Below are 1,039,755 nucleotides of genomic sequence, written 5' to 3'. Positions count from 1 at the left end.
AGGATGGTTGTGTATGTGTGGTGCTTTCTTCATATGGCCATTGAACGCAGCAGAAGGCTGCTGTGCACACATGCTTTCTAATCTCGGTCTAGATCATGCTATGGTAACCTATGGCCCTCCATATAATGCTGGACCAGAACTCCCACCATCCCTGTCCATTAAGCCATGCTGGCTGGACCCAATGCGAGCTGGTGGAGTCCAGCCACAGCTGGAGGGCCACAAGGTACCTATCCCTGGTTTAAGTAAAAACTAGACTGGCCGTTAAGGGAGCATCTTTCTGTTCACAAGCAAATGCAGGGCACTAGAGAGAGGGAACTGTTCTGCATAACAGAAGAAGCAATCTTGACGCACTTGCCCTGATGGAAGGAAGGGGAAGAGCATTGTATGTGCAGGTTCTGCTTGTGGTTCTGAGGACCAGGTTAAGTAAAGTGACACCATCCTGGTGGACCTGGTTGAGGACTGGTTGGGGCAGTGAGTAGAAAGACCCTGATCTGCAAAAAAGGCATGTCTGAGCAGCCAGAAGTGAATAAGTGTGTCAAATTGTTGTAAACAGTCCATCCTTTTGGCCATTAAAAATTGTTTTACAGTGGGGACTGGAAATAAAGAATCCGATTTCAGGAAATGTAGTAGGAGACACAGATAATGAAGCAGGTCACTGGTCCATCTAGCTCAATATTGTCCACACTGACTGGCAGTGGCTCTATGAGGTATTGGGCAGAAGGCTCTCTCTAGCCCAGCTGCAGATGACCTGGGACCTTCTTGCATATGAAGCCAGTGTTCTGCAACTGAGCAACAGTCCACCTGACTTAAAAAGAAGAAGCAAGAGCGTCTCTCAAATACGTGCAGAGGAAATTTGCAGCAACTGAAAGGTCTAAATGTAAAGAGCCTGTGCACAGCTGGGCCCATTTCTGTGCATTCTGGTGCACTAAAGATTTCCTGTTTCGATGCCTGAGCCTCATGTTGTACTCAGGGGCTGTTGCAGATGGGGCAGCACAGGGTCTAATGTAGGAGCAAGGATGCTCCTGTGATGCTCAAATGGTCCTCATGGAGAGATGCAGAGAACGCCCACTTTCCTAAAACCAGGGGTCTTCACAGAACAGAGAAGTGGAGGAAGCTTTGGTCCTCTAGATGTCAATGGGCACCAACTCGCACCAGCTCCTGCCAACATATCCAATGGAGAGGAATTATGGGAGTTGTGGTCCAGCAACATCTGTTGAGCCACAGGTTTCCCATTCCTGCCTTAGAATGTAACAGAGCTCCCTTCTTCCAAACCCTTAAACACATTGCATTGCACAGAGCATGCTTTTTTTAAAAAAAGAAAAGAAATTTCTTTGCCCAGGTAATCTGAAGTATGCGACTTAGTGATCAGATTTGCATCATTACTCCTGTGTTTGCATGCTTTATTTTGGCTCTGCTAGAAGCCCAGCAGGATGCTCTTAAGCATACTTTTGCACCCATGAGAACCAGAAAGATGCCTTAAATATTTTTTTTAAATGGAGATTCCCAAAAAGCTGAATTCTGTTCTGTGTTTATCTCTTATGTGTGGCTCTCTCTCTCTTTTAATCCTCTTGCTTTTTAATGCCTGTATCGGGCACAGAGAAGCTGACTTCAGGTGTTGGTTCAATGCACCTCCCATCATCTCTGTCCTTTAGACTTGCTGGCTCAAGCTGAAGGTGTTGCAGCTTTAAATCTGGAGGAACACAGGTTCCACAGCATTTACCTAAACATAGTTCCAGCTATGTTGGAAATTAGGTGAGGTGCAACAGAAAAAGAAAACCAGGTACTTGCAAAACAACAACAACAACCCTGCCTTATGAATTTGGAGGATTACAATTTTATGCGGATGGTAACGAAAAAAGACAATGCATACAACATTTCAAACAATACATGAATGGAAAGGAAGGATCAAAAGCTTGGGTTGGAATAATGGGAAACAGAAGGGATGTCAATCATCATACCCACAATCAATGGTGTAAATCATATTGGGGTTCCCGCCCCACTTTGGAGTAAGCTCTGCCACAACTACAAACTCTGAAAGCCATGTGCCAAGTATCTTGCTTCTGGGAAGGAAGCAGCGTGGCTCTCCTCCTCAAATGTGAAACATCTGATGTAGAATTTTATTGTTCCAGTGGGATTTTTAAATATTTGCTTTTTAGCATTTGAATAATTTACAGGTGATGTCACTGAATAATGGACTTGGTACAATATGTAGCAGACCGTTTCTATTAGCTGTTTCTAATGCAACTGTCCAAAAGCTAGAATCTTACTCCCGTAGACACTTGTGAACTGTCAGAAGATATATTGTAATTTGGGAATAAAAGGAAGTTGCTGTATCATATTTACGGAGGTGCACTGTACATGTGTGTGCTTGCGTGCACACAGTTCTGATTTGTATTGCAAAATCCGCTTATCCTGCTTCTCCAGTCACCATCTGGAACGTGGCACTGAGGCTGCATTTCTTTGCAAGGCAAACTGTGTTACTTTAACTATGTTCTATGTGAAGACCTGGGTGACGCTGTGGTCTAAACCACTGAGCCTCTTGGGCTTGCTGATCGGAAGGTTGGCGGTTCGAATACGCCCGACGGGGTGAGCTCTGTTGCTCTGTCCTAGCTTAGCAGTTTGAAAGCATACCAGGGCAAGAAAATAAATAGATACCGTTGGGGCAGGAAGGTAAACGTGCGCTCTAGCACTCATCACAGTCCACCGTGCACCAGTAGGAGTTTAGTCATGCTGGCCACATGACCCAGAAAACTGTGTGGACAAATGCCAGCTCCCTCGGCCTGAGAAGCGAGATGTGTGCTGCAACCCCATAGTTGCCTTTGACTGGACTTAACCGTCCAGCGTTCCTTTACCTTTTTCTTTCCCTTATGTGAAGAAGTACTTTCTTTTGCTGTGAACCTTCCAACAACATTCTGCTTCATTGGCTGTCTCCAAGTTCAGGTGCTATGAGTTTTTCTTGCCGCTGTCAAAGTCAGTGAGCTCTTGGAGCGGAAGGGGAGGGGAGCAGAAAACGGTGCTTAAGAGGCAGGATCAGACCCCTGAACTGTGGTTGTTAGCCACCCCTACTTTAAAGGTTTTCCCTTTCACAGGCACTGGATGGTACGGACCCATTCCTGCAGATGCTACTACTGCTTTGCAGTCAGCCTGTGTCAAGGTAGTCAGCAGCATCTCAATCACTTCCCGAAAATTGCCTCGCTGCGTCTGGGCCACTGTGCTATGGTGATAACTTGTGAAGTGAAAACAGCAGCAAAATCCCAGCCTTAGCCGCGGATCATCTAGCATATGCTAGAATCGGACCATAGTGAGGTTAAGGATATGAATAAAAACCTCCCAAGCCTGCAGCTTGCCTTGAGATCTTTTGTTTCGGGGGGGGGGGAGGGGGGGGAAGGCCACGGAGGATGGCGATGATGCATGAGGATTGAATTAAACAAAAGAGCAGATTATAAACTTTCCCAACAATGGCCCTTTTGTGAAATAACTACCCACTTCCCCTCCAGCCATGCCCCTGTCACTCAGCAGAGATCTTTGGAAGCCTTGCTCTAGCCTCCCTGTGCAATTAATTAAGCCGTAATTGCTTCGGAAGTCCACGCTTTTGATCTTATCGGTGTAAATGGAAAGCTGGGATGACATCACCTGGAGGCTTCCTCTTCATTCACCAGGCCCACAGCATTAGGTGGCTTTGATAAGCCTCCTTTCTTGAGCTTTCAGCTTCCCTCTCCCTCCCGGGTATTTTATTTATACCATTAAAACACAGTTTAATGAGACAAAACGGAGGAGCCGTAGCTCAGTGGGAAAGAATCTGTTTGGCCCACAAAAGGTCCCAAGTTCAATCCTGACATTTCCAAGTCGGGCTAGGGCAGACTCCTGTCTGGAACCCTGGAAAGCTGCTGCCAGCCAGTGTAGACAGAACTGAGCTAAATGGAGCAATGTTCTGACTCTGGAGAAGGGAGCTTGCTATGTTACTACAGTGGTACCTCAGGTTACATACGCTTCAGGCTACAGACTCCGCTCACCCAGAAATAGTGCTTCAGGTTAAGAACTTTGCTTCAGGATGAGAACAGAAATCATGCAGTGGCGGTGCAGCGGCAGCAGGAGGCCCCATTAGCTAAAGTGGTGCTTCAGGTTAAGAACAGTTTCAGGTTAAGAATGGACCTCCGGAACGAATTAAGAACTTAACCTGAGGTACCACTGTAATTTCAAACAGCCAATTCTTTGGGATTTGGGGGGGGGGAGGAGCATAAATGAAACCAGTTAGTTCAGGAGGGAGTTTTAGGAAGTAAATGGATGGAGTAAGAGAGAGAGAGAGCACCTAAACTCCACTGAAATGTTTGTGTAAAGTGAAAATGCTGCTAGCTTTCTCACTTGCTTTCCCCTCGTAACACCAAAATGTTTATATATAGCCGCATGTTGGCTGAATGAAATCCATTTTAAAAATAACCTCCAAGTGGAATAACGTGATCTCACTCACTAGATTAGCAGCTTGCCCATCGGACAGCCTCCAAGTTCTTTGGGGAATTGCTTATCACTTGCATCGCAAATAACTGCCAGGAAGCAACTTCCGCTCCTGCCAAATGTCCCACACCCAGGCAAGAGCTCAAAAAATCTGCAAGCTCCAATTACTCCAGGGGGGAAAGGAGGGCGTCCCTGATCCCTTCTTATCAAATCTTTTTCATCAGCGGTGGAACTTGGGGTGAAAATGCTCCAGCAATATTCCCTCTTAACCTTTAAAGCCCTATACGGCCTAGGACCCTCGTACCTACGGGACCGCCTCTCCTGGTATGTCCCACAGAGGAACTTATGGTCTTCAAACAAAAACATCCTGAAGGTCCCAGGCCACAGAGAGGTTAGGCTGGCCTAAACTAGAGCCAGGGCTTTCTCGGCTGTGGCTCCAATCTGGTGGAACGCTCTGTCACAAGAGACCAGGGCCCTGCGGGACTTGACATCTTTCCGCAGCGCCTGCAAGACAGAGTTGTTCCACCAGGCCTTTGGGCAGGGCACAGCCTGACTCCCTCCTTTGGCAATCTTCACAGAACTTTAGCCTAATGGTTGCCATCAATTTGATTTGAACTAATTTTATAATGAAATGATTTTAGAATGTTGTACTATTTTATTGTTGTTAGCCGCCCTGAGCCCGGCTTCGGCTGGGGAGGGCGGGATATAAATAAAATTTATTATTATTATTATTATTATTATTATTATTATTATTATTATTCTGTGGTGGTGGTGGACGACAATCTTGTGTGTGCCAGCAGCTTCTCTGCTAACAAAGGAAAATGCCTTTTGCCAGAATGACTGGGAAAGCGGTGTACCTACAGAGCCCCATGGAAGATGGAGAGGAGATCTGCATCTATGCAAATGAAATGGAGGGTCAGGATGCGTGTTGAAAGTTCCTTTGGCGGAGAAACACTTAGGGCTCGTCCACACTTCTGCTTGTTCCATGCATAGATGGCACCAGTGCGAGAGGCAAGGGTCTGAGTGGTGTTGTCTTTGCCACTCCTCATTTCCCCAGGAAACCCACTCTTTGGTGCTGAATTGGAACAAACATCCATCTGGAGAAAACCTGATTGACGTTTGCTCCAATTCAGCGGTAAATATTTGAGTTTTTCCGGGGTCAAGTAGCAGGGCAATAACTGTAGGTAAGAGCTCATAATCAAGTATATATGTATGTACGGTACCTAATCAGTTGACTTTGATATAGTTGATCAGTTGACTTTCCCTATAAGAACCTGAGAAGAGCCCTGCTGGATCGGGGCCATGCTGTTCTTACACCATCCTCTTCTCGCAGTGCCCAGCCAGATGCCTCTGAGACGCACATAAGCAGGACTTGAGTGCAAGAGGACTCTTCGTCCCCCTGTGGTTTCCAGAAACATACGGCCTTCAAAAGCGGAAGAAGTAGAACATATTGTAACTAGTAGCCATGGGTGGTTTTTGCCTCTGTGAGTTTTACTATGGGCTGTGTGAAGGATTATTCTGAACCTTCCAACATTGGATGTCCCCCAATTTCTAATATTATGAGAGAGGAACTTTGATTCATCCATGTTCTCCACACATTGAATAATCTTATATGCCTCTATCATGTCTCCACCACCAGCACTTGTGGTCCTTTGGCCTAAACGAAAAAGATCCAAACATCATAACCATTTTTCATAAGGAGTTGCTCCACTCTCTTCATTGTTTTGGTTGTCCTCTTCTGAACCCTTCCCAGCTCTACAATACCCTTTCTGAGTTGACCAGTGCTGTCCACTCTATTCCAAGTGTGGTCACACCATAGATTTGTAGAAGGCATTATAGTATCAGCAGTTTTATTTTTAATTCCTCTTCTAATGTTCCCTAGCATGCAATTTGTCTTTTTCTCAGCTGCTGCACACTAGGTCAAAATTTTCATCCAGCATAAATGACTTCCATATTTTCTTTCCTGGTCAGTTTCTGCCATTTTAGACCCAAGAAATGCTGGCAAGAAAGAACTATGCCCAAATCCATTTCAGATTACAGGGTCAAGTTGATTTACTCAATTCTGTTACAAGGTAATGTTGCCTTTCATTGGCTCTTAGATGTAATGAACTACCCACAGGTTTGAAGGTAGGTTTTTTAAAATTATTAATTAAAGGTATGCCGAAACTAGTTCTGGTTTCTCAATGGTGTCACAAAAAGCTTTGCCTCCAAATAGCTCCCTCCTTTGTTTTGCATATTTCAGTGTTTAGCTTGGGTAGAATGGAGAAGCCCTTGCACTGACAAAGTCCTGTATCCAAAGTGTGCCCTCGGAGCTGAACAGGAGACCTGGAGCAAAAGGAATAGTTCTCATTGTCACAGCATTAGTAAACTGGCTTTTCGAAGTTCCAACCGCTCATCTGTCTTAGTTCTCAATCCTTGACGTGGCATTTGGGACCTTGCCAAGGAGAGGTTGTTACCAGAAGGAACAGTTGAAGCATGTGGGGGGGGGGAGGAGGTTTCCTAACAGCAAACAGACAGAAACTCTTGTTTCAGAAATATGCAGCACGGCATGTTTAAGGCCAAAGCAGAGCTTGGCACTTAACACTGTGAAATGGCATTTTGGTCTTTGAAGGGAGACATTCAATTCCTGCGCACCAATCAGGGACACAGCTTGCGGTGGACCAAATGAAATTGACCTTAACTTGCTGGAATGCTAGAAAGATGATAAGGTCAGCCTCCCCACCAAACTGACCCCTTCCTGTGATTCAGACCTCATGTGATCAACATTCGGGAGCACCTGCACCTCAGGTCAACTTGCTGGATCTGGATCTGGAAATTAGGAACAATTATACAGACCTGTATACTTGGCGTAATCTCCAGATGCACAAACTTTCCCTTAAAACCAACTTTGCTTTGAAAAGAGTGACTGGGTCAGTAATCATTTCAAAAGTCTTTGCAATGCACTTGCAGTTTAAAACTTACATGCAAAAGTGGGCCTTCAGATCTCACCAATAATCTTCTCCTGTACCACCAATGAAGTCTTTTTTTGTGTCCTACCAATATCTACAAAAGTTCCTCCTGGCCATTCGCAGAACCAATGTGTGCCTTTGGAGGCGTAAAAGGAATTGCACAGGCAAGAAATATGAGCACTAAACAAAGCTGTTATCTGATTGCTGCACTGTGTGTTCAGGTTGCTATTTAACTGAATTTCTTAGCAGTAATTTCCACTCACTTCTCCTCAGGAGGTCAACTAATGAGAACCATATTGTAATGGGGGACTGGGTCATAGCAGATCTCTGAACCTAATCATCACAGTTCCCTAAGAAATGAAAACGACTTCCCCTGTTTGTAAAGAAAGCCATATTCTATGTCATAGCATTAACTGGGTGTGTGTGTGTGTGAAGGTTACCTTGATTGCAATAAAAATATTCCTTCATTGCAGGGGTTTGGACTAGATGAGCCTAGGGAACCCTTCCAACTCTACAGTTCTATGATCCTATGACTCTCTCTTTCTCATTCTCTTTCTCTCTCTTTCTCTCTCCATCACCACTGAATTTAATAAATACAGAATCAGGCACATGTGTTTGAAGGAATCTGAAGAATATTAAATACAGAAATGACTGTGAAGGGATAAAATTGTAGGGGCTGCCTTGGCAACTTCTAGAAAAAGTAGAAGACATTAAAAAACAGATGCACAGCCATATTCTATATAATTTTAATGTGCTATAACTGTATTTACTTTTCAGCAGCAGACTGGTCTAATTTTGGTATGATTTGTTCCTTCCAATGTATGTGAGAGATTTATTTGTTTAGCTGGTCCAAGTTTTGGTTGACTGGGACCTGCAGGTACTGGCCGGAGTCTGCTGGGCCTCTTTTGGCTGTTGGGAGTTAACAGCAGTTGCTGCTAATGGTCAGCAAAGGAAGCAGGAAGAAGGTAGATAATGAGGGAAGAGACTTAAGTCAGACGTCAGATATGTCAGACCCTGAACCCTCTAAGGGGCAGCGGACAATTGCTTGCCCACAAGCTGCCATGGCAATATGGCACCTGCAGGAGTGCATTCTATAGTGCCCATGGAAGGTCTCCGTAATCATTACCTCAAAAATCAGTTTCCTCTTCCTGTTCAATTCCTGTTTGCTCTGCCTCAATCTCTCCTACACTGAACACCCCTCTTAAACATACCTATGTTTCACTGGTTTCCAGGACTGAACAGAGGAAATGTGTGCAAGATTCTCTCAAAGAACAAGTGTGGTAGTAGCTAATGTAAGTGACTCCCCCCTCCCCCGGCGGCAGGCATGCCCCGTCATTTTGCCTCTTTCTCTGATCTTTCAGATGTGGCTACCATTTTGTGTTATGCCGCAGCTCCATGGTAGCCATTTTGTGACAGGCACACCTGACACTTTCTCAAAATTCCAAATATGGCCACTGACTCAAAAAGCTTGGTGATCCCTGAGCTACAGAGACCAACAGGCCCTGATTCACCTAGCCCCTCTCCTCAGTGGGATGTGACTAGGTCTTCAAGAGGTCCACATTCTGCCCTGGAGCCTTGCCTTCTATGGTGTTCTGTTTCTAGGCCTGCTGTCACTTCAGCCAAGGATCGACAAGGGAGTATGGAATCCTGGGCAGAAGGTTGGTTCATTGATTTTCCTGAGGGCAGGAGCTACTCACCCAGGTGATCAGCGTAACCGTCAGGAACTAGGTGCAACATCTGGCCTTTTCTCACATGGAGGTCCCTGGTCCCCCATTCTTTCCTTTTGAAACAGGTGCTTCCATGTTGGGTTTGCCAAGCAGGTCTGGGAAGATGAGAGTTGATTCTCAAAGATACTACAAATCCTGTTGCTTGAAGCAGTTTGGTTTAAGCAGTTGGTTTTGTGCTCATGGGACGGTTTGTGTTTCAGGAAAATGGGTTTGGAACCACTTGTCCTATCAGACACTTATTCTGAATATATTTATCACCTATCATGATTACTTGAATGTATTGTCACATTGATATGGTGCAATTTATTGATCTATGTTTGGATAGATTCCTTCCTTCCTTCCTTCCTTCCACCACTTAGCCATTATGGCCAATGGCTACCATTGGTGTGCCCAAGGATTTCTGCATACCTGGTGGAATCTCTGACTTTTCTTTATTTCTGCAACAGTCTCTTGCCTTCCCACGTACACTGTAGGAGGACAGGAAGGGCTGTAAATCAGTTTTGCATGCAGGCTTGATCCTGGCATCTCCCGAAAGGGCTGGGAAAGATCCCTACCTGAAACCCTAGACACCCCTGAACTTGATGGGCCAGTAGTCTATTTTGGTATAAGGCAGCTTCCTTTGTACCATATCGTGGAACTAATGCTCATTTTCCAAAATGGTTGGCTGTGTCTGTGGCATGCACAGTGCATGACTCCAGCGCACCCCTGAGCATTTGGAGCACAGCTGTGTGGTTCTTTGGATCCTACCCCATACAATTATACACCAACACAAATCATACACATTTCTACGGAATGGGAGGAGGAGCTTTCTGAAATGTAGCGTTATTTTAAAATGTGTTATCTAGGTGGGACCATGCCTAAATAGAGCACAGCAAAGACAGGCGGGTGATCTGGGGTGGGTCCAGTGCGCTTGCTGTGCATTGTTTGGGCTGCTTGTGGTCTGTCTAGACTCATGACTTCTACTTGGTTTCTGACCAGCTGTGATATTTGTGCTCTTCCTCCCTGTCTTTAACATCAGTGGATGCTTGAGCCTCAACCGTAAAATGACAGCAGTTGACCTCATGCTTGAATTATAATAACAATGGTTAAATTAAGCTCTTGTGGGAGGGGGACTGAAAGGGTGATGTGTAATTTTCTGGACTGCTTTTTCTTCTTTTATGTGCCTTCATGATGTCACCTGCTTTCTTTTGAGAAATAGACCCTTTTGTTTGGTTTCCCCTTTTATATTTAGAATTGTTGTCAAGCGTTTTCAGCACAGGAATAGATGGTTGCCTTTTCACTTTTCTTCCCCCTCCCCCTTTTTGTAAAAAATAAATTGGTTTTATCAGTTCCATTTTTGTATAAAACGCATGGGAGAAACCTAGCCAATCAACACATAAATTGCTGCTGCATAACAAGGTACTTTTGTGTCAAACTTTGAATCTAAAGAACATACAAATGTTTTAAGTCTACAATCATTTGTCTATGCTCTTCCATTTAACTTTTTTTTAAAAAAAAAAATCTGCGTACCCCCATATTTCTTCTGTCCCAGTTACAGTACAATGACAGGGAGGAAGAGGGCTGTTTAAAACTCCTCTCTATGCAGTTTTCTGCTGCCCCTTCTTTCCAATCAGAGACTTGTGGATGTGAGGAATTACACCTCCCCCAGCAATAGTAGCTTTAATAAGGGAATCCAATTCCTCATCACTACGAATAGCAAGCTGCAAATGACAAGGAGTGATACGTTTTACCTTGAGATCCTTGGAGGCATTACCTGCCAGTTCCAAAACCTCTCATGTAGAGTTGGACGTTAGATGGAGGGTGTTGGTGGAAATCTTTCTCAAGCAAAGGAAGGAAGGAAGTCCCTCCCTGCTCCCCTATTGCTAGGGGATACGAAGAAGAAGAGTTTCGATTTTATAACCCACCTTATCACTACCCGAAGGAGTCTCAAAGCGGCTAACAGTCTCCTTTCCCTTCCTCCCCCACAACAAACACTCTGTGAGGTGAGTGGGGCTGAGAGACTTCAGAGAAGTGTGACTAGCCCAAGGTCACCCAGCAGCTGCATGTGGAGGAGCGGAGACGCGAACCCAGTTCCCCAGATTACGAGTCCACCACTCTTAACCACTACACCACACTGGCTCTCTCTCACATCTTCATCCATTGCACCTGGTCCACCTCTAAGATTCTTAAAGCAAATGCTTAAAAATGTGGCTGAATGAGACAAAAACTTGTGGGGGGAAACATGCATCATACAGGGACAACTCAGGAGGCAGCCAAGGATTGAAGGTATGGCTTCACACTCAGGGTTGTTGCATGTAATGGCTGCCAAACCCCTGAGCACATAAAAGCTCTGGTGAGCAGAGGAAAATAACTGCAGACACCTGTTTCTCCTGCTTCCCCCCGCCCCGCCCCGTCCCTACTGGTTAGTTGGCGATTGACCAAATTAAGAGATGCCCTTGGTTAAATTGTTTGCAAGGGTTTCCAAAGGGGTGGCCTTGTTTGTCCATCTCAGCAAAAAGAACCGAGATTCTTGTGGCACATTAGGGAATAACAAAACCCCTTTTGTGCTGGGCTGGTGTGTGTATGTATGTGTGTCCCACTGCCCAGCCCTGCTGGTCTCCTGGCAGCCTCCACCTGCAGAGTGACAACGGTGTGACTCTACTGGTGTGAAGGTCTTGCTCAGGATTCCTGCTGGTGTTGTCAAATTCATCTTAGAATTCCTTTACTGAGCTTTCCAGAGGCAGGGAGGAAGTGGAACTGAGCTGGCCCGGGCTCTGTTTTTGTTTTGTTGTTTACAACAATGTTTTCCACACTAAAACCTGTTGTCAGGGACATCTGCCCCACTCGCTTGCGTTCTGCAATTAGTTTAAATTAATCCCACCAATTAAGGTTTTCCACAGTCATTTATTGCAACTCTTCGAAAGCAGTTAATTGGCAAAAATGCTACAATTGGCTGACAGCTCTACTAGAGAGTCTGTCTGTCCATCCCCCCCCCCCAGACTAATTCAGCTATTTGTGGGCATCTGAGAAAGTGGGTGAGAGCCAGCAGAAACTTATTTTGCCATAACAACATTATAGCATACTAACTCGAAGGTGGGTTATGTCTGCTCACCCAGACCATGCTAGATCAAGTGGGTTTCATATGACTGAGTGGGAATTTGAGCCAGGGTTTGCCAAGTCCAGCCTTCAAGAGTGGGGAAAGAGTGATTCTCCGGATGTCACTGAACTACAACTCCCATCAGCCCCTGCAAGCCCGTGTTGAGGGTTGATGGAAGTTGCAGTTCAGCAACGTCTGGAAGGCAAAAGGATCCTCACACCTTTTCTAACTGCTGCACCACATGGCAACCTTTAGGTCCCCATACCAGCACCCTGCCATTTTGGAAAATGCTTTGGGTGTCTCCCTGGGGACTTTCCAGCTTCTTCCCCCACCCTTTTTGATAGCTTTGATGAGGTGGCTCCTGGCCAAGGAGCCTGTCACAGCGCCAAGGGGGACTCTAAACATTATGTTTAGGCTCACGGCAGATCCTCCAACGTACATCTCTGCCATTAAGAAGCCTGCTCAGAACGAAAACGTTCCATCGTTGCCCAGAATGCACCCATTGGCCCCGGGCCACTCAGTATCGTTCCAGCAGGGCTGCTGTTCTTTAAAAAATAATTTCCATGTTTTTATTTCTGTGATGTACCACCATACATGAAGCCCTATTAAATTCTTGGCCCACAGCACAGAACAGCCATCTGGGTTTCATTGAGCAGCAAAATAATATGGTAATTAAGAAACCGTGGTGGAGCCAGGGCTTGGGAGGCTAAAAATAAAACCAATTTCTGCATGAGGCATTGCACCTCCGAGCTTCATTCACTTCTCGCCCCCAATTTGCCAGCCATGTGCCCCCTCCAGCATCTCCCCCACCCACAACAGCCTGCTTTATGCCCTTCCCACAATAATTAATCTCTGCCAAATTAAACAGCTTATTTTTTTTCCATTTCATAGTGTATGGGAGTAAAATACGGAGACTGCCCTGGGTCAGAAAGCAGGTACGCTTTTAAAAAGACACAATGGCCACATTCATGCCATGCATTGGAAGTGCTACGCTACCACTTTAACCAGTCATGACTTCCCCCCAAAGAATGCTGGGAGCTGTAGTTTGTTAAGGGTGCTGGGAGTTGATAGGAGACCTCCCTCCCCCCCCACTTCCTCTCATGGATTAACAATTCCCAGGGTTCCTTGGGAAGAGGGGTTGGATGTTAAACCACGGTGGGAAACTTCATTGCACTGACTCTCACTTTGCTCCTGAAACCTGGAACCCACCCTGAAAACTTCAGTGTTTTCTGGCCCAGAGTATTCGAGTTTTTCATGGATGCCAAAAGTGGAGAGCTTCTTTCTTGCATCATGCAGATAACATCACATGTAAGCCGAGGGATTTACATAGGCGGCCTTACCCAGAGGGGTACGATGTGCTCGATTCTCCTCCCTGAAAAAGAAAAAGAAAAAGTGGGACAGCTGAAGAAATTTGCCTCCTGCACAGATGAGCCTCTGCATGGAAAAGCAGACACTCTTGAGATGTTATCTGCTCACCAGACCCAGGGAGTGCGGGAACACCACTTAGTTGAAAAAGATGACAGTCTGTTTTTGTCTAAGGCGCTTAGCGTTTGCAGTCTCCTCCTAGAGTCGTGGCCTCTCCTGCAATAGAAAATGAAGAGATGCAATGGCTGGGAGAATAAAGATGTTAATGTTTGGCCTTGCCAAAAGGGAGCCCTGGGGTAGATGCAAGAGCTTCCGCCCTTATCCGGCATGGCTGATCAATGAACGGAATGAAGACCCCCTCAGATCGCCCTCTGGATTAGCTTTTAGACACACAGCTCACAAGAATTTAAGAAATACAACAGCCACTGCCTGGGTTTGGTGTCTGAGGCGATCTGTGCCGGATCGGGTATGGGGGGCAGCACACAGCTTTTAACATGGGTGGGGGAAGCTTTTTTGGCTACCCGGTGGATTGACTTTGACAGGTGGGCAGGGCAACCCACCTATCAATCACATGGCATCACACCCATGCATGGGGTTCCCAAGTGCCTAAAAACCAGCTGGCTGGAACTTGGGAACCACAGCACAAGGTGGGTGTTGCCAGCTCTATGCCCAGTCCTTTAGGATGGAGCAGATGGGGTTGGCAAAGTGCTTCTTTCTCACCTTCCCATCAGGTGATGGTGCTGATCATCTTGGGAAGGAGGGGGTGCAGGGCCCTGGTTTTCCTCTTCTCCCAGTGTGCAATTAGTGCTATCCCAGTGTGACCCTCAATTCTGGATGAATACATGCTGAGATTTGCTCAAGGATCTGTGGACTGAAGGAACCGTCTCTTGCAGAAGTTCCTCCAAAGTTTGCCTGTGAATGAATAATGATGATTTCTAATGAGATATCCACACAATGGTAGTGAAATGGATGGATATTTGGCAGCAGACATAGGCTGGAGTTGAATGAGGGGGCTAGTGAGAGGCTTTCCGTTCACCTCTGCATGCCCATGTTCATACCCGAATTCTGAATTCTGCTTCTGAATCTGAATCTGTCAGGCACAGTAGTCTTGGTTGCTACACATCCAAATAGGTGTGAGATGAGAAGGAGGATTGGTACAATGGCTGCAGTTACCACATAGGTTCTGATGGCTTCTTGGAGCAGTAATTTGTACCCACAAGGTGAGGGCTGTTTCATAGATGGAGGGTTGTATGATCTGCAACCACAGTCTACTACCTTCCTCTTATTCTGTGATAACTGCTGGGTCCTCTTCTGCCCACGCTGACAAAGCAGTTTGCAAGGAGAGAACAGGCGGGCAGATGTGGGGCATTGATAATCATCTTTGTTATGACTATGGTGATTTTGATCCCATAGTGTGTGAATTCTTCTGATCAAACAATACGGTCAAAATAATCTTCTCCACTTTCCCAAATATGACATATTTCTCTAGTGATCTCATGGCCATTGCAAGTCATGTTTCTCTGTCAACAGTTTTCTGAAAGTCAATGTGTCTACTTTGCAGTTAAATATCTTCCCAGACCTAGATCCTAAATGGATAGAAGAAAGCCTTGCACAAGCCGACAGGAGCCATGCTAAGCTGCTCTCAGCTCTCAGCTTAGTCACCCCTCTGTGCACTGCATCCCTTTCTGATAAGCAATAACCACAAGAAGGGAAAACAGAAATCTGCAAATACGCCATTAGGTTTTGCGGGGGGTTGGTGGGGGGAGATGTCTATGTCTGGACCGATCTTTGTTTTTTAACCACAATGTGCTCACACTCCCCCCCCCGCAAACTTCTGAGTCATCTCAAACTCTGGAGTCTGGAGTCAGCTCAACCACCAAAAAGGCTTTTGCATGCCAATGTCTGTTTTATTTTCATATCTCAGGAAAGATGCGGAGTCCTGACAACCTAATGAGCTAACCAAAAGGCTTGACAAGCAAACGGAGGAAATTTATGTTAGTGCCCCGACATCTGCAATTCACAGAGCCCTCAATCATTTCTTCACTTTTTCAGTGTGTGTGTGTGTGTGTGTGTGTGTGTGTTTCAGTGATGGGTGCTTTCAGATGATATCTGTATCCCATAGTGGTTGTGATCAACGCAAGGTTTCTACAACATCTAAGCAGTACCCCAAGCATTTTTAAAAAAGCAGATTACCATGCATTCAAGGAAGGAAAAATATGAGTGTATCTGGGCCCTGCCCAGTGAAAGAACTCATCTACTTCAGTAAACAGCACAGCAGCCATGAGAGGCCAAAATGGAGGACAAGAATGGGAGGACAACTTGGAGCTACTTCGTGCAAGCTTCTTTACAGGAAGGGTCATAGCTCAGTGGAAGAGCAACCAATCTGGCTCAATTCCTGGCCTCTCCGGTTAGGGCTGGGAGAGACTCCTTGTCCGAAATCCTTGAGAGCAGCTGCCTGCCAGTGTCTACAGTATTGCGCTAGATGGGCCAAGGGTCTGAGTCAGTAGGAGGCTGTATAATGAAGGGGACAGACACACCTACCTCTTTGGAAAGTTTCACAGCTTAGGGGCTGCCACCGAGAATGATCTCTCTTGCCTACTCCCGCCTGAGCTTCTGAGGGTGGCGGAACAACCAGGTAGGCACCCTCCACCAATCTTAGCACCTGAGAGGGTCTGTAGGAGAGGACAAGGTCTTTCCTGTATTTGAGACCCGAGTTGTTTGGGGCTTTAAACCTTGAACTAGGCCGGGAAACGAACTGGCAACCATCACTCTTGCTTTAAAACAGGAGTTCCATGAGATCTGAAAAGAACCCCAGCCAGCAATCTAGCTGCTGCATTTTGGACCAAGTGAGTCATCTTCAAGGACAGCCTCCTGTAGAACACATTATAAAAACCTAATCTGGATGTTGCCAGAGCATGGAGCACAGGGGCCAAGTCACCTCCGTCCAACAGGGGCTGTAGCTGGAGAACCAGCTGTAACTGAAAAAAGGCATTGCAAGTCACTTGAACCTCCAGTCAGTGATAGGAGCGCTCCAACACTGCAGACCTGCTGCTTCCAGGGGATAGTAATCCTGTCCATAGCAGGCCATCTTCCCACCTCTCAGACATGAGGACCTGGGACACATAAAACCTCTGTATTTTATGAGGGTTTCCCCTCCAGTTTACTGGCCCATATCCAGCCCATCACCACCTAAGGCAGCACAGCAAAGATGCAAGAGGGAACTCCCTCTCCTTGGGATAGCAGCTTGGTCATCTGTTTGGCGCTGTGCTTTCCTATTTGGCAGGACGGAGCTGAAGTGACCTAATGACCTTGGGGTGTTTGCTCTCTCCCTGGGGCGCTTAGTCATCTCTCTCATTCTGCCAAGTGGTAAAGAAGATTTCGCCACATCAGCAGATGGTTATATGCACATGGTAAGTTCGTTGTCAAATGAAAGTTGTCGATGGCCATCTGTACCCAGAACATTTTTTTGGAGGTATTCAAATGGATGCCGGAAAGCACTGCTGGAGTCTCATAATGAGGCCTGTTTTGAGCCCATCATTTTGACAAAGCAAGGAATTCCCTGCAATTATTGTTATAATTGTTACAAATTGATTGTAGGCTGCTGTGGGCTTCTCCAGACAACCTACTGAGTGAGATTTGTCTTGAACTGCTTGCCCGAAGCTTAGACTATGCCTGGTCCTTATTGAACATTTGTTCTGATTTATTTGTGGAATCTTCATAGATCTGTAGAGTTGGAAAGGACCCTGAGGGAAGCCCCTGCAGGAATCTTTTGCCCAACATGGGGCTCAAACACATGACCTTGAGATTAAGAGTCTCATGCTCTACTAACTGTGCTATCCAAATTGGTGGTCATCACTGCCTCTTACCTGAGTAACTTCCATGGCTTAACTATGTGCTGCAAGTTGGAACAGATTTGTGAATGGGTAGCAGGTGGCGCCGTGGTTTAAACCACAGAGCCTAGGGCTTGCCGATCAGAAGGTCAGCAGTTCGAATCCCCGCAACGGGGTGAGCTCCCGTTGCTCAGTCCCTGCTCCTGCCCACCTAGCAGTTGGAAAGCACATCAAAGTGCAAGTAGATAAATAGGTACCACTCCAGCGTGAAGGTAAACGGCGTTTCCGTGCACTGCTCTGGTTCGCCAGAAGTGGCTTAGTCATGCTAGCCACATGTTCCAGAAGCTCCCTCGGCCAGTAAAGTGAGATGAGCGCCACAACCCCAGAGTCGTCTGTGACTAGACCTAATGGTCAGGGGTACCTTTACCTTTACCTTTACCTTTACCTCTAGCAACAGCTCCATATTGCTCCCATGTTACCTGCTGCAGGCACATTCCTTATTTCTCCCCTAAAGGATACAGACTTGGATAGGGCTGGTATGTACAGTGGTACCTCAGGTTAAGTACTTAATTCATTCCGGAGGTCCGTTCTTAACCTGAAGCACCACTTTAGCTAATTGGGCCTCCTGCTGCTGCTGTGCCGTAGGAGCACGATTTCTGTTCTCATCCTGAAGCAAAGTTCTTAACCTGAAGCACTATTTCTGGGTTAGCGGAGTCTGTAACCTGAAGCATATGTAACCTGAGGTACCACTGTACCACAAATTCCCAGCTGTTGAAATGTACCAAACACTCTGCTCAACTTTGCAGTGCTGTTAAGTCTTTGTCCCTTGGTTGACCTATGGTTTTAGGAGCTGATGACTCAAGGATGACTCAGCATCCCCATTGCTGCTTTGCTCCTGCTCCTCAGCAACCAACAGCAAAACCAGCCCAGCTGGAGGTTGGTTCCTGCACCAGGTTTCCGCAGAAGTTCATTTACTGGTCTGCTGCTGTTCAATATCCTTATTCATTAGTGTCAAGGAATGTAGACTGGAGATTGGGCTGATCAAATTTGTGGCTGGTACAAACCTAAGAGGGATCTTGGATTCTTGAGAAGATAACAGCAGGATTAAAACCCCTAGCATAAATACCTTTTCATAAATGAGAAAAACTGGGTCAATATAAATAAATCACGACTCATGTAAGAGATTCGCATGGGGGCTGAACTGCAAGCAATGGGCACAAATACTGGATTGGTGAGGGGAGCACAGCAGTGGGGCAGGAGAGTCAAAGAGAGAAGGGCAACAGAATAATTTTAGCTGATGGTGGGGGATGCATTGGACATGAATCAGTGCTATGAGGCCACGGTCAAAATGCTCCCTGGTCAGGCATAACGCTGGATTTACAAAAAACAAACAAACCAAGGCATGTAATCAGTGAAATCATTATTCTGCCCTGCTTAGTTCTGGTTAATGGTATTACAAATACAGGAAGAAAGAGCACAACCAGAATAGCTCTCTTCTCTTCTTCTTTTACAGTAAGGTAAATTGGTTTCAAGCATTCACAGTCCTCAGCTGACACCGTCAATTGAAATCAAGAACCAGGAGGTCACCGAAGCAGAAAAGCAAAATGGACTCAAAACCACAAACGCAGGTGCCATGATCCAGGAAATGAATTTGTGGAGCTGCGACTCCAAATTGGAATTTTGCTGCCAAGTCAAGTTGCTTACGATCCTAACGCTCTTACTTGGAAGTTTCATTATTTCAGTGTATGCATGCATAGGATCAGAGGGATTTCACAATGGGCATCGCCATTCTGTATTATATCTGCAACAACTTTATTAATGTTTGGCCTGGAAATGCCTTTTGAGCTTGTAATTCAGGGAGTCAACTCTCCCTTCTCCTCAGAGCTCTGTTGAGATAAGCTATATACGTATCCTTCATCTTGAGACTACCTAAGAATCTTTCAATCCATATTGTCGGGAAATGGTTTGCTTGACTGTTTAAAAAGGTACGGTAGTTGGAATTTCTTACCAAAAATAGGAGGGGAAATTGAATGCAATAACCCTTAAGCAATTGGACCATCACTTTTCAGCAAAAGAGCCACAGGATGAGCAAAGGTATTTCTGCAACAGCAGAATCCTAAGCACGTTTACTTAGTCATAAGTCCCATGTTTAATAAGTCTTCTAGATATTTTCAGTGACACATGCAATGCACACTTATTTAGGAGTATGCTCCATTGAACTTAATGGGGTTTACATCTGAATAAATATGCCTAGCCTCAAGTGATGAGACTGAAAACTAGACAAATCTGTCATGGCTCCATTCCTTTTTCTCTTTGTAATTTGAAATACTCACCTACCATTGCTGGTTTGTTTAACGCAACGTGAATTAAAACTTACAATAAAACCTCTCTGACTTTATTAGTCAGCCTGAGGTTGCCTTGCACGTCATAATTTAATGGTGTCCTTCCTTCATTTTGAGCTAACTAGAGAGTTGAGGCCTGCTTCGTTTTGTTGTCATCGCTGCTGTTTTTAATTTCCACCCTAACTCATTCCCAGTTTTGTTCCCTCTATAATGGGCATGCAACTAGTGGCTGACAGCAAAGTGTGGCCTTTTGCAGATGCTTGCCTTGGTGAATGTTGCGAAGGGTCCTGGGCAAACAAATATAACCCGCAAACTACATGCATGTAGCAGGTAAGAATCAGGGCCTTGTTTAGGTGGACTTTAGCAGCCAAACTCACTAACAATTCAGAGAGGTTAACGATTCTGAATCCACTTATCTCTGTGAGGTAGCCCTTGATCAACAGGTAACCATGACTTCAATTTGCCCTTACAGGTTCAAGGGACATAGCAATGAACAAAAACACTTGAAGAGGGACTGGAGCAGAAAAGACAGGAGGTCTTCTTGGTGATGTGAGGCATGGGGCATGTAATGCAAGGAAGTGTGGAAACAAACCCTAACTAATCAGAAACTTGGTTGCAGAGGGAGGCATCCTGAAATGAGGTCACTGGGAATTAGACTGACAAGCTGGGACGTTTTCCAGGCTCTACTGTAAACAGCTGATGAGAGAGCCCAGGAGTTGTGCAGAGAGGAGGGAGACTTACTCTCCTTCTAGGAACAGATTCGCTGGGAAGAAATAGCAAGCTCTTCAGGAGAAGCTGACCAGCAAACAAGCCAAATGTTATTTTAGGCTGCACCATAGCTTCTGAGTCCTCTGAGGAACAATGGAAGGAGCTGGGGTTGCTTAGTCTGCAGGAGAGATGACTGAAGAGGGGCATGAGAGGACTCTTCAAGTCCCCAGAGGGTTGCCACACAGAAGAAGGCAAATATTTGTTTTCCACTTCCCTGGAGGGGAACTGTCTCTAATAGGACTTTCTCTAATAGGCTTAAGTTACAAGAGGCCAGGGTTCCTCTGAAGATTCAGAGAAACTTCTTGATGAGAAGAGGAACCTGGTAATGGAATCAGACACTTGGAGGGGTGGTGGGTTCTCCCTTGCTGGAGATCTTGAAGCAGAAGCTTTAAAAAGTGCACCGTGCATGCATATAACATTTCCCTAATTTTCATTCCCCCATAGAATCATAGAATAGTCAGAAGGAACCACAAGGTCCCCCCAGTCCAATATTTCATCCCACATGGTGCTTGAATCCCTGACCCTGAGATTAAGAGTCTCATGCTCTACCAACTGAGCTTTAACTCAAACTCTAAGGCACAGGAATTTTTTAATTCACACTAGTGCCTTTGACATGTGAGATGATCGAATATAGCAATTTTAATCAAAATCTGAGATGCAGTAGCTAATTTTTTAAAAATAATAATTATGGTGATCTGTCATGGAACAAACCCACTGAAGAAGACAACAGTGGTTGCCCAGACCTCATTGCTGGTTGCAAAGGGGTCTCCATATCAGTTCAAGCTTCAGATCCACCCCCACCCCCATAAATGTAGGTCCACCACTGGCCCAAGGTCACCCCAAAAGCTTCATGGCTGAAGGGGGGATTTGAACCCTGGTCTCCCAGGTCCCTAGTCCAGCACTCTAACTGCTGTAGCATACTGGCTTTCTGATGTTCCTGATTCTGAACCTCAGGCTGGTGGTTCAGGAACTTGTGGGACCCAAGCCAGGACCTTTGTGGACACCTTCCTCCCAGGCCCGATTTCCTTGAGGGGTCAGGTGTCTCTTGCACTACTATGCCTGCCCAAACATTGCAAGGAACATGTCAGGTGGGAGGCCACAGGTAGGAAAGTGCTTGCTTCAGGCCAGATGGATGGTCTATTAAGAATTCATATTCTCCAGCCAGGAAGGAGGAGCTTGGGAAGGGTAGAGGGGATCATAAGGCCCCAGTCCACCCTGGAGTAAGTGGCTCACTAGGAGCTCTCCATGGTGCTGCCTTGCTGGCATCTGTTATGGACTGATCAGAACAGTCAACCCATGGCCTCATCACAACTTCCCAGGCCTCCCACTGTGGTCACAGTCCCCACCTCCTGCCCATCAGCTGCCCCAGCATAACATCCAACATTGGTGGAAATAAGTAAAGCCCACAGACACATAAACTTTATTTAGGTGCACTTTTTTAGGTCCAGGTGACAACTTGTGGATAAAACCGTGTTGCTGTTGCTAAATAGTGAATAAGATGATGTACCTTTTCCCTATTTTATAGATGCAGCATTGTGTTTTAGATTATGTTTCTGTCATCTTATGTCACAGATTGTTTCAATATGTTGAGAACAGCAAAGCTGAATACAGAAAATATATAAATAAAGACCTACAATATTTATTGGATGCTTTTCTGGAGTAAATGCCTTCACAAGGCAGCTTTTGTAAGGCACTAAAATACAATTGTGAATCAAGTGACATGCAAAATATATTGCAAAACAATCATCATTACATAATAAAGCATATCAAGTATAACACTAAAATGTATCAACCACAGCGGTACATTATCAACCCAACCCAATGCCATTTAAAACAAGGGAACAGCTTAATCCCTGCTGAATGCCAGTTAAAACCCATATGGACACAGTAATTTTTTTTTTTTTTTTTACAAAATAGCTTTATGAAAGAAAGAAGTATTTGGTGTCTTTTCTGGTCAGCAGCATTTCAGCAACGTGGTTGATGGTCGTAACTGGATGAGGCAAGCCAGAAAAGTGTTTTAGCATAGCACTAATTAAAAGTTTGATCAAAAGAAAACAACCTGGATCATAAAACTGTGCCCACTGCTAAGGTTATAAAGATCTGTGATAGGTTCATCTGCTCATTATGCCGCTGACTGCAACTGCTTTTTGATAAAGTGGATATTGAGCAATCATCCTGGCTTATTTTCACAGAATTTGTGTAGAAGTTGTTGTCTTGTGCTTTCCTCTTTAGTTTTCGGTCACTTTTTTATAGTAAAAGGCCTTACTTTTTTTTTTTTTTACTAAGTTATTTTGTTGCCCAAGAGTGCTATGGCGCCATTGCTATTTATCACATTCTTTGCGGTGGGTTAGGAAGGTAAACAGTCATACGCTGACTTGACTGGGCAAGAGATCCGTGCAAAAGTTTGGCAGTCTGGAAGTCCAAACCCTGCCCTTTTTAAAAAACATGGAAGTATAATATCTACACCTGCGGAGATTGTGCTAGGAGGAAAGTCAGACTTTTTTTTGCCATCTCCAGACTGTCAGTATTTTGCTGGAGGGATTCAATTGCATCCGGAAATTTAGGTTCGTGCAATTAAAGCAGATTAGAGCCTTCTGTTGCTTTGCTGTAACAAATCAACTTTTAAAGGGGAAAAAACCCAGACCTTTTGTGATTAGGAACGTGATGGGGAAATGCAGTAAAAATGTGTGGGATAAATGACCTGTGAAGAGGAAGATATATACAATTTATATATGATTTGTCATTGTCATATAACCTGCCTGCAAGCAAATCAGAATGAATGAATGAATGAATGAATGAATGAATGAATGAATGCTAAATAAAAAAGGAATCTACAGGAGCCCATGCAAAGACTGCAGGGAAAATGATAGGATGACAATGGTTGGTTGATGTGTGGGATCCCTAAAAGGTAAGTGATCAATGCATGGAAATTCCACCCTAAATGACTAGCATGGACTTAATTCCCCCTCTTTCCCCCCTTTTTTGCACACATACATTTTTTTTATATGGGACCCAGTTGGTGCAGCAGTAAATATTTTCTGTTCTCATATAATCCTAGCTCTGCACGTCTGGGAGATGAGATCATCCCCATTCATGGGGATACTGCTGGCAGCTTTGCTTTAGTCCCTTCGGGAGGGACACAACACTAGGCTTGTCAAGGGACCACAAGCACCAGAGAGAGAAATCAGTAAGAGGCAGGGAAGTTGAACGTAACCCCAACAAGCTGGTACTACCACGCGGATAATTTCCACAAGAGAATTCGACAAGCAAAGCTCATCTCCTTACCCATTAGTGTTAAAGCCTCACCTATTTGCTTTGCACTCGTTTTACAGGGTCCAGTTCACTGCCAGGAGGGAATACCAGAAATCTGTAATGGCTGTTGACAAACATACAGGCTGAGCTGGTGGAAGCAAGCAAGCCAACAAGCGCCCGTATAAATGATACACAAGTCTTGCAGTTATCAGTTCCTGCCAAAGAAACAGGCACACACTTGTGGCTCTCCAGGGCTGCTTCTTGCTAGCAACCTCCAAAATAGCATGCTCTCCTCTTAGAATCATAGAATTGTGGAGTTGGAAGGGTCCCCCCTGAGGGTCATCGAGTCCAACCCCCTGAAATGCAATAAACTCAACTAAAGCATCCCTGACAGACGGCCGTCCAACCTCTGCTTAAAAACCTCCAAGGAAGAAGAGTCCACAACCTCCGGAGGGAGACTGTTCCACTGCCAAACACCTCCCACTGCCAGAAAGTTCTTCCTGATGTTTAGTAGGAATCTCCTTTCTTGTAGCTCGAATCCATTGATTCAAGTCCTACCCTCTGGAGCAGGAGAAAACAAGCTTGCTCCATCTTCCACATGACAGCCCTTGAGATATTTGAAGATGGCTATTATACCTCCTCTCAGTCTCCTCTGCATCAGACTAAACTTACCCAACTCCTTCAACCGTTCCTCATAAGGCTGTAGAAGAGCATGGTCCTTGTCTGCTGGACCTTTTTTGGAATATGCTCCTCTGTCTTAGATTCAGTAGTTGTGTTACCTTCAGCAATCATAGCCTCCAAACTTTTTTCATTGCAGATAGGCTGGGACACTTCATTTGGTACTGTACTGTAGACACCCCACCCTAAATCTTCAGCCAGCCTTAAGATAGCAGCACACGTTCCAGCTTTTCAATATCTTTCTTTAATTGTGTTGCCCAGAACTGGACACCATAGGTGTGGTCTAACCAAGGCAGAATAAAGCAGTACTATTACTTCCGTTGATCAGGACAATATACATACCTCTGTTGATGCAGCCTAGAATAGCATTAGCTTTTTGTGCTGCTGCATCACACTGCTGACTCATGTGAAGCTTGTGGTCTACTAAAACCACTAGATCCTTTTCACATGTGCTACTGGCAATCCATCTTATATTGGTGCAGCTGGTTCTTCTTGCCTAAATGTAGAATCTTACATTTGTCCCTATTGAAATTCATTCTGCTAGTTTTGACTCAGTTCTCCAAACTTTTAAGATCATATTGAATCCTGATGTTGGCTACCCCTCCCAGTTTGGTGTCATCTGCAAATTTGATGAGCATCCCCCCAATTCATTCATCCAAGTCATTTATAAAGACATTGAACAACAATGGGACAGAACCCTGTGGCACCCCACTTGCCACTTTCCCCCCAGGATGTTGAGGAACCACTAGTGAGCACACTCTGGATTTGGTCAGTGTCCCAGGACACCACCTACTTTTTCTACATGCCCTATCAGCTTCCCTATGCCACTTTGCTTTCTGCCTAAACCCCACACTTCTTAACTGCTCTGTGGCTGCCCCTCTTGTCTTACATCTCTCCCTTTTCCCCAAGCCCTTCATGAACCCTTCAGCTTCCTCTTTCTCAGACCATTGGCTATTATAACTATTTTCAGCTTCCTTGCCACTGGAATTCCTGTCTCGTATCTTCCCTATGTCTCAGAACATTTCCCAACCATCAACCTGCCACTGTATGAGATTTTGATCCCAGCCAAACTGATGTTTTCCCTCCCTCTCAGAAGCTGGACTACAGTTTACTTCCCTCAACAACTGAGCTTCCTTTGCTGCCACGCCAGCTTCGCTAAACAGTATCAGATGCTTGGCTGCCACAAGCTCAATATATAAATTGGACCAAACAGCTAACTAGAGGGGGTTCAGTGTGGAAAAGACGCTGTCAAGGCAAAGGGGAGAAGAGTGTCTGCCATTTTCCACTTCTTTTTTTTTTAAATAATATTTATTAAGAGTTTAAAGATTACAAAAAGAAAGAAAAAGAATTAAACAAATCAATATAATACAATACAAAAACCGAAACAAAAACACTACATAAAACATTGAATTAACAAAACAAAACAAGAACAATTAAAAACACTTCCAATATTTTCAAGCTTATCTTTCATTCACTTGTTTCATTGACTTCCTCACGCCTCCCTTTTTGTATTCCACTTCAATTAACTGTTTCAGCAATTCCTTTCCATCTTCCTCTGTTTTCTGTCCTGTAATTAATCTTAACATATTATAACCTTGTTTCCCCCCCCCCTTTAATACATTAACAATCTATCAGTACCTAGTTCCTTATAACATTTCTGCCAAAGCCATATAACTTCATTCCACCATTTTTCTAAAGCTCATTAATTTTACAATATTTCTGTAAATAATCTTTAATTTTTTTCCAGCCACTTTCCACTTCTGTTGGGGCCAATGTAGAGAAATGGGCACAATCTGACATAATTAGGTAGACTTAAGTTCACTGAAACCAATGAACTTAAAGCTTGCCTGGGTCTGTGCTGATTGTGACATATCAGTTAGCAGAATTTGATCTACTACAATTAACCCATTTTGTAGTACACAGATAACTTTGTGAGACACGTGGCTGTGCTTCAGCAGTTGGGCACCATTATTTTATCATGTTCACCAATGAGAGATTCACAGGTCACACCAGATGGAAGCATGACTTTACATTTCTCACCTTGGAGGTCTCAATATATTGGCTCATATTTATGAGATGATTCCGGGTCAGAAATCTATTTTTGTCCTTGCTAGAAAGGCTTCTGTAATTCGTTCTTTCAGGCGTGCACAGCTGGTCTTCCAGAGCTTCAAGCTCATGGATTGTACAGATGAGGGTGCTGAAAAAAGCACCAATTAAAATTATTTTAGAACTCTCGCCAACATTTCTGAAATAGGTCTTAGTTTTTTGGGGGGTTTTTTAATGTGGCATGTGCAGAATGCATTACAGCAGACATTTGGGATATGCATTTGTTCAGATGTCCCAAATTCATGGCCACAAAGACCCTCCTGCAATGCCGTAACATGTGATCTGTAAAAATTTTGGTGAGAAGGGAATTAATATTTATAGAACAATATTTCTATAAACAGAGTCAAGGGCTGAGGACAAAAGGCATATGTAAGCCTGGAGAATGGCAGCAGTGCTTAAAACGGGCGTGCACCAAAATATGTGTGGGGAAGTCTGTGTTCTGCAGACAAAGATTCACATTCCGGGACACGCCTGGAAATTCTCTCCAGACTGATCCAAGTGTGTGGAAGGCAACAAAACTTCCACAGCCCCTGTGTGTTTCTGTTTCCTCTCTGCTGGCACAAGAGGAAACAATTTCAGGCTTGCCAGGAACGGCATCTTTCAGCCACCTAATGCCTGGCTGAACAGGAACGTTTAAAAATGTCATCCTCAACATTAGTACTGAGAAAGACACACACACCTCACCATGGAGGGCATTCTGTAAACAGGGAAACACCACCAAGAAGGCCCTGCTGCAGGTCAAAGCCAGCATTCAGTTGTTACCATGTTGGTTAGTAACACTGTTGTTCTGTAACTTTCTAGGTGGTCTGGAACAAGATGTGTACAGAATTTCATCTCTCCAGGCCTTGTGGAACTACCTCAGCCACTTAAAAGTCTTCAGTTTTGAAGGACAGATGCCCTCTGGGTGGGTCAGATATTTTGAGTGCTCAGTGATGTCAGATCATCCGGGTTCCATATCACTCTGCACCCCCCCCCTTTTTAGTGTTTGTTTCAGTAATCGCTGTGAGATTCCTGCTGCGATTTCAGGGACCCCCCTGGAGATTCCTGTGCAGACAGCTGTTTGCACTTAAGATCATATGGCGGTTGTGCTTTACTGCTCGTGATTCTTATCATGCAGAACAGATGCTGTAAAGTCTCATCACAGTATTGTACATGAAAATGAAGATCTCTGTCATACTGAGGCAGAGGGGAGGGGATTTCCCTTCCTTGCAACTATCCAAACACACAGGGAAAGGGCAAAATGCAGGAAGCCAAGATGCAGCCCAACCGAACATGCATGTGCACTACAGCACATTGCTAAGCTGACTTCAGATTCTCAAAGCTTTATTGGCATATGCAAGTTCATGTGCATGCAGACGATTGCAACCTTAACTAGTTTCACAAGCCTGGTTAGCACCTTGAGATACGCTGTAACTTATAAGTACAACAAAGTGCCTCATTCCATATCGGATACAGAATTTTGTGTGGGCATGCATTTGTTTATTTGTTTATTGGCAGCAGATTGATTTCATCATATAAAAGAAAAATAATGTTTAAAAGCTTTTCGAGGAAGTTTCTTTTTTTTAAAAAAAAAATCAGGGGTTCATTGTGGAAGCCAATGTTGTTCCAGGGCAAGTTTAGAGAAGTGTTTTGATCCCTCTTTCCCAAGTCATAGGAAGTTCAGCGCAGCCTTCGGAAGGGTGAGTTTCCTGCAAACGAAAAGCCACTGGTCTTTTCTTGGTGCTGTCACTCCCTTTGTTCTCACATGTTTCAAACTGAAAATAAATGGCAGGGAAGCAGAAGTCAGCATACATTTTCAGAATCTCAATCTGGACCAGAAGCTGCTGAAAATGGCAATTGTGTGCTTTTAAGCTTCCCTTCTGCAATGTCTAGTAGTAATTCTATCTCTTCTGATGTCATAAGGGTATGCGTTTTCCTGCCTGTGCACCCATTGGCAGTGGCTGCTGCAGGCTGCTGTGTGTGCAATGCCGAGTGTCACACGCCTGATATCACAGCACAGACCTATTAGAAGGGTGAGAGCTAGAGGCGTGGCTGCTGTTTTCAGCAGGAGGCATGCAAGACTAGGTGCTAGGGATGCTTTAGCGCTGGGTTTCCTGCATCAGCAGCAAATTAGGTTAAGATGGCCTTTCCAAGATTCTGTGCATGCTGTGATCTAAGCACCAACAACTGGAAGTTCTAGAGTAGACTGTTTAAGAGTGTTTTGTGATCCATAGTGTCAGAAGTTGGTTAGAAGTCCAGTAAGAGCAGCAAAAATAACATTCCATCTGTCCATCTCTAAGCAAAGATCGTCCAGTAGGGTTACCGAACCCACCCCATTCCAAAACCAGACCCACTATTGGTCTCGTCCGCTCAATGTGCTGGATCCTGACACCCCTGACTGCAACTTGAGTATTAGACATATATACATTGCTCAAAAGGCCATTAAGTTTGAGATGGCTACCAACCATTTTAGCCATGATGGGGATGAGCCCAAGGAGAATTCTAACACCAAATACTTTGCATCCTAGGGGGAGAGCAGATTGCAGTGATCCAGCAATTGTGAGGAGCAATTACTTCTGATGCTACCCTGTGTGGACTCATATTGGCTTTTGCTTTTTTTTTTTTTGCTTTTTTGGAACACCACCACCACCACCAAAGGTTTGTTATGTTTTAAGCCACCTGATGGATTTTTTTAGAAGCAGAAACTGCCATGAACAAATCTTTTCCTGGGTCTCAACGGTGCTTATTTCTGAGTAGTACATGTACAGAAACGCGCTGGAGGAACTCAGAGACGTAGATGACTGCAACACCGTAACTTTTGCAGAATTCCTAGCATCCCCAGGCTGGCAGAAACTTTGGAACGCCCCGCCCGTTTATGAAAACGGTGGCCGATCCCATTTCTGAGGGGCTGCAACCAGCTTGGCTTGGACCAAGGCAGCAGCTTCAATCCTCCGAGGCGGCCGAGCAGGGCAGGTGGGGACCTCGCCACGCCAGTCTGCCAGGAGACGGGCAAGCGCGTCTGGCGCCCAGGCTGCGTGGCGACGTGCGCGCGTGCTGCGCCTCTCTCAGGTGCCACCCGCAAAAGCCCTTGAGGTGGGACGACCCTCGTCGAAAGTGGGGGGCGGTGCTTGGCTCCAGGGCCGACCAATGGCAAGTGGCGCAGCGCTGGAAGCGCCACGTGCAATGGAAAGTCCTCTCTCGCTCTCTCTCTCTCTCTCTCTCTCTCTCTCTCCACTCTGCGAGTGCCTCCCGCGGGAGAGGAGGCGGCGGCGGCGGCGGCGGCGAGCGGGCTGTGTGCAGCCCCCTCCCCTTTGTATCCCATTCCAGCCGGCGGCCCGCCTGTCACTCAGAGGCGTCGCCGTCGTCACGGCCCTCCCCGCCCCCCCCCCGCGGGCTCGGCTCTCCTCAGCTGGCAGCCGCCTCGAGAGCGGGAAGCGCCTCCTCCGCTCCGCCGGCCGCTCGCTCGCTCGCTGCCCCGTCGTAGTGCATGGAGGGCACTGGTCCCGGGCCGGGCGCAGCGCGGAGACGGGGCCGGCTGGAGGAGGAGGAGGAGGAGGAGGAGCGGCGCCTGCCCTCGCCCGCTGACAGAGCGCCCTTCTCGGGCCAGCAGGAGGCGGCGGCGGCGGCGGCGGCAGGCAGGTAGGGGAAGGGAGAGCGCGCCAGGCTGGGAGCGCGCGGCTTCCCCGGCAGGAGCAACTTGCCGCCCTCCTCGTCCCCCTCCCGGCTGCGTGGGGCTGGCCGGGCGCTGGAGTCCCCGGGTGGCGCGCCGGGCGAGCGTCCGCAAATGGATTACCCGCCTCTCTATGCGATGCTGTCTTGCTTGGTGCCGCTCAGCTGCTGGCTCGCCGCGGGCAGGGGAGCGAGAGCCCAAGGTAGGAAGGAGGGAGCGCGCGGCGCCGGGAGGGGCGGGCGGGGGGGGGGGGAGGGAGGGAAGCGGGTCAACCTGCCCGCCCCGGCTCGCGCGCCTTGGCACCTCTCTGGGCGCCTTGCTCGCGTCCCGCTGCCTGCGGGCTTCCTGGGTGGGCATCTCGCTTGGAAGAAGCCGGAGGCAGGGTCCGGGAGGCGCGCTCTCGGGCCGCGATCCAGCAGCGCTGCCCGCTGCTCCCGGAGAGCAAGGCTCGCTGAATTCAGGGCTTTCTACCTAGCAAAACGTGGAAGGATTCCGCCCCCCCCGCCCCCCCGCCCAGTCTCTGTATCCTCACCGGCAAGCAAGTTCCACTGGGCGCCGGTGGTTCCTGCTGCCGCGCTAAACGACGACCAGGAATGAATGCAAATGCGTCTTCTTGCCAGCCTGACCGAGTGGCCCGAGAGAGATGGAAATGCTGGCTTGGTTATCGCGCGGAAGTGCAGTTCGGCGTTTTGTTTTGTTTTTGGCCGGTCATCTGTCGTCCATCTGATCAAGTACCAAAGTGTTGCACCAAATGCTGCGAAACACCGAGGTTTCACATTTCCAGGCACCCGTTGCACAGTACCCTGCCCCTGACTGTACCTTAGAGGTGGGCGGGGGGGGGGGATCCAAACAAAAACTACTCTTTGATGTTGACTTTTAGACATTCGAGATCTCTATCGGCTAATCCTGCTTAGGACAGGATAAGAAAGGCAGATTTTGGGAGCCATTTTCAGGTGCCTCTGATTTCCCCACTCCTGGCTTTTAAAGATTTTGTTTCTTACAACAAAACAAAACCAACAACCCCCAAAACTCTTTAATAAAAACAATTTTTTAAAAAATGGAATGGCAGATCCAGCATTTCCCATATTACCAGTGACATGTTTTCTTTTCAGGACAGGGAGAACGCCAATTAAAAACTCACAGCCCCCACCCCTGTTCCTTATTAAATTGGGATGGAGCCCTGAAACAAATGGCAAGCCCTAAACACAGAATTAAACTTATCACTGTGTTTTGGCTCTATGAGTCAGGTTTTCCAAATTAGCTTTATACCTCTGAACCTAAGCATGTTTCCTCCAAAGGCAGGTTAATGGATTTCAGCTGGACTGATGACATTTGATGGGTAGGCTGAGAGTTCTTTCCATTTACCTTGCTGCCCAAGTATTTTTAAACAGGTTCCATTTTAAAACCTTTGCTGCATTTGAAGGGTGCAGAGATGGGCAGTCAGTAAGGCAAAACACTTTGCAGGAATAGGAATGCATCACTTCAGAGATTCTTTTTTTTTTAAGATGGCAGTGCTGTTCACCTCCATAGTTCATTTTTTAAAAGCTTCGTTTTGACAATTAATGCAGTAGCTAAAACAGTGTTGTTTAAGCTCTGATGAGGAATTGGAATACAGAGCTAACACATGGGATTCTTTTGCAAGCCTTGCCAAAGTATGTTACAATGCTGACACACTTTTTTTTTTTTAAGTTCAGCGGGATTCTCTACTTTAGAGGAACAGTGTGACATGGAAACTGCACAATGAATACTTTGGATGCTTGGTGTTAGCTGGGCATGCAAGAAGCATAAGGGCGTGTCAGTGTGAATTTCTTCTGCTGTGTTGAACATGCCCAGTTGATGCTTTGTGAGCTACAATTTATGAGGGGGAAATCATAAAGGTTTTGCAGGTGGAGGAAGAAGAGCAATAGCTTCCCATTTAACAGAACTGCCCCTCTCCAGAAATATCAATGTTTGCAGCCATCATTCTTTTGGCTTACTCTGAAACAAAAGTTTGAAGGTTTGTAGTTAAATTTAAGAACCACTATAAAAAAACTGGGTGAAGGATGGCTCGAGGTAAGGCCAACACAATTATGTAGTAGCCCATCCAGATATGTAGCCCTCAGCCCATGTGTCTATTCTGTTTGTGTTCCGCAGTTCCACATGAGCACGGGGGAGAGTGCATAAAGCACTTATGAGGAACAGACCTGAATTTCCTGAGATTCTCAGCTTTAATTTATAAAATGAGTTTCTTATAGGGGAGTGTAGTCAAACTTTGAGTAGACACACTGAAATTAATGGACATGACAAACGTTGGCCCCTGAATATCAGTGGGGCTACTCTTGAGTCAAACTTCATTGGCTACAGCCCCTTTGTGTGTGTGTGTTATAAACAAATTTCTAACTCTTTGGAGTAGTGAAAACACACTTCTAAGTTTAGATTTTTTAAAAGTATGCATCCTGGAACTTGTGTCTGGTGTGGTGGTGGTGGTGGTGGAACTGGGCAGGAGAAGACTTCAGTGCCCTGCATAGTTCCTTGATCCACCCACATGGTTAGCAAAACCAGCATAAATTATGCAAAAAACTTGAAATTGCAGAATAAATTTAAATCAATGAAATGGGTTTTGCAAATGTGTCTTATTCGGGTGCCAGAATTCGTCTGTTTTGGTTGTAGAATTTTTATGTATACATTTGTCCAGACTTCATACAGCTCTGCCTTTGTGTTGTTACTGGATGCCTTGTGTGATAGTTCCTTCAGGTGGCTCACTTGGAAAGTAGTGTGACTTGCCATAGGCCAATGAATGGCTAACTGCAGGACTAAGCCCCGTGAGGCTGGAGCCGCAGGTGTGCATATCTTGAGAGGAGCAAAGGCTTTTCAAACACACGCTTACGAAAAAGGGGTTTCCCTGCCCCGCTCTGCTTTGAATGTATTGAAGTATGTCTATCTGTATTTATTTCCACTAGAGCTGCTCCTGTCTGGAAAGCTAAGTGAATATGGTGTGATTGTGCCCTTCAGTGCAGATTGCCAGGGACGGTTCCTCTCGCACGTGGTGTCTGGCTCGGTGGCAGCAAGGAGGGGCAAAGCCACCCACCCTCCCTCTTCTCCACCTCACCCAGGCCGGCGCAGGGTTGCCCGCAGCACCTCCTTTCTGAACCAAGGCGTGCCTGGGAATCGCTTGTACTACTTCAATGTTACTGTTTTTGGAAAGGAGCTGCATCTTCGCCTGAAGCCCAACCGGCGGCTGGTGTCACCTGGCGCATTGACTGAGTGGCAAGAGGACTTCCGGGAAGTCTTTCGGGAACCGCTGCAACAAGACTGTGCTTTTACAGGAGGAGTCTCGGGGATGCCAGGTGCCGCAGTGGCCATCAGTAATTGTGATGGACTGGTAAGCAAAAGCGGATTGAGTTTTCCTCCTCCTCTTCTTCTTGTCCGCAGAAGAGATGAATCCCTCTCTCCTGTTTTCCCAGCCATAGGACTGTCCTTGCCTTGTTACTTAAGCCCCTCTGAGCCTTGCAAATATTTTTTTGCTATGAGCGTGTATTATGGAATTCACCTTATATGTGTTACGGATATTGGGGGATAAAGTTGCCAACTTCAGATTTCAAAAATTTCTGTTTCCTGGTTGAAGGTCTGGCAGATCAGGGTAGGGGAGTACCAGCAGGTAAGTGGGTGTGAAGGAAATTCCCATTGTTCTGCTGACATCACAATGTTTTCCTTTTGATCTTCAGCAGCCCTGCTTTTCAGCAGCACCTGTGCTGGCAGGATACAAAGTAAGAACACAACAGTCAGTTTCTCATGCAGCTGTGGGTGAAATAGAGCACGATGGGGCTATCTCACTAATCTTGTGCCTTAGTGGGGCTCAGGGGAAACACTGCTTTTCATAAAAGAGCTTTACTCAAGAACTGTTGTTCGTTTTATCAGACTTCTGGCTCTTATGCAGCACAAAATATTTGCTACTAGCCAGGCTGAACTTTATTTTTGGTTGATAGGTAACTCTGCCAACTAGAGTGTCTTGCAGAATGGATAGGATAGGTTCACCTGCAACTATTGGTCTTGATAGATAAATCTCAGGGAACCACATGCTGCCAGCTTTAGGTTATTCCTGTGAGCATCAGCCTAGCTGCTGTTTTAAAGAGAATGGTAGCCTGCATGAACCACTGCTGGACCAGTAGAGGCACCTTCAGGCAATGATGACTTCAGGGATTCTGAGCTGATTTTCAAACTTTGGAAAATGCTTCCAAGTCACCTGCAGAATCCTAAATGTTTAAGTCTGGCGAGGTTTCAAAGACCAGCTTGGCCTCATGGCTTGTGGGACCTTCATTCAACTGCCGACCCTGGGTACCATATCACAAACAGTTCTTGAATCTACTCTCAGTTTCCAGCTTAGTTTGCCATGGGGCAGGGGCTACTGCTGTTGGGAGTAAAACAGGCTTCCTCAACCTCCCCCCGTGATGTTTTTGGCCTACAACTCCCATGATCCCTAGCTAGCAGGAGCAGTGGTCAGGGATGATGGGAATTGTAATCTCATAAAACATCTGGAGGGCTGAGGTTGAGGAAGCTTGGAGTAAAACAACTCTAAAGTTCACTTGCACACTCAGAGCTAGTTTCAGATGTATTCTGGAGCTTCGTAAATGCATCACACAAGTGCAGAATTCTATATTTGGTACATAATTCAGCATCCTGAAAGTTTTAGCTTTTATGTTAAACAAAGGTTTTTTTTAGAGAATATATTCAAGTGTTTAATGGTCTGTTGCCATCTATGCCATTTTCTTCTGTACACACACACACACACACAGAGAGAGAGAGAGAGAGAGAGAGAGAGAATATTAGGGTTCTGTAGGCTTCCCCTGTCTCCTTCCTGGGCTACTATTATCAGGTCCACCCAGTGCCTCTGCATTGGGTGTCACAGTTGTGACCAGTAGGCATACAGCCCAGGAAGTCCTAGTTTGAAGTGTCTGTATACCGCAAAATTGGCAGGTCTCTGTGAAAGTTTGATGCTGAACAAACAGATGCAGGGTTGGTTGAGTTAGTGCCATCCTAACATTGCACGTTTTACTGAACATCTGTGGAGGTCTTAAAGCATACCAAGCGCACTGTGCAATGTACCAAGTCCTGTGGTTTTGGGAAAAATATCCTATGTTAACTGAAATCTTTGTCAATAGCATACCTATTTGTGCACATTTCCAAATATATGAGAATTTTGAAGGTATTTATTTGTTAGCTGCTTCTTTGTCATCGCTGATTTCAAGTTAGACAGAAGCCTTATGTGCCATACTTACTGCCAATTCAAAGGAGTGGGTACAGAGGCTCGGTTTTGCATCCTAAATTCCATCTTGGATTTGAATTGGAAATTGATGTATTATTCTTTTTTGCCCCGCTTCTTGTAGTAAGGCTCTTCCCTGTAGGCCCTCTCTACAGCATAGTACTCCTTACATTTAACCATTTATTGTTATTATTTTTGTTTTCAGAGAAGGGGGGAAATGAGACATCCCCCCTCAATATTCTGCTAGTCCCAATATGAGTTTTGTTGCATCAAAATATAACGAGCAATACAGATAAAGTGGAGGGACACGGGTGGCGCTGTGGGTTAAACCACAGAGCCTAGGACTTGCCGACCAGAAGGTCGGCGGTTCGAATCCCCGCAACGGGGTGAGCTCCCGTTGCTCGGTCCCTGCTCCTGCCAACCTAGCAGTTCAAAAGCACGTCAAAGTACAAGTAGATAAATAGGTACCACTCTGGTGGGAAGGTAAACGGCATTTCCGTGCACTGCTCTGGTTTGCCAGAAGTGGCTTAGTCATGCTGGCCACATGTCCTGGAAGCTGTACGCTGGCTCCCTCGGCCAATAAAGCGAGATGAGCGCCGCAACCCCAGAGTCGGTCACAACTGGACCTAATGGTTGGGGTCCCTTTACCTTTTTTTACGGATAAAGTGGAGTATTAAGGTTATTCCTATATGCACTAAGTGTTAGGCTATACTTAGGGATCTGATAATATTGCCCCTCCAAAAGCTGAGATGGCATAGTTGAATGTCTCGGTGATAGAAACGCCTGTCCAAGCTAGCTATGGAAGAATTGATGAAGTTATATCCCAATGCATGGGTCAGTTTACAATGAAGAGGGTCGTGAGTTCTGGTATATACAGGTGGTGACCATTTTGCGTGGGGTTCCGTTCCTGGCCTCAGTGCATGTCAGCAGAGCACACACAAATCTCCCCTGCCCTCCTTATACCCCCCCATTCTGCCCCCCAGTTACACACCCATTCTGCCCTCTTGTCAGTCCAAAAGGACCCAAACGCCAGCAGTCATGCATAAAAGAATAGTTGCCCTCTGTGTAATATTTCTGCAGGTCATTTCTGTTTCTGCAGAATAATTCCAAGGATTAAGCCCAAATTCAAAGGCCTTGAAGTTGGCACATCTTTACCACAGCCCTGCCCCTTCTTTTTCACACTGCACTAGCCAAGTGTTTTAGTTAGTTTTCACCCACACAAGAGGGCAGAAGACAAGATAAGTTGAAGGTAAGACTGGAGCAATGAGAAACGTAAGAGAAACTGACGTTGGTGGACTCATCCATGCCTAGCAAGTATCTAGATACAGACTTGGTCTGCTGTGGACTTTCCTAAACCTGCCAATTAGTTTTACCCTGAGCCTGCAGGGACACGGCGTGTTTAATAAGTAAAAATACAGAGCAGTCACTCTTTGAAGATAAAAGATCAGGTGAAAAACCAACAATAATTGCAGGATATGTAGGAATGAACACCTCCAGATGCTTTTAGTCCCTTACATCAGAATGCTTTTGTCCTTCTCAACTGTGTAATTATGAACATGGGATCCGATTTTCCAAAGTGGTTTAGGAAATTAGAAGTTCTAATTACCATGGAGTTGAAAAGCTAAGTCTTGTATCATTTTGCAAACAGCACTACAGCTGTAGCTCATATGCCCCTCAGCCAGCTGCTTGTCATTTTCTAGGCAAGTGAGTAAGCAAACTAAGGAGATGCCCAGGAGTCTTCATCTGGCCAGAGCCCTAAATTTCCCTTGCGGCCCCTATATTTCATTTCAGTGTCCAGATGTCTGCTGAGTTCTCTCCCCCCTGCCCCATGAGTTTCAGAAAGGAAAGATGGTGATTTCCTATAGCCTAAGCAAGTGGTATTTGTGGGGACGGCGTGGGGAATAGCATTCTTGTTAAATGTTTAGAATTGTAGCCATATTTTAAAGGGGGAACCAAGTCAGACAATTGAGCTCAGTACAAGAATTCTCCAGGGTTTGACTTCCCCATTTGTACCTTGAGATGCCTGTGACTGACATTAAACAGGCTCCCACATTCTATACATTTTGTCAGATGCAGGAAAAGGTTTTTTTGTTTTGTTTTCCCAGACTTTTCCAGAAGGAGGAGTTTATTTGTGGGCAGTAACTGATATCCTTCGAGAACTGTTTTACCTGCTTTTACTTGCTTAAAACCTTTTTGTTTTGTTTTTTTGTATACCTCTGTGGTGGTATTACGAAGCTTAGAGTTCATAAATATTTCTGATAAATAACAATGTTGTATCTAGACTAACTGGAGGGAGTGTAGTGACATTTAAAGTGGGGGAAGCATAACTTGTGAGCAGTAATAACATGCATTAACTGAATCGGGTACATTAACTAAATTAAGCGATTTCAGCCCCAGGTTCTTAATCACCACACTACCCTAGCAATTTCATCCAGGAAGGTTTGATTGCTCTCCCATCTGCTGGTGGGAGGGAAGCTCATCAGTCCCTCACCACTGGGACATAGAAACGTATTCTGGTGACCTCACTTATTGGGGCTGTATCCAATTTGTGAGGGAGGCGGGTGGCGCTGTGGTCTAAACCACTGAGCCTCTTGGGCTTGCCGATCAGAAGGTCGGCGGTTCGAATCCCCACGATGGGGTGAGCTCCCGTTGCTCGGTCCCTGCTCCTGCCAACCTAGCAGTTCAAAAGCACACCAAAAAGTGCGAGTAGATAAATAGGTACTGCTCCAGCAGGAAGGTAAACAGTGTGCTGCTCTGGTTTTGCCAGAAGCGGCTTAGTCAAGCTGGCCACATGACCTGGAAAAACTCTGCGGAGAAATGCCGGCTCCTCAGCCTGTAAAGCGAGATGAGCGCTGCAACCCCAGAGTTGTTTGTGACTGGACTTATGGTAACTGTCAGGGGCCGTTTACCTTTTTTTAGCCAATTTGTGGCCAGCTTTGCCTTCTGTCAGCATGTAGGGCTGGTGCTGAGGGAACTATTGCCAGTTCCCAATATGCCAGCCAGCCAGATTTAAGGTTTTTCTGTTAAGCATATAAAGCCCTAAAAAACTGGGGACCAGGATATCCCTATGTATCTACCTGTCCACTGTAGTTGTCTATGGGGACTGCCTTTGCTGCGCCACTTATACCAGAGATTCATTCTGTAGTGATTTAGACTAGGCCCTTCACTGAAGTACCCCCTGCTCAGTGGATCATGCTGCCCGCTGCAGTTAGACAGGCTCCAACATTGTATGCATTTTGTCTGATGCTGAAAACTTTTATTTTTACAGGCTTTCCCAGATGGGTGGGTTTATTTGCAGGCAGAGTTTGCTGCCGTTTGATAATTTTTGTTGCAAACTGCTATGGTATTTTTTTTTTTTTTTTGCAGTGCTTAATATAAATTATCTCTCTCTGTCTGAAATTGCCTCTCTTCTTGGCTGGTGCCCTTCCAGATCTTTTTAAATCTTAGTGAAATATTAGTTGCAGCGGACTGTTCTTTTGCAGCTGAGATTCCTTGCCTTATGATCTCCAAGTAGCAGTTTTTATCAGTTTTCTCGTATTTCACTGTCAGCATTTCCTGTCCTGTTTGGCATGTCGTCCTCTTTACCTCCCCTCCTATTGATTTATTGAGGAAACACTAGAGAGGGCAGTAATTTTATCCATGGCACAATGTGTAATGTCTGTGCCAAACTGTCTGACTTTTCATTAAATGACTGGCACATTTCCAGCTTGGTGGATTCCACTGTCTTGTATCGAAACAGACTATCAATGGAGGTTTGAAACACCCCCATCCACCCATTCAGTTATTTCATTCCATAAAACCTCTCCGTTTTGTTTGGATAAGTTTATTTTAACGTTTTCCAAATGAAGCAGCCGTGTGTGCTGCCTCTTTCTGTTACAAAATTGAGTTCATTCTGGCAGTGCCTGTCTTGTTGAGCGTCTCAGATAGCTGCTTCAAATTATACGAATCACTGAGTTGTATTCCCAAAGTATCCTCAGTCACAGCAACTTTTCTGTGTCACACATTGGCTTAAAAAAACTTCTAAATGAGAGCCATGTTGTTCAAATGAGAAAGATGAAAGAACTGGGCTCTCAAGTGATAGTATCTACAGTATTTGAAGGACTAAACCTCCCGTTCCCTAGGCATGGACAAGGGAAACGTTGGTGTCGATAAGACTACAAACATAAAGGCTTTTGGTTTATTTCCTTCCCTAAGGATAGGAGGGGGGAACAAAAGAAAAATATTGCAGTATTGGCTTTTTAATGGCCCACATGCAAATTATATTAGAAGGGCAAGTGAAAAGTGAGCTCAGACAGCCTGGAGAGCATCACAGGCTACACTGGTCCTTGTCACCTTCTATTTTGGGATTGCGTCCAAAACACACTGGCAATTGAGAACCTCCAGAAACAGACATAATCACTTCAGTGGCATAATAGTTGGCCGTGTGGAAAGTTGTGCCCTGAGATCCACTGGAATAGTGCAAGTGCTTGTGAGGAGAGCACTTTTCAGATTGCACATGGCTTCTGTTAAGTTGTGGGTAGACATAGCAGACGACACAGCGATTCTTCCAAGGCAGCTCTTTATTTGTAAGCTGAAACAGAACTGGCTGAGGGGCTCAGTCAGCCTGCTTATATAGAGCTCCAGAACAATGTAACTGTTGCCATTTCCTAAAGCTATCCAATCACTGAATGTCACTTTTGATCCTTCATTTGCATAACTATCTACAGTATCCCCCTGCTGGCCCAGGGTGAGAACTTCAGTACATAACAGCTTCATCGGCACCTCTAAAGAGATTTCTGACCCTAAGTGACTGCATGCTTTGCTTCTGGTGTTGTTTCCATTGTAGATGATGTTGGCACAGAAGAGGGCTTTTGCTTCCCACCCCACCCCCTTGTGGGCAAAGTCTCCTCAGTTTCAATTAGAAATGATTTGGCAATTTATGATCAGCATTGGCAGACACTTGGATCTTTTCTTTTTTTACCCCCCACAAATTATACATGCACAACTTTTTTTCTGATCTATGCATGCTCTCTCAGTGTTGGTGGGGAATGGCAAAACATTGCCTAGGCAAAGGCTGGGATTTTAAAATCCACCAGGCTGCTATATACTGGTGACTTTCCCCCTCTGCATGATTGGTTATTGTAGGTCACCTGCACCAGCAGACCAAACTGGAAGGCACATGCCAATATTTTTACATTGATTGCCTTGTTAGGTTAACTTTTAAATCGGTTCATTGGTCTGCTGTTCATGATGCAAGGGTTTTGTTTTGTGTTTTTCAAATAGTCAGACTTAGAGTTTAATTTTTTAAATTTTTTTTTTGGTAACAGCCAATTTGGCTTTTGTGAGAGATTGCATGTGTGTGCCTGCACTTGTGGTGCATGCATCATAATTTTTTCCTAACAAGGAAATTCCAAGCCAAACTGACTGCTCAAATCACAAATTAGGAGACAGCGTATTATTATTTTTAACTGCATACTCAAAGTCGAACTCTTTGTTTCAGAAATCAACAAATGCTGGGGATGCTTCTGAATATCTCATCCAAATATCCTCCGGAATTTTCTGAGTCACCCAGTCTTGCTTCTAAGGAAAAACCAGCACACTTGGAATTCCCACTTTTTCCTTGAATGAATGAATGAATGAATGAATGTGTATTTTGAACACGGTAGGGTGCTTGTGCAGTATGTGGCAGCTTTTAGTTCCTTGAGTTTCTTTTTGTTCCCCTTGCAATACTTAACTGATGCACAATGCTTTTTATCAGTCTTTATGTGATGGTATGTGTAATTGCTCCAAGATTCTTTTTGTGTGGTGTTTTTATCATTGCTCAGAAGTTCACTGATGTACCAGTGGAAAACCACACGATAATATTTTTTTCAGACAATCATACGATTTCTTGTTTTGCAATGTTTCATCGAAGTATATGTGCACTGTGGTGACAGGGGACTGTGCAAACAAGGTGAAGCAAGTGAAATTCCAGAATTGGTTTTAGGTGTTCTCCTAGCTACACTGAAATTCAGGTGGAAGGAAAGAGGAGGCACAGAATTGGGGAAATCTTCTCCTCCCTAACCAACTTTAGTGACAGCCCTTAAATTCAGATGAAAGTAGACCATGGAGGCACAAAAACAGGCACATGAGCGTTAATGTTCATAATTTATGAGCAGAAAACTATTTTCTGGGGCAAAGGGAACTTGTATTCAAAACTGGATATTTTTGAACTCTGGTAGCATTGTTGCTGAGTGCATGGAGTGTCCTGCGATCCTGATCACTGCATCTTCTTAACACTTCTAACCTCTGATGAAAGCCTCTGAAATGGCAATTTATCATTTGATCATCTAGTGTCATGGGCAAGTATCTAGGAAGGCTATGATTCTACGTCATGGATGCTTTAGTTGAGATTCCTGTGTTGCAGAGGGTGGGAGTAGATGACTCTTGGTATCCCTTCCCACTTTATGATTCTATTATTTTTGTTCCAACCTGTATTCATCGCAGTCAGCATTCTTTTGTTTTCCACCATAGTTTGTTTTCTGCCAAATACTACCTTGTTTATCTAGCTGCATATAAGTTGCATAAGTTATGTGGCTATTTACATTTCCTATATAACATTTAGTGTAAAGAAAACAGCAAAACAGTGTAAAACAACAACAACAACTATAATTATATTATGTATCATTTGCAGACCAAAAAACAACAGCAGCTACATAAATGAATACAGATTTTATTCACTGGACTGGTTTTCAATCCTGACCACAGAGAAATGTGTGAACTGCAACAATCTCTGCTTACTTTTCCATTTTTGTTGGAATTCTGACATCCCTGGTGACGGGAGGATGGAAATAAGAGCTGGGAGGGGACCATGGCTTGGTGCCAGAATGCATGTTTTGTACACAAAAGATCCTGAGTTCAATCCGTAGTATTTCCAGGTGGAGTTGAGAAAGATTCCTGTCTGAGACCCAGACAGTGTAGAGACGAACCATTAGTCTTAGTCTATATGGCAACTTCCTACATACCTAACTTGCTGAATTCCTGGTGTTGGATCGAGCTTGGAGAAACACTCTGAAGGAATACTGTTGAGTCTCCCGGCCTCGTTTCTTCTTGTTTTCATTTGTGCACAAGCTGGCAAAACATGCAAATAAAGCTAGCGTTCTTTAAAATGGGCATACTTACAAAATGTTAAGTGCCCAACTTCCCTGGCAGGAATTGAATGGGCTGCTCTGAGGTCTTTTTGCTTTTTTAGAATACTCTCATTGTAAGTGAAAAGTGCACACCAGTCATTATTCCATTTACAGTGTAATGGGAACTAGCTGGAGTTTGATTAATGGATGGGGATAGGAGGTTGCAGTTAACTTCCACACGGCCCTTTACAAACATTGCTGTGTGTGCAGCTGGTACAGATGTTGCTTAATAACTGCCTTACACAATGTTCAGTATGTGTGGCTGTTTTAACTCAATCCTATTCGCTCTTGGGATGTGCCAAAATGGGACTCTGATTTTCAGGAACGCTTTCTGCAATAGGGAGTGACAATGAAGAGCGTAGAAATGTTCACCAATTTTGCAAGACTCCCCTATCAGGAATGGAAGGACAGTGGCAGGTGGAAAAGCATTGGCCTCATTTCCTTGTTCCTAGCCCTGTGACATCTCACGTGCTACGTGAGTCCTGATCGGTTGGAATTGGTTAAGAAGGAAATGTCCCACGATTTGCTGCTGCTGTGGTGTCAAAGAGGGAGAATGCAGTGTGCTGGAGGAGGCTGGGGAATATTTCCATAATATGAAACATACCGAAGCTGCTGAAAGATCATTCAGTGAACACATAGGAAAAGCAGTGATATGTACATTGTACATTGTCTTTTGTTGGCCCTGGGGGTGCCAATTCTTGAAATAAATTGTTGGTTCCTGGGGAGGGTCAGGGCCAGCATTTGTGTGTGTGTGTGTGTGTGTGTGTGTGTGTGGATAGGAATGCTTACCACGAAAGCTGTTTCCACCTAAAGTTGTCCTGCCCACATTCTGATGTTTCCTTGGCAGGGCCACACTGACCTGTGATTCAGTATGTACTTATCTAGAGCTGGATCCAATTTGAAAATGAATGCCAGCATTAAAATTAAGTTCTGCTTAGTTGTTGGGGTGGATTAATGAGGCATACAGTGCAAAAGTTATGTAAAGTAGGGTAGTAATGGAAGCTGTCTAAGATGCAAACTTCAGGAAGTAGAGTTTCCTTCCCTTATGCCTATGGACTAATAAAGACACTTGTAATAGAGTGGGTGAAACCGGGGGGTGGGGGGGGGTGGGGCAGGGCGGATTATCAAGCATGTAATCCGAAATAACAAAGACTAACTGTGCTTAATTTTTGGTCGTACTGGGTGGAATTCAATGTGGTGCTAAGGAGGTTGTTCCTACAGTGCAAGCATTTCGCCTCCCTCCACACATTGTTCTGGGGGGGGGCGTTCTCACAAGCCCCTAGAGTGGATTTTTTTGGGGGGGTGCACAAGGGGGGAAAGCCCTGTTGTGTTAGCAGGGGAGCCCTCATGCTGGCTTCTGCTAGCAGAACAGGGTAGTTTAATACAGCTCAGTGTATTCAAAATAAGACCTACCCTGTCTTGAATGAGTGGGGGAAGATATTTACTTCCATCTGCTGGCCATGCAGATGCTGGATATTTGGTAAGCCAGAGAATAAGGTATGGTTGCCCTGGGCGCAAAATTGCTAGGGGCACAAAATTTCAACATCTGGTGCTTCCTCAATTCAGCTGCATGCTTCCGTCGCTGGGGTCCATTGAAAATGGCTCTCCATGCGAACCAGGAAGTGACCTCTCCATACAACAGAACAACACTTCTTTGCTTATCTCTGCGGCTGCGATCTCCTGGGTGACATGGACATTATTAGGCAGCTGAATGCACATGTGTACCTCCCTCCTACCCACTTTGCGCAGCCCCAGGCACTAGCAACCCATGCTAGGCCACTGCCCCCACCCCCTGACCTTTTATATGGAGACCCATCAGACATGCAGTTCTGCACCACATGCTGCTTCTGAACATTTAGACTGGCTTTGTGTGTACAGTGGTACCTCAGGTTACATATGCTTCAGGTTACATACGCTTCAGGTTACAGACTCCGCTAACCCAGAAATAGTACCTCAGGTTAAGAACTTTGCTTCAGGATGAGAACAGAAATCGTGCAGTGGCGGCAGGAGGCCCCATTAGCTAAAGTGGTGCTTCAGGTTAATAACAGTTTCAGGTTAAGAACGGACCTCCGGAACGAATTAAGTACATAACCAGAAGTACCACTATACACAGAACGCTTCAGGGTTTTTATCTTACTGTGTAACGTTGAGAAAACCCGCGTCAGCCTAGAGGCTGGAGTCCAGTCATATGCTCATCACCTCCAAGCCAACTAAAATGTTTGAGACCCAACTTTACCAAGATAGCTGGCAGGGAGGTGCTGAGGTTGGCAGGGTCTACTGAAGCATTGCCTACTAGCCTCCCGTGCTGGGGGCTGCCAGGAGCTTCTGCCAAGCCAGTCTCTCTCTGGCTTGGGGCTGGCTCCCAACTCCAGAGCTGCTCAGCTGATGAGATTCCAGCGGAGAAACGTGCTTGGCTGAAAAGGCTGGTGCCAGGCCCATTGGGAGAAGAGAAAATAAGGGGGATTAGGCTCCTGTATGGGATCATTTTGGGACATTTCTTAGCCATGTCTGCACCTTTAGCCCTCCTCCGAAAAGGAGGGAGAAATAAGACAATAGAACAACTTTTAACACCCCCCCCCCAATTTGCTGTTGTTGCTTGTCTTCTGAACAAGCTCTGTTATGTTGACAGTGTGGTGACTTCTTAGGCTTTCTCCCTTTGCCATTGACATATGCAGTAGAAGAAGCTATAGACCAGGGTTTCCCAAATTTGGGTCGCCAGCTATTTTTGGACTACAATTCCCATCATCCCAGACCACTGGTCCTGCTAGCTAGGGATGATGGGCGTTGTAGTCCAACAGCAGCTGGAGACCCAAGTTTGGGACACTTCACTATAGACACTATAGACCTTGTGATGTGGGAGTAGGCCTCGTTGAACTGTGTGATGCTTGTTCCTGAGAAGGCTGCGCAGGCAATCACACTGTTAGTGCATTGTCCTGTTTGTTTTAAAATTGCTTTTTTCCTGTCACAACAGCAAAAAAAGAACCTGTGATATACAATTAAAAATGCTAGAACTAAAAACAAACTAACTGAAATGAACATTTGACTAATAAGATAATTGAAAGCACATCAGAATTTCACTATATCTAGTTAAAAATGCTTAACCCCCCCGCCTTTTTAAAAAAGAACTACTGCAAGATGTGTCATTTAAATATGATTTTTGGGAGCCTAATGACATAGGAAGAGCCACTGCTGGTACAGACCAAAGGCCCATCTAGTCCAGCATCCTATTGTCACAGTGAAGAAACTCACAAGCAGAACTGGAGTTCACTAACAATTCTCACTCCTTGCGATTCCCATAAACTAATGTAGAAGCAGGTTGCCTGTTCCAATAGTGGAGGTAAAATAGACTAGAGGCCAATGATTGTCAGTGAACTTTGCCAATCCTCTTTTAAAGCCATGCATGTTCATAGCTCTGTACTGAATTTTCTTTCCTGGACAGCACAGCAAAAAGTGTACACAAGCCCATGACCTCAACACTCCCTTTCATTCTTGCAGATACATAATTTTTAAAAGGTTTACATGTAGTTTTGTTTCTCAAGGTGGCTTGAACAGTGGGGTCAGTGTGAGCCCTTTCCCTGGAAGTAATTATTATTCCTAGCCCAGGAGAGGGGAGTGCAAATGAGGCAGGTCTTCACAAGAATACTTTGGTGATTGCAAAGGTTAGAGGTTGTGTGTGTGTGTTGTTTTCTAAAAGTATGATTCTAGGTTCAGGACCAACATTGCGTTGGTCCACTCATTAGCAGAGGCTCTGTGCCACCTGCAGTTCGGTGACCTTAATCTGTTCAAAGGCAGCGTTATAACATGGAAAAATAGATTGCCCAGTAGGGAGCAGATCATTAGAATCAATTGTCTAGACTGTTTTTTCAGTCATCCCAGGAAGCTGACAAGTGTGTAACATGCAACCTGCACTCTGCGTTCCATGTAAAGGTCATAAGAAAGGGTTGCTTGATCCTTTCTTGCAGAAATGCAAAGGAGCAGGCAATGTCGAGGCAACAAATCATATGCACACTTACTTGGGCTTAAATCCCATTGAGATTAGTAAGGAAATTAGGTACTTCCATGGAAGCATGTGTAGGATCAAACTGCATCAGGTCCCAGAAAGTGTTCAACCAGATCAGGACACTGCTCGCTATCCTTATGCACTTTTACTTAGAAGTCATTTGTACTGGGACGCGGGTGGCGCTGTGGGTTAAACCACAGAGCCTAGGACTTGCCAATCAGAAGGTCGGCGGTTCGAATCCCCATGCTGGGGTGAGCTCCCGTTGCTCGGTCCCTGCTCCTGCCAACCTAGCAGTTGGAAAGCACCTCAAAGTGCAAGTAGATAAATAGGTACTGCTCCGGCGGGAAGGTAAACGGCATTTCCGTGCGCTGCTCTGGTTCGCCATTAGTCATGCTGGCCACATGACCTGGAAGCTGTACGCCAGCTCCCTTGGTCAATAAAGCGAGATGAGCACCGCAACCCCAGAGTTGGTCACAACTGGACCCTTTACCTTTACCTTTTACATTTGTACTAGTCAATGGAGACAGTGTCCAGATGTAGTAAGGAAAACCCAGAAAGAGCCATGTTGAGGCCAAGGCCCATCTGGTCCATCATTCTGTTCTCACAGTGGCCAACCAGATGCCTCTGGAAAGTCTACAAATAGGGCGTGAGGGTAATGGCAACTCTCCCTATTTGTGATACCCAGCAGCCAGTGTTCAGGGGTGTGCTGCCTTGGACAGTGGAGGTGGAACATATCCACCATGGTTAGTAGCCATTGATAGTCTTATCTGATTTGTTTATTCCTCTTTTGTGGCCATCTTGTGAAAGCAGCTTCTGTAGTTTAAGCATGTGATGTGAAGTACTGCTTTCTTTTGTCTCCTGAATCTTCCCGCATTCATGGATGTCCTGTAGAGGTCCTAAAAGAGATCAAGGGAGATCTGGTCTCTCTCTCCCCCTCCACTCTAGGGTGCACTCCTTTTTGATTTGCAAACAGTGAAGGGAGGGGGAGATCTAGGGTTGCCATATTTTGAAGAGCAAAAAAGAGGATGCTAGGATGACTCTTATTTTAAATACCCCTGCTATATGTAGGCTCTAGAAGCTTTGATATATTGTTGAGAGGGGTCTGGCAGGAGAAGAGAAGAGGAAAGCAAGTCTTCAACCACCAGTTGTGCCTATGTCTCATCCAGAAAGTATAGCCAGAGATATTTTGGCAAGTTTAAAAAATCCACCCAGACAGAAATTTCACCCCTGAAAAAGAGGACGTGTCCTGGGAAAAGAGGAGACATGGCAACCCTGGGGAGCTATTCCTTGTTCCCACTTACTGCAGTTTGGAGCTCTAGTGCTGCTTTGGATGGGTAAACTATTGAAAGGCGGGGAGGTTTTGGAGGTGGTGGCAGGTGATAGGCCTGTATTGAGCTCTCTTCATTGAGGCTTGCACAGTATAGAAATCAGTTTGCACACGTTTATAACTGTAAAAAATAGAAGAAGGGAAACTGATGGTCATATAAGGCATTCTGAGCTCACCCTAGCTGTAGTACGTTTATGGTACCAATATTCCTTCTTGTGTGTATAGTCTAGACTGACTTTTGCCAACCTGTTACCGTGCTGGCTTGGGCTGGTGCAAGCTGCAGCCAAAACATCTGGAAGGTGGCAGATGGGTGAAGGCTAGTTTAATATAATTACATTCCACCTGTACTACATAAACCTCCACTGCCCAGCTGTTTACCCCAGGCAAAGCTCGCTGAGCATTTAATATTCACGTAAGTGATTTTACAGTGCATTCCTATGAACTGCTGCCTGCTTGACGTGCAAAATTAGTTTATTGCTGCACAGCCAATGTGAGAGCACTGCAGCGACTCTTCCAACTCTCTGGCAGTGCAGGCAAATCACCTATTGTTCTCAGGCCTTATTTCCCAGTGTGGACAGCCTGGCATGTATTGGCAGCTCTGCGGCAACAAATTAACCCAGGACTAGAGGCCACCAAATATGGTAACATGGCCGGTGTTAGTTTCGAATTCCCAAAGCGTTTGTTGGCTTAATAGGGACAAAAATGTTTCTTGAAAAAATAGTCTGGATTGTTGCAGAGCTTCAAAGGATACCGCTGATGTGTGTTACAAAAGAGCTTTTTCATAGCCAACAGCTGAAGAAAAAAGTGGGTGGTGATTAGGGAAAGTCAGTGACCGCTAGGTCAATATTAACATCCTTGCCAAAATCTTGTCAGTCTGCAGTGTGTGATTTGATTTCCTTTTGATTGTCCAAAGCCTTAATCAGGTGGAGTTTCAGAATAAAACTGATGGGCAGCCTCAATGCAGATTTACTGGAAGCGCAAGACTTATTTCAGAGTAAAGACATCTGGTATCGCAAGGATTTCGTGCAGCAACTCCTTGGGCTGGGGGTATTCACCATTGTGATGTTCTGCATTTCTAAGGCAGGTTCTTCCTGAAGCATTCAAAATGTATCATGTGAACTGAAATCAGAACTGTGATTAACCAAAACCAGGGAGGCATTTGAAGATGGAGGGATTGACAGGGGCTCTCTGCCAAGTTGCACGTTAAGAAGACTAGCTGGAAAGAGTGTAGAGGATCCAGCAAAATTTGTAATGTCACAAATGAGGAAAGTTCACACAATCACCAGGAGTTATTACTGTAATAGCACCAGAACTACTGTTGTTATTAATGTTACTCTAGAGTGCATAATAGCACCTTTGATGGCACATATTGGTGTCTTGAAACGATGTTTATGTTACCAGCTACGCCCCACATGCCATTTCTACTATTCTGGATATTTGCTTGCATTTACGGACCCCAACAGAAATTCACTGCTTGTCTTGGCTTGTGATTTGTTGTGTTTTGTCTCTAATGGAAATATGCACAAATGCCCAGTGCTATAGTGTTTAATACAGCAAGAAAATCACAACACTTTATCAGCAAGAGAAACAAATAGACTCTTAGTGGTGTCCAGCCTTGCAAATAGTATAAATTGCATGATCACTGAAGTCCTGCATTTTCGCTCCAGAAATTGGGAGGTTCCAGGATATGTCAATAGTACTGCTGAATACATAGGGGCCAAACATGGCTTTCAAACTGACATCACCAATACACGCTTCCTTATTTTGCTTTTGCCGTTTTCTTCCATGGCTCTCCAGGCAGGCCTGATTCGTACAGACAGCGGCGAGTTTTTTATTGAGCCCTTGGAGCGAGGACAGTGGGAGAAAGAAAAGAATGGGAGAGCTCATGTGGTCTACCGTAGGTCTACTGTCAAACAGAGAGCAGAAGCATACAAGGACCATCACAATGAAGGTAAGTCTTCCTGTTGAGATGGATGCACATATCCAGCAATCATGTTCATGGCTCCCACACATCCATTTCCAGATAGATTTGACATGGAGGCACTATCTGCTTCCGTAACAGTTCCAGGACAGAAAAAACCTTATGTCTGAAGAGGGACTCTTGCCAAGGTGGTGTTTGAAGTGTTGTCCATTTCCCCCCACCACTTGTCCACAAGAAGCAGAGCTGGAATCCTGCTTGCTTGATTTTATCCCTTACTGGGAAAACACACATTCTCTCTTTCTTATATGGAGACTCTGTTTCTCCCTCTTAAGCCTTCCAGATGCTTTGGGAGACCCAGAAAGGCAACCACTAACTCTATGTTCATATTATCTGCTCTTTGCTTTGCATATTTTCTGTTTTTATGGGTTGTGAATCGTAGCTCAAATACAGTGGAACCTCAGTTTTTGAACGTAATCCATTCTGGAAGTCCGGTCAACTTAGGAAACATTTGAAAACCAAGGATCAAAGGGCAGTCTGCAAATTTACAGAGAAAATTGAGAAAAATACAGTGGTAGCTCAGTGGAAGCCGTTCCGTTGAAAACAGAAGCACTTACTTATGGGTTGCCGGCGTTCGGCTTCCGAAATGTTCGGCAGCCGAGATGTTCGAAAGCCAATGTTTGACTGTACTGCTGTCTTTGCTGCTGTTGGATTTTTTTTTTTTTTATGATTATGGTCTTATTTATTTATTGAGGATTTCTATTTTTAACTTTTTTATTGTATGCTATTTTTGTATTGGGGGGATGAATCAATCAATCAATCAATCAATCAATCAATATACATGCTTACATATAGAAAGCAAAAAAAGGCATAGCTTCTTCTCCTTTTAAGAGCTTCAGGGCCTGGCATCTCTGAGCAGGTACAGTTTTCCCCAGGGCTGACACACTGTGATGGGAGAAACTTCCTTCTTTCCAGGAGGACAAAGAGAAACACAGATTGCCTCTGTCAGTCACCAATAAGTTGGTGCACATACACAGAAGAGATTTATTTTTGTGTGTGACAAAAATGCTCCAGAATTCTGCAACCATAAAATCCCAACATATGCAACTCTTATTCTTAAGCACTCCCTCTGGGTGGAGAGAGGTCTAGGGAAAGTACTGGTCTAGCGTTCTTTTGCATGAGAGAGTACTGGAGATTTACTTTGTCTAACAACTGGTTTTTATTTACAAATATGCATAGTAAAAGCTGACAGCACAACTGCTAATCCTGCCCCAGGTCCCCCAACCAGCAGCATGGACCCCTGTGCCCCTTCCATCTGCTATAGCCAAGCTCAAAGCTCTCAGGTCTTTCCACTTCTTTCTGTGTCCAGATTCAGAATGCAAAACTGCTGTTAACTGTTTCTCTGCCCTTTCAAAACTGACAATGGTTGAATTCTGTAAGCTAAGGCCATCAAGGAACGTAAATTCCAGTATACATGGCAGGGCGATACCTATTCTTAGGCCAACCAAAATGTCACAAAATAGTGTTCAAGATTTGACATTTTGGTTGACCTAATAAATAGTGTGGCCCTACTATGTATTTTGGATTTTTTTCTTATGGGCCAGCATGGCTACCTTTTCCCTGTTTAAGGAGCATTCAGGCTTTCTGATCCAATTCTTGGTCCCCAACAGGCAGTACTGTATTTTTTGCTCTATAAGATGCACCTGACCATAAGATGCACCTAGTTTTTGGAGGAGGAAAACAAGAAAAAAAATATTCTGAATCCCAGAAGCCAGAACAGCAAGAGGGATTGCTGCGCAGCAATCTTTTTAGGAGGGAATAAGTGCATCTTATAGAGCAAAAAATACGGTACTTTAGACACAGATTATAGTGATAGCTCGACTCACAGCAGTTAAGATCGTCCGAACACTACTGCATATATGTTTCAGTGTGAAGATAACTTGCATGCTTTGGCTTGTGGTGTATGTGTTTCGAGGTTGTTTTTTTTTTTTTTTCAGAATAATAGATTTTAGAGACCAGAATAACTACTGAAATTTCACAATTGTGCCCACAATAGCTTTTTAACCCCTTTATCTTTTCTCTCAACTTTCCTAGTTCCAGGCTTTAGCCTAGGTCAGCTCCCAAACACACTGAACCTAATTGAAGAGCAGGTTGGCGAAGCAGATCGGAAGAGGCGCCACGCCAAGAAAGATGACTACAACATAGAGATTCTGCTGGCCGTGGACGATTCTGTTGTGCGATTCCATGGGAAGGAACACGTCCAGAATTACGTCCTCACCCTCATGAACATAGTGAGGCTCTCTGTTGTTTTATTTTAACTGTTACAGATGGGGACTGGAAGGGAGGGCTGCACATCTACTAGTCACCTGAGTGTGGGTATCTGCTTTTTGCATCGGATGATGTAGTTTCACTGTGTGAGCGCACACATGTATCCTAGAAGTCCGCGAGGCCGTAATGGTGCATATTGTGAAACCTTCATGTCTTATAATGGCATTTGATGTTGTGTTCGAAGGTTTGGGGCCTACCCAAGCGAAGGATAGTTGGATTGGCTCAATGTACATTTCCCTGTCAGATTCCATGGGCTGGGTGGGCGGGAAAGTGGCTGTTGAAGCAGGGAGTTGCTCAGATTCTCTACTAAGGAAATCATGACTCTTGATCAAAAGGTCTGATCAACAGTTAGTAGTAACCAACCGTCAGATCCTTCTGGCACCTCAGTTACTGTTTTCATGGGTGAAAGCTTTCAGATTATGTGAAGCCCCATTTAAAACTCTGGCTATATATAATGAAATTTTTCGGAAGTGACCAGCTAAAAGATGTTTTGCTTGCAGTTTTACCAGAGGCCAGACTTCAGCAAATACCAGAGCAGCTTTGGAGTGATTTGAAAAGAAGTGGTTCCCTTTTTGGAGCAGAGGTTCTATCCTAGTATCAACAATGACAACAGATGTCATCGTGCTGCTAGGATGGATGCTTTTAATTAATGTTTTCCAGAGAGATGAACTCCATGCCGTATTAGGGACCTGAGCATTCACCTTGGCTTGCCCCTCAGATTTATCCGCCATTTTATACGCCAGCTGTGTTTTAGAACTACTCTTCATAAAGGATGTGCTTCTACATGTGCAGAATGGTTTATTTGCTATTGGTTCATCTATTATTATTATTAGTCAATTTATTAGTTGCTTGCCCTATAAAGGATCCTCCAAGTGACTTACAACCATTTTAAGGGCACAAAGCGCAGCATAAAAAGAACAATACATTGCGTTAAAAATCATTCAAGAGCTCGTAAAACAGACCCAGTAAAACAATAGCAAAAAAAAGGAAAAACCATCAAAATATTAAAATAGTAACTTTGTCACATGGCAAAACGTAAATGCAAAGACGTCTCATCTCCCTATAAACTTGATGTTTTAAATGAGGTGCTTTGGAAACCCTCCCCTTTCAAGTGCACCAATTTGCTCCTGAAACGAACCCAAGTTGTAGAGAAGTGAAGGGGTTTCCGCCACTCCCTGACCCTTCACTTGCCCCTCCTGCGCAACTGGGTGTCATGCATGATGTCATTTTCCCCCAGCTTCTAGGGGACGGCATGAGAAGCTTGAAATTGTCAGGTTTAATCAAAAGCTTCATTTTCAACCCCATTTCATGGTTTATACTCAGCAGGGAATGCTTTTCACTCTGTGAATGTTCAGGATGCTGGGTTTGGGGGGGGGGGGCGGGGAGGAGTGGAAGAGAGGCAGCTGCCTTTTCAGATGGAAAAAGGCCTATTGGAGAGCTTAATGAGATAGAAGAAAAGATCTGTAAAAAGGAGAAAACATGACCTCTGTGGGTAAGATGCAAAACGAATAGCTTGCTAAAGCATTATTTCCTTCGCCAGCCTCTAGGCAGACCCTTTTTCTCTCCTTCCTCTTTGTCCCTTCTTTTAGTTCTGACACTTTCTTTTCGCACCCTTGTCAAGTCTCCCGGCACTTGGTGAGCAACACCCACCATTTAAGGGCCTCACCTGCTAGTTATCCATCATTGCTGGTGACCTTTCAGAGGCTTCTCTTTAGACTGGACTCCCACCGCGCCACCATGCCACTGGGGGGGGGGGGGCTCTCACTTCAAAAGGTGTTTTGGCCTAGACCGCTTCCCAAGCAGTAGTCCCCCACCCCACACACAATTTGACAAGTCTCGCTCTCTTCTCAGTACTGTTACAATAGTCCCCAAATGTGGCTGAGGTGGAATAAAATTAAATGGATGCAAGCAAACTCCCCAGGGAGTAAGAGAACTATTTGTTTTCAATAAGTCTTGTGGGTTTCTAGCTGCCTTTTGCCTGCAACCTTATGTACATCGCTGGGAGATATTTGTGGTTAAGCAGTCTATAAATCTTTCTAAATAAGTGGGAAGCCAACTTCCTTCTATTTTTTAAATGCAATACAACTGAGAACCAGATTCTTTTAGTACGCTAACAGCCAACAACCATCTTAGCCTGAAGCGGTTGCTTCTTCCCACACTTCTCTAGGAGGTCTCCCTGCTCCAAATATCAACTCTCAACTCATCCACGGCACAGGCACATAGGAAGATCAGCTGCCTTATACTGAGGCAGGCCATTGGCCCAGCTAGCTCAGTACTGTGCATATTGATTGGTAGAAGGGTTTCTCATAGTAATCTATCCCAGCTCTACTTGGAGATTTTGGGAATAGAACCTAGAATGTTTTGCATGCACAGCATGTGCTCTTATCTCTGAGCGAAGGCCCTTCCCCAGTAATACTTCTGTGTATTCTTTCCCACAGCTTCAGGTTTCTTTCTTTGTTTGATATGGTTAGATCAGGTGGCAGAGGGGCAGGTTGGTGAGTGGCAACCAGGGTGTGAACCTCCTTATCTGGAGGAGGTAGCCTTTGCTGTGAAAAGAATGCGGGGAAACTTTTGTTTTAATGGGTGTTTGGAACAGTGAGCCTGAATTAATGGGGTGTTAAACTTCTTACCAACTGCTGACGGTTTGTGACTTGTTTTATTACTGCTTTTAGCTGCTGTGTTGTTGGATATTTTGCATTTTTAGTTGCCAGCAGGGAGGGGGCCTTATCATTTGGTCTTTTACAAGGCATCCCATTTGTGGGATGGAAAAATTTCATGTGCTTTGGATACTTTAAACTGTCCTGCAAATGCTGAAGTCTTGTGTGCAGAGAAAGAAACCATTGCAGGAAGGAGACTTCGACGTGTGGAGTGGAAGATGGGAGGACGCCGCAGGTTAGCTCTCCTCAGAAGCAGCTTGTTTCCTTCTTAAATCGGAAATAGGTTAGAGGAATGCACAGCTGAGCAGTATGCCCCCGTGCTTTTGTGGGGTGGGTGACCCGGGGGAGCAAGGCGGTGTTCAGAGTTCATCAGAAAGGAATACAAAAGGGAGCCATGCCAGCAGCTATAAATCACAGCCTAACCAAGACCACACAAATGAACACTAATCCTGTTAGTTCAAGGCAAGGCTGAAGAGGGAGAGCCTTGGCGAAGCTCTTGTCAGATTGTAAGAAGAAAGGATTTGATGAACTGGTAGCTTGGGTGAGTAGAGAGACCACAGTGTTAATGGAGAGAGAGAGCAAGGCAGGGCTTAAGGGAGAACCAAGTCTGTCTCAGAAGTCTTTTGACAGGTTTGAGATACAATACACTGTGTATTATTTTAGCCCTCAAGGGCTAAATCCTGCATGGGATATACTCTTATATAGGGCTGCCTTGAATGGAATTGAGCTGTTTTCCTCAACTAGAAACGCCCTGAGATTTTAAAGGGTTGGGCTTATTTCAGTTGTTTGTAAGATGTATCCTAATTGCGTTTTCTTAATGGAAAACGGAAGTTCTCTATATTGAAACAGTTTTATCAACATAGGGATGAAGTGTGCCTTTTGCCCATGCTGTTTATGTGGAAATGAAGTCTATATTTAGGACAGGATGATGACTGGATATTCGTGTACATCTGTGTTGCCATGGATTCATTTTCCTCTTATTATTGTAAACAATATTTGTTTCTTTAGCAGCTTAGGCTGTCAATGAATCATTTAAGTTCAAGCTGTTGTGATGATCTAATATAAAAAGTTGGCTTTAAAAATAAAGTGTATTCCTGTTAGCGCAGTTTTAAGACTGCAATACTGTACACACCTACCGTTGAACATAGGGAGCTTGCTCCTGAGTAAACAAGCGCAGGACTGCACTGTAAGAAATGTAAACCAAGTAAACATTCATATATATTGAACTTTGTGAAAACCATTTAAAGTGCCTTATGCTGTTTGCAACATAAACATTACACTGGCTTCACAGATTTCCCCAAAAAACATTTTGTTCAGTTTTTGGGATCTCCCTAGAATTCTATCTCTGGTCTGTGACTGTAATAAATTGATTCGTTCATTCATCTTTCTAGAATTCTGAAGATCCAAGCGTTCTTTTATAAAGAATAACAACACAAAGGATGTGTCTAGCCTTCATGAATGCAATGATACACAACACACAAAATATCAAATGGCCGAATATGGGAGGGCATGGACAGCATGTGCATATGTGTTAATTGCTTTTAAAAGCCAGCCTTATAAAAAGGTGTGGAGTCTCAAAATTGAATTCATGGGCACCCTAGATGGGACATGAATTTGGTGAATGTGCATAGAAGGTAAGGAAAGCTAAAGACGAGTGAGATTCTCTAGCCACGTGAACATTCAGGTTCTTTTAGATTCTAACTCAAACCTGAAAGCAACTCATATGCACAGCCTTAGCATGTGTTGGAACAGAGTGGGTAGAAATTTGTGGGAGCTCTGCATTCTTTGGCTACAAAGCCCAAGGGGTGGAGTAAGAGGTGCACTTTAGCGGTAGAACAACTGCTTTGCATGCAGAAGACCTACCATATTCTTCAGGTAGCGTTGGGATTGTCCCTTGTCTGAAATCCCAGAAAATCGCTGCCCATTGGTGTAGACAGTACTGAGCTGGCTGGACCCAATCGTTTTACTTGGTGTAAGGTAGATTCCCCATGTTCCCTGGACATTTTTGTTCATCTGTTGTGTTAATGGAGTGGTTCTCAAAGACAGTGGAGGCAAGTGTGGTGGGAAGATTCAAGGACAACCAAAGAAACATTTAAACATTCCAGTGTAATGTAGTATAGTATAGTGTCAAAGTATTTTTTTTATTTTATTTGCAAAATATGGATAGATATCTTCTCGAAATGAGAGCAAGAGGGAATGATTCATGTTCTTATGTAGCTCTGCATTGTTTTACAGTATACTTTCTGGATGTCCCATGATCATATTATAAAGTAGTTGTGTTCATGTGTTAACAAATGAAGCACTAACAGGAGTTGTTTCTTTTTGTTTTCCAATTTTGTACTCCTTGTCGATAAAAGATTAGGTGTGGCATGAGCAAATTTTGATTCTGAAAGTGTGGCCCAGGGGAAAAAGTTTGAGAACCAATGCGTTCATAGAAAGTGCAAAAGATTCCTAATCTGCAGTCTTGCAGTGCTGCTTTTGTTATTGATGGTTGCTTCCATGTCCCAATGGTTACTCTTCTCCTTGCTGGTATAAATAATAATAATAATAATAATAATAATAATAATAATATATTTATACCCCACCCATCTGACCGGGTTTCCCCAGCCATTCTGGGCAGCTCCCAACAGAATATTAAAATCACGATAAAACACAAAACATTAAAAACTTCCCTAAACAGGATTGCCTTCTGATGTCTTCTAAAAGTCAGATAGTTGTTTATTTCCTTGACATCTGATGGGAGGGCGTTCCACAGGGTGGGGCACCACTACCGAGAAGGCCCTTGGCCTGGTTCCCTGTATCCTCACTTCTCGCAGTGAGGGAACCGCCAGAACGGTTAAGAAATTTTAAGCTCACAGCTCTTAAAAAGGACAAAGCTCTTTCCCCCAGTGATCCTCTACGGGGGGCTGGAAGGTGGGGGAGGCCCTTGAGGCAGCTGTCTGTGAGCCTGTTGGGTTTTCATGAGGAGGACTCACTAGTTCCTGCCACCTTAATCTGATTAGAGGGAGAAAATCCTTCCCACCATATTCTAACAAGAGCTGGGTTCAGAACTGTAACAGTTACCATTTGGCACTAATGAGGTGGGCTGATTATCTACTGTGGCCCAAACATTGGCTTTGGAGATGCTTGGAGACCTATCCAAGAGCAATGGGAAGAATGTTACATGCAGGCACTTTGAATATATTACGCTGCTGTTGGCTTGGTTCTGGGGACATTAGTTAAAATGGCAGTCGCTGTTGGTTTTAAAAAATAAATATGAGAAACATTAAAAACAGCAACCTTGTACTGCAGAGGTGTTCAATCTTTTTGAATCCACAGCTCCCTTGACCAACTACATTCTTTCTGCGGCACCCCTGTGGGGCTCAGGAGCCCAGTTATGTCACCCCTTGTCTGCAGAGGTGGCAGCTCCTTACCCCTTTTCAAACACTCTCCCTTGTGGAGTGTTCCCTCAGCCTTCTGTCTCTCCCCCTCCTTGAGAGTCCTCTGGGCAGCTGTAGCTGCCACCTCTGGTTTCTGAGCTGCCCCACCCCTGCCCCAAAGACAGGTGCCTCCTCCCACTGCTCCACAGGGGTCTGGGAAGCAACTTCTGTCCAGCCCCAGAGGCACCATTCTCCTGGGGAGCTTGTAGCCAGGGCTGCTGCAACAAACAGCTGTGCAAGCCTTTGGGAGGCAGAGATGCAAAAGGGTATCCAAGGTGGGATGGAAGAAAGAGGGATCGAGGCCAGTGTTGCCCGCAGCACCCCTGACCCATCATTCAAGGCACCCCAGGGTGCCACGACGGACTGGTTGAAAACTACTGCTGCACTGTAAACTTGGTGATACTGGATCTTTGGAGACATCCATTTTTTTAAATACGAAATTTGTTCCTCTGTTATCATTAATTCTCTGCCCCAGAATAGTGGGTTTATTTTAGCATGCCCAGCTCAGATTCTCTGCAAAGGATGTTTCCCCACTGCAAAGAAGCAATCATGTTCAGGCTCTAGAACATACACTTAGCCCCACCCCTCTGCACACATCTGCACATACACCAAGATATCCCTTTCAGTCCATTGTATGGACTGGATATCTTCCTTTGGGGTCTTAAGGGAGCAATGTGTGTAAAGCAGGCATAGGCAAACTCTGACCCTCCAGATGTTTGGGACTACAGTTCCCATCATCCCTGACCACTGGTCCTGTTAGCTAGGGATGATGGGAATTGTAGTCCCAAACACCTGGTGGGCCAGACTTTGCCTATGCCTTTCAAATGCACTTGTGGCCTACTTTCCATAAAAACAAGACTTTGACTTTTTCTTGAACCATATGTAAAGAAAATAGATATCAAACCAGAGTTGGATTTTTCTTCTTCTAAATAGCTGGGTGCACAATTACGTTTTCTGTTCATCAGTTACAGCTGACTCCTTGTTCTTGGGCCTTCATATCAAACAATATCACATCACTTATCACAGAATCCCCTGCAAACATTTGTTGCACTGTTCCTTGTTCTCTGTCCTCATTCTGTAAAATATATGTGCTTCTGTCTTTCATTATCTCCCCCCCACTCTGCTATTCATTCTTCTCAGAGATGGATCTTTCTTCCACCACAACCCTTGCTAAAGCTTTCTGGATTGTGTAGGAAAGAGAACCACGATGTACAAATTGATGGCATCATTTTTCCTCCTAGAAGGCAATGGCTGCTATGTTTTGATATAGATGTGCTGACTGCTGCATTGTGGGAGACGGAATGGTCACTGGCCACCCTGGAAAGACTGTTCTCCCCCACCCAAACAAGTTGAATATATGTTTTTAAAGGCACAGCAGGCAGCAAAAAGAGGCAGGCCTTACCTCCCCCATTCTGAAACCAAATGTGCATTGTTTAGGCAACAAAATGCCTTAACTCGAACCATTTTCGCCCACCGCAAGTGCTGGTAGCTGAGGAGCAGCAAAGAGCTGAATTTAGAACTGGTTTAAGAGGAGACGGGTTAGGTAAAATAAGAAGCTCCTGGATTAAAAGCATACCGCATTATGTTAAAATGCAACTTAATCCCAAAGCTAGCGATATTTTCCAGACGGGGAATGCTCTGCGTGATGTGTGGCACAAGACCTTGTTTGGCAAGGAACAGATATTGGCTGCTACAGTGGAGATGAAATTGCTGCTGCCAAAGGAAGAGGGAGGGAAAAAAAACCAGAATTGGATTTTTTTTTGGGGGGGGGGGGGGTTGGTGCGTGTTTCTTTTACGTAGCAAGCAAAGGGACATTAGAACGATGGATTTAGCAGCTGGGTTGTAAGTTTTGTTTATTTAGCTAATTGTTTCATTGAAACAATTTCATTGAAACAATTTGCAAGACTCTCCCAAAATTATCTTCGTCCTTCCCCAAGGCACATAACTTTTATTGCCTATACAAGAGTAGAATAGAGAGAAGGAAACGGGTCGCTGCATGTCAATTGGAGATGAAGAGGTCACTTACTGTAAGTAGGAGCCTCACTTCATCAAGGACACATCACAACATGCTTCATGAGAACCCCCATAATAGTATCTTGGGGTCAGGAAATGTGCCATGAAGTAAGCTAAGTAGCTTGTATGCCAGGCAACCTTCCTTTTATTAAATCAGCTTAAGGTTGCATAATATTCCAGTGCTCTGGCCAATCCAAGTGGCTTTGCTTCCAGGGCTAATTGACAACTGAATGTTTCATTCTGGTGGCATGGAAGCCATCTTTGAAAGTGACCCAGCAGCACGGGGCTACAAGTATCTTCAGGAAAATGGGAAGTACTGTTTTCAGTAAGGAAGTAAGTCATAATATATTTTTAGCATTTCCCAGTCAGTCATTGTTCAGAAGTAAGATCTATTATTTTTTATTATTCCTGTGGCATAAGGTAAGTTCTTCCTCCCCCCATCATTCTACCCTGTTCTAGCAAAATGATTTGCCTTTAATTTATTACAGTGGCACCTGGGGTTAAGAATTTAATTCGTTCTGGAGGTCCGTTCTTAACCTGAAACTGTTCTTAACCTGAGGTACTACTTTAGCTAATGGGGCCTCCCGCTGCTGCCGTGCGATTTCTGTTCTCATTCTGAAGCAAAGTTCTTACCCCAAGGTACTATTTCTGGGTTAGTGGAGTCTGTAACCCGAAGTGTCTGTAATCTGAAGTTTCTGTAACCCGAGGTACCACTGTAATTTTTTAAAAAAATTACATCTCATTTTTTTTTCTCCATTTGAAAGAAAATTCTCCTGGTTAGCTATCGAGTGTTGTTGGAGATCTTGATGGCTTTGTGACATTTTTGTAGGTTGGATTCTGCTATTAAAGCTTAAATATCTTTTCTCTGTGTGTGTGAGCTTAATCTGTTCATTAGAAGGATTTGTGCCAAGTAGATTCATTAGTCAAATCTTTCTCAACTTACTGCAAGTGGGGATTAACAGTTTTGCTGGCTCTGGAGTGCAACTTCCCCTCCAACCTTACTTGTATGTGACCTCCACTTTACCCCCTTTGTGTAGTGCAAAGTTTTCCCTTACCTTGGAGTGATGAATTGCCCCCGTGAAACAACACGTGAAGATTTTCACAGGTCCGAATATCTTTGCACAGATGTAATTCGCTCAGGACTAAGCTACACATTACATAAATTGTGTGGCTCATAGCCACACTGTGGGATTTTTTATTTTTTTTAAATAAAAACATTAACCTAGGTGCAACCCTCTCCAATTTTCATTGGGACCACAGCAAGAGAGCAGGTTTATCTCTTCCCCCTCCAGTCACCTGATGAAAGTCCTGCCCCCCACTGGTGCCAATGCAGTTAGCTTTCCCCTTCAACCCAACTGCACTGTTTTGAAGTGAGGGGAAATTTTCATCAAGGTCCACACCCCATCCCACCCCCAGGATCACAGTTGGGAATGAAAGGGGTAAAGCTTACCTCCACATATGCTGCTGTTTCTAAGAAAATTGGGCCCTAAACCGAGCAGCTAGACTGGTGACTGGGAGTGGCTGCCGAGACCATATAACACATTGGCTCCCAGTACGTTTCTGAGCACAATTCAAAGTGTTGGTGCTGACCTTTAAAGCCCTAAATGGTCTTGGCCCAGTATACGTGAAGGAGCATCTTCACCCCCATCGTTCAGCCCGGACACTGAGGTCCAGCTCCAGGGGCCTTCTGGTGGTTCCCTCATTGTGAAAAGTGAGGATACAGGGAACCAGGCAGAGGGCCTTCTCGGTGGTGGTGCCCACCCTGTGGAATGCCCTCCCACCAGGTGTCAAAGAAATAAACAACTATCTGGCTTTTAGAAGACATCTGAAGGCAGTCCTGTTCAGGGAGGTTTTTAATGTTTGATGTTTTATCATGTTTTTAATATTCTGTTGGAAGCTGCCTAGGTTGGCTGGATAACCTAGCCAGATGGGCGGGGTATAAATAATAAATTATGTTTATTGGGACCCACTGCAGCTTCCAGGCAGTCCAGGCAGTCCTTGTCAAAATCAAGACCCCAAAGGGCCAGAAACCCCCCAGATAATGCTTCATCATATCTGGAGTAGAATTTGGCAGCATCCCCAACCATTGAAAACAAACAAACAAACAACAACAACAACAACCCTCCATATTTATTCTATGCCATTGTTTTAACCATTTGCTCTTGTCATGGTTCCAAGCAATATCTGGTTTCCAACTTGCTGTTTTGCAAGAAGAAACTTAAACATGGTTAATAAGAAAGCCACTTCAAACCAAGCTTGTCTTGCTTTGAAGGCAATCTGTAATCATGATTTAGTGATTTATATACATGATTTAATGTATATGTTAAGCGTTATTTCTCAATGGAACCTGATTAGAAACATATTTTCAGAACAGATGGACGGTGCCCATGATGATGGTGGAGTTAATAACATTGGTGTGTCCTTCTGATGAATGTCTCTTGGAGACCTTCTAAATTTCCCTCCTTCCGTGTGTCCATTGCACTGATCCTGCTTACCCAACACCTACATGCCACATGAGGATTTTGACTAATGAAGACACCCATCAGTGGTATGACTTCATTCCTTGAGGCCCACCTGCAAGTTCCAGTCCTTGCCTCCAAAACGAAACTTCCTTTTGGTCCTTGGCAGACTACAGTCTTAGGAGACTCGCTGGTGGTTCTCTGTCCACCCCTTTGTGTGTAGATCAATTTGTTTCTCTCTCATGTTGTTGAAACCGTGACTCAGAATTAGAATGAGAAAGGGCTTTCCCTTGCTTTTGAGAAACCTCACTTCCGTTGTCAGGAGCTTGGAAGCGTTGGATGCACAAACTGTCTCAAAAGCCCCGAGAGTGATGTTTCCACGCCATCTGTTTCCATGCTGTCTGGCCCTTTTAAAAAAAAAGCAAAAAAAAAAAAAAAAGCTTGAACGGAGCAGTTCTTTGTTACACGCAGATGTTGCCTTGCTACCTGCGTCTACATATAGCAGCAGATATATTAAATCTCCCCTCCTAGCGGTAAAAAAATCTCATCTGGGTGGAATAGGAACAAGTGTACAACTTGTTGCTGCCAGCACAAACAGCTCTGCTCTTCCAATTAGAGCTGGCTTGACCACACTCCAGAACACTTTGCGATCTCTCTCTGTGTGTGACTATCTCTCCCATTAACTGGGAGAAGAATGGGCATAGATTTGTTTCGCCCACCCAACTCCGCTTCAGGCTGAATTCAGATGGTGTGCATGTACAACAAATGACTTAACCCCTTGGAGAGGTGAGGAAAGAAATTTGCTTAATAATTCTGAGCAAGACAAAGTTCTTCCACTTGGCAGTTGACTTGTGTTTGCTTTGCTTAATGTTTAAAGGCACATAGTTTTGCACTCTCTCTCTCCTGTCTTCCCTCTCATTCAGTCCTCATTCTTTCCCCCTTTCCTTGACTTGGGCTGAGGCCAACCCATTTTCTTGAGGTTTTGTTTGTGAGCTGCCAAAGTCTTGCTGAAGGCACTTCAGGTCAGCTCTGCCTGGTTCAGAGACGAGCTGGCATGCTCACTGCTAGTGAAATATTTGGTATTGACATTCCCGCTCCACATACAGACAATAAATTTGTATCTCCAAGGCAAGGAGGTTGCTTGTATGCTTTTTCTGCTAATAGTTATTACTGATTGTAGCCAGACTCATTGTGCTAACGCTTTCTATTGCTAAGTATCCGATTTTATTCAGCAGGATTCTTAACTCTCTCTCTATAACTATGTGCAAGGGGTAGGCAATGCAATGCCCTTCTGATGTTGCTAGACTACAACTCTTCTCTTCCCGGACAATTTGCCATATGGCTGGGGCTGATGGGAACTGGAGTCCGACAACATCTGCTGCAGGGTAGCTACTGAAGGATTCACATGCCTTAGGAACTGCTCCCTGCCTATCTTCTGCTGCAACCTCCAACCCTAACCCAGAAAGATGTCAGCAGAGCTGTCAACTACCTGCATGCTGCTTTAAGGCACACCTGTTAGCATCTAGGTACAGACAGCAGTTGGCTGCTTAATGCCAGCTTTGTCAGTGCTAGTCCTTTGGAGGAAGAAGAGATGGAGAGTCTAGATTCTGTCCCTCCCTCCAAATCACAATTGGTCCTGTCTCAGCCGATACAGCTGGCCATCTGCTCGGAGTTGCACACACAGTTCCCAATCCAGTGCCAGGAACAGTTTTTGCAGGAACAGTGTGTGCAGTCCCAGTTTCTGATGCAGTGATCCAGCAGTGGGACTCATGCACCTTTTTTGTCCATGCATTTTCCATTCTAGGAAGGAAGGAGTGCATATGCATCATCTTCTCTGGATCTGTGCATCTGTATTATTATTTGTGCACCTGTATTATTATTATTATTATTATTATTATTATTATTATTATTATATTTATACCCTGCCCATTTGGCTGAGTTTCCCCAGCCGCTCTGGCCACTTACAGAATTGTACCTAGGTAGTGGTCGTTACGGGACGCGGGTGGCGCTGTGGGTAAAACCTCAGCGCCTAGGACTTGCCGATCGCATGGTCGACGGTTTGAATCCCCGCGGCGGGGTGCGCTCCCGTCGTTCGGTCCCAGCGCCTGCCAACCTAGCAGTTCGAAAGCACTCCCGGGTGCAAGTAGATAAATAGGGACCGCTTACCAGCGGGAAGGTAAACGGCGTTCCGTGTGCTGCGCTGGCTCGCCAGATGCAGCTTGTCACGCTGGCCACGTGACCCAGAAGTGTCTGCGGACAGTGCTGGCTCCCGGCCTCTAGAGTGAGATGAGCGCACAACCCTGGAGTCTGGCAAGACTGGCCCGAACGGGCAGGGGTACCTTTACTTTTACCTAGTGGTTGTTACACCATTTATGTACTCAGAGGCACTTCCTTTGGTATGGATGAGTTTGGCTAAGGTAGCATAGGAAATGGAGCCCTTCCTAGGTTTGGAAGACCTTTCAGCAAGAGGACTGCTAGAGCGTGAACTTTATTCTAGATTTTTTTGTATTGATACGTACTGAGGGGGTGTGGAAGATTGTGGTTCTGGGTATCCGCTTTGTGCATGCTTTTTCAGCCATCAAAATGTGTCCAGTTCACATATTTATTCATAGTTTGGGAAATTATGATAGTGTACAGGGAAAATATCTCTGTCTCAGATACTTGGAAAATATTTAAATCGTCTTGTTTGCTTGCTGGTTATTAAGCGTGACTCCTTTCCCAAAAATAGAAAACCCCATTTTTGTTTTACATATGATATGGTAGTAAATAATGATATCATGTAGTCTTGGAAGGAAAAAAACCCTACTAAATTGGGCCAGTTTAGAACTCTCTGTTGTCTGTTTGCATTTAGACAGCTAAGGGAACAGGACTTCCGGGTTGGCGCCATCGCCGAATGGCGGACTCCCTCCGAGCTCCGGAGGGAGCCTGTTCGGCAGGGGCTGGGTTCTACCGCGCCGGCGACGCGGGGACCCTTAAAAACCATGGGCGCTGAAACCCATGGGCATGGTGACTCGGCGGGCACCGTTTGCGCCCCCCCGACCCGCGAAGGAGCCTTTTTAAAGGCTGCGGAGCGGGTGACGGGGGGTGGTGGTGCTGTGAGTCCTCCGCTTCCCCTGCCGAGCGAAGCCGCATGCCATTCGACGGAGAGCGCTGACTTCTTCCATTGAAAATTTGGACTTTAAAAGAATAACCCGTGAGTAATTGGAACTTGGATTAAAAAAGGGGGAAAATTCTATTTAAATTCGGAGCGAGCGGGGGTGGTGCAAAAAGGAAGTCAGCCTCCCCCCTGTTGTAGAGGAGCTAAAACAAAGGATTTGACAACTAAGATCGAGCGCAACCTTTTTTTTTGATAAAGTTATTAACTTCGCGATGGAAAATTATAAGACTGGGCTGGAGGAGAAAAGTGGAATGTGAACTAAAATGCAACCCCACCCGGAAACCCCGGGAGCGATCCGTAAGAGCGCCGGGAGAGGAGAAATAGAGGTTTTGACAGCTGTCAAAGGAGCTGTCAAAGCGGAAGAACAAAAAGAGAACTTTGTTACGAGGACTTTGCTGGTCACATTTGTTACAAATTGGATATAAATTGTTTAAAACAAGGAATAATAAGTTACTTTGACTGTTGGGTCTGATCGGGAAGGAAACTGAGTTATTATAATCCCTCTAGAGGAGCTGTGGGACACTACAAGTATTGTTGGCATTGAATTTGAATAGGACTTTTTATCGCCTGGGAAACTGCAGAAATGGAACACTATTTTGTCTACAGAGGTCTACACACTAAAGGAGACAATAGATTTATCTATTAAAGAATGGAAGGGACTTGACGTAATGTTTTGTTCCTGAATAACAAAGCCTCTGCAGAGGAATTAGAAACTTTTTGGAATTAGAACATTTCTGCAGGAGAGCAGGGGAAAAAAAAAAAGAGGAGGAGAGAGAACAATAAGAACAACAAGAATAACAAGAACTGGATAAAGTTGGAAGATAGACTCCTTCCAAGATCGGACATGTGAAATCAAAGATGACCAAAAGATGGCAAAGACTAATAAAAAGACGGCAAAGCGGATTGGTGAAGGACTGTGGTTTAGATGTGGGAGCTCCAGGATGACAGTAGACAGTGACGGACATTGGGAACGCAACCGGGAAGGGGGGGGAGGGAAATTTGGAATCCAAAGGGTGTTAAATTACATTTTATTCTTTTTTCTATTTTTCTGTTTATCTTAATCTGTATTGCATATTAAAGAGGGGAACTCGCGGAAGGGAACAGGTCGATTTTAGGGGATGGGAAAATATTTTTTAAATTGGGCCAATGATAATAATTTTAAAATTTGGGGTAAGAATTTGTTGAATCTATTTGAAAGAACTGGAATACAAGAGGGGGAGGGGAGGGGAAGTCCTGGAAAGAAGCCAATGGAAATAAGGTTTTAAATTTGGATGTTTTTCTTTTTTTGTTATATTTGAAAATCTTTAATAAATATTATTTATAAAAAAAAATAGACAGCTAAGGGAACAGACTGGGAGGAGGTCCTACAGGGCATGTGTATTACCTCAGTGTTGTCTAAGGAGGGCCTGATCTGTGCTCAGCAACTGAAGTGTAGGCTTCATTTGCCCAGTGTGTGTTGCTTGCCCCTCTGCCATTGGCTGTAGGCCCCAGAACATTTTTTAAGGCCAGTAGTGGTGAAGGGGGATGGGGGTTTGAGGAGTTTACATGGAAACATTTTATGGGGTGGGTGGATTAGCCAGCATTACTGTAGGAGCAACTGATCTGTGCCCCTCTGTGTGGCAAAGAGTGGGGCAATAGGGTAATAATTGATGTAGGGAAATAATTTACATACATGTGTGTGAGAAGAGAGGGAAAGATTTATCTTCTTTCTCATCCGCTCCACCAGCTGTGTATAGAGTGATGGGGTTGTTGTTGAGGAGGAGGAGTTTGGATTTAATATCCCGCTTTATCACTACCCGAAGGAGTCTCAAAGTGGCTAACATTCTCCTTTCCCTTCCTCCCCCCACAACAAACACTCTGTGAGGTGAGTGGGGCTGTGAGACCTCAGAGAAGTGTGACTAGCCCAATGTCACCCAGCAGCTGCATGTGGAGGAGCGGGGAATCGAACCTGGTTCCCCAGATTACGAGTCTACCACTCTTAACCACTACACCACACTGGCTCTCTTACTGGTTGAGGGGTGGTTCAGGAACCAGATTCATGTTCCTTTGGACTTTTCCCTCCAAAATGACTAGTAGACATCCAGTTTCTCTGTGAGGTGCAAATGTGTTCGGATGTGAACGTTTTCCTTTTAGCTGGATGAATTCCACCCACTCTTTGGCCATTCGTTGAATCTGCTGAATGTTTGCAGGATGTTTCATGGCTGATGAACTCCTAGTGGGAAATCCAGCTGTTCTCAGTTCCACTTGGTGATATCATCACCACCATCTAGCTTTCTGTCTTTATTTGAACATTTTGTTTATTCAAGATTGGTCTTTTATGGTAAAAGAAGATGTTCCTTCAGCACCTGGCACTGTAGCAGAGGGGCATAACACGGAAAGAGGGGAAATTATTAGCAGAGTTTACACGTTGCTACTGAGAATATTCCCCCCCCCCAATGTATTTGTTTGTTAAATATTTATCTCTTGCTACATCTCAACTTCCTTTTTTGTAGAAGACAGCAATCCCTCCTTCCCTTCTGTAGCAATTCCCTTCTGTAGAATACAGCAATCTTTCAGAAACATTTTCATGGGTGTTTTGAGATAGGCAACAAGGGAATGAAGTCTAGCACAGGGAGGGCTAATCTTTATTGCACAAATTCTTAATGCAAGGGTAGTCGGGGCAAGTTCTCTTTCAAATCGGGAGTAGCCAATGTGTTGTCCTCCAGAGGGTGTTGAACTACAACTCCCATCAGCCCTGGCCATTGACCATGCTGGATGGGTCTGGTCAGAGCTGGAATCCAACAATCTTTGGGGAGGGCACAGCCTTGACTATCTCTGCTCTAATATAACAGGTTTTCCCTCCTCCAGTGATGCTAATGGAAGATTATTCTCACCTTTCTCCCTTTGCAATTCCCACAGCGCATGCTAGGTTCCTGCTTACAAATGGAGGACTCCTATAGAGACATACTAAATGTGTATCAGGTCAGGGAAGATGAGGCAGGGAGGGTAGTGAAAGAAGCAGAAAGAGGAAAGAGCTTTGGTGAGATGGCATACAAGTCATTCTGTGTTTATTCAGCATTTGATCCAGGATCGATGGCAGGAATTTGTTTGCGTGTGTGTGAGTGCGAAAAGTGGAAAGATGTAAACCACCACAGAAATTTATATTGGAAGGTGATACAAAAATTTGTGTTTGTGTAAGTAAGTGAATAAAGACTGGGCCCTATTTGTATCTCATATGCATAAAATGTTTCTTGGATAATATTTCCACAATGTGCCCTTTATTTGCATCAGTGTGTCCCAAGCTTGTGTCTCCAGCTGCTTTTGGACTACAATTCCCATCATCCTCAATCACTGGTCTTGCTAGCTAGGGATGATGGGAGCTGTAGGCCAAAAACAGCTGAGACCCAAGCTTGGGAAACGCTGGTCTACATTACCCTTTCTGCTGTGCAAGATGTCACTTTGCGTGACACCATTGGTGGATAAGCCATTATTAGTATTATTATAGTAGTAGAAATAAATTAATAACCTGCCCTTCTTCCCACACGAGCCCATTATAGGGGGATTTCTTGGCGCTGTGGGTTAAAGCCTCAGCACCTAGGACTTGCCGATCGAAAGGTCGGCGGTTCGAATCCCTGCGGTGGGGTGCGCTCCCGCTGCTCGGTCCCAGCGCCTGCCAACCTAGCAGTTCGAAAGCACCTCCGGGTGCAAGTAGATAAATAGGGACCGCTTATCAGCGGGAAGGTAAACGGCGTTTCCGTGTGCGGCTCTGGCTCGCCAGAGCAGCGATGTCACGCTGGCCACGTGACCCGGAAGTGTCTCCGGACAGCGCTGGCCCCTGGCCTCTTAAGTGAGATGGGCGCACAACCCCAGAGTCTGTCAAGACTGGCCCGTACGGGCAGGGGTACCTTTACCTTTACCTTTATGTGCCAAAGCAACCTTATGTGTCTTTGCGTAGCAAGATACCAAGCTACCATGTCCTGAGACGGAAAAACACTTATCTTTTCAGCCTAGGGTGGCCTCTTTGCTGCTGCCTCATTTGTTCTGTTAGTTTCTCTCACAAAGGCCCCAGTCACCCTCCTTACAACTAGATTCAGACCAAGGGAAACCAAGTCAAAACCGCAACTCCTCTTGAAGTCCTCAGGTAGAAATGGGGGGTTGCTTTCTACAAAAGCAGAGCTGAGGTTGTCGATAATAATCACTGTGCTGCTTTGAGGATGAACAAGGTGAGGGTTGAAGGATGCTTCATACTCAAAGTGTGATGCATACTTTTTAACCTGTGGCTTTTTTTTGTATTCCCTCCCCCTCCCCCGGCTCCCTAGGTAGATGAAATTTACCACGATGAATCATTGGGGGTCCACATCAACATTGTGCTAGTTAGAATGATCATGGTGGGATACAGACAGGTAAGATATTAGTAGCTTTTCTTTCTAATGTGATATATGTGCAGGCCTGTGTTTTAGGCAGAGGAAGTAAGAAGTTTTCAAACCCGTTTACATGGTTTTTCTGTGCTAGCTGTTCTCTAATTGGCCAAGTGTTAACATCCCTCGTGCCAGAAATAATGGGGTATACAGTGGTGCAGAACCTTTGGCCATACAGGTGTTATTGGACTGCAGTACCCATCAGCTTCAGCCAGCATGGCCAGTGGTCAAGGATGATGGGAGATGTAGTCCAACAACTTCTGGAGGGCCAAAGATTCCCTAGTCCTGCTCTGCTGGGTGGATTATAAGAGATTGTGGGCATTGGGGAGGTGGTAGAGAGAGGGCAGTAGAGAGAACAACAGCAGATTTAACGGAAATCTGTACTTTCAGAGAACTGGCATGTTGTAGCCTTGGAGGAACTTATCACTTCAGGCCACATGTAGGAGATCTAATGTGTTGGCTGTTATCCATATTCTTAAAAATAGAAAGTAGAGGAGAGGACTGAGCAATCGTAGGGCTCAGATGCTAGGGGAAGACTTGATAAATGTGGAGATGGCTTGTCAGTCTTTTAACTGATCTCCTTCATTTTCTGTTCATCCATCTAAGTCAAGGTTGGCTAGTCCTTTTTAGGCCAAGGGCTGCATAGATGGCCAGCCCCCTCTTTGAGGGCCATATGGGTGTGGCCAATGCATATTTGTACATGAGTTCATGCGTGTGCACATGCACACTTGCGCACATATCTGCTCACTTGTTCACTCATCACACCTACAGGCCACCTACAGCACACGCATCACACATGAAGAACTCAGAACACACACACACACCATATTTGCAGCTGAGGGATTTCCTGAGTAAAAAGCAGTTACTGCCCCTCTGCACTGCAGCCCTGGAATGACGATGGTCAGCTGCTTTTTGCTCGTCACAGGCTGAGAGTTTTTATCTCCCCATCTCAGCTTCGAGAGCTATAGCACTGATGTTGAGAGATAATGCTGTGGCTTCCAGGATTCGGCCCACAGGATAGCTGCCTAAATGTTTTAGGGAGTTGTCACCACGGAACAGCATGTTTTGAGTTGTTTTACGGGGTTTTGTCACTCATGGAAGAATGCCTTTTTAGGTCTCCATTTATTTTTGAGCTGCTGACTCATTATGAGAAGGCAAATTTCCAATCAGCTGCAAGCCTCACTCCGTATTTCTGACTCAAGAGTATGATTTTTGAACTAGAGTTTCTGAAACAGACTTTATGAAGCCCTACTTTAAATTCTGGCCAGGCTCACTCATCCTGAATGAATTTCTCATTTCCTCATTTCCTGTAGTCGATCAGTTTAATAGAGCGAGGGAACCCATCTCGGAGCCTAGAGCAGGTCTGCCGCTGGGCCCATTCTCAGCAGCGCTCGGACCCAGAACATGCAGAATACCACGACCATGCTGTGTTCCTCACCAGGCAAGACTTTGGTCCCGCAGGTATGCAAGGTACTGTATTTATCTCGATCAGGTATGTGCAGTTTGGTGGACACAGGAGAGAGCCTTCCAGTTCAAAAGCATTGTCTGATGACCTTCTGAAGAGCTTTTCCTTTACTGATTGCCCTTAAAGTTTTAAAAAAGGCTTACGAAAGTTGGGATTTTAAGAGGAAAGATAGAAGACAGACATAAGTATAGTTCATCCTTTTGAATTGTTTGTGCAGGTTTCCATGCATGCATAGAGGTGGCGCTAATTCACACTTGCGCCATTCACTAACCAACCAAGCTAAATGCAACACCTTAGTTATGCAGTGTGACCTCCTGGGTGCTTGATTAACCCCTTGCCACCCAATTTTTGTATTCTTGGTCAGGGATCAAAAGTGGGTTTATTGAGCCTCTATTAGCTATGGGATTTTACATGACTTGGCTGGTGACAAGCTGCGCCCGTCTGCACTACATTCAAGAATTTAGAACGACAAGCTCAAACTGCAGTCTTAAGAGAGCACTTAAAGGAAGGGTAGTACAGCAAACTATATCTGCAAAGAGGTTTTCAAAATCACGTGAATGTAGAGCCTGGAATTGAATTGGGGGGGGGGCTTGCAGAGGAGGAGCCCCAGAGGGGATGCATAATCCTTTTTTTGTGTCACTGCCACTCCAGAGTTCTTTTCTGGAAGCGACACTCTCACAAGTTGATCTCCTCTGCATTCTGGTCCTGGAGTCTGTCTTACAGGTGTGGGTGTGTGTTTTTTTTTAATGGGGGATTTGAAGGAGGAAACTGGTGGTTGAGGAAGGGGATTACTTCCCTTGCAGTTTTTCCTCCACAAATTCAATCTGCCCTGCATTGGCATGATGAGAGGTAGGTGTGTTGGGAAGCTCATTTGCCCCCTTCTAACATGTGGCTTTGCCCTAGAGCAGGCATAGGCAAACTCCGTCCTCCAGGTGTTTTTGGCCTGCAACCCCCACGATCCCTAGCTAGCAGGACCAGTGGTCAGGGATGATGGGAATTGTAGTCCCCAAAACATCTGGAGGGCCGAGTTTGTCTATGCCAGCCCTAGAGGGTGGAGGGAAAGTGGGAAGGATTTTGCACACAAAACACATCATTGGATTTGGTAAGAGTTCAGCGTGTGATTTCCAAATTCTAGGTTCCTGTAAGGCAAGGTAAAACTATAGACTGTTTTAACTCCATGCCTTTGTATTTGTGATTGTGCAATCTGAGATTTTTTTTTGTAGAAGAAAAGTCATTTGGAATAGCAAAGCGACTGAAACTTGGCCTAAAAATATGTGTTCATATTTGGCTGGTGCTTTTGCTGTAAGCAAAAGAAGTGAGGTATTTGAAAAGAATCTTAAGTATTAGCCTATGTTGCTGCTTTCCCCGCCCCAAGAACAAAGTTTCTGCAACTGTGACAAGTCAACATTTGTTCCTTGTCAGCAATGCGTTTGAGTCCAGTAAACAACACCTAACTTGGACTTCTAACTCTCCTGTCTTCGGAGGAACTTCTTCTTCCACAGAAGTTCTTACTCATTGAAGGGTTTATTTTAGTTCCTCCAAGAAGACTATTAAATTCAGATGGATCCAATTCAGATGGTTGTTTGAGAAATAGACTTTAAGAAATAGAGGAAATTGCAATTAGTTCACTGTGTCCGTTGCAGTCTTTATCTTCAGGTTCATTAACATTTAGCATGAGCGAACTCCAAAATATTAGAATGATGAAATTAATGAATCGAGTTATGCTCAGATCGTAAAAACCATTCCGACAAAATAATTTCCAACAACCAACGGTTGCCTTTCAAGTGTTATAAGCGAAATTCACGGATGCGAACGTTTTAAAAAATAAATTCTACAGTGTTACATCTTCCCCTCCAAATTTATATGAAGGCAGGTCTATGTTTCGTCATCATGAAATATAACTGAATAGTGATTAGAAAATGATCCTTTAGATGCACTTCGTTTCAAATCCTTATTTGCAGTGGAAGTGACCTTGGAGTTCTGTGTCCAGGTTGTTGTGATGTCAAACCTGTGCAATTGAAACTACTGTTCCATGTCAGAAGTACCCAACTGGCAACCAATACCATCCACATAGAATTATAGGGCTGAAAGGGACCTTAAAAGTCACAAAGTGCAACCCCGTGTTCAGTGCAGGATAGCCAAAACTGAAGCATTCCTCCTTACTCCTCCTGTACATCTCCCACACAGGATTTTGGGATATTTTGCAAGTTGCTTTCCTAGGGCTACTTCTGCTTTCATAATAAAATAGTTGCCTGCCAAATTGCAGAGAGGGTAGTGAACCCCGTTTAGTTCTCCCTCGCCAATCAGCTTAAAAGGCAAATAGTAAAGGTAAAGGGACCCCTGACCATTAGGTCCAGTCGTGACCGACTCTGGGGTTGTGGCGCTCATCTCGCTTTATTGGCCGAGGGAGCTGGCATACAGCTTCTGCGTCATGTGGCCAGCATGATTAAGCTGCTTCTGGCGAACCAGAGCAGTGCACGGAAACGCCGTTTACCTTCCCGCCGGAGCAGTACCTATTTATCTACTTGCACTTTGATGTGCTTTTGAACTGCTAGGTTGGCAGGAGCTGGGACTGAGCAACGGGAGCTCACCCCGTCGCGGGGATTCGAACTGCCGACCTTCTGATCGGCAAGCCCTAGGCTCTGTTGTTTAACCCACAGCACCACTTGTGTCCCTTAAAAAGGCAAATAAGCCTAGACTAATTGGTCTGTAATAATCTGACAGGCTTCATTCACTTCTGTCTAACGGCGGGGGGGGGGGGGAGTTAGAGCTATTTGGGGCAATATGGTAGGACATGCTTTTCGGTGAGAAAGCCCAGGGGATGTACGTGGTTTTCAATAAAACGCTTTTCTAAGCATGACAGCTATTGTTGTGATGGAGAGTGTGAGGGATTCTTAAATGAGAGTGTGACTTATATTTTCCTCTTATATTTTCCTCTCGTTTTATTACCCTTAGTACAGTTCCACCCAACCGTTTAGTTTATAAATACATTTCAGCACGGTCACATTTGCGCTTATAAAGCCCAGTGCCTCATCCATTCATTTTAATTCTTCTGCTTCCGCTGGGTATCTCTGGAATGAACACCATGGAAAGATCTCGCCCAGCGCACTGAGGTCAGGGCAAGTCTCAAGCTCCATGGGGGTGGGGTGGACGCAGCAACTCCATAATGTTTCGGCTCAGCACAGGGATACAAGCCAAGAGAGGTAGTCAGCAAAACTGAAACGGTAATTAAAGTGCGCACGCTGGTGGCCCGCCTTCTCAAAAGGGGTCTAACGTTGATCCTGCTAAAACCATTTGCTTTAATGGAAGCTGCTCTGGGCCTTTAAACCCAATAGCTATGCAGTGCATTGTAAACGAAAGATCAAAGTTACAAAGGTGGCCATTCATGACTTTGGCAGGGGTCCCTGACTTTCCAGTTCCATTTGGCAAGCGTGCCTGCTTTAAAATGCTGAGGCCTCTGTTTGTGCAGAAAGTAGTGCTCGGGGTTGTGTGTGGTAGGTTTTTTTTAAAAAAAAAATCATGGGAAAGAGACATTTCTGCCCCCACCCCTCCATAGCTGTTTATGTGAAGTTTCTATGGCAAAAGTAGTTTGATAACAGCCACCCTGTGGAAGCGTTTTGTGTTGGTTTTGTGTTGTTGTTTTTTGCATGCCACAGTGGAAATCATAGGCTCATAGAATATTATAACTGTAGCATTGGAAGGAACCCCAAGGGTCATCTAGTCCAGCCCCCTGCAATGCAGGAAACTTTTTGCCCAACTTGAGGATCAACCCCACAACCCTGAGATTTAAGAGTCTCATGCTTGACCAGCGTTGCTAAATGTTATAATTGGATCATATCAATGGTCTGCATTGCACCATTTCTATTCCTTTTGTCTCCATTCTGTGTTGAATCCATTTATGGGGATAATAGCCCACTTGACACAGGGTTGGGCAGGAAAAAGGTATAAATTCTCCTCCTGTCTCCAGAAGGAAACAGGACAAAAGTGAATGGCGGTGCTACCTGAAAGCACAGTCTGATTGGTCAAGGGGCATTGCCATTAAACCATGGAAAGAGTGAAAAATGTAAAGTGTCACACACAGAGAGAGATATGTTAAATTCAGGTCTTGGCAATAGAAGCAGAGATGACTTCACTGGAAATGAAGTCTGTACCCTGCTGGCTGCTCTCCAAACACTTGGCCAGCTGAGGTATGTGGCAAAGTCTTTTTGGTTTCTGCTTCTTCCTTGGTAGTGTTTATTTCACCCTCTTTGTGCTGTAGAACAGCTGGCATTTCTGTTGAGTTTTTCCTGTCTCTTGACTATGTGATCCAGTGCAGAATAAGAGGATAATGGCTTGTCACTGATAAGTTTTTTTTTTTTAAAAAAAGCACAGATTCTGTGAATGTAGCTGTTGCCTCTTGAGAGAAGCTGTAACGTCACTAAATGAGGGTCGAACCATTTTTCTCAGGGGCCAGTAAATTTCAGGATTGTGGGATCTATTCTAAAACAAAACAAAAACAAAACACCAGAGCCCCCAAATCTACCTGTCCGAGGCATTTGCAAGATTGTTGTTTGGGATGGAGCCAGTCACATAATGGGAAAGAGAATTAAATGCCTGTATTCAACATCTCAGAAGTATCTAAATGGAGAAAAATCTGTATCGAGGGAATAATTTTTATAGCTATTTTTTAAAAAATGAACAAATAAACTTAGCTGCACCACTGCATGCCATGCCATATACAAATAATGCACAATAAACATCTAAGCCAGAGACAGAGAACCTGTGGCTCTCCATCTGCTGCTGGCCTGATCATTGGACATGCTGACTAGGGCTGTGAGAGGAGTTTGAAGCCCAGCAACAGCCAGGAGGAGAATCGCAGCCCTCACCACTCCGATCTAACCAGTCACTAGGTGCTAAATGCCAGGAACTGGACCTTATGGCATTTGATGACAGATCTATTGAGAGTTTGACCCTATTTCCCATTAGCCTATTTCAGGGATGGCTGGTGTACAAGCTTAAAGATCCACAAAATTGTTATACAGCTATGAGGTGCATATCACTTTACCTCCCACTCTGTTCCTTGCTAATGGTCCCCATTGCAAGCCTGCCCAACTTGTGGCTTGTCAAACCAAAGGCAGCTCATGGTTGTACATTTAAAGTGGCCCACCAGAGAGTCAACCAACGTCCTGCTTTTGCTACCTGCCTCAGGCTGCAGAAACAGAGGCCTTGTCGAGCACGGAGAAAGCCCCCACAGTACATCCTTACTGGGCTGCGTTTGCCTTGGCATTTAGTTTCTGTTAGTTTGAATGCTTTCCCTGCTGTGTCATTGCCACAATGCCGATCAGGAATGTATGTGGTGGTGGGTAAATTACTGTATGTGTGCATGCTGAGATTTAAAACAATTTTTGCATTAGTTACAGTGGTGCCTCGCAAGACGAAAATAATCCGTTCCGCGAGTCTCTTCGTCTAGCGGTTTTTTCGTCTTGCGAAACATCCCTATTAGCGGCTTAGTGGAGTAGCGCTATTAGCGGCTTAGCGGCTTAGAAAAAGGGGGGGGAAAGGGGAAAAACTTGCAAGACTCGCAAGACGTTTTCATCTTGCAAAGCAAGCCCATAGGGAAATTCGTCTTGCGAAGCACCTCGAAAAACGGAAAACCCTTTCGTCTAGCGGGTTTTTCATCTTGCGAGGCATTCGTCTTGCGGGGCACCACTGTAATGAATTTCGGAAACAGATTGCTATAGAAATATCGGGAATTGTGGGTCAGAAGGTGGGAATATCTAAATTAATGGTTCTTATTAGTCTAAGTAGCACCAAGTTAAAAACAAAAGAGGAATGTAAATGGGTAAAATTGATGGTAACTGCAGCCAGAGTAATTGGAAAAATGCAGAAGAGCTAGGGGTGAACCAGTGGAGGAAAAAAACTGAATAATATTTTAATTTTAGAATATCTAACTGTGAAGATACACAGAATGAAAGGGTTTAAGATTAGTGAGAAAGAGGATTGGTTTGAGAAGATATTGGATTATTTGCATAGGTTTGAACAATTTGGGGCAATTAAAATGTCAAAAGTTAAATAAACCTTGTGGATGGAGGAGTGTTAACGTATATAAAATTGTACATATGGTCGATTTGAATATGTTGTTATTGATTATGTATACCCAATGTATCAGCCGCCTGGGGGGTTTCACTGTTTATGTTTTGGTTGTTGGTAAAAAATAAAAAAATTAAACATTTTTTAAAAAACAACAATTTTTGATTTTAGGACCTTCCAAGCATATATGTTTTCATGAAATCTGAGTGGTGGAACTTCTTAAAACAATTCATTTGCATTCCCGGTGAAGCTCACATCCCTCCAAAGAGAGCTGGGTGTGAAATTTGATGGAAACAGCTCTAGTACTTAATTCCCCCCCTGTCGTGGTTCGTTTTCTCTCCCTTATTCCTCTGCTTTGTTCCAGGATATGCTCCTGTCACAGGCATGTGTCACCCTCTGCGCAGTTGCACCCTCAATCACGAAGATGGCTTCTCGTCGGCATTCGTGGTCGCTCATGAGACTGGACACGTGTAAGTCGTCGGGGCAGGTTTCTCACTGGTATCTCTGCTGTGATTGATGCCTGGGTGCCCTTTGTTTCAGCTGCTCTTAAAAGTTTGTTGGCTTAATGATAAATTTTAATGCCATGCTCTGGGCCGAAACATCCCCCGCATCTTTTGATGTTGATTCTCCAACGAGTCTTTCGACCTTCCCTTTTTGGGTAAGGTTGTGGAAGTGCTCGTCATCCTGCAACCTCGTTAGAGGACATTAGATAGCCTGGGCCTGGGCCAGCCAATTGCTGGCAAGGTAAGGGAAATGGTACACTCCTGATCCCCGGAGACCATTCAGTAGCTTCTAATGCCACCGACACTGATGGCTGATGACTCAGCTATGGAACCCGATAGGCCCTTGTGGAACTCATTCCTGTAAGGGTAATCACAAAGAGAACTCATGAGATGTCATCCACCATATGGTCAGAAGGTCTCTCTATGGACTTACGCAAATTCTGGTCACAAGTCCAGTTCAGCGCATATATTTGGGCTTCTGCAAACATGGTGTTGAGTGAGGTGCTCCCATGTTGTTATTTAATTTCTGTGACCTAGAAAGGTGTGGATCACTTTGATAGGGACACTGGCTCCCACCAGGTCTGTTTCTAGCCATGGGAGCAAGGGGAGGGGGGTGAGTTGGAAGTGGTAAGTCGGAGCAGTTTAAACATAGTTAGGATTGCTTTAACGTCAGTTTTGTACATGTGGCAAATAAACAAATAGGAAATGAAGCAGTGGCACTCAAACTTCTTCTGTTCCATTATTCACTGTTTCATATACCTTAGTGCTTGGGAACACCACTTACAGACTTTTTAAACAGGTTAGGTATGGAACACGACGGCCAAGGTAACCGATGTGCTGATGAAACCAGCATGGGAAGCATTATGGCGCCACTGGTGCAAGCTGCCTTCCACCGTTACCACTGGTCGCGATGCAGCAAGCAAGAGCTGAACCGATACATACAGTAGGTCTACGTCGTTGTTGTCATGGGCTCTTAAGCTATTCTGAAATTTTGTTTTTGTCTTCTATGGAGAGAATGAATGGGTGAGGAGGGATGCATACTGAATGAATAGATATTAATCATTCCGTGTTGAATTAAGACGGTGAAATCCAATCTAGAATGCCTAGCTGTTTAGGAGAACAAGGACCTGTGGAGTATCTGAAGAAAAAATGCTAAAGTGGCAAGGAACCTAATAACCTTGAGCATGCTTTCTTTATTGTCTTGCATTACAGTTCTTACGACTGCCTCTTGGACGACCCTTTTGAGCACAACTGGCCTAAGTTGCCAGAGCTGCCAGGAATCAATTACTCCATGGATGAGCAATGCCGCTTCGACTTTGGTGTGGGATACAAAACATGCACAGCTGTGAGTATAGGAACCCTGTTGGTAGGGGGTCTGCTGCTACTTTCCCCGTCCTGCTGTTGTGTAAATGAAAGGGATGTCCCATATACCCGCTTTTGGGCTGCCGTGTGGCCCCTGGAAAGTTGGCCTTGGGTGAATAAAGGGTTAGGCCACCCCTGTGATAAATAAATCATAGTTCATGGTTTACCATGTCTTGCCCCAGCTTCACTTCTCCCCTAACAAGAGAAGAAGCAACACTCTGCAACTTCTGGCTTAGTAGCATTAGCCTCCAAACAAACCATGATTGGTAAGCCAAGAACAAAACCTTGGATTCTCATTAAAAGTTGTTTGGACCTAAAACTAAGCCAGAGATGTTTGTTTGTTGCTCCTTCTGCTAGGAAGGAGTGAAGGAGGAGCAGTCTCTGCACTCACGATAATGGTGTCAGCACAGCTGGTGCTGTTGAAAACTGTCCTGAAATCTAGCAGGGTGGCATAAAAATATTTGAAATAAAATAAAATAAAGGGTGTGTGTGTGTGTGTGTGTCTTAGACCCATGTAGGCTTGGATTCCTTCAAAAACGGAGAAAATCCAGCCTTTTTAATGTGGTTTTGAAAGTACTTTGACATACATAATTTAGCAGGTGAAGCTTTTCCTTGTGTAAAAGAATAATGTGATGGGGGGGGGGGACTTCACTTGCCTTAAATTCTGTATTTTCAGTAGGGGCAGTGCAAAAAACGGCATCCTAACCTCAAAGTTTCCTCATTTAAATAGATGGTTCTCTGGGTGTTATAATACAATAATACACGATCCTCACTAGATCATAAGCTGAAGTATTGGTGGGAACAAGCTACTTGCACTTCCTGTTGGATTAAATGTACAAAGTGAGTCCTTTCTTTGTCTGCATTGTATTTTCCTTCTTCACAGTTCAGAACCTTTGACCCATGCAAACAACTGTGGTGCAGCCATCCTGACAACCCCTACTTCTGTAAGACAAAGAAAGGACCTCCCTTAGATGGAACTGAGTGTGCATCAGGCAAGGTACCCATGCTGTTGAATCTGATATTGGACGGTTTCATCCTTGGCAGAAGGCTGGCGTGTTCCACCCTTGCCCAAACCCTTTTGCACAATACATGCGGGCACCCAGACCATGCCTTGTTATAGGAATATGTAGGGACTGTGTGTATCTCTTTGGGCAGCATTTACGCAGGCACCTTTTATTCGTCTAGAACATTAAAATGCTTTGTGTATGTCCACACCTTTGCCCAAAATTGGCAGTGGTTGAAAACAACAACCAAGCCTGAGATGTCAGTAACGTTCTGCACCTTGGAGAATAGCTTCCTAAGATTAGTACAAAAGTATCATATACTTGAAGGGATGTGGGTGGCGCTGTGGTCTAAACCACAAAGCCTAGGGCTTGCCGATCGGAAGGTCGGCGGTTCAAATCCCCGCGATGGGGTGAGTGCCTGTTGTTTGGTCCCTGCTCCTGCCAACATTGCAGTTCGAAAGCAGGTCAAAGCGCAAGTAGATAAATAGGTACCACTCCAGCGGGAAGGTAAACTCTGTGCGCTGCTCTGGTTTCGCCAGAAGCGGCTTAGTCATGCTGGCCACATGACCCGGAAGCTGTACGCCGGCTCCCTCGGCCAGTAAAGCGAGATGAGCGCCACAACCCCAGAGTCGTTCATGACTGGACTTAACTGTCAGGGGTCCTTTACCTTTACCTTTTTACCATGGACTTCTAGAAAAAGGTGAATGGAGGCATTGAACAGGAATCTTTCACCTCTGCATCCTCCACTGTGAAAACCATTATGTTTGTACCTACATGCCGCTCATTTATTCCCATGTTAACTTAGCAGAAAAGTACTTCACTTCTGTTATGCTGATGTGGTTGTTTCCATGCAGACTGTGTTGCCGCTCTTCCTGTCACCTTTGCTCCCGAGAAAAAGACAGGCCAGAACACAGCAGCAAGACTTTTGTCAGGAGCTAGCTCCTGGGAGCACCAGCAACTGTTGTTGCTAGTTTATTTACAGGCTAAATTCTTGGTGCTGCCAAAGCTCTATCATGACCAGCTCAGAAATAATCTAGAGCAGGGGTAGCCAATGTTGTGCACTCCAGATATTGCTGGACTACCTTTCCCATAATCCCAGACTAGTGGCCATACTGGCTGTGGGTGATGAGAGTTGCGGCCTCACAGTATCTGGAGGGCACCATGTTGGTTACTGCTGTCTCAGGGAATACCCCACCCTCCGCAACACAAAGACTAGTTGAGATCTCTAAAAGAGACGATGCTCTAGAGTCCACCAACATTGGGCATGAAGTTAAATGCCACCAGAAAACAACCTTTTAACAGTGATGGCTCTTGGATCATGAAACTCCCTCCCCAGGTGAGCCCACCCAGACACGTCCCATTGCAGTAATTTGACACCTAGTGCGAAGAAGCATTTGTTCTACCTGCCCACCACATGTTTCTAAATCTGGTTCTGTTACCTTTCAGTGCTATCAACTGCTGGCTTTAAAACGAGACTGTTAAAAATCAAGCTATTTTATAAGTTTCATGATTCTTGCTTTAATTCTGTTGTAAGCTGCTTTGAGCATCGTTTGGTGGAAAAGCAAACTCCTAAATTTAAATAAAGAATAAATGCATACGTCTAAGGGTACTGGAACTTGGTCCAGCGCCGACTGTTACATAGGTCTGCATTGCTCCACTTGGTAGCTTGTGTTTGCCAAGGCTATGCTGGCCTTACTCTGGTGGTCTCCACAGTAGAGTACGATGGTTAGCTGTGCATCCTTAAATACTCAGAGCTGCACATCAGGAAATCCTCAGTACCAGCAGCTCCCTGGTGTATGCCCACTGCATTTTTAGCAACAAGAATTGGGTGTTTGCGCTTTGTGTTCAAGTGCAGTCATGGAAAACAGGAGGTTCGTTCCATCCCTTCCCATTCCGGTCTTTTGAGCTGTTCCAGTGTAAATACTGCAAAGTTCTGACGTGGAAAAATCAAGTGCAAGGACAGGAACGACGACCTCAGTGTGGTTTCAGATTGCAATCTGTGCCAGGGGATTAGCTTGGTGCTGCAGAGGTGACAGGCTTTTTTTCGTGAATGCACTGTGCCACCCAGGCCCCCTGAGACCTTTCTTTATTACTTTAAGGTTTCGTGACTTCACAGCCGTCACTGTCCGCCTGACCAATGAGAGTGGGAGAAACAGATTCCGAACCCTATTGTAAAGCCGGGTGCTTCTGTGGCTGTAGAACTGATCTCCTCACTAACACTGGACAGTAATGAAGAGGCAGGTGTTCAGGTAACCCCTGTTTCTTCTCCTGTTCCAGTGGTGTTTCAAGGGTCACTGCATCTGGAAGACTTCAGAACAACCGTACAGCCAGGATGGCAGCTGGAGTTCCTGGTCCAAATTTGGTTCCTGCTCCAGGACTTGTGGGGGTGGGGTACGCTCCCGCAGCAGGAACTGCAACAACCCACCGTAAGTTTGGCCCTTCCGCTAGGAGCGTCGTTTGGGGAAATCTCATCTGGCAGGGGACAGAAGGGGCCTCTCTTCCTTCTAATGCATCTGGGTCACCGAAAAACAAAAAAGGCAGGAGGAGAGTTTGTGGGAAATCGTAGCTGAAGGAACAGTAGAACAAGTCATAAATGAATTGCAATAAAATAAAGCAGAAATTCATCTAGTAACAACCGAAACATGTGATCTGTATCCTTGAGCGATATTTCAGTTGCTGGGTTTACCATTTTATGCCACAGATATGAGCTATCTCATATGCATGTTTCTATATTTAAAACTAAATGCATTGCTTAGTTGGACTGAGATTCTGGCAGTTTTCAGGGACTGCACTCTGTTTTACCAATCATCATCATCATCATCATCATCATCATCTATTATTTATACCCTGCCCATCTGGCTGGGTTTCCCCAGCTGTTGGGTGGCTCCCAACAGAATATTAAAAATAGAATCAGACATTAAAAACTTCCCTAAACAGGACTGCCTTCCAATGTCTTCTAAAAGTCTGATAGTTGTTTCCTTGACATCTGATGGGAGGGCGTTCCACAGGGCGGATGCCACCACTGAGAAGGCCCTCTGCCTGGTTCCCTGCAACCTCACTTCTCGTAGCAAGGGAACTACCAGAAGGCCCTCAGCTCAGGACCTCAGTGTCTGGGCTGAACGATGTGGGTGGAGATGCTCCCTTGGGTTTGCCTGAGCTTCTGATGCAAAAATTTTGGTTCAAAGAAAAGAAATTAGCTAAATTAGAAAGCATGGAAGTGAATGCAATTTCTCTTTAAGGTTTTTTGGGTGATGAGAATGCAGGGCTCCCTAAACAGCAGCTTGCTTGTTTTCCAGCCCAGCCTACGGAGGGCGCCATTGCCCAGGTGCCACGTACGAGTACCAAGTCTGCAATACAGAAGAGTGCCGTGGTCCCTATGAGGATTTCCGTGCCCAGCAGTGCTCCAAGAGGAACTCTTATTACACCCACCAGAACTCCAAGCACACTTGGCTTCCCTATGAACACCATGATGGTAAGGCATTGAGACACTGCTGATCCACCCTGAATCAAGAGCTTACCGAACTGGCCTGACTTCATACGCTAGGAGAGAGATCGACTCACTCTTATCATCACTGTTGTTTCCACACTAGCTGAACATTTTAGATGTGATTCATGCGCAGGCGCCTCCGCCTTATGTGCTCCCTATCCTCCCAAGTGGCTGAGAGCAGCAGTTTGAAAGCTTCTGCTTTTAGTTGGCTACAGTTTACTGTGTAATTTGAACCTGGAACTGTGGTTATTGCAAACTATGGTTAGCTTCAGCAACCACAGTTTGATGTTGCCTCCCCCCCCCGCAATTTTCAAAGTCAAGTTTTTATTAAACTTCAGAATCTTAACATATATAATCGAGATTTCAAATTTGTTATACATTTCTCTTTAAACTTTGGCTTCCTGCCTTTCCCTCCATGCTGTTCTTAATCCCATCCCATTTACATACTGCATTTCACCTAAGACATTTTCTTCTGTTTCATATATTATCAATCTTCTACCAATTCTCATATTTCAAATCCTGTTTGCGATTTCACCTGATTATAATATTCTTTCAGCTGTTCCAAAAACGGCTTCCATTCTTCCGTGAATAGTCCGTCATGTTGGTTTCTTATTTTTGCTGTTAGCAGCTCCACAGTTTGATGTTGGCTTTTGAAGTTAACCATAGCTGGGGATTTTCACCACCACTGGGCAACGCAGCGCGTTTCATGGTTAAGGGAAAATTAACTCAAAAGCTTTTGGATTCTTCCTCTTGGCCAAGAGGCAATGGGCAGCATGTGGACCCAAGGCTTGTTCTTGCTTGTGCATGCTATGCTAAACAATGATTCAGTGTGAGGTACTCTTTAAGCCGTCCCTTCTCCTGCTAACCTAGGAGTTCCAAAGCACGTCAAAGTGCAAGTAGATAAATAGGTACCGCTCTAGCGGGAAGGTAAATGGCATTTCCGTGTGCTGCTCTGGCTCCCTCGGCCAATAAAGCGACTGGACCTAATGGTCAGGGGTCCCTTTACCTTTTTACTCTTTAAGCCAAGGTCCTCCTATAAGTGTATCAAGAAAAGTCTTAAGTGGGGGCATTTTTAAAAATTTGTTTCAAAATGGAGGATATGAAATGCATCCCAAACCTGCTAAGCTCTTTCACAGGCTAAAATATGGTACACATGTGTTCTGTGACCTCCTGATTTGGATGCCATACGGGAAAACATTTGGGATAGGGATGTTTGACCAGTACAGAGCAAGAAAGTTTGCATATGGTACTACAGAATGTTGGGCTTCAAGAGGCACTTGAATCCCATTTGGATGGGTGGAAAAAAAGCTTTCCAGGAGCAGAAGGCAAGGTGGACTTCAACTCAAGAGTAGTTAATGTGGTGCTATGCAGATGGTGTTGAACTCCAGCTCACACCACCCCCCTCCAGCAGTTTTTTTGGGGGGGAGGGGGGCTCACCATTGACAGTGGCGGCAGCAGATTTTATCTCCCTCCACTCCCTGAAGCAAAGGGTGCTGTGTGTGTTTTGCCACTGTTGCAAGAGACAACGGCAGCAACTGCGTGTGTAGCCTGGGTGCCATTTTGCATCCTCCACAAGGTCTGGACCCAGCCTCATCCTGGTATGGGGGAAATGGTGGAGCATATCCAGAGGAAAAATTCTGCAAATTCTCCATTTTCTAGGAGGGTGAGAAAAATAAAAAATAAATCTCTTCTGAGAACATTGGATCAGCCCTACAAAATACTGTTGTTTCACTTTTATCTGAAATCCTCACACATAGTACCAAATGCCTCTGTGTGTTTGTTTTACTGCAGATGCCCAGAAGTGTGAGCTGATTTGCCAGTCTGAGGAAACTGGAGACGTGGTATTCATGAATCAAGTTGTTCATGATGGTACAAGGTGCAGCTATAGAGACCCATACAGTGTCTGTGTGAGGGGAGAGTGTGTGGTACGTAATTGAACTTGCTGGTTCATCTGTTTTCCTATACTTTTTGTGTCAAAAGAAAGAGCAGAGGACAGCTATTTATTGTTGGTTGAACCTTCACAGATTTTGGTAGATTTTTCTGGAATGGGATTGAACAGGGCTTTGCCAAATGTCCTGTAGTTTTCATATTTGTTTCCAAAGTAGCACATTTAGTGCACCAAAGCAAACTGCCTCCCCCCCAAATACCCACCTTACAGCAATTTCAGCATCCTTTCAATTCTCCAGCTTCTAGGTGCCATTTTCCTTCTCCTTTGCCCATGTAATCCTGAGATTCATTTACCAACACAGCTTCGAATCTCGTCACTTGAGTTGACGCACATGATTTTGTCTTGAGTGTCTGTAATGTCATTGACAAACCACATGGGCAGTCATAACCCATAGGATAGTTTTATAACCAGAATCATACACAAATGAGACTGGGGACTTTGTGAGGTTGAGAAAAATGGGAAAGGGGGCAACAAGGAAGGCATCAAAACAAGGCAAATGTTTTTGCGACAAGTGCAGAAAACTCACCAAAACTGATAGGCTTTTTTTTTTTTGATGCTCACAAAATAGGAAATATGAGTAATTTCAGCTCAGTCTTAGCTTAAAATTCCTTTCATGTTGCAATTTTGGTTTGAAGAGATATTAACAAGTCTTTGTTGTTTGGATCTTTAGCCAAATTTCCTCACTGTTATTTAGGTTGCATGGAAGGGAATATCCCCACCCTGGGTGTGTATTTGAATTTTGCACACACCCTTTTGCAATGCATTCATTTAGAGAGTAGTCCAGTGGATGTGTAGGGAGTTTGCTTCTAAGTACATGGGCATAGGATCTCATCCATCCTTCTTTATTCCTACAGCCTTGCAAAGCAGGCCTATGCCTTGCCATTTTGCAGACGGGGAAACAATCCACGAGAGATCGTACTTGCTTGAGGCCACCCAGCAAGTTCGTAACTGAGAAAGTGGGTTGAACTTTGCTCCCACAAACCCAGAACTCCTCACCAGACAACCGCACTGGCTTTTTGTGTGTTGCTGCTATTCATTCGCACCACACACAGGGCTGTAATTGTGGTGATTGCAATAAATCCTCTGGCTTACTATTTCAGTATTTATAGCACGCTGTTCAGTCGCCGAAGCTCAGCTTGCTAGATATAGAATAAAACTCTGGACAATGCTGATTGCTTCCAGGATAATAGGAAGATTTTGGTTGAGTGTGGTGTTGCAAGATCCAACGCAATCTGAATGCCATTACACCCACACACCCAACATTTTCTAAAAACACTTGGGATCATAACTTTGTTTTAATGATACTGGTGATACATAGACTCTATCTATCTAATCTGAAGCAAAACTCTATCTGTGTATATATTTTCTCTGTGTTTGTGCTTTTCTTCTACTTATGACAGCACGTTGGGTGCGACAAAGAAATCGGCTCCCTCAAACAGGACGACAAATGTGGTGTTTGTGGGGGTGACAATTCACACTGCCGGACGGTGAAGGGGACTTTGGTCAAATCCCCAAAGCAGGCAGGTGAGAATACGAAGACAAACTTCTCTCAAAGGCGGGCGGGGGGGGGGGGGGGAAGGACCTAGAGTGCTTCTAAGACAGAGTGCCTTTTAAAATTTTCCTTACAAGCTATATAGGCTGCCAGAATTAGCAGCAGCCCTTTCCCCGCGTCTATTATTGGAGGGGAAAACTATTTATATTGGAGTTAATGTGAGCTGTATCTAGTGTGATAAACACTGGTGATGGAGTGTATCTGTATGACGACATGCAGAGTGTGCACCAATGAACACGCAGGGAATTTCTGGATGTTGCTTTCCCAGTAGCCATAGTCTCTGGGCGACTGAGGATATGAACTCATCCGAGGGATTCCATCCATTTGTATATATTGACCAGGCAATGCGCAGAACATCCTGTTTGTTCTCTAATTTTGTGTATATTCTCCAATGTCATTTGAAAGCTACATGGGTTGAAATTTCCTGTTTATGCTCTCCATCTGGGCATATTCTGGTGTGTGTGCGTTTCTTATACACAAGTACAAATTTCCTTATTCAAAAAAATGATATAATTGGCTTCCTGTAATCAAGATCCACAGAACTGGATTGGATTACTCAGTCCATGGGGGACATCTCCATTGACTTTCAATGTGGTTTTGTGCCGGAGGTGTCCCTAGGGTGTCAAACACATACTTAAATAAACATAGCTGTAGCAAAAGTCAAAAGAGAAAAATACTTGTGTGTGTTTTTCAAAGCCTGTTATTTCCTGCAGCTTCAGAGAGTCTAAAAGCAAATGTTTCGTGGAACTTATCTCTGACTGTAGCTCTACCCAATTTAAGAATGGTTTCTTTTCTTCATGATTTTCAGTGGGTGCTTTGAAAATGTTTGAGATTCCAGCCGGCGCCAGGCATGTGCAGATTGAAGAGATGGAGCCAGCAACCCATACAATTGGTAAGAACCGAAAATGGGTTTAGGTAGACAGGGTCGATTTTGCCTGACACTCTTTATACAAAGGTCTTTTTAACAGTTTAGTTCTCAAGAAGAGCTTGTTAAAGACATTTGCAGGGTTCAGTCCAGTCAGCATTAGATCACTTTAAAGCCTTGCTCATCTGAACAGGAGAAAACAAACTAAAGATGTTTAATTCTCTCAATGAAATAAGTGAGATTTTAAATTTTGGCTGGATCTCACTATCCCCCCCCCCATCCCCAGCAAGCTGACTTTGGGTATTAGGCCACACATTGCTAATACCACATGTCAGATGCACATTAGTATTTATCAAGTTGTTTTTCCTCTTTCTTGTCCTGTGCTAGCTTCATTAATCATTGTGTGTGTGTGTGTGTGTGTGTGTGTGTGTGTGTGTGTGTGTGTATAAACACACACACACACACACACACACATACATATACATATATATATATATATATATATATATCTGTATACATATATATATACACATACAGCTATATATATACTGTAAATAAGCATCACAGGCTTGGCTTGTGTGTTTGTATATGTTGTGTACTCTGAGAAAAGGGCTACATGGGAGTATCTCCTAACAAACAATTCTTCACTGAACTCAAAATATTGAGGTGCAAAACTTTACAAAGTAAGCCTATTCCAGATCAATTGACACAATACCCACCATAAGATATAAGGGTTTTGAATGGCTGTTCCACAAATTACTACACGTGATAAGTGCTTAATATGGAGTAAACAGCAGGCTAGTCCATACCCTGGTCTGAAACTAAACTTAAACAGATTCCCCCATATTTATCTTTGTTTCTCTTGTCCTTCACCTTTCTTCCCTGTTTCCCTCTGTTCTTTCAGCATCATTACACAACTATTAAGCCCCTTATGATCCCATCTGAACCTGACAGCTTTTGTAACACGTTGCAGCATCACAGTAGACATTTTAAATTGCATTCCACCAATGTGCTTAGTAACGTGATATCAAATCTTTATGATGATGATGATGATGATGATGATGATGCAAGGAAGTGTGGGTGGCAGGAATTGATCAATTGGTAGATAATGTGAAGCAGTGGTTTCCCTCCCTCTTGTGCGTCTGTCTGCAGCTCACGTCCTGCTGTCTGTAAAATCTGTGAGACTTCTGGTGGAATTGGCTGTGATCCTTTATTGCTGCTCACACAATGCTCCTCTATGCGCTGTACAAACTTGGAGAGGTCCAGACTAGAAGCCAAATCTCTCATGCTCATAGGGGGAGAGGAAGGGGAAGAGAGAGTGTATGCCCCCCCTCTTTCTGTTTACAAGCTCTGTTAATTCAGAGGACGACATGGAATGCCAGGCATGATTTAAGTGTGCCAGCTGATTACAAACCAACCGAGCAAAATGAAAATGAACAATAAAGAAGACGGAGGGGAGATAGATTGGGGTTTTATTTTCTACCTTTGCCCAAGAAGAGAGGCAAATGTATTGCAGAAGGTCTAGCTTTAAAGAGTACTGTTTTTACATTGCAGCAAAATGTCCGTCATACTGATGGATGAGGAAGTGTGCAGAAGGAGAGCCTTTATATTGCAAGAGGTCTTGGCTTGTGTGTGGGTGTTTTGCATGTCTGTATGTATGCATATGTGTTCAGCAGCAGGTTTTGCTTTCATTGCGTCAGTATCCCAAGCACAGCACTCCTCCTCCCTCCATAGGAGCAAACAGGAGAGTTGTAGAATCATAGAACCGTAGAGCCAGGGACACCACTGGAATGGGAACAAAGCTTGCTTCATGATTACCCCAGTTGCCCCCCTTTCTCAGCGCCCTGGGGCTTGTTTCTTGGTGCAGGACGGAATCTTGGAAGACTTTTCAGCCCCTAGGCACTCAGCGTGATTTAGCAAATGGATCCAATTTTAAAAGTTATCTTAAACCATCTCAAAAAACACCATCCGTGCCAAATTATTTTATTGATTAGTAAATTGTATAGCCTGCTTTTCTCCAAATGGTTCCATAACATAATTAAAGCACAATATAGTAAAAACGTAAACATAAATCAAGTATGCACACTACAGGGGAACTTCATCCCCTTGGGAAGGGACGAAGTGTTGTGCTTCTTGCCCTGGAACAGAAAGAGAACCTACCCAACTGCCACTGACACAAAACCCCCCATACATACACTAAAAGGGAAAGAAAAGGCTTGAAGACTCTTGATTGCCTAATGCCCAAATTCTGCTGCATGTAAAATGGCGTTGATGAGCGGAGATGACCCTGAGCACTACTTTCCCCCACAGCTGTTAAGAACCAAGCCTCTGGCAACATCATCCTTAATCCCAAGGGCAAAGATGCCAAGAGCAGCACTTTCCTGGAGATGGGCTTGGAATGGGAGTACGCCATTGAGAACGGCAAGGAAAGCTTGAAAACCAGCGGGCCCCTGCATGAAGCCATCAGCGTCCTGGTGAGTCCTGGAGAGAGCTAGATGCATGCATGTGTATGCTCAACAACACATATGCAGTCTCCCCCCCCTTTCCTTTTGCCCTTTAAGCCTTTTGCTTAACTGCACCAGACAAAACTATTTCAATGCATAAACTAATTCAAGAGCACTTCACACAACCAGTGTTGTTTGCAGAATCCATGGAAAAAATAGGAAAGTTGGCATTTTCCTCTTTTGCACATGAGAATGAGAGAGAGAGGCTAGGTTCAGGTTGAAACACAGCTGTCCTTTCCCCCTTCTCTTTCCATTCACTGGGCCACACCTGTGCCTTTTAAAAATTTCTGCTGGAGTTTCAGAGGGAAAAAATAGTCCTATTATATTTCCCCTTATGAAATTTAGCATCTTATAAAAGACTTTAGTTTGGCTTTAGCCCTTGGGAGCCTGGATCTGGTAGACCCAGCAGAAAACTGAAGAATTGTGTGCACAACTATACATTTGTGAAGACTTGTGTAACAAGTAGAGAGGGCATTTCGTCTCTCATTACTCTTCCTTCCCTTTCTCTGCATCCTAGGTCATACCGCAAGAAGACGAATCCAAGAGTAGCTTGATGTACAAGTACATCATCCACGAAGATCTCCTTCCTGTCATTGGAAACAACAATGTCCTCCTGGAAGAAATGGACACCTATGAGTGGGCCCTTAAAAGCTGGTCTCAGTGTTCAAAAGCTTGTGGAGGAGGTATTTTCCCTGCCCTGCATTACTTAGTTTAAGTGTCTCGGATGCACTTCCAGTGTATGGAATGTTCCTTGCTTGCAGAGGTCTGGTTCATGTATGAATGTCTATCCCAGGACTGCATGCATGAACCGACTCTTGAAAAGCAGTGTTTTTGAGGTGTTCACTCTATGGTACTTCATTCATCACTTTGGATTTGGTAGTCAGTCTTTCAAATAATGAACCTGCATGTGCGAAACTAGCTGTTAGCTGCTGTGTTTGGAAGCCTTGAGAAAAATAAGAGTGCCTTCTTTGTTGCAAGCTTTCGACAGGTTTTATTTAGGTGTTTATTTCAACTGCTTAGTGTTAAACATGAATTCTTTAAAAATGAATGTCTACACAAGTGGACATTCTGGTTCCAGTCTAGGAATGGCATGTTGAGTGTCACTTCAGGTAAAGCCCAAATCAGTCTGCTTTAAAAGGAGCAATATTTTTTGCATGCTCTTACTGGCGCTGCAGGGTAAATCAGGACATCCCCTGGTGCACATTTAAGTGCTCCCACTTCCTAAATCTTGGCATCAGTTATATGCTGGGATTGCTCCCTATAGTTTCTCGATGTTACCAATACGAAGAAAGGAAAACCCTTGGCAATATTAATATTCTTGCGTTTTTGAGGCAAGTAAGCTGCTTTTAAGAGAGCGTGAATTCAAACTTTAGATGGGGGTCACATTTCTTCTCAGTGCCCCTTTTGAAAGGAAGTGAAATAATAAATATTGAGCAGATCAACACAAGCTTCTGTCCAGAGCATTTAAATACACAAAGCAGGTTTTGAAAAGCCAGGTCAGAACTTGCTGACTCAAGCCTGCCCTGCTAACATTGGAGTGGCATAAACTGCATTTCCATGGATATGTCCTGGGAACAGCTGACAACGTCCACCCTACACACCCCAAGTTGTGTTGGTGACTAGGGTGTGATATCGGTGTTGTTCTTTACTGGGAAGGTGAGTAGCACATCAAAGCAGCTGCCTCGGTCCTCCCCTATCTATGTTTGTCTCAGCAGATATTACGCCAGAAATATTGCCCCACCCATGCCCACCCACTCACTCACAGCCGTCACCCATGTGTGGAGCTGTTAGATTCTGACCTTGTTCAGTTGTGCTTGAGTCCAGGGTGAGGGATCAGCTCTGCACCTTACAAGGAGGGATTGCGCTAGTAAAACTGGCTAGGCTAGAAATTCCCTGCGCAAGGCGAGGGTTGCAGCCTGCATCTGTCCAAACAAATGGAAATACTTGAGAGAAGGTACTCCGATCTGTAGACCCTTGTATCATAGACAGGGTGTTTTACAAGTAATCACTGTGCTGCCTTTGGGTTGCCAAGCAATCACAGTAGGCTGCCTTTGGTGGGCCGTCCTACGAAGTGAAAACCAAGCCTGAAAGACCGAAGCTGCCGATTACACCAAGACCCAGTGTCCGTTTTGTACTGCGTTTCCGATGCAGAGTGCTTCCTGCACCTTTGCTTCCTCAGAGCAGTAAGGAGCTAATGGTGGGAGCAGCTGTGTAGTATCCATTCATTCATTCATGTGATGCAAAGATGTGAATGGGAAGCAGAAGTCACACACACAAATACTGTAGTATATTGAAGTCCGTTTTTCAATGGGCACGTTTTCTGTATGGCTGTGCTATCTGTGTAATATGGCTGTTCAGTGAAGTGCCCTACTATGCAAATGAGCATGGTGTGAAAGCGGAAACAAAAATGGGGAGGGGAAGGGGGAGGATTTCAGTTGACTCAATGAGCCTGTGTTAGCCAGAGACAGAGGCGGGAAAAGAGAGAAGTGATTTTATCAGGTGGCATTCATCCAAAAGTAGTTTCTTATGCCGCATGGAAGTTGCCTATCTGTCCCTGCTGGGCACTGTGACACCAGGATTCCAAATATCTCACTTGCACTATTTTTTAACGTATTTGTTGCATCATGACACTTTTTCAGTGTCTTTACTCTCAGGCTATCTCCATATATTGTCTGGACCTATTTTCCACTTAGTTGACAAGAGTACAGTCATACCTCGGGTTACAGATGCCTCAGGTTGCGTTTTTTCGGGTTGCAGACCGCTGAAACCTGGAAGTACCAGAATGGGTTACTTCTGGGTTTCGGCGGTCGTGCATGCGCAGAAGTGCTAAATCTCACTTTGTGCATGCGCAGAAGCGCCGAATTGCAACCTGTGCGTGTGCAGACGCACAAACGTGGGTTGCGAACACTGCAGGTTGCGAACGTGCATCTTGCACGGATCATGTTTGCAACCCGAGCGTCCACTGTAGAGTACATCAGGTGCCTTCAGGCCATTTTCTGGACCCCCCAAAGGCATTCGTGCCTGTCAGGAGGATGCCCACTTTGTGCCTTGAGCAACCTAGACTTGCTGACTCCTTCATAGCTGTAGTTTTGATTCTGCTGTTTTGCAGGAATACAGTATACCAAGTATGGTTGCCGGAGGAAGAGCGATAACCGGATGGTGCACCGGAACTTCTGCGATAACGGGAAGAAACCAAAACCCATCCGTAGGAGATGCAACATGCAGGAGTGCACGCAGCCTTTGTGAGTCATTTTTTCATTGTCTTAAAGGCCCAGGGGCCAATTCACACAACCATTTTTGATGTGCAGAACTCACCTCAATATTACCACGGTATTGTGGTCTTGTGAAATAGCCATATGTAATAAAATCTCAAGTAAGTGAAAAACCATTGAGATCGCTCTATTTATCCAGAATGCAGCAGCTAGACTGGTGACTGAGTGTGGTTGCCGAGACCATATAACACCAGTTCTGAAAGACCTACATTGGCTCCCAGTACATTTCTGAGCACAATTCAAAGTGTTGGTGCTGACCTTTAAAGCCCTAAACGGCCTCGGCCCAGTATACGTGAAGTAGCGTCTCCACACTCATTGTTCTGCCCAGACACTGAGGTTCACCTCCGAGGGCCTGCTGGCGGTTCCCTTGCTGTGAGAAGTGAGGTTGCAGGGAACCAGGCAGAGGGCCTTCTGGGTGGTGACACCCGCCCTGTGGAACGCCCTCCCATCAGATGTCAAGGAAATAAACAACTATCTGAGTTTTAGAAGACATCTGAAGGCAGCCCTGTTTAGGGAAGTTTTTAATGTTTGATTTTTTTATTCTGTTTTTAATCTGTTTGGATCCGCTCAGAGTTGCTAGGGAAACCCAGCCGGATGGGTGGGGTATAAATAAGAAATAATTATTAAATTGTTATTATTATGAACATTGAAAGAAAAAGCCACCATGTGGCTATCACTGCATAACAGTCGTGTGAAATCCACTCTGGTGTTCTTGCTTTTGACAGATGCTTATTCTGTGGTTATTTGGCAATGTTTTTTTGGTTAAGATCATACTATTGTAGTGGCGAGAACTTAAGTAGTTCTCTGCAGGATCAGAGCAACTATGTAGTTCAGTCTTTGATTTTGATCTGTGCAGAGCCAGACACCCATAATCTGAAATCTCAACAGCCTTCATATTTTCAACCTAGGTGGCCTAGTTCTCACTGAGATGGTAAATATGCATCTGGGCTAACTACCCTCATCCCTGCCTATAGAAAACTTACATGTCAAGGTTGGAAGCTAGGCTATATTCCTCCCTACCCTTGATATCTTGGTTTCTTCTGCAAAGGGAATTTGTTTTGTGAGCTTGTTCCTGCAGGCTGAAGTGGCCCAGCCCAGATTTATCCTGTTCAGTGGGAACCGAGCTGACGAGTCTTTCTGTTAAGAGTGTCTGGTTTTGCTATTCTCTTTTCAGCTGGGGGGCTGAGGAGTGGGGCGCCTGCAGCAAGTCCTGCGGCAAGCTGGGAGTCCAGGTCAGAGTGGTGCAGTGCACCCAGCACCTACACAACGGCACAAACAGGACCGTGCACACAAAGTACTGCACAGGAGACAAGCCAGACGCACGCCGGCCCTGCAGTCGCATCCCATGCCCTGCCCAGTGGAGGACAGGTGCCTGGTCTCAGGTAAGGGGCCGCCGCCACTTGGCTACTATGCCACAGCCAGCAAAAGAAGGAAAATATTAACACTTTGCACCTTTGCAGTGCACCACAGAGCACCTTGATTTGACTAGCAGCCCTATGATGTGTCAGAGCACAGTGGGACTTTTTGGGGAAGGAACCTTAGGCAGCTGCCTAATGCCAAGGCAGAACAGTTTTCCATCTAGCTTGACATTGTCTGTACTGATGAACAGCTGCTATCCAGGGTTTTGGACAGGAGTCTTCTAGTTTTTCCTGGATCCTACTGCATGCAGAGCATATGTTCTACCAGAAGGCCACTGCCCTACCTTAATCCACAGTCTCATATTCCCTTTGCTCGGTGACAGTAAGCTTGGGAGCCAGGATTCCCAATGATGATGCTTGTTGTCCTTCCTTTGACTACAGCCCTCTCCTTAACAGAACCTGTCTTACTGGGTTTGCTGTTAAGGAAGAGCCTAGCCAAATAGCTCAGACTACATGGCAATATTATTTTTCTTATTTGGCTGGATTTGAGAACCCTTAGCTGTGCCAGGAGGATGCTTCTTTAAGAAAGAAAAAAGAAAAGAAAAGCGAGCACAGAGCAGTGCCACTGGTATTACTGGGTGAGGAAAAACATGGCTTGAGAATGGTGTCGGAGCAATTACATTTGCTGCAAGCAAACAAATGATATGGGGTTATGATGCAGCTTTTTAGACACTTTTGAGCTGCCTGGGAGATCTTGTCAGAATCCTGAACATCCTACACCTTGCAGCTACAGAGACGTTCGAAAATATCTCTGGCAAAAACTGATAAAGGATGTGATTACTGAAGTTTTCCCATTCTTTTTGATGCTTTTCTAAATCTGTATATCAGGACACAAACTGGCGTTCTTTTGAGGGGGTCCTTTTCTTTCTTTCTTTCTTTCTTTCTTTCTTTCTTTCTTTCTTTCTGTTTGGGAGCAGCCAAGTTTGTGAAGGTAGATGGATTAAGTGAAGTGTTGTAGAATGTAAAATATTGACATTCTCTCTTTCCCTCAAGGTTGAGGGGATAAGTTACACTGCAGTCAAAAGAATCATTTTATTTGTATTTCTCAAACGCATACCAGTCCTCATCCAGAACCTCCGGCGGCAGCTTTGATATAGTCAGCCACTTGTTGGAGGGGAGAGGACATTATGTGTTTGCGGTCGACCCAATGCAGTGACTGAAATCGCATTTGTTTTGGGTGTATGAATCCAGACAGAGGAACCACCTGCCGTGCTCCAGTGACATGTACTTCCTGCAGATCCTCCTTGCTAGCTCAGCCCTCTTTTCATCAGGGTGTAACGGGGAGTGCATTGAAATTGCTCCAGCCCTTCATTTCCCCTTAGCCTTGATAGATGGGTTTTCCAGTGTGGTGTAGTAGTTAAGAGCAGTGGACTCATAATCTGGTGAACCAGGTTCGATTCCCTGCTCCTCCACAGGCAGCTGCTGGGTGACCTTGGGCTAGGCACACTTCTCTTAGCCTCCCTCACCTCATAGAGTGTTTGTTGTGGGGGAGGAAGGGAAAGGAGATTGTTAGCCGCTTTGAGACTCCTTCGGGTAGTGATAAAGTGGGATATCAAACTCTTCTTCTTCCTTCTTCTTCTTCCTCCTCTGTGGCAGTGCTCTGTCAGCTGCGGAGAAGGCATCCAGCAGCGCCAGGTGGTCTGCAAGTCCAACGACAACAACCTCGGCCAGTGCGAGAGCGAGAAGCCAGAGACCATCCAGGTTTGCAAAATGGCAGCATGCCCAGGTAAGAGAAGAGCTGCAGTTGCAGAAGGAACAAAATAAAAAAAATGCATGCAAAGTGGATGAAATAGATGCAGCATTAAAATACACACACACAATCGAAACATGGTGATGCTCATGGGTGTGTGGCATTGTGCTTGTTTACATCTAGGGGTTGGGTCATTTGGTTGTTGTTGTTGTTATTTGTTGAATTTCTATACCACCTTTCATCCCAAGATCACAGGGTGGTTTGTACCATATATTGTACATATGTGTAGAATCCTAAGGAGCCATGACACCTAATGACCCCCCCCCTCCAAGGTACTCTGCCATCCTGTTAGTCTCTAGAATGCTGGAGTGCACTTTCTTTTCTTCACACCATTTGAATCCATTATTATAGGAAAGTCTCTGGTGTCCCACCTGCCCCGGGAAAAAAAAAAAAAAACTTGACTCGCTGTTGTGATCTAGATACTTTGACCTGCCTTCCTTTTTGTTCCCCCAGGAAACCTACCAAGTGTCACAACAAACTCAGGCACCAGCGATCATGTGACTCCCAAGGTCCAATGGGTGCCTCAGGAGAGTGCCAAAAATCCTGTTACCAAGATATCATCAAGTAAGTGCCCTCCCACTTCTGAGTTCCACAGTTTGGATCATCACCTGTTCCCCTCTCGGTTTCTTTTAAAAAAATAAAAAATTCCCGACCCTACTCAGAAAAGATGGGTTTTGTAGAATATTATAACAGTTGTTGAGGCTTTGCCAGATTGTACAGGTCAAGCAGCTGACTTCCCGTGACTTTAATGGGTGGGAAGTTGGTGTAGGGGCGTAATCCAAGGGAAAAAAAACCTTCCTTTGCCTGGAATGCTTCTTGGGCGGCTGTTGTGTGCTTGAGAACGGGAAGCCACCATCTGGGACCTCCCCTTACCCTTGGGGAACTGAGAAGAATGAAAACTTTAGATGTTCTCTGTCCAGTTCTGCAAGTGAGTAAATACACTAATTCTGAAGTCAGAGGTCAGAGGTGAGGAACCTCAGTCCTGGAGGCCAGGTGTCTCCCCACCACTGCCACCAAGTCTCTCCTCCTAGCCTTTGGGACTCTCCCCAGGCCATAAACCCTCCCTGGCCTTGTTCCACAACCTCTAGAGTATTTTTGTCTTGCTGGAACGTAGCCTTGAAGTCTGATGACTCTTGCTTGTTTGCATTGGATGGGTGAGTATGTAGAAACTAACCTCTGGCACAGAGGTAAAGAGTACCTTCATTGTCTATGGCCTCTGGCCTCACCCACCTCTGGCCCCTGGAAAGCTGCCCATTAGGGAATGTGGCCCTTGGGCTCCAGATAGGTTTTCCACCCCTGCCATGGGCCATTACATGGAAGTCGACGCATCCCAATTCAGACTTCTGTTGTACTCTGTAGATCAGGTCTACTCAACTGGGGACCCACCAAGCTGAGTGCAGCCCACCTGCCAGGTTTCTGGACCAGCTCCAGCTGGAAGCATATTTATCGAGTTCTCAGTGGGCCACCATGCCACAGTTTGGTTCTCACGTTGTGCAGGCCTGCTGTAACATCACATATGGTGAAACATAAATAATTTGCAGAAAAGGTTAACTACAAAGTGGATCTGCTGTTGCTGCTTCCAGTGTGACTATATAGCCTAAGCTGAGAGCGCTTATAATTATAAGCAATCACTGGGAGGAAGAGGCCAACCTTATTTAGCTTAGAGAGCCAGTAGAATCTTCTGCACCTTAAAATACACCAAATAAAGTGGAAAGGCTTCCCTTTATATGGATCCCTAGATTCATGATCCCACTTCAGAATTAATTTTGGATTAATGCTCATCCGAGAGCCTTACAGTGCAAGCTCAACTCAGAAGCAGGTCCCATTGAATTTATTGGGGCTTACTCAGGTAAGTAATTGCAGACACTTGAGATCATTGTTTGAAAATGAATCACTGCCCTCTAGCGTTCATCTGCAGGTGTTTCTCGCTAGTGTTGACTCTCTGGGATGTTTATACAAATTCCTGTGTAGGTGCTTCTGTCTGCCTGTTTGTTTGTCTGACTGTTTCTCTTTCAGCTGTCTGTACACTTGCATCTCACTGACTTTTACGTTCCTCTCTTTGTCTTCTCCTCTTAGGCTCCCCAGCTGACATTCTGCAGTTGCTGACATATCCATAGGCCTAATGGCGTTTGGGTACATGCTTTTCTGCAACTTGATTCCTGTAAAGAGTAAATAATACAGTGGTTGTCTCTATATATGTATCATCTTGAATCTTCAGACACACCCCACCACTTATGGTTGTTTTTCCCCCAAGTCCCCTCCCCTCAGCACTGTTTCTCTTTAGAAATATGGTTTGAGTCTTGCAGTTCTTTAGTCTTTGTATCATAGGGGCTGGGATTTTCCCATAGAAGGAAAGGTAGTGTGACACACCCACAATCCCAAATTTCTAACTCTGAATCGAAACCACCATATGCAACCAGGATCATAATATGGATGGAACCCACCCCTCCTGCATCGTTGACACTCGCCTGAGGTTGCGATTGCCCCACAACTCTACTGGGGTCTGTGATTCTTTCTCCTTCTTCTTTTTTGTCTATTCCTATTTCTGTTTCTCTCTTTGCTTGATTCCGCTTCTGGTATCACTGCTATGTATTGTTTGTGTAACTGATATGGAGCATTCCTTCTATGGCACAGGGTGGGGTGGGGAAGCCCGTGGCTGTCCAGAAGTTGAACTCCCAACCCCAATGAGACCCACCCAGCATGGCCCAATCTTCAAGGATGATGGGAGTTGGAGCCCAGGCACATCTGGGCAGCCACAGATGCTATTCTGTGGCTAGAAGAGTGTTGTAGCCTAGGTTGACATGGCTTAACCACACACATGAGCCTTTTGGGATAATAGTCTTAGACTGCATTGTAGCACTGTTCTCTTGTGTGCGGTCGTCTGAAGTCACGGTAACTTTCACGCCAACTTTCCATAATTTCCCTTCATTGCAGAGGAGCCGTGCCTTGGAGACAAGTCCATATTCTGCCAGATGGAAGTCCTGGCTCGCTACTGCTCCATCCCTGGCTATAACAAGCTCTGCTGCGAATCCTGCGGCAAAAAAGTCCCCACCAGCCAGCCTCCCGCCGTTGACCAAGGAGCTTCTGAGACTGGCACCCGCGGAGGCGCTGCCCTTCCCGGCCCTCTCCCACAACTGTCTCCCCATCCCACTGCCACGAGCCAACTGCGGAGGATGAAGGGCACTTCTCCGAAAGAGACAGAGGCATCCCGTGGCCTCCTGGCTACTCTTGCCGGCTCCACGGCCATTGGCACCTGCCAGGTTAACGCTGCTTCACAGCCTCAGGGCAGCCCTGACAATAGCACTTCGAAAGTGGGCACGCCAATTCTACTACCTCCTCCTCTTCCTCCTCCTCCACTTCGGCAGGCTCCAGCAGGGTGGGACCCTGAGGAGCATTGGAGCAGCTCGCTGTCCCAATGGCTCCCTGCCGCCTTGGACAAGCCTTCAGTTGTTTCGCAGAAAGGAGGCCCATCTCCTTCTCAAGATGGAGGAGGGTGGAGAAAGGACAGCGTGGGGCCCAAACAGTCAGCTGCCACTCTCAGGACCTCCTCCCCTGTTGTGACATGAGTGGGGGTGGTGCTTTCTTTCCCCCCCAGAAACCCCTCTCTTATTTTTTTGGTGGGGTTTCATTACGTCTCTCTACACCGTTTACATGCAGAGGAGTGGAGCAGCAAAGCCAACATGTTGTTGTTGTTTTATCTGGGGCCCTTTTCCAAAATGGAAGGAGTAACCATTGCCAACGCAACCACGTTTGTTTTAGCAATGGCGGTGATTTCGCCGTTGTTCTGTGGCACTTTTTAGAAATATATATATGTGTGTGTGTGTGTGTGTGTGTGTGTGTGTGTGTGTATATGAAAAACCCAGTGAAGGAAACAAATTGAAACTGCTGAGGTTACACACACACACACACACACACACACACACACAGTGCTTCCGTAGCCCAGGTTAGGTCGCCTCTGAGGGCTTTTCTGTCATGGTTGCTAACAAGTTTCTCAATCAATTTCTCAATCAATAAGGCAAGAAAGAGCCAAGCCAGCTCAAGGACCTTGTTTCCCCTCCTCAGTTTCCACTCATTGCTGCTGCTGTCCCAGCCATCCGATGGAGCCTTGAAATGGTGCTGCAAGGGACATGGTTTTAGTCTGAGTTACTGTGGACAGCGAGCCTGACATGTCTCCATAACAGCACGCTATGTGGACTGAAATTGTGTCAGGAGAGAGGAGGAGACCTGGGGTGCTTCCAGGTGGAGGGCTTAATACTGCAAACGGGTCTTACAGGTAGCGCAAACGGGTTGTTGGCAACAGGTTATTGTTGTTGTTTTCTACCTTGGCAAGGGCAAATCTAGATTAAAAGTGGTGGTGGGGAGAGAAATGCAGGCTGGCTTTTTTGTTGATGATGATGGCACCGTGTAGATGCTGCAAAAACCTTGCATGCACGAGGAGCACCAATCCCAGGAAAGTGTGTGGTTTGGACTAATGGGCTCCTGAGCCAGCAAGCCAGCTGCCTCCTTGCAATGCTGAGCTGGTGTGCTGAGACTCCTGGGATGGGGGTGTTGAAACACCCCCTCCCCAGCTCACTTGGAGTGTCCCTTGAACAGGGTATGAGCAATGAACACCTTGTCTTTAAAAACCATTTTTATGACCTTTTTGTTCACCATGGCAGTGACAATTCTCAGTCAAAAGCAGGGAGAATATGAGAACATGAGGATTGCCTTGCTAACTGGGCCCAATGTCCATTTGTTCCAGCACTTTGCTTGCGCCATTATTTGTCTGCCCCCAGCAGTCGTCAGCGGTATGCTGCCCTCAGAATGAGTAGATTTTCAGAGCAAACCAGGGAACCAGATACTCAAGCGTGTTACCAAATGCTTTGTGTTTTAAAACAATGTTATTACTGCAAGGATGTTGTGGGCTTCCTGGTTCTCTCTCCCCACACCTCCCTCCCTCTCTCTTCTCCCTCTGAAAAGCCATTTTTGTTCCTCACAATGCAGTTTATGTCACTTCTGAGTTTGAAGATGTCCTCTTGCATTGGCAGGTTGCTGTTCTGGAACTCTGCTTGTGATGGGAGGTGACGCCAGTTTTAATAAAGTATGCCCACCACAGGAATTCTGAATAAGTTAGGTAACAGGTGCGTTTTTAAAAACAACAACTCTGGAGTGACTTTTACCCAAGAACAACAACATGAGCTGCAATAGGCAGATTTGAAACTGTCTGATACGAGCTGTGTTTTGCCAACGGTGGATGCTAAATAAGATCGAGGTGATGTAAGGTTATGCAAATAATTGAATTGCCTTTTGGGGAGAAAGGCTGGTTTAATATTAAATGGACACCCCATTCCACCCCTACACACAACACACTTGAGTCTCTCTTTTCGGGGATTTTGGTTTGGTGGTGGTGGGTTTTTTTTAATTATTATTTTGGTTTGCTGGTGGGGTTTTTTTGGCGACCCCTTTTCTTTTCCTTTTAATCATGTTTGCACCATGTTATTTGTCCTTTCTAGAACCTTGCAAATGCCACAAGCGTAGTCTCAGGGATCAGGACGGTTTTGGATGGTGCCCACTGAACTGCATTGATCACTCATGCTGCTTTTTGTGTCTGGGAGATGTTTCCTATGTCTGAAAAGACAAAAGTCCTATCATTTTAGTATCCCGACAAAAACACATCAGGCCATGGCAAAAAGAGATGAAGGAAAGCAGGGCAAATATCTGGAAAGTATAGGGGACAGATTCAGCAGCCGCATGTTTGCATTTGCAGAAAGAGACTTGCATGTTTTGAAGTTCATTGTTTATAAAAACACACCCTCAAATTATACTTTCCACGTTGCATGTTTTCATGGGACTGTGCAGAAACGGCTATTGTGAGAAACATATGTATACAGTGTTTGAGAACAGCACTCAGGATGGGTCATTGGCTTGATCCAGCAGGCAATTCCAGTTGACAGGCTCAAGGCTGAGCAGAGGCACTGCTAGCTTCCCTCCTTGCTCTAGACACTGATCTACTCATAGGATTTGTGTAGCTCTACTTGGAAATCCTCCACCGAGAGACGTGTTGGAAGGGTGCACAGCTGTCCAGTCTGTTGAGCAACTTAAATTTCTTCAGTTGAATTCAAGGAAATATAAAAGTGTTGATCAAATGCAAGGGGACTGTACCTTTGGTAATACGATAGCTGCTTTACTGAAGCCCATCACAGTTTTGCAGCATGATAAATATAGCTATCACGTTCTCGTCTCCTGCTGAAAGTTCATTCACAGAGGCTTGCTTCATCTGTCACTGACGTGACAGTCTTTCCTAATAAATTAAGTTACTTCGTTTTTTAAATCACCATTTGCTTTATACTAGAAAGCCATTTTATACAAATCATGTCACTGCAACTAGATTTTTCCTACCAAGAAAAAAAAAAACAAAAACAAATCTAACAAACACCACCAGAAGCTGCTTCTGGCTTTGCTGTCTTCCTTCTAATTAAATGCAGCTAAGCTGGAATAAGCACATAAATAATGAAGTCAGAACATTGCAATGATTTGGTGACGGTTAGTTCTTACAGCATAGCTTTCTCTAATGTGTTGATGGACAACCATTTCCCCTCTAAGATTGTAAGACCTGCCTAGTTTTTCAATGTATTTGTGTATCAGCTTAACTAATTGTCTACCGGAGGCTTCCTATTTTGTTTCCCATGATACAGAACAGCTCACTTTAATCACCTATATTACATGTCACTGCTCCTGAAACTGCTCTCCAGATAACCACAATTTGTCCTTAACACAGGGCCTTCTTAGCCTGCAGTGATGAACTCGTCACAGAATGCATATAGGTGTATCACACTCTCCATCCACCAAGCATCACTGATGTACATCAGAACTGGGGGACCTGTGTCCCTCCAGATGTGGCTAACCTGCAACTCTCGTCCTCATTGGCCATGCTGGAAGGGGCTGGTGGGACTGGGAGTCTAAAAAGAGCGGGAGGGAGACTAGGTCCTAATCCCTTTAGAACAGGCATGGGGAACTTCTTGATTCTGCGGGTCAGAACCTTATCTGATCATGGCCCAAACATATCAGATGTGGCAGGTGGGTCAATCAGCTGATATCAGAATGACACAAAGTGTTTGTTTGGGTGCTTTGAAGTCCTCAAGTTGGGGATTCAGAGCACTGGGTAGGGCTTGCAAAGTTCCTGAGGCTTCAGCTTTCCTGCTCATCAGCTGCTGGGTTGCCACAGGCCAAAGCCTGTTTTCCTTTGCCAAGGCATCAAGGCCTTGGTCCAGTATATCTGAAGGAGCGTCTCCACCCCCATTGTTCTACCTGGACACTGAGGTCCAGCTCCAAGGGCCTTCTGGTGGTTCCCTCACTGTGAGAAGCCAAGTTACAGGGAACCAGGCAGAGGGCCTTCTCAGTAGTGGCGCCTTCCCTGTGGAACGCCCTCCCACCAGATGTCAAAGAGAACAACAACTTCCAGACTTTTAAAAGACATCTGAAGGCAGCCCTGTTTAGGGAAGCTTTTAATGTTTGATGTATTACAGTATTTTAATATTTTTTTGGAAGCCGCCCAGAGTGGGTGGGGAAGCCCAGCCAGATGGGCGGGGTATAAATAATAAAATAATTATCATCATCATCATCATCATCATCATCATTGGCAGCTCAGTTTAAGGCTCCCAATTGTGCATTGGCAGCTGCCTCTACCTGCCCCATACCTGACATCAGATGGGCATGGTTTGGGGAAAATGGTGTTGCAAGTCAAACAGTGGCTCAGAAAGGCTACAGAACGGTGCTTCTGAGCATCTGCTCAGCTGGGGGTGGAAAATTCAGTTCGCATGTAAAGGCATATCTGGAAAATGGAACGAGGAAGGAAAGTTAATGGCTCCTCCCTCCGCTCTACTGCTGCCCCCCTCACCAAACTGACCACCCACCATGTGTGACTGTATTTCAGTGAAAAGGTAAAGCAAGGAGATGAATCCATGGACCCGCTGCGTAATTATGTACCTTCACCCTCAGGCCGCAGTCCAAAGGACATGTCCCTGGGAACTGGTCCCGCTAAACTCAGTAGGACCTCTGAGCAAACAGAAATTAGCAAACATTGCTCAGGATAGCTATGCATGACTCCGCTCTGTAGTGATGAATAAGCAGCCATGGACAACGGTGTGAGGGTTGACTGGGCAGCGGTGGTTTTTATGAAAACAGTCTCGTGGCATCTTAAAAGAAGAACAGAATTGTGTTATCACATGTTGGGAGTAGAACTTCCTCAGATGACTGAAGTGTTGGGGGCGGGGGGCGGTAAACACTACCCTGGTACATTTCGCAGCAATTTGCTAAACCCCCCCCCCATATTTTTCAGTTTCTTCCCTCTATACCCAGTTATATCTGCCAATGAATGTGCATGTAACTGAGGATCATACATCTGATCTAGGGCTCTAATCTACTAAAGTTTATGTCACAGTAACTATATTGTAACTTGACTAATGGCACAGTCCATGTTCAGAAGCATATCCTACTGAATTTAATGGGGCTTAATCCCAGGTCAGTGGGACTCGGGCCTCAGCCTGACACCCCCCCCCCCAATAATGTTCATAGAAGTAGCACATGCATTCTACATGTTCTGTCTACATTTTCTGCCCCTCTAAATGGTGGTAAAACAGTCACAGGTCATTTTTACAGTATTGTACACCTCTGCACACTGAGTCTTTTGGGCTGCTTCCTCTGGTGGATGGGAAATATTAGGCAATGCATAGCCAGTTCAAGAATTTGAACATATTTTCCCTATCCTTATAATAAAAAGAGCCAGGTATTGTTGCATGAGAAAGACCAAAACTTAAGTTGCAGGTTAGATATTAATATGATGCTTCCATCATAGATACTGGAATTTTGCGGACAGGAGTCAGCCATTCTCTAAAGCTGTGTGGTTTATTTTTTAAAAAATTCACTCCTTCACCGTTTTTGCTTCCATTGAAAATTGTTGGTGAGTGAGCAGGGGTTTTGTGTCCACATGGTTTACTGAGATTTCCCCCCGCACACCATTAAAAGAAGTTGACATCCTTCCTTTGGGTACAAGGGCTTTTGTTTCAGTTCATAGGCACTCGTTCAGTTGCATACACTTTGCAAGCACTAGAGGTCACTGCTGGACTGATTATTTCTGAGTTCAATGACAGCAGTTTGGAAAGATCTAATGGCCAGGCTCCTTTAGGAATTGAGACACAAGGTTGTTTGATGATCATGCAATAGGATACAAACCAGGTCCTGTCAAAGTCAGTGGCAAAGTCTCCCAGTGATTCGAATGGTTGTCGACTGCAGCCTTAGCAATTAAATAGGGCTCTAATATGGAGGTGTCTTCCTAGTGGGCACAGCATTAAATATTGAGATTTTCTCCCCTTCCTTAATTTTTGTTTATACTTCTGCAAACATCGGAATTGCCCCCCATATTATCTGAAAGCTTATTCAGCCCCCTTTATTCAGAAGCAAAAGCAGAGGACCAGCAGTTGTTGCAGAAAGGTGATCTGATAGCAAACAGCAAAGAACAATCTTTTCTCCCCCAATGCCCTGCAGCAGAGGCTGGAAAAGAACAAAGGGAAACATTTCAAAGAATGGACTAGCAGGGTGAGCCAAACTTAAGCTATCCCATGTAAAGGGGCTGATATGAAAGAAGCTGTGAAATGATAAAAAATGTTGGCGAGAGTTCCTTTCTTGACTCTCGCATTTAAACTACCGCCTTAGCAACTCTATAACGGCACAAAACAGCATTTGTTGAGATTGGAAATGTGGAGGATTTGTGACCTGTGATGTACTGTTTTGGTCCATCCAAAACTTCTGTCAGAATAAAAATGTAAGTGGAAAAACGGGACCAGGAACTTGCACACTTTAAACTTTGGCCTAGGTATAAGACATGAGTGGGAAAAGAGAAACAGCAAGTACAAGGTGACAACATATGGATGCTGCTTTTTTATTGTTCCGTTGTCTCTGCAAGCAGGATCCTGCACATTTCAGAGTTGGCTCTGTGAAAGGAAAGCTCACGCCCAGGGATGGTGGTCCATTTCCCTTTGCGGACAGTGGTGCTGTGGTTTGCAGAGGATTCTGAGACCGAGAAGATTTCTCTGTGAGGAAATAAAAGCACAACCAACAAACAGTGAACTCAATCTGACCTAGCGTTTCGTATCTGTAGGATGGCTTCTGGGATTTCAATGAGTGCATGTACAGACATACAAAAAAACCCCACATTTCTCTAGGACAAGTCATCCATGCAACTAACTTTAGATATGTCCCTATGGCCTGAAAATATCACCTTTTCACAATATTATCTAAACCAACTGGTACTGAAGAAAACATATTCAGGTAAACCATTTTCACATTATATGCTCCCGGAAGACTTGCTTTGGGACACATTCATTGTATGTAAAAATAGCTGGTTCTTAACATCTTTACGAAATAGTTTTTGGAGGGATTCTTAAAAATGTACTTTTCCCATCTCAGATGGTGAATGCAGCCTCAATAAGCCTTTAGACAGGACACACACACACACACACACACACACACACACACAGCCTTCCCAGTTTCCCTTCCTCCTCTGCAAATATACTAGGAAAAGTAGAATCTTTGAAAACTCTCAAGAACTCCCAGTAATTTACAACATATGGGACCTGCAACAAAATGTGCTCTTGTTCAGGATCCTAGCCAACCAGCTTAAGGGGTCATAGACACTTCCACTTCCCCTGTGCCTAGAAAGCACATGTTCAAGAGGTGCATGCCCTCTCCCAGGATATTCCATTCCATTTTCCCCTCCCCTTGCATTCTGTCCTACCAGTTAATATTCCATTCCTACTGAGCATTGCTCATTCCTTACCGAACAATTTATCCCCCCCCCCAAGTTTCTGCGCTAAATATTTGTTGTATTTCTGCAAACTTTTGGAGTTCCTCCATGCCTGCTGATTTTAATCTCTTGTGCATGAGTGATGCTGTTTTGGCTACTCCAGGATAGGGCTAGGAGTGTCTAGTTTGGTTCTTTTCAGGTTCTCATTTTCCCAGATTCAAATCTACATATTTCTGCAATTTTGCAAAAACTCCTCCTGAAAATTCATCAGTGCAATTTTTTTAAAAAATATACCCACATTTGTCTGAAATTTTGCCTTTCACACTCAAATTGGCAAGGCACTTGTAAATGTTATTTTCCCTAATTTTTTTTACACAGATTTGTACATATTACTTGGATGAAGAAGTGCCTTGCGAAAATCACTGAAGTTTTTTTTCTTTTTGTATGGGATGCTGTGTTTCAGTTTCTGTATTGTTTAGAAAGCGTGAATTAGGAAAGCTCTCCTCTCAATGTGGATGGCATCGCATTTACCTTCTCTGCCCAAAGATCCGCAATTGGAGAATGAGCTTGCCATTAGTGTATATAGGATTGGAACCTATCTGCACTTTGCCTTTTGTAGGAGCATGTCAGGCAAAGAGGCTGAAGGTTTGGCCCTTGGGGAAGTTCTACAAATGAGTTCTACAATATCAAAACCTGAGAGCATATGACCTCCATGGAAGAGGCAGAAGACATGACATAGTTCTGATTTCTCCCTAGTGCCAATTCCAAACCTGTTTGTCCCAAAGTTTGTCTCATGTCCCCGAACTAGACGGATATGCCAAGACCATTCTCTTCTACACAAGCAAAGGCTCTGTCTCACAAGCTTGGATGAAGCCTGGGAACATTGCCAAGTGCATCTGTGCTGGATGTCATACACAGCACCCGAAACCTGCTCTGGGTCTATTTATGTCAAGAGGCAGCCATGAAAGATTTATCGACGAGAGCACAAGAGAGCAGTGATGTTATGTCTGGTGGGAAATCAATCTTGGCACAAGATGCAGTAGTTATGGTCCTAAGGAAGGGATTTATCGCCATAACACTGTAAAAGATAAGCCTGCATTCTTTGTATTTGGGCAGCACCTCTTAAAGCTCCTTAGTCTGGCATTGCCCAAGGCTTCCATTAACCTCCCGGCAACCTTCCTAGATGGTGGGTTTATTTTAAGAGAACCAGCTTCAGCTCAAACGGTAGGTACGGAACTCATTATCGCTTGTTGCTGAAGACAAGGGCGATAAATATTTGGCTCTCTAAAAGGAGAGGCTATCCCAGCTTCCCTCGGCCTGTTGCTTCTGCATTTTTACAAAGCCCAAGTGGCAGCTAAGCTCATGGCATAGTTGAACCAAAGCGCTGCAGTAGCCAGGGACAGAGGCATACCTAGGGGTTGGTGAACTAGTCCCCGCCACGGGCACTCTCATGAACTGGCAGGACGATGGGAAGGAGGAAGAGAACCCTGGCAAGGTGTGTAGCCAGGACTGGGGCACGCCAGGGCAAGCAGCAGATGGGGAAGGAAGTACTCGCAGGGGATGGGGGTCCATGCACAGGAACGAGAGTAGCAGGACCCAACACGGCAGGCTCTGAGGTGTAGCGAGCAGCAGGAGGGACACTTCCAGACGCTGAGGCAGGCAAGGGCCCACAGCCCAGCTCCCTAGGTGGCCAGGTGGGGCTTGCTAGTTCTGGGAGGAGGGTTGTGATTCCTCAGCTGGAGTAGGCTTGGAACAGGTGAGGGTCACCTGCCTCGTCAAGCTCAGATATTGCAATCAGCAGGCAAAGTACAAAAGAGAAGCAGAGCTGAGGTGTTGTGACTGCTCAACTGCTCATGTTGGTTTGGCCCTGGCTTGGAGGCTCCTGGTCCTCCAGGGTTGACTCTGGATTCTATTCTGACTGCTGGACTTCAGACTTGGCTTACTTGGACTGTGTTTCCTGACCTTTGGACTCTGTTTGTGTGGATTGGCCCCCGGACTTTGACCTTTGGACTTGACATACTGACTTGCTGCCAGGTAGGCCAGGGGTTCAGGACAGGTGCCTATCAGACTATGGAGAATATGATATATATGCGTGTGGTGACACGACACTGCATTCACAGCGAGATACAATGTGGGAGGAGCTTCCTGTCCTTCTTGCACCACAGTAAAGTGATTTGGGGGGCAGATTTACTGGGGGTGCAAGGGACCCTAGGTATGCCTTTGGCCAGGGACTTGGTAGAGACTCCAGTATTAACCAGCAGCAATGTTGGCCAACAGAATCTAGCCAATATCCATCAACAGCAATGATGGCCAACAGACATGGAGGACTACTGTGCCCAACTCATACTTTATAATTCAGGGATGGGAAACCACAGGCTGAGGGCTAGATGCAGCCCCCCAGACTTCTCTGGATTCTCTCCAGCAACACTTCCCCTTGAGTGTTTTTGCCTGGTTGGAATGTCTCCTTGAACCCTGACAATGCCTCTTATGTGTGTAGAAAGTTGCCTTAATCAACATTAACTGCTCTGGCCCCACGCACGACTGGCCATGTGGCTCTCAAGGGTAATCCAAAGGGAATGCAGCCTTTGGACTGAAAAGTGTCCCTCGCTCCAAACTGTGGTTGGTATGTTATGTTTGGAAGCTCAGACTATGAGGTGGACTCTGAATAATGGTTAGCACAAAAAGTGTGATATGCTGAGTTGAACTTTTCTCTGTATTTGACCTGTTATGGTGGTTGTTATCCATGCAAGCGATTCCTTAATGTTGAGGTCGTTGAATTTTGCATTCTTGGACAGGGCTCTGGTTGTGTGGATATATGGGGGTCAAGAACAGCACCTGCTCCAGTGCCCCTTATGGAGAAGCCATTGTGACTTGGGAGAAAGTTAGGTGTTGTAAAATTGGAGAACATTTGACATTATCCTTGGTTTGGATTCCATAGCTATGGAAGGTGCTTGAGATCTACAGCTCACCTGTAAGCGACTTCTTCTTCTGTAAGCTGCAGACACATGAGCACGGGCACGGTAGAAACTCTTCCAGCTGTATTGAAGTTTGTGGCCATTTCGACTTCTGTTTGGGTTTTGACTGTGGCTTGAAAAAATGGCGCATCCAGTTCTGCTTGGAAATCAATGGTCAGTGCGCCCCTGTAATTGGAGAGGGAAAATGAGCACTGTTTTTCAAGGAAGTTGGCTAACTATTGGAAAGCTGGTTTTAACCTTGATTTGCACCAAGTCCTGCTGTCTCTGATCAGTTATTTCAGGTGTCCCCCCCCCCAATGTAACAGTTGATGTCTGCTACTTCTTAGCAAAAGAGTCATCATCTGAAGTGCTATGACTCTTGAGTAGCACTGATGCAATTGCTTGGCCCCAGAAAACAAAGGACACACATATCTGGCTGCTTTGGCTTGAAGACCAGAGGTGCCATTTTGGACATGAAAGTAAACTGGGATGGGTCTGAAACAGTGCATGTTTAGCATGGTTGATATAAGGGGCAATGCAGACTCTGAATTGTACCTTTGTCCCAGCATAGAAAGCATGTCCAGCAATTTGCATGCGGAGATGGAGATTGAAATGCAGAGAGCAATGCTGGACAATCAAATAGTCATTTTATGGGCTTTATTGAGTTGGGATAACACTACGAATTTTCCAGTGTTTGGCAGAGTATTGGGTAAGGGTCTATCATACTTAAGAGATGAATCCACTTCTTACTCACACGTACCTGGTTTCGACGCCTGTTTTGAACTCCTGCTCCCACAAATTCACATTGATGTCAGCTGAAACATCTAACCCAAGTCCTCCTCGGAGAGTGATCACAGTTTGCAAACCAGACTGAAGTGGGATTGCCTATGCAGCACAGTAACGTTCACTTACTGGATTGTTCAAGCGCTTATCATGGGCTTATCAATGGGGCTTACTATTGAGTAAGGTACATCTTGTCTGTACAGGTGTCCCCCCCCCCAGCTAGTCTGCAGGGGACAATTGGTGCTCATTGCTTCAAAACAGTAATAATTGCAATCACATTCCTAGCTCATCTTTCTCTAAATCAGGGAATTAAATGTAGTGCTCTCCAGCAGGGGTTGGGCTGCTGCTTCCATCAGCCCCAACCAACATGGCAAATGGTCAAAGACTGGACTGAATAAGAGCCCTTGATCAAGGAACCCCGCTAAATAGCCCTACACAAAGAAGTCCTGCTTCCTGTAGCTCACCAAGCTAGCCTCCAAAGGTGGTGGCACCAGGAGCAATGGGATGTTCTTATAGGTGCAGCTCTTCACCTCTTCCCATAAGCAGTACTCTTGATGCACATGGGTGACTGGAAAGCTAATGCAGATGTACAATGTTGTCAGTTGAAGGGTGGATGTCCTTAGGCTAATATATCAAACTGCAGGCACTGGGAATGTTTGGTGTTCTACTTGGATGCACCAACTGTCATGGGAGGACCTGTTCTTGGTGCTTTGGTTCCAACATGGCTTAAACAAATGCAGCGTGGTGTGTGTGGGTGTGAGTGGGGGGGGGGGCTGGTCCCACCATGACAATTCCTTCTATGCCATCAGTGTACACGGGTATGCAGGGGCTGGTACCTGTAGATGGTCCATCAGCAATACGTTCCCTTTGACCACATTTGTGGGTTCTCCTGAGCTCGTGAAGAACTTCGACATCAGATCTGTGTATCCTTCAAAGAAAGTGATTGGCCGTAACTGGACATCAAGCAGAGCAGCAGACATGCCGGCCATTAATTCGTCTTCTCCGTCGGCTGTGTTGCCTCCCAGGATGCCCTCATATCCTTTTGCTTCTATGGCCACCTAGGATACATGAGATGGGAAAGTCTGTGTGATGTTCAGGACTACTCCTTTTTCTGCAGCACTAGACCACCATTTCAGAACATACTCCTCTTTCTATGTTGTAGTAGTAGTTGTTGTTATTATTATTAACGCTGCTACTACTATTATTTTGATTTATTACTTATTGTATGCCCTGAAACCTTAGGGTGAAGAATATCACACTTGAAAAAGGACGGGCCCTGAAAATGCACGTCTCAGGTGTCAAAGGCTAGAGTAAAGGCCAGGAGCATCTTCAGCATCCCCCAAAGTCTGTATGGTTAAGTTGCCAGGTGTGCCTCTATGGAGAGGCAGTTCCACAATTTAGGGGCTGCCACAGAGAATACCCTCTCCTGGACCACCACCCACCTGAACTTCTAAGGGTGGTGGAACCACCAAGAGGCCCCCCCCCCCCCACTTATCTTAGGGAAAGAGTTAGTCTTTCAGATATTTAAAGGATGTGTACTCCCCACTCCACCCTAGTTCCCAACAAGAGAGCTCCCTTTTCCTAAATAAAGGGAGGAAAAGAGTCAAGATGTTTCTATACACCACACAGCAAGGCCTCACCCCCTCATCCTAAAGCAGGTCTTCTACTATGACATTGAGCCAATTATCACTCAGCAGCTATCTTCAGGATTTGGGCTGGTGTGAGGAAAATGCCAAGTACCTGCCTTGGTTTCCAGAGCATTATTGGCCATTGAAACTCCTCCTCCTTTGGAGTGGGGACCACTGCCTAAGCAAATTGGGACGCATCTTTTTTGTATAAATTGACGAATACCACTAATAAAAATTGGGAGAGGGAGAAATCTGTTGAAAATTAAAGGGTATGCTTGGACAACAATTACACATTGCCCATAAGGCAAGGGTGAGACCTAAAAAATATTCAGAACCGTCTCGAGCAACAACAGAACAATGAAATATGGGCTGGATCTAGACATGTAAAAATGCATTTCAGGAAAACTCGTTGTAAACCTCAAAGTGGGAAGCCACGTTGGCGAAAGATGGGACTTCACAGCGCCACCTGGTGTCGCAATGTTATAACGCATATAAAACATTTTTTCTTTACTAATGTAGCCGAGTCCACAATGGTGCAATAGGAAGCGCCATACCTGAGCTGCTTGGAGCTGGTAGCCATGGCTTAGGATATTGAAACTGGTGGTGCTCTTCCTCAGAATGCCAATGTCTGAGAACAGGAGATCCAGGCCAATGGTAGAGAGAGTGTCATTGGTGGCTGAAAGGGAGATCCGAGAAAGAGACACATAGCTTCACATCACGGTCAAGGAATATTGCATGAAGAGGAGCAGACAGCTTTCCAAAGGTTTTAATAAAAGCGTGGCAACATGGGAAGTATCTGTCTGAACATGTGGTCTGACCCCTTGACCCCAGAATATGCAGGAGTCTATGGCTGCCTAGTGCACGAGGGGGAAAAGTTACCTGTCACTGGTCCTGAGAAGGAGATGGAGCTGCCAACTTCAGAGGAGAGGAAGTAGTAATTATTTATCTGCGGGTCATTCAGAACCTCTTTAGCGACCTTCCTGTGGGGGAAACAAAACAAAAAAAACCAGGAAGGGGTGTGTGATATGGACTATATCTGCAAAGGAGAGTAAACTTGTTTTGGGGAACCTGGCTGCCATTTTGGAAGAGGTTAAATTGATTTGTGAAATATATGGTAAATGCAGAGAAGGAGGAGTGCATTCCCTAGAATAATGTAGAAAATCTGTGACCATGGACACCCACAACGTGGGGGGGGGGGGAGGGCAGAGAGGTTAATTTCTCACTTTAAAAACAACCAGTGCTAGTACATTTTGCCTTGTAGTTCAGGTGCTACAAATGCTAGAAACGACCGCATCCTGTCAGACAAGGATTTCCGCTTGTGCAATGGGACTTCCTCTTGTGCAGGCACCCACACTCTCCCAACTTGCTCCAGAGTGTTAGGGGAACCCCTAAAGTATATTTGAGATACACTGGGGAAGAAGAGGGGGAGAAGCAGAAATCCTTTCACTGACAGAAACATTCACTTAGTACTACATTGGATCCTACCCTTACACTTTCCTATAAATGAAATCTGAGAATCTGGGGATTATGATTCATTGGGATAGAGCTGCCTCCCCTTGCCCCACACCCTGTGAATGCCTATGTCTGCCATGTTCCTAAAAGCCAGTTTGAAAGTGGGGTTGTTCTGATCTCTCCCCAAGCCCAAACTGAATATTATCATACAAGGATATTTTTACCTGGTTGGATGATTACCGGAGTGTACGATGTTTTGGATTTTTGACAGCAGAAATCTTGACATTTCTGGTTCAAGTTCTCTGGTGGCCAACAGGATATTGGTGAAGTCCTCTGGCAAGGGATCATTGTTCAACAGGATTTCTGCAGCAGCCAGCCTTGAAATTTTTGGATAGCGTCTGTGCACTTCATGGAATATGCATTTCATTGCCATTTTAACCTGGCAACGCAGAAATTGAACACAGTCTGTTTGTTTTTAGCATGACATTCAGCAACTAGGTTTGTACAGAGGTCATTCATGAAACCAAATACCTTTCCAAGCTACAATTTTAACCCTGACATACTAGTTTTCTACATGTAGGGGTCTCCCCCATGCTCTCAGTCATGTAATCTCTTAATTGCATTGTGAAGTGGTATAGTCACAGGAGGATTATACCATATGCTCTATTTTATTTTTTTGACAGGGTGATATATTTATACCCACTGTGGTCACCTCCACACCTATACATTGAGAGCATTCTTATACCACTTTACCAGTCATGGCTTCACCCATAGAATCATGGGAATTGTAGGCCTGTAAGGGGTCTCCTAGCCATAACAAACTACAGTTCCCAGGATTCTTTGGGGAAGCCAGGACTGCTAAAGTATTATAAGAGTGCTCGCAATGTATGGTATGGAAGTGACCCTTGACTCTCCCTAAATAAGGGGAGTCTGTCTCAAAGTCCAGCCTCAGAATATCTCCAGGTCCCACCAGTAGCGGGAGATGGAGAAGAAGGAGGAATATAACCTTTCAAGCAGAAGTGGAGGAACCTCCAAAAACCACAGAGGGTTGGTGAAATTATTTTCTGTTGCATAAACCGAGCCCTTCTTGGCACAAGAGGACCTAGAATGTTTCACTGATGAAAGCTTACATAGGAAAAAAAAAGATATATTTTTGGGAAATGCTCTTTAAGTAACGGAGACTGTGCCATACCGTGCTTGAGATGTGCTGTGCAGAATACCTCTGTAGTGCGTTCAGCGCTGTGGCTGAGACCGTGGCAGAGCCCTCTTCTGCATAATGCAGGAAGATGGGGATGGATTCTGGCAGCAGAGCACTTTTCAGGGACAACAGATAAATCACCCTCTCAGAGTCCTTCTTGGTGTTCTTGAGCCTTTGCACGATGGAGTCTACTTCAAGTCTTACTTCCTGTTTGTTTGACATAGGAGACACAAGAAAAAGGGAGGTGGGCACTAAATTGACAAGTCTGAGCTTTCCTAGGTGAGGGTGGGTGGGAGTAGAACAAGGCATTGGACGGGCGTCAACTCACTTGAAGACCACACAGTTTCATTTGGCACAGCTTGCCAATCAGGCTGCCGATTACAATATTCCCCGTTTCCCAGGTGGCTGCTTCTAGTTTCTTTCCATTCAGCTTATCCTGGAAGAGGAATGAAGACCGGTCATAGCATAGAGATGCCTGAGAAATTTGATTTGATTTATTTGTTTTTGCAAATTCCAATCGGGGATGACCTGATCCACACCTCTTGGGAGTACCGGGAGGATCAGAACACAGCCTTCCTTGGCACTGTACAAGACTTTTGAGCTGCTGCCTTAAAAAAAATGTATCGGAAGATGACTTGAGATGCATATTTTGTGAGAAAACGTGTTCAAAAATACCTATGTGAGCATGGACTTTCATGCAGGTTTTTCACACGTGCGTGAGAAATGTTGGTTGGCAAGGCCAGAAGCAAAAGTAAGTAGAACAATGAATATAATTGTTTTCTTTTGTACACCAGTTTCTACACACTCACACATCTCTCTGTATCCTCCATCCAGACAAGCAAGAGTCCTTATCTAAGTTCAAGGATGCCTTTCAGCTAGGCAAAATCACTTAAGGAGGGTGCAAAGCAGGATGTGTGAGGGGGTGTGGTCTGGGGATAGTCCTATGGGCCAGATAGAGTCTTGTATTCAGCTCCCAGAACAGAGATGCCCCCACCCCTAGCTTGAGTGTTAACCTGCATATATGAAGAAGCCACCACTGATGAATCACTGCCAATATTAGCTACCAATGGATATCGACTCAACATCACTTGTTTCAATGGAGCCAGCTTAAACATTCACCTGAGAGTCATCATGAGCTGAGCACTCGAGTACAGTGCACAGGTGTGTGAACAAGCCCAAGAAAATCACTAGAGTGAATTCTAGGTTTCCAGAACGTCACATTCAAGCATTTCACATTTTCAAGTTCCTTCCTTTCCCAGGGCAGCAAAAAAAAAAGGAGCAGTTTGCCCCCTTTAATTTCACAAAAGCCCTGTGAGGTAGGGCAAACTTGGTAGGTCAAACTACGCCCAGATCTCAGTCTCTGTCCATCCTACATCACAGGGACATCCATTCATAAATTAAAAGGGTGAAGTACAGCTCAAGAAAATGCCCAGAAAAATAAGCCACAGTACTTACTACCACCATGCGCAAGAGCTCCTTTGAAGGGCGAGGGGAGAAGGCTGCAGCGTAGAAGAACTTCTCCAGTAAGGCGGCGTTCTTTTTGCTCCCGAAACTGAGAAATTCAGACAGTGCCATCAAGGAAGCTGTAGAATGGGCAGCCACTGCAGCTTCAACGTAGAAGGACCTAAAAGGTGGGAAGGGGCAGAAAGAAAAGATCAGGTGTGCTGGAAGTAAAGGAAGAGACCTGCAGAGAACCCAGGATTAACTAGATAGGTGCAAATTATAGAGACGGTATATAAATTAGATGGGCATCTGACATCAGGTGACCCAAAATTTAATATCAGCACCACGCACTGTGTGACAGCAAGGGATGGGCAAATCTGTCAATTTTTGTTTTACTCAGTTTCTCATTCTTCCATTCTTCAGTTCCGTTCTCCATATTTTCACATCAGTTTGTTGTTGGTTTGTTTGTTTTTTAAATTAAAAAGCCTAGAAAATTCATAATCTCTTTCATTCAAATGTCTCTTAACATAAATGCTCTTGCATGCAGTTTTGCCCAACAATTTTTTTTCCAAAGCCATTTTCTCGAATATAATGCAATTGTATATGACTTCTGTTACTATATTCACTTTTATGCACACTTTACCCTAATAAAATGCATTTTTTTTGTATCCATTGCTTGCCTAGAGAAATGTACCGCAAAATTCCTCCTGCAAACACATCAGAACAAATGCTCAACAAATAGCAGGTGTCCTTGAAGCTCCCCACAAACTGTGTGCAAACAAATCAGGAAAGGTGCTCAGCAAACAGGTTGTCTGATTTTAACTGTTGCAGACCACCCTGAGTCATCCCTTTAGAAGGTTCTGAGTAAAAAAATTCATTTTCAAAATAAATACACAAATAATTTCCAGGGTCTTAAGAAAGAGTAATTCTTCATTTGCCCTGCCGTCTCTTTCCTTACGCCATCTCTTCTGGTGCTTTCTTCAACAACAGCAGGATGTCTTTCTTCTTGGCATCGCGCAACATCTGGACAACTTTGCAAAAATGCCAAGTGGTCGATGCCTCAGAGAGATCCATTCTGCGTCTCTTTTTAGCCAGTGTTTTCAAGTAGGTTTTGAGCTAAAAGGGAGAGAGGAGGAGAGAGAGAAAGAAATTGAAACACACAAACATCCTTCTTCATAACAATATATATCAGCAATCTATGCTGATGTAGATTCCAAAAATGGAAATTTGCAGAACTCCTTCCTGACAAACAGTCTCCACAAGCTATGTGCTGTTTTCACACCTTGTGGACCAAGAAACCAAGGGATGAGGTCTCAACGCTCTAAATAATTCCTGATCGGACCTCCTCTACTCTGAAGTTTAAATAGAAAATGGGTAAATCTAGACATAAGCAATAGTTTTCTGTTCCACTCACAGTTGGGTACTGGTTGTTGGTTCTCTTGACAGGATCACTCGCTATGTTAATGGGTTGCGGTTTCCTCAGCACAGCCACCAGGGCTTCCTGAAGACTTTCCCCCGGTAATTCTTTTGATCCAGGCACTTGAGTCACAAGTTCAAGGTGTTGCCTGGGGAGTGAAAAGACACTTGTTGACAGGGCCTCCATCTTTAAATATCATGAACATAACTTACTGTGTGGCATGGACTCACATTTGAAATTATGACAGCGGGGACCCCTTCTGAACCAAAGTAAGGCACTTTTAAGTTTAGTTAGGTGCTAAGTATTGGTAAAAATGCAACACTCAAGTGTCCACAGTATCCTTGCAAGAGGAGAAAACCAGAACAACTTGGGCACGTCCTCATTAACACTCATTGGCCGCACTGTGGGCGTGGCGTAGCTAATTGGTTTATGACCCCAATTAGCAGCAGCTTAATCTTCCTGGAGCCCGGCACGTTCCCCTCTAGCTGCGCCTCTTTGCTGCTCCGATTCTCCCGTTCGCCACGCATGCAGAGTAAATAAACACAGCGGAGCTGTTGCTTCCCGGTGTCAGCTTAGAAGCTTCAAACACACCCAGGCGTCTGTGTGTTTATATAACAGTGTTTATTCAAGCAGTAAAACAATAAATCAGCACTTTACAGTCTCTCCCGGACTTCTAGCGCTCATGGCTGCCGTATCCCTCGGAAGCCAGAAAAACAGGAAGTGGAATCAGACCACTCCCTCAGTCACGCCTCAGGAATTGAGGGACGTCACACAGAACTCTTTAACCCTGTGAGTTCTGAAACCATTCACACCCCCTCTTCCCTCCATTCCTGAGGTGACTTGGGTATTTACCTTTGCAGACCTCTGTGAGATCAGTCCCTTTCCCAATGCCTTGCGCCTTCTCTTGGCGTTCCCGTCAGGCACCTGTGGAACCTCCTCACAACTCTCAGGTTCGCACTGTGCGAAACCAACCCACACACCTGTGGCCTGATACCTCTCAGGTGGAATTCCCTTCGTGGCACGACTGGACCGCCTGGGCACAAACTCAGGTACTTCCTCTGACTCACTGTGGTCAGCAGGTGTGTCCTCTGCATCACGGGATTCCCCCTCTGACTTAAAGCGTCTTCGAATTCTCTGCATTACACTAACAGGAGACGCAGGCTCACTCTTGGGCTCTCTTTTAACAACTTGTGGAGATGCCCCACCCTGTTCCTGACCCTGGTCATCGACCTGGTCTTCATCAACAGGTTCAGCCTCTCATTCTCCCTCATCCTCATCCTCAGACAGACATTCTGAGAGAACGTCACGCCTTGCAGGAGTCTTTGACCAACCATCCTGCTCATAGAACTCAGCATGTTTACTGACCAGAAGCTTGGTCTGATCACCTTCCGGATATGCAAACCTCCAACCTTTAGTGGCTGGCTCATATCCACAGAAGATCATTTTCTGGAACTTGGGTCCACCTGGCTTTTGTAGCGATTTTGGCACTGGCACAGATGCCGGCGACCCGAAAGCACGGAGGAAATGAACCTGGGGTTTCCTTCCGTGAAGCATGAAGAACGGGGTGTCACCTACCATTAAATTGTAGGACCTATTCCAGGTGAAATTCACAGTCCGAATTGCCTCCATCCAAAAGCTTGGAGGTAACCCAGAGTCTGACAGCAACACCTGTGTAGCCTTAACCAGAGCTTCACTTCTGAGCTCTGCCACCCCCCTGTCTTGAGGAGAAGTCACCTTGTGATGTATCCCTTTCTGGTGAAAGAACTTCTGCAGAGCAGACCCAGTAAACTGTGCACCTCGGTCACTATTGACTGCCTGCACCTTGGTGGAGAACCTTAGTTCTATCTCCGCAACCCAATTTTTAATCGGTTGCGCTGCATCTTCCTTGCATTTCAGAGCATGGGTCCAGGAATTCTGCGTATGATCATCAGAAATCGTCAGCAGAAACCTGGCTCCTCCCAGACTTGGCTGTGCCATGGGACCAAACAGATCTATGTGTACAAGTTCAAAAGGTTTTGTGGTTACCCTGTCCACCCTGGGGTAACTGCACCCTTTTACCTTTGCTCTTCTGCAAGCCCTACAATTTAGGGATTTTCCACATTCCTGTATTTTACAACCTTTAGAGCACTCCGGTAACATCTGGATTTCTTCAAGAGAACTATGGGCTGTCTTCTTGTGCCATGCACACGCACATGAAACATGAGTGGGAACTGTAGCACGCATAGCTTGTGTCCTCTCAGCCTTCCCCTCACCTCTCAGAGGCGTTTTAAGAATAAAGAGATCATTCTGCCCCTTTTCAACTCTGACCAGTTGCTTCCCTCCTTTGGAGATTGTACAAATATCGTTTTCAAAGCAAACCTTAAACCCCTTCTGCAACAAATATGGGACAGATAAAAGACAGTGTTTCATCCCAGGTACAATGCAAACTTCCAACTGCTCCTGCAAAACAGAAAGATAAAGATTTGCAACATTAGACACAGATTTCTTTTCCCCATTTGCAAACTGAACAGTTTTTCCAGCTGGAACTGCCTTGCAATTCCACATCTCGACAGCAGGGGTCTCTGGAATCAGATTTCGGTTCGCTCCAGAGTCTATAACAAAACATAGGTCATTGTCTCTCTTAGAGCTGTTTTCAAACATTGCAAGACTGGCTGTCAGTTGATAAGCATCCTCATTGTCTCCAGCACGCCCGCCTTGCGCGTTCCCACGCCTGGCCCCCTTGCTGGGCTGGTTACCACGGAAACCTGGCTGGCTCCCATGGGAAGCGACCTTGACAACATCCTGCCTCATCTCCCTGCTTCGGTGGGGGCAAGAGCGACGCAAATGTTCAGTTGAATTGCAAACAAAACAACGCCAAATAGTGGAAAAAGCCTGAACCGTGCATTCCGCTGGCTTAGCTCCGCCCCTGCAACCGGAGCTCCCGGTGCCAGCTCTGCCCTCTCTGATACGTCGTTCCTCTTCATCAGATAAGCGTCCTGTCACGTAAGCAAGCGTCAACGCTTGGGGATCCATCGATTCCAGAGTTAGACACAAATTGTCATAACTCTTGTCCAGAGAGCTGAGCAAAATGTACACTTTCAGCTCCTCAGTAAAGTTAACTTGCAACAGTCTCAGTTGGTTAAACACAGATAGCATCTCAGTTACATGCTTCCTGATGCTATCCCCAGGACGTAACTTCATCTCAAACAAGCGTCTGGTGGTGTGTATCTTTGCCCCAGCTGTGGTTCTGTGGTGCACCCTTTCCAACGCTTGATAGGCCTCAAAAGCAGTCTCCAGCCCCTCTACCAAAGGCAGCTGTGATCCATCCAAACTAAGCACAATAGCTCCTAGAGCTTTGTGATTTTTTCTCTGTGAAGCGTGGGCATTTGCAATGTCTGCCGCTGAAGCACCTGCCGCCGCTGGGGGTAGTGGAGGTCCCTGAACAGCCTCCCACAGCCCCTTGGCTACCAGCCATGCCTTCAGCTTTCTGCTCCATTCCGCCCAATTTTTGCCATCCAGTTTTTCAAATGGAACGGTGTACGACTCGTGGCTGTCTGCCATTTTTTTCCCCGGGGCCCCAGCCTACTCACGTCAGCTCTCCGGCACTTGGTTCTCAGCTGCTCCTTCCAGCAAGCTGTCTCCGACGCAGGACCACAGCACCGCTGTTGCTTCTTTTCAGCTGCTCTCAGCTCCTTCCAGCCAGCTGCTTTGCCTCAGAACGCAGACAGGACCTCCGCTTTCAGTAGCGTCCTGGCCTCCTGGCTTTAAACACATACCGGCACACGTCGCAACAGCTTGAAAGCAGTAATTAGGGCCTCCATAACCTGTGGGCGTGGCGTAGCTAATTGGTTTATGACCCCAATTAGCAGCAGCTTAATCTTCCTGGAGCCCGGCACGTTCCCCTCTAGCTGCGCCTCTTTGCTGCTCCGATTCTCCCGTTCGCCACGCATGCAGAGTAAATAAACACAGCGGAGCTGTTGCTTCCCAGTGTCAGCTTAGAAGCTTCAAACACACCCAGGCGTCTGTGTGTTTATATAACAGTGTTTATTCAAGCAGTAAAACAATAAATCAGCACTTTACAGTCTCTCCCGGACTTCTAGCGCTCATGGCTGCCGTCTCCCTCGGAAGCCAGAAAAACAGGAAGTGGAATCAGACCACTCCCTCAGTCACGCCTCAGGAATTGAGGGACGTCACACAGAACTCTTTAACCCTGTGAGTTCTGAAACCATTCACACACACTCCCATAACCTCCTAGCAGCTCCACCAGACACATAGTGGTCTACTGTGGTTGAGTGAAATAGATATGAATTCAGGTGAACTCCTTGGTGTTTTATGCAGGTTGTGCAAATGGGAGAGACAGTGCTGTTAGGGTGCTGGACCAGGACCTGAAAGAGTAGGGTTGAAATCCCACTCAGTCTTGAATAACACTGGGTGATCTTGGGACAATCAGTCTCCCAGCCTCACTTCCCTCACAAGTTTGTGAGGATAAAACAGGGAGGAGGAACTGTGTATGCTCACCTTAAGATCCTTGAAGGAAACATGGGATATAAATAGATGAAGACATTTGAGAAATGGTGAGGAGGCCCTCAACAACAGCCATTAATACTACGTTGTTGCCACTTGTTTGGGGCTTATAGGTTTTTCCTCATATTTTGGCCTCAACTCCAAGGAAATCAAGATTCTACAGGACTCCATTTTCTAATTCTGACCAAAGAAGGCACCATTCGCCACCCCCAGTGTGCCAGGCCAACTGAATGTAGCAGCGCAGAACCAACCTGGAGGTGATATCGACTCCAATGGAAGACTTCAGGTTTAGAGAGATTGTATGACTTTCTTCGGACAATGCGGACTTGAGGAGCTGTCCTTCCACAGAATAAAGACTTTTACTTACAGGTTGCCACAGGACTCCAAACATCTGTAAAAAGAAGATGAATATTTCCTCACTAGACCCTGGCTCCACTTCTTCAGGTTGCCTGGAAGGGCAATCCTGCTCCATATAAAGTTAGCTTTATCTAACTTTCAACCAGTCAAACTAGATAACTAAAATCAACCAGTTGCTATTAAATATTATAAAGTGCCATTAGCCTCCAATGGTTTTCCTCTAAAGAGAAGTCAGACCCCAGTAAGTGGTTGCCTATGGGAAAATAATGTTGCTGCCTCAGTGCAAATAATAATAATAATAATAATAATAATAATAATAATACTCCGCCCATCTGGCTGAGTTGCTCCAGCCACTCTGGGTGGCTTCCAACACATATGAAAACCTAATAAAATGTCAAACATGTGGGAGGGAGGGAGAGAACTTAATGTGCACTCTATGTATGGCATTCATTGAATATTGCACAGTGAATCAGCCTAGGAAAAGTAGTTCTACATGGACTTTGAAATCAAAACCCACTAATTTTCAGGCGCAGGATAGACTGGTATTTTGAAAGTGGTTAGAGAAAGCTGGAAAATCGGTAGAGAAGCAATTATCAAACTTGCCTTGTTAACAGAGCTGAATCCAAACTTTGTTCTTTTGCATCCATGTAGGTCTTTTGTCTTCAGAACAGAATCCTTGGAGACTGTGTAAGTCACTGGGCAGCTCCCAGAAATGTCATCCTAAACATAATAAATAGGAAAATTGGGAGTAGAATAGTGGATGCTAAATTAGCCCTGTGTTTGGTTCAAATGTCTTTTTTACTATTCCAGTGATGGATTTGGCTGGATCAGATGTTTTCTGAATATGCTGCAGACTCCATCCAGACGATGCAATAAATGGGATTCTGGTGCGCTGACTCATCTGTAACAATGGTGGTGGATCTGTAGCCCTCCAGCTCCCATCCACCATTGCAAAAGGGCAAGGAGGATATTTTCCAAATTCCACGATTCCTACACAAGATGCACAAACGCTCTTTATCGATGCTGAAAGCACTTGGTGTTTGATTTTTTGCAAACAGAAAGAGTGGAGTGGCTACACGAGCAGAACTGGCCGATTATAAAGTTGAGGCACAATGAAATAAACCCCCATGGCACTTCCTTAATTGTTGGCCTTATTTTGTGGTGGGCAAGAGCACTTTTTAAAGACGTAAAAGGTGCTAGGTATTCCAAGTCATATTACAGCTGTATAAGAGTACAAGAATACCACAAGAAAGAAAGAAAAAGCCTTGTTTTACCTCAGTCACTGTCCCAGGGTGGGTCTGAAACTGGAGAAGGCTGACCAGGCCTCTCTTCAGCTCCAAAGTTAAGGGGCTTCCAGCTTTGTCTTCATAGATGCCTTCAACCTGCAAAGTGAAAGCAAGGCCATGGTGGGAGGAAATCCTGAGGAAAAAAGTGACCAAGGACAGCAGAAAGAGGTGCATGAACTAAATGGTCATCATTTCTCTTCCTCTTGGGCTATCAGTAGTTTGATAATGAGTAACAGCAGCATGAGGTAGGAAAATTGGAGTATCCCAGACAACTTTTCAGACAACAGAAGGATGAATTGTGACTCTGAGGTGAGCAGGCCATCCCAGGTCCAACACCACAGACAGAACTTACGCACCTCCTCAAAAGGAATGCTTTTTCAGCAAACTCAATCCACACACTTCAGCTGTTAATTATCAAGCATTTAAGTCAGAGCTGTGTGGAAGCGGCCTCTTGAAATTTTGTGCCCCATTTGTGAGTAGGGAAATTTGGTGGGTGGGCTAAGTACTCCACCAAATTTCTCCAGGGTGAGGAGAAATTCTCCAGTGGTTTCTCAAGAGGGAGGTTTTCTACTTGCAGTGGCAGTAGAACAACTTATTTTTTTCCTATCTAAAGCACCACTTTAGCTAATGGGGCCTCCTGCTGCCGCCGCGCCACCAAAGCACAATTTCTGTTCTCATCCTGAAGCAAAGTTCTTAACCCGAGGTACTATTTCTGGGTTAGCGGAGTCTGTAACCTGAAGCGTATGTAACCCAAGGTACTACTGTAGATAAAAAGTTATTTGAGAACTGGAACATTTTAAAATGTTCACCGAAATATGAAAGCACAGGCTTCTGTTGTGTCCTTTGCAATATTAGTTCTATCCTATATTTATTGTGAAATATATCTGGCTGAAGCAGGCTGGGTAGTACAGTCACTTCCATCTCCTCCTTGGCTTGCACAAGTGCATTATTAGTGGTGTTAATACCTGGCATACTACCTGATACTACTTGGGCACTGCCACTAGCCCATAGAAAGCTATGCTTGTGGTTTCTGAAGGGAGCTTCCTCTTAACTCAGGCAAACATGGACAATTGTCCGCCACTAATTGCTTTCTAATGACAATGAAAAGTATAAACATCCTTGTTGGCGATGTTGGCTACCTTGCATGAAGCTGAAACTGGAGAGAAAAGTGAGCAAGCCTTTACCTCAAAAAGTCTGCCTCATATTAACATACCTTCCCATTTTTCCAATGAAGGAAAACGGGCTGCTCCAGTTCTGTAGTGTTCAGTGAAACTTGGGCAGGTTGATCGTTGTTCTCAGTCTGACTCTTACTTTGTTCCGGATCGTGATGGAGTTGCAGGCCATGGATCTAAGTTCCCAAAATGAGCAGAAGAAAATTACGACTTTTGCCCACCTCCCCAGTCCTTCAGAGTTACACCACTGGGCCAGGTGGTCTGAAGGGGACAAGGTGGCACCCCTTCTCATTCTCTCTCTTGCTTTCCCATCCCACAATTTTTTTGCAAATGCACCACACTGTGATGTCCCTCTCTTCTCCCAGCTGAAAGCAGTGGGGCTAAGTGTCTATAAACAGAACAGGTCTCCAAGAGAAGTATCCATTGGTTATTCTATGTACCCAGGGCTAGCCTGAGGAAAAAGACCTGCATTTTTCTACTCCCCTTTTAATAACAATGCTAATTATTTGTCCAATCCCTTTTTAAAGCCATCTAAGTTAGTGGACATGAGCTCCCCTGCTGGCAAAGAATCCTATAGTTCAACTATGTGCTTGCAGTGTATAAAATAATAAGCAACCTTCTTTTGCTCGACATCTGTGCAGATAGTGTTGGCAGGTAATGGGGAGGGTTGTTAGTTGAGGATGATCATTTCCAGATCAACCTGAGTTATTGGTCAGACTAGGTGAACATTCTAAGTGAGCAATGTCAGTTCTAGTGCCGAACAGAAGCCCAGCGGTAGCAGGAGAAACATACAATCTGAACATGCTTAAAGAAATCTCTGGCGTTGGTTAGTAATGGAAAACCAGTGTTTCCCCTCTCAATCATTTAAAACCCATTGTAGGATGAAGACATCACCAACTTGGACTTGGAGAAGGTGCTCCCCGGCATTGCTGGGATTTCTCCACACGAGATGCACATCAACCAGAGCTTCAGCCTGCAACTTGCTTCCTTGCAAAGATGGCCTTGACAGATATCTTAGCTGGCCACCCAGTGAGTAGCGGTACTGGTATAGGATTCCTGACTTGAAAGATGGTGCCTCCAGGTTCTCTATAAAAGAGTCCTACACTGAAGTCACTGGAACACTTTTAAATAAGATGCTGAGTCTCAGCTGGTCCATGTGAGAAGGAAGGGCTGGATTTGTTGGAGGTGCTGGACCCCAAGAATACTGACCAGTTGAGTTTCCCCACCAACCTCACAACCCCCCTTTGCTAAGGCAATGTGGCTTGGTCCTACATCACCCCAAGGATGGAATATCAAGCTCTTATCATGTGCACTGTAATTCCTTCTCATGCCATGAACAGCTGGACAGAGGTAGGAGAAAGTCACACTGGATGGCAGAAAAAGGAACAGCTAGATCAGCATAGTTCTGTGTGATTATCTGTCATAGGTTTTGATTAATATCATAATATTCTGGAGGGGCAGTGCAATTATTATGCTCACTCCTATAGAGTGTGGGGAGCCTGTGGGCCTCTGTTTTTTTGGACTCCTTATCAGCCCCAGCCAGCATGGCCAATGGTTAAGGATAATGGCAATTGTAGTCAAGCAGCTCTGGAGGGCCGCAGGTTCCCCACCCCTATTTTAAATAGACGAGATAACAATCATTGCTGAGATATTACCATGTCTGCAGGAAGATGCTCTTAGACACTATTACAGATATTAATGGACATTTGTTAAGCCTGATCCATGCTAGGTTTTCTTCGAAGTAAGTTCTAATGATTTGAATAGGATGAGACTTTCATAAAATATATTTAAAATTTCAGCCATAGAGCTTAATTTCTTTTGGGGGGGGGGGAATCAGCCCAATCCAGTTAGAGTTGATCATTTTCAATCCCCATTGCCAATAGCTTTAAAAATGTATTTATGGTAATTTTGGCTGAGGTGTGCCCCATCTGAATCGTCTTAATATGGATTCTCTCCAATTTAAGCCACCGTAAATTGTAGGGTTTAAAGATCCTCCTTGCGAAACGCTAGGATGGTCCAATATATTGTGTTATTAAAATGATTGTTGTTTTATGTAACACGCCATTTGAATGCTCATAGCAACCAAGTAGTTACATTTCATAACCCATTTTGATTTGGGATCCTTAATTCTGCAAAAAGTCCATAGCAGATCCAAGGACGGGGTTAGGGCATAGCTGTCAACGTTTCCCTTTTTTAAAGGGAAATTCCCTTATTCTGAATAGGATTCCTCACAAGAAAAGGGAAAAGTTGACAGCTATGGGTTGGGGGGGGGGGGGAGGAGCATAATCAGCTTTCCACTGACAGTTTGGTAGCTATGAAAACTAAGTCACGTTTAAATACTTTCCGTGCTACTTAATTTTATATTTCCCATGAACATGTGGAAAACAACAGGTGCTCAGGGAAATTTGCAGGCAAGGCTCTGGGATCCGGGAGCCTGAATCTGAGTCATAAAGAGCTGCCCCTCAGGATCCACTGGTTGATAGTTGCCATGCCAATAAATTGTACATAAATCGGACTGAAAAGGGTAACCTTTTCACAGCTTGCCTCCTTTGAGCTTGAGAATCGCAATGAGCAAATAAGTTAACCAGGACTCACCTCAGTGAGATACCGTATTTTTTGCTCTATAAAACTCACTTTTTCCCTCCTAAAAAGTAAGGGGAAATGTGTGTGCGTCATATGGAGTGAATGCAGGCTGCACAGCTATCCCAGAAGCCAGAACAGCAAGAGGGATTGCTGCTTTCACTGCACAGCGATCCCTCTTGCTGTTCTGGCTTCTGAGATTCAGAATATTTTTTTTCTTGTTTTCCTCCTCCAAAAACTAGGTGCGTCTTGTGGTCTGGTGCGTCTTATAGAGTGAAAAATACGGCATGCCCTCCCCCCAAGCTTTCCAGTGCCTTGTCTCTCTTACCTTTTGCTGCAGAGGGAAAGAAAAAGAGGAGCAGCCAGCAGTATCTTGAAGCTGCCGGCGAGTTCATGGTGCAGATTGTGTGTGCAAATCAAAATGCATGGATGGGCAGCGAATCCAAAAAGGGGGTGGGGAGAGACCCCCGAGCCAAGATTCACAATATATTGCGGCCAGCCCTGACTTGCTTCCTATCCCCAAATTACACATCACCGGGAAGGCAAATGATTAATCTGCAGCAGCAAAAGGTACTCAGGGCCTGGAATGTGGTGGATCAACATTTACCAAAGCTCTGAGGATGAATGCTGCAATGGACGTTTCAAGCGGAGCCTTTGGAATCTGCTTGCCTGTTTTGCAGCCTTTCTATTCCCTACCCATCAGCCCCCATCTGTAAGCAAGTTCTGCAAAGGGGCCCCCTTCACCTTCCTCCTCCAGAGGGAAACTGATGTGGAGGAAGCAGGCATAGCACTAAGAGGCAGCGCCTCTCTCTCTCCTCTTTACCAACATCAAGGGGCTCAGTGTTCCAGCCTCTAAGATCAAGTTACTTCAAGGGCAGGCTGGGAGGGAGGAAGAAGCTTGGCTTTGTGAATGCGCTTCTGGAGGAACGAGCACACACATGCATATGCATGCGCAAACACAGCCAGACAAGATCCATTCTAGCTTGTATGAAGGCTTCCCTCAAGCTGAATTGAATTGTTTGGGAGGAAATCATTCATAGTGAATGAAAGGCAGACCCGATACTTCCTTTGCTTGGATGAAATTTGGCATCCCTGATAGGGATCACATGGCGGCACAGAAAGTTTAGGTGTTTCCCTGACACTGGAGGAAGAGTCCCTTTGCAGAACAGGCTTTCCATTGCAGAAGAATGTGCCAAACCGCAAGCACTTTGCATCCTTGTTTCGCCTCAAGAACTGAACGGCTTCTGGAGGCAGGCAGAGGCATGTGTTGAATGTTTTTGCTCATCGTAGATTTATTGTTAAAGAGAATTCTACAGGCTGCCTTTAGAAACCCAACAGCAGCAACAACAAAACAATTCCGTATGATTAAATCCTTGTTTCACATAATATAAATTTTCATCAGCAAATTCCTGAGCAGGAGAAATCTTTCTCTCTGTCCTCTCCCCTTCACTCTAGTCAGTTTCACAGCCCAAACAGCTAACTAGAGCCTAGCTCTTTAGGAAAAGTTTCAGCTCCTCCACACCCAGGACAATTCAGAGCACTAAGCAGCAGCCTCAAACAACTAGCTTTTTATTTTTAAAAAACAAAGCTGCAGAATTTTATAACATCTCAATTGCACTCCTACTATGGTCATTAAAAAGCAAGCAAGCAAACAGCAGTGTGGGGATGGAATGCAAATTGTTCCAAGGGAGGAAATAATTGACATACTACCAGCTATCAAAGAAGGAATGAAAGGCTCTGAGTCCTTGTCTCAAAGTTCAGAATCGTCCTACAATAGGCACTATGCCATTAAAGGTGCACCTTCTATGTTCATCATTCTGCAACTTCTTGGTGTTCCTCTCTTGAATCATGCTGAATACCAAGCTGGGACACAGGAGGACACAGCGGAATGGGTCTTTCCAACGGTTTCAGAATTGTGCAGAGTCTCATCGAACAACATCTCAAAATGTCATCCCCTTTGAAGACTGCAGTGCCTCAATCCAAGAGGCACATTCTGAGATGTCGGGTCTTTCTAAAGAAGCCCTTTTTCTTGCAGCATTGTTGCCATTGGGTGAGTAGCAGGAGCGGTATCACTACAAGCTGGAGCAGCAAGAGTAGTCACATCAGGAGGAAGGATTCTTTCTAATTGGTTTGGTCTGAATGGTTTTGCTTTTCATCTGCAGAGGGGTGAAACTGGAGAACCTCTGCAGAGCCGATGTGCACTGAAAATGGAAAGCACGAATGAGACAGTTTGGTTAATGTGTTTCCAGTGGATATGAGTGTTATGTACTGAAGTTCTCACCCTGGGCCAGCAGGGGGATACTGTAGATAGTTATGCAAATAAGGGATCGAAAGTGACATTCAGTGACTGGATAGTTTTAGAAAAGTTGTTACAGTTACGATGTACTGGAGCTCTATATAAGCAGGCTGACTGAACCCTTCAGTTCAGTTCTGTTCTGGCCTGTGAATAAACAAGAGCTGTTTGAAGAATCGCTGTGTCGTCTGATATGTTCACCCACAACTTAACAATGAGAACCAGAGATTATGGCCACATTTTTGTAAACCCCCTGCCCAGATTTGCTCCCCTAAACACTATAAAGGCATACCACCAGACTTCCAAACCTCCTTTGGGCAACTAGGTAGCATAGGTATGAATGATGGCTGATTGCTTGCATCCACCGAAGTAAGCCAGAATCAGCAGAGAATTCAATAGGGTTATACAAATATAAAGTGGAAAGATAATCCAAGTTAACTTGGTGCCTGAGGTCAAAGATCAAAAAGGCCCACTTAGTTGTGTGTGGGGATGGGGAAATAGTAATAGAGAATTTTTCACCCCTTTAATGATATTCAAAAATATATATGAAGTATGAAGGAGACCCCTCAAACTGTCTAAGAGTAAGGCCGGAACGGACTAAAACCTAAACTTGAGACCAAAATGCTGGGAAGCGCTCATGAAAAGTAATCTGCAGGATAAATTTTGTTAAATTTTGTTAGCCACAGAACAGTAAAGTATCAATCTGTTTCAATGAAGGATCAGGGAGCCTGTTATTTAAAAACAGGTCACATTCACCGGTCATCCAGTAAGGAATGTTAATTACAAATATCTATCAAGTCCCATGGGAAGCATACATGGCTAATTTTCTTTCTCCAGTTTCTGGTTATGAAATATCAAGTCATGTCCTATGTCTAGGAGCATTGCTGATTTGGACTGGGCCCGCTGCCACGACAGAAAACGCAAACAGAAAAACCTTGCTTAAGTCAAAGATCACTTTGATAAACCTGAAGCTTTTTGAGGAAATGCCAGCATCTTTCGCTTTTCTGGATGCAGCTCACCAAAGGCTTGACTTCACATAGGCCCCAGGTGAGAACACCTTCCTTCTTTAGAAATACAGGAAACGATTGTGCCATCCATTTTGTAATTATATAAGCCCTGCTGTAATTATATGTCAGGAGGGCACGATGTTGGCTCTCTGTGTGGTTCAGCATGCACACACCAGGCATGAAGCATAATTCCACATTAAGTGCTTACACAATACATATGCAGTCCTGCTCCTCCGCCTTAGGGTAGCTCACTGAGCCTAAGGAGCAAGCATGCCCTGCGCAGATGGCCTCATAGAAAATAGTTTGATGGGAACATGTTGGAAGCTGAGCTGTGTAATTGGGCACTGCCCTTGGCTTATTCTGAGTCTAGAGTCTGAGTCTCAACCCACCTGAAGCACATCCAGCAGCTAATTTCCTGCTTAAGATTCCTACACAGGACATTTCCACTGGTTGCTTCAGGGATACCTACTTCATGCCTTGCATTTTCGAATGAAAACACAGCATTTTCTACAGGGTTTTTTTTGTTTTTGTTTTTACCTGGCTTTTCTTCTTCTGGGATAGGTTCTTGTTTTTGTCTCATAACAGACAGCCTGCAACAAAATAAACCAGGGCCAACATGATTATAAGAGAAGCTACGCACCTTGATCAACATTTCTGGCATGAAAACTACTTTTGTCATTTTGCGATCATCTTGGACAATCTGTTCATCTTCAGCATTTGCATAGCCCTTTAAATGGTTTCTTTCCAGCAGGAATGATGATGGGGAGACTTTAGCAGTCTGCTGGCTGTGTCCCTAATGTTCAGGCAGTGTCACATTTACATATGAGCTAAACAAGCTATAGCTTAGGGCCCCACTCTCTTGCCCCCCCCCCCCATTTCACTATTAATATACTTCTTCTTAATTGTATTTCAGTTCAACCATTACTTTGATAAAATACATATTTTGGTTTGTGCAAATGGCTTTGGATACCTATTAGGCCCATAAATTACCGTATAGCATATATTCAACACAAAAAACTGTGACAATTGGTTGTTGACAAAGGACAGCTGGACATATAAAGGGCCCCATGACCTTCAGTAGCTTAGGGCCTCATCAAACCTAAATCCAGCCCTGTGTTTATATAACATATAACCAGTGGGTTTGACGCTCTACTGGAAGTAGAAGATGATAACAATAATGAGAATGTATTAATTGTAGTCCATCCTAGCCACTTGTCCCAGCCACTCTGGGCAGCAAGTAGCCATTGATAGCTTTACCCTGCATGAATTTGTCTAGACTTCTTTTAAAACCATCCATGTTGCTTGCTACCACTACCTCTTGTGGGCACAAATTCCATGATTTAAGTTGGTGCTGTGTCAAGAAGTACTTTCCCCCATAACGTGTCTAGTTATTTTCTGTAATATGCAACAGAAATTCATTTTAGCAAACATTCAAAGGACTTGCAAAGAGGGCACCTGGACACATGATTTCTCCCAAGGCTGCGTTGTTTGGGGGCAAATCCTGAAGTATCTGGGGGCAACTGTGATGGATGCTTTCCATCACTTTCCATGCTTGTGGTCAGCTCCTGAGGATCAAGATGTAAATTGGCAGTGGCCGTCTGCAACAATCCCATGACAAGGTCCTTTTCTGCAGGGAGAGGAGAGGACATGTTTAGGAATCAAAAGATCTCACCTGCACAGTTTTAAGGTAAAATAAATAGGTTTGTTCCAGCTGCCCTTCTTTTCTTTCTGCATGCAATTTCACATATAAATAAGAATTAGCCCACAAGTTATCATTCCCATATAAAACTATCAGTTTGTAAATAACCAAATGAACCTGCCCAGACCTTGAGATATTTGAGGGGGATCTAGATAGAGCAGGGTTTCCCAAACTTGGGTCTCCAGCTGTTTTTGGACTACAACTCCCATCTTCCCTAACTAGCAGGACCAGTGGTATGCAATGATGGGAACTGTAGTCCAAAAGCAGCTTGGGACACACTGATGCAAATAAAGGGCGCATTGTGAAAATATTATCCAAGAAACATTTTATGCATATGAGATACAAATAGGGCCCAGTCTTTATTCACAGCTGGAGACCCAAGTTTTGGAAATTCTGAGGGTTGGTGATGAGAGAACAGGCCTTCTTTGTCGTAGCCTCTCGTTGATGGAATGCTCTCCTCAGGGAGGCCTGACTGGCACAAACTTTGTCATCATTTCAGCATCCAGCAAAGACATACTTGTTTCCCCAGGCCTTTGGGTAACCCTGGTGATAGGACTGTGCTTAATAACGTTTATGTGATTTTATTATTGCATTTTCACTTTGGCTGTAAAGTCACTTGGGGACTTCCTTAGAGGAAGGCGTTGTACAGGTTTAACATACCTGAACCACACTTAGGAATTATTCCTATGTTGCTAATTTAGGTGCATATCTAGGAATTTAATTTATTATGTTTATTCATCATGCAGGTTCATATACTGCTAAGTCACAAAAATGGTGATGTGCCTAAGACACTAATAAAACAACATAAACATAATAAAACAAAGAAAACTGCTCATAATATGCAGATTGAACACAGCTGAGTCACAATACCTGAATGAATAAAAAAGCTTTAAGTGTCCGATGCTTAATAGTGAGGTGTCTGCTTAATATCAGTTGGGAGTTCCATGCTTTTGGCACTGCCACTGTTAAGGACCTATTCCTGGTAGTTCCACCATGCACCACTGGCAAAGGTGTTGTATCTAATGGTCTGGCAAGGCTATATGGAGTGAGGTGGTCCAGCAGGTAAAGTATTTGGCCTGCTGGCATATTGGCAGCCAGGGCAGATATTTCAGCAGAGCTGATGTGTGCGGTCACGATGGCCCAGCCAGGGGTGGAGGAAGGGGAGGGCAGTGAGGGCAGGCTGCCCCGCCCTGGGTGTCGCCACTGAGGGTGTGTGTGTGACAAACTGCCAGGTGGCACTCACCGCGGGGCCTGCAGCATGCCTGAGCCACACGTCTCTCCTGGGAGTGATGCGGTGGCTTAAGTGCCCGCAGGCTCCATGCTGCCCCAAACAGTCCGCCCACTGCCTCCCCCTCAGCTGTAGGGCAGCTGAGTGGGAGGAGGCAGGCAGACTCCTCTGAGGCCCTGTGGAGCATCCTGCTCCAGCTGGCCCCGCCCCTGCGGGTGGCTGGCCCCATCCCCAGGCTGCCCCATCAGCTTGCTCTGCCTCTGGACCCAGCCCACTCAACAGCTGAGCTGCTAAATTCTGCACTAGCTGCAGCTCCCAGGCCAGTTCTAAGGGTGGCACCACACAGAACGCATTGCAGTAATGCAGGGTACCAACTCAAGGACCACATTGGCTGGGCTATATGCAAATGAGACATAGCTGGAAACAATGACCAGAAAATCAGGACTGACTTGTCGGCTGCACATTCTGCTGCAATCCCCCGGGTGCTGCTGTGTTGTAATGTGTGGAAAGGCCTATGCTTCAAGGTGGCATTGCAAACGTGCTGCATGCCCTGAGTGTTTCGATGCATTAGACAACAACCCACTGAGCTGCAACGGGTGTTAATAGGGGGAGATAGCTGATAACAAAATAGAGATAATCCACATTTCCAAAGGCTTTTGCTCCTTGCAGGCTCTGCATACACCTTACCCCTCTGCGCAGCCATGAGCAGCCATTGCTGGATCGCAGTCAAGGAATCTGTCTGCAGGATCTGACAGAGCAGCTCCAAAATCTGTTGGCAGAAGAGTACAGTGGGAAAGTGTCAGCACAACCGGGGTCGGAGTGACATTGAAACAACAGGGTCAAGAGGGTATACACACAGGCTTATCTCGGTAATTTTTATGCTGGTGAGAACTTTGCCCTACCTTACCATTCGTTGTTCCTATGGTGCAATCTCCCCACGCCTCTCCCCGCAGTCCCAGGCAGGGGTCAGAATGAGGACGCTGGTCAAACCCTTGGTGGGCTTCCATTTATACCTAGTAGCTTGCAGGTAGCAAGGTATGGAGACATATCTTAGGGTAATTACCCTCTTTTTCAGGGGTATAAGGTAAAGGTGAAGGGACCCCTGACCATTAGGTCCAGTCGTGACCAACTCTGGGGTTGCAGCACTCATTTCGCTTTATTGGCCGAGGGAGATGGCGTACAGCTTCCGGGTCATGTGGCCAGCATGACTAAGCCGCTTCTGGCGAACAAGAGCAGCGCACGGAAACACCGTTTACCTTCCTGCCGGAAGGTACCTATTTATCTACTTGCACTTTGACATGCTTTCAAACTGCTAGATGGGCAGGAGCTGGGACCGAGCAATGGGAGCTCACCCCGTTGCGGGGATTCGAACCACCAACCTTCTGATTAGCAAGTCCTAGGCTCTGTGGTTTAACCCACAGCGCCACCCGCTTCCCTGTTTTTCAGGGGTATAATTTGAGTCACATTGCATTTATTTGCTTTGAATGGCCGTCATAGTCTCCTCTTTTTTGCTCTTCAAAATATGGCAACACTAGAATGCTCAGGAATTCCAGGAAAGGTCCTGGGAACTTTTACTTGGTGTTGGAGAGTAACCTAATGCCATGGGCAGTGTGAGATCTTTCCCGTTGCCACCATACTCCCCTTAGGACCCCTCAATCCGTAGATAGGTGTGCTTTCTGAGAGTCCAACACTTATGAGGGGACAGAGCTAGCCCAGAGCCCAAGGTATAGCTTGCTTTTCTCTGTCAAACCCTGCACACATGCAGCATGAGCCAAGTGGATCTAGGCATGTTAAGGGGAAATATCCCTTTTGAGTCTGGCCAGAAGTATGCCCAGGACCCTAATACCAATATAAGGTAGCAGTAATGCTGAGGGACTGGCAACAGTAATCTTTGAAAGAGTTTCTGATCCAGGAGGGCCTTGGTTGACAGGTGGTTGTGGCCTGCCAATAACTAGTCAGTCAGGTCCATCAGGGAGATGCCTCAACATCTTTTGGAAGTTGGGAGATGGGCTATGGAAAAGTTGACTAAGGCCAGTTTCCCCCAGTTCTACCAGACAAAATCGATTTGTGTATTCAAGAGGAGAGACATGAACTCTCTGGGGGGTGGGGGTTGAGAATAAGATCTTAAAACAGGCAGGTTAGCATGCAGCAGGCCTGAGTTACACACCCTAGCAACAGTTGTGTCATATGAATCTCCGGTCTGTTTGGGCACTCGCTCTACTTGGGCATTCAGACAGTAGCTATTTAGAACCAGGTTTTATTCTTTTCAAAGAGTTCTGCACTAGTTGCCCATTTGCTGCTGGGCTGGGCCAAGTTCAGTGTGTTACTATTGGCCCTTAACAGCTTGGGACCAGTTTACCTGAAGTATCACCTTAATCCATATAAGCACATGCAGCTGCTTGAATTTGTGAAACTGGCGCTGTTACTGATGCCATATAATACTCATTCCACAATTGTAAGAAATCAATCATTTAGTTCAGCAGCATCTACACTTTGGACCCCCTCACCTATTGACACCAGGCAGGTTCCTTTGCTGTACTCTTTTCAAAACTTGTTTAAAACATTGTTGTTTAGGCAAACTACATGTACTTATCTCTTTTTTGGTTACTGTTCATTTTAATCATCTTTTGAATGTTTTTAAATACCTGTTTTTAACTGGGTTTTTTTATTAATGTTTTACTTGATAGTTTTGTAATCCACTTAGATTTCTTACAACCAAATGGTATATAAATTTTGTTTTTGTTTTTTTAAAAAAGATAAACATCTCCAGGCACTTTGCTGCTTTTCCTAACTTTTTCCCCAAAGCAAATGAAACATAACAATTGTGTGTGATAATTATCTGCTTTATCACATTTAATTTCTAATCCATTCTGAGCAGAAACTGTTCTTATTATTCCATCAATTATCAAATTTAATTTATAATCAGCTTTGAGCAGAAACTTTTCTTATTACTCCATCAATTAATTTCTAGAAAAATAGTTGTAATTGGTTTATGGTACAGGTTAAAAAGAAGAAGAAGGGTCTGTTTGCCCCCCTTTTTTTCCATGCATGGCTTACTATAAGTTCTTGGTCCCGGAAGAGCAGGGTCGCATCCTTGCCTTTATTCTTGGCATTGTTTCTGTGCAAACGGCGGGACGAATGGCAAGCTGTAGCTCGAGAGGGAGGTGGGATGAGGCGTCCTGTTTCTTCTGAGTATTGCGTCGCCCTCCGAGACTTTTCTGCCTTAAAATACAACAACAAGCTACAGTAGAGGAACTGGACATGGAAGAACAAGTCAGACACAAAATATTGCAATGCAGAGTGCTCCTGTCCAGAGTTGTAGTAAGCCAGCCATACCCTCTTTCAGGATACGCCATTCCATTCCATTCCATTCCCCTCCTGCCCAGGTTTTCCTTTCCCACCTGCTCTCATCTGTCAATCAGCATTCCATGTCTACTGAGCATGCTCTGATCTTGCTGAGTTGAGTTTGCAGCCTGCCCTATATCACTATTAGCATATATTAAAAAGGTAAAGGTACCCCTGCCCGTACGGGCCAGTCTTGACAGACTCTGGGGTTGTGCGCCCATCTCACTTAAGAGGCCAGGGGCCAGCGCTGTCCGGAGACACTTCCGGGTCACGTGGCCAGCGTGACATCGCTGCTCTGGCGAGCCAGAGCCGCACACGGAAACGCCGTTTACCTTCCCGCTGGTAAGCGGTCCCTATTTATCTACTTGCACCCGGAGGTGCTTTCGAACTGCTAGGTTGGCAGGCGCTGGGACCGAGCAGCGGGAGCGCACCCCGCCGCAGGGATTCAAACCGCCGACCTTTCGATCGGCAAGTCCTAGGCGCTGAGGCTTTAACCCACAGCGCCACCTGCGTCCCTGCTTAGCATATATTACAGCAAATTAATTCTCTGATTATGGATCTGATAGGGAAACTTTAATGTGGACATAAAATCGGGAGCCTATTTTTGCTCCAGTAAAGAAAACACATTTCTTAAGAAACCATTGTGAATCCATTTTCGCCACATTTAAAGGGCCCTCATACCACTTTAACAGTCACTGCTTCCCCCAAATTATCCTGGGAACTGTAGATTGTTAAGGGTGCTGAAAGTCCTGAAGAGACTTCTATTCCACTTACAGAACTATAGTTCCCAGAGTCTCCTAGGAAGAGAGATGGACCGTTAAATCAGTCTGAGAGGGGAGCAGGGGTCCCCCAGGATTCCTTGGGCGAAGCCACAACTGTTAAATGTTGTAATAGTGATTTAAAGGTGTGGCCTTTCAGTATCAAGAAAATTTACGTAAGACTCCAAAAATATGACATGGGGAAAGTACTAGATGTTGAAATCAAAATAACCCATCCTTATTTATAGCTGAGCCTTGTGAGCCATCTACTGGTGGCCAACAGTGTATATGTGTGTGAGAGATTTGTAATGACTTTTAGTTAAACACGATTGAGTGGTTGGTTGATTGATGTGTACGTGAGAGAGAGAGTGTGTGTATACTGTAGTTGGATGGATGGATCTAGATAGATCTGGGGTGCTAAATGTTTAGGTTTAATGAAAAGAATGTAATTAGAACTTGTATGTTATAACTGGGATATGTTGCAAGACTGTCTCAATGTGCATTAGAAAGGGGTTATGCAAGAGGTTTAATCAGAGGTTATTTGCAAAGACTGTGTCCAATGTCGAGAATATAATCAAGATCCATGTGTATTGGAATGTGTGTACCTACTTCTGAGCATCAGCAATTAGCATGGAAAGAGGTAAATATTCTAAGTGCTTACCAATCTTTAATCCTAGTCAATCAACAAGTGTTGATGAAGGCAGGGGAACTCCTTTGTTAGGTGAAACCTAACCATGAGTACTTCAAAGCATCAAAAGAACGAAACTGAATAGAGGAAGCTTAGTTTTTAGGAAGGTATAATTAGGAGAGATGCCTTGGACTGAGTGCTGCACTGACCCTCTTGAGATGACCATGCTATAAAATCTGGTCTCCATCCATGCAGACTAAATAGGTGAGGAAAAAATCATATTTCTTAAAGCTACAATGGTCTCCGCTGCTTTCAGTTCTCCAAAGGAGCCCAAACCCTGGGCGAGTGCCTGGAACCTTATGGACTTTTGCTACTGCTCGACAGAGAGAGGGGGAGACACCCAACTTTTCTGTATATATCTACATCTATCTACGTGTGTGTGTGTATGAACCACTGAGCTGTGGCTTTAAATGACTGGTATGGAAAGACAGAGCCTTGAATCTTCTGTTTCTAAATATGAGTGGTTTGTAGCACTCAGTGAATTTGAGCTGGGTGAACAAAGCTTCTCCCAGAAAGTGCAGCACTTCATTTTTGAGCTGCCATCCAGGTTAGGTTGGAACAAGCTGCTCCCAGTATTGTCTGTATTTGAGGAAAAGCTCAAATTTCAGTTGTGCTAGTCTTCTGCTGCTCTATAATTCTGACCTCCGGTAGAGTTTCAGCACCAACCCTTACAAAACTAGAGATGATGGTGTTGTTGTGTAGTTGGTTGGCCTTGTGTAACCGGCCACAGATATTTAATTGAGAATCGTTCCAGGCAGCTGCTCCAGAAAGTCGGTTGGAGCCAAAGTTTCAACAATGGGAAGGCTAGCAACTGCATGCCATTCTTTGCCTAGGAACCACCCCAGTCTTTCCACAGTGCCTTGCCCTCTGGCACTGGACCTTAGCCTCAGAGTTCAGAGAAGTAAGCTGGATTGGAGTGTTGACATCCCTAAATCTGGAGGTTGCTTAGATCTCATGGGTTTTCCATGGGCACCTGGTTGGTCGCTATGGGAATGTTGGACTAGAAGGGCCATTGGCCTGATCCAGCAGGCTCTTCTTATCTTCTTCAAGTTTCAGTCTCAGCCCAGCCCATGGTGGAGCTGAGTTTGGGAACCTGTTCCCTTCCAGATGATGGCTCCAGCTCCCATCAGCTCTAGCCAACAGAGATGATGGGAGCTGGGAGTCCAATGACATCTAGAAGTTGCAGGTTCCTTGCACCCTGCAGGGGAGTGTTATGCATGCTTATTCATTTCAACAGAAGTCCATCATGTAACTATATCATAAAATCATAGAATTGTAAAGTTGGAAGGGACCTTGAGGGCCATCTCATTCAATCTCCTGCACTGCAGGAATCCTGCCCACTGCCATCCCTGGGTGGGCTCAAACCACCAACCTTCTGGTTAAAAGTCAGACACACCAATCCACTGTACCATGGGCTTATCAACCCCCTACCTGTACGTTAAGCATCCCAGACCTCACCTGGAGTACTGTGTCCAGTTCTGGGCACCACAGTTCAAGAAGGAAACTGACAAACTGGAATGTGTCCAGAGGAGGGCAACCAAAATGGTCAAAGGCCTGGAAATGATGCCTTATGAGGAACGGCTAAGGGAGCTGGGCATGTTTAGCCTGGAGAAGAGGAGGTTAAGGGGTGATATGATAGCCATGTTCAAATATATAAAAGGATGTCACATAGAGGAGGGAGAAAGGTTGTTTTCTGCTGCTCCAGAGAAGCGGACACGGAGCAATGGTTCCAAACTACAAGAAAGAAGATTCCACCTAAGCATTAGGAAGAACTTCCTGAGAGTAAGAGCTGTTCAACAGTGGAATTTGCTGCCAAGGAGTGTGGTGGAGTCTCCTTCTTTGGAGGTCTTTAAGCAGAGGCTTGACAACCATATGTCAGGAGTGCTCTGATGGTGTTTCCTGCTTGGCAGGGGGTTGGACTCGATGGCCCTTGTGGTCTCTTCCAACTCTATGATTCTATGATTCTAACTCGTCTTTGGGTATTCTTTGAATGAGAAGTAATTTATTCTGATACGAACAAAATGAGGAGTTGTCATCTTCTGAAAGAATCACTAAAGAAGACGGCCCAAGTCTCAGCAGGGTTACAAAATAGAAAACAGCAGTGCTATTTTTCCTCATTATCCGAACAAATAATTGTACTGGACTGTTTTTGCTCCCATCCACTGTACTTGGTTACTTTCATTCCCAAGGTTGGGCTCACCCCCTTCCTTAGCAAATCAGCCCCACGTTATGGGATCACAATGCCACCCCCTTTTTCCTACTCACTGCCTCCTTTTTCTCAGTGGACGAGGTGGCTCTGACTCTTGCAGCAAGTTCCCTCAATTCTTCTCGCCAGGCATTGGACAAAGAACCTGCTTGAGAGAGGGGAGGAATGAGGAAGATGGCAAATTCAAAATAAAAACAAAAGTGGCTGGGATGCAGTCATGCAGGAGCCAGGATCAGCTGCGGATTCCCTCTCTGAGTTTGCCTCTGTGTGTAACGTGTGGAACAGTCTTATATGCAAAATACATGACTGGCAGTCTTGTGTGGTATATTGACAGCAGGCAGTTGGACTGTACCACTTCATAAGGCAGACTAAACATTCCGCTACACAAAAACCTCTTGTGCATTCAAAACTAGCATGCTCGTTCTATTATTTCTTATATGCTAGTTTTGACAGAGGCATCCTGGCCCCTCTGGGTTACGACGGAAGATCATTGTTTCAAATGCTGTCGAACATTCAGCAGCGACTTGAACATTCAGAAACAGCTCGGAAACGAGGCCACATTCACGCCATACATCTGAAGCACTCTTTTACCACCGTAATTGCCATGGATTTCCCCAAAGAATCCTTGGAAGTGTTGTTTGTTAAGGGTGCTGACCTCACGGGCCAACAATTCCCAGCACCCTTAACAAACGGCATTTCCCATGGGGGGAAGCCATGGCTGTTGAAAGTGGTATAAGAATGCTTTGTATATATTGGTATGGATGTGAACCCAAGTGGAATCTGTTAAACCCCTGGCAATAATTTGATGCAGATTCAGAAACAGCTGAGATCACGTGAGGCAGCTCAAGAAACAGGCACACACACACACCCTGTTTCTGCTTTAATGCGGGTGCTATTAATCACCGTGTCCTCAGGAGGCATATTCATCATGATGATATTTAATGGCACAGTCTGTGATATAATAGCATTGACAACCCTTGATGATTAGGATAGATTGCAGGTGGTGAAGTAGATCTCGGAAGGAAGCTAAGCTGAGCTTTTTGACTGTAGTGCTCTCTGTGGTATCGTAAGACGGGGCAACAAATCATACACACACCAGAACCTGTTTCATACGACTATCAGGACTGTGCGAAAAGTTCTCTCTCCTTTGGAGACAAGCTTCCTTGTAATTGTCCAAACAGGCAGGAAAAAGTATTCACCCGGTGACTCTTATCAGTATCTGATCTAAGCACTAAGCTACAAAATACACCAGCTCCAGATCTGTGCTCTTATGCACAGATATTTGGATGCCGGTCGTGCTGTGGTCTAAACCACTGAGCCTCTTGGGCTTGCTGATCAGAAGGTTGGTGGTTCAAATCCACACAACGGGATGAGCTCCTGTTGCTCTGTCCCAGCTCCTGCCTACCTAGCAGTTTGAAAGCATGCCAGTGCAAGTAGATAAATAGGTACCGCTGTAGCGGGAAGGTACACAGCGTTTCTGTGCGCCCTGGTTTCCATCATGGTGTTCCGTTGCGGCAGAAGCGGTTTAGTCATGATGGCCATGAGACCCGGCAAGCTGTCTGTGGAGAAATGCTGGCTCTCTTGGCTTGAAAGCGAAATGAGCGCAGCAACCCCATAGTCACCTTTGACTGGACTTAACTGTCCAGGGGTCATTTACCTTCTCATATATATATATATACACATACATATATAGCCCACAAATTTTGAGCATGAGGAACATGATCCAGACTGAGACCCTAGCATGTTTGTGGAATAGTGTGTGTGTGCGTGTGTAGAAGGTTTAACTATTAGCCCCAATCCAGATCAAGGCCCCTGTGGGCTATTTGCATACTGGGGAAAAGCTCATTTTGAAGTGAATGGGAGGTATCCCCCCAAAAAAACTCTTGTTTTGCAAATTGCCCATGTGCACCCCTGGAAAGTTGTGCATGTGTGAGTGTGGCGCTTGCGTTGGAAATATTCCTGTTGCATACTAACTTGTTGATAGCCAGGGGACTGGAACAGGTTGTGGGTCTCCGATGGGTATCTGAGCCCCAGGCGCCCCCAAAACAGAAGCACGAATCTGACTTTTTATCATTGGGTGAGGTGGCAGAATGGTTTGCTCGCACCACTCGTCATTAACTGTGCAAACGGGAGCACCATTCAAACCTGCAACAGAAGAAGGCATCCATGGGTAAGTTGCACAGGAAAGAACCACATTATAGAAGAAAACTGGCTTGAACTAGAGATTGGAGGAGCTACCTGGTTCTGCTTCAGAAAGGATTTCCTAGACTCAGATTCTTCACCTGTGTGCCTGCTGAGTCTTTAGAACTCCCTTCTGGAATCCATTTCGGATTTTGAAGGCTCCAATTCTGCCTTCAAACTTACTGAAAGGTGAGACTCCAGCTATGTACACACCATACATTGAAAGCACACAACGCCCCTCAAAGAATCCTGGGAACTGTAGTTCCCATCACCCTTAGCAAACTACAATTCCCAGTGTGATTTGGGGGAGGTCATGTGCTTTCAATGTATGGTGTATGCACAGCCTCTTTCTGTGGCGTGGTGAGCCTACATTAGGGTATTAATTACCAGAGGAATTGTTGTTGTTGTTGTGAGGCATCTAATCATAAGCCTGCATTTTTATCAAAGCTTATATTTTTGATTAAGGCCTGTATATTAAGATGAGCTTAAAGATTTTCAAATGTTTCATGCCAGGCAGAAGACCAGCTGCCTAAGAACCTTGGCAATGTTTATTCTCCTGGACAAGGGGGCCCCCTGATTTATAGCAGAAAACAATTCTCAAAGTCGTAAAAAGGGAATTACAGGCTGAGAGCGAGGACACTGACCTTGCATGTTGCAAAGTACAATTAAGCTGTAAGAGTGGTTAAATTAAGAGTTGGTAAATAGTAAAATAAAACCATGTGCCTCCCATTAAACTTGAGCCATATTTTCCTAAGGTTAAAAGGCCAAGAGCATCTGGCTGGCAGAAAGGAAGAGAGTATTTTGGGAAGTCTTTTTCTAAAGTTGTTTCTTTCTTAAACTGAGATCCTTTTAAGATTTCTTTTCCTTTTAAAGGGTTATTTATGTTATGTATTAAATATATTGGCTGAAATGTAATTATGCAAAGGATTTAGAAACTAAGAAATGTTAAATCCTTATGCTAGATTCTTATTTCATATAGTTGAAAGAGATCACAGGGGCCATCAGCCCAGCCCCCCTGCCAAGCAGGAAACATCATTAGAGCACACATATGGTTGTCAGGCCTTTGTTTAAAGACCTCCAAAAGAAGGAGATCTTTCAATGATGATGTGAACTCAAGATCCTTGACATCTGTTTAAGATAAAAATTTAAGATTAACCATTTGTTTTGGAGGGCAATAGGGCAAGGAGGGCAAGAGGTGAGCTGGTAATTAAGGTTCCTTGTTGAGACACATGTAAGATATATTACTACTTATTTGTCATTTATAGATAGAAGAATATATAGCTTTTTGTTTCCCATAAAAGGGCAAAAGGAAATGGGTGTATCTTTTGTGATTGGTTCTAACAGCCAATAGGAATTTCAACCAGGCTGATTGGACAGAGGCAGCCACAGGAGGAGCAAGGGGGCTGGGTTAAGGAAATATAAGTGCTGGCCAGAATGGCAGGAGGGCAGGCCAGAGCTTGGTAACCATATACCACTGTGCCTCTCATTTATTTGTCTGACAAATAAATTATTATTTTAATTTCTCTATTGCTGCGTTGAATATTTCATTCCAGCTAAGCGTTAACCACAAGCAGGATGCTACAGTTGCATGCCTTAAAGAGCTAATTGAATTGTCACACATTGTACTTTTTGCATTCAATTGCATGCAAAGCACATAAATATGCCACTGTAATTTACAGCTATAAGCAGCAATTTTGTGCTGCAACATTTGCACATTTTTATTTATTTATTTAAGCGCTTTCGGATTTTCATTACCTAACAAAAGCATGCCTGAACTTTACTTCTGAACAGACTCGTACAGGATGGCACTGCTGCCTGTTTACCTTGAATATGAGTGACTCTGTGAGGGTGGGGATTATGCCGTGAGAAGAAAGAGTGATGGCTGAGGCAGCCAAACCGAGCGCTGTTCTTGGAATGGGGTCTCAAGGCCTGCGCGCTGAAACGGAGTGGGGTATTCAGAGCCATGTGTTTAAGCTTCCCTGCCAGAACAGTGATGTCTTTGCCTGTGAAGGGGCTGGTAGATGGACTCTTCAGATCCCCCATTTCCTCTTTCGTAGATGTTCCTGAGTAAAAAGAGAAGAGGCAAAGTTATAAAAAACAATTATACAACTTGCAGAGCAACGGATGTCTAAAGGATGTCTCTCCTAGGAAAACAGTGAAATTTGGTTCCCTTGGCTGCTTACGGTACGTAGTACCCAGGCTCCTCGTTCCAAATCTGCAAAGGTGTGCAAAAATAGTTTGACAAACAACTTTAAATAATTGCAAATACCCCCGTTTCTAGTGAGACAGGACGCTTCTAGACTGTGGCGAGTTTGCAAGTAGAATTGCAGCAAATTCAGCTTGTGCAATTAAAATGGTTTTGGATCTGGTGCTCTTATGCATCAAGTCTGGTTCAAAAATAACCTGATTTTCTACAGCAAGAAAGGCAACGGAAAAGCAGTGAAAAAGCGTGGGATAACAATTGCTTGACATGATGCTGTATAAACAAGCAAATCCGAATAAATTCTGAATAAAAACACATTGTCTGGAAGCCAATACAGTTTAAAACATTTCTATTCCCTCCCACTGAAGTGAATGCCTTTAAAAACACATTGATTTTGCTCTGATCTGGCCTAACTATTACACGTTATCTTTTACACTCCAGGGAATCCAAGCAACTTGATCGAATCCAATGTCTAGAAGAACGCTGGCAAGTTACTGTATTTTTCTCTCTCTAAAGAAGTCAATAATCCAGAATGTTGTACTAACCTTAAAAGCCACTCTTAAACAGACTGCCGCAAGTAAGGGTGATGTGAACAATCTCGCATAGGTGTGCAGGAAAGGTTTTAATGCCAGAGACTCTATGACAGGGACCCTGAGTCATGTAATGAACGAGAACTTGAGAAACAGAATCTGCAACAGGTTTGCTGACAGTTTTGAAAGGTGACCTGGAGTCTTGGCCGTGCCACTGAGATCATATTCTGAAGACCCAGCAAGCTCTTTGTCTCAAAGGATTGTGTTCTGTTCAGCACCCACACCCACACGTTGCACCGTCAGCATCAATAAAAGAGATGCAATTGTGAAGAAGCATTGAAGCATCTTATCAAAACGAAAACAGAAACTCAGAAACACAGCTCAGTTTAATGATGCTATCTTGAAGCTCCATAGTGCTGCATAAGCTGACTTTGATGATGTTTCCACGTAGACCTGTTGGCACAGCATGTGCTATATGGAAAGCAGGAAATTAATTACATTAAGATGTTATGGTTTCAAAGTTTTGTTTGCCCAATGGAGGTGAACAGAGCCAACAGCTATTACTGGAGGTGAAGCCTGGAATCTTTCTTCATTGCTAGTAATCAGAATGTGTGAAATGGTGATCATGCAACTTGCATTGCAATATTTACTAGCCCCTGCTAGGTCCTGTTTATTCAAACACTGCTACCATTCCTGGGCAGGGATATTCCTATCCTACATGAATGATGATACATAGCAAGAGTGGGGAACCTGTGGCCCTTTAGATATGGCTGAACTACAACTCCCATCATCCCTACGTGTTACTGATGGGAGTTGGGGTCCATCAACATCTGGGCGACTGTAGTTTCCCCACAACTGGTATACATTTTTTACTCAAGGAAAGATATTGCATGTACCATTTAGGCTCATGGAAATGTGATTGCCAATTAGGGTCTTGATTTGAGCAGCACCAGTCCTGGAATTTATTGTTGAACCCGTTGTTCAGTTTGGGGACCCGGCTCTCCTATATCAAGTGTAACTCAGCACCGTTTCCCAGGCAAATGGAAAAGAGTGTAATCTCTGAAGCTTGTCCCCTCTTACCAATGACTCCCTGCAGCTGCTCTTCCTATTTCTGACTTTGCTGTTGGAAATGGGCAGACAAGTCCCAGGCCCCTGTGGGGCAGTGTGAGGAGGCATCTCTCTTTGGTGGGGTTGGGGTGGGGATGCAGCGCAGAGACCAGGGGCAGCAGCAGCGGCTGCCTGAATGACTCTCAAGGAAAGGAGGCTGAGGAAACACACCACAAGGGAGGTTGTTCGGAAAAGGGTAAGAGACTCCCAGTTCTGCAGGCAAGGGGTGACATAACTGGGCCCCTGACCCCACAGGGGTGTCTGTGCTGGGTCCAGGGGTTAACCTGAGCAACATGGTCCAGGTCCGGTCCTGAATCCAAGGATTCCACGAGGAGTCAGTCCGACAGGGCCAAGGCAGGACACCAGGAAATAAGGCTAGGTCAGGCACAGGGTCTCAGGCAGGTTCTGGCAAACAGCAATGTTGGTCCCGCAATCTGGTGTGGGGTCCGGCAGCCTTTTATCTTTGTCAGGGTAACGGCCAGTCCTGATCCCCTGGTGACTCAACTCCCTGTCTCGCCCGAAGGCGAGCACTCGGGTCTCTCCTTCTCTCAGACCTTAGTCTCTGCAGCTCTGGAAATATCGGTGGGTTACTAGACCCAGAGGCCGCCTCAGCCTCTCCTGACCCAACTGGAAGCAGAGCAGCTGTGAGTGGTTGCCCAGCTGAAGGCAACAAGGTAATCCCCGCATCTGGAGCCAGGGCAGGCTCAGGCCCCTGACTTGGCCCAGCTGGTGCTTGTTGCAGGGGAACCTGTGCAGACTGGGGCTCTTCAGAATCAGGCCCCAGACTAGGTTCAGATGCTGCCTGAGGCAAAGGATCTGGTGCGGACTGAGACTCCTCCTCTGGTTCTGAGCTCAAGTCCCAGGCCATCACAGTGCCACAGAAAGAATGTAGTTGGTCAAGGGAGCCGTGGACTCAAAAAGGTTGAAAACCTCTGACTTAAGCACATGCTCTACTACTCTTCTATAGAAATCAATGATGTTTTGGTTAAATTGTGCCATTGTTACTGAAAGTAAATACTTCCCTCCACCCTTCAGTTCAAAAACAAATTTCACCATCCTATCATGACAGCGAACTGTCTCAGCAACAAAGATAGTTGCTTTTGTTTTTTATTCTTTGCAAGGATGGGGCAGATGCCTTCACATTTCTTTCATTCTAAATACTGTGTACAGCTCTGGTTGCCCATCTCAAAGCAGATGTAATAGAGTAGGAAGAGAAGAGAAACCCAAATGATCAAGGTGAAAACACCAGAGTCCTTTTGGCTTAGAAAAATAGATATATGACTAAGTGGGGCTGTTATAGAGGTTTATATAATTATGCATAGATGGGAAAAATGGAGAAACATATATCCCCTTTTCTCATACTACTAGAATCTGGGAGTCAGCCACAGAAATTGGTTGATAGCAGATTCAAAAAAGTAGAGGTAGCAGAGACAAAAGACAGGATTTCTCCGTACAAGACACAATTAATAGTATTCGCTACTGCCAGGTTCTGTTGACGACCAGCTCAGGTGGCTTTAAAAAGAATTCGAGAAATTCACGGAGAAGTCTGTCGATGGCTCGTAGCCATGATGACTACGTTCAACATCCTGATTCAAAAGCAGTGTGGTCATGTGTACCAGCTACTGGGAGTGAGTCATAGTGGTTGGCCTTCACACTCTGTTCATGGACCTTCCAGAAGATCTGGTTGGCCACTGTGGGAAACACAATGCGGAACCGATCCAGCAGTTCTTCTGATGACCTTGTACAGATCTAAAACACCTAGTGCTGAGAACAGGCTGGTCTCCTTCTGTGGCATTGCAAAAGTTTTAGTGCAATGCAGTGTAATGTCTCAAGGCCATGCCAGGGACTGACACAATGTCTTATTTCTCATCACTCTCTGCCTGCCCTCTGACAGAAAAGGCAACCGTGGAGAGGGGTTTATGTTGTGCAGATGGGCCCGTACCATCCAGGGATGCTTATGTAGTGGTAGAAAGCACAGGTGAGCCTGTGGTGGACCAGGAAAGTCCTTGTAAGAGAGAATGGATTTTGAGGAAGAATTTGCAAGGAGGAAGGGGAGTTGACTGAATGGACACAGTGAAGAGGTAGCTACTTCACTCAAATCTTTATTTGCCACCATCTCCTGTGGAGGCACTGGTCTTGATCCAGCTTCAGTAGGCTGGTCAATGTATAAATGTAATTTGTGGGAATGGGTTAGGGTTCTCGCATTTGGAGTTGCTTCTTCATGTCCTATGGAAGTGAAAAGAATAGGGAAACTGACTCAACCGAATCCTAAGCAGCTTCTGATCTAGTCAATTTCATCCATAATGGAAAGTTTGTACAGTGGTACCTCGGGTTACATACGCTTCAGGTTACATACGCTTCAGGTTATAGACTCCGCTAACCCAGAAATATTACCAAGGGTTAAGAATTTTGCTTCAGGATGAGAACAGAAATCGTGCTCCGGTGGTGCAGTGGCAGCAGGAGGCCCTATTAGCTAAAGTGGTGCTTCAGGTTAAGAACAGTTTCAGGTTAAGAACGGACCTCCGGAAAGAATTAAGTACTTAACCTGAGGTACCACTGTACTTCCTTTTCTTTGTTAAGGGTCACATGACTGGCTGGTGTGGGAGACAGAGGAGAAAGGATCTCCTAGGGTGGGAGGCTGGAGTAAGAAACAGAAGTTCTCAGGTGAGAGCTAGAAAGGTCTACTTTTCTGTATATGGATAAAGGATATGATGTACTTTTTATTTCTTTTTCTTCTCTCTCGCCTTCCTATTTCTTGCTTTTTATTCTCTCTTTTCGCTTCTCTTTCTCTCTCTCTTTTTCTTTCTTTAGATTAGATAGGTTTTTATTGTATTTTATGTTGAAAACTTTCTCAATAAAAATATTTTGCAAAAAAAAGGGGGGCTGTTGAAAACTGTGGGCACTTCCTTTTTATTCCACACTCATGATGATTTCTGCTCATGGTGCTTTTGGGGCAGTCAGACATGAATACCGCTTTGAATACTGTGTTTGAAGCTGCAAAACTTTTGGGGTGCTCAAACTGCTTCACTTCCCATCAGGGCATAGCCTGTAAATTCCTGCTGAAATCCCACCACCTTTTAAAACATACATGTTCCCGTTTGTTTTTGTCCACTATTGTTGCACTGTAGCCCCTCCAGACAGCAACAGTGTGGTAGCGTTGGGGCAGCATCCCAGAACAGAGAAGAGCAGAAAAAGTTCACAACTAATGCACTATTGTTGTGTCAAGAAAGCGTTGCAGAATACACCTGTGATAAAACACCTGTCTGGAGGGGCCCCTAATTGGGCCACCATCCAATAGACATATGCAACAAATACATAAAATGTCCAGTCTCCAAGATGAATATGGGACAAGACGTGAAAAGAAATTATAGCAGTCGGTCAAACAGAACAAGAAAGAATATACTCCATATGCTTGGAAATCAAGGTGATCCGTAGTCAACAGCCGTATGCAATTAATTTAAATGCCTAGTAAGAAGCAGAAAGAAAGTGCTCTTGTCTCTCAACTGTTTTTAAAGCCGTTGCAGGATACTTATGAAAATTTGATATAGGAGGTAATATATTTCTTGCTTTCACTCCCTTTCTTCTCTGCCCGCCCCACTTGCTGAGTTCTCAGAAAGCAATTGTTTTTTTAAAGGATCTGCATAAGCTAATTTGGCCTGCAGCTATGGCATTTGAACAAACACAACAACAAACCCCAGATGTGCTTCTTATTCAATATTTATAAAGGAGCGACTCACCATTTAAGCGGTTGCCACATCCATGTGGGGAGTGGGGTGTCCTTTTGACTTACTGTCTGGCCAAAGACTGCAAAAATAATCTCACTTCTGTACATAACAAAAGTCTGCCTTCTTTGTCCCCCGACTGTGTCAAAGTTGCTAGGTAACACTTTTTCTTGACAACAGCCAACGATTGTCCCTCCTACCCCTTCTCCCCTTTCATCTGCTCTGTTTTCTTTTCACCTCCCCCCCCCCTTAACCATATAGTCAACTCCTGGTTTTCTTTCCTCCAGAGGCAAATTCCAGTTAAAAAAATTCACTTGAGTTTTGTTTTTTGTTTAAATCCGATTTTGTTTCAGCAGTGGGAGGAGACGTGGATTCATCACAATCGAGACAGGAGGATTGAGATATTTTTCTATTTTATTTTTATTCCTTTTCCATTAACAATCTCACGCATACTTGTCTTGCACTCTGTGGTGAACCCAGTGCTAGGCTCAGCCTGTACATATATGCCAATAAAGCCATATCACACAGAAATGCCATTGGTCTCCAGTGACCTTCACTCCAGGGGAAATAGCCCGGGTGTGAGCTTGAAGTCCCTGAAAGGTCTCACCGCTCAAGAGACTGGAGTTCATGTAACTTGTTTATGACAGGCACTCACCTTGTGGAAGAGAAGAAGTTGGAGATCATGTATCTCATCAAGCTGCTGCTTGATAAGATCTTTTGACACGCTTGCATTTTCAGGCTTCCATGCTGACATCAGTAATGTCTTTGTAAACAGCACTGGATCACTTCCTAGGGCATGGTATAGTGTTACTTATGCGAATGAGAAGACTCTGAGATACATTACAGTGGTACCTACTCCGCTAACCCAGAAATATTACCTCTGTTTAAGAACTTTGCTTCAGGATGAGAACAGAAATCACGCGGCGGCAGCAGCCTGAGGCCCCATTAGCTAAAGTGGTGCTTCAGATAAAGAATAGTTTCAGGTTAAGGACAGACCTCCAGAACGAATTAAGTACGTAACCAGAGGTACCACTGTACGTACTACTGGTATTATTTATATTGACTGCATGCAGGTTTGAAGGCCAACGCCATGGTTGTCAGTGAAGTCATGGCTGGAAAGTTTTACATGGACCCCAGGCCTATTCAGACTTCTCTGCAGGGAACTCTGAGAATTGTTGCTCTCAGAGAAGGCATGGAGATGTCTAACTGAGAACTCTAGCAATCTCACACCAAACTATTGCTCCCAGAATTCCCTGGAGGAAATATTGAAAGATAAGCTAATACAGGCCATGTAAGTTTGCAAGTAGATAAATAGGTACCGCTCTGGCAGGAAGGTAAACGGCGTTTCCGTGCGCTGCTCTGGTTCACCAGAAGCGGCTTGGTCATGCTGGCCACATGACCCAGAAGCTGTACACCGGCTCCCTCGGCCAATAAAGCGAGATGAGCGCCGCATCCCCAGAGTCGGTCACGACTGGACCTAATGGTCAGGGGTCCCTTTACCTTTACCTAAGTTTGCAAGATAGAATATGCCCTCTGTGTATGTCCCTGTGGCAGTTGTCTGCTGCCTCAGTTTGGTACTTCTGCAACTCAACTGAAATTATTAGGGCTGTCAGCTGGTTAAAGAAATCTTAGTTACTTACTTGCATGGATTTTTAATCAGTTAATTAAATGACCCCTTAAGGGTGCAATTCTAACCACAGCTTAAAACCAGCTGAAGAGCCTTAAGGGCATTAAGCGTTGCTCTGCTGACGGGGCTGAGAGTTGATTGTGGAGCAACACTTATGCCACTGGCGGGACTCTGAAAAGTTCCTCCAGTGAGGATGATCTATTTGTGATGTCCTGCTGGTGGAGCAAGTAAAAATGGGGCATGTCAGGGACGTGCGTTGTTACACCACATTCAGAACCTCTTAATTCCCCCAGCATGTCCACAGAAACGGCACAACTTCATAGCAGCTCTGGTAGTAAAAGAAATAGCTGCTCATAACATTTCACATCTCGCTGACAGCATCACTGCAGGGCAATGGATTTGGCAGCCGCCCTGTAGCGGCATCTCCTTTCTTCTCCCTCTAAATGTGAGTTAGGAGGACTGTTCTGCCCATCTGCATAAATATAGACAAATATGCATTTTTGGGGGGGTTAAACCACAGAGCCTAGGACTTGCCGATCAGAAGGTTGGCGGTTCGAATCCCCGTGATGGGGTGAGCTCCCGTTGCTCAGTCCCTGCTCCTGCCAACCTAGCAGTTCGAAAGCACGTCAAAGTGCAAGTAGATAAATAGGTACCGCTCCAGCGGGAAGGTAAATGGCGTTTCTGTGCGCTACTCTGGTTCGCCAGAAGCGGCTTAGTCATGCTGGACACATGATCCGGAAGCTGTACACCGGCTCCCTCGGCCAATAAAGCGAGATGAGTGCCGCAACCCCAGAGTCGGTCACAACTGGACCTAATGGTCAGGGGTCCCCTTTACCTTTTATGCATTTTACCTTTTATGCATTTTTTTAAAAGGTAACTTTTAGATGATGTACTCATGTGCTACAACAGGTATCAGCTTAGAATAATTCATTTCTCTCTCTCACACAGGGAACATCTCTTTGAAGGCAGTGCATGTCACCAGCAGGTTTTATTACTCATTGCAATAATAATAATTTAAAATATAGTGGCCTGTTTATCAGGCGCAGCTTTGTAGATCCTGAAGAATTTTTACGCTGATCTTCTGATCAGTTAACCAAATAAACATCACAGGACTAGAAATTCTAGTTTTATGTTTTGCTTCTGAATTGTTTCATCTAAGCAATGGGAAGATATGGTTACACTCAGCCCTATGGTACCTGTAGCATTACTGACAGACAAGCTTAACTCTGTAGGACTCCTTTCAAGTTAGCTTCCTACAACAGAAAAGGAGTTTTGCACATGCAAAACTTATTGATTTACACTGAATGACTGAAAACCTTAAACCATAGGCACTCTTGCATAGGAATAGTGGGAAAAGGCAACATAGTTCCTGCAACGTCAATTGCATCAAAACATTTCTCATAAGATTTTGCAGCATGTATTCTTTGTAATAGAGGACCCTCTGAACAACCAAAGAGTAAGCATGTAACACATGGGTAGGCAAATTAAGGCCCGGGAGCCAGATCCGGCCTAATTGCCTTCTAAATCTGGCCCGTGGATGGTCCGAGAATCAGTGTGTTTCTACATGAGTAGAATGTCTCCTTTTATTTAAAATGCATCTCTGGGTTATTTGTGGGGCATAGGAATTCAATTTTTTTTCCAAAATATAGTCCGGCCCCCCACAAGGTCTGAGGGACAGTAGACCGGCCCCCTACTGAAGGTTTGCTAACCCCTGAGTAACAAATATTGTATAGAACCTCCAGTTCAAGAGAATATTTGTGCATACAGCTGGTGTCAAGAAATTGAGTTTTTTCCTTGCGTCACTGAATACAGGGAGAAAAAGAAATCTCAGACTTCAAATCCAAATCCAAAATCCAAAGCTTTGCGCTTGATCAACAGGGTGATTTGTGATGTCTTTGATGAAAACAGAGGAAAACTTAGGAGGAAAGAGAAGTTTGGTCAGAGACAAGCTGGATTTCAGGTGTCAATGAAACACCTGAACACAAAATGTCAGACACAAATGGAGATCTAAGATTTGGTGGTATGGAAAGCCACAAACTTTCCCCCAGGTGTAGTGAGAAGAGAAAGAAGAGGATTAAGAACAGATCCTAAGAGTTCCTAATGGAAAGGATGAAACTACAAAACGTTTCACCTTGTGGTGACAGTAATCACTGAGCAATTAAAGAGGTAGGAAAAGAACCAGCAGGGGACAGACAAAGTATCTCTGGAGCAGAGACTCCTTACAAAACAAAAAGGAGTTGGAAGTGAGGTGATTGGTAATAGGGCAGTTTCTGTGGGGTGCAGTGGGTGGAAGGTGGATTGCAATGGATCATAATCATTGGTAGGACAGTTTCTGGGGAGTTGCATGGGGTGGAAGCTAGTTAGTAACAGGCCAAGAGGATGAAGTCAACAGCAAGGAATAGGTGGCATACTCCAGGGAGTTTGGAAGTAAAGAACAGAAATGTATTTACTTCATTAGAGTGTTGGTGGATTTTTCCTCTTTTCCTTTTTTAATGCGGGAAATGGTGGTGCATTTGAAAAACACTATATACAGTAGTTAGTCTGAAGTGGGCAAAAGGATAGTATTGTAGTGATAATTTTGGAGTCTCTGTGGTACTTAAGACAACATTCATGATGGTAGTAGCCATGTTAGCCTGTAACAGCCAAACCAACAAAGTGTCTGCTAACACCTTAAACCCTCTCACGTTTATGTGAGCATGTCTTCCTGGGTCAGAGAGGCCACTTTGTCAGGTGCATGCACTGTGGTCTTTAGCATTTTGGGTCATCACCTCTCCCCACTTTCCTAAGCAGAAAATTGACAAATCATGGAGGATAAGGTTATGCCAAGAACAACCTCCAGTATTGGAAAACATGCTCACGAGTGGGGGCAAGCGCTGTTGCTGTCAGGTCATGTTTGTTTATTATCATTTTATTGTATTTAGACCCCACTTTTCCTCCAAGAAGTTCAAGGGAGCATAGTTCCCTTTACTTTCCAAATTATCCTCAAAACAAGACAAGTCTATGAGGGGTAGGCTGAGAAGAGAGGCAGCCACCGGCCCACGGGTGAGCTTTCGTGGCAGAGTGAGTCTTTGGACCCGGGTCTCCCTCCGACCCACTCTAACCCCCCATCCCACCCTGGCTCTAGCAGGCCGCGGTGAGATGTGTCTTCGTCCTGCTCTAGCCAGCGCTTCCCCTCGCGCGCCAAAGGCTCCCCTTGCAGCTGCGTCCCCTGCCCGCTTCGCTTTCGCCCGGGCGAGGGGCAAAGCGAGCGTGCGGCTCCGCGGCCTTTGGACCCAGCGGGTCTGCGGCAGAGGGCGCTGTGATTGCCAAGGCCTGTGGCGAGCGAGCGAGCTACTCGAGGCGGAGGCTGCGTGGGCGCCTAGGCCTGCTTCCGGGCCGGCACCCGGAGAGGCGCGCGGTGGCGCTTCTTGCAATCACAGCCGCGCCGGAGCGAAAGAGGGCGGCGGCGGCGGCGGCGGCGACTCCTCTCTCCTACCCGCCTTCTCCTTCTCCCTCTCGCTCTCGCTCTCTGTCCAGTCACGCGCGGAGAAAGAGAGGCAGGCTGGGGTGGATCTGCGGGCGGCCGCTCTCCGCCTCCTCCTTTTTTGGCAAAGCCCAGCTCTCCGCCCAACGCTCAGGCCGATTTAGTTGAGCAACACAAACAGCAGCAGTAGCAACAGCAGCGTCCCTCGCTGACCCCGCGCGTGCAAAGGCTGCCCGGAGAGGCTGTGGAGAATCATGGTGAGTCTTTGTGTCGTCCCCGCAGCTCCTCTCTGGTTTTGTTTCACTTATTTGGGGGGCCCGCCGGACGAGGGGGTGCTGGTGGCGCGCGCGCGGCTCCTTCCTCTCCATCACTTCTCGGGTCCTCTGCTCCAGTTTCGTCAAACTTTCGCTCCGCTTTCCCCGTTCCCCGCGCTCCCCCACTCCAGGGGAAACTTCTCCCGAGCCCCTCTCGCTCCCGGGAGTAGTAGACACGGCACCCTCTCGTGTGCACACGCGTAGCCCGCGGGGATCGAGCCGTGTGGTGGGGCGCCGCGGGGAGCGTCGGGAGAGAAAGGAGCCCAACCACTAGGCGCTTGGGCCGTCTCCTGTAACCAGTGCGCCGAGGTGGCGGCGCTAGGTAGGTAGGTAGGGGGATATAATGCCAAGCCAGGAACCAACTTTTCCAAGGTCAGCTTGGGATGGTGGGGCAAGTGAGCGAGACGTCGTCGGATACCCCCCCCCCAATCGAATGGGAACCAGTACGGATTTTCTGCTTGGGGGTCTTTCAGTCTTATCTGTTCATAAGCTCAGCCAGTCTCAGGACCTACCCTCCCCACCCCCATCACTATGTTTTGCAGATCAGACTGAGGGACGGTCTACCCCTTGGGTGGGGAACCTGTGGTCCTTTGGTGGGCTGCATTTGCCATCAGTGTTTATGGATGATGGGATTTGTAGTCCTCTCGCATGTGGAAGGCCACAGGTTCCCCTGTCCTTGGTCTCCTCCCGCCGCCCACCCTCTCCCCTTATAAAACAAAGTAGTGGACTTCTCCATGGGTCTTATTCATCTCCCTGTTTCCAGATTGATCTCAAAGCCTGGCGTTAGCTTTTCCTTGCTGAACTCGCTCCCCGTAATGCTTTTGTGCTTTGCTCCCTTAGATCTCTGGATAACTTCCCTGTTTGTCTTCCCTGTTTTCTCTCCACAAGTCTCTCTCTCTCTCACTCTTTCTCTCTCTTTCCCTCCCTCCCTCTCCCCACTCCATCTGCTTCCCCCTTACCTAATGGTAAATAGGAAAGTACCCAGATTGGGGAAGTGGTTAGATGGGCACCCTGCGTGTGTTTGGTAATAAAACAAAAGCTAGTGAGTGGAGAATGGACTGGAACAGAGATTACTTTCTCAGTAGAGAGTTTACAAAACAGGAAGTGAAGGGGGGGGGGCGGGCAGATAAAAGTGGCCTGCCCTAAAAATCCTTTAAAAAACAGAATACTTTAAATGTATCCTTTTCAAGAGAGTCTTTCTGGGGAATATCTTGAGTTAGCCCACACTGGTTTCCCTGCTCCATTCTAAAAGCTTGGCTGAAAGGCAGAGATTATTACCTTGAAAAGGCTAAGGGCTTGATGGTTGAAACTGGTGTTTTTGCATGGGCAGAAAACCAACTGTTGTGCCCAGCTTGGCACTTGGTAGAAAATAAAAAGGCTGCTTTTCATATTCTTTTTGGGGTTGTTTTCTCCATAGTTGTACAGCAAAGTCTATTGTGTGAACTTGTAGCACGACAGCTGCACTTTTGGTGATTCCTGCTTTTGACGTATCAATTGGTCCCCTCCCAGAAAAATCACAGCAGAGTGTACCCATAAATTTCTGCTGTGCACAACACACTGCTCTTTCCTCAGATGACTGAGTGCCCAAAGAGGATTGCATCCATCAGGATTAGGCAACCCCCCCCCAAAAAAAAGAGCCTAGGGGGCCATTGGTCAGGGTTCACATGCTGGCAGTGGGCAGAGCTCATGGCGGGTGGGGCCAGAACTAAAAGTGGGCGTGGCAACATCTTTTCTCTCACCTGTAGGCCCAAAGGTTGTCCATAGGTGAATATAGAGAATTAACATTGATCATTATGTGATATTATGGCAGCGGACAAAACTGTACTGTAACTTTTTAATAAATGGATTTTTAAAAAACAAACAAACTAACTAACAAACACAACATCGATCCTAAGTCCTGCTGAGTGTTTTATGTTGCCAGTTGTAGCTTCCCACTGCATGTATGCAGGGGGAAATGGTTGCATGCATTTGGTACATGTGACCGTGTACACAGGTTTTCTTGTCCAGAGGTGATACCTGTGCAGGACACCGACCATATGTGAAGCAGTTCTCGAATATGGGCTGAGTTTGGGCATGTGGTAAAAATGATCCAGGCCTTGTCCTATGTCGAAATCCTTCTTTTTAAAATGCAGCCTGACATGTTGTGGCGAAGGATGGTCGAGCAGAGGTGTGATCACATCATTCCACACTGCAAATGTGGCAGTTGCATGCTGTCACTTCTCTGCATGTCCAACTGTTGCGTACAATCTAGGGTGGATAAAAATCAGTAATTAAAAAATAATAATCAAAGAAATCGGATTTTTTAAAAATTTAAATCGGATTTTTAAAATAAAATGCTTTTGGAGGAAAAATCTTTCTAAAGATAGTTTTCTCTTTAAGTTACATTATAGTCCAAAGGCTGTTTGTTCATCAGGAAATAAGGATTTGTTTTAAGTTTTTCATGTGTGCTAAAACTCAGCCTAAGTTGTTGTTGTTTTAAATTGTTTAACTGCATCAGTTAACAAACATAGATACATATGCTATAATGCTATTGTTTTAGTTAAATAAATTGTTTAAATTGTTATTAAGGAAATTATTATTTTTCTCCTTCCAATAAAGTATAGCAGAAAAGTTGTCCAAATATAAACAGTTAACTTAATCTCACAATAATTTCATAATTAACTGTCTATGTATTTCTAATAGTATAACCAAATAAGTAATTTTTGATATAACTGTAAAAACTACTCTGAAAATTTATTATTCCAAAAATGAAACCTTCATCTGGTTGTAAATATTAAAATTATACCAGCAAGAATGAGTCTTTCTGTAAAAAAAAATGATTTAAATCAAGACTTACTGACTAGTGATTTAAATTGTGATTTAAATCAAATCCACCCTGATACAATCCATGCTCATGAGACTCACCATCTGTTTTTAATAGTGAAGGTGGGACGCAGGTGGCGCTGTGGGTTAAAGCCTCAGCGCCTAGGGCTTGCCGATCGAAAGGTCGGCGGTTCGAATCCCTGCGGCGGGGTGCGCTCCCGCTGCTCGGTCCCAGCGCCTGCCAACCTAGCAGTTCGAAAGCACCTCTGGGTGCAAGTAGATAAATAGGGACCGCTTACCAGCGGGAAGGTAAACGGCGTTTCCGTGTGCGGCTCTGGCTCTGGCTCTGGCTCTGGCCAGAGCAGCGATGTCACGCTGGCCACGTGACCCGGAAGTGTCTCCGGACAGCGCTGGCCCCTGGCCTCTTAAGTGAGATGGGCGCACAACCCCAGAGTCTGTCAAGACTGGCCCGTACGGGCAGGGCTACCTTTACCTTTTAAAAGTTTAAGACTGTGCATGAATTTGCTCCAGTGATGTGAGGTGAAAAATTTGACCCCCCCCTTTATAAATTTGTGACAATTAATGGATACTAATTGAAATTATGATATTAGGTAAGCTTGGCCATTTCAGTGCTTTTAGCTTTGATTAATAAAGGCAAGTAGAATAAACATGAGAAATTAGATTACTCTCTAGAGCAGTGGTGTTCAGCCAGTTCAACTGGGGTGCCTTGAATGATGGCCAGGGGTGCTGCGGGCAACACTGGCCTCTATCCCTCTTTCCTTCCCTCCCTCCTGATGCCTTCTTGTGTCTCCCAAAGGCTTGCAGAGCTGTTTGTTGCAGCAGCCCTGGCTGAATGGTGGCTCTTGGCCATGGGGTTCTGGTTGCCAGGAGCTGAGGCAGCCTCGGAGCAAGCAAGCAAGCAAGCAAGCAAGCAAGCAAGGGATTCAGCCCGCCTGCCTGCCAGGCCTTGCTGTTGGGAATGGACAAAGTCCCAGGCCCCTGTGGGGCAGTGTGAGGAGGCACCTCTCTTTGGGGCAGGGGGGCAGCAGTGGCTGCCTGGAGGACTCTCAAGGAGAGGAGGCTGAGGAAGCACTCCACAAGGGAACGTGTTTGAAAAAACTCTGCAGGCAAGGGGTGACATAACTGGGCTCCTGAGCCCCACAGGGGTACTGCAGAAAGAATGTACAGTTCTTTGGTTAAAGACAGTACCTTGGGTTAAAGACGCTTCAGGTTAAATCTTTTCAGGTTGCATTCCACGGCGACCCGGAAGTACCGGAAAGGGTTACTTCTGGGTTTCGCCGCTCGTGCATGCGCAGTCGCTCAAAATGACGTCACGCGTATCCACAGAAGCGGCGAATCACAGCACACGCAGACGCAGGTTGCGTTCTGCTCAGGTTGTGAACGGGGCTCCAGAACGGATCCCGTTCGCATCCAGAGGTACCACTGTAGTTGATCAAGGGAGCCATGGACTCAAAAAACCCTCTGCTCTCTTGTGCATGTTACCCTATGCAGATTACTCCATTTCCCCCTGGAAAACACGTATTACTTATCTTCCATAAATCAAAATGCCCTCTTTTTCAGGTTCAGGGTAAACCTCAAAAAGAGTGAACACTGAGACATCTTGGACAAGCAACAGTTGTTTTTCATTATTCTGATTTTTCTTAACAATAGATAAAGAAGTCACTTTAAGCATCTAGTCATGGATATAGCTGAAGTCCCACACAGTGAAGGATATGCAACAACTAGTGGATAAGCAGAACATACCTGTATCAAAATACACATCCAGCCAATTTATTGGGACATGGATGAGTGTTGCATCTGTGTTGGCTGCATGTGGGATCAGATCCAGAATGACTATATTTTCAGTACTCAGTAGTGATCTTTAACATCTAAGGGAGATAAAACACACAAATAGGCTTTGTAAATCAGTAGGACTCAGCTGTTTCCAAGCATGTGTCCTTCTTTCTCCCCCCCGCCCCATCCTATTCTAGACATACATTTCTGAGATTTCCTCTCTTATTAGTCCTCATTTACAGTTCTTTTCATTTGTAGTGTTCACTGATGCCTACATACATGGATCTTTCATGTGGTTTGTCTTTATTTCAGACTGTCTCAAAGCTTTCCCACTGCGGTTTGTTGTTAATTTACGTAGCTTCTTCATCTATTCAGGAATATATGAGCTTGCAGTTTAGATCAAGGAGCACCACACAATGTACACAGAATTGCGGGTCTTCAGCTTGGCTATATATCATATTGAAAAAAAACACAAATTATACGTTTGCAACATTCTTTTATCACAGACTCCTACCAGTCTGGGCTGATTTTTCATACTGTAGGTCAAAAATGCAGTAAGGTTCCTTAGGGTATATAGGAATTGAGCAAGAAAGCAGGCATGCCTTGAATTTTATCTACAGTGATCTCGTTGTCACTAAGAAAGCAAACCTGTTTATGGACTGTTACTTTAGTCTTCAAGTTGAGGCTCACAGAGCTGAATATATATTTCCCTGCACAAAGAATGCTAGCATGTCAGGCTGAAGAGTTCTAACTTAAATCTTCTCCCTGACAGGTCAGCTTTCTTTGTTTTGAACTTTCTTGTGTGAATATACTTTACAGTGTGATAAAATGGCATAGCCCAGACTGCAGGTTCTCTGTTTTGGTGAGAACGGCATTTCTCTGAGGAAACTGCATTTGAAGAGCAGGGACTTTAATGGCCTCTGGAATTTTGGATCTTCAGAAACTGTCTTTGTTCTTCAGGGTGTATCTGCATTCTTAAACCACGGCATTGCTTCTAATTCTTTCCAACTTGCTAATTCCACAAACCACTGAAATACCTCTTGTTAGACAAGTTTTTTTGTCTGTTAAAAAAGTACAGGCAACTGTTGGAGTTGAGGTTGCTCTTAATAAGAGTTGGAGTGGTATGAGGGGATACAGAAGATGTCCTCAAATTAGAAGACTAGTAAAGAGAATACATAATCATTAATATTGCTTAGATCATGGGTAGGCAGACTAAGGCCCAGGAGCCGGATCTGGCCCAATCGCCTTCTAAATCCGGCCCGCGGACGGTCCAGGAAACAGCGTGTTTTTACATGAGTAGAATGTGTCCTTTTATGTAAAATGCATCTCTGGGTTATTTGTGGGGCATAGGAATTCGTTCATCCCCCCCCCCCAAAAAAAAAATAGTCCGGCCCTCCACAAGGTCTGAGGGGCAGTGGACCGGCCCCCTGCTGAAAAAGTTTGCTGACCCCTGATCTAGATGATGCCGCAGCACTGATAAGCTGATGAAAGGCACTTTACTGTCCCAAAGGCTACCGGGAACTCTGTGACAAAGTTGAGTCAAAGAGTACCCCCAGATTGCAATTTTGATCCTTTCTGGGTATACAAACAAACCCATTTCTGACCCCTGTTTTGTCATGCAGATCATTACTGGTTTCACATACTTTTTCAACACTCGCTTTGCCTCACCTGAACGCCCTGAAAAAGATAGAGAAAGGGTGTTTAGTGTTGTCAGCATACATGGAGACACCTTGTTCTGTGTCCCTGTGTAGCTTATCCCAGCAGTTTCAAACAAATGTTAAAGAGGATTAACTTTCAATTGCTAGTTGGAATACCCAGGGAGATGGTTTGGGAGGTTGTCCAGAACCAGGTGGTTCGCTTTTTGCATGCCGTCAGCAGTTCTGTTGTGTAATGGTGGTGTAAGGAGAAGTAGCAATAAAAGCTAGGGGGGGGGGTTTCCTGTCAAGGAGCATAGCTGCAAAGTAGAGGCTTGTTATCTCTTGTACTCTGGTAGAAGACACAAGCTTAGCAGGTTCTAATCTTCAGATCCGTATTATATAAGCATCCTGATAAAGAGCAGATAGAACAGTTCATGCTGAACTTCAAACCTTTGTTAAAAAAAAGGGAACATGAACCTCTCTTGGATAAGAAGCACCTCTGCATAAGACAAAAAAGGGATTGCTTGGCTGGCTTTCTTTGTTCCTCTTTCGATAATGAAAAATGCATGCAGCTTACTTGCTGCGGCCTAATAAAGTAGGCTTATGTATATATGCATTGATTTGGAAGTAGAAATTACTTACCGTATATACTCGAGTATAAGCCGACCCGAATATAAGCCGAGGCACCTAATTTTACCACAAAAAACTGGGAAAACTTATTGAGTATAAGCCAGTTCACCACACCACAAACCTCCTGGAGTGCGTGAGTGCGCGCGTGCATGCGCACAAAGCAGAGGAGGCTTCTCTTCCCCCCCCCAGCCCCTCCCGTGCCCCTGCCTACCTAGGGTGCTGCCAAGAGGCTGGTGGCAGCAGCAGTGGAGGAGGAGGAAGGAGCAGCCCGAAAGGGACCCTCACTTGAGTATAAGCCGAGGGGGGCTTTTTCAGCATAAAATATGTGCTGAAAAAGTCGGCTTATACTCAAGTATATACGGTAAGTCAGATATGCACCCGCAAGTAAACAAATGCATAGGGATTGAAGTGGCAGGCAGGGGAAGAGGGGAGTTGTGAAACTTCTGTATTTCGACATGTTAGCAACATAGGAACCTGCCGTCCGCCAAGTCAAGACCATTGTCTCATCTTGCTGAGCATTGTCTACACCAGAGGTAGAGAACCTGTGAGACTCCAGATACTGGAATACAATTCCCATTCTCCCTGGCCATTGGCCTTGTTGGTGGGGCTGATGGGAGTTGGAGTCCAACAACACCTGGAGGGCTACAGGTTCCCTGACCCTGGTCAACACTGACTACCGGTGGCTCTCCAAAGCTTTGGACAGTCCTTATCTTGCCAGCTGGTGATGTCAGGAACTGGATGTGTTGGGGAGAGAAAGAAGAACAGCTGCTCGAATGTATAATGGCTCATGGTATCATATTAATGATCGCTGAGGATCATTCTAGTCCAGCTACCCCATACGGGGATCGAACCTGCAACCTTGGCATTATCAGCACCACGCTCTAACCAATGGAGCTATCCAGGCATATCTGGTTACAATAATGATTGGTGCACCAGAGTAGTGAGTCTCTCTCCCCCCCCCCCCCCGTGATGTGTCTCGTATTAGTTATCCGTTGTTGGGTACTCTTCCCACAATTCAAATTATTTCCCCTTTGAATAAAACTGTTCTGTGGCTCCTTGTAGGGCCACTGTGTTGTTGTGGCATCAACTATCAGAAGTTGCTAGTCAATAAATGTGTCAGACATCTAAGGTGTCAAGGGATCCTTCTTGTCTATAACTTCCCGTCTTCTCCGCTTCTGGGGGGTGCAAATGTTAATTGCATTCATGATGTGGATGGCCCTAAAATGTGTAATGTTTTATTATGTTTTATAAATGTTGCAAGCTGCCCAGAATGGCTGGGCCAACCCAGTCAGGTGAGCGGGGTACAAATAATCAAACTATTATTATAATTAATTAATTCAAAACAAAAGCTCATTTGAATTAGACCAGAGGCATCTCCAGCCTGGCATTTTGCTTCCCATAGTGGCCTATGCAAATTCCACAAGCAGGATTCCACAGGCTTACTCACTGCATTCTGCTATTGTGCATTTCAATTAAGGCGAAATCGCCACACCTTGGTAGGGACCTTGCTCAGAAGAAGGTTTCAAAAGTTGGATGTGGAAGAACAGGTCTGAGGAGCAGAGTGCAGCCATGAAAACTTGTATTTTCTGCAGCGCGGCTTTAAAAATTGGGAGCTGGATATGACAGATGTGGTTGACAAAGGACAGCAACTGTGAATTTGAAATATTAAGGGTTGGTTTCTTTAAGGGGTGTGGGCTCAAGGTTACACAGTGAGGTGGGAAAGGGAAAATGGTAGGAAGCAACACTCACTGAGTATTGAGATTGAGACTGGAAAGGCTCCTTTCTTCAGTGCATTTGCTACAGCAGAGGTCTTCCCCCACCTTCTACTTACAACAAAAGATGTTAGGAAAAATAAAGGAAGCTTGTGTTTAAGGAGCTACGCTTTCCAGAGTTGTCCTTTGTTGGGGCTAAAGTTCTGGAACCTCAAGCTGATACGGCAGATCTTGCATTGTCCATTGATGCCATTCAAAAGTCACGGTGCAAGACGTGGAAATGAATGGGAGGCTAACTTTGCCGGAAGATGTTCCGTGTTGCTGTTGAGCTGTAATTTTAAACTTACACAGGGAGAACTTACCCTGAGGAAATCTTGGCTGATGACGAAAGCAGTTACAAAAGACACAGTCTCAAGAACAGCAAACACCGGTTAGTTTTAGTGGGAGACACTAAACATGGATTTATCCCTGTGCGCTGGTGGTTCTTATTTTGGATTAATGGGGACTAATTGAGAGGGTTGCTGTTTTCAGATAGGATTAGTTCACATGCCAGCAAAGTCAGGCTGCACAATTGAGGTTGGTTTGGTGCTCTTGTGCAACAAACATAGCCCACTGTCAGGGATGATGGGATTTGTAGTCCAGCAACACCTGGAAGACCACAGGTTCCCCAACCCTACGCTAAATGGTTTGGGACACAGTTACCTTCAGAGCTGTCGTCCCATTTGAGCCAAAATTCTCCCTAAGATTTCCCATGGAGGCTCATTTTTGCATCTCCCTCAACATCTGAGTTGTGCTTGGTTGGGACCTTCATTGTGGCCACTTCTTGACCTTGGAATCTCCTGCTAAGAAAAGCCCACCTCATCCCTCTTTGATGACTCTCCACCTCTGTGCAACATCACTTATCACTGAGCAAGGATTTTGCCTGTCCATTTTTGGGGTAAATAATTTTTATTAGTTTTCCTGATACACAAATATTGTACCTGAGAACTTTAGAACAATAGTATTGTAGAGTTGGAAGTGACCACGAGTCTCATCTCGTCCAACCCCCGGCAATGCGGGAATCCTTTTGCCCAATGTGGGGCTCGAACTCCTGTCCCTGAGGTTAAGAGTCTCATGCTCTACTGACTGAGCTATCTTGCAGGCATCCTGCATTGTCAAACAAACAGCCATTCTTATCTATACACTAAAGAAACTGCAGAGCATACAATAACAATTTCTTTAAACACAAAAACCACAGGTGTATAATAGTTTGTTAGGGCTGTAATCCAGATTCAGTAATCGTAACTGAAATCAAAAGCAGAATCATAAAGCCCTCTTTAGCTACAAACAAGATAAAATTTAACCAAAGTGTTATGAAATTATCCTTCTTCCTTTGGCTCTTGGTAACTCAATTTGCCGGCTCCCCGGTTTTTAAATACAGTGGTACCTCGGGTTACAGACGCTTCAGGTTATAGATGCTTCAGGTTACAGACTCTGCTAACCCGGAAGTAGTACCTCGGGTTAAGAACTTTACCACAGGATGATAACAGAAATCGTGCGGCGGCAGCGGGAGGCCCCATTAGCTAAAGTGGTACCTCAGGTTAAGAACCGTTTCAGCTTAACAACGGACCTCCAGAACAAATTAAGTTCTTAACCCGAGGTACCACTGTACCACCTCTCTGACATGCTAATTGATGTGTTTACAGTGGTGCCTCGCAAGACGAAATTAATCCATTCCGTGAGGCTCTTCGTATAGCGGTTTTTTCGTCTTGCGAAGCAAGCCCATTGACAGCTTAGCGGATTAGCGCTATTAGCAGTTTAGCGGCTTTTAGCGATCAGCTGTTAAGCGGCTTATCAGCGGATCAGCTGATAAGCGGCTTAGCGGCTTAGGAAAAGGGGGGGGGGGAGGGGAAAAAACCCGCAGGAACTCGCAAGACATTTTCGTCTTGCGAAGCAAGCCCATAGGGAAATTCGTTTTGCGAAGCGCCTCCAAAACGGAAAACCCTTTCGTCTAGCGGGTTTTCCGTCTTGTGAGGCGTTCGTCTTGTGGGGCACCACTGTATTTGCTGCCTCTTTTCTTCTCGATTTATTTTTTTGTATTTTATTGTTGGCGTTACTTTTGCTTCGATGGTAAAACTGCCTTGGGCATTTCTTTGAAGGGGAAGGTGGGGCTAAAACACTCAGAGCAAATAAATCAACCTCACTTTCCAGCCACATTTGTTCATTCTGCCTTGGCCTTGCCCTTGCCCTCTGCCTCATGGGTCCTTTGTCTTCTTTTCTAGGATGCGGTTGTTCCTTACAAAGAAATCCTTCTGCAATATTTAAACGAAACAAGAAATGTCGTGAATGCAAAGTGTGCTGGGGCTGAGCCCTGGCAACTGGTAACATCCACAATTGGGGCTACCCTCCTGGTTGTTTGGCTATACAGGTTCCTCTTCCAACAAGAAAGTAAGTGCTTTGTGCGTCTCTGATGTGAGGAATTGGGGGGTCCACTGCATTTGTGTAGCATGATGCTCTTCAAACAGGATTTCATTTTAAAAAGTCCCTGACCTTCGTGGTAGCAAAGAGGTGAGGTTAGAAAGTCCCAACTAACTCTTCACCTTGTTTTATTTCTACGTTGATGGCTGTGTTTGGCCCTAAGACTAAACTATAATTTATGAGAGCTTGGCTTCTCCTCCAGTGCAGCTTCAAGGAGGAGAGCAGAAGTTTCCATTTCTCTTTAAGACTAACCACAGTTTGGTGTGTTGTCCAGATCTTAAACCGTGTTTAACCTTAATATTAGTGGAAACAAGCCAGCCTGGTTTGGAGTTGGTTTGTGTACATAATCAGAGTTAAGGATAACCACAGTTTGCTCAGGTTTAGATGCATGAGCAAGCTGTAGCTGATCTAAAACAGAAATGAAAGCTTTCAAATTTCCCGTGGCTCAGCCAGGAGAGATGGGAGGGTGTGAGCTTGAGGCTCACTCAGGTCCATTTCTCTAATGCTTTATTCCAGGGATTGGGACCACAGACGCAGGGGTTTCTTCCCTATATAGCCCTTGGGACTCCCACATTGCTTTATGATTTCATTACGATGCCCACTGTTGTTACGATGCCCAAATTGCTGGGAACTTTGATGGCTAGAGGGCAGTGCAGGTAAGCATGCAAGAGGGGTAGAAGGCAGTTTTCTGAAGCAGGAAGCCTTCTGTACTCAAGAAGCAGGGATTCTTCTCTACCCTGGCAAATAAAAAAAATTACATTTGGAAATTTTGGGGCTGAATAATAATATTTTTTTTTTAATGTTTTCTTTCTAGGTTTAACATCACGATCTAAAAAGTGGTTCTTCAGAAATTTACGCAAATTGCCCTTTATTGGTACTATTGTAAGTTTTTAAGCATTGAGCTACTTACCTATTTAATTTGCTAGGAGGAAACATATTTATTGCTCTTTATCATTTGATGCTCGGGGGGGGGGAGGGAATTAAAAGCATACCTGTGAAAAGAGGTCAGCTTGTTTAAAATTGAAGTCAAGGCTTGAACTATTTTTTTGCAAGGAATTTGCAATTAAATTATCCCCATGATTAGAATCTGTTCATATTATATTTGCATGTGTGTTTGTCTATCCTATAACAGATAAAGAAACAGATGAATAAGACTATGGAAGATATGGCCAGCACCTTAAGTTTCTTGAAAGAAAAAACGGGTTATGTCAAAATCCTGCCGGCAAAAGGCTTGAGCCAACCAGATGTGCTGAAGAAGATGAAAGAATACAGCTCTATGGGTATGAGTCTGAATGCATACTGGCACATGTCAGTCAGTTTCAGCATCTGCTATGCTCTGCTCCAGTGCTAATGTTAATTAATAAGCAGCAGCAAATGGCTGTGTATCACAAATACTCAGCCTTCATTCTCAATTAATGATGGAAGCATAGTTCTTGGAGAAGAGAACAAAATAAAAACCCTGCCACTGTCTCATAAAAGCGAAGTAATGTTGTTAGTTGCATGAATATGAGGAAATACTAACTTGACTTAGAAAGTTTGGAGAGCTCCTGTTTGGAGGGGTGTAAAACCTGATTTTCATGATTTCTCCTTGCCATGTATTTTTCACAAGTGTTGGACATTTCTCTCTTCCAGAAAGAGACTATTATAAGTTTGGGTCCCATTCTGGAGCATGAATTCCTGCCACCTGCTGTTGTAATAGTAGTAATAATACGGATATTATTAATAATAATAATATTGTGAGTTATACCCCACCCATCTGGTTGGGTTGCCCCAGCCGCTCTGAGTGGCTTCCAACACATATAGGTTAAAGGTAAAGGACCCCTGGACAGTTAAGTCCAGTCAAAGGTGACTATGGGGTGTGGTGCTCATCTCGCTTCAGGCTGAGGGAGCCAGCGTTTGTCCACAAACAGCTTTCCTGGTCATATAGATCAAGTAAATCAATATTCAATAATCCATTAGAATCCAATAGTAAACAGTAAAATCAGCAAATAATAACTTTACAGTTCCATGGTTAATCATTGCTTTTTAACAATAGTTAAAGAGACAGGCTGTTTGCAAGTGCTTAAAAACCCACTTGCCTATCTGCTGATAGTTGTCTCTGACAAAGGGTGTCTTAAAACCCCACATTGCCTTATTTTTATCTGGCCAATGCCTGATATGAGGTCAGGCAAGCGGCAGGTGGGTGTGACTTAGAAAAAAACCAGCCTTGTGGGTCAGAAAGGGAGACCTGCTGGGCCTAATTCTGCATGCAGAGTAAAGGTTCCCTAGCTCTGTGCTAGACTGTAGTTTTAATGTTGTCTCCATAGACTGTTGTGTGAACAGTCAATCAACTGCAGTTTTGATCTGCAAAGTGCTTTTAAATATGACGGGCGGTTTCTTGTCTCCGTGCTTTCAGGTGAAGTAAACTGGGAAGACGGGAAAGTGTCCGGGACAGTGTACAGTGGGGATCAGAAACTCACGGATCTGCTTGTGAAGGTAATTCAGTGTGGTAAAAGCTATATGTTTATCCTTCTGTTTGTTGAAGAAGAGGAGGAGTTTGGATTTGATATCCCACTTTATCACTACCCAAAGGAGTCTCAAAGTGGCTAACATTCTCCTTTCCCTTCCTCCCCCACAACAAACACCCTGTGAGGTGAGTGGGGCTGAGAGACTTCAGAGAAGTGTGACTGGCCCAAGGTCACCCAGCAGCTGCATGTGGAGGAGCGGAGACACGAACCCGGTTCCCCAGATTACATGACTACCGCTCTTAACCACTACACCACACTGAATGCATGTGTGCATTTTTTTATTTTTTTAATGACTTATTTTAAATGAAGCAAGTACTCATTTTGTATTTTTTATGTTGTGAACTGCCCTGTGCTCTCTTTGGGTGAAAGGCGGTGTACAAATTAAATAATAAGGATTAACTAATTCTCCCTGTAACGAAGCGTTCTATTTTGAAGGAACAGGAAGGAATGTGAAGTGGAAAGCAAATTGTGACAGGGAAAAAAACCCCATCCCACTTGTGAGTAAATGAGGTTCAGGCAGGCCAGTGAAGTAGGTGTACTGGTTAGGCATCACACATACTGGAATTGGAAGCAGAAATTCCCCTGAATTTATGCCCTGTGAATCATTTCAAATGTATTAATGTGTCTTGCTCATAATTGTAAGGTGTGGTTTGGCTACCACATGCTGTGACTTCCAAGCATTAATTCAGTTAAACCTATCCTTCCCCCTTCCCATGCCCAATGGAGATAGGAATTGTAGGGAAAAGGTGGAAGAGTTTGGTAGACTGTCCCTACCTCTGCCACAGTCAGTTTACAAGGAATTTACTTAAATTATTTTATCACCAATCGCTTCCCGTGAAACAAACTGATGCGTTTCTGCAATAAAAAGCATGTATAAAAAGAATTTCAAGCTTCAGGCCGGGATACAAAATCTCCACTAAAAAGGCTTGTTAAAAAAAAAAAGGTGTTCAATAGTCTGCTTGACTCCCAAACAGTCCTCTGTACAGTGGTGCCTCGCAAGACGAAAAGAATCCATTCCATGATTCTCTTCGTCTAGCGGTTTTTTCGTCTTGCGAAGCAAGCCCATTGACGGCTTAGCGGATTAGCGCTATTAGCGGCTTAGCGGCTTTTAGCGGCTTATCAGCTTAGCAGATAAGCGGCTTAGTGACTTAGAAAAAGGGGGGGGGGAAGGGGAAAAAAGTCGGAAAAACTCGCAAGACATTTTGTCCTGCGAAGCAGGCCCATAGGGAAATTCGTTTTGCGAAGCGCCTCCAAAACGGAAAACCCTTTCGTCTAGCGGGTTTTTCGTCTTGCGAGGCATTCGTCTTGCGGGGCACCACTGTATCTCTTTTAAAACTTGTTTTCCTTCTGTCATAGAAAATAAGTAGGAAGAAATGTCACGCTAGCTTTGTAGAGGCACCTGAGGCCCGCGTGATTAGAACTGCAGCAGAAGAGCAGGGCTGTGCTTGCTTCCTCACTCCTCCGCAGGCCCCCCTCAGAGGCCCAGAGGGACCCTGGGCTGCTTCTAGCTTTTGAGGCCCCCAGCCACGATAGGAATGAATGGCAACAGTTGAAAATAAAATAAAATGCCTCTTCATGCCTTGGGTGGGAAGACGCCTCTGTGTGTGCATGTAGGCATCTCACATGGTTTAGCCTAGGGGTCCCTTCTTCAGACTTTGCAGCCAAGGTGTGGATGTTGGCGAATGCGTGGAACAGGTAGGGTCTGTGAGGTTGAGGCCACCAAGCATAGCTCCACTCGTCGCTTCACACAGCTACCATCACGTGAGACGTAACTCCTATTCAAAGCTTCTGCGGCATTAGAACTCTTTATTTGGATGATATGACAGTATGCAAAGCATTCTGGGACTAACTTTATAGCAGAGAAAACTCTGTAGGGTCCTCCTGTGATTTCTCCGAAACCAGTCATCTTTGATGGATGGGGAGTGAGGTGACTTTCTCCTGTACAGTGCAGCATCACCTTTTCAGGGTTTACTTTCGAGGAGCTATCTCACCTGTGCCAATTTTCTCCCTGAAGGTTTATGAGGAATTTGCATGGAGTAACCCGCTTCATCCAGATATATTTCCGGGCGTGAGGAAGATGGAAGCAGAGGTCGTGAGAATGGCTTGTACGCTTTTCCACGGAGGGCCCAAATCTTGTGGAACAGTAAGTAACACGACATGAGTCCCACTAGCTGCAGCCAGTGTATTTGTGTAAATGTTAAAAGATCCATTACAGAAAATAGTGTGTATCTTTTTTGCCTTGTTTCCAAGGGAAGCTGCATTTGCTTTGGGTCTAGCCAACTCTAATGAAATTGTTATTTTATTTATTAGAATATGTATATAACCTGCTTGATGAAAGAGCTGCCTAAGCAGTGTACAAATGAAATTGTAGACAAACCACAGCAGAAATCCACAAAACAGTTGAGAAACGAAACACCTTTAAATTTTGTTAAAGTCTGAAAACAAATTTTACGTAGCTAAAATATAGGTAGCTAAATTATATGTCTGTGTAGGCAGAACATATATAAGCTATCCTGACAATTAACAGCTGTGCTGGCAAACTGGTGACACAGTGGACACCAAAGGTAATTAAGAAATTGTGGACAGCTTGCCAAATACCTTGGTAGTTATGCAGTCCTATTCATTAACCTCTCTTCCAAGATGCACGCTGCTTGGCTAGTTTGTTTACATAATGTTGATGGTTGACCTGTGCAGGCAATGAACTTGCTTGCAAATGTAAAAAGCCTTGTCATTTCTAAAGAGGACAACACCAAGAATTGTGGGTGTCCAGTTTTTGAAAAAGTCAAAATTGAAAGAGAATTGTGTTCTCCCCCCCCCCCCCCGTGTGTGTGTTTGTGTTATCACAGCAAGTTGTATGTAATAAATATGTTGGGTGAAAATTGTGGTTGGTATTTCAGCAACTCATATGTTTAGTAGCAGCATCTATATTATGTTGCCAAGAAGGTGAGCGATTAGGCAGGAGTTCCTTTGGATCTAATGTGGATGGTGTTTGTTGCAGTTTAGGGTCAGTAAGATTCATTCATTCATTCACTCACTCGCTTTATTTGTAGGGCACTGTAGCTTGTAGGGCAGCGGCTGAAGAAGGAGCAAAAAGGGTTTTCTCCTGTGTGTGTTTCTTGTGGCTGATTAGCTGTTCTCCCTGTGCAAAGGTCAGAGGGGGCAGGGTTTCTGTTGAGGTAGGTGATTAGCTGTGGGAGGAGCTTATCAGAGCTTGTAGGGCAGCAGCATGCGCAATTTGATCTATCTTTAGATTTAGGGGAGCTAGTCTCAAACGTTTGTTGGGGGAGACCTAGGGTTTTTTTTGGGGGGAGTTACTTGTCCTGTCTGCACGCTTCTTATGATGGAGGACCACTGTAGCCAGCCCCAACGACACGTTCTCAAGATGGAGAGTGAGGGAACAGCTGCAGTCGCCTGCGGTTCCTGCACAATGTTTGCCATCTTGCCAAAGGTTGCAGGCAGCTTTACCTGCAGCAATTGCATGTTGATTGCCCTCTTAAAAGACAAAGTCCAGCAACTGGAGGAACGTGTGGCTACGCTCCAAAGAATTAGAGAGCTGGAGCTCTTCTTGGAAGCAACAGAGCACACCGTCTCCACCAAGGAGGAGACAGGGGACTCCCCTGAGAAGGAGGCTAGTTCACCAACACAGGAGCCAGATATATGGAGAAACGTGACTCAAAGAAGTAGGAGGCCCAGGGTTCGCTCTGATTGTTTAGAAATACACAATCGCTTTGAGGTCCTCTCCCCTAGAATGGAAGACGAAGAGCAGACTCCATTTGAGGATCTCTCCCTCGTTACAGTCGATCAGGTATATGAAGACGAGCAGCAAAGTCAGTCCTCGGGGAATGTGCAGGTGACCTTGGAACGGACAGATCACGGAAGAACCCCGACCAAACCTAAGAGGAGGCGTGTAGTGGTGATAGGGGATTCCCTACTGAGGGGAACAGAAGCAGTGATCTGTGGGCCTGACAAGATGTCTCGGGAAGTGTGCTGTCTCCCCGGGGCTAAGATCCAAGATGTAACTGAACGACTACAAGGAATCATAAAACCCACTGACAAATACCCCTTCCTCTTGGTTCATGTGGGAACCAATGACACTGCAAGCAATAGCCTCCAGAAGATCAAAAGAGACTATGAGGCTCTGGGCAGGAAATTGAAGCAATTAAATGCACAAATTGTCATCTCATCTGTCCTCCCAGTTGAACGACGTGGCCCAGGGAGAGAGAGAAAAATAGTGGAAGTGAACTGCTGGCTTCGCAAATGGTGTAAACAGGAACGGTTTGGATTCTTAGATCACGGACTGCAGTTTCTTGAAGATGGACTTCTGGCAAGCGATGGGCTGCACCTCACAACGGTTGGGAGGAATGTTTTTGCCAAAAATCTCAGAAACCTCATCAGGAGGGCTTTAAACTGACTAATGTGGGGGAGGAAGACAGTGCTCCTGAAGGTAGGAGTCTATCAATTGATGAACATGATCATCCAAATGTCATAGACCAAATGGAGCAAACAGCACGCAGACCTAGTGGTGGGAGGAAAAAATCCTTCAATAAGAGACACGGGGGAATGATTAATGGACTTCAATGTCTGTACACTAATGCGCAAAGCATGGGTAATAAACAAGATGAGCTTGAGCTCTTGGTACAGCAAACTAAATATGACATAATAGGCATCACTGAAACCTGGTGGGATAAGTCCCAAGACTGGAATGTAATAATGGAGGGTTACAATCTATTTCAGAGAAACAGACCAGACAAGAAAGGAGGAGGAGTGGCGTTATATGTCAGGGATGTGTATACCTGTGAAGAGATCCAAGATTTAGAACCTCAAAGCCAAAGTGAGAGCATTTGGGTCAAAATTAAGGGAGAGATGAATAACAGGGACCTCATTGTGGGAGTTTACTATAGATCCCCAAGCCAAACGGAGGACATAGATGATGCCTTCCTGGAACAGATGGCCAAGCATGCAAAAGGAAGGGAGATAGTAGTAATGGGGGACTTCAATTACCCGGATATTTGCTGGATGTCAAACTCAGCCAAGAGCATAAGGTCAAACAGATTCCTCACTGGCCTTGCAGACAACTTCATTGTCCAGAAAGTGGGAGAAGCAACAAGAGGAACAGCCATTTTAGATCTGGTCCTAACCAATGTTGATGACCTGGTTAGTGGGGTAGAAGTGGAAGGATCATTAGGCGCGAGTGATCATGCTCTTCTGAAGTTTACTATACAGCGGAAAGGAGCAGCCAAGCATACTAGGACTCAATTTCTTGACTTTAAGAAAGCCGACTTCATAAAACTTAGGGAAGTGCTGGGTGAGATCCCATGGACAGTAATACTAAAAGGAAAGGGAGTTCATGATGGCTGGGAGTTTGTTAAGAGGGAGATAGTAAAAGCACAACTTCAGGCAATACCAATGAGACGGAAACATGGAAGGTGCCTAAAGAAGCCAGGGTTGCTATCTAAAGAACTTTTAACTGAGTTAAGATTAAAAAAGGATGTGTACAAAAAATGGAAAAGGGGGGAAACCACCAAAGAGGAATTCAAACAAATAGCCAGCACGTGTAGACACAAAGTCAGAAAAGCTAAAGCACAGAATGAACTCAGGCTTGCTAGAGAGGTTAAAAGCAACAAAAAAGGCTTTTATGGGTATGTTCATAGCAAAAGGAAGAACAAAGAAACAGTGGGGTCACTCAGAGGAGAAGATGGTGAAATGCAAACAGGGGACACAGAAAGGGCTGAACTCCTCAATGCCTTCTTTGCCTCAGTCTTCTCCGATAAAGAAAACAATGCCCGACCTGAAGAAATTGGAGCAAATGATTCAGCAGAGGAAACACAGCCCAGAATAACTAAGGAGATAGTACAAGAATACTTGGCTAGTTTAGATGTATTCAAGTCTCCAGGGCCAGATGAACTGCATCCAAGAGTATTAAAAGAACTGGCAGGTGTGATCTCAGAACCACTGGCAGTCATCTTTGAGAATTCCTGGAGAACAGGCGAAGTCCCGGCAGACTGGAGGAGGGCAAATGTTGTCCCTATTTTCAAAAAGGGGAAAAGAGAGGAGCCAAATAATTACCACCCAGTCAGTCTGACATCAATACCAGGGAAGATTCTGGAGCAGATCATTAAGCAAACAGTTTGTGAGCACCTAGAAAGGAATACTGTGATCACCAATAGTCAGCATGGATTTCTGAAAAATAAGTCGTGTCAGACTAACCTGATCTCGTTTTTTGACAGAATTACAAGCCTGGTAGATGAAGGGAACGCAGTGGATGTAGCCTACCTTGATTTCAGCAAGGCATTTGACAAGGTGCCCCATGATATTCTTGTAAAGAAGCTGGTAAAATGCGGTCTTGACTATGCTACCACTCAGTGGATTTGTAACTGGCTGACTGACCGAACCCAAAGGGTGCTCATCAATGGTTCCTCTCCATCCTGGAGAAGAGTGACTAGTGGGGTGCCACAGGGTTCTGTCTTGGGCCCGGTCTTATTCAACATCTTTATCAACGACTTGGATGATGGACTCAAGGGCATCCTGATCAAATTTGCAGATGACACCAAACTGGGAGGGGTGGCTAACACCCCAGAGGACAGGATCACACTTCAAAACGACCTTGACAGATTAGAGAACTGGGCCAAAACAAACAAGATGAATTTTAATAGGGAGAAATGTAAAGTATTGCACTTGGGCAAAAAAAATGAGAGGCACAAATACAAGATGGGTGACACCTGGCTTGAGAGCAGTACATGTGAAAAGGATCTAGGAGTCTTGGTTGACCACAAACTTGACATGAGCCAACAGTGTGACGCGGCAGCTAAAAAAGCCAATGCAATTCTGGGCTGCATCAATAGGAGTATTGCATCTAGATCAAGGGAAGTAATAGTGCCACTGTATTCTGCTCTGGTCAGACCTCACCTGGAGTACTGTGTCCAGTTCTGGGCACCACAGTTCAAGAAGGACACTGACAAACTGGAACGTGTCCAGAGGAGGGCAACCAAAATGGTCAAAGGCCTGGAAACGATGCCTTATGAGGAACGGTTAAGGGAGCTGGGCATGTTTAGCCTGGAGAAGAGGAGGTTAAGGGGTGATATGATAGCCATGTTCAAATATATAAAAGGATGTCACATAGAGGAGGGAGAAAGGTTGTTTTCTGCTGCTCCAGAGAAGCGGACATGGAGCAATGGTTCCAAACTACAAGAAAAAAGATTCCACCTAAACATTAGGAAGAACTTCCTGACAGTAAGAGCTGTTCGACAGTGGAATTTGCTGCCAAGGAGTGTGGTGGAGTCTCCTTCTTTGGAGGTCTTTAAGCAGAGGCTTGACAACCATATGTCAGGAGTGCTCTGATGGTGTTTCCTGCTTGGCAGAGGGTTGGACTCGATGGCCCTTGTGGTCTCTTCCAACTCTATGATTCTATGATTCTATGATTCTATGATTTGTACACCGCTTTTCCACACACACACACACACACACATTTCTCAAAGCTGCTTACAACAAAGAAGCAGAGATGCATTTCAAGCAAACATTGCAAAAACTTTCATAACGTAGCAAAATAACGCGATAGCAATTTCATAACAACGTAGCAAAACAAAAATAACATACAAAATAACCACATTTCAATACTGTAAATAAAACAAGATTAATTGACAGGCAGCATTCAATAGCAAAAAGAACAAGGGAGCGTCACAGTTTCATTTTAGACCTAGAAAAACACCCCCCGTGGTTTGACTCAGTGACCCTCTCCTGCAGCCACTTGCAAGGTTTGCAAGAATAAGGGGTGGGGTAGCAGGAAACACCCCCCTCCCCAGTGTTGCTAATGAAGATATGGGATGAGAGGCCTAAATCCAGCACAGATTTAGGCATGCTTAATTTTAACTTCGTGTCGCAGTTAGCCTAGGGTTTATGACCCTAGCAATGCAGCGTCCCATTCTATAAACAGTGTTTCTCCAACTTGGGTGCCCAGCTGTTATTGGACTACAGCTCCCATCATCCCTGACCATTGGTCCTGCTAAATAGGGGTGATGGGTGTTGTAGTCGAACAACAGTCATACTCTGCATACTGTCAGTCTGTTAAATTCAAGAGGCATTGTATGTGGGCCAGGATCTGGGAACCCTGGCTTTCAAAGCTGCGAAACAGTGCATCTCACCTATGCCAAGAGGGTGATGGGGAGGAGAGAATGGATGCCATAGATGGACTTGAAACCAACTGGACAGTTGTTTGGCTACAGATCTGTAATAGGTCAAGGGCTTGCCTTTTGATGGGTTTGATGTTTTACTGTGGTTTTATAGTTTGTTGGAAGCTGCTCAAGAGTCGCTGCGGCAACCCAGTCAGACAGGCAGCATATAAAAGATAAATCATCATCTCTTTACCCTGGCTTTTGATACATGAGATGCATGTATTCAGGACCTACCCTGTTCTTGCAATTTGTTTTACATATTTTAAATACTGAATTTTAAATGGTTGTAACTGCCCTGGAGCCTGATGATGAAGGGTAGGTAATAATCGAAATAATAATGATGCACTTTAAGTGAAGTATACTGATTTGCTTTTGTACCAAGAGAGATGAACATCTTTATGTCAATATTTATATTCTCCAGACGTTTCCCCAGAGTAAAACTGTCAGGTTCACAATAACCGTTTCCAGTTCCTGGACGTACATGAACTTGCAAGATGTAATATTGCCATTCGATATGCAGGATGGTGTTAATCTTCTATCTCCATGTAAATAAAAGCTATCAGAAAAACTACCAAGAATAAAAAAAAATCTATTTTTCTTTAGCCTCCACTGTGTTCCTTACGAACAGCAAAACCAGCCTCTAGAGTTCTACTGCTAGGATGCTTATCTGTGCTACGGACTTAGACTGAAATTTATGCAATAGTTACCCCTTTCTCCAGGGAACTCTGGGAACTGTAGTTCACGAGGGATAGAGAAGGCTAAGGGTCTCTAGCAACCAGGACCCTCACCATACCACATTTCCCAGGAATCACAGAGGAAGCCACGATGAATAAACTGCAATACATCTTAGTGATTAATGTAGATATGCCCTAAGTTTGCCTTTCACAGTCATCTGCGCTGATCCAAAAATACCTTCTGTACATTGTCTGTATTCGCAGGTGCTTCTGTGCTTCATGTACATTTTTAGGAATGTGAGTGTGGGGTGAATTATTATTATTATTATTATTATTATTATTATTTAATATTTATACTCCGCCCATCTGGCTGGGTTTCCCCAGACACCCTGGGCAGCTCCCAGCCGAATATTAAAAACACAATACAGCATTAAACATTAAAAACGTCCCTAAACAGGGCTGACTTCAGATGTCTTTTAAAAGTAAGACAGTTGCTTATTGCCTTGACATCTGATTGGAGGACGTTCCACAGGGCAGGCGCCACTACCGAAAAGGCCCTCTGCCTGGTTCCCTGTATCCTCACTTCTTGCAGTGAGGGAACCTCCAGAAGGCCCTCGGTGCTGGACCTCAGGGGGTGGAGATGCTCCTTGAGGTATACAGGACCTGAATGGGAGAGCAAGGATAAAATTCCAGTTTTAAGTACTGAGGCAGCTGCTCATGTCCAACAGCAGATGAAAATTGCCAAGTGACTTCTCTGAAAGAGGCTTATTTGTGAGGAGGGCTGGTCCTCTTATGTCTGTGGGGCTGAACCGCAGACTGTTGTTGCGCAGTCTTGCCCACCAGTTGAGGCTGAGTGCTTCCAACTAAGCAGCGGTGCACTGAAACCACTGCTCTCGGTGCCCAGTCACCAGCCGTGACCTAGACTGGGTAAGGCATTGTTGCTAAAGAAGCAGCAGGCTCCCAGGCAGTGATGTAAGGAAGCGAGGGTTGTATTTTCGTGTACTCAGAGACCTTATTAAAATTAATTTATTGCAAACTCGTCCTGCAGGGTTAGCATCGCCTTGCAGTCTGTAGGGAAGGAGCTGCCCACAGACAGTGAAACTTAGGCAGGAGGTTAACAGTTCAAAGGACTCGGAGGTGTATGGCTAGCGGTTAATAGAACTCACTTGGAGCAGAAAATATGACATGGTTCTTTTGAGGAGGCTGTGTGGCATAAGAAACAATTCTTCAATGATATAAATAGTTGCTTGAATAGCTGCATATTTGTCGGTGGTTAGCATTTACTTCGCATTTCCTCTCAAGGGTCTTCACATATATTCTCAATGAATGCTTACAACTACCCTGTAAGACGGGCTAGTAGCTGCCTTCTTGTTACAGGTGTGTGTGTGTAATTCGGCAGCTTGGTGGGATCATCACAGCTCATTCTCTTAATCACGAAGCCCCATTAGGTCTTAGGAGCCACAGTTCCATTTTGCACAAATGTACTGACATCACACTTTCAAAAGAGCCTAAATACCATTTAACTGAATCCGTGCAGACTTAATTTGTTGGATTCACCAGTGAAGCCTTTATTTGCTTAGTTAATTCTGTTTGACTTTTGGCAACATAAAATGGGCCCTTCTGCACTATAAAGATAGAGAGAAAAAGGCTTACGTACAATTAGCAATTCCTTTTTTAAAAAGTGGTACAGTCTTTGTTAATTGATTATTGCCATGCCTGTCAATATATCTTCCTCCTCCTCTATTCCTGCTGTAAATTTCTGGAAGCTAAAATGTGTTTTTGGAATTCTGAGTGTCTGTTTTTTGTTTTGTTTTTTACTTGAGAGTAGAGCACGGATACTTCCTTTTCCTAATCTTTAAAAAAATGTTTTTCTTGATCTATTTTCTCGCAGGATAGAATTGTTGAATTTCAAGGCCCCACCTCAGTGCTTGGGCACGGCAAATGTTTATTCTGAGGCTTAATCACTATGCCTGATTAATGAAAACATAATTAGGGCATTTCCATGTGCTCTGGTTTCCATCATGGTGTTCTGTTGTGCCACAAGCGGTTTAGTCATACTGGCCACATGACCCGGAAAACTGTCTGTGGACAAACGCCTGCTCCCTCAACCTGAAAGTGAGATGAGCGCCGCAACCCCATAGTCGCCTTTTGTCAGGAGCTCGTCCTACACTCGAGTAGGACCCTGGCAGAGACACATGCCCGACTGGCATGTTCTCTCCCTCCTGGTCGATCATTTGGGAGCTTCAAAAGCTTTCTTCAAGCAGAACATCACAGCGACTGATGCCAGCAGACATCAGCACACTTAGGGATCTGCAGAGTCTTCACACCTTGTGTAACAGACCTCAGCAACTCAGCATTTTGGCTAATCTACTATATTTACATATAAACACACACGGAGCACTGCAACATGGCTCCCTCTCTCTAGCATCAGACAGCAAAGAGAAAGAACAAAGGACAATAGTCCCATGTTACGGAACACAGTATCACAGACATCCTGTCTCTGTAACTTCCCACTTTGTGGAGTCAAAACATACACTGTCATGTGATAGACAATAATCCCATGACTGCAGTCATGGAGCAGGAATTCTAACACTTTTGACTGGACTTAATCATCCAGGGGTCCTTTACCTTTTACCTTTTGACTCGGGTCCTCCTAATACATGCATGCTGTGGAGCTCCTTCTTTGCTACTTCCTTTGTAGTTGCTTCAGAATTTTTTTAAGCCCACAGAGTTTCACTTCTCAGCAAGTTTACATAACAACCTTTTTATGATTCCTCCCCTTGGGAGGTGCATCATAGAAACCTACCTCAGCCAACCCCCGCAAAACCAAACAACTTACCCTTAGATCTCCCCCTGCTGCTGCAAGCCAGCTGCAAGCTCCCATACTTCTGTGTCCTTCACTGACTATACTCTAGTTGTTAATCTAAAGAGGTAAGACATGCCATAGATTTTGCCATGAAATGTTTGTAAGAGGCATGGAATGTTTGCAGAAGTGTCAATGCAAGAGCAGGAGGAACAGGGAGAGATGCAATATGATCCCAACCCTTTGTAATTAATTTCCTGAAATTAAAACTTGCAAATCTCTGCTGCCTTTGCAGTCTGCTAGCATCCGCCACTCATCATTTGGATCCCTTCCAGTCGGGATTCAGGCCTCATCATGGGACTGAAACTGCCTTGGTCGCACTGGTTGATGATCTCCGGCGGGCTAGGGACAAAGGTGAGAGCTGTTTCCTAGTTCTGCTGGATCTCTCAGCGGCGTTTGATACCATCGACCATAACATCCTTCTGGACCGTCTTGAGGGGCTGGGAGCTGGGGGCACTGTCATACAGTGGGTCTGCTCCTTCCTCCTGGGCCGTGTTCAGAAAGTGGTGGTGGGGGATGAGTGTTCAGACCCCTGGGCTCTCACTTGTGGGGTGCCTCAGGGTTCTGTCCTCTCCCCCATGCTTTTCAACATTTACATGCAGCCGCTGGGAGAGATCATCAGGGGGTTTGGGCTGGGTGTTCATCACTATGCGGATGATACCCAGCTCTACCTCTCTTTCAAATCAGAACCAGTGAAGGCGGTGAAGGTCCTGTGTGAGTGTCTGGAGGCGGTTGGAGGATGGATGGCGGCTAACAGATTGGGATTGAATCCTGACAAGACAGAAGTACTGTTTCTGGGGGACAGGAGGCGGGTAGGTGTGGAGGACTCCCTGGTCCTGAATGGGGTAACTGTGCCCCTGAAGGACCATGTGCGCAGCCTGGGAGTCATTTTGGACTCACAGCTGTCCATGGAGGCACAGGTTAAATCCGTGTCCAGGGCAGCTGTGTACCAGCTCCATCTGGTACGCAGGCTGAGACCCTATCTGCTGCAGACTGTCTCGCCAGAGTGGTGCATGCTCTGGTTATCTCCCGCTTGGATTACTGCAATGCACTCTACGTGGGGCTACCTTTGAAGGTGACCCGGAAACTACAACTAATCCAGAACGCAGCAGCCAGACTGGTGACAGGGAGCGGCCACCGAGACCATATAACACCGGTCTTGAAAGACCTACATTGGCTCCCAGTACGTTTCCGAGCACAATTCAAAGTGTTGGTGCTGACCTTTAAAGCCCTAAACGGCCTCGGTCCAGTATACCTGAAGGAGCGTCTCCACCCCTATCGTTCTACCCGGACACTGAGGTCCAGCACCAAGGGCCTTCTGGCGGTTCCCTCACTGCGAGAAGCCAAGTTACAGGGAACCAGGCAGAGGGCCTTCTCGGTAGTGGCGCCCTCCCTGTGGAATGCCCTCCCACCAGATGTCAAAGAGAACAACAACTACCAGACTTTTAGAAGACATCTGAAGGCAGCCCTGTTCAGGGATGCTTTTAATGTTTGATGTATCATAGTATTTTAATATTCTTTTGGAAGCCGCCCAGAGTGGCTGGGGAGGCCCAGCCAGATGGGCGGGGTATAAATTATTATTATTATTATTATTATTATTATTATTATTATTATCAAAAGCCACTGAGCCCAAGCATCTTCTACCTATTACTACCCTTCAAAGAAAGTTCTTGAGCTGTTACGCTAAACAAAGAAACTAAATGTGGTGAAGAGCTGTAGCAATATTCTTATTGCCTGACCCAAGGAATTCCAGGGTGACTTTGCCACATCTACTGCACCTGGCCATGTTTTACATTGTGAAATGGGGAGCTTTCATTTTTAGTCTCCTCCCTTGCAACATATGACCTGCCACCTCTGATTTATTTCCAGTTTTCAAAGGCCATGCATGTAGGCCTTATTGACACTTCCAGCCTGTAATGGAGCCAATTTTCCACTTGACTTTCAAATGCAAAATATATTGCAACAGTGAGAAAAAGATTAGGGACAACGCACAGTCTGAACCTCTGGTGAAAACTGAAGAACTGCCAAGTCATAAGAGCCAAGTCATCTTACCCATAAAGAATTAATTGTAAAGAAGAACTGCCAAGTCATCTTACCCATAAAGAATTAATTGTCAGTGGCGGCATTTTGTTTTTACCAGAGGTTCAGGTTATGTGTCGCTCCAGTTTTTCTGTGTCTGTGGGCATAGATGTGCTGCCGTCTTGTGGGTTTCCAACCAAACTCAGAGGATTATATGCTTCTGTCGTACTGCTCTACCATTGTAACAAACTTGACATTGCCTCTTGTGCTTGCCAAACCACTCCCACTATTACGAGGAAACTATCCATGATATTTAATCCCAGAACCAAAGAATATTCCTCTTGGTCTCTCACACACCCTTTCTGTCTTCTGCAGAGTTCAGAAAGGCACATCTTAAATGTGCTCTTCCCCGCTCAGACTGGCAACATTCAGAATAATCTTGTCAAGAAACAAAGTGAAAAGGAAAATTGAGTAAGGCCAGTTTTTTTGCCCAGCTGTTCTAGGGGGTTTAATAACTAGATATGCACCGGAAGCAGAACTTTCCTCCCTCCCAAATGTTGATGTATGTACTACAGCTTCCACCAGTTGCTGTGCTGGCAGGTGCTGATGGGAGTTTTATAGTACAGCATATGAAGGGGCACCAGGTTGGGGAAGGTTAGTATGAAGATTTCCTGTCAAGTAATTTCCCTACACAGAACAGGACAGAATAAAAGAGGAGTTTATTGTATAGGAAATGCTATCTTTGCTTTTATTTATTTGGGGGCGGGGAGATGACACCCCTTGTTTCCCTCGCTTGCAAATAAGCCCAGCCTTTTCTTCCCAGACACATGCCATGCTGAAATTCTCCAGTGCTTTACTCAAATCCCACTTGGGAAGAACAACAGCACTGGGATAAGAATCTTGCTGAGCCACATACAATTCCTTGTTGGTGTTTTCACAGCTGTCCGGCTTCTGCTAAAAACAAACAGTGCATCATCTGTTCTTTCTTTGTTAGAGGGACAGGGTCGGGAGTGACATACTGTCTTGTGCAATGACAGTTTGTTTTCTTGGCTTGTGTTTTTTTTAAAGGGAGAGGAATCAAAAGGATGTGGGATCTTACATTGACAAATTGTGAGCTATATATTCCAAGGGGGTTACAGTGATTCTGAGAATTGGTAGGGAATTACAGGTTTCACAAATAAGCCATAGGTGGATAGCTCAGTTGATTAGAGCATGGTGCTGATAACGCCAAGGTTGCAGGTTCGATCCCTGCATGGGGCAGCTGCATATTCTTGCATTTCAGGGCGTTGGACTAGATGATCCTCAGGGTCCTTTACAATTCTACAATTCTATGGCAGGGAGCTGATTTAAATTTGTACTCATTCAGTTGGACTTTGTGCTTTCATCTTGCAAGTAATTTTTTATAGTGTGAGTTATTACTTCTGGCACACACCCTTTTTTTTCATACGCCCACAATATATGTGCCTTTATTATTTGTCATTAATTTTTTTTAAAAAACATATCATTCACCTTTCCTTATAGTAAGTGCACTACAGTGGTACCTTGGGTTACATACGCTTCAGGTTACATATGCTTCAGGTTACAGACTCCGCTAACCCAGAAATGGTGCTTCAGGTTAAGAACTTTGCTTCAGGATGAGAACAGAAATTGCTCAGCAGGGGCAGTGGGAGGCCCCATTAGCTAAAGTGGTACTTCAGGTTAAGAACAGTTTCAGGTTAAGTACGGACCTCCGGAACGAATTAAATACTTAACCTGAGGTACCACTGTAAATCTATTACATTGACCTTCAGTACTGGCATTGTGTTTTCATGAAGGCAGCTGAGGCATAGTTGTGGGTAGTTCAACTTTAATAACCTCCCCCAAAGAATCTTGGGAAGTGTAGTTTGATGAGGATGTTGAGAATTCCCACACAGAACTACACATCCCAGGATTCCTGGGAGAGCAATGTTAATATTAAACTGGTTTGTAGTATAAATATACCCACTGTCACCCAAGTACCATAAGCAGTGAATTTGAAATTTGCTGCATGAGGCTCTTTCTCCCTCTCCTTTCATAGAAATGGTTCTTGTTTATTCATATGCATGTAGGAAGTACTCTAAAGGTAAAGGTAAAGGTACCCCTGCCCGTACGGGCCAGTCTTGACAGACTCTGGGGTTGTGCGCCCATCTCACTTAAGAGGCCAGGGGCCAGCGCTGTCCGGAGACACTTCCGGGTCACGTGGCCAGCGTGACATCGCTGCTCTGGCCAGAGCCAGAGCCAGAGCCAGAGCCGCACACGGAAACACCGTTTACCTTCCCGCTAGTAAGCGGTCCCTATTTATCTACTTGCACCCGGAGGTGCTTTCGAACTGCTAGGTTGGCAGGCGCTGGGACCTAGAGGAGCTTAAAAATAATCAGAATAGGGTGCTGTGGAATGCCAACATTATATGTAGTGGAACTGACAGATTAGCAAGGAAGAGTTATATCCTCTAAACTTTCTTTGAGAGAGTGTGTACATATAAATATATGTGATAAGACATCTCTCATTTTCCCTTAAAACAGTCAAATTCTTGAGATAATGCATTCAGCTTTTTTTTTGCATACAGAATTAGAAAGATATTCCCAGACGTTGTCTGCTTCATTTTTCGCTCGTCAAGTTCTGAGCTTCCCCCTTGTATTAGAGGAAGTCAGTCAGCTATACATGCTTGAAAAGGCTGTCAGCTGTTGCTGAGTCACCTGGCATTGGCCAGCTGCCCACTATATTGCAAAAACCAGAATAAATGTCATGTGACAGTGATTCATACAGTCTCAAGGAGATAATAGTCTACACTGGAAGGTAACCAAGACAGTGTTATATAGGCTAAAGTTGACACGAAAGCTTTAAGCAGGGGTCTGAACGTGGCAGTTCTGCAGTTGCGCTCACAATCTCACTCAGTAATGGACTCTTATTTACATTTCTACTGCTTATAAATTTTGAATTGTCCCATGAAAAGTGGTCATAATCTTCAAAATACAACAACTCTGCTCTTTTCTTATATGCACAGTAACTAGAATGTTTGGAGATGCTTTTGCACAAAGAAGAAAGAGTGGCTTGGATGCTGGATCCCACAACACCAGGCCAACAACAACAACAGCCGAGTCTCTTAAGCAGATTTCTCATTCAACTGTCTCCCTTTCTCAGATTACTTCAATGTCTCTTTGGGTTTATGTGTACCAACAAGTCTGGCTGCAGAAAAGTCCTTGCCACAACTGCTGTCATCCATTCCTCTTTACTGGAAAGGGTTTCAGAATCAAGCATCGGGACGCAGGTGGCGCTGTGGGTTAAAGCCTCAGCGCCTAGGGCTTGCCGATCGAAAGGTCGGCGGTTCGAATCCCTGCGGCGGGGTGCGCTCCCGCTGCTCGGTCCCAGCGCCTGCCAACCTAGCAGTTCGAAAGCACCTCCGGGTGCAAGTAGATAAATAGGGACCGCTTACCAGCGGGAAGGTAAACGGCGTTTCCGTGTGCGGCTCTGGCTCTGGCTCTGGCCAGAGCAGCGATGTCACGCTGGCCACGTGACCCGGAAGTGTCTCCGGACAGCGCTGGCCCCTGGCCTCTTAAGTGAGATGGGCGCACAACCCCAGAGTCTGTCAAGACTGGCCCGTACGGGCAAGGGTACCTTTACCTTTACCTTATATATATATATATGAATATATATATCCCTATAGTTGGAAACAACCTGCTGCCTACAGGAGCTTTTGTAGTTAACATGCTGATAGTCCCTTTGTTCTGTTTGTGCAATTTGTGTGGGTGGAAGTCTTCTGTTGTTAGGACAGGGCATTGCATCTCATTGGCTTGATTTCGGTGTTGCTGTGGCACTTACATGCTCTCCTGTGATGTGTGTATGTGTGTGCGTGGGTGTCTATATTTGTGTGTGTGTGTGTGTGTGTGTGCGCACTTGACACTCTTTCAGAGTTTCTGATAACTAGCGACTAAAATTCACTTTCCAGTATAAGACAGTACTTCCATTTGTATGTGGTCATTTAAGTGTGTCTGTTGTTTTTAATTCCTTCTTAACAGATGACCTCTGGTGGGACTGAGAGTATCCTGATGGTCTGTAAAGCTTACAGGAATTTGGCTTACGAAAAAGGAATCAAGCATCCAGAAATGTATGTAGCCCATTCACCCCCCCCCCCCAACAAAGTAACTAATCACACCCTTAATATAGGAGAAGCTATTTTCATTAAGCATCTTTTTAGATTGGTCACTACTTTACCTTTTCATATGCTGGGCCAATACTGTTGATATTTTCACCCCTCCCATTGCAAGAATCTCCTGATCTGATGTTTTGAGAAAGGAGGGGGCAGAAACTGCTCTTCTACTCTTCCGCTCCTGACTGCCTGCCTGTGTGTGGAGACAGTCTTATCTATGCAGTGACTAGATGGCTGACTGGGAGATGTAACACTCATGCAAGCCAGTAGTTCTTTAGTTTGTAGTAGCTATTAGAAATAAAAGGAGTTATGCTTCACAGCTAGCTTCTGCGTTATTTATACTCTGCATGAGTCTGGTGCTCACAATGCACAGTTGTGAGTCCAGTGCACTGAGACCTGCTTTCCAGGATTGGAAGGTCTCTGAAAGTGCTCCAGTCGCCTAGCCCCGCCGGGGCAAAACCAGTTATGGAGCCCAGTTGCTGACATCGGTTGAAAGGCGTACTGACAAATACTTTACACTGAAGAAAATGGAATCAAAAACTAAACGGGAGGGGTAGCCAAACATGGTTCCCTGCAGATGTTTTTTGGACTCCCAACTCCCATCAGTCCCATCCCCTATGGCTGATGGTCGTACTCTGAATTCACTGCAGAATGGCAAGAATTCAAAAAGCACAACTTTGAAACCTCTTCTAAATGCACCCCCCCCAATACTTTTGCTTATCTAGGAGCACTTTGGAGTTGGGTTGTTGTTCATGGAAGAATAAACTGTCAGTGGAGGCAGAATAATAGGATCACAGAATTGGAAGGGACTACGAGGATCATCTAGTCCAGCCCCCTGCAATGTGGGAATCTTTTGCCCAATGTAAGGCTTGAATCCATGACCCTGAGCCCTTCCATTTCAAAAGCTGCCTGCCATGCAGAGGGTGGTGACTGTTGTTTGCGACAAGCCAAATGCCCCACTGGGCATACAGAATAACTTGGGCAGTTTTCCAAACTGTGGTCTTGTGTGGTTGCTGGTTTTTTAATAGCAAAACCAACTTATCAGAGGTCCATGCGATGCATGCATTTCTTTAAGTCCCCCACATCTCCCAGGCTTTCAGGTATATATCAGTTTATTTTTGTGCAGCCAAGGAGGGGATGAAACAGGAAGGATACAAATCACGGGCAACTACAAACGTTTTCTGAGACATCTTGCTATATCTGTCTTCCCCAGGCTGGTTCCAGTGAGTGTCCATGCAGCATTTGATAAAGCAGCTCATTATTTTGGGATGAAGATTGTGCACATTCCATTGACCAAGACGATGCAAGTGGATGTTAAGGTATTGTTCAGATATTCTCAGACCTCTTATCAATAGTGACTCTGTAAAGTATTGAACATCGTTGGGCTTTCTAGGACAGGGTTCATCAAAAGGCCCTGTATCCCGATCATAGTTGCAGGCCTGATGTGCCATTCTGAAGACTGGTGTCTAATAGAGCATCTTGACTGCCTGATCGTTTCCTCTTGATTTTTTCCAGGCAATGAAGAGAGCCATTTCCAAGAATACAGCCATGCTGGTCTGCTCAGCACCGCAGTTTCCTCATGGAGTCATGGACCCAATTGAGGAGGTCGCAGAGGTAACTACCTTTGTGCTACTTCAACCTGAGATATACATTGCTTCCTGTGAGGGGGGGGGGAGAGTTGTTTTCAACACACAAAGTTTATCCCTCCAGTCCCCTGGTCCATAGCTGATGAATGGAAAACCCAGATGCATGTACAGATCTGGCCTCCTGCAGGGCATCATCTGTCCATAAATACAAACTCACATCACTTGCAAAGTGACTGCAATATCCTGATGTAGCTGAGTGCAGCTCCACATCTTTGGAAGATAGCAAACGGTTCTATTACCATACCTTCTGTGGTCTTAGGCCAGGGGTCGGCAACCTAAGGCCCGCAGGCCACAAGCAGCCCATGGGGGTCGTTTAAGCGGCCCATGGACCCCCACCGCCCACTCGGGGACCCCCATCGCCCGCTCGGTCGGCTCCCGTATGCTGCGCTAAACCAGCGCTGAGCAGAGTCGGGACTGTTGGCAAAACCTATTGGTGTTTCGCAACTTTCTGACTAGTTGCAGGACCTTAGCCAGACCTAGCAGAGTAAACGCAGAATCCACAGAAGCAATTGGCGACTTGTCTGCAGACAGAATAGACGAAGCAGGAACCAGGAACTTGTAGTTAGGTATTTATTATATACAGTGGACTATTTACAGGAACAGAACGCGGATCTTTTGCTAGCTCTCTCTGACACGACTCACAACTCCTACACTGACACACAGAACTCTGAACTCCAAACTCTTGAACTAACACATTCCAGTTAGTAGGCCATTATCACTCCCTTGAGATAGCTTGACCAATCAGGGAGCTGTCTCCATGTCTCTGTTATCACCAGGCAGACTTACTCCTTCACATGACCTTCTGGCTGTCTGCCAAACCTTAATTGACTGAGTAGCTGCACATACACAGTTTCCCAACAGGGACCGCCTTCCGCGATGCTGGCCCACTTTCCATTGGCTGCATGAAGCCCCTGCAGCCAATGGGAAGCTGCACACACCTCCTCCGCTCTGGAAGGAGCACTGGAAATAGCGTTTGCACATGCATGTGCACGCACGCACTCCGGCCCACTGCAGTGTCTGCGGGACCGTGAACCGGCCGAAGCCACAAAAACTTTGCTGACCTCACAAGGACTGTTCCTTGTGATCAGTTTTGGATTTGAAGCAACCCTGTATTGATGCAGATCTCCCGTTCATTGACTTCATGAGGATCAAAGGGAGGATAACAGTTTGGAAATTACAAATAGAAGGACTTTGGTAGACACTACCAGAATCTGAAGCCTCTGGTCAGGGCCTCCTTGCTTGTAGAATGCCTTGAGAATGGTGAATTTTGCATCTTTTTGGGGAAGAATGCTCAGTCATTTTTTCAAACAATGTAAATAGGTTTGATATATTTGAGATTCACACTTGGCAGGAAGTTTCTGTCTTGTTGCTTTTGGTTTAGCTGGAGAAACTAAGTTGATTTCCCCCTTTGGCACAGCTTGCATTGAAATACAAGATTCCCTTCCACGTGGATGCTTGCCTGGGAGGCTTTCTCATTGTCTTCATGGAGAAGGCAGGGTACCCTCTGAAGGGGGGTTTTGATTTCCGAGTGAAAGGTGTCACCAGCATTTCTGCAGATACGCACAAGGTGAGTTTAAGCAGGTTTAATGGAGAAAATCTAGCTTGAGTCAATTGCCCACTCTCCAAACTGAATCAGGCATGCTTCCTTTAATTCTGCTTCTGGTTCATTTGTACGGAAAGACTTTTACGATCATTGCCACTGGGCATTTGCCCTAAACTGCAATCCTGAACATAAGTCCTTGCAAATAATTCTCACTGCATTTCTGAGTAAACTTGTTTAGGTTCAGGGTATATAAGCATGATGGCAGGTGTGTACACAGCAGGAGAATTTACCTTTGCAAGAAAGGAGTGGACTTTAATAGAAGACTAAATGCATTAATTAATACATTAATCTTCAGAATGTTTGGAACTGGGTTCAGATGTGATCCTCTGTCTTTTTAGCAAGTTGACACCTATCCCCTTGTTATGCCCCATCTTTGAACGAGACACTCCTAAATAGCTTGCAGGCTTCCCATAGGCATCTGGTTGGCCATGGTGAGAGCGAGATCCTGGTGCAGGTGGGTCTTTGGCCTCATCTGGCAGAGCTCTTACCTGCCCACAGACTTTCAGCAGCTGGAATGCTTTATAAGAAAAAAGAAAACCCACACTTAACATTTTAAAAATCACTGAAGCCAGTGTGGAATCATTAAGTTGCTGGTTTTACCCTGCAATTCCCTGCAGAAGAGGTTTGAACATGTCTGTGGAATTCAGTCTCCATCAGATTCTTGTGTGTGGGGATTTGTATTAAATGCTTGCTTTTTATTGTTTTGCAACTTGGACTCCCATCTCGTCCTCTGCAGTACGGCTATGCGCCAAAGGGCTCCTCCGTGATCCTGTACAGCAGTGAGAGATATCGGCAGTATCAGTTCTTCATTGCCCCTGACTGGCCAGGAGGTATCTACGCCTCCCCTACCATGTCTGGTTCCAGGCCAGGTGGCCTCATCGCAGCTTGCTGGGCAACCATGATGCACATAGGAGAAGATGGATATGTGGAATACACCAGGAAGATAATTGCAGCTGCGCGCTTCCTCGAAGCAGAGTATGTGCGGGGTTTAAAGGGGACAAAGCCAAATGCTTCAAATAGAGATTTTGAAAGATGGTCGGGGCCACCCATCTGCCATTCATGACATCATAATGTTGTTGAAATTTGTCCACCTGCCAAATTTGGCCCATGAGGTTGATCCTGATAAGGACATGGCCCATGAAGCTAAAAGAGCCCTCCATCCTTGGGATAGCAGGTGGTGGCAGCTCCTTGAAGACGAGAGGCACACAGACTTACTCTATGAAAACTTAAGAAAACGTTAAGATGGCATGCTAGACAGGGGATGGGGAAGCTATGGCCTTCCAGATGTTGTTGAACTACAACTCCCATCATCCCTGACCATGAGCCACAGGTTCCCCACCACTGAGACAAACCATTGTTTAGTGTGATATGCACACTAGGCCTATGCAAGCCTAAAGCTCACATGCTGCCCTCTCCTGCTCCAGCCAGCATGGCTGCAAGGAGTTTGGAAATGTTTGCTTACGTTTTCCTTTAACAGCGGCGTATTCGTCAACCTTTCATTTGTGTGAAATGAGCCAACTTGAAACCGTGGTTAAGTGACAGTGGGAAAGCTTCCGAACTGCTCCTTGCAGCTGTTCTGGAGGGAAGATGGAGGGATTCCCTGAATTTAGAGGGAGGGAAGCCAGCCTTTGACAATAATAAAAATCTGAACAATATCATCAGAATTAAATGTAATTAGGGAGTATGAACATTCCCCCCCGTCAGTATCAAAAGGCAATAAGAATATTTTGATTTTGTTCTGTGAAGCGCCCCGAGACCTCTGGGTATAGGGCGGTATATAAATTCAATAAAGAATAATAGTGTAAACTTTTTGAACTTGCATCTTTTTAAGGCTGCGGAAAATTGACAACATCTTCATCTTTGGAAATCCCGAGGTGTCTGCACTTGCTTTGGGGTCGGACACATTTGACATATATCGGTTGTCAAACATGTTAATAACAAGAGGATGGAATCTGAACATTCTGCAGTTTCCTCCAAGGTGAGCTCATTGTGATCCTGGGTTCTGTGGGCTGAGTGCTTTGATGATCACCTGGGAGGTAGGAGAACGAGCAACAGTCAAGGAGCTGCTTTGGTGCCCGCCCCCCCCCCACCTCTGAGGAAAATCTATTTACTGCAATAGCCACATTAGAAATTACTACATTTTACATGAGCCAAGTACTCAAGGCGTCTGGAGTGAGAGGGCATGGTGAGGGAGGGCAAAGGAATTCACATGCCGTTGTGCCACAATGCGAAGTGGACGGGGAGCTTCTCCCGCATTTGATCTCGCAAAGACGCTTTTCTTTTTTAACTATTTTTTTAAACCAAAAAAGTGTTGACAGAGACGGCTTCTTCATTTCAATAGCAGAGCAAAAAAGGTATTGACTCGTTGGGTGTTCTGTGACTTCACAAAGCTCCGAACAAATAGCTTGGTTTCTCAAGAGGAACAGGAAGCACAGAGAAGCAGTGCTTCCTTTTGCATTCATGTAAATTTACAGCCAGCTCCAGTCTGTGTTCGAAACCCAAAGCAGCTGCTGTATTCCACACAGGTGAGCAGTGTATGGATGAAAGATGCTGTTCGGATCTACCACCAGTTTTCTAGAACTAAAAGAAAGGATATGTACAAATGCCTGCGAAACAGAACAGCACTATTGGGAACAAAGCTGATTTTTTTCTTTTTATCTCCTTCCCTAGTATTCATTTTTGCTTAACCCAAGTGCACACGAAGCCTGGGGTGGTTGAACGGCTGCTGAGCGACATCAAAGAATGTGTCCATGATATCATGAAGTTCCCCAAGGGCAAGACCACTGGCCTGGTAAGACGACCCTCACATTCAGAGGGGATGCTTTAGGTTGAATTTCAGCAGGAGCGTCTTGCATTTGCAAAAAACAGCTTGGACGCGTTTACTGACTTTTCTTTTTGTTTTGACTTTTATAGGGTGCTATCTATGGCATGGCCCAAGCCATCCCCGACAGGAATATGATTTCAGAGATTGCTGGTGCTTACTTGGACTGCCTGTACAGCACGGAAATGTCTCCTTCGTCTGAAGCACATGTGAATGGGTCTCCAGGCCACCACTGATTCTGTGTGCCTTGTCCGCTGATGGATGGTATTCTAAAGAATTCCAGGGGAAGGGAATGTTGGTCTTCCTGCAGATCATATGGCAGCTTGATCTCTGTTCTTGTCCCATCTCTCTTTCTGATAAGCATCGGCTCTGTTCACCATTTTGTTCATGTGAGTTTTCAGAGTCAAGTGGTTTCCCTCCCCACTTTCTTTCTAATACTAACTCCTTGTGTTTCTTCACACTTGCTCACTGCTGCTACTACTAGTCTTCAACAGAACAGCTATATTTATGGCCACTGCGACTCCATTCTACTCCCCTCGTTCTCAGGTGTTCAAAATCTATACATTCCTTTCCTTCCTCCTGGTTGGCTTGCTTGCTTGCTTGTTTGTGCTGAATGATGAGCCATGGGAAAAGAACTGAAAGTGTTGGAAGAGGAGAAAGGAGAAACTCGTTTGTTTTTTCCAAATCACCAGGTGTGGGATTTGCTCTGAAAGGGAGATATGAGGTACTTAACTTTGTTCGTTTCCCCCATGGTACAATCTTGCTGCTTTCCTCTTTCTCTGGATTTTTTTACAGTGCCGCCCACAGCCCTATTGAGTCGTGGCATATCTGTGGAACAGCTTCAAGGGCAACACACTTATTCAGTTATCTGAATGTTTTGCTCCAGCTTAAAATAATGCACTCTCAGCAGTGTTAGAAAGCGATTTTGCGAGTCCTAGGTGCCAGAATTGGATTTTGAGAAGTCCAGAGCTCTGCTCTCCTTCCTGTAACTGGATGTGAGCTTTTATAAAAGTGGAGAGCACTAACATCAACTTTTTGTTTTGTTTTAAATGTAATCTTACAATAGCGGACTCCGTTTGGCTTTGTTTGTGCTGCGTTGACTGTAAGGCACACTTCTAAAAAGAGCACTCACAGGTTTGCCTTAATGTTGATAGCATTCCCCCTGGGAAGCCCAGGAAGGGAGCAGAATACCGTCAGTCAACAGGTGATCAACTCTTTTGTGGTACTACACTGAAAACAACCTCAGTGGTGAATCAGCCTCAGGTATAATGAAAACATTCCTCTCCCCGTTCCTATTTATAGGTAGAACAGGACTTCACAACTGTGTTTTGGGCTACCTGCTGACTAGGAGGAGTGGTCTTAATTTGTATTCTGATTGTATACAGTTTGCTTTTAGAAAACAGCTATAATTCCTGCACAAAGCTGAGAAAAGCAGGCACCAGTAGCTTCTTCCAAGGCTTGAAGTGAGGCTGAAAGCAGAGTTTTCAGTTGGGACTTGAGCCATTTTGATACAGCACTAAGTACTTCACTGGGTCAGTCTCATGAAATATTTCATTACCTCCTACTTGGTAGCAGTGCTTCCTAATGTGAATTTACAGAATTGTAGATTTGTGAAGCACATTGTTTTCCGCCATTGTGACAGACTCCTTTTTGTGGCTTGATTTGTTCAGCGGGACATGTTCCCTTTTGACTATTGTGAATTCTGGGAATATTGGCTTAGCCCTCCACAGCCATCTTTCTGATTTAGTTTTAAATCTAGCCAGTCCAACCAGAATGCTTTGCATACAACTTGGACCTGTACAGAACTCATGATAACTTACTACTGTGTGCTGTTCACCAAGTTGACAGTTTTGCATTGTTTAAGAAAGGGAAACATTTGACCATCACATCCTTATGCATAATTCACCCAGAAATGTGTTTCAAGTAGCTCTGATTATGTTTTAGAGTGGAATGAAACTCTTGTCAGTTTCTGCAAGAAATGAGTTAGGTTTTGCAGTCCAATCAGGAAGTCGAAGATGTGTTTGCATACCACTTTTTAAAAAAATCCTGTAGGATACTGTCTTGGTACTATTTTATTTTGAATGCATAATCCATGTTTACTTTATCATGCATCATGTATACAATTCCAGGTTTAAAATAAAAAAATTCTAGGGCAGAAAAAATAGTTGTTTTTTTAATACTGTTGGGATGACTTTTCCATTCAGCAGATAAGATTTTTAAATGTAGAGCTGCATTCACTGGTAAACTTTTTTCAAATTAAGAGAGTAAGTACTCACCCATTGGGGCCTTTGCTTCCAAAGTATTGTACAGCCTTCCACAAATTATCAAGTATTATTACAAACAAAGGTCTGCTGCCAAATTTGTTTTTAACTTGGTTTTAAAAAGGTAAAGGTAAAGGTACCCCTGCCCGTACGGGCCAGTCTTGACAGACTCTGGGGTTGTGCGCCCATCTCACTTAAGAGGCCAGGGGCCAGCGCTGTCTGGAGGCACTTCCGGGTCACGTGGTCAGCGTGACATCGCGGCTCTGGCGAGCCAGAGCCGCACACGGAAACGCCGTTTACCTTCCCGCTGGTAAGCAGTCCCTATTTATCTACTTGCACCCAGAGGTGCTTTCGAACTGCTAGGTTGGCAGGCGCTGGGACCGAGCAGCGGGAGCGCACCCCGCCGCAGGGATTCGAACCGCCGACCTTTCGATCGGCAAGCCCTAGGCGCTGAGGCTTTAACCCACAGCGCCACCTGCGTCCCTAACTTGGTTTTACAAAAGTGTAAAATGCAAAAGTACATTCCATTTTCCTTTTCAGGTACATTGGTACCTTGGTTCTCGAACTTAATCCGTTCTGGGAGTATCCATTCGACTCCTGAAACCATTCAGAAACCAAGGCGCGGCTTTCAATTGGCTGCAGAAGCTTCCTGCACCCAATCGGAAGCTGCAGAGGAAGGTCAGCTTCCGAAAAATGTTCGCAAACCAGAACACTCACTTCTGGGTTTGCCAGTCAATTTGTTTGACAACTAAGCCCTTTGGGAACCAAGGTACCACTGTATTTGAGACAAACAAACACAGATGTTGTTTACTAAAGGGTGCGATCCTATGGTCCCAGGGGCCAGAGCATAGACTGGATCTGTCCTTCTGACATCACAGCTTGGACTTCTACAAGGGATTTCTCTCCCTTCTGACATGGTACAACTAGAAATGGGACATTCTAGGAAATGGTTTGGATCCGAAAGTCATCCGAGTTCCCTACCCCACCCACCTCAAACATGAGAGACATTTTATAACATTTATATGCCACTTTTCTTCCAAGGATCTTAAGGTGGTGTTCATGGTTCCTCCTCCCCATTTCATCCTCACAACCACCCTGGGAGGTAAGTTAGGCTAAGAGATGGTGACTGGCCCAAGGACACTCACTGAGCATCATGGCCAAGTAGAGATTTGAACCCTGCTCTCCCAGGTCGACACTCTAACCATTTAATTATGCTCATTGAAGTAACTGTAAAGCTGAAAAGAGGACATAGCAACGGAGGACAGTCCTGCGCCTTTCCTCCACCCAATAGGATGCTGGATAAGGTGGCAGGCTTGCCTTAAAATCCCCCACACGCCCACATCCCTTGCTTTTCTCAAAAAGCATGCAATCATTTATCGTGCACTGGTAGAGAAAATGCCTGGTTTGAGTTCAGTCTGCTCATTGGTGTTCTAGAATATGCCCTTCAGCAGAAAGAAGGGAAGACTCAGGTAACGGGACAGATGATAAGTTTATTGTAAACTGCTTAAGTCACAAGCCAGGTTGACTGTAACTAACTGTATGGCAGGCAGGGCTGGGCGATACCTGGTTTTATCACCAGCTAAAAACATTGCAATCGATCGATATATCACGATGTCTGAAATAAAGGATGGAGCTACGTAGAGGCACTGGCTGGCTTCACAGTTGTCCTCAGAATGCGATTTTTGCATAGCACAAACATACACCATGATTCACGATATATTGGCAGGTGAAAAATTATGAAACAGATATCACGATATGGACTTCAAACCAGTTTTGGACGGTATCTCGCCTACCCCAAAGGTAGCTTTTTACTGTGCTGGTATAATACTGCTTGAACAAACTGCAGAGTAGCAACACTGAATTCTGAGAGGCAATAAACATGCCACGAGACAGCTTTGACTAAAAAACAAAATAATGCAATGGCATGGATTTTTAAAATGGCAGGGTACCATCATGCACTGGGCTAATACTAAGGCTCTGTCAGCAACTGGATAAAAATAATTATCTGCATCAAAATCTCACACTACTCCTTGGCATTGCCTTGGCCAACAGAAGACTGTAGATGGCAAGGGTGGCCGATTCTAAGCCAGCGTGTTTGCCACTTGCTCTATGAAGCTGGCCAAGTTGATATCCCGCTCCGATAAGCCTCCACACTCATGGGTGCTCAAGGTTATGTGAACCTACAAATACAAAGAATAAAATAAAAATGTAGTCATCATGCTGACTTGATGGCCCTTGTGGTCTCTTCCACCTCTATGATTCTATGATTCTATGAATACAGGAAGCACATGTGAAGTTTGCAAGCACCCTAGAGCAGTAGGGCACATTTTAAAAGTTCAGTACTGCAGTACGAAGTACCTCTTACTCTCAGCCCCAGCGCGTACACCAGCACAATTTAAGGCTTAATCCATAACTTTCGAAACTTTTCATGTTAGCGACACGCTTTGTTGGTGTGCATCATTTCGCAACACGGTATAATTCGGTTTTGCATCATTTCGTGACACAGTAGTTAAGTTTTTACTAGCGAACTAACCCCTTTCTGGCCCCGGGAGGAGCGTGGGGAGCGTTGGCGCAACACACCTACACACTGCAGCCAACACAGTGTTTGGAAAGCTCTGGCTTCATCTATGCCACATACATTAGAAGGATCCACTTTGGATCTAGGGGAATTCTAAAGAGCTCTATTGCTTCTTAACTGCTGGCGAAACATTGATTTTAAAGTGGAAAAAAAGAAATACTAATGCTTGGCCAAGGGACACGATCCTCCTTTTATGCAACCTAAGAGGAAGACTATGAATTACGCTATAGGCATAAATAGGAAAGCCCCAGTGGTTCCTTCCCCTTTTGCAATGGAAAAGGAAGAGTTGTTTACCCAGGCAGAGGACTGTAGTTTAGTAGTAGAGAATCTGACTTGTTTGCAGAAGGTCCCTGGCATTTGTAGTGGGGCTGGGAAGGCACCATGCCTGACACCTGGACAGCTGCTGCCAGTCAAGGGTAGACTATACTGAGCTAAGTTGCACCCATCTTCTGGCTCTGTCTAAGGCAGCTTCCTGGATTTCTAACTGCCCCCTGTCAAGCCGCTGCAGAATACCATACCTTTGAAAGGAAGAGGACAGGCCCAAGTTGGCTGGCAGGGGTAAAATGTAGCTTGTAGGTGACATTTTGGAGGGAGGGTTAACACCCCTCCCCTTCTAGTCTCTTCAATGGTACAAGCTTAAGGGGGGAGGGAAACACAATGGGAATTGGGGAGATGGAAAGCACATTTGGTTATCTTGATCTTAAGCCAGTAGCAATTAATCACATGCAGCTCAATCCTACTCATGTCTACTCAAAAAGTTTGCCTCGTTGAGCTCAGTGGGGCTTACTCCCAGGTGAATGGTGTATATTATAAGATTGCAGCCGCAGACCGCTTTGTCTGAGCTTGGACAGCCAACTGTTCTCTATTACCTTGTTGTAGACATTGAACCATTCAGGGTGGTGGTCCAGTTTTTCTGCCTGCAGAGCGACTCTGGTCATAAATCCAAAGGCCTGCTCACGGGATGCAAAGGAAGAGTTAGGAAAACACACACATGCAAGTTCGCACATGATGAACTTCATAAATATCAACCAGTGCTCATTTCTCGCTACACAGGCTTGTCATTGACTCTTACAGAGTTTAAAAGAATGGACAGTCATTGACAGCACAGTACTGTACACAATGTAATAACTTGGTAGAGAAGGGTTTACCGTGGGGAGGCTTAAACTGCATTTAAGTTAAGCTATGTTGGCAGAGAAGACAATAACTATTTGCATTTTATTTTTAAAATCCTGCATGTTAAGGGCAGACACATATTTGGCCTCCAGGGTTCTATAAACACAGTAAAAAAGGAAGTTACAGTGGTGCCTCGCAAGACGAAAAGAATCCGTTCCGCGAGTCTCTTCGTCTAGCGGTTTTTTTGTCTTGCGAAGCAACCCTATTAGCGGCTTAGCGGCTTAGCGCTATTAGCGGCTAAGCGGCTATTAGCGGCTTAGCGGCTTAGAAAAAGGGAGAAAAAAGGGGGGGGGGAAATCGCAAGACTCGCAAGACGTTTTCGTCTTGGGAAGCAAGCCCATAGGGAAATTCGTCTTGCGAAGCGCCTCAAAAACGGAAAACCCTTTCGTCTAGCGGGTTTTTCGTCTTGCGAGGCATTCGTCTTGCGGGGCACCACTGTACAACACAAAAATAAAAATAACTACATTCAGGGATAGTGCTAGGTTAAGATCTCTAGGGTTTGAGCAGCAGTAGCAGCAGTTCCTATGCCTAGGAATACACTTCTGCCATTCTGCAGGAGACTCTGAAGCACTCCAATGGGAAGCAGTGGCAAGCCCTGACCTTTGACCCTGGCAAGCTCCATCTGGATGATACAGCTGAAGTCACACAACACAGCTGTTTGCCTTGGTCATAGAATGTTGATGGGTTGGCCATCTCTTCCTCCCTCTTTCCATGGAGGTGTCATGCTGCAGCTACACCCCTAGCCAAGTCCTACATCAGGGGTCAGCAAACTTTTTGAGCAGGGGGCCGGTCCACTGTCCGTCAGACCTTGTGGGGGGGTGGGGCCGGACCATATTTTGGAAGAAAAAAAAGTGAACGAATTCCTATGCCCCACAAATAACTCAGAGATGCACTTTAAATAAAAGCACACATTCTATTCATGTACAAACACGCTGATTCTCAGACTGTCCACGGGCCAGATTGAGAAGGCGATTGGGCCAGATCCGGCCCCCGGGCCTTAGTTTGCCTGCCCATGTCCTACCGCAAATAGAGGGCTGCAATGGGGCAGGGAGCGGGTTGAAGCTCCCATTGCTACCTGCTTAAGCTTCCCTGGAATAAAATGCAGACAAAAGAACTATGATGCAGGGATATTATTATTTTTTGTACCCGATTAAAGTCCTTGAAGTGGAACTCCTTGTAAATGGCATCTCTACCCTCCACCTCATTCCATCCAACAGCTCTGAGATTGGGCAGCAGTTGTTCTCTCTCTTCGCCACTTAGTCTGTGGGCTTTTCCCGCCTAGGAAAGACAGCAAGAGAGAGAGAAAGTGGAACTGCCACAAGAGCTTTAATATCACCTTCAGAACTTCATTTGGAATGCACACTCTCAACTGGGGCGGAGAGCAGGACAACCAGTCTTGGAAGATGAGACAAACTAGTGCGTACATCAGCGAATGACAAAGCAAAATATCTGAACTCTCCATTTTGAAAAAGTAATTCGGACTGAAAGCTCAGAGGGTGGTTTGTTCCATGCATGCGAGTAGACTTTGACTTGCAGCTGAGCAACAGATGAGCAACCAAAGAATGTCTGTCGGAGCAGGTCAGGTGTGGGAAGGGATTTGTCCACGAGCCTTTTGATAGGGTAAGGCAGGCATGGCCAAACTTGGCCCTGCATATGTTTTGGGACTACAATTCCCATCATCCCTGACCACTGGTCCTGTTAGCTAGGGATGATGGGAATTGTAGTCCTAATACATCTGAAGGGCCAAGCGTGGCCATGCCTGGGGTAAGGTGTTCATACTTCGCTTGTTTCAGAGTTATTTTGGATCAATTGAACCATCTGGGTGAGAACATCTGACAAGATGTTTGCCCCATTTTTAACTACCACTCACAACGTTTGGGTCTTGCTACATTTTTTCCCTTTCTTTGTGGGAAACCCCTCCAAAAATTGTAATATGCCATTAGGAACAGCCCAGTGTATATGTTACCTACAGTAGAGGTGAGGAATGGAGCTCTCCAGGTGTTGTTGCACAAAGCTCCCATCACCCCTGGCCAATGGCCATGCTCTCTAGTACTTATAGGAGTTGAAATCCAGGTGTTTGAACCCATCCTTTGGCCAACAGGCTAAACTGCAAGCCCTTCCATATCCCCTACTCACTGGGCTCTGACTTGGCAGCTACACTACACCAGCTACTCTAAGCTATACACCTAGGGCTTATGAACAAGAGCACCACCGATTCAAAGACACAATGGTACACACTGCTTGGCAACTTTACCTGGAATCTAGAGAAAAGAGCAACACTAGCAACAGAATCCTGCTTTTAGACATTTTCACTGTCAACAAGTTGCTATCAATTTGGTTTTTCGAGTCATGCAGTTGGTGTCTGTGATTAGATGCTCTCCTAAACTGCACCACAACGCACACCTGCAACGTCACATCATGTGCACTGTTGGGGTGCAGTGCATTTTCTGTCTTTGGGAAAGCTTTTCTTAAAGCATGCGGCTATTATTCTCTGGGAAATAGGAAGCGCCCATGTTTATATGAATAATAAATAATAATAAATTTTATTTATATCCCGCCCTCCCCAGCCGAAGCTGGGCTCAGGGCGGCTAACAACAATAAAATAGTACAACATTCTAAAATCATTTCCTTATAAAATTAGTTCAAATCAAATTGATGGCAACCATTAGGCTAAAGTTCTGTGAAGATCGCCAAAGGAGGGAGTCAGGCTGTGCCCTGACCAAAGGTCTGGTGGAACAGCTCTGTTTTGCAGGCCCTGCGGAAAAATGTCAAGTCCCGCAGGGCCCTAGTCTCTTGTGACAGAGCGTTCCACCAGATTGGAGCCACAGCCGAGAAAGCCCTGGCTCTAGTTGAGGCCAGCCTAACCTCTCTGTGGCCTGGGACCTTCAGGATGTTTTTGTTTGAAGACCACAAGTTCCTCTGTGGGACATACCAGGAGAGGCGGTCCCGTAGGTACGAGGGTCCTAGGACGTATAGGGCTTTAAAGGTTTAAACCAGCACCTTAAACCTGATCCTGTACACCACCGGGAGCCAGTGCAGCTGGTATAGCACCGGGTGAATGTGATCTTGCAGCAAGGACCCCGTAAGGAGTCTTGCCGCGGCATTCTGCACCCGCTGGAGTTTCTGGGTCAGTCTCAAGGGCAGCCCCACATAGAGCGAGTTACAATAATCCAGTCTGGAGGTGACCGTCGCGTGGATCACAGTGGCTAGGTCAGGGCGAGAGAGGTAAGGAGCCAACTGCTTAGCTTGGCAGAGATGAAAAAATGCCGCCTTTGTTATAGCTGCAATCTGCGCCTCCATGGAAAGGAAGGTGTTGAAGATTACACCCAAACTCTTAACGGACGGTGCTGGCACTAATTGCGCCCCCGCAAGAGATGGGAAGAGAGAAGTGAGAAGAAGAAGAGTTTGGATTTGATATCCCGCTTTATCACTACCCTGAGGAGTCTCAAAGTGGCTAACAATTTCTTTTCTCTTCCTACCCCACAACAAACACTCTGTGAGGTGAGTGAGGCTGAGAGACTTCAGAGAAGTGTGACTAGCCCAAGGTCACCCAGCAGCTGCATGTGGAGAGGCGGAGATGCGAACCCGGTTCCCCAGATTACGAATCTACCGCTCTTAACCACTACACCACACTGGCTCCCAGTGAAGGGGGACCGGGAGAGAGAGAAACACTGCTTCACATTAACCAGCTTGTTTGCTGTTAATGGTTAAAAGCTATTGCATTACTTTGTTCTGCCGTTTAAACTCGCCTGGATATTGGGAGGGGCAGAGAGCGGCAAATCGGGAACAGCCAGTACTGTTGTCCATAGCACAGTAACTTATTGGAAGCAGGCTCTCTAATGCAATGAACCCCTCCCCAGTCTGCAGCAGATCTTGTTTGAACCAGAATTTGGATAATAAATTGAACCACTTTGGGTAATATTTTATATAACTGCTATTACCGCTGGGGGTGGAGGAAAAGTGGAGAAAAACCACACCATTATTATGCAAGAACAAGCTTCCCAATACATGGCAATCCAAGGATAGGCTGGCTTATGTAAGGCAGTGTTGTCAGCAGGAGGCACGACCAGCCTCTGCCAAGCCATGGCCTTGAAAGGTCTTTGATAAGGTCATGAGACTGAGTGTCCCAACACAGCCCACTGCCAGCCTGCCAGCCATTCCCATCCTGTGATAATTGCTGGTGGGACTGTAGATCCATAAGGCACCTACTCAAAAGTATTCTCCATTTTATTTTCATTTTTTTGCAGAAGAGGAGGGACACTAGCTAGGGAACTTTTTTTATTAGTTTTTTTTTTAACAACAGAAATGCTTTCTTAACATGAAATCACAATGAAAAATTTCAGTTTTCTTGTTGATAAACGTGTAATTTTAAATCATAATAAAGAAAAACAAAGATATATTCTTATTCATTTGATTAATTGATATTCTAATTACCTCTGACTTCCCTGCCCTTCTTATTTGGGTCTTTTAAAGTTCTTAGTTGAGTGCATATCATGATAAAGCTAGGTTGTTGGTAACAAACTTTTTTATTACTATTTAATGTTTCCCATTACAAGAGTTAATCTAAACCAGTCAAAATTTTTAGTGCTCTGCAGTGGTCTATCAGGTATTGTTTAAATATATTCCAATCTTTACTATTTTGTTTGTTTCACTTGATCCCTTATCTGCCCTGTCAGTTTGTTCATCTCAGCATATTCCATCAGTTTAATCAGCCAATCTTTTTTTTGATGGTATGGTCTCATTTTTCCAATTCTGTGCAATCAAAACTCTCACTGCTGTGGTGGCATACATGAATAGTTTCTTTAAGTCTCTTGGAATCTCCCTCCCGATAATCCCTAAAAGAAATGCCTCAGGTTTTTTGGGAAATGAAATTTTGAACATCTTTCTCAACTCATTATAAATTAAATCCCAAAATTCCCTCATTCTTTACAGGTCCACCAAGCGTCGTGCCTCCTGCTGACGGCACTGCCTTACATAAGCCAAACATTGATCCCACCACCTCCCTGCATTTCCAACACCGGTCTGAATTATTTTTTGTACATTATTGCTAATTTACTCTGTTTTATGTACCAACGGTAGAAGATCTTCATATAGTTTTCCTTAATAGTATAAGATGCTGTGAACCTAACCTCTTCCCTCCACAGTTTTTGCCAATCTGAGAGTTGTATATTATGACCTAGATCTCTTGCCCACTTTACCATCATGGGTTTTACCTCCTCATCTTTAACTGACCATTCTAATAAAATTTTATACATTTTGGAACATTTAACAAGGCTGTAGAAGCCTTGTCAACCTGTTTCCTTCTGTGTCCAGTCTCACTACGGTGGTATCTCGGGTTACATACGTTTCAGGTTACAGACGCTTCAGCTTACAGACTCTGCTAAGCCAGAAATAGTACCTCGGGTTAAGAACTTTGCTTCAGGGTGAGAACAGAAATCGTGCTCTGGCAGCGCGGCAGCAGCAGGAGGCCCCATTAGCTAAAGTGGTGCTTCAGGTTCAGAACAGTTTCAGGTTAAGAACAGACCTCTGGTACGAATTAAGTACTTAACCTGAGGTACCACTGTATTTGCCATCTGTCCACTTTTTGGGTCCCCCCCCCCGCATGCATCGATGGGCTCTGTTCTAGAACAGGGGCTAGCAGAGCACCAAAGGGGGGGGGGGAGGCTGGTGCCTAGGACAGGCAGAGCCAACACATTCTAGCTTGGACCACATCCTCATCTCTGCAGAGTTCTCCAACAGCAAGATGGAGGCTGAGGAAGCTGGCAGGCAATTTCATCCCTGCAAGTAAGAAGGCAGTTAAGGGGGAATGGGGCTGGCAGTGCCCCACTTTCCCTAAAGGACCAGTCTCCTTGAGCTGACAGCACTATGCTGGTGGGTTGTGCTTTTCCACAACTAAAACACAGCAAATAATTTGTTTTTGCCAAGCACCCAAGGCTGAATGCGCACAAGTTAAACTTGCGTAAGTTGTGGGCTTACTGTACATTGTTTTATAACACAACCACAACTTTGCATCACCATGCAATACTTAAGATAAGTTACTGAATATCAAATATTTGCGTAATTAGCCTGCCTTTCCCGTTAGGGCAATTTGCTTGGACTAGATGCCACTGTGGTTTCTTAAAAGGACAACAAAGAAGCTTTTGTGGATAGCTCAGTTGGTTAGAGCGTGGTTCTGATGATGCCAAGGTCACAGGTTCGATCCCCATATGGGGCAGCTGCATCTTCCTGCATTGCAGGGGTTGGTCCAGATGAACCTGAGAGTCCCTTCCAACTTTGCAATTCTATGAAAACATATTCATATTAGATCAGGGAAGCATCACTAAGGCGATGTCTGGTAGGTTCCTGCTTTGACCATCTTACAAACCAGCTGAAGATGTGGATTGTTTAAGACTCTGGTCATATATAAACACACACACACACACACACACACACACACACACACGTATATGAGATTCTTGAGGCTTCTGTTGTGTATGAGGTAACTCACACTGCTAGTGTGTAGAGCAGGCTTCCTCAAACTCGGCCCTTCAGTTGTTTTTAGCCTACAAATCCCATGATCCCTAGCTAGCAGGACCAGTGGTCAGGGATGATGGGAACTGTAGTTTCAAAACATCTGGAGGGCCAAGTTTGAGGAAGAGAAACCTTCACAAGACTGGAACCCCTAAAAGGAGGGGGGCTTTCCTTTGATCCTCCAGATGTTGTTTTATTCTCCTTAGGTCCCACCAAGATGACCAATGGTGAGGTATGGCTGGAGATGCACTTCACAAACCATTAGAGAGCCACCCTAATGTAAAACAGCAAGTTCACGGAGGGCTAAGAAAAGCCTCCCCCCAACCTGGCACCCTCCAGATGTTTTGGACTACCAACTCCTGCCAGCCCAACCAGTCAGGTATGATGGGAGTTTCCAGTCCAACAGTATCTGGAGGGTCGAAGGACCCTCACCCCTACACCCTGCAGGGAATATTCAGGGAGTCACTCAAAGGGGTTTCTTCCCATTTTCATCTCAGCCAATTGTTTTGCTGAAGTGCAGCTGCACTGAGTAAACGCTGCTCGGTGCAATAAAGCTCCAGCCTTTGCCCTTTGAGTGAGATCAGTAGATAAGCTAGCACAAGGTATCTTAGCAACAATAAAGGAGAAGGGACAGGAGGAAGGGAGACTGTCGGAACCCACTGCTTTTTGCTCTTCCAATAACTGCCTGCTAGAAGGGAGTAGGCAACTGACGAGAGAAAAGGAAAACAGGGGTTCACCTCTATCATGTGAATGGATGTTTCAAGAGCTCGCATTAAGTTTTAAGATGGATGTCGGTGCTGTCAAGGCAGCACACACTGGTGCGGTTCTTCCACTTTATCCTTGAAGTGGCTAGTTCTCCAGCAATTAATGGAAGGTTAAAAACAAATTCAGATAAGGCAACTGCAAAAAGCAGACTCTCCACTCCTGAAAGGGATAAGTCTCTGGGAGTGGGATTGTGCCACAACTCTTGCAAATCCCGGGACATGAGAAAAAAGCAAGATAAGGTAGTGATGACTAAGCAAGGATAAATCAATTCTTTTCAGTCCTATGGAAAAAACCCACTTCTTTCCATGGGGGAAAAAAGAGGGATTGAACCACCCTTTTATAGGTTAAACAAATCAACACTTTAATTACGCAACCTTGCCATACAATGCAAGAATGGGATTTTAAAGTGACACTCCTTGATTTCATCTATTCAGTTTGAAGACGACATTCTCTTCCTGGCACACTTAATTTGGCAGGCTTTGCCCCACTTTCAGATGATGCCCAGAAATGGAGAGAGATTACTGGTACATCCATCAAGGATGCATATAGAAGTCATTTAGACAAGCCTAGAGAAGGCCTCACCTGCTAAGGCAGAGATGGAGAACCTGCAGCATCTTGTTGGGCCCCATCTCCCATCATCCTTGATCACTGGCCATGTTGACTGGGGCTGATGGCAGCTGGAGTTCAGCAAGTTCCCCATCCCTGTGCAGCGTCTGTGAGGTTGTGCCGCTGTTAAAAATAGCAGGCATCCAGCATGAAGACATTCAGAAGACACAAACGATGGGTGGAGAACAGTGTCCTTCAACCTTAAGTCTGCAGATGCTGGTGGGATACCTCTTCTCATTACCCCTAACCAGTTTGGCCAACAGTTAGGAATGGAGAGGTCCAGAATATATGGATAGCATGCATTTGTGGTAAGTCTGAACAAGGTATCCACTATCAATCCCATTGCTGCTTGTAATTAGGTCCTAAAGTAAACAGTTCCAAAAGCTATGGTTTTCCCAGTAGTGATGTATGGAAGTGAGAGCTGGGCCATAAAGAAGGCTGATAGCTGAAGAATTGATGCTTTTGAATTTTGGTGCTGGAGGAGACTCTTGAGAGTCCCATGGACTGCAAGAAGATCAAACCTCTCCATTTTTAAGGAAATCAGCCCTGAGTGCTCACTGGAAGGACAGATCCTGAAGCTGAGGCTCCAATACTTTGGCCACCTCATGAGAAGATAAGACTCCCTGGAAAAGACCCTGATGTTGGGAAAGATGGAGGGCACAAGGAGAAGGGGACGACAGAGGACGAGATGGCTGGACAGTGTTCTCGAAGCTACAAACATGAGTTTGACCAAACTGTGGGATGCAGTGGAAGACAGGAGTGCCTGGCGTGCTCTGGTCCATGGGGTCATGAAGAGTCGGACATGACTAAACGACTAAACAACAACAACAAAAGGTCACAAAGGTTTGAATCCAAACTGCACAAGTTGCATTTAGGTCCCACTGCTATCAGTAGAGCTTAAGTTAGTCATGACTAACTCAAGCCCTGTTGATTGCAGTGGGCCCTCAACACAACTGGTCCCAACCTATGTTTTACTTTAGTTTGCAGGCTTATGAGTAAACTCGTTACTAGGATTCTTCATCCGTGGTGTTGCCAGCCACTAGCTTCAACCATTTCCTTACCCACTGAGTATCATGCCAACTTGCTCCCCCTATCTAATGCTTCTGACCATGAGTCCTAGGCTGTGGGTGTGCATGTTTAATGCCTCCCAGATCCAATGTGCTTTGCCCCCTTTCCTCTCCAACATAGGAAACAAAAAACGCTTTCCACATGCTTTCCACAAACCATTAAAGTCCACATGCTTCTCATTACAGCAGACTGCCGAAAGCATTTAAGTGGGAACGTCACACCAACAAATGCAATTTTCTAACTTCCTGGACCCAGTTATAAACAACAGATGCATGAAAAGCTAATTCAGGCATACAACAGAAGTTACTTTGTCTACTTACTTGGAACTTAAAAAGGTATAGCAACTCCCTTTCTGGCTTCAGCTGGGGATGGCAAAAGTTGCAAAATGTATTACCCAAAAGGCAACAACATCCTCCACTCCCCCCAAACTCACACATGAAACATTGACTGTGTATGCACCATCCATTTAAAGCACACGACCCCCCCAAGAATCCTGGGAACTCATTTAAAGATACAGGGAATTGAAGCTCCATAAGGGGCAAACAACAGTTCCCAGAGTCATTTTTTGGGAGGGTGTGTGTGCTTTAAACCAGATGTTCCCAAGCTTGGGTACCTAGATTTCTTTTTTTACTACAACTCCCATCATCCCAACAAGCTAGCAAGACCAGTGGTCAGGGCTGATAGGAATTAGAGTCCCACAACATCTGGGGACCCAAAGGTGGGAAAGGCTGATTTCAATGCCTCTTTCATCTGTCTGCTTCAGTCCCTCCGAAAAACAGGAGCAGCAATCTCAAGCCTGAAAGCTCTTAAAGCAACATTTACACCTAGCCAGGGACAAAATTAGGCGTTATTTCACCCGTGCATTTGTGCGCGCACATACACACATGCTGGGAACCTCAATGGCGCCCCTCTGGAGGCTTCACCTGGGGGGAAAAGCCTGGCTAGCTCCTCCTCACCCCCTAGCTAAAAACAGAAAATGCCAGACGCTCTCTCCTTCCCTCGCCCCACTGTCCACCTCCTTGCTCTGCTGGGTTCAAAGGTGCCACGGTTCTTATAGGACGCCAAACCACCGTGTTTTATGACTGTCCGTGTGCCTGACAAGAGTACAGCTGTGGTTGCCGTAGAAATACTACAGCTTTCAGAGAGAGCCGTTGAAATGCAAAAGAGAGTGGCACCTTAAAGACATTGGGATTCTCCCCATCTTCGAGTCTTGAGCCTAAGCACACACACATAAAAACCCTTCCTCCCGCCCCACCCCTCCTTTAAAGAAGGGCAGGGCGTTTAACTTGGCTTATGCATTAACTCGTCCATCTATTTCACCTGAGCGGCTCCACCTCCCTCAGTGCCTCCGCCGCTTTTGCACCGGGAGGGATCTCTTAAGCTAGCTTTGCAAGCCACCGTGCAAAGATCCTGCAACAAGAAAGCACCTTCTCTAACTTACCATGCTTGCAGCCGATTAACTAGCAGCCGGGTTGTGCAAGCAACAGGAGGGCGGGTGGGCGCTCATAGCACCGCCCGGGCGCTTCGCAGACGTCCTGCTCTCGGCCTTGCGTTGGCGGAAGAGGGCGGGGCCTCTGTCCGCAGGCTGCTCACTAGGAGCGGGAGTAGCTTTTTCAATGATTAACCAGTGACGTATCAGCGGAGGTGGAATCTCGAGGCGCGCAAGGTTCCGAAACGGCCCTTTGATCCTGAATGGAACAAGGGTTCGCGCGAGGGGGCGGGCCAGATTAAGGGTGAGCAAAGTGGGGGAGGGAATACGCCGCCAACGCAAGAGGATGCTGTGTGGCTTGCCGGAGATTCTCTAGCGGTGATTCCTGCATTGCCAGGCGGGTTGGGCTAGATGACCGCGTGGGTCGCTTCTGACTCTACAATTCCATGATTCTAAGATGGGCAGAAATCTCTATGTGGGACAAGAAGCTACAGTTAGAACTGGATATGGAACAACTGATTGGTTCAAAATTGGGAAAGGAGTACAAGGCTGTATATTGTCTCCCTGCTTATTTAACTTATATGCAGAATTCATAATGCGAAAGGCTGGGCTGAATGAATCCCAAGCCAGAATTAAGATTGCCGGAAGAAATATCAACAACCTCACATATGCAGATGACACAACCTTGATGGCAGAAAGTGAGGAGGAATTAAAGAACCTTTTAATGAGGGTGAAAGAAGAGAGCGCAAAATATGGTCTGAAACTCAACATCAAAAAAAGAAGATCATGGCCACTGGTCCCATCACCTCCTGGCAAATAGAAGGGGAAGAAATGGAGGCAGTGAGAGATTTTACTTTCTTGGGCTCCATGATCACTGCAGATGGTGACAGCAGCCACGAAATTAAAAAGACGCCTGCTTCTTGGGAGAAAAGCGATGACAAACCTAGACAGCATCTTAAAAAGCAGAGACATCACCTTGCCAACAAAGGTCCATATATAGTTAAAGCTATGGTTTTCCCAGTAGTGATGTATGGAAGTGAGAGCTGGACCATAAAGAAGGCTGATCGCTGAAGAATTGATGCTTTTGAATTATGGTGCTGGAGGAGACTCTTGAGAGTCCCATGGACTGCAAGAAGATCAAACCTCTCCATTCTTAAGGAAATCAGCCCTGAGTGCTCACTGGAAGGACAGATCGTGAAGCTGAGGCTCCAATACTTTGGCCACCTCATGAGAAGAGAAGACTCCCTGGAAAAGACCCTGATGTTGGGAAAGATGGAGGGCACAAGGAGAAGGGGACGACAGAGGACAAGATGGTTGGACAGTGTTCTCGAAGCTACCAGCATGAGTTTGACTAAACTGCGGGAGGCAATGGAAGACAGGAGTGCCTGACGTGCTCTGGTCCATGGGGTCACGAAGAGTCAGGCACGACTAAACGACTAAACAACAACAACAACAACAACAAGATGGGCAGCAACTGCTGATGTGAGCAGAGCTTTGCTCCCATTTCAAGGTTCCATTGCATTCAAATACACATAGAAGTGAAATCCCAGATAAGTGGGGTCAGGATTGCAGCCCTGCTTACAATCCATTAAAACAGGATGTGGAGATCTGAAAAAATGACATAGGACAACAAATACCATTTTATTTGTGGTTCGGACTGATGACCTGATTGTTCTCAGCTTGGAGAACAGAACGGAAAAGGTCTGCAGGGTACCAAAAATATTGAGTCAGTGGTAGAGACAGCCTTGAATGAATGAAACGGTTGCAGCACAGAGTGCCAGTGAGATGTTACCAGAGGGGTCTGCATACCGAGATGCCTGCCTGTGACTGCCTCAAGAGGCAGAAGTAATAAGGAAACCTATCAGATGGGTTGTTTTTAGAAAGAAGAAAGGGACGGGAAGGGAGGACTTAGCAGCAGGTAGAACAGAAATGAGAACAGTGTGCCAGTGTGACCACCTCATCAAAAAAAAGATGATGAAATTTGCATAAATTTTGCCTGTATCAACATATATCTATCAATAACAACTTAAGAAGAGCCTGCTGGATCAGGCCAGGTCGTGTATCCATAGCAGTGGCCAGAGGAGGAATGACCTCTGGGAGGATGGCAGAGAGAAGAAACTCCATGGTGCATCTGCAGCAGAATGCCTTCATCTGTCCCAGCTGCAACAAAACATATGTCTCCTGAATCTCTACAGCCACAGCAGGCGCTGTAACTCTCCAACAGTTTGACTTCACTTCCAAAAGCGTACTCCTCCATTGGCTCCCGAGACAGATGGATGCCATGAATATACATCTCTATGGACTAGTATGACCTGGTGAATTTGTCCTCCTAGAACCACCGGAGGGGGGTTCCTCACATCCTGGTAGCTCACATAAGTTGCCAGTGCTTCTTAATTATCCTCTGTATGCTCCCAGATAAAGTAGAAAATTCAAAAGGGCAGGTGAGCTGGTCTGACCCTTGCCTGTCTCTTACCTACAGGAGAGTTCCTCTGAGTAATACCTCTTATGCTGGGTGGTGGGCATAATAAACAACATTCTCTGGGTAGCCCCTAGATCATAGAGTTGGAAGGGACCCATCTAGGGTCATCTAGTCCGACCCCCTGCAATGCATGAATCTGAGCTAAAGCATCCACAAATGGCCATTAGCTTTTTTTTGCTGCTGCATCACACACATGTTGACTCATGTTACGCTTGTGTTCCACTAAGACCCCTAGATCCCTTTCACATGTACATCTAGTAAACCAGGGGTTTCCCCATCCTATATTTGTGCATCTGGTTCTTCCTACCTAAGTGCAGAACCTTACATTTGTCCCTACTGAAATTCATTTTGCTAGCTTGCACCCAGTTCTCCAATCTGCTAAGGTCATTTTAAATTCTGATTCTGTCTTCTGCGACATTAGCTACCCCTCCCACTTTGGTGTCCTCTGCAGATTTGATGAGCATCCCCTCAATTCCTTCATCCTAGGATAAAGATGTTAAACAACAACGGGCCCAGGACAGAACCCTGCAACACCCCACTTGTCACTTTGTTCCAGGATGACAAGGAACCATTAATGAGTACTCTTTGGGTTTGGTCAGTTAACCAGCTACAAATCCACCTAACAGTTACCCCATTTAACCTACATTTTACCAGCTTCCTCATGAGAATGTCATGGGGGACTTTGTCAAAAGCCTTACATCAAGATACACTGTGTCCACAGCATTTTCCTGATCTACCAAGTTTGTAATTCTATCAAAAAAGAAATCAGATTGGTCTGGCACAACTTATTTTTCAGAAACACATGCTGGGTCTTAGTAATCACAGCATCCTTTTCTAAGTGCTCACAGTCTGACTGTTGAATTATCTGTTTAAGGAACTTCTCTGGTATCGATGTCAAGATCACCTGTCGGTAGTTACCTGGGTCTTCTTGTCTCCCTCTTTTGAAGATAGGGACAACATTTGCCTGCCTCCTAGATTGCAGTTGATTCACTGTGGTTTGTTAAGGATGCTGTGAGATGCTAGAAGACCCTGTACCCCTCATGGAGCTCCAATTCCCAGAGTGGTTTAACAGGCAATCCCTCATCCCAGGGAACTCTGGGAATTGTAACTCTGGGAGGGAAAAGTTTGCAAGAGTGCAGCTCTTACAAGAATAAAGAAAATGCTTGTGTGACTCACATAAGTCGATTCATCATAAGCATGAAAGATTTTGGAATGGCTGTCAGAACGCTAAGATCAGGAGTCAGAAGGGGCACAACTGCAATATTTGACCTGACTCCCAGCACGCCCCACACTCCCTGATATTTAACAGCAAGTCTAGCAATTGTCTTCTTCTGGTGAGATTCACTTGTTTATATGAGTCTTTTGGGATCCATAACTCTGAGTCTCTGGCATCACTTCTGGGGGTTTTCCTTGGCTGTTGTTGTTGCAGTGATTGTCCATGTTTGACTTCCATTTCTTCTGACCACTAACAGCGACGCCTTTGTGAACTAGCACACTGCATATATCTTGGTTCATTAGAATGGTGTTTGGTTTTTTTTTTGGTCAGAGCAATCATTCCAGGAGTAATGCTGATCCGAGGAAAGCACTTCATTATATTGCCGGATAACTTTTCAATAATATATGGTTCCCTTCAGCTGCCATTTGTCAGCAGTTTGCTAAAATAGATCTTTCACAAATCAAAATTAAATTTGAAAGAAATATGATGGCAGGGACGTGTGTATGCGTGAATCTGGCAATGGAAATAGGCACATAGGCTATAGAGTTAATAAAAGATTTACTGGACGACTTGTACCATTCTCAAGAGATTAACATTGCCTTGCCACACACTGCTGGAGCACCATTTGGCAAATCTATTGGTTGCATCAGACCTAACTTACTTAAGAGCTGTGATAATTGCTTGCTTTACGCAAGCTATGGAACGGACTGTGCTTTGCAAATCTCCATAACAAGAGTTGATTGCTGCCTGCAGAGGTACCATGGCACAGGCGTCTTCCAGCTGATCTGAATATGCCCAACCTGCTACACAAAAGCAGTAGGCAGGTATGGGAAGCCTGTGGCCTTCCAGATGTTAATTAGACTACAACTCCCATAATGCCTGACCAGACTGGCAGCAGCTGATGGGAGCTGGAGTCCCACAAAATCTGGAGGGCCACAGGTTTCCCGTCTTTGCAGTAGGGAATTTAGAGATTCTGCCAGAGAAAGGACAGACAGGGACCCTTGTGGGAGTGCTTGCGAAGCTGGAACATTGGCTCCAAAAGTTCCAGTGTTTGCAGGAAGGATTAAGGGCAATTATATTCTGTTTCCAAAATCACAACTGCTTGTTTGCTCCACCTGTACTTGGCCGGATCTGCTGTAATCATGCAAAGGTCTTTCCTCCCAACAACTCTGCCAGGTTAAGCTTGTCCTAGGAACACAGGAAGCTGCCTTGCACAGACCATTGGCTTATCTAGAGCAGCGTTGTCAAAACGACTGGCAGCTCGTCAGGGTTTCAGACGGGACATCTCTGGAGATGCCAGGGATTGAACCGGAGACATCAGATACTCTGCCACTTCCAAATGATCTGACCCCTTTAGCAGTCCCTTTTTACGATCAGATTCATAGGACTGGGGAGGGGAAGCATTGAAAAATCATACAACCGTCCCGCTCCCACCAGATCTCATTACAGTATTGTTATAAGTTTGGCAGAGGGTGAAAAACGGCCTGTATGCAGAGACTCCTCTAATCCCTGCATCCAGCAAAGGTTAGAATTTAACCAAGGCTCTCATTCTTCGCATAGCCAGGCTAGCAAGGGGAATAGCCAGGAAGCAAGGGGAACAAGGGAAGGGTTTTCAGTGGGAGACGACAAATGTGTGGGGCTGCTTCCTCAACTCGCAAGTAGTGAGGCAGACAAAAGTCAGCATTGAGAACTGAGAGCTTGGACAGTGATAAGTAAAGCAGCAAGCTGGAGAGAGAGTCAGAGCAAAGTTTGATTTCCACTTGAATCCCAGGCTGTAGCTATGGGAGAAACGAGATGCTTTTTGGGTGTTCATGCTGTGCAGGAGTGCCAACAGGAATTAAAATATTGGGGGGGGGGGCAAGTAAGCCCCGCCCTGCACAATTGATCACATAATGTGGTGCACACACACCATTTGAATGGCAATGATCATCAACCTTTTTTTTGGGGGGTGGCCCCCTCCAATATTTTATTGGGGGGGGGAGAAGACCCTTTGGCCCCTAGGAGTTGGCTCCTGTGTTGCCGCGAACCCCTGCATCGGATGCTCAGGTTGTATATTTGTGCAAATAAACCATATATCATAAAGACTCCATGGTCTCCACTGTGCCTCATTCCTGAAGGAAATGGAAACCTTGCATAAGCTCCCGGAACCCCTGTCATCTCAAACCATTTGGAGATTGGGGTGGAATGCAACAGTACGATTAGCCATTTCTACACCGGAGGGAAAAGGTTGTACTTTAGATAACCCTTTGAGTTCCACTAGTAAGGAGTGGTTGGTTGGTTGGTTGGGGTAGGGAGGCATTGGCAAAAGGCGTGCTTGCTTAATTATAAGAAAGGCAATTAAAGTGACTTCGTGATTTCAAAGACTGGCATGTACGTGTGTGTATATGCATAATTCCGTGGGAGGACATTTTGAATAATCAGGCTAAGAATAGCTGTTTCAAAGCCAGCAGGATTAAGTTATAGCTTGGGTGGCAAAGGTGCCTGCTTCCCTCCCCCACCCAACTCACCTACCAGAGCTGCCTCTCTCTACTCTGCCGGTCTCTGCTGGCATCACTGCAATCCCTGCTGCAGCAGGTTCTTCCAGCTCCGTCAGTATTTATAACATTGCCGCTGTCTTTCACACACAAAAGGTTTAATTAAAAGCCTTGTTTAGTGTTTTGGATTTAGTGGATTTGTGGCAACCTTTACACTGACTAAAGAGCCAGATAAACAGGGATGAATTATTAACAAGTATTAATTATCCCCTGCGCAAGGCTCGGCCTTGTCGTGTTGCCGTGCCAAAGTCATTGAGGGGGACTCATTTACTCATTCGCCTGAGAGGGAGGAGGAAAATGGACTGGGGGGAAGCAGGTGCGCGGCCAGTTGGCTGTCAGGGCAAGTGAAGGTGTCCCTCCCCCCCCCAAATGCAATGGGCAGAACAACTCTCACTGGGTTGTGTGTTGCAGTTCGGGATGGGAGAAAAATTCGATTCAGTTTGCATTTAAAGGCTGAGAACCTCCCCAATTCGCACTTTCTGAAACAATACGAGAACAGAAACGCGGCAGAAATGCGTTGCTTTACAAAAATGTGTACGTTAGGTAAAACTGCATGAACGTGTGTATTAGGAGAAAGTCACAGACTGATATGGAAGTGCAGAGAAGGGAGCTTAAAATGGGGGAAAACGAGAAATAATAATAACAATAATAATAATAATTTATTATTTGTACCCCGCCCATCTGGCTGGGCTTCCCCAGCCACTCTGGGCGGCTTCCAAAAAAAATATTAAAATACTCTAATACATCAAACATTAAAAGCTTCCCTGGACAGGGCTGCCTTCAGATGTCTTCTAAAAGTCTGGTAGTTGTTGTTCTCTTTGACATCTGGTGGGAGGGCGTTCCACAGGGAGGGCGCCACTAGCGAGGACGCCCTCTGCCTGGCTGTCCCTGTCCTCCTCCCCATCTCAGGATCAGTGAGAATGGGACATTTATGTCCCAGAGCTTTCTTCCTGTGGACCAGGGACTCCTTGGAGGTGCCATCGCAGGGATGGAGCTTTTCTTCCTGTGGTAGGGTTGCCATATTTCAAAAAGTGAGAATCCTGACACAAAGGTGGGTGGGTGGGAATTCCAGACGTATGGAAGCCCTATCCTGGACTCCTCTTGCTCATGTTCTTAAGGCCCCTTAAGGCAGCCTGACTACCTCTTTGCATGGCAGAAAATCTTCTGTCCTGGCCCATTGCCATAGGTGGTAATAGCCCAAGTTCACTTCTCTGGACTTATAGGAGTTTGACATTGAAAATACATTCTAGGACATACAGTCTGTTGTAACAGGGTTGGAGAATAGTCATAATCTTTTATGCTCTGTCCAAATTGTTTTTTAAGAGAAAGGGAATAAATCACTGCGGAAAGCGCACATGAATTTAAATACCTTGAGCGGAGGCAGGGACCAAGACAAAGGTTAAGGCCATCATCCTGTGCACACCTGCCAGGGCTCGTTGTTTTTAATGAGCAGCCTGACCCCAAATGGGCAGAACAAAAAGAATATTTGGGCAGCTCAAAAATTCAAGCCACGCAAAAAATTGTATTATGTTAGGTGACGTGAAAAGTAAACAATGTGAAAAGTAAATTCGGTTGTCCCCTAGAACCCCTGATTCTGACCAAACATACCCATTTCTCCCCTCCCCCAAAGTCCGCAATTCATGTGTGGTGCTTACAACACTTTTCTGCGTTAGTGCCATCAAATCCCCAGTTCTGAGGCTTCTTTCCCACTCTTTGCGAGCGTCTAAATGTCATGGAATGTGACTGTAAGCAGGAAAGTGTGCACACACGCATGAAGGAAATGCACAGGTGTGTAGTTCTTTGTGCATGAGTTATAATCACATACCACTGGGCAGTTCTACGTTTTCTTTCCCAAAAAATCCCTGACACCCAGCTATGAGTAAGGCCTATGAGCAGAGTGGGGTCTACTTCCACACACACTTGCATAGAGTCCCTTTCTGTGAATAGGACTCAGAAAAGGAACCGGGTTGTCGCTTGAGTTGAGGTTGATGTGGATGATGACCATGACAAGTATAAAACAAGGAATGGAGATGGTAAACAAAGGGGCCTTGCTGAGGAGTGAGAGTGCCACCAATGATGGCAGTATGCCTTTGGATATCTGCTGCTGGGAATTGCAAGTGGGGAGAAGATTATTGCATTTGGCTCTGACTTGCTGGTTTTCCACCTGACTGGCCACTGTCAGAACAGAAGGCCAGACTAGATTGACCTTAGTAGAACTGCCCCTACAAGACTGATTGCCTTGTGGCTAGGTTGTTTCTTGAAATAGAAATCAGTATTTGCAACTCTCAGGGTGCTGTTAGCGGCTCCCGGTTGGTTGCCCAGGAAATTATAAATTTAAGGAAAAGTTTATTACAGTCCTTTTTTATTTCAGTCTTTACAGAGAGAGGCCGTAGAACCCAGCCTCTTGGATAATGCACGGTGGTTCAGGACGCACAGCCAGTCCCTGTGCTTCAATGCATGTAACTTTGCAAACATGCATTTTCTGAAATGTATGCTGTTGTGCCCATACACGGGCACACAAAACACTTCAGGTGCACTTGTGATGATGATGGCGATGATGATGTATATCCCGCTCATCTGGCTGGGTTTTCCCAGCCACTCTTGTTAAAATAGGATATGTGAAGCAGCCCACAAATCCTTAGTAAAAAAGGGTTCTCTGTCACTGGCCTGCAAGATCAGAGTTGGTATGCATTGCGGTCTAGCCAGGTCTCAGTCTTCCTGATTTGGCTGCCTGTCTTAGCTGACGGTCTGCATGAGGCTGGTTGAATCACAAGTTGTGCAGACTGGCTGCACCATTTATGAACATGTTGCAATGCAGTGTTCTCTGCCTGCCACTAGGGGTCAGGGAACAGCTACTGGAGAGCATGTTCTAGTGAGAGTTTCTAAAAGATCAGGCGTATCTTTTGAAAACCCACATTTCTCAAATCAGTTTTGTGCATTGTAATGCTCTGTGCTTCCATACCAGTGCTGGTTGTTTGCTGTTCTTGCAGTTTGTTCGACCAAAACCACATGTTCTGCCTAATTTGTATTTCACATCTAGGTGCCTATTGATCATGAGCCCCTGCTCATGAACTTTTCATAAGCAGCTCATAAAACCCACTGATTTCTGTTTCCGGTGGAAAGAAGAAAGATGCATGTGCTCTGCTTGCTTCTCTTTTACCCCCATGCATTTTTTGCGGGGTTGGGGGGACATTGTTAGATTGCTAGGGGGCATTGTTATATTAGATATGCGCCAACTAAGCTTCCACAATTACAGAAGCAGGCCTCAGTGGATCTGCCCTAGGCTGCTTTCTGGTGGTGCAGCTTTTGCTAGATTGTGACACCCAGTCATAAGATGGGGTGTGTGTGGGTGGAAGAGCACATTATGGGCTGGTGGGGAAAGTGGAGGCCGTTGGCACGTGTTGAAGCAATGAGCAAACCAGAAGTAAGTCAAATATTTTGAAGAGACTCAGTGAAAGATGCGGGACGGTACTCGGAAGCATGGGAAATGGGGGCAGCAGCAGAAAGAAAATGGGGCAAGGAAGGGCAAGTAGAATGTGACATGATTGTGGGCACAGGCAGGGGGTGGGCTCTGAAAGCAGGGATAGCCCATATAAGCCCCAGACTGTGACATGCCAAACACACATTGCGCGCTCCAGTGGAATGTAATCATTTTAGACAACGTTTCATGCAGCTAATGGTCAGGCAAAAAGCAGATTTTAGGCGCTAGAGAAATCGAGATGTCAAGCAGATGGTGGAAACGTCATGTGACCCATATCCCCAAAATGCAGGTGCAGGTAACTTATAAGGTGGTTTTTGAGACTGAATCCAGTGTTAGCTAGGAATCTGATACCTGGAAGACATATGGCCCAATGACAAACCCCTTCTTCTGTCCAGACCATCTGTCAATGTTTTATTTAATTTATATGTCATCTTTATCTTCCAAGCACTTGACACATGAAAAGCTCTCATCACCACTTGTGGCAACAACAAACTCAAGCCCTAATCTCTTGCTCTGGATATTGAAAACCTCATTTCCAAGTTTTGTTGTTGTTGTGTTTTTTTGTTTTTGTTTTATGCTGTGTGAACCAACATAAAGTTGGTTGGATAACAGAGGCTGGATTCAGAGATTATATAAAAGTTCCCTTTGGGGAATGCCAGGCGATCTCAAGTGAGACAAAGACTTTAGAAAATGGGTCTATTTGTGGTTATTGGGGGGTGGGGTGGGGTGGGGTGGGAATGCATGGTAACTCCCCCTCCTGCCCGCAACACGCACCCTTTCAGGTAAACCACTGGATTTGATGAATGGCAGAAATTACACAGGGCAAAGTGGAGAGGTGTGTGTAGCCTCAAGCCCTTGATGTTCTGCCAAGTAGGTAAGCATAGGCTGCAAGACGCTCTAATTTGCTCAGCAGTCAGAGTCTCGGAGGCTCTGCCTGCCTGCTGTGAGTAGCCAGGAAACATCATGTTCTGGCTGTTACATCATATTACTCCTGCAATGGAGGTGGCGTGAGCTGCCGGGTTGTTATCAATGCTCTGTACTGGACATTTCTTGCCAATGTTGCGCCAGGCTCACTATCCTTCGCTGTGCTAGGGCTTGCAGGCCTGGCATTGCAGCCACGTTTTCTGACCCTTTCAGTCACATGGAGAGCATGGTGTCTGCAGACTGTACCTTTGAAAGAAATCCCCTGCCAAGTACAAAAAAGCACAGGGGAGGCAGAAAAGATTCCCAGTTTGTACTAATCTTGCAGATTGCTGTCAGGCACCCTCACAGAGTTTGGACATCATCCGACTCTAGGCAGATAGCAGGTTGTAGGGCAAATTGGATGTGATGCTGGAGATCTGCAACTGGGACTCCTCTAGGTTTAAACTAAAGTTCATTTGCAACAGCAGACACACACACACCACCAGCTGAGAGAGCCAAGGGCACTGGAGGGAGGGGAATAGGTGATTAATTTTCCCTTCCTGTGCCCAATTCCTGATGAAAATAGCCTCCCTGAAACTGTTTGCTCTCGCGGCAAAACATAGAGCAAGGATTGGGAAGCTGTGGCCCACCAGACTGGACTACAACTCCCACAATCCATTTCCATTGGCTGAGGAAGATGGGTGTTGGAGTCTTTCAGCTTCTGGAAGGTCACAAGTTCCCTACCCCTCACACAGAAGTGCCCATATGATACCTGTAAGCGTTGTTCCATAACGATGCAAATACAGTGGTACCTTGGTACTCAAACAACTTGGAACCCAAACACTGGAAACCCAGAAGTAAGTGTTCCAGTTTGCGAACTTTTTTCAGAAGCCAAATGTGCTCCATTTTGAGTGTTACACTTCCGATTTGAGTGCCGCACTTCCGTTTTGAGAGCCACATTTCCATACTGAGTGTTACACTGACGATTTGAGTGTTATGCTGAGGTCTGTCTGCTTTTGCTATCTATTTTGTGTTTTTGTTTTTGTGGCTCTTTTTGTTTTGTTTTTGTGACTGTGTGGAACCCAGTTCAGCTACTGATTGCTTGATTGCTTGTGTGACTGCAGTACTTTGTTTGTTGCTTTCATTTTATGGATCAGTGGTTTTCTAAGATAGTACAATTCATGTTAAATTGCTGTATTAGGGGTTGTTTTTAAAAGTCTGGAAAAGATTAATCCATTTTGCGTTTCTTTCTATGGCAGAGCGCACCTTGGTTTTGGAACGCTTTGGTTTTGGAACATACAGCTTCAGGGTAGCAATGTTAATTAGGGAAAATAGCATGGGAGAAAGGTTAGTCACCATGCCATTATCAAAAACCTGATCAGAATGCAACCCCCCCCCCTTCTGCATCATACATAAACTTGATCACATTTGCCCACCCCCATCTGTGGCTGCTATTATCTTTACCTCCAACAAAACCAACGTCATTATGGGATATCTTAATGACAGAACTTGCAACAGATCAGATTTGTCTCTCAGGGACAGAGTGAATCAGGCAATGGCTTTTTCTATTATGAATTCAACAGGTATGATCAGGCAGTCTTATACATAGCTATTGAGAAGTAAAAAGGTAAAGGGACCCCTGACCATTAGGTCCAGTCGTGGCCGATTCTGGGGTTGCGGCGCTCATCTCACTTTATTGGCCAAGGGAGCCGGCATACAGCTTCCAGGTCATGTAGCCAGAATGACTAAGCTGCTTCTGGCAAACCAGAGCAGCACACAGAAATGCCGTTTACCTTCCCGCTGGAGTGGTACCTATTTATCTACTTGCACTTTGACGTGCTTTCGAACTGCTTGGTTGGCAGGAGCAGGGACCAAGCAACGGGAGCTCACCTCGTCGCGGGGATTCGAACCGCGACTTTCTGATCGGCAAGTCCTAGGCTCTGTGGTTTAACCCACAGCGCCACCTGCGTCACTTTACTGAGAAGTAGGTCTCACTGAATTCACTCACAGGTAAGAGTGCACAGGGATTACCGTCTCAGGCAAGTGACTTTTCCTTAGCCCCTCATCCCATCTGATAATGGTAGGACTGTTGTAAGCAAGCATCGCTGAGGTAATGCTGGCAAAGTGCCTCAAACACTTGAAAGCACTTTGCAAGATGCTCAGTAGCATTATAATCTCATTTAAGCAAATAATGCATGACAACACACATCAGTGAATGATTACAAAAATCCACAGGGTTAAGCATCACAACAAATGGATGGGTTGCTCATAATCCAAAGCTTCCAAAGGCCAACATAGCAAATATTATCTGCAGCTTTCACATTTTTAATGTCAAATGTACCCTGCTTTGAGAACCTTTTAGACTGAAAGGTTGGCTATGAATAATCTTGATAAGGAGAAATGAAGAAGTCTTGTGTAAATGCTGAGGATGTTCTTAAGGCAGGGGAGACCACCACCTTCTTGAAGGTTAAGGAGATATGAGTCTGGTCTAGTCAGTGTCTAGATTTGAGACCCCTTGGAATCCACATATATGATACTTTGGGATCCATGTTGGAAGAAAGCTAGAAAACAAAAGTAAGAATGATACTACCATCATCAGAACATTGGAGGTTTTTAAGGTTGGATAGCCATCTGTCATGGGTGCTTTAGCTGAGATTCTTGCATTGCGCTAGATGACCCTAAGGGTCCCTTTCCAACTCTACAATTATATAAGTCTATAAGAATCAGGTCAGATGCCCATCTAGCCCAGCATTTTGTTTTCACAATGGCCGATCAGATACCTCTGGGAAGCCTGCAATAAAGATCTAAGCACTATTTTTCCGCTTGTGAGTCCTAGCAGCTGGTATTTAGAGGCATGCTACCTCCAGCAATGGGATGCGGGTGGTGCTGTGGGTTAAACCACAGAGCCTAGGACTTGCCGATCAGAAGGTCAGCGGTTCGAATCCCCGCGATGGGGTGAGCTCCGTTGCTCGGTCCCTGTTCCTGCCAAACTAGCAGTTCGAAAGCACATCAAAGTGCAAGTACATAAATAGGTACTGCTCCGGCAGGAAGGTAAATGGCATTTCCGTGTGCTCCTCTGGTTCGCCAGAAGCGGCTTAGTCATGCTGTACTCCGGTTCCCTCGGCCAGTAAAGTGAGATGAGCGCCGCAACCCCAGAGTTGGCCACGACTGGACCTAATGGTCAGGGTTCCCTTTACCTTTACCTTTATATTACTCCTAAAGGTACAAATGCATTCTGCTCCCTTGCAACCAGTCACCAACTTTGTATCCCATCCATTTGGGGGGGGGGGGTCAGGAGAGGAAACTCCAGGAAACAGCAGCTGCAGACTGGATCAGCTGCAATGTATAGCGAAGTCTGCCCTGAATTCTCCACCCTGCATGGAAAGTAGAACCAAGTAATATGTTGAAAGCAGCTCCCCAGGGACATGCTGAGGCACTAAGCTTGGTCAAGTTTGCATTGCAAAACAAAATGTGCATTATTCTAACAGAGAAGGCAATGAAAATATAAATGATATACTTTTATATTTGCATTTATACCTGCACATAGGTGGGGATACAACTAAAACATTACAATCTAATTTAAACCTATATATTACAATAAGCCGTGAAATGCCTTTAAACAGTGCTTTTTTTCCTAAAAAAAATGTTTCGGGGTACTCTCATTTTCCTACTCATATTGAAATACTGCCCCTCAATGAGGCCAAACTTAGATTCACAAAATGTTTAGGGGTATGCATCCCCCTGCGTCCCCTCAGAAAAAATGCACTGCTTTTAAATGAAAACACCTTATGATTTCTTAGTTAGCATATATGGGAGCTTTTCACAGCAGCAACCTGGGAACAGTTACACAGAAACACAACTGTGTTTTGCACATGACATAACATTTAAAAGCACATTCTTTTGTGATTTTTTTTAAGAGCGACGTCACTGAAATTTAGTGTGTTTTTTAAAAGAAAATTGTTGAGACCTTTCATAATCGGAAGCCCTAAACTGTAGTTTACTTAACTTGTGCGTAAATCTGCGCCTGCAGCCACATTGCGTGGTGTGCTCATTAACTGCCGAAATAGGTCAAAATAAAAAATAAATAAAAATTGTGGGAAAATGGCTTTGGAAATAGGTAGTGGAAGGAAATAAAAGGAAAAAAACTGTCAGAGGTAATGATTTGTGCCGTGTTTATGACCGCTACCATTCTGCTTTGTCCTCAGGTCCTTTCTTTCTCTCGTTTTAAGAAATCGTACACTTGCTGCTGGAGGGTAACTGTGTTTCTGCAGAATATTGCGCATGTACCTGTGGAGCAGCACCCAGCAGGTTGATTGTAGAAAAGGGAAATCGGGCTGAATAGACATGTCCCCCACCACGCAGAGAAAATATTTCAGACCTCTCCTTTTGTCAGCATCAAAAGGTAAGTTTAAGCGAGTGGAACACTAAAGGCTTCGCTATTCCTCTGCTGCGCCTTGGGGGGCGGGGAAGAGGTAGATCAAATCTCATTTCGTCCTTGAAACTCTAGAATGGTCATTTCCATTATTTTTTAACCCTTCAGGATTCCTTCTGTGACATGGCCGGAGTGGGCTTGGGCTGTGGGCAAAAGGGACCTAGCTTATCTTTCTTTGCTCCATTGGATGTCAGTTTTCCAACTTCTTAATCTGCTGCCCCTTGACCTGAGTTGGATCTACACTGATTTGTAAAAACACTATGAAAGACTATTTTTAAAAAAAGTTATATGCCCTGCAGCGCCCTCTGGTGTCACATTTTTATAACTCATTTTTAGCATTATAACCAACCAGTGTAGATTTGCCACTGGACCCATGGCAGCAAACTACATATGCCAGCAGTTCTAGACAAGACCTGCTCTCATAGGTTTCCTTCATCCTTGACCTCCTACCATTGGCCGTGCTAACTGATAGGCCTGGATAAATTGGGGAGGGTCTGAAACTCCCTAGGAGCTGGCATAAATACTCCCTATCCTTGCCTTACTGATGCATTAGCAAGAAAGAAGCATTTATAGCAGTTGCTAAGGATGAATCCTAGCCAGAAATCATGTGGAGGATTTAAAAATCCTTCTTCGCCTGCCCTTCACCCTAAAGTCACTGGGCAGGTTACGGCAATTAAAACACAGTGCTCAAAACAGCTTGAGACAACTGTTCATATGAATTAGCAGCAGGCCTAAAATCCAGAAGTTTCATTAACCAGCTGCTTTTGTGATATTTGAAGGGAGCCTCACATACAATTGGAGAGAGCTATCCCCCGAGTAATCAAGTAAATACAAATAAAATCTGGAATCCATATGGATTAACTGAAAGGTTTACTGCTCTGCTGAACTGATGACTTCTAAAAGCGCAGGCGATGCATAGCTTATTAAAAACCTATTTTTAAGTATTTTGAGGCTGCGGTGATGTATTGGTCCCAGCATATCCTGGAAGTGGATGACATTTTCCTTGGAAGATTTAAACACTTCTCAGTGTTGCCACAAAACTCTCCCCACAGTCAACAAGGGTGAAAATGCCTCAATGAAAATAGTCAGAAGAAAATACAATATATTTTCCCTTCTTGCCCCCCCCCCGCTTGTTGTTCTTCCATAGTTCTCTGGATCTAGGAAAAGAAAAATGGATGGTTATGAAAGCGGTGAACTGAATGAAAATAAGTCAAAATTTGACTTATTATCTTTATTTTGAGAAATCAAGAAGAAAATCTCAGTTGCATTATTTCAGTAGGCTTAGTGTCATGGACTGTTTGGACACAGAGGAACGGTGGGAGGAAGCTGCTGGGGAACCCCCAAGAAGGTTCAGAAGCCGGGGATTGGTGGTGGGACAACAATGAGTGGTCAGAGGGAGAAGACTGGGAAGAGGAGGCATCGGAAGCTGAAGAGGTAACAGGACTAAGTGAGCAGGGAGAGTCTGTGGCAGAGAGGATTCCAGAGCTAGAGGAAGAAACTGAACCAGCCTTTACTTTGGAAAAAAATCTCCTGTGAAGGAGAGTGCACCACCTGCCGAAGCAGTCCATTGTTTTCCATCAGCAAAGGAAATGTGCTGGAGGGACCCACCTGAAACAACAGCCTTCCCATGCAGTTGGGCCCCATCCAATGCAAAGTCTTCTAGGCACCCTTGCGCCTCTCCCGGTGCTTTCATTCAAGTGCTGAGCCATATGGATTTTTGGATCCAAGGCCAAAGTTAATTGCAGAGAAGATGGCGATTTATCTTGGCCGTGCCCCTCTCATTCAGAGGTCAGAGCTGCTCGCTGGTGGTGACGAGGGCACCCGCTGCCACCTTTGCTGCTGGTGCAGAAGGTGAGCTGCAAAGCTGCGCTGTTCTATCTTCCTCTTTTAACACATAGGCTACCAGACTTGATTGGATCTCTATTATTAGCAGCTGATATGCCATTAGAGCTCCTCTCCTTACTTCCTTTGCTAATTAATCAGCCCTCCCAGTGACAGCGCTTTACCATTAAATAATTTTCATTAGCAACGAGAGGCCAGCAGTGTAGATGGGCTCATCTGTCTTCATTAACTCTCAGAGCCCCATGACTGGCCAATGCCAATTGGGGAGATTCTTCCCTGGGCTCCTCCCCTTTCCGTTCAGCTTCCTATGAACAACTTGGTGGTTTTTTGGTATATAATGTGTCACTTCTAAATTAATTAGGATTGCCAGCAACCCCCTAATCTCCCTTTCCATCAGGTTCTTCAGCTGCATGTATGTAGCAGCTGGTTTAAAGTTTGGGATTCTGGTTTTTTTGGTTTTTTTTCTAAGAGAAGAAAGAAATGAAGAGTAGTGGGAAGGAACAGAATAGAGATTGTGAATCTGACTTTTGGAAAGGAAGGGCTGAAGCTCGGTAGCAGATCATCTGCATGCAGAAGGTCTCTGGTTCCATCTCCAGTTTCTCCAGGTATGCTGGTTTGGGAAGCCCCTGGTCTGAATTCCTGGAGAGTTAATGCCACTCAATGTGTGCAGAGAATTCTGAACTAGATGCACCAATTCTTTGACTTGGCATAGGGCATAGTTTCCTATGTCGGTATATGAGAAACATATCCAATATAAATGCAGGAGTTTATTATTATTATTATTAAAGAGGGAGGTGGAAAGGTCATTATTGTGCCTCCTTCCCTCCCCATCTCCAACGCTCCTTCTGGCCAGATTTCTTTGTGCGGCTTGAGGAAGAGAATGGACAGTGAGCCTTTTAAGAGGCGGATAAATAATGTATAGTTTCCTTCGTTTTGGAAGTAATCTGAGAATGCCTTCCTAGGTCAAGAAGGGAGATCAATATTCATTGATATCTGAATTACTATTCTCCCAGACTAAAAATTGACTTCTCCACTTGCTTAGCAGAACTCGCTTGGGAAATAACCCTGTAGACCTCAGGACTCATGCGCACAAAGTCCCAGAAGGGCAGGGTAGGAACTGCCGCATTTTATGGCCGTGCAGTGAAATAGGCTCTCATTCTGAGACTGGCAGAAATATCTCCCCCCCTCTTCCACTCCAAGTTTTACACAGCTCACTGGATGAAGAGCTGTCCTTTTGACTGGGCTCCAGTCTTTGTGCCATCATGTCCCCAGAGCCAGAAGGACAAAGAGACTCATTGGCAGGGGAGACGCTGCAGCAGCAGAGAATGCCGCCTTCTCATGCGCCTTGAGGGATAAGAGTGGCGAACCATCCCAGAGCGTCTTAAGGAAGTGACCTTGAAACTTGAGGGGTTGTTTTTTTTCTCCTGGCTTAGTGCAACTGTAAGAAAGACAAACTAGCCACTCCTAGAGGTCCTTGCGGTGGAAGAGGTTTTTCTGGTTGCCACGAACATTTAATTGCTGTCTCTTTGCACAAGCAAAACACAGTGGTGTTCCCAGGGTAACAATTCCTGATTCCCGAGCATGATTGTTCTCCTGCTTAGATATCAAGGCTGTCATCTCTTTTCTGGTGGCCATTAACTGCAGCAGTACAGGCCGAATGGCAGCTATTGAATTTCTGCCAGACGCACACAAGTTGCAAAAGGTGGGGAGGGCTGGGGAGGATATCAGACCCATTAAGTATTTTGCCAATGGAAACTTCAGCAGATACAGTCAAAGCACACCCAATGCGTACTTAAAACACATGACTCTTCCCCCAACCCCACCCCAAGTCCCGAGGACTGTAGTTTCCTCACCACAGATCTACAATTCCCAGTGCCCCTAACAAACTACACTTGCCAGGATCCTTTTGGAGGAAGTCAGATGGTTTAAATATGTGTTGGCTGTGCCTTAAATGTTTGTTTATTTTCCTATTTTGCCTCAAAATATTTACCTAGCCTGTTTAGCGCCCAGCTGAAAAATGTTCCTTAAGAGTTACCGGCACGTGTTATTTATAGGGCTTAGACAAAGATTCCAGCTCTTAATGCAAACTCGTAAATCACACTTTCAGATACAGCTATCGGTCACAAACTATAAAGTTTCATTGGGCAGTATACATCACTTACTGTCTTTCTTAATGTTTGTGTATGTTTAATTTCCCACAGACTTTCTCCTGCTGTTATTTCCTTCTGATTAAATAGTAAATCTAGGAGATTTCTGGAGATGTTGTGCTGGGACAGTATAAGTGGAATTCTTTTTAAAGAGACACGCCTGAGGTAAAAATCCATACATTATAACAACAAGAACACCACAGTCCTAAATTGTGTTACTAACAGTTTGGGTTATCCAGTAAAAAGAATGCACTTAAGTGCATAGGATTGCAGCCTGGCCTAGGAGACATTGCCCTCACTCTGAGTTGACTTCATTTGCCCTCAATTATTTGGTAACATACTCAAATCCATTTGGCTATTTACCACCATGATTGGGGTGGACCAGCCCATTTCACCACCTCACTTCTGCCATGACCCGGGTCTCACTGAACTCAACAGGAGCTGGGGTGCTCCTCAAAGTGTTGCTGCTTGCTCAGACCCCTGCTATGTGATCTCCAGTTGGTTGAGTTTGCCAATGTGATCAGTTGAGCAAGAAAATACGCAATAATTGGAAGAGTGGAGGAACAGCACCGACATTGCAGCATATTGGAACAATGGCAGTGAGCCCTGGCAACAGAGAAAAGGTGAACATTCTCAAAGCTTAAAAGTCTGTCCCGAACCCAACCAGGAAATAATTCCGTCTCCTTCACAGTTTTCCATCCTAAGAACAAAACATTTGGTGAAGTCCTAGCTTGATCATGTTTCTCCTGTTATAAAATATGTTTTAATTTGTTTTAAATGGATACGTCATTGAACTACAGACTACAAGCTGCCTCGAGCATTAAGGACAGGCAGCGGAGAAACTGGGAAAGAAAGAAAGAAAATGTGTTTCCTCACATGGATATGAGATTCATACAGTTTATTCATACCATTTATAGAAATTTAATAAATAATAATATGCCTCGGTTTATGAGGCATATGGTATTCCAAAGGTTATTCTAAATTTTGCAAGGAAGTCACTTGTCCAAAGGGCACGGCTGCTCTAACATGGTCCAAACTTGCCCACGCCACAGCATTTGGCGGCACAGATCACATTTCATTACACTGACAAGGCTGAGCAAATTCTTCCAGTTGTGTTAATTTCGCCCACAAGTCAGCTTGTGTCACATTTACAAAGAAGATTGTGACATTTCCTAGCCGTTGTCATCCCTCCAGGTTTTGTGGTCCATTGCAGCGCATTTCTAAAGTGGAAGAGGATTTGGTGTAAAGGAGTTTGCGGCTCTCTGCCGCGCTGTCACAGTCCAGCAGGGCACCCCCTGCAGTCGCCTGGGAAGTCAGATGTGCTCACCAGCAGAGTGGGTGAGAAGTAGACTAGCACATAATGTGTTTGTTTCCTTTCTGAGCCGAGAGTGATGAGTGGCACATTTCTAATTCCTGACATGGAAGGTCACAGCTCAGAAGAACCCTTTGGGAATGGGGGAGTACAGGAAACTGAAGGGCGAGTCTTTGAATGACATTGATTTCCCCCAGCAGACAATGGGTTGGAATACAATTGACACGAAACTTTGTTCCATAGCAGCAAACCATTCAAGCTCCATCAGTATTGTTTTGTGACTATAGCTGTTCCTTTTTATAACTTTGTACCTTCTTGTTTCTCTTTGTTGTATACTTTGTTCATTCCTTATGTTCTCATGACACAGATTAGTCTTGATTTGCATCAGCTTGGTTCACACAACGCCAAGTCATGGTTTGTTAAACCAAACCATGGTTGGTTTGAGCGTGTATACCTAGCCCAGCATACTAACTATGGTTTTCTTTCTGTCAATAAATAATAAAACCATCATGTGAAGGCAAGGTTTGCTGGCAGCTTACAATTTACAGCTTGTTTTAATTATGGTTTCTCGTTGTGTTTGAACCCAACTGTCTTTCTTAACCATGGTTTGTATGACCATCCCAGACACTCACCATGAAATAAGAGCAAGCCATGATTTGGTGGAAGAAGGTGGGGCTTATTTGCTGTTCTGCAAGATGACGTGAGCAAATCATAGTTACATGGTTAAAACTTTGCTTAGATGACACAAACAAACCATGGCTTATTGTTATGTGCAAATTCAGCTTATGCCAAGGAGTGTTACTCAATTAAACTTGCTCAGTTAAAATTTCCCTTCTTTCCCCTTCCTTTCATGTTTTAATTTAGTGCAGAAACATGCAACAGACACGTGACTTTTTAAACAAATGTGCCTAAATAGTGGTGATGATAGACAACAGGCTGTGCTGGCCTAACACTTAACCTACTGCTCTGAGAGCTAATATTTCCCCAGTGCTTACAGTGGCAATGCGTTCTGAAGTCCCTTTGACCAGTTAATAGTCAGCGCTTGCATAGATCTGTGTGTGGTTCTTTGAAGCCCTGGCAATCACCTGACCCAAACGGGCTTCAGAGTGCACTGCTCAGGGAAAAATGAGTCACCTGATGCCATTGTGACATCAGGTGAGTGGACCCACACACCTGTCAAATGTTGCCCATGAGGAATGGGCTTGCCTGCTGGCTGAGTCCACTTTTGCCACTGAACCAGTTTTCTGGAATTGCAGTTGCCACATTGGAATTGCAGTTGCCAAAGCAGCTCACTTCAATTCAGTAAAAACAGGAAAGGTAGGCCCTGCTTACATCAGGCTTACAAACTAGACAAAACACTGAAGGAAAGACAGAGTAGAGGGGAAAGCAGATCAGTTTTCCAAGGAGCTTAAAGAGGCACACATGGTTCTCCCCCATCTCATTTCATCCTCATAACAGTCCTGTGAGGTAGGTTAAGCTGGGAGACTTTGACTGTGGGGTTTTGAACCCTGGTCTCTCAGGCCCTAGTCCAACACCCTAACAACTACACTACACTGGGGTAGTGTGCATATGGCCTAATTAATCTCATACTTCAGCTCCTCATCCATTTGCTTCACCTCCAACTGCAGTAGAAGCACCCTACTGGAAAAAGAAAATGCCCCTCAAAACCAGTGTCAGATTTTTGCAAATCTGGGGATTGCTGTTACTACAAGAATTATTTGCCGAAGATTTCCGCACCCCCACGCTTCTCTCCCAAAGGGAACAACATTGAAATTTGGTAGTGTGAATGTGTCCTGTACCTCATTTATTTTGTTTCGATTCCATTGCCTGCAGAAACTTTCATTTCTTTTCGATCAGCCGCGCCATTCCTTCTCCTGCAAGATTTGCAGCTTAGCTGTTTTTCAGCTCACTGCAATGTCTCCCTGCCTGCATGATGAGTTGTGCTTAGGGTAGGTTTTGGTTAAGTAAGTAGATAGATACAGCTTTGCTTAAAACAAATGAAGTTGATTTAGTGGACCTATACAGCAGCCAGGCACCAGCGTTATTTAAGAATATTGGCTCTTTGGAGTCAAGGCAGTAAAAGCACTTCATTTTCATTTCAACCCTTAACTGAATATCAGTTGCTTCAATCTGTTCATTTACTAATTCCTCTCATTTCCTTGCCATCTCCTCTGCCCAGCTCACCCTTAGCCAGTAAACAAGCACATAGTATGAAATGCCCTGTACTTGCAGTTCATGGACTTCGTGCAGTTTTACAAATATTTTCAAAGTTCAACAGAACTTTATGAAAACAGAAGAAGAGCCTAACGCAATCACATCACGTGGGACAGGAACATAGGAAACTCCCATATACCCAGGCTGTGTATATATTTATAGCATATATTTACAGCATATTTAAAGCTTTTGCCCCATTTCCCAAAGTGATTTCACAATAAAGACATACATATATACAGACTGGGTTATCCACACCTCTCCTTGTTCTGCTGCTTCCATCACCCTCCTGGGGAAAAAACTGCTCTTTAGTGCTCAATCGGAGCTAACTGGAATTTGGGTTTTGACCAGATTGCCATTTGTTCTGATATATCACTAAAGAGCGGGTTTTCCCTTGGAATTGTACATTTTACAATTTTTTATGTGCTGTGAGCTGCCCAGAGAGGCTGGGAAAACCCAGCCAGATGCACGGGGTATAAATAGTAAAATCATCATCATCATCATTCCTTTCCCAATTCTCTAGCTCTCTAAAATAAGCAGGGAGCCTCCACAGACATGAAAGGATCCCTGTTGCAGATGTTTGCCTACCCTGAGAAGGAAGGCAAATGGGAATGGCTGCTGCAGCAGGTTTGAATTTATCATGCTTGCCTCCCCTCCCCCTCACATGCTTAAATTTACCTTATTGTAACACCTGAAGGCAGTTTAAGAGTTAACAATATCAAGATGGGCAGAGAGAATCCTTGCATGAAGGAGCTCCAAGATTGCATGCATGGATGGTGTGGAACTGGGGGCAGAGATGCAGAGGCAGAGACCACATTTATATTTTGCCTCGGAAAGCAACATACCAAAGTTATGATGCGCAGATGTGGTTGGAGGGGAGGAAAGGGGTAAAATCTTCTTAATAAATCCATTCCACGCCTGCAGAAGATGAGACAGGAGTCGCATATTCAACCATGTCATTTTGCTGAGCCAAAAGCAAAAGTGTTTCCAAATCCATTTGTTCTGTTCTGCGGCAACTCTGCTTATTTTGGGCTTTCAGGGAGCTTGGGCTCCCCTCCAGCACCTCGGAGATGCTAAAGAAGCAGAGGGAATAAGAGATGGATCCTGGTCTGAATGCATGCCATGAACCCATTAGCTGGCCTTAGCCCCTTCTGCTATATCGGGAAAACAGTTAAGTAATCTACCTTTTAGGATTGTTGTAAGTATTACAAATAGGTGAAATATGTGAAGTGCTTCAAACACAATAAAGCAATGTATGCTGCTGTAATTGTAATTGTTTTTATTATTTACTGCTGTTAGTATAGCTGATGTTCAGCTGAAAGAAGAAGAAAAGTTTGGATTTGATATCCCGCTTTATCACTACCTGAAGGAGTCTGAAAGTGGCTAACAATCTCCTTTCCCTTCCTCCCCCACAACAAACACTGTGAGGTGAGGTAGGCTGAGAGACTTCCGAGAAGTGTGACTGGCCCAAGGTCACCCAGCAGCTGCATGTGGAGGAGCGGGGAATCGAACCAAGTTCACCAGATCATGAGTCCACCACTCTTAACCACTACACCACACTGGCTCTCAAGCACCAGGCAAATCATTCCCAGCAATGTTTGTCAATATCCCTTTTGTCCATCAGCAGGGCCGAAGCTTCCTAAAGTGTTGGACCAGATGCAGGTGGCACTGTGGTCTAAACCACTGAGCCACTTGGGCTTGCTGATAAGAAGGTCAGTGGTTCAAATCCCCGCGACGGAGTGAGCTCCCGTTGCTCTGTCCCAGCTCCTGCCATCCTAGCAGTTTGAAAGCATACCAGTGCAGGTAGATAAATAGGTACCGCTGTGGCGGGAAGGTAATCAGCATTTCCATGCGCTCTGGTTTCCATCGTGGTGTTCCATTGCGCCAGAAGTGGTTTAGTCATGCTGGCCACATGACCTGGAAAGCTGTCTGTGGACAAACGCCAGCCTGAAAGCGAGATGAGTGACACAACCTCATAGTCACCTTTGACTGGACTTAACCGCCCAAGGGTCCTTTACCTTTTTTTTAACCTTACCAAGATTCACAAATCATGATACACATGGCAACATCTCCCAGCACGGACTGTGTTCTCTGTGTCTGCCCCTGGAATTTCTGCAACCTGTAATGTGCAGAGACTGGGATGTTCAAAGAGATTCATGCCATGGTTTTCTGGTGGATTGCACAGACTAGGTGATGCTGAATCAGCACCACCCATGTCAGAACCATGCTATACATTTAAAGCACATTCACAGTCACAAGAAAAAAACTGAATTTTGGCATGATCCTTCCCCTCTCCCCATTGGTCCACAGTAGGAACAAGCACCCCCTTTAATCTGTGGGATTTGCACTGATTCATGCTTTACACTCCACTCCATAATAACCAGCTACATCAAGCAGCCATTTCATTGGTTTAAAAGAAACTCATTACTTTTCTGACCAAAATGTTACAGATGTAATCATTCCCCCTGATTATGATTATTTTACACACTGCAGGGTGCCAACAATAATAAAAATGTAAACATCACATTATTTTTTCACCTTAATGTAACTTCAAATTAAAAGGAAGAAGAGGCCAAGGCGAGCCATAATATGTCTTGAAGTCTTTCCAAATGCAAAACAAATAAATAAAATCCTGTGAGATGCCGACAGCATTTTGAGAAGCCCGCTTTGCTTTCTCACTCTGCAGTTTCAATCTGATCCAATTTCTGGGAAGGAAAATACATTTTCCTGAAAAATCTGAAGGGGGGAAAATTAGTAGAGGTTGGCACCAGAAAAATGATAGCGGAACCCTGCTGTTCTGTAGACACTCTTTAAAGAGATTGAAAATAATCAAGGTGACAGTAATTTTGTGAAGTGTCTTTCCAGTTTTGGAATCCAGATTTAAAAGTCTGAACTGGTGGGGGAAATGCAATGGAAGCAAGGATACTGCTAACCCATTCAGTCCCACTGAAGGCTTCCTTCCTTCCTTCCTTCCTTCCTTCCTTCCCACCCCCATTCTATTCATAGGGTTTTATGGTATGCAGGGATTTTACAGTGGGCATCCATAGCTTATGACCCACCAAATTGAACACTACCCACCACTAGTCATGTATGCAATCCATCAGTAGCTCAATTAACTTCTTGATTTTACAGCTTCTGATGAAGGTGTAGCCTGGGATGTTTATTAACCCCCTGGGTGCGACCGCTGAACATGTCTGGTGTGGTTGGTGGGTCACATCTTGAGCAGGTCTGCTTTATGAGACTTGGGCTTCATGTTGTTGACTTGGCTGGTGAAGGTGGACTTACCCTCCCAAATTTGGGGAGCATGCCAGGTGACCACGAGGAATAAGAACGTAAGAAGAGTACAAGACAAAAGTCTACGTAGTCCAGTGCTCTCTTCACAGAACCTAGCCAGATCCCTATGAGAAGCACACAAGTGCAACCATGTTCTCCAAGTGCAGTTCCCTCCCAGCAACTGGTGTTCATACTCTTCTGACAGTGGAGGTGGAACATATTCATCAAAGTTTGTAGCCATTCATAGCCTTTTCCTCCTCAAATTTGTTTAATCCTCTTTTAAAGTTGTCCACGTTGGTGGCCACCACTACGTCTTGAGGGAGCAAATTCCTGACAGACAACTGTCAGGGATTATTTCTCCCCTGGATAGAGAGACATAAGGCTACATCCAGCACCTTTAACAACAGGGATGCGAAGCCTGTGGAACGACAAATGATGTTGAACTTGAACACCCGTCATCCTGGACCATTTCCAAGCTGGCTGTGGGTGATGAGATTTGGAGTCCAGCAACACATGGAGGACCACATGGTCCCCACCCTTGCTTTACTGGCAGGGCTTGTTATTTGCTACCTGGAATGAAAGACAAGATGTGACTGCTCAATTCTAGAAACAGAGGCCAACTAGGCTGGTGGCTGAGAATTTTTTTTCAGCACTGGTGATGGGATACCAACCACCACCACACCTCAGGGGAGTTGAGGGGATGGGGCAAGCCAGAGGACACACACACAGCTCAGTTACCACCACTTTGAGCTGGCTGCCTCAAATTGCTCAATGGTAGGGCTGGCTGGGGGAGTTGGGTCCATTAGGACATATGGGGCACTTCTGCACTGAACTCAGCCTGCCCTCAGCCAGCCTATCTACATCCTTATACTTACAACCAATCTAAGGAGTGGTAATGGCTGCCAGCTTCCTCCTCTTTGAATTCACTGAGGAAAGGAACAAAACCAGAATTCCTTGGCTCTGCCTAACATTTGCTCTTGCACCACCTACTGTTGGACCTCCCTACCTTCCACCCTACCAATCCCAAGGAGCTCCAGACTTCACTGAGGCCCGGTGCTATAGGCTTTCAACCTTGACAAATCTCCACCCTGTCCAGATCTTGGCCTGGTCCAGCATGCACCTAAAAACTCACTTAGGCTTACTTTCCTTTGGCTCAAACAATACAAATCCATGGTCAAACACACCTAACAAGAGATGCAACGTCAACCACAATTTTAACTTTCCAAAAGAGTTTTATCAATCACTGTGACACCGTCGGTCATCTTGCTGCGTAAATCTGCACACACACAAATGTGTCATACCATTGAGCTGGCGTTTAGCCATTTACAGCTGGGTTTGTTTGTTTTTACAGGCATCATGCGATATATATTTTTATGTGGAAAATCTGTTTAGGGCCCTGATGGATAAGGCAAGATGAACTCATGTGACACACACCCTGCCCCCATTTTCCTGCAGAGTTTTGTGCTTTGTCGTAAAGAGCGGGAGTTATAGTTTTCCAGAGTATTAGCTATAAAAACGGAGCCTTGTTAAAGTTACAGTCAGAGGGTGCAACAAATGAGTTATTTCAGCATATATCAGAGTTCAGGGCTCTTCTTTGTGACTTGGAAGTAGTGCTGTGATGTGGTGGAGAGACTCTGCAGCCCGGGACTTTCAGGAGAAGTGCTATCTGTGCTGGAGCCTGGAAGTCACGTGGCCTCTCCTTTAAATAATGTATTCCCCTACAGTTCCAGCTCTTGACTTGTTCAAAGACAGTTTCTTTAAAATTTAATCAGTAGCTTTATCATCGCCTGCAGGAAAAAAGTGCCAGAGCAAAAGTGCTTTCAGAGCAAGGAAACCTGACATCTAATGAAATAGCACCTTTACTCATCTCTCTTCCCCACCCCCTCCCCAATCGGCCACATTTTTGTTAATTTCTCCTACAAGTGTGCCCATTAAAAAGAAAAGGTAGGAAGGCTCCGTGCACTGTGGTGACAATCTGAAGCACCATTCAGGTGACCTTGTTAGAGCCACTGCACAGTGACTCAGGTGGGATGCCATCCTTGTAAAGCTAGGCTGCCTGAACAGCTCTGCGTATGGTGCCAAGGACTCACTGAACACAACTGATAATGGGCAGGCCAGTCTCTTCCTAGTTCTTGTTAGTTTCACATGTGTTCATTCCTAAGGGCCAGTGTGGTGTGATGGTTAGAGTGCCAGACTATGACCTGGGAGACCAGGGTTCAAATCCTTACTCAGCCATGAAGCCCACTGGGTGACCTTGGGCTTCATGGCTGAATGAGGGCCAGTCAGTATCTCTCGGCCTGACCTTGCTCACAAGGTTGTTGTTGTGAGGTTAAAATGGAGAGGGAAAGAAATGCGTACACAACCTTCAGTTTCTTGGAGGAAAGGCAGGATATAAAGATAATAAGTAAACTATTTTGCCTCATCATTATGCCATTATTATTATTATTTTAAATCATGCATTTTACATTTATTCAGGTGCAGACTTTGAGCTTTAATATATTTATATTGCATAAAATTAGCATTTTTGTATACATCTTTTGCCCTAAAATACATTTTCCCCCTCATCAGTGTATTAGTCCGGAAAGTGTGATTCAGGCTGGTTTGCTTAAATATGAAGTGCAAATGAAATAGTTGTGCATCTCTACACACTGAGCCAGCACCATAATCTAAACTGGAAAGCATGTCTCACCTCTTGAAAATATGGCACTTACTCCTCAAGAGGTCCAGGTGGTGCTTGCTGTGATTCGGGATGGGCAAATGAGTCACTTTTGGTTTCTCTCAGTTTCTCTCTCTCTTTTTTCCAATCTGAAGTTTGGTTCTGCATATTTTCACACCAATGCTGGTTTTTTAATTAATTTTAAAAAGTCCAGATGAAAATTGTCAGCATTTTAGTGTGCATTTTTTGTACTGTACACCTTTCTTTTTTGGTATGCTATTTCCCCTAATATATACCTTTATCCCAGTATGGGCATTTTTGTCAACTTTATTTGGCTGGAGAACCACACTGCGAAATTTGGAGATGTTAGAATTTGGAAGGCTGGCTGTGCTTCAGAGGTTGGTGCAGGAGATGATACAATGGTACCTTGGGTTACAAACACCTTGGGTTACAAACACTTCGGATTACAGACTCCGCTAACCTGGAAGTAGTACCTTGGGTTAAGAACTTTACTTCAGGATGAGAACAGAAATCGCGTGCCGGCAGCGCAGCGGCAGTGGGAGGCCCCATTAGCTAAAGTGGTACCTCAGGTTTCAGGTTAAGCAGTGGCGTAGCGTGGGGGGGTGCAGGGGGGGGCCAGCCGCACCGGGCACAACATCTGGGGGTTAGGGTTACGGGCCGCAAATCCACGGGTTAGGGGGCGCAAATCCACGGGTTAGGGGGCGCAAATTACTTGCCTTGCCCTGGGTGCTGACAACCCACGCTATGCCACTGAGGTTAAGAACTTATATGGCCTGTATCCCAGGGACTTGGAATGGATGAACAAGTCTATTTATTTCTCTTATTTCTCATATATTTGTTCCATCCTATTTCTGCAGTAATCTACCAAAAAGGGTGGAAAAACATGCACAAAAATTGTATTTAAATTGAATTTTTTTGCAGCATGCTATTTAAATAGGTATGTATGTCTTTTATATACACCGCTTCATATTTCAACAGAAATCTCTCAGCAGAAATCTCTAAGGAACGCAATACAAAACCTTTAACTGAAACACAATAAGGTAGAACTACTATGGCCACTAAACGGCGTTTCCGTGCGCTGCTCTGGTTCGCCAGAAGCAGCTTAGTCATGCTGGCCACATGACCCGGAAGCTGTACGCCGGCTCCCTCGGCCAATAAAGTGAGATGAGCGCTGCAACCCCAGAGTTGGTCACGACTGGACCTAATGGTCAGGGGTCTCTTTACCTTACTATGGTCACTATTAATCATGACAATCCCACATGTTATCTAACTTCATTAAATACATTCCTCTAAGCAATGTAACCATATGCAAAACTTAACAGTCCAGGGAACATCAACAGGCAACAAAGCACCCTAAACATATCATAAGTATATTTTTAAAGCCACAAAGTAAGATCACCAAAATCATTCATCTGCATATTCACACCACACCGAACCACACGTCTGCACTGCACAAAACTGAGCACGCAACCTCCGAGTATGCAATTGCTCACCAATCTCCTTAACACCCACCACATCACTCCATTCTCTCTCCGGTAAAACACTTCAAAGTTGAAGGAACGAATAAATACGTTTCAGTGCATGCATTTCTAAATGTGTTTGATCCTAAAATACCCATTTTAAATGCACATTGGCACGTTCTTCTGAATCAAGAGCCGCATCACACCCTTTGGAGAAGTGTGAAATCCAAAGAATAATTATGTTCCAATCCACACATTAGTCCAGGAGGTAGTGGTAAGATCCATTTGCAATGGGATGGACAGGATTCAAATTTTCCAAGCACCCCTGCATGAGACCTGGGGGAAGAAGGTAAGTGTATGTGTGTATGGTGGCAGTAATAGTGGTGGACATCTTCAGAACTACACCCAGCATCTCCCCCCTGCGTTATCATATATGAAAAGCTACATATCAAACACTTGCCTTTTGGCTTTCCTTTGCAGTTGCATGTGTACTTCCACATCACAGCATTTGACCTAACCCTGCACAGCTGCTGCGAAGATAACTGAAGACTTGTCCTCTGCTGCCTTGTCCAAAACTAAATCTATTAGGTGGGGCAAGGAAAGCAACAATGCTTGCACTTAGGTACCTGAGCCAGTATCTTAAAAAGCAGAGACATCACCTTGCCAACATAGGTCTGTACAGTTAAAGCTATGGTTTTCCCAGTAGTGATATATGGAAGTGAGAGCTGGACCATAAAGAAGGCTGATCGCCGAAGAATTGATGCTTTTGAATTATGGTGCTGGAGGAGACTCTTGAGAGTCCCATGGACTGCAAGAAGATCAAACCTATCCATTCTTGAGGAAATCATCCCTGAGTGCTCACTGGAAGGACAGATCCTGAAGCTGATACTCCAATACTTTGGCCACCTCATGAGAAGAGAAGACCCCCTGGAAAAGACCCTGATGTTGGGAAAGATGGAGGGCACGAGGAGAAGGGGACAACAGAGGACAAGAGGACAGTGTTCTTGAAGCTACCAGCATGGGTTTGATCAAACTGTGGGAGGTAGTGGAAGACAGGAGTGCCTGGCGTGCTCTGGTCCATGGGGTCACGAAGAGCTGGACACAACTAAACAACTAAACAACAACAACAACCTGAGCCAGTAGAGGGTGATAGAAAGGCAACCTGTTGCTCAGCTCACTGATCCATTCACTTTTAGTATGCTTGTTGGTAAAGTAGATCACATGCTCTCAGGCTTACTTCCTTTCTGCTTCTTCTCCAAGGTCTGTTATGAGCAGGCATCCCCAAACTCAGCCCTCCAGCTGTTTTGGGACTACAATTCCCGTCATCCCTGACCACTGGTCCTGTTATCTAGGGATGATATGAGTTGTAGTCCCAAAACAGCTGGAGGGCCGAGTTTGGGGATGCCTGGTTTTGAGTATGAGTCAGCTTCTGCTAGTGTTAACTAATTGGCTCCATCTTGACCACATGTAAAACCTATACCCAAGTTTTCTTTATCCTTTCAGCAGTCTCGTCGGACTGTTTATTTCTGCACACCATTGCAATATATACCCTATTCTGGTTGATAGCAGCTCTCCATAGTTTCAGGCATGATTTCAGATGCTGCAGCTGGGTTCCGTTGCCCTTTGAAGCTGCTAATGCCATGGATTGGACCTAATGCCTTCTGCATGCAAGCAGGTGTTGTCCTTTTCAGTGGTGGCCCCTCCTCATTTTTAAAGTTCAGGTGCATTTATTTGGATGTGCAGAAATTTGTGGCTAGATGCATCGCAAGCCATCTGCAAGCTCCTCGTTTTGCAGGAAGAGTGGAGAACTTCACCCCTTGCTTCGACTGGGACGAAGGCTGAATCTTCTGCTCTTATAAGATTTGCTCGCTTCTGGCTGAAGGGCATTCCCAAAAGACAGGTTAATTTTTAGGGGTCCGTTATAGCTGTAATAACATGGAGACACAGAATTGATTACTGTCTCCTCGACAATTTGTTTTTCGAAAGGATGCTCAAGTGGTGATTTCAGTCACAGAATGATTTGTTTGTCAGCAGAGGGGGGGAAAACATAGCAGGAACTGTGTGCCAGAGCATGGCAACCCCAGAAGGTTAAAGATATCTGCCGATTGCAAAGGACAGTGGAAAACGGCATGTTAGAAGGCGGGAGCCACCTCATCAGAACCGAGCAGCCTCATCTGTTGGGAATCTATTTTATATTATTACTAGCAAAAGGACTGCTGTGTTGGCGGTGCTGGTGATGATGATACAGTGGTACCTCAGGTTAAGAACTTAATTCGTTCTGGCGGTCTGTTCTTAACCTGAAACTGTTCTTAACCTGAAGCACCACTTTAGCTAATGGGGCCTCCTGCTGCCGCCGTGCCGCTGGAGCACGATTTCTGTTCTCATCTTGAAGCAAAGTTCTTAACCCAAGGTACTATTTCTGGGTTAGTGGAGTCTGTAACCTGAAGCATCTGTAACCTGAAGCATATGTAACCCGAGGTACCACTGTATGTGTGTTTCTCTCTATCTGTATTTCAGGCCAGGACCTTGTAGGAGTGCTGGCGAAACTCAGCGGAAGGCAGACCTAACTGCAGGAAATCAGCACCACGGCCAGTTCCTTGTGGAGCAAATGTCAGAAACTGGACCAGTGTTTCTTTTTTTTCTTTTTTCTTTTTATAAAATTTTTATTAGGTTTTCACATTTTATACACACACACAAAACAAAAACAAAAACAAAAACAAAACATGTATAATTTCATACTCTTACTTTCTTTACCCCCTTTCCCTGACTCCCCCCACCCCCTCTTCATACATCCCAATTCCAATAATTAATTCAACAAGTTCTTGTCTCTCATCTTTAACATATTATTATTATTTTTAATCCTAGCTCTTTTTACTTATCCACATTTAACTTATCCAATTCTCTTATAAACATTAAATCCTTTTTCTAAGGTCGACCTAATTTCCCTTCCACGAATTTCTCCCTTTATATATTAATTAATTATATGTCCTAATAGCCAAATACAAAAATCATAAAAATTTTGAGATTCTGTTCTCCCCTCCCTCCCTACCCCGGTTTCCATCCCTTCCCAAGTAAATGTCCACAGTTCCTAGCCCGGATTCCTCACATCCGAGGCCTTCAAATCTCTGTCCGTCTCTCTCTGCCGATTTTGTTGGTAATCCTTCTTGTTGGACCTCGGGTCTCGAAGGAGTTCTGTCACAGTCACATCAAATTTTCTTCCATCCAAGATACTTAAAAGCAGTTGCTGCAAAAGGTCAGCTAATCTCCCATACTCAAAGAGGAAGTCCCAATCATATTTCTTTATTCTTTTAAATTCCAGCATTCCAGGTATTCCAGGGACTTACTCCTTCATCTTTCTCATCTTTCACAGATTTGTAATCCAAAAATCTTCTTCTTTATTTCCTGACAATATAGACTCCTGATTGGTATTTTCCTGTACTTTTTCCACTCCTTCTTTCCTTTCCACCAGTTCCAAAAATGTCTCTTCTGGTTCAGCTGCAGACTTCTTATCAGTCCCTTCCTTTACACATTCAGCAGAGTTGTTTGTTTTAGGATTCAAGGTCATAAGTTCTTTGTTCATAGCCATACTCTGCTCTTGCAGGATTCCCACAAGAAAGAACGTTTTTTCTAACTCTGCCAGTAATTTTCCCTCTGCAGCCATTGTAATGTCTCTAGTTCCCCCTAGGGGGATTCCAATTGCTTAATAGTCCTTTTCCAACAGTCCGTTACTTTGTTATTTATAGCTACGTTGTTTCCAACCACCTCAATTCAAATACAACACTTTTAGTTCAGAGAGTTATTAAGTAACAAAGTTCTTAACTTTCACTGTCCGTTTGACAGCTCCTTTGACAGCTGTCAAACTCCTTATTCTTTTTCCTCCGGCTCACGCACAGGACGCTCCCGGGTTCGGGGGGGGGGGTTTACACAAAAACTTCCAAAATTCCTCACTTTCTCTCCAGCACAAAGACTTCTTCTGTCAAATTCATGGAAATATCTTTTATCTGACACCAAAAACAATACTCTCCACCTTAATTCTCCGATCCTTGCTTTAGATCGTTTGTAGGTAGGGGGGGTGCGGACTTCCCTTTAGCACATCCCCCGGTTGTACCGAATTCAAAGATATAAATTTTAAAGTCCAGATTCCATTCTACTCACGGGTTGTTTGTTTTCCAGTCCGAATTTTGGGAAAAAAGTCAGCGCTCTCCGGCCATGGCTCGCGGCTTCGCTCCACTGAAATAGCGGTCTACTCACAGCACCACACCGCTCCCCGTACCCTCTCCGTAGCCTTTAAAAAGGCTCTTCATGGGTCGGGGAAGGCGCTTAAAGGTGCCCACTGAGTCACCAAGTCCGCAGGCTTCCGCGCCTGCGGTTTCTAAGGGTCCCCGCGTCGCCGGCGCGGTAAGACCCGTCTTCAGCAGAGCCGATTCCCTCCGGAGCTCGGAGGGAATCCGCCATTAGCCGATCGCGCTAACCCGGAAGTCCTGGACCAGTGTTTCTCAAACGTGGGACTACAATCGCCATCATCCCTGACCACTCACCCTGCCAGCTAGGGATAATGGGAGCTGTAGTCCAAAAACAGCTGGAGACCCAAGTTTGGGAAACACTGCTTTAAGCAATGAGGACAATCTAAGCAGGTCGTCTGCTCAGCCAAGTTTACAATGGAAATCAATGCATCATTTACCTGCTCTTCAGGTTACATAGACAATAGGAAATGGAGGTGATGGTGAGCAAAAAGAGGAAGCCTGAGAACAGGACAGGAATTCATTGTTCTTTTGAGCTAATTTGGATTGAAACTGTTGCAGTTCAGAAGAACCGTGTTCTAGATGAGCCAGGAGGCATTTTCTTCCTCCCTACCACCAAGACAGCTTCAACCATGCTGGGGGTTGGCTCTAGCAACTGTCTGATGCCAACTTTCTTGCCCCTAGCTCTGCCCACTCTGATGGCAACATCTTAGAAGGGTCATGTGCTCATTTCCAAGGCACTGGTTCTGGTGGACTGGGGAGCATCCTGCTGCCCTCTGCCAGCTATATAATGTATTCTTTTTAAACAGATCAAAGCAACAGTAGCCAAATACGTAATAGGCTTGAGAGGACAGGAGCATCTTAACCTTCCATCATAAAGTGAGGAAAATGTTAAGTGTTGTATAAGGATCTGCAGTGAATACCCATTCACCCTGTTTTATTTAATGAGATGAAAGCGACCTGCTGTTGACCTGGCACATGAGTGGTGTTGAACTTTTTGCCCTGGCTTGGCTGGAACTGAATCCAGGGATTCTCAAGCTCCCTTTTCTCTGCTGAGCATGTTTTCCCAAGTGAACTGATTCTCACTGCTTCCAAAAACAAGAGGCTCCCCACCCCATGCTTTGCATTCTCTGAAAAGCGATTCTTTCAAGAGGTATAGAGAGAGGGGTTTGCAAATACCCGGAAGAGTGGTTAGAAATGGGAACACACAAAAACAGAGTTCTTGTAAGGTAAAGCGCATTGTGAATTGGCTAGCTGAAACAAATGCTATTATACATGGAAGGGTGAAATATGTGATTGCGCTGAGGAAGGTATCTGAGAGAGCTAGCTGTTTGTTTGTTTTTAATATTGCGGGATCAGGAGCTTGGTGTTCTTTGGAAGGAAGGGGAAAAGGCAGCTCGCAGTGCTTTGATACAATGGCGCCTGCTTTCTTTGGCACATTTCTACTGATATTTCAAGGGAACACCACTTACCTTTCACAAGCCAGCTTTGATTTAGCTTTCTCTGCTTCCCCATGCCATAAAACCATCTGCAATGCTGCCCTGACATTTTTGACAGCTCCTCCTCCAGCTGCAGTGCTTTGTCAATTAATCAGTTGGGTTAACTGAAAGTAATTTTTATTATGTGTTTTTACATACAATTAAAAAGAAAAAGAAAGTAAAGAATAAATGAAGAAAAATGAAAACAAAACCATGAAAAACCAAGGACACAACACAAAACACCTAAGGATTTCCCTTCCTCTCCTTCTCTGATATATTTTCTTTTCCCTCTCTTCCAAGTTACCAAGTTCTACTCTTCTTACTACTCCTACTTCCACTTATACTGCTGAATTTATTCGTCCTGTTAATCTGTTCACTTGTTTATACTGATTTTTAAAATACTGTACAAACATTTTCCAATCCATTTTGTATTCTTCATCATCTTGTTCTCTTATCTTACTGGTCAGACCCACCAGCTCCACATATTCCAACAACTTAAAGTGCCATTCCTTCATGGTCAGTACTACACCTGTTCTCCATTTTTGTGCAAGCAAAATTCAGGGTGCTGTAGTGGCATACATAATTTTTTTTTTTTTTTAAAAAAACATATTGGGATACTTAAAGGTAAAGGGATCCCTGACCATTAGGTCCAGTCATGGCCGACTCTGGGGTTGCGGCACTCATCTTGCTTTATTGGCCGAGGGAGCCGGAGTACAGCTTCCGGGTCATGTGGTCAGAATGACTAAGCTGCTTCTGGCGAACCAGAACAGCACATGGAAATGTCGTTTACCTTCCCACCGGTGCCTATTTATCTACTTGCACTTTGACGTACTTTCGAACTGCTAGGTTGGGAGGAGCTGGGACAGAGCAACGGGAGCTCACCCCGTCGCGGGGATTCGAACCGCCGACCTTCTGATCGGCAAGTCCTAGGCTCTGTGGTTTAACCCACAGCGCCACCTGTGTCCCCACCCATTGGGGACTTATGATGTTACTATTCCCAGAAGAAAAGCTTCTGGTTTCTTGGGAAATGTTCTCTGAAATATTTTTAATTCGTTATGAATCATTTCCCAGAATTCCTTGATTATTTTACTCAACCACCACGTGTGGTAAAATGATTATTCTACCTCTTTACACTTCAAGCACTTGCCTGTCCCAGCTTTAAACAGTTTTGCGAGTCTACTTGGCATTAAATACCGTCTGTGGATCATTTTCATGTGGCTTTACTTCAATATATAACACGCAGTATATTTCAGGTTCATTTCCCACAGCTTCTCCCATAGTGCAGACTCAATATTGTGCCCCACACCCCTTGCCAGATTAATCATATATGATTTCACAGGCTCATCTTTCATTTCCCATTCTAAGGGTTAGAAGATCCAATAAGATTTAATAAATAAGTGAATCTATCATGCCACTTGTCAGGGATGATTTACATTCCGAAATGGCTCACAACATCAAAAATAAACAACATAATTCATTAACTATTGCAAAGCAGAACAAATGAAAATATTCCTGTGAACAATAGATGAATAAAAGCATCACAGCCTCTCAGAAGATCCATGGTGAGGGAGAGAGTAGAATTCATCTCCAAAGGATGCTTCCAGAGTGCTGGTATTTTCAGGTGGGACCCAATCACATACGGACAAATTCAGGTCACACAATTGTAGTTCATAGGGAGGTCGTGTGCAACAACCCTCCCCTCCAAAGAGCCAGCATTTTTGCAATAAGGAAAGTGACAGGAAATTGGAAAGTGTGGGATGACACTTGCTTTCAAGCATCATCTAACCTCCCTGCAAACAAATCAGAGCAAACAAACAATAAACAGGCTTCCTGGGAACACCCTAAGATAGTGCCATCCACCTGCATACTGAAAATAGTTACATTGGAAGAAGAAATCTGCCTGCTGTTTAATTGAGATTCTTCCACTTATTTATTAATATTTTTTATCCCACACTTCCTCCCAAAGGGGAAAAGCAATACAATTAAGAATAAAGCCAAAAACACATTTAAAACAACAAAAAATATGATGGAGATTGCTATGAGATATGCACACGCCATCTCAGAGAGGGAGGGCTTGCATTCAGCTAAGTTCTTCCACTCCTGCAATGCCGTCTGCTTGTACAAGGAAACTCCCTCTTCTCCCTGTGTTGTCCAAATCAGTTCTGGTCCCCCTCAATCCCCCCACAGCAGATTCCATGGCTAGGGGGCATGTGGGACACATAGGGAGAGAAGAGGGAAGAGGGAAGGGGAAGTTATTGTTATTTAACAATTTTTTAGTCACTTTCTCTTGCCTAAGGAAACCCAAAGCGACTTGCAACCAACCCCCCTCCACATAAATACATTAAAACTGGGTGAGAGAAAAGTTAGTGTGCATGCTAACTGTCCCCCATGTTATGCTGTTTTCTTATTTCAGAAGATATTTTCCTTCTGGATTAAAGTTCCCTCTCCTGCATGGCCCAGGACAACATACTACAAGGCACATAAAAATTGATGGCCCATTACAACAACCCCCAAAGTCACAGCATGATGACACCTTGATTAGGACCAGCCAGAATGTCGCAAAGTCATGTGCAACCTTTGGAGTTTGCTAGAACTCTCCACCAGACTGGATGTCAAGTGCAACAGAAACAGTGTCCCAAAGTCTGAAGTTCACCAGAGGCAGTGTGTTAATTAATCAACAGCAACAAATTCTTTAGCCAGTCAACAACATTGACACAAATAAAAATAAATAACAGTTTGTGGTGTTTGCCCGTTATTTTGGAAATGTCTGTACAGGGGGAGAGAAAGGGTTAATAGGTAGACCAATAGAAAGCCCAGAGGCGGAGCCTACCTGTTTTTAAAAGGCTTAGCCAGAGGTTTAGACAATAGGGGAAAGACAGTAGGGGAAAAACTACAATCTTCGTTGTTAACTTGAGAACCCGACTGAGACTAAGTGATTTACCGGTGAGAACCTGGTTGGTTCTCCCCAGATTAGTGGTGTACGGGTCAATAGTCCGTGAGACGACTGGGGGCTCTGTATGAATGCCACACAGTTGAGAAGGAAAGTGAAGGACTATTCTCAAATATCTACTAGTATATAGAAGGTGGCTTGTATATCCCTTGCAGGGAATCAAATGAGCACAGTGAATGATGCACTGAAACTGCTTAGCTAGAGGCCACTGAAAGCCCCTGACAGATCTGTCAGCTGGACATGTCAACTTGTCAATCAAGAGGCTGACCTCGCTAAGAACAAGGAGTGAGATACCCCATCCCATCCCACCCTGACTCTTCTTTCAGGTGCAGCCTACAGCCATGAAAACAACCAGCCAGAAACATGTGAAGAACGGCTGCGATGTTGCAGCAGCAGTGGACACAGCAATTTTCAAGGGTTCTTGCATCCCAAGTCTCGCAGGAGGCAAAGATGTGTATCTAATTTGCTATTTTTTTTTTTAAAAAAAGCAAAACACAGCCACTGTGGTGCCTGGCAGCTGTGAAAAGGTTAATTTAGAACCTAAAGACATGGCTGGAAGCAGTAATGTGCCCTTGGCATCAGCCGGTGATAGTTTGTTCCAATGAAATTTGATGATGCTTGTAGATTCAGCGATTGAGCATGTTGCTTAATAAATCCTTGGCTCATTGAATCTTAATAAACCATAGCCAGGCTTGGAGGGTGGAGTTCTGCGAGACCTTAGGAGGCTTCCTTTCGCCCACATGTTGACATTTCTCTCAACCCTTATTAATCTCTACTGTCGTTTCGCTAGGTTGCCTCTGGACTCTCAGCTGCCCTGATTGTTCCAAGTGCAAGCCTGCTCATTGCCTTTTAGAAAAGTAATAATAATCTGATTTTTAGAATGTCTCTCTCACCCGGTCTTGATAGCCGTTAAAAACATTGATCTGTCAATTACTACTTGTTCCCTTGGGTGCCAGCCCTTTTTGTCCTATACAGAAGATCCGAGAGGTTGAATTATGGATGTATTTACAGGGTTGATGTAAAGATAACAAGATAATATATGGCAAGAGCTTCGAGGGCTTTGGGAAAATGCTATATAAATACTATTTTGGCTTCTGGGACCATTCCTTTGCTTTTTAATGGCCAAGGGTGGCTGGTTGATGTTTCTCCAAAGGAAGGTAATTGTTAGACGATACAAAATACAAAATTCCTTCCAGTAGCGCCTTAAAAACCAACTAAGTTTGTTATTGGTATGAGCTTTCGTGTGCATGTGTTGGGCTCTAAGGTGCTACTGGAAGGAATTTTTTTATTTTTTATTTTGTTTCGACTACGGCAGACCAATACAGCTACCTACCTGTTAGAAGATAGTGCCTTGATATCTAGAGATCTCTCTTTGTCATCACAGGAGGTGATCCCAGCTAAGCAAAGCGGTCATAGGAACATAGGTGGCTGTCTACCAGCTCCATCTGGTCTGTTGGCTGAGACCCTACCTGTTTGCACTCTGCCTCACTATAGTGGTACATGCTCTGGTTATCTCCAGCTTGGACTACCACAATGTTCTCTACATGGCTCTCCTTTGAAGGTGACTTGGAAACTACAATTGATCCAGAATGTGGCTGCCAGACTGGTGACTGGGAGTGGCTGCTGAGACCATATAACACTGGTCCTAAAAGATCTACACTGGCTCCCAGTGTGTTTCTGAACACAGTTCGAAGTGTTGGTGTTGACCTCTTAAGCCCTAAACAGCCTCAACCCTGTATACCCACCACAGGATTAAGAGTCTCATGCTCTACTGACTGAGCTATAGGAAGCTGCCTTATGCCAAGTCAGGCCATGGGTCGATCTGGCTCAGTATTGTGAACACCAACTAGCAGTGGGTCTCCAGGCAAGAGTGTTTCTCCACCCCACCTGGAGACACAAGGGATTAAGTGTGCTCCTACCACTGAATTGGTCCATGGGTGGTGCTGTGGGTTAAACCACAGAGCCTAGGACTTGCTGATCAGAAGGTCGGTGGTTCGAATCCCCGCAACGAGGTGAGCTCCAGAGAGCACACAAAGACTATTTACAGAGCGAACGGAATCGTGAGTAAAGAACAAACGGGGGTTGTTTTCGGCAAAAAAGATCTATCCCCTGTGCTGATGTATAAAAACTATTTGGAACTAAGGGGGTAGAAGATATACTTTTATTTCCCCTACTTCAATTGTATTTTTTTCCTCTCATCTGAGAGATATATTAGAACGCTGAAAAAAGGATCCCGGGAGTGGAGTGTTTTACATTACTTTCGATTTTAAAAAGAACTGCGCAATGAGTTTTGAAACTCCATTTCTTATTTATAATTTTTACTCTCGCCCTTGAAATGATTTAGACAAGGAAGAGAAGAGTTCTTTTTAGTGACTGATTTGGTTGGACTAAGGATTACAGTGGATTTGAGCTTAGTAAAAGTACTTTATATTTTACTTTGATGGAGGGAGAAAGAAAGACCGCCCCTCTTTACTTCCTTTGCTAAAGGGAACAAAGAACCGCCATTTTAAGAGACTTTAGAGAACCGGGATTTGTTTTGTTTTTTTCTTTTTTCGTTCCTCTTTTCTCCTTTGTGATTACTGTCTTTTCCTGCAACAAGTAGTGGGGGTTACAACCTTGTTTTTGGGAACTTATAACATCTGTTATCGAAAGTCGGAAGTGGATTACAAATATATTGGTGGAGTGGGACACAATTACAAATAACCAAACATTGGATTTGGCCATCCAAGAGGCTGAAAAAAAGAAGAAATTAAATATATTTAATTATATTTTTTGTTTCTATTTTAAGTGACACAAAAAACACCATTGCGTTAATTAATTTGATTGGAGAGGTTTCGAGTGCCCCCTGTTGGATTTTTATTGTTATTGACATTAAATTATATAATCAGTGAACATTTGATCTACTCCCCCTGGTGGACAAATTTAGTGGTACAACTCATATATATATATATATATATATATATATATATATATATATATAGTTTCGGAATGGTGCATACACAAAAGAAAGGAGAAGGCACACCAGTAGAAAGGAAAGGCTCTAGGCAAGAATCTGATCTTAAAGGAGATTTAATTAAGATGTTTACTGAACTTAAATCTGAGCTTAAATCAGAAATACATAAATGTGAAAAGAATATTGAGACAAAATTGGAACAAGTGGATAAAAAAATAGATGTGACGGTGGAAAAAATAGATGAAACTATTAATGAAATTAAGGGCCAGATGAAAGATATGGCAGAAAGGACACAAAATCTGGAAGAGGGGGCTAAAAAGAATAAAATGGAGATTAAAGAATTGAAGAAGGGGGAGGAAAAAACTAAAGCAGAGGTGTTAAGGTAAAGGTAAAGGTACCCCTGCCCGTACGGGCCAGTCTTGACAGACTCTGGGGTTGTGCGCCCATCTCACTTAAGAGGCCAGGGGCCAGTGCTGTCCGGAGACACTTCCGGGTCACGTGGCCAGCGTGACATCGCTGCTCTGGCGAGCCAGAGCCGCACACGGAAATGCCGTTTACCTTCCCGCTGGTAAGCGGTCCCTATTTATCTACTTGCACCCAGAGGTGCTTTCGAACTGCTAGGTTGGCAGGCGCTGGGACCGAGCAGCGGGAACGCACCCCGCCGCAGGGATTTGAACCGCCGACCTTTCGATCGGCAAGTCCTAGGCACTGAGGCTTTAACCCACAGCGCCACCTGCGTCCCTAACAAAACTCAGGAAGAACTGTGGGATGCTATTGCAATGAATGAATTGAGACAGAGGGAGACTAATCTGAGATTCAGATTGGTCCCAGAAACACAAGGAGAAGAAATAAAGGAAAAACTGATCAAAGAAATTGCCATTTGGATGGAGATGCAAGAAGAAGATGTGGCAAAGACGGTACAGAATGCTTTTAGAATCAAAGTAAGGACAAATAAAGCGAAGAAATTCCCAGGAGATTGTTTGGTAATATTTAAGGATAGAGAAATGAGAAATATAATTTTGCAGAAAAATAGGGAGAGAAGATTGAATATTGGTGGGAACAATATAATTATCTTTAAAGATGTACCACTTCGCTTGTTGAAAAAACGCAATCAATACCAACAGTTAGTGCAAGCTCTCAGGAAGAACAATATTGAATTTAGATGGGAGTTTCCAGAAGGACTATCGTTTGCTTACAAAGGGAAAAGACACAGAATAACAAGTCTGGATGAATTGGATAAATTTCTGAGACGATACAAAGAATTGGGATGCGAGGAAACTACACCAATGGGGGCAGGAGCTGAAGGAGAGGACTCGCAGGATTCGGAAGAAGAGAAGGTGGAGGAAGAGGAAGAAGAGGGAAAATAAATTAAAGACTATTATTAAAAATTTAACCAGAAGACACCATGGCACTGAAATTATGGACCTGGAATGTTAATGGGACAAATGAGAAGAAAAACAAAAACAGAATGAAATTCAACAATATTTGAAAAAGCAAAACTTGGACATTATTTGTTTACAAGAGACACATGTGATGAGAAGACACAGAAAATTTTTGATAAATAAAAAATTAGGGAACGAATTTATTTCATCGGATAAAACTAAAAAAAGGAGTGGTTCTATATATTAAAAATAAAATAGAAGCCCAACAAATTTTTAAAGATGAAGAAGGCAGAATTGTGGCTGTACAAGTCAATTGGCAAGGTGAAAAAATAATAATCGTTGGAGTGTATGCACCTAATGAAAACAAAATGGACCTTTTTAGAAACCTAGAAGAGAAACTATTTGAATATTTTGATCAAAAGATTATAATTATGGGTTATATGAACGCAGTGGTTTCGATGGTGATGGACAGATTAAGAGCAACAGGAAAATCAAAAGAAGGGAAATTACCAAAGACTTTCTTCTCGATGGTAGAAAACTGCAATTTAATTGATATTTGGAGATTGAAACACCCATTGGAAAAGCAGTTTACCTATCAATCAGAAGCAAATCAATCAATGTCAAGAATCGATCAAATTTGGATAACAAATGATCTTACAACAAGAATTTTAAAGATCGAAATACAACCTAAGGTGCTTTCGGACCACAACCCAATAAAATGTACCTTAAAAGGATTTGAAGAAAATTCTTTTCGGTGGAGAATAAATGAAAATCTTTTCGATGATCAAAAAATAGTAGAGAATGCGCAAAAATATTTGAGGGACTATTTTATAAACGACATGAATCAAGGAACAAAAGCAAGTATGGTTTGGGACGCTGGCAAAGCAGTTATGAGAAGTTTTTTCATACAACAGAATGCAATCAAAAACAATTACAGAGAAAAAGGGAAAAAAGAAATCCTAAAACAAATTATGGAAAACGAGAAGAAACTTATTGACAGACCTAACGATAAAAAACTGAAACTTAATATAAAGACATTACAAGCGCAATTCTCTATGATAATAAACAAGGAAGTGGAACGGAACATCAAAAGGATGAGACAAAAGAACTTTGAATATGCTAATAATTCTGGGAAATTACTAGCGTGGCAGATTAAAAAAAAGGAAAGAACAAAATACGGTACATAGGATTGTGGTTGAAGATAAAGAGATTGAAGACCCGAAAGGAATAAGGAAAGGATTTGTGGACTTTTATAGACAACTATATAAGAAGAAGGAGAAAGACAATTTAAAGAAAACAGAAAAATATTTAAAAGAGAAAGGGGTGCAGAAGATTCCGATGAAAGAGAAAAATAAACTAAATGAGAGGATAGAAATAGAAGAAATAAGAAACACAATTAAAGAATTAAAAAGTGGAAAGACTCCAGGGCCGGATGGATTTAGTGCAAGATATTATAAAGAAATGAAGGACATCCTAGTTGTACCACTGAGAGAAGTAATGAATGATATATTAACAAAAAAAGAAATACCAGACACTTGGAAAGAAGCATATATTACTTTAATACCCAAACAAGACTCAGATTTATCTCGTTAAGAATTATAGGCTGATCTCGCTTCTAAATAATGATTATAAACTGTTTGCTAACATATTAGCAAATAGGATGAAAAAGGTGTTGAAAGGTGTTGATACATGAAGATCAAGCAGGTTTTCTTCTTGGCAGACAAATGAAAGATAATATTAGGAATGTAATTAATATTTTGGAGTATTTGAATGCCAGGAATGACAAGCAAGCTATGTTGATATTTGTGGATGCGGAAAAGGCCTTTGATAATATCTCTTGGGAATTTATGTTAAAAAACTTTGAGATGATGGATATTGGACAAGGATTTATGAATGGTATTAGTGCAATATATAGAGATCAAAGAGCAAAATTAATAGTGAACAATGTGGAAACAAAAAATATAAAAATAACCAAAGGTACAAGACAGGGATGTCCGCTTTCACCATTGTTATTTATCACGGTCCTGGAAGTCTTTTTAAGAGCAATAAGAGGTAATGAACAGATAAAAGGGATAACAGTAGGAAGCAAACAATATAAGGTTAAGGCCTTTGCTGATGACTTGGTACTAACTCTGGAAAATTCGACAAACACTGTAACAGAAGTTCTGAATGAAATAGAGCAGTTTGGCCAATTAGCGGGATTTATTTTGAATAAGAACAAGACAAAAATGATTAGTAAAAATATGGACCGAGAAACTATTGATAAAGTGCAGCAGCAACTAGAAATAGAAGTGGTTAAGAAGGTTAAATATTTAGGAGTTTGGTTAACCCCCAGAAGTATTGATTTGTATCAGAACAACTATATACCAACTTAGAGTAAGATTAAAAAAGATTTAGAGGTGTGGGGAAGAATGAAATTCTCATTTTGGGGAAGAATTGCAATAATAAAAATGAATGTGCTACCTAAGATGCTATTTCTATTCCAAACCGTTCCAGTAATCAGGGGGGCAGCTATTTTTAAAAATTGGCAAAGAGAAATTTCAAGGATTATACGGCAGGGTAAGAAGCCGAGAATAAAGTTTAAGCTATTGACAGATGCGAAAGAGAGAGGAGGCTTCACCCTGCCAGACCTGAAATTATATTATGAAGCATCTTGCCTCTGCTGGTTGAAGAAATGGATGAAATTAGAAAATACTGATTTATTAGACCTAGAAGGATTTGATAACAGATTTGGGTGGTACGCTTATTTATGGTATGACAAAAAGCGAGTTCATAAATGTTTTGAAAACCACATCGTAAGAAAATCTCTGATAGAGGTTTGGGAAAAGTATAAAAACTTGTTGGAAGCCAAAACTCCGTATTGGTTATCACCATTGGAGGCGTTGAGTGTGAAAAAAATCAATATGAAAGGGGGATGGACAACTTATCAGAACCTAATAACAAAAATTGAAGGCAAATGGAGTTTGAAGCCGTTTGAGGTAGTTAAGGAATATGCATTATTTTCAAATCAATGAAATGTTTAAAAAAGATTTACGATTAAGAGGCTTTGAGGATAAAGAGTCGAAATTTCAGAAAGAAATAATAAATTGTGATTTTAAAGTGCTGGCTAAAATGTACAAGATATTACTAGAGAGGCACACAAAGGACGAAGAGATAAAATCGGTTATGATTGACTGGGCCAAAGATTTTGGATATAATATACAAATGGAGGATTGGGAAAAATTATGGAAAGAAGGTTTAAGATTCACTGCATGTACAACAATAAAAGAAAATGTGATGAAAATGATGTATCAATGGTATGTAACACCAGTGAAGTTAGCAAAGATGTATAAAGGATGTAACAAACATTGGAAATGTAAAGAAAAAGAGGGTACATTCTATCATATGTGGTGGGAATGTAAGAAAGTAAAAAGCTTTTGGGAAATGATATATTGTGAATTGAAGAAAATGTTAAGAAACCAGAAGCGTTTTTACTTGGTATTACAGGGAATGAGATTAATAAGAAAGAAAAGAAGTTATTTTTATATGCAGTGACTGCAGCAAGAATACTGATGACTCAGAAATGGAAGCAAGAGGAGTTGCCTACACTAGATGAATGGAGAATGAAGATGACGGACTATGCAGAACTCAATAGACTGACTGGAAGGATCCGAAATCGACGAGATCAGAGATTTATAGAAGATTGGGAAAAGTTTACAGAATATATGCATAAATTAAGTGATAATCAAATAACGTTTGTAAGCTTTAATGAAGCTCTGTAAGAAGAAATGTTAGAATATGAGTAAAATTAAGAAATAATTTATAAAAACAATTGAATAAAGGCTCTAGAAATGTGTAAGAAATTAAGAAGGGAAGGAGTATCAGGCAAGTTGAGGGAAGTCAAAAAGAGAATGGATATAAAAAAGTGGTATGATTTGTATAAATTTTGTATTGGAAAAATTGAATAAAAATAATTTATATAAAAAAAGAATTACTGCTTTTCTCATAAGACAATGTAGTTTGTGTGTATATTAAGAATGTAACCAAAATAACAGGAACCCTGCTGGATAAGACCAAAGACCCATCTAGTCCAAAGTTCTTCTCACCCTTTGGGTTGACTGAGTGGAAGTCACTGAGGATTGGCTCCTACGGTCATTCTGGAGAAGAACACAGAAGAGTTGTTCTCTATGCTCCAATGCTAACCACTGATGAACACTGAAAACACAAGGGACTATTCAGTTTCACAAGAACAGTGTGAGAGTTCTGCTACTTACAAAGGAACTTTGTGGAAAACACAACCTGAGTCACTCTGAAAAGAAGATATTGGAGCACTCCAAATCATTTGCCTGTGCACACCTGCACAGAAAATATTAGATCTAGCTGAAAGGCAACACATGGAGATCTACATTGATTGTTGCATCCCTAATTATTATTACTGCATAATCTTAGACGGTTGAATAATCTTAGAAGGGCGTGTGGCTGTGAGACGGCATGGCTGTGACTATCATGAAAAGGTCCTGCCCTTCTGAACTTGCCACTACTGTACTGACTGTGTCAAACATGTAGAATGGAACCAATCTTTCTTTCTGTCAGCTGAACCTTCCCATCAGATGAGGAATGGGGGCAGAGAGGCTCCTCCTTATTCACGCCAGCCTCCTCATATCACTGGTCCACTAGTTGTAGGTGTTTTGCAGCAGCTTCACGATTTATAATTGGCTTAAAAAAAGAGAGAGAAATGGGTCAAGAAAGAAAAACAGAAGCTGGCTCACTGAATTATTCTCAGGGAGTTGTGAAAGCCTCGCAGTCTAATTCCGATGTAAAACAGAGCAGGTCAAATAGTACTCAGTGAATACACTGGATGAATGATGCTGAGATTTGTCAAATAATTTATCTGAAGGGGAGAGAGAAAAAATGTTTGCAACGTCTCAGGCTGCATGTAAAACTGATCAAACCTTATTCATCCAGCGTGTTCCTTGAGGGGAAAGAAATGGCAACTTTATTTAGGGATTATTTTTTCCTCCCCGGTATCCAGTGAGAACTAACATATTACAAATTCCTTCCACAAAAGGGGAAGTCTCTCAAAAGCAATGGATGTTTAGAGAGGGCTAGCAGCATGGGAAGTGTTTGATTATTAATATTTGCAAACAGGAGAATTGGCCAACAAAGAAGACAATTCTGAACAATATGCAGTGTGACATGTTTTTCTCAAAGTCAGAACTGATGATATAAATCACACCTCCATGCACCAGATGCTTTTTTGGGGGTGGGGTGGGGTGGGTAGGAATATACATTTTTTCCAAAGAGTTTTTTTTTTGGGGGGGCAGCAGTGGGAAGAGCATCCTAATCTCTTGAGCACACTCACGCACAGGAAACAGTCAACACTCAGACAGAAGGGCCAAAGGTGAGGTTTACATAGAGAAGACAGGAAATTAACTGTGGCAGTTATCTCACTGGTCCACATTTTGCCACATCATAATCCATTGTAATGTTCGATGCACCGTTCCACCTGGGGGATTACACGCAAGCTCTATTTAAAGCAGGATTAACAAAATGAGACAGTCACTTTAAAATGCCGTTTGAAAAGCAGTGTCATGCCAAACCCCCAACACATAAGCATCCTTACCACCCAAAATGACAAGAGAAATAAATAGGCACATGCAGGTATGTATGTGTGTGTCACCGCAAATTCATTTAAATTAAGATTTTAACATTAAAAATATGCGAAGGGTCGGGTAATGAACCGATGGCAAAATTGAGGCCAGTGGCCAAAGAAATAAGGGCAAGGCTCTTCCTTCCACCCCTTGGATCGATCCCTTCCCCATATAAAGCTGTGCACCTTAAGTAAATAGAATATGTTTTGCCCTGGATTCCAGCGGTGCAGTTAGATAATTGCAGATTGAACTTAATCATTTTATGACATTTGTGTGTGCGTGTGTGTACTTTAGATAGTAATATGAAGGGCCTTTGCTCAAGTGGTAGAGCATCTGCTTTGCAAGTTCAATACCCAGCATCTCCATTGTCGGAAACCCTGGAGAGCTTCTGCTGGTGAGTGAAACAAGCCGGCTTCATAAACCATGGTTTGAAGTTGTTTTATTTAGAAACTGGGTTCACATGCCAGAGGGATGAGCCAGGTTGCATGCAAAGTAAAACTAAGCTCTGCCAAAGCCTCCCCCCTGGCAAGGTGGGAGGAGGAAGGGTGTGTGTGTGTGTGTGTGTGTGTGTGTGTGAGAGAGAGAGAGAGAGAGAGAGAGAGAGAGAGAGAGAGAGAACCAAAGACTGACAGCAGTTTCTTCCTATCTGTGTGCATAGCACTAAACCAGAGTGAGGAGCCTTTTCCTTAAGACTCATGGGAAAAGTCTTCTGAGCTGGTGGAGGATGGAGCTAGAGCCAAAAGTGAAAGGGCTTTGCATCATTGCAAGAGCTCTCTCACTCTTTCTCTGTCCCTTCACCACTCTCTGTGCCACCCAGTGCCTCTTTCCATTCTGCGTGAGCATCTGTGACCTTAGTACATCACAGTCTAGGTGGGTATATCAACATCAACATCATGTTTTGTCTACATTATTAATCGACCTATTAGAATATCAGCCCTACTGGTAACAGTTGTGATCTTTCTGAAGAATTATTACAATTGCCACCACCACAAGGCACTTTACAGAGAAAGTGAGGGCTGCTCCCTGCCCCAAGGGGCTCACAATCTAGAAAACAACATATTGAGCCAACTACTAAATAGCACCAATTGAGTCTTTCCTGCTGAGTTCTTCTCATCTTGTTAATATTCTCCCATTTGTTCTGTTAATTAAGGCAGATTGGTTTCTATATTTATTACCTCTAGGTGGCAGCAGGGATCAAACCAAGGTACACTGTTTTCCCCAGCTGGTAAAACTACCGATGGAGATTTGGCAGCAATTGACAGAGCTGCTTGTAGAAAAGGTCTGTGGTGGATGTATGGACTGCATCTATAGAATCAGATTGCTCCCAACCGTTGCTTTTATTGCACATAGTTTCTGAACAGAATGAGTGGTACCTTTCTCATCACTCAGCTTACTCGGGCATCCAGCAGGAATGAAACAATTTTAGACATTTTGCTTCTAACTAACAGAGCCCGCCATATTGCAATGACAAGATGGCGTGTTAGATTCATTTTGTTATCCAGACTTGCCACTCAAAAGCATGGCTGCAAATGGATTCATGATATTGATTGTACTACAGATGGGTTCCAAAACTATATGGATTCCGAGAGCTGTTTTACACATTACATTTTCCTATTTGCAGATAATCCTTGAGTAAGTGGTGGGAGAGAGAAAAGAAACTCTTCAGACATCTGTCATGCTTGGATGCTTGAGCATTGACTTTGCCAATGGGTGGTTTGACTCAGGGAATAAATGAGGAAAGTTACAAAAGTGTACTGGAGAATCTCCAAACTCCTGATTCCAGTTTCTTCCCCAACCTCCATACAGTGTGTGGAAATTGACTATGTCAGTTCCTGAGGAGCCTCCATTCTTACTGGTTTTATTTCTCAGCAAAACTACTACTTATCAAACCTTTATTAGGCATTATGCAGGTAAAACCATAAAAGGAAAATAACATATAAAAGCCTTGAGATATATATAAAAAGGCAGGAGTTGGCTACATACAAATATAAATATATACATATAGAATCAGTGGTTTTCCTTGTTAACCTGCTCCTTGGAGGACTGCTGCCAAAAACTCAGCTACCCCCGCCGTTACCCTTTGGTCAGCGTCGGATAGGTAGAGTCCCACACATTCAGCTTGCTGGGGTTCCAGACCACCCGAAAGGGGGGACAGCACGCGTTGACGGAGCGTACTGTACAATGGGCAATGAAAGAGGATATGCTCTACAGTGTCCGGGACATTCATAGAACATCTGCAGAATCTCTTGCTTCTGGGAATGTTTTGATATCTTCCCCAGACAAATGCTGAGGGAAAAACATTCAAACGGGCCAGCATAAAAGCCCTACGTTGGGCTGGGATTATTAATTTAGAGACGTAATTGGCTCTGCAATCTAAGATATTTAAATCGTAGAATCTGGGGGAGCAAATTTTGTTTACAGCTGCCATAATATTTTGTCTCTCGACATCCTTTAGTCTAGTTAGGATATTATGGAGAATATATTGCTCATTAGAATTGTACAGGAGCTCCAGCTCGATGCCTAAAGATTCAATTTTTTTTTCAAGGTGCTGATACCATCTTGATTTATAAGGGTCTTTGAGCAAATCAGCGAGCAGACTTGATGAAGGGCAGCGAAAATGGCAGCGTAACCAATACTTTATTGAGGTGGACCATGCCCAGTATTCCATTGTGTGTATGCCTATTTCTGCACACATTGTTTCATATTTGATCATAAGAGGGAGTCCAAGAATACGTCTCAAAAAGCTGGAGTGAATCTTTTTTATATCACTGTTATATGCTTGGACCCATAGCGGGATACCATAGAATATCTGGGATTGCACTTTTGCTTGAAATATCTGATTGGCCGCAGGAATAAATTGATTACCTTTCTGATAATAAAAACGGGCAACTGCTGATGAGATGCACTTTGCCTGTTTTATGGCATTTGTGCGATGGGTTGCCCACCCTAAGTTGCTCTGGAATAAGATTCCCAGATATCTATGGATTTTCACTTGTTGGATTTCTTGCCCTCTTATTTTCCATTTCTCTAATTTCCAACCATTCGAGAAGACCAAAATTTTTGTCTTCTCATAATTTATAGAGAGTTTGTTACATTCGCAGTAAAGGATCAGTGAAGATATAAGACGTTTCAGACCCAAGCTCGTTAGTGATAGTAAGACGGCATCGTCTGCGTATAATAAGAGAGGAACTGGTTTCTGATTGAGTTTAGGGGCATGTGATTCTATTTTTTGAAGGTAATCTGGCAAGTCTGATAAAAATAAATTAAATAGAAAGGGGGCAAGAATACACCCTTGTTTTACCCCTTTCGAGTTTGGGATGTCTGAGGAGAGGTGACCTTTGGTGTTAAGTTTGACTTGACAGGTATTGGAAGAATGTAGATTTTGCATTAGAATCAATAAGCGCTGATCAATTTTTAATTCTGTGAGTTTCCTCCACAACTTTGGGCGGTCAATTGAGTCGAATGCACCACGAAAATCTACAAAAGCAGCGTATATCTTAGATTGCCTTTGGGATCTGTATTTTTCAACCAGATGCATAAGTGTAAGACAGTGGTCTAGAGTAGAGCAACCTTTGGAGAAACCTATTTGTTCTTTCCCTGGTAAATTTAGATTTTTCATCCAGGTAAGAAGTTTAGATAAGAGGTGCTTAGCGTAGATTTTCCCTATTACTGATAGTAGGCTTATCGGTCTATAATTCCTTGGTTCTTTTGGGTCGCCATTTTTAAAGATTGGAATAATTATTGATCTTAACCATATCTCAGGTATGGTCCCATATTTATCTATAAGAGTAAACAATTGAGCTAAGGGTTCTGCCCACCAATCTATATAGGTCTTAAATAGTTCTATTGGTAGACCGTCTGGCCCAGGAGATTTCCCCGATTTGAAGTTTTTAACTATCTCTCTAATTTCCTCTTCCTCTACCCTTGGCCACTCCTGGAGTTTATTAATTTTATTTTTAATGGTTTCATTTCCTTTAAGTTCACCGTGTAGATTGTTAAATACAGATGTAAAGTATTGGGACCATTTGGATTCTGCAATTGGTGGCAGAGTTAGTTGATTTTCGGCTTTCAGTCCTCCGTGCACTAGGCTCCAGAACGCTTTGTTGTTTTTACTCTGAATTGAGTCGAATAATTGTAGCCATTTTTGGGTTGCGTATTTCTGTTTCTTTTCGGCCAGAATATAATGGTATTTTCTTTTTTCATCAAGATAAGAGGGCTCTAGTTTAGTGCGATTATTTTTAAATGTTTGGCGCAGTTTTCTTTTTAGCTGGAAACATTCATCATCAAACCAAGGGCTAGCGCTATATTTAAGTTCCCAAACTTTAGGTGGAGTACTAAGCTCTACAAGCATTTGGAAGATTTCATTATAAATTTTAGGAATATCACAGTAGGAATTAGTGGTCTTTAAGTTGAATAATACTTGTTTTCTCAGGTTAGCTGTAAGTTTATGCCCCACTTCTGCACTCATTTCCTGGGACCATTTTAATTGGGTCATTTGTTTGTATTGAGAAGGTTCTATGATATTGTGCTTAGTTATTTTGGTTTCGTCCTTTAAGCTAATAGACAGCAATAATGGCTGATGATCGCTTTCAGTGCGCGTTCCAATTTTGAGGTCCATGATCGAATTTATAATATTATAAGGGACAAGAATATAGTCGATGACACTGCATCCTCGGGGGGAGAAGTATGTAAACTCCCCGCTTCTATCGCCATTTGTTGAACCGTTCACAATCTGCAAATTAAAGTTGTTACATAATTCAAGTAGGCGTAAGCCTTCGTTGTTAACAACCCTGTCTCTGGAGAATCGTCCTATTTTCAGGGCATGTGCGATATCATTATCAGTATTCCAATTTAGTTTGCTACATAGTTGTTCATTGTTGGTTCCCACTCTGGCATTAAAATCACCTGCTATTATCAGTGAGGCATTTGGGTATTTATCGGACAGATTTTCTATATAAAAGGTTAGTTGTGACCAATTTTCACTACTGATGTTGTTTTTGGTTGGGGGGATATAGACATTTACAAGTAGCAAAGAGTCTTTTTTTTGGGTTAAAAGTAGAGCTTGTGCAAGTGGTAAACATATTTCTAGTTGCTTGATTTCAAACCCTAAGTTGTCTTTGATCATACAACAGAACCCTGCTTTCGGCCGGCCCTTCGTGTTTGTTTTCAATGCGGGTTTCGTATAGGAGATGAATCCGTTAATTTTAATATCTCTAGTTGACCATGTTTCTTGTAGGAGTATTAGTTCAAAATCCTTAAAGAAGTTCATTAGGTCTGGGTCTCCGTCTTTGTTTCCCCACCCTGCGATATTCCAGGACAACAGGCGTAGGATCCGTTTTTGGGTTGGTGGCTGGTTGACAGCATTTAGTCATTCTAGTTCTGTCATTAAGTCCAGCGAGGAATTTTTTCTTGTGCAGATACAGCCATTTGTCGCTGCTTTCGGTGGGGGACGTAATGGTGGATCTTTTAGATTCTTTTTTAAAGTGCGGGAAATTAGAATTTCCTCCCTTTCTTGATTTTCTTCCTTAACTGTTCCTTGTTCCTGAGAGATTTCTGTGGTTGGTGGGCTATTATGGACAGTAGGACTGTTTTTAGTCTCTACTTCCATTTCTTTGGCCTCATTAGGTGTTGAGCTCAGTGTGTCAGGTCTGTTGGAGGTCATCTTTTGTTCGGCAAAGTTAGAGTCCTTTGTGGTACTTAAATAAGGGGTACCTATTTCGTTTGGAGCTAGTATTTGATATCTCAGCCAGGAGTTTGTAGTCTCATTACTGGAGTTTTTCCTTGCCGTTTCATATTCTAAAGGCGGCTGGATTTGTAGCTCTGCATCTATACATTTGAAAGTTCCATTTGCAGCTCTCTTTTTGACTATGCATTTTGGGGAAAAGGCTGGCAAGTGTAAAGTTTGATTGTGTATTGTATCTACTGCATTTTGTTGACCTTGTCGGTGAATTTCGGTCAATCTGGCCTGTAGTTTCGTCAATTTACTGAGTATGTTTATTTGTTCTTTATCTGGTAGCTTGGCAAAATTACTCAGCAGATCTTCTTCTTCTGGGACTGTCCAGTCTATTGTGTCAAGGGCGAGGTTGTTATTTGATGCTACAGTCGCATGGTTTGGGAGCTTGGATTTTTCTTGCGTAATTTTCCGGGTAGCTGACTGCGGTTTCTCCCATCTACTGGGTTCTTCCACGGGGGTAGGGGAGATGTCGGCTTCTGGTGGAATGGCCTTGTTCATCTTATTCTGTCTTTTAGATGCAAACAATGGTCTGGGTGATATATCTTCAAAATGTCGGCGCGGAAAAATTCCTTTCTGGGCTAAATGAGCCTTTACCCTTAAGATTTTAGTTGGGATTCTATGACTACCAAATCTTAGTAGTACTTTTTTGGAATATCCGTCGTTAGTGAGCCTCTTGACTGCTTTTAAGTCAATGCTTCCGCCCTCAGAACCAAGGAGCAGATTTAGATGGTGTCTGGCCCAGAAAGATGACTCCCAGTAAGGTAGGGGTCCTCTATATGGAAAAATGTGGAGAACAATCTCACATGGCCTCAGTATCAGGTTGATTGAGTGAGGGGGGCTTCCTCTGATTTTTGACTGATTTAGAGGTATAAATTTGTATTTGTTCTGTTTATTTCCAGGGGTTGTTAAGGATGGCAAAAAGGGAGTGAGTTGCCTCCTTTCATCTGGGTTATCCAGCTTCTTGGAGATGTTTTGTAATTGTTCAAAGATTTTTTGAACTGTTTGAGCAGTCAATAGGCAGCATTCCTCCAGCAGCTCCACCTTTCTATCAATTAGTGCTTGTGCCTCGGTTATGGGAGTAGTAGCCTTGTCCTCATTTACTCCTAGGGATATCTCTTCAATTGTCTTTCCATGTAAGGAGTTGAGGAAGGTTTTGGGAGGAGATACGTGCTGTTTTTGAGGTAGCAGGTAATTATCTAGATTACTCTGTTTAAAACCAGAGGGCTCTGTGTCAGTTTCTGTATCAAGGCACCTGGGTCTTTTGCCTCTTCTCATTACTAGATTCTTAAATCAATGAGATCAGACTTCTAAATAGAATGATAAAGTGCTAAAGTTCTCTGGTCACAATCTCGTTCAATTCTCATTCGGTCCTAGCTGGACTGCTGCGAGGTAAGTAACGAGTAACTGGGAGGGAGTGCCTTAGTGCTCGAGAGGGAATGTCTGAGAGCCTTCGTTAAAACTTCTTTAACTTCATTAAGTCCCGGCACCGAGGAGGATAAGATAAGATAAAATGTTCAAACGCACAGCGAAATAATGAAAGGAAATAGAATCCAAAAGGGAGGAGAGCCGGCAACATTTAGTTAAAAGATCTCTTTGAGCTCCGATAAGAGCGTCTTACCTCGGCGCCATCTTGAAAAAACCCCTCTCAGCAAAACTTCAAAAGAGAGAGGGGGAAATATGCACTCAACTGAAAGGAGCACTTCTGGATTTGGGTGAAGAAAAGGGAGACAGTGGGCATGAAGCCATCAAATGATTCTAATTGTGAAATGAAAATTCACATCTGGGAAAAAATGCATGGGATTGGGCCACATGTCTGCACACTTAACAGGGAAATCCTATAAATGCCTTTTCAAAAGTAAGCCTTTAGCTGAATGGTCTTACTGCCCTGCATTGTGAACTTAATTTACTTCTGATTAAACATGCATCGTATTGCGTGGCACAACAAAGAGCAACACAGGTAAAGGTAAAAAAGCAACAACACTTAACTATTGTCTGCAGTTTAGTCTTCACCAAGCGTGAAAAAAGTAAACAGAGTGAACAAATCTGAGTGAAAAATTCACACTGAATAATTTACCCATCTATTTATGAATTAATTGGTCGCAAGATACCTTGTGATTTATTTATTTTTTGCAGTTTAATTTTACATCACAACGATCAGTGATATGAATCCCTCTGCATATCCTGCCAAGCAGTGACTTATTTGACTGTTCCTATTGTGATCTGCAGGATAATTTTAGAACCCCATTTATCCCATTGGCTTCATTCATCAAATTAGCACACTCAGATACATGCCTACTGGTATAATATCTGAGGGCGAATGATACATGGATGCCTATATCGGGGATTCTTGGCAGAGTGTCTAATGTGCTAGGCAAATTTTGCTCCATTCTTCACCTTCTCATTTAGAATTCATAGGAAGCTGCCCTATACAGAGGCAGACCATTGGCCAATTTAGTATTTCCTATATCGACTGGCAGTGGCTCTCACAGGATTTCAGGTGATGTTTTCTCCCAGGCCTATTTGCAGATGCTAGGGGTACAGTGGTACCTCAGGTTAAGAACTTAATTCATTCTGGAGGTTCGTTCTTAACCTGAAACTGTTCTTAACCTAAGGCACCACTTTAGCTAATGGGGCTTCCTGCTGCCGCCACACCGCCAGAGCACGGTTTCTGTTCTCATCCTGATGCAAAGTTCTTAACCCGAGGTACTATTTCTGGGTTAGCGGAGTCTGTAACCTGAAGCGTCTGTAACCCGAGGTACCACCGTAGAACCTGGGACCTTCTGCAGGCTTCTAAGCTACCACTGAGCTATGGCTCTTGGCCCTTGAGTGGGAGCCACCAGGAACCAAGCAAACCTCTGTGTAGCAGTGTCCAGACATCTCGCATGGATGGATCCACTCTAGATTCCGTTTCTTGGTCATGACAGCATGTGAGAGGAGCTGGCTTTTATTGAGATATTATCATGTTGATCCTGTGATCAGCAAGGCATGCAGAAATCTTGGATCACCAGATAAGATGGATTTTCAGCACAATGCTAACCATGCAGACATAGAGATAAGCCCTAATGAATTCAGCAGGGTTTTACATCTGAGTAGGCATGGTTGGGAGTGCACTGTTACTATTGAACAATGTGGTACAGGCTGGCCAAGAAAGAGTGGTCCATCTCATAGACTTGAATGTAAACAAGGGTCTCTAGGATGACACTTAAACTGTGCCATGATATCTGTTGCCTTCTGGCATTGAAAGAGATGGGGGGGGGGGAAACCCAGGTTCCCTATTCCCACCCATCCTTTTTTTTTTGCTCGTGTTATATAATCATTTGAACAAAATCACCCTTGTATGAAAGCTGGAAGAACCTGTCTATTTGGGGCCTGCAGAACAGACTTCTGACATACTCCAGACATCCAGCCAAATAGATGTTTAGGAGGGATTTAGTCCAGAGGCATCAGCCTCAAGCTCACGTTCAAAGTTGTGTGAGCGGCATAGTGTGTATATCTGTTCTCAGTTATGCCGGAGAGAACTTGGCTGGCAGAGTGCCACTGCCTTCAGTAATCTCCCCCGTCTCTGAAGCTTTAGATCAGAACACATGCCTTGTCCTCCGACGAATAGCATGCCTTCAATTACCTCTCAGGGCTTTGATGCACCTTGGCCTTGGCATTGCTTTGAAGCATTTTCCTCCTCTCACTGCTCAGGCGTAGCTCCCATTAGTGTTTCCAGGGAGCAGTAAAACTGTAGTGCTTGCAAGAAAATTGCTGGTTTGAAGAATTAAATGAAAGAAGACCACATCTTTGCTTTACTTTTCCTAGCAAGGAGATTCATGAGGCAGGCAGGTGAGTAGATGGAAACTCGCAGTCTTTTTATCACATTGATGGCTTGAATGGATTTTGTTTCTTGGAGTATCTTTTAAGACTTTAATTAAATCAGGAGATGCGCTCTCCTCCAACCAGCCGCCCGCTGCTTATCTGCCTCTTAAGGCCTTGATTCATTACGCCGTATTATTTTTCTCTCTCTCCATCCCAGAGTAATCTTTAAAGACCGTAAATGGAAAGACTAAACTTTCAGGGAATAAGCGAAGAAATAAACATAGGCATTGTTGTTTTCGTGCAGATGTTTGCAGGCTCGTGTTGGATGATCCCCCAAACAAGATGTTGCTCAGTGTGAGCCATTGCTGCTTCAGCTCCTTTTCCAAAGCACCCTTTCTAAGAGCCCCTTGGAGAGTTTTGGTTCTCTGCCACAATCTGGATCACATTCGGCTTTGTAATAAAATCTGACAATGGGAGGGGGAGGGGCTGCTTTAGGTCGCCCTTAGACATTGCAGTTGCTTGAGAGGCAGGAGAAGATATTTTTCTCTGCAAAGTGGCAGAGAACATGCCATGTAATACTTGTTTTCTGTTCATAATAAATACAAACTTTGGAATTCCCTGCCTATTGACACCATGCAGGTGCCTTCACTGTACAGTGGTACCTTGGGTTACAGACGCTTCAGGTTACAGACACTTCAGGTTACAGACTCTGCTAATCCAGAAATAGTACCTCGGGTTAAGAACTTTGCTTGAGGATGAGAACAGAAATCACGTGGCGGCAGCGGGAGACCCCATTAGCTAAAGTGGTACCTCAGGTTAAGAACAGTTTCAGGTTAAGAATGGACCTCCAGAATGAATTAAGTTCTTAACCTGAGGTACCACTGTATTTCCCTCCCAGCACTTGCTAAAAAACATCTTTGTTTAGGCAAGCCCATCTAGATGCATAAAATCTTGAGATGTGTTGTCAGCTGGTTTTTAGATTATTGTTGATTTTATTTTATTTTTAAAAAGTTTTAAATAGCTAGTTTTAGCTATTATGACTGATAATTTTATTGTTTTATTCTTTTTGGAAACTGCTTCGAGGTTTACAATCAAGTGGTATATAAATCTTGTGAAATAGATAGATGATAGATATAGATGATAGATAGATAGATAGATAGATAGATGATAGATAGATAGATAGATAGATAGATAGATAGATAGATGATAGATAGATAGATAGATAGATAAATAGGGGGGAGTTTGCTCTGCAATCCAAGTTGTCTCTGGATTCTGCATGAATCTGTTTATGTATTACATCAACTCCTGAGTTCCACGTGTGACCACAGAGGCATGATACCAGAGATCTTCAGTTTGTAGCTCGTTTGTAGCTCGTTGCATGCCTCGTGGGATATTGCACTGTGGCTCTGCTCTCTTTAATTGCTTCAGGGGAAATTGGCCAAAAACCACCGAGTCCCAACTTGGGTTAAAATAAAGCAGTTTGTTTAAGTACATAGCCAAAATGGCAGTCCACAGAATAAAGTGTTTTGGTGGCTTGAAGCGCTGAAGGCAATGTTAAACAATAATATGGCGGTCTGTTGCTGGTCGCCTTCCTGTGCACATGTTCCAGCTTGTCCATATCCTTCTTAAAATGTGGTGCCCTGAACCAGACACAGTGGTCCAGTTGTGGTCTGGCCAAGGCAGAATAAAGCGGTACTATTAATTCCCTGGATCTGGACACTATGATTTCTGTTGATGCAGCCTAGAATTACATTAGCTTCCCTTCTAACTCTGAGTCCCTGACCTCATTTCCTTGAAGAAGGGGCAGCTGACCTCAGGGCATCTTGTCCATGCCCCCTGCTGCCAAAAAAGATCAGGATCTGAGAGTGTGCCCGTATGTACTCCCTCTAAATCTCCCCAGCCCTTTGCTCATTCCTTCTGTCTCTTCTTGCAGCATTCAGCCCATTGCTCCATGTACTTAAACTCCTTCTCCAGTTCGGCACTCATTTATTTATAGGCAGTATATTTGCGATCTATAAAGTGTAAGTACATCCCTAACCCATCCAATCATGCTTCATCACTGCAAAGAAGTCTCTGGTTGGTGCATTGCTGACCCTTGAGATGTGCCACTCAACTCGACTTCTTTGTTTCTCTGCCTCCCCCCCCCCAACCCCCTGGTAAGATGTTACCTAATAAATCTCTTGCAGTGGAAAGGAAGAAGTATCTAATCTTTCTGCTCACTAGATTTAGTTACACCATTAGCTGGATCTTTCTCATAAAACTAATTTTTTAATTTGTAAATGTAGCTGAGTGGTTTTTATAGAAGACTGTCAGGAAATGATAAAATGCCATCAACAGATTTATATAAAGGAATTTAGTGCTGGCTATCCTCCCTCTCCTTTCTGCAGTCCCTGCCATTGTGAGCTGGAGCTGTTCATAGCTAAAACATGTCCAGAGAGCAAGAGTTCCAGGGCCAGCACTCAGGCCTTTAATTTTACTTTTACAAGACAGGTTTACAATGTCAAGAAGGATGGGAGAGCTGGAAGCGCTGTCTGCTTCGCTCTGGTCCATGTTCTGCTTCGGATCACACCCAAACAACAAGAGGCAGAAAAACAAGATGAAGGTCCTTTTCGAAAAGCTTCAGGAAACAAACCCATCTTTTAAATTCAGGAGTGGCAGGGAACAAGTGGCCCAGCTGTTCTGTGCTAGCATCATGCAACGTGATCTGGGATAATGAGAGAAGTTCGGCAGAAAATTCTCGAAGATACAGCAGGCTTGGCAGTTGTATGTTATTTAACAGAAAGGGTTTTCTATATGAGATAAAACAAAAGCCAGGAAGTCTTTGAGGTGGTACTGTAGCATCTTCCTCCCTCAAAATCAGCATTCATTTAAGCAGCACAGGACACTTTCCTTGCATAATTTCCCACTATCTAAAAAAGTTAACCATTGTGCACCAAAGAAGCGCGAATGAACAGAGGCTTCTTTCCAAATTCTCCATGTATATCCATCTAATAAGTACAGTGGTGCCTCGCAAGATGAAATTAATTTGTTCCGCGAGTTTTTTCGTCTTGCGATTTTTTCGTCTTGCGAAGCACGGACTTTGGAAAAGCTTCAAAAATCACCAAAGTCTTCAAAAACCTCAAAAAAGGCTACCACAACGTGTGCTATGAGTTGCTCCTCGAAGTGAATGCACAGTTTTAAGAAAAAGGAAACAAACTTGCAAGACAAAGGAAACAAACTTGCAAGACATTTTCGTCTTGCGAAGCAAGCCCATAGGGAAATCCGTCTTGCGAAGCAACTCAAAAAACGAAAAACTCTTTCGTTTTGCGAGTTTTTTGTCTTACGAGGCATTCGTCTTGCGAGGTACCACTGTATTGTTTCCATCCTCAGCGTGTCAAATCCTGGTGTTGGAAGCTGAACTAGTTGTGCCTTATGTCGTGATTTCCTTGCCAGCTTTGCCAGCATGAATGTCTCAGTGTTATCAGCCTGTCTCAGTAAAAACTGCCTTTGATTATGGATGGTGCTTTTAAATATCTGGACTTCTCTTTAGTAAAAAAACAAAACAAGCAGCTATCAGGAAAGGAGAATCTGACCACTGCAGAGGTCATATGCACCCTGCGTGCCCATGAGTGTTGGTATTTCAAGTTGGGCATTTTTATAGCCAAGTTCAAAAAGTAAGTGTGAGTTGGACAGCAAGTGCAGGCTTCAGGTTCCATAATTTCAACAGGATTATTAATTGCATATCATTGCATATCATAACATTTGCCTTCCATGTAATAGCATTCCTTGGCTAATACTGACCCCAGGAGAAACATTTGTTTCTTTCTCCACAAAACATTGCTCCATTTTCTTCCCCAGACCCTTCATTTCAATGTATTTTGTCACTGGGGGACACTTCCTGTTTCAATTTTCCTGATGCAGAAAGTAAATTACACCTGAAACCTGCATGGGTGATAATCATCTGTAGATTGCTAGGAGGCGGTACAGGAACCATGCATACTTGCAGCAAATCACACATGTATAGGTTAGTCACACGTGATGGTCGACGGGCCACCTTCACAGATTTACCTTCCCGTGGCAAAACTCCCAACTCACGATCCAGCCTTGATTGCTCTGCATTTCATGGCCTCTTTGTGGGCATACACAGACTGCTTTAATTCTGGGAATTGGGATCTAATTTTATGCTTCCAATTTCCACCACTGAGAGCAATTTCCACCACTCCAGCTTCCACTGATCCCTGTGCCTCAAAGGGTCTGTCATGGGCTGCGTAAGTCTCTACAGCTGGCTTCCCATGCTTACTACAGAGTGTCCTAGAGTGGCAGTACACTGTGAACACCTGACAGGCTGTCCGTAGACGAGGGTGAAAATAATGTTCTCTGCTGTGTGGTGAGCAGGAGTTGACCCAATGGGCTTAAGTTATAGGGAGGTAGAGTCTGGCTGAATATTAGGAGGGACTTCTCAATGTTAAGAGAAATTCAACAGTGGCAGTGATGCCCTAGAGGGCTGGTGTGGTCTCCCTCACTGGAGGTCTTCAGGCAAAGGCTGGACAGAATATAACGGAGATGCTCCAGCTCTTATCCTGTTCTGCAGGGCTTCCAGGAGAAGGCAACACACAGAACCAGCTACGGTTCTTTAAGCAGATCAGGACCCTGGACAGCTCCTAGTGGCCCCTGTCCACTAAAGTTGGAAGATGCTGTCTCACCCAGGATAATAATGTGAGTGGCCTTGGGTACTATGGCTATACACCTTGACTTGAGGCGGGATGGGATGTCATTTGCTGCTTCACCTCAAGAAGCAAAACATCTTGGGTTGGCCCTGAATTTTGCCCTCATTTTGGTCATGACTTGAGCCCAGGATGTGCTGTAGGTTTCTCTGGAATATCCTTGAAGTTTGACACTTTCGCAAATGCAGCCTGGAAAGCTTTCTGATAATCAGGGGTGGGAAGGAAGAAAGTCAAGAGGACATCATTTGTAAAAGGTCTCTGGATGAGAAATGAATATCCCTTCTCCTGACTTGCTATCTCCCTGGGCTTGTTCAGATTGCTCCCTTGCATTGTGTCTCCCAGCCAACCAGCCGGAATCTCTGCTATTATCTCCAGTCTCCACCATTTGTATAACTGACACTGTTTCCCCATCCCTCCCCACTCATCTGGAATGAGGACACTAAAGCCCCAAGATCCAATTTATTGACAAGAAATCCCTGCATGAACTCTAAAGCATTGTCTGTTGCTGGGAGGTAGTGGAAACACATTCCTGCTAGTTAAGAGGACTTTTACAGCTTCAGAGTCTGGGCAGAAAAGTTGCCAGTCATTGCCAGTTGTCTTAAAAGATGGGCTCCCATTTGGCTAGGTTCCTGAAATATCACTGTTTGTAAGAAAGAGTAAGAAGAAGTGGACCCTGTAACAGAACAAGAGGGCTCCTGTTCAGATTTCCAGAACTATTAGGTATCTTCATGTCTACTGCAGCAGGCAATTTTTGTTTCTTGCTAGTGAGATCTTGATATTCCTCTCCCTTGGGGAAAAAATAATCTGCTTACAAAAAGAAGTGCCACTAAGAAAAAAATACCCACATCTTCACACAGCATCAGCACCAGATGTGGAAAACCTTAGGCGATCCAGATGTCACTAAACTACAGTTCCCATCAGCCCTAGCAGGCATGGGTCAATCACCAGGAATGGTGGATGTTTCAGGCTAGCAACATCTGGAGGAACAAAGGTTCCTCACATTGGCTCTACGCAAACTGGAGGAAAGCTATTTTTTAAAATAGATATTTTTTTTTACAGCAGCTGAGCAACCATTTTCCCTCCCCTATTCATAACGCTTTATGTGGCACTATTGAAACCATCGGTTAGACAGGCTGTTGTTCATAGCTCCTCCAGGCAACTAACCTATGCACACTTTCGAGGTTTTTAAAGTCTTGCAGATGCCAGTCTCAGAAGCAACACCCGTTGAACCCAGCCAGGTGGTCTACCTGGGGTGGGGGAAACTGGCTCCTTCTTGCATGAGCAACATTTTTCTGGGTCCTAAGAGTTAGTGGTGACCTACATACACGCCCAATTATAAAGCACATATCACTTCACAAGCTAGAAACCGGTGGATTGGGCTTGGAGTGGTAATATGCCAAGATGAAAAATGGCCAAGAGAGCATTTTTTCGAGAGAATGTCAGTCCCTGGAGAGTTCAACTGATGTGGGAGTACTACTAGGGAGTTCACAGGAGAAATGCTGTCATATTAAGCCAAGTGCCTATTTATTCGCCATCAAAGTGAAGGATGTGGCTGGTTTGGTGGTAAAGCAAAAGCAACCTGCCCTATATATTGAAAGGGCCCAATATCAAGAAATAGGAAAGTGTGAGAGTGGCTCTAAGGGGTTTCAAAGCTATTTTACTCTCCTTGTCTAGCAGGGAATTGAGATTATTGTAAAAGATTCATTGGATGCAGATGTTTCACCTTTAACATCTGCCCTCTGACACTTCCATTTCTCATTGATAGACAATGCTCCTGAGAGTGTTTCTGTTGAAATATTTGGTCAATTAGCTGAGGATAACTATATCTATCAATCTACCACACAGAGTTCTAAAAAAAATTATGGAAGGAGAAGAAGAAGAAGAAGAGTTTGGATTTGATATCCCGCCTTTCACTCCCTTTAAGGAGTCTCAAAGCGGCTAACATTCTCCTTTCCCTTCCTCCCCCACAACAAACACTCTGTGAGGTGAGTGGGGCTGAGAGACTTCAGAGAAGTGTGACTGACCCAAGGTCACCCAGCAGCTGCATGTGGAGAAGCGGAGACGCGAACCCGGTTCCCCAGATAACAAGACTACCGCTCTTAACCACTACACCACACTGGAGAAAAAGCGACGAGATATTTTTGGGCAATGTGGGTTGTATTCAGCAAAACCATCCTATTTGCACAAAGATTTTTGCTTGTGCAACAGAACTTCTTCTCCCCTGTACTTTCCCTGTGTGAACCCCAAATCTATTTTGGGGGTTCCCCCAACCCTCTGGAACTGGATTTTGGCTGTGTGTGGGGTGCATGGGATCGGAGAGGGAGAAGAAGTTTTGTTGCATAAGTGGAGGTCCTTGAGCAAACAGGACAGTTTCACTGGATGCAACCAGTCCTTAGTTTGATTTATAATATGTTATTGGCCTCACCTGTTTTCATAGGTCTTCTCCCGTTGTACCAGCCACTAGGCTATCCAAGATCAAATTCAGAAGTCTTCAAAATTCCATAGTTTAACTATGCACTGGCTGAATGAGTGCTTTCTTTTGTCTGCCCTGTATCCTTCTGTGCCTCCCTCCTAGCTCTTTGCACATCTGGACAGAAGCAGGAGCATCCATGGGCCTAGCTCTACCACTGAACCAAGGCCAATGGGATTTATTGGTAGAACTCATGTCAACAGAGCTGCTGGAATTCTGAGACTCAGGCAAATAGCACAATTTTTTATTTATTTTAAAAAAGTCAATTGATCCACTTTGGAGTTTTACAAACAGAGGAGGGTTGGGCAGCAGCTGATGTTGCCACCAGTGTAGGGTTAATCTAAAACAGGATCAAATATGTTTCCTGCCATAGCTGCCGCTCACATGCCATTCGTCTTCCTAAACCATAAACCTTCTATTATAGACAATGAGTGAAGAAAGATGTAACACCAAAGGGAAATTAGAGCAGGTTCCTTCTATCTTCCCAATTAACACGGTAATTGTGGATCCCATCAAGCTGAAATCTGAGTCAGTTACATCACACTTCAGGTGAACTGTCCATCTTTAAACAAAGCATTTAAGTGTCTGACTTATATCTTACACTTTCAGTGTTTTTAATGGGATGCATTTTCAAAACAGTTGTCAAACTGCTCCAGGTTTTCGAGGAAAATAGCTTTTGTGACACCAGGGTTGTTGTTGTTTTGCTGCAAATGTGCTGAGCAGCTGGCTTTCACTATCGTGTGGAAAAGGGCACATTTGGATTGAATGTGGCATGATAACTTCCCAAAGCCCCAGTTTTGCATGAACGCTAAATTAGACGGACAAAGGAAGCTGCCTTGGTCCCAGTCAGACCACCAATCCATCTATCTTAGTATCCATTATACTGACTGGCAGCAGCGCTGAGGAACCTTTTTCCGCTCGAGTGCCACATTCCCTTCTATGTAACCTCCAGGGGGTCATGTGCCAGTGGTGGGCATGGCCAGAAGCAAAATGGGCGGAGCAACAAATGCGAATTTCCCACCTGGTTCAGTAGGCTTGTTTCCGTACATACTCACATGTCCCCTTTGCCCTCTACCCAGGCAAAAAACAAGCATTGTCAGAATTCAAGGACGCATTGCAACCCGGCATAAACAGTGAAGAAGGATGACGAGCAGAACCATTGAGGTGTGTGGCCTGAGGAGAATCCTGAGGACTGCATAAAGAGGTCTGAAGGCCCTCATTCGGCCCTGAGCCTTAGGTGCCCCATTCCTGCTGTAGGCTTTCAGACAGGGGGCATTCCCAGCCCTCCTTGGAGATCCCAAGAATTGAACCTCAGACCCACCAAGTGTCCCTATTTTCCAGGGACATCCCTGTTTTAGAGAAGCCATCCCAGTTTCTGACTTGATCCCAGAATGTCCTGCTTTTCCTTAGGACGACCCTATTTTCATTGGAGAAATGTTGGAGGTTATGGAGTTATCCAACCCCCGAGCTGTCTGAAGGAAATCCTGTATAGGGAAGTTTTTAAAAAGTGTTTTATTATGTTATTTATATACATTGGAAGCTACCCAGAGTGCTGGGGCAACCCAATAAGATGTGTAAAATAGTAAAATTATCATTATGGAATGGGACGTACCTATTTTTATTGGAGGAATGTTGGAGGGTATGGAACCTGGGACCTTGTGCATGCAAGCATGTGCTCTACCACAGAGTTACAGCTTAAAAACCCTTGAAAACGGAACTGCTGGGCAAAGAACCAGGCCTACCAGACTCCCCTCTAAATTAGCCCGTGTCGAGGTACTGTTGCGCAATCATCGTTCCTGTGATAACCAGGAAGGCTTTGGATCGTATTTTAACAAGCTTTTATTGTAAGCTGCTCAGCGAATTATGGGTCAGCCCATAAATGGCAGGAACAGATAAATAATGCAGTAACTGGTCACTTAACACCCGCCATGCCTGACCTCCTGACCATTACTGTTGAACAGCAAAGGAGCTTCCTGGTTAACGGAAAGTAGAGTTTAGCGAAGGCAACTGCAAACTCACAAAACACGGCACTCTTTAGCTAAAAGCCAAGAAGTGCTCTTTTTTCTCCCAGCCCCCACCTTCGCCATACCTCCACTCTGTACTCCCCTTAAACACTTGTGCTAATTAGTTAAATCAATCACCCAGGAAATCATCATTCCCTCTCTTAACTTCTCCCCCAGCCACCCACCCCCAAGCCCCAGGCAGGCCATCCATCTTAGCTTCCCTCTTTGCCAACGCTTCCCAGAGCCAGCAGGAGCTTCATGATTGAATTCAGCCTTTATCGCCCAAAGAATGCCCCGAGGGATCAGAGAGACGAAGGGGGCCACGGGAGCTCTGTTGAATGTCATTGCTGTGTTCCATTCCCATGTAAGCACAAAGGTTTAATGAGGGTGCTTATGGGCTGGGCCCCTTCCCTTGGCCAGTGGTAAGGGATAATTGCTTGCAATGGCAATGCACCCACCTCCTGTCCCGTAATGGGACAAAGCTGAGCAGCTCCTTCTGTACAAGGCTGAAGGCAACTAGGAATCAAATAGAATGACTGTATATATATGCAAGAACATCAGCAGAGGTTCTGTTCCAGGTAAAGGTAAAGGGACCCCTGACCATTAGGTCCAGTCATGGCCGACTCTGGGGTTGCGGCACTCATCTCGCTTTATTGGCCAAGGGAGCCGGCGTACAGTCATGTGGCCAGCATGACTAAGCCGCTTCTGGCGAACCAGAGCAGTGCACGGAAACACCGTTTACCTTCCCGCTGGAGCGGTACCTATTTATCTATTTGCAATTTGACGTGCTTTTGAACTGCTAGGTTGGCAGGTGCATGGACCGAGCAACGGGAGCTCATCCCGTCACAGGGATTCGAACTCCCAACCTTCTGATTGGCAAGTCCTGGGCTCTGTGGTTTAACCCACAGCGCCACCCGCATCCCTCTGTTCCAGGTACACCTGCATAAAAGGGTGACAGGGATTGCCACCACGGAGAGGCTCTTTTCAGTGACGGTGTCCTGATTATGGAATGCTGGTGCCAGCAAGACTCACTCGGTGGTGCCTACATTCAGATCCTTTTGGCAACAAGGTATGGACTTTCCTATCCTGCCAGATAATGCTCTAGAGCAATGTTTTCCAAACTTGGGTCTCCAGTTGTTTTTGGACTACAGTTCCCATCAACCATGACCACTGGTTCTTCTAGCATGAGATGATGGGAGTTGTAGTACAACAGCAGCTGGAGATCCATGTTTGGGAACCTTGCTCTAGAACCAGTGGAGGCTGATCTATTAGGGCAAATGGGGCAATTCCCCACAGTTCCACTCCGCCCTTAGCCAGCCCCCACCTGCCTGTCTTCTTGTTTACAACCAGGCTGATGGGTGGCACCAGGTATCACCTTCCTTCTGCTTGGTCTCAGTCTTGCCTTTGCAGAATACGATGGGGCAAAAGGAGTAAACTCTGCCTGTTCCTGAATCTGGCTCCATTTATGGTTGGCCTCTCTACCTTCTGTCCTACCAGTCCCAGGGCTTGCACATGCTTCTGCCATTCCCCCCAGGGAAACCCACTGCTTACCACTGAATCTGAACCATCCAGTTTTTCTGTAGATTGCTGTTTGTTCAAATTCAGTGGTAGGGAAGCTTTTAATGTTTAATAGATTATTGTATTTTAATATTCTGTTGGAAGCTGCCCAGAGTGGCTGGGGAAAACCAGCCAGATGGGCGGGGTATAAATATTTTATTATTATTATTATTATTAACAGTAGGGCAAGCAGCAGAACCAAAGAAAAACCACTCAGACCCATGCCCAGAAAGCACAGGACAAACAAAAAACCACTCGGACCTCTGCTTTCAAGGTACGGGAGTAGCAGAAGTGAGGACAAGCCACCACTGTCTAGAGCACAATCCTAACCCTAGTGTCTGGGGTGGCAGAAGCAGCTAGAATAGCACCTAGGGGCCTCGCTCTGACACCAGAGAGGAGCACCACAAATGGACGAGGGTTGCCCCAGTGGAGGGCTACAGCTTTGCCCAGAAAGTGACCAATGACAGTTCTCCCTCTTGCAAGAGCAAGCAAACATCAGCTTTGGGAGGAGGGCAGCAGTGGATATGGATTAACTCAGGGGTCAGCAAACTATTTCAGCAGGGGGCCGGTCCACTGTCCCTCAGACCTTGTGGGGGGCCGGACTATATTTTTTTTGGGGTGGGGAATGAACAAATTCCTATGCCCCACAAATAACCCAGAGATACATTTTAAATAAAAGGACGCATTCTACTCATGTAAAAACATGCTGATTCCCGGACCGTCCGTGGGCCGGATTGAGAAGGCGACTGGGCCGGATCCGGTCCCCGGGCCTTAGCTTGCCTACCCAAGGATTAACTGGATCCAAATCACACACCTTGAGCTCAATCCTCCAGCCCTGCAGCTGTGGCAGCCAGGAGCTGGAGTAGTGAAACGGGAAAATAATGGAAAAGAGTAAGGCCCCAATCCCTGCCCTGGCTGGTGTGAGTTGGCAGGGTGAAGCTGTGGAGATACTTCTACTTGGTCACTTCCTCTCCCCGAACCCATTTAGAATTGATTGCTCTGTCTATTTTAGTTCTTAGAAGACATTTTTTTCTCTTACCTGGTTGCTGTTTTAGAATGATTTTGTGCTGCTTGTGCTTTTTTATATATTTAATGTGGATAATTTGATTGATTTTTAAGAGGATTTTACTTTAAAAAAACAACAACACAACATGCTGCTGTCATTTATAACTATTATTTTTGAATTTTGAGCGAATTGCCCAGCGGATGTTGTTAATGGGTGGTCGATAGGTGTCAAAACTAGATCAACAAGATTTGCCTCCCTCCATCGTCTTTCATTTCATCCACATGAAAGCCCATTAGAACCATCCCTTTAGTTTTCAATAGCTGATGCCTCCCTCCCTCCTGCCCTCCCTCCCTCTTACTTTCTCTTTGACACAAATTGCTCACTTTAAAAAGAGTGCCGGGAAAGAAAATTACAAGACATTTGAGTTGCGTTAACGAAAACTTGTCAACCACTTTTTCATTAATGTCCACTCCTTTGCAAATCACAACGCAGATTGCTTTGAAATCACATTTGCTGGTACCAAGTCTGTCAACTTCTCTCCTTTTGCCAAACATTGTGTCAAGGCACTTCTAACAGATCGTGTGATTGAACATGGCTTTGTTTTGTGTTCTAACTTGCTGGCAATTTTGCCGGTTGCTGGCAACATTCTATAAAAAGGGTGAGGAGATGGTCAGCTCCTTCTGTGGCTCAGCTTAGATTTCTTTCTTTCACCTCTTTCTTGTGTGTGGTGGGGAGGGAGGAGAATTTCTTGTCAGTATTGAGGGGCAGGCATGAATTCTCCCAGACTGTGAAAGTGAAAGACAACAACAACCTTAAGTATAGTGCCTGCCTACTCTGCCTATAAACTGCATTTCCACAAAAACTAGATTATTAATTTTGAACCAGAATGGCAAATATGCTACCTGTCTGGTCTGGTCACAACTTGAAATGCATGGCCAGATACGTATCGCAGGAGGACTGGGCTAACCATAATGCCAACCACGACCAAGGGCTGCTCCACACATATGTTTGCTGTAGGGAACACAAGTGGTACAATAGCATTTCCAACAGCAATTGTGTGGCTGTTAGACACAAGTGCACACACAACTTTTAGCATCAGCCTTCATGTTTCTGGAAACCGGAGTTCAGCCAGGTTTCACATGTACACATTTAAATGTGTTTAAACAGACACATGTACTCATATATGTTGTCTACATGTTGCATGTTTGCTACGGAAAATGCCATAGGAACTGCCCCTGGAGAAGGGGAGATTCAAGCCAGCTATGAATTCTTCATCAGTGCAAGTATTTTTGTGTATGTATGTGTCAGGGAACTGCCATCGGAGAGTCAGGTGGTGGAAGGGCTCCAGGAGGCTAGGAGACCCTCGGATGCTGAGGAAGGAACCAGCAGGGGGAGAGAGAGAGAGTTCCTGCAGAAACTCAGTCGGAGGGAGGGCTCCAAGATACTTACAGTGAGAACAGCGGAGAAGTCTCAGGACCTCCGTTGGGGACGCCTACTCCGCGCAGGAAACTGTCACGCAGAGAATCCAGAAGGAGAGTTTCTGTTAAGGAACTCTTATGTTGGCGTAAATTCCGGAAGCGCCCACTGACGGATTCTGCCAGCGATTGAGGTAGCCATGCACCCATGGCTTCGTGGTCTGGGAGAGTTTTAGAAACCGATTGCATGAGTTGAGAACTCAACCATTTATGCACAAGCAGCCCCTTAACCCATAACAGTATGTGATCCACTTTTGTTGATTATAGGTCAGAGCAGGCATCCCCAACAGAGCAGGCATCCCCAACACCCTCCAGATGTTTTGGCCTACAACTCCCATGATCCCTAGCTAACAGGACCAGTGTTCAGGGATGATGGGAATTGGAGGGCTGAAGGTTGGTGATGCCTGGGTTAGAGGGATGATTTGTTGGGATACTGCCAGGGAGATATCAGCCCATCATGACTCCACGTCGCCTCCGGACGATCATCGATCTCCCGTAGTATCAGCAATTAGCGACACGAGCTCCAGAAATAGCTTGCCACGTTCAAGAGCTGATTCACGCTCTATCAGCAGAATTCACACAGCGAAAGATGCACGCAGGAGAGCATTATTTAGAAGTTTATTCAGCTTTGGTCAGAACAAAGGAAAAAACATGACTGCCTGCTTGCGTGTTCAGGCACAGAGAGAGAAACGAAAGCATAGACACAACAGAAACATCCTGTGAACAGGAAATACGCAGGCTGTGACACAAACATCCTGCTCCCTTTTAAGGTGGAACGGAAATATCCTAACATGATTTAGCCCCTTGCTACTGGGACTTATCCACTTGTGGGGAACCCTCATTGAATGGCACTTCCTACAACGTAGCTGTTATCTTTGTATTATTATTTCCCTCTAGGGGAGACGTTCCAGCTCACCTGAGCTCCCAACGCAGTTTTAGTCCCTAATGCATATAGTGACTAGTGGCTCCCAATGGGGATGATCATCTGCATGCACATCAAAAGACACATCCATCCAATTTGGTAGCGGATAGTTCAGGAGAAGGGCCACATGCATTGCATGAAAAAGGTCTCAGGTTCAATTCTTGGCATTTTGCAGAGCTACCCTTATCTGAAACCCTTGTCCTGCTGCTCTGGAAAGCTCTAGTCAACGAAACTAGGTGAACAGATGGCATAAACATGTCCCTACATTCCTGAATGAGCCTTGTGAAATTTTGGACTGAAGAGTATTTCTAGCTAAGGATATGGCCAAATTCAATTTGGGATGGAATGTGAGGTTCACCCACTGCATTAACAAATCAGAGTATAGTCCTAGTTTATTAGATCATGGTGGGTTTTGGTGAGGGTTCCTGGTGACGTACGCTGTGCATCTAATGGTGGCATGATGTACCACTGCTGATGTGGGGACTTCTGCATCTTCTCAACACTGGCCTCAAAGATTTAGTAAGCCTCTGGAAATGCTGGACCCGCTTATTTCTGAAACATGCCAGATTTTGATACATTGATCAAAAGAAGTGGGGGATCTGTTGTACACAATGGCCAGCGGTATTCAATATGGTACCCTCAAAATGTTGTCAGACTCCAGCTCCCCTCAGCCCTAGCCATCATGGCCAATAGTCAAAGATGATAGGAGTTGTAGTTCAGTAGCATCTGAAGGGCACCATGTTGGGTACCCGTACTACAGGCAGAATGTAGAATACAGGGTAGTCAAATCTTTTTGTGTTTGGAACTGGTTGGATCTGCCTATCCTCAGCTTGAGTCCACTACTGTGTGTTTACTGATCGCCTTTTAAATGCTCTTCCAGATTGCCTCAGTATTGCATCTACATGCAACCTGGTAGGTTCAGAAATAGAATATAGATTTTCCAGTAGCCAAGTTAGGACCTTCAAACTCTGGAAGCTGCTTCAGCATCAATACTTTCCAGTCTACTGCTTTATATCTGAAAGACATAAAGTTCAGATCTTCCTAAAAGCAATCTTTTATAGAACTTAGTTAACTTATTTTTCTATCGCTGCAGCTGTAGATTAATTCTTATCGTAGTGAAATGAAGTGAAGAAAAAGGAGAGAGATATCTGATTGAAGAAGAGAGCAGGAGCTGAGTTAGGGAAAAACTATGCAAAGGTTTTTCATTCTCTTGAAATCTAGGATTGTTACTGAGCTAGAGGTAATGATGGGCAAATTAGTTCTGTAAGGATAAGTGTGAACATTCCTGATTGTGACCCAGAGCTTGGAAAGTTCATTTTTCAAAAAGGAACTAGTTCTAGTTCAACATGTCCAAATGGGAACTAATACCAGTTAATGTTCATGCCTTTACAAAACAAACTAGTTCAATTCAGATTCAGTTCACATTCAACTTCATCCAAATGATCCTTGGCATGTCCGCCTCAGCATTCAGACTCTTTACAAGCAGCTGTGCAGAAGTATAAAATATTCTTAAGAAGATGACGAAAACATCAAAACGCCGAGACAGTGAGATGTGAAATGTTCATTTTCTTCAACAATTACAACCTTTAAGCTTAAATCTCAGAGCAATTCAAATGCAAAGGGATGAACTTGATCAGAAATCATTCCAAGTTCCACCACAAACTTAATTCACATTCAGTTCACTCAGCAATTATGGGAACTGCTTTCAGCTGTAGTACAGATATTTTAAAGCTAAACCCAAAAAGTTCATTTCAAGCACTGTCCTGACCTGGAATTTCGGCAGAGATTTTTATGCAGTATACTTGTTTTTTTTTTTTTTTTTAAAAAGCAATACACATTTAGCCATTTCCCCATTTTAAACTTTCATTTTAAACAGCATTTCATTGTCAATAAACATGAACACCAGGTCAAAGTGCTCTTCCCTCGCACCTCCCCTCATCTTCCCCCCTTGCCACTTTGGAGCTGAGTTTCACTTGTATTAAGCCAGAATTCGCTAGTACTAGCTAAACCAGGGAACTGCCAGAAAACAAGCCAAGAAAATATGCCAAGGCCAGATGAATGCATTGATGACACAGGCCAGGAGTGGGAAACCTTAGGCCTGGGTGCTGAATGTGGCCCTCAAGCCCTCTCTATGTGGCCCACAGATCTCTCTCTGAAGCCACACCTCCTATTCCCAAGCCACACCTCTTACTGGTCCTGCTTGTAACTCTTCCTGAATGCTTTTGCCTGGTTTGGAAGGTGTACTTGAACTCCGATAAAGTCTCTTGTTCGCCTGGCTAGAGTATGGAGAGGGTCAGGGTGCATTTGTGTAGAAAGTCACCTACCACACAAGGGTAGAAATTACCTCAGAGACTTTTGTCTCAGCTGGTTGCTCTGAAGGGAATGGAGTTCTCCGGGGGGGGGGGGGAGGCATTGTAATCTCTTATGGCTTTCGCTGCAATTTCCTCCTTTTCCAGCTCACCATCAATAGGGAAAATTATCCATTCTACTCCCTGGGCACTCCATAATAATGCAAATGGCTGCCAGCACACTGAGGGAATGACAGAGTATGCAAATTCAGAAGTCCTTAGGGCAATCTTTTCCCCCCTGTGATTGCACTCATTTTACTGAAATTAAAGGTAACTGAGTTGAAATGGCCACAAATACTTAGGGGAGAAAAATAAGGAAAGGGAGAATATGCACCATGTGATCCGTGATTACAAAATGTGCACACCTGAAAATAATTTTGAGCTTGAAGTTACAAGACTGCAAATTCAAGGGCCTCATTGAATTTGATATTGCTCTTGAGTATTCATGGCCAGGTGAGATTTTTGGAAGGCAGCTAGAAGAGGCACAGAAACCCAAGTTTCTGGTGATCAGAGGGAGGAAGAACATGTGATCCTCTTGAAAGCAGCAGCAGAAAAGAAAACATGGGGGAAATCACATAAAAAGAAATGCAAAAAATAAAATAAAAAATAGACAGTCCAAAAGATTGCAGAATCTACAATATGTGCCACATTCTTACTTAGGCCAGCTTTCTCTCATTGTACACAGCCCCATGTTCAGTTAAAAAAAAAGGGCATTATCTTAATTGCTACAGGGCACTGTGCCACCTAGCAAACAACTTTGCTGTGCTTGGTTGCCCCAGAACGAAGCCTTCGAATTGGGACACTGGGTTATTTTGTTCCTAAATAGTGTGAACACTGAGAAGCTGGCTTTGGAGCATGTCATGCCAGTTGCTCTCAGTAGATCTGCCCATTTGCTTTGGGAAAGTGGGAGGGGAAAAAAAGATTGTCCAAGTTCCAAATCAACCAGTCACTGGTTAGAGAAATATAAAGCCATGCAACTCGTTATTTCACATTAAAAAATGTCTTGCAATGTATACTGCTTATGTAAAACCTCTACGTAAGTTGCCAGGTGTTTTGGAAGCCCATTTAAATGGCACAATTGGCCATGTAAATATGCATGCAGAAGGGTGCAGGATCCGTGCCAGGTTGAGGGCGGGCAGGAAAGAGAGACTTCCAGGAACCAGGATGCCTTCTCAGACTGGCAGCCTGAGACCTCAAATCTTGCCTTATTCCTGTGCCTTCTGAATTGCACTCTCTCCTCTTTCTGTCACCACTGCCCGATCCATCTCACAAAGTACTTCAAAACATGGCTAAATATAACTGTTACCATGTGGAGGGGAAACAGGCAGGGGAAAAGTCACCATTTAGAGCCCTTTTCCTGTCAGAAAATATTCTGTAAACTCAGCCTTGGGACTCTGAGCCAGGAATCACAAGTCATCCTGTCCCCTCCTATGGGAAAGACACGAGAGGCCATTTCATCAGTAAGGGCTGCATCGTAAAAAAACATCTCCAATCTTTGGGGTAGTAGGGAGGAAGAAAATGCCTCCTGGCTCATCCAAAAGCAAACTTTGTTCTTCTGAACTGCAATGGTTTCAATCCAAATTAGCTCAAAATTCATCAAAAGAATGATGAATTCCTGTCCTGTTCTCAGGCTTTCTCTTTTTGCTCACCATCACCTCCATTTTCTATTGTGTGTGTAAATGTGTGTAGGGCAGGGAAATGATGTGTTGATTTCCATTGTAAACTGGGCTGAACAGATAATAATAATAATAATAATAATAATAATAATAATAATAATAATAATTTATTTGTACCCCGCCCATCTGACTGGGCTTCCCTGTTTAGATTGTCCTCATTGGTTAAACCAGTGTTTCCCAAACTCGGGTCTCCAGCTGTTTTGGACTACAACTCCCATCATTCCTAGCTAGCAAGACCAGTGGTCAGGGATGTTGGGAATTGTAGTCCAAAAAAAGCTGGAGGGCCGAGTTTGGGAAACCCTGGCTTAAAGCAAGCTTGGGAGACCTGAGGCCTTCCAGATATTGCTGGACTCCATAACCCCATCAGTCCCAACCAGCATGGTCAACAATCAGGGGAGATGGGAGTTGTAGTCCAACAATATCCTGGAGGCCCACAGGTTTCCAGTCATCAGCACTTGGGTGATGATGAGGCTAGTATGTTGTTGATCACATTTCAGAAATGATAATGTCAATCAAATTGGAGACCTCCTGTGCTGCCTGAGCATTGTGTGGCCACCATGTTTTTAACAAAGAAATAAATATGTGATGTGATAACATACTAACAACAGAGCTGCCTCCAACCCACCTGCCCATTGCACTCCAAACCATTCCCCGTTGCAGAGCAGGGTCTTGTGCGTGCCAGTTCTTTGGGAGCACCAAACGTCTTTTCAGCTGAAATAATGCAAAATTTCAGATTCATAAGAGGATTTTCCAGTTACGAATAGGAAAGCTGATTCCAACACAAGCATTTCTACGCCGGGCCTTTCTAAAAATTCATTGGCATTTTAGCACGAATTTCTCCTAAATAAAACAGACATTTTTGCATGCAGAATAGACGCAATAGTGGGAAGCAATTTTCCTGAATATAATGCAGTTTCGTACGTCATTTTCACCAATCATTGCAGCACAGTGGCCTTCATCTATACTACCTCAGAGGAACATAGCAAGCTGCCTTCTACAGAGTCAAGCCATTGGTCCAGCTAGCTCAGTATTGTCTACACTGATTGGCTGTGGCTCTGTAGGGTTTTGGATACGGGATATTCCCACCCCCTACCTGGAGAGGCTGAGGACTGAACCTCCTCTCCTCCAGCTGCTTTTTGAGAAAGAAATTAGGAGATTCCACCACGGATTCTCAGCATATATACATTACAATCCATTAGCCAGCGATTCCCCCGCCTTCATCCTTTCCTGATTCATTTGCATGTGGCTATTCTATTAGTTTTAAAATGATCCGAAGCCATAAATCTTAAATTTGTAATTAAAAACCAGGCACTGGATCTGTGCTTTTCTAACAGTGACACCTCAGGGGAAAAAAAGAAAGAAACCCAAATAATAATAACAATAAAAAAGTATCTTTCAGTGACATCTTATTCATTGAGCGACTGTAGAAACCGTTCATTCACCTCCTATTTAAACATACAGACAAATGAATATTATTGTACAGGACTCTTCCTTCCCTCCCCTCCCCTCTTTCCCAAGCTATTTAATTAAACTAATTTAGTGCATGAGGTGAGATTGTGAGGGGGTTTTCTCTCTCCCCCCCTCGGAAAATAATGAACGCATCTTTCTTTGGTGACAGCCCTCTGTAGGGAATGTATTGCAGCACATGGCTGGGGTTATTCATTAATACAGAACACCTTGTTGAAGAAATCTCTGTCTAGAAAACACTCAGCTGAAAGACTTCCTCAGCAGTTGTGACTAGGGCTGACATCTAAAGGGGATTCTTGTATTTTTAAATGACGAGCTTCAAATTTTGTTGGCTCCTGCTCCTTCTAGGGGATAAGAGTCACAAAAGGGAGCATCAAAACCCAAAAGGAAGGGTGGTGAGCTCCACTGTGTAAAATTAAGTAATTTCTCCACACGTTTCCTGATTCACAGGAATGTGAGTGGTTGTTGTTGCTGCCACCACCACTGCTACTGATGTATTTCTCATAGTTTGAAAGAGAACAAAAACAGAATATTCAGTAAGGGGATCTATCTTGGCAGCTTGCTGATGGGCTTACTCCCCATGTCATACTTTTCCTGTCCACCTGCAAGGTGTGCTTTTTAAATGAGTTTTTTTTTTTACACACACCCTGCTGATCAAAATAGGACACTTGTTTTTTGGGTCCTGAGCTCTCACAGGAGCCAGCTAACTCCCACGAGAGCATGAAACCAAAAAACAAATGTCGTTTGGTTTGGCACTCTGGCATGAGCCAGTTGATTCGATTCAGAGCGCTGGACCAAAAAATGGGACATTCTGGGACTAATCAAGGGCCGGGATGGCTTCTGTGATTCAGGGATTTCCCGCTCAAATCGGGACAGTTGAGGGGAATGTTTTTAGTGTTCCACTTGAACAATTGAGTTTCTCTATTCCTCCTTGCCTACTTCATTCTTCCACCTTCCTCTCCATGTCTCCCAACTTACCCCATGGGTGAAAAACCTTAGGGAAGAGTGTTGGGGAAATGGCAGAAGATGAGAAGGCAGCTGTCAGGGGTTCAGGAGCAGAGGCACAGGGGAGAGAGGAGGCGGAGAGCGAAGGGGAACAATCCGAGGACAGCGTAGGAGAGTATGACAGTGGCCCGAGAGATTCCATGAGCTTCTCCAGCGATTCAGAGGGGGGCGCCGATGGCCAGGGCAAGGGGGGTCCCGGGGGGACACACCAGGGGCCAGCGGGGACTCCCAAAGCAGCAGTGGGAGATCAGGACCAGTTCCCCCACCAGAGCGGAGTGGGGGGGAAGAGTCCCATGAATCAGGGCCAGCGTCTCCTCCAGTAGGGAGAGAAGATGAGTCAGAGCTGGCCATGCCTCCATCGCAGAGTGAGGGAATGGAGGGGAAGTCAGGTCCAGCTAGCCCCCCCGAGGGGGGAAGCAGTGACAGGAGCAGTGTAACGGTCAGGAGGAAGGTTGCTGGCTGGGCGCGCGCGCCAAGTTCAAATGTACAGGCGCGCGGGACAGCAGGAAGCACGGATTGGGAGCCAGGTCCTAAAGCACGCCGGAGGCAGGGGGAAGAATCCGGGGACTCAGCATCAGAAGAGTCCAGAAAGGGCAACACCCCAGCGGACAGGCAGACCCAGAGGAGGAAAGAGCAGAGGAGGAGGTGGAGCAAGGCTAGAGTCTTAAACTGGTGTCTGGGGGGTGGAGATTCAGACGGAGCTTCAGCGGTCTAGGGTTGAGACGTAGAGCTGCACGCCGCGGCTTTGAAATGGAAACTGAACCTTAATAAAGACTTTTGTATATAGCAAGAACTGGCGTTGGTCCTTTGTGAGCTGGGACCTTGGGCAGCTCTGACAGCAGCGTTTGTAGTCAGGGGGTAAATGGGGCCTACAAGCCCCACATTCTCCAGCTGCAGATGGCAGAGATAGGGAACAAGCCCAAATTCAAGTGTGGGCAAGTGTGAGGTGGTGGGGTGGGCCTTAAACTTGAGGCACTCTACACAAAAACATAAGAAGAAACCTGGTGGGTCAGGTCTGCAGGAACCAATTACTTGTGAACACAAGTAGAAACCTATGAGTGACCGTGGACCCTGATGAAAGGTATCAGCTATCCTTCCACTTGTGCCCTTCTCACTTTTTATTACACAGTTCTTGACTCAAAAAGTCCCAAAATTTGGATTTTAGCTTAAAGTACTTACAAAATGTGTTCAAAATGCAGATTTCGGAGTAAAAATGTAAGTTTTGTGCGGCCAAATGCGTTCAAAAAGTACGCTTTGTTTTGTAAATTGCCAATTGATGAGGAATTGATGCCGGTCTTTGGTACTGAGAGAAAAGAAAACACTGAATTAAAATGGCAAGGAAAATATATATATATTTTCTACAGTTAATGTACCAACATCGCTCTCTTGAGTCAAGGAAAATATAAAAGTAACCCTCTGAGAGATTTGAGCTGTACATGTGTGACCAACTCCAGAATGGAGGGGAAAATTCCTCCCCAGTAGTCACAATCCAACATTCTCTTTGCTATCTCTCCTCAAGAATGCCAGAGATAAAAGTTAGCTCAGTTCTGAGCTGAGGGTGGGGAAAGCAGCAGAACATATTGCTGAATAGAATTATTTCTGGCTTTTTGGAAGCCTGTTAAATAAATCCCACCTAGCTGCCCTCATTGAAAAGAGGCAGGCAGGCACCAGAGACTCTGAAGGCAGTGTTCTTTTTGCATAACACTTGAAGGAAGGAGAAATAAGACTTCTTTCAAGACTAGAAGCTTTTGGCACCCTCTTGCAGATACTGCTAAAAGATTTTTTTCCCCCTATGGGGAAAAAAAGAAAGCCATTTAGCCAGAGATTAGCACCGCAATCTCCCACAGCCGGATGGTCACCTCAGCCTCTGAGTGAACCCAAACTGTCGCTCTGGAGAAATGGTGGCAAAAGAAACAACGAAAGCTTCTGAAAACAAAGGTTTTTCCCCTTCCTTAAGAAAGGGAGAATTCAAAGATGAGTTAGCACACTGATCAATATCCACATACGCTGCTGAAAAGAAAAGTGTTTCCTGCTATGGTTTAGGCTCCTTGTAAATGTGAAAATGCCAATGACAGGAAGAGAATAACTATACTGGTTGGTTTGGTCATGGTTGCCTATGCCCCACCCTGCCACTGCCAGCTGTATTCACTCATCTTTGGGTCTTGTGTATACAAGGCCAGGCCAAGACATTTTGCTGCCCAAGGTAGAATGGAAAATGGCAGCGGGGGGTGGGTGGGGGTGGTGGTATCCCTGAGAGCAGCAGACTCTTTTAGTGCTCACATGGGAGGCACAAACAGCTCCAGATGGGCTATCACTGCTGTCCATCCAACATATGCCACCAAAGCTGTCCGCTTCACTCTGCCTAGTGGTAGGGCCAGCCCTGGGTCTAGGCTCCCTGAGGAACTAACTGAAAAAGCAAATAATTCAGTGGTGAATCCTGCCTGATAGACTTCCCTTCTGAGAGAAAGACGCCTGGCTCCATCAGTTCTGATTTTTTTAAGGAATTTGAAAACTCATCTCTCCCCCTGCCTGCCCACCCAAGGGTCTGGAAACTAAGTCTTATGAGGAACGGTTGAGGGAGTTGGGTATCTTTACCGTAGTAAAGAAGAGACTGAGAGAAGGTATAATAGCCATCTTCAAATATCTCAAGGGCTGCTACATGGAAGATGGAGGAACCTCATTTTCTCCTTCTCCAGAGGCTAGGATCTGAACCAATGGGTTCCAGTTACGAGAAAGGAGATTGTAAGTAAACATCAGGAAGAACCTTCTGACGGTGGGACACTCTCTCACAAGATGTGGTGGACTCTCGTTCCTTGGGGGTTTTAAGCAGAGGTTGGCTAGCCATCTGTCATGGATGCTTTAGTTGAGATTCCTGTATTGCAGTGGGCTGTTCCTTCCAACTCAACAATTCTATAATTATATGTAGAAGATGTGAGCCTGTGTGTCCAGAACTGTAACCACAATGCCATTGAAACTCCCATTACAGTAATTCCAAACATGAATTGGCTGGAAGAAGAAGAAGAGTTTGGATTTGATATCCCACTTTATCACTACCCTAAGGAGTCTCAAAGCAGCTAACAATCTCCTTTTCCCTTCCTCCCCCATAACAAACACTCTGTGAGGTGAGTGGGGCTGAGAGACTTCAGATAGAAGTGTGACTAGCCCAAGGTCACCCAGCAGTTGCATGTGGAGGAGTGGGGAATCGAACCCGGTTCACCAGATTACGAGTCCACCGCTCTTAACCACTACACCACACTGGCTCTGGAGAACTGCATTGCAAAACACGGAGCAGTGCGGATTTCGATGGGTGATTGTTTTTCTGTTTTGCAATATGTTTCAGAATGCGTTTAAATGCAAACTGAATCAAATCCCTCCACTTATCCCTACTTGCTGTCCCTCCGCCCTGCCTCTGTTTTTGAGGCATTCTCTCTGCTGATTAATATTTGGGCAAGAACAGTGGCACGTCCAAGGCTTTTTCACATGACTGCAGGCTAGCAGACTCCTTGTTCTCTGGAGCTTCAGGTCAGTGCATCATGTGAGATGTTTCGCTGACTCTGAGTCAGAAGAGGAGGCCAGTCTTTCGAGTGACCCGCCTCCTCCCTCCTCTGTTGGCAGGAAAACAAAGAAGTAGCTGTAAAAGTGACTTGGTAGAAATGGTCTCTCTTAGCTGCGCTGCTCTTGGTTTGTTCTCACAGAGTGGAGCAGATGGCAGCTGCTTACTTTTTTAATTGAACAGTTTGGTATTAAAATTTAACAAGCCAAGTTGGAGGCTTTATTTTGGCTCTCTTTTTTTTGGTCTCAGGTTAAAGAAAGGTACATTAATTTAGCACTAATGTATATATTGCCGAGGCCGTCTCCACATCTCCCTCCATTAAAATGGGTTGGTAGCTGAAAATATTAATCGTGCCTTGAATTAAGAAAGTGCTGGAATAAAGGGAATGTGGAATCCAACTGACACTGCACCATTTCTACACTGAGAAACCCATTCTCCAAACTGAAACCAAAAGGCAGCAACAATGAAGACCCTCCCCTTTGAATGCACCAAGGCCACCTTGGAATAAACCAGATGGCAGTCAGGGGCCACTTATGAGTCGCAAAAAAAGGAGAGGAAACACATTACACACCCACAAAAGATGAGAGTGATTCGCATACCATTTCCATAAGCTAATTTATCTGCATAGCTGCAAATATACAAATAATTGTGATTTAAATACATCTCACTTTAGTGGGGAAGACTGTGACCAGGTGTGTCATTTCGCTGTTCAGGTGCAACTTGGTGGTCCAGGCTGCTCTCCCTTCTTAGGATTCTTCAGCTCGAAACCAGATTTGGACTGTGCAGCGCCACCCCTCCACCAAAGGCCCCACCCCTCACTTGTATCACACCTTGCAAGTTTCTTTCTGGCCTGGTTGGAATGTGACCATGAACTCTGATCAGGGGTGCTGACTTGAATAAAATATTTGTGGGGTGCGTGTATGGAGGTAAGGCCCACCCTGCATAATTGATCACAAGACATGGCACACACAAACCATTTGAATAGCAATGTCCATGAACTTTGGGAAGGGGCTGAAATATTTTATTGGGGGGCCCTTGAAGGGACCTCAACCCCTAGGAGTTGGCTGCTATTACTCTGATAATGTCTCTTGCCTGGATGGAGGAAAGAGCTTTCTCTCTCTCTTGCATAGGCGTTGACTCCTAAGGGCTGAGGATTTTTCGGCCCCCCAACTTTTTTTTTAGGGGGCAGGGCCACCTCAATGTTCAGAGGGCATTTGACTCTGCCCCCTAACCCCCCCAATCATCTGGAGAAGCTGGCACCCCTGTTGTGTAGAAACCAGCCTACTGTACAAAAGTAAAATTTTAATCCACAGGTCCACCCACTTTTCCCTCTGGTCCCATGGCACATGGACCTTGAAAGCTTGCAAAGAAGGGATCATGGCCCTCAGGCTCCAAAAGATCCCCCACCCTTGTGCCACATAAAGACACCCTCAGAGAAGATAAATCCAGATAATCAAGAGGTCTGGTCCTATATTAAACCAGGTGGCCATGGAATTATGGGTCACCAGCGCCATAAAGATCTATCTAGGTTGTATGGCTGCCACACAAACAGGATGTCTGAGGAACTGGCAGTGGAGGGGGAAAAAGGAAGAGAGAATTGGAACCATTTCCCACAAACCCCGAGCTTAAATGCCAAACATGCCTCCTCGGCAATTGGGGAAATCATAATATTGTCAATTGAAATTAACTAAAGAGGGCATGATTCAGCTGCAGTTGAAGCAGTGCTGTGCTCAGCTAACCCAATGAAACCGCCAGGGCTTCTTATCACGCACTGAATTTGGGCTGGATTTGTGCCCTCATTTTCTAGGATGGAAGTCTGGAGGGAGACGAGCAATAATCTTACACTTCCTTAAGGCTGTTCGCAAACAGCAGACCTTGCAGCTACAGACGCTGCCAGCTCTCCATTTATTCCACCCGTCCTCCCGCTCTTCTGCTTAGTAAGGCATGACTCAAGAGGGCGGCTCTTGCTTTTTTAAAAAGGAAAAGGAAAAGAAAAGAAATAATTGATTTGTTTTTAGAGAGGCTTTGATTTCAAATCAATTCCCCAATTAAACAACAACAACAACTTAAGGTTTATGGTTGGCAGAGAATTGAAACTGGGTCCATTTCTTTGCCCCCCCCCCAATGTATGTGTGTTCAAAAGTGCTTTCATTGCCATTATTTTAGATCCATTTTAGATCCATTGCTTTCTGATGAGGCTTCTTTGCATATTCTCTCTCTCTCTCTCTCTCTCTCTCTCTCTCTCTCTCTCTCTCTCATAAGCTAGACCAAGGCCTTGAATCCCCCTCTACAGCACTCTAAAGATTATTCCAGTGGAATTTAAGAAGCTACCTGAAGCTTCACCTAGCTATCTGTGGAGTGACCTCTTCCAATTGCTTTGCTCCATATTTCAAGATTAATCTTGATATATGAATCCCTTGAAGCCAGTGGCTTCTATGTATGTACAAAGAATTGTCCATTTCCCCCCTCACATGTTCCCGGTCTAGTCAAGGATCAACAGAGACAAGACAATAAAAGGAAATATTCTCGAAGAAAGGGACTTGGAATCACCCAGGTGTGGCTTGCAATCACCTCCTGAACCCAGAAAAGAGGTTTACTACATCTAGTAAATGTTCAGGATCTTGTTATCTTCAGATATGTGGGTGCTTCATCCCTGCACAGTGATATTGGAGCGCTCTATGGAGAAACTGCTTCTGCACAACTCTCTCTCTCTCTCTCTCTCTCTCTCTCTCTCTCTCTCTCGGTGTGTGTCTGTCTGTCTGTCTGTCTGTGAAAGGAACCTAGATCATTAGTATTAATAAGACTGTCTACAGTTCTGATAATAAATGCAGACTGAAGAAACTCCCGTATACTCATCTTTCTCTCAAGTTGATGTACTATGAGTCTTATCCCATCATTAAAATTTTTGTCTCATTGTTCTGCACTGGCTTTTAAAATCTCAATACTTTTGATTGTGTGTGTTTAATTATTATGTTGGTTGCCTTAATTGCTGTTGTAGAAAGAAGGTAGTGTAAAAGAACCGTTTCAAATAAATAAATAAATGATCTCAAGTGGGGTTTTTTTTCTAGATCAAAAGGCTCTTATCATTTTGGCAGCTTAGCTAATTATTTAGGGGTATATGTGTGTGTGGAATTAAATTATAACTATACTAAATATAACTTCCACTTTCATTGGTCTTTGTCAACTAAAAGCATCTCTCCAAGGTACCATGTAAGAGTCTTTCACAGGTGAGCTCTTTTATCTCCAGAGAGAAAGAACTGAACCAAGAGCTTTACACACAGATGCAAGCCTACAGATGTTGCTGGACTACAACTCCCACAAGCCCTAGCCAGCATGGCCAGTGGTCAGGCATGATGGCAGTTGTAGTCCAGCGACATTTGGAGAGCCACAGGTTCCCCACCCCTGTCGTAATAGCCCAAGAAGAGCCCTGCTGGACAGAGCAAGGGACCATTTAACTCATCATCTTTCCACAGAAAATGGTGATCAGGTGCTTCTGGGAAACCCACAAGCAGAGCATGAAAGCAGCAAACCTCTATCAGAAACTTTCTCTCTCTGAACATAAAGGTTCAGTTTATCTCCCATAAGTCTTTACTAGACAAATCCTTTGTTTAATGCCCATTTAAAGCTACCTGAACTAGTGACCGTATAGTTAAAGCCATGGTTTTCCCAGTAGTGATGTATGGAAGTGAGAGCTGGACCATCAAGAAGGCTGATCGCCGAAGAATTGACGCTTTTGAATTATGGTGCTGGAGGAGACTCTTGAGAGTCCCATGGACCGCAAGATCAAACGTATCCATTCTTAAGGAAATCAGCCCTGAGTGCTCACTGGAAGGACAGATCGTGAAGCTGAGGCTTCAATACTTTGGCCACCTCATGAGAAGAGAAGACTCCCTGGAAAAGACCCTGATGTTGGGAAAGATGGAGGGCACAAGGAGAAGGGGACGACAGAGGACAAGATGGTTGGACAGTGTTCTCGAAGCTACAAACATGAGTCTGACCAAACTGCGGGAGGCAGTGGAAGACAGGAGTGCCTGGCGTGCTCTGGTCCATTGGGTCACGAAGAGTCGGACACGACTAAACGACTAAACAACAACAACAACGAACTAGTGACCATCACTGAATCATTTAACAGCAAATTCCAGAAGTGAATTTTTTGTTGTTTGTAGGACTTTGTGCTGCTGTGTTGAATCTCCTGCTGATCAATTTTCATTGGGTGATTCCGAATCCTACCGCTAAAGAGAGGAAGAGACGTTTCTCTGTATCCACTTTTCCCGTACAATGCACAATTTTATTCACCTCTACCATGTTTCTCCTCCAGCAGTTGTTTTCCAGTCTTCCAGACGACCTGTTTATCAAGCATTCACCCTGACTTGTCCGCACAAAGTTTGTGAGGAGGTTCGACAACCCTGGCTGTTTATTGTGCATTCATTGTGACTTGTTTGCAAGGAGGTTAGATTGTGCCAGGGAAACGCCACTCCAGCGTAGTTCCCCTTTCCTTTCCCTTTTCACAAAAAGTCCAGTTGTGCAAGTGCTCCACACAAACTTCAGTTGTGCAGCCTGAATTCTCTGGTATCTGATCAAATCCCACCCCCAAAATAATGACAGTATAGAAGTGCCACACACCTCAAAACCCCAAACATTTAAACCATTTTTTTCCTGCCAGGAAGGTGCTCCAACACCTGGCTCATTTTGGTTGCCCCGTTCCACACATTTTCCAGCTCTGTTATATCCCCTTTGAGAAGGATTGACTAAAACTGCACCTAGGATTGCTTGCTTGAAATCCTGGCTGTTAAAGTTACATGTTTGCAAATATGGGTCACAGTTTTCCATGTGGGCAAAAGCCAGAGGCAACTAAAGCCATCACTTCCTCGCAGCTGTGAAAGGTTTAAGTTCTCAGATTTAGGGCAGCTGTTGAGAGACAAGTCACATGGCCTGGAGGCCGAACCGATGTCTTCTTTTATACACTTCAGAGATAGCTGTGCAATAATATTTCAAATCCTCACAAATTACATGCAATAATGCATTGCATCCATTTGGACCCGTGTTCAGATTAGAAAGTAGGAAACTGTCTTATGCTGAATCAGACCACTGGACCATCTTGCTCAAGATAGTGTCTCTCTATATGGTTTATTCACTTTTCTTGACTTGTGAACTCTCAGGGATGTTTGGATGACGACTGTTAAAGGCAGAGAGCAGAACTCAATAGCCCATTGTCTAATACAGTGGTACCTTGGGTTACAGACGCTTCAGGTTACAGACTCCGCTAACCCAGAAATAGTACCTATTTGCTTCAGGATGAGAACAGAAATCGCATGGCAGCAGCGGGAGGCCCCATTAGCTAAAATGGTACCTTAGGTTAAGAACAGTTTCAGGTTAACAACAGACCTCTGGAACGAATTAAGTTCCAGACTTGCATTGGCAAGTCTTACATTCTTATTCACATTTTTTGAAGTTTCATTTAAATTAGCCCATAAACCCAATTACAAACTATTATTTATCTCCTTAATATATATCTAATGCCCATGAAGTTACCATTCCACCCCCCCCCCCTTTTGGAACCATCTTTCAGGACAAAATGCATCTTATAAATCTTGCTTCTGTCAAGAGAATATCTGCAAGATATCCAGTGTTGCCCCACAGTCTAGACAAGATGCTCTTTTAATATAGTGAGTTTTGCTGTCGCTGGACAAAGAGTGCTGTTGACACCTTAAACTCTCGAGAGGTGATGCAATAAAATGAAATAAAAATCAACATATCAGGCGAATCTCTCTCCAGGGTTCCTCAAATGCTGAGAGGAGAAACATGCAAATAAACAATCCAGAGGATTCATCCGCACTTCCAGCTTTGGCATGTAAACTCTGATTGAAATTCAACACTGCGGCATTGATTGCAGGGGCCTCTTATTAAGCTGTCACAGTGAAAAGTGGAACATCCCTGTTCAGAGCGATGCCCAGGCATACACAGGTGCTGTGGACAAACAGAAGAAAACTACTCCTTTCGTGTGTTTCCTGGGGACATCTGGCTTGTCCCAGGTGGAGACTCACATGGACAAATCATCAGATTTATTATTATTATTATTATTATTATTATTATTATTATTTATTGAATTTATATACCACCCTATACCTGGAGGTCTCAGGGCTGTTCACATAAAAAGATCACACTATATAAAATAAAAATAAAAGAAATTACCCAATAATACTCCCCTCAAAAGAGCCACATTTTAAAAGGGTATGGGATGTTGATCAGGAGAACCAAAGGCCTGGTTAAAAAGGAGCATTTTTGCCTGGTGCCTAAAGGTGTATCATGAAGGTGCTTGGCGAGTTTCCCTGGGCTGAGCTTTCTACAGACAGGGAGCCACTGCCGAGAAGGCCCGTTCTCATGTTGCCACCCTTCGGACCTCTCGAGGAGGGGGCACATGAAGGAGGGCCTCAGAAAATGATCTCAGGGTCTGGGTAGGTTCATATGGAAAGAGGCAGTCCTGAGCTGTTTAAGGCTTTATCGGTCAAAACCAGCACTTTGGGCCCGGAAACTAATCGGTAGCCAGTGCAGTGCGTCTCTTGCTTATGGGGCCATTGATACAGACTGCCTTCCCCCTGCTTTTCAGAGTGGCTCCCAGTTTGTGCCAAGCAGGCTTTCAGAGCGGTTTGCCATGAGTAATTCAGCCACACATGGCTCAGCCCCTGTAATTGACATGCAGCCGGGGGGCGGGGAGAGGAAAATAACAGCCTCCACGCATTGCAGATGATTTGCACAAACTCATTTTTACCAGCCGGGAGCTGGGGCTAGGGGAGCTGCTGCCATAGGGCAGATCAACTCAGCACATCAGTCCTGTGTTATCAGAAGCTTGCCAAGCAACGCTCCCCCCACCTGCAGACTTAGCAAGAGAAGACAACGCTAGCCAAGGCGGAGGAACCTGAAGCCAGACAGGATATTCAGTCACCCTCAAATGGAGAAGATGACATATCAGTTGCATAAAATTAATTTATTTAGTTAAAGGAGGTGTTAATTAAGAGATCTCATTTATTGTGCCTTTGCAGAGAGCTCTCAGGGGCCTTTGAACTGTCAGCTCTGGTGACAGCAGAAGCTAATGGTGTCACAAGTTAATAATAGGATGATTCATGTTGAGGAATAATGTGGAAGAAGGCACTGCATAAAAGGTGGGAAGGAAAGGGGGAAGGAGGTGAGGGCGTGTGGAGGGGGGTCACCATGCAGCTACACGCGGGCTGATCTCGCGGAATGTGCCGTGCGTTACAAGAAACGGGCTTTGCAGCTCCGTTAAAAGGAAAAGGAGAGCCAGGGGTCTGGAATCGGGCAGCTCGGGAACTGCTCCTTTGTAAGGCGAGAGGTGCTCATCAATTATATTTATAAGAGCCAAACCCGTAGGAATAGATAAGGACAAGTGGTCCAATCGTATCTTGCCTCCTCCATCATCCACATCAACTCGGTGAAGTCAATTTGCAGTAGGTTCATGACAGACAAAAGGAGGTGCATCTCTCCACTGAATGCATCTTGTGTCCAGAAGTATAGTGTTTTTGCACCGACGTGGAATGCCATATAGCTGTCGGTGTCACCAGGACTGATCCCAAATGAATTTATCGAACCCTTTACAAAAGCTATTCAAGCCAACAGCAGCCACGGCCATGTCTTATGCCGGTGGAATTCATAGGCTGGTGTTTGTGCCATGTGTGTGTCTCTGTGTTAAAAAGTCCGTTCATTTTGTCTTTCTTTCCCCGACTTACCGCAAATCAACTTTATTGAATAACATGGAGCATTCTAAGAGATGCAGAGGATGCAAAAGACTTTCGGTCCACTTCTCCTTATCTGTATGAGTTTTGCACTTATAAATATAATTAATGGGAGCCTTGTGTCTTCCCAAAGAAAAATGCGGCTCTCCACATCATCCATAATTTTACAAGCTCTTGAGTTGTCTTTTGCCGCCTGAACTATGAAGGCCTCAAAGCATTAACTTGTCCCCATAAGGAAAGTGCTAAAACTCCTTTATCATGTTAACTGCCTTCCCCACCCTGTACATAGGAAGCTGCCTGATACCCAGTCAGACCCATCGCTCCATCAAGCTCAAAATTGTCCACACTGATTGGCAGAAGCTCCCCAGGGCTTCAGACTGCAGAGGCAGAGCTTAGCCATTATGGCCAGTGCCCACTGAGAGCCTTCTCATCCATGTGTGGAGTGTGACTTGTTGCCAGCGGCCTCTGTGCAGCTCAAACATTAGCTTTCTGTATTTGAGTGGTAAGAGAAAAAGGGAAGGTATTTGCCAAAGGATGGAATCACAGAATCACAGAATTGTAGGGCTGCCATACATCTGGAATTTCCCAGACGTAGACGAGATTTGGCAGTCGGAAACAGTGTCCGACCAGAAATTGCTGAAATGCCTGGGGAAATCTGGATGTACGGCAACCCATGCTGGAAGTCCAGATTTTGATGAATTTCCTTAAAAACTTCTCTTGTAGGAAGGGACCCCAAGGGCAACTGAATTCAACCCGCTGCAATGCAGGAATCTCAACAGTCAATTTGAAACCATACCGGGCCCTGCTTAGCTTTGCAAACATGCTAGCAGTTTTATTGCTGCACTGCTAGGTTTAGCTGCCGCGGCCCTGCCAGGGACAGCTCTCTAGGCTGATAAGCTGCCTCGTCGCTGTTCCCCTAGATGACTGTCAGGCTCCACCTTCACACTTGATGAGCTTGAACTGTACAGAGCAGGAGGGGAAAAGGGGCAGAATGAGGACGGAGGCCTTGGGGGGAAAGGGTCTCCGACAGACATTTAGATGAATACATCGCTCTTCTGGAGACCTGGCATGGTCACATACTTCACACTGGTGCCTGGTCATTTCTTGGCATCCTTGAGATGGTGGATGAATTTCTGGAAATGTGACAGCCACCTAGCTGTGCCGCTCCATTTGCTAACTAGAAAGGGCATTCTGTGTTTGTGTGTGTGTGTGCGCGCGCACATGTGCGTGTGTGTGTGTTGAGGTTGCAGCAAGTTCAGCAAGAGAAAAAGAGCCTTGGGGACCCAAGAGGAGAGGTGTTGCATCATCTGCTGTTGCTGTTATTGGGCATGAGGCTTTCAAGCAGTAGAGACACACACACCATTTCTCAAAACAGAGTTTTCAGGAGCGCCATGTGTTCATCATGTCACTGAGAATTCACCTCTGTGCAGCTTAATTCCCTGTACTGGATGCTTGCCCCCAAGAGTGGGATGAAAAGAATCTCCTTTCCTTTGCAAAGCTGGTCCTTGACCAATGTCAGCCTGCCCTTGCCTTTGATGGCACCTGCAGCTTCTCTTTCATCGCTGCTGATTCTTTTCCAGGAGAGGTTTCATTAAAGAGGACATTGTGTGACTCAAGGGAGGATGGGAAGGAGAAGGAAGCACAATGATAGCAGAAGCAGCGCCCCCCCCCCAAGAATCGATGCTCCAAAGATTGTCTAAACCAGCCTTCTGCAACACAGTGCCCTCCAGATATTGCTGGCCACCCATCTTCAATGTTGACAATGCTGGCTGGAGGCTGATGGGAGTTGGAGTCCAGCAACATCTGGAGGAGCTGCTGATTCCCCATCTCTGCTGCTGAGCATGAATTGGTTTGACAGATGCATTTGCTTCTCCTGCCTTCTCCAACTTGGTGCCACCCAGATGTCTTGTAATGCAATCCCCATATTGCAGGGCTGTAGTTCAAAACATCTGGAGGGCACCAGATTGAGGAAGCCTGTTCTTAGTGCTCTGGGGTTTGCAGCTTCAGGGCAGAGTTGGGAAACCTTTGGTCCTTCAGATGTTGCTGAACATCTGGGGATGAACCCATCGCTGACCATGCTGGATTGTGCAGATGTGAGTTGGGAGCCGAACATCTGGAAGGCACCATGTTGAGGAAGGCCGATCTAAATATATGCCTGCCAAAACACATGTCCACACTTAAAACATAGCAGAGCTGCTTGTGTGACGAGGAAATGGCATTGACATGGTTGCGTTTTCCTGTGATTCCACCCCATCATGTGTAGTGAATTGTGTGCATAACTTGGATTGGCTAGAGCACATGGGGCAATTGAGATAAGTTTGTGTACTCTAAGGAACAGGTACTTCATTTCAGCTCTTCCCAAATGAAGATGTTCCTTCTTCATGACACCATCTGCCTTTGGTCCTGGACAGGAACCCCTCTAATGCTGTACCATGAACCTCCTTGGAGGAGAACAATCTATCTCAGAGTTGTAGTAGGATGGAATGGGATGACCACATGCATGAAGCAACCAGGTCCTTGGAGAAACAGAGTGATAAAAAATATGAGATATATAGGTGGGTACATAGCTAGGTAGCTAGGTAGATATCTACATATATAGCTAGCAGCAGGGGACTGACATGAAGAACAAGAGGAAGAAGGAGAGAGGGAGAATTAAATGACAAATTTCATTAACATATGTAAAATTCTCCACAGGTTTGTTTGTTCCAGAGTTGACATTTCTTCAGCAATAATATTAGGTCAAACCCAGCATGCCATCAGCAGACTCATTTGGAAGATAAGCAAACTCTCAAGTGAATTAAATGATAGATGGCGAATAGAGGAGAGGCAACGTTCGAGGGACAAGCTCTGCTTCCAGAGCACCAGCAGGGGTTGCTCTTGAGTGAAGAATGGGACCGTGTCACGGAGGGGAATGGAATGAATATGTAAGGAAGAGACCAGATCATTTGGGATTCGTTTAAACCACAATGTCAGATCCTATAAATCTGAGGACTTTGCATATTTCCATATTTATATATGAAAATCTCATGAATTGGCTTAAAGGCAATTGAAATAAAAACAGGACTGTCAGAGCTTGAAAAGTGCCAGCAAATCTCTAACAGACCATTTAATACAAATGTATGGATCTGAAGAAGCTCTGAGCAAGCAGAGGAATTCAGCATGCACTAGGGATCTCGCAACAGGCTTTCCTGCTCTTGAAATCAACTGTGTTTGTGTGTGTGTGTGTGTGTGAGAGAGAGAGAGAGAGAGAGAGAGAGACAGAGAGACACAGAGAGAGAGACAGACTGTTCCACACAATGTAGGTGGGTAGAGAAATTGGGAGGAACATTCCACTAAATTTCTCCAGGATAAGGAGAAATTCTCCAAGTTTCTCACCATTAGCTGTGGCAAAGGCTTCACTTCTCTCCCCCCCCCCCCACAGTAGCAACAACTGAGTTGGCAGCCTGGCCACCGTTTTGTCTCCTCCAATGCCCTGGCTCTAATTCTTGGATACTGCATGTGCATGTGTGTGTGTGTGTACACATGCATGGTAGGGGTGAGAATGAGGGAGAATACCTGGGGGACATTTCGCAGAGCGTCAACAAATTTCTTAGACAAAATGTCTGCTGTGTAATTTTGGTTAAAACCTAGATGGGTGCTAGTAGCCTTATCACTTTTTGCTCCCTTCAAAATTGCAACATGGTCTGGTAATGGGCAACTCACCTCTCATAACAAATGATTGTGTGAATTAGAAACCTGGCAGGTTACTGCTTGGTAGAATGGAATCAGGAACTGGTTGTTTACCTCTCCCGCCAATACACACACTCACAATCTCCAGGATCAAGACCATAAGACCTTAAGAAGAGCTGAGACCATATAACACTGGTCCTGAAACACGTTGGCTCCCAGTGCATTTCCAAGCACAACTCAAAATGTTGGTGCTCACCTTTAAAGCCCTAAACGGCCTCGGTCCTGTATATCTGAAGTAGCGTCTCCACCCCCATCGTTCAGCCTGGACACTGAGGTCCTGCTCCAAGGACCTTCTGGCGGTTCCCTCACTGTGAGAAGTGAAGTTGCAGGGAACCAGGCAGAGGGCCTTCTAGGTAGTGGCACCCGCCCTGTGGAACACCCTCCCATCAGGGAAATAAACAACTATCTGACTTTTAGAAGACATCTGAAGGCAACCTTGTTTAGGGAAGTTTTTAATGTTTGATGTTTTATCGTGTTTTTAATATTCTGTTGGGAGCCACCCAGCCAGATGGGCAGGGTATAAATAATTTGTATCATCATCATCATCATCAAGCAAATGGCCCATCTAGCTCAGAGTCCTGTTCTTTCATTGGCCAGCCACATGCCTATGAAGAACCTACAAGCAGGATGTGAGCATAACAGCACACTCCCCACTTTGGATTGAGGCAGGATGCCGTCCTCCAAGGCATCTGATTGGCCATTGTGGGAAACGGGATGCTAAACTAGACACACCTATGGGCTCATCCATCAGGGCTCTTCTTATTCCTGGAGAAGTCACTGAGTGGTTATCAGTGTAGGGCTTAACAGTGTAGGGCTTAACAGCTCTTTGCTTAGGATCATGGAAATGGTGAGTTGGAAGGGACCTCAAGGGGCAACTAGTCCAACCCCTGGGCAATGCACGAATCCTGCCCACAGCCATCCTTGGGTGGGCTTGAACCACCAGCCTTTTGGTTAACAGCAAACGCACCGATCCATTGTGCCACTGGGAGGAGAATTGCAAAACCAGTTCCATACTTTTTACCAAACTTTCCTTTGCAGCACCTCAGTCACTGAAGCACAGGTAAGCCCCCTGAAGGTAAACGTGGCACTGTAACTTAAAATAGTGTGTTGGGTGGATTGACGTCACCACCCCCTTAAATTATCTAGCGGAGTTTGCTCAGGAAGAATAGGTTAAACTATGGCAAAGAACCTTTCTTTTTCCATGCGCCTGGTAGCTAGAAGGCAGCATCTGCAAGGTGGGGGGGGGAATACGATGTGACATTTCCCCCTTAATTGACACCTTTGACTCTGTCTCCATTTGTCACATCAGACTACTTATTATAAGAAATGACACATTATAAATATTACAGAGATTCATTTTACATCTGGGCACCCTGATAATAAAAGATATCAAAATCACTACCTTTAGAGCAATTACAGCCCATTGGCCCTCCTCTCGCCTCCATCACTTGCTGCCACATAAAGGACAAGATATGTGCATAATGAGATGTTCCACTACTGTGGGGGGAGACTTAAAAAAAGTGTTTTAAAAAGTGCACATTTGTTTAGAAGAGAGCTGAGATGGGCCAGGGTGTAGGCTTGGTTTTCATAGGCATCTCTCAAGTCAGTTCTTTTTGCCAGTTCAGACTGAAATCGGGCCAACCAACTAATTTGCAGAAGCAGCAAATTGCTGTCCTAATTCACGCAAATTCTTATCACCGGTTCCACTGAAAAAAGAAATCTGCCTCTCCCCTCCCCCCCTTTTTTTGCAAGGAGTGGCAAGGTGCTGATAAAATGCCCATAAGCAGAGAGTATTTGATGCTATAGCTATCTGCCCATTTTTGCCTTCCATTAAGTGGCTTGGCTTTAAGTAATGCCAGGTTTGCCAGCTGAGAACTAAGGGCGGAAGGCAAAATAAAATAAATCACTCTAAAGCTGTGTCAGTGCAATGTATTGTGATAAAAAATAAAATCTTGCAAAGAACCCATGTGTGAATTTCTCACAGAACTGCTTCAAATCTCAGTTGTTTCATCCTAAATTGTTTTTTTTTAAATTGCATTTGTACCCCACCTTTTCCTCCAAGAACTCAAAGTGGTGTGCATGTTTCCTCTTTGAACCCCCACAACAACCCTGTGAGATAGGTTAGGCTGAGAGTCAGGGACAGGCCCAAGGTCACCCAGCGAGCTTCATTGCCGAGTAGGGATTTGAACCCTGGTCTCCCAGGTCCTAGCCTGAAACTCTAACCCAAGCTTCCTTAAACTCGGCCCTCCAGTTGTTTTGAGACTACAATTCCCATCATCCTTGACCACTGGTCCTGCTAGCTAGGGATCGTGGGAGTTGTAGGCCAAAAACATCTGGAGGGCCGAGGTTGAGGAAGCCTGCTCTAACCACTACACCACACCGGCTTTCTAAATTTTCTTTAGGAAAATCGAAGCAATGCTGACGTAGTTATTTCCTCTTCCTTTAGTGCAAATGGGAGAAGCGGACGGCTGAATGGGGAAAATATCAAAGAGAGAATCCAGCTCTCCTTCCACCTTGGACAGCGCAAGCCAGCAGTGTTGAGGAATTGGCAGGTCCTCCGCTACAGACTCTCCGACACCCAGCAATTGAGGATTGCTCTGCATGTCTGCCAAAAAACCTTAAATGTGACCTGCGGAGCCAAAGGTGAGCCTCGGTCTCCTCTAGGGGTGCCAGGACTGTCTACCTTTGGCACGCTGTGTATTCTTTCTTCCACACTGTTGACAGAATGTCTAATGGAGATTAGGCTCAGGAAGAAGATGCATTTCATACCTTAACGAGATGTGGGGACAATTCAATTAGATGGAAAAGGATCTATCAGATAAGACAGGTCTTTTCTTCTTAACCTTACTGGAAGGAATAATGAAGCAAAACCCTTCTTGCTTTTTTTATTTCATCACTTCTCCAGGTGTTGGAGGAGTTCCAGAAACCATCTTCATGGCTGCTGTGACAATCTAGATAATGTAAATAAAAAGAGAGTCTCTCTCTCTCTTTGGTGTGCTGAAACAGAGCACTCAGTGCCCCTTTGAGTTCCCCTGGATTATGCTAGGCTTCTTCATACCAGCATTAAGCACTTTTTCAATTAAAGTTCATTTCTGGATGAGTAATTCCTCCAGCCCAGGCATATCCAGACCATCTGGTCCATCTTCGCTTTCGGTTCCATGCTGGGGCTGCATCTATAGGTACAACTTTGATCGAGGCCAGTGACACAAATGTCATGGGGACCTTTGATGAAGTCAAGGGGAAGAGTGTGCCAGAAAAGAGGAGGAAGAAGGGGACAGCTGGCCCTCCGAAGCAGCAAGGAACGGGCAATAAGAGAATGATGTCAAGGCTCATTTACTTGCGCTTCGTTTGCTCCTGTTTTGTTTTGCTGCTCAAGTCTGGTTGAGAAACAATCTGCAAAAATTAGTTAGCATTGAAGTTAATACATGGAGAATGTTTCTGCTTCAAATCTCTGCTCGGCTATGTAGGTAAGCTGCTTCTCAGTGCCCACCCACTATTACTCTGCAATATGGGCATAACAGTAATCTAACATGTAGAACTGGAAGGGACCACAAAGGTTATCTAGTCCAACCCTCTGCAATGCAGGAATCTTTTGCCCAATGTGGGGATCAAACCCACGACTCTGAGATTAAGAGTCTCATGCTCTACTGGCTGATCTGTCCAATGTGGTGGGGTTTTGTCCTGGGCCTATTGTTGTTAAACATCTTTATATATGACTTGGATGATGGAACTGAGGGGAAGCTTGTCAAATTTGCAGATGACACCAAACCGGTAGGGGTTAATGCCGCAGAAGGCAGTATTGGGATTTAATAGTTTCATTCTATCATAAATTCATTGATGGGAAGTGTAAGTACCATCACAACAGAAGCTCTTCCCACACTCCAAACACTGAAACGGTTTCCCCCCGTATGAATTCTTTGGTGGGAAGTGAGGTGTCTGCTCTGACACAAGCCCTTTCCCAAATCTAAACATGGATATGTTGTATTTATCCTGTACAGTCGTACCTTGGAAGTCGAACGGAATCCTTTCCGGAAGTCCGTTCGACTTCCAAAATGTTCAGAAAGCAAACCACAGCTTCTGATTGGCTGTAGGAAGCTCCTGCAGCCAATCAGAAGCAGCGGAAGCCCCATCGGACATTCGGGTTCCAAAGAATGTTCACAAACTGAAACACTCACTTCTGGGTTTGCGGCGCTGGGGAGCCAAAACGTCCAAGTACCAAGGCATTCAAGATCCAAGATACGATTGTACGAATCTCCTCACCTTTTCTATTAATGTCTATTTTGGACATGGTTTGTATTTCCTTAAGCACTCAATTTGTGCAGCTGCCTCCACAGAGCGACAAAGCTTGAAATACAGGCATGAAGTTGCTGGAGCAGCCTGAAAGAAATGAGCAGATGAAATCATGGGTGGGTGGATCCCATGACACATATTCACCATGGCATTTTAAAAAATAAAATAAAATAAAAATAAAGCCTTGATAGGGAAGAGGAGGAAATGTGTCCACAAATAGGGACAGCATGAGACTTCATGTCAGACCAACCGAAGGATGATTTGCAGTTCTTTTGCAACATCCAGTCTTTCAAAGAAACAATCTGGAAGTGAAGCTCTAAACAGCGAGGAAATGGCGCCTGCTGAAAAGCAATGGCTTCAGCAAATCTAACAAGCCATGTGTGGTATTTAACATGAGGCAAGTCAAAATTCAGGTAGGGTAGGGATTGCTGCTTACTTGAAATGTAAGGAGTGGGGATTGAAATGAAGATATATGGTGCTTTTTAAAAAAGGTTATGAATATGAGCTTTTGCTAAGATCTGTGTGAAGTCCCCCCCCCCCTTAAAACCAACTATCTTAGAAGGTTAAATGCTGTCTGCCGTGCTGCTGATTTGAGGGCCAAAAGAAAACTGCCCAAGCATACTGGGGTATGCAATGATATTTGCTCAATACCAACTCAGCCTCTTTGCAGTTCAGAGTGTGTTAAATTCAGGCTCACTTTAAAGCACACCATGGCATTTACCCAAAGTCTGACATGGACAGGGAAGAAGCAGCAAGTATGAATTGTCCCTGTGGACCTAACTTTTTTATGAAGGCACCTGCTATATATTATTGCAGCTCACTTGTCTTGCAAACTCTGGTATAATTTCCCAGGACTCGGATTTCATGGCCTTGTGGGCTGTGCCATGTGAACTATTCCATGGCTGCAATGAGACTTTGCTTGAATGTACCACTGGAACTGCTGGTGTTAAGCCAAAACATCTTCCACAAAGCCCATTGCCTGGAGTTGACTACTCAATTAGCAATGCAGCGTGTTAACTAGAATTGCAACAATCCCAGAGCCATTTCACCTACTGTCTGATTTTTGCATAAGTAGAAAAATGAAGAGTGAATAAAAGATAACACTTATCCAAACATGCAACAGACACAAGTCATGTTCCTGCAGCCCACTGCATGTCCACTGCTTGTCTGCTTGTCTCCTCTTTGTCACATCAAACACCGTCCCTCTGGTGCGGCACAGAATGTGATCTATTTTGGGCCATACCCAGTTTTGTGATCCAAAAAAATGTGGTTTTGATGCCCCAAGGTTCCCAATCATTCTCTTGCTTTATTTTTTTCTGGGTGCTGTCAAGCAATCCCTGTAGAATCACAGAGCTGGAAGGGATCATGAGGGCAATCTGGTTCTGCCGTGCAGGAATATGAAGTTGCATTTACTTTCAATCTCTCTGAAGTTATTTCTTTTCTTTTTCTCTTTTTCTTTGAAACACCCTGCTTCAAAATCCCTTATCTGGACAATGTCAACACGATACATTGAGAAAACAAACCAATTCTCATGGAGAAAATATTTGCAGCCAAGTACAAGTAGCACCCTAGAACAGTGAAGAACAACACATTTCAAGAGGTGCACAACAAAGATTTATTTTGTAAAATGCTACATCCTCTGTTCTCCCAAGGAGGTCTATGGCTTGAGAAACGCAAAAAAATAACTGTTTTACACAGTGAATATTTGTATGCTTCCTGAAATAGGTTGTTCTCTACTGAGCACAAGAATACCATCACCTACTGGCATAGGGGCAACCAGGGCATAAGTTTTAGCAGACGTGTGGTGTGCTGTTGGCTATCTGCCCCCATCAGCAATATAGCCTCTCTGTTCTGCACTAGCTGAGTTTCTCTGTGCTCTTTGATGAATACAGTACATGCATTCCTCTTCCGGTCTCCATCTCGTGATCTTGTAGCAATCCACCTTCAAAACCCATTTGGAGCATACCCTTCCTTATCTGTGAGGGTGGGTGGCAAGTGTGGAAGATGTCAGGAAGGTGTGGGGAGCTGCTTTTCATCAAGCTCTGCTGGAGTATGGCTGCAGGAGGGGGGAAACGCCTGTAAGAATCAACAGAAAACATCGATGTTTACACTTCATCAGTTAAGAATTGCCTAGAGTTATCCAGCTGTGTCTTTATCATCAGCTGCAGCATTTCTGTCCCACAAAGAAGCATCTGCAAGAATAAACATGTATCTGTTCTGTTTGTTCTGGTTTTTTTGTTCGTTTTGTTGTTGGTCTATTATGCTTATAGGGAGCATACAACTCCCTTGTTATAACAGCTCCACTGGCTATTGGTCTGTTTCTGGGCACAAATCAAAGTGCTGGTTAAGCCCTACATGGATTAGGTCCAAACTCTCTGAAAGATCAGATTCCCTCATGCAAGCCTGCCCAGGTTTTGAGATCTTCAGGGGATGCCCTTCTCTTGGCACGTTTGGTAGGGATGTGGAAGAGGGCCTTCTCGGTGGCTGCTCCCAGACTTTGGAACTCCCTTCCTAGAGAAACTAGACTGGCTCCCTCTTTGTTCCAGCAGACTTTTGGAACCGACCGCTTTCAACAAAAGGGCTTTTGCCATGCTGTTTTTGTTGTGATTATTGCTATGGTAGATTTTATATATGTAAATATTTTTAATTAAATCCATGTTTAACAGGTTTTAAATGATTGTTAAGGTTCTTATTTCTCTCTCTGTGTCTGTATATGTATATAAAATTAAATTTTCTGTTTTACATTTGAAAGTACTCATTTATACATCCTTAAGATATCAATGACTTCCCTTCTTCTCTTTCCATGGTTCATTTTTCATATCATACATAAATCCCTGCATATTTTACATAAACTATACCATTCAGTATTCCATTGTTACATCCATCATAACTTATATACACTGTTCAATATATTTTAATGCTGCCAGCCTTTTCAGCTGTACACAGTTATTTCCCATATATTCAATAATTGTTTTCCAATCTTCTCTAAACGCATGTTCTTCTTGTTCTCTTATTCTATATGTTAAGTCTGCAAGCTGTGCATATTCTGTCAACTTAAGTTGCCACTCTTTAGTTGGGACCTTGCTCGTTTTCCATTATCTGTAAGCAACCTTGAGTCCCATCAGGGAAAAAGGTGAAGCCTATAAAAGTGCATAATAATCAAAGGTCTGTGGCAAATCTTTCATTCTTTAATGGAAAACAAGCAAAGCTGGTTAGATATTTATACTTCCATTTAATTCTCCTTCTCAACAGATGGATATCGGAATTAACTTAATTTTGTGCTGCTTTTGTGTTGCTGTTGCCTGTCTTTCTTCAGAGACAGATACAAATGACTTCAAGAGCAGAGACAGGTGTTTCGGCATGGTCCACCCGGCAGAAGGAAAGCAATGGTCTCTCCAGCATCATTGCCTTGTGATGTCTCCACTCATCGTTGCTTCAGACGAGAAGCGAAGCCAGCCTTGCTGGGAACATCCTATTTAGTATGCACATTTCAGGAAAGCTGTTGGCATTGCAAGTCTTTGGGAAGAAAAGTACAAGCACAGGCTTCTGCTGAGCGACTGAAATGGGTGCAATGTTTTGTTTGTCCATTTGTGGGGTTCTTGGCAAGGCTCTTATATGCAAGAGTCCTGTCATCCATCCATCCAGCCATCCATATTTATTTCCTGTTTGAACTTCTGACCCACCCTTCATCAAATGGTCCCAGAGGTGAGCTACAAAAATACAATTAAGAACAAGTGCAAGTTTCATCAGAATAATAAAATAACATCACAGAACAACCAAAGAGGGTGGTGCTGTGGTCTAAACCACTGAGCCTCTTGGGCTTGCCAATCAGAAGGTCGGCAGTTTGAATCCCCGTGACAGGGTGAGCTCCTGTTTCTCAGTCCCAGCTCCTGTCAACCTAGCAGTTTGAAAGCAGACCAAAAGTGCAAGTAGATAAATAGGTACTGCTCCGGCGGGAAGGTAAATGGCGTTTCCATGTGCTGCTCTGGTTTTGGTGTTCCATTGCACCAGAAGCGGCTTAGTCATGCTGGCCACATGACCCGGAAAAACTGTCTGCAGACAAACGCCGGCTCCCTCGGCCTGTAAAGCGAGTTGAGTGCTGCAACCCCAGAGTTGTCTGCAACTGGACTTAACCCTCAGGGGTCCTTTACCTTTACCTTTAGCTCAAAACAGCGAATAAAGAGGTGTGTCTTGCTCAATAATAATAATAAAAACATACAGGGATGGTGCAAGATGCATCTCATTCCACATCCACAACCTGGAGGCCACCACAAAGAAGGCCTTTTCACACTCCTCTGCCCCTCAAACCATAGAGAGTGGAGACACTGCCAACAAGGCCTCCTCTGCCAATTTAATACCCAGGCAGGTTAATGTGGGAGGAAGCACTCCTTCAAATATTTGGTGCCCAAGTCTCTTAGGGCTTTATAGAAGAATGAGCTCAACATGCTTAAACTGAGCTCAGTGGTGAATTGGCATTCACTGCCTCACTCAGGGTTGTGAGCAGGGGGTTGGGATAAATGACCCTTGTGGTCCATTCCAACTCTACAATTCTATGACCAAGCACAAATTTTCATACAGAGCAGGGAAATCTCTCTGCCATCTCTCTCTCTCTCTCCCCCCTCCCCCTCCCTCCCTCTCTGGGATTATAAAACTTGCTGTGAACTTCTGTAGCTGTTATTTCACACATGCACACACAGCCTTCCTTTTGATCCACTCATCCCTGTGCTGAGGACAAGAGCAAGCCCTTGCCAAGGAAGCCATCTGCTTTTGTTATGCCTCAGGGCTCCCATCCACAGTCACCTTTCAGCACTGGTGGTATGTTTCTCTTCTTCATTAGTCATGGAGCCTTGGCAGACGGTAGGAAGATAAATGCGGTTGGCTTACCAACGGCAAGAGTTGGAATCATTGTTGGAGGACATTCTCCCTTAAGGCATTTTCACAATAAAAACCTCCCCCCTCCCCATTTTGAACGTCTCTGAGGCTGTTTTTGCATGCGGGGCATGTATGTTGTCAACTGAGGGATACCAAGCAAATCGGAGGCGTTTTCAAACAGAGCGTGTTCTCTTGACTATATTGGATTCTTTTATTGTCACACTGCAGATATGAGGAATGAGGTGGTCCAAAACACGTCCGAGGGTGCGGGGCTATTATATTGACTCCCCTCCCAGAGGCAATTCCACTTCAGCTTTGCAGAAATAGAGGTGAAAGGAAGGCCAGCTTGGCTTCAGTCGCTGGCCCAAAGCCCAAGGGCTTCTGGGTAACTGCACCACCTTCATTCCAGCAAGATACCAGCAGGGAGGCGCGAAAAGAAAAATATCAAATTTCCACCTGTTCTGAGGAATTCTGGTTCCCCTCTAAATCTACCACCACAGTGTGCAATGTCTCTTGTTTACAGGACAGGTGTACATGTAACAACTGTGGCAAGGAACCCTCTCCCTGGCCATCACATTTAATACTGTGAGGGTGACGACTGTGGTCCTGAGAGTTTCCTCATCTCCATCTCACATTCCTGGGGGTGTCTAGGGCAATATCATGCCACCCACCTCCCTCTTGCATCTACGAGGCTAGTGAACAAAGAAAAAAAGGAAGATTAATTGGTGATAAATAATGCATTTTGCTCACACCTAAGGCAGCCTTGGCCTCCAAAAGTGCTCGTTTCTCCAGTGACAAGGAACTATATGTTAATAGCTATTTGTCACCCATTGTGGTGCTTAAACAGCATGAACAGAACAGTATTCAGTTAATATGTCTGTGCCAGAGGCAGGCTCTCTCTCTCTCCCCCTCTCTACTATTATGTCTTCAAAAAAAACCCTTTTCTCTCCTGTGGTGACTGTTCACAGCAATTATTAGAAGTGAAACAATTAGCAGACATTAAATGTTCTCATTCCAGCAGGCCCCAAAACATGCAGCATTCATAGAAGGGCTGGTCCTGAGACAACCAAGATTATACAATATAGAACCAGTAGGCTCCATCATTACTATGCTTAAAATAATTTTTTTTAAAAAAAAAAATCCCAACAATCCAGCCCCCTTCCAGGCGGAGTAGAATTGCAAGTGATGGTTAAACAGCATAATGTTTAAATGAGAGTTAATTATTACAGGCCATTTGGATTTTAACGTCTCCTTCTGCACAGTATGTAAATGTAGGCTTGGGCAACCATGTGAGTTGGCTTTTGTCTTCTGGCGTTCTGAATAGTGTCTGCACCAGCATGCTCCATAATGCTGCACTTTCCAAGACAATTAAAAAAAGAGAAAAAAGCAGCAAGCTGGCCTTTCTGGTCTCAGTATGTCTCCACATTCTTCTTTGTGTTAGAGCGGTGCTTGACGTGTGAAAATGGCCTCCCTCTCTCCCCATAAGCTTTAAGCACATGTCCCCTTGTTGTGACACCACCAGGTTGTGTGCTTGCTCCCAGCCCTTCTCCCCAACAGTAGCTTCTGGAAGTGGAAGTAAAAAACCCCAACTAACCAAGAGGGTAGACAATAAAGTCTTGCATATTTTGGGCCCTACTGATTCTTCTTTTGTGAAATGTAGAGAATGCTAACTCAGAATTCAGATGTGCCGTCTCTCTTATTTCTTATGCCAGAAAGGAATTTTGTCCATTCTATTACACTGGTCAACAACAAATTTGTTGCCTGCATTTTTTCAGATGATTTAGGACGAATCTGATGCGCTGAATCCAAAAATCACATTGGCTTTGCTCAATCAGGTTAAGTTTTTGAGTTATGGCCACACGTTGGTTTTTTTTACATTTTTATTCACATGTACGCTTGTGTAGAGCATTTTAGAAGAAGTTGGTGGGGGTAAAATGCCATGTCGTATAATTGTTTTGATTGGAAATGATTATTTTAATGACAAGAAGTATTCAGGTCCAATAGTTCTGGGTGATTATGTCGAAAAGGGATCAGTTTGAAGTCATAAAACCTCGAAATCTTCCATAAATTGGTGTGGCAAAGCATAAAGTTATTTGGGTATTAAACTTGGTGACCAGGATAAAGCTTGGGTGCCACACATGGTGTGCAAGGCATGCACTGAGACTCTACGTGGGTGGACCAATGGCAAGAGGAGTCTGAACTTTGGAATTCCCATGGTTTGGAGGGAGCCGACAAACCATGTCACTGACTGCTACTTCTGCGCTGTTGATGTGACTGGGATCAACAGAAAGAACTGGAGCAGCCTCAAGTATCCTGATCTTCAAACAGCACGTCGTCCTGTAGCTCATTGTGACGAAATTCCAGTGCCTATCTTCGGAGAACTTCCTGACATTAGTGACGAAGATGCCTCCAGTGTTGAAGGACATGAAAAAGAAGAAGTGGTTCTTGAAGATGATGCTCCACATCCATTTTCCCAAAAGGAGTTGAATGATCTAGTTCGCGACCTCAGCTTGTCAAAGGACTCTGCCAAACTGCTGGCATCCAGATTGAAGGAAAAAAACCTCCTCTCTGACAGTGCCCGCATCAGCTTCTTCCACAACAGGCATCAAGAGTACCTCCGTTTTTTCTCGGAAGAGAAGGACTTGGTGTACTGTGCAGATACTGCGCAGCTTCTGCTCAAGCTTGGAGTGCCGCAGTACGAACCCAAAGATTGGAGACTGTTCACTGACAGCAGCAAGCGATCACTGAAATGTGTTCTGCTACACAATGGCAACCAGTTTGCCTCTATACCCCTGGCTCACTCGACTACACTGAAGGAGAACTATGAAGCGGTGAAGTATGTGCTGGAGAAAATTGGTTATGATCAGCATAAGTGGTTTATTTGTGTTGACCTGAAGATAGTGAACTTTTTGTTGGGACAACAGTCTGGCTTCACCACGTACCCATGTCTTCTGTGCATGTGGGATAGTAGGGACCGCGCTCAGCATTACACGAAGAAGGACTGGCCTATGTGGGAGGAATTGGTGCCTTGCAAAGAAAGGAATGTCATCAACGACCCTCTGGTGGACAGAGACACACAGCTTCCCAAAGCTGCACATCAAGCTCGGCTTAATCAAGCAGTTCACCAAGGCTCTGGACAAGGATGGTGACTGCTTCACTTACTTGTGCCAGGCTTTTCCAGGATTGACCATGGAGAAGTTGAAAGCTGGCATCTTTGACGGTCCTCAGATCCATCAGCTCATCAGAGATCCAGAGTTCGGAAACTCAATGAACGAAGTGGAACTGGAAGCGTGGAAGACATTTGTTCTGGAAGTGGAGAACTTTCTTGGCAACAATAAGGCCAGAAACTACGCAGAACTTGTCAACAACATGCTGACTGCTTTCAGAAACCTGGGCTGCAACATGAGCATCAAGATGCACTACCTATTTTCACATATGGACCGGTTTCCTGAGAACCTGGGTTCAATGAGTGATGAGCAGGGGGAGAGATTCCATCAGGACATGAAAGAGATGGAGACCAGGTATCAGGGTTGCTGGGACACAGTCATGATGGCTGACTACTGTCGGACTCTGAAGAGAGACCTCCCTGCCGCCAAGCATTCCAGGAGTTCAAGCCCTGAAGTTTGAAAAATGGTGAAGCAACATGCAATTTACGTGTACTTACCTTTATCAATGCCCACCATTCAGTTTACAGTAATCGATGTTTCTATCAGGTAATCAATATATGTTGTTGGAAAAACATTTTTTTCTCTTAAAAACATATTTAGGATGATATGTGTTGACAAAAATCAGCTGATAATGCCACAAAAATGTAATCAATTTTGTCACAAGATCTGATTTTTTTCAAATCGACATAACACAAAAACCTGACCTGATGGAGAGAAACGGATGCCATTTCCTGATTTAGCAGTGCAAAAATACCCTAAATCAGTTGTAGAAATCTTGACAACTTTCAAAAAGTAAAAAAATTGTTGCCCAGTGTTATTTTTACACTTCTGCTTCCCATTTCTTCTGGGGGTTCCTATTTTTGTTGCATAAGAATAAGTGTTCCTGGGGGAGCAGAGAAAGAACCTGGGAAAGTTGGTTGAAACATCAGGGCAGAGGTGGCCAAACTGGTGCCCTCTAGAAGTTATTGAACTCCATCGTATTTCTTTCATTTTTCATTTCACTTCTAATTTGTATACATCCTTTCTATATTGCTATGCACAAGGCGGTTTACAAGCTGAAGAAACAACAAACATAATAACAATCTGATCCAACACAGAAAGCCATAATAAAAGCGTAACAATAAAATAAACAACATATGTCAAATAAAGCAATATTCAACCATCCATTAGAATATAATAGTACACAATACAATTAAATATCAGCGGATAATAATTAAACAGAAATTCAGTCTCAGCAATTACAATGAATAATTACTAAACTATAATCAATAAAAATAACAGCAAGTCACATTGCATAAATGACTACAATGCATACAAACCTAGTAAAAGGATCAAATGGAGAAAAGCAACTTATTAAATTATTTTTAAAAACCATCCCTGAACTCATCTTCTCTCTTTCCAGCTGCTTCTGCTGTTCTGGCCAATGATCATGTTGGTCTGACAATATATAGAAGGTGCCATGTGAGATATGCCTGCATTAAAAGATTAGGGAGGCTGATGAAACACATGGATGCTATTTTGAGCACATCAGTCCACTGCCAGCAGACCTGGCCTGGAACTACTTGCAAGGAACCATTCCAGCCTACTGTGTGAAGTATAACTTGGGAGTGCTTATTTGGGAGTAGGGAGGATTTTGGTTTGACTACCTAATTTTCATTTCTTGAAACATTGAATACACAGAAACATTGCTATCCTTTGAAATTTACACTTCTCTGAATATTGCAATGCAGTTCACCAACCCCTTGAATGTGTGCAAAAAGGTGTGTGCATAAAAACCCATCTATTACTGAAAATAACATGCAAAACAGTATTATGTTAGGGAATGTTGCTTGCAAAAATGTTTATATGAGACAAAACTGAATATGCAACTGTGTACATTAAGAGAAAAGTGAATTGAAAGTCTGATGAATCTTCTGGAGTTGTTGTTGTTGTTGCTGCTGCTGTTGTTGTTAGCAAACTGATATGTAAATTTGGGAAACAGAATTTAAGACTGGGAAACTGAGAAGCCAAAACTGATAGAGAAGCCAAAATTGCCCCTTGGCATGAGACATCTTGCTCTGGTTCTGTGGCAGAACCCACAGCACCAAGGAGAGCTCCTAGTCAGCAACTTTCTCTGGTGGGGTTGGAAGCAGACAGAGATCTTTTGAGTCTCTTGCCTCCAGCCTACCCCTCCTTTGCTCTGCCACTTTGTTATGGAACTAGAGCTTTATAAAGGGTCAACTCTCCAGGCAGAAGAGCAGCTCTCCTACACTCCATGGCCTCCCACCTGATGTATTCCCTGCACTGTTGGACTAGCAAGACAGTGTGAGCAGCACTCAGTTCTTTGGGCCCCGAGGAAGGTGGCAATAAGGATCCCAGTTCTGGTTCTATGGGATCTGGTGTTGTGGGATCCGGTTTGGCTTTATCCTGCTCACCAGCTTCAGTTCTACCGTGCCCCTGATCAGCAGCATCAGTCTCAAAGCTAGAAACTCCATCCAGCTCCTCAGGTGGCACCTCTGACTCAGTGTCCTGGCCACTCCAGGGTCATGACATGGCAGGCTGCAGCACCTGTAGCTGATCTACTTGCAAGGGCCCCGACCTTAGGCTTGTCACAGTTCCCTTTGTACTTTGAGCATGTCTGTTCATGGACAGGCACTATGATCTGCTGTTCATGCAGCAGGCAAGGGAACTGATTCAGGAATGGAGCCATTCAATATTGGAGTTGTGAAACCAACTCCCTGGTCAAAACGCTACTTGCGAAGAGATGTACCCTATCCTGACATTTCAAGGGGCATATGTTTGCCCGGCAATGTTCTTTGTGATACCTGCACAGATGTTGGAAGGAAGTCAACACTCCTTTCATGGCTTCCCTGTAACAGAACCTGGAGGTTCTAAGCCAAAAAGTGTTGCATCACACACCAGCTGTTCTTGGGACGTATCTCAGGAAAACAGCTGTTGATGTAAACATTGGCGTCAGTACCAAGACCTCTCATTGAGGCTACTGATTGTCATGGCAATAGTTTTAAGATTATATTGTCCATGGAAGATGTTACTCAGACAGCTGCCTTATGCCTTCCTTCTTGGGCATCATTAAGGTCATTCATTAAGCTACTGACAACCTGACAGCTGATGCCAAAACAAAATGCTGTTGTCTATACACTGCAGGCGGGGACGGACGGACGATTAGTGCCAGATTTGTTGTTCCTCCCCAGACCCATGTCCCAAGTTTAACAGGTGGGCAGGGGTACCTACCTGACAATACAGTGGCATCTGGGGCCTTGTTTTTGCCTGCACAGTTTGAAATCAAACAGGCTAAAGCACAGCCTGCAAAATGCAGGTGGTCATCTGATCATTGGGGCTTGGGAAGCCCAGTGGACAGCACTTTGCAGGTGCTGTTGGCGTACCTGCAAACTTCCTTTCCTCTCAACCCCTCTCAGATTTACCTGCCCTATACCAGATACCTTATATGACATCAGGTGTAGGTGGGTTTGGCAGAAATTGCCTCATGTGTCAAGGGGCCTGGTGGGTCTAGTTAGGCCTGTGGCCTGGAGGTTCCCCACTGCTGATATCCTGGATCTGTAAGGACATAAGAGAGCCCTGCTGGATTGAACCAAAGGCCCAACTAACCCAGCAGTCCATTCACACAGTGGCCAACCAGATGCCTATGGGAAGAAGAAGAAGAAGAAGAAGAAGAAGAAGAAGAAGAAGAAGAAGAAGAAGAAGAAGAGTAGTAGTAGTAGTAGTAGTAGTTTGGATTTGATAGCCCACTTTATCACTACCCGAAGGAGTCTCAAAGCAGCTAACATTTTCCTTTCCCTTCCTCCCCCACAACAAACACTCTGTGAGGTAAGTGGGGCTGAGAGACTTCAGAGAAGTGTGACTGGCCCAAGGTCACCCAACAGCTCCATGAAGAGGAGCAGAGATGCGAACCCAGTTCACCCGATTACGAATCTACCGCTCTTAACCACTACACCACACACCACACTGGCTCTCTCAGGAAGTCTGCAAGAAGTACAACAGCACTCTCTCCTCATGCAGTCAGCTTCATTGGACGTCCCTGAGCTATATTATGAGAGTGGGAGAGAAACTGTTCTTTCTCCACTTTCTTTACACCATGCACAATCTTATACACGTCTATCATATTTACACGTCTATCATACTTACTCATATTTTTTTTTCTAAACTAAAAGGTCCCACACGCTGCAACCTTTCCTCACATGTGTGTTGCTCCTTCAGTTTGGTTGCCCTTTTATGCCCCTTTTCTAAGATACCCTTTGTTGAGGTGAACTGACCAGAACTTTGCTTAGTATCACAAGTATGGTCACACTAGAGATTTGTATAATAACAGTACGGTATTGACAATTTTTGTTTCAATCCCTTCCCTAATGATCTCTAACATGGAATTCACCAATGTTTTCCACACTCTGTCAGCTCTCTTTCCTGGTCCAGACTCCTTAGGTGTAATTTTGCCGCAATCTGCATAATTTTACTCCTGTGGCATTTATGCTGCCCTTTGGTTTGATTCTTTTGTCAAGAACCCCAGGGTTATTTTCCTGAGTAAAAATGGCTGCTTTTAATTCCTGTACATTATTGCATGTTTCCCCCCATCATTGTTAGACTAAAAACCCAGCAAGCCACCAAGCAGGGAAACCTAATGCCTTCCAGATATTATGGACTAGAACTCTGATCAGTCATGAGGTTGGTTGGGGCTGCTCGGCCCAGTGTTGGGGAAGGCTGGGTCCTCAAATTTCCCAGTTTACCAAAGTGGAAGTATAAGCAGGATATATTTTTCAAAGAAAGCAGACTGGCAGAAAGATTTTTTTCCTCAGGCATTTCTTGCTTCCCTCCCCCACCCAGTTGCCAGAGGCTCAGTTTGTCTCGCAAAGTGGTGTCATTATGAATGCATCAGGCAATATCACACATGCAGCCTTCATTTAGCCTTCCAAGCTCAATTACATCTGAGGATGTCTTGGGGTAATTAAGTAATATTAGAACCTTGTCTTTGGCCATCTTTTTTTTTTATATAATGCAGTTTTCAGTGTGTTAAGCCTCATGCGCTCACCCAATCACAGCCCGCTTGGAGTTTGTGAACCTCTAATGCACTTTTGCCATGAATGAGGGCTAATTGCATTTCTGAGAGATGTCATTAGTGGCAAATTCGTGCTGGCTTTCAAGAGAGTTAGCACACGGCAAGAAATGTTCCCTCAGGCAACTAGCAAGCATATATATATATATATATATATATATATATATATATATATATGGGTGTTGTGGGGGTGGGATTGCAGAGACAGACTGACTTTTTGGTAAATAGGCTGAGAAGAAGCTAAGAGCTGGACGTAATTGTCAGTTAATCATTTGGGAAAGGAGAGTGCACCTATCTGACATCAGGGCAGCTCTGGGATGTTATAGCCAGCAGATTGCTGCCTTATCTTTTTTCTCCAACATGGTATCCTCCTCATCAACCTTAGTCAACATGACCATGCTGTTCCAGTCCACTCCTGACTTATTTGGGATTCACAGAGTCTTAGGAGTTAAGGCTGCCTATCAAGGTTCTTGGAGTGACTATATTAGGATCTTGGGAGGCCAGACACACCACCCTTTCGGATCCCAGTAGTTACTGTTGAGCAGTGGCTACAGCAGGGATGAGAAATGGAGGCTTCTCTTGGGCCTCTTCCTCTGCTTGTTGCTGCTGTTAATTCCCGAGCTAGCAAACAGAGGGCTAGCTACTACGCAGGTAAACAGATATTGGTAAATACATTTTCTCTACCTTGAAAGCAGCAGTTAGATGCAAAGCAAACAGGTTTTTAAGGATATCCCTACTCAAATGTCTCTTGGAGGATGCTCTTCAAGACTGGTGGAAACTCATACATGCTGAGAAGCCTGAATGAGGTATCAGGACCAGAGGAGAAATAAGAGAGTTGTTTGGGGGGGGGTGCATACGGTAAGGTTAGCAGGGATTTTTCTTCTCTCTGAAATGTTGGCCTCAGAACTCTTGAGGTGGGTATGCATACAAGGGCCTTGCGTCTAATAAGGAGGCTGGCATGTCAGAAGCGAGACGCTCTGTCAACGTAGGAAGTGCGCACATACTGTAAACTCACCTCACACTTGACTCCAGTCACACCTCGCTTTAATGAGCACTTTTGTTTCTGACCCATTTCATCATCTTTTGGCATTGACGCCGTAACATCCCTGCAGGAAGAAGAGGACTGTGAAAAGTTCTTTGGCGTATCCTTCCTTTTAGAGTTGTCTTTTTAAAAGAAAAGGAAAAATATTAGCACCATGTTTACCACATTTATAAGTAGAAAGCTGGGAAAGGAAAGATCCAGCTGACTTAAAGATGCAATGAAATGCTTTTGTGAAGAAGTCTTACTCTTTATTTCTTTAAAGGGTCTAAAGATCAGCTGGGCTTCACGTAATTATAACTATATTCCAAAAAGGACAAGGCTTCTGTCCCTTCAAGAGCTCCATGGAAGCAGAAGTTCAGTAAGTGGAACTGTGTGGCCTCAGGGCGGGCAAATCCTTTCCTGAAACAGCAGAGAGTCTACCAGACAGTGCGGACATTACTGAGCTAGATGGATCAACCCCTCAGAGCAGCCTGAGTGGGGGAAGAGAGGGGAGATCATTCTGCCTGCCAAGCAGAAATGTTTCTGCTGAGAGAACCATCATAATAGTTTGACATTGAATTCCCTCCACAGGTTTTATCTACTTGACATTTTCTATTAATATTAAAGCATTCACCACCACGTTAATCCTGGTCACCAAAATATCTTCTCTAATATAGAAGGCCTTTTACTAGTTTTAATGTGTAATGTTTTATTGTGTTTTTATATATGTCGGAAACTGCCCAAAGAGGCTGGGGCAACCCAGTCAGATGGGAAGGGTACAAATAAAATGATAATGATAATACCAGTGATTTTTCTGGGGGTACTCGCTGGTACACAGTACCAGCACTTTTTTCTTCTTCCAAAAAATGTTCATGCTTGGGCACCAGGTCAGGCTTCCAGTTGAGATTTTGAGTTGAACAGAAAGGAACATTCCCTTTCCCCCAGGATGGTTTCCCGCATCATACCATTGGTGGAGCTTTTCCTTCTTTGATATTCTTAAGGGTGACAATCTCCCTTTAAGTTGCTGCTCAGATATTAGCATTCCACACGCACCTGCCAACACCGGGCAGGTTTCGCTTATCCTGGGTTCCCTTCAGATACGGATCCATCCATCCTAGCACCCAGCTGTAACAGGCCAGTCACTAAGGTTCCCTGTCTGCAACATGTGCGGAATCGTTCTAAGCTGATGCACAGGCAATATTGTTAGAAAAGTCTTGATCTGACCAACTTCAACAGGGGCCAGAGAACGGGATGATTTTTCCTAGTTATGTTTTGGGCTCCCCACACAATCTTGCCTGAGCGCGTAGATTGCTTTTTGAACTAGGAAGTAGCCAGGGTGAAAGTAACCAGTGCTTCCTGTGACCACATCGTGAGCAATTCCCCTCATTGATCAACCAGAGTCTTCAGTCTTCAATGGGAGGCAAGCACTTTTAACCAAAGTTTTGTCAGGCAGACACTTTCAACTATTGTGGTTTTTGTTTTGTTTTTTAAAGTGAGAGCTTCACCCAGGGCCGGATTTAGGTTTGATGAGGCCCTGAGCTACTGAAGGTAATGGGGCCCTTTATATGTCCAGCTGCCCTTTGTCAACAACAAATTGTCGCTGTTTTTTGTGTTGAATATATGCTATATGGTAATTTATCGACCTAATAGGTATCTAAAGCCATTTTTACATAACAAAATATGTATTTTATCAAAGTAATTGTTATATTTTGGAAATGTACATCCAGTTTTTTCCCCTTTAATTTTTTTGGGGGGGCCTTAAACTATAGCTTGTTTAGCTTATACCTAAATCCGGCACTGGGTTTACCCCAAATCAAAATTTATTTCTTTTATTTTAAAAATGGAATTAGCTCCCATATCACTTTAGCTCAGAACACTTGAGGTTGCCCATCTTTATTTCATACTCTGCAATTACATGTTCCTGCTGCAGACTCCAGTACTCGCTAATTACATTTAATGGGACTAAAAGTTATAATTACCCTGTAACCTTGTGGAGCGTGGATCTGGATTTATATCCCCCTTTCATATATATTAAAGGCATGTGCTCTCTTGAATGGAGTGGCCTGACCCTGACCTGAAAGCTAGCACAAGCTTGTTTGGGAAAGGCTCGCGGGATGCAGAAGCTGGAGCTTCAATTAAGCACACAAGATCCTATTGTCTACATTACCAATATTTGCCTTAGCTGAGAATATCGGGAAGAGATATTAATCCGTCTATGTTCTTTGCAGTTCTTATTTCTCACACATTTCATGCATTTATATGCCACTTTCCCTTTAAGCAGCTCAAGGTGGCACCCACACTTCTCCCTTTCCTCTTTTCATGTTCACAACAACCCTGTGAGGTAGGTTAAGTTTAGAGGTGACTCAGCTTCATGGCTGAGTGGGGTCTTGAACCCTGTTCTTCCAGGCTCAAGTCCAACACTCTAACCCGGGCTTCCTCAACCTCAGCCCTCCACATGTTTTTGGCCTACAACTCCCATGATCCCCAGCTAGCAGGACCAGTGGTCAGGGATGATGGGAATTGTAGTTTCAAAACATCTGGAGGGCCAAGGTTGAGGAAGCCTGTTCTAACAACTACAGCACACTGCCACACTTGTACACAAATATTTTTTAAAATGGCTGGATTTATTAAAAGGCATGTGCATCGGTTACTGATGTGCCTGTTTAAAAGAGTTTGTTTGCATTTTACTCAATGGCAGAACATCTGTTTTTCATGCAGAAGGACCCACCTTCAGTCTCTGGTGCCTCCAGATAAGACTGGAAAAAACACTAGATGGCTCAGTGGTCTCACTCAGTGTAGGCAGCTTCCTGCATTCCTGTGTCTCTAGTCTGAAACTTGGGGCTCATCCTGACTTCCTGTTGTGCTACCTTTCTAGGCATGAGTCTGGGCTTTAAAGTTCTATGTCTGAGTATTTTAATTTTCTTTGTCCTGGTGCTTTTCCCCAGAAAAGAAAAGAAAAAGTGGTCCACTGCTGAATCAGAGCAAACATCAACCGGGTTTTCAATGGAGTACCATTTGCCCCTATTCAGCGGTAAAACGTGTTGTTGTTTTTCCTGAGGGGAAAGCACTGGGAGAAAAAACAAACAAAAAAAATCACACTGCTTGGACACAGAGCTTTAAAGCTCAGACTTGCGTCTGGAAAGTGCGGTGCAAAAGGGAGGCATAGACGACTCCCTGGTTTTGCTAACAGGAAAGAAGAAACACATATATGGCTTAAGTTTGGTTGCTGTTGCTGACCATGGAATACATATATAATCTGAATATATGTATACCACTCTGTGTAATATGGGAAATTATTCATGGCCTTCCTCTGCGGTGGAACACTTTGATTAATTGCATTAACTAATTAGTTTATAAGTTCTTAATTGTACGATTAATGCCCTAAATAAATAAAAATACTGGGATGCCTAGGATCCTAGGTTCTTGTTAAGAGTGGGGAACTCAAGGCTAGCCTTTGCCAACCCGAGCCACTCCAGATGTTTTGGACTACAACTCCCATCAGCCCCAGCCACTGTATCCTGGCTGGGGTCTGCTGGGAGTTGAAGTCCCAAACAGGTTGGCAAAGGCTGCCATAGGCTGTGACATCACTAGAGACCTACAGATGGGCAAATCTGCCCATTGCTATTGCTCTCAGATTTTTTCAGTTTTCCAATGTGACAGTTTAATTCTCATTTCCATAACACTTTGTGCATATCTTCAAAGTGCTGGTGTTGACCTTTAAAGCCCTAAATGGCCTCGGCCCAGTATACCTGAAGGAGCATCTCCACCCCCATCGTTCTGCCCAGACGCTGAGGTCCAGCGCTGAGGGCCTTCTGGTTGTTCCCTCATTGCGAAAAGCAAAGCTACAGGGAACCAGGCAGAGGGCCTTCTCGGTAGTGGTGCCCGCCCTGTGGAACGCCCTCCCATCAGATGTCAAAGAGATAAACAACTACCTGACATTCAGAAGACATCTTAAGGCAGCCCTGTTCAGGGAAGTTTTTAATCTGTGATATTTAAGTGTATTTTTGGTTTCTGTGGAAGCCGCCCAGAGTGGCTGGGGAAACCCAGCCAGATGGGCGGGGTACAAATAATAAATTATTATTATTATTATTATTATTATTATTATTATTATTATCATCATCATCATCATCATCATCATCATCATTATCATCTATCTATCTATCTATCTATCTATCTATCTATCATTCATCTATCTATCTATCTATCTATCTATCATCTATCTATCATCTATCTATCCTCGTGAAAATGTGTACGCACTGTGTTTGAAGAAACCTATAAGCTGGAGAGAAGCCCAGCCTTTGTTAAGACAAAAAGGCGGGGGAAGCCACCACACTTGCAGGCTCGAATTTGCCAGCCTATGGTTAGAAGACGCAGGAGCCTTGACTATGAATGATATTGCCATCTTAGAGTAACCCATCAGCAAAACGCAGGCTTTGTAAAGCTGAGACGCGCTGCAGGACATAATGGATGGCACTATGCAAATTGTGATTGCGGCTGCAAAGTGGGCTCCCTGGGAGACGCTACTGTATTATCCCGGGGAAGATTTTTCACAATGGGGATTATCCCAGTGGGCTAGCCGTAGCCTGGATGCTTTGCTATTGGCAGCAGTAAAGAAGGGTTTTGTTGGGTGCTGCCGGTTCCTGCTCAGTGAGCGGAGTAAAGAGCGCCATTAGATTCCCTGCCGGGATTCCAAGGCAATTCTGTAGAGACAGGCTCCGTGGCGGAAAGAACGAGCACCTCGCTTAACCTAACTTCCAGCGAAGCCTAGACTCATCCGTCTCCTGTCACTTTAGATTCCACCTTCATCTCTTCATCATTTTCCAAGCTGCCACCAAAGCTGGTAATGAGACGTAGGGGCAGGATTGAAAGAGGCACAACTAGGGGGAGCGAGGGGAGAAAAGTTTCCTCTGAAAGGAAAAGTTTTGCTGCACAAACTTTATTTTGTGACTTGGATAATTCAGGATCATTGGCTAATTTTGAACTCTTCACAAATGGGAGGAGGATAAATCTTAGCAGAAGTCCTGCCTTTTTCAGAATGGATTTTGTTTTGAATGAGTGTGCCGTGTGCAGTGAGAACAGCAATAGCTTTGAAATTCAGAAGCGCTTTCAATAGACTGTGCTTTTCCCTGGACATGAATCGGCATCGTGTCATGGGAGGAATGTTCTGATGATGCAACTTCTCTTTTACAATGAGAGGCAACAGTGTGGAGCTTCGCAGGAATGACGTGTGAAAAACCAATGCAAGAACCATTCCTCTTGTGGCGCAGGCACCATATTATGTGAGAAAGCGCATCATGTTTTCCCTCCAAAGTTGGCGATGAAATTGAGTGAAATATTTTCTGCCTGTTTGCTCCCACTTCTGCACATCAGGTTGCAGGCATTCAATGCACAACTCACCTGCAGCGTTCATTGGATGTCTCTGAGATGTGCAACTGCTGCTGGGTGATATTAAGGTTATTAATATTGCACATTTGGAAGCAATAGGATGAATAAAAACAGACTATCCCTGAAATAAAAATTGTCCAGTCCAAAAATATGGTTCAAAAGGTTGACTAACAGAACTTGTACCAAAACAAATAAAGTTGAATCCAGAAAGTTCCATAATATCATGTGCTGATCCCAGCACAGGCAAAATATCCTAGAAAGACAAATCTCTGCCTCTCCAAACAACCTGCGTTCCAGCCTGAGACTGTGTTCCTGGAGACAGACTCATTTGCACATCCTTTCTCTTTGGTGCTTCAGAACAAGGAGCTACTAACACACCACAAATGGAGACCTGTAATGGAATGCCTCATATGATCTAAGTTAAACACCTCCTGACAGAGCCAGCAAAGATACATTCTCGCTTAATCATTAACTATTAAAGGTAAAGGTACCCCTGCCCGTACGGGCCAGTCGTGTCCGACTCTAGGGTTGTGCACTCATCTCACTTAAGAGGCCGGGAGCCAGCGCTGTCCGAACACACTTCCGGGTCACGTGGCCAGTGTGACGAAGCTGCTCTGGCGAGCCAGCACCAGCGCCATGCATGGAAATGCCATTTACCTTCCCGCTTTAAAGCGGTACCTATTTATCTACTTGCACTTAGGGGTGCTTTCGAACTGCTAGGTGGGCAGGAGCTGGGACCGAAAGACGGGAGCTCACCCCGCCGCGGGGATTCGAACCACCGACCATACGATCGGCAAGTCCTAGGCACTGAGGTTTTACCCACAGCGCCACCCGTGTTAACTATTAGTCTCTCTGCAACTCCTTTGTTTAGCTTCAATGGAAGTTTCCATACCATGCCTTTAGCAGTACACATACAGAGTTATTTTTCCATTTCGACGTACAATTAAACAATTACAATCATTTAACAGAGGGGCAACAACCTGAATGGAAATCTTCATTCACACATTCATGTGCACTGCACTGGATCCCTCTAAACTTGATGATTGGCAGCTGAATGTTTGAACTGACTCCACTGTGTTTAAGGTGAGGTGATATCAAAGTTCTGCCTGTTGTGTTTCATTTGTAACAGTGTACCTCATTCAATACTAGGCAATGCAATCATCACATGCTGAACATGCAAGTGTGAACGAAGAGCTAAAAGTTACGTTTGCTGTGTGAGAGCTTTTGGGGCACTCATTTTTTTAAAAAACGAAGAAGGGAGTATGTGTGCTAAACAATCAAAAGATAGAGCAGCTGGCCCGGCTTAAAAAGCGGGGAAGCTTAGAAACACGGCCATATAGTAAGTAGCAATTATTTTTAATGTGTATGCTGTAATAGCTTGATTTGTTTTTAAGTATCTGTGAAAATAATTATATATGCAATTATGTATATATACATTTTACACACCCCATAAAAGTGTGTGTGTGTGTGTGTGTGTGTGTGTGTGTGTGCCACAACATATGAAGCATCTCCCAATCCGTCCCAGAAATGACTCCACATAAGCCATGAAAATGAATCGAAATAATAGACAAGGGAATCACAGTGTGTAATTTCCTCTGTGGTGCTGAAAAAGGCTAAGCAAACCTTTTAAAAAAATGTTTCAAGATACTGTAGATGGATACCAATAGCATGCACAGCTGCCTTGATTTAGCCGAAATTAAGGGCTATCCATCCTCCTGCTTCTGGACATAAAATGGTTACCATGTAGACTGAATATTTACTTAGATTTGCATCCCTTGTTACTTTTAATGCCTTTCTTGATGATAGGTTTATCACATGCACAAAACAAGCAGTTATTGTTCATTTGTGTGGGATCTGGATGACTACTATTAAGGAGGAATTATGGATTTGGAGGAATCACATATTTCTCCAACACCCACTTTGCAATATGCTGTTCCTGGGTGGTGGTCCAGCATCACCCCTTGCCAGCCAGGCAGACCATTTCAATCTAGGTGGTTTTCTAAAATGACGCTGCACAGGTACCAAGAGCAACTATGGGAGATGTTGTGCATGATGTTGAGGAGTGGCACAACTTCATGGTCCCTGCTAACACATGACGGAGGGCAGTGGCGAAGACTACGAGACCAGCAGAACACATATCAAATTCCACTACAGCCTCTCTTAAGCTCTTAAGCATGCCCCCATCTCTCCACCTTAGTCTGCCATGAGGGTAATAATTCTTGCAGGGTTGTTGTAGCGGGCACCTGAGATTATGTTTGTCAAAGGTTTTGAATGCTCACTGTAAATACTTTGTGCATGGTGGTCTCTCTCTCTCACTCCCTTCATGGGAACATTCTTCCCTCTAGCACTGCCTTAGCTACCCAAGTCCTCCAAAGGAAGAAAGGGAGTTGGCACCTATTCATTACTCGTAGGCATGGCCACCAGTAGAAGGCCTCCACAATAGCTATTGTTGCCATTATTATTATTATTATTATTATTATTATTATTATTATTACCAACCTGCCCTTCACATTAAGGTCAATGCCATTTACAACACAACATTTAAAATCATTTAAAACTGATTACAATGACAATAACAGGATAAGGGTCTTAAAAATGTACACCTCAAGTTTCAAAGTCTAGGGCAAAGGGATGGGCCCTCTGTTGGTTTCTGCTCTCTTCACTGTGCAGCGAAAGGCTTATCACAAGACAATGTTTACATTCCACAGTCTGTACTGTTGGACTCGTAACGGTGTCCTATATGCCAGGTAATGAAATTCCTGCTGATGTATTGTCCAAGATTGTATCAAGGGATCAACACTGTACCTATGTGCAGAAGTTGGGTTTGTACTGATATTGTACGAACACGCTGCCCAGTGATGTTCACAGAAAGGGGGACCCTCAGCCTATGACAGAAAATACATTGTGAAGGTGCCAGGTGTACTTCTGCAGTTTGCCCCTTTGTTTCATCTCCTTGTGTCCTTTAAGCTTTCCCACTAGCATAGATCCCATTTTTGCACCTCAAGGCCTCAGCGTCATGGGCCTATACCCCTCACTATGACTCCTTTCTCCCGTTATTAACAGCAGGGCTCTTCTAAGCCATTCAAAGCCTGGACCCACATTTGACACACTGGCATTCTAGAAATCTCTCTCTCTCCCTCTCCCCCCCCCTTGCCACCTCAAACAGCCACTTCTAAAAGGTGCCTGAAGGCCGCAGTCCCAGAGCCCGATTTCCAGGAAATCTTCTACATTCCACAAGGCTAGTGAGCCAAACAGGCTCAAATGGTTCTTCGCTTCAGTAAAAAAACAGGCACTTGACTCGAATTGCTGCCATTAATCAGTGTGGGTTCATGGCAGATTTAGCAACTAGCAAAGGCGGCACTTTCAATCAGTCATATGGATTGCAATGGGACTGAGGGAAGGGGGAGTTCTCTCCACGGCATACTGGACTCAAGACATTTCGAGTGCCGAATGAAGCCCAGGCTTCCCCTCCTCCGAGCAGACTGCCTTCTCATGCATGGTTCCTTCCAGCTATAAAAGCTACAGCGTGGAAGGACAGGACTGCTACTTAAAAAAAACAAAAAAACAAAAAAACCCACACCTGGCTTTGGTCGTATGTGTTTAACAAGAGTATGACAACAGGAATTAAGCAGGAGAAGCTTTTCCTAATGCGCAGATAAACGGGCAATGATCACCCACAGCATGTCTGCACATCATGGAGCCGATCAAGAAGAAGAAGAAGAGGAGTCTGGATTTAATATCCCACTTTATCACTACCCGAAGGAGTCTCAAAGCGGCTAACATTCTCTTTTCCCTTCCTCCCCCACAACAAACACTCTGTGAGGTGAGTGGGGTTGAGAGACTTGAAAGAAGTGTGACTGGCCCAAGGTCACCCAGCAGCTGCATGTGGAGGAGCGGAGATGTGAACCCCGTTCACCAGATTATGAGTCTACCGCTTTTAACCACTACACCACACTGGCTCTCAAGACAAACCAAAGCTGGCCAGCAGGCCACTCCTCTCTGGTAACTCACCAGGGATGCAGTGAATGCCTTGTTCTTGCCATCTGTCACACCCACACCACACATTTAAAGCAGAACCTAAAAGAAGCAACGTCCTGCTGTGGTTAGCGTGTTTGACTAGGACCTGGTCCCTGCTTGGCCAGGAAACTCAATGAGCCACCTTGGGGTGGTCGCTGCCTCTCATCCTAATTGACCTCATAGAGTTGTTGTGGGGATAAAATGGGGAGAAGAAGAACCCCGGTAGGTAGGGTGTGAATGAATGAATGAATAAAAAGGGAAAAAAAGATGTCCACCCATAAGATTTAATCATTTGCAGAGGCAGGAGAATTTTGCAGAGCTGGTGCAATTCTCAGTGGAAGCTGTCTTGGACTGAGTCAGACAACTAACCTACTGTTAGCCAGCACAGGAATGGGGAACCTGTGGCCCTCCAAGTGTTTGTGGACTCCAGCTCCCATCCACCCTGGTCAGCACTGCCAACACTCAGAGAGGATGGAAGTCATGTGGTCCAACAACATCCTGAAAGATCCACAAGCTGCCCATCCCTGATCTAGCACATACTGTGCAGAGATCTTTCCCAGCTCTGGTACCAGACAGAGATGTTTGTAAACTGGAGATGTCACAGGGATGGTAAACCCTTTGCCCTCTGAGATGTTGGACTCCAACTCCCATCATCCCATGCTAGCATAGCCAATGGTCAGGAATGATGAGAGCCGTAGTGTGGCAACATCTGGAGTGCCACAGGTTCCCCCACCCCTTTTTCTCTATCACAGATTCACTAACCGTGATCATTTATTGTGTTTGGTCATCATCACCTATGGGGTGAGGCAGGTGGTGACCAGTGACAGGGCCTTTTCTGTTGTGGTGCCTTGACTCTGAAACACTCATGCTGTGGATGCTCACCTAGCACTGAATCTGATGCCTTTGCAGAGCCAGATAAATACTTTTTTTATTTGACCAGGCATTTTAGATCTCTTCAAGGTCTCTGTTTCCTCTCTGCTCTCTGCTGTGGAGTTGTTGTTTTTTTTGCGCTTTGAAATAGATAGCCATGTTTTAACTCATTTGCAAGCCACTCTGGGAGCTCTTTGGGCTGTAGAAGCCAGATATAAATAATATAAAATAATAAATCAGCGCAGGCCCTTTTTTTCTTTCTGGAATGAGCAGCTGGCGGAGATGCCAGGGCAAAATGTTTCAGCAGAGTGTGTGATTGCTTTTGAGTAATTTTGAACTATTGTTCTGAATGGCTGTTTGTGTTCGTGCTCAGAACACTAGGAGGGGAACAACTTCTGCAGAGCTGAGTGTGCCAGGCAAAAGGGCTTTGCCAAAGAGGCGCCCAAGACAAATGATGTATCCGAATGCCGTGTATGGCCTACATGACCATAAATACAAAAACCTGTTAGTGATTCTGATTGCCAGTTTCAGCATGTGTGCTAATGAGGGGACCTTATCCACCCTCTTAGGATAAGCCCCTCTATACATCATGGAAGTAGTCTATGGGGAGCTGGCTTCAGGCACCAGGCCCATTGGCAGACCAACTCTGTGTTATAAAGAGATCTGCAAAAGTGACATGAAGGCTGGCAACATTGACACATGTGGGAATCTCTTGCAGACGACATCAGTGCCTGGACACCGACAGGTTGTGCATCCGTAGCAGTGACCAGAGGAGGAATGACCGCCAGGAGAAGTGTAGAGAGAAGAAACGCTATGGTGCCATAGCTTTCTATTTTCAGATTTGAAAATAAGGGATCAGCAGCCTCACCTGTCTCAGGAACAGTCTACAGGATATCTAACAATATAGATGGGAAATGGCGCTGGAATAAGGGAATTTTCCGCAAAAAAAGGGGAAGGTTGACAGCTATGTATGGTGCATCTGCAGCAGCACAGCTGGACACCTTCATCCAGGGGCGGAGGAAGGGGGTGTGTGGTGGGGGCAGGCCGCCCCGGTGTCACTACTGGGGGGGGAGTGACAAAATGCCGGACGGCACTCATGGCAGGGCCTGTAGTGCACCCGAGCCACGTGTCTCTCCTGGGAGTGACATGGTGGCTTGGGCACCTGCAGGCTCCGTGCTGCCCCAAATGGTCTGCCCGCCGCCTCCCCCCCAGCTGTAGTGCGGCTGAGTGGGAGGAGGCAGGCAGACTCCTCAGAGGCCCTGCAGAGCATCCTGCCCTGGCTGGCCCTGCCCCACGGGTGGCTGCCCTGTCCCTGGGCGTGGGGCACGCGCACTGCCCCAGGCACCCGAACAGCTTCCTCTACTGCTACCTTCATCTGCCTCAGTTGCAACAAAGCATGTCTCTCCCCTATCTATCTCTACAGCCACAGCAGGCTCTGCAACCTTCCAACAATTTGACTTCACCCCTCAAAGATGCACCGAGACAGATGGGTGCCGACAGGACATCATATTAAGATTTTAAAAGGCAAGCGCATTTCCCCAATGAGCAAAAGAGATGAAATGAAATAATAAAATAAGTAAATGCAATGAATCTTACACAGTTTGATCTTGAAACAGCTTACCAGAGTCCGATGCGACATCACTTTGGGGGCTCAGTGGTGAGGAGGGCTCTCCATCGAGGCAGAGAATCAAATCTGGATTGTGGAGATGCATTGCCTATAGCTGTGGCAGAGTACTATGGGAACTATCAAGGCAATGTGTATAAAGCTCATTGTATTAAGCAAGAGTTATAAGAATGTAGAAGAGCGGGGGGGGGGGGGGGGAGAACTTCAGGACTTCACCTCATCCACAGCCACATTTCCTCTCCCCAAGCCACTTCACTCACTGACCTGGTTTTGCATCATACTTAAATGTTTTCCCTGCCTGAAAAAGTGCCCTTGGACTCCGATAATGACTCTTGCTTGCCTGGAAGTACGATAGAGAGAGTTGTGTGAGTGTGTGAAGAAACTAGGTAGAATCCACACACATATAAAGACGCTTTGAAAATGTTTTTCCCCAAAACGTTTCAAAAAATACATTGAATTTGGCATAGCTCACTGTTGCCATCTAGTGTCACATTTGTATATTGCACTTTACAACACATTTAAAACATTCTATTTGCAGCTGTATAGCTGAGTCCCTAGTCTACTGTACAAAGGTAAAATTTGCTGAATTGCTTCTCTCACTGTTGGCTCCCTGGTATGTGGCCGCTTGAAAGCTGCTCAGAAAAGAAAGTGGCCTATTCTTTGAATTCCTCTTCCTTTTTGGGCCTGGTTTCTAGCTGTTTTCCCCTAATAAGATCTGCAGGGCAGGATGCCTGATGTGAGTAGGGACAAGGGGTTCGCTTCAGTTGCTAGAACATCAGCTGCAAAAGATCCGGCGCTTCTGATCGGCACTTTTGCAAGCGCTGAAGCAACGTTTCCGACAAGATGGAGTACCTGGTTTCTCTTTAAAGCGTTCCCATTCATCTTCTCCTGGTGGTGATGAGAGTGGGCATATTTCTAGAGCGGCATGTATATTTTAAAATAGCTCGCTGCCGTTAAAATAATGCTGCATATCAGTCAAAGGATCATCTGCATAAATGACACAGCACAACTATAAATATGGATGCTGGCTGTGTAGCACCAGTTTCAGGACCTGGAGCTTAAGCCCACAGGGAAGATTTTGTTCACAAGTGGGTTCAGTAATAAAAGTAAGCAGCAGAGCACAGCCAGTCAGCTGTTGACCTCAGCTACATGACCTCAGCTACATGACCTTCTTCTCCCATTAGGAATCACCTGTGATAAGTGATGCAGATCTTCCAACATCGCGCTGATCAAAATCAGGATGCCTGTTTTTTCGTCCCGAGCTCTCAAGGGAGCCAGTTGATTCATGTGAGAGTGTGAGACCAAAAGTTCAGACATTCTGGGATCCAATCAGAAGCCAGGATGACTTCTGTAATTACAGGATGTCCACTCTAATTGGGATGGTTGAGTGATGTGCCACAAGACTTTGCTTCCTTGGAGCAAATTTCTGGCAATGATACGAAAGCAGCCATGGGGCACCTGCTCCTAAAGTAGCTAGCCCCAGCCCCATTGATCTGGAGTCTCTGGACTAACAGCCAACAAGTCAAAAATTAATTTTCCCTTTTTAAGGAAGGTGGTGGAGAAGGTCACGACCGAGCAACTTCAGGCATTCTTAGATGATGCTGATCTCCCAGAGTCATTCCAGACTGGGTTCAGGCCTGTTTATGGGGGCCAAATCAGTCTTGGTCACCCTGGTTCATTATTTTGATTGAGAATGGAATGAGAAAGAGACTGTCACACCAGATTGGTCGTCTTATACATGGTGTGTGTGTGTGTGTGTGTGTGTGTGTGTGTGTGTGTGTGTTATGCATGAAAAAATATGGTAATATCTATATGAAGCCATTGGGAGTTGTCATTAAGAGATCTGGGGCACGGTGCCATCATTATGCTGATGACACTAAGCTCATAATACTTGGGTGAGGACAAGCTGTGCAGGCCCTGAGTCTGGATGTTGTGATGGGCTGGAAGAGGGAAAATAAACTGACCTTGAATCCTGGCAAGTCAGAGGGACTGTAGGTGAGTGCCTCCTGTGTCCAAGAAATTGGCAAGGTGCCAACTCTGTATGGGGCTTGCATTTCTTCCAAAGGATCCATCTTTGTCATCAGGGGCCTAGGTGATGACCTCTGTGGCTAGGAATGCGTTCCACCAACGTTGACTGGTGCAGCAGCTCCAACTGTTCCTGGACTGGGAGACCTTGCCCACAGTAGTCCAGGCATTGGTAATAATAGAGTACTGTAATGCACTACATATGAGACTTCCCTTGTGGATAGTCTGGAGCTAGTGCAGAGTGCTGCCGCACGATCGCTGACGGGAGTGAGATCCAGCCAGCATCTTCCACCTCTGCTGAAAGATCTGTGCTGGCTGCCAAGTCAAGTTCAAGGTTTAGCTATTAGTATGTAAAGCCCTTAATGGGTTGGGACCAGTTTGCTTGAGGGGTTGCCTTCTTCGATTTACAGAGCTTGCCCTTTCACTCGTGCCAAACAGCATTTTTCTCCACAATATGGCAGCCCCCATTCTTTGGAACTCCCTTCTTATTACCATTAGGCAGGGACCGTTGTTATATATTGCTTCAGATGTCCAATACAAACTTTCAGCAAGTGTATCCAGGCATATCATTATGTTTTTAAATGTTGTTGATTCTGTATCTTATTGATCCTTCTTTTACTGTTTTATGTACATCGCTTCGATACTGTTTCTCATTAAGTGGCTTACAAAAATAAACCAACCTTTGGGTTCTTACTACTTTTCGGCTGCATAGTTTGGTTAATTTCCAAGCTGCATTAATGATGCTCTACCTGTGTTCCTTTTCTCAAGCCTTCAAGGTCATCCCTCCTTTTATGTTCTAAAGAGGAAACAGGTCATCTTAGGGAGAGGAAGGGTCACATTTCAAGTAGTTTGAAGTAGTGAGGTGCATGAATGAGGCACCCACGTGACTCAGGGTGGCTGTGGCGGCCCTCCCACTCACCCCAGAACTGGCACTGTAACATTCACCCCTCATTATTGCGCTTGCACAAGAGAGCTCGAATGTCCAACCTGAAGCATCAGTATTTTACGTTTCCACGGCAACACCAGCTCGAACAGCCTTGATAATGACATTATTTGGTTGAAATGAACATTCATGATCTTTTGATTACCAGTGGAAGTATAAATTAGGCTGCTTCTCCAACTCCCCCTCCCCCTTGGAGGGGAAAAAAATAGATGCACTGGGGGGTGGAGAAATCCCTCAGAAGAAGCTAAATGGAAAAATCAATTTATACATTAATGGAGTCTTCATCCAGCATCCTTTCTCTTTTATAGATTTAGACAGTGGGTGCTCGTCAGTGATATCTTTATTTCACAGAGCAGAGAAATTAATTACATACTAATGGTATAATTCAGAAATTAATTTGCACTATCATTTTAAATGTGTCATTGTTAATCAATTTTTCAAAAAGGAGCACCTTTTAAGCTTGGCCAAACCAACCTGATGTGGTGAAGCTGTTTCTGGTTGGCTCCAAGAAGTGTGGCAACTGATGGGGCCACAACAAAGGGGCAGCTGAGCATTGGTCATTATGGCAGAGGAATATCCTCTCTCTGCATTTCTGTGTTCATGACCATTCCAGCTACTGCAGTGAGGGAATGAAATTTAAGTAGCAAGTTATGGCCATAACTATGTTTCCGCAAAACATCAACTGCAAAGAAAATTTAAATTATAAATCATTTGCAAGACCTGCTATTAGGAATTCTAAGAAGCTCCCAAATCAGCACCATCAGTGGTTAAAATCAGTGCAGCTATGAAAAGTTGTCCGCCATCTTGATTGGAAATGGCACCCAATTGTCTCCAACCACAGATGAAACCTGCTCCTTGATCATGTAGAATTTGGTTAGGATACCTTAAAAGCTGTCCAAATGTAGAGCAAACAAGCAACTTTCCAAAATAGTTAGCATCTGCCTGCCTCGTGAGACAATGGAAGGGTGTGCCTTTGGGGGTGAAGTAAAACCACTGGGAAATTACAGTGCCTGCTGTGGCTGTAGAGACCAATATGGAAGAGAGGCATATTTTGCTGTTGCTGGGGGGGGGGCGATGCAGGTGTCCGGTTGTGCTGATTCAGGTGTTCCATGGCACTTTTGGAAAATGTGAGGGGAGAAAACCCCTGTTTAAGTCACCCAACAGGCTGGTGGTCTGGTAGGTCTGGTGAAACTGTAGGAGAGTTTGCTGAAAAGTTGCAGCAAGTGAATTGAAAAGTTTAATGAGTTGTATTTATATTTCTAACCGAGTTGGCAGAATAGAGCCAAGTTGGTACATTTCAGGAGGGCAGTTGCAGCAAATATGGCTTCCTTATGCTGCCTCAGTTCTGCTTTACATAATCCAAATAAACTGAGATGAGATCTCCCCACATTCTGTTATGTGCTGAGGTCCCAGTGAATACATATGGTTTTGCTCATATTATGCTTATGCCAATATGTGCACAATTCTGGGTGAAACCCATGAATTGTCAAATAAACAAGAACACAAATATTATTATTATTTTTTGCCATTTGTTTATAATGTAAACGATGCCATCCACAGAGTCCACTTGCCTATTGATGCATACTTAGGTAGCTCATCATATGGCCAGGGTTATTTTCAAGATCTCAAAGAGATTATTGCACTTTATAATAGCGTCTGATTGCTTTGGGGTTGTTTCCCCCAGCTCACTTCCTGATTTCATTTTAATTTATTCTCTGTAAATGTCTTGGGGAGCCTTTGAGTTCAGGAGCAGGGTACAAATACTAGAAATGAATATCTTCATCTACAATATTTACAGTTTTTAAAAGTACCAAAAGATAAGAAAGAAAGAAAGAAAGAAAGAAAGAAAGAAAGAAAGAAAACAGCATCCCATAAGGGCATAAGTGATCAGCTCATAAAGGCCATGGCAAACAAAAAATTTTTTGACCTGGGTATGATCATGACATATATATCTAGGCTCAATTAATTTAGATTATTTATAGAAGAAAAACCCAGAAAAACAAAAAAGAGGGAGATAAACCTCAAACTAATGCCTGAAGGATAATTTATTACTTCAAAAAATACATTGTCCAAAGGGTTTCGACAAAACATCTCACTCTGGGGCATCTGTAAATTTCAATAAATGCAGAATGAAATCAATACAAGAACACTTACTTTCAACATTTTTTTAAAAAAATGTTAACACCAAATGTGTTTTTACTCAAAATGTGTAAAATACCAAACATTATGCAGCACATTGCTGCTTTAGGAACACTGACACCTCAATATAAGGTGCACAGAACCAGTGCACAATATAAGGTGTATAGAATCGGCTAAGTAGGCTGAAGCCTAGGGCCTCTAAATCTAGGGGGCCTCACCAGCCAGCCCTCTCCCCAGTGCTGCAGTCTCCCCTCTCACAAAATTGCAAACCCAATACTTCATGTGAAGGCAGGGCAACTTGGGCCTCTAAATCTAGGGGGCCTCGCCAGCCTGCCCACTCCCCAGAGCCGCAATCTCCCCTCTCCCAAAATTGTAAACCCAAGACTTCATGCAAGGGCAAGGCAACTCAATAATATCTTATGTTCTTTAAAGGAGAAATTGTGAATTGCAGAATTTTAAAAACCCATCATCATCCTTGGCTTCACTCAATTTTGTTTATAACACTCTTCCGTTTTCTTCTAGTTGTGAGGGTGAGGGATGGGGAGAGGCCTCACAAGTGGTGTAGCCTAGGGCCTCTCTTCATCTAAATCCAGTCATGTATAGAACACTTTAAACATATTAAACATAAAAATATCAGCTTTATAAACTATCTCCCCAATCCAGTTCTAGCCATTTCCATATCCCATTCAGTTTCTGAGCTCCAAAAATTTGCTTCTCCCCATCCCACCCACTAAAGGCAAATCACATTTGAGAAAGAGAATATTTGACAACTAATTTGCTAAACTAACCCCATGTTTACCCCTTCAGTATCCAATTGCATTGTGGATTCATAAGATTCAACAATAGGGAAATGGGAACTGGAAATTATTTTTATGGAAGAGGTTAAACTTTCTTCCTGGTTTCTCCCACCGGTTTGCGTGAGCATCATACCCTCACTTCATACCTTAATTGTTTCTGAGACCACAGCCAGTTTTCTTAGCCTTGCGGAACTCAATGGAGGCCACTAAGAAATAGTGCTAACCCCTGTTTGAGGGCTGGCATTAGTGGTTGGAATACTTGGCCCCATGCACCAGTAGGGAAGGGTACCACCAGTCAACTGCAGGCTCCATCTTCCCCACCTGGGCACAATATATAGGTGACCTAGGGTTGGAGTTATCTGTTCTGCCATGGGAACAGTACACCTAACAGCTCCCCTCTCCCCAATACAATTTGCTGCAGGATAAATGCAGTCTGAACAGTTTTGAGGCTCCTTCCTTCAAGGCAGTTAGCCAACCCTCTCTTGTAATGATATATTGTCCTGTTAATATCGATGATATCACACTATAAAATAGAGGGATATGAAAGCCTATAATTTGCAAGACCACTTTAGGTCTTTATCTGCATCTGTATTTGATATGTGGAGCTTTTTTTCTTTGCTTTTTTTACATTATTATTATTAAAAAAAATAATGTTTGCATTTTAGCACCCGGCAGCTTTCGTAATGCTTCTTTATTATGTTGTGCAACTTTTAGCTGTGTGATGATGGGAATCTACATCCATTTTCCGTCTTTAAAAGGTTTCAAATTAGGTTCATATTCTTTCCTGGAGGCTGTTTTGTTTTGCTCTTTCCAGGCCAATTACTCGCCCGCTCCCAACATCACACAAATTTCCTGCTGAAAGTTCTCTTCGTCAGGCACACTCCTCTAAATGCTAAGTAGGAAATGAATAGGAGCAAATGAGCAGCAGGTTGCAAATTAATCAAGAAATAATCCCGAGCCTAGAAATAAATACATATATTGTCTGCATGCTCTTTTATCCTCCTTTCTTTCCCCTTTTCTTCCTTCTGGGGCAATTTGCCACTAAGGTCACCCTGGAAATTGCCTCAGCTTATTTGCCAACACAAACAGAATACAGTTGCGTGGGTTACAGCTGGAGCTTGATTTCTAACTTGAGAGGCACAGGGATGAAGCCACCAGAATGGGTGTCCCACCCTCTGACAACAGGGGTGGGGAACCTGTTCAACTGGCCCTTGGGACTTTCCCCAAGCCACCACTCTGACCCCAAGCCACCCCTAAATTGGCCCTGCTTCATACCTTCCTTAAGTGTTTTTGCCTGGCTGGAATCTGTCCTCTGGTAATACCTTCTTCTTCCCTGAATGAAGTACAGAGAGGTATGTTAGTGTAGAACAGAGCTTTCCAAACTGTGTGTCGTGACGTGTTAGTGTGCCAGCTGCAGTGTATAGGTGTGTCGTGGGAACGCTCCCCACGCTCCTCTGAGGGCTGGAAAGGGGTTGGTTTAATCTCTGGTTTGCTAGAAAAACCGAATTACCGTGTCGTGAAATGATGCATGTCTAAAAAGAGTGTCACCAACACGAAAAGTTTAGAAAGCTCTGGTGTAGAAACTAGCACACATGTCATTTATGTTCATTGCCCCACCCACCACTGGCAAATAGACTCCCAAAAGTCACCCAGAAGACAGGGCTGGTGCTATATCATTAGGCCAACTTGGCAGCTGTTTAGGGCGCAAACCTCAGAGGGACAAAGCATTGGGCTTTGAGGGTCACAGTTTTACAAATATTAGTTTTTGTTAAATCTTATAAATTTCTGATGATATTTTACTTTTACTTTATGTTTTGAATAATTTTATCACTTTTTAAGGAACTCACACATAGGAATTGCTTTTTATGTATATATGAAACACACAGACCACAGAGGTGATCAGTCGCTCTCTCTCCTCTACACATGTACATTAAAGTGAAAATGCACTTAATTTTACACCTTACAGTCACATCTTAACCTTATTTAGAAAAGGTATTCATTTTTCTAGTGAGCTACAGCTGATTAAAAAAAATGACCATCTGGAACTTAGTACAGTGGTACCTCAGGTTACATACGCTTCAGGTTACAGACGCTTCAGGTTACAGACTCCGCTAACCCAGAAATAGTGCTTCAGGTTAAGAACTTTGCTTCAGGATAAGAACAGAAATCGTGCTCTGGAGGCGCAGAGGCAGCAGGAGGCCCCATTAGCACTAAAGTGGTGCTTCAGGTTAAGAACAGTTTCAGGTTAAGAATGGACCTCCGGAACGAATTAAGTACTTAACCTGAGGTACCACTGTACTGCAAAGGAAAGGAAAGGCAGAAGAAGCTAAGGGGCAAGCAAATGCTCTGTGTCTAAATTACTGCCAGGTATTTACTCCTGCTTAAAGATGAAGGTTTGGCCTGCTGCTCAGAAGCAGAATAGATTAAGAAATAGGCAGCCTTCACAGCCCTGGTTCACATAGGAATCCATGAATGAACCTCCTTCTGGTGAAAAGCCTCAATGACTGTAGTAGCTATTAGTTACAACAGCTGCCACAGCCACCAATGAAGAGGCACCTTCCAACCCCACACATTTTTGACCATGGCCAAGAAGAAGCCAGACACCTCTGGAAGGAGAGCAGGTGGTGTTGAGAGAGAGAGTTGTGATGGGACTCTGCTAGGGGCTGTGGGCAGCTGCTGGAACTAAAGTTTCTGGCCAAGTCGTTCAGGTCCCTCCCTCCCTCCCTCCATCCATCCCTCCCTCCTCCCCTCTCTCCTCTGGTTTCTTTCTGAATGAAAGCCACTGGGCTAGAATTCCTGCTGGCCTTTCAGATGTTTGTTTCTCCAAGTTCTGTAGCAAATGACTACATCCACCACATGGCAGGTAATATAGTGTAAGTCCTTTCTGATATATGGTATCATTAGAGAGAACCAGCTGGCATTACGCTGGCTCAATCAGTTATATATAATATGGTATTTGAATTCCTATTGCCTAAAGGTAGATATCCCCCAACCCAAGCCACCATCCCAGGGTAACTCATGCAAGATGTGAAATAACCTTGGCAATGGTGTTACTAACTGGACTTTGGAAGTTTTGATGTTGAAGCCAAGCTGTTGTTTATTGCCAGAAAAATAAGAGAGGAACGAAGGGAGGGAATCAAGTGTGAAAAATGTTGGACCATGGGGCCTTCAAAGGCCTTTTCTTTTCTCTGATGCAGAGGCTGGGAAAGAAAGATAAAGTCCAGTGAAAAAACCTCCAGCTTCTAGAAATTTATAGCTGGGCTTAAAAACAAAAAAATACCAAAAGCAACTCCCCCACAATTCTGTTCTTTGTGGGAAGGAATAAGAAATTGTATGTCATGGTATGGTTGCCCACACACACACCTGAATATCTCCATTCCAAAGGAAGTCTTTGAGAGAGTCCTTCCTTTTTAACTCTAAATAGGCCTCTGAGAGGCCCACTCCATGAGTCCTGAATCAAGTGTCTCCTGATATGGAAGCAGTGTTGACTGAAAATGGTGCAAGACAACCAAGTAGTAACTTTCCTGTGTTTGTCTTGCCAGTGGCAGAGGTGGATCTCAGCACTTTCTCATTTCCCTGGAAAATAGTTATGAACTGGATGAAAGGGTCAGACCTACTATAAGATAGAGTGAAGAACCCACCTCAGATGGCAGATGATGGCTGCTTCTCATAAGGCCCCACCCCAAGTCATTCACCACTGTTGGACAGAGCAATATAAACTGCATGTTTTCTAAACTAGTCTACTGCCTCAGGTGTGATGGAGGGCACTGTCCCTTCATGATGAATTGAATTATGTTCTACCTCCGCGGTCAGAGACAGTATGCTGGAAACCACAAATGGGAAGAACATTGTGGCTCTCAGGCTTCCCGAAGCCATCTGGTTGGCCACTGTAAACCTCTGATATCCCGTCTTGCAGCTGATGTCAGATGATGTCAGATGAGTGACAGGTGGGTTTGGCCAACTCCAAGCAGCCTCATGGGCCAAACTGGGAGGCCCGGCAGGTCTAATTAAACCCAGAGGTTGGAGGCTCGTCACCACTGCACTACATCACTCTCTGAATGAGCAGTGGCTATTTGTCAGGAATCATTTGCCTGGGGACCAGATTTGCCTGGAGATCTCCAGACCTGGGCCCTAAACTGCTTGTGTAGCATCTCACAGGACCACTAGGCAAAATCCCTTTTTCTAAGTACTTATTGCAGGCAGCCTATTACCCAAGTTTATACTGCTGCAAGGAGAGAGCAAAAGGGCATCTGTGCAGTGAAAGAAGGAATACGTTTAGGAAGTTGCACTCAGGTGCCTTAAACAAGTGAGCTATACCACACAGGTATACACCGAAGGACAATACATCCCTTCCCCCTACACTGAAAGTCACAAATCCATGACACCAGGGAGGCAAACAAACAAACAAACAAACAAACAAACAAACAAATAAATCCACCCTTAATCTTTAATACGACGTTAGCTGGAGGCTGAACATGAAAGCAAAATGTGTCTGTCAAGCCCAATTTTTCATCCTGTTGAAATGATTCCTATTTGTTTCTGTTAAGGCAAAATGCTCCTTTCCTTAAGTACTGGAGTGGAAGAGTTTGTGTTGCAAAATGTTTGAGCAATTGATTCATTTAGAAGAGAGATATGAACACAAGGCTTAATTCTCGGCCACGCTGCACTTTCCTAGGGAGGCTGGCTCTGCAAACATGCCAGTGACTCTGCTCCAATGACTCCTCCATCACAGAGATTTGTGACTTTAGATGTTAATTTAGGTGATATTTTCTTTTTGTTTCCAAATGTTCTCATCTGCCCTGAGGTTTCAGGAATAGGGGGTGGGGTGGGGGATTAAGACTCCGAATAAATTGGTAAACATATTTGCTTTAAAGGTTTTCAGAAGTTGTGTTTTCCTGATGGTGTGTGTGTGTGTGTGTGTGGCCTTTGTACCTTGCCCTTCCTTCAAGGAGCTCAGAGAGGGGTGCATGGAGTTATAGGGTTATAGCTTCTTATGCCCCCAACAACCATTTAGGGTAGACTGAGGTACATTGATATTGCCAAGCCTAACCTGTGAGTTTCATGACTAAGAGTCACTTTCCAGATTACACAAAGGGAAATCTAAGCTACGCTCCCTTTAAACTCAGTAGGTTTTATTCCTAATCAGACATGCCTAGGATCGTGCTGCTTGAAATACCACCAAGTGTCTGCTTAACAGGGAGTATTAGCCCTCTAACTCTCGGACGTGTCTACCTATACCAGACACAGGTCTGCAAATACATTTGTTTTATTCACACTTTTCATATTTGGATGTTCACTTAACACATCTTAGGTGTATATTGGAATGGAATGTATGATGTGGCCCCAGGTCTTTCCAGTCAGAGGCCAGTTACCCAATATATCAGCTTTCCAAACCTGGTGTCCTCCATACTTTTGGACTACAATTCCATGATATTCTTGTAAAGAAGCTGGTAAAATGTGGACTTGACTATGCTACCACTCAGTGGATTTGTAACTGGCTGACTGACCGAACCCAAAGGGTGCTCAATCAATGGTTCCTCTTCATCCTGGAGAAGAGTGACTAGTGGGGTGCCACAGGGTTCGGTCTTGGGCCCGGTCTTATTCAACATCTTTATCAACGACTTGGATGATGGACTCAAGGGCATCCTGATCAAATTTGCAGATGACACCAAACTGGGAGGGGTGGCTAACACCCCAGAGGACAGGATCACACTTCAAAACGACCTTGACAGATTAGAGAACTGGGCAAAAACAAACAAGATGAATTTTAACAGGGAGAAATGTAAAGTATTGCACTTGGGCAAAAAAAAATGAGAGGCACAAATACAAGATGGGTGACACCTGGCTTGAGAGCAGTACATGCGAAAAGGATCTAGGAGTCTTGGTTGACCACAAACTTGACATGAGCCAACAGTGTGATGCGGCAGCTAAAAAAGCCAATGCAATTCTGGGCTGCATCAATAGGAGTATAGCATCTAGATCAAGGGAAGTAATAGTGCCACTGTATTCTGCTCTGGTCAGACCTCACCTGGAGTACTGTGTCCAGTTCTGGGCACCACAGTTCAAGAAGGACACTGACAAACTGGAATGTGTCCAGAGGAGGGCAACCAAAATGGTCAAAGGCCTGGAAACGATGCCTTATGAGGAACGGCTAAGGGAGCTGGGCATGTTTAGCCTGGAGAAGAGGAGGTTAAGGGGTGATAGGATAGCCATGTTCAAATATATAAAAGGATGTCACATAGAGGAGGGAGAAAGGTTGTTTTCTGCTGCTCCAGAGAAGCGGACACGGAGCAATGGTTCCAAACTACAAGAAAGAAGATTCCACCTAAACATTAGGAAGAACTTCCTGACAGTAAGAGCTGTTTGACAGTGGAATTTGCTGCCAAGGTGTGTGGTGGAGTCTCCTTCTTTGGAGGTCTTTAAGCAGAGGCTTGACAACCATATGTCAGGAGTGCTCTGATGGTGTTTCCTGCTTGGCAGGGGGTTGGACTCGATGGCCCTTGTGGTCTCTTCCAACTCTATGATTCTATGATTCTATAATCCTTGACCATCAGCAATGGCATGAGATTTGCAGTCCACAACATCTGAAGAGTACCAAATTGCTGAAGACTGCATTATATCATACTAGCTTAAAACAGGGGGTCATATTCTATACACAGCCCTGTACAGAACTATGTAAAAAGACCAAACATTTCCATACCTGCATGTGAAGGAGTGAAAGGCATATTAAGTCTCACTGATAAAACTGAAGTGTAAAACGAGGGAAACACCACACTGATATTCCTGTTTTTGCTGTTTTTGATTTTAATGTGTGTACAACTGAAAATTGCAAAAAATTGCAAAAAAAAATTTGCAAAAAATAGTTTCCACTATTGTACCCTTATACCTTTAAATACAATACATGTGCCAAATGGGCCCTTTGGGGAGGGAGGGCAGCAGGGCAGAAATTAGGCGGGGTGGTATTTTCTCTATGGCTTCAGCATTTCCAGAAATCTTACATCTCTAGTGCTGAGTCAATATCTCTGTCATAACTCAGCGAGAGAGGCTCCGATCTTTGCTGATCTAACGTCTTCTCATGCGTTATCTAATTCACGTAATGCTTTTCCCATTAAGATGGCATCTCCAGTCTTGGCAAGCTCTCATTGGGAGGGTGACTGGCGATCAGCCTAGCCAACTGAACTGTCAGTTGCAAATAACCTTTTTAAGAGCTGGAAGCTTCTAACTTGGTGCAGCACTTAAATTGTGCACTTCCGTTGAAGCTCAATGGCTTCCATTCCTCTTACAATGCCCCAGGGTGTTCTGGAGGGTGCAACATGGTGGTCAGGCTGCAGGAACAATTTCTGCTGCTGTCATTTGCCATTACCATTGCCATTGCCATTACTAGCTCACTGGTAGATAGGCAACATACCCGCCTACTGTGCATACGCCTCAACTGTCCTGATTTGACCGGGACACCCTGGTATTACAGGAGCCATCCTGGCTTCTGGCTGAATGTCCTGATTTTTGGTCCCATGCTCTTGTGAGAGTCAGCTGGTTCGCGCGAGAGCACGGGACCCAAAGATGTGTTTTTGCACTGGGCTGGCGTGTGTGTGTGTGGACATGTACCCAACAGCAGCAGGAGTGGGGATTTGAACCGGAGGTAGGAGCAGATCGGCTCTTGCTGCCTGCTGGCCTTCGTACTGCTGAACCTGTGCACCCCCTGAGGTAAGTCCTGGCTGGTGCTTTGGCCTGGGGTGTGGGAAGCCTGCCCCCTCACGAATTCAGCCCCCCTGCTTCTTTTGACCCTGGCTGGTGGGGCAAAAGTGTGATCCCTTCCATGAATTGGATCTGGGGGTCCCACGTCCTGATTTTCATAAGTGGGATATTGGAGAATACACCAGTGCTGATGTTTTGACCATGGTGTCTTATGCTGCCTGCCAGGTGTCCCCATCAGAAATCTGGCCACTGGGTAATTTCTCCTCCTTCAACACTAACAGAGTGGAAAATTCCTGGAAGCCAGCTCTGATTCCCGCCCAGGTTTTGCCCTGATATAACCTTGCCTTTCCCGCAGAGTTATTATAGACTGTGAATAAAATGTTGTAACAGAGTCTGCTGTATATAAACCATGTGCATCTGTTGCTTAATACCATTGACTTTCATGAAGGGGATGCATTTAGCCGAGCTAGATTAGATGCCTCTTTACAGCGCTCAACCCTGATTTGTCTTTCTACCTTGCCCTGCTTTCCATGATGGGAACTCTCTTCCCGCATCTTCTGTGCACTCGACTCAATTGTGCCTGCTTCCCAATTGAGTTGCACACCTGCTGCACCCTCGGTGCAGAAAGAGCCTTCTGTGCTGTGCCTTTTCATCCTCCCCGTGATACAAGAGGGGGTCGCATGTAAATCGATGGGAGTTAGATAAAGGATGGAGCCTTCTCTGACATCTGCTTCCAAAGGAACATAGAAAATGAGCAAAGCAGCAGGAAAAGGAAGAAAGTCAATGGCAAATTTATACAAAGATTAGAAGAATCAGGAAGAACAGAGTGGGCACAAAGGGTGTGCATTGGCGCTCTGAACTTCCTGAATCAGGAAGCAGATGGGGATGAGTTAGGTGAGGTTTCCACATGTCCTGTTAACAGGACATCTTGAGTTGGACCACGGCTGCCTAAAGTCCTGAGTAGCTCTGTGGACTTGGGTGCCCCTGAACTGCTGCGTTAAAAAACAAAAACAGACGCCAAGCTGAAAACATAAATGCCCTGAACTTGAGTGTTGTATGGGGAGGTGCAAGGATATTTAATTTTGTGGGGCAGGTCTAAGCTTTGTTGTTGTTTAGTCGTTTAGTCGTGTCCGACTCTTCGTGACCCCATGGACCAGAGCACGCCAGGCACTCCTGTCTTCCACTGCCTCCCACAGTTTGGTCAAACTCATGTTTGTAGCTTCGAGAACACTGTCCAACCATCTCGTCCTCTGTCGTCCCCTTCTCCTTGTGCCCTCCATCTTTCCCAACATCAGGGTCTTTTCCAGGGAGTCTTCTCTTTAGTCACAGTGAATTATTTTGCCAGGGCAGCCCAGTCACAGTGAGAGGGATGTGGAAGTAAAGATTTAAAGCTGTGTTTGCTTGCCATGCATCTGCTTCCCAAAGCCAAACATGCAGATACAAGAACGGGCCTTTTCTGCAGTGACTCCCTTTTTGTGGAATTCTCTCCTCAGGGGGGCTCGTCTGCTGCTTTCATCATATACGGTATATTTAGGGTCCAGGCAAAAGCATGCCTCTTCTCCCATGTCTTTGGCTAATTAAACATTTTTTGGGCCTTTTAAATTCTCTTTCTCTCTGTGTGTTGTTTTTGTTTGTTACTATTTTATGTAGGGGTGTTATGTATTTTTGTCTTTTTATATTCCAAACTGCCCTGTGAGCCCCAGGTGAAGGGTGGTATAGAAATCTAAACAACAACAACAGCAATAGCAACATCTGTATTGAGAATTTGGAGAAGTAGGTGATGAATTCAAGTTACATGCTCCATTATCTCACATATCCGTTTATACCCAGTGTCAGTGCTTTTTTTTATGGGGGTACGCAGAGGTACACATACCCCTAAACATTTTGTGAATCTTTGTATTTTTGTCCATTTACTGCATTCATTTTCCTGGTTTCCCTATAAAATGGTGATTTTCTTGAGTCAAAATGAGAGTACCCCTAAACATTTTTTTTAATAGAAAAAAGCACTGTCCAGTGTTGATCACAGCCAGCATCTAAAATGACGTGAGTGACTTCTGTTTCGATTACTAGACATTTATCTGTATCCTTTTAGGCACGTGAGTCAGCTTTCCCCTGGGAAAGTTCCATGATTTTGGCTTAAATGTGTCAAGGGAATTGCTATTTGTGTTTTCTCCTTGCCGAGAAGGGGAGAAGCAGAGCGGGACAGTCTGTGACATTCAGCAGCAACTCCTTCAGAAGGCAGCTCGTGCTTATTCATAGCAAGTTATGGCCTAGCCTTATTCTCTTCAAACTAATGAAGTTATTTTTGCCATTTTCTCCCCATTCTGCAGGTAGGGCACTAAGGTGTGTGGGTGTGTTTGTGCGTGGGTGTGTTTGTGTGTGTATTGAACCCCACCCCCAAATGGCCCACCAGTACACGACCAATCTCAGTTTTCTCTCAAGTACAACGTTCCCTCAATCCAGTTTACAATCCAGTTTACAAAGTTAGGAACTGGGAGTGAGACCCAGGTGAAGGGAGTTCTATTGGGGAGGTTGGGATCATGCAGTAGCAATCTGTCAGGTCCCTGATTATCATGCCTTTCATTCCATCTCTCTGTAGTTCACTGTGCCTAATGATCTATGTGGTCCTACGGAACCAGTTTTAAAGAAAGTCTTATGGAAGTCTCTTGCCAATGAAGAATTGGGTGGCTTGCTAACATTTCTTAAGCAACATTAAACACACACACACTGCAGACACACACAAATGCCCCTCTCTCGCTGATCTTGCTATGCTCAGCATCACCTCTTCTGGAATAATCCGATCAATTAAATTCTTTTCTTTTGTTGCTGTATAGCAGGGATATCTCGTCAGCCATGAAGATCAACCCAGAAGATCACTCATGTGATTCCAGCCATGGAATGTCATCTTCAAACAGACCAGCTAATCCAGTGGTTCTCAAACTTTTTCTTTCTTTCTGGGCCACAATTTCAGAATAAAAATTTGCTCGGGTTTATCCAATGATAAGAAATGCATTGGAAAACAAAAAGAAACAGCTCCCAGCAGTGCTTGATTTATAGCACAGAACACAACTACTTTATAATATGATCATGGGACATTCAGAAAGTATAAAACAATGCAGCTACATAAGAACATGAATCATTCCCAAAATATAATTATAAGCGAGTGTTCTCCTTCACTTTGTTCGAACGGTTATTCTGGATCGCCACTGGGATTGTCCTCATTTTCACTTGGTGTTCTTGCCCTCATTTTGAAAAGATATCTATCCATATTCTGCGTTATATTTTGTGTGTGTGCACGTGCATACACACACATACACTGAAATGTTTAAATGACTCTTTGACTGTCCTTGAATCTTCCCTTGTCATCCCTTCCTGTCACACCTGTGTCACACACAACACCCTTTGAGAGCCCCGGGCTAACCAAACACCCCTCTTTCAGTCCCTAACAGTACAAAGTTATAAATGTCCCCTCAGCAGTACACCCCCCTGACTTCAATGAAGCTCACTCCCTATTTATTTAAAAAAATACGAGTTGAGCATGAGAGAGCAGTGAGGTGCCAAGACCGCATGATTCTCCCCCTGCCACCAGTATCAGTTTTCCCAAAAGCAAAAAAGCATCCATTAGCATCTAACCATGCATTCACTGTGTTTTACTTCTTCACTGGCTATGCTCTAGCTGCGTCTAGTTGGGGACCCAAGAAGGTAGGTATGTGTGTGTAGGGTCTGCATGTCAAGTATTTAACATTCATGGTATATTACAATGGCACCCTCTTTAGAAAAAGCTCTATAAAATTCCAACCTGAGCATTTCCCATATTTCAACATTCCCAAGACACTTTTAAAATGAAAGATCTCATAATCTAATTCAGATCACAAGGGCGAGACAACTGTGGCAATCTTATTTCCTTTTTTTCACCCCATTTTTCCAAAAGAGAATTCACAATAAAATTATATTGCTCTCAATAGTTGATTATGTTGAGATTTCATTATCCATATCAGGAAGCTGCCTCATAGTGAGACAGGCTGTTTCTCTGTCTAGCTCAGTATCATCTGCACTGACTAATAAGCAGCAGTTCTGGGGTTTCAGACAGGTGTACTTTTCCACCTTGCATGGAGATGCCAAGGACTGAACTGAAGACCTTCTGTGCTCTACCACTGACTCATCTCATGTTGGTAGCTGAGACTTTTCTAAATAAATTCTTTATCCAATCTGGTAACTACATTCGGGTGGTTTGTGTGGTGTTCCAGACTTTGGTATCACAACTCCCTTTCTTTCCTAGCAACCCGAAGCTAAGGGATTGCCTCCATGCATGCTAGTTCAGATAGAGCACCTGTTCTGTAAGACAGATATGTCACAAGCCCTATTAAATATACCACCATCCTTTTTTGCACAGCCTAGTGATTACACCAAAATTGCACTTCGGGTTGCTCAATCACCCATGCCAGTAATTTTGCACATCTCTTGCTATTAACCATGCAAAACAATACAGAGAAGGTCACCTCACCTGATAGTCATCACCCAGCGTCTCAGCAAATGGTCCTTCTGGCCAAATCCCTGCTTTTCCCATCTTCCAGACCCTTCAATATGCAGAAAGATAGAGGGTATATGGACCAGTTTGAGAGCCAGTCTTTTTCTGCTACTCATTCAGAATGGGTATAGGTTAAACATGCGACCTTCTGCACGCAGAGCAGCTTCTCTACCACTGAGGTATGGTCCTCCCCCCACAAAAAAAGAAAAGTAACATTTAAGCGTGATCCTAAATATGCTTGCTCAGAAATAAATCCCACTGATTTCAATGGGACTTGCTCCCTAATCATCATCATCATCATCATCAGAATCATCATCATATTTTAAATTTCTGTACCGCCCTTCATCCAGAGATCACAGGGTGGTTTACCATAAAAAACAAAAAAATGCATAGCAGGTGAACAAATGAAAACAATACTCTTCCACAGTTTAATAGGCCATAGATTATTTAATTAGCCAAAGGCCAGGAAGAAGATAGAATTTTATACCTGGTGTCTAAGGATATGTAACGAAGGAGCCAGGTGAGTCTCTCTGGGTAGAGCATTACACAAATAGGGAGCCACCTGAGAAAAGGCCCTTTCTTATGTTACCCCCCTCTGGACCTCTCATGGGGGAACCACGGAAAGAAGGGCCTCAGATGATGATTGCAGGGTCTGGGGAGAGGAGGATTGCAGAATAAAACAGACTTAATATAAAGGAGGGGCATCCTTCTCATAGATTGGGTTTTTTTTGGTGGGTTTCATAGCTTTGTTTTACTAAACTGAAAACAATTTCAAGATTGGCTGCCAGCCAGTATCAAGCTTACATTTGACTCCTGCAGTCACTACAGCTGCCCGGTTGTGATTCCTGCAAGGTCTTTGCAAAGTCAAAGGGGACAGAATTCCCTGCGTTTCAGCCTAGCAACTGACCCCTCCAAACACCCTTGTTAAACAGTTTTTGTTAATGCTCTTCTGGGCACCGACTCGTTGGCTATTTTCACCTCCGCGTGTCCTTTAAGAGCCGAGTCTCTGTGGGATGCAGGTGATGGCATGGAACACTTTGCCTGACATGCAGAAGTCTATTTGACTACTTGGGCTGCCATTCGGATGGATCGCAAGGTCCCTGCAGTTTCTAAAATAATGACGCTGACCTTGGGGAGGTTTGAACAAAAGGAGAAGTCAGGATCCGAAGCCTGTCGCTTTGAAGTTTGGGCTTTGTGAAGATGTCACCTTTTATATAAATCACTGCCCTGGCTTCCTTGCCTCTCCTATTATTCAAGGGGATGTTGGCTTTTAGACCCCCTTGGAAGGAGGAAGGTATGTGAAGGCAGAGCCCAAGCAGTGGAGTGAGAGATTTAATTATGAGTGCAGGAGTTATATACATCCTTGTGAAATATGGCGTTGTTTATGTTATTTTTTAAAAAGTAATGTATTGGGGGGCCTCGTACTTAATGCGTACACTGCTTCACATTTCCAAAGCATCGAGGAAACACAAACTAATTAATCCACATGATACCCCTGCAAGGCAAGTGGACAAGTTTTATTAGTCCTGTTTTTTAAAAAGTTTTTTTAAAAGAAAATTAGAAAGAGCAAGAGACAAATCCATCCTCACTATACATCCCCTGAAGAAGAATATTGCCTCGAAAGAAATTAAATGACTTGCTAAAGGCCACGCAGGAAATCTGTTTTGACACCTGTTTTATTATATATCCTGTAAGCAATCTATGCTCTGGAGCAAGCCCTTTGTAATGAATAGGAGCTGCGCAAGACTGCATGATCATGATGCTCCAGAACTTTCTAAACCAATCACAATCTGAGGGATTTGTAAGAATTTACATTTATTTATTCTGCCGTGCCCATTTTTACTGGAGTCATTGTACTCCCTGCAGCATCTAAGCTATCTAAGCGCACCCACCATGATCTCTTGGGACTATTTCTTTACCATTTCCCCAAGGGTTTGGTATAGTTTTACAATGTCATCAGATGCACCTAAGACTGTAGGATTCACACAGTGTGACACACAATGCCCTGAGTCAGTGATTGGGGAGTGGGGGGAAATTGTGAGTACAAAACGTTCCTGCTAGAAATGGGTTAAATGTCTCAGTTTCCATGCTCCTGTTTCCACCCTCAATTTTCCAGTCAAGTCTGCAGCCATCCACAACTGTTCTTCATTAAAAATAAATATCTAGATAAAGGAACACACATGCAGGTGTGCATAGCTTGGCTCCAGGTCATCTGTGTTGGAAGCTTTCTGTGATAGCTTTTGTACTGGCTTGATTTGCACATAATGCTAAACCATAGTTTATTATACCATGCCTTAGCATGGTATGTGAACCCAGTGAAGCAGCACAACTCTTATATTAACTGTGGTTAAAGAGTGCTATTTAACCAAGGTTTGCAGTTGTTTTATAAGCCTTAGTTGATGTTAACCATAGCTTAGCATTTTGTGCCAACCTAGACTTCCTCAACTATCATTAAGGGGATGCCACCATCCAAGAGAGCAGCAAAAATTTCAAATGTCTGTTAAGGCTCAGTTGCTCTGTGACATGATATTCTGAGGTTTAAGTAATCATCTGGCAAACACTTCAGCTTTCACTATGGTTTATTAACTATGGCTAACATCAACTATGGTTCAGCATTATGTGTGAACCAAGTCATTGCCAACAGCGGCAATGACGGCATATCTCAATATTCATCCACTTAACTGAATGCTCCTTACTCTGGATAAATGAACTTGTACTGTGCGTTCAAGTGAGCAGAACAGAGATCTTGGTATTAAAACAAAAGCCACAAGCTAAGCACGTATTTATTAGCTTTTATAAATCTGCCTCCATAGAAATTGTGGCTGCAATGAGTTCTCTGACAGGCTTAAAGGACCTAAATGTAGAAGTCATAAATGTAAACGAGGTTGCTGGGTTGCTATTTTTAATGAATCTTTGTTTTTTTCTGGGTAATTTTCTTCTTTCCAGAAATGGAACTTTCGCCCGTTTCCTTAGGCTAAAAGCAACTTGTTGCTCAGGAGCTCAGGGCAATATTTTGCCTTCCTGCCAAATGGTGCCTGGTCCAGGACTCTAAAATATTTCTGTGGACCTCAGCTGGGTAGGTGTAACTTACATAACCATCTTAGAGCCATAACCTGACTATTCCACAGGCAACACATCTAGCAGGTGAGGCAGAAGATGGTGAGGCTGGAAGAGCTGTGATCACACGGGAGCTGCTCTCACATACCTCAATATCTTCCACCAGGAGAGTCTCTTGCACATGGAGAGTAAAGGGGAGGAGGGGAAAGAAAAGGAAAGAAGAAAATATCCCAAGGAAATTCCTCTTGCTGGCAGAACAGCAGCAAGTTTGCCGTGTCCACATCGGATGAAATAATTCATAAGCTTTGCTTTGTAGAGTTTGAGTTTGTGTGCATCTGGACACCTCCCCACCTTCTGTTTCAGCCGCCCAAATGAATTTGCAAGAAGAAGGAAAACACTTTGTGCTAATGTCCTTGGACAAACGCAACATTAGCCAACAAAACCAAATGAAGAATTGCAGGCTGTAGAAGCAAGACACATACACACACACACACACACACAGAGACACACACTCGATTATCAGGAACAGCCTGCAAGAGGTGAGGGGGAAAGCTCCAGGGAATGAATGAGCCTGAGTGCAGCAAGAAATGTAGCATTTATAATAATTTCCATGTTTAATCCCCGTTTCCAACCAAGCATTCCCTTCCGTTAATTAGTTCTTGATTAGAAACAGATTATCTAATAAATTGTACGATGGGAGAAAGGAGGGTTATCTCTGCCTGCAACGTTCTTCTGGGACAAGGAGGCAAGAGAGAAGAAGAGTCCAGGACGCCAAGGCCCAGACACTTCATTTGGCATCAATTTGTTCCAAGCCCTCAAGTTCAAATCCTGCCCCATCATCCATCCTTTGCTGTTTGTCCAACAACAAAAATCCTTCATTGAATTAGGATAGAGGAACAAGTCTAGCACAGAAACATAAAGTTTGGTACCTACGTGGAGAGTTTGCATGCAGGGTTGCAATGGGGGAAGGGAAGAAACACCCCTCCTCCGAATATGATATACTTCCGAAAAGCGTTTATAGACAGCCCAAAGTGCTTTACTAGGAAGCTGTACAATTTTAGCACCTTTTAAGCACACAGTGCATTTCAAAGTGCCTGTGTGAATTACTGTGTAAAAATCTCTGAAGAATAGGAGGAAGTCACATCAGCCGTCACAAGAAATTTGTTTTCCCCAGCTTTGCATAGCCAATCCAATGCACACACACAGTTACTGAGGTTTCAAGCCCAGGTTTGTATGGGGTAGAGGCATTTTATACCAGCAGTATGTTCAGTTTTTGTGAGGTTTTATTTTTGCTGCAAAGGTTGGTAGCCAATCAGTGAGGGCATGTGCGGGCAAAAGATCTTGTGCTTTAACCAACTATGTTCTGTTAATTAGGTGCCACATGGTTGAAAGACACACCATAATTGGAGCAGCCAACATGGTGCTCTCAAGATCTTTTGGACCACAACTCAAATCATCCATGAATATTGACTGCTGTGTTGACTGGGGCTGATGTAGTCCATACCATTTAGAGGACACCATGTTGGCATCATTATTTTTTAACCATGGAGGCCCTGTGAAAAATGTTGGACTTCCTTTGTGAACTTGTTATCCCTCAACAGCCAAATGCCAGATATTATGCCAATTGCAACAGCACAAACCAGCACTTGCTAAAGCTAATTCTGAAGATCAGGCAACTGGGAACCTTTACAAGATTTTGTGGCCATTTACTCTGGAGTCATGACATAAATCTCAGCCAAAGGCCAAGGTGAGGCTGCTGAATAATGGGTCACTGAAAGATGACAAATACATTTTGAATTCAACTCTCAGCCTTCTCCCTCCCAAGTATGCCCATGGGTATTACTAACGAGTCAAAGGTATGGGGCATAGATAACCACATTTGCATAACATTTACATATGCTAATATGCAGCACTTGACTCCCACCACTCTCGCAGCTGCTGTGAACAGCACAACTGATTGGCAGTGCAGTGGTTGGTCTATATCTTGCTGCCACTGCCACCCTGTGCTGCCACCAGCAGACCTGGGGCACTGAGTAAAAAGATCCAGGGCATGGATCCACCAATGGATCTAGCCCCTCCACCAATAACATCCCCCAAACATTCCCATTACCTTATTCAAAATGCATTGTAGGAGCACTACTGATTGCCGACCCTTGTTGCATCACTCTGGGTGGTAGGAAAGGAAACTGTAAGAATAGATCATCATTGTCTTCTTCACTAATGACACGGATCTAACTGTTGGCTTCAGACCTTGCAAGCCTTTGCTGTCAGCCAATTGCTGCCTCCCTCAGAATCTGTAGCCTTTCCTTTGAAAGGTTCCATGCGTCCCATTTCCACTTGACTTTCAAGGTTGGTGGACGTCTCCTCTGTGGCTTATTTATTTGTGTCCAAAACACTAAAGAGCCCAAAATTAATTGCTGCCCAAAACAAAGAGATGGATGGAAGCTTCCCTGTCAGCCAGGTGGAGTTTATTTTACTGGGGAATCCAGGCATGCAGGGAGGTAACAGCACAGTGGAAGATGACAGCTAGATGCATTGTTTCTGCATGTAGAGCTACTGAGATGCATCGACTCAGGAAAGGACTATTATCTCCATGGTTCAAGAGAGTTGGAGACCCAAGTCCTCCAGAAAGTTATATGGGGGGGGGATTCCATCATTAAATCCAAGGAAGGAGGAAAAGAAAGGAAGACAATGTTCCTGAACTGGCAGCACAACATGCCTGGTTGTAGCCAGTGCTTTTTTTTCTTAAAAAATGTTTAGGGGTACTCTTATTTTGACCCAAGAAAATCACCATTTTAAAGTTCAAATCGGGAAAAGTATATACAGTAAATGGACAAGAAAGTACAAAGAACATGCATTACTTCGGGAAAGGAAAGGAAGCCGCCATCAGAGGTGGTAACAACGAAACTGACCAATCACTATGCTAGATTCCAACTCCTACTTCACACATTAAATGCTAGCTTCCATCTGAGACTCAGGAAACACCATGACAGGGAATGAGGCCACTATCGGGGGTAGCAACGGAACTGACGATTCACCATGCTGTAGCTCAGCCTCACACTATCTGCAACTTGATACCTGTTACCCTTCTTTAATCACCCTTATTGGGTTGTACGTCCTGTGGATTCAATGGAAAACTGATCCACATTTTTAAGAACGAAAAGTAAAACCCACCTTGCAATAATATGTGCATTTTCAACAAGGACAGCTCTTTGTTGTAGATCTGCCCAAAGTGACCTCCCACCCATTGATTAGAATAGTTAATGAGCTTAAGAATAGACGTTCCCCTTTCTTTCCTTGTTCCGTCTTCCTTTTTCTCTCTTCAGTTTAATTATCTGAGGTAGATAAGCAGCTGCAGGCCAATTAGAAGACAATTATCAGCTGTAATCAATGCCAGGTCTGGAAGGAGGCGCACATGGCCAGCTAGACAAGGTCTTGCAGCACAAACTAATGCAATGCCAGCGCTGTCATTGGGCCACTCTTTTGCAATGAATCATGCTTGAGATTTGTTATTTGGTTGAAAGATCCCTTGGGGTATGTCATGTTAAGGTAAGTAGGAGGAGGAGTTGAAGGGAGCATGGAATGGCAGGTAGGGATGGTGATGGTCATTTTTCATCATGGAATGGTGTTGGCAAATCTCAGTTGCTGCTGCTTTCTCTCTCCACTGTCCAATGGTCAGAGTATTCAATAGTTTTACAGATGCCTCCCTCAGTTGGTGGTGGAGACCCTAGCAGAGTTATTGTCCCAGCTGCTGGCCAAACATGCAGGTCACTTTAACCTGATGACAAATGTCTACATAGGGGATGGTGCCCTTTAGCTGTTGTGACCTACAACTCCCATCAGTCCCAGCCAGCATAGCCAATAACTAGGGATGATGGGGGATGTAGTCTAAAACATCTGGAGGGCACCACATTGGCTACCCATGGTCTACACACAACTAGATTGACATAGACTGTCTTAAAAAAAAAAGGCAGGGGGCTCTCCTGATTCGTAAGAGGTGGGGTGAGAATTAGGGATGTTCAGCTTTCTGATATGTCCGCTCACAATGCAAACCACAAAGACGGGCTCACTCTGTGGGTGATGATCTTCTGCAACAGCTCTTTAAAATCTGATGTCTGTCTTCACTTAAAGATTCGTTGCAAAGCCAGCTGTTGCAGAGTTAATGAAAATTTAAGAAATTCCCACAGATTGTGCAGCTCCTCCTCTCCGCAGCTATCCAAGTGCAACGTACAAATTGTGCTTTAAGATCTTGGTACGCTGAATTTTGATGGATAATAACTAAAGTATGAATAATGACCCTTAGGGGGGAAAAATCCTTTCTATTGTGCCAGTCGCACAATACACATTTGTTTACATGATCAGTTCTCCTGGGAAAGCTGTCCCTTAACTGCTGATATATTACACGTTGGAGAGATGAATCAGAGTTCGGAATAAGTTGAAAAAGAAGAAGGAGGAAAAAACACACCCATCAACAGAAAACCTCGTTTGAATTCTTGCAAAATTAACTCTCTCACTTCTGTTATCCTGAGATAAAGGATTGAAGCAGAACAACTCCATGGTTTATTATTAATGATAACAATAGCAATCCTCACAAAGCAGCCCAAAGCACCCATACAATGTCAGAAATCAGTATGCTGATGATTTCTAAAACACCTTAGTCAGGAGAGAACATGGAATGTGGCAGATTTGGATGAAGTGGTTGGCTGGATGAGGTGCCAACTGATGGAAGGTGAATCCTAGTAAGACTGAGACTTTGTGGGTGAACAGTTCCTAGGACCATAAATTGAGTTCACTGGTTCTAGACACCCTTTCCTGAAGAGCAATAGCTTGGCCACTGTGATTCATGCATTGATAACCTCATGATTGGATTACTGTAATGCAGTCTATGTGGGGCTTCTCTTGGGATTGGTCCAGAAGCTACAGCTGGTACAGAACACTGCAGCCAGGTGGCTGAGCGGAGTAGCAGGACACACACATACGACACCTGTGCGAAGAGAACTGCGCTGACTGGCAATCAGATACCGGGACCAGCTCAAGGTCTTGCTGTTAACAAGCAACATGACCTTGAGGTTGAGCAGAGAGCTTGATGAAGATGTCGATCCTGTGTGCAGCAGCTGTGAAAAAGGCAAATGCGACGCTAGGGATCATTAGGAAAGGAATTGAAAATAAAATCGTCAATACCATAATGCCATTATACAAATCTATGGTGTTTTTGGAATTTTGCCTACATCTCTGGTCACCCCATTTCAAAAAGCATCTTGTGGAGTTCAAAAAGGTTCAGAAAAGGCCAACCAAAATGATCAAGGGGACGGAGCTACTTCCATATGAGAAAAGGTTGCAACATCTGGGATTTTTTTTAGTTGAGGGAAAAGGAGAGAAAGAGTTGATATGTTAAAAGTTTATAAAATTATGCATAGCAAGTAGAAAGTGGGGTTATATAGATATAAGTTTATAAAATTATGCATGGCATGTAGAAAGTTTTTATCCCTCTCTTATAACACTAGACATCCAGTGAAGCTGATGTTGGAAGATTCAGTACAGATGAAATAAAGTACTTATTCACTTAGGCTGGATCTACACTAGTCTGTTTAACGCTATTAGAACGCTATTAGATTTATCATTCTGAAACATCACAGGGCATACTTGTAAATTAAAAGCATTTCTTACCTTTGTTTTCTCTGTCAAAATGCTATTTCGCTATGGCCAGTAGCTGGTTCCTCTGCAGCACCCTCTGGTGTCACATTTTAATAATGCATTAAGGTAAAGGTAAAGGGACCCCTGACCATTAGGTCCAGTTGTGACTGACTCTGGGGTTGCGGCGCTCATCTCGCTTTATTGGCCGAGGGAGCCGGCACACAGCTTCCGGGTCATGTGGCCAGCATGACTAAGCCACTTCTGGCGAACCAGAGCAGTGCACAGAAATGCCGTTTACCTTCCTGACGGAGTGGTACCTATTTATCTACTTGCACTTTGATGTGCTTTCGAACTGCTAGGTTGGCAGGAGCTGGGACCGAGCAATGGGAGCTCATGCCGTCGCGGGGATTCAAACCACGACCTTTTGATTGGCAAGTCCTAGGCTCTGTGGTTTAACCCACAGTGCCACCCGCATCCCTAATAATGCATTATAAATGCTAAAAGTAGGACATCATGTGCCCATCTACGTTATGAAAACCATTTCTTAACCCCTCCTTGACGCTAGAAACCATGAGTGTAGATCTGCCCTCAGTACATAGTTAAACTGTGGAATTAGGTTCCATAGGAGGCATGAATGGCTTTAAAAGAAGAGAAATTCATGGAGGATGAGGTTAGCAATGGCTGCTATCCAACAACTATGCCCAGCTTCCACTGTGAATAACATTTGCCGGGATTCATAGGTGGAGGAAGTGCTGTTGTTCTCAGGTTCCACTTGTGGACTTCTCATTGAGCATCTGGTTGACCACTGTGAGAATGGGATGCTGGACTAGAGGGGCTCTGCTGAACGGAGCATCCCCCCTTTTAATTAAGGGAGTGTAGAGAAAGACACTTTACTTTCCAGTAAAGTCTGTGCTAGTGTAGCAATCTTTGCCTTCCCATTACTGAAACCTAAAATGGCATCCCTGTCTCAGATGACCTTTGGGGAAACAAGCCATTGAATATTTGATTGTGACTCTAAATCCATTGACACTTGGATAACGTCATTATCAGAACCAAGCAAATATTTCACAGTGAATAACTTATCCGGTGGCTTAGTCTCCTTAGAGCTGCAAACACATCATGATTGCCTTGAAATGTACTCATTATCTGAAAATACAGTTTTCAAAGTTTGTTATTTTCATGATTCGAGTGAGAATTGTAATTTGTGCTGTAATTTGAGCCGCCGCTGGACAAACAGGGTGGCAAACTATTACTTTTCTTCCTTGGGTTGAAGAATGCTTAAACAGTGAGGAAGGGAGATGGCAGAGGGAGTTATTGCAGTTTTAACACAAGGGGGAAATCACACCATTGAAAAGAATGGGTTTAAAAGCAAAAACAAAACAGCCCTGTTCTAAGTTATTAGAGAGTGGGGCCGCATCCAGACTATATATTTAAAGCACTCTCTATGACGCCACTTGAATCAGCCATGGCTTCCCCCAAAGAATCCTGGGAAGAGTGGTTTGTAAAGGGTGCTGAAAGTTGTCAGGAGACCTCCCCACAGAGCTACAGTTCCCAGAGTTCCCTGGGAAGAGGGATTGATTGCTAAACTGCTCTGTGAATTGCAGCTCTGTGAGAGAAACAGGGTTGCACTGTGGTCTAAACCTTGGGCTTGCTGATCAAAAGGTAGGCAGTTCGAATCCCTGCGATGGGGTGAACTCCCATTGTTCAGTCCCAGCTCCTGCCAACCTAGCAGTTCGAAAGCAAACCAAAAGTACAAGTAGATTAATAGGTACCACTCCGGCAGGAAGGTAAACGGTGTTTTCGTGTGCTCTGGTTTCCATCATGGTGTTCCGTTGCTCTAGTGTCAGTGTTCCATTGTGGCAGAAGCAGCTTAGTTATGCTGGCCACATGACCCAGAAAAACGCCAGCCCCCTCAGCCTGTAAAGCGAGATGAGTGCCGCAACCCCAGAGTCATTCATGACTGGACTTAACTGTCAGGGGTCCCTTTACCTTTACCTTCAACAACTCTCAACCGTCTTTGGGTAAAGCCATGATTGCCTAAAGTGATATTATAATGCTTTAAATGTATAGTGCAGATATAGGATGGGAGAGGCAGAGTGAGGCAGCTGCCTCAGTCAGCAAATTCTGAGGCGCAGAAAGTGGATAGAAAGGTGTGCCCTTTAGCCTGCCTTGCAGCCCCGAAGTTAAATGGCTGCCTTGGCATGGCCGGCACACAGCAGTGAGGTGACCTGATGCAACCTGCCTCAGGCAGCATGCTCTTTCCAACCCAATGGGCCATGGGCTAGGATCTGTGGCAGTGGGGGAGTGGGAGCATCATTGGCACATCTTGCCTCGGGTGGCAAAAGGTCTCAGGCCAGCCCTGACCTGTACCAATCAGTCAATACAGCATAAAAGCAGCAATCCGATCACTACAAGGTTGCCACGTTTTCTGGTTTTGCTTCTGCACTCACATGCAGAAATCAAGCAGCAAAGTGTTTCTTTGTATTGAGATGCAGCAAGGAAAAAGGGCTATGCCTGTTTCATCCCTGCATGCCAAATGCAACAGAGGGCCTGTCGCCAAGGTGGAGTCCCTAAAGCATAGGTTCAAACTAAGTGTAGGTGTGATAAGCAAGGGAAGTTTCCCTCTTTTGTCTTTCCCCTCCTCCATCCGGTTCATCTTTGTGTGAGCAGCTGTGACCACAGGATGTCAGTGGCAGAACAAACAATCGGTTCACTGCCTACCTTCAGCTAGGAGGAGAGAGAGGCGAGCTGCAAGCCTGTGCAGTCCTGGATTCCTCCACAGTGAAAGAGAAAGCGCTGTTCCGTAAATGAACTGTTAAGCAAAGCTCACTGTTCCGGCTTCAGGTCCAGTCAAGTGTTGAGCCTGAAACATCAATCAACTGCCTTTGGACACGTAGGAAAGGCTTAGCAAAAGGGGAAAAAAGTGACAGTCTGGAGGCACCCAATGTGTGTAGAAATAAAAACAAAAGGAAGACAAAACCGACAATTTAAAAGTTTATAATGTGTAAGTTAGTGTGATCCATTTTTCAAGGGTGACCTCTGCAACCAGCTCCCTTACTGAGCGACATAACCACTACCCCTCCCTCAAAGGAACAAACATCTGTCCAGCAGGTTCGGAAGGGGGCGGTGTTACTCCACAGAAGACTTTTTTTTAAAAAAAAAGCAAAGTTGAGTGAAGAGGTGAGTTGGCTGGAGGAAAATTGGTACAGGTGCATGTGGAAGGGGCAGGAGGCTGCTTGGAAATATATTATTAGGAACTGATCTGAGGAATCTCTTTGGGACCTGTTTATCCACAAGACTCTTTCTTAATTTGCATCTGTCTACTCTAGTTCTGTCTCCTTAAGTACCTGAGATGGGTCACAGTAGCCCAGTGATGTGGCACACGCATTGCATGTAAAAGGTCCCAGGTTCAGTGCACCCAGTAACTCCAGGTAGGGAAAAGATGGCTGCCTGAAACCCTAGAGATCTGGGGTCAATCAGAGGAGTAGAACTAGATAGCCCATTGGTCAGGCTCAGTATAAGGTAACTTCCTATGTTCCAGTCTTCTTCCAGCCTAACGCCTTCTATTAGGTAACTGGAAGGAAACTGCTCAAAGCAGCAATCCTGTACACACTCAACTGGGAGTGAGTCCCATTTTGAACTGAATGGCGCTTCCTTATTGGATTGGCATTGCGAGGCAGTACAGTACAATCAGTCAATGTGGAGTAAGAGGTGAGCTCCTTTCTCTCCCCTCCCCCAAAACTCCACTCCTTTTCATGTAAAATGTAGAATCAGGGTTTCCCAAACTTGGGTCTCCAGCTGCTTTTGGGACAACAACTACCATCATGCCTATCTAGCAGGAGAAGTGGTATGGGATGATGGGAATTGCAGTTCAAAAAACAGCTGGAGACCCAAGTTTGGGAAACCCCTGGTGCAGACCCACCCACACTTTGTTTTCATATAGGAGCAGGCAGATGCTGTCCGTGACACCCCTAGCCTTGTAATTATATGAAGATTGCCCATGTCAATAGGAATGCAAGAGGCAGTGGGGGAACGAGGGGCATAGGGAGCCATTTCCAGTCAAGTTCAGCTAGCTCTGTGTGCTAAAGAAGAAAAGGGAAGGAGTTCAGTTTATTTATTTATTTACAGTTCAGCATCCATCAGCCGTCGGAATTTGCTACAATAGCAAATTCCTAAATGAAGCAATTCCAATGCCACAATACCCTGAGCCTGAAAAGTGAAAATCATTATATGAACGTAAATTTTCGGGGAGGGAGGGGGAGGTTGATGTTCGTCTTTATGATGAAAGGGTAGTAAAGCACCCGCGTTTAACGATAATGAGCTCAAATGTCAGATTTATTCGATCAATAACGCACCAAGATCAATGTATTCGGGGCCGAGGGTGATGCTTCATGCCTCGTGTGTCTGGCGAGACTCGGGTGCCCGAAGGGATTCTGCAAAGCAGCTGCTCTGTCAACTGAGCTGCTCCAACACCACTCAGATGCGGGGATGGGAAACAAGTTTCTGAGATGACTAAACAGGTGGAATTGGAGGGTTTGTCTCCTTGTTCAGCATTATCGAAACACGCCTTTGTGCATGGAGGAGCTATCTTCTATTTATTAGTTCCCACATGCCTAGGCTTCTATATCTGGCCCCCAAAGGCCCCCAAAGTCACTGTGGCCACAATCCAAAGAACTGTGCAACTAGTTTTTTGGATGATAGACTTGATCTCCTCTACCTCACCCCAGCCCCTCAGTGGCACATGGCAAACTGTCTTTGTAATGGAGTGGATTGTCAAATACAGTCATACCTCGGGTTACAGATGCTTCATGTTGCGTTTTTTTGGGTTATGGACCGCCAAAACCTGGAAATACTGGAACAGATTACTTCTGAACAACTCCAGGCATGCCTGGAGGATGCGGACCATTTGTATCCCTTCCAATCGGGATTCAGGCCTCATCATGGGACTGAAACTGCCTTGGTTGCGCTGGTTGATGATCTCCGGCGAGCTAGGGACAAAGGTGAGAGTTGTTTCCTAGTTCTGCTGGATCTCTCAGCGGCCTTTGATACAATCGACCATAACATCCTTCTGGACCGTCTAAAGGGGCTGGGAGCTGGGGGCACTGTTATACAGTGGTTCCGCTCCTTCCTCCTGGGCCGTGTTCAGAAAGTGGTGGTGGGGGATGAGTGTTCAGACCCCTGGGCCCTCACTTGTGGGGTGCCTCAAGGTTCCGTCCTCTCCCCCATGCTTTTTAACATCTATATGAAGCCGCTGGGAGAGATCATCAGGGGGTTTGGACTGGGTGTCCATCAATATGCAGATGATACCCAGCTCTACCTCTCTTTCAAATCAGAACCAGTGAAGGCGGTGAAGGTCCTGTGTGAGTGCCTGGAGGCGGTTGGAGGATGGATGGCGGCTAATGGATTGAGGTTGAATCCTGACAAGACAGAAGTACTGTTTTTGGGGGACAGGGGGCGGGCTGGTGTGGAGGACTCCCTGGTCCTGAATAGGGTAACTGTGCCCCTGAAGGACCAGGTGCACAGCCTGGGAGTCATTTTGGACTCACAGCTGTCCATAGAGGCGCAGGTCAATTCTGTATCCAGGGCAGCTGTCTACCAACTCCACCTGGTACGCAGGCTGAGACCCTACCTGCCTGTGGACTGTCTCGCCAGAGTGGTGCATGCTCTAGTTATCTCCCGCTTGGACTACTGCAATGCGCTCTACGTGGGGCTACCTTTGAAGGTGACTCGGAAACTACAACTAATCCAGAATGCGGCAGCTAGACTGGTGACTGGGGGCGGCCGCCGAGACCACATAACACCGGTCTTGAAAGACCTACATTGGCTCCCAGTACGTTTCCGAGCACAATTCAAAGTGCTGGTGTTGACCTTTAAAGCCCTAAATGGCCTCAGCCCAGTATACCTGAAGGAGCGTCTCCACCCCCATCGTTCTGCCCGGACGCTGAGGTCCAGCGCCGAGGGCCTTCTGGCGGTTCCCTCATTGCGAGAAGCAAAGCTACAGGGAACCAGGCAGAGGGCCTTCTCGGTCGTGGCGCCTGCCCTGTGGAACGCCCTCCCATCAGATGTCAAAGCAATAAATAACTACCTGACATTCAGAAGACATCTTAAGGCAGCCCTGTTCAGGGAAGTTTTTAATCTGTGATATTTTAGTGTATTTTTGGTTTTTATGGAAGCCGCCCAGAGTGGCTGGGGAGACCCAGCCAGATGGGCGGGGTACAAATAATAAATTATTATTATTAATTATTATTATTATTCCGGGTTTTGGCGGCCACGCATGCACATAAGTGCTAGAATGCACTTTGCGCATAAGCGCTGAATTTCAACCCGCACGTGCGCAGCTGCGCAGCTGTGGGTTGCGGATGCTGTGGGTTGTGAACGTGCATCCCGCATGGCTCACATTTACAACCCGAGCGTCCACTGTACCATATCTGATGGGACACGGAGGTCAGCTGTCCATACAAAAAATGTTGAAAACTCTACTCTCAGTTCAGTGGAAATGACTAGCCGTTCAATGGAGACAGTTCAGTGGAGACAGCACCGTTCTTTGAAGTAGCTGCTCATTTAAAACTCTTGTTTGTAAAAGTGTGCACATTGGTTGAGACTGCATGTACAAATCTGTCTGTTAGGAGAAATTTGAGGTGAAATGCTCAAGAATTTCCACAAGGATTTGTAATGAAAAAATTCACAGGTGGCTGCAGAGAACTGGATGTAAAAGTGCAGAAACCAAACAAAAAATGGACAGAGCCTTCCATCCCTTAGCTAGGATCTAAAAGCCAAGTGATTTTTTGTGGTTTGGAGGCAGCCATTCCTGGGAAGACCAAACACTTGGGGGCAAAAGGACTGCTAAGGGACCGAAAACAGAATGCTGCGGAAAGGAATGAAAGGTAAGACTGTCCATTGATATAATTGACCGGCCTACTAATTAAAATTCCTGTCCCTTTGGGAAGGCTGCTAATTGGGACTGGAGTTCTGCTTGCTGAATGTGAGCTCAGCAGCCTTGTCCAGAGAGAAGGGAGAGGGGCCTGCAGGGTGGGAAGGGGGTGTGAATGGAAATGGGAAGGTGAAGGTTTGAAAGGAGAGAGGCAGCCCCCCACCCCCACCCCACAGAGACTGAGGGGGTCGAGGGCCATGTTGTCTTAATAATAATAATAAATCCCCAAATTACTTTTGACAAGTGAAGGAGATTGGAAATAATGGGGTCCTTTGAAAAGTGCAGAGAGCGAAGAAACGGCAACCATGAGATAATGAGGAGGAAACAGACCCACATGGTCGGGGTCTAAAGCTCTCTCGCTCCCACTCACTTCCCACCTCCCAGCTGCAAGGAAAGGGGCTGATGACCAAAAAACCCCAACAACCCCACAACCTGTCCTGGCCTGACACATGCAGATAGAGCACGTGTTGATTAAAATGGTGATTATCAGAAACACAGGTTGCCAAATGCAACATGGGAAATACTGGCCACGAAGGGGGTGCCCTTATCCCTAGGCCAGGGTCTAATGGAATAGTCTCAACTTTTTGGCTGGTCTTTTCATATCCATACTCGTATTTCACAGCCATGCTGTCACTTGGCATTTTATCAATGTGCGTTAACATTTCATTGTGTGTGTGAGGTGAAGGCTGCAGTGCTGACCTTGCTTGCCTGGGAGTAAGGCCCATTGAGTCCAATGGGACTTACTTCTGAGCAGACATAGCTAGGCTTGCAGCCTAAGACTGCAATGGTGTAATTCAGTGATGGCCAAACTTGGCCCTCCAGCTGTTTTGGGACTACAACTCCCATCATCGCTAGCTAACAGGACCAGTGGTCAGGGATGTTGGGAATTGTAGTCCCAAAACACCTGGAGGGCCAAGTTTGGCCATCACTGTCTGTAATTGGTTTATGAGTGAAAAAGACCACTGAATATAGTGGGACGGACTCTTGAGCAAATTGTTCTGTGAATACCTGGGACCTCCGGGTATAGAGCAGTACAGTGGTGCCTCGCAAGACGAAATTAATCCGTTCCGTGAGGCTCTTCGTATAGCGGTTTTTTCGTCTTGCAAAGCAAGCCATTGACAGCTTAGCGGATTAGCGCTATTAGCGGTTTAGCGGCTTTTAGTGGATCAGCTGATAAGCGGCTTAGGGCTTAGGAAAAGGGGGGGGGGGGAAACCCGCAGGAACTCGCAAGACATTTTCGTCTTGCGAAACAAGCCCATAGGGAAATTCGTTTTGCGAAGTGCCTCCAAAACGGAAAACCCTTTCGTCTAGTGGGTTTTCTGTCTTGCGAGGCGTTCGTCTTGCGGGGCACCACTGTATATGAATTCAATAAAAGAAAGAAAGAAAGAAAGAAAGAAAGAAAGAAAGAAAGAGGAAGAAATGGGGAACTTTTGGCCCTCTAGGTGTTGTTGAACTAGAACTCCCATCAGCCCCAGTCAGCATGACCAACGTCCAGGGACAATGGGAGTTGTCCAGCAACATTTGGAAGATCAAATGTTCCCCACACCTGATGAACAGAATTGCACTGTTTGTTTATATCAGTACAGAATGTACAAACTGCTATGGAGCTGATTGGCAGAGCTCTTTCTCCCTGACTCCTAGAAAACGAGGAAAGGGCCCTATAGTTGTCTGCCTATATTTTGATTCATTTGCCAAATTTTGTCTCCTGCCTTTCCTCTTCAAACGGTGGAGTTCTATACTTATCTGCCCTGCAATAACTCCTATTGACTTCAATCAGACCCACTGCTCTTGGAAAGCATAGATAGGATTGAGGTTTAAGGAGCTTCAATAACGTTTATGCAACTACTCGGGCCTGGGCTGGCTTGGTTTATCCTGCAATTAAGGTTGAAATCCTAGGAGGAGAAAGTCCCACTGAACCAGGGGTGCCAACTTGAACAAAATATGGGGGTGGGCATGTAACTGATCACATGACATGGTGCACACACACCATTTGAATGGCAATGGCCATCAACTTGGGGGGCAGCCCCCTTAAATATTTTACTGGGGGGACAAAGACCCCTTGGCCCCTTGGAGTTGGCTCCTATGCGCTGAACTCAGTGGAGCTTGCTTCTAAGTAGGCAGGCATGAACATGAGATATGTTTTTCTTCCCTTTCCCAACCACTCCCTGCTGCATCACACACCACATCTAGCCTTAGAATTAAAGCAAAACCAGTCAATTCTTTAAAAATGTGGTGTTCTTGATACAAGGGAAGAGAAGAACAATTTCTGGCCAAGTTCAGATGGTCTTGCTAGGCCAGTGTGCTTAAGAAGAAAAGGAAGGACTTCAGGGTAGTCCTTTATTTGCTGATCAGCACACATCACCTGTCAGAATTTGCTACAACAGGAAAGCCCCCCCCCAAAAAAACCCCCTCCTCGTGATACTATGAATAGATTTATCCCCACTTTTTGTCCGTCTCTTGCCCCTTCATGTTTGTCTCAACTGGCTGCAAATCACAGCCACTCCGAAACCCACCTCCCCCTGCAGCAGCCTCTTGCTTGAAGAGATCAGAGGTAACATTCTCAGGTCTTGTGAAAGAGCTGAGAGGTTGGGAAGGGAGGCATGAGACTGTCTGCAAATTTCCCCCAACAGTTTAGGGTCAAGTTTGATCCTTGGCCAGGTCAGCTCTTTTACACTCTAACACGCCAAAGTCAAAGGAGAGCGTCTTCTCGCTGCTGGAGCCCAGCTGGAAGGAGATGAATAAAACAATGGTTCGAGGAAAGAGAGGGAGAAGCCGTGAGGAATGAATGTGTCATGCGGACGGGAAGGCAGAAATCGCCGTGGTAATGTTTTTTGGCCAAATCCTAGCCATTGGTTTATTTTATTTTATTTTATTTTATTTTATTTTATTTTATTTTATTTTATTTTATAAAAGAAGAAAGGAGGAGGAGGAGGAGGAGGAGGTAATAGTGAAGATATGAAATTTGCAGTTGCAGTCTCCCTATGTAGGGATAGTCTCCCATCAAACAGTTTCCACTTGCTCTTTAAAGCTGAAAAGCAACAAAAGGCAATTTGGGTTTTCTGCGGATTGCTCCAATTCAGCTTTGAAGAGCAGGTTTTCATGGTGAAAGCTCCGGAGCAATAAATTTTAAAAAGAAGCACTCAGACACGGAGCTTGAAAGTGCAGATCATGTCAGGACAGCTTGGAGGAAAGATAAATGTGGATAAGCCCTGACTTGTGGAAGAAGCAACAATATGTGCAGGTAGAGGTCATATGGAAGACAATTAAGGGAGAAAGACAACCGCCACCCAGGAAACAGCGTCTCCACTGCGTTCAGTATAAAGCCCGAGCTGATCCAACACAGGGATGGGCAATGTGGTGCCCTGCAAGATGTTTGGGACTACAACTCCCATCATCCATGACCATCAACCATCCTAGCTGGGACTGATGGGAGTTGTAGTCCAAAACATCTGGAGGACACCCCATTGGCTACTCCTGTTCTCATTACTAGGCCAAGGAAGGGAACTTTTTACCCTCCTAATGTTGAACTGCAACTTCCATCATCCTTGACCAGGCAGGCTGAGGGTGATGGGAGTTAAAAGTCCAACAACCAGTGGGCCACAGAGATTAGATTAGATAATTTATTACGGTCGGAGACCAGCTTATAAAACACACTTAGGGGTACAGTCACAGAAGGAAGACAAACAATTAAAACAGTGTACAACAATAAATTCAAAAACAATGTACAGAAATAAACTACCACAGTGAGCTGACCCAGAGTCACCCATGGAACCGAGTATGGGGATTTTTTTAACGAACTAGTTTGTGTTGGGACATCATCTGCGCCTACAGATCTGTACACAGAATCTGGCGACCATCCGGGTCATCTTTCGATCTTTGCCTAAGAGGAAAAGGTCGAATTTTTGCTTTTCTGGGAGGTCAGAGAGCCTCACCAGTAGGGGATCAATGGTCTTCCTACGTTCCTCTTCATAAAAGGGATATCTAAAGAACAAGTGCTCTGGGCTTCCTATCTCCCAGGCCACAGAGTGATTTCCCCATCCCTGAACAAGGTTTGTGTGTTCAGAGTGCTATTAAAGGTCTGTATCAACAATCGCCTCTTCAACCCATTCTGTGCTGGCCATCAGCAGTTGGATCCCCTATCATCTGGTGATTTGGGGTTTGCGGGTTATTTTTGTTTTAATTGTGATTATTGGTGCTTTTAAAACTGTTTCATTGCAAAGATTTATATTGACGTACTTGCATTATAAACCTCTTTTGTTGTTGCTTTGACCTTTGGCCCACCAGTTGTTGCTGAAATACAACTCCCATCAGCCCCAGCAAGCATGGCCAATCATAGAATCATAGAATCATAGAGTTGGAAGAGACCACAAGGGCCATCGAGTCCAACCCCCTGCCAAGCATGATGGGAATTGTAGTTCAGCAACATCTGGAGGGCCAAAGGTTCACCCACACCCAGTCTATATATTTCAAAATAAAACAAATAAGGTTGACTTTCATACATATGGCTGAGAAGCGTGCCTGGGGCCTCTCTCATTTTGTGTGTGTCACAAATAGACACCCTCAGTCCAGAAAGGAATGTGAAAGAGAAATCGAATGTAAATCCTGAGAAAATGCAGGATTTGCTCCGCTTTAGAAGCTGATTTAAAGCAAATCCCATTTTCAGTCTCATGTTTGAAAATGTTTATTCCCAGACATCAGGTGGTTCCAAAAGAGAGAAGCTTCTGCTTTTCAGAGCACACAAAATCAGCAAGATAGCTCGAAGATGTTCTCTGCTGTCCCTCATTCTCCCATTGGGTCATACTAGAAGCCCAGTAGGAAAAGAAAAAGGAACCATTCTGCTCTTTATGCAGAAGTGGATTTAGGACAGTGTGACTAGTTCCTCCACATAGAGCACTGAACCGAGAGGGGACCTTCCCATCTCCTTCTCAAAGTCTAGTAAGCGCTTGCTTACTAATGTTTGCATAGACTTTTAAAATAAATTTAAAAAATCACTAACTGATGCCAAAATGGGGAGAACTGAACTTAAGACTGGAAAAATGAGAAGCTGAGAGAAACCAAAATTGATGGATTTGTCCATCCTTTCATGAAAGCCAGCACATGTATCTTTCCTGACTTTCCTGCTTTCATTTAAACTGGGGGAGCAAATGTGGTACCTTACACATGTTTTCAGTTACAATTCTCATCAGCCCAGGTCAGGATGGTCAATGGTCAGGGATGATGGGAGCTGTAGTCCAAGACATCTGAAGGACCCATCAATAGGCTACCTCCAATTTATACCAGCACCAGTGACTGAACAAGACTGTGATGTCATTGTATGTGAGGCAGAACCTGCAGTTCTGAGAAGGAGCAACAAGGTTAATCCAGAGCAATAGGATGCAATTGCAAATTCTTAACTGAGCTAACTTTGTGGACAGAAGATCTACATTGGCAAAACAGGAGTGGAGGATGTGAAAGCAACTCTCTCAAAGTAGTAATATTTTTTATTTTTTATTTTTTGCACAGTAAATATTGAATGGCAGCAAGAGGAGATCTAGAGCTTTGGGAGGAAAAAAAAACCCCACCAGCAGTTCTAAACAACCTCAGAATCCTAGGAAAGCAGACCTTCGACATGTCCATATTATCATTGTGATTAAAAAGGCTGATTCCTTGAGGAAGAGTTGAAACACAAGCTTCTTGCAGGTTTGCAATGTGGTTGCCATGAAAAGGAGGGAGTGAAAAAGGAAAAACTGTGTAAAAGGGTATCATTATTGTGTCTGCCTGACTTGTTACAGAGAAATCGGAAAGAAGAAAGAGAGGAAACACCAAACTTTTATTTCTCTGAGATTTACACCTGTTCAAAGGGCAAAAAGTGTGAACAAACTGTAATAAAAAGGAGGCTTTTCTAGAGATAAATGTACCTTTCTCTTTCCTTCTTGAAAAAAGGGTTATGTGTGGTGTCAAATAATTTGTGTTTAGAAAAGCAGAGATGGTGCACAGTATCAAAGGAAATCAGGGGAAGAGGATCATTGGAAACTGTGAGGGTGAAGATCCTTAGAGCCTGTGTTTTCTTGAGGATATTTCATAAGATATGAATATTGTAAGGATATTGTAAGAATTGGCTTTTAATGTGAAAGTATGTTGGTAGCAAATTATCCCTGTGACCTCAATGAATTACCTAATATGATTTTTGCAAATTTTCTGATACATACAGATGACAAAGTAGCTCAGTGGTAGAAGACATGCTATGTAATTCATTTCCAGTCACAAGGATCAGGTAGCAGGTATTGAGGAAGACCTCTCTGCCTTACAGAGACCTTACAGAGTACTGACAGTCAAACACAGCTCACCAACTATGTATTGCAACCTTCTGGGAGCTTGGAAATTATCCTGTTTTTAAACAAGAGCACCTTGTAGTCTGCCATATATGGGTACTGGCCTGTGTTGAGCTTAATGATCCTGTTTTTGCAGGAGAAAAATGAGCTAAGATGCAGAATGCTACATATTCAGTTGCTGTTGGTGTGCCTTGTGTTGGCACACCTGTGTGCATGGTTCCAGCCCATAGTATGATGACCAAAGAACAGGGTGGGCAATCAGAAACAATTGGCTTCTTCTAACATAAGCAGTCAGCTTATTTTCTGGTTGTGGGCTTGTTAGGGCCTGAAATGAGTGCTAGTCAAGGAACAAAGACCTGGTTCCACATAGCTGGTCCAAATGGAGTATTTCAGGACCTGGGACAGCTCCAAGGAAGAGGAAGAACTGGTTTGACTTTTACCAAACAACCTATCCTTGGCTTTGACCATATTGGCCGTGAGTTCTAAAAGACCTGCTCCCTGCATTGTTGGCTTTTTACCACCTAGCTTGGGAGGGTGGGCCCTGACTGACTCCAGCTACAAAAGCTGAGGCTGCTGAGCAGACTCTTGGGCTGGGTGTTGCTTTTCAGGTTTCGTTGTTGGGGTGTTGTTATTGATATTGCTCTTTTGTATCTTATTATTCATGTGGAAAATGTTCAGTTTGGTTGTGCACTTTGGGGTGTTTTATTTATTGTTTATGACTACTCTTGCTGTGTTCTGAATTGTTTAAGTTTCTTTCCATGTTGCGAGCTGCTGGAACATGGTTTTGACTGTGGAAAGGAGGCGTACAGATAAAACGATGCATGCTGCATGTATGCATTCTATCGCTATGCAAATATATGTTGTAAAAGCCTCATAGCCTATTTAGATTCAGAGAAGTTTGGTGGGGTGATCAGAAGGGGAGTTGCAAGGAAGTGGGGCACTTAACTCTTTCCTCACCTGCCATGTCCTTGCTCAAACTCATATCCCAAATTACTTTCATCCCATCTGTCTACAGTGGGCTTTTTAATGTGTGTTTCTCCACACTGAAACTTTCTGTGGTGCAAGAAGCTACATAGCCACTGGAGGCTGGCCTAATAGGGTGACCTCACTCTGCCCTCAGCCAACCCCCAGCTGCCTGCCTTCTTACTTACAACTAGTCCAGGGGGTGGCACTTGACTGTTACCTTCCTTCTAGAGGACAAAACTAGAATTAGTTGGTTCCACCTGTCATTGACTGTGGGCTTCAACAACTGCTGGTCTCCCCGCCTTCCACTGTCTCAGTCCCAGTGAACACCAGCCACCACTGTACTTAGCTATATGAAACAAGGAAATGGCAGGCAACAAAAAAAGATGCATATGCTTCCTTCCCCACACCCATGCAGACACATGTCAGAAACAGCTTTTTCTTGTCTAAATGGACTGTTGTGTGTATTTTGGGTATCATTTAGGCAAAAGGCCAGTGGAGATCCTGTGGAGAAACAGGGCAGGCATAAGATCTGAGAACATGAGGTTGATGTAGCATGGCACAAGGAAGAGCCAATGGAAGCCGAAGTGAGGCTAGACGGCAAGGTTGGAAGATGGGATGGTGCACAGGAAGGTGGAGGAGACATCCAGAAAAAAAGGAACCTGATAGGCAAATGGAGAGCCAGAATGAGCACAGGGGAGAGGTGCAGATGACAGAGAGTTGCAGAGGTGAAGAAGACTGACCTTCACATGTTGACTGGAAAGTACAACCCAGACTGCGGGCTGCAGGTCTCTTGTCTGTATATAATTGCTTTAAGCCACAACTATGGTTTCTTTCTGTCTGCAACTGAGCTGCAAACATTTCTCCAGCTCCCTCTTCAGACCATCTCTTTGCCTCTTTATTTCTCCCCGAATCAGAACTATTTTATTTTAGTTCCCTAAAATAAGCATGAGAGACAGAAGAGGGATTTGGAGGGGAGGTGGGGGGTGAGGTGGGGTTAGAATGTGATATGGGGCTTTATAGGGTAGCTGGGGGGTGGGGCATTGTTGTTGTTGTGTGAGAGAGAAATGCATTATTACATATCTCAGGGAACAGATGACATTATATTGCTTTACATTTGTGATATTTTTGCTCCAGGGTTCTGTGATGATTTGCGATGGCGAGGCCAGGGGGAGATAACAAATGGCTGTCGTGAGCTGATGAAAAATAGACTTTCTCCCCTTCTGTTATAGCATTAAATAGCTATTTGTATTACAGCAATTCCTTTCTTGTGGCATCCCAAGATATAAAACTTTATTTGTTAATGCCACATTATTTAATTTGAGCCGTCTGAAAGATTCCTTTAATAAATTTGTTTTCTGAAAGGGGAAAAAATAAAAATAAAATAAAATGATACTATACATGAATGCTTAAAACATAAATCTGATGATGCAGCATGCTGGAAGAGTGTTAATATGAACTCAGCAGATAGACACGGCCACTTCCCTGGGGGTAATAATAGATCCTTTATGGACTATCCTAAGAGCCATTGGACACAATCCAATTCAGAGTTATGTACTCCTGAAGTCCATTGAAATAAAAGAGTTTAAGAACCTGTAACTCTGGTATAGTGTGTTACAGGTGCTCCTACTGAAGTTTAATTAATTTTGTATTAGGGAAATGCCATAACATGACTCAGAATAGAATCACTATTAGACAGGTTGGTTGGTTTGAGCATAGTAGACCCAGATTCTAATTCTTGATAAGCAATATATGATGGCCAATATCTCTTGCCCAGTGAATCACCACAGGTTTCACCTGCACTAGCTCAATATGGTTGACCCTAACTGGCAATTGCTTTACAGAGTCTCCTGGTTTCAGACAGGAGGACCCATTCCCAACCCTACCTGAAAGCATATGATCCCACTGAGCTAGGGCCCTCCCTAAGACTGAAACAAATAGGAAGCATAACAGTGTAGACTACACTGAATAGTGCTATCTTGCGTATTTCTCCATGAATGCTGTTTGGAGACACACATGTGGTTCACTCCAAAGAGCTGAAGCTGATATGGTGGAGGCATTCCTTACAGTGTGTACACACACCATTCTTTCTCCCCACTCTCTGGTCAAATGGCGTTTGTGGGTTTTTGAAAAGCATAAAAAGAAGCGCGCAAAACCAAAGAACAGAGATGATGGGGGAAAGAGTGGGCACAAACCCATACAACAACCACCCATTTCAGACCTTATGCCAAGGGTGGGGAACATTAGGCCTGGGGAGGGGATGAATGTGGCCACCAGCCCTCTTTATCTCCCCCCCCCAGGCCACATGACCTTGTGGTGCAGCTTCCTTGAGGGTTTTTGATTGGCTGCAATGTGCCTTTGAATGCTGATAGTGTTTCTTGCTTCCCTGGATGGAAGATAAGAGGGTGGTGGGTGTGCAAACATAAGCTTGCCCACTGTTGATGGGCTCCTTTACCTTTAATCTGGCATTGGACCCAGCAGCCTTTCAGATAGAGAACTCAATCAAAACAATAAAAAAGATAAAGGGACCCATGACCATTGGGCCCAGTCGTGACCGACTCTGGGGTTGCAACGCTCATCTCGCTTTATTGGCCGAGGGAGCTGGCATACAGCTTCCAGGTCATGTGGCCAGCATGACTAAGCAGCTTCTGGTGAACCAGAGCAGCGCACGGAAACGCCATTTATTTTCCCGCCGGAGCGGTACCTATTTATCTACTTGCACTTTGATGTGCTTTCGAACTGCTAGGTTGGCAGGAGCAGGGACTGAGCAATGGGAGCTCACCCCATCGCGGGGATTCAAACCGCCAACCTTCTGACAAGTCCCAGGCTCTGTGGTTTAACCCACAGTGCCACCCGTGTCCCAAATCAAAACAATGACTGTCCTCTAATTTGGCACACATGGCCACCTTACAGATAGAGCAGCCCTGCTTGCTTTGCTTCTCTCCCACTGATTTGGATTGACTGTCTCTGGTTAACAATTGTGGGAGGAGGAACCAGACACAGCTGGTCTTTCTGCAGAGTTGATGGTGGGTCCGCTTCCCTCCTCTCCCCATGGGAGAGGCTGCAGTCTTTCCTGCTGTAGTAGCAAAAAGCACCAGTCAAGCCTCAAAGGCAGCAACTTTATAAGCTATTTGATAAGCAGGTAGCTGTCTTTTTGTTGCTTTCAGTGGCAGCTCACCTGGCCTAGACTTGAACTGTTGGCTCCTAGATCCCATTAGCAGCCAGCCATCCTCAGCCCACTCCTGCCAAGCTATTAAATCCTTTTATCCAGCGCGAAGTCATCTTGTATACACTTTTGACCGTAACACCTTTAATGGAGTTCTGTCTTCCACAAGCCTAAACATCCAGCGATGGCATCCTGTAAAATGCTTCACTCCCCAAAGGCAAAACATTTTACGCCTTTGCCTGTACTTCTGCCAGTGGGGGAACACCCCCTCCCCCCCTGCAAGCAACTGTCGCATGCATAAACAACCAGTTGAGCATGAAAAAGCTGGTTGAAATTGGTCTTCTCTCTCTGTCTCTCTCTCTCATTTCCCATTGACTAAATTTACAAATTGCCCAAGAAGCCTTTGCAAAGTGAAAATGGATTCCCACCCCCCAAACAGCTCTTCTGGGAACTTTGAATAAATCCTGAGATGGTGTTTCCTGCATGTTGATGCCTTCAGGAAAGGCTTAGCAGTCTAGGCTTTTAAGCATCCTTAGTTCTTCATATCTGCTTCTCAGGGATGCCTGATAATAGGGTCCACATCTCTGCAGCAATTTGTGGTGTGGATTTTTTTTTTTTTTAAATCATCGTGAAACTTCACCAGCATTTTAGTGTGAATTTCCCCCAAGATACAATTTTTGGGCTAATGCATATAATTCTGCAAAGCAATTTTCCCTACTAGAGAACGTTTTTTCATGTTAGTTTCACTAATATATGCAACTGCACACTTTACCCTAGCATATGTATTTTGTACACGTTTCTTGGCTGGGGAACCACACTACAAAATTCAGAGTCGTGTGAATGTCAAAGGATAGCTGTGTCTCAATTCACCCATTGATTCGGAAAGTACAAATTAACTAAGTTTCCCTCTTAATGAATCAGATTTCTCACCAATCCCTAATTTCTACCACAAAGGTTCAGTGCCACTTGAGCAAGACCACACCAAGACCTAGTTCTCACTGAGATGGCAAAGCTGCATTTGAGTTGTACCAAACTCAGGCTGCAGGTAGATGGCAGGCTCTGCCACAGGTGTTGGGGGCTGAATTCCTGCAGACAGAAAACCAACATGGGAAGAAGAAAGCCTTTCTTCTTGACTGAGTTTTACCATCTGATTGAGAACTAGACTTGGCACTTCCAGCTAAACAAGGCACTAAAATGGGGCCTCCTCTGTAGCAATTCTCCATTTATGCCTCTGTCTCCCTCATTATGAACAACGAGGAGGAATTTAAAATATTCCTGTTCACCTAGGTATTTGACAACTGAAATAGCCTGTTCCTAGCAACGCTGAAAGTATTAGCTGCTTTTAAATGTTACTAGATGTTTTTAATCTTTTGTTTCAATTGTATTGTTTTCCTCTTGTTGTTTGCCATCCTGTGCTCCATGCGGAGGAAGGGTCAAGGCAGGAATTTAGGGTGGTATTCAACCAAAAAACTGCATGAACATAATGACTTAGGCTTGCACAATGGGGCTCACCTTCCAGCATGCACACCCAGGAACACCCAGAAGAGATGGGGGTGAAGGAGGAGAGGGAGAATGTTTATTTATTGCTTAGAGAATATATGTCAGGCTTTCTGTGACATGACTTTCAAGGCAGCTTACAGCAGATTGCCATAACATGCAGATACCTATCAACAAAACCCACAGCCACACAACCCAGCAGATCTTGGTTCCCTGACCAATGGCAGAGACCAGTACGTGCTGCTCTTCAACTCTGAAGTCTCAGTGCAATTGGTAGCTGGAGGCTTGTGTCTTTCCATCAGGGTTGAGGAAGCAGAGCTCCCGGAAGCCAGCAGCAGCTGGTTCCACTGGGACAGGCAAGGTACAAAGAAGGACACCAAAGCACCACTGACAGGCACAGGCAGAGCCACTGGCAGTCAGAACCGGATAATTCTACTTTTGTCTCCATCCCCCTCCTGTTGAGTTCCACAAGGGAAACATTGAGACTATGTAGGAGAAAGCTGGCCATCTGTGCCACCCCCTGGACACCCCCTGTGACACCCCCTGGACAGGTAACAATGCATGTCAGTGGAGGCTGGCTGAGGACAGATTGCGGTTGGTGGGGCAGTTCCCCATTTGTTCTTATGGACCAGCCTCCAGTGCCTACAGCTACTCCTGTGACCAATGGATGGGGCCAAACTGGTCTTCCACAATCCATTATGTTCTTCTTTGGAGATGAATGTGCAGTTTCCAAATGGCCCTAGCTCCCCTAATCAATGACAGAGGTTCATCATGCTTACTGAGGGTGGAATTTGCTGAAATCTCAATGTCAACCTTATCTGCACATTTTACCCCTAATTCCCATCTTGCCCCTTAATCTCAATGAGAAGCAAGTCCCCTCTCGCATGGCTAGGAGCCACTGATAGACTTATCCTCTGTTTGTCTCCACCACCCCCTTTAAAACCATCTAAGTTAGTAGCCATCACCTCAGCCTGAGGAAGGAAAGTGTTTGGAAACCACAACAATCAGGTACAGCTCTGTTTCGTTTGTTATGATCTATAGTCAGCACTGAACAATAAATTCCTAAAAATTCTCCTGGAAGCATGAAGAAAGAAAGATGGTTTCTTCTGGCATGCGGGCCATCCAGGTGTCTGTGAGTTATTTAGGAAGATAAATGAGGTTATTTAAATGGACAACTGTCTTCACTCCATCCATCCACTAATTTAACAAATAACCTGTAGACTCAGTCAATAAAACTTGCATCTGAAAAGTGATGAATTTTGGGGCCAGCATACTATATAGATAGTGACCGTGACTGCCCATGGCAAGACCTGTCAGAGATAATGGCTTTCAAAACTAAAACGTGTTTACCTACATATATTTAACAGAATTTGAATGATAAGAATGACAAGGCATTACAAGCAGCAGACCTGAGCTATTTCTTTAATGTGAAAGGGACTGATGTGTTCATAGGTTGTTAAGTCCAGAAGCAAACATGAGGAGCATCCAGATTTTGCCTCCAGGAGTTAGCTTTAACTTCTGCACTGAGCCCATAATCCCTGGTTATCCCAGAGCAAACCTTTTAAAGCATGGCACCAGCACTTGATCTAATGAATGTCAATGACATTATTTCTGTCTGAGCTTGATCTGTTTTTGTCCCAGCTACTTATCTCTTTCCCAGCTTAGTTTTCAGCAGTCGGAGTACAGGTACAATGCAAAAATAAAAATAAAAATGCAGGCAGCAAGATGAGCAAAGGAACTCAGTGCTTGCAGAATACCAGGTGTTTGAAATGAACATCTCAGGCACAAAAACCTCTTTGACACTGGATTTCTTGGAAGAGTTTTGTGTTTCATATAACATGCATGACCCCTAATCAGTTTACACAACCTATGAATATGTAATCTTACAAAAGAAAACAGTAAAACTGTTAATACACAAATCAATAAAAACAGAATGGTATGGTCAGACTGGCCCAAGGCATTTTGGCACCTGAGGGGAACCACAAAATGGCTCCCCCTCCCCACCAGGTATGAAGTGTGTGTGGGGGGAGAGATTGAAGATCTGCATCAGGAACAAAGGTGGAATAAAGATCTACATCAAGATCTGCTGCCCCTGTGGATCCTACCACCTCATGGGCAGGCCAGACTTGGATATGGTACAACTATTTAACCCAGGGAAAGCCTGCATAAAAAGTTGTGTTTTCAAGAGGTGCTTAAAATGTAACTACTGCTTCCAACTTTTGAATGTGGGAAGATATTACAGAGGGTGGGTGCCATCACTAAGAAAGTCTGCAAGGCAACCTATAAAGATCTTAGCAATGAGCAAGGGATGAATGCAGGAGAAAATTTGCTAGGTATCCTGGTCTCACCTTATTTAGGGCTGTGTGTCCAACAGCAAAACCATAGTTTGGTAGCTAATCATGCAGTTCTTTCAGCACAGTTGTCTGAAGCACTAAATCAGGCCTTCTTTGGCACAATTATGTGCCCTTACTCATGTTTGGTCATCCATATGACAAATTCTACCTAGGGATGGAGGACAAATACAGTTTGGTTTTCATTTGTAATGTGAAATTACGGTACCTGATTCGCACTTTCCAAAATAATTCACAATCAGAAATGCAGCTATTCTTTAACAGTTGTACTTCTCCAGGTTCTGCAATTCATTCGTCCAACCTAGTGACAGTGCACAAAAAACGTGTATATTAGGAGAAAGTGTACATAAGTAGATGTTCATGGAAATAACATACAGCAAATTGCTTGTCAAAAAAGGGTATATCAGGAAACATGTGGGCTAAAATGATAAATTTTAATGAGGGCTGTAGTGGGGAGGAATTCCCAAACTGATGCAGAATTGTGGGAAACTGAGCTCAAGATTAGAAAAATGAGAAACTGAGAGAAACTGAAACTGACAAATTTGATCACCCCTTGTCTTACACCACTTGAACTCCAACAATCTCCTTGCTTGTTTCACTAGAGAACTCGCCAGCAAACTAAGGGGTAGGCCAGGTAGTGGAAATGATGATGCGCAGCCAAAAGATACTGATCTTGAGAACTGCAAAAAGCAAAAGTTGCTGCAAACCCACTCTTGCTGCCTGTGGGACCCAGTAATAGATGGAGCTATGAGCAAAGTTGATAGTGGCAGAGCTAAACAGAATATTTATGTTCGGTGGCTCATACTGCTGAGTTAGAAACTAGAAATTCTCACTGAAGATTTTAATTCACCTTTGCCTTTGGAGACCACCCATGCAGGACTTCAGAAATGGCACAGAGCAGAGGTGGGACTTAAGGAATAAAGAAGAATTGCCTGGGAGTGCCCACTTTTTGTCTCACCTTCTAAAGCATTGGTGAATTTAAAGTTTCGGGGGACAGCTATTCAAGAGAATTGGGGCCAGAAGCAACTGGTCCTCCCTGCATCAGTGAGAGGTTGGCTGTGCAGAATGTTGGTTGGCTGGTTGACTGCTGCATCAGTTACAAAGCTATCTCCTTCCCGCCTCTCCACCCATCGGCACTCCATCCCCAGTATTATTTCAAAAACCCACATAGGCTATAAAAAAGAAAGCATCATATTGAAATGTATGAAGAGGCTGGAAAAAAAAATGTTGTTTTAAAAACTAAAATTATATGAAGCAGGGGTGTGAGAAGGGAAGGGACAAAGAGCCTTACAGGAATTGGAGCAGGCACATGTGTCATTGGGGAAGTGTCAGAAAGAGATGAAATCTTATGAGCAGACTGTTCTGCCTACTGTTCCCTGGAAATGCAAGCTCTGGTCCAGAGAATGATCGTTCCTTCCACCTAGGATGCTGAAGAATAACATTCAGAAGAATCCCTGGTCCAGCATTGAAATTACATTCATTTAAGGTTGAATGCCAACAATAGTTTTTAAGAGAATTGAATTGTGGCACAATGGAGACAATATTTCCAATGACATGTACCCTTCCTTCCTTCCTTCCTTCCTTCCTTCCTTCCTTCCTTCCTTCCTTCCTTCTCAGATCTTTGGTCACACTAGTTGTGTAAGTATTTAAAGTACTGCCCAAGCCATAATAACTTGTTTATCCAAATACTTTTGTAGAAGAGGGTGTGCACAGCACCAAAATAAAAATAAAAATGTATTGTTCAAACTGCCTTCAATTGTCTCTTAAAAAAAAGCAGCTATCATTGGTCTTTAGCCAAAGGAAGACAAGATACTGCAGCCATCAAGAAGGGTTTCTTTAGGAGGTCACCGGACACTGACCTATTGACACCTACAAAAAATAAAACCCTCATTGTCTCCTTTCCTTGGAACCAGAACTGCCCATATGATCAGTGCCTGCAAAAGAATCAAATGCCTTGCTGATTGCTGCTGTCACACAAGGAACTATCACTGTGAGAGCAGGAGAAAGAGAGTGAATATCACATTCGGTATCAGGCTCTGCTCATCAACGCATCAGTAAAGCTCCTTTTCTGTTGGCTCAAAATCATCAGTCAGACAGTCCAGGAACAAACAGAGGAGGGAAGGGAGCAAGGAAGGAAAAGTAATTCCTGGAGCCTGTTAGGATGTTGATGCTGAATCCAAGTTGTCATTGCAAAGAAAGAGCAGCCAATTTGCTGACAGGGCAGACACAAATTGAAAAGGAAGAAAGCGGGGAGGAAAGCACCTGACGTGCTCCTAACACATTCTGACAAAGCAAAAGGATAAGGGAAGTGTTCCATTATTGGGGTTTATGTGTGGAGTAACTCTTGCAAAGCTCTTCCTCCTGCCTCATTTGTAGGCACGGATGTGGTCCATGCTGTTGCTTTGCTAGTTTGGGAAGCACACGTGTATTTTGAGCACAGGTGTGCATCTAGCTGTGTGTCTGTATGTCAATGTGTACCTGGAAATGAGACACTTCTCCTCATTCATCCTTCAGGCGGGACAGCAACATAGACTCATCATCGAGCCACCAGTAGCACACCAACCATTTTGGAATCAATACATTGCATTGCATGACTATCAGGGCCAATGGATGCAGAATCATTTCCTTAACAGGCAGCTTTGTGAGTGATGTGAGGAAAAACTGATGAGGCTGCTGCCTAATACAGGAAGTATATTATCTGATGAAAATGACCCTTGACTACAAGGGTGTGCAGTGGTGCCTTGGGGGCTTCTCCCCACATAGGAGAATGAGCAGAAGGGCCCCCAAAACAGCAAGGTTGCCTGATTACTTTTGAAGTAATGCAATGCATATTACCCCTTCTTTAAGACCACGGGAGACCAGAGCTTAAATTACCTAACTTCATTATGGAGGGCATACACCACCACCACCATGTATCTTGTACGTGCCAGATTATCCACTGCATTTCAGATCACTTGTACAATATTTATAAGATGATATGGAGCATCTGTGAAGCATTTTTTCATTTGGTTGGAGAAATCTGTAAAATGTCTATAACAGGGTGGTCTTAACATGCAGCCCTCATGCTGCCTTCCCAAAGTTAGTGAGGTGCTGGGCTTTGGGAAGGAAGAGGAGGGCTCTAGGACCCTGCCAGAGCCTTGCACATCCTTCCCAAAGCCTTTGCTTATCCAGCTTTGGGAAGGCAGCATGAGGGCTAGGGGTGTGTGTGGCACATTTGAGCTTTGCTCTCCCCACCCCACCCCATGCAACAAGGTAGTGTGCTGCCTGCTGGTTCCATGTTGAAGTACTGTTGTGGCCTACTTGGTACGAAAAGTTGGACCACCCTGTTCCCTATACAGTATTGTAAAGATATAGCACAATAAGTGTAGAAGAAAAATGGAAGAATATGCAGTGCAATCCTACGCAGAAGCAAGTCCTGCTGAGTTAAATGGGACCTCTTCCTAGGTAATTTTGAATGTGATTGCCACTTAGCTCTGTGAAAGTTGTTCAGTTAGTAATCTCAAAACAAAAGAAATTGACGGTCATTATTAAAACCTAGTCCAGGTATGGAAACAAGATTTGTCAAGAAGGAACGAGATAGGCAGAAAGATCAGGATTCAGATATGGAAAAAATTGAGCTACTTTTCTCAAAAGTTTGAAAGATTGTCAGATGGGTTTTATAAGATATTTGCAGAAGAGGGGAAAGAACTAGAATGGAAGACAAATGCAATCAACAAGAGAATATAGACTGAGATCCGTATTATTGAACTAACTATGGATTTTTACACAAAATATAGATTACTGTGGCGTTACAATCCATGAAATTCAGGAGCTGAAAGATGAGTGGAAGAAGTTGATACAGCGAAGGAGCAGGCAAGTGGCACAGCAGAGTCACATCTTATGCAGGGGCAAGGGCCTAAAGTCAGTTCGTAAGGCCTTCTGAATGGTAGGGAGTCAAAGAGGGGACCCTGGGCTCTAAGGAGTCTTCTGACTCATCCTCTCTCCCCTGTCTGAGTGCAAGGCACTCCCACTGGTTTTTGAGCAGGATCTGGATGAATTGGTAGAGGAGGGGAATGATGGGGCCATGATAGTCACTGACTTCTGGCTGGCAAGGGGAGGGGAAGCCACATGGAGAGGCCTTGCCCTTTTATTCGCACCTCCCCTGCCACTCCTCCATGTGTGAGCCTGGAGGGCAAGGACAACAAACAAGGGAAGAGGAGGCATTTGGCATCAGGCAGAGAGAGGCGAAGGCAGAAGAAAAAGACTGCAGTGAATCCCTAAATAGGCAAATGGGATCCTAGTAGAGGAAAGGAGGAAGAAAAACACCCAAAGTGTTCCTTGCCATTTTTGCAGGAGCTGCAACAGCAGGCATCCTGCTATGGAGGGCTTTCCCTGCTAAGCATGTATGTTCAAATTTGTGTAAGTTTAATGTGTGTGTGATGCTACTCCACTATACTGATCATTTGATTACACAGGCCAAGGAATGTGAGAGGTTTTATATTTTTACTTTTTATCATAATGGAAAACCGTATTTCTTCACCTTTTCAGTGCTATCCATCTGGTCATTGCTCAAAGGTGGAAGAAGGCCTTTATTTCCTCTCCAGGCCATTGGTTTTAAAATGTTTTGTTTCTATCTGAGAAATTAAGTCATGAGTTGCAGGTTCTCCCTGGCAGTGCTGATTCATTAGACTTTGCAGCCACTTGGTGGCTTTCTGTGCGTTTTGAGCAAGGAGAAATTATTTTAAGGTTATAGGACTATATGACAAAATAGAAGGGAGAGACAAGAGCCTGTGTATTCAATTCTTTACATATTTGCATATTTCAGGGGGCATGGTCCTTTAAAAATGGATGTATCAAAAATATATTTCAATCTTGGCAAATAAAAGATCATATTAATTTGAGGAACGATACCCCATTTTTAAAGAAATGAGGCAAAGAGACAAGATAGACCCAAACCCCTAAGCAGTATCGCTTTTAATCCTCTCTTTGGTTGCTGTCTAGAATTTGGAAAAGAACTGCAACTGATATGAAAGAATATTTAAGCCTATGTATTCAATTCTTTGCATTGCATGTCTGCACTTATATGTACACTTTACCCTAGCATGTGCATTTTTGTACACATTGCTTGGCTGAGTAACTGCACTGCGGTATTTGGAGAATCACAGATTTCAAAATACGCCTCTCCTTCACCATAATTATTTATTAAATTTCTATACCGGCCTTCATCCGAGGATCACAGGGTCAAATTTCTTCCCCATCCCTACCTGTAACTTTTCTGCACAAGGAGTGTATCATATAAATACTTAAACAAACAAATGTGGCCCACAGATAATGCTTGTCCCGAGTCTTGTGGCACAGAGGGGGAGGCACTGAGGCCACGCAGCCATATCAGGAGCGAATTAATTCCTCTGTGCCTGTGGCTTAGTATGAAAGTCATCCATAGCCCCAGGTGCTAATCTGTGCTTGGTGCCCTTTTCATTCCCAAAGCTTCCTTTTTGCTCGGTGTAAGGGGAGACAAGACAAGACATTTGTGTAATGGTTGATGAGTCTCATTCAACATGAAAGGGCAACCTGGGTGAGCCGTGTGCTGGTTTTGATATTCTACTCGGTTTCAGAGGGATTTTCCTTCATTCCAGTTTCATCAGGGGGAAAAAAAGAGAGAGATAAAGAAATCAAATGGCACATGCAAAGAATCAAAGTATCCCTCCCACCTCTTTTTGTTTCCTTTTTCTTTATCCCTTGGTAAATCTGAGTACTAGAAGAATATAAAAGAAGCAACCATGAGCCATCTCTCATTTTGAGTGAGAGATTTAAGTCTTCTGTTTGAGGGACAGAATTACAAATGTCATCATTTCAAGTTTTTCACCAAGTAATTTGGAAATGTCTCAGACTACACATGTACCAAAATTTCCTTGGGCCCTCCTGCTCTTTGGGAAATAACCTAACCATTTCAAGACCCCTTTCAGTCAAGCCTTATATGCAAGTAGAAAACAAACAAACCCAAGCATTATGAAAGGTGGAGGGAGGGGTTGCAAATTGAGAGCCAGTATGGTGCAGTATGGGATGCGGGTGGCGCTGTGGGTTAAACCACAGAGCCTAGGACTTGCAGATCAGAAGGTCGGCGGTTCGAATCCCCGCAACGGGGTGAGCTCCCATTGCTCGGTCCCAGCTCCTGCCCACCTAGCAGTTCGAAAGCACGTCAAAGTGCAAGTAGATAAATAGGTACCGCTCCGGCAGGATGGTAAACGGCATTTCCGTGCGCTGCTCTGGTTCGCCAGAAGCAGATTAGTCATGCTGGCCACATGACCCGGAAGCTGTACACTGGCTCCCTTGGCCAATAAAGCGAGATGAGTGCCGCAACCCCAGAATTGGCCATGACTGGACCTAATGGTCAGGGGTCCCTTTACCTTTATGGTGCAGTGGTTAAAGAGTTGGACGATGACCTGGGACACCCGGGATCAAATCCCCACTTGCCCATGAAGCTCACTGGGTAAGCTTCAGACAGTCTAAGGCACCTCACAGAATTATTGTGAAGATAATATGGAGGGGAGAAGAGAGCCATACACTCCACCATGAGCAAAACAACCACTAAAACATTTACAGCCATAATTTAAAATATACAGAAAGTTTAAACCACAACAGAATAAACTCAAACAAATGGAAACTCACACAAATTTTCCAAGCGTCTGAGCAAGTGCCAGAAAGAAACACAGCAAAGGTGCCTGCCTGATATCACTAGGCAGGGAGCTCCAAAGTATTGGGGCTGCCACACTGAGCAACTGAGTTATTACAGATGTTATCTGGCACCTGTAAAAGTACAGATTCTGCTGAACAAAGCAGTTGAGTGGGGGTGCATATGGGGTAAAGTGGTCCCAAGTTGTTAAGGGCTTTATATGCTGGTACCAAAACACCTTGAACCTGGCCCAGTAGCAGATTGTCAACCAGTGCAGACCTCTGAACACAGGTATTACATGATGACAAGGCCTCACTCCTGTTGGCAACCATGCTGCAGCATTAGTGCTAACAGCAGCTTCCAGATCAAGCACAAGGGAAGCCCCATATAGAGCGCATTGCAGTACAGTGGTACCTCGGGTTAAGTACTTAATTCATTCTGGAGGTCTGTTCTTAACCTGAAACTGTTCTTAACCTGAGGCACCACTTTAGCTAATGGGGCCTCCCGCTGCTGCTGTGCCACCGCTGCACAATTTCTGTTCTCATCCTGAAGCAAAGTTCTTAACCTGAAGCACTATTTCTGGGTTAGCGGAGTGTGTAACCTGAAGCGTCTGAAGCATTTGTAACCCGAGGTACCACTGTAATCCAGCCTTGAAGCAACCAGTGCATGAACTACTGTGGCCAGGCTCCCCTGGTCCAGGAATGGCCATAGCTGGCAAGACAGTCACAATTTGCAAAAGGCACTTCTAGCCACTGAGGCTACCTGAGCCTCCGGCAACAGAGCTGCATTCAGAAGCATCCCCCAAACTGCTCCTTCAGGAAGAGTGCAACCTTCTTCTAGGTTAGGTGTTTGGCTGGTTTCTTGGACACTGGAGCTACTTACCCACAGTGCCTCCGTCTTGTCAGGATTCAAGCTTGGAAAAACACGATGGTGGCCATGTGTTTAAGTGCATGTCTAGTTTGGCCCTGAGAGAACCAAGCTAGCCCCGTCATCTGCACAGACCCACACTTCATGGCTCCTGTTTCTTGGTCAGGCTAGAGATGGAACGTTGGAAATACATGTAAAGGTAGAGAAAGACAAGTTCTCTCCTGCCCCCCTCAAAAAAAAAAAAATTTTTGTGACTTAAAGAACCTGTCTTGATAAGGGGAGAACTACAGTGTGAAGAGGGACGCAGGTGGCGCTGTGGGTTAAAGCCTCAGCGCCTAGGACTTGCCGATCGAAAGGTCGGCGGTTCGAATCCCTGCGGCGGGGTGCGCTCCCGCTGCTCGGTCCCAGCGCCTGCCAACCTAGCAGTTCGAAAGCACCTCTGGGTGCAAGTAGATAAATAGGGACCGCTTACCAGCGGGAAGGTAAACGGCGTTTCCGTGTGCGGCTCTGGCTCGCCAGAGCAGCGATGTCACGCTGGCCACGTGACCCGGAAGTGTCTCCGGACAGCGCTGGCCCCTGGCCTCTTAAGTGAGATGGGCGCACAACCCCAGAGTCTGTCAAGACTGGCCCGTATGGGCAGGGGTACCTTTACCTTTACCTACAGTGTGAAGGCTTCCTGGCACCACACAAATAAATTGGCACAGGGAGCCTAGACAGAGAGAAGAGGCTGCCAATACTACCAAAATGGGGGAAATTCAAACTGATGCTCAAGAGACTACATCCAAACACTTGGCTGACTTGTGGCTTGAGCCAGTGGTCTTTGCAGGCCTGGTGTTGGGAAGTTTTGTGCCACCTTCTATGCAAAGAGGCCGGCGTTTCCCCTCGCCTCTCCTAAGCAGCTCCTTCTGCTTGCTGATAGTGACAATTAATCACTTTGTAAATATCTTCTGTTTTATTACACAAGCAATAAGCACTTTGTCGGAAATTACATAAGTTATAATCCAATTAAACAATAATTACATTGTAATGGCTTTGTAACTACAGCATTAATTAACTTTTATTGCCCCGTAAATTAACCATGGTATTGATATGGAGTTCAGAGGAGACAGCTGACACCGTCAGCAGAGAGCAAGGGAGAAGGGGACACCCCCCCCCCCCCCAGCTAAGTGGGACTTTCTCCCAGGACTTGTTTTCAACTGTGGCAGCAAGCCTGTGCCTCGGATGGACTTCTTCAGATGGCAGGAATGAGCTTAGTAGCTGAATCCTTTTCTAGTCAAACAAATAGACAAACAAAAACAAACTCTGCACTAAAAAAAAGCACTAGATAGCAGCAGAAGGAGTTCTAGGACAACATTCCTCAGACTTTGCTGTTGTGTATGTCTAGGTAGGCAGAGTATGTGCACTATATATATTTGAGGGTGAGAGATCAAGAGGCCCTGAGATTTGCCTTGTATCTGTGCACTTAAAAAAATTACAATCTGTTTCTGAGATACTCTGTGCTCTCGCTTTCCCCCTGATTCAATCTGTGTTTCCAGTTCCAAGCTACTTTGAATAAAATGAAGCTCTGTGCTTCTGCATTCAGTACAATAGTGAATCTAAAAACATCTGTAACTGCCTCCTTTTTGGCCAAAGTGGATGAAATTTATAGGCAAACAAACCCTCCAGAATGGATTGAGATTAAGTCTGCCAAATTGCAGGCAACTCCAGGAGCTTTTTGAGAGGGGCATAAATGGAATTCAAATTCCTCCCTATTTTTTAATGGGTGGAACAGAGGTTTATCTGTTTCTTACCTTAAAATAATGAAGAGGTTGCCTAGTGGTATGTATTATTGTCTGTACTCCCCCCCCCCCACCTTTTATAAACTTGGCAGCTTCACACTGGCCTTTCTTTCTGGTGGTTGTTTGTGTCTTCCAATAGATCTTACAAGCCTCCTGGTAGACCTTTGTAGGTCTCTGATCTCCCTTACAATGTGAGGCTGTCTAGAACATGGCCTGCAGACCTTTACTGTTGTTGCTGTAAGATCAGGGAAGCATAGCATTTTTTAAAAGAGGCTTTTCACTTTTAAAACACCCTCTGCTGCTGCATTTAAGAAACAAAGATATCAATCATTCTGCATGCAACATTTTGGACAGCCTCACTTCTTGCAAAGCCCAATGGACCTAGAAAAACATAGAGTTATGTGGGGAAATGTAAAGCAGAAAAGGTAAACACAGAGCTTAAGGTTTTGTGGGGCCCTGATCTGACTGGGGCCAGTTACTGACTGGCATCACATCATGACTTGAGAGGGGGGGAATTCTCAAATAACCCTAATTCATCTTGCTGGTCTGCCTCTGTGCATTGCTGATGCCTTAATAGATATATGCATATATATTGTAGAGGAGCATTGCATCCTGTGAGTCCTTACCTAGCTCAAACATGGTGTGACTTCCTCATTTGGATATAGCTCTGAAATTCCAATTCTAAAAAGACTACAGTGAAAAACTTCTACGCCTTCCTTATTGGTGCCTTAGGTTTCTTTGGAAATTGGAGGCTGGTCCCTCCCTTCTGGCTTACCAATAAGTTCTAAGGCAGAAATGACCACAACCAGATGTGTGTTTGTTGATTGAATAGATCATCTATGCTGCCACTGTGGGGACATAGGATGCTGACTTACACCAGGTGAGGCTATTTGACCATTTAGCCCAGCATTGTCTGCTCTGGTGGACAGAGGATGCCCAGGATCTCAGGAGGACTTTCCCATCACTTGCTACTTGATCCTTTTAACTGGATATGCCCAGGATTGAACCTGGGAACATCTCCTTACAATCTGTGTGCTCTTCTATTATACCACAATCTTATAAGGACTCAGTGGTCCAAAGAAGAAGAAGAAGAAGAAGAAGAAGAAGAAGAAGAAGAAGGAGAAGAATTTATTATTTATACCCCGCCCATCTGGCTGAGTTTCCCCAGCCACTCTGGGCGGCTCCCAATACAGCATTAAATATTAAAAACTTCCCTAAACAGGGCTGCCTTCAGATGTCTTTTAAAAATAGGATAGCTGCTTATTTCCTTGACATCTGATTGGAGGGCATTCCACAGGGCAGGTGCCACTACCGAGAAGACCCTCTGCCTGGTTCCCTGTATCCTCACTTCTCACAGTGAGGGAACCACCAGAAGGCCCTCGGCTCTGGACCTCAGTGTCCGGGCTGAATGATGGGGGTGGAGATGCTCTTTCAGGTACACAGGACTAAGGCTGTTTAGGGCTTTAAAGGTCAGCACCAACACCAAAGAAGAGCCAGGCTATTGGATGCTGAACCACTCCCCCTGATTGGCTCATGCAGCACAGTCTTTCAGGTATGCTTCTGTGGAGAGAGCCTTCCCAGCTGTTCCCCAAGGCCACTTCCTGGATTTGAAGCTGGGAGCTCCTGCATATGAAATGCAAACTCTTTCATCAGGCTAGGAGGTCCTTCAGCTGGCCATTTGCAGCCTATGTGAAAGGCTATCAGAATGTGGGCAAGGATTACACCAAGCTTTGATGGGCTGCTAAATATTAAATAAGCAGACTATGAAGCACTTGCAGAATATTGAGCAGATGGTGGACTAAATGACCTTTGCGATCCCTTCCAACTTTACAGTGCTGATTCCACCATGATGATAATTTGATACTGCATAACCCACCAAACTGTCCCCAGCAGTAAATCTACAGGGTCAGCCATCTCCCTGGCAGCTATCCCTTGACACATCTAGTTTTCAAAAAAATCTGAAAATGAGAACAGACCCTCTAAGGGGTATATCTTTCTTTCAAGGTGTGTGTCAAATGAAATTATTCTAGGGAGACAGTCCTTCTTAGAGAATAAACACATGACAGCTCATGCTTAGAAGTAACTCTGCTGGCCTCCTTTATGCCACAAGAACATGTGACCACTATTTCCTTACTCACTTACACATCTAGTACGTAAATGCTTTGCCATTCTCCTATTCCCTTGAGGACATCTTTCGCTGCAAAAGCACAGGAGCTTACAGGTCAAGAAATCAGAAGCAAAGCACATCCAGCAAAACAAAAAGAATCACCAACACCCCTTTCTATTTTGTTCTCTTCCACTCATATAGGCTCCTTTTTTAGCATACAAGCAGTATCTGAATGTGTGAGAGCCTTCCTGCCTGCCTTAAGAAGTGAGCAATATGCAACTCGTGATAACTGCTAGCTTTTTTAAAATTTCCGATAATCGTAGTGTTGTTGCTGTTTTAAAAGAGAACTAGGAAAGTATTCTATTATAAATGATAGGCTGCAGTAACGGCATCTGCGTCACCCAGGAGATCACAGCTGCAGAGATGAGAGGAGTTGTTCCATTGTCTGGAGGTGGTTGTCTTGAAGTGGTTCTTGGTTCACATGGAGAAGTTGTTTTTAATGGAGCCCAGCATGTAGGACCCTGGCAGAGACACATGCCCAGCTGGCATGTTCTCTCCCTCCTGGTCGATCGTTTGAGGGCTTCAAAAGCTTTCTTCGGCCCAAACATCACAGCGACTGATGCCAGGAAGCATCAGCACACTTAGGGATCCACAGAATATTCTCAGTTTATGTAACAGAACCAAGAGCACAGCATTTTGGCTAATCTACTTTATTTACATATAATACACTCGGAGCATTCTGACTTAGCTCTTGCCTCTTTCTCATCAGACAGCAAAGAGAAAGAACAAAGGACAATAGTCCCACTTCACGGAACACAGTAGCACCAAAACATCCTGTCTCTGTCACTTCCCACACTGTGGAATGAAAACATACACCATCATGTGATAGACAACAATCCCATGACTGCAGACACGGGGAATGAATCTCCAACAGCATACAGCTGTATTGAGGCAGCACCGAGTGTTGAAATTTTGTGCCTCTAACAATTTTTACACCCGAGGCAACTGCCTCTGTGTCCCCCCCCCCAAGCTATGCCACTGGTGACTGCATCAGGTCACAGGATCCACTGGGGCAGCAGATCTGGTGTCCAAGGAATGCACCACCCACTGCCGCAGTGACAGCAACAGTCATGGCAAACTCTTTGGAGGCCAAATCTGCTTCCTTCTCAGCACAGCCACCCCCGCCTGCCACCTCTACAGTGGCCTCTTGGTGAATAGGCTCTGCTGATCCCCTCCTACACTTGTTCCTGATGTAGATCTTTACCCCCCCCCCCCCGTTCCTGATGTAGATGTTCACTCACCCCTTCTTCCCTGGCGGTGGTGGGGCCCTCCATTTTGTGGTTTGCCTCAGGTGCTAAAATGTCTTGGGCCGGCCCTGTTATTTGGTGTTTATGTGGGTGTGTGGATGTGAGAGAGCACCCTTGAATGTTTTCAAAATTTCTTTCCTTTTCCAGAGCCCCATCTCTCTTGAAGTGTGACGGTTTAAAATGAGGAACGCTTTCAACCAGTGGTGTAAATCCTCTCATTGTGGATGATTCTTTCTCTAAGTGCATAATCTGAAAGAGACTTGCAAACAGAATAGGAAAGCAATATATTAGCAGAGACAGTTGGAGGTGAAAGCCAGTGGGGTGGGTGGGAGTCCCATCCATCATCTTCGCTCCTGTCTGATGGGAATCTCTGCGGTCCCTCTAACACGTGCACATTTGCTGTGACAGTCTTGGTACATGCATTTCCCTAGGGTCCTGCCCTGTATACCTGGGTCAATAGTCCATCTTCTGTTGCTTCTCCATGGGCCAGTAGCTATCCATGGGACTGTCATTAGGTTTCGAAGGGTTCCAGGCAGAAAGGAAACATCTGAAAGGCAGAGAGAAAGACAGCTAACAACGTTTTTGTTTCGGTTTTGCAATGAAACCGTAACCTTAGTCCACAGAAATGTTACTGCAGTGAAGCAGCCCTAGAACTAAAGCTAGGAAAGGACAACAAGCCTTGGCTTGACAGCAAGCCAAGGAAGAGCCCCTTAACGCTCAAGGTCCTCATCAGCCTCAGCCAGAATAGGGTATGGGGTGATGGCTACTGCAGTCCAGAAACATCTGGAGAAACCAGGTTCCCCATCTGAAAAGAGCCATGTACCTTCTCCTCATAGCAGAACAGCATGGCTTTCTAGCACGAGGGTCACATTCTCTCAGGAGCGAGCTTCTGGGGGCCACATAACAGTGGTGGGTGGAACCAGATGTACAAGGGGAGTGAAGCCACAGAAGCACAGAAGGTTTTAGGTTGGTATAGTAAGCTACTGAAATGTAGCATGAAGAGGAGGCCACGCAGAAGTATTCCCTTAAGAATGATGTCTGACAAATGCCAGGGGCCACACGAACTCCAAAGCAAAGGTGCTTTGGTCTTGATGTTCCGTGATGAGTGGTGATGGTCTGGGCATCATCAGCAGTGGCATCATCCATGGACTTGGCAAAGGCTTGCCAAGCCACACAAAAACCAGAGGGAGACATATTTAGGCAAGTGAGAAGTGCTGTCACAATTCAAGGACGCATTCTAGCCACGCAAAAGCACTCAACGGAGGGGCAGGGAGCACAGCTGGTGTGGCATGCAGCTTGGGAAGAGGAGATATGACTGGGAGAGGAGGTCTGGCTTGGGGGGAGTCCCAAGAATCCTGAGCTAGAGAAACCCAGGGGCTGTATTTGCCCCCCACCCCAAGCCTGAGGTTCCCCATCCTGCTTTAGACAAAACCAAGGGGAGATGGGGAGAGCCAAGGAGAATGGAGTAGTGAGAAAATGCTCAGGTAGGTATTTGGAGTTGCCACGTACTTAACGGTTCATTTGGTATTTATTTCAAGATGAATGAGGTAGCTTAACAACATTATATGAGCAAATCAATAAAAACAGCAGCATCACCAAGACAGCAGCAGTCAACAGGTGAGTCTGCCTTGGAAGAGAGTTCCACTATGTAGGTGCCAACTCAGAAAAGGCTTGGCTTTGCATTGCTATTGACCACATGTCAACTGGCAGAGGAATATAAGAGCAGAGCCCAGAAGACAATCCAATTGAGTGGATAAAGTCAGGAGGTGAAAAAAGGTGAAAAAAGATTCTTTAATGTACTGCCACAGGGAGCTTAAGAGTCAATCTATACATTCTGTAAAATCAAGTGGTTAATTTTTCCTGGACTGTACCAGTTTAGGCTGAGGGTGGTGGTGGGATCACAAGTTTAAATTGCTCACTGTGAGTCAAAAGGAACTGCACATACTAAGTCAGTATGTCATCAAACCCTTCATCATTCAGTCTGCTTCTTTTCTATGCATGTGGTGTTTAATCCACGGGGAAGTGCTTAAAAACACAGCATCTTAACTGACAGTCTGAAATGGTACAGCCCGAAACAGTGTTACCGCTTCATTATACTGAACATAAACTAAGCCTTCATTTGCCTATTGGGCCATAAATGAACTGATGTTGTTGGACCATGAGGTACACTGAGGCACAGATGAACAATATAAAATAACTAATGTTACAATGGGAGTTACTTTTCACTGCCACTGACCCCTTGCCTATGAAATAAGCTGCTCTCTGATTGCTCATCCTACAGCTCCACTAATATATAATCTCAACACACCCAATTCACTGATTTGAGCTAGTTTGATGTCTATAAGAACTTTTCAAATGCAGTTTTAAGTCATTGTAGATGCCAATGGTAACAGTTAATCTAGGACCGCACTGGCAGAGAGGGAAAAATACCACCCCCCCAACACACACAATGAAGACACATTCATTTGAAAAGAAAAGCTGCGATTAAAATCAGCCACAAGACAAGAGTCCATTAATTTCTATGGGTTCAGATGAAACATTCACTGAGAGAAAGGGAAATGAAATGAAAGCTAAAGAATGTGCCTGGAATTCAAACTGCCATTTCAAAGCTGTGTTTTGAGGGCACAATGCCTGTTGGAAACAATGTAGATCTAGGCAAAAAAACAACAGCTATAAAGACAAATTGAAGTGATACTGGATCCTGATATTTTCTTTAAAAAATACATGAATAGACAACTGGCTTTCAATAAATTAGGGATGATGGGCAAAATCAGGGCCATCTGCCATTCAGATTCCATCTTGGACAGAAGATCCCCTGGTCCTCCGAGGCCAGGCTTCCTCAACCTTGGCCCTCCAGATGTTTTTGGCCTACAACTCCCATGATCCCTAGCTAGCAGGACCAGTGGTCAGGGATGATGGGAATTGTAGTCTCAAAACATTTCGAGGGTTGAGGTTGAGCAAGCCTGTCCTAGGCACTCTTCAGGCATCTGCATGGTATGGATCGTGACCTCTGCACTGTCTCCATTACTCTCTGACATCATTTTGGAAGCGGGAAATGAAAAATAGAGGTGTCCTTGCTTTTCAACTGGATTGAGGTCACATGGAGTGCCTCCATGTGGCCTATCAATGGTAAATAAAACAGGTAGACTGGTGCTTTCTGGTGGCACTCAATTTTGCAAACAGGCCTAGCTTGTTCAATGAAGGCTCACTATAGAGAAAGGCTGTAGATCGGTGATAGAGCACATGCTTTGCAGGCAAAAGGTCCCAGGTTTAATCCCTGGGATCTTCAGATGGGGCTGGGAATTCCTCTCTCCTCCCCGCCCCACAGTTCAGGAGTGGGGAACATTTGAGGGTCACATCAAGCCTTTCCAGAGGTCACATGCCAGTGGTGGATGGGGCCAGAAGCAAAAAGTGGATGATACTTTTGTACATTTTATCTTACCATAGTGTTATGAATTTGTGGGTGCTAGACACCCTGAACTCCTGGGCCTAATAGGTTTTGGAACTTAATCAATGTTTGGAGTGTTGAAACCAGGAAATAGCCAGAAACATGTGTATTAGAGTTGTGTGTATTAGGACAGACCTGTGTGTATTAAGCTGTTTGTTTGACACTTCTAAATCTTGTAATCCACAGACACTTTTGATCCTCTGGAATTAGCATGTGCTAAGGGCTAATTAAGCAAGGCTAACTTCCTCGTGAGGGGATAGCCTGGGGATGGGCCATTAAGAAGACAACAGAGCATCAGAAGAACTCAGTGAGAGATGGCAAAGGCCTCAGGTTAGAGAAGGGCAAAGAAAAGCAGGGTGGACCAGAAGCTGAGAGTAAGGAGTGATGTGACAAGCAGAAAGCAGGAGGGGAGCCACGGTTGATGTCTGTTTGGATCTCAGGCTGTGCCTATGGGGGAGGCAAGACCCTCTTGGAGTGTAATGCTGGGAGCCCCTCCATCATAAACCCGGGTTGTATATATGTGTGAATAAACCATATATCATAAATCTACCACAGTCTCCTCTGTGCCTCATTTCCAAAAGGAAACACGGACCCTGGGTAAGTGCACCTGCAGCCCCTGGAATCTCACACCTCTAGAAGATGGGGGTGGCATGTAACAATACAACCTTTCTTTTTTTTTTTAATATTTTTATTAAGTTTTGCATAACTATATTTCACAGACATACAACAGACAAAAGTAAATGAAATAAACATAAAAAGAAAAGAAAAGAAAAGAAAAGAAAAAGAACATGAAATACGTACAACATAAACAACACAACTTTAACAACACAACATTAATTTTACAACTTAAACAACACAACATTAATTTTACAACAACATTGATCGACTTCCCTTTATCTCGATTTCGGATAATGTTATCTTAATTATCTTTCTGCTGTATCTATTCCAAAATAAAATTTATAACGTAGTAAGCGTTATCTCATGCCTACTGTGATTTTTTTTTTTTAAATACATCTATATTTCTGATTAACATTTTGATTTTCCCCTTGTCTCTATTTCCATATATATTCTAAATTTATCCCATTCATTACTAAATTTTGTACTTTTTTGATTTCTTATTTTCTGAGTCAATTTTGCCAATTCTAAGTAATCCATTAATTTAAATTGCCACTCCTTTAATGTTGGGGTTTTTGCTGTTTTCCAGTACTGTGCTATGAGGGTTCTAGCGGCCGCTGTTGCGTATTGAAGAAGGGTTCTATCTTCTTCTTTAATATCTTTGCCAATTATCCCCAGCAGGAAGGTTTCAGGTTTTTTAACAAACGTATATTTGAAAATTTTTTTTAATTCATTATAGATAGATTCCCAGAATTTTTTGAGAATCTCGCACGTCCACCACATGTGAATAAATTCGCCCTCTTTACTCTTACATTTCCAACACAGTTTGTCACCTGTTCTATAAATTTTATGCAATTTTATCGGCGTTATGTACCATCTGTACATCATCTTGTACATATTTTCCTTAAGTGTCGTGCATGCTGAAAAGTTCATATCTTTACACCATAAAGCCTTCCATTTATCAAACTCTATATTATACCCTAGATCTACCGCCCATCTCACCATCACCTCCTTTACTTCCTCATCCTTGGTGTCCCACTCAAGCAACTGGTTATACATTTTTGATAGTAATTTTGTTTTACTTTCTATTATTTCAATCTGGAATCTAGATTTTTTCTCATTTATTCCAATCTTTTTATCTTCCATCCATATAGAATTTATTTGATGATATTGAATCCAACCAGTCAACTTATTTTTTATTTCTTCGTATGGTCTAATCCTCCACCCGGATTCTGTTTTGGTTAATAAGTCCTCATACGTCCATCGTTCCCCCTCAATGTTTAATTTTTTAATTGTTAAAATATCAATTGGTGATAGCCACCAGGGTGTCTTCTGCTCCAGCAATTTTTTATTCCTTTCCCAGACTTCCAATAGTGGCCCTCTGAAAATATGATTAGAAAAACCTTTATGAACCCTTCCCTTATCTCGCCATAGATAAGCGTGCCAACCGAATCTTAAATTAAACCCCTCTAGATCTAACATCTCTCTATTTTTTATGACGATCCAGTCTTTTACCCAACAAAGACATGCGGCCTCATAATATAACCTCAGATTTGGGACCGCAAGACCCCCCCTATCTCTTTGGTCTGTAAGCAATTTAAATTTAATTCTGGGTCTTTTTCCCTGCCAAATAAATTTGGAAAGTAGTCTCTGCCATTCTTTAAAAATTGCAATTCCCCTAATTATTGGAATGTTCTGGAATAAGAAGAGTAATTTGGGTAATAAACTCATTTTAATTGCCGCCATTCTGCCCAACCACGAGAGGTGTAATCTGTTCCATATATCCAAGTCCTTCATTATCTCTTTCCATGTTTTCTTATAATTATTTTCCATCAAATTTATATTTTTCATAGTTATCCAAATTCCAAGATATTTTACTTTTTTGGTTATTTTAATTCCAGTTTGTCTTTCAAGCTCATTTATGATGTCTTCTTTCATATTTTTAGTCATTATTTTGGTTTTTTCTTTGTTCAATTTAAATCCCGATAGTTTTCCAAATTCTTCTAGTAATTTTATGACTTTGCCGATGCTCTCCTTTGGTTCTTCCAATGACAACATAAGGTCATCTGCATATGTTTTCAATTTATGTTCATTCGCGCCGATTTTTATACCACGGATCTCTGGGGTTTTCCTTATCTTATTTGTAATTGTCTCTAAGACTATGATAAACAGCAGCGGTGATAGAGGGCACCCCTGTCGAGTACCTTTTGCTATTTCAAACTGTTCTGTCAGGTTGTTATTTATAATTAATCTGGCTCTTTGTTGTGTGTATATTGCTCTAACTCCTTCTAGGAATGTGCCCTCTATCCCTGTTTTTTCCAGACATTTTATTAGAAAACCCCAGGAGACATTATCGAAAGCCTTCTCAGCGTCAACGAACATTAAAGCGGCAGGGATTTCGTTATGACATTCTAGATATTCAATAATGTCTATTGTATGTCTGATGTTGTCTTTTATTTGTCTATTAGGAAGGAAGCCGGCCTGATCACTGTGTATAAGGCTAATTAAACATTTTTTAAGTCTATGTGCCATTATGTCTGCAAAGATTTTATAATCATTGTTCAGTAGTGAAATCGGTCTGTAATTCTTAATATTAAGTTTATCTGAATCTGGTTTTGGGATCAAGGTAATGTAGGCTTCTTTCCAGGATGTTGGCATTTTTCCTCCTCTTAATATCTCATTCATAACATCACATAGTACTGGTGTTATATATTCCTCTAGGACCTTGTAATATTTAGCTGATAAACCATCTGGTCCTGGGGCTTTTCCTAATTTCATCCTCTTGATCGCTTCTCGAATTTCCTCTATTTTTATGGGTCTGTTTAAGGCGGTTCTTTCTTCTTCTGTTATTTTTTTTGGACTATTTTCTTCTAGGTATTTTATAATGTTCGTTAAATCTTCTTTTTCTCTTTTGTATAAGTTCATATAAAATTTAAGGAAGTGGTTTTTTATTATTTTAGGATCTTCCAGAACTTGGTCATCTACTTTTATTTTGTTTATGATGCTACATTTTCTTCTTTTCCTCAGTTGCCACGCCAGAAATTTTCCAATTTTATTTGCTGATTCGAAGAACTTTTGTTTCATTAACTTTATTCCCCATTCAACCTCTTGGCTTATTAATGTTGAATATTGTGTTTGGAGCATTTTATATTGTTGCTTATGGCAATCATCTTTTGGATTTTTTATCATATTTTTTTCACATTCTTTCAGTTGAAGGATTAATTCTTCTTTTTTTCTTTCCTTAGCCTTTTTTCTTTGGGAGTTTTGTTGTATCAGAAGACCTCTTAACACTGCCTTACTGGCATCCCATACTATATCTATTCCAGTCTCTTTGTTAATATTTAAAGCAAAATAATCTTTTATAGTGGTTTTTGCTTTTTCGATCACTTCTTCTTTTTCAAATAGGTAGTCATTCATTCTCCATCTGTACAGACCTTGGGTCTTCCATTTTAATTGTAATGTTATTGGGCTGTGATCCGATAAAGTTCTGGGTAAAATTTCACATCTCTCCGTTCTTATTACTAATTCTCTCGAAATCCATATTTGATCCAGTCTGCTCCAACTCTGGTGTGGTTCAGAGAAGTGGGTAAATTGTTTCGTTGTGGGGTTTCTATATCTCCATATATCTATTAAGTCCAGATTTTCTTCCAAATCATTAAACGATTTTGGTAATTTCCCTTGGTTTAAATTTTTTTTCCTTGTGTTTCTATCTAATTCTGGTGTCGGCACCGCGTTTAAATCTCCAAGTAGGACTAGTTTGTTGTTATCTAAATCTAATAAAAGTTGTTCCAATTTTTTAAAAAACTCCATTCTATTTGAGTTTGGGGCATAGACTGTTACCACATTTATTCTCTCTCCCTGGTAATTAATTTGGATTCCTAAGATTCTTCCTTCCTCATCTTTGCATATTTGTTTGGGTTCTAATTTCTCTTTCGCATAAATTACTACTCCTCTCTTTTTCTTAGAATCTGAATTAATGAATTCTATTCCCAACCTTTTATTTATTAGAATATGCTTGTGTTTTTTAGCAACATGGGTTTCTTGGCAACAAATGACATCAATGTTTTTTTTCTTTATAATCTTTTCAAATTTATTTCTCTTGGGCTTATCGTTAAAGCCGTTCACATTCCACGAAAAAAACTTAAGAGACATTTTGGGTTATTGCTAGGTTCACTTTATCCTTATTTCTGCTTTATAATCTGGTATTATTCCTTCTTTTAGATTTTCTGCCTTCTCCTTCTTCTTCTTCCTCCGACTTTGAATCCTCCGTTTCCTCCTCTGACCCCCCACCCCCACCCCCGGCTCCGTCCCCCCCTGCCCCCCCCACAACCAGGTCACCTCCTTGCTGTCTTGCCTCCTCTCTACCCAAATCTTTTTCGTATCTTCTCAGGAACTTTTCTGCTTCAAGTGTATCTGTCAACTTGAATTTTTTATTCTTGTAATAGAAAGAAACCCCTTCTGGGAATTCCCATTTATATTGGATTGCATTTCTTTTCAACACACTTGTCAGCTGAGTATATCCTTCCCTTTTGCGGAGAATCCTAACTGGAATTTCTTTGAAAATAATGATTGGACGGTCTCCAATCACTAACTTTCTTTTAAAGCTCGTTTTTAATATTGTATTCTTCATTTCAATGGTATTAAAAATTACCAAGCAATCTCCAGGGGTTTTTTTTGATTTGTTTTGTTGTGGTTTCCCTCTTATTCTGAAGGCATTCTCTATAGTATATGCTACTCGCTCTTCTTCCATCTGTAACCATTTTGCAAGTTCTTTGACTATTCTTTCCCTTATATTTTCATTTGCTTCTTCTACTATCCCTCTGAATTTTAAATTAAGATATTTTTGGCGCAGTTCTGTCATAGCTAGATTGTCCCACAGTTGATCTTGTGTTTTATTTAAACTTTTTATTTCATCCTTTAACCTCTCAGTTTCTTCCGGTTTCCGTCGCGAGCAGAAAGGGAGTGCGGAAAAACTCCGGAGGAGTTTTCCGAATAATGCAGTGATCAGGGGGGGTCGCAAGGGCACTGCGCCCTCCCAGAAAGCTCAAGAGGGGAATCTCTTGAGGGAAAGAGCCCCAGCCGTGTGGATGCGGAACGCCGCTTTTCGGGTTTTTTTTGTTTAAGAGCCCGGAGTGACGAAACCGCTAGCATCAAAGGGGAAACAACGATCCTGCATTACGATGCCTCAGGCTCCCCCTGAAGAAGGCGACGGACCTCCAAAACCATAAGTGCGGAACCCTTAGTGTGAGTAGCTGCTTCTTACTTCAAAAACTTTGAAAATACACTAAGAGAACGTCAGATGTTAGAAGATTCAACTTTGGGAGTTTATCTCGATCAGAGGCTTAAAATGGCGCTGGCTATTAAGTAGCAAGGAGGTGGTAGGAAGTCTTTTTTCCGCCTGACTGTGTGAGCTATAAAGCCATTAGGCAATTAACTTGTGAGCTATAAAGCCATAAAGCCATAAAGTAATTATCTTGGACCTTTTGAGTTACAAAGCAAATATTTTGGACTTCTAGAGTAACGAACATAAAAAAAATTAAAAAGCCTGAAATATCTCACAGCCACGGACTTCTATTCAAAGGAGCTGCCAAGATTTAAAAAAAACAGTCTGACATCGAGCCTCTTCAAGACGGGACCTTTGCAGGTTTAAACAGAGAAAAAGATCTGTTTATACGAACTGCCTGTAAAAGTATTTGGGAGAAGGACCTGAAAGAAAGATATGAAAGTTCTGAAAGAACTGGCTGGGAACATGGTCCAAATATAAAAGAACTGTAATGGAAAAAGCCTTTAATTTGTGAACATCTGAGGACACGGAAGAGAGGCGCTTTTAAGATTCTTTTAAGACTCTTACTGCTAAGATAAAACTTTAAGAAACAAAAGTATAATCACTCGCTGTATAAAATCCTCTTATTTACTACATATATTATTTAGTGTTCCTTTCTCCCTCCCCTTTCTCCCTCCCCTTTGTGCTTCCCAGTCACCCCTCCTTATCTCTCCACCCTCTGCTTCCCCCCCTCGTTTTTTCTTTAGAATATTTATCCTCCTTGCCTTTCTTCCTTCTCTCTCCCCTCTCTCCCCTCTAATGTAAAAATTTAACTCAACTAAAAACATATTTAACTCATTCTTACACTCATTTTTTACATTTTGGCTATGGAAGGATTCTGAACTATCTGAACCATCTGAACAACATTTGAACTGGTCGCCTTGTAAGTTGCCAGATAAAACCTCCACGTTAGAAGATAAGAAACTGTGGATAGAAAGTTATTGGAATTTGGACACAGTCTCCAGAGTGCAAAAACCCAACATAACCTCTGGAAATTGGATTAAGCCAATCAAGTGGCTGAAAGTTCTGAAACATAGAAAGACTATTCAATTCCCCCTGGACTACAAAAGAAGGACACTATATTTGATCTTTGCCTACATCCTTCTAATTTTGGCTAACCCTCTCGGTCTTTAAAACAACTATACTAACATACTAACTAAACTTTGAGTATTTAACAACAAAAGGTTTTCGAAAACGTAAGTGAAGTGAATAGTGGAAATAGGTATACTGAATTAAGAAAACGAAAGGTTTTGAAAGGGGGAAACAAAAAAGAGGTTCAAAAAACAAAAAACAAAAGATAAAATTATAAAAAGAAAAAAAGGAAAAATAAAATAAATAAGACTGTGAGCCCCTTTGGGGAGAGAGAAACAACCCATAGGATGTCGGGGAAAGATACAAAAAAAACCGGAGGTACCCCGGTGGAAAGGAAGGTATCCCGGCATGAGGAGGTCAAAGATTTAGACATTCTATGGTTAAAAATCAAAGAAGAATTCAAGCAAAGGGAAGTACACATGGAAAACAAATTAGGAGAACTGCAGGAGCAAATAGATAACAAAATAGAAAGTGTTGTAGGGGAACTGACGAAAAAGATACAAGATCTCACAGTCAAATCAAAAATATTTGAAGAATCAAATAAAAGAACACAGAAAGATTTGAGGGACCAAAAGAAAGTAACAATACAACCTTTCTATAAGAAAAAAGTTGTCACACTGCAATTTGCATGGCTGCCAGTACATGGCTACACAAACTGCAGTGTGACAACAGCGGGCGGGGTAAGGGAGTGAAGCAGACTGACAGAGTGAGCCAGCTGGCAGGTGGGTGGCCCAGGCAGGCCTTCCCATGTTCCCTGTGTCGTTGCCACTGCCACCCACTTGCCTACTTGATCACTTGCTCACATGCATGCAGAGCACGGGAAGCCCAGGATCTAAGCCTAGAGAGAAGGTCAGGTCTCTACAGAGTCCTGAGGGTTGGATAGAGATACAAGGAAGGCCACATTTAATTAAAGAAAATATGATGAAAGGAGGGCCACATTTGGTCCCTGGGGCCCGAGGTTCCCCACCCCTCTTCTAGTTCTTTATCACAGCTAGGCTGCATGATGCAAGTTTTGGTCATCAAGTACAGTCCTGAAAGTTAAATATGTCACAAAAATGATGGTGCTCTTGATGTGGCATCTGCTGTCATCTAGATAAACAAGGATATTCCTTGTAAGCCAGCTTGCAATCAGAGTAGGAGCTGCTTTATTCTGATAAAGACACAATGGGGAGGAGGGGAAACATCACCCTCCATGGGGGAATGTAATATTGAATCTTAGATACCCACATGTGTGGGTGAAGACACAAAGGAATCAGCTTACTCCCTATATTCAATGTGTGGGGCTGAATAGACTCTCTGGCAGGAGAGACCCCCTAGCAGAGTTATGCAGCTCTCTCTGCAATGAACAGACCACACACTACAAAGTAAGTTTAAAAATGCTTTACTTGCATATTCCAAGGTCCGATTCATGCACTAGTCAATGCAATAGTAAAAACAATGTGGGAGGTATCTTGAGGTATCTCCTCCTCCACGGTTTGCATTGTGAAGAAGAGAAGAAGGAAAGGGAGAGAAGAAACCCATCAGTTCCTCCCCCACGACATTGAAGGGGCATGACCTAACGGAGTCTGCTCTAGCAAGTAGGACTCTGTGGTCCTTAGCCCCTTCATATGCTAACTAGCAAATCATGCACAGTTCTATTGGACTGCAAATGTCCCACACTTCTAAAGTAAGCTCTAGGGTGGCGTTGCTGCACTTTGATCTTTTGTTCTGCAATAATAAATCATGCTGCTGGCAGGGACATTAAACAAGCCATCATTAAAGTTACTAATTGGATGGAGGAAGAAAACATGGGACTGAAGGACACTGTAGCCATGCGGACTATGCTGAGGACACAGTGACTGGATGAAGGGCATGTGTACTGACTCAGCATGAGGCAGTGACTGTAAAACGAGCAAAGGAAGGATGACTGTACGCTGGGTCAGACAAGAGAAATGCTCACTCATCAAAGAAAGAGAGACTTCTACTGCATGCAGGCTATGAGTGCTGATATCACTGAAGACAGGTAGGCGGCATACCTGGGGAGAGAGCAATGCTGTTGTCATCTAAAAACCACCAATCACATCTTTGACTTACCTAGTCCTGTCTCTTTCAGGTCCAGTCTTTTGGGGTTTGTGGCCCATGGCCTCCCAATCAACTATAATTGCGTGACTTGAATTTGCTGGTATCTGATTGAATTCTCCCCCAAAATGGCAACAGTCGGGAAGAGCTTTCAGTGATTACTACCATTTAAAAAGTTGCGGAACAATTTATATAAGACACACCATGACACACACTTTTAAAATTTAAAAGCAGGTAGTAGTTTGACTCAAGCTCATGGTGTTGCTATGGGTATTGAGAGAAATTGAAATAGATGCACAACAAATGCTCTTAAAATGCTCCACTTTTTTGTAATCTAATTTTTGAATACATCAAAGACCTTTTCCTTGCCAGAAAGCAATTTAACAGACCCATCTTGCAAATGCAAGGATGTTGCCGGCTTATTGTTCTGGGAGCTGATGGAGAAAATCTATATTCAGATTTTTGAGTGTAAGTCTAAGTGTACAGTGGTACCTCGGGTTACATACGCTTCAGGTTACATACGCTTCAGGTTACAGACTCCGCTAACCCAGAAATAGTGCTTCAGGTTAAGAACTTTGCTTCAGGATAAGAGCAGAAATCGTGCTCCGGCGGCGCGGCGCCAGCAGGAAGCCCCATTAGCTAAAGTGGTGCTTCAGGTTAAGAACAGTTTCAGGTTAAGAACGGACCTCTGTAAGGAATTAAGTATGTAACCCAAGGTACCACTGTACCTCCAATTGCATTCCAAGAGATTGAAAAGTCCGGGGGCAAATCTGAGGAGTTCATATTTATCTGTCTTATGTCCTGAGGTCCAGAGGCATTTTGTACCTCATGTATTGAGCACAGATGGATGATTTGCTTCCTTATGAAAATGGCAGGATCGCAGACATGTTCATTCATGCTGGCAGGTTACTGTGTTAGTTTTGTATTGTGACTGCTGCCTCTTGTGCAGGCCGGAACACATCCTGCATCCTAAAAATGATCCATAAGGACTTTTAAAATGATCAATAGACATTGATTTTGTTCCCCGCTTAACTGTGCAGCCTTTGCTTAATAGCATTCCTGCAGCTGCGCAACTCAGCCCCTTCCAATAAGGCAAGAAACATACATGGCCACTGGATCTCCTGATTGGTCAGTTTGACCGTAGTTGGCCAAGTTCATGCTGAGCCCTCTCACTGGCAGCCTCCCGATGGTTTTCTTCTCCATATGACAGATGCAGGTAGACTGGTATGCTGTATACCTGGCACTGAGCCACACAACTTCGCTGTACCTTGGTTAGGATTGGCAGAAGAGAATTAATCCTTTGATTGGTCAGTTTGCTCTCATTTGCCTTTTCATTCATCAGCAGGGACTAGCTTAAATCAGTGATTTCAATTGTAAAGGAGATGAGGCTGATTTGAATTATTGAGCTTAATCAACTTTCTGTCTTGAAATTCATATATTTCTGGAACAAGGTATGTACATTAACCGCATTAAAGCTTATTGGTTTGCAACTACCTTTCTACAGCTTAAGACAGAATACAAACCTTGTCGTTTGCATGCTTTTCGTTTGGTGGAATTGTGTCTCGTTAGAGCAGAAGCCTTTGACCCTCGAAATGTTGCTCAACTACAACTCCCATCACATGAATTGTCCATCTTCTAGGCCACAGGCAAATAATCAAACCTGAGCCCTCTAGTACCACAAGAGCTTTGGAAACTGCCTCATGCAAGTTTAAAACAGAGAGGATGAGATATGCATTTGGAATAGCAAATTCAGGCATGCTGCATGCAAACCTGCAGCTTTGCACCTGTGCATCTCACAAAAACCTGGTCACAAATAAAAATAAAAATCTGATTTCGGCATACTGATATGTGAGTTTTGCATTTCCCACAAGTAGAGGACAGTGATGGTGAATGTGGCAAATCCACTGAATGCAGAAGCTTTTGTTGTGTTTCCCTTCAGCTCTAGTTGATAACAAGTGCTTTGCATGTGCAAACAGCAGGAATGCAATGTACCAAAGGCATCAGCCAGGTTTTCAGGGGGATAGGCAATCCCACTGAACGGCACCACCACGCAACTAGCCCTCCTGATTCTGTTTGTTTTAATGGGTTGGGAAATGCATTCCTGGCCCTCAGGGTCCTTTCTACAAGTCATGCTTAAACTATTTACATTTTAACCTTGGGGTCAGCTTGATGCCCAGATTGGTGCCTGCTTGCGTTTGCATGCAGAGTTTGCATTTCTTGCTTGAGATCACTGGAGCAATCCCTTGATACTGCTCTTATATCACCACATATCATAGGAGTCTTTTGCTTTTTGCATCCTTTCTTTTCTACCTTTCAGCCCAGAGGCATCTCTGTCAGAAACTTTGAGAGAAAATGGAAGGGAGCATTTTATCTTCTTCTACAGTATTTGGCATTCCTTGCTAAAGCCACTTCTTTCACTTATAAACCAGATTATTTGTGTCTCTAAGATTTGGCAGACACACTCAGTGGTTTAAAAACAACCACCGAAATTTGACCATGCAAAAAAGTATTATTATTTTTTTTAAAAAGTTCCATGTCAAGTTAGCAGCTAGGGTGAAGCCCAAAGGTTCCCTGTTATTTAGAACATTTTCTGCACAGTTCAAATTCATGCACCTATACAATAATGATTGTAAAGCTTGGCTTGCAAAAATGTTCACTTGTTCATTGACATCCTCTCTGAATTGATTTCGTCGGCTGTCAATGATGTCATCACACAGCCAAATCCAATTGGCTACATATCCTTCACTACATCATCTCCCCTATTGGCTGAGATCATTCAGGTAACTAAAACTAGAAAGAAAGGTCAGGAGAATAGGATGGAGGAATCTTGCAGTATCCGCAAAGGTAAACAATAGCATCAAACAGGATTTTTAAAAATTGAATGGTCCCACAATCACAAGTTTCTGGGAAATATTTATATCTCTCTCTCTTCTGCCTGGCACTGTTTTTCAGTGTGGAAATCTGAACTGGAGTATGTTCAGCACAGTACTCATGCTTAGCAAAATAAATTAAATGGAACAGTAGTAGATGAGAGGATACACTTAAACTATCACTGAAAACAGCATTGTAGACATCAGAGAGAGAGAGGTAAAGAAATGCCATCACACGAACTGTTACTGCCATTAATCAGAGCTTTTCTGTTCTGTGTGTGAGTGAATTCAAATTAAGTATACAGTAATGAAGCTTTCTTCCAAGTGAAATCAATTTCATTTGAGTGATGGACAACGAATCTAGTGGTGAGTTTCTATGTGATGGCTGGAAAAGCACACAGCAGGGCAACCAAAATGATCAAGGCATAGAAGCACTGTCCTTACAAGAAATGCCCAAAATACTTTTGTAATATTTGAGATCACTCACAGTCACATGAAAGTGATGGGCGACCTCAGTGGTGGTGCCACATCCTGGTTTTAGATTCACCAATATTTTCTCCTTGAGACCATTATCCCCCCCCCCCCACTTCAGATCAATACTAGGCAATGAGGAAATACTAAATTCACATACATTTACAATAAATTGCTGAACATTGCGTGAACAAATTGAATCTCCCCCTTCTTGAGTGAGTGGCATGATCAGCAGAATCAAATGTTTCAGCTCTGCATCAAATTGGACTGCTAGTGAGAGATACTAGGTTTGAATGCGCCACCATATGAAAGAAGCATGTCAGTGGGAAGGCCTAGCTCAAACACTTTTACATCACCTGCTAGCTTTCTTTGTGCAGGAAGATTTTGCATTCCTTAAATAGCAGGGAGAATTTCAATATGAACCGGTTCACTCTGGGAAGAGTGGCACAAAGATTCTGCCAATTTTTTAGCTCAGTGCTTCTTAGACTGAATGTTGAGATGAATGTTAAGAGGATGATAAGTAGAAACTGTGGCATGGACAAAACCTATTGGGAGCTTAGGGACATAATGATTTGACTGAGGGTGGGAGATGTGTGTTTTTTAGAGTAGCTAAAAGTTAGTTGGTCAGAAATATCTTTACTCTAAAACCTAGGTGAGAAATCCTACCCTGATGATGTTTGGAAAGGAACTAGCAGCGGCATATTCTGGAGGATCTGAAGATTAAGAACCAACAGATTGTTGGAAGTGCAACAGCAGGGTTCATTCAGTTTGTAAGTTAAGGGTTAATCCCGTTAGTGTTAAAGTCAACAAGCCAAGAGGTTGCTTAGCAACCATGCAGGGTTGCATGATATTCTCTGAGGTAGTATGTGCCCCAATTGGCTGTGTAGTTCTAAGGGGTTTTTTTCTTTCGTACGTTTGGTTGAACGACTTCCTGCTTTGTACAAAACCTAAACTAAGGCAAAACCTCTCTGTCCCTTTCTCCTCAAATTATACACTGTTTTTGCTTAGTTCCGCTCAGTAAAGTGTTAAGGAGACTTTTCTCTCGGGCTTCCATCTGTGTTATTTCAGTGGCTTTGCTAATATAAATAAGGTGCTTTAGGGGAGAAGGAACAAGGTACATGAATCAACACAATAATGTGATGAGCTTTGGGAATGTTGGCCAGTGGATTCAGTGAGGGCAGATGTTCTTCAGTTTCTTCTTCCAGCTCCTTTGACCCTCCCTTCCTCTGAGACCAATGATTCACCTGTACGCACAAATCAAAGGAGAACAAGTGTGCACCCTTATAAGAAATCCAGCTCCATTGTTCCATCAGCCCATGGCACTTACATCAGAACTAGGCCAGGGGGGCACTCTCTGAGGGTTGGCTGGAGGGAGCAACCCAGCGAAGCCCAGAACTGCTTGTGGGGAATCCTCTTGCCAGCTACCAGTTATCTATTGCTCTATCACCAGATGTAAATTCAAGATCTTTCTCTGATTCCTCTAGAACCACAACTGCCTTGGTATTTGAAGAGCAGCTGATTGCCTGCCCCTGCACCTTCTGTTTTGAACCCCAGCACCCAATGGGATGCACTCTTGTCACTGCACTTTGACAAATGGCCTGGTTCTACCTGTCTTGCCTTTACAAATAGAGGAGCATTAGGAGCCATTAGTTGGTAAGAGGAGCTTGAATTCCCACCCATCAATGGTTAGGGGTGGGAGAGGGGGAGGACAGCAAATCTACCTGTTTTGTTGCCTGTAATTAACCTCATTGCTAATGAAGTGAGACCAGACACTTACTGTCACATGATGGAACACTCATCAAGACCACTCTGGCTAATGAGGACATTATGGGATGATATCCCCCCTCTTGTCCTTCTTCTATTGTTTTAATATTTGGCTAATTTCTCTTTAATGTAGATTAATTGGCACTGCCCTGCCTCGAAATCTCTTGGATGAGTATGTAAACGATTATCTCCACTGCCAACAAATCCTGCATGGATACCTCTCTGATGAGATGGATGTTGAGATAGAGGCAAAGACAAGGAATCTTGGTGTGCAGGGAAGATGAGCAAGTCAAGATGAGCATAAGAATGGAGGGAGGGGGATAAAAACTTCCAGCCATCCTCATTTCACCAAGAGACACCTTGTCTGTACAGCTGTCAACAAGGTGAGGCCACATGCTTCTAGGGATGGACAGATCAGCCTAAGGCTCTGTATATACCATACATTTAAAGCACACATCCCCTTCCAAGAAACCTGGGATCTGTAGTTTACCCATCACAGAGCTACAGTTCCCAGGTCCCTCAACAAACAATGATTCCTGGGATTCTTGAAGGTGTGTGCTTTACACGTGCTCTACATACACAAGCTAAGTCCCATTTAAAAACTGTTGTAAAATTGAGGAATGTTAAGATGTCAAGGGGTAAGAAACAGAGAATTACAGCTGTAACTAAAAAACTAAAGGAAATTTAATGAAAGGGAATTAAGATAAATTGACCAAAGGGTTGCTGAAGAATCATAAAACAAGGATGCAAGGATGGGGAGGTATGGGGAGGTCGAAGGAAAGAAGGTGTATGAAAATACGATTATGAAGTTTTACTTGTGTAAATGTTTTGTATGTTTTTGTTACGTCTTTTGTTGGTTTTTATTATGTGTTTGAAAAATGAATAAAAATTATTTTTTTTTAAAAAAAAGTCCCATTTCATTTTTGCTGCCATTCAATCGAAGGTACATCCCACCCCATTTTGTGCAGGGTTTTCTTTTAATATCCATTAAAAATGTGCATCTCAATTTGTGTGCATTATTAGACATATTATTGGACACACCATTGCAGACATCCCTCCACAAAAATCTGTATTTTTCAACATGCTTTTTAAAACAAGCATTTCTGCACACATTAATTGTCTTGAGAACTGCATTGCAAGATTCGGAGACATGCAACTTTCAGAGGAAGGCTGTGTTTCAGTTTGCATATTGTTTCAGAAAGTGTGATTTGGGTAGCTTCACCTTTAAATGTGGACTTAACTGAATTCCTCCTCCATCCCTACTCCCATCTCTAAAAACTGATGGTTCTTGGGTTTCCCTTCCTCCACACACCCAGTTCTAAAACAAGTTTAGGGAGATGATTTGGAGTTGGATAACCAGCAGAGAGGAAAGGGAGACATTAAACGTGTGGACCTTAAATGCCTTCATGGATCAAGGAAGTTGCTTTCTAGTCAGACATCAGGATTTTAAAAAACATTTTCTTCTTGGACTTCAGTGGCTACAACCTTATAAGGTCTTTTTCTTTTCTTTTTTAAAAAAGTAATTATTTGGTACCCTCATCAACTCTTTGGGAGGTACCCAATCCTCTTTGGATTTACCAGTGTAATCCTATACATGCTTACTCAGAAGAAAGTGCCACTAAAAATATTGGAACTTATTCCGAGGTAAGCACGTGCAGGGCTGCAGCCTTTCTCCACTGCTATTATTCAGTGGTGCTACTTTCACACCGCTGTCTGACACGCTTGAAGCTGTGCGGAAAAAGTGAGGTTGCTAATTAACAACATTCATTTTCTTTCCCTTGCCATCCCAACCTGAGAGAGAAAAACAAAAGGTTCCAGGAGCTATGGAGTTGGGAGGTGCTGCTTTCTGGGTTTGGAAACTCATGCCCAGCCTTCCCCCTTGGGAGCAAAAATGCTCCTGGAGGTCCTGTCTGCGAGCGCAAAAATGTGACGAGAGGTTAATTTGCAGCTCTGCGATGCATGAGCCTTCCCTTTGCACAAATATTGATTGAGGGCTGTGCATGTGTCTTTTCTGTCGGTAATAACATCAGCATGATGTTCCTGCTGGAGATACGTATGCAATGATGTTTTTAGAAAACAGAAGAAAGAAAGGAGGGAGGGTTGGCTTCTGGGAGCAGAATTCTACCTGCAGAGGTGGAAATGCAATCTTTTTGCAGGACCATGCTATGCTCCACCCTGCATAAAATACCTTTTTAGAAAAAAATGCTGTTTGCCCCATCACACAATTGCCACACAATTTGGAAAGAAGCTCTTCCTGCCCCCCCTTTCATGCCAGGTATTTGTTATCAAATATAATTTCTTTTGCTGAGGTTCTCTCTCTCTCTCTCTCTTAGTCAGAGAAAAAAACCACATTTTCATACAAGAGACTGAAGTGGATTTTCCCTTAAAACCAGCCTGTAAATGCAATACAAAATTTGCAATGGCAAGAGGGGATTTTGTTTTTCTCTTCCACATATACCAGAGCTTGGGGGGGGGGGCTGCGGCATTTCAGAAGTTGCTGGACTCCAGTTCCCATCAAGCTCCAGCCAGCACAGCTAATGATGAGGCATGATGGGAGTTGGAGTCCAACAAGCATATGGAGGGTCACAGGTTTCCCAGCCCTGGCATGGATTGACTGGGGCCATTGGCCAAGCCAGCTTAGCATTTACTTCCCTGCAGCAACCAGGGTTTTTTTTCTCAGCTGGAACTCACCAGAACTCAGTTCTGACACCTCTCAGGTGGGCGCCACTGCCGTTATAAGAGAACAAGGGAGGTGTTCATGGTGAGTTCCGGCAACCTGTATTGTTTTCTAGAACAATAGCATTGGAGTGACTGGTAGCAGCTCTTCAGGGATTCAGATAAGAGTCTTGACTAGCCCTTCCTAGGAATGCTGAAGATTCAACCTGAGACTTTTCATAAGAAAAATATGTGTTCCACCATTGAGGTACAGCTCCTCCCTTTCATGTAGTCTGTGAGCAAGAAATATGCCTTGGATGCAGGCCTAACATCTTTTAAAATCCCATGGAAACCATGGACAGTGCTTCAGCTGAAGGATTTTTAAAATGAACTCTGCTTAATGGGCAATTGAACACACACACACAACACACATGTCATCCAGATCTCTGTTTTGATAAAATACACTAACTGGTTAGTCAGATTCTTTAATTAGCTAGTTACTCATTGCGGCTTTCAAATATATTTTGAGATCACAGGCATTTTGCTGTTTGTTGGATGGGGGCTTAAAGTTACAGAATGAACAAAGAGACTCTGAGTTGGTCAGAGATCTTTGATTACGTTAAATGTCCATGACTCATCCATGAAGAGAGAGGAGCTGGGTAGCAAATGGCTTCATAAAGCATTTTCCTTTAAACTCTCCAATAATGAGAGATTTTCTCTGCATCCACGGCAGACTTTTGCTTGCATAAGCCTCCCTTGTTCCAGCACAACAACAAACACTCCATACGTCAGAATCCAAGCCACTGATTCAGAAAATGTATAGAGGCTACAAATAGAGACGTTTCCTCCAAGTACCGGAATCAGCGTGGGCATCTATGACTCATCCATACCCATCGTACAACCAGGAAGAGGCACAGACATCACTAATAGACTTCTAAAGACCAGAATTGCAGTTGTCATTTCTGGAATATCCCAAAGTTACAGAGAGAAATGGGGTGGAACCAAATACTTTCAGTACCAATCCAAAGTGTTAACGATTATCTTTCAAGCTTTCTACTGCCTACAGCCTCTGTGTGTCTTAGGAAAGATCTCCTTCCACATTCTTTTCCCTCCCCACTCTTTCAGATTTGCAGGGGGAGACCTGCTGCATGCCCACTCCAAGATTTTACAGGACTGTGGGGCCACAGAACTGCATTTCTTTCACAGCTATGGGGCCACTCTCAGTTTGTAGTAGCAGCTAACTATACTTAGAGCACAAGTCTCTCTGGACTCATGGATTCTTCCAGCATGACGAGCCCTTCTTCCAGCGCATCTCCCTTCAGCATAGCCTGGCTGTCAAGTGCAGCCAGACCAAGAAACAGGATGTCAGCTGACTTTCACAAATGCAAGTTCTACTCCTATAGCCAGGGATAGGCGAACCTGTCCATTTCGGTTTCCTCCTCCAGTCTTAAATTTCAGTCTCCACATTTGCACACCATCTTGCAAATGTGTTTAAAAAAAAAAAAAAAGTTCTCATGGAAATTAATCAGCATTTTAGTGCAAATGTCTCTGAATGTGCACGTTTATATGTAATTTCCCCTAATATACACATTTTTTTCAAAACAATTTCCCCTAATTCATTTTGGTATGTTAATATCACTAATACACACAGTTATGTGCACACTTTAGCCCAGTATATGCAATTTTTGCACCCATTACTTGACTGTAGAACTGCTCTGCAAAATTCAGAGAAGTGCAATTTTCAGTGTTTCAGTTCACATATTGTTTTTCAAAAGTGTGGATTAGATAAGTTCACTTTTAAATGTGAACTGCATTGATTTTTCTTCCCCATTAGTATCTGTAGCAGGATCACGATCAGGCTGTATGTTTTTAAAATGAGCTATTTCAGGCACAGCAATTACTGTATATACATTCACAATCTTTATTCTGCATCCACAGCCTAGTACAAAGAACAGCTTCAAATTTCTTGACGTTATGTTTAGCCCCTCTGCACTATATATTTAAAGCAGTATCACACCACTCTGGACTGTAGCAGTTTCTCCGAAGGAATCCTGGGAACTATGGTTTGTTAAAGCAGGGTTGCCATATTTCAAACAGTGAAAATCCAGACAGAAAAGTGGTTAAGTTTTTTTGGGCAAAGTTGTTTTTTTGGCAAAGTTGGTGTGGTTTTTTTGAGCTTTCTTTAGTTTTGAACAGTTGTTGGGCTTTAAAAAATGCTTTAAAAAATGTCGGGTTTTATGGAAAAAAGGCACTGCCGACATTGGCTGCCATACGTCCGGATTTTCCTGGACATTTCCTGGATTTGCAGCCAACTACAGTATTCATATATGTCCAGGAAAATCTGGACTTATGGCAACCCTAGTAAAGGTGCTGAGAGTTGTTAGGAGACCCCTACTCCCCTCACAGTACTACAGTTCCCAGACTTCCCAGGGAAAAGAAGTTTTCTGCCAAACCACTCTGAGAATTGTCCTGTCCTCTGGTTGCCCTGAATTCAGCACACGCACACCCAATGCATTCAAAGGACTTTTTTGTTATTTTTGAAAATGGAAGCTGTGATAAGAAGTAGACTGAAACTTGAAGCTCCAGAAATGTTTAAGAGTTGAAAAGTTTTACAACTAGAAATGGAGTTGTCTGTCTAGTACATCGTTTTCCCACGGATTGCAATATTGATGCTCTTTTGAACCATGTACTGCATGAAATATTCATATTTTTTTTCTTCCTGTAGCAAACAAAGCCAGAAAGCATAGGTAAGTTTATGAAGATGCTTTGTGGCATTCCACATTCTGATCTTTCAGGGATTACTGTCGTTTCCACACAGCTTCTCCCTCCCCGTGATTCTTATTTATCCTTTAATGTGAGATGTGAGAAAAATCTGTGAAGATTCATTTTTGCTAGAGCTCTTTCTGTGTACCCAGGCTCCAATCCTATATATATGCTTCCTTGGGAGTTAGTCCCATTGAACTCGGTGGGATTTGCCTCTGAGTAAATATGCGTAGATTTGCATTTCAAATCTTTGGGTTTTTAGTAAGCACAAGATATGATTAGAGAGAATTGCAGGCTAATTTATTTTAAGTCATTTTAAGTTTTTATACACAGAACTGCAATCATGTGATCTTTAGACTCTGGACTTAAACAGGCCTATGGAGGAGTGAGTAGGACGGAAGGGGGGGAGTAGGTGGGTCAAAGGAGGAAAGTAAGTGGAACAAGAGACGTGACTATTTCCTTTGTAAAATAAGCTGCATTCCAGCTACATAAAAGCCAGACGTTTCCACACCTGCTCCTACACATCTCTCCATCTTCCATCTAGGCAAGCAAGGGACATTATCACAGTTCAAAGCTACATCTCAGTCAGGCAAAAGCACTCAAGGAAGGAAGCCTCAGAGCCTGGGGAGTGGTGGTGGGATGACAATGAGTGGTCAGAGGGAGAACGGGGAGCAGACTGGGAGGAGGAGGTGTTGGAAGCTGAAGAGGCAACAGGGTTTAGTGAGCAGGGAGAGTCTGTGGCAGAGAGAAGTCCAGAAGGAGAACCAGAAGCGGAAGCAAGAGAGAAAAGAGGCCAAGAGGCAGAGATGAATCAGACTGGTGAAGAGGAACTGATGTCTCCCCCTCCTGCTGTGACAAACTCTCCTCACCACTGATTTCCCAGGACCAGGAGAGGCATAAAATCCATCCATAAAACATTGGTGCTCCAGACCTATTAAACACATAAAACATATAAAAGACTCAGTAGCCACCATTAAGTAAAATTAAGTAGTTTTAGATTTGACTTTTAAAAATCTCGACTAAGTATCCTGAAACAATCTCAGTAGTTTCCGGACTGTCACCCCTCAGCAGATATTGGATTACAGATTCTTTGCAAATAGATACTTTGAGCTTCAAAGGAGTCACCCATAGGTCTCTCTGAAGAGTGTTGAAGAGATGGCAGCCCGAAATTATATGCTATATATATATTGCATCTGGTGTATTCATACCATAAGAGCAAAGTCTATTCTGGAAGGGTATTTGGGGAGACCTTCCAGACTGTACAAATGAGGGGAATGCATTTAAATGAGCTAACATAACAGCTCCACAAGGCATATTCTTATTGTAACACCAGCTTTTTCATGACGTACAGTGCTAAGCAGGACTGGATTGCAGCAAAGATCTGCAGTATTTGAGAACTCCTCTCTCACACACACCCCATCTCAAAGCAGAAGATACAAGACCTTAGGACATGGACATGGACTAAGGACATGGACTAAGGGCATGGACAAGCACGATTTATTGGTTGGAGGTGTTACTTAAAGAACCATTACATCATTACCATCATAATTTCTACCTTGCAGACGGGGGCTCTGTGAGTTCTCTTGCAGGGGCTTTCTAGGTCATCACTCATCCTCTTTACTGCTAAATACACAGGTTTCAACTGTGTACGCTGCACATACCCCTGCACCAGCACATCAGCTTGTTCACTTCTGTCAGCCAGAGCTCCTCACAAACTCTTTGAAGAGGCAAAACATCCTGCAAGGGCTTTCTTGAAATAGTTGGTGGCTGGCTCCAGATGCCCGGAGCATCAGTTCACAGGAACGAAACCCTTCAAAATGTACGCTGCAAACAGAAGGGTGAAAAATCCCCCAGCAGCGTGACATGAGGAGATGATTAAAGGCCTGGATGCAAAGGTCAAATCCACCTAGGGTGATATTCATTCACCTCAGGATATTATTACACACTTCTGATATCAAAGGTACAGGGAGGAAAGAGAGAAGCCACAACTTACTGGTAATTCCTAACGCAGTTTGTTCTCTGTGGGAAGCCTTTGGTGCAGGCAGCAGTTAACAACATTGCTCTTTCTCTCAGTCATCTTTTGGGGGGAGAGAAGAATGCAGCTTCAACATTTCATATGTAAAACTTCCTTTCTGAAACTCCCATGCATTGGCTAGGTATAGAACATAATTTATGGGGTAGAATTAAGAACGTCATCAGGTACAGTTTTTCTGTCAGGTTCTCTCGGAATGTGAAAATGTGTCAATTTTCGGTCATTCTAGGTTTCTCATTTTTCCAATTAAATCTTCACACTTCCGCATTGGCTTGTGTGTGTGTGTGTGTGTTTAAGTTCGCAATTTTAAAATTTCCTTAAAATGTATTCTAATGTACACATTTTTGTATGTAATTTTGCCCCATACACACATTTTTGCAAAGCACCTTTTCTTCCTGGGGTGTTATTTTTACTTATGGATACTACCACAGTATACTTTTCGTACACTTTGCTTTCCTGAGGAACAGCATTGCAAAATTTGGAGACGTGCAAAGTTTGAAGGATGGCTGTGTTTCAGTTTGTTTATTAATTTGGAAAGTATGGATTTGGCAGGGTTGCCTTTAAAGGCCAACTGAATCAAATTTCTCCCTCATCTCTGGTTCTGTCTTAGCTCCAGACCGGTGTTTCTTAATACTTCTCCTCCCGGAAGCTACAGCAGTTCCTGTGCTCAGAATAGTTGCTTGATTTCGACACAAGAGGGCCAGGATGTGAAGACATGTGGATTAAAACTGAAACCTCCTGGGAAGAGTGCTGTGCGCAAGCCAGAACACTTCTAGGTAATCTTTTGTGGCTGTTCATCACCCATTTTGTCAGTGGTTGCTGCGGGTTGCTCTGTTCAGTCCTTCACACAGGGAATTATCCCAAGCAGTGTGTTTGTGCAGAGCTTTCCAAACTTTTCAAGTAATTCAGTTTTACTAGCAAACCAGAAGTTAAACTAACCCCTTTCCAGCCTCGGGAAGAACTCTGGGAGCTCTCGTGCGACACACCTACACACTGCAGTCAGCACACTAACATGTTGCGACACACAGCTTGGAAAGCTGTGGCCCCAAAGAAAACCCCAGAACTAAAAAAGCAGGTGAATCATTTTCTGCTTCTCTGCGTGCCAGGGAAAATGTGCCACTTGCTAAACATCTATATGTCAGGCTGTTACTAAAGGTGTAAGAGGGTCTGGTAGCAAAACTGCCAGTATTAGGATTAACAGTGCAAAGGACCTAGCAAGAGCTGCAGATCTGGCACAGGAAGGACAGCACAAAAGCAATGGAAGCTCCAAACCCCTGTTAAGTGGCATCTTTTATCTCCCTTCCATTTCCTATGTTTAGTGGGCCATTGTTTCTAGACTCTGCATGGGGCTTCCCTTGTGCTTGGTCCTGAAATTGCAGTTAGTGACGAATGCTGCAGTACAGTTGCTGACAGGCGAGAGACCCAGTCAGCATGCTACACCTCCACTCAGAGATCTGAGTTGACTGCTGATTTGTCATGGGGCCAGATTCAAGAGTTAGCAGCTTGGAACTAGTTAACTTAAAAGATTGCAAGAGTGACCCTGGGTCCCTCCAGACTGGTGGTCGTGGTGATGTTCTTTGTTGTATTTCGCAAGTGTGTTCTGCAACACGCCATTGATGCAATAATAGTGCATTAGTAGCAGATTTATACAGGGCCATCTGCACATCATTCCACATTATTAGTTGTGCTGCAATACTGTTATCGCATTATTGCCATCTGGAGGGGCACTCTTGCATTTTAGTGCAACCAAAGTGGGACACAAATAAAAGGGACCTTTTAGAGTATGAAAAGTTAAGAGATTTCAGCATGACACCATGGGAGACTGGAAATGATGCAATAAGTCTGCTCCAAACTTTGTGCAAGTGCAAACCGTTTTGAAATTGGGACCATGTATGACTGCCCTGCTACTATGATGAGTACAAACTATCCCATCATGCATGATAAAAGGGATGCCTGGAGGGGGCCTGCAGTAAGTTTGACAAGCATTTTCCATGCTGAAACTGCTTAAAAAATTATGACGGTGGTGGTGACTATCATGTCAGGGATAGCTCACTTGGCAGAGCATGAGACTCTTAATCTCAAGGTTGTGGGTTTGAGCCCCACGTTGGGCAAAAGATTCCTGCATTGCTGGGGGGTGGGTGAGAAGACCTTTTGGTCCCTTCCAACTATACAATTCTATGATAATCTTGTTCAGTGTTTGATGCAGCCTAGTCCTCATGACTCGGGACGCAGGTGGCGCTGTGGGTTAAAGCCTCAGCGCCTAGGACTTGCCGATCGAAAGGTCGGCGGTTCGAATCCCTGCGGCGGGGTGCGCTCCCGCTGCTCGGTCCCAGCGCCTGCCAACCTAGCAGTTCGAAAGCACCTCCGGGTGCAAGTAGATAAATAGGGACCGCTTACCAGCGGGAAGGTAAACGGCGTTTCCGTGTGCGGCTCTGGCTCGCCAGAGCAGCGATGTCACGCTGGCCACGTGACCCGGAAGTGTCTCCAGACAGCGTTGGCCCCTGGCCTCTTAAGTGAGATGGGCGCACAACCCCAGAGTCTGTCAAGACTGGCCTGTACGGGCAGGGGTACCTTTACCTTAGTCCTCATGACTAGGTTCCTGGGTTCCTAGTGGTGCCTTGCATATGAGTATTAAAAGTGGGCTTGCCTTGATTAGGAGAAGCAGCTACATTTTGGTTGAGCCTCAGCTGGCCCAAACCCAAAGGGGGCATTGCTATTGTCAAGGCTTTTTTCTTTTGCAGCCTGCACAAATTGCATTATTTCAATTAAATCCATCTGATAATATATGTATCCAAATCAATGTCTCTCCTTCCCCCCTTTTCTTCCTTCTCCCCAACCTCGCTGCTTGGGTGATGTTAATTTGTGAGTGGGGGCTAAATTGAAAGGGACACTAATTGCATTCTACTCCACTTACTGGGATAAAGTAATCAGCTCGTTAGGTCTGGGGCTTGTCAGAGAGCATGTTGCTTTCATTTCATCTTTGTTCACCAGGCCTTCTCTGGCAATTTCAATTTCAGCCTAAGCCTCCAGAAACTTTTCCAGCCCCCACTCCCAAGTGGCATATAAGCCGTAAGTCTTTGTGGCTTTCTCCCTCTGCTGACCAGCTGTATCTCCTGCTTCACCTCCATTGCCTCCTCCACGATAATGCACATGTCAAACCAAAGTTTTATGATGATTTTTAATTAGACACATCAGCCGCTGGAGCCTACGAAACACCAAGCAGTTAATTTTGTTCTCTATATCTGATCATAAAGGATCAGTGTCAGGGATGATGTTGTGGACTGGTTGGACGCAGATGAACCAGTTGCAGAACCCTCAAGAGAAGAAGGCTCGGAGCCTGGGATTGGTGGTGGGAAGATGATGAGTGGTCAGAGGGAAAAGAGGGAGAAGACAAGGGGGCGGGAAGGTGTCAGAAGCTGAAAAGGCAACAGGGTTTAGTGAGCAGGAAGAGGCTGGGGCAGAGAGAAGTCCAGAAACAGAAGCTGAAGCAGAAGAGGAAGGAGGTCAAGAAGCAGAGATGAGTCAGGCTGGTGAAGAGGCACAGGTGTCTCCTCCTGCTGCTGCAACAAGCTCCCCTCCTCCCTGGTCTCCCAGGACCAGGAGAGGCATGAAACGGGCGGAGCAAAGACAAGCATGCAAGCACAGTCTCTGATTGCCTGGGGAAAAAACCCTAGAGAGGAGGAGACATAAGCTGGCTGTGGGGAGGCAGGAACCTTTCATCTCAGCAACTAATCCATGGGGCAAGAACTACTGAATATGAGTTCCTGTGCTCCTTAGGCCTTACATTCCTGTGCAGATCCTGTTTTGCTAATGAAGAGTTAACTCCAGTTTGGTGTGATTTCCTGCTGGCTTGCTCCTGTTAGGTGGGGAAAGTCAGGCATGGAGTCCAAATGTGCCCCCCCAGGCTTCTCTTTCTGGCCTTTGGGATTTTCCCCAAGCCAAACAGCCTCTCCCCAGCCTTGAGAATGACTCTTGCTTCCCTCATGGGAGATACAGATGGGCGGATGAGTGTACGTAGAAACTAGTCTACTATACAAAGGTGAAATTGGCATTCACGACTGTGCCCACTTTTGCTTCTGAATCCACCCACCACTGGCAGGTGACAACACACACTGCTGGCAGCTTGTCTAGAAGGCAATGGTGCCCTCAGGCTGAAAAAGCTTCCCCACTCCAGTCAGTCTATGCTGACTGTTTTAAGGCATAAGGGTATGTGGGGAGATCAAGGCCCTTCAGAGACTTTATGGGACACATTGCATTGATTTGTGAGTCTTCTGAATGACACACAACAAGGCCTTATGATCCTTTGCACAGCCCAAGAGAAGGAAGCAATTACAGGCTCCGGCTGTAAATATAGGAGTCTCTGGCTGTAGATATGCATTAGAATTTTAGTTTTAGGCTGGATGGTTGTATTTAATATTTTACGACAGAAAGATGCCTCAGGAGTAGGAGTGGAGGAGAAATTTGTTCAGTTCACATTTTCATATGGACCCGCCAAATGTGCACTCCCCAAACCCAAACACAGCTGTTCTTTAGAAACTGAGCTCCTCCAGATTTTGCAGTCCAGTTCTCCGACCAGAAGCTGTGCACAAACAAGCATATCATAGGGGGAAATGTGCATAATGCAGATACTAGTGAAAATAATGCACAGCCATGAGTTATATCAGTGGAAAATGCTTGCAAAATGTATATCTTAGGATAAATGTCCCACCTTCCCCCCCCAAAAAAAAGTGTATGGATTTTTCATGCAGATGTGGAAATAGAGCAAAATGAACTGAAAGAAACAAAAAACTGAAAGAAACCCAAATTGACAGATTTGTCCATCCTTACTTGAGAAGGTTTCAACTCTTAAAGGTGGACTATGATAGCTTTACAGACTGAGAGTAATGAAAGCATCAGAATATGCATTGCTTAACTTCAGCGAATGAAGGCCTTCTGAGCATTCCCTCTGCAAAGCTCTAGAACATCCATCTTGAAAACAGCATCATTTTTATCAGAGCGACTGATGAGGGTGGAAGCTGAAACATTTTGCCATAAGAAATTTAAACTTCTCTTTTGGTAGTCCCTGTAAACAGTATTGGAATAGACAATGATATTTCACATTTTGTTACATATATTTAAGCAGAGGTAGTTTGCTGCTAGAGTCTGTTGATGGCTGAAACAGCATAGAATTAAGATCTCCAAGGTGATATGTTTGATGCTTGGGATAAACTGGGAAGGGTGAAAGTGGCAAGTTTCTGTCTATTTACATTATTATTATAATATTTATGTATACCCCATTTTTTCCCCTGACTCAAGGCAGTTTGCAGATAATAATGAGCACAGTTAAAAACAGGATTTTTTTAAAAAAAACCTATTACACATTCAACTATACACAGAAAAAAACAACCATTCAATATACACACCTTGAAATATTATTATTTTTATTAAAGTTGTATACCGCCCTATACCCACGGGTCTCAGGGCGGTTCACAAGATAAAATCACAATATAAAAACACAAAACACACAATCGAAACAAAAACAGCCCAATAACCCCCCCCCCATGTTTTTAAAGGGCATTGGATGTCAATCAGCCAATCTTGATTACAGTCAATGGAAACTCATTTCTCTCCCTCCGCTACGGACAAAAACAAGCCAAGCACCTAACAAGTCCAATGTCTACACACTTCTCCCCCATTGCAAGCACCAACATGGGAAGCCATCAGTAAATGAAGAGATGAGGTGGAATGGGATATGGATTTCCCCCCCACATCTTGTCTGCCTTACTTGGCTGTTGGCCCACATGCTTGTCTGATAACATTATTTCATTTCCTCACCTCGCCTGACGCACAGCTGCTCCGAACATGTCAGGCTCAGCGCGAGTGGCTGTTGTCCAAACCCAAACTTGCAGCTAACAGTGATGTGGATCAATTGATGGTTCATCCTCCCTCACCCCTCTTGCCTTGAGGATTAAAGAAAAGGCCATGTCCCACTGAGAATTATCGACAAGTTAGACAAGAGGGGGGCTTGGGAGAACAGAGAGTTAAAGAGGACTCTCAGAGTAGTTTATCCTCACAACGTTAAAGGCTGGATTTGCCTGTTTTACATATGTAAAGAGTATTGGTAGATTCGGGGTGGGGGTGAGGAGATTTTTTGTCCCTCCCTCCATATGCTTTAGCCATCTTTGTCTTTCTTTTATTTGCCAGACACATGCATCAGTTCTGTCCGTACCCCAAATTATGAGGCAAATCAGATTGATTTGGGGAAGGTACCCGTGTTTACAAGTCAGGTTGCATCGTTTAACACGGTGTCTCTCAAGGAATCGCTGAGCTTCTGAGATACTGCAGCTGTCGGAAAAGAACACAGCCATTTTTTTAAATTCTGGGAAACAAAACAAAACTGGCTGGGGAAACACCCAGAGCTTGAGAAGGGAGGGAAGGAAGAGGCAGGGAGTTCTTCCATTCCGACAGACAGGTCTAGTTTTTATTCACAGTAAATTATTTACCCAGGGCATTCAGATCACAGTGATTAGGGGGAGGGATTAAAATGTTTTGTTTACATGGATCTATGTCCTCCCCTAGGACGCAGGTGGCGCTGTGGGTTAAAGCCTCAGCGCCTAGGGCTTGCCGATCGAAAGGTCGGCGGTTTGAATCCCTGCGGCGGGGTGCGCTCCCGCTGCTCGGTCCCAGCGCCTGCCAACCTAGCAGTTCGAAAGCACCTCCGGGTGCAAGTAGATAAATAGGGACCGCTTACCAGCGGGAAGGTAAACGGCGTTTCCGTGTGCGGCTCTGGCTCGCCAGAGCAGCGATGTCACGCTGGCCACGTGACCCAGAAGTGTCTCCGGACAGCGCTGGCCCCTGGCCTCTTGAGTGAGATGGGCGCACAACCCCAGAGTCTGTCAAGACTGGCCCGTACGGGCAGGGGTACCTTTACCTTTACCTTTATGTCCTCCCCTATGCAAGTCAATGGGGAGAGCTCTTTCTCCCAGGGAGAACAGTATGTATCTCCCAAAATCTATGGAGAACAGAAGTCCACCACCATCAAAGACCTTTGAGATAGCAGGGGAATCACCATCTCAGTCTCTCCTGGGGATATGCGCTTTTTCCATCCACCCCTGATTCTTATTGTTTTCACCCCTAAACAGTAAAGTCTGCTCTTGTGGAAGAACCATTGCAGGTATCATTCTGAAATTTGGCAGGCCCTGTTGCATCAGAAGGTGTGTCCATGGGAGCAAATCATATCCAACTTTCTCAGAAAATGGTTTTTTGTTTTTATTTTTTTTCCTCCAGCTTTGTTCAACTTTTTCTTTTTTAAATATAGAATTATTGATTTCCAATATATAACAATTACAAAAAAAAGAAAAACACACAAATACAAAATCCCAGTTTACATCCCAACATACCTCTTCCCCTCTCCAAGACAGATCAGTCTATTTAAGTTTGCCAAAATCCAACCTGTGATTTCAGTGGTTGCCATTCTTCAGAGCTATCAGTAAAGTGTTTTATAAGAGGACGCCACATTTCAACAAATTCATCTAGATCATTTGTATTACTCAATGAATGGAACCTCTATGTTAGTTTTTCTGACACAGCCAAATTTTAAGAATTTTTAGTTTCCGGTTTTTCCATTTTTTGCTCTTGAGGTCTGACACTGAGGGATACTTGTGCAAAACCCTGTTGAAAAATTTTAAGGCAATATTGTGAAGTTGCCAGCTTTCCAAACTCAATGCTTTTACATCCTGCAGAAGGAGGGGATTTGATGTAGGTCCCAAGTAAAGTGGTGATCAGAGAACAATTATTCACTCTCCTCTCACAGCAAAGGCTGCTTTTAACATTATAGATACAACTTCAACTATATATATATATACATATATATATATATATATATAGCGCTACTGGCCTCCCATTTATTTATAATGCAGGATGAAATAATAATGTCAAGTTGCTATTAGGAGCTCGATACCCAGGTCCCCAGCAGCATATTAAGATGCTGTATTGTCGCTCTCCATCATTGTGTGATTTTTATGAGGCTTTGTCATGGCATCTTGACCCTGAATAACACTGTTCAAGATAAATGGGGGACTTTCCAGCTGTCTTTCCTTCCATAACTGAGAAAAACAAAATTCTCAAAACCCAACATTGAAATCGGTCCTGCAGTCGTACAGTGCCAGGATTTTACTTTGTGGAGAGGGTGTTGCATTTAACCAGCTTCCATCAACTAATGAGAAAAGAAATTGCATTGAAAATCACCCAAGGGAGAAAGAAATTCTCATAGGGGGGCTGCCAGGTTTTTGATGCACTTAGCTTGCTTTGGAGGTATCTGAGGAGCATTGGTGAGTTCCATTAATTTTGTTCTGCAAATCATCTCATGAGTAGTCTGTGCTCAGCAGCCTCCCTGCCTTCTCTTTTTGGGAGTGAGTTCCCATTACCCTGGGGGCCACCACTGCATAGGTCCTGTCATTGTTCCTCAGTGTGGACAGTACTGAGTGTGGTCAGTACTGGTCTGACCTGATATAAGGTAGTTCCTTAAGTTTTTTGTCCCTAGCTTCTGAAAGAGGTGGTGCACAGAGCATCACTTCAGATAGGGACTCATAGTTCTACACACAACCACATTGTATCATCATATATCATATCATATCACATCATAATCATCTGTTTTAACTACACGGAGAGAAGTGAAGTTACAGAGCCTTTTCGGCAGTGGTGCCTTCCCTGGGAAACGCCATCCCATCAGATGTAAAGGAGATAAAGAACTACACAACTTTTAGAAGACACCTGAAGGCAGCCCTGTGTCGGGAAGTTTTGAATGTTTGACATTATTATGTTTTTATATGTGTTGGAAGCTGCCCAGAGTGCCTGGGGAAACCCAGCCAGATGGGTTGTCGTTACTTTGTTATTTTATTATATTAGGTTGGATCCAGCATAAGACCTAATGAAATGAATAGATATGGTTAACTTAGGTCCATTCATTTCAGTGGGTCTCCTCTGAGTGGAACTTTGTTGGATTCAGCCCTGTATTCCACCCCACCCCCCTGTTTATAAATAACTTCTGGACTTTTTAGTGACAAGTGGAATGCAAATTGAGTAAACCGAATTGCAGCTAGCATAGTTGTCCCGCTTTTCAGGTGTCCAGCTTGATATTGTGGGCAGAGCCAGTTCAGCCTGGTCTCATCTGATCTGCAAGGCTTTTCTTGTTTGGTATACCATTCTATACAACAGCATTCAGCGCTGGCAGAGAAAGAAAATAAATTCTGGCTCTAAGATAGGTCAACCTTTTCTCTAAATAAGACCCATTGCCCCAAGACTGCTAGAGCTTGAAAGGCCATGCAATTGTATAATTAATGTTTGTGTTTTTAAGGGACAGAGCATCAGCATGCTGAAGACAAAGAGCCATGTGCATTTTTTGTGTGCACAGCTGTATGCTCTTAATTTTGCAGATAGAGTATGTGCAGATCAGGTATTTGCATGGACAGGAGGGAAAGTAGATTAATTTCCAAGCCTAGTTCCTTCCTGGGTTATTTGTGTTGTTGCCTGTGCCGTATGTATTCAGTGAACCCTGGATTGCCTGTATTATTATTACACAGGAGGACAAATTATGCATATTATCTCGAGGTGTCTGCAGGAGTTATTCATACTTTTATGGATCCCATACAAAATCGGAAATGAAATAAATAAATCTGAAAACTGGAAGCTGTAATTCGGTGGTAGGAATTATTTGTGCAAGTTAATTTGTATGGTTTAAGTCCATGGCTTGAAATGTATTTGTATCTCCAGCCTTCTTGCAATGTGTTGTGATCACTCTCAAAGAAGTCTTGGAACGATTAGGTGCAGGGTGGCCATACCTCAAAGAGTCAGCCTCTGACTCTTTGCACATTCTCCCATTCATGTAACTGCAGCCACTAGGCCCCCTTTATATTGTAATGGTGAATATGTTTTGTTCTAAGCAATGAACAGGTCAGTGGCATCTCCAGTAGATTAGACATGCTTTTTGATTAGTTTGATATACTGTGACTCCTTGCAGCACAGCCTCCCCCTCCAATCCCTTGCAGTAGGAGGAGGAGAGCATGGGGTTCCTAGCAAGGGCTCCTCATCCATAATATGCATCCATTGTGACATTTCAGCAGTTGCTCTAATCAAGCAGCTATAACACAAGCACTTCGATAAAGTAGTAGCAGTCACTACCCAGGTAAGTCCTCATGGGAATAATGTAAAGTTGGTTTCTTTGATTCTGCAAGGATGTGGAAGTAAAGAGAGAGGATATTCTGATGGTCCTCTCTACTCTAGCTACCAAAGAGAGGGTAATTAATGAAGACACCTAACTAGGCTTTCAGGACTACAAATGCTTTGTAGTATTTTACATATTCATTACTATTTACTAATAAGGTGCCCACCAAAATGTATGATATCTGCAGCGTGACTCAGGCGTGCCATTCAGGGATTGCAATTTTCAGATCTGTGAAGGACTTGATTTGCAATGAACAGAGGTGAAACAGAGACATCCTTATTGGTACCATGGAATTTGTCCCCTACAGATTTTCCCTACATTTTTCCTGAGATAAAGTCTCAGTTGACTTTATCAAGAGTCTTCAGCCACTGTTTCCCAAGATTGTGGAGGCAACACAGCTCAAGGTTGTCCAGCTATTGTCCCTCAACATCAAATGCCAAGATAATGAGGTAAACAGGTTGAAAACCAGTATGTGGTAGGCTGTGACAATTGTTGGTCCTGAATGGATAATATGGTGCCTGAAGAAAGAGCTGGGCAGACATGCCCTCATCCAGTCTTCTGTTGACACCAACAGAGAATCAAACAAAAGCTGGCAGTCCTTATTACAATGGGACCCATACTAGGTGGTCATGTTTCAGAACACGTTGTCCTTGGCCAGTTGAGCTTTGATGCCTGTTGTGTCAGTTCAAGTTCTATTCAATGACACTGGACCTAATCCAGCAAAAGTTCACCATGGCAAAGGCTGCCATTCTAACCTTGCTTACCCATAAGTAAGCCTGATTTGATTCAGTAGGACCTACTTGTGAGTAGACATGGTTGGGCTTATACTGTAAGGCTGCAACCTCACTTGGGGCTGAGAAACCTTCATCCAGCATGGAGAAACTTTACTTTTGAGAAAACATACATATCTTTGGACTCCACATGTCATGTAAACCAACTTTGGTGTGAGGAACATAGGTGCCATTGCTTTCAATGGGGCTCACCCATGATTAGCTGGACTGGAGCTGTTGCCTTTGTGAAGATTGGGGTTTTTTTGTCCACTAACAGACACAAAGCTGTCTTGGCATGTAAATTATACCCCATGTTCCTCAAGGAGTGGAAATATACTGAAGTCTTAAAAAAAAAAATAAAAAAATGAGAAAAGCAAGGAAGCAAATTTTCCCCTTTTTCCTGTTATGAAAGCATGTCTGGTTCATCAGCCCTTGCTCCTTGTAATCTATGCCACAGTGCATTCAACTCCAGCTGCAGCTCATCTTCGAGATCCAATCAAGTCCTCTTTTGTTTTGTTATTGTTTTAAATTTCCAGTGAGCGGCATCACATTATGCTGATTATCGGGTGTCACATCATGTTAGGCTACATCACAAAGCAAGGCAGGCTAAGGGGGCCACGAGAACGTAAGGCGGCACAATGCAATACGATTCGCCAGCCCCCCCCCCAATCTCCGGACACTCATCCATAAGGAGACGCCCATCTCTCCTGGGTAAGAAAGGGAAGGAGCCTCAGGCGTGCCTTTGGGAAAGATCACCAAGGCCATCGTTTTAGCTCAGAGCATTTCTTTCCTAATTATGTCACGGTGAAGTTCGTCGCAAACCAAGCAAGCATATATTCATTTTATTCATGGATGCTACTGTGTGTTTTAAATTGCTGAGATGATAGGGTGCTAGCCAGCTACGGCCATTATAGAACGCTTCTAGGAAGTGAAACTTTAAAGGTCAGCTCACAGGCCTCAGTGAAATGGGCAGGCGGAAGAGAAATGAATGCAATATGCAGCTGCGTCTATGGAACTGGCAAGCTGGCACACTTAAAGCATTTGGATAAACACAAGTGTTGCCCATGAACGGAATGCTCTGTCACAGAGCTAAATGAATAGTGATGAGGAGAAACACACACACACTTCATCTGGCTGCTAGGGAAAGCATTCAGACTTTGAGCGGAGCCCAACCCATAGGAGTGCCCATATGGGCACCTCTCTGGCTGAAAGTATATTTTACCTGAGTATCCCATCCCTGATCAGTATCCCAAACCAGGAGTTGCCAGTGCAGCACCTCAGATGTACATCCAGCCACAGACGCTCTCCCTGGAACTTGCCACAGACGCTCTCCCTGGAATTCAGCTTCAACGAAGCCTTCCACTGTACTGTGGCATACACATGGTTATGTGTGTGTTTGTGGTCCACATGGCCCTCTATTCAGCTGACAAATGTGCCCTTGGGTCCCAGAAGGCTGGTGGGCAATGGTGTGTCCTCTGGATTCCAGGAGTTTGCTGCTGCTTGCTCTTCCAGGACTACTTGAATCCTTGCCTGCCCACCTGCTGCAAGAAACTCTAGTCTTTCCTTGCTTCCATAAGACACCAAGCCCTGTGGACTTCCATGTTTCCTGTGGTTCTTGCTGTAGAAGTGCAACACTCAACAGTATTCTGTCTCTGAATGGCTTCAAGAGTTACCTGCTGATACCACCTAGTCTGATTGTAGTCTTAGTGTGTGATATCACATACTCCTGTATCTGGTTTTTAAAAATAAATCTGCAGAGCTACGTACCTACACAGACTATTCTCCAAGGGTCTGGCTATTGTGGTCCTCCAGGAGGACTGAAAATTAAAGCCACAACAGAGCAGGAAGTGTTTCTCATTCTCCATCTACTGGAGTCATGCCCAATATATTAAACATTTTTTAAAGCCAGGTGCATTTTGAAGGATGAGGTTGATCTCCAGCTCTATTCCAAGGTGGCTTTAGCTTCACTTATGATGTCACTTGAACCCTTCTATAGAAATTATAGCCTCATAATTCACAGCTGCCTGTTATTTGATCTCTATGCATAGCAGCACCTGTCAAGAATTTATTACAAATGTGTTTTTGTGCCACACTTTGTAATAGGAAAAGAAAGACCTCAGCTGCCTCTGGTGACCTTTTAATAATCCAAGGGGGCCATTCAGTTAAAAGCTCCATACCAAAGGTGACAAATACCTCCCACATTGGCTGGATCCAGCCTGCTTGATGCCTTTATGAGACCCACATGGCGTATTTAGATTCTACAGAATCTCACCCTTCATTTTTTTATAAAATAAATAAATAAATAAAATAAAGCATTTTTCTGCTGAGAGGTAAACCCTCCAAATGAGATGGAAGTGTGAGCTCTGCAGTGGTGGCTTCTAAGCAAGGAGAAAGATACATTTTTATACCTTGAGGTTGCTAATTATGCCCTTTCCAGACTTATTGAAAATACTGATGGAACAGATCCACTTACTATATACTGTAAGTATACATGAAGAGCTTGCTGGATCAGGCCAATGGCCCATCTTGGTTCCACATCCTGTCTTCAAAGTAGCCACCGAGATGACTGTGGGAAACTCTCAGGTGAGAGGGGAGCGCAAAAGCACTCTCCCCTCCTGTACTTGCCAGCAACTGCTGTTCAGAAACATTTCTGCCTCTGACCAGGAAGACAAAGCATAGCCACCAGGGCCAGTAGCCATTGCCAACCTCATCCTCCATGCATTTGTTCAATCCTCTTTTAAAGCCAACCATGTTGGTGGCCTATAGGAGGGAGGTCCATGCATGAATATATACTTCATTTTTGTCTGTCCTGGATCTTCCAGCATCCAGCTTAATCCTATTCACTTTCTCCATGCCACACATAATTTTATAAACTTCCATCATGTCACCTCTTGCTCGCCTTTCCTCTACGCTAAAAAGTCCCTATTGCTGCCAACTTTCCTCATGAGGGACTTTCTCCATCCCTTTGATTGTTCCGGTTGCCCCTCTCTGAACCTTTTCCCACTCTCCAATCTAGGGATGGAGAAATCAGTTGATGTCAGTTCTCTGTGTTTTGAAAACCTAAATTTAATTCTCCGCATTTCTGCAGTAATCTGTGGTTTTTTTTTCTTTTTCCTTTGTGAAGGTTTGTCAGCATTTTATTGTGGATTGGGCTTGCCTGGATGGAGGGATACAGGCATGGGAGAGTGTGCAGAAACCCCTGGGTTTTGCATGGGTGGAATATAGTCTGCTGCACAATTACATCCTCCACACACACACCCCGACCATCCGGCATATGACCCCCAAGAAGATGGTCTGGGTGGGAATGTGCCTCTTGGGCTGAAAAAGGGTTCCTCAACCCTTGGCAACCTAGCTGCTCAGAATCACACCAGTGTAAGTAGATAAATAGGTACTGCTGTGATGGGAAGATAAACTTCACGATGTTCCATTGCACCAGAAGCTGTTTAGTCATGCTGGCCACATGACCTGGAAAGCTGTCTGTTGACAAACATCAGCTCCCTCAGCCTGAAAGCGAGATGAGTGCTGCAACCCCATAGTCGCCTTTGACTAGACTTAACCATCCAGGGGTCCTTTACTTTTACCTTCTTCTTTTATTTACCTCACCCCTTGTCTGGGGTATGCACTGAATAGTCAGCTGGCCGCTGAGGATCCATGGGAGAGTTCAGAGCCTGACCTCATTCAAGGTCAGTTATATCAAGCACTTGATTTGAGCAGGGCAGTGAGGAGGTTTGGACATGTTTTCATCTTTACATTGCCCTGGGGCATTCTTGATCATATGAAGAGCAGAGAAGAGTAATTTGAGCACTGGCCCAGGTCCATAGCAGGCTCTGTGCTGGCTTGTTTACAAATGAGGCTTCAAGAGGGGAGAATGGATCTGCCGATCTCCCTTTAATCTCCCACTGGAAGCCTACATGTGGATTTTAATCAATCATGGACAGGCTAACAAGCCTCTCTTAATTAATATTAATCAAGTCTATCAATCCTGTGTTCATATTAAATCAAATCTGTCACGCAGAAAACTCAAAATGCAAATGGTTCCCAGCGCAAACCTGCATCTGAGGGGTTTGGTCACCTGACCCAGTTTCCCCGTTTGTTTCCATGTGAGTGACAGGGGTGGGATCTGCGTATTAGCACACTAAAAGAGGAAGGAATTGATCTGGCAATAATTATCTCATGAGGACGTTCAGTTAGTCTTGATTAAGGAGCTCTTCTGTCTGAGCACAACTATTCTTCAAATGTATATATTTGCTAATGGGAGCATCATTCATTTTTCCAGTTTAACCACACATGAATTGCAAATTAAAACCGGTTTTGAATTTTGTAGACTCATAGAATCGTAGAGTTGGAAGGAACCCTGAGGTCCAATTCCATGCAATATAGAAAACTCAACTAAAGCACCCATCACAGAGGGCCACCCAACCTCTGCTTAAAAACCTCCAGGAAAGGAGAGTCCACCACCTCCTGGGGGGAGTTTGTTCCACTGCCAAACAGCTCTTACCATCAGAAAGTTCTTCCTGGTGTTTAGTCAGAATCTCCTTCCTTGTAACTTGAAGCCATTGATTCAGGTCCTACCTTCTGGAGCAGGAGAAAACTAGCTTGCTCCATCTTCCATGTGACAGCCCTTGAGATATTTGAAGATGGCTCTCATATCTCCTATCAGTCTCCTCTTTTCCAGCTCACTCAACCATTCCTCATAAGGCTTGGTTTCCAGGCCCTTTATAATCTTGGTCACCCTCCTCTGCACACATTGCAACTTGTCAATATCCTTCTTAAATTGGGGTGCCCAGAACGGGCCACAGTACTCCAGGTGTGGACCGACCAAGGCAGGATAATGCAGTACTATTACTTACCTTGATCTGAACACTATAATTCTGTTGATGTGGCTTAGAATAGCATTATCTTTTTTTTTTTTTTTTTTGCTGTTGCATCACACTATTGACTTGTTTTGGTCTACTCACCCATGTTATATTTGTGCAGCTGGTTCTTCCTGCCTAAGTGCAGAACCTTAAAGTTCTCCCTATTGCAATTCATTTTGTTAATTTGGGCCCATTTCTTCAAACTGTTAAGATCATCTTGAGCCCTGATTCTGTCTTCTGCGGCATTAACTACCCTTCACAGTTTGGTGTCATCTGCAGATTGAATGAACACCTCCTTAATTCCTCCATCCAAGTTGCTTATAAAGATGCTGAACAACAGTGGGCTCAGGACAGAACTCTGCAGCACCCCACTTGTCACTTTCCCCCAGGATGACAAGAAACTGTTAGTGAGCATTCTTTGGGTCCAGCCAGTGAGCCAGCGACAACTTCACCTAACAGTAACCTCATCCAGTTCACATTTTACCAGTATTGCTGCAAGAATATCATGGGGGACTTTGTCAAAAGCCTTACTGAAGTCAAGATAGGCTACATCCACAGCATTGTATTGAACACTGTGTCAAAATCTCTCCTCCAAGGCCCACTAAATTCAGTGGAGCTTACTTCAAGGTAAGTGAGTATAAGACAGGTCTGTTTGGCTCTTCCCCTCCCCTCCTTTCTCTCCTACAATGTACCAATATGTAGACTCAAAAAAAGTTGGAAATATTTACGTATTGAGGCTTTGCTTCCTGAAAACACGGGAATGCACTCTGCTCTTACACTTAAATGCTCTTCTGCAGCAAAAAAATAATAAAAATAAATCAGTATCATCTTCCACGGGCTGCATTTGTTTCCAAGCTCAAAAACAAAAGAACAAATAAATGACCTCTCTTTTAAAAAAAGCCCCACAAAAACATACACTTACACAGGTTAGCATTGACCCGATTAAGTGGCTATTAAGTGAAACAGAGACACAAGCAGGTTAATAGGTCATCTCAAGCAAGCGGAAATATATTCCAAGTGACAGAAAAGGGCATTATATTGAACCACTCTTTATAGCCACCTATAACCAGGTGGACAGCATCCTATGCTTCTCCCCCAATTGTTGATGATGAAGAATAGCTCTCTCTCTCTCCCTTTTAAACATGGGATCCTATTTTTGAAATAAAGTTAAAATACAGGGGGCTTGTTTTTGCTTTAAAAGGAAAAACACAAATAACTGTACAACAAGATCGTAATAAAGGGAAAAAGAAAAGTCACTAACTGCAGCAGTCTTAAGTCTGTTAATAGATAAGCTTGTGGGACACTAGAATAAAATAGCCTAAGTAGAAACCCATTAACTGTTGAGAGAGTCTGGGAAATGATATATAATGAATGGGAAAAGATGTTTAAAATAACGTTTGTAAAGACAAGCAAACCCAGAAGCTTCTCTTTTGGGAATTATAGTGACAGAACTACTGAAACTGTATAGAAACTTATTCATGTACAGCGGCAAGAATGTTACTCACTGAAAAATGGAAAGAAGCAGAAGTCCCAGCAAAAGAAGAATGGATACAAAAACTTATGGAATATGCAGAAATGGCAAAAAATTACCGGAAGAATAAGAAACCAAGCTAACAAACTTTTTATAAAAGAATGGAAGTGGTTTATTGAATATTTACAGATAAATTGTAAATGGATAAGAACATTGGCAGGATTATTGTAATGACTTGCAATTTTATAAGAGTATATATTTAAAGTAGATGAATAAATGAGCAAATCAAGTTAATTTGGATATGCAGAAGATATTAAAAATAAATTTAAGGAACCGCAGAAAGAGGGGGAAAGAAGTCAAGTTTTGAAATGTTAAAATGTTTGTAAAATTAGTGAAATGTAGAAACCTGAAAAGCATAAATAAAATAAAATAAAATAAAATACAAAATAAAATAAAATAAAATAAACTGTCAAGAGAGTCTGAATGTTTAGATCGTGCAGCCAAATATGTATTTGATTGAACTGTGATCAGAAGTTTGAAGGGCGTCCATGCAAGGGATAAACCAAGGAGATAACATAACATCTTCTTCTTCTTTTTAAAAAAGGGGCTTCTTGCATGTTGCGCTTGCCGTGTAAGTTTGTAGAAAATCACAGTCCCCTAAATTAGAACTGGCAGCTGACCATTCTCTGTGCTAGACTCTCCCTTCTCCTTAAAGGGCTGTCTTACTTACCCCACTAGGAGCACGCTCAAAAAGTTGAGCAAGGTCCATAGCAAGAGCATCCAAGTTCAGCTCCTGCTTTCCTGTTCCCAGATAGGGATGGGAAACACTTCTCTGAAATCCTGGAATATCACTAGCAGTCAGCTAGCTGGACCAATGGTCTGACTCAGTATAAGGCAGCTTCCTATGTTGCTAAGATGGTTAAAATATTTCAGTTTGGTGAGTGTTCATTTGTGTTCAGGGTTGTGGCTTTTATTTATTGATTGATATTGTGGTTTGATTTTTATATGGTCTTTTAAATTGTCATTGGGGTCTCTCCAGTTACGCGCGTTTGACTCGTGCTTGTGTATATGCGCAGCACCAGGAAATAATCAAGTAAATCTATTTAAACTTCAAAAAGGCATGAAAAGGGCAAAAATGGCCCGGAAACAGTGGGAAAACTGGGGGGGGGGGTGCAAAAAGAGCAGGGAAATGGCTAGCAATCCCAGGAGCCTTTGAGGCCTGGAGATGTAAGAAAAAGGAGGTTCGGTGGGAGCAATCGTGGTGGAGTTTGGAGGTTTTTTGGTGGATTTTTGGTGGAGTTTGGCAGAGTTTCTACATCGTCCTCCAGCAATGAGCCACCATTGCCACCATTCGTGCCTGTCTGGTAAGTACTGCCGGTTTTTTAAGGGTTTTTCCAAGGGTTTCCAAGGGTTTAGAGGGTGTTTGCAAGTTTTTCAGATGGTGTTCCCCACTATATGCAATTTCATGCATATGTGCAGTACCTGGGAAGGTAACCCCCACACAAGTGGGGAGACACCTGTACAGTGGTACCTCAGGTTAAGAACTTAATTCGTTCTGGAGGTCCGTTCTTAACCTGAAACTGTTCTTAACCTGAGGTACCACTTTAGCTAATGGGGCCTCCTGCTGCTGCTGTGCCACCACCACCGCGTGATTTCTGTTCTTATCCTGAAGCAAAGTTCTTAACCCGAGGTACTATTTCTGGGTTAGCAGAGTTTGTAACCTGAAGTGTCTGTAACCTGAAGCGTCTGTAATCCAAGGTACCACTGTATTTCAACTGCGGTAAGTAAATAATATATACTTCCATGCACATTGGACCTTCAGATATGTTCACAAACATTCTGCACCATTATTGGATCCATCTTCAGTGTAGATGTGCATGAACCTAGTGTCAGCATGCTGGACATGATCCTGCTCCTGCAGAATGACTTTTATTGCTCATTAGTCTGAGTGAGATAAGCACTGGTGCAGCTAACCCATAATTCTCTCAGACAAAATCCCACACTCCTGTACTTGGGACTGAATGGAACTTACTTCCAAGTAAACAGGCATAGCATTTCACTTTTAGCTAATCTACGAAAAGTGAGCTCTGTATCAGCAAATGATGACGTGGTTACTTCACAAGCCTGCCATTCCCACCCCTGGCTACAGAGCTTAGTTTTAATGTTTTCATATAGACGTGCAAATGTTTAGATAATTTCCCCATAAGTTACATTTGACTTGATGTGGAGTAGAATTAATGCAGGGGATGAATAATTCAAGACATCCCTTTGGATAGTACAGGTACAAAACACAAACGGAGTGACATTTCCTATGCTGAAAAAGAACATGTCAAAATGTGGCCTTTAAGCTTGGCTCAAACAATATCTTTTTGTTTGAGCCAGCACTACGGAATTTTAACACATTTGCTTTCACCGCAGGAAATGTCCTTCATTCTTTGGATGAAAAGTGCACTATTGAACTTTAATGTGGTAATTTTTACACAATTAATCAGACACCACAAATAGATGCCTTCTTTTAATAAAATTTGCTTTCAAGGGTTCCAAGTGCTTTACATTCATAATCTTGATAAAAACCTTTACGAGAACATTGTAAGAAGTTTATCTCAAAGTGAGGGGGTCACAATCTATAGGGAGGCCCCAAAGGGTTTCTGAGTGGGTTGCACAATGAGAGGTTTCCTCATCTACCCCACCATTTCCAGATGTCCCCCCCCTTCATCCAACTGACAAACCACCATTAATGTTGCATGGCCCCTTTAAGAGAACAGTTTCCTCCTCCTTTTATAGCTTAAAAAGGCTCAGAGTCCCAAAGTGGCTCACACATGTCATTGTTAAGAGTCTCTGCCATCTTATAATGTAAAACTACATGACCTTAAAGTAATGGTGATTGGGAGGGGAAAGGAAAAATGCAAACTTGGCCAGTGTTTTTGAAGTTGTATCATGCTTAAATTATATATCAGATATATACCTGAATATCTATTCAAGTTACAAGGAAGGAGATTCCAACTAAACATACGGAAGAACTTTTTGACAGAGAAATTAGTTTTCAAGTGGATCCTGAAAGGCTAAGTAAGTTTACAGACAGATCCCACTTCAAAATATTCAGGAAGCACTGCTGATAAGTCAGTATTATTACCCCAAATATTGGAGGACTCAGCTGGAGAGAGAGAGAGAGGTTTGTCTAAGCCACCTAGTGAGTTCATGGCAGAGGAGAGATTGAAACAGGAACCTCCAAATGGGCCTGATCTGGCTCAGTTCCCCCTAATACAGCACATATAATAGAATATCTCTCCCCAAATATTTTTGCACACCCTTTTTGGTTGGAGACGTGAGTTGCAAAATTCATAGAAGTGCGAATTTTGGAGTTTGCCTACCATTTGAGGCAGTGCAGATTCGATAGGTTTGAATTACAGTGAGAACATAACTGGATTTCTCCCCTGTCTCCAACTACTACGGGTGCCATCTCCTTGCTGACATTGCCCTTTAAATCCCCTATTGAAACCAGGAGGAAAGGCAGCCGTGCCTGTTGTCACGAGCTCTGTCAGATAGACGAACGGTGGGGCTGGGAACAGCAGCAGGTTCATTACTCTCCTGCAGCCTCTCTTTCTGCAGCTGATCAGTGTCTAGGCCGTATTTTATGGAGTCTTTCCGTTAAAGACACATTAACCTCTCTCCCTTCCTCAACCACCCCTTACATATAGGCATCTACAAAATGCAGATACCCTTAATTAACTTACTCTATTGATTAACTCTCATTTATGCTTAACTGCATGTATTGGCAGAGGCTTCATTAAGCTCAGAAAGATGATTTATGGCTGCTCCAACCCTTTCCCTGGATCTGTGTTCATTCATTCATTCATTCATTCATTCAATTTTTTTCTTACTTAAATGTCTACCCGGCCTCCATCCTGAAAGATCTAAGGGGTAACAACATTTTTTTTTTTTAATGGCACAATAAGAATAGGCTTAACTACCCAAATCCAGACAGCCAATTAAAATTACTACCCTTCTCCTGCTTAGGGGCTCTCTTTTTGGTGGACCAATAATTTTCTTTATTGGCTGCAGTTTTTCCAGTCCTAGTGTTTTGGTTGAAATGCGTCCGTCTATGTCAGTGGCACTCCAGATGTTGTTGGACTCCCATCAGCCCCAGCCAGGATGGCCAATGGTCAGGCATTATGGGATTTGTAATCCGACAACATCTGAAAGGCCACAGTTTAGCTGTCCCTGATAACATGTGGTGTTTGAAGGCAAAGGAGCTCCACACTATACTGAATATCCCAAATATACAGAGTAGTAATAGAACCATAGAATCATAGAATCATAGAGTTGGAAGAGACCACAAGGGCCATCGAGTCCAACCCCCTGCCAAGCAGGAAACACCATCAGAGCACTCCTGACATATGGTTGTCAAGCCTCTGCTTAAAGACCTCCAAAGAAGGAGACTCCACCACACTCCTTGGCAGCAAATTCCACTGTCGAACAGCTCTTACTGTCAGGAAGTTCTTCCTAATGTTTAGGTGGAATCTTCTTTCTTGTAGTTTGGAACCATTGCTCCGTGTCCGCTTCTCTGGAGAAGCAGAAAACAACCTTTCTCCCTCCTCTATGTGACATCCTTTTATATATTTGAACATGGCTATCATATCACCCCTTAACCTCCTCTTCTCCAGGCTAAACATGCCCAGCTCCCTTAGCTGTTCCTCATAAGGCATCGTTTCCAGGCCTTTGACCATTTTGGTTGCCCTCCTCTGGACACGTTCCAGTTTGTCAGTTGGTGGGTGTGCTAGGCTTTGGTTTTGGGGAGCAGGGGGAGTTCACTAGCCACAGGTAGGCGCAGTGGGTAGCATTCAAAAGTTATTAAGACTTACGTTCCTACAACCCAGAGCAACCAGTTTTGCCACACAGCGTGTGTGGATCTATTAAACAACGTTTGCTGGGTATAATACAAGCACATGGAACAGCGATAACTGCTCAGAATGTTAAGCAGCTCATTGACCACACTTATTGGAAGCAGAGTCCATGACATTATGCAGTCATTAAAAAAGTGAAAGTGGTAAGGGAAGGTGCAGACCTCAATTGCCTTACTTGACTAATAAGAGATTAATTGATTTCATACCCAGAAGGAGACATCATCATAAGGGCAAGTACCAGCAATCCTTTATAAGGCAGGAGAGAAATATAAATATTCATATTTATGGAAGTACAACAATTTAGGCATCTCATGTTGCTCTGTACGTGGGACAGAAACAAATATCTATTATATATATATGACTAACTACTTCCCTTTAAAAGTACATCTTCCTAAGAGCCAGGTTGCCTCTGGCAGGAGAGAAGGTACACAAGTGTGTGAATTTCCTCTTTTTTTGTGTTTCTGATGTTATGTGAGAAATGGGAACACTTCTTTTTGGGGAAGGCAATGTGAGAGAGAAATGGGGTCTCTGGAACTAGCCCCTGTAGTCTATAATTAATCCAGCCTTTGCTGATGCCCTTAGTGACAGGTTCCTCTGTCTATCTCATCCTGCAGACCTTTATGGAGTAAGTCTCACTGATGCTCTTTACAACTTCCCAAACATAATAAAACTACAGCAAAATTTGAATAAACGCATCTTGCTTAATAAATCTGTCTCTTTGGCTCCTCACCCTTAACAATCACCCGAGTTCAATTTACTGCTTGAAAGCAATGCCTGCGCCATTTGCAGAGACCACTGTCGCATTTGCAAGGGCAATTAGAAAGCCATTGCTAACAAATACTTGCATTTAATAAGTATGCTAATTGATATTGACTAACTCGAGGCAAGTACTTTGTCAAGTGCCGAAGAAATGGCTTTGAAACAACGTGAAAAATAGGAAGCTGGGTGGCTTGATGCTTAGTTTAGACCAGAGAGCTGGGAGTGTGGTGGATATATGGACTTCTAATTGAAGCCAAGAGTTTCCATCACTCAAGCAAGGAAATCAAGCTCATGTCAAGTCATGTTAGGGCTGCCAAAAGAACCCACATTTGTTCCAAAACAGTTTGGCACTACTTTTTCAGAGTTTCTTCTTCCATTGTTGCCAGACTTTTCTCTACATAAGACCATGCACGCCTACAGAGCCACTGGCCTGCCAATGCCATATAGCAGATTGACAGAACAACAACCTCTCAGTGTTTCAGGAAATTAAACTGCATGGGATCAGTGCAATTAGTTAGCAGCTGACAGCTGAGTCTCTGCTGCTTTCCAGGAGAGGGTGGGGAAGTGGCAGGGAGTCCCAGATTGGCTCTGCTGGTCCATATGCAGCATGCTGACCTCCTCTCCTCTCTCTCAGGTCAGGTGAGCACCACTGCCCCACTTCTTCATCCTCTGATTCCCACTTCCTCTCCTCACCTCACCTGGGCCTGCATCTTTGTCCTCCAGATCCCTCCTCCCCTCCTCACTTGGTCCAGCAAACTCACTGCCCAACAACCCAGCAGCTTGCCACACTGCAGTTCGCAACTCCACCTGCCTATAGTCAGATGGACTGAAGCGTGACAACATCCTTACAATCTTATATGTTAGAGAGAAAAGCTGTTGTCACAATAGCTATAGAATAGGATATTGGCACTTCATATTGGATTGATTGGAAACTATTGCAACATGAGCACTTACTCCAACATGACTGTATAGTTTTTTCATCTTAGTCAAAGAAACACAGCTGGGGCAATTATGTAGGGAGGTTTCTTTGATAGCGCCCTACCAAGATGCAAAGCAAAGATACCACAACAGAATGAATTTTTATCAAGCTACCCAACTGAACTGTTGGTTTCTTCCCTCCCTCCCCCAAGATATTTCTATTTTAAATGTTAGTCTTAAATACAGTATGAGATAGATGGTTTTTAGTTTCCCATTACTTCTCAAAGCACAATAGATTGGTGTGAAAGCTTCATTTATCAGGCGTGTAAGCATGCCGGTACATGCTTACAGTGAACCAATATGATTCCTTCCACTCATGTACAGAACTATTATTTACAGTGTATATATAGGCTGGACAAGGTTAAAGAAAGTTCTCTCCTGCTTCAGACAAACCTTTCTATGCTTGTTAAAGATGGAGAGAGGCCAAGGATGGGGGACTTATGCCCATCACAAGTTCCACTGAGAGAGTTATAGGGGTGGGATAGTTCCACCTGCAAGTAGTTGGTTGGTTCTCATACACAGAACAAAAAAATGACAACCATGGCTCTGGACAGTACCATTTTAGATTGCAGGTGGGAACTCGTGTGACTAAATGTGCCTTCATTTGATTCACCCCCACCCCATTGCCACACACATAGAAAATCAGCATATCAAGGAGGAGGCTTTCAAGCAAGCTTTTAGTAAAGATTTTAAGGATCAGTTCCACTTTAGTACACATTAGTCATTTAGAACAACTTGTCTTAGAGCCATGCTTTACAAAAAGTGTAGGCAAACGGGACTGGGTTCTGAGAAGGGTAACAAAATGGTCAAGAGTGTGGAAAACAAGCCTTGTGAGGAGGAGGAGGAGAAGGAACTGACAATGGAAAAAAGAAGGCAGGGCAGTAGGAGCATGGTAAAGGTAAAGGTAAAGGGACCCCTGACCATTAGGTCCAGTCGTGTCCGACTCTGGGGTTGCAGCACTCATCTCGCTTTATTGGCCAAGGGAGCTGGCATACAGCTTCCGGGTCATGTGGCCAGCATGACTAAGCTGCTTCTGGCGAACCAGAGCAGCTCACGGAAAAGCCATTTGCCTTCCCGCTGGAGCGGTACCTATTTATCTACTTGCACTTTGTTGTGCTTTCGAACTGCTAGGTTGCCAGGAGCAGGGACTGAGCAACAGGAGCTCACCCCGTAGCGGGGATTCGAACCACCGACCTTCTGATTGGCAAGTTCTAGGCTCTGTGGTTTAACCCACAGTGCCACCCGAGTCCCTAGGAGCATGGTAGTATGGTTTAAATGCTTAATGGCCTGCTGCATAGGAGAGGATTGAAGCTAGTTCACTGCTGCTACAAAGCAGTAGATTGAATAAGTTCCAGCTACAGGAAGGTAGAGATTAACTGGACATTACCTTGACAGCAAGAGCTGTTGGTCAATGGGAGCTTTGACCTAAAGAGAGGGTTGCCTCTCCTTCACTGAAGGTCTTCAAGGCAGGTCAGGCATTTATTTAGCAGAGGGTTAGACTTTATAGGATGCACGGTTCTCTCCAGCTGTATGATCTTAGCCTTCTGCAAGACATGATAGTTTCCTACGTGCATATATTCCCCGTCCATATCAAGAGGCACATAGTTGTATGAGCCCTCATCTGCAGTCTGCAGCAGTCTAGACAGGTTCACCACCATATATGCTCTAAGTGCAAATAAGGCAGTACCCCTGCATGAGCTTACTGATAATTCTCTTAGTGGTATTTCTAATGTGCAAACCTTGCCCGACCTCGATGCTTCTCTCCCTCTCACAGGGATCTAATAGGCACCAAATGCAGACAGGGTTTTCAGGCCTGTGCTACTCCCACTTAGAGCAGGAGAGAATTTATTCTTCAAAGAGGCCCATTCTGTTAGCTTTAGCATTCCGCGATCCTCGGTGCTCTTTTATTTTATTTTTTCCCAAAGTAATGGTGCCAAGCCCACTGAGGAAGGCTTGAAAATTGCACCCAGCAATGCCAGCTATCGATCAGTCATTGTGCAGTCGATAACTCTGGCAGGGAACAGAGTAAACAAGCCCTCTTGCTAACTGCTGGAGATTAGAATTTGCCTCAAGCTTCCTCCAGCCAGTTGCTAAAACGTTGCTGAAAACCCCACTGACTGAATCTGAATGGACACGTGGACAAAATCTTCTTGAGCCTGCTGCTCTGGGATGCTAATAATGTCATTGTCCTTGCAGGTTGTCTACCCGGCGTTTGCCACTTTTGTTTCTGATCATCAACAAGAAATATTCTTATCAAAACTCAGAGCCAATTCACCTGTTTTGGGGACAGTCCAGAGTTTCTGGGGTTTTCTTCCTTAGGTTGCTGGAGTTTTTAAGTGCACAAAATATGAAATTCCAGCTGAACTCAATTGTGCTTACACCAGCAGAATTAGTCTGTGCTTGTGCTGTCCCCCACAAGGAACACATGGGCCAAATGAATTCGAGCAGGTTGAAGGGGAGCAGGCTGTGTGCACCTCCATTTCACTAAATCTTCCTAGGCTTTGAAAGGGGTGCCAAGACACACACCCATATGCACATGGGGTGTGTGATAGAGGATAATATGCCTCAGACACCACACAGACACTAGCCTGGCAAGCCAGTAATGAACAAACTCGGTCTCATACCCCAAGAACATTGTACATGGTTCATGCATGAGCTTCGGTGTGCAAGTTTACTGCCTTGCTCAATCTGCATGCCATTTGGTTTGCACTTAGAATGAGGCAAAATAAGGTACTTTGTTAGGAACCCCCAGCACTGGCCGGCTGGCACTTTTTCTCTAACTTGAGAATGGTAAAATATGCAGACCTGCTGGGCAATAGGATGACACATTTTCTCACATTTAGCTAATTTTCTCTTACTGTGGAATATGAATGGGACTTTATCCTGCATACCAGAGGTACAAAGAGCCCCAGTTTAGTCCCTGTGAACCAGACAGCAGGACACCTCCCCATTGCCCATTTCCCTGCTGCCTTTGGATGACAGCAGCAGCGACAATAAAGTGCAGGTGATATTAGCTTTGTTGCCTGCAATTCACTCCTCAGTAATGCAATGACCCAATTTTACTTATATTGATTGTTTCTTTATAGAAGGATTTTTTTAAAAAACAAAACAAAACACCCAAACAGCAACAGCCTCAACTCCTGAAAGCACAGAAAATGTATTTTACAAGGGAATGGAGGGGGGACTTTGAGAAGAAAAAAAGAGAGAGGAGATTTTGGCCTTATCCAGGCCAAAGAGAACTGTGTAATATCAACCTACCGTATTTTTTGCTCTATAAGACGCACCTTTTCCCTTCTAAAAAGTAAGGGAAATGTGTGCGCGTCTTATGGAGCGAATACAGGCTGCGCGGCTAAGCCAGAAGCCAGAACAGGGAGAAGGAGTGCTCCGTCTCGCTGTAATAGCTTCGGGGTTTGCAGCGCAAAGCCTCCACAGGGCAGCGGGGTGCCTTCATCCCACTGCCCTGCAGAGGCTTCGCGGGCTTTCCCAGAAGCCTCGGCAGGGCATGGGGATGAAGGCTCCCCGTGCCCTCCAGAGGCATCGCGCAAAGCTAGACCAGCTATCCCAGCAGCTATCCCAGCGGCCAGAACAGCAAGAGGCTATCCCAGAAGCCAGATCCCTCTTGCTGTTCTGGCTTCTGGGATTCAGAATCCCCCCCCCTTATTTCCTCCCCCTCCCAAACTAGGTGCGTCCTATCATCTGGTGCATCCTATAGAGCGAAAAAATGACCTTATGCAGGTAAGGACCAAGCTAGGCATGATGCTAGTCCTGATGTGCATGGTTTTTGAAAACATAAACAGGCAACATTGAGTGGGGATGGTGATTGGGAAGGCCTTACTCCATTCAGGGGAATGGGTTTAAGAATCCTCCTCCCCCCATGCCATAGCTATGATCCAGATCAGGGTCCCCTGCGCTAGCATGTACGCAAGGGCTAGTTAAAGTTGGCATCCATGTGTCTTTGAGGAGTCTGCCTATCAGGGTTAAGTCAAGCCACTGGAGAATCACTGCGCCTGCTGTGGCTGTAGAGACCGATATGGGACAGGCATGTTTTGTTGCAGCTGAGGCAGATGAAGGCGTCCAGTTGTTCTGCTACAGATGCACCATGGCATTTCTTCTCTTTACGCTTCTCCCAGGGGTCATTCCTTTTCCTGTGGTCACTGCTATGGATACACAACCTGTCTGTCTGTCTCCAGGGCTAACCATTGGAATCATGTCATATCCAGGGTGCAGGGTTCGAGCAACTCTGGCTGAGCAATAGCGGGGTATGATGGAATGGCATAGCTGCTATCATATCCACTGCTCTGCCCTTCAAGCCAAGAGCTGGTGCAGCAGTCAGACTTGGATTGGATGGAATATTGTCAAGGGGGCTGGGCGCAGACCCTCCCTGTCTTGGTACCACCACCACCCATTTGAGGGCAATGGACTACCGGCAGTGGGACTTCCCATGGAAGTGCTTCCACCCTCCTGCACTTTCTGTTGATGGAATGAGGAGCCTTGCCCCTGACGAGTGACCCCCAGCATCACTCCATGGGAGAAAGGCAGTTTGGGGCTGGGTAGAGGAAGTAGAGGGAGACCTCCACTTCCTTCAATAAAGGGTTTGGGCTGCAGCCTACCCTCTGAACATAAGCCTGGTGGATCTGGGCTTAGAGCCTGAAGAAAATGCACTTTTAATCTAAAAGCGTACAATTATTGCCTGCGCTTACAAGTCCCCTGCTGCCGAGCCCTGCAGATGATATACTGTACAAGCACTATTGATTAATCTAACACAATCCAAACTAAAACTGTGCCACAAGCACAAAACAAGAACGAAAACAGCATGCAGAGCAGATTGCAGAGGCAGCTGTGCCCAGGTGCAGAGTACATGTCCCATCAAATATATAATGTGCTTGCCTAGCCAACTTAATAAGCATTTGATGAATTTTCAAAAACATTGACCCATTTTACAGATGGGGAACATCAGGACTTTATTTCAGCTAGAACTCACAGGAACTCAGTTCCGGTGCCTCTCAGGTGGGCGCCATTGCCATTCTAAGAGAACAAGGGAGGCGTTCATAGTGAGTTCTGGCTCCTCTTTTTCTAGAAAAATCGCACTGGGGGACATTAATACTAGTTTTGGCTTAACCTACCTAACAAGTGTTGTGAGGATTTAATAGAACCAACCTGCCCTGCCCCTAAGCTTTGAGGAGGAATGTGATACATAAATATCCAAATCTATCTCCTCAGCTACCCCACAGTCACCATTTCTGCCCAAATCCCAATGGCAAGGGATGGAATAGGCTCCCTGCTGCATATGAAAGCAGGAGGCAAAGGTCCTACAGCACACAGCTTTTAAAAACAATAACCAGGGGACAAAAAATCTTGGCTTGGACATTGCTATTGGTTTTAAACACCCTGTATCCCTAATTCTATCATTTGTGTTTAGATAGGAAGGCTCCAGCACAGCTACCAGTTATCTGACATTGCGGCTCTCCAAGGTGCAGGAGCAAACAGAGTTTGTCTTGTGGTTAGGGTGACATTTCTCCACAAAGGGAGAGAGGAGAGAAGTTAATTAAACCCCGAAGAAGCCATTTATTAGAAAAGGAGAGGAAAGAGATGGCTTTTCTTCAATACGAGAGGAAGGCTCATTATGAAGGGAAACCTTTTCTTTAGCCGTTAATAAACTCTTTTCTTCCCTCCTGGCTTTGAGGAATTGTTAATGGAGAATCCATGTTCCCTTTATTTTAATGCAACCTTTTCTGAAGGATCAAAGGGTGTCACTGAATAAAAAATGTTTAGGCCATTTTTGTAAGTGATACTTAAAGGGCTGTGTGTATGTGTGTATTCCTGCATCTGCAATTTGAGCATGGCCACCAAAAATTCACATGCAAAATTAAAGAAAGTGTTTGCAGTTCTTGAATCAGGAAAGAAAGAAAAGAGCTGACATGCTAAGAAGGTAAGTTTAAAACAATGATTGCCAACTTTGGTGGCCTGTGGGTACATTTGTAAACTGGGAAAACTTGTAGATACTACTTACATATTGCAAGCACACTACACAGCATATTCTATCCCCTTTCCCAGCCTAATTTCAGCAGGGGGTGGGAACATGTGGGCATCAGGGAAGACCTCTAGAAGGGAAAGGTGGCATTTCAGGTGAATGAAGGTCTTTTGTTAAAGCTGAACCTTTGCAACAAGAAGTAAGCATGATCAATGAAACTTACTCCAAGGTAACTATGAATGTTGCAGTCACATACCCTAGTCAATGACTTACAAGATTCCCAAACAAACTAGGCATTATGCCATGAACTGCTAATTGCCATGTGTAGGAATTGCACAGACAGACAGACAGACAGACAGACAGACAGACAGACAGAGGTCTGCGTTTTCTTACTCTTGGGGCATGGGTATGAGGGCTGTCATGATGACTACAGTGGTAGCTTGGCTGTCAAACAAATTGGCTCCCAAACAAATTAGCTCCCGAACGTCGCAAACCCGGAAGTAAGTGTTCCGGTTTGCAAACATTTTTTGGAAGCCGGACGTCCATTTCGGCTGCCAGCATTGTTTCTGGGGCCAATCAGAAGCCATGCTTTGGTTTGCGAATGTTTTGGAAGTCAAATGGACTTCCAGAATGGATTGAGTTCAGGGACCAAGGTACCACTGTACAAGAAATTCAAAATTTACCATTGCATAACTGGGTATCTCCACCAGCAGCAAAGCTGGTTAGAGAGAGCATGTGATGCCAGTTCTCCAGGACAGTACATACCTTTTATGTCCCCAAGATGGTAGAACCACGCCCTACATGAAATCTGACAGATCCAGAAGCTTGGTCCAACTAAGTGAACATGAAAGCCTCTTCATTGCAATTAGCTTTCAACTGCTGGATCATATCCCAGCTAGAACTGCAATAACTGTTTGCCACGGCTGTTCACAGTCATTTCTCCCCCTCATATTTACTGTTCATTGTTGGATAACGCTATTTTATAAAACTATTGGTTTATTTATTATGTCGTTGCTCCCACCATATGAATATTTTATTTAAGAGGAGAGTTAACATTTCCCTAAACACAATCACCACTTGATGATCAGCTCCAATGAAATCATTAGATTTGTGGTGATTTCGTTTGTATTAATTAATGTGTGGGGTGGAGGTGGGGGTGGGTTAAACTGTGGACATCCAAATGCTGGACTCCAACTCTCCTCAATCCCAGTCTTCATGGACAATGGCTAGGGGTCGTTGGGAGATGTAGATCAGGAATATCTGGAGCGCCAAAGGTTAGCCACTTCTGGTGTATTGCAGTGGTGACTTGTATGAGGGGACAGAGGCAATAGCATCTTCCCTGTGCCACTGTATTCATAGGACGGGGATAGGACAGGGCAAGGCAGTAGTGGCGAGGTGCACCTGCAAGGCCACCACAACCCCAGAGATCTTCCAACATCACCCCATTTTTTCACAAAGAGAACAGCACCAGCAGTTGGAGATGCCACTTCTTCCATCCCTCTCCCCTCATAGAATCATAGAATTTTAGAGTTCGAAGAGACCCCAAGAGTTGTCTAGTCCAACCCCTGCAAAACAGGAATCTCAACTAAAGCATCCATGACAGATCACCATCCAACCTGTACTTTAAAACCTCCACCACCTTCTAAGGGAGACGATTCCACTGTCAAGCAGCTCTTACCACCAGAAAGTTCTTCCTGATGTTTAATAGGAATCTCCTTTCTTGTAATTTGAAGCCATTGCTTCGGGTCCTACCCTCCAGAGCAGGAGAAAACAAGCTTGCTCCATCTTCTATGTGACAGCCCTTGAGATATTTGAAGATGGCTATCATATCTCCTATCAGTCTCCAGGCCAAACATACCCAACTCCCTCAACCGTTCCTCATAAGGGCTGGTTTCCAGACCCTTTATCATCTTGGTTACCCTCCTCTGCACACATTCCAGTTTGTTAATGTCCTTCTGGTGCCCAGAATTGGACACAGTACTCCATGTGTGGTCTGGCCAAGGCAGGATAGTGCGATACAAGCCACTGGCGGTTTAACACGAGATGGTATTTCACATCCTTCTTTGGCAAACACTAGTAACTGAGTTTTAACAGGGAGACTGTAAGTGACTGTGGAGGCCAATTCTGGATCCCCACGTCTTTCCATAGTGGGGACATAGGTGTCCCGGTGGGAGTTGAACACAGTGAGGGTTTGCCAAACATGCCTTCCTCTTAGCACCTTTCTCCCTTTCATCCTGAGTTCAGCATCTTCAAAGCCCATTACACCTTTGGTAAAGGCTGTTCTCCAACTGGAGTGCCCACAGGCCAGTGTTTCCCAGTTGTCAGTTTTTATACTACATTTTTTTACTACATCCAACAAGTCATCACTTGGGCCACATCTGTCCCTTACATTTAATGCACTCTTATACCAGTCATGGCTTCTCCCACAAAGAATCTGAGAACTGTAGTTTGTTAGGGACACTGACAGTTGTTAAAGGTAAAGGTAAAGGTACCCCTGCCCGTACGGGCCAGTCTTGACAGACTCTGGGGTTGTGCGCCCATCTCACTTAAGAGGCCAGGGGCCAGCGCTGTCCGGAGACACTTCCGGGTCACGTGGCCAGCGTGACATCGCTGCTCTGGCGAGCCAGAGCCGCACACGGAAACACCGTTTACCTTCCCGCTGGTAAGTGGTCCCTATTTATCTACTTGCACCCGGAGGTGCTTTCGAACTGCTAGGTTGGCAGGCGCTGGGACCGAATGACGGGAGCGCACCCCGCCGCAGGGATTCGAACCGCCGACCTTTCGATCGGTAAGCCCTAGGCGCTGAGGCTTTTACCCACAGCGCGACAGTTGTTAGAGGACCCCTATTACCCACACAGAGATACAATTTGTAGAGTGGCTTAACAGTCAATCCCTCCTCTTCTGGGAACTGTAGCTTTGTGAGGAGAACAGGGGTCTCTTGGCACCCATAATGACATACCGCTCCCAAGATTCTCTGGGGGAAAGCCTCGACTGTTCAATGTGGTATAATGAGTACTTTCAACATAAGGTGCACGTTGTGGACTTGGGGTTTGCAGAGTGATTAATGTGCAGTGTGGGAATTTGGCCCTGTGTCCAGCACTCCCCCCTCCCAACCCATTCACTGGCCCTGGGCAAGAACTTGTCCTTCAGAGGCTAGAAAAGGAAACCATGTCTATATTGCAATCTCATATTCCATAAGCTAGTGTACAATAACAGAAAAGACTGCCCTTGTGTTGCTGCTTCCAGATTCCACAGGAGAAATTATTGGTTTTAAAGGTCTTAAACAGAGAACATATTGAACTGCGATATTGCCTTCCCAAGAGAAGATTGTTCTCCTACCTTGTCATGTCATATTTTGGGAATAGCTTAACCATCAAAGTAAGGCTCGCCGTCAGGCAGCTGGTGGAAGGAAATGCTATGCCAACATGCTGGGTGGCAAAAACAGCTAAAGGGCAGCAGGAGCCGTTCTGAATAATATTGGATTACCTTTGAACTTTGGGGAAGCAGGAAGCTTATTTCACACACTCCTGTATGCTTCTGACATCGTCCTTTGTAAAGGCACCATTAGATGCATGCCAGGAGTACCGCTTGAGTAAAAAAAGCAGGGGTCACTCTCTCCCTTATTGCATGCATCTTGTAAAATACACTGATTTCATTTCATTTTCATTTGTATACAGCCATTCTATATTACTGTACAGAATATGCAACAAAGAACATGCCTTATCCAATACAAAAAGCCATAATCAAGCATAACTTTAAAATGCAACGACTTATATCAAATAAAGTAATATTCAACAATCTATTAGAATATAACAGTATGCAATAAAATTAACTCTCAAAACATCAGCAAATAATAATTAAACAGAAATTCGCTCTTGACAAAGTCACAAGCATCAGAGACCATCTGGAATCTCTGGTTAATGCTCCCATCTCCACAGTTCCTCTGATAAAAGCAAATGGATTCTGATCTCATTCGCATGCCGCCCCTTCTATTTTGCAATGATATGAATTGGGTTTGAATAGGACTTGTATTTGGCAGTGAGTTTTCAGTGACAGGCTGCCTGTGGCTGGTACACACGTTCTGAACATTTTAAACACCCCACAAATGGCTAGTGAAATCTTTGTCCAGGTTCTGCCAGTAAAGCCATCTCCTCTTTCAACATGTTGCTGAAGGATGGTGAACTTCCTTTGTTAGAAGTGGATATCTACATGCATTATCTACTGGCAGATCTCTGGACAAGATACAATTGATCACTATTCTACTGTGTAACAAAAAGGCCCTCTTCCACCCCAAATAAGGCGCTAGAATCTCTGGTCTGTAGTAACTCAGTTTTGCAGTTTTGTACTCATGTGTGAAGGTTAGGTTTACTATATACCACTTGCCACTACAAAAAGTTCTAAACTGGTTTACTAAAAACACAATACTAAAAAAATCACAAGAGCTTGTTCAAAATGTGGTCTGTATGCAATATCATGGAAAAGTTCATCCGAAAGCACAAACACCCAAATTTCGTCAACGCAAAACTCACACGGTTTTCCAAGTTAACGGGGTTGCAAACAGACCTCCCCCCAAAAAAAACAACATGGAAATGGAGGCTAAAATTCCAGAAGATTCCATGAGATTTGCAGAAGTGGCTTTTATATATTGCGAAAGAGCTGATAAAGTGCAAAGATGAATAGGTAAGGCAACACCGTGAGGATAGGGGGGGTAGTGCCATCCGAATACAGCCTTTGATGAACATCTCCGACTGGTGCTCTTAATTATGAGTCCAGGCTGAGGACCTCTCAAGCTGTCCCTGCCTTCTAGGGTGCTCTGTCCCACTCATGACAGGGAGATGGGTGGTCAGAGGCTTCTTGCTGGGGCCTTTTCTTCCCAAGTGCAGAACCGCACAGTTGCTAATGGAAACCCAATTTCTGAATTACAAGGATGACACCAAGATTAACCATTTTACATCACTCCGTTGCTTCCCCCCTCTGCAAGCACACACAACTTATATCTTCATCTGATATCCTTGACGCTGATTAGAATAAGATGAGCTGCTACCGTATCAATTACATGAAATCAATAGCCACTTTCTTATATATATATATTTTAAATTAAAAGTGTCGGACTGGAATTGGGAGGAAACAAAACGCAAACAGACTGCAGTGGTGAATCAATAGCTCTCTCTACACCAGCATGCAATGGGTCAATGCATTAGGGTCATATATCAATGCCAAGTCCCACTCTTCCTCCTCCTCCAGTTTCACTCTCCCTCTCTTCCCCATACTCTCGTCTGCTTCATCTTTAGCTCCTATAATTAATCGGCTCCCTTGATACACAGCCAAGATATGCCAGTTTCTCAGCCTCCACAGCCACATGTGGGTTTAAACCACATGTAGAGAAAAAGTTCCCCTCTGAATTACATCAGGCCTAATTAGTGACACTTGATAAACAGCAGAAGAAAGCGGGGCTCAGTTATTCTGGCTCAATGGCATGAGAGGGAGGTTGGCAGGGCAGCAAGAGATACACAAACAAGGCGCCAAGTTTCTGACCACACACACATACCCACAGCTACACAATTCCATCATCCTTTATTGGAGCTGCTAAGTTTAGGTTGCGTGCACCAATTTACACTGGGCCAGGAAGACCCCATGTTCATTTTTCTTTGAAAACAGGGAAACAGTTTGGAGTGGGATGCGCAAGAGAAATTTTCATTGGTGAAAAGGCTCAAGGAGAAAGGGTTAAGCATCCCTTTCACTGCTGATCAGATTTGCTGCCTGTCATTGCTTCACTTCAGGGTATAAATATATATATATATAACAAAACAAACCCTTGTTAAATGCCTCTCTGCATCCTGCCTAGTTTGGTTCTGAGCCTTCAGCCTTCAATTCCCACATCCAGACAGGCATGACTTGAAATGGTTAAGGGGAAACACAAAAGCCCACACTTCTTATTCATTACTAAATTGATATCCTGCCTTTCCTTCAATGAGCTTGAGATGGCATACATGGTTCTCTTCCCTGCCTCCATTATATCCTCCAAATAAATGTGCGAGGTGGGTTAGGCTGAGATGCAGGGACAGGCCAAGGTCACCCAGTAAGCTTCATGCATGAGTAGAGATTTGAACCCTGCTCTCCCCAGTCCAAGTCCAACACTCGAATCATTACCTCATACTGGCTCTCTTCTCAGCTCTTCTTAGGTAAGGTTGGCACTACATCACAATGTGGAGATTCCATCTGCACTCTAATAACTTTAAACTCCCAGATGAAGTAAGAGACATAGCTGTCATGGTTTCCCTTACCTATTCCATCCCAGTCCTTTTATTCACCCCCAAAGATAAAACCATTATCAGTTTAAGCAATTTGAAACAGCTGACAATGGAAATAATAGGGTAGATGATTCTGAGGATTTTAAATATAGGATTCTGCTAATTATCTAATTAGGAGTGTAGAAGATATGAAACAATGAGTGTTGACATTTAATGTATCATCTCTATGATCAGCGTGAGACCAACAATGCAGTAGCCATTCTCAAAGGCTACATTTCGGCTGAGCTGCAGAAGACGGGACATGGGAAGCAGAACTGAAGAGGGAAACGAGGGAAGGATTATTTGACAAGAGCAGAGCTGGACAAACATTGCCAGAAAATAGTAAAGCAAATGTCTAAGTATTTGCATTTAGGAAATGCAGCCAATATGCACAGAACAAACTTCCAAGCAAGTCCTAGATACAACTTCCATTACTTCAGATGACAAAGTTGCACAGATGTTGAATTCTGAAGGAAAACAACTGCATTGTTTGTATTTTAGTTGCACCCTGCACTGCAGATTCTGCTTTGAGCTGGGAGTTGGACTAGATCAACTCTGTTCCTCCCAACTCTACCGTTCTATGAAATAGTTCTGGGTAGACATGCCTATGACTGTACTGTAAGGAGTGCAAAGAGCAAGCCTAAGACTCACCACTCTTGGTGTGGAAGGGGGCGCTGACTCAGAAGAAGGATATAGTCCTTTGCTAGGTACTCAAATAGTTTAGACTTACTCAAACATCATCATCTTTGCCCTTTCCCAGATTTTAGAAAGCCATTTATTCAAGGAAATAAGGTCAGGACTTTTCCAGGGTTGCACAATAGCCACCTTTGCTATTGTTAACAGATTAACAACCAGGTCTTCATCCATTCTGAGGGATGTGACCTTTCAAATGTCTTAATAACAGCACTAGATATTATTTATTTAATAGCCTGTCTATACTATTTCCTCTCGGAGTTGTTTTGTTTTACCTTTAGACCTGTCCACCAGCTGCTGCTTTTTCAGTATGGGTGGTGACCTGGCCAAAAGCTGCATCTCATGGTGTTGGAATCTCACTTATCTTTCCATGAGCTGATAGGGGTCATCAGGCACTTCCTATGAGCACCATGTGCTAAAATGGTTGTTGTTTATATTCCACTTTTTCTACAGACAGGAACTCAACAGATAAAATAGAAACAACTGAAAAAATGAGGAGGGATAATAAAAAAACCCCAAATAAACTAATAGAATGTAAACAAACACACACACACACACACACACACACGTAGTTGGCATCCATCTTTCTTGAGAGACAATGGAGTGTGCCTCCAGCGCGGAAGTCAAGTTGCTGGGCAATGGAAATCCTGGGCTGCCCAGTCAACAAGACCCCTCTCTCAGCTTCACTTATGCGATCCAAAGGAAAGCAGAGCAATACATTTGGCACCTGCTTGGCTGCAGGAGTTGCCAGAAGGAGGCATACAAGGCACCATCCAACCGTCTTAAGAACTCCACCCTGGATTCGTGTAGGGTTTACTCCTTAGTCTTTTCTTCTCCCCAAGATGTCCCGCAATGCAGAGGATATGGATTTTTCCATGCAATTTACTCTCGAAGCCTTTTTCACAAATGAAAAAGGGAACCACAAGACAGCAGAGGTTTGTGATGAGAGTTTTCCTTCTCTGAGATGGGCTACCTTCCTAGGTTCCTAGGTTGACGAGCCGCATCTGCCCTTCACTTCCCTTTACAGCATGTGAAGAAACCTCCTTCTTGACCATTGGACCCTCTGTTGGCCACATCTGCCCAATCCACAGGAAGCTGTCTTTGCATGCAGGGGAAGTCATATCTACATCTATCTATACACACAGAGAGAGAGCGCGCATAAGCACCACAACACCAGCCTTTTCCTTAACCTTTGTTGTTGTTGTTGTTGTTGTTTAGTCATTTAGTTGTGTCTGACTCTTTGTGACCCCATGGACCAGAGCACACCAGGCACTCCTGTCTTCCACCGCCTCCCTTAGTTTGGTCAAACTCATGCTGGTAGCTTCGATAACACTGTCCAGCCATCTCGTCCTCTGTTGTCCCCTTCTCCTTGTGCCCTCCATCTTCCACAACACCAGGGTCTTTTCTTCTCATGAGGTGGCCAAAGTATTGGAGCCTCAGCTTCAGGATCTGTCCTTCCAGTGAGCACTCAGGGCTGATTTCCTTAAGAATGGATAGGTTTGATCTTCTTGCAGTCCATGGGACTCTCAAGAGTCTCCTCCAGCACCATAATTCAAAAGCATCAATTCTTCGGCGATCAGCCTTCTTTATGGTCCAGCCCTCACTTCCATACATCACTACTGGGAAAACCATGGCTTTAACTATACGGACCTTTGTCCTTAACCTTAAACACAATCAGTTCCCGGAAGCCTGTTGGAATAAGACAGTCTTCACCTGCCAGCAGGAGGACAACAGGGAGAGAGTGGGGTAGCCAGTTTGAAATGGCCTTGATGACAGACAGAAGAACGGCGAATAGCAGACAAAGGACTGGTGCTCTAGATCCCTCCCACTGAGTTTGGCAAGCCCTTTAGTAAAGTAACAACGAGAACTCATTACCTCCCAACCAAGCAAAGATGATGTTGCTGTTCCTCATTTCTTTCTCTTTTTTTCCATTAAGGCCCTAAAGGATCCTTGCTTGCTCAAGAAAACATTATTATTTTTTTAAGAAGAAGAGCGTTAACCCAGCCAATGATTTTCCAATCATATCTTTAAGACTGTTCCCCAGTGATAATGCTTGCACCTGCCTTCTCCAGGACCTCTGCCCCCCTTCCCCCCCTCTGCCCCCTGCATTAAATCCTTGATAACTGGGCTGTGGTTAATTAAGGGAAAGCCTGCCTGCTCTTATCTCCTCCCCCCACCCTCATGGCCTCCCATCTTTAGTCTTACCCTGGTCGCACCCTGAGACCCAAGCCTTTAATGAGTTGCTGAAATCAGGCCTCTGAGCACACATTTTATCTGCTGGCATTCTTGCCCTCCCTGATTAAAGCCACCCTGTGACGAGGGAGGAGGCAGGGTCACGCTGGGAACTGGCTGGGCTGACTTTGCACAGTGACAAGAGATAACAACTCAGCTTCTTCCCAGGGGAGCTTCCTCACACCCAGACATTTCATCATGCCCCTTTCCAGGGAATTACAGCGCTCTTGCTTGGCCTGTTGCCACCATAATTTATTATTTAGATCAGGACACGGGGAAATAGCACAGCTTCTCCTCCTCCGCATCCCAGGCAATTAGATAAATTAGATTTTAAGCTTACACTTTCCCTCCCCTCCCCCCCCCAAGTCCACATTTAAATGGCTTTTAAAGAGCTGGCTGTGACCTTAATTTATCTTAACTCAGGGTCTGAAGAATGCAAGTAGAGAACTGGCCAGAAAATGGATGCAGAAGTCCAGGTTTGTTGTGTGGGAATGATCAGAGATGGGTCCAAGGTGATGTGGCAAAAATAAAAGGCCATTTTCCAATTCTCACATTTCCTCGAGCTATTCTGAGAGTTCCTCAGAAACAGCAAGAAAAGATGGAGGCCTCTCTCAACATTTAGAGTATCTTGACTAGTTAGTAGAGGAAAGGAGGAGGAAACTATTTTTGGTCTGTAGGAAACAATGGTAGACTACAATTAGTATTTGTTTGCATCTTGACTGAAAGGTAACGAATTCTCCCCACCTGAGAGAATTGGGGAACTGGGAGCAGGGAGAGTCACCCTTATTCTAACATTGGCTATTTACAAGATACTGCTGGAGAGCCCAAACTCTGTGGTCCACAGATGCTGCCGGAAGTATTTCCTGTGCTGTACAGCAGGGAATCCTAACCTCTAAATCTAGGTAAGGTCTGGCTGAAGGGCTGTAGCCTTTAGAGAACAGTTCTAGAGCAATCCACGTCCTTACAAAGATGGGCATTCTTACTGTACTGTTGTATATAAAGTGTTTTGCAGCGGCCAGAAAATGAGCAAAGGTTGGCTGTGTACATTTCCAAAGCACAAGTAGGAAAAGAAGCAGTTCTTGTATGAGTTCCCTGTTCCTAGTTAATCAGCATGGTTTAATCAGATATCATGTCTGGTGAGACAGTTTGTGAATTAAATGAGAGAGTCAGTCGTTTGACCAAGCCTATCCAGTTAGCATTCCTAGCTGAGTTGTGGCTTTAAGCCAAAACTCCAACACTCAACACCCAGATCTGCTTGCTGGACCATAAAGCAAAAAATTACCCTGGTTTGGGCTGATGTCCATTATGACGAGTTGCTTAATGCCTGTCCAATGCTTTGGCAATGCAAAGGGTTCTTGATTGTGACTCCAAAGTGTTTTGAACTCTGCCCAAAGTGGGGGAAGAGCAACGAATAGGCACAAAAAAGGAGAGAGTCAAGAGAGATAGGCGTTTTCCCCCAGAAGGAGTTATTACAGGCAATACAAAAACACTACGAGATTAAGTGCAGGGACAGAGCTGGGCCATTTGGCTTCTTGCTACTCCGCAACTAAGTGCCACTTATTTATGGGGTTGTATTATTACCAGGAGAAGATGGGCTGCTCGAGTCTGCTTCCCATGGAGAAAATCAGGGTGAGTGGGCATTTGTGAGCCTCTCTAATTCTAACACACTTTTGTTGAGTATTGATCAGATGTTCTCAGCCTTTTCTGTTACAGCTGCTCAATAGAGGCACAAGTGGGGCTTAGCGATGGCCAGTCTTTGTTTGCAAAGGTTTCTTTTTACATCTTTTCAGTTTCCTTGGCTTTGGTTGATGGCTCAGCAAGCTCCAGAGATGCTGTAAGCTATGCTCACAATAAGCAAAATGCTTCTCTTGGATCCCCCCCTTTTTCTTTTGCTCCAGGTAAAGGTATATCATTTGGAAAGGCTATTTCTGATTGTATTACAATTATAATATTGTATTACAATAACAATGTCAGCTGAGTTACCTGAAATAAAAAGGAGCAAACGTTGCCCCCTTGCTTAAATAGGCTACATAGATAAATATTAGTGCCCTGCCAAAATTTTCTACTGCATTTCTTTAACCATTCTCCAACAGCTAATGAGAAAACAAAGTGCATGCTCAAGAAATTAAGGGGGAGGGGAGATTTCAGTGAAATGCTCATGGGTAGGTGTAGGAGTTTTGTTGTGCTTTCCTTACTTTTGAGGTGGTTGAAGAGTTTTGCAAGTCATTTTTCTGGTGGTCTACATTCTGCAGCTTTCCCAGCTGCCCATGTTGCGTGGCAAGGTCCCAAACCCTCCCAGGAAGTGAAATAAAGACACATGAAACAGTATTTTAGGTTAATGGGTGAAAAAGGCCACAACTTTATTGCTTACAGAATGTGAGCTGTATTGGCTTAGGCATTGGAAACCACAAGACTATATCTGACTCCTGCCCATCTGCAGGAGTCTTGGAAGTGTTAACCACCAGTAGGGAGGTGCCTGCTGATGCACATCAACTAGGAACTCCCCCAGGATCACCACTAGGGGTCGTGCCATGGCCCTAGCCTCCCATCTGGGGCTTCGGACAGAGACCACGCCCCCCAGATTCCTTTAACTGAATACCCTTTAATTAGGAGGGGTAGGTGATGGCCACTACCTCCCCTCCCCTTCAACCTAATACTCCAATGCCAAACCGCCAAAACTTACAAAGTTGTGACAATTTGCTACGAGGTAGGTGAAAAAACAAATGTATGGTGCCAATTAGCCAAGTGGGGAAAAATTCCTACCAGGCCCCTTGGACAACCAAGGTGGCCAACCAAGGTCCATAGCAAGGTCAAGAAATAAAGAGCCTAACCTGAGAGCAGGAGGGCGGGAGAACTGACCAAGCAGGGAGAAAACAGGGGCAAGTCCTCAGTCGTGGGCAGTTTAACTAGCCTATGCCTTGCCCCCGGACCATCCGGATTGGACGGCCACATCATCCTTTGGATGGATGTGGATTAAGAAGGAATTGAGATGATTCAAACAGAAACACACCAAACAGAAGGAATATGTGACGGGAAAGATTGTCAGCAGGCAACCGCTGATGCAAACTGTTGATGGGCAACTTCAAGGTCCCTGCTCTCACTTCCTAGGGTTCATTAAACAGGACTAGGACTGGAGAGCTCTTCAAATAGAGGACACCTTCAAACAGAAGACTGTCCTCTGTAAAGTACTCATAGCTCCCCCAACTAAGTACGTACATAGTTGGTTCAGAACCACAGACAGTCCCTACATAACTGAAAAGAAACAATTGCCCATAAGACCAAGTTCTAAAAGATTGACTAAGGCTATAATAGCTTAGCAAACATAAAGAAACAGTTCCCAAATCATCAGCATCATTGAACATAATTCATGAACATTAAACAAAGGATGCAGGCAGGCTCAAACCTGGCTCGAAAATATATCCATAATGAATAATGGACTCTGGTAGGCATTTAGGTGGCAGAGGACAGTGGAGGCACAGCAGTAAACAGAAAAGGTAGAAAGGTTTTACTCTGGCAATAGATGGTTAGTGTTTTATTGTTGCTTCCTTGCTTGTTTCATCCATAAGGGAACTCGAGCTTAGAGAGATCCTTGTCTCCTTATTCCGTGCACTGATCAGAACAACTCCCAAATTAAATTCAATAACTGCGAGGCTGTGTGGCATGTGTTTAATTGTCCTAATTCTGCTGCAGCCCGATAAGCTCCAACTGATTCTTTTTGTACGAAGCAGTATGTGTGTGTGTGTGCGTGCGTGCGTGCGTGCAAGTGCATCTATCATTAACTCTTTCTGTATTTCTAATCTTCCATTAAAGGGTGATCACCTGACATTTCCTCTGCAAGATGACCACTTAAAGAATCGTTTTCTCCATCTTGTCCCTTCTTCTGGTCAGTGATAAATTTCATTCTGTCCAAGATGATTCTGTCCAGAATGAACAATTTATCTCTTCATCCACACCCTGTGCGCACACTAATAAGAAAACAAAGGTCCCTGGCACAGGAGCACAATGTTGCTCACTTGTCCAACCATCTCCCCATCTATCTTCCCACATCTAATCACAGAGCCGTTATGAAAGATGAACCTACAAGAACTGGTGTCAATGGGTTTTTTAACACTTGACTGTACATTTTTTTCATCTCCTCTTAGTACAGCACTAAAGGGTATGGATATTTCAAAAACAACAACACATTTCAGTACTTCTGGACACACAGATATTTTCTGGTAGCCATGCCCACTTCAGAGATCAGGCAAGGGCAAGTTGAACTGGACTCTGTGCTGTATGGGGCACCAAAACAATGCTGTAGAATGGAGCATGAGAGGCACAAGGCACAATTGAGAGCCTAAAGTCTGCCACTGTCTACAGCATACGTGGTTGACAAATGCTACATTATGGTATGTTCTCCATTAATTCTGCTTCCTCTCATGCCACCTCTTAAACTGTCATAAAGTATTTTAAAAGAGTGCCACTCATAGAGCTATTTTATCAAGGTCTGCTACTCTGTATGTACTTCTCAGTGAAATGCCACTGGAGTGCAAAAAAAGGTGGCAGGAGCAGATCGCCGCCACCAGTGGGCCACTGAATGCTATCAAGTGGGCTGTGAGTTTTTCACTTTTGTATTAGAACAAGTGAGGCCTTGTAACAAAGCACTGCCATGCCAAGTGCTTCAGTTCAAGATTCAAATCTCTCCATTCCAAGACTTCTCTCCTAAGTGTTTCCTACACCTCCACCCCTTCTGTAGTCAGTCAATGTTCAACACTCAGTTTGCATGCTTAGTCTTCATTGGCCTGATTCGTTGTTGTTTTTCCTCCTCCATTTTGAATTGCAAAAGGTGGATGCTGCATTTCCATCAGAATTTGCATTAGATGAGTTTTCTTAATGTTTCACACGAATAACCAAATTACAAAGGACAAGATCTGTTCTTTGTGCCACTAAATTTTTTGTTTGGGGTGGGTGGGATGGGGTTGGAGACACAATCCCAGCTATGTTAAAATCTTGGACGTTCCTATTGATGTGTAAGGACACATCTTCATCAAACTAAAGCATTTCAGTGGAAACCTAGAAGTGACCTATACAAGGAGATGATTCTTTCTGTTACTGTACTGTGCATACCTTAGGATTGCCCCATTTCTGCTGGTTCTTCTCTCTTGCACTTGGGTTGAGCGCTTGCACACAAGCATGAGCAAAGGAGCCTTCAAATCAGTAGAAGCAGTGTTTTTTTCTGGGAGTACTCGAGGTTATGCAGTACCAGCACATTTTTAAAAAATGTTAGAAGTGTGGCACTTACTATAACAACTCTGAGGTGAGTAACACCACCTTTTTCAAAGAAAGAAAGAAAGAAAGAAAGAAAGAAAGAAAGAAAGAAAGAAAGAACTGAGTTGTAGTATACACATCATGATGAATACATCCTCTTAATTCTGTACATTCTTTTACAAAATTCTAGTATTTTGATATTTGGTGTGCTATAAGCTGCCTGGTGAATCTCATTATTGCCAGCTAGCCAGAATGCTAATGAATTAATTTAAAATGTTTAGGATTGCACTGTGTAAGTCACTCATTCCGCTCAAACCATCCAGAGGAGCAGCTACAGTTGTGGGTGTTTATTCCATCTTTAACTTCTAAGCCCAGTAAGGCCCAGTTCTAATTATAAGAAAATTGCTCTGTTCTCAGTGATGGAGAAATGTCCAAAGCAGCCAACCACGAAGACAGGCAGTTTTAAGGCGGTTGTGCGGAGCGGAGCAGAGCGGGGAGCGGAGGAGGGGGACCCCAGCCTCCCTAGAGATCTAATAGGCTTAGCAGGCCTGCTTGACACATGTCAGATAAAATAAAATAAATAAATAACAATGTTTGTAAGAAGATTAGCTTGAACATGGTGAAATTTCTCTAGGGAGTTTCTATGGTGAAGCTCAAAGAGAGGAGGGGGAGAAAGAGAGCTTATCAGAGTGACGAATTCCCACTACTTTGGACCATTCAGAACGGTCTTGCTTCACCGTCTGCTTGCGTCTTCCTTGCTCCCTCAACCACTTCCCACCTCGGGCCATTTTTGATTTGGGAGATTTAGGACCCAGCTCTTTGGACAATCCGGATCGTGCTACGTAGATCAGTGTGTCTGCTGTCCCATCCACTTGGTGGGACAGGAGAGAGGCTTTGGCTGCTAACTCGGCGGAAGTAATGCAATGCGACTGTCTAATTTGCGACTGAGACCCCTTCAGGGGAAGAACCTGTCTCTGCGAGACAGATTATCCACGGGCTTAACTACATTGTTCAGAAATAAATCATTTTAAGTTGTAAGCATCTAATCAATTTGCTGCACAAACACACAGGATCATTATGTAAGAAGAACTATCTGGGTGCCCACATCAAGCATGATGTGTTCAGAATTGGCTATGCATATTTAATACTCAGAGGCACACTAAAATATTAGTGATCTGGACATCTTGGGTAAGACATAACATTTGTTGTCTATAGAGAGTTGTTCTAAACAGAGGCTCATGGCAGGATGTAAGAGGAAGGCACAGAGCATGTTTAGAATGACGAACACTTTAGTTTAATGACTGCAAAATATTTGAATGTGTATGTGTATTGGTACAAGCATTTAACATGTGTTTGAAAGACCAATTTTCTTGTCATGAATGCACAAGGAATGTGGAAAATGTTACAGCATAAGCAGCAAATGTGTGCTTCCCAAGCACCTTTATGAGGTTTACAAACTCAGGTTATTAGAATTATATGAATTTCTAGTTTCCATTATTTTATTAAGGTTGGTAAAAGGGACACAGGTGGCGCTGTGGTCTAAACTACGGAACCTCTTCAGCTCGCCAATCAGAAGATCAGTGGTTCAAATCCCCACAGCAGAGTGAGCTTCCGTTGCTCTGTCCCAGCTCCTGCCAACCTAGCAGTTTGAAAGCACACCAGTGCAAATAGATAAATAGGTATTGCTGCGGCGGGAAGGTAAACGGCATTTCTGTGCACCATGGCTTCCATCACGGTGTTCTGTTGTGCCAGAAGCGGTTTAGTCATGCTGGTTACATGACCTGGAAAGCTGTTTGTGGACAAACACTGGCTCCCTCAGCCTGAAAGCGAGATGAGTGCCGCAACCCCATAGTCTCCTTTTTTTCAAAGTCTCTAGCTCTCAAGATTGCAACAATGAATTTGACAACATAAAACATAGATTCCCGTTAGTATGTACTTCTAACCTCCTAATTTTAATACATAGGTACAATCAGGTCATGTATTCCTAGTAGTGACCAGAGGAGGAATGACCGCTGGGAGGAGTACAGGGAGAATAAATGCCATGGTGCATCTGCTGCAACACAACCGGACACCTTCATCTGCCCCAGCTACAACAAAACATGTCTCTCCCCCAGCAGTCTATACAGCCACAGAAGGCGTGGTAACCTTCCAACCTCACTAATAATAATAATAATAATAATAATAATAAATACTTTTATTATTTATGCCCTGCCCATCTGAATGGGTTCCCCCAGCCACTCTGTGTGGCTTACAGCATATATAAAGGTAAAGGGACCCCTGACCATTAGGTCCAGTCGTGACTGACTCTGGGATTGCGACGCTCATCTCGCTTTATTGGCAGAGGGAGCCGGCGTCCAGCTTCTGAGTCATATGGCCAGCATGACTAAGCTGTTTCTGGTGAACCAGAGCAGCACACGGAAACTCTGTTTACTTTCCCACCGGAGCAGTACCTATTTATCTACTTGCACTTTGACGTGCTTTCAAACTGCTAGATTGGCAGGAGCAGGGACTGAGCAACAGGAGCTCACCCCATTGCAGGGATTTGAACCGCCGAACTTCTGATCGGCAAGTCCTAGGCTCTGTGGTTTAACCCACAGTGCCACCCGTGTCCCTTACAACATATATAAAACATAGTAAAACATCAACCATAAAAAACTTCCTAATACAGGGCTGCCTTTAGATGTCTTCTACAAAGGTGCACTCCTCTATTGTCTCCTGAGACAGAAGGATGCCAAAAATGGTAAACAATGGAAATGCTTCCACTTGGGCTTTCGACCACGCAGATATGAGAACCACACATATGCATGCAAGGCATTTATAGGTTTGAAATGTGATGTGCAAGAATGGGTCAAGAAGACATGGAACCATCTAAAATGTTAAATACTCCTGGTGATGGAGAGGCAAACTGGTGTGCTGCTAGTCTACCAACTGAAAAAAGTGATATTCAGCAAGTTCACTATGTGGAGAGGTGGAGGGGAGTTCAGAGAGCACCATGCAAATCTCAATTAAATTATGCAAAAAAATAATAATTAAATGGTTTGAACTGATCAATCAAATGTTTGTGATCAGTTCTATCAGATTGTAGATCCGGTGTGGGGAACCCTTTGGCCCTCCAGAGGTTGCTGAACTACAACTTCTATCAGTCTCAACAATCATGACCAGTGGTCATGGATGATGGGAATTGGAGTTCAGCAACCTCTGGAGCGCCAAAGCTTCCCCACACCTGTTGCAGATAGACAAATTATATTCTGATTTCTATCTCACCTGTCTTCTATCATGAAGTTCAGTGGTGGGTAAATGGTGTTCATAGGTACTGAGCAGACCTGGGCTTGCTTAACTTTATTAAGATGGGTGCAACTTCTGATATTATTATTATTGTTGTTGTTATTATTAAGTAAACTCTTTCCTAGTCCCTGGTACACTATTCAGAGAACACTTCTACTCCAAAAAAAACAATAGCAGAGACTCTCTTGACCTTCTGTGTCTTTCCCATTTACCATGAGGGCTAGAAACCTGTTGTTGTTTTTAACAAATGAAAGCGTGGCTCTCAACGTGTCTGATGGATGCTCCCGATTCTGTGCTGAAAGCCAGATTTTTGCAATTCATGATGCCGTCTTGGTCACACAATAAACCAATGTCCCTGGAAAGGGATGGAGATGGAGATTGAGTAGTTGATTTTTATAGCCATATGTCATACTGAATAATGCACCCTCTCTGTTTGTGAGTACAAAGGGGTGGATGTGCGTGTGTATATTAAAGGCATCAGACAGATTGTTTGGCTTCATGACAATATATCAACACAACTTAAAAAGAGGGGACTGAATTAAGATGATGTAATTCCTCTGTGGGTCTGTAGTGACTTCTTTTTAATGATTTATGGCAGCACATGGACCTCTTTTGCTGAGATCTTGAGGGAGCTGTTCTAGGTGCACCCAGCCTAGGAAGATATGTGAATGTGAATTCATGCCTGCCTGGTCACTCTAAGGGTTGATAGTTAGCAAACTAGAGGGGGTTATGGAGATTCATGATTGGATTCCCCTTCTAGTTACATTTTTGTAAAATGGAATCAATGGGGAAGTTTGGGTTGGGGTCACAGCACCAGCAGGAGCAGAGAGGGGTCATGCTACCATGGTGTATATAAGAGTAGTAATTCTTACTAGGAAAACAGCATAAGAGGGAGGTTCTAAAATGTAAATAAGTGGGAGATCTGATCATGCATATCCCATCTAGTTTGGTCCCTTACTTCACATTTTGGGTGCATGTTAGGGATGGTCAAGCACAAAATGTATCACTTAGCACCATATAAAATTTGGCAGATATCCAACAAATTTGGAAAAGAGGGCCCACGCTTTCCCCTGTTGTTGACTTTGGGTGTTATACCGTAAATGGATGTGCGTTGCATTTCATGCTAAATGAAGGCAAACAATAATAGGGGGCCTTGACATCCTTAAACAGTGCAAGGTGAGAGAATCAAAGAGGTGCCACCTTCTTTCTCAGCCCAAAATAGTAGAGAACGTTAAAAGTCAGTTGAAACATGATTGTCCTATGTGTGAGCACTACTGAAAAAGCACCACCATAGGATGCAGTGAAGGCCAGTAGCTACCCTTTCCCCCACTTAAGGACAGAACAGATACATGCAGGATAGCCTGTCAATAAAAATGATGAGCTATGATGAGTGGGGCCTGCAACAAAAGTTGCAGTGCAGTTTTAGCTAGCCAGCCAAGCCCTTCTTCAGCATATATGATTCCATTCCATTCCCCATCCCCTATCCCCCATTTTCCCATCCCATCCTCAACAGTTAATCTGTGACCACTGAGCCTGCTCAATCCTTATTGGGCTGTTTTGTAGTGAGCTATCCAGTTATGGCTAAATGGAACCTGCATGCAGTATGCTTCTGAGTATCATTTGCTAGGGAGCAATTGCCTTCATGCCCTGCTTTTGAGTTCCCAATCTCATCTGTCAAGGCAGCTGTTGGAGGTTAGAAAGCTATACTAGATGGTTCTATTCTTTGAAAGAGGTTTTTTTAATTATTTTCCAGTAAACAGTAACATAAAACGCCAACAAGCAAAGTATATCCAAATGAGGATCACAGATGTAAGTCTCTCAGATAATTCTTATAAGATCATGGATATATATATATATATATATATATATATATGATCAATTGCTCTTTCTGCATGGCACTTTGTACGATCAAAGACCAGTGCATCTAAGATCAATTGCCGTTGCTATTTATGTCGTCACATTTATATTGATGGTCGTGATACTGCTAATGTAGCTGCACTTGTACATTACTGAATTATATTTTTGTAAGTTATATTATTGCTATGGGGTATTGTTTGTGGGTGCATCAGTGAAGGGCGAGTATTTATTACATAGAAGATATGTGTCAGGGCAGCAGGAGGGGGGCGATTAAAAAAACTGGTCTGCAGAGGAAGAAACAGCATGGGAGGTCAGAGAGTGTTGAAGAGGAGGAAGAGACAGGAAAGACATCTTTCAGGTACCGCCTCTTCTAGCCACACCACCAATCAACTTCATGGTTGTATCAACCAGCTCTTTAGCTTGTTGGTGCTATTACTGAGCTGGTCAGTAATATGACTCACATCACCCACGATCTTTTTGTTAATGAGAGGACTGACCTCTTCCATATTTCTAAGACCTGGGTTCGTGAGTGGGGTGGCATTGATTTTTCACAGCTTTATCCATCCTGGTAGTCACTTCAGCACCAGTATAAGCTAGGTTTCTGGGAGGCACAATAATCCATTGAGATTCAGTCCCCCTTGTCAGCAGACCTGTCTGCTCAGGGACTGGATTTGAAGCATTGCATCTGATGTTGGATTAGAGAGACAAGACAGGGCTGTTGCTCATCTACCACAACCTTTTCTGCCCTGCAATAGCTCTGAGCAAGCTGGCAGAGATGCTGTCCAGTGTGTCATGCTGGAGAACCCATGGGAACTTGTCCTAAGGGACTTCAACATTCATGCTACGGCTGGCAGCTCAAGACTTCATGGTCACCAAGACAACCATGAAGGTGTCTCAGTACATCAGTGGCCCAACATGTTTGGCAGGTCATGTTTTGCACTGGGTCTTTGCAGTTGGCCAAGGAGTTGGTGGTCTGGAATTAGGGAGGTGAAATAACTCTGTTGTCATAGCCAGACTAACTTCTGGTAAGATTTGAGTTGACACCTGCAGGGGCGGGGGATCAATTAGTATGGTCTGCCCCCTGGAATGTGGTGCAGATGTGAAGCTCCTAGTCTATCACTGTGGAACAGTGAGCTAGACAATTACCCCAAAGTGCCCTCTCTAGCATGGTGGAATCCGTTCAACTCTCTTGTATTCTGAGGAACTCTCCAGTTGATGAAACAAGGAGGGCAACAGCTTGAGTGCAAGTGACAAAAGTGTCACAGTGACTGCAACCAAAGATGGGTGACAGCACATTATCATGCCTATTATGCGGCAGTGACAGCAGCAAATAAAGCTCACTTTGCAACCGAGTCCTCGAACAGACGTCCAACAGAGTTTTTTTTCGGATGCTGAAAGGGCTATTAAATCTGACCCAAGAGTGGAAGTGATAGAACCCTCGGAAGCTGGTTGTGACAAGTTTGCAAGGCACTTTGAAGACTAAATTCATTGAATTTGTACTGAATTTGATGCTGCTGTTACTACAGATCCTAGGGACATGTACACAGTGTCTTGTCACGTTGTGTGGGATCGGTGATAGAGAAAAGGCCAACCAACTACCTGTCTACCCTTGCCTATCTTGTCTATTAAGATGTGCCATGCTTAGTTCTTTGCAAGCCTTGAAAAGCAGTTGATTGTCAGGGCTTGCATGGAGAAAAACCTGCCACCTAGTTTGTTGCCACATCAGGTAATTGGCAGGTGGGTGATCCTGCTCACCTGTCAAATTTGACCCATGAGGGGTGGGGGAAAATAAGGATCTGGTCCACTGACTAGATCCAGTTTCCCCACCCCAATCTTTATGAAGCCACTGGATGAGGCCATCACTGTATTTGGAGCAAGGTGTCAGCAGTAAGCTCTACTTCTCTTTGTCATCAGAGTCAGGTGAGGCAATGCAGGAGCTGAACCAGTAGAAGCCATTTTGGCAAGTAAGTGGCATATAAATTTAACAATAAATTTACATAAATTTAGCCCTGGATGAGGGCTAATAAAGGGAGATCGAGTCCTGACAGGAAGCCCTGCAGGTAGCTGGTTCTCAAGTCCATTTCTGCCTTGGTTGCCACCACCACGAACAGCTTTCCAGTGACACTTCCATAAGGCCAGTCACATTGGAACCAGTCCAAATGCTTCCATAAAGAATTGTATTAAACCGAGTCAGGGAGTCTGCCTGCCAGGACTCCTTTCCCTTGGTGATCTTCCGAAAATGATTGCCACAAACAGGGGTGGCCAAACAAAAGCAGATCGAAACTGTATCTGATTAAATAGGAGGATATTTTGGACACAGTGCTTACAAGACCGGAGTTGCCTCATTATTGCTTCTGCCCGTATCTCTTTGTGGAATACTGCAGAGACCCAAGCCAGATAATATTAATTGTTGCTGGGTTTTATTTTATTTTATTTTTTTACTGAAACGTTTAAAGTGTCGCTGCCTTTCATTTGCATCTTGCAGCCCACAGTCCGCTGTTGGAACTTAATAAATGTTAAATCGTAAGAGTCATGCATTCTACTGAATATACAGATATACAGATAGCGCTTTAGCCCAGGGCTTGTGACGGTCAAGTGAACTAATAGTTGTGAGCAACTATTTGTGTGTAGCAACTGGTGGTGGGCTTGAACATGGGGGTAAGCAGCACGATTTAGATGAGGTTTCACCTAGAGATGCTTCAGTGAGTTTGACTTGCAAAACAGACTCACTGATTTGAATCTCCTGGACTAATGTGACGATGGGCCTGTTTCACATAACTCCCATATAACAGTGAGGATCGGGCATGTGCCTGACCTACTTCCCAATCCATTATCCTACTGGATTGCAAGGCTAGGTAGGGCATGAGGGTTGATCCTGCTCTTCTTTATTTTTATATATAGGTGCTAGCCTCTTGGAACAGTTGGCATGTGCACGGCTCCTGTTGCTTGCATTGAAATTGTGGCAGCAGTTCCCTTAGGAGTGAGGTGATGTGATAACATGCCACCACTCCCAGGGAAATTGCATGGGGGGGTGGCGGCGCTGAGGGAAAATGCCTCTCCCCATAGGTACAAACTCCCTGAGAGTGACAGAGCGTCACCACATCCCGTTGCTCCCGGGGGAGAATTGCAGCCTTGTTATCAACAGGCACATCACGAGTCACACTTTCTCACTGCTTCAGGTGGCTAGTAACTGCGAAAAATAAAATAAAATACAAGTGTGTGTGTGTGTGTGTGTGTGAGAGAGAGAGAGAGAGAGAGAGAGAGTCAGCTCTCAAATAATCTCATGTTTGTTTGTTTAAAAAATAACAACCTAGAAAAAAAAGAATTCACATTGAAACAGGATAGAGTAGGCTTTTCAATGAAATCCACATGGACACCTCTGTCCCCTGCTCCCAGGCCTCCCCACAATGCTGAGAAATGTTTTTGTGGCTGATGGACATCTGTCTGAATTATTGCAATTCTTTCTAAATGTGCATCTGTACATATTAATTGGCATTTTCAGATTCTACGCAAATCTGTATCCTCTTGCCTTTTTTTTTTTTTTTTCAAAGTGTAGCTTCTTTTCATGGTGATGCTGAGATGGCCACCCTGTCCTCAGACAGCCCAGCCCTCAGCAGAAGGAAAGACTCTACTAATGTTAATTGATGGGACATTCTAATTTGACTGAAAATATGCATTGTGCTCTGAAAAAAAGAAGCTAGGATCCCACACATGTACACACACCAGCACATAGGAGCAGTCATAGATTAATCTGTAAAAGACAAGAGGATCCAAGCCTCTTATTAGAAAAGTTAAAAAGGATCACTCTGTTGAGGCCTGCAGGCCTTCACCGAACTTTTAGGTATGCTACTGTTTGAAGCACATGCAGGTCTTACTTTATGAACATTCGCTATGCAAAAATTCACTTATCCAAACACAATGAATTAGTACCTTACGATGTACACTGCAGATTCAGATATCTGAACAGAGAGCATTTTTAATGTCATTGTTTTCTCCCCTTTCCCTCTGTTCCTCAGCCAACCAGCAAAAGGCAATCAGACAAATCAGAGAGTGTTCCCCTCCCCCTAGATTTTCTGATGTAGGTGGGGGTTTGTTTTGCTGGGGGCGGGGTTGAATTTCATCTTTAGGAATGCATTGGAAGTTTCCACTTAGGAATCAATGGAAATTGTTGAGTTGTTGTGCAGATGCTCACCTAACCTGACAAAATGGTGATGGGTATTATTGTTTTTATTCTGTAACAAACTCCTGCCTCAGTCCAGCCATCAATGGAAGAATGAACTTTATGGCCAGCAGTTTATTGAGGGGTTGTTCCTAATTTGATAGTAGGCCCCTGCAAGGAAATGGGTGTGCCAGAAATTCCCAGCACAGCGTTTATACTGCAGAAAGGATTTGCTCTGGCCTTCTGTTATACTGGGTATCCCTCTTTATGGGATTTTCTGTATGCAAAGGACTCTCTTTGGAGGAGCAGAAAAGAATCTCTACAGTTTGCTATACTCCCACAACAGTGTGTTACAGTTACAAATGTTTTGAGTTGCAAGCTATTGGCTTTTGCAATTATGATGAAGTGCATCATGCTTGGGCATCTGATGGCTCTATAAATTTCTTGAAGCAACTTCTCAACTTCATGGTTCTCCAAAGGGTGCACAGCTACTATGTTTGGCATTGATGAAAGTGGTCCAGTTCTTGGCATGGATTGGCTCTGAAAATTTCGCAGAGCTGAGAATACACACACACACACACGTAGGGATGAGGGATAAATTCAATCGACTTCACATCTTAATTAAAGGTGATTTGATTGGTACAAAGCTTGTACTTTCCTCCCTGCCTAGATTATACACAGGAGTACAAACTGCAACACACATCCAAACCTCAATTGCCCTATTTTAATACTTAGCTTCCTATGTCAAAATAAGCAGTCAGCTTATCTCCTGATGAAAAGTATTTGCCTATTGATTAGTGGTTAAGATGAAATTTTCCAGCCAAATTTGACAGGAATTCTGGCTCTGGGCAAGTAGCAAAATTTGTGCCTGCAGAAAGCTCAGAATTTGGAGCTTATTTTGTGTTAAAGTCAGCAGCATGCTTTTCTCTTAGTGTTCACGCCTGAACTGTGCATGACACAGCGTATGCCTCATAAGAAGAATGTCGTGCAGCCCCAGTTCACCTTTTCATTCTTTTTGCATAATTTTTATTAAAGCTTTTTTTTATTATACAAGATGAAAAAACTAATTATATAAAAAAGGTCTCTTTCACTGAGCATTGGGGCAGGTCACACTGTACTGCCGAGGACTTTATTGTAAGTACTAGGAAGTTTCCCTCCCTTTATATTCAGAATTTTTTCTACTTGCATTATTATTTTTAAAAGGCCTTTTCTATATTGTATGTTAAATAAAGGAATGGCTCCTCGGGTCATGTGAAGAAGATGATTGCTTGCCTTTGGATAAAAGGCGACGTAGAGGGAGTTCCGACTTTTCTACCATCTTTAAAAGGAGGTTAGGATGGTCACCCTAAATGGAGAAATGAAAATCAAGAGAGTTGTTTCAGCAACTTGGTAGAAAGAACAGCAGGCACTTCAGTGTTGGGGGCTGGAGTGGAGAACTTCTGGACTCCAGAGGAACAAGGGTAGATTGGTTGTCAAAGTGCAGAGGAGGAATGGTGGAGACTGCATCCCCAGTGTGCTGGTCCCGGGGGGAGGTTACCGTGAGGCGTGGTCAGAGTCCGGTCCTGGGTCCTGGGTCTAGAGACAGTCCACACAGGGCGAAGCGGGATCCGAAGCAAGAAGCCGGGCGTGGTCGGGAACTCTGGAAGAACAGGACTGGGTGCTGGCAGTAACAAGTTTCCAGCGACGTTGCTCCTGCAACCTGGGACCGGGCAGACTGGCCTTTATCTTCTCCCAGGTGACCCGCGTCTTCTGGCCTTAAGGTGAGCACTCCTCCTGGGAGAAACCAGTTCGCTCCGCCTCTCTGCCCTGAGCCTCTGCAGCTCAGGAGAGGCTGGAGGGTTACTGGACCCAGGGGGAGACTCACCTTCCCCTGACAGGGCTGGGAGAGGCGCACCTGTAGGCAATGTGTCCTCAATCACCTCCGGAGCCAGAGTGGATTCACCTGATGCCTGCTCCTGAGGATCCGGCACAGGTGCAGGCACTTCAGATGCAAGGCCCTGCCCCAGCTCAGCCGGCCCTGGAGGCGGGGACTCCTGTGCAGGCTGGGATTCCTCCGGTTCAGCCTCTGAATCGGATTCCCAGGCCATCACACCCAGCCTGACCCTTCTGGAGAAGAAGAAGGCAGTTCAGAATTACAACAGGGGTTTGAGGGAGATCGCAGCTCAGAGGAAGATGAGGGGAAAGGTTGGGAAATAATGGGAGAGGAGGAGGATGCAGAGCTGGAGCAGCTGGCTGACACATTACCACTAGAAAGCATTCCAGACCCACCATCTCCCAGAACCTGGCGAGCCTTTAAAGTAAGAGAGCAAAGGGCTCAGAAGCAAGGGGCTCTCAGTGCCACCCAGAGAAGGGATGATGAATGAGGAAGTGGGAGGGAAGGGGAGAAGAGATTTACTTGTGGCAACGCCATTATTCCAAGAGGCTGCATTTCTAAGCCTCTCTCTGTGAATATTGAATAAAAAGCAGTTGGTAAGAACTTTCCTTATCTTATCCATTCCTGGCAACCTACTGTGGGGGTTGGATGCTTTGACACCTAACACTTGTGACATCACTTGCTGGTGGCATAGAAGTCAGGTAGTCAAAAGGTATCGAGTGTGAAGGCGTTAGATAGAGTCAAATATTGTGTGAGGCAGGATATATACAGGAGAGAGTGAGTTTGTGTGCAAGAGAGAAAATAAATAAACAGACATATGTATTTGTGTTGGTGAGACACAACTGAGAAGAAAAACTGCAGAATCTTAAAGGTGTAAGTAGAATTTCTTCTGCTTCTGTTTTGTGGTTGTATCCCTGATTGGAGCACTAATCTTGGCTGTGTTGGGATTATTAGAGTGGGGAGGCTAAAGCCTTCACTCTCCAATGCTCTTGATGTATGAAATATCCCCTCCCTGCCTTAAGTGGTATTTAGTGGCTTGCAGCCTCTGAAGCTACAGGTTCTATATAGCTGTCATGGATAATGTTCATGGGTAGACCTCTCCTCTGCCTTCGTCTCCACAAATTTGTGAAATCTCCTTTCAAAGTCTCCAAGCTAGTAGCCTTTATCACACCTTGTAATGGGGAATTCCGTAAGTGAATTAAGCATTGCATGAAAAAGTTCTTTTCGTGGTCTGTTCTGAACCTTCCCGGTCAATTTCATGAATGACACTAAGTTCTAGCATGATGTGAGGAACACAAACACCCGTCCATTTTCTCCCCAAGCACTTGAACATATTCACTTCGCTTTTCTCAGCTGCTGGTTTCCTACAGTTAAATTCAGCTGCACAGGTAAATACATTAAATTGCATGAGCAACGTTTGCAATTAGAGGGTTTGAATAATTCTGTACCACCTTTGCTTCTCTTTATACTTTGCTTCTTCACACCCTTTTAGTATTTTATTGTTGTTGTTTAGTTGTTTAGTTGTGTCCAGCTCTTCGTGACCCCATGGACCAGTGCACGCCAGGCACTCCTGTCTTCCACTGCCTCCCGCAGTTTGGTCAAACTCATGCTGGTAGCTTCGAGAACACTTGAGAACATCTCGTCCTCTGTCGTCCCCTTCTCCTTGTGCCCTCCATCTTTCCCAACATCAGGGTCTTTCCCAGGGAGTCTTTTCTTCTCATGAGGTGGCCAAAGTATTGGAGCCACAGCTTCACAATCTGTCCTTCCAGTGAGCACTCGGGGCTGATTTCCTTAAGAATGGATAGGTTTGATTTTCTTGCAGTCCATGGGACTCTCAAGAGTCTCCTCCAGCACCATAATTCAAAAGCATCAATTCTTTGGCAATCAGCCTTCTTTATGGTCCAGCTCTCACTTCCATACATCACATAATTTAGTATTTTATCCATTGCTAAAAATCTGTTACCTGAGGTCATACCCAACCCTGCAGGCACAGAGTTCCACTCACACTGTGTGACTTCCTGCACATTCCTATAAAATATGCTTCTGAGGATCTCCCAACCCTTCAGGAATACAGTGGTACCTCGGGTTACAGACGCTTCAGGTTACAGACTCCGCTAACCCAGAAATAGTACCTCAGGTTAAGAACTTTGCTTTAGGATGAGAACAGAAATCGTGCTCCAGTGGTGCAGAGACAGCAGGAGGCCCCATTAGCTAAAGTGGTACCTTAGGTTAAGAACACTTTCAGGTTGAGGATGGACCTCCAGAATGAATTAAGTTCTTAACCCGAGGTACCACTGTACCTATCTCTCTCCCTGCAATCCCACTCTTTCTCTCTGAGTTTTTCTATCTAATTTTCCATGCTCTGTAGCCTGTCTGAGATCTGTACCCCTTCAGCTATCCATTTGTTCTCATTTCTCTCTCTCTTTCTTTATCCCTGGAACATCTCCCCAACATGCTGGCATCCTGCCTTTTGTGCAGCTGCTGTAAACATCTGGACAATACTCCACAGCTGCTGCCATTCCTTCAGGCTCACCTGAGTCATCATTTGAGCTAGCAGGGAGAGGAATGACACAGAAGGCAGCAGCAAATCCTGGGTCTCCCATGCGTGTATATACAAACACACACACACACAAAACCATCATTTGCCATATTTGGAAGAGTAGGGATAGGGAAGCAATTCAGTTTTGTTTTCACTTTCATATGAAGCTACCAAATTTGCACTTCTTGAGCCAACACACTGACTGGAATACTGCTATCCTTTTGACATGTGCGCATCTCCAGACAATGTGGACCAAAATATGTATGTTAAAAGAAAGCATGTGTATGCATACAAATAGAATTGAAAACAGATAATAGTGAAACTAAATAGTATTGAAAGTAGGAGGAATTGATTGCAAAATGTGTACAGTGGTACCTCGGGTTACATACGCTTCAGGTTACATACGCTTCAGGTTACAGACTCCGCTAACCCAGAAATAGTGCTTCAGGTTAAGAACTTTGCTTCAGGATAAGAACAGAAATTGTGTTCCGGCGGTGTGGCGGCAGCAGGAGGCCCCATTAGCTAAAGTGGTGCTTCAGGTTAAGAACAGTTTCAGGTTAAGAACGGACCTCCAGAATGAATTAAGTACTTAACCTGAGGTACCACTGTATACATTTCATACCAAAAAATGTGATTATTGGGATACATTCCCACTAAAATGCTAATGAATTTTTCATGAGGGTTTCTCATTTAATGCAAATAGCTGCAGAAATCTGGAGAAATGAATTCACTATTGGAAAAATGAGAAATGCTGAGAAGTGAATCATCAAATTCACTCACCCCTACTTAAAATCAGATTGCCTTACTTGCTCTTCCTCCTTTGCTCAAGCTCGGGATTCATCCTACTGTTTGTGCAAACTTTTATCTGGAGATGGTCATTTCCGTGCTTGGATTGATTTGGATTTATCTTGCCCAGCTCCTAAATGGTGCTGCTGCTATCTGACAACTGTTCAGCAATCCTTGTAAAGGAATTAGTGGTCCTCTTTGCCTGTTCTTGGCAGACAGCAGCCCATATCCCCAAATCCCCCATTAGCAATGGTATCAATTGACACCCTCCTTTGCTGGCAGGCCCAGCCAAGAGAAGTGCCAGGATTCAGTGGGATTCAAATGAGTACAAAGCTTGCACTCTCCTTCCCTGTGCTGATTATAAACTGGAATACATGCGACATAACTCACCTCTCTTGCCCTCCTCTTCCATTACTTTGCTTCATGTGCCAAAAGTAGAAGCCAGCTTCTCTACTGAAGTGAAGTGTTGGTCTATCGGCTGGCAGTCAAGATGAAAGTTCAAACCAGCTGCTATTTTTGTGTGTGCAGAATTGGCTGGTTTGGGTTTCCAGTCAGCAGCAGCACCCTTTTCTCCTAGGCTGCGTACACACTATAACTATGAAGCACATCCAAAACGCTTTCTTCCCTCAGAGAGTTGTGGGCACTGTTGTTTGCTAAGAGTTACTGGGAACTGAATTTGCACAAGGGAGACCTCAGTTTGCATTAGCTGCATAAAATCTACCAAAATCCCACAATCTGTTGTCTACAGAGATGGTCAAACAAAACAAACAAACAAACAAACAAACAAACAAACAAACAAAAACACAGAATCCACTCATCCTGCTCCCAGAAAGTGTGTGTTGATGGGTTGTTATGGCCTTAACACTGTTGGTTTCCTTTGGAGAAGAAAGCACTGGTGAGAGACTTTAAGTGTGTTTTTGGGCATTATCTGTTGTGCAGGCTAAGGAGAGGTATGAAGCAGTCTTCTTTCTCTTCTTTGGCAATCACTCGTCGCTGAGTAAGATTGTCTTCCAAAAACACGGTTTTAACAATGAATCCGTAAGTGTCTATGGAGGCCAATTCTGGACCCACACGTCCTTCCACAGTGGAGACATTGGTTCCTGGGCAGGAGTTGATCACGCTGTGGATTTGCCAAGCGTGCCTTCCTCTTAGCACATTTCTCAATTGTGTTCTGAGTTCGAGTGTCTTCAAAGTCCATGACACCTTTGGTAAAGGCTGTTCTCCAACTGGAGCACTCACATGCCAGTGTTTCCCAGTTGTCGGTGTTTATACCACATTTTTTAAGATTTGCCCTGAGACAGTCTTTAAACCTCTTTTGTTGACCACCAGCATTATACTTTCCATTTTTAAGTTCGGAATAGAGTAGTTGCTTTGGAAGATGATAATCAGGCATCCACACAACATGACCAGTCCAACGAAGTTGATGTTGAAGAATCATTGCTTCAACACTCGTGATCTTTGCTTCATCCAGTACACTGATACTAGTTCACCTGTCTTCCCAAGTGATGTGTAAGACTTTTCAGAGACACCATTGATGGAATCTTTCAAGAAATAGGAGATGGCGTTTGTAAGTGGTCTATGTTTCAGAAGCATACAGTACAAACTATACAAAACTGACGGAAGCATTAGTCAGTTCCCCCAGATACTAAATATAACAAGCCCAATTCACACTGCTGCTTTTCAGGTCTCCTTTCACACAAGCATCCAGTTCAGGCAGATGATGGCTTCAGTTCCTAGCCTGGTATGAAACAGTTGGTTGGCCTAACCAAGTTAGTCATAGCAGTTTAGGAGCCCATACTATCCTTTGCCTGATTTTGAACAGTGTGCATGAGGTAGGTAGGGATGGGGAAGAAATTCAGTTTTGCTTGCACTTAAACAAATCAGAAACTTAATTTATACTTCTTAAACCAATATGCAAACTGAAATGCAGGAATACTCTGACACTTGCACTTTACTGAATTTTGCAATGCAGTTCCGCAACCAAACAACATGTAGCAAAGTGCATATATTAGGAGGAAATGTGTATCATAAGGCACATATTGGTTTTTAAGAAAATCATGCAAAATGCATTATATATGGGGTAATTGCTCTCCAAAGTGTGTCTATTAGTAAAAAAAATCGTATAAAATTGTTTATTAGGAGAAATTTGCACTAAAGTGGTGAACTTTCGTGAGTATTTTTGTTTTAATTTTTTTTTGCAAATTGCTGTGGAAATGAGGAGAACTGAACACTGGGAAAATGAGAAATGTGGAGAAAACAAACCTGACAGCTTCGCCCATCCCTAGTTTGAGAAAAGCAGCCATGTAAACACAGAGAATGACCTGCCCATTTGCCCAGTCATGCCCATCATCAGGTACCACCCACATACAATGCCAAGGAGAAAACCATCTCTTTCCTTTGGCAACACAAGAGCATAACACACCACCACCACCACCACCACAACAACAACAACAACAACAACAACATTTTATTTCTCTTATATGCCCTTGCAGTAGAACTTGCTGTGCCCCTGGGTCCTGCATCCTTCTGTGCCTCTTAGTTTTTCCTCCTCCTGAGTTATTCACTTCTTCTCCTGCATCGCCGCATGGTTCCACCACGGTGAGGAATGTAATTTATTTGAAAATGGTGGGGGCTGTTAAGGTAGATGGATTGTTTGTGTCTAGTTTAAATACAGCATACATTAAAAAATAATAATTCTCCCACTAGATCCACCATTGCTTTTTGTACATTAAATTCCTTATTTTTCATTCCAGTTGAATGGCTTGGGTTATTATTATTATTGTTATTATTATTATTTCATTTCCAGGAAAAAAGAAACATTAAAAGTTATAGGATGGATAGCTTGTAACTTGAGGGCTATGTGCAAGGAGAGGCTGCAAAGCATATGGAAAGCGAGCCAAAGGAATGGCAGTAATACGTACATGAGTTACAGGGGGCTCATTCATTCCCATTACGAAGAAGTACACCACCATTAATAATCATTTTAAGCAAACGTTGCCTTGAGCTAACATGCCTGCTGTATATTTGGGGGAAAGTGAAATTTTATTTAATAAGAGCAACTATGCATACAAATTTCTCTTTCTCTCTCCCAATATTTATAGCGTCCATACTAGTCTTGGAACAGTAACATTTCTTTAGCTGGTGTGCTTCTAGAAAAATGCACCCTGGATTCCCTTTGTTTCAGTATTTACCTTGAATTTCACATTGTGGTGTGGTGGGGATTTCACATTCACAATGCAGTGCTGGGGATCTCTTTTGACCAGGGACCATCATGCCAACAAACTAACCGAGAAATGTGTGTTTGTGTGTTTGTGTGCATCCCTGCAGATCTTTATAGGTTTGTTTGGGACCGAAATAATGTCTCTCTGCATTCCGTGTTAAGGAAATGCATGTCATCTTAAGGTGCACATAAGGGAAGTCCCAAAATCTCACCGATGCCTAGCACATGGATGCCAGGTAGACTAAAAAAGTGAAACTGGCCAAATTCATCATGCACACACGACCTCCACTGATGGTAACATCTGCATAGTTTTTAAGCAAGCAGTTGTCACTACATCTGGTGCAATTAATTCTGTTAATTATATGTGATGCTGAAGAAGTGGCTTGTTTTTCCTGAGTTCTAGCATTATGAGAGTGAGGGTCAGTGGAGCAGTGGTCAATTCGGAAGTGCAGCTGCTGTTCATGGCAACCCCGAATAGCCTTCTAAGACCGAATAACAAATATGAATTTTTGACCAATGCAAAGATTCTGCTTTCAGTACCATACCAGCTGGTCTTCTCCTCCACCCACCACTGCTTTGATTAACATTAAGTCTGATGAAGACTTCTGGGAGTCTCAGACGTTTGCTCACGACTTTGTGACATTTGGGTTGGTCATAATAAAGAGACTTTGAAATGTTTCAAAACAAAAGTGGCAGTTTCGACCTTAGCCATGAATACTAATGTCAGTTTCTCTCGTAGAAAAGCTTATTTGTTTGCCATGAAAAGAATTGGCGTATAGCACCCCTGGAGAAGACATCATTGTCCCTGCTATGAAAGAAGAAGCCTTGCTTCATGAATCATCCACTGTAACACTGGAGAAGGTGAAAGTGTCTCTTTCTTCACACTGTTTTTAATTTCATAAATCTCTGAGATGTCCTCCCAACCCTTAGTTGCCTTTCCCTCTAAACTAAGAGACGCCTCAGATGCTTTCCCATAATCTCTGTTGCTATGACTTTTTCAAACCCCATGAAATCTAATTTACCTACTGCTGGTCTATATCCAAATGGATTTGGATTTAAATGAAACATAATTACAAATAGTTATGAATCCTATAATGGTGGATGTTATGGGCAACGAGACCAAGTCGGGTATTTCAAACCTGCCTCTTATTGCTTGGAAATCTCTGGGATCTTTTGTTAACCAAACTACAAAGGAGAAGATTCAGGAGTCCAGGAATGGTAAAAGATTTCATTCATAAAACTATCTCTCTGCATGATCTTATAGAGCAACAAAGAAGCGGGAAAGAAACAAATGGAGGAGTGGGGAAGGGAGCCTATTATGAAACAATGAGGAAATTAATTTAAGTAATGTGTGCTTTATTCTAACTATTTAAAATAGAATACTGATTGTGACCTAGGTCTGCTCTCTTTACAAAAATGTGGATTGAATTAACAAAATGATTCAGAAAACTGAACCTCCCAGACCCCCTGAGTAAAGGTTTCTGATTGTTTTATCCATCTAGTTGGGCAGAGAGGAAGAGGTGGCCAGAAACCAGTTAATGCCGTATTTACCCTGCGCCTTAAGTACAGTGAAAGTGTCTACCTAAATTTTAAAGACAAAAATGAAACTGCAATGGCTTCATTTCCCCAGTGGTACATGGAAGGCCCCACAGAAAGTAGGAGTTCCAAAAGAAAGCATTTTATGAACCCAAGTGTTCTGCAGCATTCTTTGAAGCCATTAACACAATCCATTGGGGCAGCTCATTTTCTGTGCTAAATCTGATCTATATATGCCATTCAGACATACAGTCATACCTCGGAAGACGAACGCCTCGTGAGTCGAATGTTTTGGCTCCTGAACGTCGCATACCCAAAAGTGATTGTTCCGGTTTGTGAACATTCTTTGGAACCCGGACATCCAATGTGGGTTCTGTGGGGTCCAATTGGCTGCAGGAGCTTCCTGCAGCCAATCAGAAGCCACGCTTTGATTTCAGAACGTTTTGGAAGTCAAACAGACTTCTGGAACGGATTCCGTTTGGCTTCCGAGGTACAACTCTACCCAGTTACCAGGTTAGGTAATTCAGTTTTAGATTCCACCTGAAAAACAAACTTGGCCCTACTACAAGCTTAGGGAATGGCTGAAAGAAAATGGTAAATACTTCAGGGTGTGTTTGTTAACTTCTAGTCTTGTTCTTGACCTTTAGTCTCGTTCCTTCTTGTTGGACAATCAAGGACTAAGAAAGTGATTGCAAACTAACTGTGGGAAGCAATTTTTATTCTTTGGTTGCCGGGTTGATTTTTTTCTGCCCAGAAACCCTGAAAAGACCTCATGCTAAGCTGCACATGTTGGGAAAATCAGAAATTAGTGCTGAGTTACAGCCTAGGTGACCAGTCAGTCCCCTGTAGTGTGCACAGCCGTGTTTCTATTATTTGCCATCAAGTACTCAAAAAAACGAAGAATAAATAGCCGCTATGATTGTGGGTATAGTGATTGCTTTAAAAGAGTAAAGGTAACCTAGGGTAGATCCCCCCTCCAAAAAAGTCACTAGTTTTCTCTTTATTTCACCCGTTATAAGCAAGCACCCTATCATCATCAACATAACTGCAGAATAAACAAATGTTCACTTCTCTCACATGCTACTTTATTGCTGGCTGGGATGAGAACACAACTGAAACGGAAAAGCAGAGCAAAGGAAAGGGCAAGAGTCTAATTCTAGCCCATAATACTGATAGTTCTGAGAGTTAACTCTTCAAAGGGTCATGTTACAGGCTGGTTTTCAAGAATCACTTATGTATTATAAGGTGATTGTGTTCCTGAAAAATCAACTCACAGTCAGGGAAAGTGTTAAGTGAGCAGAGTTTTGGGGACTCTTCCAGATGAGGCTTTTGTTGTGTACTTGCTTTGCCTTTCTCACTGAATTTTTCAGAGTCCTATTGTTAAATTAGAGACATCACCTTGCCAACAAAGGTCCGTATAGTTAAAGCCATGGTTTTCCCAGTAGTGATGTATGGAAGTGAAAGCTGGACCATAAAGAAGGCTGGACCATAAAGAAGACCATAAAGAATTGATGCTTTTGAATTATGGTGCTGGAGGAGACTCTTGAGAGTCCCACGGACTGCAAGAAGATCAAACCTATCCATTCTTAAGGAAATCAGCCCTGAGTGCTCACTGGAAGGACAGATTGTGAAGCTGAGGCTCCAATACTTTGGCCACCTCATGAGAAGAGAAGACTCCCTGAAAAGACCCTGATATTGGGAAAGATGGAGGGCACAAGGAGAAGGGGACGACAGAGGACAAGATGGTTGGACAGTGTTCTCGAAGCTACCAGCATGAGTTTGACCAAACTGCAGGAGGCAGTGGAAGACAGGAGTACCTGGCGTGCTCTTGTCCATGGGGTCACGAAGAGTCGGACTAAACGACTAAACAACAACATTGTTAAATTGCTGCTGTTCTTAAATCAAGCTGCCATTCTTTCAGCAGAGACTGCCACTGTCTGTCATGACACAAATTTAAAAGACGATTAAAAAATAAATAAATCCTGGGGTCAGTGGTGTAAGATGATTTTTTTTTTTCCATAGGGAAACAGGGCCAGAAGCACCAGCTTGCAAGGGGGATAGGAGGGCGATGTCATGCATGTGACATTGTGATGTCCTGATATCACGCATGTGAGCATCGCACCTGCCGCCCTAAGCAGGTCAGAAGCTTCCCAGGCTTTGCAAAGGAGATGCCAGGGCTCTGATAGGATTCTGGAGCCCTCCTGCCTCCTTGCAAAAGCTGGATGGGCTTTGGGAAGATGGCAGGATGCATCTTGGATGCATCAGAGATTCACACCTCCATTCCTAAGCTGGGCAGAAGCTTTCTGGGGCTTTGGGAAGGAGAAACATTTAGGGGGGCTAGCCTAGTCCCCTTAGTCCAATGACCGCACACCACTGCCTGAGGTGGGAGAGCAAAGCACAACTCTTGGAACCTGGATGACAAGGGTGAAGCCATCTTAGATGGCTTTTCAAAGGACATAAATTCATGGGGATAAGGATATCAGTGGCTACTGGTTGTGATGAACTGTGTGAGACTTCCAATATCAGAAGCAGTGTATCTCTGAAGGCTAGTTGCAGGGAACTGCAGGATGGGAGAGAGCTCTTGTGCTCAGGTCCCGCTTGTGTGCCTTCCGCAGGCATCTAGTTGGCCACTGTGAGAACAAAATGCTGCATTAGGCAGGCTGTTGGGCTTATCCACTAGGGCTCTTTTTATGTTCCCAGGTGATGGTTTTGGCGGATGCAGGCAAACCGCTATCTCTCTGCCTCACTCCCCCCCCACCTGCAATATAAGGATAATAATATTGATGCGCGTTATAGGGCTTGCTGCAAGGCTGTGGAGATAATGTTTCCAGACATACTTTGAAGTGTTAATTAAATGCTCTTATTACTCATCAGGCTCATGGGAAGCTGCTGTTCTTTTGTATTGGTGTTTTTTCTAGACCTGTGAATCATTTGCTTTGAAGACATTTTTTCACACAACTTTTGCTCAGGGAAAAGAAGTTGCCACCACACCGTACGCTACTCACATGGTTGTGAACCCCCCCCCCCATGTCTGAAATGTGATGAAACTACACCATAAGATGCACATATGTCTACTGTTTTCCTCAACTATAACTCAATATTAAGTGAGCACTTTCCTCATCTGCATGAAAATGCAGATGATGAGGATCTACCTGTGTTCTTCTGTGTCTTATTTCACCTCAAACAGCTCTCCTTCCACCAGTGCATGATGGTGTCAGGGACTGGCTGGACACTGAGGAATGTGCACTGGGGGGAGCAGGGTTGGAGACTGGCTTGGAAGAAGATCTAGAGGAGCCTGTAACAGCCAAGAGACAAGAGTCAGAAGCACGAGAAGCTGCAGGATTGGAGAGTGAAGAACAGCTGCAGGAAGTGGGAGAGATAGATCAGGCTAGTGTAGTCACGGTAATCTACACATCCTCCTTCTTCCCCCATCTCTCCTGCTCCGCTGTCTCCCAGGACCAGAACAGGACTGAAGAGGGAGGAGCAGACGGTTACATGGTGGAGTCTTTGTCTGCTTGTGTGCAGCTCAGTTAAAGGAGGGGCATAATCCATGGTAAGCCACTATCTCATCAAGTGCACACCTAGAGGTATCTGAGAGACATAGGATGGATGGACATACCTTTCCCTAACTTGTAAGTGTACTTTTGACAATAAAGAGTTGATTCTGGACATTCTTGTCTGTGGTACATGGCCATGTGTGTGCGTCCTCATCTACAATGAGTGATGCGGCGTTTTTTCAGACGAGGTCTCTTATTTGAAGGGTTGTTTGGTCCAAGCTCTGTTTAAAGATAAAGAACCATAAGAATGGGGAGAAGTGGCCTTGAAGTTGCCCATCAAGTGTTAGCAGCTGGACAGCAGACCGAGCAGGTCACCTGGTCACAATCTTCCCCACTACAGTGAAATTTATTCCTATTTAAATCACAGCAATTATTTCTAGATTTGCATTTATGCATACAAATTAGCACCTGAAATTTTATGCAGATCTGCTTCCTCTTATGTCCTCTTTTTTAAGTGATGTGTTATCTCTTTCTTTCTTGGGGTGGTGGCAACGTACTTTGTATTATAAAAACACAGAATTAAAAAAAAAAAAAAAAATCCCTTGCCCACAGGCTTGCAGTCTAAATAAGGATACACACACACACACACAATAAAATAAAGGGGAAGGAAGATGAAACATGCTGAAGACAGACCCCTCTTAATTTAGCAAAACAAAAGAAACTATAGATGTCTTGAGGCATTTCTTAAAGAGCAGAGGGGACCGGGTCATAGGAATGGCTGGGTACAAAAAAAATAAAATAAAATCATATTGAACATCAGTGTTCTTTCTCACGCAAAATATCTTTATTTTTATTTATTTAGCCAAATATTTCTAGGCTGCCTTTTAGCACCCAGCCCTCTTGAAACAGCTAACTCAACACATAATGTAAATGAAGCACATTAAAAAATCTTAAAACAAAACTCACAACAGTTACCAAATAAATAAATAAGCCCAGCAGCTTAAAAGCATAACCAGGAAACATTCCACTAAGTTAACAGAAAACAGTGTTAAACTGATCAGCAGTTTAAAATAACAGAACATTACTGTTCCAGTAATTCCAACAAAATTCTCTATGTTTTTTTATGTTTTTTTTTTTGTTTGTTTTTTTGCCCATCCCTACAATGGATGGAACATTTTGCTCAATGAAGTAGCCCAGTAACATATTCAGGGCTGCTGTCAGGAGCCGGAGTCAGGAGCAGGTCAGCATTTTTTAAAAACCTCAGGAGTCTGTGAAGCTAACTGTTTATTCAAAGAAAAGAAAACAATGAAGGCCCTAGTGATCCCAGCAACTCTTCCCAGTAGGTCTTGCCACAATGAGGCAGTTGCGAAGACTGAAGGTCCCTGCCTTCCCACAAATCTCTAAGACTCCTCGCTGGGTTCCTGCCCAAGCAGCCTAAGGCTCCACTGTCTTTTCTCTCTTTGTTGCATCCTCTTCATTTCTCTGCATGTTCTGGAATACCAGAAGAGAGGGGAGCTGGTTACAGCAGAAGGATGAGATTCCCTGAATTCTTCAGCAGCCTGCCTTATCTTGTCTCCTGGCCCTCCTCCTCTCCTGCCTCTGATTCTGGTCTACTCTCTTCCTCAGCCTCTTCCTGCTCACTAAACCCTGTTACCTCTTCAGCTTCCTCCTCCTCCTCCTCCTGGAATAAAATGTTAATAATAATAATAATAATAATAATAATAATAATAATAATAATAATTTTATTTTATTTCTGGGCAACTGTATTTGTGGACTCTTGTGTTGTCCTTTTCCCTTCTGTATTCTAAAAACTCAATTTAAAAATATAAATTGTGTACAAGGGTCCTTAAATACAGTTGTCCGGAAATAAATTAAGATTAATCATCAAAGTAAAGATTGTACAACCATACATATGTTTTAAGATGTTCATATGACTGATCAGAATTCCTCTCTGTTAACATTATGTGGCCAAATGTGCAGTTTGCCACATTCTGAGAAACGATCACATTGGTAATCTGTCATAACTGTGTGCATTCACAAGAAAGGTTGGCATTTTTTTCCTCCTGGTACATAGTCCCCAACTCGTCCTAAAATAGAAACGTGGGATCGTTGCAAAGTAAGTGCAAAGAGATGGAAGCAATAAAATGAAAGTATGATGATGAAGACAGAAGGTCAAATCTGAAGTGCTCAGGAGTTAACAGCCTCCAAGCAAGTTCTGCTGAAGAGAACACTCTGCATAAGGGAACAGACAAACAGTGATGTTGTTATTGGAACCCAAAGGATATGTCCATATTGACAGCTAACTATAATGGCTTCCATTATAACACCCCTGTTCTTCAGAGCATGCACAAGTGCTGCTGGGGGCAACAATATCATTGGAACAGAATTTCTTCCAATATACAGATTGATTCACGTTCAATGCTCTCTCTCTCCCTCCCTCCCTCCCTCCCTCCCTCCCTCCCCCTGCCCCCCGTTTCTAGGCTCGGAAGCAAAGTCAAAGTGGGCGGCACCAGGGCTTGGATGAATGAAATCTGTAAGCCACACGGCAATCAAACTGCAGAAATGATACCGAGCCCAGAGCGGAAGAGAGAACGATTGCTACTTAATATTCTGCACCGTTGGGTTTTTAATTGCATATAATGTGGGGCACAGGTTTCCAATCAAGACACCAATGCCAGATACAAAGAATAATCTTCGTCAGGGCACAAAGGTTTCGTAGGCACCGTGAGTAGACTCCAAAAATCACTGCCAGTATTCAGGTGGCTGCCTAGCTTCTGCCATGCCCTTTATATATGAATGTGCTATTAGAGAAATCCCGGAGCAATTGCATTAGTTATATAGCTGCTGTTTCATAATTGCATATCGCTGTCTTCCAGTTTTTGCCAACCTACGGAGTTGTGTAGGGAGGGGAGTTGCGTGGGAATTTCATTGATTAATTCCGCTCAAAGAGCCAACCTATGACATTGTCCAAGACATCGTGAAACAACAAAACCCAGAAGCAGAGGGTGGAAGGAAGGAATTAAGCAGATAGACATTTTGATAAATTATGTCCAATGCTTATTCAGATATAGACATGAACCCCCCCCCCCCAAATCTATAAATTAGTTCTTATTCAAAGTCAGGTTGTTTTCTTCAGGCTTTGAATGCACAGTGGTTGAACTTCTCTTTTTGCACACAGTTCGACAGTCTGATAACTTTATCCATAATTTTGGTCTGCATTTGAAACTTTTTAATTTCCCCATCTCCCTTTTATTCTACATATCAGAAGTTAATGACTACAATGTTGGGACTAGAGGAATGATTGGAGTAGCACACTTAATAATCCCCCCTCCCCATGATTACAGACAGTGTGCTTCCTTTTCAGATTAGCTAGTTATTTTATACCCTACGGCTAATTGTAAATACTTAAGATTATTGACATTTGTTCTAGCAGAAGTAAATAAAGCACTTCTAACTCAGATCAGCAGGATACACACACACACACAGAGAGAGAGAGAGAGAGAGAGAGAGAGACACAAACACACACATTTCTATTTGTGGACCAGTGTTATTTACTCTTCCGTAGCTGGGTTTTCATGAACTTGCGTGTGTGTTTATTAAAAAAAAATTTACACCCAGCCTTACACTATTAAAATGCTCAAGGCAACTTATGGTAACAGTTAAATGTGGATGATACCCAGCTCTACCTCTCTTTCAAATCAGAACCAGTGAAGGTCCTGTGTGAGTGTCTGGGGGCAGTTGAAGGATGGATGGCGGCTAACAGATTGAGGTTGAACCCTGACAAGACAGAAGTACTGTTTCTGGGGTACAGGGGATGGGCAGGTGTGGAGGACCCCCTGGTCCTGAATGGGGTAACTGTGCCCCTGAAGGACCAGCTGTGCAGCCTGGGAGTCATTTTGGACTCACAGTTGTCCATGGAGGCACAGGTCAATTCTGTGTCCAGGGCAGCTGTTTATCAGCTCCATCTGGTACACAGGCTGAGACCCTATCTGCCTGCAGACTGTCTCGCCAGAGTGGTGCATGCTCTAGTTATCTCTAGCTTGGACTACTGCAATGCACTCTACGTGGGGCTACCTTTGAAGGTGACTCGGAAACTACAACTAATCCAGAATGCGGCAGCTTGACTGGTGACTGGGAGCGGCCGCCAAGGCCACATAACACTGGTCTTGAAAGACCTACATTGGCTCCCAGTACGTTTCCGAGCACAATTCAAAGTGTTGGTGCTGACCTTTAAAGCCCTAAATGGCCTCGGTCCAATATACCTGAAGGAGCATCTCCACCCCAATCGTTCTGCCTGAGGTCCAGTGCCGAGGGCCTTCTGGAGGTTCCCTCACTGCGAGAAGCCGAGTTACAGGGAACCAGGCAGAGGGCCTTCTTGGTAGTGGCACCAGCTCTGTGGAATGCCCTCCCACCAGATGTCAAAGAGAACAACAGCTACCAGACTTTTAGAGGACATCTGAAGGCAGCCCTGTTTAGGGAAGCTTTCAATGTTTAATAGACTATTGTATTTTAACATTTTGTTGGAAGCAGCCCAATAATAATAATAAATAATAATAATAATAATAATAATAATAATAATAAAAAAAAAAAAAAAATACAAGAAACAGACATGATATGGCCACAAAAGGGATCAAAAGAAAACAGTCTGGCGAGTCAAATACCTGATGAGAAAAGTGTTTCTGAGCTGGTAGAAGGGTGACTATGGAAGAGGTAAGGTTGACTTCCTCCAGAAGGTAGCTCCATGCTCTAGGAGAAAACTATGTCTCAGCCAAACATGACTGATGCTGGCAGGATATGAAGGAACAGAAAATAGCCTTGCAATATCTAATCCCTTGTGGTAAATTTGGTGGACTTCTTTTGTTGCAGGTTCTTCTTGAAACGTATAGGTGATATCCATCTGGAGCTGAGTTGTAAGTTGGATGGTGCTTGGCGATCCCATCTGCATGTTGGACTTCTTCAAGCAAACATGCAGTAGGTTCTTCAAGCGCCACACTTTTGATCAATGGATTGCTAAGGCTTTCCAAAAGCAGTTGCTTTGTTTACTTTCAGTTCACTTCAATCCAGTCTTGCTCACTGGGAAAGTGGTTACCAGAATGAACAATACATTTCCCCCTTCTTTGGATAAATTTATTAAATTCCAAAACAAGAAGAAATTCTTCATTTCCAGCCCATAGTATGCCAGACTTAAAATGTTCAAGTGCACAAAGTTCTAAAGAAATCACTTTATAATGTCAGTTTTGATCTTTAATCAACCGAGTCCATTTTCCACCAAAGTCTGAAGCTCTGATGGGTTCTGGCTGGTGAGAGGAGACATGGCTGTGACAATTAATAGTTGTACCAGGATGTCTTGAAATCAGGTAAAGTGTTAGCAGGTTAGACATTATCCTCCTCACAGCTCAGTACTGGGCCTCAGATGCAATTGCCAACTGCTGATTAAACATTTCACCCTGACTAATTTTGAGCAAGCACAAGAGGTCTCTAACATTTGTAGAGTCTGTCTCCAACCCTAATTCTCCATCCTTGGCTCTCTGCATGTGGATTGGCCAAGCTAAAAAACAGGGTATGAATAGTTCAGCATCTTCGCTTACATTCCATCTGGTGCTCTGACCCTTAATCAGACTCGTCCTCTTCCAAGTGTCTCCTCCCACACTGCACATGGTCCAGCTGTGTGTTATTTAGCTGTCTAGCTCTTTTCTCATCATGGCAGTTGATAGGGTACATTAGTCATTTTTTGGTGCATGATTTGTTTTAATATCTGCAGTACTGAGTACTATAGTACTAAGAGCTATTGCAAATGAGAATTGCATGTTTTAGTGTGTGTGTTTAGAGATGATTGATAATAGATAATAGATAGATAGATATAGATAGATGATAGAGCCTAGAGCCTGCTGGATCAAGCCACTGGCCCATTTGATCCAGCTTCCTGTTATCTCACAGTGGCCAGCCAGTTGCTTGTGAGAAGCCTGCAAACTGCACTTCCCAGCGACTGGTCTTCGCAGTCATGCTTCCTCCAAGAGTAGAGGTAGAACACAGCCATAATGTCTAGTAGTTTTGATGGCCTTGTCCTCCATGAATTTGTCTAATCTTCTTTTAAAGCCATCCACATTGGTGGCCATTGCTGCCTCCTGTGTGTCACAGTATTGCCAGGAAATGCCTTTGAGGAGTGGCAGAGGGAGACAGAGAGGAAGTGGTGAATGGGGAAGAGGGAGAGAGCCAAGAGGCGGAAAGGCTCACTGGTGCTGAAACAGAGCCCCAGCACCGCACAGGGAGCTCAGGAACAGACGGAGAGCCGGTCCCTGTGCTGTCTGCACAGGAGAGGAGGGGGTTAAAACGCAGGGAGGAGAGACGTCCCATGAAACTTCCCCACCTTTTCTGTTGGAGGAGAAGCCAGAGAAAACCACTCCCTGAATCTGAACCGGATGATTCGGACACATAATTGCATTGTGCTGCTTGCACATATGTAAAATAAAGAACTGTAAATATCTGAGTGAGCAGAGGTGCTTATTGCGAAGAGCATACACAAGCCATCACACTGTGGGAGGGAGTTCCATAGCTAAACTATGTGCTGCATGAATAAATATTTTCTTTCCTCTTTCTTGAATCTTTCAACATTTGACCTTCATTGAGTGACCTTAAGTTCTAATGTTATGAGAGGGGAAGAAAAGAAATTCTGCAACCACTTTCTCCTTTTCATAAATTTCTATCATGTCACCTCTTGCATACATGCATGTTGCTGTTTTATGGTCCACTCCCAGTCATATTTACTCATAAGTAACTACATTTGAGCTCCCTGGGCCTTACTTCCAATTCAGCATGCTTTGGACTTGAGCTTGTTTATGGCTATACCATAGACAAAGACGCAAACCTGAAAGAATATCAGTCCACCAGGGCATGATTTGGTGTGCATCACTGAACAAATTTGCTCTACATAAAGTGGACAGTGATTTGCATTTTTGTTCTGTGTGGCACAGAAGAGTCCGTTTTCCTCAACTGAAATTTCCCCCTTCCAATCCCCAAAAGGTTTTGCCTAATTCATTTCATGCCTTTTGTTTCCTATGGTCAATATTGTGCCAGCTCTTGTTAAAACGTATTTATTGTAATAACATCTTTGCTGTCTGAAATTTCTGATTCCTCCAAGTCCTTCCATATATTTTTATACTATGTGACTAATTGTCTTTCTTAACGGAAGGTCATTCATTCTTTTGCTTCTTTGTGCCTCTGCTAACTTCCCTGGTTGTTGTTTTTTCTCTCTCCACCCTTCCAACAAATGTATTCTTTCTCCCCTTGCCATATGTTTGCCATCATTACTTGTACCCCATACGCTCTGCCTCCTGCTCATACGTCAGAAATGTAGGGAATTTGGACCCTCCATGCTCCGATTTGCTGATGAAAAGACACAGTATCAGTGGTAAGACAGACAGGGCTTTCTCAGAGCCTGCGTGTTAATGAATGGTAATCCTTTAATCTGAGGCTGCATCTGCACTTGGGCCTTTTAGCGCTGTTGCAACATTGCTTTTCTGTAATCAGCTGAAAGTGCAATAAAAGCAGTTATTCCACATGGTGCTTTATGTAGCACTATATTATCCTGCAATGTCTATTCAGGTGGAAGGATAAGGACACCCAGCTTGTTGAACATCTAAAGCCACTCTGTAACAGGATTCGCCAAGTACAGGCGGCGGCCATTTTGTATGCATCAAACTGACGCACGACTGCGGATGCACAGGTCTTTGTGAGAGGAGAGCGTACCAAGAGCACATGATCACTTCCCCCCCTTGTTTTGAGATGAAAAAATGAGCGTTGTCAGCAGTTTAGCATTTGAAATACGGTTGGGACCTATCAAAGAGATAAAAACATTTGTGGAATAAACATCTGTCTGACAAGCCTTGCCTCCTGAATTTACGGAATGAGTTATGTTACTAGCTGCATCTCCCTCAGTATATAGCTAAAGATGATCTCGACAGAACTCTATCATTTATCTAATACTAGGTTCTTTTGGGTCAATCATGAGCAACACAAACTTATGGATCAGGTTATTTCTATGCCTGAGGCATCTGCCAATGCTGACAATCTAAACTTCCCGGGGTTCAGAAACATAAATTCAATATTTGGATATGCTAGGTTGGTACTTCTGTCACCATGAACTGCTACATCAATGTCTGAGGCAAGCATTGCAAGAGGTCCTTGCACTTGTCCTCTGTCTCGCTTGCCTACGGAAGGCTCTTAAGCCTGAAAAAGACAAAGTTATTGTTAAGGAATTGTTTCTTTCATTCCATCCCGTAGTTCAGAAAACCATTCTCCTACTCTCTGCTTTTGTTTTCTTCCTTTAATCACAATCTTAAAAAGAGATTGTATAAATTTTCTGAGAAAGTGAGTGCTCAGATCGTTTTTTAAATAATACAAGCTGACATATTATATTAGATAATGCAGGTTTAAATACCTCATTATGTAATGCCCATGGATATCTGCCTGCTCATTCCATTCCTCTAGCCTGATCACATAATGGATGTTTATTCAGAAGTTGTCCCCATTGTGTGCAGTGGGGCTTACAGCCAGATAAGTGTGCATAGAGTTGCAGCCATTGTCTTTCTAGATCCAGTTAATTCATTCATATTGAGTATTTTCAATATTTTACCCAACCGTCCCTGTTTGAACAAAGCAACTGGCGCTTCCTAGCATTGTGCAAAGATCAGCCCAACAAAGAAACTTCATGGTCGTCAACTGGTATAACCTCTTTTACTGCTTTCAATCATAACAAAGCGAGAGGATCTAGTGGTAATTTACATTGTGTCGTATCAATCCGGAGCTACGTCCAGAGCTGGCTGACTGCCTCAGGCATTCATCTGAACATATTCAAACCTCTTCTGCAGTGCAAAGGTCTTGCAAAATCATTAATTTGAGCACTTCATACTTTAATTTTTACCAAGTCTAATAGGGCTTAATAACGAATCAGATTTCATGCCCCCAAATTTAAACTTTGGAAAGAAACCAATGCAAGCAGATCAACTTGTCATGAGTTATATATAAAAAGAACAAGTGGGATAGGACATTTCTTTGAATCAGAATAAAATTCAGAGATTATAAGTGTAACATGCAACATAGTGCTGGCTTGTATCATTTCTTTCTAAAAGGATTGCTGGTGTTCTGCACCGTGCCTTCATCCAATATAGACTGTAAGTAATTCATGTTGGTCATTCCATGACTTCTAAGTATACTCAACCCTCACTGGGCTCATTTTTGGTATTCTTTGGGTAGAAAGATTTTTTTTTGGGGGGGGTGTAATTTTTTAGGATTGACTTCTGTAATTCACAAGGTTTCCCTGAGCATGACCTCCCTCTTATTTTTCAGTGGTCCCATTTTGGCTGCATTTTGGTTGGCAATCACCACGTGATTTCACTATTAAGTGGGAGTGGTTGGACATTAGCATTTATAGAGGATAGATTTGAGGACACTTTCGGGGAGGAAAATAGTTCTGTTGAAAACCAACTCAATTATATTTGCTGACAGTGGAACCACTTCATTAATTTCTGTACTACATACTGCATGCTCAGTGCATTATATTCCCCAGCTGTGGAAATTTCTCCCCAGGAAAGTTCGCCTGGCACCTTCATTATACACCATAACATGTCTTTTTAACCAGGCCTTTGGTTGATTTGATTGACATCCTTTTAAAATGTGGGGTTGTTTTTTTATTTGATTGATATTAAATGTGGGGGGGTGTTATTTGATTGACATCCTATGCCCTTTTAAAATGTGAGGGTTTTTGGGGGGGTTATTAGGTTGTTGTTTTTATTTTGATTATGTATTTTGTGGTTTTATATTTTGATTTTATTCTGTGAACCACCCTGAGACCTCTGGGTATAATAATTAAATAATAATAATAATAATAATAATAATAATAATAATAATAATATTGGTAGCCCTTTTCATCTGAGTTTTGAGTATCAGAAACTTGCTATCTGGCAAAACTTTGCATCTCCTCATCTAATTTCCTTTCAGTGCGCTGTAACTACGGTTGCCAGATCTCTAGGCTGGACCTGAAGTCTCCAGGTTTGTCTGGCCCCCTCCAAGTAGCATGGGAGGGACCCCTCCAAATGTATGAGAGTGCCTTAAAAAGAAAAAGAAAAGAAGAAGACTGTGGATGCAGTTTGCAAGCTTCAGCCTGGCAGGAGCCACCTGCAGACCATTGCATAGACTCTATGGAGTCTCTGTCCTCCTCCCCTCTCCCAATTAACTTCCATCTCCATGGTTCATTGGTGGGAGGAAGCACAGTGAAATAATGGTCCCCTCACTTGAGCTCAAGCTGAGAACACCCTCTTTAGCTAAAGCTTGTATCTTAATTACCAACCAGTGTCATGTTTGTTTATTTGTTAGGCGTTGTGTTTTTTATTTGAACAACATGCTCTCAGCAGCTGCAGTTAATGCTTAATGTGTCATGCTTTGTGAAGTCACTGGGACCCACCCTATGCCTTCACCAGGGGCCTCTCCTAATCCTCTGGTTTGGGCCTGGGAATCTCAGGGTCTGGGATGCTCTTGACCTGGAAATTCTAACTGTACAGTGGTGCCTCACAAGACGAAATTAATTAGTTCCGCGAGTCTCTTCGTCTTGCGAAGCACGGCTATTAGCGGCTTAGTGGCTTAGCGGCTTAGAAAAAGGGGGGAGGAAGGAAAACAACTCACAAGAACTCGCAAGACGTTTCGTCTTGCAAAGCAAGCCCATAGGGAAATTCGTCTTGCGAAGCACCTCAAAAGATGGAAAACTCTTTCGTCTAGCGAGTTTTTCGTCTTGCGAGGCATTCGTCTTGTGGGGCACCACTGTAATGATATATAAATACAGACTCTTTATGGTGTTATATTTGATCACCTCTATAAATGAAGTCAATGCCCTAGATCTCTCAAACAAATTCTTCATTGCCTGCTCCCATTGCACCAATGGGACTTACTCCCAAGTAAGTGTGCCTAGCAATCCAGTAAATTGAAACAATAGAATTATGTTGCTATATGTTTCGAGATATATATACACCAGCCTGATGATGCAGTTTTTAGGATGACCATTTCTAGATGGGTGCCTTGTGCCTATTTTTCCTTTTATTAAAATCAATAAAGCCTTATGAACAGCAACAACACAGAGTAATAACAGTATATCTCCATGTCTCTGAGTTTCTAGAATAAGTTGAAAAGGAATAGCCATGCTACAAGGTGGCATGAAAACATTTATAGCATCAACTTGCTCATGAACTCAAACCAGCTTGATGATACCTGTGTGTGTAAGGAGGATCCTTGAGGAATTGGATCTTTGCACATTCTGGTACCAACGGACTGCCTGTGCACCTCCTGCACTAATGTGCAGACTGAAAATTATCCACTGAATAAGTTTTGCCCTTCCTGAATCTTCTGATGCAGTGCTCAACTATTTATTATTTTTTTAAATGCAATTTTAAAGTCTGCTTAGAAATGTGTATTTTAAGAAAAAACTCATTTTAAAATGTATACAGTCATACCTTGGTTTTCAAACAGCTCAGTTCACGAACAACCTGGAACCCAAACACTGCAAACCCGGAATTAGGTGTTCCGGTTTGCGAACTTTGCCTCGGAAGCTGGACATCCGGAGTGGCTTCCGCAGCTTCCGATTGGCTGCAGGGCGCTCCTGCAGTCAATCAGAAGCCGCACCTTGGTATCAGAATGTTTCAGAAGTTGAACGGACTTCCAGAATGCTTTCTGTTCAAAAACCAAGGTACAACGGTACTTAAATGTAATGGAGGCAGAGGGAGGACTTTTTAAAAGAGATAAATAAATTGTAGAATAATGTGACCTGGTCAGAACATGACTTGCTCTGACATGTCTGTTTCTACATGCCCAGCGTCAATTGAAAACCATACTGACATCCATATAAATGTGGAGCAGAGGCTGGGAGTATCAGGAGCATCCTACACATGAGTAGGAATCTGGCAGAGACACATACCTGACTGGCATGTTCTCTCCCTCCTGGTCAGTCATTCGGGAGCTTCGAAAGCTTTCTCCAGCCCGAACATCACAGCGACTGATACCAAGATGCATCAGCACACTTCAGGATTCTGCAGAGTATTGGTAGTCAATGTAACAGACTCAGTAGCACAGCATTTTGGCTAAACTACTTTATTTACATATAATACACTCGGAGCATCGTAACTCAGCTCTTTCCTCTTCAGCATCAGACAGCAAAGAGAAATAACAAAGGAACAAACGTCCTACATCACGGAACACAGTAATACAAACATCCTGTCTCCGTCACTTCCCACAATGTGGAATGAAAACATACACCGTCATGTGATAAAACCAATCCCATGACTGCAAGCACGGGAAAGAATCCTAACATCAAGGAGGCCTTGAAAAGGAAATGCAACCTCTTCCACATACAGGGCCAGCAAAGGAGACGGGGCTGTGTTAATGTGAACTGTGTTAATGCGAACTGTTTGAGAATGCTTGAGCCACTCCTCTGAAATGCATTATGCAGCTGCATCCATATTTGCTGGCAATTTTGCACCCTACACACCAAGAACCCCACTGTTGCCAACATGCCCAAAGAGTGTGAAGCTTACTGGGTGAGGTTGGGCCAGTCGCAGTCTCTTAACCTGATCTCCCTTGCAGTTTTGTGGTGGTGGTAAAATGGAGAGGAAGAGAACTGTGTGCTCCCTCTTGAGCTCCTTGGAGGAGTGGGATATGCATGTGATAAACAAACAAACAAATCTATAGCAGAGAGGGCAGAGCTTGCCAGCTTGATGATCATCACCCTGCGCACGTTCATTGAACACGTGGAGGGAAGCCGAACCAATCGGAAAGAAGAGATGGCTTTTTGTGGAGAGGGGTGGTGGTTTGATTTGCTAGGCACCAGGAAAACGTGTTTGGGGAAAGTGGAGCTCATTTCAAGAGGTCCCACTTGAACAATAATGAAACTTGACTGCTGTTGCTACTTTTTGAGAAATCCAAAGAGTTATAGGGCAGCTTTCAGAACGACTTCTAAGAGAAAGCTGAGTAATGTTGCGAGGCATCTGTTCGCAAAGACCCGCCACGAAAGAAGCATCTGTGCTGTAAACAGCCATGTGTGAGAGGCACATTTGGAAGCGCATGAAACAACTATGGCTCCCTGTTTAGTAAACAAGTACTGAGAAGGGGGAATCTACTGTATTTCAGATCACCTTCGCTGTGTGAGTGTAAGGATGGCATAAACTGTGATAAGAGGCAATTAATTCATGCTCAGGAATTCTGAATTTGTAGGCGGGCCTCAAACAAGAGTTTGCAACCAGTTTCCCTGGGCAAGCAACTATGTGTGGCTCCACCCAAAGTTGACATAGCGGTCTTAGATTTCCAAAGTGAAGCACTTTCATTGTGTAAGACTTGCAGACATTTCCTGAGGGCCTACTCTCCCAGATGGAGAAGTGAATTGCAAATTTCCCGAGTTTTGAGCTTCTAGATAATTTTAAAAGTTATATAACATCTGAATACGGCTCTTTTAAAGGTTAATATATTCCCGGCCATAACTTTATCTTAAAAAATAATTTTAGGCTGGGAACAATCATGCTATGGCAGTAGGGTAGGCCTTTTCAATTTATAATTGATGTGCTTCATTGAGTCTCCCCACCCACCACCCCCTCAGGTCAACCATCCAGGATGGTTTTAAACTAAATTACAAGAAGAGTACTGAGGTTATATATGTTTAAAAATGATGCATTGCATTACTTTTGTAGTTCCTTTGCTTAAGATATATCAACCAGGCTTATGATTCTGGAACAGAATGATAGCAAAGGGGCCTGCAACAAAATGTTGCCTTATGGAGTGCTCCTATTTAGGGTACCGGCCAGTCTGTGATGACCTCTTCCAGGGTTCTCCATTCCATACCCATCCACTTTAGGAGGTTTCCCTACCTCTACAGCAATCAGTCAGCAGAAGGACACCGTGCTCATAGAATCATAGCATAATAGAGCTGGAAGTGTCATGGAGCCAGCTGAGATGGCTCCTGAGTTGGACGAGGGGGAGCAAGAGGGGCTGGCAGAAGAGGAAGCACTGGAAAGTGTGAGAAAGCAAGGGGAGGTGGAGGCTGGGCTGCCTGATGTTAGGGAGCCCCAGCACCACTCCAGCTCTAGCACAGCGGAAGAAGGCACACCACTTTTAGCAGCTCAGGACAGGAGGGGGTTAAAGCGTAGGGAACAACGCAGACGTATGAGATTACCCAGATTGGTTTGCTGGAGGCGGAGCCGAAAGCCCGTACTCCCGGGATCTGTTGCCGATGACTCAGACGCGTGAAGAGATGCTCTGCTCTGTAAATAATTGTACAATAAAGACTGTAAATACCACTGCCGTCAAGCCGAGGGATTTATTGTGAAGGGCAAACCTTCCCCCTTTACAGGAAGGGATCCTGAGGGTCATCTATTCCAATGCCCTTCAGTGCAGGAATCTCAACTAAAGAATCCAATGCAAAGGGCCATTCAATCTCAGCTGAAAAACCTCTCAGGAAGGAGAGTCCATGTCTTCCTGAGGGAGTCCATTCCATTGTCAAACACCTCTTACTGTCAGAAAGTTCTTCCTGATGTTTAGTCGGAATCTCCTTTCTTATAACTTGAAGCCATTTCTTTGAGTCCCACCCTCTGGAGTAGGAGAAAACAAACTTGTTCTTTCTTCCTTGTGACAGCCCTTGAGATATTTGAAGATGGCTATTGTATCTCCTCTCAGTCTCCTCTTTTGCAGGCTAAACATACAGTATCTAGCTCCTTGAACCGTTTATCATAAGGCTTGGTTTCCAGGTCCTCAAGTTCACCTTCTAACCTTGCCCCTTCCACACCCTTAGGATTGCAACTTTAATTAATTCATTATGGCTGTTGTTGTTTTTACTGTTTTGAATTTTACTGTTGTTTTGTTTTGTGAATTCCCCGGAGCTTTCTTGTTATGGGGCAGCTATATAACAAAGAAAGAAACTACCAATGCATTTTTGTAAAATAAAATAACCCAGTGTTTCCAACAAAACATGAAAAGAAATGTCAAAATGGTTGCTAACTCGTGCAAAGAAAGGAACTTGAAAATGGCAGTCATGTATCAGCTTCTTTGTATTTCCTGTAACGTTTAGATAGTTAGCCATGTGATGTCACCATGCTGCATGAGGTTCTCTCTCTCCCTCTCTCTCTCTATTTCTCCCTCCCTCCCTCCCTCCCTCCCTCCCCTTGCCCCCTGGCAGAAACTAATCATGTGAATCGGAGAGTACAGTGACATGGATGTAGGCCGAAATATTATGGGTGAGAGGAGAAGGAGCTGACACAAGGCTGCCATTTTCAGGGGCAGCCCATTCGAGCGCAACAGCTAATTCCACCTTGAAAAACCCGGCATCTTCTGTTGAGTAGCCTTAATTTTGGCCTTAGCATGGGAGGGGGGGAAAGTGGGGGGTGCCACTTGTTATCTTGTAAGGTTAAAGTCTCTCCCCGCCACACAACCCCTGCATAAAAGAAATACATTAAATACAGCCAGTGCTTTTCTTCTTAACAAAAAAATGTTTAGGGGTACTTTCATTTTTCTATTCATATTGAAATACTGCCCCTCAATGAGGCCAGACTTAGATTCACAAAATGTTTAGGGGTATGCGTACCCCTGCGTACCCCCAGAAAAAAAGCACTGAATACAGTAGAGAAAAGGATTGAATATGAGAGTTGTAAGAAGGTGAGCCAGAGAGAACCTTTAAAAAAAACAGGAGAAGGTATAAAATAGACGCCTGTGACTAGTATTTGTGCTGCCGGCAATTGATTTTGAGAAAGCAGGAAATGGCTAAAGCAACAAATTACCCATTCTGATTCACTATATTTGCTCTTTTGTTGCGGCATGAATATTAGTAATCTAATCAATAGCAATAGTTATTCTGATCTAATCATGACACCGATTTGATCACATTAGTTTTGTATTACTCCTCCTATACTTTTTAATAACCTGCCATTGTTACCCTTACATATTAGGCCGGCAGCTCTGTAAGATTGAATAACTTCTTTTAATTAAAAGAGTGGTATTGGATTCGGCTCACCCGTACACATAATTAAAGCTGGATAGTGCCATTTGCTATGAGGATAGCTTAGCAATTAAATCATTTCCCGAACGGTATGGAGCTCAGCTGAGAGACATTCTCATGTGTAGCTGTGAGTGCAGGGATCTTTCCCCTGCTGAATAAGGTTACAATCCTAACCCCACGTATCTGGGAGTAAGCTTCACTGAATTCAGTAGGGATTGCTTCTGCGTAGACATGGTCAGGATTGCAGCCTAACTGTTCTATGCCAATAGGACCAGGAAACTGTAAAAGGAATCTGAACCGGGGGAAACAACAGGAGAAACCCCCCCCCCTGTTGCTCATGAGGACACCTGAGTTAGCAGCTTTCATAGGAAGGAGGTCAGGATCATGACCTGTGCTGCCTTATTGTTGCTGAGAAGTTTCTTTCTGCCGGTCTGTCTGGCCAGGCTGTATTTCCTTCCTTTGACCAGAGTTTAGCAGTAGCAACCTAGGATGAATGCTCACTTGATGTCCCTCGTTACCACAAAACCAAGCCATGGCTGGGGAGTTTTATTTGGTGGGTACCGTGCTGCTATAGTCATGTGTGAACCACACAAGGAGGGAGAAGTCTCCCTAAGTATGTGTATAGGGTTGCCACCTTTGGTCAGGTCAGGCAAAATAAAGGACAGGTTGGGCAAAATACTGTACAGTGCAGTTTGGCGAGGATTGGGGGGCTAAAAATTACTTTACCTGCTACAGAAATGACTTCAAATGGCACACACAGTTTACACGCGATTCACCACCACCAGAAGAAGAAGGAGTTTTCAGAGCAAGTGCCCTCATGTTTTAGCTGCTCCGCTGCACTCCAGAAGCTGCACTGAGTGCACTCTATGAATTCTTTTTCCTTCAGTCTTGCTCTTAGGCCAGCCGCCCTTCTTCGCTGCCTATGCACTGCAAACTCTTCCGCTCTCCACCAGAGCAAGTCAGTTTCCAACCTGCGCCCTTCTCTGACCCACCTTCCCCCTCTGCATGAGCAAAGAGAAAGCTCTCTCCACTGGCACCAGAGTTGCAATCTCCCCTTTTTCTGCTCTCCGTGACCCACTCCTACTGCCTGCTCAAACTCACTCTCTCTCTCTCTCTCTCTCTCTCTCTCTCTCTCTCTCCTCCTCTTCCTCCTCTCAGCCCCACCCTTTGCCCACATCCCATGAAAAAAGCTATCCCATTTGAAGTCTAAGCAGGACATTTGACACTTTTCTCAAAAAAAGAGAGAAAGAACAATCACGTTTTTCTAAGAACGGATGACAAACCACGTGCACATCTTTTGTGCATACGGGTGGTTTTCTTTTGCCTACATAAGCAACAGGACTCATAGCCTGAACATTGGAAATAAGTTTGTAGGATAGAAAATGCCCTCTCGCCCTCCCTTTCATTGACCCTCCAACAGAAAGTCATTCATTCCCCTGCCAGTTTCTCTGCATATCCTATGGAAAACATTACATCAGTCACCCACCAGAAGATGCCATGATCCGCTATGAGGTAGATTCCAGTGACCAGAACAAGCAAAGCACCAACCATTTTTAGTGTTGGAGAAGTATGATTGCTAAGCAGAAAGACAAGAGTGGCCCACTAAGGCAGGTGTGGGGAACTTTTGGTTCTCCAGATGTTACTGAACTATAACTTCCATCTGTTCCAACAAGCATAGTCAATGGCCAAGGATGATGGGAGTTGTAGATCAGCAGTGTCTGGAGGGCCACAGGTTCTCCATACCTGCACTAAAAAACAGAGTAGCTGGCACTCTCGCTAAAATGCACTTAATATTCTGCGCCCCAAATCACAGATCTCTCTGCTCAGCATAGAAATGCTAGGAGGTGCACACAAAGGTCTTTGCACAGTTACCGATCAGATACATAGTTGGTGCTGAAAAGGTCCTGGGAGAATGAGTAGGCACAGAAAGAGGGCCTATGCTTTAAAACTTTGATGGGCGCCACACTCCGTGAAAAGCGCCATGCCATAATGGATTGAAGCAATGACAGATCTCAATCCCAGCTTCACCAGAACTGTGAGTTAATCACAGCCTTGGGGATGCAGGTGCAGGGAGCAGAGACTTTGCCATCGTGAGATAATAACCGGAATAGCAAATCCAGTCGCCCAATGAGACTGGCAAACATTTGATCTATAGAGGTAGCAGCACTCCACAGACAAGGAAGCAAGGGGGAGGAATTGCTTCCCCCGCCCCTCGTTCCCCACTCCATTTAGAAATCCTTAACCGCAAGATTATAGTTTTATTTGTTGCTCTGCCGCCTTGTTGCGCTGGAAGAAGATAAAACATAAAATTTGCCCGTAAGGGAAAGACAGCCGCTTTGAATTTCTTCCCTCCCAGCCAAAGCTACCCTGTTCCCCACCCAGCTGCCTATCCCACTGCTTCCGGCCCATCTTTCATTTACAATATTTTTGCTTTATCATCAGTTGTGCATCCACCCAGCATCCCTGCTAAGTGCTAACCATGCCATTTAGCACGGCACCGTGGATCGCGAGTAGCGAGTAGGAGCAGAAGAATGGCGCTCTTTAGAAGTGACTCCTCCCACACAGCTTTTTGCTGAACGTCCAGCACATCCCCTGCCTTCATTTGGCGGATTCATCTGTTGCTTCTCAGTTCCCACAAGTTCTGTTTGTTCCTGTGCTAGCTGGCAGTCGTTTCCTTCAAGGTCACATCTGTGTGGTCGATGCGACTCCATCTTTGTAAGGCTTGTCACTTCCTTGAAATACAGCAAGGCTTATCGGATGAATTGGGGAGGGCAGGGGCTCTTGGTGGAAAATTGAAACAGAGCCCTGGTTCATAAGTTTGCCCCCCACATTGACATAAAGTGGAAGGAAACCTCTGAGTGGCTGTAGTGGTTGGGCAAGTCCCCACAGCAACAGGAAACTCTGCCCTTCTGGTCCTCTCCTCACCTCACTGCAAGAAAGTGGCCTTTTCACATTCACCACACCAGAGCACATCACATTGTTGTAGGTTTGTTTGCAAGAGGAAATAAGATGATCAAGGATGGGGCTGATAATAATAATAAATAATAATAAATTTTATTTATATCCCGCCCTCCCCAGCCGAAGCTGGGCTCAGGGCGGCTAACAACAATAAAACAGTACAAAAGTACAGCACAAACAACATTCTAAAATCATTCATTATAAAATTAATTAAATTCAAGCCACTGGCCACCATTGGGCCAGAGCTCCGCGAAGATTGCCAAGGGAGGGAGTCAGGCTGTGCCCTGGCCAAAAGCCTGGCGGAACAGCTCTGTCTTGCAGGCCCTGCGGAAAGATGTCAAGTCCCGCAGGGCCCTAGTCTCTTGTGACAGTGTTCCACCAGGTCGGAGCCACAGCCGAAAAAGCCCTGGCTCTAGTTGAGGCCAGCCTAACTTCTCTGTGGCCTGGGACCTTCAAGATGTTTTTATTTGAAGACCGTAAGTTTCTCTGTGGGGCATACCAGGAGAGGCGGTCCCGTAGGTACGAGGGTCCTAGGCCGTATAGGGCTTTAAAGGTTAAAACCAGCACCTTAAACCTGATCCTGTACTCCACCGGGAGCCAGTGCAGCTGGTATAGCACCGGGTGAATGTGATCTCGCAGCGAAGACCCCGTAAGGAGTCTCGCTGCAGCATTCTGCATCCGCTGGAGTTTCTGGGTCAGTCTCAAGGGCAGCCCCATGTAGAGCGAGTTACAATAATCCAGTGTGGAGGTGACCGTTGCGTGGATCACAGTGGCTAGGTCAGGGCGAGAGAGGTGAGGAGCCAACTGCTTAGCTTGGCAGAGATGGAAAAATGCCACCTTTGTTATAGCTGCAATCTGCGCCTCCATGGAAAGGGAGGTGTCGAAGATTACACCCAAACTCTTAACGGACGGTGCTGGCACTTATTGCACCCCCGCAAGAGATGGGAGTTGCCCCCCCAATCCCATATCGTCCCGTCCCAGCCACAGGACCTCTGTCTTTGAAGGATTTAGCTTCAACCGGCTCCCACGTAACCATCCAGCCACAGCTTCCAAGCATCTGGTCAGTGTGTCTGGGGCCGAGTCAGGATGGCCATCCATCAACAGATAGAGTTGGGTGTCATCAGCATACTGATGGCAACCCAGCCAAAACTCCGGACAAGCTGGGCGAGGGGGCGCATAAAGATGTTGAAAAGCATTGCGGAGAGTATCGCACCCTGAGGTACTCCACACACCAAGGAGTGGCGCAAGGAGTGATGGGAATTGGAGTCCAACAACATCTGCAAGGTCATTGGTTCCCCATCCCTGCTGTGATGCAAATTAAAGTGCACAAAAGGAGGCATCTTTTCTCCACCCTCCAAAGTGCTTTCCTACATTTTTTCACCTTTGGTGGACGTGCCCAAAGATTAAGGCTTTCTGGGAGATGATTTATAATGAAATGAAAAAGGTATTTAAGTATACCTTCTTGAAGAAACCAGAGGCCTTTCTCCTGGGCATGGTCGGCCAATTGGTGCCAAAAAAGGATAGAACTTTCTTTATGTATGCAACAACGGCAGCAAGAATACTTATTGCAAAGTATTGGAAGACACAAGATCTACCCACCTTGGAAGAGTGGCAGATGAAGGTGATGGACTATATGGAATTAGCGGAAATGACTGGCAGAATCCGAGAACTGGGAGAAGAGTTGGTGGAAGAAGATTGGAAGAAATTTAAAGACTACCTGCAGAAACACTGTAAAATTAATGAATGTTAAAATGATGTTGGATTGAAAATAAGTGGCATTAGCAACAAAGTTAAAAAGAGTATGCAAAAATTAATTGATAATGGGTGAAAACATAGAGTTATAATATGTTAAGATATAGAGTTAAGATAAATGAAAGAGGGTAAGGATTTGCTGATTTGATTATATTAATGGGAATACAAAAAGGGGAGGTGTGAGGAGGTCAAAGAAACAAGCTAATGAGTTTAAAGTTATAAAAAATGGATTTGTTTTAACTTTCTTTTTTCTATTTTTCTTGTTTTCTGTATTTTGTATTTTTGTCTGAGAGGTTTTTCTTTTTTTGTTTTATTATGTATTTTTGTATTTATGACTTTGTAAAATCTTAATAAATATTCTTAAAAAGAAAAAAAAAACAAAGTGCTTTCCCCCAGGCATTTTGCTTCTTGGTGTTGGAAATCTAACAGGAGAAAAATGGCTGTGAAGACTGCATTCTTGTTGGCAAGCATAGGTTTATACTGTGAAATGTGAAGCGGTTAACATGGCCAAGTGCTCTATTTTAGAGAGGGCAGTCCTCTATTTAAAGGGGGCAGAGCAATTCAAGTCTGGTTTAAGGATAAAGGAAGCAGAAGAAGGGAGAGAGAGTCTATCTTTGGCTGAAAGTCTTGATGCAGTGGGGTTTCCTGCCCCCGCCCCCCAGTTTTTGCCCTGTTAATTGTAACATTGTCCCTCCCCTCCTTCCTGGTGTCATTGTTTTATAATACCACCAGAAGGAAGGAAAGATTATCTGGTACACTGTTCATGGAGCATCTCTTGGCCCCAACTCAAAATTATGCACATGCCGTAACCAGGATTACATGTGTGTAGCCATGGTCAGATATTATGAGTACAGTTGTACCTTGGTTCTCGAACTTAATCCATTCCGGGAGTCAATTAGACTCCCGAAACCACTCAAAAACCAAGGCACAGCTTCCAATTGGCTGCAGGAGCTTCCTGAACTCAGTTGGAAGCTGTGGAAGCTGCGTCAGACATTCGGCTTCTGAAAAACATTCGCAAACCGAAACACTTACTTCTGGGTTTGCGGTGTTCGAGAGCCGATTTATTCGACAACTAAGCCATTCGGGAGCCAATGTACCATTGTACACTCAATTAGTTGGTTGCCAGAGAGAAAGCAGGGACCAGGACTCATCCCCTTTCCAAACAGCTGATCAGCAGGTAAACCAGTATCCCTTCAGATTTGGATTACAACCTCATTATTATGATTATTTATCCACCCTTCAGACTAAGGTCTCAGAGTGCGTTACATCATTGAAACACTATATTAATAACAGTTTAGAACAACTTTCAATCACAGAAATGAGGTGGGTCATCCCCGACCACTGGTAATACTGAGTGGGCTGATCAGAGTCAGAGTACAGAAACGTCTGTACTCTGTTCCCCAACCTTCATTTAGATTCACTAACCTTGGCAAAAAAATTCCTGCGATGCAGAGGGTTGGATTAGACAACCCTTGGAGTCTCTTCTAACTCTATGGTTCTATGATTTGCATGCCACCGTGCCAACTAGTAGACTGGACAAGGAAAATATTTGCACAGCAGTTGTCTGTATGCAGGATTCTTTTTATCCAGCTAGATCATGGGTAGGCAAACTAAGGCCCGGGGGCCGGATCCAGCCCAATTGCCTTCTAAATGTGGCCCACGGACGGTCCAGAAATCAGTGTGTTTTTACCTGAGTAGAATGTGTCCTTTTATTTAAACTGCATCTCTGGGTTATTTGTGGGGCATAGGAATTCGTTCATTCTCCCCCCAAAAATATAGTCCAGTCCCCCACAAGGTCTAAGGGACAGTGGACCAGCCCCCTGCTGAAAATGTTTGCTGACCCCTGAGCTAGTTCCATGGCAAATGTGCCAGAGCACTGATGTTATCTCCCGCTTGGACTACTGCAATGCGCTCTACATGGGGCTACCTTTGAAGGTGACTCGGAAACTACAACTAATCCAGAATGCGGCAGCTAGACTGGTGACTGGGGGCAGCCGCCGAGACCACATAACACCGGTCTTGAAAGACCTACATTGGCTCCCAGTACGTTTCCGAGCACAATTCAAAGTGCTGGTGTTGACCTTTAAAGCCCTAAACGGCTTCGGCCCAGTATACCTGAAGGAGCGTCTCCACCCCCATCGTTCTGCCCGGACGCTGAGGTCCAGCGCCGAGGGCCTTCTGGCGGTTCCCTCATTGCGAGAAGCAAAGCTACAGAGAACCAGGCAGAGGGCCTTCTCGGTAGTGGCGCCCGCCCTGTGGAACGCCCTCCCATCAGATGTCAAAACGATAAACAACTACCTGACATTCAGAAGACATCTTAAGGCAGCCCTGTTCAGGGAAGTTTTTAATGTATGATATTTTAGTGTTTTTTGGTTTTATGGAAGCTGCCCAGAGTGGCGGGGTACAAATAAATTATTATTATTATTATTATTATTATTATTATTATTATTATTATTATGTTTCTCCAAAGTTTCTTTGGTAGCTAACTTCCTCCCACTTAAAAGAATTAAAATAAGAGTTTCCGCTTCTTCTTTTCTGTTGGAAAATATATATTTTTAAAAAGGTTCTCCTGCTTACTTGAAGCATAAGCTAATATTACAGTTTGTCATCTCACCCGGAAGCATGCAGAGAAAATGAATGCATTTTCTGTGAATAAGTGGGCACGCAGAAATCAGTCCTGGAAAGAAACATACAAATGCACTTAGTCATATAGAGAGAGGCTCCACTTACATGTAGTACATACAGAGATACATAGATGTGCAGCTTGCACTCGCTGTCAGAGTACTTAAACAGCAATCTTCAGAGTATGTGATTCTTCACTGCATTTGCCACAGGTTTCCATGTGTCTGCAATATCATGATCATTGGCAGCACATCAGGCCTAAAAACAAAAAAGGCAAATTGCCCACTTCAGCTGTAATTACTGACTGAAAGAGCCCTGTGGGGGAGGGGGGAGAAAAAGGAGCACAGCTTTGAAGAGGGCATCAGTCAGCAAGGCAGCCTACCATGGAAAGTCCCTGTCTGCTGGGCCAGAAGGGCAGAGAGAATCTTGTTCCACACAATGTTAGACTACCCGGCAACTTCTTCCCATTTGCTTTTGGTTCCTCTACTTCTCCCTGTTTCCCACAACTGAAATTCACAAGCTGCTGCAGAAATGTGGAGGGCTAAATTTAAGACTGGAGAAATCTGAGATAAGCAGGTCCCTCCATCCCTACCTACCTGAGAGATCAGGAGAATGAGACACAGTGAGGCAGCTGTGTTGGGTGGTGACGCTACGTTTGCTGTGACATTTCGTTCCAGCTTATGAATCCTTTTGACCAGTGCAAAGGATGGATGAACACACTGTGCTGCGGGGTGGGAACCTCTGCACTCCTCATGGGCTCCAAGTGCTGTTCTTGTTAAAATGCATTATGTTTTGCGTAAAAATGAAGAACTGTGGTTCACATCCTCCCTCTCTGGAAACACCACTACTTTTTGCTATTTCTCCCCCCACTGCCTACCCACAGAAAAAAGAAAAGAAAAAAAAACCCATGCCAGGCTTAACTCTAACATGAAATCCTACATGACAAGAGTCAGTATGTGATAAATTAGCTGGTAGAGCAGGATGAGATTAGGGTGACATTTCTGGAGCCGCTGACATTTCTCAGCATCACCAAAATGTCTGGAGTGAGGGAGAAGCAATTCTGGGGATTGTGAGTGGCATTGTGTGACACCCACCCCTCCCAAAATACTTTTGCCCCCTTGAAAACAGACCTAAGAAAGCTAAACAAGAATTCGCTTTCCTTTCCCTTTTTAATTCCACTACTCTTAAACTGAAAGGAAGAAGCAAAATTAAAACATAACAAAATATATGTGTTACATCATCGGCGCTGTTCCGGAATCTAGAAATTGATGCATTTTGCCATGTCACTGAGAAAAAAAATGCTTCTGTTCTTCATCTCCTAATCCTGATTACACTAATTATTTTTTATCAACTGAGGTAGGGACTAGTTCTTCTACAAAGGTATGAAGCTGCCATAAACACAGAGTCAAACTAACCCCAGGACTGTCTGCTTTAACAAACAGCAGCACTCCAAAGTCTGAGATGAGAAATGATCCTCCAGATGTTGATGGACTACAACTTCCATCATCTATAAGGCCATACATTTTCCCTGCCCCTTTCTTAGTCAGAGGTCTCTTCCAATTCTGGTACCTGAGATCCATCAAAACTAGAGATTCCAGGAACACGACTTTTGTGGGCTTTCCTGGGCCCCAGTTGTTCTATAGGCCTGATGCCTCCCTCATCCCCTGCCTGCTATTTTTAAAGGCTCCTCGACCCCCCCCTCCCCAGGGTCATTCTCCAATGCCAAGGCAGACACATTTTGCCTGGCTCACAGGCCTCTGCAAAACAGCTCAGCCAAGCCCTACTGGAAGACTTAGGTGACCCCCTCCATGCATTGAAAAAGAAAAAAGCATGCAGGCTAGCATGGAGCACATAGGGAGGGTTACATGCATAAAACTCCTTCATGGGATGTGGTCCTGGATTGGCACAGGGTCAAACCCCCACCCCTACATAAAAGAGCGCTGTGATCATAGAATGCTAAAGTTGGAAGGGACCCTAAGGATTGCCTAGTCCAACCCCCTGCAGCTGCCCCATATCCTACAAACTTGGTGTTATCAGTGTCAGGAGCTCGTCCTACTCTCAGGTAGGACCCTGGCAGAGACACATGCCCGACTGGCATGTTCTCCCCCTCATGGTCAAAAGCTTTCTTCAGCCCAAACATCACAGCAACCGATGCCAACAGACATTGGCACACTTAGGGATCCACAGAGTCTTTGCAGCTTGCGTAACAGACCTCAGTAACTCAGCATTTCGGCTAATCTACATTATTTACATATAAACACACACAGAGCACTGCAACATGGCTCCCTCTCTCTCTAGCCATCAGACAGCAAAGAGTAAAAAAAAACAAAGGACAATAGTCCCACTTCATGGAACACAGTAACACAAACATCCTGTCGCCGTCACTTCCCATTTTTATTTTAATTTTATATGTATATGATTTTTGAGTTTTTGTTTTTCTACATTTCAAATTAAACATTTTACAAGCTTTAAAATACCCAGTGACTTCCCTTCTTCTCCTTCCATGGTTCATATTACATATCATACTTTCCTGCATATTTTACTATAACCATTCAAATCAATTTTACAATTTTACAACAATCAAATATTGTTTACTTTGTTGAATTTATCTTAATGCTGCCAGCGTTTTCAGCTGTGTACAATTATTTTCCATATATTCAATAAATATTTTCCACTCTTCTTTAAATATATGTTCCTCTTGCTCTCTTATTCTGTGTGTTAAACCTGAAAGTTCTGCATATTCTAACATCTTAAGTTGTCAGTCCTCTTTACGTGGGACCTCGCTCACTTTCCATTTTGGGGCTAACTGAACACGGTCCGCTGTTTTTGCATACATAAATAAACTTTTCTGGCACCTGGGGATTTCTGTCTGGGGTATTCCCAACAAAACGGACTCTGTTTTTTTTGGGAAGGTAAATGTAAATATTTTTCTCAACTCATTATAAATAATTTCCCAATATTATTTCACCTTTCTACATGTCCACCATATATGAAAAAAGTTCCTCCCATTTCTTTACATTTCCGACACATATCTGATTCTGCTTTATACATCTTAGCCAACCTACTTGGAATTAAATACCATCTATGAATCATTTTCAAATAGTTTTCTTTCAGAGAATAAGAAACAGTAAATTTCAAATCACTTTCCCAAAGTTTCTCCTGGAGGTTTAGGTCTATATCAGGCATCTCCAACCTTCAGCCCTCCAGATGTTTTGGACTACAATTCCCATCATCCCTGACCACTGGTCCTGTTAGCTAGGGATCATGGGAGTTGTAGGCCACAACATCTGGAGGGCCGCAGGTTGGGGATGCCTGGTCTATATTGTGTCCTATATCTATTGCCCACTGTATCATTGATGCTTTAACTAGCTCGTCTTTTGTTTTCCATTCTAATAAGAAATTATACATTTTAGACAGAAGTTTATCCTTATTTTGTAACAGTTCTTTTTTCAAATTGTGAGCTTTGGTCCACACACACACACACACACACACACACACACACACACACCTTTTTGTCCACCTTAAACATATCATATATCTGGTAGTATTGCAACCAATCCGTAACTTGGCTTCTTAGGTTCTCCATAGGCTTCAGTCTGGGTTCGCCCCCGGAAAAGCCCAGAAATTCCCTGTAAGTCGCCCGTTGTCTGTCCACATTAACTCTCTTAATTGTAATAGCTTCAGTGGGGGATACCCATAAAAGTGTTTTTCTTTCTAGCAGATTTTTATATTTCTCCCAGACTCTATACAAATTTTTCCTGAGAATGTGGTTCATAAAACTCTTGTAAATTTTTGCTTTCCCATACCAAAAACATGCATGCCAGACAGATTTTAAGTCACGGCCTTCCAAGTCTAAAACATCTGCATTATCCAATACAATCCCTTTCTTTAACCAGCACAAACAAGCTGCCTCATAGTACAATTGCAAGTCTGGCAGGGCAAAGCCCCCTCTTCCTTTTGTATCTATCAAAATTTTATATTTACTTCTTGGCTTTTTCCTCTGCCATATATATTTAGAAATATCTTTTTTTCCATTCTTTGAAGCAGCTTGCATTATTTACAATTGGAATTGATTGGAATAAAAACAGCAAGCTAGGGAGTACATTCACCTAGCAGGGAAAGTTTCATCCTCCTCCATGTCTCCAAGTCTTGCTTAACCTCCTTCCACAATTTAATATAATTATTTTCAAAAAAAAGTTGAGGTTCCTAGCTGTCAGCCAGATTCCCAAACATTTGACTTCTTTTTTTTACCTATTTCTAAACCAGATAACCTTTCTAAAACTTTTTTTGACCGCTGCTCCATGTTTTTGACCAAAGATTCATTCTTCTAGCCCACCGCCATTCTATTTCAAAGGAGTCTGCCTCGTGCTTCTGGAAAGCTTGCAGGCAGGGGAGGAAATCTACAACTGTCCCCTGTGGTTTACCCTGAGCATTTTCGTGTTCAGGCATACACTGTTTCTAAACATGGAAGTTCTATTTACTTTAGCTATTACTAGCCAAGGAGACAGCAATCCCCCACCAATACGTTTAATCCAGAGCCACAGCTTCCCCATTCCTGTCTAATCCAAACATATCCAGAACCTAAGGATGATGGCCATATTTGCGGAGATGCTCTGCATTTTCTTAGCCAGCAGTAGTGGGAGAGGCAGTTTCCTAACTGGGACCATTGGCTATTGTGGCAGGGTGGTTAAGGGGGGAGGGGAACCTCCCATCTTTATGTGTAAGCCACTGGATACAGTGGGAATGACAGGGATACCTCACTCAACAAAAACTGCAAAAAGTCACTGTATTTTCTAAGTGGATTTGTTGTGCTCGGGGAACAGGGACCTTTAATCCACTTTCATTGTGCAAACCTAAAGTTCTGGTGTGCCCTTGGATCCCTCCCGCAAAACAGCCAGAGCCTGGAGGTGCCCTTAAGTGAGAGCCTCCTAGCTTAGAAGCATATTATTCCAAGGAGAGGAAGCAAAACATCTTTCAGGCAGCTCAGCCATGCATTTTGCCATTTTACATGGTCTTACATGATCTGAGCTTTGGTAACGCAGGTACTTACTTTTTATCAGATGCCAATTATAGCAACTCGCTCCCCCCACCTCCCATCCTATTACTTCCTCTGCTTGGTTCCTCTGGGGTCTATGGAGATAATTTAATTATTGTTACTGAGTGACTGTGAATGTATGTGACCTTTAACAAAGTAATATCAGAAGCAGCCCTAAGAGAGACCTGGAGGGAGAGTAGGGAAGGAACTTTCAGCGGAGGAGATGGGGTGAGAGCCTGTTGCAAGGATGGGGGCTATGTAAAAAAAGTCTGCATCTACATTGGGAGGGCAGCAGGATGTAGCCCATTCAACAGCCATGGCTTTCTGCAATGGGCCCATGGAATACTGAATGAGACGGCAGTGCTGCATATACAACAGCTGTGAAACAGTCATAGAATTGTAGCATTGGAAGGCACCCTGGGGGTCATCTAGTCCAACTCCTGCAATGCAGGAACCACAGGAATTAAAGGATTTCTGACAGATGATCATGCAAGCTCTATTTAAAAACCTCCGACAAAGGAGAGTGTACCGCCTTCTGAGGGAGTCTGAGGGAGTCAAACAGTTCTTATAATGTTGTGGTGTATCTTCAAACCAGAAGAGGGGTGTTCCCATTCAGGGGTCCAGACAGCCTTGAACAGGGGCCTTGTGAGGAAGCGAGGATTGTCAGGAGTGAGGATTTGGGGCATGGGGATTATACACTGTTATATTTACTTCTCACCCACCCTCTCCCTCAGGGGTGCCAACCTGAATATTGTGGGGAGCCCAGGTAAGCCTTGCCCTGCATGATTGATCACATGATGCAGTGCACACACACCATTTGAATGGGAATGCCTGTCAACTTTGTGGGGGCCCGGTCCCCTCAAATAGTTTATTGTGGGGGCTGAAGCCCCCACAGCCCCTAGGAATTGGCTCCTATGCTCTCCCTCATATCTCTCTGTCTGTCTGTGTGTGTGTGTGTGTGTGTGTGTAAAAATATGCAATATTGACTCTTGGCATTTGAGCAACTTTGAGGAAATAATCATTTTCATCCATTTCTCCCATGGATCTGTTCTTCTTGTCACTTATTTCCTCCCTTCCCCTCCCTGGGGCCCTCCGTCTCGTCATTTCTCATGCTGCGCTATGTAAGGTTGTTGTTGGTGGTGGTTCCAAGTCCCCCCCCCCCCGTTACCATGTCACAATGAGCTGCTAAAATCCTGTTGGTCTTGACAGATGATGTACCCACACCCTTCTGCCTTCCACTTGACATTTTCCTGAGGTCTGAACATGCGCACATACAAATACGTCTTTTAAAAAAGGATTTGATTAATCTTACCAAACTATGGGGTGTTCCAGTGAAACTTCCAGCACGCCCTTTGTGACAAAATAGCAGAGGTTCCCTGGTGTCATTGCAAAAAACAGCAACTGTGGGTGTCACTCTTTTTTTTTTAGTGCAAATCCTCCATTTTAAAACTTGTCACTTCCCTTAAGCTTTTCCCATATAATCCTCATCGATAATATTTATATAACGCTTAATATGCAAAATCCCTAAGCAGTTTACATAAAATGCAGTAAGATAATTAGGAAAAGAAAAGTGCATATACAGTGGTACTTCGGGTTAAGAACTTAATTCGTTCCGGAGGTCTGTTCTTAACCTGAAACTGTTCTTAACCTGAAGCTAATGGGGCCTTCTGCTGCCACCGCGCCGCCGGAGCATGATTTCTGTTCTCAACCTGTTCTTAACCCGAGGTACTATTTCTAGGTTAGCGGAGTCTGTAACCTGAGGCATATGTAACCTGAAGCGTATGTAACCCGAGATACCACTGTACAACATTTAAAACAAAACAAAAAAAATACACAGAAATACATCAGTGAAAACAGGAGATCCATCAACAAAAAGGTTCAATTAAATATCAGTAAATAATAAAGCAGAAAACAATGTGATTAACCTCATCAGTGCATCTTATAAAGATACATGTTTAGGAGGTGTTTAAAGCTGGTCACTGTTTCTGCCTCATGAACAGCACATGGGCAAATGTTTGGCCAATGGCCTTGCTGACTTAGGAACATACGGTGCTGCCTTGCCCCAAGTGGGACCATTGGTGCATGCAACTCCGTATTACATGCACTGAAGGACAGCAGCTTCCAGTGCTTTCAGCCAGGGTTGTCTCCCAGTCTTACCTGGAGAAGCTGTGGGTGGAACCTTCTGCATGCAAAGCAGGTCCTTGACCACTGAGCTGCAGCCCTCTGCTTCCCAAACCCACTCCTGGCTGAATACTACTGAAATTTGGCCAAGGAGTCAATTCCCCACATTCACCCTCCATTGAAAAGCAGAGCATGGGCAAGGCTAAGGCCAGGTTCAGGGGAGGAAGGATTCTTCCATTGCAACAATTTACTGACTGCAGCAATGGATGAATGTGTGGTTCTTGTCTCAGCGCTTGCTGACTACTACAGTCATACCTCGGAAGTTGAACAGAATCCTTTCTGGAAGTCCGTTCGACTTCCAAAACATCCGGAAACCAAGGCACGGCTTCCAGTTAGTTGCAGGAAGCTCCAACATTCGGGCTCCAAAGAACGTTCACAAACTGGAACACTCACTTCCAAGTTTGCGGCATTTGGGAGCCAAACTTTCAAATTGCAAGGCGTTCGATTTCCGAGATATGACTGGATGAAGTTAAGGTAAAAGGGAAAGAAAGACGTAGATTTTTCTGTGTTTGACACAATCAAGAGATCATCTGTGCAGAGAAGACTTTGCTTTGGGAAAAGCAAAAAAGAAAGAAAGAAAGAAAGAAAGAAAGAAAGAAAGAAAGAAAGAAAGAAAGAAAGAAAGGACTCATAGCTTGTTCCAATGCCCTTTTCCTTGGAAGTCAGCCCCTTTGAATTCTGCTTATTCCCATGAGGACTGCAGCCTTCATTCCACCCTGACACATCCAACTATATTTTGTCCTGTTCTATCCACCCCCACTTTTCCTCTGCTCGTCTCTGCGGTCCCTGTCCTTCCAGTCCAGGAAGCCTGTTCAGATCTCTCTGCCAATACTGCTTCTTAATCTTAAGTGGCGGTCACACTTGAACGGACCCTGGGAGCATCCCATGTCTCGCAGGGCTGCCAAGACTCTCCAGGCTGGTCCCTGACCAGCCACTTTGCGTTCCGGATGAGGGACTCCTCAACCATCTGTGCCAATTCATTACATTCCTGACCTCCAACAACCTCTGCCATTCCAACCTTGGCTCTCGCTGTGCAGCGCAGTTGCGGGAGAGAATGTCAGGCTTCATTTGCAATGGGCCTTCCCAACTGATAAAAAGGTGGAGAGGGACTCTTTGGACCTCTCCAAGTGCAATTAATCAAATAAACTTTATTTCAAACAAACAAACTTAATTTACATGAATAACAACCGTGGCAGAAATCGTACTGACTAGCATTTGTAAAGCGTGTCACATCAGCATAGTAATTATTACTATGTCACAAGAGGCCACTTGATGCGACCATTCTAAGGATTGGAAGAAATTTGGTTTAGTTTGCACTTAAAGGCAAATCCGCATAATTTGCACTTTGTGAATCAACATGCAAACTGAAACAAAGCTGACCTTCAAAAATTCGCACTTTTACGAATTTCGCAGTGCAGTTCTCCAGCCAGGTAATATGTACAAAAATGCACGTAACTAGGTTAGACGTGTACAAAAATGTGTACCTTTGTGAAATGATGTTAAAAAATGTGTTCTATTGGGGGAACCTGCTGCAAAAATGTGTACATTAGCAAAAGCTGCACACACTGATGCACAGAAATCTGGATGAAAGCGCTGATTTTTTTAATTTGAAAAAAAAATCACAAATGGCTGCAGAAATGTGGAGAGATGAATTTAAGTAGGAGACAATGAGAAACCAAAATCAAGAAGGTTCACCCATCCTTTCTTAGACCACCTTCCTGCTGCATAAGTTTCAAGATTTTATCTTCAAAGTTTTAAAAAAACCCTCACATTTCACCACCACTTTTTATCCATTCTCTTTATCATTTGCAGGTGAGAGATGTGTAAAAACAACAACAACTAGGGATACAATTCTTCTAAGAGGACATTGGGATCTACCATATACCAGACCAAACTAATATTTTCCCATCTAGCCAAGGGGCTGAACCTTTTTGCATACAAAGCATGGACTCCACCACATCCTATGGCGCCTCCCAGAAGCCTGTGCATCCTGCTCTCCCTGTAGCTTTGCTATGCAAACTACATCCTCAACGCAACTATGTCAGGCACAGAATCTCCATCCCCTTTTGCATCTGGTCACCTATACCGGAGAGCAAATATCCCTTTGTGTGGCTGGTTGCCACAGAAACTACTAGCTGGCAGGAGCAGTTTGCTGAGTGTGGGCTAGCTTCCTGGCAGAAGGGTCACTGCTTCTTACCAGGAAAGATACAATGGGCAAATTGGCCTGGTGCAAAACACACTGGTGGAGCCAATCTGAGAATCCTTCCAGTGTGTTTGTGTCTGGCCAACCTCCCCGACCCCTTGCCCATCTGCCTCCCAGAGAGCAACAGTGACTCACCTGCTGCAAAGCTATCATAGAGGCTCCATCCCACAGAGCAAGCGACTTCTGCCAGCTGTAGATGCTTCCAGGAGGCAGGCTAAAAGTGGCAGACTATCGCTCCACAACAGTGCAGGGCCCAGGCTCTTCTTGAACCAGGCTGGGAAGAGACCCAGAGGCTTGCCTCGCTCTCCCTGCTGAACCCAAAGCTATGGCATTGCCCCTTTAAATGAAAATCCCCGCTTCCAAATTCCCATCGATACTTTGGTGAGCAACTGCAGTTGGGAAGGAAAAACACCAGCTGAAAGTTGAGCCTTTTCATATTCGAAGGGGGTATTTGCCCATCCTATTGCCACTTTGCTTAGCATTACAAAGCAAAGCTGCCCAGCGTGTTCCATAAAAACGCAAGCAGGAAACCAAAATGAAAGAATCAAATTATGCACCGCTTTTGAGTCAAAAGGATATTGTGTGCTTGGAAGTCTTGACTGAGAAGCGTCAACAGATGCACCATGTAATACAATGTGAAACTTGCTATTGTGCTTTTGGGGAGAGTCTACAGAAGGCAAAAATATATCTTTGAAAAAATCCGGCGTGTCAGATAAACACACATGGCGTTGTGGAGTTCGCGACATTTAATGCTTCACTAATTGTGTTCCCATTTCCAAGGTACATTGCCTGCCGGCACTAAACTAATTATTTTTATTTACCTACATCTATGTAAAATGCTCGGTCCTTCCATGAGAACATTTCTCAAATTTGCCTCACGCAGTTGCCATTTGCTTGTTTGTTAACTGACTAGCTCTGCTCCCACAGCTTTAATAGTAGCCTGGAGTGGAAGAATTGGGGAGGTGATGCCAGGAGTTGACCAACATCTTTGGGCACCTGAGGCAGCTCAAAAACCCAAAGGGCACATTGCATGGAAGTGAAACATAGCCACCAACTAGATGACTAGCAGTTTACTGCGCTTTAACGAAGAACCAGAATCTGCCCCTCTGAGGTGCACTACCTAATCCTGACTATGGGAATGACCAGCCTGTTTCCCTTCCCTTTATCTCCATGCCACAAAAACGCTTTTTGGAGGGAAGGTCATAATTTCAGAAGGACCATAGTGTTTGCTCGGTGGTAGAGGATGTGTTCAGCATGCAGAAGCTCCAAGGTTCAATCCTGGCGTCTCCAATGCAAGGAGAGACCCCTGTCAGAAATGCTGCAGAACCACTGTCAGTCAGTGTCACAATACTAGGTTGGATGGTTGGACCCAGTCAGCATAAAACATGTTCCTAGGTTCTGCTGTTTCGCTGTTCTATTCATTCTGCTTCTACTAGTCCTGAGATGGGTGCATGGAACTTGGCATGTGGCCTACAGGAATCTAATTCAGCTACTCCTTTGGCTTCTGAGATGGGAGCGGGCATTGCTTACCCACAGGAGCAGCCGGTGAGGCAGATCCAGTGGGTCTGCGCTGCTCCCCTGCCTTACCAGCGACAGGCATGGCTGCCAGGGACTGAGAGGGAAAGAGGCAAGGCAACAGGAAACCTGGCATGGAACGGACGCTGCGTCAGGAGCACTGGATTGGCATTCGCTTGTGCTGGCTTCCACTAGCAGGACTCAGTAGATGAATCTGGCATAACAGAAAGCTGAGAGAACATCACAACACACACACACAATGTCAGGAAACCTCTCGTATACTTTTTTTGCGTGAAAAAGTAAAAAGAAATAATGACATTTGGATTTGAGAATGGAAGATAATGTTTGTTTATAGAAAGTGGCTTTGTAAGGTGTTATGCCGGAGTAGCTGAGGTGAATGAGAGCCTGACAAAGAATCAGAAGTTCTTTCATTTCTGAACTTCTTTATTTTCTCTTTCTATTTTTCCTGCTTTCCTTTTTCTCTCTTTTTTATGTTCTTATTCAAACACACATACAGTGTGGAATGTAAATTGTTTACTTCCCCAAGGCACAAAGAGTCTAAAGTGTTTTTTTAAGAAAAAAAACAAGGAAGAGAATAAGCTTGAAGATGAGCTAGAACTCATTCAAAGTTCTGCCCCGGTGGGAGTTAGGATTTTAGCCTTATTCATTATTAGATATGGGACTAAAGTTTGAAGCTGGTCAATAAAAAAAAAATCTCCAAAATTGGCGTGACCTGGGTTGGGCAGGGGTGGGGAGTTAAGTTTTTCATCCCACAAAGCCAGTCCTGCTAATTTGCTGCAGATCATATGGTGGTTCAAGGTGCAGCTACAGGGGCTGGTTCAAAACCTGGCAACCTCACCTGGGCCTCATTCCTCCTAATCCCAGATGCTGCATACAGAGAGATGCAATTGTACAGATTCACTATAGCACACAATTCAAAACTGCATTAAAAAAACCACATGGTAAAGTGTTTGCTTGTTCGATTCCTTGTTTATTTGCCGGTGCGGGGTGAGTTACTTCACGACTTTGCCATGTTTTTTTGAATGCGGTTTTGAATTGTGCATACAGAGAGACAGCGGAGAATACAGAGCGAACATATAGCACAATCAAGGCTTTTTCAGTGCCTTGCAGAGCAGCAAATGGCAAGCCATGGCAATATGGCACGAAATCTGGGCCAAAGCAGCGATTTGGAAGCTGTTGGTGCTACAGCGGACCTTCTGCCTGCTCTCTCTTTATGGCAATTGGGCCTTCAGAAATCAGCAGGCATGCAGAGAAGCTGCATCATCTGCTAACATCTTCAAATCATGCTACTGTCAAAAGACAGAGGGACAGGTCCAGGTTTATTTATTTATTTATTTATTAAGTAGGAACCCCGGTCATACTAAGTCCTACCTGCCAAGAAGTTCTGGTTTGTGGACTTCTGGGCTCATCAAATATCCCAAACCTATACTTTCAGATTTCAGAAATTATAGAAATTATGGGGAGAACCTGGCACTCAGGAATTTTAGGGGGTCCTTGGCTCCTGCAAACCCTACAAACAATACTGACAAATTTTCATCAGGGCTCAGGGAGGGGGGGAGACACCAACTAACCTCAGACTGATTCCAGAAATGTGAAGAGCTGATGGTAAAATGAGAGAAACAGAGAGTGAAACCAGCAATGACAGGTTTGTCCATTGCTAGCTGACATACAGAAATTATGAATCTAATGTCTTGGGAGTTTTGTTTGTTTCTAGTACACAAAGCAGAAAGGTGAAGGAAGCCTTGTACTGAATGAATCTTTCAAGGTTCTTGTGAGTTGTAGATACCGCTTAATAGTTTTTACATCTGTGCACCTTGGAGGGATCGATGAAGGCGGGCTTATGGAACTAGCAGGAATTGCATTGAACGCGGACGCTAGGAGCCTTTTCTCTGTTTGTTTCCTTTTACTACTTAAACAGATTGTTTCTTTGGAGATCTTATCTCCCCCCCCCCCAACTTTGCGTTCCAAATGCTTGCACATGCACAGCAGTGACTCAGCAGCTGATCAATACTTTTGCAGTTGTCAGTTCTGTACACTTACTGGTGGGAACACAGGCAGGGAATTATTCAAGTGAAAGTTACAAGAAGGAAATTAGTCAAGGTAGCGTGTTTTTGCTTTTGCTTTTTTAAAAAAGAAATTGTCATGGCGTATGAAAATGGAATAACTCCTAATCCTCAAGCAAACACATTGATTCATGCACTGTGTACTACAGAGGTGCGTTGCAACACTCACAAAGCAGAAAACAGCTCTTCATTATGAAAGGGTATCAGATGCACAGTATATATAAATGCAGCCCCCGGCCTCCTATTCCATGCATCCTGTGCTAGAGATTTCCCTGAGCAGGGTTTTTCCTTCATGGTCTTTAGGAGGGAATCCAAAGTGATTGGGAGACCGGCAGAATTTTACACCATAGGTTGAGACCCATGAAACATCCCTGCAGTTAGAGTCAGGAGGACAAAGCTGGTGGAGTATGAATCTTGGACATAATAGGACAGTTGTTTCCTACCTTGATAATGTTTGTTTGCTACTGTGATTACTGCTTTTACATATCACTTCCAGTGTGAAATGTAATTTACAGGGTTGTTTTCTTTATTTTTCCATTCAAAATTACAGTGACACTTTGAAGGCAGGGGCAGTTCTTCCAGTTTCCCACCTGGAACACTGAAGAGGGAACATATAGTCCGACTGAGCTGTTGGACAGAGGAGGAAGTGATGTCCTCTACCGGCCATATTGGGCCTGAAAGGCAGGCCCAGCCCAGCAGTAAGTCACACCGAGCCGTAATCCTCACTCCCCAATGTGGACAAGGTGAGTGGTCTATTGTCTTGCCTCCAGACCACTTCATAGGCCTTTGACTCAGCTGGGTCATGAACTCCAGTCTCACATGTCCAGATGTTATATTCACTAAAAACAGGTAAATGACTCTGCCTGACTAGACATGTGGCACCCCTAGCTTCAGATGGAGAGATCTATTCATTTCAGTTCATCTCAGTTGCTGAGTTTCTTAAGTACAATTTCCCCCATTTCCACATCCATTTGTGAATCTTTTTAAAAGTCCACATGGAAATCCATAAGTGTGCATATTGCCTAATATATGCACCAGTTTTGCACAACGAAAGCATCTTTGCAGGCAATTTCCCCATATGTAATTAATGCATTGTTTTATATTGTATTCAGTAATATATGGATTTTGGTAGACATTGTCTCTGTTTTTGTGCACATTTGTGGGGGTGGAGAATTTTGTGGCAAAATTTAGTGCAGGTTTTGAAGGATTGCCACATTTTGGTCCATTTGTTGGTCAGGGAAGTGTGGATTAGATAGGTTTGCAAAATGTAAACCAAATGAATTTCTCTCTCTCATCCTTACCTTTACTTGTTTACTGCCAAGGGCAAAATAGATGCCACAAGAGTCAGTGAGTTCTTTGTGCTCTCTGGCTGGGAGCTGCTGGTAGTTCCAAGAACATCTGGAGGGCAATGGGTTGGCAAAGGCTGAGTTTCTGTGGGTTCCTCAGAGGCATCAAGCTAGTGACCAGACTGCAACATGTCACTTGATGAGATGGATCCTTTGCCTGATCCATCAAGGCCTTTCTTCTGTACACCACCTGCCTTCATTTATCTCACAACTCCTTTTGTGAGATGCTGCAACGATGGGATGAGATGGATCTCTGAGCCTGTGCTAATGACCGCTGGGGATGATATAACCACACAGCTGTGCCCACTTCCGAAGCCCCAGTATGTTTGCTTTTCCTCCTGCTGTTTTATCTTCCTTTAATGCGGTGAATTGGATTAGAAATTGCACTTTGAGGCATTGCTTTGGAGTGTCAACCCTTTTTTCCCACCGGCGATCTGCCATTAGTGCACTGATGCTTATTAGCTCTTTCCCAAGCACTCAGGAAGGTGAGTCACCTTTCAGTTAGGCCCTTTAATTAACTGATGGCTACTTACCTTCCATTACTAAAATGGCTGTGTGGGGAGAATGGAGCTTCCTCCATTTCTAGGCACCTTTGGATTGGAAAGTACATTTACTGTGGCATACCATGCCGTGTCAGGTAGCAGAACGAAAGCAATGTACACTGCAGGAAATTGCCAACTCCTGATCCTTAAGAAGAGCACTCTCGGGCTCCAAGAGCAGGTTTTGGGGACTTAAGGTTGCAAGGCTCCTGTGTCTTTTTACAGCTGCAGAAGCAGAAACTCTGCAACTGCAACTGCAACTGCAACTGCCACTGCCCACCCCCATCTCCAGTGTTCTGGTTGCAGTGATGAAGAAAGATTAGCCTGCTGGATTTGTGTGTGTCGTGAACCTGCTCAGGAACTCTAGCGGGGGGGGGGGGGAGTTGGCAACGGAACAGTTGCCAAGCGTGGTAAATAATAGGATTATTCCAAAGAGAGCCTCAGCCCCAGGATGAAATCTGGGGGAAGTTACTGCAATGCTCACTTTAAGCCTATTGAGATCACTGGCCTTACCTGTTTAAACATGCTCTGAATTCTAGAGCTGCATGGCAAGCCTCACCTGCTAAAATCTCTGCTATAAAGCTAAGGAACAGGGCTCCATCCATTCTTGTCCATCTGGGTGTCCTAGACATACAGAAATGAAGATGGCAGTGTGTTTCACTTTATTTCTAGGGATGTGTGAGCATGCAAAAAGAAAATCTAAATACTGTGTCCCATGTGAAGATAGAAGCTGCCATTGCTTTATTCCCCAGAGCAGCAAATAATAATAATAATAATAATAATAATAATAATAATAATAATAATATTTTATTTATATCCCACCCTCCCCAGCCAAAGCCGGGCTCGAAGTGGCTAACAACAGTAAAAATAACATGTTATTTTTATAACATGTTATGTTATATATAACATGTTAAGAAGGAAGCTCCTGAAAACCCTACTTGTCTGCCACTTATTCACTGGGCATTCCAAGAGTGCAAGTTTCTTGCAGCTAGTGGTAAAGGAGGAATATGGCTCAGTTTGGATTTAAATTCAGATGCATCCAATTCACACATTCTGAAATGATACATGAACCAAAACACGCTCATCCTTCAAAAATTGCATTTCTCTGAATTTTGAAATGCAGCTCTCCAGCTAAAAGACATGTGCAAAAATACACACACTGGGTTAAAGTTATACTTTATATACATATACTAGGGTGTGCTACATTAGTGAAAACAGCATACAAAAATGCATTATATTGGAGAAAATTGCTTTGCGAAAATGTGTAGATTAGCAAAAATTGCATACCGACATGTGTATTAGGAGAAATTTGCAATAAAATGCTGGTGAGTTTTTTTTAAAAAGCAAACTAATGTGGAAATGTGGTGGCCTGAACTTAAAACTGGAAAACCAAGAAACTGAGAGAAAAACCAAAATTGACAGACTCGCAAATCCCTACTTGCAGATGAGTGTTTGTGTGTGGTTTTTGCCACTTTAGCCGCATAACAGTACGGAATAATTTCTGTTTGGGAATTTAAAAGGAATCCCCTTCCTAATTCTTCACATCACTGCTCCATGTAGAAAGCCAAGGTGCCCTTTGAAGAAGGTTGCAAGGTTCAACTGAAGACAGAGCTCCTTTGGCCTTAGTTCTGGGAGAGAGATTTTCAGCAGGTATGGGATTTCCTGCCCAAAGTACTTTTCCCCTTTCTTAGGACCAGTCCTACCATTAGGCAGAGAGAAGCAGTCACCTCAGGTGATAAAGGCTTGGAAGCACGGAGTGGCGATGAGGTGCTTGGGGACCACGCAGGCTGCCTTGCAGCCACTAAACAGGCCTGCTGCCCTTGGGTGATGTGAAGAATGCCGCTCCATCGCCAGCACCAAGATAAAACTCACCTGCCACTCTGATTGGCTTCTGTGTGAGTTATGGGCACCATCTTGCCCTTTGCCTCAGGCTGCAAAATGGGTGATCTTTCTGCACACCAAAAAGGAAAGGCACAATGGGTCCCTGTCCTCCACTGGCAACAGGCGAAGCTGGCTTGCACGGTATCTTTTACTGGCCTGAACAGTACTGCTGCCTTAGTTGGTGAAAATGCAGCTGTCATCCCGAGGCTTAAGCGTAACAGTGAAAACTTGACAGCCCAGGTGAAACTGGCCACCAGCGACATCCATTTCTTTTGATGAGCGAAGATAAATGTCACAAAAGTTCAGGCATCATGGTTTTATACAGAGCATACTTTTCTTGTTTTCTGTTCTACTTTTCCCAGCCGCTGCTTTATATTTGTGCAGAGAAAAGGAAATGTTTGGAAACAGGGGAGTAAAAAAGTATTAAATCCCAGTTTATATTAAAACTTTGCAGCCTGGCGGGTTTCTTCCCCCTTTTCATATTGGAAGTCAGGCTATAATCTTATGCACACTTACCTACGAGTAAGTAATTTGTGTCAGTGAACCTTACTTCTGAGTAGATGTGTGTAAGTCTCACGGAAGGCTGAAGCAGATGTTAGCATCAAAAATGCCCATCTGGGGCCTGAAAGAGGCGTCTGGTCTGGGCCAGCCCTACCATTAGACAGAGTGAGGTGGAAGCCTCAAGCAGCAGGTGTTGGGCAGCAAGCAGTGGCAGCGTTGTGTGCAAAGCAACCTGCCCTGCATCTCCAAAGGTACTTTCAGGTATGGTAGAGGATTCTGCCTTGTCATCAGGGTTAAAGTGAGATTCGTTTTCTCTATACTTGCTCAGGCAACAATATTTCTCAGACCAGGCCAGGAGTGGGCAGCTGGAGAGAATGATTTGGAAGTGAAAAAGCACTAATCACCCCTAATTCCCCACCTTCTCTGCTCAAAATCCTGCTCCCTGGGTGGGTTTCTTCCTCCATAGGGTGGGGACAGGCACTGGGCTCTGTTGCATGTCTGTATGACAGGTTGCTATGAAAGCCACAGCAGCATAGTCACTAACCCAACCACCCAGTGAATTTTGAGCTTTGGGCATGTTTCCACTCTCCCAGAGTCATGCATCCCTTTTTAAGAAAATGTGTTCCTAATTCTTACTGACTCTCCACAGAGCCTAGGCCTTATTCTCCAAACAAGCACATCTTGCAAACTCAATTAATGCTATCAGCTCAGGACTTGGAGAGGGAAGCCACAGTCTATCCCCTCCTTCCCAAGGACTGCTGGAATGTAGATTAGAGTGGGGGAGAAGCGGTTGTTGAAGCAACTTCCCTTCTCCCCCACTCCCAAAATGTCAGTCAGTTCAACCTCACTGGTGGCAAACAAATTACAGTAGAAACTTGTTAATTCATTTTAAACAGCAGAGGCCAAGAAAATATTTACCCTTGTTTATTTCAATTCAGCTCTCTGCTCTGCGAATTGCAGCGGAGGGGAGAGACAGGGGGTGGCAACCCGCAAAGAGAGGTGTGTTTGAACACCAGCCAATTTCTAATTGAATGGATTCCCCTGTGTGGCTTCAATTGGATATGCTTGTCTTCTCGAAAGCTGCTGGGTTTGGCTGCCATGTGTTGTTAAGCAATTACCCATGTTTGGCATCAATGAAGGTGAAGCGGTTTCTTCTTGTAGTTTACGTTATATATTACGTGTGGGATCATTTTTAGCCATGCGTGGGACAAGCATGTTAAATCGTTAAATCTATGAGCTGCAAGGCAACTGAAATATGATTTTTTAGGAAATTATGTCCATGATTTCTAGTCTCTTGGTAGGCGCACAAAGTGTAGCTTTTTTTGTTTTTTGTTTTGTTAGCTATTTGTGAAAAATTCAGCTGGCTGTGAAAAATTCATAGCAGGCTTTCAGCCAGAATATGCAGAAAATTGAATTCAGGTCAAATAATGAGATCCTGCGACTTTTCAATCTGGCTCCAAAAATTCCCGCCTACCATGTTCATATTGACCCAGGAAGTTTTCATTCTTGCCAGGCTTTCATAAATTAGAATATTACGTATTTTCACAGGTTTCCTTCCATATTCCCCACAGGACTGCGTTTATTATATTGATACCATAAAATCATAGTGCAGGGAGAATCCTCAAAGATTGCATCCTCTAATCCCCTGCTGTGGAAGGAAATCTACAACTATAGCAACCCTGTTACAAATTCTTACAGGCCAAGAATTGCAAACCATCTCCGTGCAAGCTACTCAGAAGTAAACTCTGGGATAATAGTGATGCCCACCAACCTAGATGGCTTAAAAAAAATTTGACAAATCATGAAGAATGAGGCAATCAGTGGCTTCAAACCATGATGGCTATGTTCAACTTGTGGGCTTCCCATTATCATCTGATTGGCCCCCATGGGAATAAGATGCTATATTAGGTAGTCCAGCAAGGTTTATGTCCTTAAGTTCTTAAGTACTGTATGTAACAGTCATTTCAGTGAGTACTAGGGAGTAAGCATGCCTGGGTTTGCAGCCTAAATCCTTTCATATCAGGGCAAACTAGTACAAAAAGCACATCCATGAGCATGGAGAAGTGTGTTTATTTAGCTTTCACACTACAAAACTTGTGTTGCAATGGGACACGTACTGATATACATATGCATAATATTGCTTCATAACTCCAAAGCAGTAAAACCCCGTGGAGAATTTATTTGTCTAACCAACTTAGGACCAGTTTTATTGGTCTTGCAAGCCTTTGTTATTGTCAAATTTTGCTTAAGCCCCTGGATGTTTTTGTGGAAGTCCCCATACATATGTTTGAGCTGAGGGCACAATGTTGTTGTTGTTGTTTAGGCGTTTAGTCGTGTCCGACTCTTTGTGACCCCATGGACCAGAGCACGCCAGGCACTGCTGTCTTCCACTGCCTCCGGCAGTTTGGTCAAACTCATGCTGGTAGCTTCGAGAACACTATCCAAACATCTCGTCCTTTGTCGCCCCCTTCTCCCTGTGCCCTCTATCTTTCCCAACATCAGGTTCTTTTCCAGGGAGTCTTCTCTTCTCATGAGGTGGCCAAAGTATTGGAGTCTCAGCTTCAGGATCTGTCCTGACACAATGTACCCAATTGTAATTGGTTGCATTCCTAAGGCTGCATTAACAAGCCTTGCTCTTTCTTGTTCCGCTGTAGGTAGCACTGCAACGTAGGTTTTGTAGTATATAAGTATAAGTATAAAACAAAGTGATATTTTGAATGTCTAGCCTTTAATCTCAAATGACTGCCTTGTGGCTCTGGATTACATTATTTGAGCTTTTAATTGCTCACATGAGTGGTCAATTCTTATGACCAGTGTAAAGTCAGAAGGAAATTCTGTAATCATAGAATTGTAGAGCTGAAAGGGACCAAACTCATTGGAAATACCAGATCAGTTTTCATGAGCATGGTGCACCCAAAATGGAAATCCCTCTTTAAATAACCTGAAGAACTGAAACTCACTGTTGATGGGAGGTCACTCTGCTTATGCCTAGAGGCATTTTCTTCTTCCCTACTACTCCACAGAAACAAAGAGTTGGAAGGAGAGGCCATCTAATTAAAGCCCCAGCTGTAAGTCTGCAGCATCAACCTAACAACCCCTCACGTATCAACTGTTGGAATCTTGGCCACAAACAGAGAACAGATGGACTGCTGGAGGGGGACTTCCAAAGCAAATAGCTTGAAGCCTCATGCAAGCAAGCCAAGGTACTGGAGCTAAAATGGATTTGCTCCCCCAAATCTTTCCAATATCCTCCTCTGCAAAACATTACTGTCAACTGGCATTTGCGTAACGCTTGGCAAACATCCGCTATTTTAGGGTCAGTATTAGGCAGCTGAAAACAAAGGGGAAGTTTGACTTCAGTATTTCATTCATTGGTATGGATGGGGGAGAAATTGGATTGAAGTTTGCATTCAGAGGCGAACCTATAAAATTTGCACGTTCTGAAACAAGACACAAACCGAACTGTAGCCCTCATTCTCAATTTGAACTTCTCTGAATTTTGTAATGCAGTTCTCCCACCAAGGAATGTGTAAGAAAAAAATGCACCTGCTAGGCTAAAGCATGCAAAGTGAAAATAACATACATATAAGTATGACATTAAGGGGAAATATTTTACAAAAATGTCCATACCAAGCAAAGCCGTGTTTTATTGTGAGGAAATTGCTTCAGAAATGCGGAGAACTGAATTTAAGACTGGAAAACTGAGAAACTAAGCAAACTGAAATTGGCAGATCAACCCATCCCTAATCATGAAATGGGAGTGCCAATATTTGATCACTGACATGCATTCAACTATATTTTCCTAGATATGCAGAGGTATTTGATAGTTGGCATGCATGATGTCAGACCCTAGTAAATTCACAGCCTCAATAGTGGGATGGAAAGGGAGTAGCAGGTAAGAGAGCAAGAAAATTCTGACCTGCTGTTCTGATTATTGGCTGGCATGCAGTCCTGGGCACTGATGTATAGAAATCAAGGAGGGCAAAGGATGGGGCTGTAATCCCCACATGGTGATTGCTTTGCATGTTTGGCTCTGTTTGCTCTGGGAGAGAGCATGCCTTGCCTTTTCTGAAATGCTTATTTCAACTCCGCAAGTTAAATGTTGCAGAAAGGGGCAACATATTCTGAAGCCGAGGCTTTCAAATAAGTTCTAGGGTTGGGTTCCGGAGTTCTGGAACTCAACTCAAGGCATGCTATAGGATTTATTTGCTTACTCTTTTTATACATTTCTATCCTGCCTTGAAATGCAAAACATTTCCAACATGAAAAAAGTGATAAAAATGTGATGCAACTGTGAAATAATGATCCAAGAAGAGCCATATAAAATGGCAAAATTAATAATAATAATAATCAATGGTGAGAAACCTGAGGGGTTTTTTTATGTTCTTTGCTGGCACTTAAAAAAAAAAGCTACAGAGTAGGTACTACAGGAGCCCACCTAGGGAGAGCCTTTTCTAACTGACGGGCTCAATCAAGAAGGTCCTCTTCATAGTTACCACCTACCTCAGTTCGGGCACTGAGGACAGCCTTTGAAGTGGGAGTCAACTTCAGGTCCTAACTGGGCTCAGCGTTAAAGGTTAAGCACAGCACTTAGAATGATGTGTGAAGTACTAGCAAAACACTGTCCTAACAAGTGGTTCCAGTGAGCAGCCTCAGGGATGTTTTCTAAAACAAACTGCAATTTTCAAAAAGTCTTTGAAATTGTCCCCTGTCTAATATGTTACAGTAGCCACCCCCGAGGTACACACTGACATCTACAAGGTGAATAAGGTGCAAGTTGGGGATAGAGGTCAGTCTGTTTGATGGGCCAGCAGTCCTTTGTTTGAAGGGCTATCTGATCCAAATTTGGTTTATAAAGAACCATAAGCATGGAGACCAGAGGCCTTAAGGTTTCTCATTAACTGGACAGGAGAGCATCTGGTCACAATCTTCCTCACCACGGTAAGATCACTTAAATTATAATAATTAGTTGTGAATTTGCAGCTATATACATAAATAAGTTTTTGCAAATCTGTGTCCCCCTTTTGGGCAGTGTGTATGGAGTCAACCTAGCCATGGGTAGGGAGGGAAGAGGTAATTTTCAGATGAATACATGTGTCTTCCCCTAAACACAAACACACACCTTCTCCCCTTCTTTTGCAGCTGTTTTCCACCCTGAAGTCATATTGATTTAGTTAGGGAAATCAGAAAACCACATTTGCATTCATTTATACAGAAGGTTTCTTGGTAGATCCTTTGCACCTGTATGAAATGAGTACAAGATATTGGCCAACCTGCATGAAACAACTGGCATTCTCTGCACCTTGTCAAACAGTTACCTGCAAACATCATCACCTTTACTTAGCTCCAGATGTTGCCGCAATTCTGGTCCTTCCCAAATCTTTGGCTCTGTGCTCCTTACAGGCGAGATGGCTGATAAACTAGCCTGGGCTTCAGTTGAACAAATTAAGGTCACTGGAAGTAATACGGCTTTGTCATTTACTGCAGCTTTTCTCTTCCTCATTGGCCCGGACATAACTGTAATTTATGAAAACAATTTGCCAGTGTACTCTGCTTGGTCACCCAGACTTATGAGACTTAAAGTGAAGGAACAGCTACAACTTGCTGATTTGATTTGACAAAATTTTCTGTGAGCGCGTTGGGCAACAAGAAGAAAAGGGCTGTGTTTATTGTCCCCAATGTATTATTTCCCCCTGTCTTTGGTACAACAGATGAAAATCAGGAGGAGGATCAATAACATAAGAAATATTGGGCCACCATGGAAGTTAGATACCCCATTCATCACTATTTTGCTACTTTTTATCCAGGCATCTGGCTGGGAACTGTGATAACAGGATGCCAGGCTAGATGAGCCTTTGGCCTAATCCAGCAGGACTCTTCTTAGAATATCTTCACACTCACAATGTGGACTGTATTTCACTACTATCTTTGAATTGAGACATATTGTGAAAGAGATATAATCCATAAGAACATAAGAAGAGCCTGCTGGATCAGGCCAATGGCCCATCTAGTCCAGCATCCTATTCTTACAGAGGCCAACTAGATGCCTGTGCTTGGTGCCCTTAAGGAGGATCTGAGCACAAAAGCACTCCCCATGCCGTGCATGCCATCATGTTGACTCTTACTCCCATTTTCACTAAACTAAAAAGTCCCAAACACTGCAACCATTCTTCATAGGGCAGTCACTCCATCCCCCTTGATCATTTTGCTTGACCTTTCCTGAAACTTTTCTAGCTCTACAGTACCTTTTTTGAAATGAGGCAATGAGAACTGTACACAGTATTCCAAATGTGGTCCCACCATAGATTTGTATACAATGGTACCTCAGGTTAAGTACTTAATTCGTTCCAGAGGTCCGTACTTATCCTGAAACTGTTCTTAACCTGAAGCACCACTTTAGCTAACGGGGCCTCCTCCTGCTGCTGCTGCTGCTGCTACTGCCGTGCCGCCGGAGCACGATTTCTGTTCTCATCCTGAAGCAAAGTTCTTAACCTGAAGCACTATTTCTGGGTTAGCGGAGTCTGTAACCTGAAGTGTATGTAACCTGAAGCGTATGTAACCTGAGATACCACTGTAATGGCATTATGTTACTAGCAGTTTTATTTTCAATGCCTTTCCTAAGGATCTCTAGAATGGAATTTGCTTTTTTCATGACCACCACACACTGGGTCAACATCTTCAGTGAGCTGTCTACTATGACCCCAAGGTCTTGTTCCTGGTCCATCACCTCCAGTTTAGACCCCATGAGCATAATTTTTGCCCCAACATGCATCACTTTACACTTGTTTGCACTGAATTGCATTTTCCCTTTTACTGCCCATGCATTTAGTTTGGAGAGGTCTTTTGGGAACTCTTCACAATCTTTTCATTTTAATGACCCTGAACAATTCAGTATCCTCAGCAACATATTAAAAAGAAGAGGTCCCAGTTCTGACTCTTGGGGGAATCCACCTTCAACATCTTTCCCCTTAGAGAAATGTCATTTATTCCCACTGTTTGCTTTCTGCAACTTATCCAAATCCTGATCCACAATAGGACCTCTCCTCTTATTCCTTGACTGCTAAGCTAACTCAGGGATGTTTGGTGAGATACTTTGTCAAAAGCTTTTTGAAAGTCCAAGTGCACTATATCAACCAGATCACCTCTATCTGTATGCTTGTTGATACCTTCAAATAACTCTAATAGGTATGTGAGACAGGACTTGCCCTTCAGAAGCCAAGCTGACTCTGCTTCAGCATGGCTTGTTCTTGTATATGCTTGGCTATTTTATCTTCAGCAATACTTTCCACCAGTTAGGAAAACATTTAGCTAACCAGACAGACATATAGCTAACCAGACTGTAATTTCCAGGTTCCCTCCTAGATCATTTTTTAAAAATGATGTTACATTAGCTGCTTTCCAGTCCTCAGGTAGGGACAAGTTACATATTTCTGTTAGAAAATCAGCAATTTCACCTTTGGGGGTTGTTTTTTTAAAAGAACCCTTAGGTGGCCACAATCCATACCCAGAAGTCTTTGTTTTGTCTATTAAGCCTAGAATGTCAACTCTTGCCACAACTGTCTGCAACAGGGGCATGCATTTGATGACCATCTGGTTAAGTCTAGAAAAACAAAGCAAACCTTTTGGGCTGTGTCCTGTTACCTGTTCAGTCACATCCTGCTGTCTCCAATGATTGCATGTATGGCATCAGGCAGAGAGCTTGCTTAATATAGTCTGCTTCCTTGCTGATTCTCTTCCAAGCCTCATCTGTCCATGTTGCTGCTTTGCCCCATGAAGCCTCACACTCCCCTCTTTTCACTGGCAACTTTCCCCTCTGTCTTTCATGATGACATTCAAGCAATTAGCTTATCACAGTTCACTCATTGACCATGTGCCTCTCTCTGCCAGCGCTCCCTGTGCTAGTGCTGCTCTCCATCAGTTGGAATGTCAATGAACTTAGGCTGACCTGACCGGAATGACTGACCGAGCATTCCAGTGGACCCGTGTGTCTATTGTAGCAGGTCATGTGTGTTTTGGAACAGAAGATGACCAGTTCCGGCTTTTGCTAACGCACCGGGTCATCCTCACACCGGGTTCTTCCTTGCCTGAGATTTATCTCGTTATAGCAACATAACAATTGTGAGGAGATGACTGAGCACCTGGAGGGCAAGTTTCATGAGTGGCGAATCACCCTGGGCCCCATTTGTGGTGATGGATGTTGTCATTACCTTAGGTTCAGTTCATTTTTGTCAGAGCCGTCGCTTTGTTTGGCAGTGTTATTTCCACCTCTGTCGTTCATTATAACCCCTCTTTGGAGTAATGTTACCAGTGCTATGAGCTTCTGCTGTGTTGTATATAATCCCCCTGCTCTCAGTATTCCACAAGCCTAGCAATCCTCCTTCTTCCTGCATCCCACATAGTCAATTATCTTCACCCACCCAACTCCTGAGTGCTCAGTAATCCCATAACACAAATGCCCCTCTCTCCTAGACTCAGCAATCCATCTGTATTACAGGCTATCTTGCTTCTCCGTGCTGCACGCTGAGACCTTCCACATCTCCTTTCCTTCTGTCCGTTACTTCCTCCCACTACACAAAACCTGGTCTTGCTTTTCTACCCTTTCATTACACTGGGTCTACGTGTGACATCTTTCTCATCACAAGACACTGCGGCGAGGGCCAAGATTTTTCCAAGTCACGGTAGCTCTACAGTGTTCTTATGGCGTGATGACAGCCTTCTCGATACCTTGCCATGACTCTATTTTAAGCAATAATTCCCCCAGCAGAGGGGAGCTGAATCACAACCCGGTAGATTCCCTGCTTGGAGTGCAGCTTTAAGTCAATTACTCAGCCATCTCCGGCTTCCTTTGCTTTGCTGTTTTTGTCTAGTGCTGACATCCAAGAAAACAGAGCATCTTGCTCCAAAGTGGGGAGGCTTGTTTCAGGAGGCACTGGAGACAATCCAGGATTGCCCTTGCTAGGGAAGCAGAGTGGCATAGGTGGCGAATCCCCTGCTTCGGCACTGAGCTTGGGGGGTGCGGGGAGATAGCAGGCTCCCATTTGCTTTGCAAGGGAAGGCTAAGCTCGTGTGTGTGTGTGTGTGTGTGTGTGTGTGACACAATAATTGTACCCTTTCCCCGCACATTTACCAAATTGATTTTTGAACCGCTAGCAGTCATATTGCAATAAATATCGTTGGAAATCCACCACACATAATAGTTTATAAATTGCGAATCATAACTCAGCAAGGATCTGGGTGTCTTCTCTCCCTCCCACCCCCGTCCGCCCATCGCCACTTTTCCTCCAACCCTTAAGCCTATAGACTTCTCCAGTGGAGTAATAAATTGGGCACAACAGACGCTCTGCTAACTAAATTTCCCTTGTCAGCTTTAAGATTTCATGTTGTGTTTTAAATTCTTACAAATATCACCTCGTAAAGGAGGAGGCTATCCATAAAACATTACTTCCTGCGAGGGAAAGGTCTTTGTTATCCAATTGTCTGAGGGGGAAACCTTCTGATTTAATTCTTCGTAGGGAAATTCTGCTTCTGTCTTCATCGTTGCCGTCAGTAAAAAAGCTGATGCCCACCTTCTGCAACAGCTGTCCACTTCCCCAGCTCAGGAAGGCTGCAGCCTGGAAGGGAGCTCTTGCCTCAGGAATGAAGCAGCTCAGACTGGGAGCTTATAGAACAGCTGGAGGGTTTACCTCACTTCCTGGCTCACAGCCCGGCTCTGAGAAGAAGCCTTCCATGCATTTCCTCCTCCTCCTCCTCCTGAGTTGCTTCACCTGCAGCTAGCTGGACCTGGACCACTGTCTACTCTGCTCCAGTGGCCTTGGGGGAGACAAGGGAAGGTCTGACAGCCATTCAGAAACCTAGGCAGCAGGTGCAAAGATCTCCAGGTATGGGGCAGTAGATCCTCAGGATCATCAGCAGTGTGCAGGTCCACTGGGAGGTCCTACTTCCTCTCCAAGGAGGCTGTGAGGCAGAGAACGCTGCATAAGGCCCCATCAGTGGGATAGTACAGAGGGGAAGTGGTGAGTCCCAAGGGAGGGAGCTTGGAGAGAGGGGACAGGGCCTGAGTGTGAGAGGGCATGGCTTCCATCAAGGCCGTGTCTCAAACTGGGATGGCACTGTATTTCACAGGCCTTTCCATGGGGGTTTGCATACAATGCCACTCAGCTGAGCAGTCGTGCCTACAAAAACCCATTTCTAGCTACCCTTTACTTGACATCATATATGACATCAGGTGGAGGACAGGTGGGTGTGGTTTAACTGAAATGGGTTTGTGGGCCAAATGGGGAGAGTCCTGGCATGCCCAATTACGCCCATGGGCTGAGGGTTCCCTACCCTTGTTGACCCAAAACTGCCTTCTGCTGCTAAGAACAAAAATGGCTAGGGCATTCTCCCCATCCCCCAAGCAGTGCTTTTCTAGGAAGATCGATGCCATCCAGCAAGGTAGACTGAGCCAAGATGGATGCCTGTGGACAGGCTGCCTTGGAATACTCAAAAGTCCTTTCGTAAATATGTGCAGGCGTCCTTGCTGCCAGTCCAAGACTCCCGCTTCCCCAAGCTGTCTTGCTTGCTGCAAAACCTGACATCAAAACCACACATAAAGAAACCCAAATGTTTCGACTTTTGCCTTTGAAATTTCCCGTGGGTGATAAGACAGAGTCTGAGTGAGGACGCCGGAAAATCCATATATTTCATAGATTTGTTATCCACAGCATGAAACCTAGTTCAGGTATTTTCAAAGCACAAGCTATTAAATTTTCTGAACTTGCCCCTTCTCCTCATATTTAAACAATACAGCATGACACCTTATATTTTAACTATATTCCTCCTGGACTTGTTAACTATGAACTGTCGCATCCCATTTGTTGCAAAATGACATGAAAATGAAACCTTTTCATAACACGGTGGCCATTTTGCATGCTTCTCATTTTCCCTGCTGGAAGTCAGTAGTTTCAGAACCATTCCCTATTTTTTAAACTCCCTGCAAATTGTATTAAGAGTGTGATAATATATATAATCTGGACTACTGGTAAAGGAAAGTTTGGGACAACTGCAGAACTAGATAGACTCTGTCCACTCCACAATCAATAAGAACACAGGGAATCCACATATCCCTATACTAGATAATCTTCCTTCCACTGAACAAAAGAAGATAGTGACAAATCTGTACAGTAAACCAACTGATGCTCCCATTTGTTGAAACTGGAATTCCTCACATCCTCAGCATATCAAGAGTAATATCACTTGCAGTTTGGCCCTCAGAATTAAGCACAAATGGAACAACAAGAAAAGTTGTTTCAACTTTAACCCAAAAACTTGAACAGACTCTCCACAGAGGATGTCCCTCATGTCCTTAACTGTATAAATTATCCTTGTTCAAATAATCTTTCTTCCACAAAGGTGAGGAAGACATTACCAAGGAACATCATATCCCTTTGGTGGAAGATTCAACATCTTCTAACTACCATCTTGCAATTCACTACAGTTGACTAGCCAATTCATTCCACCATGCAAAAGCCAACAGCAAGCTTCCTTTCTCATTGCTTTCCATCCTCCAAACCGATGCAGATTCCTTGCAAGAGCTGAAGTGCCAATCCAAGAGAAATCATCCCCTTCCAAAATAAAATGGCCGGATAAACCTTTTTAATTAAGGAGAATATCGGCCATATAACGCGTTCCAGAATACTCCAGATGCCAGATGCAAAATTCTGGGTAAACAGATCTCTTTACCAATTTAGGAATTCACAGATCAGTGAATAATACGAAGAGAAACATCAGGAACCTGTTGCCATACATTTCAATCTGGTTCACTGCAACCTTTCAGAATGGAAATAAATAGAAAAAAACAGTCTAATCCCAAGGTGCCAAAAACTAGAAAGAACTTCTGAATACATGGAAAAACAACCCACACCTTGGAGGCTAATATGTAAATTTTTACCTATGGAAGTTTTTTTTAAGCCTTGCTTGTCTACTTTCATGCGAGATTTCACCTTCCTGAGAATCTTTCCTACCACTCTTCTTAGATCTATCATTTTGCCTCTCTCTGGGCCTAGTTTGAAACTCAGCAGCATTGTGTTTACTGACAAAGGAGGAAGGGCAAAACATCCACCTAAATAATTTTAAGCTTATCTCTGTTTTGTCCCTCACTTTCTCACCTATAACTCCCGTGATTAACTACATCCCGCAGAGGATCCAGAACTCAATTGAACGCAGCGCTATTTGGTTGTTTTTTCAGATCATTTATTCCACATATATATAAGCTTGTATATGTATTTATTGTGATTGGAGTCACTGTACAGGCTGGCGCAGGTCGTAACTATGTCACCGACTTGGAAGGGCCACAAGATATATTATAGTCACTAGCCAGCTGATACCATCAATTCCAAAAGACAAAACCAGCAGCCTAGCTAGTTCTCTGTTGCATGGAGCTGTAATGAAAAGTGTCATCAACAAATGAAGAATCTCCTAATTACAAAGATGCCTTTTTAGTGGGATTAGCAGAGCAGCCTGATCCGGCTGCCTGGAAGTAAGCATTTGACCTTCTTTGGCACTGTCTTGTGATTAGGGATTGAGGAGAAATTAAGTTCACATTTAAAGGCGAAACTACCTAATTTGCATTTCCCAAACTACGTGTAAACCAAAGCAAAATCCTTCCAAAAAACTACAACAAAAACCCACACTTCTCTGAATATTGCAATGCACTTGTTCAGCCAAGTACTGTGTACAATGAATGCCAATGAGAGATTACTTTCTAGCACTGGTTTTGGCACACAGGAAGACTTTTGTTGGGATTGTAGGTTATAAGGGAAAAGGTTAAACCTATGTGCTGCAACCATAGTGAAAATCCTCCTCCCAGTGCCTGATATTAAAGTGAGGGAACAGAACATGTCTGCTAGCTATGCAGTTGGTCCAGTGTGACTCTTAGAGCTGAAATAACTGAGAAGGGGGATTTCTAAATTCAGTAAACACAGTGGAGAAATGTGCACTTGTGAAATTCTGTTTTCCAAATACATCTCAGTCTTCTGAAGGACGTTGGTGCTGCTCTGGCAGTCTTTTGAGAGATGAAGCTTTTTGCAGTCAATGTAAGCAGAGGTCACACAAAGTATTCATTTCTGAATAAAACAGCTTAGCAGTTAGTTTCAAATAAAATATTGTTTCAGTATAATCGCTGGCATTGCATAGTGGCAAAGTGGCTGGGGTATGAATGGAGGAGTCCTGCTTATCATACTGCCTGTCTGGTCAATTCACTTGTTGACCTAAGGGTCCAGGAAAGCATGATGCTGGGAGATCCCTCCGTAAGTAGGAACTCCCACATTTGTTGGTTGTCGCATTGACATCACCCATGGAGGCCTTCATCTAGGGGGGGGGTACCAGGGGAGAGCCATAAAGAAGGCCGAAGAATTGATGCTTTTGAATTATGGTGCTGGAGGAGACTCTTGAGAGTCCCATGGACTGCAAGAAGATCAAACCTCTCCATTCTGAAGGAAATCAGCCCTGAGTGCTCACTGGAAGGACAGATTGTGAAGCTGAGGCTCCAGTACTTTGGCCACCTCATGAGAAGAGAAGACTCCCTGGAGAAGACCCTGATGTTGGGAAAGATGGAGGGCACAAGGAGAAGGGGGCGACAGAGGACGAGATGGTTGGATAGTGTTTGCGAGGTTACCAGCATGAGTCTGACCAAGCTGCGGGGGGCAGTGGAGGACAGGAGTGCCTGGCGTTCTCTGGTCCATGGGGTCACGAAGAGTCGGACACGACTAAACGACTAAACAACAACCAGGGGAGAGAGGCTCAATTCTTTACCTGTGACATTTCCCCATTTTAATTCTCTCTCTCTCTCTCTCTCTCTCTCACACACACACACACACACACACAAAATTACCTATTTGCTACCTGGGGTGAAATATGTAACAGTAGTGGACATAGTAGTGGGACAGAGGAACTGCCCTGCTCTTGAGAAGGCCATCGCTTCAGCTTACCTGGGCAGACCCGAGGCAGGACAGGGTGGCAGTGATGGTGAAACTACACAGGTGCACCAGCGAGAGCACTGGGCTGTGTCCACACATCCCTGACCTTGTCCCAGCTTCATCCAGGTAAGTTGTAGTGCTGTGAGTGTTGGGAGGGTGGTTCTGCCCTGCCACGTTGGCTGCTGCTGATAAGGCACCTGTGTGTTTTGCTCCATAATGGAAATGGTACCTAGGGGGATTTTAATCATACAAGTGGCACTGAGGGAAATAATTCGCTCTCCTGTCACTGTCGACGGAATAGCCTCAACCCCATTGATACTTCAAAAACCCTTAGGATCCTATATGCATAGATCTCCTGCTTACTTTGGCTCTGAGGGAAGCCACACTTTCTTAGCTTCAGCCAACAATCTGGTACATGAAGCCAATAATGCTAGCTTACATTATAGGTAAAGCTGTCAAGACTACAGGATAGTGTGTGTGAGCCCTGCATAAGTAACTGCAAATATTATTTTCATGATTATTAGGCCTTTTTACTCAAAAATTTGTTTGCGGTAGAAACCCATCCCATGTTTCCAGTGGCCAAGTATGATCACCATATTGTGTGAGTTCCATCACCACCGTGTTATTAACAACATAATGTCATGGATCTGCGTGGAGAGAGCTGTTGGACTCATTCCAGTGTCTAATGGGTCTGCAGCCACATTATAAAAGACACCTGTACAATAGCCACTAAATACTATATTTGTTGGCAGCCTCAGGGGAGACACCAGACTGAATGTGCATGGAAAATAGACCACCCGTGTACTTCCTTGAGGTCAGAGTGCTGACCCTTTAGCAGGGTCACGCAGTGCAGCTTATATTGCTGCAAGAGGCGTTGATTGTGTTCTTTGGCTAAGGCAGCGCATGTGTCAACCCTTCACTTGGTGACCAAAAGGTGAAAAGCAGTGGTTGAGAAAAGAACAAAAGAGTTGTTTAAATGTTATCTACAGAAAAACAGTAGTCGGCATGTGGACGATCCTGTAGCCTAGGTCTCTTGTGTTTCTAATTACTTTCTATCATTGCGAAGTGTGCCAGGGATGGCCAAAGTGTGCAAGATAGTTATTGCACAATGAAGATGTGAATTTCTCCTATTATACATATTTTTATGTGCAATTTTCCTGAATCTGCATGTTTCTGCAAAGCTATTTCCCCTAATATAATCCATTTATTGTCTGTTATTTTTACTAACACCTGCATTTATATGTACACCTTACTTTAGTACAGTCGTACCTCAGAAGTCGAACGTTATCCATTCCAGAAGTCTGTTCAACTTCCAAAACATTCGGAAACCAAAGCGCGGCTTCTGATAGGGTGCACGAAGCTCCTGCAGCCAATCAGAAGTCACAGAAGCCCCATTGGATGTTCAGCTTCCAAAAATATTTTGCAAACCAGAACACTCACTTCCAGGTTTGCAGCATTCTGAAGCCAAAATGTTCAAGAACTAAGCTGTTAGAAAACCAAGGTATGACTGTATATGCACTTTTGTACCCATTAGCTTGGAATTTGAGTTCTTCTGGCAGTGAGGGCCAGGAAATGCATCTCCATCTCCAAGGGTTTTTTCTTCCGGAAAAGTGTCTAACCCTTTCCCCCCCCCTATCAGAATTGGATGTAAATTACAGGGATCGCTATCCCTCCTGAGAGGGTGATAAGTGCAGCCATTCTCCTAAAGGGAAGACTTTACCATTTTTTAAAGTAGGAACACAAAACTCACACTCCCTCCCCTAGTTTTTCTGTGGACAATCAGTTTGGAAAACTGAGGTCATGAGGGATAATAATAATAATAATAATAATAATAATAATAATTTATTATTTATACCCCGCCCATCTGGCTGGGCCTCCCCAGCCACTCTGGGCGGCTTCCATAGAAACCAAAAATACAGTAAAATATCACACGTTAAAAACTTCCCTGAACAGGGCTGTCTTAAGATGTCTTCTGAATGTCAGGTAGTTGTTTATCACTTTGACATCTGCTGGAAGGGTGTTCCACAGGGCGGGCGCCACTACTGAGAAGGCCCTCTGCCTGGTTCCCTGTAGCTTTGCTTCTCGCAATGAGGGAACCGCCAGAAGGCCCTCGGCACTGGACCTCAGCGTCCGGGCAGAATGATGGGGTTGGAGACGCTCCTTCAGGTATACTGGACCAAGGCCGTTTAGGGCTTTAAAGGTCAGCACCAACACTTTGAATTGTGCTCGGAAACGTACTGGGAGCCAATGTAGGTCTTTCAAGACCGGTGTTATATGGTCTCGGCGGCCGCCCCCAGTCACCAGTCTAGCTGCTGCATTCTGGATTAATCCTAGAACAAGATTATGGTAGAATGGATTGAAAAAGGATTGTAGCTGAAGAATTCTCATGCAATGCAGTGGGCGAAATCATGCATAGAGCATTCAGGATGTGCTCCTGGGCAAGAAAAGTGCCAGAGTTCAGACAAATAGGTCCAGGAGCTATTGTGCTAGGTGTTTTTAACTATGATTTTTTAAACACACACACACGGAAAAGGCACAACCTTAATATATTTAGTACAGTGGTACCTTGGTTCTCAAATGCCTTGGTACTCAAACACCTTGGTTCTCAAACGCTGAAAACCTGGAAGTAAGTGTTCTGGTTTTCGAACATTTTTTGGAAGCTGAACATCCGATGCCACTGTCGGCTATTGTTTCCGGGGCATCTTCACCAATCAGAACTGCGCCTTGGTTTTCAAACATTTCAGAAGTCAAGCGGACTTGTGGAATGGATTAAGTTTGGCACTTTTGTTTTTGCTATTTATTTTGCATTTTTTGTTTTTGAAGCTTTTTCGGTTAATTTGTTTTTGTGACTGTGTGGGACCCAGTTCAGCTACTGATTGATTGATTGATTGATTGATTGTGTGACTGTGGAAATGGATAAAAGCCCCCATCCAAACAGTGACTATCATCAGTGCAGCTAAAATAATAATAATAATTTTTAATTTTTATCATCTACAATACTGTCTTACTTATTTTATAGTACAATACATTGATTTTTGCTTTCATTGTATGTATCCGTGGTCTCATTAGGTAGTAAAATTCATGTTAAATTACTGTTTTAGGGGTTGTTTTTAAAAGTCTGGAACAGATTAATCCATTTTGCATTACTTTCTATGGGAAAGTGTGCCTTGGTTTTGGAACGCTTTGGTTTTGGAACTGACTTCCGGAACGGATTAAGTTTGAGAACCAAGGTACCACTGTACTGAAAACAGAAGTATCCAACTTTTGGAAGTCTTTTCAAAGCAGCCTAACAGTTCCAATATGCATCTCCTCTGTTTGGTTAATCCTAGAACAAGATTATGGTAGAATGGATTGCAAAAGGATTGTAGCTGAAGAATTCTCATGCAATGCAGTGGGTGAAATCATGCACAGAGCATTCAGGAATTTCTTGAAACATTGAGTGAGTTGGCAGGGGGATCTGAATCCTACCCAGGACACAACATCCAGGTGGAAACAGGAAAAAGGGATACAATATCAGATAAGTGGCTTGAAGACGGTCAACTCCTTGGTTGCTCATGTCTCTGGTACTGTAGTGGGCAGTGTCACTAGGTCCACTGGAGCAGAAGATCTGACCAAGGACAAGATGTGATGACCCTATGGAAAGCTGAAAAATGCCTAGTGAACTTTGAACGTGACCTTTGCAAAGGATTTTTATTCTCTTGGAACCCTGTGGTAGTTTTAATGGGTTCTTCATGTCCTGCTTCTCAATTCCTTAATATTTTTCAATATTTCATTGGTTCTTTCTGCACATTTTCGCTTGGTGGACCAGCTGTTGCTGTGTAGAACAAGGTATACCAGACAAATACTTGGGGTGACAGCTCCTTGAGTTGGTTTGACCTGGTCAACCTCCTTTTAAAGCAGCAGCACACACGTTCCTGCTTTATTAGCCGTGCCAAATGCAAAGTTCAGTACTCTGAAGCATACATTCTTTTTTTCTTCTTCAACAAAGTCAAAAACGGGCATGAATCTTCTTTTGCTGCTACCTGAGTGGAAGATTTGTTGGAGGAAATTATGGCTGTGGCTGCTTCGTTTCAGCCTTGTTCCAAAGGTATTGAAAATGTTAACTACAAATTCCTGATTAATCATGTGAATGTCTCTTCCATAATGAGCCATTACGAAAAAGTTCAATTTCAGCAACGGATTGTAATAATTTGTGTGCTATGGTAAAAGAAATGATCCCTCTTTCAGGAGGGCCTAATAGCTCTGTAGAAGAGCACATGCTTTGAATGCCCAGAATCTTCATCAAAGCAGGCTAGAAGGGCAGGAGGAGACCCCTGGCTAAGACCCCAGAGAGCTTTAACAGCCAGAGTAGACAACACTAGGCTGACTCCACAAAAGTTGGTCCTATAGCCTTCATATTTAAAAGAAGCCCATTTCAAGTAAATGAGATCTGGAGGTTGGCATGACAGTATCCACTCACACTGGGATCAAAGCACATTAAAGCATGAGAGCTTGTACAAAAGAGTTTACTCTCTATACTGAGTGCTTCAGAAATCTCTGAACTATACCTGAAAGTTGTTCCTGTAATTGCCGGCTGAACTAAAGGGAGATTAAGTTCATAATTTCTAGCTCATTTTTGCTTTCTATCCCCCCCCCCACTACCCTAGCAGGAGAACAGCTTTGCTTTTTTGCCTTTTCTTTTAAAGAGTAAGTCCGTCAGACATCTATAAATAAAGTTGGGGGGGGGGAACATGGAGGCAACATTCTAAGGTGTATTAGGCAGGTGCAGAGGCACTGCTGTTGCTAATGTTGCTTCGTCACTTAATCACTGTTGCTGAGGAATTGGAAGAAAGGAATGTGAGGCATTTCCTCCATCTTCCCTGCTGAAGAGATTTGCTCTTTTCCAACAGGAGCAGCTTGCAGCAAGAAGTACCAGTACAGGAACAAAAGGAACGGTGGGTTGTGCTTTTAACAGCTGTTTCGGTGGCACAAATTAAACAGGGCAAGCCTTTCTAGTGTGGAGATACAATTATGGGGAAGGTTTTACCAGTCAACATTCTGTCGGGGGTGGGGGGGAGGAATGTGGACAAGAAACTTGGATGAGTTTGTTTTATAAAAAGGACAAACTGGAACAGGAACCAGTGCCTTTTAGGGCAGGATGAACCTGAACTAGAGCTAGCTTCTTTTTAAAATTTTAACTATCCTAGCACTAGTAAAATGGGAACATTGGTGACCCATATCAGGCCACAAAGTGCATGTTACACCATGCAGATGCATGTAATGGTAGCCCTGTGCTCAATCGCTGTTTCTAGTGAGTGAAAATGGGAGCAGAAAATTATATTGTGCACTGTATCTGTCTCACCTGTAATTTCCCACTCCAGATCTCATTTCTCTTACACATTTGTTGTTGTTGCTTAGTCGTGTCTGACTCTTCGTGACCCCATGGACAAGAGCACGCCAGGCACTCCTGTCTTCCACTGCCTCCCACAGTTTAGTCAAACTCATGCTGGTAACTTCGAGAACACTGTCCAACCATCTCGTCCTCTGTCGTCCCCTTCTCCTTGTGCCCTCCATCTTTCCCAACATCAGGGTCTTTTCCAGGGAGTCTTCTCTTCTCATGAGGTGGCCAAAGTATTGGAGCCTCAGCTTCACGATCTGTCCTTCCAGTGAGCACTCAGGGCTGATTTCCTTAAGAATGGAGAGGTTTGATCTTCTTGCAGTCCATGGGACTCTCAAGATTCTCCTCCAGCACCATAATTCAAAAGCATCAATTCTTCGGCGATCAGCCTTCTTTATGGCCCAGCTCTCACTTCCATACATCACTACTGGGAAAACCATATCTTTAACTATACGGACCTTCGTTGGCAAGGTGATATCTCTGCTTTTGGACCCTTGTTGGCAAGGTGATGTCTCTGCTTGTTGGCAAGGTGATGTCTCTTACACATACAAGATTTAAAATGTATCTCTTGCTTAAAATAAGACATCAGGATAATGTTTAACATTAATTTTCATGAAACATTTTTTTTATATTAAATATTTCTTTTTGTGATGGAAAACCTGGTTGAATGCTTTGGTGAGTGAAAAAGTGTTAACATTCCAGGCTGAAGCTTTCATCCTGCATTTTCGGTTGCAATTTGCTTTCCCATTCCCACATCCTAGCAGCATTTCCAAATACCAGCCCATTTTATTTCCCAGATGAACTGCAGAGGCTCTTTCTCTGAGAACAAAATAGTAGCAAAGAAATAGTAGCAAGCTCCCTGCAGCTAGAAGAAGAAGAAGAAGAAGAAGAAGAAGAAGAAGAAGAAGAAGACAACCAATGTTCAAAACAAACAAACAAAAAATGAAATTTAAACTAACATCAGTTTAGACACTGTGAACAAGAAACGAAGAAGAATATAAACAACTGTCCAGGCCAGATAATCAGTTGTTGAAACATGCCTGCTGGTTTAATTATAAAGCAAATGAAATGGGGTTTAAATTTGAATTAATCACTTGCCCTCTTATCCACTCTATCTATCTTGCTCTCCCCAGCCCTTCTGGGCATGCATGATGGAAAGAAATAAAGCACACACAAAAAAGAATCTCATCTATTTCTGAGGGGCTCACGCCCACCCCAACATCTTCCCCAGAGGCCTATGGCCTGTAATCCCTTTAAACCATTCCAAGGAGCACAAACAATTGCGGCTGACCAAACCCCACCCTTTGCCTATTCTCTCTCCGCTGTCCCCCCTTGTCCCCCGGTGCCAGTCTGCTTTGACAGAATATGAGAATGGCTAATCTGGCTTTTGGATGCTGTTTTATCGGGTAGGGGTGGGGTGGGAGGGTGATTCCCTCTAGGGACATCTTTGGGAATGAAGGAACCGATGAGGCAAACTCCATTAGCTGTGATGCTACACAGATGTTAAAACTGGTCTGGGACAGGGGTGAAAGAGGTGGTGAAATGAATAAATTCAATAGATAATAGTGCTTTTTTTACGTTTTACATGCAAAGCTGCAAGCATCGGACTACTGTGTGGTTCAAGATGCTATGAAGGAACCCAGACTGGAATAATACTGTCCCACCTGACACTTCAGGTTAAATAGGCTTTGCGGGCTTTTGAAGTGCTACCCAAACTTGCAAAAAACCTGTGGACATGGATGGAAGTGGGATTTGAGTGTACATATCTCAGGCTGCTACACCAGCACTATGGTTCCCCCCAAAGAATCCAGGGATTTTAGCTTGCTGTAGACACTGGGAAGACTCTAGAAGTACTGTTTCTGGCAAGACAGAATGGCAATAAAGCAAGTGCAAACTGGTAGTATAAATATCCCTCATGGGCAAAGATGCCTTCAGCCCTCTAAAAGAAGAGGAAGGATGGCTGTCTGTCTCTGGCCTCTGAATTGTTGCAGCTGCCCAGGCTTTTACTTCCAGAACAGGTAAAATAATCACTGCAGCGACCCCATAGTTCTGTGGCAAATCTTCAGTCCTGCAAAATGTTGGCTTCTAATGCATGGTGGTTGGTTACGTATTTTAATCCCACTACTGGTAATCTTCGTCGTTTAGAATGTGCATTCGCAAAATGCTTTCGTAACCACAGTTTCCAGTGGGGGCGGATGTTTTATTTACTTCCTTCCCTGCTTATATGATGCAGCCACATGATTTGCCTAGGTATATTTAAAATTTAAATCTCTGGGCCATAAGCCATCCGAAGCAGCAGGCGAGCTGTAATCCAACAGGACTTCCTTCTTTTGCAAAAGGAAGAAAGCCCCATTCCCATTTTAATCTGCCCCTTTAGGAAAAACCTGACTAAAGAGATAGACTGCAGAGTGTCTTGGAGGTTAAAAGGAGGCGGCAAGGGGGGGGGGGGGGCTGATCAGGCAGTTCCATGGAAATTATGAGCTGCAAACAAAAGAGCTTCCTTCTGCTTTTCCAGCAACATGTTTCGCAGCTAATCATACATGCCATGCAATAGATAGATACAGATAAATATATACATGCGCAGACATGTACAGAGAACCAGGGGAAAGGTATGCAACACAGAATGGCAGCACTGCTGCCACTGATGCATTCACACAGCCCACCTGCTGCTGCATGCCCCACCCTCATCCAGGTAAGCAGCAGAGATGCCAGTGTTAAGAGGGGTGGTGCTATAGCACTGCCCCACCACTAGAATTAAAGCAGTAGACCCCATCTCCTTTCCTGTCTCCTCCAGTAAGGTCTTTGTTGGCCTTTGAGAGACAATGGAGTGCTCCTCTGGGGTGAAATCAAACTACTGCATTAGCAGAACCAAAGTGATCTCTCCAGGTCGCAAGCCTGGGGAGTGTGTATGGAGGTCCTGGGCTGCCCAGATGATGAGGTCCCCTTCTCATCTTCAATTATGTAGTCCAAAGGAAAGAAGAGCAATATGTTTGGCACCAGCTTGGCTGCAGGAGCTGCTGGAAGGAGGTGTACAAGGTGTCATCCAACCGCCTTAGGGACTCCACTCCAGATTTGTGTAAGGTTTACTCCTTTTCATCTCCCGAATATGTCCTGCAAGGCAGCAGAGGTTTAGGATCAGAGTTTTCCTTCTCCTAGATGGGCTACCTTCCCAGGTTGACAAGCCCCATCTGCCCCTCACTTCCCTCTACAGCACTTGCCTTCTTGAACGTTGGACCCACTATTGGTCTTGTCTGCTCCATCCACCAGAGCCTGTCTTCACATGCAGGGGAGGCCCCTAACGCACCAAAGGTATGAGAACCATTGGCTACCTTCATCTGGTTTAGCTGGCCAGTTGAAGCCGTTTCTCGGGATGTGGCTGCTGTCACATGATGACAGCCCCTAGGAGCCACAGGTGAAAGTTGAGTGCAGGGTGGGGACCAAAGGTGGACAAACTACCCCAGAAGAATACTGAACTGGATGGATTTACCCATCCCCACTGAAATCTGCAGAAGCGGAAGTGTTGAAAAGTTATTAAATAAGATTAGACTTTTAAGGCTCACTGAAATGATTTTACAGAACAAGCATGGGCTTTTGTAAGCTATCTGTTACTTCGTCTTACTGTAGCATGGAACTAAAAGCCGCTGTTCCATCTTTTGTCTGCTTTTATATCCGTGACAGTGCACAATCTTAGGAGCAGAACATTTGCTGGCAATAAGAAGAGCTGCTGGCAATAACTGGTACTCTTGTTGTACTTTGCCAAAAAGGCAGATGGAAATCAATGATGTTTGAGAAAGCAATCAAGGAAGGTAGATGTTAACATTCTGAAATAACTAGTAGGCACTGAAAAAATACAGATCATCCGTAGGCATGCATGAAAGACATGTACCATATGTAGGAGAGACTATAGATGTCTGCCCCAACTCAAAACAAGCATTTTCTTTAATGTGATATTTTCAACAATCTGGAAGCTGTAAATTGATAAGGATGGCATTTGCAAAATTAATTCTGAATTTGAAACTCACAGTTTGCTTGGAAATATACTTCACTCTCATTTGAACAAGTTATCCAACCAGCAAAACAAAAGGTGTATCTTGTGCACACCTGAAACCATCAGGCTCTAGTTCTAGTTGTGGTTTCTGAGCACTTTGAACATCCTAAGTATTTGTAGCAGTTAATTAATGTATCCTTTCAAATAGTGGGTACACTGGCAGGCTTGCTGACAGATTCCATAAATTATTTGCTCAGAGCTTTTTGTTTGGATTGCTGAAAGTGGACATATCTATAGAATGTAGTAGCATCAAATGCACATTTAACTTGCATGATTTCAGTTATACATGGTTGGCTCTGGTGGTGGCAGCTGCAGGCTTTGGTATGTTGGCTACAACGGAGGAGGAGGAGAGATGAAGGCGGAAGGGAGGCAGAAGGGAGGCAGAAGGCAAACAGAGGAAAAAGTAACCCAGCTCCTTCGTCTGCAAGGCCAGTGGAGAATCTGCAGTGGGAGAGAGGCAAAGGCTGAAGTGAGAAGGAGGCAGGCAGAGCGAGAGAGATGCAGGCAGAAGCTGAAGCTGCACTCCAGCTCCATCCTAGCCTTTTTGTTCTGCCTCCATCTCTCTTTCTGTCTCCACCTCCCTTCCGCCTTTGTCTCTCCCGCTCTGCCAATTCCCTGCTAATCATGCAGTAAAGCGAGGCAGGTTTCGTCTTCCACTGTCTGCCTCCCACCACCTGTCTTCCACCTTCATCTCTTCTCTTCCTCCACTGCAACTGTCGCCCAGAAGATTTCTGCCACCACTGGTCCACAAAAGGTGGTAGTTTCTGGCTTGCTTCTCCACCTCCCCTGTCTTCAGGCTGCCACCCTAAACAGTACTGGAGGCACAGCAGGCCAGATGAGACAGTCACATCAGAGGGCAGGATCCCAGCCACTTCCTTCTTTGGCTTCTTTCTGCAGCACTTTCTATGGGGCAGACTCTCATTCCTTGGGCACCATAAACCTGAGATTAATATACATGCTTAGAATTTATTTGTGCCTTTAATCTTCACAGCTTTTTTAAAGCAGCTGACTAGAAGTGAAGGACCTTTAACGGCGATCCTTAAATAACTTTTTTTATTTTTAAAGCTTTAGTGCTGCTTATTCCAACCCACAAAACATAATAGATGCCCCTTTCTTTCATTTTGCAGTAGTTTGCACAAAGCTCCACGAGACAGAGATTCATAGCCTCCCAGCACCGCTTAATTCTCTGAAATTTTGAAACACCAGACCTCATTGAAACATGAGGGAGCAGTATTAGGGATGAAGGAGAATTTTTTTAAGTGGACAGACCTGATTTGCAGCTCCCAAGCTTATATGCTGATCAGAAACATGATTAACAATCAGACTGAGCACTTCTGAATTTTCTGCTCAAGTTTCGGTTAAAAAATGTGGACAAAAATGTGTATCTTACAGGGGAAATGTATGTGAAATGTATTTATGGGGAAATGCAAACGAATGCATATTGCAGGAAGGGATACACAGAGAATCATACAAAATGTGTGTTTTATGGGGAAGTGAATGCAAAAAGGAGTACAATTTAAATGCAACATTTTCCCTGGAGATTTTTTAAGTGCTGGAAATGAGACAGAATAGGCTTGTGATTGAGTGCATATGACATAAACATAGAATGAAACTAGGCTAATCCATCCATCTATCCCTAGTTCTTATTTCTGTCCCTAAAAATGTACCTTCAATCCACTCCAGGTGGATGAAAAACTACTGTTGAATGTTATTATCACTGTTTGCACATAGACTGACTCTTGTTTTATCATTGGCAGACTAATGCAAACTCTTCCAACCAACTTTTTAACTTCCATAGGCACAGGTAAATCCCAGCTTACCAGAAGGACAAGGTCAGACTCTTCAGATATAGAAACATTAGCCACCTACTCACTTCAGTGTTTGTGAAATAATCACCCATTTCTACTGTAAGCTGCAAAAATCCATAACACCTCAGAATTGCTACCGCTTTTCTGGACACTTTAAAATCAGTATTGATGGAGAGGGAGGGAAGGAGACACATAGGATGGCATTCAACATTAGTCATCGGAGAAGACCCGTTGAAATTAATAAAGTTACTTAAACCCATTGATCTCAATGGATCTACTCTGAGTATGACTAGCATGAAGTTTCACCCATACAATGTAAGTCAGGCTTCCTCATATTCAGCCCTCCAGATGTTTTGAGACTACAATTCCCATCATCCCTAACCACTGGTCCTGCTAGGTAAGGATCATGGGAGTTGTAGGTCAAAAACATCTAGATGGCTGAGTTTGAGGAAGCCTAGTGTGGCGCTGTGGGTTAAAGCCTCAGCGCCTAGGGCTTGCCGATCGAAAGGTCGGCGGTTCGAATCCCTGTGGCGGGGTGCGCTCCCGCTGCTCGGTCCCAGTGCCTGCCAACCTAGCAGTTCGAAAGCACCTCCGGGTGCAAGTAGATAAATAGGGACCGCTTACCAGCGGGAAGGTAAACGGCGTTTCCGTGTGCGGCTCTGGCTCTGGCTCTGGCCAGAGCAGCGATGTCATGCTGGCCACGTGACCCGGAAGTGTCTCCGGACAGTGCTGGCCCCTGGCCTCTTAAGTGAGATGGGCGCACAACCCCAGAGTCTGTCAAGACTGGCCCGTATGGGCAGGGGTACCTTTACCTTTTACCTTTAGTGTAAGTGTTGCTAATAAGGATTTTCTTTTATTGCCTTATTCAATCTTATTTTTTGCTTTGCTCCTCAAACCAATGCCTGGAGATGAAAAGCCATGGAAAAACTTGCATCTAAATGAAACTCTGATCAAATGTATCAGTTCAAACATCCTATAGGTATGGATTAAAAATTACCAAGTAAAGACTTACCTTTCCCCACGCTTTTGGCGGTTAGTGTGCCGCTAAACCTTTCTGCTGCTGTTAGGGGCAGGGGCGGGTATCTGTGCTATGTATTTATCATGAAGTGTTTGTGTGTTTGTGTGCATGTGTCTATGTACTTTTACCTAGGCTTAAGTTTTTTAATATGCTGTAAATCAGATAGGAAGCTATCATAGGTAAAGGTTTGAAACAGGTAAAGGACCCCTGGCAGGAGCTGGGACAGAGCAACGGGAGCTCACTCCATCGCGAGGATTCAAACCGCCGACCTTCCGATTGGCAAGCCTTAGGCTCGGTGGTTTAGACCACAGTGCCACCCACGTCCCAAGGAAGCTATAATACCCTGTGTCAGACCCATATAGCTCAGTATTGTCTAAACTGACTCTCAGTGACTCTCCAGGATTTCAGACTGGATTCTCTCCCAGCCCTTCCTGGAGATGTTGGGGGTTGAAGCTGGACCTTCTGTACTCAAGACAGATGCTTTACCACTGAGCTACAGTCCTTCACGTGGAGACCTTTCTGTGTAACAAGTGACTGGCAAGTTTTGTTGTTCACTACAAGAACCACATGGCTCCAATGCCATGCGGAACTTTCAGAATTATTGTATATGTATGGGAATTAAGAACCTCCATACAGTGTACAAACTGCTTTGCAACTCTGGTGTGCAAATATATCAGGACCGAAGCTTGCACAGGGCAGCACTAACTTGGAGGAAACCATAGCAGTTCCTTATGTGCGGCCAGCAAGCCTCAAGCAGGAGAGGAATTTGGTGGGCAGTCCATTTTCCTTCTGCTGGCCAGTTGGGGATGATTTGTTGTGCAAAGGAGAATTCCAGTCAAGGATTTCCTTTCTCTGAAGGCAGAGGCTTCTTTCCCTCTTTCTCTCTCTTCCTTAGTTTGTCAAAGCAGATTATGGTCAGCTTCTCTCCTCTGGCACTGCTGCCAAGGAAGTGAAGTGGAAGCAGAAGAGGCTGAGGGTTTTCGTTGTTGCTGTTTGCAAGAGAGAGGGAGGAGTGGGTGAGGGGAGAAGACAGCAGAGGCAGGGACATAGAAATCGGGTGCAGAAATTGGATTCCGTTTGCATTTAAAGGCAAACCTGCCTAATCTGCACTTTACAAAGCAACCAGCAAACAGAAGCTGAGGAATTGTTTGAAATTTGCACTTCTCCAAATTTTGCAATGCTCTTCTCTAGCCAAGTCATAGAAATGCATATTTTTAGTTTGAAGTAACATGCAAAAGTACATACATCTTGGAAGTTCATTCTGCAAAAATGTGCATATTGAGGAACACTGCATCAGAATTGTGTATATGAGGATCAATCCAAACCAAAATGTTGATGAATTTTTCGTGTGGACATAAAAATAAATAAATCACAAACTGATGTGGAAATATAGAGCAGAATTTAAGAGTGGAAGAAATGAGGAATCAACAGGTTTGTCCATTCCTATAAGGACAAAGGCACCCTGCTTTGCATTAGATTTACTCACTGATATGGTCACTGATGCCTGAATTAAGAAGGGGAAGTTGCTAGAGAATGTTAGTCAATGGGCTGCTCCCAAAACACAGTGTTGCTCTGAGGAAAAAGAGGATGGATACAGGAGGAGGTGATGGCTGGAGTATCTCTTCCCTTGCACCATTTCAAGAATTCCAAACAAAATCCTAAACTATGTGAGGCTCTAGTATGAGGGCTCCAAACAGATAATCTGGCAACCCTGACATGCTCCTTTCTCTTTCTCAGGCCCAGTTCAAACCACCGGTATTGAACTGCATGGTTCAACGTGTCCCCTTTTTTAAAAAAAGAAAGAAAAGAAATTCTTGCACACACAACTAGCAAGTTAGGGGAAAGGAGAGTCAAGGACTCTTGGGCTTAGTTTGCTATGTGTAGAGACTGGTTTCTCTACAGGGAATCAATCACAAGATGGAATTCAACATCAACAGTAGCAAGCCTTGGGGTTTCAAATTCCAGCAGCGCCCTGTGCAACACCAAAATTTGTCCCCCTTACCTCTTGCCTTGCACTTTGACATAATGCTCTTCCAGTTCTGTCTGCACAAGCGTTCCAACTTGCCAAATGGAATGACACTTCTCTCTCTCTCTCTCTCTCTCTCTCTCACACACACACACACACACACACCCCAAGCCAATTTCAAGAGGCATTTGATGGGAAGCAAAGCCCTGCTGCACAAGCAGAAGTCATTGCACAGGGCTTTTGCTGACTGATCCAGTTAGATGAATCCCGTCCATGGACTCCCCCACCTGCAATCTGAAGTAGTATGGCCCACAGGTGTCTTCACAAGCTGCTTCTCAGTAGTACCAATACTGATGCCACAAAACCAGCAAGTCTGAATATGTAAGGATTTGTGGGGAGTGGCTGACAGCACATACTTTTGTTTCTCCTTCCATTTCACAACTTTTCCAGGTAGGAACCCAAATCTGAATGGCAGTAGAACTGTTGCTGACAGATACTCAGTTTGGTAGAGCACGATTCAGCATGATTCAACCAGCCACCTTGGGCTGCTGTGCCCCACCCTTTTCTTTTCCTTCAGATATGTCCCTGTAATCTTAACACCCATTTTGTTCCATTTCAGATGCTGACTGAAGGGTCAATATTGGCGGGCGGGACTCAGGGATGTTTCCTGGCCCATTCCCATGGAGGGAAAGAGGCCATGGTGATGACTTGTCATTTCAACTTGCCAAAACAGATCTTGAAGTTTGCTTTAACTTATCAAGCAACATTGGCTATCCCAGAGCATAAGAATTCCCAAAGTATAAGGCATGTGGATAACCTTTCTCTCATCTTCTTCCTTAGCTGCATCTTTTCCTTAATTTTGCCATGATGCTCGAATGAAGATTAAAGCCTTTCGCTATGTGGAAAGTAGTCAGCAGTTATTTATCTCTGATAAATAAGGTGTGAGGGTTGACATCTTTATTTTTATATGCCAGGTCTTTTTATTCTTGCTTGCCATGTTCTCTCTTTTTGTACTTTTTTTGTCTTCAGTACAAGTGTCATACCTAGTTATATTTCTCAGCAACTTGAGAACTTTGAGTTCTTCTGAGCTGCCAGCAGAGCAGTTTAGCCCTTTGATTTTTTTTTGTTTAACCCACATTTTAGAGAGCTGAGTGCAGAGAGAGATAAGTATACTACCCTTGTTCTTTGGCTGAGACTCACTGAGGGGGCCTTTGCAATAGCTGGGTGGTTGGGCAGAAGGAAAGAGAGGGTTGGAGTTCTGATCTGCCGAGAGTCAAGCTTGTCTTGAGACGAGGGATGGAGGAAGAGGCCATTTGAAATGGATTGAATTGGGTACTTCTGACCCAACTTAGCTTTGCTCAGGCGCCGATTGGGTCAAGCACCAGTTTATATTTGAGCTACTCATGCATAATCAGTAGGGATAGAGGGCAGTGGCATACAATTTAGTTTGCAATTAAAATATGAACTCACCTAATTGATCCTTTCCAAAAATGATACACAAACTGAAATGCAACCATCTTTCCAAACATTCACTCCAAATTTTGAAACACAGTTCTCCTGCCAAGTAAATACATGCTTACTGGGTAACAAAAATACATATACCACACCAAACATATTCCCACTACTCTACCCTCCTTCAGGGTACACAATGAGCTGCTATCTGGGCAAGCAAGCAGGCAACCATTTCAAGCATAGATTTTGATAGAGCTGCCATTCACACAGTAGCCCAAATATCACTATTTTACACAAATTACATGAAAGGTGCCTTTGTTTTCCAGATCCAAGATTTGGAAGAACATTCATGGGAAGATCTTGATTGCCTGAAAAAGTATCAGTTTCCTCTTAGTGTGTGTTTATATGCTGTTGTTCATCTTTATATCCTGGTTCATCTTGTCTCCTCTGTGTTATTTAATAATTCCCAGGTCCAGTTCAGCCACCCATTCAGCTACTTGGATAGGAGTCTTCCTCCTTTGGAATTCAGAGTTGCAGTTCAGCAACAGCAGGTGGCATGGTGGCACAGCAACATTCTGAGACAATGCTGCTCACCAGCAAGAAGAGTGGGAAAGGTGTAGCAGTGTGGAGGTCAGCACGGTGAAAATGCCCCACCAGGATTGCCAGCTTTGATCTGCCGGTGCATTTGCACCACACCAACCTTCCTGCTGCCTTGACACCATCCACTATTGCTCTCCATTAGCGTTCTCATGGCTAGAGGTGTGAAACTTTTTCAAGAGGGCCCCCTGATCTTCTGGAAATGTTTTTTCTGAGGTTGCTGGCAGCTGCTGGGAGAAATAGGGGATGGAAAGCTTTCCCTTCATTAACGTCTCTCAGGGTCCAAGGAACAATCACTTTGTCTGAGTGTATGTGTATGTATGTGTGTGTTCCACAGACTTTATCACATAGAATCATAGAACTGTGGAGTTGGAAGGGACCACAACGGCCATCTAGTCCAACCTCCTGAAATGCAGGAATCATTCACCCAACGTGGGGCTCGAACCCCTGACCCTGAGATTAAGAGTCTCATGCTCTACCAACTGAGCTATGTCCAATACAGTAGCCCTGAAAAGTGATGCTGGTAATTTTATCCTTTAATTATAGGTGAAATTTGGATCTAACAGCTTTGGGCTGGCTGCCAAGAGACTATGACCATCCCACTGTACCAGTCTGCCTATTTCTTAAACAATGAAATCCTTCCGTTTTGTTAGTCAGGAGCTGTTCTTTCTTTTCCTTTTTCAGTGTTCTAAAGCTGTCCAAATACCATCCACAGAAACTCATATCCCGCTGCTTCCCCCCACCCTCTCCAGTTCAGACAGGAGCCCGCCTTGCCCAGCGGCTTGGGACAAGGATATCTGAAAGCCACACGACGAGGGTGCATGCAAGCAGGGATTTCATTTGCTGAGCGCTAACCGAGGCAGCGAGCATCCCGACACAGAGGAAAGGGAATTGTCAAGCCACAAGAAGCAGTGCTTCACTCTCTCTCTCCCTTTCCCCACTGCCTGTTTATCACATTAGAAAACCCTCCTCGCCATTGCTTGGAATGAAAGCCAGGCAGAAACGAAGGTAAATGCCAGAGGTTTAAGTACCACATGGCAGTGTGTCTTTTAAAGGTTACCCTTCAGGGGGGCAGGAGAGGCAGTGACAAGAAGGGGACAAGTGCCAGCGCTTTTCCTATGGCAAAAGCCACTCTCCTGCTTAATGGATTTTTTTGATCCCTGTCTGCCTGGAACAATATTATTAAAACTGTTTATTTTAGGGGGGGGGGATTGGCTCTTGTTTTATTTTCTGTCCCCAGTTTTTTGTTTATTTGTTTTGTTTTAAAGGAAGAAAATCTCTCTGTTGCCATACGAACCCTACAGCTCACAAAGAAGGGAGGGACCTACCAAATTTCGTTGGACAGACTTAGAACTAAATGGAAGCCTTATCGTGTGCTTTTTTTGAAGTGTCCACGTAATTAGAACAAAAGTCACACACATATAATAGCAGGGATAGGAGGTCCACATTTTCAGCGCTCGATTTCCTCAGGGTGGAGCAGTAGGGAATGCTGAATTTCAGGAGGTTTTGGGCATTTGATGCAAAAGCTCTTTCTTTACATAATCCCAGCCTGGGTCCACAGTACGCTCTCTTGGTACCTTTGCAGATCTCTACAAATAGAGCAGAAATAATGAGGGAGGCAGAATTTCCGTCACTTGCGCTTTCCAATCAGGGCTGTATGTACTCTGCCCATTGGATCTCCACATTTCATACACACTGGGCAACTTTGCCACTTGTTTGGCTTGCTTCTAGCTCAGTGCTGAAGCGCATGTTTTCTCATGCAGAAGGTCCAAGGTTCAACCCCCATCCCACCCCAGGACCCCCAGGGAAAGACCTCTGTCTGAAGCCACAAAGAACAGCTTCTAGTCAACAGGGTAGCCAGAGGAAGTTCTCGGCATGCAAAGGGGCAAAAGGCCAGCTAGCTAGCCCCAGCTGGGTCATCTCCTTCCAGCCGTCCCACGGCGAAGACCCATCAGCCTCTGCTCCCATGTAAATCAGCGACCCAGGCTTCAAAGCTAGGGCACACTATATCAGGAGAGCAAACTGCGATCACAGAATAGGTGTGAGGCTTGTGGAAGCATACTACAACTACAGATTTATTAATCATACATCAGGACAAAGAAATATGTCATCTCTCTGTCTTCTCAGTGAGAGAGGCAAAAGCAAAAGCAATAACACAGCGGAAGTTCCACTAACACCAGCAAAACAGTGCTGGAATGTAAACAGCCATGTGACACGTAACAGTTCCATGTCTGCTCCTTAAGGTGGAATGGAAATTTCCCAACAGAACTAATGGTCTGACTCATAAAAGGCAGGTTCCTAAGAACTGTGAGAAGAGACCACCATTTCAGTTGTGTATAGGAAAGCTATATTGCTCATCATGGGTGCATATTAATGCAGCCGTTAATTAGGAGTGAATTATCTAGCTTCCTGAGGAATGAGCCACCTCTTCATCTACTTATAGATGCCAGGCAAAAACGTTTTTTTTTCTTCTCCAGGTTTTTGGCCCCTAGTATGAAGGCTTTTAAGTATTTGTTGTCTCTTATGGTAGGGCAGGAACTGCTGAACCTTTATTTTATTTGTATAGATGGGTGTGTTTCTTAGGTTTGTACTGATGTGCTTTTTGTAGCTGGTTTTAGTATTTCTGTTGTGTTTGTAAGTTGCTTTGAATTATTTTTATGAGTAAAACGACCAACAACAGCCCGGTTGTTGCATGCAGCATTGTTCCTGTTCCATTGCAGTTCATCTTCCACCAAAAACTCTATTATTGAATCTCACTGCCCACCGCTGCAATGTTATGAAATTTATACAATTTGCATAATGAACTGTGTAGATTGCATTGCCATTATGTTAGTCTACTCCATTCATTTCAGTGCAAGGGAAATGCAATGCAAATATGATTAAGTATTGTTTGTTGACTGAAAGCAACAACAGCAGTGAATTGGCAGTTTCCGCTCCCACTGGTGCAGCAATAAAACTGCTAGCACATTTGCAAAGCTAAGCAGGGCCCGGTATGGATTCAAAATGGAAGGTGGACCAGGTGATGGGATTCTTGCATTGTAGGGGGTTGGACCAGATTACCCTTGGGGTCCGTTCCAAACCTGTGATTCTATGAGTCCCCTAAAGATTCTGATATTGGCGATGATTTCCATTTTCATCCTAATTCCGCAACACTCATCCCAAAGAAGTTGCATTTGCACAGCTTTGCAAATGCCCCCGTTAATGTGTCCCACACTTGAGCATCATGATTGCTATGTAGCTCCAGCTTTTATAGGGATACACAGGCTACCAAAACTCAGCAGGCTGTGCAGATGGAGGAAGCTGCTAGCTCTGGTTAAATTCTCTAAAGACACAAAAGGCTCGAACCTGCTTGGAAGTGGGGTTAGATGTCCTATCACACCACCTGAGTGTGAACTGCCACAAAACAGTGAGAATGAACACTCTGTGCATGCTCAAAGATTCCATTTGTATTGTTTCATATGTTCTGGAACTGACTCCTAATATTCAAAACAGACTGTGAAGCTGGGCCTAGATGGACACCTTATCTGAACCTACAGGACACGGACTCGGGGATTTCCAGATACAAACACGGATACAGTGCTTGCGGCTCTGTGACCAGCAAAGGACTAAACCAGGCATGGCCAAACTTGGCCCTCCCATCATGTTTTGGGACTACATCTCCCTTCATCCCTAGCTAACAGGACCAGTGCTCAAGGAATTGTAGTCTCAAAACATGATGGGAGGGCTGAGTTTGCCTATGCCTGGACCGAACTCTCTCCTTATCTGTGTTCAGTGAATCAGCCTTAAATCACAAGGCCCACCAACCATCAGAAGTTCCATCTCAGCACGATTTATCCCCCATCTGTGGCTGGGGGAATGCTCAAAAGCGATCAACGATTCTGGCCGGAAAGATGCAAGACACAAATCTTCTGCTTGAGATGAGGCCCTTCCTTCTTCCCCACAGGGTTGTGCCTGCCACCGAAAGGCACTGGAAGGGTTTCTTTTCTTTTTTTTCTGAGGGTGTCAGATGGCCTTGGGGGAAACAAATTAACACTTTGGCTTATGAGGTTAACGCAATTTCGTTTGCCAGTTTCCCTTTGGAGTGAACTGTGGCTGCAGGGGGAGGCCTGGCGGCGGTACAAAATGGATGCTGGAGAGAGCAGGCCTCGGCGATAGGGGGAATCCCCCGCATAGAACTTAATTTTGCTCTCTCAGGCAGCTCTGTTTCCTGAGTGGAGAGGGATTTGTATTAATAACAAAACAAGAGAGAGAGAGGCACACAGAGAGAAAATGTGAATGCGGGAAAGCCGTAGGCTCAGGCTCTCACCTTTGAGAAAGAGAGTATTTGTAACCCAGCAGGTACGTCCTGTGGGGAACCCAGACAAAGGCAGGTTTTTCCAAACCCATTGAGAATTTCTAATTCAACACAACTTGCAGTTCAAACAAGTTTGGTAACCCAGTGTTCACTCAGCTGCAAAAGTAATGAAAAGCGAATCCCATCTCTCATTCTTCCCACTCCAGAGAGAATGATGATAGCGATAATATAAAACTTAGCATTTATATTGCACAAATTAAGTGTTCAAGGTGCTTTGCATACCTTGTACCTATTGTAAGAAGAAGAAGAAAGGCAGTTATCAGAGGAGGGTGTGTGTCTTTTGCAAACATTTTTTCAGCATTAAAAAATGGTCTGGCCATTTTGGGTGTTTTTTTTTAAAATTAAGCTTATTTATTAAAATTTATATGTCACTTGGTTGTAAAAACAAAAAACAAACCTTAAAGCAGTTTAGTGATGGCCTGAAAAGCAGGTGAAATGCCTATTGCTCTTGCTCTGAATGGGTTTCATTTGCTCTCTGTGATATTGGGGTATAGCCAAGGACACTTGGTTACGCAGAATAGTGACATCATCATGTTCACTGCATGATTGGCTAGGATCTCTAGGAAGCAGAAAGAAGAAATGACAGGAAATGATGCAGAATGAATGCCATATGGCCAGAGAGCAAGAATCCAACACCATTCGATATGTCTCCTCATGAGGGCATTACCTCAGAAAGGTTCATTGTGCCAGGGAGGCTGAGCTAGCAGAGACAAAGCTGACCAGGGCAAATTGTGCTGTAAGTTTCTCACTGCAAGCTTCTGTTGACATGGACAATGGAATATTACCCTCTCTTCAGCTAGCACGGAAACTCTGGAGTTTGTTGATGCCAAACATAACTATGCATAAATGCTAGTTAGTTCATGAAGGAGTTAAGACCAGAGAGTTCTGTTCCTAGACTCAGCTTGGTCATGCCCCCTTCCTCACTCTCTCTTCTTGCCATGTAATCCACCTCATGTTTAAAACTGTGGCCTGTATTTTGCACCCAAGAGTAATCTACCTGCGTTCTCCGTGCTGCTGCATGGAATAACACATAAACCAGACCTTTGGATTTAGTAACTAAAACATTTTGAACTTACTAAAGAGTATGTGGTCTGTTCATTGCTAGAGAGGTAGAGAAAGGCAGGCAAGAGCTTTAAAGCAAATTAAACAGAATATGCAAAAGGGTTAAACAACCTAACTTCCACGCTGTGCTGCTGGTTAACTCTGAGAGTATCTTTAACTCTGCTAGGGGCTCTCTCCTGCTGGAGAGTATGCAAAGCCCTGCGTGTTGAATCTAGGTACCCTGTTGATTCTTTTGCTAATTATCCAAATGTGGGTCAGATCTATTTCCACTGCCACAAAACCTTCCAGTTCTAATATAATCAAACCCTCACTGTGCCACCTCATTAATGACCAACGGGCAACCCTGACCCCTCAAGTGTCTCTTCCCACAAGTACTGTACACTATACTGCAAGTCCAGATGCCTCACTGTTGTTAAAGAATCCACCTGGAAATCTTCCCTTCCAGGATTGCCCTTTTGCTCAACAAAGTTTTTGTGTTTTCAGAGTCTATAAGCTTCTTGGCTCGCCAGAATTCCACAGTGTCCTTCCCCTGAGTTAATGCTTGCCCTCTTTAGGTCTCCCTTCTTCCCACAAGCCTCTTTTGAGCCTTGTTCCTCCTTCCTAAGTATTCCCTCCTCGCTCAGGGTCCATGAGGCCTCTCTGCCCAGAGTCCCAGTTGAGCTTCTCTCCTTCAGAATCATTATTCACTTTCTCTAGTTGCTGAACAGAATCTGAAGGAAGAATAGTTTTATTTCCCTCTTCAACTCTGAGAAACATAGGACACTGGCTTGTACTATACATATATATTGCTACAGATATAAAGCAACAGAATCTATTAGTGAAGAGTAGAAATTAATGAACTGTAGGATTTTGATTATTTGGGATAGGAAGGGGAAATACAAGATGCAGAAGAATATCTGGGCTAGCCTATACAAAACGACCTGGCCATTAAGAAACAGTACAAGGGCATTGGGGGCTGTTGTCCTTCCCCACTGCCCTGAGGTGTGAACAGAGGCAGGAGATTTGGAAGGTTGCCAGGGTAACTGGGCTAGATGTCACAGGAAGAGTTGAGGGCTTTTGACAAGGCACCTGGAATAGCGGAAGTAAGGGAAGAATGATCTTGGCTGGCTGGCTGAAGGCAGGCAGGCAGAGAGAGATGCCTTGGACTAGGTAAAAAAGTAAATGACCCCTGGACAGTTAAGTCCAGTCAAAGGCGACTATGGGGTTGTGGCGCTCATCTTGCTTCAGTCCAAGGGAGCCAGCGTTTGGAGATAGCTTTTCTGGGTCATGTGGCCAGCATGACTAAACCACTTCTGGTGCAGTGGGACACTGTGGAAAGGCCATAGCAGTACTGCCAAGGACTGGGCTGAGGAGGAATGGTGGAGACCGCCTCCCCATCCTGACCCTTCCAGGGAGGAGGAAGAGGAAGACAGTATAGATTTACAACAGGGAGTTGAGGGAGGTAACAGCTCAGAGGCAGATGAGAGGAAAAGTTGGGGAATTATGGGAGAGCCAGAACACCCAGCTGACACGCTGTCATTAGAAAGCATTCCAGACCCTCCATCTCCCAGAACCCGGCGAGCCTTAAAAGTAGGAGAGCAAAGAGCTGGAAGACAGAGGGCACATAGCAGCAACCGTAGAGGAGACGATGAGAATGACGACTGAGGAAGTGGGAGAGATGGGGGGTGAAGATTCACTCGGGACAATGCCATTATCCAAGAGGCTGGGTTCTATAGCCTCTCTGTATAAAGATTGAAATAAAAAAGGACTGTAATAAACTTTTCCTTGTCTTTATACTTTCCTGGGCAACAAGTCAGGAACCGCTGACAGGATCCTGACAGGCACCTATTTATCTATTCGCACTGGTATGCTTTCAAACTGCTAGGTTGGCAGAAGCTTGGACTAAGCTCCATTTAATCCAATAGCATTTACTTTTGAGTAAGCATGGTTAAGATTACATACACTTGGATCCTCTGGGGGTTGTTCTGAGTGCTAGGTTTGAGGCCAGATTTCCCAGACAGACGACAACCTATTCTCTACCAGAATAGAGTCTGCAGTCACAGTGAGATGTAGTTCCCCTCACACACCCTTTGAGCTGGATTCCCTCAGTCAGTCACTCAGATTCTGATTCCTTCAACTTGGAAAAGTACATACCCTCCAAAATTTCTCTGATGGAAATAGAGACATCCTGTTGTTGTTGTTGTTGTTTTTGTTGTTGTTGTTGTTGTTTATATGCCACCCTTAAAACAGTAGAAAAGCACCACTGTACAGGGCTGCCTTCAGGTGTCTTCTAAAGGTTGTATAGTTACTTATTTCCTTGGCTTGGGGGGGGGGGTGTCACATAACTCCACATCCTCCAACATTTCTCCGATAAAAATAGGGGCACCCTATAGGGAAAAGTGGGACATTCTGGGATCAAATCAGAAACTGAGATGGCTTCTGTAAAATCCAGGGCTGTCCCTGGAAAATAGGGACACTTGGAGGGTCTGAAAGTAACGTGAGAACATGTATGCAAACATGTGCCCTGGACAATTGTAGTAGCAGGATTTAAAAAACCCAACAACGTTCTCCCAATGGGGGGGGGGTGTGGTATAAAATATATTCCCACTGCAATACTTGTGATTAAAAAAATCAAATGAAAAGAACATCTGGTGCGCTTTTCATGGTAGTAGTAATAGTAATATTCTCCAATTACAATCCAGACGTTTAATCTTTATGTGTCACATGATTGTGTCCTGGAAACAATGTCTCCTCTCATAATACAACCCTACATCTTGTAAATGCATAGAACTTATGTCAGTTACCATACACGATGCCCCAGTGGACTTCGATAATCTTAAAATAATTTTGTTGTGTTGACTAGAGAGCTGTCTAGATAGTCCTTCAGGTGTATTATTATTATTATATTGGAGAGGGGCTGTATCTAAATGGGTCAATAGTATTTAACTCTTTTTTTCACTTTTAAAGCCTCTATTTTTTCAGATAGCCTAGTATTATGTCTAATAAAATAAACCCCAGCTGATCTCTAAGTCTATACTTTGGTCTCCAGGGGGTCTGGCAACCACATATTTGCTCTGATTTCCTTTGCTTGTGTTTTGCTCGAAACCCACAATACAGTAGAAAAACACTTTGTGGGGAAAATAGACATTTGAGATAAGTACTGCAAAAACTCAGGACAAAGTCAGAGGTGGGACGCAAACACCATGCAGAGAGAAAGGAGTCTAAGTGGGCCAAATTCTCCTCTCACAACACAATCCCATTCATGCCCACTCAAGAAAGAAGCTCAATGGGACTTACTCCCAGGAAGGCGTGTATATGAATGCAACCTTCCTTAAATGCTCCAATGGAGAAAAGAAGAGCAAACCTTTTGGGGTTCACAGCAGTGTGGACGAAAGCTGCAGGTGTGGAAAATCAGCAAAGTCAATCATCATTAGAAAGAGAAAGAAAAGGGAATCAATCCTATATAGATCAGCCACTCTTTTGTTCTGCAAGGTCAGTGAAGCCAAAAAGGGAAGCACTGGGATGCAACCTTAGAAACCAGACTACCAACGAAATAAAAAATCATGGGCCTATTCCTTACTGAAATAAGGTGTTTGGAATGTTCTACAAGAACCCTAGGAGGTCATAGTACAGCCCTATGCATGTCTACACACCCAATACATGTTGCTCTCCAGAGCAGTGCTTGTGAGGAGCATAAGAGGACTTGAACCCCTGTCTGTAGGATCACCTGGGGACATGCCTTGCTGGGGTTGTTGCTGGCTGAGCCACTGGGGCTGCTGATGGATTGGGGAGAGGAAGTCTCTGTAGTAGTGCTTTGTGTGTTGTGGGCTCATCGTCTAGGCAGCATGTGGGTGTCATTGTCTGCATAATCCCTAGTCAATGGGTTTTGGTGATTCCAGAGAAGTTGGGGATGTGTATGCCGTTTTTGCATCATTTTCTTACCTTTTTGAGCAGAGTGTTTTCCCTTCCTCTCCTGATTCTGAGTATGTAAGTGGCACAGTGGTCATTCCACTAGCATAGTGAAATAGTATGTATTCCTCTCCCCTCACACCACCACCGCACAATGTAATGCTTTTTTACTTATTATTATTACTTGTTGAATTTATATACTACCCTATACCCGGAGGACGGGTGTTTAAAAACATGCAAACTTTATGTGTGAGTTTCAGAAAACACACACCACCAAAAAATTCCTGAACAGTGAAGCCCATCACAAGCCTCTCCACACACACACCCCAACTTTGCTCTAAGTTTAGAAACCTGAGATCCAGCTCAAATTTTGATATCTTTTGGTACAGCCTTGTGAATAGGCCAGATTATTGGATCTGCACAGGAATTTCCATGTGGACATTTTGAAAACTGAAAGTATCTCCCTTTGGAATCTTTTGTCAGTCTATATCCCTAGGCTTTGAATGCAGAGAATGCGCTGCTGCTGCCTAATGCCCAGAAAAATCTGTTGGCACATGGGCAGAGGAATATCTGTGGCAAACACTCTGCAGTTACTGGCTGGGCAGCTTGCTCCATCTCATGCCATCAGTACTCTCTGCAAACATCAGTGCCAACATTCAGCAAGACCAGCCCCCGCCCTCCCAAAGGCATTTGGGAAGTGTGTGGCTGGTTGCCTACTAGACTGTAATCTCTCCCTTGCAGCAGATGCCAAATCTCATGCCAAGCTTAGTGCTTGCTCATCTGAATGGAAATCACAGGACTCTCACTGGGGAAAGTTCATTGGTTAAAATTTAGACTGAGATGGCTGCCTCTAAAGCAAGGGTCAGCAAACCTTTTCAGCAGGGGGCCGGTCCACTGTCCCTCAGACCTTGTTGGGGGCCAGACTATATTTTTGGGGGAATGAATGAATTCCTATGCCCCACAAATAACCAAGAAATGCATTTTAAATAAAAGGACACATCCTACTCATGTGAATACACGCTGATTCCAGGACCATCCGTGGGCCGGATTTAGAAGGTGATTGGGATGGATCCGGCCCCCGGGGCGTTAGTTTGCCTACCCATGCTCTAAAGGCTAAGGAAGACCCACTAAGTTGAGGCACTCTGAACCCACCTGTTTTTGTTGTTGTTTTGTTTTGTTTTGTTTTGCAGTCACTGCATTCAGGTTGACTTGCAGCAATGAACTAGGAAGTGCAAGAAATACCCCATAAAGTGACACCCCAGGTATAGCCCAAACATGGTTTGGCACTTGGAGATAGCCCCTCTGCCTTTGTTTCCCTTCCTAGCCTATGAGAATTCCATCTTCCTTCTGCATTGCACTCACAATCCCTGCTAAAGAGCGCCATATTGGCATCTGGCACCTGCCCGTGTTCACTCGGTTCCCCTTTGTTGCCTCTGCTGATAGCGTTAAGGGAGTTCACGGCCCCGTGAAGGTTCATTGTGTGCACTTGCTGCTTTCCCCCAGCAGCCCAGCAGCAAGAGTCCCCAACAGCGAGCACCATATGGGGATGTGCATTGCACCTTATGATTACTTCATTTGCTATTCATTTGAGCAGGGCTGGTTTATATTGGTTTTGCTGATAGAGTTCCTGGTGCAAATAGGGAGATGCGGGAGCAGGGGGGTTGAGGGGGGTGGGTAGGGAGGTTTAATTGGATAATTCTCACTGAAGCGTCTTCTGTTTAACCAGCCAGAACCCCTTCTGCATCTTTACATTATTTTGCATCCTAACAGGGTCTGCTTCCCGCAGAGCAGCTGATGAGGAGGGGAGCATGAATAGAACCAAGGCTGCCTTCAATCCCCCACGACGGCAAAGAAGTGTTGGGGGGCTTTGTAAAAACGGCAAAGCTCCGCGCATCTGTGTGTGTATGTGTTTTCCTCTAGACCAATTAACACTTGATAGGACCGAGTCAGACCTTATTTGTATGGGGTTACGCATGTATAGGGGAATGGAAAAGTTCGTCCCAAGCGTCTGAGTCACCCACTTCCCTTGGGTGCAATTAATTTGGCTTGTGCCAGCAATCCTAGACTAACCCAAGTTCCATCTCAAAGCTGGAAATCACGAGAGGCAGTCCTTCGCATGTTCCCATACTGAACGATCTTCTTCATCTTTGAAGCCATGGCAGCTTTCACAGGCCAGCTGTTGTTGGCACAGTCACTAATGCAAACATGCAGGTAAAAGCACATGATGGCCTAAGCCATGTCTGCTGGGTCAAGGCCCATTGAGTCCAGCGTCCTGTTCTCACAGTGGCTGGCCAGATTCCTGCAAGCTGGACATGAGGACAATAGCACTCTGCCCACTTGTGGTTTCCACTAACTGGTCTTCAGAGACCTGATGCCTCTGGCAGTCAAGACAGAACAGAACCACCGTTGCTAGTAGCCACTGATAGCCTCGCTCTCCACATATTTCTCTTTGTAAAGCCATCCCGCAGGAGTGAGTTCCATAGTTTTATGAACTGAATGAAGAAACCGTTTCTTGCATCTAGCCTGCGTCTTCCAACATTCCGCTTCATTCAATGTCTGCGATTTCTACTGTTATGAATGGGGGGGGGGGAGTTTCCTCTATCCACTCTCTCCAGGCCATTCATAACCTGGGAGGAGGTGTGGCTTCCCAGGGCCTCTGAATCCCTATTGCAATATCAGGAGACTTGGAAAGCTACACTTTCCAGAGTTCCTTACAACAGGTACACTGTCGTTGCAGCAATCCAGTTGCTGGAAGAAGGGCCTTGAACCCACTACCACTCTATCTTGCCATCAGGTAAGGTAAGGTGAGGCAGGGAGGGAGGAGTAGCAGGTGATGGGTAAGCCCCTATGCAAAACAATATTTAGCCCAGACCCAAAGCTGGACCCCATGTTTACCTCACATGGGGTGTAGAGTTTTGATTTGGGACAGTTCAGTCTCCAATTTTCCCTCAATCCACACTTCATCTCTATCATTACTCTTGGGAAACCCTGTCCAGACTCTGATTCTGCTTGTCTCATCCTTTCGGCTTCCTCCCCAAGCTGTCTGCACAGATGTCCTGGCCTGGCTACTCACGAGGTATAGATCAGTGAAGTCACGTCCTGTTTCAACTAGGATTTTCTTTTTTATGAGCCATGCTGTGCTGAGTGACATGTTTTCAGCAGGGATGTTGGCTTATGGGAAATGGCAACAGGATGCATTGGAAGTGCAGGATTTTCAACATGAATCTGGAGTTGCAGAGCATTTATTTAAAGGAAATTTATTTGGGAAATGGGAAAGGGGAGGGAGCCAATAGTGACATACAGGGACTTGCAAATGAAATCAATCAAAGTTACATCTTACTTGGCTGTAAACTCATCTGGTAACCTTTGCACTTTTATTGTGCTAAAAACTGAGCACAAACATAAAGTCATTTTGACTCCATGAAAACCCAAACACATTCAACAAAAAAGAGAAGGTATTTTTTTAATGATTGATGTTTTATTATGCTTTTATATATGTTGGAAGCCACACAGAGTGGCTGGGGCAACCCAGTCAGATGGATGGGGTATAAATAAAATTGTTGTTGTTGTTATGGAATAGGACGTGCCTATTTTCATCAGAGAAATGTTGGAGGTCATGGGGTCATTGGATTGCAATGGTGATGCGCTGGATGGAAATGTAGGCACTCCTAAGGAATCATCACTTCTGGTCCAGGTAGGAGTTGTGGTGCCCCTTTAACTTCTCTATCAGCTTCATGAAGCTGTGAGATTAAGTGACCTTTTCTAAAAAAATAAATTCTGTGGAGGTTAAGATGACTTTCTACCTCGAAAATGTGTTTGCATCCATCTGGTAGATTTTTTTAGAAATGATTTTTTTTTTAAATAAACAACAACGATGTCAGATATTACTTCTGGGAACTTCAATGCTAATTTTTTTTAAAAAAATGGTCCAGTGAATACAGCCAGGTTACTCCGATGACACATATCAAATGTGTTGCTATGGCCACAGTAGGCACCTCATGTTCTGGCTGGCGAGGAAAAGCTTTCCTTGAAGAAGCCATTGTCTGCTCTCCCTGCTCCCATGGCAACCTCTGGTTCGTCCACTCCTTGTCTTGCCTTTTCCTGTGTCAGTCCCCTCAGCCAGCCTCAATGCCCTTTGCTGTCTTCACCGACAAATATTGTCACACTGTTCTTCACTCAAAAGGCCGGGTGCCAGTATGGTGCAGTGGTTAGAGTGTCAGGTGAGGACTGGAGAGACCCAGGATCCAATCCCCACTCAACTCTCAAGCTCACTGCGTGACCTTGGGCCAGTCACTGTCTCTTAGCCTCACCAACCTCTAGACAGAAGCGGAAACAGGACTAGAAATCCAGACCAACGACATGTTTGCCCAAGGTCAGGAACAGAAATGACACAAGCTAACACAAGCAGTATTCACTATTGTTGGTGTTTCAGTTCGCAAATGTTAACGTAAATAATTTCATTATACTGTTTTCAATCCTTTTCAGCATTTCCTTTCCACTGAAACACTGAAATTAACCACATGATTAATTGTGTAAGTTTCAGCCATAGCTGATGGTGAGACGAACAATGTTTGTTTCAGGAGAGGCCGAACTGTAGGGAAAGGGAAACAGCGCTAATGGTAATGAACCCAGGATGGGATGGAAATTTCTGCCTACATACATACATACATACATACCTACCTACCTACCTACCTACCTACCTACCTACCTCATATGGTTGGTTTGTACCTAAAATGGGAGAGGGAAAACAAATATTTGAAAAACTGTCTGCATCCCTGCAGATGCTTGTAGGTGTTAAGATTGGTAGAGGTCTCTTGGTAGCTCCACCACCCTCAGAAGTACAGGTCATGGCAGCCTGGGAGGTAGATTTATCTGTGGCAGTCCTTAACGTTGGAGAATTTCCTCCCCACAGAAGTGCCTAGCTTCCATCACATCCTGAAAACATATCTCTTCTCCCTTGTCTTTGGATGGTATTCAACTAAGTTCTACTCAGAGTAGACTGGCTGAAATCAATGAGCCTAACTAATTAATGCCAGTGGATGTAGCCTGAGTAAACCTTAGCTGAATATTGCTTCTTTATACCATACAGTGCCTGGCACTGTTAGCACAAAATACTAAATGGTAGTTAACAGTGATCAAAATGGTCTGGGCTTCAGTTAGTCCAGGTTTCCTCAGCAATGGGACCTGCTTTCAGTGCCATGGTTCAAACCTTAGAACAGGGGTGGGGGACCTTTTTAGCCCAGCAGGTCAGATCCTTATTTTTACCCAACCCTGCTGGCCAGTTTTGAATGCTGAGAAGGACAACCCACCAACCCATCACCTGATGTCACAATTTTTGGAAAGTGGGTTATCCCTACAGTTCCAACCAGTGCAACAGGCTTGAAGTCCCTGCCATCAGCTGATGAGTAGTAATTTCAACCTTGCTTTATGCAGGGATCCACAGCATCTCTACCTGCCCCACCTGTGATGATATCCCATATGACATCAGGTGTGGGACAATTGGGCATAGATTTGGGAAAATGGCCTGAGGGACCAAACCAAACTTATGCCCATGAGTCAGAAGTTTCCCAACCCAACCCCAGAACACGTGAACCAATAATTTAAAAGAAGGCACCTCATAATGTGTCCAAAAGGGCCGTCTTCTGGTTGGGCGGGAGACAATTTCCAGACAGCACAACGCTTTCAGTGAATATAATTGCTTTGGTTCAGAGAGAACGGGTCCCAATGAAATCAGTGGGAAATGTTAGCTGCAGCTTTCACTGGAAACAGTACGGAATGACCTCAGGTTCCTTATTGTGCTGAGTGAGAGAAACAAGGTACAAGGTGTGGAGGATGTGGGGGGGGGGTCAACATATCTTTGGGTGAGGAGTGAGTGGTCTGAACATTTACCCTCTTCCCCTTTCTGCGCTTCACAGGGCTGGCATTTCTGGCGGATGCCACTAATCGGCCTCATCTGCTTTTGGTCATTGCTGTTGGCAGGTATATTGCTGCCTCAGGAAGCTCTGCATTACCTTGGAGACGCCAACGAACGGATGTTTCCCAGAACTGGACAGTGACTCTCATTGTTAGCAGAACAGCCTGAATCGAGGCAAAGGGGAGATGACACTCCCCTGTCTGTGTTATTCCTCCTCCTGGCTCATAACTCTGTCAGCCCTTTCAGCAGAATTGTCAAAATATGTCTGATCCCAGAACATATGCCATATCTCTCCTCATCCCCCCAACCCCCACTGCTAAATTTAGCCATTTGGAACATATTATCTACTAAACGTTTCAACTCTGGGTGGTTTATCTACTTCTAGTTCCAATATAATAATGACATTATACAAATATTTGGCATAGTCACACTTGGAACACTGTGTATAGTTCTGGTTGCCTCAGAAGGTTCAGGAAAGGGCAGCCAAAATGATAATGGGGGTGAAGCAACACCTCTTTGGTGAAAGCAGGGCTTTTTTTCAAGGGGAACTCACCAGAACTTTGGTTCTGGTACCTCTCAGGTGGGTGCCATTGCCATTCTAAGTGAAAGAGGGAGGCGTTCATAGTGAGTTCTGGCACCTCTTTTTCTAGAAAAATAGCACTGGGTGAAAGGTTACAAAATTTGGGGGCTTTTTTGTTTAGAGAAAAGTCAAGTAGGAAGAGACGCAAAAGTGTATAACATGATGTGTGGGGTGGAGACATTGGATAGTAAAAAGTTTTCCACCCTCTCTCAACACTAGAACTCCTGGATGTTGAATGAAGCTGAATTCAGCACAGACAAAAGAAAATTCACACAGGTCATAATTAAACTCCGGAAATGGTTCCCACAAGAGACAAAGATGGCAAGCAGCTTGGAAAGCTCCAAAAGAGGATTCATGGAAAATAAGACTATTAGTGCCCCTTTGGTCACTCTCCACATTGCTATCTACAAGCTGCAGGACAACTTGCTCTTGCAATGTGGAAACTTGAGTTCCCAGGGTTTTACACCTATACAAGCAGATCAATCTCCCTTCTGCAGTCAGCCACTCTACAGCTTGTGAATGATGGCAGGCTGGTGATGGGGCAGTGGAGCCAGCATGCTCATCCCTGCTATCACTCTTCTTACGCTGATCTAACACTAAAAAGTAGGATGCCCGAAATTCTTCCCTTTACTCCCTTTGCCCTGTGTATTCTTTCTTCTTCTGTCTTTCTTCTTAGGTTCTTAGGTTAAGTTGTTCAAGTGCTTACTTTATACATCTGCTGTTAAGAAAAAAAGAAAAAACAGAACGAAGAGGGGGAAATCAATACATTTTTTAAAAAAATCACCAGTGTATTTTTAACAGCATTTGGTGTGGATACATTTTATCCCCTGTACTAAAGACTTAAATTGCTTCCAGTTGACCTCTTTATTATGCATTCATCCTGCTCTGCTTGCAAGGAGTTTAGATGACACTAGCTATTTAATGAGCATTCGTCTGGGTTTGCTTGCAGGGCAGTTAGATGACTTTGTGCCACAGCAAGCATCACCCCACACTTTCCATTGCACTTTCCCCTCACTTTCCTTACTGCAAAAAGTCTGATTTTGGAGGAAAGTGGGGGTTTTGCTTTTGTTTACTAATCAACTATAGCGACGCCACCTTAATTTGCTGGTGTTTGATTGTATCTTACCCCAAAATAGTGACAACATGAAAGTGCCCTGAGCTGAAAGGGTATTTTTTCATGTAACTGTATGGAAGCAATCTAATGAACTAAAAGAGGGGGGGCTCTAAAATTATGTGGAAGTGTTTGCCCGTTTCAAGTAAGATATTACCATATTGGTCCGAATATAAGTCGCATCCACAAATAAGCTGTACCTCTAAAATTGAAGGGGGGAGACAATACCCAGGCTGCTTCCTGGGGGGGGGGGGAGCTGCAACGCTTTACCAGCAGCCTCCCCCCATTCCTGAGGCAGTTCGGAGGAGGCTTGGGAGCAGCGGGCAGGCTGAGTGCCATTGCCAAACGCTCCTGGGCTGCTCTCTGGGGGGGAGCCACACTGCTTTGCAGGCGGCATAAGGTCGAGAATATAAGCCGCACTTTAATTTTTCACTGTTGGAATTTGGGGGGGGGGGAGTGTGGCTTATATTCAGGCCAATACGGTATTTGTATTGATATGACCTTTGAATGTAAGTGAAAATGGCCCCCAGTTGTTGTGGAACTGAACTTGGCTTCCACAATGCACACATAAGCACTTGCCTGCCGGTGCAGTGTTCAGAGATCACAAGCTTTGGTGCAAGTCCTGTAGGCCTTTCACGATCCTCTTTCCCACTGCCCTTTCTGTAATGAAGGTGAAGGAAATCTACCCATCTTTACAAGGGACAAAAATGCACACAGGGACATCCATTCTTCCCTCTGCAGCTAACAATGCAGAGGACAGATCTGAACTTGCATGCCAGGCAGAACTACCTTGAGTGGCAGGGAATCCATCACTCTGGTCAAGGAGAAAAGAATGGGGCATGTGTTTAAACAAGAAAACCAATCACAGCTGCAAATGAAAAGAAGATGAGGTGTGAAGAAGGACTGGATGGTGTCGGTTTGTCCCCACCATGATAGTCCTGCGTTGTGTTCTTCTGTGGTTATTCTCCTGCCACTGAATCACCAGATCTTCTTTCTTGATCAGGAGGAATGGTTATTATTACTCCATAAGAACTGAGCAGGCAGGGGGGCTCACAATCTATTAGGCATTGCACATTTCCATTCCTGTGTAAGCCTGTTCGCACCTGTCTTATTAAATTTAAATAAGGGCTTGTAGCAGCACTAAGGATATCTTGTGTTAACTCATTAGAACCATATTCCACTTTGGCAAGAGAGCACAGCTTGGACATGGTGTTCTACTAAACTCTTTTGAGCTTAAGGAGGCCTCTTCTGAATGTGCTCTGTTTTGGGGAGGCCTAATATAAGCAGGATTTCAAAGGCTATATACAGAGGACCTCCCTTCCCTCTGCAGTCCCTCAGGGCCCTTCCATAGTTCCTCTGTTCTGTTGCCCTGGAGCACAGAGCTCCTCCAGGCATCCTTTCTATTGTGCTTTCATGATGCTTTTGGAGCAGTCACACACGATCTTGCTTCCGATACTGTTGGTGTCTGCAAAAGATTTGGGGTGCTCATACTACTTCGTTTCCAACCAGTGCATGTCCTGATGAAATCCTGTAACTTTCCATAGCAGAAATGTTCTGGTTTATTTTTGTTTCCCCGGGAAAGCCTAGTATTTCCTCAGCTAACCAGCCAGCTGAAGAAAGCTGTAGCTGTGCAGCTGCTATTGGCCAAGCTGAGACTGGCAATCCTTTACAGGGCCAGCCCTACCATTAGGCAGAGAGGGGTGGGTGCCTTGGGTGTCGTGAAAGTACATTTACTGATAGGGAGGCACTTGCGGGATTTTCTGCTCAGGAGCCAAAACATACTGACTAGCTTTGGGTATTATGCACCTTGCTAGAGTGGGGACATTTACTGTTCTGCCTCAGGCAGCAAAATATCTTGGGCTAACCACAATCCTTCACATCCACAAATGGCATCTACTCTGCAGTTGTGCTAAGATGCAGCCCACAAAGGGCCAAGATGTAATTTTGGTTCTGTTCTACATTGACTTTGGCTTGCTAAGCCTAAGAAGGGCTGGCAGGAGAAGCGCAATGCAGGGACTCTTCCGCTGACCTCTGCCCCTTCCTGCTGAATCGTTTTGCCTTACTTCTGAGTTCTCTAAAGGGATGGGAAACAGGCACAAGCAGCTAAGATGAAAAATAAAACCGAACTCGTTATCCAAATGCAATAAAGCAGATTGTTAAGCCGCCCTGCCTGCCTCCATGTGTTCAGAATGAAGTCAAAGTGAGAGTCCCAAATGGACGGGTTCTTCAGAATACTCTGGGTTGCTCTGTGTGAGTTGATTTCTCTACACAAATATCACTTCCATGTAGTATGTATATATATACAGTGGTACCTCAGGTTACATACGCTTCAGGTTACATACGCTTCAGGTTATGGACTCCGCTAACCCAGAAATAGTACCTCGGGTTAAGAACTTAGCTTCAGGATGAGAACAGAAATCGTGCTCCAGTGGCGCAGCAGCAGCTGGAGGCTCCATTAGCTAAAGTGGTGCTTCAACTTAAGAACAGTTTCAGGTTAAGAACGGACCTCCAGAACGAATTAAGTACTTAACCCGAGGTACCACTGTGTGTGTGTGTGTGTGTGTGTGCGCGCGCGCAGGCATTTAGTCACCATGACTAGAATAGATATTATGAGCAAACAAAAAAATAAAAATAAAAATAAAAGAAATCCCCCCCCCCCGTCCACATCCAGTTTCTTCACGTTGACCCATTCTGCCACCTTCCCCAGGCTTCTTCTCTGCATCTGCCAGCTGCCTTCATTTTCCCTGTCATTTTGCTAACACTCAGCCTCCAAGGTGCCGCCGCGGTCTGTTTTCTTTTCCTTTTCCTTTCCCCCCAGCTAGTTTGCAGACGGCGCAAAGAGCGGCATGTGATTGCAAGCAGTTAGGTGATTGCTTTGTACCTTGGGGGGGGGGGAGGTTGGCGGTGTGTACACAGTGGTACCCGGGTGTACCAGGGAGGCGATGCTGATGAAGAGAACTGTTTTTGATTCGCCTCCGGCTGAGCCGTTGCAAAGCTCAGGAGGACTTTTTTCCGCATCTCTCCATTAACAGACAAACAGGCGGCAATGCCGGCTGCTGACACCAGGGTTAATTAAATCTATCTCTCCATCAATTCTTATTCAACTATTATCGATGGCCATTAGATCTGTGACAAAGTAACAAGGAAACAGGATAGGCTTGTCTTAACCCTTGCAGTACCTGAGGAGTTAGAATGAGAAGTAGAGCCAGTGTTTCTTGAAAACTCTTAAAAATAAAAGCTAGACCTTTTTTTTTTAAATTCCCAGGCTTTTCATTCTTAAATAACGTTTTAGCACTTTTTAAACCCGTTGTACTCATTCTTCTATTCTTATTTTAATCTGCAGCTGGTTTTATTCTGCTTTAGATTTTGCTCTCATGTTGTATTTTTGTATTTTATTGATATTTTTCTAAGAAAAATAAATATTCTCCTAGAGAATTTTTGTTACTGGTCAGTTCATAAATGCTGAAAATTCAATAAACCGAGAGAGCCCTGAATCAAGAGAAATGGAGAGAAGCATTAAAATTTCTAAGAAGTGGGCAAGTTTCACTTGTGAACTTGAAATGCTCTTAGGTAATGAACTTACTTGGGCCTCAGATGGTAGACAGAGAAAGGGAGTCAGGCCTCATTCGGGATATTATCATATGTAACTATTTGTGGAAAAGCATGCCGTAATTTAATCTGGAAATTTGGGCTTACTTGATGGTGATAACACTGCTTTGCAGAATTCAGATCTCCTGGTAAGAGGAATATTGATGGCTGTTTACTGCAGATACGTTGACAGTTAATCAAGGAAAGGAGCATACTCGTGTACCCCTTTAGCAAAATAATAAACACAAAAAGGGAATGGAATACTTTTTCCATTTCCCTGAGTAGTACTCAGATCAATAGTGGATGCTTTATTTTTGTTTTCTGATGGAAGAGAACAAAGGCCATGTGGATTCCCCCCCCCCTTTTTTTTTTTTACCAGCCAGCTAGAGGGGAAAGAAAGAGTTTTGCATTTTCCACACTGTGGTAAAGAACTCAAACAAGAACCGGAGGATCAGGCCATTGAAGAGCAAGCAGCAGGCTACATAAAAGGCCCATCTACTGCAGTATCCTGTTCTCCCAGTGGCCAACTTACAGGAAGCCTTAAATCAGGACCTGAGCACCACAGAGCTCTCCCCATTTGTGATTCCCAGCTTTTGGCATCATGGCTAATAGTCATTGACTGTCTTCAACTCATGAATCTGTCTAATACTCCTTCAAAGCCATCTAAGTTGGCTGCCATCTCTACTTTGGGTTGGAGTGAATTCCATAGCTGAACTACACACTGTGGGAAAAAGAATTTCCTTTGGTTTTTCTGAATCGTCCGACATTTAGCTTCTTTGGATTCCCCTGAGTTCTAGAGTTGTGAGGAAGGGAGATCTTTTCCATATCTACACCATGCATAAATCTTATGCACCTCTGTCACGTCCCCCTCTTATTCCAATCTCTGCATACCTCATCTCCATCTCTTGGTTATCTGAAGCTTACTACTCCATGTTTTCTACCGGAACTGCTTCCATACCAGATCCTCGCTGCATGACTCAGGCTTCAGTTAGACTGGTATTAGCTGCAGAGAGTGCTTGGGTCACACTCATGTTTTGATAGCACTCCTATTCAAATCTCTATTGAAGCTGGCACCGTGGAGAAAACTACCATATTTTTCACTCTATAGGACACACTTTTCCCCCTCCAAAAATTAAGGGTAAATGTGTGTGCGTCCTATGGAGTGAATGCAGGCGCCTTGGCTTCAGCGAAAGAAACCTGAAGCCTCCGAAGCGCACAGGGAGAGCTCCCTCCGCACTCTGGAGGCTACGTGTTGCTTTCGCTGAAGCCTGGAGAGCGAGAGGGGTCGGTGCCCACTGCGCCCCGCTGGCTTCAGGTTCCTTTTGCTGAAACCGGGAGAGCAAGACTGAGTGGGAACTTGTGCTGCACTCCAAAGGCTTCAGGGATAGCCGCCTGAAGCCTTCAGAGCGCAGCGTGAGCTCCCGCTGCGCTCTGGAGGCTTCAGGTTTCTTTCGCTGAAGCCAGGAGAGTCTCGCGTTCCTTTTGCTGAAGCCGGGAGAGCAAGACTCTACTGGCTTCAGCAGAGAGGGAGAGCTGTGCAGCACCCCTTCAGCCAAGTGGGAGGAGAAATGGAAGGGGCTCCGTTTCTCCTGCCACTTCGCTGAAGGGGCGCAGAGCAGAGAGGGGGAGAATTTTTTTTTCTTGTTCTCCCCCTCTAAAACAAGGTGCGTCCTATGGTTGGGTGCATCCTATAGAGCGGAAAATATGGTATGTTCTCTTGTGAGCACCACAAACTCACCAGTGGTTCAGGAGGAGTAGAGTCAAGTTCATAAACAAAGCAAAGCTAATGACTGACTTGCCAATAGGGCTTTTATATCGTGTCTGATTATTCAGTTTCTGGGATCAGTAATGGAGGAGCACCAGCAAATGTCAGCTCAATGCAAGCAACACAGATCTCCTGTTGGAGTGTGGTTGGTCTCACTGAAGAAGTGACATTCAACCTGCTATGGATATAAGTGTGCACCTCTTGAAATGTGTTTCCAGTCTGAAGGTTCTGGTTAACTCAGCTATGTCACTAGAGGCCCAAGTGGCATCATTTCATAGGCAAAGGTTGCTCTGCAGTGTCTGGTAACCTCTAGACTTGACTACTGCAACATGTTGTATGTGGGGCTCCCTTTGCAGGTTTATCAGAAACTTCAGTTTAAGTTGCTGTGTGGGCACAGCTGAAAGGAACACACCTCGCCAGTTCTTTAAACAGCTACACTGTCTGTTTGTCTGTTTCTGGACACAATTCAAAGGGTTTAGATGGCATTTAAGGACAACCTCCTCCCAGAGGTGGATCTGGAAGGGAATTGTGGCACAGCACAAAGCTCAGAGCATGGAAGCATGGCCCAGGAGCACCCATGGGTACACTGGAACCTGTGGGCACAACCTTGGTTGGCAAGCCCTGAGTTATAGCTTAGCCTTATTCAATAAAGTTATGGCCAATTTTAAATCCATAACTCTGTGCTTGACTCTGTGATACTCTGTTTATTCTTGTTGGTCACCTGTGTTGGTGTACATCAAACTGCAAACGGAACCAATTTATTTCTTCTCCTAGCTGAAGAATAAGGAAACATTTTCTTGCTCACTGTTTACCAAAGAATGCAGCAACCAGAAATGTGTGTGTTTTTCTCTCTCTCTCCCTTATCCCAGGGTTTTCTTTTCTTTTAAAGCCTCAATATTAATTTAAATTGCTCGATTTCTTCTCCAAACACTTTTGCTAACAAAATAATAGAAAGCTTAATTACTGATGAACTACCCTATTCAGCATTCATTACAATGGAAGGCAAATTAACCACACAAAAGGCAATAACTTCATTACTCTGGGCACCAGCTTCCTCTTCTGTGCAAGAGGCTGGATGCAATTCAGTGGCGTATATGCATTGCGTAGAGTATGTGATCAACAACGCTAGCTAAAGGACCAGAGAGAGCAGGATGGAAAAAGTCCGCGGACAGAGGCCCAACGTAGATTTCACATTAAATGGTACGACTTGGGGGTGAATGGCGGGGAGGGTTAATGTACTTATTTCATCACCCTGGAGAACGGGCTTCCAATTTTGTCTGGTTACAAATGAAAATGAGTTTAGTTTCTCAACTTAATTCCTTGTAGAGGCTAGTGAGGCTCCCAGTGTAAAAAACCCACAACTAAATAAGCTCAGTTATATTGCTTTCCTCCTAGGAGGTCTGCTGGAATATAATAGCATGGATATAACATATCAGGGCTGAGGAGAATTGGCTAGCTTCTGCAGAGGCCCCAGGCAGGGATGGTGGAAGACAACGGACCCAAATGTAATTTGCACCGTTGCACTGACAATGCTTGCTGGCGTAGTGGATTAGCTGCAACAGCCGTTTTCACTATGACCATGGTTGAGAAGTTCTTATTATTTTGCTGGAAGTCAGGGAGCATGCTAAGGAACAAAAATTTTGTTTTGTTTTTCAAATGTGTATACTGCCTTTCCTCCAGAGATAACAGGGCGGTTCACAAGACAAAAATACAAAATGAGAACAGAAACATGAACAAAAAACGTGAACACAACAAAAGCACGGACCAAACAAAAACATGAACAAAACAAAACCGATAACCGCCCCCCCCCAAAAGAAAAAAAAAAAACATTTAGAAAGATATAGAATGTGAATCAGCCAAAGTCAAAGTTAAAGCCTTGTAACCTTTAATGTTTTTCCCCTGGCAACTAAAGAGATGTAATGAAGGCACCAGGTGAGTCTCCCTGGGGAAAGCATTCCACAACCAGGGCGCCACCACAGAAAACGTTGCCACCCTCCAAACCTCTCATGAAGTAGGAACATAAAGAAGGGCCTCAGATGGTGATTGCAGAGTCCAGGTCAGCCCATATGGGGAGAGGCTGTCCTTGAGGTATTGTGGTCCCGAGCCATTTAAGGCTTTAAAGGTCAAAACCAGCACTTATTTTGGATTAAGGAAGGCCTAAAGGGTCAGCAGCATTGGCTGTTCCTCCTGAGACAGGTAAAACTGTCATGAATAGCAATGGAAAATCTGCCAATTCTGGTTTGTCTCAGTTTTTCATTCTCCCAATCTTAAATTCAGTTTGCTACATTTTCACATACTTCTGCAAACTTTTTAAAAAGAACTCATGGAAAGTGATATACATTTTCAGGAACACATACACTTTTCTATACAGTTTCCACTGGTTTACACATTTTTGCAAACAACCTTCCACTAAAAGAAGGCATTTTATTTTACAATTTTTTGCTAATATATGCTATTTTCTGTGCAGGTTACACCAATATGCACATTTCCTTGTGCATTCCTTGGTTAGAGAACGACACCATAACATTATGAATTTTGAAGGCAAGCTGTGTATTAGTTTGGGAAGTGTGACTTTGGTAGCTTCCTATGCAAACTAAATTAATTTCTTTCTCATTGCCAACTGGTATCATGAATTGAGTCAAGATTATATAAGAGAACTGGACCAATGCTTTGTGAGGATTCCACCAAATGCATTGCTATGGATGGAAACAGAATATTAGATAAAGGGTCTAGCTGTATATTTTCTAGAAAATATGGGACAAATTTGTGAGAACCAACTGATTTCATTGCCCCAGTCTTGTTTCATCCACAGTTTCCTTTTTTTTAATTGGCACTATAAGTCAATTTTCTAACTGGCAGGAAGCAGGAATCGAGAAATTCACTGATTGGATTACTAACAATCAAGTAAAGACCCTTGATCAAATGAGGGGAGGTTTGAGGAATATACAGCTCAATTTAGATCAATATTTTCAAATTAGAAATTTCTTAAACTACTGGCTCAGGAGCCATAGAGAAGGATTAAGGGGATAAGTGGCTTTGCCACACAAAAATATATATTCAAAATATAAGAAATTGCTATTTATTTGGGTGGCAATCACCCAAAGAATTATGTTCCAGAATGAGAGGAAATTATTGAGATATCCATTCCAATAAATATCTAGAAATACCATTGGGGAAGCATTTTAAACAGATTTTATATGGTTTTAATTCTAATTGTTTAGTCCAGTTGTTGTATACAGATAGGGACTTCACCATTGAAGGGAATGGTACGTTAAATTATGGGTACTAGCAACTTTGAGTAAGATCACCTGGATCCTTTGGTTCTAACATGGAGAAAAATAAATCTGAACAAGATTGAGCAATGTTTACAGAACTTTGGAATATTAAGCAGAGGGGGGGATTAATTGCAACCTTATGAGAAGATATTATGGTGTATACATACAGTATAATGTACTGTTCTGAGCCTACTCCAGCTGAGGAATCACACACTTCCTCCCAGAGCTAGCGAGCCCCACCTGGCCAGAACAGGTGAGGGTCACCTGCCTCTTCAAGCCCAGATGCTGCAATCAGCAGGCAAGGTCCAAAAGGGAAGCAGAACTGAGGTGCTGTGTCTGCTCAACTGCCCACATTGATGAATCTCAGCTTGGGTGTGCCGGGATCTCTGTGGGACTGTACTTTGGACAACATAGATTGACCCTGGATACTGACATACTAACTTGCCACCAGGTGTATGGGACACAAACCATAGACAAATACATTTTAAAACAAAATGGAAACCCTACAAGATAGACACTCATGCCAAAGGCCCATTCATCAAGCTGGGGAAAACCCGTCAGAACAAAAATATATTTGGTTGTTTCTGGAAAGTGCAGAGAGTGGGCACCAGTCGTATCTCCACACAGATGCTATTCTACAGAATGGGATAGCCGTATCGAAAGCCCTGCTCTCTGAGTTACAGTGCAGCAAGCTTTTGAGATCTTTGGAACTTGCAGGAGAAGTTCTCCCAGAGACCACAGCGATCTCCTGGGTGTGTAAGGGATAAGGTGGTCTCTCAAGTAACCTGGTCCTAAGCTGTATATGGCCTTGTATATTCATGCCAACACCTTGAACTTGACCTAGTAGCAGATTGTCAGCCAGTGCCAATCCGACAAGCGGTGTGTTATATGCTGGCCATAGCTCACTCTCTCAAGCAACCTAGGTCCTGCATTTGGCACCAGACCAACTCTAAGTGTAGCCCCATATAGATTGCATTGTAGTAATCCTACCAAGGCATGGATAACTGCAGTCAAGCTAATCTCGTAACAGCCATAACTGCATTACCAATTGAAGTTGGTGAAAGGGCATTCCTAGCCCCCAAAGGCACCTGCACCTTCAGAGCTGGATCCAGGAGCACCCCGAAACTGTGCACATCATGTGCCCCATTATGGAGCCAGTGCCCTTTATTGCAGTGATCCTTTACAATATAAATAGCTAGATTTTTTTTTATCCCCCCATGCATTCCAAAGTGGCACAGTCCATTCAACTATCTCAGGATTCTACCACTTCATTCTGCCACATAAATAGACCAGGAGCTTATCCACATTTTCTCTTCTCTTACTGTTTTCCCGCTGGGAAAGACACTCTTTAGTGCTCAGTCGGAGGGAATGGCAATTCAGGTTTTCTCTGGATTGACAATTGCTCTGATTTAGAGCTAAAGAGCAGGTTTTCCCTGGGAAAAGAGCAGGGCAAGGTCAAAACCGCTCAGATGTATGCCTAGAAATCACAGATCAAGCAGAAAACCTGTCCGAACCATGCTTTCTAGGGGCAAGCGGAAGTGCGAACAAGTCCCTTATCTATGTTGCCAGTAGAACAAAGGTTGGAATCACCAAATCAGAGGGGAATCCCAGACTGGGAAGAGGGAGGAGATCAGAATTCTGTGACCTGCACACATTTTGCAAATGAAGACAGTAAATGAGATGCTAGAGGTAAACTCTACTGGGCGTTCCAAAACTGTGTGGGGAGAGCTAGCTGCCTGGCTATTTTGTGGATTTTTCCTTTCTCCCCAGTAGCAGCTGTCGCATTTGCCATCCTGCTTAATTTGGCCTAGAGTATTTGTTTCTCAACAAGCCAAAAATAAGATAAAAATGCCATATTCGCTGATAAGAAGGAACTAATTACCTTATTCGTGACAAGAAGTCAATTCCCATCCTGAACCAGAGGGAGTTCCACACTAAAAGAAGGAATTTCAGAGAGTTCAGAAACAAGATTGACATTTATAGGACTCAATTAAAAGTAAAAAGGCACTTTGTTTTCCCCTCCCTCCATCTCTCTCTCTGTCTGGCAGTGGTACATAACATGGAATTGCACCAAGGCTGCAGTCTGAGAGAGTTTAAAATACCTTGGATCCTTCTTTTTAAAAGGGAGGGGAGCCTCTTAAACCCCAATTAGCCATACGAGCTGCAGAAACTTTACAGTTCAAAACTACTTTTTCATTAAAGAGCTTTTCTCTCCCCTGTTGTCTTTGTAAACGGAACTGGGCCCAAAGGCCTTTCCAGACTTTTCTTTTTATTCAGACAACAAAATGGAGTTGTTAACTCGCTGAATGTTAGGGACCCAGATATATTTTCCCCAGAGATTTCTGTTTCCTCCAATATCCTGAGCCCATTTAATCTTTCAGTATTTGACATGTTTCAAATTGACATTCATATTCCAGCCACATTTGTTATAAATGTTTCTAGCATAGGGATGCTTTTGGATTAGGAATCATAAAGAACTTTCTATTTGGGTGGGATAATTGATATTAATTAAGGTAGCAGTGTATAGAAATTCTTGGTATGGTGTGTGAGAAAACATATCTATTTTTCATGAACTGGTTGAAAATGATTGAAGTTTGTCAAGGGTGATATATGATAGCAAACTGATGAAACATTGATGGTGGTGTATTAATATTTCAGGAGAGGCCATACATGTTTTGTGGCATCTCTGTTAAATCTTTAAGTGGTGTTGGATAACCTTGAAAGGTGTGTTTACACATAATTATTAATTTGTTTGTAAGGCAGGCAGTAAGTGTTGTACGAAAGAGAGTTTAGGGGTGGTTTAGTTTCTACATTATATTTATCTTCACCAAAAAACAAACCAAAAAACAAATTCCTACTGGTGAAGGTGGAATTGAATTATAATCTCATGTGATATTTAATAACCATTTGCAGATGTCTCTGCTGATACGTTTTGTTCACACACACACACAAATGGTTTTGTCTCAGAGCTGCTAAAATGCATGTTTCCCTGAACTATATGTTTGTCATGACAAACTCTTGATTTTGGAGAGGAATCAGGAAAAAAGCCAGTGTGTGTGTGTATGTGTTTCTTTCTATTGGTCATAACTGAATGTAAACAGAGGTACATGAAAACTGAGAACTGTGGCTCTATAGCTACCCTGAGCCAATACCTTTTGATATCAATATATCAGACCCTAGAGATAAGATATGAAATTTGGATAATATTGGGTATTGGATCACTTAGTTACTTTACGTATTTCAAGCTTGCAACATTTATCAGTTCCTTTGGTTGATAATGGTGATCATCATGGAAGAAATGTAATTGACAAGGCACTACCTTTGCTCACATCCCAGTTTGGCTTTGATCACCCCAGAGGAATATGGACAAGCTAAATTTGCATTCATTCTTTAATTCTTTATTCGCTCACTCAATTCCAATTCACTTGGTACTTGATTTTCCTGATACTTCCAGTTGTTGTTTTTTTAAAACAAGTCCCACTCCTCCACTTTTAATTTTGGATCAGCCCCCCCCCCATTTCCCAGAAACTGCCCTAATTTGCTCACACTCAGGATCCGAGAGCTGGTCCCAATGGGAAGCTGTATCCATGGCACAACTCTTTCGTGTGGGATGGATCACCTCAGAACAAACATGGAAGAATATTATACACCCAGGGAAAGAAGCCATGTCTCTGATGAGTTAGCTTTCAATTTGCCAGGAGATTTCGACTTGGAGGTACTTTCAAACCATCATTCTCTCCATGCATTGTAGTCCTTGGAAAGACTATGATGTGTCAGACATAATTTGCCTGTAGTGGCTTGTTGAGACTAGCAAGAGTTTACCCTCCACTGTTTTATTTTTTTTTATAAATTTTTTTTATTGGGTTTTCACATTTTATAAACACAGACACACACAGACAAAGACAACACATATAAGGTTTCATGTCCTTACTTTCCTAACCCCAGTTCTTGACCTCCCCCCACCCCCCCCTTCATACATCCTAATTCAATTGAATTAGCTCAGCAAGCTCATATCTCTCATCCTTTACATATTGTTGTTATATATATATATATATTTTAAAAAAAATACTTGATTCTTATTACTTGGCCAAATTTTACTTATCCAATCTTCTTATAAATATTAAATCCTTTTCTAAGGTCGACCTAAATTCCTTCCACGAATTTCCCTTTTATCTTAAAAATAGGTCATAATAATCAAACACAAAGGTCATAAACATTTTTAAAATTCTTTCCCCCCCCCCCCCGCCCCGGTTTCTGTCCCTTCCCAAATGAATGTCCACAAAAACAGTTTTTAGCCTGGATTCCTCACATCTGAGGCCTTCAAGTCTCTGTCAGTCTCTCTCTGCCGATTTTGTTGGTAGCCCTCTTTGTTGGTCATCGGGTCTCGAAGGAGTTCTAGCTCAGTCTCATCAGATTTTCTTCCATCCAAAGTACTTGGTAACAGCTGCTGCGAAAGGTCAGCTGATCTTCCATACTCAAAGAGGAAGCCCCAATCATATTTCTTATTTCTTTTAAATTCAAATATTCCAAGTGTTCCAGGGGCTTCCTCCCTCCTCTTTCGCATCTTTCGCAGATTTGTAATCCAAAGGTCTTCTTCTTTATGTTCTAACAATGTAGGCTTCTGGTTGGTACTCTCCATCTGTACTGGCTCCACTCCCTCTCCTCCTGTTCCAAAGTTATCTCTTCTAATTCAGCTGCAGATTTTTTTCCGGTCAAGTCCATTGTGCATTCAGCAGAGTCACTTATTTTAGAGTTCAAGGTTATAAGTTGTTTATTCATAGCCGTAGTCTGCTCCTGCAACATTCCCACGAGAAAAAACATTCTTTCTATCTCTGCCTGTAATTTTCCATCTGCAGCCATTGTAGTGTTTCAATGTTTCCCCTAGGGGGATTCTGGTTACTTAATAGTCCTTTCCCAACAGTCCGTTACTTTGTTATTTCACTACTCTGTTCCCAACCACTTTAATTCAAATATAACAAATTTAGTCCAGAGAGGTGTTAAATAATAAGATTTTTAACTTTCACTGCCCGTTTGACAGCTCCTTTGACAGCTGTCAAACTCCTTGTTCCTTTTTCTCCAGCTCGCATACAGGACACTCCCGGGTCTGGGGGGGGGGGGGTTAGACAAAAGCTTCTAAAATTCTACTCTTACTCTCCAGCACAAATCTTCTTCTGTCAAACTCATGAAAATATTATCTTTTAAAAAACACCAAAAAGAAAAAACTCTCCACCTTAGTTCTCCAGTCCTTGCTTTAAATCTTCTGTAAATAGGGGGGGTGCGGACTTCCCTTTAGCACATCCCCCGATCGTACCGAATTCAAAGGTAGAAATTTTAAAGTCCAAATTCCATTCTACTCACGGATTAATTAAAGTCCGAATTTCAGGGAAGAAAGTCAGCGGTCTCCGGCCATGGCTCGCGGCTTCGCTCCACTGCAGTAGCGGTCCACTCACAGCACCACGCCGCTCCCCGTACCCTCTCCGCAGCCTTTAAAAAGGCTCTTCGTGGGTCGGGGGGCGCTTAAGGTGCCCGCCGAGTCACCAAGTCCGCAGGCTTCAGCGCCTGCGGTTTCTGAGGGTCCCCGCGTCGCCGTCGCAGTAGAACCCTTCTCCAGCGGAGCCGATTCCCTCCGGAGCTCGGAGGGAATCCGCCATTAACCAGATCGCGCTAACCCGGAAGACTACCCTCCACTGTTTTAACACATGGTTCAGTTATCTTGCCTGAGTCTTCTTTGTTCAGTAGGTACCCCTCATTTGATAGCCTTGTTTTTTTAGCTGGTGAAATTCTGTGATCTAGATCAGCGACATCCAACTCCCAAGAGACTTTGATCTACTCCCAGAATAAAAAACTGGCAGTGATCTACGTGGTTTTGGGGGGGGGGACCCAAAGTGGTTGAGCTTTTTTAAGGGGGGGACAAATCAAAGTTGTTGAGCTTTGGGGAGGGCCCAGATTGAAGTTTTTAAGCTTTTTTTAGAGGGCCTGCTGAGAGTTGTGGAGCTTTTTATATGGGGCCAGGGAAAAGTCGCTCACCGATCCATGCTCAGGAAACAAGAAACCTCACAGCGATAACTCCGTCTTCTGTTTTTCTGATTATGTACGAATGAAGGACAAGGTGAGGGCGCGGGGCCAGAAGTTCCTTTTCCCCTTGCGAATGGAGAAGAGCCCACGATCAACCACTAGCTCCTGGGGATTGAGTGGTCAACCGTTTGGACATCCCTGATCTAGATTGTGTAGGTTGAATGACTAGTGAATAGTTCTGCCTCATAATCCTGTGTTGGTCTAACTGGCCTTTTTGGTCCGACCCACCTCTGTAATTCATTTCCAAAATGAAGCAAGGAACCAGAGAGGAAGTGGCAGAGAGGCCAGGCTGATGTATCTGTGCAGGCACTGGGCCCAATGCTCTTCAGTGACATTTAGAGATAGCCCAAGGTTGCCCTCTGCATTGTCTGCTCTGCATGTTTTGATTGTTTATTTGAGAAATCTGCATTGCTTGAACTTTATTTTGAATGCAACTTTTGAAAAGCGCTTCCCTCAAATGGATTCCTTCTGGAACAGAGAGAGCGATTCTTATTTATAATAACGCTCATAGGGAAAAAGGCTTTATCTGCCCGGGGAATTTCACACAGCTCCGTCAAGTGACATCTTTGTAGCCATGATTTATTATGACATGAGAATGCCGGTTTGGCATTAGAGCCCAGTAACTTTAAATGCTTTCTTTTTTTAGCCCCTCAAATCTAATTAATAGGTTTGTGTCAATGCAAAAACAGGATGAGCTCTAGAGAGACAGGAGAGAAAAAGTCCAGAGGGGGAAAGAACATCTATGAACTCCACACACACTCTCTCCTCTGCGCACAAAGAGAAATACCTGCTCATTCTGGAATTGTTGCCAATTATCATCCTGTCACTAATCCCAACTCCCTTTAGGAAAATCAGTCTGGAAGGGTACTGGGGAACTGATGCAGCAGCTGTCCTTGCATTTCCTCAGAAAACCTCCTCCCCGTCTGTCTTTAAACAAGAAAACAGAACAGAAGTGGTGTAGATTGAATCCTACTCTATGGTCATTTCCACACCACTGTTTTAAAGCACACAACTTCTCCCAAAGAATCCTGGGAACTATGGTTTAAGGATGCTGGGAATCCTTAAACCTGGGAATCCTCTGTGAGGGGTGAACTACCCTTCTGAGGAATCTGTGGGGATGCCATGCATTTTAATTGTATGGTGTGGGTGTGGTTGGCTGGTCCTGGACATCCTGAATAAAAAGGTAAAGGTAAAGGACTCCTGGACGGTTAAGTCCAGTCAAAGGTGACTATGGGGTTGCAGCACTCATCTTGCTTTCAGGCTGAGGGAGCTGGCGTTTGTCCACAGACAGCTTTCTGAGTCATGTTGCCAGCATGACTAAACCCTTCTGGTGCAGCAGAACACCATGATGTAAGCCAGAGCACACAGAAATGCCATTTACCTTCCCGCCACAGCCGTAACTATTTATCTACTTGCACTGCCATGCTTTCGAAATGCTAGGTTGGCAGGAGCTGGGGCAGAGCAACGAGAACTCACTCCATTGTGGGGACTCAAACCACCGACTTTCCGATTAGCAAGCCCAAGAGGCTCAGTGATTTAGACCACAGCACCACCCACGTCCACTACCACTACCACCGATTTATCTCCTCACTCCTGACTGCTCTCTTGCTCTGTGCTTTGGTGGCAGAGCAGCTAAGAGTGTGAGCCTGAGTGTTCCTGGTGCAAATATTGCCTAAGCCATCAACTCACTTGGTAGCTTTCGGCAAGCTGCTATGCTCTCAGCCCCTTATGTGCAATATGGGAGCAATAATTACGGTAATATGAGGACAGGTGGTAGGTACTCTGCAGGGAGGGTGCAACAAAATAATTTATGTGATAACTGATTGTTTTATATTTAAGTGGGGTAGAAAATTTGATTGGTAAAGAAGAAATAACTTAGATCAGGGATGGGTGGACTGGGTTTCCACCATCCTTGATCATTGACCATGCTTGTTCAGGCTTAAGGGAATTGAAGTCCAACAACATTTGGACGACCCCAGGTTCCCCACCCCTGAACTGGATGCATCTAGCTTGAGGACATGGGAATGGTGGAGTGTGGCATGTTCTCCAGCTCCATTGTCACAAGCTGTAAGAGGGATGTGGAGATCCCTATGATGATACTTACTATCTGATACCTACTACACTGGATGCTAATAGGGTTAGTGGAGGTGGCACAGTTCAGAGAGTATTGTGCAGTATTGTCCCTCTTTTTGTTGTTGTTGGTCTGGCTTCCCATCTCTGCTAAAGGTACAAACCAGCAGCGTAACACGATACCACCTGGACGTGCCTTTCGTTGTCGTTTCCATTTTCCTAACTGCTTGAGCCCTCCCTTGCTCCTTCATATATTTCCCAGAACTTGCCAACTCCCACCTGAACCATCTGTCATGCATCCTGCACTCCTGTAAAGTTTGCCATTAGATGGGCCACATAATATCTCTTCCTGATGAAGAACTCCTGCTGTGCGCCATGCATAGGACCTATCTCAGCTGCACACAATCAGTGCTGATTTACACCCAGCTGTGTGATGTATTTCATATCTGCAGACATCCTGTGCTGACATACTAGCCATCACGGTTGGCAGATGGGCTTTGCACCCGCGGAACCTCCTGGCTGCCTATCAGTGATGTCACACCTGTGGTCAAATGCGCTCCCTAGTCTGTCTGTTTTGGAAATGATCAAAAGCTGTTCGGCCGTGATTGAGTGATGATGCCCTGAACTGCAGTTCAGCGATTCTTCAAGCTGCTTGGGTGGGGGGGGGGAGCGGAAAGAGAGAGGGCAATTTCTGAAATAGCAAAGGGATGCCTTGTCGCAGAGCCCAAGCGCACAGGCTGAATCAAAACCTGAGCTGAGAGTGCTTGATCCGCTGAACAAGGCAGGGCAAGATCTGGAGGACAGAAGTCTAAGCTTGATCAGTTTAGAACAGAATCCAAACAAAGATTCAGCACACAAAGATTCACGAGGTATGAAAGTATGGAGAATGTGAACAGAGACAGATAGCCTCAGTAGGGGGTTGCACATGTTGCCCAGTCACGATTGTTAATCACCAAAATATGACAGAGAAAGCGAACTAAGTGATTGCAGGATACCTTTTGTACACAGACCAGTTAATATGTGTAGCTTCCAAGTCAATTTTGTACGCTACCTGGGCAATTTGCCTTGCCCCGAGTGGAGGATATGTATATTGACTGGCAACTGTATATCTCTTTACCCTGGCCTTTCATACCTGACATGTATATTTTCAGGAACCATCCTATTTTTTGCGATTGTATTTGTTAATTGTAAGATTTCCCATTGCTTTTCATGTTGTATTTTAAACTGTTATTGTAACTCACCCAGGGACCTTAGGGTGAAGGGAGAAGGCGAAGAAGGAGGAGAAGAATCTACTACACAGATAAAAGAATGTACCTTCTCATGCAGTGCAGTTAAATTATGGAACTTCCTTTCATAGGAGGTAGTGATGGCCACCAACTTGGACGGCTTTAAAAGAGGACTGGACAAAGTTATGGAGGATAAGGCTACCAATGACTACCTGCCATCATAACTAAGCTCTGCCTCCAAAGTCGGAGACAGTAAATGCTTCTGAATACCAGTTGCTGGAAACTACAGAGAGGCGGGGTTGCCCTTGTGCTTGGATCCTGCTCATAAGTTTCCTGCAGGCATCTGGTGGGCCACTGTGAGAACAGGCTGGTAGACAAGATGGGCCATTGGTCTGATCCAGCAGGCTCTTTTTGAGTACCCAACTGCCATTGACCATTTGCACACTTCCTTCAAAATCCCTTGGAGACTGTGCATGTGCCCCAGACCATGTAGAAAAACCCTGTTTATGCTGTTCCTGCCTGCACACTCTCCATCCCTGTTTCTAGATGGGAAGTGGTAGGTTTTAAGTCATTCAATGTCTTTAATTCAAGGTAGGGCATTTCTGAGTTGGATGTTAGCATTGATTTAAGAATAAAGTGAGGCTGTCGGCTAACTGGAGATGTATACAGTGTCATCCTATGCCTGCCTGCTCAGAAGTAAGTCCCACTATATTCAATGGGACTTATTCCTAGTTGTGTATAGGATTGTCGCCTTAACTAATTAATCAAACAGTTAACTGAAAAAAATAAATCTGCGTATATTACCAAAACCTTAAAACAAATAGCTTTACAGATACTAAAAGAGGTTTGTTAACTTACAAATAAACAAAACCTACCAGTTTTGTGTCTTACTAAAAGAAAAGGCTTTTTTATTCCCACTTGATAATAAAGCCCCAGAAGCAAAATTCAAGTGTGCCCTTAACTCACAGATCCACCAATTAAAATTTGTCCTCCCCAATTAGCATTGGCTCTCGGTGATTAATCAACTGCTGATTTATTTCGCTGCTCTAGAATAAAGGGATGTGCCAATGTGGAAAACGGCAAAAATGATTTAAGTGTTGGTTGTGCCAACAGCCACACAGAAAGAATGCAATGAATTCATAAAGGGCATTTCCTGCAACAAACTGTAGGCACAGGCAGATTTGCCTTACTGTAGTCACACAGAGTGCATGGCTCGGATTATTGCCTTTCCATCTTTGGCTACAGCAGCCTTTGCCAACCTCGTGCCCTCTAGATGCTTTGGGCTACAACTCCCATCAGCCTCAGCCCGCAGCTGGCATTGGCTGATGAGAGTTGTAGTCCAAAGTCTCCAGAGGGCACCAGGCTGGCAAAGGCTGGCCTGCATTGCTTCTCCTAATCCTGATTTGCCATTCTTCTCACCCAATCTTCATATCTCCACACACACACACACAAACGCATGTAGCATCTCCCTTCCACTCCACAAAGTGTGCACCCTTTTCAGGCATGGCATGGGCACATGGGGGGCAAACGTGTAGAAGGATGGGGACACATGCATCAAGCACACACCCCAGTGTATCTATTCAGTCCCTAACCTTTGTATATTTAGCACAAAGGTTTGGTAGGGGTTTCTGAGGTTAGCCTGAATGGATTTACAAGTCTCCTTTTGGTTGAGAATCCTGGTAAAGCAAGGTTCCTGGTGGGGGAGAAATTTGATTCAGCTCACACTGAAAGAGGCACCTGCCAAACTCACACTGCCTGAAACCATACACAGCCATCCCACAAAATTCGCACTTCTCTGAATTTTGCAGTGCATATTTCCAGCCGCATAACATGTGCAAAAGTGTGTCTAGGAGAGGAAATTGTGCATAAAATATATAGGGGAAAATAATCAAAAAGTGTATTGCATTAACGAAAGTGTCTTTACAAAAATCCATATATTGCCATACAAAATGTCTTTATTAAGATAAATTCTCACTAAAAGGCAGGGAAGTTTTGATGAAGATGCGCTACACACACACACCAAAAATCACTGCAAAAATGCACTGTTTTAGTGTTGTTAGCCACCCTGAGCCTGGCTTCGGCCGGGGAGGGCGGGATATAAATAAAATTTTTTATTATTATTTATTATTATTTAACACTGGGAAATGGGAACTTGAGAGAACTGAAATGGACAGTTCCACGCATCCTTAGCACATGATCACAAAGATGCTTATAATCACATTTGTTTACAAGGCCCCCTTCAGACCTATGTACTAAACATGCAAAACTTGCAAGTAGAAGAGCTGAGCCCCACAATATTGAGGGTGAGGCTAATGCCTGCACCTCTTTCCTTCTGCACATTTTTACCTTCTCATGTCCACAATGAATATCTGAAGAAGGCATTGGTCTATACCTAAAGCAGACTGAGGCAGCAGAAATAGCAATAATAATTTATTTTTTGTACCCCACCCATCTGACTTGGTTGCTCCAGCCACTCTGGGCAGCTTCCAGCATATATAAAAACATAGCAAAACATTAAACCTTCAAAAGTTTCCCTATACAGGTCTGCCTTCAGATGTTTCCTAAATGTTATATAATTACTCATCTCCTTAACATTTGGTGGGAGGGCCTACCACAGGGTGGGCGCCACTACCACAAAGGCCCTCTGCCCTCTGCCTGGGTGGAGTATACAGGTGTTCCTTTTACAAGTGCCATGTCATGTTCATTCTATGCTTGCAAGGAATCAAACCTTCAGTTTGGTATCACCTACACTTTGAAAATCCCTGCCCACTAATATTAGACAGGGCCCTAGAAACTGCATTGTTTTTGATGCCTGAGAGAGAGAGAGAGAGAGAGAGAGAGAGAGAGAGAGAGAGAGAATTGTTTGGCAAAGCCTACCCAGACATGTACTTTTCCACATGTACTTTTAGGACATATGCTTGTTTTAAAACTGCTTACATTTTGATCAACTTGTTTCCCAGGTTTGATTTTTATTTGTAATCTTATTGAATATTTCTTATTGCTTTACGTAAAACCATTTAGAGACGTTCTGCTGATTTAATCGGCATGACAATCTCGTTAAACAAATAAACATAAGTAGAGGGGATCTTCTTTTTAATGTCCTTCTGCATTAAACTGACAAGAAAGCCTACAAATTGGAAACTTCCACATTATGGGGGAAAGCTCCAGTTCGGTCCTTTATCTGCTGTGTTGTTCAGTTGTTGTCGTTTTTAATGAAGGGAGGTGTTTATTTTTTTAAGCATCTTCTCACCCACACTCTGAAGTGCTGCAGTCGATTTTGCCGCTCAGTCCTCCATTCATGAGGCCAGCCCATGAAGTGTTTGCAAAATGGCGTTGATTGTCAGATTACGTGTTAAATCTTAATGGCTCTGGAGGAGCTGCAGATGGCTGTTGTTCAGGCATTATACTGCATATGTGAAGAGAGAAGACCCAGAGTGATCTTCCTTTAACTGAAGGGTGGGGATGAAAACCCAACGTGCAACAAAGGTGAGGCATGGAGTGTTTTCTCATTAGGGTGCTCCTTCAACTGGAGTGTGCCTCATCCGTTTGCCTGCATATGTGCACACTGCATTTCAGGTCAAAGCTGGACATCTTTGCAGTGTTTACTGAAGTTCTAAAATTTCGGCAGACCCAGTGAAATACAATAAGCTGTCATTGTTAGAACCTTACCCTCAGGGCACTTTCAATCTCCTACTACCAAACTCAGGTTTACAATCATAGCTGATTGGGAAGCTCTTGAGCAACAAACCCACCTCCCCAAAAGACAGGACTTTTGTGTTAAGGGAAGTGACGGGGGGAAATGTTCTGGAAATCGTGTTGGTAATGTCTGCTTTGACATAACGTCATCTAACATCCTTGCAAACAGGTCAGAATTAAAGACAGCCTCTCGTCTCCCTGCAGAGGAGGAATGCCAAATAAAGAGGTCACATGGAAACGCCGTAAGTCAGGAGGGCTGTAAATAAACGAATCACTCCCTTCCAAGCAGTAGTTTGGTGTCACGTTTCCTACATGAAAGTGTTGGTTTCTGCTCTCTTCACTGTGCAGCGAAAGGCTTGTCACAAGACAATGTTTACATTCCACAGAGTTACTGTTGGAGTTTTCCCATGGGAAAGGGAGGCTGGATGTGACGTACACTGGTTTCCTGTTTTTCACTGTTCAGTGTGATTCTCTCTGTGCTTCAGAGGAGAGAGGATGCATTTTTCTGCTTCGGCAGAGACAAGATGGTTTTCTGTAATCTACCAGCTATGAAATGTAAATAAAGCAATACAGAGCATGTTGGCACGTATTCCTCATCATTCCGCTGTGCACTTGGATGCTACAAATCAACATTTTGGTTATGGGCCCAGAAACAACGCAGTCAAAGTGACGGATGGACTTCGGAGTGCCGGCAAGGTATGCAATGGAATGCAAAGGCACGGATCGGACGGTATCTGCGCGTCAAGATGATTGATGAGGTATGTGCTACTGCTCCGGGCAGCCTGCCAGCTTCTATTTAATGGCTTTATGGCTGGACTTTGAACTTTTATGTCCGTTTGCCGGAAACAGGCAGCGGCTATGGCTATGCTGGCGAAATCGAAAGTAACTTTTAAAAGGGCTGAAGCAGCTGCAGAAGTGACGCAGCATGATTTAGGGCAGAGAGAAAGCTGTTTTGAACTTGCCTTTGGAATAAGGCTTGAAGCAGCAGAGATGCAGCTTGTATAAAGCAGCTTGTTTAAAGCAGCAGAGATGACGCAGAAGGCTAATGCCAGAGTCATGGTGGCCCTTCAGGATGCTTGTGGGATTCCCAAGCTCAATAAGAAGAATTATACGGACTGGGTTATCTATGCAGAGGCTATTCTGCGGAAAGAGGGTCTGTTTGAAGTTATTACAGACACCCCCCCAGCTCCAGTTACAGATGCATGGAAAGCTAAAGATTCCAAAGCAAGGGGAACTCTTACATTGATAGTATCCCCAGAAGAGCTCTGTCTATTGCGTGATAAGACCTCAGCCAGAGAAATTTGGGACGCTTTGAGGGAGGCACACTTGAGGACAGAAGCTGGGTCTACTATGTTTTATTTTAACAAGCTGCATAATATGGCTCTTGCTGAAGGTGGAGATGTGCGTACACATCTGATGGAGATGCAGAATCTGAGACATGAGCTGCAACAGAGAGGACTCAACTTTCCAGAGGCTGTGTATTCCTTCATGATACTACAATCTTTGGGTTCAGGTTGGGAGTCTGTTGCGACTCAGATTGCTGTACAGCCTACCGCTCAGCTGACAGTGGATTATGTTACTGCCGTGATTCAAAATGAAGCAGATCGCCGGGGTGCTGGCTGCATGGGAAAGGGGGAGTCTTCACAGACGTCATCCCATAGTGCAGTGGAACCACCAGATGGCGCCAAAGCTTTGAAGGCAGTGAAATGCTACTCCTGTGGACGTCTAGGCCATATGAAGAGGGAATGCAGATATCCCAGGGCCAAGACAGAGCAGCGCAGCGAAAGCTCATCGCGTGGAAAAGGCCAAAGCAGAGGCAAAGGTCCGGTGTCCAGGACAACGCAGCCCAAAGCAATGGTCTCACGCTTCACTCCGAAAGTTGCAGAGGTCCAGAAGACGTCTAGATCTTTCTTCGTTGTTGATTCAGCGGCAACCCATCACATGTGCAACGATAAGCGACTGTTCGTGTCTTTTACACCGCAGGAAGGTGCGATTCACCAGGCGGATGACCACACAATTCCCAGTAAAGGCTACGGAACTGTTGTTCTTCACAGTTTGGACTTATCGATACAGAATGTACTTTATGTTCCAGATGCCAAACATAATCTGCTCAGCGTTGGACAGATGAATGAGCGGAACATTGACGTTTCCTTTAAGAACAAAAGGTGCATCATCACAAAGAAAAATGATTATGTATTGTATGCTGAATATGTTGATCGTTTGTATGTTTTGTATTATGATGATGTTGTGCAGGATGACACTTGTTGCATTGCAGGTTCTAACAAATGTTTGCATGCAGAATGTATTCATGATTTTCATCGAAAATTTGGACATTTGGGTTTTGAGGCAGTATCTAAAATGCCTGCCTTGGTTGAAGGTATGACTATTAAACCCTGCAGGTACCACATGAAGTGCAAGGCATGCGCAGCAAACAAGGTGAAAATGGCTGCGAAAGGTAAGGTGTCTAGTAGGCAAGCTACAGAACCATACCAAATTGTTCATGCTGATTTGGTTGGACCACTAGCGCCCTCTTTGGGAGGAAATAGGTACTTCATGGTTCTCATTGATGCGTTTTCCAGGTATATTCATGTGTACAATCTCAAGCAGAAATCAGAGGCTTTTCCTAGGTTCAAGGAATTCTGTGCTTGGTTGGAAAATGTGCAAGGTAAGAAGGTAAAAATTCTTTTCACAGATCGCGGGGGAGAATTCACTTCTCAGCAGTTTGAAGCTTTTCTGACTGAGAAAGGAATTCAACACGATTTGTCTAGTCCTCGCTCGCCATGGCAGAATGGGCTTGCGGAACGAGCAAATCAGACATTACTTCAAGGGTTAAAAACCTTGCTACATGATGCCAATCTTCCAGAGAGTTATTGGGCCGAAGCTCTCTCATGTTTCACTTACAGTTATAATCGCAGGTTATCTTCAGCGATTGGTTGTACCCCCTATGAGAAGATGTTTGGCAAGAAGCCATACATCAAACACATGAGAATTTTTGGTTCTGACATGTGGGTTCACTCACCACAAAACTCCAAGTTAGACAAGCGTGGTTTGCATGGTATCTTTCTAGGTTATGAGAAAGGTTCTTACAGAATAAGGATGACTGACTCTAAGACAATTAAGCTCACAAGAAGTGTTGAGTACAATGCCAAGTGGGGGGAGAATGTGGGAATTTTCCAATGTTATCCTGATGACAGTGATGAGACTGAGGATAGTCAAAAGCAACCGCAGCAACCCACACCCACTGATGAAAGTTCTGATTCTGAGTCTGAAACTGAATCAGGTGATTCAGAGGATTTCAAGAGTGCGAAAGCCTCTATGCGACCCTCTGAAAGCTCTGATCAAGAATTGGAGGAACCATTGTTCACAATAGGTCGCTTTTCTCCTAAGAAGGAAGAGGAAAGTGTTGAAGACCTAAGGCTAATTCGCAGGTCACAAAGAGCCACAAAAGGCAGACCTCCAAAGAGATTTGCTGATGAGTTTGCCAAGATAGCAGTAACAGCTGTTAAAAGCTCCAAGAAGGTATTTGAACCTTCAAGTTTCCAAGAAATCCAGGATTTGGATTCAAAGGAAGCTGAGCCATGGTTAAATGCCATGAAGGCTGAGCTTGATTCCTTGGAAAGGAACAAAACATGGGAACTTGTTCCAGTAGTTCCAGGAATGAAACTGCTTGGAAGCAAATGGGTCTTCAAAGCGAAGACTGATCAAAATGGCAAGATAGTCAGACACAAAGCCAGATTGGTAGCCAGAGGTTTTGCACAGGTACCAGGTGAAGACTATCACGAGACCTACTCACCCACAGTGAGGTATGAGAGCATTAGACTTATGCTTAAGCTAGCTGCAGAGGAGAATCTACACATTAGTCACCACGATGTGAATACAGCTTTTCTGTACGGATCTCTAGATGAATCACTTTATATGCTTCCACCTGATGGCGTACAGGTAAAACAGGGATTTGTTTGTGCTCTGAAAAAATCCCTTTATGGTCTCAAACAAAGTGCACGGTGTTGGCACACAAAACTCACTGAAGTATTGTTTTCTCTAGGTTTTAAGCAAGGGAAAGCTGATCCATGTGTATTTGTCAAAGAGGAGGGGCAAAAGAAACTGTATTGTTTGTTTTATGTTGATGATTTATTATTCTTTTGGGATGATGTCACAATGTACAATAACGCCCTAGCTCAACTGAAGGAACACTTTGACATGAAAGATCTTGGTGAGGTAAACAACTACCTATCTCTGGAAATAGAAAGAGATCAAGATGGTAACATTCTAGTACACCAGTCACAGAAAATTGCTGATGTGTTAAGCAAACTAAACCTGATGGATGCTAACCCTGTAGACACACCGATGACAACAGGTTATCAGGTAGATGACACTGAAGAAGCATTTTCTGACACTACACTGTACAGAAGTGTGCTAGGCAAGCTAAACTTCATTGCCAGATGTTCAAGACCAGACATTGCTGTTAGCTGTAATTTGCTAAGCAGACAAGTCAACAATCCTACTGTTAAGGATTGGAAAGCTCTGAAACGCGTAGCGCGGTATTTGAAAGGCACTATGCATTACAGACTGAGATTTAACAATCAGAAGTCTGGTGGTCTTGAGATATTTGCAGATGCAAGTTTTGGAAGTGACACTACAGACAGGAAAAGCACGTCTGGAGTTTGCTATATGTACAATCAGGCTCTATTTGATTGGTCATGCAAGAAGCAAACAACAGTTAGCTTAAGTACTTGTGAAGCTGAACTGAATGCATTGTCTTATTCACTTAAGGATTGTGAATGGTTGTTACAATTGTGCAAAGACATGAAAATTCCTGTCAAATGTCCAATCCAGGTTTACCAGGACAACAAAGCATGTTTGGCTTTGCTGAATTCTGAAGGTTGTAAGCAAAGCACGAAGCACTTGCAATTGAAGTTGCAACATGCTAGGGAACGTATTCAGAAGGGACTCGTAACGGTGTCCTATATGCCAGGTAATGAAATTCCTGCTGATGTATTGTCCAAGATTGTATCAAGGGATCAACACTGTACCTATGTGCAGAAGTTGGGTTTGTACTGATATTGTACGAACACGCTGCCCAGTGGTGTTCACAGAAAGGGGGAGGATGTTGGTTTCTGCTCTCTTCACTGTGCAGCGAAAGGCTTGTCACAAGACAATGTTTACATTCCACAGAGTTACTGTTGGAGTTTTCCCATGGGAAAGGGAGGCTGGATGTGACGTACACTGGTTTCCTGTTTTTCACTGTTCAGTGTGATTCTCTCTGTGCTTCAGAGGAGAGAGGATGCATTTTTCTGCTTCGGCAGAGACAAGATGGTTTTCTGTAATCTACCAGCTATGAAATGTAAATAAAGCAATACAGAGCATGTTGGCACGTATTCCTCATCATTCCGCTGTGCACTTGGATGCTACAAATCAACAGAAAGCAGGGCCTCAAGTCTCCATGTCATCCTGCTTATGCCCTGTGTGTGTTTTTTGTGAAGCAAACTTTTGAGATCTGACACCCCAGGAAGGCTGCACACACTCAAAATAGCAGAACTGTCAGTTTGAGGTTGTAGAACATTATTGCCGATGAATTTTTGATAGTTATTGTACCCTCTGGACAATAAATAATTTAGGTAACATACTGACAGGGATTTGTGGCCTCTGTTTACAGCTTGCAGATCCGGGTTGTTGTTTTCTCCTCCCCACCTCCCCAGGACATGAGACTCCATTCCCAGGTCAAATGTAGATGTAGATAGGCTGCAATGATAAGTGCACTTACCTGTGTGAGTAAGCCCCACTGAGCTTGGTTCAGAGCTGGCACCTATAGGGCTGTGTTGATAGTGCCTAAAACATCACTTTTGATCACAGTGCCTTGGTTTATGCCATTGTCCCAGGCAACCAGCTTTGAGTCTAGACAGCGTCCAACAGAATTCCAGTTCAGGGATCCGGTTATTTGTGTTATTAGTGGAAGATGAAGGGCAAAATACCAGCCAGGAAGTGGAGAAGCTTGAGATTTTCTCCAATGCTCACAACCACAGAACGAGGCACAAAGGCTTGGATCCAAAGTAGTGCTAAGGTCACATCCACACCGTGCAAGGCTTTCCTCCCAAAGCATCCTGGGAACTGCACTCTGGCCCTCAGAGTGATACAATTCCCAGCACCCTTAACAACCTACAGTTCCCACGATTCTTTGGAGGAAACCATGTGCCTTAAATGTGTGGTGTGGATGCAACCTTCACACTACTTAGCACTCCTTGTGCTAACTGACATAATAATTTGAGCATTGTGTTGAATGATCTCAGGGGTGAGTCAAGAAGACAATCAGGCCATTACAATGACTACCATTAGGCAGAGTGAAACAGCCACTGCAGGCACTATGAAAAGGGGCAGCCATTCAAAGAAAATATATTCTCCTTCACTGTGTAGCAGTATAATTCCTGAAGTTGGTAGAGAGGACTATTTGGATTTTCCATCTCAGGTACCAATATATTTCAGGCCTGGCCTACATAGGAGAGCTGCAACTCTTCTTCTTTTTTGTGTGACTTTATCTCATTCCAGTCCTCTCTGACACACGTACCTGCGTAGAACTGAAAGTATCACAACAGAAGGATGCCTCTCCTGCCCTTATGGATGCTGAGTTACGGCTCTTCTGGTGATGCTGGGGGATCCCAGTGCCCTCTGATGTATGTTTCCCTGTCAACCGGTCACCCTTCCACGGGGTCAGCTATCTTAGGAAAGCAAAGTGCACAGATCTTGGATTTACAGGAATGATCTAGGGAGGAAGAGGCTCTGCTTCTCGCCGGCTGTTGAACTGGATTTATATCATCATCTCAAATGAAAGCCAAATAGATTTTTGGAATCAGTAGAAAGTGAAGTGCTTTCCCTAATCGAATCACACGCTAGTGTCACTTGTGAAGCTCTGCAAAGCAGAAAGAACTCTGAAGTTACTGAACCGCAAACCACTCCCTCCTACCCTTTCCTGGGTTCTTTAAAAATATATATAATTTTCCCCTTTCTTTTCTGATTTTGTTTCCCACCATGAACAAGCTTTGAGAGAAGGAAAAGCAGCCAGTCATACACATTTGCTGCTCATTCTCTGCCTTACGTTACCCTCGCCTTGATCTCTGCAGCTCAGCTTCCTGCAATTTGGCAGCCAAATCTCATGGTAGATAGAAATCTGGAAATGCCACACTGGCCAAAGGAATGGGGTCTCAAATCCCCAGGACAAACACACTGGGAGAATCTGGTGTGCTGACAGCCAGGAGGCAATTATAGGTGCTGCTCCTGGGAGGACGGTGGGGGCGAGGAGTCTATTCTGTTCAAAATGTTTGGGGCCACAGAACTGACACCCAGGATAGCATAGCAACCTAAGGAAGAAGGAAAACAAGAGCGTAAAGGAAATATTTGATATTTTATTTTTCTGCACAAGTTTCAATATGTTGGTGTCATAGCCCCAGACTACGAATCTGCCAGTGCAAAGTCTTACAAATGAGAAGCTGGTCAACTCCCTGGCCATACCCATGTGAATCCACAGGCATCAGAGCTTGCGACTTGTCCCCTGAACCCTGAGGGATGCTTCTGAAACCCTCTTGAAACTGGACCACGGGTTCCTCGGAGGATCAGAAAAGCCTTGAGCAGCTTTATCTCCACAGCTTAAAACCCCACTTAAAACCCAGTGGCTGCAGAAAAAGGCTCCAAACTTTTCACTAGTCAGTCTGGGCACAGGGCTTCCATTTTTACTACCCAGTTGAAATAATAAACCTGACTTGTCCTTCTTCTTTCAGCTGCTCAGCCACTAACCATGGTTCTGAACCAGCATTTCCACATTGGTTTGCAGTTTATTTTTTAAAAGGTCCTTGTGAAAATTCACCAGCATTTTGGTGCGAATTTTTTCTAGTCTACACAGTTTTGCCTAAAATACACATTTTTGCAAAGCATTCTTGCACAGCACAATGAGTTTTTAAAATATTTACCCGACTGATATATGCAAGTATGTACACACTCTAACATAATATATGCATTCTTGTCCACAGAACTCGGCTGAAGAACTGTATTGCAAAATTCGTAGAAATGCAAACTTTGAAGGATGACTGTGTTTCAGTTTGCATGTTGTGTACATGCAAGTTCTCAACCCTGCCTCTGAGACCAGCTCAGGGAGGAAGACTGCTGGGTAGTGAAGTGGGCAATATACCTGCAGAATCCATCATGTGTCCCAATGCCAGGACCATTCAAGAAACATCAAAAACACATGGATTGCCCCAAAGAAACCTGAGAATGGTACCTGCCCCTACCATGGAGCTGCAATTCTCAGCATCCTTAACAAACTACAATTCCCAGGATTCTTTGGGGGAATCCGTGTGCTTTCAATGTGCATTGAATGTGCTTTAAGCAAGCACACAGATGACATTAGATGGTGGGAAGGGGAAAGGAAGAATGAGGGACTTAATAAATATACAGCCATGTTTGCAGAATGTGACGAATGGTTGGATGAAAGGGGAGGGATTACAGAAAGGGGTGGGGTGTCGATTTTCAAACTTTTTTTTTTTAACTCTAGTGCTCTTGCTGTCTACACAATGATAGTCTCAAGGAAGGAGAAAGCTTAGAAATTCCATTAATTCCCATGATTCTTTACTGTGCTTTTATAAACCAGTCATTTGGGTTTAACATTCCGGGGTCTCGATCTGCCAGTCAGGGGGAACCTAAAATATTAATACCCAGGTTTGCATTTAGCTGAAGATGCTATAATTCATTTGTAGGAACGAACAAAGAAAAGGAAGCCAAAGTGAGTGAATAAAAACAGTGGATAGGGTGGTGAAAGACAATGACTGCGCAGGTGAATGAGATAAGGAGTTTTATCTCGGAAGCATCACATTTTCTTCCAAATTAAAACTTGGGTAATTGCGTCAAATTAAATTTTGTAATGCAGAGAAGAGGAAGTCATAATGTCAGATACTGGGACTGTGGGTCTGGTTTCAAGAGAGTGTTTTCAAATGCATGCAGAGTATCTGTTGCTGGATCTGGTCATTGAATTTCAGCTGTGCTGAAACTTATAAGCTGTAGATTCTCATCAAATATTGTGCCATTACAAAAAAAAGCAGGGGGCTGGAAGAGATGCCTTTAGGCACAAGGCATTTGAAGGTTCCCAGAGTACTTTGGAGCGCCTCGGTGGTTGAACTAAGGGAGAGTTTGACTCAGAGAATTTTCCTCTGGGTCAAGTTATGAGCCCCAGAATTTATTGTCATGCCCTTTTCCAAGGAGAAGTGTGTTAAATGCAGTCTCTACTGCATTCAGCTGGCTAAACCACTGGCTTTTATGTCATCCAGCGACAGATAAAACACAGTGAAAATTATTTCCTTGATGTTTTGTTCCTTTGGAGAGGGTTTGCCTTAGAGTTAGAATAGGATGGAACTTTGCAGATCTAATGACTTGCTTTGTGTCTGGCGGTAATCATTTACAGATGTTAAAAGTTTTTTTTTCCCCTCCATCTCCTTGTAAATTTGTGGATGCAATAAAGTGAAAACTGCTAGGCTTGCAGCCTGAACCTGTGCGTGTTTAGTTGGATGAAAGTCCACTGTGTTCACTAGGGCTTCATTACTAGTAACTGTGCATTGATCTGCAGTGCCTTCTGTTAAGTGGTCATGTATCCTTATCACAAAAGTTTAAAGGACTACGTTTGCCTATAAGCAACCCGTGTGTTGTGATTCTCAGATAAGACCTTGCTCAGTGTCACACCGCCATCTGAAGTGCATTGGGTGGGTACATATGAAGAGTCTTTCTTGGTAGCGGCACAAAATTTTGGAACTGGCTTCTCCATGAGACACACCTGACTCCCTCATTTCCTGTTTTTAGGCACCAGGTCAAGCCACTATTACTTGGGTGAACATTTCCCCTGGACAGTGGTTGACTATCCTAGGTCATTTCCCAATGGGCATTCTGTTATTCTGTTGCAGCAAACCAATAAGGAGGCTTCTGGCACCTTAAAGGCTTTATTGTGACAAGCTTTCATGGACTAGAATCCATCAGTTGGCTGAAGTGTAATCCACAGTTACAGGGGATTTGGTAGATAAATAGGTAGATAAATAGATAGATGGTAGATAGATAGACGCGCACACACACCTTGGGGGGGGGTCCAAAGGAAAGGAAATGCAACAAAATGCAGATAGCGACAATTCAATTAGCGCCAGAATGCTTGCAAAATAAACACAGCGACCCTTTACAACCACAGGGATGGGGGGGGGGGACAACCAGCCATGAAAAGCTGAGTTAAACGTAGCTAGGTCATTACAATATTCTGTTTAATTTTAGAGAATCTGCTTGTTTTATTGATATCAATTTTTAATGCATATTATTTGTATTTTAAAATGAGTCATGAACTCCTTGAAAATCCTTGATGAAGAATGGGATAGAAATGTCTCAACCATACAAAATGTTCCTTGGAACGACAGTCCCATGCTGCAGACATGAAGTGCAGAATGCAGAACTACAGGAAATCTATGGTGGAGATGTGCATGCCCTCCCTTTTCATCCCAGTAGGTGGCACCCTCTGGCAAGAGTACAGCGTCAGCTTAGGGTTTCCTATGACTCCAAAACATTTGCATTTGCAAAGTCTTTCTTCTGACACTCACCCTGCTGGTCACATACCTATTCTAGCAATCATGGTGTGTGCCAAGGCCTTATATGACTCCACCTCTTTCTCCTCCTCCCAGGAAGATGTGGGTTGTCCATGTGGGTTTTATGACACAGAGACAGTTTGGATGATCATCTTTCGCAGGGCAACTGCATGAAGTCATCACAAGCTGATGTTATGGGGGAGGAGTGGAATTGGGATGACTGGTGAGAATGTTCCTCAGCAATGGCTTTAGCTACAATCTGTTACCCTTTTCCTTGGGAGTGAACTCCACTTCCAAGTCAACCTGCGCAGGATTGCACTGTTGGTGACCCTCTGGCCCAAACTATGCTTTGAAGCAGAGATGAGGAAACGATGGTCCTCTAGATGCGGCTGGACCACAAGTCTGTGGCTGGGTCTGTTGGGAGCTGAAGTCTGTCTGGAGAGTCACAGGTCCCCGTCCACCCCATTCATGTTTTAAAGATTTCCCAAGGCTGAGGTATGATCTTGACTGGTGTCAGAACCTTCACAAGACTGCTCTCAGTTCTGTGTGATTCAACCCTTGTTTGAAGGCCCCAGCAACAGAGATGGTGGGACTGACAGACCAGCTGGTTGAACGGGACTCAATGTGACTCAAATAAGTACTTGGTAGGCTGAAGAACGGGTCACGTCTGGGATTGGTATCTCTGAGGTTAACACTACTAAGCGGTATAACAGGAACACAGGAAGCTGCCTTATACTGACTCAGACCATTGGTCCACCCAGATCAGTATTGTCTAAGCAGCATGTCTCCAGGATTTCAGGCAAGAGAAATTCTGAGTCCTACCAAGAGATGCTGGGGATCGAACCAAGGACCCCCTGCATGCAAAGCAGATGCTCTACCTATTGGTATTCCAGTCTCCATTTATGTGAGCAGAAGGCTTTTTTAGGTTGGTAGGTCTGCCCATAAGTCAATGCCATACCTCAGTACTGATCTGGTGGGGAAGGGACAGTGAACCAAGCGACTGCTTTGTAACCAGAGTCTGTGGAGGAAGTTGCTCTGGTTACAAGAGCTATGGAATTGGCTTCTTTTGATTGTATCACACCTTTCCCCAACACACACACACAACCCAAGGACCTCAAAGCGATGGTCTAGCCTCACACAGCAAACTTGAAGGAGGCAGTGTGACTCGCCCTAGGCTTCAAAGCTAAGGGAGGTTTTGAAGCCAGTTTGCCTATGCCTATGTTGTACCACTTTTACACGCTCTTGGGGAGTCCTTTTCTTTATCCAACCCATTCCAAATGTAGCTGCCATAGAATGTATCAATATCTTTACTTAGCCTTTCCATTTTACTCTCTCAGCGCATGTTCCTTTTCTTCCTTCACCTCGCAAATTCCTAATTAGGTTGGAGTGACTGTCAGACACAATAGTGTAGTTATGCGTAATTTATGCAGATTGCCTTGAAGACCAAAGCAGCCTTGGAATGGAATGGACAAGGGCCTCTAGCTAACCTAGTGTGTCCCTACCGAAGGCTCCTTCCATGTTGACCAGGGCTGAAAATAACAATCCAAAGTGTGCTAATCTCCCTGAGAACCATCAGTCGCATCTTGAAGTGATAAACTGGATAAAGACAGAGGCTGCCAGAAAAAAAAAAAGCAGTGGTTGTTTGAAGAAGCAGAAAACACAGTATCAGGCTTTTAAAATGCTTTAGTCTAGTGCAACCTTCATCATTTTCAAGCAGCAGGGCTCAGCTTCTCTCTTGCAACCTACCGGCCAGACTAGTTTAGCCTTGGTGCAATTTAAGCTGCTGTTGATTCTTGTAGTCTATACTGTATTTTGATTTGCAAAGCGCTCTGCGATCTTCATTGTGCTTGCCCTGCGAGACAGGGTCTCTATGATGTGCAGGAAACAACACCATGATCCTTTCCCCAGCCAAGATTTAGGCAGGTGAGGCTGGATTCGTTCTAACTGTCCTTGCATATAATAGGCTGGTGCACTGTTTGACTATTAAATCCAACTCTCTTGTACTGCAGTTTTCAGCTGTACTATTGCTCCACTGGTCCTGGTGATGCCCATTAGTACTGTATCATTGCATTCCATGACCTCATTGAATCAAAGGAAAACTCTGATCCGTAAGAACCGTTGATGACAAATCAAACCAACTTAGTCTTCTGAGTCCACTTCTTTCAGTCTAACAGCAGCCGGCCACATACATTATTATTATATATATATATATTTATTTATACCCCACCTTTATACACTTGGGAAGCCCACAAACAGAGGAGTGTGGCCTAGAGGTTATAGAGTTCTGGGCTAGGACCTGAGAGACCAGGGTTCAAATCGCTGCTTGGCTAAGAAACTCACTGGGTTTCACAGTCACAGTCTCTCAGCCTAACCTACTTCACAGGGTTGTTGTGAAGATAAAATGTAGAGGAAGAGAACGTGTACACACCGTCTTGAGCTCCCTGAAGGAGAGGTGGAAATATAAATTAGATAGATAGATAACTTGACCTCAGTTTCTGGTAGTCAGAAATATATGACTCTGTGCCCCTTCGCCCCACATTTCTGCCCCATTCACACAGCCAAAGATATGGAGCAGACAAATGCAGAATGTGGTTTTGAGACATGGGTAATTTTGGCAAGATCTTACATGGCGAGAAGGGGATTCGGGTGCATCGCTGCTGAAAACGGTAGACAGCCAACATCTACTTTGCTTTTTTAAAAGCTTTAAGTGAATTCATAAAGAATAGATCCATGCACAGTTCTGTATACTCCTGAAATGGTAGCACAAAGCTATTGCAGAGCAATGTATTTGAGGTATGGTACAGTAGACCTCAGCCTGTAGGGACTGGAAGTGGAGAAGACAGAGAAACCAAGAGGTGAAGTCAGTGACAGGTACAGTCATCCCTTTGCTCATCATAAGTAAGAAGACAGGCAGCCAAGAGCTGGTTGAGGCTGTGAGGGCCATTTGTCTCATTTGCACCCATGGACCAGCCTCTGTTGCTTAGAAGAAGGAGCATGTTTCAGCCTCGAGCAATGCTGATCTGATGGAACTACCTTGGTGCTTACTGGAATGCAGGGAATAATGGCCAACACGGAGACAACAAGGTTGTCATTCAGCACAGTTTGGGTGGAACGTGCTGGACCAACCACACCATTCAGTTCGGAATGTTACACAGGGAGGGCTGAACTTGCCATTGCAAGTTGACAAATGGGTCACTGCACCCGAAAGTGGCTACGTGAATGGCCCTAAATTCAATGGAATTGCTTAATGAAACTGTCAGTCATAGCCTTGCGAGTCACCACGCTCACCCTAGCCTACCAGCAAAGCAGTACTGCAGCAGTGGTATCACGGCACAAGAAAACAGACTTGTCATGGGCAGATTAAAATGTGCTGTGGTGCTATCATGCATGCAGGTTTCAAAAAAACCCTCCCTTTTTCTGCTGCACCATTGAGAGAGGATTAGATAGGATGGGCGATTCTTCATGGCCAATGGGATTGCAGCTCTCTGACCCCCAAATGCTGCGTTTAGCTACTTGTTATAGCTTCGTTGGGAAGATGTTTTCCTCATGATTCTCTTTCGGTTAATCTCTTTGGTCACCATTCTTATTTTCAAGGATCTGAAGGGCAAAAGGTTTCATGGTTAGAAGCTGGGTGGGAGCTCTGTGCAGCCGGATCAAGTCTGAGAGTCTTCTTGTCATATATTCGGTTGTTTCACAGCCCTCCTTGCCTTGTTTATGCTTTCTAACCCTCAACATGAAACAGTGCATTGCAGGCACCTTTGGCGTGGTGCAGTGTGGTGTTGCTTGTGACACAAGATATGGGTAATATGATTCAGCAGTTGAAATGTGAAGGATCGCTCTTTTCTGCTGGGGGCTGGTTTTGATATGTCTCACTCAAGCAGCCTATGATTCTACACAACTATAGCTGAAGACGATTGCTTCCCCTCCCCTTCCTTCACAGAGCTTGGTTGAAAGAGGAATCATTGCCAGTGGTGTCCATACTCATCCTGCTTTTGCTCCATGGGAAGCGATTCTCTCAGAAACTATCTTCTGTCTCCAGGCTAAGTATACTTTACTTAATTCCAAAGAAGCCAAGTATTCCATTCAACAGTGATGAAGAACTCATTGCCCCAGCTTTGAATCAAACAATGGGTGTCCTTGAAACCTTGCAGCTGCTTTTTATTCTCTTTTTTAAAAAAAAAAATATGGATTTATTCCGGTCTGATTCTGTTGTGGATTTCAGAGCATTGTTGGTTTATGCAGCATTGCATAAAGTGTGGGGAGAGACATAAAAAGACTCATGCAGAGAATGAGCAGGCTAAGAGATGTCTAGTACAGCAATGGCTTGCACAGAAAGCAAGATGCATCTCTTGCAGAAAGATAAATAGGCATAGTGCCATTTTCCTTTTTTCTAATGCTGTTAGATAACAGTGTTTCTCAAACTTGGTTCTCCAGCTGTTGCTGGACTGCAGTTCTGGTCATCCCTGACTACTGGTCCTGCTAGCTAGGGATGATGAGAGTTTTGGTCCAACAACTGCTAGAGACCCAAGTTTGAGAATCACTATCTTAGAGCATCAGAAAGCAGACGAAGCAGGTGCACTAAATTGAGTTTATCACAGAAAATGAGGAAACAGCCATTTTTTAAAAGATAACCCATTGATTTAAAAGCTTCATAATGAGAAGCTTGGGTGAACCAAAGCATGTTACAGAAGGACCACAAGGTGCTGTGCATACCCAGTCTTGAAATAGACAATAGATTGTTGTTGTTTTCCAGAGAGTAGGTATTATTGTTTCTTAAGAGTCTGTGCACTCATTTCATTGGTCCAACTTTCATCTCTGAACTAAGATTTTGAAGCACATAAAATCCCTGAAAACTTTGCGGGGGGGGGGGGAATGGCCAAGGATCGTTTGGATGAACTGAATAGAACTGTGAACTGAACATGAATTGAACTCATTCATTTTGTAAAGGGATGAATGTGAATTGGAATTATTTGCTGTTGAGACGTGTTGAACTTTAACTAGTTCCTTTTTAAAACTGAACTTTTCAAGATCTGAAACATGCCAGCAATAGAGATTTCTCCTAATCTGCCTTCCTATTCAGATTCACTTTTAAAAAAAATGACGAGTGGAACATACCATTCCACTTAAAAGGAAAGCAATGAAACGTGACAAAATTGTTGGTTGGTGGTTTTTGTTTTTTTTAAGAAACTGGTTGAAGGTTGCTACACATGCCAATGTATTGAGATTTACCAATGTTATATAAAGGCAATCTGTGATTGCACTATGGATATTTTTGTCTGGAGTGTCCATTATTTCTCTCCCCTCCCCTCCACTTGAATGCTTATAATATCAGCTGAAACAGGCAATTGCCGAGACTTCCTGTTGAGGTGGATTTCATCACAGTTGGACTTCAGTCTCACAGCAGATTTTTAAGCTGAGTATTATTGTCAGTCATAAATTGTTCAGACTGAAGGTCATCACAACAGGAACACGGAAAGGAACAAAGCTAAAATATATCTAGATAAATACCCTGGCCGGTATCAAAGCGAATGGATCTTTTTTACTTATTGCATGTTATATGGAAGAATAACCATTACAGTTGATGATATCAGAGAATCGCCATTACAGTTTATTGCATTTAGTTTAGCAAAGCCCATCTAATTTCAAGGCAACTACAGCCTTAAAGGCCACTTTATTGACAACAAATTTATTATAGCTAAGGACATTATAACTGGGTAATTTGGGTATCATTTTATTAATTGCATTGTACTTCATCTTTGCTATTCATTATTGTAGTGAATGAAGCTACTTCGCTACTTCTGCATGAAACTACTTCACTACTTGCAATATTTTATACCAGGGCTTTAGAGCCTTCGGCTCTTCGTAAGTTGTTGGACTACAACTCCCATCATTCCCAATGATAATATGAATCCTCTCAAGGTGCCTCAGGTTTCTTTAAACAGGTAACTGCTGACCAACCCCCACTGCACATACAGACCAAATATTCAGTATGGGAATGCAATATAATAATACAATACAATATAATATAATATAATATAATATAATATAATATAATATAATAATTAATATAATATACAGTAACAAGGGAATGGCTGTGCTAATCTGCTTTATGTATCCTCTAATAGACAAGTTGGGGGATCCAATCTGCATCGAACACATACAAAAAGATAGAGGGGCATTAGCACAGCCATTACAAAAAACAAGAAAGGAAGCGTGTGTGTGTGTCTGTGTATGAGAATTAGCCTTGAAGAAGCACTTGGAAAACTATTTCTCCCTTCTTTTTTAACACATGGTTGTTCCTGGATTGGGTTAGCTTCGCCACAGTTGTCCATGCACTGGTAATGTCAAGCTTGGATCATTGCAATGCGCTCTATCTCGGGCTACTCTTGAAGGTGGTTCAGAGGCTGCAGAACGCAACTGCTAGGTTGCATATAACACCTTGTTTGCAGCATTCGCCGAGGCTGCCAATCCGCTACTAGGCCAAGTTCAAGGTTTTTCTCACTAACATTTATGGCCCTATACAGCTCAAGGACAGGCTGCTTGGGGGACCACCTTATCCTTCACATTCCACATGAACCACTGCATTCTGCAAGTGGTTTATCCAGCAAGCGCCCAAAATATCAGAAGCCCATTCCACAGTCACTCGGAACAGGGCTTTCAGTGGGGTTCTATGGAACAGCAGGTTCCTGCTATCTCTACTTTCCAGAAATAAGAGCAGCTGGAAGAAAATATCTCTGCCTTGGCTTTTAAAAAAACAAGACTGTTTTTAGAACTACTGTACTGTTTTTAGAACTACTTTAGCTGTGTTTCTGATATGCTTGTAAGTTGCCTTGGCACACGTGTAAAAAGTGATGCATAAATTACCTATAATTTATAACAGAATAATAATAGATCATTATCATCTCTATTATCTAATAGCATATATTATTCTATAACAAGTTGTGTGTGTGGTAAATATCCTTGCTAAATCAATAAACAAAAATATACTCCCCCTCCATTCATGATGGCTAAAGAACAAAGCCAGTCCAAGTCCTTTTGCTGCCTAAGATGAAGGACAAGATCGCATTCCCCCATCCAGTTCACATATAGAAACTGGTGACAGGGCAGCATTTCAAGGCTCACCTGAGGCTGACAGCCTAACCTGGGCAATGCAGAGCAGACCCAATGGCACACACAGCTCTGACCTTCAACACCTGTTGACACTTCCCACCCTCAACACCTGCTGCGTGAGGCAGCTGCCTTCCTCTGTCTAATAACAGGGCTGGTGTTGCTAGAGAGCAATTAAAGAACTGGCTTTTTTTTTCTTCAGTCTTTCAGAGAGCCATTAAAAAGAGTCTAATTCTCTGTTGGGCTTTTATGAATGTGAATAATTAATATGCTCAGAATAAATGACACAGAGCATAACTGGATTGTGAAGCCTCTCCCCATTTATATATTCATCGGGAGAGTGCAAAACTCTTGTCTTTACCAAAGGACAAGTGCATGGTTCAAGTGTGTTGAGGGTCACTAACTTCTAGAGAGTGGGCTTGAAAGCAGACTACAGATTGTGTTTATTATCCGTCGCATGTGGTTGTGAGAATGGAAGCAACCAGAGACATTTATTCCGGGCGGCCTAAAAGGAAACCTTGAAAGAAATATTCTCTGTATTTATTGCATTATAAAAGGGAGCCAGCCAGGTCTGAAGGGACTTATCCTCTGGTGCAGGAAAAAAGGGAGCAGTAATTTGGCAGCCTTGCCCTACAGTCTGTGCTACCTGGTCTCTTGGCATGAGCATAGCTGTCAACTTACAGATTTGAAAATAAGGGACCAGCAGCCTTGAAAATAAGGGATCAGCAGCCAAAATAAGGGACCTGCAGCCTCACCTGTTCCAGGCACTCCAGTCTTCCTGTCCTCCTGCAGTCTGGTCAAACTCATGCTGGTAGCTTCGAGAACACTGTCCAACCAACTTTGTAACCAGAGGTTCAACTGAATAGAATCTGAATCACATGCACCACAAGGCCTATGCAGCCTCAACTTAAGATGGCTCCCCGGCCTGGCTTTGCACTGCAAAGTTTGCAGCAGCACGTGCAACAAAATGGCATCCAGCATTCAAAAAACCCCTCAGCTTGCATTAATTAGCCACACACACACACAGCCTCGCCCCCTCCCACGAGATCTCCTTTCCTGTTCCCCCACCATGTGCCCCCGCTCCAGACAGACCTTTTCGCCGGCAAGGGTGAGTGGGCCGTCGATGACGTATCCATCCGATTCCGATCTGAGCACTCAGCACAGTTATGTTCAACTTCTGAGCCCCTCTGACCCAAAGGCAGAAAGCCCAGCCAGCAGCCAAACGAAGCCTCAAGGAAAACCACCGTCACCTCTCCGCTGGGAAGCGCTGAGCAAAGGCGAGTCCCCAGGGAACGCAGCCAATTTGATCAGCACAAGGCATGCAAGCTCTACCCCCCAGTCGTTCTTAGACTTCTTATTGGGTGAGCAACACAGCCAAGCAACACAGTTGGAGCCTCCCTCCTCCCTGGCCGGCAGGGAGGGAGGGAGAGGAGCTGCTTCCTTTGAAATTTAAGGGACATCATTTAAGGGACATCCATCAATAAGGGACAGCAGCGGGACATGGCACTGGAATAAGGGACTGTCCCTTCAAATAAGGGACGCTTGACAGCTATGCATGAGAGATCTGTCTTAGAAAAGGCCTTGGGGTAACTGTGGAAGGGTTGCAGTTGGGTGCTGTGATTGCACCCAAAAATACAAAGTGTAGTCCTAGCAAACCAACTGGAGAGTTGAGTCCCAGTGAACTTGGAAGGCCTTCCTTCTGAGCAAACAGACAAACAGACTGGCCTTGCTTACATCCTCGTGCATCTGATTTGGCTCCTCTGTTTGCTTAACTGCCAGGATATTCAAAACTTGGGAGAATTAATGGCCCGTTCCCTAATCCATTGGTGCTAACATCAACTAATGATAGGAAAGGAGGAGGGAGAGAGAGAGAGACTGACGTGGTCTAATGTGTTAAAAAAACAACAAAACAAAAGCACACCACCAGTCGTGTTTCCCCTTCATAAGCACTTTGCTAGGCATACATGAGGATGAAGCAATAAATTAATGTTCTGTAGTGGGGGGAGCACAATCATTCTGCCATCTCCCCAGGGCATGTCCTAGCCAAACCGAGGCTCTTAAAAGAGGAACTTGAGGCAAACCTGTAGGGTGTTAGGAGTGCTTTTCCATGTCTCCTGCTGATGGGCCGATTCCCCGTTGTCCAAGTCCCAGGCTCTCATTCACACCCTTTGCTTCCGGGCTGCTGGTGCTCCTCGCACGTCCTAGGAGCCTGACAGCGTGAGCCGCTGCTTGACCGCAGCCTCATCCCAAGCCTTGGCCTTACTGCTGATTAAGACTTTCGTTGCTGGGCATCTGAGGGTTACGCGGCCAAGCCACCCCCTGACTTTCCTCCGAGGTCACCAGGAAGCAAGTGTGTAACAAGAGATCTTAATTAGACGGTGGTCGTGGGTGCTGCTGCAGCTGCTGCTGCTGTGTCCCTAGCCTGGCTGAGGCTAAGGTTGCACAGCGCCCCCTTGTGCTCACTTGTTTTACTGCCGCAGGACAGTTTGGGAGAAACTGGAGCTTTAAAGCGGTGTTTATTTCCTCTGTCAAATCCCCCACCCCATCCCCTTTATTTTTAACTGAGCAGTAAATTCCGTTGTTCCTGCAGTTGAGGCCGGCCTAAACTGAAGTAGCACAGTACAGAAAGCACGGTCGGGGTGTGTGTGTGTGTGTGTGTGTGTGTGTGTGTGTGTGTGTGTAACGGGGGGGGGGGCTGCTGGCCCTGCACGCTCCATTGATCATTCAGGTCCATCATTGTTTTCTGTGTTTCGTTAATAACTGTGTCAGGAAAGAACCCGGAGGAAAGCAAGAAGCTTAAAAGGGAGCTGGAATTCCGCCCCACCCACCCCCGTTGCAACACAGCAATGAATGAGAAATGGCGATGCCAAACTAGCCATCGACGCCAGGAGTTTCTAGGCAGTTAACTAATCTAACGACTTCCACCCCATATGCAATCAGAACAAAATGTTATGGAGCTAGAATTTAAACAGGAGGGAAGATGCTTATTTCTAAAGCGCTGAAAAATCTGTACATTGCATAACGTTGCAGCAGCATACCGGGCAGAGGATAGAAAGAGGGTTTTGCTGTTAAGAATGCAGAAAAGGGATTTTAACAAGAAAGCAGAATCTGCAACAACATGTTGCTCTGTAGTTCCAGTTAGTCTGCCATGTCTCTCCCCCCACTCCAATACTCCATTCCATTCCATCCCTCCCAGTGTTCTTCCTTGGCCTCATCACGCAACATTCTATGGCCAATGAGGATGCTCAGTCCTCGCTGGCATGTTTTGAGGACTTTCCCTCCCCACAGGTTTTCTGAGGATCGTCCAATCCCCTGCAATGCAGGAATATGCAGGTGTCCCATACAGGGATCAAACCTGCAACCTTGCCATTATCAGCACCACACTCTAACCAACTGAGCTGGTTTATTTTATTTTATTTTTACTTCTGCAGACCTTGGCATTGCACCTCCTGATCCCTACTTCTTATACATAAGTGGTGCTGTTTGGGCTACATAAAGATCCACACTTGCAGAATGAGATTGTTAATAGTATATAGGATTCAAAAAAACGAATCTGAGCAAGATTTAGGGAGAATCATGGGCACCCATGGGGGGCAGGAAGGGGGCTGTTGCTCACCACTCAGATGAACCATAATTTCCAGCTTTTTAAAAAAGAGTTTATTTCTATCATTTGTAGAACCTGAGATATGAGACAAAAACGTACAGGCACTATTCTCATCCCCCCCTGACAGATTAGCCTGCTCCCCATTTTCAGTGTTTCACTTCCCCCACCCCCTAGAGAAACTCCTGTGGGTGCCCATGGCAGTAGTATCTTTCAATCTGTAAAGTAGCAGAGGATTTTGTTTAAAAATGGGGATCGTAGAACCTTCAGCATTTGTTTCTAGCATTATAATAGCTTTCAGCATTTCAGAGTCATTGTCACAGCGATCAGTTACGTTTTCCTGTAGAGCAGGGGCAAGAAACAGAAGTTGTTGGTTTCCAACACTCCTCAGCCCCAGTCAGCATGGCCCAGCAGTCAGGAATGTAGTCCAGCAGTGAAGTTCCTGCTTTTTAAGTCATCAAGGTTTCCCAAACTTGGGTCTCCAGCTGTTTTGGGACTACAATTCCCATCATCCCTGACCACTGATCTTGCTAGCTAGGGATGATGGGAGTTGTAGTCTGACAACAGCTAGAAACCCAAGGTTGGGAAACCTTCCTCCAGATGAACTTTCAGGAAGACCAAGATATAGGGATGAGAGGCCTCTAATTATGAAGGCCTTCTATTAAGTAGTGGCTACAACTGAACTGACCTTTTTGGTGCTGGCCCCTGAACTTCTCTATTTGCTTCTTAGCTGTGTGACAAAACCAGAAACAAGTCCATCCGCCTTGCCATTCCATTTGGACAGGCTTTTGGTGGCTAATGCTTGGTCATCTTTGGTGCCAGGCTCATCATGTTGGCCCCATGTTTTCTTTCTGCTTGGAATTCTATTTGCATTATTAAAGTATTTTAGGTGAACTCCACATTGGCAACCATTGACATGATTGAAAAAAGAGGGCTGAAATAATGTGTACATTTAGTTTTAAAGCCTGGTCTGTTGCTCACAACAGCCTTGATCTCAGACATTAAGCAAAGAAACAAATCTGGCGTACGAAGGAGATTTTGAATAAATTTGATTAAGAGGATCCTCCATTTCAGGATGATGGTGGGTGTGCTTTTTTATAGAAGCAATTTAGGTTTAGACATCACAATCATTTTTTAAAAATGGCATTTTTCATTTCATGGGGGAAAAAAGCTGTGGGCCCCTGCTCCAGAATGTGCTCCTGATCTAGAATGGAGAAACTCACACCAGTTTCCTGGTGCAAATTGCCCCCTGCCTGGCTGCTACTTGCACCTCAATGTTCTGTTTGCAATAACCAGCACATTTGGGGACACGCAGAGGACTTTCTGCAGGAAATTAGTGCTGTATCAGGAGTATATTCCTGCTATGGAGCCCATGGCTGCATTTCCCCACACATAAAAGAAGAAAGGTGGTCAGATTAGGTATGTACCTACCATAACGTATAGTTGTTACTTCAGAGCCTGAACTATACCAGTCTCCCTCAAGCTTCAGAATGTGCTCTGCTGCCATTCTTCATATACAGTATGTGAAGGATCAGTGCTGGAGTCAAGGGAAAGCCTTGGGGGAGTGGAAGGTGCCTTCTTTTCTCTTCCCTAGGGTATAGCTCAGAAGTTCGAGAAACAGCACCTGAGAAAAAAGCAATCTGAGCCTTAGATGCTAACGTTGCTCTTTTCCTTGTATGGGCAAACATGAAGACAGTTTACATCTTTTCCAGGTGTTGTGGAAAGTTGTGGAAAGATTTAACTGGAAATTTAAAATGTTTGGGGTGTTAGGGGAGGGGTAGTACCTCTGGTGGGGAACACATCATGCTCCTTCTGGGGTAGTTGGGCCACCTTTGGTCCCCGCCCTGCACTCAGCTCTCACCTGTGGCTCCTACAAGCTGTCAGCATGTAACAGCAGCCACACCATCTTGTATCTGTGAAGCAGAGTCTAGTCCATTAAAGCTTAAGCCATAATAAAATTAGTTAGTGTTTAAGGTGCCATGAGACTCTTTTGTCAGATGTTTTCTGCAGCATACTAACATGGTTTTCCAAGTGAAAATATACCTTGCAGGCTTGTTGTAAGGCTGGGTTGAGGAATCCTTCAAATGTTGCTGGACTCCAACTCCCATCAGCCCCAGCCAGCATGAACGATGACTAGGGACACTGTAGTGCAGCAACCTCTGAAGGGCCACAGGTTCCCCATCCCGACTGTAACTTGCTATGACATTTGCATGCACGGTAAAGGTAAAGGGACCCCTGACTAGTCATGACTGGGGTTGCGGTGCTCATCTCGCTTTACTGGCCGAGGGAACCGGCGTACAGCATGACTAAGCCGCTTCTGGCGAACCAGAGCAGTGCATGGAAACAGCGTTTACCTTTCCGTTGAAGTGGTACCTATTTATCTACTTGCACTTTGAGGTGCTTTCGAACTGCTAGGTTGGCAGGAGCAGGGACCGAGCAACGGGAGCTCCCCCTGTTGCAGGGATTCGAACCACCGACCTTCTGATCGGCAAGTCCTAGGCTCTGTGGTTTAACCCACAGTGCCACCCGCGTCCCATCTGCATGCATAAAGGTATACAAATAATGCTGGTGATGGTGATTCAATTTCACACGGTCAGTGCAGGGTGTTGTTTTCCTGAGCAACAGAATGACAGGTGTTCCCCATCCACAAAGACTGCACAGAGGAGTGGGCAGTGGAAGCGCTCTACGAATGGGACTGTCAACAAGCAACATCGCCAAGTGACTGCCTGCCTGCTTCCCTTTCCACTTGCCCCATTGGCGCCAGCTCAAAAGCAGCCATAGTCAAGCCTGAAAGGATATCAAGGAAAGGCATCGAACTGCACGTAACAAAAGAGCTGGCTGGTTGTGATCCCCTTGCCAGTTACTAAAGTCATACAGCCACCCAGGAAGAAAGGTTCCTCAGTGCAATCTTTGGTGCCCGGAGGAGGCGGCCTAGGCGGTGTAGATCTGATAACTCTGCTCTCCTGGCCTGAAGCATTCCAGGGCCTCTTTAATCGTCGCGGGGCTATTAAAACAGAGACGTCTGGCAGGTGTGGTTGCTGCACCTGCCAGGTGATTATTATATGGTTATCTTCACTCATATGGTTGCATGGACCTTCAATGCTGCACAGTGCTACGGTTGCCTTATTGCAGGGGTGAGAAACCTGGAGATCGAATACAGACCTCCGGGGCTCTCTGTCTGCCCCTCAGGGCTCTCCCAGCCCATGTGCTTCCAGACTGCACCTGCTCATTTTCCTCTGCTCTTAGACTGCGTATTCTTGAACTGTGATAGTGCTCTGTTTGCTTTGGAGGAGGGTAGGGAGATGGAGGCTGGGGGCAGCAACTTCAGCCCTTTTGCATGGCTGGAATGTCCAACACAGCTCATCCATGGCTCCACTCACTTTTGCTTCTGACCCCGCCCACCACCGTCATGTGGCTGAAGTTTGCCCTTGAAGTGTCCCTTGGGCTGAGATTCCCACCCCTGATTGGTCAACTGAAAACAACCCTGTGAAGTTGCTCATTATTGACTCCCTCTTTTTGGTGGGGATGGCAGACTTCTAGCTGCTGCTGTTCATGGCTGAATACTAGCCCAAAACTTATTGGACATCAAGGACTCAGCCACTGAATAACTTCTCACTGATCACATGAGAGAAATGTGCTTGTGGTGGAGTTGAGAACTTTATGGTGGAACTCATATCTGAAGACCCCCTTGCCTCCCAAGGAAGTGCAAGCCTCTAGTCCAGTTGGTCACTACTAAATCTCAGGACGGCAGTAAAAGAGAGTTGGTCGCTTGCATACTTTATACTGATAGAGTTGTGTGTTTCTCTCCCCCCTGCCTCCCTCCCTCCTTGGGAGTGAATTTCTGACATGAGGCTAAACATTTCATTGACAGCTATAGACAAGCAGGGATAGGCAACACAGTGCCCCCCAGATGTTATTGGACTCAAGTTCCCATCAGCCTCAGCCAGCATGGTCAATAGCCAGGGGTAATGGCAGCCGGATTTCTCTCTGCCACAAACTCTCCCAGATCACTAAGCTCTGTTACCTCTTCAGCTTCCAACACCTCCTTCTTCCAGTCTTCTCCCTCTGACCTCTCACTGTTGTCCCACCCCCAATCCCTGGGCTCTGAGCCTTCTGCCCTTGGGGGTTCCCCAGTTAGTTCCTCCCACCATTCCTCTGCATCCAACCAATCCATTAAAGGCGCATAAACGTAATTTAAGCCTCTGGACTTGATGGTCTGAAGGACTCCACTTGTTTAGATAGGAATATATATTGTTTCACTCTTTGCAATGGTAAGCTGTGTTTGGGGGTCCTCCTGTTCATTCTACTGCACAGGGCCACAGACTCTTGCCCCAAATGCCAACCCAGAATGCACTGGTGCATGCTGTTCTTAAGCAAATGGTGGCCACGGTCATTGCCCGAGTGAGAGACCACGGGAGCCTTGTGTGAGCCAAAGTAAGCTTCATGCAGTAAATCCATGATTGGACCTCTCAGTCTATCTTACTGAAATGCAGCTGGGAGGGCTGCCAGTGTGACTGAGGTAATAAAAGAGCGGAACCTGCAGCCCACCCATGCAGCCCACAGAGTCAGTGTGGTGTAGTGGTTAAAGTGTCAGACTAAGACCTGGGAGACCATGGTTCCAATCTCCACATGGCCATGAAGCCTTGGCCTAGTCACTGCTACTCGGGCTAATTTACTTCACAAGGTTCGTGTGGACATTAAATGAGGAGAACCATGTATACCACCATGAGCTCCTTGGAGAAAAAGGTGGACTAGAAAAGCAACAAACAAACAAATAAATAAACAAACAGCAAGCTAACTGCAGCTTGAGGGCTGGGGAGGAGGTGTTTGAGAATGTGTCATAGTGGAAGGATAAAATCACACACACCACTTGCATAGTGGAAGGATAAAATCACACACACCACTGCCATGACTATGGCCAAAATTGCTGGCACTCTCTCCCTCACATAGCTGCATTTCAAGACAGGCCATTCTTGCGGATCTTCCACATAGATTGGCCCTGAGCTTCCTGGAGGCAGAGTGGGTTATATATAGGTGAAACAAATGGACATTATGGAGCAGGCTGTATGCTTTTCTGACCCACCCACCATCAGAAGTAGGTAGGAAAAGTGTGCGCAGAGCTGTGGAGAGTGGAGTTGCTTCTTCCACTGTCCAAATCCCATTCTGTAAAAATGCAATCATTCCCTTTTTCTAGACAGGAGGAAAGACACATTAAAAACCGTCAGCAGAGTGCAAACAGTCCATCTTTTCTCCTTATCTCTTTGAGATTATCAGGTGCTGCTGTTTTTTTTTTTTTTGGGGGGGGGGGTTAACAGTGCTGTGGAGAGGTAGGAAGGGGGTTATTTCTTTATTCACCCCTCTAAGGCTAATCTTGCCTGCTTCCATCTGTCACAGACAAAACAAAAATCAGAACGACCAGCGATGCTTCCTGGACATTTGAGACCTCTGTGGTCTCTGCATCCCCCCTTAACACGCACACTTGCTTGGGATGGAGGGGGAGGGGTGCCCAGCATCCAGAAAAGGAGCAGGGAATGGGGGGCAGCCAGCGAAGTGTACACTTTCAGCCCTATCTTCAAAATTCATCTTTGAGAAAGAAAGGGGAAGGAGGGGAATGTTTATTTAGGGATATTGAACATTAATGGGTTGAGATAGTCTTCTTGTCTCCTTTCCCACATATGACAAACAAAGAACATTTTCTGTTGCTTTTCTGCATGCAGCCATTAAGATTACTGAAGGAAATGTGCCCTGTGTGAGGCAGCCCTGTTAGCAGTCCCCTGCAGGCAGTTAATTTTGTAGGCCTGCCCTTCTTTAATAAAAACCAGTCCTTTCATACAGAAGAGGTAGAATGGTACATCCACTTCTGCCGCTAGGAAAACCATGCAGGCTCCCATGTTACACAGAGTTCTGTTCTGACCCTATCAGTTTCCAGCAGCAAAAGGCACAAAAAAGCTGCCCTTCTAAGCACAGCTAGGTCTGTTGGTGTGGCTTCCTTCTTAACTTGCTTAAGATTACAACTTCATTTAAAAACAAGTCTCACTGATTTAAGGATTGTGTCATTATCACAGGGCGGATCTACATAGTACCTGAGCTGTGCAGTAGCTATTTTCCCTGTGGTTCAACAGCATTCCTCACATGGCAACAACTCCCGATGACCCAGAGAAGTTTCCACACCAGTGACATACTCTTCTCGGTACACCCAGCAGTGACGTAGAAACTTCTTGCACTGTTTGTTTGTTAGGTAGTAGTTCCTATTACATGTTATAGAGATAGTCGAAAATTGCCACATGTGGAAGCAGTTGCTCAGGTTATGTATAGATCAGCCCTCAAGAAGACTGGTACAGTGAAGCCAAAGAACAATGACTAGTATTTCATGTTTATTTTAGCATCTACATACTAGATCAGGGGTGGAGGGCTGTGGTCCTCTGTTGCTGTTGCAGTCCAACTCCTATCTGCTCCAGTCAGCATGGCCAGGGGGCAGGTTCCCCATCCAGGGGCATCTTACCCATAGAGGCTAGTGGAGCGGGGCACCAGGACACCAAGTTCTGCAGGGCGCCAGGGAAGAGGTGGAGGCTGGACGCAGTGCTTCCCAGCATCAGCTCACTGCCCTCGCCATGCCGCATCAAAGCAGCGCCACGCCCGGAGCCTCCGTCTGCCGTGGCCACCATGGCACGAAGCGGCCAGCTGAGCTGGGAGGTGCCGCCTCCAGCCTCTGCCTCTTCCCCGCTGGAGGAGCCGCCCTCCAGCTGCTGCCTGCCTCCTCCAGCCCCGCTGGCAGCGCCGTCCTCCCTATAAAAACTCTGGGAAACAGGGGGCTGGGCACCGGAGGGAGCTTTGCACCATGGTGCCGAATATACTTAAGACGGCCCTGTCCCCATCCTTGTGTTAGGTGCTGTACATAGAGCAGAAGTGACAGCAGCTGGGATAGCTCAACTGGAAGAGCACAATACTCTTAATCTCAGGGTTGTGGGTTTGAGCCCCACGTTGGGCAAAATATTTCTGCATTGCAGAGGGTTGGACTAGAAGACCCTTGTGGTCCCTTCTAACCCTACAATTCTATGATTCTACGACCCATAAAGTGTGCGACAAATGACAATAGCACCCGTGTGCAATGAAATCCTATGTTTGCTTAGAAATAAGGATTGCTGACATCAGGGAGAGTTTTCAGTGCGTTTACCATCACAGGGTTATTGAGTTGCATCAATGAAGTTTAAGGCTCCACAGTCACTTGCACAGCTGAAGAGACAAACCACTCTATAAAGTTGGAACTGGAAAGTGGCTTGTCTCTTTAGCATGTGGTGGAAAATTCAAAGAAACATTTGTTTGCAGCATAGTTTCAAGGTCCCCTTGAAACTGTACCAGACACTTGTATATCACTGAATTCATAGAATTGTAGAGTTGGAAGGGATCATGAGGGTCATCTAGTCCAACCCTCTGCAATGCAGCAATCTTTTGCCCAGTATGGGGCTCCAACCCATGATCTTTAGATTAAGAGTCCCATGCTCTACCAACTGAGCTATTTGGCCCAGGGATCACATTTTTTGGAAACCATTGCCTCATATTACACAGGACGGGCATAGCTCTGAATTATCGGCACTGCTTCCTTAATGTTTTTTTTTTAAAAAAAATCGGTGATTTCAGTCAGGGAGGAGGAATGCAAAAGTAAAAATCATAATTCCATCTCCATGTTGTCACCTTCACAGCCCACATCTTAAATTTACCTGGGAATAAGTTCTCTTTTACCTTAGCACCAGAGTTGATAATAGGAAAAGCTAGTCAAGTGAAGGTGCAGAGGGATAGTGGCCAAACTAACCGTACCCAAATCCTCAACCTATGCTTGGAAGTGAAATTGACTTTCAGTGGGATCTCTTACATTCAATTAAGTTAGGAAGCAGAGCATCACGCACGGAACACGGGCACGCAGGGTGAAGGGGAAGAGCCTGGCACACGGAGCCATTCCTTAGGTACCAACGGGACCTATTGCTTCCCAGGCGCAGTGGAGAGGCTCGCCAATCGCCACCCTTCGGAGAACCTCTTCTGACGCGCCAAATCCAAACATTACCCGTGTCCCGAGTGACTCTGAAACGGTGGTTAAGAGCGCGCGTTTATGGTCCACGGCGCCGGAGCTTTGCAGCAGAAATAACTGAAAAGTGGGGGGAAGTGGGGATTGCAAGAATGTCGTGCGTTAAGGGAAATGCTCTTCAACCAAGGCAGCGCGTATCCGTCCATTTCATAACATTTATGCACCTTAAAGACCCCACAGCGGTTTACAAAAGGGAGGGGGGAAAGCAGCCTGAAACTTCTGAATACACACGTGCCCGAGATCGGGCTGCTGCTCTTCGGGGCTCCCGCCAACTCGTCTGGAGAGGCTCCAGCTCCGTGATTGAGGAGCCGATCCCCGCCGCCGCCGCCGCCGCCGCCGTGTTTTCCGCGCGGCCTGTGGGCCTGTGGGCCGTCGCTCGCTCCCTGGCGCCCCCCTTCCTTCGCCCGGCTCCGGCTGTCGCTGCGGCTGTCGCCCGCCCCCTCCCGCGGAGCCCTCCTCCTCTCCCTCCTCCTCCTCCCGCCAGCCCGTCCCCTTCTCGCGGCTGGGCTCCCCTGCGCGCGGGACACCTTGGCACTGTCGGAGGAGGCTGGGCGCGGGGAGGATGCGAGGAGCAGCGCCGCGCCGGCAGCAGCAGCAGCAGCAGCAGCGACAGGAGCCTCCGGCGATGAGAGCCCCGCAGCAGCAGCAGCAGCAGCAGCCGTGGCTGCCCCTCTGAGCGCCGCTCCTACCAACTTGGAGAGCGGCGAGGAGCTGCCCAGCCTGGCAGCGCAGGAGCGGCTCGGCGGCACCGGCGACCCTCTTCCTCGCGCGGCGGCGGCGGCGGCGGCGGCGGCGGGTCCCCCCTTTCCCCGCTGTGGGCAGAGGAAGTGTTGCGCGGCCCCCCGTCCCCACAGCGTGGCTGCGAGAGGCGGCGGGAGCAGGGCAGTCTTGGGGCGCCGGGCGGGGAGGCTGGAGCTTTGGAAGGGCTGCCGAGGGAAGAAGCAGAAGAGGAGGGCGCCTCTGGAGAGGGCGAGGAGGCGGCGGCGCAGGAGGAGGCGCAGGAGAGCGGCAGACGCGGCAGCCTCGTCCGCGCCCAGCGATGGCTCCTGCCTGGAGCCGGGGAGTTTCTGGCCCCGGCGGGATCGTCCTGCTCCTGCTGCTGGGGGGCATCGGCAACCTGAGGCTTTGCCACGCAGGTAAGACTCGGCGCGGCTCGGGGGAACGCGAGCGGGGCTGAGGGTGGGGGGGGAAAGGCGGGTAGCGCTGCTTCGTCTCTTCAGGACTTTGCTGAGGTGGAGAGAGACCTGTAATCTCTCCTGGTTTCCCACCCGCTTCCTAAAAGTTACCTCAGACTTTCAAACACCCCCCCCCACACACACACCTACCTCGAGCCCGTTTCCCACTTTGCCGCTTGTGCGTATGGATTCTTCTGCCCGCGCTTATTCCGGCGGCGTCGAGAAGGGGAGCTGGATTACTTAAGGAGGGGGGGGGAGAGTAAAGAAACGAAAACAGTTGCTTTGCGCTATCGCCCTCTCTCGCTCTCCCCCACCCCTCTTTTGGTAATCGAAGACCCCAAACAACGTTGCTATTAAGCGGTAGCGGGGGAGGGCGGGGGCCTCGGCGGGCCGAGTTTGCCCCGCGCTGGTGGGACCACGGGACGGTTCCCCCCGCTGTTCTCCTCAGACGTCGCGGTTTTGAAGAGAGGGTGGTGGAGAGGGACGGGGAAGGTCAGGGGAAAGAAGTCGTCGTGGTGCTGCCTGAGTCAGGGGGACCCAAAGAGGAGAGGTTTCCACAAGTGCGTCGGGAATAGTTCCCAAACACAGCCCCCCCCCCGCCCCCCAACGCTCGGAAGTAGCTGCCGTGGTGCAGCTCGGAGGAGAGTTTTCCAACCTTCCTTAGGAAAGATTTTTCTTTCTTCTTCTTGCCTCCCAGAAAGGTGAATATATAACCCAGCTCACCTTGCAAAAAAAGGGTTTGCTTCGGAAGGGGGACGCAGGATCCCCGATCTCGGGGCAGGTGCATGTGAAAGAAGCTCGTCCTCTGTGTACGATTAACTCGGGAATAAAGCCTACTCGATTCACTTACTCCGAGGAAGGCAGCGTTCACACTTCGGAGGAGTGAGTTCTGCAGGGCTGCGATGCATGTGTGCATAAGTTTGTGGCGTTAGGTTGGCAGCCAGTGCGCGCTTACCTGGGAGTAAACCCCATGGAACCTACACTTGCACCTGAGTAAATGCACTTATCTGTTATATATATGCAAGTAACTGCACACAATTCCCCTGAAATCCAGGTTCCTGGTTAATTGACAGCAATAACTCTTATACTTTTCGCCAGGTGATGGGAGTTGACTGACTCCACCCGTAATTCAAGCAGAAGTGGGTGATGCTACTCTGAATCTTTGTCATGAGTGCCCATGGTGGAAATCTGAACGTTTTAAAAAAGTAAATTGTCAGAGCCCTGAAGCAATGTGCCTGACTCTTTCAGAGACTTATCTGTATTAAATAGTCACTGTGCATGAATTACCCCTTGGAAAGTATTGCTTTAAAAAAAAAAATCTGTGCAAAAGCAATCTGGATTCTCTCCTGCGACAGGAACTAACTGACTGGGATGTAACCGCCCCTCCCTGAGTGGCATCTGAGTAAGTTGCTGGCCTGAGAGACTGCAATTCAAAGTAAATCACCTACTTCAAACCAGGTTGCTAATTTGAGGCGACTCCTGCATGAACTCTCTTCCACAGCCTTACTGTTTTAGACTCCATCCCTAATGCACCCTTTCACTTGAGCAGGAAGTCTTTTTGAACTCAGTGGGGCTTGCTTCCAATTTAACACCATAGTGTTTGTGCTGTTAAGCTGCTATCTGAAATAGGTTATATTGGGGAGTAAGTCCTGTTGATTGTCTGTTTCCACATATCACTTTAGGATATGTTGTAGTAATCTGTTGCAGCAGGAGGAAGCCAGAGCTAGGTGTTGGTTATCTTCCTGACCAGCTTATTTGGAGACAAGTTCCACAGAGTTCAACAGGACATCTATGCAGCGCATTTAGGAGGGGGGGGGGAAGTTTATGCATATTAAAGGAGCAAAGAATCAAGTGTAGCATGATTATCAGGCTGGTTTTCTCTCTCCCGGATAAAGCTGAAAGGTCAAAGAAGAAGAATCTTTCTAATTGTCAAAATAGGCTCTAACAGGAAACTGCAAGGGGGGCTAACCCTTGAAGTTTTAAGACATCTGAGCTGGTTTGAGGAGGGTAATGTGGGCTTCTGTCTTTCTTCAGGATTGTTAAGTATTTCTGTGGTCTGTGCAGCCGTAATCATGTGTTTATTAGGGAGATATTTCTACTTGGGAAAACACACTCACCGCCTTCCCTGGGAAGAGTCTCCTGTTCAGTTGGTTTGGCTGAAGAGTTGTGGCCTAAATATATTCTGTTGGACTGATACTTGTTTTCATGTACTCCATCCTCTTTTAATATCCCTTTGCTTTAGGGTCTGTCATAGCAGACCCCTGCTGCATTCCAGACCTGACAGGGTGAACTGATCCATGCACCTTTATGTTTTCCTGTTTATCTCTGGCTGTTTTGACAGAGACCTGTAATCCTTGCTTGCTGCAAGTCCTCCTGAAACTCAGCAGGGGCTGTGTAGATTTGTAAAGGACAGTGCTATTTGAACTAAGATTTTTTTAAAAAAACAACAACCAAAGATTTATTTTGGGTGGCCCTTTCAATGCAAAACCAAAACCTTAGAACCTGGTATCCGATGATTTGGATGAAAACTGATGATGGATCAGAATGCTCATAATTGCTAATAGCAACCCTGTATGTTGCGCAGCTACTAATAAGTACACTGAGTGCATTGTTTTTAGGGTGCAGTATGCTCTCGTTCCAAAGAGCTTGCTTGTAATTAACCAGAATCAAATTATAATTTGCTCAGAGTCTGGTGCTTTAAAGATGTATTTTGAAGTTGCAGTTAATGATAGGGGAGAAAGAGCCTATAGTGAACAGAGGACATTGTTTAAAGGGATTCTGGAATGTGAAATAGGAGTACTGCTTGAAGGGCTTCTCAGAGAGTACATTTATAGATATGCTTTGCTACAAAATTAAAGAGGACTCAACCAAAGGAGCAGAATTTTCCAAAGCAGGGGCACTGTTTTGCATTCCTTAAGCATTCCGAACATCTGCTGGAATAAAGGAAGGTTTGAGAGTGCAATGAAAATATGTTGAGACCCTGGTTTGAAGTAGGAACTGTCATCTTGCAAAAATAATAATATTTATAGCAAATTTGTATTGCATTGAATGCGATGGTTTAGAGATAGGCAGCAGCGGGGAGGGAGGGTGGTGTGTGTGTGTGTGTGTAGTTTGGTAGCCAGCTGAGGATAGGAGTGAAGCTGTTAGCTGGCCCCGCTGTTACTTCCAGCTTTGCGCTGCATTTGAATCTTATTGATGTTCTCTTTTGCTAGCTGAGCAAATGATAACCCTGTTGAGGATTCCATTCTTTCATTTAATAACCATGATAGCTGGAAGTGCGGCTTAAAAGTTCAGGCGCGGGGGCTCCGTACTGTGGGAATGATGGGATGAGTGAAGGTAATAATCATCTCAACTCGGAGAATTACCTTTTAATTGCAGACCTTTTGGTTCCCTGCCATTGCGTCAAACACAGACTTGAATTATATCCGCCCCATGCTGCTCTCCCTCCAAGTTTGTGAGCTAATATGTAGGGACAGGCTTGTAGGTCTCCTTAGCCTTTTCCAGCAGTTTTCCTTGTGCAACCAAGAGAAACTGAAATGGTGAGCATGTGATTTGGAAGCTTAAACCCTTTGCACCAAGGGTGGGGCAGCCTTTTCCAATCCAAGAGCCATACTGTATTCCCTTCTGGGCAAACTTCAGAAGGCTGCATGCATAGTGGTGGCGTAATGGTTAGAGTGTTGGACTACGACCTGCGAGTCCAGGGTTTGAATCCCCACTCAGCCATGAAGCTCACTTGGTGACCTTGGGCCAGTCACCATCTCTTAGCCTAACCTACCTCACAGGGTTGTCGTGGGGATGAAATAAGGAGGAGGACAACCATGTACACGGCCTCTAGCTCCTTGGAAGAAAAAGGTGGTCTATAAATGAACAGTGGAGGGTGGGACCAGGAGCAAAAGTGGGCGGTGCATTATTTTCTACACACAAACGCACACACCACTGTCTGTCCTCTGTCCAGGCAGGCAGGAGGCATCATCACAGTTCAAGGATACATTCCGGCCAGGCAAAGGCACTCAGGGCACAAGGAAGGACTGGTGATGGGGAGAAAAGAATTATAGACGCATAGAGCTGAAGAGTTGGAAAGGGACCATGAGACTCATCTATTCCCAATTCCCTGCACTGCAGGAATCTTTTGCCCAATGTTGGGGCTCGAACCAGTGGCCCTAAGATTAAGAGTGTCATGTTCTACAGACTGAGCTATCCCACCTCGGGAAGATTCTATAGGAGGCATCCCCAAACTTAGCCCTCCAGCTGTTTTGGGACTACAACTCCCATCATCCCTAGCTAAGAGGACCAGTGGTTAGGGGTGATGGGAATTGTAGTCCCAAAACAGCTGGAGGGCCAAGTTTGGGGATGCCTGTTCTATAGAGAGGGACTTGGGGCCGCATTTGACCTCTGGGCTTGAGGTTCCACTACTCCTAACTGGTATACAATTGTTACTCCATGCTGCAACCAAAGAGCTTGCCTCACCCACATAAATTCATGCATTGGGGTGGGGTGACACATACACCTTTTTTTTCTAACATCACCGGCTTTGTCACTGTTGGGGAGAGGTGTTATTTCAGCCGAGACATAACCTGAGAACCTTGTTTCAGTGTCACAGCTGAGCCCTGTGACTTTACCAACAGAGCTCCTGAAGCACATGCAGAATGCCCCCCCCCTCTCTCTCTCTCTGCTTGCACTGTGGGTTAAACCACAGAGCCTAGGACTTGCCAATCAGAAAGTTGGCGGTTCGAATCCCCGTGACAGGGTGAGCTCCCATTGCTCGGTCCCTGCTCCTGCCAACCTAGCAGTTTGAAAGCACATCAAAAGTGCAAGTAGATAAATAGGTACCACTCTGGCGGGAAGGTAAATGGCATTTCCGTGTGCTGCTCTGGTTCGTCAGAAGCAGCTTAGTCATGCTGGCCAATAAAGCGAGATGAGCCGGCGAAACCGCAGAGTCGGCCACGACTGGACCTAATGGTCAGGGGTCCCTTTACCTTTATGCATGTCTGGGATTAATAAGCAGAGCACTGGAGATAAAGCACCCTTTCATGGCTTCAGACCAATTCCCTTCTTCTTATCCAGGATACTGTCCCATATATCCATTGTAAAGCTCCAGCAGGGGAGACATGGAGATACCGGTGAGACATTCCCCCCCCCCTTTTAAGTGCAGTTATAAAGAGATGTCTTTAGCTGCGCATCTCAGAAGTCAGGAAACCATAAAGTTTGATGGCTGCAGAGTTTGGGAAAGATCATCGCTATAAACTGTTAGGGGCTTGGAGTACCCCGGCAGGCAGTGACAGGCAAGTCTGATTGTAAGCTTTCCTTTTGAAAAGACTTTGAAGCCTCTTTAACTTAACTGGTCATTTTCTTTCCACCTTGTAAAGCTGGAGGGGGCCTGCGTAATGCACTAGGTGTGGGGATGTGTCACCAGGCATGCCTGTGGCGTTTGTTTGATCAATGCCAAAAGCTTCTTGCGGCAAGCATGCCTTGCAAGCATGTTGAAGGGAGGCATTCATTTTTTTTACAGTGCAATTAAAAGTTCAGGAGAAGCTTATATGACATGCCTCAATCAGCAGCGTCCCCCCCCCCCCCAGCTCCACATTCGTAGCTTCCTATCATCTGCCTTCTTGTTGTAATGGGAAGGATGGTTTTATTTTATTTTTAGCTATATATCATGCTTTGCTTAGGAAATGCTTTCAGCACAGGTATTATCCCAAAACTGGGTGTGCACCAGAGTGTGGAAATAGTAACTGACAACTGCTGAATCTTTTCCTCCCATGTTTAATGTTCACGGCTACCAATTCAGCTCCTGTAGTTTGCAGTCCGTTGCCACTGAAATGATTAATCCTAAAATTATCTTCCTTCCTGCCATTTCCTCGTAAGGAAAGCAGGGGACAGTAGAGATACCAAAGAGATAATTGCTTTCTTGGCTGGTTGAACTTAAAAAAGCTAATAGGTCTGGACTGTTCACTTTTGTATGCGTCTGTAGCACTCATTGGGGGCACGATGCTGCCAGTTCTATTGTTTTTACTTTCATCTGCTTGTCAGTATAGGGATAGGTACTGTGCAGAGTACGAAAAGGATAAGGTTCGTGGTCTTGAGGCTGATTTACACATGCCGGGGAATCATGTGTACTACTTCAGTGTACACGCTGAGCATTTTATGACTGAACACCGAAGAGATCCTAGTTTGGTCTGCCCCTCGGATGCTGTTTTTGTGTGTGCAAGAGGTTCCTTGATTTCCTGTAGCTTTAAGCTTGCAAACATGCCGGTCCATCCAAATTGCTACCTTACTTGCTGACAACTGAATCCACTCCATAAATTGTTATTAAGGATGATACCAGAAAATTATTTTTCCATGTGAGGAGCCTGCTATTGAAGTATTGGTATCCTTCTCTCTGTGTAGGAAGAAATTGAAGAGACAAGTAACTGGAGGGGACTGTTTTAAAAGTTAATGACTTTCCTTGGGAGTACTTAAAGTTGTAAAAGTCAATGACACTTTCTTAATAATAATAATAACAATAACAACAACAACAATAATAGTGCTGCATAGGGTTTTTCTGATGTGAAATTTGGGTGACCACCTTTCTCCTGGCAGAGGTTATATGCCTCCAGAAATTATGAGACATGCAAAAGTCCAACAGGTGTGTTTTCCCTGCCATGGAAATATCAGGATGGAGTAAGCTGTGCCAACTGCATTTTTACCTGTTACACAGCTGTTAGAAGAGGGGGTAGATGGTAACCTTCTTTTGATTTGAGATGTGGATTTGAAAGTAATATAGGAGGAATGAGGCACCTGTTGCCTTACAGGTGATTTTGGACTCTAAATTCCATCATCCCTACCTATTGTCAGATGGAGGGTCATGGATTCTCCATCCCTGGTACTGTATGAGGAATAGCTAGGAGCAATATCAGCAGAGGATAGTTGGAAAGGAAAGCTAGTCTAGGAAGACTGATAACTTATCATAGCAACTTTGTAACTAGTGTAAGATACTTTGGCTCTTGGACAACATATAAATTTATAAAACCACAAAAAGATGAAATAAATCATGAAGACAAATCAGGCCAAACAAGAAAGCATAATAATAATTATCACCTAAGGGTCTCATTAACATATTGACACAAGGGGGTCTCAACTTCCATTAACAAACAGCTGGGCTCCTGTGTGATGTGACCCTCCCCCTTTGAGATTCATACCTACAAACTCCAGGGATGTAGTCAAGTTGTCTGATCCTGTGGACACATGTTTATGTATTATTACCCAAACACTGTGTTTAAACTTCAGATTTCCAAGCTTGGTGGCTCCTAGGCTTTGTCTTGCCTGTAGTGTGGCAGGATGCTGTTTAGAAGCAGGGAAGTCTTTGGGGTTCACCTCCTGGGATAAGATTTGTGCTTGAGTTGAGTCCCTGGTCATTCTGCCATGCTGCTGATTTGATTGCATGTTTGATTAGATTACATGTTTGTTTCTTATTAAGAGTGGCATGCGAAGCAGCCCAGTGCAAGGATCGCAGCCTCTCTTGGGTATGTTTTTGCCTTCTCTCGCCTTCCCCTCCCATCACACCCTCCCCACCTTGGCAACTGCCATGTGGGCTGCTTGAGCAGCTGTGAAAATCTGGGATGGGATGCTGCTGTGAATGTGACTAGCAGTGCACATGCTCTTGCCAGAGGAAGTGTGAACCTGTGATGGCTGATTTACAAAGCAGTACTCTTGTTTGTGTTTGATGAACATATGGGCTGGTGCAGTGGGCTTAAAAATAAAATGGAAAAAAAGGCTTGCTTTAGGAGGAATTGGGTGTGTGGAGAGGGGAGCTGGGGATGAAATGGCAGCAAGAGGTAACTTGTTTTTGTGACTTCAGATACAGCTTTCTTTTTAGGAACTTGCTGTTTTTCACCCTACATCACCAGGTTGTTTTGAAAGTTGGTGCAGTGTGCTGCAACCCAGGGCAAAGAGATCAGCATGTGGGCAAGTGGCTGGGGAAGGAATCTACCACAGTCTACTCTCAGCTTCATTTCTAACTAACTGGTGAGGGAATCTCCTATTAGTGCACCCTAGGTCCATCCATGTGAATCCAACAGGGATGCCTTTCCCTTCACGTTGCCGTCATGTCAGCAAAGGAAACCAGAATGACCTGTGTGGTCAGAAACAGCCCAATGTATCTGAGGCGCCAAAGCCTCTTTTTACCATCCTTGAGACTTCCATGATTCATTTGTTCATGCCCTATAGTTCCATATTTGGAATCACTGGTACTAGTTTCAGTTTGGTGAGTTCTTTATACACGTTATTATGCTTTTCCCTCACCATAAACCAACGCAGGAAATCATTATTACTCCCATTTTACAAGCTGGGAACCAAGGATGGTGGTTGATGACTCTCAAAATATGGCTGAGGTGTGACTTGAACATCAGACTCTCAAGAATCCTGGAGTATTCATTACCATACCTGCAAAGGGTGGGTAAAATCCATCATAAATCAGCCTTTTGTAAGTCTTGCTACAAGCACCGCTTAGGGTGGTTATCTATCTGCACTAAGAGTTGATCTTAATATAATGGAGACAGTGGATCTGGAATTAACCACTGATAAAAGCTATGTAGTGACATACTGGAAATCTACACAGTTCCAACACTTTCAGACTGGATAAAAAGAAATTGGGGAATGGCATTATCAAGAAAATTGACTTAACTTCTCAAAATGCTGCCCAAAGAAACAGATTAACTGTTTTGTTGAAAAGGGGTCTTGTTTATAAATTCCTGGAATACTAATTTTCAAGACAAAATACAACTGGTTGTAGATATGGAACTCACTCTTATTTTCATAAGGTTAAAAATGTGGGGTGTTCTCATTGGAAAGCTAACTTTTGATATCATTTTGATTGTATTTTTCCATGCTTGTATCCTTTTAGACATACAGTATGCTGTCTTAAACATTGTAACTTGGATTACCTCTGACTTAATGAACCTTTATTATGGGCATTCGTTCCATCAACTTATACATTTTATGCATTATCTTGTGTTTTTATTCTTGTACTTTGTGCCAATATGGTTGCCCTCCAGAGAGTCTGTTGGACTTCCAGTTCCCATCATCCCTGGCCATTCACAATGCTGTCTAGTAAACGATATGAGCTGGAGTCCAACAACATCTGGAGGACCACAAGTTCCCCATCCCTGGTCAAGAAACGAAGCAATTCATTCCTGCCACTTCACCCTGTTGGCTGCAGAGACACACATTATTGTGTCCATGACATAGTTGGCAAAACTAATCAATGTAATCGTTTTAAGAAAAGCAAGGGTGGGGAGGAGCTTCTCTAGCTCTTGAACACATACCCTGGGAATTGGTATCTCCTGACAGTATTTAGGGCAGCTTGCTCATAATGAGTTTCTATCTCTACTAGCAAATAATGTTGCCATGGAGCATGTCATGTACAAGGAAATTCACTGTGCTATGGTAGCTCACATATATGTAGTGATTTGTGCCAAACAATATAGCTATGTATGTGTGTGAAATGAAACACAGGGATGCTAATCCTTATGCGTATATGGACTAGGTATACTCAAGACTGCTTACATCTGATCTATATATAGATCAGCTCTTAAGTAATTTTGAGTATACCTGGTCCATCAGATGACATTGCTTCAGCAGATGAATCCTCAGAGATGGTCTTATTAATTTGTTTGTCAAGGGTTGACTGGATGGAGACCTACTCTCTTCAGTATTACAGAACAAGCAGCCAGTGGCTCACAGGAATCGTTCTGTTAGACTGTAATAGGTCAGGCATTCTTGCAGATGGTGACTCCTTTAATGGATGAACCCCAGCATTCGTTTTTGATTAGAACAATGCTTTATGAAGGACACTAGCTTAGCAGCATATCCAGAGGAGATTATTGAGATCTGATTCCATATCAGTAGGGTCCTACTAATGATGATTTTGCACTCAATTTTTTTTTTTTTTTTTTTGAGGTTTAAAAAAGATCTTTATTGAGCAGATTTTAAAAACCACATACAAAAATATAACAGAGTTAATAACAAGCATATACCAAGCATATAAAAGGAAAAGGCACTCAATTCAATGGACATGGATAAACTTGCTACTCAGTGTCAGGGCTTTATTCTGAACCTGACATTTGAGTAGGCACTGATTCTTGGTCCCTTTTGGGGTGGGTGGGTGGTGGAGGAAAGGAACTATGCTGCTTGCTGCAAAAGGATAAATGGATTGCATGGGCTGACTTGGTAAAAAATAATGACTGGAGATGTTGAGAGAAGCAGATATTTGAAGGACACAGGCTCAAACATTTCAGTTCCGATTTGCCTGACCACAGCAAGGATGGCTAAAGATATGGTTTAAAAATGGGGGGGGGGAGTTGAGAGTTTGTTTATTTCAACCCAATAGTCGTTCCCATGTAGTCTTTAGAAACAATATGGCACAAGCACTGCTGTATTTTAATGTCTCCCTGGCTTACTGGGTGGGCTGATGCCTTTAAGCAGGAGGGTCCTTCCACACTGCTATTATTTGGGTTCCATGATTTGCTGGAAGTCTGTCTGGAGAACTGGCAGGAAGCCCTGAGCATGGAGGCACTGATGGAGAAGGCTGCACATAGTCTGCAAGGAGTTCATTAGAGCAGATGTTAGTGCCATAAAGCCACAGGTTCCTGCTGTTTCTTATTCACTTACATCCTTTAGGCTTTAGCAATGCTAATGTTAGTGAAAACATTTGCTGAAGTGGAGACATAAATCACAGTCCTCTTTCCCTCTTGTCTCCCCCCTCCCCCACATGCCTTGTCTGCCTTCTCTTATCTATCTTTCACTTTGTTTGCCTATTTTCTTCACTCCCATAGAACAGCACTTGGGAATCACTGGCAACCCAGCGCATTCCTCTCTCTCTCTCCCCCTCCCCAAACCTCCTTGAAACAAAAGAGACTTCATTAGCATCTCTTTAGCACTGTGGATTTAATTCAGTGAGGATCAGCAACCCTAGTTTGTTACACTCCGCAAGGCTTTTTCTGCCTCTTGACACTCACTGCCCCATCTTCCCAAGCAGACTCCTTTGCAGTACACAGACTTGCTCACTTGCAGACTTCTGTTCCCTCTAAGATCTGGTGGTGCAATCCTTGTAACTTTGGAGTAGTGTGGGATGATGATGATGATGATGATTTTTTTAAAGTAGCGAGTTACTATTTTATCCTGGTATTAATGGATGCTGGGTTAGATTAGTGGTGCTCCAGGCAACTGCAAAAATTATTGCAGAACCATTCCTGCTCTCTATTCCTGTTAGCTCTCCTGGTATGGAAACAACTACCATTTTATCTTTCACCACTTGATTTGACGCCAGTCTTGCTTTCAAGAAATGTAAATCCAAAGGGAGTGGGGCGCTTACATAAACAAGTTGTAAAATGTTAGTGTGAAAAGATAGTCTTGCCACCACCCCCTCCCTACATATGACCACACCTCTTTATAATCTGCTCCTCCTCACTAATTATTTAGTGTTAACAGTATGTTATGCTCTGATCTTCAATTATAAGATTACCTCGTATCATTCTCTACCGCATAATCTAAAAGGCAAAAGCACACACACATAAAACAGGCAGCATAAAACTGTTAAGGCCAAGTTTTTATTGGGCTGGTTTTGTGTGTGTTTCTGTGTGCAGGAGTATGCAAGCTTTCTAGTTCAATAGAACTCTTCATTAAACAAAGGGCCATTGAGGAACACAGCAGCATGGATGCTGCAACCACCAAAAGAAGTTAGCTCATTCAAAGATGCCACTTTCTCTGTTTCACGTATCTCATTCGCTTTGACCATTATGGCAACAACTGTTTTATTATACACAAACATAAACAAAAAATAATGAACTTGTATAGCCCCAGGGGATGGCAGCTTCTTTTTAGGTTGAGGGTTGCACTTTGAAAGTGGCATTTTTTTCAGAAATGAAATATTGATATTCAGCGAGCAGGAGTCTCTCTCTCTCTCTCTCCTTCTCCTTCTCCTTCTCCTTCTCCCCTACCCTCCTTGCTAGACCTTGATTTCTGTTCACTCTGCCAGTTTAAGGCCGAGCTATCGCATTGATTTGATTGCTAATGAAAACCTGTGTTTTGTGTCCCCAAAAAAGGTTGTTTCCCCCAAAGGCTTTTCTAGGTTCCACCGTGATTAAACTGACACCCCTCTGCTGGCTGCCTCGCAAGGGAGAACACACACACACACACACACACACACACACACACACACGAGTTTTCTGCAAAAAGAGGAAACAGGAAATTCCCACCACAACCATAAAAAACACAGGAGGAGAGCGTGCAGCAGTAAAGGAAGGTGGATGGAATGGGACCAAAGGTCCCCTCTGCAGTTTTGGCTTTTAAAATTCATTATCATTATAAAGTTTTCCAAGCAGTTCCCCACCCTTTGTGATTCTCACTGACTTCTGTAAATTCCCTCACCTGCAATGAACTCCATGAGGCCTTGCGTTTTTAACTTTGCTCTGTAGAAATTTAGGGTTTGGTTTAAGAGGGGCTCTCCTATTCATAATATGGGAAAATAAGCTTTTCAAGTGCTGTTCCCTGCTTAGGGTGCTGCCTTTATTGTATCCCCTCCCCTGCTACTGGACCTCCTATGCTTTGTAACAGCTGTTTAAATGGCAGAGGTTCGGCAGATGCAGGCTTTTAAGGGCACTGAGATGCAGAAATCGAGAAATCAACATGCCAAAGGCACCAGAGGCCAACTAACCAAAGTTGCAGCCCTAGCTTTCACCTGCATATCTCACCTGCAATATTTTCATATGAATGATGTAATTTGCATTGACATGGCCAGAACTAAGCTTCTGCTGACTGGTGGCTTGTCTGGTCTTTAACCGAACTTGAGGGGGAAAAGAGAAAATTTAGATATTTAAAAAAGGTAAGGCAAAATACATTAATTTGGACATTTCCCCTCTAGTATTTCTCCCCCACCTTTCTCTTCGCTTTTTGGGATTAAAGATGCTCACAGCCATCAAAGATGCCTTAGGGGTAAAACATATCCATGGACCATAACTTAGAGGGGAAGGAAGTGAAGTGACCTTATATTTTAGCCTCTGGAATACGCAGAACTTCCAGGGATGCTGCTTACCTGAGATGATAAAATATGTAACTTGACAGTACCCACCATCGCTTTGGGTGCAGGGAGTTTGGGTTTCGTAGGACTCGCTGTTTTCCCAACTGGTTCTGGCAAGGCTGGGCACAAAGCACACTTGACCCAGGGACTGCTGCCAATCTCTGGTGCTGCTGGAACATCTGGGTTCCTTTGGCACCGCTCCTGCCTCTGCAGCTCTTGCAGGACTTGGCTAACCCAGCCACGGGGGAAGCTTGCTTGGCTGTGATTTAGGTCACGGTAGCAGCCGACACACAAGTCTTCCACCTCTTCTCCCCCAGCCATATGTTGCAGCTCCTTCCCTTCCATTTGGGGATTCCAGGCATGCGTGGGCACGGGCGCTGGGCAGAGACCTGCAGCTGAAGAGGACTAGTGCACTAGCACTTAATGTTATAGCCTAAAGATCTAGTGCGAAGCTAAAAGATTAAACTCGGGGGTGGGTGGTATAAGTGCAGTGGAGGAAGAAGCAGGGGGAGGAGGAATAAAACTAAGCCTTTAATTCTGGGTTTGTTGCAGGCTGTCCCATATCGCCCTATGTTACTGAGTCACTTTAATCCTCTGTGCTTTTTTTCGTCGTCTGCCGTGGCAAGCCTTTTAAAATTCCTTCCCTTGTTCTCTTCTGCCTTTGCTTCTCTCCTCCGGAACCCCACGCCCTGTGCTGTTAGGCCAGGCCAGTTTCCTGTGTGACAGATCGGCTTCATGCCCCAACAGGTGTTTCAGGGTACACGCCCCCTCCTGTGAGGTCACCTCCCCTCCCTATGATTAGCATCATTCATTACAAAGGTGTCCAAAGGCATTTTTATTGCATGCTCACCTCCAGCCCTTCTGCTGCCAACACTACCACCTTGTACAGAGTCTGTCTTAGGGGGGGAAAGTGTATTTAGCTGTACAGGGAGGCCGGGTTGGGTGAGATTTTGCATCCTTTACCAAAGACATGACTTGGCATCCCGACTGCAGGGTTGAAAAAAGTGGCTGAGATCGTTAGTGGGATTCCCCCCCACACACACACACCAGAATGGGGAGAAAGTCTGTAATCTAGGCAAAAGAGAATCAAGGTTTGGGCAAGTTCAATAACAGAGAACTAGGAAGAAAGGGCAAGTTTTATGTGAGTATTAAAATGTTTCCTTGCACAATCTCACCCATTTTAGTATCCCATTATTTTTGACCCTCGGAAATCCACACCCTCTCATTAACTGTGACAAATGTCCTGTGAGACTGATATTATAGTCTGGGAATCCACACTATCCTATCCTGTTGGGTCACTTTAGTTTCCTGGGTGTTCTGTGTTTGGGGAAGCCTATTTTATTTATCACTGGCAGGCTTTTGAAAAAACAAAAAACACTCCTTGACCCTTTTCTAAATAGAGGCCAATCTTCTTTTGCCAAATCATGTTCTGATAGGCCTGCAGTGAACCTACTTAAGCTATGGGAATTATTGTTCCTCTTCTTATGCTACCTTCTCAATACTGGAGGAACTATTAAAGTGCATTTTGGAAAGCCAGAACACAAAATACAAACATTATTGGTTCACAAAGAACATGAAAAACTACTCTGAGAACCTCATAAGATTGAGATGGGTTTTTGTTATAAAGGAATCTGCAGATAACTGAAGGCATGTATAATAAGACCTTTGGTTCTTAATATTGAAATCCAGATTTTTAAAATTCTCATGTTAATTCATTAAATGTTCACAGTCCTCAATCTCCAACCTGGTTGGTCCTTTCATGACATCACAGCAGTTAAGCCACTGGAAGCCAGGGAACTTGTGACGTAGCCTTTCCCCCAAGTCAGGGCCAATTGGCCAGATGTACATTGAGAAGCAGGGTGAACAGAATACTTGGAAGAGGAGGAGACCACAAAGACAGATTGCCATACTGCTGCATCATCAGCTAATGTCATGGGAAACCACTGAGACAGCTAGTTAAATGCATTGAGCTCAGTTGGGGTAATATATTTAACTTATGTATGCATTCGTAGAAAGACCAGAACTTTGAACCCACTCCTCTCCTCCTTCCGACAGGCAACTGAATTTATTCCACCCACTGGAACAGTAGAGTTAAACCCTGGTTTTTTCAGTAAGGTAGGTGGGCTCAAACTTTGGGTGGCAGCAGGATTTGTGGATTGAAACACATTTAAAAGTAGCACAACGAGCTGCATATTAGCTATAAAAATCTGAAATGCCTCTGGCATGTATGACTCTGTAAGCTGTGAAATAAGTTTGACAGCACATCTGCGCTGTCCCTGTCTCTTCCAGGACAAGTTCTGCTTCTTTTGTCAGCAAATATCAAACCTGCAGAGATATAAAAGAAAGGAAGAAGTTCTTCCCCCATCTCTGCTGCTTAGAGCCTGATCTCTGATGCAGGCCAAGCAAAAGAAAAACTATATATAATCAACGAAACAGGAAGCGTTTCTATTGGTTTCCCAAAGGTACAGAGTGAGACATTAAGTACTTACTGGTTGAAAATGGTGGAGAACTCTGTGGCCCTCTCAGGGCGGTTTACAACATCAAAATGCAATATGAAAACCCCATCATCTCTGGCCATTGGCCATGGTGGAAACTGGAATCCAATAACATCTGGAAGGTCTCAGGTTCACCACACCTGGTATCAAGCTAGGCTTGCCAGTAACAGGTGGGGAATGCCTTTAAGAGCAGAAAGGATGTGCAGACAAGGGTTTATCTAAAATCTCCCCTGTAGTGCAGCTTTCTTTTTCAGAGTCCATCACTAGAACGCCATTCATCACCACCCATTTATGATCTTGCCTCTGATACTGGAAAGGAGCCTGGCAGAGGTCAGAGACAATGGACTGTGGGGAAGGCAAGCTGTGGAGAAGGGGAGGGTTCATTCTCCTCCCCAACCAAATATTTTTTGTTCTTAAAACTGGGCCACCGTGCTCCTGTCCTTTGTATTATCCATGATTGGGGAAGGCTTGAGTTCGTCCCAACAGGCATTCTGTTGTTGAGTGGGGTTTTTTTTTGGGGGGGGTGCATTGTTCTGGGATGAATGGTGGCATTTCAATCCAGAGCAAAACCTGCTGTGGGAAGTGATTGGTTGTCTTCTGCAGATGGTAACACCCCACTCTGTTCTCCAAAGGCTCCCTTGCAGGAAGATTCCTCTGCTGACTTTCATGCTAGTTGTTCGGTTCTTAAAAGCAGAGTGTGCATGTCAATGAGAGCAAGCCCTCCGGAGGCGCTGGGAGAGAAAAATCAACCCCCACAGAAGGGAAGGCCATTACAAAAAAAACCCCATCCTTCCAGGAACAAAGAGCCAGGTTTCCAGGGCAGAAGGTGTTCCGGGGCGGTGAGGTGGGGGGGGAATTTTTTTTATTTTTATTTTCTTAGTGTGTTTGCGCGCATGTATGTGTCAAGGATCCTTTTCTTCCCTGTTCCTCTTCTCACATGCATTTGATGAATACCAAAACTGAGGGGATTGTTTCCTTGTGAAAGAGCGTGAAAAATCTCATTTGGAGAAGTTTAATGCTTATTAGACCCATCTGCCTCCAGGGCAAATTCTCTTTTTCTTTGGTGCTGAGACCACTAAAAGAGGAGAAGGAGAGACCTCCGGAATCCAGCATAATAATAGTCCAACACAGGCACAGGGCTGAGATGGAGACAGGGGAAATGTTCACACACACGCGCGCACACACCACTCTTCAGTGAGAGGTAATGTGGGCAAAAGATCTCACAACAGTTTGAGTGAATTGTAGTTCCTGAGAAGCAGGCCTCGTCATTTGCCACGAGTCTTTCAAAGCATAACCCTACAGCAGGTATTTAGACAAAGATATATGCCGTTTATATGGGACGCAGGTGGCGCTGTGGGTTAAAGCCTCAGCGCCTAGGACTTGCCGATCGAAAGGTCGGCGGTTCGAATCCCCGCAGCGGGGTGCGCTCCCGCTGCTCGGTCCCAGCGCCTGCCAACCTAGCAGTTCGAAAGCACCTCCGGGTGCAAGTAGATAAATAGGGAACGCTTACCAGCGGGAAGGTAAACGGCGTTTCCGTGTGCGGCTCTGGCTCTGGCTCTGGCTCTGGCTCTGGCTCTGGCCAGAGCAGCGATGTCACGCTGGCCACGTGACCCGGAAGTGTCTCCGGACAGCGCTGGCCCCTGGCCTCTTAAGTGAGATGGGCGCACAACCCCAGAGTCTGTCAAGACTGGCCCGTACGGGCAGGGGTACCTTTACCTTTACCTTTATATGCCGTTTATGGGTAGGAAAGTATTGTTTCATTAACTGAGGCTGCAATCCTAGTCCCACTTGCTTGAGAGTTGAATTCAGTGGAATTTACTTATGAGTAGGCATGGGTAGGATTGTGCTATTCATCTCTCTTTAATGATGTGTGTGTGCAAGGAACAATGCATTTACATTGTAATAGATGAGTATCATAGAGTTGGAGAGTTGGAGAGGACCTTTTGCAGGAATCTTTTTGCCCAATGCGGGGCTTGAACCCACAGCCCTTAGATTAAGAGACTCATGCTCTACCGACTGAGCTATCCCAAAGGATTCCCTTAATCTGTCTTTAAGGCTGATAACTTTCTCATACGAGAGAGATGTTGATTCAAGAACTTTCTAGTATTTACTGGTGATAATCAATTATAGTAAGTTGATTTCCTTTATTAACTTGGTTATTCATTAAAGGAAGTTAAATTTTTTTTAAAAATGATCCCGATCCCTCCCGTAAAGTGATATTCAGGAAAAATCTGATGAATAGTCCATATTGGAGTTTACTATAGTGAGATGTTTTATATAATTTGATCAGGAAGTTATAAATTATAAGATTAGCAATTTGTCCAGAAAGGTAATTTTATATAATAATCAATTGATACTTATTGCACATAAGGGGTGGGATTATACATAGGTTTTGGTCTTACTCAATAATTGACCTATTATATTGCACCATAATTTAATGAGAAGTATGGTGAAAGGTGTGATCAAAGCACAAACATTTTCTGATTGTTGCCAGTTAACACATGAGCTCAAGTAGAACTCTGTATCTGAGAACAGAATCTGGCAGGTGGAATACTTAATAGATTAGGAGGTGGATGTCACTCCAGAAGAAAGCTAGGTATATGAAAGGGGTACATTAGACAGAATCTAAATATATATATATTAAAAGATTGCCAGCCCACTCTTGTACTTGACAGTAAACAATCCATATGTTCAATTGGGCTTACTCCTTTGGGGGCGGGCATAGGGGCCGCAGTGTTCCATAACCAGCACCCAATGACAGGAGCTAAAGATGTTCACAAGATAATTGTTCTTGAAGTGAAAATAAATGAAGCATTTGGGCTCAGTGTTCAGGTCCCAAGCAACATGATTTCACACCTAGGGCGTCAGGTGCCAAACGTGAGTCCTGCTAATTTCTCTCACTCGGTCACCACGTACACCCCCACACCCCTTGTCATCTGAATATTTCAAGCAACGTCAAACTTTTTTTTATATTCCAAACATGGTGGTTGTTTTGGGGTTGGCTGCAAGTCTCCTGGAATTATAGAAAGCTTGTTTTCTAATGCTTCGGAGGCTAAGACCCAAGCCAACGACTTCAAGTTACAAGAAGTGAGATTCCGACTAAACATCAGAAAGGACTTTATGATAGTAAGAGCCGTGGATCAGTGGATATGAGGTGGTGGACTCTCTTCCATTGGATGGCCCTCTGTTGAGATTCCTGCATTGTAGGGGTTGGACCCTCAGAATCCCTTCCAACTCTATGATTCTATAAGCATACTTAAACTTTGTAGCTGTATGCATTCCATCCCTCCCTTTCTCCCCGTCTCTCAATATTGAGCTTGCATGCCTGCCCTGTGCTGGGCTTGTGAATGACTCAGCTTTGCAACAATTGTTCACCTTTCCACTTGTCCCCAATTATCCTCTCATTTGATTTGACCTAGTTTAGTTCCATCTTTTTTCTTCCTTTTGGTCTTCCATTTGACACTTCTTGGAACCAAATGTGGTGGTGGTGGTGGTGGGATCAGGGAGAGAGCTTTTTTCTCATGATATCACTATTCCCGACGAATAACTGAACATGGCCATGTTTGGTGAACATTATTGTCTCCAAACAATACAGAAAACAAAAGGCACTGATGTCATAAAAATGTTTGCCTCTCCCACCTACTGCTGACTTCAATAATAATAATAATAATAATAATTTATTATTTATACCCCGCCCATCTGGCTGAGTTTCCCCAGCCACTCTGGGCGGCTCCCAATCAGTGTTAAAAACAATACAGCATTACATATTAAAAACTTCCCTGAACAGGGCTGCCTTAAAGATGTCTTCTGAATGTCAGGTAATTCTTTATCTCTTTGACATCTGATGGGAGGGCGTTCCACAGGTCGGGCGCCACTACCGAGAAGGCCCTCTGCCTGGTTCCCTGTAGCCTCACTTCTCGCAATGAGGGAACCGCCAGAAGGCCCTCGGCGCTGGATCTCAGTGTCCGGGCTGAACGATGGGGGTGGAGATGCTCCTTCAGGTATACAGGACCGAGGCCGTTTAGGGCTTTAAAGGTCAGCACCAACACTTTGAATCGTGCTCGGAAACGTACTGGGAGCCAGTGCAGATCTCTCAGAACCGGTGTTATGTGGTCCCGGCGGCCACTCCCAGTCACCAGTCTAGCTGCCGCATTCTGGATTAATTGCAGTTTCCGGGTCACCTTCAAAGGTAGCCCCACGTAGAGCGCGTTGCAGTAGTCCAAGCGTGAGATAACCAGAGCATGCACCACTCTGGCGAGACAGTCCGCGGGAAGGTAGGGTCTTAGCCTGCGTACCAGGTGGAGCTGGTAGACAGCTGCCCTGGACACAGAGTTAACCTGCGCCTCCATGGACAGCTGTGAGTCCAAAATGACTCCCAGGCTGCGCACCTGGTCCTTCAGGGGCACAGTTACCCCATTCAGGACTAGGGAATCCTCCACACCTGCCCGCCTCCTGTCCCCCAAAAACAGTACTTCTGTCTTGTCAGGATTCAACCTCAATCTGTTAGCTGCCATCCAACCTCCATCCAATGCAGTATTGTACTAAACTTCAGGGTGCAGGTGATTGGGATGGGTGTGCAAATAAACACTGGGTCGAGCCAAGGATTTTTTGTTTTGTTATCAAAGTGGGAGACAGAGATCCTGCAACTTTGTTCTGTACCAAGACAGTCATTCCATTGTGTTGAATGGCAGCCACCGGTGTCGGCAAAATAAGCCAAGATGTTGCAACTGCTGTGGAAAGACTAGATCAAGAAAGATGACCTGTGAATGGAATTTGGTGCCACCTTGTAAATAAGCAAACCTATGGGTCATTTGTATTCTCACCTGATCACTCTAAGGATTTAGTCCAGGGTTTCACAAACTTGGGTCATCAGCTGCTGTTGGACTACAACTCCCATCATCCCTAGCTAGCAGAACCAGTGGCTAGGGATGATGGGAATTGTAGTCCAAAAAACATCTGGAGACCCAAGTTTGGGATACCCCGATTCAGTCCATTCATCTGGGTATGAGGTGGAACTTGCGCATATGCTCTTAAATTTCAGGTGTGGGATTTTGAAACTACACGTGAGCTAGCTCTGAAGCTGAGTTACCTGCTCATCTATGAAGCTCACCAGGTGGCCTTGGGCTAGTCGCCATTTCTCGCTGTGCGTAATCCACTTCACAGGTATGGCTGCCATGTTGCAGCTTGGAGAACCAGTTCTGCCACTCACCATGCTACCTGCTCTAGGGCATTTCTTAGTGTCTCACTTGCTGGGAAGTCAAAGGAAAAAGGTGGGGAGAAGAACCAGGGAGTAAGCACTAGGTAGAAGGCACTCTCACTGCACTGTCTCCCACTGCAGTTGCAAACTGTAAAGAAGAAGAAGAAGAAGAAGAAGAAGAAGAAGAAGAAGAAGAAGAAGAAGAAAGCTGTTTTCTCCAGGTCAAAAGCTAACAGGCCCAGTGTGTGAATGCAAAGGGATAATCCCATGCGTACAACTTTGCACTCTTTGGACGCATGTAGGGTTCAAACGTAATCAAAATCCACATGGCCATTGCACTTTAAACCTGACTAGGCTACAGCATACACTAACAAAACAGGGGAGACAATATTGGCTTAGGCAGCAGATGTGGCGGCTTGTTTTTGTACAAACAGCCTTGAAGAGGTGTGTAGAAAGAATACCAGCCTGTCCGCCAACGCATACTCTGGGATGCAAAATTGCTCAAGTGTTGGCTATGGCAATCTGCTCGCTGTAAAATATTGGTTACTTGGTGATGTTAATGGCAGTGACAAACCAGAATGTGTGCTTCAAGCAAACAACTGGACAGCACGTACCTTGCCCTGTGAAAGTAGCAGATTGTGTCCCTCAGGCTGTTTGGGGGAGCGGATTGTAACACAGGCAAGCCTTTGTGCAAACTTCCCAAAGAGGGACAATCTATAGGGTTAGGAGGTGGACCACGCTTTGCTAAAGCTCCCAATTAGCGTGCTAATTAACTCCTATTTAGATGGTGGGTTCACTAATGTGGGCATATGATCTACTACTGGGAGCTGGTCTGAAGGTAGTGTCTGATTTCAACCTGTTCACCACTTGGCATTTTTGGGTTACTCTCCTCATTCACTCTTGAATAAATCATGCATCCTGTCACATTTATATCCCACCTTTCTTCCATGCCATCACGCCTGAGGTTGTTTAATTTTATCCTCCCAGTAACGCTGTGGGTTGCCCAAGGCAACTTCTCAGTTAAGCAGACACTGTAATTTGCTCTATTCACTATACCACACTGTCTCTAATATACATGTAGTGCACACTAAAAATATAACCTTTCTGGGTGATCAGTTTATTTTAACCTAACTATTAATGCCATGAGACTTAGGGATATTCTTAAATGAGAGAATTTAGACAGTCAAATTCTGTAGTGACTTCAGAACAGTCTGGAACTGTAGCTATTAAGGCTAGATAAATCTATCATGTCCAGCTTCTCATTCTTTCTCTTCATCAATTTCTCATCTTTTCACTTCAGCTTGCTGTTTGTTTGTTTGCTTGCTTTTTAAAAAAGTCCTCATGGAAATTTATAAACATTTTAGTTAGTATTCCCCCCCCCCTTATATATACATTTTTGCAAGCAGTTTTCTCTAATGTGTTTCTGTATGCAATTTTACACACAATTCCCTCTAATACAAATTCCTCTAATACACATTTTTCGGTTGGAAAACTCCTGTCACAACATTCAGAGAAGTTTGGATTTCATAGGTCATGGGTTGCATATTTTTTGGAGCAAGTGTAAATTAGGTACCAGTTTTCTTCCCTATCCCCAGCAAGCAGCTATGGTACCCGGGTAATTCATTTACCCTGGCAGCTTTCACCTGGCAGCTCTTGGTTCCTGGGTCCTCCTCTGTGTTGGCCCCTCATGGGCTTCCAGTCCTTTTGGCATCCCAGAATTGATCTCTGTCTCATTCTAAACGATAAAGGACCAAAGCCATAGCATGGCAAAGTAGTATGGATTTTGTCCATGAGTGTTACACAGCAATGTCTGTTTGTTATGTCTTATCAAGCTTGTCAGCATGCCCCTCTTGCTGAAAGATTTCCAAGCTGCAGTGTAAACAAAACCATGATTCCATGGGTCATGTGGCGTGACTAGCTTGAAAAGCTGGAAATTACCTCTAAGCCTTTCAAACTACTGCTTATCTGTGTGATTGTGTGTACGATTTTGAAGTTTGCAAGAAGATGAGTTTGCAGAAAGATGAAGTTTGCAAGAAGATGGCTGACGTCCCATGAGAGAAGACTAAGGGATGGCGAAGATGTTCACACACGCTTTTGAAGATACTTCTCTTAAAGGTAAAGGTAAAGGTACCCCTGCCCATACGGGCCAGTCTTGACAGACTCTGGGGTTGTGCGCCCATCTCACTCAAGAGGCCAGGGGCCAGCGCTGTCCGGAGACACTTACGGGTCACGTGGCCAGCGTGACATCGCTGCTCTGGCGAGCCAGAGCCGCACACGGAAACGCCGTTTACCTTCCCGCCGGTAAGCGGTCCCTATTTATCTACTTGCACCCGGAGGTGCTTTCGAACTGCTAGGTTGGCAGGCGCTGGGACCGAGCAGCGGGAGCGCACCCCGCCGCAGGGATTCGAACCGCCGACCTTTCGATCGGCAAGTCCTAGGCGCTGAGGCTTTAACCCACAGCGCCACCTGCGTCCCTTCTCTTAACAAGGTGCAAAAATACCACTGTGTGGGTAAAGTGAGGCAATGCAAATACTTTTCCTCTTCTTGGTCATCAGAACCAAAAGCGGGCAGCAGCAATGCAGCCAAGTTCAGAGGCAAGCAGCAAAATCCCAATAATGGAGGCAAAGGAGGCTACTTTCCCGGCCTCGCCGCAATTTAAGCGGTCATAGCCACTGTTATGTAGTGAAGTTTCACCCTGGGCCAGCAGGGGGATACTGTATATAGTTTTCACTCAGGTCTGTAGATAGTTTTCACTCAGGTCCACATCAGTTATTTTAGGCGGGAAACTCTGGGTTGTTGTTGCTACAATGTTGACAGCCGGCTGCCTATAAAAGCAGGCCGGCTGAGCTGTTTGCTGTTCAGTTCTGTCCAGCTTGCAAGTAAAGAGCTATTCTGGAGAAATCACTGTGTCGTCTGCTATGTTCGCCCACAACTTAACAGCCACGCCCCCAGCAAACCTGATTGGCCGGCCAGGGGGCGTGACGCAGCCGGGGTTCCTGCTGCAATACTCTGCCCACTTCAGGGTTGCTGCAAGGACCCGGATTCCTGCCCACAAAGGGGGAACTGACTTGTAGCCTTAAGTTGATGCTGTGACATGATACTCTAGTCTAACAGGACCAGAGAGCTCTTTTTTTGCCACTCAGCCGCTGAATCAATTGACCAATACATTTCAGGTTCAAATACGATTTTAGAAAATGATTGTCAGCAGTGAAGTCCGCCTCACAGCAGCAGACCTAAGCTTAACCTAATTCTGCATTTCAAGCATCTTATCTTGAGCCATATCCCCGCAGTTTAGGGCCTCCCAGAATATGATGAAGAATATACTATTTTAAAGCTGCCCTGGTAGCTAAATGTATAATCATAACGCTGAATGCCTAAGAAAGTCCCAACAGCAGGACTTGGAACAGAGGACTTTCATTTGACCTACAAATAAAATAAATATATTTAATTCAGATGGGGTACCCTGGATTTGGATCTAGATGTGATTTTTAGACTTAGTTGGATAAGAGACTTGGAACTGCTGCCCTGCTTTAGCCACAGTTCCCCTCCCTAAGCTCACTTTCAATCTTCTCTTTCCTGTTTCTGTTTCCTGGGTTACAACTGATTGGTTGGTTGCATCTATATCCCACTTTTCACTGGATCCCCACAACAACCCTGTGATGTAGGCTAGGCTCAGAGGCAGCGACTAGCCCAAGGTTACCCAGGGAGTTTAATGGTCAAGTGGGAATTTGAACCATGGTCTCCCAAGTCCTGGTCCAACTCTCGAACCACTACATCTGGGAAGGAGCAGATCATTGGGAAGTGGGCTGGATATGCTTGTTTTTGGGTTTGGTCCTTTATTGTGGCCTTATGCAAGTTTTGTTGATTTTCATATGTATATCATGAATTGCTTTGGGGAATATTTGTTTAGCCTCCCCTCTCTCCAACTGCCAGATACAGTTTAGCTTAACTGACTATTTGCACCTCACTTTCGCATGTCAGCTGGCTCTCACCTGGCTGCTTCTATTTTGTAGTAAAAACATTCATGTTTGTGTGTCCAGATTAGGGTCCCGTCCTGTTTTTTGCTGCTTGATTCTGAAAGTGCCCCTTTAAGGGTAAGTAGAATATGGGGCGGTTTTCAGCAGTAAACCAGCATTGGGCATTAAATTGCATTAGGCCGCTTTTTCACCAAAATAAAAGTAGCCAGGTTAAGCGTGTTTGTTTAAATGCTTTTAACCCAGCCTTCATCACACCCTGCTCCCCCGAGCTGGCTTGGCTGTGCTGCAGATACAACCACAGATGCTTGGGAATAGGCAGGATAGCTTAACGCCACCTGCTGTGGTCATAACTTACCGTACAGTGCTGGGCTGGCCATCCTGTCATTCCAGTGATTTTTCCATGCCAGTGTTTGCTGCCTGTCAACCAGAAGTACTACCAATAGCATGAGCACAGAATGTCTCCACGCCAGATACCAGGATGGGCCAATGGCCAACGCTACATGTTACAGCTGCAGTGGGGAGAAGCCTGGAATGGCATGGAGGTTGTTGCTAACTTCACTCTGCGTAACATCTGAGTGATGATACGGCAGTGATGTAATTGTACAGCTTAAGGATATGCCTACTGTAATATAGGCTGTCGTTTAGTTCTACGAAAATTCTGCACGTCAAAGCTCTCTGGAGGCTTCTTGGCTTTGAATTCTTCTGTTTTATTTATTTTAAAGTATTTATAAAACACATTATAAAGCAGCAGAGTGGTGCACAGAAAAAAAGTATAAAATATATAAGTATAAAAAAAATATTAACGGTAGTGGCGCCCACCCTGTGGAATGCTCTCCCATTAGATGTTAAGCAGATGAGTCATTATATAACGTTTAGGAAACATCTGAAGGCAGCCCAGTATAGGGAAGCTTTTAAAAGGTTTAATGTTTTACTATGTTTTTATATATGCTGGAAGCCGCCCAGAGTGATTGGGGCAATCCAGTCAGATGGGTGGGGTACAAATAAATTATTATTATTATTATTACACCAGCAATAATACAATTAAAGTAACAGGGCAACACCAGAATATGACCAGCAGGCAGTAATTAAAATAATTCAGTCAAAAAGGCTTTAGAGAAATTTAAAAAGAAGCCTTGGAGTTTTACCCAGTGCTGCATGAGCAGAGTATGTGCAACAGGACGTCTTCCTTTTGTCTTCCCAAGAGTTCTCAAAATCAGCTCTTTGGATCAGATTTTGAGGGTGCAAGGGGAGCTGCAGAAGTAAGGAGGGGGAAATTCCATTGCGCAAGTGGAACAACAGCGCTGGATACAGGCCTTAATCGTGCATATGAAAGCAGAGATTGTTGCAGCGACTGCACTCTGTGCAGTTGCTTCTTCCACTTTGTGAGTCTGTAAATAAATGAAAACCTACACTGCTGTATATCTTGAATGTCCAAATATTGCAAATAGCAGTCTTTATCCTCGTATTGCTATATAACTTCTACAGGTTCGGGAGATTGATCTGTGTCCTAGATTGGTATTGGTCAGGGCCTTTTATTCCCCGCCCCCAAGAACTACAAGTACACATACATTTTTTTTTAAAGTAATATATTAGCGAACTTGTAAATAGCTGGAGTTCAGTGTTCAGGGCAGATGTTGGCCTGTCAGGTATTTCATCTGGTATTCACTTAGCCTGTCCTTGTTTCTGTATATACAAATGACATATTGGGTCTGTTTTCATTAGTATTTATGTACTAGCTGTAAGGGAATGCAGTCTTTCCAGCTTGGCTGTTAATGACCCCTCCATGCAATAGCCAAGACCACTTAGTAGTCTCAGCTGAGGAGTTTTACTGCCAGCCTCTCCATCTAATTCTGCCTCAGTCTGTCTTATGCCTTTGGAGAGTGATATAAAGAGATGAGTGTATGATTTTCGCGGGGAAGAAATATATCGGTGTGTACATAGACTCGAAGATGGGATGCAAAGTGGGCTCCCACAAGGCTCTGCTTGCACAGTTTAAAAGAGGGAAGGAAAATGAGACACTTCCTGATGCTTAGCTAGACTTGCGTGCCCAGGCTACCCTGCACCATGATATATTTAGCAATATGTGCATTTTTATCATCCAACGTGTTGCAGTTGTTAAGTATGTCACACGGAAATACTGGTATTTTTTGGAGGAACTTGGGACTGTTGAGCAAACTGGGATGGCTTGTTAGGTACTGTGGAGACAGGTGCTGGCTCCAGCTGGCCACAGGACAGCTGGATGGAGCCAGGGTGGAGAGGTAGAGGCCTTCAAGCCAGCGGACGCAAATTTCTGGCCAGAACCTTTTGCAGCCAGAGAGCCCAGCGTTCTAAAGCAGCAGCCACCTCTCATTCTCCCTCTTTAAATGCCAGGCTTCCCTGCTGCTTTTTATTCTGAGCAATAGGTTACCGAAGGAAGCCCCTCATAGCCTGTCTCCTGTCTCCTTCATTGCGTAACGGCTTATTGCATTTGCCTTGCCGTGCTGGATCCCACTAAATAGTCATGCATTCTTGGCACAACTATTAAATTATTTTGGAACAGGGCTCCTAGTCAGAATCACTCTGATTCTCTTCCTCCTCACCCCCATCCTCTGCCATTACATACTCCAGCCCCAAAGGAAGAGGGAGGGGGGAATCTGTCCTAGTTTAAGAGACGTAAGTCTCTCTCGTCTCCACAACCTTTGTTGGCAACCTAGTGACCCACTGCCAAAGCTCTCATAATGGCAAGACTAAAGTCTCCACTTGAGAGCCACTGAAGCAAGGAACATGCTGTTCTGTTAAAGAAAGCTCCTCCTGTAAGCGGCAAGTGAAAGAGGCACAGGGTCAGCCATGATCTGGATAGGTGAATAAAGTATGCTTGAATAATCTTGGCAGCTTCTTTGTGAGCAGCTTCCTCCTTGCCCACCATTGGTTTTCAAGAGTGGCTGGCGCGTTTGGTGAAAACGTTCCACGTGCATTAGAGGTATTCTCTTTATTAGCAGCTCTTGATGGTAAGCTAGACCTTACTTTAAAGAAACAGCATGCTGCTGTATGCTGACCCATTGCTCCCACTTCATGCCCCTGGTATAATCAGGATAAACAAACCAGGGCAATTTGAGTTCTATTTCTTCCAAGCTAGGTGCCATGAATTTGTTTACCCTTAATGAAGCACGGTGGTTAGCTAACCTTGGCCATGCTTTGTTGTTGGTTTGCTGGTTGTGGCAACAACTATGATTGTTAGTTCAGATGTAAAGGGGAATCCAAGGATTCCTGGCTTGTTTCTCCTGCTTGCACCAGAGTGAAGCTGTAGCACTCAAGCAGCATGCACTCAAGCACACACACAGCTCATTCACAGTAAACCACAGTAAGCCACAAAGTCTGGCTCATCGTCATGTGCAAAAGCAGACAGTCTCTCCATTGTTCATAATATTTTTTTAATGCACCAAGGCTGCAGTTCCCAGCATTCTTACTAGGAGCTTGCTTCTGAGTAAACCTGTTTAGAATTGCTCTGTAATGTGTAAAATACTGGGGTTGTCAACATACCTGGAAGCCACACCAGGTTTTGAAGCTTTACTTTCTGGCTCTAGAAAGGAAACTCAGGATGAGGCGAAGGCACTCTGCTCGAAACTAAAGTTCAAAATGTTCAAATAAAACAGTAGTAATATTGAAGGAAAGAAAACGTTTGAATCATGCAATAATTTTTGTACATTTTTTTTTAGTAAACACTGCCACTTACAACGTGGCCATGTGGGTGTGGTGGAAAGAATCTTCCATCCTTGGAAGCCGTACAACATACACTTCTTAGACCCACTTATAGGTAAAAGATCAATGGCGCTCCATTGCTTTATATTGGGTTATTGTAAAAGTAACCATAAATATTGATGGATGTGCTGCAGCCCCTGTCATTTCTGAAGGCATGTGCAATCAAAATATTGCCAATACTAAGTACAACAAAAAATAATGTGTTGTCGATACTAAGTGGAGGGAAACTGGAAAAAAAATGCTGAGAAAGTTATTAGGTTAATTTTAATACAGAATAACCACTCTGCTGTGTATACTGTTCCAGCTGTTAATATGAATCAGAGTACAGCCTGCATATCATACCTTTTTTTAAAAAGGAGGTAAATACATTTTTCAGTGTGCATTCACAAGTGCACCATGACTTGGATTCAAACCTGTAGTAGGAATCCCCATTGGTTATCAAGTGTTAACACATCAGTTGATGCAGGTTTTGCATTTATCAGTACAGGGGATGCAGGTAGCCAGGAGCAGAACAGTCTCAGCAGATCAGGACTGGCGCTTGGTGGGACATAATATGACCCAAGAAGTCAAGAGTGTTCAAGGGTTTGTATGAATCCCATGAAGAAGAAGTGGAGGACGTTGCCTGGAGGAGTTTTGGATTTGTCTTAGGTGAAGCAGGGTCGGAGTTGAGCTGAACCGGGGAGCCCACACACCCTGAAGCGCCTTGGTGTCATGGGACTGGTTGGACACAGAGGAATGGTGGGAGGAACCAGCTGGGGAACCCCCAAGGGAAGAAGCCTGGGGAGTGGTGGTGGGACAACGATGGCTGGTCACAGGGAAAAGACTGGGAAGAGGTGGTGTTGGAAGCTGAGGAGGTAATGGGGCTTAGTGAGCTGGGAGAGTCTGTGGCAGAGAGGAGTCCAGAATTAGAGGCAGAAGCTGAAGCAGGAGTAAAGAAGGAGGTAGGTCAAGAGGCAGAGATGAGTCAGGCTGGTGAAGAGTCAAGGGTGTCTCCCTTTCCTGCTGTGATGAGCTCCTCTCCCCTCTGGTCTCCCAGAACCAGAAGAGGCATGAAAAGGGCAGAGGAGGGGTTCATGCATGCAGAATCTCTGAGGAGGGAACTTTGATCGCTGTGGAGAGGTGACGTCTCAGCAACTGACCTACCGAGGATGAGCTGCTGTGCCCATTAGGCCTTACATTCCGCCAACTCTGTGCATATTGTGTTTTTGCTAATAAAGAGTTATCTCCAGTGTGAACGGTGTGATTTTCTGCTGGCTTGCTCCTGACGCTCAACAATATTCAGTGGCTTACTACCGAAGAAGGGAAAAGTAACACAATGAAGTGATCTCTTTTTAGCATCTCTGTGGAAGTATGAGTGGTTAATGGATCATCAGAGTAGTGTTCTGCCAGAGGGTCTCTTGAATTAGGCTTTTGTCATGTAAACTTCCGTCAGAATTATTCAGGGTCATTCATCTGATCCAGAAAATCACACTTTGTGCTGAGAAGTTGCACCTGCTGCAGTGTGTCTCTCCTGTAGTTCAAATAAGGATGCCACCCATGTTTCAACACCAGGCATTCATAGCTTCTCCTCCATTCCCTCATGTATTTGTCACAGAATTCCATAAATATTTTTCTAGGCTTGACTAATTTTTCACTCTGTTCTGATAATTCTAAGAAATTATTCTTTTGTCTGATTTGTCTTGCCTTTCATGATCTCATTCTATATTTAAACCAAAGCTGCCACATTTAGGCTGCAATCTTATACACACCTACCTGGGTATTGTCAACCTCTATAGAATTTAGTTTTCAACTACGGCATTGTCATCCAGTCCTCCACTTCTCTATGTAATTTTCCGCATTTTTTCAATGGACTGGTTCCAGTCTTCTAGCTTTGGACACAAAATGCCTCTTTTATCTCTCTCTCTCTCTCTCTCTCTCTCTCACACACACACACACACACACACACCCCAAAATGGGAAGGGTCATAGTTCAGGGATGTGGAGCACATCCCTGCATTCTGAAAGTTCCAGGTTTGATTCCTTCCCATTGTTAAAAGGATCCTGGATAAGGATGGATGAATCTGACCCTTTCCATTTCTGGTTTTTTCAGTCTTAAATTCAGTTCTCCACATTCCCATATCAGTTGGGGGGGGACAGGAATTAAAGTTAGAGTTCTCATGAAAATTCACCAGCATTTTAGTATGATTCCACCCCCTCATATATATTTTTGCAAAGCAATTTCCCTATTGAAATGCATGTTTCTGTGTTATTTTCACTAATATTTGCATTTTATTGACACTTTACATTAAAATAATTCATTTTTAAAAACATTATTTGGCTGGAGAGCTGCATTGCAAAATTTGGAGACATGGTGTATGATGATGTCTGTGTTTTGGGGTTGTGAATTGTTTCAGAAAATGTGAATTAGGTGGGTTTGCCTTTAAATTTCTCCCCCATGACTAATCCCAATCTCTGTTGATATTGGGCTAGATGCGTCCATGGTCTGACTTGAATATAAGGCAACCACATTTTTCAGATCCATCGCTCTTATAGGTGTGATTGAAGACACAGCTCTCAACTGACCTAATTCCCATTTTACTCTAGAAAAATGGATGGGGACCTTGGTCCTTTTGATTTCTAGGATTACTTGTATTATAGTATTATGACAGAGCAGAGCTCAGAAAGTAGGTGGGCACAGGTGTCTCGGACCTTTGGCAGACCTTTCAGCACTACCAGTTTTGGAGACTGGAGAAGATCCCGAAAAACTAACCTGTCTCAAATGTACTGGAGTGTGCACTTGCAGAAAACCAGCCCTTTAAATAATGTTTATACCTAATACGTATATGAGAAAGGGAAAACAATTTAAGAGTTTGTGTGCTGAGATAGCGAAATTTCTCCTACAGAGTACTTAGTGTCCTTGCTTGTAGTATAAAACTGAGTATATCAGATTCTTTTAAATTGTAAGCTTATCGTCTGGTTCAGATGACATGTTAATCGTCGTGTGCTACAACTCTTTGAGAAACTTTCTTTAAGAAGGATGCCAGGTTATGAAGTCTAAAGGAAAGAATGCTAAAATGCTATTTATTTAGTGCATGGCGTGTAGCCATGGGGAGGCGAGAGAGCCAGTAACTCTTGAGAGCCGACCTCAAGGTGTTTAAAAGCTGAGATTTCTGGCTGTGTTGATTTCTGTAAAGAGCTTGTTCTGATTCTTCCCACTTTAGGCAGTGAGAAAACCAAAAGTGAATATGGACCCAAATTTAAAGGGGGTGGGGAACAGTTAACAAAATAGAATGGAATAATTCTGGGGTGTTGTGAGCTAGGACAAAATCTGTAGAGCTTTGAAGTAGGATAGCTAATAAACATTCATTTTTGTGTTGGTCAGTGCCTTTTGCGTAGAAGCAAGAATTGTAGTCCCTTGTTCTGCCTCCCCAGCACTACCCTTGGACAAGGAAATGGGAACAAAAAAAACCACACACAAAAAACCAACAACTTGCAAGCTGAAAAACATTAGGTAAGGTTGGAAAGAATTATGCTTGTGTTGCCAGAAACATTTGATGTCATTTGGGGTGCAGTTAAATTTCATGGACGCCTGTTTAGAAAGAAATCAGCATGAACATAAAACCACTGGCAAATGAAACCAAGTTCTGTCTTATTCCCTTTTGCTTTCCACAGAGGTATGCTTTCTTTGTATTTTAAGAATAACGGTGATAATACTGGTTGGTGGCTGTTAAATTTGTTCCGCTTGTTACTTTCCCAAAGACTTCAGGACGGGGCGAGCGAAGAAATCTTTCAGTACATAAAAAAGCTTTACTGCCTCTCACTGCTGCTGCTGCGATTACTGCCGAAAACGGAAACATCACAAGAAACAGAATCTTGTTGTATATGACCTCTTCCTTAGAGGATCTTCCTATTGCCGCCGCAAAGTAAACAATGGTTCTTAAGGGAGAATCTGATTCAGTTAATTGTGCGCTGTTTCATATTGCACTGAATGTAATTCTTGGGCCACCCAGGGTCTGGGCTCATTGAGTGTGAGGATTTCCTGCACACCCATCTCACTGACCTAATCACTCCCTGAAAAACAAGAAACCAATTATGATTGGACAACTTGCTGCACCGCTTTCAAACCAAGGGTGTATAATATCAACCATATCTTCACTTCTTCTGCTTGTTAAAGAGGAAACTAGATTACTACAGTATAAGAGCTATTTATTTTTCCCCTGGGTATCTCAGAGTCTGTGTGTTTCTTTCAAGCGAGCTGCTCCAGCAACCCAGGTGGTAGCACAGCAACCTGGGTGTTCTCCTCCTCCAAGTGTGCTGTAGCAGCTAGAGCAGGCATAAGCAAACTTAGCCCTCCAGATGTTTTGGGACTACAACTCCCATCATCCCTAGCTAACAGGACCAGTGGTCAGGGATGATGGGAGTTGTAGTCCCAAAACATCTGGAGGGCCAAGTTAGCCTATGCCTGGGCTAGAGTGTTAGGCTAGGACCTGGGGGACAAGGATTTTCATCCCCAATCAGTCATTAAGCTCACTAGCTATAGCCCACTGGCTGACCTTGGGCCCAACATCATTTCTCAGCCTAACTTGCTTCACAGGGTTGTTGTGAGGATGACATGAGAAGCTCCTTGGAGGAAATGTGGAGTATAAATGTAATTTGCTATATATTTTGGAAAGTTTGTTTGGCTGTTCACTATGCATTTGGACACCTCTTACGATACCAGAGCCAAATTTTTGCATGATTGTTCCTGAGACCAAGGAGCAGGCTTTAATCAATGTTTGAACACATCTGGACGCAGTTTTGAATTGCAAACCTTTCAAAGCTGCACTGGTTTTAATGACTGATTTCATAACTGCACTGATTTTCACTGCTGGTTTTATAACTGCACAGATTTTTTTTTTGGGGGGGGGAATGTTCTCATAATTTCTGAGCAACGCCAGGTATGAAGATGTCAGTTATAATAAATAAAACAAATAAATATTTGGTCACGCAGTCTGGAATGTGTTTGAGGGCACAACCCAGAATTGCAGTCTGGAGATTTTAGAAACCACCACTGCAAGGTTAGGATCTCAGCTTTCTGTTCACCATCTCTGTTTAGCAGAGAGAGAGAGAGAGAGAGAGAGAGAGTTCCTCATGAGTCATCTTGATCCTTCTGTCTTCTCACTGCAGGTAATTTGCCCACCTTTTCTGCTGGCTCTTTAAAAATGGATTGTTTGCTCACACTGAGTCTTCTCTGAAGAGGGATACATTTCTCAGGGTTTTGTTTTTTTACTTCTTCTAGGTTTTTTTCTGTCTTCAGGCAACAACCATGGAAACCCTGACCCCTCAACCTCCCTTTAAAGCTTCCAAAAATTCTGTCATCTGCTCTCCAGCAGTGGTTTTAGTTAGGAGATAGCTGGGACTTCATGAGGCAGATCCTTCTCAAACATTCAAAACATCTCAAATGCAGTACCTTTTTCCAACACAAAAACTCTTACAAAGGCAGCCTTCTGCTTCCTAACCCAACTTCCATGGCTCTTTCATGGCTCTTTTGTGTTCTCTCCCAGATGGTCAATGCATCCTCTGTACCTACACTGCAGGCAGAAACGAGGCTTCATCCTCTAGATCAGGCTTTTTCTCAACCAGGTACAGTTGAGACGCTTTGGACTCCAACTCTCATCAGCCTCCATCAGCATGGCCAACAGACAAGGCTGAAAAGTGTTGTCCTCCAAAATGTCCGGAGGGCACCAGATTGGGGAGGACTGCTCTAGACAACTACAAGTCAAGACTGTCATTTCCTCCGGTGGTTTATTTCTATGTTCTGTGGACTGGAACTGCTCTAAATGTCATGAGCACACAGCTGTTGACCTGAAGGTGCAGAAGCAAGAGCTGTCTCCAGAATCCATGGCACAAGAGAGCCTTTCATGTAGCTTCTTGGTAAAGCAGATCGTATAACAGATTCATTGGAGCTTAAACTGTGCTATTCCATCGTCTCCCAGCACAAGGATAGTTGGAGGGATGCTCATGTGTAACTTGTGACAATCCTATTCTCTCAGCAAGGACCACGAGCCAAGTCTCCCTTCTTTCACTGTTATGGGACCAAAGGCTCTTCCCTGTTCACTATGCTAACACATTGTGCTTTCTTTGCAAAAACCCTCTGGGGCACAAATTTATAAGTACAAAAGGTTGTTTGTTCTTGTGGTTGAAGATATTCTACAAAAACAAGTCTCCTACCAGCAATTCCAATTTGCCCTTAACTGGCTGCAGCTTATGAAATGGCAAGTCTGGCTACCTTTCAGTTGTGATCCTTCTGACTCAGAAGCAAGTGTCACTGAGCTTCCATGGAATAGTTGCTTGTATAGGCTTGTTGTAAACAACCTCTCAGTTGCTTGGGACCACTGGAAGGAAAGCGATGGAAATTTGATTCTCCCTCTCCCCCCCCCCTCTTTTTTTTGGACCATTCATGACCAACACACTTTTTGATTTCAGAAGTTTTGCAAGCGAGACTTGGTAAAGCATTCGTGGAACACAGTGTACAGATACTTGAGAGGAACTCAAAAGGGAAAAGAAATGGGCCCATCCAACATTGACCGTTCCTCTCTCACTTGGCTTAATACTGCAGATAAAGACATAGAAAAACCCAGCACTGTTATTTCTTAAACAACAGCGAAGAATCCGATTTGATTTGTTTAGACCAAAAATAACTCCAGAAATGAGACAGAGGAAGAAAAGCACGATATAAACCTCTCAGACTTTTGTGTGTGTGTGTGTTTAGAACAATGGTTGTTGGCTGAAATTGCATGGAAAAGGCAGAGAGGCTGGTAGGGACAGGACACAAAAGGCACCGAAACCCTGTAGCTTGCCTAGTTATGGTAAATGGAGAAGTAATGACAAAACAAAATTGTTACTTAAAGCCCAGGAAATGGTGGGGAAGAAAGGGTAGGAATGGATGTTCATTGTGGAATTACTGAGAAAATCGGTCTCCCCTTTTCACTGGCCTGATTATAGGAACGCCAGTGATAAGATAGAATTGCAATCTGAAATTGTTAATGGGAAACTAGTGCAGTAAATGAACAACAAGTGCTCTCCCAAAACACATACTCTGGGCTGAAATGGGATTTCAGAGCTTCCCAAAGCCTAAAGGTATAATTTAAAGTTTGGGGGAGATACACATAGTCCGCCAAAGTTCAACATCATGTGCTGTCTCCTTTTCAAACTCTTTGAAGTGGCAAACAATATTGGCTTCAGCCCAAGGAGTCTGATGCACTTGGAAAACACTTCTTCTTGCAAAAGGGGGGGGGGGGTGTAGTGTATCCAGTTTCAGCTTCCTCCATGTTTCCTGCTGTGGATTTTTTTTTTTTAAGTTTGCTTTGTAAGTTTCAGCTATGGTGGGGAATTTGGGCTGCAATCCAAACCCCTCTTATATGCCAGGCTGTGGACAGTTTGGATTGGGCATAGGCATCCTTCCGCTCGCTTTTTCTGGCTCCGCTGGCTTGTGTTGCTCTGCCAGTGCAGAACTACCCCCTCCGCATGTGGAATGGGCAAGTGGAAAGCCTGCCATTGGTATCTCTGCTGGCAGAGTCCAATGGAAAGCTCCAAATTGGGCCTCCCAGCGAGCCTGAGTGAGCCTGGGAGCCAGTGAATCCTAGACTGTTCTCACAGCTGGTACCAACCTGATTGCTGCACCATCCTAAAATTGGTACAGGGATCAAACCAGTCAGCCTCCCCACCTTCCTTTCCACAGCTGGCATGAGTTGCCAGGCTGCAGCAGTTTGGATCACTCTGCCTGTTGAGAATGTGCATGTGTAGCTATGCTGTGCTTCACTGACAAAATTCTTCGAGCCTAGCTAGGTGCATTCTTATTCAGGCTGATGCCAAAGTCACCTGATGTGGAATAGTGTCGAGAACCTACATTCCTTATGATGATGAAAACTTTCATACTCTTTAGTGATGCTTGCATTGGTTTTTTCCAAATGTCCACTCTACTACCAAAGATTTATTAAAAACAAGGCATTTTTTTAAAAAAAAATAACATTAAAAATGCAGTAGTGGAAGATGGGAAGGGCAGAGTAAAGGAGACAAGAAAGTGAGTCTTGAAATGTTCATTCAAGAAGATATGATAGAGAAAATTAAGCATATTTGGCCTATTTGTTTAACACGAAAAGCCCAAGTAAGAACACCTGTTGGTGTTATTTTAGAGGTAATAACGTGGCAACTGAAACAGTGCATCAGAGGGACTTGGCACACACACACACCTGACTCTCTCTCCATGGGAGACCAGAGTGATAGCTGCTGCCGTTCGTTGGGCATTGGTACAAAATAATGTTTCTGCAGAAACAAAGCAGCCTTTTATTTCATTAACTGAAGTGCCTGGAGCTCCCATTTTCAAGGCTGGTGAAAAGATAATAAATGCCGAGCAAAGAAAGTTAATCTGTAAATCGCATTTCAATAAATAAGTCAGAAACAAAATCACTGCAAGTCCTGCTGACTTGTTGTCTGTTTGTTTGGCTCCCTGCCCCCCAACCATTATTTTAGCCCACGTTAGTGCAGAGAATTGGGACAAATGGCAATTAGCAAAACGGGTTTAATTGGGGGTGTTAAATGCTCTTAAGACATAGCTAAGAAGCTGCAGTGGCATCTGATGAAAAGCTAGGTCTGCATTTCCCAAACCTAGGGCACCCCTGCCCCCCGATTAAAACTTGGGGTGCGGATCTTATTCCTGCACTCAGGAAAATACAATCCTATTTTCTTGATCATCTTCTAGAGAACAATGGCAATCGTTTGTGCCACCAAAGGGTAACCCAGCTAATACTGTATCCAGCATTTTGACCTCTCCTTTCGCGGTAGCTGAGTGCGTCTTCCGTGCGTCTTGGCGTACCCTGGGCCACACCAAGGGCTCTTGGCTCATCCCTCTTCCATTGGGGATGCCATTGCAGGGTGCCAGTAGCATGGTGGAATCAGTTCTGCACAGGGCCTTTCCACTCCAGAGGACTTAAACTTCAACATGGGTGGCATACAATTTTAATGGTGCATTTCAGCCTCCCTAGTTACAAATACACTCCTGGCGCCCCCAGCCCACAGTTTGGGAATCTGCATGCTTGTAGTTTCTTGAGAGAGTAGACTGGACAGAATGGATAGATCCAAAGCTTCTCTCTCATAATACCTAAACCGAAGAAGCTGAACATTGGGAAATTCCAAACGGATAAAAGAGAGTACATCTTCATGCAGCGTGTGGTTAATCTGTGAAACTCGTTCCCACAGGGAACAGTGATGGGCCACCTACTTGGATGGCTTCGAAAGAGGTTTGGACAAATTCGCACAGTGTATAGGCTATCAGTGGCTGCTACCCACAATGGAGGCTATGCTCTTCCTCCATGGGCCATGAAGGTGATGACCACAGTTGGAGACAGTGATGCTTCTGAATAGCAGCTGCTGGAAACAAGGAGGGAACCGTGCTCTTCTGCTTGCAGGGTTTCCCACAGGCATCTTGGTTGACTGCTGTGAGAATAGGATGCTGGACTAGGTGGGCTACTGGCCTGATCCAGCAAGCTCTTCTTATATTCTTACAAGATGCAGGGATACCACCAACCATGCTTTTCTGTAACAAGAAACGGCCCCTGCTTGTAGATATAGATATAGGTAAATGTAAAGGGACCCCTGACCATTAGGTCCTGTTGTGACCGACTCTGGGGTTGCGGCGCTCATCTCGCTTTATTGGTTGAGGAAGCCGGCGTACAGTTTCCGGGTCATGTGGCCAGCATGACTAAGCCTCTTCTGGCGAACCAGAGCAGCACACAGAAACGCCATTTACCTTCCTGCCAGAGCGGTATCTACTTGCACTTTGACGTGCTTTTGAACTGCTAGGTTGGCAGGAGCAGGGACCAAGGAATGGGAGCTCACCCCGTCACAGGGTTTGAACCGCCGACTTTCTGATCGGCAAGTCCTAGGCTCTGTGGTTTAACCCACAGCGCCCCCACATCCCACCGCTTGTAGATATAACTGAGTGCAATTTGTGACTCCTGTTGTAAATCATCATTTTTGAATATGTGGTGATGAATGAATAATGATAATAATAGTAGTAGTAGTAGTAGGCTGATGATTATGATGCTATTTATAGGATACTAACGTCCTTGTCCAGAGTTCAATTTATAAGGAGTGTTCAGTGGAGTGCACTTAGCCAAGAAAGCATATTTCACTGAGGTGTGCCTAAGAACTCACTGGTCCATTTTTATCTTGTTTGTTTTCTTCTGTCTGTCTAGCACTGTGGAAAGTTGAGTATGGTCCTATATAAAGGACTTCTCAATTTGTGGCCTTCCAGCATTATACCTTTGGGCATTTAAGAAAACCTTTTATTTTCAATCCCTGGAGTTTCCTTTTATCCTGCAGTAAGATTGCATCTTCCTTTAATTCACTGGAGTTTAGTTTCAAAAAAAGGAAATGTTTTCAAAAACAGGCTACTTTCTCTCTCCCCCCCCCACCCTTTCCTCCAATTTATATATACATGCTGCATACCTAAAGCATTACTGAAGCACCTGCTATGCTGAGTATATCTGAAGTTGCCAAATTTCATCATCCTTCCATTATTTCAGCAAATTCCCCTTTAATTGAATGCAAAATCCCTTTGAGTCCCAAAGCGCAGATAAGAACCTTTTTTTCTTTTTAAATTATTTTTTAAAAGAATGATTTGCATGAAATCCACTAACATGTCTATTGGCTTCTTTTGTGTGTGTGTGTTTTTTTTTTTAAAAAAAAACCCCAGCAACACATAGATTTGTTGCACAGTCATTTGCTAACACAAATTGGGACTGGGCAACAGATAGTCTTGTTAACGGGAGCAGCGTATCTAAATACGTCTGCATAGCACTGGAAATGAATGAATCACCTGCATAAATACACTCTGTATGTGTTAGAGTGATGGGCTCCTGCAAAGCTGGTTAAAGGTCTCGGTTTCTAATTAAAAGTAATAATCATCGCATATTTTCCAGTTTGTTATTAAAAAAAAAAAGTGTCTCTGACTTTTCTCGCTCCATGTATAAATTGGGTTTGAATTGAGGTGCCAAAAAGGTTAAGCTGCAGAAATTGTTTAGAACTTTACACTCTCTCTGCAAAAGTGTTTGCATAGAGCATTAATATGAGATTCTGAAAGTTCCTAGCCCTCGTTTCGCGTTACTTTGCATACATCCAAAAATGCTCAGTTTCCTAATTCACACCCATTGGGCATGTACAGGCATGCGAGTCTCTGAACCAGTCAATGAGGTTTTCTACCTCTGAACTTAGTCACGTACTCCTCTGCCAGAATAATTCCAGCTCTTCATTTCTGCCTCTGCCGTCTCTGCATTAAACACACCAAACCAGGGACTCAGAAGGAGCGTGGGAAGTTTCTGCAGATTGTCACACTGCTGGTCCATCTAGCCTAGTACTATGCTGGAGTGTCATAGTTTGCCTTTGAGTACTGGGATTTTCTTCAACCAAAATCTAGCACAGGGTACCCTGAATCATATGGGGACCAAGGCACAGTGGGCAAGAGAGGTTTAACCCTTTGCCACCGCCACAGTCCTGACCAGAAGGTCCCCACCTCACCTTGTGCTTACAATTTGGAATGGGAAGAAAGCCCCCAACTCTACAGCGCCACCTCCAACTCTTTGGCTTGGTCCCACTAGTCAAAGTCAACTATTATCAGTATTATCATTATTACCTGTACTATAGACTGCGGCTGTAGCTTACTGCCTAAACCAAGAGTCTCATCTGATGCTCCACCAGCTTTTGCCACTGTCCCCGCCCACTGCTATCATTAACCATGAAGGAAAGTGGTCCACAAGCTGAAAAAGGATGCTTTACCCTTTGGCCTACGCTGGCTGGCAGCATCTCTTCAGGGTTTCAGGCAGTCTTCTCCATCCTTATCTGGAGATGCTGGGAGACTGAACACACAACTTTCTAAAGGCAAAGCATGTGCACTTCCATCGAGCTACTGAGTTTCCCAGATTGTTTAACTTCCCTCTTTACTCTCAGACACCTTAAACCTGTTTAATTTACTCCATCTCCAACAGGGCACCCAGGGCATGTTTATGCAGGAGTAGGGATGGCTCCACCTGTTTCTAGTCCATGCCAGTTTCACATGTGTCCGTAAGTCTGTCTGTCCCATTTCTACACCAACCTTTGATGATTGAATTTACTTACCTATTTAAAAGGAAGAAGCTTGAGTAAAGCTTGGTGAACAAAGGCGGGAGTTTGGTGTCTGAACGGTGCATCAAGGCCATGGGGAAAGGCGATAACAAAGGGGCAGGACACCTGTTTTGCATGCAGAACGTCCCACATTAAATCCCCAGCATCTCCAGATAGGACTGGGAGAGACTGCTGCCCTCAAGAGCCATTGTCTGTCAGTGGAAACATTACTGAGCTAGGTGGACCAGTGAAAGGCAGCTTCCTATCACAGAACTGTTGAGTTGGAAGGGACCACGAGGAGAATCTAATCCAACTCCCTGCAGTGCAAGAATCTTTTGCCCTACAGGGTCTCGAACCCATGACCTTGAGATTAAGAGTCTCATGCTCTACCAACTGGGCTCAGTACTGGAGGGACACCTTTTGACATCTGGAATACTGGAGGGACACCTCTTCAAGGTAGCAAAATAGCTGCTCAAAGAGTCCAGGGAATTTTATACTGTGACCAGATGCATTACTTGGGATTCACGATGCTCCCTGTGCAACCTTGGATGTTTAGGCACTGGGACTTGTGCAATGTATGTCCCTGCAAACCTTATGAAGACTGGGAGATGATGGAAATAAAGAGAAAACCCTCAGGGACAAGGCAGAAGACCTTGTGGGAGAGTGGAGTTATATATGCAGAATATATATTGCCAACAAATTGCTGTTCAGTTCAATTAAACTGGTACCACAAGCCAATTGCATTGGGATATGCCTAATTAGGAAACTGAATCCATTTGATTTGGGAGAAGTGTAGGGGAATTGTTGAGTGGAGACTACTTGGTCGTAATATGCTTCCTACAGCAGAACCCTCCATACTACGCGAGTGGAGTTATGGAAGGAAGCCAAGCAACTCAAAAGAGAATGGACTCGCTGCTGCAATTGCCATATTGGCCCACCTCTGGTAACTTTGCTAAGTGCCCCCCCCCCTTGATTTCCCTATCCAGTAGCATGAACAGCTTTGGCTATGTTCACCCACTGAGAAAGCAGCTTCCCTCCTCCATCTCCTCCTCCTATTACATTTTGTTTGTTTGGAGGGTGTGTTTCTCCTTCTGAAAAAAAAAGAGAGACGTTGTACTTGTTGCCTTGATCCAATTCCTCTTTACAGGGAGATAAAGATCCTGTCTGGCGCCTGGGTTTCAAATCTGCTCCTTGATTATCTGCAGACGCCCTGGTAGAAGAGCCCTAGGCAACAGATAAAGAGAGAAGGAAGGCATTCTTCAGGCCCACAGCCACAGCCAGTCTCCCCCCACCCACCCCCATGGCCTGTCTGCTCTGCTCACTGGGGCAGGACAAAACCCTACTGGGATGTATTAATGCCGCTACTGTGGTGAGGGGCGGGGAGTTCACCTCTGTTAGAAGGAGCAGTTTTAACCGGCTTCACCAGCGGTGATCGAAACGGGGTGGAATGAGAGGACAGCAATCCTGGGGAAGGTCTAGGTGGGATGAATGCCTTTATTAAGCACAAAAGACGTCCCTTGAAGCATTCCCCCTCCCTCATCAAATTAAGTTGTGGAATGAAGGCAGAAGAAAAGTGTAACACTGTCCAGTTTTCTCCTGCTGAGCCGTTTCTTCCATGATGGAATTGAGGAAACCAACATGCTAATGAGAGACAGCTGCTGGACTGCTTGCCGTCAGTGCAGGGACTTCAGATCTGTCGGGCCGAGAGGGGCCTTTTGGGTACCCCCACCCCCACCCCACCCCATTGCTTGGTGTAAATCTCAGAGAGGAAAGCTGGAGAGCGAATGCAAGGTTGTTGCAGCGAGGAAGTCGAGAGGGAGAGAGGATTGTACGGGCAATAGTTGCTCACTTGCTCATGGGGCTTCCAAATGGCGAATCTCAACAATGTGGTGAAAGCTGCTCAAACCAGTTTGCAGTTTTGTGGGTTTGGTTTGGTTCCCTTGAAGTCGGACCAAAATAAACGAAGCCAGCAATGTAATATTTAGGCTTTCTCTGAGGCTTTTCTTTCTCTCTTTGTGTGTGAGAGAGACTAGTGTGAACACAGGAGTCTTTTGTTGAGTCAGACTGTTGGTCAGTCCAGCCCGATACTGTCTGTTCTCCTTGTTCATGGTTCTTTCAAAGTCAGAGTTGCAGAAACTATTACTCTCCAAGTGAGGTTGAGCTCCAGCTCTCATCAGCCACAACCAGTGGCTCAGGATGATGGGTGCTAGAGTCCGGCAGCAGCCAGAGGAGCCCAGCACCCCTGAGATTTCCCTCTCAAAGACCACATAAAACATACATCTTTCCCAACCCCTGTTCCCCCCAAATTCAGGGCTAACACTGCAGGCAAGGAATAGAGTGCCATTCTAACCAAAGCCATGGTGGATCTGGTTTTTAAATACATTGTAATTCAGCTTCCAGGAGTTGTAAAACACAATCACATCTTCATGCTGGGTAAATAAACACCAGGCACAGAGGCTGCAAGTCCAGGCCAGTCTGTATATATTTTCACTGCATCATCTGCTGTAGGGCAAAGTGCTGAGCCAGGCTGGCAGGCCCTTCCCTGGCCTTGCCCTGGCTGTGCGCAGTCCTGACCCATTAACTGTGCTGTGCTATTTAAAGCCCATACAGTTCTGTTCCCTGCAGCAAAGGGAGCCTTTCTCTCTCCCCCCCCCAACCCACCGCTCACCGCTGCTTATTTGCATATTAATAACCAGAATGCTTTTCCAGCTCCAAGTACTTCATTGCAATGATAAATATTGGAGCTTGCAAGGAATGATCTGAACCGTTGTTGTCACAGCCCCATCTCTAACCACCCCCCAGCCCCATGCATAGCTTAAGAAATAGTGTCAAATTATTTATTGTTAAGTCTCTCTCTGCATGTCAGTCTCTTGATGAAAAGGTGGGAATGGGTGGCATGAATCCTTAAAAGCTCCAGTAGAAATATTTTCCTCACACCTTGCTTATTCAGATTTTAACTCTCGGCCATCAAGCTGTGCTCTAAATTCTATGCAGCTCCCCCCTTCAACCGTGGGTTGGTGTGCTCTCCCCATCTTCTAGCGAAGGCTGGTGTGCTGTACTGCCTTTCCCCTGAAAGAGCCTTTGTGGGTTGGGTATCGTGTGTTTTCCCTTTTCAGCCTTGCCCCTTCTTGATGTGGCAGATGGACAAAATCCAGCTCAGATTTCCAAATCCTTGTGGGCGGGTAAGAGGACCAATGGAAGCACTTTGTAGGCACACTGGATCTTGAGAAGCGTGGGTGTTTGAAGGCCATCTGTCTTCATCTCCTGCACCCAGACTACTGACAACGCAAGCTAAAGGAGAGGAGGATATTTTCCCTCTGCCCACCCAACCCCTAATGGTTGCAATTTGCTTCCCAGAGAAAACCTCTGTGACATTTGGGAAATTGTCTCGGAGCCAAGTTGTTGTTGTCGTAGTAAAGAAATGCTGGGCATGCCTTTTTAATGTTTGTTCATTTTTGATTCTTAAGCGTTCTTTGCTTTAAATGAATATTTATGTAACCCTTGATAAAAAGAATGCCTTGAGCTTCTTTCAGTTTCTTATTCCACCTGCAATACAGCTCCATCCAGCGAAGCCTTGAAGCAGTTTTGCGAAGTACCTATGTAGCAAATATGAATATATTTTTGCTTAAATTGCCACCGTTCCGCTGGTGCACAAAAGAACCTGCCAGCAAAAGTGTGTAGCAGTAGCCTAAGTTTGGAGGGGGCAGCAGGTTTTGAGGGTATCCCTATTGTTTACTGTTTGCCACAATCACTTGTACCTCTGGGCTTCTCAGACAATGGGGGTGACACACCTCCTCAAGCCCCCCGTACTAACAGGGATGAGGATCTGGTGACCTTACAAATGTTTGCACTCCAGCTCCCCATCAGCCCCAGCTAGTATAGCCAGTGGTCAGGGATGATGGAAGCTAGAACCCAGCAACACCCAGAAGGCTGTAAGTGTGCCATCCCTGCTATACTGACTCTCACATATTCCTCTTCAAGCAACAGAAAGCCGTTTTGGCCATTCAGTTCAAAGCTTTTCATGTCATATCTTTGTCCCATGACCATTGCTCCCCACTCGCCCTACCACCGTCAGCTACAAATCTCTGGTGGTCTTAAATGGTTGGACCCGTTCTCCCTCCCTGTCCTTTAGGCCTAGAACACCTGCTTCCAGTACACAGTTCTTTCTCTTTCCCTTTGATCCCCAAAGCCTACTTCTTTGACCACTCTTCATCCTTTTAGTCATCTTCATCCACAACTTGATCACATCCACACCAAGCATTTAAAGCACATTTACAGCCATGGCTTTCCTCAAGGAGTCCTAGGAGCTGGGAATTGTCTTCTGGGAACTGTAGCTTTGTGAAGTATCTCCTCCCAGTTGTCAGCAGCTCGTAACAAATGACAGTTCCCAAGATTCTTTGCGGGAGCCCATAGCCATTGAAGTGCTTCAGATAAGTGATGTGGTCTGCACACAATTGTTCTTTTTCATCCCTTCTTTATCCTCGTCTCCTCTTCCTCTCTCCTGTTGTTGTCTATATTGTTTAACTTGAGGTTATAAGCTCCTTTAGGACAGGGCTTTCCCTTCTCTTTTGCTTATGTTGAGGTATTTTTAGTCCATTTTTAGTTATTTTAACTTTTGTATGTTTTGAAGTGCGGCTGTGAATTTTTCATCAATTTTATTGTTTTATCCTTTTGTAAACCCACTTTGAGTTTGTTTGTTTGTTTGTTTGTGTGTTTGTTTTTACAATCAAGTGGCGTATATATATATATATTTGAAATAAATAAACAATGTTACTTTGTGCATTGATATAAATCAATCATAATTATAATATAATGTCCTACTGTGAAATAAACTTTTTCCTATATGAAGCATTTATGAAGACTGGACATTGCATTTATGGAGTTGGAGGGTTTGTAGCGCATGGTGCCTGTTTCACACAGATGTCCCAACATGTGAATATTTTAAATGGAACGTTATTTGATGAGCATCCTCAGAATGAGACTCTGCAACCAACCACCTCAAAAAAAAAAAAAAAAAAAATCCCCCAAGTTATTAAGTTCACTCATTTGGGGACCAAGCTTTTTTTATATATATAGAAAGCTTAAATCCTATTGATTTGCCCACTGTGTTGTTGCTTATTGCCCAGAAAGAATATTTATTTTTAGCACCAAAGTCACCAATGAGGCCTTCAAGTTAACCCTAGGCTGCAGAGCATTGTTGCAAGCCCATCTTGCATCCCTTGCCAAAGACTACTCCTTTTATCCCTCTTGAAAACAACTTACGTTCTGTCCAAATAGTAGGGAAAAACTTATGTGTTATGGCAGGACTTCTTCCTCTGAGACAGACTGCAAACACACACGGTCTCTTGTTTCCGGTGTGCTTTCTTGTGACGCTTCCTGGCATTAATATTTGATACTGTTTCCTGGGATGAATATTCAAGATATACAGTCCCTCTGTCCTCCCCATCTCCTCCTGCCCCCTCCCCCAAAAAAAAGTTTGGGGGGAAAATGGAAACAAAATCGTTTTTTATGACTTCCTGGAGCTGCTGTTGGATGCAGTTGGACAGCAGTGGGTCAGGAGCAAAGGGCTGATGGCCTTCTGATTGCCTGCCTCCACATATCTCTCCCCTTTTAGGTCGTAAATATAAAACCACTGCTTGAAAAACAAAATGGTCATTAAGCTGTCAGCAGGCTCCGGCTCAGAAGATCGTAAATGTTTCTCCTTAGCAGCAGTTTTGCCTTGGCCCTGGGATTTAGGTGCCTCTGCATCCTGGAAAAAACCGTAGCATCTTCCTTCAAGGCCAAGTGGATGGAGAGAGGTACTTGAACCTAGCAGATGCTGGAGTTGAGCTCCACCACTGCCATGGATGGGTCGCTGCTTGTCTAAAGCCCCACAAAATATCTCTCTCGACTAGTGATGACCCCATCATCATTAGCTACTTCCTTGTCAAGTTACAAGTCCAACCGGGACAAAAAGTTCATTCCCTTTTTTTTACTACGAAATTTCAAACTAACTCTGCATTTGAGCATCACCAAAGTGCATGTTAAGAATATTTTGGCAGGCGTAATACAATCACGGTGCATCCTTTTTATGGCTGGTATCACATGTGCTTTATTTACAATAGTTGATACACATGGAGCAGGAGCAATGGGTGGAGGCAGTGGTTACTGAAGCAGACCGAACGTCAGCAACAAAAAGGCCTGTTTATTCATTGCAGGAATCTGCATGTTTCTGATGCTGTTGAGAAGGCTAAAGGGTTAAAGTAAAACCATTCCACGTGCCTTGCAAATGGTACATTTTGAATTTCGTTCAGACAGCAGAAAACAGGCAAGCATGCACAAAGGTGGCCGCTGAATCCTGCCCACCATACACATCACACAAGTACAGGAAATATAACTCACAATTAATCTCAGTTTGAATTGCAAAAAAAATTAAAAGTTTGTTTCACCAAAAGTCAGGGCTAGTCGTACATTTGAGAATTATGTACCTACTTAGATCCGTGTTCTTCAACCTTGGGTCCCCATATCTTGCTGGACTACAGTTCCCCCCAGACCCAGCTGGTTTAGCCAGTGGTCATGGATTATGGGAGTTGCAGTTGAACAACATCTGGGAACCCAAAGCTGGGCAACAGTGTAGTAGATTAATCTTATGAACTAATTTTGGGTTACATCAGTGTCTGAACCCTTAATCTTCAGTTCCCCATCTGAAAAATGGGAAACAACACTGACCTGGCTCTTGGCAAGTAGGCTGTTCAAAGGCCCAGCTCTTCCCAATGGAGAAAGGGAAAATGGATATTTGTTACTGGCTGTATCTATCAATAAAGACCCAACCACCCCCTTCCAGTTTACATTTCCACTTCCATCTGTATGAAGGGCCACAACTGCTTTGCCCGTAACACGTAATGACTCTGTGATGCAGCTTCTAGCACTGACACTTTTAGTCACAATGATCTGAAGCTTCATTGAGTACTGAAATCCAGATAGGCTTGAAGCATTGCTAAGGGATAGTACTTAATGTTTCTCTCTGCAGGAGCAAGGTCTGAGGTTTCTTTGCAGAGAACAACTAGCTCAAGGGACAGGCTGTCCTTGAGGTTAAGCAACCGAGTGGCACTTGTTTCCAGGATGCTTTTCTCTGTGTGATTGAGGCCTCTTGTATAAGAAGCAATTGTTGATTCCGCCCCCCCCCCCCCCCTGCACAACTTGGGATTCTTTCCTGCCTTGCAGGCAGGAAAACCCTCCTGGTTTGTGGTTGTTCCATGTTCTCCTGCCAAACATGTCTGCACATAAAATTATCATGTTTGCAAATATAGGGGGGAATAATAGATCTATCATTCACTTTCCCTCCCTCTCCTTTCTCTTTTTATTAAAACACAAAAAATAGCAGTGTCATTGCAGCCAGACCCCATTTTAGATTGGGTTGCAGCCCTACAGCCCTACAGTAACGATTCATTAGTTGTCTATGTAATCAATATGGTTTCAACCATGCAGCCAAATGCTGAGCATGTTTCTGTGGGCTTTACTCACAAGTAACGATTGCCGCCGCAGTGAGTGTTGTGCTTGCATGCTGAATTAAAAGAGAATGCCTATCAAAACATCCCCTTCCTATCGCTCTTCCTTTCCTCCTTGTGATTGGTTCAGAAATTTCTGTGGCTGCTGTTGCCTCCCTACACTCTGTAATGATGGCTTTGGCTTTCTTAATAAAGTTTTTAGTGCCTGTGTTAGAGTGATAAAGGATACTAGAAACTGAAATTAGATTAGTTCTTCCTAATTACAGTGAGTTTGGAGCTCTGGGTTATATGTATGCAAGCGAGCAGGGGGAGAAGCTGAGGGATGAAGAGGCTGGGAAAGTGGAACATTTAATGGGAACTTGATTTCCGAATCTGTTTAGGGTTTTTACGGTCTTGCAAGTAATTACGACAGGCAGCCTTCACTTACTTACTCTGTGCAAGGAGAGGTGGGAACCAAAAGCAAGGGCACAGAATCCTGGCATCATGGCGCTTTATTAAGTTTATTACTAATAACTTGGCTCTGCCACTCATAACTTTCTGACATATGGAAATTAGGGAACCATTCGGATAAATAAGGAAGACCGATAAAGTGTTTGCGTCGAAGGAAAACTTCCCATGGGGCTCTGTCTTGTCGCCTGTCTGTACGTTTTGCCAAAGCAGTATTATCTTCCTGTCTACTTAATGGTTAATTATTTACAGGTATCTTGCATTGACGCGGGACGCGGGTGTCGCTGTGGGTAAAACCTCAGCGCCTAGGACTTGCCGATTGCATGGTCGGCGGTTTGAATCCCCGCGGCGGGGTGAGCTCCCGTCGTTCGGTCCCAGCTCCTGCCCACCTAGCAGTTCGAAAGCACCCTTAAGTGCAAGTAGATAAATAGGTACCACTTTATAGCGGGAAGGTAAACGGCGTTTCCGTGTGCAGCGCTGGTGCCAGTTCGCCAGAGCAGCTTCATCACGCTGGTCATGTGACCCGGAAGTGTCTGCGGACAGCGCTGGCTCCCGGCCTCTTAAGTGAGATGAGCGCACAACCCTAGAGTCTGTCAAGACTGGCCCGTACGGGCAGGGGTACCTTTACCTATCTTGCACTGAAGTTCCTCTGCTTCCCGTGGAGAGATTTTAAGGCTCCTCCCATGCTATAGTCATTGGATCCTGGATCGGCTCACGATGGAGTGGCTACAACTCAAAATTATGTGACCAAAGTGTAACTAATTAGCCATGTGACATGTGGCCAGATGGTGATTTGGGTAGACTTTGGGCGTAGGCAAGGCCAAGTGTTCAAGAGACATTGAAAGCAATCTGCCCTATGCTAGAAATGCAAAACAAGATGGATGAATATAGACAGCTGTGTGCCAAGGGATAAAAATGCCAAGTGACAAGGAGAATTTTTACCAGACTTCCACTCCAGAGCAGAAATGCTGAGGACCAGTGGAGTGTTAAAATTCTTCTCGCCCCTTGGCAAGCGGTTGTGTGTGCAATGCAGGGTGCGATAAATGTGCAGCTGGAGGGACAGGTGTAGATGATCACTCCAGGTTTTGCTGAGTAATTGCCCACAAAATTACGATTTGCCAACTGTGTTCTGATAAATCCTGGGCAGCCTTGGAGGTTTATAGCAGGGGTAGCTGAATGAGAATAGCTGGCATGATGGACAGGTTTTCCTGGGAAGAGAGCTTGCCAGGCACTCCCATTCTTCCTAAGCCACACTCTTTTGAGTTCGAGCAAGACAGAGGCAAGGCTCAACAAGGCCCGAGGAGTGCTCTATCTGAACTGAGTGTGCACCTCAGAATATATAAGAGCCTGCTGGATCAAGCCCAAGGATCCATCTAGCCTAGCATCATGCTCTCTCGCAGTGGCCAACCAGATGCCTAGAGGAAACCTGAACATTGGACCTGAGTGCAACAACACTCTTCTCCATCTGTGATTTCCTGCAACTGGTGTTCAGGGGCATGCTGCCTCCAGCAGTAGAGGTACAACAGTGCCATCATGGGTGGTAGCCATTGATAGCCTTGATTCCTATGAAATTGTCTAGCCCTCTGTTAAAGTTGGTGTCCATCACTACTTCTTGTGGAACTGAATTCTGTGATTTAGATATGCACTGTGTGAAGAAGTAGATCCTTTTTGTTTGTGCGGCATCTTCTACTGTTCATTGAACATCTCCAAGTCCTAGTGCTATGGAAGAGAGAATCCATAATCATCTGTAACGTGTCTAGGCTTCATGGAATGGGGAAAAAAATGTCTAGGTGGCAACTGATTTGACTTGCAGACACTGAACAGGGCTAGATGAGCAGTCACAAGGCCATTCATAGCCAGATCCTAGGCCAATTTGGGCTCTAGAAAATGTTGAAAGAATGATGTGAAGGAAGCCAGGGTGACTCCTTGGATGTACAGTGGTGCCCCGCAAGACGAATCCCTCGCAAGACAGAAAACTCGCTAGACGAAAGAGTTTTCCGTTTTGGAGGTGCTTCGCAAAACGAATTTCCTATGGGCTTGCTTCGCAAGACGAAAATGTCTTGCGAGTTCCTGCGGTTTTTTTTCCTTCCCCCCACTTTTTCTAAGCTGCTAAGCTGCTTATCCGATAAGCCGCTAAAAGCCGCTAAAAGCCGCTAAACCGCTAATAGCGCTAATCCGCTAAGCTGTCAATGGGCTTGCTTCACAAGACGAAAAAACCGCTAGACGAAGAGACTCGCGGAACGGATTCTTTTCGTCTTGCAAGGCACCACTGTAATGGTATTCCTGAGGTGGCAAGACAGAAGTGCTGCAGCAGGAAGCTCAGGTACCCACAATTAAATCCTCTGCAGCATTTAAGAAAATAATGGCCATCATGTGCATCACATTAAAATAACTAACTAAAGAAGTTGAAGCTTCTCTTGTTTTATTAACCCGAAAGAGGAGGGGGGGGGGGAGACAGATTTTATGCACGGCAATGGAAAGGTGAAATGACTTAATTAAGGATGATGTGCTCTGAGATGGGGTTTCTGCTGCGTGGTTCCCTCCCAGGTGTATGCATGCACACTTTTCCTCAGGAAGGCCAGCAGTGATTGCTTCGCACAGCTGTTCTGGTGCTTCCTCTCTCTGCTGTTACCTGCAAAAAGAAGCAGGTTTAAAAAAGCAAAAGACAACAACTCAGGAGTGGTCCACAGAAGGGGACATTGGAGTACAAGCAGAAGGCAACTGTTGAGTTGGGACACTGTAATTGGCAAACAGCTGTAAAGAGGGGCCAATTTCTTAACTGCACAGAGTTCAGGACTTTAGTTTGTTCTCTTTCTGCAATGGCAACAGGTGTGCAGTGACAAGAAATAGAGAGGTGTTGCTTCTTTAATATTTCTGACACGTGCAGAAACGAGCCTCTGGAAGTCTTAAGTTTTTCCATGGTGATAAAAAATGATCATAAGGACTAGGTCTGTAGGCTTCTGTATAAAGTTGGGATTTTGTAGTTGCAGCAGCTTCCCATGCAATCTTGCAACCACAGGGAAAGAACACTTTACAGTGGTACCTCGGGTTAAGTACTTAATTCATTCCGGTGGTCCGTTCTTAACCTGAAACTGTTCTTAACCTGAAGCACCACTTTAGCTAATGGGGCCTCCTGCTGCCGCTGCATCGCCGGAGCACGATTTCTGTTCTTATCCTGAAGCAAAGTTCTTAACCCGAGGTAATATTTCTGGGTTAGCGGAGTCTGTAACCTGAAGCGTATGTAACCTGAAGCGTATTTAACATGAGGTACCACTGTATTCAACTTTTAATTATTCTCATCGCCCCAATCCATGTGGATTTTCAGTTTGCAACATGATGTTATTTTTCCCAAAAGAATCGACCCAGAAATACTCCCATCGTTTTGTCAGAACCGGTTTCTAACTAAGCTTCCAACTTGTCAATTGAGTCAAACTTTTTCCTTCAGTGACTTTGTAGGGACTGCTGACCACAAGCTTGTATTTTAAAAAGGGTGGCAAAGGGTGGATCAGAAAAGACCTGTTAGAGAGTCTCCATTACCTCTGGTGGGATTATACATTTGTTCTAGCGCTTTGTCCCAGCTAGCTTTACATGTCCCAGGAGCTTGCACCACTTCCTGTGGAGGCCGTTTTCATTGTGCGTTGACAGACATGTGTGACCTAATAAATTGAAAGGTTCTCTACAATGGAGCTAAAAAGAAAGAGCCTCCATCTCCTGGCTTACATTGTTCTTTATAATCAGCTTGGCATTTCATTTTAGAGGGGGGAAAAATAAAATGCATATATTTAGGCAGGGATTTGCAAAGTGCCTGCAGACTTAGACATTGAAATCCCATTCACATGGTGCTCTATCCACTCCCTTCAGTTTCTCCTGGAAAATTCTGATCTTTAAGTCTTTAAAAGCATCAGTAATCCATCTGTTCTCTCGGTAGCGTGTTAGCAGTCACTGTTTCAATTTGTTGTGTTTTGCTAAACCTCCTTCTCCTCTGGTTTGTAGCCTGGTGGAGCTCTTTTCTTCATTCTGCCCCTCCCCCCCCAAAAAAATCCTTTCTTGTGTACATACACACTAACTCATTTGTAGTGAAAATGTGTGGGTTTTCTAAAGTTAAAATCTAAAGCTAGAAACAGCCTCGGTCCAGTATACCTGAAGGAGCATCTCCACCCCCATTGTTCTGCCTGGACACTGAGGTCCAGCGCCGAGGGCCTTCTGGTGCTTCCCTCACTGCGAGAAGCCAAGTTACAGGGAACCAGGCAGAGGGACTTCTCGGTAGTGGCACCAGCTCTGTGGAACACCCTCCCACCAGATGTCAAAGAGAAAAACAACTACCAGACTTTTAGAAGATATCTGAAGGCAGCCCTGTTTAGGGAAGCTTTTAACGTTTAATAGATTATTGTTTTTTAATATTCTGTTGGAAGCCACCCAGAGTGGCTGGGGAAGCCCAGCCAGATGGGCGGGGTATAAATAAATAAATAAATAAATAAATAAATATTATTATTATTATTATTATTATTATTATTATTATTTCATGTTCATCCTCAACATTCCTCTTTCAGTCTAGCTTCTGCCACCCCAAATAGTGCATGGGGTTACTGTATATGCATTTGAAAATGCTCCCCTTAATTAGGTTGTCCATGCCTTTTTGTCCCATTACATGGCCCAGGTGAATGAAGAACAAAGTGGTACTTGTAGCATACTCACAACGTTATGGGTCAGGTGTGGGATATACCCTTCTCCCATTGTGTACAGAATCAATCTGCAGTGCACTTTTCTTAAAGCACCCCCCCCCAAAAAAAAAAAAAAAACACCACACACCCATGGATTTGTAGTTTCTTAAGAAAGCTGGGAATGGTAGCTCTGTGAGGGGACAAACTACAGTTCCCAGGGTTCTTTTGAGAGGGGTGCTTTTAATGTATGGAGTGTATAGAGCCAGAGAGTCTGATGATGTGCATTTTTCCCCAGATTTGCCAGCTGCTAAGATCTGGAGAGAGCCCGTGTCAAGGGCTATAAAACCTCTTTTGTCTTAGAAGAGCTTGCCAGCTAGCCTGCAGTGCTAATACTCTGAGTATTGTAAACAGAAGCCTAAAGTAGCCATTGCCCTCACACATATGCAAGGCATTAACAAATGAACAGCAGGACACCAGATGTTCCGTTGTCCAGGCGAGCTGCTATCAGTTTGACACCTGTTGGGTCCAGCAGAGCTGTGGCTGAAGGAGCTGGAGAGAGAGAACCCCTTCACTGTTAGGGAATGCAGAGCCCTAATCTCCAGATTTAAGAGGGAGTGGAAAACCTCTCCCACTTCAGAAAATAGATATGGAGGTGGGTGGTTCATTTCTAAAATGCTTTTAGGGAATTGATCCAACAAGGCTGATTTGAAATAATCTCGTCCTTTGTTCGATTTGCTGAATTGTTTGTAATTTGGTTTCCAATTTAAACGAAGCAAAGAGTGCATTACAAATCCCCCACTTTCTCCTTTGCCTCAGATTGTATAATTGGGATGTGCTCATAAGCCACAAGCAGTGATCATGCACCACACACATTTAGAAACAACACACATGGGTAGGACTGTTAGAGCGCCAGTGGCAGTTTGGCCCGTCACTTTCTTTGGCCTGTTGTTCACTTTCAGAATTGTCAGAAACTTGCTCCTGCACTCATTGCAAACAGGCTTAGGTTTGTTTCAGTGCCGTTCTCCTCTGTGCTGCTCTGCTGCACTCACTGTCCTTGGCCTCAGTTGTCCATACGCTGCTTGTTTATACCGGAAACTGTTTTCCACCAGTTCAGATTCTTTGGCCACCTGGGCTTTGGCCACATCCACACCATGCATTTAAAGTGCATAGCTTTCCCCCCAAAGAATCATGGGAACTGTAGTTTTTTAAGGGTATTGGGAATGATAGCTCTGTATATAGTAAACCACAACTCCCAGGGTTCTTTGGGGGGAGCCATATGCTTTAAACATATGATGAGGATGTCATGTTCTGACTGAAAGTAGCTCTCCAGGGTCTTTCCTATTACTTTCTACTGGATAGATTGTGTGTGTGTAATTTTGTCAGTGACATCATGGACATAATAACATACATTTCCATAGTCAATAGGACTACGCAGCAGGAATGAATTGCCTGGTTCTCTAGATTAGGGATGGGGAACCTGTGGCCTTCCGGATGTTGTTGGACTCAAACTCCCATCAGCCCCTGTCAGCATGGACAAAGGCCAATGATGATGGTAGTTGTAGTCTAACAACTTTGAGAGGATGCCATGTCAGCTATCCCCATTCTAGATTCTGGCCCCAGTTGATTTCAGTTGCTGCTAATCCGCAGGCCCTTATAACTACTTCAGACCTGTGACTTGACTTGATTAAATGGGTTATGTCTTCCAGTAGGAAATAAAGTGTATTTGTGAGGCTTCACACGAGGCAAGCCTGGCTTTACGTCATGGTTCAAATTGTGAGACAACTCAGTAGACTTTGTCTCGAACCTGACTCTTGAGGAGAACAGATTGGCCCCAGTTTTGAAGGCAACTTGTCCATCTCGGCTCTTACTCTCTGTGGAGCAGCTCGTATGTTCTGAATGCTGACAGTAAGCTGGCTGGCTGCCACCTGGGGATTCCCCTTACTGAAAGGGAATCCTCTGCGAGCCGGATAAACCAGCTTGCTGGATGCTTTGTCCGCTGGGAACAGGCCCAAGAATCAGGTCCGTAATCTCCACAGCAGCCAGAGATTTCTGATGGTGTGTCTAAATGTTAAGAGCTAATGGAGATTAGCAAAACAAACAAAACCCTAAAGCTCTGCCCCCGGACCTTCTGGTCAGGATCTTCTCCTCCAAAGAAGGAAGTCGGGGGCAGGCAAAGTAGAGGGGACATCAAGCCAACTCTTGACTTCCCCTTGCTGGCTGTTCTCACAGTCTGGGAGAGAGCTTTCCAAGAGGCCATCGCCTTCCCTGGGCTAAGGTCTTTTATGGAGGGGAACCTGATGGCACAGTGTCTGACAATTCAAGATTTTGAAAGCACAACGAAGGTGTGAAATAATGGAACTTTTATACTATGAAGCATGAAGTGAGCGCAGTCAGACCTTCCAAGTGTCCCTATTTTCCAGGGACACCCCACATTTATAGAAGCTGTCCTGGTTTCTGATTTGATCCCAGAATGTCCCACTTTTCCTTAGGACGTCCCTATTTTCATCAGAGAAATGTTGGAGGGTGTGGAATCGGACATCTTGCTTTTCAAAAGTTATTGGCAGGGCTTTTTTCAGCAGGAACTCACTGGAACTCAGTTCCGGCACATCTCAGATGGGCACCATTGCCATTCTAAGAGAACGAGAGAGGTGTTCACGGTGAGTCCCAGCACCTCTTTTTCTAGAAAAATAGCAAGGACACCCCTATTTTCATCAGAGAAATGTTGGAGGGTATGTGCAGTTTCTCTGGAGCCAGAGCCAAACAGCAGGAAGAGGCAATTAATTCTCATTCTGTCCACAGTCTGGCAATCGTTTGTAGTGATGTCTATGCAATTTCACACACATTTTCCTTACCAACCCTCATTTTTTGGAACTGGAGTGTTGAAAAATCCAACACACCCTACTAGGGTGTGGAGGGTATACAACGTCAGAGCTCCAAAGTGGAGTCACTGCGGTGCCACGGAATGAAAGATCGCCAATTCTGAGCTTAAACACAGGCAGTTGTTCTACTGGGTGACTAAACCTGCCTGGTACTGGATCCTTCCCGCCTCCCCCACCGCAGTGCTACAGGTGCCCTTTGATTCCGTCCTCTCTGTCTTTTCCAGGCTGCTCCCTTCCCTGGATCTCTGCGGGGAGAACAGTTGGCTGGAGACCACTTTGCTACTGGTTTGGCAGGCCGCACAATCATCTCAATTAGCCATTAGTCACAGCTGCAGGCAAACCGGCTGCTCATCAGGGAGAATATGGGATTCTGTGAGGATAATACTGAGGGACAGCTTAAGAAATTAAGGTCATATGGGGGACAGTTTTGAAAGAGAAATTCCAGGAGAGTAACTGCGTGGGAAGGGAGGATTTCTGAGGCAACTTAAGAGACTTAAGGCCTATGCAAATTAGGCTTCTCTGAGGAGGAATCCTACTCTGGTGGGAGTTTGGGGGGTATGCAGGCCTGATTTCCCGCCCCTTCTTGTTCCCTAAAAAGCTGGTGCTCCCCTTGTGGCGCTTCCTCTCCCATCCAACAGCAATTTCCCTGTATCTTCAGGGTCTGGTGTCTGAGATGTTTTCGAGGAGGGTGGTAGCTCTGCCCATAACTGAGAGCAGCTTCAGGCATTCTGTTGGCGTCATCAGGGAATGCATTATGGGGAGTTGCAGGGATCGATGCGCTAGCTCTGCTCCCCAGTCCAGACACCTTCCAACCAATGAAGGGGACCTGATGAAGTGTGAGACACCTCTGTGATTACAGGGCAGTCCCCGCTTGAATGTGGTTATCCTCCACAAGATGGGAGACCACCAGAACAGTGATGTGTGAGTGGAGCCAGCACACCTGTCCCTGGGTGCCCCCCCCCCATGTCTTTACCCAGCATGCTAACTGAAGTTTGTTCCTCCTTCAGACACAAGCACACACAGAGGCTCTGCCTTCTCTGTTGTACGGGTCTGCAGTGTTGTAGAATGTATGTGTATATTGGGACCATGCCGATGGGAACCAATTGTTTGCATCTTTCTCCCCTCAGTTGTTACTCTTCCTCTTGATTGAGTGACGATCAAGCAGCCAGAGCTGTAGCTAGGTGATCTTGCGCCCCTGGCAGAACCGTCCAGATTGCGTCCCCTAGCCATGGACAAATTAGCTCTTCCTTCTGCCTATCCTCCCACACCCCACCCCTGTCCACCCATTCAATTCACCCTCTATTTAAAACCATTTCTTGTGAGGCAATAATCAACATTTATATTTATGGACATATTTTAAAGCCGATTTTCTGCCCCCAATCGTCTGCGCCCCTGGTGGGGGCCCACCTCACCACCCCCTAGCTACGGCCCTACAAGCAGGGAAGATTCTTGCAATTCATTCCAGCCACAGCTGCTGTGGTATTGCTTTGCTTTGCATAGCTCAGTAGAGCCTGAGACTTGCGGTTGTGGGTTTGAGCCCCATGTTGGGCAAAAGATTCCTGGATTGCAGGGAGTTGGACTGGATAACCCGCATGGTCCCTTCCACTCTGATGCTGTAGTACCCCAGGGAAAACCAATCCGGCACAACTGCACTTGCATGTGAAGAGAAGAACCATGGTGGGAATTAATGAAAGTGGGGATACAAAATGCATCCTGGCCCTTTCTCTTTCTTCCAGTTTCCTCAGTTCCTTGTATACATTAGAGAATGTCAGAAACAGAATACTGAGATGCTTTGCCCAGCGTTCATGGGTGCGCACGAATTGTGCTAATACAAAGGCCATGTGCGAACCTTGCGTTCTTCAGAAGCCATAGTTAGAGCCGTCTCGGTTTATCGCAGAGGCACATATGTTTCTTGTATCCCATTACCTGCACCATTGCAATGATTTTAAGGCTGCTTGTCAAGGCGATGCATGTGGCTTGCCTCTCTCAGCTGGGCCACCGCAGAGCTGTCGCAATTGCCTGAAGCGTCCTGAGGGGTCCCTCTGGTTGCTACAGATATACCCTGTGCCTTTCATTCTCGTCTCCTGTGGGCTGTTGCTGGGATGAGTTATTTTAGAGGTGGGGGAAATGGATCCATTGTCGTTGGCTCCCGCAGAAATATGGCGGGGAGGGGGAAGTGATGTTGCCATTCACCTCTGCTGCTGTTTTGTGCATGAAAATGTTTCTGCAGGTGCAGGCAAGTGTGTGTTTATAGCCCAGTAGGCTTTCCAGTTTAGTGCAGCAAAATGAGAGCTTTTTGGTAGGGGGGGGGGCGTATGGGAAGGGAAACCTTGTGCACTTCCAGGGCTCTCTTGGAAATTGCTCTGCTCTTTAGCTTAGGATATGGATAGTCCATGTTGAAAAAGAAAGAGGGGAATTAGCCACAAGCCACAAGTAAAGTAAGGAGGGGGGAATAAGTGGGGGGGAGAGATGGGGAGGAGGAACACCAAACATTTGACAATACTGTTTCCCTGCCTAATTTGTAGAGACAACAGCAGGTATCTCAAGAACTACTGCTCTTGTATGTCTTGCAGCAAAGCAGCGCCAGATGTTTCCCATATGGTTTTCGCTTCCTGTCTGGCTCCTCTACATTTAGCCTTTTTAGAATATAAAAATGAACATGTTTGCTTTGGACTACAAATAAAGAAAAAATAACAACAAAAACAAAAAGCGAGGGGGGTGTCTTTTATAATCCTTTCCCCAAGAGAGATCGTTCAGGATGCAATCTGAACTCTATTCACTATTGTATGCTATTGAAGAACTATTGTTTCTCCCCCCCCCCTGCTTTTGTTAAATGTCTTCTGTTCTCTCTCCCCCCCTCCCACAACACCATTACATGTTTTCTTATTGTGTCACCAGGCCTTTGCTGTGATCTCTTCCAGCCATCGGTGAAAGGCTGGGAATGGCGTAGTGCAGTGTTTCTCAAATAAAAAAACCACAGCAGAGTTTGCAGAAGCTTTAGCAACTTTGCTACATCCTACCACTGCCACCCCCCAATGGCACATGCCTGTGCATTATTATTAGTAAGCATTAACTAGTTAGTTAGTCAACAAAAGCTTTAGTTGTTGTTTACTGGGAAAATACCATTCGTAGTGACAGGCAAGGGGTGTATGTGTGCCTGTGTCTGTCTATAGCAGGGGTCAGCAAACTTTTTCAGCAGGGGGCTCATCCACTGTCCCTCAGACCTTGTGGGGGGCCAGACTATATTTTTTTTGGTGGGGGAATGAACAAATTCCTATACAAATTCCCCACAAATAACCCAGAGATGCATTTTAAATAAAAGGGCACATTCTACTCATGTAAAAACATGCTGATTCCCGGACCGTCCGCAGGCCGGAATGAGAAGGCGATTGGGGCAGATCTGGCCCACAGGCCTTAGTTTGCCTACCCATGGTCTATAGGTAGGTAGGTAGGTAGCAAAGACACGTCTATCGCAGCGATCTGTGTTGGTGTGCAGGTGCGTATGAAATGCACAAAGAGACACATTGCCTTGTTGTTCACTCAGTGTCAAGGTAACACAGGGCTTCTTTTTGTCCTTTTGTGGGTGTCCCAGGGTTTTAAGAGCACTCCCAATGCTGTATCTTTGGGAAAAAATTCTGAAATTATGGCAGCATTATAGAGACAGGTTTAGTTTTAGAAAGTACGTGACCAGCCCACATGTATGTGTGTGCAAAGCGAATGCACATTCACCAAAACTTCCTCCCTTTACAGAGCACTCTGAGGTCTGTGGATTGACATTATATAAGAAGCACCCCCCCCCCACACACACACACACTCATGATTTATAATTATGTAGCTGTGCAGTTATGAGCATGTACAATATCGAGCACTGCCTTATGTATACAAAAATGTGCCCAGGACATCAGAATATTCTGAATGAATGAATGGCTTGGTTAACAGTGTTCAAAACAGACTGCTGTATGCTCATAGCATGGTAGTGAATGTGTGTGTTTTTGTGTGTGGTGAATAGAAGGGGGGTGGAAATGATACAGAAAATGAATTGCAAGTCACAGTAGCGCTTTGAATATGATCTGCCGCCTATTTATTTTGATTTAGATGCAGAATACAGGGAGGTGGGGGGAAATATAATAAAAAGGAGCAAACAACATGAGAAATGTGTTCTGCGAACAGAGCTGCAGTAAGTGTATGTATAATGAGGACTGGATCCATCCCAGAAAGAGTTTCCATCTCTTAAAGACCTTCCAACGTAAGCAGGAAGACGGAGGTTAATGCCACAGGTGAATCTTCTCATGGCATCCTGCTGCTGTTGTGAGGAAAGTTGCATCTGCCAAACTTGCAACTGTATGCAGGATGGAATCTTTACTATTATTCAGAGGGAGCTGAATATTATTCACAAGAGAAACAAACCCCGACTATCTGGTTGTGTAGGCTTCTAAAACTCTGCTGGTGGTGCCTAGGAAAAGCATACAGTTTTATTTTCAGTGTGGTGTCACTGAATAGCTCCTAAATATTTTTATTTTATTTTATTTTTTAAAATTCCAACCCTGGTGCAAGATGCTTTTTCCAGAACTAGCAATCAGCATGCCAACAGACAGGATCAGTTCAAAAAATGCGACAGCTGTTTTTCTCTCCTCCAACCCCAAGACAGCATCTCCTACTTATGAAGTTAAAGATTCTCTTTCTCCCTTGCTCCTGCCCTCCCCTCTCTTAATTGCCCATTAAATTATTTAAATATTTAGGACTAAAGGGCTTCAATTATCCATTAATTTACATTAGTAATTTATATATCAGACTGAATGGACACGCTGTTAGTATAATGGGCCCCAGTGGACTGGCAGAAGCCACACTGCTGTGCATTTTCCTGGAATATGATCCATTTCTTTACACCTTCATAGCTTTTTAAAGCACACACAGAGAGAGCGAGACAGATAGGCACTCAGCTGCATGCACATGCACGCCAGCCTGTGCGTCAAAAAGCATGTGCAGGGCTGCGTGTCCTCAATGCCACGCAAATGCACAGTTGCATTCTTATTGCTTCCACGAATGGGTGCATGGAGAATAATGAAACGCAGAAGAGCCCTCGATTCTCTCACACTCATATTCTCAAGTTGTTGTGCTGTCAGGTGCCTGCTCTTTCAACTGTGCTGCACAGAAAAGGCCCCTTTACACCTTCCTTTGGACATTTCCTTTAGAAAGTCTGCAGCCCATCTTTCTCGACCTACCTATTTCATGTGCAAATTCTGACAACTGCATCCTGTTAATCAGCACACTGCAGGCCTTGAGATCATTCTCTTGGCAGTAGGGGCAGCAAAGAAGAGGATATTTACTGCCTCTTCAGTATTTTTTTTTTAAAAAAATGGAATCTAAATTGCGGTGAGCGTGGAGGCTTCAGTGATCTGCTAGGCCCATCCAATCTAGTTTTGCTTGAACTACAGGTAAGGGTGGTCAGGAGAAAAAGGGGACAAGGCTCCTGTACCTTTAATGGTTGTGTGGAAGAGGGGATTTCAGCAGGTGTGGCTTGCCCCAGCCATCATGGCCCATAGCCAGGAATGATAAAGGTAAAGGTAAAGGTACCCCTGCCCGTACGGGCTAGTCTTGACAGACTCTGGGGTTGTGCGCCCATCTCACTTAAGAGGCCAGGGGCCAGCGCTGTCCGGAGACACTTCCGGGTCACGTGGCCAGCGTGACATCGCTGCTCTGGCCAGAGCCAGAGCCAGAGCCGCACACGGAAATGCCGTTTACCTTCCCGCTGGTAAGCGGTCCCTATTTATCTACTTGCACCCGGAGGTGCTTTCAAACTGCTAGGTTGGCAGGCGCTGGGACCGAGCAGCGGGAGCGCACCCCGCCGCAGGGATTCGAACCGCCGACCTTTCGATCGGCAAGCCCTAGGCGCTGAGGCTTTAACCCACAGCGCCACCTGCGTCCCGCAGGTAGATGGGCCAACATTTGGAGGACAAAGGTTCCCCAACCCCTGCTTTATGGAAGAACTCCTCCACGTTCCTTTTCTCGCAGGACAGCCCAACAAGGGTAGCTGAAGTTTCATGTGGCAAGCCTTTTCTTGGTGTTTAAATTTTCACAGTAAGTAGTTCTGGGTCTGGGTATGTTTTTCAGAGGAAAGCGTCTGCTTTCAGATTGAAGGTGGATACCTTGGCCTTTGTGTGTAGAGATGAGGGGGTTTTCTGCCATAATGCTACAGTGTCCCTTCAACAATAGCTATCAGATGTTGTAAGCCACCTTGCATAAAATCTTGGATTTTGAAAAGCAGGTAACGGGTTTTATTGGGAGTAAAATGAAATAAATAAAACCAGTAAAGAGATGCTATAGGTACACAAGTTCTTCAGGATTCCACCCCCTTCCGCTCTTGATTTGCCATTGTGAGAGGCCTGGTTTAGATCAGTGCCTCAGCAGGGGAGATAGGGATGTGTGAGAAATTCAATTCAGTTCATCTTTAAAGGCAACCTCCTTCATTCATAGTTCCTTAAAATCACACACAATACAACCAAAACACAGCCATCCTTCAAAATTTGCAGTTCTCTGAATTTTGCAATGCAATTCTACATTGCCAAGTAATGTGTGTCAGTCGGGTAAAGTGACCATTAAAAAATAATCATCATGTTTTCACTATCATGCAAAAATGCATTATTTGGGGGAAAATGCAAATGTATGGTGAATTTTCGCAAGGACTTCTTTTCTTTCTTTCTTTTTAAAAACCAAATTCTCCGATTGGCATGGGAATGTGGGGAACTGAACTTCAGAGTGGAAAAACGAGAAATGGGCAGAAGCTGAAATGGACTGATTCACTGATCCCTAGTGGGACTGTGGTCCTGATTCAGATCACGGGACTTGTGCTAACAATTTGAGTTTGTTTGGTTTTTTTTTTTTTAAAAAAAAAAAAAGCACCACAACCACCAAACCCTGCACTTGAGGGCACAGATACTGTGCCAGTGTCTGACCCTTAAACAGATTAGGATAAGGTTAATCTATCCAGTGAAGATACTTTAGCTTGGGAAGGTGAGATTTGAAGAAGCAGTGCCTCTCTTCTCCAGGTCCCTGGTGAGGATGCCTGCCTCTTTCACTCTGAGGATCCTAATCTTAAAGCCGCTCCTTTTAGAACTGCCTTCCAGGTACTGCTTTTGCCAACGCCTTCCAGAGGCTCCTGTGCTTTTGGTAAATAGCTCTTAGGAAGCCTCACTCTGGGCAGTGTCCTTGTTTGACATCCTGTCCGCCTGTGTGTCATCTGCTATCTCTGCCACAGCGATTCTATAGCTATAATGTAGGGGAAGCCTGCCTGCTTTTGACACTGTCTTACTTGAGATTCCTCTAATTGCCTGTAGCAGCTCTTTCCATGCAGTGGCAACGGCAGAGGAGGAGTGGGAAAGTGTGTGTGTTGGGGCAGTGGGAGAGAAAACAGACTAGTAGTCTTATCTTTATCTTCACATAGAAAGATGGCAGCTTTTCAAGTACTTGGGGGAAAGGCCTGGATTGAAAGCCAACCAAATTCTCACTGGAAAACTGGATTTGATTCTCCTATACCAGCCTTCAGCAGCCTTGCACCCTCCAGATGATGGGAGTTGTAGTCAAAAACATCTGGAGGGCACCAGGTTAGCAAACCTTGTCCTATACTATCCCAATTGTATTTGGAGATTTAAAGTTTGGCTAGCAATGGAAGCAAATACAACCTTATATGTTAAGTTGTTTCTGTAAGGTAGGGGAAATTGCATTCTGTGTTGTTCACCCTGTTCTGTTCTTGTAGACAGCTGCCCGCAGGGTTGGCTCATATATCCATGTACATCGCTTGCGACCTAAGTACTTCTTTAGAGATAGGATGTATGAACACAGTCCACTGCAAACTGTGTTGTTTAGGGTAATACAAAAGTTCTACCTTTGATGTTTAGACCTGTGGTGACTTATGCACATGTGCAATTCACTGGCACCATCACATAACAAGACTTTCACATGTGAGTTGACTGACCCCTTACCCTTCTTATAACTGCTGTGTAGAAATGTCCCCAAAGCACCATACCAAGTGAACAGAACAATAAAGGGCCCCAAGCAAAACAACCTGAAATTGTCTCACATGGATTCATCGCTTGACCCTATACTCTGATGTAGAAAAAACTTGTATATACACAGAATCACTGGTGCCACTTCACAACAAATGTTAATAAACTTGGTGGCACTCCACCATTTTTGAATTAGATGCAACAGCCTTAACTACCAGCAAGTGACAGCAAACACAGATAGCATTTCTTTTTTCCAATAATTTTTATTAATTTTTTGTTGCTAACAATCCAATGGAGGCCACATTAATACAATACCAAATTATACAATACAATCAAAAAAGCCAATTAATCAGTTCCAAATTCAATGTTTTTGGATGACTTCCCGTGTTTCGGCTATCAGGAGGTGATGTTATTCCTTGGTTCTGCTCCAATTCTCTTAATTAGTCCAAACACTACAATTCCGATCTTAATCCTTTGTTTTAGCAGCCACTGGTGTGATGACTTTCGTTCATATTTAATAAATCCATTAACTTGCCGAGAGAATTTATATCCTGTAGTTTTCTCTGTGAAATATTTGTTTACCACCTTCTTTTCCTTCATGTTGTAATCAATCAATTCTCTTCAGCATTGCCCCTCCTTCGAGAACTCATTTCTTAGTATGCTACAGCTTCTCCATTTTGCCTCTCCAAAACCAAAAGCACTCCAGAGTCCAGCTGCAACTCCTGGCTTACTTCCAGCATTTGTCTCCTTTGATCCTTTCCAACCTTCTAACGAGCTGGTGTCTCGCGAAAACCATAATAAATCAGAATTAGAGCCCTCTTTAGTAAGCAATGTCACAAGTCATCACAGTATTTCACACAGCCTATTCTTTCAAGTAGTCCGTAAAGAAAATTGTAAGCTTTTGTTGAATTCCTCTTGCATTCCATATATAGTTGTAATCCATTCAGTGAAGGTTTGCCGAATCATAGCACAGCAAATATAATGTAAATATAATGTAAACAGAGAACAAAGGCTCCCCTTCACTTACATTGCATTCCAATTACGATAGCGAGAGTCCTCTCCAGATCAAAACCTTGGCACTCAGTGGCTGTTTAACAGGTTATCTTTCTCCTTCATCCAGAACATGTCTGTTTCTTAAGTCCAAATTCAGATCCGTCTTAAAAGAAACAGAAGTACCTCCGCTCATGGTGAAACATTGGGGAGTTTCCAATACGTACAGTGCTATGCACTCTGTGTCCCTGCCCCCGCATTCCATCAGAGCGAGAGGTAGTTATTGGACAAATATTGTTGTTATTATTATTTCTACCACGCCCATTTGGCTGGGTTTCCCCAGCCACTCTGGGCTGCTTTCAACAGAACATTAAAAACAGAATAAAACTTCAAACATGAAAAACTTCCCTAAACAAGACTACCTTCAGATGTCTTCTAAAAGTCAGATAGTTGTTTATTTCCTTGACATCTGATGGGAGGGCGTTCCACCAGGTGGGCGCCACTACTTAGAAGGCCATCTGCCTGGCTCCCTGTAACCTCACTTCTCACGGTGAGGGAACCGCTAGAAGGACGATCCATGAGTGAAAGCTCTCCCCCACCGACTGGGGGGGGGGCTTTTAAGGATAATTACTCCCAGATTATCCTTAATTAACTGCAGGACTGGCATCTGCTATTGTGGGATCCGCTGTTTGTCATGGTGGCAGCTCTGGAAGTCAACACAGATAGCATTTCATCCAGAGGACTGAGGTCTATACAGAAGTTTTCCAAGTTATCCCCAATCTTGGCCCATCCTCTTTGCCGTGTAAATATGAGTGCCTTGCTCTGCAGTGAGCTTTACAGAAAACAATGCGTCATGCGTCAAATGGATGCCCTTGTGTTATCTAATCTTGGCCAAGAGCTGGGTCTCCATTTTTTAAGCATGGAAACAGTGGCACCCTTTCAGGGTTGGGAAGAACACATATACAGGCCTTGTGTAAACTCAGCCTCAGAACTTTAATGTCTCCACAGGGCATGCGAGGTCCTTGCTTGTTGCAGGCTCCTTGTTTCTGTGCTAACAACAAGGAAACTGATTGTGCATTCTTTTGTGTATATCCTTCTGTTTATATAACAGAGATAAATTGGATGATGCTTTACCCCGATTGGACCTATCATGTGTTGGGGATCACAAGCACCCCACCCCCACCTAACCAGCACACTGGACCCACCTCCACAATCCCAGCTACCAACATGGAGGGGGACAGTACATTCAAATGTGGCCTATGCTTGCAAAATCAATCTGTATAGGCCAAAATGAGGGAGCTGATTACCAGATCTTTTCCTGGCCTATATGCAGTAGATTTTACATGTGGGTGGCATATTGAGGTGTTTCATCCCCACACTGACAGCTGGATGCTGTAGAGGTGAGTCAGAGTTTGGAGAGGCCTAGGGTTTTTTTATGCATTAAATGTACATGCTGCCCTTCAGCACTGCTGTTCCCAGGACAGCTAACGGGTCAATAAAACAGGCAAACTAATATAAGACACAATTAAAATTGAGTTGTGCAGAAGAACCAGAGAGGAAAGTGCAGAGAGGCAGCTGGAGATGGTACAGAATGGCCTACAAAGGGGCAAGGCGGCTGATGGATGTTCATGGCAGGAGCTTGGTGAATTGCAAAAGGGATTGTGAGAGAAGCCTGCAAGAGAAGGTGACCTCAGGTGGAATGCCAATAAGGAAAAAGATGGAATGCCAATAGAACAAGAGGCATCTAGGAAGGAACATCTAATGGGGCCAACAAACGAATCCACAGAGTCTTTGACCATCTGAGAGATGTGGCAAACACCTTTACTGGGGTAAAGATGTCCCACCTCCAACAGTAATTATTGGGGAAGGTCTCATTAGAACTAATTACCAGGATGACATGTATTATTTCTCCAGAATGCTTGTTTGAAACCACAGTTACTGAAACTCAGCTGGAATGTATAACACTGATCAGGAAAGGTCCCAGCAGGGCCAAGAAAAAGGCAGCATGGTTAACAAGCAAAGTCAATGAAGTTATTAGAGGCAGTCCTGGGCACTGTTGCACTCAAGCTCTAATTTTGAGCTTCCTGTAGGCAACTTTTAGGCCACTGTGAGAACAAGATGCAGAACTAAACAGGCCTTTGGTCTGATCTAGGAGGGATCCAGAATGCCGTTACATGAAGAGGTACACAATGCATGTTCATGGGAGATCGTAGGACGTGTGTTATTAAAATGTAAAGGGAGAAGAGGTCTGTTGAGGACAATTGGAGGACCAGCTGAAGAAGAAAAGCTGAAGAGGGAATAGAACAGAAGCAGGTCAGCAGAGCAGAGGAGAAGTGCACACTGGGAAACACAACCATAAACAGAAATGTTTTTTTGTGTGTGTGAGTGTGACAGGGACTTACTCTATGCAGCTTGTGACACACAGCTGATTCCGGTGCCGTGCAAACCACAGGAGGTCGGGGCTGGCTTTTTGGTTTGTTCGTTAATATAATTGCTTGCTTGTGTTATCAGCAGTGAAGTGATTTCGTTCGTGCTCATTAGATTCCAGAGTGGTTGCCAGTCTGTCTCTTCTCATCTGCAGCTGAGAACTATTTATTTGAGGACGATGTGCGCTTCTCTTCCATGACTGTTTAATGGCCAGGCATTCAACCTCAGGCAGCTGAAGAGACTGCAAGTGACTCTCTGGGTTCTGCCACCTTCCAAAAGATCTAGGAAGTCAGGGCACTCCTTGAACAGCTGGTTGCTCCTCCTGAGGCCTCTGAAGAGTAGCAGCGTGAGCCCAAGTTAATTAACATGGGAGGAGCATGTATGTTTTGTATTGTTTTTTGTAAGTCCCTTTAAAAGCTTATTTAGCTGAAAGGTGTCTAATACTGTAACTGGGGGGGGGGGGAATAAACCAAACAAATGGGATCACACATGCACACTGCGGACCATCTCATTCCTACTTCTTATTTGTCTGTGTGTACAGTCATCCCGGATTTCCTTTCTATAGGGCATTATGTGCCTGGAAAATTGTGGCTATGCTATTTCAAAGAGGACAAAGAGTGCTGTGCATGTGTGTTCTGATATATAGGTATATTCTTGATGCAAACAGTTTTAGATGATGCAGACAGAACTGGCACTGAGTTGGCCTTTGATAGAAGCTTTGTGTGCCTGTAATAAATATATGCGTATATATACAACCTATGACTTGGGCCATTTTGTCATGGTGCTGGCCCTGCTTTCAGCTCCAGCAGTAATAGTTTCATCGCCACACACAAAAAATAAACCTCAGCTCCAGCCAATCAGCATTTATGCTTCCAATAAAACCCAGCATTCTGGATCAGGAGCCATCAATACGATGTCATACAGCCACAGCCAGATTATAGCATTAGCAGAGGAAATGGAGCTTCGTGTGTTCCTTGAGAGGCTGCTAAAATAGGATGAGGTTTCTGTGGTGCCATTTGCGTTCCGTCTCAAAACAGATCGGCAGAGTTATAGGCTTCAAAGGGTGCCATGCTGAAGAAAGCAAATATCGGCCATTGTGGGCTTTAGCAGGGGGAGGCCGTAAATGTTAGATGGCTGCTTTAAATAGAGGGTATCCTGCCTTGGGGCAGGAGTTGAACTGTCTGGCTCATAGGCTTGGTTCAGATGCTATAATGTTTTCCATACTGAGTCTTCCAAACACCCATCAGTGTGGTCATTCTGAGTCAGACATTGCTTCCTCCATGCGACCACTTCCACTGGGATGCTCAGCAGGGATAACTTTGCAGGTTCCGAACTGGGCCACAAACATCCATCTCATGTGTCTGGCACAAAGTTGGGCTACGGAAAAACCTCCGCTTTTATTTTTACTTCCAAAAATATGTTTCTAGTTCTTAGGGCAGCAGGTAGTTAAAAAAAGAGAAAAAGATCAGAACATTGTTTGAGCAGATTGATTCTTTTGGTACTTTGTATATCCCTGCATCCATCTTGGTTGATTCGTCCCCATTTATCAACTGCTTTTTTTAAAGTGCCCAGCTTGGAAAACTGATTTAGACCGAGATTTGGCATGGAATAGAACATCAGAAAATTGCCCTCGGTTAGATCCTGTTGCATTGCGCGGACATGTCAGCTTGCTGTAAATTGAAGCCATTGTGAATGAAACCAAATCAAAATGTTGCTTCTCCTGAGTTCTGCAGTGCCAGGGTCAATTTTCCTTTTCCTTTGGAGAGAGTTTGCTAACTTGTGTTTTAAAAATCATCTATGTTATCTAGTTCCTAACCTGACTTCTTCACTATATGAATGATTGTGAGATGAAGTCCTAGTTTGACAGGCTCCTCGCTGTCACGGACTAACACCCAATTTCATGACTTGCCAGTCACCCATTATTTCACTGCTACAGAGACTTCTGTCTCTATGGAGGCAGATTTAGCTTGGCAAATCACCTTTTATTAGATCTTAATGGCTAATGTCCACTAGAAAATGACAACCATTGCTGGCTTTTCATTATTGTCGTACTCGCAGGCACAGGCTGTAATCTGAGCAGGCAGACTGGTCCAAATTAGGTTTCCTGTTAGAGAAGGGGCACACACAGGCCTGAATTCACATGGGAGCTAAAACTGAATCCAGAGACATGAGCCTGAGAAAGTTAAATCACAGCATTCTGTATTTTAGGAGAATGAGTGTACAGTCGTACCACAGAAATTGAACGCCTTGTGAGTCAAACGTTTTGGCTCCCAAACCCAGAAGTGAGTGTTCTGGTTTGCGAATGTTCTTTGGAACCCGAACGTCCGACACGGGTTCCATGGGTTTTGATTGGCTGCAGGAGCTTCCTGCAGCCAATCGGAAGCTCCACCTTGGCTTCTGAATGTTTTGAAAGTCAGACTTCCAGAACAGATTCCATTCAACTTCTGAGGTACAACTGTTCTCAACTAAATGATGTGCGTAGATGCAGTTACCAAAAATGTTTGAAAATGCGTACACTCCACCATCCCTGCCCATGTTGGCTGGAACTGCTGGACATTGTAGGCTGAAGGATTTGGAAAATATCAAGGTGGGGGAAGGTGGTTTGGACCGTGTCCCAGGTATTTTAGCTCCTCAGTGATACATACCTGAACGTATTCTACAAGCCCCATTTCTGCTCTTCCTGATACTTTACTGCAAAACTGATCACTGTCCAGTTTGTTTTTAGTTCTGAAAATAAAATAAAATCATAACAAGCCGTTGATCAACTTATCATGATCAATTTGATCTGAAGGTGATAAAAAACAAACCAGATATGCAATTTTGTTGCATTTGAAGTTTGCGTACAAAATAAGAACACATAAATGTATACCATAGTAACAAACAAAACAACAACCCCCACAATTGAATCAATAATGCTTGAATGGCTATTAAAAATTCTGCAAAATCTGTGGCCCAAGTATGAAATGTAAGTCTAGCTTTTGCAAGAGTTGACGAGGTAAATTTGGTTTTGGACTGCATCACTTCAGGTGGGTGGGAGCTCACATGCCTCCCCATGCTCCTCCACATTGGGAGTGCTTGAGAAAAGACTTTTCTGTGAATTTCAAGGCAAACTGGCATAATCTCCACCTCCTAATCTGTGGACTGAAGCACAATTATCCTTTGGATTTCGCATTTGTCTGAATTTCGCAATCCTAACACGCATGTTTTAGGATAAAATAAGTTTGGAACTAATACATTGAGATAAACAAGTATTTAAATATTATTTTCTGTTTGGATTTTTTTTAAAAAAAATGCAGTTTAATGCAGGAACAGAACTTACGATGCAAAATTTACACGGACTAGAAATTGCCACAACCAGTCATCCCTGTCTCCATACCAAAAAAATAAAATCAGTCCTCACTTTCAGAAAACTAGCATGTCAAGGAGAAGGCTAGGTTGGAAAAACACATTCTCATATCTAGTTTGCAGGAATGGGGAAACCGTGGATCTCCCGATGTTGTTGGACTCCAGCTCTCATCATCCCCTAGCCAAAATGGCCAGTGGTCTGGAATGATGGTATGTTGTTGTCCAGTAGCATTTGGAGAGCCACAGATTCCTTGTGCCACCCTATCAGAACAGATGGTCAAGTAATGCAGAGATGTACCCACAGACTGCAATACAAGGATGCTCTTCTCTCTCTTGGAATAGGATCTACCATCCTCATCTATTCGTTGTTTTCTTTTTGTTGCTTTTGCCAAGTTATCTGGCCCAATGCATTACGGGACATCTGGCATCTCTACATTTTGTTCTTCCCATTCTCCACCCCTTCCTCCCCCACCCCACATCTCCACCTCTGAATTATTATTATTATTATTATTATTATTATTATTATTATTAAGTGCTGATGGGAAGGACATCATGCGTACTGGGGGAGAGGATTCAAGCACCAGATAGGGCTTGTATGTAAGAATGCGTCTGTCATCAGGCTTGTCTTTCCTCCTCTTCCTTCTGGGACACTTACCCATTTTAATTTCGACTCATGTAAGTGAGGCTGGGTAGGCTGGCAGATAACGGGAAGCATCAAGAGTAGCAGGCACTGATTCAGCAGAGCCTTGGATAAATGCAGACAGATGGCTTAGCAATGCTCCGAGATTCAAATGGGAAGCCTGGCCTTCTCATTTAAAAATAATAATTGCAAAACATGGGAGAGGGGGTGTTCATTTAATCGAAGAAGTGTTCTCTAATTAGTTCATACCTGCTTCCCCCTTATCTGTATCCAAGATGAAAAAATGTTCGGCCTTGCTCTTCGCTAATGTCGCATGGTAGATGCAACCCCACCCATCATGGACAGCTGCTAACTTGCCATGTCAAATTAAGATGCCCGTGCACCCTCTGCTAGTATAGTGAAATATACTCAGAGTCGAGAGTGGATTTCATGCTCTTTATTCAGCTCACAGTGGTGAGGAGGAATGGGATTTCCCCCCAGAATGTCGGCTTTATATACATTATTTACACAATGGGCCCCACGTGATTGGCTAATTCTGGGATTCTCCTGTAGGCCAATCAGGTTGCGGATTCACTTCCACCTGGAGCTGGATTGGGTAGCTCCTGTGGACCAATCAGGCTGCTGCATTCTGGATCCTATTGTTCTAGGAACAATCAGACTGCTGCATTCTGAAGCCTATTCAACTCAGTACATAACATATAGCATGCGGATTTCATGGAGCAGCAGTAAACTCATGCAGAACACAATTAAAATGTTGGTGTGTTTAGTGGGAAGGGCATGTGACATATACCTTGCAATTGTTCTGTGATGCTAAGAAGCCCTTGGGATGGAACCCTAGATAAAAGGTTTGGATGTTTCTGCACCAGTTTATGCCACAAGGTAGATATCCATTCTATTCCCCCACAATTCTGCCACCTCTCACCTGTATCCTTCCCCCCCCCCCATTCCACTTTGTATACAGTTGCAATATTTGAAATGTGAATCTGCACCCTTTAGTAAATCCCTTGGACCAGACTTGTGTGGTTTTGGTAGCGTGAAACGGTCCCTTCTGGGAGGTGTAGCTACTGATGCAATGTGGAGTAACGATGGGCAGAAGCCAGCCTGGCAGCCTGGTTTTCTTCCCTTGGTGCAGGCAATATCTGCAACAGTAACGTAAAAGGCTCCAAATGCAGGTGTCTGCCAATGAGACCGGTTGCAACAAACAGGCGGCTTTGCTTCCCCTTTTACTGTGTGTATTTTATTTTATGTTACTTCAGTCTCTGCTGAAGGTATGGCTATGTATCTGCTGATCACGTAGGTTTCCAAAAGCTGGCTTTATTACCATGGGCTGGAAAGCCTTTTAACATTCAAACGGCCAAGGAAAAGCAAAACCTTGATTGTGCCCAAACTGTCCAGGAATCTGCTGGCTTCTCAGTCCTTGGCTTTGGAGTATGTTGCTCTGCCTTTATGAAACTGAAAGGCTGGTTCCAGGATTCTTTTTTTGGTGGTGGGGGAAGATCCGTCAGTGAGTCCCTTACCCAGTGAAAGATAGTAGGGAGAGAGGACATTTATTTATCCCTTCCAGGTGTCCCAGCACCCTTCCTCACCTTTGCATCACACTCCTACAATCTCCCAGTTTCCCAGTGGGATGGGAGAAATCTCACCCCATCTCCCCTGTTCTCTGTGCACTCCTAAGGGAGTTGGAGGAAGGTTACTTTCGTGTTATGCTAGGCTCCTGAGAAGGCCAGAGCAGGGCTGCTTTTGTTTTTCCTGGTAACCTTGTGCGTAGTGTGAAAATAGCAACCTCGCCAGCTTGATGGGCCCTTCAGAAACCTCTTAACTCACGTTTCCCAAGCTGTGATTGCTGCCATTATGTTATATTACAATAGCCAGCACTACTTCATGTTTTATAAGCTTGGAAGCATTTAAGCATCAGAGCGTAGAAACCTGATTGAGAACAAGGGTGTGTGTGTGTGTGTGCAGAAGAATTATTGGGCGCAAGTGCAACATGGTCATGCCATCATGTTCATTCCTTGCAGTGACATGGATGAAAGCCAGAGCCTGCATTTCCTGTCCTCAGTCACTCTCTGGAGTGTCATTCCACGGAGCTGGCATAGATTTGAGCCCAGCAGGCATGGGGTTCCAAAAGCTTCATTACCTACAGTGCACCTCAAGGAAGTAAAAGGGCTCCTGCTGTTTTATGTACAGAGTGCTCTATTAAAGAACACTATTACAGCCCCCGGCGGGGTGGTGGCGATGGATGGTGGAAGATGCATTTTGCATGGCTGATCGGTACCGGCAGGAACTTGCTGCTCTTGTATTTGCACGTGGAGATTATTTGGTGCTATGGTTCAAGGGCAGGTGTGTTTAATAATTCCACAGGAGTCCATGGCAGTGGTGATGCATGGCACTTCCATACTTGCTAGAACGCCTGCACATTGTGGTGGCAACGGTGCCATACCTTTCAGGGCATAATTCATCTTAAGTTCCTTGAAGAATGGATTGGTGTGTGTGTGTGTGTGTGTTTCACAAGCAGTGCAAATCCATGTGGGATAGCCTTATCCTCCGTGAGCACGCATGAGGATCTTATGTGAACTGGATTATACAGTAGTTTCACACTGAGGCTACACAGTAGCTTTGTCCCATAAAATGAATAGCTGGGGAGTATTATCTGCTTCTGGTGCTGCCTCATATTGAATGACACCCCTTTCCCCAAAGGGAAATTGTATATTGTGCTGCAATATACAAATACACATTTGCAATATACAAATGGAGACGACATTTTTCATGGTGCAGTGATAGGGGTCTCTCTCTCTCTCTGTGTGTGTGTGTGTGTGTGTATGTGTGTGTGTGTGTGTGTGTATACACACACACACACACACACACACACATATATATATATATATATATATATATATAATCACTCTTGTCTTGTCGGCACGTGCTTGTCTTTTGCAGCTGGGGATGCTGTCTGCAGGTTCCTGGTTCTCACTGCCTAATTTCTCCCAGGAATATCACTGTCTTCCCTCCCCTTCCCAATCCACAGTGGAGATTATTTTTTATTATTATTATTATTATCATCATCATCACAATCCTCATTGTGGTTGCTGTCATTTCACATTGTGGCAATATCCGTTGCAGCTCTTTTCGAAAAGTCCATGTGAAAATGTGTTTCATAAAAGCACAGGGAAAAAGCTACTTTAAAAGAAGAAATAGTTTCACGGATACCAGAAATAGTTTAGGGAATACTGAAAAAGAATCGACAGAGGAAAAGTGTAGAGTATTTTGAAAGAAAAAAGCAGTGTGTTGTTGTTGTTGTTGTTTTCCTGAAGGAAAACTCAAGAGAGCAATAACAGTGCAATCCTAACCATGTCTTACTCAGAAGTAAATCCTGTTTAATTCAGTTGGGTTCAGCCTGAGGTAAATTGGGGTTAGGATTGCAGCTGGACCCAGGGTTATTGATACTGGTTAAAGAGGCATGTATCTTTTGCAGGCTAGGAATAGAGGCAGTCATTTGGAAAATCACCAATTAAAACACACCAGCTTCCTCTGTCTAAAATAATAATAAAATGGGGCAAGCAGACAGGGGTATCCCTTTACTGCTTGGATTAGGAAGTAATCCAGTGGCACAAGCACTGCCTGGAGTCAGATCCTGTTTGTAAGTGTTAATAATACATGGTGAAAGCATAGACACCACGTATCGCCCAGCTGCTCCCAGGGAGGGCGAGAAGGAGGGGAGGGGAGAGCCGCTTACCACCAACGCAGCCTGAACAATTTGAGGAAACTCCCAGAAGAAACTTAGCAGGATCCAGGCAACGCAGTGTGACAGCAGTGGGAGCGGAGGGGATGGTGGAGAGATATCTGCAAGGTTTCCCACCAAACACGGGAGAATCGGAGGATATGACTGGCTCCTAGTGAATGGGCATGGAAGGGGAGGCAAGGGGTCAGGTTTTCAATGTCGATTTCCTTTCCTTTTGAAACGTTTGGGTTTTCTCATCCGCTTCCTCTGTCTTGCAAACAAACAGAAAACATCAATAACAGCAAGGCATGAGATTTCCAGCGGCAGGTGCAACTGGGCTCTCTCAGAAACCAGCTTTTTCGACAGAATGTATGGGGTAGCCAAGAGAAGGGGATGAAGCCAGCCCCAGAGTCAGGGGTGTGTGTGTGTGTGTGTGTGTGTGTGTGTGTGTGTAACTCTGAGTGCCCGGAGGGGCAGGTGGGTGAGAAGCAGGATAAGCATTCTGCTATTTAGAATATTCTGCTGTTTATAAAATTTCTAAGGAACAATCGTATAACATGGGAAACAGTAATTCCAGGAAAAGTAATGCACATGTTTATAGATAGCACAGTAATTCGGTCAATATCTTGCTCCTGGATTGGTGGACTCTCTTTCCTTGGAGGCTTGTAAACAGCGGTTGAATGGCCATCTGTCATGTAATTGAGATTCCTGCGTTGCAGGGGGTAGACTAGAGGGCCTTCGGGGTCCCTTCCAACTCTACAGTTCTTGGGACTCCCATCACCTGTCACTTTTGGCCATTGGGTATTCTGGCTGGAGCTGATGGACGTTGGAGACCAGGAGCATTGAGAAGGCCACAGATTAACCACCCCTGTTTCAGTCAGAGGGTGGTCCAGGGCCCGCCGTGATTCAACAGCTTGGGGGTGGGCCTTGGGGGCATACGTTCTTCGCCCTCTCTCATATTAATCCCTCCCCAGCCTTTTCCCTGTAGCCTTAAGCGTGATTAAAGATTACATCTGCACCAATTTTAGCCGTGGTTTACATTATGTCTCCTGGAACTCGTGGGATTAATGTGGCTGCCTCCTGATTCATTTTAGTTTTTTTAAAATATCCATTAAAAAATTCATATATATATATATATATATATATATATATATATGCCAAAGAAAATATTCTGCTAGTACATGTGATGTAGACTAAATATTAACATTGTCAGCATATTATAACGTAATAGCTAGCTTTTAATTTCTAAATGATAGCCTTGGGAGTGTTGCACCTACATCCAGAAAGATGGGGGGGGGGTCACCTTGACATTGTGGGTTTACTTTTTAAATGCTCGGTTTTCCTGTATTGTCATTTAAACTAGAACTGTGCCAACTGTACCAAATTCTGTGTCTTTTTAATATTCGAACTCCATGAGTCAACCTTGAACTTTGTACCATTTCAATTTGAGCTGAGTTTCCCTCTTAGCTCGTTTGAGGCTCACCAGCACTGAACACCAGTTAAGTAATGGGTCAGCAAATTAAGGCCCGGAGGCCGGATCCGGCCCAATTGCCTTCTGGATCTGGCTAATGGACAGTCCGGGAATTGCCTTGTGGATCGGCGTGGATCTGATTCTAATTGTTCGGGCTGTGCCATTCCCCCCACACATACACCGCAGCTGCGCCTCCTCCCTCCCTCCTCCTGGCTTCTCCCTGCCCTGCCTAGAAGAGGAATGGGGCTGGGCTTTGTTGGTGTCAGCCCCTCTCTGGAGCCCTTTTGCACACCGCTCATTGTCCCCCCCGCCGCCGCTGCCAGCCCCTGCCGCTCACAAGACACAGGAGCCACGGTTGGCTGAGTGCCCCTCTCAAGCGGCCACGATTTAAAGCAGCCCCGCTCTGGAGCCCTTTTAAAGCAGCCCCCCTCTGGAGCTCATTGTCCTCGTTCATTCCCCCCCCCCCCAAATATAGCCTGGTCCCCCACAAGGTGGCCCCTGCTGAAAAAATTTGCCAACACCTGGGTTAAGTCATTCAGCATAAGCCATCCTCAAAGATTGTTACTAAATGTTTACAGGTAGGCCTGAAAAAATGTCCACTAGGAATAGCACCTTAGGAGCTTTAGCACCTGCCAAGCAGTTTTCTTCCTTCCTTTCTTCTCTTCCTTCCTTCCTTCCTTCCTTCCTTCCTTCCTTGGCATGTAAATCCATCAGAACTGATTGATCCCACTGACCAGTTATGAAGGGCTGAGAAACAAGGGGACTTTCATGAGAGATGGGAGGTGCAGCATAAAACTCTGCAAAAGCATTTGTTGTGTACTGGACAATCTTCTTTTTAATAATATGTAGGAAGAATGCTGCATCACCACTGTCACATTTATGCCCCTTTCGGGACCTGTTCACACATCAGTTAGGCACATGGTAACCACAGGATAAAATCTGGAAGAGCCTGTGCAGCCTGTGGTGAGCTGGACATGTGCATCCACCCAGAATGAAATGAAGGCTAGAATGTTTTATCTGGCAGGGTAAACATTGATTATTTATTTCAAGCACTGGGTGAAATGTGCTGAAAGTCAGATCCTGTGCATGGCAGTGCATGCAAACAGATTATTCTGTTACATGTCAGCATCAGGTGGGATGAAATAACTCTGTCGCTTCAGATGAGCAGACTCGCCTGTCCTCTAGGGGAGCTGCATCTCTGCGTGAGTTGCTGATCTGGACTGCACACCTTCAATTCAGGAGATAGCTCCAGAACAGCAATGCGTACATAAACATAAGGGGTTGCTTCTCTGATGGAGGATAATTTCTTTCCCCTATGTGTCCTAAAAGTAAAACCTGCAAGGGTGAAGTGTGCCTCTGTTGTTAATTTTGGAAAGGGGTGGGGAAGTACGCCTTGGCTGAAAGAGCTTTAGGAAACACTGTGTTAGAGGTAGCTGTTAAAATCAGCAGAGCTAGCAGAATGTCGTGCTGCCCAGTGTCACGTGTTCCATTTATTCCACACCAGAGAGCCAGGCTGCAGAAGAGCACCTACAGGGATAAACCTTCTTTTGCTATCAGTGCAGTTGCTCATGTTATCAATAGTGGTGGTGGAGGAAATATAGAATTGCTGTGATTTATTGATGTCTTTTATTCCCCACTGGTGCCATCCAGATGTATATTTATGTTATAATGGGCAAGCTGCACAGAGCCATGAGGAGATAATTCCCATCAAGGAGTGTTGGATGACAGCAGAAAACATGAAAAGTAAAAGTGGGAGGGAGGGAGGGATGTAGCTGGGAAAGTGAAGAGGAGATGAAAAGAGACGGGTTCCCTTCTGCCCCCAAACACAGCAACTTTATTCTAAAACCATGAAGTCAGGATTGAATGCCAGGTTCATACACTTCCTATTATTATTATTATTATTATTATTATTATTATTATTATTAATTCCGTCCATCTGACTGGGTTGTCCCAGCCACTCTGGGTGGCTTCCAACAGATAAAAACATTAAGCACAATAAAACATCAAACACTAAAAAATTCTCTATACAGGGCTGACTTCAGGTCATTTTGAGGTGTAAGCAGTATATAAATTTAATAACAATGACAAGTAACATTCTGAGTCTAACTTAGCTTGTGGGACACTTAGGCTAAAATCTGTTAACTTTCATGAGCTCCTTGGAGGTAGGACGGGAGATGAAATGCATTCCTTTATCACATTTATTAGCTCCCATTGTGTCAATATGGAACTATAGAGGAATATTTTCACTAGATTAACCCACAGAGTCATTCACAGTCCTGAGAGAGGGTGCCAGGGTTCTTGCTCCTCCCTGTCACATTGACTTTGGTCCTGTGATTCTGGAGTCTAAACCTCAGCTTCCCGTTACATCCAAAGTGGGGAACTGCAGATTAATGTCAGTTGACTAACCAATCTCCGAAAGCGCAGTTTGATCCTGGTTTATAAACCCAACATGAAGCCACTGTTCCCCATTTTGGGTGCTATAGGGAACTGTAGACATAAGAAGAGCTCTGTTGGATCAGACATCAGCTCTGTTGGATCAGGACACCATCTAGTCCCATGTCCTGTTCTCACAGATGCCTGAGGGAAGTCTGCAAGCTGGACCTGAGAGCAACAGCTCTCTCCTCACTTACGATTCTCAGCAGCTGGTCCTCAGAAAGTGGAGGTAGAACATAGCCATTGTGACTAGTAGCCACTGATAACCCCACCTTTCATGAATTCATCCTTAAAACCATCCTTAAAACCATCCACACTGATCCTTACAGGTGAATGGAGGACCATGCCCCCCCACCAACCGCAGAGGGTGGCACTGCCTGTCAGCTTCCCCTCCTTAGTCTCAATGTCACCCTTGTAGAACTCGGCAGGGTAGAAGATGGGGACAAAATTAAATTAGTTGGTTCTGCCATTTGTTTACTCTGACCAACTGTTGTTGGTCTCCCTGACTTCTGCCCTGCCGTCCTAATGGACACTAGCCACATCTCACCATACCTCCCTGGCCACCGGCCATGTGAACTGGGGCTGATGGGAATTGTAGGCCACAGCATATGGAGGACACAAGGTTTGCTGCATCTGGTATAGTTGATACTGAGTTACATGGATTTGCGATCTGATTCATGTTCCTAATGTGGCCAAAAAAAAAAAGTGCTTGTGTAATTTCAACATGTGAAGAAAGCACAAGAAAATACAAGGTATTAAACATGTACGTTATACAGATAGATGCACCAACAAGCTGGGATCAGCCAAGAAAAAAGTCCTTTGGGGATTGCTCAAAACTGCTACAGGAAAGCATCTTACTAGCTTGGTAAAAAGAAATCACATGCTGAAGAAGTTTCTGGTTTCCGTTCTCCCCACCCCACCCCCGCAAATCTTTGGGGAAACATATATTTGAGTTCTTCAGTTTATTGTGTTGTCCTTCAATGTAGCTTGGAAGCCCTGGAACAATGAAGGTCAAAGCTGTAGGTAGGAGGAGGTGGGGAGGGGAATCCCCAGTTGGATATTATTTTGGCTTGGCACACAGAAGCTTAGAAGGACAAAGTTGCAAGGTGAAGTCGATTCCAGTCCAAAGAAGACTTTTTTAAAGTAGCGGCAAGACCTCTCTCGGCTATGCAGTCATCTTCCAATTCCTGCCAAGATTCCTCTCAAGAGTCTTGCTAGGGATGCCGTTTGCCAATTCTTGTGTCTCATAGAACCTAGCATGTCACTTCAGGATGTTAAGCAGTAGGCACTGGGAATATATGCTTGGAGGCACTTCAGTGCCTATGGATGGCAGCAAGGCTGGAGAGTTTATAAGACCAGCATATTTTATACAGTTCCACAGCTGTCAGGGCTAGCTTGCCCATGAGGCAAGGTGAGGCGACTGCCTTGGGTGGCAGGATCCATAGAGGCAGCAGATCCAGCTTCCAAGGAACGCATTGCCTGCTGCTGCTGCCCCATGCTCCTTGAAGGTGAGATCTGCTGCCTCCTCAGAAGCCACCGCCCCACAGCCACCTCTGTAGTGTTCTCTTGGTGAATAGGAGGCATTGCAAGACTCCTCCCACCCCTAGGGATGAAATGGTGGAGGCTGCCTTCTGGCATGGTTTAGAACAGGCTGCCCCACACACAACAGCCTTTGATTCCCACTTCAACCATTAGGTAAGGTTGATTTCATTCCCCTCCTTGTTCATGATGTATATTTCACTCATCCCTTCCTCCCTGGCAGGGGCGTGTGGGCCATTTTGTGTTTCGCCTCAGGTGCCAAAACAGCTGGGGCCACCCCTGACAGCTGCCATAAGATGTGGCAGCTGTAGTGTAGGCATGGGCTGCAAAAACGTCTGCAATGACAGAATGCATAATGCAAGCTGGTCATTGGGTTCATTCCTGAGAGAGAGAAGCTGAGCACCAGAAATACCAAGGGGCTCCAAAGGCTTCAGATTTTGGTGCATATTTTGCCTTCGTCTTCCCCAGTCCATCCTTAAAAACAGAACAATAATTCCAGCATTGTAGAGTTGGGTGTTTATATCTGGTAACTTTAAAGGTAAAGGTAAAGGGACCCCTGACCATTAGGTCCAGTCATGACCGACTCTGGGGTTGCGGCACTCATCTCGCTTTATTGGCTGACGGAGCCAGCGTACAGCTTCCGGGTCATGTGGCCAGCATGACTAAGCCACTTCTGGCAAACCAGAGCAGCACATGGAAATGTCGTTTACCTTCCCGACGGAGCGCTACCTATTTATCATCTTGCACTTTGACATGCTTTTGAACTGCTAGGTTGGCAGGAGCAGGGACTGAGCAACGGCAGCTTACCCCATCGCGGGGATTTGAACCACCAACCTTCTGATCGGCAAGTCCTAGGCTCTGTGGTTTAATCCACAGCGCCACCCGCATCCCTATCTGGTAACCTTACCTGGCAGTAAATCAGGGATGGCTGACCAGATCTTAGTCTACAGTTGCTGCTCATCGTTGGTCATGCTGGCTGGGGCTGCTGGGAGTTTGAAACTGGAGCTCTACAGGTTAGCCACCCCTTCTCTTAAAGCACCCACTCTAGGTTTGTGGGAATTGTTCCTACTGCTGCAGGACATTCACAGACACAATCTTCAGGAATTCAGAGCAACTGGGTAAATGGGAGAACGGGGGTGAGGCCACATGCATGTCTCCATACTGCTTTTCCAGGGTGATGATAGCTCAGTGAATAGATCCTGAGACTCTTAATCTCAAGGTTGTGGGTTCGAGCCCCACATAGGGCAAAAAGATTACCGCATTGCAGGGGGTTGGAGTAGATGAACCTCATGATCCCTTCCAACTCTACAGTTCTGCTGAAACCCCAGAAGCCAGCAGGATAGTGGAGTAAGATTTCCCATGATTGAAGCAGGGCTTTAGTGCCAGTTCAAGTAAATAGTAAAAATTGCAAAATAAACCGTGAAAATAAAACCAAGTTTGCTTCAGATTTGCACGATATATAAAAGTCATGCAATTCAGGTTTCTTGGAGGAATTTTAATTGCCATGGTACAGGGTTTCAATTGGGGTTTTGGTCAATACCATTATAGAGTTTTTCTGACTCTAATAAGATGATTGCGCCAGTAATCATGCCCTGCGGTAGGATCCCTGTTTTGGCTGCCCACAGATATTCAACTCATACTTAGTTGATCACATCAGTTGGACAATGCTTCCTGTTTAATCAGTGCTACGGATTGGTAAATGTTTATGCCTAGACTGCTTCCAAAGCAAAGGCAAATGAAAGGAAGCGGTGCTATCATATAGCTCTGCTCAGTATTGGCAGAGTGGAATCCTTTGCTTTGTCTGTTCAGAAGTAAAACCAGTTTGAGTTCAATGGGGACTTCCCTCTGAGTAGACATGGTTAGGAGTTGCAATGTTAATCTCTCTGTCCACTTTGATTGCTTTATTAGGTGAGGACCAAGAGAGATGTATACTCTGTAAAGCAGAATGTCTATCCCTTACCCTCTTTGGCCATTCATGACCACGTTGCATTCTTTATTATGAGTGTGAAAGGTACAGGTGTAAGTTATTTCTGGGAGCAACCCCCTATCCCGGTATCTTTAAAGCCCCATGACTTCATGTTGATGTTTGCAGAAGAGCGTCATTGGAAAGTTGGCTAGAACAACAGCAATTGGGTTGTGGTGGGTGGGAGGGTGGGGGGATGCAGAGGTGCTTCTTTGCTACTGGAGAGGTTAATAGCTAATGGCTTGCTGGGGAGGGGGAAGGTGAGATAAAAGGGCACAGCGGATGATACGTAATCAATATACTCCTTTCATTAACACAAAAGGCTCTCAGACAGCCACTGCTTATTCTTCCTGCCCAGGATGAAATCAAAACAAGGTCAGACTCTAGGCTTAAATTGGTCACATGTAGGAGAAAGACCTTTCACCGTTTGAGAGCTGGATATTGCAATCCCTTCGCTTTTGGTTCCCGAGCCAGACTTTCTTACATCTGCCTTTTTTTTCTGGACACACCTGCTCATGTGTCTTACTTGCACCAACAAGAATTATTTATTCTCATATTAAACAACTTCTTCTTCTTCTTCTTCTTTCTTTTTCTTTTTTTTTTTTTTTTTTTGCCCCAAGCTATCTGTATATGTACAACATTTCAAACTTCCCATGCTGAGAAACTTTGTGGGCAAACCCTGTATGTGGGAGAAGTAAACCACAACATCACATGAAAGTTTATTTTTATGTTAGCAGACCGCCATAACAACCCAGCCGGAAAAACCAGCCTGAAGAGCATAAGATAAAATGCTGAAGAGCATAAGATAAAACAGCATTAATAAAAAAATACCAACAGTATATGTTTGCTTCCATAAAAGCATTTACAGCTGTATGCTCATTGCATAACTTTCCTGCACTGGATATCAGTGATTTACTGGTACACATCACATGGGAAATAAATGAAAAAGTTAAGCAAACAAAACACAGACACACACACAAACCTAATCTATGGGCTCATAATTCCTTAACTGTGTTTACATCTTTTCCACCAGGAACTGCTTGTTGTGGGGGTTTTTTGCAAAAAGAAAAGTAGATCCTGTAAGAAAAGTCCACCTTTTCCTGGTTTATATAGTCTGGACCAGTGTTTTTCAACCTTGGGTATCCAGATGTTGTTGGGCTACTACTCCCATCATCCCCAGCCATCTTAGCTAGTTGTCAGTGAAGATAGGAATTGTAGTCCCAGCAGCTTCTGCGGATTGAAGTTGAAGAACACTGATCTAGATTTTGGGTCGAAAACCACACTTTGTAAGAGTTCGGGAGCTGTAGGTATTCCTTTGACTAGCTCTGTAGAATTCTGAAAAGAAGACTCTGCAGCTCCATCATCTCCCCAACTTCTGTATGTTTTTGACCAGGCAATCCTGGTGCCAACTTACTCCAATTTCGCCTTGACCAGGGATGATGACTCATAGGGCCATCTTGAATAGCTCAGCTTATAATTTAGATAAATGACCTCTGCAAGACTTGTCTCCCTACCTTTGCACATTTCCCGTTACTACTGGGTTTTGAAAGCCAGGATCAATCTCATCAACCTACCTTGTTTTTTCTCCCTGTTTCCCTATTTTTATTCTGTTCCTAAAACCTCGGACACGGATGCTTGCTAGACTGACTTGTTTAGAAAAGCTGGAACGTCAAGCAGGAGAGGGAGTGAGAGAGGAGAGATCTCTGGGCGGCGTTCGTGTCTGCCTTCTTTACTGTGTACTGAGAACTGCACAAATGTTCTGTGCTGATTAATAACAGCAGTAGTATTTCTGCCATGTTTATTACTCTTGTTCAGTATGGGCATTCAAGGCAGCTGGAGAGTTTTACAACATGCTTGGAATCGAAGCTTAATCTACTGTCTTACGATGGCTACTATTACAGAGAAATATTTGGCTGCGGCCCCCACGCTGTTTAATCTGGAGCAGTCCAAGTTCCTACAATTCAGCAGGACAATGCTGCAGTGAAAGGGATTAAGCCATGGCGTGTTTTATTTAACTACTGTTTAGGCTGTTCATGTAAGAAGAGGCTGTTCTTGCTCATCACATAGAAAAAGCTTTTAACTGTGTTACTGTGCATATGTAAATATGAATGCTACCTCCTTTTGCAAGTCATGGTTTCCATCTCCTCTCAGCCGCCTGTAATTATTGCTCTCTCTCTCTTTCGCTCCCTTGATTCTATAAGAGTGGCATCATGGGAGAAGTCTTGGCAGGAAGCAGAATTCCCTCCCCTGTGTGTTGCATTTGACTTACAATTTACCTGAAGGCACACCTGAGAAATCCAGAAAGCAGTGCAGGGAAGGATGGGAGGCAAGTGTACAAAGAGGAGAGCTGAGGAAATGGATAATATAGAAGCTGGGTGTGGGAGGAAAGCTGGTTATTGGGCTGGTTTAGACTTCAGTGAAACTTAATACACCACTTGTGGGAAAGGGGAATGATGGGGGGACAGGGGGACGGGACGAAAGAGTTTCTAGAAAATGGAGCAGCTGGAGATTGGAAGGTGCCATTTGCATTGCTAAAGGAGGTGTTTGTTTTTAGAAAATCACAGCAGGAGGGGGACTCAAAGATATTAATGCAGAGATGTGAAATGAGTAGGCATCAGGGCTGGGAAAGGAGAACTGCTAATGCCCCGGAATCAAACCTCTCTCTTTTTTACCTTTGGGATGCAGGTGGCACTGTGGGTTAAACCACAGAGCCTAGGACTTGCTGATCAGAAGTCGGCGGTTCGAATCCCCGCGACGGGTTGAGCTCCCGTTGCTCGGTCCCAGCTCCTGCCAACCTAGCAGTTCGAAAGCATGTCAAAGAGCAAGTAGATAAATGGGTACCGCTCTGGCAGGAAGGTAAACGGCGTTTCCGTGTGCTGCTCTGGTTCGCCAGAAGCGGCTTGGTCATGCTGGCCACATGACCCGGAAGCTGTACGCCGGCTCCTCAGCCAATAAAGCGAGATGAGTGCCGCAACCCGAGTCAGCCACGACTGGACCTAATGGTCTGGGGTCCCTTTATCCTTTACCTTTATTTTCTATTGAGCAGGGAGTGTGTCCTTGGCAGTACTCAGAGTGAATCTTGTTATGTGGCTCTGTGTGTCTGTGTGTTAGCATGTGTTAGCGTGTGTTAGCCTCTTTCTTGGGAAACATTTCCACTGCACAGTTAGCACAGTGTTTACATGCACAAAAGCCTGTTGCAAGTGAGGAGGGGATAAGACAAGCCGCCCCCCCCCCCGCCCAAGCTCCACTGCAATTCTTATTATCTACACTTCGCTTAGCTCAGCATTAAACTCTTAAAAGTAAGTGAGATGGGGAGAGCTCAACCCAATAAAATAACAGAGGCCACCACACAAGCCGGAATTGCTAAGCCCCAAATCCCACCCTGCTTGGCTGATGAAAGTTTCTTTCCCCCCCCCACCCCCACCCCCGCTTCTCCCCCTCACTCTTTGTATAGACTTTCCTTTTCTATTTTTTTCCTCCTCTGCATCTCAGTCCCTGTTTAATAAAGGTGCACAGCAAGGGAGTCCGTCTGCAGACTTTTAATTTTGCTTGGAGAAGAATCTGCTTATTTTAAAACTGTATAATTACTGCTGGCTCAAAGCACCCCCTCATTACCGGAGCCTGGAAGGAATGCTGTGTAATTACAGCATTTGTCTGCTGCAGGGAGGGAGAGCTGCGGGGAGGAGGGAGGAAGGCGGGGCCAAAGGGAAGGGATCTGTTGCTCTTGGGTCTCAAAAGCCAGAGGATCATCCACTTAAAAAAATGAGGCGAGTATTCCCTCAGTTCTCAGCCAACTGGATCATAGAAAAAAAACAAATCCTGAGCACATTTATTACTGGCAAACTATCTACACACATGCCCATGTTTTCTGCTGAGACCATATTTCAACAGGGAACTTGCAATGTGGCAAATTTGGAACATACCATGATGGTAACAAATCCTTTTACCGTGATCTCTCAGAGCACCGTGCCATAGAGTTCTTATTCCTGAGTCTTCTTCGGTAACATGGGAAGTTAAATAGCAAATATGTATCAAATAGCAAAGCCCCTAGAGTCCCCAAAGCATGGGCTAAAGGAAAGGGAAAGCCTTTCAGACGTTATTGAGAACATACACTTTCCAGCTGTGAGATGACTCTCCACACTGGCGAAAATAATGTATCCCAGAGTAAGTTCTCCATCAACAGAAAGGTCACGAACAGCAACCATAATTTTCTTATAACCCAGCATGAAAGGAAAGGAATGAAAGTAGGGTTGCCATATGTCTGGAACTTCCTGGACATATCTGGAATACTGCAGTCGGCAGCGGTGTCCAGGCGGAAATCAGTAAAATATCCATGAAAATCGGGGGGAGTGCCGGCCCATGTCGACAGTGCCCCTCAAAAAAACACCCAACAACTTTTCTGTCTGGATTTTCACCGTTTGAAATATGGCAACCCTAAATAAAGAAAAGCATGGGGTTCAAGACAGGAGCTCTCCATTTGCAGTTTCCTCAAGCTACAGCGCAGGCAAATTGTCACTAGTGCATTATCAAGGTGCCATAGTGGAATGAGCTGGTGTGAAAGGCCTCTTGCAATATTGAGAAACCAAAGACAGTCCAAAGAGGTTTCTGCACAAGTTGGATAATGCCTGAAATGGAGATCCAGCATTGACCTTCATGTGCACTCAAATTTCAGTTTAGCCATGGAATAACTAGGTGTCCTTGGGACCCTTTGCTGCTCTAATCAGCTCCAAATAGACTGCCAAGAAAACCTTAGTGCAGAGCTTTCCAAACTGTGTGTTGCGACACGTTAGTGCGTTGGCTGCAGTGTGTAGGTGTGTTGTGCGAACGCTCCCCACGCTCCTCCCGGAGCTGGAAAGGGGTTAGTTTAACCTCTGGTTTGCTAGTCAAACTGAATTATTGTGTTGCGAAATGATGCATGTCCAAAAAGTCTGTCACCAACACAAATGGTTTGGAAAGCTCTGCCTTAGTGGATTGTTGGTTCACATCACCCCACACTTGTAGCTGTGGTGGGCCCCAAATGACCCAGAGCAAACAGGGGAAAGCCTAGCAACAGCTGCTCAGGATTATTTCATTGCTATTACGATCATAGTATTTGATGTCAGCAAGGTACAGGAGAAGAACAAAATGTTTCCTCAAATATTTTAGGGAAAGTATTTGAAAGAAGATAGGAGGTAGAAAGAAGCAAAATACCCTGTGTCGCACCCCAATATAAATGTAGGATCACAGGAAGATGCCTTCTACCAGATCAGGCCATTGGCAATGGCCCCCTAGGGCTTCAGGCAGGAGCCTTGTTAGCCCTATCTGGAGCCACCAGGGACCAGACCTTGGACCTTCTGCATGCAGAGCTTTGGTGTTCTACCATTGCGCAGTTGCCCACTGCAGTTATAATGCTACTGATCTTCTAGCCACGGCTAAGAGGTTGGGGGAGAGATTCCTGCTTTGAGGATGGGAAGAGAGCCTGTCTAACCTCAGCTGGAAGGGTTGCCATGAAATGGGGCACACACATGGCTCCTGATGGGTACTTCCCTCCGTTCTTTGGAGGGAAGGATGAGCCGTCGTACTGGATGGTGCCACGCAGATTCTCATCGAAGGATCAGATGTGGTGTAGTGGTTAAGAGCAGTGGACTCGTAATCTGGTGAACCGGGTTCGATTCCCCACTCCTCCACATGCAGGGCTGGGTGACCTTGGGCTAGACTCTGAAGTCTCTCAGCCTCACTCACCTCACAGAGTGTTTGTTGTGGGGGAGGAGGGGGAAGGAGACTGTTAGCTGCTTTGAGACTCCTTAGGGTAGTGATAAAGCAGGATATCAAATCCAAACTCTTCTTCTACTACTACTAGCCATGCATCTGAGTCCCCCCTTCCTAAAGACCTCAGTGATTGGGTACGGATACAAGGATACAAGGCAGTCCTTGAGGTACCCTGGGCCCAAGTTGTTAATATACCCGGGAGCTTGTCAGATAGCTAGAAGAATCGGCCATTGACAAGAAAAGAAACGCAACACAGGAGAAAGGCAACTGATGGACACAAAACTAGCCAATGTGTAGGGAACAGTGTTCTGGGGTAGTGTTTCATCCTTAAATGAAATATGGTGTTGTTTTCTTTAAAAAACAACAACACACAAAACCCTCTTGGACATTATTCAGGGTACTGAGTGAGTTAGCCTTGAAGATAAGGAAATGTGATATTTCTGGAGAGTATGTAATAGTATCTGAGGCTTATGATATCATGTATTTATCTGCAAACCCACATTTATGAACAAAGTCACTTCTGTGTGGCTCTATCTAGCTTTTACAAAATGACGAACACATGTGCTTGAGAGAGTGAAATTTCAGAATGTTTAATCTCAGCGAAGCTGAAACATTTTACTTGAGTGGCTGAATTGTGCAAGATCCTACCTGCTAGTTTTGCTGTGTGACCTGGCAGTCATATTTCCCATAACTACCACTTCTGAGTACATACTGTTGATGCAGGAGTGCCTGCAGGAAGGGGGGAAACCTGAATAAAGAAATAGCTATTGTTGCACAGCTGTAGAATGCCTTTTATCTAGAATCCTTAAGGTGCTCTGCAGACTTCAATTCATATGCTGTGCAAGTCTACATCGGGCAGCTTATAAGGCCAGGCTTATGACAGTGATGGGGAACCTGTGGTTCTTCAGGAGTTGTTGGACTACAACTCCCATCATCCCTGCCCATTGGCCACAATTGCTGAGGCTTATAGGAGTTGCAATCCAACATCTGGAGGTTTCCGTATTGGCCACCCCTTGGTACAGACTGTACTGAACTAGACAGACCAGCGTCTCCCTATTTTTGTAAGCGATTTGGGGAAATTGTTTGGATGAACCCATTAAAAAAGCTCTGCAGGTTGGTATGGAGCAAGGTTGATACTTTTATCCCACTACAAATAGAAACTTAGGTTGTAAGCTTTTTAGAACTGGAGCTTTATGTTACCCTCTAAAGCAGCCATCGTCTCAACCTGATGCTCTCCGTATGTTTTTGGACTACAACATATAATACTGGGGCTGGTGGGAGTTGTAGTCAAAACATCTGGAGAGCACCAGGTTGAGGGAAGACTGTTCTAACCCTAATGGTGTTGTGTCAATTATGTGTGCATTGATCAGGCTACATAAACAATGGCAACTGTTTTAGAAAGAAATAGCACTACCTGAAGTTTCTCATTGCTCCCACCAGTCTACTGGGAAAGATTGCCTGTGCATTCTTCCCTGAGACATGGAACACCTCCAGTAATATTCCCTGAAGCTCTGGAAAGCCTTGAAAGCAAAGGCATTGCAACTAATTGATGTAATGGGGTTTTTTTTATTCTTGGGCTAGAAGGAAGAGGAGTCCACTAAAAATCCCCCCCTCTCTCTGCACGACTCTGCCCACAGTAGCAATTCCCACAACAAAACTGCCTAGCGAAGTTGCTATTTTATTTTATATACTTTTGCAGCTGATTCACAAAACATTTCCACCCCCTTGCTGTGCAATTTTTGCCTGCTCTCTGTGGCCTGTGGGCCAACATGTTTGAATTTAATATGGCGTTCTGATATCCAGTTTAAAAGTCTTATTACGCAGTGGAAAGAAAGCCATTTGAGCTCTTTGCAAACAACCCATTTCCATTGGCTCTCACTGTGGGGCAACTGAGAAAAGTTGCCGTGTGGTCATGGGAATTCACCTTCATGGCTGAGAGAAGATGAGGGCATCCAGAAAACAAAAGGGGCATCTGCTTGTCCCCCACGCCAGTTGTGAAGCGAAGCTGTGACATCTTTTTATTGGATTCGTCAGATCATGCAGAGACATACAGGGCCTACTTATTAGGCCTGCTAGACGTCTGTAGATCTCTTATGTGGCACCAGTCTCTGGCCACAGACTTTGAAGGCCAGTTTTAAATACATGTGGTTCTGCCTTGATTCATCCCTGATTCACCCCAGCGTAACTCAATTTGTTGATGCCACAGAAAACGATACAGTTCTCTTTGTGCTGCGGTCTCGAAAGTACATTCATGCAGGGCAACGTCTCGTTGGAACGTTTTTTTCCTCCTTCCTTTTACGAAAGCTTGAAAGGGGTGATGGCTGCCATCAGAAATACACTCCAGCTTATCTCCTTCCCTGCTGCCTTCCTGTTAAATATGGAGGCCTCGTGAGCATTGGGAATTGGTGCAACATGTGCGCACACATTTATATACACCAAGGTATTTCAGGTGCTATGGTGACAAGTGTGGTATAAATATGTATGCAGGGCGATCTAAGCACAGCTCCTTCAACACACACAAACACACCCTCTTATGCGCTGTCAGCCATGACTCTGCAAGCATTTTTGCAACAGTTCTCTTCTGCCCCCGTCCCCCACACATCCTTCCCTCCTGTTAATTCTCTTCCATTGAGAACTTACCAGTTGCAGTGCACATGTGGTTCTGACTGGCAGCCAAACTTCCAGTGACTCTCCTGTTCCCCCACCCCGGTTGTCATGCAGGCCTGTCTGTTTACCCTAGTAAGACACTGTTGTCACTGCCGCGCGCACACCCCCTTCCCTTCCCTGCCCTCCCACTCCTCACTTTAGAAAAAGAGGTTAATGTACTCCGTGCACTGAGTTAATGAGGACCAGGGATTACATCAGCAAGCTGCAAACAGCAGCTAGCAAGTAACAGCAGCCGTCCCAGGAGGCCGCTGACAGGGCCCCATTATATCCTCTGTGTCTCGGTTTCATCGACTGTTTCCAACTTGCATCAGCCTTTTGCAGCTCCTTGTCATCAATGAACGGGGTCAAGCGCCACCCCCCTCTCTCTCACACACACATACACAGGTCCGTCCTGGGCCCTTTTGCCCATTCAGAGATTGCTGTCATGTCTTTGGCAGAACTTGATTTTTATCAGGAGGATAAGAAAGGCCCAGTGCACACCAACAAACCTGCCGGTTGCTGCCCTTTCCTTTACTGTGCCTCCTCACTCGCTTCTCACCCTGCTTGGCTTTCCAAATGCAAGTCTGGCAGAAAAGCGAACCCCTAGCATCTTTCGCTTCCCAAGCTTCCCGCAGAGCTGGAATCGCAGGACAGAGAGAGGAATTGGCTGGTTTGTTGTGATCTACCGTTGTGAGGCGGCTTTATAAACACTTCAGCCCTGCTAAAAAGAGGTGTTCTCTCTTCCCAGTCCTTAGGACAACAGTTGTGCCAAGTCGTTCTTGAACTGGGACAGCTTCTGTTTCGTGTGCAAGGAATGGCACACGTACTCGAGGGGTGGGGGTGCTAGTAGACACAGAACCATCGCTGAATTCTACCAGGACTGAAGCGGGGTATATTTGCTTCGCAGCCTGCCTTGGTGAAATAAACTCTGGCTGGAAATTCTTAGCTAGCTTAGTCCCTAATAACTCCTGTTGAAATCCATGGGGCTGGCTTTTAGGAGTCAACACGCTCTGGGGCGGCCTGAACGATTTGAAAGGGTATTCAACAAAGGTGGCAATCCTGCTTAAATCCATACCATAGATGCCAACAGGTTTGCAGCCAGATCAAAGTTTAAAGGTGGAGTCACCTGAGCAGGCCAGTTGGTATTAAATTCCAACACTTGCTGATGGGGAATATGCACAGCCTCATGTTTTTGCCTTGGCAAGTGCGGAGGGGGGAGATGGAATATATTTTCCTCACTGGGTGATATTCAACAATGGGTATGACCCATTGAAATTAATGGACCTAACTTAGGCATGTTCATTCATTTCAGTGGGTTTACTCTGAGTAAAATCTAGTTGAATACCACCCAGTGGGGGGGTGTGGAAATGCCGTAAGTAAAAGAAAGAGTAAGCCAGGTTGCTTGAACTTTTCTTCGCAACTACAACTTATGAAAAAGCAGGGAGTTTATCTCATTGTGCCTCTCTTATAGCAGGCCTATAAGCCCTGGCCAGATTGCTTCTGGGTCATTCAAGATGGAAACCAACCACAGTAGAGCTTCATTGCTCCTTCTTCCGCTCTCGTTGTCTGTTCCTGGGGAGGACAGCACCTGCACTGTGTTCCGATGTCGGCCAGTTATGAATACTTAACAAGCATTAAATGATTGTGAATATAAGAGCATGGATTCATAGCAGATAACGCTTTCCCAGGCCAATGGGAAAACTCTCCATTGTGATGGTCATATGGCAGTTTCACACTCTCCCTGCCCTCTCCCTCAGAGAAAATGACAATAAGACATGCCTCGTGATTTGTAAATGGCCACTCCTGGGTGTCTAGTTTTTGTCCAAATATATGCATTGGGAAGTGTACCAAAAAGGACAGGCTCACCATCATTCATGCATAATTGGGTACATGTTGTTTTTCCCTGGTATAACTAGTGATGCTATGCTAGGAGGAAGTAACTTGGACTCTCTTTGGCGGGGGTGCTCTCATTCTGTGCAAAGTGTTGTAAATGAAAACTCTTTCATTGTTTGTTGTAAAAACACCACCACAACTCTAAAGCCCCCCGCCCCCAAATAAGATGGTTGTGGACACACCTTCAGAGTACTTACATGTCTGCCTTCTATTTCCAAGATCTGCTAGGTGTTTATTTCAAAGAGGAAAATTGCCAGCGCTAAAATATATAACCGAATATCCCACTAAAATATATAACCGAATATCCCTCTTCCATAACAACAACAACAGAAGTTCTCACTTTTTACTTTTACCAGTAAACGCCAATTGCATCAGCTTGCAAAGGCAAACATAAAGGGAAAGGGCTATAGAAAATCAGGGAAATGTATGACAGGTAACGTAATTAATCCTCTGCAAGGAACATATTACTGCATTGTTTAAAACTGAATGAATAGGAAATGTGAGTGGGATTCATTGGTTTGAGAATGTTTACTTTGTGTATTTTCACAGCCAACTCTGGCTTGCTCTGTTTCATTATGTATTTTCACAGTTTACCGCGGCGAGTCTCTTAACATAACATTTCTGCGCCTATTGTTTAAATAGGTATTGTTTCACTCCTCGGCTGTGCATATTAAATGCTGTTAAAATTAAAACTGGCGACTGGGTGTGCTGTCATGCACATTTCTTGCAAAAAGTGAACTTGCAGAATCAAGGAAGTAAATATTCCAGCATCCTACTTCAAGAAATGATTCATTGTTCACTAGCATATTTATAGCACTTCTTTAAAAAAATTATTTTTTTATAGCACTTGTCATATGTTCAAAGCACTTCTTATCCATTTTCTCAGATGTCCTTACCAAAGCCTTGCATGGTATGCTAGTACTAAGGTTAAAAATAAAAAAGGTAAAAGACCCCTGGACGGTTAAGGCCAATCAAAGGCGACTATTGGGTTGCAGTGCTCATCTCACTTTCAGGCCAAGGGAGCTGGCATTTGTCCACAGACAGCTTTCCAGGTCATGTAGCATGACTAAACCGCTACTGGCGCAATGGAACATGGTGATGGAAACCAGAGTGCACGGAAACGCCATTTACCTTCTCACTGCAGTGGTACCTATTTATCTACTTGCACTGGCATGCTTTCAAGACAGAGCAACAGGAGCTCACCCCATCGCAGGGATTCGAACTGCTGACCTTCTGATTGGCAAGCCCAAGAAGCTCAGTGGTTTAGACCACAGCACCACCTGCATCCTATAGTATGCTAGTACTATCCCCAGAGGGTTGAGAGACTTACCAAATGGTCAGTTTGTGGCTGAAGTAAGACTGAAGCAGGTACATGTCAGTCCCCACTCATCTTAACCAATACACTGTATCTGCTCTACTAAAGATGCATATTATACTTTGCATTTTTTTTTTTAATAAAAAAAATCTTATTAAAGTTAGTTGCAAAATACCAGCTCTTTGACTTCAGGTTTTCTCTATTTTCAAAAGCATTAGCTTTTGAAAATAGAAGAGGCTTCTCTGAATTTACCCAGAAGTATGCCATTACTTGTGGGACGCAGGTGGCGCTGTGGGTTAAAGCCTCAGCGCCTAGGACTTGCCGATCGAAAGGTCGGCGGTTCGAATCCCTGCGGCGGGGTGCGCTCCCGCTGCTCGGTCCCAGCGCCTGCCAACCTAGCAGTTCGAAAGCACCTCCGGGTGCAAGTAGATAAATAGGGACCGCTTACCAGCGGGAAGGTAAACGGCGTTTCCGTGTGCGGCTCTGGCTCTGGCTCTGGCCAGAGCAGCGATGTCACGCTGGCCACGTGACCCGGAAGTGTCTCCGGACAGCGCTGGCCCCTGGCCTCTTAAGTGAGATGGGCGCACAACCCCAGAGTCTGTCAAGACTGGCCCGTACGGGCAGGGGTACCTTTACCTTTTACCTTATGCCATTACTTATACAGCACCAAAGTTGTTAGCAGCTCCTCCTCTGGGACAGTGGCACCTTTAACAAAAGAGTGCATTTTTGCCTTTAAATACCTTAACGCTGTGCTAATGTTATAGCCCCACTTTCTGCCTATTAGGAGGGTTTAACCCAGGAGCAGCCATGCAACAGAGAGCAGAGTTACTGCAAACCGTGGTGGGCAATACTAGATAGTGCAGCCCTGCCCTATGCTCTTTTCAGTGCATAGATGACTGTATGTGAACCCTCCTGATGCTTACTTGAAACAGGTGCATTACATGATGTCACTGAATTAGCATTTTCCACCCACCTGCAAGTGGCAGCCAATGAAGCAGGGCTGGGCAATGTCTGATGACATCACACCACTCGGCACCTCCTCCAGATGCCATGTTTATTGAGCACTCGTCCTGTTTTGCTTATGCAGAGGCTGTACGATATCTGGTTTTTAGGGAGCAATTGTTCTGATTTGTTTGCAGGGAGGTTATACAAAAATGAGCGCTCATCTCGATTTGCTTGTGTAGAGGTTGCACTTTTGCCTATTAATCAGTCATTTATCCCATTTTTTAAAAATGTATTTACCTGTCACTTTCCTAACTGCGAAAAGTCTGGAGGGTTTTGTTGTTGTTGCCACAGAGTGCAACAAAAGTATTTGGGGCCATTCAGGGGCTGTATTCACACATCTCCTGTCAATTGGGTCAGAATCTAAGGAAATTCAGTCCAAAGCAAAGCAGTTATACTTTGCATGAAAAGGCACATGTGTGGAGTTTAACTTTGCTATGACGCTTCCTCTCCTGCATTTCAAGCCTCATGACACCTGCGTAGTTGCTATATCTAGATGGGATCTCGGTGCTTGCCACTCCCATTCCTCCTCCTCCTCCTTGTCTACTCTCTTTCCAATCAGGGACTGAAACTCTTAGTTACACTTCAAGTTCCTCTTGACACTCAAAGCTCTTCTGAAGATCAATAAACCTTCCCCTCATTATTTATACTCCCTGGCTGTGAGAACTAAGAATAGCTCCATGAGCTCCGCTGCTAGCAACACTTCAGTGGCGCCAGACCATGTAGCAAAAGGATTCTTGCCAAACCACACCCTAACGCTGACAGAACCCTGAGGGCTACAGAGAGCATAGTTCAGAGCCTAGCCAGGCAAGGATACTTTTTGCAGGCAGAAATTCTATGTGTGACCCAACCACGAAGCAGAAACAGAAGGTGGTATTCAACTTAAGTTTTATTCAGAAGAGACACGGTGAAATTAATGGGCATGACTTAAGTTGAGTCCACTAATTTCAGTGGGTCTACTCTGAGTAAACCGAGTTGACTCTCGCCCAGAGGTGCATGAAAAAGTAGGCCAATAAGCGTGCATTACAACATTTGACCAAAAGCGTTTATTCTTGTCCACTTAAATGTATGCGTTTGTGCAAATCACGAGGGGCAAAGTAATTAAAAACAAACAAACAAACAAAGCATTATCGTGGATGTATAATAATACGAAATCTAATGAGGCACAGGAGAGTTGCAAATGCAATAAACTTTTGTAAGCACCTCCTTTATTCTGCCAGGATGCAACTTATAGAGATTGATGTTAAAGCATACTCAGCTCACGTTTATGCTACCAATAACTGCAAACACTTTCTGGTTTCAAGTCTCTCGAGCCTGAGGCACGTGTTACTCATGTCTAGGGCAGGAGCAGGGCTGACAGCTTCACCCCCGATGTCACAGCTGCTCCTCTGCAGTAGTCTGTAAAAGGGCAGCTATTGCATGATTGCATGCAGTGGCTCTGTGCAATCAAGGCGCACATATAACCCAAAGCTTATACATTGGGGTTTCCTTACAGACGACAATCTGAAGTACAGTGGTACCTCAGGTCACATACGCTTCAGGTTACATATGCTTCAGGTTTCAGACTCCGCTAACCCAGAAATAGTGCTTCAGGTTAAGAACTTTGCTTCATGATGAGAACAGAAATCGTGCTCTGGTGGCATGGCAGCAGCAGGAGGCCCCATTAGCTAAAGTGGTGCTTGAGGTTAAGAGCAGTTTCAGGTTAAGTACGGACCTCTGGAATGAATTAAGTACTTAACCGGAGGTAGCACTGTACACAGTTGTTGCAGGAATCAGACATGATGGCAGGTAGGGTTGTCATACGTCCAGAATTTCCTGGACATTGCTGGGATTTGGCGGTCAGAAACAGTGTCCGAGTGGAAATGATGAAATGTACAGGAAAATCTGGATGTATGGCAACCCATGTCGGAAGTGTATATTTTGGTGAAATTCCTTTAAAAAGAGGTAAAAAAAAAATTTTGTTGAGATTTTGCAACTTTGGGCAAAACTGACGCATGGGGCTTTGAAAGTCTATGCAAGGTAGTGGTCTGCTTGCAACTCCCAAAGCTCAGTTCCTTGACCAATTCTCTTCTTTCAGTTTCAACAACAGCAATTTAAGGCCTCCTGGCAAGTTGCTCTTGAGAAGCACATAAATATCTGCCTGCATCTTCTGAGTTTGAGTTGCATAGATACAGTTCGCAGTCCCCCTTAAGGCAACAGCATGAGAAAGATAGAAGCTGAAAGATGCAGCCCGGCAATGGTCAAAGTTTGATGAGGCCGTGCCCAGCCAAAAAGCACAAAAAAGAATGCCATCATGCTGAGTTTTGATTTCCACCCTTTAGTTTACAACCAAGCCAAGTTGCCCCTTTAGTGGGGCAGGGGATGTGAATAAGTGTGCAACATTCTTGAGGCACCCTGTCTCTCTTAAAATGTTTGTAGAGCTGGCATCCTATCATAAAAGTTCCAATTTCTTCTTAAATAAATATTTTTTTAAAAAAAAATAATATTTATTAAAGTTTCAACAATTACAGAAAGAAAAAATAAACATAAAGCCCATTAAACAAAAACAAAAACGCAAAAAAGAAAATGCATCAGATCTCCTCATTACCATTCTTTCATTAGCTTATTTCCTTGACCTCCTCACACCTCCCTTTTTTGTATTCTAGGTCTATTATCTATTTCAGCAAATCCTTTCCCTCTTTTAAAATTTTTGTCCTGTAAATTGTCTTAATATAATGTAACTTTACTTTTCCTCCTTTCACCAATTAACAGTCAGTTATTCCCAAATCCTTTATACCCTTCCTGCTAAAATCATATAATATTGTTCCAACATCCTTCTAACAGATATTAATTTTACAGTGTTTCTGTAAATAGTCTTTAAATTTCCTCCAATCATCCTCCACCGACTCTTCTCCCTGGTCTCGGATTCTGCCAGTCATTTCCGCCAGTTCCATATAGTCCATCACTTTCAAAAGAAATAATTTTTTATCTTCCAAATGCCACACACATTGCCTCCTTGCTTTTGCACACACACATTCTCTCTCTCTCAAACACTCATGTTCTATGGCATGCAGGCAGCTTCACACAGCTCAGTTTTGCATTCAGGGTTTCCAAAGTATGGATACGATTAAAAAAACAACAACTTATACCGATAAACAAGGAAAAGGTCCATAAACATTTTATATATGCTGCCTATTGGCATGTATATACACACATGCGTTCTCTCTCTTCTCTGTGTGTGTGTTTGAAAAATAAAATCTCCCAGCAGCTGTGGGCTCAGCTTCAGAAAATTTCCCAGGAGCCACTTCACCCTGCCATGTCTCAGCAGGGTGGCATCATAATAGGTGTTGCCTACGGGGCAGGGAACATTGCGGGTTAGCAGAGTCTAACAACACCACTTTGCAATTCTATAAGGCCTTTCATCTGAGGATTTCAAAGCACTGAACAAACATTAATTAAGCCTCAAAACACCCCTGTGAGGAAGGTGAGGGATGAATGGGGATGCCTGCATTAATTAGCTATTGTTTCTAACACAATCTGAAGATGATGGGAGGCAGGGGGCTTTAATGCAGAGAGGGGGTCCTAAAATCAGACCTGTAGGCAACATCAGCCTTGCTCCGCAAGGAGGCTGGGAACTTGCGCTCTGGATTTCCAGCGCTGGGTGGAGTGGGCAGCACCAAAAGCAAATATGTCAAAGCTGGGGACTTCTCAGCTTCCTGCTTTAGTAACTGCAACAAACAGCAGGTTTGTGCCATGGGAAAAAAAGCTGCACTTACTAATTCCAGCACGTCAAGCTTCTATTAAAGGCACCAGGCTGTTCCTCTCCCTTCGGCATGTGGCAACCATAGTTAGGATCACTTTGGTTTGTATTCAGTTTCTGAATCCCACACTGCACAAATGCATCTACTGGTAGCTAAATGGCCATTGTCGAAGAGGAAAAAGCCGCTTCTAGCAGGGGAGATTGGAAGTGAGGAAACAGGTGCCCTGCTATTTCCCTGCTCCAAATCACCCGCTTGGGTTCTCTGTGCGATTTCAAATGTCAGAGAAAACACACACATTTGAAACCCCCCAAAGGAAGGAAAGCTATGAGGGGTAATATGGAGTGGGGAAAAATGGGGAAAGGTAGTCATAAATTCAGTTCTCTACATTTTGCAGCAATTGGCAGTCGTTTGTTTATTTGCTTGTTTTAAAATCATCATGAAAATTCCTCAGCATTTTAGCGTAACTTCCGCCTAATGAACACGTTTTTGCATGCAGTTTCATTTTTGTGCATACTTTCCTCTGATATATTCATTTTGGTAAACACTGTGTATTTAACTATTATCTCTTTCATAAAAGTTATACACTGCATCCCTGTAAAAAAGAAAGAAAGAGAAACCCAAAGCGGTTGCTAAATTCAGATCAGTGTGAAGTTCGAAGAACAGCCATTTTCAGTTTGCATATTGCTTCAGAAACCTGCAGATTTGATAGATTTGGCTTTGAGTGCATAAAATTTAAGCTCAATCCCTAGCCTCCACAAAGCAACAGCAGACAGAGTAGTCAGCAGACAGAGTTCATGCTTGCATGAAGAAACAGGTGTACGTTATCCCAGTGTGGAAGCAGGATGCCCTTGGTAAGTTTGCATGACAAGCCTGTGCTTTTATGCTCTTGGAAATTCCATTTTTCGATATGGCGCAGTTTGCTTTAGCAATACACATGCGCTTCCCACCACACGGTTTTGTTGTGTGCAACTCCATGGGGAAAAACTGGAGCCTGGAGAACACTGGCAGAGTTGTGGGTGTGGTCTGATCCTGATGGGATTCCTTGGCTCTGTTGTCTGGAGCAACATCCCAAAACATGCATACAAAAGACTCCAGTTCCTACTTCCTTTGACTCCCTGCGGCCTCCCTTTTGGTATTGAGTCCATGCTGCTAATCTGGACCTGTAACCCAAGTCCCACTGAACAGTGTGCCTTTATTTTCCACAGCAAAGTGTCTCTTTGTGTTATGATGGTGGTGGCAACACCAGGTGATGTCGTAAGGAAGGCTCTATCTGTCTCTGTCTCCCTCGGAGACAATGGCTTAGCTCGGAGAAGGCAGGGGACATGAAATGGGTGGTTTCCCCACTATAATTTGCTCGAGCTGTGAAACATATGGCAGCAGGCACCAATCCACAAATGAGCCTGTTTATATATTTCTTCTAGAGGAAGCGTAGGGGAACAGGTGAGAGTTGTGCTTCAGACTTTCCTTCCACATGCACTGTGGAAAAAAATGCCTTCTGAGTTGCCTGCCAACCCCAGGATGGTGCTTATGGGGCCAATTCACACAATATACAGCAGCAAGCATGGCAGGAAGCTGCAGCCAACCCTGGCTCTTGGAAGCAATGCACCTCCTTGGGACACATGTTTTCAAACATCAGTTGCATCCACACATAACATGCCCAGGGAGCAATAGGTCTCAGGCTTCTGTTATTGGGCCAAATGGCAGTTTCTATTTGGTGGTTTCAAGTTCCAGTTGGAATGCCCGGCTCCGGCTTCTGCTTTCCACACCATTTCCTTGTAACATCAACCTGGTGAGATCCCCCAAGCCTGAAATTATGTCACTTTAGATATTACCCCAGAGTACCAGCTCAGCTGGGCTCCCCTTTTGCCTGTGCCTTTATAATATCTGAGCAGGTTTTGAGTTGCTGGTATAGAGGGAATGATGCCCTGACCCCAGCATGGCACACAAACCCAAACTTACGAGTTTGGTGCATGTAAGGCCTTAGCAGGAAGCCTGCTAGATGGAATAAGGAGCTACTCTGCCAATCCTTCCCCTTTGTAAAAAGCAGCATTCTGGTGAATGTTTCTGCTGCCACTGAAAGGAGTGAGCAAATGCAAATCATAATGGCACCTGAACAGGGGGTAAATTGAACAGAATTTTTACACTTGCCAGTGAAAATGACGTGTGTGTTTATAATCTGCAATTCCATCCTACCTTGACTGCTAGGTGCATTCTCAGAACCCCAGCTCTCTCTCTGTGGTCACATCCACACAATACATTTCCAGCACATTTAAACACACATTTAAAGCACTTGGCTCTCCACCCCCCATGCCAGGAAATATGGGAACTGTTAAGGGTGTTGGGAACTATAGCTCTGCGAGGAATAAGCTGTGGTTCTCAGGATTCTTTGAGCAAAGCCTAGTGCTTTAAATGTGTGTTTAAATGTGTGGTACGGATGTGACCTGTGGATACTTTGTATATGTAAGCTGTGTACATAGCAATGGAGAAGTGAATGTTGTTTATTCTCCCCAGCACCCATCTTGGTCTCTAATGCTTACTAATACTCCGTCTTTTGGTTACTAATGCTCTGACATTCTGATGGGAAACAATTGTAGGAGAGGGGATTTTTAATGCCTCTTCTGCAGATATATGGCTTGTGGCTAGGTGACAGTTACTATAAATATAGTACCACAGATAGGCCAAGGATTTGAGTGAGAAGAAATACTTTACGTCTGTGCCTTTATTTTTAAACAGTGTTGTTGTTGTTGTCGTCGGGTTCTTCTTTTTTTAAAAAATCCATTCCATCCCATTGTTACATTCTACGTCTTCTGTCTTTTACAAGTCGAGAGAGCTAGCTGCAGACATCTGCAAATAAGTCACTGGGAAACAGATGTTGTGGGTAATCCGGATCAAGAACATCAGATTAAAATGTGTAATAATGCATCCCATCAAATATGCTGTGCACTAACCATTTTCCTGCTTCAAGTCTGAGAAAAAAAGCGACTCTCTGGAAGAGGGTGGGCTGGGGAGGAGGAAGAGTGGCTTTGGATTTCTGACCTAGCAACATTGTCTTCTGTAGCTGTCCTTCGTTAGCAAGACGCTGTAACAAAAAGAAAAGAGCTAACAGAAAGAGAATGTAGGACACGGCCTCCCATTTATGACAGCTTGATCATAGGAACAAAGGGGTTTGCCTTATATGCAGTCAGGCCATCTGGCTCAGTATAATCTACACCAAGGTTTCCCAAACTTGGGGTCTCCAGCTGTTTTTTGGACTACAATTCCCATCATCCATGACCACTTGTCCTGCCAGCTAGGGATGATGGGAGTTGCAGTCCAAAGAAGAGCTGGAGACCCAAGTTTGGGAACGGCTGGTCTACAGTACCTGGCAGCAACTTCCCAGAATTTTATTCAGGAGTGTCTTCCAGCTGTGCCTAGAGATGCTGAGGACCAAGCCTGGGTCCTTCTGCAAGCAAAGGAGATGCTCTCCCACTGAGCTGCAATCTTTCTCTGAGATTAATATTGTCTTGAGAGTCCTAGGTATTACTGGAAACCTAGGGCATCTTTCACAAACTGCTGAGAGAGTGATGGCACAGAAGTGATTAGCTCCATAACATGCTGCTTAGAGGGGACCAAGTCAAGGAGAAGTAAACTCTACAGTGGACTTGACCGCAACAAAAAAATTAAGTCGAACTTCCTTGTTATGTGACTATATTACTAACTGCTTTGTTATCTGCTGAAAGGGAGCTCATGCTTGTCTATGTCTAGGGTTGTCATGTGACCCAAATCACCACATTTTGCTTGTGTTGTACCACCTATCTGGGACGCTATCTGGCCCAGAGTCTCAGTATACACTTAAAATTAAAGCTCTTGCAGATTTGGAGATAGGAGCAAAAATGTGAAAGCTGTGTTGTGCCCTGTCAAAACAAGCCTGCTCCTGCCTCTGAGCACACACGCATGTAACTGCTAGTTGCCCATTAATTGGGTATATACCCATGTGATACAGGAGCAACCGCATCAGAGACAATGGGACACATCGTCTGGCTGCATCTCTCCCCCAAACACTTCACTGTTGTCAGAGAAGAATGCCTAAGCAGATCCTGGCAGGAGCCACTAGGCAGGTGAATGAGATGCTTCCTCTGAACCCTTCTCCAACTTTTTGAGGTGGTTGCCAAGGGCAGACACAAAGCAGCTGGTAGGCAGCGCAACAATGAATGTGCCCAGTTTGCATTATCAGCAAGTGATTTGCATAATACGCAAAGCTCATTGCCCAGTTCTGGGCAAAAGCACTTGTTAGCCTTCCTCCACCGCTCCCAGTTTCTTTCTTTCGCAAAGGGTAGGTACCTTAAGAAACTGATTCTGGGAAGATTCTGGGAGACAGGACTATTTCTCAAGCCTGCTTCTTGCTCCATCTCAGTCTGGTATTGGTTTTGCAGTGCATTGCGTCTGGCGGCGTAGCGTTTCTCCATCCCATCCTGGAAAGCTCATGGCACCAGGGTGATGGTGAAGTCGAAACCATTGCAAAGAGGGGAAAGCATGGGAGTGTGCAGAGGAGGTAACCTGGCGGAAGGGAGTGTTGCACTTTTTGTCCTTTAGAGCTGGTCGCTGAACATGTTGGTGAGGCAAGAAGGGGCTTGTCATCACAGAGAAAGCTCCCAAATCACCAGAATCTCTCTCTCTCTCTCTCTCTCTCTCTCTCTCTCTTTCATTTCCTTTCTCCACCCCTCAGAGCAGCCCTGAAGGAGATGCCCTGCTTTCTCTATCTCTCTCTTTTCTTTTCTATGACACCCCTTGCTGAGGGGATTGTCCTGTGTGCTGAATAGGGCCAGGCGAAAGGGGGACGGAGGCCCTGACCCATGGATGCTAGCCATGCAAAAACACAGTGTAGGGCAAAACAATCAGCACTTCACAGCTACAGAGGGCCTTTGTCATCGTTTAGCTTTCGCTCAATAGCTGTGCGTGTGATGAGAGCGAGCCAGTGTGGAAAGATTTAGTGAGTTGGGGAAGAAGAATATAACTTTCTGTTCTTTTTTAATTTTAAAATTTTCACCTCTCCCCTCCTAACTCTGTTATTTATCTGCAAAGAAATGACACCAAAAATTCAAGCAAAGGTTGAAAAAAAAAGACTTCTCCCTTTTTCCGCGGCTTTTCAAAGTTGGGAGATAGGAAGCAACATGAATCCACTTTCTGGTGATGCCTGAAAACGAGCTCAATAGCGCGATCGCAGGGTGTCTGCCGAGTCGTGCATTATTAAGTCCCATACATTATTAAGCCCTAGTCATGTTAGGCAGTCATTGTTCTAGTCCTGAAGGAAGACAAGGAGAGGGAACAATTTCTTTTGACTCAGCGGAACGGTTTATTATCTTGGAAACTCAAGTTATTAACCCTAGCACATGGTGTTGCTTTATTTCGGCACAATGAGAAGAGGGGGCCCATGGCTGTGGTGTAGGGGTCTTTTTTCTGACAGTTGCTGAGAAATAGATCTGCTGTGTTCTTGCACTCGGGATCCCACCGAGTTCAAATAGGGTAGGAACCTGGTGCCACTTGTCTTTCCTTCTAAACTCTGCATTTGCTTCGAGTTGGAAGTTGTTCACACACGGCACTTTCATTTCTGCTTAGACCGCTATTCGGCATTTAGCGTTCATTAGCTAACCCTATAAGTTGTTGTCTTGCTAGGGAAGTCCATTTATCTCTCCAGCGAATGGATGAGTGCCACCAGCAGAGCTACCTGGGGGCAATTTTCTGAGGGCTGGGTGGGGCTAGAGGCTAAAAAGGGTGGACAACAAATATAAATGTCACCTTTAGTCTCTATAAAGGTGACTATAAAGACTCATGCACTCTTCTCTTTAACTTTCATCCAGGCAAGCAGGAGGCATTGTCAGAATTCAAAGACACATTCCAGGCAGGCAGAAACACTACGAGTTTGAAGCAGGGCAAGTGAGTACAGTGGTACCTCAGGTTACAGACACTTCAGGTTACAGACTCCGCTAATCCAGAAATAGTACCTCGGGTTAAGAACTTTGCTTCAGGATGAGAACAGAAATCGTGCTCCGGTGGCGCGGCAGCAGCAGGAGGCCCCATTAGCTAAAGTGGTGCTTCAGGTTAAGAACAGTTTCAGTTTAAGAATGGACCTCCCGAGCGAATTAAGTACATAACCTGAGGTACCACTGTAGTGGAGGGAAAGAGGTCCAAGGGTCGCATAGGAACACAAGAATGCTGCAGCACAATTGCTGACAGGAGTGTAGCACCTGTGCTCAGAGAACTACACTGGTTGCCAACTGGCTACTGGGTCAAATTAAAGGTGTTATTATTAGCATATAAAGCCCTCAACAACTTGGAAGCAGTTTACATATGAGATTGCTTTAACCCACATGCATCAGCTATGCACGTGGGTGGAACTGGCACTTCTACAGGTGACACAGACTACCTGCTCTGTGTCTCATTGTGTGGTAGCACCTACACTTTGGAATGCCCTGCCTATTGAAATCAAGCAGGCCACCTTCACAGTACTCTTTTTGGTGCCTGCTAAAAACATTATTGTTTAGACAAGCCTTCCTATAGAAACTTAGAATCGTAGAGTTGGAAGATATCCCAAGGTCCATCTAGACCAGTGTTTCCCACACTGGGTTTTTTGGACTACGCTTCCCATCGTCCCTGACCTCTGGGTCCTGTTAGCTAGGGATGATGGGAGTTCTAGTCCAAACACAGCTGGAGACCCAAGTTTGGAAAACACTGATCTAGACCAGGCATCCCCAACCTTTGGCCCTCCAGATTTTTGGCCTACAACTCCCATGATCCCTAGCTAACAGACCAGTGGTCAGGGATGATGGGAATTGTAGTCCAAAACATCTGGAGGGCCAAAGGTTGGGGATGCCTGATCTAGACCAACCCCCTGCAATGCAGGAATCTTTTGCCCAACATGGGACTCAAACCCAAGACCCAAAGAACAAGAGCCTCATGCTGTACCAACTGTCCCCAGATGCTTAGAAAGTTAAGGTAATTTTAATCTGCTTTAGTATTTTAGCTTTTGCATGTTTCAAAGTATGGCTGTGATCCCCCCCCCCCCCCCCGATTTTATTGGGGGGCGTTGTAAACTGCTTTGAGGACTTTTTTTTTGCAATCAAGTAGTGTATAAATTTTATGAAACAGGAAAAAAATAAAATGTTTGGAGGCAAAGTGACTTATCAAGTAAATAAACAAAACGTAAAGTTAGGCCTGAGAACACAGGATTGCCCTGATAGAGGTGAGGATGTGTTTTTATTCTGCCAGAACTGCACTGTCATGAGGTGACCCACAATCAGCTTCCCTGACTGCCACAGGCTTGTGTCCTTGCAGGACTTTGCCCTTCATTCTGGATGTCTTTGATTCGGTACATATTTTTGTGTTCATGCAGTTACACCATTTTGAGGGTGTGGGGAGACAGAGAGAGAGAGAGAGAGAGAGAGAGAGAGAGAGAGAGAGAGAGAGAGAGAGTGTGTTCCAAGGGCTGAACGATGACAAGGCAGATATTACTTTCTTGGTTATCTGACTGAAATTACAGAATGTTGCGGTGACTTCTTCAGATCAGGACAGAAGCGCTCTGAATGAGCGCATCCCTCTGTGGTCTACAATACTTGATAGTGTGTGTCACCTCAAATAGTTTTATGGTGTGCGTCTGAAAAAGCACAGGGAGTGATTGGTGTGTGTGTGTGTATCAGAATCTCTCTCATTCTCCAAGCATGTTCTTTGCAACCTCAATTGCCATGGAATAGAGCACAAAGAGAACAACACAAGCAGGAGGGCAGCATTCTAGCCCTCTGTGTGTTTGTGTGAAAGTATATCTCAGTGCGTATATGTATGTGTGTCTGTGCACACATTGGTCAAGGAACAAAGAGAACTTGGTGGGGGCCGGATTCATGGAAAGATTAAAAGGACGATCCTTTGGATGAATTCAGGTTGAAATTGCAATTGATTATATTGCAGACTACATCTCCCCCCCCCCCAATATATTTTCACTGTTGCTGCATTCCTTAAAGCTTTTTCTCATGAGAAATTTCTGCGCTTCCCCAACACTGCACTGCAGATTCTGCTCTGTGCAGTATTTTCAGACCAGGCCTACCCAACTCACAACCCACCAGCTATGCCTTGAGCCGGACTAGGAACTTGACCACATCCCTGCTTTTGTAGTTCCCAGCAGGTAGCAGGCAAGGGCTTTGTAGGGCCATGGGCAAACGTGACTAATAGGCTCACTTTGACTTGTTAGGTTGCAAGCTGTGCAGGTGTGGTCTGGGTCCCCTGCACCTGCTCTGCTTTTTGTTTTGTTTTCGTTTTGCCATCCTTTCCCCCACTCCTTCTGACAATCCCTCTTCTCCTTCGTGCTACTTCCAATGTATTTTAAAAGGCATGGGCCAATGGTATGTTCCCCGCTAAACCAGCTGAAAATAACAGGTTGTTGAATGGGACCCATAAACTATCTGCCGTTGGTGGGAGAGACGGATTCCATCTCTTCATAAGGGGTCGCCCACTGTGACAACTGCTTCTCCCCCCCCCCCAAAGAAAAACACCATCAGCTTTTGTTTGATGCTGGATTTTGTTTTATTTTTTCCTTCATGCAAGGCCCCCTTAACAGAGATTGCTTCTTGCTTTTCCTCCCCCCACCCCCATGAAGAAAAGCCAAGACCATCAATCCCTTTGCCTACAATGCAACTTGTGTGAAAGAGAAAGAGGCTGTTTTGTGTGCATTGCAACCCTTCCCCCCCCCAACTCCAAAATAATAAATGGGGTTTTCCCCCCACTGAGAGCATCAGCTGAGTCGAGAAAATACAAGAGGTTTCCCATGCGGTGGGTGGTCAGGCTGGCTGGAATGAGCAAGGGTTGGGAACAAGGGGGTCTGAAAGACTGTTTTGATTACTTATGATAAATGTGCTCTGCGTGTTACTTCCCCCCACCTCTCCCCCCAAAAAAACATCCTTCGTTCTCCAGCCCAACATCTCTTTCTCTCCCCCCGCCCGTGATTCACTTGAACACCAGCTTGCATAACCTGCAAGGCAGAGGCAATTTTTCCCCTTGCCCCCGTTGTCAGTTCTATTATCCATCTAGTGCTTCATCTGTTTTATACAGCATTATTGGACCAGGCAGTATTTAGTGTTTTAGTTGTTTGTTTTGTTTTTTAAAAGAAAAAAAGGCAAGCATTGCTGCCTCCTCAATAACCTTTGGTCAGCTTAAGGTCCTGAGCAGCAGCCAATTATTATTTTGTTTTAACAGGGGCATGTTTTTAAACGAAAAAGCCTGGGGAGCTGATTGCCCTGTTTGGCAGTGATTTTTAATAGCTTTACTATGAACTGAGCAAGGGCATGAAGGGCTAATAGCATTGGCACATGAGAAGAGCCCTCCTGAGCCAGCCCAAAGACCCATTTGGTACAGCCTCCTGTTCTCACAGATACCTATAGGAAGCCCCAAAGCACAACCTCAGTGCAACGTCGCTCTCCCCACTTGTGAGTTCCAGCAACTAGTGTAACATAGGCATGTGATTTCCAACAGTCGAGTGGAACCTAAATGCCATGGTTAGTAGACATTGATAGCCTTGTCCTCCATAAGTGAGTCTGATCCTCTTTTATGTTCTCACTTTAGAAGACTGGTGCTCATTCCAGAGCAGAAATGATGCCTTATCTCAAGAGTCCATGCCATGCTTTCCAGGGAACCATTCTAGATTCTCATCAATCCCTATTTAGGAGCTTGCTCTCTCTTCCTGTGGTCCAAAGGGAGTTTTGAACAGATAGAAATGTTAAGAGAAGGATCCAGATCACCAAGGGGGAAGGAAAACCATAATTGGGAATGAACCCACAAGCCCACAATTTTCTCCAAATTAAGCTCTGACTCATCTGTGATTTTCTCCATTCGAGAGAGAGAGAGAGAGCACAGAACCCCAACTTCTGATGACCAGATAGCCTTAATTCTAATCAGCAAAGAAGCAGCAAGTGTCTAGTTGGCTAAAGAAAATGGCCTTGATTTCTTTTAGATTAATAGTGAGCGTTTGACATACCCCCGCAGGAGGCTGTTCTTATTGCCTTGTGCAAAAGTGGAGCAGTCTGTCACCTACTTCTTTTTTCTTTTCCTGCTAGGCGAAACAAGTGAGCAGGCTATTTCAAGTGACTTTCTGCAGCCATATTACATGGCAGTGTGTGCTAGTTTTATTCCTTTTGTGGGGTAGCATCAACATGCAGGAAGCTTTCACATTCTGAAGGCGAGTCAGGACTTGGAGATAAAATTATTTAAGGAAAATTCTACATTTTTTTCCTGATAGCTATGTGAATAAACTCTTGTTTGCAAATGGACCTCCTCTCTTCCACAGGTCTCAGGAGAGTATTCATGAGTATCAAGGAAAAGGTGCAAGAAGGAACAGCTCACACAAACACCATAAACTATAGTCTCTAGATTACCAGTTTTCTTTCTTTCTTTTGGAAGCATTTAGTCCTTGTAGAACCCAATATATGTGGCAAAATATGGAGTCACTGTTCTGCTCATTTGTTTGTGAGAAACCAGCTTGCTCCTTCCTTTCAGTGTGTTGTTGTTGTTTAGTCATTTAGTTGTGTCCGACTCTTCATGACCCCATGGACCAGAGCACGCCAGGCACTCCTGTCTTCTACTGCCTCCCACAGTTTGGTCAAACTCATGCTGGTAGCTTCGAGAACACTATCCAACCATCTCATCCTCTGTCGTCCCCTTCTCCTTGTGCCCTCCATCTTTCCCAACATCAGGGTCTTTTCCAGGGAGTCTTCTCTTCTCATGAGGTGGCCAAAGTACTGGAGCCTCAGCTTCACGATCTGTCCTTCCAGTGACCACTCAGGGCTGATTTCCTTAGCCAATGAAAGAATTCATAGTAATTACTGACATTTAGAAAATCCAATTAGCCAAAGAGAAGCCTAGAGTGAAACATCCATTGTCTACAGAAGGAACTTCTTGGTTAATTTTTAAGCCTTTCATGCTGCTCTACCTAGTGTAGAAGTGATTGCTCCCTAATAAAAAAAGAATTCAGACATCCAGAAATCTAGAGTAGTTGAGTTTGTATACATTTAAAAAAATTACCTTGTCAGTGCGAAAGCAGATTAAGCCTATCATTATTATACCTATAAAACAGAGAGTGTGGGCAGTTACCCAGTAGTGTTAAACTATTTTGCTGGGGGAAAGCAGGCTTTTGAGTACTGCATACTAACCTGGGGTGTTGTCCTGTGGACATTCATGATAGCATTGGCAGATCAAGTGTCCCAAAATAGTGAGGTGCTATGAAGCTGCAAGAAACCCAGACTAATTAAATGCACTCCTTTTTATGGTTCCAGACCTTGCATTTTAAACATTAGTTAGTGCAAAGGTGAGGAGTGTCTGACTTGCTCTATGTTCTTACAGTTCTGTAGCACCCTGTTGTAATAAAAGTTCAACCTTATATGTTTTATAAATAGTAGTAAATGTAGGATTCTTCTCTTTCAAACTTCATCTGTCTAGCAGTGCAGTATCAATCTTTCCCTCTTCCCCTCCCACAATCTGAGCATCTAAGTCAACCTTACCCAGGCTATCACTTCCGTCATCCCTGCCCACTGGTCCTGCTTGCTGGGGATTCTTAACTCCACAATATCTGGAGGGCACAAAGTGTGAATTCATTGTAACTCCAATGTTTCATGCAAACATTTTGAACGCTTTAAGTAAAATGTGCCACCTCAGGCAAGAACTAGAGATTACAGAAGTTGTGGGGGGTGCTCTCCTAACCAGCAGCCCCACGGTTCCTTCTCCTCAGCCCCATAACATCTAGGGTCATGACATTGCAATGTTGCAAGTGTTGTCTGCGCTTCATTGATTGCCTGATACAGACTCAGGGAAATTTACAGCACAACGATGTTGCAACATGCATTGAGTAACCCAGATGTTAACATGGGGTGGGGAGGTGTTGCTGCTGTTTTCGATAGCACCCCCCAGCGCCATCCTGACACATCCTGACATTCCAGGCTCTGTGAGCCTTGTTCTCTGGGACCAATACAGCCGCTAACACTGAGAAAAGCAGCAAAGAGTTTGCTCTGCGAAGTGCCACGTATTGAGCAAGGCGCTTCTGAAATACGGGGCATCCATTATGTCCGATGGAGCTGTCATGTTCAGGAATAAGGGACATCCCTTTAGCTGAGGGGCATCTTTCAGCATGAGCTCAGGTGCCCTGAGTTAGAGGCTGACAATGAAGGAATGCCAGGAGCTGGAAGATGAATTGTTCTCTCCTTCGAGATGTCTCTTCCATGGCAGAGGTGCGGGCATTTTTCCTTTGCAAAGTGCTGTGAGGTTAGTCCTCTATCCTGGGGTTTAAATCGGATGCTATGTGCACGCACACACACACACACACATGCCAGCAACAACATAAAAACTCCAGCAACAGAAACACATCAGCACAAGCAAACAGCAACGAGAAAACTTAATTGGTAGCTTCAGGCCTGTGCTACAACCCTGACCAGGGATAATATATCTTTAAGTACTTGTAATCTTTTGAAATTCCCCTCAGCCCAGCCTGAGAGAGGACGTGGAGATTACCAAAGGGGCGGAGGGAGAGGAGTGACTTGGGGGAGAAGAACTTTGCCAGACGCACTTTAAGAGACTAATGGATTTCTAATGTTTACATTCTTTATATACAAACCTGCTTTATAAATGATCGTGGCATTATAGCTGTAAAACAAAGTCATAAAAACAGTCTGCAGCTCAGGCATAGAGCATAAATGCCTTTTTTCCTCAGGCAGATGAAGGAGAGGCAGAGTGGAGAGCAATCAATATTTATGGGCCTTATCTGTGTTTCCTTGGTGCAGTCAGGGAGATGGCGCATAGGCTTAGGTATGTTACCAACCTCTGGGGTTGGCCCTGAGACTTTTTTCCCACAACCACCACTTCCTGATAGGTGCCTGTGGCATGTCTGGAACCACATATGCCAAGAGTCACTTATGGAGTTCCCTTGCTTTGATGACCACAACCGCTTTTTCTTTTTTTGGGGGGGGGGGGAGAGGACATTTATTTATTATTGTATTTTATCACAGTTATATCCTGCCTTTCATCCACCATGGTCCCCAAGGTGGTGTACATGTGGCTCCCATCCAGGACCTAACCAGACCTGGACCTGCTTAGCTTCAGCAAGGTGGTAGACTCCCATGCCTTCAGACCAGACCCTGGGATTTGTGTCACCATCTGGTTCCATTTTATTGTCTGAGGCCGAATTGCCAAATACAGCTATTAGATAGTTGTGGTTGCAGCATCTGCTGCAAAAAACATCTGAGGTGTTCTAGAAGGTTGTTCTGTTGATCAACCACGTGCATTATTTCTTAGCTGCTTGTTTGCTGGGTTCAAAAGCATAAGACAATTGATTCACAAAATGGTTTTGATTTAGAAAAATCATTCAAGTTGCCCCATCTTTTTTAAAAGCGTGATGCTTAATTTTGGTCCTGGCTAATGATATCTTCGGAAATATTTGAGATATGGCAGTACAGGCTGCTTTGAGCCCAAATTGTCCCAGAATATTCACAAGCAATTTTTTTTTGGGGGGGGGCACCTTATTTATAACAAAACCTTCAAATCTAACGTGTCTTTCCCATCTCCAAATGCTTGTTCTCATTGGACCAGAGAATTCTGATGATCCTGGCTTTCGTCAAACTTGAATGCTAGTTATTTTCTCTGCTAAGGGCATTCTCTTCTGTTTTGGGGGTTGTTTTTGTTTTTGTGTGTGTGAATGGTTTTTATTCAAAGCTCAAACAACAGGCGGTCAGAGAGAACAATCTGTAATCACCACTCGGTTGTCTTTAAGCTATGGGACCTACACTGCAGGGCATTTTATTCCAAATGATCATCTTGGACTGGAGCCTTTTTCAATTTTAGCTCCAGAAAGGCCCATTCATCACAAAACCATCATCTTGCCTGCCCTGCAACTTCCTGCCTCCTCCGTTCCGCTCTGGGGTGCTCCTGGGTACCCAGCGAACTGCTTTGGGCTGCAGCTGTGCAAAGGCTCACAAGGGCTCGCCAGGAGGACATTGTGTGCCCTAATTACACTCTGCATCCCTGTGCAATTGGTTGGGTGCTGAGAAAATTACAGACCTGCAAATGAAATTAGGAAGGGGATGCCTGGCAGCAGCAGCAGCAGCAGCAGCAGCAGCAAAGAAACCAGGGAGCATGAGAGAGAAAGAGAGATTAGCCTGGAGTTTAATTCGTTGTTTCCAAAAGAGCAGTTAATGGATTATGACAAATGTCCTACTGCTTTCCCTAGTGCTGTGTTAAAATGGAAATGGAAAGTCAATTTTCCTAAATGGATTTTAAATGGCCAGCCTTGTGTGTGTGTTTGTGTGTTTGTGTGTGTGTATTTTCACAGGCTGATTTTTTCCCCCCCTCAGGATACATCTCTGGCATCTGGCTTCCTTGGGCCTAATCATTATTTCCCTTTGTGGTTTGTTTTCTAAAGGACTCAAAATGGCAGGCCCTGGTAGTTTGTGGGCAAACTCAAGATTGACTGGTACTTAGTTTGGGTTGTAGGGTTGCCATGTGTCCTCTTTTCCAGGGCAGGTCCTCTTTTTCATGGGTATGTAAAACGAGAGTCGTCATAGCAATCCATAGTTAAAAGCAGAAGTTGGCAAATGTGTCCTCTTTTTTGCTCTTCAAAATATGGCAACCCTACTACCAATGCATTTCCCTTTAGTCCAAACTCACAAGCTCAATCTGTACCATGGGATCCACTTTTCAGCTATTACAATATATGCCCATCTTCCTTCTCCTTCTCTCCTGCTCTCTTTCTTCCATTCTTGCCTTTCTGACTTTCTCTTCTTTCTTTACTTAATAAATAAACCCCCCTTTTAAAAAGGTGTGTGTGTGTGTGTGTGTGTGTGTATGAATGATTGTGCAGCTCAATTGTGTGGCATGACCCAGCAGCTGAGGGCAATATATCATCCAAGACCTCATTTCTTCTGTGTAACTTGGAAGCTCATCCCCAAGAATGCCTAGATTTGCCTGGTATCTTTCAATCCTAGATTTTTGCTTCGTTGCAACTGTTTGTTTACTTTTGGTCTTTTACCTGCAGTGCCCAGGAAGGCCCTTGGGAGTGCTAAGCAGGCTGGACACAAAGCATGCTTGAACCATGAAACATCATAGGAACACCATGCTTGCCTTAGCTCTGCCAGTACTCAGAGGGTTTAATAGCAGCACACAGTGCCTACCGTGTGTGTGTGTGTGTGTGTGTGTGTGAGAGAGAGAGAGAGAGAGAGAGAGAGAGAGAGAGAGAGAGAAATATGGTGCAGTTGGCAGGCAGGGTCGATCTGCGTTGTAATCCCTTTCAAAATTGCTACAGCCTAGTGGAGAATGTTCTCTGAATATGAAATGCTTATTACTTATATTCTGTCCTATATTCTATACTTAAGAGGCTTTTCCCCACTCTTCATCCTTCAGGGCTGCCCATCTCAGAGGAATATCCCCTGGAGTATTTCCCCCAACAGAAAACACATTATGTATCTCCCCCTACATACTCTCTTCTGTGTATGCAGCTGCCCTTTCCCAAGAGTCTGAGTACATATATCTCCTCAGGGCTCAAAGCCAGGAGTGAAGCACCCAGACCGGGGTGTCCTGTGTCTCCCAGGGCCTGCCAGTCTGGCTCCAGTTTTCTCATGCAACTCTCACTGTATTGCTAAGTGACTGGAGTGCATTCAAGATCCCTGCCATGTGGCTGTAACACATGAAGGATGCAATCCTACCGCCACTTGGCAGTAATATGTTTAGCATCTGTATGATGCTTTAGGAAAGGGGCAGGCAACTTTTTCTTTTGTTGAAGATCTCATTCTTTTTGAGAACTGTCCATTTACCCCTACTTTATGTTTTCTGTTCTTTAACCAGTTACCAGGGAAGATTCAGAAGGGCATCGGGGGCTACCTAAAATAAAGTTTACCCCCATAGCTCTGGATTGTCCATCTGTGCTTTAGGACATCCAAATACTTTATAGCTCATTAATCCTGCAGGGTGGTATCTCCATACTGTTGATTGGAGGAGGAAGGTGGCTGAGCAATAGTGTCTTGTCTGAAGCCATCTATATGGTCCATGGCAGAACCAGAGACTTCCAGATTCTATCTTTCCCACAGTGTTATAGTAGCTTTCATGACTTGCCCATGAGTAACCTATATTGAAGTCCATGGGATTTAGTTATGAGCAAGCATATGTAAATGGGTCTTCAAATAGTACACTTTGCTGGTTCTGTAGAAATTGTCCCACTAAGAAGTATGCTTCCATGCTTGCATCTCTGTTAAGGATTGGTGTCCCAAGAGAAAGGAAGTGACAATGACCTGGTTCAGCCATGATATTCTTGACCCAATAAACCATGCAGCATTGCACTGAGAACAATAGTTGTGTTTGCACTCTCTATCCTCCCTTTCTTTTCCCTTGAGTGCCTTAATGAAAGAATCCCAAACCAGGAAACAGTAGTGACTACAGTCCATACTTGCAAACCACGGTATATATATCTGAATTGGGCCAATGACTATGCAAATATATTAAGTTACGAAGTGGGGGTAAGAATAAAGGAAGCTGCAACTGACAAGGAGTCAAAAAGTTATGAAATTCAGGTTGTTGTCCATCAGACACCGTTCTTTCAAAGCCAAGAACTGATGTCGGGTTATGAGGTCTGCATTGCTGCTTGAAGCACGTGGAGCTAAATTTCTCACATTTCTCCTCTTTCATTGTAGGGATTGAGTATGGAGAGGTGCTTCCAGATTCCTTCCCATCAGCCCCTGCAGAGTCCCTTCCCCATTTCCTACTGGAGCCACAAGATGCCTACATTGTGAAGAACAAGCCAGTGGAACTGATCTGCAGAGCCAACCCTGCCACCCAGATTTACTTCAAGTGCAACGGCGAGTGGGTGAACCAGAATGATCACATCACCACAGAGAGCTTGGACGAAATCACAGGTGAGAAGGATTAGAGGATCAAACCATCTCTCAGGCCCACCTGGGACTAGACCTACCACTAGGTACAGTTAGGCAGCTGCCTCAGACAGCACATTTTGGAGATCAGGGAGTGGCAGTGAGGAAGTTAGAGGACAGAACTGTATTTGCCACAGGGCCTGCCTACACCATAAGCCAGCCTAAATTAGCCCCCTAGGTTAGCCTGCTGCCTTCAGGTGCAGAGGAGAGGACTGTTCCATTGCCAGTACTGAAGAAAGATACCTTCATCTCAGACACTAAAATATCTTGGGCCAGCTCTATGTGTCAGCTCTACTCTTCTTTTCTACCCATCAAGCATGATATTTTATAGCTTAGATTTTTGTTTCTCCATTGAGACATATGCCATAGAGCACGTCCCCATCTGTTATATAATATATATTTTTTAAAATACGTTGACTTGCCTTCTTTTGATAGCTGAGAATTAAAACTGACAAAAGTTCTCCTAGCCTGTCTCTCATTCAGAGCAGTTCTGGGACGCTTGGTCAGAGGAAGAGCACTGGGCCAAAGCAAGTGATTTCTCTCTCTCTCTCTCCAAACTCCTGTCTCTATGAAAGCTTAGCAGTGGTTCCTCAGTGAGGAGACCAGACACGGTGGCCAAGCCTTTCTGACAATCAGCTTGTGCACCAGTGTTGCCCCCTGAAATGAGCAGCCACCTGATAATGTTGGGTGTGTTTCAGGGTAGTGGTCTTCAGCTGGTGGGTCAAGACCTGCCTTTGGGTCATAGCCTGATCTAAAGTAGAACAGCACAAAAGCAGAGCAACTCTAAAGGTAAAGGTAAAGGAACCCCTGACCATTAGGTCCAGTCGCGGACGACTCTAGGATTGCAGCGCTCATCTCGCTTTACTGGCCGAGGGAGCCGGCGTACAGCTTCCAGGTCATGTGGCCAGCATGATTAAGCCGCTTCTGGCAAACCAGAGCAGCACACAGAAACTCTGTTAACCTTCCCACCACAGCGGTACCTATTTATCTACTTGCACTTGACATGCTTTCGAACTGCTAGGTTGGCAGGAGCTGGGACCGAGCAACAGGAGCTCACCCCATCTCGGGGATTTGAACCGCCAACCTTCTGATCGGCAAACCCTAGGCTCTGTGGCGGGTGGCGTTGTGGGTTAAACCACAGAGCAACTCTACCACCATTGAAATATGTGGAGTGAGAGATAGAGGTAGACATAGACACAGATGGATCTGCAATTGTTTGTTGTGGTTAAAGGTGGGTCCCAGGTCTGAAAAGTTTGAGAGATACTGTTCTAGGGGACGCACTCAGCTCATGAACTGGCTCTTTCTCTAAAGGGAACCCCCAGAATCGTCTGCAGTTCACATGGTTCTCTGAAAGCAGACTAATATAGAAAGGTTTTCCTGGAGGTAAAATGTCTGCAAGCCAGAGTAGTAGTAATGTACTACACCCGATTGTTTAGATAAGCCCTTGATAACACTGAATCATGGTGTAATTAATTTCAACATCCTATTAGGGCGAATTGTATCAACACGTCTGTGGTGGAAGAAACAAAGTCCCACTCTTAACGTGCAAATTCATGCTAGTATTTAATAACAACTGCTTAGGCATATTTTCATTAGATTTTCCAGTAAAGTGTTTCACAAGAGGTTCTTAAGAAAATCACATAATCTTAAAAGTGAGGGTTGGTAAAATTCTGTCATGGATCAGAAACTTGCTAAGAACAAGAAAGCAAGCAGTAGGGAAGCATAGTCAATTTTTACCGTGGCAAGAGGTTAGCAGTAGGTTCCCCACAAGAATCCAGACTGAAAGTTCAGTTTTATGCTGAGATGCTGTTGGGGGATTTTCAAGGATTTTACAGCCATCCTCCAGCAGCCTTCTGTTGTGAACTTGAATGGGGCTAGCCCACCAAAGTGAATGATTTATAGATTGTTGCCTCAGGACGTTAGAAGCCTTGTTGCAATTGAACTTCATAGAACTGGGTCTCCTTGGCTTTGTGACAGACAGATCCTCAGATAACTCGCACTGGTTCAAATTCAGTTCAAGGGTATTGTGCCCACACCTGATCAGTGCCATGAGAAATTGTGTCTTAGTCTTGTTTGAAACAAGCTCATCAGGTGATGTCCCAGTACCAAGCTTCATGATTTAAGTCATGGAATCCTAGCACAACCCTGGAAATGGGCTACATGTGCATGGAATTGGCTTACCCCCAAACTAGAACTGACTGTCCCTGTAACTTGCTTGTGGGATTCCCAGAGGGACCAGACTTTCCACTGCCAGAAACATGATGGGATGAGGTGGGCCTTTGATCTGATCCAGGATTGCCAGTCTTATGTTCTTATACCTTTTGAAATACAGTAAGGGATCCTGTATTGTCTATATGTTCATACCAACTTTTCTGATTAATTCTAGCATACTAAAATCTAGAGAGAGATCTCTCTTTCTCTTTCTTTCTTTCTTTCTTTCTTTCTTTCTTTCTTTCTGTCTGTCTGTCTGTCTGTCTGTCTCTCTGTCTCTCTGTCTCTTTCTTTCTCTCTCTCTCTTCCCACACAGGCAAACTAGGCGTGGTTAGGCAGATGTGAAAGATTCTGGTAGGCCTCAGTTTAAGTACTTGTTCCATACCGATCCAGGGTTGAAGTACTATTTTTCTCTGACTTCAGGGGGTGGAGCAAATGTTAAGTAATATTTAATCTTAGCTTTCAAAAATCTCCGCCTTTTCTCTTATAATAAAAAACACTTGTCACCACTTCAGCTGATAACCCCTCAGCCATCTCATGTTTAAAAACAGGTCTGAAAATATCTTAACATTCACCTGCCTCTCTCTCCCCAACCCTGTCTTACAGTTGCCTAATATGCCCCCCCATTCTTGTGAAGGACAAGTGGTTCCACAAAAGAGGGGAATATTCAGCCCATCTTGATCCTAAGTCATGTTCTGCTTAGAGCACTTCTCTAGATTTTCCTCAGTTGTGGATGAAGAGTCTTCAAGAGCCATTGTGAAAAGGAAGTCACTAGTAGAAGGGCCAGACCTGTAAACAAAATGGTCCAGATGAGGTCTTTAGGGTTTGGGTCATTTTGTTAAGTGAGGAAATATTCTAAACAACAGAGGTAGCTAAATGGGTGGCATAATCTGAGATGGATTTTAATACAGTGCCAACTACTTATAAATAGCATTATAACTTCTGCCCATTAAAACTACTCTTGTCAGTTTCACTCCAAGAACTCATTACAAGGTCGCTCATTGTATGGTTTCCACCTGAGGGCATTTTCTGCTCCTTTAGAATGTAAGAAAAGCTCCTTAGTATGCTAATTGCTTCAGCAGTGTAATAGCACATGGTAAATCTTCTGAGGTGCTTAGTGTGGGTACTGATGACACTTTGACAAGCTAGGCCTGATCAGTTTGTTGTGGCCAAGCACTGAATTTACACACGTCAAAAACAGAGTCAACTTATGACCAGTTCAGAAAAGTGTGTGACCTGCACCACCATAATTCAAATCTCATGAAATCATCTCTGAGGGCTGATTTCACAGCCTATGTTTTCTGGCCAAAGGATAGTTTCTGTGAGCAATGAGCAATCCCTGCACCCTTAGAAATGCAGGACGGCTTTTGACATATCACCTACCTACACAGTCAGCTTCACATTTAGCTGCTTCCCCCTACCCCCATTACTAATCAGCAATGGAACTTGGGTGGTGTGCTGAAGATGCAAATATAATCTGCCCTGTTGCCCTAGATAAGATCCATTTTGGAAATGGCAAACAAGTACCAACAGCCAACTTGTGGAGGAGACTGAGAGGGTGGCTGGTTGCACTTATTGGTAAATGTCTGATCCTGCTGAGTGTGCATCCTTGCCAAGGGACAGGCTTGATTAAACAGATGTGGCCATATTGGTAATTTCAGAGAGGTGTTGCTAATTCCATTACATGAATTCCTTCATCCTTGCGGTGCCTTCCTGTTTTTCCTCACTCCTGCTCCCCAACCCTTTTGTTTGGGAGGTGCTGTCACTCAGCAGTGGAGACCATACAAGAATCCTGCTGGTCAATGTGGGCATCACTGAGCTAGATGTAGCAACATTCAGACTCAGTATCAGGCATCCTCCTTCATTGATACATCAGCTGCCATCACTTTTATTTCTAAGTTTATGCAAGCATCAAACAAACTGGTCTGCTATGTGTGCTGTACTTTAATTGTTAGAGTTCTGCCCTCTTTGTGTATTGAAGTGGCCCCTTGTAAATGCATGTGCATACATCCACACTGAAATTTTAAAAAAGCAGAGCAGTGGTGGCAGGTATATTAGCAGCAGTGGCCAACATGGGAGGAAGAGGTTCAGGGATAGTGGGTAGTGGGACCAGAGGTTTAAAAGATTTGGTTCTCTGCAAGCAAGGACTCCTGCCCTACCCCCCTGTTAACTGTGGAATCCGTTCTGGAGACTTGTGGTGTGAAAGACAAAAAAAGTCACCATAAGCATGTATAATGCGCTTACATGCATGAAGAATGATCACAGGAGTCCATGCACACACATGACTTGTCTCTTAGAGGAGACATGTTTCCACGTGCTTAATATTCGATAAGTTCCCTTCATTCCACAGAAACAAAACTCTAATAGTCGATTTGAGCTGGTGCACTTGCAAGATTCCCCAACGAATCCATGCAATTTCTCCGCAAGAGGATGGCTTGGTTCACATGCAACGCCAAGCCAAACTGTGTCATAGCACAGTAGTCCCAAACCTTTCAGAGCCAGAGCCCACCTTCAACCCAAAAATGCATTTGAGAGACCCATTTGTTGATTTTCCTTTGCCGTATGTTTGCACGGTGGTGATGCTGCTGTTGTTGTGACCCACCTTGGATAAGGCCACAGTAGTGGGTCCCAACCCACCAACAACCAGTGGTTTTGCATGAATGAGCAAGCATGGGGTACTCAGCATGAGAATTTTTTTCCTCCCCCCCACCCATCCCAGTCCTACTGTTGCCATACTACCCAGAGCAAAAAGCCATGGTTTGGCTTAGTGTTGTGTATGAAACCAGGTTTATGGTTTGTCTCACCCCCAAAAAATGATGAGTGGTAAGCCAAGAACAAACTGTAGTATTATGTATGAACTGGGCCAGTGTCTTGTACAAACTCCCCACCTTCTTAGTCGTGCTGATAGGGATCTTGCAAGAGGTTGCCTATATTGGGTAGGTATGTATGTATGTATGTATGTATGTATGTATGTATTGAAAAAGCCATGGTATGAATTGAGCTCTCATCATCTTCTTTTTCATTAGCGAGAAATGGTTGCAATGTATATTATTAACAGTCAGAAAATATTTCTTTCCCCCCTTTCTCTCTTCCTCTCTCTCTCTCCCTCTCCCATTTGCTCAGTGCAATCTCTCTTTGTAAAACAATTTTAAATGAATATATAACTGTAATTAAAGCTTCCATTAAACAAGTCCGTGCTGCACTGTTGAACTCACGCAAAAAGTCCACATTAAATGCCTTCGAGGGCTAAATTATTTAATTAGGATTGAGGTTGCCAGCATGAATAGCAAATGGATTTGCAACAGGCGGGCAAGAGGCTTTAATGTCCCAGGAGACCACTTGCCACACATTCCTGACATCCCGCCTGCGCTACCATCACACCAGCGAAAGGAGCGAGACATGTTAGGATGTGATCCACCGGCACTGTACAGCAAAGGAGAAAGTTGGAGGAATTAATATTTCTTAAATATTTTAACTGACTACCATTCCATCCTTCTCAAAGGACTTGGTGTAGGGAGCTACACACACAATCATACCATTTCTACTTTACATTCAGAATTCAAGAAGCACTTAATTGTCCAAAAAAAAAAAAAAGTAAGTCTTGTCCTCGGGTTGTAGTGAAGGAGGGGAATTTAAATTCCGTTCGCATTTATAGGTGAACCTGCATAACTTGCTGTTTCCCAAACATTACTCAGACTGAAATGCTGCTACCCTTCTTCGAAATGCACACTTCTCAAAATTTTGCAACACACTTCTCCAGCCAAGCAACGTGTACAGAAATGCATCTACTAGGACAAAGCATGAATAAAAACGCATGCGTTATTAGTACAAATAGCACACAAGAGTGTGTTCTTGTCAGAGATCAGCTGAAACTGACCCATTTGCCAATCTCCTGTTGCAGAGCTGGTGGCATCCCTAAGATGGTTGGACGGCACTTTGTATGCCTCCTTCTGGCAACTCCTACAGCCAAGCTGGTGCCACACGTATCGCTCTGCTTTCCTTTGGACCACATCAACAAGGGCTTGTTATTCGGGCAGCCCAGGACATCCATATGCACTGCCCAGGCTTGCATCCCAGAGAGGTTAAAAAACAATGTGGGAGGCATATAAGCTGCAGGGCTGGCAGTGGATGGCCTAGATGAGTGACAATTATCTGTATCTTTCCCATGCTGCTCTCATTCTCAGCTTACCCAACTATTATTTGCTTCCTCTGAGGATCCACTTCCTATCACATGCCTGCCTGCCTCTATCCCTGCCCATAAATCTGTTTCCCCCTCCATCATTCATTACATTTGTGCCCGGCTGTTCCTCCAAGATGACATACATGGTTTCCCCACTCCCATTTTATCCTCACAACAACCCTATAGTGACTGGTGCCACATCACCCAGTGAACTCCATGACTGAATGGGGATTTGAACACAGGCTTCCCAAGTAAAAGGTAAAGGTAAAGGGACCCCTGACCATGAGGTCCAGTTGTGGCCGACTCTGGGGTTGCGGCGCTCATCTCGCTTTATTGGCCAAGGGAGCCAGTGTACAGCTTCCGGGTCATGTGGCCAGCATGACTAAGCTGCTTCTGGCAAACCAGAGCAGCACACAGAAACGCCGTTTACCTTCCTGCCAGAGCAGTACCTATTTATCTACTTGCACTTTGACGTGCTTTCAGACTGCTAGGTTGGCAGGAGCTAGGACTGAGCAGCGGGAGCTCACCCTGTTGCGGGGATTTGAACCGCCGACCTTCTGATTGGCAAGTCCTAGGCTCTGTGGTTTAACCCACAGCGCCACCCGCGTCCCGGCTTCCCAAGTACTTTCTTCCAAAAGCTGGGACTTGGGCTACTTGCTGAGTCTAGGAAGAGAATGAGAGAACACTGTGACTATATCCTGCAGATTTAAACAGGTTTAATGAGCAATCTTGTCTTTCAAGAGAATTCTGGGAATTGTAGTTTGGTGAAGAGGGTCGAGATCTCCAGAAGTTGATTCTCAGTAGCAGCACCAGGCTATAACAGACATGCCCTCTTCCCGGGGAATTCAGTGAGGAGTGTTCAGTGATCTCTGAACAGACTAATGCATGCAGGCTTCAATTTGCAATATTCTTTGGTGAGAAAACCAGGGAAGAGCACCAGAAAGGGTTTGTGGCAAACAAACTTTGTCTGTGGATATAACAATTGAAGCATGGTCACCCTTCAGCTTATGAACACTACAGGTAATTAAGTTTGGGTTTGAAAAACAGCTGTGATTTGAAGGTCATGGAGCAAATATACCATTTACTTATAGAACGGGTCAGTCCTGGTAGTTTAGAATTTGAGCAGATGCCTTAAAGTATAAAGAAAGAGGCTTCTGAGAGCTATTCTTATTAATAAGATGGCAGCTTCCCAGACCCACAGAAAGCAGTTGGAAATGTCAGCCATAACGGGCTCAAAACCTTTATCTGTCTCTACCTACCATGTTCATTAAAGTAGCAGCCATCTTTATTGAGGGCATAAACATCTTCAGATCACGTTGCATATCTTTAGTACCACCGTTAGTGTGTGTCTGTGTGTGTGTGTATGTTTTATAAGCAAATGAAATACAATTGTCATAATGGGAAAGGCAAGAGAAACAGTTGCTTCAACTGCTGCTGAATCCACTCTGCTCTTCATTTGTAGACAATTGGCAGCGAGGTTTTACTATATTAAGGCAATAAGATTAAAGCACATGCTTATGTGCCTTGCTGAATTGAGGCTGTGATTTTTAATGCGACGGTGAAGCGATTAAGGTTGCACTAAAACAGGAGGAGTAATGGGGTATATCTTAGCCAGTAGTAATAGCGACTCTTTCGTAAAACAGCTGAATGTTGATAATGGCTCTATCAGAGTTATCACCCTTGGGTGACTCTAGAGTTCTGCCCTCAATGGGAAGTTCATTTGACCAGAAACAGCCTCCCTTATGACTTGAGGAGCTTCTTCTTTCAAAACATATTTCATTTGCTCAGCCTGTTGGTACTCAGTTCTTAATCGTCTAAATTTCTCGCGTCCTTCCACTTCTTTCTTTTTGTAACTGCCTCTTTTCACACAGAGAGAGACAGACACAGACAGACAGACAGACAGACAGACAGACAGACATGGCAACCATTATTGCCCCACTTTATCCCTAGGGTTGGTATAAGTTTATCTTCCCTATAACATGAAAGTACCAGCTCCCCCCCCCCCTGCTTATGTGGCCTAGTAGGACCAAGAAAACTGTATACCAACTGTAGATAGCTTAAAAGGGGGGTGACAGCCCATCAGGATATTGGGCTTTTGTCCTGGACTGTACATGCCTCCTAGCCAATTAAAGAAATTATGTGTGGACATTGAGATCTGCTTTATACTGAAGTCAGACCATTGGTTCATCTCGCTCACTCTCGTCTACATGGCCTGGCAGCAGGTCTCTTCCCCAGCCCCCTAACCAGAGATTCTGGGGATTAAACTTTGGGCCATCTTCAAGCAAAGCAGGTATTCCAAACTTAATTTTAAGAAGCACTCTGTGGGCGGTTGGGGTGGAGGTAAAAGATGAAAAAGTGAGAAACGGCTCCTGAATCTTTGGCCGTCATTTGGAAGAGGCAGGACCAGCTCAAGACATTTTGTTGCCTGAGGCAAAAGACAAGATTGCGTCCTAACTCACATTCCATCATACTGACAGTTGAATTTTACTTCAACACTAGCTGTGGGTCAGCATCCTCCACTGGAGGGCAACAGAAGAAGAGAAGAAGAGTTTGGATTTGATATCCCACCTTTCACTCCCTTTAAGGAGTCTCAAAGCGGCTAACATTCTCCTTTCCCTTCCTCCCCCACAACAAACACTCTGTGAGGTGAGTGGGGCTGAGAGACTTCAGAGAAGTGTGACTAGCCCAAGGTCACCCAGCAGCTGCATGTGGAGGAGCGGAGACGCGAACCCAGTTCCCCAAATAACGAGACTACCGCTCTTAACCACTACACCATACTGGCTCTCAACAGGCCATCTCAGGGGACACAGAGCCAGCCACATGACACACACAACTCTCTCCTCCAACACCTTACTTCTGCTTCCAACCCTACAACCCCAGGGAAGTGCCACATGAGGCAACCCTGCCAAATCTGCTACCTAGCCCAAAAGAGAGACAGGGAGCTACCTTCTACATTACAGTAAACCCTCACCTTACACATGCTTGACTTGTGTGATGGTGATTCAACCCTAATTCCAACCATATGTAATTGCACAAGTCAAGTCTCATGCAAGGCAGAGGGCTTGAAAGCAACAGGGAATAAATCTGCTTCATTTTCTGCAGGACAGCTCTTCAGATATTTGACGAGTGCTATCATGAAATCAACTGAAGCTCTTTTCTTAGGTAGTGAGGAAACCATGGATGTTGTACTCAACCATGCCTTCTTTCTGGTGTGTAGGGCCACCATTTCCCCTTCTACCCTTGCTTCAGCCCTGTGTATGCATTTCTCACTTCCATGAAGGCATTTCTTTCTATCTCCCTCCTTCCCATATCATAGAATCATAGAGTTGGAAGGGGTCCAAGGGTCATCAAGTCCAACCCTCTGCAGTGCAAGAATCTCAGCTAAAGCATCCATGGTCCATGGCCATCCAAGCTCCACTTTGAAACCTCGAAGGAAGGAGAGTCCACTGTCCTAGCTTCTCATCCCCCCCCCCCCGGCTCTCATCATTAACCCTCCTCCTTTTTTCTCTTCTTCCAGGGCTCCTTGTAAGAGAAGTCCAGATTGAAGTCTCTCGACAGCAAGTGGAAGAACTCTTTGGCTTAGAAGACTACTGGTGCCAGTGTGTGGCATGGAGCTCTGCTGGGACCACCAAAAGCCGAAGAGCTTACGTCAGGATAGCATGTAGGTCTTGAGTGTGTTTAACCCTCCTTCATAGGGGTATTTTTCATACTGTGCATTTCTCCCCAGGTACTTAGTCTATTTGTATGTAGGGACAGAGATGGACAGAATACCCGCCAAGAGCCACATTGTAAGCAGTTCATGTTTGCTCAAGTGTGAGCCGTTCTATACATTTTGGGCACGTTGGGGTGTGAGAGTGTGTGTAAGAGAAAGAAGGAGGGATACCCTTTGTTGGAAAGGAGAATTTTATGTTACATTTGGATCCCTTCCAGTCAGGATTCAGGCCTCATCATGGGACTGAAACTGCCTTGGTCGCACTGGTTGATGATCTCCGGCGGGCTAGGGACAAAGGTGAGAGCTGTTTCCTAGTTCTGCTGGATCTCTCAGTGGCGTTTGATACCATCGACCATAACATCCTTCTGGACCGTCTTGAGGGGCTGGGAGCTGGGGGCACTGTCATAAAGTGGTTCCGCTCCTTCCTCCTGGGCCGTGTTCAGAAAGTGGTGGTGGGGGATGAGTGTTCAGACCCCTGGGCTCTCATTTGTGGGGTGCCTCAGGGTTCTGTCCTCTCCCCCATGCTTTTCAACATCTACATGCAGCCGCTGGGAGAGATCATCAGGGGGTTTGGGCTGGGTGTTCATCAGTATGCGGATGATACCCAGCTCTACCTCTCTTTTAAATCAGAACCAGTGAAGGCGGTGAAGGTCCTGTGTGAGTGTCTGGAGGCGGTTGGAGGATGGATGGCGGCTAACAGATTGAGGTTGAATCCTGACAAGACAGAAGTACTGTTTTGGGGGGACAGGGGGCGGGCAGGTGTGGAGGATTCCCTGGTCCTGAATGGGGTAACTGTGCCCCTGAAGGACAAGGTGCGCAGCCTGGGAGTCATTTTGGACTCAGAGCTGTCCATGGAGGCACAGGTCAAATCTGTGTCCAGGGCAGCTGTTTACCAGCTCCATCTGGTATGTAGGCTGAGACCCTATCTGCTTGCGGACTGTCTCGCCAGAGTGGTGCATGCTCTGGTTATCTCCCGCTTGGACTACTGCAATGCACTCTACGTGGGGCTATCTTTGAAGGTGACTCGGAAACTACAACTAATCCAGAATGCGGCAGCTAGACTGGTGACTGGGGGCGGCCGCCGAGACCATATAACACCGGTCTTGAAAGACCTACATTGGCTCCCAGTATGTTTCCGAGCACAATTCAAAGTGTTGGTGCTGACTTTTAAAGCCCTAAACGGCCTCGGTCCAGTATACCTGAAGGAGCGTCTCCACCCCCATCATTCTGCCCGGACGCTGAGGTCCAGCGCCGAGGGCCTTCTGGCGGTTCCCTCATTGCAAGAAGCAAAGCTGCAGGGAACCAGGCAGAGGGCCTTCTCGGTAGTGGCGCCTGCCCTGTGGAACGCCCTTCCAGCAGATGTCAAAGCAATAAACAACTACCTGACATTCAGAAGACATCTTAAGGCAGCCCTGTTCAGGGAAGTTTTTAACGTGTGATTTTACTGTATTTTTGGTTTCTATGGAAGCCGCCCAGAGTGGCTGGGGAGGCCCAGCCAGATGGGCAGGGTATAAATAATAAATTATTATTATTATTATTATTATTGATGAGGGTTGTGGGGTTTTTTGTTTTAATGAGCAGAACAAGACAAAAGAGAATTCATTTCATCATAGTTTATTGGATTGTTTGATTCAAGGATTTCAATGGGCTTTTCACATATGTTCATATATTTATTACCCCATTCTCATGGGAGAAAATGAGAGCCCTTGGCCGTGGGATCAGAATGGCAAAGATTAGGCCTTACTGTGTGTTTAATAATCGAGGATGGAGGCAAGTTATTTCGATGTCAGGGGAAGTTTGTTGTCTTTATGTTCGGATGCCGCTTGGAAAAATATTGCCAAACTTGACACGAGAGTTCTTGAGGTGGGAGCAGTGCTCTTCACTGATATTTGGACACTCGCTGCCATTTTTAATCAAGCTGGCAGACTGCAATGTCCCTTTGGCATGACTTCCCCTGTTTCTCAGCATAGAATAGATTTGGCTGCTTTTCAATATATCATCTCCAATTTTGGCATGATGGCACCCGTGGTGGGAGTGGCAATTTTTGTTAATGTTCAGATGCCAGGTGTCATTTTGCATCAAGATGGTGGACTAAACATGACTTTGGGTTGACTCCACCCATTTTTTTGGTGTGGCACTTTAATCTCACAAATGGCACAATGTTATTTTTATTTCTAAAAAAATTGCAGTGCTTATATATCCAGGCACTCCACACTAGTTTCAAAATATGTGGCTTTATTTTCTACATGGCTCCCTTCCCATGCTACAAAAAAATAAAAATAAATGTATTCTCAAGGATTAGAAATGCAAGGATTAGAAATTTGTGCAAATAGGCACTATAAACTTGCAATATGCAGTTCTAGAAGCAGTGGTTGTTTGAGGGATGCTAGCCAGTGAATTTTCTCGTTCCAGCAGATCATGCTGTGATAAGATCTACAACGATCAAGTCTTGTTCATAAAACAAGACAGCAAATTATCATCATTGTCATCATCGTAATCATCCTCAAAAATAATTACTTTGGACAGCTTTTATTTTCATTGGAACAGTTTGTCAAAACTGCTTGAGAGAAATTAGGTAGGTTATAGTGCCACCTACTGGTTAATACTGGGGCTTGTTTACTCGTGATACAGTTTAGTTAAGCACACAAAGTTCTTTGAAACTGATGCAATATTCAAGTATTAAGAAAAGCCGCTTAATATTTCTAATATATTCCTGTTCCCTGTGGCTGCAAGCGATACAATCATTCTCTAATGTTGATGTACAGAATTCAGAACATTTTAGCAAAGGTTTTGATGCACAGGGAAGGAATAGTAGGGAATTGAGATATTTTGTTTGGGAGTAGAGTTAGTAGAGGCAGAGGCAGATCAAGAAATTTTGCCATCTGAAGCAAGCACAAAGTGATCTCCTCTTTGCACACCGTATACTAAAGCCAGCTGGACTTGTAGTTGTCTCCTACTTCAGCATTTTGGTTAGATTAGTTAGATATTGGAAGGCATGGTGTACAGCAGACATAACTCTGTTGTCCAGCACTTCACCACTGCTACCCACCCACCCAGATTCTACTGCTTGAAGCAGCTCATCACCACCTAATGGTAGGGCAGGCCCTGAGCAGACACACAAAAATATCATGTCCTACATTTTATGGAGAACAGCTATGCAGGGCTCTGAAACCTTGGCCTCTCTCAACTGTTTCACCCATTTGATTTGTGGGAGTTTGGAAAATACAGTCCGCACATTCACATTCAGCAGAGACTTCCTTTTCCCTGCAAGCCCATACATCTTTGGAAGTAGAAGTGGCTTACTCCCAAGTAAATATATCTGGGGTGTAAAATACAAACTCTGCATCGCCATCCCTCCTTTAACTACCTCGATGGGATCATCTGAGTGCTTCTGAAAACCCTTATTGAGATAACCTGTGAGGCCAACAGAATGGCACCACAAGGACTTTTAAGCAGTGCGTTTCTCCACAAACCTCCAAATCTTCATTTCAGTAAGAATTGGCAGCCTTGCCAAGTAAGGAACCAGCACACTTCTCCCACCAAAGAAGCCTGGGAACCGTCGTTGGTTAAGGGCGCTTGCAGCTGTAGCTCTGTTAGAGTGTAAATACAGTTCCTAGGGTTGTGGGCAGGGGAGGAAAATGTGCTTTAAATCTCTGGTGCATACCCAGCCTAAGCTCATGCTGAGCTCTAGACATGCCGCCTTCTCTCAGCTGGTATGACAAGGCAACTGAGCTCTGCAAGTGACTCCTGGACTGATGCCTGGTGCTTGTTTTGTTTCCCATTCGTAGACCTGAGGAAGAATTTTGACCAGGAGCCCTTGGGGAAGGAGGTTCCTCTGGATCACGAAGTGCTTCTGCAGTGCCGCCCTCCTGAAGGAGTGCCAACAGCCGAGGTAAGCAAGGCAGGCCACCGGGGGGGGGGGCGGGGGCGTTGGTGGCAGCAGCCGCCAGCTGGGAGGAGCCTGCGGAACTGAATTGCAATTATTCCCACAAGGCGACGCATGCTCATGTTGTGTTTCTGTGTGATGGTTATCATCACTGTTATTAAAGTGCACATGCAGCACTTTCCCATGCGCCAAGGGATGTGCAGGGCTTATCTCAGATCACTGAGAAAGAGAACATTCTATACTCGTTTCATTCCTTTCTCTGCCCATAAATGTGAACTGTCTCCCTTCACTTGGGCTCATTGTAGGTACCTGCTTAGCAGAAAATAGACTGACACTTCAGTCCTAGGCGTAGGGCGTTGTTTACTCAAAAGAAAGTACCATTACACAAGTAAGCCTGTGTAGGATTGCACTGTCCAGGCTACATGGCTTTGGGGGATGTTCCCCGTTTAGAGAACTGCACAATTTAGCCTTTTTGACACACACACACACACACACACACACACACACACACCCTTAGGGGGGAAACAGGTGCTTTAATTTTTATTTGCTTTCTGTAGTTCTTTAGTTGGGCCCATGCAGGCCCTAAAAGAAGCCTAGCCTTGAGTTCTCAAACCTGTTTCAACTGCCTGGTTGTGAAAATACTAAGCTTCCATTAGTCAGCCGGTTTTTTGAGCTGCAGAAAGGAATCTTACCCTTCCGATGCACTCCTGCCATTGAGCTTGGATTTATTTGTTTTACACCACCACCACCCCCGTCGCCACCAACCTCAGTGTCGCCTTTGGCCCTATTTCTTCTATCCTGTTACTTTGGACAGTTTTATCCATGTCACATGGAGGTCAGGCAGCTGCAATTCTCGTTTGCACTCCCTACAAACAGTTTTCAAGGCTTTGGTGGCATATTTGTCTCTCCTAAGGGGAGGAAGCTTGGTGGAGTGAGGTTTATTCCGCTTTGTAAAAAATAAACCAAAACATAATAGCAACAACAACTATGGCCTGGCATTTCTGCTGCTCATCATGGCTTCTGATCAGGAATTGCCCTTGTAGACAGCTCTGATCTCTTCAATGAGGGTTGCAGTGAGGCAGGCAGACGAATCTTGTTTCTGAAGAGGTCACTTCAGCTTGGCACCATGTATCTCCTCAAAACTGGTGGTGCTGGCTGTGGACTGGGCACATAGCCAGAGCTGCCAAGAAGTACACGGATTAGTGTGTGATGCTGCTAATACCCATTAGGATAAGGCTGCTCATGCAAAAAGCCACAGAAGATAACTCTTCTTAGCCTCATTTTATTTTACAGTACCGCTATCAGGCTAGGGCATAGATGCAGAGCTGGAAAGCACCCAAATATCATCCTGTTCCCAACCTCCCGCTGCAAGGTGGAAGCATCCATCCAGCAGATCAGGTCCTCCACTTCATCAACACACGCAACCGGATCACAGTGCTCAACAAGCAGAGAGAAGATACGCTGCAAGCCTCTCTGAGCAGAGCAGAAAGCTGGCTGACACAATTACAATTCAGGCCCACAGCAGAGAGAGAGTGTGTGTTTGTCTGTATAAACAGTCAAACTAGGGCAGGTGAGACCTGCATCCTTACACAGCCATGAACCTCAATGTGTGACCCTTGGCAACTGTCTCTGCTAACGTATCTCAGAGGGTTGTTGTGAGAATGAAATATGGGGGAGAACTATGAAGGCTGACCCAAGCTCCTTGGAAGAAGGGCAGGATAGAATGCAATAAATAAACAAACTGTAGGTGCAAACCGATGATGGGGACAAATATTCCCGCAAACAGACAAAAGGGCAACATCTAGAGATGTTGATGATCCATGGATGGTTTGGGCAGCCAAGCTATCTGGTGATGCAGTGAGTTGTACTACAAAACATTTTTTTTGGGGGGGGGGGGGGACTATGTTGGCAAAGGTTGCTGTAGACTAACTGAGGAAGCAGCCACAACAGTGGGTGCATCTTGAAATGGAGCCTAAGGTTGAGTTCATTTCCCAACCCAGGTGTTGGGAAATTTTGGCCCATCAGGTGTCACCGAACTACAACTTCCATAATCATTGGCCATGCTTGCTGAGGCTAATGGGAGTTGGAGTTCAGCAACATCTGGAGGGTCAAATGGGTTCCCCACACCTGACATAGCCCCTCAATAAGTTATCCCTCTGTATCCTTCTATTAGGTAGTGAGGAGAACTTTACCACACTTCTGCACCCAATCAGACACAATCAAGGGAGTGGCAAAAATTCACCCTGCTTCTTCTTGCCAAGTTTTCTTAGATGGTGGTGAAGATGCTGTGCAACTTAACATGGTGAATGGCCAACTGAAATCACCCAAAACCTTTAGGCAAGAATACAGATAGAAATTTAACTACGAATGATTGTCAGAGAAGTTGAGGGAGGTCCAATAAGCTAAAATATGTGATGTGGAATTATGTATGATTGGAGATTTTATGGAAAAGTTTCATAAAAATTTATATATATATATATATATAAACCTTTAGGCAAGAATACAGGGGAAGTTACTTGGGGGCAGCAAGAGTGACAGGGATCTGTCACAAATAAATACTTGTGCCTAGGAGGTCCATGGTCTGCTTTGAGAGCAAGAGCAGCTCTCAAAAGGACCCAGGTTTGAGATTGCACCTGGAGACTTAGAGCACTTTCCCTGACAGTGATATATATCTTTTCCTACCAGGCTTGTTCTGGCAGAATGCTTTGAGATTCATGAGCTAGGGCTGTAGCATTGCCTCCAATGGTGATTGCTGCTCTCCCATTAAATGTATTACTTTCCCCTGTTCCATAAGACAGATGCTGGAATAAATGTTTAAAAGCCTCCTGAAATATCTGTCTCCTGCTTTTTTTTTTTTTTTTCAATTTTAGGGTGTTATTCTAACTCAGACATGCAGACTTGTTTTATAGATTTTGGTTGCTGAGATATCTGTCCCCCACCCACCCACCCACCAACCAACCACTCTCCAAATTTGCTGGCGGTTGGTAACCAGAAACTTCCTGCCTTCCTCCTACAGCTGGGCACATCTGTGCCTTCCCTGAAGGCACACCATGAATGTGAATAATTGTAGGCAAGGATGCAATTTTTCCCATTGCAGCCCATTAATAAATCACGGGGAGCTGTTACTTCTCTCAAATATCTGCCCAGCCACCCTCTCCCCACTATGCACACCTCAGAAACACACACACACACACACACACACACACACACACACACACCTGCCTGCTTCTTCCAAGCAACTGCCATAAAATTCCAGCTGGGAGTGTTGGCACCTTAGCAGATTGCCAGTTTACAGCCAGGAGAAAAAAAGTGTGCATGAGGTAAATGAGTCGGCTCCCAGAGCCGGATCGGGGCCGTGATGGATAGCCTTGCACCGAGGCCGTCTGCTTTCATTATTCAGCAGAAGTGTTTATTTTAGGCAGCGGATCTGTTATTCTGACACCTAATAATGCACTTAACCTCAACACCTGTTCAGCCCAGCCTTCCCTCCCTCCCGCATGGGCTGATCAGCCATTAACTCCTCGCAGGATTTAGCAACGAAAACACAGAACGAATTGTTTTCCAGTGAGGGGGAGAGCAATTAGAATTAGGACGTATCAACATTCCTGGAATTCCCCTGACAGTGGCAGAGCTTCGCATGGGGTCATCTTTAGCCTTTGACACCCCGTGACCCGGTACTTCCTGTGTAAATGGCCCAACTGGTGTAACGGCTGGAACATTAGCTTGCATTTGGGGAAACTCCAACCCCCGGCTCCCTTCCATGAGGCTCTCAGGGTGTCGCAGCCTTGTCACAAGGCAGAGTGAGGCAGCATCTTCAGGCAGCCCATGGGGAGCATCACAGAAGTGGTAGCAAACAGCTGCCCCCAAATTTGCTGGTTCTGCAAGTGTTGTGCAGCATGCTTTCAAACAGAGGGCGGTGCCACCTCCCTGCCGGCACGCATACCAGAGCAGTTGTTTGGGTGTGTGGCACCATCCCAGGGACATAAATTTTCTGCTGTTGCTGCTACCACAGGAAGCTTCCAGCGACTTGTGACTGCAGTGGCAGGGTAACGCCGCCACCGCTGCCAACACAGCATCATATGGCTGTGCAGCTAACGTTAGGTGCCTGGGGTGTAAAGATGCTCAGTCTAGATGGAGTGCAGGCAGTTAAGCACACACATGCATATACCTGGCAACTGAGTGCCGATGGAGAGACAGGTCAATCCAAGCTAAGGGCAGGTAGACCATAGTGTCCTGTAGGGTAACACCTGGTTTCTGCCTCTAGAACACCAAGAGGCCTGGTCCATGCATGCAGGTGAATGAGGAGGCAGAATGGATATTTCTGCTTCAGGCTGCAGGTGCAAAATACTGTACTAGTTTTGAGTGCACACATATGTTTTAACAACAACCCTGTTTGGCAAGTTTTAGAAACGGGAGGGGGGATGCTAGCATATCCTAGCCCAGCCCCTTCAGAGCTAGTTTTCTATGTGCAAGGTTTTGTGTTTTTCGCTGAAATGGCAAAACACCACTTTCAGCCCGAAATTTGCAGTCTAATCTACCGCTTCAGGACTCCACCATCTCGTTCCCATTTTACTTTGTTGCCAGTGTGGATGAGGCCTGAAGCCTTCAGCCTCACACTCTCAGAGCGTAACTTACTTTTCAGAGTTGTTGTCGGGCTAAAACTGTTGGTCTCAGCAACTTGGGGCAGGATACAAATGTAAGAAATTAATCCGCGATTTGTCTGGCCTTGTTTTGTTTTTTGCTAACAAAACAGTGAGGTGGTTGAACTGGGCCATTCCACATCCAGCTGGTGTGGCAGATGGGAACAAAATTAAAAATAGAAAGGTTATCTGTAAGAAAGTCTGTCCTTTCTCGAACAATGAGCAAAGCCCAGGTGCATTATGGTACTAGGGCCTCCTGGGGTGACAGGCAGGGTTGTTTATTATTTAAAAAATAGGTTGAACATCACAAGATTCAGGATGCTTCATAAATAAGGCCTGTTTATGCTTACTCAGTATTACTTCTACGTAGGATATTGCATGTACCAGTGCAAGGCAAGTGGGCAAACGTATACATGCCACAGGAACCCAATGGAGTTTTCTGTCATGGGTACCCACGGCAAATTTCGCTCTGCTTTCTTTTGGACTACATCAGTGAGGCCTAGAGTGGGGGGGGGGTCTTGTAATCGGGTCAGCCCGGGACCTCCATACACACTGCCCAGGCTTGCTTCCTGGAGAGGTTGCTTCGGTGTTGCTAATGAAGCAAAAACAACACAGGAGGCAGCAGTTATGAGTTAGCAGTCTCTGCGACCACAGCAGGCACTGTGATTCTCCCGCAGTTTGACTCTGCCCCTGGAGGGTTATCCAACAGAATTCCAGGCTCTGGATGACAAAGTTCCATGGCTTGCTGGGGAAACTTACAACTTTTTTAAAAAGAAACTTATAGTTATAGATCTGGCTTTGGAATGAAGATCACATGTTGCATGTATTGTGTGTGTAGTTAACAGTGGCTCCCTCTTCCTCCTTCCTTCATTTTTTTTTTACCTGTCCCAACACCTTCTTTCGCTATTCCTTTCCTCCCTGTTTTTCTCCCCCCGTGGCTCTCTCTAGGTGGAGTGGCTGAGGAATGATGATGTGGTTGACACTGCCCAAGATACCAACTTCTTGATAACCATTGACCATAACCTCATCATCAAGCAAGCCAGACTTTCTGACACTGCCAACTACACCTGTGTGGCCAAGAACATTGTCGCCAAACGGAGGAGCACCACAGCCACCGTCATTGTCTATGGTACAGACTTTTTGCTTTCGGCAGGTTAGGGGGCTTATTCACATGGTGGGTAAGGAGAAGATGAGAACACAGTTTTCTGCAACATATATATGTGTGCATGTATAATTAAGTACTTGGTTCATGCAGTATGTAAACATCCACATTGAATGCAAATAACAACCTGATCCTCTAAGCATGTTTGTTCAAAAGGAAGTTCCACTGAATTTAATAGCACTTGCAATTGTATTTTAATATTTTGTTGGAAGCCCCCCAGAGTGGCTGGGGAAACCCAGCCAGATGGGCGGGGTGTAAATAATAAGTTGTTGTTGTTGTTGTTGTTGTTGTTGTTGTTGTTGTTGCTGTTGTTGTAAGAGTCCCTACCTCTGCAGTTTCCCCATCAATTGATTGATTGATTTCTTACAAGTTATAGGTTGCTTCATTGTAAGGCAATCTCGCAAATAAACTGGCCCTGAGCTGCTCAGGGCTTTAAGTGCCAATAGTTAACACCTTGAGCAGTTAATTGACAACCAGTGCACGTCTCTGATGCACAGGTGTTACAATTTTGCAGATATTCCTTAATAGGTGTGTTCTTACAGAGGTACATTTTATTATTATTGATTGGTGGTGGAGAAGATGCAGCATTTGGGCTTCCCTCTTGTGGTAATTGCACATGGAGAGTGTCCAGTCTGGTGCCAGCCTCCACCAAAAATGTGCAACCCTGGCATGATTGGGACAGCCATGGTGGTGAGAACTTATTGAATGTTACAGCTGCCACATGAATCCAACACAATGTAGGCGTTTCCCAGCATATTTTGTGTGGGCAGCTGTAACATTAGAAGTGGCTACAGGAGAAAGATGTCAGCTAGGTTGGTATTGAGGAGATAGCCTCACTTGTCTGCTCTTTCATGTTTCATGGTTTTTAATATCCTTTGCTTCTCTTCCCTGCTCACAGTGAATGGCGGCTGGTCTACCTGGTCAGAATGGTCCCCATGTAGCAACCGCTGTGGTCGTGGATGGCAAAAGCGCACCCGGACCTGCACCAATCCTGCGCCTCTCAACGGTGGCTCTGTTTGCGATGGACAGTCCTTGCAGAAGATCTCCTGCAGCACTATGTGCCCAGGTGAGGGCATCTCGGACAGCCGCTCCTGGACTCTGCACAGTGAGCTGTATTCGCACACAGGACTGTTTCTGTTTGTATAGCACAGAATCTGGTGGCAAAGCTTGATGTAGCCAGTTGACTTAGACTCAGTACCCTGTACAGAGCGTTAAAGTATCTCAAGCAGCAGAAGCCAGGCAGCAGAGCACTTGGGAACCATATCTGCTTTAGAAAACAATCCACCAGTTTCCAAATGTCATTTATTAAAACAGCTCATTCTTTATTTAAAACTACCTTTAAATATCAAGGGTTTGGGGAAAGGCATCCAATATTCCGTTTTGTACAAAAGTTCTGTGTACATTATATAGTGCAATGATATTTATGTTGAGTCACAACTGAAGTGAGACTCATAATTTACAGGAAGAACTGCTAACATCACAGCATCTGCTAGCAGCAAGATGTGTTATTGCAAGGAATTGAGGAAAATAACAATGCTCTTAACACTTGCGGCCTGGAGGGACGAAACAGGATAAACAATAAAGAAGCGGGTTGTTTTGTGATAATTCAATGTACTTTTGTGTCTGGCTGCTCTTTTTAGACTTCAAAAGAAAGCAAAAAAGAAATAATCATACATGTGATGATGGGAGGCTGGAACCTTAAGAAAGGCAGATTTGGGAATGCATGTGCTAGTCAAATCTGTTCCATTTAGTTTAGTTTTTTTTAAATTACATTTTATACTTGGTTGGGATGACAACTGGCAGATGTGGCAAGAAAGCAGGCAGTGCTTTAAAAAAGAGGAAGCTGCTGTAGTAGTTAGAACCTACAGCTTTCAAGATGTCACCTAATTTTTTTGGTAGGTGACCTTTAACAAACCCCAGCTCACCGGCTGCATTATGGGGTTAATGATACTGATCTACATTGCAGGCTTGTTCAGAGGACTGCTAAAACGCAGCATAGAAATTCTAACTAGATGCACGCCTGAAAATAGTTGCTTGTATCAGTATGCGTCACATTAAGGCGCACTTAAAATACAACAAAATTTTGGTGTAAAAACACGTGTGGGAGATAGTGCATGTTTTCGATGTGGAATAGCTTCCTGTGTTGGAGGGTTGCAATGTTTTAAGTCTGATCTTGCCTGCCAGCCAGTATTACTTTGCTTTTTGGTTTGGGGCTGGTGGTGCCAATAGATTATTTCACAAGGGCATCACAGCATTCTGCTTTTTTCAGGATTTAGTAAGCTAGTCCTACAAGAAATTGTTTCCTCTCTCCCTGCCCCCCCCACCAACCCCTTCTGCCTGTGCATCTCTAATTAGTTTCCTTCCTTTATGGTGGTGCTTCTGGTGATGGATTAGTCCCTGACTGTCTTTTCCCTCCCGAAATGCAGTAGACGGAGCTTGGACGGAATGGAGCAAGTGGTCAGCCTGCAGCACAGAATGCACACACTGGAGGAGCAGAGAATGCACAGCCCCTTCGCCCAGGAACGGAGGCAAAGACTGCAGCGGAGTGCTGCTTGACTCCAAAAACTGCACTGATGGGCTCTGTATGCAAAGTGAGTCGATTTGCTGTGCCTAATAAGAAGCAGAGGGGAAAGGGAAGACAGAAGGGAGGCAGGTTTTTCAGTTGTACTGAAAAAGCTCTGCAGGTGGGCATGTAAGACCCAGTGACAAACTTCTGTTGCCAAGTTATCTATCACAGAAATAAAGACACAACACGTAGGCTAATAGCTGTTAGAGCATATATAATAGAATATCATTCTATTTTATGATATTTTTGATATCATTCAAAAAGTAGGAATAAATCTATTAGAGTTCATATATACAATGTAACAGACTAGTGCCTCAGGATGTCAAGGCCATGCATTCAAGATAGGCATCAAAGGTCAGTCTCACAATGGTTATTCAAAGGTTTCAACAGAAGACCTTCTGTGCCACTAGTCTGTTACATTGTATATATGAACTCTAATAGATTTATTCCTACTTTTTGAATGATATCATTAGTCTATTGCATATGCTCTAACAGTTATTAGCCTACGTGTTGTGTCTTTGTTTCTGTGGTTGGTTCTCATTGCAACACAGGGGTTTGTTTTTGCCGACTTATATATGGCAGGGGGAGAACACTGATTTCATCCTTTCAGCTCCTTACCCAGATCTGTTACCAGTCCCAATGAAGTTCTCTGGCCACCTAAATTCACAGGTTTGAAACTTAAGTTAACTTAAGGTCATTTAAGGAATGGAAGTTTCCTCTCCGCTCTGTCCCAATGTGGTTACCTGAGACCCACAGAAAGCCTCTCTTGGGGCTCCCTTTTGAACTGTGTTGGAGGGGGGACTGCTGAGAGGAGGAAGAGACATAAAAACTCCCTTCCATAAACTTTATTTCTTAATTATTTCTTCTGTACCTAAGATGTGTGGATGTGATCAAACATATTGTTGTGCACATAATTACTGGGTACACTTGTCACAGAGCTGTGATTATTTTTCACTTCCTGTTGAGTGCACACTCCATAGCAAACCTGCATTTGACACTGTGTAATGTGTAGATCATCCCATTGCCTCTGGTTGGCATCAGCCTTCTAGGTGAATGGTTTCAAGTCTTGGAGGTGCATGGAGATAGCACGCTAGGGCATAGTGGTGAGCAAACCCAACTGAGCTGCAAGCTACTTCTGAGTCCACCTGCTTAGGAATGGGCTACAGATCCTTGCAGCCCACCTGAATGGGTTCCAGTTGTGCTGCTGCCCAGCCAACAGTCGACTTGAGACTGCTGATTGATGTAGACACCTGTATTACTCAAACAATATGTAGGTCATTCAGAAGAGCAGAATATTTCAGTTAGAAGGATTAGCTGTATGAACTGCTGGCTGCCTTTGTAGATAGATAGATGATAGATTAGATAGATAGATAGATAGATAGATAGATAGATAGATAAGATTAGATAGATCAAGAGAACTATGTATGGTAAGGTTAGTGGGTGAAATGCCAGCCTTTCCTTAATGAGGTTTGAGTCCTAATCTTGAATGTGAATCTTCTGAAGAAGATGGACTGTCATTCAGAACCCATGATGGCAGGATCCCTCTTCCACCTGTAGAGCTCAAAGAGTGAAACTATGAGAAGTAGAACAGGGTCTCCTCTTCATACAAGAAAGGAGAACACAGGTGGGCAGGGTAAAGCAATTGTGGATAGTGTCATTTCCCACTGAAATGAGAGAGAGGTCTTATATTTCATTTACATTTCCTTCAGAAATCCATCATAGTGCTGGGGAAAGCAATCCAGTGAATTTTGTTCAACAATGTGATCCAAGAAATGGGTCCTGATGGTACCTCAGTGGGATTTTTGCTTTGCATGAACACCTGGCTTAAACTTGATCCAGATCTCTCAGGCTACAGAAATTACTTTCAGTGCTAGGACTAAGCCTCAGAAGCCAAGAAGCAATAATGAAGAAAAATATATTTAGACAAGTGCAGAGTGAATTTTCCTTGGTTCTACATAACAACCATCAGCCTATTCCTACCCCCATGTGTACCTGCTCTTTAGCTCAATGGTCTTGCAGCCTGCAAAGGACCTTTGCCTGAGTCATTTTGCCAACAGAAATGACCTGTGGCCCTTTAGGATATTTGACAGCTCAGGAAAGCACGTTGCTTTGCCAGTATTCTCTTGCTAACATCTTCATTCCAGTCTGCTTGTACATTCATGAACATTCCATGACATCACAGTAGCTCAGCCAGTATCTAAAGTGCCCATTGGGTGGTCACAGGAAGGCAGGAGGCAGAAGATGTTTGGTTTTAACCCTTCTACTCTAAACTTGAGGCAAGGCTGGGGAGAATTGCTTTATTTACATCTCTCTAGAGCAGGCTTCCTCAAACTCGCCCCTCCAGATGTTTTCGGGCTACAACTACCATGATCCCTAGCTAGCAGGACCAGTGGTCAGGGATTGTAGTCTCAAAACATCTGGAGGGCTGAGGTTGAAGAAGCCTGCTTCAGAGCATCAAAATAAATTGCCTGAATGAGCAGAAAAGCAAACTTTACTACAAGAGCAACCCTGCTTTTTTAAAAAAAATACAATAAAAATTGTGACAGTGCTGCCACCTGCTGTAGTCATGTTGATTTCCGTTGTGATACCTTACTGGCTCGTTATTTTGCCGGAATTTATATTGCTGCCTGAATTCTGTCCTCCCACCGCAATCTGCTCACCCCCCCCCAAATGCTATAATTCTAACCTCATGCCGCTGCTGCATGAGAATGTATGTGTGTCATCTTAAATGGAATCACTGGATTGATCCATGTTGGCAGATAGCAGAGATGAGGGGGAGTCCTGTACAGAGACGCAATTTATTTTTTGAAAAAGGGAAAAAGCATCTCCCCCTCCCTCCAGTAGCTGCTGGCTCTGGAGAAGCTCACTGCTGGGAAAAATTAAGGCATTATGACAGCCGAGGTTGGGTGCAGTTTGCAGGCACAGTCAAACTGCGCACCATGGCAGCCTGCTGCTGGCAGTTAACACTTAAACAGGCAAAAGGTACTGAGAAGAAAACCAAGCAGCAACACACCGAGAGGCAAGGAACACTGTGCTCTGTGTACCTCCCCATTGCCTAACAAGGATCAGTACCTTTCCAGTGTGTGGGAACTTTCAACATGCAGTGGCGTAGCGTGGGGGGTGCAGGCGGGGCCGGCGGCACCAGGCGCAACATCTGGGGGGGCGCGCTCGCACTAGAGTGCTAAAATCCACAGGTTAGGGGGCGCAAATTACTTGCCTTGCCCCGGGTGCTGACAACCCACGCTACGCCACTGTCAACATGTAGCAAGTTTGAAGAACTTTAAGATGAATTGGAGTTAGTCTGTTCTTCTTTAGCATTTTGTCTCCCTCATCCCTCTCTTCTTCCTCCTCCTCCACCATCCCAACCATATATGTGTCCCTGCCACTTTGGGATCACCATATACTTCATCAGTGCTTTTTTTCTGGGGGGACGCAGGGGTACGTATACCCCTAAACATTTTGTGACTCTAAGTTTGACCTCATTGAGGAACGGTATTTCAATAGGAGTAGGAAAATGGGAGTATCCCCTAAACATTTCTTTAAAAAAAGAAAAAAGCACTGTACTTCATTCATCTGATGATGTGGAAACAGGCCCATGAAAGCTTCTGCCCGTCAACATGGCGCTTTTCAGGTGTTGGTGGATTACAACTCCCATAATTCCTGGCCGTAGGCCATGCCAGGAATTGGAGCTGATGGGAGTTGGAGTCCATTGACCTCTGCAGTGCACCATTCAAGGCTTACGCCGTAATATATGTGCTCGTCCTAAACGTCCTACAACACTGTTGGGTTTGACTGCAACAGACCAGCATGGCTCCCCCACAGGAAAATAAATTAGATGCTACTGCTTCTTCCAGCACTTTCTTATGTTGACTGGAGGGTAGGGGGTGTTTTTGGTGGTGACTGGGGTAACTGCCACTAACGGAGGACAGGACAACTGAGAAACATGGCAGTTCATTGCTTCTGTCCAGATGAGTTGTAGGCAGTGCTTTTTTTCTTAAAAAAAATGTTTAGGGGTACTCTCATTTTGACTCAAGAAAATCACCATTTTATAGTTCAAATTGGGAAAAATAAATACAGTAAATGGACAAAAGTACAAAGACTCCCAAAATGTTTAGAGGTATGCGTCCCCCCAGAAAAAGCACTGGTTCTAGGATTATGCCTGAGAGGACTGGTGGGTCACATGTTGTGAAGAACCAATAGTAGTGCAGTTGGGTGGTTTGTACCAACTGACCACATAGCGGGGAGGGGGGGGGGCTTCCATGGTCATGGGAAGTATGGCAATGAATACCAGTGGTTGGGGGGAGCAACCACAAGAGACAGCTATCACCATTGTGTCCTGCTTCGGGCTTGCTGGAGGCAGCTGGCTAGCCATCCTAAGAAACAGACTGCTGGACCAGATGGACTCTTGCTCTGCTCTTAGGCACGTTAGCACAGCATCCCAGACCGTGATGTTGGTTTTACATTTCGCAGGCACTCTCCTGATACTGTGGGCAGATACAGCAGTGCAGATATTTGAGAGGTGCTGCTTGTGGAGTGAATATGCCAGCCTCCTCCTCCTCCCTTCCAACTGCAGTTTACGTGGCTTTGTCTTGCATGTCACTTCAGTACAAATTGTTCCATTGTGCTTACGTTTTCACCATACCCTTAGTCCTCGGTTTGCCAGAGCTGCTAAACTGCCCTTTGTTTCCTTTTGTTACCATCTTCATTGTCGCCATTCTCATTTTTCAACCTTTGTTTTTGAACTTTGTTTTCCCCGACAGATAAAAGATTTGTAAGCGAGCCCAAAAGTCACCGTAAGTCTCCATTTCATAGCCATTTTCTTTCATTTGTTGTACATTTAAGCTTTAGGTTTGGTTCGGGTTTGTCTGCTATACATGAACATTTGCCCTACCTCAGTATTAAAACATTCCTGGAGGACCATCTCTGTGTGACTCTAGCAGCCTCAAGGGAGCTGAAGCCAGTGGGAAGGGGAATGTAGACATTGTTGGGCCTGGTGGACCTGGAAAAGTAAACTGGGTTTGTTTTAGAAACTAGAATCAAACCAGGTTTATTTCCGATTCAGTAGGAAAGATACTGTGGTGGTTTTAAGTTCAGTGCTGGTTTAAATAATAAAGCTTTGTAGCCTCCAGCAGGAAGGAGATGGATGTGATGTTCTGGACTCCTTCCCTGAACATTTCAGCTTGCTTGCTTGCTTGCTTCTTTTTTTTTAAGAAAGCTCTCTAGCCTTTTTGTTTACAGAGATATAATGGAAAACGTGCTGGCCATTTTCTACCCAATTGCTCCCAGTAAAACAAACCTGCTTCTAGTGTTGTGGATAGCAGCGGCAAATGCACTGGGATGGCTGACAGCCACGTGCCACTGTAAAAAAAATAAATATTAGGCCATTCTTATTTTTGTTTTGCTCAGTTTTGCCTTGACCTATTATTACAGCTCTCCCAGTATACCTTAGGATATCACATACACACACAACATTTTGGGTCATGGGAATGAATTAATGATTATGATGATGATGATGCAAATATCAGTTCTTTGTATAAAATCAAAAACTATGCTCCACCAACACCTGTTATTCCCTTGACTAAATTCAGTGTAAAGTTTCAATGGAAATTAAAGCTATAGTTCATCCATTCATCTACAAGAGCGAGAAAGAGAAACTCTTTGCTTTTGTTTTTTGCTCGGTGCAAACATTGTTCTTCCCCTCCCAGCTTTCTTTCTCTCTCGCCCTCAAGTAACTTGTTGGTGTTTCTGTAACTCCTTGACATAGGGCTATAGCGGTGACGTTATTTTGTTTCGTTTTTGTTTTCATTTTGCAAGAGATGGGGGTGTTCTTGTTGCGCATCCCTCCCCTTTCCTTGCAGCAGGGTGCCATCAGTTGCTGCACTGCGTGGCAATAAAACGTGATAATGTCTGTGAACGTGAAGCATAGAAGGCAGAGCTGTTTCTGCATGAGTAGCATCCAGTGCAGAATATTTATTAGCTTCATCAGTGATAGCTTATCTTCTGTAATGCAGACTGAAAATCAAATAAAGGGAGGATAAAGGTGGCAGAGTAATTGCTACTCTTCCAATTCTGCCGTTCTCTGCCACCTAAAAATTCTCTTTGCTCAGTCTCCCTTGCTTCTCCTTATGCCCACAATGACCTCCCAGAATGCTCTATTCTACCCCGCCACCCCCCTTTTATTCTAAAGATATTTCAAAACTATCCTTGCAAAGCCTATGCATCTCAACACCTTAGCCTCCATGCCTTGGTCACGCAAATCGCTTTCCTGCTGCCTCCCTTCTGTTTTATTTCCATTGTCAAACGAGAGGCTGCAAGCTCCCTGGGGCTCCCTGTTGCTCCTGCTTTGAAGTGCCATGCATATTGATGGTGACACCTTAATAAATAACATTAGCATGGGAGTCAACCCTCCCAAGCCCCAAACTATTTTAGCAGCATTCCTTGCTGTTGTATTTCACCTTCTAGTCAGAGGGAGGGAAATTACTTCTGTAGCAAGCAATGATGGAAGCTTGGCATGGAGCGTTCCTCTGTCTACCCTAGCAATCCCTATAGATTGGGAAATGGCGCTGATTGGATACTTCAAAGCCTGTAAATTCCCTGTTATTTCTTCCTCGTGCCTTTTCCCTCAGGGGGAATTCCCTGTTATTTCTTCCTTGTGCCTTTACCCTCAGGGAAGAAATTCCCAGTGGATCACACACAATTGTACATGTAGTCCAGATATAATTAAAAAAAATTTTTTAAAAAAATCAACAACAACAACACCTTGATTCAGTTCCACATAGTCCCTTTCAGAAAGAAGGAACCTGTGACAACAGGGCATGGTAATGGGGGGAGCTTGGAGAAGAGGGAAACAGTTAAATCAAAAACAGGGGTGGAGGGAGGAGATTGTTGTAAATGCCAGTCTCTTGGCATATCTGGAGTAATTCTCGATTTGATTGGATATATTTCTATGCCTCTTTCCGTTCAAATGAATCTCAAAACGGCTTACAAATAATCAGTAACATGATAGAACAGAATAGAACATCACAAATACAACATGAATCATACAGAATAAAGAAAGCATTAGTGAAACAATTACAATCTATAAAAAACTGTTAACAAAGCAGCAACTAAAAAAATAAACTAAACATTGCATGTTGAAGAAAAAAAGCCATGCTTTTTTATTAGCAAATCCATACAGCATTTCTTTTGGAGGCAGTGATGGGATGAGGCTTCAGTTCTTTCTATCATCTTATATGGCCAAACCCCACCGCTCCAAAAAGGTCTTCCTGGGCATGTTTGAACAAATTGATCTGCAGAACTTTGGAAGTGTTGAATCCAAGGCCCAGCATTTTTGACGTAAATAAACTTTATAAAGCCAAGAAGATCTTAAAGATGAAACTCAACATAGTTAGTAGAGGTTGGGAGCAGGGGGAAAGCACTAGGCAGCAAACATCATTTGCGAGCTCAGCCACTCAGGAGCTGATGCTGCCTTGTTGTCCAGAGCAATCTAGGACCTGTTTGCTACCAAAACGAACCTACAGGAGAGATTGACTCGGTTCATGGACTGTTGATCATCTCTGTGCATCCAGTCTCACAGAGCGGCAGTGTTGTTGTTGTTGTTTTTTCCTCAGGCGTGTGCACATTTTTAAAAGTTCAAGGTAGATGACTTTTACCGCGGTCCTCTTTTCTGCGCACCAAGGGAGACCAAGGAGTCACAGCACGCGTCATGTATAAATAGATAGCTCCAGAGGCAATGTTAATTAGGGGTCCGTGACTGTGCCAAGGTTGCCCAAGGTTTTCTGACTAGGTCATTTAAAGCATAGGCAGGTGTGCATTAAGAATATTGCATTCAGGCTTGCTGATCTTGAAACAGCAGCCTTGTGGCTGGTGATCATTTCCCTTATCACTGAGTCAAAGATCCATAGGCCTTATTGCACCCCCCCCCCATTGCCCCATCCTAATTCAGGGGCTCCTGTTTTGCTTTGTGCTAGTATGGTCTAAGGACTAATGCAATAAAAGTTATTCTCCTCATTGGCTCCTGGCTCTGGATACCATAAATTTCTCTAAATTTCTTTCCTGAACAGCAGATTATAGCTTTGCAAGCCCATGGCTCCTGCTTCCTGCCATTCCCTCTTTGCTGCTAACCTTTCTTTCCTTCTGGCTTCTTCTCTCCAGACCACCAAAATAAGCTTGCCTTTGTCTGGGAGAGAGCCTAATTCTTGCACCACTTGCCCAACACAGCAATTCAAAAAGAAAAAAAGGACTTGTGGTTATTGTAGCTGGTATAGCTCAGTTGGTAGAGCATGAGACTCTTAATCTCAGTGTCATGAGTTCAAGCTCCACATTGGGCACATTGCAGGGGGTTGGGCTAGATGACCCTCAGGGTCCCTTCCAACTTTACAACTCTATGATGTCATCATAACTTTTGTCCCAGTGTTGTATTCCATTTACAAATCAGTCAAGCTTCCAGCTTGATCTCCGTAACCTCCGTAACCTAAAGAGAAAGGCTTTTGGTGGTTTGTGTGTCCAACCCATGCTGTAAAGAATGACAATAGGGAACATGCTACTAAGAGATAACATTCCTGAGGGGCAGTCGCATGCAAAGTCCCTCAAAGCAAAGACTTGCCTGAGCAAACATTTCCTAACTAGTCTCACTGAAGGAACCTGAGGGCCAGAGGGCTTCAGACATCAAGGCAATCTCTGTCTTTTGTTTCTAAGTTCTCTTCAGCTGGACTTTCTATTGTTTCCTCCTTGCCTTTCCAAAAATCCTGAGACAGAGGGGGGAAGGAATCAGAATAGGTGGCGGAAATGTGGTACAACGTTTTGGTTTTGAATTCCGAATGGAAGAGTCATGCCATCATGATAATATTACTGAAAGGCATCCTAACATCATTTAAATAAAGAAAGAGGCAAGCAGAAAGTGGCAATTCTTTTTTCAGTTTCTGTTTTAATCTTTCTCTCTCTTCCTTCTAGTACTGGAGGCTACCGGTGATGTGGCCTTGTACGCTGGTGTTGTGGTTGCCATCTTTGTGTTCATTGTTATCCTGATGGCTGTCGGGGTGGTTGTGTACAGGCGCAGCTGCCGGGACTTTGACACTGACATAACAGACTCTTCCGCTGCTCTGACAGGAGGCTTCCACCCAGTCAATTTCAAGACCTCCAGACATGGTAAGACCCCAGCTTACTCACAAGCTTCACATCCATTTTCATACGTCCTTGAACCTCACAAGGCAGAAGGAGAAAACAGATACAACCAAGCATTTGAACTGAAGGCCGCTAGAACCCATTGTGGAGAAAGAGGTGGACTTGGTCCAGGGCAATCTGGATTCATATCCAGGCTAGCCTGGAACTCTCTGGGTGCTTTCTTTTTTCTCAATTAACTAAATCATTTGTGAGACTAAACAAGATGGAAAGTGTGAAATAAACTGTAGAAGTTTCAAATAAATAAATAGAAGAAAGTGGCTTAAATTCAGAAGAAAGCTACATCAGTTAGCCTGCAGATATTTGTCAAAATCTGACACATTATCCAACAGGAGGAGGTGGTACAACTGTAAGCTGTTCAGATTGCAAGTTGAGGCCCACGCTTTGGAATAAAATCTCCCTGCATGTTTTCTGGTGTATGTTTAAAGTTTGTTTTTAACCATTCAGACAAGCTTTCAAGGAGTAGCCGTGCTGTCTGTGTCTATTTCCTTCTATGAGAAACATACCATTAAGCATTTTCCACCTCTTTTGCAGACACCCCCCAATTGCTGCACCCTTCAATGCAGCCCGACCTGACAGCCAATGCTGGCGTGTACCGTGGCCCCATGTATGCCTTGCAAGATTCCTCTGATAAAATCCCCATGACTAACTCTCCCTTGCTTGACCCGCTCCCTAACCTCAAGATCAAAGTGTACAATTCCTCCACAACATCATCCTCACCCGGGATGCATGAGGGGACAGACCTGCTGGGAGTCATGCCCTCAGGCACCTTCCCAGGGGAGAACCTCAGGGATAATCACTTCATGAACCTAAGGAACAAGACCATGGGCTCTCAGCAGCTCTTGACTCTGCCTCGGGAGCCTGGGAACAGCGCCACTGGGACGTTCGGCTGCCTGGGAGGAAGGCTCACCATCCCTGGCACAGGTAAATGTCAGCATGAAGGGAAATTTCTACTGTCCTGACTTTATCTGAGAGTCTATTGAACCAAGAGGTTATGGGCAGGCTGACCTAAACATAGTCTGTAGTAGGTCAAGCTGGGGTTGCAGCACCTTGGACAGCTCTGAGCTGACACCTTGCTCCAGGGAGGTCTCGGAACCCAGCTGAGCTCCTATGTACTTGCTAGTTGTGACTATCTCTTCCAAGTTTCTCCCCCTCACTGGTGAGTGGAGAACCTTAAAGGGATATTAACCTGTCCTAGAGCACCACGCTCTGTCGCCTCTCCACTTGTTCATGCCAGGCACTTTAGAAAGGGGCACAGCTGGTAAAAAGCATTGACATCGCCTAGAATACCAGAAAGAGGCCCAGATCCATTAGTATCCTCTAAACACTGAACCTGCTCCTGTAGGGGTGTTTGTGTCATTCCATCCAGAGCAGAGATATTTATTGCCATCAACAGTCCACATACCACAAGCATCTCCATCTTTGCCTATATTGAGTTTCAAGTTATTCACCCCCCATCCAGGCTATTATTGACCTCAGGCAGTCGTTCAGGAATGAGGCTTCCTGTTCACTTAGATGTTCTTCCAGGATGCAATGGTTGGGAATTTTCAATCATCTTAAATTATTACAAGGGGAAGATCCCTGACTATGGGCCTCATCTGCTGTGGGATGGCTCATCTCTTCCTTTGCCACAGGTTTTCTTGCAGAGGGAGTGAAAAGGAACGCATAATGCACACAGCTAGAAGCAGCTTCTTGGTTTAACTCTAGTGCTAAATAAAACCAAAGTGGGTGAGAGGGGCACCTTCCCCAGGCATCGTCTGGGCAGAAGCAGATAATGGGCACTGAAGGTCAAGTGATATGCTGTATTGACAGTTACTAAAACAATGTCCAGAGATGCCATCTTTTCTTTTTGGAATAATTAGGCACAGCTTTCGAGGTAATGGGTGAGAAACCAGGTGATGAGCTTGCTTGGGGGCTTTGCAGAGGGTTGCTGGTGATGCAGAGTGAGTCCACTGCACCTTCTCATTAGCTCTGTGCCTGCGGCCTAAGATACTGACTTGGGGGGAGAGAGATCAGAGAGAAGGGAAGATGTACTGCAGAGCTGAGGGTTGTATCATTTTTAAATCTAGTAAAACCCTTTATTCATTCTCTTCTCCTCTACCATCCCTTTCTGGTCCATAGGGGTGAGCCTCTTGGTGCCACACGGAGCAATTCCTCAAGGGAAATTCTACGAAATGTACCTGATGATCAACAAAGCAGAAAACACCCTGTAAGTAAAGCAGAAAACGTGCTGTGTTTTTCAATCTGGCCTGCATTATCAGAGGTTATCCAGGAGATCTGCTTTAGGCATGGTCAAAGGCTTGAGCATGCCCAGTGTAAACTGTTCCCCACTCCCTACCCCACTCTCATTCATTCCACAATCTGCTTTCATTAGTCCCCTTGATTTCAGCAAACTGCGTTTCGTTCAAGAAACACTACAAACTTGCCTCCAGACTCCGCTGATTGCACTTAATGTCTGATTGAAGTCACTGTGTCATGATAGTCATGACCAACTTAAGCATTTCATTGATTTCATAGAGAGCAACGTAGACACAGTTAGGATTCTGCTGTAAGTCAGGATCCAACCCAAAGCCACCTTAGACGTATTACTTTGGATCTTACCCAAGGCCTTTAATTTTCTTATCTGCCTGCACTCAACTTACCATTAGTATTTCTTCTTTTTTATTTTATTTTTTTATTTTGACAAAGTAATAAGAATAAATAAATAAGAATAAAAATGTGCACCCCACCCCCGAGACCATTCCATTGTTACTATCCAACCTCCCAAAATTTCAACACCTCTTGTGATGGTTTGGCCCCTTTCCGTTTTAACAGTACAAATTCTACAAACACCCTCCATATCTCCTCAAAATCATTTCTACTGCACATTCCCCATCTAACCTTAATAGCACATGTTAATTTATCATTAATAGCTGCATCCCACACCTCTTTATGCCATCCTTCCATTTTATATTCACCTTGCCCCTTCCACTTCCTAGCTATAATAACTCACGCAGCTGCCAATAAAATTGTGAGCAAGTCCTTCATAGCCTGTGAACCTTCCACCACATCGTAAATTGATAATAATGCTACCACTGGACTTTCGATCAGCTTCAACTGAGTGATTTCTGTTATCTCCTTAAACACCCTTTTCCAAAAAAAGAAAAAAAAGAAGAAGAAGTACATATTTACACCCCCACCACATGTGAACTATAAGTCCCGGTTTTCTGGCATCCCCGCCAACATAACACCAAATATTCCTAGTATTTATTCTTTAAGTCAGGACACCATTCAGTTGCTTAAAACCCTATTGAAGTTAAAGGGAGGGGAGATTGTGGCAGGTGGATAATTCTAACTAATTTAATATTTAGCCAGACTGCATTCAGGGGCTTTATTCAGCAAATATTGCTCTCGTCAGGTTAGAGTCAAGCCATTCCCCATTTCATTCAAGCCATCCATTTCCTCTGAGGCGCAGATAACAGATACCACAGCCCAGTTCTTTGACTTCCTTTGTGTCACTGGAGACAACTTAGCTTTCTTCTCCTTGCCCTCTCTAGCTTTCCATCCGAAGGTACACAGACGGTGCTGAGCCCCATGGTGACCTGTGGCCCCACCGGGCTGCTCTTATGCCGCCCTGTCATTCTCACCGTCCCCCACTGTGCAGAAGTCAGTTCCCCAGACTGGATGCTGCAACTGAAAACCCAGTCCCACCAAGGAAACTGGGAGGTAAGACATAATGATTTGGGAACAGAATCAGCTGTTCCATTGGTGAAGGCACCGCATGCAATCTGTGGGTCAAGCCAGTTACTTAAAAATGTATGGTTATTTATCAGTTATAAAGCATTTTAAGGTAAGGAGATAGATAGGTTTCTGTTGGTTTTTTACTCGTTCACCCCCCCCTCCCCACACGACTCTATAACATCTCCTGTCAATCAGTCTCTGCTGATAAGAAACCCCATTGCTCAAAATGATGAACTTTCCCTTCAAAAATTGTATGATAGAGAAACCCCTTTTAAAGACGTATTGCTAGAATCATGAGATCTAGGAAGTTTACAACGCAGAAGTGAAAAGTCAAGATATGCAAGCTGCAGGATTCAGTTTTCTTGAATTTCAGAATTTAGGTGACCATACTGTTTAACTTCTTGTTAAACAGAGCACCCTCAACCCTGGTGCTAGTAAACAGAGTGACATATCTATTGAATAATAATTTCAGCTTGCTTCATGTGCACCAGCAGCAAGAAAGTCACTGTCTTTTGATCCAAAACAGTGTTGACTGCCCAATGGGATTTCTTTCTTTTTTATGCAAATGATTTGGTGACTTTTGCTATTTAAAATTTTGACAACTTGTATTTCTGAATTTTTTTTGTTTAACTTACTCTTGGATAGTTTTTGTTTTTCTGAGTTACGTTGCAATGGACATTGAATACAGACAATAAAAATCTGACATGTTAACCAACTGGCCTCCAGCCAATGGAAGTAGGTACCAGGAAGAAATTGACTTCTGTTTTTTGCTCTGCCCACCCCTTTCTTCTCCTTTAGGAAGTTGTAACTCTGGATGAAGAGACTTTAAACACGCCCTGCTACTGCCAGTTGGAACCTAAGTGCTGCCATATTCTGCTAGACCAGCTTGGGACATACGTCCTCGTGGGAGAGTCCTACTCCCGGTCTGCCATCAAGAGACTCCAGCTCGCCATCTTTGCCCCCACCCTTTGTACTTCGCTGGAATACAATGTCAAAGTATACTGCCTGGAAGACACACCGGATGCCCTGAAGGTAACATTGCTCAGTTTGCCCCTCTTGAATTTCTTTGCACTTGTCTTACACACCTCCTCCTTTCTGGCTGCTTAATTAAACCATTCATCAGGCAAATAAGTTTTTTTTTCTGATGGGAAAACTTTCCATTCTGAATAGTCTCCGTGATCCCAGTAGCTAACTTAAAAATTCGGCGGGATTCTTGTAGGGTTGAAATGGAATATGTCCGTTTCAGTTCTCTCGGTTTCTCATTTCAGTTTTATTTATTTGAATGGTAAACTGCCCTGTGATCCTCGGATGAAGGGCAGCATAGAAATTTCATAAATAAATCAATTTTACCAATCTTAAATTCAGTTCTCCGCATTTCTCTAGCAGTGTGAATTTCTCCTTATAAGCACATTTTTATATACACTCTTTTTTTGGAAGCCATTTCCCCTAATGTAATGCATCTTTGTATGCCAATTTTTATTAATATGTTCATTTTTATGCATGCTTTCTCTTAACATGTTCATTTTTATAAACATCATTTGGCTGGAGAAGTGCAGCACAGAACCCGGTTAAGTGCAAATCTTGAAGAAAGCCTGCATTTCAGTTCATATATTATTTTGGGAGGTGCAAATTTGATAGGTTTGAAAGCAAACTGCATTTGACTTTAGATTGCACTCCGTGGCCCCAATAAGAAAATCTCCCAGGCGTTTTCCTTCATGAGACTGAATGTTGATTCACTCATCCTAACATTCACAGTGATCACTCCACTTCAGCTGAGACTTTGGCATAGACTTACTAAAAAAGAAAAGATCATGTTTCTTTTTTTGTATTATTATTATTATTATTATTATTATTATTATTATTATTATTACTTCTGCTAAATTTACTACCTGCCATTCACCAGCAGGTGCCAGGGTGAATTACAGCAATTTAATTTTCAGAAATTAAAACCAATTACAACCAACTGCATTCAAAGGAATAGGCTACTGAGGGTCATACATGAGGCAGCGATGCAATCAGCACCATATTTTTTTTTTATAGTCTTTGCTTCAGCAAAGACAAGGTGACCTGTGGCCAATTAAGCATCAATTGCCCTGGCTACACCCATCATGCTTCTAGTATGCTCCAGAGTTGTCAACAACAAAGGGTTCCTAGAAGCACTTTTCTCCTATGGCACGTCTAAGGGTGAAATCACCACTCGATGACAGTAATGCAGTTAAGTGGCGCCTTGCATAAGTGAAATAGCCATCACCAAATAAGTATTGTAGACCAGGCTTCCATAGCTCTTTGAGAGCAGTATTTTTCACTGAGGGCTGTTAAGGCATCCATCTGCAAGCCATTAAGTGATATACATACACATCTGAACCACCCTTGTTTCTTGAAATTCCCTGGAATGATGGTAGTAGCCGTAGCTCAATGGTAGGTGCATGCTTTTCGAGCAGAAGGTCCCAGATGTCTCCAGGCAGAGCTTGGAGAGATCACTCTCTGAAACCCTAGAGATTTGCTGTTAGTCAGGGCATACAGTACTGAGCTAGATTAAATCAGTGGTTTGATTCATATACGGCAGTTTCCTATTTTATATTTTATGCCTAGATTTGCTCTGAACATCCTACGGTACCTTTTAAAAAAGCTGTCATAGACATTAAACTAAGTTCACAATAAAAGTGTGCTCATCTTTAATTCTCTGTTGGAATTCTTTGCTGCGGCAGACTAAAGCCTTATTCATTTGATTTCTCTGCACTGACTATATGCTTGGGGACATGCAACTGAACATGTGAACTGTCTCCACTCAGAAGCGTTGCGTTTGAGGCGGTGTGAAAATTCTTTGCTTTGGTACTATAGTATCATCCTTGCATTCAAGTCATCACTAGGGCATTGAGGAACCAGACCTAACATGACCTACCTTTTTGGAATCTGCACCTCTTAAGTGTCTAGGAATAAAACTTCAGCTAACGGAAATGTCAGCCTCTTTGTTTTCCTGCTCTGGGACTATGCCTGGGGCCATACCTCAGAGAGGGTAGGATAAACTGCACAGAAGTTGCATGTTCAGCACTACTTGTCCGACTTCCCCATTTGTTGTTACTTTGGACTGCTGCTGCCCAAAATGGCCATGCTGGCAGTCAAAGGAGTGTGCGATGCAACTTGGAAAAGGGTTGCTCTGGGGAGCAAAACTGCCTGATGCAATGCCATGAAAAGTGACCTGCAGTTTGGTTTCAGTAATAGGTTCCCTTAACCCATTCCTCAGAGACCAGCCTCCTTGCTTTAAATGGAGGTCCCCGGAGGGAAAGGAAGGGTATCTGAAGGAGACTGTTCTATGCCCTGTTTTGAAGATAAAACACAAGGGCTTCCCCCCGCCCCCTACAATTGCTGCTATGGCAAATGATCTCTCTGCAGTCTTAGACACTGAACACAGTGGGGCTTACTTCCAAGGAAGCCTTCATGTTAGCATGCTGTGCACATTCAGAGCCCTCCTCACCCACACAACCAGACAGGGGTGTGCAATATGCTCACGCTCCCCAGTATGATTGGCAGGCAGTACAAAGCCTGCAGATTGGCCTGTCCAGTGTAGGTACTAGGATCTGGGCCTTTGGCCTTCACTTGCTCATCAGGACAGCATCTCTGGGTTCAGGCGTGGCATTGCCTGGCTCTGACAGTGGGTCACAAATTCTACAGGCCTTAGAGGCTTACCCATTATTTTCCATATGCAAGCTTGTCTTGCAATCAGAGTTAAAATATGAGGGATTAAAGACCCACTGGAAAACTGCCTGCTTGCTCTCAATCTGAAAAATATCTATTTTTCAGGTTATTTCCAAAGCCTATCAATAATAGTAGCGCTGCTTTGCATGACTAATGAAAGCGACCCATCATTCTTAATGAAGTATAAATCTCCATCTGCCCTCATCCTACAAGAGTGATTAGTTCCAGTGATCAAGCTGGCGTTTCCGATCTTGCCGCATTGTGTGTTTTTAACCTTGATGTTATGGTTGGTGTCTAGCTTCTCTTCATACACTGAAAGAGCCAGAAGAGAACTCTAGAAATCAGCTTTTTGAGGTTTTGATTTAGGATATGACCAATGAATCATAGGGAAGAAAACTCTGTGTTTCATATTGTCATGTTTATTGTCAGGGTGGTGCAGGAAGTAGAGGGTTGCTGTTTCCCCCCAAGATGTCATGAGGGCTGAAAGGATTGTTGAGCTGGTTTGTCTGCTAAATACTGAACTGCTGCAGAAAACCATACTGGGGAAAATACTGGCATTCCAAAACGGAGATGAGTATATGACTTAAGTCAAAAGAGTATGAGTTTCCAGATGGGATTTTTTTTCCTGGTTGATTGGCTTGAATTATAGCACCAATCAGTTGCAACCTGTTACGGCACTAGTCAAAGGAATAGCGGTACATTGGGCTGAATCAATGTTACACCTAATTCCAACTGACAGTGTCTAGAGGGATGCAGAGGAGATGTTCACAAGGGAAGCACGAGGTGCTTCCAGGCACCCAAGCCCAGATGCTGGCAAAGTCCAGCTCCCATGGCCAGAAAGATGCATCTGGGGTTGTGCCACAAATGAATAGTAAACTGCATTAGACCTATGAGTGTCAGGGAATCCAGTGCTTGAGCCACCACCAGCAAGCAGCCTGGAAACATAGAGAACCTAGTCGCTTCCTTTCAGAATGAGTTGCCTGTGCTATTTATTATTGCAGCTTAAAGTGCCTGTGATATTTTCTCCCCTTCATGTCAAGCAGCCCTGGTGGCAGTGATGGTGGTAAAGGTAAATGTGATAAAGGAAGAGATACAGTGTCTGACCAGGAGCAATTCTGCTTCAGGAGCTGCTGTGCAAAATAGAGACTTATCAGTGCCCCATCTGGCAGCATATGAGCAATCTGGGAGCTCACTGGTTAAATTGCCATCATTTGTCCTTGGGCCTCACATCTGTCCTTCCTCTCCTCCCCTCCCCTCTTGTCTCACAGGAAGTACTTGAATTAGAAAGGACTCTTGGTGGCTACCTGTTGGAAGAGCCCAAGCCCCTGCTGTTTAAGGACAGTTATCACAACTTGCGCCTCTCCATCCATGATATCCCTCATTCACTTTGGAGGAGCAAACTCCTGGCCAAGTACCAGGTGAGTGGCTGGGTTGCCAGCATACCAACAACAGAGGGAGTGCCTCGATGAGACCACCAGCAAAACTGCTTTTGTTCATCACTGTTCTCTTCCAGAATATTTCATCTGCAGATTTATCCTTGGTGAAATGGTACCACAAGAGAATTATGTCACTGGCTTTTGGGGAAGATACATTTCATATGCCTTAGAAAGACTTTGTGACTGCTCTGTCCTCTCCCACATCCTTACTTCATGATTTCCACCAGAAGGTTGGGCGTCCTTTCATTTCTCCAGTCTCTTGTGGTGCCCAACTCACGCAGGTGTGAGACCCAAATTATCCTATGAATGGAAGACCCTAAATGGGCCCATCCCTGGGTGCACTGTGCTTAGGAGTCCTACAAAAGATATGAATAGCACCTGTAGACCACAGTGCCTTCCACACACACACACACACACACACACACACACACACACAAAAGCACCTCAGCCAGACCTCTTTGCATAAACACGCACACATCATTGTAACTAAGCAACAATGCTTTCCAGAACAGGACTGAACATCTTAAGAGAATAGGAAGACTCCTGCTGTGCCGGACCAAAAGTCATGCTTCCATGAAACCCACAAGCAGGACTTGAAGGCTGTAACTTAAGAACCACCGAGCCAAACAAATACAGCCCACCAGGAGCGCCTTAATCCATTTTCTCCCCACCAGCCTGGAACTGGTTTGTTGATGCATCAGTGCTTTGTTGAGGAGCTGGCTGGTGGGCTGCATTTCACTTGAAGGACCAAAAGGCATGCAGACCTGTTCTGGTTGTGTAGACTTGTTCCATTGCCACAGTCACCAACTGGCACATTTCCAGTGTGATGGCATCCCAGTGTGCTGACATGTCATTATTATTATTATTATTATTATTATTATTATTATTATTATTATTTAATAATTTATTGTTATTACTATTTGCTGCAGGAAATCCCCTTCTATCATATCTGGAGTGGCAGCCAGCGGGCACTTCACTGCACCTTCACTCTGGAGAGACACAGCCCAGCTTCCACAGAACTTACCTGCAAGATTTGTGTCCGGCAAGTGGAAGGAGAAGGACAGATATTTCAGCTGCACATTACCCTTGGAGAGGTGAGTCAAGGGGATCCAGGCTGCAGAAGCAAGCAGGCTGTGTGGTTGGTTGGTAGAAGACAAGTGGAGCAGAATAAAATTTAACAGGAATCCCAGTGGCCTCTCTGAGCTATTGGCTAGAATTAACTGGCAAAATCTTCACTGACACACATTGTGAGCCATTGCTCACTCCTAGAACTTGCTAAAGAAGGCCACATTCTTCTTGCCTGCTTTCTCTGACATGGATGTGGCACTGTAGTCTGCAGGACTATGTAGAGCAGAACCTATTATCTCACACATTTTAAGTTTCCTACCCAGGAAAATGCAACCTTCCTTCCACTTGTGAGGAAGCCATATGGCATCCGCTGCTTATGGAACATTCATTTTGATTTGTTTGCAGGGAGGTTATACAGTGTTGCATCAAGCAGTCGTTATTCCATTTTCCCATCACTTCCCTTACTACAGAAAGTTCAGTTGTGGGGAGGGGGTCTTTTGCACAAGAGAACAAGACTGCCGATACTATTTTAATTGCACAGTGTGATTTTGCCACTGAATCCCAGCCACAAAATAACAACAGTCTGCAAACAACCTAATTCTTCTGTCCTGGTTACATGCTCTGACCCTCCAATACCCGCTATTGTTCAAGCATGCGTGTTGATATCCGAAGGGTGATTTTTCTCTGGGTTCAGTGAAGCAGAAGAATGTGATGCCACTATGCAAGTCAATGATACATATTTTAAAGGCATGATATTTACCCTTCTCTTTCCCATTATTTCTATTTCTGACCATCCATGCATGCCGGGTTGCCTAATTATCTGTATGTTGTATATTTGCCATTTTGTTACAACACATTGGGGAGGGGAATTGGGCCCTAAAAGGCAGCTTATAACTTATTTGCTTAATTAGTTTAAAAAAAATTGCCTCTAAATCTGACAGATGCCAGTGAGCCTACACCCTTTTTTGTTTTCCAGAACTCCAACTCCTTTGATGCCTTGCGTTCCTATCCTGGCAGTGCCCTGACGACTCAGCTGGGGCCGTATGCCTTCAAGATCCCTCTGTCGATACGACAGAAAATCTGCAACAGCCTTGATGCCCCCAACTCCAGAGGAAACGACTGGCGGCTCCTTGCTCAGAAACTTTCCATGGACCGGTGGGTTTTGTTTCAGCGCTTTGCCGTCAGCCATCCTTGCAGGAAACACAAAAGCCAAAGGAGCTGCTTGTTTGCAATTATTTAATTCTTTATTCTGATATCTGTGGGCTGCCTCTTGGATCAAAATCCTTGCTCAAGACAATGAATAGTGCAATACACTAGAAGAGAGAGGGAAAACCTCATAAAACAGCAAACATAAATAACATTAAACATTAACTATCAGCCAAACGCTCCCTGTATCGAATATCTGTAAGAAGGGGAACATTTATACTGCCCTACTAAAAATATAGGGGATGCGGGTGGCTCTGTGGTCTAAACCACAGAGCCTAGGGTTTGCCAATCAGAAGGTCGGTGGTTCGAATCCCCGCGACGGGGTGAGCTCCTGTTGTTCGGTCCCTGCTCCTGCCCACCTAGCAGTACGAAAGCATGTCAAAGTGCAAGTAGATAAATAGGTACCGCTCTGGCAGGAAGATAAACAGCATTTCCGTGCATTGCTCTGGTTCACCAGAAGTAGCTTAGTCATGCTAGCCACATGACCCGGAAGCTGTCTGCGTACAAACCCCGGCTCCCTATAGAGCAAGATAAGCACGCAAACCCAGAGTTGTCCGCAACTGGACCTAATGGTCAGGGGTACCTTTACCTTTTACTAAAAATATAGAAGAGTTTACCAGCAGGCAGGATAGAAGAACATAAGAAGGGCCCGCTAGATCGGGCCAATGGCCCATCTAGCATCCTGTTCTCACAGTGGCCAACCAGATGCCTGAGAGAAAACAGCAAGCATAGGAGCCACTCTCCCATGCTGTGGTTTCCAGCAACTGGTATTCAGAAACATTGCTGTCTCTAGCTGGGGAGGCAGAGCCCAGCCACTCTCTTAGGAAAGCCACCCAGGTTGATTCACTCATTTGTCTTCAGGCCCAGGTGCTCAGAGCAGAAATAAAATAAAATAGAACTTGCTATGTGCCCAAACAGTTGGGTGCCTTGCCAGTTCCCAAATGACTGGTGTCTGCTGGTGTTCTAAGCAGTTGCTGAAACATTGTCATGGATGTATATTTCATTCAAACAGTGAAAATGGTGCCAGTTGGAGGTTCCCCAGAATAAGATGTAGGAGCTGGGAAGCCACTGCCAAGCCAAGGGCTTCTATACCATGTAGCCTAGGTAAGGCACTTGGCTTCACCCTGGTCACTGTGAGCACTAAGTTCCATACTGCTGCAACTTAAGAGAATCCATTTTCTGTTAAAGCAGCAGCCTTCATTTGCTGAGCGACTTTCCTGCGGAGACTTTGTCAGTGTTATTGGCCTTGGTTTAAAGATATCGGGGGCCCTTGGGGTACCATCCCAGAGAAGGTCAAAGAAACTAGGTCAGCAAAAACCCTGAGCTCCTCTGTGTCAGTAAAAATTTGTAGCAGATCTATTTTCCCCTACCCTGCTGACCCCTGGTTTCCTCGTGTATATTCCAGGCTCCTCTAAAAGTTTGTCTTTTCTTTTTATTTAAAAAAGCGTTGTGCCTAATTTTAGAATCACAGAATCATAGAGTTGGAAGGGACCACAATCTGCAGTGCAGAATTCCCCCCCCCCCCAACATGGGGCTTGAATCCACAACCCTGAGACTAAGAGTCTCATCCTCTACCAACTGAGCTATCCACTCAGAAAGAAGTACATAATATCCCTCCTTCAGCAGTGTTCTGGCCAGTGTCCTTAGGTGAATGACAATCATGCCGTGCTCTACCTTGCTCCAAACAGCTTTTTAAAAGTGTGAGTTTACGTGTTATGTTTTAGATTTGGTAGGAACTGCTTCATGAAAATCAGGCACATCATCTCTGTTCTGAATTTGTGTCGCCGTCCCCCCCACTGGTCATACGCAGTCATCACTAAAGGCCTAGCCCTTAGTTCGGGGATGGGGACCTGTGGCTCTCTAGATACTGATGGACTGCTGGCTGGAGCTAATGGGAATCCCAACATCCCTGCCTTATGTGCTCTCATGGGATCCGTAATCTCACGTGTGGGAATACATCAACAAGTTTTATTATGAGCCCCATGATATCACAGAGATCTAACGGGAAAACACTGTTAAGTTGTGGGTTGACATAGCAGACGACACAGCGATTTCTCCAAAGCAGCTCTTTATTTTGTAAGCTGGAATAGAACTGACTAGCAAACAGCTCAGCCGGCTTGCTTTTATAGGCAGCCGGCTGTCAACATTGTAGCAACAACAACCCAGAGTTTCCCACCTAAAATAACTGACGTGGACCTGAGTGAAAACTATTTACAGACCTGAGTGAAAACTATCTACAGTATCCCCCTGCTGGCCCAGGGTGAAACTTCACCACATAACACCAACTATCTCTCTCCCTCTCTTTCCCACTCTCATTTGTTTTCTTTCCTGCACAGGTATCTGAATTTCTTTGCCACCAAAGCCAGCCCAACAGGAGTCATCCTGGACTTATGGGAAGCCCAGCACCAAGATGATGGGGATCTTAATACTCTGGCCAGTGCCTTGGAAGAGATGGGCAAGAGCGAGATGCTGGTTGTCATGGCAACAGAGGGGGACTGCTGATGCAGCTCTCGAGAAGACTTCTGGCAATGGTCGAGCGGAAGGTGGAGTGAGAGAGGGAGAGAAAATGGCGGGAGCAGCCCTTTTGGGAACTGATGGGGAAAGGGCTGCAAGGAAGAAGCAGAGCCGTAGCGTAACTCTGAAGAGATTGGAATGGGGTTCCTTCTCCCTTCTCGCACTCCTCCCTCCTCAAATCACAACCAGCCTTAGAGATCCATATTGCGCAGTTTACAAGCAATCCAAGTGTTAAAGACTCCTTTCCTCCTTCTCTTCAAAGCCTTTGAACCGGGGCACAAAAGCAATGTATCATTGCTCTCCGTGACCACAGCCTATGGCAGTTGTGGTCCCCCCAGCTTCTGCTGCCTCGTGTGGCTTCTGAGGGCCGCTAAGAATCTGGGTTGGGGTTGTTGTTTTGTTTTGTTTAGTTTTTCTTTTCCTGTCCTCTTCCCATTCCCTGCCTTGTTCTCCCTTTATTTCTTCTTTGCTGGCAATTTATGCTTTGAAGAGTCGAGTACAATCTAGAAAAGACTGCTTACTCCTGTCAAAAGCTTCAAACAGCTTTAAGACACATTTAAAAAATGGAAAAGGAAAAAAAAAGGAAAACAGTTTCTTAGGAAACGCAAGTAATTTATTATCCAGATCTTTGGATGCATCCTTTTTAAAAATTCAATAAGAATCTTTCATGTATGTGAGAGCAAGAGTATCATGACACTCAGAGAAAGGGAGAGGGAGAGAGAAAACGCAATGATGTTTTAGTGAAAATTAAACAATATCAATTTATGTGGTAACCTATGAAATTTGATCAGGTAGGATTGATGATTTGACCTGAGCCTCATATGTGTCTTAAAGGGAAAACTTTTTCTTCTCTTTAACATTTTGCTTGCATCTATTTCTCTGACTATAGCAGAATGAATGGGAATAAGTCTGAAAATTCACTCACAGGAGAACTAACCTGTTTCTGGAAAAGAAGCTGAGAGAAATTTCTTGGGGAGCTTTCTTGACAGACCAATACAAACCCCTCACACTCTTTCCGGCCCACCTCAGAATCTGGTGAAGTGCCCAGATATGCCTGACCAAATATCTACTGGTATTTGCTCCTGGTCTTGTCACAGTTGTATTTGGAGCCACTTTTGCTTTGCCTACCCTACTTGTCTTTGTGTGGGCCATTCCAGCAGAACGAAGTCCAGTTAGTACAGGAACAAGTCTCAAGCTAGAATCAAGATAGCTCCATTGAGGAATGTGCAAAAGGTTTTCTTGTGCTCAGAATGACTTTTGGCCAAGGGGGGGGGGGTGGTTGAGACAAGGACTCTTGCTATGCTATGCAGCCCAGGAAGCTGGAGTTCAAAAATCCCAACTGAGATGGTGAAGGCTTAGCAATCAAGGGTGTGTTCAGTCTGTCACTAATTTTGGGTGGGATTCCACCACATAATGCCATATCCAGGTTATGAAATTATAGAATCATAGAATCGTAGAGTTGGAAGGGACCCCAAGGGTTATCTAGCCTGCAGTGCAGGAATCTCAACTAAAGCATTTGTGATGGATATCCATCCAATCTCTGCTTAATAACCTCCAAGAAAGGAGAGTCCACCATCTTTCGAGGGAGTCCGCTCCACTGTGCGCTCTGAACCTCATCCTGAGACCTGTTCCTAATAGGAGGCACTTTATTTCCAGGTTTCTTCATAGGAAAGATAGTATCTGTTTGAGTTTAACTTCCCTGCAGTGTCTGAATAGGCATCAAGCAGATGATACCTGCTAGGTGAGATGAATGTGTGCTACTGCTTGCACTCATGGGTAAAGTTATCCGTAAGTGTCTGCATCACATCCATTTTGAATTTTTGAAAGCATGAGCAAAAGTCCCACTGTTTTTGAGTGATAGGACCAGGACAGGATCCAGGATCCAGGACTGAACAAAGATACCCCTAATGTGTAGTTATTCGAGAGGAATAAGAAATGTTAATGGTGACGGTTCAAACTGGAGGAGCAGAAACTTCCCACCAGTCTTGTTTTGAGCTGTGTTTCGAGTGATATTAAAAAAATAATAATCTGAGAAAAATGTTTCAGCCGCTACACAGGAGTATCTCAAAGACCTGGTTTGCATAGCCATAGTTGAATGTGAAGAAGCCTACACTGCTGAAATTGTGGGCACTTGGTTCTACCGCCGCTGCTGCTACCACCACACAGCCAAGAAACAAGCCACAGTCAGAATTTTGACATAGGAACCCAGGATCATGGTTTGCTTGCCCCCAAACAAGCCACAAGAGGTGCACCAAGAACAAATCTTGGTTTCTGTCTGTGATTTGCTAGGAGGAAAACAAACTGTTGTCCCAGGTTTGGATGATATGAGAAGCCAGACAGTGGTGGGTTGCTGGCAGTACAGCCAGAGAAGAAGAGCAAAGTGCCAGCAATTTCAGCAGCATGAGAACACTTTGACTCATTTACATTAAACCATAGTTTATTTTAGCTATGGTTTGATGTGACATGCGCACCAAGCCACTTGAGTTTTAAATTCTTCACACTTTTCTCTTTTGTTCCTAGACCTCATGATCGAAGGAGGGAACATTTGCTTGAAGATTAGAAGCCACAGTGTCATATTATCATGTTGGAATAATGTTTGTGGTTAGCCCATCCGTGTGTGTGTGTGTGAGGGAGGGAGATTTGGAATCTCTGCACTTGTTATAGGTGACTCTCATTCCAGACAGTTTAGCTACAGAATTCCACAAGGACTCAAAGCTAATAATGGGTGGCGTTGTGATAATTTTTGTTTCTTTCGGTAATGCTTTGCAGTGCCTTACCTTTTTCTCTATATTGCAGGCGTTCTATTAGAAGAGAAGTAAATTACAGAGCAACAAAAACGTTAAATGAGTATTCGTGAGCAATGCAAATGGCTCCCTTGTATGTGATAGCTTACTGAAAAGAGGAAAGGATATTGTTTGAATAGCCCCAGATTGAAGTAAGTTATTAATAAACTCAGCCACCAGCTGTAATGATTAAAAAAAAAACCTTGTATGCCAACAAGATCTTAGGTGGAAATGCAGCAGAAGTTCATTTCCTCTTAGCAGGAAATATTTTTAAAGATTTGCAGTTGCTGCGCACACAGTGCCCAGTTCAGGTAGTTCTTCATCCTTTCCTTTCAATGAGGTTTCTAGACCGCATTATCACAGGAGAAAGCAGCTGGCAGTGTTTGCTAGACGTCTGCAGTGTACTCGGATATGAATTCCAACTAATAGGGAGCAGATTTTTGAGTTGGCAGTAGGAATGTAGGTCTCAGTTTCGCCATTGCTGCCTATTCTGTTTTGCCAGATCTTTCCACCATGAGAAAATCAGATTTGGTACAGAACCAAGATTAAGGGATACAAACCTTGCAGTATAAGGGTAGTTCCAGCAGTAAAATTCTAATGCAAATGCACCTGTATTACCTTACTTTCGTGTATATTTATATATGTATATATTTCTACTTGCATTGGCCTTTGGTTATCCGTTATTCTTCAGGTTGTTGCAAGCACTGTGTAGTTGCAGGGTATTTTTCTTATAGTCACTACCTCTTAAAAAGATTGTCTTCTTCTTCCATAAAGCATAGCATGGCACCAAGAGCAGTACTGCCTCATCATGCTGATCCTTTTATTCCTAACTTTTCTCCCTTCCCACGAGGACACGTTCGTAGGCAATAACTTTAAAGACACGGCACGACATAGCAAGTCTTGCACCAGAAGACCCTCGCAATTACCTCATTCTTCTTAAACGGTAGCATGCTCTTGGGGAAAGGCAAGTGCTGAAGACAAACAAAAAACTGAATGGCACACCTACTCAGGGAGCGGGAACGTGAATGGAACGTTATGTCTTTATGTGGCAGCTTGATAACCAGTAGTTCAAGGAAGGGGGAGCTGTGACCCTCCAGATGTGGCTGGACTCTCATGGTCCGTGACCTTTGCCTATCCTGGCACAGAGAGCCCAACAACATCTGGAAGCAGCAGCTTCCCCATCGCTGCAGTCGTTTCTCAGGATGCAATTTTTTATCTGCGTGCCCAAGGGAGGCGCCGAAAGCTAGTTGCTGCCTCGTGTTCCTGTAATGACAGTAAAGATTTCATACAGGAACCCAAAGACTGCAAATAGTTTGCAGGCAATGCCTGCTTAACCAGAATATATAGCCCCATTGTTTAGAGGTCACTTACAGTGAGAAAACAAATGGAATGCTAAATGCGGACTCTTAATTCAAGAAGACATTTTTGTTGCTTGGAGCCTGGACATTTACACAGAAGGCAAATCCATGGGGGAGGATGGTGTGTGTGTGTTTTGTTAAGCGCTGCAAATGCAGGGCCTGTTTTCAAGGTGTGAAGTTTTCTTCACTCGTTCTCTTCCTCAGGCAAAAAGTCATTTTCGCTAGCTCTGCAGCCCTGTTCTCTAACCTTTTGGGATGTTTTGTGTCATTTGTAGGGTTCAGGTGCACAGAACCTCCTACTCCCAAACTATACGCTTCTTCAAATTCTTTTACACCAAAGCAACGTTCCTGTTGCAGCTCAGGTCTCTCAAGAGTATGGTGCAATCTATACAAGATAGAACATGTCAGTATTTGGGGGTTTTGATGGCGCTTCTAGTGAGCATGGATTTGGAGACCTTGGGTATCTTTATCCGTACCTGACAAACATTTTTAAAGGACTAGACCTGCTTGATGCAGGGTCCGTAACTCTCTCGTCTGTATAGTTTATATACCCATTGGTAGGGCATACTTTCTTCTTTCTCACATTGTAGTTGTCAGGGATCTCATATGCAATATACAAGTCTGGAAAAATATCCAGATTTTTGGAACCAAATGATGAACCTTCTGAGAATTGCATCTGGGGGTTTTTTTGTGTTTTTTTTAGAGCGAAGTTATTAGTGCTTGCTTCCTGTGTGGCAGTAAAAGAAAAGAAAATCAATCCTCAATCAAAAATAGATACTGTAATCATTTAACCACAAGGTATTTGGGGAGAGCTGCAGGCATTGCTTTCCTTCAACATGGCATCAGATGAGAGCACGATAGGGTTTTTTTGTAACATTTTCAGCTAGCTGGAATATTATATATTATATGACTGAACTGCTTGCTGATAAATTGAATAGAAGAAATTCATCTACACATTCCACTTACAAAGGTGAGGCCGTAGGGGAGATTGTATTAGGAGTTTGTGAGAAATTTTAAAAGAAGGCTCCAGTCTTTAACCTGATCTCTTGGTGTACGTCAGGGTGATTTGTTTAAGAATTGCATTTAGTCAATTAAGTTAAAGGTTCAGGCTGGAAACACAATTAGACACTTAGGCTTTGAAATGTTTAGTTAAGTAAGTGAACGTTACTACTTTCTGTAGAAATAGGCTGATCAGTTTTTAAATTACCTGCCTTTAGATTCCAGGAGCAGAGCGTGTTAAAAGTGCGTGCATCTCTCTCTGTGCATCTCCACCCCCCAACCAATATTGCTTCTCATATTCTGTTGTTGTCCCTGTTTTGCTTTGGTCACGTGGCCACATGGAATCTGTGAAGGTTTCCGCCCATTCACAATTTTCTCAGTCGCCTGAGCATATCCCTTCAGTAATCCAGAGACCAGTTCATGCGAGCAGGCCACTTCCGCTATATGTCTGGGGTGAATGTGCTTAGCTCCTGCTTACTGTGTATCTTCCGCAAGCCGATGCGATCGTGTGGCTGGGGGATGGGTGGGTGGAGAAGTTGAAGATATATGAAACTCAGTTGTACACATAGTGATGTAAATTCATATTGGCCTAAGACATTTTGGCACCTGAGACAAACCACAAAAAGATATCCCCCTCTCTGCCAGGGAAGAAGGAGTGAATGAAGATCTACATCAGGAACAGGGGGAGGAATAAAGATCTACATCAGGATCTGCTGCCCCTGTGGGTCTATCTACCGCCTGAGGCAGTCACCTCACATGGTCTCATAGGTGGGTCTGCCATATAAATTGAGGGAGCTGGTGGTGAGGGAGTGATCTGTTAAGAGGCCAACCTGCTCTAGTCTTTACTCACTGTTTTTGTGTGAATTGGATACTGGGTGTGCAGATATGTGCATTCAGGTGTGTAAGAGAGAGAGAATTCAGAAGTAGAAATCTGGTGTGTGTGTGTGTGTGTGTGTGACAGAGAGAGATCAGTACTATATAACAGATTAGGGATCCATGGGTGTGCAATAGGGAGCAGCGTCAGGAAGTGTGCAGAGTTCACCCTCTTTCTCTTTGCTTCTTGTTCAGAAGAGTGTATGTTGACCAAGTAGGGAGCCCTTTTGCCTGGAAAGCACCCTCTGCTCACACAAATGAGGGCTGTGCCTGTCTTTCTCCCTCCCCCACTGTCTCTTAAGGTGCTCTCTGTGGTCACACTGAGCTTTGTGACATGGGCAGCCCATGCCATCGTTTGGGTGAAAGCAAACCACGGTTTCCTTTCTCCCCTTAAGAGTGTCCTTCATTCTCTTGCTCTCCATTCTGTTTTCATATTTATACGTCCAGGTGGGGGTTTTTTTGGTGGGGGGAGGGGTCCGGAAGCATCCTCAAAACACGTGTCTGTTTATTCTGTAAACTAAGAACTGTAAATAAGGTTTAGCATTCCTATTGTAACAAATTAATTTTTATGCAATAAATTATATTTCCTAGTCTAATAAAAAGTTTAAAATTAAAACCAACTGTGTGTGACTCATTAGTTTAGCTCCCAGTGGACAGAAAGCTCCCTGATAAATTAACATGTGTGATTAAGGTAAGATGGGGAATATGCAGGAGAAATGATTTTGAGGAGATACGGAGGCTGTCTGTAGAATATGTTCTGCTAAAATGGAAAGGGGTCAAAACCATTGCAAGAGGTGTTGAAATTTTGGGAGGTTGGATAGTTACAATGGAATGGTCTCGGGGGTGGGGTGCACATTTTTATTCTTTTTTATTTATTTTTAATACTTTGTCAAAAAAGAAAAAGGAAAGCTCCCTGCTACACAGGTAGAATTTAGGACTTGGGTGGCACTTTTAGTGCTGACAGGTAGCAGGTAGGCTGAGGGATCCAGGCCAGGAACCCTATGTTTAGGTAGAGGGCAATATTAGCACCTAAACAGCCTCAGTGGTCATCTATCATATTGTTGGTGTTCAATATAATTACCAGTTAAGCCATAGTTACCCAGAAACCAACGTTCTCACAGGTAGTTTCCAATGAAGTCACCTCTGGATTGCAGTGGTACTTCCTCAAGGCTGCAGTTTTTTAATAGTTTTATTAGAACTTGTCAGGGAACTGACATCGGAGCCAGAGGTGGAGGCAAGGCTCTCAAGCGATGCTGGAGAGGGGCCCAGCAGGGAGAGAGGGAGCTCACCAGCTGGAGAAGGAATTCAGCGTAACACCAGGGATAAAGGGGGGCAGATGGGAGAATCGGCGAAGGGGCTCCAGGACTCTTCGCTGGAGACCAGCGGGGAGAGCACGGGCCCTCCGCTACCCACACCCCCTGCGCAGAAGACTTCCGCGCAGGGAAAGTAGGCGTAGACTTGGCGTCAAAGAACTTCTTTGCTGGAAGAAGTTCAAGAAACGCCCACTGACGGATTCTGCTAGCGACTGAACAGCCACGAAGTGAAGGGCTGTCCAGCCAGAACAGGTTTAACCAGGCTACCTAGCCAGGAGTGGCGGCAACTTACGCACGAGCAACCCCTTATAACCATTACAGAACTGTTCTGAGTACTTTTCAATTTTGATTTTCCGGGAGGCAGGGAGAGACAAACTATGAATTATGATAGTGTGCAAGTCCTCTCCCTCTCCTGAAATCAGCTAGACTTTGCAAATAGGGAACTTCCTAATAAACTCTGCTTGTACACATTGTTTTTCAGCACTGGTGAAATTGTTTGCTTAAAAAAACCGAGCAATTTCAGCTTAGCTCTAAATAAATAAAACCGGCTTAACTATTGAAATCCAACTAACTTTCCTTCTTTTCTCTCCTTTGGCATTCTTACTTATGCTTCAATCAAGGCTATTTAAAATTTCCTTTTCTGTTTTCTCATAAGTATTGTTGGACACGAATACTGGACTATATCACCATCAGCTCCTATGGTGTTTCCCTTCTAATTCATAGAAGAGGGAGGATCCAATTGAAACACTTTGCAGTTTGCCATTATGCAAGTGGTCCACAAGGTGGCAGCATTGCTCTTCCGCCACTAATCAGTTGCAGTGAGTTTATTATGCTGGGATAGGGTGAAGGGGGCTAACTCCATCGCTCCTGCTTGATCAGAAGTCACAGCCATAGATCTATTAAACATTTATTATATTACTCAGCTGCTTAATACTTTGGCAAACATTAGGTGTGGTCTGACATTTCTTAACAGAGGCTGAGAAGCATATTTGCTTCCTTAATGTATCAGAGTTGGCTACTACTATTGCAATATTAAGTGCAATGATCTTGTGTTAAAGATATTACAGCAAGCTCTTGGGGAAAGCTCAAATTAGCTCCCTGGGAATGGTGGTTCAAGAAGGTTATTGTCTTCTTGAGCAACCCTGTTTTGTTTTACAGAACAATGTAAGTCTCTTTTTTTCCATTGCACCGGCAGCTTAGGGGGCAGCCTCTGTTACTGAGTCTGCATTTGGAGCAGGGGCTACTGGTTCACAACCTCTGAGCCACAAGTTGCTATAGGCACTGCTTTTAACTACTAGCACTAAGGGCAGGATCCTGGGGATTATCTGACCATTACCCAGCACCTGCCTTGCCATTCAGTAGAGTGGGGCAGCTGCCTCAGGCGGCAGATACTGGGGAGACAGAGAGCAGCATCCAGCTGCAGCATACCAAGTCCATCAGTATACCATTGGTCCATCCAGACTGGTACTGTCTATACTGACTGGCTGCAGCTTAGGAGTCTCCTCCAGTCCTTTTTGAACATGAGGCCTTCTGCATGTAGGCGACTACAAAATTGCTGAGGCCCAGACCCTGAGCCTCTGGGAGGGTCTGCACCACGAACAATAAATTGCCAAATAAATTTTGGTATCTCAATGGACCACAGTGTGGCTAAAAATGTCAGTGGCTGAATCTTCAGCAATACCCAAATGTCCCTTAAGCACCAATACTTAATGATATGATGCAAACATGGCAAAGTGTGACAGATACCTTGAGACCAGAACTACTAGGCCGCAGTTCAGTTTGCACAACTACTAGGCCCCAGTGCACATTTGCTCAGCAAGTATTACCTACATATTTCTCTTCAGTGAAGGATAAATCAGTGATTATAGACAAAGGGAAAGCTAAGTTTGTGCCACCTCTTCTTGTTTGGTCTGTGGCTAGGCAATGTTTGAACACATATACAGGTGCTTCAGCAATGTTTCAGGGTGAAATTTGTGGAGTATGAATACAAGTCTGGAGGACAGAAGAGAAAAGTGAGGAAAATTAGGAAAAGGGCTGCAGCAGAATGCAAAGGTGAGAGACTCTTTCACAACTTCACATTCCTTATGGCCCTCAAGATCAGCCCTATTGATTCAAATACCTCGTGATCTTTGTTTTTCCTTCCCTTTACTATGAACTATATGGTGAGAACACAACATCTTATGTAGGCCTAAGCAGGAAGAGAGAAGATTGTCCGCTTTTGATGAATGGCACCTAATGAATTAAGCTTGATTGAACTATTAGACCATATAGCCAAATTCCATTTGCAATAATGGGCGGCATTTGCCTGTTTTCTTCTGGCAGAGAACTGGGTGTGCAATAGGGGGCTTTGGCGGTAAACTAAAGTCCTTGGGCAAAAGGGAAGGAAACAAGTCTCTGATGCATGCTGGGGTGCCATTTTAGATTTCCAGGAGGGGGTTCATTGATGCATTCATTGATGCATTTGACACTAACCATGAGTGGCTTCTAATATCAAGCTTGTCTATGCCTTCTAACAGGTACAGCAAGGTCATTCACACATGACACGTCCTGTTTCTGTTATTTAAGTGAAGCAGCCGGTTTTGTACTACTGGCGTGCAGACCGCCACTGCATCTGTCCATTTTGGCTGCAATCCTATTAACCTGCCTATAGTATGCAGTGGTACCTTGGTTTGCATACATCTTGGTTTGCATACATTTTGGATTACAAACACGTCAAACCCGGAAGTGTTTGCAACCTTTTTTTGGATTACAACCCATTTCTTTGGGATTACGAACATTGGAGGCCCCATTGGTGAAAGCGCGCCTTGGGTTACAAGCTGTTTTGGTTTACAAACGGACCTCCAGAACAGATTATGGTTGTAAAGCAAGGTACCACTTTATACCAGGTGGCAAACGTCAGGCCCTGGGAGACAAATGCAGACCTCCATCTGGCCCTCAGCACTCTTCCCCAGGCTACACCCCTTCTCTCTAGGCCACGCCCTTCACTGGCCCTGCTATGTATCTCAAGAATTTTTGCCTGGCTGGAATGTGTCTTTAAGACCTGATAACACCTCTTGCTTGTCTGAATGAAAGGCAGGAATGGGCAGGGTGTAGAAATGTACTGTAGAAATGTAGAATTTGCAGTGTCTCTGGCCTTGTTCACCACAAGGGAATGCAGCTCTCAGGAAAAACACAAGTTACCTGATTTGGGGTAAGTCCCACTCATCTAAATAGGGTTTGCTTAGGCAAACATTACTCTGTGTGCAGAACCTTAGCACAGATTATCGAACCTTTGTATGGGCTTTCAGCCTTATAATGTGTGTGATCTGCTGAGAGGGAAACCAGGAAGTTTTGGGGTTTTTTCAAAGTAGCCCAAAATGAATTAAAATCAGTAGTAAGACTGAAAAGACACTGACACTTTGTGAACAGTGGCCATAGCTGGCTAAGGAAAAGAATGTGAGGGAAACCAAAGCAAATTATCAGTGGGAAAATACATATTACAAGTGTATGAAAGCCTGCAAAAGCTGTTACAGGCCACCAGACAAATCTGTATTACTGATTGAATACATCCAGCTTTTGGCTTTCTAAGCAGTTTTTAATGGGTAATATTTACTTGATGGACCAGAACAGCTTGGGCTAAATGCAGGTTTTCCCCGCTACCCACCCTAATTGTATTGTTTACCCTGGCAGGCTGTCACAGTCTCTTGTGCTAATCTGATCTGAGGCGCTTTTTCAACAGTGCCTTTTCTGACATGATCGACCACAGCAGCTTGGAAATATCAAGCTTGTCCCTTCTGAGCTGATGGCTTACAGGCCAAGACAGGCAGAGCAATCTCCTCCTCGGGTGCTCTCGTGGCCTGGGTTGGCCATGCCGTTGAAGAAAGCCACTGTGCTCTTATGGATTTCTTCTAATTTTACGCATGTCTCCATTTGGTAACCTGCTTTAGGGGCATGCAGAAGTTTCTCTTTTGTCTGTTTGATGGAAAACAAAAACCATTTGCAGCCTTGCTGAGTTATTTTTGTTAGCTCTGGAGGGCAATCAGTCTGATATCTCTTCAACAAAGAAGGAGCCGAGTAAGGGCAAGTTATACCCTTCCTACACAGGTATTGATCCACTATGCATTTGTGTACAGTGCAAGGGATGTTGGTATTTGTCGTTCACAGATGCTTTCAGTGTTAGAATCTACCAACACACACAGACTTTAAAAAAATAAGATTTAATTAAAGCTATTTCAAAATGCAGTACATTAAAGGAAACTAATCTAAATAAAAACAAAACACAGAAAGAGAAAATGCAGAGTCCTCTCTTAAAGGTAGCCCTGGTCTCACACAGAAAGTGGTGGGCCCTCGCAGCTCTCACCTGGGAGTATTCCATTTTTCTCCCAGTCTCTTACCCTGGTGTCTTCCAGATAGGAAAAAGAAGATAAGAAGCTACCTTATACTGAGTCCATCTAATCGGTACTCACTGTCAGGGCTAGGGAATGAACATGGAACCTTTGGCACACAGAAGATGCTCCACCACTGAGCTATGGCTCTCACTCCTTGCTTTGGGCTACAACTCCTGTTAGCTCCAGCCAGCATGTAGAATGACCAGACATGATGGGAGTTGTAGTCCACAACATCTGGAGGGGCACCATTATCAATGAAAAACAATAATAACCATGGCACAGATATATCTGAACCTATTTAGATATATTTGGCTTCGGGGAATTCCAAAAGAACAATGCATTTATATACAATATATACAGAGCATTTATATACATTATATTGGTTTCCAAGCTGTGCAGTTTTGTATGTATAATCATCTCATACAAAAATATGCTGTCAATCGCAATCAAACTTTGTGTGTGCCTTTATCGACCTTAAGTCTGCTTTCGTATTTGAAACTTAAAACTGGAAATTTTCCCCATCATTGCATCTCTATGCCATGAAATTTCACTCATTTGCAGTCCTATCTCATGGAAGATTAGGGGGCGCCCAAGCCCATTTAAACCAGTAGGTTTAAGCATATGTCAGGTTTGTAACCTTAATTTCTGTCTGTAAAGAATCTGGAGTCAGTCTTGTTACATCAGAACAACTTATTTCCAAGTGAACTGCCCAGGAGTGTTTGCAAGCAAGATGCAAGTCACAATCGTCCTCTTATTGGCTGCGGCCAACACCATCAACACCCAACGATTTGAACAAAACCTCTTTTTGTACCATTAGAGAGCCTCATCAACCCACAGCTGGGCAACCCATCTAGAACAAATATTAATACCTCCTGACAGTGCTGATTCAGATCATTTGACCGTCAGAGGGGAAATTATCCTAAAGAGGAAGAGAAACAGCTATTTTTTAAAAAGTGTGGACTGAGGCTTAATTCTCACAGAGCAAACCTGTCTGGGTTGTACCATATCAGACTGCAGGCACAGCATTTTTAAGAAATCCTCTCTAGACAGAAATTTGGATTTCAGGAAGAAAGCTTCTAGTCCAACCTTTCCCTTGAGATACTAATTTTCTATGTGCAGTGATTAAAAAAAAAATTCAATCTGAAGTGATAATGGCCTAGATGTAGTTTTATCACCTCCAAGGAGACTAGACTGGAGAAATAGGTTTAAAACAAAACATAACAAACATTTCTTCTTAACATCTATAACCCCATTTTGGGTCAGTGTAAGAGTATGTGTAAAGAATTACCCTACACAGCAGGTTGTCTAGAAATTATTAAGATCCTTCAAGATTAAAGAGGAAGGAGTTGGGGAAGGCAGAGCATATATTACCTGTATTGGAAGAGTCCATTGATTGCAGTAAATGGTAACACTAAGGCTATCTACACAGTAGTGGCCCAAAGCGCAGGGAGCTTATTATCCCCTGCTGCGTTTCAAATCACATTTCGTCTTGTAGGTCACTTAATGGCAGGGCCATCACGACCCTCTGCCCTTTTGCCTGGCAGAAAAGCAAGCCCAGCCTGCCAGTGCTGATTAAACCCCCGTCCCCAGCACCCAAGAATCTATAGGCGGAGTCTGGCACCAGGCATCTGCGGGACCCCTGTTTCTTTATTATTATTATTATTACTACTACTACTACTACTACTATTATTATTATATCGTCTACTACTACTACTACTACTACTACTACTACTACTATTATATCGTCGTATATCCGGAAGTCTCACTGTAAATACATGGGATCCCTGAACTGAGTATTAGGTACAGCGAGGCAAGTGGGGAAGGGGCTTTGGAAATGAATTAGGGGTGCCAACTTGAATAAATATTCGGGGAGGGGTAGGTATGATCACATGACACAGTGCACACGCGCGCGCACCGTATTTGAATGGCAATATCATGCCCACCAATTTTGGGGTGCCCTGAAATATTTTAGGGGGAACCGATCTGATATACTTAGATCCAGATAGAGATTCCTGAATCAGGGCAGCAGTCGTGACCTGTGCCCATTGCGCACAAAAGGAATGCTTACTGTTAGTAGTATTATCAATATTTTTTAGCCTATTTCCAATAAGGGCTAAGGAACACCTTCCGGGGGAGATGAAAGGGGGGTGAAAGGGAGCAGCGCTTGCTCGACCCTCGCAGAAGCCCCCGCGCAGGAGGAGGAGGAGGAGGGAGCAGCGGAGGAGGCGGCGCTGCGCGGCGGCGGCGGCGGGCGTGGCTTTGGCGCGAGGGCCGGCGGAGCCTGTGCTTGGGGAAGGCCCGGCTCCGAGCAGATGGGGAGGCGCGCAGGGCCGGCGACAGTAAGTGGCGCCTTCTTCCGCGGGGCTCTCAGGCCACGGGGACCTTTCCGCCGGGGGTTTTGCGGCTGCGCCTCTCTTCGCCTTTGCTCTCTACCTGCGACTCCTTTTCCGCCTGCTGCTTCTCCTCCTCTTCCTCCGGCCTCTGCTCCTCCTCCCGCCGCACTTTGTTTCGGTCTCGGAAACTCGCCGTGAAATTCGAGGTTGGGGTGTTTGCCGGCGGCAGCACGGAGCATGTGCAGAGTGCATTTCCTGCCACGCACTCCTGGAGTGGGGCCCGGGCAGCTTCCCGTTCGCCAGATGCACCCTTTCAGTCGAGACCAAGTCGAGACCCCACTTGGGGTGGGGGGGAACCAGGATTTTTCCTACGGAGAGGCTTCACCAAGACTTTTTTTTTTTACTTTTGGCTTTCTTAGTGTTGCCTATCAGGGTTTGTAAGGCTTGAGGGGGACCCAACATGCATTTTGTGGGTCCCCCTCAAAGCCAGGCCAAAACATGTTTTCTGAGAGAACAGCAAATAGCCTCTTCCTCAGCTGCCCAGTATCCTAGGCTGGTCAAGGGTGCTGAGTACCCAAAGGATTTGGGCAGTGTATTAATGATACTAATTCCATTTCTTATCCACCCTTTACCATAAGGTCCCAAGGCAGGTGACAGCAATTTAAAAATACAGTATTTAAAACGTTTTAAAGCAAATTGCAGTCGCAAGAATAGAGTTGGGCCTAAAAAAAAATGTTTCTCAAGTGTCAAAAAGCCAGTGTGAAGAATGCCATGTTTTGCAAATCCCAAGTCCTGAGATGACCTACAGATGTCTTCCATAATTCATTTTTTTTAGGCAGTGAAGCTAGGTTTGTATTGTAGGTGGGACTTTCCGTGAGAGCCCACCTTTCTTGAAAGGAAAGGAAATTCCTGGATTGGCTCCCAGAGTTTATTTGCCCATGTGGCATATTTTCTTTTTCTTTTAATCATACCAAGCATACATTAAGCATCGATTGCTTTCCGGCAAAGCGCTTTTGCGTAACTAAAAAGCTTCCACATCTTACTGAGCGACTGATTGGCCCAATGAAAGATGTCATTTTGCCATTTCTCTTCACTGTGGGTTGGCCTCAAAATATTCCCCAGCTCCCCTAGGAATAACATGCTTCAGCCACATATTTCAAAAGGGAACCTCTTCTGCTCCCCCCCCCCCACTCCATTAATTCTTGTTTTGATGACCTGGACAGGAGGGCTTAGAAGAATGGAGATTGCTTAAAAACTTAACAAGAGTCATTTGATCAAAAATTTAATTATAAGGTAACTACTTCCACAAGATGCTGTCCCTTCACTTTGTTCTCTCTCTCTTACAAACTTTTTAACAAACTTTCACCCTGCCTTCCCTGAAGACTCGCAGCAGCTAGCAGTTCAACTATTTCATACAGTAAAGCAAAAGCAAACTCCATGAATACTGTTTGAAAACATGTGAATATTTCAGAATATATTTAACATTATTTTAAATAAGAACATTTTGCACAGGCCCTTGTAAAGGCCTGTTTAGGCTGCAGCTGGCCTCAGTGTTCCATTATGCATAAGGACACCGTAACGGCTTCTCTTCTGGAACACCAAAGGAGTTTCTTTGAACTCAGGAACTCTTGTCCTTTTAACACAGATTTATTTGGGATGCTTGCAGCTGTTGCTGCAGCTTTCTATGGCAAGCCGATGGGTTGTATTTCTTAATATTAATAAGCATTTATATAGCTCACTTGAAATGTTCAGGTGCACCTTCTCTCAGTGTACCCTAAGAGAGACTGGTGGTATTATTATAGGGGTCAAAGGGCTAGTGACAATGTCATGCTATGTGACCATAACTTTCACACATCTTCAATTTATCCTAAAAGTGGCTGTTGATTTGGAGGAACAAGATGACTACCACCACAGTGCGAACTCTTTGTACAAACCGGTGGATGTCACTACCCAAGAAGAGACACCCCTGTTCGAGGAGCCAGAGGGAAACAGACACGGTTTTCACAAGCCTAAAGATCACTTCAATGGCACCTACATTATTTTCTTCCTTCTGGGGACTAGCTCTCTCTTGCCTTTGAACTTCATCATCACTGCAAAGAATTACTGGATGTACAAACTTCAGAACTGCTCAGAAGAAGTCTCTCCAGCAGAGCAGGGAACTTCAGATGTTCGTGTAAGTCTTGGGAATTCAGGTTTTAACTTGGCTGTGTTAACCCTTCTCTTTCTCTGTGAGCTTAGTGCATGAATTTGATGTCTTAATCCTTATGGAGGACAAGACTTTCCCTTATGGAAGAGAGCTCTGGTTTGTTTTTGCAAATACGTTGCGCACGTGGTGTCCATAATCCAGCATTTGGGGCTTTTTTAGTTTAGAAAATATGACAGTGAAGAAAAGAGATACGGACATCTTCTTTTCACCCCTCTTGCGCTATATTGGTCCTGTTTGTGGGCTTCTCAGAGGCAGGTGGTTGCCCAGTGTGGGAATCAGGTTTCTAAGTATTTTGAGTTAAAACACTCAGCAGAAGTCAAACTTAATACAGTGGTGCCCCGCAAGACGAAAAACTCGCTAGACGAAAGAGTTTTTCGTCTTTTGAGGTGCTTCGCAAGACGAATTTCCCTATGGGCTTGCTTCGCAAGACGAAATGTCTTGCGAGTTTGTTTCCTTTTTCTTAAAGCCGCTAAGCCGTTAATAGCCGCTAAGCCGCTAATAGCCGCTAAGCCGCTAATAGCCGTGCTTCGCAAGACGAAAAAACTGCAAGACGAAGAGACTCGCGGAACGGATTAATTTCGTCTTGCGAGGCACCACTGTACTGAATCCCTATTGGAGGAGCACACTTTACCCTGGATATAGTCACACTGAGATTCTGCGTTTAGGAAAATAAAAAAGCTACATTTATTACAGGAAATACGTGCTTGATAGGAAAGATCCTGGTTCTGCCTAACCTGGGAGATGCAATGAGCTATGCTTGCTGTTGCGTCTCAAGCTATGCTTGCATCTTGCATGCAGAGAGATCCAAAGTAGGTGTCTCCTTTTCCAAGGTGAGGATGAAGTAGAAGGAAGTAGGAAATGAGCTCAGCAACCCTAAGGGTATTAGTCTAGTACCGGAGGGAAGGTCAGCACAGGTTAGGTCAGAAAGGGCAGTCTAGGAAACCTTAAGGGTTTTTCCTCACTCTCCTCTTTCCCATGCACATGTCAGCCTTCAGTGCAAGCTGAGTTTTGGATCCCAATACTTCCAACCATCTGTTGGTTTGATAAGTGAAACTGATGATTGGCAGGACTCATGACAGACAAAAGAAAGTTCTTCATCACACACTGCATAAGTAATTTTGGGATTTTGCTGCCACTCTGATCTTTTATGTGTGGTTTTCCCTCCTCCTCCTCCCCCACTCAGGCTAGGCTGGGACTGGAGGGAGATGAGACTGTTTCAGATTTCTCTCACAAGGGGAGCAGCAAATGTTGTTCCACAATTTCTCTCAAGGCCTTTGTTATCCAGGTGCTCTGATGGACTCAAAGTCTGGTTTCATAACTGAGGGCAGATTGGAAACCCTGAGAGTTTGCTTGTCCGGGCTCTTAAAAAGCTAATGCTGGAACTTAAGAGTCAATCAGTTCAATTCAGTGCTTAAAATAAATTAGGCAGCTTAATTTATTCCTTAAATAAATTAGGCAGCCTCCTAAAAGTTTTAAATAGTTTTTTTGGAAATTTTTCCAGCATACGGAATTCTAATTCATATAGTTCTAAAGGTATGTGAGGAATAAGGAAGGGGATGAATTGCAGAACCTCTAAATAAGAGGCTTGGTTGTGTGTGATAACACAGAATATGCTGCCTTCGAAACTTGCCAGCATCTCATGGCATTAATCTCACAGGTGTATAGGGACTTTCGCTGTAATGCACATAGCATGACAATTGTCTAGCTGCATAATTGTTGCTGCTGTTTAGTGTCCAATGAAAGATCCACACACATCACAGTATTGCAGCTCAAGTTAGGGATTTTTCACCTTTTTGAAAAGGTACAGATGGGATTATGGTTGCAGCTCTTGGCAGCCCAGTGCATACTACTCCCAAGACTTCTGCCATGTTGTATAAACTCTAACTCAGAAATACAGTCATACCTCGGGTTAAATGTGCTTCAGGTTGAGCGTTTTCAGGTTACGCTCTGCAGCAACCCGGAAGTAACGGAGCATGTTATTTCCGGGTTTCGCCGCTCGCGCATGCGCAGATGCTCAAAATGACGTCATGCGTGGAAGCGGCGAATTGTGACCCGTGCGTGTGCAGACGTGGGTTGCGTTCGCTTCAGGATACGAATGGGGCTCCGGAACGGATCCCGTTTGCATCCTGGGGTACCACTGCAGTAGGACAAAGGAATGGCATTCTGGAGGTTTGATTAACTTTCAAGTTGAAAAAGCTAGCATGGACTCAGTCTTTACTTGTCTCCTATCTGGGAAAACCAGAACTGGATCACTCTGGTACTACATGAGAAATGGATGGATGGAGTTTACGCTTGCCTGTGAAGTGCGAACAGTAGCAGCCCACCTCTAGGCATTGTCTTTGGAAAAAAATATTTTTTTAATGTTTTAGCACCGTAAGCTTTCATGGGACCCAATGAGCATTTGCTAGGGTGTTGCAGGCTAGGATGCTTCCTGCAGCTCCAGTGAATGCCAAGAGCTGTTCCCCATATAATTATTTTTGCTACAGGGATAGCCTCCAAGATGCTTGCATTAACTTTAGAACTCCCTGGCAAGTTTCAGCTTTAATGCCAGTTTCCATCCAAAATCGCACGTGTCTTCCCCACTTTGCCTGACACTTGTCTCATTTCTCACTTTAGGGTAAGTAACATAAAAATAGGAAGCTTCCTTATTCTGTGTGAGGCCACTGATCCATCTAGCTTCTTGTCATATGCACTGAGCGGTAGAAGCTCTCCAGGGATTCAGGCAGGGGTCCTTCCCAGCCCTAAATGGAGATCCCAGAGGTGGATCTACAGATCTTTTGCACCAAAGGAGCTTGCATAAAAGAGAAAGCACACCTTAAGAGACAAACCTCAAAAATTAGCAAAATAGAAATAGATATCACAGGCCTCTCAACACACTATGGATCTTTTGCATGCAAAGGGAAAAAGGCACCTGCAATTTAGCTGTGTGTTTTGGGCTTATCACTTGTTTCCCTTGTAACCTTCAAATTTGAAAAAGTTGCCTTGCCACTGCATAGCAGCAGTTTCTCCCCCAGTCCTTTCTGAATGTCACGATGATTCAAGCATTTGCTACAGGCCCAGGTCCTGCAGAATGGGTTGCAACAGCTGTCTGGGAAAACCAATTTTCGCAAGTGCTATCAAGCTCTAACAGAGGCTTACCAGCCTATCTGTCAGATTGCAAAGTACTATAGTGAGGATTAAAACAGAGTTCTGATAGGGCAGGCTGAGCGATGTTGGCTGGCTGTTGGAAACACTACATTGAGAAAAGTGTAAAATAAATAAATAAACCTTGATCTCGCAAAGGGGACCCCAGAGGGAACAGAGTAAACATAGGGCCTTAAATTGCAAAAGCAGGAAGGCCTACTCCGCTTTCTGATCGAAATGTCACTTGAAAATATTAGCTATTTATAGTCTGTGTGCAGGTGTTTCTGCACAAGGGATCAGTGTGAGAAAGGGGAAGGAGGGAATGTTCATCGATAGGACATCCCAGGGGCATGTTCAATGAAGTACGGTGAGCAGCAAACCTAATACATTCTCTTTCAACGCCAGAGGTTTTTGCTTAGTGCTTTGAGAATCGGTTCTAATTCTTTGTGAATTTTGCCTGTCATGCAAAGCAATGACAACCCCATGCTGACATGCAACAGTTGCATTAATTTTGTTATGAATGTGGTAGTGGTGACTGCTGGGATAGCTCAGTTGGTAGAGCCTGAGACTCTTTAATCTTGGGGTTGTGGGTTCGAGCCCCACATTGGGCAAAAGATTCCTGCTTTGCAGGGGGTTGGACTAGATGACCCTCAGGGTCCTTTCCAACTCTACGCTTCTATGAATTGGAATGAGCCATACAAAATATAGACAAACTTCTGTTTTGTTCTCAAAGCCTAGCACCACCTTCCCAACACTGGCCTGCCTTGCTTAATTCCAGACATTGGAGGTTGTTAGAATAAGCAGTGAAAAACACTCTTGCTTCTTCTTGCCTTTGTCAACACTTTGCATAATGGGAGGGGAAGCCCTGCTTGTCCCCAGTGCCTCTGCCATGGCAGACAACTCAGGATAAGACAGTGTGTGTGTTGTCTCAGTTTGGCTTGGGTTTTGGAGAAAGTGGGAACTACAGTGCTTGCATTTCCTCTTCATAGCCCAGCATGAAGTGAGAGACTTAAGATGCCTATGTTAGCTGCAAGATTAGTTTTGCTGTTTTGCTGTTGCGTGCTTAGAGGGCTCAGGAAAGGGGAGGCCTTCAACAGTAATTACTGACAAGTAATTTGAAATGTATGGCCCTCCTAGGTCTGCCTCCTTCGGGATTCCGTGCTGCCACAACGCCAATGACGCAGGTGTTTAAAAAGTGGAGACGCAGGCATGGCAGTAGAAGTCTACAGGTGCCCATTATAGTCCAGCTTTTCCAAAGTGAAAACCCTCCTAGCACCTGTTTGGAATTCTGCAAGCTGCCTGCTGTACTTTATGGCTTTTTCCAAAACACTGGCAGGTGTGAACAGGCTGCCGGCTGCAGCAGGGAGCCTCTTGTCTTGGCGTGCAAGCTTAGAAGTTTGTTGCTTCTTGATTCACGGAATTGGCGTTCTGATGCGAACACTCCAGTGGTCCCACACTGTTGTTTTCCTCCTTAATTCCTAGTTGCTTTCCTTCCCTTGGATTTTTTATTTCTCTTTAGCAAAGTAGGTAACTTCTCCCAAGAGAACACTGGTACATCTTTTATGATGGGCAACTTCAAATTTTACTGGGCTTCCCATGTTTGTTTGTTTTTAATGCAAGGTTCTGTTTTGAAGTGTTAAGTTTCTGAAATTCCGGCACAAATAAAATTAACATGCTTGATTTTGCATCTCCACTGAAAATCCTCACTTTCTTGACAAAGCCTAGTGCTTCACTGGCCAAGTTTACATATAAGTGGATTGCAGAACAAAATGATTTACCTGAGTTTCCAGTATGAAGTGGCCAGTGGACCTCTGCTTATTGTGGCATCTGTAGCTAGTAGATCTTGCTCTGAGATTGGACCAATGAGACTTGAGTACCAATGCTCTGTTAGTTTTACCTTCAAAACATTTAAGATAACTCAGTGGAGAGAGTAAAACCCTAAAAATCAGCAGCAGTGAAACCACCATTAAAAGCAGTTATAAAACCATAATAAGAAGGGTTTGAAATATAAATATTAAGTACTTTTATCTGCAATCTTTGCAACAGCCCTGTAAGGCCGGTGTTGCTATCTCCATATTTCAAATAGGGAGTTGAGACTGATTTGATTTGCCTAAGGCAATCCAACAAACTTCATGCATGATCAGTTTGAGTTGTACTTTATTTTCTTGCTGGTGATTCCCCTTCCCAGAGAACATAGGCTTGAATTATTGCAACCGATGCATTCACAAAAACAAACAAAGATACCATTATTCCTACAAACTCAACCATTTCCACCAGCAAAATTAGGAAATAATTTCAGTTCCTCTCTTTAGAAATGCTACCACTTCTGTTTCATGGCTGCTTCTGGCATGGAGTGGTTTACACAGACAGAAGAACCCCGACCAAACCTAAGAGGAGGCGTGTAGTGGTGATAGGGGATTCCCTACTGAGGGGAACAGAAGCAGTGATCTGTGGGCCTGACAAGATGTCTCGGGAAGTGTGCTGTCTCCCCGGGGCTAAGATCCAAGATGTAACTGAACGACTGCAAGGAATCATAAAACCCACTGACAAATACCCCTTCCTCTTGGTTCATGTGGGAACCAATGACACTGCAAGCAATAGCCTCCAGAAGATCAAAAGAGACTATGAGGCTCTGGGCAGGAAATTGAAGCAATTAAATGCACAAATTGTCATCTCATCTGTCCTCCCAGTTGAACGACGTGGCCCAGGGAGAGAGAGAAAAATAGTGGAAGTGAACAGCTGGCTTCGTAAATGGTGTAAACAGGAACGGTTTGGATTCTTAGATCACGGACTGCAGTTTCTTGAAGATGGACTTCTGGCAAGAGATGGGCTGCACCTCACAACAGTTGGGAGGAATGTTTTTGCCAAAAATCTCAGAAACCTCATCAGGAGGGCTTTAAACTGACTAATGTGGGGGAGGAAGACAGTGCTCCTGAAGGTAGGAGTCTATCAATTGATGAACATGATCATCCAAATGTCATAGACCAAATGGAGCAAACAGCACGCAGACCTAGTGGTGGGAGGAAAAAATCCTTAAATAAGAGACACGGGGGAATGATTAATGGACTTCAATGTCTGTACACTAATGCGCAAAGCATGGGTAATAAACAAGATGAGCTTGAGCTCTTGGTACAGCAAACTAAATATGACATAATAGGCATCACTGAAACCTGGTGGGATAAGTCCCACGACTGGAATGTAATAATGGAGGGTTACAATCTATTTCAGAGAAACAGACCAGACAAGAAAGGAGGAGGAGTGGCGTTATATGTCAGGGATGTGTATACCTGTGAAGAGATCCAAGATTTAGAACCTCAAAGCCAAAGTGAGAGCATTTGGGTCAAAATTAAGGGAGAGATGAATAACAGGGACCTCATTGTGGGAGTTTACTATAGATCCCCAAGCCAAACGGAGGACATAGATGATGCCTTCCTGGAACAGATGGCCAAGCATGCAAAAGGAAGGGAGATAGTAGTAATGGGGGACTTCAATTACCCGGATATTTGCTGGATGTCAAACTCAGCCAAGAGCATAAGGTCAAACAGATTCCTCACTGGCCTTGCAGATAACTTCGTTGTCCAGAAAGTGGGAGAAGCAACAAGAGGAACAGCCATTTTAGATCTGGTCCTAACCAATGTTGATGACCTGGTTAGTGGGGTAGAAGTGGAAGGATCATTAGGCGCGAGTGATCATGCTCTTCTGAAGTTTACTATACAGCGGAAAGGAGCAGCCAAGCATACTAGGACTCAATTTCTTGACTTTAAGAAAGCCGACTTCATAAAACTTAGGGAAGTGCTGGGTGAGATCCCATGGACAGTAATACTAAAAGGAAAGGGAGTTCATGATGGCTGGGAGTTTGTTAAGAGGGAGATAGTAAAAGCACAACTTCAGGCAATACCAATGAGACGGAAACATGGAAGGTGCCTAAAGAAGCCAGGGTGGCTATCTAAAGAACTTTTAACTGAGTTAAGATTAAAAAAGGATGTGTACAAAAAATGGAAAAGGGGGGAAACCACCAAAGAGGAATTCAAACAAATAGCCAGCACGTGTAGACACAAAGTCAGAAAAGCTAAAGCACAGAATGAACTCAGGCTTGCTAGAGAGGTTAAAAGCAACAAAAAAGGCTTTTATGGGTATGTTCGTAGCAAAAGGAAGAACAAAGAAACAGTGGGGTCACTCAGAGGAGAAGATGGTGAAATGCAAACAGGGGACACAGAAAGGGCTGAACTCCTCAATGCCTTCTTTGCCTCAGTCTTCTCCGATAAAGAAAACAATGCCCGACCTGAAGAATTTGGAGCAAATGATTCAGCAGAGGAAACACAGCCCAGAATAACTAAGGAGATAGTACAAGAATACTTGGCTAGTTTAGATGTATTCAAGTCTCCAGGGCCAGATGAACTGCATCCAAGAGTATTAAAAGAACTGGCAGATGTGATCTCAGAACCACTGGCAGTCATCTTTGAGAATTCCTGGAGAACAGGTGAAGTCCCGGCAGACTGGAGGAGGGCAAATGTTGTCCCTATTTTCAAAAAGGGGAAAAGAGAGGACCCGAATAATTACCGCCCAGTCAGTCTGACATCAATACCAGGGAAGATTCTGGAGCAGATCATTAAGCAAACAGTCTGTGAGCACCTAGAAAGGAATACTGTGATCACCAATAGTCAGCATGGATTTCTGAAAAATAAGTCATGTCAGACTAACCTGATCTCGTTTTTTGACAGAATTACAAGCCTGGTAGATGAAGGGAACGCAGTGGATGTAGCCTACCTTGATTTCAGCAAGGCATTTGACAAGGTGCCCCATGATATTCTTGTAAAGAAGCTGGTAAAATGCGGTCTTGACTATGCTACCACTCAGTGGATTTGTAACTGGCTGACTGACCGAACCCAAAGGGTGCTCATCAATGGTTCCTCTTCATCCTGGAGAAGAGTGACTAGTGGGGTGCCACAGGGTTCTGTCTTGGGCCCGGTCTTATTCAACATCTTTATCAACGACTTGGATGATGGACTCAAGGGCATCCTGATCAAATTTGCAGATGACACCAAACTGGGAGGGATGGCTAACACCCCAGAGGACAGGATCACACTTCAAAACGACCTTGACAGATTAGAGAACTGGGCCAAAACAAACAAGATGAATTTTAATAGGGAGAAATGTAAAGTATTGCACTTGGGCAAAAAAAATGAGAGGCACAAATACAAGATGGGTGACACCTGGCTTGAGAGCAGTACATGTGAAAAGGATCTAGGAGTCTTGGTTGACCACAAACTTGACATGAGCCAACAGTGTGACGCGGCAGCTAAAAAAGCCAATGCAATTCTGGGCTGCATCAATAGGAGTATAGCATCTAGATCAAGGGAAGTAATAGTGCCACTGTATTCTGCTCTGGTCAGACCTCACCTGGAGTACTGTGTCCAGTTCTGGGCACCGCAGTTCAAGAAGGACACTGACAAACTGGAACGTGTCCAGAGGAGGGCAACCAAAATGGTCAAAGGCCTGGAAACGATGCCTTATGAAGAACGGCTAAGGGAGCTGGGCATGTTTAGCCTGGAGAAGAGGAGGTTAAGGGGTGATATGATAGCCATGTTCAAATATATAAAAGGATGTCACATAGAGGAGGGAGAAAGGTTGTTTTCTGCTGCTCCAGAGAAGCGGACACGGAGCAATGGTTCCAAACTACAAGAAAAAAGATTCCACCTAAACATTAGGAAGAACTTCCTGACAGAAAGAGCTGTTCGACAGTGGAATTTGCTGCCAAGGAGTGTGGTGGAGTCTCCTTCTTTGGAGGTCTTTAAGCAGAGGCTTGACAGCCATATGTCAGGAGTGCTCTGATGGTGTTTCCTGCTTGGCAGGGGGTTGGACTCGATGGCCCTTGTGGTCTCTTCCAACTCTACGATTCTATGATTCTATGATTCTATGAACTAAAGAGGTATACACTAACAACCAATTTTGATTATTACATTTGATGTAGGACTTGCAGAAATGCAAGCAGCTCTCGCTTTGCAACTCTTGCTTCACCCATGTAAATTGCTGGAGCCCAGCCATTATTTTAAGAACTAGCCTCTTAGCTACGAGTGACCAGGACCTGAGTTCAGACAAGTATATGGAGTGCCATGTACGTGAGTGAGAGGGCCCAGCATGGAAACCCAAACAGGTTGCCAGAGGAGGGACAGAATTCTCCACTTCTTCTGCCCAACCACCAGCAAGCTAGTTAAAACAGTTGCAGGCTAGTAACTTTGGTGAGCTTATTTATGAAAGCTGGTGTAGCATATGAGGCAAAAACAGGAGTGAATGAATCTTTATTTGCGTCAGCCATCGGCCATAGCAGTAAAACAACAATACAATATACAAAGAATAAAAATTTAAAAGTCAATTATATAAAATACATTTTAGGGTTTTGAATCAATAGTCAAATAGTGGATCTTATTCTAATTGCCTAGCCAAAAAGCTTGCAACCTTAGCTGACTTCAAAGCAACAACTCTGACATGTCATCCTACTGCTAGTACAGTGGTACCTCGGGTTAAGTACTTAATTCGTTTCGGAGGTCCATACTTAACCTGAAACTGTTCTTAACCTGAAGCACCACTTTAGCTAATGGGGCCTCCTGCTGCTTCTGCGCCACCGGAGCCTGATTTCTGTTCTCATCCTGAAGCAAAGTTCTTAACCTGAAGCACTATTTCTGGGTTAGCAGAGTCTGTAACCTGAAGTGTATGTAACATGAGGTACCACTGTAGTGACATGGATGTCCGAAGACAACTCGCCCCATTGAGCTGCCCACCTATAAAACCACCTCTCACCATTGCCACCCTGTTGACTTGGGCATGTAGGAAGATGTTAGCACACCACTCTGCCTTCTTTACCAATAATAGTGGAAGTGATGCAGAGAGTGACTCTTCTGGAAGCTCCGTGCCATTAGGCGTGAGGGGAAAGTATTCTTTGTAATGTTGTTTGGGATAGAACCCTGACATATACTTGGCCACAGTTAATAATAATAATAATAATAATAATAATGATAATAATAATAATAATAATAATAATTTTATTTATATCCCGCCCTCCCCAGCCGAAGCCGGGCTCAGGGCGGCTAACAACACTAAAACAGTGCAACATTATAAAAACATTATAAAAATTAATTAAAATCAAAATTGATGGCAACCATAAACTAAAATTTTGTAAAGATTGCCAAAGGAGGGAATCAGGCTGTGCCCTGACCAAAGGCCTGGTGGAACAGCTCTGTCTTGCAGGCCCTGCGGAAAGATGTCAAGTCCTGCAGGGCCCTTGTCTCTTGTGACAGAGCGTTCCACCAAGTTGGAGCCGCAGCCGAAAAAGCCCTGGCTCTAGTTGAGGCCAGCCTAACCTCTCTGTTATAAATGCATCCCAGTATTGGGAAGTGTTTTCCTGATTGGGAAACAACTTTTGCGCAGAAAAGGGGGGCAGGGAAACCCTGCAATGATGCTATATTGCCATTAGTCCAAGAAAGTGCAGAAATGGTGGTCTAACGTCAGCTCATTCAGCCTAGAAACGCTGCTGTTTACCCACTCTAGACTTCATCAATCCCTCCATGATCTAATAGCAACTTGGGGATATTTGTTCTTCGTCGTGAAGGGTCACAAAGCACCGTGCAGATTTAACAACCTGATGTGGGGGTATATTCAGGGATTAATGTACTGAGCCATCAAATATAGCCACTCCTGTGATATCACGTAACACTTTAGGTGAGAAGTATTTGATCACTAGCAGGCTGTCTCCTGGTGCCCTCAAGGAAAGATCTGACACTGAAGGGTTTGGCGCTGTGAATTTTGACCTGGTTTCACTTTATTGAACCTGTTTCTCTTGACTTATTTTAATAGTGAGACTGAACATTTATTTTCCGCTTCATGTCTGGAAACCCTGGACACCCCTTCTCTGAGGTAAAATGCTCCCCTAGCAATGCTGTCTTTCAGAGACCCACCCCACCAGCTGCCTGACCTCCTCTGGTGGTCTTAGTCATGGGTAGGCAAATTAAGGCCCGGGGGCCAGATCCGGACCAATCGCCCTCTAAATCCGTCCTTCAGACGGTCCAGGAATCAGCCTGTTTTTACATGAGTAGAATGTGTGCTTTTATTTAAAATTCATCTCTGGGTTATTTGTAGGGCATAGGAATTTGTTCACCCCCCGCCCCATATAGTCCGGCCCCGCACAAGGTCTGAAGGACAGTTGACTGGCCCCCTGCTGAAAAAGTTTGCTGACTCCTAGTCTTAGTACACCACAAGCTTCACATGAGTCAACAGTCTGGAACAGCAGCTCACCCCCCCCAAAAAAAAAGGCTAATGCTGTTCAACAGAAGTGTGGTATGCTGATCAAGCTCTATTCTGCCTTGGTCAGACCACACCTGGAGTACTGTATCCAGTTCTGGGCACCACAATTTAAGAATGATATCGACAAGCTGAACCTTGTGCAGAGGAGGGCAACACAGATGATAACAGGTCTGGAAGCTAAGCCTTATGAGGAATGGTTGAGGGAATTGGGTATGCTTAGCCTGGAAAAGAGGAGAGGCTGAGAGGAGACATGATAGCCATCTTCAAATATCTAAATACCTATCACATGGAAGTTGGAGCAAGCTTCTTTTCTGCTGCTCCGGAGTGCAGAACCCGAACCAATGGCTTCAAGTTGCAGGAAAGGAGATTCCGACTAAACAGGAGAAACTTTCAGGCTGTAAGAGCTGTCTGACAGTGAAATGGACTGTCAGAAGGTGGTGGACTTGCCACCATTTGAGGTTTTTAAGGAGAGGTTGGATGGCCACCTGTCATGTATTATCTAATTGAGATTCCTGAATTTTAGGGGGTTGGACTAGACCTCAGGGTCCCTTCTGACTCTCCCATTCTGTGACCTCACAGCAAGAAGACAGTCTTTCATCAGCAAAAGAGAGGAGAAGAAGGTTCCCACCACATCAAAATAAACCCAACATTTTTCATGTTTATAGGTCTTCCAAAAGACAGGTGACCTCACCATTCGTGGTTTCCTGTGGCAAGCTGACCTGATTCCCAGGTTCAGATGGATGATAAACTTATCTTTATTTGGAGCTCGGCTCAATTAATATATAACATTTAGTTCATTGCCCCATACCCAATTTCCAGCAGAACTCCTCACAAACAAGATTAGATTCTGATTTGGGTGTCCTAAAAGAATCTCTTGGCTAATACTTCAAATGGGCCATCAAGATAAGCTGAGGAATGGCTGAGCTGTTTAAGAGAAAGATAAGGTAGCCACTGAGAACAGAATGCTGGACTCGTGGGCTTTTAGCCTGATCTAGCAGAATTCTTCTTACGTAATGTTGTTTGTATGTGAGGACCGCATACCTGAGTCCCCAACTAAATTATATCCAAGATGAGAGGTTTCTAATTCAGTCTAATCCATGTTTGCTGCATGGAGCAAGATTGAGAAAACGCTGATTGGCTCATAGTAGATAAGGCTCCAGTTCTACAAAACAGCAAACGGGGGGAGGGGCTTGGGGAGGGGGAGAATTAGAGAGTTAAGTGGTATCATTTTCCACAGTACATTCTCAAGCAGTGACATGTGACTGAACAGTTTCTGGAAAACATTCCAGTGCTTTATTTTTTCCACGGGGGGTGGGGGGTGGGGGGGTGTCTTTCACAAGTTCATTAGTAAAAGTGAATGGATGCTGGCTGCAAATAGCTATTGAGCAAGATCAGACAGTTTCAAAGTTTGTACAGTGGTACTTCGGGTTACATACACTTCAGGTTACATACGCTTCAGGTTACAGACTCCGCTAACCCAGAAATATTACCTTGAGTTAAGAACTTTGCTTCAGGATGAGAACAGAAATTGCGTGGTGGCTGCGCGGCAGCAGCAGGAGGCCCCATTAGCTAAAGTGGTGCTTCAGGTTAAGAACAGTTTCAGGTTAAGAACGGACCTCCGGAACGAATTAAGTATGTAACCAGCGGTACCACTGTATCTTTGTTTATTAAATGCAAGCAAAATAAGCTTGTTGATTTAGATCACTTGCTGGGACGTCAGAAAAATTTCCCAGCACAAACTGACAATTACTCTGTGCAGATTCCTCACATAGCAGAATGGTCCTCTTTTGTTTTCCAGTTCAGTATTTTCTAAGAAACCCACTTCATTGTTCTGAGGTCAGGAGAGCACAGTGTCTGAAGTTGCACCATGAGGAGGATTTAGCATGCTGCCTGAGAAGAGAGAGATGGGAATACGTTTCGCCTGGGAGTTGCGTGACATATACCCGTGACTGTCTTGCAAGCAGAGATGTGTCTAAATGCTTTCCGTCTCAGAATGCTAAGATATGCAAATAATGAGTGAGTCAAGCTGTTAATGATTCCCCTAGAATTTGAGGTGTTAAGTTTGGAAAGTTGTTTTGTTTTTAAAGGCAACCCAGGTTGCACTGTTAACTATTCTTGCTTAGAAAGTCCCATTGAAATCAGCATGCTAGCGTGAATCAGCACGGCTGGCGTCAGGTTTGTTAGTTTATCATTGCATTTAGGGCAACTCTTACCAGTGCAGAAAAGGTCTTTAGGTTTTAGTGCAATCTTGAATATATAACGCTTGCCTTGGAGAATGAGCTAAAGTAGCACAAGTGGACTTGGTTGGTTGTTTTTAATGTTCCCAAGTGGCATCTTTGTAAAATTGACTTATTTTTGTGTGGGAGCTTTTATGGCTATACGCAGGAAGAAGTAAGTGTGGTCATGTATCTGAAATGCTGTTAATGAAAGTTACATATGGATCCATACACACACACACACACGGCCTCAGGTTTACATAATACAGCCAGTCTTGCAACATGGCCTACTTTAAACAAGGGCATTGAGGGGGCTGGACTGGGAGAAGTATGAGCTAAGGAAACCACTAAGTGAATTTTATTGCTTATGGAAAGTGCTGGCTTGCTAACCCTGAAAAACGAAATGCTTTATCCATGCGACATAAACAGCTAAGTCAGCAGTGACACAACCCCTTATTCTCCTCTCCTGCCCTTTGACATTTGGAAGGAACAGGTTTTTAGCTGATGCAAGAGACAGGATCGCTTTGCAGAGTCAGGAAGAGGCATGTTGCCTCGTTTCCCCCTAGAGAAGTGTAGTGTGCACTTTGGTGGGACTTGTTGGAGGTGTCGCATGTATATGTATGCCACTGCTGGTAACACTCTTTTGAGTGCAGGTTGTGTCATTGGAGGTAGAGTTAAGCATCTCCAAAACCTTTGAGGGGTGTGTACGTGACAAAAACAAGTTTCTAAACCTTATAGGTATAAAGATAGACTTGAAAATGAAGGGTGTGGTGTCTAGTAAATCACAGAAGCTGAATTTATTCCTGAATAAGTTTTCTGCTACACTGGGGATGAGGGATTCAGTGCCCTACAAATATGGCTGACATGGCACCTTCCAAGTCTCATCATTGGGGTCCATGCTGTTTGGAGCCGGCAGACATTTGGACAGCATTCCTGGTCTAAAGAGAAGCAGAATGCACTGCCTGCAACAAGCAATAAAATAAATGCAATAGTGCACAATGTGGCTTTTCTTTATGCAGAATTTGGGTTATGCCATGAACTTCTGTTTTGTACTAGGGATGGGCTCCTTTCTCACCTGCACGTCATTTGAGTCTTTGCATTTGCTTATGCTTTCTTGAGTGGAATGCACTAAGAACATTTAACGTCAAGCATTTTTTTCTGGTCTGCAAGCCTGCCCTTTCAGTAACTCCCTGTACCAGAGCCCATAGCTTTGTTCTCTGCTCTGCTTTGCATGATTTGCCTCGAAGTGGATGAATGATCAAGCCAAAGGAGTCTGCTCTTCCTAAAGAACAATGGAAAATGGAGGCTTTAAATATTTCTCGGCACTTAGACTTTGAAGAATGGTTGTAGCTGAATTGCCATTGCACAGGAATTTTAATAACACCGGTGTTATTGCCAGATATGCGCAAGCAAAATGAAACGCCAGCAAAAGGGGCCTAATGTGCATATATGTCCAACATGCCAAGTTGATTGCACAGCAAGAAGCCTTGGCAGCCTGCTGGGGAGGCCTGACCTATTATTTGAGAAAGCACTGGCTTGCACTAATGGCCTAGTAAAGTCACAGAAGATTTTGTTGTTGCCTTTTAATGTATTGACATAGCAGCCCAGATTTGGTGCCACGGATAACCCGTTTTCAGGAGTCCAAGACTAGAGCCTGATCTTAATGGCTCACCAGCCATTCCACTCTCACATGTGGGATCATAGAGTTGGAGAGGGCCTTGTAGGTATCTGGTTCAATCATCTGCCGGGTGTAGGAAATACAGAGCTAGAACATGCCCAAGAGATGACTGTCAGGCCTCTGCCAGAAGGCCTGCAGTGAGGAAGAGCCCAGCACCTCTCTAGGTAATTGGTTCCCTTGCCCAACTCCTCTTACTCTCAAGAGGTTTTTCCTAATCTACCCTACTTGAAGATCATGGCTACTGGTCCCATCACCTCCTGGCAAATAGAAGGGGAAGAAATGGAGGCAGTGAGAGATTTTACTTTCTTGGGCTCCATGATCACTGCAGATGGTGACAGCAGCCACGAAATTAAAAGACGCCTGCTTCTTGGGAGAAGGGCAATGACAGGCCTAGACAGCATCTTGAGAAGTAGAGACATCACCTTGCCAACAAAGATCCGTATAGTTAAAGCTATGGTTTTCCCAGTAGTGATGTATGGAAGTGAGAGCTGGACCATAAAGAAGGCTGATCGCCGAAGAATTGATGCTTTTGAATTATGGTGCTGGAGGAGACTCTTGAGAGTCCCATGGACTGCAAGAAGATCAAACCTCTCCATTCTGAAGGAAATCAGCCCTGAGTGCTCACTGGAAGGACAGATTGTGAAGCTGAGGCTCCAGTACTTTGGCCACCTCATGAGAAGAGAAGACTCCCTGGAGAAGACCCTGATGTTGGGAAAGATGGAGGGCACAAGGAGAAGGGGGCGTCAGAGGACGAGATGGTTGGATAGTGTTTTCGAGGTTACCAGCATGAGTCTGACCAAGCTGCGGGGGGCAGTGGAGGACAGGAGTGCCTGGCGTGCTCTGGTTCATGGGGTCATGAAGAGTCGGACACGACTAAACGACTAAACAACAACAACAACCCTACTTGAACAGGTTAAATCTAGTTCTATCCTATGAGGTACCTAGTGGACAAGGCTTTCCCCTCTGTTTGGCAGTCCTTCGGGGATTTTAAGAGGGCTATCACATCCCCCTCCCCCTTAGTCTTCTCTTGTCCCAGCTAAATATACCTGGGTCACATCTATGCCATATATTTAAAGCGTTCTTCTACCACGTTCAGGGAGAATCCTGGGGTCTGTAGTTTGTTACTAGTACTGGGAATTGTAGCTCTGTGAGGTCAGCACCCATAACAAACTACACTTCCCAAGTGTATGATGTGGAAGTGACTGCAGTTCCTTCACCAGTTCCTTTCTTTTCCATGTCTCTAACCATCCTCTGAACCGCTCGGCCCTGAAACGTGTGGCAAAAGAATAATTGAAAAGATCTCTGAGCAGGCATGGAGTAACCTCAGCACTACAGAAAGTGCAGAGAGCTGCGCATTGCTAGGAAGGAGGGCTTCCAGATCGAAAAGTTGTGATGCTTCTGGAGAGGCTGGAGCCCTGGCATCTCTGCCTCCTCTTCTAAAAATTAAGCACCAGTTGGAACCAGGCCCTGCAAAGCAGAGCAATCTCCTGCAGTCTGCTGTTTAATTATAGTTCCTTCCATCTGGTGGTTTCTCAGGGTGCAGCACAGTCAGTAATTTCTCCTAATAACAAATGACTGTGGGGAACTGGTGCGAATGCCGCAGTTCTACAAAGAGGAAGAAATCAAGGCACAGGGAGATTAAAGGTTTGATCAGGAAACAAGGTGGGACATCCAACCTAACCAGGTGTCAGACAACCCCGGAGCTTTAGACCACATCACCATTGGCCTTTTGCGGAGAGTGTCATGACTTGGGTGTTGGAGTGCTATATGGCATCCTTGCATAGTGTTTCCTTAACTTCCTTCAGCCTGTGCAGTAAGCTAAATTGGTCACCATGGGTGATGGAGTCAGTTCTTTTTAGCCTCCCTTCTTCTCACTGCCAGTGGTTGCACACTTCAGGTGCTTAACAGGTGCATCTTAGGCTAATGCTGGATACACCTTGGAATCAGGAAATGCAAAGGTGATGCTGGCAGGTTCACATAGCAAGCTGGATGTATAGCATGGTGCATCTGATAGGAACGGGGTCTCATAGGAAGATGCCGTTTTGCTAAATCAGGTCAGTGGCCCATCAGTATTGCCTGCACTGTCTGCTAGTGGCTTTTTAGGGTTTCCGATAGGGGACGTTTCCAGCCCTGGAGTTACTGTGTTTTGAACCTGGGGCCACCTGCATTCAGTGCATGTGTCCTTTTCATTGAGCCATGAAACTTCTCCTGCACAAGGGCCTGCTTTATCTAAGCCTGCCTTGTGATCAGGGCTGTGTGTCTTTCCCGATTCCATGCCAGAACAGAAATATATAGAACATGGTGTGCAGAAATCACCCGTCTGGGAGTTTTGGCTATATCTTAAGCTCTTTTGTTTTCAAGGTTGCAAAGATAAGCTAGGAAATATGTGGGTGGTGCCCGTATAAAACATTGGAAGCCTTGGAGAATAAGATTCCCACTTTTTAATATATATACACAAATATTTTATACCCCACCTTTCCACCACAAGGTCCACACAGAACGGAGATCTCATCAGTTAGGGAGGTTCATAGTATGGAAGCAGACAGACCTTTGGTTACTCTGATCCCAGGTCATTCAGTGTTCTAGATACCCGGACCTGCTGTTTGAATTCTGCCTGGAAACAAACTGTCAGCCAGAGAGCAGGGTCTCAAGACACAGTAAGCCAAACTGTGACTTAAAGCAGGACCACATGAGTGGGTGGCCTCCTGGAGAGAAGCTCGCAGACATATTGCTCCTCCCTGGCCTTTTCTATTCCCATGCCAGGTTGAGCTAAGCCAAGGTTTGACTTAACGTGCTGCCTGAACCCAGACTCATGGTTTAGCTCTTTCCTTGCTAACCACAATCTGTAGCCAATAAGAAACCTTGGCATGCATAGCTCTGCCTCTTTGACTACAATCACTTCCTAAAAAGCGCTAACGAAACAAAATAAAATAGGGATGTTCCATCATTCAAAATCCGGTCGACAGAACTGTGAATCTGGGCAACTGATGGGCGCGGTTGCCCTTTTACAGCTATTGAAATTTCCAACAGAGCAGCTTGCTTTGGGAGTCAGCTTCTGTCCGGGCGTTCGGTGTTGGGGTGTGATGAGTGAGCAGCGGGGGCGGGGAGTTCGTTGGCCCCGCACAGACTCGTTAGAAGCAGGTCTTGGCTATCTGAAGATGAGCTCACAACTGCAAGCTATTCTTGGCTCCAACCTGCTGGCTGCTGCTAATTTCATGCCCTGTGATCCAGGTAACGCTCTAGTGCCTTGCTCCGTCACCCAGGGCTTGAACTGCTTTTTTAGCCCAGCAGGAACCCAGCTGCTTCTGCTGCTGAGATTAAGCTGAATAAAAAGCCACTTTGCAAAAGCATCTTGGCAGCACGGGGCGGACTTTTTGCTAACACCACTGGGCAATTTTTCCCCCTTTAGAAAAAAGACAAAACGTATATATTTAACTATTTAACTAATAATTTTGCCTGAAATTATTGCATTGTGCTGGAGAAGCTGTGGCTAATACTGGGCCATTCTCTCTCCACCCACCATCTCATTATGAAGCTCAGTTTTCATTGATTTAGAGCGCTGGTCACTGAAGGCTTATTGGGCTGATACAGGAGATCAAAGAAAATACATCTTGAAAATGCGATTGAGATCAATGCACCCAGCTTGTCTGGAATTTTCCAGAACCTATTCGGTGCACACAAGCTCACATCGAGGTGATGAGCTCTCGTCGGGATTCTCTGTTCTCCCGTATGCGGGGAGAGAAGAGAAGTTTGGGAGAATTAAGCAGCAGTAAAATAGAAGACCGTCTTGATTTGCAGGGCAGCTGAATCACTTCCTATAAATAAGTCCACACAAGTTACTAGCCTATAAAAGTGTTTGCCAACCTGCCTGTATCCACACATTCCCACATTAGTAATTTGTGGGACACTGGAAGACTGAAAAAGTGAGGAGAGGTAACTTTTTCCCAGGCTGTAAAAGCTTCCTTGCCTGGTCACTTCCAAATGAGTAGACAGGGTAGTCTTTGTAAACAGTAATTCAAAGGTAAAGGGACCCCTGACCGTTAGGTCCAGTTGTGACCGACTCTGGGGTTGTGGCGCTCATCTCGCTTTATTGGCCAAGGGAGCCGGCGTACAGCTTCCGGGTCATGTGGCCAGCATGACTAAGCCGCTTCTGGTGAACTGGAGAAGCGCACGGAAATGCCGTTTACCTTCCCGCCGGAGCGGTACCTATTTATCTACTTGCACTTTGACGTGCTTTCGAACTGCTAGGTTGGCAGGAGCAGGGACCAAGCAACAGGAGCTCACCCCGTCGCGGGGATTCGAACCGCTGACCTTCTGATCGGCAAGTCCTAGGCTCTGTGGTTTAACTAACAGCGCCACCCGCGTCCCCTAAACAGCAATTTAGGATGCCACAAATTACTAACAGAGGCACAAGTGTGGATGCAGGGCAGGCAGGCAGGATACTATGGGATTTCTGTAGACATTTGCCCACATGGTTTAAAACCTCCCTTCCTAAGCGCTAAAACTTTGCGTCTTCTGAATGAACACAGAGATTCCAAGTAACGTTGACTCCTGTCCCCACTGCCTCATTTCAGTTCTTGTTCTCCCATGAAATCTCTTGCGTAAAACATGCCACATTTGCCCTCACCTGGGACAGCCATTTCTTATCACAGACAAAAGGCTTCATCTTAAATTACAGGCCTTCTGTGGCGGAGAATTTAGCCCCGTTGTTCACATTGTGTATCTTGACTGCTGGCACAATTCATAGAAGAAAAAGGAAGAGCCCTTCCCCCCCCCTTGTGTTTTTAACCTTCCTTAATGAGAACTAAGAAAAAGGTCACAATTTGATTCACACTGTGGAGTGGCCAGTAATACAGCAAGGGGTGTCTTTGAGGTTCCCAATAGCAGACATGCTCCTTGGCTAAACAAATTGAGTGGTGTGGGGTTAATCACTTTGCAAAGTCTGCAGCCCTGAAAGCTTCAGGGCACTTCGAAGCCGTGACCTTGGGCTGCTGTGCCTGCAACTTGTGACAGGGAGACTTGGGGACAAGCCATGTCATGTCTTTTTGTTCTTTCTGAGGCATAGTTTTGGCAACCTTCTTTGACACACTTTTCCTCCCTTCCTTAGGACTTCTTTGAAAGCTACATTTCCATGGCTTCCACTGTGCCTTCTGTGCTGTGCTTGATTGGGAACTTCCTGCTAGTCAACAAGTAAGTGCAACTGCATTAGTCATGACCATTTTCTCCCCTCTGTGCAATCCTGTCCACGCCACCTCTCCCCCCACCCCCCACCCCCGAGGCTGTAGGGTTAGCACAGCAGTGGGCTAAAAAACGCTTGATGGGCAAATCGGTTACGCAGAAAACCCTGAGAAGCAGAGAAGCTTCTGAGAGCGGTCACATCTTCTAATTTAGTCCCAAGACGATGGCAGCCAGTATCCGAAATTGTTCAGGCGATGCCAGTTGCGGGAGGCTAGCAGACTTCCAAGTCTGCCACTTCATCCTGAACAGATGTGCCTGTAGCCTAATGTAGGAAGAGAATGAGAGCCAGGGTAGCGGCATTCAAGGGGAAGGGAAGATAAACGTTTAGCAGCTTGAGATTGTATTCAATGGGCAGATCAGCATCCAAGCAATGAGCTTGTACAGCTGGCCATTGCCACGTATTACACTTTAACTACACACTGATAGGCAATTAAAAGCTCCCCCTGCCACTAAATCAGGATATTGCAGACAGTTATCCCAGGATGAGACAATCACAGTCAAGTTATCCCAGGATGAGACAGACAATCACAGTACAGCGGGCATGTCCAACGTCCATTTTGGTTGGGGACCCTAAAAAAAGCTCAACAACTTCAATCCTAAGAAAAGGTTAACAACCTTGGTTGGCCCCTTGGTCGGCCCTGACGGCCCTTTGCTTCATCACATCTGGCCCTCTTTGAAAAATGTTTGGACACCACTGCAGTACAGTCTATTCAGCATCTGTTCACAGGTAGAAGAGAGCTAGAGCGACAGACACACAGACAGACAGAGGTTTGCACATAAAGTTTCAAGGCTTTTGCCCTTCTATTCAAACTTAAAACCTCAAATTCTCACACAGCCTAGAAGCTTGCATCTCGCTCATTGCATTCCCTCGAGAGACAACTTCCTGTGATTCCTTTTTTCTACATCAGGCCTATCTCTCTTGCATGCGGACTTTCTTGTGTCTAGTAAACAGAGGCCAGGGTTTGGTCTGGCACAGAGGGATATTTCTCTTTCATATCCACCACCCCCTGCCAAGAGAACTGGAGAAACAACACTGTGTAGTTCTCCCCACCTCCTGGGTCAAAATCTTTGCACTAGGACTCCAGTGCTGGAGCTCCTTAGCTCCCTGCCGAGCAGGAGCTGTAGTTTCTGTGCCTGTGATGTTCTAGGGATGCCGATGCTTTTTCGTCTTCCTTATTCTTTGCGCACTTCAGCAGTGAAACTGTGGAAAGCCACCTGAAAATCCCAGGGGTGGCCACGCAATGCACCTGCTGTACATCTGAGACTTGTTCTCCAGAATCTTCCAGTGGAGAAAGCTCTCGTTTGCTTAAATGGAGCTCTCTGAATGTTAATGCCCAAATGTTCTGCATTGGTACTGCTGTTTTATTGCAGAATACAGAAAACACGGGTGGCGACGGTAGTTGTTTTCCAAATTATGCCTTGGAAGTGGAAAGAAGCAGAAGGCAAAAAAGGAAGGGCACCCAGAGATAGGAACGCCTGCTCCTCCTCCTCTTCTTAAATATTCCCCAGGTTGGAAAACCATTTTGCAAAAGCCATTATGTGCTTAATGCATTACATTTTAAATGTAGCATTCATTTATCTTTGGGACATTGTTGATTCTGCTGAGTGGCACATCCATAATCAATAAGTGTTTTATTATGCTAAGTTTTCGGCGTCATAAATACACATGAGGCTGGCTTGCATTTATGGAAACTCCTGAGCAAATCAGTTCCCTGTAGTTCAGTTGCCTCCAGAGAGTAACTTATGACTACTCTGTGCTCCACCCTTGTTAAGGGCATCTGCTCTCGTGGCTAAAATATGATGATGCTTTTGAAATGGGTTTCCTGACTGTGTGGGTGAAGGTGACATTTTTTGGGGGGTGGGAGAAGAGAGCGAGGAAGGAACTAACATGTTCAGTGTGCAAAAAGTGGTGCTTCTGTTTACCCAATCCATTCTGCTTCCTTATTGTGTCTTTCTGGAACTGTTGCATGCAAACAGGTTGCATTTCTCAGGGAGTCCCTGAGCCAGGCAGACAACATCTCTAACTTGTTCAGTGACGTGGCATGAAGCGTATCCCATCTGGATCCTCTTAAAAGGAGGAAGTATATCACAAGACGATGTTTGAACTGCAGTCTCTTATCCCTAAAAGAGAAATAGAATGCCCATCCGCTGCTAGAATCTTGGTCATTTTCTGCCTTTTTTTTTCTCCTTCCCTGCCCTCTCTGCTGAAAGGGAGCCAGTCAAGTCTTCATTGTCTATAATAAGTAACCTCCCTGTTCAGGCAGCTAATTATCTTGTAGTGATAAGCATGTGATTGCTATTCCCCAGGCTGCAGTATTCCCCAGGCAGGCTTCATTCCTGTTATTGCTGCCTGTTGCTGTTGTGATTTCTGTTGCAAATGGGCATTTCCAACTTGGCAGGGTTTATGGAGACAGTAGATCAAGAAAAGACTGATGGGAGAAAAGTAGAATCTGTACATTTGATATAAATGGGGGTGGGGAATGCTTATTGTTCCAAGCCCTTCCTCACCCATCCATTTTAGCCCTAAGTTCTTTGTAAGTGGTTCTGCCATCTCTGCAACATTAGTTGAGAGCAGCAGCACATACTTTGGTTCATCTCTCTAGTTACCTGGCTTCCTTTAAGTCATTGGAGGGCTCTCGTATCAGCAGCCTTCCTTACGAACAGGAGGCATAACTAGGCGGCTCATGGACAGTGCTTGTAGCAAGGCATTGTGAGAAGCATGAAGGAAATGCCACGTTTCCCCCCCTTTGCAACTAAACGCTGATTAAAGTGAGTATTAGATTTGGAGTCAGCCAGAGAGAAGTACAGACAACTCTTTTCAACTCGACAAAGCAGCGTGGAAAATAAGGAAGATTCCATTTGTCGTGAGACAGAATGTTGAATTTCCTGCACAAAAAGACTGCATTCAGGCGCTGTAACAATAAGATGCTCCACAATTAAGGTAAATGCATACAAGACAAAATCTATCCCAGAAACAAAGCTACTGGTCCATTTCACCCTGCAGCCCTGCTTGAGAGGCCCTGCCTATTTTTTTTAAAAAAAATACTTTACACCTGGGTAGCTCAGTTGGTTAGAGTGTGGTGCTGATAACGCCAGGGTTGCAGGTTCAGTCCCTGTATGGGACAGCTGCAAGCTCCTGCATCACAGGGGGTTAGACTAGATGATCCTTGGGGTCCCTTCCAACTCTACAATTCTATAAAAAAATTCTATGAAGAATCTCAATTCTATGAAGAATCCTCTTCAGATTCACATGGGAAAAAATGCAAACTGTGATAGGCAACAGGTGGAGTGAAGCATATCACACATTGTCTTTTTAAGGGTGAAGCTGAAGAATACTCTTTGAAATGTGAAATGCAAACATGTGCATTGTCTAGGTATGCTCCTTGTGGAATTGTGGTTGGCTGAAGCCCCCCAATGAGTGTGCATTTACTAGCAGATCTGGGCTTTTCTCTGTGTGAGAGAGTAAAATGGCCCTTTTAAGGCGAGTGCCCCAGCACCAGAGTTCTTGCTGCGTACCTGGATGGTGTGGCAGTGGGGCAGGGTGAGGTTGGGGCTGTGTGGGCACACAGAGGAGCCAGTCCTGTGCTTCTGCTGTCACTGCCCCCATTCCACCAGCAGCAGCAACACTGATGTAGGAAGGGTAGCATCATGCCTGCTGCTTCTCTTGGCTTGGGTGCAAAGGCAAGTCACCTCTTATGGCACTTTCAGCTAGAAAAGAGCTGGAAGGCTTAGTTTTAAACGCAGGGCCCATTTGTTTATAGCAGATAGATGGGGGGGGGAGGACAGATTAGCAGTCTTATTCGGGTATGCACTTGGCCTTGTTTTGATTTTGGATGTAGGAAAGATCTCAAAAGCCCCGTTTTCCCTTAGTGAACCTGCTCAACGTGCCCTTTCATTGTAACATCTCAATGCTAACTGGTATATTTGCCTCTTAATGTAGGTTTCTGCATAAATTGATGTGTTTAGGCTGAGCACTTGGCTCTCAGGGGAGACGGCGCATTGCACACCCAGCCGTGAGAAGCCAGAACGGGGCTCCTTGGTTCCTGCCTCTGCCGCTGGTATTCTCTCTTGATTTGTGCAACGTGGTTCTCCTTCCCTCTGCCTTTCCCCACCTCCTCATTGCCTGGGACGTCTCCTGTGCCTCGTGTGTCCTTCCGTTTGGTGCTGCTGAGCAACACCCAGTCAGGAGGGTAGAAGGAAAAGAACAGGGGGCTCTTCTTGCACAGAAGCCACATGCTATAACCCCGCTTGCCTTTCTCCTCCAGGGTCTCTGTCAGCGTGCGCATTCTCTCCTCCTTGGTCACCATGCTGGCTGCCTTGGTGGTGATCACCGTGCTGGTGAAAGTGGACACCTCCGCCTGGACTTTGGGTTTCTTTGTCATCACCATCGTCTGCGTGGTTGTCTCCAGCAGCGCTGCCACCATCTTCAGCAGCAGCGTCTTCGGCCTGACGGGAAGCTTTCCCATGCGGAATTCCCAAGCGCTGATTTCAGGTTAAGTCTCCTCCCTGGGATGCCCCCGGCTGGAAACTGTAGCACATGAGACAGGGCTTCTCCAATTGCTTTAAATTTTCTTCGTGGGCAGGATGCATGTGCTGTCTTTTAGGCTTGAGGTTTTGGCAGCGCCTAGTCCCATGATGATGCATTCAGTCTGAACGAAGTTAACAGAAGATGACTTTTTGAAAATAAAGAACCGCACAGTGTTGTCGGACGGAAGTTCCGAAGGAAGCTCAGCAGATTAAGCAAGCTGACTCTCCGGTTTATGTGGATTTCCCCCCTCCGCCCACTTTCCTTGGTTCTTATTTCTTCCTCAGAGGTCCAGCCTTGCAGTATTTCGGTTTGGGAAAACAGAGTTAACTTTTCGTACGAAAAGAAAACATCTGCATTCAGCTCTGTGTTTGTTTATATCTCAGGGAAAAAATATGAAACTTTGCATTGTCTCATTTCATATTCAGCATTAACATTCATTTCCATAACTGATGAGTTCCAAGTTTGCAGCTATGAATGATGAGGCCCCTCGAGGTTTAGCAGACGTTGATAACACTGGAAATGTGCTTTGAGAGAGACGAGGTGGGAAGAGAGATGCTAAAATCAATACAGAGGTTTCAGGTTTTCTTTTTTTTTTTTCTAGGCTGTAGCAAAGAATGTTATTAGGGGGGTTGACCCACTGTGCAGACTTTCACCAGACCCCCTGTTGGAAACCTCCCAGTATTTGCAGAGTACTGGAGCATATCTTTATTTTTAGTGCAGATCAAGAAAGCCACACTCTGCCTGCATAAAAGAAACAATTTGGCAACAAAACCAGGAGGCCAAAAGGCTTTACCCACTAGACCACAGAAACGCTATTTCGCAGAATTGCAAGTCGGGGTGGAATTGTGCCCGTACATTTTTCATCCAGTCTCAGTCAAAACAATTTAAGCTTAGCCCTTCTAGAAATTGGGGTGGTTTTTAAGCATGGCTTGGTGACATTTCCCTGTTGATTTACTTGCTTTCTTGTGTGTGAAAAAAACAATTACATGAAGCCATCTTTACATAAATGTTTTTTTTCTGGGGAGGCGGGAAGGGAACCTGAGGATTCTTGCAAGAGTGTCATTGCTCAAATGCAGAAATCCTTCAACACTTGTGTGGTTTTTGCTGTGAAACAAAAGCTAACCCTTCCCAAACCTCACAATGGGATGTTACCATTGTTAATCCAAGACATGCATGTGAGAAGAGGGTCTTGGGATGAAGAAAAAAACAACCCACAAGTTAACAAGAGCAAGGACACAAGTGGCCAAAGGTAAATCGGTTGTGAGCAGAACAAACCAAAATCGCAGGATCTCTGGTTAGATAACACTGCAGAGCAAATGCAGCTGAATTGCGAACTTCCCTAATTACTGCTTTTGTCACTTTCCCCAGTTCCAGCTTGTCTCATTCAGAGCCACTCCCTGCTGCAAGTGTCTGGCTCTGTCAGACCCAGGGCTTATTTCACAGTTCATTGACTTTTGTTCTCCTTCCTCGCCCTCTTTCCTCGCCATGTAGGTCAGGCCATGGGAGGAACAGTGAGCGCCGTGGCATTGGTGGTGGATCTGGCAGCGGCACCTGATGTTACAGACAGTGCTTTGGCCTACTTCCTGACAGCAGACCTCTTCGTTATTCTGTGTATTGGGATGTACTTGATCCTTCCCAAGCTGGAGTATTCCAGGTAAATCCCCTTGGACCATCAGGTTGCCACGCAGCGTGTGCCTTAATGGCTGAGTTCCAAAACAGCTTCCTCTCGATGCTTCCTGCCTTTTTGTGGAGGTCCCCTTCTGCCCTAAGTGGAAAATGTGCTGACTCTTTCCCCCTGTTTGCTCTCTCCAGCTGAACTTCCTGATTTGATGAAAAAGAAAAGCAGACAGGAACTGTGGGATTTACCACGGTGCACACAGATACACACACACACACAAACATGGTTGCTTGAGAAGCTATGAACCACTTAGATAGTGCTGGTGACTGTGGCTTCTAACCCTAACGCCCCGGGGCCAGCAAGCTGTTTCAGCCTTGTGGCAGAGCTGCTTCTGAATCTAGCATTCACGCTGTTGCTACGAGACTTCTTGAAATCACTATGGTTCGTAGCTCTCGCTTAAGTGACGCAGGCCAGTCCCAGTGTGTTTTCCAACTGTAGGTTGAAAATAACAAGCTTGTGAGCCATTGCCTGCTAATTTCCTGGTACCAATTAAGGCCGCTGTTGCCTTAGAGGTAGTCTCCTATGATGCAGGAATACTTGGTGAGGAGCTTTATGTGGATTCTTATCTGACCTCTGCAGAATTGCTCCTGTCTATATCGCCTCCCTGCCTCTGCTATTGTCAGGGACTGGGCAGAGAAGGAATGGTGGAGACCACCTCCCCAGCCTGACTCTTCCAGAGAAGAGGAAGAGGGGTTTAAGGGAGGTCACAGCTCAGGCAGATGAGGGGGAAAGTTGGGAAATAATGGGAGAAGGGGAAGAGATAGAGGAAACACCGGGGGGTGGGCGACAGATGACAGACACACTGTCTTTAGAAAGCATTCCAGACCCCCCTCTCCCAGAACCCGGCAAGCCTTGAATGTAGAAGAGCAAAGAGCTCAAAGGTAGAGGGCGCTTGTCAGCACCCGTAGGGATGACAAATGAGGAAGTGGGAGAGATGGGTCAGGGTGGAGAGTCACTCGGGACAACACAGTTATCCAAGAGGCTGGGTTCCAAAGCCTCTCTGTGAATACTGAATAAAAGTGGATGGTAAGAATCATTTCCTTGTCTTTGTATGTTCCTGGGCGTCATGGGAGTTGCTGGCAGCCGCCTGACAGCTAGGGAGGTAGTGCTGTTGCCACCCAGAGACTCACTGTCAGCTGGTGTTGTAGTGGCTAAGAGGACAAGTTGTCAGATCTCTAGTCTTGCTTGGCAGGCCACTATCTCTTGAGTCTTCACTGCAGATCTGCAAGATAGGGATAGGAATGCAGATGTGCCTTTAAAGCAGGGGCAGCCAAAGTTGTGCTCTCCAGATGTTGCTCTGCTATGGGTCCCATCATCCCTTACCGTTGACCATGCTGGCAAGGGGCTGATGTAGAAGAGATGGTCTGTGGCTGTCTAGATCTCCCATATGTCCAGCCCTCCCGTCTCAGCACTCCATGCTTCTCCATAACATGGATCATTGGAATAGGATCCACCAGCCTTCTCCTCTCTTGTCGCGTCTGCTCAGACACTCCTGGCTCATTCATACACTCCCCAAGCTACAGGACCTTGAATAAATGACTCACAACACAAACAAAGTATTAGTCTTCTCTGACTAGCAGTGGCAAGCCAGAGATTTGTTGTGCCACCTGAGATCCTTCAGCTTCTTCCAAAGGATCGAACCATATACAAACCGTGGCTTCTGGCACTGTTGCCCTCTTTGATGATTATCTCCTTTCCGTTTCAGTCTTTAGTTTTGCCATCTTTGTTGGGCTTCCTGACACTAGCCTTTTTTCTGTGCCTCTTTTATTTCAGGTACTATATGGAAAGGCGACAGGGCAGCACGCAGCCACCATGTGTCTTGCCTAGTGACTATTTGGAGGATGGTGATACAGCCACAGGCAACACCAGCCTGCTTCCCCCAGACAGAAACCAGAGAGGAAGAATCCCTCCCTTGGGATCCATCCTAAAGGAGATGGGCGTGCTGGGCTTCTGTGTCTTCTACGTCTACTTCATCTCTATCATCATCTTCCCTGCAATCTCATCCAGCATAGAGTCTGTCGACAAGGTCCCAGGGAGCTTATGGACGGACAAGTACTTCACACCCCTCACTAGTTTCCTTCTGTACAATTTTGCCGACTGGTGCGGACGGCAGATCACCGTCTGGATCCAGGCCCCTGGACCAAAGAGCAAGTTGCTGCCGACTCTGGTTCTGCTGAGAACTTTCTTCGTGCCAGTCTTCATGCTGTGCAACTTCCAACCTCGGAAACACATCGCGAAGGTCTTCTTCACCCAGGATGCCTATCCGGTGGTCTTCACAGTATTGCTCGGATTCAGCAACGGCTACCTGAATACATTAGCCATGATGTATGGCCCCAAAGTCACACCAAAAGAGCTGTCAGAGGCAGCCGGAGTATTGATGATGATGTTCTTGCAGTTGGGGCTGGCTTTGGGATCCGTCTTCTCGGTTCTTGCTGTCCACCTCATGTAGAAGGAAGCAAGGGGAAGATTCAAGTCCATCCCCTGAGCTTTGGGGTGCAGTTGTACCTTGGTTTTCAAACAGCTTAGTTCTCGAACATGTTGGCTCCCGAACGCCGCAAACCCGGAAGTGAGTGTTCTGGTTTTCAAATGATTTTTGGAAGCTGAATGTCCGATGGGGCTTTCGCAGCTTCCGATTGGCTATAGAAGCTTCCTGCAGCCAATCAGAAGCCGCGCTTTGGTTTTCAAACATTTTGGAAGTCGAACGGACTTCCGGAACAGATTCTGTTTGACTTCCAAGGTACAACTGTACAAGGATTTTATTTATTTTTATTTTTCAATCATGTTCAGAAAGCAACCATTTCCTTGTTTTTCAGGACGTGATCCGAACTCTCTTGACTGTAGCAGCAGGGAAGACGCTTAGAAGCATATCACAAAATACAGGGGCCAAATTCACACACTTGCGATGCGTCGCTTGAGACTTTCCCCATTTTCTGTGTCATGTTTAACAGTGTGTTTGTTCGTAATGTTTTTTGTACTTGTACATATTTTGCCTTACAGGATCAATGGGAAAAGGAACCACTTACATTTTGCCAAGGATACTGGGAAATTAGATGCTGGACTCTTGACTTTTTTTATTGCAGGAAATCTACAAATTGTTAAAAAGAATAATAATAGCAATTGTTATGGAAAAACTCTCTGAAGGAGCAGTTAACTTGCTGCATGTTTCTTGAGAGACATCTTATGCAAACCCTCTTGGGGGGGGGGATATGCCTTTTGAGCAGGTTCTGTTGTATTCATGCTATGGGAGCAGGTAGCAAATATACATACCAGGTGGGAAGAGTTCTCAGCAGCTGTTTTTAATAAGGGGAAATCATGGAATGATGCCAGGTGAAAAGAGGGTGTCATTAAGCAACATTCAACATGTCCTTCTAGCTAAGTCCCTAGAGTGAAGGGCAAATGCCAAGGAACCTTGATTATCCAGAAACTGAGAGTGCAAGGACTCTTCATCCCGGGACCAGAACTTTAAAAAGCACAGGAGAGCTGAAATGGGGAGCAGGGTAAGAATTGCTCATGTCACCCAGTGTACTTGTAGAGGTGTGGTTATTAATTGCCTGGGGCCTTAGAGCCATTATGCACTCTCAATCCCAGCTTCTCAAAATGCACCCAAATCACAGCTGCTATTGAAATCCCCATTTAAAGCAGGGAAATCAAGCTTAAAATTCATGGGTTAAGGCCATCAGCAGCTAATAGCCACGATGGTTATGTTCTAGCTGCATTGCTGAAGGCAGTAGGCTTCTGAACAACAGTTGTTGGAAGCTGCGAGAAGGAAGAGTGCTGCCCTTGTGCGTGGCTCCTGTTTGTGGGCGTGCCATAGGTTTTTCTGTTTGTCCACAGTGAGAACGGGGTACTAGACTAGATGGGCTGTTGGCCTGATCCAGCAGGCTCTTGCATTCTAAGCACTGGCAAAAGCTTTGAAGTAAACGTATGCAGAATTAGTCCAGGACGCCATTGTTCCTTGCGTCATGAGGAGGATGGGGGATGACATCATTGAGCTTTGTTTGCTGAGGGCAGAACCAGCCATTTTAATGGAAATGGAAGAGGCTTATTTTGCAAAGTAAATGCAAGGGCAGGAAACTGGTAGGGGAGAGGTGTTTCACAGTTCTACCCACCCAGACTGGTTGGCTTATGGAAAATAATAATAATAATCCTTTGTTACCCAGACTGGTTGGCTTTTGTAAAAAAAAAAAATTAAAAATCCTGGTGACCTACAGGTGTTTAGGACGACAACTCCTAACGTCCCCACCTAGCAAAACCCACTTCCATGTTTAACCCATTTTTCCCACGTGAAAGGTTTTGAAACTGGAAGAAAGCTTGAAAGGGAACAGGCGAATGGCCTCTGTAGGCATTTGTAGAGGAAGTATTTAGCAAGCAGGAGATTGTTGCGGCCTCTTTCCCACTCTCCAGTTCTTCCTTTACATTATCTCGGCAAACGCTGGCTCGCAGAAATGTGTTCATGGCATATGGTTAATAAGGAGGAAACGCCAGAAAAGCCTAACTAGAGTTTCCAAGTAAATGCTTTCAACAAGAAAAGGCATCCTAGCACTTGCATTGCACCTTTTCCTTTGAGATGCAGCTTGCCAGGTTTATTGTTCCAAACAAAATTTGACAGAGGGATGGCATGGCAGCTGACAAAAGTGACGTGCCGCTACAGCCCATGCTTTTTATTTCAACTGGTGAAGAAGCAAGGTCTTGGCTGTGTCCTTTATTATCTGACAGCATGCCTTTACTTTGACTAGAGAGAGCAATCCTATACCCTCTTACCTGGAAGTAAGTCCCATTGAACTCTTGAGTAATTCTGTAGGATCTCTCAGTGACTGATAGGTTAATCCTGCTCCATGTAAACCAGGGATGGGGAAGGAACCTGTAGCCCTCCAGATGTCATTGGACTCCAAATACCATCAGCCACAGCTAGCATGTCCAGTGGTGAGGGATAATGGGAGTTCTAGTCCAACATCAGGAGGTTTTCCCATCTTTGATCTATACCAGGTTTCCTCAAACTTGGCCTTCCAGATGTTTTGAGACTACAGTTCCCATCATCCCTGACCACTGGTCCTGCTATCTAGGGATCATGGGAGTTGTAGGCCAGAAACATCTGGAGGGCCGAGTTTGAGGAAGCCTGATCTACACCTTTTGGAACTGAATTCAGTGCTAACTTTTACTTGTATAAAGTAGTAATGCAAATGGTTATTAAGATTTCTTCAAAGCACACAACAGGGTGCCAGTGGTTAAATACCACAATAATGTTCCCATGCTGGTGAACGTTGTTTCTTTAGCTAAAAGGACTGGATGCTTTGGAAGAGTAAGGCTTCTGAAATTTGTGGAAATGTTTGGGCAAAAAAAAAAAAAAATCGAACAGATGTGGCTCAATGTCTTGAAGTTTATCTTAATCACAGTCATCATTGGTTGGTTTAGCTTCAGGCTGTGGTCCTCTGGAATGCACAGCCCTGCTGGGAGTAAGCTCTGCTGAAAATATCTGGATTTACTTTTGAGTAGATATGTATAGGATTGAGCTGTGAGAGGGAGAAAGCAAAACTACATTTTCCAATATGTATAAGCCAAAAAGGAAGACTAGAAGAAGATGTCGCACAATTCAGCAGGCTTCAAAATTGTGTCTGATATCTCAACATCATGAAGTATGTACTCATTTGAACTCAGGCAATGTGCCGTTGTAGAGGGTTATTTTTTCAGGCAAAGATGTAACTCGTAAGCACCCGATGAAAGCGTTAAGCTGGCTTTGGGTTTCACTGTCTTGCACCTCTTCACATCTCAGAATTTATTGCATGCATGACATTTACATGTCCCCCCAACCCTCTGTGTGTGTGTGTGTGTGTGTGTGTATGTGTGTGTGTGTGTGTGTGTGTGTGTGTGTACTGGTCCTTGTGAAGAATCCAAACACATCTGTTTCATTGCACGTGCAATGGGGGTGGAGCGAAGATGTGTCTGCTCACAAGATGTTGTGACGCCTGCAAGCGATTTCCATATAGGGAGCTGGGAAGCAAATAAAGGATTGAGGAGGGTGCCAGGCATAACTTTTAAATGTTAGGGCATTGTTAATGAAGTCAGCATCCTCTTTCTATGTGTAGTTAAAGCACTGTGAGTCCCCACCCCACCCCCAAGACCCTCCCCTGTGCAAGGTCCATAGAATTACTTTCAGCTTGCACAAGAACAACAGGGTGTCAGTCACACCGGAGAGATTCCCAGGGGGTGTGATTCCAAGGTTTGTACAACTAACTGAACCACTGGCACAGCTTAAGATGTGGCAGATTTGTCAAATGCTAGGTCTGTCTGGGGGATGAATTAGAGAAAGACTTAAAAGCGCAGCTCTCTGTGGCTCCGTTATTTAACACTTGACAGAATGCTAATTGGAAAATAATCTGACCTCGTCTCCGAAGACCATATCACACATCATGTGTGGGAATGTGGGCTTGATGGCATCTGTTACGAGCAGGAAAGTTGTTCTTCTTGTTGTTTTAAGAGATCTGATAGCTGTGCTTTAAAACAAAAAAAATCCAAAAAAAACCGCACCCTCCTGCTGGTTTTTATTACTGGATCTAAGAAAGAACAGAGCTAGTAGATAGTAAACTGACATGATTGACAGCAGTAACTGAGGATGGAGCACCCTAAGTGTGCATTCGGTGTTTAGCTTGGGATCACTAGTAATGCACGCAGAGTATAGCTTTATATGTAATTTAGAAATAAACATGAAACCAGATGTGAGCAGAAAATTTACTAGGCATGTGATGGAGGGGCTGCAGCTTTTATGGTTTGTGATATGTCGTAGTGTAAACTATGGAAATCGTAAGTGAATACTTGTTCCATTAGGAAATCCTTGGGTCTTTGCTGCATGGATTTATGACACAGGCTGACTGGCTTTGATTAGTCTCACACTTCACGTTCGCTTTTCCACTTGGAAAATAGCACAGATAAAAGGTTCGGAGGCATCCTTACATTCATCCGTTTTGGAATGAGCTGTGTGTTTGTGTGTGTGGAGAAATATATAAACAAGACCAAAGCTGTGTTTTCTCCATTAGCTTCTCTCTGCCCTTCCCAGCTCCCCCAAATTTCTGGTGTGGCTACAGTAGAATGCTAGACCATCCATTCATTCCTGGAGAGCATAGCTCAGATCTAATCGGACCACTGAAAGTGGCACCTTGGCAGATTCAGCCAGTGCTGAGGAACTTATGAGCACTTCCACACTGTCACTGTTTTCAGGTGGGGTTCGGTAACATACCAGCAAGCTGAGGTTGCAATATTTGTTGTTGATTGGGAGGTCTTGCCTATAGACCCGCTTCCCTTTGCGGTAGGGAAAATGACAGGAAAAAGCAATGGAAAGTTTGGGATATGACATGATGTTGTGTAACCTCCCTGCAAACAAACTAGGGTGAATGCACATTAAATAGCCACTGTCAGTCTGATCTCCCTGTAAACAGATGGGGATGAATGCTCAGTGAATCACCCGATCCCTGCAGCAGTGGCATAAGGTAGCAGATACTCTCTCTAGTACTTACTCTTAACATCAACCGTCAGTAAGGATGTTACTCTTAACATCAACCTAGCAAATATTTACAAAGGTTCACAAGTCACAAGCCCAAAAGCCTTTTATTCTTCTTAGTAGTCCACCAGTCCATGTGTAACTCTGCTAGTTATTTGTGGTCTGAAAGAGGCAAAAAAGCCACCAACCTTAACTGTTTGGAGACAGTTTAGTTTATCACTGGCTGTCAAGTATGTGACTGTCTGCAAACCTGTTTAATGTTCTTCTTGAGCCCGCAGCAGTGGCCAAAACCACCTGCCTCTACAACTTGTTGCATTGAGACCTGTGTATGAGGACAGTGCCAGCAACAAGCATTTGTGGTTGCTCGGTCTCCTTGAAAATAAAGCTGCTTTGACTCTCCTTGACTGCACTACTTTCAGGAAATTAAAACACTAGAAATATTTCCTTTCCAGATGGTGAAGACTAGATAAATGGTTGGTTGACCTACAGTTCTGTTTGACTGCATGCAAAGTAACCATCATTTAAGCTGTTGGCTTACCCTGGAAATGTGTTGACCATGTATTGTTTTCTCTCCTGGATTTAACAAACTGGTCCTGTGAATTTGCCACAGAAGGCAGCTATGTCCAATGCTGACTGCATTGGCATCTGCACACTACAGAGCCTTCTCTCAACCCTGGAAACATTTTGCAATGTTTATTTGGAACAGATAGCCCAATACATGTCTCTGTGTGTTTGAAAGTGTTTGCTGGGTTTTTAGCTCCTGCCCCCAATCCCTGGCAGGTGATGGGCACTCCCGTCCCAACACAGGCCAAATCCACTAGCTTTTCCTCTTGCACTTCCTGTCTTGAAATACCCAGGTTTTCCTTAACACTATATGCTTGTAAATCATGTCTTGGGTTCTACTGCAAGCCACTCTCTGTGAACTAGTCAAGCCTAAATGAACAGCATTTTTTCGAAACACAACCTTGTCATTTTAGTAGTACTAATAAAAGAGAATTCTTATTTTTTTAAGTGCTGGTGTATTCTGGTGTCTGGTCTGCATTAAAGTTAAACTTAGATGGTGAGAATACTGCAGGTGGCATTGCCCGAGGGGAATCCCCAGGGGCAGCCCAAGTGGTGAGGTCGAGCCATCCTCCCTGCAGCATACCAGGCCAGGGCAGCAGTGAGATTGGTTTGCTGTGCAGCCCTGATCTGGCACTCCCACTGATGTACCTAGGAAGCCCAACCCTTGCCTCCAATCTGCTGCTACACTAGCAAGGTCATCTGTGTCAATACAAGTGTTGGGAGGGCAACTCCACCCCACCACAAGGGCCATTTCTGTACCCCACTGCCTGCAGTCTCTGCTAAGAACAGGACCTTTTCTGTAGTAGAGACTTAACCATGAAACTCCTTTTTAAAGAAGGTCTATTGGCCTAATTCTGTCAAGAGGCTTTGCCCAGGGGCGATGAACCCATGGCTTTCTAGATGTTGGGGTTCCCAACACAGCAGTGACCTCCTGGATTGCTTTTGAGCACTTCCAGCCTGTCACTGTTTCCGGGTCATAAATTCAGTTTTTGCAACTATACGTGAAAGAAAGAGGTCTTTTACAGCAAGCCTGATTCCCCAAAAGGTCAGATAGTTCATTTCCCCTTAGATAAAGTGGATGAAGGTCTTACAGTAATAAGGTACTTTCGTAGAAAGTGCTTGTAGCAAGGCATTGAGTTTGCTTCCCAAACTAACCTTAGCAGCTGGTCTAATCTCACTCATAGAGAACTGCTCTTAATATGAAATTGAGAGGTAGACTTGAGTGTTTAGTGGACTTTTTGGGGTAGAATCTTACCTTGTAATTAGAGAATTGGAGGTTGATGGCAGTGTCCACAGAAATATTCTCCTGCATACAAAATGCAAGTGGCAGATAATGGAAAGAGAAACAAAGCAAGTTAAGGCAACCTGGTGCAAAGACAGGCAAGGCTCCTGCATCTTTTTGCAGAGATGAGGAAGTCATCTTGGCACAGCTTTTCCCATCTCTACAGGTCAAAGCAGCAGCTGCCAAAACTCTTCTGCCTCTCTGTCGAAGGTATCGGAGCTCTGCCATCCTTTCCCAACTGAACATCTTTGAAAAAGTGTTGCGTAAGAGTGAAAAGGTCTTAAGGCTAAATGTCTGAGACGGGGTGGCTGGGTGGAGAAGTTAACACTTGCATCTGAGACTCCACAGGCTGTTAGAGGAAATGAATTACTGAGTGGCAATGTACACAAACATTTGATTTGCTTGAAATATGTACTTATTTCTAGCCTTCAGAAGAGCAAGGTAAAAAGTTCAAGATGGCTTCAAGCCTGCTAACCTTTTTAAAGAAAACATTCAAGTCTCATTCCTTCCTGCACTGAGATGTGAGAGAAAATTAAATATTCTGATTTTATTTTCGCATCAGTCTTTCAGACCACATCCGTGATGCTAGAATCCTGAAACGGCAGCATAAATTTCCTTGTCAGTGCTCCCTGTTCCCTCCTTTTCATGCTGCTTAATGATGCAGCATCTAACTCACATTATTCTGTTTAAGAATAGTGACTTTGAACTAAACTTTACCTACTATAGATATCGCTCGCAACAAGCTGTTTTTTAGTGAGACCGATAGGCATGTATCCGCTTCCAAGGTCTATCTGCAGTTTCAAGGTGGAAGGAAGACTATTGGTAGCCACTTTCAAACCAGTAGATAATAGCTGGTGACCCTGACCTCAAAATCACAACATTTCAAAGCACTTTGGATATCTTAGAATGTCATAGAATCATAAAGTTAGAAGGGACCACAAGGGTCATTGAGCCCAGCCTCCTGCAATGCAGGAATCTTTTGCCCAACCTTTCCTCCCATGAGCCTGATATTGAGAGTCTCATGCTCTACAAACTGAGCTATCCCAAATATGATCCATCTATGAAAGTCCATCACTTTTCAGTTCCCACCGATTTCTGTGGAAGGAGTTTTAAGCATGTGTTTAACAGCCCCCACAAACATGCATCTTGAGAACCACCACGCCAAGCCTAAACCATCGTGTCCTGTAGTATGGTAGGGACAGTGGTTGGTGGTGTGTCCTCTCTTAGCAACCCCAGACAACCAGGGAGAACCAAAGATTTTGAGCTCTTAGTGGTCATTGTCTGTTTCTGATGGGTTCCCTTCAGCTGGGCATTCAGAAGCTTTGCAGGACCAACCTAAACAATAAGTCTTATAGCTATTGACTCTGGTAACTGTAGGGTGAGTTATTCCCACCTGTTTTAGCAGAAAACAGATACTGCAACTGCTTCCATGAGCATTAAGAGGCAGGTGGGGGGGTGTCCCTGGGCATCAGGCACTTGGTATTTTGTTGCTTATCTTCTCCAGCCTTGGGAATAAGGATGCGTGAAGGGAACTGCTTTGAAATCTCGCTGGCCCAGCTGCAGAGTCACCTTCAGCCTTCCAGGTTCTGGTTTCCTTTTGTCTGCTCTCTGGAATGATTTGGGCAATGTTTACACGATGCTGGTGAACGGTTTTGAAAAGCAAAGCGAAGAAAATGCAGTCAAATGGATCATTTCAAGGCAGCCCTGTTTACCATTCCCAAGAAGATGAAAGTTGGAACGGATTTGGGGGGGGGGATTGCTATCCAAGGGACATTCTGCTAGTCAGCATTGGGTACTTTCCCCTTGATTTGTGTCTGTAACGTGAGGAGAAGGAGCCGCAGATGCATGCTGAATTCTGCAGGGAGCATATGCATGCGCCTAAATCATTTACAGCTTTTTTACGGGTGCAATTGTAAAGCACGTTTCTTTTTTGCATCCATAATTAGCTCCCAAACAGATGGTGAAGGAGTGTAGCACCCGATTAGGCAAGCTTTTGCTCTGCTGGACTACATTGGAAAAAGGAACAAAGTTCTTCGGAAGTTGCCTAATTTATCACACAGTTATGCGAAGGAGGATATAACTGTGTTTTTGCAAGAGTGGGCCAAGCCGGCATGCCAGGGCGTGTTAACTAATCTGCATAATGCTTAAGCAACTGACAAACATTAATGTCTCCCTTTTAATGGTGCAAATGCCAAGGATTCTTGCGGGGGACCAGATCGTTCAGCATCCCTCTTGATTTTCTTGCGCTAAGCTTTTGCAGTGGTACTGTGAGACTACTTGGGACGCGGGTGGCGCTGTGGGTTAAACCACAGAGCCTAGGACTTGCCAATCAGAAGATCAGCGGTTCGAATCCCCGCAACGGAGTGAGCTCCTGTTGCTCAGTCCCTGCTCCTGCCAACCTAGCAGTTCAAAAGCACATCAAAGTGCAAGTAGATAAATAGGTACCACTCTGGTGGGAAGGTAAACGGCCTTTCTGTGCGCTGCTCTGGTTTGCCAGAAGCGGCTTAGTCATGCTGGCCACATGACCCGGAAGCTGTACACCGGCTTCCTCGGCCAGTAAAGCGAGACGAGCACCACAACCCCAGAGTTGGCCACGACTGGACCTAATGGTCAGGGGTCCCTTTACCCTTTACCTTTACCGTGAGACTATGGCTAGTCTTTATTCTGATTTGTTTATAGAGAGGCTACATAATAATGAACACCCATCCTGTCTGACTTGAAGAGAGGTCACACATCTGCCCGTCAATGCATTTCTCCACCACTTTCCAAACCGCAAAAAGTCCAGTTTTCAAAAAGCAGGTTTTTAAAAGTGAATTTGCCGCACGAAGGCGACAGAGTGCTTTAATCCACTTGGAAATACTCAAACCATTAAGCTGCAATGTGCGTTTGAATCCCTCCTGCAAAACACTGCCAGTCTGGGAGGCACCCCAGATGTTGTCCTTACAAATGATGATCTATCTATTGGCGGTGCATACGTGCCCGAGGCGACATAGAATAAAAACACTGGTGTTCAGACTGTTTGCAGCCGTTGCCTTCCCTGCTTGTCACAGGCTGATTGATGGCTTAATTGTTGTGCTCTCACCTGCTCTTGTGCTTCTCTCGTCAATCAAGTTCTTGAGCTTGGAGGGAAGGGACACATGTCACTCCTGCGGAAGGGACAGAGATGGGGAGGTGTTGATCTCCTTCCCTGAGCAGGTTGAAGCAGACGATTGGAGAGAGGGACCGAACGCTGTTGGGAAAGGAATGGAAGTGAGCAGAAAGGGTGTTGTGGAGCTGGAAAAGTTTTGGGAAAAGGCAACCAAAATGACCAAGCAGATGGAGCAGCTCCCCTTTGAGGGAGAGCTTACAACATTTCATAAAACTGTAGAGTTCAAAGGGGACCTGAGGATTGTCTAGTCCAACCCCCTGTAATGCAGGAAGATGCAGCTGCCCCATATGGGGATTGAGCCTGCAACCTTGGCATTATCAGCACTGCGCTCTAACCAACTGAACTATTGGGAACTTTAGAGAAAAGACGAGCAAGAGGGGGAATGATAGAGGTATGCATAATATGTGCAACGTGGAGAAAGTGGCTATAGAAAAGTTTCCTTTCCACCCCCACAACGCTAGAACCCGTAGGCATTCGATGAAGCTGGATGTCGGGATATTCGGCACACACCGAAGAAAGTACTCCTTCATGCAGCACATACCGTAGTCACGACGATGGGGGCCATTCTCGCCAGATGCAGTGGTGCCTCCAACTCGAATGGCTTTGAAAGAGGATTAGGTTGATGCCTGCAGAATCAGGCAACCAATGGCTGCTGTTTGTGGTGGGGATGTGCTCCTTCCTCTGCTGGAGGTAGCATGCCTCTGAGTGTCAGTTTCTGGGAACTGCATAGGAGGAGATTGCTGTGGCTCCCAGGCCCTGCTTGCTGGACTATGAACAGGATGCTGGACTATGAAAGGGCCATTGGCCTGATCCAGCAGTCTCTTTTTAACGTTCTCAATGGGTTGTTTCTGTGGTTAGGTTTTGTATTTATTTTTCCTAAAGGGAAAAAAAGTTTTAAGAATTGAAAACATTGTGCTTGTTTCTTTCTATCTCCCTCTCTAGAATTGGCTTTCAAATTGAAAGACACCCCGTGCCTCTGGGAGAGAGTGGGATAAAAATCTAAACCAATTAATTAACTCAAGGAGAGGTCTCTCTCTGTGTGTGGTACTTTCCCCTGGGGACTGTACCATCTCAGTCTGCAGGTGGGCAAGCATATTTGCTAAGGCTCCCAAGTCGGGGGCAAACTCTTTATTTCCTAATGCATTTTCAGATTTTGCATCCAGTCTTGTTTTATTTGTTTTATTTTTATTTTTTTAAAAAAAAAAAGCTCCCCAAGATGGCGAACACCCAACCCATATAAGTTACATATATTATATTATGCTACCTATCAAAAAATAAACCATAGGCACCAGCTCCTAGTGGCCAAGGCACTTTTGGCCAGGCCCCCTCAATGTTCAGAGGGTGTTTGGCTCCGCCCCCTGGCTCCTCCCAACATTGCACATGTGACGTCAAGACATCTTGCAACGTCAGGATGTCGGGTCGGGCCCCCTCAGTCATCTTGAGAAGATGGCTCCTCTGAGACAAACTGATTGAATTTGGCAGTCATAAACAAAAGCAATGAGTGCAAAGGAAAAACTCAGCAGAGCCTGTGTCTCTTGACCCCTGTCCACCACTGGTAAGCAGCTCCTACAAGGGAATGTAGCCCCCTAAAGCAGTGCTGTTGCTGTGTTCCTCCCTGGTATGGGTACCCAATGAAGGATGCTCTGTAAGTGCTTTTATTACTAAACAAACACGCAAATAAATTACTGCTGAGGTGAACCCACAATTACAAGGCCTTGAGGCGGTTATGATGATGTTAGCTGGCATATGCTTGTGTGTGTGAATGGGATTTGGTCAAAGTATGTGCGAGAATGTGATGCATGCAAGGAAACTGGTGGTTATTCATGCATGAGATCTGTGAAACTTGGTAGGTTGAGGTTAACAAAGGAAGTTGCTGGTGAAGGTGCACATGTCCTTCAGAGGCCAGGGTTAGCCTTAAAGGCTCTACAGCCCCCTCATGCGCTTTTTGAATATCTATGAGTGTGTGGATGTGAGTGTTGCATGAACCTTTTTTGCTCTCTTGCTCTAGTTCTCTCTATGTGAGACAGGAGGAGGAGTTGAGGGAATGCTCATCCAATTTGCAGATGACACCAAACTGGGAGAAAGCAGAATCAGGACTCAAGATGAGCTTAACAGACTGGAGAACTGGGCCAAAACTAGTAACATGAATTGCAATAGGGGACAAATGCCAGGTTCTACACTTAGGCAAGAATAGCCAGCTACAAAAATATGCAATGGGTTGCCAGTATTACACGTGAAAAGGATCTAGGGGTCTTAGCAGAACCCCCAGGCTTAACATGTCCACAGTGTGTTGCAGCAGCAGTACAAAAAGCTAATGTAATTCTAGGCTGCATCAATAGAAGTCTAGTGTCCTGAGCAAAAGAAGTAATAGTGGCACTATATTCTGCCTTGGTCAGACCACACTTGGAGTGCCTAGAGTACAACCAAGATGATCAAAGGTTCTGGGTCTGGAATGGCTGAGGGACTTGAGTATGTTTGGTCTGGAGTAGAGGAGGCTGAGAAGAGCTATGACAGCCGTCTTCAGATATTTTAGGGCTGTCACAGAGGACAGGACTCAAACCAATGGCTTCAAGTTACAAAAAAGGAGATTCCAACTCAAGAGTTGAAATAGTACCTCAGGTTAAGAACTTTGCTTCAGGATGAGAACAGAAATCGCTCAGCAGCGGCAGCCGGAGGCCCCATTAGCTAAAGTGGTACCTCAGGTTAAGAACAGTTTCAGGTTAAGAATGGACCTCCAGAACGAATTTTCTTAACCCGAGGTACCACTGTACGCTATAAGAGAGATTGTCTCCCTCCATACAATTTGTTTTGTAAAAAGAAAAGTAAAATTTCTTAGTGATCCTCTCAAAAGTAATTATTATTTTACACATAATGTGTGATAGATATCACTTCCTATAATGAATACTGTGATGTTTTGTTGTGGACTTAGCCCAGCATTCCTGTGTAAATCAACAGGGCAGCAACGAGATTACGAAGGTCTGAACGAAACAGAACTGTGCTGTGTTTGGGGTGCTAAAGGTTCTGTGGTTGGGGGTGGGGGTGGACAATGAGAGTGAGTCCTATGGCATCTTAAAAGACCCACACCCTGATTATGGAACAAGTTTTCATAACTCCACTTTGTCAGGTGTGGAATTTGAATTAAGCCTCCAGGTGGCGCTTTTTACTGAGCCTCTTCCATCTTTTCTTCCTCATGCTCTTAACACAGTGGCTGAAAGCGACATTTTATTTTATTTTTATTTTTACGTTTTGCATTAGGGAGAGCTAACAACACAGACCAAGAGTACATTCACACGGAACATTACAGCTGTTATAGTTCGCTCAGTAGATGGTGTGCATGTTTTCCCAAGGCTGAACTAACTGATCCTGAAAAATAAGGGACCACATAATTTCCCAACACACTTCCAGGTTGCACTTACTCTAGAGGAGCTGGTGGAGGCAGTTTTGTGCTGGATCATGGTTCAAAGCAGAGTGTGGCATGTTTAAGCCCGCTGAAATCAGATAGATACCTTAAGGGTTCCTAACTCTATGCAGGTTGTGGCCTTTGGGTGTAATGCATCAAGAGCAAGTCTAGGTGCCATTTGCCTGGGAGTAAACTCCATTGAATGCTGTGGGAATTACTTCTGAGTAAGCATGAATAGGATTGTTCTGCAAGTGTCTTAATAACCACTATTCTGGTTGCATAGGTAGATGAATTATTTCTGTGCATCTTTAACAGCAACAACAAAAACTAGATGGCGAAACCTAGAAATATTTACAGTCCATTCTGTCCAGATAAGCAAGGTAAATTAAGTATTTAAAGCCCTTGCACAAAAATTTGGTAAAGTGTCCTTGTGTCATTTATTAAAATGTTTCTATGCATCAGTCTTCCTCCAGCATCAGTCTCAAGGCTGTATACCATAATTCAAAAAGACTATAAACTATACATGTAAGTTTGTGCGCATATGACTGGTCTAGCACCTGTTGGGAGGAAACCACTTTCATATCATAATTTGTGTCTGCAAAGTTGCTGAAAAAAACAACCTACCTCCATTCAGATTCTCCACCACCCCAGGAATTGTTTTAGGCAAGTGCACAAACAATTCTCCTTCCACAACACACACACACAATGTATAATGAGAAGAGTCACTAGCTGTCAAACTGCTGTCGCCAAATGGAAATCATCTTTGCAGCAATTGCTTGCCTTGATGCAAACCTTCCCAAGCTACGCTAAACAACAGGACTACAAGATACAGTGCAACAATTAAAGGGCATGGAAGTGTTTCCCACAATTCTACCTGCTTTGCCGTGTTTGCTATTTAGTGGTTGAAAAGGTGTGCTTGAACCCAGCAAGCCTGCTGGGTTTTTCACTGCTAGGGTGAGAAAAGATATTCTGGGCTGAGGATTATTTCCAGGTGAGCAGGCTGTTTCTCCATTTCTCAAAAATCAAAACACCCTGCCATGCAGATAAGACAAATGCCTCTTCAGAAACTGAGAGTGCAAACCTTTAGGAGGTAGGTCTCCAAATCCAGTCTCCAATCTTCTTGTTTTATTCCTAGTTTTCCCAAAGCTTCTGAGCTGCTGAACTATGTATGTTGCAAAGAAGTACAGGGATGGGTTCATGGAATCAGGAAGAACTTTCTGACAGGAAGAGCGGTTCGACAGTGGAACAGATTCCATGAAGGGTGATGGACTCTCCTTCCATGGATATTTTTAAGCAGAGGTTGGATGGCCATCTTTCATGGATGCTTTAGCTGAGATTCCTGCAAGAGAAACTGGAGACTGGGACATGGCGGCCTTTTGAAATCCGCTGCCAAAATCTGCTGCACCTTGATTCATAGTAAGGCAGGTCCTGTCCAGATCTTCATGTTTGGACTTCTGAATGACTCTCCTCAAAGAGGAGAACCATTCATCAGTGCAGAACTATAGCCAGTGCCTGTGACTTGGGGGCAAAGCATCTCCTTGACACCCCAGATTCAATTCCTAGCATCTGCAGGTAAAAAGATCAGGTTCCAGACAATGGGAAAGACCTCTCTGCCTGAGACTGTGATGATCGGCTGACAGACATACAATACTGAGTTAGATGACCAAATAGTATGCCCTGGTATGAGACGGATTCCTGCTTAGGGGAAAGGCTTCCATGCAATTTAAAAATATATATATATTAGATTTTTCACGATAACACAAACCACAAAGCAAAATGATACACAAAAATAGGAAAAAAAGAAAAAGGGAACAATAAACAGATAAACAATAACAACAAACTTAATTCTTCACAAATCCAACCTTTTAAACATCTTGGTTGACTTCCTCAAATCGCTTCCTTCTGAGTTTCCTTGTAATTAAAAGTAACAGCTTTCCAATATCATTATTAAACTAAACTAGTAATTTTTTAACAACTGCTGTTGCTGAACAGCTAATACATGTAAGCATATCTTGCAAAGCGAAGGAATTGAAGGTGACTTGGTGCAAGTGTCTTAAGTCACAGTACTGTATGACATGATAATTGGTTAATATACCCAGCGATTGGAATAGCAAGATACCAAATGCATTTTGACTCTCTGCATGCTATATCTTAATCTCGGGCGGAAAAATAGAAAAGGCCGTTGCCGTTCCATAATAGTTGATTTAGTGTTTATGCTTTTTAACACTGTTGCTATCAAATAAGCACACTGCTTTCCAGCACAGGCAAATAGCATAACTATTGAGGAAAAGCATGCCCCTCCATGACTGAAGTGGAATGTCTCAGTCTTGTTCAAACTTGGTCACAGCTAGTTCTAATTTCCCATATACAGAGCACAAACCCAGTATTGGTCTCCCAAATGTTGTGTGTAATAGACCTAGAAATTAATTTCACATTGGGTGAAAGGATCACTGTCAACCATAACATTCGGATATTTTTGCATGCATGAGCCAATCAATCCAGTCCAGTGCAAATTAATTTATCGAAATTGGCCTCAGTGATAGCAAAAGGTGCTGTTATCCCAGGTGTGAGAAACTGGAATTGGGGCAGGAGAAGGACGTTCATGGTTGAAACATTAGACATCTCCTCTGGAGCACTACTGCATGAAGAATGATGTTAGCTCTGGCAATTACTGGAATTCTGAGGCTGTCAGAAGGTTGAGAGCAAGAATAAAGTCCCACTGTGCATACAGAGAAAGATATTCCCCTTGAGTTTTTACATCGCCAAAAGCGAACATCTATAAAACAAAACATTTTTATTCCCACTTAGTGTAAACAGAATTCATACCAGCCATGCTTTGCCCCAAACCTTGGAATCTAGACCAGTTTAGAATGCTTGCTGCATGCTTTTTTGATAGCTCCCAATCCCAACTAATTATAAAGTGTTATTACTGTCAGCTGGGCAGTTGTTTACACATATACTTAAGGTTGTGACCTGAGGGTGTTGCAGGGTACAGGGAACAGGCTCATGGGCACAACTTTACATTAAAACTGCAATTCCTAATTTATATGTATAGATGGGGGAAAAATAGATTCTGAATGACCTAGAAGGCAAGCCAACAAATTTTCTAACCAAACCCCCAGATACATTCTTCAACTGATTTTGCACCCCACCTCGGAAGACCCCTCAAATCAGTTCCTTTTCCATTCATTTGCCCGCAGTTAATTTCCCTCAAAATACTGCTCCAAATTAATTACTTTCAGGGCCTTTTCAGTTGTGGCTGAGTGCTCTTCCTCTTGCTTGCATTATTTTTTGCTGGGAATGAAGCAGGTGGGGTAACCTCTTCCCCTTTGCTGCTGAGTCTGTCGCCATCACAGGCAACTGACAGCAAAGGACAATTTGAGCTGATCTAGTTTGTGTCTATTTCCTCCACTGAAAAGCCTGAGGATATATAGTTTTCCATGCCTTTCCAAGTAAAACTGAAACTAGTGTTGGCGAAATATTGAAGTCTGGTATTAACTTGACGTATTTTAACTTTGGCATCCCATTTGAGGAATCTGGAGAAGTTTGGTGAACCAATGGTTCTCGTCAGTGTTTTTAAGGGATGCTTCCATGCCAGATTTCTGTTCCCTATCCTTGCTTTTCATCTCCTTAAAGGAGACCGCTAAACACACACACGCACCAAATAGCTTCATCAGGATTAATGGAGGGAAAGAGTCAGAGGTGGGTGAGGGGTGGGCTGAATGAGCCAGAGAGTAATTTCAAACCTTATCATTCTTTCTCTTGTGTGTAATGAAGAGCTCTCTTGTTGCAGACAGCTGCTCTTGAGGGGATGCTTTATGGCATCACTTCCATAATTCAAGGTCTAATAAGCCTTGTAACGGAGAAGCTTAGGCAAGACTTATAGGAAGGGTGACTAGAATTAGCTGTGGAGCACCGAACAAAGCAAAAGGCTTGGTACCCAAAAGTAGACCCACGTGCAAACATATCACCATCGTTTTCATTCTTCTACAGCCAAACTGGTGTTTATAAAGTAGGTAGTTTGGGTTATTTTTATTCTACAGGGGGTGGGGGTGGGGAATGAAGGCTTTGGCTATTATAATATTTCCTGTCCCATGCCTGTTTCCTTAGAAGCAGCTCCCGTTGTTTCTGTTGGATCTTTTCCCCAGGTAAGTGTGTACAGGTAATACAGCTCAAGGTCCAGTAAAGAGACACAATTGGGGAGAGGACTTGGCAAAAAAATGAAACCACCTCTTCAGTACTGAAAGTTGCCCTCCCCCTGCCAAACACACACACAGGCACACAAACCTGGTGTCTGAATCTTGAACAGAAAACTCTGTGAAAGTCTGTGTTTTTGTCTCTCTATGAAAGTTCATATTTTTGTCTGTTACTTGTGAGGATTACAGTGGTACCTCGGGTTACATACACTTCAGATTACATACGCTTCAGGTTACAGACTCTGCTAACCCAGAACTAGTACCTCGGGTTAAGAACTTTGCTTCAGAATGAGAACAGAAATTGTGCTCCGGCGGTGCGGCAGCAACAGGAGACCCCATTAGCTAAAGTGGTGCTGCAGGTTAAGAACAGTTTCAGGTTAAGAACGGACCTCCGGGACAAATTATGTACTTAACTCGAGGTACCACTGTACTCATGTAGACTAGAGACAAATTTAGCAAGTTTAAGATGCTGTGACAGAAGCACTGTTGCCTAGATTATATAAACATTCGCCCCACTACAATCTCTGTTCAGATTTTCAGGTTTTTGCTCTTTTTTGAAAATCTGCACAGCCTGTTGGACCAGAGGTGGTGCTAGGAGGACTCAACCAAATGAATGTGCATCACACAGGGAATGATGTCTCTGTCCTAATCACCTCCAACTCTCTTTAAAAACCATTGTCTTTATATTTAAAGATTATTAAAGTAGTTACATCTTAGAGCTGGTATAATGTTCTGAGTAAGTGTGTGAGCCGTGAAGCCACTGGTTCACATTTCAGCTATGAATATACTAGAAATAATCTCCCTCTCTCCCTCCTCCTCACTCACACATACACACAGAATATGAGAATAATAATACTGAACAGCAGACTTGCCATAAGGCTTACTGAGATAATGTATGGAAAGTGCTTTGAACACTAAAAAATGTTATATTCTTGTTAATATTTTATGATAGGATACACAAAAATAGACATCTCAAATCCAGGATAGATACCCTTAACCTAAAACAACAACCACACAGACTCCTACATATTTAAACTGCTTAATCAAAGAGCTCTTCTAAGTGGTGTGCATGATAAAACAGCTGAAGCCCACAAAAATTATAAATATGTAATTAAAACACAGATAAAGCCAGCAAAACCTTTAAAGCCAATAGAGGCAACATCCACATCACATCTAATTGTCTAGGTACCACTCCTTCATTGGAGCCTGTCTTTATTGCTTATGCTTCCATTGCTAACAAAATGGCACCTTCCACTAATCATCACCCAGCCGGCAAGGATGCTTTGTGTCTTCATTTCGCCCTGCATGGGCTTAACATTCCAGATGTGGGCTTGAATGCAAGAGTAAGAACGAAGGGTGTGGTGCCAGTGGCAACTCCTCCACCCCCAGCAAACAGCAGCTTGGGAGGGAGGAATTTTTTTTTGAAAGGATCAGGGTGCAGAGAGAAGTGTTAGACCTCTTTGCTGAGGCCCCTTGACCTTTTTACACAGACACAGACACAGCAAGAGGAAAACCAAAAATAAAAATCAGATGCATTAAATACACCCATACATCTTGCACATCCATCTGGTTTGTTTTGGTGTTGATGCTCTCCTCTGAGCAACTACAGCTTCCAGGAAATGATTTGCATGATCTGATCAGTTTGAGATAGATCAGATGGGATAAATGGACGGATGCTGTGCTCACATGAGGAGCCATCACTGGAAAGCAGCAGCCATCATTTTGGTAACGCTGGGTTAGATCTTCTTTCTTGAATCAAGGGCAATATGGAGGGTTAAAGTATCTGACCTAGGTTACGGGTTCATATGTGGCCATTCTTATGGGCGAGATAGTAATAGTCCCTTGTTTAAGGAATGAACCTGTGCTCTAGCTATTTACTTCAGTCCCAAATCTCCTCTTGGAACGAGCCATGGCAAATATTTGGCTCGTGAAAATCAATAGGGATATCACAGTTTGATAATACAGTTGGAGCTGACAGGTGCTGTTTATGAGAATCCTACTATAATTAGTCAGTAGCTCCAGACCTCTCATTTCAATACTCAGTGCAAAGTGATCCTATTCTTTTTCATTTAAAGGAGGAAGGAGAGAAAATAGTTTTCAAAAACCCACTAGGAGGAATTCCACAGCAATCAAAAATAAATAAACAGACCTACATTTTCAAAAGTGTTTTTTTCCCCCTAAAAAGAACTGTCAATTGATAGAGGCTATAATTCTCCTAAACATACCTATTTGGAACTAAGTCCCGCTGAAATCAGTTTAAAGGTAAAGGTAAAGGTACCCCTGCCCGTACGGGCCAGTCTTGACAGACTCTGGGGTTGTGCGCCCATCTCACTTAAGAGGCCAGGGGCCAGCGCTGTCCGGAGACACTTCCGGGTCACGTGGCCAGCGTGACATCGCTGCTCTGGCGAGCCAGAGCCGCACACGGAAACGCCGTTTACCTTCCCGCTGGTAAGCGGTCCCTATTTATCTACTTGCACCCGGAGGTGCTTTCGAACTGCTAGGTTGGCAGGCGCTGGGACCGAGCAGCGGGAGCGCACCCCGCCGCAGGGATTCGAACCGCCGACCTTTCGATCGGCAAGTCCTAGGCGCTGAGGCTTTAACCCACAGCGCCACCTGCATCCCTTGAAATCAGTTTACTCACAGGCAAACATAGCTAGCATGATACTTGTCAAACTGCTTGACTCCAACCTGACACATTTATCCTGATATATTAGCCTGTACACAGGACCAGCCCTACCATTAGACAAAGCAAGGCCAGTGCCTCAGGCAGCAGATGTTGTAGAGAGTCAGAGAGCAGTGGCAAGGTGTTGGAGGATGGAGGTGGGTGGGTCATGCAGCCTATACTCTGCTTTCTAAGCTAGCCTGATATTCTCAGGTGTGGTGGTCATTTTCTGCTTGCTCCCATGGCACTTTTATTAATATGAATGCAGCACTTTTTTTTTTTTTACTGAAATAAGAATACTGGGTATTGGACACACTGCAGAGTTCTGGCACTTGGTAACATGTCTTGTTCAACACTACACAGAGGGAGAGGTGGGTCTCTGATACCTTTCAACAACCCAGGTAGGTGGAAATAAAAAGTGAGAATAGAGAGAAATTCCTCATCTGCTTCTGGTGGACAAATATTTCCCCGCCCTCAATGTTCAGAGGTTGTTCAGGCTTCCCCTTGGCTACTTGCCTAATAATAAAAATAAAAATGCACTTAACTGCATCCCTACAATTAGCATTTGGTCCTGAGAAATTGGAAACTGACCGCAAACACAACTTACTCCTTTGGATGTGTCAGAGGGTTGTGTTTTGAACTGTGTGCATGTTAACAACGAACTTGTGAAACTGCTTCATGCATTAAAACATGGCTTGATTCATGAAATTGCAGATACTGCTGCCAAAGTAATGTGTGAAGTCTATTTCCTGCCCAGTTCATGAGACCAGCGGTACTTTGCTTGATTTGTGCGATCGGCTATATCCTTGCCTAATTCATGAACTTCCCCTGCTTAAGTGTCTCCCTTCTTAGTGAAAGCAGGAAATTAGGGTCTGAATCTTCAGAGCTGATGGGGACCACAGGGAGCTGCTTAGAGAAAAGTAGACCATTGTCTGTCTAGCTCAGTATTGTATGCCCTGTCTGGCAATGGCTCTCCAGAGGATCCTTGAAAATACAAGGGACTGAAACTATGACCTTCCATGTACATTGGCTGTACCAATGACCTGATGTACCATACCAGATTTTTTTTTTTTTGGGGGGGGGGGAATTAGACACCAGTGGGGTGTCTCTGCTGCTGTTGTAGTGACAATTGTTCTGCCCTGCCCTGGCACAGCACAGCACAGCTGTGTAAGTAAAATCATCATTTGCTATCCAGTGGCCCTGGAACTGTGATCAGTGGCTAGTCTGCACTATTTTTCTTTAGTAGAATGAGCATTGTAATGGCAAGTGGGACATTTACTATCGCCAAGTCCATGTGGTGCTGCAAACTACTGATAGTGCCAGCAAGTCAACCTAACCTGTCCAGCAGTCGTGAAACTTTAAAGTTTGAGGGCTTTCAGTGGTAGGAACTTCATTCTTCGTGGAATTTTTCTGGGGCAGGGGAGACTCTCCAAATATATAAACAGCATCAGAGGACAGGTAGATTTCTAGTAGGTCTGGTGACTGAGCTTTGCCTCTGAGAAACTTGTATTCTGGGTCTGCCCCTCAGTTGTTCTCAGCGGGTAGACCTGCTGTTCATTTGTGAGTAGGCCTGGCATCCTGAAATCTTCCCACTCGCTGCTGAAATCTTCGATTCTTTCCTTGGCTCCTGTCATCCTCTGCAGCCCATAATTGCTTGCACCACTGCTATAATCAGCTTCACAGCCAGCTTCCCCACTCCCCACCCCGCTTTCCCCTAAAAAGAACAACATGCCAGGATAATAGCATTGGACTATACCTCAGAGATGCCATACATTACTCCAACTCCCCACTCTCTCCAGTAAAGTGTGAACAGTATAGATACCCTGTGTTACTTTACAAGAATGGTATAAACCTAGTCTTGCTCATTCTGAGACCTGCCTCCTGCAATATGGGCATAATACTGGTGGGCTCTACTTTCATTAGTAGAGTAATTCAGGGATTTTTTGTTTTATTTTCTTATGTGAAATAAGACCTGAGTTAGAGCTATCACAAACTCCTGTCTTCATTGCTAATTTTTGCTTTTGAGCTGGTACATTGCTTCCCAATCACATCTATGCTAAAATCCACAGCTACACTACAGGGCAGCAGTCACTTATCTGCTAAGGTAGTGGTAGGGGGTGGTAGGGAGGCTTAAAATGAACCAAGCAATTCCTTTGTAGAGAGATTTTTCACTCTAGGCACTTTTTTGTTGAATTGGCTAGCTCTGCTTTCTTAATGCCTGCCATTGCCATGACTTCATTCATTGGCTAAAATCACCGAGAGGCGGGAACAGAACAAATGTGCTTCATATCTTGAGTGCTAAAGGTACTTTAAAAAAAAAAAGTGAAAGCAGGGGATCTGGAGGTTGCAGCTCACCTGGAGGGCAGCTGTGTCTGCAGACACTGCCTTCCTTGTGGAAACGCATTAACAGCAATTCATCGTTGGAAGGAGCTTCAAGAAAGAGACGCTAAGCAGAACAGAGCTTTTGTGTGAGTCACTCCTTCTGGACAGTGTCACGACCTGCTCTGATCCTACTAGTAGTCCAAATGCTGTGGTCTTCATCAGAAACCGTTTTCCGTGTGCCTCACTGAGAGCCAGTGTGGTGTAGTGGTTAAGAGTGGTGGACTCGTAATCTGGGGAACCGGGTTCGTGTCTCCGCTCCTCCACATGCAGCTGCTGGGTGACCTTGGGCCAGTCACACTTCTCTGAAGTCTCTCAGCCCCACTCACCTCACAGAGTGTTTGTTGTGGGGGAGGAAGGGAAAGGAGAATGTTAGCCACTTTGAGACTCCTTAAAGGGAGTGAAAGGCGGGATATCAAATTCAAACTCTTCTTCTTCTTCTTCTTCTTCTTCTTCTTCTTCTTCTTCTTCTTCTTCTTCTTCACTGAAGGGAAGTGCAGAGAGTGACTGCATAAGAACAAGCTTTTTTTAAGTGGTGGCTCCTCATCTGTGAAATGCCTGTCTCCATCATTGTCGCATTTTAAGCACCAGGCTAAGGCATTTTTATTTACCCAAGATTTAAGAAGTTATGCTCTACCGTGGAGTGGGATAGCACTTGTCTCTCCTATTGTACTGTTGGTTGAGCGTTTTAGGAATTTTGTGTTTTATATGGTTTTAAATTTGCTTTGAATTTATTTTATCTGTTTATATTTTATTTTGTCAATTTGAGACACACATAGTAACTAAAGCAACCTCTTCATTTGGAGTATTTGGTATTGTCAGTGTGCGACTTGTGGGTGTCGGGCAAACTGAATTGGCACACCTGACTCTTGGGAAGCCCTCTATCTTGAAGCATTCTGATTAGGCAAAGGTGCTTCTAATTAGTTCGTCTTATGCACAGTTTTGAGATCAATGGATTCCGTTATCTTCTATTGAGATAAATGGGCTACTGTAACTAATCGATCTTGGCTCATAAATTAATTCCTTGATGAATTGATAAATTGATGTATCAATTCTTTCAGCTCTGTTTTGTTCACCGCATTTACTGGAGAGATTTTAAACTGCCATATTGTTAAAAATGCAGGTGACTTTGTAATCTAGATTATAGTGTCTGGAAAGCGGAGGGGTGGAATTGAAGCAACAAATCCCTATCTGAAGTCAATCATAGCATCAAAACTCTGGTTTTAGAAGATTGGTATAGTGTCAGCATTTGCATAGTGGTAACATGCAATAATTTCAGTTCATTACTGTGTCGCACTGACCATTGGCACCCATGGTTTAAGTACAGTCCAAACAAGACGTTATGCTGCACAGATGAGTAACCGATAGCTGTTGTACTGCCATGCCCATCATTCTCAACAATTAGCCATGCTGCCTGGGGCTGGTGGGAACTGGAGTTATACTAAATATGCCACTGTTACTGAAAATAGCAACCATGCATTTCATTCCTTTCCTCAACCAACAGAACCGGTGTCCCAACATATAACGATTGTCAGGGGCTCAGGAGCAGAGGCACAGGGAAGAGAGGAGATGGAGAGCGAAGGGGAAGAATCCGAGGGGAGCGTAGGAGAAGAGGACAGTGGACCGAGGGATTCCATGAGCCTCTCCAGCGAATCGGAAGATTCACAGAAGGGGGCGCCAGTGGCCAGGGGTAGGGGGTTCCCAAGGGGAACGCCCCAGGAGCAAGGGGGCAGCAGGGACTCCCAGAGCAGTAGTTGGAAATCAGGACCAGAGCAGAGTGGGGGGGAAGAGTCCCAAGGATCAGGGCCAGTGCATTCCCCACCAGGGAGAGAAGATAAGGCAGGGCTGACCACGCCTCCATCAGAAAGTCGGACAACGGAGGAGAGGTCAGATCCGGCCAGTGTCCCGGAAGAGGGAAGCAGTGACCGAAGTAGTGTAACGGTTAGGAGAAAGGTCACTGGGTTGGCGCGAGAGGCAAGTTCAAATGTACAGGAGCGCGGGACAGCAGAGAATGAGGATTGGGAACCGGGTCCTAAAGCCCGCCGGAGGGAGGGGGAGGAGCTAAGCGACTCAGTGTCGGAAGAGTCCAGAAAGGGCAATGCCCCAGCGGGCAGGAGGACCCAGAGGAGGAGAGAGCAGCGTAAAAGGTGGAGCAGGGCTAGGATCTTAAACTGGTGTCATAGGGGAGGAGACTCAGACGGGACTTCGCCGATCTAGGGTTTAAGACATAGGGCTGCACGCTGTGGCTTTGAAATGGAAACTGAACTTCAATAAAGACTTTTGTACATTACCACAGCCTAGCATTGGTCCTCTGTGAGCTGGGACCTAGAGGCAGCACTGACAACGATATTCTGTGTTTTCCTGCCTCTCATTCCACTAGTGCCAGTCCATTGTGTGTGGTGGGGGAAGAAGGAGGGAATACAGTGACATTAACATGTGGTTATGTTCTGGGAGATGCTATGGGGAGTAGGGGACCTAAACACGCACTTGCCATCTTTAGTGCATTTAGCAATGTGTCCTGTAGAGCCTTGAATTGTTCCAGATAAGCTACATGGGCATTCAGGCATGGAATAGCACGTGTGACACAGAAGGCATTTCACATGTGGAATTTGTAATCCAGAGGTGAGGAACATCTCTCCCCCTTCTCATCCCACCCCCTTCCTTCCATCACTAGGGTTGCCATAAAGTGAAAATCTGGACAAAAAATTGTTGAGCTATTTTTAAGGAAATTCAACAAAATCTAGAATTCCAACATAGGCTGACATACGTCCGGTCATTTCAGCGATTTCCACTTGGACACTGCTTCTGACTGCCATATTCCGGCTATGTCTGGGAAATTACAGACATTTGGCAACCCTATCCATCACTTTGCCTCCCCCCCCCCCGCCAGTATTTTCCTTCTTTCTCGCCCTTTGGGTTCCCCCCACTTTCATGAAATTAGGCCAAGGGCAGCATGCAGTTCAAGAGCCCCGCTTGTGCTGTAATCCTTATCCATCCATGAGTAACCTTTGGCTATTATCTATTTCTCTCTCTCCCTCACTCCTACCTGGCAGGGTTGTTGTCATGATAAAATTGAAGGGGTAAACTGCGCACCACCTTGAATTCTTTGGAAGAAGGGTAGCATAAAAAAGGAGGAAGGGTAGTGTTTAAAAATAATAGTAACAAAGGAATAAAGCACTTTGATATAAAATCTCCTCTAAGCAAGAATATATCTCTACAAATGAACATTTGGGCTCTTTTTTTGAGGGGGGGGGGTGTTTTATAAAGTGAATAATTTTATACTGATTTATACCATTGATCAGGGCCAGCCAAAGACATTTTGACACCCAAGGCAGATCCCAAAATTGTGCCCCCCTCCCCACCAGGGAAGATGTGGTGAGGGAAGATTTGCATCAGGAACAAGGGGAGGAGGAAGATCAACATCAGGATCTGCTGCCCCTTTGGAGCCTGCTGCCTGAGGCGTCACTTCAACTTGCCTCAAGGGTGGGCCGGCCCTGCTATTGAGGTATCGGGCCGAGCATTGCCCATGCTGACTGATGGCAGCTATGCAACATCTTGGGCTAGGGCATTTCCCCTGCCTATGGCTGCTTGCCAGAGAGGCCAGGGATTGATTTGAACTTTGGAGATTTGGTATCCAAAGCATGTGCTCTATTATGGCCCCTCCCTCCCTTCTCAATTCCGCTTTGCATTACCAATCACATGTTCCCATAAATAGTGCAAGAGAGGCTCAGAAGCAATTTAAGCCGTACATGAGAAAATGCCCAGAGTTATGGAAAGGGACATGTCTCTTAAATAGCAGAGCTAGAGTGGATTAGTATGGAAGTACATTGCTAAGACCACACCAGGGAACTTGGCCACTTCCTACCCTCATTATATTTGCCTTAGGCTGGGCATATTAGACTCTCATTGCATAAATATTGAAATTCACTCAAGTTTAATGGGTGGGAATTGAGGATCTGTCAGCCAGCAATGCCTGTTTTAAATATAAATGTGTAGAAGGACCTAGCAACTTTATCACGGGAGAGAAATGAGCCAAAGGCAGCATTAATTGCACCAGTGATAAGGTTCTCCTGTTACTGAGAGCCTAGGAAGGAAGGTGGATTTTGCACCTCTGCTTAATACCAATGATGCATGCAAACCTTATCACCTTCCACAACAAGTAGAAGGCAACTTTTCACTGCATCCCTGACAAAGGTTTTGGTAGCATGTTCCTTCATTATGTAGAATCTCTCACTTTTCTGTACTTGTTAATGGGCAATATCGTCCTTATTAATGGCTTTTATCAGAGCTGGTGGCTACTCTAAATCCCTGGGATTTGTGTCAAAATGGAGGAAGCAGGTTTGTTTTCTTTTTCTTTTCTCCCTGGTTTGAATTTTGAATCTGAAATTAGATGGAAAGGTAGCTAAGATTTCTAGCAGGTAAAAACAGACTTTGGGGGTACCCAAAGTGCTCTGAATGTTATAGTTCACAGGGGAAGTGTGTGCCCCTCTGTCAGTGGCATGCATAAAATACAAATGTATAACTTTATAGACTTCGAGTTAAGAAGTTATTAACCGACTTCCTTGTTGCTCCCACTCACTACCTATGGAGGTTGTATATGTTTCTTGCACTCCTCCTTGCAGGGACATAGGAAGTTACATTATAGAGAGTCAGACCATTATTGATCTGTCTAGCTCTGTATTGTCTACACCAAACGGGCAATGGCTCTCCAAGGCTCTCCAAGTCTCTCCCAGCCTCCTTTGGAGATGCCTGTGACATTCTGCATGAAAGCAGATACTCTACCCCTGTTATATGGCCTCCTGCAACCCTTGACTGCTTTCGAACTATGCCGTTCGTGCTTTGGCAGTCTGACCCCTTCCTCGTCCATGTGGCTGCCAAGGATTGGTAACACAGTGCAGTCCACATGCTGGCTTCCTGTATGGTCACGCTGCCTCTCCCTGGGGCATCGCTGCATTCCTCTGCTTGGGTACTCCAATACCCAACTGAACAGAACTTACAAAGCTGCTGTTCATATATGCCCACAACTACAAATGGGGAAAATCATACATTTTTTAAATTTTTATTTTATATAGTAGTTTACTCAATATGGCCAACTTCCCGGCTGCTGACGACAGGCTTTGGGAGACTTGTCGTGGCTCAGTACATGAACATAAGAATAGGACTATAGACCTTTCTGTCATTTGGTATGTCTGGTTTACGTGCAAAGAGCATGCATGCATATATACCTTTCCAGACCGTGTGAAGCATTTATCTCCCTCAGTGCCTTATTCTCACCAGACTCAACCAAAAGCAATATCCACAGCTTTGCGCAATTTGTTGGGCAAGCCTGGAAGGAGGAACAGCTAGTGATAGCTGCGCATGTGCACTCTAGAATTGGAGACTGTGTCGCACAGATTCTGGTAATAAGTAGATGGGAAAGAGGGGGAGAGTGTGCAATAGTAAACTGGCATGGCTAAGTGTGGAAGAATCTTATGATGTGCCTGGTTGTGACACCACAGACCCCATTCAGTTAGTGCGCTGGACCTGATACCCAAAGATGTGATGGGTAGCTGCACTTTCGATGGGGCAGAAACTGCTATTTCCCAGCAATTGTATTTAGCAGTTTAAATGCTGGCAAGCTGAGGCTTGCTGACAACAGCAGCTCTCGCTTTCATGGTATCAACATGGGTGAGTAAGTGGGAATCCACAGAAGCTGTCAGGTTGCCACTAGTCTCTTTATGGCAATCACCTCTCCCGGATTGCCCGGCACAACATGAGGGACCTCACCTGCTTCCCCCAAGTTCTCTGTGCTTGGCAGAGAACTCAGAGTTGACAAGGGACTCTCACTTCATCCTGGGTAGGAGTGACAGACCCTGCCTTTCCTCCATGTTATACAGAGAACTTGGTGTGCAGGGAGGGGATCGGTCTATCACCGCTTAATGGAGTCTCAGAAGCCTAGTACAGTGGTACCTCAGTTTAGTACTTAATTCATTCCGGAGATCCGTTCTTAACCTGAAACTGTTCTTAACCTGAAGCACCACTTTAGCTAATGGGGCCTCCTGCTGCCGCTGCACCACCGGAGCACGATTTCTGTTCTCATCCTGAAGCAAAGTTCTTAACCTGAAGCACTATTTCTGGCTTAGCGGAGTCTGTAACCTGAAGCATATGTAACCTGAAGCGTATGTAACCTGAAGCGTATGTAACCCAAGGTACCACTGTATGACCGTGTAGACTGGCTCCTGGTGACTCCTAGGTCAGGAGACTTGTGGAAGGGGAGAAGGGGCAGTAGCAACCACCAAGAATGGCAGGGGTGTACCTGGGGGTTGGAAAGGTTGCCCCCCCCCACCAAGGCCCAGGGGGTGCCAAAAAACCTGTGGCTCAGAGTGGCTAGAAACCTGTCTGCCCGCCTGCTCCCCGGGCTGCTCCTCCATTACTCTAGGTGACCAGGCAAGGCACACAGGCTCCTCTGGGTGCATCTGTAGAGGAGTGGAAGGGACAAGAGGCAGGGGCAACACAGCTCCTTACCAAGGGTACAAGGGAGTCTAAACTGGAGAGCCAGTGTGGTGTAGTGGTTAAGGACTCGTAATCTGTTGAACCGGGTTTGCGTCTCCGCTCCTCCACATGCAGCTGCTTGGTGACCTTGGGCTAGTCACACTTCTTTGAAGTCTCTCAGCCTCACTCACCTCACAGAGTGTTTGTTGTGGGGGAGGAAGGGAAAGGAGAATGTTAGCCGCTTTGAGACTCCTTAGGGTAGTGATAAAGCAGGATATCAATCCAAACTCTTCTTCTTCTTCTTCTGCATAATGGCAGTCAAGCCACACTTGTCTTGAAAGGTGCAATTAACATGCAAGTCTGTCTGGAAGCACAGGTAATAAGATACCCATCAATAAATGGTTACGTCCAAAGCCTATAAGCCTTTGTTTTAGACACCTAAAATTTAGAGGATGCCGTTCTGAGTTACAGCAAGATGCAAACTGGCCACTAAATGAGGAACAGGAAAATTTGGATCCCTGCATCAGCTGAAGCGACTGTTTTCATGCCCCTGGAAGGAAATAACTTTTACTGTGTGTGGCATTCATGGAGCAAAACAGGTGCAGCTAACATTTAATAGTTGTCTTCCTTAGTGGAAGCCAGGTGCCAAGTTCTTAACAGCTAGCAATAAGCAGGACAAAACAAAGGCCTGTTTCAGGGGAGGGGGGGAATTGTTGTCCATGGAAACTGCGCCACTAGGTGCCCAAATGGGAGCAAGGAAGAAGTGGATGGCACCCGTGCCGCCGCGTCATGTGCCTCTAACAGCATAGCTGGTGGGCCAAGCGCTCTGCCTGCCTTGGCCGGTTGCAGCCATTCCACATTCATGTATGATTCATGTAGTCCACATTGCTCAGCCAACATTTTCATTTGTTTTTAATATCATAGTGGTTCTATAAAAGGACGGTGCTATAAAAACCAAGAGAACTTTATGCCCAGGCACAATTGGTAGTTTAAGTATTGTGGGGGTAATTCTCCGCTAACAGGCAATTGTTTTCCACAGCAGCTGGTGCTGCTGCCAAAATAAGAAAATTTGTTTCTTTTCTAAAGGCTTTTATGTGTGGAGCTATCAGCCAAAGAACGAGCAGCCCTGATTAGTTTTAAAAGAATATTTTGGATGCCAGGTTCCACCAGAGAGAAAACCAGCTTTTAAACATACATGCTAATTTTATGGAGACAGACACAACCGAGGAAGGGGGGAGTCAGGAGAATGGGAGATGGGTTTTGACTATATTTTGACATGTGAATAACTCCATTTTTAAAACAAAACAAAACAAAAGGGCTGTAGAACTTCTGCAAATGTGTGTGTTGCAAAGAAAAGAACCACTGATAGACTGTCTGTCAACAGAAGTGCGTTGCTGAAACTTGTGTATACATTAAATATAATATGCTTGTAACAATCCAACTGAGATCTCTTGGCAGCAACATCTTCATGCCACCCCAGTCTCGACACTGCCCTGCCTTGCCCTTGCATCATCCCAGGAGGCACCAGTGCTGCTCCTTCTGGGCTTCTGAATGGAAACTTGGTCGCTCTCATGAAGTCATATCTTCTTGGTTCTCATGGACCTCTTGGTGGCTTACATTACTATCAGCCAGGGTATCCTCCTGGGACACCTTGCTAGTTTGAGTAAAGGAGGCACTGCATCGCAGCAGTTCTACAACTACTTGCGAGATAGGTCCCAGAAGATAGCGCTGGAGATGCTGCTCTGCCTGTTAGGACTTGTCTTATGAAGTTCTGCAAGATTCTATCTTGTCCCCCTCTCCTTCTTCAACACCAGCACACTGGAAGATGATGGCTAGAGATTTGTGGTGAAGCGTGGTGTGATGGCCTGGGAATCTGATTCAGAAGATGAATCTGAGGAGTCCCAGCCTGTACAGGAGCCCCCGCCTCCAGGGCCGGCTGAGCTGGGGCAGGGGCTTGAATCTGAAGGGCCTGCACCTGTGCCGGATCCTCAGGAGCAGACACCAGATGCATTCACTCTGGCTCCGGAGGTGATTGAGGACCCATTGCCTGCAGGTGCGCCTCTCCCAGCCCTTTCAGGGGAAGGTGAAGATGCCCCTGGATCCAGTAACCCTCCAGCCTCTCCTGAGCTGCAGAGGCTCAGGGCAGAGAGGCAGAGGGAACTGGGTTCTCTCAGGAGGAGTGCTCGCCTTAAGGCCAGGAGAGGCGGGTCACCTGTGGGCCAGGACTGCCCCTGGCCTCAGAGGAGATAAAGGCCAGTCAGCCCAGTCCCAGGTTGCGGGAGCAACGTCATTGGAAACCTGCTCCTGCCAGCACCCAGACCTGTTCTTCTGGAGTTCCCGACCACGCCCGGCTTCTTGCTTCGGACCCCGCTTCGCCCTTTGTGGACTGTCTCCAGACCCTTGACCCAGGACCGGACTCTGACCACGCCTCACGGTAACCTCCCCCCAGGACCAGCACACGTTGTTGGTGTCTTGATTGATACTCCCCCCACCTTCCACCACTTGTCAATGCAGAAGCAGGTGAAGCGGTAGGAATTCTGAACCTTGACAGGAGGCAGTGATGGACTAGATCAGCAGTTCTCAACCTGTGGGTCCCCAGATGTTGTTGACTACAACTCCCATCATCCCTAGCTAGCAAGGCCAAAGCTGACCTAAACAGTCTGTAGTAGGTCAAGCTGGGGTTGCAGCACCTTGGACAGCTCTGAGCTGACACCTTGCTCCAGGGAGGTCTCGGAGCCCAGCTGAGCAGGGATGATGGGAGTTGTAGTCCAATAACATCTGGGGACCCACAGGTTGAGAACCGCTGGACTAGATGAAGGTGAATAAGCTGAAGCTCAATACATACAAAACAGGTGTGGATTGTGTAGTTACGACACGGCACAAGGCTTGGTTGTACCTGGGTGGCTGTCTTGCTCTCTGAAAGAGACAATAACATTCTTGCCTCACTGCCTGACTGGTGTGTCCTCCACACCTTCCCTGGCAGGGGCTATGCTTCACCAAGGAGTCACTGGTCTCCCTGTTTTGGGTGGTGTTAGACCAGGGGCAGCCAATGCAGTGCTCTCCAAAAGTACTGCAGTTCCCATCAACGCTAATCAGCATGACCACATGCCAGGAATAATGGGAATTGTAATTCAACTATATCTGAAAGGTACCACATTGGCTACCCTTAGACCATCCCTGAAGGAGCAGATATGTAGTCTGGAGTTGCTGTGGGACTCAGTATTGCTCTTGAATTCCCAGACAGCAGCTGTGGCCAGCAGCGGCTTCAAGCAGGTTGGTTCTCCATCTACAGCCATTTAAAGTGACTGTGTTGTTGCATGCCACTGAGTTTCATGGTTTGGTAACCTTCAGGCTGGGCTACCTTTGAAGGTTGTCCTGAACCTTCAGTTGGTTCATCATGTAGCCACCACCCATCTAATTTTCAGAATGCCTGAAGAGAGCATAAGGCACTGGTGTTAAAAACAGTAAAACAAGTGCTGGATTTAGTCAAGCCTTTCATATCATTGAAGCCAGTGGTGGCTGTTATCCATTAGGACCGGTAGGGTGGAACTCAGTGAGACTAACAATAGCCAGAGCCAATGATAGGAAGAGCCAATGAATTATTGTTTTGTCTCCACCCTACTTCTTGTTGAGTCCTACAAGGGCAATGCTGAGAGACTGAGGAACCTGACAGCCAGGACCATCCCATGGGCTAGTTGTAAATGGGAGGACAGACAGGTAGGGTCTGGCTGAGGGAAGACTTGACCTTGCCCCATATGCTCTAATGGACCAGCCTCCAGTCCTTGCAAAAACATAACTTAAAGGAAGGTCTTTGTTTCCTTATCAGGATCCCCATATGTTATTGTTTATTGCACTCATTAGTCACTTTTTTAAACAAATGAAAAGTAAACTCAGAGCAACTTACAATGTAAATACAAAAACCAAAACAAAATTAAAACTAGAAAGGATCACAGGACAGTTTACAATATAAAGACACATACCGTTGTAACAAATAAAAACAACACACACACCCAGTTTAAAAGGCCATAGATTGTTTAATAAGCTGAAGGGCCTGGGAGAAGAGGAATGTTTTTTCCTGGCGCCTTAAGATATAAAATGAAGGCACCAGGCAAACCTCCCTGGGGAGAGCATTCCACAAATGGGGAGCCACCGAAAAAAGGCCTGTTGTTGTGTTGCCACCCTCTGGACCTCTCAGAGGAGGCACATGAAGAAGGGTCTCAGATGATGACAGCAGGGTCTGGGTCGGTTCATATGGAGAGAGGGTGGTCCTTGACATATTGCGGTCCTGAGCCAATAGGTCAAAGGCTTTATAGGTCAAAACAAGCACTAACACACACAGAACCCACTAAAGGAGGTCACAAAGCTACTAAGAAGCCGCCTTATTTTGTTTCTTCTTGACTGAATTCAGGATGCTGTCCATGAGCAAGTTTTTCTCAATTGCAGCACTCTTTCTTCTTGTCCTAGAGAAGCCCACCAGGCTTTCTAGAAATTTTGACCCATTTTTTCCCCTGAGGACGTTCAGAAGGTGAAACAGGTTTTATTTTCTGCCCTTCGGACTTGTATTGTTTACTCTAGTTTTAATGGTTGCAATTTAATGAATTTTCAAAGTGCTGTTGATGGCTGCTTTGTGTTAAATCTTTACATTTTGTAAGCCACCCTGAGGGCTTTTTCAAGACCACATACAAAATAAAGAAGTTCATCTTCTGAGCATCCCAAGAGAGAAGCCTGTTTAAGTAATGGTGTGGGAAAGTTCCATGATTCTGAACAGCTATGGCTGTTCTCCCAAGTGACAAATAGTTAAGCAGAGCATCCTTTTCAAACAGATTCAAATGGAGAGCAGAGGAGATAACCCGAGATTCTTTCCGCAGCGCAATTTAGGCAAAGGGGGTAAAATAGAAATAGTTTTTCAAAGGTCAATGGACTCTTACATTAGGAAAGAACAGAAACCAAGTAGTCACAGTGTAGTCATTATTACAGGAAAAGAATCAAGCTGTGTTTAATTTATAAAATGAGATGTGCAAATTTGTTTGCAGGCCTTGTCCCCCTCATTCCAGATGTGTGTATTAAAGCTGTGGTTACTCACTGGTAGCGAAGAAGGACTCTGCACATGGTCAGAGATCCTATCTCCCTTACCTCACACATCCTTGGTCCAAGACCTGCCTAACCTGAAGCCTTGAGTGCATGTTATATTTATTGAGTACATGCTATATTTTTTCACGGTGGAGGCTCTGCACTTCTTTATCAGGGGTGCATGGCAGGCTGAAATTCAACAGGTGCTGCATCCCCATGCCAAGAAAGCAGCAACAGGGAAAGCTGTCCGTTTGGATGCATTCAGTCTGTCTCTCTTACTTGCCCTGTTCTCATGCTTTTAACATGGACCCGACTGAACATAGAGCCTCCCCACCAAATCACTTTATTTCCATGACGGAGAGAGCTTCACCTGGTGAATTTCTGCAGGGCATGATTTTGCTAGGGATGGCTGAGCGGGGCCAGTATAAAGAAAAGATGGCAACTCTAGTGCACAACCTTTGTCAGGAAAAAAAGAGGGAGGCCGATTTCGCTAACTGCAAGGTCGCAAAGGATTCCTTGGTTGCACCTTTGTGGGGATTTGTGTCCCGCCCCTGATCCCCAGAGCAGGAAGGGGGCGCTTAAAGCCCGCGCCTACAAGGAAGTTCGCCACATAGTGTCAAGCACGCGGATGCCTTCCAGTTTCTTCCGTCCTTTCTGAGATTGAAAAAAACCCCAACGGAAACCAGACGCCCGAAAGCGAGCCGACGGCGACTGTGCTGAGTTGTGCTCGGCGGCGTTTCGCAGCCCCAGAGGAGCGCGCGGTGGCTTTCGTGCGCTCCGCGGCTTCTCCCTCGGGGCGGGAAGGGTTGTCCGAGTCGCCAAAGCAGCGGGTCCCGTGACATCAGCTGAAATAGTCACCGCTCGCCCGCGGCTGCTCGTGCTGCTCCTTCCTCCGTCCGCGCGCGCGCGCCAGCTGCGCTGCTGCTGCTGCTTCTCCGACGACTCCTGGCTGCTTCCGCGGGCGGAGGAGAGAAAGAGAGCGCGCGCTTGCGCTGGGGTATATATATATATCTCCTCCTCTTCTCCCCCGCCGCCACCAACCTCGAGGGAGCTGCTGCCGCGCCCCTCCCCCCCCCAACTACCACGCGCATCCCTCAGGAGGGGGAGGCGCCCAAAGTTGCTCGGCTCCTCAGGCTAGCGAAGCGCCGCCGGGCAGCGACAGCAGCAGCAGCAGCAGCCGGAGCAAGAGGCGGCGCCCGCGCTCCTTTGCTGGACTCCTGCGAGGCGCGCGAGGTTGGGAAGGCGGCGCTCTGCGGCACAGGAGGAGGCTCCCGGCCGAGGAAAGCGACTGGATTACGGTCGGCAGGCCATGGCAGAGCCGGCGCTGGGCTGGGAAGGCCGGCGAGCGAGGGACGGCAGGAGGTGACTTGGCTTCGCGGGACTTGGCGACGCCGCGCGCCCTCCACCTCTTCCCCTCCGCGAGCTGGGGCTGGCCAAAGGAATTCCTTCGCAGGCTCGCTCTTCCTTGGCCAAGAGCCGAGCGCCCCTCGCCGACGCCAGCCTGGGCAAGCGCACCGCTCGCTCCCCCTCAGCCGCCCACAGGTAAGGCGAAGTTTCAAGGCCCCCCCCCCCCCCCCGCCGCGCGCCCCTTTCCCGCGTTTTCTCTCCGCCGGAACTTTGAGGGGCGCTTCTTCTTCTTCTTTCTTCTTTCCGCGCGCCTCGAGTGGAAGCGAAGACCGAGCTGGCAAAGTCCCTCGCCGCCCCAGCTCCCGGTTTCAGTTCACTTGGCCACGTCGGAACTCGGAGCGCCCTGATGCTTTTAGTCAGGGGTGTTTTTTTTTAAATAGCCTGCCTGGTTCCAGAGGTTTATGGCGGGTGGCAGCTGAGCGAGAGCAGCCAGCAACTCAAGTGAACAGAGAGAGGTTGCAGGGTTTTCGTTTGTTTTTGTTTGTTTTGTGAAGGAGAAAAATCGTTTTGTCAAAAGCAGTTCCCGCACGCGCTCTGGGGTTGTGGGTTTCCCTGAAGGCGTCAAGAAGGCGGAAGGGGGACTGAGAAGGCGCGCTGCTACCGCTGCCTGTTTCTTGTCAGAAAGTTCTCACCTCAAGATACCAGTGCTTAGGATTTCAGCCTTAAATATTCTGAGGCTGCAGTTCTATATCCACGGACCTGGGAAGCAAGCTGAATGAATGGTCTTTCTTCTGACTTGAGCAGAAGGCTGCAGAACCACTGAGAGTCTGTAATGGTGCTAAGATTCTTGCAGTTGCACATAAGCCCCATAGAACACGAGGGCTTACTTCTGAGTAAACATGCATAGGATCTGGCTATGCTTTTATCCACCAGATGACAGGTAGAAAATGAAGGGGGGGGGAGCATCCTCCTCTTTGGGTTCTCATCTTGAGCACTCTTGCAAGGGAATAAGCACCATTGAAAACAGTGGGACTTGTTTCTGAGTCAACATGCATGGGATTGCGTTGCCAGGGTCTTATTTATTGATGATACTTCTGAGTTGACTTTTCTAACCACCCCAGCCAGGCAACATGCAGTAGGAAAACCCTATGACAACTGTGCATTGAACTAAAACAAATTGGAATATAGGAGCAGCCTTAATAAAGTAAAATAGGGTTTTGCTTTTTTTTTTAAAAAAAAGAGCAATTTTAATACTAAGAGCAGGTTCAAGTGTCTTTTTAAATGCAGCCTCTAAGAGTGTTGAATCCAATAGTGCAAAAATGAACAGTGAAAGAAGCCATAACATAAAATAATGACAATCTAAGCAGCTATAGATGATAGATAGATAGATGATAGATAGATAGATAGATAGATAGATAGATAGACAGATAGATAGATAGTGCTGCAACCCTATGCATACTCACTTAGGAAAAAGCCCCACTAAACTCGCTAGGACTTACTTCTGAGTAAACAGCTATAGGATTGGGTTCCCCAGACGCAGTTGCTTTTTTCCTCTTTGACCACCTGTTCTGATGTAGTTTCTGCAATGAAGGCAACTGACAGCATTACCTTGTGCATATTTACTTAGAATTAAACAGGACTTTCTCCCAGTAAGCGTGCATATAATTGCACTGAGAGCTTGGAAATACAGTGAAAAGGAGCATGAAATTTGAAGATCAGTTAGACTCCAAGTATATAATAGAGAGCGTATAGGGCTGGCAACTTCTGTTCTCTCCCCTCCCTTTATTGCAGAGCTTTTGAAATTGTGTGTACCTTGCAAAAGGCTAAATAAGTACATAAAAACAAAGCTTTCCCTACCACTCCAGCTCAGTGCTGGGAAAAGTTTAAGCTGTTAAAGACACCAGGCAGGAGGACAATTAAGAGCTGGCAACCCCCAGAACTTCTCTGGCAAATTAATAGAAGTCTGACACCTGACACCCACCTAGGGCACCAAGCAGGAAGGTAGGACAGCTCTCGGAGTCCGCTGCCTAATCATATAGATATTCCAAACCAGCAAAGCTTCCTTAGTCCTTTGGAAGGACCAGGTTGCATGGTAATGAAGACACACAAACGTGCACTGATCGCTACTTTGGAGGCACTTGTTGGATGGGAATGCAATTTTGCTGACAAGTTGTTTTACCCAGCAATCACTGTCTGGGGGCTGCCCATACGACTGCAGCTGGGCAGTGCAATCCCATTTTTGGAAACTACTCAGGCTGAATTCTGCGGGATTTATTCCTTACTAAATGTGATCAGGTTGCCTGCAGTCCTTTTTAAAGTGCTTGTCTGTTTGGCAGTCGTGCTTCCCAAACAGGGGCTTGTAAGCATCTAACGTTGCACTGCTCCTATTTGGCATTAAGTTCTATTAATTTCAGTGACTGTTACATTCGTGTAGAGCTACTTTAAAAGCATGGAACTTGACTCAGCAGATGCATCAGAGTGGGATGGGGGCTGCAACACCTGAAAAGCTTCTCTGTTAAGAATATTTATACCCTGCCTTGTATCATATAGTTCAAGGCAGCTTTTGTACAGTAGTGTTAGTCAGCTCTTCTAACCACCTTCTTGTCATACCCCAAAGCCCCAGATAAGTGTGCTAAGGCATGAAAACCTTAACACAAAGGAGGCTGTTGAGCCTAGTCCTAGAAAGCAGCACATTCAGGCTGCCCAAAGCTGTGTGACAGACTAAGCAGGGACCTCCATCCCTTGAATGTGAAGCTAAATGTTAACTTTCTTCCAGCAAGCACCTCCTGGCTTATCAAATTCCTTCACCCATAAAGCCCCATCCCTCCAGAGATGTCCTATGCAGCTATGCTTAGGGTTACTTTGCAAGCAACGGGGATCACTTGGAATACCCTGTACTTAAAACCCGGTGTGTCGCTTTTTGAAAGGTCTGAGTAAGATTCAGCAAGTGTCCTCAAGGGTGGACAGATGATTGAGCAAGCTCTCCCTCTGTGGTGGGGTTGGTTGAATGGGTCCCATCTGGAAACCACTGTGTTCTGAATGAGTCCCAGTTTACTGGAAGCATACCTCCCATTGTTTCAGTGTAATTTTGTGAAGTAATCTTGTCTGAGGTGCACCAGGGGAAAAAGCCTCTTTCTGCATGGGTGATGACCAAAGAAGAACATAGTTCATTGGGGGGCTGGGGCTGGGGAGTAACATGCCTTCCCCAATATGTTAGATAAAATTACATGAAAGAGAAACGATGCTATACAGTGCTTCATATGAATGATCACATTTGAAATGTGTTTTCTCCCAAGCAAGTCCTATTGACTCCAATGGAACTTTGAGTACACAAGGATTGCAGCCTTAATTTGATTTGCAATTTGATTCAGTTATAATCTGTGTGTGGAAAGTGCCTATCCTTCAAGTAACTACAGGGGTCCAGCAATTGAGGGGGTGTGCAGGGAAGTGGCACAAGCTGCAGTATGTATTGGCATCCTATTCCTGGAGGGGTTTCCTTCTGACCCTTCTCCCTCTGGCACTGTCTATTTTCAAATGTAGCCTGGGGAATCCCCTGGGTGGATCTGCCCCCACCCTTACCCAAAAAAGCAACAATGCACCGCCACAAAACTGTTGCCCTGTGTTTTAGTTTTAATGTATCCTGCCGCAATTGTTCCAGGGATCTCCTATTCTTTCCTGTTTCTCTTTCCACTCTACATGAAGTACTTTTTTTTATTCATAGCTTCTAACTTTCCCCCTCTTGGCATCTTTAACTGCATATATTCAGGGTTAAAGGTGTTAAAAGCAGGAAGGGATGGGATCTGGAGGCAACCTGTACTATTTTTAGCTGACTGGCTACCTATTGGCATCTTGGCCAAGGGATGGGGAGAAGAAGAGAGAGCCAGCAAGTATTCAGTGCTTGAGTATTTTTCACAATGAAGTGGATGAGTTGTAGATAGGCATAGTTCAAGAATTGTCTCATCTTAATATTATCTAAAGAAGAGCACTGTCTGCAGGAACAATTTACTAATTTATGTTGCGCTTCTGCTTTTTGTACCAGCCATAACTACGAACTTAGTAACTTGTTCATGTGAGTTATGGCCCATACCCCACTTAAAGATGCCCACTTTTGCAGAATCTGATTTAAATGTTAATAGATTAGGTAAGGGCAAATATACTTCTTTCTTGATCACATGCTATTATTTTAGTGGAGTTAGAGAGAACGTAAAAGAGAACTAAGAAAAGTTAGAGAGAAATAAAAATAAGTTAGGAATGGAGAACAACAGTGGTAGGTGTTTTAATCTTTCTTCAGAGGATCACAGCCAGGAGTGGTGACCTAGACTCAGAATTAGTATACATTATATATTCCACAACATACCTCTAGATTAAAAACCATTGTATTTCTGACGGCTAGTAGCTTTGCACACTGACGCCAACAATGTCCAGCAACATCCTTTTTCCCTCCCTCCTTCATCTACTTATTGAAACCTAAGTGATTGAGCCAAGTCGTTATCAAAGCAAAGAGATAAAATGCAAAGAAAAGGGCCTCTCCTTGACAGGTGGCAGAAGCATGCCTACCTGTGTGCATGCTCCATTTCCCCAGCTCATAGAGAAAGAGAGTTTTACCCACCTGAGCCTGATGTTGCTCCTTGCTAGATCCTTATTTGATCCTGAGCTGCATACGTAGCCCCAAAGAGCAACTGGGATTTGGTTGGATAGGTTAGGCAAATGGGGGCACTGGCCCCCTTTCTCCTCAGAAGCAATCTCCTATGCTTTCTTTTCTTTACGAAGGAAAACAATGCAGAAGGACCAGCTTTGACGTACAGTACTGGCCTTTGCTAGTATTCAGTTGTGCATAACAGGCAAACGAACCTGCCCAGCAAAGGAGGCCATGCCACAACCAGCTGATGCTCTCTGCTCCCCAAAGTGCTCCCTCTTATATCCTTTGTGATGAAGGAAGCTTGGAGGGTATGAAAGGGCTGGTGAATGTGGTATTCAGATCTGAAGTACTTATTCATTCAGCATCTGCACCTTTGAATCAAATAGGGTCCCAGGAACTGCAAATATAGATCTAGGAATCAGCTTCACACTGGTGGAGGGGGCGGGGAAGAGCCTGTTTAAAGAGCATTCCCAGTTACAATATCTACCCAGCCTCTTCTTCCACCTGCTCACTTGAAAACTGCAGTAGGTTCGGTGAAGGGAAGGAGAACTTGGGTTAGAAGCAGGTCCCTTGCTTTGAACTCTCTGAAGCCTCGATTTTCAGCTTAATCTCCCTCAAGGAGAACATCTGTCAGCGGCCTTACTTTGCATGGTTGAAGAGATGCCACAAATGGCAGGCAAAGTGGTGGTTTCAGAACTGGAAGTGAACTAGCCTTTTAACATTTCAACAAGTTCTTAAGCAGGTAGGAATGGGCTTTGTTGGCACAGATAACAAAGTCCTGATTTTCACAAAGTGGAAGGATGTTTTCTTGCCTGCCACCTTTCCTGGGTGTTATATAGTCTTTGGGAATGGGTGATAAAGAGGGTTTCCCTCTCATGTTCTCATTGTGGTTTTTTGGGTGTTTGTTTTTTTTTTTGGGGGGGGGGAGAAAATAGAGGTGGAAAGTGGACCTGAAGTGGTGCTCATGAAAAACTTTTGGAACCGTTCTGCTGCATGATATCAGTTGGATTGGTGAGGTGGCAATGCAAGAGAGAAAGAGCCTCTTCTTTGAGGGAGTTCTGGATCTCTCTGCTTGCTGTTGTGTTTAACCTTCTTTAGTTAAGAGCTTGATATGCAACCAGGTTGGGCTGTGGTTGTTGCCTGGCAAGATATAATGCTAATGGTGATGTTTTTGCTTGCCAACAAATCAGCTTTGACCCTTCCAGTCTCACAGCAGGCACTTAAACAATAATGTTGTTGCTTTCTTGAGATGGTAATCCTAAACACACGTTCCAAGAAGCAAGTCCAAATAAGATTAGGGTGTACTTCTGAATGAACATGTTGAGTATGAGGCTGTTAGTGCATTTTGATGTTGAGAGGCATGGGTTCCATAATAGCTTGGGTGATACTTTTTGCTGAAAATAGCAAGCTTCCTGGATACATAGATTTCTGATGTACCCCCTAAATGGTGTAGGAAAACATTTCCCCCCTTAATGTGTGATGTGTTATTGGTTACTGTATGTAGCTTGTGTAGAATTTCTGCAAAGCAGTGCACTTTGACCCTCACTCAGTAGTACAAATTATTATATGGAATTGGAATTCCATTTTGGTTGGCTTTTCTAATTTACCTGTCTGAATTTGCTGTTTGGTTGTACCTTTGTCTAATTTTCATGGTTCTTAGCACAAAAACACTCCCAAGGCAGCATGCATCCTCTTCCATGGATCTTGATTCTGCAAATAGTTGCAAACCTGAGCTGCTTTTTAAAAAATCATATGGTGTTTCCATAGTCCTAGGTGTAAAATTACCTGGTTGCACCATTGCACTAGGCAATACATGGGTCTATCTCTTACACTTTCCCATTTTGTTATTTGCCATGGGGAAAACCTGCAGGGCCAGTCCACTGGATTAAGGCCATCAAAGTTGGGGAAAGGCCCTGATTCAAATCTGTGTGATAGTGCAAAAAATCAGTCTTGAGTATGGATGCTACATCTGTCACTAGGAAGGCACAGCATATCTAGGTAAGAGGGAGAAGACAGATATGGTTATCATTTCTTCATATAATTTCATATAATTTCAAATCCTAGAGTTGATTTACTGGTTTCAGTTTCTCGTTCAGTTCAGAGACTTGAATGGAGCATGAATTAGGAATTTGGATTAGAACATCTCTGCATTCTATCATAATCTTTAGACCACCCTAGATCATTTGCCCATGCTACCTTGTCAATTGATAAATGCTGATGCCCTGATTGAAACCCTGTTTTCTGTTGAATTCATTGTTCGAGCTGCATTTGAACCACTGATTTGAATAAGGAACTGAGAACCACCTTGTGGCTTTGAACTGGGTGGGTGAGACTTCTAAGGGACTTCTAAGTGGGGACCAGCTGTGGACATTGAAACACCATGTCAGATCCCAGCGCTTCAGACTTGTGATAAGCTATGCTGGTGCACATAGCTGATCAGACAAGTAGCTTGGTTTCATCAAGTGAATATGGAGTGGCTTTGGAGGGGGTTTCCTCTAGGTAACCAGGCAAGGAATTTTCTATGCAAATGGAAGTGTACTATTTTTCTTTCTTTAGTGTTTTCAGTGTGGCACAAATTACTAACATACAAATGTATAGACAGGCTATTGTAAATTCTTGTGGACTAGTAATTCTTGCAGACATATTTGCAAGGCTGGTTTTGACATAAAACACACACCTACCTCTCTCCCTTCAGGAAGAAGGCAATTTAAGGGTCCCCCCCCCGCCTGTTCTGAGATTGCCAAGACCTTATGAGGAAACCCTTCCTCTGAATGTTTCAAGTCTTCCTGGTGCAGAGTAGAAAATGTAGAGGAATTCTTCCCCTAGGCACTGACAGTAATGGAATAATCAATCTGCTATTACTATTGCATGAGGCCATTTTTCTCCCCTCAAAGGTACTTGGAATGTTGACTCAGTGGAACAAGATGAGGTCTGGTCATGCCTAGCATGTTCCCCTGGCTCTCAGGATCTCTCACTGAGTGCCATAAGCTCATTCTATGAGATCTTCCTGGAGAGAAAAAGATTAGCTCAAGGAGATGATTAGACAGCAATCTTATCCTTTCCTTTTTTGAATGTGAGTTGTTTTGTAAAATCACTCCAGCATGACAGTTGTATTAGGATTTTGCGACAAGATGTACCCGCATCACACAGGTTTATGACTTGTAGACAGCAGGGATACCAGGGAGCAGTTTGGAAAACCTGTAGCATGCAAGGTAATGTGCATAAGCAGTGAACATAGTTTTTGGACTGTGGCACATTCAAATCCAATTGAATGGTCAATAGCTCTCTTTTGGTCACATTTCACTCAAATGCAGTATATTTTGCTACTTAATCCCCACAGGTTCAAGTGTGATAAGTCCCTTGCTTAGCCATCCCTTCAAGCAATGGCACACACCTGCATATAATATAGACAGCTGGGGTTTTCTTGGACGTTTCTGTTGTCACAAGGGGGGAGCCTATATGCCAGTTGGCCAAATTGCCTATAACTACATAGCATTGCAAAGCAGCAGCCGGGTTGGCCTAGATAACTAGAATCCAAGCTTAACAGAGACTGGTGGGCAGTGAATGTGTAATAGCTTGCATTCTCTTTCTCTCTCTCATGCCTAGTTTTCCAGCAAGCTTCTTAGATAAACTCCTGCAATGAGAGGCATAGGTAGCAGACGCTGCAATGCATGACACAGCTAGCAAACATCTTCCTTTAAAAAAATTCTATTGATAGAATAATACCAAAAAGCCCACAAAAGGTAGAGTTAGGATGTACATTTAGATCATGTTAAAATGCCAAAAAACCGAAGAGATTTGGCGATCATCTTTAGTGCTTCTGACCCCACTACGTTTAAGGAAGGGACACCATTTCAGATTTCATTTGGAGAGGTCGGTAAGGGAGTTCTAGTAAAGTTTAAAGGTCTGGTCTTGAATATGTTCAAGTTAATATTGCAAAAGTGTATACAAAGAATGTGTGGCATTTTCTTCTTCTTTCCTATTGTTATTGCTATAGCAATGTTAACATGACAAAAATGGCTATAGCATTATTATTATAATTAACTTTTTAAAGAAAGTGATTTCTGACTTTGGTATGAATATGAAGCACGAAAGCCCACATAAATGCTCATAAAATGGGTGGTAGTCAACTAAGTTTTACTCAGAGTAGACCCTCTGAAATTAATGGGTCTAACTTAGTCATGCTCATTTATTTCAGGGTTTCCAGCTGTCTTTGGACTACAACTCCCATTATCCCTAGCTAACAGGACCAGTGGTCAGGGATGATGGGAACTGTAGTCGAAAAAACACCTGGAGACCCAAGTTTGGGAAACCCTGATTTATTTCAGAGGGCCTACTCAGAGTAAAACAGGCCTGGTGGCTAAAAATAGCACAAATGGCTAGTCTTACACATGTGCCATACAGGTCGGGAGTGCTAACTGTGCTATATATACTTATCTCCCCATATTATGGAACACAGTGCTTTATTTGCGATGGGGACAGATCTATGTATTCAGCAAGAGATTGTAAACATTACAGTGCAATGGTAACGTCACCCCAGGCATGCCATTTTCAGCAGGTGAAAGGTAACTTACACCTTGACTCTCATTCTGTTCAGGGTCTTAGACAGAGTATTGGATTAAGAAAGAAGCTCATACCCTTTGGTGTTAGACTGAAAGATGCAAAATAGTTAGTGAAGCTGTATAGTTGACCAGTTGGACAGTGTAGAAAAAGCCACCTCTGGCTAATGTGTTTGACTCATTTGAATTGTGAGGCTCTTCCAGAAGTGTAGGTGCTGCACTGCTATTCATGGCACACATAGCTTGGTGTCTGCTTTATGGTGTAAACTTCTGCTAGTGAATAGGTTGGGTAAGTTTTTTTCAGGTTTCTATGTGAAGGATTCACAATAGCCCCTAGACAGACTGTGGCATTCTGCTGCCGAAAACATCTGTCGCTATTCAACACATCTCTGCATGTGTAACAGAATACCTTCCCTGTTTTCACTAATTCATCACATGGGTTCTAATTACTAAAATGTTCAAAACCTAGTTTCACCTTATATGTGAAAATAGGTAAAAAGATAAAGGAAGTAAAGGACCTCTGGACAGTTAAGTCCAGTCAAAGGTGACTATGGGGTTGCAGCGCTCATCTCACTTTCAGGCCAAGGGAGCCAGCGTTTGTTCACAGACAGTTTTCTGGGTCATGTGGCCAGCATGACTTAACCACTTCTGGTGCAACAGAACACCATGACAGAAGCCAGAGCGCACAGAAATGCCATTTACCTTCCTGCCACAGTGGTACCTATTTATCTACCTGTACTGGCATGCTTTCGAACTGCTAGGTTGGCAGTATATGTGAAAATAGCATTCTAGAGGCCCCCATATCCAGTAAATGTGGGAAAGTTCCTATCGTGGGGTCACAACAACCATGGTCTCAAAAGTTGGTCTGCTTCCGACCATGCAGTACCTGTTGTGGTACATTGTGCTATTAAAAAACTCCAGAAGTAGCAGAGAGATACATGGAAAGTAATTGGCTTTTCATTTCTAGCCAGGTGCAGGGCATAGGTCCAAGCAGATGATGTCACCAGGGACTGGAACTGTGTTTAGTGCCCTGGATTGCAGCTGCCTAAATCTGCCTTGTGGTCATTGGCTCAACCAAAGGATCACAAAAGCTTACAGGCCTGGTTACAGATCCACAGGCTCATCACCTGCAGCCTCCAGTGAGCTCAATGATTCTAAGCATTACTGAATGTGGCAACAATCCCTCTCCTTTTACATTTGCTGAGCTGGAGGCTATTACACAGGGGAGCCTGAGAACCAGGGATTTCAACTTTTGCTTTTGCAGATAGTTGCATTAGGTAGATCCTGTCATGTGGATCTTCCCCAAGGCAAGAAGAAAGAAAGGGAGAAAGAAAGAAAGAAAGAAAGAAAGAAAGAAAGAAAGAGAAAGAGTTGCTCCTTAAAGGAAAAAAAAAAAGAGCATGTGTTGTCACTGGAATAAAGATGTGATTTAGACCTCAGCTGCTCTGGCTTCTATTCATAGTAGAAAACTTAATTGTAGCTAGAGACTGACAGGTTAAAAATAAGAGAGAGCAGCCAAGCTGAGGTAGTGTGACTTACCAGAATAAAAAGATTAAGAGTAACAGAGTGATTTACTGGCTATATTAGATTAACTGCTATGGTACTGGAGGAAAAAGCCCTGCTTAAAGTTTCCTGAACATTCAAGGAGAGGACAAGAGCAGAATAAAAACAACACCGCAGATTCGAATGGAGCCCAAAGTGGGACTGCTAGTGGTATATGCAGCTAGTCTCTCTCTCTCTGTGCAGAACCTGTTGAGGACTAGAATTCAAACCAAGCTGATACAATTGTTTGCATTGCCATTGTAACTGCTACAGAATAAAAGTAATAGAGGTTCTAAAGCCTGCATTAACAGGGCTACAGATACAAAATTGCATTCTGTATATTTTAATTGATTGATCCAGAGTAATTTCATCCTCAAGAATTCAGTAGCTCTGGGGGGACGACTAATTTGGGTAATCAGTGTCACAAGTTTTCAGAATTTAGAATCCCCACACTGCTGAAATCATGAGCACCCATTCTTATTTGTAATACTTCTCAAGCAATTTGTTAGTCACATGGGCTGCAAAGGCAACACTGGAAAAATTTGTGATTATACCCAAGGAGAAAGTAATAAAAGTGGTAAAAGCCATGTCCTGTTTGCAATTTGCCTTTTTCTCACCCTCAACAAACATTGAGTGTTTCCCCGACTTATGGTTCTATCCTGCCCTTTTTCTATGGAGCTTAGGATATTGCCAATGGGAGTTTTCCTATTCTAGCTTCACAATAGCCCTATGAGAGGACTTAGGGTGAGGGGGTGGGTGGCTAGTCAAAGGTCATTCACTGACCCTCATGGCTGAATGGAGATTTGAACTTGGACCTCTCCAGTCACAGCCCAACTCTCTGCCTCAGATGACTTTCTACCCACTTACTGTTTAAAATCTATGGTCAGAATTCAGAATTTTTCAAGTAGGCTTCTGCGAGTGCAGAAAAGACCTCATCTTCCTCTCCTTCCCCCTTCAACTCCCACATGCCCCCAAATCTTCTCCCAGTGGTCCCCCAGCCATTTATTATGTTGAATATAACCCTATACACCAGGAGTTTGAACTTGAGGAGGCATTGCCCCAATTGCCACAAATACACACACACAACTGTGATTTGATCAGAAGAAAACTCCCTTCCTGAGAAAAGAGGTTCATATTTTTCACAGATGGTATCTGAATCACATTATAATTTGGAACTAAATGTCAGAGTGATCTGAAGAATGAATAACATGAAACTGAAAAGCTTAAGGGAGGTAGCTTTTCAGAGTTTGTATTCTTTGATTTGTCACTTACTAGGGAAAAAGTTGAGCTGTTTCAGATGGCATATCTGGTTGTCGCAAGTAAGCTTAAGGAACAGGGCTGTGGTCTAGCTGGGCTCCTTATTGTTGAAGTTGGTTGTTAAAAATGCCAGCTGTGAGTCAGGATTCTGTTACGCTATGGAAATGCAACAGCTGAAATTACTTTTACCATAAAAGGGTTGGTCAAAATTGAATGATTCATGAATGAAAGAACTGATGGCTGAAGAAGGCTATTCTGAGGGCTGAAGAAGGCTATTAGAAAAGAGGAAAGACATAGAACTGTAGAGAGAACGAGAATTTTCAGGTGGGGACTGACAGAAATAATGCAATACTTTATCAGCTGTGGGGAGTATTTGGATGACCTCTGTGGATCTGACACATTCATTGAGTAAAGCAGGCACTCTTATTAAGACTAATTATAAATGTGTTTGCTTGTGTGTGAAGGTGTTGCAACTATTAATATTGAGTTGTGAACGTTGCCCATCTCGGATTTAAAATGTGGACTGCAACAGGAGCTGTCCCCACTGGAAGTGCTGAATTCATTGCTGCAAGTCGCAGGGCCAATTGCCTTGAGACAAAACTTGCTCCAATGTGTGGCTTGTTGCTGTGGGGTGTTTGGGGGCATCAAACAGCCTCAAAAATATGACCTGCCATTAAAATTCTGGTTATTACTGAGCACTAATCAAATAACTGGAAATAAGTGTGATGATCAATTGACTGGAAGGGACTGCAGGTATGCCATGGAATATGGACAATAAATAATTATTGAGATTTTTCACAGTGAGCTTCCCCTGATGGACACTGGACCAAAAAAACCCCTTCAGAACCATTTTTTTGCTCACATCTCTAACTATGCAATTTAATGAGTAAATTAGTTTTCCCCGTCCCATCTTAAAGTCTTTTTTACACCGGCTCTTCCACATGTGTTCTGCTTTCAGACTTCCTCCTTCTCTATTGCTTTGGCTCCCCTGCCTTTTTGTTTCATCTTTTCTCTGTCTTCTGGATTGTTGCTGTTTTTAACTCTTTGCTTTTTTATTACCTTTCTCCAGTTTCCTTCCAACTTCTCAAAACACTTTCAGTTCTTTTTTCTATTACTGCCCTCCAAAACAAAAACAACAACAAACACCCTTCATATTGTTTTTTAATGGGTAGCAGAGTCTCACAAGGAGCACAAAGTAACATCTCTCACCCACCCTACCTTCTAGTTTAGAGTTCCCATGCTATAGTCTGGAGTTCAGCCTCCTTTCCAGTCCATCACTCCTTTTATGTTACTACAGCAACCTTGTGGTACACGATGTGCTTGATACTCAAAGGATGGCAACCATCTCTTCCCTTAACCTCCTTTGCTTCTGGGAACAAAATGCACTGAGGCTCCTTGCTGATACTTGTGCTGTAGCAGCAGCTAACTCCCCAGTGTTTTCAACTTTTCTCACGACTTTTGATTGCAAGGGTGGTGAAGGACAATGCATTGGCATGGAGGCAGCTGACATGCCAGGGCCTGAGGCAGGCTGGTTTTGAAGAATGAGGTGGTGAAGGAGTGAAAAAAGCGTTGGCATCAGCCTTGTTGACGACTGTGCCTGCTGTACTAAGAATTCACACACCTTCATGTTTTGAAAACTGAGCCTGTAAAGTAAAATCTGGGTGTTGCTGCAGAATCCTGCAGAAGTGCTGCCTTTCCTGATTATATTTTTAGCTTTCACTTTGGGTGGGGGGAGCATTGTAGTGGTCAATTAATTTGATATGCCTTTCACCACTTCCAACTCTCCCCCCCCCTTTTTTTTTTTTTTTGCTTCCACCACTCGCAATACCTTCAGCATCTTTGTCCTTGCCATATTCTTTGTGACTCAGCTCTCTCCCTCCTGAGTTTGGGGTGGGAAAGAGGATGCTCACATTGTATGTAAATTTACCTGATTGCAATTGCAGAACCTATTTGTTCTATTTGCTAAAACGCCTCTCTATATGCTGCAAAGAATCGCAGCCATGCTGACTTTGGTACTTTAAGGTTTTGATGGTTTCTCAGTTGTCCCTTTTCACTAACCCCCAATTTCATTTTGACTGTGGCTGATTAGCCATGGAATGCCCATGGTGTTCCTGTTTCAGACAGACCATCACCCTGATTAGCCTTGAAGAGCCTCCAGCAGCAAAGAGCCTCTCCCTAAGAGTTAAGTGAGCTTTGTGCGAAAGCAGCAAGGAACCTCTTGATTTAGATTACATTTTACGTGGAGCTTTCATCACTCAGGCTGTCCAGGGTAAGCTGTTGCGTATCTCTCCCCCACCCACGCCTTTAAAGTCAACGTGTGGTCTTTTACCTCCTTGAAGAAGCTCCTGTAAAAAAAAAAAAGCTGTGCCACTTTCTTTTCAAAAAGGTATGCAAATATCAACCTGATTTAAAAATATTTAGACACTGAGAATTAAACATTTCCTGTCTATGCAGCTAATACTTGGTGTGTGTATAGACTGCAACATAGAATTCGGATTTCATAGAGTCATAGAGCAGTAGAGCTGCAATGCAGGAATCATGGATGGCGGCTAACAGATTGAGGTTGAATCCTGACAAGACAGAGGTACTGTTCTTGGGGGACAGGAGGTGGGCGGGTGTGGAGGACTCCCTGATCCTGAATGGGGTAACTGTGTCCCTGAAGGACCAGGTGCACTGCCTGGGAGTCATTCTGGACTCACAGCTGTCCATGGAGGCACAGGTCAAATCTGTGTCCAGGGCAGCTGTTTACCAGCTCCATCTGGTACGCAGGCTGAAACCCTACCTGCCCGTGGACTCTCTCTCCAGAGTGGTGCATGCTCTGGTTATCTCTCGCTTGGACTACTGCAATGCGCTCTACGTGGGGCTACCTTTGAAGGTGACCCGGAAACTATAACTAATCCAGAATGCGGCAGCTAGACTGGTGACTGGGAGCAGCCGCCGAGACCATATCACACTGGTCTTGAAAGACCTACACCGGCTCCCTGTATGTTTCTGAGCACAATTCAAAGTGTTGGTGCTGACCTTTAAAGCCCTAAACGGCCTCGGTCCAGTATACCTGAAGGAGCGTCTCCACCTCCATCGTTCAGCCCGGACACTGAGGTCCAGCGCTGAGGGCCTTCTGGCGGTTCCCTCACTACGAGAAGCCAAGTTACAGGGAACCAGGCAGAGGGCCTTCTCGGTAGTGGCACCCACCCTGTGGAATGCCCTCCCATCAGATGTCAAAGAGAAAAATAACTACCAAACTTTTAGAAGACATCTGAAGGCAGCCCTGTTTAGGGAAGCTTTTAATGTTTAATAGGTTATTGTATTTTAGTCTTTTGTTGGAAGCCACCCAGAGTGGCTGGGGAAACCCAGCCAGATGGGCGGGGGTATAAATATTATTATTATTATTATTATTATTATTATTATTATTAATTAATTAATTTATTAACATCATCATCACAATAAAAGCATCTGTGACAGCTGGCCACCCAGCCTCAGCTTACAACCCTCCATTGAAGGAGAGTCCTCTACCTTCCAAGGGAGTCTGTTCCCCTGTTCAATAGCTCTTGCCCTTCGGGTCCTCCCCTCAGGAGCAGGAGGAAAAAAGCTGGCTCCATCTTTTATGAAGACTGCTGAAGCTGGAGGGTGAGGCAAGGCAGGTGGAAAGAGCCATCATTGCCTGATGGCCAACAGGAGGTCTCTTTCCCCTAACCAACCAAAAACCAACCAAAATTATTATTTGTTAAATGGCCAAATGTGGGGGGTTTGGAGGAACATGGAAAACTTTTGGAATCACAGTACCACAGCTGGAGATGTATGGGAATGTAGTTAGTAAGAAAAAAAAGTAAAGTAAAAGAAATGGATTTTTATTTTATTTTATTTGCCTTGGAGATGAGATGGAAAACCCTTTTGGCACCACAGTATCACATCTGGGGACCCATAGGCTCAGCCATTTTAATAATAATAATAATAATAATAATAATAATAATAATAATAATAATATATTACAATGACAAATTATGGAAGGGTTTTGCAGGGTCACAGAAGCCTCTTGGGGGACAGATATCACTCATGGGTTGGTTAACCAACCTGTGCTATTCCAAAACCATTATGAAGTTAGTTTCCCTTTGTGAGTCTGAGCAAAGAATATATAGCTAAAAGGGAACATGGCAGCCACTATTTCCATCATGTATATATTGAATTGGACTAAGGACTTTCAGACCTAAGAAGATGGGTTCCCACAGAGGCTTACAAAATCTGTTTTCATAAGCCCAACACAAAAGCTGATGTTCCTTGCATTGCCTGAAAACCTATATAGATTTGGGGTTTCTTTTTTGACCAGAAGTCTCTCAAATCTATTGTGGCAGGGAAAGCCTTATCACTTTGAAGTCAATGGGAGCGTTAGCACTGACTTCAACTGAATGAGGCTTTATTCATGGAAAGTACTACAAGAGCAAAACCAGAACATTTTTTCCCTAAATTAGTGCACTTGTAAGGCAGTATGCATTGCTGCTCATTTCCCCCCCATCACATGCTATTTCATAGGATTTTCTTTTTTGCTCTGAATTTTTGCTTATAACCTAAAAATGTTCCATAATGTGAAAAGAAGAGTGGACTTTTTGTGTGTTAGGAAAGTGGCTTCTTTTTGTAATAAAGCAGTGTTTCTCAAACAGTGGGCAAGGAACCATCCAGGGCTTCCTCGCTTCCCCCACTTGCTAGCACCAGCAACTCCCAACATGCTAAATAAAATGATCTGGAAGACAACAGATGTTTGGGTTGGAGGGGGAGAGAAAATGAGACCCCCCTTTTCTAAAGGGAAAGGGCCACAGAAACTTTTGAATGACAGGTAAAATAATAATAAAAAAACAACAACTGGGGCTAGAATAGAGAGAAATTGGAGAAGAAAGCTGTTACAGTAGGAAGAAGTGAATGTAAAAGGAGCAGGGAGGAGAGAAGCAGGCAGTTTGGAGGGGAAAAGAATACAGTGGTACCTCTGGTTATGAACTTAATTCGTTCCGGAGGTCCGTTCTTAACCTGAAACTGTTCTTAACTTGAAGCACCACTTTAGCTAATGGGGCCTCCCGCTGCCGCTGTGTCGCTGCTGCGTGATTTCTGTTTTCATTCTGAAGCAAAGTTCTTAACCCAAGGTACTGTTTCTGGGTTAGAGGAGTCTGTAACCTGAAGCGTATGTAACCTGAAGTGTATGTAACCCGAGGTTCCACTGTACAAGTGTGAAAGGAGGAGAGAGGGAATGGCAGGAGATGAGCAAAAATATTTTGAGCAGCATGCGCAGGGGAGGGGGAATTAAAAATTTTAAAAGCCTGCTTTAGAGCCTCTGATGCAGCAAATCCTGGTGAGAATGGGGAGGCTGAGTCACAATGTCTCCAGTCAGTCTTTAAGCTTTGAGGAAAATGGACTATGGAACTCCATTTCCTTGCCACATGGAAATTGCTGTGGCAAAGAATTCCCAAAGAGGGGTTAAATTACAATATAAAATTGTGCAAGTAATTGCCATCTGGTTATGGTAAACTCTGGCTCTGTATGCTGCCATTTTGTTATTAGCGTCATCCCCTGTGCGGCCATTTTGTGATTGGAGGGCCTCAGTCATTTCCGGTACTTTCAAGTGGGCCCTAGGGGTAAAGAGAGAGAGAGAGAGAGAGAGAGAGAGAGAATATCACTGTATTAAGAGTGTAGACAATACAGCAGATGCACAACTCAGTGAAGCCAGAGTGGCAATGTGCATATGCAATCCAAAAGGTGGTGCTGGGAACTTTGTGGGAGTCAGCACACTCCCCAAGAAAAGTAACACCACCCGTGGAGTTGTAGGATCATTGTGCCAAACATGAAGTTGCCTTACACTGAGTCCACCTGGTCCATTGTTTCATCTGGCCCAAAGCTACTATCTATTTCACCTGGCAGCGTATCTGACAGGTGTTTTGCAACACAGAAATGTCTGATATCCATGTGAAGTGGAGGTGCCAAGCTTCTTAAATGCAGAGTTCTGCCACACAAATAACACCTTAAAGTTACTGAGTGACTATTCCAAGTCTGTAATAGCTTTTGGCACCATGGCTGCAGAATAGTAGTCATACTTCTGTAATATCATATTTATCCTCTATATGAAGTGCCAGTGAACTATATTTATTAAGGGACCGTTTTTAATCACTATGGGCGGTGGGGGTAGGAGGTGAGATTCTTCACTGGGAACAAATCTCATTTCCAAGAGTCCTTACAAAATGAGCCATAAAATTACAATATTTCAAAGTACTTCGTAATTCCAGTACAGGCAGCTCTTCATCATGGAATATGAAGGCTCGGAAAATACAAAACTCATTAGATTAAAATAAACCACCTACTGCGAGGAAGAAAAGCTTATTTATCAATATCAATTTTGTTTCTGATAACCCTGCATGGCAATTTGTTACTACCAAGAATTATGATTTGGGTATCATTCAGACCCAAATGAAAGTGTATTTCCTGACTCTTAGTTTCAATTTCTTTTGAAATTTACTTAGTTTTAAGGCAGGTAGAAAATGATGGTTGGTAACTAGGTAACATGTCAACAAAAGACACAAAATCTTAGCAACACAACCAATTACACCCCAAATTTCTTGTCTTGAGATACTTTTTCAAAATCTTGACACTGCAAAAATATTTTGTTTCTATCCATGTATAGTAAATATAAAACAAGTGTCTATTTTTCTCCAATTTCAGCTATCCTTTTTTTAAAAAAAAGTGTTAAAGACATAAGTAAATGCTTATAATAACCCAATCCAATCTATCCTTACTCAAAAGAAAGTCTGAGTTAAATGAAGCTTCTTTCCAAGTAAACATGCATAGGATTGTGGCCTAAATCTCAATTCATAACATTTTAGTGTAAAATACTGCATCTAGCATAAATGTGCAAAATGTGCAAGAACCATAAAACATGACTTACAATAAAGGAAAAGTAAAATAATTACAACTTTCCAAAATTCCCTATAATTTTCCTACTCCACATTCTGTTATGGGTCAAGTTACCAAACAATCTGTATTGCCTTAAATTACAGGTAGCTGTGTTGGTCCAAGTAATCATAGAGTAATACCTTTAGTAGCATTAGCTAAAATGTTACAAAGCATGGAGTAAACTTAAATCAGCCATTCCTTGGCTTTTGGAATTACTGCTGATTTCCATTGTGGCTAATATAACCTTAGGTGGTAATAAAAGATTTAAGACTAGTAATCTACGATCACCTTGATCGTTCTCATGCAAGGAACATAATAATACAGTCAGTGGGTCAATCCTCAGACTGACACAGACTCAGGTAGATATGCTGACCCAAGACTGTATTAAAAAAAAAACCCCAGGGGTGTTCTATATGGCCATGTTTCTGTTACTTGAAGAGACAGAACTTTCCTGAGAGAAGAGCTGACATCTGGTAGCAGAGACCTGAAAGCAGAGAACAGAGGCTTAGATGTAATTGGACACGTTGGTAAACTGATCTCTGCAGAAGAAAGTTTGTCACACTGATACTTGATCCTGGCCTTGCTACACTATTCAACCGAGAAGTAAAACAATCTCTAACAGAATGCTCTCTGGCAATTAGTAGGCATGGGTTCAGACTAGTGGTGCATCAGATGTGAACTTGCACCACCATGTCCCCCCCCCCCCATAATAACAATGGCAGGAAATTAAGTTCTCCCTTAATTTTATATCCTGTATATGGTAAACTCAATGCTCAACAGTGGAGAAGTCGGGGGAAGTCCATACATAGGAAGGACCTTGTACGGCTGTCCACATATCATTTCCACACAGTCTTTAATAAATAGGTTAATCTACCGTAGCTTTACTTTATTACTCAGTCTGAGCCCATTTTTACTGGCAAGGGTCTATTTTAGCTGGAGGGGCAGCAAATTTAAAGGCACACTCATTTGTTAAGGCTCCTTTGATTCTAGTGTGTCCCTGTAATAAGGGATGGGGGGGGGATTACAAAAGCTGGCCCTGCATAGGCGACTGGTTGAAATACTTAAATTTCACATACCGGGTTTATTTGGCTTCTACTGGACTTCTTAGTAGTAACAGCACACCTTGTACAGGGATCAAAATTCTCATATATATATATTTGTCTGAATTATCCAGCATGAACTAAAAGTCTTGTACCCATCTCAAAATGGGCAGTTCAGTAATAATAGCATTTAAAATAAGAGAGGCAGCATAATTACTACAAGCCTTTTAAACTTCTCTGGTCAGACCCTCTGTAAACACTGTCCTGGATGGCTGTCATTGCAAAACCTGAAGCTAGAATCATCCCATAATAGCTTCCTAACCATATGTTGTGCTTTCTCCCTCATATTGCAAAAAAATAATTTGACAATGTTCCACAAGAAGATTATTTCCTTTTGGTGTCAGAAAGAAGACAGATTAGCCTGAATTAATACTTCATCACGGCAAGCGGGCCTTTGAATTGGTAATTGGCATCGTCTGGTAGAGGACGCAGTAGTAACATGAGCAGTATACAATTTTTATGTCAAAATATTGCAATTGTAAATGATAAATAAAAATATATATGGATTGGAAACCTATCTTATGGGTGGCAAGTGTGTCTTTATCTCCAAGACTGAGCAGGGACTATAAAACCTTGGAATTCAACATTTTATTCCGGAATTTAGTAAATATCTCAGATTCAAACTAAAGATACCACTTGCGGTGTGGGGTCTATGAAGCTGCTTGAGTTCACATAAATGGCTTGCATTTGCTTAAGCTGAATTTCTGATTTTTCTTGTTTCTTTGGAGAGCTGACCTGCCCACCCTGTGCGCCATATCATAACCTACTTTTGACAACCCCCTCCATTTCAAAAGCATTTGGGCATGTGCTGTTGCTGTGGTGGGGGGGGGGGGACAAAGTCTTAAAGCTATTGTGGCGTCATGTACCTAATTTCAGGTTTCTTATGACTTGTTGCCATAGTTTTGGGAAATCACAGTAATAACAAATGTCATCCAACAATCCCCATTCCTAACACCATGCCATTAAGAAAAAAAGGAAATATGCTTTCTAGATTGAAGCATCACCTGGGTGGAAACCTGAAACATTGATGAGCGCAGAATTCACAAGCAACTCTAAAGAACTGCTTGCATAATGTAAGTAATTTGTTTAGAATAGACAATTGCAGGGCTAAAAGGGATGCTGTTGGTTCTGTCTTTGTAAATAATGTAAATTGCTTTTCTGCTTTTACTGCTTTTAAAGGATGCTCCAAGGGGCGAGGGTGGAGAGTGGAATTTACTTTCTCTCCAAATCCTGCAAGCTGTAACTGAGGACTGGGCTTTCAGCATCTTCCTGTGCTGAAGACACAGTTTGCTTTTTTTGGAGCACCAAATGCACCATCTCAGTGAAGAGTTCTATCATCCAAATGGTTTCTTGCATCCAAAGTTGAGTCTGCCTTTCGTACTCTGACCGTGTCAGGACTCTCAACAGCAGCCTGTGGTCAGAAACACAATCGCATTGGTCAGAGGAGAGTCTAGGTGTAGCTGGGGTCAAAGCACAATAAAGTCTAAGCAAGCACAGTCCAAGAATCAGGGCAGGATGATGAGTCAGTGAAAATGCACAGCATAATATGTAAGATTGTTCATAAGAGCTTGGGAGTAAAAAGTCTTGTGTTGTTCCAGCATCCGCGAGACCTAAACTGAGGGCTTACATTGCCTGGTGCCCCAGATTCTGTCAAGGACCAGTGTTCTGACAACTACCGTATTTTTCGCTCTATAACACGCACCCGACCATAACACGCACGTAGTTTTTAGAGGAGGAAAATCCGTAGGCATGCCACCCGTAGGCATTCCCTCCATAACATGCACAGACATTTCCCCTTACTTTCTAGGAGGAAAAAAGTGAGTGTTATGGTGCAAAAAATACGGTAATTACCCCTGCTCCCCAGAAGCCCATTTACTCACGAGTAGCTCTATTACGCTAGAATTTGGGGTGAATAGTCATTTGTTGGGTAACCACTTGAGCCTGGAATTTCTGGTCCATAAGATAAAAATGCTGACCTAAACCACAGGAGTTCAACACAGAATTCCATGCTATCTGAAAGCATCCTGGAAGTGACAGAGACATCTATTTACTAATGCCCTATTTTTACAATTGTGTGGGTGGGTGCGCTAAATAACAGCCAGACACAACATGATGGTCTTGGTCTGTACACTGTGTTAACAAAATCCATTCCCTAAAACAAAATGGGGATGGCTGATGCCAATATTGTTGTATCAATTGGATATGGAGAACTGGGGAAGGGGAGAATAGATGAATGAATGTGGGGTGGTGGTGGGAATTATGTGAAGTTTGTGAAGCATGAGTAGTTGTTTGTCATGCTTTCCCATCCATTCAGTAATATGGACGTATAAATGGAGAGTGCAGATTCATGACAAAACTACGTCAAGGCCACACCAGGAAAAGGGATCAGACCATTAAATAAAACCAAATGGTTTCAATAAAACTATATTATGTAAGTGAATAAGTGTATGTGTATAATAGGCACAACGTCTACCAAATGGATCTTGCATTATAATTTTAGTCTGTTTTTTTATAAAAAAAAAACCCAAAACCAAAAACCTGGTAATTCCTTGTGATTTGGAGTCTTGCTTTTCTTTCTTTATTGGAAGTGAGATTCTTTTGACTGATTTTTATTGTTGGGGAAACAACATAGACCCACGGCAACTTGATGCTTCTAAACATTGCGTTGCCATAATTCATTCTGTCTCCTGTACCACCAGCAGTGTAAGGAAATGTGTGCTCAAATAATCTATGCCTGTGATTTTCCTGGAGCCATAGTGGGACGCTTGTGTTGGTTTGCATGCTAATGTTCTTCCCGGCACATCACAGCTGTGCTCAGGTTGTGAAGCAGCTAGCACTAATGATGTACCCTCTACTGAGTGCAATGCACTAGGATTTCTTTTGCACAAGCCCCATTGAAACGAATGGGTTTTTCTTCTTGTTTATTCAATGCTCATTGAATTTAGTAAGGCTTACGCTTTTGCTATCTGGCCTTGCACACACCTTGAATTGGATGAATAGACAAGGGCAGGGAAGATCCCTGGAAGACATCCACCAATTTATCCACTTCTATTGAGAACAAGCAAAGCTACTTGAGTAATCCTGCAAGATTGCATTGCCTAGACCTCATAATCTGTGTATTCAAGACCTCGGAACAATTTAACAGGATTAATAAAGTGTGATTGCTCCTATCAATCTCTAGGTGGAGATCACTGACACAGTCTGGAAGCACAATTTCAGTGCTGTCTGTGCTTAGGCTGGAAGCCAGGCTAGCTGTACTCTTCTGCAAATGCAATTTTAATTATAATATTCATTATTCACAGCTGCATCAGTTCAGACTTTTCAATATTTGCTACCAAAGCAGCCAACGTTCTATGCCTTGCACATTTTGCTATCATCCACAGTCCATCATGAAACTCCAGTGCATAACAGAGTGGTCCTCAACCAAACAATTTCTACCCTGTGTTCTAATGGATTCTTGAGAACTGCCCTGTGGGTTGGTGCACATCCCCTAAATTTGGTTGTTGGGTGAGAAGCTTTTATTCCCCTTTCAGCAGCAAAAATAGCTCTTGCTGACACAGCAGTGTGTGTGTGTGTTTTAAGAGTAATGGATGCAATGCCTCTTATGCAGCAACATGAGGCAGGTAAGGAAGCAGGATTGTATCAAAAAGAGCAATACTCAGCTGCAGAGCTGAGTTTATAGTGTGTGCATGCACACACATGTAAACATACCTACTGGGATCAGTGCCTGGCTTTGCACTTCAATAGTTCATTCTAAATCTTATTGAAAAGTTGTGTGTGTGTGTGGGGGGGTCTGTTTGGCCTTTCTCTTGCCCCACACAACTAATGTGCATTTTGTGCTCTACTTTTGAGTCCAATTTTTCTTCTGCCTCAATACATTCCGAGGTGTGATCCTAAGTTTCACTTGATGGCATGAGTGCACTTTGATTTAATTAAATAAAGCAGGACTGAAATGATAATGATCTCTGTTCTCCTGTTTTAGGAACCATGGAGTGTCACTTTTCTGCCAAGATCATTTTCCTTGCCCTTCTGTTCTCGGAGTGGGTCTGCTTGGGTAAGTCTTTCAGTCATTGCTCAACTATTATTTCTTCTCCCCTTTCTGTTTTGCTTACTTGGGTACCAGCGGGTTCCTAGAGAAGGGTTGATGTAATCCCTGGCTAACTTCATAACTTTTTTTTTCCTGCTTGTGATACCCTGGCCAAGTTTTTCCACTGATGGTTATTATATCTTAAAATCCATAATAGGTTGTCTCACTTTCCGTTCTCCTTTCCATAATGTTAGAATTCACTCAATCTGTTCAGCAGTAGCAAAACTGGTAGAGCATGAGTAGAACTCATATCTCAGGGTCATGGGTTCAAGCCCCACATTGGGTAAAAGATTCCTGCATTGCAGGGGGTTGGACTAGATGACCCTTGGGGTCCCTTTCAACTCTAGAACTCTGTGATCTTGCATGGTACCTGGCTGATTATCTAGGAGAAACATTTTGCCACATTCAGGCAGCTGAGTGATTAATATGGTTAATGTGTGAGAAAAGGCTCCGTATGAATTCGTCCTTCAGTGGAACTACTGGAATTTTGAATTAAACACGCACACAAAGAGAAATTAATGGATGAGGTTTGTTGGTTGCCTTACTGACTCTCAACAGAAAGTGCAGGAAGTGGTGGGAGCATTATTCATTGCAGAGATAACAGCCTTTTTGAAGCTTTCAAATATCAGTTGTACAGAATAAGTTTTTATTGAGGTTCAGCAAGTTTACAAGCATCCACACCTCCTGACAAAAGAAGCTGAGCTAAATAAGCGTCCTGAGCTAAATAAGCATCTTACTCTAGGAAGCACCTGAGACTGCATCCTCTTTGTTCTACTGATCTTGGTGCTTTTCCCTCCCTCCTGTGAGAAGCCTCATGCCACTTCCGACAAGACACACCTGCCAAAATGCCCTAAGAGCAATGTGATGCCGCAGGCTGTGGCTCCCAAGGCATTACAGGAAGCGCAATGGCATAAAGAGGGGGGCCTTGTGCTGCTGAGAGCAGCCTGCATCTTAAAAAGAATACAGTGGTACCTCGGGTTACATACACTTCAGGTTACATACGCTTCAGGTTACAGACTCCGCTAACCCAGAAATAGTACCTCAGGTTAAGAACTTTGCTTCAGGATGAGAACAGAAATCGTGCTCCAGCAGTGGGTGGCCCCATTAGCTAAAGTGACGCTTCAGGTTAAGAACAGTTTCAGGTTAAGAACGGACCCCCGGAACGAATTAAGTACTTAACCTGAAGCACCACTTTAGCTAATGGGGCCGCCCACTGCCGCCGCACCGCCGCCGCACGATTTCTGTTCTCAGCCTGAAGCAAAGTTCTTAACCTGAGGTACTATTTCTGGGTTAGCGGAGTCTGTAACCTGAAGCACCTGTAACCTAAAGCGTCTGTAACCTGAGGTACCACTGCATTAGGATTAAAATAACAGCAACAGCAACAACGCCACAACTCTAGTTAATGCCCTTCAGTTAATCATCCTGTCTCGCCCATGTGGGAAGATTCTGTAATTAAGAACAAACTTTACACTAAGGGAAGAAATTCAAAGTTTGATTCTCGGGAGATGATTTAGCTGCTATTTGTGTTAGTTACTTCAGTACAATTGTGTTAATGGTCAGAAGTTGTTGTATCTAGTGACAACTACAAGATTCCTGGTTTTCCCAGCTGCAATGGGAGCAATGTGATAATTGTCCCAGGATGGCAATTGTTGTTGACTTCAGATTCCTAACTTCAAATGTAGGAACTGAGAAAACTCTTTGCTTGGATATGAAGGTGGCGTGATCTGGCTCAGTATAAGGTGTAAGTAAATTCGGAACAACTCTGCCACCCAATTAGCAGTTGTCAACAATGAAGTAAAGGCTAGTTGGTATTGCCACTGCTAGAGAACTAGAACCCCAATAAGTGAGCTTTCCACATAGTGAAAGTGTCTTGCAAAATCATCCATTTGTGTGAAGATTTATATTTATTTACCATATTCTGGGAAACATGCATTTTCCATTATACAATAAAATCTATTCTTTTTTTTCCACATAAAGTGCCTTATGGTGGCATATCTGTATGAAAAATGAACAGTGTGAATCAGAAATGTTCTGCGTTTCTCATTTACCATTTCTTGTCTAATAGTAACTGAGCTGGCAGTGGCTAACCAGGAAAGAGATCTTGGGAAGATGGTGGATAGCCCAATGAAAACGTCAATCCAGTGCATGGTAGCTTTTGAAAATGGCCTATTCCATGCCAGGGGTACTTAGGAAAGAGATTGGAAATAAAGCTGCCAGAATTGTAATGACTTTATGGAAATGTACAATTCAGCCACATCTGCCATACTGTCTATGATTCAAGTCTATGGTTCACCCTGTCTCAAAATGGATATTGTAGAGCTAGAAAAGGCTCCACATAACCCTGTCCCAACCATTTGTTCAGGAAGAATCCCTGGAGTCCCCTTGCCATTTGGGATCAGACTGGTGTGGGATGGTTGTGAATGGTGGCTTGGGGTGGGGGTGCTTACCTGACCTTCTGACTGCCACCCATGAGCCTTGTGGATACATCTTGGAGGGAGAGGTCTGGTGGGGGAGGAGTGGAAAGAGATGGGGAATTTGGTAGAATCTGACTCTGGGAGGGGCTCAGAAGAATGAGACGTGTTTATTGAGACCTGCTGGAGGTCTCTGCTGTTCCCACTCTATTTCCTGGTAAGCAGCAGTGACTCCACTATCAGCAGGTCAGGTAAGCACTGCTACCCCATCTGACCCTCTGCTACTTGGTGTGGAGACTGAGAGAGAGGGCCTTCTTGGTTGCTGCCTCTCGTGCTTGGAATACGCTCCCCAGAGAAGCTCACCTGGCACCAACTTTGAGGTCCTTTTAGTGCCAGGCAAATATTTATTTGTCGCTGTCCATGGTACTGTGTCTTTAGCTTTCCTGGATTTTATAGATTTTTTAAAAAATGGCTGCAGCTGCTTCTTCACTGCTTTTATATAGCGATGGTGACCTGGGAGTCTTGTACTGAGCAGCTGACTATAAGTAGACAAGAAGGCAAGAATTTTGTCTGCCAGCAACTATTTGCCACAGTGGTCAGATACAACCTCCTGGTTCAGAGGCAGTATGCTACTGAAAACCAGTTGTTGGGGAGCAATAAATAGGAGAGCGCTGTTGCTTGCATGCCCTTCTTGTACACTTTCTCGGGGCATCTAGTTGGCCACTCTGAGAAATGAGTTGCTGAAACAGATGGGCCATTTCTATGATTCAGCAGGGCTTCTCTTGGGATGTTCTTGCCATGCTGAATGCTCTTCTGCAACTCAGAACGAGTAACTTGGTTGGGTACACATCATGACAGGACTCCAATGATAGCACTCTTGTTATATTGGAAATGCAGGGCTACCGACCACTAGCTGTGTGTGTGTGTGAGAGAGAGGGGGGGGGAAGAGTGGAGGAATGAATGATGGCTGTTTTCAGTTTGGTGTAGCTTATTGTATTTTCCTTCCCACTATAAACTGCAGCAAGGCAGATCTTTTCTTTTCTTACAAGCTGTGCATGCACACTGATTCAATTCAGTACCTCAAGAGCTGAGTCTCCAGTGAAGTGGCATATATCTTACGCTAGGCTTTAGGGTCCCTTCTTCTTCTTCCTCCTCTTCTTTTTCATCTTCACAGGAGTAGCTTGGCCATAGCCAGGTATATGCCTTTTGATCTATGCAAGTCATGAGTTGGGGGGAACCCTATCCAGTTGTACTATTTACTATCTTAGTGCTTGACTGGAGAAGGAATCTGTAGCTGCTTTGGCTTCTTAGCAGCACAGAATAAAGGCGAGGGCAACTTTTGGTGCTTCAAAGGGAGCTGGGGATGCTGGGGGAAGCTATGAACTAAGGAGCGCAGCCGAACACTCCATTTGCAGTATCAGAAGTTGCCTCCATTTATCCAATGTCACAGTTTCTCTGATAATGCCTTGTATAAGAGCAGAGAAACATATCAGGAGAGAGGAGAAATGGGAAAGAGCAGCACCCCTTTCCCATATGCTTCAAACAGACTTCATGTTACCAGCCCAAATAGTTCTTAATGTATGCCCTGTAATAAATAACACCCCTGTCTCAGCTATAAAGTGTCTGTCTTCAACTGGGATGCTTAAAAATTCATGGCATTCTGGCAGCCAGATAAAGGAGGCTGCTTCTCATTTTTTCTCCTTCTATTGCTCTGCTGTTGATCCCCCTGAAATAGTAATTTGCTGAGCAGGGGGAGAAAACAAGTCATTAAAGTTAGCGACAATGTGTTGAAAAGATCAGCAGCAGCAGCTGCCTAAAACACCACCTGGCAAGAGACTTCCATGGTGGCATTAACAGCCTAGCACTAGTGAACTCCCAGGTGTGTATGTTTGTGTGTGAGAGAGAGAGCCCACCTCCCAAATTACAGCACCCCAGTAGGTAGCTTTTAAAAATATGTTCCTTGTAGGAAGACTTTCAAACTCTGCTGTCTTCAGATGTCAAAGGGCTCATTGAGACGAAGAATAGAAATGTGGCTTAGGAGTAGGGCTGGGCAATATAACCATATATCGTCTAAAACCAGTTTGAAGTCCATATCACGATACTGGTTTCATAATTTTTGACCTGCAATATATTGCAAACAGCATTCAAAATTCGCCAGGTGCATTTTGCCCTTAGATATCGGCCACTTGCAACCAAGTAAAGATGCCCAGACACTAGGATAGAGCCTGATGTCTCCACCATCTGGAGATGCATGCCTGGGCATCCTTGGATCTTGCCTGTTTTCACACACTAGCAACACATATTGTACAATTCTATCTGTGATATATTATCTGCACAATCAGAACAAATTTCAGGAACCCAAAAGTTGGAAAATACGGCTTGCGAGCCGTCTAGCCCCCCAATGGCAACTAGGCATTTCGTTTTGGCTACTATAATGCTGGTTTAAGAAGCCATTTGACACCTATATATCTGAGTTTCTCACATGGTGTGTGTGTGTGTGTGTGTGCTATGCAAAAATTACGATGTGGGGAAAACCATGAAGCCAGCCAATGCCTCTAGAATGCCTGATTTCAGACATTGTGATATACCAGTACATTGCAGTGTCTAGCTGGTGATATAACATAATGTTGAAAACTATATATCACCCAGCCCAACTCACTGCCTTATATAGTCAGCCCATGAAGCACATTGCCTGGAAGTTGATTTCCAAGGCTTCAGACAGGTTTTCCCCCAGCTCAGGGACTGAGCATGGAATGTTCTGCGTGTGCTGTCTCACAGAGCTAGGGCCCTTCCCTTGCCTCCAGGCTTTTCCAATCGAAGGGATCTAGATAGGAATGAAATCTGCACCCCATAGCTGGAGCATGTGTGCTTTTGGTAGACTGACAGTTGGGCTGTACCAAAAGCTGTAATGTGGCTGCTTAAGAAGATCCTGCCATTAACATATCACAGCTTTTGTGCTAATCGAGAAAAGTGTGGCAGTTAAGAATGAAGGTCATTTGTCCCATGGAAAACTGGCTGCACATCAAGTATTGCAACAAAATCCTTGTTATTCGAAAGTCTGCTTTGTATATGGCTGGCGGTTTTCAGTAAAGCTGCTGCCCAGCAGGTTTCATAGCGCTTTGGGCATCCAGTAATCGTAATCGGCAGGTGCTCTAAACTAAGATTTCAAAACTTAGCATGCCACAGAAATGTGTTATTCTTTGGTCTTGTAAATATATTGCCCCCATGGTCTCATGCCTTTCCATCTCTCTAATCTGCATCTTAACATCATTTGCTTCCAAGCTGAAGGAAATAAACCAGTTTTGTGTGATGGGCTAACCCTCTGGAAAAGTGAACTGGCATTACTTTAAAAAAAAAAACAGCCATGAGATTATGCTTTGAATTATTGTTACTGTTCTGCCAGCTCTTGAATGCTAAGATGCTTAGATTTCAATACGGTGTATATAAGAGAATATTTGAACGCAGACCACTTTATGGTGATAGTCATGGCGCCTGGCTTCGCAAGGGGAAGAAAAAAAAAAAACCCAAACCCTTTCAGGCTTACTCAGCTATGGTATTCTTGGAACATTTTGCTGCCTTGAAAGGGAGGGGGTTAGGAAAAGTTCACGCAAAATACAGCCTTAGGGTTCAACATGTGCACATTTGCTAGGCAACACACCTGCATTAGGCTTTGATCCATGGTTGTTGGATGGGCAGTAATCAAAGTGAAGCCCTGCGCTATCTCAGCCTAGAGAACTGGCTCACAACCCTCATTTGAGCTCAGCTGAGCCAAGGCAGGGACTGTGCCAAGGGGGTGACACAGAACTAGATGAGTTGAGGGCGGTATGCAGTGGAACACATATGCAAACACACACCTATAGTCACTGCTACAGGTGCATTTTTTTGGTATGCATGAGAAGTAGTTGGAGATGGACAGCTGCTGCCAAGTGCTTTTAATAGGAGTTTTCCTATAAGGATGTTACTTCAGGAAGAAGATTTAATAATGGCATGTACTCAACAGCTCTCTGTCTGGGGAAAGCTAGTATGTTGAGGACAGCAGAATTATATTTGGTGTTGTATTATGAAAGAGTTTAGGCTTGAGATTTCTGTGTCCATGTCTGGTTATGTTCAGCAGCTCGAGTTTATTATAGAACCAGCTAGAGGCCCAACAAGACATTATCCTTGGGGTGCAGTGAGATGGTAAAGCTGATGGAACAAAACAAAACAAAAGTTCAAAGTTCAAAACTGGGATAAATGAATATCATCCAAGAAGAGAGCAGGCCAGCATAATTCAGAAGTGCCAGGAGCCAGCACAGGAGCTTACTAACTGGCTGAGCATCAAAACTGAGATTCATCCCTGTGACTTAACTTAAGTTTAATATACTCATAGTTCAAGACACCCAGATTGCTGGAAACATCTGGAAAAAATGGCACCCATTTTGAAAACAAGCCTTAAGTGGTGGCTGTTTCCACATTTGAGAGCAAACTAAAACTTGGTAAAGGCCTAGCCAGACACTATTATTATTCTTAAAAGCCTGGAAATTGGGCAATTGTACATCTTGCCTTTAGAATGACAGCTTAATGTGTACCAAAGTGGGGAGTGTTGGCTAGTATCTGTAGATGCAGCAATGGACTAATTGCTAATCTACTTCTTAGTAGTCTATCTGCTTGTGCCAATATTTATAAAATGAAAATGTTAATGATGTTTCTAATGGGGCTAAATGAATAAAATGTGGCCTATGCTTTTTTTTTTTAAAAAAAAAAAAAGAGTAGTTGATGTAAAAATAATAAACATTCAGAAATTGGTCAGGACTAGTTTGGTTTCCATCCTTTTTAGTAGATACTTATGTAGCCAAAATGGTACCGGAAGGATCAAAGGAACCAGAGGGTTTGCAGAAGTGCAAAAAGTTAAGGGGTGGATGGGAAGAGATATAAAACAGATCAATTAGTACTGAGCATGCTTGGTGGGTACAAACAGACTGTTGAGAGAGGGGAAAAAACCCCAAAACTGGAGAAATTGAGTTTTTCCCAGCTGTGAGTTACAAATACCCACAACTTTTTGCAGCATTGGTTGTGCTGCTGCTGTCATTCTAGATGCTGAATGAGAGAAGAACATGAAACAGGTCCCAAAATTAAATGCATTCCCCCCGTTAAGTGTGGCATTCTCAACGAGCAAATTTTCATGTTGCACAGATCTCTGATCCCATACCCCCACCCCCACCCTCCAACTGGGGAGGGACTTTTTGAAAAGTGCTGGGAAGCATTGAGTTGTGTAGTAAGGAAGCAAATAATAACAATAAACTACCTTAAACAAGCCCTCTTCTGAAATTACAGTTCCGAGGTTCCACTGAACATATCGTGTTGTTTCCCTCTAGTGTCTGATTCAAGCAACTGCATAATTCAGTTTGAATTTAGATCAACCAAAAAAGAAAAAGAAAAAAAATCTAGACCTATTACTAAAACAAACCAAAAGGGGCAAATTTAAGGTGACTATTACAGTTCATCCAAGGTACGTCTGCATCTGTACTGTTAGTTCAACCCACACAGCAATCGGTTCTGCACTATGGAGTCCCATAATATGTATGTTTAACTGGAAGAAAATCTCACTGTACTTGGTGAATCTTATTAACAAGAAAGTTTTGATAGGATTGCAACCCTAGGTGCTGGAGAAGTTTATAGCATTAGGTGGCTGAATACCACTCTGCAGTAAACAATGCAACCTGTGATGAACACATGTGTTTGGCAACACTCTCCTAGCCTTTCAGGAGCATCAATAATAGATATCTCTGCTGCTGGCTGTCTCCAGACAGGTCGTTTTGTCATGAGCTCTGTGTGCTCTCTAGGAAAAAAGAGCCACCATAGAAATCTGAGAACGAAGAGCAGAGTGAATAAAATGAAGGTGAATTTTTTCAAAGATGGGCACAGGTACTGTCCACTCAGGATGCAGGAGTACAATCATCACCCCCACCCCCACCCCCGAATGCTGCTATTCAAGAAACTGAAAGGCTCTTCTGTAGCATAATCATTGCTACAAACACTGCAAGTTCTGCAGAGACTTCCCATCTGGTATCTGTACGAACCACACTTTTGTTCACAAAATCAGTTTGGCCATGTTGGTCCATTACAAAAAAATTGGTGTGGGGGGAACCTTATTAGGATGAGCCACTGTTATGTATTACTATTATTATATCCCACTTTTTTGCCTAATAACTGACCTCCAAGCTGGCTGACCATATGAAAATTAATATATAATAAATGTTATTCTTTTTTAAAAATGATGTATATCTTTAAGTAATACTTTCATAAACCAGTGGTGTTTTATATGAAGGCTTAGTGGAGAGGGGAGAAGGATGGAAAATGTCCACTCCCATGCTTTTCTGCACTGTTTTCTGTTACGGTGTGGAAAAGATAAAGTATAGAATGCAGTACGTTTAGAAATTATGGGGAAAACCATGGAGGGATGGAGGGGAAGTTGAATGTGAAATGAATGTGTATTTGGAATAATAAAAATAAAAATTGATTATATGTATGCTGCCCATCTGACTGGGTTTCCCCAACCACTCTGAGTGGCTCCCAACAGAATATTAAAAACATGATAAAACATCAGATATTAAAAACTTCCCTAAACAGGGCTGCCTTCAGATGTCTTCTATAGGTTGTATAGTTACTTATCTCCTTGCCATCTTATGGGAGGGTGTTCCAAAGGGTGGGCGCCTCTACCTGGTTCCTATAACTTAACTTCTCTCAGTGAGGGAACCGCCAGAAGGCCCTCAGTGCTTGATCTCAGCATCCGGGCTGAGCGACATATGCATTAATTTGTAAACTTTTGAAACTCAGAAACAAAATTATATATAAAAAGGAAAATGACCACTCCCAAGCCTTAAATCCAAATGGTAAAGTGTCACAGAATCCAATTCACTTCTTGAATAACATGGAAGAGGATGAAAACTTCCTCACAGCTCAAATGCTTATGCATTTTAAGTTGTGAATATTGTTGATCATTGCCATAAAGATACTATTTTACTGACAGCCACTTTTATCAATTGCCTTTCACCCATAGTATATCTTGAAGGAAGGTGGCGCTCCAGTGGCAAGATTTGTTTTCACCCCCTGCTCCCCATCTTTTTTCCATTCCCAATGCTGCCGATAATAATAATAATAATAATAATAATAATAATAATAATAATATGTCCTTTGTTCTCCCTCTATCTCTTACCACATAAGTTCTGTAGGAGCCTGGTGATGCACCTTTTCTGACTAGCTCTAGGGGGTTTTCCCCCCTCCTCCTGCTGCTATTTCAACAAGTGCTGTGCCAAAAATTTCTCCTGTGTTCCCCTCCCAAAACATTATGCATTGATGAATGAGAAAAGAAATTGCATTTGAACATTATCACGGGGGGGGGGAATCAATTAATTTATCCTTGGTGGGATGTACCATATTTTTCGCCCCATAGGACGCACCGCCCCATAGGACGCACCTAGATTTTTTGGGGGGGGGAGAATAAAGAAAAAAAAAATTATTTCCCCCCCAGGCGCGGGGCTGGCGCAGGGGAAGCCTGAGCTTCCCCCGACCCCAGCCCCCAGAACAGACTGCTGCCTGCAAGCCTTGCGAGCCCAGAGGGACCTCCTGCAGGGCGCGCGAGGCTTGCCAACATCTGACCAAAGCACGGGGCGGGCTCCGCAGCTCGCCCCATGATTTGGGCTGCAGGCTGCTGCCCCAAGCCTTGCGCGCCCGGCGGGAACTCCCACCGGGCACGCGAGGCTTGCCGACATCTGCCCGAAGCACCGAGCGGGCTCCGCAGCTCACCACGTGCTTCGGGCTGCAGGCTGCAGGGACCTCCCGCCGGGCGCACAAGGCTTGCGGATAGCTTCCAGAAGCCTGGAGAGCGAGAGGGGTCGGTGCGCACCAACGCCTCTCGCTCTCCAGGCTTCAGCAAAAGCCTGTATTCGCCCCATAGGACGCACACACATTTTCCCTTCATTTTTGGAGGGGAAAAAGTGCGTCCTATAGGGCGAAAAATACGGTAGGTTTTATTTTTTATTTGTATGTGATTAGCCCAGGGGAAGACCTCATGAGATAATTCTCCCCATGGGGTTTTTCAGACCAGGCAAACAGGAGGTTACAGAGTGCTAGAGAAAACTTGACGGGTGGGGGGAATACACCATGCTTGGTCACCTCAAAACCCCAAAGTGATCAGAATTCTAACAAAATTCTCAAGCATCCTAAGAACGAGGCAGAAATAGTGAAGCCTCTTTGGGCAGAGTAAAAAAACAAAAACTTTTGTAAAACAGTTCTTTGCTAATTTCAGAATCTCAGCACCTGAAGGCATAGCAGATGTTAGGTGGCAATCTTAAACTTGATTTGTTTTTAGGGAGTCTGAGCTAGTGCAAGTTTTTGGCAAACTGCCCTCTAGCAGTATACCATCAGAGGGTCTTGGGGTATCTTATGTCATTGTGCCAAGCTCCTCCCCACCCCCACCCCTTTTAAAATATTGCTTCCATACCAAGCTATCATGTGTACAGGATAACAAATGAAGAGGCAGGGAACAGCTGCGAAGGCAAATAGTCAGGTGTTGGAGTTGCTGCCAAGAAGATTATATGGAGCACCACTCTCCAAATTAGAGCTATCGGTTCTTAAACTGAGAAGATGTTCAAGCCCCCTCTTGACTTTCACTTGTTTCTATCACATCTGAAAAACATGCTTTTTTTAAATGCAGATTTTCTGTTTTTAAAAGATAGTGAGAATTCCGAATATTGAAAGTAATATTCAGGCTGTGGGAAAGAAACACATTTTATTACTAAGAAGAACACAACGGTTGTGATTCTACACTGCCCCTGAGAGACGCCTCCATCTGCCTGATTTCCTCTGTTGTGCATAGGCATCTCTTTTTAGAGGGTTAGCACAAGTTCCAGGACATATTTTTTCCCAATGAGCTTCAATTGGCTTTGTTTATTGACATGCTTTGTGGTTGGCTTGTCTCTCTGCCTTTTGTCTGCTACCTTACGCTTTAGAATGAAGCTGATGTAAAAAGCACTTCAGAGAATCATCCATTGGGATGCCGTATACATAGGAATGAGATTAGAACCTGGGTGACCAGCACAGGCACCTTTCCTGAAAAGATAAAGAGGACAACATCATCAGTTTACATATTAGAAACAAAAAGGAAGCAGGGGGGGGGGAATTAGTGTTTAATTGTTATAACTGAATGTAGCAACCCTTAAAACTGTGTTTCAGCTAAGAATATGTGTCACAAACATACATGGTGACGCACCTCGTATCCTGTTGTTTCACACCAAGTTGGCATATAGTCTTGGCAAGAAGGATGAGGAACACTCAGTCTAATTTCACATAACATCTGACCTAATTTTATGCAGTTGGGAGAAGCCCTGGACTAAAGTGATTGAGGGCGGGGGCTCTCTCTCTAAGCGATCAGTTCAGACAAATTGGGTAACTGAAATGAATGTAGAGATGGAGGAAGAGAGGGGGAAAGTACAGAGATGCACTGGGTGGCAAACAAAGAGAGTGTGAATCCCTCTGCTTCAGACACCCACCCTGTCAGGTTACCTGGCCTTCAGCTGAAAGAAGGAAATGCATCTCCTATCCTAATGCTTTTACAGCTCTTCAAAGGTAAATTTTCAAAGGCAAAAAGTAGGGTTGGTTGGTGCCGTTTTGCATTGCACCTACAAAATATATCCCCCTATTTATTGTCCAGCGATTTGGCACATTGCTAGAAGTGAGTGAACCCAGAATCGAGAAAAAAGGCAAGTACACCTTGTGTCACATGCTGACATCTGGGAATCCAGACATGCAGGTTACACTTGATCTGTGTGCAAATGGCCTCTCAAAATTCTCCACCCTTTTGGAGAAATTCCTTTTGTGAGCAGGGAAATTGGAAGGATGTTGGGGTAGGAGAAATTCTCCAATAGCTTCTTGGGTGAGTGGAGACCACCATTACCCATTAGTATCAATAGTACAACTTTCTTTATTTTTCTCCACTGCAACTGGCACCTGTCTTGGCAGCATAGCCGCCACCACCATTTTGCATCTTCCACAGTTTCTCCAGATCTAATGTTGTTCCAGGTCACATGCTGGCTGGGCCTGATAGGAGTTGTAGCCCAAAACAGCTGGAGGACACCAGGTTGATGAATGCTGATTTAGGTATTCTCCGTTTATTGTCTTGGAATTGCTGAGTGTTAAAATTTTACTGTCCTCTTCCATGAAATCACTAAGGTGAAGGATGGGTTATAAATATTTTAAACAAAACAGAGGAACTGTGTTTTGCTATAACTTCTTTATTGTCTTGGAATGGCAATACTGGTTTTCCCAAGAAGTCTAGGCTAACATTGATTGGGAACAGCTTTGTATAAATCTGCCAAACTGATTATGAGTGTTTGAGCAGTATATTTCACACTATACTGTCAAAAGTACTCTTCATTGTGCTAGTGTCCAGTAAGCTTTCAGGTGTTTTGGTGCATTCAGAACTGGACACCTGTTTTGTAGATGAGCCAGCAACATGATCCTGCAGAGACAAGATGCAAAATATTTCTGACAGGCCAATTAAATCCCCTATTTCCCTTGTTCAATAATGTCTGGCAGTGAAAGTAGATCTCTTAATAAAAGACAGTGCTGGCTGTTCTAACACTGGCTGGGAACCAAAGTAAGCCCATCTGTCAAATGTATTACGCTTTGCATCTATACCCTTTCAGAAACTTGGTAGATCTGTCTTCGGCTAACACAATTTCTACATTTTTCACTCTGCTTCCAAACCAGTGTGGGCCACTCTACTTGGTTGTCTTTGTTCTGATTTCCCTAGATCAATCATGCATCAGTTAATGTGGCCTTTGGCTAAGTAACACCTCTGAGCCTCAGATTTCCATTTCTGAAGTGGTAAAAAAGAGTTACTTGCTTCATTGTAAGGGCCCCTTCAGATTTTTTTTTTTTTTATTGAGCATTCATCATTATATGTGATCATGATGTTACTGGGGCAGTTATATGCTATCACACTTTCAATATCATTTGCGCCTGCAGAAGTTTCTGGGCAGCTAAATTGTTTATTTTGCAGTAGGTACCGGTATATATGTTCAGTAGTTTCCTGCTAAAATCCTGTAATTTGTCAATAGTACAAATGCTCTGCTTTTGTTTATGCCATGGTTCAAAAACGCTCCCTCCAGATGGCAATAATGTGGTTACTTTGGGGACGTATTGCAGAACAACTAAGAAAGTGGAATAAATGTGTCTATGGTCCTGTGTAAATCCATCTCTGATGCACTATTATTGCATCAGTGACTTGTTTTAACTCATGTTTAGTCGTATTGTATGAGGGTCTCCTGTACACCGCTTGGAATGATTAAGTGGTATAACCACAGATTGTTGAAATACATAAATAAATAGAAATGATGCAGAGTCCACATGCAGAAAAACACCAGTCTGAAGGGGACTCTAAGATTGTTACTGGTGTGACTGCGATAGGGAACAGCTACCAGCTCCAAATTCCCACAATTATGCTAAAATGCCAGTAACAACAACAACAATGAAGGAGATTCCTGCCAAACATTTTTTTTTTTTTTAAAACCATTTCTGACAGTAAGAGCTGTTCCGCAGTGGAACAGACTCCCATGAGAGGTGGTGGACTCTCCTTCCTTGGAGGTTTTTAAGCAGAGATTGGATGGCCACCTGTCAGGGATTATTTAGCAGTGATTCTTGTATTTCAGGGGGTTGGACTAGATGGCCCTTGGGGTCCCTCCCAACCCTAAGATTCTATGATTCTAAATGCTTCCGGGCGCAAGGATCTTGCAAGCGGGTGTGCTTTTACTTGAGCAAAAATAAGTGGGCAGCTGAAATAAGTGAGCCTCATTATTTAAGGTGAAAGGAAGAGATGCTCTGGTGCAATTAAGGCTGATGAGGCAAAAGGCTGACAGCCATGGGAACAATGTGAGGTATTAATCATGTGCTAAAACAGTAATTGCCATCTCCTGTTCCCTTTGCATGGTCTTGCCACCCCCGTGCAGCAGAAGGAAAATAATAATTATAAAAGAAACAGCCATTTGTCTTCAGGAAGATCTAGGTATCTGGTTCTTACTACATTCACAGCAGCAAACACAAAGTGGCTTGTGGAAGAGCTGGGCTCGAGGTCCTTTCTGGGAGTCTCCTATATGATGATAGCCTAGCTGCAGGGATATAGCCAATCTTAGCCCATCCTTTAAATTAAGGTGTGCAATCATGTGCAGAAGTCATATAGCAAGGGGCATTCACAACAGCTGCATTTTAATAACTCCATTTAAAACACAAAATGAAACTTACATAGGACAAAGAAAGGGCCATACAGAGAGGTGTGTGTGTTTATGTATGCATATACAAAGTTTTGTTTATTGTTTCTAGTCATGTCCTAAATAGCAATGGGGTGGGTTAATTCCTCCGGAGTTTGATTTGGAATCAGTTCAGTAATTACAAAGACTCCTTTCAGAAAACAACCTTTCCTGTTCTTAAAGCGTGCCCAGCAAATGAGGTTGCCACCTGCACAAATTAGGAACAGCTCCTAATTCCAGGCGTTTGTGAAGTTGGTTTGAGAAATAGCCCCCCAAACAGTTGTATCTTAGGACAAACTACAGGATACATAAGGGTTTTTGCATAAAGTTGTGTGAACAAAGAATAAAAACCCAGGACTAAGTGCACTGTAGACAGGAGTGTGGACACAACATGAGTTTGCAGAATGCACTATGCCTGCAACAGATGCGTCAACTGTATGTGCAACAAATGAGAAACACATGCACATTTATTAATTTTAAAAAGCCAGCTTCCTTGGAAAGGTGCTACACAGTCATGCATCCTGGACAGGAATGCCACACAGTACAGTGGTACCTCAGGTTAAGTACTTAATTCGTTCCGGAGGTCCGTACTTAACCTGAAACTGTTCTTAACCTGAAGCACCACTTTAGCTAATGGGGCCTCCTGCTGCTGCCGCGCCGCCAGAGCATGATTTCTGTTCTCATCCTGAAGCAAAGTTCTTAACCTGAAGCACTATTTCTGGGTTAGCAGGGTCTGTAACCTGAAGCATCTGTAGCCTGAAACATCTGTAACCCGAGGTACCACTGTACATCCTTTCATCTTTATTGGTGCCTCTCTGCTTCCACCCGCTGGGATCCATGATTCTTTCTACTTTCATTTTAGGACTGGACCAATTTGCTGTGTCTGACTTAAAAGAAGGAATAAGTGCTTTTCAGTAGCTCAGCTGGCACTAGCTATTTACTTTGGGTCATGCAAAAAGCTCCCTTTTTGCCCATTGCAATCCAGCCTTCTTGTTTAGGGCTTTGTCTGTTGCATCAGTTAAAACATGACCTCACAGATATAAACAACACCTTTTTATCTGTCCCTATTTTTCCAGGCCTAAGCAATCGCTTGCCGTACTTCGTAAATTATTTCTTCGACACATACCTGTTGATCAATGAAGATACGCCAGTGGGTAAGTGCATTGAGCTTTTATGTCTAATGAGTTAAATGGCATGGTTCACATCAAATTATCTTTGGTGGGGGGGGGGGGGTAGAGGATGAAGAAAGTCAAGAACGGCGACTCAGCATGTTGATGTTAAAGGAGCTGCCTATAAAAGGCAAATAGATTCCCCCTCTAGAGCATTAAAATGTTCACTGTCTTTGGTTGCTTTCAGAAGGCTGATAAAGATTCTGTTGATGAGGCTGTTGGTTTCAGTCTGACTAAAGGGAAATTAAACTGGATGCACTGTGAACAGGCCTATGACAATCTCTGAAGAAGAATCCCAAACGCTAGCGTGGATTTACTTACCCTGTTTCCCCGAAAATAAGACAGTGTCTTATATTAATTTTTGCTCCCAAAGATGCGCTACGTCTTATTTTCAGGGGATGTCTTATTTTTCCATGAAGAAGAATACGGTACAGATTTATTGTCTAATTGTGAGTCAGCCAGACTCACAATTGTCAGGGCAGAGCGAGCAGCAGGCGGCTCTCTGATTTAAAGAGACCTCACACTGCCTGAACAGCTCCGGCTGCGCTGTGGCCAGTCCGTGAGCTGCGCGGCGTCACCTGCTGCTACAGTCCAGAGGAGTCAGATGCCTTATGGTAGCTTTGGGGGCCTTATATTCTGGGGAGGCCTTATGTTCGGGGGAGGCCTTATTATTGGGGAGGTCTTATTTTCAGGGGATGCCTTATATTACAGCGAGAGGCAAAACTGGAAGTAGGTCTTATTTTCGGGGGATGTCTTACTTTCGGGGAAAGACGGTAGTTCTGTTCCATGATCCTAGACTTCCATATTTTGCTAACTGTTTTGTTGTTGCAGTTTTATATGCCCTTCGCCATTCACTTTTAAAAATTTATTTTTGTGTATGGTGAAGCATTTTCTCTTCTTATCTATTCCGTCTGCAATGCAATATATTGTTGTATCCGGCGGTAGAGAACACCAGAGTTGAAATTAATTATTCTGACTGTACCTTACTACTGTGTTTCTTGGTTCAGTCCAATAAGTTTCTTTAAAATAAAATGTATGAGTTGGGATAGCTCAGTCAGTAGAGCATGAGACTCTTAATCTTAGGGCCGAGGGTTCAAGCCCCACATTGGGAGAAAGATACCTGCATTGCTGGGAAATTGGACCAGATGACTGTCAGGGTCCTTTCCAACTTTACAATGTTATGATTGTATGATGTGTAAATGGCCACCCTGCTCTCGAATCTTCTGCTTCGTGTGGTCAGAACTGGCAACTAAGTAGCTTACACAGTTTTATTTATTTAATTTTAAAAATATATACTGCTGTATCATAAAAATATATCACAGTGGTTTACACCAATAAAGAAACATAAAACAAGAACATCATAAAAAGTTAAAAATAAAACAAGTTAAAAGCAAATTAATAACAAACATCAACAGACCATCGTTGGGAGTGTACTCTTAATTGCCTGCATAGTACTGGCGGAATAGAAAAGCTTTTCGCAAGTATTTAAATCTTGGCACAGACGAAGTTGGTCCGCTGAATCTTTTGGCAGGGTGTTCCACCGGACTGGGAAGACGACCCTAAAGGCTTGATTTCTTGTTGTTGTCAAATGACCCTCACCAACTCCTTTACATGTCTATCCAAAAGTTGGTCTTGGTGCTTACCTTAGGGAAACTGGGTAGTGGGATTGCATCCTGAAGTACTCAGAGTTTGAAAACAAAAACCAGGGTTGTCTAAATACTCAGCTAAGCTCTACTCATTGTGCAGTTATCAGTTCCCCAAAATTATCTGAGTGTAAAGATAGGTTTTATGAAATTCGCAAAAACAATGTTGTCATGCCCCAAAATCCTTTTAACGGGTAAGAAATTCCAGGGGTGGAAATGAAGGATGTTGCTGTGAAGGTGTAGTAACATTTTAAAACATGAAATAAAAGCATTTAATTGAACTTTTATTTCATGCCACTTGAAAATAGGGCATATGTGAACGCGTCTTCCACATCCAGATAGATGCCTTGTGAGCCGACTGAGAACAGGGAATGGTTGTGTGTGTGTGTGTGTGGTTTTAATTGTGCCCTTGGCAAAATATTTCGGCGTTTGATTGACAGATTTAGCCTTTATTTATTTATTTTGTCAGTGATCAGTTTTAGTAAATGTAAAAATCGATTGGGCCTTTTCTTGGCCTCTTTCCAAGCTCTCAGTCCATTAAACTTGTGCTCTTCAATCAGGGCCTGTGGATGGCTAGTAATGCTGTTCGAATTGATTGTAAGCCCTGTGTGTGCACAAGCACAGTCTGAGCATGATGGGCTGCTCTCCCTGTTCAAGCTAATAGCTGTGATTTTATCAGGGCCCGAATAGCAGAGCCCTCTATTTTCTTGCATGTGCTCCCCCACCCCCACCCCCACTTGCAGTTCACGCTTGCAACACAACACCATTAATCCATGTATTCTTAGTGAAAGGTAAATTTGATTCTGAATTAAAAACAAGAAAACAAAAAACATGGGATGCTTAAGACATCCTTTAGGGGGGAGGAATAAGGTATTGTACTTTATGGCCACGTTTGCATAGTTTAGCATGAACGTGGGCTCCCAGGGTGGCAGCTAAGCCCCAGGGTTTGGCTTAGGGTGTTGTCTGAACCCCCAGCCTCCAAGTTAAGCTCTCTTCTCTTTAACTGAGGGACCTAACCACCAATTGCCACTGCCATCTTCCCTGCAAGTTCACAGGGCTTGCTTCGGTTTGCTAATTTGATTCCCCATCTACACTAATAATACCAGAAATATTTGGCGCAATCTAGAGGTCGGAGATTTTGTAAATATACGTAGAGAAAGAGGCGCTACTTGAAATTAACAGGAGGGCACAACACAGGGAACCAGCAATTCCAAAGGAAATCCTGTGCACTCAGGCCCCAGTTACATGATTTGATTATTACATTTTAACCATTCTCCAAGCTTCAGAGGATCTGCTTGTGGATAAGTAGTTCTATGCAACAGGGAGAACATCCAAACACACACACACACACACACACACACACACACACACAGCTTTCAGAGCTGGCAGGTTTTCGCACATGAGGGCAACTAGCTTTAGAGTAAAAACGACAAGCACAAGCACAAGATGTCCCTGATTGTAGTTTGGAGCCTGTTGTTCTCAGCTAAGAGTTTTATAAATGAGGCTGATTGCATTCAACTAAATACGGAAGCTGCTTATGGCCCTTGTGAATCATTGTACAGTATATAGTCCTAGTGTAGAACTTAGTGCTCCACAAATTGCCTTGCCTTGATATTGTATGCTTAAAATCTTTGCTGGGCTACTGGATAAAGATGGTGGCAGTGATACTTTATTGTGTATATCTCTGCAGTCCCAATCAGCTACAATTTAGACATAATTTTTATTTGGTGTGGGGGGAAGGGAACTCTCTTCATTCCATTAAGCATCATAGCTAAATCTCATTAGCCATGTGAGGCTATATAAGGATGTTTCGGGGGGGGGGGGGATGACGATGGGGAACCTGAAGCTAGTTCAGAGTAAGGGCTATGCTTTTCAAGAAACTCTGCCCTCACTCTGAATTTGCTTCATATGCTCTTAATGTGTTCTTCTTATTAAAATTGGTTGTGAGATGATGTCACTTTTACTAGGGACAAGGGGAAGTTTTCAAACACAAAATGACTTGGAAGCCAATTAGGGTTCCAAAGGGCAGCAAGGTGGGGGGTGGGGAAGCTTTGGGGAAATTTTCAATTGCACTTGAACAGTTTTGCTTTTATTAATGTTTGCTAGAAAACAAACCCCACTAGTGATTTCATTCGCTCCCCCATTTAGCCTGCTGCTGTCTTCTACAACTCACTTGCATTAATAAAACCATTCCCCCCCCTCCCTGGTCCCTGCTCAAATTCCCTCCTCCCTCTCTCTACCTGGCTTGACTTTAACTGCCTCCCCTTTCCCTCACGTGATGCCTAAAGGAGTGTTAAGCAACAATTAAATAGATAATTCCCTCTCTAATCACTTACATGAATAAATTAGTCTTGTCAGGAGCTATTAAGACAGAGAGCTCGGAATTCATTAGGCTAGATTGGGCCTATGGAGCTTCTGGCATCGCTGCTAGTCCAGGCTGATTAATTTCCTTGAAAACACTATCAATGCCCATCTGTTTCATTTAGATCTTTGGAGAGCAATTTTCAGGTGGACTGACCCCCTCGTCAGTTATTTCACCCAGAAGTAATGACTGACACACACACACAGCCTACCGCAGTGTGAAGAGGAAACTCTCTGTGTTTGTGTATAAAAGTAAAATATTCATGCACACTTGTTCAAGACCTGCAGCCAAAATTTGGCTGATGGTTTAAAATTGATTAAGGGAAAGTTAAGTGTTGCCTCCTCCCCTGCAATTCCTCAGCATGTGAATCTCAGCTAGCCTTTCTCCCATCGTTGTCCAACCTCACTTCCTCTAGAATCTAGAGACCACTCCTTTTCTTTTCCTAGTTCCTTCTGCCCTTGACCTGCTGCCTTCTCCTGTGCTGAATAAACTCATGGGGCCAACTAATTCTGGTTTTGTTCCCCATCCTCCTCCCTGCTGAGTTCTTCAAGGGCAAGGAGGAGACTGGCAGCCAGGACAAGATGTAAGTAAGAAGACAGGCAGACTGAGGTTGGTGGGGCAGAGCCCCTTTTCCCCCAGGACAGTGGTGGCAAACCTATGGCATGCATGCCAGAGGGGGCATTCAGAGCCATCTCTGTGGGCACACGCGCCGTCGCCCCAGCACAGAGTTACTATATGAAACTTCCAAATGTGACAAAAATGGCGAGTGTCTTAAGTTATTTTTACAAACATTACCCTATTAAAAAAATGAAAGATAAAAATTAGATAAATGAGTCTAATGAACAGAACTACAAAACATAATTAAAATCCAAGGATCTACATTACATTTTGTAGAGTACCCATTGAAAACAGGTAAGCCTTTAAAGCCCTCTTAAACATTGCAAGAAATACAGTACGTAGAATTTTTTTGGGGGGGTGGGGAGGAAAACCACTGATGGTGGGGAGAACTGAGGTGATAATGAGCTTAGCTTTTGCCTCTTACAACACACTAGCTAAAAGGGAGGGAGCTGAGGGAGAATCAACCTGCAGAGAGGCACACAAATTAAGAGCTACTCATTTAGACAGACAGCCTTTGAGAAGGTTATGTCTGTCCCGCGGTGTATGTAATTATTGTTGATCACTGAAGCATGTCCCTTCAAGACCGGATCTTAGGTTTAGTTATGCATAAGAGGGCTGCGAAGATAGGGAAGATGTATCTGATATCAGCACCAGTCCTGTTGCTTAACAACAAGGAAGCTCATAGTGAGTTTGATGCTACAATGTCATCCAGCCTCCACCCCCTTCACTGTACTTCGCCCCCCCTGCATTCACTTAGAGTTTGTAAGCTCCTCAAGGCAGGGACTTTTAATCTGAAAAGCATCGTGCACATTGACAGAGCTACCTAAAAACATTGGCATCTTATCTTGCGTACAAAGTCTGAAGACTCCATGAGCTTTGTAAGTTTTTCACAAAACCCTGTACAGATTGCAAATCTCCATGCATCTTCCCCTGCTACGTACTAATGAAACCTAATGTCTGCATGTGCACAGAAGATATTTAAAGCTAGAAGTGTGTAAGGCTAAAGAAATACTGCAGGCGACTTGATAATGAGGTACTAATTGGGCATCAACCATGTGCAAATTAAATGAAGCCCAGCGGAAGACTGGAAAGCTATAGCAAAGTCAACAGTTGGCTCACTACTGAACTACATTTGTTTACATTGGACACAGTTTGATACACAGTTAAATGCATTTAAAGGCCATTGATTTCAGCAGATTGAACAAGGGATGCTCAACTGTGCATTCTGGATTGTGTTCTGTGGATTTTGTCCTGTGTAATGTAGACTTGCCAGAAAGGGTTAGAGCCATTTCTGAAGTGTCGTACTGAAGTGGCTCCCCATCCTCCTTAAGATATTTGTTATTGTTGGTTTAAAGCACAAGAGTCCTACCGGTCTTTGCATGCAATGTTGATGTCATCAAGGAAATAATTTATTTAGCATTGTGCCAGCTTCTCAGATATCTCCATGCATTACCTTCATCCATATTCATGCCTTATGGTTTGGGGAAAAGCACGCCAAAACTCAGTATTTCATAAGAAATAACAGGGCAGATACTGCATAGATATGGATTGTGACTAGTGTTGTGTGTATATCGCTTCCCAAATAGTGGCAGCACGCTGGATGGAGACTAAACAGAAGTGTGTACACAGCTTGCAATTTCTGTGCAAGTATCAATGAAGCACTCTCAGTGAGAGAGTGCTTAAAAGGTGTTGGGAGAAAATTAATTTCTGAGAACAAGCTTCATTTTATGATAGCGATAGAGTGAGATTATGTTTCTACTTCTCGTGGAATTCTTTATTGCCTTTGAAAAGTTCGATTAACTTATGGTCCATTGGATCATGGTGAAGTTTTCTTCAATCTAACTCAACTTCTGTGCAACTGGATGTCTGTTTCACCATGTCACAAAGAAAAAGGCTGACTGCATGTTTGAGGGGGCCCTGGACAAAATTTTCTCTGGTATACCCCCTCCTCCTTTGGTGGGCTTATTTGAAGGGAGGCAGCAGCGTGCCAAGCAGTACCAGGTGGCTGGATTTAGTCACCATCTTTGTTTCCCCTAATGTTGCTCCAGGCACTGTGGGAAATTAAAATGGCGGCCAGGTCTGGTCATCTGGTACTGCTTATAATACTAGGACAGAAATATATATATATTGCGGGAGGCTGACAACAGGCATCAACTGTGGTCTTTGCTGAGAGTCTGGGCCCCTGGCTACTACTCAAGAATGCCAAGAGCTGATACTGGCCTAGAAGAGGAACTACACACACAAACACAAATACATAGGCTCACCATTTTACACTGTGATCAAATGTATGTCTGCCCACATGTGAGTATATATTCACGATTTCATTTACAAGGAAATGACAATGTTGGAGAAAAATCACTGCTATAGTTTCCCCCTAGGTGGAATTGCCTTGCCACACCTTTCCTCGCTTATCTCGGCCTCGAGGCATTTGGTTGGTAGCAATGAATGACAGCCCTTTGAACAGGCTGTATGCCAGAATGCTATGATATCCAGTATATGAGTGGTCTGCTACACAGCAGCTCCTTTGGCATTCACATGACAGCCTTGTGTGCGGCCAAAGCATGGCAGGTAAAGGTAAAGGTACCCCTGCCCGTACGGGCCAGTCTTGACAGACTCTGGGGTTGTGCGCCCATCTCACTTAAGAGGCCAGGGGCCAGCGCTGTCCGGAGACACTTCCGGGTCACGTGGACAGCGTGACATCGCTGCTCTGGCGAGCCAGAGCCGCACACGGAAACGCCGTTTACCTTCCCGCTGGTAAGCGGTCCCTATTTATCTACTTGCACCCGGAGGTGCTTTCGAACTGCTAGGTTGGCAGGCGCTGGGACCGAGCAGTGGGAGCGCACCCCGCCGCAGGGATTCGAACCGCCGACCTTTCGATCGGCAAGCCCTAGGCGCTGAGGCTTTAACCCACAGCGCCACCTGCGTCCCAAAAGCATGGCAATGGGGGCGCAAATCAGAAGGTCTGGTTCTGCAGGAAAACGCAGAAATATATGAGCCATAGCTGTTGTTAACTATTTATTAGGAAGTTGGGTCGCCTTTGTGTTTTCAAGCTGATGCTTCTTCCTCAGGGTCAGAATCTGTATGGCCTTATTTGTTCCCATCAAAAGAACGCCTTGGGGAAAAACAAAAACAAAAAGAGTGAATTACATGATAAATAGTTAATAAAATATGTGCCTCTTATTGTTGCAGTTTGTTTATTTCAAATACCAGTGTGGTATCCAATGTTCGCTAGCACAAGGATTTTCACTTATGCAATGAAACTTCTCCCTCTCCCTGTGTTGCCCCTGTTCCCTCTCTATAACTGCTATGAAGGATTGGGAGGGGAAAAAACAACCACCTGGAACAGATTTAAGGGATGCACAGAAAGTGGAGAGGGAGGGGAAGTTCCTTTGTGCCGCCAATAGTCCCTGCACTAGCAGAAGCACTTGGCTGGCTATCCCTTTGTGCTCTAGAGCAGGGGTCAGCAAACATTTTCAGCAGGGGGCCGGTCCACTGTCCCCCAGACCTTGTGGGGGGCCAGGCTATATTTTGAAAAGAAAATAACGATGCAAGAGCACCATGAGCCCCGGTGGCTGCTTACTTGTGCCTTGCGAGCGGCAGGGGCTGGCGGCAGCAGTGGAGGGACAATGAGCGGCATGCGAAAGTGTTCTGGAGAGGGGCTGCTTTAAATGGCAGTCGCTTGAGAGGGGCACTCAGCCAACCGCGGCTCCTGTGTCTTGCTGGCGGTGGCGGAGAGACAATGAGCGGTGCGCAAAAGGGTTCCGGAGAGGGGCTGGCACCAACAAAGCCCAGCCCCCTTCCTCCTCTAGGCAGCGCAGGGAGAAGCCAGGAGGAGGGAGGGAGGGAGGAGCCGCCGCCACCGCTGTGTGAGGGAGAGGGAAAGAACACGCAGGCTGGCAATCCACGTGGCAATTCCTGGACCGTCCACAGGCCGGATCCAGAAGGCAATTGGGTCTGATCCGGCCCATGGGCCTTAGTTTGCTGACCCATGCTCTATAGCCCCAAGAGACTTGCAAAGCAGCATACAAAATATTGTTGCAATAAAAACAAACAAAGAAACAAACACAAAATGTCTAATAAAGGAACAGAAATTGCATTCTACCCATACAGTGCTAGGGCTTTTCATGCCCTTGATCTCTCCTTTGGCCAACTTCTGCCAGGTAGTAAGTTCTACTGAAATCTTCAGAGGCAGGGAAGTGGGGTTGAGCTACTGTAACTTGCTCTGTCTAGCATGGAAAAAGTCTTATATAATGCATCTCCCTTGAGGAGTGTCAGTTCCGTTGCATAGCTGCATGAAATCCCATACAGAGTTTCTGCTATGCAACACCTTGTATGAATAGTGGAGGCATCATGGCTTGTACTGGGACAAAGGCTTTCCCTGTTTATAGCAACATGTCTTTATGTTATGAAGATCACAGTGTGTTGCTGTATGTGAGAAATTCACTGCAGATGTGAAACTCTGCTCTCTTTTCTGCTGTGTGAAAGAGAATTGGCTCAAACCTTTGTTCAGATTAGCAATTTCAGTGTAAACTATACTGAATACTAATTTTCACTCATTGAACTGTTACATTAAGCACCTGTGCAGTTTGTTTATATTTCTTCAGAATGAGGTCGGGAGTTTGAAGAATTAAATTACTGGCAGCAATTATGCTGTTTTAAAGCTCCATTTCAGTAGTGCGCTTAAGCATATGTTTTAATAACTTTCTTTTGTGACTTGAAACTGTGCTTACAGATAAACATATGTTTGGGGTTTTATTACAAGCTCATTTTCTGCAGTTCGGTGATATGTTCTGCTTTCAGTTTGTAGCTTGCCTTTATTTACGGCTTAGGTTAGGGAGTTCCCTTCCCTCTTCATTGCATTAGAAATCTGACATTTGAAGCTTGCAGGGGGTTGTGAACATTATTTTAACGTGACTATGGTGGGATTGTGGCTTGTTAGATTATTATTTTTATAAATATATTACGGCATTTATATACTACCTTTGGGGAAGTTCCCACCACAAGGCAGTTTAAAAGAACCATATAACATCTTGTGTTTATTGCTAACTAAGTCAATATTTTGTTAGCTAATATAATGAATGGAGTGCAAGTGTGGGAATATGATAAAGAGATATTTATTGAATGCACATGGCAAGTGCCCATACTTACTTTAACACCCAAAAGACACTTGGTTGGAGCATCCCACTAGGCAGAGGCAATTTTCCAATCAGGAAAGTTTTCTCCTGCTATGGTTGGGGCAGTCAAGCATCCCTAGGGAGGCATTTGTGATGAGATGTATAGCAAAGATATTATGCATCGGCAGTGATCCACTGTTTTGTATGCGTATGTAGAACTTAGGTGCTAGCAGATGCTTTTTCACGAAAAGGAGACTACTTGGCGTGCACAGTGAAAAATCACCATGTGTGAGCCATAAGCAATCACCATTTCCCTTTGCAGAAGAGAAGGGGAAACACAGCCCCCCCCCCTTATGTTCAGGCCTTTATGTAGTACCCACTGATCACAATTAAAATGACAGTTTTAAGTGTGTGTAGGAGGAATAACGAACTTCTTTGCTAACTGTTAAAATATATACTGGCTAGAAATTATCAGATTTGTTTTAATGATTTGCTCGCTCACACTTCCGACTAAACCTCAGAAAGAACTTTCCGACTAATAAACACACTAATAAATGTGTGTTTCTGCCCCCCCCCATGCCACATTAACTGGTCTTTCACTGAGAACAATGGCAGAATAAAGATGGTTAACTTTGGGTTAACTGCCAGAGAGAACATAGGCAGCCACCTTGAATAGATTTTCTATGTTAAGTGTGAGCTTAAGCTTAAATGAGTTTCTGTCAAACATGGGCACTGCAGGATTTGCTTCCAGATGGTGGGCCCTGAACAGTAGATTTTGGAGAAAGCCAAGCAGCAGGCAAAAGGCCAGTCTGACTTCGTGTTTAGAGCAAACAGATGACTCTTTAGGAACCAGGGATGGAGGAATTTATTTTGGCTCAATAAAACTGCTCAAGGAAATGACATATTGTCACAAAGCATAAAACAGAATATTATTTAGCAGTGCTGGACAGAACTAAGGATACTTGTAAGTATATGCAAAGTGGTGTCATATTCCTCTTGCATTTTGCAGTCAGTTCTATTCAGATGTTTCTTTAAGAGCTGCAGAGAAAAATGTGAAAAGAGAGTAGATAGGTAACACATGGTTTGCACTATTAGGAGAAAATCATTTTTGGTGTGCAAAAGTAGGGATGAATTGACTCTGAATAATTAGCTGGAAGAGCTTACACAAAGGAATAAAAAACGGCAGAATTCCAAACCACTGCTGGCACCTACTAAGGCTGACTTTTGTAGTTTACTTTTTAACTTTTTCCATCACTTAGAATGGAATACATATTTCTGTACTCCTAAAGTTTAAATGGGTATGCAGGTGGTGCTGTGGTCTAAACTACTGAGCCTAGGGCTTGCTGATCGGAAGGTCGGCAGTTCAAATCCCCACAATGGGGTGAGCTCCTGTTGCTCGGTCCCAGCTCCTGCCAACCTAGCAGTTCAAAAGCACGTCAAAGTGCAAGTAGATAAATAGGTACCACTCTGGTGGGAAGGTAAACAGCGTTTCTATGCACTGCTCTGGTTTTGCCAGAAGTGGCTTAGTCATGCTGGCCACATGACCTGGAAAAACTGTTTGTGGAAGTGGACAAACACCGGCTTCCTCAGCCAGTAAAGCGAGATGAGCTCCGCAACCCCAGAGTCGTTGGCAATTGGACTTAACAGTCAGGGGCCCTTTACCTTTACCTTTAAGGTCTAAATTTGGGCAACGGGAAAAATCTTAGCCTTCCTTTGTGACAAGTTATGTCACCGATGACTATCATATAATGTGCTACAAACTTTTCAGAAAGGGAGAAGCTCATCTAAGCATAGTAGGAAAAAAGACCTGTAGTCTCATATGTAACTCTGTCAGGATTTTAAATTGCAGATGTGATTGAACAACCTGGATATATTTAGGTGTTGATGATCATAACACCTCTTGTTCTACTGAAGAACTGAGGCAGGAGCCAACAATGCAATAGCTCCCCCCACCCCACAATTGGTAAAGAACATCTGGTTATGAGGGGTTTTAAAAAACAAAAAAACAGATGTTGTCTTAACGTTCTGCCAGGCCCTGAAAAGATGGGGGAGGGAAGTCCTTTTATCTCTGGCTGATATTCTTCACTGTCCTGGATAAATTGGCCTTATGATTGGAATATTGTCTGCAGTCTTGTCAGGTACACACCAATGAGTGACAGGTTATAGAAAGCAAATCAACCGAAAGCTATTACCCTCTTACTTCAGCAGAGTTTGAAAAATAGTCATAAATTAATGTTCTGTGCTGACTTGAAGGAAAATTCCCTATGTGTATTCCCAAACACATCAGGCCATAATTGTGCATGAGTGTGTGTGTGTGTGTGTGTGTGTTTTAAGAGGATGTGCAAAATAATTGAATACTGTAATAGTGTTGCTGTTTTCTAAAAAGCTCTGATATTTACACACCCCATTGAATCGAAATCTTGTTTGGAAAGAAGCCAGGGAAGCCAGGATATCATAGACTTTGTAGTAATATCCTCAAGAACAACAACTTACAGGGGTTCGGTTTTTCCGCATCCCTCCCTCCTTGGTACAACAGGAGGAGTTGCTGCTTCACCTTTTAAAATATTCAGGTCTGAAAAAGCAGACCACTCTCCCACTTCATAATTCACACACTGCTTGTTTTACAGCTGATGGAAGAAAAGGGGAAATTGCAGAAACTGATGAAGTTCTGTGTCATAGCTGTCAACTTTTCCCTTTTCTTGTGAGGAATCCTATTCGGAATAAGGGGATTTCCCTTAAAAAAGGGAAACATTGACAGCTATGGGGTGGGTGGGTGGGTGTGTCTTTTAAGCACCTGTTATTGAATATGACAGAACAAATATGCCTCCATAATATTCAACAGGGGAAGAATTGACTTGCTGGAGGAGCTAAATAAATAAATAAATGGATGGATGGATGGATGGATGGATGGAGGCATGGCTTCCCCTTCATCTATTTTTACCCTGACCTCTAGCCTCTTTTTCCTGTTGGTTTGCTTGTTTTTAAAATTTCATCCAAGAATCAGAGGGCGGTTTACATGATAAAAACACAAAAATACATAAGATAACAAAACAATGCCACTCCCAGTTTAAAAGGCCCATAGATTGTTTAATTAGCCAAAGGGCTGAGATAAAACTTTTTGCCTAGTGCCTAAAGATATGCAGTGAAGGTGCCAGGCAAGCCTCCCTGGGGAGAACATTGCACAAACGATGAGACACAACAGAAGACCTCTCGTGGAAGAGGCACATGGAAGGGCCTCAGATGATGATCACAGGGTCCTGGTCAGTTCATATGCGGAGAAGCGGTCCTTGAGGTATTGCAGTCCTGAGCCGCTTAAGGCATTATAGTTCAAAACAGCACTTTGCCTTGGGCGTGGAAACTAATTGGCAGCCGGTGCAGTCAGGCCAGGATTGGTGTTATATTCTTAGACTGTTTTGTCCCAGAGAGCAACCTGTTTCATACAAAATAACGGAGTTCCATTCAGTTGTATGGGTTGGGGAAAAGATGTTGCGAGTGTCAAATTCGAAGGTAGAAAATGAGGCCATTACCTTATGTGTAATACATTCCATTCATTTGCATGGGAGTTGAAATAAAGATGCTGCAAAGGCAAAATAGGAGGGTGAGGGGAAGGAGGGGATGAATTCTAAGTTGTGTGCGTAAGGCTCTTCCTGATACCACACTCTCCGTTCAAGTGTGGTAACTAGCTGGAAGAAAGAGCTGTTGGCCTGCTCTCTGCCATGTGTGTGTCACCAAGTGCAAATGAGTTTAAAGAGATCAATTATTGTATTGACTATGCATAACTTTGCATACAAATAAAACAATTTATCTGAAGAAAAATGAACATCTGTCATAGCAGGTGCAATCTGCATTTGTATTTATGTGTGTGCAAGAGAGAGAGAGAGAAATGGGAGGGATGCCTCTTGTAAAAAAAAAAAAAACCTGCCGCTAGGAATGTCGGGGAATTCTGATGAAAATGGAAACGGGAGTGGAAATTGCCAAAGGTCACTTATTTGTCCCCTGACTGATATGGAAATCAATCCAGTGAACTTGGAACTCCATCGCTAGAGCAGTTAGACTGGCTCCCTCCTTGTTGTCCTTCCACCACCAGCTGAAAACTTTCTTGTTCCAACAGGCTTTTGGGAACTGACTCCTTTTAATGAAAGGGCTGGTGCTAATCTGTTTTTATTGTAATTATTTGAATGGTTTTAATAGATTTATACACACGCGTGCACACACACACACACATTTTCACTCATACGCATATACACACACACATATTTCTAGAAATGCTTATTTATTTCTTAATGGTTGTTTTTTCAATATGTTATTATCTATTCTTGTTTTTATTTGTAAGCTGGGATATAAATAAACTAATAATAATAATAATACATGGCAGAATGGAAAATTATTCTTTCTTACATCCTTATCTGCTACCCATGATATTTTATTAGCTTTCTTTGAAGGGGGGAACTTTTATTAAACATAATTTTACAAATTTAAAAAGGAAAAAAGGCTCTTCTTCCCTATTAAACGGGGGCATCTTTTTAACTCAATCAACTATAAGTTTCTGGCATTCATTGCTGCTGAATTATCGCATTTTAGTATATTGTGAAAATCCTGTCTTGGTTGCAAAGGGATGGAAGTAGTGGGAAACCAGAGAGAAGAGCCAGAAAGCAACAAATAAAGTGGAAATAATATAATAAAATATTAAATCCCCTGTGGATGGTTGGGATGAAAGATGAGACCCAGGGTTAGAAAAGTTGGATGGCATGGTATTGGGCAAATCTGCCTCTCAAGTTGGGAGGTTCATTGTTTGAAAGAATGTCACATGTACACACACACACACACACACACACACACACTGAAAAATTTTACACATCACTTGGGAAGACAGGCGAACTAATATCAGTGTACTGGAAGAAGCAAAGATCACCAGTGTTGAAGCAATGATTCTTCAACATCAACTTCGTTGGACTGGTCATGTTATGCAGATGCCTGATTATCGTTTTCCAAAGCAACTATTCTATTTTGAACTTAAAAATGGAAAGCGTAATGCTGGTGGTCAGCAAAAGAGATTTAAAGACGGTCTCAAGGCAAATCTTAAGAAATGTAATATAAACACTGACAACTGGGAAACTGCGAGCGCTCCAGTTGGAGAACAGCCTTTACCAAAGGTCTCATGGGCTTTGAAGACACTCGAACTCAGTACGCAAGGGAGAAACATGCTAGGAGGAAGGCACGCTTGGCAAATCCACACTGTGATCAACTCCCGCCTGGAAACTAATGTCTCCACTGTGGAAGGACGTGCAAATCCAGAATTGGCCTCCACAGTCACTTAGGGACTCATTGTTAAAACCGTGTTTATGGAAGACAATCTTACTCAGCTACAAGTGATCGAAGGAGGAGGAGGAGGAGGAGGAGGAGGAGGAGAAATGAGATCTTTCACTACCTTCCCCGCTGCCAACCTTTTCTATGCCAGCGATTTTGCTAATCCTAAATAAAAAAGAAACATAGACCATTTGTTCAGGATCTCCTCTGCTGTGAAGTGGCAGTAGTAAGGAACTTGTTGTTAATGCACAAAGCTCCCCAACCTTATTATTCTCCGAGTGGTTCAGGTACTCATCCCGGCTATGTAATGTGCATGTGTCTGCCTGCACATGAGTCTAATGGCAAAAATAAATAATATGTTGAAATGGCTGGAGAATGGAGTTGGAGTTAGATGAGGATTGGCAGGACTGTCCATTGCACCATTGTGGTTCTGGTCCGTTCTTTTGTCTTGGAGCCTGCTGGGTTGTAAAAGCAGACGTGGCCCCAGGTGGTAGGATAATAACATCTTTAATTGTGCTCAGAGTGAAATTAGCTCCTTATCTGACAGCTTGACATCTTTATTGTTATTAATGTGCATATTGTACAGTGCTTTTATAAACTCTGTAGTGACAAATGTTTTCCCTTTTGCTTTTATTAAAAATAGAAGAATTGGCTATGAAGAGTTCTGTATATCTTAGTAGTCTTCATTGTCCAACATCAGTCAGCCTCGTGAAAGAACACTACCAACCTAGTTTGTATTTCTCAGGATTGAGGAAAGGAAAACATTGGCTTTGTAATGAATTATATGTTGGCGATTATAAAAGCAAGATCATGGTTAGAATATAGCCTGGTTGGACTTGGGACAAGATTTTAGACAACTAGTATAACAAGAAAAGTCAAGAAAAGAGAGTTAGACAATGGGGTTGTTGTTTTATGGTCGTGTTGATACAGAGGAACTCCTTTCCAGTTCCTTATTTTGATCCCTTTCCACCCTTCACTTACATTACATTCATCTTTAATAATTTTAGAAGGAAAACAAACAAGGCATACATGACAAGAGTCAATACCGCTGAAGATCATGCACGAAAACACACAGATTCCAAACTAAGCAAGCCAAGCTGAGAGGCCAGAGTAGAATGCTCACCAAACATAATGTCATGTTAGAAGTTGTGATAAGATCAAAATTCTGGCCAAGTGGGATGCAGGATACAGTGATGGGTAAGACACTTTTTAGTGCAAGGGACTCCTAGAAGGCTATAATACACAGTGAGGAACCTGTAGCCCTTCCTGATGCTGTTTGGTGACGACTCCCATCATCTTTGACCCCGTGCTTATTGCTCTGTGTTTTTATAAACTCTATGCCCATGTTGGCAGAAGCGGATAGGACTTGGGGCTGTAGATTCCCCATCACTTCTGTAATTAAAAAAAGGCAAAGAGTAGAGAACTGTGAGGCTTGTAGGCTTCTCTCTCTTACTGTATTGTTTCTATCAGGTGTTACAAAACAAAACAAAACAAACTACCTACTCAAAACTTTTAAGATGAATTCTGTGTTGTTGAAATAATTGCATGCAAGTTTGCACACACCACTTGCACACTAGCTTCAAAGCACGTTTGCTGTATCACTTTTACGAATAGGAAGAACTCGTGTCTCATTCAGCAACTTCCTTATATGCTTCTTAAAGAAGGTGGTGGGATGGAGGCAGGGAGTAATATCTGGAAGAATGGTTCTGTGACCAGGATTGGGATGCAAGTAGGGGGATGCTTGTACTTAACATCTTGTTATATTCATTCAGTACTAGTCTTTGGAACAGATATATAGAAATTAGATTTTCAGTGGAACTGTTTTGTGTGGGCCCTACTTTTAATACCTCTCCAATGGAGTCTTCATGGGGAAGGTCCATTTTGCATGTCAATTATAGACAGAGGAGTTGAGGGTCATACAGTCTCCACCCCTTCCCAGATTACTGAATGGTTATGGTAGTGCGATGACAGTTTGCTGCATGCTGGAGCCCACAGCAAACTCACACTCCATGTGGCTAGAAAGCTATTCTTGTGTGAGTGGTCAGATTCTGCAGTTCCTGAAAATTTCAGCAATTCTCCATGGCTATCTGGGCAGTGTGGTATTTAAAGAACAGCATAACCAAATTTGTCTTTTTGCCAATGCCCCAATGCCTTCATGAAAACCAATATTTTAACATTTCACTAAAGATGGCTAATGATAATGAGTGTCACAGTTAATTTGCATTATGTATGTAACTCACAAAAGTGGTATGACATATCATGGTGAGAGAATGAGAACTTCACACCTTCACAAAACCTTGTGGATAACTTCTCAGTGCAGATGTTGAAACTTAATAGGAATGGAAAGGGGGAAAAAACTCAAGTGGCCTATTTTAAATTACTGGCACCCTTATTTCTTGTCTAGTTTATCATGACTTATCTAATAGGATGTAGTAGAACTGGTAGAAATGCAAAAAGCAACAAAATGTACTAGTAGAGTTAGAGAACAGATTTCTGCCTAGGAAAGATGGACAAAAGGCATTCCATTTTAAAGAAGCGCTGGCTAAAAGGCTATGTAAGCAAGGCACATAAAATTATGAAGACATTGGGGTGGTGGGGTGGTGGAATGGGGTGGGAATTTATCTATCATGCTCTGTAATGTTAGGACTTCCATGCCAAATTAAATGTCAAAAGAATGAGCCAGCAGTAAAACACACTGTTCAAAGTTGGAGTTAACTGTTTATTGTTGTTGTTGTTGTTGTTTAGTCGTTTAGTCGTGTCCGACTCTTCGTGACCCCATGGACCAGAGAACGCCAGGCACTCCTGTCCTCCACTGCCCCCCGCAGCTTGGTCAGACTCATGCTGGTAACCTCGAAAACACTATCCAACCATCTCGTCCTCTGTCGCCCCCTTCTCCTTGTGCCCTCCATCTTTCCCAACATCAGGGTCTTCTCCAGGGAGTCTTCTCTTCTCATGAGGTGGCCAAAGTACTGGAGCCTCAGCTTCACAATCTGTCCTTCCAGTGAGCACTCAGGGCTGATTTCCTTCAGAATGGAGAGGTTTGATCTTCTTGCAGTCCATGGGACTCTCAAGAGTCTCCTCCAGCACCATAATTCAAAAGCATCAATTCTTCGGCGATCAGCCTTCTTTACGGTCCAGCTCTCACTTCCATACATCACTACTGGGAAAACCATAGCTTTAACTATACGGACCTTTGTTGGCAAGGTGATGTCTCTACTTCTCAAGATGCTGTCTAGGCCTGTCATTGCCCTTCTCCCAAGAAGCAGGCGTCTTTTAATTTCGTGGCTGCTGTCACCATCTGCAGTGATCATGGAGCCCAAGAAAGTAAAATCTCTCACTGCCTCCATTTCTTCCCCTTCTATTTGCCAGGAGGTGATGGGACCAGTAGCCATGATCTTCGTTTTTTTGATGTTGAGCTTCAGACCATATTTTGCACTCTCCTCTTTCACCCTCAATAAAAGGTTCTTTAATTCCTCCTCACTTTCTGCCATCAAGGTTGTGTCATCTGCATATCTGAGGTTGTTGATATTTCTTCCGGCAATCTTAATTCCGGCTAGGGATTCATCCAGCCCAGCCTTTCGCATGATGAATTCTGCATATAAGTTAAATAAGCAGGGAGACAAAATGCAGCCTTGTCGTACTCCTTTCCCAATTTTGAACCAGTCAGTTGTTCCATATCCAGTTCTAACTGTAGCTTCTTGTCCCACATAGAGATTTCTCAGGAGACATATGAGGTGATCAGGCACTCCCATTTCTTTAAGAACTTGCCATAGTTTGCCATGGTCGACACAGTCAAAGGCTTTTGCATAGTCAATGAAGCAGAAGTAAATGTCTTTCTGGAACTCTCTAGCTTTCTCCATAATCCAGCGCATGTTTGCAATTTGGTCTCTGGTTCCTCTGCCTCTTCTAAATCCAGCTTGCACTTCTGGGAGTTCTCGGTCCACATACTGCTTGAGCCTTCCTTGTAGAATTTTAAGCATAACCTTGCTAGCGTGAGAAATTAGTGCAATTGTGCGATAGTTGGAGCATTCTTTGGCACTGCCCTTCTTTGGGATTGGGATGTAGACTGATCTTCTCCAATCTTCTGGCCACTGCTGAGTTTTCCAAACTTGCTGGCATATTGAGTGTAGCACCTTAACAGCATCATCTTTTAAAATTTTAAATAGTTCAGCTGGAATACCATCACTTCCACTGGCCTTGTTATTTGCAGTGCTTTCTAAGGCCCATTTGACTTCACTCTCCAGGATGTCTGGCTCAAGGTCAGCAACCACACTACCTGGGGTATATGAGACATCCGTTTCTTTCTGGTATAATTCCTCTGTGTATTCTTGCCACCTCTTCTTGATGTCTTCTGCTTCTGTTAGGTCCTTTCCACTTTTGTCCTTTATTATGGAAATCTTTGTACGAAATGTTCCTTTCATATCTCCAATTTTCTTGAACAGATCTCTGGTTCTTCCCATTCTATTGCTTTCCTCTATTTCTTTGCATTGCTTGTTTAAGAAGGTCTTCTTGTCTCTCCTTGCTATTCTTTGGAAATCTGCATTCAATTTCCTGTATGTTTCACAATCTCCCTTGCATTTTGCTTGCCTTCTCTCCCCCGCTATTTGTAAGGCCTCATTGGACAGCCACTTTGCTTTCTTGCATTTCCTTTTCATTGGGATGGTTTTCGTTGCTGCCTCCTGTATAATGTTACGAGCCTCCATCCATAGTTCTTCAGGCACTCTGTCCACCAAATCTAAATCCTTAAACCTGTTCCTCACTTCCACTGTGTATTCATAAGGGATTTGACTTAGATTGTATCTTACCGGCCCAGTGGTTTTTCCTACTTTCTTCAGTTTAAGCTTGAATTTTGCTATAAGAAGCTGATGATCTGAGCCACAGTCAGCTCCAGGTCTTGTTTTTGCTGACTGTATGGAGCTTCTCCATCTTTGGCTGCAGAGAATATAATCAATCTGATTTCGATGCTGCCCATCTGGTGATGTCCATGTGTAGAGTCGTCTCTTGTGTTGTTGGAAAAGCGTGTTTGTGATGACCAGCTTGTTCTCTTGACAGAACTCTATTAGCCTTTGCCCTGCTTCGTTTTGATCTCCAAGGCCAAACTTGCCAGTTGTTCCTTTTATCTCTTGACTCCCTACTTTAGCATTCCAATCCCCTATAATGAGAAGAACATCCTTCTTTGGTGTCACTTCTATAAGGTGTTGTAAGTCTTCATAGAATTGGTCAATTTCAGTTTCTTCAGCACCAGTAGTTGGTGCATAAACTTGGATTACTGTGATGTTAAAAGGTCTGCCTTGGATTCGTATCGAGATCATTCTATCATTTTTGAGATTGCATCCCAGTACAGCTTTTGCCACTCTTTTGTTGACTATGAGGGCCACTCCATTTCTTTTACGGGTTTCTTGCCCACAGTAGTAGATATGATGGTCATCCGAACTGAATTCACCCATTCCCGTCCATTTTAGTTCACTGATGCCCAGGATATCAATATTTATTCTTGCCATCTCATTTTTGACCACCTCCAACTTACCCATGTTCATGGTTCTTACATTCCAGGTTCCTATGCAATATTTTTCTTTACAGCATTGGACTTTCCTTTCACTTCCGCGAAACTGTTTATTAACTGTTTATTAGCAAAAACAAAATCTTCACTTGCCTGTGTGTCAGGCCTAATGAGCACAGCAGCTCATCTCCAGAAGGTCTTACCCCATGCATCAGTTGCCGAGACTGAAAGTCCCCACCTCTCCAAAGCTATGTTGCTGCCTCTTCAGGGATTTTTCCAAGCAGTCAGAGACTGTGCCTGAATGCAGCCAACTTCTCCTCTGCTCTTTTCATGCCTCTTCTGCCTGACTAATCTCTGCCTCTTGGCCCCCTTCCTCCAACTCTCTTGCTTCAGCTTCTGCCTTTGATTCTGGACTTCTATCTGTCAGACTCTCCCAACTCATTACACCCTGTTACGACACCTCCTTTTCCCAGTCTTCTCCTTCTTTTGACCACTCAACATTATCCCACCACCACTCCCTCAGATCTGAGCATTCTTCCTTTGGTGGTTCCCCAGCTGGTTCCTCCCACCATCCAATCAGTCCACGACATTAAATTTGCATTGTGAGTTTAAACATAATAGGAATATATGGAACTATCCTTCAGGAAACTTTACAACTTACACAGAGGTTCTTTTTTCATCTCAGATTTATTTCACATTTATATACATGGCAGTTCATGACAGATAGGAGTATCAGCAATTAATACTGGTAGATATTCAATCCATCCAATACCTGTGTTTACTTACTGTGTGAGTTGGCCTCCCAATTATAATGGTTTTGACTGCAGCCTCCTGCAAGGAATAGTTGACTGTGTTTTGGAAGCAAGTCACATAGTATGCATGTATGGTCAGCCTGTGTCAGTGTGTGTATACAGAGTGGGGGAGAGAGAAAGAGAGGGGAATATGTTTAAAAAGGGTGACCACTGTCTAAAGCCACATTTTAAAATACTTAGGAGGGAAAACAGTGTAGAGCATTTTCAATTATTTGACTGGTGAAGAAGACAAAGACAATTCAACAATGGCACAAGCTAAGACAATCACAACAGACAGAAATGGCGCCTACAAAGGAGACAGCAAATGCAAGTTTTGCACCCCTTCCTCCCTGCCCTCATTACAAGAGGCCAAGCATAGCATCGTGACCTGTGCCATTACTTTGATGTTGCACCAGCAGAGCAGCATGGTTCACTGATTCCCTGCTGATAACAGCTACCCTTGCCAGATGTGCAGTCCAGCACTTAAATAGAAATGGGAGTAGAACTGAGTGGTTGGTTTAGCTTTCTCTCAGCACATGGTAGAGTTATTTCAATGGTCCATATAGACAATGGTGCAATCGCTAATCACAAAAAAACTGGAGTGCAGAAAACTCTAAACAATGCTACCATGTTCTGAGTAATATACAGTTATTTTATTTCCTGTTCTTTTCTGCATAATAGCATATTGCTATGTTAAAATTTGCATGCATAAAAACTCTGGGTTTTGATGTAGGGGACCCACTGTGTTGAGAAGCTTCTGCTGCTGGTCTTGGAAACATCCAGGAGAGAAAATGAGACAAATCATGCAAACAGAAAACACAGCATATTATAGGACACACATTCCCCCTTATTCTCTTCCAAAAACATGCCTTTTGTTTTTAGGAGGGGAGAGGGAGAGAGATGAGAAAGTTTCTCTATACTTATCACCCAGGAAAAGCGACCTTCAAGCATAGTCATTCTTGGGAAAAGTTCCCCCATCCGTGACAGATTTGACTATAAATCTCCAGTATTAATGCCCAGGTTCCCAAGGTCTGTCATCCTGCATGCCGGCTAAGCACACGAGTTGCTTGAAAACAACGTACTAAGTCATCTGTCATATCTGAAACACATCCGATCCTGTTTTTGTTACTAGGTGATTTGAGAAAGGCTGAAAACTGAGCTCATTTGGGTACAAGCATCTGTGCAGACACTCAGGGGTCTGCACAAGTATGCAAAATTATAGGATCCAAACTAGACATGATTCAGGAAAACTACAAATACTTAAAAAAAATAAAAATAAGAAGAATAGCAGATAAGCCTAGAGATGTGAAGGCCTGGAAAAAAATCTCGGGGGGGGGGGGGGAATGCTGTCTTTTCAAACACTTGCTGCCAATGAGGAGATCATAGATGCTTTGCTCCTCCCTGGTCCTTTTAGCTTACTCAGGCCGCTAAGCCAAAGCAGGTCACCCAAACCCAGGATTATGAATAAGTTCCTGAGTTTGGATGGCACACTAAACCTAACCTTGGCATAGCTTGCCACTTTGAGTTAAAAGGACCAAGGAAGAGCAAAACAGCTGTGATCTCTTCCTTGGGAGCCAACATATTCACACAGTCCAGGAAAGCCATTGTTTAGCTTACCACGACTCTTGCAAACCAGGCCAGAGTCTCAGCAAATTTGATGACCTCTCCTGCCCTGTAGGTGTGTCATGACCCCCAACCCCAATGGTACAGGCCCACATCCTAAGAAATTGGGCTTTAAGAGGTCAGTACTGTTTCCAAATCACCTCTTTTTGTCCCTATATCACATTGTGTGTGAATCTGTCTCGGAGTACAGACCATTACACGGTACTTTAGTCCTCTTAAGACTCTTCTTCCCTTGTGACGTTTTTTGGGCAATAAGTTGCTATAAATGGCTATCTCTTTGTGAGGGTCACCATCAGTTCAGTGTTACATTTTGTGGCAGTCAGCAGCAGAGTTAACTTCCCTGACTTGTGCACTGACGGAAGATTGCATTTTAACTAGAAAAATGTATTGTTAGAGCTGCACCTTGAGCAATTTGTCAGAAAGCATGGGTGTGCATGCGTGTATGAATTGGAAGACATTTTCTACTGAGAATGGCAAGGGGAAGGCTGACTGCAAAACAGGCTCAGTAGAGGTGCCTCTTTATTTGTATAGGCATTAAATGGAGTTAGACTGTATTGCAGTTCTCGCTGCAAAGGAAATCCTTTCTTTATTCCATTCTCATTCACTGCTGGCTGATGGGGTTTATTATAACTTTTTAATAATGATGATGATAATCTATGTTGAAATTGAGAGAACCCAGGAGGTTACTTGGTCACAATTTTCATCTATTCTTGGTAGGGGAAAAGCCAGTGTGTGTGTGTGTGTGCCTCCATGCTTCTTTTTGCAATACTCAGTTTTCACTTTCTTTCTTCTTTTTGATGTCTGATTTATGCTTCTGTATATTTCTGTGATTTGCTGTAATTGTTAATGTGATGACTTGCTTGCAAATAAAGTTGATGCCACAGGACAGCTGTCATGGATTGAACTTTTAAGTGATTATATTACCTTGATGGCAACACTGATCAGGCAGCATATCACTTGATAATTGCACATTTCAGTCCATCAGGAGTCAGTATAATGTAGTGGATGAGGTGTTGTAATTTAATTGGGGAGGCCTGCATTCAAATCTAGATTCAGCTTTTAAACTCACTGGGTGACTTGATCCTGTCATTATTTATTTCCTAAATTGATTTTGCAGGATGGTTGTGTGGATAAAATTGAAGAGAGAGAGAGTGTGTTGTAAGAATATTGTGTGTGCTGTCATTAGTGTATGGCTAAAAAACATTTCATGCATTTTTTTAAAATACCCAGTGAGTTGGGCTTTGGGAATGGTTGGCTAATGAGTTGGCTGTATTCAAGTCAGGTGATGGGAATAAAATAAGGAGTCTACACCGAAGTACAGTCGTACCTCGTTTTGCGGCTGGGATCTGTTCTGGAGCCCCGGCTGCTAACCCGAAAAAGACCCAGGGCACGCGCGCTGAGTGGTTTGCGCTTCTGCACATGCGTGAGTGGCAAACCCGGAAGTAACCCATTCCAGTACTTCTGGGTTTTCTGCAGATGTTTGCCAGAATGGACACTAGACAAGGCAGACGTTCGCGGAGGATTACTATAAGGTAAAGTTGAAAAGTTTCATTGAAATATTTGGTCCTGAATTAACAGTCTGAAATCTGTAGGTTATTTTCTCCACACAGGTCTATCAAGTTTCTGTGGCATCTGCCCCAAACGCTTTTGTTAAGAGGCAGTGCCTATAAAAGTTGGAAGGTGCTAGTTTGGCTGACCCATTTTCATTGTGAGTCCCAAGTTTTTCAGTATTGGAAGTGTGCCCTTAAGAAGCAGCTAACTTCATAGAACAAAATATGTTTACAGCAAACTGTGAGTTAGGTGTAATAGCTGTTTGCCATACCTGTTAGTAATAATTTCACAACAACAGGTGCTAAGCAGAGTGGAGTTGAAACAGAGATGCTTTTCGTAAACATTCCTGCAGAATGTTTCCGTTTCAATTTTGCCTTCTCATGCCTTTGGATACCTCATGACATTACGAAGCACAAACAAAACTTATTCAGTATAGTGGCATGCCCTTATTCTGAAGCACAGTAGCTTCGTTTGCACTCGGTTAGGTTTTCAGGTAGCCTAATCTGGTTATGTGGTAGCATTGTTCCTAGTCAGAACAAGGCCTATTTGAAAATTTAAAGAAAAGTCATAACTGTGAACCGGTAGAGAAGATATAAGGGGAGTGGGGGTGTTAGGCCTCCTGTAAGCATGATTTATTTTCTTAAAAATTTAACCTGGAACTGTGCTCTGCGCCATTAGGTTGGGGGTGCTGCTGTGCATATGGACCAGGGACTGTTAAATGCTTTTGTGAGGAATTTCCAGAAGGTTTGGCAGTGGGAGTCTGTTGTAGCAAAACCTACAAAGTGTCCTATGGAACCTGAGCAGAATAACAGCTGATTGAGACACGGACGCTTGTGGACTTTAGTTTCACTTTAGTCAGAGGTTGGTCACCTACGTGGGTAGGTGTGTATACAGTATTTTGACGACAGATGAAAATGGCATTTTACGACACTTTTAAACAGAATACCTTTCATTTTAAAAAAAACCACCTGTCTTTCTGTACCTAAGCACTTCATGAATCTAATCAAGTGAGTGCTGGCCTATGAAAGATTATGCCATAATGAGTTGTTGGTATTTTAAAGTGGGAAGCTACAAAGGAAGCTACTTGCATTTAACTTTCTCTTGATTGCTTTTAATTTACTTCACTTCATGTAAAATAATTTTATTCACTTCAAGGCTTTTACCTAAGATTAAGCAAAGCATTTCACCAATTTAGGAATTTGGGGTGGGTGGGTTAATTTTTGTTTGCAATTTAATGAGAAACTACCTAATTCACACTTCTTGAAACCATATTAGAGATTATTATAGTTAAGTGGTATATAAATTGTTTAATTCAACAAATATGAGAAGCAAAACACAACCATGCTTTGAAATTTATCTGAATTTTGCGATGCACCTCTCCAGCCAATATTTTTTTAAAATATTTTTTAAATACTTTATTTGGGGAAAGTATACGTAAAAATGATTATGTTATCAAATACTAAAATGCATTATATTAGAGAAAACTGCTTGCAAAAATATGTACATAAGTCAAAACTGCACAGAAAAATACAGTTATTAGGAGAAATTTGCACTAAAAGGCTGATGATTTTTTTGCGAGAATTTTTTTATAAATAATATAGATATACTGCAGATGGTTGCAGGAATGTTGCTCCCAAGGTGATAGTCAGGCTTCTGTTTGCTCCTTTTGTTTTGTTTTTAATTGTTATTGCTAGACTTCTGAGTGGTGTGCTTCGGATGTAGGTATGCAAACTCCAAAGGAGTTAAGCAAAAATATTTCACCTGCACTTTGTGAATGTTGGACAAGGTGAAGAAGAGGATGCAATAAACTGGAAAGCTAAGAAGTGTTAATGGTCAACAGAGTTGCAGCCTATTTCATTTTTTTTCCACTGTGAGGAGAGCTGCAGGAATATTGGCTAATAACTGATCAAAGTTTTAGTCAAATGGTTTTGTTCAGTCACCTTCCAAAAAAGACCAATTTTTCAATAAAAATGGAAGGAAGGGCTGTTTAGGGGCAGGATTACAGTTCATCAGTGATAAATATGTTTGAATGCTAGAAAAATGTGGTATCTCAGTGACCATGAGGAAAAGACATGAACTATAAATGAGAAAAACTATGCGTTTGTTACACAAAAAGACTGATAGCATGGAAAACACATAAAAGATGCAAAAGCAGTAAAGAAATCTTAAATAGCCTCCCCCTCTTCAAATATACTAATTTTCATAACACTTCAATATGTATCATACTGCACATTTCTCTCTCAGATATACCAACCTACCGTGTAGACTGCTCTGCTAAGGTCTTGATGTCTGTGGCAGTCATGAGAGAGAAGGCAGACCTTGTTCTCTTTTTCTATTCAAAGGCTTGTGTTTTCATTCTGCTGTGGAAACTGTTTGTATCAGAAGGCAATGAGAATTATGTGATACGGGTCAAGAGCTCAGATATGAAGTTGTTGTAAGTTACAATACTTAGGTTTCAGCTTCAGTCAGAGAACCAGAACCGTAGTCCAGCCCTCTGGAAGGATTTATTGATTCACTTGTGAAATCACTGGTCCAGCACAATCCATCCATTTCCTCAATTTTATTTTGTGTGTGTGTGTGTGTGTGTGTGTGTGTGTGTGTGTGTTGTTAAACAACCTGAGCTAGTTTAAACTCCTGTAACTGAACTGCCCCATTACTCACATGTGAGAGAACAATAGAACACCAGGACGCTCTTAAATGTCTCCACACGTTGGTGTCATTAATAACTGTAATGCTGGCATCACTCGCTCCTAAATAGCCTCATTTATCAACAAGCAATTTACCATGGAGTGGTGGCAGAGACGCAGATAAGCAGTTGTGGATGAGGTACCTGCATGCCACCTGCCAAGTTCTCTTCGCCACCTCCTCTACAAGGCTGGAGAAGTTGAGAGATTGAGAGAAGCTGATGCGGGGAGGGGACAGGACTCATATTGAAACGTGACTTCCATGCTGAACACTTAGGTATCATGGCAGCTGCCAAAAGTGTTGCTTCTCTGAACAAGGCCACTGCTAACATAGGATTTATAGACTAAGGCTCCTTTAGAAGTGCATTTCTTGGTGTGTGTGTGTGTGTGTGTGCTGCTGCTGTTTCTGCAGTTGCTGCCATGCTGGTTATTATAAGAGAATGTGGGTTGCTGTTGTGAATTGGTTAGTTAGCAGGCAGGCAGGCAAGCAATGCACCGACTGCCAAAGAACCAAACTCGCCTTTCTGATCACAGTAACAGGAATGTGGTGAATGGGGGACTTTTCATTCCCTTACCGTTGTGGGTGGAAACAGTGGGGCTGCAATAAGTATTCTAGTAAGTGCATGGTGGTCTTCAATATTATTCATAAATCCTGGAACGGGTGCCCCTTCCCATCATATGTTTAGAAAGCAGCTCAGATATTTCACAACAGTTCAGAACATGTATACATTAAGAAAATGAAAAAGGGGAACATCATGGAACCCAGTATTTTAAGACTGAACAATATGATTTGGTCTTATTTGTTCTGGTGTCTTTAGAAATCCAAACTTGAACCACCAACAGCTGATCTGACTTTCTCTGTGTCTGCTATATGGTGGAAAAGTCAAGTAGATTCGAAATCTTTGATTGATCCAAATACTCACCAGATGTAGTTCTTCATAGGTCATTGTTCAGTAGCATAAAATACTGCATCCTGTTGCATAATGTTCTTTTCCTAGAGACTCCTGAGTCAAAGCTTGTCATAAAAATGTGTTTATTTTAGCTCAGACTAATAAATTTAATTTTATCTTCTTTTTTATCTTTTACATTGTTTTCAGCCGAAGCTCCATAGACCCTGTTTTTGTTGGGGCATGTTGCCTCCATAATTTAGGATTGAGAATTAATTTGGGGTGCTTTGTGTGCTACACTTATGGAAACTTCAGACTTGAGGATTTTCAGCCATGTGTTATGTTAGTTGTACACTCAATTTAACTTCATTGGTAGATGCTAAAATGAATCTACATTATCCTTGTTTGAAGCCCTGTTGTGCTCTGTGGAGAAGTGATGGCTTTGGGTTTACATTATCACTTCTCATTTTGAAACCGATTTTTTTTAAGGACTACTTATTTAGAAATTGGAAAAGATGGGCAGGGGGAATTAATTGAAGAAATGAGGCTTGTTTTTACAAGTAAGCCATGTTAGAGTTACCACCATTCATATAAAACAAAATCTGAGGTGAGATACCTATAAGAATTGTGACGGGATTTTAAAAGTAAAATTAGCAACATTTTCCAGATGGGTTCTGTGCGTCTTTAGTGATACCAGTGAACATGACAAGGCAAATTAGAAGTTTTCCTCCTAAGGAATTTGAGGAAAATCAAAACAATTTCGGCAAGATTGGTTATTTTTTCTTCTTCTAGGCGTTAGTGTTCAGACAGAGGGAATAAAGTGTTATACTCACAGTATCTTGCGAGTGAAATTGTTCCAGTGCTAGAGAAAGGGAAGGGCAATGTTCTCCAAGCTTCCCTCAAAATTACTGTATTTTCCATTTGTTCTTCATTCTTTAATATAGGATTCAGGAGGGGGGATTTATTTGAAAAAGCAGTTCTTTCTTTTTCGTCTTTGAAGCTTCTTTGTGTGAACATTAGCTGTGACAATGGACTATTGATTTAGATGTGAAACTGCCAATTAGTTTAGATACCTAGAAGAATTGGGATACCAGTTAGCAGTTCAGTTCCTTCAATTGGCAAATAAGGACAGTGCTTAATTGATGAAGCACAGCATTGATTATTAACTTTATCTTCTTGTGGGAATGGTTGGTAATCGGAATCCTGTTCCTCAAATTCATTAAGATGCTTGAAGTGGGAAGTGATGCAGGGCTTCATCTGAGCCAGCACCCATTTGAGATAATCTCCCAAACCCATTTTGAATGATAAAGTGCACTCTTAGGTTCTTGAGTGAAGACATTCATATATTTCGGCTTCTCTCTCTGGTTACCATATTATCATAGCAGAATAACAACAAGTGGAACTGCAACAAAACGCTGCTGCACACCCTCTCTTCCTAGCAGGGGTTCCTTTCAGGGATGTCCAACTGGTTGATCATGATTGACAGGTAGATCCCCAGATGAAAAAAAAAAGTGGGATAGTCACACACCCCCACCGCCCACCCTCTGCCCCTCTGTTGCGTCTAATAGGCTTTCGTTTATCGTTTGTGTGCAGCAACAACTTAACAACTTTTGCCTCACCCCCAAAAAGCTCAACAACTCTGATGTCTCTCCCATTCGAATGACAATGGGCAGATCACTGCCAGTTATTTTATACTGGGAGTAGATCGCAGTCTCTTGGGAATTGGATGTGCCTGTTCTTAAAGGGACTTAAATCAGGCAAATCCCATTCTCTGGTTTCTAGTGGTTGTTTTCCTCCTAGCACTCAACATTTTGTGGCTGCTGAAGACCACTCTAGCATGCTCATTCTTCACTAGAGTCTTTTAATTTACAAACTTGGGGTCTGTTTTGGTGGGTCTCTTAATTTACAAACATATATACTTCTGTGTCCCTGCAGTGTCACCTAAATGTGTACAAACCACTCTTTTATTCTGCCCCCCCCCAGCTTCTAAACCACTTGAGTTTGCTATTCAGTCTATAAACAAGTGGGCTCTCCAACAAAATGTTGCAGTTTGGAGTCCTGGTGTTCAGGGTTACAACCAGCCATGCCTTTCTCTAGGATACTCCATCCCATTCCACCCTGAGTCACTCAGCATCCCAGCCCACATTTTTGCCTGTGTTTCCTCTTGTCCTTTCTCTAAAGAGCATTTGTACATTTGCAAACTTGAGTTTCCCCAGGCCAGTGGCTGATAACTTCCTCCTGTCCATGAATGGAACCAAGGATCCATACTTGTAGAATGAGTTCACTATCAGTATGAATTTTTGTTTTTTTAAACAGCATTTAAATTATGTGATTCTTTCCCACCCCATCCCCCACATCCTTGCTGGACAAAAAAGCGATCCGTTTCCTGTTTCAAGACCTGAGATGACAAATAAGCCCAGACAGTCACTCGTGGTTGCCTATTGCAAGCCAGACAAGTGTTTTTGAGTCAGCGTTTTTACTTTGACTTCCACTAAGGACTTGCACTTCCATGTTAAATGAGATGTTACCATGTCATCAAACAATTCCTCCTTTTAGAATTCAGTGAAGCATCAATCTTCATGCCCCATTGGTCCTGGCCAAACAACTAGAGTTGGTAACATTAAGGGCACACTTTGACCTGCCGTCTTTTGTGAAGAGCAAAAGGTCTAAGAAAAGGCATCCAAAAAAAAAAAAAAGTCAGCAAGATTGTTTGACATAGCAGCTTTTCATGGCACAAACAATGGATGGAACAGCATTTGCATAAAACTCATTAGAAAAAGTGCAAGTTTCATAAATCTTGTGATAAATTAGTGTGATATCATTCGAAAAGTGATGCATTAATTTTAGGGTAAAATGAATGGCTCTGTGATCATTGTAGGTAATTAGGAGGCTTCTAGGTAATGTAGAGAGGAAATTATTTTTAAAAGGCTTTCAGTATGGAAAGTCATTGCTCTTGGACTAGAGTAGATGGGTTAGGAAGAAGAAACTGAGGAGTTGCATGCCCCATTCTTGTTCTCTTTCATTCAATTTTTACTATTTGCTGTGGTTTCGTAATGTTTATCCTGTTTATCATCATTTCAGTCTTAAAGCCAGAACCTAGGATTCATTTTTTGCTTTCCTTGTTTTTCTGTTTCTTTTGCCTCCACTCCCTTAAATTTGGCAAAAGTTAATATTCTCTACAACCCCAGTGAGCTGTCACAATATTTCTACTAGAGTTGTAATCAGCAATGCTTTCCTGCTGTTTATGTCCTCACTGGTACATTACTGATGATCTCTGCATGAGTGTGTTAGTCTGCAAGAGTGAGTGTATTAGAACACTGCAGTCACACAAAACACCCAGATAACATTGTTCTCAGGGGATAACAGGAGTTCTGACAGAACCTGGGTGTTCTGTAATCACTTCTTCCTACTTAGGTGGTGGGAAACACTTCCATTGTTGCAAGGACCCTATATCTTCGCTTGCAGAATGCGAGGTTCATTTAACCTTGGCCCAGAATACCTGAAGGAGCTTCTCCACCCACCATCGTTCTGCCCGGACACTGAGGTCCAGCTCTGAAGGCCATCTGGTGGTTCCCTCACTTCAAGAAGTGAAGTTACAGGGAACCAGGCAGAGGGTCTTTTCAGCAGTGGTGCCCACCCTGTGGAACACCCTCTCATCAGATGCCAAGGAGATAAATATACAACTTTTAGAAGGCATCTGAAGGCAGTCCTGTATCAGGAAGTTTTTAATGTTTGATGTTTTATTATGTTTTTATGTGTGTTGGAAGCCATTCAGATGGGATGGGGTATAAATATAGTGTTGCCATATTTCAAAAAGTAAAAACCAGGACACCCCGAAAGTTTTTGAGCTTTTTTTGAGAGACTTGTCTAAGATCCAGGACAAAGCGCCATCTTTCAGAAATCTGGACATATGGCAACCCTAATAAATGATACTTGCCTACTTCAGCAGTTGTTGCTCATTTGCAGTTTTTCTGTATAGCCTTCCCTGTCCCTATTTCACTTTGCTTCACTCATTTGTGTGCACAGCTATTTATGTGGTACCAGAATACAGAATCTGATGGTGGAGGAAGATTTTGGTAAAGAAGGACCAGCTTACACTTTTGTACCAGTGAAATGCCCCAACATACTTGTACCTCAGCTGTGAAAACCTTGCAAAAAAACATGCAAGAACAAGAAATAATTGCTTTGAAAGAAACTACCCCAGACAACACTTTAATAATGAGCTTGCTGAATATTATTTAAATGTTAGCAAAGGTCAACTGTTTAAAATGGGAAGTAACCAAAAAGCAATAAGCATATATGTTGGGTCCCATTAATGTCAAGTGATGAAATCAAAGGAATGAAATCAAAGGAAGGGTCAAGACCGGATGCAGAAATGCTAAAGTGTAATCTCTGTATTCCAAAACATGCACAGTCCATTTGTTTGTCAAGAAAATTATTTTTTGCAATGAGTCTTATCTGGTGTGGTGATCTCCAACTATGGAACATACACATTTCACTAAAACATGGAACTGAACAGAAAACCATGGGGAAATTAATTTTGGGCATTGCTTGTAGAGACATAATAAAGGAGGAATGGATCAAATCCAATGAATTCAAAGGTTGGGTTAAAGGAATTGGAAAGAAAATCGGAAATGCTATATAAAAATAAGAGAATCAACTGTAAGCCAAAGGCAGCATAGATATTAGTATTAAACAACTCTTGGGCAGTGGCAGAGGAAGGGAGTGGATAGCCCCGGGTGCCATCTCTCAGGGGGGTGACAAGAAGGCACCCCATGGGGGACTCCCAGGGCACAGCGGCGTGTACTGCCACTGCCGCATGCCGCTGCCACCACTGTGTGTGGAGGATTCCACTGCTGCAGCCACAAGTGGAGGATCCCTCTGCTGCTGCTGCAGTCGCAAGCAGAGGATTCCGCCACAAGCGGTGGACCACGCCGCCATCCATACGGCGCTCAAGCGGCACCATCAGTATTGGCACCACTGAGCATGCCCCGTACGTAGCGCCACTGCGCATGTGCCGCCGAGCAGTTTGTCCCACCTCTTGACACCCCATACTGGGTGCTGGAGAGCCTTCCTGCTTTCGGGGAATGTGTAAGTGTAAGAGAAGATAGCTGCACCAATTATAAACTTGTGTTTCCTTACTCCCCCCCCCCTACTTTTATTACTATGAGTTCTTATGCAGAAAGTGGATGAATAATTTTCTCTTCATTAAAGCACCTGCTTTCTTTTCTGGCTACTATTGTGGCAAGTTGCGCTTCCTGCTGTCCCCTGTCTTTGTGTAGGAGAACTTGTTCCAGATGTGACATGCTGGCATTTTGAATGCCGTAAGTGCGAAGTCTGCGGGTACAATTTACATTGTATTGAGACAACAGAGAAGTAAATTCAAATTCATAACTGGGTGCAAAATTAATCCATCACAGTTTTTATGTGCCACATTTGAAATTGCCTGTTGCTGTGGACGAAAGCAAATATACTACCTGCTGAAGCCTGCCAAAACATCTCTGATATGTTTTGCTCAAGTGAGTCATAATTCATGCAACAAGTGTTATGAACTGCGTGTCTGAACCCTGCATACGAGTCCAGTACTCGTGTGTACTCAGGGCACAACCCTGAGAGGAATCTTTTGCTGGTGTTGGTATGTGCGCCCATTATGAATAAATGTTTACCCTTAACCATGTGCCCACTAAAGAAGTTACACACACCAAGAAATAAAGAACAAATGATTTATTACATAGAAGTGAAGAGAGACAGAGTATATGGATGTTGCTTCAGATAGCAAGGTTACTAATATTCAGGCCTCAATATGATCATTAAGCATTCACACACCTTTACTCTTTAGATTTAAGAGTAGAAGAATCCCTAACTACCAAAAAGCCTAGAGAGTAAGCACAGCAATGTGCCATAAACTTGCACTAAAAAAAGAGAAAAATGCCAGAGCGTGGGTATACCTGATTTTGAAGCGTATTGGGACACAAAGTTAGGGGTCAGAGGCCGTGTTTTCTGTGAGAGGTAAGCTCTCATCATAAAATTCTGTACCAAACAGGGCACAGAAATTTGTCGGCCATTCTTTGGTTTGTGGTCCAGCAAAACATAGGGCTAGCCTTTGAGATTGTTGAGGAGCAAATAAGCTTTTTGAGATACTGGATCATTGAAAATCTGGGGGTTAAAATAGTTTTTTGCTATCCTGAACCCCTGGCAGCAAATCAGTAGGCCAAGCCCAAAGTTCAAAGTCCAAGGGTCAATTCATACAAGCAAAGTCCAAAGATCAGGAAAATCAGCTCAGGGTCAATCCAAGTAGCCAAGTCTGAAGTCCAGCAGTCAACCCCAAAGCAGTCTCATAGAGGTCCATCAACATGGATAGTTGAGCAGACACAGCACCTCAACTCTGCTTCCCGTTTGTACTTTGCCTGCTGATTGTAGCATCCGGGCTTGATGAGGCCGGTGACCCTCACCTGCTCCAAGCCTACTTAAGCTGAGGAATCACAAACTTCTTCCCATAGCTAGCAAGCCCTCAGCCTGCTAGAGCACGACTCTCACTGCTCCCTACATCTCAGAGCCCACCATGTCCATGGGGACAGAGGCCTCTTCCTGTGGGTGGGCCTCCATCCCCTTGTCACCCTGTGAATACTTCCTTCCTTGCCCCAGTGTGTCCCAGTCCTGGCTTAAACCCCTCTTCCTCCTGCCCATCGCCTTGCCAGTTCATGACAGTGGCCAACTATTCTCTACAGAGAGGGGAGACAACTTCTTAGATGAGTGAGTATTACTTTGCACCATTGTCTGTTTATTATTCTGTTTATTTCACTAAACAGAAAAGTGTTTGAAAATACATGACCTTAGTGAGAAATGACGAACTGGTTATCTGTATGCTTCCTGAATCATTAGTTTAGCTTCGGAGGAAGATTTCTTTGCCTGTGGAGAACCCAATTCTTTCTTACAGCAGGTGTCACTAAACATTTCTGGTAACACAGGCATTGTGTGCTGATCTTTTACATCAAGTATTAGGAAGTCAGTATATTTAAGCATAACTTACAGGCAACATTTCTAATGAGGGTTAGTGACAGGGTCAAAGATTGCTCATAATGGGGGGTCTCAAGTTTTGCCAACTGTATTGATGCCATGATCTATAGGAATAAACCAAAGATCAGATTGACACTCTACACAAGAGCCTTTATAGTTTGTCTGAGTTTCTAGATTCAGCTCTGTGAGGCTTGAGTTCTATCCACAATGATATATAACTTAGTTAAATCAAGACTGGACTAATGTAACGTGTGAGCATGGGGCTGCCTCTGAAGGGTCTCTGAAAGCTTCATTTGGTCCAGAGTAAAACAGCAGGGACGCAGGTGCCACTGTGGTCTAAGCCACTGATCCTTAGGGCTTTCTGATCGGAAGGTTGGCAGTTCGAATCCCCATGATGGGGTGAGCTCCTGTTGCTCGGTCCCAGCTCCTGCCAACCTAGCAGTTTGAAAGCGCGTCAAAGTGCAAGTAGATAAATAGCTACTGCTCCAGTGGGACGGTAAACGGCATTTCCATGCAGTGCTCTGGTTTCACCAGAAGTGGCTTAGTCATGCTAGCCACATGACCCAGAAAAACTGTCTGTGGACAAACGTTGGCTCCCTTGGCCAGTAAAGCGAGATGAATGCCGCAACCCCAGAGTTGTTCGTGACTGGACTTAATTGTCAGGGGTCTTTTACCTTTACCTTTTTTAAAAAAACAGCAAAGGTGTTCACAGGAAGACATTTCCATGAGCAATTTATACCTATTTAAGCACACCAAAACTGGTTACCAAAGATTCCTTGCTGCTCTCTCTGTCTCTCCCCCCCCTCCACCCCCACACTTTTAAACTGTTTTAATTGGGAGTTTTAAATATTAGATGCCACAAATGCTATTTTATAGAGAAATGGTGGATATAATTATCTTATACAAATAAATATTGGTTTTATCAATATTTCTGGGTCTCTGTTTCTCAGTTTTAAAAGGAATAGCAACAGTACCCCAGTGGCTCTTTGATTTCCCCCTCCTCCTCCCCAAGTAAAATGAAGGATTTCTTATCTGCTCTCTGATTTGTGTGAAAGAAGAGAAGGATTATGGAGACATTATCCATCAATGTCTTTTTTAAAGGTCTCTGAAAGGACTAGGTTTCCAGGAGGAATGCTGAGAGAAACTTGTCAACTTTTATAGGCTGATATGCCCAGTTCAGTGTAATAATTGGTATTTGCTATGTTAGAAATTTCAGCTTTTGGGATGAAAACAAGGCCATCAGACAGGAGGAATGTATAATAGACTAGGAAGGGGAAGTGACATACAAATATACTAAGGTCATAGTAAGTTCAAGTACCAGAGACTGTAAGAATGCATGTGTGTGAGAGAGAGAAACTGTGATCGAAACAGAGTGAGCAAAAGGAGACAAGATAAATTGAGATTATCTAAAGAAATCAGGACCCTTAACTGCCCTGTCTGACTCCTGAGAGGAAACAAATGGAGCCTATAACTTTACAGTGTGAGAAGATCATTTGTCCATGTTTTACAGTCTTTCTACTGACTCTGTTGACATTTTGTGATTTGTTCCCAATAGTGTCAAGCACAGGAGAGAAAGGATGCTTGTTTCTCTCTCCCACTTTATCCATGTGGCCACGCTACTCATTGTGTAGCTATACTTATTTTGATTAGATGGCACTAAGTATTTGGTCTCAGCTATAATTTGTAGAGGTTCTCAAAGGAACCAGGACTTGGAACATGTGAAAAACAACTTGGGGTATATGTGAAATATATGCAAAATGTCACACTCTCTTCTGAGTATTTACAACTCCCCAATCCACCAAGACACATCCACAGTTAAAAGCAGGGCATCCTGATCTAAGAGCTTTGTGTATCTCCATCTCTCTCTCATTTTAATGAATCAAACAAGCACTAACCAATCATGACAGGGGTTTGTGTTTCTATATGGGGTTCTGCCTTGAACATTACTGTCTGAACAGGTCAGTAACTAAGGACTAACTAATTTGAAGAGCAACTCGAGCCTATATGATCAATCCTCAAAGCCTTCATGTGTGGAAGGAAATAGGAGTGTGCATGGCCAAACTTCATGATTGGCAGGCAGTATGAACCCCCCAGGTTTGTCCGGGCCCAGCATTGCTACAAGGTGTGACCGGAAAGTTCAGTGAATGGTCACAGAAATTGAACAGCGAGAAATATTCAGACATACAAGCCTTCAAAGTAGGCCTCCTCTGATACAATTCACTGTTGACAACATTCATTGAACTGTTGGAAACTTCAGGAAAAGTCCTCTTTTTGTACTGCTTTCAGTTCCCTCGTCACAGAAGCTTGGATGTGTGAAATGTTGGAAAATCTGTGCCCTTTCAGTGCAGATTTCAGTTTTGGAAAAACAAAGAAATCCGGTGGGGCCAGATTGGGAGAATATGGAGGGTAGAACAACTCAGTAACCTCAGTAATGATTTCACACGGAATATGCAATTCTTCTGCCATCATTTGGATGGACAAACACTGACCCCGCATCAATAACTCACAAACTCTGTCAACATTTGCAGCTGTTCTGCTCATCGGCAGTCTGCCAGACTGAGGGTCATCTTCGAAGGTTTGCCGCCCTTCACAGAAACACTTAAACCACTCATACACTGTCTTTCAAGTTACAGCTTCATCGCCATACACATTTGTGAGCATTTCGTGGGTTTCTGATGCCGATTGTATGTTCAGATATTTCTCGCTGTCTGATTTCTGTGACCATTCACCAGGCTTTCCGGTCACACCTTGTAGAAGCCCGGCTTTCTGCCTTTTCCTTGTTACTGTATAGAACAGTACAGTACAACAGTGCTTGTTGTAAGGGCAGGCTGAAGTTGAAGCTACTGACCTCAGAGACCCTGACAAGGAAGACACACTTGAGGCTGCTTGTTTCCTCAGCCTGGCACTGTTGATATCAGACTGTGCCTTGTCTCAGCCACACACCCCTTTTCACACATTACTGGAGGCAGCCAGCTCCAGAATACAGGTCTGGCATGGTAATGATTCTGAATTTGTTTTGTAACAAGGTTTTGATGAAGGGACGAATAAGGACCCCTTAATTTCATTATTAATGTTTAGTTGTTTTTCTATTTATTCATGCAACCCTAGTTAAGGAAATAGCCTACACTTCCTGTCCCTAATTTAGCAAAGCAAAAGGCTTTAATACAGCATTCATTCTTTGTGTGGCTCGTGTAAGAGGTTATTCATCTCCTTTTAATGAATCACCAAATAATCACTAAATCAGCAACTTACATTCAGCAATCTCACGGGCTCGACAAATATTAATGAATTGAACTTCACAATACCTCATGGAGGGAGGACAATATTAATAGCATTATGTTTCAGATGAGAAAATAGAGATGCAACCACAAGGAAGTCACACGGTCATGTGAAGGCTTTGGCACACTTAGGAACAGTAATAAGTAATTATTCTGAGGCCTTAATCTGCATTGTAAATGGGTCTTGCTTTTACACTCAGTTTTGACTACCATGGTTTGCCTTAAAGGATCATGGGAACTTTAATGTAGTCAAGTGCTGAGAATTTTGTTAGCAGGATTCCTTGGGAAGAGGGAATAGCTATAGCTATTAAAACAATTTTAATCTGTAGTGTGGATATGCCCTAAGTCACTCCCCTCAATTCCCATTCTTTTCCTTCTTTAAATAGAAATTATCAGATAAGATATTTTTTTAATGTATGTATCATTATTTAATGTGGCAACTTGAATGCTAAAGCTGGTTGAATGTCAAAGCCAGGCAGCTTCCAACATTCCTAAGGGAACTTCATTGCTGCATCCCAGTGAAGTTCTCTCTTTTTTTAGGTCAGGATGCCCTCTAGTAATGTACAGTTACTAGAGTTACATCACCATCTTTTTAAAGTGCTGAAAGTTGGGGCGATCTCCATTTGCTGCCCTGATCTTCTGCCGTCTTTGCCATTTTGCTCCTGCTCATCTTTATGGCATTGCTTTGCACCTGGCTATGAGCCATGCAGAAAACATTTCCCCTAACATTGTTGCAAGGCTTCCTTCTCCATATTTCACGCTTTCCTCAATCCACTGAGAAAGTCAGTTGTGTTCCAAAAGTGCCTATGTCTTGTCCCTTCTTTAATGGCCTTCCATAAATTTGTGAAAACCTTCCTGTTTGAGAATGCTTTTCAGTTGTAGATTGTTTTACTCTATTTTATTTACTCAGCTAAATTGGGGGGGGGTGTTAATGGGTTGTTGTTTTTTTCAGTCTTGAAAGTGTAGTTCAGTGCCTTTCTGAAGTCAGGAATACCAAGAACAGAAAACAGCATCACAACAACTCTTTGTATATAAGATTTCTGCGCATAGGAAAATCATCAAATTCAACACGTTAGATGCAAGCAATGTTTGGAGCATTTGCCTCCAATGAGTTGTAACCTTCCCTGATCTTTCTATCCCACGGATATGGGTATGGTGGTGGGGGTAGCTTCCATTTTTCACACCCAGCTCCACTCATGCCTTTCCCTGGGCTGAGAAATGGCCTCTGGCAATGGAGGGGATTTATGTGTGTCACATGGTTTGACCTTGGGCTGGAATTCCACAGGGTTTCCCTAGCTTTGATAAGCAAACCACGCTATGCATTTTTAGCCATTTCATCTTTGCACTTCATGATTCCGCCTCCACCTTTTTGAGTGCCTGCAGGGAAGAGAGAGAGAGAGAGAGAGGTTTTCTCTTTGACAGCAATGAAATCAAAGTACCTGCTGTCTTTTGTTTGCCTTTTGCTGCTTCTCTTCTTTTGTAAATCTCTTTATTGAAAGCTTCATTTGTTTGAAAAGCATATGCAAAACTTTGTGATTCTTCAGTCCTATGCAATCACAATAGCCACATTTCCATTGCAGGGGTTTGTTTTTGGTACGCTTCTAATGTGTAATTTTGAAAAGTTTGCTGTGTTTTCATGTAAAAAATACCTCAATGCAATATATTTTGGTAACACATATTCTACAGTACAAGTATATCTAGTTTAGGATTGACTACAGCTCCCCTAGGCATGTATGCTCGTGGCTACAGCTCTTAGTACACGCAACATATTGAAAATAAATTTGAAAATAGAACTGTCAAAAGCATAATGCTTTTCTGGAAATCTATATTGCAACTCACATTTGGAATACTGTGGTACAAGTGAAGGTGTAAACAGCAGACATTTCTCCCTTTAACTTGTTCTGCCATTCCATGCTTTCTTCATCTGGGCAGCCTAATTTAGAATGAAAAACAAAGCTTTTCTGTTGCTGCTGCTGTTTTACAATTGGGAGTCAGAATCCTTGCTTATCCACTATGTTGTTGTTTAGTCGTTTAGTCGTGTCCGACTCTTCGTGACCCCATGGACCAGAGCACGCCAGGCCTCCTGTCTTCCACTGCCTCCCACAGTTTGGTCAAATTCATGCTGGTAGCTTCAACAACACTGTCCAACCATCTCGTCCTCTGTTGTCCCCGTCTCCTTGTGCCCTCCATCTTTCCCAACATCAGGGTCTTTTCCAGGGATTCTCTTCTCATGAGGTGGCCAAAGTATTGGAGCCTCAGCTTCAGGATCTGTCCTTCCAGTGAGCACTCAGGGCTGATTTCCTTAAGAATGGATAGGTTTGATCTTCTTGCAGTCCATGGGACTCTCAAGAGTCTCCTCCAGCACCATAATTCAAAACTTATCCACTATAGAGGTCTACCATTCGGTCATGGTTTATGTTCTGCTCAATCCTGCTCTACACTATCCAGTGCTGGCTTCATTCTTAGCCTTTCCCAGCATTGTAAACAAAAAACAACAACTCTCCCTAGGTGGTTTCTTTAAGTAAACCTCCCCGCACCCCATAAACCCTGTCTTTAGGGGTCTCTATCGTTTATCCACCTATCCTGAGCTCCTAGCTATGGGCCTATTGTGGTGCTGCTGCTCCTTTCCACAGATGCTTTGTTGTCTTGCTTGGTATCTGGCCCTTTTAATTTTTTTTATTTTTGCTCTCTTCTGTTTCTGAGCAGAAGAATCACACAAAGTGATGATGGAAGAGAGACCCCATATGTACTTACAGCAAAAGTCTTGCCTGAGGCTTACAGCCTACATACGTAGTTAGGTACTGCACTAGGTTTTTTGTCATACTGCTCAAGGTTTCCATGTGATCAGGATCCGAACTGTGTTTGATACACCTCTGCTTTCATAGCCCTAGGACACTAGTGGATGGAAGCAGCTACCTCAATTCACAAAACCAATGTCCTATCACAATGGTCTATCACAGTGGTCTCATTGTGGCAAAGTTCCCTTGTAGTTCTTCCATAGTTGTGTGATCTCATAAATGCACTCTTTTTAGTGAAACTGAGAACACCTGGGGGAAATGGAACATTAATTCTCAGTAATTAAATCACACAGGAGCATATTTATTAGACAAATTGTAGGCAAACACAAGCTTTTGGTGGCGCTTCATTCCAAATCTGATTATATCCATCCACACTTATCTAAATGTTTTGTTGGCCTTATTCCTATGACTGTTTAGAAGATATTAAAATTGGACAAAGCTCAGTTGACTCTTCAAAAGCTCATGGCATAATTATATCTTGTGTCTGGTCCTGAATTTTAAGATCTCAGCAACTGGGATATTGGAAATCAGATGCAAACACCTTTAATGCCGTGAAGAATATGTTTCTGCCTTTGGGGGAAGAGAAGGAACAAAAAATGAAAGCATGTGGTTTCTGACGCAAATAAGAAATAGACAACATTCTCATCTTAAAGTTACAAAAAGTACACTTTCAAATGAATTATTTCAGGAGAAGTCACTTGCAATTATGTTTGAGTGCTGTGCTGGTTTCTTTTTAATGCTAAAAAAAATGATGATTTCTGGCAGTGGGTAATTGTTGATGAATGGATAAAAAGTGATAGAATTACAGGTTTGGTGACAGCTGATGGTGGTGTAGACTTGGCATCCTTTTATTATCCACAGGTGTTCTGTTTCTGAGCCTTAGGATGCTCTGTTTTTACTATAATTGTTCCAAAAGACTGTCTACACTTAACCCCATCTCCATTGTGCACAGATTCCACAGTGTAGAGGACTCTTCCAGAACTTGAGATATGTATTAGATAGCAACACCCATGTTTCCTATATCTCCTTATTGCTGCTGTTAGGGAAAGGGTGGCTAACCTATGGCCCTCCAGTGTGATTTTGGCCCTCCAGTTGGTGGTTTTGTCAGGGATCCCCCTTCAGCAAAGATTGGGGGCAAACTATCTTGGTTTTGCACAATCATTTCTCCATACCCTCATTGGAAGGAGAAGTGAGCCCCTGAGATCTTGCATTGATACAACACAGCTCTTCCCTGGTCCTACAGTATCAAAGCCAGAAAATTCAAATAGCCACAGCATTTCTCTGCTTGGTAGTTCTCTAACTCCCAGGGAGGGAGGAATCCAATGTCTGAACAAAGTGTTAATAATACAATACCTTTCTGTGACTTGAGCTGCACTGCATAATTCTTCCTCCTGGATTCAAGTTATAATTAAGCACAGTATAATTGAGTCTGGCGATTTAATGCTGAAAACAGTGGGCTGCTTCTGATACTTGGTACAGCTATACTTGGTAAAAGAGTGGAACTGCAGCCACCCACCTTGCCCTATGTGAGTGCTCTAGGTCCACCAAAAATCCAAGCATGGGTATCGCATTTTCAGAGTACCTGTGTGAGAAAAACCTAATATGTGCAGTCTAGGCATGAAGTGTGCAGCATTCTTAAGAACACACATTTAAAAGGTTCTGTTGTTAAGATGGAATGGGATTAATTTGGATGACTGTCCACATTGACTGTGTTTGGAAGCAGTGCCAAGCCATAGTTTAAACCGTGTGCACAAACTTGCTCTTCCCCACCATGCCTCCCTTCCCCTCTGTGGTCACAAGGAGGGGACTGGAAACATCAGTTTTCTGCCATTTTATATTATGCTAGAACTGGGATGAACTGCAGTTAGTTTTAACTATGGTTTGTCTGAAAAAACCATGATCGAAAACTGCAGTTTGAAGTTGGATTCTTTGGAAAACCATGTTAAAACCATTCACACTTTTGTCCCTGCTTGGGCATAGTGTTCATTTGAGGTTAGTTGAAAACAGAAGCAAATGCTTCCCATTGGCTCATGGTGACACTAAGGGAAGGAGAAGGGAGAGGGGAGTCCCCAAATTTCGGACTCATTCATGTAGCACTAAAACTGTCATTTTAATGTGTACCTAATATGCCATGAGTGTGGAATCCCACCCCTTTCCCCATTTTTGTGGCATCCTACTCTTGCAACCTCATGCTGCTTTCCAATATTTTGGCACTACCTTGTTTTTAAGTGTGGTCCTGAAAACCATATGCATATATGCATTCTTGGTTGTGATACAGCCCCCTCCCAAAAGATGCCTGAACATAATTTCCACCCCAAACTTCAATTTTTATGAAAATACAGGTCCCAGTGAGTGGAGTGTGCAAATGCTACTGAATTGGAGAAGGGGTTTGTATTGGTCTGAGGCCGTGTTCTGTTGCCGAAAGTCTTTCACGCCTGTCAGGGAACTGCCATCGGAGCCAGAGGGAGAGAGAGGGCTCCAGAGGGATTCCGGAGAGCGTCCCGGGATGAGGAGAAGCAGCCCATCTTCTGGGGAAGGAAATCAGCGTAGCACCAGTGGAGAAGGGGGGCAGATGGGGGAATCGGCGAGGCGGTCCCATGACTCCTCGCCGGGGACCAGCGGGGAGAGCAGGGGTCCTCCGCTGCCCACACCCTCCTTGCGCAGAAGGCCTCTGCGCAGGGAGAGTAGGCAGAGACTAGGCGTCAAAGAGCTTCTTTGCTGGAAGAAGTTCAAGAAACGCCCACTGACGGATTCTGCCAGCGATTGAGACAGCCACAAGCGAGTGGCTGTCCCGACAGAAAAGGTTCACTCAGGCAACCCAGCCAGGTGTGATGCCGGTTTATGCACAAGCAACCCCTAGAACCATCACAATGCCCATACAGTGGTGCCTCGCAAGACGAAATTAATTCGTTCCGCGAGTTTTTTCGTTCCGCGAGTTTTTTCGTCTTGCGAAGCACGGACTTTGGAAAAGCTTCAAAAATCACCAAAGTCTTCAAAAACCTCAAAAAAGGCTACCACACCGCGTGCTATGAGTTGCTCCTCCAAGTGAATGCACGGTTTTAAGAAAAAGGAAACAAACTTGCAAGACAAAGGAAACAAACTTGCAAGACGTTTTTGTCTTGCGAAGCAAGCCCATAGGGAAATCCGCCTTGCGAAGCAACTCAAAAAACGAAAAACTCTTTCATTTTGCGAGTTTTTCGTCTTACGAGGCATTCGTCTTGCGAGGTACCACTGTATATATTTTTTACTCAAGAAGATGCATGTATGCCTTTCAACTTTCCTGAGACTGACTCAGCTGGAGGGTCTGCCTCAGTTCTGAGCTAATTTAGCTTTCCCATGTGTAGCAATTCCTTTCTGTCAAAAAAGTGCAGTTTCTTCACCTAGTGCCGACTCAACAGAGCAAGATTAACTTCGCGAAAGGAAACAGTTTTTTTTAAAAAAAAATTAGGAGTTTGCCATGGAGAAAGCCCAAATTGCTTGAAAAATCTTTCATAGAGTAGGAAACAACCACGTTAGAAGCTGGATAGCGAGTTTTCAAAAACCAGCAATTGCTTTACTGGGGTGGGGTGAACTAGATGATTAGCCAAGGGCAAGAAAAAAGATGCCCAGTGGCGTTTTCAAGTCTAGCAAATTTATGATGACAAGAGCTTATTTTCATAGATACTGGAGGTAAAAGAATGACAGCGAGGTACAGTAGGAGGAAAAAAGTCTGTTTTATAGTCCAGGATTAAAGGCTGCTTCATATATTACATTGGCAGTAAACCTGGATTTTCTATTTGAAAGAGACTTGTAGAAAATCTTTGTGCTTTCATGAGTGCGCCTAAATACTACATTTGCAAGTACATGTTGATTGCATTCACATGTACACATAAGGACAGAATTTGTGAAATGGTGCTTGTGAAGCTGTCCCACTAGAGATTGCTTTGCTTACAAGACTCACCTCCTGCTCAGGTGGTTTTGTTGCACAGGGCTTCAGAAGGGGAGCTTAACAGTACCGGAATCTCTTGATTGGTGCCTTAAGGCTTGTTGTTGGGTGGAAATAAGCTGAGAAACGGTGTCTCATGGCACCCTTGTAAAATTCAGCCTTCCCCCAGCTCAGAGATGATGGCTGAAGACTACCAAAAGTCTTGTGGTCACAATTTTTTTCAAGGAAAATGCTAACTCCAGGTGGGGGTGGTTATAAAGTTGATCACCAATGGAAAAGCAGTGTGGGGGAAGGACTGTGCAAAAACAGCACACTGGAAAATGGTTAATTACTAAGGTGAAAATTTGAATCAAGGGGTGCTAAATAATGCTAGTACCCTGCTCAAAATTCCCGTGAAGAGAATCTGAGGCAGGCACAGCCCACCTTGAGCAGGTTCTCTGACTACAGATTCTCTCACCACACCTTTCTCACCAGCTTTTGTTTCTCTTGTGTCCTTGTAGGTTCATCGGTGACGCAGCTGCTTGCCCGTGATCTAGACAATGACCCTCTTGTGTTTGGAGTTGTTGGAGAGGAAGCAAGTCGATTCTTTGCTGTGGAAAGCATGACTGGAGTTGTGTGGCTTAGGCAACCATTAGATAGAGAGGTAATGAGTGCTGTTTAGCACTAAATATTACTGTGTATCAAGACTGCAGCATGTTTGTATTCAGTGATGTAAAGGGAGAATATATGTGATACACACACACACACATGCCTTCAGATGACTTCTAAACATCAGATAGTTTTTTATTTCCTTGATATCTGATGGGAAGGCATTCCAGAGGGCGGGCTCCACTACCGAGAAGGCCTTCTGCCTGTTTCCCTGTAACCTCACTTCTCTCAGTGAGGGAACTGCCAGAAGACCCTCAGAGGTGGATTTCGGTGTCTGGACTGAATGATGGGGGTGGACGTGCTCCTTCAAGTATACTGGGCCAAAGTCGTTTAGGGCTTTAAAGGTCAGCACCAACAATTTGAACAGTGCTCAGAAACGTACTGGGAGCCCATGTAGATGCTTTAGGACCGGTGTTATATGGTATTATAATCCTACCATTTATTAATTTCTAGGGTTTGGGGGGTTCCCCCTCAAATTTATAACTCACCAGTCTTCCTGAGAAGGATGCAGGAATGAGTTAAGGAAAGAACCTAAGAGAAAGGAGGGAAATTCAGAAACTGGATATGCACAAACTGCCTCCTTGCCCACTTGCAATTGGCCAAGTGGGTGGATCCATTTTCAAGGCAGGAAGCTCAAGACAGGATCCCTGTTGGATCCTGGCAGGTGGGCAGGATCGTCGGGCCGCAATGGCATCCACCTGAGAGATGCTGGAACTGTGCTCCTGTGCGTTCTGGCTGGAAAAAAAAGACCTGATGGTATTGAAGTAGCAATACTAGGAAGTGTTGACATCCCAGGCCTTATATGTTGCCGCTGTTGGCTGTTTTTCTGCTCTGTACAACCATTTCTGGAGGTCATGGCCTCAGGTTGTAAAGACAACCAGCACAGCAAAGCCATGAGATCAGAGGCACAGATATGGCAGTCTTATACTGAGTTAAGGAGGGGAGAATTGGTCAGGGAGAACATAATTGAGGTGGGTGTATGTTCAGGGTGCCTCCGTTCTGCATGCTGTCATTTGAGCTGGGGTACCTGCATATTTGAGCAACCTGGCTTTAAATATTTGCTCAGGCCTTAGAGGATTATTACTTAATTGCTTCTTTGCTGTTTTGCTCCTTATTTAATCGCCATGCCTCATGGTTGCCAACAGAGCAGAAGCTACATAATTTCTGTGCAGTATTTGAAAGAGGAAGTCAAGCCACTTCTAGGAAGGAATGCCATTGCTGCTCATTCTTAATATTTTAAAATTACCCACCATGTACTCAAAAGCAGCTTCAGGGGAAAATGGCAGTCCTTTTTTCAATGAAGGGTTCAGGTAGGTGGAATTAACAAATCATGCATATTAAGAAATAGCTAGGAGGAAAAAATAAAAACTTCCCACATTGGAATAGTGCACTCCAAGTGTCTAACACACTTCACATACCTTTTTCTGGGAGAGAATTATGCAGTGTATAGAAAATAGTTGAATAATTTGAGAGGGGCAAAATAGATTGCACAAATGAACGGGATCCCCAATACAACATAAAGGGGGGGGGGGAATGTGCTAGCTAGAAAAGCAAGGTGTATGCTGTAGGATAGAGTTTTGCCTGAAGTCTACTCTGTCCCCTTGACTAATCTCTATCCTTGCCTGTCATTTTCATGTTCCACAACATTCTCCCTTTAGGTATCTTTCACCACTTTCACCCCTTCTTTGTTACACTGTGCAGAGGGATGGGGAAAGAAAGGTGTGTGTGAGAGAGAAACAATGAAAGGAATGACAGTGTCTCTTCCCTGAGACAAATGGATGACGTCTTCTTTATCCTTGGCATTTGGCTTTCACAGGCTGGCTGCAGGCATTGCCTTGAGGCAGAAGCTAAATTCCATGTAGGCCCTTCTCAGATCGCATTAGCCGAGTGTTCATGGGAGGACAGCACATGTTTTGGTAAACTGTCCTAACACCCCTCCCCCCAAAAAATAAGCAGTTATTGTTCCAAAAAATGGAGAGGTGCAGGTCTTGGCAGTGTAGATTCAAGTTACCGACTGACACAAAGCCTGAGTTAGAAATCTAGTAGTTCACATACAGCAATTCCAGACTCTTATTAAATTAATTCCATTCAAATGAGCTATTAGTCCTACATACTGTATAGGACTAAGTTGAGTCAAACCGCTGACTGTTGTTACAAGAATGAGCTGCAGGCTCATATACTTCTCCCTCATCTTTGCGTGAGCAGGAGGGAATTAGAAGCTTTTTCTTATTTGGGGGAAACTGTGGTTTGCTGTTTTGTTAGAATGTGGTAAACCATGGTTTGTCACATATGAAACGTGAACATAAGAAGAGTCCTGCTGAATCAGACCAAAGCTCCATCAAGTCCAACATTTTCTCACAATGACCAAACAGATCCCAAGTAAGCCTGCATGTGGGGCATGAGCCACGAGTTCACAAAGTGGAAGCTTTGCTCCCCTTGTAGCAAAGGAAGGGCAAGAGGAGGAGGAATATGAGCCTAAGGGTCACATATTTTGTTCTTACAAACGAGCATTTGTCATTACCTCTGAATTCAGCCATTGGTTAAACTGAGGTATACTGAACCACTGGGTAAAATCGGAGAAATGCTAGCAAATTTCCTGGGTCATGTAATCCTTTTGATACAACTTTGAGTAAATGGGGCACACTGATTTTGCCACCATATTTTCCTATTAATATTCAAGCTCAGGAAATTTGTATGTAATTTGAACGACTGTTAAGATAAATGCTGCTAGTCCTGTCTCTTTCTCTTCCAGAGTGGCTAGGGAAACCCAGCCAGGTGGTTGGGGTATAATAATAATAATTCTCATTCTTATTATTGCATGCTGCAACATTCCTGGATGAAACATGCATACTGTTCTATTTCTTTTTCCACAGCTCTCAGTGCAAACACTAGTACTAATATGAACTGTTATATAAAAGATGGTGGGAGGAGTCTGCAGTTAAGAAAGTTGAGTCGCTCTCTTCTGTGCACTCTCTGGTTTTCATTGATATCCTGTCCAACCCTTGGATTAGAATGCTTTGCTACCAGTGAAGGGTGCAAGTCAAGTTCCATCAAGACTTGCCTGCCATTAGGTCACTCCCTCCAACCCCCTCCATATTCTTGGAAGACTATATATGAGTATTGCAGTTTTGTGATGATTTTTTTACAGTTATTCCCGGGGTGTTTCTTCAACTTCTTCCAGGTCGCAAAAGCATGTAATTATATTCGGCTCAAATCCAAAGCCTTCTATCAACAGACTACCATTGTGGCATCTCTAATTACATCTTTTTCTTCTCGTTCCAGACTAAGTCAGAATTCACAGTTGAATTTTCTGTCAGCGACAGCCAAGGGGTAAGTGTGACATTTGTTCCATGATATAAAATGGAGAGAAGCATAGAGCTGATTTTGATAGTGTGCTCTGTAGGGAGGAGATTAAAGCTGCCGCAGTCCCTCCCTGTTCCTGAAGGAGCCCTCCTTAGGGATATAGGAGCACTGTATGCTTGTAGCAAGGGAAGTAAACGGCAATGTATGAAATGGTGTAGAAAAATACCCATCTGTTCCCTCATCTTTTTACATAAAAGTGTGTAAACTTCAGAGAACAGAATAACACTGACTAAATATCTGACTAAACTTTTGGGTTTGTTTATTTTTTGCTACGTAGGAGTGCATTTTTTTTCTCTCCACAGGAATGTTTTTTCCCCAAATGTGTAAGTGTGAAGGAAGAACTGACAGATTTGAAGACCTCAGGGAGACCATTTTTGTGGCCAGTTCTGAAAAGGCTTATTTTTATTTTATTTTATTTATTACATTTGTATACTTCCCTTCATCCGAAGATCTCAGAGCTGTTCACAGCATAAAAACACAAAATAAAAACACAAAATACATAATAAAAAACAAGCACAAAACAAAACAATAACCCACCCACAATGCTTGTAGAGAAGCAGCTAGAAAAATGGTTGAAACAGAAGCATCTCATTATGCTACAGAAAATTGTAAATGTTCAGCATTCTGGTAATATGTAAATAGTCAGATGTGAGACTTATATTCCTTCATTCGTGCTGTTCTGACTCGCAATTTTGACTATTCACTTGTTAAAGAGAGAGCTGTTTTCTGATAGCATAGCTACAAGAAAAGTGGATAAAGTATTTCCTTCCATCAGGGATATTTTCAATTAATGAAATAAGGAACACCTTTCAAAGCAAGCATTTTGGGTTTTCACGGTGCTTAGTCTAATCTTTGTTTTTGTTTTTAAAAGCATTATTGGCTGTTCATAATTTAATTTGGACTCATTGATCATGCATTTATCTTACTGTATTTAATTGTATACGATACTTTTGTTATTCTGTTGTTGTTTTACTTGAGTTCTTCAAATTAAATGGGGTAGAAACAAAACTGCCTCCTTCAAAAAGGGATACATGTGTGCAGCAAGCTCAGGAGCAAAGAGAGATACAAATATTGGAAGGTTGCATAGATTGTCCAATTCCCCACCCCAAATTCACAACCCCAATCCTGAGTTCCTGCCCTCTGAGCTCAAATCATAGCCCTCTCCACAAAAATTATTTCAGCCATAAAATATGGCCCATCTCAAATTGACCACTGAAAGGATCTTGAATTGAAGAAGATATGGGCTTAGAACGAACATCCATTTTCCCATTGAAACCCAAATCCTCCTTCTCTGCAGTGAAGGGCTATAGGGTTTACTTTATGAGTTCTAACTTGCTAATAACAGCAATATCTGAAATGCCTTACAGTTCTGTGTATCATATGACAATAGGGAAAAATGCCACCATTATGAATAACTAAAATCTGTTATAAACATTTGGCTTGCAGGTGATCAAGGGGTCTGTGAATATCCAAGTGGGAGATGTGAATGACAATGCACCAAGGTTTCACAATCAGCCATATAGTGTCCGTATCCCTGAGGTAGGAACTTTATTTTCTCTTTTGCTTGGAAGAGCTTCCATTCCTAAGGGGGGTTCCAGTTGATGGAATTGGGTTGTTTCTCCAGTTGCTCTGAAGTAAGGGTGGTTTCTTCTCTTCATGTGGGTAGAGAAAAGTATGTTCAGTGTTGTGGGGACCATTTGTACATAAAAACCTTGTATTGCTTCTCTGTCATTATGCCATGTTCCTTTCAGTGCCATCTGCCGCAATAGTTAGTAAGTATTTATGGCCATTGAGCAGTTCTGCAAACCTTGTGGTCTGGAGACCACCCTTCATGTGTATTTTGGTTACATAAGCATCTGCAGAGACAGAGGGAATGATAATTTGCTTCTGGGAAATATAGTTTGATGAGTATTCTGAAACTTTTGTGCTAGATATCCCCTACCCCAACCCAATAACTATAGTTCACATGATTCCATAAAACGTGGGAATAATCGTCAAACCAAAGTGTATAGGGAAAACATGCTTGAAATTCAGAGGGGGCAGATCTTAGTCTCAACACTGTTTTTGAAAGGATGGAAGCAAGATGGTGTATGTGTCAGTCATGTGGCACTTGGCTGGAAGAAGATTTCTGACAGGTTGCTGTTTGTGTTGGTGCAGATGAAAACTAGTAGACGTATTCCCCACAGAGTTCTCCTAGAATATGTTGCTGTGTGAGAGACAGTTGTCCAAGGCTACCTTTGCAGTCCTAAAAAGTGCTGCTGCCAAAAATCTTTTGTAAATGCCTGAATATGTACCAAGCCAGTTCTATATGGTTCTCCCTTAATTCAGGGGATATGTATATACCTGGGAAACATCCCATTTTGAGAAAGAAAGTTGGGAGAGAGGCATTTCCCAGAGGAAATGGAAGTAAAAAAATATAGCCATAGGCAGGTTTATTAGGGAGTGTAGAAAAACATGGTACCACAGGAACGTCACCAGGACCTGACCACACAATGTTCTTCAGTGCATCTTCAGTCAAGTAGCAAGCAATTTTATATTGGATTCACTTCCCTTTTCAGATTTTTCCCTAGATCAGAAAAATCTTACTTTACAGTGGAAAAAGTGCAGGTTGCAAGTTGAACGGGAAGTATATAATGTGGGGAACACCCTAAATATTGAGATACCTCTAGCTTCAAATACATATTAAACTCCCATGTGGATGAGCCCTTAGTTTCTTGTTTCTGTGCATGCATATTCTGCACAATTAAGCATCTTTGCACAGTCCTCTGATGTTGATTTCTGCAACCCTTTCCTTGCTTGAGGCATTCTGAGAATTCTGCTTGCCATGCCCTTTAGTTAGTCTTTAAAAGTTTGGATTTGAAATTCTTCAGCAACCAATCACATTTGAATAAACAGTCATACCCATTAGTATCCACCTTCATTCAACGTATCTTTTTCACTTGTGTCTTTTTGTTCATTTTTGATCCATCCAGATGGCTTGTCTAATTTCTCTTTGAGTATCAAACTGAAAAAGCTTTTTATTTGGTATGTAAAAGTTTAGATGTAGGTGTTGAAACATGACATTGTGACATGGATTACTTCCCCAAGATGCATTTTTTATCCACAAAAAAGGAAAATTAAATATACTTATGAGAACTTGAAATAATTGAAAACTTTCTAAGCTATTTCATGTTACTATGAGATTCATCAGTTTACAAGTTAATCACCATTTCTAATGGATTACGTTCACTCATCACCATAGTACTCTTGTTTTTGTTACTGTTTTCTGTGTACAGAGCTTCCTCGCCTGAGTTTGTTCCTTCGGGAAGCTTTGGATATTTCATGGAAACATTTGGACAGGTGGTGGGGGTGGGCAAAGATCAAATCATTATGTAATGCATGAAGTGGCAGAGAGATGAGAACTCTTATCAAACATTGACAGCAAATTGCAAGTTACTTGTGCATCCTCTTTCCTTCCCCAGCCACCCTTCTCTGTGATTTCTGAAACTACACTAAATTTAAATGAGGTGTTTTTTTTCTGTCGACCACTGGGTAAACTAGATTAAAAGAAACAGTATTCTTGAACCCAACCAAACTTAATTGAGCAATTTTTGCAAAATGCCCAAATGAATAGATTCAATTTGAAACTGTTGCTTGTCACACTGATTCTCTCCAGGCAGTTCAAAAAGTCAATGATGCAATCAAATATTTGTAATAGAAGAATTACAAAGGTTAGAGTACTTTATCTCAGCTTATCTTTAAGAAATTCTTCAAGACTTACAAAAGATTATCCAGCACTAACTTTCTGCTGTCATAGCTGTCAACCATCCCTTATTTGGCGGGAAACTCCTTTATCCCAGTGCTGTGTCCCGCTGCTGTCCCTTATTGATGATGTCCCTTAAATTTCCTGGGTTTCATGCTCGCCTCGCTCAGGAGGGAAGCAGTGGCTCAGGATCCTCCACCACGAGAGAGAGCATGCGCACGAGCTGCCGCATCTCCGTCTCTCCCTTTCCCCCCTCAGGGGCACATCAGAGACGGGTGGCGGCGGGTGGGCAGGCAGCCCGTCTCTTGCGAGACTTCCGCCGTGCTGCTGGGGAAGCCGGAGGCAGTGGCTGAGGAGACGGCCTGAGGGAGGAGGAAGAGGAGGGGATGCGGAGGGACGCAGAAGGGTGGCGCTGCAACCACCTCATGCCGGGCCCGCAAATACAATCACGGGGCACTTAGATTATGGCTGGAACACCTCGAGAGGCAGGTTTTAATGCTCCCCCTGCTGCTTTTGTGAACTAAACTGCCTCCATGCACCCCACCTGCTAAGTGCCCCACATGAGAAAATTTGGCATGTGCTGTAGCCCCAAGATAAATTGCTTCGCTTGACTGCAATTTACCACTTTGAACTAAAGAGAAGAGGTCTGGTTATAGATCAAGTCTGGTATGGCCTTGCATCAACTTTTTAATATATACTGTATATAAAAACCATTTTAATTATTTTCTTTCCCTGAATTCTAAACCCATTAATCAGAGATAGGGATACTTTCCACTTTCTCGCTAGATCTCCCTAGTTTAGTTTTTCTGGGTTGTAAACCATCTTGCAGTGTGATTTGGGCAGAATCCGTTTCTGCTGGGCTAAGCGTATGTATCTGTTGAGCGAGAGAGGGAGCGCTGAGGTAATTTAGAAGTACAAATTATTGCATTATCAATGGTTCATTAATAAGCTCGCTACTTGGTATCCTGCTGAGATTAGACTTTGATCCTTTGCCCTACCTTTGCCAGATGTGTAAGGATCCTTCATTAGTCTGTGTGTGCTAAAATTGGTCAGGAAGCTAGGTTCATCTGTTTTAGAATGACATAAATTATCTGAATCGTTCCTTTTAGACTGCCTTTGAGTCAGAAGCAGCACATATCTTCTCCTAACAGCTAGGTTTTACAGCAGCCTTGCTTTTGAAGTCTGTGGTTTGGACACAGAGAAAGGCGTGTAACCCTCATTCACTGATTCAAAACAGGTTTTCTTGCCAAACCTCAGTTTTTAAAAATGCTGTATTTTTGTATGAGTTCAGAATTTGGGGATCTTGAAAGTGGGGGGGGGACCAAAATTATCTGAAGTACAGATCTGTCCTTCTAAAAAACATTTATCTAGGTCTAAAATGACTTCCTGCCAAGTAATTTGTTTCTATTTAGGTATGACCTTTCCTCTTTGCCTGCTAACTTTGCAATGCTAGCATCCTTTAAATTATGCAACTAGGGGAAATTTGTGTAGAAAATAGGGCAGAACTTGACATCTTGAAGCTTTAAGGAGGGGGCCCTTGGGAAAGGCGCCCACCTTCTCCATGCTGAGTGGGTACATCTCCTCACTGCTGCCACCATTGCCCATTTGCTTGTACCTATCTCCTTGTGCCCAGTTCGCACACCTGTGCAGAGGGAGAGAGCAAGGCAAGTGGAGAGGGATACTTCATCTCCCCACTCTTGCCGCTGCTCACTTGCTCAGGGTTGGGCAGGTGAATAGACAGAGACACCAGGGGAAGAAACAGCAGGTTTAGGGATGCTCAGAGGTTGCTAGTGGTCCCTCTGCTTGGGTGTGGACCCCAGCAAGACGATCAACAATGCCAACCCCAGATCCTGCACATCACAGTGTAGTTTCAAATATCTCACATGTGGATAATGAATGCAAGTCAGTAAGTTCCTGTACACTAGTATCCCTTTCTTGGACAAACTGGGATGAGGGTGGATAACAGAGGCTGAGAGAACAGTGGTTTGCTGACACTCAGATCATAATAAGCTCCTTGCTTAATACTGAGTAGATGAGGGGATATTTGGAATGGGACCACCATATCCCCCCTCCCCATTGTAAACCCCATATTCATGGTGGCAGTTGTCTAGAGCAAAATGCCAACATAATGCTTCACCTGCATTTCATCACCAGGCTTAAAAAATTACGCTGTTCAAACTATGGAGCTATTCAGACATAACGTCAGACTACGTTTCAACATAGAATGGGAACCAAAAGTGCCGTCAAGCCTTTGAGGTCCTGTTTTATGGTCATGAATTTGAGGAGGTGCTTGAGGGTGCAGAGTGATGCGGTGAAAGTTGGACAAATATTTGGGTACACGGGCTTCCCTTTCAAATGCCAGGCAGAATAGACACCTTCACCTTTCCTCCCTGCTTTTATTTTTAAGCTTTTTGCAGTTCCAGAAAGCAGCAGTGGTGCTCCCGACCTGCTTGTTTGTTTGTTTTTGCATAATTTTATTAATCTAGGTTTTCAAGATAGTCTGCGAAAGAGAACCATGAAACAAATATAAAACAGTTCAAAAACATCAGAAACAAAAGCAATTATCGTAGCAACAGTAAAAATACAGAAACCAGTAGATACAAAATCTGAAGCCATTTCCCCTCCTATCTCTGTGGAAGGATTATATGTCATAACATAGCTTCCTTTGAGGGGCATTTTTGGGAAAAGGAAATGTTGAGCCACTGTAATTCGTCATGGTGAGAATAAGCTGTGGGCTTGTGCCTTTTTTTGGCTCTTGCATGGTGATTTCTAACTTCCAATCCTGATTGGTTTCAGCCAAGCAAACTAATCCAAACAGATGGTTTACATTTGTCTGTGAACTAGGACTGCAAACCATCTTGCCAGCATGAAAGGACGAAGGGAGGAAAACACACACCCAAAGGCCCAACCCCCAACTGTGCCTCATTGTCCCAGAGGACAATACTCCATACTCAAAAGAACCACAAAGTGGTCTTCCAACAGGCAGTTTATACAACCCGAACATGGGTCATGGCCAGTCCAAGGTGATTCAGTTTCCCTTGCCCCTTTGATGGTGGGGGGGGGGAGAGAGAGAGAGAGAGAGAGAGAGAGAGAGAGAGAGACAGACAGACAGACAGACAGACAGACAGAAGGGGAAAGGAAGGGAAAGCAAAAAAATAAGAGAGAGAAACTAGGGTTCATAGGGAATGGGGGTAGGGGAGAGAGAGAATCAGAAATGCACATTCATTTATGGTAAAAAATGAAAAGGGTGTCCCCTTTTCAGGTTGCTGGTCACACTGGATCATGTGTATGAAAAGAATGAAAACTACTGCTTAGAGTGAAAGAGTTTAGCAAACGTATATCTGGTGGAGCTTTTTCTAATACAGGAGAAAAGCCACTATCCAATAGTGCTGCCTTTTCCCTCCACCCCCCAGCACTCTCCTGCTTGCCTTTATAATACCAGACAACATGGATAAGCAGTAGACAGGCTGAGGTGGGAACAGACAGCTGTATCGCAAAGATGCCTTTGCACAGACTACTAATTAGTAATATTTGTAGGCACTGAAAGCAGTTTTTTCTTTGTTTTGCTTTGACATGAATAATCCTCTCTGTTGCAGCACTTCAAGCAAAGGGGTAGAGCGGTAGGGGAAGGCTATTCAAATTTAGTGCTGTTGTTTGGCAGCTGGAACATTGGGAAAAAGATCAGCGTGAATAAGTGGAATGCAAAATAAACTTGCCTCCTAAAATACTGATTTAGAATATGCATAACACTGCTTTATCAAGTGAGCCTGTTTGGGGAATACAAATTGTTTAGGACTGGGAGAGGCACTGCGCTTTGTGAGAGAAGGAAGGGAGATTTTATGACCGGTACTTGGACAGTTGCATGATGGAGGAACTGGAAGCACAGACTGTGTGTTTGGCATAGTCGGAGCAAAAGTGCATGGCAGTGTCAGGCATTCATCCTGAGAAACACAAGTCAGATGAACAGAGTCAGACAAGCCAGACAAGATGGAATTGTGGTAGACTAGAAAGACAGTCCAAGCAGATCTGAGAGAACAATCACATGTAGTCAGAAGCCAGGTGCAAATAACAACTGGTGGGCCAGGTGTTGGGACTCAGACCCCAAATGAGTTTGAACTTCGGACCTAAAGGATATACATATCCATTAGGAATTCACCCTGATTCCACATATGAACACCCAACACCCAAGCAATGGTGGAAGCTAAAGAGAAACCAGCCAGGTCACCAAGGAAGTAGGTTAGAGTTGATAATGTTCCGCTCCATGAACCTTATCAAAATTTTCAGTAACCATTTGCCTGTCATCCAGAAGTATTACATCATCCATGCATTCTAACAGAATTATTAAAAGATCTGTCGGTAGCTCATAATGAGAATTTTTTTTAATTTCATTCATTATCAGCCCCACCATCTATTTCTGATTTTGGGGAGGCCCAAATATAGAAATGCACAATGAAATGCGCATCACATCTCCCAACATTTATCCCTTGTGTTAGCATAAATTCAACTTAATCTCCCTGCTGTTAAGTACCGCCTAAACATTAATTTGATAAATAATTCCTTAAGGTCTATGCAAGCGGTGTTTCCATATCCATATCCATGTTTGGAATTATTTCAGTTTCTTAGTAGCATGCAGGTGAGCAAGCAAGAAGTGTGGGCGATTAGGCAGCCCAGGCAAGCTGCTTAAAGGAGGGTGAGAGGCCCTTTGGACAGCTTTCTGAAACGGCAGTGGAGTGAGGCAAACTGTGAGGGAAATGGGTTGGTTTGGGGTGAGCGGTGAGGTAAGTGGGTGGGATGAGAGAGGTATAAAGCAAGGGGTAAGGTGTAAAGGGAGGAGGGGTTGGCCAGGTGTGTGGGGAGGGGCTTGGCAAAGAGGGGGTCAGCCAGGGGGCGTTGGTGAGCAGAGAAAGCAATGGGGGCTGTGCCTAGTAATGAATAAAAATGATGTTAAGTGTCCTTTTAGCATCTATATTGAGATTTGTAGAGGGATAACTATGCTACTTTCTTTCAGCGAAGACAACAAAGAGTTTTATGGCACCATAAAGACTAAGGGCTCTTGCCAAACTGGTCTTTTAATGTGTATTCAGGATGATTTGTGCTCTTGATGCTTATATGCTTTTATTAAGTATATTCAAATAGTAGCAATTAATGGATAAGCAGGCAGATGATGTTCAGTTTTTTTATTTTTTAAAAAATGGTTAGCAATCCTGACACAATATACTGTCTAGGGGAGGGCAAAGGAGGGGTTGTTTAGTAATACTTATGTGCATAAAATCACATTAGACCATATATTGTGCCGAATCACTTCCTGAGTCATGAATCCTATTGAATCATTGCACGGGAGTCTTTTGCCTTTATTTGTTTTTGTGCTCCGCTGTGAGTTCCATGACAAATTAAGACCTGCCTTGTCTTAATTGCACATTGGCTACTAGTGTGAAATAGCAAAGCAGAAGAGTGTGTGTGTGGTGCATGCACGTGTATTTGTAGTAAGAGGATCTCTGTCCTTCACATAATCCTGCTCTACAAATAATTATGCGTTTTCCCTCCCGTGCAGCTCACTTGTCGAACTCTTAACGAGGCAGCGCCGATCCTTTCAAGTCTGTAAAGAAAGGGGGAATCCTACTAGAATTGGCAACTTAATTCACCAAGCTGGCCTCGACAGACCTCATTAAGTTCCCGTGTATTCATTTCAGGCTAATGGCTGTCATGCTGGCTGCTGTTTGATTTTCTGTAATGGACTTTTATGGCTTTCCAATTTGCTACAACGTGTTTGCCTGTGTCTGTGCCCCACAGGGCAGCTCCAGTGTGTTAGTCAGGCACCTGTGCACTAGCCATCCTGACCTTGAGGGTTTATCCTTCTGCTGTTGCTTTTCCTCTGTAGCCTTTCTTCTTCGTATAATCCCCTCTCTCAGCACTTTCTCACTTTAGTATTCCCCATCCGGCGGTTTTCAAATTGCAAGGGACATAATCCAGCAATCTTCCTCTGTTCCTACATGCCTTTTGAAATGGATGAGTAATTTTTTTTTAAAAAAAATAATAATAATCCCCAAAGCCCTTCTTTACGCATGTGCGTGAGCATGTATGCGTGTTCCAGCATGCTTGTTTTTCATTCATGATTGCATTACTAGGTACTATTAGTTCTGGTATCTGCTAAGCCAATTGTCCTTCTTTGCCCCCTTTCGTTTTATTTAACTTTGAAATGGTGCGCTATAGTGCAGCACGAAGTAAACTCGCCAAAGCCCAAACATCTTCCATTTGGTTGGCCTGTCTCTATGGTGCTTTGGCCATGCACACTGGCTGACTAGGTGAAGAACACATGAAGAGTTTGTTCTTTTAAGTGATGCTATAGGCAGCTCCTGCCAACCTAGCAGTTCGAAAGCACAAAGTGCAAGTAGATAAATAGGTACCGCTCCGGCGGGAAGGTAAACGGTGTTTCCGTGTGCTGCTCTGGTTCGCCAGAAGTGGCTTAGTCGTGCTGGCCACATGACCTGGAAAAACTGTGGACAAACGTCGGCTCCCTCAGTCAGTAGAGCGAGATGAGCATCGCAACCCCAGAGTCATCTGCGACTGGACCTAACGGTCAGGGGTCCCTTTACCTTTTATATAGGCAGTTCCACTCTTGTTTTTAGAAGTTTTTCATCTTCTTTAGTAGCTGTAGGTTCTGTATCCCCTGTTCTTTTGTTATAGCTACCTTTATATGAGTGTGTGTGTTCATTTTCATTAATAAATGTTACATATGGTGACATCTTCATTAGTGTCTTTTTTATTAGGCTTTTGAATCAAGAATACCACCACAGACACTTCTGAAATAGCAACTTCCTCCCCATCCCCCCATCCCCCAAAAGTACCTGTAGCTTGACAGGATATATTAATTTATACCAGGGTTCTGTTTTCAAGAGGCTTCCACTTCATCTATAACCATTCCCATATTGATTTCCTGAGAACAGGCTAATAAATCATCACCAAGCTCTCCTGGTTTGTGGGTTTAGTTGGATGAACTGCTAGCAACTCTAGATTTTCTGGGGGCGTGGATCTTCTCATCCTCATGAAATGCTTTTGGAAGCTATGATTTCTTGACCCAGTCGTCTCCAAAAAAGGCTGCATTAAATTCCTACTGGTGAATAATAATAATAATAATAATAATAATAATGATGATGATGATGATGATGATGATGATGGTGGTGGTGGTGGTGTCTTGATTCTTAGACTGGTTTTATTAGGTCAGAACAGTGGTCTGTCTGGCATTGCATCTTTTCTCTATCACGAGTCAGATAAAAATGATTTAGCAACGATTTGAAGTGTTGTTAATGGAGAACTCTCTTTCCAACCATTCATTTCTAGTTTCAGTATTTATTAAAGAACTAGCAGCATTGTCCAGCAACTCTTGTCTGTTTTAGCATCTTAAAATAAGTGTTAGACCAAAAGTGGGATAAAGGTTTTATGTGTTGTATCTGTGATAGCATTTTCAAAAAGGATGGACTTCTCAAACGGTGAATTCTTAAGAGGGCTGCTCAGATGGAAAGGCCCAGCAATAGATGAATCTCTTTGCTTTCCAAGCAAATGGTTCTTCAGGAACACAGTAGCATAGGAAGTTGCCATATACCAGGTCAGACCATTGTCCATCTGGCTCAGTTGTGTGAACACTGACTGGCAGGGGCTGTCCAGTGTTTCAGGCAGGAGTCTCTCCTAGGCAGGATATACTTGGGATTGAACTTAGAGCTCTTCCAGATGCAAGGCAGATGCTCTAGCACTGAGCTAGAGGGAGTTCTTGGACTAGCAATGTGGGAATTAAACTAGCTTCCCCATGTCTCCTTAAGACCCCAGGTGAGATAGAGATGAGAGGACCTAGAAGAGAATTGGACAGGACGCTTTTAAGTTTTGGGGAGGGGGTCTTCCTAAGAGAAGTGAGAGAGTTCTTAAGGGAATCGAAGGTCATATTGCAGCCATTCTTCATTGTGGTATGGAAACTGTTTTTGTGTGTGGGTTTTTTTGTCACAGGGCTCATCCAGACTTTCACTTGACCTTCACCTTTGCCCTGGGAAAAAGAGATCTTTATTGCTGAATTGGAGCAAATGTCAATTGAGTTTTCTGCGGATTGTCATTTGCTGTGATTCAGCTCCAAAGAGTGGGTTTTCCTGGGGAAGAAAGTGGTGGAGCAAATGGAAAACTGCTCGGACCCATGCTTTCTAGGCACGGGATGAGCGGAAGTGTGGACGAGCCCTCAGTATTGCAGGTTTTAATTGTGTGCGTGCTTTATATCATGGTTAGAAGCATGCAGAACTGTGAATAGAGGCAATCATGGGACAAGTACCGAACCCATACCACACACTAAATGCATTGCTTCTACCTTCTAGGATCTACTTGGATGCACCTATCTACCTTCAACTTTCTGAAACAGAGATCTGTCTCCAAATTGAGTTAATTATCTGCATATCATCTCTTTTTCTGTAGCCTACTTCCCAGCCTAAATCAGAACTTTCCAAACTTTTCTTGTTGGTGACACACTTTTTAGATATGCATCTTTTCGTGACGCAGTAATTCAGTTTTACTAGCAAGCTGGAAGGTTAATCGAACCCTTTTTCCAGCCCTAGGAGGAGCACAGGGAGCATTCATGTGACACACACACACTGCTGCCAACACACTAAAGGATCATGACACATAGTTTGGAAGGCTCTGGCTTAAATGCTGGTCCTAATCTATGACAGAGCTGGAAGACAGGAGGAGCTTCTACTTGCTAAGGGAAATAGAAGTATAGTTACATAACACATGGAAAGGTCAAGGTCTTTGGCCAGGCAGCAGTCTATTTTTTCAATGCTCTGTTGTACCCCCAACTCTTCCTAGATTACCTGCATGTGTTAGTTATCAGGAACACGGAAATGATTTGGTATCTTACCATTACAGCTATTCACTTCTGTAACACCACAAGACCTATTCACAGTGAAATTTCACAAGCTTGTGGTCATAAATTTCCCTTGTTAATAGCCTTAGGCTACCGAAGTAGCATTTCTCCCTACACTGCCTCCCCAACTGCAAGCCCTTATTTATTTTGCCTTGCTCCATATCACCTCCCTCTCCCCCAGTCCCCCCCCTTTCCATCACAGTGGTGGCAGATTACATTGCTCTTGATATGGGAATAGGCTGGCTAAGAAAGTGTTAAAGAGCCCATATTGTAATTAAAATTATTATTTTGTTTTAATGGTGATAATGTTCATAATTACATCAGTTTCCCAGCTGATCAAGCCCTGGGAGTCTTTGGAGGCCAATATAATTCTATTGCAGGGGCCTGATGCAATGAATATGAAGCAGTTGGAACAAGTGGCCACACTTTGTCCTGCATATTAGAGATTCAGCAACATACTGTAGGCTACTTCTTCCTTTCTTCCTCCACTCCTCCACTTTTAAATAAAGATCTTGTAGATTGAAAAAGCTGATAATAGCTTTGGCAGGAAATATTTCTTCCTAATGTGGTGCTGTCAGTCTGAATGCTGCCTGCTCTTTTTTCTCTTTGTATTTCTTCAAGAGTGTTTATGTATATTGTTGTACGTGTTAGATCTTCACAAACAGTTTACAACAATCAGTTGATTTCAGAAACCTTTTTCTGGCAGAGGAGGCCACCTCTTCTATTATGCAGTGGTGAACCCTAGTTTGTCATTGAGCAACTAGCCACTGTTCCTTGACGAGTGTACCTGTGTGGCACACGCATTTGAAAACGCGTGCTTCTGGCATCCATTCTTAAAATATTGGTAAACATGTAAAAAAAAAAGTAAACAGTGAACCAGCTGACAGAATATTCACAACGGGATCATTATTTTCTCTTACGCATTTGGCATGCAAAAAGTACTTGTTAAACTTTTAAAGAAATTCTCTCATATTCATACCATCAGCTGTGAATATTCATGTTCAGATTCTTTTCAACAGCTGACTCCTCATACTATGCTTTGTATTCTAAAAGCAAAGCCGCAAAGACAGTGCATATGCCTGAAGTTAAAAATGTAAAATGTTTTATTTTGCATGCAATCACTCATGCCTGAAAAATTGTCATTTGCTTGCTGCAAATGTTTATGCAGATAAAACTCCCATCACACCACAGTCATTCATGAGAAGTGGACACTAACAGAGGGTGCAATTAGGTATCATTAATTTTGCACGCAGGTTACTCAGGAGGTGAGGGGAGGTGATAATTCTGTGCTTCAGAGGTGAAGGAGCTGATTCTCCATTACCCATACCGATACATGGTAAATTCTATCATTAAAGAGAGGAAAAAGGGGGGAAGGTTGTGAAATCGTCTTTCCCCATATGTACCCACTAGACTGCTTCTACCTGCAGAATTGGCAGTGCATAACAGGTGCCACATAAATACCTGTTCCATAGTTGTAAGAAATTGATTTTTTTGTGTGTGGCAGCACCTACACTTTGGAACTCCCTCCCTATTTACATCAAGGAGGTGACTTACTGTACTCTTTTCGGTGCCTGCTTAAAACATTTTTCTTTAGGCCAGCCTACCCAGACATGATTATGTTGTCATGATTTAATCATTATTTTTTTACTGTTAATTTTAAAGACCTTCAACTGTTTTAACTGTTTTTATTGGTATTTTAATATTTCTTGTAAACCACTTATTATAAATTCCGTTTTTAACAAAATACATAAACAAATCATTCTTGCTGTATTTCAAAAGCTCAAGGTAAGTTTAAGTTCTCCAGGAGAACAATCTCTAAACCCTGGCTAGACATCAGTTAAACATGACAAAGTGGCATAGTCACTGACACACCTACAGCCCTGTTGCTTATGCCAGCTGGGGCAGAAGGCATGGGGCAGGCAAAAGCTGTGCCAGCCTGGAACTGGCGTGGTGTTGGGACGCAATGCCATCAAATGATTCCTCATATCAGGTCTCTTGAGTTTAGGCCAATAATTTAGTATTCCTTCTGAGGTGCCTTGTGAGTAGTCCTCAACTATTTCCCCAATGGACTTGAAAAGCAAATCCTGAAAACTAGACACCATTTTCCTGATCCACATATCACTAGGGCAGGTAGCTGGAAGAAGGGCTGATAGTTCAAGGAACAGAACTATCGGCATTTAAAGGCATGCAACAAGAGACTGCTGGTAGAATCCTCCTGAGTTTAGCATCCAGGTGACTTGGGGGAACCAAACCTATTCTACTCCCTGCTATATAACAGCTAGTTCAGTTGTATAATCTCAGTCCCTGCCACTCTTCTCTGAGGGAACCAATAGGTTACCCTTCTGTGTTACCTGACTACTCTTCTACCTGCCTGATGGTGGTTGCCTTCCACATCTGTCTCCTGCTTGGTTCCATGACAAATATCTCTGGTGGGGAACCTTTTTATGAGCAGGGCCTCATTGCCTTAGGGTAAGCTCTTCTCTATCTATCTATTTCATAAAATGTTTGTTTCATAAAATTTATATACTGCTTGACTGGAAGGGGGACACACCCTCAAAGTGATTTATTTTACGTGCACACTCTCACTTTGCCTGGTGGGATGGCAGCTGCCCAGTGACTGGATTATGAGTGGATGTAGTTGGGTCAGGTGACGATGGCTAGTAGCAGAAGGGGGACACTGAGGGTCATATCATAACCAGCAGCAGACGCCTGGGTCTTGCAAAGCGAAGTTAGTGATTACTGTTTTGAACTGTAGCTTTCCAATCAGGAATTTGGGGAGCGGGGCCACAAAGGCTTACGTTTTGGGTTTTCAGCTTAAACAGGAATGTTTGGTTATACATAAAATGAAGACCACTCTGTTGTCCTCAGCATTAATGATGCATGTGGCAGAGTGGGACTTTCAAGGTTCCTGATAGGGATAAAGTAGAAGAAAAATGGCAACTTGTTCTTAAAAGCTGTTTCCCACCCCCACCGCTTGTAGGAGACCCAGCAATACATTTGGGAATTTTATCTTGTATCATTCATGGCTGCCACATAATATTGTTGCCGAAATGTAGTCATTCTTTTTATTTCCCACTTCAGTTAGCGTGCTGACAGATTCATGTGTTATTATAAATAAAAGGATAGCAGTGCATACTTCTGACACTGGTCACAATAGAATGTTTGAAAACTTTTGTGGAAGATCAGTGCCTTCCAAGCCTTGATGGCATACTAAACATTTCCCTGCTTCTTTAGCAACCTTTAATTACTTTGCAATACGAGGTAGTGAAAAACAGAAGGCAAGTGGTGAGAAGAGGTTGTTCTTTCCTTTTAATAACCTTAAATGGAAGCATTGTGTCTACCTATTTAAAAAACCATCTCTTTTTCCCCCCATTTAAGATAATGTGTTTGAGAGGATGTTATTTCATCAGTAATCGCTGGGTACAATATCCCTGAGAGAAGCGACTTACCGCTGCTCCCTCACTCTCTTTCAGTCCTACCTTGCCTGCGATCCTTTAATATCGGACAATTTCCGTACTATATTGTTGTTTTTGTTGTTTTTTTAATGTGGATGGTGTTCAGGTACTAAGGAGAAAGAATGCGTTGGCAACGCACAGCGGAATTCAATAAGTGAAAGATAGAGAGCATAGCAATGTATGAATCCAGGGCTCTAAAGTTGAATTTCTTCCACTGTTTCTATTAGAAACATAAATGTAAAGGTAAAGGGACCCCTGACAGTTAAGTCCAGTTGCAGATGACTCTGGGGTTGTGGCGCTCATTTCACTTTAAAGGGCAAGGGAGCCAGCATTTGTCCACTCCGCAGACAGTTTTTTTTGGGTCATGTGGCCAGCATGACTAAGCCGCTTTTGGCGAACCCGAACAGCACACGGAAACGCCGTTTTACCTTCCCGCTGGAGCAGTACCTATTTATCTACTTGCACTTTTGCGTGCTCTCGAACTGCTAGGTTGGCAGAAGCTGGGACCAAGCAACAGGAGCTCACCCCACCACGGGGATTCGGACCGCTGACCTTCTGATCGGCAAGCCCAAGAGGCTCAGTGGTTTAGACCACAGCGCCACTCACGTTCCAATTAGAAACATAGGCATCTCCTTACTGTAGCCATTATTTGTGAGTTTTAGATTATTAGTTTGTCTGATCTCTAGGGTAGGTTACTTAAAAGGGGGGGGGGGCAAATGGGGCAGGGAGGATATAAAACATGCCTGATTATATCAAACCTCTTCAGAAACAAATGGATATGTGCAAAATTATGTGGGTCCGAATCCCAAAAGAGTATTGCCATCAGAGGGTAGGGGAAAGAAACGCATGCAGAAGTGAGAAAGGAAGAAGGTGGGGAGGAAGATGAATCTATCTCATTCTCGCTACCTCTTCCTTCCTCATACTAACATATCAGCCATGCCTGCGTATCCTTTTCCTTTTTTTCCTCCTTTCCTCCTTTTTGCCTGCATCCTCTGTCTTTATCAAGCAGAATATAAGGGGGAAATGTCACAAGTTGCTAGCTAAGAGAGGATGCCAGAAACCAAGCAACGCATGTGTGTTCTTAGGTGCCAAACAACAAACTAAAACCATTGTAAAGAAGACACTGCAAGACACGGGTGCAGGATAAGCAGTGCAGTTCCAAAGAGAAGCAAGTAAGCCTACAAGGCAGATATGGCGAAAATATTTCATATTCCAGACCTTGGGATTTTCAGTTATTTTGAAAATGAGCCCACTCCACCGTCCACAAGTATTCTTAACTTTATGGGAAATGTAAACATCCCATATGATTTCATTTTTCTCAGAACCTCCATTTAAAAATGGTTCCCTTGAGCAGGGAATCCTGCCATTCTCCCAGGATCCAGCTGCAAATCCAAGACCCGAGCTTCTTTAAAAACGTATGCCCAAGTTGTGAAATGAGAAACACAACAAAAACTACTGGGGCGGAAAACTTCAAATGGTGTGGAAGTAATGCCTAAAGTGCGCTGGAGATTACAGTCATTTCCATGAAGCAACGCTTGCAACAGGGAAGGGAGGGATACTGCAGCAAAAGGAAAGCGGGAGAAAGGGGGAAACAAAGTATAAATTAAAAAATAATTATTCCACCTGGCCTGGTTCTTAGGTGCATGAATAGGGAGGACAGAGCAACATATTGCCCCAAATGGGAATAATATAGGGGGCAGCCTCACTACAGTTCTGATCTGGCTGTTCTGCCATTCTGGGAATATAAGATCCCCAAGCCAAATAAATAACCTCATGGCAGCATTAGAAGAAGCAGAATTCCTCAAACAAGGTACCCCATGAGTGGAAAGGGGAAATATAATGAGTGAATCCATAAAAGTGGTTATGTCTATGACAACAGAAGGAAGAGAGGAGAAGCTGTTTGCCTTGAAAATCTTCTTTTCCCTAAAGCAGCTGCTTCCCATCAAATCACTAACAAACTTTCAGGTCCTGTTGCTAAGGTTATATTACACTTTAAATTGTGAATGTGAGCATAATCCTTTCAGGACAAGATCAGTTAAAATGTGCATAAAGCATAGGGATACCTCTTCCACAATTATTACCTGAAGATATCCATACTTGTATAATGGGTTTCATTTCCACATTCCAGCCACATTCCATTGGTCAGACTATCGGCTCAGTTGGCAGCGGCTAAGCAGAGTTTTAGGCAGAGAATGTTCACAGCCTGAAACAGAATTGCTAGGGACTGAACCTTGGGCATGTTGCCTGCAAAGAACGCGCTTGAACATCATTGAGCCATAACTCTTCCTAGTTTGTTGGTAACTAAGGGCACAGGTTGAAACACTGCAAGGTCATTCCCCTCCCCACCACCATGTTTCCAAGTCACTGCTCTTTGCACAAGAACAGGGGCGGGGATGTCTTCACGCGATGGTTTCTTTCCCCATGCTAAACTTCAATTCAGTGAAGATTTAAACTGCACATGCTTTGTCAATTGTGTGTGCTCAGAAGCAGCAGAATTGCGGCTTCTGTTTTCAAATGGAAGTTGGTTTTAGGAAAAAGCACTCCAAAGAGGAGTATTTCTCTCCAGTGGCGGAGGAAGGGGGGTTGCGGGCTGCCCCGGGTGTCATCAGTGAGGGGGATGACAAAAATATGAGTTAAAAAAAATAATTTTCAAAAAAAAGTGAGCTCACGAAACTTTTTAGTTCAGTCAACAAATGTAACGAAACACGGCTGGCACTGGGCGCCACACCGTGGAGGGCAGCACTTACCACGGGGCCTGCAGCATGCCCGAGCCATGTGTCTCTCCTGGGAGTGACGTGGTGGCTTGGGTGCCTGCAAGCTCCATGCTCCCTGAAACGGTAGTGTGGGACTTGCATCTGCCCTCCGCCTCTCCCTCAGCCACCCTACAGCTGAGGGGCAGGCAGCAGAGAGGCTCCATGCAGCTCGCCTCGCCCCCATGGGCAGCTTGCCCCACCCCCAGCTGCAGGATGCGTGCACCGTACCCAGCACCCAAGTGGCTAGCTATGCTGCTGTTTCTCTCAAAGCAGCAAGATGCAAATGGATTGTGACTAATGTCAAGTGCACCTGGCTTGGAAAAACAGTGGTGTGGGAGTGCTGGAGCCACAGTAAGTAGTAATGTGAGCAGACCCTAGGTGAAGATTAAGAATGAGGGAGGATCCAGATTCACTCCAGAATGTGTGTGAATCTTCCTGTTCCGCTTCCAGTGGATTGTGGTTGGATTCAAATGTAGACTTGCAGATTAGATCACATTAAACCTTTCCAAGCATGGTCTGCTCCTACTTGGAGCTTTTTTTAATGAGGTAGTCCAACAGAAGAAAAGCATGGTGCTTGTCATGCTTGTTACGTAGTTTTAACCAGCGCTTTTTCTGGGGGGACGGGACACAGAGGTATGCATACCCCTAAACATTTTGCGAATCTTGCGAATCTAAGTTTGGCCTCATTGAGGGGCAGTATTTCAATATGAGTAGGAAAATGAGAGTACCCCTAAACATTTTTTTTTAAGGAAAAAAGCACTGGTTTTGAATATAAAGCTCCTGAAAGTGACAGTAAATCATGATGTGGCACCACTTACTGGATTATTGTACAGAGGAATAGATGGTTGGGCTCCAAGCAATGAACCTACCATATCACCAGACCCCCTACTCCCATCCCACAGAGTTGTTCCAGCAGGACACCATTGTTGATGCTGCCAAAAGCTATTGAAAGATAGGAGGAACTACTCCTGGTTCCACTCCGCCTGTCTCTTTCCCAGCAGAGGTCACCCACCAGTGCACCCAAGGACACCACAGTCCCAGCCTCAGCCTGAATCCAGATGAAAACGGGTCTCAATATTCCAGCTGTGGTCATTGTGGTTTACTAATGCACAGCTTTTATATCAACAGATTTAAGCTCCTTTGAGCTTTCTCCCTTAGGCATCTGAAAGCGTTGTATGGCCCATATGCTACTGCTTCCTCTTTCAGCCTTTAATGTTCTTGTCTCTTGGTTATGGACTAAAGCAACTGCTACATGATGAATGGGCATCTATGGTATTTTTGCACTTGAAGACTCTTGGCTACAGGCAGGGTGATCATGATTAAGTCACATCCCTCAGACTTCAATACAGCCTTGCTTATGTGATAGCTTAGAAAAACAACATCCTGAGATCTTCAAGCTTTTATCTAAACTAGTTTGAGTAAGAATTCATATCTTTCTGCAGGAATGGGGTCTGTCCAGTATGTAATAATAACTTACAGTTCCAAGAAATGTCAGCAACATGCATTAATATGAAGCATTCCTATCCCAGCTCTCTGTCCTGACACAATATTATTGATACCAAACTCATTCCCTTCTGAGCATGCATACAATCGTGAAAATGTGCAGCAAATGATCTTTATAAATACCTTTTTCCTGTTGTCTTGATTGTCTTTCTCATTTTGTTCCTGCTGTGTTTTATCAGTTCCTAGCAGTTCAAGTTCTATCTATTTGATGCTTGGCAGTAATGTAGAGGTGCTTCGCACATTCATTTATATGTGTGACATTTCTATATATTCTTGGAGAACCAGGATTGGCTGTTTCTCTTTGTTCTATACGCTCAGTGGAAAATGTAGGATTTTTACCTTGCAATGTGTGAATAAGCTCAGCAGTCCTGGAATGCTGAATGCAGCTCCTCTTAGCCAGTATGGTGTGGCTTGTATCACATATCTCCTTATCTCTGACCAGATAAGGTTAAAGTTAGCTTCTCACTTTGTGGTAACCCTTAGAATCCAAGAATTGTAGAGTTGGAAGGGACCCTGTGGGTCATCTGTTCCAATCCCCTGCAATTCAGGAATCCTGCCCACAGCCATCTCTGAGTGGCCTTGAACCACCAACCTTCTGGTTAACAGCTAGGCGAACCAACCCATTTCACCACTGAGACCTTGTACTGAAGAAACAAATTTAGAGAACAAAGTCTGTTGGTAGATCATTAGACGAACAGAAACAGGACCTGCTTGCTTCCTGCATAGGATTTTTAGTCACATAATTCCACCCCCACCCCACCCCCCATGTTTTTTATCCTCCTTTCTGCCTTAACAGTCAGCTTTCTGTGGCTCCTGAGCACTTGTAGCCCTCATTGGGATGTATTTGGGGTGCTTCCCCTTGGGGCTTCTTCTAAAGATTTTTTGTGTGTGTGTGTTTCTGCAAACCTTATGGGTCCCTTGCAGCCTCCTGATATCTCCCTCTTGTGCATTGATGGTGCTCATATCAATAACAACCCTCATAGCCTGAAACAGAGGGGATGATATCAAGGGAAAGAACCTTGAGAAGGACAGATGGACAAATAAAGGATCTCTAACCAACCTGAGTATGTTGTGGTTCGTATGTGTTTTATGTATGAATAAGCAGCTAAGGAATAGCACACGCTTTGTGACCCTGAGGAAGTCCTTGCTATCAATGGGAAGATACTGAATATGGATTAATCTCAAACTTTTGTTTTCATTGACCACTTGTAAATTGGAGGTCTCTGCAGACTACTTAATGAACTTTTTTGTATCATCAAAGCATCTGCATAAGTAATGTTTTAATACATGTAGTCTTACCTTTCTAATGTTATAGATATGCTTACCCCCTTTTTATGTGAACCCGGGTGTAATATTTACCAGATTTAGGCTCAAGTTCAGATTATATCCTGCTTCTGTATTGGACCTGATGAAGTGATGAAAATCCTGCCTCTTTCACTGGTACAATAAAAAATGAAATAACTTTATTTCATTCAGAACTGGCATAATCTGCAAAACTTGTGCCATAGTATGAAAGCCACATGTTTTAAGCCAGGCCACCAATAAGAGATCCTTTAAATTGTGGTGTTTTTTTAAGGGAAAAGTTAGTAAGCTGCACCAGTGGCATGTTCTTTAAATGATGAGCCTGGGCCATGGGCCTTATTTGACAATCCAGCCCCAGTTAAAATGGGCTTGATCCTCCACCAGAAAAAAATAAAATAAACTAATTGTGGGGCTAAATACAGATATTCTTGACTGTTCAATAACGTTTCTATGTGTTGTACCATCTGACTGACGCTTGCAGACCACAGTTGTGACCTACCACTCTAGATAATTTGGGGGTGAAGACTACAGACAATAAGTCACCAGAGAGGAAATATTGAAGACTGTATTTCAGTGATGCACAGAAAGCAATTATAGTGTCACATGATGATAATTCTGTCCATAATGCCTGGTCAGCTGAAGTGTATTGGCTGTTCCAAAGGTAGTCCCCTCCCCCCAGCATATGCATTAAAAGGAGAAAAGTTTGTGATTTGTGTACACCATTTGAATGGATTGATGAGGTTTCTTTGTGCCAGTGCTAACAGTCTTAGAATAACCATGTTTACTTGGAGCTATGTCCAGTTGGTTTCATGGGGATTTTTACTGTGAAATAAGTCTGTTTAGGCTTGCAGCTTCTTAAGAATGAGTTTTTGGGTACCTATGTCTCTCTGTTATTGCTGCTTAAGAAAAGATCACATTAAGGGGCAAAAAGTTATAATGCGGATGGAACGACATATCATTTCTTTTGCTCCCTTTTTTGCAGAAAGCAGCTAGATGATAATGGGAAAGGAGGAGAAAGGAAGGGTAAGAGAGAGAAACTGAGGCAAGTTGTGTAAAGAAGGGGGCATAAATCTCCAAGCCAGAGAGATCGATAAGGTCTATTAGTCACGTCCATTCTGCACGTTTGCGCTTCAAGCAGGGCTACGGCAGACATGCTTTTTTTTTTTCTTCCTTTTTTTTTGTTTAAAAAGCCTCATCGGAGCGTTATGGAATTGGAATGTGAAGGGTAATTGAGCTGAAAGCCATTCTCTTCCTGCAGTCGGTGCGATAGGAGTGATTGAAGCTCCCTCAAACACAGCTTGGGAATCCTGATGAAAGTCTGTGTGGCAGCTGGACGAGAGGGAGGAAAGGGAAAGGAAGGAAGAGGGGGAGAAACACCTTCAGTGTATAGTTTGTAGAATGCCCAATCATTGTTTTTTGGGGGGGTTTTCCTGCCAACCAAGATAATTGTCCCTGATAAGATTGGTGTTTTGGTTTGTAATTGATGGTAACTGCTTGTTGTGACGTTTTAATTTCTATTTTAGAAATTGTACAGTGCTCAGTAGTATAAAATGGTGCTTTAGTAAGAGGTCAGTGCTTAAGGAAGCAGAACAGAGCATCAGGAGAAGTTGACTGGTGATAAACTGTTAGCTCTGATGGCTGTGTTCTCACTCCATGGTCAGGCAGTAACGCTTCTGAATGCTGGTTTCTGGAAGCCTTAGGATTGGAGAGTTCTCTTGGGCTCAGGTCCTGCTTATGGGTTTTCAAAAGACATCTGGTTGGCCACTATTGTGAACAGGATGCTGGACCTGATCCAGGAGGTTCATCTTACGTTCTTGTGTTAGGTTCTCCCATCCCTCATAAATGCCACCTTAAGGATGCTGGATTCTTTGAGCAGCAATCTCTGTATGTGCAGGTATGTCACATTTTGCAGTAGTTCTTCCAGTGGAAGTTTTATTTTCATTCCCTCTTTGTTGCTGATGTCATTTTATGCCAGGTGTCAAACCCGTCAGCCTCATCGTACATAGGACTTCTTCTTGTTATAGGATTGAGGGGTCACAGTTTGGACTTTTAGCTTTGGGATCCTGTAGCAGAAGCAACTGACGAAGTTCTCAAAACGGTCTGTTCAGTTAATGATCCCAACCAAGTCTGTTAACCATCTTTTCATAGGACTAAGTGCAGGTGTTGGCCAAGTACAGGTGTGCAAAAGGGGAAGTATGCTCAACAACTTTGCCTGCCCTCCCCCCAACAAAAATCTTGGCTATGCCCATGACCTGTGGTCAATCTTGCCTGAGATCTAGTAGCTGGGAAACACAGAGGTTTTACTTGCTCTTTGTACTGAAACCAAAGTAATGAGTTTGGGAGCCCTCCTGAAAACCTGATGGAGAGGCAAGATTTCTTGGGCTGTGAACAAGTCCTTCCACCTTATGCTCTGCCTTGTACGTATGTGCAAATAAAATGATACATCTCAGATGATCTTTGTTCCATGCAATCCACAGCATAAGTGTGTGCTGGCACCTCTAAAGTCTCTCACCTCCTGGAGATTGGGATAGCGTAACATATGCCGCGACACCTCCATATCCTTCCCTTTTTATATTCTTTTTGTGGTTTGGCATACATAATTTACTTTCTGTTTTTTCTCTCTCAGTAATCGTGTGCATGTGGACCGATTTTAACCTGATTTGGGGATAAACAGCCAACAAAGCTGAGGAAAAGCCAGCAGTTTGATTAGAAGGACTTGTCTCAAGCCATAAGAATTATCACTGCTTGAGAATGTGCATGGCAGCCAGCCTTCCTGGCTTCAATGGAAGGAAATAATACATTACAGCAAATGAAGTTGTACAGTTAAGACCCACACCATTTGCCTGAGGAGGGGGGGTGAGCAGAAGATCAATCAGTTCTGGTCCTGAAGCTTGTCAAGGGCTTGCAAGCGTCTTGTATGGCAGTGCACGTTGCCTGGTGTCGTTGATTGCTATATAGACAGTGTTAAATGTGTCTCATTAATATTTGTGTTGATTCTTTCTCTAAACTCTGGTGTGTGGAGAGGATGTATCTTATCTCTCCTCCACAGGCTTTCTTTCTAGAGGATTCCACTTGCTCATGACAAACCTGGTTTTTGTAGCAACTGGGCTACTTTCCTGATTACTGAAGGAAAGATGAGCTCAGCGCTGACACAGAAATCATAGGAATTCAGCAGAAAGCAGTTAAGGCTAAATTTTAAAAAAGAAGAAGAAGAAGAAAAGATTGTCCTTCATTTGTGCAGATGGAATATTGGTTTCTTTGCTCAATTAGGTTTGTAAATCTATCAGAAGAGACAATTTGCACATGGAATTAACTTTGTTCTAAATACACGTTGAAAGAAATTCATGTACTGTGAGATATGGATTGGTGTAGTTGATTATTAAATCAATATTTCTCTGCCTGATCTTAGGTTTTTCATTTACTTTGAGAAATAGGCTGGATTTTGCAGATGTATGGCAGGTTTGTTGGCATGCCTGCTTCTGCATCCTACAAAAAATAATTTTCCTCTTGGTTTACTCTCAATTAAACTGGGGAAAGTTACAGGGTGCTTCACAAACATCTATCCAGGCTTCTGTGGGCAATGTTTTAAGATCCATCCCAATGACAACTTTCTGTTGGAGACTCAAGCCTTTTCTTAACATTAGGGCTAAGATTATTAGTCTAAGGCCCTGGATTTGTAAGAGCTCAATCCAGCACTCAGAAGCAAAAATACTCCAGGTTAATGTGTGCTGGTTTTCAGCTTAACCAGCCATAAAGAAAAAGGAATTCCAGCATGTGTAGTTTCAGAGAGAAAGGTGCCTTATAAATGTTTAAAAAGGTAGAGGTAAAGGGACCCCCGACTCTGGGGTTGCGGTGCTCATCTCGCTTTACTGGCCGAGGGAGCCGGCATACAGCTTCTGGGTCATGTGGCCAGCATGACTAAGCCGCTTTTGGCAAACCAGAGCAGCACACGGAAACGCTGTTTACCTTCCCACTGGAACGGTACCTATTTATCTACTTGCATTTTGACGTGCTTTCAAACTGCTAGGTTGGCAGGAGCAGGGACCGAGCAACGGGAGCTCACCCCATTACGGGGATTTGATCTGATCGGCAAGTCCTAGGCTCTGTGGTTTAACCCACAGCGCCACCCACGTCCCCTTATAAATGTTTAAATAACAATAAATACATGCATATCTTACCTGTAAAAGAACATACAAATAAACCTCAGGAGGGGCAAGTGAGAGTTCAAGTATCCCTTCAATAGTAGTTTTGCTACTTATAGAACATGGATCATCTAGTTTTTCTTTAGTTGTTGAACAATCAGATGATCTTTGAAAAGTAAGGGCATATGGCAGAGCTCAGTATTCTTTTGCTATCCTGAGAAAATTTTATATAAGTGTGAATGAATGTGCCTCAGACCTGTTGTTGAAAATGTTAGTATTGAATTGGCAAAAAACCTCTTCAATATGACAACTGTTGTCTCTTAGACTTTAACCTTTTATAAAACTTCACTCTGGCTGTTGGATGGGATGCTGCTGCTGTCTCTCAGCAGGCCCACCCTTGTCCCCTGGCATGACGAAGACCCACTGCTGCCAGAGGGACCCACTGCTAGGGCTAGCTTCCAGTGGGGATGCCTGTCAGGGCCTGGACAGTGGCTGTGGTTCCAGTGCCATCTAATCTCCCCACAAAAGCAGTGGCTCAGAAAATCCCTCTGTCGGGAATATTGTGGATTTTTTTTAAAAATGGAATCAGCCATGAAAACATGGGGGCTACTATATTTTATTTTTGTTTTTTTCCTGGAAGTTCACTGCATTTTGGGAAAACAAAGATGGCAAACCTGCTGTAGGGATGCATCGGATGGTAACCTGCTGAGCACGCCCCCTTTTTTGACATGGCGTTGCTCCTTTGTCTTAAATGTATTTTATATATAATGACAATAATCCTTTCAGCTGACTGCAATAATTTACTGTACATCCAATACTTTGGAAACCGTTTTTATGTTTTGACATAGAATGGCTTATTGTTATGTGTAGAGAAATTTTTGCTTATAAGGAACTTGAACCTAAACAGGATTTCTTGGAAGTAAGTCGGTAGAGATTTTTCCCTTTCCTGCTACTTTCTCAAAACATTAATCTTAATTGGGGTTGTTGTTTTTTTTACTTTTCATTGGTGTTTTCTCACACATGAATCCTAATTAATATTTATCATTTCTTCTAAATTTTGAGGATCTGTGTATAAAGCGGAAAGTGTCCTTCCAAAAGATGAATGAGAAGGTTACAATTTATTTAAAACAATTTTTAATGGAAAATGTGCTACTTGAATGTTTTATTCATTTACAGAAATATGATAAATATTTATAAAAGCTTGTTCAGATGATCACAATAATAAACTGACTGCAATAATGATTATTGTTTTTACAATGCATATTATACGGAATCAAACTGTTAATTCATGTAGTCCAGTATAGATGATCATCCATGTCATGTTATGGGCTTGCACATGTCCTCTTTCTCTCTATATATATTCCCTGCTCCATTTCCAGGTTGCAATAGTTACATTGTTCTATGACATCCCAGTAAGACAACTCTCGTTTTGCAGTAGCCTCTAAACTAGGCTTCCTAAACCTTGGGTCCTCAGGTGTAGTTGGACTGAGACTCCCATCATCCCTGACCATTAGCCATGCTGGCTGAGTCCAAAGATATTTGGAAATCCATGGTTGAAAAAAGACTGCTATAAACTTAGGTTTGCAAGCAGACTTTGTGCCATGGCTCAGAACACAATTCAACAAACAATAGTTATCAAAACACAAACATGGAGGTAGGAATGCACATGGGAGACAGGAGTGTATAAGCCTGTGGCATATTCTTGATCCTCCACATCTTGTTTTGGAAGATCATCCGAATAAAGCCGATGACTCATTTCACAAGTACTGTAATGCCACATTACGGCTGACTACATGGGGAAAGTAGAATAAAGGAATATAGTGGTCCTGGACTCTTGCATAATTCCTTAATTCTCTGTAGTTGTACAGAGAATTTAGGAATTATATAGGTTGTCATGAAAGGATAAGAACATGTGGTAAAGAAGAGTTTATTTTGGTATAACTAGTACAGTTAAAAAATAACTCAACTGCATTCTCAGCACTTGGTCATACTTTAAGCAATGTCATGAAATGGAGGAATAGTGAGGAGAAATTAGTGTTTGTTTATTTATTTTAGTCAGCTGAGTGTGTACACACACACACACACACACTACAGTGTCTTGTTGGAAGCAGACACACACCCTGCCTGCCCAAATACGCTTTAACTGCTACTTACAAATTTTACAGCAATGAGCCTCTGAGTTTATGAGGCAGAAGAAAGACTTTGCTGGCAGTGAGGAGAGAAGGGCAAGAGGTGTTTTATTGGCTTCTCAATGGGACAGAGGCGCTCTGTAAATTACTCTATTTGCTAATCACTTTGTGAAGTCACAGGCTCTGGTGTGGCAAACAGTGTCTTATATATTGTGAAACAGATAATCTTTGTCGCACCAAAATGTTGTTTCTTTCCACTTCATGAAAAAACATGGCATGGATTTTCCCTTCTAATTTGTAAAGCTGTTGCATATGATGTGATTTTAGTTTGTAGCACAGACATGTTTTGCCTTTTACGGATAGTTTGTCAAGGCAACTCTTGTTGCATTTTCTCTTTGGGTACCTGGGGTAATTTATTATTTTAATGGGTTTATTTTTTTTTGTCAGGTATTCATTTTAAAGCAATTGCCTGAATTAGTCTGGACAGCTTGATTTGCAATGTAAGAAATTCATTCTTTTCCCTGTTTGGTTATGCAGCAGTCGTGAGCCTAAAGTGAGTCCGGTTATTAAGTGTTTGAGTATTGTTACAAGAATGGTTGATGTCAAAACTGTTATGGCCTTTTGAAAGATACTCCTCAGCCATCAGGACCTTGAGTTTGGAGAATTGGGTTGTGATACTTCAATTTATTATAGTAGTTTAGTGTAAAGACCTTAGTCAGGTCTTAATAGTTTGACACTCTGTTTTCAGGCTATGCTTTTCACCTCTTTGTTAGAATATTCCCCCCAGCTTTCTTTACCTTTCCCTACATCATGGCTCTGAATATTGTATAGATCGGTAATATAATTCTTAAGAGTTAGATAAATGAATGGAAATAGGGATTTGAAAGGAAAATGGCTTTGTTTTGCTTTCCTTCCATTTTTAACGTTTCATTCATTTTGTCTCCATTTGTTTTAAATGCACTGGTTTAGATTTTTTATTCATTTTTTTTCCCTTTTCCTGTTGGTTTCAGCTGAAAAACTAGCCTATCTTCTGCAACCTGTAATTTTGTAATGGAGTTTTCAATACAAAAGGCAGAAGCTTTTTCATCAATGTATACTACCGTTTCCTTTTCCAATCATCACTTTCCAAATTTCAGACAGATTGGACAGTGTCTCCCCATTTTAGAGGAGGTTTAAAAACATACACCAACACAGCCCACCTAAAGCAGGTTTGGGGAACCTGTTACCATGGTCCATGCTGGCAGGGGCTGATGGAAGTTGTAATCTTAACAACGTCTGAAGAGCCATAGGTTCCCCATCCCTAATCTAAACCAACTTGAATTTTCCAGTACGTTAATTTCACAGGATTCTCTCTTCTCCCTGTGGCATTCGATTCTGGAGTGCCTTTCCCCAATGAGAATACTTTCCTCATGAAATCAACAAGGGAGTTTCTTCTACACATGAACATCCAGAGGCAGAGGGCCTTTTCGGTAGTGGCACCCGCCCTGTGGAACGTCCTCCCACCAGATGTCAAAGAGAAGAACAACTACCAAACTTTTAGAAGACATCTGAAGACATCACCTGTTTAGGGAAGCTTTTAATGTTTAACAGACCACTGTAATTTAATACTTTGTTGGAAGCCGCCTAGAGTGGCTGGGGAAACCCATCCAGATGGGTGGGGTATAAATAAATTCTGATGATGATGATGATGATGATTATCCAGGATGAAAGATGCTCCAAGACATGTCCCTTCAAAAGGAGTCTCTCTCCACTGAGGAGATGGCAGATGAAGTTGCATCTGTGTGTATTGCTGAGTGTTTTTTTCTTTTAAACTGGCAAGCAAGTGAGCTGCGTTAATTGTGATTAGTTGTGAGTGACAGCTCAATCAGGAGAACACGAGACTCTTAATCTCAGGATCATGGGTTCAAGCTCCCACATGGGGTGAAATATTCCTGCATTGCAGGTGGTTGGACTAGATGATCCTTGTGGGTCCCTCCAACTCTTCTATTATTACATAGGTGGGGAAAAGGAGATGGTGGAACTTTAAGCAACATGTGCGCACACAAGCATGTCGTGAAAAATACCATTACAGGTGTGACATCTTCTGAAGTTGTTTAAATATAAAATGCTGTGTTTCTGTTTCGTGACAGGGGAACTCTGGGTAGATCTGGTTGGCATTTTGTTTGCTGAGCTGTGGTTGTTTAATGCATATAGGGGCCAAACTGACATCCATTGTTTTCCTTCCATTTGTGCCTGAAGCCTAATTTAACTGCATATTCCAGAACTGCCTAAAGCTGCTGCACTTTAAAATGATTTTTTGGCTTCCAGGAGTTTCAGACATTTATCCTGAGCCAGAAATATACACAGATTTGCTCTCTAATTTAATAAAGTCATCCAAATAATATGATTTTCTCCTATAACCATCGTTTATGTTTCAAAGCAAAATGATAATGAGAAAGTCATTAGAAGTAATAAACAAAACAAAAGCCGCACAAGTTAATCCTTCACTGAGTCTGATATAGGGGCAGAAGAGAAATAGCATTTGAATCCTAATTAGCTGGTGTAATGTTTTCAGTGGTGTGTGTTTGTTTTTAGCAAATGTGAAATATTTATTCAGAAATGATTTTTAAGGCATAAAATTGTGTTTCGGAGATAGACAATGAGGCTTTGCCAAATGCAAGGATTTTTTTCTTTCTGGGGGTAGAATACTGCTTTGCTAATACAATACCATCAAATTCCTTTCTTTTCTTTTCTTTTTTGCATTGGCTATTATATAAAAATGGACATTCGTTTCTTTCTTACTGTTTTTTTTTTTTAAATCCTACTTAGCATAATTTTGTTTGTATATCTAGAGTTGAAGTTAGTGACAGGTGAGGTTTTGTAGAACAAGGAAATGAACTCTGAAAATATAAGCCCCAGGCCAATCTTAGATTTTGACCTCCCAGCAAGACTTTAAAATGTGCTTCCCCTCTCCTTTCTGCCCCTCTCAGCAGCTGAAACAAAAGGTGGATCTCTCCAAAGTAGCAGTCTATGTACTGGTTATGCAGCAAATGGCAGAAGAAACTAAGCAGTTCCAGGTTTTGTCTGTGCCTGCATGGGCACACATATGCTGCCTTGGGTTCCATGGTGGAAGAAAGGCAGGATACAGTTGTGACAAAGTAAAAGACTGCTCCATGCCAAAACCAGAATGGACATTTATAGTTAGTTGAAAGTCGCCCTCCCAAGATTGGCTTCATTTAAAAATTGTTAAGGAGGTGAGTGGTAAGGTAAGAAAGGGGTGACAACAGACATCAAATCAGACCTGTACATCAAAGCTGCTTTGACTTCCCCCTGACCTTTCCTAGGCAGCTCACCTGCTTGTGCACAATAGTAGAACTTGCCTAATAACTTCCTTCCAGTCTCATTTGCTCTATTGCAATTAATATTTTGCAGCAAACTCTCTGCTGACTATTGCTTTTTCTTCTTCTTTGACATCCGTAGGAATCCTGCCTAAATCAGAATCTTAATATTTAATATTCTCTTGCCTAAGGGGAATTTGTTAGGGTTTTGCCATTTTACTGACTGGATCTCTCTCTCTTTTTGTCTTCTCAGAAAAATGCCATAAATTCTGCCCCACTGAAATAACCCAGTAACGAGCTCAGTTATGTTCAGTTTCTCTCTGAAGTCAATCAAAGTAAAGGCATGATAATTCTGAAGAAGTGGCCTAATGTAGAATGATTCATCCTGCAAAGTGTTTTTATGGGAAGTTGTTTTCAGAATTAGTTACCATGAAGTCACAGCCCTGGGCGAAAGCTGATATTGGAACACATCATTCATTGATTTTCTGTGTGGCTTCTTGCTGTCTTTTACCAGATAAGGTGCAGTAGGTAAATCAAGCAACGCTGGCCATGGCAATATATAGAGAATTCATGGTTTTCCCCATTCTGGTGAAAGAGCTAAAAAATTCAAACAGAATCCTTCAGGAAGGATCATTTCCTCTCTGTATCCTTCAGGAAGGATCATTTCCTCCCCCCTGCTCTCTTCTCTTTTACTGACTGTAATTGTCCTAGGGTATTTGCATAGAGAAATAAAACTCTCATTCTCAGCCTATGCAATCTCTTATCTCACTGGTGAGGAGAGTTGCTTTCGGAACTGCCACCACAAAGGCACATAACCAAACACTCTAGCCAAGCTCTATCATAAAACCTCAGTGCAATGCAGTTTTCATACCTGTTTCACAGAACTCATGAACAAGCAGATAGAGGCAGCATAAAATAACAGAATACAGTATCAGTTTAATAGCTCTTTTAAGGTCTGTTTTGGCAAATATCAGTGAGCTTGCATTTTGCCAGTGGTCAGGTCAACACAGGGTTTGACGGTTGTCAGACATAGTCTCAGATCATTATTGATACATAAGAAAAGGTACCATATTTTATTTCAACTAAGTAAACTTCAGATCACCCTGTGTTTATCTGTTAGCTAATCCTGGTGGCAGTTTTGGTGACAGTTAGCCACAAGATTGGCCATGCAAGGAGTTGTTTTTAATGGCTGTAGCAGCTCACCTCTGATGGTGAGCACATTTCTGACATCCAAAATGGCAATATCCAGAAACTAACAGAAGAGCCTTTCAGCGTTCTGTTACTGAACTTAAAGTGGCCATCTTTGAACAAAAGAACCTTGAAGGGAAATTCCAGCTTAAAGCTGAAATTCAATTTTATTCATTTGGGTATGAATAGAGATGTTGGTTTCTTGTCCCACTACTGCCATGCTAAGATTGTGTTGCCACCAATTACTGCTGTTGGGGAGGATCAGTTTGAACTTTTAAATACATTTAAGCACCAGTTGAATCCTCACATCTTGTACTTTTTGTATTCCATTTCCATTTAATTCTAATTTCTTTGTTTCCTCTCTTTATGCCCAGTGTATAATGGGCAAAATGTGAGGGCGCTGTGGATGGAAAAAGGAGCTTGTGGTCAGTAGACTGTCAGTTCAAATGAATTAAAAGATGCAAAAATCTCAGAGACAGCTCTCCATCTGACTTCGAGGGGAAAGTCCTTGTTAACTCTGATGGAATTCAGTGCAGACACTTCCCTTTTGGCGTTTGAAATATGTTTCTCTTTCTCCTTTGTCCCCCCCTCCCCCTTCTCAACTTTCTGCCAAGGGAAAGGTTTTATTTTTGTTTGGACTCATATTAAGTAGAGGAAGAGCAGGTGTTCCTGCAGTTGAACTTCTGGTGTGATCACAAGAACACATTTATGAACCATTTGGGGCTTTTTAACCCATCATTTCCTAAACAGATTCATTATTAAAAAATATATATCAAGATTTATATGGATGGTGTAGACAGGACATTGTGTTAAGTTAAACTGCTACGGCTAAGTTAAATGAGCTATTGTTTAGTTTTCTAGGAAGAGCTTGGTTTTAGGGTGGGAGGGAGTAAGATAGATGGATACTCTTCAAGTTAAAGATAGAATCATTCACCCATGAGCTGACTTTTTAGGATTATGAATACATTCCTTGGCAGCATGCCCACTTTTGCTGAAAGTGTAAATCTGACAAAGAGTTAAAGCCAGTCCTGGCTTTCTGGTTGGTGTGCCTGTATGATAAACGTGTATGCAAATATATGCTGGTTGTATTTGCACTTTATATTTTCATATGTATATTTCAAAAGCATATTAGCCTTATTTGTATGCTTTCATAGAATCATAGACTTGTACAGTTGGAAGGCACCCTGATGACCATCTGGTGCCCAAACCCTGGCAGTGCAGGAATTTCAGCTAAAGCATCCATGACAGATGGCCACCCAACCTCTGCTTAAAAGCTCTCCAATGAAGGAGAGTCCACCACCTCCCAAGGGAGTCCGTTCCATTGTCAAACAGCTCTTACCGTCAGAAAGCTCTTGGGATCATGTTAATGGCCTGAGCCATCCAGTTCCACAGGTCGGCAAGGGCTTCAACAGGAGCTTCAGTCCTGTCAGCTGGGAATTCCCTCACAGCCACCTGGAAACCCATTGGATCCATCAGCCTTTGAGGACGGACCAACCTTTGCAGAGATGGGAAGTTGCTTAGAGCCTAAATTTCAACAGGAAGTGATATGACCATGACAAGGGACTGATATCAATATTCCCCACTTTCAGATCACCCTCTTCCTGCCCAGCCAAGAAAACAAGGTCCAGAGTGTGATATGCCACATGCATTGGGCCAATGACATTTTGGGACATAGGACTATGGTCATCATGGCAGCCATGAAGTTCTGAGCCATCCCAGGGCTAATCGCTTTGGCACGGATGTTGGAAGTTCCCCAGAACCAACAGTCCGAGACCAGCTCTGTCATCTCTGGCAGTGAGACTGCTGGGCAGCGAGGTGGACAGTAATCTGTCCCAACTCCAGTAACAAGCACTCTGGATCCCAAGGCAACTGTACAGAGAGCCTAGACAGAATGGTGTGAGATACGCCAATATTTAGAATCCATAAAACAAATAGATCTGGTATGGCTGCTCTCATGATGATCTGACAAGAGTGATGAAAGACAATGTGATGAGGGTTGACTCTCCTGAAGAAGAAACTAATGTTGGGGTTGGGGATGAGTGGAAGGTTGCATGGCAGCACCTTTCTTATCTTTACTCCTAAAGGTGCAAGTGTCAAAATACTGAGGCCCTGTCCTGCTTCTTTTATCCAAAGAAGGTCTGTGAAGGCATTTCTCATTCAGCTGATGGCCTTTTGGAAATAGTCAGCCATCAGGCACTTATGGATCTCTCAAGCCCCTTTCCCTCCCTAATAATCCTACCTCTTGGGAGGTATTGATTCTCCGCCGTTGGCTGCCTCTTGGTATTCTGCAGCCCATTTTTGTCTGTGTAAATCGCTGTGCTGTCATTTTCACGCAGCAATTACCTGCTCTGATTTCTTTCATCCCGAGTTCTTTGCCAGAAAGCTAAACTTTATATTGACAAAACACAATGGAAACAGAAGTTGGGGGGGGGGGAGGCTGGACTTAGTAGAAGTTTGACAAATAAAACTTTGGAGAGAGTTTACTCAAGGAGAAAACTTTCTGTCATTCAGATGTGCACAGAGGTCCCATGTCCTGTGGTTGATTTATCTATTGCCATTAGGAAGTTGCAAATGACACCTTGGCTATATGTATACTAATACTTTCCTCTCCCTCTGAGTGGTGTGGTTCTGTGAGCATGAGATATCCAGCAGCACCCTTAACAGACCACAATTCCCAGGATTCATGATGGTTCACTTGCACAAAAGTGATTTAATCGAAACGAAAGCATTTAAAAAAACACTTGTTTGTGTGAAGTGGCTTCATGCCCTATATTAACTTCAAAGGGAGAGTTTGAAACCCGGCTGCTGAAGGTTTCTTCTCTTTATGACCCATTTCTCACATATTCAACACATGACTTACCAGTATTTTTTATCTTTGGCAGCAACTAGGTACTGAGGAGCTTGCTTTTTTAGGGGCAGAATTCCCTTCCCTTCAATATAAAACAAGGGTGGAGAACCTGTGGTTTTTCAGGTGTTGTTGTACTCCATCTCCCATCAGCCTCAGCCAGCATGACCAGCAAACAGGGATTATGGGAGCTGTAGTCCAAAATCATCTAGAGAGCCACAGGTTCCTCACCCCAATATCAAAAGTGAAAAGGCTACTTCTAACAAGATATCACCTGCATAACTGTACGCAGTCTTTAATACTGGTGTGCATCCCAAATAAGAATATATGAGCTGCCTGGGAGAACAATGGCACCTTCCTAGTAACAAAATATTATAGATTGAGGCCTGGAGGAATTTGGTACTTCTTTCACAAAGACATTGGATTATTGCTCACAACTCAATAGTAGCAGGGGTGCCATTTCAGGCCCCCTTCTGTGGGAGGAGGGTAATGATTCACAACAAGGTTCAAAGTCTTTCTTTGCTTTTCATCCATTTAATCTTGTACATATCCAATGAATTCTACATGCATTTGGTATGGCTGCCTTTTTATGCCTCGTAGCATCCAGATGAATTGGTGATACTGCGGAATAAACATGCATACTCTGAATCAGACGAGGGCAGGACCTAACTACCCTGTTGCCTGTCCTCAGTGGCACCCCTTAGTAGTATATGCTCATTCGTTTGCTGAATATTAACCAGCTGTGTTATCAGTACTGCCCTGCCTTATAAGGTTACTGAGAGAATGTGTGTGAAACGTGTTGGACACTTAAAAAGCACCACATAAATCTGCAGTCATAGCATCTTGGAAAGGACTGTAGGAAAAACACTGAGGGTAGGGTGGGGGTTAAGTGTGATGGAGGAACCAGTAAGAATCGGTATGACTGTACCAAGCTTCTGAGAATTTTTTTATATCTTGTACACCATACCATGTAAATTATAGCCCCTCAACCTCAAGCAACAAGAGCACAAAGTTCTGTTTTCAAACTTGAAAGCATTTTGTTATTAAATGTGTACGCCTGGCCGGAGAGATCTCTCACCTGAACTGAATCCTCATCCTAGCAAAGAATAAAATTTACAAAGTCTGCTTTCCAATGCTGCTTCAAGGAGTACCAGGAGCAGAGATAGGCTCACAATTCAGATAACAAAAGTGTCCAGAATTGTGCTGCCTGATGCAGGCCGTGAAATTAAAACCTTTTCTGCTTTCTCATTACCTTCTCCCCCTCACCTGTACATTCCGGAGTGAAATGGTCCCTTGCAACTTCTCGGAAGAAAAAGAGAACAACTGAACAGGGCTTTATTTTACATTTCGAAGTTGGCTTATCCGGATGATTTTTCTTCCTTTTATTTTTACACTGTTCCTTGGAACACTTTTGGCATGGGTACACGTATTGTTGTGCTAAAAGGGAAAAGGAAAAAAATATAGTTTACTCATTTGTGAGAAGGTATAGCTTCAAAAATTTGAAAAGTCACAAAAGGCAGATCATAGAAACACACACTCATATCAGTGACAAAGGCTGCGTGAATGTGTCAGCTGCAGCTTTCTCTTAATAATATAGCAGCTCTTCACCACCACATGCTTGTGTGTACTTTAAATGGAATACATAATTTATTCATCTTCGTAATGTGTATGTATTTTGTAATAATAATAATAATTTTTTATTTATATCCTGCCCTCCCCAGCCGAAACCGGGCTCAGAGCGGCTAACAACAGTACTCAAACATCTGTACAAAAATGGGCATCTGTACCAAGTATAAAAAGTCTGGCAAGAAGTAACCCTCATATATGCCCTTGTTTGTCCCTAAACCAAACACAGAGAGGTTCAGAAGAAGACTTTTAGAAGTTAATTTTCCTTATGGGAAGAGAGTAGTTCAGGACTTGCAGTGATTTGGGAATATTGCTTTGTTTACAGTATAGGCTGAACTAGGAGAAGCAGACAGACAAGAATGAGTTCGACAGATAGTGCTAGCTCTTAAAGCACCGTGTTTTCCCAAAAGCTGACTGGATAGTCTTGTAACTTTGACAGCTGATTGAAAAATACACTTTTGTTTTTCTTCTGTTGGCAGCCTTCTAAACAAAGGTCTCCCTCCACAAGTTTTAGTAGAGTGTATACGTCAGTCACTACAGGCCACGAAGCAAGCACCTTTAGCCAAGAAATGTTGCAAAAACATTTGAGAGAGGTTTGTTTTCCATATCCAAAAAAAATAATCTTGCAACAAAACAGCAGTAAGGATGCACTCTTCTGAGTAGCTATTGTTTGATATTCTGACTCGTCTTGCATAAAGCAGTTTTTTTTTTTCACATAGGTTGGAAAATTATTTTTTTTTAAACTGTTTGAATTTGAAATCACAGAAGAAAGAAAGCAAGATAGTGCTGTGACTCAAAACTTTTGAGTGAAGTATTTAGGGAGACAGATGCAGCCCTAATGATGGTAGTTAGTCCTTCAAAGAGCTGCAATTGGGAAATCCAAAGTGCTGTCAGTGCAGGTGGACATTACTACAAAGCTTTAAAAAGTAAAGTTACCTTATCTGCAGGCAGTGCTATAACTGCTATACCTGTAACATTCTGAGAAGGAAACACATGTTATGGGACTTGATGAGGGATTAATTTGCTGCTGCTCTCTCTGTGCTGATAGGCACTGGTTTTTGTACTAGTTTGTATGTTTAAAAGTTATGAGCTTTTTGAATAAACATTCACAAACTTTTTATTGATAATAATCAGCTAAATATACAACTTTGTAACATGCAGAAAACAGCATTCTTAGAGAAACCAAAGACTGGAACTGAGGGAAGTCGGGGTGGGGGTGGGGGGTTTATGTGTGGGAGGGGGGAGGGAGAAAAATGGGGGGGAACAAGAATGATATGTTTTTTTGGATAATATGTCTTGTTATAATTTTGAATAAAAAAATCTAAAAAAAAAAGTTATGAGCTGACTTTAGCATATGGAGAATCAAGACATAAATATTTTTACACAAATTGAAATCACTCTCTTGTCAACCACAGAACTGAGGTAATTAGAATGTGAATTTGCACCTTAAAAGTGGGTAATGTGATTTATTGGGGCTTGAGAGAGTTGAATAGTTTTGGGTATTGCATTTCACTGTCATAAGTATTATGAGGACAACTGTATGGATCACATCCCATTATATTCTTGTGATGTTCTTGACCCATTTCTAGTATAAAGTGTAGTATGTGAATCTTCAACTTTTCCTTCTACAACATGCATGCATTCCCCCCCAATGCCTCATTTTAATTCACCCCCTCTCTGGTTTTGTATTTTCCCCTGTTGCCCTTCTCCTTCCTTTCAGTTTGATTGTGAGATTATGTAGACAAAAGGTGCAAGAATGCAGTGTTTTGTCTCTTATATATGCATACATGCATGCATGCATGTATATACTACTAATGCTCCCCTACTTTCCTGAAAATGCACAAATATAATCTCAAAGACCAACTCTTAACTGGAGATGTTGCTTTTGCCTGCAAATCCCCACAGTTACAGTCTCTCCTGGTTTTCAAAGAACAATCTCCCATTGCTCCTGTGGAGTTACCACAGAGAAATGATGAGGGCAGGCAGCACTTTTTAATCAACGTTACATTAGATGGAGCTTATATTATTCACTCTGCATTATTACAGCTATTTTAAAGAGGGGGGAGAGGTTAAGCGTTAATGCCATGCTTGCAAGCCTAGCTGCGCTGGATTCTGGCAGGTGGCGAAGTAAAAAATCCAGACAGAAAAGAGCCAAAATGAAAAAATAACTGCAGCAACTGACTAAAAGGGTGCTTCAAAACAAGGTAAAGGTGCATTTAATAACAGAAGGCAGGGGCTAAAGTAGAAGGAACAAGGCTGCATCATCACTTCTAATCAGCAGAATCAAGAGGGGCTGCAATCACTATCCTGTGGGAAATGAGGGCTTGCAAAGGGAGAGGACAAAATGGACTTGAAGGGGAGATGGTGTCACCGCTGTTAGGCAAGTTGTTTTTTTCCCCACAGAAGCGAAAGCCTCCATTTTATTGATGTGATTGAGATGATCAGACCATTTGTTCAATGGATTGAGAGTGCTTTGGGACATCAAAATAGCAGCTAAAGCTATTTTTTCAATGCCAGACACCACAAAGAAAAAAAGCCACACCCTCTAAATAACCCTCCCTCCTAAATCTGAGTTGTGGAGTAAGGGAATGTTTTCAGAGTGAAAGATTAAAACAATGTTAGCTGTAGTTTTCGGAGACTTTAATAGAGCATTTGTACATGCAGAGCTGAGGGGTTAATGGGATTTGATAAAGTGGGGAAAGACTGGTTTGACTCCCTTCAGAACCTTGCTGCTTGCTGAAGACAGTTTTGTTGAGGCAAGCCTGTGAAGGCACTGTTGTAAATTTGTTTTGTAAAATTTTTGGTTTTTTAAAATTTTGTTTTATAATGTATATAAAACAGAGAGGACAATTGTAACAATGGACAAAAATTTAAAGATAAAAACAAAACTAGGAAATAGGCACAAAGAATGCATACAGTTGCACTAAGTCCAAGTAAAAGACTATTAATCAGATTATCAAATAAGCTGACATATTTTAACCTTTATTTAGTTTACTCCTGATTTTAATTTTTTAAAATGTTTTCAATTACTCTTTTTAAAACTGTTTAAAACCACTTTGAGGTTTTGTTACCATCAAGTGGTATATAAATATTTGTTAGGTAATGTGGCAAGTGCAATCTCTCGCTACAGGTCTGCATGCCTTCAGAATCCTGGGGGAAAAAATAGATGTTAAAAATAGATGTGGTAAAAGTAAAAAAATTATCAGTCACACTTAATGTGAAAACTGGATGTCAAAGGAGTTGAATGAATTAAATGTTACAATATTCAGAATGATGGTGCTTTTAAACAGAGAACAGTGAAGTATCGTTTTTTAAGGAAACTCAACTATGCAGCTGTCCACGTCCTCCGTCAAGGATGAGTCTCTGTCAACAGCCCTCTGGTTACAGCAAAGAGAAAAATGAGCAGCCCAAGCTCAGCTGTCAGGTCAAGATCTCATGCCCCCTGTTCTTCACCTAGAAGAGAATAACATGAAGTAAAACTGGCAGCTGGCATGTCAGCCACTTCTTTTTGCTTGTCATCAAAGGTGTCTTGCCTATATAACAGATTTGTTCTTAGCAGTAGGTGCTAAGTGCTTCCTTCCTGACAGGCTGAATGAAGCAATAGGCAGAGGCAAACAGAATGGACAAAGAGAAGGGAGAATGAATGCATGAGGAATGCTTGCAGAGCATTCCGAAAGAGAAGGGCTTGTGGTTAGTCTTGAAAACTAGAAACCAAGGGCCCACCTATATAAAGTAAGGGGAGGTTGAATTTGATATCCCACTTTATCACTACCCTAAGGAGTCTCAAAGCGGCTAACATTCTGCTTTCCCTTCCTCCCCCACAACAAACACTCTGTGAGGTGAGTGGGGCTGAGAGACTTCAGAGAAGTATGACTAGCCCAAGGTCACCCAGCAGCTGCATGTGGAGGAGCGGGGAAGCGAACCCAGTTCACCAGATTACGAGTCTATCGCTCTTAACCACTCCTATCATAGTTTGGGGTGGGGGTTGGGGAGCAGCAGAGTTGCGATAAAAGATGGATTGATTGCTGGCTAAAACGGGCAAAGGACCAACAATGGGCAGGGAGAGGTTGAAAAAAATCAGTTAAAAGGATGGCATATCTTATGAGTGTTCCCTTGAAAATTCCAAACCAGCTGCTCCTATATAATCACACTGGTTTGAGTATCCATGAAGTAGAAGACACTGTTCAGTGTGGAAGTGATGCTTGGGAAGCATTCTTGGGATGTCCTCACACTCAGATTCTGGAATATGGTGTCAGTGCCTCTGAAACTATTTTAGTTTCTTTCAAATTTTGGTGTATTTGGGGGTGGGTCTCATTTTAGTCCAACTCAATGCAGATATGTGCTGGGATATAAAGGAATCAGTCAGTGGGTCTATCAGACTGCCAGTTACTTATTTTTGGCCTATAATACTTCGGTTTTTGAAAATGTTTGTTAGGCTTTGGGGTTGCTACAATATTTCCTTCAGTCAAGTAATGTGTATTCTGCCCATATATTTGAAATAATTAAACAAGTCCAAAAGAAAAGGTGTCAAAAGTTTGACAAAGCTTGGAAAGCCATCTGACCCTTCATACCATTTAAGAACATCTGACTCTCATTAAGTCAAGGACTTACTTCTGAGTAGACATGGTTGGGCTTGTGCACATTGATTACACAATGTGCACCTATAAGTGCAAATTTCTCTGTAGCCAAATCTAATGCAGTTTTAGCCTATAAACCGACTTTCACTTTATTCTATTTGGAACTTTTTTAATTTGCTGTTTAAATACTTGCACTTTTTAAGAAGGACAATGGTATAAATTGGTTAAAATAAAGAAATAAAATTATGAGTCAGCTGCAAGTCATTTGTTTATATGAATAGTGTAACATAGGAAGATGCTTTTCATTCAAGATTGCAGAAGCTACTTCCATGCACTTGGATCTATTATGAGCTGGGAAATGCAGAAGTTAAGACCATTTCATTATATACGATTGTACATTTAGCATGGAAAGAATAGAAAAGTTATTGCAGGCCCAGATTTACATGACTAGAATCTGTCTGATTTCAGATAAGTCAAGCAACGCCTGGAAGTGATGCCTGGAAAATGAAAGCACACAAAGTGTGGGGGGGTGCGTGCATGCCACCAGCTTTATCCAGTGGCGTAGCGTGGGTTGTCAGCACCCGGGGCAAGGCAAGTAATTTGCGCCCCCTAACCCATGGATTTGCGCCCCCTAACCCATGGATTTGCACCCCCTGACCCTAACCCCCAGATGTTGTGCCCGGTGAGGCCGGGCCCCCCTGCACCCCCACGCTACGCCACTGGCTTTATCCAGGTGCAAGTCTCAGGCCAAATTTAGTAATATATATGTTATGGGAACACATTGCATCAAGCCTTGGGTTCATGCACTCCAGTTTCCTTTATGCATGAAGGGATGAAGTTCAAAGCTTCCATAACAACGCTCGTAACAAATACTTGTAGCAAACAACATATTCCTGTTTTGTTTGAACATAGGACATTGTTTCAAATAAACCATAGTTTGCTAATTAATCAGGATATCAAACTATGATCTGATGTGTTCCCTTCACACACGTACAGAGGTGTCTGAGGGGATGAGATAGAATGGGATAAGTGATGTCGGTTGAGTAGTGGATACTACATGACTTGTGTTTATGTAATAGGGAAGCTTTTGGGGAGTAGATGTAAAACAGAATCTGGGTATGATATGTGTATGTTAGTGGGGTGAGTGCTGCATAGCGTGAGTCAGGATGTGCCAGGGCGGCTGAAGAGGGAAGGTGTCTCCAGCTCTTTTTATGTTTTCAGACTCTGTTGCTGTACTTCATTTTGTTTGGGATCTTAATTGTTTTATTTGGCATTGAAGCTTTTCAGTTTCATTGTCTGATAAATTGTATTTCCTTTTGTAAACTGTTTGGGGTTAAGTAGTATATTTGAAATAAAGAAATAAAATGTTAACTTTGGAGATACCTCTATAAATTTTCTTGCACCCAACAAAAGTTCAAGGATGACTGCACACACACACACACACACACCCTTGTTTAATATTATCTGATATTTGCTTCTTTCAAAACAAACAAACCACAGTTTGAATAAAATTATTATATTTAAGGTTTGAAAATCATGATGAAAAGGGCTATTTGACCTTTGTTTTCCCAGGAGAGTTGCACCTGTTGCCAAACAGACTTAATAGGGATTTTGTTGTCTAAAAGGAATCATGAGTTCCCCATCACCACTCCTGCCAGTGCTGCTGCATTTATACATATACTCAATAAGCACAAATCAATTTAGTGTATGGCTTCAATCCCTTGGGAAACACTTTGAAGCATGGTCCCTGCTGCACAAGGAAATGAAGTCAAATGAGTGCAATTATCTAAGCAAACATGAGGATCTAAACTGGTTACAAATTGAGTATTGAACCTTCAATGTCTTCCTGGATAACAATTGCATTTTTAAAGAAAGGTCCTTCCCCCCCCCCCAAAGGGAAATTGAATGGTAACTGGCACAGGATTGTGCTGTAAGTAACTTCAGTGAAGTGCACAGAGAACATTTTATGTGCTGAAGAAGACAACAGTAAAAGTTTACCATAATTTATTGGAATTTTCCCCCACCCCATGGCTATTCACAGGCTTGTTCAGTACCGTTTGCCCTATCACAACAGCAGCTGAAAACACTTGCACAAATTATACTGTATTTTTACTGTATTTTTGCTTTCTATGGAAGCCGCCCAGAGTGGCTGGGGAGGCCCAGCCAGATGGGCGGGGTATAAATAATAAATTATTATTATTATTATTATTATTATTATTATTATTATTATTATTATTCTGTATCTATCCAATCTATTTGAAAACACCAGAGAGAATTAACCACACTTGTTGAAACTCCTAAGCTGGGATATTGTTTTGGTGTGTGGGTGTGTGTGTGTGTATCTTTGAGGTTTTGCATATATTGTTGTCTACTGTGAGCTGTCTGGGACAGGGTGTGATGAATCTAAAATAAATGCATTTGTTGTGTGTGTTTGGCTTTCTTTATATTTTTGAGCCCAATGAGTCCTTGGTGCCTGACAGCAGCTCTACCACCATAAATGCAGATGATTATAATAATAAACCACTGAGCAAACAAAATGGTATTAGCAGACAAATGCATACATAGAATCTATGTATATATTTGTAATATGTTGTATAAATTAATGTGGTACCTAATGATTCGTGATTATTATTTGAAGGGTCCTACTGTTACAGACTTATTTGTCATTACTTGTAATAACACCATCGGTAATGAATTCATTTGTTTTAATGTGTGTGCCATGTAGACTTCCATTGAAATTCCATGTTAATTAATGTACCATTAAAACAAAGTGTCACCCAATTAATATTGAGCGGAGGTGATATGGCCAGTGTCCTATCATTAGAATTTCACTTGTAATTCATTGCATTAACACATATTTAATGAAAGTCATTTGCAATTCACAGCATTTACCTCATCAGCATCCATGGGAATGGCACCGTTAAATATGAGCTGTTGAACCTATTAAAAAAGATCCACTTCTGAACAGAACCTTTCTCCTCTTGCCCGTTTTATGTTACTTTTCAGGTTTCAATATTTTCTCTCTCAAACATATTGTTGTGAGTTTGGAGGGTTACTCTGTATGATGTCTGAGTCCCTTGTAATTCCTGGGGTCCTGGATACAGCAAGGGTTAAAATTTAATGCCGAATTCAGTTGTTGAAGTAGCCTGACCAGCTTCTTGGTGAGTTAATGGCAGCCTAAGCATGGTCATTAGTATAACAAAGGAAGTAGCTTTGTGCCAGAGATCAAATGGAGACCTGGCTGGAAGTGAGAAAGAAATAGTCAGAGTTGTGTAAGCTAAGAACGGGGATAAAGGTATAGGTAAAGGGACCCCTGACAATTAGGTCCAGTCATGACCGACTCTAGGGTTGCGGCGCTCATCTCCTTTATTGGCCAAGGGAGCCGGCATTTGTCCACAGACAGTTTTTCCAGGTCATGTGGCCAGCATGACTAATCCGCTTCTGGCGAAACCAGAGCAGTGCACAGAAACACCGTTTACCTTCCTGCTGGAGCGGTACCTATTTATCTACTTGGCACTGTGTGCTTTCGAACTGCTAGGTTGACAGGAGCAGGGACCGAACAACAGGAGCTCACCCCGTTGCGGGGATTCGAACTGCTGACCATTTGATTGGCAAGCCCAGTTGGCACAGTGGTTTAACCCACAGCACCACCCGTGTCCCTAGGCTCAGGTTGTACATATATGCAAATAAACCATATATCATGACAACACCATAGTTTCCGCTGTCCCTCATTCTGAGGAAGCCAATCTCTGGGTAAGTGCCTGGAAACCCCTGGAATCTCATACCACTTGGGGATTGGAGTGCCATGGTGCAACACTATTCTAAAATCCGACCTAGAAAGTAAAAGAAAGCCTATCTCCCTCAAGTTTTCTTTGGAATCTATTTTGCTGGTGCCTTGGGTTATTTCATTGTTTGATAGATTTCAATGCTGGGGCATGGGGGAAGGAATCACAGATCTCAATGTCTGGATGGACAGCTGGAGAACTTGCTTTTAATTGGTCTTCAGCTGATGTACTGAAACTCACAAGTGGATTGTACTCTAATACAGATGGCACCAGCAGCACCTTTTGTTACCATTTCAGATTTATTCTTAATTTTCTAATGAAAGGAGTGGACCAACCAAGTGGAGCAACCAAGTTTGCTTAGTTGGTGCATCATGGGTAGCAAACAGAAGGTGTGTGATTGAGGCTCCTGAGGTATTGATTTTAAATTGATTTGCAACCCACTCCAGAGAACCCAAATTCATTACTGCTTAATGAATTCAAACATCAGTAGAAGAAAGGAGTGTGTTTCCCGCTTGAAGGGGAAGCTGAGGTACGGAATACTCAGCTATGGATTTTTTCCCTCAACGATGTGCCAACAGGTATTTATGAGAAGAGATTTAACCGCAGTAGCATTCTTTTCTGTGGTACTAGATGTAGTTATGAAAAGTTTAGCTGATTCTGTTATGGAGGGGTGAAAAATGAACACTTGAATGTGCTGTTTTGTGCTCTCCTTGAATTTGGCCTATGGATGGCAGAGGCGGGGGAGAGCAAGAAAGATAACTTCAACTGTTGAAATTTTGGGCCTAAAGTCTGAAAGGAGTTGGAAACCAGTTCTAGAAAGAATTGCAGAAAGGACTTTGGCTTGACCTGCATGTTGTTCTACCTTAGCCTGTCAATATACGCTTGTCAGTCCATTTCCATTACCTCCTCTCATTTCATCGACCTTCAGACAGCTGTTCAGCCAGATTGCCTGCCGTTTACACATTATTTGCATTTGGTACAATGTGTGTGCCTTTGCATCCTAATCATTTTTACCAGCTTCTCATTGTCCATTGTGGGGTGACTTTGCCCTGGAAGGGCCATATGGAGGTCCTGTTTGTGAGTGTATAGTTAAAGGCCAGCAGGCTTGTTACCAGGGTGAGCTGCAGTAGGCCCTGAGGTTTATTAGGGCCATAAAACGAAATGGCACCAACGAAATTTGGGCCTTCCCGCAATCTGTCACAGGTGTGGTAAAAGTTTCTTTTTATGGTTGTCTTGGACCAAGACTGAGGAGATTGTGGCTGGGCAGTGAGTGCTTTGGGAATGCTGCCTGCTCCTTATTCATGTAAAAAAAGCAGGAGCTAAGATGGCCGTTCCTATTCCATTCTTCCAGTGTGATTATTATAGAACTTGCTTTGGTAGAAAGGAGGCCACTGCTTCTTCATAAGACAGTGTCTAAGCTTGTATGTGCCTCCTGTTTCTGGAAATGTTAATATAGCCGTGCTCTATCATGCTGGGATGTTTGGACATTGGTTGTTGCCCAGTTACGTCCTTTGTTTTCAAGCTAGATTCACATTACTAGCATTGCCACATGGCATTTCTGGATATGGAAGCACTCTGTGAATTCACAGGAGCTCTCCATTGTAAGAGGTCCTGAAAGCTTTTCAAGGCAGGACATAAAATTAACACTGAGGGACGCGGGAGGCGCTGTGGTCTAATCCACAGAGCCTAGGGCTTGCTGATCATAAGGTTGGTGGTTCAAATCCCCACGACGGGGTGAGCTCCCATTGTTCGGTCCAAGCTCCTGCCAACCTAGCAGTTTGAAAGTGCAAGTAGATAAATACCTTCCAGTGAGAAGGTAAACGGCATTTCTGTGCGCTGCTCTGGTTTGCCAGAAGTGGCTTAGTCATGCTGGCCACATGACCCGTAAAGCGAGATGAGCGCCACAACCCCAGAGTCATCCATAACTGGACCTAACGGTCAGGGGTCCCTTTACCTTTACTTGTCTGTAGCTACAGGAGCAACAGGCTAGGGCAAAAATCCTATCCATAGTTACAAGGAAACAACCCAGAGGAACTTGTTCTTTTGTTTTCTACATCCCCCGCCCCCCTTAACTATTCTTAATTTAGAAAGATTCCAGGGCAGTGTGCTATTAGAAACAAAACAAAACAAAACAAAACAAAACAAAACAAAACAAAACAAAACAAAACAAAACAAAACAAAACAAAACCCACCCTGATAAAATAAAACAACATAGTATCCTTCATACAGGCAATTAAATTGAAAGGCAGCAAGGCAACTGCAGAAGTGTTAAGCAAACAGAGGCCATAAAACTAATTTAAAATGCCTAAGCAAACAAACACATATTAACCCTAGGCTGCTGAAAATATTGTAGTATCAGCAATCATGCAGAGAGTATTCCAAAGTCAGGGTGTTCACACACACACACACACACACACACACACGGTGTGGTGTGCATATTTGAGGTGTGGCTATTTGGAAGGTGTGCATATTATATGCAAAGAATATGCAAAAAACATACTGTAAAGCAGTTAAGGTCTGTATAGTTCTAAGAGGAAAGCTGAAGAGTTATTGTTTGGGCCTCAGTCCTAAATAGCTCTTTGGATTTGTGGAAAGCAAATGTGATGTCAGTGTGGAGCCTTTGTGTTTTGTTTCATCCATTTTAGCTGCCTTTAAAACCCAGAGTGCATTTACATATATGGCCGTAAAGCACTGTGGTCTAAACCACAGAGCCTAGGGCTTGCCGATCAGAAAGTTGGTGGTTCGAATCCCCGCGACGGGGTGAGCTCCTGTTGCTCAGTCCCTGCTCCTGCCAATCTAGCAGTTTGAAAGCACGTCAAACTGCAAGTAGATAAATAGGTACCGCTCTGGCGGGAAGGTAAACGGCATTTTCGTGTGCTGTTCTGGTGCACCAGAAGCAGCTTAGTCATGCTGGCCACATGACCCAGAAGCTGTCTGTGGACAAGTGCCAGCTCTCTCCGCCAGTAAAGCAAGATAAGCGCTGCAATCCCAAAGTCTTCCGCAACTGGACTTAACGGTCAGGGGTCCCTTTACTTTTACCTAAAGCATTTGTACCAAATATGTACTGTGTTTTCATATGCTAACAAGGATTATTTCTCTTTAACTGCCACACCATCAGATGTGGTGTCACAGTGGATGCCCCAAAACAAACACAATTATTAGGCAAGACCTGCTCCTGGATTCCCTTTGTTCATCTCAGCATGAAACTCCTTTCAAAGAAAGCATATAGGCATGCTTTCCGTTGTTGTTGTAAAACATTGATGCTGGGTATCTTTGAAAACCAATTATCTTGGGGGGGGGGAGTTATGGTTCTAAAATTTCATACCTACAGCAGAGCACCCTGACTGATTTTAAGTGCCTGAAAAGAATTTAATTGAAAATTAAAAACAAAATGATTTTCTGATTGTTTTAATGAAATGGGCAGCTGGGAAATTCTTTTTTTAAAAATAAAAAAACTCCCTCCTTATGCCCTCAACTTTATTATCATCCAATGCTTATCCCGTTACAGAAGAGTCAACTTGTGTGATATAGGCTATCTCTCCTTCACACAGATGGGCATTTGGCATTAGGCCAGTTGGATGAGACTGTTGGAATGAGTCACGTTCTAGGTGTTCTGCAGCTCGTGGCCCGTGAAATGATTTTGATACGGTGGAGAGCTCTTAAAGGCACAGTGCAGATCTGTTCTGCTCAGAGGTTTATTCTTTGAGCGGCATCTTTATTGTGCTCGCCTGCCTAATGTTTCTGTACACTGACATAGCTTCTGTACAGTAGCTGTCTTGTTGTGCTCTTAAAGTCCAATTTATTCGTGGTAGAGGTTTGCTGGATTCAATCCTCTCTTGTAAAGCCCTGATATATTTCACATCAGTTAGAGCAGGGTTTCCTGCTCCAGAATACCAAGGCAGTACTTGGAGGTCTCCCTATGTCAGGTTATTCAGTATACCCAGGAAGGATTTGGGTCCCTGGCACTCAATCTGTCCAATTCATAGTTCTTCAGAGCTGTATGAAAGAAAGCAGATGGGATAGTCTCTACTCTGACCACATAATTAATAACCTCTCAGTGTTCCTATAGGAGCCAAAATGACTTCCAGTTATGGGATGGGACCTCTCTGTCCCTGGGAGCCACAAGCCCCCTTTCTTGTGCTGAGGCTCTGAGGAGTTTGCTAAAAGATGGCAACACATGATGCTCCATCTACAGTGGTACCTCTAGTTACAAACTTAATTCGTTCCGGAGGTCCATTCTTAACCTGAAACTGTTCTTAACTAGAGGCATGCTTTTGCTAATGGGGCTCTTGCTGCCGCTGCACTGCCAGCACATGATTTCGGTTCTCATCCTGGGGCAAAGTTCTCAACTCAAGGTAACTCTTCCAGGTTAGTGGAGTTTGTAACCTGAAGCATTTGTAACCTGAGGCATTTGTATCTGAGGTACCACTGTATTTACTGAGGTGACACTTGGAGAAGAGTCTCTGTGGATTAAGTACCTCCATGTTAGGGTTGCCATACATCCAGAATTTTCCAGACATAGCTGGAATACTGCAGTCGGAAGCAATGTCAGGGCGGTGGAAACTGCTGAAATGTCTTGGAAAATCTAGATGTATGTCAACCTATGTCGGAAGTCTAGATTTTGGTGCATTTCCTTAAAAATAGCTGAACAACTTTGGCCAAAAAAAAAAAGCTCAACGACGTTTGTTTCCGGATTTTCACTTTTCTGAAATATGGCTTCATGTACTACATTCTTATCAAAAGTTGAGGAGGTTTCCACTATTTATGATCTGTACCCTTGGATGAGGGGAGCTGAGCCCTCTCATGTGCCCCACAAGTGAAACACTTTTCTCCTTAGCCTGGTCTAGGAACATAGTCTAGGAAGAGAAGTTCTTTGATGCAATGCAGCAAGGTAAGGTGCATTATGTATTGATGGTGATGATGATGATGATGATGCAGAAATTAAGCATTTGAACATCTGTTTTCCCCCTCCCACTTCAAGGGTAAACAAGGTTGCAATAACTTAACACATGGGATTGCCCCACCAAGTCTCAGATGGTTCTTGGAACTGCATTCTTGCCATCAACATGTTTGCAGAGTTAATGGACTTGATTATTGGCTGCAGGCAGATAAAAATGGGACATGTAACTAAACGTTTCACTGTGTCCCTGTGTGTGTGTCTTATTAGAGGGAATGATGTCTCAGAGCACCCTCTTACCCTGTTTCCCTCAGTTACATTTTGTGGGTCTGATAGGAGATGGACTGAGAGAGCGGCTCAGGTGTTGTTTTAGGTTAGTGTGGCAGTAGCTGCTGACATCTCCATGCCAGTGTCTGTCTCAGAATAACTGTTTAAAGAAAGAATCCATCTCACATGAGCTCTAACCAGAACATATGAAGATAGTCACAGAATAATAATAAGAGGATGAAAAACATGTTTTTGTACCCCTTTTTGTGTGAGGGAGGTTCAGAATAAATGCATTGGGATTCCCTGAGTATCCTGCAGTTCTCCTTAGTTTGAATGTGGCTCTGTTCTATTTCCAAAATGATCTGCATGAAGTTACCTGACTTCCATATTGGAAGGGAAGATTAGGAGGTTCCTCACTAAGAGTGAGCTTTATAATATACTTTAAACATTGCAGATCATCACTTAGAAAATAAATACAGTGAGGATTATAAGGTGCTTAATTATCCCTCTGGTTATCTACAACATTTAAAGTATATTTGGACGTTTAATTTTTCAGCGAGGCGTTGTGTACATTTGCATGTTTCTAGTGTTGACTCAAGTCATTCTGGCAAGACTACATTGAATTTTTCACTGTTAAGTGCAAACATTGTCAGTCTAAAGACATTTGCAGTGGTAAATACTGTGCAAAAAAATGTAAATGCCAGTACAGATTTTGTCTCAGTTTCATGGTGTCTGACATAGGCGTTGAGCTGCAGTAGGATATGTAAAGAGGCACTAAGAAGTGAATGCCTGTGAAAGAGTTAAGTATGTTTTCATTGTAGGGGAAAGCAATTTTCTTGTTATTCAGAAAGCAAATATTACAGATGTAGGCACTTGTTATTGACATGTTTTCCATTGGCATCACTATCTTTTGTCAAGTTAACAGTTGTAACTACCGGTAATCAGGCAGGTTGTGATCCAGAATTTTTACGTGAGCAGTATTTTTCATTGACTGTGGTCAGGGCAGCTTCAGTGGTGAATATGCCTAAGGATTTGATCCTGACAGTAACATCAATGAGGAAGTGTTTGTGGGTGCTGTGGCTCATTATATCCCCCCAAAAGCACACACACACACACACACACACCCTGCAAGAAGCTATAAAACTGCAACTCTGAGTACTCTCACATAGATATGTCTAACTCAGCTCTGGTGATGCTGGGGATCAACCCTGGGACATGCAAACCTGTGCCAAAAATGAGTGAAGTCGCGCAAAAGTCATGTTTTGGTCTGCCATCTTGATTCAGAATGGTGGCCAGTGTGCAAAGCATTGACAAAGACTGCCACCCCCACCTCAGGAACCTTTGTGCCAAGTTTTATGGCAATATCTCTAGAGGCGTCCAAACGGACAAGTCACTTTCCAAAATACACAGTAGAATGTTTTATATTGTTTTATGTACACCTCTTAGAGGCTTGTTGGTTTGTTTGTTTTAAGTAGCATATCATTTTTAATAAACACTGTACAAATGCAAAAGACTCTCTCCTGTACAGCTTAAATAAAAAAAGTTTATGTTTCAAGCCTTGTTCTTATATATTTTCCCCTCTAAGGCCAAAACCAAAAGGGAAATCTGGCCAAATAGGAGATGATCAATTGACCTTACAGTTTAAAAGTGAGAAAAATCTTTGCCGTAAGATGCTCTCTCATCTACTGGTATGACAAAATAAGGACCAAACCCGTATGACATTTGTGACCCCAGTGCTTAGTCTGAACTGCCTGGGGGTTAGAGAACAAATTCTCTTCAAAGCCTGACATTAAGGCCTTTTGTATGAAGCACAATGACGCTGAAATCCAACTCTTCACTTTTGCAGCCAGCCAGGCTGATAATCACTGGTGACCAGAGCAGATTTGCATGTCAAAAAGAAGACTATGTGTATTAACCAAGAGCAGCTTTATCCTTCTGAATATTATTTCTATTCTTATGGTGAACAATGCACTCAAGACCTCATCTGAGTCTGCTACTATTTGTAATGCCTTCCTTCCTCCATGTTAATAGTTAATTTGTAATGGTTTGAGTCTTAACACTCAGATAGGGTAAAGCATGACAAAAGTAATTAAGCTCTTCTCAGAGAATGAGTAGAGTTCATACATTTTGTTAGAAACAAACTAGCTTTAAAATGATGCTAGAGTATGTTTGGATTGGTACAGATATTAAGCTGGCAGAAAGTTCTAGATTTGCAAGGGAACCGATGCTGGCAAGAATGAGACAGAAAACAAACTTTATGAACCACCCATACAGCACTATTTCATTTTGACTGGCTTGTTTTAAAGACTTACACCCTGCTTTATCTTATAAATACCTCAAAGCTTCTAATAGCAGATAATGGTAAAACATCAATGCATCATAATAGATATTGGGTGTTTTTTTTAAAAAAAAACACCTAACAGACCAGTAATATAGCAAGAAGGTAACATACCGGGGGGGGGGGGGTTAAGAGCAGCTGCTCAACAAACAGAATAATAAAACAACATCCAATAAATGCATATTTAAGCTGAGTTCAGTTAAGACCCAAAGGTTTTGGTTATAGCCTGGTGCCTGAAGGTAGTTCTGCAGCTTTGTGGGCCTCCATGGGTCCTCTGGGTTTTTCACAATGCTGGTGAGGACCCTGCGGCCCTTCAGTGGAGGTGTATTAAGCAGTACCTCGGATGCTGAGCTTGTTTCATCAACTCATGTGCCAAAGCACTGCTCACTCACTTCTCTGCTGGCATCCATTTCCCCATCCCTCTCCAGCATGCACAACAGCTACAAGGATCAAAGTGCAACAGAAGCACCATGATTGATGGCTGCACGGCTGCCCTGCTTGCCATTTCAAGGAAAACATCAAAGCCCCAACTCAGGCAATGATGGAAGGGAGCCATTCTGGCTGATGTTGACATAAGGTAAAGGTAAAGGTACCCCTGCCCGTACGGGCCAGTCTTGACAGACTCTGGGGTTGTGCGCCCATCTCACTCAAGAGGCCGGGGGCCAGCGCTGTCCGGAGACACTTCCGGGTCACGTGGCCAGCATGACATCGCTGCTCTGGCGAGCCAGAGCCGCACACGGAAACGCCGTTTACCTTCCCGCTGGTAAGCGGTCCCTATTTATCTACTTGCACCCGGAGGTGCTTTCGAACTGCTAGGTTGGCAGGCGCTGGGACCGAGCAGCGGGAGCGCACCCCGCCGCAGGGATTCGAACCGCCGACCTTTCGATCGGCAAGTCCTAGGCGCTGAGGCTTTAACCCACAGCGCCACCTGCGTCCCTTATGTTGACATAGTTTTGCCTATTTAAGAGGTCCCAGAATGCTCTGTGTTTATTTTACATATTTGTTTTATATTGAATATCCCATTCTCCAAAGACATCAGAGCAATGCACTTATGCAGTTTATTGGGGGGGTGGGGGGCAAGCCTACTTAACTTCAGCAGCAGAACAGAATCATGGACCTTTGGACATTTACCAGATATAATAAGGTTGTGCTCATTACAGATTCTTAGCTTTTCTTTTCTAATGTTTAGGGTTTTCTTGAACCGAAGATTCTTGCCAAAACATCCTTCAATTGCATTATCTTTCCTTATGCACTGAAGAAGGGTTTTGTTTTTTACACTAGGATGACAACCTGTGCATAGCAAAGTTTCACAGATTATACAGTTTGTGGGTTTTTTTTATGTTTGTGAAGAGAAGTTCAGTGGTGTAGTGGAGCAGAACCGAAGCACAGCAAACACAGTGATACCATCTCCAGAGTAACTATTTGCCAATCTTCTGCATGCCAAATAAATGACATTTTCTCAGAGAAAAACCCACCAAATAAGCTAAGCAGAAGAAGAGGCCAGTTACATTAGAGTACATGGGTAAGGGTTAAAATTCCATTAGCATGTTATAGTCTGAGAAAGGGTATATAGTCTGGGGGGGGGGTGGCTACGGAGATTGCCAAGAAGAGTAACTGGCACTCCGGAATTTCCTTCAATGGTGTAGTGAAAAATTCCATGCTTAATGGTTCTCAGAACAGGCAGTTATATTACATACAGACACTGCAGAAATAAAATGTTTCCCTGGAATCTTTGGGTAATGTTTCTCATGCAGGAATGCAATCCTTATTTTTCTTTTCTCCTTTTAATGAAAAATGTGGTTCTAGAGAGGCACTTCTGCTTATTTAGCATGTGTATTTTTTTTTAAATTATTTTTTAAACTGTTGTTCTTTCTAGAACACACCAGTGGGAACTCCGATTTTCATAGTGAATGCCACAGATCCAGACCAGGGAGCAGGTGGAAGTGTGCTGTATTCCTTCCAGCCTCCGTCCAACTTCTTTGCCATTGACAGTGGGCGTGGCATTGTGTCAGTCATTCGGGCCCTGGATTACGAAGTTACGCAGGCCTACCAACTTCAGGTCAACGCTACAGTGAGTAGGAGGCTTCCTGCTTCCTTTGTTCTAGACAAATCTTAAGCATCTGCAGCAAGGAGACTAGATCTTCCATTCACACTGCCATTATCTGATGGGCTGGATGAACTGAAGCTGAATCCTGAAAAGACAGAGGTGTTATGTGTCCCAAATTCTCAGGTTTGAGAGGCGGGGCTGCAGGTTGCACTCCCCCTGGAAGGAGCAAGTTCGCAGCTTGGGGTGCTCCTGGATTTTACCCTTTCACTGGAGACGTAGGCCACTGCAGTGGCTTTGAGTGATTTTCCCCATCTCCAGCCCTTTTGAACAGAAATGGCTTGGCCACTGCACTCCATGCTCTAGTAACTCCCAGACTAAATTATTGCAGTGTGCTCCACATACGGCTGCCGTCGAAGATGACTTGCAAACTGCAGTTGGCCCAAAATTGCAGCAGTCGGATTACTATCTGGAATTCTGTTTAGATTTCGCTTAAACCCCGATCCGAAAACTTTAGCACTGATTGCCAGTTTCTTTCAGGGCCCAATTCAAGGTGCTCATGTTCATGTATAAAGCCCTGAATGACTCAGGTCCCAAATACCTGAAATACAACTTCCTTGCCTACAGACCCCCTCTGGTGTTAAGATTGGCAAAAGGGGCCTCTTGGTTGTTCTACCACCATCAGAAGCTCAGGGGCAGGAGAGGGTCTTCTCTGTGGCAGCCCCGAAATTGTGGAACTCCCTCTCCACTGAAACGTGTCTGGCGTCTTTGTTATATCACCTCCAGCAAATGCTGAATACGCATGTCTGTGGCCTGTCTTTTGACACCATATAGACCCACTTTGTTTTTGAGATTGTAAATTGTTTTAAATGAATTTTAACATTGTGTTTTAATTGTTGTAACCTGCCCTGGGGCCATAGGGTGAAGGATGGGTAAATCGTAATTGTAATAAATATGGCAGCTTTTAGGTTCATTTCTACAGCTAGAACTTTGCTGTAGGAGACAGCAATGAAAAGATGTGAAAGGGAAATGGTTTTAATTGTTTTCTATTTAATTCTCTTTCAATATTTTCCCTCTCTTCATTTTTAAGGACCAAGATAAAACCAAACCACTTTCTACTTTGGCCAATCTAGCGATCACCATCACAGATGTGCAAGATATGGACCCAATCTTCATCAACCTGCCATACAGTACAAACATCTATGAGAACTCTCCTCCGGTAAGAGCTTTAGATCGGCATCTTGTTAAGGATTAAGAGAGCTATTGAGAACATCTCCCACATAATCCCAATTGAATCTTCTTTTGTCTGCAGTTTTTTTGTATTAAGAAGTGGAAGTGGGAACTGGAACAGAGAGAAGAGGAAGCAGATATCAGAACAAGGCAAACTAGGTGCAATACTTTCAAAGATGGGAGGGGACATCTTTTGTTATTTTTTTTACATCTGATTTGAACATAGATTTGTAGAGTACTGGAATACAGTACAGGACTACAAAATTGTTAAAGGGGGAATACAGGAGAGAGAGTGATTTCTCCATTCCGGATGGGACTCTGTTAGGGAGAAACCAGTGTGAGACAAGTGGCTCAGTTGTTGATATGTGCAAAGTAATTATTTTTGTTAGTATTCACTTCTGAATAATGCAGAAACATTTGTTCACTATCCAAACATGTACCAACTCAGAACTGTGAAAGCTAGAAGAAGGTACCACAGCTGCTGATGTTGTAAATATAAGCGATTCTGGACCTCTTACAGGAAATTATTACTTTGCTTCCTTAATAAAGGGTGTGTTAAATATTTGACCAATAAAGCACTTGATCTTAACTTAAAAGGCTGATAAGTAGCTGGAGAAGAGCGAAGTCACTGATTAATACAGATGGTTGTAGGAACTGCACACACATCGTTCCAGATTTTATATTAAAGCTTTCCTTCACATGAGACAATATAAGCAGTAGAGGAGGCGGAAAAAAATCCTGCCTAGTACATTAATAACAAGAAGGAAAGAAGAATGATATGGTATTACAGAAATGGAAATCCCCACTAGCATCTGAGATTATGTACTGGATCACCTTCACTGCATGACCTTGTGCCTGTAGAAGGAATATCTCTCAAATTAAATGACAATATAGCAGTGTCTGGAACTAAATGGTCCTTTTCTATTGACACTTTCGGTAACATACATAACAATTAATGTCAAGTAGCAGACTTTTTTACACAGGACATTGTAGTGGGGCAGGGGGAGCCCTGGAGAGGATTTGTGTCTAACGTGAAATACAAATATTTCTTAAGAATACAGTCTTCAAGTTTATTTATAAGAGACCTTAATTTGTCTTTCCCCCTATCTAATTTGACTCAAATAGCAGTCTAAAGCAGGGAAAGCCAACTCCCATCAACTGCAGCCAGAGTCAGGGGTCAGGGGAGTTATAGTCCAACGACTTCAAGTGGGGGTCACTTTGCTAGCCCTAGTCTAAAGGAATTAATGTGAGAATAAAAATTCTGACCCAGTGCATTTCTTCTTAGGGTATACTGAGTTTATACTGTCTGATTTCCACATCATGTTCTCTGTTGTCATTTGGAGTCTGTTAAACAGGTAAATGTTCAGAGAAGGTCCTCTATATGACTGATGGATTGAGGATGTACAATGACATGTATTTTTCCTCTAGGGAACTGTTTGGGAAGTCAATAGAGAGAGCACAGAGGAACATAAAATTGCTTGTGCATGCTGACATTTGCCTCTCTTGTTCTCAGCCTGACAAAAAAAAAAACAACCCAACTCACGTCAAAACAACAGCATTGAATTATTATTCTTATCTATCTTCCCTCTCAATATTCTTTGAATGCTTTCATATCTCCAAGGGATTTGCTTGTATCTCCGGCCAATACTTTCTGCAACCTAATTGGCTCAGTGCTTCTTAGAATAGTGAACAGATGTAAAACATATCCAGAAACACTAATGAATAATTTTCACTCAAATTATGAGGCTTTATTGGTTCCCTCCATCTAGAAATAATCAGTGGGAGGGTGCTTTCTTTCTTTTTTAAGCAGCAATGAAATAGCTTGCAGATAATTTTTATCTGGACCGCTTTTGACATTGTAGTCTCAATACATAACTACATGAGCATAAGTATTTTAAGCTTACGAGTGCAATAGAAATGTCTAAAATCACTGGTGTGCCATTTCTATCCTGACCTACTACATTACGTGTGTTGTATCGAGAACTTGCCATGGTGAAGTGCATGCAGTACACGTATATACCAACATTGAATTTGGATGATGCACGTTGTCATAAATGGATTTTCCTAGTATGCTTGGGCAGAGCCGCACTCCTGACTCCAGCATCACCACAGTTTACCTGAGTGGTAGTGAATCAGGGAAGGGTCATAGGTTGGTCGGAGAGCATCTGTTTTGCCTTCAGAAGGTCCCATGTCCAATCTCTGGCATCTTCCGGTGGGGCTGGGAGAGATACCTGCCTGAAAACCTGGGGAGGTGCTGCCAGTCTGTGTAGACACTACTGAGCTACATGGACCAATGGTCTGATAGAAGACAGCTTGTTAAGTACACTAGCACCTCGGCTTATGTTACCCTTGGGCAACATAAACTTCAGCTTGTGAAAGCGGCAAACCCGGAGACTGCCTCCAGTTGCGAAAACCTCAGGATCCAGCCGGACCTCCAGAACAGATCCCGTTCACAACCGGAGGTACCACTGTACCAATCTGATGCTCCAGCTGGTGTATTCACATAGCCCTAATCTTGCCACCACCATGGCTACTGCTGCTGGTGGTGTAAGCAGGGTGGCTCCATGGCTCTTCCCTGACACATTGGTTGCTACTGGATTTCCGATGCTAAAATCTGAAGGTCTGCATGCCTTTTTCTGTTTTCATATGGTTATCTGCTCCTGCTGCACATGCAGGCCTCTCATACATGAAAGGTGCTCCTTATGCTGATTTAATAAGCTGAACAAAGGTCAGGAAAGGACTCCAGCAATTGTTCTTGGTCTGTCTACTTACATTTCTTTCTCTGTTTATCAGTGGTGCGCAGCGTGCCTGATTTTTTTCTATCTCTGTATCAAGCAGGAGCGCCTAATCTAAAACTTTATACATTACCTAATAAAATCCTCCTTTTTGGGATTATTGCATCAAATTTTAATTTCCTCACTCGAGTAACAGCATGTCACCCAGCCTGTCACTGAAGAGCCGACAGAAGGAAAAGAACTGGATAAACTGCAGCAAATTACTGCAAGCAGATTCCTATCAGCCCTTTGACTGGAATTAAGGAGTGCGAAATAGGATTTCTTGCCTCTGGAATCTGCTGTGGCGGCTTTCTTCAGCACCCTTCTCTTCCCCTCCCCACCCCCAGCTCCTCCTCCTGCGATATGGGGTTCCAGTTTGCCTTTTAAGTCCTTAATCCTATAATAGAAGAAAGGAAGGAAGGAATGCTATAGTTTCATTTTTATAGAACAAGTATATTGTGGTGTAACACAAAAACACTTTTCATGTGCCCTTGGTGACCCCTTTCCCCCCTAAACATGATATAACAGACAGGAAAGTGGGGAGAGACATTGCAAGCTATTTATCTGCATGTGCCTTCTTTCTTAAAATATTCTGAGGGCTATACAACTCCGATTCTGCTTGTGTAAACCCAATGCATGCATGTGCACGTACACAGTGTCCAAGCAAATAAACTGATTGATTGATTGATTGATTAGCAGAATTTATATACTGCTCAGTTGTAAGAAAGCCCCTTGAGAAGTTTATAAAAGTATAAAATAAAACATTAAAGTTACTAATTTTTAAAAAAGTTAAAAACAGCTATTTAAAAATATTAAAAGGAAAGTTAAAAGCAATGGTAGCTAAAAACTAATAAAGTGCATGTAGCTTCTGCATGTCTGGGTAGACTTGCCTAAACAAAATGTTTTAAGCAGGTGCCAGAAAGTGTACAGCGAAGGTGCCTGCACAATGCCAATAGGCAGGAGTGTAGGTGCTGCTACACGAAAAGATCGATTCATTACGAGTGTAGAATGAGTTATTATGTGGCACCTGTAACAGTTCCCATTCTGCAGATTGAGGCAGCTGAGTGATCCTATTTAGGGTAAGGTGACCCTGCAAGAAAACTGGTTGCAAGCTGTTAAGGTGGTTTAGAGTAGTAACACCTTCATAGTAACACCTTAAACCAGCATTGCCCTGTAGGTTATCCTTAGTGACAGTGGCACAACTCTGCATTGTAGCATAGGAGTGTTGACAATCGATGGACAGCATCAATTCCATTACGAAGGCACTGGTTTCCTTTTACAACTTGGTGGTTCCTGTTTCAATGAAAAACCAAGCAGTTAAGCAATTGTTCCCTTGCAAAATTTTGAGTCCACAACAGAAAACGCCCTCAGTTTGCTGTCCCAGGACTTTAATCTGCAAGGGGAAAAGCTGGCAGCCTGGTTCATATATACACCCTTATAGATTTTGTGATCACAGTGGGTGTTTTAATTCTGGCCTAGCAGCTGCCCCTATAACAAGTAGATAACATCTTCCTCCAGGTCCTCATTTAAGAAAGAACATCGTGTTAAAGAAACAGAGTTGATTTGTGTTGTCACTGCCCCAGAGGCTCAGTGTGTCTCGGTTAATTCCTCCTTATAATATTTTAGTCTACCTGTGAGTGTTTTATTAGAAGCTCAACATTTTATTAAAGGGGATCTATAATAGATCATCTCCCTTTCACTGGAAAAGGAAGATGGTGAAGAATTATGTGTATTATTTTAGCAGAAGAGTTTAGTAGGTTCCACAATGTCTCCCTTTCATTTGTGCCTTGTGAGGGAAGGGTTTTCCTGTGTTCCTGTTCAAAACTATTGTTATCTGCAGCACTTCTGCATAGCCACTTGCTGTGCTGAGCAGCAGGTAAGCAGTAGATGATGATACACAGAATATCCTGAGAAAAATAATTGTAATGACCAGGGTTCCCTTTTGTTTTCAAAAGCAAACCTGAATACAGATAAGACCCAGAGAAACCAAGGGTTGCTTCATATTAAGATGAAGTCCTGATGGACATTGTGTGAGTTGCCTACCAATCTACTTTTCACACTTCCAGGTGTCCAGGTGTAAATGAGAACTGGTGCATTTTCTTCTACAGTATGCATGAACTTATTTTTCCCTCTTTGGGAGAACAAATAAGACCCCAGTCCTGCATTCCCTTATTTAGAAGGAAGCCCCTTTGAACTCAATGGGATTTACTTCTGAGGAGTCATGCACAGGATCACACTGTTCCTTGATATATGAGTATATGTACCCTGTGTTGATGACCTTGGATTCAACACAAAGGTCCTTCAGAGAGGAAAGCCCTTCCTCCTTTACAATGCGAACCAAGAGTACTAAGCTATTTCTGCCTGTGATCATAACACATGGAGGCCACAAAAGGTTTTGCTTGTTAGGGTAAAGCTGCCCCATAAATATTTACAAACCATTTGCTATTCCTGTGCCATCACTAAACCCACCCTGCTCAGCAGCTGCCTTCCTTTTGAAATGTGCCGCACGGTTTGTGACACTTACCATTCTAAGCTACGCTCTCTCTTTTGACAAGTGATGAGTGAACTGTCAGATAGGCCATGGTTTCACCCAGCGCTTTTGGAATGTAGGAGCACTTTAGTTTACAAATGAGATGCCAGAACTTCATGTCTCTCCCGTGGGAATTACAAATTAAAGGGTAGCACGTTGGGGATGGGATCACTAAATCTTGTGTTATGCAGAATTATTTCTTTTTCTGCGTATTAGTTTCTTCACTGCCATTTTCAAATCTTTATGTAGACTCGGATTCTTTCCAGTTGGTTGAAGATTTGGGGTCATTGCAAGATGTCCTTAAGCCCAAATCGCTCCCCATTGAAATCAGTCGTAGATTATATAGAACTGGGAATGCGTAGAAGCATTAAACTATTGAAAGCAAGAAGGTTCTTCAGGTGTATTCAAAGATGAATGAGGGTCTAAATCATCCTCATGGCTTGAGTATCTCCAAACAATATATTTGAAAATACCATAAAGATAACCACAATTTAAGAGAATTAACTCATTTTGGGAAAAAGCCCTTATATTCAAAGACTAGAGACCATTTGCTGTAGAAATATATTTGCTTTTCATGGTAAATTGAATCCTTTTGTTAGTAAGGAACTTACTGCCCCCACCAACAAAATTTGGATTTTCAATATTTTGAGATATAAAGCTGCTCATATGATAACGGATAGGTAATACAAATAGATAATTGTTTGTATAATTTGATTACTATATCATCTATTCATAATATAACATCTGATCTTGATTGTGTGAATCTTCTAATAGTTTTCTTATTAAAAAAAATTTTTTAAGAAGATATGGACCATTTAATCAAAATTTAAGAATATCTAAGCAATATACATAAGATGGTGTAAAATATTTATCAAAAATAGACAAATCAAAGCTTAAAAGCAAGTATACATAATCAAATAATGATAAATACAGGAGAAATCAAACGTTTGCTTCTATAAATTATTGGTTACTTAAAAAAACAGGATACAGTGTACACATTGAAATCCATTCATGTGCAGACACATACCATTCCCATCAAACGTAGAGAGCTGTGTCTTAACTGGCAGATTGCTTGGCTTCTAGGAAGAGAAAATTGACAGCAGGACTCTGCAGCCAGCCCCCCACCCCCACCCCTGCTTCCCTGCTACGCAGGTGTTGCCTGCCAGTCTGCTAAGCAGCAGAGGGGAGACCATGAAGAGGAGAGGTCACCCAAGGAGAGGTCAACTCAGCAGCAGGAAAAACAAGACTGTAGAAGAGGAGGCATTTGGAAACACTGTGCTGGGGCGCTGGAAGAGGCTAACTGAAGTCCTATGTGCTAGAAGTTCCCTACTCTTGCTATAAGGAAATGCAACTGCCTGAATCTATCCTAAGTCATGAGTACCATGTTCACTTTTCATTTAGCAGAGTATACCCCTGATCATGTCAGAGGTCTTGTGCTTTTTGAAGTCTTTCATCTTACATGATATGTAGCAGCTGCTACTATTCAGGGTGCATTTATAAGAATTTGTCATTAAACCAGTACATTAAAATGAAATAATATTACGGTGAGTATCTCGCATCAAAAGTAAGCACGAGAATTGAGTAATTTTGATCTCTTGGAACATTTGCTGTTTGCTTACGAAGAGGCAAATGATTCCACAGAGAACTAATTGCTTTTGCAAAACAGCTAAGCCTTGGACTTAGATTCCAATGCCTTTGAATGTCAGTATATAAACTTAGTTCATGACAGTGTTCTGAAGGCTATTGTGGCTAAACTGAGTAGTTAGCTATAGAGGGGCTATCCAGAACTGAGTGCTGTATATGACGGCACTAAACATTTTGCTTAAAAAATAGCTTTTAAAAACTGAGGAAGATGGTGGAAATGGTTTGTGTATGCAAATATGAGCTGCCTTATACAGAAATAGTTGATGACTGGTCCAACTGCTAAAGTAGACTGTACTTGGCAATGGATGTCCAAGATCCTAGGAAAATGGTTTCTCAGACTTGCTACCTGAGGTGCTGTAGCTGGAGATGGCAGGAACTGAATGCAGGAATTCATGCATTTAAAGGAATGTACTCTGCTGTTGAGCTACGTTAAATTTTGACTAAACTAGCTTGCCAGACTAAGGAGTGATGGTAAATGTAAGTGACCTGTAGCCTCTTTAGCTGTATTTACTGGCTTGGAAAACATAATCATTGTTGATGATTTAGACACTCTCCCTTCCGTTAGTAGCATGGCTGTAGCACGGTATTTTATTCAAAGGTCAGTTACCAAGGATTTATAGTTAATGTCTTCAGATTAATGTGAACACATTCGTAAAGTGTCTTTTGAAATGCCTGGAATACAGTCTATGGCTTCAAAGAACTTTCAGCACAACATTTTGAAAAATAGTTTTCTGTATCTATAGTACTGAAGGAGCCCAATATGAAACTGTAGGTTTTAATAGCACTTACAAAATGGATTTGTTTTGTTGCTGCTAGTGAGTAACCGTCACCTCTCTGTTTGTGTTAGATTTATTCATGGCAATGCATGGTTAAGGACTGTTAAAAGTGTTCATATAGATTTTTAAAAATTACCTTTTTAACACATTTATTTTTTCATATGCAAGCGTGCTTATATACATGTATAAAATACAAAGTGTGTGTTGTGTGTGTTAGAGATGCTACTAATATGCTGACCAAAATATGGTTATTCTTCAGATCTTGCATATCTGCATCAAAAAAACATACCAAAATGTATATAGAATTTCATTTTAAGGATAAAATACCTTTAGAAATGCATATTTTGTGAGAAAATGTGTTTGAAATTGCCTCCATTTGAATGCAGATTTTCTGCCTATAACTGAGATAACTGAGCTATATCTTTCTCATTTGTCAGGAAAATTGTTAGACTTCAGGTGTATTTATATTTGTCTATTAGAAGTAGCTATTTCTGTTGATTGCACCAATTTACACAATGCCAAGATTAAAAAAAACAAATAACTGGCTGTCTAAAAGTACTTATGAAGAAAAATGGGGCTAATAAGGTATTTGGATAAGAGATAGAAGTGAAGCAACTCTGTCTGACCTTCGGCCTTCATCGGATGAATTACAATGTTAGTTTGCTGCTGCCAAGGCAGATGTGTGTTCTTGCTGTCTCATTAGACTGCAAATGCCACAGTTGGCATTTTTTTTCCTGAGGGCAAAATGGACACCTCTTTTCCCTGGGTCTCAATAAACAAAGGAAAGCAGAACAGCCTAAAGCCATAAAATATGTTCACACTACATTAATTATTATTATGTGTGTAAATATGGGCATTTGTTGAGTAACCATGACCTTAGGAGAAAATTCATAGCTTTTATGCTGAAAGATGTAGAGGCTAAGGGGAAAAGAAGGCTCTAGTTCAATAACTCTGATCTGTAGATGGAGGGTGTTCTTGCCTACACATGCCACCATGTAAGTGCGGCCTTCCCTGTTCCCTTACCCATTGTGGATAGTTTCCCTATTACACATCCAGAGCTGCCTTTTGATGCAGGTGGTTGATTGAAGCTTCATAACCATTACAGAGCCCTGTATGAAGTTTCATTCTGATCCTAGCCACATGAATGAAGACTATCTTGAGTAGTATGCAACACACCATAGCTGAAGGCTTAAAACCAGGGGTTCTGGGTTGGAATCATAATTCTCCTTCTCTATGCACCCTTTGACTGACCTTTTCACCCAGACTTTACCAACCTGGTACCAATCTGGGGCTGAAGAGAGTTGTAGTCCAAAACATATGGAAGGCACCAGGTTGTTCAAGGCAGCTCTAACCAATATCCTACTCCTTAGGAAGAAACGGAGACTGGCTGTTCAAAGTGAGGAGTTTCAGATGTACTTGCAGTTGACTTTTGTTGTCCATTTTATTGAAGGAGTGTAACTTTTCAATGGAGACAGGAGGTGGCAGCAGGAAAAAAAAAAGGACCAGGAAGTCTTGGTTACTTACTTGACAGAGCTGCTTCATTCAAAGAATAATGGAGAAACTAATTTTAGTTTGGGGAAGAGGGTATAGGAGTATCTCTCCAAGTTGTACGTCGTTGGCAATAGTATAAAATGATTACCGTGCAAAATTTGATGTGTGGAACTACAAGCTTAGACAGTTATTATGGAGCAACTCATCATAGTAAAATAAACAACTCACTGTTCTTTTCAGAAGCAGCAAAAAATGAGGTAAAGTCCATAAGTTGCTTGTGCATTTTAGATCTGTACCTGCCTCCCATGGCCTCTGTTTGGGATTTCTTTGTTTCAGCTCCCAGGAGTAAGTGACCCAAATCAGAAGCAAAGCTCTGTCACTAATAGCCGCATTCACCTTGGTGACCTAACTTCAGCTCCAGCTCCTTGGACTCATGATAAGTGACAAAGGAAATGGTGTTGGAGCATCCACTTACACTTTTAAAAACAAAAGACACCACTCAATTCCTCTCATGCCTGCCCACAAGAACATGGATGCCCCATGGGTCATGTTCGGTTAGTGTCATTTTGAGGGTTGCAGTTCAAGACTGAGGTTTAGTACAATAGGTGTGTAGGAGTGGAAGACTTGGATATTAAAAGGCTACCATTAGCTGTGGGAGTTTGCTCTGGAAATCCAGCAAGATGCTTTTTGTAGTCCTTGAGCACCTCGCAAATAGCTCATGATTAAATTAAGTAAGATAAGCAATTTCAGCATCTACTGCTGACTTGCCCATGCTCTCTTTAGACAAGCTGGGCTTGCCACTGGATCCATTCATAAGGGCTATTTAGCATGTTTGAAGTTAGGAATTATGAAACAAATTGCAAGGGTATGCAGTGGGGAACTGCCCAGTAAGGATGATAAATGATACGGAAACAAATTCCACAGTGCCTGCAAAACTGGAATCCTCTTTTTTTCCTCTTTCCTTTGTGGTCCACAGGGTACAACTGTGCGTATGATAACAGCAATTGACCAGGACAAGGGACGTCCCAGAGGTATTGGCTACACAATTGTGTCAGGTGAGTCCATAAGGAGTTCTTGTAGAACAAGTATGATTGCAAAGTTAGAGGAATTGGCCAGGTGATAATCTTCCTGGCACTCAATCCAAGCTATAAAGTGTTAGACTTTCACAGTAGAACATTAAAGACAATTCCTCTTTTCATAACATCTATTGATAAACCATATCATTTTTGCATGCAACCTCTTCTACAATCCCATTTTAAAATGTTCTGTGAGTATATTTTTTAAAAAAAGTTTATATATTTGTAGAACACACACAAGTCAATAAAAACAACATCTAAACAGATATTGACATATAATCAAACAGCAAAAGAACCCTAAGACTCACAGTATCTTGAAAAGTTCTGAATTTTAAAATAAAAGATTATATTTACAAAAATTAATATAAGGAGACCAATTACTGATAAAACAATCCCATTTTTTGCCTGCTTTCCACCATATTCTTTACTCTTACGGTGTGAATGAATTAACCATATGATATCAGTAATTGTGTCTGTATTATGTTTTGACAAACATAATGTTAGGCTAGAAATCAGTCAGTGAAGAAGTGGAATATTTTAATTTTTATCTGTGCCTGAACTGAGCTTCAGGAATCGGGATGTTGTTTTCAGATGTGTGTCTGTTATGCCTGGCTACAGCTGTTAAGCTGTTGTTTTGCCATTAATGACTCTCAACGTTTATGTTTTTGCAACTTTCTTTTCACTGTTCTGTAACAAACAAAGAATATTCAAAGTATCTGAACTGAATTTGGAAATCTCCTAGAACAATACACAGGAACTTTAAAAAACTGTGTCTGAAAAAGAAATAGGGGGGTGAAATAAATAAAATAAAGTAAAGTATTCATCATGTTGTCTCAAAAAATATGCCATCTTCATAATTTCAGTTTTGAAGTATTTGAATTTGCAAATTCATATCTGAACTCCATATTTCTATTTGTTTTGTCTACTGATAAGCCACTCAAGCTTATCACCTGTTTGTCAGAAACTGGATTTGAGACCGCTTTGTTACTGACATTACTGCTCATGGTTCCAAATAGGATATTTCTATTTTACCATCTCTCCCTTTTTTTAGTTACAGTTGGCTTGAGGTTTGTAAGTGTGGTGTAGATTTTTGTGTAGATTTTATTCTTGTTGTTTGTTTCTCCACACCCTCCTTTTAGCATGTTTTGGGAGAGAACTGTCAATAATGGAAATCTTGATGCAGACAAAACTGCAGGATTTGTGAATTGCTGTACCCATTTTATGCACTGAAACTGTTCCAGGCAGGCAGCTTGGTGATAAACCTCCAGGCCCTTCCAAAAGACCAGTAATCACAACCTTTAATCCAAATATCCCATGGTAGAAACTGCACTGGTAAAACTGGAGCTGGGCAACATTGCTAGAAATTCATAGGTTTTCCTTATTCTCTCTCCTCCTCCTCCTGCAGCATCATGCATTATTTTCACAACACTCAAGTGTGCTTCAAGCAATATTTTCAGTGTTTCCCTTTCTCTACAGAGGCCAGTTTCTGTTTTTAAAGCTTAAAAAAAATAATCAGTATCATTAATTATATTTGAGTTTGAAAAAACGTTTTACTGCTGTGAAAAAAATTATAGGATGGGCACAGGTGTGTTGCTTCTTTCTTGACACCCGCTATTATGCATTTGATCTCAGCCTAGCAAAATCATATAGCTCGGTTGACAGCCAACATTTGCTAGCTGATCAGACAGAAAAAACACATCTATGGAGTGGTCTGAGTCTTTCCCCTGCCTGCCACTATAAAACTAGTAACTTTTTCCCTTCGGAGTTTGAAGCTGTTGTTTTTTAACTTTGCACTGTTGTTCGCAAATATTTGTCAAGTTTAATAAATAAGTCACTTGCATAACCTGCTTTGGTATGCTCTAAATCCAAGGACAAATTCACTTGATCATGTTTACATAGTGAAGTCAAAGGCCCTGTTCACACATAATGGTTTAACACATAAGCAATGTACGCTCAAACATGTAGGTACACAGAGCAAAAAACACAGCCACTTTGCTTCTCCTCCTGTTTGCTGCTTTGCTACCAGGAGCTGAGCCATGATTTTGCTTAGCATTACATGTGAACTTTGTCCATGGAGTTTTCTAGGCAGGGATACTGGAGTGGCTTGCCGGTTCCTACTCCAGGTGGATCACGTTTGGTCAAAACTCTCCACTATGACCTGTCCATCTTGGGTGGCCCTGCATGGCATAGCTCATAGCTTCTCTGAGTTATTCAAGCCCCTTTGCCACGGCAAGGCAGTGATCCATGAAGAATCCATGAGTTTGACCAAACTGCGGGAGGCAGTGGAAGACAGGAGTGCCTGGCATGCTCTGGTCTATGGGGTCACGAAGAGTCGGACACGACTAAACGACTAAGCAACAACAACATGTGAACTTGAACTTATAGTTTGTGTCACTCCAAACAAACCATGAGCTGAAGTTAAGGTTTGTTCTTGGATTAGTGCATAGGGTTAATTTGAGAGAGAAAAACAACAACCCTGGGTTTACACATAATGCTAAGTCAAACCATAGTTTACCTCTGGTGGTGTGGCAGCCGCAGGACCAGAAAGAAGCAAAGCAAGCACAATTTTTGCTCCCCATACCCACACACTTGCTTGCTCATACGGAGCCATAGTTTGGCTTAGGAACCAGACCCGAATATTAGTGAGCTGATATTTTGAATGAAATAAATTCAGACTACAATTTACCATAGTAAGTTTTGTTGTGGGACCATTCCTAAGGCTAGAGAAACATGTCAACATCTTGTGGGGAAGTTCTGCCATATGTGCAGGTGAAGCCCCTTGCATGAGCCAATAATTCTTCATGCATCATCTCCTTAAACATTTCTTATTTTCTGAATTGGTTATAACAGTTTTGTTTATCAGCACCATCTTTTATCTGGCCAATAGAATGGTCCATATTCTCTCACACCACTCTTATCCAACAGAGTTATTGCCAAAATAACCTGAACGTTCTTCTGAGGAATCTGTGTGTCTGCAGAGTAAGAGTCAGTCTCACAGCCATAATAAACATGATTGCATCTGTTGACATACATCAATAACTTAATCATTACCCCTGGGTCTATCACATTGGGGAGGCCACCTATCATCATAGAAAATCATGCAGAATACATCAAAGCCACAAGTGATTAAGCTGTTTTGCATTTTCTTTTTGGATTGTGTCTGCAAGCTGAAACTGCAGTTTTGAAATCTGCTTGGAACTAACTGATACTAACTCAACAGTTTTCAGTAGAAAGCATTATTGTAGGAAAAGGGGAATTTCTACTGGCGTATTTTGCCACATGCAGTTTGAGCATCTGATTTTGGCATGTGGTGAATTGAGTTACCCACCACTGTGGTGTATTTTGCTTCTGCCGGTGGGTCTATTATGGATTCTGGTTTTGTGCAGTCAGAAAAGCCAGAAAATTACCTCTGTAATAAATGTTTATCTGTAAGCCGCCTTGAGTCCCGTCAGGGGGGGAAACAGTGTAGGTAGCTAGGAAGGAAGGAAGGAAGGAAGGAAGGAAGGAAGGAAGGAAGTGTCTGTGCCTCCTTACTCCAGCAGGCTGTACAGTTGGGTATCTCAGATGTCAGTGAACATTCATTTCAGGGTGTCGTTCCCCCTCTCCTTCATTCCCCACCACCACCTTAAAGGTTTTGTGGGGGGAAGGTATTTTTTTTGGTTTTTGTATTTCTGCAAACTCTGTTGCTCACCTAAGCCTACTCATATTTCCCTCTTGCCTTTGGGTGGTGCTGTTTTGACTGCATAAGGACCAGCACTCAGAAAGTTGAGTTCGCTATTGGTATAGATGATACGTAACACCAGTGTCTGTATGTTTCTAAAAGGCAATTTTTTAAGTTAGTGAAGGCTCCAGTAATCCATGCACCAAAGGCAAGTTTCATTTCTGGTTTTTGTCAATCCAGAAATATATAATTAGTTTGTCATTATCCCCTATTATTATGGTAAAGGTCAGTGAGTATATTTTCTGCTTGGGCTGGAAACATTTGCAAAATGTGCAAAAAGCTGTCTAATGTCAGAAGATAGCTGATGAATTTGATTAGGAATTAACTCAGCAATATTAAAAATGATTGTTGTAGGCTTTCCCCCACCCCCAATTGTTGAAGCTAAATTTAGGGTAGCAAAAGCAAACGAAATGTTCAATGAAAAGTAAAAATACTGATTTTATTTCCCCAGTTTAATTAATTATCTCTCTGTTAAACTACAGGCATGGCGGTGAAGAAATATATAATAATTCTAGGCCAACATTTTCAAATTGTGTTTTATATTGGTTGCTTCAGAACATACTGCAGAAACTTTTTTATATACAGCCCTTCTACAAATACAAGGTTTTCACTTGACAGAAGAACATTATAGCTAGAAGATGAAGCATAACCACTTCAAAAAAAAGAGTAAGGTCAAGCTCAAGTGATTCAGTTACAAAGATATCAAGTGTGCAATCACATTGTCTTATCGACTCCCATATATTTTCCTTTCATGGGTTGACATGGCTGAAGGTCCTCTTTTCTAGAAAAGGCTCAACTTGGCTGAGGAATAGAATTGTCTCTGAAATTTCACCTAAAGAGAAATTAAAAATGAAGGCTTGAGCTTCTACTCAGGTGAAACAGATGCAGAATCTTAAGTGTAGTAATAATAAAGTAATAAAACTAGTGAAATTCATTGGCAAGTAGGGATAGACGAATCAGTTTCAGTTTCACTCACTTGTTAATTTTTTCCAATCTTAAATTCAATCTCCACATTTCCACAAATTCATCAGCATATTTCTTCTAAGATACATGTTTCTATGCAATTTTGCCTAATACACTCATTTTCCCTAATACAATGCATTCTAACGTAATTTCCACTGCTATATGCATTTTTATGCACACCTTAGTCTTGTTTGCGAATTTTGCACAATTACTTTGCTAGAGAACTGCATTGATAAAGTCAGAGAAGTGCAAGTTTCAAAGGATGGCTGTGTTTTGCTTTGCTTATTGTTTCAAAGTGAAAATTATGTAGGTTCATACATAATTTAAATGTGAACTGAATTGAATTTATCCCAAGTGCAAGATTTTTGCACTTCCCTAGGTTACCATTGGATTTCACATAAAGCAAAACTTGAAAAGAATTGGGAGGTTCTTTTTCAGATGAATTTTTTGGAGAAATCTGGACAGAATCCCAAAGGGGCATGGTAAAAAATTCTCAAATTCTGTGTGGGTAGGTGCCACAAGGAAGAATTAATTTTAAGGTTAACTGTTTCTTTAGTTTTGATGTTTGCTTCAAATCAGTAAGATGAGTTACTGTATGTGCCCCAATGCAATCTACGCTGAGCTAGAAATTGCTGTCCTTAACCTGGATTCAAGTGATTCCTTTGCTTTCACTAAATTTAGCATAATGCCAGCATGCAGCTCAAAACCCATTTAAACATACAGAGACTAGCAACTAAAATGAAAGCAAAGGTAAATGTCACAAAGGACAACAGAACTGAGAAGAGCCACATGGAAAACACTAGAGATCTGAGGGTCATTTGTAAATTTCCCAGAATACCTTTTGGTAAACTCAAGTGCAACCAGCAAACGGCCCCTCTAATATCACCGTAGAGGAAGCAGTCCCTTGTTTGTGTTCACAAGCTGGGTTAGGCTGGTGATGTTCAGACACTGAGGTCAGGGCTGTGTTTTGAAGGACAGATAATTAATCCAGTAATGTAATCCACAGCTCCTTTTTTGGCAGATTTATGAAGATAGCCTCTGTCCCGGGGACTCTACCTCATCATCTTTCATTTCCCAGGCAAAGCTAGTGACTTGTTATATAACATGACCTGTTCTAGATAAGATTTTTCATTTAAGGAGCTCTTCAGGCTAAGAGAGATTGATGTCCTGGCAGCTTCCAAGGTGCAACAAGTGATGGAAAGACATCAGAAATGGGGTTGGGCAGTCAGGCTATTATTAATAACCATGAAGGGAGGAGTTAAATTTAGATGGCCGTTGCCATGCCAGTGGAGTGTGGGAGTCATAAAACTTAAGGTGTGTGTTACAACTATTGTCCCTGTCTACTAACTTGTAACAGAGTTGACTTTAGAACCTTACAGCAAAGGCAAGAAAAAAAGTGAGAAGCCGGGTGAATGGCCATATAAAATGAAAGAGTCAGTTTTTCTTGCCTATCTACCACATGCAAACACGGTCCAAAAATGCAGCATAAAACACTGTGGAACATCATACTGGTGAACCCTGGCAGGACATTTCCAATAATGTTGCACAATGCTGTAGTGAGAATGGAGGTGAATTTACATGATTGCATAAAGACTAAGGGGTGTGGGCACTGCAGAGAGCATAAACCCCAAAAGTACCACAGTAGCTTTTCTTGTCAGAAAGACTGGAAAGACACAATGGTAGTCACGTCCAGTTCCTGAGATTATTGTCCATGTTGTTAAGAGTGTGTGTTTTTTTAAAAACACACAACTTAGATGTGGACCTGAAAATAAAATGTGTGAGTTAGACTTGAAGCAGAATGAGGCAGCAGTATTGCAATGGTGTATACCTAACCTGGTATACAGTGGTGTATACGCATTATATACGCATTGGTTCATCTGTAGCCTGTGAAATTAAATTACTCCAGTTTTGAAAATAACCATTTGTTTGTTTGTTTGTTAAATCTTGTGTCTTGCCTTTCTACTACAGCGGTCTTTAAGGCAGCTCACAAATCAATAAAATAATCTAAGATATCACCATCGTTAAGATAAAAATAATCTAAAATGAACAACAGCTGTAAAAAAGCATTATAAATATAAACAAGAAGCATTATACCTAACAAAAATTAGTTATTTATTATATTGTTTATATGCTTTCTTTTGGCTGTAAAAAATAGTCAGATAGGATGGCTATAGCTTAGTGTCTAAAAGACAGTAAAGACGTCAGGTGAATATATATTTGGAGGGAATTTCCACAGCCAGGGAAATTCTGTTTCTCTCTGGTAGCCACCAAGCAACATCCCAAGACAGATCTTGAGAGCCAGTGTGGTGTAGTGGTTAAGAGTGGTGGACTCGTAATCTGGTGAACCGGGTTAGCGTCCCCGCTCCTCCACATGCAGCTGCTGGGTGACCTTGGGCTAGTCACACTTCTTTGAAGTCTCAGCCTCAGTCACCTCACAGTGTGTTTGTTGTGGGGAGAAAGGGAAAGGAGAATGTTAGCCGCTTTGAGACTCCTTAGGGTAGTGATAAAGCGGGATATCAAATCCAAACTCTTCTTCTTGAAGAGTCTCAGACAAAAATTAATTGATGAGGTTGCAGTAACACAAGAGCAGGCAGACCTTTCGATACCCTCCTCCTAGATTAGGGATAGGGCATCCCCAGTCTGAAGTGGTATGGTCCATTCTATGATGATGGTATGATCTATCCCAGAATCTGATTTCTACCATGTCCATGAGATAGAACTAGACTAAAAGCTAAAATGTTGGGTGTTGCTACAACCAAAGTGCCTCAGACATTTCAGTGTTGCAGAGAATTAGCAATGTGTGTTACATTGCTTTGGCCCAGTGTCAGTCCGGGAACAGTCTTTGCAAATATTGCTTTTATAATGGCTCCTTTTATTTCAGAAAGCTTCACCAACAAATGGCCTTCAGTAATTAAAACAGTAACTCAACATCAGCTTTTGAAACAGCTGGAAAGACTATGAGAGTATGGGGGGGCAGAGGAAGTAACTGGTTTCACAAGGGGTTGAGGAGCTGACAGCTGCCTCTGGAATATTGCCCTGGGTGTGTGGGGTGTGTGTGTGTGTGTTAGTAGGATTGGATCCAAACAAAGTCCTATTTGCGGAAGTATGACTTTAATAGGAATATATAGACAAATATAGAAAGGGCATTTCTTTTGAAACACAGCTTTGCAATGTGGATAATAGTTTGTATAGGAATAAATGCAGGTATTAAGAAAAAGTGTAGCAGTCTGGAATTTTGATCATGGTAAGATTCCCCCCCCCAAAAAAAAAAAAAATTCTATACAAACAAAATTGTCAATGTGAAGAAGGCAAGTTTGCCATGTAATGATGACATCTATGGGCTGAATTATACATACACACTACTGTGACATGGCTGTTGTTGTCATGTTGCTTGGTCTTTATGCCACAGCGTTAGCATTCCTGACCAGGATTCATGTGGGACAGGCAGATCACATGGTAAGATCTTTCCCCAGCAATGAACTACCCTTAGAGACTGATGGGGAATCTGATGCTGTGGGAATCTGCGTGGCAGAGCCCCAGATGCATCTCATAGCACACAACCGAAGGAAATGTAAGTGTTCGGAAGTCACAGTGAAATTGAAATCAGTGGAACATATGCAAATTTAACAAGCCTCATAGATTTAAATATGATTTAAATGCATTTAATTTTATCTGAATTGAACTCATGGTTGTTAACTCTGATGTCTTTACAAGATATTATATATCTATAGGATGTGAAACACAGATTTGTGTTTCACCTCTGCCCCACTCCTCAATGTTGATATGGTGCAAAATGTGGAATATATATGTAACAGCATAGAAGCTGTTGTATGTACACTGGAGAAAATGAGGGAATTGTTAAGAACAGGCTTTTCTTGTGGGTTGGGCTGTATGTTTCCAAAGTGTTGGAATTTTTATTTTTAATCATTTAATTAAACAAAGCCTGGAAATGCTTATAAGGTGAGACATCCAATTTTGCCTGGTCCCTCCTTCCTCTTTCAGCCCTCTGGGCCCTATCTCATTCTGTGCCAGAACCCATTTCAAATATTCATCCTGAACCTCATTCCATGGGGGAATATCGTGTTGTGCCTGGGAATACACAGGTACAACTCATACTGTTGACCTGCATTGCCTTGGCATTGTGGAGACTGCCCTATCCCTATTCTGTTGTGCCATGCAGCTGTGCTCCCTTTTACTGGATCTGCTCCTTCCTTGCACATTTACCTTTGAGTCTGAATGGACTATCATCTTAATTTGCTGCCTGCCTCATGTTAACTCACATGCTTACTGCCCTTGTCTTTTTGACTCAGTGATTTATTTAGTCTAGTTTAACCTCCTGGGTTACAACTTCTCAGCCATTTCCTTGGGTGAAACTATTATTTGCTGCAATGGATGCTTCTGGCAGCCCTCCCCTCCCAAAACGTACACCCCTGCTATTGTCTATAACCTGTATAAAAACAGTGTGGGAGACATTACAGGGAAGCAGCCCTGAGCACCTGTCTGGATGTTGTATGGGGTAGAATTCAAGGTGAAGATCAGCGAGGTAGTCAAAGCCGCTGATGGACTATTTATATAATGATAACTGTGTCTGTTGCTGATTCTATGAACCACATCCAACAGCATCTATTTCAGTGCAGAGGAGCCCTGACAGAGCACATTTTGATTAATAAATTATCTAGTGTGTGCGGTGTAGGCCACGTTCCCCTTTCACATCTCATGAAAGTCATTCACTTTAAGTTTAGTGGTTTAATGAGTCCAGGCCAGTCTAAAGATTGCATGTTGTGGCAGCAAATGTCCCTTTGACAAAAGAAAGAGGGCTATTGGATTATGTGCCCAAGGGCATTTTCACTAGGGATGCCAAGCCTCAAGCTAGATGTTTGCCAGTGTAAAAATGTATGGCACAGTGTTGTAATGTTCTGAGCTGCTCCCCTTCATGGGGAAGGGGTAACTCAAAGTGTGATGTCACATTACATGTCCCCACCCTCAGAACACCATTTAGTATGGAGTGTGTATGTGCAGGGGGGGGGGAGAGAAAGACAGAGTGGGAGTCACTTAAAAAACAAATTTATATGCTACTCAAATATATATTCTATAGCTTATAGACATTTGGATTGTCTTGGCCAGTCTGCTTATATACAGAACACAGAGATAAAACATCTCTTGAATTCTGTACTGCACATTTTATGCTGCGTATTTAAGACTATAATGTATAAGAAGCCATGCTGCATAAAAACCTTCCTGGGATTGCAACACTGTTTAGTAGAACCATGAACAATGCAGGTTTGTACTTCTAAAGCACAGGCAAAACAGTCACATCTACTTTTTTTTCCCTGATGCAAAAGCAATCTGTTCTGCCATTTTTTCAGCTTGAAAAATCCAGGTTGTAGCCTGGTGTGAAATCACAATACAGTGGTACCTCCAGTTGCGGACAGGATCCATTCCGGAGTTCCGGTTGGATCCCGAGGTTTCCGCAATCTGAGGACCGCTTCTGCACATGCACATACCACTTCTGCACACGCACGCGCTGCAAAACCTGGTAAAATACTTCTGGGTTTGCCGCATGCGCATCCCGAAGTTTGCGTAACCAGAGGGTTACATAAACAGATGTTCGACTGTACTTGTTTGTCAACTGAGAGGGCCAGTAGCTCAACACTGGGAAAGGATCAGGTCAGAACTGGAGGGCACATAATTAGCAATGCCAAGTTGCCCAAATAAGAGACAATAGAATGTCCTTTGCTGGCCAAGTACAATACAGTCAATGCCATCATTAAACTCTCAAGCATCCTAAGAACAACAAGGCTTCATACTGAGGTTCAGGACACTGCAAGAGGCAGAGAGTGCAAATGTAGGTAGCAGAAGCATTTTGTATCTTTGCATCCTGATTTGGAACATGTTGACTGAGTCAGAAATAAGTCCCACTGAGTTCAATGAGGCTTACTCCTAGTAAGTGTGCTTAGGAGCACAGTCTTAATCAAGCACAGTTGGATTGAAATGAGAGAATGTGATGAACGTGTTTTTAATTCTTGTTCCTTTGAGCTGATACTGCAGTTTAAAAACTAAAAATATGACAAATATAACAAAAAATTAAAATTGGAAAGTGTCTTGATAATCTGTGTGTGCCTGTGTCCTATTTCCAACCAAACGTATCCAGCATCACTAGCTTATAACATTTAAGAACCAGATTACCTGAATGGCATGGCTCGTAGCTTCCACCTGGCTGCTTCCCCACTGCTGTGTATCAGGGAGATCATGTGGGTATGGGAGAGGGTCATGTGACAACAGTTATTGCCCATGCTAATTCTGTTCATCCTCTGAGGTTGGTGGTGTTGGTCTGGGGAGTTACCATGCCTAATGAGTAGTACATAGGCAATAGAAGGGTAGAACAGAAATCTCCAAATGCCTCCCATGTGCTTTCCTCACTACATACATTATAAGAATAGTATGGAAAGCAACAGCCACACTGGTAAGGCAACTACAGGCTCAAGACAAGGATTTACAAGGACAGGCCTGTCCGCCTGTGGACTTCTAATGATTACTAGTGAATGCTGCCCAAAGAAACATGTTACTACTTTCTCTGCTGTGGAACCCAGTGGGCGGAGGAATAACAGAGGTGTGGAACAGGCCTGGGATTGCTTTGTTGCCCATGTGCATTTTTTTTGCTCTTTATAGGAAAGAAAGCAGAGGTGGTGTAATTGCTGTTAGATCAATGGAGCAAACAAACCAATTGAAAGCCATCAGACATTTCTGTAGTATGCAGTCAGCCACATGCTAAAATGCACTTAACCCAGGCTGGGACTTTTTAGTGGGTCAAGAAATTGACAAGAGAGGTAACAATAGAATAAGGGGTGACAAAAGTATTTCATAAAGAGAGGAAGGTGGGGGTTCGGACATGAAAGGAAATGTGTAGCAACAAGTGTGCATGTATTAGGGGGGGGGGGGTTGGGAATAAAATGGGGGGAGGTGGCAGGCTCTTCCTCTCCCCCACACCTTTGTCTTCTAAAATGTGAAGTCATATATAAGTCTTGAGGAATGAAACAAATCTGAAAGCTTCTTCACTATGTCTTTTCTTCTCCAGGGCTGAGTTCTGAAGGAAATGTGTGTGCAAGTTTTACGCAGAAGCCAGCCATACATAGAACTGATTGACTTGTCCTCATGATATCCCCAAGAAACTTCCTGCCCTATTTCTAACCTTTTTTAAAAAACGAAAACTTTATAACATAATCCTCTTTTTTCCCCTTTTCTTTTTTTGACTTTCAACAGTATAAGCAGTAGGCAATCAGTGCCTGATCTACAGGGCTCTAGGTTTGATCCCTGTGGTGACTGAGCAATAGGTTAGCGTTTAAGTTTGAAATTGGGGAATTCCACCCTTTTGGGTGGGTTTTCTGTAAAACATTAGAACAGGACTCCTACTTCTCTACCTCTTCTTCCCCCATCCCGGTCTCACCTCCTTGATTTCCTGTTCCACAGGTTTGCTAGCCTGCTTTATCTTGTGTCCCCCACTTTTTGAAGTTGGGGTTGTGCATTACAAAGTAGGAGAAGGAGAAAGGATCCCATTCCCTCTCTATGTCCTGCACATCCTTCCGATCTCATCTCTACATACTGTCAAGAATGCTTTCGGCAAACTACCCTCCCTCCACACCCAGCCTTATACTTAAAAGGGAACTGCAGATGTGTGTCTCTGTGCCTTGCCAAAGATCCATAATCAGTAGCAGAAGTGATGTGTATACAAAAGCCATGAATACATTTCCATTTAAACAGGAGTGCTTTGAAACTCCTTCACTGCCTGAAGTTTTTGTGATGCTATCAGGAGGAGCAGCAGCAGCAGCTCAGTTTCCAAACCTGTATCTTGTTAGATTGAGGCAATGAGAAATAGAGTTTGGTCTTTAAAATACATTCAGTAATGTTTTCAAGTCATGGCATAAATCTGTTGCTGGCTGGGGTTTCAAACAGCACAACATTTTGCTTTTCTGATCTGCAACTGTGTTTTGTTTTTGACCTAAATGTTAAATCTTGAGCTTTTTTTATGCATTTCTGCACAGGAGTTTTATGTGTGCTGATTCAATTTATTTTATTGTCAGGCAACACCAACAGTATATTTGCACTGGACTACATCAGTGGTGCTTTAACGCTGAATGGGCCACTGGACCGAGAAAATCCTTTCTACAGTGCTGGATTTATTCTTACAGTGAAGGTGAGAGAGTCAGAGATGGGCTGTATTGGAGCAAGTGTTTCAGAATATTTCAAGGGAGAAGAAGGGAACATTGGTTGTGGCAGCAAAAGCTAAAGTGGGATTTCAGTTTAACCTGAAACTGCATAAATTTTGAGAATTTTGGTTTTGAAATGCAATTTATATGTGCAAATCTTAGAATTGGTGAGGATTTCCCCAGGAACATGAAATTTTGTTCAATTTATAGCTTTGAATATTGAGTGCCAAGAGAGAGAGAAATTGTACCTAAATCATTGCCATTGCCATTGCCATTCTACTTGGGGATATGTGTAGTTAGGAACAAACACATTTTGGGGAGTTTCAAAACTGAAATACTTTTGGTGGAAGCTGAATGCTTGCTATCAGTGTTTTAGTATTCACATTCCCTCACTTATTCACATAACTTAAATCTCCCATTTATTTATTGAATTTTGACACAAAATTTGCCTTTATATTATAGCTTCATGACAAGTCATTGTCAGTAGACTCAGATGACTTTCTTCCCCAACTTCAAGCATTTAGATATTGAGGCATATTATGCTATTTCCAACTGAGAGGAAGTGGACCCATTTTTCATCATCCATAGGTCCCTGCTGTTGACATTGGGTCTTCATCCAGTCCAAATAAATGTGCATCATATCAGTAGCTACAACATGATGTAGTGGTTCCAACATTCAGGTGGTTCCAAAGATCCATTATGAAGTATATTTTTTCCTGCCCAGGAACATTCCTTAGAACAAACTTGGAATTGCTTGGTTTTGACAATCAGACACAACTCCAACTCAAAAACACTTGAGTAGTACATATGGACAACAAAGATAATAGGACATGCATGGTGAAGGAGAAAAATAATATAAGCCATTCCACATGAAGAGTTTTCAAACGTGTATAAAACTGAGTGGTGACAAGAGTAGACATGTGAAAAAGAAGTTGCATGCATTTTCAGTAAGTTTCCCAAAACAGTTAGGTGCTCTGTTTTTGTCCAATTCTGTTTATTCTTTTCCTTACTCAGTGCTATTAGATTTTAGATAAACCTAGGGCCATTTGTTAGATATCTCTGTGTCCCTAGGTAGCAAATT

General features: G+C 44.1%; 7 protein-coding genes and 5 long non-coding RNA genes across 18 annotated transcripts in view; 6 read left to right on the top strand and 6 right to left on the bottom strand.

Moving 5' to 3' along the window:
• The first annotated feature begins 30,070 nt into the window (after positions 1 to 30,070).
• Positions 30,071 to 101,284, top strand: ADAMTS14 (ADAM metallopeptidase with thrombospondin type 1 motif 14). 4 transcript variants are annotated; one of them, XR_013839009.1, is made up of 23 exons: positions 30,071 to 30,395; positions 33,133 to 33,554; positions 49,705 to 49,858; positions 51,920 to 52,116; positions 70,157 to 70,240; positions 71,569 to 71,725; positions 78,154 to 78,259; positions 79,092 to 79,235; positions 79,505 to 79,637; positions 80,538 to 80,651; positions 82,936 to 83,084; positions 83,955 to 84,130; positions 85,937 to 86,070; positions 87,494 to 87,617; positions 88,454 to 88,537; positions 90,821 to 90,984; positions 91,532 to 91,697; positions 94,124 to 94,256; positions 95,461 to 95,668; positions 97,301 to 97,430; positions 97,908 to 98,018; positions 99,531 to 99,622; positions 100,389 to 100,524. XR_013839009.1 is itself a non-coding variant. In XM_079976235.1 (23 exons), exons 1-22 carry the CDS (start codon positions 30,308 to 30,310, stop codon positions 99,569 to 99,571), a joined length of 3,219 nt encoding a protein of 1,072 aa, XP_079832361.1. In that variant the 5' UTR covers positions 30,072 to 30,307; the 3' UTR covers positions 99,572 to 99,587; positions 100,389 to 100,529. The 4 variants fall into 4 exon arrangements, 3 of the variants coding, with proteins under 3 accessions (XP_079832361.1, XP_079832359.1, XP_079832360.1); XM_079976235.1 differs by having other exon boundaries at positions 30,072 to 30,395; positions 99,531 to 99,587; positions 100,389 to 100,529; XM_079976233.1 differs by lacking the exon at positions 99,531 to 99,622 and having other exon boundaries at positions 30,073 to 30,395; positions 100,389 to 101,284.
• A 6,055-nt stretch (positions 101,285 to 107,339) lies between these two features.
• On the bottom strand, positions 107,340 to 152,117 carry TBATA (thymus, brain and testes associated). Its single transcript, XM_079976518.1, has 25 exons — positions 151,990 to 152,117; positions 146,236 to 146,475; positions 144,206 to 144,376; positions 142,291 to 142,376; positions 138,292 to 138,456; positions 135,922 to 136,003; positions 133,763 to 133,934; positions 132,845 to 132,897; positions 127,326 to 127,513; positions 126,469 to 126,603; positions 125,244 to 125,351; positions 124,573 to 124,689; positions 123,864 to 124,003; positions 119,107 to 119,257; positions 118,651 to 118,808; positions 117,705 to 117,873; positions 116,578 to 116,685; positions 116,244 to 116,456; positions 115,276 to 115,490; positions 114,479 to 114,579; positions 114,154 to 114,275; positions 112,808 to 113,029; positions 111,949 to 112,073; positions 111,204 to 111,374; positions 107,340 to 107,521 (listed from the first exon to the last, which is right to left on the bottom strand). The coding sequence occupies exons 2-25, from the start codon at positions 146,453 to 146,455 to the stop codon at positions 107,371 to 107,373; spliced, it is 3,543 nt and encodes a 1,180-aa protein (XP_079832644.1). The 5' UTR covers positions 146,456 to 146,475; positions 151,990 to 152,117; the 3' UTR covers positions 107,340 to 107,370.
• Positions 152,118 to 157,023: 4,906 nt separating this feature from the next.
• Positions 157,024 to 198,796, top strand: SGPL1 (sphingosine-1-phosphate lyase 1). The gene is made up of 15 exons (XM_079976346.1): positions 157,024 to 157,321; positions 168,215 to 168,380; positions 169,225 to 169,292; positions 169,543 to 169,690; positions 170,806 to 170,885; positions 172,932 to 173,060; positions 188,676 to 188,764; positions 190,020 to 190,125; positions 190,322 to 190,420; positions 191,870 to 192,019; positions 192,792 to 193,030; positions 193,887 to 194,033; positions 194,726 to 194,846; positions 194,969 to 197,057; positions 198,500 to 198,796. The coding sequence occupies exons 1-14, from the start codon at positions 157,319 to 157,321 to the stop codon at positions 195,110 to 195,112; spliced, it is 1,689 nt and encodes a 562-aa protein (XP_079832472.1). The 5' UTR covers positions 157,024 to 157,318; the 3' UTR covers positions 195,113 to 197,057; positions 198,500 to 198,796.
• On the bottom strand, positions 191,009 to 191,861 carry LOC307216356. The gene is made up of 2 exons (XR_013839057.1): positions 191,389 to 191,861; positions 191,009 to 191,339 (listed from the first exon to the last, which is right to left on the bottom strand). It is a non-coding gene; the product is annotated as an uncharacterized lncRNA (long non-coding RNA).
• LOC307216357 lies at positions 197,622 to 818,900 on the bottom strand. Its single transcript, XR_013839058.1, has 2 exons — positions 818,449 to 818,900; positions 197,622 to 197,689 (listed from the first exon to the last, which is right to left on the bottom strand). It is a non-coding gene; the product is annotated as an uncharacterized lncRNA (long non-coding RNA).
• PCBD1 (pterin-4 alpha-carbinolamine dehydratase 1) lies at positions 198,608 to 211,434 on the bottom strand. Of its 2 annotated transcripts, none has more exons than XM_079976508.1 (4): positions 211,279 to 211,434; positions 202,035 to 202,166; positions 200,585 to 200,665; positions 198,608 to 199,317 (listed from the first exon to the last, which is right to left on the bottom strand). In XM_079976508.1, the coding sequence occupies exons 1-4, from the start codon at positions 211,279 to 211,281 to the stop codon at positions 199,219 to 199,221; spliced, it is 315 nt and encodes a 104-aa protein (XP_079832634.1). In that variant the 5' UTR covers positions 211,282 to 211,434; the 3' UTR covers positions 198,608 to 199,218. The 2 variants fall into 2 exon arrangements, with proteins under 2 accessions (XP_079832634.1, XP_079832633.1); XM_079976507.1 differs by lacking the exon at positions 211,279 to 211,434 and adding an exon at positions 210,158 to 210,289.
• LOC307216655 lies at positions 235,836 to 241,540 on the bottom strand. Its single transcript, XR_013839253.1, has 3 exons — positions 241,440 to 241,540; positions 239,808 to 239,935; positions 235,836 to 238,883 (listed from the first exon to the last, which is right to left on the bottom strand). It is a non-coding gene; the product is annotated as an uncharacterized lncRNA (long non-coding RNA).
• On the top strand, positions 485,160 to 840,867 carry LOC307216337. The gene is made up of 2 exons (XR_013839036.1): positions 485,160 to 485,211; positions 835,011 to 840,867. It is a non-coding gene; the product is annotated as an uncharacterized lncRNA (long non-coding RNA).
• Positions 619,408 to 628,835, bottom strand: LOC307216345. The gene is made up of 4 exons (XR_013839046.1): positions 628,754 to 628,835; positions 628,504 to 628,592; positions 620,530 to 620,722; positions 619,408 to 619,438 (listed from the first exon to the last, which is right to left on the bottom strand). It is a non-coding gene; the product is annotated as an uncharacterized lncRNA (long non-coding RNA).
• UNC5B (unc-5 netrin receptor B) lies at positions 627,722 to 796,002 on the top strand. Of its 2 annotated transcripts, XM_079976253.1 has the most exons (17): positions 627,722 to 628,314; positions 743,960 to 744,181; positions 754,105 to 754,248; positions 758,088 to 758,191; positions 763,774 to 763,954; positions 764,886 to 765,053; positions 766,414 to 766,578; positions 771,314 to 771,346; positions 775,506 to 775,700; positions 776,268 to 776,657; positions 777,855 to 777,942; positions 779,270 to 779,438; positions 780,252 to 780,485; positions 784,418 to 784,567; positions 785,515 to 785,679; positions 786,630 to 786,808; positions 789,196 to 796,002. In XM_079976253.1, the coding sequence occupies exons 1-17, from the start codon at positions 628,218 to 628,220 to the stop codon at positions 789,359 to 789,361; spliced, it is 2,850 nt and encodes a 949-aa protein (XP_079832379.1). In that variant the 5' UTR covers positions 627,722 to 628,217; the 3' UTR covers positions 789,362 to 796,002. The 2 variants fall into 2 exon arrangements, with proteins under 2 accessions (XP_079832379.1, XP_079832380.1); XM_079976254.1 differs by lacking the exon at positions 771,314 to 771,346.
• Positions 803,306 to 840,867, top strand: SLC29A3 (solute carrier family 29 member 3; the record flags this gene model as incomplete). Of its 2 annotated transcripts, XM_079976363.1 has the most annotated exons (6): positions 803,306 to 803,405; positions 805,274 to 805,572; positions 826,028 to 826,110; positions 830,424 to 830,650; positions 832,178 to 832,340; positions 834,138 to 840,867. In XM_079976363.1, coding segments are annotated over 6 exons (1,449 nt in total). In that variant the 3' UTR covers positions 834,814 to 840,867. The 2 variants fall into 2 exon arrangements, with proteins under 2 accessions (XP_079832489.1, XP_079832488.1); XM_079976362.1 differs by lacking the exon at positions 803,306 to 803,405 and having other exon boundaries at positions 805,222 to 805,572.
• A 29,132-nt stretch (positions 840,868 to 869,999) lies between these two features.
• Positions 870,000 to 1,039,755, top strand: part of CDH23 (cadherin related 23) — a 398,468-nt gene continuing 228,712 nt past the window's right edge. The window contains exons 1-10 of the mRNA XM_079976255.1: positions 870,000 to 870,570; positions 894,382 to 894,453; positions 910,258 to 910,335; positions 955,949 to 956,091; positions 959,379 to 959,426; positions 960,906 to 960,998; positions 1,014,098 to 1,014,292; positions 1,015,356 to 1,015,484; positions 1,025,687 to 1,025,765; positions 1,038,549 to 1,038,661. Coding sequence (XP_079832381.1) covers positions 894,387 to 894,453; positions 910,258 to 910,335; positions 955,949 to 956,091; positions 959,379 to 959,426; positions 960,906 to 960,998; positions 1,014,098 to 1,014,292; positions 1,015,356 to 1,015,484; positions 1,025,687 to 1,025,765; positions 1,038,549 to 1,038,661 — 945 coding nt within the window. The 5' untranslated portion in view covers positions 870,000 to 870,570; positions 894,382 to 894,386. The remainder of the gene's footprint in view (positions 870,571 to 894,381; positions 894,454 to 910,257; positions 910,336 to 955,948; positions 956,092 to 959,378; positions 959,427 to 960,905; positions 960,999 to 1,014,097; positions 1,014,293 to 1,015,355; positions 1,015,485 to 1,025,686; positions 1,025,766 to 1,038,548; positions 1,038,662 to 1,039,755) is intronic.

The sequence above is a fragment of the Podarcis cretensis genome (assembly GCF_951804945.1).
Source record: "Podarcis cretensis genome assembly, chromosome: 5".
Taxonomy (NCBI): domain Eukaryota; kingdom Metazoa; phylum Chordata; class Lepidosauria; order Squamata; family Lacertidae; genus Podarcis; species Podarcis cretensis.
The sequence above is the reverse complement of the archived record's forward strand: the minus strand, read 5'-3'. Positions and strand labels throughout refer to the sequence as shown.

Excerpts from the sequence above, each read along its gene's own strand:
- ADAMTS14 (XM_079976233.1), top strand. The coding sequence starts at position 30,308 with ATGGATTACCCGCCTCTCTATGCGATGCTGTCTTGCTTGGTGCCGCTC. Across the intron at positions 78,260-79,091 it reads GCTCATGAGACTGGACACGT|GTTAGGTATGGAACACGACG; the intron begins GTAAGTCGTCGG and ends CTTTTTAAACAG. Across the intron at positions 91,698-94,123 it reads TTCAAAAGCTTGTGGAGGAG|GAATACAGTATACCAAGTAT; the intron begins GTATTTTCCCTG and ends GCTGTTTTGCAG.
- UNC5B (XM_079976253.1), top strand. The coding sequence starts at position 628,218 with ATGGCTCCTGCCTGGAGCCGGGGAGTTTCTGGCCCCGGCGGGATCGTC. Across the intron at positions 780,486-784,417 it reads ACACACCGGATGCCCTGAAG|GAAGTACTTGAATTAGAAAG; the intron begins GTAACATTGCTC and ends CTTGTCTCACAG. Across the intron at positions 786,809-789,195 it reads CAGAAACTTTCCATGGACCG|GTATCTGAATTTCTTTGCCA; the intron begins GTGGGTTTTGTT and ends TTTCCTGCACAG.
- PCBD1 (XM_079976507.1), bottom strand. The coding sequence starts at position 210,274 with ATGTGTGAGTTTGGGGGGAGTGGAGGATGTTGTTGCCTTTTGGGTAAT. Across the intron at positions 200,666-202,034 it reads ACTTCAAGGACTTTAATCGG|GCCTTTGGATTTATGACCAG; the intron begins GTACAAAAAATA and ends TCCCGTGAGCAG. Across the intron at positions 199,318-200,584 it reads GGTTCAATGTCTACAACAAG|GTTCACATAACCTTGAGCAC; the intron begins GTAATAGAGAAC and ends TTGTATTTGTAG.
- SGPL1 (XM_079976346.1), top strand. Across the intron at positions 192,020-192,791 it reads TTTCTGCAGATACGCACAAG|TACGGCTATGCGCCAAAGGG; the intron begins GTGAGTTTAAGC and ends CGTCCTCTGCAG. Across the intron at positions 194,847-194,968 it reads AGGGCAAGACCACTGGCCTG|GGTGCTATCTATGGCATGGC; the intron begins GTAAGACGACCC and ends TGACTTTTATAG.
- TBATA (XM_079976518.1), bottom strand. The coding sequence starts at position 146,455 with ATGGGGGATCTGAAGAGTCCATCTACCAGCCCCTTCACAGGCAAAGAC. Across the intron at positions 144,377-146,235 it reads CAGAGTCACTCATATTCAAG|GTTTGAATGGTGCTCCCGTT; the intron begins GTAAACAGGCAG and ends CTTCTGTTGCAG. Across the intron at positions 114,580-115,275 it reads TCCGGTAATCATCCAACCAG|GAAGGTCGCTAAAGAGGTTC; the intron begins GTAAAAATATCC and ends TTTCCCCCACAG.